This window comes from Stegostoma tigrinum, chromosome 12, assembly GCF_030684315.1.
Source record: "Stegostoma tigrinum isolate sSteTig4 chromosome 12, sSteTig4.hap1, whole genome shotgun sequence".
NCBI lineage: Eukaryota > Metazoa > Chordata > Chondrichthyes > Orectolobiformes > Stegostomatidae > Stegostoma > Stegostoma tigrinum.
Genome location: NC_081365.1, coordinates 68533470 through 69686902, shown reverse-complemented (window position 1 = coordinate 69686902; position 1153433 = coordinate 68533470). Strand labels below are relative to the sequence as shown.

Below are 1153433 nucleotides of genomic sequence, written 5' to 3'. Positions count from 1 at the left end.
TATGCGGTGTCAACATCTCAACAGTGTTGTTTGGGAGGGAGTTCCAGGATTAATCACATTCTCTTGTTTGCCGTCAGTGTTGTTACAAACAAAATGTCAAAAGACTAATTAAAACAACATTTAAATTGTTCACTGTGAGAGAAATAGTTGTTGAACATGTCACACTCCATTGTGTTCCAACCATTTGATTCACATTTAGTGTATTTGATCCAGATTCAGCAACTTCTTGACTTGCTAATGCGAAATCACATTCAGAGAAAAGGGGGAATGTTCAAAATAAGCTTGTTGCAATAGCAACGAACTTCAACTAAAAAATCTGAAAAGCAAGTGATTTGTCACTGGTGCACCTCACTGAAATGAAACAGAGCAAATGCGGAGATGATCTCACAACTTCACATTGATGATACCCTCAACTGTGTTGTGTGGCATGACCACCATGCTAAATGAGAAAGACTTCCAAATGGATCTCAAACTTCAACTGGGCATCCATGAGGCCCTGTGAGTCAGCCCTGAATTGTAATCAATTAGAATCTGTAACCTCATAGACCAGCATACTCCACCATCTACCATTACCATCAAGTTGGGGGAGGTCAGCCCTGGTTCAATGAAGAGGACATTAGGGCGCTGCAGCTAGCAGATCTAAAATGAGGTGTAAACCCAGTGAAGAGACAACACAGCCCTACTTGTGTGTTAAATAGCAGGAGCAGCATGTGTCAGATGGAGCTAAGCAATCCTGCAACTGTCAGAATGTATGTAAACTCAGCAGCTGTGCCGCTTCAACTTGTGAATGATGGTATATAACTAAACAACTGACAGCAGGAGGAGGCTTCACAAATGTCCCCATCCTCAATGACAGAATCAGTGCAAAAGTCAGATTGAACTATTTGCAACAATCACAAGGCAGATGTGTTGAGTAGATGATCCATCTCAGCCTCCTCCAGAGGGCCCCATCTCTACAGGTGCCAATCTTCTGTAAATTTAATTTATCCCATGATGAATAGCTAAAGTCATCTTGATACTACAAGGGTGATAGCACTGGCAACATTCTGGTCAATAGTCCTGAAGGTGTATGCTCCAGAAATAGGCATGCCCCTAACCAAGTTGGCTCTGGAACAGCTACAACACTGACATCTATAACAGTGTGAAAAAATGCCCAGGTATGTCCTGTGCACAAAAAGCAGGACAAATTAAACCCAAGTAATTACTGCCGCTTCAGTCCACTTTCAATCATCAGTAAAGTAATGGAAGGTGTCATCAACAGAGCTATCATGCAGCATGTACTCAGCAATAATCCGCTCAGTGGCGCACAGTTTGGGTTCTGCCAGGGCCACTCACTTCCTGACCTTATTACAGCCTTGGTTCAAACATGGACAAAAGGACTGAATGCCAGAGGTGAGAGTGACAGCCCTTAACATTGAGAATGCATTTGGCTAAGTATGGCTTCAAGGAGCCCCAACAAAACTGGAATCAATGGGAATTGGATATTAAATGTCCATTGGTTGGAGTCATGCCTGTAATAAAGGGAGATAGCTGTTATGCTATGGATCAATCATCTCATGCCCCAGACATGGTGAGTGAATAGCTTGTGACTTGCTTATGATATCGATGGTATGGTCAATATTATAACGTATGGGGCTATCAGAATCTCGATGCGGACAGTGACCAGTGAAGACAGGTATGCCGTAGACAGTAGCACAGAACTTCCTACTTCTCAACTAGGTCATCAAGGAATGGGGAATCATTTGACCATTACACTTCAAATGTGAATTTGAGTGCGCATGGGGCTAAGCAAGATAAGTAAGGAAATTTTTACATGCGGCTGCAATTCACACAAAGGAAACATTTTATCTACATATCAGGAGAACATAAGGAGGAGGAAGTTAAGTGTCATTCCATCAACAGCATGTTCCTCATTGAATGAACAAACAATGTTTGTCAGTCCTGGGCTTAGAGGGGATCCCACGGCAACACCATTCTCTATTGGGATATATAGTGTCATTAAAACTGAATGGTGCAAGTTGTCGAGTTCATAGTTCAATGAAAACTGATTCCCACAATATCAGTGATCTCCATGATACAATGCTGCACTATACATGGGCTTCCTTGAGGGGTACATTGATGAATGTTTGAGTAATGTCATATGAGTACAAGGACAGTGCATTGCTATCGATGTACAAGTCTTGCATGGTCCTTGTGAAGGAATCCTTTACCATGTAGTTGGAAGACTTGTTCGAAACTGATTGGGGGAAATCACTGAAATGTATGGCAAATTAAAGTTAAAATCTGCCGTGGACCGAATAGAGTGTAGAGGGGCATCACATCTATGTGTTCAGGAGCCAATCAATAAAAATGTAGAAATCTCATTAAAAATGATGCACGTTAACAAATACCGTGGCAAGAAATTATCTAGGGAAAGTGCTGAGGTAGTTAAAATAAAGTCCCCTTGGTTTTATTTTAAATGTCAGTTGTAGGTCCTGGTTTGTGTATTTTCTACCTCATTACTGGGAGGTGAGAGGCATGGCAAGGAATGGCATAATGACTGAGTGTTAGCACTGCTGCTTTACAGCACCAGAGATCTAGGTTCAATTCCTCCATTGGGTGACTGTCTGTGTGGAGTTTGCACGTTCTCCCTGTGACTGTGTGGGCTTTCCCCCACAGTTCAGGGATGTACAGGTTAGGTGGACTGGCATGGGATATGCATGGATAGGGAAGGGAGGTGAGATACTCTTGGGAAGGTCAGTGTGCACTCGATGGGCTGAATGGCTCACTTCTATTTGTAAGGATTCTATGGCAACGCTGGCATTTGTTACCCATAAAAGGAGGCCTTAAGTCACTGATAATAACTGAGCAATTTGCTAGCTCACTTGAGAGAGTAAATAAGAGTTAACCACCTCTGTAGGCACTGCAGCATCATATAGGCCAGATCAGGTAATATAAACAGAGAAAATAGGAACAGAAGCAAGCTATTCAGACACTTGAAACTGCTCTACCATTCTAGTCACTTGCACATTTTCTGAACTAATCACAGTAACGTGAATGTCATTGGATCAAAACCAAGATGAATGATTGGATTACCAGTCTACACTGAGATGGGTGATCCTACTTGGCGTAAAATCAAGCTCAGTTGTCCAACAAATAGTCATACTGGACTCAAAACACTAACTCTGTTTCTCTCCCCAAAGAAGCTGCTAGACCTGCTGAGTTTATCCAGTAATTTCTGTTCCTATCTCCATTGTCAGCACTGCATAATGGATAGCCAGCTGAACTCCCATTAAAGAGTCCCCTGCTGGACAGTATTGGTGTGTAGCAATTACAGAAATGAGAATAGTAAATTCAGAAGTTTTGCCGCTACAGTTCAACACTGAGTTCTCACAACGAGGAGGGCGACATTTTTGCTCAGCCATTGGGCTATGCTGACCACAAGCAATCAAGACAGGAAAAGAGATTTAAAGTTTTAACAGCAATTCAACACCTCAAAAGGCTCAGTGTGTTTGGCCCATCAGATCAACCAAGGAATGAGGAAGACTCCAAACCTGGGGTCTTGCCACTGCAGAATTAATTGATCTCAACCAAGGGATCACTGGTCTCATGTGGAAAAGTTGATCATAGTCCAAAACCCTTTACAAGAAGTTCACTTTTGCCAAGAGGAGTTGGATAGGATCAGTCTTGGATGTGATGCTCAAATGACAGAAAAATCTTTACGTTTGACCACTTGAAGCCAACACCTTTAGAAGACAGATTATCTGAGCATTGTCCCATTTAGCTTGTGAAAGGTTGCCATGCACAAACTGACTCCAACATGTCCTGCAATAGAATAGTGTCCACTTGTCAAAACTCCTCATTGGCTACAAAACACTTCAGGACAGCATGAGGTCTTGAATGGTGTTATATAAATGTAACAGGTGCTTTTTTTGTTTAAGCTTCTAGACACGACTTCTAGGACATTGACAGTTACATTCCTAGTGAGGAGCTAGTCCTTTCAGGATAGGCAAGTGGGAGGAGAAAACAAACAAGTGTAAAGGTGAAGATAAATAAATCATGCAGCTGTTTGGATTTCAACTTTAATTTATTGTGTTTAATAATTACTCCATTTTCTGTCTTAATCTCGTTGGTGTTTTTATTTCAGACTGAAACATGTACAATATATGAGGAGACATTAACGAACAAGAGCAGGAATAGTCCATTCAGTCATTTAAATCGACTCTGCCATTCACTAAAAGACTCAATTTTCTACAGAATGCTTACCTCTACAGGGCGTGCCCTCTAGTGTTCAGTTTACTACATACAACTCATCAGATTGACCAGAGTGTTCTTTAATTAAATGTAGAAACCACTCAATTTGGGACAGTGAGGACACAGCATTAATCTGTTACCTTGGCAGAAGTTGAATTTAATGAGAGCACAAAATGTACTTTGGAATTTAATTCTGCTGTCTTTGATTTAATAAATGAGAAAGGAAACAGAACTTTTTATATGTACAGGACAGACAGGCCATCACAGATAAATTTATCTACCATGTTCTGCTGTGTGTCTTTCTCTCTGAAATACCATTTATTTTGACTCAAACGGGGAGGTGATGCCCTAGTGATATTATTGTTGGGATGTTAATTCTGAGACTAAAGTAATATTGTGGTGACGTGGTATTGAAACCTGCTGTGGCAGATGCCGCAATTTGAACTCAGTAGTTTTATTTTAAAACATCTGGAATTAAGAGTCAAATGATGACCATGAATCCATTGCTGATTGTTAGGGAAAAGCCTATCTGGTTCACTAATGTCCTCACCTAGTCTAGCCTATGTGCGACTCAAGAACCACAGGAAGGTGGGTTGATTTTTACCTGCACTTTGGGCAATTAGGGATGGGCAATAAATGCTGGCCTCGCCAACAATGCCCTCATCCCATGAATTCAAAGAATCTCTACAGCGTAGAAACAGACGTTCGGCCCAACAAGCCCACACCAGCCCTCAGAGCATTCCAACAAGACCCATCCCCATTAAACCCACCTAATCTACACATCCCTGAACACTATGGGTGATTTAGCATGGCCAATCCACCTAGCCTGCACATCTTTGGACTGTGGGAGAATGTGCAAACTCCACACAGACAGTTGCCCGAGGGTGGAATCAAACCTGGGTCCCTGGTGCTGTGAGGTAGCAGTGCTAAACACTGTGCCACCGTGCCAGTGACTAAAAATATGGCTAAAAAATTCTGTATTCGGTAGATTCTGAAATAAGTATCAGCACTTACTGTCAATATTGATTTTTCAACAGTGCACCAGTCCATCAGTATTGAGCCTGCGATTGTGCAATGCACCCTTACCACTGATCCTCTGACATTGCAGCACTTCCTCAGTATCGCCGCACAGATGTTGCAGTACTCCCTAAGTACAGTCGCACAGATGCTGCAGCACTCTCTCAGTACAGTCACACGGGCAGTGCAGTACTCCCTCAGTACAGTCACACAGACACTGCAGTACTGTCTCAGTACAGTCGCACAGACACTGCAGTACTCTCTCAGTACAGTCGCACAGACACTGCAGTACTCCCTCAGTACAGTCGCACAGACACTGCAGTACTGTCTCAGTACAGTCGCACAGACACTGCAGTACTCTCTCAGTACAGTCGCACAGACACTGCAGTACTCCCTCAGTACAGTCGCACAGACACTGCAGTACTCCCTAAGTACAGCTGCACAGACACTGGAACACTCCCTTGTCATTAGGATTGACGGTTCTAGAATATCTTACGGCTGCAGCCACACCTGTACATTTTTTTCCTTTTTCCCTGTAAAAATAGAGGCTTTTGTGAACTATTCTGAACAATACATATTAGAAAAGATGTCGAGGTCTTGGAGAATAAGAGAATTAAAGTATAAGCCTGGGAGGAGAGCTTGATTACACGGAGAGACTAAGAAGCTGAGTTGCTTGCCAGAGAAGCTAAATGGAAGATTGAATTTATTTGCTGAGCATTATGTGAGATTTCAATGGAGTAATAAGGAGCAATTGTTTTCAGTGGCAAGAGAGTAAGTAACCAAAGGAGATAGATTTATGATGATTGGCAAAGGAACCAGTGGAGAGATGGGGATAATTTTATTATTAGAAAGCAAGTAATGACCTAGAGTGCACTGCCTGCAAAGGTGGTGGAAGTGGATTCAATAATAACTTTCAAATGGGAACTGAATATTTAATAGAAAGGAACAATTTGGAAGGTTACGGGGCAAGAGCAGAGTGCAGGCTGGGAACTGGTGGGCTAATGGATTTTCAAACAAAAATTCCTTCAAAATTGCTTCTGTGAAATTTATACAGTCACTTTTACTGCTACCAGCTTTTTAACTTCCAGATGTTGTTTTAAAACCCTATTTAAATCTAAAGGTTGGTATGGCAGCAATTGAATTTAAATGTCATAAATTATTAGTTAAGGAACATCAACACTACATGATCATACCAGAAGTCTCAGGCTGGCAGTTCCCAATCACTGAACCCCACTCTTCTGTTTCCCAACCTGTTCTCAATTACAGGATCACAAATAGGACTGAAGAAAGAAAGAACTTGAAAATATAAAGCATCTTTAATAACTTCAGGACATCCCAACGCTAGTTAAAGCCAATGAAATATTTTTTGAAGTGGAGTCATTGTTGCAACGTAGCCAATTTGTGCAGAGTACGATCCAAAAACAGCAATGTAATAGCACAAATATTTCTATTTTCCCCCCAGGAGAAGTTGATTGAGTGATAGGACAGCAAGCAGAACTTGCCCAATTCCACTCCAGATAGTGCCACCAATATTGCTTTCCATCCACCCTGAAAGAGCAAAGAAGATTCTAGCTTAGCGTCTCATCCAAAAGCATTCTGAATTTGGGTGGGTCATCGGGTCATAGGATCATCGTACACTGCTACAATTACCATAGAGACTGATACGTAATAATAAAAAGAAATACAGACTTCCACTAAATAGCTGAAAGGACCAAACAGTAAGATTTCAGGTTGTGCATAACACAGTAATTAAAAGTAACATTAAGTAAATGCTATTCAGTAGGGATTTGCCCTCTCAATTATAGAAAAGATCCCCCATTTGACATTGAAAATCACCAAAAATATCCAACTATAGAGCAACAGCTTTAAGTAGATACCACATTCTCTCAGAACCGGTCCAGAATGTTCCTTAACTCCTTTCTCCTTTGCCAGCTGAATAATATGTAGTTCTTCAGCAGACTTTCATGCTGGGGGTGGAGTGTACCCAGAAGACTCCTCCCTCCGGTCAGCCCAGCAAATCTACCTAACTTGGTTTAAACAATCACAAGTTTGAACTCTTTAATTCAAGCACAAACTTCCAACTGAGGTTAATAAAATGAATAATAGAGATTTACTGATGAAGTCTGTGAGGTTTACTGATATTTCTAAGAATACCAGTAACTCAAACCTAAGCTGCCTCCCTATGGACTCTTCCCTCCCAGAGCCATCTCCAAGAGAAGATGAATCGTATGGGTCTTTTATCCAGATAGAAATGCCAATGAATCTGCCTCGAATTCAACTCTACTAAGGAATTAAATAGACAGTTTATAACCTTCTACAAAACCTAACAGTTTTGATATAGAGATAGCAGGGACTGCAGATGCTGGAGAATCTGAGATAACAAGGTGTAGAGCTGGATGAACACAGCACGCCAGGCAGCATCAGAGGAGCAGGAAAGCTATCCTGGGGCTAGAAGTCTAGCAGTCCATTCACCATCAGCACAGTTGCTCTGGCACAAACACAAGACATAAAAATCATATAAAACCTCACATATGTAACAAGGTGGGCAAGGAAATTTCAGTGGTATGGCTTACTGAGCAGATAGTGGGGCAGGGGCATGTTGTTGGGATATGGAAATGCAACTCTGTTTCATCCTTAAACCAATGGAAAAATATTTTAATATCATCCTTGCACTTGAAAACAACAGAACCTTTATACTTCAGCTACACAAGAAGTAGAATAGTTTTAAACAGATTACAAATGGAAGCCTCATCAGGTAGACTGTATTGGAAGACATTGACAAAATGAGAATATATTTCAGAAGAATTTAATCGTGCAGGGCCATTCAGTTCCAAATTATTTTATTCTGTTGTGGGATTTAGGTATCACTGGCGAGGCTGCATTTATTGCCTATGACGAGTTGCCTGTGAGAAGGTAATGGTGAGCTAACTCTTTGAACTGCTGCAGTCCATGTGCTGCAAGTAGATGCACAAAGCCTTTAGGGAGGGAATTCCAGGATTTTAACCCAGCAACAGTGAAATAACAGGGATACATTTCCAAGTTAGGATGAGTGGCTTGAAGGGGAACTAGTGGGTGGTAGCTTCCCCATGAATCTGCTGCTGTTGTTCTTCCAGATGGAAATGATCATGGGTTTGGAAGGTGCTGCCTAATTTAATGAATTTCTGCAGTGTATGATCTAAATCGTACACACTGCTTTTACTGAGCATTGGTGGTGGAGGGAGTGGATACTTATGGATGTGGTGCCAATCAAGTGGGCTGATTTGTCCTGGATGGTGTCAAGCTTCATGAGCGTTGTCGAAGCTGTACTCACCGAGGCAAAGTTGGGAATACTCTGTCACACTCCTGACTTGTGCCTTGTAGATGGTGGACAGACTTTGGGGAGTCAGGAGGTGAGTTACTCACTTCAGTATTCCTAGTCTCTGACCTGCTTTTGTAGCCACTGTGTTTATGTTGAGTTTCTTGTCAATGTAACTGAAGAAAATTGATAGTGAGGGATTCCGTGATGGTCAGGTGATTGATTATCAAGCAATAGTGGTTAAATTGACTCTTATGAGAGATGGTCATTGCCTGGCATATGTGTGGCACAAATGTTATCTGCCACTTGTCAGCCCAGGCCCAGATATTGCCCAGGATTTTTTTGCATTTGAACATAGACCGCTTCAGTATCTGATTGTTGCTAGTGGCTGTGAACATTGGGCAATCATCTATGAACATCCCCATTTCTGTCTTAATGATGAAGGGAAGATTATTGATAAAGTAGCTGAGGGTGGTTGGGCCTGGGACACGATCCTGAGGAACTCCTGCAGAGATATCCTAGGGGTGAGATGACTGACCTCCAGCAACCACAACCATTTTCCTGTGTCAGGTATGACTCCAAATAGTGATGAGTTTGCCCAATACCCATTGATTCCAGTTTTGCTAGGGCTTCTTGATGCCACACCCAGTTGAATGCAGTCTTGATATCAAGGGCTGTCACTCTTCCCTCACCTCTGGAATTCAGTTCTTCTGTCCATGTTTGAACCAAGGCTGTAATGAGGTCAGGAGCTGAGTGGCCCTGGGAGAACCCAAACTGGGCAGGTTATTGCTGAGCAGATGCTGCATGATAGCACTGTTGATGACACCTTCCATCACTTTACTGGTGATTAAAAGTAGCGTGATGGGGTGGTAATTGGCCGGGTTGGATTTCTCCTGCCTTTGTGGATGACGCATTTGGGCAATTTTCCACATTGTCAGGTAGATGCCAGTGTTGTAACTGTACTGTCATGGTGAGGCAAATTCTGGCACTCATGTCTTCTGTACTATAGCCAGTATGTTGTCAGGGCCTGTAGTCTTTGCTGTATCCAGTGCCTCCAACCATTTCACATGATATCATGTGAAGCCAATCGAATTGGCTCAAGACTGGTATCTGTGATAGTGGGGACCACTGGAGGAAGCTAACATGGATCATCTATCGGGCACTGGTGACTGAGGAATGCTGCAAATGCTTCGGCCTTATCTTTTGCACTGAGGTACTAAGCTCCTCTATCATTGTGGATGGAGTTATTTCTGGAGCCTCCTCTTCCGGTGAGTTGTTTAACTGTCCTCCACCATTTATGACTAGATGTGGCTGGACTGCTGTGCTTAGATCTGATCCATCGTTTGTGGGATTGTTAGCTCTGTGAACCAAGGGTTGAATTAGCAATTCATCAATCGGCAGGTTGCCACAATCCTGTCTTGGAAGGTTTGAAGAGTGCAGCTAATTTTTGGAGAGCAAAGATTACCACTCATCTTTCAATAGTTGTGATCGATTGTTGGCACAGTCTATCAGCACCTGAATGTGCGAAGGCATGATTGGAAAACATATCCTGTTCGAAGGGGAAACTTGTTTCGGCCAAAGTGCAATTTGCCTCTGTGTTGGCATAGTCTAAGTCAGCTGGCTTCCTCATCCCACTATACACAAGCATTTCGTTGTATTTGATGAATTTGCAAAGTGACGACATTCTGGTATCCCATCCTAACTACACCTGTCAACAACTCAATTAGACCGTACAAAGGAAAGCTTTGCCATCTATTTACTTCTTAAGAGCTCTTGTTTAAAATTTCACCACATTACTTCCTCTGTGGCTACTCAAGAAGAATTTCAGTACTAGAAGCCTTTTCATCATCTCCAAAAAGTTCACTTAAAAATATTTGACAGTTTTCTTGATTTCCTTAATTCCTTTTTAAGCTGTAAAAAATTCACAGAAAGTTCTTTTGGGTATCATCTATGGAAAATGACCCATTTTTGAAAGAATAAAAATTGTAAGAAATGAAAATTCTCAGTATAATACCTACATGGTACGTCTTCAGTACATTTTTGAGGCAAGATACTATTGTATGGGAAAATAAGTCACAAAACTGGCATTATGGTCAATGCCACTTAAAACTGTGAAGTGCGTATGCTGTAGACATCATTAACATTGTGATATCCTTTCTCAATATCCTTTTTTTAATTTCCAATGGGACCATATCTTATTGGATGTAAAAACTGGTTATGACAAATGCTGTCTGAGATAATTGGCAAAGGAACCAGAGGGTGAATTTTACACAGCATGATGTTATGATCTGGAATGCATTGCATGGAAAGAAGCAGCTTTCTAAAGAGAATGTGGATATACACTTGAAAAGAAAGTTATTGCAGGGCTGTGTGAAAATAATTAGATAGTTCTTTCAAAGAACTATGTAATCTACTCCAGACTTTGCCGACCTATGGGATCCTTTATTTTCTTCAATTCTGACCTGAGCTCTGGAATTCCCTCCTAAATCTCTCTCCATCCTCTTTTCACAGACTTCTCAAAGTCTTCCTTTCTTCGTCAAGTTTGTGGTCACCAATTCTAATAATGTCGGCTGAGTGTCAAATTTAGGATAGCCTCGGAACATTTTAACTGTGTTGCCGACCCTTTAAAATGAAAGGTGCACTGGAATGCAAAACCCCTTTGTGAAAGCATCATTGCATCGCACAAAGAAGCTTTTTGCAAACACAGCATTTAGCACTGATCTCTCATCTGATAATGATTTAAATTTTACTTTCCACAACTGCATGACCAGATAATACTTTTGTCACAGAAAAGAAACGTTGGCATTTTATTTATCAACAGCATTGTTTAATTCCCCATCAAGATCATTTAATGGGAAAGTTCATGCAGCACAGTTCCATTAATCCTTCAGTATGTAAAATGACTAATCTTCAGAAACTGTTGTAAAAATCAACTTTGTAGCACCAAATAGAAAAGCAGCAAGACACCATTAAGATGTTCATGTGACAGTGGCAACTTGGGAAAGTAGATCTGAATGTTTCACGACACGACTGGGGATTATCCTGTACAGTAGGATACATTAGTTGGCACTTGAAGTGGTTCTTTAAGTGTGTTACATCATTTACTGTAATACTATTGCAGCAGTAATATGATAGAATAATTGTGGAAGTAAGCATTAAAACTGATAATCATTTCTTGCTATCATTGTACTGTGATTCACAATAGAGAGCGTGACTGTACATCTTGCAAGGGAAAACATGTCTGAACTAGAAAGGGGTAGAATTGGTGCCATGATATTTAAAATGTAGAATCTGGAATCCAATTAAATCCAAGGCCACACATTTCCTGCATGATATGAGCAGTTCCAAGTCAAGACAAGTCCACAGGCTAAAATATTTTGGCACCAAATGACAATGAAATGGCTTAAAAATCAGTGTTGTGGAAAATGGCGCCACAAATATTTGCTCTCAATGCAAAGATAAAATGAGGTTCTGAGCTCAGATTAAGGGGCCTTTAGTCTTCTGTGATTCCTGACCTGGGACTATTTGGCCTTGCCATACAAAGGACACACAAACAGTTATAAGTTATATCCCCTTGTAAAAAGGGGCATATTGATAAATGGTTATCCCATGACCCCATTGGGACTATCTACATGCACTGACCGGCAGGGGTCTCTAGACTGCGACCTCACCTTCCTAGCACAGGGTGAGACTAACTCCAGTCCAACAACTAATATCCACAATGAACTCATTCGCAACTAGAAGGGAAACCATCAAGTTTGAGATGTGGTGCCTATGCTACTGGGCTGGTGGGCCAGAAAATGTATGTTCATAATACACTGAATCTGAATTCCATTTCAAGGCAGGAATCTGGAAACAGTCATCGCTGCTGAAAATGTAAAAGAGAAGTACAAGCTTGCCATGTTCAGTCATAAGAACAGGAGTAGAGTCTGTTCTGTGATTTGGATCTTATTTTTAACGCTGGCTTGTTACAAATCCCCTAAAACCCTTACCTAACAAAAACAAATCTGTACATCTAATCTATTGCTGGTCTTTTTATTTCTTTTTTTCGCCCTAAGAATTTGTACTTAAGAATCTGTACCTAGGTACCTTGGTACCTAAGATGGTGTTGTAAGTGGCAACTTGCTAAGATTTTCACTGCGTACATGTGACAACAAAGTTAATTCAATTCTAATTTTATAACTGACCATCAGCCTCGACAGTTTTTTTTGAGGTAACAGAATTTCATGATTGAAGTAATGTCTGTAAGAGGAAGCATCTCCTGACATCACTCCCAAACAGCCTAGCTCTAACACTAATGTTGTGTCCTCTTGTTCTTGACCCCTACTAAAAGGAATCATTTCTCTCAGTTTACTCTGTAATCTTCTTTAATCATCTTTCAACTGCATTAGATCTGTCCCTAAATCTTCTATGCTCAAAGGAATATAAACCTCATTCAAGCAGCTCAGTCTCATTAGTAAACTTTTAAGTCCCTCTTGAGTTTCAAATGAAAAATAAGCCTTGTTGTAGTAAAGATTTTGAATGTAAATTACACGAATGTGATTTTAACTTTAAGAACAGCACTTGAGGCTCATTGGCCTCAAGGCTTTCAGAAGGAGTGTATAAAAGTCACTAACTTCAAAAAGCTCCCATATTTCTTCAATGGTGTAGTTAGTTACAGCATGAATATCATTGCACATATGAAACTGAAGCTAAATAGGGCCTGAATCCATTAATCATGAATAAGGAAGACCAGCGTTTATATAGCATCTTTCACAAACTCAGATAACAAAGTGTGGAGCTGGAGGAACACAGCAGGCCAGGCAGTATCGGAGGAGCAGGAAAGCTGAGGTTTCGGGTCTGAACCCTTCTTCAAAATGTCAGCCTTCCTGCTCCTCTGATGCTGCCTGCCCTGCTGTGTTCATCCAGCTCTACACGTTGCTATTTCAGACTCCAGCATCTGCAGTTCCTACTATTTCAGAGTGACTTTCACAAACTCAGGATGCCTTTAAGCACACAGCCAATTAAGTGCGCTTTTATATACCTAAATGTAGCCACTTTTGTAATAAAGGAAATGCAGTAGGCAGTTTGCACACAGCAAGCTCATAACGACATAATGATCAATAACCTGGTTCAGTAATACAAGAACGAAGACTGAGCAGGATACTGAGATCTCTCCCTCAATCTTCTGTGAATGTTGCAGTGGGACTTGAGGTCATGACCTTGCGATGGAGTGGCGTCTGCTGCTGAGCCACTGCTAATCAGCCAGTAAGATGAAGAATGGTCAAATGCTCAACACCTGACAGATAGGTAGTTGTTCAGTTTTGCAATGGGATAGCAGGCAGTAGGGGATGTGGTTTTCGATAATAATTCTGCACATCATGAGATTAGAATGGAGGAGACAGGCATGCAAAGATAAAGTTGATTCCCTAGGCTGTGTGAATCACTGATTCACTGATCATGAGCTATTGATAACATGGAATCTCCTGGACTTGTTTGGATTGCTTCAGAGAGGGACGACGTAATGTAAGAGAGGAATTTTCCTAATTTTTCCTTTATTTGGCTCTGTTTCTTTGCCTCTATTTGGCCCTCCCAGGAAGATTACTTGTAGAGTTGGGTAACGAGATCATCAAACCACCTTCAAGGTAACTTGGAGTAGGGGGGTGCGGAGGGAATGGAGAATAAATGAGAAAAGGACAGAAAGAAAACAAGCAGAGGCAAAATGCCATGGAAGGGGAAATAAAACAATGGAATCTGTCCTATTACAGGAATCTGTAAACTGATGCAAAGATATGGTTAGAATCAAGTTGGCTTTTATAGCGTAATGGTTGTGTCCTTACTCTTGACCTGGAGACTTGAATTTGAGACCCTCTGCTTCAGAGATTTACCATAGCACGTCTGAACAGTTTGGTTACAAATATCTATGATTGCAATCAAACTTATAACAGAACTTCGTGAAGCTGGACTGTATTTGAACAGTATTGTACACAGAGCGTTGAAATCATTCACTAATAACGACCACAGTGTTGTAAACCTTGCTGTGTGAAACAGGAGGCTCAACTTAAACAATAAATCTGCAATGGACTAAACTTAATTTGGTTTCTCCACTAGAGCTCAGTCTGAAAGCATTTCAATGCTTCTCTAGCCAAGCTCTGTTTCTCTTATCAAGAGGTTTAGAGATGCTAGTGTTCTCTGAGGAAGCCTCCAGATTTGTCGCAGTATTCGATTTCCAACCAAACAGTGCATAATGTTCTTTTCCGTTTGCAGTCGGGAGAAGCTATAGGCTTCCCTAATAAACCCATGAGGAAGTGAAGGGATCTTTGAAACGTAAATGGCACCATTTTTTGAAGTGGCTAAGTAAACAAGAATTTATAGTGCCTCCCTTGTCTTGTTAATTGACCCCCTTCAGTCCTGGTTACAGTGTGGGTGGTGTGTGGCTTTCTGCGAGCTGCTGTGTATCCCTTCACTTTCACAAACATCCTGGATGATTTCCTTGCAACCTGCAACATATCTCAAGCAACACTGAGAACCAGCAGAAGAAGAACACGATGGGAGGGACTCAAATAGCGAGTCTAGGAGAATTAAAGTGCTGACATTTGCAAACTGATGATACCTCTCCAAAGCCAAGAGAGCATGAAAGGAGGTGTCAGTCTGCTTTTCAGAGAAGAGTTACTTTGATTTACAATGGCTAACCTTGATTATTTGGCCCGCTGCCCTGTCTGCAAATGAACCGAAAACTCCTTTCCTCCTACAGCCCATCCGACCCCAACATATCAATGTGGCTTGCAACCTGAAATAGAGCTTCTACATGCTAGATTGATAGAACAGTTGATAACAGTTGTTTGCAATGAATATGACACTTGTCACATCCTTAATGCAATTATTATCCTATCCAGAAATAGCTTTAGTCATAACTCACCCTGGGATTACAAACCTGCTGTACGAAGCAATTTAGCAATTTCTAACCCGAAAAATGATGGTACATTATGATGGCACATACAAGATGATCAGAGGATTAGATAGGGTGGACAGTGAGAGTCTTTTTCCGAGTATGATGACGTCAGCTTGTACAAGGGGGCATAGCTACAAATTGAAGGGTGATAGATTTAAGACAGATGTCAGAGGCAGGTTCTTTACTCAGAAAGTGGGAAGGGCGTGGAACGCCCTGCCTGCCAATGTAGTTAACTCAGCCACATTAGGGGCATTTAAACAGTCCTTGGATAAGCACATGGATAATGATGGGATAGTGTAGGGGGAGGGGCTTAGATTAGTTCTCAGGTTGGTGCAACATCAAGGGCCGAAGGGCCTGTTCTGTGCTGTATTGTTCTATGTTCTATGTTCTATTATAGCAGACCTGGCTGTTGCTATGGTTATGACAAAAGGGCCCCATATTTTTCTTTGAATAATTCTAGCAACTTTCTGCTCTGGAATGTTCTGATCTCCTTTTGTTTCTTGACACCTAGTGGTATGTATTACTCTGACTGGAACTAGAAAGAAAGTAGCTTCAATGACATCCATTTGTATGGGATCAGTGGTTGGCCTGTGTTACTAATGGTGGCAAGTATTTCTTTGTCATCAGTATAAATGCTGATTATTTTAACTGGTAATGAAGGAGTCTCCGTGGATCAGAATCATACTGAGACAAGAAGTGTTTTTGTCATTTGTTAAATCCCATTTCCGGCTCTCAGCCAAGCATCAGAAAAAACTCTCAATTTTGCAAGAAAACCAGCCTGCCCTGCCTCCCACTTTAATCCCAAACTAATGGTGAATAACTATATATGGCTAACTGCACATGAAAATATAGTCAATTATAGTTCTGTTGTAAATACACAGTGAGTAATCGACAATGCATTTGGGCATGTGATCTCAATACATGTGGACTTTATCCTTTCTAAGCATTTTTCTTTATCATTTGACTGTTTTAGTTATTGAATTTTGCTCTGTCTGACTCTCAGAATATCACTGGTGAGGTTGGTGTTTATTCCCAAGCTCCCCTATCTCAAGGTGCTGCAGTGTTTTGAACAGCTGAGTGTCTTGCTAGGTACTCTGGGCATGGTTAGAAGCCAACTGTGTTATTGTGGAATTGGAGTCACGTGTAATGGGTAATGAGAGCCGGTCTTCCTCCATAAAAGGCATTCGTCAAATACTTGGGGTTTAGCATGATCCAGGGACTATTAACTCTGACCTCTAATCATTTTAACCCCAGCCAGCTCAAAGAAATTAATCCAGTCTGACTGAGTGCAAGCCTCTCGCCATTAATAAACCTCTGGTCAGTGCAAGGGTCAGGATTCATCATCACCTGTTACAGGCCTGTTTTTCGCCCGAGTTTTGCAAAAGGGTTGGTTTGCTTTTGCCAGTGTTCTAGTTCGGTATTTAGGATTCTTGGATCACAGGCACCCTTTATGATTCACGCATGAGATAGTGGCAATATTGGCAGAGCCGGTATTTATTGTTGGTACGCCTAAGAGGGGGAGATTGGCTCCTGATTTCCTGAACCACTGCAGGCTGTGTAGTGAATGTAGTGCTAATACATATGGAATTCCAGGATTTTGATCCAGTGATGTTTTAAGGCGCAGTGATATATGTTAATATCAGGGCAATGCCTGGGTCAGTGAGAAACTTGGATGTGGCAGTGTTCCCACGCACTTGCTGCCATTGACCGTCAAGACACTGCATTTGGAAAGCACACCCTAAGAAATCTTGACAACTCACTACAACTCTTGTAGATGGTGCAAAATGGCTTTGGCGTGCATGAATGGTAAAAAGAGTACATATTTAGTCTAGCCAGTGAGAATGTCAATTACGCATGTCATTTCTGTTCCTAGCCACTCCTACTTTAATATCTTGTAAAATTGCTTAGATCCAAACCCTGAATTTTAGACTTTTTCAGAGGGGGGCAAGAGAATTCCCTGTATTTTTCCATTCAAGCAACCATGAGGAAAACGTAGTTAAAAAAGCGAACAGAGTTTCCATTCTGATTTTGATTTGTTTTTAACTGATGTGCCAACCGAAGAAAAGTTTGATTCATGTTATGTTTATAACTTGAGCCTTCCAAGATCACAATCAAGTTCCAGTGGCTACTCTTGCATTTACGCCCTTGGTTATTTGACTTCATTTTGTATTTTGCTTCCTGCATCTGTGCTCGGGATTCCTGTAAACTGCAGGAAATCCTGTGGATAATGAAAACACTGAAATCTAGAAGAATTGAGAATTTCAGTAAGTGAGGGGCATTCTCAAGTATTCCGTTTTATTCTGAAGATTAGAGGAAGGCCCCTTTAAGTCATTTTCAGTCAAGTCGAAACGTATTGCACATTTAAGAAATCCTCGATTTAGGCATTTTTCCCAATTCCTGTGTTTCACTGTCAGAACTATGCAGAAGATTAAAGGTGTTAGAGGATAGAAGGGGAGCCTATTCTGGAAGGACACAGAATACTCAAAGGATTAGCTTACTCCAGTCAAGGACTTTCTGAGAGATGTGTAGTGACCCTGGGGTTGTATTTTGTAGGTCAAAGCTAAACAACTAAGCTTGTGATTGAAAACAGTCACAGGCCTGTTTTCTCGGCTGAGCAAAGTTCAGCAATTCAGATTTAGGGTGTTTATTAACTCAAAGCGAACTTCAGTGTTTTCAAAACTGGAAATTAAGTGCAAAGTTTGGGCTCAAACAGTCTGAGGAGTATTAAGAAGTACATGAAGCTTATGGCTCCTTCAGCAGCCACCTCTCAAAGCAAAACAAAATGGCCCCGGTTATTTCAGAAAGGACTAGGAAGTGGAAATTTTCTTCAGTGGTTTTTACATAAATCTGAGAAAATTTGTCAATATTGCTTTAAGTTCATTTATGTTCACACATGATTAGCTCTGCCCCTACATTCAGCTTTTCCTCTGCTTTTGCCCCATCACTGAGAGCCACGCCATCCGTTATTAACGGTCCAATCTCTGCAATTCTAAGCTTTACTGCAACTTCTGTACATCCTTCTACTCCTCATCTTCCCCCCTCATCTTTGAACAAACTTTATGACACTTCTTTTGTATCTCGTTATTTACATCAGCATCCAGTCTTTTTCCTTGTCATGCTCTACTCCTGGAGAGGTGATATATAAATGAAGTTGTTGTTGCTCTTTAACAGGAGCTGACAGTATGAGGTTGATTCCGTAATCTTCATTTGACCAATTGGTTTATCACTTTCTCCAAGTTTACCTTCTTAAGGGGTCCCTTTACGAAGGGTATTGGATTCTTCCTCATTCATCATCTTTCAAAATGCTGTTAGTAGAACTCTTAATTATCAGCAGAGTACTAGACAGCATCAATGAGTAACCACTCTTCCATCAAAAGAAGACAAATTATTGCAAACAAGTCCTAAAGTCCAATCTGTATTCATCAACATCCTGAGGTCTTTCAAAGCCCCTCAACTATCCAGATTTGGTCATATATTACCACTCCTTCAGTAGCAGATGATTACGAATCCTGGAGTCTTTCACTTAGCATTGTCCTGGCAGCACCTTCACCACATGGCCTGCTTCAGGAGAAGGTCCAGTGGAACTTTTTCAGGGTAACTAAGGATAGATAATATGTGGAAGCCTTGCCAGTGATGTCCATGTTCTGAGAATGAATAAACAAAGGCCATGTTGGGAGGCTTGTCAGCTGGGAAACCAGAATCTTTATCGCACTGCCAGTGAAACAATCTGTTTTGCCAGAGTGCACAGATTTGCATTGTGTGTCAATAACACAGGTCAAGCGAGCAAAGCAAAACAAAATCCAACTTTGTTAACAGAGAAAGAACGTCAGGCAATAGTGGAAGTGGAACATTGCCAAACTGTACATGGTCCAGAATGTTTTTAGTCAACCATGTACATTTAACAATGGAGAATTCATGAATCAACAGCTTTGTTATAGGTGTTTGTTAATGACCCAAGGTCATGCCTGTTGAATTTTATTCTACACCATGTTAGATATCAATGGAACATATCTTTAACCAAAAGGTCATATGCTATAACTGTGACCCAACGAATAGTTTACTTTTACTTTAACTAACTGCAGCAATAAGAAATAAGTTTTTTTTGCACCTTATACAACAGCATCTCAACGGTTTGCAACCAACAAAGTTCTTTTAGGTATTTTTAATCAACCTGTTCAAGCACATTATAACATATCTCTGGAGTAGGTGGGATTTGAATGTTATCATTATTCCACAAGACTTCACAGGAAGCAGTTTTAAGTACAGTTCTTTTGGTCTGTAGGAAAATGTAATTTACTGCAGCAAATAGTGCTTATCATAATTTGATAGTCTATTTTAGTGATGTTGATTATGAGGTAAGTATGATACAGTGGGAGAGTAGCCTTGCCTTTCTTTGAATAGTACCATGGGAACTGTCACAGCCACCTAACAGGTCAGCCAAGACCTTTGTTTAATCTCACAACTGAAGGATGACCACCATTTGACAGAGCAGCCATACCTCAGCATGGTACTGGATTCACTTATGCACCAAATTATGGGCTAGATTTTGAGTTGCAGCAAAGTAGCAGTCCTCGCCACTGACCTCGGAACAAACTACATCCTCGCTCAATGCAATCCCCAGGGTCAGGGTTAGAATATGAAAGAAGGGTGATTCACTGACATTAAAACCCAACAGCACTCTGTAATGTGTGATCACATGGTGCTAGACCTGTAAGCCATGCCTTCAAAGTCTACCTACTCCAGGTGCTGTCATGATGAAAGGACACTGGGAAAAAAAAAGATATAAAAAGGCACTAGACAAAAAAAGATATAAGGTGCTGGGGATAAAAAAAGATATAAAAAGGCACTGGGGAAAAAAATATGAAAAGGCACTGGTGCAAATAATGTTGAGTTATTTCATCGAAAGCATTCACAACATTAAAAATGCAATCATTTATGGATGTGATAGAATTAATCAGATTTGTGTCAATAAATTGTTATTCACAATGTGAGAAAGTCAGATAAATAAGCTTAAAGTATTAAAGCAATCTGTTAAAGTATGTTTAAAAGTCATATACATTCAAGTATTACACATGATTTAATCTTTGAGTGTTTGAACAAGTTTTATCTGATCTCTATTAATCACTGTGATATTCAACAGTAATAATCTGTTTTAAAGTTTTAAAGAAATGTCGTTAATAAGAAATGTACATCGAAACTATGAAAAGGGCTGACAAATTTCATAAGATTATGAATCTGACATTTCAAATGTTTTAAAAGTCATTTAATAAATTTATTTTAGCAATTAAAAAATCCCCTCTCGTGATGGTCTCCTTATTTAGTCTTTGCAAAATCAGAGGAAGCACCTTAACACCTGGAAATATCAACACTAATTTTACGCTGTGCAAATAGTTCATTGTTAGTGAGCGATTAGCCTGAATTCTTGTTTGTTGCCGGCTTGCTGAAACATTGAAGTTGTGAAGTCTCAGGAACAGTGTTGCTTATTGCAAGCCGAGGGTACACACACCAGAAGTTGTTGGGCCTCTCTAATATTGAATTTTTCACTGTAAAATCTAGATCATTGAGGTTCTAGACCAGGGTCTCTGAAATAACTGCACAGAGGCCAGTACCCCATCACCAAGTCACCCTTTACTTACATTTGCATACTACACTAGCTGTGATTAGCTAGCTCAGAGTCAGTACCGCAGGTCAGGAGACTCTCTGAATCCCCTGTTTATATCTGTCAGCCAACGCTCCCTGATTGGCCCAGGTTAACAACCCCAATCAGGGATCTCGCTGCCAATGAAGTCTACCTGGTTTTATTCACTAGTCTGGAACTCACAAATTTCTAATTCAAACTTCTAAATACCAAACCTGACATTTGGTTTAATTTCAGCCCCCACCAGGCTGAGATTGGAGCAAGGTTAGAAGTTCTGTACCACTGTGTATCCCTAGCTGGAGAGACAATTGAGATATCCTAAGATCTATTAAAGCCCATTGAATGAACCTGGCTGGAATTTTCCTTCAGGTTTCGGCAGACGGTGGGGGCGGGGGGGGGGGGGGGGGTTGGTGGTGGGGGTGAGTACTTTAACTGCTTGGTGTTGGCCTCGTGGTGGCAGACAGGATAACCAACACTTTAGGCAGGCTTATATGCTCTCCCTGCTTGCAGGCACAGCCATTGTTTTGAAAAAGTTGGAGCACAGGTGACTCTGTTTTGAGCGGCTATCTTCTTTTCTGCTGCTTTCAGGCTGGAAGGGCCCTGATTGTCCTACCAACTCTGAGAGAGGCCCCTGGCATCCTTTATTGGATGTCACGCCAAAGCCCCTGCCATTACCTGGCAACTGTGGGGAAAATAACAGTGAGTGTTTCCCATGTGGTATGAGGTGTCTGACCCCTGTTTCAACCTGACAGTGATTTCCAGGAGTCTGCAGGGTAGACCCTGCCCTTGAGAGACTGTGAGCACACCCAAGGTCCAGGCTTCAATGCAGTGTGTCACCTGATTGCAACCAAGACATCTACGAAAGCTAGGAGTGCAGTCATATCATGGAGGGAAAACAACAGGGCACAGCCCTTGCTTCTAGTAGCTACCCAGTTACAGCAGCTTCTGATCAGATATAGGAACAATTTGTATTTATATGCCTGTTATAGTATAAGAAAACTCCATAAGGCACTTCACAGGAGCTTTATCAAACAATGTATGATATTGAGCTGGGAATGACATCAGGGCAAGCTTGGGCCCAAGATGTGGGTTTTAAGGAATGTCTTTAAGGAGGAAAGTGAGCTAGAGAGGGAGAATGAGGAAATTCCAGAACTTGGAGTCTAGGTAACTGAAGGCATGGCTACCAATGATCGACAGGTTAAAACTAATGATGCTCAAGAGGTTAGAGAACAACAGATATCTTTGATAGCTATTGAGTTGGAGATAACAGAGGCAGAGTGGGGCCAGGTCATGGAGGGATTTGAAAACAAGGATGAGAATTTTAAAAGTTGAGGCAGTGATTAATTAGGATCCAATGTAAGTTCACGATTACGGGATTTGATGCAAGTTGGAACACAGCCAACGGAATCTGGGATGGACCCAAATCTGTAGAAGGTGGAACTTGAGAGGCCACCTGAAGGTGCATGAGGATAGCTGAGTCTGGAGGTGACGGTGACACGATGAAGGTTTCAGGCAGAACATGTGAGGAAGGGACAAAAACATGCGATGATAGAGAAGGTGAAAATAGATTGTGTTATAGTTCCGAGCTCATCCCCAAGTCAAGCATGGCACTGAGGTTTTGAACCATCAAGTTCAGCTTCAGACATTGGCCAGTGATAGAGACAAAGTTGGTAGAGAATTTCGGGTGGGAATTGGAGATAATGCCTTCTCTCTTCTCAATAATTAATTGGAGGAAATTTATGGTCATGCAGCACTAACTGTCAGGCACGCAGTCTGACCATTTAGATTCAGAGAGAAAGTTACAAATGGATGTAGGGAGGGAAATTTGGACCTCATCAGTCTTAATGTGGAAACTAAGATGTTTTCAATGATATTTCTGGGGGCTGCACTGTAGATATGAAATGGGAAGAAGTTATGGATTGATCCTGGGGTCACCAGAGATAACTTTGCAGGAATGGGAAGTGAAGTCATTGATATTAATCAACACAACTTATGTGTTTGGAATGTGTCAGCCTATAACTGATAAGTTTATCAGTTTCTTCAGAAGCAAATGCAAATTGCTAACATACAAATACAATCAGATTGTCCAGGTATATTTTGGATACCAAGCTATCTTTATTTTTGTAACCATACTTAACGCCATCTAACATTTTCTTAACAAAAAATCACATGCGGCAAGCAGCATATAATTTGTTTCGTACCTGTAAAGGATGTGAGGCTTAATGCAGCATACTGTAAAAATGTTGTCTGTGTGGCATATATGGCTATCAAATAAAGACCAGGTGTACTGTGTGTGCAGCATAACATTACATCTGGGTTGAGACTGTTCAGACACAGCATACAGGGAGCAGCATTCACAGAGGGGCAAAAGGTACATCACAACTATTTGTTTCTCACAGTTAAAGAAGGGAACTTCTGCATGGCATTGGGTTATTGACTGGATATTTCTATTTGGTTTGGCTTTAAACTCCATATTTTGAATAAATATAAATACTTGCAATTGGTATTGGTGTGCTGGATGAAATTCCAGTTTAAATAGGAGCTTCTGAAAAGAAACATTTCTCTTTCTCTCCTTTCTAAAGGACACAGCTTGAATCGACTAGCAATTCAAGGCAAACATTTGTTCCCCCCCCCACCGCACCCTCATTAAGTATCCATTACTTCCAGGAGCCCACACAGACAGATGATTGGCAATAAAATGGTAAAGTGTAAGAGGCAGGGTTGTGAAAGAAGTTTTCATGATTCAAGACAGTCTGCTATGCACAATGGCCCATATGAATTTACACCCTCACTGTTTCTCCCTGTCTAAAGTGGTGGCCTGTTCAAACTGAAGTTACTTTGGATGGAATTGTTTTTTCTCAATTCCTTCACCCCAGGATGCTGAAGCCAACTCTAGCACAATTAATTATCACTGAATTGCAATCAGCCTGCTCATCATGGATCAAACCCAACATTTACCAGTTTACTTGCATACTATCTTTGAAACTTGCAATTGTTTACTCCAGGAAGATGAGGAGACAATAATCATATCCCTTATTTTCCAGAAAAGGGATGCGTTTGACAATGACATTTTCTCCTGGCTAACCTTGCACTCTCTGTAAACCTCAGCTCATTTCGAACCACTGCACGTATCTGAACTCGCAATGGGTTTTGCTCACTTGTGTTGGCTCCCGGTTTGACCATGTCTTCGATTTAAAATTCCCATCCTCAAATATCAATACCTCCAAGTGGGAATACTGGCTTTTTCTCACAATTTGAGCTCTCTCTTTCTGCTGGGAGGGAAGTATTTCTGGAAGAGGAGCACCAGGACAGGAAAATGATGGAAAGGGAACATTACCAGCAATTGAATTGTAGCTCACAGAGGAATTTCTTCCAACTCGACAATAGACATTAATATAAGGCTTTAAATCTATGGAGCTGGGAGTTGGGGTGCGGAGTTGTTCATGCAGAGAATGTAGCTTCATGCACACAAAGATACAACAAAAATAATTTGAAAATCTCAGCTCTTTGCCAGCAGGAAGTTATTCTGCAATGTTTGGGATCAACAGAGAGGCTGATGGGTATATTTTGGAAATTGTTGGGGAAATTGGTCTTGGCCAAGAGCTAAATCAGGTGACAAATGAATTGACTGATGATTTTATGTCCAACTTGATATCCTCCATTGGACAGAATATAAAGCAGGTGGCATTCCAGACCACCCCTTTGTATTACCTACCCACCAAGGTCAATTCCAAGCTAGTGGTCTCTACTAGCAACCTTAACTTCAGGCTGCTTTCTAGCCTTAATAAATTCTGATGCAATCACTTCATTATTAGGCAAACACTAGAATACAGATCTTACAATACACTCCTAAATTAGTTTAAATTATATTGATATATGAAATTACACTAATTTACAGATTGGGAGCAAGGGGTGAAGCAAGGAGAATTTTATCTGTCAGCTTAGTCCATAGAGCTCTCATCTCTGATTCAGATGCCATAATCTCAACTCCTCTCCATAGTCTTGAGTACATATGTATACATGTCAATACATTATTGAAGGATGACAGCGCTGTTGGAGTCTTTCAGATAAGTGGTTCAGATGGTCAACCCTCTGAGATGGATGTTTAACATCCCCAGGCAATATTCTTGAAGTAGAGCAGGAGAGATTGACGAGATATTGTGATCAGTATTTATCCTTCAACTGTTATTATTAAAAATACACCCTGGCTTGGGAGAATGGTTCATTCATATCAGTGATGTTTCTGACATTACTACAACGGCTACATGTCAAAAGCGTTGCATTAGGTTGGACTTTTTATAATTAGTGGGCAGGACCCAGAAACATATGTCCTGCCCCTTCTTCCAAAAGATTGAATTTTTGCTGCCGGGGTAAGGGGGTGGGGTGTGGATTACACAGGAGAGAAACTCAAACTCAGCAAGACCCCATTGGAAACGTTCCACGCTTGAAACTTTGGAAACAGGCTGCAGCTATCAGTGAGCACTGAATGAAAACTCTCTGCTGGGTGGCTTCAATTGGCAGACACAGGTTAGAAAGAAAGTAACAACTGGTTGCGCAGTTTGTCATTCAGGTTGAATACAGATCTTTGTTGACATTTCCCCAAGGGCTGTCATGAAATCATCGTGAATGCTTGGCTGAATTTTAAAAGCTACAATGATCTCAGCGTGGGATTCTAAGTTGACTGCTTGATTGACTGTTTAAAGAGTCTGATAAAGGATCATCTGTCTTTGATTAGGGATGAACAATAAGTGGCCCACACCCTGTGAGTGAATAAAAAATGTGGATTATGAAAATATTTGCTTTTACTAAGAAAGTAAACATTTACAATTTAAAACCTTTGTGTTGGTTCTATGAATGGAAGTTGTTTTTCTGTCAACAGTTTAGGAGTGAGAGCTGCATTAGATTCCTACTTAATTAGGCTTGATCTTCATGTATCTGCTCAGATCTAAGTAGCCATGAAGGTGACTATACATGGATCTAGCGGAGGGTGTGGCTGAGTTGGTTGGGCAGTATATATTACTTCTGGGAGCATGAAAGGCCGTGGAAGGTGGTTGGGGTTTAGGGAGTATGAGGGTTAGGCAGCCTAATGCTTTCTAAAGCACAAGCCCACCTCTATTTCCATTGTTCCCTTTGTTTTGTTTCCAGGATGTATGGCATTCTGAATCCCACTCCCTCCTAAAGTGAAGATCGTACATTGTGGGAATTCTTTACCAAGGGTAAGCCGGGAATTGTTTTGAATTGATCTGTCAGCTTCAGTAACCAAAATCCAGCCGATTAGCTTTGCTACACCTTGACACTCTGGAGGTTGTGACAGAAAGTGTGTGAGTGCTCTTTCTTGCTTTTAATTTTCTACTTCTTAAAACATCAACATCGACCCAAATTACCTAAGTGGAAACACCTCCTGGCATTTGTGATTTGCAAAATTTGCAGCTCTACTTTTAAGCAAGCAACGTGTATCACATAAAACAAGAAAAGACCAAACTTCTCCACATCCAAGCTAGTGACTAACTAATGTGGCCTAAGGTTCCAAGAAATTCCAGAGAGATCTTGGAGATGTCCTGACAAATGGTAGATCATAGATCCCGATGCAAAGAAGGATTTGTTTGTCTGCACTGCACACTGGTAGGTACTCCACAGATCACTCATTACAAATGAGCACTTCTCAACATTGTCATCCTGTGTGGGAGCATCCATGAGGAAAACAAATGGCCTTGCCATACTTGCAGACTTCTGTGCAACACAATGATCCCTGTGAAATGGCTTATGTTGACAAGAGGGGGAACAAGAGCAGGTTATTTGGGTGAACTCGTGATGTACTCGGAGCATGGGTGAGAATTTGGAGCAGGATGGGCCTAAACTCTGCAATGAGTACATGACATTCAGTGTTGTTTGCTGATCAGCACAGCAGGTATCTGGCCTCCCACACTCAGTGGTTGCCAACGCACTTCAGGATCATTGCTAGGGGTTGGCTGTGGCTCTGTGGTACTCTTGGTTTGGTCCCCTATCCAATATCGCTTTGACATCTCCTATTCAATCCAGGTACTTACCATCATGCCACAGCTGGCAAGGTAGGAGACACAAAATTGACTTGACTGATGGGCAACCTGCCCACAGAGACACGACAGCTCATTTGAGGCCCAATATAGACCGTCCCTTCCAGTCTCCTGGTTTGGGTGGGTGCTGTCTGTGTAAGTAAAGTACTCATTCTGAACTTGAAAGTGGAGCTTGACGAATGTCTACCCCAGCACATACCATGAAGGCTAATGGTTGTGAGGAATTCCTTCAAATCAATGACTGACCAGACATTCAAAAACATTTCATAAATCGTTTGAGGTCTGCTTTTACACTTTACAACTGTTATCTAAAACCCCTGACATGCCTCTGACTTTGCAATACGCACTGAGCCAGACAGGAATAAATTACTTTATCCCTATAACATAGTGCAGCATTAAATTTGCATACAAAGCTGTAAATTATAAATGATACCACACATTTAACAGCCTGTAATAAAAGCCCTCACTGAAAATTTAAGGATAAAACAGATTATCCTTAATATATTTCATGCAGTTAAAGTGAAGTTTATTGCTGCTGAAATTCTGTACTTTCATTCTCCCTCCTAAACATAAGAAAAATGTTAAATCACAAATTCTTAAGTTATTATTTGACAGCAATACTGATTACATTCTTGCACTTCACAGCTTTTTTCAAATAAATTTAATTCAGATTGTCATATTTTAAATTTCTTTTTATTAGCCTCTTCTTCACTCAACCAGATGCCTTCTCTCTCTCCCACTCCTAAAACAGAAATAAACACTGTAGTGCTAGTTAATAGAAGGGACAGCAAATAGAATTTCTCTCCTCTGCCAACACTGCAAGGGTTTGCTGGTCAATAAGACAAGCCATCTGATTTTATTTTCTCAGGGCAGGACGGGAATTCCCATAGGTTCGCAGAGGTGCAGCAGAACTTAAATATGTTTCTAATTCATTTTCAGCAAGGCAGTTATTTGTTGACCACCCCTGACCTGCCAACAAATGCTTAAGAGGTTCCTCAGACTTACAGTTCGTAAAGCTGACCCTCCTGAAAGCTACTGCAAACTTAATACTGAAACTTTAGCTCACCCTAAGAAACTGAAATAGTATAAAATACAGCTCTCTAATATGGTAGCTCTTTCATGTGCACATTGTAGACTAGCATCTTCTCTCTCATTGTTGTCAGATTCATATTATGTGTTACATCATCTTTGGGGAAATGACCATCTCCAGTAACAGGGACATTGTCAATAACAGACAATCTAACAACCAATCCCTAACACTCACTGCTGTTCCAATCATTGAATCCCTCCACTATCAAAATACCATTGACCAGAAACTCAGCTGAACCAGACATATAAAAACAGTGGATACAATATCAGGTCAAAGACTAGGAAAACTTCAGCAAATAACTCATTCCCTGGCTCATCAAAGTCTGTCCACTATCTACAAGGCACAAATTAGGAGGTTGATGAAGTACTCCCCACTGGGTGGATGCAGCTCCAAAAATATTCAAGAAGCTTGACACCATCCAGGACAAAGCAACCCACTTGATTGACACCACAAGCATATGTATCCACTCCCCCCACCAGCAATGCTCAGCAGCAGCAGTGTGTACTATCTACAAGATGCACTGCAGAAATTCACCAGAGATCCTCAGTCAGCACCTTTCACTTTCTTCGAGAAGGAAAAGGTCAGCAGATACACGGCAACACCACCACCTGCAAAATCCCCTCCAAGTCACTCACCATCCTGACTTGGGAATACATCAGCATTCCTTCACCGTAGCTGGGTCAAAATCCTGGAATTCTCTCCCTAACGGCATTGGCGGTCAACCCACAGTGCAAGGTCTGCAATGGTTGAAGAAGGCAGCTCTCTACCATCTTTTCAGATCGCTTTCATGAGCTCCCCATGTAGCCATCTGACCTGCTCTCTCAAAGAAGCAACATACACCCAAATACCTGCATAATATTAGGGACAGGCAATAAATGTTGGCCAGCCAGCAACGCCCATGCCCCTTGAGACGCTAGATGTACATGAGTCTCAATATCCCACAAGTTATTGAAAAGCATTAGTGAGACTGCACCAAGGTAATTTGTACAGTTTTGGTCTCCTTACTTCTGTGCATTAGAGGCAGTTCAGGTAAGATTAACTTAGCTGATTCCTGGGATGAGCGATTTGACTGATGAGAAACTGTAGAGCAGGTTGACCCGATGCTCACTGGAGTTCAGAAGGATGAATGGTGATCTTTTTGAAATAAAAGATTCTGGTAGGATTTGACAGGATAGATGCTGAGAGAAAGCTTCATGTTGTGAGGGAGTCTGTCAGAAGGGGGCACTGTTTTGAAGTAAAGCGTGAACCATTGAATATGTAGAGAAGGAGTAATTCCTTCTCTCAGAGAATGGTTAGTGTCGGGGATTCTCTTCAACAAAAATCATGCAGTGGGGTCTTTAAATATACTCAAAGCTGAGCTAGATATATTTTTGAGTGATGAGGGGCTCAAGATTTACGGAGGCCAGGCAGGAAAGAGAAGTTAAGATCATAATCAGATCTGTGATGATTTTATTGAATCCTAGAACAAGCTGAAGGGGCCAAATGGCCTATTGCTGATCCCCTTTCTTATAGCTTTATATTCTTACATGTATATTATCTTGTGATGCTGTTTCACCAGTTATCACAACAATGAGAGGCACCTTGTGTGGCCAGTAACTATAACAACCTTAATTTGCGTAGCAGTTTTAAAACTGGAACATTTGCTTCATTTGAGGGCAATCAGACAAAATCTGACATTGAGCTGCACAAGGTGCGACCATTGGTGTCTGAGGGGCATCTTACAGGCAAGACATAGAGAGGCAGGGAAGCTGTTCGAGGGGTTGAGATCGAGGCAGCTGAAGGCATGGCTGATAATGATGAGTGAATGAAAAGCAAGGCACAAAATAAGGCAGAGCCAAAGGACCTCATTGCTGTCTGATGGGTGTGGGACTACAGCTGGTTGCTCAAGGGGAGGGAGAGGTCACGAAGGGTTTTGGACAGAAAGTTGAGAATTTTAAAAATTGATGCCAACCACTAATGTAAGAGAATGATCAGAGGGGTGAAAGGTCAACAGAACATGTTTACCAATCAGTGATTGTGTAAAATATTTCCAATTAGAGGTTGTGCTTGGTTACCAACTTCACTCATAGGGTACTTACAGGAATGAGCAGACATATGTCTGTATTTATGCTCAGTGATATCATCTAGTAACAACAGCTTCAGGCCAAGGTAATGTTCCCACTATAATTTTCTATTAACTTGATATGACATGAGGGAAGCTACTAAAGTCAGTTCGAGTAGATGCTGTACATAGAGATAGACAGCGAACTGCCTCTCATTTCCTAAATACATTTCTGTCAAGGGAATTAACTGTTGCAAGATACAAAGGGCCTTTAATAAAGGCTCATACTGTAAGGAGACAGTGGGAATAGATTTTGGTCTTCACGGTCTGGACAGTAATTTTGTGTTCCATTTTAAAATAAGTGGAATAAAGTACATTTGGTCTCCATAAAGAGTAAGTGATCGGTTTCATTCAGTTGCAGCCCAGACAGTGAAGATAGAAATCTTACCCCCATGATGATTTCCATATTTTACCATCCAGAAAAATCAATTTCCTGAGGTTTTATATCATGGCCCTGAAACATTGCATAATCCTAAAACAGAAATCCAATACAGACTGGCCCAAATGACAACACTCTCATCTCTGACTCAGCAGGTTATAGATTCAAGTCTCACTCAAACACTTGAAAACAAAATTGTTCTGAGGAAGGATCACTGGACCTGAAACTTAGTTAACTCTGTTCTTTCCTTCACAGTTGCTGCCAGACCTGCGGAGCTTTTCCAGCAACTCTGTTTCCGTACTTGACAACAAAATGTAGGCTGACACTCCAGTGTAGCAGTAAGAGAATACTGCATTGTTGGAGGTAACATCTTCTGGGTGACACGTTTAGACTCTAAAAGATGACTATAGTTAAACCAAGTCCAAATCCACACATTTGGTGAAAGCTTTATTTCAGTGAACCACACTTCATAAACTCACACAAAACTTATTATTAGCACCCTGTATTTATACAACGAATTTATATCCAATTGAATTTGAATTAATATATCCATCATTTGTTCCCTTATTCCATCAGGTCTCAGGGATTCCTTCAGGTCATATTTGATGATTATAGATTTCACTTTTCCTTTTTAAATAAGTCTATACACATAAAGCAAGCAACACATAAAATGACAACATACCATGTTCCGTGAAGAGAAATTAGAGTTAACATTTTGGGTCTGGTGACCCTTCCTTAGAAGTTCTGAGGAAGGATTACCAGATCCAAAACATCAACTCTGATTTCTCTTCACAGATACTGCCAGACCTGCTGAACTTTTCCAGCAACTTTCATTTTTGCTTCTGATTTAATGCATCAGCAATTCTTTTGGTTTTTACATGTCATATTCCCTTTTTTTCCAGTGCATTCAAGTTCTGTGTATTCTTTTTCCAGTGTGCCCAACAGTTTCTTTGAACTTGTTCCTTTATTTGTAAAATAATCAGATAGTTGACTGCTATTCACCTATTTCTATTTGGACCTTTGTGCTGCATCTGTTCTAAATTAGCAATATTGAGGCTCAGTCCTTTTTCATTGACGCACTTGCTTGAGTGTAATTATCTCATAATGACTGATTATCACTATAGCACTTCAAAGGCATGCTTGCTGATTTCATTTTTAGAACGTCTTCCAATATTTTTGCAAAGCAAAATGCCATATCTACCACTTCACCACTGGTGAGAGACTCTGTCACTAAGGTACTTTATGCCATTCTTCTGAACTTGCTAGCTTCCCAAGCTAAACAGCAACACTCGTGACCCTTTCCCACAAGAAAAGTAAGAAATTTTCTTGCACTCAAGAATCTATTATAGAGATTTTCATAAGAAAGGCTGCTTTAAAAATTGTATATTCTGGCAATACCTAATGATAGAAATTTCAAAATACAATGCTCCATTCTTGTTTTTTCCAATGTTTCCTTCTCCAAATAATATATTTCACCTTGGTAATTTTAATAGTTGTATTCAACACAAATATTTTAAATTAAACAAAGAACTGCAGATGCTGGAGATCTGAAACAAAAACAGAAATTGCTGGAGAAACTCAGCAGGTCTGGCACGATTTGTAAGAAGAAAGGAGAGTTTTCATCACAACTAATACTTCAATCTGGCTTCCAGCCTTGTTTAGATGCCCAGACAATTCAGCTGTCCACTTGGACTTCACAATCGCTCAATTTCAGTTTTGGAAGCTGCTGCATCTTTTTGTGACAGCGTACTTTAACTAATGGCAATAGGGTTAACATTTTCCAAGTCAGCTTGCTGATGTAAAGTGTCACCTGATTAATTCTGCCTGATTTCCAATCCAATTCACTACTCCCAACCCACATAAAAAAGTCAGCTACATGCATCATAAAGATATCACATAGCTGCCCCTCATGGGGGCAAGAAAATAAGACAGGGCCTGCTTTTAGCTGTAAACAACCCAATTTTATTTGACACATCATAGCTTACCAAACTGTGAAGGCAACATTTAGGTCACAAACACATTTACGTAAGTTGCCAGATTCTCCACAATGCTCTCAGCATTGTTGGGAGTGAGAAAAGATTTCTCTCTGAAGTTTATAGCTCTGGAAAAATTCAACTTTAATATCAATTAATCCACACCTTCAAGCATTTGTTGCAAAACAAAGCCTTTTTTCAAAAGTGTAGTTCCTGTCGTTGGTGAATCAACTTTTCTTTCCCCAGTTCTCCTTCAAAACCTTATGCCACTAGACTCACTTTAGCCTGACAAGTCCCATCCGGAGACACTTTTACTGCACATAACCACCTAAGGTGATAAGTGATAGGACTGGATTGCCCCTACAGGGTACCTGTGTACACCCTAAATTCTCTCCAGCTTTGTATTCTTGTCGTATGCATCTTTTATTTATTTTGTCTTTTAATTTGTTCATGGCTGCTGATACATCCCAATCACATGAGGTTCTACTCCTGGTGGTATTCCTGGTTTGTACTATATTTCTTGTCTTTGTTAAACCACACTTTCTCTCTTACTCTCTGCACCTGTCTCTACTGTTACTGTATGGTCTCCCCCTCAGATTACTGAGATTGCTTTCACCAGTTTCTTGGGCAGCTTCTAGAGTGTTGTTGGAGCTGCACATATCCAGGCAATTGGGAAGTATTCCATCACACTCCTGAACTTGTGCCTTGTAGGTGGTGGACAGTTGGTGGATTTGGCGAGTCAGGAGGTGATTTATTTGCTATAGTGTTCTGGCCTCTGAACTGTTCTTGTAGCCTCTGTGTTTATGTGGAGAATCCAGCTGAGTTTCTGGTCAATGCTAACCCCCAGGATGTTGATAGTGGGGGATTCAGTGATGGCAACACCATTGAATGCATGGGGCTGTGGTTAGATTGTCTCTTACTGGTGATGGTCATGCCTTAGCATTTGTCTCGTGCAAATATCACTTGCCACTTGTCAGCCCAAGCCTGGATATTGTTGAGATCCTGTTGCATTCGAACATGGACTGCTTCAGTATGCTCTTCAAATGCTTTGAATGGGTAGGACTAATTGCAGTCCCTTTCACAAGCTTAGTATTAATCATGTATTACTGGTGGTATTTCAGGATGTCTACCAAAAGCTAACTAATATGCATGATATCCTTCTACCATCTGCAACAAATTCTTAGCATGTACGGCCAGCACTGGTACAGACAATAGCTTACATTTCGATTGATGCATCAAAAGTATGTGAACTATTTTGCCTAATATTACATGGTTTCTTTCATATATGGCATTGTTGATAGGGATTCTGCTGTCATATTCATGACAATTATGTTCATCACGCAGAATCTTGCTGGTGGTCCAAGTCTGGTCCATGTCCACTTTTCCATGACCTTATCAAGAATTATTTTATCTTTACTGTGCAGTATTGTTGAATAAGCAAACCTGGTTGCTAAATCTACAAAATGTAAAATGACATTTTTTCTTTATCATACTCCTTTACATCAATTGCCATTACTTTGTTGAAATCTCTTGCTAAGGGATAGACATACAATAGATGCAATGGTATCCTTTCATATTTCTCACAAATCTAAGATCCATCACACCTCTACTGTGAGCTAACTACACTCCCCATTTCTTACTCCTGCATCCTTTACTCAAACGTTTATGTTTTTAGAGGATGGCTGAGCAAAGTAAACGTCTAATTGTACCACACGACATTTTGCTCTCTAAATTTCTACCCACTGATGTCAGTAACACTTCTTCAATTAATTTAGTGGAGCGATTATTTTTCAATTAATGGGATACAATGGCATCCCGACTGTGTAAATTGCAAATTGACAGATCTTCCAAAAACAGTAGCTTTCCCATTTTTCATATCCAGTTTAGTACGTGTTTTATTTAATGGCCTACTTCATTACGAGGATATTTCTTTGGCCACTACAATCATGCTCATAAAATTATTACCAGTGTGTTTTCTGATGTATCACCACTTTCCCATTTTATGCTATGACTGCTGCAGAAAGGAGTTTTTCTTAGGATTTTTTAAAAAAATGCTTCCAACAGTTGTTGTGGCAATGTATATTTATCCACAGATTTAACTCCAGTCAAAATATCTGTCCAATATTGATGCTTTGGCACAGCATAGCATAGATTGGGAAACTCCAAACAAAATTTCTGCAGTCTTCCATACAATCTATTGAATTCCATTATGTACTCTTCTATGTTACTAGTGTCAGTCTCTCTAAACCTGTCAAAATCTGTCCACACCTCATAAACGGTCAATGATTATCTGTTTGATCGATAGCCCTGACTTCTCTCTCATGGCATTATGTAAGTAATCTCCACATTCCGACTCAGCATTCAACACAGTAATTGTCATACACCTGTTGGTGGGGTTTTACTGTGCACATACTGCTTGTCATGTTTGTCCTTTTAAAAGCATAAGAACATAAGAAGTAGGAGCAGTAGACCATCTGGCCCCTCAAGCCCGCTCTGCCACTCAATAAGATCACGGCTGATCTTTTTCATGGACTCAGCTCCATGTGCCTGCCCACTCACAATAACCCTTAATTCCTTTACAGTTCAACAATCTATCCATGCCTTAAGAACATTCAATAAGGTAGTGCCATCTGCTTCACTGGGCAGGGAATTCCATAGATTCACAACCCTTTGGGTGAAGAAGTTCCTCCTCAGCTCAGTCATAAATCTGCTCCCCCTTATTTTGAGGCTATGCCCACTAGTTTTAATTTCACCCACCAGTGGAAAAACCTCCCTGTTTCTATCTCATCTATTCCTTTCATAATTTTAACTGTTTCGATAAGATCCGCCCCTCATGACTATACTTCAAAATTTGCTCATCAGCTGTACAGCATTCTGGGACATTCCAAATTTATGAATGATGCTACATAAATGTGAATCTTTTTTCTTGTCTTCTATTTATAGTGACATCCTTTATCCTCAGTAATACAGTACTAACTCACCGTTCTACACAGTCATGTTTCACATGTAATGTACTGACATGCTTCAGATTCCATATCACTTCAAAGGTAATTCATTATAATCATTAGGTAGTTGTGAGATGTCCTGTATAATTCTCTTTTTTGTGAGGATCACATACAAATTGCTATTATTATATAATACCACATGACATTCATTGACACCATGATCTCATCTGCTTTATGTTGTCAGCGTATGGACTCCTTCCTTGTTATGCTGCAATTTCATGCACTAATCACCCAGAAAGTGATATTCTTTATTTCCAAAGAAAAAGTTCAAGCCTGACAGACAGAATTTGTGGAGTCAAAATGCTTTAAGAGAGTAGAAAAGCCTAAACACCAAAAATTGGTCCGTGCTGAGTGATATGATCTCAGTCAAAGGCTCCTTGATACAATTTCTTTTATGGCCTGTTAATTCTACTGTGGCATGACTTCTGACAGTGGCATGTGCTGCAATGTGAGATGAAGAAGAGAGACAGAAAGAGAGAACCAGAGAGTAAAAGCAAACTCTTTTTCCGATCATTTCAACAGGTGCAGAGATAGGGAATGCAAATATGGTTTTGGAGCACAGGGAATGCAGGAAGTGAAGGTTAAAAAAACACAAACTCCAACTAAAATATTTCCTATGTCTCAAACTACCGTACCTAAGGTGTAATTGGCTGAAGTTTTGAAGAGGAAGATTTTAATGACAATACCAACTGCACCATCAACATCGTTCTTTTTCATGCCTGGTCTGAGGAAGATGTCATTTCCAACAAATGAATCCCTACGACTAAATGTCTGCAAACGACAGTATTTAGTCACAATCAGAGTAACAAGTCTTCATTTTTTATAACGTAAGGGAAGATTATTTCAAGTACTTATAAGAGTTGTGTTTCTGGTGACTGTGGCTCAGGTGGCGCTCAATTCTCAAGATAAATGTTAAACACGTAACCACAGCTGACCTTCCGGTGCCAAACTTGAGGAATTCTGTCCTGTCAGAGGTTCAGTTTTTTCACAGGGAACATTAAACCTAGGCCCATCTACTCTCTCAGGTTCACATAAAACATCCCATGGCACTTTCTGAAGATAAGCAGGGACATTCACATGTTCAAAAACAGAAGTTGCTGGAAAAGCTTAGCAGGTCATGCAGCACCTGTGAAGAAAAAATCAGAGTTAACATTTCAGGTCCGGTGACCATTCGGTTGCTGAGCTTTTCCAACAAATTCTGTTTTTGTTCCTAATTTACCGCACCCACAGTTCATTCAATTTTTATCCAGTATGACATTTATATGTTGTCTCAGTCAATACTTATCCATCAATAAACATCATTAAATAAGATCTAGTCAACTGTTTCAATGATAGAATTGTGTTAGCCATGGGCATTAAGGTTTGGAGAACCAAAGCAGGTGGCTGGAATTAAATTATAGTCAACCATGACCTGATTGAGAGGTGAAAGCAAAGCTTACTCCTGTCCTTCCGTTCCTATATTCCCATTGCTTTTTGTGGAATCCTTCTGTGCTTGGAGTCTGTTTCTACACTGTAAAAGTACCTCACTGGGGTAAAGCCTTTTGGAATGACCTCTGCCCTCTATTAAATGGCATATGGTAATTAATATGGAGTGGACTAATTGTGACCTTTGAGTAGCTTCTATATGGGATTCTTGGCCCTAATGTTGTAGCGATTTTATGCTGACGGGATGAGTTAATCTTTTTTGACAAGAACAGGAGAAGACACTTCACAATTCTGCAGAGTACTGGAATGCCATGGGGATGATCTGATAGTGACACCAAGAATGATGTGGTTGATGACCTTGGGTCCTCATCCTGGGTCTCCACATATATTTTACTACACACAGCTAATGGATCTTGACCTAGGTGACCTGAGCCCTAAGATCAGAGCAACACTTTGATCTGACAGGTGATAGATTGCAGACACAACTTTTCAAAGAATTGAATAATTGAAGTCTACTTTTGTGACTCCTGCTTTCTTTAAACAAGACACTCATTCATTCTGGCATCGTAAGACAGTTAACTCCTTCAGTACATATTGATGTGGTGAAGGCTGTCGCAGGGAACCTGCACACCAGGTTTATTGAGGAACAAATTAAAGTTATCTTTATCAATTCATTTATTAAGTAGACTGAAAGATTTTTCCATTTTTTTGCCCATCGTGCGTTCCCTGAAAGAGCTGTAGTGTGCTGAGTTCACATGCATTTGGGGAAATCTGGAAATTTCCCTTAGTCAACAATTGAAGCTTTTAAGATTCAAATGGCTAGAGTTTCCTCTGGTAGGGTTATCAGGAGCTGTGGATCACAGATGAATAAATAGATTTGAGATGCACATCAGCCATAATCCAGTTGAATGGCAGATCCACTGGGAAATAGTAACTGCACCATAGTTGGAATTAAATTATAGTCAACCATGACCTGATTGAGAGGCGAATGCTAACTATGGTCAATTAGATAAATAGAATAAAAAGGTTAACATTTTAACAGTGGGGAACATCTAAAAAGCCAATTCAAGATGTTCACAAAAATATATGCCACTGAAATGCAAAATTCAGTTAGAAGTATGGAGTGTGGTTTACTCGGGAAGTTAAGGATAGTATCCAATTAAAATAAGAGGCCTGTAATGTTGAAAAGAATACAATTAAGTCTGAAGTTTGAAAGATTTTGAAAACCAAAGTATCATCAAAAAGCTAATAAATAAAAAGAACAAAGACAGAAAAATGAAATAAGAGCTTTCACAGAAACTTCTTAAAAGAAAGAGTGGCTAAAATAAACATTTGTTCCTTTTAAAGACAAAAATAAGTTATTGTGGGAAATGTGAAAAATACAGAGACTTTGAACAAATATCTACATGTCTATCTACACAGAAGATATCACAGGGGCTAATGAGAGTGAGAGAATTAAAGGAATGAACGTTAATTCAGAAAAAAAGTGCCAAAGAGGTTTAAAATCCTACAGATTCCCAGGACCTGATGGTTTACATCCCTGAGGATCTAAAAGAGGTAGCTGCAGAGATAATGGACGCCATGGCTTTAATTTTCCAAAATTTCCTAGTATATGATACAGTCCCAGTGGATATGAAGTTACGTCACTTCAAGAAAGAATGGCAAGAGAAACAGGGAATAATAGACAAGCGAACTGACATTAGGCAGCAGGAAATTCTATAATTCCTCATTAAGCAAGTTTGCTACTGTACTCAGAAAGGCATAATATGATGAGAACAAATCAATACAATTTTACAATAAAGGAAATTCTGTTTAATAAATATATTACTTTTTTTAGAAGATGTAACTAGTAGGATAGAAAAAGGGACATCAGTAACTGTAGGATATCTAGACTCCAAATGCTTTATCCCATACATTCACACCCATAGACATAGTCTCATGATAGGGGGCCAATCATTAGGGAGTAGAAAGGAAAGTAGAGAGATTATCCTGATTGTATTGAATGGTGGAGTAGGCTTGAGGAACCATTTGGTCTAAAGCTGGTCATCTTCTTACGTGCTTGGTAGTCTCAAGGGTTAAACGAATTACAGTTCCTACGTTCCCCCTTATAAAACATGAGAGGTGCTGTTCGGCTTCCCTTATTACTCAATCTGAAAGTGCTGGTAGAGTCAATCTAGCAGCGGTTATTCCAGCCTTGATCTTAATTGGGTTGGGTGCAATGGAATGTGGAAGCATAAGGAAAGAAAGGCTAAGGTCAGGGTGCTGGAAGCTCTGCCAAATATAACAGTACAATCTTATTTAAACAAGCTCCTGCTGTCCCCTGCTTACTCATCAGAGTGGCATGAGGTGGAATGAGTCAGTTGTCTGAAAGCAGGGAGGTGAAGCAGCTGCCAGGCCTGAGATGGGCAGAAGATAATCTGAGATTGGTGGGGTTGGATGAGGGGCAATGGTTGAGGGTCCTGTCAGAAATTTGGTGAAGGGGATTTCTGACTGAAATCAGGATGGAGGAGGGGCTCAGACTAGGATTGATTGGAGTGGGGGCTGGTTGAGATCACGAGGAAGGGAGTGACAAGTATTCTAACTCCACTGCCCTTACATAACTGCCTGAGTGAGTGAAGCTTTTCTCACGATGCATCTCCTTGTTACCTAGATAAAACCCAGCACAAAGCTATGCATAAGGGAAAGGTCTCCAAAACAACCTTGCTGCCTTACAATTCTTCAGCAACAAGGAAAGCACTGGGAAAGTTAACCCCAGTGACCCTAGAAATAATGTTGAGTATAATCTTTCCATTGTGTGGATTTTCAGCATGTTGATGAGTGCCTTCTTTTAGAATGGTTAATGAAACGGCTGTCAGATCCCCAAACAGTTAAATCTACTAACACCCTGAAGAAGGAGTGAGGCTACGAAAGCTTGTGTTTTCAAATAAACCTATCGGACTCTAACCTGGTGTCGTGTGATTTCTGACCTTGTCCACCCCAGTCCAACACTGACACCCCCCACCATCACAGTTAAAATCTAGCCTCAGGGGAGCAGATAGGAGAGAATAAATGGGGAAAGTAAACCTTAACCAAAAAGTTAATCATGTGCAAGGATATCGGCCAGTTAGACCTTTGGCCTTATCAGTAGCAGTACCAAAGCCTTATTATCCTGAATGTGGGTACCGAATGCTGGAACTCACAGGAAACCAGGCAAAGTAAGGCAATAATTCAAACTGTGTGATTGAAAGTCAAGGTGTTGTTCACCTTTTGATTCCCCAAAGCTGATAAACTACGAGTAAGTTGTTATTACTATGTGAACACAGTGGAATCACTACAGATAACTAGATCCATTAGAAGTGAGAGGAAAGTACCCCCTGCTTGACTGGCTGTAACAACACTCATTATGGCTCACCCATCACCTTCATTGCAGAGGCTGCTGCGTACCCTCAATAAGATGCTACTCAGTGAGATTTCTTTGCCATTACCTTCCAAACCCGAGACTTCCAGAAGACATCTTGGCATGGGGAGCCAGCATTACTGAATCTTGCAACCAAATTTGGTAAATAATCTCTATTTCATTGTAATTCGTTCAAAATAAATGGCACATGAATGGCTCATGGGATGTAGCACTGCTGGCTGGGTTAACACTTATTGTTCATCCCTAATTGCCAAAGAAATAGTGGAGTTGGGCTGCCCCTTGTGTTGTGTAGGTACACATACAGTGTGCTGTTTGGAAGGGAGTTCCAGGGTTTTGACCCACGGCGACATCCTGGAACTTCTTTCCCTCACAGCATTTTTGACACAAGGGATTGCAGTGGTTCAAGGAATTACGGGACACAGGATATGTGAGCACAAATATGCCTCAGAAGAAGGCTCGCAATGATCTCATATAAATCTCGACAAATGCTCATCTTACCAGCAATGCCCAGATCGAAAGGCTTTCCCTGTCGCCATCCCAACATAACACAATTCAGCTTTTGATCCCTACTAATGTAAATAACTGTGGGGCTGGGTGGTAGGGAAGTAGACATGACAACAATTGATAGGAAGTCATTCCGTGGGCCCCAAACCCCGACAAGTACTATGTGCCTGTGTTAATCCTCAGTCTGGTAAATAAGCCTCAGCACAACTCTGGTGGAACAATGACTGAAATTATGACTGACACTTTTTAATAAGCAGCCATGCCTGTGATTATTTCACCCCTACATGAAGCAAGCTTACACACTCTTGATCTATCATCACTGTAACATTACCACAACTCTCATTGTTTAGTCGCCAATAAAACACACCGGTATGACAAAGCTACAGCTGAAAACAAAAGCTGTCAAATCCATTTGCCCATTAATTAGATCAAACTTTTGCTTTGCGTGCGAGTATGTGTTGGGGGAGAGGGGGGGGGGGTGGTGAGACTGCACGCTCTTTATCTGTCCTCATTGGTCAGCCAAAACTCCCAAATCTGTGTCGCTCTTTGTAAATGAAATGCGCACGAAAGCAGATCGAATTCCAAAGGAACTGGAACAAATTTATGCGCTAATTAACGTCAAAATGACAGACAAATATTGGAAATTAACGGGCAAGGTCCAACTGAGATTCACAGTGTTGGGACCAGGGAAAGGTCTGGCATGTACCAATAGGACAATTCAGTATTCCTGCCTGGAATTTGACTCTGGCTCGCTGTTTCACTTTCGCCCGAGTCTTTTGGGACATTTGAAGGAAAACAGAACCACGTCGGTCTTCAGCACACACCCACCCTAAATCCTGATCTGATCTCTAAGCCCTGTTACTTGGTACTCCTTTCACCTCGCCTTTCTTGTCACAGATTGTCAACATGAAAATGTTTTTTTTTTACATCCTCCCCGTCTCTCTCCCTTTGTTATTAAAGGTATAATTAACATCTCCCCCGAGCAACTGCAACACCTCTCAAAAGAAAATGTAAAACATTAAGCAGTGCTTACCTGAGAGCTAATTACAAAGTAGTGTTGTTTAGCTCCAGAATAACCTTCCAGCAATCGTCTCTGTTTGACTGTGAAACCAATACGTCGTGGAGGATATTTGATCCTGGCATATTCCTGATCCGCATTTACAAGATTTTATTTTAATTAGTTTGGAAGCATCAGATGCTCTGAGTGCTCCAGTAGACAAACACCTTCCCCTGGATCTCATACAGCAAATAGAATGTTTTATCCATAAAAGGAGTTGACTGAAGCTGTAAGAAAAATGGTATTCTGCTGCAAAAAACACATTCCTGCCTGTCTATAAGCCTTTTGAGAAACAACAAAAAATACGTATTTGTGTTGGATATACTTAGTTTTGTTTCAAATTGTTTTTGTACATTAGAAATATTTTGCATAAAGATTGCATTAGGAATCCACTATCATTTGTAAGGCTAGCATTTGCATTTTTTTAGTTTAATGGAGTGGAGCCAGGTAAATCAGCTCATGACTATAGATGTAGCAGTCCTTCAAATTGATGTCCGCTATAATTTTGACTTTATGCAATAGTTTTAAATACGTGCCACGGCCCGTGATATCACCTCTCTTCCAATTTTTAAATAAAATTCTGTTCCTGTGATTTACTGTCATCCATCTTACACTGTAGGATTAGGGTCAAGATGTCTCTCGCAACAAATTCTTCTAAGGAATTCGCTCACACAGGCAATACTTAAACCATTTCTAGAAATGGGCATCACTAGCAAAATCAGCAACTTGTTGCCCATCCTCATCTTCAATAAAATGATGGTGCTGGATTCTTCAACCTCAAATCAACAGAGTAGCTTGCTGGTTCACCACAGGGAATCATTAGGAATCACGCTTGTTCTACCTCTGCAGAGTGAACACATTTTGTTCACAATTGAAGATATTTTTTAATCAACCTGCTCAGAGGTGTTGCCATACAATTCTGGAGTGGGTGGGTCTTGAACATGGGTCTCCTTACCCAGAGGTACAGATGCTATTACTGGACTACAAGTGTCCCTATGCAAGGGACTGAACACTAAATTTCTCATCACGAGATTACCAGTTGTATTTTCTCTCATTGATTAATGACTACCATCAACAAGTTCCCCATGTATCCCAGTTTATTAATACGTACGCAAAGCCCATTAAAGGCAATGCATGGTATTAAAACAAGAGAAAAATAAGGAGAGGAGAAGGAGACTAAAATGAAATGTAGTTGGAAGGGAAGATAAAGCAGTGTAAACCCCCACCCCATTCTGGCCACCAAGAGTATCACGGACATTGCAGGCTCCCTCTTCATCTGGCACAAGCAAGGGACAGGGCAAAAGGCAGGTACAGGGATGCCGATCGCACATCTAACTGAACAGTCAACAAACAAGCCCAAGGGCTGAATGACTTCCTCTTGCCTTCCTGCTCCTTCTTTCCGAAACCCATGTCTTCTATAGAACTGTTGCAGCTTTCCTTAATCATCAGATCATGATAATGTTTCCACTGCACAAGGACAGCAAAAATATGGTCTGGTCCATGAACCGTGCCACCACATTTTATAGGCATGACCTCCAGCTCCACTATCCTTATTCTATCTAAACCGGGTCGCATCCAAACATTTCATCCTGTTAGAGAACCTCAGTTATTAGCTCCCTATATTAAATGACCCTGCCTCATACAGCATCTGACCTCATTGACTACTTTGTGCAGGTGTCAGTTTGAGTTCTGTTCTATTTAAATTATACACCTCAGACAGATGGGTAAATCCCATCTCTGCAAGACAGCACTGACTACAGGTGGCAGTTGAGTCACGTTAAGTCCCCTGTTGCCTGGGAACACAAGGCAGATGAAAAGGTAGCTCTGCCTTGCCTTTATTTACAGTGCGATCACAATGCAAAAGAAGGAGCTGCTAAGCAGGCTGATTTTTCCTGCTGTGCAGTGCAAATATGAGAAGGTTACATTTAGTTTTGAGTGCACCTGTACTGTTTCTGATAAAGGGATATTTATTCATCTGACCAGCCCTTCCAAACTTACTATCAATTTCTTTACTGTAGTCCTGGGATGGCTGGATCTGTACTTCATTCCTAACATAAGTTGAAGCTCATGGTCTGAAAGGGCATTGACAGTACTGATACGAAATTGACCGACGATTGTCAAAAACACAGACAGCCTGGTGCATTTGCTCTCCTTAGACAGTTGCCAGATGAGCTGATTTCATATCTCAAAATTATGAGGGGGTTTTGATAGGTTAAGAGTGAAAAAAAAATTGTTTCCACTGGCAGGAGGCTGTAGCCAGAAAACAAAGATTTACAATCATTGGCAGAAGAGCCAGCCAGAGATGAACATAGAACATAGAACATAGAACAGTACAGCACAGAACAGGCCCTTCAGCCCACAATGTTGTGCCGACCATTGATCCTCATGGATGCACCCTCAAATTTCTGTGACCATATGCATGTCCAGCAGTCTCTTAAATGACCCCAATGACCTTGCTTCCACAACTGCTGCTGGCAACGCATTCCATGCTCTCACAACTCTCTGCGTAAAGAACCTGCCTCTGACATCCCCTCTATACTTTCCACCAACCAGCTTAAAACTATGACCCCTCGTGCTAGCCATTTCTGCCCTGGGAAATAGTCTCTGGCTATCGACTCTATCTATGCCTCTCATTATCTTGTATACCTCAATTAGGTCCCCTCTCCTCCTCCTTTTCTCCAATGAAAAGAGACCGAGCTCAGTCAACCTCTCTTCATAAGATAAGCCCTCCAGTCCAGGCAGCATCCTGGTAAACCTCCTCTGAACCCTCTCCAAAGCATCCACATCTTTCCTATAATAGGGCGCCCAGAACTGGACGCAGTATTCCAAGTGCGGTCTAACCAAAGTTTTATAGAGCTGCAACAAGATCTCACGACTCTTAAACTCAATCCCCCTGTTAATGAAAGCCAAAACACCATATGCTTTCTTAACAACCCTGTCCACTTGGATGAAAATAATATTTTTCCACACATCAAGTTGTTGTAGGTTGGATTGCATTGCCTGAAAGAGCTTTGGAAGCAGATGGAATAACAACTTTCAAAAGAGAATTGCTTAAACACTTGAGAATACTTAAATTGAATGGTAGCTTTCAAAAGGAAATTAGTTGCTTAAACAGTTGAATGGGACGCTTTGCAATTCTTTGGGGAAAGATCAGGTCTGGCCAGCTTTTTGAGAGGTGATGGGCCAAATGGCCTCCTCCTACAATATAGGGATGCCAAGTTACAAGAATTTACTAGACACAGTGTTAACCTGTTGTATTGTTCTCTCATATTCTTCTTAGCAAAGCATCATGCCAACATCTGCTATGTTAAATTGACTGTTGTCAATAGGAGAATACTTCAAGGTCTAAATTCTTCCAGACCTTAGAACGCAGAAAGCCACAGTGGACTACTCACTGCCCACAATCCTTGATCAACCCTCACCCTTGCCTCCTCCGGGCAATAAGGACCAAGAGATACATTCTGCCCCCGTAACTGAGTCCCTTCCAGGAAACACAGTCTCAAAGTTTTCCTCTGGCTTTCTTCAAATTCCATTACTTGCCTGTAATCGAAAGTCAAAACAGAATGCAGTACCTCAGATTTGGCCATATCAAGGTCAAGTGTTACTTCAAGGTCACTGACCTGCGAATGACTTTTCCACAAAAGCCACCACATTTCATCCCTCTGCGCTGACTGAAGCTTCTGGGAACTTTCGTCTGCATTCTACCACATCTCATCATTTTATAGCATCAGTATTAAATGGAGTCTCCATATCCAATGATTAAGGATAATTAGATCCCTTGGGTTAGCATCAGGATCATTGTGTCCAACTTGACTATCCTTTTAACTGAGTAGGTAACTGGGAAAATAATTAGTTTTGTTCAGGATTAGCTGGTAAAAGTGACAAATATTCAGAGAGGTCCGCAAATGATTGCCAACTTGTTATCACTAGTTTGTTGTCACCCAAACTCATTGACTCATAACCACTATCAAGGAAACAAAAAGCAGCACCCAGGCTTAACTATAAAGGCCTTAATCTTAAACTTAGAGCCAAGCCATCTAAAGGACATGAGAAAACATTTATTTGCGTTAATTTCCAGAAGAAGATGGTCAGTGAGAGACCAAAGGGTCTAGAAGGCACAGAGGACTCACTATTAAAAGGCAGTAGGAAAAGATAGCTGTGGAGGTCTGTTGCAGCAGCTAATGTCCAAGGACCTGGGCAAAATGTCACAAGAAGCTCAACCAACTCACCCAAATGGTCAAGGCCAGTGAATTCAGTTCCAAATGTCAAATCTTACAGACTACAATGACCTGCCTTATTCATTTGTCAAACCACTGACTAACCACTTCTATCAATCAGGTTTAATACGTGTAACATCCATTTGTGTAATCACACCCTCATACCTTAGCATGACTGCCAGACCCACACCCAAACTTCACAGCTTGCTAGCTATTCAACATTGGCAGCCGTGTCACCAAACCAGGCTGCACCACATTCACTGACCTACTTCCCTTCACCTTGCAGGAGACAATGGAGCACAGTGAGGGATGGGGGAACTGTCTGGAGTGGGAGGGGCACACCTAACCCTCCAAGGACGAGATGATTCTAGCCTTTATGCCATTGGTGATTGTTAAGCCTTTGGCCGGTGATGAGGCAGGAGCCATTCAAAATTGGGAAGTCTTCTTTCCCACTCCCATTTTCCCATCATTTCACAATTTCGCTGGGTGTAATGCAAACAATGTAAGCGTGCAGTTTTTCCTTTCTGACATCTGTCATCACAGCACAGCCTTATGCTGGGGGCTTTCACTTTCATATATCTGCAAACCTGGCCGGGGGAATGGAGGTGAGGTAAGAAGTGATGATTTCACAGTTGCCAGCGCCAGTTGAGATACTGACAGAACAATTTCCTTTGAGGATAAATTAGAGACGGAATTCGTGTGTGGGGAGACACCAGACATGGATGCACAATTGCCAGAGCAGTGGGCAAGGATTGAACTGGTGTCAGTTCACTGGAGGAGGGGAAGGAAGACATACGCATGCCCTGGAGCAGAGGTCACTATTGAAGAATTTGAGGGGGTTTCATGCACAACACAGAGATGGGTGTATGCAGCATGCGTTACAGTGCATTGGGAAGCCTTTGTTCAATTTTAAGGAGCATGATGAACCCAGCGCAAGCCGTCACAATGCTTCAAGCAGCAATTGGAACGTGTCCTTTTCGATATGGAAGTGGTGGCCATCACAGTTCTGGATCAAGCTTTATGCAGCATCAAATGTCTCCATTGCAGCACAAAGGGATTCTACCAAAGGTTTGGGCACTGCCATAGAGGCTCCAACGCTTCCACCATGGAGGGGGATACCAGTGTTCGTAGGGGCTTACAATGCACCATACAGATTCAGCAATCTGTCTTCCAGCCAGTGATTGCTGAGATGCTGTCTGAGCATATAATACAATCCATGCACCTTCTACTTCTACTTTGGTGGTTCTGTCAGTTTGCCAGCCAGCACTGCCAAATTGCTGATACCTACTGTGGAGATGGTGCTGTGTAAAACTGGGCCTTCTAGGTCTAAGGCTGTTCGGCCTGTAACCAAGGCCATATTCAGTTTCCTGAGGCAAAATTAGGCTTTTTGATAGCTAATCCCAATTGGTTGAAATGTTGCCACAGAGAAAATGTTGAACTTTTGCTTGAAAATTTGCACGGCGTATTAAGCAAGTCATTTCACATGCTTTGCATGGAGGTATCTTCCATGAACAGGGGGTTGCAGTCAATCCACAACAATAGTTTGCTTACCACAGAATATTGCGCATGAATCTCAGTGCTGGTGCAGTGTCATTGAGGGATAGCGCAGTATAGGTTCAGTGGTTCAAACAAAGACACCCACGGGACAGGCAGCATGGGACTGTACATAAGTAATTGTTCAATTGCATAAGGAGCACAGTTTGAATTTGTTCATGAATGCTGCTTGCAATATTTATTTTAATGTGTCTTTTAGTCTTGCACTGTTGCCAGGAGACGATGTACTTGTGAGTGAAGGGGAAGGCGGGAATGGAAGATTGTTGCTTCGTGGGGAATTGGGCTGAGGCTATTGGTATCCAACTTAAATTAATTTTCACAGCATGGGCAGAAAGGAGCTGTCTAGCTTGGCACCAGCTCAATGGTATCTCCTCCTTGTACTTTTACTCCTTAGCTGCTCACTGTATAATGAGTGGTAAGGACTGTCCCTTTGTGATACCAATATTTTGCAGCATGTGGCAAAAACTAGACTCAGTCAAGGTGCTCCAGGGTTCCTTTGTGCAGTCAGACAATAGAATCGTTGTTTCAGCATGGCAATGATCTGCCACCTTTCTAGCGATTGTGCACATTGTACATTTACTGCATGCACCGTCACCACTTGCATGGCTTGTGAACGAGTGAGCCGATCCACGTTGTTCGAGGATTGCCCTCATCACCAATAACCACTCTTTGTTTTGTTATGGTGGCTAAAATGAAGCTGACTCAGCAGACTGCTGAAAAGTGAAGGCATTATTCCTATTGCCAGGGCAGCAGGCAATGACCTATATGAGTTTCCATTTGTGGTCACACACATAAGCTGGACAGTGAGAGGATGGAGTCTTTTTGATTTGCTCCTGGAATTGGACAGGATTGGATGTGACACATTACTGGTTGTGAGCAAAGACAGTGATGTCCTGTGCCTGAAATCACAGAAAAGTTTTGTGTTTTCTGCCTCTGCCTGTTTCTGGGAGGAGACAATGAAGTATAATTAACTCATATTTAATTAAAAGCAACAGTGACATTCCTCCCTGGCCCACCCTTAAGGAATAATGAATGGCAAACTGTGAGATGCTGCTAGTGTCTCCAGGAACTGACTAGAGAGAAGTACACATTAAAATTGACAGCCCAGATCACCTTCACATCCCTTAGCAATGCAGTCCTTTCTCTCTGGTGAAAGGTCTAGACCCGAAACGTCAGCTTTTGTGCTCCTGAAATGCTGCTTGGCCTGCTGTGCTCTTCCAGCGTCACACTTTTTTATCTCGGATTCTCCAGCATCTGCAGTTCCCATAATCACTTAACCTGCTTTCAGGTTTCAGCTGTGGCTGTGGCCATTGGTAGGTTTCAGTGAATCCACAGGCAACTCACGCATTGCTTTTCAAATGGGAGAATGGTTCCTGAGGAACGTCCTTCTCCTCTTCCCTCTTCCAGAATTTTGTCCTGTTCCTTGTGACCATAGTTTGATGTGCAGTGCTGTATTCCGAGGGAAGTGCCCATTCTTGTACTCGTGCCTGATAGCATCAAATCTGTACTCAAGCCCAGAAGTCAGCAAAATGTCCTTTTGCACCTGTCACACCACTCTCTGTGTAGACCTTTGCAAATTAAAACAACTACAAAAGCCACCAAACACTTGTAGCATTGCAGCAACAGCCATAAGAAATCAATCAGCAACCAATCTGTAAATAGTGATTCCTTGTAACAGGACTGGGATTAGTGTGGAAGTGGGTGGAAGCAGAATCTCTTTTGTTGCCGATGTGGCTGCATGTGATTGAAGAAAGGTGCAAGAAGGCAGCTCACCACCACCTTCCCAAGGGCAACTAGGGATGGGTACTGTCCAGCCAGTGATGCCCACATCCCACAAATAAATTAAAACAAAATGGAGAACATTAGTGGACAAGAGAGTTTTGGACTAGTGGCACTGGCCTTGGATCAGTGTGGCATATGAATTGATGCGAAGAATTCTTGCTAAATCCATTAACAGTGCATTTGCGCATACATCAGACAGCACTTTGATCACAGACCAGTATTGTTATTGAGCCCAATTCTGTGCCTTTTATACTCTGCCCACAATGTATTTTATTCATGTTGGTTACCTACACAATGAGCCTTGTCACATTACCTGTCTCAATTATAAATGTTTGAACAGATTCAATATTTCATCTCCTCAGCGGCCATAATATCAGAGTAAGGATATTTAAGACAGAGATGAGAAGAAATTTTTTCTCTTAGACAGTAGTGATTCTGTGGAATTCTTTGCCGCAAGGGCTGTCAACGCTGGATCATTAGATATATGCAAGGCTAAGACATATTACTAATCTGTAAGCAAACCAAGGGTCATGGGAAAAGGCAGAAAAGTGGAGTTGAGAATCAGATCAGCCGCAATCTCATTGAATGGTGAAGCAGGTTTGATGGGCTGAGTGGCATACATCCGCTCCTACATCTGATGATCAAATCAAAGTGTTCCATTTTCAACTCTGCAAAAGTACTTGAGTGTTTTTGGTGTTAATGATAGTTTAGGGTCACTTTCAATGCAAAGCCGTATCATTGCAAGGCCAAATTGCAAAACAAGCACATTTCATAACACTGTTCTGAATAAACAGCCCACTGTATGAAATAAGATGCCTTATTTTAAAAGAGCTTGTTTTATCTCTATTGTTACTCAATGCATTGCCTGATATGGAATTTTAAAAAGTATAATGTTGAGCTGTCAGGATCACTGGCAAAGGTGGCATTTACTGCCCATCCCCAAATGTCTTGAGAAGGAGGTGCAGGGCTGCCTTCTTGAACTGCTGCATGTTCTTTGTGTGTTATAGAGGTTGAGAACTTGCTTGGTCACTTCAGAGGCTAGTTAATATTCAAGCAGATTCAACCACTTTGTTGAGAGTCTGGAATCAAATTTGAGTCGATTGAAATTGGATGGTGGTTTCCTTCCCTTGAGGACATCAGTAAACCAGAGAGATTTGTACAGTTTCATGGTCACCCTTAATAATTTTTACTTGCAGTCCTTTTTAACTGAAGTTAAATGCTCACACTGTCTGATTGGCCATTCTGGTCTATGCATTTCAGAAAAGTAAACCTAGTATTTGCTGAAGGATCTACTTGTTGAGTTAAATGTAGGACACCTTGAGTTAATATTCCAGTTACTTGGTCATGCAGAACTTAAATATTACTGAAGAGAGAGAAATGTTACCAAAACTTTTCATCTTCTACTCATCAGGACAAATGCAAGAATGCCAATTTCAAATGAGCACAACAATTTGCTATAGAAGAAAAGAATGGTGGTTGGCTGCCAATCCTACAATTGGTTGAAATGTTGCCATGGAGAAAGCATGTCACGTTATAAGCTTGAAAATTTGAACAACATATTAAACAAGCCATTTCACAAGGTATTTTCCATGAAGTGGGGTTGTAGTCACTCACAAAATCATTCTAGTTACCATATTGGGTATGAATTTCAGTGTTGGTGCGATGCCAAGAAAGAAAGGTGTATCTCCCAATCACTGCCTGATCGAATCAAACAGCATGTTGCTTTATGGGTACCATTACATGTAGAGTGCAGAATGCAGTGCACTCTTGCAAAAACCCTAAATTAAATATCTAGTGTTGGGTGCAATTCTATCATTGAGCTGCAGTTGCTAAACAATTCTGAGTGTGCCACTATCTGTATTAATGACTCATGTAATATAATCAGTTGAACTTGTAATTTGGCTCATTTATACTTGCAAGAATTTATATGAATTCGTATGCATGGATCCGGTCTTTACAAACAAAACCAATATATTCAAGTCTTGCGCTATTTATAATTACCAGAGAGCTTGGGGAGCCTACAGGTACTTTCTCCAAGGCAATACCTTGGCCAACCAAAGATTCCTAACATCCAATCAGCACTGTTCTCATCTTCAGAACAGATGTTGGCTGGAAATTTTGCAATCTTTTATTTGTCCTGCTAAGACAAAATGTTTTAGCTACCTGTCTCTTCTTTCAATAGTAATTATTCCAATATAGACCCAGAATATCGAAACACTTAGTTTCTATAGTAATTATGGCAAAGCAGCTTAGCACCAAATGTATTAGTGGATTCCTGAACAATTGGCATAAATCTAGCAGAAATGATTATAAATTACCATAATCCAAGATAAGGTTGGGAGATTTTTCTTTTATAAATCCCTCTTTATCTTATTAATATTGAATACCAAAATCGTCTATGCAAAAATGCAGAAAGACCGGTGCAACATCCAAGATAAAGTTGGTAAGTGGCAATTAACATTCACACCACACAAGGGCTAAACAGTGGGATCATCTCCAATATGAGACATTGGCCCTTAACATGCAGTGGTGTTACCATGGCTGAACCCAACACAATGAACATCCTGAGGTGCACTACTGAGGCTGACTAGCTATATAAATAATGTGGCTACAAGATCAAGTCAAAAGCTAAAAATTTTAGGCCAAGTAACACACCTGCCAAATCCCCAGAGCCTCATCATTATCTCCAATATACAATTCGGGATTGAGATGATATATTCTTCTCTTGACTGGATGGATGCAGATCCAACAACACTCATGGGGCTTGATATGCCAAAGTAACCTGTTTGACTGGCTGCCACCACCGTGTACACTCACTCCCTTCACCACCAACCTACAGTAGCAGTAATTTGCACTGTTCACAAGGTTCACTGCAATTACTTAAATCAGCACTTTCCAAAATTGCTATCTCCACCCTTGAGAAGGGCAAGAGTAGCAGTTATTTGGGAACACCACCACTTGTAAGTTCCCCTCCAAGCCACTCACCACTCTGAATTGGAAATATATCACCGTTCCTTCATTGTCGCTGGTTCAAAATCCTGAAATTCCCTCCCTAATGGCATTGTGGGTCAACCTACAGCACATGGACTGCAGCGGTTCAAGGAGAGCTCAGTACCATCTTCTCAAGGAAGGTCATGTTGCGGATTTCCAGTACATTGGTCAGGCCACTTTTGGAATACTGGTTCAACTCTGTCTCCCTGCTTTAGAAATGATGTTGGGAAACTTGAAAGGGTTCAGAGAAGATTTACAAGGATGCTGCCAGGGTTGGAGGGCTCGAGCTCTAGGGAGAGGCTGAATAGGCTGGGCAATATATTTTCCCTGAAGTGTCGGAGGCTGAGGGATGAGCTTATAGACATTTATAAAATGATGAAGGGCATTGATAAGGGGAATAACCCAGGTCTTTTCTCCAGGGTAGGGGTGCCCAAAACTAGATGGAATAGGTTTAAGCTGAGAGGGGAAAGATTTAAAAGGGATCGAAGGGACAACTTTTTCACACAGAGGGTGGTGCATGGATAGAATGTGCTGCTAAAGGAAGTGGTGGAGGCTGTTGCAGTTATAACATTAAAAGGCATCTGCATGGGTATATAAATAGGGGTTAAAGGGACATGGATCAAATGCTGGAAAATGTGACCAGATTAATTTAGGATATCTGGTCGGCATGGACAAGTTGTACCGAAGGGTCTGTTTCTGAGCTGTACAACTCTATATCCCTATGACTCTAGGGATAGGCAACAAACGCTAGCCCAGTCAGTGATGCTTACATTGCATGAATGAATTAAAAATAACAAAATTAATGTGTGAAGCCTTCAATCCATCCTTTATACACATCAGAACTGCGTGCTTCAGAATGTACAACTTTGAACAATCGTCTTGTGTCTTCGTGGAAGAGAATCTGATGGCATCAACAACTAAAATATTGAAATTAATGCGCAATCTCAGTGAGACAATAATAAATAAATAATTTTAAAGTTGCTACTATAGAACAGAAATGATGGCTTCTGGCAGTACTAAGTACAGCACTAACTGACTTCAGGGAACTCATCTTTTCTGATCTTTTGTCACATGATGCCATATTTAGTTAGACACAAGGCCACAAATGATCATTAAAACTTGCTTGCAGCGATGTTTGCAGACAAACTCTTTCCTCAAAAGAACGTTGAGTCCGCTGAAACTTTCCAGTATGCTGAAACTTTCCAGGAAATTTCAGGTCTTGAGTTCAAGCAAAGTGAATACTAATTGACTACTTTCCAGGAGACGAATATTTGAACTTTTGACCTCCAGCACACAGCAAAAGAGTGAAAATTGATTGGCGTATCTGAATGACTAGGAATACAGTTTATTCCATCCATTATGTGCTGAGCACCTGTTGTGAATGCACCTTTGTTCCATGACTGATCCTTAAACAATTGCCATTTGTTTGCATTTTGTGTTAAAGCACAAGCTGGCGGAAATCTTGTATGGGGAAGATTGGAGTCTATTTCTCTTTGCTCAAGTCTATCAAGTTAGCTTATCGGAACATTACTAACAGCTGAATGAAAATGGAAGCCAGCAGCAAATCGTTACCTGTAGTTAACCTGCACAATTTCGATACAAATCCTTTACTTATTTCAATAATGAAGGCAACATGAGAACAGAGTTTGTAAAGATATGAAATATTAATACACGATGCCTCACATTGCTGCTTCCAGAGAGTCAGATTTTTTAAACAGTGGTTATGTCGTATTATTAACCCAGAAACATTGAATAATCAGCTGGTGTGGGGAGGGGGAGCTGCGATGTATTTGGAAAAAAAGCCTGGGGTCTTACAGTTTGGGACATCAGGGTCAAGCAACAAGCTGCCTTACTTTCACTGCATGACCTGGGTTTAAAATCAGAGTGGATGAAAAAGTATCAGTGATAATGGGAACTGCGGATGCTGGAGAATCCAAGATAATAAAATGTGACGCTGGATGAACACAGCAGGCCCAGCAGCATCTTAGGACCACAAAAGATGACATTTCGGGCCTAGACCCTTCATCAGAGAGGGGGATGGGGTGAGGGTTCTGGAATAAATAGGGAGAGAGGGGGAGGCGGACCGAAGATGGAGAGAAAAGAAGATAGGTTGAGAGGAGAGTATAGGTGGGGAGGTGGGGGAGGATAGGTCAGTCCAGGGAAGACAGACAGGTCAAGGAGGTGGGATGAGGTTAGTAGGTAGGAGATGGAGGTGCGGCTTGAGGTGGGAGGAAGGGATGGGTGAGAGGAAGAACAGGTTAGGGAGGCAGAGACAGGCTGGGTTGGTTTTGGGATGCAGTGGGTGGAGGGGAAGAGCTGGGCTGGTTGTGTGGTGCAGTGGGGGGAGGGGACGAACTGGGCTGGTTTTGGGATGCGGTGGGGGAAGGGGAGATTTTGAAGCTGGTGAAGTCCACATTGATGCCATTGGGCTGCAGGGTTCCCAAGCGGAATATGAGTTGCTGATCCTGCAACCTTTGGGTGGCATCATTGTGGCACTGCAGGAGGCCCATAATGGACATGTCATCTAAAGAATGGGAGGGGAGTGGAAATGGTTTGCGACTGGGAGGTGCAGTTGCTTATTGCGAACCGAGCGGAGGTGTGCCACAAAGCAGTCCCCAAGCCTCCGCTTGGTTTCCCCAATGTAGAGGAAGCCACACCGGGTACAGTGGATGCAGTATACCACATTGGCAGATGTGCAGGTGAACCTCTGCTTAATATGGAAAGTCATCTTGGGGCCTGGGATAGAGGTGTAGGAGGAGGTGTGGGGGCAAGTGTAGCACTTCCTGCGGTTGCAGGGGAAGGTGCCGGGTGTGGTGGGGTTGGAGGGCAGTGTGGAGCGAACAAGGGAGTCACGCAGAGAGTGGTCTCTCCGGAAAGCAGACAAGGGTGGGGATGGTAAAATGCCTTGGGTGGTGGGGTCGGATTGTAGATGGCGGAAGTGTCGGAGGATGATGCGTTGTATCTGGAGGTTGGTGGGGTGGTGTGTGAGAACGAGGGGGATCCTCTTTGGGCGGTTGTGGCGGGGGCGGGGTGTGAGGGATGTGTTGCATGTGTTGAACCTTCAGTTCACCTGGGCCATCTCCAGCACATCCCTCACCTTCCTTGACCTCTCAGTCTCCATCTCAGGCAACCAGCTTGTAACTGATGTCCATTTCAAGCCCACCGACTCCCACAGCTACCTAGAATACACCTCCTCCCACCCAACCTCCTGCAAAAATTCCACCCCCTATTCCCAATTCCTCCGCCTCCGCCGCATCTGCTCCCACGATGAGGCATTCCACTCCCGCACATCCCAGATGTCCAAGTTCTTCAAGGACCGCAAATTTCCCCCAACAGTGGTCGAGATCGCCCTTGATCGCGTCTCCCGCATTTCCCTCAACACATCCCTCACACCCCGCCCCCGCCACAACCGCCCAAAGAGGATTCCCGTCGTTCTCACACACCACCCTACCAACCTCCAGATACAACGCATCATCCTCCGACATTTCCGCCATCTACAATCCGACCCCACCACCCAAGACATTTTTCCATCCCCACCCATGTCTGCTTGCCGGAGAGACCACTCTCTCCATGACTCCCTTGTTCGCTCCACACTGCCCTCCAACCCCACCACACCCGGCACCTTCCCCTGCAACCGCAGAAAATGCTACACTTGCCCCCACACCTCCTCCCTCACCCCTATCCCAGGCCCCAAGATGACTTTCCACATTAAGCAGAGGTTCACCTGCACATCTGCCAATGTGGTATACTGCATCCACTGTACCCAGTGTGGCTTCCTCTACATTGGGGAAACCAAGCAGAGGCTTGGGGACCGCTTTGCAGAACACCTCTGCTCGGTTCTCAATAAGCAACTGCACCTCCCAGTCTCAAACCATTTCCACTCCCCCTCCCATTCTTTAGATGACATGTCCATCATGGGCCTCCTGCAGTGCCACAATGATGCCACCCAAAGGTTGCAGGAACAGCAACTCATATTCCGCTTGGGAACCCTGCAGCCCAATGGCATCAATGTGGACTTCACCAGCTTCAAAATCTCCCCTTCCCCCACCGCATCCCAAAACCAGCCCAGTTCGTCCCCTCCCCCCACTGCACCACACAACCAGCCCAGCTCTTCCCCTCCACCCACTGCATCCCAAAACCAGTCCAACCTGTCTCTGCCTCCATAACCTGTTCTTCCTCTCACCCATCCCTTCCTCCCACCCCAAGCCGCACCTCCATCTCCTACCTACTAATCTCATCCCACCTCCTTGACTTGTCCGTCTGCCCTGGACTGACCTATACCCCCCCACCTCCCCACATAACTCTCCTCTCCACCTATCTTCTTTTCTCTCCATCTTCGGTCCGCCTCCCCCTCTCTCCCTATTTATTCCAGAACCCTCACCCCATCCCCCTCTTTGATGAAGGGTCTAGGCCCGAAACGTCAGCTTTTGTGCTCCTGAGATGCTGCTGGGCCTGCTGTGTTCATCCAGCCTCACATTTTATTATCTTGGATTAAAAAGTAAATGCCTTCACTCTGAAGCAAATGCTTCCATTTCTTACATTTTATTATCTTGCTTCCATTTCAGATTGTTTTCCTGAAAGACATGCAGGAAAAGAAACTGCAAGACTCTATTTCCTGAAGGAAGGTAAAACACACTCATCTCCGTCTTTCTATATGTAATTTAGATCACTTTACAGATGATTGATGATAAACACTGAGAAGGAAAATTCCTTTTAAAAGTGGTACTAAATGATAAGATTTCAAGAGTCCATTATCCAGCCTGCTCAGTCACTCAGTAAATTGGTGAGTGTGACAAAATGTTCTCACCTTTGAAGTGGAATTTTAAGTCTGATTGTAAAGTCTGCTATCTGCAGGCTCTACTTTGAATTATTGCTCCACCCTCACGCTTCATCCGCAAGAAGGTGAGCCATTCTAAAGCCCCTCTCAATTCTCACCATCTCAGATACCAATATTCAGTTAATTCAATTCAATTAATTCCATTTTTTTGATGAGGCACATCTTGAAAGCATTGGGTACAGCAAAGGCAATAGCCCTCAATATTTCAGCAGTCAAACTGAGGACTTGTAATCCTCAAGTAGCCATATCCCAAGTCTAGCTGTTCCAGTACAGCAAGAACACAGGTATCTGCCTGACAATTAGCCAGTTGGGTCCTGTCTACAAAAAGCAGAACTGGCTAATTACCATATCATCAGTAATAGAGGTAACACAGTGTGGAGCTGGAGGAACACAGCAGGCCAGACAGCTTCAGAGGAGCAGGAAAGTTGATGTTTCAGGTTGGGATCCTTCTTCCCGACACGAAATGTCAACTTTCCTGCTCCTCTGATGCTGCCTGGCCTGCTGTGTTCCTCCAGCTCCACATTGCGTTTTCTCTGACTCCAGCATCTTCAGTACTGACTATCCTGAGCACCATATCATCAAGACTTTTTTCAATCAGCAAGGAATGGATGATGTCATCAATAGTGCTATCAAGATATATTTGCCCTCCCAATCAAACTGGAGGCTTTATGCTGGTTGGAACCAAGCTTCTTTAGTGTTGTTGGGGCTGCTCCCATCCAGGCAAGTGGGAGTATTCCATCACTCTCCTCACTCGTACCTTGTCGATAGTGGACAGATTTTGGGGAGCCAGGAGTGATGTTACTCGCTGCAGAATGCTTAGCCTTTGACTTGTTCTTGTTATCACAGTATTTAAATGACTGGTCCAGATCAGTTTCTGGTCAAAGGTAACCCTGGAAGCTGATAGCAGGGAATTCAATAATTGAAATGTTGTTGAATACCAAGGGGAAAAGGTTAGATTCCGTGTTGCTGGGGATGGTCATTGCGTGGCATTAGCATAACAAAAATATTCTTAACAATTATCAACCCAGAACTGATGTTGCCCAGGCTTTGTTACATATGGGCATGGACTACTTTGTTATCTGATTTAATTTGATCTGATTCATGATCGTTATAAGTACAGCGAAATGCTTTGTTTTGCAAGACGTACAGGCAGATTACAGCAAACAAGGACATACAGATCATAAGGTGCTTAGACACAGCGAGGCATACAGGTTACAACAGCACAAGAGATGTGCAAAGCAAGATCGACATTAGCAATGACTACACTATTTGAAGTTAAAGAGGTCTATTCAGCAGCCTAATAATGGCAGGAAAGAGGCTGTTCTTGAACCTGTTGGTGTGTGTGTTCAAGTTTCTGTATTGCCTGAGCTGCCTGAGGAAGAAAAAACATTGTTGTACCTTCTTGACGGTCACATCAAAGTGGGAAGTCCAGGACAGACTGTGGTTTTTGTCACACCTAGGAACTTGACACTGTCGACCCGCTCTATTGATGTAAATGGGGGTGTGTTCTCTACTGTCTTCCTGAGGTCAATAATCAGTTCCATCGTTCTGCTGAATTTGAGGTTTTACAGGAGGTGGTGTGAATGGTGCTAAACATTGTGTAATCATTGGCCAATATTCCCACTTCTGATCTTATGATGGAGGGAAGCTCATTGATGAAGCATCTGAAGATGGTTGGACCCAGGACACTACCCTGAGGAACTCCTGCAGAAATGTCCTGGAGCTAAGATCAATCACCTCAAACAACCACAATAATCTTCCTGCATGCCAGATCTGACTACATCCAGGAGAGTGTTTGCCCCCTGATACCCATTGACTCCAGTTTTGTGAGGGCTCCTTGATGCCACACTCAGTCATATGCAGCCTTGATGTCAAGGATAATCACTCTCACCTCACCCCTGGAATTCTGCTCTTTTGTTTATGTTTGAACCAAGGCTGTGATGAGGTCAGGAGCTGAGTGACCCTGGAGGAACCCAAACTGAGCATCAGTGAGCAGGTTATTCCTTTGCAAGAGCTGCCTGAAAATAATTTAACTGACCCCCCGCGCCCCCCCCCCCCCATCATTTTGCTGAGGATTAAGAGTTGATTCATAGGGCAGAAATTGGATTTGTTTTGTGACATACCTGGGGAATTTTCAACATTGTCAGGTAGATGCCAGTGTTGTCACTGCACTGGAACAGTTTGGCTCAGAGCATGGCTAGTTCTACAACACATGTTTTCACAACATTGCAGGATGTTAAACAAGAACCGAAAGAACTGCGGATGCCGTAAATCAGGAACAAAAACAAAGCTGCTGGAAATGCCCAGCAGGTCTAGAACTGAGGAAGGGACACTAGACCCAAAACATTAACTCTGTTTTTCTCTTCACAGATGGAGTACAATGTTGATAAGTGTGAGGTCATCCATTTTGGCAGGAATAAAAGGAAAATGGACTATGTTTTAAATGGTAAAAAATTGCAGCACGCTGCTATGCATAAATCGCTAAAAGTAGGATTGCAGGTGCAGCAGGTAATTAAAAAGGCAAATGGAATTTTGTCTGTCATTGCTAGAGGGATAGAGTTTAAAAACAGGGAGGCTATGCTGTAGCAGTATAGGGTCCTGGTGAGGCCACACCTGGAGTACTGTGTGCAGTTTTGGTCTCCTTCCTTGAGAAGGGATATAATAGCATGGGAGGGGGTTGCAGAGGAGATTCACTCGGTTGATTCCAGAGTTGAGACAGTTAGATTGAGGAAAGACTGAGTAGACTGGGATTGTACTCATTGGAATTCAAAAGAATGAGGGGAGATCTTATAGAAACATATAAGATTATGATGGGGATAGGTAAGGTGGAGAAGGGAGGTTGTTTCCATTAGCAGGTGAACCAGGACTAGAGGACATCACCTCAAAATAAGGGGAAGCAGATATAGGACTGAGGTCAGGAGGAACTTCTTCACCCAAGGGCTTGTGAATCCAAGGAATTCCCTGGCCAGTGAAGCAGTTGAAGCTACTTCGCTGAATGTTTTTAAGGCAAGGCTGGATAGAGTTTTGAACAGTAAACGAATTAAGGGTTATGGTGAGTGGGCGAGTAAATGGAGCTGAGCCTCAAGAAGATTAGCCATGATCTTACTAAATGGCGGGGCAGGCTCGAGAGGCCAGATGGCCTATTCCTGCACCTAGTTCTTATGTTTTTTTCCAGGAACTTTGTTTGTGTTGCCAGGATGTTGTCAGGGCCCACAGCCTTTACAATATCCTGTATCCTCAACTATTTCTTGATATCAGATCAGTGAAACCAGCTGTTTGAAAACTGGCATCTGTTATGCTGGGGATTTCAGAAAGAGACCATGATGGACCACCAAACAACACTCAGGCTGAATGCAGACGCAAATACTTTAGCATATCTCTTGCACTAATATCTTGGGCTACTCAACTGTTGTTGACAGGGTTATGTGTGGGGCCTCCTTGTCCTGTCGGTTGTTTAATTGTACATTGCCATTCATAACAGGATGTGGCAGGGCTGCAGTGGTCCAGTCTGATCTATAGGTTGTGAGATGGCATGCAGCTTCCACAATTTGGCATGCAAATAGACCTAATGGCTTTTCTGGTTGCTTCTGAAGCTTCATTTATGGGAACGTTGACTCCCCTTCTAGATCTCTTTTAACATTATGCATCATGTATGAATATTATTCATCCTTTCCATCCTATATGCAGCATCTTACTCTCGTCTACACTTAAACTTCTAGCTCCTAATTTCAATTTGAGCAGAAATAATGGGAACTGCAGATGATGGAGAATTTGAGATAACAAAGCATGGAGCTAGATGAACACAGCAGGTTTTGTGCTCCTAAGATGCTGCTTGGCCTGCTGTGTTCATCCAGCTCCACACATTCAATTTGAGCAATTGCCTTGACTCCATTACAAAAACCTACCTTTAACACGATAAAGCTATTTTAGAAGTATTAGCAAACCAAATTTCACGGCAATTCACAAGGATATATTAAGGCTAATCAAAGGTTATTTTTTTGGACAATTGTAGGGAGGAAATGGAGATGAAGAGATTTATGGAGGAAGATTGAGAGTTGTGGCGTGTGATTTTCTTATTATTCTGTGATGGACAGCTATTATTAACATCTACTATTCATCTACATGACTCCTCTCCATCCATTAACACATCCTTTGTCCATTACCCTGGACGCCCTCACCATCTGTTCCCCTTACTCTCTATAAAAACCATTATTTTCCCAGACCCCTTCAATTCTGGAGAGTCCCATTGGACTTGAACCATCAACTAATTTCTCTCTCCACAGATGGTCTCACAGCCGCTGAGTTTCTCCAGAGCTTCCTGTTTTTATTTCAGATCTCCTGCATCTAGGGATGGAAAATAAAATCTGGTCCAGCCAGTGACGCCCACATCTCAAGAGTGATTCAAACAAAAACATCTGCAGTATTTTGTTTTTATAATAGATTTTGCTCTGGGTTTCTGGACCCTTTCTGGGAATCTTTATCCTTTCTGTGCAGAGAGGTTTGTTAGCTTGATCAGCAGACACTGACTACATACAATGAAGGGATTAGGGTTAGGGTGTCTGCAGGAGGTAACACTCCATTCCCATCACCTGGAAGTATCCCATCAATGTCTAGCATGTTCCAAGAAGGGGGCCTCTGATCACTATTCACCCATTCCATTAGGAGTGCATTTTGAACAGTCAGAGAGACAGGAAGGCTGCCTCTGAATTATGGTTGAATACACAACAGTATTTGGGGAAAACTAAGATGAGATTTGAGACCAAATATTTCTGGGCAGAGAGTAATAGGCTGTCACTGGGAAGACCCATATGTGTTGGATGGCACAGAAGTAAGTCAGTTCATCCTATTGTATTGAGGCTATTTCTTTACTGGAGTGGTAACTACATTCATTAATTTTTCCCATTCTCCTTCAACACTCATCAAGTGGTATTTTAATATTGATGGTCACTAGACACACATTCCCCCCGCAATGGGAATGGTCTCCTTATCAAAAAAATCTTTGGAAGTTTGAAGAACAGACCAGTAGAATCTCTTATAAAGTAAATATTTCAAAACTGAATCTTTGTAGAGCTAGGATTGCACAACTAAGTTGGATAAATGAAACTGAGATGTAGATTATCCAAGATAAACTTAAATAATTAGACAGATTCAAGGGGGCTGTTTAACTTTCTCCAATGACTGTGTTTAGTCTTTTCTGTTGGTAAGTCCTGAGAATAGGCCTAGTCCAACTGAGCAGGAGGAAGGAAGAGACTAAGGGACAGGATAGGACTGATATCAAACAGAGAGATGTTTGTTAAGCCTGAAAAATCAGAACCATTTTATAAAATCTCTTCAGGTGAGTTTCTGCTGGAGGTCTCTCACCCATCCACAGTTATGCTGTCCATTCCAACATTATACATGGCTCTTACACCAGATATAACTTGAATACAAGGAAGCAACCCACCAGAAACCACCATCCACCAATAATATAAAGTCACAGAGTCATAAATTCATACAGCATGGAAACAGACCCTTTGGTCTGACTCATCCACGCTAATCAGACATCCCAGTCTGATGCCAGCATTTGGCCCATATCCCTCTAAATCCTTCATATTCGCGCATCCATCCAGATGCCTTTCAAATGTTCTAATTGCACCCACCTCCACCGCATCCTCTGGTAGCTCATTTCATACCCACACCACTCTCTGCTTGAAAAAGTTACCCCTCAGGTCCTTTTTAAATCTTTCCCCTCTTCCCTTAAACCAATGCCCTCTAGTTTTGGACTCCCCATCCTACAAAAAAGACTATTCACCCTAACCATGGCCCTTATGATTTTCTAAACTTCTGCAAGACTCCAATGCTCCAGGGAAAAATGCCCCAGCTTATTCAGCCTTTTCCTTTAGCTCAAACTTTCCAGTCCTGGCAAAAATCCTTGTAAATCTTTTCTGCATCCGCTCAAATGTAACACCATTCTTCCTAAAGAAAGGTGACCAGAATTGTACGCAGTATTCTAAAAGTGGCCTCACCAATGTCCTGTACATGCGCAACATGATGTTCCAGCTCCTTTACTCAATGTACTGACCAATGAAGGCAGGCATATCAAATGCCTTCTTCACCACCCAACTACCTGCGACTTCCCTTTTAAGGAATTATGCACCTGCACCCCTAGGTCTCTTTGTTTGGCAACACTCCTCAGGGTGCTATCATTAACTGTATAAGTCCTGCCCTGGTTTGCCTTACCAAAATGCAACACCTCACATTTATCTAAGTTAAACTCCACCGGCCACTCCTCGGCCCATTGGCCCATCTAATCAAGGTCGTGTTGTATTCTGACATAATCTTGTCCACTGTCCGCTGGCCAAATTGAACATGGCCCAAACAGCCAATCAAATTGTTCCCTTAGTTACATCTCTTCCTGACCAATCATGGCTCTTCTAAAGTGGCCCTGTTAAACTGACAAAGCTTTCCGATAACTATTGCTCTCCATTGAAACCATTTGAGGCTCATATTTCCGACTCTCCTTAACCCTCTGGATTCTGAGACATTACGCCAGCAAAGTGATTTGCCAATGATATCACACACCTTGTTTTCAAATCTGCAGCCTTGCCCCTGGCTGTAATTTCCTCTAACCTGATAACTCGCTGAGATATCTGTGTTAATCCAACATTGTGCAACTACACAAAGATGATTTGTGTCCTGTAAAACATGAGGGGGATGGGGAAAGTAACCTGTGTCATTAGGTGCAGAGTGGGAGACAAAGCAATTGAGGGAGTGAGGGGGCTGACAGTTTGTGCAGATTTATTTCTGTCAACTATGCAGACTAGCTTGAATTCCATGTGTCGGTGCACTTCAATGATGCCAAAGAAGGATGCTCTTGACACTGTCTGCCCTTGGGAATCAATATAAGTCTACACAGTGCCACTAGAAACAAACAAATTTCTTCCCTAAGGTATCGCTGTAAAACTGGTGTGATCAGCTCCCTTCAATTTTATCTCTCCCCTACATAGAGAGCAAGCCACTGTTCAGTCTTTGAGTTAGAAGATCTTCAGTTTACGCCCCTCTCCAGAGACTTCTGCATTCAAGGCAAAGCTGTAGTATCAGCATTACCCACGATCTTCCCATTTTCAGACTGAGATCGAAAGCAGCCATGGCATACCACGGTGACAATGATAGAAGATCCAGCAGGCTGTCAGCCAGCTGATTGGCTGCTGACAGGTTTTCTGTAGCAATTAGGACCCCGAACCAGGAAGTCACCAGAGACAAGAGCTGCCAGCCAATGGGAGACCAGTAACTGCAGAGTTTGGCAGTGCCACAGCAGAGGTGGTACACGGTTGCTACTGAGACCACCCCTCCTGGACTCCCAGGGACAAAGCTTCACTCAGACCCATGGTAAGTACTGCTCGGGAGCTGTTATAGTTTGCAGTCACAGGGATAAGAGGATCTTGGGAGTCGAAAGCAGACATTTGCCATCAGTTGCCACCTCTCACCCTGGGTCAAGTCCTTTGATCAGGCAGAGATTAGTACGGTTTAATAGACCCTCATTGCCTCCCAAAACAACACCATGCCCATACTGGTTAACCATTCAGGTAGGCTAATTCTTTCCCACCCATCTGAAGCTAAAGTGATTGTAGTCCAGGTGGAATGAAGGCTTTAAGTGGTCATTAATTGGGCCTCAAATGATGATGGGGCAGAAAAGTGGAGTGTGGCTGTTCCTGTCAGTACCTAGTTGAGGCAGGGTCAGTAGGGCTGGTTCATCACTAATTCTGCCTAATTTGGTTCACTTTCTGTATCCAGGCCCACTGCCTCTGGGTTGGACGATTGTGCCTATGAATTTGAAGCCCTGCCTACAGCCTCAAGGTAGATGTAAAAGTATAGTATTTGAGCAGCAGAGCCTTCCTCTTGTGTTGGCCTACATGTAGCTCTTAAGATTGGCTTTCATTCTCTGACTTAGACATCACTAGGTGCAAATCGATGTCCTAACATTACAACAGTGAGTTACTTTCAGAAATGATTCTTTAGCTATGGAACACTGTTAGACCTTCTGAGAATGTGAAAAAGCTCAAATACAAGTGCAAATATTTCTTTCTTTCCATCTGAATACATGTTCTTTATGTGTGCAGCCTGGGACCTTTCACTCTGCTGAAACTCTTTGAGCTAATGTAACACCATATGTGCTGATTATAATACAGTATTCATTTCACAGTAATCTACTGCTGGAGATCTCTAGATAATTCTGCATGGTAACCTGGGAGCTGAGGATATATGGCGTTCTGCTGTTGTGTTCTTTTTTACTTTATTACTCATGTAATCCCATCTGTACACAATGGTCCACTGTGTAATAGTCAAAACATTGGTTTTATTGCAAAACAACACAAACAATCTTTTTGCAAAGAATAACAAATAATTGGCAGTGAGTTTAAGGCAGGGGTTAAACTTTAGGTTTTCTGGAGTCTGGGATGCAGTTAAAGGAACTTACACTCAACTTAATGTGATAAAACAGACCAGGTGCTTCTCTACAGTGTTAGCAGATGACATTTGACAATTGAGATGCATAAGCAAAAATGAAAGCAAAGGCCTGGTGAATTAATTGGGTATTTAAGGGGCAACTTAAAGGTAGAGAGCTTTAGCAAAATAATTTAAGAATTCCCAGTATTTGTATATCTGCTGACATCCAATTAATGTAACCAATTTCTTTATGTAACATAAATCAGCATTTATTTGTTTAAGTGCTGAAATTCACATGTAAAAATTCTGAAATATATCTCTATTTGCTCTGAAAGTTCAACTGTGTTGGCGTCTTTAAATGAGGCAACAATCCCCTTTACTCTGTAACTGATTCACCCCAGTTCAGCTGCAAAAAGTTCAGTTCTGTTTATGCAGACTGTGGTTTTGCCTCTGGCTCCTGAGTCTATAGACAGCTTTGTATCAGGAGACAATATCAGAAGCGAGCAAGGCACTGTTCACAATGCTGCTGTAATCACTTAGGCTATTGTTGGAGTTGCTAATGCGTGGTGTCATGAAGGAGAGTCAGATGCAAGACATCAGTTTCACAGAAAGCAGGAAGGAGTATTGCCAAGCAATGGATGTTGGCAGCTCTACTCAGGAGTGTTTGGAAATACACAGTAGAATGCCAAGATCTGATTGTGTTCTGTGGAACATAAGAGGAAGAGTTATACTAAATTGTAATGTGGTATGATCTGAAAAGTGTTTGAATTAACCAAACATCTTACCAGACAGGTACGTGGTGCGTCACAGAACATTAATGGGACATTGTCTACAGGATGTGTTTTTGGATATTTATGTGTTCGCCCATCTTCCCCTGCCATTTTCATCTCCAGCGCCCTGAAGTTGCTGACTCTTCCTGGGGTGCAGCTCCACAAGAATTGGCAGATCTCCAGTGTCTTACTCAAGTATGTGACCATTTCTCACAGACATCTCTAGACTTTGTGTTGTCTGGTGTTTGAGCTGGCTGTCAAATCTAGTTGGAAACGTTACAGCAGATTTCATCACATAACCTCTAATTTCTTAGCTCTTACACGCCTGCATTGGGCATCTCACGTACCCTCTACCATTGCACTCCGCTTGTCTACATCAATTGGAAAGTGAGCAGCAGCAGGTTATAGTCATATAGCACCTCTAGAATGAAAAGCCCCCAAATGCTTCACAGGAGCAATATAAAACAGAGTGTAGTACTGGATTGTTTCAGGAGAGTTTAGATCAGATAACCAAAAGTATGGTCGAAGAGATGCACACCAAGGACTACCTTACAGGAGGAAAGGGAAGTAAAGGGGCAGGGAGCAGCGCTGAGGGAATTCCAAATATTTGGACTTAGGCAGTTGAAGGTATAGCCACCAGTGGTGGAATGATAAAAATTGAAGATACTCATGAGGCCAGAATTGGTGGGGAGCAGCTATCTCAGGAGGCAGTAAGGTTTGAGGAGATTACAAAGGTAGAGAACAACACTATGGAGGTTTCTGAAAACAAGGATGAGATTTTTAAAGTTTAAAATTTGCTCAACTAGGAACCAATGTAGGTCAGTAGTACGGTAATGAGATTTGCTGTGAGTTTAAACACACACAGCAGAGTTTTGAATGAGTGTACAAAAGGTAAAATGAGGGAAATTAACAAGGTGTGATTTGAACATGTCAAGTTATTTTCTAAAATTCGTTCATGGGATGTGGGCATTGCTGGTTGTGCCTGTATTGCTGTTGAGAAGATGGTGGTGAGCTGCCTTCTGGACTGCTACAATCACTTGCTGAAAGCAGATGCACCAGGGGAGGGAATTCCAGGATTTTGACCCAGAGAAAGTGAAGGAACAGCTCAGGAAGGTGAGTGGCTTGGAGGAGAACTTGCAAATGGTGGTGTTGCCATGTATCTGCTACCCTTGTCTTTCTAGATGTAGAGATTCTGCGTTTGGAGGACACTATCTTGATGGATTTCTGCAGTGCATCTTGCAGATAGTACACACTGCTGTTGCTGTGGAATGACTGAATGTTTGTGGATGTGGTGCCCTGGACAGTGTCAACCTCCTTTATGAGCTCTTGAAGCTGTAACTATCCAAGCAAGTGGGAGTATTTCATCAACCTCCTGACTTTTGCCCTGTAGGTACAGTGCACAGGCTTTTATTGGAGATGATCACTACCTGCTACTTGTGTGGTGGGAATCTTACTTGCACTTTTCAGCTCAAGCCTGGATATTGTGCAGGTCTTGGTGCATTTGAACATGGATTGCTTCAATATCTGAGGAATCATAACAATGCTGAACATTATGCAGTCATTGGTGAATCTACACTTTTGACGCTATGATGGTGCGATGGTCGTCAATGACGAAGCTGAAGATGGCTGGGCTGAGGACACTACCCAGAGGAACTCCTGCGAAGATGTCCTGGAGCTGAAGCACCTGACCTCCATCAACAACAACTCTCTTCATTTGTGCCAGGCATGATACCAACTTGATTCCCATTGATTCCAGCTTTCCTAGGGCTCCCTGATGCGGTACTTAGTTAAATGAGGCCTCAATGTCAACTGAATAGTTCATTCCCAGAGTCCCTGACTTTAAACTGAGATGTGACATTGTTGAGGCCTTTAAAATTCTGGGGATATTTAATCAGGTAAATGTAGAGAAGGTGCTTCCACTTTTGGAGGAGCTGAAGACTATGATTCATAAACATAGACAGCCACTAACAAAGCTTATAAAAAAGTCAGAAGAAATCCCTTTCCCAAGAGAGTGATAAGAGTGTGGAACTCACAATTACAAGAAATAGTTAATCAAATGGCACAGGTGTATTTAAGGGGAATCTGGATGATTAACGTGAGGGAGAAAGTAATAGATGATATTGTGAAAATATTGGAAGAAATAAGGTAACAGGAAGTTCATGTAGAATATAGGCATGGATAAGTATATCTGTACTGTAAATTTCATGTAACCCAGCAAAGACAAAAGCTTGCTGTTGCTTCCACTTCCTGGTGCAGGAATGCTGGGGTAATTTGTTTCCCAAACTGGAAAACAAAATCCAGATTAAATCAATTAAAAATGAAAGATAGTTTAGGTTCCTCCCAGTTTAAAAGATTCCGGACCATGCTGGGCTGAGCATTTACTAAACTAGGTTACAGCAATAGGGCAGGGGAGTTTGGGTCTGGGTGGGGTGCTTTTTAGAGGCTCAAGTGTGGACTCAAAGGGCTAAATAGTCTGCCTCCACCTTCCCTTCAGCATGAATCATTCTGTTCAAAATGAAAAAACGTATTAAAAAATCCATTTTCCAGCCCCTTTCACTTCTGAAGAAGAATGATTCTAGACTCAAAACGCTCATTATTTTTCTATCTCCATTGATACTGTCAGACCCTGCTGAGTTTCTCTACCACTTCCTGTGTTTCTTTCAGATTTCCAGCATCTGCAGTATTTTATTTATGATTTAATGCCAATTGTGCAACATTTCACTAGCATGTGACATGTCCTAGTTTAATTAGTTTTTGCGCTTACTATAAATCCCTACAACCATAAAAAATAGGAACAAAAGTAGGCCATTTGGTAACTTGAGCCTGATCCACCATTCATTCGGATCATGGCTGATCTGACATTCACTTTCCTACCCTTTGCCCATAACCCTTGATTCCTTTACTCTTCAAGCATCTATCTCTGCCATAAATATGCACAAGGACTCTAACCCCACAGCTCTCTGTGATAAAGTGGTCCAAAGATGCTCAACACTCCGAGAGCAGAAATTCTTCTACATTTCAACCTTAAATTGGCTCCCTTTTATTCTGAGGCTATGCCATCTGTTCCTAAACTCTCCCATGAGGGGAAACATCTTCTCAGAATTTACCCTGTAAAGGCCCTTAAGAAGCTTATATGTTTCAATGAGATCACCTCTCATTCTTTTAAACTCAAACTCACAGGCTTCTTCTGAGACACTCACAGCTCCCTCAACACAGAGCCAGTAATCTTCCCACTTTTTCAGTAGCCCATGATTTCTCCTGAGTCCTGACTCCAACTCTCAGCTGCCTACTAATTCCGGGAATTCTTCTGGAATTAATTCTATCCTCAGAGAGTGATCCAACTGCTGTTGACCCTCACTAACTACCCTCTCACAGATCCTGGGTCATCTAGCTATCTTCCCAGCACTACAAATAATTGCTGTACTCCTAATTTAGGGTCCACAACTCTCTCCTTTCTGTATTTACTGACCTTCAATGCTTAGCTGTAATACTTTAAACTGTTGCTTACTCACTCCCAAATTGACCCGAGTGACCCATTGTAAACCTTGCAAAGAGCTCTACCCCTATCACAGGGCAAAATGAAATGTTGCCAGCTAATAAATCTTGGATCTGAGCATGTGCTGAGCATTACATTTCACAGGGGAACACAGACATGTTCAGCGTAAAAGAAATGCTTATAACTGGAGGATTTCATCATAATAAGAGGTGGAATTTGGGGGCTCAATGGTATCAGCTATTTAAAAAGAGCCATACTGAATAGCAGACTGTTAAGCCCATCCACATTGATGTCAATGGAAAAACCAAATTAGCTAAATAAAGATCAACTTGAGCTCTGAAGCATCTTGCTGATGTTATAAAATGCTGGATTCTTTAAGAAGGTAAATACTGTGGTCTTTTGGAAGGCACGTTGCACAGATGCGCCTCACATTATTTTATTTTATGTTACATTTCTGAGGACTCTGGAGTTGTTACTTCTGTATTTCAGACCGTGTCTACTTGCAACAAACACCAGTGTACAATGCAAGTGCCTGCAAACAAATGGAGAATGCTTTTAACCCATTAAGAACAGTCTTTGTACTGCCAAGAACTGTAAAGTGCTGACAAATTGGAACTTGCTGACAATGATAGGCATATACCATAAAGCCATCATCTTAGACCAATACAGCCAGCCATGGCCCAGTAGCTGTTACACCCTTCCGTGTGAGAGTGAAAATTGGGGGATCAAGTCCCACTTCAGAGATGTAGAAGTCTGTCAGACTGACAACCCAGTGCATTAAATTTGAGATAACAACGTGTCGAGCTGGATGAACACAGCAGGCCAGGCAGCGTCAAAGGAGCAGGAAAGCTAACGTTTTGGGTCTGGACCCTTCTTCAGAAATGCATTAGATTTGAGTTCAGTGATAATGGGAACAGCAGATGCTGGAGAATCCGTGATAACAAAGTGTGAAGCTGGATGAACACAGCAGGCCAAGCAGCATTGAGTTCAATTGTCTTTGGAGATCCTGAGACCACTTCTAAAGGAAGCAGGAGCCACCTTTCCATTGTAAAACAGTAGAGTTCCCCTGACTAACATCATTAAAGGAGATCATGTTGTAATTATTTCAATGCTGGCTCCAGGAAATTGCTGCTTGCAAATTGGATCTGTATTTCCTATGTTACAATAGTAACAGCAGCTCAAAATGTAGTCGATAGACTGTGAAGTACAATGGGCAAGCTTGAGGACATAAAAGGCTACAATATAAATGCAAATCCAGTCCTCTATTTCAACCTAAATAAGTCTGTTGGGGGTTTGTTTGGATTGAGTCATTTAAATTAAAGATTTGTTGTGCACCACGGCCCCATTCAACCCACAGCTCAAACTGGTTAAAAATCCTTGTTTCATAATATTTCGAAGTATTGAATTAATGCTTCAAATATGCTGGGTGTTTCAGTGTGAGTGTGTGTGGCCAACACTGTTCGTTCTGGCCCAAATTCCTCACTCTAATTTCAGCCACGCATCTTCAGCTATCAGTACAATAGAAGGCAAGCCCTAGCGTTTCAACAACAGTGAGGTGTTCAAACTGAATATGCCACAACTTATTGGAAGCAAGGATTCTTTTTTTAAAAAAAACTTTCTTTCCATCCCTTGAGAACAAATGGACAGAAGTTATCCAGGTATCGTAGGCCACAACATATTCAATTTCTGTTTTCACTCTGCAAGGGATCCGAACAGCTGTTTTCAGTCTGGAAACTTGTAAGAAATATTCTTTCAGGGTCACACCCAGCAAGCTGCAGCCAAATTAATAATAGCACAGGCCTTTGTGTTTTGACATGAAAATTCATAGTGGTTTTTTGGAAAGTAAAGTGGCTCCTTCTGCACTTTTATAATGTGACTGAGCAGGATGTAGCTGGTTTTGGATGCAAGTTCATTGTATCGCCTTATCCCCATTAGTCAGATCCTCCAGATTAAGGACATATTACTCAGAATCAGTTCTGTAATTAAAGGGGAAGTGTCTTTTTGAAAAATGTTTTGCAAACTTTATTTTCCCTTTCATATCAGTGAGTGAAAATGGGTGCCGGTGCGAGCAGAAGTGTGAATATGAGAGTGCTTGTAAGAGAGAAAATTCCAAAGAATTTTGTATTGTTTTCACCGTGACAATGTGAAGTGTAAATATGCCTCATGCATTTGAAAGCAAACAAATACGTTTCCTAAGTTGTCTTTTGTGGAAACAATCACCCTCCCAATGTATTATTAACAGAGAAAAACGCATACCTGCTTGATTAGTCAAGGCAGCAAATTTAGCAATGGGTTCAACGGGTTTCATTTGAAAGCTGGTTGGCTCTGTACTGCTCCCCTGAAGTGGCCTAGTAGCTCATTCAGTGATAATGAACTTGGCAGGAATTTCAGAAGGGCACTGCAAGGGTAATGATGGCTAGGCAAAATATACCGGCCTTGCCACTGGCAGCCATATTCTGAGACTGAAATTTTTTGAAATAACTTCTTTTTATTCATTCACAGGCTGTGGGCATTACTAGCTAGGCCAGCATTTATTGCCCATCCCTAAATGCCCAGAGGGCCATTAAGAGTCAACCGTATTAGGTGGGTCTGGAGTCGTATGCAGACCAGACCAGGTAAGGATAGCAGTCTCCTTCCCTAAAGGGCGTTAATGAACTAGACGAGGTTTCCTTGATAATTGACAACAGTTTCATGATCATCTCTCCCTTAATCCCAGATTTTTATTGAATTCAATTTCCATCATTTGCTAGAGGAGGATTCGAACCTGGGACCCCATGACATTACCTGCAACTCTGGTGTAATAGCCTCGTGATAGTACCACTAGACCTCTGTCTCCCCAAACTTTCTTCCCATTTACTCCACAATATACAGTAATTTCATTTAAGTTGCATAATTTTGAAATGGTTATTTCCTCAGACAAACTCTTTTGAATTATTAAGCAGAATTTGTAATCTATTTTTTGGAATCTGTTCATCGAGGTTAATATATTGTAATGTAAGTATGGAATCTGTTGTTCCATGGCCAGGAGTATTTACTGAGCAACGTCGACTGATCAGGAATCACTCCATTGCAGTTGGCAAGAAACATGGTGTGTTACTTATATGTGAGTGCACACCTTGATCTTAACCAGCAAGTTTTTAAAAATTGATTCTCAAAAAGTGGATGCCTCTAACAAGGGCAGTGAATTCAAAACTAGGCTATTACTAGTCACTCTAAGAAGGCATTAAAGTACCACCTTATTGAGCCATACAATACAACCAAGTGGCTTGCTGGAGGGCAGTGAAAAGTTAACCATAAGATCTATCCGGAAGTGGTCGGCATATGGTGTCCTCAAGACCTCGAGGGAAAAAGAGAGGCATGACCCTGTTGAGTGGTTCCTTCAGCAGACTGTCAAATTGATTTGGCAGAAGGCTTCATTGCCAGAACTTCCCAACAAGCAGCAAGACAGTTGACTGACAGTGAGAAGTCACACTACCTGTGAGATCTTTCATTTAGGCCCTGTTTGTCTACGCCACTGCATGGAGTCCTTAAAGCAGCTGCTGGGGTGGTGGGGAGAGGAGAGACTGTTACACTTCTCCTTCTGGAATGTGCCTTTGCAAAGGAAGTCACAGAGACAAGCTGCGGTTTTTACCGAGGTTCATCCTGAGCAGTTCTGACACACTGAACCCTGTGCCCAATGGGCTGTTCCCCAGGACACAAACCAAGACCAACATCAACTGAGCCTGAAGGACCATCAACTCAGGGAAAGATGCTTTTTGGTCTGCCAAACCCTGCTGGTCTTACAGAACAACGATCAATTGAGTGTTGCAGACTGGTACATTCCAAGATCCAGGACCACCTGCTGGGGGACAGACTAAAGCTTGGGACAGCTGTCAGCAAGACACAGTGAGGCAAAGACCACTGCTCTAGGTCTTTCTGCTAAAGTATAACAGAAGTCCATTCAGTTATCAAACGTCCCTTTGCCTCCACATATGTAAGTTGTGTCCACCACAAGCAGGTAAATGCCTTTTCTTTGGCCTTTCAGGGATGTTAAATTCCAATGTTTGTTTGTTCTTTTTATGCAAAGATTGCACAGAACAGGTTTAGAACCTGTATATGAACATAAAGTCTTTTATTATTAATAAAGTATACTGTTGCAATTAAAAGAAACTTAACCATAATCTGGAGTTCCAGTCACCTAAAGGTCAGATTAGATTACCTACAGTGTGGAAACAGGCCCTTTGGCCCAACAAGTCCACACCGCCCCTCGAAGAATCCCACCCAGACCCACACCCCTATAACCCACACACGCCTGAACACTATGGGCAATTTAGCATGGCCATTCCACCTAGCCTGTGCATCTTTGGACTGTGAGAGGAAACTGAAGCACCCGGAGGAAACCCACGGGGAGAATGTGCAAACCCCCGCACAGACGGTTACCCGAGGCTGGCATTGAACCCAGGTCCCTGGCGCTGTGAGGCTGCAATGCTAACCACTGAGCCACCGTGCCGGCCCCAGTTGATGGTGACAGATATCCTTCTCCAGTGGTCACTGGTAAATGATAGCTCTTAGATGGATTTGTTAAATGATATTAAGGTGAAGCACTAAGGCACCAGGACTTGCAGGAGTAGTAGCCTGGAAAGTCGTACCTGCCTGACTTCTACGCTCACCCCACATATATTACTGCCTAAGGGTGTATGGGTTTGAATGGGTTAACGGTGAGAACAGCCGTAAACATGATCCGCTATGGTGATGTCAAATGATGATGGGATAACAGCTGAGCATTTTGAAGGAATAAGACCCACCATCTGGGTCTTCTTCATCGGCTCTGTGACAATGTTATATCAGTGTAATTTGTCTTAGTTGCTAACATACAACAAACTACATATTGTTTAAGACAAGAGTCAATTCATCTTAAAATCCATGACAACTTCAGAGCACTGAATGGAAACCACAGAAGAATTTGGTGCAGCTCTCATGAATGTGAATGGTGCGGTAATATACAATGCTATGGAGTATATGTTACCGGGAATATGTTTATTTTATTTGATTTGTTATCCCAGAAGGATTGAAATATATTCCAAATTCTAAATCGCAAACCATAACTATACATACTGTGTCTATGTAGAGTTTGAGTTAGGTAGTACTTAATTTTATCATTTATCTTAAAAATCCATGACAACTTTGAACAGCTTTGTTATCTTTGAAATTAATCAATCCTAAACTGTCATTGCTGAAATCAACTTCTCCTCATCGAAGTTTGGCTAACACAACTGCAATATCCCACTGATTTGCTCCAGCGGAATTGCTGGTGAAATATAATCCAGTGCCAAATTAAAAACCCACATTATAATGAGTCAGTGAAAGAAGTTCCAGAATGTTTCCTATTACACAATATTAAGGTTAAAAGACAAAGCGAGGACTGAGATTCCCGCAAAATAAATCTGTTTTTTTTTTATGTTTGGCTCAAAGCAGCTCCAAAGTCTTCAGGAATCTAGACAGTTCAATTTGCAAGGTCTATTTTACTGACCCAAGAGAGACCGACAAAGCCAGCTGCCATTCAAATCACATAGTCCTGAAAATGGCCTCTCATGGTTATGGCTACGTGAGACTGTTACTCGCAAGCAATCTTTAGTCATTTAGAGAAGGGGAGCAGGAGGAGGGGGAACTGAAGGTAGGGGAGGAGGAGTGCATTTGTAGGGGAGGAGAATCTGAACTGGAGTTAGAGATGGAGTATCTGCATGGCGAGATGGTTGTCTGAGTTGGGGGTGAGGGTTATCTGAGTTGGGGGCATCTGAGTTGGGCGGATGGATGCCTGTTATGGAGGGAGGGGTGTGTGAGCTGGGGAAGGGACATCTGACTTGAGAGGGTGGTATGTCTTATGTTGGGAGGAGGGGCATTTGAGTCAAGGGGAGGAATATCTGAATTGGGGATGGGCAAAGGCAGAAAAACAACTTTAGCAGTGCTGTTTCGTCAGCCTTTGAATGTTGCTTTAGGCAGCTTTAGGTACAAAGTACTTGTTGAAGCAAAAATAAAAGTTATTCACTGTTAAGTTAAATCTGAAGCTGCCCAAACAGCAGTAAGTTCTAACTAAATATTTGACAGTTTAACTTCCGCATAATAACGGTGGCAGTGAAGCAGGGTTGTAAAAAACCTAACAGATGAAATGTTAGCACAATAATGTCAGAGATTATGAATCAAAAAGTGAAATAAACTAACGGATGAAGAAGTATCTTTTCAAAGACGATTTCTGCCTTCATACTAATACCTACTTGAGGCACACATAACTGGTGTAACATTAAGAATAACTGCATCCCAAAATAATAAAAATCCTTCAGGCTAAACAAAAACATTCACAAAATTTAGTGCTCATTGCAATCCTGTCTAAGCATTTTCACCGGTGAAACCAAATTGGAACCCCACTTCTCAGCAGAATTGAAGGATTTGTTCTCAGACAGGCAATTTTTAAAAAATGAATTGTACACAAGAAATAAAATAAACACCATCAGATTCTGAAGGGGTTAAACACTCCAACACTCTGCAGTCCAGAAGCTAGCCCTGCCAGTAAACAGAGGGAGCCTGTTCAGACATGGTCCCTTCACCATGAATCAACACATCCCCATTAGTGATCGTTATGCAGCTTGCAGACAGCAATCCACTCTCTAGATTATCCGTTCATTACAAGAACTCTGCCCCTACACAATCCCTTCCCCCTCTCTCCCACCACCTTCCACTTGCCCTTGTTCGGACAAAGCTGTGCATCTGGGTTTTGTCAGTAGTGGTAGACACTGAGGCTAGAATCACAAGTGTAGGAATTTCTGTTCTGGGTAACCCACATGCACAGACAACCCACCTGGAAAAATATGGTTTTCACCTATAGTAGCACATAGGGCAAGTGAAAGATAGGAAATGGGAAGCACAGAAGTTTATGATACAATATGTGCAGTCATTCTGATTGAGACACAAAACTTCAATTTGATTGTCAAACTTTGAATGACAAACAAAACTTAACCTCTCTGTGAACTTCCCATTTATTTCAAAACGCTTTCCCATCAAATTTTACTTACCTGACTCTCCATTTTGCCAGAAGCTGCAGCTCCCTGAAGTCTTAAAAATGCAAAGCTTCTAGTTCCAAGAAAAGATCTGTCTCTCCCACTCTCACACTTTCTCTCTAACGCAGTCTTGTCTAGACCTCACTGTGTTAAAGATACTTCAGGAGGTCTTTTACTGAGGAAGTTGTGCTCTTGTCCAAACTGTAGATAACTCCCACTCTCTTCAGGGTGTGTTTGTGTGTGTTGTGTGTATATGTCTCTTAGTTAAGTGAACAAGGCTGGCCTCAGTCTGACAGGTTTCCTTATATAGGTAAACATGACTCACATTCCCGTGGAGGGTGGCTGCTTTGAATTGAGCACATTAACTCTAGAAATGCCAACATGGCAGAGATAAGAGCAGAAATGCGGACCAAATGCTGGAAAATGAGATTTCATCTCACTGTAATAAGTGTGGACAGTGGGGGTAATTCTGGCCCTGTAAAAGAGGAACGATTTGAAACGCACAAACTTCATGCAAGAAAATGTCCTGATCGGAGTGATTTTTGTCACATTGTTTTGACTGGATTGTCAGTGTCCAGATAAAGTACTTAAAAATTAGAATGATTCAAATCTAGACTCACAGAGCTGTACAGCACGGAAAATAATTCCTTTGGTCCAACTCATCCATTGTCAACCAGATATCCTAAATTAATCTAGCCCCATTTTCCAGCATTTGGTCCACATCCCTCTAAACGCTTCCTATTCATAGATCAATGATGTAATTGTATCAGCCTCTGGCAATTCATTTCATACATGCACCACCCTCTGTGTGAAAAAGTTGTCCCCTAGGTCCTTTTCAAATCTTTCCCCTCTCACTTTAAACTTAATGCCCACCAGTTTTGAGCCCCCTAACATAGGGAAAAGACCTCATCTATCCGTGCCCTTCATGATTTTATAAACTTCTATAAGGTCACCCCTCAGCCTCCAAAGCTCCAGGGAAAATAGCCCCAGCCTAGTCAGCCCTTCCGTCGTCCTTATAATAAATGAAAGCAGGGGAAAATGCACGTGTACTTAAATAGCACCTTTCACAGCATTAAGAATACTTCTGTGGCACAGTCTTGAAAATGGCAATCTGAGAGGCAAATGTTACGAAAGGTTATGCCCAGAAATCATTTAGTGATGTTATTCACCTCGTGACTGATATCTACATATATATGAGCATATATAACATATATACAAAATTTATATGTGTGAGATGAGCTAATTACAGCACAAAACAAGATTGAAAATCATTTACTCTTTAATTGCACTGCTGATAAACAAGCCCAGGCTGAGTAACTTCTTTGGCTCAATGTTACATACATGGAAAAGTTCCATTCAAGGTTCCCAGGTGTGTATTATTTGAACTTGAGAGAAGGGTTAAAATGGTGTTCTCCACTTCCTATAGAGCAAGTTTCAGACTGGTTTGAGCCCTGGAGCAGTCTGCTTCAGTAATCCTGCTGGATATTACAGTGGCGGCTGAGGATTTGTGTCTCCCTATTAATCTTGGGTTTTGTGAGAAACAGGATAAGAAGAACTAATTTTTAATATTATATGGGTGCGCAAGCACGTCAAGTACATGCAGGTAATGTAGACGAGATTTACCAGATTTAGGATTTGGAACTGTCACATGTACTCAAATGAGTCCAATGAAAAGTGTTCAAGTCGCCACTTATGGCACCATAGTGCAAGGATTGATGCAGGGGCTTTAGGTGTATAGAGAAAAAGATAGCCAGGTTATTAGAAACCAAAGCTTGTTCATCAGGCAGAAAAGGTTAATAGTACATTTAACTGCAGAGGCATTTTAACAAAGCAGCTAGGGAGAAACTGCCCCTGCTAGCAGGATAATGAGTAACCAGAATATATAGATGTAATACAATTGCCATAACATAGGAACATAACAAACAGGAGCAGAATTAGAGCTTGTCGAGCCTGTTTTCACATTCAATATGATCATACCTGATATTGAGCTTCAGTGCCATCAAGCCATAGAAACATACAGGAAGGAAACAGAGCTTTTGGCTCAACTCATCTATTCTGACCAGGTTTCCTAAACTGAACTAATCCCACTTGCTTGCATTTGGCCCATATCTCTCTAAGCCTTTCCTATCCATGTACCTGTCCAAAAGTTTTTTACATGTTGTAATTGTACCTGCCTCTACCATTTCCTCTGGAGGCTCGTTCCACACATACGCCACCCTCTGTGTGAAAAAGTTGTCACTCAGGTCCGTTTTAAACTTTTCCCCTCTCACCTTAAACCTATGCTCCCTGGTTTTAGAATTCCCTACCCTGGGGAAAAGACTTTGACTATTCACTTCTTCAAGGCCCCTCATGATTTTATAAACATGTATAAACCCTCAGCCTCCTATTCTCGAGGAAATAAGTCCGAGCCTAAGCAGCATCTCCATATAACTCAAGCCTCCCAGTGTCCGGAACATCCGTGTCAATATTTTTGCACCAACTCCGGTTTAATAACATCCTTCCTATAGCAAAGTGGCCAGAATTGTATGCGGTACTCCATACGTGACCTTGCCACTTAGCTGTCTGCTCCCCATAACCCTTGATTCACTGAGGGGCCAAAGAACAGTCTATCCCAGCCTTAAATATATTCATTTACATGCATCCACAACCCTCGGGGTAGAAAGTTTCAGAGATTTTGAATGAAGAAATTTCTCATTTTCTTAGCCCTAAAGGATATGTCCCTTATCCTGAAACTGTACTCTTTTGGTCTACGGGGGGGGCGGGTGGGGTGCGGGAAACACTGTCTTAGTAATTACCACTAAGCCTATTGCAGTCACGAATTTTCAATAAAATCACATGTTATTCTTCTAAACTCCAGAGAGTATAGATCCAATTTACTCAGCCTCTCGTCATTGATTAACCCCCTTATCCCTGGGACCAAACTGGTGAACATTCACTGCACTGCCTCCAATGCAAATATATCCTTCTTTAGACACTGTATACAGTATTCCAGATATGGTCTCACCAAAGTCTCATACAATTTTCACAAGGCTTTATTCTTGTACTCTAAACCTCTCACATTCAAGGCCAACATAGCATTTGCTTTCTCATTTGCTGTCTGTGCATGCCTGCTAATTTTTTATATTCCTGTACGAGTACAGCCAACTCACTCTGAACAACATTTCACATCTGTTAAAAATATTCTGCTTCTCTATTCTTTGAATAACGACTAGTTAAGAGTATACCTTCTCACTTCTCCACATCATACATTGCATTTTGCCATGCCACCCATTCAACTGATCTGCTTCTATCTCTTTGCAGCCTCTCTCTGTCCTCCTCCCAACTTGTATTTACCCCGAACTTTGATTGTCAGCAAAATTAGGTGCATTAATGTCTGTCCCTTCATTTAATCAGTAGTAAAGATTATAAATAACTGAAGCATTAGCACTGATCCTTGAAAGTCTCCACTTGTCACAGCCTGCCAACTTGAAAATGTCCCATTTGTTCCTACACTCTGCTTCCTGTTTCCTAATTGATTCTCTATCCATCTGCGATATCACTCCCAACTCCTTGAGCTCTTATCTTGTGCATTACCCCTTTATGAGGCAGTTTATCAAATTACTTATTGTAGTCCATGTTCACTACATCTACGGGTTGTCCTTCATCTATTAGTCATATCGTCAAAAATGGCATTAAACATTACCAACGGATTCAGGAACAGCTTGTTGTGGTTGGTTGGCTCACCGAGCTGGTTCGTTGTTCCGCAGACGTTTCATTACCCTGCTGGGTAACATCATCAGTGCAGTAGCTGTTGTGTTTTCTCACCTGGTATTTAAACTCTGGTGTTGGTTGAGTTTACCTCACTTCCGGTTTTCCTTCACAGCGGTGTGTATATAGGTTCCAGCTGTATGTAAGAAAGCCATCAATAAATACATTGAGCTGGACCCTATATATACGCCACTGTGAAGGAAAACCAGAAGTGAGGGAACTCAGCTCAATTCACACCAGAGATTAAGTAACAGGTGGGAAAACACAATAGTTGCACTGATGATGTCACCCAGCAGGGTAATGAAACGTCTGCGGAACAACGAGCCAGCTCGGTGAGCCAACCAACCACAACATCCTGAGATGCTGCTGGGCCTGCTGTGTTCATCCAGCTCCACACTTTGTTATCTCGGATTCTCCAGCATCTGCAGTTCCCATTATCGCTATTACAACATCCTCAAATCTACTCAAAAATCTTCAAGAACAGCTTCTTCCCCGCTGTTCATAGACTTCTGAATGAACCTCACAAATTTTAAATTTAACGTTGTTTTCACTCTTTGCGCAACTTCTCTGCAGCCGTAACACTGTGTACCTTGCTCTGTTCTATTACCTTCATGCACTTTGTATGGTATGATCTGCCTCTACTGCAGGCAAAACAGAACTTTTTATTGTACCCAGGTGCATGTAACAATAATAAATCAAATTAAATCAAATAGGATTTCCCTTTCAAAACACTAATCATATCATCCTTTTCAAGTGTTTTAAGATTTCTTTAAGAATTAACTCCAGTCTTTTCCTGGGAACAGAATGTAGTTTGCAAAATACAGTATGTCCTGTAAGTACAATTTACAGGTACTTTATACACAATACAAAGCACAGTGCACTCTATTCATGGCGCTAGGTACACTTTTATAAATTCCATGTTGTTTGTTCATTAAAATGCTAATAGTTACATGTTTCTGTGACCAATCATAAACAGTAATTTATCAATTAACCTACAGCATATGTGAAGTCAGGAAGACCTACCCTATGATAACATTGCTGTGTAGTAAGAGGCAATGACACTGTGGTGTGTTAACGGGCAGGTAATCCAGAGACCAAGGATAGCACTCTGCGAGTGTCAGTTTGAATCTCACTGTGGTAGATAGGGAAATTTAAATTTAAATAGAATATGGAATTAAAGATTCATCTAATGGTGACCGTATAACTATTGTCAATTGTTATAAACTCCCACCTGTTCACGAATGTCCTTCAGCGAAGGAAATCTGCTTGGTCCTTACTAGAGATAATGGGAACTGCAGATGCTAGAGAATCCCAGGTAACAAAGTGTGGATGAACACAGCAGGCCATGCAGCATCTTAGGAGCACAAAAGCTGACGTTTCGGGCCTAGACCCTTCATCAGAAAAGGGGGATGCGGAGAGGATTCTGAAATAAATAGGGAGAGAGGGGGAGGTGGATCGAAGATGGATAGAGGAGAAGATAGGTGGAGAGGAGAGTATGGGTGGGGAGATAGAGAGGGGATAGGTCAGTTGGGGAGGACATACAAGTCAAGGGGGCGGGATGAGGTTATTACGTAGGAAATGGAGGTGCGGCTTGAGGTGGGAGGAGGGGATAGGTGGGAGGAAGAACAGGTAGGGAGGCGAGGATGAGCTGGGCTGGTTTTGGAATGCAGTGGGGGGAAGGGAGGTTTTGAAGCTTGTGAAGTCCACATTGATACCATTGGGCTGCAGGGTTCCCAAGCGAAATATGAGTTGCTGTTCCTGCAACCTACGGGTGGCATCATTATGGCACTGCAGGAGGCCCAGGATGGACATATCGTCTAAGGAATGGGAGGGGGAGTTAAAATGGCTCGCGACTGCGAGGTGCAGCTGTTTATTATGAACTGAGCGTAGGTGTTCTACAAAGCGGTCCCCAAGCCTCCGCTTGCTTTCGCCTATGTAGAGGAAGCCTCACCAGGTACAGCGGATGCAGTATACCACATTGGTGGATGTGCACATCTGCTTAATATGGAAAGTCATCTTGGGGTCTGGGATGGGGGTGAGGGAGGTGGTGTGGGGCCAGGTGTAGCACTTCCTGCGGTTGCAGGGGAAGGTGCCGGGTGTGGTAGGGTTGGAGGGGTGTGTGGAGTGGACAAGGGAGTCACGGAGAGAGTGGTCTCTCCAGAAAGCAGACAGGGGTGGGGATGGAAAAATGTCTTGGGTGGTGGGGTCGGATTGTAGATGGCGTAAGTGTCGGAGGATGATGCATTGTATCCGGAGGTTGGTGGGGTGGTATGTGAGGACGAGGGGGATTGTCTTCTGGCGGTTATTGCGGGGGCGGGGTGTGAGGGATGAGGTGCGGGAAATGCAGGAGACATGGTTGAGGGCGTTCTGGACAACTGCGGGGGTGTAGTTGGGGTCCATGAAGAATGAGGACATCTGGGATGTGCAGGAGTGGAATGCCTCATCTTGGGAGCAGATGTGGCGGAGGTGAAGGTATTGGGAATAGGGGATGGAATTTTTGCAGGAGGGTGGGTGGGAGGAGGTGTATTCCAGGTAGCTGTGGGAGTCAGTGGGCTTGAAATGGACATCGATTTCTAGGTGGTTACCTGGACCATCTCCAACACCTCCCTCACCTCCCTGGACCTTTCTGTCTCCATCTCAGGCAACCACCTAGAAACCAAGCTACCTGGAATACACCTCCTCCCACCCATCTTCCTGCAAAAATTCCATCCCCTATTCCCAATTTCTTTGCCTCCACCGCATCTGCTCCCAGGATGAGGCATTCCACTCCCGTACATCCCAGATGTCCTCGTTCTTCATGGACCTCAACTTCCCCTCCGCAGTTGTCAAGAATGCCCTCAAACATGTTTCCAGCATTTCCCACACTTCATCCCTCACACCCCGCCCCCGCAATAACCGCCAAAAGAGAATCCCCCTCGTTCTCACATACCACCCCACCAACCTCTAGATACAACGTATCATCCTCCAACATTTCCACCATCTACAATCCGATCCCATGACTGAAAACATTCTCCCAACCCCATCCTTGCCTGCTTTCCGGAGACACCACTCTCTCTGAGATTCCCTTGTCCGCTCCAAACTCCCCTCCAACCCCACCACACCCGGCACCTTCCCCTGCAACCGCAGTAAGTGCTACACTTGCCCCCACACCTCCTCCCTCACCCCCATCCCAGGCCCCAAGATGACTTTCCACATCAAGCAGATGTTCACCTGCACATCCACCAATGCGGTATACTGCATCCACTGTACCCGGTGTGGCTTCCTCTACATCGGGGAAACCAAGCGGAGGCTGGGGACCACTTTGAAGAATGCCTACGCTCAGTTCGCGATAAACAACGGCACCTCCCAGTTGTGAACCATTTCAACTCCCCCTCCCAGTCCTTAGACGACATGTCCATCCTGGGCCTCCTGCAGTGCCATAATGTTGCCACGCCTAGGTTGTAGGAACATCATCTCATATTCCGCTTGGGAACCCTGCAGCCCAATGGTATCAATGCAGATTTCACCAGCTTCAAAATCTCCCCCTCCCCCACTGCATCCCAAACCAGCTCAGCTTGTCCCCACCTCCCTAAACTGTTCTTCCTCTCATCTATCCCCCCGCCCACCTCAAGCTGCACCTCCATTTCCTACGTAATAACCTCATCCCGCCCCCTTGACCTGTCCGTCCTCCCCTGACTGACCTATCCCCTCCCTACCTCCCCGTCTATATTCTCCTCTCCACCTATCTTCTCCTCTATCCATCTTCGGTCCGCCTCCCCTTCTCTCCCTATTTATTTCAGAATCCTCTCCCCATCCCGCTTTTCTGATGAAGAGTCTAGGCCCGAAACATCAGCTTTTGTGCTCCTAAGATGCTGCTTGGTCCTAATTAGGTCTGGCTTACATATGACTTCAAATCCAACCAAAATAGTTAACTCTTAATGACCCTCTGAAATGAACATAGGAAGTCATTCAGTTCAAAAGGCAATGTGGGGCTGGGGGACAATAAAAGCTGGCAAACCAATGCTGGCCACATCTCCTGAGTGAATGAAAGAATTGATACCTGAAGTCAAATTGGCAGAGTTGGTGAAGGAGGTTCAAGCTTTTACTAATCTGGTGGGGTGTAGTTCCTGTCGGCAGTAAATGTACATTCAGTTCAGAAAATCACAATGGTTGCTTCCATGCTGGAACCTGTTGATTTTATATGTTTATTTCACATTATAAATGATGAAGCATATTTCACCAATCACATTGATTTAGCCCCTGCTCAGTGTAAATTCTAGACTTGTGCATACCCTGAATATTCATCTCAGATTAACACCAAGGCTAATTTATATTTTGCTGACTGTACACAGAGAGCAGAAGAAGCGGGTGTGGTCCTGAGAATGCACTTAATAATAAACATTGAATCTGGAGCTAGGTCTGTGAAACCCTGTTATTCAGCAAGATTCAACAGCATTCCTTCAATAGTACATGGAATTGATGGCGTGCAGTTCACTTCAGAAATTCTGCTGACTCATGGTCTTGCAAATTGTGGAATGATTGAGAACTACAGGGGCACAGACAATTGAAATCATATCAAATTCTTTGAAAGGATATAGGATATTCAAGCCCTGCATTATACATTGAAATGTGTCCCAGGCTAATGGTTGCCGAAGACTAAATCTCACATACCCTGCTTTGTGTAAGCGGACAAAATCTCCCTTTGGTCAAAGCAATCTGCGCAGCACAAGTCACTGATAAAGATAGTTTTAATTATAAACATTTTGAAACCATGGTAATTGGAGAAATTTCCTTTCAGGCTTATTGTGAAGATAGGAGGATACAACATAAGCAGGTAAAATAATTTTGTCAATCCAAAAATAATTCTAACTCGAATGAAGAGGTTTTGAGGACCAATTATTATGTTTGGTATGTGGTCATTGGAGCTGTGAAATACGAAGTACATAAGCAAGGGATCATTGAAACCAACAGCAGTGATATGTCTGGTCTCGCCTTCTGCCAATCACTGCTTACTTAATGTTTAGACCTCAAGAAACTTTAGTCACAGGTTTAAGGACCATTTGCTGTGTGCACACCTCCTTGCAATCCTTTGTACTGTCCTTTTACTTTTCCCAAATGACTCTCCTCTGACTTTTAACCTTAATGAAAGCCCGCTGAATGGGGAGACAGCATGGGCAGGGTTTGGAATTAAGTCACTGACAGATCGGTCTTTGAAGTAGCTGAGAAATATCCTGTTGGCTGCGCATAGATAAAATTAAACTCAACACTTAGATAAATGAGTAAATCAACCTGAAATGCATGGAAGTTTAAGAAGTAAAGGTCTAGAACAGTGCCTGAGGCTAAGAGACAAAACAACAATTTTATTTCTTTTATAATATCTGACAAAGATGGCAGCAGGTGAATTGGGAAATAAAAAGTATGAAGCTGTATTATTCAGACAGGTGATGACGTAGTTCATAGTTAGGATAGGTTGTTATCCTCCAGGATTCCTTTACATGAAGATAGAGAACACTTTTCACCATCCCAGAATATCCAAAATGCTCGGCAGCCTAATCAGTGAAGTACTCTTTGATATATACTCACTGATAGTAATTAGGAAACATGGCAGGCAATCTGCACATAGCAAGTCCACAAAAACAGCAGTGTAATAATGATCTTATAATCAGTTTTAATGCTGTTGGCTGCTTCAGTACTGGTGAGGTGAATGCAATAGAGCTGTGTGTCCTTTATGTCCACTCCAGAAGAATGGCAGGGCCTTACCTGCACCTTACCTGAAAGTAGCCACCACTGACGATGCTGCTGCCCCTCTGGACTGGAGTGTCTGCCTGGATTACATGCTCAAGTCCCTGATCTCACATCACTAAAACGAAACACACGATCTGCTCATTTATCTCATTGCTGTTTTTGCGAAGTCACTCTGCACAAACCAACTGCCCTGTTTCCTACATTGCAACAGCAACCGTATTTCAAACCTGTACTTTTCCATAATTTTATCAGCAGCTTGTAAATCATGGTAAAAACATAGTCATTCTGCTGTTTTTCTAAATTAAAAGAAAACCCAGTCCCATCTGTACAACCGGATATTGAATGGCTGGATTTAGCATTTGTATAAAACACCCAACTCTATTTCCAACAGTTCAATCATCTTGGCTGCCTTTTAGAAAAACTACAAATATATTCACTTGGGGAATCTTGTTCACTTATTTTTAATTCTGTTTATCTCTGTACAATTGACCATTCTATCAACTCCAATCAATAGCTCATTACAGTTATAATACTGTCATCATGAGGTAATTACCTACTACAACCATAAGATAAAGGAATTTGTAGATAATTCTGAACTTCACTAACTTTTAAGCAAATTGACTGAGTCCAGCTGAACTGTTGGATCGTTGAAGGCGCACACAATGTATCAGTTATATTGAAGGAAAATATACTTTGTGTCAATGCTTACTTTTGGCTGCTTATTACAATCTGCAGTATTCTATATTGTGTTTTGTGAATGGTGCAGGCAATTTCGTTAGCAGCTGAGCACTGAATGGCCTGGGAGCTTTGGCTCAGGAGCTGCATCTTCAGCCACTGAGGCAGGAGCTAGTGGGTTCAAGCCTCACTTCACAGGCTTGAGCAATCTCGGCTGGTGATCCTGTGAAGACCTGAATGGATTGAGCTCTGTTGTAAGAGTTGCATACTTTGGGGGAGGGGATGTGTGTGTGTGTGTGTCAATGTGTGTGGTGAGGTGGGGGTGGGGTGAGGTATTAGATCTGCCCTCTTAGTTGATTATAAAAGGTGCAATGACATGATTTGAAGGACAGCCGAGGGTTTCCAAACCTGTGAAATTCCCAAGGCGTGCTCTTAATCTGCATTTGTCATTGAAATAACTCCAGAGATGCAGGTATCCCACAACCAAGTCACCCTTTATTTGCATATGAACAGTCCTTGACTATATTACTGCCTGCGACGATGTTGTCATTTTGAGAAGTTATTTTGTCCTGGTTATGTTGAAGAGAATTTGTAAGGAAAAAGTACCGAACTGGCTGCTGAAGACCTTTTGAGTAAACAACTTGGGAGGCCTTGAATCTTTTTTTTAAACAGCCTGAAAGGGTGTGGCCAGCTCTTACAGATCCAGATTTCTGGGTTTTGGCTTTCTCAGTAACATTAGAAGCTATTGGGATCTCAAAAGAGTTGGAAGCTTCAATGAATGTGTGTTGGCTGCCACTTTATCCGATTCTTCTCGTGATGTTCTTTTCCTCCTGGATTGGAGAACTGCATTTGAGAATCTGTGTCCAAATTTTCCTTTTGGCCGAGGGGTGTGTTTATGGGATGTGACGATATTGGGATTGCTAATTAGTAGCAGTTACTGTATCTATCATTCTGTTAAGCTTCCAATCCATTAAGTTATTCTAAATTCGTCTTTCTTGGTTGTATTTTAACTTCAGTGTTTAAATAAATTGTGTTTTGTATAACATTGAGTAGTTTGACCAGTTGTATTGCATCACACTTTGCATTTGCCTTTAAAATAAGAAAAGGTTAGCGTCTAGTCTACCTTCTTAAAATATCTTTTGAGGGGTTCTGGTTCATAATGCTGCCCATACAGAATAAGGCACCGGAGTGTCAGTATCCCTGACATTCAACCTTTTTATGTCAGGCAGGGCTCCCTGATAGAACCAGATTAACACCCCTAATTAAGCAGCATATATTCTATAATGTCCAGTTGGCTGACTTTGTAACAGCCATTAGTTACTTAGCCAGCAAGCTTGACAGATTTATGGCTAGGAGTATAAAAAAAGGTGGACAAATGGCTTTGAGATGGAGAATCTGCCATGATCATATGGAATGGAGGAGCAGGCTTGAAAGGCCAAATGGCCTAATCCTGCTCCTAATTTCTATGTTTTTGTGCTCCTATAATGAATTAAAAGGCAAATTCTTACCCATAACATCAAGTAGGGTGCAGGGGCTTGGAGACAGTAAGGACAGCAGATGCTGTAAGCCAGGGTCAATAAAAATGGAGCTGGAAAAACACAGCAGGACGGACTGCATCAGAAGAGCAGGAAAGTCAACGTTTCAGGCCAAAACCATTTGTCAGGACTGGGGAGGGGGAGGGGAGCCCAGAAGTAAATAAAAGGAGAGGTCTGGGGCTGGCGGGAGGGTAGGTGGTATGGTGATAGGTAGATGCAGGTAGGGGATTATTGTGATTGGTCACTGGGCAGGGTGGAGTGGATAGGTGAGTAGGAAGATAGACAGGTTGGCTTACGCCAGGGAGGCAAGGAGGAAGGGCAGGGGTGGAAGGATTTTGAAGCCGGTGAAATCAGCATTGAGTCCATTGGGCTGTAAGCTCTCAAGGTGAAATGTCAGGTGTTGTGTATCCAGTTTACGTTTGGCTTCAGTCTGACAGTGGAGGAGGCCAAGTATGGGCATGTCGCCAGGGCAGTGGGAGAGAGAATTAAAATGAATGGCAAACAGAAGATCGGGTTGGTTTGGTGCATGCAGAATGCACATACTCCACGAACTGGTCCCCCAGTTTGCGTTTGGTCTCCCTGATATGAAGGAGATCACATCAGGAGCAATAATACAATAGATCAGGTTGGATAAAATGCAGGTGAATCTCTGTCAGATTCGGAAGGATTGTTTGGGGCCTTGGATGGAGGTGAGAGGGGAGGTATGGGGGCAGGTCTTGTACCTCTTGCGGTTGCAGGGAAAGGTACTGGGTGTGGTGGAGGGGTTGGTGGGGAGTGTGGAGTTGACAAGGGAGCCACAGGGTGAATGGTCCCTGCGCAAAGCGGGAGGAGGTAGGGAAGGAAATATCTTTTTGGTGGTGGGGTCTGATTGTAGGTGTTGGAAGTGTTGGAGGATGATGTGCTGGATTTGGAGGTTGGTGGGGTGGTAGGTGAGGACTAAGGGAGCTCTATCCTTAATTGCGGTTGGGGGGATGGTTTTGAGGGTAGACGTGTGGGAAATGGAGGAGATGCATTTGAGGGCATCCTTAATTACAGAGGAGGGGAAACTACAGTCCCTAAAGTAGGAGGATACCTGGGATGACCTGGAGTAGGACACCTCATCCTGGAAGCAGATATGGCAGAGGTGGAGGAATTGAAAGTATGCGATAGCATTTTTACAGGAGGTTGGGTGAGAGGAAGTTGTGGGAGTCAGTGGGTTTGAAATGGATGTCAGTGATGAGTCAGTTACCAGAGAGAATTTGGTGGTGTGGAAGGTATTGGTGAAGCTGATGAAATGCTTGAGCACCTAGCAGGAGCATGAGGCAGGACCAAAGCAGCAGTTAATATAGCAGAGAACGAGGTGAGGGATGATGCCAGTGTAGTTGCAGAAAAAGGGACTGTTCCATGAATCCTACAAGGAGGCAGGCATAGCTCAGGCCCTTGTGGGAGCCCATGGCCACCCCTTTGGTTTGTAGGAAGCGGGAAGAATCAAAGGAAAAATTCTTGAGGGTGAGGACCAGACCTGCCAAGCGAACGAGAGTGTCAGTGGACAGGGGCTGGTTGGGCCTACATGAGAGAGGAAGAAGCAGAGGGCTTTTGGACCCTCTGTGTCAGGGCACAGGGTGCAGGGGCTGTACAGATAGGTAGCTTAATAATTGTATTACTAAACTCATTATTTAAGAGAATTAATTTTGTGAATAAATGTCAATCTTGGCAGTATGCCGTAGCCTGAGCATACCATTTAAAAAAGAAAATTGGAACCTGTTAATTAACTTTTTAAGATCAAAAACATACCTGATTTAGAGTTGCATTCATGGATTTTCTATGGTACTTCATACAACAATAAAATCTCAAACTCTTTTATAGTCTGTTGAGACTTCACTACCAACATTCCTCAAATTTACTGAATGCTACCTATAGAGCATTTGAAAATCAAAGACATGATCCATATATTCTGGCATTACTGTCGTTTTGTAAGTTGAATATGCAATTAAGGGAAGGAAAAATAAAAACGCAAGCAGAAATTATCAATAAAATGAAAATTACACTTTTGAAAAATTAGTTTAAATCACTGACTGGGCCCGCAGTTATTATCCATCCCTAAATACCCTTGAGAAAGTGGTGATGTACTCCATTCTTGAACTCATTGCAATCCAATGCACAATGTCCAATTCATTAAATTTAATTTTAGAGTAGGGTGGGGTGAAAATTCAAGAAATTCACTTTAACCTTTTGCTTTTGTTTTAAGTCAAGTATTTCATATAGAGACCACCCAGTGAGACCGAGAAAAGGACTTTTTGTAACAGGAATAGAAATTGCAAAGCAAGCACAATCAGTCCTGAATAAAGTTGTAAACAGTTATATTGTGAGTGCATGCTGTATAGTTTTATCCCACACCCAAATGATAAAGAGTTAAATGTACTGGAAAAAGACAGGCATCAAGGCAATATTAAGTAGAGTTTGAGATTAGAGTTAGCATGACATGGTTCTATATCTCAGAAATATATCATGGCAGCTGGTGGAATTTGAATTTGGTTAATAAAACTGGAATTAAAAGTTAAGACTCAGTGATACTGATCATGGCAACTACCGCTGATTAAAAACCTACCTTTACGGAATGCCCTTTATAGAAGGAAATCTTATCTTGTCTGGCATACATGTGCCTTCAGACCAACATGACTCTTAACTATCCTCTGAAATGGTCTGGGAAGCCACTCAGTTCAAGAGACGGAGGAAGTGGTGGAGATTTGTACAATTACAACATTGGTCAACATGGTCAAGTTGGACTGAAGGGTCTGTTTCAGTGCTGTACAACTCTACAATTCCATGACTCCATGACAATTAGGGATGGGTAAAACGTGCAGGTCTTGCCAATCATGCCCACATCCCAATGAACAGTAGTGATTCCTACAGTGATTGCCACAAAGTCAGCCAGATGGATTTCACAGAACATGAGTTGCTTGTTTGGGGCTGTTAAGCTGGTCCAATCAGAGACCCTTGGCTGACAGATGAAAACAGGAGTGTCAGACGTTCTGTTCACTCTGTGAGCTGGTTCTGAGGGAGCCAAGAACTTTCGATGTGTAAATGAAGAGTGACTTGGTGATAGGATACTGACCTCTGTGAAGTTATTTCAATGGCAGAGAGAAAAATACACTCCTCAAGTTAATTGCTCGCTACAGTCATATATTAGTTGGAGTAAGCATTTCTGGCATTGTGCCATTATTTGAGAAACAAAAATTGAAAGAACAATGGATGCTGTAAATCAAGAACAAAAGCATACGTTGCAGGGAAAGCTCAGCAGGTCTGGCAGCATATGTGAAGGAAAAAAATTTGAGTTCATGTTTCAGGTCCACTGACCCTTCCTCAGGACTGATGGTGGCTGGGAAAATGTTGGTTTGTTTGCAGAAAATATGAAGGGGGTGGGGCAGACAGTAAAGAGCAAGAAGAGCAGTTGCATATACAAAGGAGTAGATAATGATCTGGCTGGGAGGGTGATTAACTGTTAATGGGAACTGTTAGTGAATAACAATAGGTAGTGTGTAATGGTATCCTATAATCTTCTAGATGTAGTTGCTGGTGGAATGGTAGGCAAGGACAAGGGGAACTTTATTGTTGTTGCAAAAGTGAAGAGAGGAGGCGAGGGCAGAAGTGTGGAAGTTGAGAGCCCTGTCCACAACAGAGCTGGGGAATCTTCGGTTGAGGAGGAAGGTGAACATTTTGGAGGTTCTCTTGTCGAAGTTGGCCTCGTCTGAACATATGCGACAGAGATAGAGGAACTGTGAGAATGGGATGGAGTCTTTACAAGAAGCAGGGTGTGAGGATGTATAGTCCAGGTAGCTATGAGAGTCAGTGGGTCTGTAGTGGATATTAGTGGCCAATCTATCCCCAGAAATGGAAACAGACATCGAGGAAGGGGTACAGCAGGTGAAAGTGAGGGCAGGGGGAAATTGGAAGTGAAATCAAGTAACTTTTCCAACTCCATACAAGAGAGGGAAGTAGCACCCATTATGTCATCGATATATCAGGGAAAGGGTTGTGGGTGGGGGTGGAAATAGACTGGAACGAGGAATGTTCCATATACCCAACAAACAGACAGGCATAACTGGGTCCCATGCAGGTACCCATATCCACCCCTCTGACCTGAAGAAAATTAGTTAAAAGAGAAATTGTTGAGGGCGAGGACGAGCTCAGCCAAGCGAAGGAGGGTGATGGGTAGTGATCTCCTGCACTTCCGTCCTCACCCCTTCTCTTCCCTCCCACAATAGTGTGACAGGGTTCCCCTTATCTTAGGCCAATAGACCATAAGACATAGGAGTGGAAGTAAGGCCATTCGGCCCATCAAGTCCACTCAGCCATTTAAATCATGGCTGATGGGCATTTCAACACCACTTCCCTGCACTCTCCCCGTAGCCCTTGATTCCTTTTTGAGATCAAGAATTTGTCGATCTCTGCCTTGAAGGCATCCAACGTCCCGGCCTCCACTGCACTCTGCGGCAATGAATTCCACAAGCTTTTTTTTTGCAGGGTGCCTTGGCCAATACTTATCCCTCCCTCAACATCATTACCTACCTTCCCACCAGCATCCACATCCAGAAAATCATCAGATGCCATTTCTGCCACCACCAGCGAGATGCTACCACCAGACACATATTTCCTTCCCCACAGGGATTGTGTCCTCTGGGACAACCTGATCCACTCTTCCTTCAACCCCAACAACCCACACAGTCCCACAGCACCTTCTCCTGCAACCGGCGAAGGTACAACACCTGCCCATTTACCTCCTCCCTCCCCAGTATCCAAGGGCCCAAACATACCTTCCAGGTGAAGCAATACTTCATCTGCACTTCCCAGAATCTAGTCTACTGCATTCACTGCTCACAATGTGGCCTCCTTCACATTGGGCAAACGAAACGTAGACTGGGTGACCACTTCGTAGAATATCTACATTCTGCTCACAAAAAAGACCCTGAGCTACTTGTTGCCAGCCACTTTAAACCACCACCCTGTTCCTTAGCCAACATCTCTGTCTGTGGCTTGCTGCAGTGTTCCAGTGAAGCCCAACACAAGCTGGAGGAACAACACCTCATTTTCCACTTGGGGACCCTACTGTCCTCCGGACTCAATATCAAGTTCAATAATTTTAGGGCCTAAACTCTCCCACGTCCTAGCCCCATACCCCACATACCAGGCCTTGTTACCACATAGCCTACCATTACACACCCCCTGTTAGTCACTAACAGGCCCCATTAACAACTATTCACCCTCCCAGCCAGATCATTAGCAACTCCATTGTCTATGCAACTGCTCTTCTCTCTCTTTGGGTTCTATCCTTTACCCAATAATTTACTCCTTACCCCATTCCCTCCATATTTTCTGCACATAAACTGACATTTTCCCAGCTACCATCAGTTCTGAGGAAGGGTCACCGGACCCGAAATGTTAACTCTGATTTTTTTCTTCACAGATGCTGCCAGACCTGCTGGGCTTTTCCAGCAACTTCTATTTTTGTTCCATTATTTGGGAAGCTTAACTCATTCAATCCTGCCATTGAAGACTGGGCTGAGTATGTCGAACGAATGTGTCATTTTTTTTCCGGGGCAAATGACATTGGGGTAGATGAAAAACGATGAGTAATTCTCCCGGCTGCTCGTGGACCCACAACCTTTTTGATTATTAGAAGCTGAAATTTCTCCGAGGCACTAGAAAGAGCTGACAAATTTATTAAGAAGTACTATGACCCCAAATCTTCTCTAATTCTAAGACACTCTTGGGTTACCCAGCTATGTGCGCAACAGGGCAATCTGGAGTGGGATTTTTGACTAGGTTAAGATGACCAACAGAGGCATATGACTTTGATTTAACACTTAATGAGTTGCTTAGATTTGGTACGTTAGATCAATGGTGAAACCATGCAGAAGTGCCTACTAGGTGAAGCCCAAACAGACTTCAAACAGGCACCACAACTGGCTTTCTCACTGGAAAATGCAACAAGTGGAGCACATGAGTTACAGGGTATTCCAATGGAAACGGATACCCTCACCAATCCCAACTCAGCTTGAAGGACATCACTTGAGCGAAAGCAATTGTACTGCCTCACTCAGGGCATATCCTGAACAGGGGTACTCTTGGTCTGCCCACAGCCAAACTCCAAAACAAGGCCAAACCTCAGCCAAACGGTAACATTTCCTTCAGTCCCGTGCCAGCAAACCATTGTTGTTGCTGCTGGGATGTGAACACGAGACAACGAAACTGCCCTACCAGAACTAACTTGAGTAAGAGAACTCATAGGACTGTATCCAGGAGAGTGCACAACCTGGAAAGTCCACCTACATCTGGCTTGGAATGGTTAAGTTGTTCAGCAATATCCAAATCAGAACCAATCAAAATAAATGTCTGGTTAAATGGGCTTCCAGTTCTAATGGAGGTTGATACTGGTGCGGCCATGTCAGTGATTACAGAACCAGTCTTTCCCAAAATGCATTCTGGACTCCAACCCTTAAGTTTGTGATGACCTCGGCTAGACTGAGAGCCTATAGGGGGAAACCTTCACAGGTTAAGAGTACAACTTCAGTTCTGGTTTATTATGAGAATCAGCTGGTTCAGTTACCACAGACTGTAGTAAAAGGCTCAGGCCCAAGCCTGACTGAGGTGAAATTGGTTAAGAGAGATTCACCTATATTGGCTTGACATTTTTTGATGAGAAAATAGCTGCCTGAGTAAAGTCCTAATTAAATACCTGGAGTGTAATCAGGAAGGTTTGGCAACTATCGAAGGAGCCAAGGCCACCTTGCACATTAACCCAGAAGCAATTCCACGATTCTGCAAGGTCAGCCCAGTGTCATTTGCCCTATGTTCAAAAGTAGAGGCGGAAATCAGGAGGCTGGAAAGCAAAGGCCCAGTTTACAGAATGGGCAGCACTGGGTCATACCGATTGTGAAGCTTGGTGGGTTGGTCCACCTTTGTGGGGATTTTAGACGCATGGTAAATCACTTTTCACACCTGAATAAATACCCAATCCCTCACAAAAAGGATTCAAGCTGGCAGGAGGGGCTGTCCTTCACTAGCCATGAGCCCAGAGACATGAAATATGAACTTGCAGTTGCTGTTTGATGAGAATTCTCAGAAATATGCTACAATTAAAGTTTTGTACCAATATCAGACTGCCATCTGGGGTATCGTCAGCCTGCTCAATTTTTCAGAGGACCAAGGAGGCCCAGGTCACCATTTATCTAGGTGACGAGCTAATAACAGGGAAGACAAATAAGGAGAACTTAAGGAACTTGAACATAGTCCTTAGATGTTTCTCTTAGACGGGTGTGTGCTTTGGAAGGGATAAATGTGTGTTCCAGGCACCCCAAGGGACCTACATGGTCTACCGAGTTGACAAGACTTTCCTTCCCCACAGGGATTGTGTTCTCTGGGACAACCTGGTCCACTCTTCCCTCAACCCCAACAACCCACACAGTCCCACAGCATCTTCTCCTGCAACCAGCGAAGGTACAACACCTGCCCATTTACCTCCTCCCTCCCCAGTATCCAAGGGCCCAAACATACCTTGCAGGTGAAGCAATACTTCACCTGCACTTCCCAGAATCTAGTCTACTGCATTCACTGCTCACAATGTGGTCTCCTCCACATTGGGTTACACTGTGGGAAGGTAAATTTGGGGTGATCAAAGGTGCTCCGGCTCTCACATCTGTACCAGATCTTAGGTCTTTTCTTGGGCTGATGAATTATTACAGAAAGTTTATACATAACCTGGCCTCCATTTTCCCACCTTTGCATCAACTTCTAAGATAGGGTCAGCCTCGGAGATCGTTGCATTGCCAAGCCATAGCTTTCAGGGAAGTGGAGAAACAGCTGTCATCCTCTAAGGTGTTAGCGCACAAAGATCCCAAGTGAGATCTGGTATTGACGTACAATACCTCCCCATGAGGCTTTGGGTTAGTATTAGCACACAGGTGGCCTCATGGAGAAGAATGCCCAACAAAGACACAGAGAAACCAGATCACTGTTGAAGACAGCATATTATTATGAGGAGCAGGAGAAATTGTCCCAAGCAGAGGTTGCCACCAGATACTGCCTGAACTCCACCGGGGTTATTCAAGGGTTTCCAAAATGAAAATGTTGGCAAGTAGTTATGTCTGGTGGCCAGGAAGAGGTGCAGACAGAGCTGCATTGGTGGGGCAGTGCCCAGTGTGCCGAGGACAAAAGTTACTGCCAGCAGCTCCCCCACATTCTTGGGAATGGCTGGGAAAACACTGGACTCATTTAGATGTCGACTATACGGGTTGTTTCATGGGCTCAGAGTTCTTTGTCATTGTGGATGTTTACTCAAAGTGGCTTGATTTGCATAGACATCATTTGTAAAACACAGGGATGATGATAGAAAACTGTGCACAACTTTTGTCACAGATAACAGGACAATGTTTACCAGGAGGGATTTTGAGAATTTCCTAAAGTCAAATTGGATTCGACATTTCAGGACAGCTCCAAACCATCCATCATCCAACATTTTGGCAGAAAGAGCAGTCCAAACTTTGAAGGTAGCCTTAAAGAAACAGCCCACAGCTTCACTAGGTACCAAACTGTCCCAGTTCCATACCAGGTTAAATCTGATCTTACCAGAACTTTTTATCAGGATGGGGTGTGGGAAGGGGTGTGACAACAACAAGAACACCGATGGGCACAAGACTATGCCAAGCGAGAGAGACTGTTTACTTCAGAGGTTGAAATTTGGTGTAGGAACCATGGGACTTGCCCTGCATGGGTAATAGGCATGGTTGACACAAGCTCAGATCCAGTGACGTATAAAGTTCAAGTAGGTGCAATGGACCTGAACAAGCATACGGACAGTACGAAAGCTGCAAACTGACAAACGGTGCAGGAGCAAAACATGTCCAGCTTCTTGACTGCCTTTCCAGCTGTTCCAGCTGGGATTCTCCCTCTCCGTCAAGATACCTCGGAATCTGAGTTGGATATGGAGAATGTCTCTGCCTCAATGCCTTTGCCGCCTGAAGAAGGCAATGAATTTCTTCTGAGACGTTCTGGACACAAGGAGCGATCTACTGTGTGTTACTTGCTTCCTGTATCTGAGGCAGAATCAGAGGAACGTGAACCGGTGCAAAGATGCTTCAAGGGGAGCCACAAGCAAAAGAACCAGCCCATGTCCTCAGACTCAGAGAGTGAGGGATTTAGTCATTGTAACGAGGTTAGCTGATGGACCACATAAAATTGAAGTTCCCTGATTGGGGCAGTTAATCTGGTCCAATCAGGGAGCTCTGGCTGACAGATATAGACAGTAGTGTCAGAGGTTCTATTCATTCTGATAGCTGGATCTGAGAGAGCTGGATCAGTGTGAAGGACTCTCCATGTGTAAACAAAGAGTGACTTGGTGACGGGATACCAGTCTCTGTGGAGTTATTTCAATTCCTTCTCAAAGTCCAGACAATGTAATGAGGCTTGGAAATAAAGCTGGAGATGAGTTTAATTCATACCTCTATATGGAACTTCTTTAAATCATTTACAGAATCATAGAAGGGCACATTCTCATTTACAAGTTGGTTTCCTGATCATTCATTGAAATTTAATTACCCAGTTTGTTGGTGGGGGTGGTGGGCAGAGTTTCCACACCATTCAGAAAGACAGTTAATGGTTGGGATTGTGTGCCATGGTGCCACAGGATGCTGACTGCCCTCATCCATTGAAGTTGTTTCCTTCTTACCTTCCCTCCTGTGTTTGGCCATGCTTTCTCCATTCTCAACTTGGCCATGAGACCCATCTACTACTCTTTTCACTCTGCCCACATGAAATTACTCACCGCTTCCCTTCCTGGTAGCCATGTTAGTAGACTTTGCAGACACAGTGGCACAGTGGTTAGCACGGCTGCCTCACAACACCAGGGACCCAGGTTCAATTCCACCCTCAGGTGACTGTCTGTGTGGAGATTGCACATTCTCCCTGCGTCAGTGTGGGTTTCCTCCGTGTGCTCCGGTTTCTTCCCACAGTCCAAAGATGTGTAGGCTAGGTGGGTTGGCCATGCTAAATTGTCCATAGTGTTCACGGATGTGTGGGTTATATGGAGATGGGTTTGGGTGGGTGCTCTGAGGGTCAGTGTGGACTTGTTGGGGTCAAGGGCCCATTTCCACACTGTAGGGATTCTGTGATTTGTCTCTACTCAAATGCTATTCCACTTTTCTTCAAATTTGCTATCATCATTGACTTCACTTCAAATGTGAACCCTTGCCTTCTAGGCCCTCGGAAACTATCAGCCCATCTTTAACCGTGCTTTAGTTTACAACTTTTGTCAACATGTCATAGCCTCTCAAATCTGTGCTATGTTTTCTGAAATTAAATGCAGGCAAATTATGTTCTGAAATTAAATACTCCTATCAACGTCAGAAATGGCATGTGGCTCGATGAGACTCTGATAAAGTTAAATTCTTGCCCCCGACCCTAATCAATCTGCCTTTCAGTGAGGGAGTCGGGTGGCACTAAGACCCTGTGGATGGGACTGCACAGAAGACATAGAGTTATGCAGCATGGAAACAGACCCTTCGGTCCAAACAGTCTGTGTCGAACTTAATTCCAAACTAAACTAATCTCATCTGCCTGATCCTGGCCCATATCTCTCCAAATGTTCCTATTCATGTCTTTTAAATGTTGTAACTGTGCCCACATCTATCCCTTTCTCAGAAAGCTTATTTCACAGGCAAAGCACCCTCTGCAATAAAAGATTTGCCTCTCATGTCTTTTCTAAATCTCTCTTCTCTCATTAAAAACACGCCCCCACATCTTTAAACCCCCCATCCTAGGGAAAAGTCTCTTACCATTAACTTTATGTATACGCGTCATGATTTTATAAACCTCTATAAGGTCACCTGTCAACTTCCTATGCTCCAGTGAAAAATGTCCCAGACTCTCCAATTTTTCTTCATAACTCAAATCTTCAAACATGAATTATAACATCCCCCATTCAGCAATTCCACACTACTGGAACCTCATCCACATTGACAGAGCTCCAGCTTTGAGGAAGATTCTCCATACCGATCTAACCGGAAGCTGGTACTCTGAGGTTTTTAAGGTGTGGGTTCTGATTGTACAGATTTGTTGAGCTGGGGCATTTGTAATCAATAAGAAGTGTCTAAATCTTTAATTTGTGCCAACTAATTTAAATTGTAATTTGTGCTTCACTTAAAAAGAAATCAACAGCTTTCACATTCTATAGATGCAAACATTGATCAGGCTTGTTTTCAAGAGGTGTATTGAGAGAGCAGGCAAATTAAGAACTAGCTGAAACTGGAAATTCACTTGCTGAGTGAGCTTTTGTGTTCAGAACCTTTGTAAGTATCCAATCCATGCAACTGAGCCCTTGAGTGTGACTTACAATAGAGTGCAGGAGTTAAGCATCTTACAGAGTGTGATTTACAGTACAGTACAGGAGTTAAGCATCTCATAGAGCGTGACTTACAGAAGGGTGCAAGACTTAAGCACCTCACTGAGTGAGACTTACAACAGAGCACAGAACAATTTATGTTTCTATCACCACACCAACCAGTTACACTTGTTATAATTCAGTACTTTTGCAATGCAACATCATATGTAAGAAGCACCTCACAGAGCACAATTTACAATAGTGCGCAGGGCTTAAGCAGCTCAAGGAATTCTGTGGAGGAAGAACTGAGCTGTTTGGTTGATTTTTGCCTCAATATAGCAGCTGATTGGAGAGTATTTCTAGTCTTCAGCATCAAAGTAAAGTCTTTAGTTTGTGTTTAGGTCTCCTTTCTTTCTCAGAACTTATTCGTTGGGCAGAAGACTGTTACTACTGCATTAAAAAAGGAAAATAATGCAATGAAGTGTAAAAAGAAGGGATGCTCGTGTGGCTTTAATTGATATTTTAATTGATAAAGATGGCAGGTCAGATAATATATTGCAGCTGCAGCATATGGGAGCTGCTAAACACTAAAGTGATCCATAGTGATTACACCTATTCAAGTGTTAGCTACTTGAGAAACTTTGGATCTGATTTGAGGATCTAGATTCTGATGTGCAGACACAGAGTGTCACATCAGGGAGGCTGCTAGTTATCTGGACAATTTGCTTCTGGAGGCAGTCACAACAATGAAATTAGGTCATTCAAATTTGCTCTGTGATTGAGACTGGGGGATATGATCGTAGATCAGGCAGATATAGGGACCCAAGGAGCAGCTTTCAAGCAGCCTCAATCCTTGCAGTTGAACAACAGCACCTAGATTCTTGAACCTGTGAGGATGAGAGTGGTCAAAGATAATGGGAACTGCAGATGCCGGATAATCCGAGATAACAAAGGGTGGAGCTGGATGAACACAGCAGGCCAAGTAGCATCTCAGGAGCACAAAAGCTGACGTTTCGGGCCTAGACCCCTGATGAAGGGTCTAGACCCGAAGCGTCAGCTTTTGTGCTCCTAAGCTGCTGCTTGGCCTGCTGTGTTCATCCAGCTCCACAGGATGACAGTGGTACTGTAGGGAGGATGAACAACTGGGCAATGTCATCATGGTACACAAAGCAACATGACTGGGTGAAGGAAATAACAACGTAGCAGTAGTAGGAGACCTTATAATTAAAGGGATTGATACTGTTCTCTGCAGCTTTGAGCCCAAGACCCAGGGATTACCTGCCTGGCGCCAGGATTATGGACATAACAGGGCAGGAGAGGGAGGGTGGGCATCCAATTGTCAGTATCTGCACCATGAATTGGATTGGAAAGGAAGTTTTGCTGAAAAAGTTTTAACAGGTAGGAGCCAAACTAAGCAGAATGCCCAAGACGATAACCACAGGAATGCCATGTGAGACAATAGCACTTTGGCATAGGTTAAATTAAATAAGGGTGTTAAATGTGTGGCTCATAGACTGGTGTGTGTGCAGTGGGTTTCATTTCACTGGGCACTGGGAGCATTATTGGCATAGAAGGGGCCTGTACTTCTCTGATGAAGAGTCTAGGCCCGAAACATCAGCTTTTGTGCTCTTAAGATGCTGCTTGGCCTGTTGTATTCATCCAGCTTCACACTTTGTTAACCTGTACTTGTAAGATGGGTCTCACTCGAACTGTGTTGGGACTGGTGTCCTAGTGTTCTAGTGAATCCAGGGCTTCAAACTAATTAAGGCGATGGATGGGTGGGGGAGGGGGTGGTGCGAGAGCGTACAATGTTTGGGAGGAGAGAAACATAGAACATAGAACATAGAAAAGTACAGCACAGTACAGGCCCTTCAGCCCACAATGTTGTGTCGTGGAATAATCCTAATCCAAAAATAAAATAACCTAACCTACATTCCCCTCAATTCACTACTGTCCATGTGCATGTCCAGCAGTCGCTTAAATGTCACTAATGACTCCGCTTCCACGACTACCACTGGCAAACTATTCCATGCGCTCACAACTCTCTGGGTGAAGAACATCCCTCTGACGTCTCCTCTATACCTTCCTCCTAACACCTTAAAACTATGACCCCTCGTGGCAGTCAATCCTGCCCTGGGGAAAGTTTCTGACTATCGACTCTATCCATGCCTCTCATTACCTTGTACACCTCGATCAGGTCACCTCTCTTCCTCCTTCTCTCCAGAGAGAAAAGTCCGAGCTCAGTCAACCTCTCCTTGTAAGACAAGCCCTCCAGTCCAGACAGCATCCTGGTAAACCTCCTTTGCACCCTCTCCAAAGCCTCCACATCTTTCCTATAATACGGCGACCAGAACGGGACATAATATTCCAAGTGTGGCCTCACCAGGGTTTTATAGAGCTGCAGCATAACCTCGCGGCTCTTAAACTCGATCCTCCTGTTAATGAAAGCCAAAACACCATATGCTTTCTTAACAAAATTATCCACTCGGGTGGCAACTTTGAGGGAGCTATGCACTTGAACACCAAGATCCCTCTGTTCCTCCACACTGCCGAAAATTCTGCCTTTAATCCTATATTCAGCATTTAAGTTCGACCTTCCAAAATGCATCACTTTGTATTTATCCAGGTTGAACTCCATCTGCCATTTCTCAGCCCAGCTCTGCATACTGTCAATGTCTCGCTGAAGTCTGCAATAGCCCTCGATACTATCAACGGCACCTCCAACCTTTGTGTCATCAGCAAACATACTAACCCACCCCTCACCCTCCTCATCCAAGTCATTTATAAAAACTACAAAGAGCAGAGGCCCAAGAACAGAGCCCTGCGGGACACCACTCAGCACAGACCTCCAGGCAGAATACTTACCATCTACAACCACTCTCTGCCTCCCGTTAGCCAACCAATTCTGAATCCAGACAGCCAAATCATCCTGTATCCCATACCTCCTGACTTTATGAATGAAACGATCAAGATTTTTAGGTGACTTGTCAGAGTAGATGCAATGTGGTTGTTTTCTCCTGTGCAAGAGTGTAGGACCAGAGGGCATAATCTCAGAATTAGGAGTCACCCATTTAAGACAGCGAGGAGGACGAATTTTTTTTCCCTACATAGAATTCTTTACCACAGTGGGTTGCGAGAGGGGTTGGTAGGTATATTTAAGGTTGGGATAGACAGACAATGAATCAGTAAGGAATCAAGGGATATGGGGAAAGGCAGAAAATTGGAGTTGAGGCTTAACAGAACAGCCATGATCTCATTGAATGGCAGAGCTAACCAAATATGTTGTATGAGCTACTTCTGTTCCAAAGTCTTTCTTAAATCCTTACTGAGTTGTGCCCCCAGGGGTCCCCAGGCAGCTCTGTTGCAATTCCCTCATTCACAGTCAGGGTTCAGGAGAGCAAAGTCATGAGCAGCAGAGTCAGGAGTGGGAGGTTCTGTGTGAAGAAGGATCTGCAAGAGGGTAAATGTGAGAGGAGCAGAGGCTGCCATTTAAGGGCCAGCAGCAAGAGGGTTCATCAGGACAGACACCAGCTTCTCCAAAATGGCACCAGGCCATGCATCTCGACATCATTCCAAGCTGAAACAATTTAAAAATGAAATCAGACAATCTAAATGGGAACACAGGCCTCACTAACAGAACAATGCAAAACAGGGCGACATTCAAATCAGTGTCACATTTTATCTTATAGTGTCTCTGAGAAGTGCATTGAGACATTTTATTGCATTAACAGTGTTGTTGTAATATAACAATTTGCCTTGACAATGCAATTGCTTCGGAGAGTGACTGTGGAAGGTCAAAGAATTTAACACTTTTGCATGTTTTAAAATAACTACATGTAATAAAGAATTCATAATTCATAGCCTTCACTGTAATATATAATGCACTTCTAAGAAGGTTCTTGGTCTATCTTGACCTATGCACCTATAATAAGATTACAGTCATATTTTCTCTTTAAAATTCAATATAAGCCATACCAGGACATTACCAAGTAAAGAACTGAATCATATTTTTGCAGAAGGTCCCATTTATCATGGCACCAGGATATTTTTCTTGTTAAAAAGCAAGTCTTTCCACCAGTCAGCTTGCATTTCTCAAATGTTTACTTGCCAGAGCCTGGTGTAGATTAACGGGTGAACAATGGTGATGATTATCTCCCAATATTTTAAAGCTTTTCTACCAGGATTTCTACATCAGTGTACACAGTCAGGATCTGACATAACTCACAATTAGGCACTTGCAGGCTGGAAGGCATATAGTAGCCCAGAGCTGAGATCCAGTCGCTTTATTGAAGCAATCGGTCAAAGAGACATATTCAATCTCATTGCTATTGAACAGCCCTAACTTTGTTATTGCTATTCAATTACATTTCTATTTAAAAAGAAGACTTATTGATCTGCTGTAGTGAGTGGAGTTCCTCGATTTTTCTGTCCCCCGTCAGTCTCACAGTCTGATTACTGTCAATTCTCTCGTTATCAGCAGTGGTAAAACATTGTTTCTTCAAGGAAATTCTAAAGAGCGGAATAGTGCACAATTAAAACTTAAAGTATTATTTCTATGGCACTTGTAAGAATATAGTCAGTACTTTTCTTTAGAATGGTTATGAAGACATGTTCATGCAAAATATCAACTTAATCTTTATCAGCTGGACAACAGATACTGGGGCGCTTTTAAAAAAAGGGAGATACACTGAAACTTAAGAAAGCACTGTATTTGAATCACTATGAAGTCCACACTCCACTCTAAATGAATGGAGATGCAGTGTTGTGAAGACTCCACTGCAAAGGTCTTAGAGAGGTGGAAACAGCTTCCTTCCTACTTAACAGATTTACAGTTTGCAGCCAAGGCAAAAAACAAACTGTGCAGAAGTTAATAGCTTGGCAAAAAGAACTCAGCTTTCCCCTCTCTGATGAAGGGTCTAGGCCCGAAACGCCAGCTTTTGTGATCCTGAGATGCTGCTTGACCTGCTGTGTTCATCCAGCCTCACATTTTATTATTTCAGCTTTCCTAAGTTGACTATATAAGCTTGAGCTAATCAAATCCACTTTTTGGAATATACATCGGTATATTTTTTGAACTATTTTTTGATTGTTGCCGGTTAATGTGAAATCATGAGATCAACCCAGCTTTATCCGTGCACTGCGATTTTGGTCGATGGGACAGTGAAGAAAAGTTGCTCCCTCTCTATTGCCTTTCTCCATCCTGGCCAGTCTGTATTTCCTGAAGCAAAACTCTAATCCTTTGGAGAGCCACAGTCAGACCAGACTGCCAACTACAACCAGCAAACTCTTCCTTTCCTTTTTCTCTTTATTGAGACTTCACTTGGCCAAAGTTAACCTCCTCTATTTCATAATCTACATGTTTGTATGTTTGGTTCAAGTATGCAGGTTGCAGATGTTGGGACATATTTTACCTTTTTAGTGTGGTTTGGCCACTTTTGGATTATTGCGTGCAGTTCTGGTCTCCCAGAGGAAGGATGTTGTGAAACATGAAAGGGTTCAGAAAAGATTTACAAGGATGTTGCCAGGGTTGGAGGGTTGGAGCTATAGGGAGAGGCTGAATAGACTCAGGCTATTTTCCCTGGAGTGTCAGAGGCTGAGGGGTAACCTTATAGAAGTTTATAAAATCATGAGGGGCATAGATACGGTGAAATGGCAGAGTGTTTTCCCTGGGGTGGGGGAATCCAAAACTACAGGGCACAGGTTTTATGTGAGAAGGGAAAGATTTAAAAGGGACCTCAGGGGCAATTTCCTCATGGAGAGGGTGGTGCGTGTATGAAATGAGCTGCCAGAGGAGGTGGGAAAGGCTGGTACAATTATAACATTTAAAAGGCATTTGGATGGGTATGTGATGTGGGCATATAAGGCAACAGTGTGACTGAGCCAATGTCGCATACCAATTAAATTTGTTTCTGCTGTTATTAGGTCTACGCGGCAAACAGAGTGTTTACCAGCTCATCTGATTGAGTTAATATCATAAAACAGTTAAATCTGTTTCTGCCGCTAAAGGGGATATGGTTTACTGATGGAAAGTCACACTGCAATTGGCTTATTATGTTGCTATGGCTTGAAAATGAAATGCAATTGGATAAAGCTATCAGCATCCTAATGTTTAAAAATGTAAGCCGAACTTAAAATCAAGGCGTTTAGTTGCTTATTCTCAGCAATCAGAATGTAATTGTCACTGCTTCTTAATAAAATTCCTTGGATTTTTACCTACTGATGGCATGTTATTCTAAGAAGTAAAAAGAGAGTATGCAAGAACTCGGTGTAGTTGGCAGGATTTGCAAAGACTGCAGAGGCCCCGAGAACATCCTGTATTCCCACCAGGGCCCCGAGGAAAGGATTCCTCTTTTAATGAAAGTCCACATGTATAAAGAACTTTTGGGGATAGTCCAATGCAATTCTTTCAAAAGAATGTTATTGTCTAAAGGAAATGCGAGCCCACAGCAAAAACTAGACATCTAGACCTTATAGTTCTCTGTGAGGAATGCATTCCCTGATGGGAGTCCCGAGTAGTATAGATTCAAATCAAGGGACTCATTTTACATGTGTAGTGTGCCAGGAAGTGCGCAGACTGCTGAATATTATGTGGGATAACAAAGTGTGGAGCTGGTTGAACACAGCAGTCCAAGCAGCATCTTAGGAGCACAAAAACTGAAGTTTCAGGCCTAGACCCCTCATCAGACATGATATAATCCCTGTTAAGCAAATACATAAAGAGGCACCGGGTGCCAGGTGGGAATGCCCATATCAAGCATCAGCTGTCGAGGTACAATGTAAGAAAGCTTGGGTTCACACATCTCATGTGAAGAGAACCAAGACCACCACCCCATCCATCATGAAGATGCTGGGAATCATAACTGTACTGAGGACTTATTGCAAAGCATGAACTCATTGTAGCCACATCTTCTTTACATGTCTTATGTTTATGTTGCGCTTATCAATGTCCCAGAAACTGGAGGAGCAGCACTTCATAATCCAGCTTGGTCTCAATGTGGGGAGATTTTGAAATCTACTCCCCCCCAAGCCTCATCCCATGACAAACCCTCCCTCTGATCCCCACCTCCTTGACGCGTCCGTCTTCTTTCCCACTTATCCGCTCCACCCACCACACTGACCAATCCCCACCACTGCCTACCTGCATTCACCTATCACCGTCCCATCTACATTCCCCTGCCCCTCTCATGCCTGCCTCCTTGACCTGTCTATCTTCTCTCCTATCTATCTCCCTCTCATCCCCGCCTTCTTGACCTGTCCGCCTTCTCCGCCATCTATCCGCTCCGCCCATTTCACTGACCAATCCCCACCTGCACCCGCCTATCACCATTCCACCTACCTTCCCCAGACCCACCCCTCCTCTCCACTTATTTCAGAGCTCCCTTCCCCCTCCCCATTTCTGAACAAGGCTCCTGACCCTAAACGTCAGCTTTGCTGCTCCTCTGATGCTGACTGTCCTTCTGGGTTCCTCCAGCTCCACACTGTGTTATCTCTGTCTCCAGCTGCTGGGTTTGCTGTCACGTTCCCATACATTCAAAGGGCATTATCTCCCTGGGACCCATTGCTTTTAATATATCTGAAGTGGCAGAATGAGTCACTTGCCAGAACGAATCCCCAGTGGTGGGGCTTGTGTAGCTGCCATGTCTTATGCAGAGAGAGGGATATATTGGCTGGACATTGATGGCACCCAAGGTATGTAGGAATTGGCAGGGTATAGCTTTTCAGCTTTTGAAGGTTGATATCAAACTGAATTTAATCCCTCACATACCCCACTATTTGTCACCATTACTAATACGTCAAGGCTAGGGAAACCAATGTGTTCTATTTGCTTTACTAGGTCTGTCTCTAGGAGCTGGTCTGCAGGTCACAGTAATTGTACCCAACATGTTAATTTCACACCGGGTGCTAGGCTTCCAGCTAAACTTCATTTTATTCATCTCATATCATTGGGAACTTCTGACCAAGCCTAGCTTTCCGACTATTTAACATGGTTTGTCCCAAACAATGACATGTATTTCATTTGTGGTTGCAAGAGATATGCCTGGTTGCCTTCTGCATGGACAAGTTCCTGTTGCCTTGCATTTGTAGTTCCAATTATGTGTCACATTAAGTTTCTGGATGTGAGTTTGCTCACTGAGCTGGAAGGTTAGTTTTCAGACTTTTTGTCACCATACTAGGTAACATCATCAGTGAGCCTCTGACCAAGCGCTGGTGTTATGTCCCGCTTTCTATTTATCTGGTTAGGTTTCCTTGGGTTGGTGATGTCATTTCCTGCATTGGTGATGTCATTTCCTGGTTTTTTTTCAGAGGATGGTAGATTGGCTCCAAATCAATGTGTTTGTTGATGGAGTTCTGCTTGGAATGCCATGCTTCTAGGAATTCTCATGCGTGTCTCTGTTTGGCTTGTCCTAGGATGGATGTGTTGTCCCAATCAAAGTGGTGTCCTTCCTCATCTGTATGTAAGGATACTAGTGATAGTGGGTCATGTTGTTTTGTGGCTAGTTGATGTTCATGTATCCTGGTGGCTAGCTTTCTGCCTGTTTGTCCAATGTAGTGTTTGTCACAGTTCTTGCAAGGTATTTTGTAGATGACGAACGAAAGAGAGGTTGTTGAGGGTGAGGACGAGTTCAGCTAGGCGGATGAGGGTGTCAGTGGAGACGGATTGGTCGGGCCTGCGGGACAGGAAGAAGCAGAGGGCCTTGAGGCCATCTGCATGTGGAATGCAGGTGTATAGGGACTGGACGTCCATGGTGAAAATGAGGTGTTGGGGGCCAGGGAATTGGAAGTCCTGGAGGAGGTGGAGGGCGTGGGTGGTGTTACGGATGTCGGTCGGGCGTTCCTGGACCAAAGGGGAGAAACTTTCGATTCCTCCCACTTCCTACAGACCAAGGGGGTGGCCATGGGTACCTGTATGGGCCCAAGCTATGCCTGCCTCTTTGTAGGTTACGTGGAACAGTCCCTCTTCCGCACCGACACAGGCCCCAAACCCCACCTCTTCCTCCGTTACATTGATGACTGTATCGGCACCACCTCTTGTTCCCCAGAGGAGCTCGAACAGTTCATCCACTTTACCAACACCTTCCACCCCAACCTCAAGTTCACCTGGGCTATCTCCAACACATCCCTCACCTTCCTGGACCTCTCAGTCTCCATCTCAGGTTACCAGCTAGAAACTGATGTCCATTTCAAGCCCACTGACTCCCACAGCTACCTAGAATACACCTCCTCCCACCCACCCTCCTGCAAAAATTCCATCCCCTATTCCCAATTCCTCCGCCTCCGCCGCATCTGCTCCTAGGATGAGGCATTCCACTCCAGCACATCCCAGATGTCCACGTTCTTCAAGGACCGCAACTTTCCCCCCGCAGTGGTCGAGAACGCCCTTGACCGCACGTCTTCCGCATTTCCTGCAATACATCCCTCACACCCCGCCCCCACCACAATCGCCCCCAGAGGATCCCCCTCATTCTCACATACTACCCCACCAACCTTCGGATACAAAACATCATCCTCCGACACTTCCACCATCTACAAGTCGACCCCACCACCCAAGCTATTTTTCCATCCCCACCCTTGTTTGCCTTCCGGAGAGACCACTCTCTCCACGACTCCTTTGTCCGCTCCACGCTCCCCTCCAACCTCACCACACCCGGCACCTTCCCCTGCAACCGCAGGGAGTGCTACACTTGCCCCCACACCTCCTCCCTCACCCCTATCCCAGGCCCCAAGATGACCTTCCATATCAAGCAGATGTTCACCTGCACATCTGCCAATGTAGTATATTGTATCCATTGTACCCGGTGTGGCTTCCTCTAAATTGGGGAAACCAAGCGGAGGCTTGGGGACTGCTTTGCAGAACACCTCCGCTCAGTTCGCAACAAACAACTGCACCTCCCAGTCGCAAACCATTTCCACTCCCCCTCCCATTCTCTAGATGACATGTCCATCATGGGCCTCCTGCAGTGCCACAATGATGCCACCCGAAGGTTGCAGGAACAGCAACTCATATTCCGCTTGGGAACCCTGCAGCCCAATGGTATCAATGTGGACTTCACAAGCTTCAAAATCTCCCCTTCCCCAACTGCATCTCTAAACCAGCCCAGTTCGTCCCCTCCCCCCACTGCATCACAAAACCAGCCCAGCCTGTCTCCGCTTCCCTAACCTGTTCTTCCTCTCACCCATCCATTCCTCCCACCTCAAGCTGCACCTCCATTTCCTACCTACCACCTCATCCCGCCTCCTTGACATGTCCGTCTTCCCTGGACTGACGTATCCCCTCCCTACCTCCTCACCTATACTCTCCTCTCCACCTATCTTCTCCTCTATCCGTCTTCGGTCCGCCTCCCCCTCTCTCCCTATTTATTTCAGAACCCTCACCCCATCCCCCTCTCTGTTGAAGGGTCTAGGCCCGAAACGTCAGCTTTTGTGCTCCTGAGATGCTGCTTGGCCTGCTGTGTTCATCCAGCTCCACACTTTGTTATCTTGGATTCTCCAGCATCTGCAGTTCCCATTATCACAGGTAAATTAGGCGTTGCTAATTTATTGGAAGGACTTACCAACTGATGTCTGAAAGGTTGAAAGCATGAGCCTTGAGCCAATACCAAATGGCACTGCTGGTTTGAGATATTGTCATTTGTGCACATGATTGTTGTTAGTGGTGTTTGTGGCATTCAGCTCTTTTAGATGTTGCTGTACAAATGTTGTCAAGAGACAGCTTCAAAGAAAAAAGTGAAGCTGGTTTCATTAATTAGCAAACACTGAGAGAGTGCTGGAGAAACTCAGCAGGTATGGCATTACCCGTGGAGAGAGAAAAACAGAGTTACGTTTAAAGTCCTATATAACTCTTTTTCAGAACTCTTCTATGAAATTCCTGCCCTGGTCCTTCAAGGTGGAAGTGGTTGCAGGTTTGGGAGGTGCTGACAGAAGGATCTTTGGTGAATTTCTGCAGTGCATCTTGAAGGTAGTATACACTGCTGCTACTGAGCATCAGTGGTGCAGGGAGTAGATGCTTCTGAATGTGATGCCAATCAAGCGGGTTGCTTTGTTCTGGATGGTGTCAAGCTCCTTGAGTGTTGTTGGGGCTGCACTCATCCAGGCAAGAGGGGAATATTCCATCACACTCCTGACTTGTGCCTTGTAGATGGTGGACAAGCTTTGAGGAATCAGGAGGTGAGTAACTCGCCACAGTATTCCCAGCTTCTGACCAGTCCGTTTCTGGTCAATGGAAACTCCGAGGATGTTAATAGTGGGGAATGCAGCGACGATAGTGCCATTGGATGCCAAGGTATGATGATTAGATTCTCTTTTGTTGGATATGGTTATTGCCTGGTATTTGTGTGGCGCAAATGTTACTTGTCACTTGCGGCACAAATCTAGATGCTGCCCAGATCTATTCTACATTTGAACACGGACTGCTTCAGTATGTGAGAATTCGCAAATGATGCTGAACACTGTGGAACCAGTGGCGAACATCTCTACTTCTGACCTTATGATGGAAGGAAGGTCATTGATTAAGCAATAGAAGACAATTGAGCCTAAATCACTCCTTTGAGGAACTGCTGCAGTGATGTTCTGCAGCTGAGAAGACTGACCTCCAAAAATCACTTCCATCTTCCTCTGTGCCAGGTATGAGTCCAAGCACGGCAGAAATTACTCATGAATTCCCATTGCCTGCAGTTTTGTTTGGGATCCTTGATGGCATGCTTGGACAAATGCAACATTGATGTCATTCTCTTTTTGCCTAGCATTGAACAGCTGCTGCAAGGCGCTTTATGCGTAGGGACAGCCACAGATTGGAATAGGTTGCATCTCAGGACTGCTCACTCACTCAATACCTGCCTGCATCCTTGCATTGGCTTGTCCATTAGTGCAGGAAGGAAGCCTGGCATATTTGTCAGTAGGGATCAGTTCAAGGGTTGGAGATCAATAGCCCTTTGCTCATCAGCAATCTATCCACTATGCATATGTTCCAAACTGCAAACACGTTTTGTTTATTTTTCCCCTTATAAAATACACATTAGACTGGGGTTAAAAAGTGTTTCAAAATTACTGGAGTGTGTAGTGGTACTGACCATGCTCATGTCTATCAGCCTGGGGTCAAGCAGCAATGTGCTGTAAAAAGCAACCCTTAGCTAGCCCTGTGTTGCAGGTAAAGGATGACCCTCTTTCATTCTGTGTGGAAAGAAATGGCCGTGGATTCAGAAGTTGCTGTCTAAGGGTCTTCCAGACAGAAGGAAAGAAGTCAATAAAAAGTCTCTGTCCCATTCTGGATGCTGAAATTCGTACATGGTCACTGAGTCATAGAGCACAGAGACAGACTCTTCAGTCCAACCAGTCCATGCTGAATGTAAGCCCAAACTAAACTAATCCTGCCTAGATAATAAAATGTGAGGCTGGATGAACACAGCAGGCCAAGCAGCATCTCAGGAGCACAAAAGCTGACGTTTCGGGCCTTGACCCTTCATCACAGAGGGGGATGGGGAGAGGGAACTGGAATAAATAGGGAGAGAGGGGGAGGCGGACCGAAGATGGAGAGTAAAGAAGATAGGTGGAGAGAGTATAGGTGGGGAAGTAGGGAGGGGATAGGTCAGTCCAGGGAAGACGGACAGGTCAAGGAGGTGGGATGAGGTTAGTAGGTAGCTGGGGGTGCGGCTTGGGTGGGAGGAAGGGATGGGTGAGAGGAAGAACCGGTTAGGGAGGCAGAGACAGGTTGGACTGGTTTTGGGATGCAGTGGGTGGGGGGGAAGAGCTGGGCTGGTTGTGTGGTGCAGTGGGGGGAGGGGACGAACTGGGCTGGTTTAGGGATGCAGTAGGGGAAGGGGAGATTTTGAAACTGGTGAAGTCCACATTGATACCATATGGCTGCAGGGTTCCCAGGCGGAATATGAGTTGCTGTTCCTGCAACCTTCGGGTGGCATCATTGTGGCAGTGCAGGAGGCCCATGATGGACATGTCATCTAGAGAATGGGAGGGGGAGTGGAAATGGTTTGCGACTGGGAGGTGCAGTTGTTTGTTGCGAACTGAGCGGAGGTGTTCTGCAAAGCGGTCCCCAAGCCTCCGCTTGGTTTCCCCAATGTAGAGGAAGCCGCACCGGGTACAGCGGATGCAGTATACCACATTGGCAGATGTGCAGGTGAACCTCTGCTTAATGTGGAATGTCATCTTGGGGCCTGGGATAGGGGTGAGGGAGGAGGTGTGGCGACAAGTGTAGCATTTCCTGCGGTTGCAGGGGAAGGTGCCGGGTGTGGTGGGGTTGGAGGGCAGTGTGGAGCGAACAAGGGAGTCACGGAGAGAGTGGTCTCTCCGGAAAGCAGACAGGGGAGGGGATGGAAAAATGTCTTGGGTGGTGGGGTCGGATTGTAAATGGCGGAAGTGTCGGAGGATGATGCGTTGTATCCAGAGGTTGGTAGGGTGGTGTGTGAGAACGAGGGGGATCCTCTTAGGGCGGTTGTGGCGGGGGCGGGGTGTGAAGGACATGTTGCGGGAAATATGGGAGACGCGGTCAAGGGCGTTCTCGATCACTGTGGGGGGAAAGTTGCGGTCCTTAAAGATCTTGGACATCTGGGATGTGCGGGAGTGGAATGTCTTATCGTGGGAGCAGATGTGGCGGAGGCGGAGGAATTGGGAATAGGGGATGGAATTTTTGCAGGAGGGTGGGTGGGAGGAGGTGTATTCTAGGTAGCTGTGGGAGTCGGTGGGCTTGAAATGGACATCAGTTTCAAGCTGGTTGCCTGAGATGGAGACTGAGAGGTCCAGGAAGGTGAGGGATGTGCTGGAGATGGCCCAGGTGAACTGAAGGTTGGGGTGGAAGGTGTTGGTGAAGTGGATGAACTGTTCGAGCTCCTCTGGGGAGCAAGAGGCGGCGCCGATACAGTCATCAATGTACCGGAGGAAGAGGTGGGGTTTGGGGCCTGTGTAGGTGCGGAAGAGGGACTGTTCCACGTAACCTACAAAGAGGCAGGCATAGCTGGGGCCCATGCGGGTGCCCATGGCCACCCCCTTGGTCTGTAGGAAGTGGGAGGAGTCAAAAGAGAAGTTGTTGAGTGTGAGGACGAGTTCAGCTAGGCGGATGAGAGTGTCGGTGGAGGGGGACTGGTCGGGCCTGCGGGACAGGAAGAAGCGGAGGGCCTAGAGGCCATCTCCATGTGGAATGCAGGTGTACAGGGACTGGACGTCCATGGTGAATATGAGGTGTTGGGGGCCAGGGAATTGGAGGTCCTGGAGGAGGTGGAGGTGGAGGGTGTGGGTGGTTTCACGGACGTAGGTGGGGAATTCCTGGACCAAAGGGGAGAAAATGGAGTCCAGATAGGTGGAGATGAGTTCGGTGGGGCAGGAGCAGGCTGAGACGATGGATCGACCAGGGCAGGCAGGTTTGTGGACCATATCCCTCCTAACCATTCCTATTCATGTATTTATTTAAATGTCTTCTAAATGTTGTAATGGGACCCACATCCATCACTTCCTCAGGAAGTTCATACCACACACACACACACACACACACACACACACACACACACACACACACACACACACACACACAGTGTAAAAAATTTGCTCCTCATGTCTTTTTTACACTTCTCTCCTCTCATCTTAAATATGTGCCCACGAGTATTGAAATCCCTCAGCCCAGGGAAAAGACACCTACCGTTAACCCTGTCTGTATCTGTCATGATTTTATTAACTTCTGTAAGGTCATCTCTCAACTTCCTACACTCCAGTGAAAAGTGTCCCAGCCTATCCAATCTTCCTTTATAACCCAATCTGAATCAGAATGACAGACTCTAAACCAATCAACAAAACAAAGGATTGTGAAGCTGACTATTGAAATATCAACATTAACTCTATCATCAACTTTTATTGCAATAGTCACATTGGCCGAAGGTTAAATGTGTTCTTTTAAAAACATATGTTAACTTGGATCTGAAAGAATATATCCACAAGGGAAAGGATCCATTTTTAAATTAACCTTGTTAGAACCAATTGAGTGAGTAATGAAGGAAAGCCAGATTATCCCTCTTCACCCAGAAGCTTAACAGTTTGAGGTACTGTGTTTGAAACCATAATGCATTAAAGAATCTTGCCCGCCAGCTGGACACTACTAAGTCTATTGGCCCTGACATTCTGAAAATATACAGACCACTTGTGCTTCAGAACTAGCTTTAACCTTTGCCAAGCTGTTTCAGTACATGTACATCCTGTCCTCCAGAATCAAGTCTGATCTAATCCATCCAACTTCTATCCCATCAGTCTACACTTAATCATTAGCAAACTAGTGGTAAGTGCTATTAGCACTGCTTTCAATGAGCACTCACACAGTAGTAACTTGGTCAGTGACATTCAGTGTGGGATTCACCAGGACCTCTCAGCTCCTAAATGCATGACAACCTTTGAACTGTAGATGGACAAAAGCTGAACTCCCGAGGCAAGAAGAGAGTGACTTCTCTTGATATCAAGGTAGCATTTGACTGAATGTGGCATCAAGAATCCCTGGCAAATTTGAAGTTAATGGGATTCAAGGGGAAAGCTCTCCAATGGTTGGAGATGACTATGGTTGTTCGATGTCAATCATCCCTGTGTTAGGATATTGCTACAGGTGTACCTCAGGGTAGAGTCTTGGACCCAACATCTTCAGCTGCTTCATCAATGACTTTCGCTCAATAAGTTCAGAAGGAGGAGATAATATTTTTAATTGCATAGACTTCAGCACATTTGTAACTGTTCAGATACTGATGTAGTCACTGGTCCATATGCAGTACAATCTGAACAACATTCTGCTTTGGACTGATAAGTAGCAAGTAAATTCCACTTCCCACAAGTACCAGGCAATGACCATCTCTAATAAGACAGAATCTCTCCATCGCCCACTGGCATTCAAAACATTACCATGACCAGCATCCTGAGAATTTTCATTGACTAGAAACTGAACTGGAGCAGCCGTATAAATATTGTGGCTGCAAGAGAAGATTAGAGCTCTGCTGTGAATAACTCACCTCCTGATTTGTAAAAGCTGCCAAAAGTCTCAATTTTGGAATTTCTATAAGATATTTACCACTTTCCCGGTCGAGCGCGGCTCCAACAGTGCCAACATTCAGGACAAAGCAGCTCGTTTGATCGACACCCCAATACTACCACAAACATTCACTCCCTCCGACATCAATCGCATACTGGCAGCTATGCATATCAACAACAAGGTACACTGCAGCAAGCACCGAGGCTACTTTAACACGACCTTCCAAACCCATCTTAAATGACATGGGCAGCAGATTCACGGGAACATTAACAACTCTCAGTTCCCACCCAGGCCACGCACCATGCTGATTTGAAACAATATCAATGTTTCTTCGCTGTTGCCGGGCAAATATCCGAGAACTGACATCTCAATCATATTGTAGGGGTAGTTAAATCATCTCATGAAAAAATAAAAAGAAGAGATGATGTAAGAGCGTCTACTGCAAATGCAGACAATGTTTTCCTTGAGTATAGTGGAGAAGACGGAGAGCTATAAGATTCTACTGCCTGGATGCAAAATGTGGCAAAAAGATGTTCTCTCAGTTTGTAGAACATATTGGAGAGCAGGAAATCCTGAGGAATCCTTGCAGGAAGTGGTGTGAAGGACACTTGTGAGCAGCAGCTACCACAGCATTGAACAACACACTTTTATAGGTCTTCCTTTCAAGACCTCATTGGAACTACTTGAATGATGATGGTGCTAAACAGCAGCATCTTTGAAGCTGTAACCAGTGCCAATGGCATGGCAAGGCTTGTCTGCAGCTCTGCTGACTGACAGCCAGTTAGTTTGTTGTGGTCTCACCCAGTGATAATGTGAAGGACCTTCAAACATGGAGCCAACACCCATGAGCAGTGTAGATGCTAAGTTGCCAGAAGCCTTTCGTCTGAGAAAGTAGACACATCAAAAACAGAGTTACCTCAGATCCGAAAGGCACAGTCACACACTGTTCAGAAGCATCTCGAAGGAGCAGTAAACAAGAAACCAGAGTTAGGAATGTAGCTCATACAAAAAGTAGCTCTGTTGTTGAGAGTTAATCGCAGAAAGGAGGATTAGATTTTTTGCATTTCAGCATCAATGTGGAGTTCAAATTTTAAAGGAAATTAAAAGCTGGTATGAGGAGGTGAAGGTGGTATTTTATGTTTTATACCACATATATATTTAAAATTGATTTCAAAGCTGCTGAAGTATGCTACACACCTGTGTAGGCTAGTGAGTCACACCACTTACTTAGCAACCGTGTCATGCTTGGGCTAATTTATTTATGGGTTGGAATTTGCAGACTGCTATTTGCTTAACCTCACAAGGTCATCAGGTGAATCTTTAAGTACTTAAAAGACTGTCAAGTGAAAAAGAAATATTAAGGCACTTAAGGAGCTAGCGAGTTCCAACAGGATAACACCTACACAATAAAGAGTGCTCGCAGTAAAGGATTCAAGATGAATGTACCAGATTAATGAAAATAAACAAGCCTAACTGAGTGGCTGGCTCATCTGTACTTTCTCATAATGCAATGAATTAACAGTCTTTGTGTGCCTTGGTGAATAAACACAAGATCATCTGTCACAAGTAAATTGCTTGGCCAAATGACTGTTACTAAATTCTATATTTTTGCCACTTGAATCAGTGTAGCATCTGACTGCCTCTTGTAGCTATGGTGTTTATATGGTGCGTCCAATTCAGATTCTGGTCAATGGTAACCCACAGGATGTTGATAGTGGGGGATTTGCAATGCTAATCCTATTACACATCAAGAGGCGATGGTCAGAATCTCTCATCGGACATGCTCATTGCTTGGCAACTTGTTTGCCGTGTAGGTTACTTGTCATTTATAAGTCTAAACCCAAACGTCATCCGGTTCTTGCTGCATTTGGATATGCATCAGTACCTAAGGAGTCCGATGAAGTGGTGAACATTGCACAATCAGCAGCGAATAGCCCCACTTCTGACCTTATGATGGGAGGGAAAATCATTGATGAAGCAGCTGAAGATGTTGGGCCCTGCGACATTGCCCTGAAAAACTCCTCAGGGATGAATGACCTCCAACAACCACGTCCATTTTCCTATGTGCCAGCTATGACTCCAGCCAGCAAAGTATTCCCCGATTCCCATTGACTGCAGTTTCGCTACAGCTCCTTGATGTCACACTCGGTTAAATGCTGCCTTGATGTCAGGGATAATCACTCTCACTTCCACTTTGTAGTTCAGTCTATGCTTGTCCAGGATTGTAATGATGTCAGGAGTTGAGTGACTCTGGCAAAACCCACTCTGGGCATCACTGAGCAGGTTATTACTGAGACTGATGAAGTGGTAATGGGCTGAGTAGGATTTGTACAGGACCAATCTGGACAATGTTTCAAATTGTTGGCTCTATGCTAGCATTGTAATTCAGGTTATTACTGAACAGGTGCTGTTTAATTGTACATTCTGCAAACTCTTTCACCACTTTGCTGATAACTGAAAGGAGCCTGATAAGATGGATTTGTCCTGCTTTTATGCACAGAAAATTCTTGGGCAATTTTCTGCACTGTCAGATTGCATTTGTTCTGGAACAACTTGGCTAGGCGTCCATCAAGTATTACTGTATCATTGAATGACTATTTAATACTATTGCCAGCAACTTGTCAGGGCCCATAGCCTTTGTAGTATCCGGAACATTCAGCCATTTTTTGATATCACGTGGAGGGAACCAAATTGTTTGAAACGGGCACGTATGAGGCTGTGAACCATTGGAGGAGATGATGTGGATCACTCACTCAACATTGCTGGCTGATGATAGATGCAAATGTGCCAGCTTTGCACTTTGTAAGTTGTGCTGTGCTCCCCTATCAATGAGGACAGTGATACTTGATCTTTCACCTTCATTTTGCTGTTTAATTGTCTACTGCCATTCAGACGAATGTGGCAGATCAGAGGCATCAGTGTTCTGGTAGATAATTCACAAAAATTTGGAATGCCATGAATAAAGTGTGACCAGGAAGTGAAGTAGAATGTTGATATTTATTAATAGAAGAATGGAATATAAAATTAGTGATTTTTTGCTACAATTGTGTGGTACATTGGCATCTAAAGTACTGTGTGCAGTTTTAATCTCCTCAATTAATAATACACATAATTTCATCAGAACAAGGTCAGAGATGGTTCGCTATATTGATTCCTTAACGGGGCTGGGAGGTTTAGCATTATCTTATGAGATACGTTTTGATAAATTGGGGCTGTATCCATTGGAGTTTATAGGAATTGAGAGGTGACCTTATTGAAACAAAAAGAACCCAACAAGTACATGATGAAAGGTTTCTTTTTCTAGATTGGACGAGGGGCCAGAACTAGGGAATATAGTTAATATTAAAACGTTTCAGGCAGAGATGAGGAAAATATTTTGTCTCTCAGAGGCTCATGAGTCTGGAATTCTCTTCCCAGAAAATTGATGGGGATGCCAACAGAGAATATTGTTGGGACAGAGGTAGATATATTCTTCATTAACATGATGGTCAAATGTTATCGGGCTAAGGAGGAAAGTTGAGGCTGTAATCAGAGCAGTGATGATCTTATTGAATGTTTTATATTGGATCCTAATTCATACATTTGGATGTACTGCTTTTTAATTACAAGCCTTTAAAATCTAACCTTTATTCCCTGAGTTTTCATGCTGAAAATTAAACTCATTCTATAGGATTACAAGCCTAGTGGTACAATCGCTGTAGTATTTTGTGCTATCCTTACTGTGGTAACACATGCTGGAAAACAAACCCCACTATTCCCAGAGTCAATTCAAAAGTCAACAGTCTCAAACAATATAACAAAGTGTGAAGCTGGATGAATACAGCAGGCCAAGCAGCATCTCAGGAGCCAGGTCTCAAACAGTACACAGAATTCTTCAATGTACCCACAACACGCAGGTCAATAGCTTTCTGAATTTAGTAAGAACGATTGTTTATTAAAATAAATAGATTCTGACTGCAGATAAACAATAATGAACCATTGCCATAAGCTTGACTAGTGAAAACACTGATGCACTTATAAACTCCCTGTCTACACACACATATGTAACCACATAAAAATTGCCTGGGTGCTAAGGGAAGAGGCCTTTTAGTAAACACAGCAATCCCTCAGCAATCCTCAGTTTTCCAACAGTCCTTCTCCTACTTTGATCCACAATCAAAAATACAGAAAAAAAAAGTAAAAAATAAGCTGCCCTTTCCGCTTAACTGTTGGTCAGGGCTGATTGAGTGCGGGAGCAACACTGAGCTTACTGACAATCACATTGTCCAGCAGGGGATTTCTAAGATGTAGTCAGTACAGGTTACCATCATTCAATGGGTACCCTTAGCGAAGGGTTACCCTCAGCAGGGGTTACCCTCAGCAAGCAGTTACTCTCACTAGTGGTTACTCTCACTCGTGGTTACTCTCACTAGTGGTTACCCTCATTGGGGTTATACTCTTTCTAGCCCAGGTCATTTTAAAAATGGGCTGATGGTTGGGTTTGAGGTATCACTGGTAAGACAAGCTTTTACTAACTTATTTTTATTCATTCACAAGATGTAGGCATCTCCAGCTGGGTCAGTATTTATTGTCCATCCCTACCTGTCCTGGAGGGCATGGCAGTGATCTACCTTGTTGAACCACTGCAGTCCTTTGGGAGTAGGGAACTCACATGCTGTTAGGAAAGGAGTGTGACCCAATGACAATGATGGAATCTGTTCCCATTCCTCATTGCATCCTGAAGGAGGTGGTAGTTCTTCTTATTAAAGTGATGAGGTCCATATAGAGAAAGCACTCGCACAGTGCTGCTAGTCAGGGACCTCCTGGGTACTAACCCAGAAGTAGCAGAGAAACGGAATATATATTTTAGTCAGGATCATATGAAACTTGAGCAGAACTTGGAGGTAATCTTTTGATCCTGTTGATTTCGTCCCTTCAAATGAGGCACAACCATGATTGTTTAACTCAGATCAGCTTTGCCCAACATCAACTAGCCTTCAGACTGGGTACTTCCCTGCTCCTGTGTGCCACCATTCATGTTATTGCAGCTTTCAGCATCTACTGACTGGGTAAATTGTCTGGCCAGGATCTCACTCCTTGTACTAATTTACTAACTGCGAACTAAATTGGTGGGCAACAGTCTAGAACTGAGAAGTAACAGGAATCTTAGAGGATGGGTTCTATGGATTTGAAGTGATATAAAGCTGTGCCCGCTGAAAGCAGGTATTGTGAAATTGAGATGAGATCAGTAGCAGCTACACATGACTCCATCCCTTCTCTCCTCCATGTCTAGTGGTATATGAGTTAGGCAAATTCTTTCTCGTTTTTTTATCTAAATGATGACGCTCTAAGCTGTTCCTGCCCCTGTTTGAGCCCACCTACCACTAACCCTCTCACCTATTATTTGTGTACTTTCCATGTGAATCTATTCCAACCAACCAGCCTCCCATTTTCCAGCTTCTGAATCCAGACCTTACTTTCCAGACCTCATACAAATCATTGCTGCTAAGATTCTAACTCATCCCGGATCTCATGCAGCGAGCACAAAGGACTTCTGTGGTTTTCTGTGCAGTAATAACTTGGAAATTTTAATTCTCATCCTTGTGTTCCAATCTTTCAATGCCCTTCCCATTCCTTATCTCTGCCACATGCTCTACCAACCCTCTCACACTTATGAGCTCTCTACACTTCTCCAATTCTGTTTTCTTGTGGTATCTCTGATATTCATCTCTCTACCATAGATTGCTCCACAGTTAGCCATCCAGGTTTTAAGCTTTGGAATGCTTGAACCGCTTTGTCTCTATCTCTCTCACTTCTCTTTTAAGATGTCGCTTACAAGCTACAGGTGCGACAATAGACTCCAGAATGCCTATTTGTTCTGCCGCTATGGGTGACTATTAAGTACTAAAATGTCATCCACACCACACACAGACATTTTAGGTGTGACCTCTGCCAGATGCCAAGGGACTGTGGGCCAAGAGTTCAAAGTGCAACAGGGGTGAGCAATGTCAGCAGAGCGGGAGATCAATAATTCTCGAATGTTGATTTGACCCCAGCGCTACCTTTCCAACCATGTCACTCCTGTTAACACCATCACTTAAACATGCAGAACACCCAGTCAGCAGCTGGAAAGATCCACTAAGCCACATTATTTAAAGAGATCATCAACAATTCACTGCTTAGTTTCTGTATAGTCTTGCCTAACTTGAATTTTGTAGAAATTCTGGGTGCTTAGAAGAGTTGTTAAAGTTGGGAAGGTGTTCAGGAGGTGGTGCTGCACCTGAAGAAGACCTCAGAGCTGGGAATACAAATGCTGTTTGCCCAGTCATAAGCACTTCAGCTTCCAATGCCATTACCTAGGGTGGGTGGGGAAATGGAGAAGTGGAAACGTTTCTCAGTGGGATGGTCTTATTCACCTTGGGTCTTCTGGGCCATTTCTGTTACCTCTCCCTTTTTGTGGAACAGTGTGTGTTTTATCTGCCTCGAATGGAGGCAGCGCTTACAGTGCTCTGCCCCCTCCCGCTTCTAGCGTCAGAGTAGAACGAGAAGAGTGCAGAAGTCATCCCAAACTTCTTTGAGCCTTATCTTTCCAGATTAGAGGAGGCAACGCTTGGAACATCCTCTCCTTCAGTGTTACGGATTGATGAAAGAGGCACTTTGTTGCCAGGGGAGTGGAGCTCACCATATTCACAGGCAGATGGGCTTGGCAGCTTTACCAGGATAATGGGCCTCCCCAGCCTCCACGGTGCAGGGTGCCACCAACTGGCCATACATGGGTTTGCAGGCTCTGCAGCAAGAGGCTTTTGCCAATTGCAACTGTGACTGTTCTTTGCATGTACAGTGCCAGAGCACACTGTGAGGGTCAAAGCCTGCTACTTCAGGAATGTACCACTCCACTGCTCATTTACCTTTCTGTCACCATGGCAAAGTGGAGGGTGGCTCTTGGGTGATAAATACCATCTAACGCTTGGCCCTTGACTTGGCTGTACAACCCAACCGTAAGTGACCAGCCTGCGAGCACTAAGAGCCAAAGCTGCCCTGTGAACCATTGGTGAATAGATGACTGGGCACCTAAGCAATGACTGCATTCTCATGAGCGGTCTGCAGCAGATACTTGCCAGAGGGTGCTTCCCGATTCCTGGAGGTCTGTACCCTCCACAACCTGACCATTAGCCAGGCACAGTATACACAGCAGGGGTACAGCAAGTAGCAAGAAGAGGAAGCTGAGGAACCATCGCATTCACCCTATGAACGAGCCTTCTGTGAGAGTGTGAGCCAACTCCATTTCCTGACAACACAAACCTGGATCCCATTTCGTCACAATCCTGAAATGAAAGGCATCACAAAACAACTATCCCATATTGATTTTACCCAGTAAACCATTGAGGATAGTCAGAGAAGCACTCTTGCATTTCATTAGCTCCTGCTACGCAGCTGTCCTGACCTGTGTGAGTGCTCCTGTTCTGAGCTCTCTCAGTGGCTGCAGCAAGGCTGACTGATGCTGCTGTATTCAATTAAGATAGCCTTTGCTAAATGACGTGCATCCTAAAAGGCCCAAATTCAGGCTGTAGCACCTCAGCCCAGGAAGCAGCAGAAAGGCCCATCCAACTGAGACAATAGAGCTGGAGACCAGCACAGTGTGGCAGACTGAGGCCATGCACTGGGAGTCATTCGAGAGTGCCTCATCCGCTTTGAAGAGAGCATACACTGCTGGAGCTGTGTGCTGCACTGGTATGTGTTGCTGTGCTGGCAGTGCAGTGACAAGGCGACCTCAGTCTCTGCCTACATTGCAGCAACCTGGCATTGTCTGGCTTCAGTTTGTGCTGTAATGGAAGCTGAGAAATCAGTCCTCAGCCACTTCATTATGGTCCAGTCACTCAACCTTTTATTCCTGAAGTTGACCGCCATTCCCATTCTCAAAAAGATCGGCTCCAAATTCTATACATTGTCCTGTGTCAAGTTGATATTGGATCCCTTTGTGCTTCTTGACAGTAACAGTAGGCTTTCTGGCAGCTTTGCTTGTTCATTAAGTATTTCTGTGGCCATGGGAGTCTTTTCTTGTACTCTGTCCATTTGGAGTCCTCATCAACGTCCCTTGCAATTGAGCTAATATTTGACGTCTCCATCCAGGATGCTGGTAGCCACCCAGTTGTTTCTCCCTGGCCAGACTGAAAACCACTTGTGCCCAGTTATGCAGCCAATGTGGATTTGCCCTGCATTCTCCCCTCTAAAACACTCACAGTACAATTATCTGAGCTGGTTGCAGGTAGTGTTAAATCAAGTGTTTGTATTTCTTCAAGTCTCCTGCACCTCTTGAACTTCGGGTTATGAACCACTGCCTGTGTCAGGAACTCTTCTTAGGTGTCTGAAAGATTGTACAGATTATAAAAAGCTGCAAAGGGTGACTGAGACGATTCATAAGGAGGTTAAGGAAAAGAGTACAAGAGAAGGCTAGCTAGAAATATAAAGATAGATTGTAAGAGTTTCTACGGATGTTTAAAAGGAAATAAGTTAACAATGACAGCATCAATCCTATTGAAAGGGAGTCTAGGTAATTAAAAATGTAAGACAAAGAGAAGGTAGATGAATTGAAAGAAGAAATAATGTGTTATCTTATTAAGGTGTTCTCTGTGGAGGGTATAAGAATCACCCCAGAAATAGCTGTTAAGCAGGAAAAGAAAGACAGTATGGAACTCAAGAAAATACCATAATCAGGGAAGTGGTGTTCAGAAAACTGTTGGAAATGTGGACTGACAATTTACTGTGTCCTAACGTTCATTTTATTTTTCAAAATTCCTTTGGTTTGATGTTTATAAAATAAAATGAACTTCTTGAAGAAGTGGTGGATACAGGCTTAAAAAAGATTTGGATAGATACATGAATATGAAAGGTTTGGAGGGATATGAGCCAGGAGCAGGCAGGTGGGACTAGTTTAGTTTGGGATTTATGTTTAGCATGGCGTGGTTGGGCCAAAGAGTCAGTTTCCATCCTGTATGACTTTATGACTCCATAAGTTTCCATTAGATAGGAAAAGAATAAACGCAGGTTTTTTTCAAAAAGAGGTAGGAAACAGAAAGGCAGGTAGCCTAAGGTTGGTTTTAGAAGCTATTATTAAGTCCATTATGGAAGAGCGATGACGAGAATTCAGAGACGTTTTGTTCCTGTTAAACTGAAGGGTAAAGCTAGTAAGATTAAGGAACAATGAAGGAATAAAGATATTGAAGTTCTAGTCAAGCAAAGAAGAGAATCTTATTTTAAATATATGCAACTTGGCTCAATTGAATCTCTTAATCAATAAAAAGAGTGTAGGTGTATTCTTAAGAAAGACAGCAGGAAGACATAGAGGGGATATGTGATAGCATTTGCAGATAAGGTTAAGGATAATCCAAAGAGATTCTACAAATGCATTAACAGCAAGAGGGTAACTAGAGAGATGGTAGGCCCTCTTAAAGATCAAGGAAATCATCTTTGTGTTGAACCCCAGGAGATGGGAGAGATACTAAATGAATATTTCGCTTCAGTTTTTACTGTGGAGAAAGAAACGGAGTCGAGAGAATGCAGAGAAATACCTTTGATTTTTAAAAACAGTTCACATTACAGAAGAGGAAGTTTGGGAAGTCTTAGAGAATATAAAGGTGGTTAAATCTCTGGGAACTGATCTAATGTATCCCAGAACATTGTGGGAAATAACGGAAGAAGTTTGCATCATTTATAACTACAGGTGAGGTGTCTGATGCCTGGAGGGTGGCTAATGTTGTACCTTTGCTTAAAAAGAGTTGTGAGGAGAAACTGGGGATAAACAGACCTGTGAGTCTAACATTGGTTGTGGGTAAGTTGTTGGAGGTGATTATAAAATATAGGATTCATGGATATTTAGAGAGGCAAACATTTATTAGGGATGGTCAGCATGGTTTTGTGTGAGGTAAGTCATGTATTACAAATTCGAGTTTTTTGAGGAAGTTACTGAAACAATTGATAATGTCAGAGCAGTAGGTGTTGTTTATTTGGATTTCAGTAAAGCCTTTGACAAGGTTCCGCAGGGTAAACTAATTAGTAAAGTTAGATCACATGCGATTCAGGGTGAGCTTGCCAACTGGATACATAATTGGCTTAACGACATGAGACAGAGTAATGGTGAAGAGTTGCTTTTCAGACTGGAGGCCTGCCACCAGCAGTGTTCCATGGGGATTGGTTCTGGGTCCTCTTCTGTTTGTCATTTACATAAATGATTTGGGTGAGAATATAGAAGGCATGGGTAGTAAGTTTGTGGATGACACCAAAATTGGTGGCATAGTAGACAGTGAAAAATGTTTTCAGAGATTACAGAGGGATCTTAATCAAATGGGTCAATAGGCTGAAAAAAGGCAGATGGAATTCAATCTGGATAAATGCGAGGTATTGTACAACAAGCAAGGGTAGGGCTTATACAATTAATGGTATGGCCTTGGGTAGTGTTGTAGAACAGAGAAACCTAGAAGCTCAGGTACATAGTTCTTTGAGGTTTGCGTCACATATCGGCAGGATGGTTAAAATGTCGTTTAGCACACTTGCCTTCATTGCTCAGTCCTTTGAGTTGAGGAGTTGGGAAATTATGTTTCGGTTGCACAGGACATTGGCGAGGCTTCTTCTGGAATACTGTGTCCAGTTCTAGTCGCCCAGTTATAGGAAGGATATTATTAAGCTGGAGAGGGTTCAGAAGAGATTTATCAGGAAGTTGCTGGGTATGGAATGTTTGAGTTATAGAGGTTGTTAGATAGGCTGGGCCTTTTTTTAACTGGAGCATAGGAGGTTGAGAGGTGACTTGTTAGAGATTTATAAAATAATGAGAGGTATAGATAGAGTTAATAATGGTTGTCTTTTCCCTAGGATGGGGGATTTCAATACTAGGGGGCACATTTTCAAGGTGAGAGGAGAGAGATTTGAAAAAAACATACAGGGCAATTCTCTTACAGAGAACGGCTTGCGTGTGGAACGAACTTCCTGAGCAAGTGGGTGTGGGTACAATTACAATGCTTAAAAGACTGTTGGATAAGTATGTGAAAAAGAAAGATTTGGAGTGATATGGGCCAGGAGCAGGCAGGTGGAACTAGTTAGTTTTGAATTATTTTTGGCATGGACTAGTTGGACCGCAGGGCCTGTTTCCATGCTGTATGACTCTATTATATAGACTTAGAGAAGTTAATTAAGTTAACATGCTTTGGTGAAAAGGAAATTACATTTAACCAAATTCTTGGAGTACTTTAAAGGAGTAATGTGCTGTTTAGAAAGGGGAACCTGTAGATGGACTGTACTTTGATTTCCAGAAGGCACTTCATAAGGCATCATATCAAAGATTATTGTAGAAATTCAGAGATCATCACGTATAGGGTAACATATTGGCATAGATAGAATGTTGGGAAGTTAGTAGGAAACAGAAAGTCAGCATGGTGGATCATTTTCTGGTTGGCAAGATGTAATGAGCATTGTGTCACAGAGACCATACTGTGACCTTGACATTTCCAATTTACATTATCAACAAGTATGGAGGCAGCAAGTGTATGGGTGCTTAACTTATCTGTTGACACAAAGGCAGGTGCAAAATATGTTGTGAAGAGGCCACGAGGAGGCTACAAAGGGACATAGATGGGTTGAGTGAGTGGATGAAGATGTGGAAAATGGAGTACAATGTAGGAAAATGTGAAACTTCCATTTGGCAGGAAGAATTACAAAGAAACATTTTATTTAAATGGTGAAAGGTTACAGAGACCAGAAGTGCAAAGAGACCCGTGTGCACTGGTGCATGAATTGCAAAAGGTTACTGTGCAGACACAGCAAGTAAGCCTGAAAGCTAATAGAATATTATTGTTTATTGCTAGGGAAATAGACTACAAAATGTTTCACTTACACAGTGCACTGCTGAGACCACAAACTGGAGTACCACACACAGCATTGCTCTGTTTATTTAGGGAAGGATGTAAATCCATTTGACGCAGTTCACAGAAAGGTTGGTGATGTATCTACCAGCAGGAGGCAGCGCAATGCATCTGTGCTTGCTACTTAGTCTCCCAGATGATGTTCCAACTTGTAATTAAATGCACTTTGTATTAGAACCCACCACCGAATTCAGCCTGAAGCTATGGGTGGCACTGCCTTGTCTTCTTTAAGCAGGCCTAGCAGGGATTTGTGGTCCATTATTATTACAAATTTACATCAATAAAGGTATGGGTGGAACCTGCTGACTCTAAATATGACTGCCAAACCTTCCTTTTTTTATCTGAATGCATTTATGCTCCACATTAGCCAAAGTTCTGGATGTCTACACTGTTGGGCATTCTTCTCCATGAGGCCACCTGTGAGCTAATGCTACCCCAATTCCTTATGGGGAGGCATCGCATGCCAATACCAGATCTCACTTGGGACTATTGTGTGCCAACACCTTAGAGAACGACAGCAGTTTCTTCACTTCCCTAAAGCTATGGCTTGGCTATGTGACCATGTTCAGGGCTGGCCGTTTTTTAGGAGTTGATACAAAGGTGCCAGGATGGAGGTCGGGTTAAGTATGAAATTTGCATAACCAGTCCAATGAAAGACCTAAGCTCTGGTACTGATGTGGGGGACACGGCATCTTTGATCACGCTCACTTTATCTTTTAACATGTACCCTGACCTGGTCAATCCTGTAACCCAAGTAAGTCACTTGGGGTGCCAGAAACACACATTTTTTCCCTTCTAAGGCATACGCCCACCAGGAAGAAATGTCAAAGGACTATGCCCAAGGTCTCTAAGTGCTCCTTATTCATCTTCCCTGTCATTAATACGTCATCTGGAAAAATGGCGGCCTGGGGTACGCTATGCAAAATATTTTCCATTGTGCACTGAAAAATTGCACAGGATGATGATACCCTCAATGGCAGTCTCTTATATTGGTGTAAACCCTAATGGGTATTAATTGTAGCGTACTTCTGGGAATCCTCATCCAACCACAATTACATGTCTCACGTCCAGCTTTGTGAAGGACAGGCCCCCTGCCAGGTTGCGTAAAAATCTTCTATGTGATGGATTGGGTATTTATTCAGCCATAAAACGCTGTTTATAATTTGTTTAAAATCTCCATAAAGGCGAACTGATCTGTCGGGTTTCATATTCTGTAAGGCCAGTGCTACCCATTCTGCAAACCAGACTGGTTTGATGGTTCTTCTGCTTTCCGGCCTCCTGATGCCTGTCTCTACTTTTGAACGTAAGGCAAATGGCACTGGGCTGACCTTGCAAAATTGTGGAATTGCTTCCGGGTCAACACGTAAGCTGGCTCCTTTGACAGAATGTACACCTTCCTGAAAAACTTCCAGGTATTTAATTAACGCTTCACTCAGGCAGCCATTTTCTAATCGAAAAATGTTGAGCCAACCTAGGTGAATATTTCCCAACCAATTTCACCCTAACAGACTAGGGCCCAAGCCTTTTACTACAACCAGTGGTAACTGAACCAGCTGCTTCTCATTAGAGACTAGAGCTAAAGTTTTGCGATCACTGAAATGATTGATTGATTGATTGTCATGTGTACTGAAGTACAGCAAAAAGCTTTGTTTACGAGCAGTACAGGCAGATCATAGTAAGCAGGGGTGTACAGATCAAAAAGGCTTAGACAGAGGAATATTGGTTACATTGCACACGGCGTGCGCCAGGCAAGATCAATGTTAGCTCGATCAGCACTATTTGAGGCTAGAGAGTCCATTCATCAGTCTAATAATAGCTGGGAAGAAGCTGTTCCTGAACCTGTTCACGTGTGTGTGTTCAGGCTTATGTCTTTTCTGCCCACTAGAAGAGGTTGTAGGAGGTCATTACTGGGGTGCAATGGGTCTTTGATGATGTTGTCTGCCTTTCTGGGGCAGTGAGCCATGTAAGTGGAGTCCATGGATGGAAGATGAAATGGCCACACCGGTATTGCCCTCCATTAGAACCAGGTGACATTTAACCAGTCATTTATTTCTGAGTTGGATGTTGCTGAGCAATTGAACTGTTCCCTACAGGATATAGGTGGACTTTCTGGGTGTGCACTCTCCAGGATGCCAGCCTATGTATTCCTTTAGGTCTAGTAGAACTTTTTTTGCCATCAAATCTGTATAACGGCAACAACTACAATGGCTTGCTGGCTTGGTTCTTGAGGAAAATTTTAACTATTTGGCCAAGGTTTGGTTTTGGTTTTGCTGTGGGCTAACCAAGAGTCCCTCTGTTCAGGAAACGTCTTGAGTGAGGCTATGCAATTGCAGTCACTCAAGTCGGGTTCCCCAAGCTCAGTCAGACTGGCCAGGGTGTCCACTGCCATTGGATACTTCCAATGACAAATCCTACTGCAGAGCTTGTTGGGAGTCCTTCAGCTAATAGGCACTTTTGCATGGTTACATTATTAATCCCACATTACAAGTAATCTCTCAGCATTTCATTAAGGGTTAAAACAAAGTTACATGCCTCTGCCAGTCATTGTAACCTAGTCAAAAATCCTGATACAGATTCCCCTTGGTTCTTGAATTGCCAAGTAAAAACGATAGTATCTCAGAATAGAGCAGGCTTGGGGTTGTAATATTCCTTAACTGAACCATCGTCTCTTGAAAGGTTTTAGTATCTGGTGTCACAGGGAGAGTAAGGCTGTTAATAACCGAGAAAGCTATATGTTCACAATCTTTCAGGAGAATTACTCGTTGCTTTTCATGTGCCCCAATGTCATTTGCCCAGAAAAAAAATAACACATTCATTCCATGTACTGGGCCCAGTCTTTGATGGCAGGATTGAACATGTCAAGCTTCTCAAATAATGGCATGATATCAGAAATGCTTACCCTAAGTAAAAACCAAATATTGCAAGCACATTTCTTCTGGGGAGACCCTTCTTCTTGTTGCCACTGAAATAACACCACAGAGGCTGGTATCCTGTCACCAAGTGACCCTATATTTCCACACGGAAAATCTTTTGCATTGATCTAGATCCTTAATAGCCACTCTCAGAGTAGGCAGGATGCCTAATACCCCTGTTTTTATCTCCTGATTGGACCACATTAACAGCCCCAGTCAGGGAACTCATTCTCAATCAGAGAATCTCATTACAGACTAAAGATCATTGGAGAAGGTGAGAATATGAGTAAGTTAGAATCATTGAATGATGGAACTGGCATGAGTAGCCTATTCCTGCTCTTAAATCATATGCTTGTATGTACATGGGCAGGTTTCTGGTGAATGAAGTGCGGAGGGTGGGAGTGGTAGGAGGCAAGACAGACATGCAATTTGCTTCTTATGATGCAGGAGATTGAGGGATAAGAGGGCAAGTATTTGTGAAAAGATGCATTACTTAGCAACATTCCATCATCCTTAGTAGTTTCAGCCCTCATGGCCTCAGGCATTGCTTCAGCAACCATGTGTACCATCTCCACCAGGGGGTGAGGGTATGTCTGTGCCTGACCCTGTTGGTTAGGTGTTGCTGCTTCTGACTTTGGACCAAATGGTACTGCAAGAAAGATGGGACTGTGTCAAGAACGTGGTGTAATTTGTTTCAGTGATAAGCCTGTCATGGTTGAAAGCTGGCATTTTGCGTGCTGTGAGATATGAGCAAGAGGCTTACAGCACTGCTAAGCCATTGGCTGCAGGGTAAGGTAATGAAGATATGCAAGGCAGATGAGCTTGAAGGATTCTGTCAATAGCTGAATGAAGTTGGATTGTTGTGAATTGAGCAGTGTGTGTGAGACATGTGGTTCATTTATAACGAATAGAAAATGAAAATGCATTCATTGGTCTTGATCACTTGTGTGTCACCTGTCTTTTGACCCCTTTTTAATGACACTATTCCAGCCCTCAGAGGTGGCATGCTAAGATGGCTTATGGTGAGTGTGATCCTCTATTGCCTTCATGATATCTGTCTGAATGTGCCCTCTGTGAGAAGGTGGCTGTTTCCTCCTATCCACCTCCTGCACCAATACCTTTGGGGACAACCTCATTGACTTGTGGCAATATCCCAGTCTACCTTCCACCAGCTCCAGCACCTGTTGCAGCCAGGATTAACTTTGTCTTGAAGAGATGCAGTCTGAATTTAGGTAGTTAGCCTTGCTTTCTGTGGCATTTTCTTTCTGTGAATTGTGCCTTAAGCTGAGCCATTCTACTGTTGGGCAGTAAACTGGGCACTGGGCTGAACACCATTCCATCATTGTTAGGGGTCAGAACAAGGGCTCAGACTTTTAAGATGAAGATGAGGAGAAATTTCTTTTCTCCAGGGCTGTGAATATTTGGAATTTCTTTAATCCAGAGGTTGTGTAGGCACCATTATTTAAGGTTGGGGTTGATTTTAATCAGGGCATATTGGAGGCAGTTGGAAAAGTGCAGCTGAATCCTTGGACCAGCTTTGATTGTGTTGAGTGGTGGAACTGTCTCATCGGGTTGAGTGATCTTCCCCTGCTCCTTTGTTTTTAACTAAATGAACAGGCAGCATGGAGCTCACTCTGATTGGGTCTGAGTTAATCAGTTATCATGATCTCTATGCCCAATGATAAGCCTTCTCTAAGTTTCCTCCCTATGCTTCGACCAAGCTTTTGGATATCTCTTAATATTTCCTTCAACGGCTCAGTATCACATTTCATTTACTATCTGTACATGTGAATTGCCTTGGGGCTTTTCCGATGTTGAAGGTGTTACATAAATGCAAGTTAGTGAGAAAGACAGGAAGCCCTTATCACTTTCATGCATCTTGAATGCTTGAATGATGTTTTGCTCCTGCAGACCATTGCACTAAATTTACAGGATAGCAATCTCAGATGAACAAGGTAATGGAGATCAGCCATTTGTATCAAAGCTAAAATATCTGATGAAGGGTCTAGGCCCGAAACGTCAGCTTTTGTGCTCCTGAGATGCTGCTGGGCCTGCTGTGTTCATCCAGCCTCACATTTTATTATCTTGGATTCTCCAGCATCTGCAGTTCCCATTATCTCTAAAATAAAGCCAGATGTGTCTTCAGTAGTGTGAAGGGAAAATCACCTTTTCTAAATTGTTTCACTAAATCCAAGAGTTCCTACAATGAAGTATAATGAATCTTGTTCTATACTTAATTACCTTTCCAAATTGACTGTATAAGTCATTGCATTGATTTGAGAGCAAAGATGTGGAACATTTTTCATAATGTCAGTAGTGGTGATGATGTATAGCAGTGCTCGTACATGGAAAGCCCCACCATTATTTTAAATGGTTTGTTTACATGTTTGTTTCTCTGTGCCTTCTCTGTAGTTGTAACACCATATTCTGTATTCTGTCCTGTCACTGTAATGTACATATGTAAGGTATGATATTCCTGGATAGCACATAAAACAATAGTTTTCACTGTAACTTGGTACATGTGACAATAACAAATCGAATCAAACATAGCAGCTAGCTCCTAAAATTTGTCCTTCATTCAACTTGTTTGCATGATTTATTTCTTATCTAAATGATACATTCCTTCCCTTGAAGCCCAGATATTTCAAACAGTGCCATTTCAATACCATTTGCAGTTTATTATAACTGAAAGTCTTGTTAAGGCACCTCAGGCCATTGTGAAAAGTTGACCACGCTATTATGGCACAAGAAACAACTATAGTCCAGACTGGGGTTCCCTGAAGGTCACCACTGAAAATAGACTTAGTTCTCTTGCTTTCTTCACATATTTGTGCTTCACTTTGGGCCCTATATAAAAGATCTTGCATTTATCTAGATATAGCAAGAACTGCAGATGCTGGAGTCAGAGACAACAGATTCTGGAGCTGGAGGAACACAGCAGGCCAGGCAGCATCAGAGGACCAGAAAGTTGACATTTTGGGTCAGGACCCTTCTTTCAGAAAGATCCTGACCTGAAAAGTCAACCTTCCTTGCATTTATACAGCACCTTTCACAAAACTAATTTACTGCCAATGAAGTGCTATAATGCAGAAAATTCAGTACAGAAGAACCTGGAATATGCCTGGGGATGAATCACCAGTTCAGTTGTTTTTTAGTGGTATCAATTGAGGGAGGAACATTGGCTCAAGATGCTGGTAGAACTCCCCTGTTCTTCGACCATTGGAGCCCTTTCTCTTAAATATTGTCCTGAACAAACAGACGCTCATTCTAATTTATTTATAGCATTCTGCTACAGCAAAAAAAATTCAGACCTGTACCAGGAACAACTTAATTAAGCTATCTTTGTCAAACTGATGGCATTAGGGAGAAGTGTGTTTAATAATCAGCCCGATATTATTCCATTGTAAAATCGGGCCAAATGGAAAACCAGTGTTGCGGCTGATCTCTTCAGATTCTCAACAGACAAATTAGTATAAGATTAACTCTCATTGTGTCTATTGTACACTGACTGTTTAAACATCCCAACCACAAAAAGAAGCAATGAGAAAACTTGCTGCCTTGAAAGCTTCAATTGTTCCAGCCTTATGTACCAAAGAATTCCACATATCGATTGTAATGATTCAAACAATTCACTTTGTCCAAATCATTGCTAAAATACGTAGCAACAGTGCAGCAAGTTAAATTGAACGAGAGATGGGGAAGGCACGTAGAACTGGTGTTTCTGCTGTTTTAACTCCACGTGACTTTAGATTTACCTAGGGAAAGTAACTCAGATAATAAATGATTTTCACAGTGGTTATTAGGGGATATACAACTTATGCATTCCACCTTCATCTGCCAGAAGATGAAAGGAAAGAATAAAACAAGGACTTGCATTTACACAGCACCATTCACAACCTCAGTCCATCCAAAATGTTTCCCATTTAAACACTTTGAAAGCATAGTCAGTATTATGATAGTGGTATATACAGCAGTCAGCAAACAACAATATGATAAATAGACTTGGATTTGTGTGATCCCTTTTGCAACTATTAGCTATAAATAACTCTGAGATTTTCAATGAGTTACTTTGGAACTGAAGTTCAAATACAGTGACACAGCAAGATCCCCCTGACAATAATGCAATAATGACCAGATAACTAGTTTTCGTCATATTGATTGAGGGGTAAATATTGGTTCACGCACCAGGGATAATCCACTGTTCTTCTTCAAAATAATACCAAGGCATCATTTATATCACGCTAACAGGACTTGATTCAATAACTTACCCAGAAGACAGCAGCTCTGACAGTGCAGCACACCGCCAACATTGCCCTGGAGAGTCAGCCTTGCTTCTTGTGCTTTGTCTAGGAATGGGACTCGTAACAAAAACTTTTTGACTCAAAGAGCCAGTGCTGACACAGTTGAATCTACTTCAATTAAATTTATTGGAAATAGCTCTTGGGCCTCTGCAAAGCAGCTTCACAGTGACTTGACTTTCTATTAGAGCACTGATATCCTTCAAGCTATTTAATTTCTTCCTGAGTGAAATATCAGCTTCTCTTCTAAGCCCATATGGAAGTAACATTGTGAGTTGAGAGATTCCTAACAACTGTGCTTGGATGATAAATTGCATTTGAATAAACTGTCTATCAGCACACTCATTCATGTTTGCATGAACACTTTGAATTGAATCAGATTGAATTTAGTTCCGAGGACACATGGGTTCATAATAATGGATCAAGATGGTGTGAAGAATAAATGAACATTTTGCCATTTGCAACCAGCTTCAATTTGATTATGTTTCATTTCACTGAAAACGTTGAGTCAGCCAGAATCATCAGCACAGTTCTTGTCAATTTCACCAGAAGAAAAATTACAAATACTTCCAGAGTCTCTATTAGAATTATTTGCCTCTCCACCTGACAAGCATTTCTTTCAGCCTGTCCAATTCTCCCTTGATTTTCTTCTTTGCCCATGTCTCTCTGTCTTTTTTTCTACCTGTATCCCTACCTGTTTCTATCTTTCACAGTATATCTCTCTCTTCCTGTTTTTTCTTCTTCTGTTTGCACTCCATTTCTCTCTCTCTCTGCCTCTCTTTCACCCTCTTCTGCTAAGCTCAGAATGAAATTCTTCACTCCCTGTCTGTAACATGAACAATTGGTGAGTAAGGTGAGAAATTACAGCAAGAATGGAAGAAAAATCAGACTGTAAGGTCAAGAAAAAAAAGTTGCTATTTCTCCTTCAGCCTTAAACGATGACGTCAGACTTTTGTCATTGAGCAATGATTGCCCAGTTTAAATGCAGTTGTTGCACAACAAAGTCCCAACTCAACTTAATTCCTCTGCCGTTCCTGTTCTCCTCTCCATCGCCAAGAAATTGGATGCAGTAAATTCCTAACAGAAACTGGCCAAGTAGTTGTCAGGGCCACAATGCAACTGCTTCTTCAGAGCAACCTATCTGTATAATCCATGATCTCCATCTTCTTTAACCCTTCATCCACATAAGCCAACATCAGCAAAGCATAAGCTGTCAGATCATCATTACTGCTCTTAGACCAACTCAGGCACCACTTCAACACTTTAACCCTTTGATGTGGAGCTCAGAGACACCCATGACTCACATGTTTTGCCGGGTTGCTTTGCACACAGGGACTGACATGCATCTTATGCGTCTACACAAGGTGCTTTTGCATTCACAAGAATACGTGCATCTCCTGGCTGTTAGCCTGCTTTCTTAATGCACACTCACTATTCTGTTTACTTGAGAGCTGCCAGCCTTGGTGGTTTGTATTGGCTTTCATCACAGAGAGAGAGCCGAGTAACAATGGGGAGCGCTAACCAGTCAGGGGTGAACATGTAGCTCTGAGGCATTATGTTACATCAATGTCATATCTGCAGCACAAGCCAGCAAGTTTTGTGGTAATTACACCGTGCATACTTCAAGCAAATGGCCTTGTGTGAAAGTCAAAGAGGAACAATCCTTAGTAGGTACAGGGGGGATTACAGACTGTCAGGGAGTACCACCACAGCCAGTCCAGGGGACTGGCCACGGTCAGTCAGATATTTGGTCCTACCAGACTCTGGGGAACCAACTCCTTGAACTTTGGGCATCAGGCAACAGTCAATTGCAAAAGTGCAATGGTCAAGTGCAACCAGGCTGGGGAATACAGGTAAAGGAGTCAAAGTGCTGTCGATACATCAGTCTGGGGACTGGACCAGCTTCTCCTGCAATAAGACTGAGAGAAGTTTGAACCCAATATAAGTGGATGGAAGGGCAGGCCATGACGGCAAGGTGTCCTCAGTGAGTGAGTAAGAAACACAGAGGGCAGAAAGAGTTAATCATTTGGGAGGATGAAGTGGGTGAGGGCTGCTGAGTGGGAATGATGCATGAATGTTGAGTACCTTGGTGAAATGTGTGTGCAGTGACAAAGTTAGAGTGAATGCTCACCCTCTGAGTATGAAATGACAGAGATAAGATGGCAAAATCTATCCTTGTAGACTGCAGAAAATCCGTTGATTTTCTTCCTGCACTGCTGGGCATCCCACTTTACTCAGGGCACAGCACTGACCCTGGCTGCAAATTATGTCTAGGCTAGCCTGGTCTAGGGAATGGTCGGTCTCCTGTGATAGTCAGCCTGGCAAAAGGACCACCCTCCTGTCCTCCCACACTTCCATGTCCCTGACCACAAAATACAGAATGAGCTTTTGTTTCCTTATGGCCACATGCTGAAAGTTGATGCTTGAATCTGTCTCAGAGTTTTAACCTGGAATCAGGCTGATTTTATTCCATTTTACGTGAATGAAGGGTTGAAGAGGTTAGAGATAATGGATTATGCAGATATATTGCTCTGAAGAAACAGTCACATTGTGGCCCTGAGACTATTTGGCCCAGTTACTGTTAGGAATTTACCCCATCTAATTACTTGGTGATGGAGAGGAGAACAGGAACGGCAGAGAAATAAGATGAGTTGGGGCTTCAGTGAGCAACAATTGCAATTAAACAGGGCAGTCATCACTGAATGACAATGGCATTTTATAAATTCCTGCTTTCAGAATAAAACCAGCCTGATTCCAGGTTAAAACTCTGAGACAGATTCCGAACAAGGTGTCACACCTACAATTCAGTCTCTGACCTGAGATGTCACCTTCTGTATATTCCTATCACTCTGCCTGATTGTCATGACAGCACAGCACTAACACTGATTTTATAAACACTTTACTCACCGTCTAACACTCTTGGTCACCTGCAGAGACTTATTATTTGACACTCCACTCACACCGGTTGTATGATCTTTTGATTTCTCTGCCCTTAATCTCTCTGCCTTATAATACTTTATCTGTGTGCCCTGCTCTCTCACTGCACCTGACGAAGGAGCAGCGCTCAGAAAGCTTGTGTTTTCAAATATACCTGTGGGACTACAACCTGGTGTCATGTGATTTCTGACTTTGCCCACCCCAGTCCAACACCGGCACCTCCACATTATGGCTAATCTGTAAGAGAGATCTGTAAAACAGGCCACGCATTTAAAGGAACAATAAAAGTGTAGATTGGTGGGGTGTAGGAACGTCTTTTATAGAATTATTGTTCTTGGTAAATACAGGTGATTGACTAGCAATAATTCATTGGATTACTATTTGGTTTTGAATGGGATTGGTGGTTGTCAGCATAGACACAAAGGTGATAATAACATTGTTAAAATAGTGAGCATGTTAAGCAATTTATTGAAGAGCAGCTGATGACAAATCCTGTTGATTGTTTTGGGACAGGAACAATCTCTTGATATCCCCATCAACAAATTCCTACTGACTTCAGTTTTGAAAATGTGAATTGACCCTCAGCTAACCACAGGACAATGATCTCGATTTTCACAATCCATTGTGTGAATAATTGCTTCCTTGTTTCGTTCTTAAATTGTCTAATTTGCATTTTACACTATAAATCTTTTATTCTGGATTCCTGCTGCTGAGAATAGTTTCTCTGCAACTATGCTATAGAATGACCATATCATTTACTTTGAATTGATCATCCATTAGCTTTCTAAGTTCAAGGAAATATAAGTCAAGTCTTCTTTAAATTCATTCACTGGATGAGAGCATTGCTGGCTAGGACAGCGTTTATTGCCCATCCCAGAGGGTAGATAAGAGTCAACTACATTGCTGTGGGGCCTGGAATCACATGTAGTCCAGACTAAGGATGGCCGTTTCTCTCCCTAAAGGACAATAGTGAGCCAGGTAGGTGTTTCTGAGACTTGACAATAGTTATCATTAGCTTCTTAATTCTGGATTTTTATTGAATCCAAATTTTAACATCTGCTGTGTTGGGATTTGAATGTGGTTGCCCAGAACATTTTCCAGCTCACACAGGGAAATGTGCTGTGCTGGTTGCTTGGTGAGTGCAGTTAAATCTTGGTGATGGCAAGATGAAGCCTTTAAGTAGGGCCGTAGTTGTCCCACAGGGCAAACGGGCTGCCCATTGCCTCTACCCATCCAGCTGTTGGTATGATTACAACGTGGCACACAGAATGATGGGTCAACTGCAGGCAAGCTGCTCACTGGACGAAACGACTGGTAAGCAATAAATTCAGCTGACTACTGCTGCCAAGCAGGGGCAGAGAAAGTTGTGGCTTTGATATCCAGGTTTGTGAATTGACTGCCATTCAGCACCTTTTTCAATGCAGCCTATTGTCTTCAGATCAGTCTTCATGATGAGTGTCAGTTTGAGATACTTCTCACTAGCAGCTCCTCATGAAATGCCTGGAATTCAGGAAAGCCAACATCAGCTTTATTTTTAATTATGCGGCATACTAGTGTCCTTCGAATTCCTTAGATTAACATTAACATGGCCTTGGCCTTCATTAGAAAGGACAGCTCAGCACTAACACATAGCTCATTAGTTCAAAGAATGGGCTTTGTATTGTTGATGTTGCAACCCGTAATTTATTCTGATAACAGCCTGACACTTTTTGCAATAAATCGTCTTTGTCCCTCCTCCCTCAAATCTACATCGCCTCATTTTTCACTCTTCTCCCTCCACTGCTTTGCAAATGTTCTTCAGAAGATCCCAGTCCACTGCCATTAATCAGCTGCTGAAATCTTGCATCAAAGCTGGTAACACCCCAGTAATGAAGTACTGATTCTGCTCAAAGACCTGGTGACAATTTGAAACTGCATCCTGGCCCCATAAATTGGTGCCCTCTCTCTACCTCCCCACAGCATGTGTGACAATACTAGCTGCAAGTGCTTCCCCCAACACCTACAAACTGATTGTCATGTATGTTCCACTGTATCGCTGTAAAATCAAGAGGGTAAGATATAACAACAGAGGGTCTGGAGAATGGTGGACCTCGTTCACAAGTAAGGATCACAGTTGAAATATTAACTAAAGGAAGACCATCAATTTAACGTGGAAAATTGCTGAAAGGAAATTAACTACATCAATACCCAGAGTACAGGGTGAACCTTCACTGAGTCTGAGTACCTTTAATATTGTTGTTGAAGGTAAAATCTTATTTTTGATATTTGTAGTGAGACTACTTCAACTCTTTCTGGTACAGTGTGAGGTTTTACTTCAAGATCTGACTCGTCCCCTCTCACCACCATCTGGGATAGTAGCAATATTTTCTGCCCACTATCCTCTAAGATGTCCTAACTACTCCAATTCTGCTCTCCTGTACATTCCTGGCTTCTTTTGTCTGTTGGCACTGGGCAGCATGCCTCAAGTAGCTAGACCCTAATCCCTGAATATACCTCTCTCAGAGTCTGCATCCACCATCCCTCTCCTCCCGTAAGACATATATCTTTGACCAATCTGTCCAAATGCCCTCGTTTATTTTTGTTGCAAAACATCTCTAGTCTTTGATTGGTTTAAAAGCACTACATAGAAGTCCATTGTTGTTGTTGGTTGCACTTAGGCTGAAAGTTGCAGTCATAAAGACGCCAGGTATCAGTGTGAATCTATACTTTCCTTCCTTTCCTCCAGAGAATATCTTTGACACTCCCTTTATGACTTGGGCCAAGTCATTTCACTGGTTAGTCCATTATTTTAGATGGTGATTTTTTGGCAAGTCCATCCACTGCACAACATCATCTGCAAACAGTGACCGGAATTGACACTTCTGTTGTGATATTATCCATTGTGAATAATCTTCTTTCAATCTTCAACAAAGAGAAATGGGCTCAGTGGGTTTTTTTTTAACAAATGCTGACTCATTATTGAGAGCTGGAGTATACATTCCAGATAAGTCCAACTCTTACATGCTCCTATAGCTGCCAGCTGCTTTATGAGCAACAGATGAGGCACTCCATCAGAAGCCATGCAAAATTCCTAATGACAGCACACCAGCAGCAGGAGAGCTCTGTCTTTATGTCTTAAATTTAAAATGTTATTCACAATTTAGCTGAAATATTGTGGGAGCACTTTAGACCATCTGTTCCAAGTTCTGCTGTCTCTAACTGAGACTGGAATCTCATCGCTCCATTGAAACAGAATGGAGAAATAAGAAGTGGCTGAGGATGAATGGCTGAGCATATCTGAATACATGCAATTGAGAAAGTGGAAGATTGACTCCAGCAAGGTTCCATGAGGCAGTAAGTTGGACAAAGCTTTGGGGCGGATAATATTCTTCAACATTCCTTCATTGCACAGATTTTTTTCATCATGAAGTAATGTGATTTCCTTCTGGTGGTGTTATGGTAAGGTATGCTCCATAGCCTCCCAAAAAAGGGCATGGGGATCATGAAGCAAAATTAACCACATTTAACACATACCCTTTCAAAATAATACAGGCAGTAAATAAACCCCCTGCTGTCAATTAATGATATTGACCGTGGCATGCAGCTAAGTGTTGAGCTTACCGACAAGTGGCTACACACTTCATTAGGGCATCCAAACTTCACGCAAGGCTATAACATCACTCCCTAAAAGCCAGCTTGTACCCCTTAGAGATAAGGTGCATCCTGGTCATAGCAGGGATTAAAGTGGATGCAACAGGACATAAAGAAAAGGATGACCATTTAAGGAGTGGCTCAGTAGCCCAAACAGTGTTCCAAATCTCAAACAATCTAACTAAACACAAATATTCCAATGGATGTTCAGAGCAAAGTTTGAACCCAACATCACCTGTCACTGAGACAAAAGCTTCCACATCAATGATTAATTAGATCTACATATTTCTCAATAAATGCACATAAATTACTTCATAATCATTAATTCCTCAGTGCAAACCTATCATGCATCCAACAACACTGAGCAAACTGTCCAACATCTGTCATGAATCATCATCTTACCTCAATTAATATATCAAAGCACACTTTAGATCAGTGATGATGTATTATAGGAACTGCAAGCCAAGGTAATCTAATTATTGGGCTTAGATGATAGTTATAGGTAACCAGGAACAAAGCAAAACATTTTTTAAAACTAGGGTGTGCTTTCTGTTAATATTCCTGATTACTTTTTCCTTATGATTCACAGTTCCAAATAACGAAGGCCCCTAAAACAACATTGGTACAAGACTGTGTTGGGCATGGTTTCTGTGACCATCAATTCCTCTCAAAGCAGGGGGAGGGTGGGAGAACTGGTAAATATTAAGGAGGTATCCCAATGAGCAAGAAGTGGTCCAACACATGGCAATAGATCAGAGGTCCTACTGAGCCTATTAAGACGGGCCACCAGTATTTTGCTAGAGTTAGAGTGGCTCCCTGCTGCATTGGGGATGCTGCTGGCTAGATGGACAAAGTTTCCCTGCAGCAAGCTGGTGACCTGTCAGATCGAGAATCTCAGGCACCTTGTAAGAAGCAGAAACAAACTTACCTTGCGGCTCCAACAGTTATTCTGCAGGGTGATGGGTGGAGCTCTCTGTCATATGTTCGGTCACAATCACTGGTAACTTAAATTTGGGTAGAGTTTTGCTACCAATCCTGCTTTCCACTCTTTTAGACAAAACTTTAATGAGGTTCGACACTCCCTGATGATAAAACTGCATATAATTGGTTAATGGAAACTAATAAAAATGAACTGAAATTTATTAAACTAAAATAACATTATCCATGGCACCCTCCTTTTTTCTATACTGTATTTAAGAGACTTTTTGGTTAATGATGTAAAGAATAAACTATTAGTGAGTCAACTCATTCATTAGGCACTGAGCTTAACAACAAGAGGCAGTTTATTGCATAATAACAGTAGGTATAAAGTTTCATTGAGTAGCATAATGACAAAGGCAACAGGAGCAAGAGATGATACATTTGTCTCCTCTGGTACCTTATGATAAACTATGTTTATACCACCCCCAGGCGCATGGCATCATCAGAATGGTTGGAGGTTAATGCTTCAAAATTCAACTCTTGCAGAACCATTACCTGATACAAAATCTTCTATACTCACCCATCCAAATATTAAATAATACTTACCCCTCCACAATCTCCTTGCTGCCTCAGCAGCAGTCACGTTGCCTGGTGTGGCCACTGAAGCTTAAGAGTTGCTAGCCTTCTGATAGGGCATACAGTATTAGGAGCCCAACCCGTGTCCCTAGTTAGATAGCGGGCTAGGAGCTGTCCAAATAAGAAACAGCCTCTGGCAAAAGCCAAGCCTGTTCCATTGCCAGAACGTGCAGGTCTGGGACATAAGACCATAAGACCAAAACAGGACCAAGAGTAGGCTGTTTGGCCCCATGAGCCTGCTCAGTCATCCATTAGAATCTGAAGAAGGGTCACTGGACTCAAAACGTTAACTCTGATTTCCTCTTCACAGGTGTTGCCAGTCCTACTGAGCTTTTCCAGCAACTTTTGTTTTTGTGGTCTGATTTACAGCATCCGCAGTTCTTTCGGTTTTTATTCAATAGAATCATGTTGATCTGACATTTCACACATGCACTTTTCTGATTAAGTATCTATCTATCTCAGTCTTAAATATACACAAGGGCTTTTCCCCACACCTCTGTGGCAAGGAGTTCAAAAGGCACTCAACATTTTGACGGAAGAACTTCCTCCTCATTTCAATCTTAATTTGGTGCCCCTTTATGCTGAGGTTATGCCACCTGGACCTAGAACCTAGCATGAGGGGAAACAACCTCTCAGCATTTCCCTTGTGAAGCCCCTTAAAAATCCTATATGTTTCAATGAGATTTATTCAGTCTCCACATTAGGGTCCTACAGCCCATAGTGGAATTCAGCCCTGATGCTCAACCAAGCCCAACATGACCCATTGTAGATGGAATACTGGATGAAGGCGGAAAGGATAGCTGAATAAGCTAGCAATCTCGTAAACCCTTCTGTCATTTAGTACGTGAAATAATTCTGGCATAATCACATGCTGAAATGCACAATGACCAATATTCCACAGTCAATTACCAAAAGCCCAGAGCCAACAAGAGAGAAGAATGAGTCAATATCTCAGCTGAAAGAGAGCTGGGTAATGCACACTGCCAAATCAATACTCTGTTTTATTCTGAATACTATCAATTTACAATGTCACCTGGCCCTCTTGCCTAATATTCTTTGCTAGACGCTGACTATTATATTGCAGCAATCAATAGTCTCCCTCAAGAGCAACTTGCAGGTGAAAGAATTGTGTTTCGTGACCTCAGGAAGTCCCAGTTAAGAACATTTGCAGTCAATTACTTAAGTTAATGTTGTGGTGTGGGTGAATGTACTCTGCACTGGTGAACCTGAACTATGCACTCAGGCTGCTTGGGTAAGATTTGAATTTAAGACCCCACAGATGAAAGAGAACCATCATTGATCCCCAGCTGACATCTAATAGCCATGTGAAACATTGTGGATGTCCATGTGGGAAAAAGCTAGTCTGATGTAAACCAGCAATCCAATTGCGTACATATCTCTGAGAAAGGGACATGTTAGTGTTGCAAGTCCAGGAAAGCTGTGCACTATCCCAGGAGTCAGGCCTATGTCTTGCCACTCTTTTTAGAGTCTACAGACCCAAATTATTCTTATTTGTTTCACTTCTATTCTTATCAAAGTTTCTGCTCAGAATATTTAGTGCCTGTGACCTTTAGCACAACATGTCCTAAATAGTTTCTTATATCCTTGAGAATATTCTTAGATTCTGGGGCATCTGCCATTCAAGAGATCTGTACTACTGTATTATTGCACAGATCTTAGCAACAAACTACAGCTTAAACACAGCTAGGTGACACTTTGAGTCACAATGCTCTAAAACAAAAGGTCTCCAACTCTTTCTGTACTGTTAACCAGCCAATTGGTCAATCAGTTATTCAGCCAATTAATTAAACATAAGGTAAAGTTTCTGTAGTGTTATTGCTTAATGGGATGAGGGTGTCATTGGCTAGGGCAGCATTTATTACCCATCCTTAATTGCCCAGAGGGCAGTTCAGAGTTAACCACATTGCTGTGGGCCTGACCAGGTATGGAAGGCAGTTTCCTTTCCTAAAGGACATTAGTGAATCAGATGGGATTTTCCTGGCAATCAACAATGGTTTCATGATCATCATTAGATTCTTAATTCCAGATATTGTATTGAATTCAAATTCCATCATCTGCTGTGGTGGGATTCGAACCCTAGTCCCCCAGAATGAGATCTGGGTCTCTGTATTAACAGTCTGGTGATAAAGCAACTAGGCCATTGCCTCCCACTGCTGCTGCATCAGTGGAGAGAAAGGGACTGCTGGTGGTAGTTTAACCTGAGGGTCAGCATACCTCAGATGAGGGGCAATATTAAGGAGGACAGTCTTCCATGATAACCTCAGCTGGTGTGGGAATTGAACCCACACTATTGGTGCTACTCTGTATCACAAACCAGTCATCCAGGCAACTGAGCTAACCAACCCTCCACCAGCCAATCAACTATACACTAATGTAACAGTAATGTGATTAAGCATTTATACCCTTTATACATGTACAATTATACAGTTTGGGTTATATTTCATTACATACGTAGTTGAGAGAGTGACCAATTGACTGGCTATCTAGCTGACTAACTGCTTACAGCTTGTTAACTGTACAGAGAGTAAGGTTGATGCCTTCAATATTACAGCAATGTAACAATGCTGTGATGTTAATGGGCTTTCTTAAAGATATTCTGGCTTACTTAAAGCCTGACATCAATAGTGACTACGTTAATGGAAGGAATCCCAAGGAATAGGATTTACTTGTATCTGGAAAGGCAAGGGCTGGAGTCATGGATAGAGAGGGTAGTGAAGAAGTCATGTGATGCACTCATTTATTGGTCAGTATATTGAATATAGGAGTTGGGATGTACAGGTCACCTTTGGAATACGGCATTCAATTCTGGTCTCCCTGCTGTAGGAAAGATGTTGCTAAACCTGAAAGGCTTCAGAAAAGATTTACAAGGATCTTAGATAATAAAATGTGAGGCTGGATGAACACAGCAGGCCCAGCAGCATCTCAGGAGCACAAAAGCTGACGTTCTGGCCTAGATCCTTCATCAGAGAGGGGGATGGGGTCCCCATCCCCCTCTCTGATGAAGGGTCCAGGCCCAAAACGTCAGCTTTTGTGCTTCTGAGATGCTGCTGGGCCTGCTGTGTTCATCCAGCCTAACTTTTTATTATCTTGGATTCTCCAGCATCTGCAGTTCCCTTTATCACTTTACAAGGATGTTGCCAGAGTTGGAGAGTTTGAGGTATAGGGAGAGGCTTAACGGGCTAGGGCTATTTTCCCAGACTGTCGGAGGCTGAGATGTGACCTTGTAGAGGTTTACAAAATCATGCGGAATGGATAGGATTAACAGCCAAGGCCTTCTGTGTAGGGTGATCCAAAAATAGGTTGAAGGTGAGATGCAAAAGATTTAAAAGGGACCTAAGGGCAAACGTTTCACACAGAGGGTGGTGCGTGTGTGGAGTGAGCTGCCAGAGGAAGTGGTGGAGATGGGTACAATTACAACATTTTAAAGACATCTGAACAGGTGTTTGAATAGGTAACGTTTAGAGGGATACAGGCTAATTGCTGGCAAATGGGACTACATTTATTTAGGACATGTGGTTGGCATGGACGAGTTGGACCAAAGGGCTTGCTTCAGCGCTGTACAACTCAATGACTCTAATTCAGTGCTGAATAAAATGTAGAAAAGGACATCATAGCTTCCATCAAAAGCAAAAATCAGATCACTCCTGAACTGGCAGCAGAATCACAGCTAAGTGCTTCAAACATTAAACTTTCCTTCCCCTTAATTGGCAAACTCTAACAAGCCCGTCGGAGGAACCACTGATTTGGTGCACAAGCGTATGGGAAAGATGACTGCAGAAGTCACAATGCAAACCGATTTTAAGAAGGAGCCTAAGACAGGAATGTGACAGGTTTGTATAAGCAGTGATCCTAATTCCAGTCACAACTGTGTGACCCCCTGACTACACGGAAGCCTGAACAGATTCAGGATGCAGTGCCCTTCCTGCATGAAATGCAACACATTTTATTTGGTCTTAGCTGCCCATTTTGCACCTGTAGAAGGGACACAGCATGTTCCAATTTCCAGAATGTCAAAGCGCGGTGACATCAGTAATCAGTCCATACTGCCCTGTCAACATTAGTCGCTTTTGACAGAACACATGCCTCCTTTCACTAATTGCAGCCTCCGAGAGAAATTCAATCACACTTCTGTAAACTCTCCAAGAATTCTCTGGGGCATATTAGGGCTTTCAGTCATTCCCATTACATGTAAATTATGCATTAGCCAGTTTAGTACACTAACTCTAAATGAGATTGCAGGGGAAAAGCTGCCTATGAGGATTAGAATGACCATAGAAGATAAACAAGCCATGGCATTAGAAGAACAAAATGCAGCAAAGCACCGCAGAGAGAAAAAACACAGGTCCCCTTATAATCCCCTTCAATGGCTCTGGTCAAAGGAACAACTACTTGTTAAATCCGGCTCAGATCAAGCATGCATACCATACGTTTCCAGCATTCTTGAGGCAGGGAGCGGAGGGACTCTGCGTGAAAGGAAGAAAGAAAGAGGTCATTCAATCAGCTAGACTAGCTCCTCTGATTTCAATAAATTCCCACAATGGCCAACAGCTAAGCTAAAACAATTTCACCAACTTGTTGTCGGGTCTGACAAAACTCAGTCCGTGAGGGCTAAATTATCTCGCACTACATGTTGTGAAGATAGGGTCAAAACAAACTTTATGGGGAAATGGCATGCTATTCCAATATCAATGTCCTGTATATCACAGACTAACAACGTAACGTTCATATGCTCCTACAGATACCAGCAGGTATGCTTGAAAGGATTGCTCATAGCGAGCTGAAGCTTGGATTGTCTTACAACAACAAGAGATTTTTATGGCATCCACAACATAACATCTCAGCGTGAAAAATGCAGCAATTTCTAAGGCCATAAAATGTGGCTCTGTTGTCCCTAATCTTTCACTGTTGCAGGTTTTGTTTTGCCTCCAAACTGGCATCCTCAGTATGTGTCTGCATGTACCTTCGATGGTGGCCACCCTGGATGTCAGGTGGTAAAGGCACCAGCCTGTCCAGAGACAGCACTCACCCAGGAGTGCAAAAGTAGGCAGTCTGTGCCAGCACTCTGCATTATATGCTGGTGTGATGTCAGCATAGTCATTTTGGCACTCAACACTCGCACAACTGCACAGATGCTCAGAAGCAGGAAGCTCTGTCCCCGAGGCTGCCACCCACTCTGAGCTATTCAAAAGGTATCTTCAACTATTTACAGGGGAGGGGCTGATTGATGCCTTCTGATTCATGCTGCAATTTGAAAGAATATTTTGTAGAGCTGTTGAAGGTTGCTGCAGTATGCAGTGAGTGCTGGCAGCCTTTGACTTGGCTTAAAGGCTCAGCGTAGACCAATTGCTTGAGTTCAGTAATTTGTGTCCCATTTTGCCCGCAGCATAGCGAAATAGGAACAGGAGTAGACTGCTCAGCTCTTCAATCCTACTCCGCCATTCAGTATGATCATGGTTGATCATCTAACTCAGTATGTTCTCACTTCCTCCCTACTTCTTTTGATCCCATTAGCTCTAAGAACTATATCCAACTTCTTGGAAACACTCATGTTTTGGCCTCAACCATTTTCTGTGGCAGAGAATTCCACTGAATCACCACTCTCTGGTAAAAACAAAAGTCACCTCATTTCAGTCTGAAAAAGCCTATACTGTGTCCATGGACTGTGACCACGAGTACTGGTCTGCCCCTTCATCAGGAACATCCTTTCTGCATTTACCCTGTCTGGCCTGTTAGAAGTTTATTAGTTTCTGCGAGAACCTCCCCTCACTCTTCTGAACTGCAGTGAATATCATCCTAACTAATCCAATTGCTCATCATATATCATTCTTGTCATGCCAGAAATTTGTCTGTTAAATCTTTATTGGATTTCCTCCATAGCCACTACATCTTTCCCCAGTTAAGGAGACCTGAAAGACAGCACTCAATACTGCAGCTGTGGTCTCCCAAGACCCTGTATAATTGCAGCAAGAACTCCCTGCTCCTGTACTTGAATCTTCTAGCTATGAAGGTCAACATACCATTCGCCTTCTTCAACACCTGCTGCACCTGCATGTTTACTTCCAGTGACTGGTGTACAAAGCACCTCTCCCTTTGCCCAATCTATCACCACTCAAATAATAATCTGCCTTCCTGTGTTTGCTACCAAAGCAGATAATCTCACATTTATCCACATTATATTTCATCTGCCACACATTTGCCCATTCACTCGACTAGTCTGAATCACAGTCATGAATCTCTGTATCTTCCTCACAGCATACCCTCTCATTCAGCTTTGTGTCATCTGAAAATTGGACCTATTAACAGGCAACCTTATGTTGGAGTTTGATTCTGCTGCTGGTGATGCCCACAGCACCCCATGGATGTCCAGTCTTGAGCTGCTAGACCTGTTCAAAATCTATCCTATTTAGCATTTCCAATGTGCTACACAATGAGGCGGGAACTCCTCTTAACGTGAAGATGGAACTTCTCTTCCGCAAGGTCTATGCAGTGATCACTCCGACCCAGGCAGTTGTGGACCAATACAGATCCTGCAGATGGGTTGGTGAGGATGTGGACATCTAACCACCTTCTAGCAATCTCAAATAAGTTACTCTGTGTTGATAGTCTTAAAAGATAAAATCATGGAACTGACTGCAAGATACAGAGGTCTCTATTCCATTTGGTAATGCATATCAGCACTTGTAGATTCTGAAATGTACTGCACTGAGGGGTGGGTGCAAACTTCCTTGGCCCTGCTTCTTTCTTCTTGCAATGTAGAATAAGCATTTGGTACAGTGCCGTGCAAATGAGTGAAACCGAACTAGTTTCTTTTCTTTGTAGATGTTTGGTGACCTGCTGTGCACTTCTAGCATTTTCTGTTTTTATTTCAAGTGAAATTGATAGAAAGTACATCCTCCAGCTCGTTTTTGAAAATATGGCCAAGCTGTGAGATGGTGAGATGTTGAATTTTGGTTGCAGAATGTCCACTGAGGTGGGAGGGTAACAGGCTGACATGGTCATGTGTATTTGTAAAATACTGCTAAAGATCTCAATGAAAGATCTGGTGATGCACAAACATAACAGTGGACCTAAACTTTATTTCAAAAGTTCATTCATAGAATATGAGTATTGCAGGCTGAGCCAATATTTGCCGCCTATCTTTAATTGTTTTTGAGAAAATGGTTGCGAGCTTCTTAAATTGCTGCAGGCCATGTGCCGTAGGAAAAGCCACAATGCTATGAGGGATGAAGTCCCATCATTTTTATCCAGTAACAGTGAAGGAACGGTGATATATTTCCAATTCAGGGTGGTGAGTGGTTTGGAGGGGAATTTGCAGGGAGTAGTGTTCCCAGGTAACTCCTGGTCTTCTAGGTGATGGATGTTGCAGGTTTGGAAAGTGTTGTCTGAGGTCCCTTGATCGTATGTTCTAGTGCAGAGGGTACACACTGCTGCCGGTGAGTGAAACAAATGAGTGTAGAAAGTGTTAGTTAGGGTGATAATCAAGTGAGCTGTCTTGTTCTGGATGGTGTCAAACTCCTTATGTGTAGTTGGAGCTAAAGCCATCCAGGAGGGTGGGGAATATTGCATCACACTCCTGGCTTGTGCCTTGTAGATACGGTGGGCAGGGTTTGAGGAGGCGGGTGGTGGATTTATTCACTGCAGGGCACATAATGTCTGACCTACTCTTGTAGCCATTTATTTTTATGACTGATCTAGTTCGGTTTCTGGTCAATGTGACAGTGGAGAATTTAGTGATGGGAATGCCATTGAATTTCAAGGAGTGATGATTAGATATTTTTCTTGTTGGAGGTTGTCATCAATTGATAGTAGTGTGGTATGAATGTTATTTGCCACTTATCAGTGCAAACCTGGATATTATCCAGGTCTTTCTCCATATGGAAGTTGGATACTTTAGGAGTTGCAAGTAATGCAATACATTGTGTAATAATCGGCAAACAACCCCACCTTATGATGGAGGGAAGGTCATTGATGAAGCAGCTGAAGATGCTTAGGCCGAGGACACCATACAAGGAATTCCTGCAGGATCTCGTGGAGCTGAGACGATTCTTCATCAACTGTCTTCCTAACAGTCAAATGCTGTTTTGAGATCAGGATAATCAAACTCACCTCACTCCTCTTTTGTCCATATTTGGATTGATGCCGTGATGTGATCGGTACATGAGTGGGTGCAGTGAAACCCAGTCTAAGGATCAAAGAGCTGTTAAGTAAGTGCTGCTGTGGACACTGTTGATACTGATGTCAACATCACTGTTGTTGATTGAGAGTAAGCTAATAGGGCAGTAATTGGCCGGGTTTGACTTCTCCTGACTTTTTATGGACAGGACATAAGTGAACAATTTTCCATAATGCAGGGTGAATGCCAATGTTGTAATTATAATGGAACTTCTAGTCTAGGGACACAACTAGTTCTGAGCACAAGTCTTCGGTCCTGTTGCTGGAATGTATTCAAGACCTATAACCTGTTAAATACTCAATGCTGCTAGCCATTTCTTGATGGTATATGAAATAAATTAAAATGGCACATTTGGATTCTGGGCATTGGCATGTACAGAATTCAAGAGAGCTAACAAACCCAGAGCTTCCTTTTAAAAGTTCTTTCCCATGTTGAGAAGAAATTTCTGTTGATAAATTAATTTAGTTGGGTCTATAGGTATGACTTGAGGCTGGTTAAGAGAACAAATGGTCATTTTTCAAGGCTAGGTATTCACCAGTTTACTGTCACAGCTACTGTTGAAGCTCTCCACAAGGCTTTCAAACTCAAGCTAGCCGTTTGGATATTGCACAACTGTCTTTTCTGTGGACGGGCACCTTGATGTGGTGGAAATATTTGTGCACTCCAAAGGTTCCTTGAGTAATGTTGTCTCAGGAGATCCTTGCTCCTGATATAGCCACTCCTGGTGGCAACGTCAAGAGAATGCACTACACATAGCTTGAAAAGTCCTCAATAGCAGAGAAGGAAGGAAGACTGTATTTCCCTGGCTGCAAAAACAGAAGATGACCACAGTGGCAATGTGATCCCAATAGTGGTGGCTTCTCACTTCACCAAGAGTTGCTCACCAGATTACTAAGACCTGACAACTCTATATTAAACAAAAGTCACACACAGGTTTCCAGCAAGGCTTCCCCACCCATCTTCTCTCTATTTATTTCCCAGCTCCCTTCCCCTTCCCCATTTCTGAAGAACTAACCTATTCACCCCACCCATCCCACTGACCAATCCCCACCTGCATTCACCTATCACCATTCCACCTACCTACCCAGCCCCACCTCTCCTCTCTCAATTTATTTCCCAGCTCTCTTCTCCCTTCTCCCTCCCCATTTCTGAAGAAGAGTCCCAATCCAAAACATCAGCTTTCTGCTCCTCTGATGCTGCCTGGCCTGCTGTGTTCCTCCAGCTCCACACTGTGTTGTCTCTGACTACAGCATCTGCAGATTTTGTTGTCTTCCAACAAGGTCTGTTTGCCAAGTCCTGTGGCAATCGGGAATTGACAATGGGTGCAGAGCTGTGAACTTAGCAGTCCCTGGTCAAGAAGCAGCACAATGACAACAGATACAGTATGAGCATTGGCACCTCTGCTGGAACAGAGCAAGCTCATGCTGTGGAAACTAACTTATCTGCAGTAGACCATCCCTCTGCACCATAGATTAAGATTGTCCAGGTATTGCTGACTACTGTTGAGCTTTTGAAGTCTCTACATTGTAACATACTGGAAAAGGCACAAACTTATTTCCATTAAAATTCCTGCAACCAATAGAGTCAGTCTGGACTAGATTTGAACCCAGTGGAAGGGGGTTATATAATATTTTCACCCTTTGCTCAAAAGAAAACCTTACAAGAAATTTTGCAGAATATTGCTCAATGGTTTTGTGCAGAGATAGAAGAAAAATATGTCTGTAGAGAGTATCTAAATTTTTCTTGGATTTCTTTCGAACAAAAATGCATAAATTCATTTTTGAGCAGCTTAATAGCTACTTTCCTGTTGGCTCACACAATCTCACACGTCCTATTACTAAAAGCCACCCGGGTCATTCATCAGTTTATATACAGACATCTTAATTGGTTACTAGGTGGAGTGCCTCACAACACCAAAACAGTGGCTCCCAGGCCAGGCGAAATAAAATCAATCAAGTGTTTTCACACATGGAAAAGCCTATATAAAAGTGTTTATAGGGACAAATACACTTAAAGAAAACTTGCATGTGAATGACTATAGCAGACCTATTGTAAATTCCTGCATGTACTATTCTTAAAGGGATAATGGAACAAAGTTGAGGAAATCAGACTATGTTTTACCTTTCATAGCTCAGGGACATCAAGGATACTTTTAATAACAAGGTGTGGAACTGGATGAACACAGCAGGCCCGGCAGCATCAGAGGAGCAGGAAAGCTGACTTTTCAGGTCTGGACCCTTCTTCAGGAATGGGAGAGGGGAAGGGGGCTCTGAAATAAGTAGAGAGAGGGGGAGGCGGTGATAGAAGGCAGATAGTGGAGCAGATAGGTAGAGAGAAGACAGACAGGTCAAGGAGGCCCCTTTTTTCATCTGTTCACTCATGGGATGTGAGTGTCACTGGCTGGCCAGCATTTATTGCCCAAATTTAAGTGCCCTTGAAAAGATGGTAGTGAGATGTTTTCTTGTGTTATAAGTAGACCTACATTGCCGTTAGGAAGGGAATTCCAGGATTTTAACCCAGCGACAGTGAAGGAACAGTGATATATTTCTAAGTCAGGATGGTGCGTGCTTGGGGTTGTGGTGCTCTCTGCTGCACTTGACCTTCTAGACTGAAGTCGTCGTGGGTTTGGAAGGTGCTGTCTGAGGATCTTTCATGAATTTCTGCATTGCATCTTGTAGATAGTTGACACTGGCATTACTGAGCATCATTGGCGGAGGTAGTATATTCTTGTGGGTGTGGTGCTAGTCAAGTGGGCTGCTTTGTCTTCGACAGTGTCAAGATTCTTGCTGTTGTTGGGGCTGAACCCATCCAGGCAAGCAGGGAATATTCCTTTCACACCCCTGACTTGTGCCTTGTAGATGGTGAACAGGCTTTGGGGAGTCAGGTGGTGAGTTATTTGCTGCAGTATTTCTAGCCTCTGACCAGTCAGTTTCTGGTCAATGGTAACCCCCAGGATGGGGAATGTAGTGATGATAATGCCATTGAATGTCAAGGGACAATGATTGAATTCCCTTTTGTTGGAGATGTTTGTTGCCTGGTATTTGTGTGGCATGAATGTTACTTTCCACTGGCCAGCCCAAACCTGGATATTGTTTGGATCTTGTTCCATTTGAACATGGACTACTTAAATTTCTGAGGAGTTGTGAATGGTGTTGAAAGTTACACAATTATTTGGAAAATCCTCACTTCTGACCTTATAATGCAGGGAAGGTCATTGATGAAGTAACTGAAGATGGTTGGCTCGAGGACATTACACTGAGGAAATCCTGCAGAGATGTCCTGGAGCAGAGATGACTGATCTCCAACAACCACAACCATCTTCCTATATGTCAGGTATGACTCCAACCAGCAGACAGTTTGTCCCTTGACACTCATTGATTCCAGTTTTGCTAGGGCTCCCTGATGCCACACTCAGTCAAATGTATCCTTGATGTCAAGGGCTATCACTCTCACCTCACTTCTGGAATTAAGATCTTGATCCATGTTTGAACCAAGGCTGTAATGAGGTCAGGAGCTGAGTGGCCCCAGCTGAACGCAAACTGAGCGTCTCTCACAGGTTGAAAGTAAGCAGGTGCTGCTTGACAGCACTTTCCATCACTTTACTAATGATTGAGAACAGACTGATGGAGTAGTAATTGGCCGGGTTGGATTTATCCTGCTTTTCATGTACAGGACCAAACCTGGACAATTTTCCAAATTGTTGGCTAGTAGTACTGGAAGAGTTTGGCTGGGGGATGGCAGGTTCTGGGGCTCATGTCTTCAGTACTGTTGCTGGGATGCAATTAGGGCCACAGCCTTTTCAGCATCCAGTGACTCTAACTCCTTTCTTGAAATCACAGGGAATGAATGGAATTGGCTGAAGATGGGCATCTGTGAAGCTGGGGACCCGTGGAGGAGGCAGAGATGGATCATCCACTTGGCACTTCTGTCAGAAGATTGCTATGAATGCTACAGCCTTACCTTTTGCACTGATGTGCTGGGCACTTCCATCATTGCGGACTGGGATATTTGTGCAGCCTCCTCCTGCACTGAGTTGTTTACTTATTCACCAGCATTCATGGCTGGATGTGGCAAGCGTGCAGAGCTTAAATCTCATCCATTGGTTGCGGGATCGCTTAGCTCTGTCTATTTCTTGCTGCTTATGTTTGGTATACAAGTAGTCCTGTTTGAGATCTCATCTTCAGGTATGCCTGGTGCTGATCCTGGCATGCCCTTCTGCATTCTCCATTGAACTAGGTTTGATCCCCTGGCTTGATGGTAGTGGTTGAGTGGGGGATATGCCAGGCCATGAGGTTACAGATTGTGCTGGAGCACAATTATATTGCATTTGATGCCCCGCAGTGCCTCATGGATGCCCAGTCTTGAGTTGCTAAATCTATTCAATATTTGTCCATTTAGCACAGTGATAGTGCCACACAACATAATGGAGGGCATTCTCAATGTAAAGGTAAGATTTTGTCTCTGCAAGGACTGCGCAGTGGTCAGTCAAACTGACATTGTTTTGGATAGGTGCATTTGCAACCAACAGTTTGTTAAGGATGAGGCCAAGTATGTTTTTCCCTTTTGTTGGTTCCCTCACCACCTACCACAGATCCAGTCTAGCAACTATGTCCTTTAGGATCCAACCAGCTCGATCTGTATTGATGCTGCTGAGCTATTCTTGGTGGTGGACATCGAAATCCCCTACCCAGACTACATTTTGTGCCCTTACCATCCTCAGTGCTTCCTCCAAGTGTTGTTCAACATGGAGGCGTGCCAGTTCATCAATCAAGAGAGGATGGTACATGGTAATCAGCATGAGGCTTCCTTGCGCATGTTTAAACTGAAGCCATTGGATTCCATGGGGTCCAGAGTTAATGTTGAGGACTTCCAGGGCAAACACTTTCCAATTTTAAACCACAATACTGCCAATGCTACGAGATAGTAGGAATGGCTGATGCTGGAGAATCTAAGATAACAAGGTGTAGAGCAGGATGAAGACAGCAGGCCAAGCAGCATCAGAGGAGCAGGAAAGCTGAAATTTCTGAAGAAGTATCTAGACCCGAAACGTCAGCTTTCCTGCTCCTCTCATGTTGCTTGGCCTGCTGTCTTCATCCAGCTCCACACCTTTTTGTCTCATATTGCCAATGCTGCTGGGTCTGTCCTGCCCATGACACAGGACATATGCAGAGATGGTGATGGTGTTATAAAACATATGTTACAGTTTCCATAAGTTTATGAACACTTTCACTACTTACCCCCCTCTTGGGCCTGGGTGATGCACCCCCATTTATTTTATCTTTATCTGTCCATGCTTGAAATTGTGTGAATAACTGTTTCTATCCTCCTTTGTTCAGGTGATGTTATTAAATGTCCCTCAGGTCACATTATTAATATATTGAATGATGTGGGTGTTTTGGAGTAGACTGGGGTGGACAAAGTCAGAAATCACACGACACCAGGAATTGCCCAACAGGTTTATTTGAAATCACAAGCTTTTAGAGTGCTGCTTCTTCACAGGTGAAGTAGAAAAAAAACACACAGGCACAGAATATACAGGCAGAGAGATAATGGCAAGATAATTCCAGCTAATTAAGAACGTCAACAGGTAGGTACAAATAATGTGAGTGGAATTACCTTGCCATTATCTCTCCACCTGTATATTCTGTACTCACACACTTCTCCTCAATTCACCTGATGAAGGAACAGTGCTCTGAAAGCTTATGGCTTCAAACAAAGCCATTGGACTATAACCTGGTGTCATGTCACATCTGACTTTGAACATACAGTTAACCAATTGAAACTAATGGGATATCACTGAGTTTCTCAAACTTTCTCTATTAACTGTACAGATATGTTATACATGGCATCTTCTGCTAAAATTAATAAAAATGAATTTAGGAACGTTGGAGTGTATTCTAAGCAGTACAGAATCTCTAATTCATCCATTCCCCATATGGGCAAACTCTTCCCTATATGACTATCAGTCACATTCCTCCCATTAAGTTCAGTTAGGTGCCTTAGGAAGGTATGCTGTGCCCAGATAGGGAAATACAGGACAGAACTGAAGGGAGGCTGCAATGTTGGAAGCACTGTTTCTTGAATAATATTAAATGAGGGCCCCATTTGCCCCTCATGTAAATGTAAACAATCCATCAGCAATTTTCAAAGAAATGCCAAAATGTTATCCCAGTTCCTCAAAAATATAACTGCATGTGAGGATCTATGGTTTGTCTCCAGCACTCAGTAGTGGCAATGTTATTTCTGACATGCAAGTTTCACAATTTAGGTCCCACTCTAACACTTAATCTAAATTGAAATGCCATGGCTGCACAAAGGAATGTTTCCTTAGATATGTTATGATCCCAGCAGATGGTAATCATAGAATCCCTACAGTGTGGAAGCAGACCTTTCAGCTCCAATAAATCCACGCCAACCCTCAGAGTATCCCACCCAGACCCATCCCGCACCTAATCTACATATCCCTGAACACTACAGGCAATTTAGCATGGCCAATCCACCTAGCCTGCACATCTTTGGACTGTGGGTCCCTGGTGCTGTGAGGCAGCAGTGCTAACCACTAAGCCACTGTGCTGCCATAATCTTAGACATGCCAGATTACAGAATGAACCTAGCTTGATAGACCATAAGTTTTAGCTTTGTAATTTGGTTAGTATGGTGGTCAGTCACTGTACATGTTCACATAAAGTTGTCAACATAAGTTTATTAAACAGAGAAGTAGAAAAAAACAAGATGTATACAATAACTTGGTAAGACTTTATCACAAACAGCAAAAAGAAAGATTTAACCCTGCCGCCCCAGCAATGTCATTTACAGGTACTCAATCCCATTGAAGTACCACTCCGATCTTCACTTGTAAATTTATTTCTGACCAACAAAATCCCAAGCATTTCTTTTCTGCAGGTTTAGTCATATTTGACAGATATGATTCTTTCCATTACTGTCTCTCACTAAGGCAAAAAAATCTTGAATTAATTTACTGAGTTTTCTCACTGAATTTGAGTAAATAAAATCAAAGCTTCAACTACTTTTAAGCTGGCAAACACACATCTGCTGGTATGGATCTTTGCCTGTGTATCACGGGGATCTCCTCCCCTTTTTTAGATCACATAAACTCAATTCAATCATAGGCAGCAATTATATCACCAGGTATTTTGCAGAATCATTTATCCTAAATCACATGATTTGTATGTCTCTACATCAATGTTGAAAATGACTTTCTGACCGTTAAAGAAATCAAAGCATCACAGCACAGTGAAAAACCCATGTATCTCTACTTCAGAATTAATCCCAAATAAAAATAATATACTCTAAACTTTCACCACAAATCTAAAAACTCATTTAGATCAAGGTGTTATCATCCTATGCAAGGAACAGAGATGAGCATTTTTATCCCATCCAGCAGCATCAAAACCAATTTCAATAATTAAAACAGAAAGGGTTAGAAATACTCAGCAATCCAGCAGCACTTTTGGAGAGAGGAACTGATCAGCAATATTAACTCAGGACTTGAGCTTTCACAAGAACAATTCAATCTCAAAGTCTATCAGTAATCTATGTTTAGGGTGACTGTATTCAGTAACTTCTGCAACAGTAGAGGTTGATTTCACTGTTAGGCAGCCACAATGGTATCCAACTATTGTTGATGTATGAGCCTAAGAAAGAACTGAGTGAAAGACTCAGTGCCACTTGGCTGAGCACCCTTGTATTTTGTATATGGTACGTGTGGCCTGCACACTTCTGACACCAAGCGCACAGGATACCATATGGATAACGGTAACAGTGGAGCACTGATTGGCTGCTGGATACATGCAGAGCAGGCACGCCTCTTTTTATTTATTCATGGGATGTGGGCATCTCTGGTTCAGCCAACAGTTATTGCCCATCCCTAATTGCCCAGAGGACAGTTAACAGTCAACCACATTGCTGTGGATCTGGAGTCACATGTAGGTCAGTTTCAGGTAAGGACATTAGGATGACATTAGTGAACCAGATGGGTTTTTACAACAATTGACAATGATGTGATGGCCATCATTAGACTCTTAATTCCAGAATCTTGTAAAGATGAATTCAAATTCGACCATCCACTTGATTTGAACCAGGTTCACAGAGCATGACCTGCATCTCTTGATGAACAGTCTATAACAACACCACTAGGCCATCGCCTTCCCCCTGCATCAACTGGAGACCACTGCAGCTTTGACACCATTTTGCAACCGGCAGGTCAATGCCTTCTCTTAACTTCACACAACTGAATTCTATTCAATTTGGTACCACATTTTTAGTCTAGCTGCCAAATGATCTATTTACATTATCTTGCTTGCTATTTCCCATTCATTAAACTGCAAAATTAGTGGGTTAACTCCTTCAGGTTTTTCTGTTACAACTGTAATGAACTTTATTCTCTGTACACTCCTGAGGCAGCATAAATTCAGGGATGAGGAATTCCATACCTTCAAAATATCAGGGACTCACTCACTTTTACTAAAATGCTGTGTTTAAAATGGCTAATGATGCCTTGCTGATATTTTAATTGCATGCATGCCCCATTCTCGTCAGTTAAAGTTGGAGATGAAGTTACTGAAATCAGACCACAAGCATTGGGAAAGAGTGGAGAAAGTTATTTTATGATCTCCCTGAAGGCAACAGGCTTTGAAATTCCTTCCTATCCTATTTTTAGCTCACTAACTCTAAACAGATTGGCAATTTTGTTAAAATAGCACAAACAGGAACTGAATGGCAATGTGTTAACAAGAACAAGAGACGAAGGAAAATACATCCTTTAGTTGCTTCTTTTCTTTAAGCCACTCTGTGTGAAGGCGATGCTTTAAGGCAGGGAAAGTCCCCACTGTGGAAGTGTTTGTGAAACTACTGGCATGCCTGCAAGCTTTCACACTCACCATTTAGTCCCAGTGCAGAGACTTGAATAGCTAACGCAGAATGATGTTCCTCATGCAGTACAGGTGGTGAACAACTCTGGTTGAGCTGTTGCCACTTCATTGAGACCTTAAGCCATGGCCCCATCTGCCTTCTTGGGTTAATGTAAGAGCTCCCACAGCACTATTTGAAAGAAGAGAAGGTGAGTCCTGCCTGGAGCCATGGCCCATCTCCATCCTTCAACTAGTACCATTAAAGCAGATCATCCTGTCATTTTCCACCATAGCCTGGGCCCATTCCTTAAGCACCCCTAGTATTCCCTCACTTTTCTGTTGCATTTTCAGACATCACCATGACCAGAAGAGTATCCTGTTTGGTTGGTTTGTTGCCATCAAACCTCCTTTCTCTACACTGAGTCTAATTATCAATGATAGAGGGTAGATCACTGATGAGTCTGAAACATTTGTCCCACGTAGCGAGGTAGCTTATTAACAACACATGTAGTATACATTAACTTATTAGGTACAATTATCAAGGACTCTTGGGAACGGTACAAAGTCCTTCTGCTTCCGTCCAGTGCCTCATCAAAACTCAACTGTCTTTAACCAAGGACAGTAATGTCATCGAAGTAGGTGGTGCTCAATGTAACATAAATATTAACTCCTTCAGAACAAAGACCTTATGTAGCGCTTTCCACACTAGCTTTGCATACAAGCACAGAATGGGCAACACTTTGAACCTTTAACCTTCTCAGCATCCAGGCTTGCAGACACTCCTTCTGGGAAGACCGTCAATTTATGTACACATCATTCTCTGAAACGCAAACACACAGTTTAGGAGTAGAAGTAGGCCATGTGGCCCCTTGAGTTTGCTGTGCAACTCACTAAGTTCAAGGCTCATTTGTCAGCTTTGAATTCCACATTCTCATCTGCCCCAATAACCTTTAATTCCTCCACCTAACAAGAAGTTGACTACCTCTGCCTTAATAATATTCAAGATGTGGAGATGCTCGTGTTGGACTTGGGTGGACGAGGCCAAAAATCAGGTTACAGTCCAACAGGTTTACTTGAAAACGCCAGCTTTCAAAGCTCAGCTCCTTCTTCAGACGTAATGTGTGTGAGAGAGTATAAGATACAGTGTCTATAAGCAGAAACATAAGAACCCTAAACCTGGCTGCCCTCTTGTTGAATCTTTAATCGGTTAGGAAGGAGACTACTGATTAAAATGCAAAATCTAGATTCCTCTAATTGTCCTGAGATAAGTAAAAGTATTATCAATGTATACAAGAGGTGACTTCTCAGGTCAGATGATACAAATTAGGTCTGAGGTCTTGCTTAGAATCTGTCCTTGTTTTAAATTGGGGTCAGGGTTTTTTCTGAGCAAAACAGATTGTATCTGTGACTACATAAACATCTTGGAGAGCACACACTTGTGTGTGTGTGTGTGCAAAAGAAAGAGAGTGCGCACGTGTGTATATGTGCTTGAGAGAGAATGAGTGAGTGTGAGGGAGTGTATGTGTACGTGTGTATGAGTATGTAAGATTCAACAAGAGGGGTGGCACGGTGGCTCAGTGGTTAGCACTGCAGCCTCACAGCACCAGGGACCCAGGTTCGATTCCCGCTTTGGGCGACTGTCTGTGTGGAGTTTGCACATTCTCCCTGTGTCTGCGTGGATTTCCTCCGGGTGCTCCGGTTTCCTCCCACAGTCCAAATATGTGCAGGCTGGGTGGATTGGCCATGCTAAATTGCCCGTAGTGTTCAGGGGTGTGTGGGTTATAGGGGGATGGGTCTGGGTGGGATGCTTCAAGGGGCGGTGTGGACTTGTTGGGCCTGTTTCCCACTGTAGGGAATCTAATCTAATCTAAAGAGGCAGCCAGGTTTAGGGTTGTTACTTTTCTGCTTGTAAATTCTTATACCCTCTCTCTCATGCTACGCCTGAGGAAGGAGCTGAGCTCCAAAAGCTTTTCAAATGCACCTGTTGAACTATAACCTGGTGCTGTGTGAGTTTTGACCTTAAGAATATTGAGCAACCCCATCTCCAAAACCTTTTGCGGCACAAAGTTCTAAAGTGACATATCACAAAAAAATCCAGTCATCTCCATCTTAAAAGGCCTACCCCTAATATTATTTACTACATGACGGTGGAGATACATTTTGCGTCATCTCTGACTAGGGTGACTGTTTTTATATCTCCATATAAAATAGCACCTACTTTTCAGATGATTCTGTTTGTTCTGCATTGGAACACAGGAAGACAGGAATATTAGACGCAGGAGTAGGAGCAGGCCATTCAGCTTCACATTCAGGAGATCATGGCTATCTATAGCCTACCTCTATATACTTCATTGCTTCATGTCCCTTAATATCTTTGGTTTAGCAAAAACTTATGTATCTCTGATATAAAATTAATTATTGATCCAGCATCCATTGTCATACGTAAAAGAAAATTCCAAACATCTACTGCAATTTGTGAATCAAAGTGCTTCCTAATATCTCATCTGAATAGTCTGGCCCTACTTCCCAGACTATGCCCCTAGTTGTAGAATCCCCAAACAGTGGAAATAGTTCACCTTTATCTTCCTGATTTTTTCCCCTTAATATCTTAAAGACTTCAATCAGATCACCCCTCAACCTTCTAAATTCTAGATAAAAAGGCCTAATTTGTGTAATGTCTCCTCCTGTAAGCCTATGTTATACTCCCTCCAAGGCCAATTCTGTTTTTCCGAAGGTGTGGTGCCCAGATCTGTTCAAAGTATCCAAGTGGGCTCGAACTAGATTTTGTATAACCGCCAGGGTTTATGCAATGAGCAGAACGTGGGTTTCCTGACCTTACCGCAGTCTTTGGTCTGGCGATCATTGCAGCCATTTTAGGTTAATGTTTCTTCCTTTTCAAAACCACTTTAGTCCATGAAGGTCTCAGATATTAAAATCTAATGTTGGAAATTGAAAATTATTGGTTTCCATTTTACCAGCATTGTGACAAATTTCAAATCGTAACCAATATTTCCATTTTTTCCAGATGGTCCTTATTGCCAGTGATTGTTGCTCCAATATGCCTCCTCTTGATCTCTTTATATTCCTTCTTTTGAAAGAGTACTACCTCTTTTTGCCTTGCACAAACATGCCTTTCCTCATTTAATCGACCCTCCCTTCCACCCTATTTCTTAATGCTCTTTACCCCCTTCCTGAAAAGCTGTTACAAACTCGTAATTTTCCAGTTCTGACAAAAGATCAGCGACCTGATAGGTTAACTCCATTTCTCCCTCCCCGGATGCTGCCCAACCTGCTGATCATTTCCAGCTTTCTCAGCTGTCTTTTCAGATTTCCAGCATGTGCAGCGTTGCACTTTGGTGTTATTTGCTCAAATGTCAGATTACTGTTTTGGGGGACCTTGCTGCATGAAAATCAGCTGTCATGTTTCTTATATTAGTTGTGAAGTCCTTGTGAAGTCATAAGGTCATGAAAAGTAAAGGTTCAAGCTCCTATGTTCTCCTCGGGGTTCCAAGTTCTTAAATGCCAATTTCAAGGAGTATGTTGAAATTTTGAACAGGAACAAGATCCGTTCGCTGCTGCTTCAGGCTAGGCAGATTTGATTCTCTTTGCTGTTGAAATACTGGGATTGAGCAACTGTGAAAGATACTAACTGATGGCACTGAACTCTGTCTCACAGAATATAGTGACTGTCAACACTAACCTCTGTAACCTGCAAGCACACCATAAATAGCATTGAACAGCATTAACAGAGAAGACATGTGGTACATGGTGAAAGGGTGTTTTTATCTTCTCTGAATGCCCTACCCCATTCCTATTTTCTATGTTTCCTTTGCATGACCCAATGATATAGGTTCCATTGTCAAAGAAATAATACTCTCAGATATGTCAAATGAAGCAACAGTGAGCTGTTGTCTTCAGGTACCTGCTCTGACTTTCATGTTGAGAATTCAAGTTTCTATCCTGATGGTACTAGAATAGGACACTGTCTGTTAATGAAGATGATGCAAAGTTTAAAGCAGTGATAATGAGCAATGATCTTGTCAACTGCATTGTACTATTCTCTAGTGAGAATCTTGCCTGGACACCTCGGATTCTGGTGGACGATGGAACATGTTGCTCCTGGTGTCGAAATAGGTCTTGTTGGATTTCTCATGCAATTCTCCCAGATTTCTCTCCGTAGCCCATATCCATTAAAGCCCCAATAAGATTTTGCTCTCAATGCTCTGCAGTCAACTTGTAAATACATTATGGACCACAGCCTGTACATGTGTTGGAGCTAGATTCTCATCCTGGGTATGATAAAGAACTAGAATGGAAATAAAACCTTGGCTTGGACTAAAAACTGGACTTTTTTGTTAATGTGTTCATGAAATGTGAGTGTTGTTGGCCAAGCCAGCATAAATTGTGAATCCTTAATAACCCTGGTGACAAAGGTGGTGAGCTGCCTACTTGGCAGTCCTTGGAGTTTAGGGACATCCAAACACTTTTAGGAACAGACCTCCACATTTTTCCCCAGCAGCCCATAAGGAATGATGAAGGATGTTGAGTGACTTGAAGGGGTGCTAGCAGGTTTTGATGTTCAGCTGCATTAGCTGCCCTTGTTCTACTGAGTGCTGACAGTGGAGTCTGGCTGAGCTGTTGCAGTAGATCTTGTAGATGATACACACTGTTGTCACTGCATTTCATGGTGAAGGGAGTCAACGTTTAATGTGGTGGGTGGGATGCTGATTAAGATAGCTGCATTGTCCTGGATGGTTTTGAGCTTCTTGAATGTTGTTGGAGTTGCACTCATTTGGCATGTGAGAAGAGTCCATCAAACTCCTGCTTTGTGCTTGTAGATGGTGGACAGGCTTTGGAGCGATAGGAGGTGATTTTCTTACCACAGATATCCTAGCCCTTGTCCTGACCTTGTGATCACACTTTCCAAGTAAGCTTCTGGTCAATGGTAATCCCCAGGATGGTGATTATGGGATTTTAAATTATAGAATTTTAAGGGGCAATGGTTAAATACTCAGTTGTTGGAGAAAGCATTTGTGTGGTGCAGACGCTCTTTGCCACTTGCAACCCAACACCCTGGTGACCCAGCACCCTGATGACCCAGCACCCGGATGTCCCAGCACCCTGATGACCCAGCACCTGGATGACCCAGCACACTGAAGACCCAGCACCCTGATGAATACTTAGCAACAGAAAAATCTCAGAATTCCCCAGCCTTCTCACATTATTGCAAGTGAAGCAGATTTTGACTGAAAATTCACAGCTCTCACAATCAATTTGCATAAATCAGTCTCTTTAAGTTATTGTGCAGATACATTTTAAGGCCCAGCCATCCCAAATGAATAGCCCACACAAAACAAAAAAGAATTCAAGGGACAATTGGCTTAAACATCAGTCTTCCCAATCTCTGTCCATGGGGAGGCAGAAAAGTGGCATTTAATCATCACTTCATCTGTCATTACAAGTTTATTTAGCTTTTAATTGCTCTGACAGACATCATTAGCAGCAATAATATGAGCTGGTGCAAGAAGGAGATGTCAATGTGAGAAACAGGTTGCAATCATCAGCAAAATTCTCATACAAATTAACATCAATTACAACACACAAGCCTTAAATGCAACCTGAAGTGTTATTGATCTGGTTGTAAATTTAGAAGACAATTGAAAAATCCAGATCATTTCAGTGAACAGCTCAAGGTGTGAGGACCTGACATTACACTGGAACCAATTTTAACAGGGAATAGTTGAAATTTAATAAAGTTACTGCTTGAATAACTGCACAGAGGATGGTATCCCATCAACAAGTCACCCTTTATTTACTTGTGCACAGCGCACTGGCTGTGACCAGTCAGATTGGAGTCAGTCACCTGAAAGAGGAGATTCTAATCTTCAGTTTATTATATATTTTTTGAGAGTCTAATCTCCTGATTTTATATATATATATTTTTAAAAATCTAAATATATATTTTTTCTTCTTTTGTTTCTTTTATCCCCCAGTACTCTTGTTGTGCATGCGCAGGAGTGAGGCACAGTGAAAAACACCAGTTGTGTAAATAACTGCATTAACATACCGCCAGCAGGAAAAACACACATGTGACCAAAGCATCAGTTGCCCTGTAGGGGGCAACGCTTATGTGAAAGAAAAAGTGAGTGGGAGGGTAGCGATCACATCAAAATAGAATTGGAGGGAGCTATAAAACACTCCACATACTGCAGTGCCAAAATCTCAAGTTATTTATTTTTTTCTTCATTATTTTAGCAAATGTTCTTCAGGTACATCCTGTTTTCTCTCGTCGCCACTGAAATAACTGCACAGAGGTGGGTATTCTGTCACTGAGTCATCCTTTATTTACTAGTGCATTATCAGCCTGGAGTCAGTCCCCTAAGCTGAGAATCTCCAGTTAACATTTTTTTGTTTCTTTCCTCCCCCAGAAATGATACATGAGAATCGAACCTGCAGTAACTGCACAGAGGCCAGGTCCTGTCAGCAAAATACCCTTTATTTACTTGTGCACAGTACAATGGCTGTGTCTAGCCTGCTCTGGGTCAGTCCCCTGACGTGAGGAGATTCTAATCTCCTGGTTATATATACACACATTTTTTTTTCCCCCCTCAGGATCCAGGTGGGTGCTAGTGCTAGTGCTAGTGCTAGTGCTAGTGCTAGTGCTAGTGCTAGTGCTAGTGCTAGTGCTAGTGCTAGTGCTAGTGCTAGTGCTAGTGCTAGTGCTAGTGCTAGTGGTACTCTCCTTCTCCAGTGGCTGTGGCCCAGCCAGTGCAGAAGTCAGTTCTCATTATCTCCAGTTTATATTGGTCAGTCAGGGCTTTCCTGATTGGGGTTGTTGACCTGGACCAATCAACCACCTTGTAGTTAATGAGGTCAACCTGGTTCCAATCACTACTTTGCCACTTTCAGAAACAAATTCTAAACCATAGCTCTGATCATTTATACAATGGCTACAATGGTCCATTGGAATCCTATGCTTGGGAATGGATGCCCACACTCCATTCTCCCTGTTCGTATTCATCCCACTGTTTCTGTGGTGAAGCAGAATGGCAGCAGAGAAAGAAAGTAAAGGAAGTAAGTCCTGCACTCTAGATCCCACCATCTCATGAAACATTGTGACCCTCATGTCCAAAGGTCTGTGTGTTGAGAACTGGCTTGGTCAGTCATATGAAGACCCATGGCAGTAGCTCATGACCCTGAGTAGACTTCATCCACAAATTGTAGAAATGCAGGATCAGAGGAGGCCATACAAGCCCTTGAGACTACTTTGTTGTTCTAGGTCATGGCTGAGCATTGGCCTCAATGCCATGACACCACATCATCCCCATATTCCTTGGTGTCATTAGTAACTAGAAATCTATCAATTTCAAATCTATTAATGAAAGAATTGCAAAAGATGATAATTTCAAAACACGAGAGGTGGCTTAAGATTTTCACAGTCAACTATAACTAAGTCCCTCACAATGCAACCTTATAATAACTTCAAATCAAATACTTCTACAATTACATAAACAATGTTGACCTGCAAAGGCAGTCCGGAACTAGGGAGATAGGTAAACTGTCATTCAATGTAGCCCCTTCTAGCGTTCCCTAAACTGCTCATTTCACGCTATACTAACTTAGATTCCTATTTCTCATTGTTGCTACTTTTCCTGCTGTTAGTGAGGGAGCTAGGAACATGGGGATCAAAACACTTCTTATGCAAATTTCAGGCATTGGCAACCTACACACCCCACATGGAGGCTTGAGGCTGCTCCAGATGTTGCTCTCAACATTTGGGTCCCGCTGCCCCACACATCCCATGCAGATACTGAGCAATGGCACAGGGATATTGTGGAGTCAGGGAGCATTTCTGTTCCTCCTGGCTCCTTGGCAATGTTCCTTTTCAAATAAGCTTTCAACCGTACCCCAATTGGCTTCAAGGTCCTCATGCCTTTCTATGTGTTTTATGCTCACAGAATGACTGCATATTTCTTCTGCACCACCTGACCATCTTTGCTGAAAATATGATTTGCATTTATTTAGGGCTTAGCATGAGCATCAGACATCCCAATGTGTAGTATAGCCAATTTTGAAGTAGCCAATGTTGTGGTATATGAATTGTGGCCAATAATTTATGCATAGCTCGCTCCCACAAAGAGCAATGCGGCGATTCTCAGACAGTCTGTTTCTGGAGATGACCATTGAAGGATAAATAATGGCCAGAGCACTAAGGGTAACTTTGTTGTTCTTCTTCTTTGATACATTGCGATATGATCTTTTAGCTCCACCCAAGGTTAGCATCACATCCGAAAGGCAGTATGAATGACAGTACAGTACTCCCTCAGTTTTTGATTTTGTGCTCAAGTTCCCAGAAACGTGTGGCTTAGTGGGAAGAGTACTAGGCCAAGATTGACACTCTGAGTGAGATGAACTGATTGTTTTGGCATATGGCTTTTAATCTGTCTGGTATTTGGGAGGAATCCCAACTGTATGTGAATTGTAAAGTGCAGTGAGATGGCAGCTGTCTTCCTCCTGTGAGACAAATGAGGAGACTGAAGGGTAAAGTAAGACAGGAGGAGTCTTTGCTCCAATTAACCCACAAACATGTGAAAAGAATGCATGTCACCGTGTTTTATGTGCAATTTTCGCCAGACCTAGGTGAAATTTGTTCATTTTTTTCATGGATTTTGTTCTAATTTGATACTTGAATGGACCACACTTAAAAACTTAGCTGGTAGAGTCTCTTAAATACTGCCAGGGGTGAACCTTCAGGAACAACTTAACCTCAGGGTTAGGAGATACAGGGTTCAAAGTCCAGTCCAACCCATCCGCATGAAAAGGCACCAGGATTCCGGCTCCAAATTCTGTGATGATATCCTGGGATAGTCATGTCATGGGATTGTCAGCGCAAATCACGGGGGTCTCAAGCTCTAAAGTAACAATGGTTGCAGTGCAGACCTGAGTACTAAGAGCTGCCTGGCACCTTTAAATCATCACAGTGTTTTTAATAATGTGTATGTGTGGCCTAACGGCCCAACGTCAGACGCCTGAGAAACCTCCACCAGTCTTACTGGACTGGGGTCAGGGCAACTATCAAGCAACAAGATGGCACCACAATGGGAAAAATACATTGGATGCACTGGTGTTAGGCTCGTTAGCAGATAAAAGCCTCCCAACCATTCAGAGGTAAGCACCACATTGGCTGGTGCAAATTTGGTTGCAGCTAGACAAACAATATTTATTTTGTAGCTTATCACTCTGTGAATCAGCTTTACAAATCTTCACACTGTTCTCCAATATCTTTTTCTTATCATATTTATTTTAAGAAAAATATGTTTCACAATTCCCACTATATTCTTTGCTGCTTTGTATGGTTCTCCTGAGTATCCCGGACTTCCTCTTCCCCTTGCTTTTGGTCTTTTTTACTGCCTTACCTCCCCTGATTTGTTGACCTGGATTGTTTCACTGCCTTTTCGAGGAACATACTGATATTGGAACGTATCAGAAATGTCTCTGAATATTTATATTGTGAATAGCTGAGGTCCTAGCACTGATCTTGAGGTGTATTTATCAGGCATTGCTGTATGCAGTTTAAATGTGCTCACCATCAGAAAGACAAACAACATCAAGTAAATTCTTCAAAAAATCTACAACTATAACCGAGTTTGTCTGTATGGAAAGGGGCACTAACGCGCAAGGTCTGAATGCATTTCTGAATTGTCACAGAATCTTCCATTTCCCTTCTCTCAGTGGCACTTTCTTAATTTACAACAGTAATTAACCTTCAGACCACTCAAATACATATTTCAGTTTTGTCTTCAGAAATGCAGACAGAAATAACATCCCAAAAATAACGGTGCATGCAATGCTTCCTGAGGGAGAAAAACTGAAAGAAATCAATGTTGGTAGGGAAATGGTTTTGGAGAAGTTGACAGAGTTAAAATCAGTTAAATTCCCAGGGTGTGATCATCTCCATCCCAGAGTACTTAAGGAAGTAGACCTAGAAATAGTAAATGCATTGGTTCAACATTCTACAGAGGCTGGAACAATTTCCATGGATTGGAGGGTTTTCTAATGTAAAAAAAATAAGTAGGTAAAGAGGAAAAAGGACATTATAGCCAGATTAACCTGACATTGGTAGAAAGGAAAACACTGGAGCCCATTATAAAGGATTTAATAACAGAGGACTTGGAAAAGTTGCAACAGGGTGGATACAGTCAACATGGATTAATGAAAGGGAAATCATGTTTAATAAATCTACTGGAAATGTACAAGGATGTAACTACTAGAGTTGATTGGGCAGTCAGCAGAAGTGGTTTACTTGGATTTCAGAAGGCCTTCAATAATGTCCCATATGAGAGGTTAGCATGTAAGATTAAAATTCATGGGAGTGGGGTAGTGTACTGACATGGTTAGAGAGCTGGTTGGTTGACAGGAAGCAACAAGTAGGAATAAAAGGATCTTTTTCTGTGTGTCAGATGGTGGGATGCCTAAAGATCAGTGTTAGGACCCCAACTATTCACAATATAAATCAGTGATTTCAATGAGGCAACTAAATATGATATCCCCAGAATGTACATGGCATAAAGCTGGGTGGGAGAGTGAACAGTGACGAAGATGCACACATGTTGGACAAGTTGAATGGACAAATGCATGGCAGATGAAGTATAATGTGGATTAATATGAGGTTATCCCCTTTAGTAAAAACAAGAAGGCAGATTATTGTGTGAGTGGTGATCGATTGGGAAAGAGGGATGTGCAATGGCACTCGAGTGTCCTCATACACCCAGTCGCTGTAAGTAAGCAAGGTGCAGCATGCAGTGAAGAAGACAAATGATATGTTGGCCTAGATAGTGAGTGCAGGAGCAAGGATGTCTTCCTGAAACAAGACCTTGGTGAGACCACACTTAGGATTGAAGTTTTGGTCTCCTCATCTGAGGAAAGGATGTTCTGGCTATGGAGGAAGTGCAACAAAGGTTTACCAGACTGATCCGGGGGATGACAGGACTAATGGAATTAGATCAGTTACATTTATACTCACTGGATTTTAGAAGAATAAGGGGGAGAGCCCTCAAAGAAACCTATAAAATTCCAACAGAACTAGTAAGGGTAAATGCAGGAAGGACATTCCCGAAGATCAGTGAGTATAAAATCAGGGGTTACAGCCTCAGGATACAGTCATTTAAGACTGAGCTGGGGATTAATTTAGTCAGAGAGTGTGAACTTGTGAAATTCTCTGCCATAGAAAATAGTTGAGGGCAAAACAATGAATATTTTAAAGGAGTTAGATTTGGTTCTTAGGGCTAAAGGGATAACGAGTATCGGGAGAAAACAGGAACTGGTTACTGAGTTGAATGATCAGCCACAATCACATTCATGGTGGAGCAAGACCTGGATGCCCTATTCGTGCTCCTATTCTCTACGTTTCTGCATTAAGTACCTCATTGACTGAGGAGCGCTTCGGGATGTCTTGAAGATACATAGAGTGCTATATAAAGTCAACTTGTTCTCTTTATTATTTTAGTGATCTGAACTGGACACACTCATCTAACTATGCCACTGGAAGAATCTAAATGCTTACCCCTTTTTCTGTGAGTCACAGCTGCTATGTCCGATGTTGGCATGACAGTGCCCTTATTTCACACTCTCTGGAACAATGGTGCTCGGTACAAGAAAAGATCCTTGCAAATAGACGATTCAACACATGCACTCGTACCAGGCGGAACAGCAATATTCAACTAACAATAAGCAAGTACAATACATCATTCTCCTACTCTCTTTGCCATTACTCAGCCAATTAAACATGAGAAATTTCAACCAGTTTTACTTCAAAACAGATAATAAAATGTGAGGCTGGATGAACACAGCAGGCCAAGCAGCATCTCAGGAGCACAAAAGCTGACGTTTCGGGCCTAGACCCTTCATCAGAGAGCTCTCTGATGAAGGGTCTAGGCCCGAAACGTCAGCTTTTGTGCTCCTGAGATGCTGCTTGGCCTGCTGTGTTCATCCAGCCTCACATTTTATTATCTTACTTCAAAACAGACTGGTTTTAACAACAACAACTTGCATTTTATGGCACCTTTAATGTATTAACCCACTCCAAATTTAAATATTACTTAACAAGGATGACGGGGAGGCAACAGCCTGGTGGTATTATCATTAGTCTGTAAGTCCAGAGACCAAATATGTTGTTCTGGGGGCACGGGTTTGATAACGTGTAATTTGAATACAATAAAAAAATCTGGAATAAAGAGGTTAATGATGACGAATTGTTGGAAAAACCCATCTGGTTCATAATGCCCTTTAGGGAAGGAAACTGCCATCCTTACCTGGTCTGGTCTACTTGTGACTCCAGACCCACAGCGACGTGGTTGACTCCTAACTGCCCACAGGACAATTAGGGATGGGCAATAAATCGTTGGGCGCATCCTGCGATTGAATTTAAAAATAAAAGATTTGACATCAACCCACATAAGGACTTCTTAGGTCAATAGATAGTTGTAAGGAATGATTTTTTTAAAGAAGAAAATGAAGTACAATAGCATACAGAAGGGAATATCAGAGGTCAGGGCCTCAGCAATTGAAGCAATGGCACCAATGGTGAAGCAATTTAAATAAGGATGCTCAAGTAGGGAGGGGCTGAATTGTCTGGGACTATTTTCTCTGGAGCCTGAGGGGTGATCATGTGGGAGGTTTATAAAATCATGAGAGGCATGGATAGGGTAAGCAGCAAACGTCTTTTCCCTAGGGTGGGACAGACCATAACTAGAGGGCATTGGGTTAAGGTGAGAGGGGAAAGATATTTAAAAGACCTGATGGGCAACTTTTTCATGCAGAGGGTGGTGTGTGTATGGAATGAGTTTCCAGAGGAAGTGGTGGAGGCTGGTACAATTACAGCATTTGAAAGGTATCTGGATGGGTAAATGAATAGGAAGGGTTTAAGAGGGATATGGGCCAAATGCTGACAAATGAGACTAGATTGATTTAGGATGTCTGGTCAGCATGGACGAGTTGGACCAAAGGGTCTGTTTCTGTGCTGTACACCTCTATGACTATGGTTCTCAAATTCTGGCTTAGAGTCAAAGCTATTTTTAAGGCTGGTGAGTCTGTTGCAGTTATTGGCCCAGGGAGGAGTGAGGTTAAGGACAAATTTATTTTAAAAAATGTGGATCTTAAAATTGTTGCTTAGCCAGAGGCCAGCAAAAATAGAGATAATAGCATCAGTTGTATCAAACTGTTATGGACAACTACAGATAAGGAATAACTCATGGCCTCATCAGTAATGCCACCTCTCAAGAATGAACAAAATAAAACCTGAAATAGGAATTTCCAAATATTGGAATTTGGGTCAATTTTAAATTTGAATGTGTGTTTAAGATTTAGTCCATTCCCTCCCATATTCCCAAGTGCAGCAGTAAAACGCACTCCATTCTTCACATTCATCTGTCAACTCAACAGCACCTGTTTCACAGCAGCTGGGAAAATAGTCTGCGCATTCAAAACCTGTTCGCGGAGTAAGCCCACATGTTAGTACATGTCAATGTACTACCTAGTTTTACTGTGCAAGTTGAAATTTTGTGGCTAAGTCAATGTCGTCCATGTTTTACCATAGCACCATCTGCAGGATTAGGTTGACATGTCTCAAGACATTGGCAGTGTAAATTCTTGCATTGCTTCATTTTTCTTTGTGTTCCACCTGATTCTCAAATTTGGCAAGGTATTCCACCCACTGATGGTTCACCCACTTATGCAGAATCATTTAGTATATTGTCATTTATGCCTAGGTACGGTATAAAGTGGATAACGTCACTGGCACCATCTTGGATTACAGATTAAATCACTGAAAAATTGTCTAAATGTAAAATCCTGAATAAGTTAATACTAACATGGTATTAATAGAACCAAAACAGCTTCAAAAGTTTATCTTTCCTTGTCTGTAGGCTTCACCCTCTCTGCTCCTCCAGTCGCCGATGATTGACATTGTCCCCCAGGATCCAGGCAATGCGCACCTTTTCTGCTGCCACCAGTGCTGTCACTTACAACCTGGAGATGGTCAGGCTGCACGGGTCCTGCACCTCCTCCAACCCTGGATATCGACTGATGCGTCTCGGCTCATCTTCCGATGCCGCCAGCCGAGATGGTGTGGGGGCTGGAGCTACTCGGGGTCACAGCATCCCACAGGAGGACATCAGGGGGAGGCCCAGGGTGATCAAAACTAACAAAAAGCAAAAATTACCGAGCTAGAATGATAATGATAAACTTTGTGGATGCGACGGCGCCCACCGTATGAGCCACGAGCAGCTGAGCCCTCACTCAGGAGTCAAACACTGCCAACCCTATGTCTCCATTTTTGCAGAACGTCTACTACCTCTGACAAGCTGATCAGAAGCAATTACCCTCACTCGTTTTCACTGTTTGTATTACCTGAGAATAGGAGCTGACTCACCAGACAGGACCATTTATCTTCCAGTTTCATGGATCTTGTGAGGTAACTGCTCTAAGGCTATGGCTTTGATGCCATAAGGCCCTTGTCCGGAGATGTTTAATTGTTCATTGGTAGCAGTCTCTCCTCTGGCTCAGGAGGCTGCTGTTGACGAGAGTTGGACTGCAGAGACTTTACTATACCATATCAGCTTACAATCTGAGCACAATTCTGAAGGGTTTAGGAGAATACACTCATCCAGTGGCACGGTTGTGGATTTCTCTTTCTAAATTAATTTTTTTTTCATAACTTGTAAATAGTAAGAAATCTCAGCAGCAGTTTGACAATCTTTTTGATACAAATGGATTGTGGAGTGGGGTATCAAAGTGATTAGCACTGCTGCCTCACAGTGCCAGTGACCCGGGTTCGATTGCGCCCTCGGATGTCTGTGTGAAGTTTGCACATTTTCCCTGTATTTGTGTAGGTTTCCTCTCAGTCCAAACATGTGCAGTAAGGTGGTTAGCTGTAGGAAATGGAGGGTTACAGACATGTGGTAGATCTGGGTGGGTACCCTTCAGAGGGTTGGTGTGGACCTGATGGGCCAAATAGCCTGCTCCCACACTGTAGGGATTCTATGAACTAACCTATAACAAGACTGAGTGATTACGTGCCTTTGTAGGAATGTAATCATTGGCCGTCTTTTGGTTGAGACACTAAGGCATCATCTCCATTCTCTTGTGGATATAAAGGCCACACTGCATTATTTGAAGAAAAATGGATGAATCTCCACAATATGCGGTCATAAGTTTATTGTCCAGGCAACAGCTTTAAAACAGATAATCTGTTCACTTATCTCATTGCTATTTATGGGACATTCCTGAGAAAATTGGCTGCTGACTTTCCTAAGTTGCAATGGCGACTGCACTTCAAAAACCTGTGAAGTACCTTGAAACATGCTGAGATTGAATGAGCCAATACCTAGATGTAAAACCTTTCTTTCTTTGTCTATATAAAAAAAGGTAGATAAATATCCTCAAGCAAAAGGACATTCGGAAAGTGGTGTGCATTACCTAATCTGGTTTGCATTGCAAATGAAGATAAAAATAAGAGGGAGGTATCTCTGGCACTGAAAATCTGCTTGGAATCAAGAATGGTAAGGAAGGCACCATAGTCTGCAAAGCACCATAGGCACCTCTCTCCAATACAGAGAGACACACATACACAATTGATTAGGTATAGCCTGATGGTCACCACTCCAGATGCATAAGGTATGGTAAAGAGGTGGGGCCTTATGAATATTCACAGCTGGTACTCAAACAGAACCTCTGCTATTGGCTGCATTCTGCACCACACGTTAGTAATCCAGCCAACTGAATCTGTTGACACCCCAGAATTACGTATATCTGGATACTTACGAGGAAACTGCAGCACCCATCATGCACTCTGCAGTAGATCTTATTAACCAACTTGCCATTGTGGAAATAACCAAGTTGATTTGACCATTCACCCAGAATAATTGACAAAGAAAGAATTGTACTTTACATATTTATCCAATTTTTAAAAGTAATTTACATCACCATAGAAACCATTGATTCTTAATGTTCAATTGGCTGCTACCCGTTTGTACTCAAACTTTACAAAGATAGAGTATAGCGAGGAGCAATTATTTGACCGAGCTTGAGCAGGAGGAAGTGTGACAGTGTGTAAGTGACAGCAACGGCATGTCATGCAGTTTGAGCCATTGGTTTTCCTTGTAATTAGTACAGAGTGACTGGACTTTGGACTTCATTACTAACAGTCCTGCACCAGTGTGTCCAAAATTGAATGGTGTTTTGTTCTCCAGTGTAATCAATCCTGTACAAATGAAACAATGTGAATGCTGACATCCAGCTGGCAGGCATTGCTGTTATACTTGGGGTTGTGCCAAACTAGAAGCAATATATTCTGAGGTTTCATTTATGTTCAGAACTGCTATCAACAGCGTTACCATTCATCCAAGGGTTTGCATTCCTCTTGATTGAACTGCCTGTTTAAATCACATGGAGGCTTCAGCAATGCAAGAAGGTATTGACAACCAAAATGCCATGCTAGTTCCAGCCTGCTTTCCTCAAATCTGCTGACTGTAGCTGAAGCTGCGAGTTTCTGCATCATCATGTTCCCTAGCCAAGTTATGCATTGTGCTTAATTACTTATTACCAACTGCCCCTCCTATTGTACATTTGGACCAGGACATTCTGAATCAAGACACAAAACATATTTTATCTCTTCCTGTCAAGCTGCTTTCTCAATGGATGTTCACATCGAAGTAATACGCTTAGCCCCATCTGGTAAGGAACAAGTCGGCCAATAACAAATGAAGTCAGCCTGACAGCTGTCAACCTTTGTTTATTTAAAATGCTCCACTCTTAGACCAGACCCGGTCTCCATTGGTGTTGCATTGGCTGTATTTCCTATTTCATGTTAATCTTATTGGCTGTGAACCTACGTTTCTAAACCCAACATCATGTTTAGCACCAGAATAATGCTGGCATTCAAACAGTGGTTTGTTTTATCAGTACTACAGCTGTTCAACAGTTACATTCCAGTAAATAAAATCACAACCATGGATGTCTATAAGGAAGGTTTCTCTTCTTAAGCTTAACATAGCAGATAATTAAATAAAATCCTTAATTTTGTGAGATGAAATTTAACCTTGGAGTGGTGGAATCAAATTTTAGGAATGTTGCATATTCTGGGATTCCAACTTCCAAAACTTAGAATGGGGAGATGGTTCCTGGAGAAACTATTTGAGGAGGTATGTTAAAAAAAAGCCTGACTGTATTTTTCCAAGGGAGGGGCATGCAATGTACACTTGAGAGATGAGATTCCAGAAGAGACTCAATGTGTTGTCAAAGCTCCATGGCAGAGTCTTGAACATAGCAAAACAATTTTCAATAAGAACATGGCTATGCTAATTGTAAATACATTTCAAGATATTTCTGTGCGAGAGGTTAATGACACTTTTCTCTTTGATAGGAGGAAAAAGGCGATCACATATCCCTGGCAAAATGAGTTTAAATGTGATAGAATCAAAAAGGAACCGAAGGGGACTTTGTAACTCCAATCTCCACAAGCTCCCCCTCAAACCACACAACATCCTGATTTGGAAACATATCATCCCCTCACTGCTGCAGTGTTAAAATCCTTTTAATTCCATCCAGTACAGCAGTGTAGGTGTCCCTTCACCAGCTGAACTGCGATGCTTCAACAAGGCAGCTCACAACCATCTTCTCAAGAGAAATTAGGGATAGCTGATAAACTGATGGCATTTCCAGCAACACCCACATCCTGTGGGTGAATCTTATGGGTACACAGTTATACAAAATGGCTATAAATTCCATGTAATGCTATCTTCACTCTGCCTCACAATGCATCAGCGTGTAAAAGTAAAATTATTATGTAACAAAATGTAACAGTATAATCTTTATACAGATATCAGTGCATAGTTATGCTTATCTTGGGAATAAGACGATTAACATTGAAAATAATTTGCAGTACATGTTGGCATTGTCTATGGTACAAAATGTTTCATCATTCTTTTAATATTTTGTTGTTAGTATGGAAATCATGTTGAATCGTTAATAGCATAATTGTAAAATATTCAGAACAGGGAGCTCAGTTTTGTTATTGCGATTCATATTAATCATACAGAATCATTGGCACTTATTAGATAATAATAGTTTCCATGGTTTTTGACGTGATGGTATGATTGAATAATGCATCAGAATATTCCATCTCCCAAGAAGTCATAAGGCACATAGTTCCGACCCCAGAACAGAATATTTTGCAATGTGTAATGAGGTAGGATTAATAAGTGACCTTAGTAAGAATTCTCTAGGGGATAATGAACAGAGCATAGAAGATTTTCATATTCAGTTTGAGGTAGAGAAATATGGGTCTCAAACAAGTGCTGGCTATTTAAGTAAGGGCAATTACAGAGGCATGAAGAAGTAGTCCCTCAAAGCAGGCTGGGATATTCGACCAAGGGGCAAGTCACTAGATGACTGGTGGCAGATCTTTCATAACACTCATCAAAAATTATTTTGGCCAAAAACGACTCAGTAAGAAGGATAAACCACACTTGGTTAACAAACGTGATTAAGGGGAGTATTCAAATGAAAAAAAACGATCAGGTTGGTCTTCTCTGCAGTGGAGTTTGCATGTTAGTTGCTACTGAATATCTTGTCTCCACAATCTACCCATAGTGTTTTAGTTAATTCTTAAAAATGGTGAAAGCAAGGTTGAAGAATTAATTTTACATAGCAAGACAACGTTAATAGAAAAATGTTAGGTAATAACTAGGCCAAGCCTGGACTGGACAAATGCCCATGTTATTGACCATCAGTCTTTGACAGATCTAAGGGTAATTGTAAAAATGATCTCGTAGTTACTGCAATAAGCATAAAGATGCAGCCTAGATGTTTACACATTAGCTTACCTAGAGTGAATTCCTATTTCTCAATCATATAGTAAAAAAGAAAGGCATATTTTGGCCTTGCTATTCACTGCAAAACTGAACACACCAGAAAAAAACATCCAAACTCTAAATAACCATTCTGAACACATTGTGCCCATATTATGTAGACTTACCATACTATGCCCTTTCTGGATACAGCATATGGCATTTCCATACTAAACACACCTTATAGAAACCCTACTCTAAACATACTATATGGTATCACACAATAAAACACATTTTTATGGCATGCCCACATTGATAACAACCTATAGAAAATTGACTGACATTTCCTATTCTACCCCCATCCTAAATATACTTTATAGTGCCCCTCTACCCTCATCATACTCTATATTACTTCTATCACTATAATTAGCCCAGTTGCATCAGCAAGAATTTTATAAAGGTCTGAATTGTAGGCTTTAGTGAGGGGTCCAGTGAGTCAAATTTCAATGCTGGCAGCAACTTTCTGCATCTTTTCTGTATCTGTTGAGTGGCAAAGCAAGTATCTTGATTGATACTGCCAACTTGCCAATTGAGGGGGTTATTGCTTGTTAAACTCCTCATTAAAGACACTACTCAGCTCATTAATATTCAGATTCCTATCTAAACATTGCCAGACATTGAAAATTCTTGATATGCAAGTCAGAGCAGGTACCTGGCAGATTCAGCTCGTCACTTGCTCCAAATGATCTCCACAATAGACACTGGGCACCAACATGTCAGGGCATGCTCAATGGCATCTGCTACATGCACCCACATCAACGGACATTGGCATCAGACGTGTGGCAGTCTACATAAACCCTTGCAGTACCAGCTCCAATTCACTGACAGGATGCTTCTATACTTCAGTGTTATACTGGGAGCTACCACTGTACTGCTACACCAACTTCATGCTCAGGAACGTGCGCCCAACTCATTGACTTGACAAGGTTACATCACTGGTCTGTTTGCTTGCTCTCTCAGCACTCACTCACACTGCACCTAACTGGTTGATCGGCCTACAAAAGTAACATTCCTACCTTGCCTTTCCCCTCAGCGAGAGATATATCATGTTTACAGAGCTGCTTGAATTGCTGTGCTGTTCAGAGCAGATGAAAGCTAGGAAGCATGTAAATTCAAGGGAGACAGCCTTCATTCAGGAGTATCCAGTACATTAAGTCAAGGATAATCTCCAGTTCGGTGACTGGAAAAAACTCTAGCAGTTGCCAAATGGGAAGTGTTCTTCTCTCATTATTTTAAATAGAAGGTGTATCAAACAGAAAAATTATTCAAAACAGCAGCTTTGGTTGGATATCCTTTCCTTGACCAACTGCAGTGTTTACTTTGTAGGACACAAATGTGATCTGGAACATACTTTAAGGCTATTCTTGAGCCTGTTGAAAGTGGGAGCAGGAGGGGAGAACATCATTTGGAATCACTAGATCAACCCAATTCAGCTGCTGTTTAATTGCCACATAAATGGGAAGAAAGTACTTTAATACGGCTAATTAGCTCCTTTAATATTGTTCTTTTCTTTGTACAATTTTGGAAGCACTTGTAGTTTGATGTTAAGGTTGACAATCCATTCAATGGCTTCAGATGGTATAGTGGGAATGGTTGCTGTTGTGATCCCAGCCAGAATGGATCTGCAGAGTAGAAGTGAAGCATACAGGCTGACTTCAATGGTACTGTCACAATCTTTTATTTCAAAGGAGTTACTGTACATCAGCGTTAAATTAAGCCCTTTATCTTGTGAAATGTTATTGTGTTTTCCAAAAAGAATTTTAGGGCCAAAGTATTCTGCATATTTCTCTTTTGGTTACAAAGGTTATTTGCATGTCTAAAATTATATATTTAATTTAATTATATATTTAAACTCTGTTTAACCCATGCCTCTTCACTGCCGTTCTATGGATGGCCGAGGAAACAATACAGTTTGAAGATAATGTATAAGCTACAGAATGTACAAGGTGTCAGCACCCTCTGCTGGAAAGCATGAAACTCAGGAATTGGTTGCTGCAGCATCGTGCCTGAACACACATCTAGAGATAGCATTATTCTGGCCTACTTCTACCATTAGGCACCAGAGTTGTCCACACTGGGCAAATCTCAGAAGGGAGATTTTTAGCTGCATCCTCCAAAGTGCAAATTACGTAAGAAATATTTGGCCCCTCAAGCCTAACCCGTCAAACAATAAGATCATGGTTGATCTGCCCCAGACCTCAATTTCTGTTTTATATCAGTTCCCACATAGATTTTTGAAATAGCAGAGGATCCAGGGCTATCTAACTCTTCTTTTAACACATGCAGCGATCTAGCATCCATAACTAGAGAATTCAAGACATTCGCTATCCTCTGGGAGACTAAATTTCTTCGCCTCTCCATTTTAAATAAGTGCCATGTTATTCTGTACGTATGACCTTTATGTGAGATTCCTCCAACAGCAGCAATATATTCTCAACATCTATTTTGTTAAGCCCCCTCAACACCTTGTACGTTGCAAGAAGATCACACCTCATTTTTCTAAATTCCAACTAATAAAGACCTAAATTCTTTAGCCTTTCTCAATAAGTCAACCCCTTCATCCCAAGATTCACTAAACTGTTGCCTTTGAATCACCTCCAATGCCAGTATATCCTTTCTTAAATAGAGGGATCAAGAATGTACACATTATTCCAGGTGCAACCAGACCAATACTTTGTACTGTTGTAATGATGCTTCCCTATTTTTTGAACGCCAACCACCGAAGCATAAAGGCTACACTTCTATTTGCCTTCTTAGTTACTTGCTGTACCTGAGAACTAACATTTTGTGTTTCATGCAGACCAACACCCAGGCCTCTCTGCACTTTTTTTTGGGGAGTCTTTGTTTAATGAATAATCTGCCTTTTGATTATTTCTATCAAAGTGCATGGCCTCTCAATTTTGTACATTAAACTCTGTCTGCCAGATTCCCTCTTGTCCATGATCAAAGAATGAACTTTAGGCATTCCCATGTCTTGGTCACCTGTTGAAGGGTCCAAGTACAACTTCTTGTATCCTGGATGAACAGAGATTGTAGTGTGATCCCTAAACATTGGAATAGTATTCAACAGGGTACTTGGATCATATATGAGTGACCACTGTCCCAAGTGTAGTTCCTCTAACTTAGAGTCAAAAGTCCTAGCAAGTGGAAACTGGACAGACCACTGAGTATTAGGTCAATATTCATGGTCCTAATTTATAAAGAAGGATGGAGCACTTTAGCCCAAATAAGTGAAGGTATTTTGAAGATCCCTTACTCATTCACAGGATGAAGGTGTCAATGGCTAAGCAGAATTTTTTGCCCATCCCTAGTTTCCCAGAGGGCAGTTAAGAGCCAACCATATTACTGTGGGTCTGCAGACTAGACAAGGATAGCAGTTTCCTTCCTTAAAGGGCATTAGTGAACCAGATGGGTGCTTTTCTCCCCCCTGGCAATCAACAATGGATACATAGCCATCATTAAATTAGTTCCAGATATTTTCTGAATTCAAGTTCCACCATCTGCCATGGCAGAATTCCAACCTGGGTCCCTAGAACATGATCTGGTCTCTGGATTAACAGTGCAGTGATAACACCACTAGGCCATCGCCTCCCTGAAGTACAACAAGGAAGGCAAGTCTGGTAAACTTGACTTCATTGGTTGGTGCACTGCATGTAGGAGTTGGGAGGTCATGTTAAAGCTGTACAGGACATTAGCTAGGCCACTTTTGGAGTACTGCATTCAATTCTGGGCTTCCTGCTATAGGAAGGATGTTGTGGAACTTAAAATGGTTCAGAAAAGATTTACAAGAATGTTGCTACGGTTGGAGGATTTGAGCTATAAAGGAGAGGCTGAACAAACTGGGTAATTTCCCTGGAGTGTCAGGAGCTGAGGAGTGGCCTTATAAGAAGTTTATAAAATCATGACAGGCGTGGATAGGGTGAATAGTCGAGGTCTTTTCCCCAGAGTATGGGAGTCCAAAACTAGGGGGCATAGGCTTAAAGTGAGAGGCAAAAGATTTAAAAGGGACATAAGGGGCAACTTTTCATGCAGAGGGTGGTGCGTGCATGGAATGAGCTGCTAGAGGAAGTGGTGGAGGCCGGTACAATTATAATATTTGAAAGGCATTCAGATGGGTATAGAGTGATATGGGCTAAATGGGACAAGATTGATCTTGGATAATGGGACAAGTTGGACTGAAGGGTCCGTTTCTGTGCTAGATATCTCTAGGACTCCAATAGGAAACATTCTCAGCTTCTCTTCCCTATTAAACAGCATGTGTCTCACATGAGTTTCGAACCTTCCAACGATGAAATACAACTTACAAATGGATCCTATTTAAAAGGTAAAGTTACCATAGTTCTACTGCATTATGGGGCTACACTTTCATTAGAGAGACAAGACTGGTGGTCATTTAACCTGACGGTCACCTAGCCTCAGACAAGGGGGAGAAGTTGAGAGGAGAGCCTTTTGTGGTAACCCAGCTGGTGTGCGAATTGAACCCAGTTAACTCTGTTTTCTCCTCTACTGATGCTGCCAGACCTGCTGAGCTTTTCCAGCAACTTTGTTTCAGCCCATGTATATTGCTGGCTTTGGAAAGGAGACATGAAATTGTGTAGTCGCTCCTTTTTTAGTAGGATCGACCAAAATCTATTACATATGTCCAAAACTGTAAACCACTGCACATCCCAATTTTGCTTAACGACTGTCTCTGGACTAGTTGCTATGGTAGGGGCTGTTAATGGGGTGGTCTTGTTCAATGCTTGGTAGTCTATTGTCGATCACCAGCTACTGTCCGATTTCCTCACTTGCCAAATAGGAGAGTTGTTATGGGAAGCTACCAGTCTCAGTACCTCTTGCTTCAGCGGACCCTGTCACCTTCCCTACCTCTTCCTCTGCCTATTTTGGAGAACCATACAGCTTCTATGGCTTAGTGTCTGGGTCCCGTGTATACACATTCCCAACCAGCTTCGCGCGGTCATGTTTATGTTGGGTAAATCCTGCTGAGTGCTTCACAATAAATCGTTGCATTCCATGATCGTCGCTCATCTCTTCTGGCTTTATCCACAGTACCCCAACCTTAAATATCCTGTCCTGATACTCCCTCAGGAGTAAGTCTGCATTCACATACCATATACGTGCAGGAGAGAGAGATAATGGGAACTGCAGGTGCTGGAGAATCCGAGGTAACAAAGTGTGGAGCTGCACGAACACAGCAGGCCAAGAAGCATCTCAGGAGCACAAAAACTGATGTTTCGGGCCTAGTCCCTTCATCAGTAAAGGGGGAGGGGGAGAGGATTCTGGAATATATAGGGAGAGAGGGGGAGGCAGATTGAAGGTGGACAGAGGAGAAGATAGGTGGAGAGGAGACAAACAAGTTAAAGGGGCAGGGATGGAGCCAGTAGAGGTGAGTGTAGGTGGGGAGGTATGGAGGGGATAGGTCAGTCCAGGGAGGACGGACAGGTCAAGGGGGCGGGATGAGGTTAGTAGGGAGGGAATGGAGGTGCGGCTTGAGGTGGGAGGAGGGGATATGTGAGAGGAAGAACAGGTTAGGGAAGCAGGGACGAGCTGGGCTGGTTTTGGGATGCAGTGGGGGAGGGGAGATTTTGAAGCTTGTGAAGTCCGCATTGGGCTGCAGGGTTCCCAAGCGGAATATGAGTTGCTGTTCCTGCAACTTTCAGGTGGCATCATTGTGGCACTGCAGGAGGCCCAGGATGGACATGTCATTGAAAGAATGGGAGGGGGAGTTGAAATGGTTTGCGACTGGGAGGTGCAGTTTTTTATGGCGAACCGAGCATAGGTGTTCTGCAAAGTGGTCCCCAAGCCTCCGCTTGGTTTCCCCGATGTAGAGGAGGCCACACCGGGTACAGCGGATGCAGTATACCACATTGGCAGATGTGGTGAACATCTGCTTGATGTGCAGGTATTTGCCAAATCATGCAGTTAACAGGATCGAAACAGAATCTTGCTTTTACCATGTAATCGCTTTTTGAATTATGTTCTTGTTCCCCAGGTAATTTAATAAGAACCACTCAATGCTCTAATACTGCGTCTCCAACACTGACCTCCAATGGGACACTCCTATGTCCCACTTGTGAACGTCCCGCAAATCCACTTAAAATGATTTTACTTTGAATTTACCAACACATATCATTGACCTGTGTAGTCTTGACGATAGTTCAGGATCCCCCAGTGTCCCAAAGGAATGTAACAGCCTCCGACATTAACATTCACTAGGGGTCTCCTTGTTTTGTCCCACCATGCATCACTTACTCATAATGGAGAAGCCTGTGACCATTATCGCACTTCGGGATAGTACCTCCATCACATCACACTGAGGCTTGGGTCCATTCTGTCCTTCTACAGGCACTGGCGCCCATGACTTGCATTTTCATGTCTCGGATCCAGGCATTCTCTCATGAAATGTAACACTTGACCACAACTGTAGCACTTAGACACCCCACCTTGGGTTGTCCCTTTTCCCCGAGAAAATTCCCTCCACCTTTACCCACTACTGATTATCGAATAGGACTTGCCCCTTCCGTTTCTCCAGATTGTTGCCCGATCTTCAATAGGTGTCATCTGTATCCCAGAGGCCTTGGGAAGCTTTGTTGCTTCTTTTTCCCATGCTCTAACCATCTTCCTCATTACGCAGGCCTTCTGTGTGCTTTTCCTCAGTGAGATCAAACTGCCCTAACGCTTTCCTGGATAGTGGGAACTGCAGATGCTGGAAAATCTGTGATAACAAGGTGTAGAGCTGGATGAACGCAGTAGGCCGAGCAGCAACAGAGGAGCAGGAAGGCTGACGTTTCAGGACTAGACCCTTCTTCAGAAATGGGCTTTTTCCCCCATTTCTGAAGATGGGTCTAGGCCCGAAATGTCAGCTTTCCTGCTCCTGTGATGCTGCTTGGCCTGCTGTGTTCATCCAGCTCTACACCTTGTTATCCCTAACGCTTTCCTGGTCTCCTCAGTGCCATGTGACACCAGTGTTCTCAACCATCAATTCCTAGCTTCTGCCTCCAGATTGTTCCTATCCAAGGCTGTACCGTACACCTGCTGAAACACTTAACAAAGACGTGATGCAAATACCTACGGTGGGGTGTTCACGGTTCCTTTGGTAGCATTCTGTCAACGCTCATGATATTTAATACCTTTTTAAGGCCTGATTTGTGCCTCTACCAAACTTTCTGCTCTGCTGGTAAGGCAGAGTGTATATGTTGGTGCAGGCACATTATTATAAATTTTCTTTCATCTAAACCATGTATTTCTATCTGGTGACTGACTGCTCAGAACAGCTCCCGAGGATCATCCCCGGGCACGTGTGTCCCGATATCTTTCACGATGTCCCTCAACTGCTGTACCCCCAAAGGGGTATAATATACTATCCTCCCACCTTCTGCTATCTGACCATCTGCCCCTAAGTGGTTACCAGGGGTGCCATTAAGATTGAAGCCGATGCAGTCTCTGACCCTGGGTCATAAACTGGTGGTAGATACCGTGGTGGAGGTTCCCCCTCATCATAACCATACCTAGCAGCTTCATCTGAGAAATTATCCCAATCCACATCCCCTTCACTGCCTTCCTCACTTCCCAAGCAGACATTCCCTTGCCCCTGGTATGACCTGCATATTCTCTGTATTGTGACCACTTCCCTATTGCAGACTTCTGTAGAAGTTCCATCCAACCAGGGCAGTCTATTTCCTCTTGATTTGTCATTGTATACTAGTGGCTACAGATTAATACCCAAGCTCCCATCCTCTGTACTCTGCCAGTTCGGGTCCGACGCACACCTGACACAGCGGAGAAGTCTTCCCTCGAGCCTAGAGCTTCCGTTCGATCTGATCAGATTGTCCCGCTGACTCAATGGAGACATCTACACTCGGGTCCCAAGCACCACCACCAAAATCTATCAAAGCCGACCAACACTAGCTCCAGCTGTCGACCCGTACAGAGAAGGACACTTTTACCATAGATAACAAAGTGTGGAGCTGGATGAACACAGCAGGCCAAGCAGCACATCACAGCCTGTTATGTTCATCCAGCTCCATGCTTTGTTATCTCGGATTCTCCAGCATCTGCAGTTCCCATTATCTCTGACACTTTTACCATACTCACTAAATTTGTTTTATTTACATATTATGAAAAGATGTGAGAGATAATGGGAACTGCAGATGCTGGATAATCCGAGGCAACAAAGTGTGGAGCTGGATGAACACAGCAGGCCAAGCAGCATCTCAGGAGCACAAAAGCTGACGTTTCTTGATCTTCTGATGAAGGGTCTCGGCCCGAAACGTCAGCTTTTGTGCTCCTAAGATGCTGCTTTTCCTGCTGTGTTCATCCAGCTCCACACTTTGTCGTCATGAAAAGATATATGTATGTCTTATACATTAGACAATACACAAGTAACTCATATGTATTCCCAAAAGAACTACAGCCTATTTGTACACCCATAAAAGGCTACTAACACTTCCAGAATAACCACAGAATTTAAAAGCTAATACCTGTGCAGAATAGCTGCTGTAGTTTCCGAGGACCGACGTTGGCCAGACGCTGCACTCGGTGCTGTCACCACATCCCTGAAGAGGGGTGAGCTTCTGCCGAAGTTGATCTCCGGAGTTTTCGCTGGCTGTATGTCCCGGGGGTCTTCTTTTATCCTTTTCCCTTCTCTTTCTCAAGTCATGTTGTCTTTTTCCTGCTGGCTCAAGCTAATTCAATTATCGCATGTCTTTACCATATTGGCCCTGGGCCAGCAGCTTAGGTAGCATTACCTCATTGTCCCTCGTCCAATTAAGGCTTTTGCATTACCTTGGCTTTCTTACTTTTTTTTTGCAGAACTTGGTTGGCACCAAGTAGTTCTGACTAGCTCAGGCCAGTTCCTAGGTCTGGGTTATCATCAGTTCACAAGCTGCTTTCTTTTTATGTCAGCATTTATTTTTCCATCTAGTATCTTCTGTTAGCAATATCAGTGACTGGCAACCCCTGTCTCCACCTTTCCTGTCTGCAGTCTCTGGTCAGCATCTCCCAGGCAGCGATGTCAGCAGCTTGTCTGCCTGCTTTTCTCTCTCTCCCTCCCTCTCTCTCTGGGTGTGCAGCCCCTGGCTAACACACTGGACCACTCTATTCCAATGCATAATAAATACCAAAAGAACTGCGGATGCTGGAAATCAGAAAGTAAAACAAAAATTGCTAGAAAAGCTCAGCAGGTCTGGCAGCATCTGTGGAGTGAAATCAGAACTAATATTTTGGGTCTGGTACCCCTTTCTTAGTTCTGAAAAACTTCTGTTTCTATTCCAATGCATGGTTTGCCAGCCTCTTGTGTGCATCCTCTGAAAAGCTCTGCTGTGTGTAAGCTGATTCACACCATTTACACATCACCTCTGCACTTGCTAGCCAATGTTGGCTCCCTGCCTAGGAATGTCTTGATTCTTATTTTAACCATTAGTGCATGAATAGAGTTCTCACATCACTTTTTTTTTTGCCAGTTTCCTTAAATTCGTGCTCTCATCTTTGATTCTTCTACCAGTGGGATCAGTTTTTACTATCTACTCCAGCCAAACTTCACATGATTCCAAACATCTCTCAAATCTCCTCTCAATCTTTCTGCACTGCCTCACATCCTATTTAAAGGGTGAAAACCTGAACAGAATCCAGTAGTCCTGTTGAGGCCAAATCATAGTTGAGCCCATTTAACATGACTTCCCGTACTCCATGCCTGATCAATAAAACCTATTGTGTACTTCACTACTCAACTTGTCCTGTCACCTTCAGTGGTCCATGGTCATATACATCCAGGTCCACCTGATCCTGCATCCCTTTGAGGACAGTACCCTTTATTTTATATTATCCCTTCATGCTCTTCCTATCAAAATGAACCAGACGTCTCTGCATTAACTTTCATCCGACACAGGTCTGCTCATTCCACCATCTTGCCAACATTCTTTAGACATTCTACACTAAGCTGCTCATAGCTCACAATACTTCCATGTCTTGGAGCATCTGCAAATTTTAAAATTGTGCCCTGCATAACAAGGTCAAGGTCAGTCACAAATAATTATAAAGACTAAGGGTTCTAACACTGATCCCTAAAAAAATTCACTACAAACCTTCCTCCAGTTTTAGAGACATATATTAACCACTATTCTCTGTTTTCTGCCACTTAGCCAATGTTCTTATCCACATTGGTGATGTCCCATTTACTTTGCTCACAGGTTTGTGATAAAACACTGCACAGATGTACGTTCAGTAGCATTATCTTTATTAGCTCTCTTTGCTATCTCTTTTAAAAATGCCAGCAGTTTAAAAATCCTCTAGTGGCTTTCCTTTATTCATCCACACATCGTCAAGCGATTATTAATTTTCCCCTTAAGTATCGTTTCTAGAAGATTCCCCCAAGTTAAATTAACTCGCATAAGTGTTGCTGAGCTTATTATTATACTCTTTTAACAAAAGTCCAACATTTGCAATTGTCCAATCCTCCAGACTACCAGGGTTCAAGAAAGGCTGGAAAATAATGAAGGCCAGTGCCTCCATAATTTCTACAGTTACTTTCCTCAGCATCTCATCTGGTCCTGCTACTTCTATCAACTTCAAGTTCAGACAACGTATCTAATATATTTTTTCAGTTCATCACGTGTAGATGTAATGTTGAGAGGGGTGATAGAGCAGAGTGTTGTTAACATAAATGTAAACACAGAGATGAAGAAGTGTAAATGGGCCTGATTGTTGGGGGAATTGTGGTGGTGACGTAATGAGGCAGGGTAAGGTGGTGCCACAATCACACGATGTTTCTTCCACAGAAATGGGGCGATGAGGAAGATGGAATGTCTCACACTGTCTTAAAAACTGGGTGAGGACAAAGAGGATAAACAACACATTAATAGTCACTGAATATGTTGTAGGTTACTTCAGACATAGTGATTTCAGGTGCACTAGAGGGGCAGAAATTCAGGTGAATAGATTCAAACAAGGCCTTTTATCATGACTATGTCCTAAAACTATACAAAGTAGTCACACCTTCTTGGCCTCACATCACACTAATGCACCATACCCCACCTATAATTTCACATGGAATCTTTTTGTTTCTAATTTTCTCAGGAACTTCACATGATTTTCATTGGAGCATGGAACAGGCTGTATCACCACATATTTTGTACAATCACGTTAAATTTTAGATGCATAACTTGGAATGTTCCTAGCCATATTAAAAACTCAGAAATCAATCTTGTTTTATGACATTCTTTTTAATTGGATCTTTACAGCACGTGAGATTTAAGGTTATGTTATTTACCAGCTTAAGACAACGTACTGTGTTAGATCACAACTGTTTCTATGTAATATACTTGCCTTGACTGGCAGAAAATTTTAAATGTGAACACAGTTGTGGCCAACTGCTAGCCCAGAGTTCAAACAAATTAAAACATCAATTTATAAAATGTTATTTTCCTCTGAAAACAAAATAAATGGAATTGTATGAATTTGTCACTTATAACTTTGGCACAATTGTTGAAAATTAAAACGTATCTTACACTTTATGCATATCCCTCATTTGAATACATTCAAAACATGTAACCTGTCATTTTCCCATTCTTTATACTGCTTACACAGCAGTCCCTGCTAGTCAAGAATATTTGACTTCCACCTGGCCGGTGATCAATCAAGCAATTACTTAATGTGGTGATAGCTGCACTGTCACTGCTATGTAGCAAATTGTGATGCTGTATTCTCTTTCCATCTCTATCCTATTTTTCACATTCTAAGAAAGGGTAAGGAGGGGAATTATTTTTTAAAAACCCTGTGAATAACATCACTGCAATTGGTAACTAGCAGTAGAGTATGCAGGTTACTTATTCAAGGGAGTGTGGGTTGGTACTTTAGAGCAGTACATGTAGCTGAAGAAGAGTTAATGATAGCCCACAAAGAACATTGACAGTAGTTAAAACCTTGATACTGCAGTGGTTATTTCATTTAGCCAGTGGCAAGAAGATCTTGTAATGTACACATAAGACAATAACAGAAACACCAGTTGGTGTACACAGAGCTGCTGAGGCTACAATTAGTCATTAGAGCAACAAGATAAGTGCAATAATGTATGAGCAATCCAAAATAGATCTTTTTCTTTGAATGCAGTTCTGAACATAATCGCTTCCAAAACAAACATATGTATAAATATAAAATCAAATGGAAATTACAACACAGGATAGATATATATATATATATATATAAAATATATATATGTATATTTCATGTATATTTTATGCATACAGCAACATTCAAATGTATTGTCCTATGCTAGGCTTTAGGTGCTGACAGACACACTGACTTTGTACAAGAATGTTAAAGACTGTGTTGTTTTACACCCTGAAAAGTAAAAGAAAGTTAAAATATCGCACAAATATAAAAATATGTTTTGTGTAAATGATAGGACAATTTGATTTGGTTCTTTAAAAAAATTAAAATGACACCTAAACAAAGTCTACTGTGAGAGCAGTTCAAAATATCATACTAGAGTTTCTGGTAGTGAATCTGCATTGTCTGCAGAAAGCAGCTCCCAGATTTGCCATCTTTCTCTCTGCCATTCCACCCAGTCAGCCTCTGCTAAATTGCTCTTATTGTTCTGATGGTCTGTTTGCCTGGACCAGCTTTGATTCTCTTCGTTACAGGAAACACAGTCCTGTTGCTCAGATTTGGGCGCTGACTGTTTGGATGATGCTGCCTGTTGCTCCACAGAACTTTGCTGAGTCTTTTGAAGTCTTGACAGAGCTTGCTCCTGATGCGTACCAGCTTTACTAGAAGTCGGAGCGCTTTGTCTTGATGGGCCGGGGTATGGAGGAGGGGGCCGAGTCTCATTTCTATTGATGTCACCGTGCCTAAAGTGGAACTGCCACGGTTTCTTGTGCAAGAAAGACGTTTCTGAGGTTTTCTGAGGAATTTCTTCTGCACTTCTTGTGGACCGCTGGTCATGGCTGAGGCACAAGGATTCCAGGCTCAACTGCACGTGTTTCTTACCTCCTGGCACTTGAGGGCTGCTGCAAACACGGCTCACAGGAGTGTGGGTTCTGTACTCAGGGACACCTTCTGCAGTATGAGTTCTTCGCACAGGCTGCTTTGCATTGTCCAGAGAAGATGTGGAAGAGGCCTGAATGACAGGCCAGTCTGCCGTGAGGTTTCCCTGTGACAGAGAACACTGTCTTTGCTGTAACACACTACTTTGATAAATATCTCCATATGAACCTAGGTAAGAAAGAATAAAGAAATTATTCGTAGACATGTCAATCTTCCAATGTGATGATGATGATTGTAAAGAAATTCAGTGTAGAATTCCAAGGGAAAATAGCATCTAGAAAATTCAGGAGTATTTATTCCCTTAACATATTTTAAATGAAACTGGATCTTCGTCATTCCTTAGCAATGAAACCGTTGTAACACATGAGAATTATGTGGAGAAATGAGAGTAGCTGGGTTTGCTTTTCATTACAGGAGAGTTAAGGGACAGATTAAATTATGAAGGTTTTGACAGATTAAATAGAAGAAAATGTGACTGGCAGGAAGATAGCCAGGCTGCGGACACCAATGTAACTGGATAACTTTTTCAAAGACCTGGCACAGGTACAATAGTTACAGGTCAAGTGGCCACCTTCCGTATTGTATGATTATATGATGCAGGATAAAGTTGGTCACTTTGGTTCCCGATGTTACAAGGTAGCCAAAAAAACCTTATGACTAAAACAACTGATTGTGATTTGGAAAATGTTTGCAGATGTGAATCAGAAGTGGTCTTTTGGAATCCAAGATTTCTGAGATGCTAAGGCAAGTCATGTGAAACATTATCAAAGAAAGTTCAGAATTCATAAACCCCATAATTTGCACCATAAGCACGAATGAGACAAGAATAGGTTAAAATATCACTGGTGAAAACTATGTTTTAGTTAAATGCCACCTCCCAAATCTTTTACAAATATATACTTTTTATGAATTATTGAATGATCAAATGTAAAGCAGCCCCCTACTGGCATTTATTCTGAAAAATGATAATTTCATTGGCCTCCTGTTCCATGATAGAAGAAACATAGCAGTCAATGAAACACAAAAAAAAATTACTTGAATAGGCTCCTGCCTTTCTTATTTGAAGTCAGTTGAAACAAAAATTTGAAGAGGTGTTTAACAAGGTACAGCTATTACTGCAACTTCTACACTATTTTCTCAAGAGATATATATTCTGAGTTTTCTGCTACTGTCTCAGATGGAATACCATACTGCAGAGTCATAGCTTAAGGAGGTTAAAATTTTGACGTTGCTTCCCATAGTTATTTAAATGATAATTTAGGGAAGTAAACCTGCCAGTTCACCCTAATCTGACTCCAGTACATTCCCTGTCACTGTCCACTCTCAATAATTAGCAATCTGCTCTTTTGTTGGCAATCAGTTGGCTGGACAGCTGATGCAATGCAGCATGATACTAACTGCTTATGTTCAATTGCTGAACAGCTGAAGTTACTATGAAGGTGCTATCTTCTCAAACTCATGTTAAACCATTTCCAGTCATCTCTCTCTTGCCAAGAAAGCAGCCTTACCATCCCTCTGGGACTATGGTGACTATTATTTTACACCATCATATCAAAGCTTTACATCAATTCAATAAGATGGACCAGCACCACCTGCTAAGGCTACCTAGAGACAACTGATAAAATGCTGGCCTCAATAGGAGTACCCTTATCCCAAAAAAATGATAAAGAGCTTTACCGCCTATTAGGCAACCATTGAGCAGTCTTGATTCTATAATTTAGACCACTCCATGACTACCCAGTAGGAGGTGCAATATCAGTTCTTCCACCACTAAATACCCATTCCCAATTTCATTTCAATTCTAAAAAAGAGGTAGTTAAAAGCAATGGATGCAATGGTTATGATTTTCCTGAATTCTCTGGGTTCTAGAATGGCACCAGTGAATTGGAATTTAACAAACACAGCACTTATATTCAGGAAGAGATGGAGAGAGATGACAGGGAACTGTAAGCAAGATAGTTTGACAGTCATCGTTAGGTAGAATGCTGGAATTTAATGCCAAGGAAGTGTCAACAATTAAATATAATCTCAAAATGACTAGATAAAGTTAACATTGTTTTATGACAAGGAAATCATAGCCTATCAATTTAATAAGATTCTTGATGTAACTAAGATGTAACTAATATGGCAGATCAAAGGAAGCTAGTTGATGTCGTATACTTGTATTTCAAAATGGCATTCAACATGCACCGCACTAAAGAGCTGCATTTACATAGCATCTTTCCCTGGACATTTCACGGCATTTTAAAGCCAATGATGTACTTCTCTGAAATTCTAGTTACAGTTGGAAATGCTGCAGCTAATTTGTGCTCAGAAAACTTGCCTGAAAAGCCCTGTAGTTGTATTATAAGACCATAAGACATAGGGGCAGAATTTAGGCCATTCAGCCCATTGAGTCTGCTCCACCATTCGATCATGGCTGATAAGTTCTTCAACCCCATTCTCCCCGCTTTCTCCCGTAACCTTTGATCAGCAATAACCTATCTATCTCAGTTTTAAATGTACTCAATGACCTGGCCTCCACAACCTTCTGTGGTAGTGAATTCCATAGATTCACCACTCTCTGGCTGAAGAAATTTTTCCCTATCCTCATTCTAATGGTCGGCACGGTGGCTCAGTGGTTAGCACTGCTGCCTCACAGCACCAGGGACCTGGGTTCAATTCCAGCCTCGGGCGACTGTCTGTGCGGAGTTTACACTCCCCGAGTCTGCGTGGGTTTCCTCCGGGGGGGGGCGCTCTGGTTTCCTCCCACAGTCCAAAGATGTGCAGGCTAGGTGGATCGGCCATACTAAATTGCCCGTAGAGTTCAGGGGGGTGTGGGTTATAGGGGGATGGGTCTGGGTGGGATGCTCCAAGGGGTGGGGTGGACATGGTGGGCCGAAGGGCCTTAATCTAATCTAATCTAATAGATCTTCCCTTTACTCTAAGCTGTGCCCTCGGCTCCTAGTCTGTCCTACAAATAAAAACATCTTCCCAACATCCACTCTGTCCAGGCCATTCAGTATTCTGTAAGTTTCAATTAGATCGTCCCTCATCCTTCTAAACTCCAATCAGTATCGTCCCACTGTCAGTACTTCAGTGTACATTTAAGATATCACAGCTGCCGCTATTGTAATGAGACCAGGCAGGTGGACCTCATGAAATATGAGTTCCCCGACTGGGCTGGATTAACAGGCCCAATCAGCGAGCCGTGCTGGCAGATAAGAACAGAAGCGTCAGACATGCTGTTCGCTCAGACCTGGCTCTGAGGGAGCAGGGTCAATAAAGACTGAAAATGAGAATAAAGGGTAACTTGATGTCAGGATAGTGGCCTCTGTGGAGTTATTTCAATAGTTATGACATCATCACAGCATCATAGCCATGTGACTGGAGGCTATAAAAGGTCTCATATAGCCCTGATTACATTGAAAGCGTGATTCTTCATTGGAAGCATGCTCCGCTGTAACTTAATAGCTTAATATTAACCCAAACACTTCTGTGGCTGAGGAACGTAAGAATTGGACATAGTTATAATAATGTCTGTTGGATTCTTCAATACCGTGATACCCACACCCAGTTTCTTACTTTAAGGGAAATAACATGAATTTACAACATCATGTAAAACATTTTGTTGGAAGCAGACTGTCAGCAATAATGATGATAATCGGGGTCTGTTGTTGTTTTGTGAACTTGATTGAGGGATAATTGTTGGCAAAGATGTATGGGATCTTTGACATCCACCTAGGCAAAAAAAGAGCCTCAGTTTAACATCCCACCTGAAAGATGGGACCTTAGGGTGTAGCGCTCCCTCAGTACTCCACTGCAGTGTCTTGGTTTTTTTGTGGTCAGGCATTTGATTGGGCTTTGAACCCAATACCTTGCAATTCAGAAGTGAATATGCTACCAAATGAAGCACAGCCAACACAAAAAAGTTACGGCATAACATAGTAACTCACGAGTTGGGCTGATATTTTAGCACGGACTGGGTACTGGTTATCGAGCAAGCAGCAAAGAGTAGGGATAGAAGGGGATTTCTCCAAGTTGGCAGTTAGCAACTGCTACAGTGTTATAAGGACCAGTGTTTTGGTGTCATCTATTTACTAACTAAATTAATAATTTTGAGAGAACTGCCAAAAGTAGTGCACCCAAGAATTATTGTTGATGCAAAGGTAGGTGGGAAGGGCAGAGAAGGGCTACAAACAGATTATAGGCAGGTTAAATGGCTGAGCAAACAAGTGGAAGGATGAGGATACTCACTTTAACCACAAGAATAGAAAAGCAGAATTTGTTTTGGAAATGACATGAAGCCTTTAAGCAATTAGGATGACAAATAACATTATGCCTTTTATTGCAAGAAGGTTAGAGTACAGGAACAAGGAAGTCTTTCTTGAATTGTACAGGGCTTTAGCAAGAGTATTTGTTATTGAGTATTGGATTCCCAGTATTGTGTGCGGTTCTGGTGTCCGTTTTAAAGGAAGGACATATTTACCCAGGAGATAGTCCAATGAATGTTCAGTAGATTAGTTCTTAGGTTGAAAGGGATGTCCTATAATGAAAGACAAAGTATTTTGGGCCTCAATCCTCTGGAGTCCTGAAGAATGATCTTACTGTAGCTTACCAGATTCTGAAGGAGCTTGACAGGGTTTCCATGAGTTAGTTAGTATAAAATATAGGACAATAACTCCAGGATGAGGGGAGAACCATCTAGAACCAAGCAGAGAAAATTTCATTCGTGCAGTGGGTTGTGAATTCTCTAACCTAGAAGGCCATGGATCTCCAGCATCAAATATACTCAACGTTCGGAATTCAGGAATATGGATAGTATGTAGGAAAATGTCACCGAGTCTGAAGATGGGTCTCAAGGGGTTCTATGGTCTGTTTCTGCTCTTATGACTTATTGATACTTATAGATACATTAGGTATAATAATCTTGCCCTTCAGCCATAGAAGCATGCAGATTAGGCACAGCCTTCCAAAAGGCTTAAAACAGGAAAGTATAACGTTTTAAAAAAGTGCCGCACATTTGCTGTACCTGTTATCCCTTCCTCTCTAGACCCATGTTTCAATGTGGAATGCCAAGTTTCCCAAATGTTAATATTTTCTTCTGAAGGTGCATTTTTAGCTAAAAGGCAGGGGAGGAAAGACATAGAACTACTTAAATTAGCCTTTTTAAAACGCAAAATAAAAAGCGATGAGTATACAAGTGAATTTTCACAAAGGAATTACTTTCTAGATCTATTTAGATAAAATTATCAATATTCTAGCACGTACAAAAGGTAATTTTGACCTTGTGGAATAGTATAAAAAGGACAATAATGAATTGGCGAGAGATAATGGGAACTGCAGATGCTGGAGAATTCCAAGATAATAAAATGTGAGGCTGGATGAACACAGCAGTCCAAGCAACCTGTCCGTCTTCCCTGGACTGACCTATCCCCTCCCTACCTCCCCACCTATACTCTCTCCACCTATCTTCTTTACTCTCCATCTTCGGTTCGCCTCCCCCTCTCTCCCTATTTATTCCAGTTCCCTCTCCCCATCCCCCTCTCTGATGAAGGGTCTAGGCCCGAAACGTCAGCTTTTGTGCTCCTGAGATGCTGCTTGGACTGCTGTGTTCATCCAGCCTCACATTTTATAATAATGAATTGGCAACCTTTTCCACATTTTCCTCAGTCATTAATTTTGTTTTTAGTGAAGTGCATTATTTTAAATTTGCATGTTGTGCAGACTGCACAATTTATACTTCATTAGTACAGAATAACTTAGACAAAATCAGGTTAATTTGGCCCAACAGGCCCAACTTAGTTTTTGTGCTCTACGCATGCAGCCTCTCCCACTCAAATTCATCCAACCATCCTCAAGTACTTATTTAGCTTTCTAATTAAATCTATTTATCTATATTATTTGGCTCAAGCATTCTGTTTGACACCAAGTTGTACATTCTGACATTCTCTGGATAAAGAGATTTCCCCAGGAGGTCCTCATCAGATTATTAGTGACTAAATGACATATTTAATTCATCCTTAGCTTTCCATAAATGGAAATTTCTTTTATGTTTTCCCTATCAACACATTTTAAACGTTTTTAGGTTGGACAGATATCCTATAAGTCATCTCCCAGCTTCTCTTCTCAAGTGGAAAGTGCTTTTGAAAATAGCCAACTCATTAGTTCAAGAGGGTCCTATTTTACTCCTGGTAGAATTTATACATACATAATTTGGCCTTATGTAGTTGGTTCCACCATTCACTAATTATATTGTATTGGAGAGAAGTGTTGTAGGACAAAAAATACAACTAAGGAAAGCTATAAATTTTAAATATTGACTCATTTTAGGATTTGTCTGGAATGTAGCAGTTTACAATGCAAGACCTCCAATCAGCATTTCTATGTGTGTCAGTTGTTTTCTAGAACAATCTGAAGTTATGTTCACTGCCAGACTCTCACCATAGACTCCCATCATCCTTTGGATCAGATATTTATCCATTTTTTCATTAAAATACATAACGGTCTCTGCATCAACCACGGAAAATCTTCAACATTTACTGGAATGTAGAAGTTTCTTCTAATCTCTCTTTCCCAGTGGAGTTTCTAAATTGATAGTCTCTTCATCGGCTATTCTCCCATCTGAGCCAATGAGCTTTTGCAGTCAGTCACTCTAGCAAAAACCCTACATACTTTTAAAAATCTTCCATTAAATGCCGTCTAAGCTTTTCTGCTCTAATGGGAAAAGAAAATTACAGTACCTCAAGGCTTGTAAAACTATAGTTTCTCATCAATAAAAGCATCCTGGTGAATCTACATTATAATTTCAATTTGTCTTTTTAAACTGTCTTTAATTAGGTAACCAAAATTGTACGTCAACTACAGTATACAATTAATGAGAAACTGAACTGGACTAGCTATATAAATACAATGGCTACAAGAGCAGGTTGGGGGCTAGGAATGTTGCACTGCCTAACTGACCTCCTGAATCCCCAAAGCCTATTCACTATCTACAAAGTATAAGTCAGGAGTTGGTAGCATACTCTCTAATTGCCTGGATGAGTGCAGTTCCAAAATCAAGAAGCTTGACAGCGTTCAAGACAAAGAATCCAGCTGGATTGGCATCACATCTACAAATATCTGTTCCCTCCACCACTGACACTGACAGCAGTGTGCACCAACTACAGGATGCACTGCAGAAACTTGCCAAGGCTGCTTAGATGGAACCTTACAAACCTATCACCACGATCATCTGGAAGGACACTGCAGCGAACACATGGGAGCACCACTGCCTGCAAATTCCCTCCAAGCCACTCACCATTCTGGCTGGAAATATCAATTTTCCTTCAGTGTTGCTGGGTCAAAATTCTGGAACACCCTCTCTAAAGGTGTTGTGAGTCTACCTGCAGAAAATTGACTACTGTGATTCAAGGTGGTAACTCAGGACCATCTTCTCAAGGGCAACTGGAGATGGGCAATAAATGCTGGCCTAGTCAGCAACACCCATATCCCTATAGTGAATAAAAATCTCACTATTTTATGTAATTATTCATCAAACTCAAAATCCAATGGGTCTTTCTCATAGGTTTATCAACTTGCTTACATTCTAGGACATTATGCACGAGCACAGTAGGCAGAGGGGAGGTCTTACAGAAACATATAAGATTATGAAGGGAATAGATAAGGCGGAGGCAGGGAGGTTGTTTCCACTAGCAGGTGAAACTAGGAGTAGAGGGCATTGCCTCAAAATAAAGGGAAGCAGATGTAGGACTGAGGTCAGGAGGAACTTCTTCACCCAAAGGGTTGTGAATCTGTGGAATTCCCTGCCCAGTGAAGTGGTTGAAGCTACCTTGCTGAATGTTTTTAAGGCAAGGCTAGATAAATTTTTGAACAGTAAAAAAAAAGGGTTATGGTGAGCGGGCAGGTAGGTGGAGCTAAGTCTTAAAAAGATCAGCCGTGATCTTATTAAACGGCGGAGCAGGCTCGAGGGGCCAAATGGCCTACTCCTGCTCCTAGTTCTTATGTTATAACCTCTTTGTTGCTTGTATATCTTCTTTGCAGCTTGCATATATGCTAACCTGTATACATCAAAGTTTATCAAACCAATTTTTTGAGTCTCAACTTCAGTTGGAGGACCAGAAACTAAAAAGGGACAGTCTTTCCGAAATGTAAAGGTCATTATTTGAGAAACGAATCATGAGAAAGAGAAGGACTTGCATTGTTACAGCACCTTTCATAACTAAAGAACTTTAAAACAAGGAATTATTTTTGAAACAATTGGTATTAACATGCAGGGAAACTTGACGGCTGGTTTGGGTGAAAACTGGGACCCCAAATAAGTGGAGGCAATTCTGAAGAAAGGTCACTAGACTTGAAAAATTAAGTCTGCTTTCTCTCCACAGATGCCGCCAGATCTGAGTTTTCTTAAACAAAAAACAGAAATCGTTGAAGTACAGGCGGTACCCGGGTTGCAAAATGGTTCCAATCCCAAGTCCTGATTTTTGCACATGGGAAGAAAATGTGGGACATTATAAAGTAGTTGTTCATAAGTACAGGTCATGTTTGCATGTCGAGTATTTAAAATTACACCCCTGCACGGGGTAGTGTTTTGTAAGTACGAACATTCGTATGTCGGGGATTTCCTGTAATTAATAATGACCAGATTATGTTGATTGAAGGATAAATTTTGGTCTCAGAACGCAGGGTATAGTTCTGCCATTACTCTTCAAATTGTGCTATATTTCCTTCTCAATGCATCGGAGAGTGTTATGTTCCCTCTAATAGGCAGCACACCTACACTGCAACATTCTTTTATTCCTACACTTTAAGTGTTGGGTGAAATTTTGTGCTGAAGACTTTGGGGCAGGACTTGAAATGAAATGATTCTGAGCCGTCAGTGCTAACTCATAATTTTGGTCAGGACAGGAAGAAAACTAAAGTACAAGGAATAACAAAGCGTGTACAAAAAGGCAGTACTTTTTCCAACTGCAAAAAAAGGAAGAAAATGGTGACACGCACATGCAACTTTAATGCCACATTGTTGACCTGTATGGAAGATTATGTAACTGACTATTTCATGTACTACAAATAATGATACTCAAGTGTCCTCCAAGCTTCCTCAGCACAATATAATTTATTACAACCTCAGAGATATTTCATCTGCATGTCCACAGATGTTTTGGTTAGTTTCCTCTCCAAAGAAGTACACAATAAATACTACCAAGCAATTTGTGCATGATTTTAGCATTAAATCATGTTATCTGACAAGCATGCAGACTATAAACATATACTTTAACATGGAAAGTAATGTTGAGATGTTATGGTTTCTCCAAACTATTTTGCAGATCATTATTATTGAACTTTAAAGAAACAATGTCATCTGGCCTTGGTTAAATGACTCAAATGAATCTTCCCAGCCACGAGCACAGGTTAAAGATTCCGGTATTGCAATTCTAAAACGTGGCTTTTCACTGGGAGCAGAAAATTGACCCTAAAGCTCTAAAGCAGCTACTGAGAAGTTCAGAAATCAGAGCACAGGAAGACATTATGATTGTGCCAACTCTTTGAAAGAGCTGTACAATTAGTCCCACTCCATACTCTTTCCACATTGTTCTACACTTTTCCCTTTTCAATCATATCTAATTTTGTTTAGAAAGTTACAACTGAATCTTATTCCTACCATACTACCAGACATTCAATATGATAACCGTTCATTGTGAGAGAACTATTTCTCTACTTTTGAGTGTTCATTCTGGGCTTTGGTGACCAACCATCCCATCACTGGATACAGTCTCTCTTCTCTTACTGTATCAAAACCCGCAACATAGAGGGAATACTGGAAAACAGTCTAATGGTGTTGCAAGTTCACCTTTTATCCCATCAGGCTGCTGAGTTTGTTTTCTGTAAGTAGTTTTTTTTTATCTTATACTGCGGTGATATTCATTTGATCACATTTAAAGTAAAATGGACAGATGGAAATTAACCACAACCACAAGTGCATTAATGTAACCAAGCCACTACAATAACAAAGAGCTACTAACACTCTTCAGAAGAACATTTTGAAGAATGTTAATAATGGTAATGGATGGTGGTGGCAAAGGTTTCCAACACTGCGGTGGAACTGGGAACAGTACTCCTACACATCATGACTTCATAGGCAGGCTAAGTATTTTTTCAGCAAAACTAATTTCAGCTGTTGTCTCCAGGGAAATGCACAGATTCAAGTCATATGCTAAAAGTATGGTGGAAGCCATTTTGGACTGAGATGTGAAAAAACGTTTTCACCTAGAATGGTGAGGACTGTGCAATTCCTTGTCATAGACAGTGGTCAAGGCCAAAATACTGAATGATCTCAAAAAGGAGTTAGATATATCTAATATATTTTGTTGAATAAAGGGATCAAAGAGTATGGAGAGAAAGTGGGAACAGGATACTGAGTTGGGTGATCAGCCATGATCATATTTCAGCTGCGATTATCACATGACTCTGGAAACTACCAGGCCACAGCTTTGCTGGTCTTGTACTTAGGTTTGGTTTAATGAAGTTGATTTTTAAATCCTAAAGTACCACGATGTGTACCAGATGCTGCTGCCAAGCTAAATCTGAAGACAAATATGCTTAATGCTATCACAAACTCTACAGTAACAAATGAGGCTACAAGTACTTAAACAAAAAAGCGTTAAGTGGACAAGTGCAAATATTGTTTGAACCTTACCTTTATCAGGCCATGAAACCGGAGAGCTATCCCCAGATTTGGATTTTAAGTGTCCAACTAAAGCATACTGTTCAGGAACTTTATAGAGTTTCTCAGAACCTGTGCTAAGATCTTCTGGGTCCTGTGTCAACAGCCTGTCTGAGAGGACTGGAGAATTATTATCATAGGGTGACACTTCTCCACTTGAGATCTTGTTAGAGTCAATAGATGAATGTCGTCCTCCCAAAGAATAGGAGACTTCTGCTCTCGTCAGGTCAGGGCTCCTGTTAAAGATGACCACATTAAACTTAAGACACTTCAATTTCACCATGTTCACTATGTGAACTCAAAGCACATTACTAAGTTACACAACTAACAAAGGTGCAGTTCAGTGGACAGCACAGTCACCTCTTAGTCAGAAAGTTGTGTTTCTACATGGTTGTGACAGGTCAGAGTCATAATCCCTGATACCGCTTCACTCAAGTATGAAGGCAAATACGGACATAAAGACCTTGCAGCATTATTCATTGAAGAACTAGGAAGATTGTCCCATGTCCTAGCCCCTATTTGTCCCTTAGCCAATATCACAAAAGCAGATTTTCTGGTCATTTATTCTACTGGCAGTGGGAGCTTGCTGTGTAGAAAATTGTCTGCCAAATCTATCTACGTCATAACAGTGGCTACATTTCAAAACTAATGCATGTATTGTGAACTGCTCTAGGCTGTCCAGAGATCAAGAAAGATGCCAAATAGATACAAGTTCCAACTTACTTTCTTTAACTTAATGCTTATTTTATGTTCTTGATTTAATCAGGATGGGCTATGTTTGTGTAAAGAATCCGAACTTTTGCACCATTCCTATCAACCAATCTATTAGCTTCTGCTCAACCATTGTACAGTTAATAAATTCACAGTAAACTTCCCCTGACATTATTTCTTTTGTAAAGTACTGCAAGCCCTCATCCACAATTATAGATTGTACAGAATCGTGGCCATTTCTTCCCACACGCTAGGAACAAGGGTGATTCAACTTTGTGGGAAATTTTCCATCCATCGTTTTTGGCTGAACCTCAATTCAAGTCCCTGAGGTGAAAGTATAGAGCTTTTTAAATCGGCTCTCAGTTATTATCAAATATATTGTCAACTAATTAAATAAAAAATTCAGACTGTTTAGACAAATGTCCATATTAATGATTGAGGCAATAATTTAATTAAGGAATCATCGTCTGAGGTTCAAGGCCCATTCTTGCAAGGGTCTCACCAAGATGCATAACTGAAGCACAACTTCCTACCCAGTTCTGAGGAAGGGTTGCCGGACCCAAAATTTTTTTTTTCCTTCACAGATGCTGCCAGACCTGCTGAGCTTTTCCAGCAACTTTGTTTTTGCTCCTGACTTACAGCATCTGCATTTCTTTCGGTTCTTACCAAAGAACAAAGAAAATTACAGCACAGGAACAGGCCCTCTGGCCCTCCAAGCCTGCGCCGATCCCGATCCTCTATTTAAACCTGTCGCCTATTTCCAAGGATCTGTACCCCTCTGCTCCCTGCCCATTCATGTATCTGTCTAGATACATCTTAAATGATGCTATCATGCCCGCCCCCATCACCTTTGGTGGCAACGCCTACCAAGCACCCACCACCCTCAGCGTAAAGAACTTTCCACGCATATCTCCCCTTAAACTTTTCCCCTCTCACCTTGAAATCGTGAGCCCCTAGTAATTGTGTCCCCCGCTCTGGGAAAAAGCTTCTTGCTATCCACCCTGTCTATACCTCTCATGATTTTGTAGACCTCAATCAGCGGCACCACCTCCTCCAACCTCCGTCTTTCCAATGTAAATAATCCTAATCTACTCAACCTCTCTTCATGACTAGCGGCCTCCATACCAGGCAACATCCTGGTGAACCTCCTCTGCGCCCTCTCCAAAGCATCAACATCCATTTGGTAATGTAGCAACCAGAACTGTATACAGCACTCTAAAATGTAGTTGAACCAAAGTCCTATACAACTATAACATGACCTGTCAACTCTTGTACTTGATACCTCGTCCGATGAACGAAAGCATGCTGTATGCTTTCTTGACCACTCTACTGACCTGCGTCAGGGTACAATGGACCTGAACACTCAGATCTCTCTGGTTATCAATTTTCCCCACGGCTTTTCCATTTACTATGTAGTTCGCTCTTGAATTGGATCTTCCAAAATGCATCACTTCACATTTGCCTGGATTGAACTCCATCTGTCACTTCTCCACCCAACTCTCTAATCTATCTATATTCTGCTGCATTCTCTGACAGTGCCCTCACCATCTGCTAACTCCACCATCTTAGTGTCATCTGCAAACTTGCTAATCAGACCATCTATACCTTATATATTTAAGCTGCAGGAGACAAAATCCAGCATTCTATTTTTGTTGATCCCTTGTATACATGTCTTCAAGCAATTTGTGCACTTAAGTCAACGTTGAGGAAACGCAGCGTTTTGCTTCCTGTCTTTTGAACTTCTATTAAGAGTACAATGACAGAGGAGAAGCACCTTCTATCAGCATGCTGTAAAGGGCTGCATAGTTTAGATTGTGGATAAAGGTCAATTGCAAATAAATACCCTGATACAAGTGAAATTGTCACATTTACATAGGAAGTGGTCTTGAGATTGGAGTTCAGGTACAGTAAGCATGAGCTTAAGAGACCATTTCACAGATTAACTAACTATGTTAACAAAGTATGACTGTTTTTAGAGAAAGCCAAACAAGCAGATATGTGACACACGCGATACATCAACGTAGCAGAATCTTAATTATCAGCTGAAGGGGCATGCCAAGCCATTTCATTGTACCAAAACTACTCTAAGGGTAACGAAGGATGGCAGTAAATGCTGGCCTGGACAGAGATACCCATATCTGAAGAACGAATAAATCTAACTCATCAGCTTGTTGCAGATTAATTCCCCAGGTGCCTGCCGTTGTGCACTTGCTACGCTCTGGTGTATCTGGAAGCTGTACATGCAACTTAGTTCCAGTGCAGAGGCCTGAATACACAATCTAGGCCAACACTTGGCTTTATTACAGGGAAACAGATGGTTCTCTGATATCCTAGCCAGAACAAGCACTAAATGGATGATCTGGTCATTATCTCACTGCTGTTTGTAGGATGTTTCTTGCAAAATTTTTTTGCATCTCCTCCATCATGAGTCCTTAATTGTTTTTACATAAAAATGTCTCCATTAAAAAGAAAAAGTACATCACTTCTATGTTTCATCCAACGCTGTCTTCACCTTACTAGCTGAAATTAATTTACTTCCAGGTTTTAAAAATTAGAGCACACTTTCTGGATTACACTCAGATTGCACAAATCAATGCAAATAAATGCAGAGATTTAGATTTTGTGTAACAAGATTGCTCTTGAGATTAAGATATGATTTGTACCAAATACCGATTGGCAACTGCTGACTTGGTTCTGCATTCTCTTTTGTTTGTTCATATCCTGAATGAACAGCAGAGGTCAGTAGCAAGAAACCTATCAGCCCTACATAGAAAACAGCTCTTTGACTTGGAAAAGGACCCACAGTGGCAACAGTTACTCACAACGACTGTGAAGCTTTCCTCCGCAGCAAGTAGTCAACGACATCTGGATCAGTCTCCAGCAAGCTCATCAGTACCTCATTCTGTAACTCCGGTGGTACCTGAGCAACAATGCAAATCACACATTGCAGTCAGAGGAAATTTTCTGAATTTAACAAGAAGCATTGGATGAATGTATGGAATCGTGTTAAAAATAATTATACTCAGTCACTCAGTTATATATTTAGCCTTATCTAGACTCTATGCTGTCAGGGTTGTACAAAGTGACTTGGTATATAACAACTTGCAACCAGAGCATGACGTGGGCTTGTGCCCACTACTGCACACACTCTTTGGAAGAGTCACTGACATCACTCCTCACAGGGAAAAAGTTTGTGGTCAAATAACCCAGATCCAGGCTCAGTCTCATGGCAATCAGATAATAGCGCAGCAGGGGCAGAAGCTTAGGGTATACCTTGGCCAGGAGGATACCTGCTGTGATGGCACGAGGATGGGTAAAACAATTTTGGATTCCTGGACCAATAGCCACAAAAATGCACCATCCCTTCCTCTGAGCTCTGGGTTCAAGTCTCACTCCAGGACTTGTTATTCACAGAAGATAGGTTCGAGCAATGCGACAGGTTAGACGTCAGCCTGTCAATCCCCTTAACACTTCCCCGTGTTTTTCTCTTTTAGGGAAAGAGTGTATGCGAAGACACGAAACAAACAAAATCAGTACTTTGCTGGAGGAAGTGAAGGGCATGCAGACAATCTGGCTGTTCACTACATTGGGGATTTGATTCAAGAACAAAACCACAAGAGACAAATCCATACAAAAGAAAAATACATTGAGTGCCTATATGCTTTTGAGGTTGGAAATTTGTGGTCGTCTCACATCAGGCACTTGGCTGCATAATATAGGGTGACACCTCAGTACAAAGCTGATGGAGTAATACAAGATTGGGGTTGCATTCCTTCAGGCAAGATTTTAATCAGATAACCTCGCAAATTCAGGACACTACTTCAAAATGGAGCAAGAGCTTCCCCCTTAGCCTTGCCTATATTTAACCCTTAAACACCCATCAAACAAAATCATTCAACAAATTGCTGATTGTGGGACCTTGCTAAATGCAAATACTGCACCATTTGCTAGCTTAGAAGCAACTAGCCACTTTGAAAGTACTTCATAAGAAAATACATCAAAACAATCTTAGTTTTAATTTATCCTCAACTAACCGAAATATTCTGTCACGTTCAATTGCTTTGCAATTGCTGAAATACACCCAGTTCCTGTATCCCGGCTATATGATTATTTTGTTCGCTGATCCCTATAAGTGATGATACTTCCAATTATATTTTATTTCTAAAAGCTTTGAAGTCTCCAGACCAGAACAGCAAACATTTTAAATGAAAGGCTCAGGTGCCTTTTATTAGGAAGAAGCCTGTGTGAAAATATTATATTTTCACAGATCTTGCAAAGTTGTTAAGTACCTTTAAAGTAAAATTTGAACCATTTGAATGAACTGGGTGGGGACAGATTCCATCCTTTTTCCACAGCCTGCAATTCTGAGTCAGTAGGATATAAATCCATGAAATATTGAAGAAATCTCTGAAAATTGAATGCACTGTGCTGCAACATCCTTAAACCAAACTACACTTCCACTGTACTTTGCAAAAAGAAATCTGGCAAGACTTTTGGGCGGATGATTTTTTTTTGTTATGACAATGTGATGTAATGAAGGCAGCAATACAGTGTGTCTAATTGAAACATTATGGCACTTGAAAACATGCCACAAGAACCTCTCAAGTCGACCAGAAATTTAATTTCTCTGCTATTTTAACAGAGGCTTCAACCAGATTCAACAAATGGGTTAAAACCTTGTCTGAAGCAGCAGAAATACTACCGAGTAACCTCACTTTTTGCAAGGGAATGGAAACGCTTCATATTGAAATGGGTGCCTCATCAAATAATTACAATTCCTATCAAATGAAACAATTTTGCTTAGATGAAGACCAGAAGTTTACAGCCTCCAACAGCTTAAAATGACAGTTGATCTATCTTAAGGATACGACTTCTTTTATACCAGCTAAGGAAAGCATAGTGTGAGCTAAAACAAATGGAGGATTACGAGAAGCGAATAAGAGAACAAAACAAAAATTATAAAACCACCAAAATAAAATTAAACATCTCAAGTGTGCTAAACAAAAAGTTATCAATAAAAATGCTGATGCCAAACCACAGGAAATTTCAGGGTAATTAGAGTCAGTCATACAGCTTGGAAACAGACTCTTTGGTCCACTTGTCCACGCCAACCAAGTTTTCCCAACTAAACTAGTCCCACTTGCCTGCATTTGGTCCATATCCCTCTAAACCTTTCCTATTCACATACCTGTCAAATGTTTTTTTAAATGCTGCAACTGTACCTGCAGCTACTACTTCCTCTGGCAGTTCATTCTGCACATTAACCACTCTGTGTAAAAAGGTTGCTCATTCGGTCTTTTTTAAAGCTTTTTCCTCTCACTTTAAAAATATGCCCCCTGGTTTTAAACTCGCCCACCCCTAGGAAAAGACCTTTGCTTTTCTCCTTATCAATGCCCCTCTTGATTTTATAACCTCTTCGTGTCACCCTTCAACTTCCTACGAACCACCGAAAGAAGTCCCAGCTTATCCTTACAACTTAACACATCAATGCCAGCAACATACTGGTAAATCCTTTCTGAACCCTATCCAATTTAATAATATCATTTCAGCAGCAGGGTGACCAGAAAATATACACAGTACTCCAAACTTGGCTTCACAACATTCTGTATAACCTCAACATGACATTGCAGCTCCTATACTCAATGATCTGAGCAATGAAGACATACTTGCGAAATGCCTTGACTACTGTCTATGATGCAACCTTCAAAGAACTGTTAGCTGAACCTCTAAGTGTCTCTGCTCAATAACAATACACAGGGCCCTACCATTACCTGTATAAGTCCTGCCCTTGGTGGTTTTACAAAAATGCAATACGTTGCACTGAACTAAATTAAGACCAATCTGCCATTCTTCAGCCCATTGCTCCAACTGATTAAGATCCCTTTGTATTCTTAGATAACCTTCTTCATTGTCAACTATACCACCAAGTTTGGTGTCGACCATAAACTTACTAACCATGCCTCCTAAATTTTTATCCAAATCACCTACATAAATGACAAACAAAAGTGGACCCAGCATCAATCCCCATGGAACAGCACTGGTCACAGGCCTCCAGTCTGAAAAACAACCCAACTTGGTCAAAAAGGCAACAAGGTGTAGAGCTGGATGAACACAGCAGGCCAAGCAGCATCAGAGGAGCAGGAAGGCTGACGTTTTGGGCCTAGACCCTTCCTCAGAAATTTGGTCAAAAAGGCAGCATCTTAAAAGGAAGAGAAGTTTGTGGATGGAATTCCAGAATTTAATTTGATTAAAAATAGACAGGCACAACAGGCTAGAATTGGAAGAGTGGAGGGATTGTGAAAGCTTGAAAGACTGGCGGACGCTATGGGGATGGCGTGGGGTGGCGGTGAGGATGTGTCAGAAATGAAAACAAGGATCACAATTTTAAAACAGATATGTTGCCTGCAAGTGTGACAAATTAGGTCAGCAAACACAGGGTAGGAGAAAACAGAACTTCGTGCAAGTTAAAACATAGGCAACCGAGTACAGGCAAACACAAAGTTTATACAATGAGGGTGATGGAGGTCAGACAGGATAGGACTGAAATGGTTAACTCTAAGACAGCATAGATATATGGTTAAGAGTTTCATCAGCACATGCACTGAGTCGGGGGCGAGGGAGCGATCTGGGATGATAAAGAAATGGAAGTCAGCAGTGTTGGTGATAAATTAAATGACTGGTGGGAAAGTCTTCAGGTTCAACAATGCAAGTGGTCTGGTTCAGCTGTCTGATTGAAGGATGGAAAATAGTTGTCATGGAGCAGAGCTCGTGACAGAATCCAAAGACAATGACAACAGTCTTTTAATTTTTTTTGAGAACATTTCTGTGCATCCATTATCAGGTATGGGCCATCAGTTTTGCAAGGAAGAGAAACAAGAGGGGTAAGACAGTTGCTGGTCAGATAGAACTGTTCACCATCAGTATACAAGTGGAACTTGAGGCAGAAAACAGAAAATGTCAGAAATGCTCAGAAGGCCAGGTAGCATCACTGGAAAGATAAAGGTAGAGATCATACTTCAGGTCTGTGACCTTTTATTAGAACTGGATCAGACATTTGGATAAATACTTGATGCAATGGGAAGAATTTTCCAGCAATATCACGGCTGGATAACATAGGCAAAAACAAACATTTTCTCTAAATCAAGAGTCCAAACCACAAGGGTGGAATGAAATGACTTTCTCTCAGTTCTTTTTGAAATGATATTAGACGGTTGTCAACCACACAGAATCCCAAATTTGGTAGCTGGTCAGTTGGGCCTAGAATTTTTTTTGCTCGAGTTAGAAGTTCTTCTTTTCAGTCTATGATCAATGTTCTTTCACTCATGGAGGGAGGTAGAGTTGTCTTGGCTTGTAGAGTTTTTGGAAGTCCACATGCATCCGAACCTTCTCAGTTCTGTGACTGCAATATAACTACGAAAACTGCTGCTAGGGAGTTTTAGCCCTAAGCCACTTTGTATCAGTGTCTCACAAAAATATCAAGTCCATGTTCTCTGTATTTTACATCATCTTCTGTAACTAACAGTATGACACAATTCTACTTATGCTCCAAGTTAATAAGGACAAATTCCTTCTTTACAATGCAGCTTCCATCTTCCAGATTGCATTTTCAAATGTAAATACATGTAGTCCTTACTGAACGATAAAAATCATCTGTAATTGCCCAGAGGGCAGTAAAGAGTCAATCACATTGCTGTGGTTTTGGAGTCATTTTTATATGTCGGCCAGACCAGCTAAGAGCAGCAGTTTCCTTCCCTAAACGATATCTTCAAACCAGATGGGTCTTTCTGACAATTGGCAATGATTTCATGGTCACCATTAGGCTCTTAAATTCAAAATTCCATCATGCACCATGGTGAGGTTCAAACCTGGGTCCCCAGAGGATCTGGATTAATAGTGTAGTGATAATACCATTAGGCCATGCATTCCCTAGATTAGAACATAAAACATAACAGCGCAGTACAGGCCCTTCGGCTCTCAATGTTACGCTGACCTGTGAAACCAGTTTGACGCTCATCTAACCTACACTATTCCATTATCATCCATATGTTTATCTAATGACCATCTAAATGCCCTTAAAGTTGGCAAGTCTACTACCGTTGCAGGCAAAGCGTTCCATTCCCTTACTACTCTCTGAGTAAAGAACCTACCTCTGACATCTGTCCTATATCTTTCACCCCGATTTTTCAAGCTGATGCTGTTAAAGCTGCTAGAATAGATGACTGTTTTCACTAATTCCAGTGGCTAAGAACGAACAGCACCATTGTTCAATAAATTACTTTGACAAGCAGCTCTTTGATTTAGTAAAGGAACTGTGCTTGTACGAGCAGTTATATATTTGTGCACGTCTGGAAAGAATTCATAAAGAATAACTGAGAAGATAGAGTTGCATCATTTAGACTGGTGTGCTGCAGAGGAGTGAAGGGAGTACAGCACACTACCCATTATATTAGCTAGTACATGGTTTGTAGCACAATTCTAGCAAACTAGCAAATGGCTTTTTAACCTACACCTAAATTAGACTAGGCTAGACTAGATTAATGGTTGAATGATCTTAACCAAAATTAGAGTTGAATCAGAGAAATCTTGCAGCACAGGAGGAAGCAATTTCATACTTGTGTCGGTACCTGCCGTCTTAGCTAGTCAACTCAATTTGCAACTTAACTGGTATCACTTCCCCAGTCTTTCACTGTAACCCTGGTCATGACCATGAATCATTATACCACATTATGTATATTTTTAAAACAAAAGAATACAGAATCAGATGTTGACTGGACATTTGTAATAGTCTGAGAGAAGGACATGATAATGTCAAACTTGGCAAGATATCATGAAGGTTTCAATGTGATGGATTTGAGAGAGAGGACAAATGTACTTCAAAGTAAACTGTAGTCTCCTGGAAGTTATCACAGACTGTGAACACCATGGGAGAAAAAAAAATTGAAAATCAGAAATTACTGGAAAAAAACTCCGCACGCCTGGCAACATCTGTAGAGAGAAAGCTGAACCAACATTTTAGGTCCAGTGACCCTCCTGGACCCAAAATGTTAACTCTACATCTGGGAGCATCTGTGGAGTGAAAGTAGAGTTAACATTTCAAGTCCAGAAGGGTCGCTGGACCTAAAATGTTGACTCAGCTTTCTCTCTACAGACGTTGCCAGACCTGCTGAGTCTTTTTTCCAGCAATTTCTGGTTTAGTATCTTTTCTCCTATCATGCTCACAGTCTGTGATAATTTCTAGGACATTACAGTTTACTTTGAAATGCATTTTTCCTCTCCTAAATACATCACATTGAAACCATTGGAAGACAGTTTTCTTGTGAGCTGATGTGCTTGTTTGCACCAGCTGACTGCGCTACTTGTGTATACTAGCCTGGGTTTGAATATCAATGTGCTGTGACAGTCAGTGTTGACGTACCATCCACTTGTTGATCTGCACTGCAGGTAAGTGACTCTATTACACCGAATGCTGGAAACCAGATACACAGCAAGCAACCAGCCACCAAAAAGAGGAGGAGAAATGAATTTCAATCAACCACAAAGACAAGAATCCAGAAATTAACTGCCCAACTATAAACACTCCTCTACTCTTCACAAACTGCCAGAGGCATACGCTTATCTTTTAACATTTTTTTTAAAGACTCACTTCTCACTTATAATCTGCGTGTTACTTAAAAGGTTTCTTCTTGTATTCAGTAACTAATGTATTCAATCTAGTGTTAGCTTGAGAATGCCCAATTGAATTCATAATTTTTAAAGCATATATTAATTTGTTCTGGTCGAATGGTATCCATAACATAGGAGGATCCATGACAAATTGGCCAACCTTCGATGGGTTAGGGTTAGGGCAGATGAACAAAGAAAGGGAGGCTGTTCAGCTGGAGAAATCGTCAGCTTTTGTGCTCCTGAGATGCTGCTTGGCCTGCTGTGTTCATCCAGCCTCACATTTTATCATCTTGAGAAGTGTTTGCTTTCCATCGTCGTTTAGCTTGGCTTCAGCTTTCTGATGTTTAATTGTGTTATTTGGTCTTCGTTTCTTAGAAAAAAAGTGCTCACTTAGCACTTCCTCAATGTTAGGTGCACACTATTGACCCCTACTTAATCAAGTTGGCCCAATTTAACTTATTCTCTGAAGCCAATTACCTCCCATCAGGAAGACCTTATTCCCTTTCACTACCATTAAATGTTCAAGTAATTCGATGCATTATCATATTCTTCCTGAAATTTAATGTAACCTAGTACTGGAGTAATATTTTTGGAATAAATAACCAACGAGTTTCACACAGTTTTGCATAAGGGCATGGGACTCGGTGAGTTGTCATACCGTTTTTCTGAGAAACAGACATAGCCGCAGCAATATCAACAATGAAAGTAAGCTATGACCCCCAACTTTCATTTATACTGAGTGCGCTAGAACTGTATTTCTATATTACCCGAATTGTTTTGTTTGGTATCATTAACTTACTGTAACCACATCTATCACAATATACATGACAGGATTTCTCAACTTACAAACTGCTGAGAAAAGACACTTTTTGTTGAAATGTTTTGACTGACACTCATCAAGAAATTCGTAAGAAATGCATAGTAAAGGAAAACAACATTTGTATGAGAGGACAGTGCTAATTGGCTGGACTCCGATTAGCAGATGGGCAAACAGTACTCTCTTCTCATATTGTATAAATGTTGTTTTTCATTTATGCTTTAATATTTCTTTAGAATTGTCTTGATGACAGTGAAATGAAAAGATTCAACAATGTGGTTTTTTTTAAAGCAATACCCAAGTTCTGTACTAAGAGATTCTTCCTTCAATGAAAATGAACATGGGACATCAATGACTGGAAAATTCAGTAAAGAGAAAATAAAACTGATAAATGGCATCCAATGACAGAGCTCCAGAAACAGGGACGATCCCTGATGAAGGTCAGAAAGAGCTCTGTTGCACGTGTAGCCTACACAAAATGATTGCTTTGAAAATAACCTGCAAATGATGGACTTTTGATCCAAGCCCTTTAGGTACCTTAAAGTTACAGATTGTATTGTGCAACTTTGCCTTGTATATCCAATGGATCCAAAAAAACATTTAAAACTGAAAGTGGAACATCTCCTTACGGTTAGGACATCTTCAACCAGATACCTAGAAAATGGAGATGACGGTGCTCTAATTGGAATAAGCTTTAAGTGTAGAATAACCAAGCACATTCTTGTCAGCTGGAGAAATCAGTTTTCAACTGAAACAACAACATTTTATATAACATATATTGGCAAGTCAAGATAGATCAAAAAGTTGCTAAAACAGGCAAGTTAGACAAGCTCACAACTGAGAATGCTCCACCCAGGACTGGTCACCACAAGCAAGAAATGAACAGGGACCCATGAAAAGGTTCAGAGGTGATTGGCTCAAAGATCAAAGGATTTTAACTACAAGATAAGGTTGGTGAAGCTGCAGCTTTTCTGCTTGGAGCAAAGGAGGCTCAGCAAAGACTCGATACACATCACAGGATTATGACAGATTTCTGAGAAATTAGACAAGGAAAAGCTGATCCCTTCAACTGAGGGCACAAGGAGTAGAGAGCACAGGGCAGCTTGATATCATAATGATTAGCACTGCCTCTCAGGGCCAGGGGCCCAACTTCAATTTCAGCTTGGGTGACTGTAAGGAGTTTGCAAGTTCTCTCGATGTCAGCATGGGTTTCTGCCGGGTGCTCTGGTTCCCTCCCACTGACCAAAGATGTGTATGTTAGGTGGACTGGCCATGCTAAATTGTCCATAGTATTTGGGGTCAATGGTCAATGCAAGGTTACAAGGAAAGGGGGGGATGCTCTTCGGAGGGTTGGTGCAGACTCTTTCTGCACTGTGGGGATTCTTTGATTTAAGGTTTAAACAGGAGGAGCAGGAGATTCTGCAAAAGAATGTGTCAGAAGGTACTGAGTGAATTAAACATACAGGTCTATGAGCGATAGGGAGGGGTTATGGAACTGGCTGGATTGCTCAACTGTTGACACAAACCCGAGGTTGAACTGATGCTTTTTTCACCATGAAAATGGCTATAAATTGAATTGGAGGGATAATTCTGGGACAACATGTGTCCCTAAATGAGGGCAGAAAGTTTATGACTGGGTAGTGGGGCGTGGAATTGTTCAGGTGAGTTGGAACTCTTCCTAACAATGACCCACTGGCATTATCTCAAAGGCTAGGTGCTTGGGCTGCTTTAGAAGAAACTGCTCAAGATGTATACATAATACACCGTGAATGTGAGACTTATTTTTTTAAAACAAAGTGTCAGAGAGATGTACTTCACCCTGATCTGTACCTGCAAATGACCCAACATCCGTTTCAGACTCTTCCCCTATATGCATGCAGATGACCCTTAACCGAGTTTACAATAATTCCTCCTTTTGGCTGCTGGTGCACACGTAATCAGGGCGAATGGGGTTAGCTGGCCACCACAGACTTTAGGATTTGACTACACACTCCATGTTAACAGCTGCACATTTTGTGCAGCAATATTAGCGCCAGCACGTGCCGACTGCCCCAGCATTGTCTCGGATCCTAATTTTTATTTTACATACAACACTGTGTAGTTTCCATACAAGAATTCAGTACATATTGCATTACGTAAATAGTGTACTGGTGCTACCTCAGATATACATTATTTATTATTTGGTAATGCTGCAATTTTTAGTTATAAAATATCATGTTTCAGCTGCTGTCCCAGGTCATAGACAAATTATCTTGCCAAAGCCCCTGGGTTAAAGGTCATTGCCTCTTTAGGGCACCCCCCCCCCATCTCAGTCCCAAGACTGTTTAACCACAAGGCAGCTGGTGCACACAAATCTCTGGTTTGCTGACTACATGACAACATTTTTTAAAAAATGAACTGTTAGATAAGTTCCTGATTTTCCAGGAAGTAGAGGATTATAGACTTGGGGCTCGACTCAGAGAGAAAGAAAGAAAGACAAACTTATCGAAGCACTTCCTGAACAGAGATCGAAGACTTGGCTGGCGAAATAGCGTGAGCTAAAGGTTTCAGACTCACGGAAAAAAGGCCTGGAATTTCAGCATGATTTCTGCTGAGGAAACAGTTTATTCTAGGGTGAATTAATGTCATACAGCATAGAAGATTGGAGAATTTTACGGACAAGTGACATGTGCCAATACCTATTTCATATTCAAGAGAACGCTTCCTTTTGCTTGTTTAGTAAATTGCTCTGCCAAACCATTACAACCTACAGAATGTATCCGTCTCTTATCAGAAAGTGGGCGAGTTCCCATTTACACTGCTCACTCTGGGGAAGGTTCAACACCTTATGTCTTGAGTCCCAGGCAGAGAAGCACACATGGTCACAGTAATCCCGCATCAATCACCTGACTAACTGTTCAGTTGAAACCACAGGTCTACCCGACCTCTACAGAATTAAATTAGCATCAACGGAGAAATAACTGCTGCTTTGTCTGTGGTCTCCTGCACTGCCCCACCTCTACCCACCACAGAGGTGAATCTTGTTCCTTGCCTTTTATACACTACATTGGTGCTATACCTGTTATTTATCAATTACACTTGTCTGTATCAATTCTTGGGAGAGCTTACCTTTGGCCTGTACTGAGTTTGCATGAAAACATGGATATAGTTTAACCCAGACAAAAGCAGCAATGTGTGTGTTAGGTACAATTTACCAATTGCACCCCTCACGGAAATGCCAGACTACACAAACTTCACGTAGAACAATTGGTGAGGGGAGGCTGTCCATTAATCGTGGGTGACATTAATCTTCATGTAGATTGGGAGCATCAAACTGGAAAGGCAACCATGAGGAAGAATGCAGACTATGTTCCAGACAGTTGCTGGAACAAAATACTGTGGATCCAACTAGGAATTAGGCTATTTTGGATGTGATAATATGTAAAGAGGCAGATTTAATCAATAATCTCAGAGGAAGAGACACCGAGGGAATAGTAGCCATGACACAGTAAAACTTAGCATTCAGTTTGCGATCGAGAAACTCAGGTCAGAAATAACTGAGCTGAATTTAAGTAATGGCAGTTCCAAAGAAACAAGGGCAGGGTTGGCAAACAATGGCAAAAGCTTAAGATTAATTAATGACTTAGTGAAGATATATCCCAGTGAGGAAGAAGGGTTTGCATGGGGATAAAGCAATCATGAACGGCCATGGAAGTTAAGGATAATACCAGATTAAAAGAAAAACATACAATGTGGTAAAGATTAGAGGAAAACCAGAGAGTTGGGAGAGTTATTAGATTCAACAAAGCATGACCAAAAAAATAAATAACTAGGAAAAAACGAGTAAATACAACAAAAATAGACATTAAGAGCTTTGTTAAATATATAAACAAGGAAAAGAGGACAAAGTGAACATGGGCCCTTTAGATTAAAAAATTGAGGAAATAATGACAGGAATTAGAAAATAACAATGAAATTGAGTAAATAATTTGTATTTTGCATCAGTCTTCACAGTAGAGGGCAATGACAAGATTCAAGAAATACCAAAGGGTCCCAAGGGGTTGGGAGCATGGTTTGAGGTGAGAACATAGACTGCAGGGTGGATGAGCATGTCAAACCATAACATTTGAATGCAGAATGGGGCCATCCTGCCCATTGTGTCTGCTCTGCCATTCGATCATGGCTGGTATGTTTCTCAATTCCATTCCCCTACCATCTCCCCATAAACCTCGATTCCCTCGCTAATCAAAAGCCTATCTATCTCAGTCTTAAACACACTCAATGACTTGGCCTCCACAGCATTCTGTGGCAATGATTTTCCACACATCCACCATCCCCAGGCTGAGGAAATTCCTCCTCTTCTCAGTTTTAAAGGGCTTTCCCTTCACTCTCAGGCTGTGCCCTCTGATCATAGTCTCTCCTACCAGTGGAAACACTTCTCCACATCCGCTATATATTTCTCTTGGTATTCTGCATGTTTCAATGAGATTGCCCCTCATCCTTTTAAACCACACCAAGTACAGACCCAGAGTTCTCAAATGGTCGTCATATGACAAGCCATTCATCCCTGGAAGCTTTTTTTGTAAACCTCCTTCGGACCCTGACACTGATGCAGGAGCCATTCAAGTGGAGGAAACAAAAAAGCGGTGTAATGGTATTCGGGGATAGTATAGCAAGGGACATTGACACTACTGTCTTCAGCAAAAAGTGACTGTCCACACAGGTGTATCGCCAGGGCTCAGGATATTTGCTAATGCTGGGCAGGAAAATCGTTGCAGTCGGAGGGAGAGGATCTGCTTATCATTGTCCATCGAGGCACCAAGGACTGAGGGTGGCCTAGGAAAATTGCTCAGCACTGTCAGTGTGACGCACCGAATTAATCAACAAGATCTCAAACAACATTGCCTCTAATTCTTTTCCACGTATGCACCTCCGAGGTCTGTGTGCAGCAGCAGCTGGAAGTCAACATCAGTCGAGCATTCCACTCTCTGAATTATTATCTTTACTACGAGTAAATTCACACAGACCAAAATCATAGATCAGATCGAATCAGAAGATTGGCTATCTAACAGAAAACAGAGTAGGAATAATTGGGTCTTTTTTTTGCTTTGCAGCACATAATGAATTGTGTGCTACAGGATTAATGTGGTGTGGTCTCAATTTTCAATAATGTATACAAAGTTATGTGAACAAAGAAATCAAATGTTTGGTTGCTACATTTGCTATTGACACAAAGATAGACAGAAAGAACATATTAGGGGGCCACAAAGGGATATAGAAGTGTTGAGTGTGTAAAGATCTGACAAATGGAATATGATGTGGGAATAAATGAAATTGCCAATTTAGGCACAAATTTAAAAAGTGATTAATAAATAAACTGAGAGATTGGACTGTAAGCTCCCAAAGCGAAACATCAGGTATTACTCCTCCAGTTTATGTTTGGCCTCACTCTGACAGTGGAGGAGGCCAAGGATGGACATGTTACCAGGGGAGTGGAAGGGGGAATTAAAATGGATGGCAAACAGAAGGTCAAATTGGTTGGTGCATGCAGAGCGTAGATGCTCTGTGTGCCAGTCCCAGAGATTGCATTTAGTCTTCCCAACACAGAGGGGACCACATCGGGAGCAACGGATTCAATATAAGAGGTTGGATGAAGTGCAGGTGAACACTGCCAGATTTGGAAAGATTGTTTGGGGCCTTGGATGGAAGTCAGAAGGGAGGCTTAGGGGCAGGAGTTGCACCTCTTGTAGTTGCAGAGAAAGGTATCAGGTATGTTGGGGGGATTGGGGGGAAATGTGGAGCTAATGAGGGAGTTGTGGAATGAATGGATCACAGAAAGTGGGCAGGGGTGGGGAAGGAAATATCTTTTTGGTGGTGGGGTCTGATTGTAGGTGGCAGAAATGTTGGAGGTTGACGTGTTGGATTCGGAGGTTGGTGTGATGGTACATGAGGACTGAGGGGACATTATCCTTATTGTTGTTGGGGGAAGGGTGGGTTTGAGGGAAGAATTACGGGAAATAGTGGAGATGCGGATGAGGACACTCTTAATTACAGAGGATGCGACATTCTAGTCCGTGAGGTAGGAGGATATGTGGGATATCCTGGAGTAGAATGCCTCATCCTGGGAGCAGATGCAGCAGAGGAGGAGGAATTGAGAGAATGGGATATCATTTTTATAGGAGGGTATGTGAGAGGAGATATAGCAGAGGTAGTTGTGGGAGTCAGTGGGTTTGATAATGGATGTCAGTGGTGAGTTGGTTCCGGAGGGGCCTAGGAAGGGGAAGGTGGTTCAAAAATAGTCTAGATGAATTTGCGAAGAGTGTGGAAGATGTTGGCTAAATTGATGAACTGCTCGAGTTCCGTGCAGGAGCACAAGGCAGCATCGATGCAGTCATCAATACAGTGGAGAAAGAAGTGAGGGATGACGCCAGCATAGCTGCAGAATAGGGACTGTTTCACAAATCTTACAAAGAGGCAGGCATAGGTCAGGCCCATGCAGGTGCCCATGGTCAACTCTTTGGTTTGTAGGAAGTGGAAGGAATCAAAAGAAAAATTGTTGAGAGTGAGGACCAGTTCTGCCAAGTAAACAAGAATGTCAGTGGAAGGGGACTGGTTGAACCTATGGGATACGAAGAAGCGGGGAGCTTTTAGGCCCTTTGTGCAGGGGATACAGGTGTAATGGGACTGTACGTCCATGGTGAAGATGAGGTGTTGGGAGCCAGGGAAATGAAAATTTTGGAAGAAGTGGAGAGCATGGGGTGCATCTTAAATATAGGTAGGGAGTTCTTGAACCAAATGGGAAAGAATAGAGTCGAGGTAGGAGGAGATGAGCTCGGTGAGGCAGGAGCAGGCAGAGACAGTGGGTCGACTGGGGCAGTTGGGTTTATGGATTTTGGGAAGGAGACTGAAATGGGCAATGCAGGGTTGAGAATCAATCAGTTTGGAAGCTGTGGACGGGAGATCTCCCAAAATGATGAGGTGGGTGAGGTCATGATCAAGGCATGGTTGGAGGTGGTGTCAGAGAGATAGCATCTGGCCTCAGCAATGTAGAGGCCAGTTTGCCATACTACCACCGCACTTCCTTTATTGGTGGGTTTAACAGTGAAGTTGGGGTTGAGGTGAAGGACTGTTCTGATGAGGAGAGATCACAGTAAGTGAGAGGGGTGGAGGGATCCAAGTGATTGATGTCTCAGCTGCAGTTTGAAATGAAGAGGTCAAGAGAGGGTAGGAAGCCAGTAGGGAGTGTTCAGGAAGATGGAATTTGTTGGAGGTGGGAGAAGGGATCATTAGGGGGTAGGTTGGATTCCCATTCAAAGAAATAGGCACGGAGACAGAGGAAAAAAAGAGCTTGACATTGTGACATACATGGAATCGTTTACATGTGGGGCACAAGGGAATGAAGGTGAGCCCTTTGCTGAGGACTGACCATTGAGCCTCAATGAGGGGGGACGCTCAGGACAGTGGGGAGGGGGTGTGTGTTTGGGGATGGAGGGTGAACACCCAGTACAGCTTGGGGCTGGGGCTGAGTGTAGAACTGGGGCCAGGAGTAGAGGTGGAGACAATGTTCCAGTTGGTTACGGGATAATCAGATCAGCCATGACCTTTCTGAATGGTGGCGCAGGCTCAAAAGGACTGAATGGCCTACTCGTGCTATAAACCTTTACATTTGTAAAATTGCAGAGGCCAGGCTGGAAGCTTTTATTCCACATTTAATCAATGCTATAACTTAACTTGTGAGTATTTTAAGTTAGTGCAAAAATTGTGAAAAGATCAAAATGAACCAATCATTTTATCAAGTGGGAACTAGAGTAGGGTCACACTCACCCACTCAAAAAAGCACTTTCCTAGCTTTAGCTAACTTATTATTTCATTTTCATCCTGTCTTTTCTGAATGATTTTGGTATGACAGACTGTAATAATTTATCCACAAACTCCTCATCGACTGCAAGAACTACAGATTTCAATGATACGTTATCTAGGCTGACATTTAGTTTGAGTGATTTCTGCATTGTCAGGAGGTGTCATATTTGGATCAGAAACACCTTTGGGCACTTTTCAAAGAGAATAGGAATCTTCCCTCTGGTACCCTGGCCAATATTTATCCCTTATCTAGAAAAACTAACAAAAATCTGATCATTCCTACGTTGTTCATCGAGAGATCTTGATGTGTGCGAACTGACATCCCTTTCACTCCCAAAAGTGCTACTTTCACTATAAAAACACTTTCAGAAGTGCTATAGTAGTAAACAAACGCCATATAAATGCAAGCTTGATAATTCCTTCCTGTTTTTCTCACTAGTACGATGTTGCAATTTTCATCCTCAACCTGTGAACACTGAAATAATGTGAGACTATTCATTTTGATAGCTTTTCAATAGGCAAGTGAATAGAGGGTCATGCAGCAAGATGAGTCAGTGAAGTTGAGCTATACAACAGTTATGATGGGCTGAATGGCTTCCTCTTTATGACTGTGCGAGGAAGCCTCGAAGAAGGACAAAGCCAGGGATAAGAACAAATGGATTTACTTTCCATGTTACAACAAAAACATATCTAAACCATGAGCAGGTCACAAGAATAACTGACGTGTCATGACACTGGACTCAGATTGCAGCACATGGCACTGGTTCGATCCATGAGGCCTTTTTTCACAAACAGCCTTTCTCAAGCAGAACCATACTGCAAGTATCAGTCATGTATTCTCAGTGGGTGAAAATGGCTGGCAAATGCTTTCCTCTGCTCCGCACTGTGTTAACTTTCCTCTAAAACAAGACAGATGTTTCTTTGCTAGGGCTTAATACAAATGTCAAAACAATATGAACTGTGGCCCCCTCGGAGCTGAGGGAGCTTGGAAACAAAACAGAATTGTGACTGGCCGCTCCAGAGTCAGCAGAGATTCATTACAAAGGAATTCATGGGCTGTGTTCCCACAGAACTTTCACCACAGGAGGAAGAAACTGTGAGTATGGAGTGTGGATGAGATAAAACAAACATTAACACAAAGCAATCTCTTTAACTGTCTGGTCTTAATGTGGAGGGATACCACCTGTTTTTAAAACTGCACCCGTTATCAGCATTCACTATTTTTAGAAACTCATGGTATTTTAATTTGACTTCATGACTATCTCTGCACTGGGCAGGAATATTTTCTTCTCTGCTTTACAAATAGGAGATATTGGATTAGAAGTTGCAGCCTGCAGCAAGTAATATCAAGAGGAAACACCCTGAGCCATGGAGGTTGACTCAAATAACCCAAATTTGAACCTACCACTTGGTTGAGTCAGAGGGAAGGGGATTCAGGGAGGGTGAAACTGCGGGCAGGTGAAGTCTAAAAACTTTCCCTTTACTTAATCCAGTCAAAAAAGTAAATGCTTTCACCTCCTGAGGCCTCTTTTGGCCCCAGCTCATCTTTCTGTTAGTTGGTTGGAAGGAAATCTACAGCTGCTTTCCTAAGCAAGCCTCTGGTTAAAATTGCAGCTGGGTCCTGATGTCATGAAAGCCCGACCTGCATTATTAGAAAAAGGATGGACTCTGTTGATGTCTGATGTGTGTGATTGCAGACTGCCTAGAGCAGCAGTTCAAAGTCACCTTGTCCTGGAATTGAATGGGAACTTTATGCGCATTTCCAAGCGGTGGTTTTTATCTGCCCAGGTTAAATTCCATCATATGGCTTCAGTGTTTGCTGCACATTTATTCCATGGTGTTGGATAGATGATCACTCCCTGCTTCATCCACTCATTAGATTCCTGGCTGCCTTGTTAGTTGAGAACCACTGCTGTTGCTACTCAAGTTTCCCATGTGCCACATCACTTCCCCTGTCAACAATGTCTAAACTTCTTTCTTCCTGCTGTCTGACTGTTAATGGTTAGAAGTCCAAGGACATAGAACTGCACCACTTCCATTCTGGTGCCCAATTCACAAGTGAACATGAATGAAAGGCATTGCAATACACAGACACTGTGGATGATGTTCGGAAGCAGAAAATCTAAGCGGTGTGTCCCCTACTTGAGCAACTAAATAACAAAGTAAATGTTCTACAAATTTACTTGTTGCAATTTTTTATGGTGGTAGAGATACAAGGACAGAGGGTCTGAGGAGACACTGTCCAATTTTGCAGAATGCTTATACTTCTACCCTTTGCAGAATTAGTTTTTACTCATTATCAACCTTAAACCATCACAATACTTTATTCTCTTCATGGGTGCTACCTGACCTGTTGAGTATTTTTAAAATTTTATGCTTTTAATTAAAATTCCTTATCAGCAATTTGAGTAGCCAGGAACTCAAGCACTTCCAGTGGCCACAGTGGATAATGTTCACTTTAATTTTAGCTGTCATAATTTTCTGAGTAATAACAATGGTGTTCAGGGTCAGGACAAATTGTGAAATTTGCAAACCTTGGATATCATAATAGTTTGCAATTTGATTGAGTTTGAGATTCAAATTGTAGCAGTATGGAACACAGCAATAACTACACATGCAACACAAAGCAGAACCAGTGTTTGATAAACAGAGATCTCTACTCACCATGAAGAGTATTTCATAGTTTTCAATAATCTTTTGAACAACGTTGATGATGGCAGCACTCTCCTCAGCCCGAGCTGAACTTTGAACACTGAATTCCTTGTCTGAACTCTTCTGTTTATGGAGGAGGTTGGGGCCAAAGATTGTGGCAAGGTTAAGTGAAGTCATTTTGTTTCCAGTCACCTAAAATGTAACAAAGCCAGTTAGAAGTAGGAAATGCTGCTTAACCAGCATAGTTAATTGATTCATACTGAATAATTAGGAGAGAGATAATGGTGCAGTGGCAGTATCAGTGGTCCAGTAATGCAGAACTCCTGGTTAAAGTTCTGGGAACATGGGTTTAAATCCCATCATGGCAGATGGGGAAATTTGAATTTGTAAGGAAGTCTGGAATTGAAAGGCTATTGATCACGTAACCACTGGCAATTGACATAAATATCCTTCTACTAATGTCCTTTAGCAAAGAAAATCTGTCTATGTCTGACTCCAGCTCATGGAAGTGACTTTTAACTTTCCTCTGTAAGGGTCTAGCAAGCTGCTCGGTTCAATAGCAGTTATGGGCAGATGGCAAATGGTGTATTTGCCAGGAAGCCCGAGGCTCCATGAAGGGAATAAAAACCTGGTTGCCTGGCAGGATGGAACTGACCTTTAAAGAATGAGATTCCACACCTGCTTCCATCATTCCTCAGCTGTGGGGAACTCATCAATATTTGAATATTGGGATCCCGTGACTACATTCTGACCCCTGCCATTTCCAGCAGTAGCCCCAGTCCCTTGAGGTGCCAATGCAGGTTGTGAGGAGGGTTTGCAACCAGAAGAGGCCCAGCTAGCTTAAAATTTTAGATGTGTTTTAGATGCCTGTTATGAGGTCAAGAGTGCTCTACAGGTCCAACAGGAATCCTTGGGTACTCCATGCTTCCAGTTACCCTCCTTTCCAGTCACGATTATCTGCTTCACTCGAAATGCACATCACTACGCACAGGTTCAGATGGGACCCCATTCTCTGCTGTGATAATGAGGCTCACGAGTCACTGGAGAATGTCATGGCATCATCCAAATTCTACTCCATTAGCTGTGCTCCCTCCAACTGCCCTAACCAGAGTTAAAAACTTGGGCTTCCATTTTTATGAGATCCAAGTCCAAATGTAAGTAACCAGCCAATGATTAAAATTGGAAGTGAGACAACACAAACATTCATTAGCGCGTGAGGGAACTCCATGCAATTGACAAGACTATTGTTAATACACTGCATTATTAAACCAAACTGTGCTGTCACGCTGCTTTATGAAAAATACAACAGAAGCAAAAGATCACATGAATTCTAGAGGGATTAGTACATCCTGTTGTAACATTACTTGCAGCCTAAAGAAGGGTGATAACAGTGCTCAGTTGCTAACACAATTACTACCAGTGCTACAACAGTGACTAATCTATTGCAAAAACACAACTTTGTTGACTGTAAAGCACTTAGAGTGTGATTAGGAAATGTACTATAGAAACAGTAGTCCTTCCTTTCTTTTAAAGGAAACATTAATTACCAGGTAGGTTACATCTTCAGACAGATTTTTATACTGCACTACTAATAGTTCAGATTGAACTAATACTTCAGATAGTTGTCCAACTTGAATCAGTGACAGGCTGCACTATTTTAGAGGGTAAGACTGGCATTCCCTGCACTCATAAATGCTTATCCTAAATTACCAATCCTCTGGCCCACTACAGGCAAAGCCCCAATCTCAATGCACTCTGGGATTCTTCCTGAGCTGGAAGAATGTCACGATGTGGGGTTGCCAGTGTTGGACTGGGGTGGACAAGGTCAGAAATCACACAACATCAGGTTATAGTCCAACAGGTTTACTTGAAATTACAAGCTTTTGGAGTCTTACTCCTTCTTCAGGTGTTAGCGAGAGAGGTGGTATCAGACACAGAATTTATAAGTAAATGATCAAAGGGTCACATCATTTTTGACGATGCACTAAACAAACCTAAGATGCTGTTAAATCTTTAATCTGTTAGCTAATGGGAGAGTTCTTCAACTAATTACTAACATTGGTGGAAATGAAAATCAGGAGAGATGTTAAATGAAAGATCAGTTCATGGTCACCCATGTACCCTATTACACAAAGTCAAAATCTACCCTCAAAGTGAGAGAAACAGAAGAATTTTTAAAAAAAATTCTAAGTGTTATAATCTGCTCGGTAACAGAACTAGCCACTTCACTGTGACCTCATAATACCACTGCAGCCACTCCTGCATTTATTTCCAAAACAAAAATAAATTTCTTAAGGAAAACAGTTTCTGCTGTCGTCCATGCTTGATCATACTGCCACCCAGTTTATGCTTAAGGCCTTAGTTATGTGATGTTCCTTCTACTAGTCCGGCGGGATTTGGACTACAAAGGTACAAAATTAGAGCTACAATAAAAAAATTTATATAGCACCATTCACAATTTCATGATGTCCCAAAGTTCAGAATCATAAAATCCCTACAGTATGGAAACAGGCCCTTTGGCCCAACCAGTCCAGACTGAACCTCAGAGCATCCCAGCCTGACCCATTCCCCTACAAACCACCTAATCTACACATCCCTGAACACTACCGACAATGTAGCATAGCCAATCCTTTTTCTTTACATTCAATGAAGTATTCTTCAAGTGTAATTGCCACTTTGACGTGAGAATCAACGGTAGCTAATTTATTCACAGCAGTGCCACAAACAGCAATGTGATAACCCCCAGATCACCTATTTACCAATGTAATGTTGTTTGAGAATTAAATATTGGTCAGTGTGCAAAGGGGATTTTCCCTGATCTTATGTGAAACGGTACCATGGGATATTTTATGCCTGCCTGAAGGGGAGAAAGAGGCTATATCTTACTAACTCATCCAAGAGATGCCCCTTCAACTGTGCAGCACTGCCGCTGTGCTGCATTGAACTGTCAGCTTCAACTTCAAGTTTCACATCTTTGTGGAGAGACTTGATCTACTGACCTTCCTATTTACAAGTTGAGAATATTACCAATGATTACCAATTAATATTACATTAGGCTGAGGATCCTATGCTGAATCACAAAAACAACTTTATTTTTCTTGAAAGAAAACTTTAAAATATATATATGCTGGCTCCATATAACATTATATACCTCTCCAAGATTAGCAAGTTTAAACTTCAGATTAATTTGAAGCAACTTGGGACTGTTGCCAAACTCAGGCAAGGGATGTTACTAAGATAATAATGGCAATAAATCTGAACTGTTTTTTGCTGCCAACCTAATGGAATTAAAGAGTCTACTGTCATTGCTAACTAAAACAATGGTATTGTTAACTATGAAATAAATTAAACATTTATAAGTTTAACTTTGACATTTCCAGAAATTTGGATCAAATTAAATTTAAACTAAGTTTTAAAAAATCTCATCCATCAATTCAACTGAATGGAAGCCAGAAGAAATATATACACAGTCTCAGTTCCAGGCACTATTAACAGAAGAGGAGGAATGAGAGGGGCAGTAGGTTAAAAAAGTAAGATTATAGGAGGATTCAAAGCAGCTATGATATGCGAATATCTTGTCTTAAGCATAAGATATAAGGGACACGGTAAAATGCACTCAACGGAATTTTGAAGCCTCTAAACTTCTAAGTTCCCCTACCTCCTGTCCATCTTTATCCAGGGTGTCTTCAGCATGATTTGTTACCATGGCAAGAAACTCCATGAGTCTGTGGAGCGTGTCACAATTACATGGGGGCAGGAGATAAATGAGAAGCTGCAAGGCACATAGCTGTTCGTCCTGTTCGAGTGCTAAGATAAAGAGAAACAGCTCCTGTGTTAAAGTCAATGTTACTGAGACACAATAAGAAAATGAATGAAGTCAGGACAGTGTTATAATATACTAATATCAGAAACAAAAATCAAAAGCACGATAAGTAAGATTGTATCCAATATCTCACCATGCATAACACTGGTTTTCCTATTGCTATATGTTTTTGACTCCCTTTAGAAGTGTGACAGAGGGAACTATTTGGTTTGAAACTGTAGTCACATCATATTTCTCACTTCTTGCAAGTGGTTTTGCTAACTGGTGGTTTCACAAAAGGGGAGTTGTGATTGAAAGAAGTTAAAAAACACATGAATTCAGACATGTTTTTACATAAATATTGTATCAGAGATAATGGATCTAGGCCCAAAACATCAGCTTTTGTGCTCCTAAGATGCTGCTTGGCCTGCTGTGCTCATCCAGTTTCACACTTTGTTATCTGAATTAATGTTGTTGGCCTGCACTCATAGCATGAGAGCAGAGGAGCAGGCTGACAGCGTTGAAAGTCAGTGTCAAAGTGATAGCATTTACTCAAGTCATTTGTGCTTTGCTTTGCTTTAGGAGAATGCAACATGTTCTTTGGCTGTTGCACTTTCAAGAAAATCTTACGGTTCTGAGGGAGGAATAAAATCATTTTTAAACTTATTTGTTTGACATATCAACCTTGGCAACAAACATATGCAGAGCTTTAAAACTATAAACAATTGGATTTCTTGCTTTCCTCTAAACATCTAGTCAAGTCTACCAAAACAAAGCAGGCAGTTTACACCCACTAACACAGGACAATGGGCTACAAAACAAGCAACATGATCACTATGTGCAATTAACCTGTGTCTGTCCAAAGTAATGCATGCAGGCAGCTTAGAAACGAAAGTCATGCTACCAAGCCGAGCAGGTGTCCCAAATTCCTACAGAACTAGCAACACTTGGAGCTAGACCACGCTCAGCCATAGGCTGAGGAACTGACTAGGGAAGTGTTCATGAAAGAAAGAGCGGAAACAGCCAGACCGAGCAGAGACAGTGAGAACTGCCGATGCTGCAGGCAGAGATAACAGAGTGTGGAGCCGGAGGAACGCAGCAGGCCACGCAGCATCAGATGAGCAGGAAAGCTGACGTTTCAGGTTAGGACCCTTCTCCAGAAATGGGGGAAGGGGAAGAGAGCTCTGAAATGAAGAGAGAGGGGAGGGGTGTGGCTGGGGAAAGAAGGTGGGATGGTGATAGGTGAGTGGGTAGACAGTGGTGGGGATTGGTCAGTGAGGTGGGAGGAGCAGATAGGTGGGAGAGAAGATGGACAGGTTAGGTTTTTCATATGAAGCACTGAAGACCTTGGCACAAGCCAGCGACCTCTTCATCCAGTGAATGAATAAAGAAAACAGAAGAAAGAAAGATGATGGGTGGAAAAAAAAGCAAGAGGTCAAATTGCCTCTGGCAACTAGGAACCCCTCCAAACAAACATTACAAAAGGTGGTGGCAACAACTAATCATCACAGTAATCCAGACTTTGCACCAATTGGAAGCATATGTGAATGTTTCAAATGTTGTGCTCCTACAATGAGCCACCAACTTCGCACACCTACCAACAATCTATCAAATGTAATTCAGATTTCATTTATAGCCTGACCACAAGCTCATGTACTGAGCAATGTTGCAATCTCAGACCTGTATTCACAGTTGGTGCACACTACCATCTTTCAATCAGGATGGGTGCCTAGATATATAGCTCCACATTTACTGTTACAATTCCCAATCTCCTACAGGATAAGGTGGCAAACTCCTACAGGCAGAAACCATAACACTCTGAAAACAGGCAAGGTTGTATGTTATCGTTCTGCTGGGAGAAATAGTGCTGGCCATCACTGGAGCAGCCATGATTCAGGCCACGGCCAGCAAATGGACTAAAGCCTGGGAGAATAATTATACACTACCATATATAATCCACTGTCTCACATCCCACATTCTTTTCTTACTTGCATACTAATGATGGTGTAACCACGTATTTTCTATTTGACTCTATCCCTTACTCCAAGCTTACACTACCATTATGCCTTTACCCTTTCAGATCACCACCACTCTCTGTCAAACACAGAGTGTGAAGTGCAAGCAGATCAGGATCTTGAAGAAAAAAAAACGCTGACACTCAACCTTGTTCAACATCCTCAGGTACAGAATACTGAGGCTGACTTGGTTTTAGAGAAAAGCACAGAGGTAGACTGCACATGATGAGGACTGGGACAGTTACCACCACGCACTTGGAGAAAGAATGGCACAGGTATCAACTTTCCAGAGTGCACGGTTGCATCCAGTTCTGCTGCAGAGCACTCACAGCTGGACTTTGTATCTACAGACCAACCGCGCGCGCGTGCGCGCGCGCACACACACACACACACACACACACACACACACACACACACACACACACACACACACACAGAAAATGTTTGGTGCACTGGGATTTCTGCCAAGAGGCTGGTTTCATAGTCAAACAGCATGGAGAAATCTAGCTCCACATTGTGCAAAACAATCTCCAAACAGACTGATAACACTTAAGAAGAAATTCAAACTTCTACTTAGTAGTTGAAAAGGATAGCAAAATTTCATGTCTTAATATTTTTTCTATTAACAATGACTAAAAAGACTGAGCTATATAATTTTTGTAGGAGGCATACTTTAAACTGAAAAAAAGGTACATTTCCCCTTTTTAAAAACTTATATCATACCATAGTCCGCAGTTACAGTACTTGCAGCAAACCATCTACAATTGCTCCTAGCTTACAGTAAATCCCCATTTTCCTCAATCAGCAACATCGAATTATCACCTTCGGTTCCTTCCCTAGTTTTCACAGAGGTTCTCAAATATATCACGAGAATAAAAAGTCTTTTACAACAATTTAACCTCACTGACCACTCAAGAAAGGATCTCCTGGAATCCTTAAAAGACTATGGGATGCAGAGACAATTCAGCCTTAGCCTCTTTCTCTGATACTCATTGATTCATAAGAAAGCCTGTAACCTGACCTCAAAAATGGCTTCCTCTGACTTGCATCCCTTGGCAACATGAAAAACATTAGTCTAGCATCCAGGTAGAAAAGCTGATTAGTTAATCTTGACCCCAACATCCTTTCATCTTGAAGTAAATGGACAATTTACAACAATTGTTTATAATTCTTTCAACACCTTTTTTGGATTTGGAAGATCCCAAATGTACACATTATGAACCCAGGGACCAATGGTGAACAGTTAACACCATTAATCCAGTAAGTCAATCTGGGCCTCCCTTTGATTTTTAATTGTCCAAAGCCTGTTGTCAAACTTCAGAAAACCTTGCAGGTGGACGAAGAATCCTACCAACTCTAGTTCTTCATCTGGAGTTGCATACTGTAATCCCACTTCTATGATTCCTTCCTCACATGTGTTTTGATCAATTACATGTAATCTCATACACAGAAAATAACACAGATTTCAATACGATTGAGTGATTCTGACAGCATAATCTGTAGCCTGAAGCTGTCTGTGCTTTTAATTCTGCTTTTGTGTAAAATAAACTTTACTTGACACGGATACACTTTGCAGTCTAGGTTTAGTCACAAACAAGGAAGGACAAAGATGATATTAGAGTCAATTCTGCACAATTTTAGAGCAATAAGAAATATTGGAAGGATTTGCATCAGTGATAATGGGAACTGCAGATGCTGGAGAATCCAAGATAACAAAGTATGATGCTGGATGAACACAGCAGGCTCAGCAGCATCTCAGGAGCACAAAAGCTGACGTTTCGGGCCTGGACCCTTCATCAGAGAGGATTTGCAGTCTGACAGGCCATAATATTAAATGCTTCAATGACCAGAGTTATATTTGTACTAGCTAATATGGTAGGGTCATCAATGCCCCTACAACCTATACGAGCAGATGGATAGGGGCACTTACAGCTACAATTTATTGGTGTGTTCCACTGGATGTTGAGCCAGATTCAAAGAAGGAACCTTGGTCTCCACTTGTTGGAGCTATCACCCAGTTGCTCCACAATGCTTCCCCTTCCTCTAAATCACTGCTTACACCATCTTTCTTTATTGATTTGGGGAACTTTGAGTGACCAGGCCTATAGTCCCTGGAATTTCAAAGAATCAGAAACAGAGACAGAGACAATCTCATTGAAACATGCAAATTCTTGTACAGTTTGACAGGGTAAATATCAAAAGGCTGTTTCCCCTGATACGAGAGCCTAGAAGTAGAGTTGGCCATTTACACCTGAGACGTTGAAAAATAAATCCCAGAGTTCTGCAATGCTCATCTGATAGGTTTGTCCAAGCTTAGGTTGGTAGGTATTTGGAAACAGAGAATCAAGTGGTAAGCAGATACTGCGGGAAAATGGAGTTGATGTTGAAGATCAGTCACAATCCTATTGAATGACAGAGCTTGTTCAAGGGGCCACATGTTTTACTCTTGCTCCTAGTTCTTGTGTTCTCATATCTGGAGTGGAGTTCAAGCTTTGTACCTCTGAGTCAGAGGAAAGAATAGCACCACCAAAGACAAAGGTATATGTGATGCAATAACAATAGCAATAATCACCTCAGGATACAAGTAAAATAACATACATTACATTGTAAAGATTTATAGTCGAAGTGAACATAAATAAGCAATATCATTCTCTTACAAAGTGTACTGATGAATGGAGTGTAGAGCTCTCTAGTGAGCAGAGGATCTGGTATATCCCTCAAAAATTCCTTCAGCAAAGCTCCAACGTCATGAACACTGTGCTCTTCATCAAGAACAACATCTGCACCACGATCAAATTCCTCGCGCAACTACAAGACAAAGAAAGGATGAGATAAATTTAGATACAAATGCAAAGACTGCATTTGGAAAACAGAACGTCAAAAGTAACTGTTGTGGTTGTTTTACAGGCTCATTCACCACAACAGGGTTGATGCGATATCCTTTCAACTCATATTTATAAAGGATGACATCATAAATGTCACAAGGCATTTCAAAGGATCATAATCCAAAAAAAATTGTTGAATAAAAAAAATAAGTCATTAAGACAGGTAGCCTTCTTGGTTGAAAAGTAGTGTTTTAAAGAGGTGGACGCACACATGTTAGAGCCCTTACATAGTCTGTGCATAATTGCACATGCAGATTGCTGTGTACAGGCATTAATTATTTTTAAAAACACCTAAGAGATGTAGTATTCAAACTGAAATTGTTGGCCATGAGTGAGAAGATTGGATTGCTTTCTTGTTGCTAATGTCATTGCCATTCTTCAGTTGCACAGAAAACAATTCATAAGTTGTCAACAATCTAAGAGGCAAAGTGCAAGACAGCCAATTTTCTCACAACAGGAGTCTGAGCTCTCAGAAGTGCGTACAAAGAGAATGTGGCATGATCCCTATCATATTCTCACCATCAAAAGGTAATGAACTAAAAATTAGAGATTATGCTCATTATTTTCTAATGTGTGTTCCTGGTAGGAAAATTGCCAATAAGAAATGAGTTCCATACAATCTGCTGCAATAAAAGTTGTTATCTTATGACTGTTAATATTTTTTAAAGAAACCAACAATTCCAGCGTGAAGGTTTTGTACATAATCTTGTATACATCTTCCCTCACGTAATGACTGTTCTGCTCAGGAGACAATTATTATCTGGGCATAGGAAGGGGTATGTGACCGGGGGGTAAATTTAATGATTTGTGCACTGGTTTCTACCATAATTGGACAATACATGGTAGGTCCCGGACTTCGGGATTTGTTTGGAATGTTCTCTGCAATGCAGGGAAGGATAACCAACAGTTATAGCAGCCATTGTTCAACATCAGGTTTTGTTTAATAGCGTTCAGAAGACAGCTCTCGGACCTTAATTATTCATCACATTATTAACTTTGAAACTAAATCCAAACTTCTACACCTACTTTTCTGTGATATGCTCACTGATGGCTGCACAATGTTTAATAGTCCACGTTCAATGCAACACCATCTGGACAATACCCAAGCTTGGGCTGACAGGTAGCAAGGAATATTTATGCCAAATGCCAAGCAATAACCAATCTAAACACAGCCGCTTGACATTCAGTAGCAATACCACTACTGAATCCCCAACTCTCAGCATCCTGGCAGATATCATTAATCAGAAACTCAACTAGACTAGCTGCATAAATACAGTGGCTACAACAGCAGGTCAGAAGCTATGAATACTGCAATGAGTAACCCAACTTTTGACCTCCCCAAAGCCTGTCCATCACCTATCAGGCACAAGTCAGGAGTGTGGTGGAATACTCCCCACTTGCCTGGATGGGTACAGCTGCAACAACACTTAAGAAGCTTGACACCACCCAGGATAAGGCAACCCAGTTGAAGGGCATCACATCTGCAAGCATCCGCTCTCTCCAGCACCAACACTTAGTAGCAACAGTGTGGACTAACTAGAAGATGCACTGGAGAAATTCACCAAAGATATTTAGACAGCACTTGCAAATCCATCAAGAAGAGCACAGCAGCAGCAGATATAATGGGAACACCACTGCCTCTAAGTTCCACTCCAAGCCACCCATCATCCTGACTAGAAAATATGTTGCTGCTCCTTCACAGTTGCTGGGTCAAAATCCTGCAATTCCCTTCCTGAGGGCATATGGGTATGCACGCAGCATATGCGTTGCAGTGGTTCAAGAAAGCAGCTCACCACCACCTTCTCAAGGGCAACTAGGGACAGGCAATAATGTTTGCCCAGCCAGGGACATCGACATCCTCTGAGTGAATAAACAATAGTACATAACTCCATCTACTACATACTGGTCCTTGTGGCTTTTCTGTAATTCAGAGGTAACATGATCATTTCTAGAATCAATGTTTCAAAGGTCCATCCAGAGATATGAATATAAAATCCAAGCTAAAACTCCAATGCAGTATTGAGGGGGCACTGCACTGTCAGAGATGCCTTCTTTCAGATGAAGTGTTAAAGTAAGGCCCTCTAAATTGGACATAGACAATTCTATAATCTATTTTAAGAGGAGCAGGATATTTTTAACCAGTGTGCTGACCAAATTTGACTTCACTACAGATTATCTCCTCATTGTCACAATGGAGAGTGCAAACTGGCTGCAAATTTAATGGCCGACAAGAGGCAGTGGGGTGCGGAATCACCAAGTGAGGGAATGAGAGAGAGAGAGCGTGAGAGAGAGCGCGAACGAGACAGAGAGAGAGAGAGAGACAGCGTGCGCGAACAAGAGAGAGAGAGAGAGCGCGCGCGCAAGCGAGAGAGAGAGAGAGCGCGCGCGAGCGAGAGAGAGAGAGAGCGCACGCGAGCGAGAGAGAGAGAGCACGCGCGAGCGAGAGAGAGAGCGCGCGAGCGAGAGAGAGAGAGCGTGCGAGCAAGAGAGACAGCGCGCGCGAACGAGAGAGAGAGAGAGAGAGAGAGAGCGCGCGAGTGAGACAGAGCACGCGCAGGCCAGCGAGAGAGCGCGCGCGCGAGCAAGAGAGACAGCGCGCGCAAGCGAGAGAGAGCGCGCGCGAGAGAGAGAGAAAGCATGCGCCAACGAGAGAGAGAGAGACAGAAAGCGCGCGCGAACGAGAGAGAGAGAACGCACGAGAGAGAGAGCGCACGAGAGAGAGTGCACGAGAGAGAGAGCGCGCGCACGAGAGAGACAGCGCGCGCACGAGAGAGAGACTGCACGAACGAGAACGAGAGAGAGAGCGCGCGAGAACGAGAGAGAGCGCGTGAGAACGAGAGAGAGAGAGCGCGCACGCGAACGAGACAGAGAGAGAGAGAGCGCGCGCAAACAAGAGAGAGGGAGAGAGAGCGCGCGCGAACGAGAGCGAGAGAGAAAGCATGCGCCATCGAGAGACAGAAAGCGCGCGCGAACGAGAGAGAGAGCGCGAACGAGAGAGAGGGAACGCACGAGAGAGAGAGCGCACGAGAGAGTGCACGAGAGAGACAGCGCATGCACGAGAGAGAGCGCGCGCACGAGAGAGACTGCGCGAACGAGAGCGAGAGAGAGATAGCGCGCGAGAACGAGAGAGAGCGCGCGAGATCGAGAGAGAGAGCGCGCGAGAACAAGAGAGAGAGCGCGCGAGAACGAGAGAGAGAGCGCGCGAGAACGAGAGAGAGAGCGCGCGAGAACGAGAGAGAGCGCGTGAGAACGAGAGAGAGAGAGCGCGCACGCGAACGAGACAGAGAGAGAGAGCGCGCGCAAACAAGAGAGAGGGAGAGAGAGCGCGCGCGAACGAGAGTGAGAGCGCGCGCGAACGAGAGAGAGAGAGAGTGCGCGAACGAGAGAGAGAGCGCGCGCACGAGAGAGTGCGCGAACGAGAGCGAGAGAGAGATAGCGCGCGAGAACGAGAGAGAGAGCGCGCGAGATCGAGAGAGAGAGAGCGCGAACGAGAGAGAGCGCAAACGAGAGAGAGAGCGCAAACGAGAGAGAGAGCGCGAACGAGAGAGAGAGTGAGAGAGAGAGCGCGAACGAGAGAGCGAGAGAGCGCGAACGAGAGAGAGAGCGCGAACGAGAGAGAGAGCGCGAACGAGAGATCGCGAACGAGAGAGAGAGCGCGAGCGAGAGAGAGAGTGCGCGAACAAGTGCGAGAGAGAGATAGCGCGCGAGAACGAGCGAGAGCGCGCGCGAGATCGAGAGACAGCACGCGAGATCGAGACAGAGAGCGCGAACGAGAGAGAGAGAGCGCAAACGAGAGGGAGAGAGTGCAAACGAGAGAGAGAGCGCAAACGAGAGAGAGAGAGCGCAAACGAGAGAGAGAGAGCGCAAACGAGAGAGCGCGAACGAGAGAGAGAGCGAGAGAGAGAGCGCGAACGAGAGAGAGAGCGCGAACGAGAGAGCGCGCGAACGAGAGAGCGCGCGAACGAGAGAGCGCAAATGAGAGAGAGAGCGCGAGCGAGAGAGAGGGCGCGCGCGCGAGAGAGAGCGCGCGCGAACGAGAGAGAGAGAGAAAGCGCACGCGAACGAGAGAGCGCGCACGAGAGAGAGAGCGCGCACGAGAGAGAGAGAGAGCGCGCACGAGAGAGAGAGAGAGCGTGCACGAGAGAGAGAGCGCGCACGAGAGCGAGGGAGAGATAGTGCGCGAGAACGAGAGAGAGAGCGCGCGAGAACGAGAGAGAGAGCACGCGAGAACGAGAGAGAGAGCGCGAACGAGAGAGAGAAAGAGACAGAGAGCGCAAACAAGAGAGAGAGAGCGCGAATGAGAGAGAGAGCGAACGAGAGAGAGAGAGAGAGCGAACGAGAGAAAGAGAGAGAGAGAGCGCGCGAATGAGAGAGAGAGAGCGTGAACGAGAGAGAGAGAGTGCGCGAACAAGAGAGAGAGAGGGCGCGAACAAGAGAGAGAGAGGGCGCGAACGAGAGAGAGAGGGCGCGAACGAGAGAGAGAGAGTGTGAACGAGAGAGAACGCGAACGAGAGAGAGAGAGCGCGAACGAGAGAGAGAGCGCCCGCGCGAGCGAGAGAGAGAGAGAGAGAGAGAAAGCATGCGCGAACGAGAGAGAGAGAGAGAGTGAGCGCGCGAACGAGAGAGAGAGAGAGCGAACGAGAGAAAGAGAGAGAGAGCGCGCGCGAATGAGAGAGAGAGAGCGTGAACGAGAGAGAGAGAGCGCGCGAACAAGAGAGAGAGAGGGCGCGAACGAGAGAGAGAGAGGGCGCGAACGAGAGAGAGAGAGGGCGCGAACGAGAGAGAGAGGGCGCGAACGAGAGAGAGAGAGCGCGAACGAGAGAGAGAGCGCCCGCGCGAGCGAGAGAGAGAGAGAGAGAAAGCATGCGCGAACAAGAGAGAGAGAAAGAGAGTGAGCGCGCGAACGAGAGAGAGAGAGAGAGCGCGCGAACGAGAGAGAGAGCGCGGAGAGACTGCGCACGCACGTACGAGAGAGAAAGCATGCGCGAACGAGAGAGAGAGCGCGCGAACGAGAGAGGGAGAGAGAGAGCGCGCGCGAACGAGAGAGAGAGAGAGCGCGCGCACGAACGAGAGAAAGAGAGAGCGCGCGCGCGAACGAGAGAAAGAGAGAGCGCGCGCGCGAACGAGACAGAGAGAGAGAGCGCGCGCGAACAAGAGAGAGGGAGAGAGAGCGCGCGCGAACAAGAGAGAGAGAGAGAGAGCGCGCGCGAACGAGAGAGAGAGTGCGCGAACGAGAGAGAGAGAGCGCGCGCGAACGAGAGACAGCGCGCGCGAACGAGAGAGAGAGCGCGCGCAAACGAGAGAGCGAGAGAGCGCGCGCGCACGAGAGAGCGAGAGTAGCGCGCGCACGAGAGAGCGAGAGAGTAGCGCGCGCACGAGAGAGCGAGAGCACGCGCGAACGAGAAATAGAGAGACCGCAAACGAGAGAGAGAGAGATAGAGAGCGCGCACGAGAGAGAGAGAGCGCGCGCGCGACCGAGAGAGAGAGCGAATGAGAGAGAGCGCGCGCGCGAACACGAGGGAGAGAGCGCGCGTGCGCGAACACGAGAGAGAGCGCGCGGCGCGCGAACACGAGAGAGTGAGAGAGACAGCGCGCGCAAACGAGCGAGAGAGACAGAGTGCGCGAACGAGAGCGAGAGAGCGCGCGATCGAGGGCGAGTGAGAGCGCGCTCGAACGAGAGACAGAGAGAGAGAGCGCGCGCGAACGAGAGAGAGAGCGCGCAAACGAGAGCGCGAGCGTGAAGGAGAGACAGTGAGAGAGCGCGAGCGCGTGCGAACGAGAGAGAGCGAGAGAGCATGCGCGAACGAGAAAGATGGGAGAGAGAGACCGCAAACAAGAGAGAGAGAGAGACAGAGAGCGCGAACGAGAGAGAGAGAGAGAGAGAGCGCGCGAACGAGAGAGATAGCGCGCGCACGAGAGAGAGAGAGAGCACGCGCGAACGAGAGAGAGAGAGCGCGCGCGCGACCGAGAGAGAGAGAGCGCGTGAACGAGAAAGATGGGAGAGAGAGGCCGCAAACGAGAGAGAGAGAGAGAGATCGAGCGCGCGCGAACGAGGGAGAGAGAGCGCGCACGAGAGAGAGAGCGCACGTGAACAAGAGAGAGAGCGCAAACGAGAGAGAGAGCGCGCAAATGAGAGCGCGAGCGTGAACGAGAGACAGTGAGACAGCACGAGCGCGCGCGAACGAGAGAGAGAGAGCACGCGCGAACGAGAGAGAGAGAGCACGCGCGAACGAGAGAGAGAGAGCACGCGCGAACGAGAAATAGAGAGACCGCAAACGAGAGAGAGAGAGATAGAGAGCGCGCACGGGAGAGAGAGAGCGCGCGCGCGACCGAGAGAGAGAGAGCGCGCGCGACCGAGAGAGAGCGCGCGCGCAAACAAGAGAGAGAGCGCGCGCGAGAATGAGAGAGCGCGCGCGAGAAAGAGAGCACGAGAGAGGGAGAGCGCGCGAGAAAGAGAGAGCGCGCGAGAAAGACAGAGAGCGCGCCAGAAAGAGAGAGCGCGCGCGCGAGAAAGAGAGAGCGCGCGCGCGAGAAAGAGAGAGCGCGCGCGCGAGAAAGAGAGCACAAGAGCGAGAGAGCGCGCGAGAGAGTGCGCGCGCGTGACCGAGAGCGAGAGAGAGCGCGCGCGCGTGACCGAGAGCGAGAGAGCGCGCGAGAAAGAGAGAGTGCGCGCGAGAAAGAGGGCGCTTGAGAGAGCGCGCGAGAGCGAGAGAGAGAGAGAAAGCACGAACGAGAGAGAGAGAGCACATGAACAAGAGAGAGAGCGCGCAAACGAGAGAGAGTGTGCAAATGAGAGCGCGAGCGTGAACGAGAGACAGTGAGACAGCGCGAGCGCGTGCGAACGAGAGAGAGAGAGCACGCGCGAACGAGAGAGAGAGAGCACGCGCGAACGAGAAATAGAGAGACCGCAAACGAGAGAGAGAGAGAGAGTGAGAGAGCGCGCGAACGAGAGAGAGATAGAGAGCGCGCACGAGAGAGAGAGACAGTGCGCGCACGAGAGAGGGAGCGCGCGCGCGACCGAGAGAGAGAGCGCGCGCGCAAACAAGAGAGAGATCGCGCGCGAGAACGAGAGAGAGCGCGCGCGAGAAAGAGAGCGCGCGAGAAAGAGAGAGAGCGCGCGAGAAAGACAGAGAGCGCGCGAGAAAGACAGAGTGCGCGAGAACGAGAGCGCGCGCGCGAGAAAGAGAGCGCGAGAGAGAGAGAGAGAGCGCGCGCGAGAAAGAGAGAGCATGCGCGAGAAAGACAGCGAGCGCGCGAGAACGAGAGCACGCGCGAGAAAGACAGCGAGCGCGCGAGAACGAGAGCACGCGCGAGAAAGACAGCGAGCGCGCGAGAACGAGAGAGCGCGCGCGAGAACGAGACAGCGCGCGCGAGAACGAGACAGCGCGCGCGAGAACGAGAGCGCGTGCGAGAACGAGAGCACGTGCGAGAACGAGAGCGAGAGAGCGAGCGTGTGCGAGAACGAGAGCGAGCGCGCGCGCGAATGAGATTGAGCGCGAACGAGAGAGAGAAAGCGCGAACGAGAGAGAGAGCGCACGTGAACAAGAGAGAGAGCGCAAACGAGAGAGAGAGCGCGCAAATGAGAGCGCGAGCGTGAACGAGAGACAGTGAGACAGCACGAGCGCGCGCGAACGAGAGAGAGAGAGCACGCGCGAACGAGAGAGAGAGAGCACGCGCGAACGAGAGAGAGAGAGCACGCGCGAACGAGAAATAGAGAGACCGCAAACGAGAGAGAGAGAGATAGAGAGCGCGCACGAGAGAGAGAGAGCGCGTGCGCGACCGAGAGAGAGAGAGCGCGCGCGCGACCGAGAGAGAGAGAGCGCGCGCGACCGAGAGAGAGCGCGCGCGAGAAAGAGAGCACGAGAGAGGGAGAGCGCGCGAGAAAGAGAGAGCGCGCGAGAAAGACAGAGAGCGCGCCAGAAAGAGAGAGCGCGCGCGCGAGAAAGAGAGAGCGCGCGCGCGAGAAAGAGAGAGCGCGCGCGCGAGAAAGAGAGCACGAGAGCGAGAGAGCGCGCGAGAGAGTGCGCGCGCGTGACCGAGAGCGAGAGAGAGCGCGCGCGCGTGACCGAGAGCGAGAGAGCGCGCGAGAAAGAGAGAGTGCGCGCGAGAAAGAGGGCGCTTGAGAGAGCGCGCGAGAGCGAGAGAGAGAGAGAAAGCACGAACGAGAGAGAGAGAGCACATGAACAAGAGAGAGAGCGCGCAAACGAGAGAGAGCGTGCAAATGAGAGCGCGAGCGTGAACGAGAGACAGTGAGACAGCGCGAGCGCGTGCGAACGAGAGAGAGAGAGCACGCGCGAACGAGAGAGAGAGAGCACGCGCGAACGAGAAATAGAGAGAGAGACCGCAAACGAGAGAGAGAGAGAGAGAGTGAGAGAGCGCGCGAACGAGAGAGAGATAGAGAGCGCGCACGAGAGAGAGAGACAGTGCGCGCACGAGAGAGGGAGCGCGCGCGCGACCGAGAGAGAGAGCGCGCGCGCAAACAAGAGAGAGATCGCGCGCGAGAACGAGAGAGAGCGCGCGCGAGAAAGAGAGCGCGCGAGAAAGAGAGAGAGCGCGCGAGAAAGACAGAGAGCGCGCGAGAAAGACAGAGTGCGCGAGAACGAGAGCGCGCGCGCGAGAAAGAGAGCGCGAGAGAGAGAGAGAGAGCGCGCGCGAGAAAGAGAGAGCATGCGCGAGAAAGACAGCGAGCGCGCGAGAACGAGAGCACGCGCGAGAAAGACAGCGAGCGCGCGAGAACGAGAGAGCGCGCGCGAGAACGAGACAGCGCGCGCGAGAACGAGAGCGCGTGCGAGAACGAGAGCACGTGCGAGAACGAGAGCACGTGCGAGAACGAGAGCGAGAGAGCGAGCGTGTGCGAGAACGAGAGAGCGAGCGCGCGCGCGAATGAGATTGAGCGCGAATGAGAGAGAGAAAGCGGGAACGAGAGAGAGAGCGCACGCGAACGAGAGAGCGCGCAAATGAGACAGAGAGCGCGCAAATGAGAGCGCGAGCGTGAACGAGAGAGTGAGACAGCACGAGCCCGCGCGAACGAGAGAGAGCGCGCGCGAACGAGAGAGAGTGAGCACGCGCGAACGAGAAAGAGAGAGAGAGACCGCAAATGAGAGAGAGAGAGAGCGAGAGCGTGAACGAGAGAGAGAGAGAGAGAGAGAGCGCACGAGAGAGCGAGAGCGAGAGAGCGAGCGTGTGCGAGAACGAGAGAGCGAGCGCGCGCGCGAACGAGATTGAGCGCGAACGAGAGAGAGAAAGCGGGAACGAGAGAGAGAGCGCACGCGAACGAGAGAGCGCGCAAACGAGACAGAGAGCGCGCAAATGAGAGCGCGAGCGTGAACGAGAGAGTGAGACAGCGCGAGCCCGCGCGAACGAGAGAGAGCGCGCGCGAACGAGAGAGAGAGAGCACGCGCGAACGAGAAAGAGAGAGAGAGACCGCAAATGAGAGAGAGAGAGAGCGAGAGCGTGAACGAGAGAGAGAGAGAGAGAGAGAGCGCACGAATGAGAGAACACGCGCACGAGAGGGAGAGAGAGACAGCGCGCGCACGAGAGAGCGAGAGAGCGAGCGCACGAGAGAGCGAGAGCGATAGAGCGAGCGTGTGCGAGAACGAGAGAGCGAGCGCGCGCGCGAACGAGATTGAGCGCGAACGAGAGAGAGAAAGCGGGAACGAGAGAGAGCGCACGCGAACGAGAGAGCACGCAAACGAGACAGAGAGCGCGCAAATGAGAGCGCGAGCGTGAACGAGAGAGTGAGACAGCGCGAGCCCGCGCGAACGAGAGAGAGCGCGCGCGAACGAGAGAGAGAGAGCACGCGCGAACGAGAAAGAGAGAGAGAGACCGCAAATGAGAGAGAGAGAGAGCGAGAGCGTGAACGAGAGAGAGAGAGAGAGAGAGAGAGCGCACGAATGAGAGAACACGCGCACGAGAGGGAGAGAGACAGCGCGCGCACGAGAGAGCGAGAGAGCGAGCGCACGAGAGAGCGAGAGCGAGAGAGTGCGCGCGCGAACGAGAGAGAGCGCGCGCAAACAAGAGAGAGCGCGCGCAAACAAGAGAAAGCGCACGCAAACAAGAGAAAGCGCGCGCGCGAGAACAAGAGAGAGAGCGCGCGCCCGAGAACAAGAGAGAGAGCGCGCGCCCAAGAACAAGAGAGAGATCGCGCGCCCAAGAACAAGAGAGAGCGCGCGCGAGAAAGACAGAGAGCGCGTGCGAGAAAGACAGAGAGCGCGCGCGAGAAAGAGCGCGCGCGAGAAAGAGAGAGAGCGCGCGCGAGAAAGAGAGCACGAGAGCGAGAGAGCACACGAGAGAGAGAGAGAGCGCGCGAGAAAGAGAGAGCACGCGCGAGAAAGACCGAGCGCGCAAGAAAGAGAGAGAGCGCGCGAGAGAGAGAGCGCGCGAGAAAGAGAGAGCGCGCGCGAGAAAGAGAGAGCGCGCGCGAGAAAGAGAGAGCGCGCGCGAGAAAGAGAGAGCGCGCGCGAGAAAGAGAGAGCGCGCGCGAGAAAGAGGGAGCGCGCGCAAGAAAGAAAGAGCGCGTGTGAGAAAGAAAGAGCGCGCGAGAGAGAGAGCGAGAGCGAGAGAGCGCGCGAGAAAGAGAGCGAGCGCGCGCGAGAAAGAGAGCGCGCGAGAAAGAGAGAGCGCGAGAAAGAGAGAGCGCGAGAAAGAGACAGCGCGAGAAAGAGACAGCGCGAGAAAGAGACAGCGCGAGAAAGAGACAGCGCGAGAGCACGCGAGAAAGAGAGAGCGCAAGAGCACGCGAGAAAGAGAGAGCGCAACAGCACGTGAGAAAGAGAGCGAGAGCGAGAGAGCGTGCACGAGAAAGAGAGAGAGCGCGAGAGAGAGAGTGCGCGCGAGAGAGTGAGCGCGCGAGAGAGAGTGAGCACGCGAGAGAGAGTGAGCACGCGAGAGAGAGCGCGCGCGCGAGAAAGAGAGAGCGCGTGCACGAGAGAGAGAGTGAGAGACAGAGCGCGCACAAGAGCGAGAGAGAGAGCACGCGCGAGAGAGAGCGAGAGCGTGTGAGAGCGAGAGAGAGAGCGCGCGAGAGCGAGAGAGGGTGAGAGCACGAGAGAGAGAGAGAGAGAGGCGGGGGAGGGAGTGAGGGGGGGAGGGAGAGAGCGAGCGAGCGAGAGCGAGAGAGAGAGCGCGAGGGCGAGCGTGCGCTCTCTCTCTCTCTCTCACGCGTGCGCTCTCGTGATCTCTCTCTCGTGCTCTCTCTCTGTCTCTCGTGCGGTCTCTCTCTTGCGCTCGCATGCTCTCTCTCTCTCGCGCGTGCTCTCACTCTCACACGCGCGCTCTCGTGCTCTCTGTTCACGCTCTCTCTCGTGCTCTTGCTACCTCTCGCTCTCAGAGAGAGAGCACGCAAGAGTGAGAGTGCGCGCGCGCGAGAGCGAGAGGTAGAGGGCGCGCGCGAGAGCGAGAGGTAGAGGGCGCGCGCGAGAGCGAGAGGGTGAGCGAGATACAGAGTGCGAGCGAGATAGAGAGAGAGAGCGCGCGAGACAGAGAGAGAGCGTGAACAGACAGCGCGCAAGAGAGAGAGCGAGCGCGACAGAGAGCACGCGCGAGAGAGAGAGCGCGCGAGAGAGAGAGAGCGCGCGAGAGAGAGAGCGAGAGCGCGCGAGAGAGAGAGCGAGAGCGCGCGAGCGCGAGACACACAGAGAGCAGGAAAAAAAACTGGGAAACCACTGAACACTGAACTCAATATCAAGTTCAATAATTTTAGAACCTAAACTCGCTCATGTCCTCCCTCAACCCCGGCCTCACACACCAGGCCTTGTTATCACATAGCCCGCCATTACACACTACTGATTGTTAGTCACTAACAATCCCCATTAACAACTATTCACTCTCCTAGCCAGATCGTTATCAACTCCTTTGTCTATCCAACTGCTCTTCTCTCTCTCTGGGCTCTATCCTATCGTTTACTCCCTACCCCATCTCTCTCCCTGTTTTCTGCATATAAACTGACATGTCCCCTGCTGCCACTAGTCCTGACAAAGGGTCACCAGACCGGAAATGTTAACTGATTTTATTTTTCTTCACAGATGCTACAAGACCTGCTGAGCTTTTCCAGCAACTTCTGTTTTTGGTCCTGGGAAATCTGCTTAATTGACTGGAAATGCTGAAAAATCTTGTTCAGAAGCTGAGCAGTGAGCATCTGTAGGGGCTTGAACATCCCAAAGACAGGCAATAAAAATGCCTCTGGAATACAGAAGCAGTTTTCTAATGTGACATTGTCCGTCCTCAAAGCAATTAAATAAGGAGTCTTGATTCTTTGCCACCACAACTCCATGGTGCATGTCTATCTGCTGCTTCATCACTGTGCTCAGATGTTCAGATACCCTTTGCTCACCTGCCACACCACTGTTGCCTTAAATCGACTGACCTAGGTGCCATAATTATCTTTTGAAGTTGCTGTGCAGCTACAGAACATAGCAAATGTACTTGACCAGCAAGCTTCAACAAGATATGTTAAAAAAAACTGAACTTGTAACGTCTTTGACTGTTTAAACTGGTGTTTTGTGAAAGGACAGCCCAGGGATGGTGATCAGTCATATGATGCAACCATGCATTGAACATTCCACCACCTTACTCCTGTCTGCTTCATGGTTAATGGGAAAATGTTGGCCCCCTCCATACTTGAAAACAGAATTCCTCAATGTTTTCCTAGGTTGGCAGTATTAATGGGACCCAAGAACGGAAGTCTCACTTAAATATCTATTGGAATTTCCATTCCACTTGAGTCAACAGAATGAAATCCATGCATTTTGCAAAGTAGTCAAAGCTGAATTTTACTTCATTTATTTCAAAAGAGGAGTAAAGCTTTTTCACTCATTTAAGACATCCATTCAGAAAAAAACCTACAGCTCCATCATTCTGATAGCCAAATAGTTCAATGCCAGTTTCAAGGGATACCACCTTCACTATTTGACCTAAGAGCTTGTTCCATGTGTTAAGTGTTCTAAGGACAAACTTCCCTAGGTCAGTCTTCACCGTGTCCTTTCATTGTTTAAATTTCTGTCCCCCTGTCCTATTCTTCCCATTCAGTTTGGATTAATCCGATGTGCATATTGTTAATTCAGATTGAATTTTCCATGTTCGCTTTAACTCCAATGCCAAGAGTTAAACGAGGGCTTTTAGAAGATTGGCAATGTTTGCTTGGACCATAAAATTGATGGTCAACTGGCTGGAGATTGTTCATCTGTGTGGCAGAAGTTTTTGACTTTTTTTGTTACACAGGGAAAGGAGCCTCTAACATTATTTCCGCAAAGCTATGGCTGAATAAGGATATAACTGTGAAAATTATAAATTCAGTCTACACATTTGGGTTTAATCAGTTGGTAGGCCCTTATATCTTTGCTATACTTTTGTTTAAAAGTCTCAATTTTATCATTATAAATGACTGATATAATTAGATTAGACAGCATTGATTCAGAGCCTGTTTTTACAGAATAGCTGCTTTGTTAAAGGTAGGATTTTAAACACAAAGATTAGTCACTTGTCACATGCTTGTCATCTCCATCAGTCATTCAAAGGAAAAAGGTTTTACTGAACTACACAAAGTACAGCATTAGTTTGGGACTTCAGCCTTCTTAACTGCCCCCTCTTCTGAATCTCGTCTACATCTAGATCCATGCAAAATACACTTTTTCAAATATTCATTCACTTTCCATTTAAATTATGTTTCAGTCTCAACCTCAGTAGTCACATGTAATAAAAAAAATTCCACAGTCAAACAGTCATCAGTTCACAAACTTTTCTCCTCCCTTTCTCTAATGACAGCTCTTGGTTTCATTCCCCAATCACACATGTGGAAACAATCTTTCCTAATTCATCCACAACAAGGGCCCCAATTTTCAATTCACTTTTTACTGACTGCATCTCTCTCTACTGCTCCCCTCCGCCACATTGAAGCTGCTTTTGGCTATGCAGGAACAAAAGGATCACCATACCCAAAACATTAACCCTGACTTTTTTCCTTCACAGATGCTGCCAGACCTGCTGAGCTTTTCCAGCAACTTTGGTCTTTGCTCCTGATTTACAGCATCCGCAGTTCTTTTGGTTTTTATTTAGTATCTGACTATGCGGGAACTGTTGGATCTCCAAGTCTATCCCATTACCGGCCCGCTTCAGTCCAAACCTTCTGATATACTCATCTCCCCACTCTTCCCTCTCTCTCCCCATTTTACCCATTGGTCCATTACTGAGTCTCCATCTCAAAAGCCCAGTTTCTTCAAAGCCCTTCTTCAATGTCCTACTTTTCACTCCTGAAAGAAAGACCTGCCATCTCCCTTGACCTCATCCTCCATTCTAGACGGCTCCCAGTTGGTAGCTGGCTGCAGAATATCTTGGGGGCTTCTTTAAGCTAGACAACGGTGTGGTGGTGTGGGTGCAGTCTCACTATGCTGGGGAAATTAGAAACCCTGATCTCCCAAGTTGCTCATGATCAGAAGTGCTCAAACGGTAAAGTACCTTCAAAGCTGAATAGTTGGGAGCCGTACGTGAAGAATGGTTTAACTAGATATTGGATTAGACATTTTTAGGGCATGGGAAGTTGGTCATGAAATTGGCCCTCAATATACCTGTTTAATTATTAAAATTGACAGAATGAGATCCAATTCCAACCCAAATTTCTGTGGAAATTCAAGGAAGTTTACATACTGTCCATTGGGCATTTGATTTCAAAGTGCAACAAATTAAAATGTAAACTTTTAGGAGAATTTGAGATACAAATGAAATTCTTTATTTCCATTTAAAGTTCAAGACATGAGCTGTGCAGCATTCAGAAAACCACAAAGAGGCTGAACATTATGGAACAAATATTGTGGCGTCAGTAATGGTGTGGAGTTTATTGCTCCATTTACTCAGGCTCTTCAACTTTGGGAATGTCACACACATTGATCGGTGTGAATCTACAGAATGTAGTAGGCCAAATGCCATTTTCAAATTTTAAATGGCAAGTAGACAACCAGCTCCAATTTGGACCAAGTATTCACTAATTACTCATTAATTACACTGTAAAATTTTACAGCTGTACAACTTTGTACAAAATCTGACAAGTTTTATAAAGTTACATTTTTAAATTTAAAAAAATCATGGATAATACATCTTAATTTCTGAAGCATTTTTTACTGCAATGGAAGGTTTCATACGTAGACCTTTTAAAAACCTGCCCTAGTCCCAGCGGACCATGAGAATGTCCTCATTAAAGAGAGATGACTGATGGTGCACACTTAATTGCCTGCTATTTTTCCCAAACAGTTGGACCCTACTGCAGCCCATGTTGGGAGGAAATCCAGTTCTTGGAAATAGGAAGTGTTGCAGGTTCCTGCATAGATTTAACCAGGTCGGTGATAAGTGACATTGCTAACTGCAAAATCTGGACCCACAAGTTGGTGGTAGAATAATTTCCTACAACTATTGCACAACAGCTACTTTGTCTCAAAAGCCAATACTAACATCCTCCCCGCCTCCCCGTCTCCCCCTATTTATTTCAGAATCCTCTCCCCATCCCCCTCTCTGATGAAGGGTCTAGGCCCTAAATGTCAGCTTTTGTGCTCCTCAGATGCTGCTTGGCCTGCTGTGTTCATCCAGCCCCACACTTTGTTAGCTAACATTCTGTACGTCCTACTATAGCTATGGAGTAATAATGCATATATTGTTTTGGAGCAAGAACAGTTCTCTGACAGATCAAATGAAATGTTACTGACGAATCTTCAAGACATTGCTGCACTTAGTTGGGTACATAATGATAGCATTTAATCACAGGTTCATACACAGTCTGGACAGGGAGACTAACATCACCAATGCTCTGATCATCAGGCATAAAAAGGAAGTGGCAGCTACTGAAAAAGATATAGAAGGGAGCAATCAAGATAATTAACAGAAATAATTCCTTAAACATATCAAGAAAATTATCTAACTATACTGAATGAGTCCCTGCTCAATATAAGAATGTAAGAAAAGTGAGGAGTAGGCCATTCAGCCCCTCAGGCCTGCCCTGCTAGTTATTAAGATCATGGTTGATCTACCCCAAGCCTCAACTCCACTTTCATGCCAACTCATGGCCCTTAACTTCTTAATTTTAAAAGATCTATATACCTCAATATCTACCCTGTCATGCCCTTTCAGAGTTCTGCTGCAAGAAGATCACACCTTGTTTTTCTAAACTGTTAAAAATGAAAGGCCAACCTGCTTAGTGATTCTCCATAAGTCAATCCCATCCATTCTGGGAATCAGCCTAAGTGAATCGTTTTTCAATTGCCTTCAATGGCGCTTTATCTTTTCTTAAATATGGAAGTCAAAACTATACATAGCACTCCATGTGTAGCCTCAACAATTCCCTGTAACAAGGCTTCCTTAATTTTAAACTCCAGCTGCAAGCAGTAAAAGCCAAAATTTCAAGTACCTCCCAAATTACTTGCTGCACCTCTATGCTAACGTTTCGTGTTTCATGCACAAGAACGCCCAGATCTCACTGTACTTTAGTTTTTGGGAGTCTTTCATGATTTTAATAAAAACCTTTAAATTTTTCCTGCCAAAGTACACGACTTCACACCAACATTAAATTCCATTTACCAAGTTATTGCCCATTCACTCAAACAATCTATATCTTTTGTGGACTCCTACAAACTCACGACAACATCCCTTCTCCAACCTGCACATTTGGATTGCACTTTGCCGTCTTCTCCAAGTCATTAACACAGATAACAAACAACTGAGGGCTTAAGAATGATCCATTAGAGCCATAAGAAAATAAGACATAGGAGCAGATGTAGGCTACCTGCCCATCAAATCTGCTCTGTGATTTGATGAAATCGTGGCTTATCTGAGAATCCTCAACATTACTGTCTTCCCCCCATCCCCCATGATCCTCAATTTACAAATCACAACACTGAATATACTTAAGGACCCAGCGTTGATAAAACTCTGTGGTAAAGAACTCCATAAATTCACTTCCCTCAGAAGAAATTCTTCCTCATCTCTGCCTTAACTGAGTGATCCCTTTCTCAGCGATTATGCCCTCTCATCTCAGATACACTCTTGTCAGGTCCCCTGAGAATCTTGTGTTTTTCAAAATTTTCGATCTAAAATGACTATTTTAGATTTAAAAGACCTTGCGGTTAAGGCGTGCATCTGTGTCTGTAATTGTTGGGGGGGGGGGCAGCGATGTCATAACCCAACTTGGCAGAGCTTCGAATTCCGTTTGAGGGAGAGCAATTTGGGTTTCAAACCACTGTCCTGAAGTCCTCAACTTAAATAAGGGCAAATACAGAGGTACGATAAAAACAGTCATCCAGGAAGAGCTGGGAAAATAGACGAAGGGGAAAGTGCATAAATTAGCTCAGCAAAATTTTATTCCTGTCAGGAGCATGAACCTTCCATAGTAAACAAATGCAATCAAAGAGAGTAATATCATAAGAGCAGCAGGCTTGGGAGGAACAGATGACTTTGGACATAATTTCTGTAACTCCGTGACCAAAAGGATTGTGGATGCTCAGTCAATGAACAAATTCAAACTGGGAGATTCGCAGATTGTTTTTGGGTGCTAAGAGACATGGGGATAGGATAGAAATATGGAATTCATGTCGAAGTTCAGCCATGACCTTACTGAATGATGCAGAGGTTCGAGGAACTATACATTCGACTCCTGCTTCTATTCCTAATGTTTCCCATATCTTTCCACTCATGGGTAATTTCTCTCACCTCATTCCTGGTTGTAGATTAATTACCATCATTGGCCATAACACATTTTTGGATCACAGAATTACCAATATGGCAGCAGATGAACTAGATAGACCAGGATCTACCCAGCGGGCCTGGAAAGTTCTGTGAGACATCAAGTAAAATCAACGTTTTGAGTCCAGTCACCCTTCTTCAGAACTGATGGTAGGTAGGAAATGGTGACAGTAAGGGCATGCGGGAGAAGAAGGGGTGTATGTGCGCGCGGCAGGGGTGTGCAGAGAAGGTGCTATCAGGATAGGGAGATACAAAGCCCAGGCAGAAAGAACAGACAACAGTTAGGAACACAAAGGCCTGGATAGTAGCAGGCTCAGAAGAAAAGCATACATACTGCACAGCTATCCTATAACTGGGTGCATTCATGTGTACTATGGTTGAACTCAAGTGGTTCAGGCTGTATTTGTATTGCCATATGCAAGTGAATTTGAATAGAGGGAATCTAAATTATTGATTTCACTTGAATACATTGTTTTCCTAGCTACCTTCAGTTCTTTAGAAGGGTCACTCGTCTCGAAACGTTGACTCTGCTCGCTCTTCACTATTGCTACCAGGCCTCCCGAGTTTCGCTAGCAGATTTTGCTTTTTTGTTTAGGTTTCCAGCATTTTGTTTTTTTCTTGTTGTATTATAGACTGGAATCTATTTTCTCTTGCAATTTCTTTATCAGCAGATTAAGTTATGCTTTAAAATGTACAATGAGGATAGTGAAGATTTTATCAAGTAATGAAGGAAGAGCACAAATATGGCATTAAAACATTGATGTATCAAATAGTCATAACATTTATAAATTATAACATCAAGAAAGATATACAGCAAGTTGAGTCTCAGAAAACACAGTCTCCATTTATAAATTCCTTTTGACACATGTAAGTATACACAAAGAAAAGAAGCAATTTTGTACAAACACCAACAGTTAAATGATAACAATTTACCAGTATTAAACTGGAAAATCATTACAACAAAATACATTATAACTTCAATTCTGATTCACTGGATGTTTGCTTTATTAACCTCATTTGGAGGGCTTTGCAATGATGTTTCACTACTTTGTTTTATAAATGCCACTTGTCATTGTAGTGGCAAGAAACTGAGAAAAGCGGAAGAAGGATTTTACTGTTCCACAATTAAAATTTCTAAAAATGCATTTCTACCCTCCGACCACCCACCTCTAAATGAAAAATCAACAATTTAGATCCCCACTACTCAACAGAACATTTCATTTCCATGTGGCTATGCAGACGCTATGCACCAAACTAAACCACTTGAGCTGAGCGGTAGTATACACACAAACATCCAGTCACAGGATATCTCTGCAGCATGTGTGCTTACTTTAAAGACTTGCTATTACAAAATATTTTGAAACCACTTATTTCCTTAAAACTTAAAATTAATGGATATTTATCTAGTTAAATGAATAGGAATAAATCACATCAGCTTATGGCATATATTAAATGTCAAAGGCCTGTGGAGAAATTTCAGAAATGTAAATTTTGTTTCCACAGACAGGGTAATATCTTAAAATATCTGATGTACTTCTATAACGTACTTCATGAACCCTTTTTTTTAAAAAAAAGGTGCTCCTTACCTGCCTTACTCTTTTCTTTGAACTTCCAACTCTAAATATACCTACGGTTTGAAGACCTGCAAAATCAAAAGTAATTACAAAATGTACATTATTGTCTTGAGCAACTTTTATAGCAAAAAGAAACAGTATGTGCAGACAACAAAATGGTGTTCAACACATCCATAACTGAGCAGAAAAATCCCAAAAGAATTTGAAATAGAACAGCATATTTTCAAAATTCTGGTTGGGAAGAACTTTTAGACATTTTAAAAAAATAATAATTTTGGGCCTCGGAAAGATTCTGGTAATTGTGAAGATTCTTCTTTCATCTGATTTCAAGACCCGGGACAAGTAAGTAACATTATATTTAGTGTCAGGTGTCAATTGTCAGAAAATTGTGATGACAGGCCTTTCACTAGAACTCCATTTTTTTTGTGGGGGCAGTGCAGGGGCAGATAACGGTACTCCTATGTTATATTGGGAATTTCAGAGTACGGATCCAAAAGCAAAAAGACAAGAAGTCCTATGAATTAGGATGGTGTGAGACTGGAAGGTGAACTTTCAAGTTTTGCTGTTCTCACAATAATGCTAGACTGGGCTTTCATATTGATGTGGATTGCAGAGTGATGAGTTACTGAGGCATTTTAATGTAATCTCTGAATTGGAGCGGTGAATTCTGCACAGTGTAGATACTGCAGTTGCAATTTGAATGTGTCACAATTTGGTGGGTTTTGAATAGTGTGATGCTTCCCAAACTTATTTCCCTTGTCAAGGCATTATGGTGATTGAAAGTTGTTCCAACTGAAGAACTTTGAGGTAAAGGGTATTGGGGGCCTCAGAAGGGCAGTGGGAGTCCTGTTTTGGGTTGGATGGAGGGGGTCAGATAGGAAGAAAATGGGAGACAAGTTGAGAAACTCATGAGAGCAGGGTGTTGGAGAGAGAAAAGTTGTTATAACACAGGATTTTATTTTATGTAATGAAGCACCTACTTCTAGGGGTTTTGATTAGGCAGAGAAATGCCAATTAGAATTTAATTCAGACAAATGTGAGGTGATGCATTTGGAAGGTCTAACATTTCCCTCCTGCATACAGTAAATGGCAGAATCATTAAATGTAGAGAGGCATAAGCATACAGGTCCTCAGTTCCCTAAAAGTAACAATACAGGTGGATAAAGTGATCAAGGATGTGTATGGTATGCTTTCATCAGGACGTAAAGTATAAAAATTGGAAAGTCATGTTGCAGCTGTATAAAGCTTTAGTTTGACCACACTTGGAATACTGTCTGGTTGCTAAACTACCAGAAGGATGTGGAGAGGGGCAGAAATAAAAGTTTACCAGGAAGTTGCCTAATTTGGAGGCTTTTAGCTATGAGGAGAGATTGGACAAACTTGGTTTGTCTTCACCTGATAGAAGTTTACAAAATTATGAGGGGTGTGGATAGAAATGTGTTTTATTAAACTGTAAGTGGAAGATAAAAAGGGGGAAAGTTTAAAGGAAAGGTGGGTGGCCAGTTTTTAAAGGGTGGCGTTTGAATGTGCTGCCAGAGGAAGTGGTAGAAGCAGATATCTTTTAAATGTTGCCATTGTATCTTGGCAGACACAAGTATAGGTAGGAAATAGAGGGATATGGGCCACAGAGGCAAAAAGTTTTCAGTTTAGAAACATGTAATGTGTTGGTGCAGGCTTGCTGAGCCGAAGGACCTGTTCCTGTGCTGCACTGTTCTTTTTTTTCCTCTAGGCAGCAATCAAGCTTTGAGGATCTGCCAATTAGACAGTTCCAACCATTTAAAAAATACAATGATTTAAAAAGGGGATCAGACAGTTGTTGGCCCTCAGTTGGAACTCAATGGCAGCACTGCTGCATTGGAGGTCATAGCTCCAGACTCCATGGGGGTCAAGGCCCACAGTTTGAGAAGCTCCGGTAAAATGGCTTTTAAGGCAATCAAGTTTGTTGCCTTCTCCTTAATGGCATCCGGTTTCACAAGCATCATTTTTGTGTCTTCATCCAGGTGAATGGTGACAATTCATTGACCTGAACCTTATAAATAGTGGGGAGACTTAGAGGAATCAAGTGGTGAGATGCTTGTCAAGAGCACCCAACATCTGCTACGTTCTCATAAACATGACTCTGACATGAATAATTCAGTTACAATCTAGAAATGGCAAATCTCCACACCACCCAGGAGAATTTAATCCCTGGGGAATCAGTGGAAGTGTAATTGATAGTCAGTTGAACATGTTAGATTTTCCTTGCTGAAGGTAGTTGTTATCTGGCACCAGTAAGCTGAGAGCCCAAGAATGATTATCGTCTAAAGCCCTTCCTCACGCTATTGTAGTCTTACAAATAAATCTCATTACCTGACCCTGTGATGGAAAGAAGAATATTGAGGAAAAAAAAGCAGAAGACAGTTGTGTACTCTGAACAGACCTTGCAACCATGTCATGGAGAAATGTTGATTGGATCACCTTTGTTAAATTAGACCTAGTCATTGAATAACTTTCCCTCAGATTTGCGTTAACCTCGAATTTGCCACAGCAATATGTGGTCAAATGTTGTATTAATGCCAACAGCAGCTACTCACCAGTCCTCTGACATTCAGCTATGCATCAATATTACCCAGTTGTGATTTCAAATAAACCTGTTGGACTATAACCTGGCATTATGTGACTTCTGACTTTGTGCACCCCCAGTTCGACACTGCCATCTCCACATCATTTGAAGTGAACAGAAGTGCACTGACTAGATAAGAGTATACTGGGTCTTGGAGACTAAGGTGATGGATTGAGAGGGATCATTCATTTGTTACCGGTGACTGATGGTACGTGCAAAACTTGAAGCCTTAACCCTTGCATACTCAAGTGAGCAACACAGCGTCAAGTGTAGTCCATTCAGTCTATTCTGCCATCCAAACATGTAGAGTTGGTCTACACCATAAATGCTCCCATCCTTAATCCCTACCTTTTGGTTCTCTTGCTCAACAATGATCTACCAAGCCCAATCTTGACAATTTCAAATGACCCCAGCAGTCAAATGTCATTCTGAGGACATTTAACTCCCACTTGTTAGAAGTAAGTGCATCCTGATATGGCTGTTTTACAATGACTTACAGAATCAATATGGATAAAAAGCATATGTCCTCCATCCAGAATAACGGACTTTCACCACTTCATGACTCTTCATCGAGGCTGGATTTTCTTTTTAACATGCACTACTATAACCGAGAGTGATATGTGCCATTAACCACCTCAGCCTGTTTGAACCAGTACCACTTTGACCTGGTATCCTAGTAAACCTGAAGGTAAGGGTCCAGAATAATTGATTTCTTCTTACAACATCCCAAAGACATTTCATAAAAAGGAATGCTGAATCCTCAGTAAGTGATGTTTTTAAGATTATCTCAAATTACGTAAAAATCCATACACTGCACCCCAAGAATGTTAGGAATGGTTATGACAGCAATATTTACCATACTTTTCTAGATGTTGACAGCAGCTGTCCACTAATCGAGGCACCTGGCGATAAATAGGATTGAGGCTTAGCTTTTTGTCTCTTTGTTTTTCTTTCTTGTTTGGCACTTCTGTTGGGAGCGAGAGTTGCAAAGCTTCTAATAATCTAGACTGATCATCATCCAGGTCAGTGATAGAATCCACAGACATTCCACCCTGCAGAAACAAGAAAGAAGTCAAGGAGCAAAATGATCTAGAAAGATAGTGTGTAATATTTCAAACCCAATTACTTTTGGCAGTGAAGAAGACATTTTAACAATTCAGCCAAGTCTACAGATTGAAAAATTTGGTTACCAAGGCACATGTCCAGCGTAGACATGTAGCAATTAGTTGACATGCATCCACTACATTGACTGGAAGAGGGTCAGGCCTTGCCTCAGAGTAATATCTATGGTTTGATTTCCAATATATCACTTTTGCGTGGCATTTGCTCAGTGAAATCGATCATTTTGAATCTATATGCTATGCAGCAGCTATCTACCATGTACTAAATTGCTTTATAAGCTGCAGGTGTGTTGAACAGGAAATGCACGCTCAACATGGGTGTACTGCCCTCCACCATGATAAAGGCCAAAAATGGTAAAGGTACCTTGTAGCCAAGGAGCCTGATATCTGTAAGAAGATCTCCCATTGCAAGATTGGTTTACCCTGAAGGGGTCAGCATCTCAAGCTCACCTTTGAAGTGCAGGGATAATAACTTGTCAAGATAAGTTATCATAGTCTGACCAGACCGTAAGGCTGCTCTCTCATGAAAAAGGTGACTGTTGGCGATTTAACACGAGGGCCACCAGACCTCAGGCAAGGGGAAGGGTTGAGAGCAGCGACCTTCACAGCAACATTAGATGTTGATGGAAATTGAATGTATGCCGCTCTTTCCACACTGCTTCGCAGACCAACTGTCCAGCCAACTGAGCTAAACCCACCCCGACAATGACTTGTATACACTTCTTGACCATGCCCCCTTACCCACATGAACCCTACCCCCTCCCTACCAAAAAAAAGGGCCAGATTTCTAGATTCATTTTATTCTTTTTTTGGACTGCTCATCCAGGATGTTTCAGAAATTCTACCTGAGCCTTAGACAAATTTCATACTGACTTGAGATTTAAGAAAATGCCTGAGCAGTTAAAAATGTTGACTCTTATGACTACCGTAAGATTTTTTTCCCCCCAAATTCAACACCTTATTTTTAAATCTATGGAAATCCAAGCACAGGGGAAGGCTTTTCGAGCTATGCTTGTGGAAACCTAATGTGTCTGTTTTAAATGTTGGAACTAAATGCTGTATTAGCCTCAGCACTCTCAAGAAGTTTTGCAGTTTGCTATAAAAGTTAGATGCTAAACTAAATTCAACTAAAAGTACAAAATAAAAGTTCAGTAACGTGCCCTTCTTATCAGGCAGAACCTATCCCAAAGAATATTAATTATATGCTAAACTGGTGATTATCTTATAAATGATATTTCTGGATCAGGGACGTTCTTGTGCATAAGTTAGGTTCTACATGTCCTTACATTACAAGTGACTACACTCAAGAGTACTGTATTAGTTATAGTTATAAAGTGCATTAAAATATTCTGATATCTTGAAAGATTCTCTCTCTTCTACCATTTCATGGAAGGAGGGCACCAATAAGCATTTCAGATCAATTTGAATTCATCTGCAAGTTTGTGTCATTTAAGTGCAAAATATTTCTTTAAAAATACTTTATAATTCTAACTCTGCATTTTGTTCTAATGCAGTAGCAATATTACCAAAATAGTTCTCTCCTCCATTTCAGTTTTTGACAGAAGTGACCAGTTGTCCAAAATAATTGATGGACTTCACAGTGACTATGATCTTGGCCCTTATAACTTCTACTGTGACACACTGCCACAAGAAACTGTACCATCCAGACAGTTGCCTGCATTAAGCATTGATGTTATAAGTAATAGGGGAGAGAACCGCAATTATTAGCATTACCATTAGTTCAGTGCTGGATTATCAAAGGGAATCCTTGTGGACAAGGACAGAGTAATAGCTAAAAGCGTACCACTTTCCGTCATCGATTGTCACCATGGAGCTCTTTTCAGCAAGGTAAGCTTTGTGGAACAGCTGATTTATCAAGTTCTAATTTGCATCGTATAGGCGTACAAACCTAGGAGTTTCCGGTAAATAAACGCTCGAGATAACGATAAAAAACAGCCGACTTGTCGATCCTCAAATTCTGTGGGCGAGCATTTGTCAATATTTTTAGAAAAAGGCACAGTGCTGCACTGGTGATGCTGCTACACTGGTCACAAAATCTCTACAGTGTGGAAGCAGGCCATTCAACCCATCGTGTCCACATCATCCCTCCGAACAGCATCCCACCCTGACCCATGCCACTGCCCACCGTCCCTGTAACCCCGCGTTTGCTAGAGCTAATCCATCTAGCCTGCACATCTCTGGACACCATGGGAAATTTAGAACGGCCAATCTACATAAACTGCACATCTTTGGGCTGTGGGAGGAAAGCAGAGCATCCAAAGGAAACCCACGCAGGCACAGGTACAATATGCAAACATAGACAATTGCCTGGGAGTGGAATCAAACCTGGGTCCCTGGTGATGTGAGACAGCAATACTAGTCACTGACCCACCCTGCCGTTTCAGTGACTTGGAAGCCTGGACTAATTGAGAACACAAGGTCAAACCCTAATGTGACCATTTGAGAATGAGAATTTAGTACAAAATTACCTGGAACTAAAAATTTGGAATCAATATAACTGACCATTACAGATTGCTGTAAAAACACAACAGGTTCATTGATATTTTTGATGGAATGAACTTTTCCATCCTTATTCATTCTGGTCTATATATAGACCCAGAGGCACACCAACACGGTTCACTCCCATTTGCTCTCTAAAGCGGCCTAACAAGCCAAGTGGTTGGTTTATATTTGTTGGTTTATATGGGGCCAAACAAGCTTCCAATATTATCTCATCAGGATAATTGGGCAAGTTGGCCTCGCAATGATGCAAAACACTGCTTTTAAACCAAAAGTTTCTTATTTTTCTCTTGATCTTTACCAGCTCTGTAACAGTGGTCATGTGTCATTAAAATCACTGGTGCAAAGTGCCCTCAATGCTCACAGCTGTCACTGTTATGGGATGCTGTTTCATGTCTGCTGCAAGTAGCAATCCACATTTATAAAATAAATGATAGGCATTCTAAAGTCAAGCTTATTGTGTTATGTCTCAGTCAGTATGCCTTTAGCTACCCTCTCTATCATAGCATGTAACCTGAGAGTATGCAGATATTAATCTCTATCTTACCTTGGATCACTTGAAGCATAGCACACTACCGGAAATATGCTCCCACATTGTAAACTAATAGCTTAATATTAGGCCTAACACTTACATGCCTGATGAACATGTTATTTGCCCATAACAGATAGTTTTAAAAAAACATCTGTTGGATTCTTCAATACCATAATATTAATACACAGATTCTTATGTTATAAGAAATAACATAAGCATTCCATATCGAGCAAAATAACCTGCTAGAGACAACGTAGCCCATGGTTCAGGGAAGAAATCATGCCAGCTCCTTGGTAGTGTGGTTATTTATCACTAAAACCAACAATTTTGACTTCTCTGACTGTTTTGTAAGTGTTTGATGATTAAAACATTTCACCCCCTTCCTCCACTACTGTAGATTTCCATCAAAACTTGTGCAAGATAGGTTTAGTGACACACACTCTCCTGTGCTCCGTAATGTGATGGAAGTGCTTTCATTGAGCTGTATTAATAAATCAAGCTAGCTCTGTTTCAAAGCTTGTTAACCAATATACTGGTCTTCAAAATCAAATCCAACCTTCCCTGGCCTTTCCAATCTATCCAGCTTCCAAAGGCATCGGACAACATATTTCTCAACTACGACCTCCAAAATTACTCAGCTGACTGGATCAGCACGAGGAATAAGATGAAAAGTGAAAATGAGCGAATGGATTTAGGTATATATCCTCCAGAAAAGCTAACACTCAGGTTATTTGCTTTAAAGTACAAATTAGACCTATTTAATGAAATAATTAACTTTGATTTGTGTGGAATATTGTACTCTTTGTATCCTAACCTCATCCTAAAATTTATTTGAATGAATCACATGTATTTAAATCCACCCTCCTATTTAGACAGAGCCTGTTGCATGGATTGACCACTCATTCACTGGAATGATGTTTCTGCAGATCAGTTGTAAACGGCAAAACAAAAATCCCATGGCAGCTACAGACAAGTTGGCTGCTGTTTGGAAGCATAAACTGACAGTCAAACACAGGTTGTCATCTCAGAAGATAAATTGAAGATTTTTACCCAGAATTTATCCATATTAGTAATGAGCAGGCTTGCTTTCCTTTCTGGTTGCACCACATTAGCCATATTATATCATTGGTCCTTCGCATCAAAGTAATCAGATTTGAAAATGGGAAAAATGAAACACAGACGTGCATGGGTTCTAGACTTCACCAATCTTTCTCAATTGATAATTGAGATTTTGGAAAACTGTTCCTTCTGAACAAGAAAGATCCCATAAAATTTTCAATTGGGGGCATTCTCTCACACTGTTGCTGCATATTGCTATAGCTGTAAACTTTTAACCAAAGAGTACAATTAAATACGAACATAAGAGCATAAGAACTAGAGCAGGAGTAGGCTGTCTGGCCCTTCAAGCCTGCTCTGCCATTCAATAAGATCATGGCTGATCTTTTCATGGACTCAGATCCACTTACCCACATTTTCACCGTATCCCTTAATTCCTTTATTGTTCAAAAAAATCTGTTAGCTTTAAAACCAATTGTGTGCAAGCAGTTTTAATCTTTGATGTATTCATGTCAGAATATTATCAGCATAAATATATAAGACATACAAGAAAGCAAGCTTTTTAACGACAATATATGGGAGAAACTTTGGCAAGGAGGTAACTAATGTTAATATATTACCCGTCTTCTCACACGTGGAACAGCCTCAGGTGTGTTTGGCGATGTTGGTTCATTTAAAGTTTCTGAGGTGGAGCTGAGAGATGAATTGCTGCTTGAGAGTTCTTTGTTCTGTCTTCTGGTTCCAAATGGCAAGATTGAGGCCACCAGGTCTGAATTGTCTTTCTGCTCTTCTTTCAAAGCATCCTGTTTTTGCTTATGGGCTCGATCATTGACAATCACTTGAGACAATGGCATAGCGAAAGCATGTGGTGCGAATTCTGTTGATACATAAACACACTTAATTAACAAGGTCAAATCAATTCCTTTATCAGATTAAGCGCTGTAAAAATAGTATGCGGACACAAGTGCTACTGATTGTATTGAATGACTCACTCTCATTGTTTGGTATGCTTTAATTAAAATGGAAAAAAGTCATAATTCAAATCACATTTCAGCTCATGCAGCATTACCTCAGTTTAAGGTCAGAGAGACTGAAATAGTATCTGTACACAAAGCATGCAAATCTCAATAACATTACAAGATAGTTTACTTTACAGCACTGCTAGAACCACTACTGCACAAATAGATATGGTCAGCAAGATTCGACTTCTATAAAATGGCAAGTGTTTGCCTTAGTGGTGACATTCCCACATCAGAGACAGAAAATGCAGCCTTCTGATTACATTCCAGATTATTCTGGTGAGTAGAATTTTGAGCCCCATTCTGAATTCTGTTTCAGTCTTCAAGAACATATTTATTTCCATTGTACCTTTACATGATGATGAATAGTTATTTTGTGCAGTCGCTGTTATAAGGTAGGCAAACCTAGCAATGTTATTTGGGCAGTTTAGTGTCTTTTGAATGACGTTAAACCAAAGCCCCAGCTGCCCTCTCGGAGGCAGGAACCAGACTGCTTACAAAAAGGTCCTGTAACCATCAATAAGAAACAAGTAACTTGTATTGGTAATGTTGGTTTGAGCACAAACATTGATCATGATACTGGGAAGAACATCTCTGCTGGTCTTCAAGATAACATCATGAGAATTTTCACATTTATAAGAGGACTGACAGTACCTTAGTTAACATTTTATTGAAAAGCTGACACTTCCAATAGTGCAGCAATTCTCTTGATAATGCACAGACTTTATCCTCAGATCTTTGAGATGCATTGTACAGAATATGCAACGTATAATGCTGTGCAATATATAATGTTGTGCAATACATAGTGATATAATGCAGAATTATTGTTGTTCTTATGATTCTCTTGTCACTATAATTTATTATTATTCTAATTATATCACAATAAAAGAGACAATTGGGGAGGTGGTGGCCTAGTGACATTATCGCTGGCCCATTAATCCAGGGAACCGGATAATGTTCTATGGATCCAGGGTCGAATCCCAACGTGCAGATGGTAGAATCTGACTTACAAAAAAAACTGAAAGTCTAATGTTGACCAAAATTCCATCATTGATTGTTGGGAAAAACCCATCTGGTTCACTAATATCCTTTAGGGAAGGAAACTGCCATCCTTACCTGCTCTGGCCCAAATGTGACTCCAGGCCTAAAGCAAATGCAGTTGACTCCTAACTGCCCTCAGGGCAATTTGGGAAGGGCAATAAATGCTGGCCTAACCAGCCACACCCTCATCCAGTGAATGAATTTTTTAAAAATTGCTTCGAGGTTTCTTAGGACTAACTATTATGGCTAAACTGTGCATGATTTGTTGATATACTATCAAAAAAATGAAATGGTAAAATTCAGAACTGTCAGCGAGTACAGCGAGTTTTGGATCAGCTGCCTATCACACATGCCACCGCAATTTCTTGTTCATTTTCATCAAATTCAATTTTAAATACATTTTTAAAAATTACATCACATATTCAGCCTAAGAGAATGATAATGCACTTGGTAATGCAAGGCATTTTTCACCCCCATTGCCACTTATCCACATAGCACATCCTTACCAGCTCTTATAGAGAAATTGAAATGCACTTTGACGCCTCAGGCAGAATTTTCCTAGTCCGTGAACAACATAGTTAACGACGAGTCAGTAAAGCAAATATAGTGAGACTGAAGCAAATGAGATTCTCAATGTTGGGAAAATGTCTGACTTTAAATTCAGGGTTCGAACAGCGAAAGGACAATCTTGTTAGCACGCAGCAAGCAGCTTATTTGCCTGCATTAACATCTCAGTAGTACCTTACCTAACCTCATTTTTATACAACTCCCTATTATCTTAAACAGCAGGGAGAAACTACGTCGTGACAATTCCTGACATGTAAGTGAGAAGAGGGATGTGGCAGTTCAGAATCCTCCAGGGCCCTATCTTGGAGTCCCGATGTCTCAAGTTACATTTCATGGGCAGCGTCTGCTTGCATCTACCCATTTTCAGAGGTTGGCATGTGACATGCACCAGGCTTACAGCATCTCCATGGCACATCTCCAACCCACTTAGAATAGTCCTCTCCTTCAACACTGCATCTTGGAATGCACTAACACTTTATTGTAATGTTGCTGCTAGGCCACTCTGCATGCAGGAACAGGTGCCCATCTCATGCAACTTTCAGATTCCTGATGGAAACTATTAATGACACCAAGCTGTACAATGTCCTCAGGAGTCACACTGATGGAGCACAATGAAGATTGAACTAGTCATGGCCAGACAGGTCTATCCATGCAAGCACTGATTTCCTATTAATGTCCTGAGGATTCTTGGCCAGGTCCACCGACATCAAGCTAGCATTATTCTCTGATCACTGCCTCCTGCTGGCCAACTATCATCTACCGGGTGACCAATGGGCCAACGGGTCAACAAGGGAATGTGGAAGCTGAATGTGAAACTACTGACTCCAGAACACATTGAGAAGCTCAAAACGGGATTAGACAGGTTGGAGAACTGTAAAACCTCTGTTCAAGTCTCCGGCAGACTGGTGGAAAAGAGTGAAGGGGAACATCAAGAGGTTCTTCATCCTCAAAAGCTGTTCAAAAGATATGAGTGAGGGAGAGCGATGGAGAGTGGGAAAGGGAGACAGGGAACAAAAAAAAACTGTCCATATTCCAGAAAAGCATGCAGAATCTATTCCTGTTGCAGACGATAGGAGTCACTGCAAAACGTGGGTCTCCAAGACGATTAGACCAGCAAATCTCACTCCTTCCCTCAGAGGCCTCAAAAATAATCTTCTCGTTCGAGGTCCATTCAATGGAGCAAGATGAGAACATGCTCAAGTTTCTTCTTCCAGAAGGCACACAGGGAGAGCTGTGTGATCATCAACCTGAAGATAGATGATGACTTGGTAAAATCACTGCAGTCTGACATCTTGAGAATGAGTAAATCCTTTTATTCCAGACTTCATGATTCATAGGCAGTACAGACGCCCAGTCAGCCCTGTCCTTTATTAGGAAGATCTTAGGCAATAGCTACGGGAGAAGCTGAACCAGCCAATATCTCCGCACGGGCTGACCAAGGCCCTCAAATCCTCTGAAAGGACTCCAGGAGGGGCAAATTACCAGCTGAGTTGTGTTCAATGTGGGACCTGATTGGCCAAGACCAGCGGGTGGTGTTTGACAGTATGCCTTTGGCGGGTGCATTTGCAAATCTATGACGTAAGGTATCATCATCCTCATCTACAAGCTGAAGGTGGAAAGGGAGATAATTAGACATTTTCAACCAATTTCACTGTTGAATGCGGATTATAACAGTGTCTAGGGGCAATGTCAAACAGGTTGAGTCTGCTCTGAGATCAATGATTCATCCTGACCAAACCTGTGCTGTACTGAGGAGGACAATCTCAGAGAATCCCGTGATCCTCAGGGATACAATCGCCAATGTGCAGGATGTGGGGGTGGACATCTGCCTCAACAGCCTGGACCAGGAGAAGGCCTTTGAGAGGACATTGCACACCCACATGTGGGACATGCTCTCCTACAGGGGCTTTGGGGCGGGAATCTGCAATTGGATCTGACTCCTCTAGAGCAACAACATTAGTGTAGTCTCAATCATTCCCTGGGTGGGAATCAGAAAGCTTCCCGATCAGAAGTACAGTCTGGCAGGGCTGCCCACACTCTCTTGCCTTGTTGTTTATTGTGTAGAGCCTTTTACCATGGCCATCAGGAAGGATGAGAGCCTAAAAGGAGTGACTATTCCAGGCAGTGGAGGCCTGCAGGTTGAATCCTCCCTGTACGTGGATGATGGCACCGGTTTCTGCTCAGACTCATGAAATTCTGCCACCATTTCGAACTGAACCCAGGAGCAAAGGTAAATCGAAGAGGTAACAGTGAGTTGGGAACTGGGCCGACTGATCCTTCATACCCTTCACCATCAGGACAGATTACCTGAAGGTGCTGGGGATTTAGTTCGGAGGGACCAGGGAATATGCCAAAATTTGTGAGGAGCGTATCACCAAGTTGAGGCAGAAACTGGGCAGATGGGAGCATCGTGGACTCATCACTGTGGGTAAAAACCTGGTCATCAGGTGTCAGGCACTGTCTCTGTTGTTATATGTTGGTCAGGACCATTCCCCAAACTTGCGCCACTGCAGTCACTGAACCATCTTCCTCCTCATCTGGAGATCAAAGATGGACCCTGTCCACAGGGACATAATGTACAAAACTCAGCTTGATGGCCACCTTTGTGCGTGGCTGCATCAAATTGTGCTTCGACCCTCAGTGCACAAACACTACGTGTCACTACGTACGGAGGTTCTACCTGTCCCAAGACTACTCAAGATGGACTTGGCCATGCATGGTCCCAGACAATTTGCTGACAAACATACTAAAACTTGGGGTAGCTGCTGCCATGGCGCAGTGTGGAAAGACCACTGTCTAAGGTCTTTCTGCCAAAGTACTATATGAGTCCGTTCAGTTCTCAGACCCTCTCTTTGTCTCAAAATGAATGTAAATACTGTCCTACATGAGTATGAAATGCCTTTGGTTTTGAAAATTCAGGGAATGTTAAATTCCAATGCTTGTTCTTTTCTTGATTTTCAAAGACTGTACAGAACTGCTTTAGAATCATAGAATCCATAAAATCATAGAATCCTTACAGTGTGGAAGCTGGCTATTCAGCCCATTGAGTCCACACCAACCCATTCAGACTCAGTCCTCCACCTAACCTCTCCCTATAACCTTGCATTCCCATGGCCAATTGACCTAACCTGCACATCTTCGGATTGTGGGAGGAAGCCGAAGCACCCAAAGGAAACCCAGGTAGACACGGGGAGAACGTGCAAACTCCACACAGACAGTCACCCGAGGGTGGAATCGAATCCAAGTCCCTGGCACTGTGAGGCAGCTAGGCTAACCATGAAGCAATCGTAACACCTTAAGTACCTGTGTATGCACATCTAGAAATTTTATGAGTAAAGTATAATTTTGCAATAAAATAAATTTACAAATGTGAGCTTCTGTGTGAAATTACTTCTCATTCATGCCACTTATGAGCCCTCAGAACCTTTTCCTTTTTGTTTCCTTCCCACTACATGTACCAAGAAGGGACATTTGTGGCTGGCAGTATTTGAACTGATGTACTGCTGGGTTTTAAGTATAGAGCCAATGGTGGAAACCTTGGATGGTCTCAGCAGTGTCAAGTACCCTAGCTGGAGAGTTAATAACAGTATGAGCGTAGTGCCATTAGAAACGCAATGCATATATTATCAGGTGAGCAGCAGAGAATTCTGTGAGATAACTTGCTTGAAAAACGCCTCCAATAAGCTCCCAAAGTCGAGATTTAGTTTTTTTTTAATTGTCGTCAAGTTCAACAGTCTGCTTCACAATCACATACACAATCTCCTTTGTCTTACTTTTGTGTGGATGACTCAAATTGTGTTTAATTTATTCACGGACGAGGGCATCAGTGGCAGATGCAGTCCAGACCAGGTAAGAATAGCAATATCCTTCCCTAAAAGACATTAGTGAACCAGATGGATTTTTTTAACAATTGACAATGGTTCCATGGTCATCGATACACTCTTAATTCCAAGTACTTTTTAAATATTGAGCTCAAATTCCACTATCTGCCATGGTGAGATTCAAACTTGGGTCCTCAGAACATTAGCTGCGTCTTTGGACTAACAGTCCAGCAATCATACCACTAGACCCATTGCTGCCCCATTAACTGAAGGAAATTTTTGTTCAGATTTCCACGATCATTGATCACCACTTTTTGTACAAAAGCAACTGTTGGAACTGCCATAAATTTTCAATGAAGTATAGACCAATAATAGCATAGATCCCCTACTGTGAAACAATAGTCTGAAAAACAATACTGGCAATTCATTTATCATTTGACAAAGGCATATAAATTGTAGGTAATAGGTACCAGCTAAATAAGACATTTATCAAACTGGAACTTAAAACACATTGCCAAGAAAATCTTCAAAGTTGGCCAGACTGGTGTTATCATTACAAACACTCTTATGGAATTTGAAGGTAATGTTAAACATAAAAATCTATTTTTGTCTAAGTAGAAAATGTAGACACTTCCATTTATATTAAATGCCTTTCACGAGTATATCTCAAAGTTGAAAGTGAAGTACATTATAATATAGCCACAGTTACAATCAAGGAAATGTGGCAGAAAGGCCAGACACTGGTTGAAATAATAGGCTGATGTTCAGTTGTGGTCGTGCTGTCAACTGAAGATAAAAATTGGCTGGAACACTTTTCTGAAAATGATTCATTCATGGGAATGTGAGCAATGGTGGCAAGGTCAGCATTTATTGCCTATCCCTAATCACTCGAGGAAGTGTGACATGTGCTGTCTTTTTGTGCCAATGCAATCCATTTGGTGTTGATATACTGACAGCGCTAGTGGAAGGATGTGCCACCTTTTTACCCAGTAATGAAGGGACAGCGATACATTTCCACATTAGAAAGTTGTTCCCCTCCAAGTCATACTCGCAGATCATAGTCATATCCTCATGTTTCTGCTCCTCTCGATTTCCTTGGTGATCGAGAAATAGACAGAAATTGCCTGTTCTTCTTCAAAATTGTGCCATTGAATCTTTCACATCCAGCTGAAACAGTAGGTGCTACCTTGGCGAAACGACTCATCTGAAAGACACGATTCTCTGACAATATAGGACTGAAGTGTCAGCCTAGATTAGGGGGTGAAGTTTCTGAAGTGAGATTTAAGTTGACAACTTCTTGAAACCACAAGACCATAAGACTTAGGAGTGGAAGTAAGGCCATTTGGCCCATCAAGTCCACTCCGCCATTTAAATCATGGCTGATGGGCATTTCAACTCCACTTCCGTGCACTCTCCCCTTAGCCCTTGATTCCTGTGAGATCAAGAATTTGTCGATCTCTGCCTTGAAGGTATCTAACGTACCGGCCTCTACTGCGTTCCGTGGCAATGAATTGCACAAGCCCACCACTCTCTGGCTGAAGAAATGTTGTCCCATTTAAGTTTTAAATTTACCCCGTCTAATCTTAAGGCTGTGCCCACGGGTCCTAGTCTCCCTGCCTAACGGAAGCAACTTCCCAGCATCCACCCCTTCTAAGTCATACATTATCTTGTAAGTTTCTATTAGATCTCCCCTCAACCTTCTAAACTCTAATGAGTACAATCCCAGGATCCTTAGCCGTTCATCGTACGTTAAACCTACCATTCCAGGGATCATCCGCGTGAATCTCCGCCGGACACGCTCCAGGGCTAGTGTGTCCGAATGGCCTACTCCAGCACCTATTGTCTATTGTCTATTGTACTTCATGAGGTGTGGGGCCCAAAATTGGACACAGTATTCTAAATGGGGCCTAACCAGAGCTTTATAAAATCTCAGAACCGTTTGTGAGAATAGCAAGAACACAGATACTGGAATCAGAGTTGAGACAGTGTGGAGTTGGAGAAACACAGCAGGTCAGGCAGTATCAGAGGAGTAGGACAGTCGATGTTTCATGATGAAGTGTCTCAGCCCAAAACATTTATGGTTTACTTATTTTTAAGAGGAAAATGACAGATCATCATGAGAGGGGTAATGCTGGCTAGTAGTTACCTTTGTGTGTTTCTCATGCAGCTTATACGATAAGCCAGAATACTTGCAATAATGGCAACAAAACAGAAAATTGGAATGTGTAATGGTTGCAGAGAAAACAAGTTTAATAATCAGATATCATGCCAGAGGACAAATCACATACAACGAGGTCTAATAATACAATGTGGTGAGGTCTAATACAGTTATATCCTTGACATCAACTAAATACATTTTGAAAATATGTTTACAGCTACATTAGTTAATTATTTCTTTCATTGTTAAGTTTTGTTAACTTGATTTGATGTTTTATACTTCAGTAAATCATTACTGGTAATTACTCTGATCATGTTCCCATGTTGATTCATAGATTTATTATCTTTTTAGTTATGTTTTGAAGCTCCCCAACATGCAAATTCAGCAAACTGCTGCATGTGCGACAGAAACATACACATAAAACTAGAATAACATTGAAGTGTAATGAATGAACTATCTAATCAAAAAAGGAGACAGGTACAATGAAGTTTCCTTCATAGAAACTTATCAATAGTGATAGTGATTACATAAAAAGCTGTTTTGAATGGAGTGGAACACTCAGCCCTAGAGATAATTGAGTGTGCAGTCTAGTCCACTGAACTATGGCATGCATTCTGGTTTTCTGATTTGAACAAGAACACTTTTCCACGAAAAAAACTGTTATTCACATGAACCTAAAATTTTTTTCTCTATTATGAGCCAGTGCATTCCTGTCAAAACTGAAATGACTTGCTTCCAAACAAAAAAAGTCTTCCAAGCTCCACTCTTGGTAAGATATATTCCAATCTTCCCACAATGCAGTTTATAAAATCACACAAACAGGTCTCGCTGTGTTTTCACAATTTTTTTAAGTCAGAGCTAGATTTCAAATAGGCTATGCGTGCCTAATCATTGTTTATGCTGAAACATGTTTCTACACTTAGGATGGTCTTTAAGTAACTGTAGTAGATTGGGTTGATTTCTTCCAGGCTGTCTAAAGGATAGAAGTTTCACATAAATCAGGTTTAAGTAAACTAAATATGAATTCACATGCTACTCTTCAATGATCTCTCTGCGTCAATTGGGAGGAACAATATATACATTTATTCTCTGAATATAGGCATCATTGATAAAGGTGACAGTTGAAATCTACCCTTAGCTCAGCTGAAGTGGTGATGCACTGACTTCATTAGCCTTCCCACTCTCCCGTTGAGATTTGTTACAAATCCTTAGGCAACTTCAGAAAGCAATTAAGAGTCAATCACATTGGTCAAATGCAGGCCAGACGAGACAAGGATAGCAAATTTCTTTCAGGAGAAGCACATTTGTCAATCTGTCAGCACCTTGGTCACTTTTTACTTAGAGCATACATGAGCCAAATTCAACTTCTTAAGTTTTGCTGACAGGGATTTCAAGTTCATACTTTCCAGATTAGTCTAGACCGCTGAAAGTCTCGTCCAGCAAAATAACAGGCAAATTCATACACTCTAATGAGACCACACTCATATATTCAAGACACAATTTATATTTTTCCCCCATGAAAAATAGATTCAAACTAATTTTGTTGAAGGTATTGAAGCCTTGCATCCATTCACCATGTTTAGCCTTACAGCAAGTCCTCAAGTCTCACAAGGAAGTTCATCAGCAACTTAAGATGCTACAGTTGGAAGGTTTGAGCTATAAGGAAAGGCTGAATAGGCTGGGGCTATTTTTCCTGGAATGTCAGAGGCTGGGGAGGAGTGATTTTGTAGAGGTTTATAAAAGCATGAGTGGCTATTCACCCTTGCCATGCCCATGTCTCAGGGTAGGGGAGTCCAAAACTACAGAACATAGGTTTAAGGTGAACGGGGGAGATTTAAAAGGGACCTAAGGGGCAACGTTTTCATGCAGAGGCAGGTACGTGCATGGAATGAGCTGCCAGATGAAGAAGGGGAGTCTGGTACTATTACAATGTTTAAAGGCATCTGGATGGGTGTATGAATAGGAAGGGATTAGAGGGAGATGATCCAAATTCTGGCAAATGGGGCTAGATTTATTTAGGATAATGACATGTGAGGCTGGATGAACACAGCAGGCCCAGCAGCATCTCAGGAGCACAAAAGCTGACGTTTCGGGCCTAGACCCTTCATCAGAGAGGGGGATGGGGTGAGGGTTCTGGAATAAATAGGAAGAGAGGGGGAGGTGGACCGAAGATGGAGAGAAAAGAAGATAGGTGGAGAGGAGAATATAGGTGGGGAGGTAGGGAGGGTCCGCCTCCCCCTTTCTCCCTATTTATTCCAGAACCCTCACCCCATCCCCCTCTCTGATTTGTGGTCCATTATTATTACAAATTTACTATTGGTGAAACTTTCTGGCTCCAAATAGGACTGCCAAACTTTCCTTCCCTATCTGGGTATATTTACTCTCTGCATTAGCTGAGCTCTGGAAGCATATGCTATTAAGCATTCTTCCCCATAGGACCACCTATGAGCTAATACAACCTGCACTGTACAGGGAGACATCACACGTCAATACCACATCTCTTGCTTGGAATCAGAGTGTGCCAATGCCAGAGAGGACGATAGCTGTTTCTTCACTTCCTTGAAAGCAATGACTTGGTTAGGTGACTATTTCCAAGGCTGAACCTTTTCTTTTAAAAAGGGTTGATGCAAAAGTGCCAGGATGAAGACCTGGTTATGCATGCACTTTCTGTAATAATTCACCTGCACAGGGAAAGACCCAAGCATCAGTACTGACATGGGATCTGGAGCATTTTTGATTTGTTCTCACTTTATCTTACAATGGGTGTAACCTGGTCTTGTCAACTCTGTAGCCCATATAGGTCACTTGGGGTTCCTGAAGCGCACATTTTTTTCCCTTCTAAGGCATACACCCACCTGGGAGAAACTCCTAAGGACTGTGTCCAAGTTCTCTAAGTGTTCCTTATTCATCTTCCCTGTTATTAGCATGTCATCTAGTCAAATGTGACCTGGGGTAGACCTTGTAAAATGTTCTTCATTGTCCACTGAAAAATTCTACAGGATAATGGTCCCCTAAATGGCAGTGTCTTATATTGGTACAAACCCTTACGGGTATTAATTGTAGCGTACTTCTGGAAATCCTCATCCAACCACAATTATACGTCTCACATCCAGCTTTGTGAAGGACAGCTCCCTGCCAGCTTTGCATACAAGTCTTCTAAGCGAAGAATTGGGTATTTATCCAGCTGTGAAAAGCGGTTTACTGTATGCCTAAAATCCCTAAAAAAAGTAAACCGACCCATCGGGCTTCAGAAATTGGTGCAACCGGTGCTGCCCATTCTGTAAACTGGTCTGAGATAATAAAGTGTGAAGCTGGATGAACACAGCAGGCCAAGCAGCATCTCAGGAGCACAAAAGCTGACGTTTCGAGCCTAGACCCTTCATCAGAGACCCCTCTAGGCTCGAAACGTCAGCTTTCGTGCTCCTGAGATGCTGCTTGGCCTGCTGTGTTCATCCAGCTTCACACTTTATTATCTCAGATTCTCCAGCATCTGCAGTTCCCATTATCTCTGTAAACTGGTCTGATTACTTTATCCAGGACCTTCCTTGAAATCCACGGCCTTCATCTTCACTGCATCTATGAGCAAACGGGCACATGCAGTGGGCACCTGGTCACATTAAAAAGTGGTCAATTCTGCTTCAGTTTGGTAATGCCCTGTCCTGCTTCTGATAAAAGCCCTTTCTGTGGTATTTAGTGTATCTGCTCATACTACATGCTAGAGGGCATCCTCTTATGCTGAATATTATGTCGAGAGAATCATTTAATTATAAAGCTCAGACAAGACCATTTGGACGATCATACCAATACCAGTTCCTTGAAACAGCTAACTAATTTGGCTCAACCATTACTCTCCTCATTGGTCATCAAATTTCTCTACTTGAAGTAGATTACTAATTCCCTTTTTAAACATTATGAATTTTCTCTGAACAACTTTTAAGGAAGATTACAACAATTTGTTATGTAAAGGTATAATTATTTTAATTCTTGATGAGTGTTCAGCATTGTTAGAAAAGCCAGCATTTCTTGCTTATCCCAATTGCTGTGTTTAAAAAAGGAGCTAGGAGCTGCATCCTTGGGCCTGTGGTGCCGAAGGGAAGGTGGTTTTAGGATTTTGATCCAGCGACATTGAGGGAATGGTTCCAACAGTCCAGAAAGGGTATGGCCTGGAGCTGAATTGCAGGTGGTGGCTTCTGCATGCAGCTGCTATCCTCGTCCTTCCTGGTGGCACAGGTCTTAGGTTTACATAGTGTACAGCCCTGAGCATTATTGGCTCCACATTCCTGAGTTCTGCTTCGTGCACGTTGAATAGGCTTCAGAGAGTCAAGGAGCAAGTTACTCACTGCAGACTTCCCATCACCTAACCTGCTTTTGTAGCCACCATATTTCTATCTAGGGACAATAGGAACTACAGATGCTGGAGAATCAGAGATAACGAGCGAATGGGATGAAGGATCTTGGCCCAAAATGTCAGCTTTCCTGCTCCTCTGATGCTGCTTGGCTTGCTGCGTTCATCCAGTTCTACACCTTGTTATCTCATATTTCTATCCAGTTCCAGTTCACTTGGAAGAATGCAAAGAGGCAATGAAAACTAAAAAGGTACACTCCTGAAGGACAGGCAGGAGCAGAGGACATGGGCATAAGATGTGCATGAATTGAAGGTGACAGACAGGTTGAGAGAATAATCAATAAAGCTTACAGCATTCGTGGCTTTTTCAATTGGGTATAGTAGTGGCCACTGGCTCAGCCTCAACCAGAGGTCTGTATTACATCCAATTCTAGGAACTATACTTAGAAATGAAGTGAACACAAACGAGAGTGCACAGAAAAGACTTACAAAATGGTTTAAGGGATAAGGAAATTCAACTTACATTGAAAAAAAAAGAGAAATCGGAAATGTGCTCCGTGGAGAAAACAAAAAGTGTGGAAGTAGACTAGATGGAGATGTGCAAAATCAAGAAATGGCTAGACAGAGTATATAAACTGTTCTCATTGGTAGAAGGGTGAAAAAAGACTGAACAGAATTAAGGTAATTGATAACTCATACAAGCAAGTCATTAGAATCCAGAATGCTCTGTGGAGCTACAGGGAAAAATTGAAGGGAAAAGCATTAGGTGAACTACTCCTTCAGAAGGTCAGTATTGACATGATGGGCCAAATGACTCCCTTTTATGTTGTAACTATTGAATGATTCTACAATTCTATAAATCACCTCTAGTTCAGCTGAAAAGAGGTCGTCCACAATTGATCCATTAAAACATTTTGAACACTTCTATTAAATATCCCCTTAACTTCTTCAGCCCCAGGAAAAAAGCTATAATTTCTCCAGTTTCTGCATATAACTGAATTCTAGATTATTGTGGCCATTGTGATAAAACTCACATGCACACTCTCCAAGACCTTACTTTTTTTAAAAAAAAAGGATTGGTCCCCAGGATTGGCCACAACAGTTACATTACCACATAAACTTGAGTGCTCTTCAGACAGCAACTATGATTGCACAAATATAATCATCATTGTCATTTATCAAGAAAGGCAAATGGTGTTGCTTTACCTTCAGTGTCACAGCCATTTCAATAAATCATTAAACCAAGGGTCAGCAAGTCCTCTCAGTGGATGTAAAAGATCCTATGGCACTAAACTGAAGATGAACAGAGAACGTTTCTGGTAATGTAGCCAACAATTAATCCATTAATAAACAAAAGGGATAATATCTCATTGTTACTTTGATTGTGCTCAATGCATATAGTTCATTAGTTATAAGGCAAATTGGAATATCCAGCGGTTGTGAAAGGTGGCTGTGTGAAATAATGCCTTTTATATGGCCATTTTTAAAATTAAAATTCCACACATTAAATGTGTTATATTTCCTCTAACCGAATAAAAAAAATGGAGAAAGTCAACACTGGTGCAATCCAGTATATGGCACTTATAGATTGGGCTATGTCACTACCCAAGGATTACATCTATCCTTTTTTTGTTCAAAGGCTTTCTTCACATTTGAAGTCACTGAGTCATGCTTAGGGGTGAGGGGCGTGGATAGTGTATACAAAACAAAAGGCGCATAGGATCCCAGATTAGTATTGATATTCTCAGTGCAAAGAAAGCAGAAGATTACCAGAACGAACACAGATTTCAGGCAGGAGTGAGTGATACTCACCAGAATGCTACATTGAGATGGGATGGCAGGGACACCATGGAATTAACACCGTACCCACCTCCTACCTGTCCCAATTTTTGAAGCCACAGGGAAGATGTTGGGTAGCTCACTCATCTACAGCTTCATTGAGCACCTTACATAGCCAACAATGGTTACTTAAGGGACATTTCCTTCTGCTGATGGGATTTTACCATTGGCATTGGAGGCTGGTGCGGTTCAACCCATCAGGAGGGCTGGTGGCTGGGCAAAGTGGGAATGGAACAGGCACCTCCTTCTCAGGCACTCTGCCCATTAATAGCTCCTCTAATCCAGGAGTCCTCCCACCAGCCCTGACAATCCTGGATCCCACCTCGGCTTGGTTGAGATCCAAGACTTACTTTCAAGTTTGGGCTCCACCTGCATCTCTTCTTCAGGTCTGCCTGTATTCCAAGGGGGCCACTACTGTTCCTCTGACCAGCCAGCAGCTCTCAGAGGTAGAAGGCCTGATGGTTGTTTAATGACAGAACAATCTGGTCAACCAGAGATAATGGCGGCACCACTTTTATGTTGGGGACAGGCACCCTACCCTCAGCACAAAATTGAGCTCTCTAATTTTACCAACATCACTCCCGCTCTGTTACGCCAGGATCAAAGGAGCGGCCAACCAGGGAATCCACAGGACACAAAAGGTTAAACTGGTCCACAACTCAACTGTAGTTGTGCAGAGTTTTGTCATAACAGAGTTTAGAAACATCATTTAAAACTTTTTCTTAATTCACTCATGGGACTTAGCACAGCATTTTTTGCCTATTCTTTGCTATCCTTGAAATTTGTCATTGGAAGAAGATCTCTAGAGATACTCAACCATAAAAAAACAAACAGTGCCAGTGAAGTCATTGCTGTCACCGATACCTGTGTTAGTTCAAAGAAGCCGGGGCCCATTGCTTCCTAAATGAACTTTTCCTTGACAACAGCAACTTTTTTTTTAAAGCAACACATTTTCCTGGACAATATCCGGCATAGGTTACCTCAGTGGTCAATACTTGCATAAGACTGTGAGCAGTAACATTATTTTGCCAGAACATGCTTTTACGATTATGAAATTTGGTGCAAAAGTCTAAAACCTCGATTTGGTAAACCACTTTGATGTGAAGAAGTGTTTTACAGAAAGATTGATATGTGACTGTTGCAAAGAGCACTAACTTGAAAGACATGCAAGAGAAAGAATCTTTTGAACTCATGGTAGTTTGATATTGTGCTAGTGAAGTAATTCACAGCGGGGAGAAAATAGTCTTGCGTAATTTAACATTAATTGTGTGATAATTTCCTCCGCAAGGATGATAATTTTAAATTATTTAAGTAATAAGACAACAATCATAAATATCATCAGATTACTATAACTGAAGATCTCCACTTAGATGTTAAGGTACAGACTGATTATAAACATTGGCTCTTTTTGGAATTACTAGCCACTTCAGTACTACACTGGGGATCAATTAGCTCAGTTAGCTGGATGCCTCGTCTGTGATGCAGAATGATGCCAGTATCGGTTCAATTCCTGCACTGGCTGAGATTAGAATGAAGGACTCTCCTTCTTAACCTCTCCTTCATCGGAAGCTAAACCAACACCAGTTTTCTCTTAATAACATGAGGCAGCACTCCCATGGTCTGGTAGGGCAAGTGAGGCTACTTTTAGTCAGCATCTGAGTGAAATGCTAAGGCATGTAAAGGGAATATAGTAGCATAGTGGTTATGATGCTGGGTTAATGACTAGGTGATACAAGTTTCAGTCCCACCATGGCAACTAGGAAATAAAAATGGTCTTAACAACGATTCCCTTTCGGGAAGAACCCCAACGTACTCATGTGATCCACCCTACATGTAACTCCAGACTCTCAATGATGTTGCTGACTCTTGTGTAACCACTGAAATGGCTTAACAAGCTGCTCAAGTTTCATTCGCCAAGGCAACTAATAAGCATCTTCTGAAAGGCAACAGGTAATAAATTCTGGTCCAACGAACACCACCTGCAATTCTCAAATGAATAACAAAAAACATAGGACTTGCCCCACCACTACCCAGAATGCAACTGCACTCTTAACATTTAAATTTAATTTAAATCTTGAATCAGAGTCCAAAAAATAGTTTCTTGAAAAATGCAAAATAGAACTTAGGCCTCAATTAGCAAATCAACCAATTACTGAAGTGACAAGTGTAGCAAACTGGTCTTTATACTCCACACCCTCTAAAAATGGGATTCCACTTAGAGGTGCAAAAACAATTTGTAGTATTTTGGTGACTCAAATTTTTAAAATTCAATCCAGTCAAGTAATTTTTCCTACAATTTCTCAATTTCCATGCAAACAGCTCACCAAGTCTGCAACCTAGCAAGAAACCTGGAAGATTTGCTTCGAATGAACAAATTTGAAAAGGATAAAACTTGGGGTTTACATACACAATGGAAATTACTGCAGGATTTCTGAGTTATGAAATCCTTATGAAACTGACAAAATTTCCCATTTCCTGATAAATGGCACCATCAAGCAGATGAAATGCTGCATTATCAGACCTAAAGTGAGGCATTTGGTAAATTTAAGCAAGTTGGTAATGGCAACAAGCACACGGCCCTTTTCAAGAAGAAGCAAGAAAACCATTTCTGGTCATGTCTTGACCACAGAGAATCACAAATACTTTGCCGTCGCTCATCATGCTGGCAGGTGCAAAAACAAATAGCTGTGAATAATGACGTAAATTAAGTTTTTAGTATTTTTACACATTCTCCTATATATAGCAAAGATGATTCAGAGCATTCATAGTATACACCCCATTGAACAGATTAGATGACAAAATATTTGAGAAAAGAAGTTGATAAACAGATTCCAGTCTTAAATTGTTCAAAGTGATGCTTATTTTCTTTAGAAAGATCACTTTATTCAATCTGTCCAATTTCAATATTTATTCTTGTTTTAACAACATTTTTAAGCACAAGATCCAAGAGCTGAATCTTACCAGAAATCTGAAAAGTATCATTTTTAGGAGGTTTCATGGACGGTTTCTCTCCACGAGCCAGCGAAATTTTTCTCACACTCTTTCCAAATTTGCCTCAATACCTATTCTCCACAACTCTACAACATCCAACTTCTCAATCTGCCAGGCAAAGATGGACTGGCCACTCCTGAAATGTCCTGGATTCCTGGTGCAGCAACACCTTTAAATTCCAGTCATGAACCTAGTCAAGCACTGGCAGTGTTCAGCAGAGGGTAGACCATTACCTACCCCCTACCCTACACCCCACCAACCCCACACTCCTTTGCTTATGGGGACCTGGAGACCCTGCTGGACACAGCTGCATGTGGTTCTTGCCAACGAGCGTGGCCCGAGACACTGGGGATTGATCGCGATCCAGAGGAACCAGTGGTGGGCCAGAGTCATTACATTTCAATACTGACTTTTAATATGGGAATTGTCAACATGTAGTTTCTATCGGGGGGGGGGGGGGGGGAGAAATGGGAGAATCTGAAACTGCATATCAATGAGAAGAACTTAATAATGAGATGTTATTCCATGCCAATGCAAGCAAATAGGCCTCTTTCCACTTGCTAGAGAGAAGCTGGTCTTGCGTTTCAACACTTGTTTGGAAAATGGGACTTCTTGCTCTCAACAGAAGGAAGATCCTCAATGCCCATCTCTCACAATTCTTTCAATGTTCTCACACATCATTTAGAGGCTGGTAAGATTCCAACCCAAATGTGTAATCTTGTTTGCTAGCAGGTTCCTCTATGCAAACAACATGTTTTAATGGCTATGAGTCATTACTAAAATATAATAATGCCCACGGAAAAGTACCTCAAACTTTAGTTTCTCATGAAAAACGCATGTTGAAAAACAAACACTCATTTAAAGTCAACATGTTCAACAATTCTATTTCTGTGGAAATGTGCAGAAATGTTTACTAATAGCCTGCGCATTCAGTTCCAAAACCACGGAATGCTTATATAACAGGCTTGTTAAAAATGCAGTTGCACTCACTGAGCGTATTTGGTTTTCATCAAAGGATTAATTATAGTTTGATGATAATGATCACTACTCCCAAGAGCTGGGCTTGGCTTGACAATGTTAATGTGCAGTGTTTCACACTAGTCTATTAATAGGCCACTGAATGATCGCTGCTCAGTTATTAGTGGAACAACCAATGATTTTTTGAAGCTAAGGTCCTATGCCAAGGATGGGCTACATATTCACATCAGTGACTCCAGTGCACAGAAACATACACCCATCTGGATTTTGCTAAGCTTCAGTCAATTTGAACTCAATGATTTGCAGAAAACAGCACTTATGCAGAGGACTTACGCCAGTGGGCATATATTCACATTTCCACTTGTACACCAACCACAATGGCAATAGCACTTTTCTAAGTTATATTTTTCCAGAAAAATGACGCAAGTGTCACTGTCTTGAAGAAAGAGCAGTACTAAGGCTTGATCAAGGCTAAACGAGAGGAACTATAAAATTTATGGCAATTCATGACACTGCTACATGCAAGTGACAGGCTGACTTTTTCCTCTGATTTAATTTGTCATTGCAGTCATATGCATAAATAAACAGATGAGAAAAGAATTTCCAAATTCATCTAGTGAATACAATTCTTTATAAACTTTACTATCTGATTAAAAAAATGCTGCTCATGGTGACAGAAATTTTATTTATTTTGCATTTGGATTTTACTGGCAACCCTTAGGCAAACGATGCCTCGTTGCTCCAGAGAATCTCGTGGTGAGGCTTCTCCTTGAGGAGTCTAAATTCACATGGTGATGATACTTCCTCCATGCTATTAGCAAGGGAATTTCAGGATATTTGCCAAGCAACCAAGGAGACATGATGACATAGGAACCAATTAAGAATGGCTTGTGACATGGATGCAGTATCTGTAGTTCATGCCCTTCATAGACTAGAAGGCATAGGAGCAAAGGTAGGCCATTCAGCCCACTGAATCTGCTCAACCATTCAATGAGATTCTGGCTGATCGCATAACATTAATATTCAAGTGAATCACTTAATGACCAAGTCTCAACAGCCCTGCAGGAAATAACTCTCCAGCTTCATTACCATCAGAAAATTTTTTTAAAATCCTCTTTTCTGTTTTAAGATTTGATTCCTTATTATGAGATTATGCTCTTTGGGGTAGAGACTGTCCCAAAAGGGGAAAAAACCTCCCCCTCAAGTCTTCTGGAATCATGAACGTTTCAAAAATATCACTGTTCATTCCACTATACTCCAATCGAGTACAAGCTCAATCTACTCAACCTCTCCTCAAAAAGGAAAAGCTTCCATACTCAGAATTAAACTAATGAACCCTTGCTTGAAAGCTTCCAATACAGTGGTCTGCTATTGTATCCTTTATTATACTCTTAACACTTTCCCAATTACTGACGTTAAGTTAACCGGCTATAATTACTGCCGTTTGTCTCCTGTCATTTTCAAATAAAGGTGTTATATTGACAGTTTTCCAATATTCCAGAACATTTCTTGAATCTAAGGATTCTTGGAAGATTATTACCAATTCATCAACTATATCTGTAGTTACTTTCTTTAAAACCCAGAGGACTTATCAGACTTTAATGTTCCTTGTAATTTTTCTTAAGTGATCACTACTGTATTTTCTTTCTTCCCTCCACGCCTCCTTTAGCTCATTATTCAGTCTTTTCGGATTGTTCTCTGAAGACTGATGCAAATCAGTTATTCAGAGATAGTAAGAACTGTCAATGCTGGAGTCACAGAAAACAATGCCCACTTCTGGAGTGTCCCGAACCGAAACGTCAGCTTTCCTGCTCCTCTGACGCTGCCTGGCCTGCTGTGCTCCTCCACACCATTATCAAATTATTTATTCAACTTTGCTACCATTTCCTGGTTCTCCATGACTATTTCCCTGGCAACCTGGATCTATTACCGGTGTAGCCTCTTTCTTGTTTTCTTTATATATTCAACAAAATCTGTTACTGTCTATTTTGCATTACTCCCAAGTTTTTCTTTTTTGCTTTAGTCATCTTTTGTTGGCTTTTAAAACTTTCCCAAGCTTCAGTTTACTACTAGTCTTTGCCACATAGCGTGCTTTTTCTTTCAGCTTGTACTATTCTTAACTAGGCTAATCATGGCTGGTTTACCCCTTTGTAGAACCCTTATTCCTCACTACATCTTTGCTATATGTCGTTATCTATTTTCCTAGGAGATTGTAAAGGCATTGGTGATGATCTATCAGGAATCACTGGAGTCAGGGAGGATCCCAGGGGACTGGAAAATGGCAAGTAACACCCTCATTTAATGGAGGGAGGCAGACAGAAAATGGGAAAGTACAGGCCAGTTGCCTTGATCTCAGCTATTGGCAAAATTTTACGAGTTCATTATTAAGGACGAAACTGCGATGTACTCGGCAGTACAAAGTAGAATAGACCTGAGTCAGCATATCATCAAGGGGCGGTCATACCTGACAAAACTGTTAGAATTCTTTGAGAAGGTAATGAGTAAGTTAGACAAAGGACTGCCAGTAGAGGTGAACTACCCGGATGTACAGAGGACCTTTGACAAGGTGTCACACAGAAGACTGCTAAATAGGGTCAGAGGCCATGGCGCTGGGGCAAGATACTGGTGTGGATACTGGATTGGCTGATGAGCAGAAGAGAGAGATTAGGGATAATGGGGGTGATTTTCAGTACGGCAGCCAGTGACTGGTGGAGTTCCGCACGGACCTGTGTCGGCGCCACAATTATTCACATTATTTAATGAGCTGAACAAAGGAATGGAGGCCACTTTGCTACGTTTACAGATGTTACAAAGATATGTGGAAGGACAGGTAATGATAAGGAAGTGGGGAGGCCGCAGAAGGATTTCAGAAGGCCAGGAGAATGGGCAAATAAGTGGCAGATGGAATACACATTCTAACATTGTGAGGTAATGCACTTTGGTAAGAAGAATTGGGATGAGAGTATTTTCTAAACAGGCAAAGGCCTCAGAAATCTTAAGAACAAAGGGACTTAGAGCCCCAGTTCAGGATTCTCTTAACAATAACACACCAGTTTAGTTGGCAGTTAGGAAGGTAAATTCAATGCTAGGTTCAACTTTGACAAGGCTAGAATACAAAAGCAGAGATATACTGCTGAGGCTGTAAAAGGCTCTAATCAGACCACACTGGAATATTGTGAGCAAGCTTGGGTCCCATGTCTAAAGGAAACATGTGCTGACGTTGGAGGGGTCAAGAGAAGTTTACAAGAATAATCCTGGGGACTGGAGGGCTTGTCATATGAGGAGAGGTTGAGGTATCTGTACTTGATAGTATTTAGAAGGATTAGAGTAATATCTTGTTGAAACTTGCAGAATTCTGAGAGGCCTGGATAGAGTGAACATGGGAAAGATGTTTCCGCTAGTAGGAGAGACTATGATCCAAGTGCACTGGCCTCAACTACTTTTTCCTGCTAAACTGCTTTACCAATTCACTCTAGCCTACTCAGCCCTCATCTCTATGAAATCACCCTTATTTCAGTTTAGCAGTTTTTCACTCTCAAGCTGAATGCTAAATTCTACCGTGTATGGTCACTGTTCCTTAGAGGAACTCTTACTCTGAGATCATTTACTAAATCTTCCTCATTATACGTTACCAGCTCCAAAATAGTCTGATCCCTGATTGGCTCCACAACACACTGTTTTTGGAAACTGCTTCCAAGACAGTTGAATTTTTACTTGTGACGACCTTTGCCAAATTTGATTTGCCCACTATACGTGACGTTTACAGATACCCCTGAATAATATCCTCAGTCTCTGACCTACAGAACAGCTCCAATTAAGGATACTATAGACTACGTACACTAGTTATTCCTCCCAAGTTATTTTGTCACTCATGTGGATTCTGTATCATCTGACCTTAGATAATTTGTTGAAATATTTGGTTTGGTGGTGCGGTGGGGGGGGGGGGGGGGGGGGGGGGGGGGGGGGGGTGCAGTGAGGAGAGAGAAAAATGATGCAGTGCATCGACAGTGTGCTTCTGAAGAGGACTAAACTGGAAGCCAATCAACACTTACCCAAGAGAAACATTTCACACCGCTATGAAACTACCTGCATTAGCAAGGAGACAGAATTGTAGGAACATTTACCATTTCTTGATTACCTTCCATACCCTAACATACTCCATGCCCTAACATACACACTGGGGCATCCCATAGCCACTTCAGAAACCCAGGAGGGGGGAACAAAAAAAAATGAGCTCTGCCCTAACTTTACCTCAGTTATTTTTTATTAATAATTTTTGTGATTAAAATGGGGTTGTATTTTCTTGTGCCCCTCTCCTGTGATTACTTCTCCGCTTAAAACATCTGTATGCGTTTACCTTTTTTTTAAGATCTAGCATTTTTAAATTTGTTGGGAATTGTGGCAACTTATACTCATCTCACTATTTTCATAAATACAACTGACAATAAATTGCTATTCTATTCACGTGAAAGCATAATGGCAACTGATAAAGATCAATACAATGGAACACAGAAACCATTTCTTTCCCAGACCAGCTACCTTGCACTCTTTCACAAGCTGTATCTAACCTCATTTTATCTCCAATGGAAATTTACTACAACTCATAACATTGCATTTCAATTTGGTAGTCAAATGTTACTTTTGTTTTGCCAGCCAGTTACATTACACAAGGATTCAGGACCTTTGTGTGTAGCCAGATGAAAATCTGTAGCACTGAGGGTGAAGAAACACCAGAGATAGAGTGCTAAATCAGTATAGAATGAAGGTTTAGATTGGAGATCAGGAATGGGTTGGGGAGGAGGATGTGGGGAAAATGGTTATATACCATAGTACGAGACCGGAAGAGAGAATCAGCTGCAGTAAAATTTTTGGGGGTACAGTATAAGAATCGCACTTGGTTAAAACCTGGAATAAACGCTATTCTGTTGTTAAGTCAGGCAGAAAAAGAGAAGAGGAGCATGCACGGAAACACAAAAAATGTAATTGGATGAAAAATACCCAAACTGCTCCATTTTATGTCCCACCAAAATTAAAAATACTAGATCTTAAAAAAAAATGCTAAAAGCATGCAGATGTTGTGTGGAGAGGTAATCACAAGACTTACACAGAAAAAGAAAATGAATTGCATAATGCAGCCCTTGTAATAACTCTGCCAAGAACTTTAACCGCAGCAATGTGAAAAAAAAAGGCAGCAAGCCAATCCTGTTGATTTTCTCATGGATTTTCTTCTTTATTTGAAAACATTAGTAGCATGGGGGCTCGGTCACTGATGGCCAGACCAGGACTCCAGGACTGTGGACATGCGGCAAACAAAGTGGGCACATGATACATTCGAGACCACAGCACTGCCACAAGGAATACAGCAGTAGAGGCTGGAGCAGGATTGGGTAGGTGGAGGGCTCCATAAACCCTGCCATGAAACATTAAGATCCGAAAAATAAATACGGCATTGCAACTCATCATGATTCAAACACAGTTAGCAGTAAAAATGAAAGTTATTGAGGCTCAGCATAAAAGGAGATTGTGGAGGCTGTCTTATGAAGCTGTTCTCAAGTTTAATGAGGCAGGTACCATTGGTGCGCGATCAGCAACTGTCAGATAGACTTGCAAAGCAGTGAACAAATTTAATATTGAAAACACAATTACAAAAGAAAAGTTCTCTCTTGGTGTTATGGGAAGGTGCTACAGGAAAAGACAGATCAGAATATGATAGCCCATATGTAAAAAAGCTGCAACTAGATCATACAATCCACATAGGTTTCAGCCTTGGCTTATTGGTGGAACATTACTAAGTTAGAAGTTTGTCACTTTGGGCAGCACTCCTGAAATTTTTTCTAGTTATCCTTCATTCCTCCATGGGATGAAGATGTCCCTGGCAAGGCCAACTTACATTGCCGATGGCCAACCTTCCTTCAAATCAGGTAGTAGTGAACCATCTTTTTGAACAGCTACAGTTTGTGAGATGAAGCTATTTCAAAAGTGCTGTTAGGTAGGGATTTCAAGTACTTAAAACCAGTGTCAAAAGGAGTAGTAACATAGAATAATTACAGCATAGAAGGCCATTCAGCCTATTATTTCTGTGCTGGCTCTCTTAAGGTAGCCATTGATGCATTACCACTTCCCTGTCCTCTCTCCCACCTCTGCACATACATCCTCTTCAGGTACCTAAAGAACTTATAGAATTAGCATTTTCAATACAGGAATGTTACATAACTTCGGTAGAGAGGCTGACAGGGTTAGAGTACAGCATAGGCGATGGTGCTTTGCAACTAGTTTGTATCATACCTAACTTTGGGGGTGACGGTTTGTTAGTGAATTTGGGTAACAAGGAATTCCTATTAGAAAATCTGAAAACAACATTAGGTGTGAGCTTTGTAACTGAAACAAAACTGACAGTATATCTACTGGAAGGTGTGAATTTACAAGTTAAATTGAATGAATCAGGTTTCCATTTTGTCCCCTAAGTTTTGGTGAAACTCAAAATTTATTTTCAAATAAAATGAAATACTGCAAAGGTTGCCAGTCTGCAAAAAAAAACACAAGCTGCTGGAGAAACTCAGCAGGTCTGGTAGCATATGACTGGAGAAAGCAAGTTAATGCTTTGACTTCAGTAAGACTTGTTCAGAACTGGTTGGGCTGAAAGTTGATGCTTTCAGTCAACAGCATAGAAACTAGGTGAAAGAGGAGAACCCCATTATTATTCGGGGTCTGTGGGGGGGAAAACGTGGTTAAATGGGCCAGACACAGCTGAGGGCCCTGTCAACCACAGCAGATTTCTTCTACTCAGATTTTTTTGCTTTAAAATTTATTACATGCAGGTTTCATTGAATAGAATGGTTCTATCACTTAACAGAACATTTAAGCCACAATCTCTATAAACTGGAAATTGCTGAAAATAAAGTTAATAGTTACATTTTTCAGTGTTCCTGCATAAATTCACTAAGAGGTTTTTTAAGAAAAAAAACTACACAGGCTACTCAAAAGAGAAAACTGAAGACTGTAAAAGGATGCACATTTTATGTAGCAAAAAACCAAAAAGGTACATGTTCAATTGTTTCCAGTGACTTTTTTTAAGATTACCTACAGTGTGGAAACAGGCCCTTTGGCCAAACAAATTCCACAGTGCCCTTGAAGCATCCCATCCAGACCCATCTCCCTATAAACCACACAACCCTGAACACTATGGGCAATTTAGCATGGCCAATCCACCTAGCCTGCACATCTTTGGACTGTGGGAGGAAACCGGAGCACCCAGAGGAAACCCATGCAGACACAGGGAGAATGTGCAAACCCCACACGGACAGTCACCCGAGGCTGGAATTGAACCCGGGTCCCTGGTGCTGTGAGGCTGCAGTGCTAACCACTGAGCCAACGTGCCGCCCCACTAGTTTTTGATAAAACTAGTTGCACAATTCTCATTGCTGGGTTACATTGGTAATTATATTTAGATCAAAACAAGATGAATAATAATTCTGGCTGCACTCCTAATGAGAGACATGTGATTCCTGTGGATTTCCTCATACTAATCTTATTTACTTTGATGAACAAAAAAAGAACAAAAAAATCTCAATTTGAAAGAGAAAAATGCAAATGTAAGGAATTCCTCTCATCAAAACTTCACTTTCTATTGTTACTACTGAACAGATAAATAGATATTGCAAAGTAACTGTGGGCTTAGTTTCAAATGTCAACTATTCCCTGCTAATAAAAAACCCACTCCTTAGCATAAACATACTTCTTCTAACAGAGCTAACACATGGAACTTTTCCAGCATGATCATCCATACTGTAAATTAAATTTGTGCAGCAGACTACACAACATGCTCATTTTTTCATATTTGAAAATGGTATCCTCATTCCCCAACGATGGGTATAGCTGGTTGTTAGGCCAAACTTTGAGTGTTGCTAGCAACATACAACAACACCATCAGCTAATACGTGATGCCATCATTCACTTGCACTCTCATTGCCTCATAGCAGTCAAAACAGAACATGGTGTAAGCAGTATGGTTGACACTAATAATAGAAACTTTTACAACTCCAAGCAGTCTTCAATCCAGCACTATCAAAATTTTACCTCAATTTGCTACAGTATGGAAGAAAGTACAGTACTCAAGGTTACATCTGAGATTACGGATTGTAAATACATGTTAATTAAGTTACGTAGGTTTGCTATCATGGAATGTGAACATCCCTAGCAAGGCCAACATTTGTTGCTTATTCCCATTTTTCTTCCAGGGGTGGTAATGAGCCACATCTTTGGACTTCAGCAGCCTGATATTGGTACATCCTACACTCGAAATATGCAGGCAAATGACCCTGGAAAAGTCTCGGAAGACAAGAAAATTCAATCACAAGGTCGAATAACTGGAGAAAATTCATGGCTATACATGGGATGGAAAGAAGCTGTGAGCTGCAGCTCTCCCCGTCAAACAGGTTTTGTTTCTAATGCTTTTGCTGCTCCATTTCCACCAACCATAATGGGATCTGGGGTTGAGTCAGGAAGCAGAACATCATTCCTGATGTTAATTGCTCCAGTAATAATTGGGAAGTTAGTGGTCATATCCTTTCATCATTTTACTACATTATCTGACAAAGTTTATTGGAATTTTTAAAGCATTCATAATATTCAACATGCTGACAGGCAGCACGTATATTGGCGCTTCCTATAAAAGGGAACTGTTAGAAAAGAAAACTCAAGAATGCAACAGATTTCTAAGTAACATCTCGATCATCAAGACAGTCTATCTAAAAACTCTAATGCTGCACTTCAATAAGCGCCGTGACTCCATAATTTTGTCTTTATCTAGTTTTTAAACTCAGGAGTCAAGATTACATAGTGATGACACTTTACCATAGGCACTGTAGGTGGTGTTGACACAGTGAGACGAATAGAAATTAAACATGATTCCTTCATCGCCACCATCAGATCAAACTCCTGGGACTCATAGCCGAACAGCGTTGTTGGAATTCCAAACTCACTACATTAACTGCAACAGGTCAAGAAGATGGGCTATCATCATCTTCAAGAGCAATGATGGATGGACTACAAATACTGGCTTTGCCAGTGCAGCAAAATTCCAAAATTTATTTTAAAATACCTGAGTCAAGGATAAATTATGATCTGAGCCAGTTCTTTTGGAATCAGTGAGTACACCATAACAAGGCACAAAACTGCTATTGTACTTGATTCCATGGATGTCCACAAAGCATGCGAGAAAACTGTTAATATGATGTCGGCCCGTAAGTAACTTTTCAAAAAACACTTATGTCTTTGCAAACCAATGAGAGTGCATTATCTTTTATTGCATGGGGTCCAAATGACATGCATTTAATATTTAATATCAGAATATTTTCCCTTTAAACATTAATTCAATGAGTTGTCACTTGCCAGCAAAATTTTTTTTTTAAGAAATATATTTCAGGCAAATAAATGCCTTGTGGCTCATGTGGGGAGAGGAAATAGGTTCGGAAAATTGTGAAGTAGAATCACTTGCATCAAAAAAAAATCAGGTCTCCTTAGCACAGACCTGCAAAATACTCAACAAGCTGGTTCCGATATCCTCACTTATTTGCTGATGTGTCACAGAACTTTCCACGTTGGCAGTGATTATCAGAAAAACACCTGGTGAAGCCTGACACACTAACGAGGTGGCAGACTGTTTTACTCCCTATCATATCAGAGTGTCCAGGCCACAAACATGTCAAAGCTTAACAGCTGAAGCAGAGGATCGCTCCTTCAATAATTTGTCTCTTTTAACATTGGTAAAGGATTGCACCCACAAATCACATTTGTATTATCCCTGAGGCATGCAAACACTTTTGTCACTCAAGAGTGATCTCTTCATTCAGAGTTCTGCCGACTGCACTAACTCACCCTTTCTCCAATCACCGCAATTCTCATTTAATTGACTTCCAAATGCCAAGTTTGTGACTTCAGTTATTTGCACTTAGTGAATATCCCTCCATGCATACATCCCACCCTATCATAAGTGGCCTCTTTGAGCAATACATGTACTTTTCACTCCACTGATAGAATTAGCCTTTCATCTTCACAACTTGTGACAAGTCTTTCTGCCACTAAATACCTGTTTTCAAGAAAGTTGTTGCTAAATTCTCCACATTACATGAAGAACAAAGAAGATGGCAAAGTAACTTTCAAATTTTCTCTGAGTATTTGTTCCATCCTCAAATCTTGCTACATTTATCTTTTCTAGCCACCATATCATTCCTTTTGCAACCTAGAGAGTTCCTATATACAGGATAACTACAATGGACAGGAATGTTGAGTTTCTTGCGTGATGACATTCATTAGTCATGATGCCTCATGGTTATATATGGCTTTCTTCATTTTTACTGAGTAGAACATTGAGAATACGCTTGAAAATTTGTAAAATTAGACAACACACATTTCCCTATAATGTGACACATACGAAACACGTGCCCTTCAAATTTGCTGGATTCATTTCGTGACAGATCCACTACACTGTTTGTAGATTCCCACATATTGAGGCTCGATTATTAAGTAATTATTTACAAGGCTTACTCGAAAGCGCTCATCTTGTTAAGATTGCCTAGTTTTTTTAAAAAAAAGTGCAACTTGATGTTATACTGTATCACTGACCTTGCTGCAATCAACATAAATGGTTTGATATACTGATGTACGCTTCAACAATTTCAAAAGGGTAATAAGTACAACAATTCCTCTTGTGCTTTTGCCCTTCTCCTCGAAATATTTGTTTGCATGGAACTATTCCAAATTAAAGTGGGAGTAAAAAGAGAAAAATTCAATTACTAAGTTAGAAAAATCTGTATGGATGAAATGGGAAATTGCACCCCAAACACTCAGTGAAATGCCAGTAGGGCCAATATGATCTGAATTTGTATTAATTCTTACATCCTCCGTGAAACTAGTCTCCAGATTAACTCCATCCAGTGTTCAAATACACATTTTCTCTACACAGGGTGCTACTGAGCCATGGGTTACTTTTGATACTTGCAAATTCCTCCACGGCCTTGACACGCACCATGACAACCCACAACACTGCCACCCCTCAGCACCCCCCCCCCATCACCACCACAAATCTCCATAGCGTTCTCTAACCCTTTAGCTTTTTGAGATCACTGAAATCATGGGAATGAATAATTTTCATTTCTAATGACAGCTAACCTTTCAGTAGACTAAGCCCAAGTAATATTTTAGTCAAACCAAAGTCATTGTTGAACTCATAACTGAAGTCAATTTACAGCATATAGGTATGATTACTTCTATAATCTTGCTTTAGGTAAGGGTTGCCTTTTAATCTTATGCAGAAATTCTTACAAACTTTTGAATTTTCACTTGTTTGGTTTCCAGGACTTTTAAGAATAACTCAGATATTTAATACATTGCTTACTCACCTTTGTCCTTGTTCCTTTCCTTGCCCAATGAGTCTAATTTCCGTCGCAAGGATTTCTTCCGCTTTTGTCCATCTATAAACAAAACAAACAAAATTAAACATTTGTTGATTGAAAGAATGATGCTGTAAGTATACAGGAAATTTAAATCACAACTCCAGAAAATATTTAAGTTTTACGTGATACGAGATACAAAACAAAACATTTCAAGTTCAAACAAAATTAAGGTCTATTACAGTGCTTGTATTTTTCTGCGTTCCTCAATCCAGATTTTTTGGCTTCTTTGAGAATACATGTAAAATACAGATTAGTTCCAAGGACATATTCACTAGCTTGAACATCCATGCAGGATACTACACTCTGGCCAGGATAATATGATCAAGGTATTCTTCTGATTTAAAAATTCACTCCCTTCACCACCACTGCAGTGCTAAGGTGTACTATCTCTAATGTGGACTATTGCAACTCACTAAAAATTCTTCAACAATATCTCCAAAGCCCACCAGCTGAAGGACGAGGGCACAGGTAACACAATCATCTTGAAGTTGCCCCTCAACACAACTTAACACATAAATCACTGCTGTTCGTTCATTGTTGTTAGATAAAGATCCAGAAATTCCCTCAGAAACAGTCAACTGGTATAATGCTGTTCAGCCATTGTCTCATCGAGAGCAAAGAATGATTTGAGGTCATGGAATTATCCTGTACTTTTACCTGATTATCTACAGTCTATCAAGAATTTCTCAACATCACACATGCAAATGTCACCCTACAGGGAACTACAGACTCATCAGCATTATACCAGTCATAGGGAAATTACTAAAGGTAACTTCAAAAAAGAATCATCTGATTGGGCACAGTCAGCATGGATTTGCAAATGAAAAAAATTGTGTTTGACAAACTTGGAGGTTTTGTTTGAGGATGTCACTTACAAATAAGTGACAAGGGAGTCAATGGATGTTTGATATCTACATTTTCAGAAGGCCTTGTTAAGATCTCCCATAAGGTTAAAGCATTTGGGATAGCAGATAATGTACTGGCAGGGTTTAGGGATTGGCTAACAGACAGAAAGCAGGAGGAAAACATGGATCACTCTCATGTTCACAGAGGTACTACAAGGATGGGTAATTGGGCTCCATCTGTTCAGAATATATTTGAATGATTCGGATGCACACACTAAAAGTAACAATTCCAAAGTGGCAGGTCTTACAAAACCAGGAGTGCTTTGTGAGGATGATGTAAAACATTTTTGAGAGGATTTGGACAGGCTCAGTGCATGGGCAAAAAGAAGGCAGATGAAATATAACGTGGAAAAGTACAAGGTTAGTCACTTTTGTAGGAAGAATAGATGTGCAGAGCGTTTCTTAAAATGGTGAGAATTTGGAAAGTGTAGGTGTAGTAAAGAACTTGGGTGCCTTCAACAAAACGTCACTGAAGGCAAGCAAACATCTGCAGTAAGCTGTATTAGAAGACTAATATATTGGCAGTTTCTTTTGGGACTGGATTGGAGTAAAAGGAGTATTGAAGTCTTGCTTTAAATGTATAGCAGCTTAGTCAGGCTGCACCTGGAATATTGTGCACAGTTCTGGTCTCTCCCCGCCTCAGCAAACATATTATTGACATAGAAGGACTGCAAAAGAGGTTCACCAGACTCCCCTATTCCATATTCCCTCGCCTCCACCACATCTACTCCCAGAATGAGGCATTCCACTCCTGCACATTCCAGATGGCCGTGTTCTTCAAGGACCGCAACTTCCCACCCGTAGTGGTCGAGAACGCCCTTGACCGTGTCTCCCGCATTTCCCGCAACACATCCCTCACACCCCGCCACCGCAATGACCGCCCAAAAAGAATCCCCCTCGTCCTCACATAGCACCCCACCAACCTCCAGATACAACGCATCATCCACCGACACTTCCGCCATCTACAATCCGACCCCACCACCTAAGACATTTTTCCATCCCCACCCTTGTCTGCTTTCCGGAGAGGCCACTCTCAGTGACTCCCTTGTCCGCTCCACAGTCCCCTCCAACCCCACCACACCTGGCACCTTCCCCTGCAACTGCAGGAAGTACGACACTTGCCCCCACACCACCTCCCTCACCCCCATCCCAGGCCCCAAGATGACTTTCCATATTAAGCAGATGTTCACCTGCACATCTGCCAACGTAGTATACTGTATCCACTGTACCCGGTGTGGCTTCCTCTACATTGGGGAAACCAAGTGGAGGCTTGGGGGCCACTTTGCAGAACACCTCCGCTCAGTTCGCAATAAACAACTGCACCTCCCAGTCGCGAACCATTTTAACACCCCCTCCCATTCCTTAGACAACATGTCCATCATGAGCCTCCTGCAGTGCCACAATGACGCCACCCGAAGGTTGCAGGAACAGCAACTCATATTCCGCTTGGGAACCCTGCAGCCCAATGGTATCAACGTGGACTTCACAAGCTTAAATCTCCCCTTCCCCCACTGCATCCCGAAACCAGCCCAGCTCGTCCCCGCTTCCCTAACCTGTTCTTCCTCTCACCTATCCCCTCCTCCCACCTCAAGCCGCACCTCCATTTCCCACCTACTAACCTCATCCCGCCTCCTCGACCTGTCCGTCCTCCCCGGACTGACCTATCCCCTCCCCGCCTATACTCTCCTCTCCACCTATCTTCTCCTCTATCCCTCTTCGGTCCGCCTCCCCCTCTTTCCCTATTTATTGCAGAACCCTCTCCCCATCGCCCTCTCTGATGAAGGGTCTAGGCCCGAAATGTCAGCTTTTGTGCTCCTGAGATGCTGCTTGGCCTGCTGTGTTCATCCAGCTTCACACTTGGTTATCACCAGACTCCTTGTTCAGTTGGCAGATTTACCCTGTGGAGAGAGGTTAGGCAAACTGGTCTGAATTGTCTAAGTTTTTGAAGAATGAGAAGTGACCTCATTGAAACCTACAAAATAAATAAAGGGGTGGACAGGGTCCATGCAGATAAGGTATTTACCCTGGTTCAGGAGTTAACATCCAGGGGGCATAAATTAAAAACAAAGGGGATGCCATTTAGGGCAGAGACGAGAAGTTTGTTTTAAAATTCAAAAGGTGGCAAATCTTTAGCGTTGTTGAACGAAGTGGGTTGTAGAAGCCCTGTCTTTGAGTATATTTGAAGTAGAATTTGATAAATTTTTGATTACCAACAGTATATTCATTATGGGGATAGTGTGGGTAAAAGCCAATGGTTTCATCAGCAACGACTGTATCAAGTGGCAGATGAGGTTCAAATCAGCTGAATGGCCTCTTCCCATTCCTATGTTCGTTTCAAGATCCTCTTTCAGGTTTTTAAAATTAAGGAAATGTATTTCCTAAAAGACAAAATAGTCACAACCTGCAAAATCCTGTTCCTGGGGAAGCAAAACCTGCACAACTTCACTGGTCAATTTCTCTTTACGTGAAAGAATACCTTATACACACACAATTACTTTCTGCTTCCAGCTACTGTGGAAGCTACAATTATCCAAATGTCACTCTCAAAAGAATTCAGACCCATTCTCAGATCATCTTACTTACCCAAAGACAAAACCCTGAAATTAATAATCAGGATTTCCTGGATTTGCATTGGCGAATGTTTCCAAAGAAAAACTTGACAGTTGAACACGAAATGGGAACTTGAAATAACTGCACAGGGGCCAGTATCCCATCATCAAGTCACCCTTTATTTATTTGTGCACAGTACACCAGGTGTGGCCAGCCAGCTCGGAGTCAGTATCACCTCAGTTCGGGGGGACTAAATCTCCAACTTACAGTAGTCAGCCATAGTTTTCTTGATTGGCCAAGGTTGACAATCCCAATCAAGGACCTCATAATCAACAAGGTCTGCCCGGTCCCAATGTACTTTTTTAAAAAATTCATTCATGGGGTGTGGGCATCGCTGGTTAGACCAGCAACAACTGCCAATCCCCAACTGCCCAGAGGGCAGTTAAGAATCACATTGCAGTGGTTCTGAGTCACACGTAGGCCAGGCCAGGTAAGGATGGCAGATTTCTTTCCTGAAAAGGATATTAGTGAACCAGATGGGACATCACTACATCCATCCCATCCAAGTCCCGGAATGTAGGCCTAGTCTTTCTCTGAGAACAAAGGTGCAGAGCTGGATGAACGCAGCAGGCCAAGCAGCATCGGAGGAGCAGGAAAGCTGATGTTTCGGGCCTAGACCCTTCTTCAGAAATGGTTTCTGCCCATTTCTGAAGAAGGGTCTAGGCCCAAAACGTCAGCTTTCCTGCTCCTCTGATGCTGCTTGGCCTGCTGTGTTCATCCAGCTCTGCACCTTATCTCAGATTCTTCAGCATCTGCAATTCCTGCTATTTCCAGTCTTTCTCTTGTAGCTTTTCTTGTGATGTGTTCGCCACAGGCTCAGTTCCTCTGATTTGGACTCCGACACAGGCAGTGTGTACTGTACCATAGCCCGCCTCTTACCCCCGGAGCATCCTGGAAGAGTTTTCTCCTCTTCTTCCAGTGGTAACAGTATCAAGGCTGTATCCACCTCGGACTCTGGCTTTTCCTTGCTACCAGATGGAGGGGGAAATCCTACTGTTTCCGACAGGACTTCTGCCTGTGCCTGGTGGGTAGGCCGTTCCGAAAGCCTGGCATGTTTTTTGCTCCTGCACCATTTGAGGTAACAGCTTTCAGGTGATCCATGTTTGTTTAGGACCATACCACTAATCCAAACTTTGTTAAGTAACATGACCTGACCTCATGTCAACCTCACCTCAAACCCATGCAAGGCCATTTCCATGGATCCTGTCTGGGAATGTGTGTGTAACCTGGTGCGGGGTCTTCTTCCCATCAGCAACTCTGGTGGAACTATCCCTGTAGTTGCATTTGGGGTGGTTCTATAATTGAACTGGAGCCAAGACAGTTTGGAATCAAGTGACACTGTAGGCTGCTTCATTAAGTCTGCCTTCAACGTTTGGACTGCTCTTTCCACTCGACCACTGGACAATGGATGGTATGGAGCTGTCCTTATGTGCCAAATGCCATTTGACTTTAGGAACTATTTGAATTCCCTGCTGGTAAATGACATCCCATTGTCAGTGATCAATTCTTCCAGGAGTCCATGTATTGCAAACAATGCTCACACCTTCTCAATCGTCATCCCCAAGTTTTCTGAATGAACTTTATGCATGTCCACCCACTCTGAATGGGCATCTACAATAACCAGGATCATACACCCCATGAAAGGATCATCATAGTCAACATGCAACCGAGTCCAAGATTTACCTGGCCATTCCCATGAATGTGGGGGGCCTGCTGTTAGCAATTTTTTCTCCTCAATGATACTAGGGGCACTGCATCACCAACACAGTTATGTCAACATCCAACCCAAGCCACCAGACAAGGCTTCCTGCCAGCATCTTCATCTTGGAAACCCCTGGTGGAGTTCAGACAGTATCTGGCGGTGACCTTTATTCGGAACAATCACCCTTTCTCCCCACAGTAACATGCCATCCTCTTTGGTGATCTGGTCTCACTGGGCCCAGAAAGGTTTCAATCCTGGTTGTGATGGCCCTTCTGTTTCCCCCATTACCACATGCTGTTTTAGTTTCGCCAGGACAGGATCTTAATGTCCACAAAAAGTCTGATATTGTCAGTGGTGACTGGAAGGGTGCCCAAGAAGTTTAATACCAAAACAGACTCTTCCAGGGGAGGCACCAGCGGTGGATTATCTGACAGTCGAACGTGGTTCAAGGCATTGCATTAGCCACCGGGTTCCTGGACCGTTTTCTAACTTGTACTTGTACATGTTAGAATAAGGACCCAATGCTGAATTCTACCAGAAGCTATGGGTGACGCTGTCTTATCCTCTTTGAGTTGCCTTGCAGGGGTTTGTGATCTGTTACTGTGACAAATTTCCATTTGTAAAAGGTAAAAGGTGAAATTTCCTCACATCAAAGATGACCGTCAAACTTTCCTTCCCTATCTGGGCATTTTTTCATCTGGACATCAACCAAAGTCCAAGAAGCATACACTATTAGGTGTTACTCTCTGCTGAGCCACCAGTGAGCAAACCCTACCCCGATGCCATATGGGGATGGAATTGCGCGTTAGCACTACCTCTTGCTTCAGATCATAGTGGGCCAACATGTTAGATGATGATAGTTGCTTTTTCACTTCCCTAAAGGCTGCCTCTTAGCTACGCCACCATTTCCAATGCTGACCCTTTTTCAGTAGCAGGGGCAAGGATTCCAAGATCGAGACCAGGTTATGTATGAGTTTTCCTTAATAATTCACTGCACACCCTTCTTGTTGCCACCGAAATAACTACACAGGCCAGTATCTCATCACCAAATTACCCTTTATTTTCTTGTGCACAGTACACCGGCTATGTCAGCCAGATTGGAGTCAGACCCCTGAACTGAGGAGATTCTAAACTGGTTTCATTTGTTTTGTTAAACTGTACAAAAATGCAAAACAAATCAAGGTAACAGTCAACAAAGCAAACAACAATTTACAGGGAAATGGGGACGGAAACCAAAACCCGAATCCCACCTTAACTCTAAGAAAAAAATAACTTTAGACAGAAGTTCACACGAGATAAATCCATATAAACAATAATCAAGCAAAGCATGCAACACTGACACCCCTGGCAAGCCAGCAATCAGCCCACCCTTAATCGCCTCCTATCCACCTCTATAAACAGCCTACACCCATGCACCTTCAGGTTCTTGGCCCGGCCCCACACACCATCCAGCACCAAGCCCGCTCCCGATTGTCTTCCGACCAACTCTAGGGCAGCCCATTCTCACACCTTCTTGGGGCGACTGCTTTTGGGACAACCTACGCACCATCCGGCTTTCGGAACCAACCTACCCACCTTCTAGCTCTTGATAAGGGCTGCTGGGCCTAGGGATACAGTAAACACAGTACATACAAAACAATCCAAACGTAAAAGGGCCCAGTCCATGCCTGGAGGCAAGCACACCCAGCACAGCATACATACAGTCAGTCAGTCAGGCCATCTTTGAGACAACAAGGCGTAGAGCTGAATGAACACAACAGGCCAAGCAGCATCAAGAGGAGCAGGAAGGTTGACATTTCGGGCCTAGACCCTTCTTCAGAAATGGGGCAGGGAAGGGGATTCTGAAATAAATAGGGAGAAAGGGGGAGTCCTTGAGGCCTGGCCCACTTGCAGAAACAACAGGCTCCTGGAGCCCAGGCCAAAACGTAATATAGCCCACCCACAGATGCCTAGCCCACTCATGGAGAAACAGTCCACTGGCAAAGGCACAGCTGACTCACAGAGGCTCAGTCCAGACACAAAAAAAAGATGAGAACACGTGCAAAAGTAAAGTGTAAATACTTAAAACTGTGGTGCAAGGAGCAAGCCTTGCCATCAAGTCACCTTTGCTTCGATTCCTAAAATAATAATACACTAGCTAGAAACAGCCAGTGTAAAAACGCAGTTTCCCACTGAGAATTAACATCCAGCAGTAACACTGGCTGTGGCCCAGCCAGCCTGGAAATTGGTTCTCAAAAAGCAAAACAAAAACCACAGTACCACTGGCCGTGGCCCAGCCAGTTCAGAAGTCAGTTCTCACCATCTTCAGTTTATACTGGTTAGCCAGGACTTTCCTGATTGTGCCAGGTCAACAACCCCAGTCAACCACCTCGTAGTCAACAGGGTCAACTTGATTCCAATCACTACAGAAATGTTCACTACTTATTACGTACAAACTGTGCAGTTCGGCTCCGATGTCAAAACGGTATCTTTGGGAAAATCAACTGCACCTCAACCTTCGTATCAATTTAGGCTGGGGACATAATTTAGGCTGGAGACACAATTTAGGCTGGGGACGGCTTGAAAACAATCCATTCATAATTGGAACAGAAGGAAAAAGAGGGAAATCTTACCAAGCCATCCTACTTACAATTGCAAGAAAATAATACGATCATTGAGAACAAAACTGTTTTAAGACAGCAGCTACTTAACCAATTGTACCAGCTACTGCAATTTCTTCATTACACAAACATTAATATACTTTACAGATGTATGCTCGGATAGTATTCAATTGAAAAGTCCTTTGCAAACCTTTGGGTTGTAGCACCTAACAGGGTTTGAATAGAGTTGTGAATCTTAATAGGATTTTTCACTATTCTGTGATGTTTGATATGTTGTAAGATTGCACACCCTGACTATCAGCAGCACTGCAGACAACTTTGCACTCTGAGCTGCCAGCCAACTAACTTTTTCCAGCAGGTTATGTAGAACAGAAAGTGTTCAATTTAAACGTTACTTCGTCACTCAGATTTTAAAACCATGTTACCCATTTTAACTTTAACCTGTCCACTGCACTGTCACCTCCAAGTGAAAGGAACTCATGGGCTACTTGAGGATTTATGCTATTTGACCAGCTATCCCTGCAGCCACTGAAATAAACTTCCTCCAAGGCTCCACCTGTCCTGAACATACCCCACTCTCCAATTTCTCTTCTGCCTCAGCTTGTCCATGAGGCTGGCCTCTTGCTCCCTCATTCACATTAAACTGCCAACCACCCATCTTTTGCAAGTTCCCATGTCAACCAAAACATTTAAGAACATGTTTCCCTCTTTTCTCCGGCAATGTTCTTCTCTTCTTCAAAGTAGGTATCACATTTCCACCCTGCTCAAAAAAACACCCTTACCCTGCTGCTTTTGCGACCTTGTGTTCTTATATGGAGGCACAGTGGTTAGTACTGCCACCTCACAGTGCCAGGGACTCAGGTTCAACTCCAGACTTGGTCAACTGTCTGCGTGGAGTTTGCACATTCTCCCTGTTCTTCCAGATGCTCCAGTTTCCTCCCACAGTCCAAAGATGAACAAGCTAGGTGAATTGGCCATGCTAAATTGCCTGTATGAGTAGGCTAGATGGAAATGCAGCGTTACAGAGGTAGATATGGGGGTAGGTGGAGCAGGAAAAAAAAGAGGAGGTCTGGGTGGAATGCTGGAGAATCAGTGTAGAATTGATGGGCCGAATGGCCTGTATCCACACTGTAGGAATTGTATGACATTATTTCCCAACTCCAACATCCCTCTGCAGTCATACCCCAAATCCATGTCTATCTTTCCTTGAACTTGCTGTCTGAATTCCTCCTATCGGATTTCTACTCCTGACCAAGTACAAAGCAATAACTCTTTTCAAGGCCACAAATGGCAATCTGATGTGACTGTGACAAAAGTAAACCATTCAATCTTGCCCTTAGGAGTGCAACTGCAGCTTTTGACATGATTGATCACACCATACTCCTCCAAAACCTCAGATCAGCTGGGGGTGTCCACTCTCCCTGGTTTTATCTATCTGGTCACACATAGACAAGGATAATCACCAGTGATAATGGGGCTAGATGAACACAGCAGGCCAAACAGCATCTTAGGAGCGCAAAAGCTGACGTTTTGGGCCCAGACCCTCCATCAGAAAAATTTTTTTTCCAATGAAGGATCTGGGCCCGAAACATCAGCTTTTGTGCTCCTAAGATGCTGCTTGGCCTGCTGTGTTCACCCAGCCCCAAACTTTGTTATCTCTAATCACCAATGATGGCTTCTCTTCCCACAAGATCCACCAAAGCTGTTCTCTGCCGTTCCAGAAAACTATCCTTGAATTTCTGCTATTTCTCATCCTTGCGGAACCAGATTCAAAAGTTTCCTTCTCAAGCCAACTGAACGTGAATTTGAAAAAGGAAATATTTTCACTGTCATAGGGAAAATTGTGGGGAATTAGTGCTACTTGGACGGCCAGGTTGATAGAACTAACACAGACAAGATAAGCTGAATTGCCAGATTCTGTGCTATAAATTTCAAATGATTCTTTGATCCAAACTTCAAAGGTCAGAACTACATTTGCCAATAAAATTCCTTTGAACCTTCAGAAAAGGTAAACAGATCACTGCTTGCTTATCAAAACTGCCCATTTCCACTCAGTTCCCCACTGACTGTTGTCATAAAATAACAAACAAAGCGAGAGAGAACAAGGTCTTGGCAGGCACAGCTATCGATTTTATTTTTTCAATCTTTACTGATAATTTTTCTCCAACTCATTTAGTGACAACATTCAAAAATACTTTGTTTTCATCTGAACCCTTCCAATATACTTCCAATTGTATAACTTATTACATATGCCTAGCTGCTCTGAACGGAGTAGCCTGATAGGTCACTTCAGCAGGTAGGGTTAAGAATCATCCATACTTCTGCAAGTTTGGAGTTACACATCAGCTTGGCTAGTCAAGAATGTAGGTTTCCTTCCTTCAGATAGACAGCTGCATGGTCACTTTTTACTTCCAGATTTCACTTTACTGAAAGGAAATGACTTAGCAGTAACTGTTGATGTATATCCTTGGAGTGCAACATGGTTCATACTTAGTGATTCTCCACAGGGATGCATAGTTGAGGAGATGAACAAAGCAAGAGAAGTTCTTCCAATGGGCCAGTGCAAGACAAAATTATAGCAGATGTTACTTTAAACTATCCTTTAAAAAGTACTCACTAAAGGATTAGCTTTGAAGCATATTTCACCTACCTATCCCAACTAGTCAGGGAATGGATGGCACTAAAATGGAGCAAAAGTTTGAAGAGAAATGATGCAACAGGTTTTGCTGTGTCTCTGTTTATTTGTTTTAGAATAAGAAAGGAGAAGGGCCCTATATTGTGAGATAACATGGCATAGAGCTGGATGAACACAGCAGGCCAAGCAGGAAAGGTGATGTTTCGGGCCTAGGCCCTTCTTCAGAAATGGGCTTTTTCCCCATTTCTGAAGAAGGGTCCAGGCCCGAAACGTCAGCTTTTCTGCTTCTCTGACGCTGCATGGCCTGTGTTCATCCAGCTCTACACCTTGTTATGTCAGATTCTCCAACATTTGTAGTTCCTACCATTTCGGTTCCTAGATTTCGATAGCCACACAATCATTGGTTTCTCTGCATCAAGTTTTCTTGATTAATATAACATACTAATAGCAATTTTAATGTTTTCATCCTTGTTTGCAATCCACCTGCTTCATTGCTGCTCAATATTTCTGTAATAGCCGTCAGTTCCACAACCGATAGACATGTCAACATTTTTCCAATTGTCTTTTTCTGTGTGACTCCTGACTGTAATGTGGTCAGCTACTGATTGTCCTCCAAAATGGCCTAGCAAGCCACTCAAACCATTACTGAGTCTAAAGAAAGAAATGAAAATGGAATGGGCCATTTGGCATTGACCCCGGACAATGGAAATAACAACAGTAGCCACAACCCTGTCATGATTGTTAAGTCTTCCCTACCAACATCTGAGGTCTTGTGTCAAAAATCAGGAGAGCTTCACACTTAACCAAGCAACAAATTGCAATCAGTGGCAACTTCACCCATCTCTCCAGTACCTATCCCAACATTTACAAGGTCCACGTCAGGAGCGTGATATAATACTCTCCACGAGTGTGAACGAGTATAGTTCCAAGAAGACTCAAGAAGCTCAACACAACCCAGGACGAAGCACCTTCTTGACCGACTGCTGTGAATCTGTTGTCACTTTCTTCACCTCTGATGCATAGTGACATTATTGTGCACCATCTGCAGCAACTCACTAAGGTTCCTAGATCTGCACTTTCCAAACACGTAAACCACCTAGAATGACAACAGCAGCCAATGAATGGGATTACCACTATTTGCAAGCTACACACCATCCCGACAAGGAACCATATTGGTGTTCCTTCACTATCATTGGGTTAAAATCCTGGAACTCCCTTTCTCGCTACTCTGTGGGTGTCCCTGCAACTGAAGGATTTCAGCAGTTGTAGCTCACCACTACTGCTACCATCTCTAAGGCAATTAGAAACAGGAAAGAAGTGCTGGCCTATCCAACAACACACAACTGCCATGAATAAATAATGGAAAAAAAGACAACATTGATTTTTGATGGCCTTTACTGCATACACTTAATGACAAAGCTCACATAGCTTCACTGAAGCAGGAACCCAATTACTATACAAGAAGACAGCTAAGTCATGGCTAAAAGGGAGGTAAATTGTTAACCTGTTAACGTGTATGTGCAGGACATATTTGTAAGCATATGCTTGTACTGTACTCATAAATATGATGTGTGCAGTTAGGCAGAGTGCTGGTTGTTTTGAAATGTTTATAATCTGGTAGACTTTGCTAACAAACAATAAATCCTCTTTCCTCAAGTATACGCATTAATTATATACAATAATAAAACCAGAGAAGAATTGGGCTTTTAATTAATTATAACTACTCCCATCTTTTGGAATACAAAAAAAGGCAATGGTTAAGGATTAGTCAAAGAATTGCCATGAAATACTATATAACACCCTGTCAATTAGTGTTAGGTAATGGTCCAGCTGTAAGATAAATCTCTCTCATTATTAAACTAAAAACTGCAGTTTTGGAGTTCTGTTTCATAACAGCATATGATGATTAATGGCAGCTCTGTCTACCAGCCAGATCTTTATGAAGAATGCTTTCCATCTTCAACAGCCCTTTCACAACAGCAGATCTGCATTGGTAAAAATAACTTCTGCAAACTTTTCAAACTGGAGATTGTAAAACAAAACTATCGAATAACACACAATTAAGTTGACCTGGCTTACAAGATAAAACTAATTTTTCAGCACCAAACATTACGTTTAGTCCCATACTCTTAAATTCTGCCAAAATGAAAAAAAAATTTGCACTGAGAGGCAGTCTCAAATTTTCAGCTCAGAAGAGCACATTTAATTCACATTACTCATCAGCATGCGGAATTAAGAAGGTGACAGACTGTGATGCCAAGATGGTGCATGCGATTTTAATGGACAACCACAGCAAATCCTTACTAGTGGATAATAAACAGGTAACGGGTTCTCCAGCCAAAAGAACTAAATACAAAACTGGTTTCAAGCTAAAACAGAAAACCCTGTAATCTTTGCTCATCAAATAACTGTGCTACAGTAAGGGAATTCAATGTTAGTGATAAACTGGTGCAGAACCTGGAAGAAAGTAGAAACACAGTCCTGCTGAAGATGCCCAAGACTAAACTTGTTATGTGAACAATGACCGGCTGCTGGTCTGATCTTGAGAAACGTACTGGAATGAGTTCTCAAAGATCAAAATGATTACATCATCACCAGGAAAAGAAAACTACCCACACAGATATTTTAAAGTAGGCCAAACCAAATTCTGACTCTGGCAAAGATCTCAGAGTAATAGTTAGTTGGTGCAGTTGCTTTATAGAACCAGTGAAGTGACAGAAGACTAAGCTTGCTCAGCGACTACCAAAAGTTGCTGATGCCAAAATTACTAGTTTCCACTGCAATTCACTGAACAGCAGCAAGACACACACACCCAATTCTGATCAACAGGCTATGGGACCTTCGTAAGATCCCAAGTAAGTTAGAATGAACTCAGGGCAAAGACGATAACGTTGATGATATTTGAAACATTTTGTTTGTAATTAAATGGTCTCCTTGAAGAATTAATTCATCCAAATAAACACATCCCATTGATTTAATTCAAGTGACTGGTGTTGTATTTCCACATTTCAAAATGGCTTTCCAAATGGCAAAATATAAGTTCACATTGTTAACCTAACCATACAAGTCAACCTACATTTACAGATAGATTTTTCAAGGCTTCAAAGATTGACTGATACACCAAAGTCTACTCTAGCTACTAACCTGAGCAGACGTGAAAGAATCCAAGGCCCATCCATAAACTGTAGCAAGTTAGTTGGTCCGACTCAGATTAATCACAGTTTTCAGATGAGAAAAGGTCAAGGTAAAACAAACATATCAGATTCCTATTCTTTATCACTAACGAATGCTTCATCATTAAGTGTGCATTAGAAGACAGTGGTGACAGAGTAAGCAGGAGTATTACCTTTCAGCAAAACTAGGCCATTGATGCTCAATAACTAGACTGGCATCTGAAGAATACTGATCTGGGAAAAGGCACCAGAGAACAATTGCTGGCTCACAGACACACAAATACAAGACAAAGCTTTTGTCAAAGGAATCAGGAGCTCTGTTGACTACTTTGAACATTCTGAAATGGGAAAAAACTAATTTGCTGATGAGTCATTTTCTTGGTCAAGCTTAGGAATGCAAATCATGGCACTTGTGAAAAATTTACAATTCCCTGCTGAATTGCTCTGGAGAGAAGCATAGCTTGTTGACAGAAACATCAGGATTGCATTTAGCTAGTATTGAATTACCAGCATTTTAAGAGAGGGCTGTGTTCTCTCTTTAGATCACAGCAGGATGTAGCACTTGATACGAACCTTCTGCCCTAGTACATATTTAACTCTTTCAATTCTCAGTAGAATTAATTAACAGAAAGGGAAGGAAATTGTATTTCTCAATTTTTAATCAATGACAGAATCAGCACATGCCAGTCAAGTTTAACTGGGAAGAGGAGATAATGAACAATTTCAGACCATTCTGATATACCTCCAGCTATGAGCTGAGCAGAGATGGATTGGCAGAGGCAAGTGAGTGAGTTGACTGCCTGCATTCTTGTTTGATTTGTGCTGTGCAGGCATGGATGAAGAAAATCAAATGGTGAAACATTCTGAAGTTGAATGCATTCCAAAGTTTTAACCTTCAACAGTTTAAATGATGCTCCTGATGCTTCTGTCAACAAGCTATGCTTCTCTCCAGAGCAATTCAGCAGGGAATTGTAATTTTTTTCCACAAGTGCCATGATTTGCATTCTTTAATTTGACCAAATAAAAGGCTCCTCAGTAAATAGTTTATTTTTCTCTATTTCATAAGGTTCACTGTTTTAAAAAAATCCTTGCACAATAGGATGTAACACTACGAGGAGAAATTGTGCTTTCACTAAACAGAAAGAAGTCTTTAAACTTCCTCAAGACAGACAGAAAGACTTTCACTTTAGTGAAACAAAAGCAGAACAAACAGGAAGTACACAACTGGTCAACACATGCCTGTTGCAATCATGGACAATAGGTCAAGTACAACCTTGAACCCCCACCCCCCCCCCCCCCGCAGGGTTCCAGTATTTGCATTGCTTCAATTTAGCCTCATTAGCTTTTACTAATTAGTTTGTATTCAGAGTTTATAAATATCTATCCAATCAAATTCCTGCTCATTCTTCATGCTGCTAAAAAACTTTAGTTACTAGGTCAAAGCTAGTGCATTTCTGAAGATGCATTAAATGGAGATCCCACCTGCCCATTCAGGTGGGCAGCTGAAGGAGATAGTGGTAGTGAAACTTCCACTCATACACAACCAACTTAAATAAAACCAAACACTCAGGGAATCTCTCAATATTGTAACTTATCGAATCTAATCTTAACTTCACCACCATCAAAGAGTAAACAATAAAAAAGCAAATTGGACATTAGTAATCAACCAATGAAGTGGATCTGGACTGGCTACGTTCAAATGGATGTTTCAGGAGAGGGGCTAAGGAGACCTTATCAGGTAGGGGAGGTGGGTCTATTGGGGGGGGGCGGAGAAAGAGTGGCACGATTAAGTAGATCTAGTCAGATTCAGGGTGAGGAACAAATGGCCAGGTTGTGGTGTCGATGATTTGAGGAACAGCCGAGAATGCAGGCAGTTTGGTGAGTAGTCAAGTCATGAAGGACGAATCATGTCAGGAGGTGGAAAGGAGGAGTCAAGTGATTGCAAGATCAGTGCACAAGTTATTGGGACAGTGGTTTCTAGTTTTATGCAAGTTTTTATTTTAACCTCACATTTCCTGGGTAACAAAGTAAAAACTAAATCAGTGTTGGAGACACTAATGAGGGTGTCATGGAGAATTTGGAATTGTGAATAAGGAGTTCAAACTTTGCAGAAAATTCCCAAGTGGCTCACTACATTTGGTCTTCCACAGGTCCCCGATGCTCTTAGGTTCGTAGAGCTCTACTACACGAAAAAAGACCAGTCCAATTCGTCCATGCTGACCAGATATCCTAAATTAATCTACTCCCATTTAGCAACAGTTGGCTCATATCCTTCTAAACCCTTCCTATTCATGTACCCATTCAGATGCCTCTTAAGTGTTGCAATTGTACCAGCTTCTACCACTTCCTCTGGCAGCTCATTTCATACATGCACCACCCTCTGCTTAAGTAAGGTGTCCCTCAGGTCCCTTTAAAATTTTCCCCCCTTATCTTAAAATTATGCCCTCTACTTTTGGACTCCCCTACCCAGTTCTTCAGTTTTATATCTGATTTCAAATGATCTGCAGGCCAGATAGTTTTATGAAGAAGGAGCTGAATTTAGAGAAAATAGCTCAATATTTTACATTATTCTGACTTCATTTATGCTTTAACTATTGCATTCTAGAGCCAACACATCTTGTATTAATGCAAAAGCAACCTGGTCCAAGAAGAGCACTTCCAATTTGCAATGGCCTCAAAAGTCCCATTATTTGAGTTCTCTTTTCTCTCTCAGGGGCTCAGAGCTAAAGTAGCTAATTTAGTAAACAGTCACAGCATTCAACTGGACTAAGAGACGTAAGATTGTGGGTGCAAGGCAGCAGGTTTATCAAGTTAATAAACTGATTTTGATGCTGGCTGCATTAAGAAACTAACACGTTTTAATGTTGCCTTTGGGAAAATGGCATCACGCCATATCACAAGCCTTCATAACAGGGAGGGACACATTTGGTTTGGATTGGTCTGGTTGAGTAAACTGACCCAAATATATTTAACCGATGTAATCAGTTGCGCTGCCAAAACTGCTTTATTCTTTTTGATTATATTTATCATTCGCTTTTAAAAAAGAAAGATTGACAGTGGCAGCAAGTTGCAACATTTATAATTTGCTGCTCCTTGTGATAAAAACTATATTTCAGGAGCCTAACACTTAAGCATGCTATGTTATGATGCTGTGATCTCGCAAACAAAGACAAAATCTAGAACCAACTTGAATTTCACATTCAATGGCAAAACCTGTGCAAGTTTATTCTTCAAGTGTTGTGGTAAACTGCACAGTGTGTCAAGATGTGATGAGTCACATGCTGAAATGTAGTTGGGGGGGGGGGCAAAAGGAAACTGCTTTCATAAACCTTCTTTGAGAATCTCAGGGCATTATAAAGCAATTAACAACAAATGAAATGCTTCCCCAGTGACTCACTGTCGGGAAATGCCACAGAGAATTTGTGTAAAGCTAGCTCATCTGTACTTGTTCTCACCCATGTTTGGTGTGGAAATGGGCCAGTGTGTAGGGAGCCCCCAAGAGTATGGAGAATTCTTGGCCATACTTCCAACGGTCTTGCACAGAAGATATGCGAGCACAAAAAGATGAATCTGGAAGATGAAGAAGCTGCTCACCTTTCCAAATGTGTGCACCAGAAGAACTTTGGCACATTACCCATAAAAATGCCATTCCCTCCTTCACCTGTTTGCACAGCAGAGGATGGCCATTGGATATTTCAAGGGAAACGTTTGAAGCTGGCTAAGATACTGAACTGAGGGGAATAATCAGGTCAGTGGGATCAATTTGGAATTCATGAAACTACGAGGAGAGAGCAGACCATAGGGATTACCATGGGGTTAAGAGGAGCGAACTAAGCATTGCAATTAGCTTTGGAATAATACGAACAGAAAGCGGGAATTTGTGGGATTATTTTTAGGTAGCTCTCTGATTTAAGTTGCCTCCTTCTGAGAGCTAAGCATTGAATAGCAGCAACTTCAGCATTTATCTTTGCTCAAAATTACAGCTTTTAACGTCCTCTCCAAATATTTGCGACAAGTGCATAGCCGGCAAAATTTCAAACCTCAGATAATGTGCAAAATGACCAAACTGATTATTCATACCACAGCTGTGAGGTAACAGGTTCTGATTTCATTTATATTAGTTCTACAATTGAAAGTAATGCACTACAGATGATAAAACAAGGTCAACCATGGAGAAATATTTATTACCACAATGCTATGGAAATTATACCACAAATGGTGATATGCTTTCAGTTAAGTACAAACAGATAAATCACAAATCCTTGAGACAAAAAGCAGCTTTACTTACTCCTGTTTCTTGAAGTGCACAGTTAATACCGGATAAGAAATGGCAACTTATGTGGATAATACAAAAGAAAAGAAAATGCTGGAAATATTTAGTAAGTTAAGGTGTGGCCGCAGAGAGGAACAATTCCACATCAAAGATCTTTCATCAGAACTGGAAAGGAAGGATGCAATTGACATTAGGCACACAGAACAGTGAAAGGGGTAAAGGAGGAAGGAAAGGAAATGTCTCAAACTGTACTACAGTCAAATGTCTCTAAATGCATTTCAAGAGGTGCATATAGAAGGGAATAAGAACAAGTCCCAGAACTTTGTGGGAAACTAGGGAAATGATTGCTGGGCTCCATGCTGAGGTATCTGTATCAGCTACAGTCGCAGGCGAGGTACCAGAAGACTGGAGGTTGTCTAATGTGGTGCCATTATTTCAGAAAAGCGGTGAAGAAAAGTCAGGGAACTACAGACCAATGTGTCTTCGGTCAGTGGTGGGCAAGTTGTTGGAGGGATTCAGGAATAGGATTTAAATGCATTTGGAAAGGCAAGGGCTGGATTAGGGATAGTCAACATGCTTTTGTGCATGGGAAATCATGTCTCAATAACTTATTAAGCCAGAGAGACATACAGCACAGAAACAGATCCTTCAGTCCAACTCATCCTTGCTAACCAGATATCCTAATCTACTCCCATTTGCCAGCATTTGGCCCATATCCCTGTAAGCCTTTCCTGTTCATGTACCCATCCAGATGCTTTTTAAATGTTGCAATTGTATCAGCCTCCACCACTTCCTCTGCCAGATCATTCCATATACACACCATCCTCTGCATGGAAAAAGTTGCCCTTTAGGTTTTAAATCTTTCCCGTCGCCTTAAAACTATGCCCTCCAGTTTTGGAATCACCTGTCCTGGGAAACGACCTTGTCTATTCACCCTACCCATATCCATGATTTTATAAATCTCTATGCAGTCACCCCTCATCTTCCAAAGCTCCAGGGGAAGTAGCCCCAGTCCATTCAGCCTCTCCTTATAGCTTAAACCTTCCAGCCCTGGCAACATCCTTGTAAATCTTTTCCTAACCCATTCAAGTTTCACAAGGTCCTTCCTATAGCAGGGAGACCAGAACTGCACACAGTATTCCAATAGCTTAACCAATGTCCTGTACTGCTGAAACATGACCTCCCAACTCGCAGGCTCAATGCACTAACCAATAAAGGCAAATACCTTCATCACTATCTTATCTACCCGTGATTCCAGACTGATAGAGGAGGTCATATCCATAGGCCTGTACTCCTCTCCGGACATCAGACTCCTGCTTGTTGACTAAAGTTCCACCTTCAAGATCATTAACTTCTTCAGGCTGATGTCAAAACTGCATGATCTTGGTCTCAGCTGCACCCTCTGCAACTGGGTCCTCAGTTTCCTGACTCTCATGCTGCAATCAGCAAGGATAGGCAACTGCACCTCCTCCGCAATAACACTCAATATCAAAGCCCCCTACTGTACTCCCTGTACACCCGTGTTGCCAAATTCCAAATGAACGCTGTCTACAAGTTTGCTGCTGACACCACTGTAGTGGGATGGATAGCTAATAATGAGGAGTCAAAATACAGAAGGGAGATAAAGTGCTTGGTGACGTGCGACAACAAAAATGATGTGTCTCTCAACATTGGCAAAACTAAAGAACTGATCATTTACTTCATGAAGAAAGGAGGAGAACACACCCCCATCTACATTAACGGCACTGACGTCGACAGGACGAGAGCATCAAGTTCCTCGGAGTGTCCTGGACTTTCCCAGGTAAATGCAACAGTCAAGAGCTCACAGCAATGCCTCTTTCTCAGGCAGCTCAGGAAATTTGGCAGGTCCCTCACTAATCTCTGTAGATGCACCACTGAAAGCACACTGTCCAGGTGCATAACGGCCTGGTATGGCAACTGCTCTGCCCAGGACTGTAAGAAACTGCAGCTGGTGGTGTGCACAGCCCTGACCATCATGGAAGCCAACCTTCCATCCATGGAATCTATTTACACGGCTCGCTGGCGCGGTAAGGCCGCCAACAAAGACCCATTGCATCCTGGCAATGATCTCCTACAACCTCTTCCATCAGGCAGAAGATACAGAAGCCTGAACACATACAGAAGCAGGTTCAGGAACAGCTTCTTTCCGTCTGTTATCAAATCACTGAATGGACTCTAGCCTCAAATAATGTAACCTGTATGCCTCCAAGTCTTTTTGATCAGTATCTCCTTCGCTTGCTGTGATCTGCCTGTACCAATCAAACAAAAGCTCTTCACTGTATTTTGGTAGACATGACAATAAAAATCCACTATAAATGAACCATTAACTTGCACTTCACGGTCTCTTTGCTCAGCAGCACTCTTCAGGACCTTATCTTTAAGTGTACAAATGCTGTCTTGATTTGTCTGTCCAAAACGCATCACCTCACATTTATCTAAATTAAAATCATCTGCAACTCCTTGGTCCATTGGCCCATCTGATCAAGATTCCGTTGTACTCGGAGCTGATCAAGTTTTTTGAAGAGGTGACAAAAAACATTAATGAAAGCAAAGCAGATGTTATCTTATATGGACTTCAGCAAAGCATTTGACGAGGCTATGCATAGTAGACTGGTTAGTAAGGTTAGATCACATGGGATTCAGGGGGAGCTAGCCAACTGGATACAAAATTGGCTTGAAGGTTGCAGACAGAAACTGGTGATAAGGGTTTCTTTTCAGACTGGAGGCATGTGAAGAGCAGTGTGCCACAAGGATTGGTGCTTTTTGTCATTCATATAAATGTTTGGATGTGAACACAGGAGGTAAGTTTGCAGATGACATGAAAATTGGCCGTATAGTGGACAGTGAAGAAAGGTATGACAGGGTACAATGGGACAAGAAGTGCCGCATGGAGTTTAATTTAGGTAAACGTGACATGTGCATTTTGGTGAGGCTAACCAGGGCAGGACTTGTACACTTAAATGATAAGGCCCTGGGAAATGCTGCCGAGGAAAATATCTTAGGAGTACAGATGCACGGTTCATTGAAAGTGGAGTACCGGGTAGACAGGGAAGCGAAGAAGGCTTGCTCTGCCCACCGCTGATGCTGCTCTGCCCACCGCTGACACCACTCCACCCACCGCCTCCAAAACCAGCAGCTCCAGAGGAGACAGTAGCACCCAGCCCTGCTGGGTCTTCACCATCCCCCTAGACCTCACCGTTATTGAGGATGAACAGTCAGTCCTCAGTAAGCGGCTCACCTTTGTCCCCCTCCACTAACACAAAGAATACCGCTCACGCTTGGACGTTGAACAGTTTTTCCGCCATCTCCGCACTTACTTCTTCAAACATGAGCCTAACCCTTCCTCTACTGACCCCTTTTCCTGGACACCATCCCAAGGCCTCCTACCCTCCCTTGACCTCTTCATCTCCAACTTCCATCGAGACATCAATTGCCTCAACCTCTCCACCCCTCTTTTCCACTCCAACCTCTTACCCCACAGAACGTGCAGCCGTCCGCTCCAATCCAAGCCTCACCATAAAAGCCGCTGACAAGGGAGGCACAGTTGTAGTATGGCACACTGACCTCCTAATCGCTGAGGCCAGGTGCCAGCTCTCCAACACCACCTTCTACCGCCCCCTTGATCATGACCCCACCCCCGAGCACCAAACCATCATCTCCCAAACCATCCATAACCTCATCACCTCAGGTGACCTCTCACCCACTGCCTCCAACCTCATTGTTCCCAAACCCGAACCGCCCGCTTCTATCTCCTTCCTAAAATCCACAAACCTGACTGCCCTGTTCGACCCATTGTCTCCGCCTGCTCCTGCCCCACCAAAAACTCACCTCTACTTATCTCGACTCCATTTTCTCCCCTTTGGTCGAGGAACTCCCCACCTACGTTCATGACACCAACCAAACCCTCCATTTCCTTCAAAACTTCCAATTCTCTGGTCCCAACACGTCATCTTTACCATAGACGTCCAGTCCCTATATGCCTGCATTCCCCATGCAGATGGCCTAAAGGCCCTCCACTTCTTCCTGTCCCACAGGCCTGAGTCCCCCTCCACTGACACCCTTATCTGCTTAGTTGAACTTGTTCTCACCCTTAACAACTTCTCACACTTCCTACAGACAAAGAATGGTGGCCACGAGTACCCGCATGGGCCCAAGCTATGCCTGCCTTTTGGTAGGTTACGTGGACCAATCCCTCTTCCGTAGCCAAACTGGCCCTAAACCCCACCTCTTCCTTAGTTACATCGATGACTGTATTGACACCGCCTCGTCTCCCACGAGGAGCTCGATCAGTTCATCCACTTCACCAATACCTTCCACCCCAACCTCAAGCTCACCCAGACCATCTCGAACACCTCTCTCTCCTTCCTGGACCTTTCTGATTCCATCTCTGGCAACCACCTGGAAACCAATATCCATTAAGGCTACCGACTCCCACAGCTCCCTAGAATACACCTCCTCGCACCCACCTTCCTGCAAAAAATGCCATCCCCTATTCCCAATTCCTTCGCCACTGCTGCATCTGCTCCCCTGAGACATTCCACTCCTGTAAATCTCAGACGTCCTCGTTTTTCAAGGACTGCAACCTCCCCTGACTCAGTGGTTGAGAATGCCGTCGACCGTGCCTCCTGCATTTCCCACAACTCATCCCTCACACACACTCTCCGCAATAACAACCAAAAGAGAATCCCTCTCATCCCCATGTACCATCCCACCAACCTCCAGTTCCAATGCACCATCCTCCAACATTTCGGCCATCTGCAATCCGACCCCACCAAAGACATTTTTCCCTCTCCACCCTTGCTAACAACCTGGCTGCAAGGGTGAATAGTTGTTAGTGGGGACTGTTAGTGACAAACAACAGGGGGTGCATAATGGTAGGCTGTGTGGTAACAAGGCGGTGGACACTAGGAAGTTGCTTCCGTTAGGCGGGGACACAAGGACCAGTGGGCACAGCCTTAAAATTAGAGGGGTTAAATTTAAAACTGAAATGAGACGACATTTCTTCAGCCAGAGAGTGGTGGGCTTGTGGAATTTATTGCCGCAGAGTGCAGTGGAGGCCGGGACGTTGGATGCCTTCAAGGCAGAGATCGACAAATTCTTGATCTCAAAAGGAATCAAGGGCTACGGGGAGAGTGCAGGGAAGTGGTGTTGAAATGCCCACCAGCCATGATTTAAATGGCGGAGTGGACTTGATGGGCCGAATGGCCTTACTTCCACTCCTATGTCTTATGGTCTTAAGGCCTGGTGTGTTGGGTGGGGGGGCTGGGATATGGGAGAGTTTAGGCCCCAAAATTATTGAACTCAATATTGAATCCGGAGGGCTATACTGTCCCCAAGCGGAAAAGGTGGTGTTCCTCCAGCTTGTGTTGGGCTTCACTGGAACACTGCAGCAAGCCAGAGACCGATGTTGATCAGGGAACAGGGTGATGCATTAAACTGGCAGGCAACAGATAGTTCAGGGTCTTCTTTGCGAGCAGAACGTATATGGTCTGGAGGCATCGGTGTTGGAGGGGTGTGGACAAAGTCAAAAATCACGCCACACCAGTTTATAGTCCAACAGCTTTATTTGAAATCACAAGCATTTCGAATGCAGCCCCTTTGTCAGGTGCAGCTGCACTGTGAGAGCTTTTGATTTCAAATAAACCCGTTGGACCATAACGTGGTGTTGTGAGATTTTTGACATTCTCTTGATGGGTTTATAGTGGATATTCATCAGTATTCTATTGCCAGAAATTGTGATGGATAAGTTAAGGAAAGGAAGGGATGAGTCAGAGACTGTATGAAAGCAAACAAATTATGTAAAGTGGAAGAAAACTCAATGACACTTTCCAGCTTAGCACACAAGATCTGGAAAATGGGTTCTTGCTGGCTGATGACTGCCTACAACTGAAGTGGAGCTTGATTCATCACAGTGTTACCGAGAGAAGTTTAACCTCTCAGAGAAGTCTGATTTTTAAAGAGGATACACCAGACCGACTCCGCAAAACCTTACATACCACCTTGTATTGCCATGGATTGATGTGCTGTTTAAAATGAACAGGTCTGACTATTTTGAAGCACCACAGTAGATGACAGGGCTTGGTAACATGTAATGATTCACATATTGTTTAAGCCCAGTAATGCTTTTGGAAGGATCCATTTGAGGTTATATTGAAAATATAACAATCAACAGACAACAAACTTAAAAGGTCTATAAAGGCAATGGTAATAATTGTTTGTGCAATTACTGGACTACACACAGTTTCCTGAAAACTCAATTATTTTCTACCATGGGTGCCTCAGACACTCATATGCATTTGGTGGTACCTCAAAATTCTACAGAGCAAAGGCCAATCAAAAATTGCATGACAGATTTTGGAATAAGATATGTCTGCCTCACTGAAGGCAATCCAAACCCAAAAAAAACCCAGCAACGACCAGTCCTTTAGTCAATCTGACATCAATGCTGTCTTGTGCATAGGAATAACACTTGCCCCAACAATACAGACATGCAAAAACCAATAATCTGTATATTCTGGACGTAATTCATAAGCTGTCTTCATCAATGATCGCAGTCATATGTGCAGAGTGATGTGCAGCATCTAAAGCATTTTCCATTTTTCTTGTAAATGCTTATTAAGTTACCATAATTACTCTTTCTTGCCCATACTGGACTTCACACAATTAAGTATTATTAGCAATGATACAGAAATAATTCATAAAGGCATCTTCAATTCTTACCCTCTGTGTAACTCATCATCAAATGCAAGCAGTAGACAGAGCTTTCTTTATTTACAGAATCTCAAAAACACAAGGCCCTTACAACAAAGGCATACATGCCAATGTTATGATGCAGCAAGAGATTGTGTAGGACCATTTAAATCTGAACAGAGTTCTAAGGGCTGGATAAAATAAGAGAAAGATGGGAAGGGGTGAGATCAGAAATTCAACACACAAACAAGACAGCAGTTCTCAATTTTACTGCCTCTAAGGCTTCTTTCCATGTTAAGATTTTCACAGAGAAGGAAACACAACTAATTTTTTGCTGTATATAATTAAATATTTCGATTTTTGTTTTACCTAGTGTTCCACATGTAAGTGGCAATTCTCAGTTTTTGCACCAATGTTCAAAATTGATATCTTAAATGGATACTGTCTCTCATTAATGCATTAAAAAAACTTCACGTTTGTATTAGTATTTGTACAAGTGATGTTATAAATCATCATGAGGTGAAAGATTGTAGGTAACAGCAGATGACTGGCACCTTCAGTCAATACCCTAGTTTCCCTCCACCAGAGCCAACTTGCTGCATGACTGGTTCTGACTGGTTGGTACATGTCAGGACACATGCATCACTGATGTTACTGAATACCCCTACATGCAGTCTAGACATTGCAACAGGCACATCACAGATTGAGTGAGAGATAATGGGAACTGCAGATGCTGGAGAATCCGAGATAACAAAGTGTGGAGCTGGATGAACACAGCAGGCCAAGCAGCATCTTAGGAGCACAAAAGTTGATGTTTCGGGCCTAGACTCTTCTCTAGGCCCGAAATGTCAGCTTTTGTGCTCCTAAGATGCTGCTTGGCCTGCTGTGTTCATCCAGCTCCACACTTTGTAACATCACAGATTGAATTACCTTCAGAATCCAGTGACATTTTAGATAGCAAGATCATTCAGAAAAACAGGGCTGTTTTTCTTCAGGAAGGTGCATTGTATTTTGTTTAAAAAGCACACAACTTATAGATAGCCAATGTGGCATTTTATAAATTTCTAGTTTGGAAATAAAAATCAGTCTGATTTCAAACCAAAACACAGAGATTCTAAACAAGGCTTCACACCTAACATACATTGTCTGACCAAAAGCGTCATCTCTTCTTTGCACTGATAAAACCTTTAGTTCTCTCAGGACAGTGACTTCAGAGGAATTCGGGGATTTCTTAATCAATTCAAACCTTCTAACTGATTCAAGATTTAATAATAGCATCTCAGGTCTGTTCGATACACCTTGATTAGTAAGGTGACCCTGTGATCTTTTGCTGAAAAATTGTCTGATACTACCTCTCTCACTAACACGTGGAGAACGGGTGAGGCTCCAAAATGCTTATGTTTTCAAATAAACCTGTTGGACTATGACCTGATGTTGTGTGATTTCTGACTTCATCAGGAAGGAGGATGTCGCCACCATGTTGAAAATGCCACAAGAAGTCACAAATCCTAAGTCACACATCCAAATCCTGCACTCTTCATTTATATAGGGTGGGTTTGAGGGCAAGACATGCCTCGTGCACACATCTGCAAATGACCAGTCACCTCTGTCGAAATCAGATTGTTTTCCTTGGTGTCTGGAACACAGTGCAGAGATTAGTCCCGCTAAGAGCGGGTGTGTTCTTAGTGTATCTCTTTTAGATAGACAGAGTGTACTTCCTTTAATGCAGGGATTCCGGTGGATTTGGACCTAGGACATCATTGGTGTAGAAGTCAACAGTACTTTTGGTGGTGATGGAGCAGGGGGAGGAGGGAAGACGGAATGTTATGTATCTTTGGGATGGGGTAGGGAGTATTGGATTCTTTGGAAATATTAACTAGAGCTGATTATCTGTAGAAAAAAAAGGGACTTGAACACCTTGGAATTGTCAATATGTGTCCGCAATTTTTTAAAATGTATATTTATAAATACGAGTACTGTGATCAATGCACAGTAGTCTGCAATATAGAAATGTGAGTAACAGAACTATATTTTCGAACATGCATGGGTACTTTTGGATATTCAACACGGCACAGTAGCTGAAGGGAGAAAAGGGTGATTGTGTAGAAATAGGCACTAAATTAGTACAGAGGTACAAGCAGCCATGGAGGATGGGCAGAGGGCATTGCGCTACAGAGGTTGGCATTGGTGGTGCTTTGGGGCTGTATGGAGAATGGGGAAGTGAGCTGAGAGTGTTTTATATAGCGCTCCCCTTTTGAAAATGTATTCCTTTAGATCTAGTCCCTGGACACCCTTAATGAGATAAGACACACTTTGGGATTGTGAAATTATGCATTACAAAGTGCATGAACTCCATGAGACTAGCAAAAGTACCAAGAAAATGTGGAGCTAAAAACCATTACCAAATTTGTGCTAAATGACTGAATTCCCTAACTTCAATTTTCACAATGCGCTGCCTATTGAAGAAGAGATCTGACTAATTAAAAAATGGAAAAGTTTGTTGACTTGAGAGGTTCTCTCTTTGGGATTAAGCATTTATATTTTGTTTTCTCAAGGGATTATTTGGAGCAATTCCAATGTATTGCACATTTTTGTGTCATTCAGAATGTGGCATTTTTCAATGCCGACAATCATCAATGCCAGGATGCCTCGTGAAATGTAATGCTAAATAATAGGAGCATTGGCATTAATAGGGAACAGCAAAGGGTGGTGAGTTAGAGGGGAGTAGAATGAGTTGGCCCAGACTTAGAACAGGGATATGAGAGCCATAAACGATGAGTAAATGGGCATGGGGTATGAGGGGCTATGGGCTGGAGAGATATGCATGGAAAGCAAGGAAGGACGGACCAGGAGTAAACGTTTCATGTTCTAATCTTTATTTTGAAACTTTAACCACAGCACTAGAGCCCCAAGATTGGCTCTGTCCAGCCTGTCACAGGAACGTCGCAATCAGGTCACCTGGCTCGACTCCCAATCTAGCTCACCTCCGTGGAGGAAAGAAAAACCCATCAGAAATTTGATAGTCATTTTTAAAGATGGATTTCTCCCGACTCTGCATATCTGATCAAGGAACGAAAAAAAAGCAGATTCATAATACTTTTCTTATTCTGTTTCCAATCTGTTGTTGGCCATCAGGACAAGCAATAAATCAGAAACAAACAAAATCAATCCAACTCATTATCAGAAAGTTCTGAACCACAAATCATCCAAGAGGATTATCACGGTCTGAGAATTGCCTAAACATGCTTGTCCAGCCAAAGACTGGTGCAAACATTGAATAGAAAGGGGGAGAAGAAAAAAGGCATAAACTGCCTCATAACAAAAGAAATTTTCAACTAATAATTTGGTAACCATACTTTTCTGGAAAATAATCTGAGTGGAATTTCTGAGTTTAATCAGTCAGCGGTTTAAAAATAAATATGTGAATCATTTTCCCCCAGTCCCATGCAAGATAGTTCAAAACAGCCAGTGGCAATTTGTTGAGGTTTGAAAGAAAGCTCCAAATGTCTTCCCTAAATTTGCAGCAGCCCTATGCTAACCCATCTGTTGAAAGAACCATTACGCTCGAATACGAAGGCTTTCCAGAATAGTTTACACAATATACTTCAAGCTGATTTGGAACATTCCAAAAAAAAATGGACTTATTAGCAACAGGCAGCATGGCTTTGCATGGGTAAGACTATGTCTCACAAACTTGATTCAGCTTTTTGAGGAAGTGACAAAGTTATTTGATGAGGCCAGGGTGGTAGATGTTGTCTATATACTTTAGAATGGCTTTTGACATGGTTCCTCATGGCAGGCTAATACAAAATGTAAAGTCACATGGGATCCACAGTGAGCTGGTAAAATGTGTACAAAACTGGCTTAGTCACAAAAGACAGTCAGGGTGGGAAGGTGTTTTTAAGATCAGAGGTATTCCTAATGAATCAGTGCTGGGATCCCCACTGTTTAATGATTTGGAGGAGAATGTAGGTAGCCTGATTAGTAAGTTTGCAGAGTGCACAAAGTGTTCAAGCTGTAGTCAGTATGGAGGATTGCCAGAGGATACAGCTGGATATGTAAAAGATAGGCTAGAGACTTGGGCAAAAAAAATGGCAGATAGAATTTCATCTAGATAAATGCAAGGTAATGCATTTTAGGAGACCTAACTCAGGTCTCCTAAATACAGGTCCACAGTTCCCTGCATGTTGAAACACAATTGGATAAAGGTGGTCAAGGCAGCATGTAACATGCTTTCTTTCCTTGGTCAGAAATAAAAATTGGCAAGTCATGTTGCAGCTGTACAGAACTTCAGTTAGGCCACCTTTGGGATATTATGTACAATTTTGGTTGCCACACCACCAGAAGGATGGGGAGGGTTTGGAAGGTATTAGCTAGGAGGAGAGATTAGACAAACTCGGTTCGCTTTCACTTGAACGTCAAAGGATAAAGGGTGACTTGACAACATTACGAGAGGCATGGATAGAATGGATGGTTTGAGTCTTTTTTCCAATGTAGAAATGTCAATTACTAGGGGGCATAGGTTTAATCTGAAAGGGGGTAAGATTAAATGAGACGAGAGAGGCAGGCTTTTTCCACAGAGAGGGTGGTAAGCACTTGGAATGTGCTGCCAAAGGTGCTGGAGAAGGCAGACAAAATAGCAACTATTAAGAAGCATCTTGACAGATACATCAATAGGCAGGGAATAGAGGGACACAGACAGTAAAGAGGTAAGAAGATTTTCAGTTTATAAAGACATCGTTGTGGCACAGTCTACGTGGGCCGCAGGACCTGTACCTGTGCTGTACTGTTCTTTGTTCTTATTAGAGACCTACAGCTATCCTCAGTAATTAGAACCATGCATATCACCTTCATGATTATTGAATAAATAAAAATGCAATGTTTTTAAAAGTTATGATTTAGTTAAATAAATTTGTTGGCTTGAGGCCAGCCTGCTGCAGTGAATCCATTTCATGAAACAAACTCTATAGAACAGGTAGGCCCAACAGACACTCAAATTGGATCTTAGGCCTCATTTACCGGATTCCTGATCTGAAGACACTGCTTGGGCAGGTGTCCCGAAACAGCTTGCCAGTAAAACGGAGTTAGCTTCTGAGCTACTGCATTGCTGATAGCAACTCTCTGCTGGCTCGATGGTGAGAAGGGATTAATATGGGCACATACTGTTGTAAGAGCACTTTTCTTAGACCATTCAAGTGCTTACTTCAAATACAACCTGCAAGCTGGAGGTTAAAAATTGTGGATAGAGTGGGAATAGCGTACCTCCTTATTTTAAGGCTGTGGCAATTCAGCTACTTTATATAATTTGCTGTTTTGAAGCCTGATTTTCTGGGCTTAAAATTAAACCATATTCAAGCAAATCAATAATAATCAAGGAAATGCTCAGCAGATCACCAATACTTGAAAAACGTTCTGATACTGCTCCTTCACCAGAGAATTTTGTATTGTGAATGAACATAAGTATAGAACAAGTGCAAAATAATGCACATATACAAGCATCTCTGCAATGAAGTACAGTAGGAGTTTTGTCATCGGAGGTGCTGCATTTCAGATAGGATGTTAAACCAAGGCCCCGTCTGCCTTCTTAGTGTACTGTAAAATATTCCATGCTAATAAGTGAAAGGAACGAGTGTCCTCCTGACATCTGCTCATTGCTTAACCAATCATTAAATCATTAGTGATGGTCATTTTTGCCATTGTGTGTACTCTAGTGGCAATCATATTCCATAAAGTGCTTCTAAGCTTTTAGAACAGTTGCTATAGAAGTGCAAGCCTTTTCTTTACATCGCTACCAACGTAATAGTCTATTTTGCTTGTGTGACTTAAGGTACCAAACAGCATCAAATAAAACAGTAATTAATGGCTGATGCACTCACAATCAAACGGCTTATGTATAGTATGAGATATGGAAAATTACTCTCCTAACACAACACAGCAGAAAAGAAACAGTAAAATAGAATTATTCTGCAAACAAATTTTCACTGATGACACAACAGTCATACTTAATTCAACAGAAACACGGAGGACAGGTAGTTCTGGTTTACACGTTTGGTTTGCACTGCCACAATGATGCCACCCGAAGGTTGCAGGAACAGCAACTCATATTCCGCCTGGGAACCCTGCAGCCATATGGTATCAATGTGGACTTCACCAGTTTCAAAATCTCCCCTTCCCCCACTGCATCCCTAAACCAGCCCAGTTCATCCCCTCCCCCCACTGCACCACACAACCAGCCCAGCTCTTCCCCCCCACCCACTGCATCCCAAAACCAGTCCAACCTGTCTCTGCCTCCCTAACCGGTTCTTCCTCTCACCCATCCCTTCCTCCCACCCCAAGCCGCACCCCCAGCTACCTACTAACCTCATCCCACCTCCTTGACCTGTCCGTCTTCCCTGGACTGACCTATCCCCTCCCTACCTCCCCACCTATACTCTCTCCACCTATCTTCTTTACTCTCCATCTTCGGTCCGCCTCCCCCTCTCTCCCTATTTATTCCAGTTTCCTCCCCCCATCCCCCTCTCTGATGAAGGGTCTAGGCCCGAAACGTCAGCTTTTGTGCTCCTGAAATGCTGCTTGGCCTGCTGTGTTCATCCAGCCTCACATTTTATTATCTGGTTTACACGGTTGTTTTTGTTATAACCAAGTGAGTAGTGGTGATGGACTTTTGTATGTTAACTCCTCCCACCCTCCCTCTCAGTCAGTTGGAACCTTTTAGTTTCTTTTTATTTTAAAAAAAGTGAACAGAGATCACACTTCATGAAAAGCTTAATTAACCAGATCAGAATGAAAGATCTAATTCGAAGGCTTTATTTAGCAAAAGAGAAATGTTACTACCCACTCTCTGCAAAAAAAAATTAACACATGGCATCAAACATGTTGAAAGATACAGGCAATACCCTGTAAAAGGCTGGGGTAGCTATTCTTACAGGATAGTAAAGATAGTTGCTGCTTAATGTTCATACAGATTTTGAAGTGTTAGATTTTAAATCTGTCTGTTCTGACAAATTCGCTGTTTGGTTTCTTCAGCGATGGTGAAGACTGTGGATCTTGGAGTTCCTATGATTGATTGTTGTTCCATGTTGTTTATTGACTGAGCATTGTGTTTTTTTGAGGTGGGTTGTGGGAGCAAGGTGGGGGGGGCACGGGGGAAGAGACAGACAAAGAGAGAGACAGAGAAAAAAAAAGAGGGGAGAAACAGACAAAGAGAGAAACTGCTTTCTAGCTCTTGCTTAAACATCTAACTTTCCTTATCTTTGTCCTATTGCTCAGAAGCAGCTGTTCCCAAATCTAAGATAACAAGGTGTAGAGCTGGATGAACACGGAAGGCCAAGCAGCAGAGGAGCAGGAAGGCTGACGTTTTGGGCCTAGATCCTTCTTCAGAAAAAAAGATCTACTTGTTTTTCCAAACTGGCTAATTAATCCTTCAACTCATTAACAATGACGATGAGCATCTCGCCAAGATCTTTCCCATGCCTCCACTTCTCACCTTCAATCAAACAGACCTTAAACAGACCCTTGTTCACAGCAAACTGCCCAGCCTTCAGGACAACATCGACACAATACAACCCTGTCTTAGAAACCCCTGCTATGCATGTCAGATCTACACCACCCACTACATACATTGCAGATGCTCGTGTGACACAGCCAAAATTGTCTCTCATATGCTGCAGGCAAGGATGCCCTGAGGCATGATACATTGGTGAAACCATGCAGATGAATGGACACCACACAATCGTCAAACAGTGAAGTTCCCTCCCAGTCAGGGAACGCTACAATCGGCTTTAGATCTTAGGGTAAATGTCCTCCTAGGTAGACTTTGGGATACACAACAATGCAGAGTTACTGGCAGAGGCTCATGGCCAGGTTCAGTACTCATGAGCACGGCTTCAATTGGGATCTTGGGTTCATGCTGCACTACAGGTGATACACCATACTATACATTCTCACACACTCACTTACACAAACACACACCGATCTCTCATCACATGCTGTCTCGCACACACATGCACGCACATGTGAATCTATGGGGTAAATTTGTACTTGCAAATACATTCTATTTTGTTCAAAAAGCAAATTATTTAGACGATGTTGCATTTTATAAATTATTACACTAGAAACAATGCCAGCCTGACTCCAAACCAAAACACAAAGATTCTAAACAAGGTCTCACACCTAACATGCATTGTCTGACCTAAAATGTCACCTCTTTTTTACACCAATGAAACCTTTAGTTCTCGCAGGACAGGAGCTGGAAAGGAATTCAAGGATTTACATACATATTATTCAATTATAACCTTCTAACTGATTGAAGATGTAACAGCATCATAGGTTTGTTCACTACATTCTCATCAGTGGCATGACCATTTGATCTTTTGCTTATAAATTTGGTGTCTGATGCTACCTCTCAGTCTAACACCTGGAGGAGGAGTAAGACTCCAAAAGCTGTGTCTTCAAATAAACCTAAGATAATAAAATGTGAGGCTGGATGAACACAGCAGGCCCAGCAGCATCTCAGGAGCACAAAAGCTGACGTTTCGGGCCTAGACCCTTTCTAGGCCCGAAACGTCAGCTTTTGTGCTCCTGAGATGCTGCTGGGCCTGCTGTGTTCATCCAGCCTCACATTTTATTATCTTGGATTCTCCAGCATCTGCAGTTCCCATTATCACTCTTTAAATAAACCTGTTGGGTGTTGAGTGATTTCTGATCTTGTCCATGGCAGTCTAACACCAGCACTTCCACATCTTTGCTAATTAATAGGCAAGCCTTTCGTCTCCCACAATGTGATGTCATATGTGAGAGTTTAGAAAAAAAATTGCGATGCAAATGTTTTGACAGCTCACTAAATTTCAGTGCCTCAGTTAAAATGGAAATTTCAAAGTTTTGTAATAATCATGATGGTTACCTGGATTTGTCAGGTAATCATAATGGCTGTTAACCATGTTTAGCCAACTCAAGTCTCTGTTATTAAAGGCAAATGATGAAAGTTGAATATTGATAGTCTACTTTAACCACAGTTAAAACAGTATACAGTGTCAGGAGGAGTGAAAGAGATAATTAAAAGGGAATGCAAGTGTTGAATGTCCACAAACTTTTGAGAGGTAGCCTACTTCCTGATTTCAGTCCTCTAATTTTAAGGTTGCGCCTCCTTGTTCTGGCTTCTACCACCACAGAAAACTTTCGGTGCCAATGCTACGGTGTTCTTGCAAATGGCAGCAGCTATTTCCTTCCCCTGACAGGACTGGTCAGCCTTTCAGTAACATTTGTGCAATTCTCAATGAAGATCACACTTTGAGGCACATAATTCACTCAGTTCTAATAATGTTGGTCTATAAATCTTCTACTATGCCTGTGAATTACACTGTGACATTTTAAAAGGCCCTATGTAAATACAAGTTGTTGTTGTAAGCCATAGGGACATACTTTCATTTTTGGATTTGCCATAAACTGTTTGCATCATGTGAAGGTATAAGCAAAGCTGTGCTAATGTAAGCCACTAACTGTACTTGAATGGGCTCGAAAAACATAATCCGGTTTTTGTCCAGTTCTGAGTACTGGCTAATAGCAAGTCAGATAACACACACACACAAAATCCAAAATTCAGATTAACCACAGATTAACCTCTTGTCACATGAAAATAAATAGTTGAAATAAAACTGCTGTGGGATATGGCTTTGACAATGTCCAATCCCATTTATTGCAGAGGTGAAAATAAAAACCAAAGCACACAAAATTACGTTCCGTGAGGACTTGCAAAATTAATGAAGTGACAGTCGAGCTCTGACGACAGGAGATTGATTTTTCCTATTCTCCGGAAACATCTAAACATTGCATTTATGTGGAGAGATGAAAAAAATCCTTTTGATTTGCCACAGTGGCAGTGTTGGAGTCCACAGATATTGTATTCAAAGCCCATTCCAACCTGTAGCTCAGAATTCTCATATGGCGTCCTTTGGGATTGCCCACATTTCATGGATGTGGACGTGTGTTCCCTTTGTCACGAGACAGGTTGTAGGTTTAAAGGAAAATACTTATTGCATTGGATTAAAATATCCCAGTGGCTACTACAAAGATGGCCACAGCTATGGAAGGAACATTCACTTTGTGAGCTGTCAGACTGTTAATCTGTCTGCAAGTCCTTCAATAATGTCTTGCGGTTCTCCAATAGAAGAAAGTTTGAAGATGCAAAATTATGGTATCAAACAACATTATTAAATCACAACTACAGCGCAATCTCAAGGAGAAAGCTGGCTCATCATTGCAACTAACAACGTACCAACAGCTTCAAATGATGAGGCAGCTCATGGCAGCTACATGACGAATCAGACTGAAGGTATCAAATTCAACTATTTTTTAAATATGTAGCTTCAAGAAAATTAAGGGCAAGTAAACGTCAAAAATAAAAACTAATTATCAAAAACTCTGATTTAAAAAAACAAATCACAAAACATTAATCTGCACTTGGCTGTCACCTGCCCATCCACCCAGCATGCATTTGCAACATAAATTCACTGGACTCTGATGTCAGAAATCTATTACAACCTCTTGGACTGATCACCCTAATATAACTGAGGCAGTCTCTCCCATCATTTCCTATGCAGTGATCAAATGATTCACTAAAGTTTCCAAAATAATGACTGACTTTGAAAGAATAAATTGGACAGCATTGTGATGAAATACATTTCTAACATCTTGGGAAAATGTAGCCTGCAGGGGCTTGGTTCCAAGAGTAACCATGTAACTACAGTTGATTGTTCACTCACATCCTTTAAAAGAAGGAAATTTCCTTACATGGTTTGGCCTGCCCATGACTACACAGACATAGTAATGTGGGTGATTATCTTCTGCGCCTGACTATTTTAAAAACGTTAAGTAAATTCAATTCTGCCATGCAATGCAAGATTTGCGATAGGTCATTCAGGACAGTTGGAGATCACTGAAGAGGATTTCAAAAGTGACAGTAAGCTAGGCAAGGAGACAGAGACTCCATGTTAGGAGTGCTGCAGTTGGCTGTACTGTTGTTAGGGAGGCAGTTGAATTACAGAGATTGTGTCGGGGACTCAATGAGGAGTCTAAAGTAACTGCATGGCTTTGTACTGCTAGAACTCAAAAAAGGTGGTGCTCTAGGAATTAGTAGGTAGCTAATTGCTGGATTGGGACTCAGTAGTAGTAGCGAGTTTTGAGCAGATTTGTAGCTCAGGTTGAGGTTCTGGATGTGAGTTTGCTCGCTGAGCTGGAAGGTTAGTTTTCAGACGTTTCGTCACCATTCTAGGTAACATCATCAGTGAGCCTCCGACGAAGCGCTGGTGTTATGTCCCGCTTTCTATTTATCTGTTTGGGTAGAAAGCGGGACATAACACCAGCGCTTCGTCGGAGGCTCACTGATGATGTTACCTAGAATGGTGACGAAACGTCTGAAAACTAACCTTCCAGCTCAGCGAGCAAACTCACATCCAGACTCAGTAGTCGTCCTGGGGAGTCGATAAATGTGTGAAGGTCAATGGTTGTGTCGGTGGAGGCTGACAGGGGTTTGGAAGAATCCTACGAACACTAATACTTCTGCGCAGTTGAGGCAGAGGATGCTGAAAAGCTTAAAACCAATATTTCCTCGAGGCAATTGAACAGTATTAGAGTTTGAAGACAAATCTTGGTGCAGGACTAGCTCAGTGAAGATAGCTATCATTGAAAAGCTACAGTGTACCCATGAGCAGACTTTAAAGTGTAATTTCAGAGTACAGGGGTGTCTACACCTAGAAAAGCAGGGCTGTCAACTCCGACAGGAACACTCACTAATGCAGCTTATGATGCAGCAGCTCCTGAAAATTTCAAGGTCGAATCAGCAAAATTAATTATGATCAATTGTGGTGTTTAATGAAATTTGATTATCCACCATGTCATTAAGATCGGAGACAAATTCTTGGAAATCTTGACTGTGCACCTGATGTGCACTGAGGAGTTCAATTACCTGATGTGCCACCTTAATTCTGGTGTTAGAATAAATTGTACATATGTTCTAACTTGTAAAGCTTGTTGCTGTTTGTTCAAATTCTTGGTTTGGGCCATGCAGTTACTTTAGACTCCTCATTGAGTCCCCGACACAATCTCTGTAATTCTCTTCCCATGGATCTCATACTTGATTTACTTAAAAAAAAGTTACTAGCCAAATTGTAACATAAATCTGGTCATCCAGTCTGGAATCATGACACAGGTGGATAGCTAGTATCCAAAGGTCACAAATTTAAGTCAGAAAAAGGACCAGAGGCAAGAAATGGAGAACTTTATATTGCCCAATTTATGATCTGGTACACACTGCCTGAAAAAGTGGTACAAGTAAATTCACTAATACTTCAAAGACAATTAGTTAATACTGGAAAAGGAACGTGTAGTAATTATAACAAAGTCAGCAAGGTGGACCTCATTGTGTATGAATTCCCTGATTGGACTAGATTAACAGGTCCAATGAGGGTGCCTGGGCTGACAGTAAGCACAGGGGTGTCACAGGTTCTGTTCACTCAGAGGTGGCTGAGGAAGTTGGATCAATGCCAAGGACATTCCACATATAAATAAAGGTTTGTATCCCTAATTGGCCAGAAGATAATCACCCACATTGCTATGCATCTGTGCAGTCACGGGTAGGCCAAATCATGTAAGGAGATTTCCTTCCTTAAAGGATACAAGTGAACAATCAAACACTAGTTATATGGTTACTCTTTCCTGGTCCACAGTTTTGAAATCAAATTTCACCATCTGCTGTGATGAGATTCACACCCATTTGCCCAACAATTTAGACGGAGGTAATAAAATGTGAGGCTGGATGAACACAGCAGGCCCAGCAGCATCTCAGGAGCACAAAAGCTGACATTTCGGGCCTAGACCCTTCATCAGAGATAGTGATGGGGTGAGGGTTCTGGAATAAACAGGGAGCGAGGGGGAGGCGAAGCGAAGATGGAGAGAAAAGAAGATAGGTGGAGAGAGTATAGGTGGGGAGGTAGGGAGGGGATAGGTCAGTGCAAGGAAGACGGACAGGTCAAGGAGGTGGGATGAGGTTAGTAGGTAGATGGGGGTGCGGCTTGGGGTGGGAGGAAGGGATGGGTGAGAGGAAGAACCGGTTAGGGAGGCAGAGACAGGTTGGACTGGTTTTGGGATGCAGTGGGTGGAGGGGAAGAGCTGGGCTGGTTTAGGGATGCGGTGGGGGAAGGGGAGATTTTGAAGCTGGTGAAGTCCACATTGATACCATTGGGCTGCAGGGTTCCCAAGCGGAATATGAGTTGCTGTTCCTGCAACCTTAGGGTGGCATCATTGTGGCACTGCAGGAGGCCCATGATGGACATGTCATCTAAAGAATGGGAGGGGGAGTGGAAATGGAAATCGGCGCCGCCTCTTGCTCCCCAGAGGAGCTCGAACAGTTCATCGACTTCACCAACACCTTCCACCCCAACCTTCAGTTCACCTGGGCCATCTCCAGCACATCCCTCACCTTCCTGGATCTCTCAGTCTCCATTTCAGGCAACCAGCTTGTAACTGATGTCCATTTCAAGCCCACCGGCTCCCACAGCTACCTAGAATACAACTCCTCCCACCCACCCTCCTGCAAAAATTCCATCCCCTATTCCCAATTCCTCCGCCTCCGCCGCATCTGCTCCCACGATGAGGCATTCCACTCCCGCACATCCCAGATGTCCAAGTTCTTCCAGGACCGCAACTTTCCCCCCCACAGTGGTCGAGAACGCCCTTGACCGTGTCACCCGCATTTCCCGCAACACTTCCCTCACACCCCGCCCCCGCCACAACCGCCCAAAGAGGATCCCACTCATTCTCACACACCACCCCACCAACCTCCGGATACAACGCATCATCCTCCGACACTTCCGCCATCTACAATCCGACCCCACCACCCAAGACATTTTTCCATCCCCACCCCTGTCTGCTTTCCGGACAGACCACTCTCTCCGTGACTCCCTTGTTCGCTCCACACTGCCCTCCAACCCCACCACACCCGGCACCTTCCCCTGCAACCGCAGGAAATGCTACACTTGCCCCCACACCTCCTCCCTCACCTCTATCCCAGGCCCCAAGATGACTTTCCACATTAAGCAGAGGTTCACCTGCACATCTGCCAATGTGGTATACTGCATCCACCGTACCCAGTGTGGCTTCCTCTACATTGGGGAAACCAAGCGGAGGCTTGGGGACCGCTTTGCAGAACACCTCCGCTCAGTTCGCAATAAACAACTGCACCTCCCAGTCGCTAACCATTTCCACTCCCCCTCCCATTCTTTAGATGACAAGTCCATCATGGGCCTCCTGCAGTGCCACAATGATGGCACCCGAAGGTTGCAGGAACAGCAACTCATATTCCGTTTGGGAACCCTGCAGCCCAATGGTATCAATGTGGACTTCACCAGTTTCAAAATCTCCCCTTCCCCCACCGCATCCCAAAACCAGCCCAGTTCGTCCCCTCCCCCCACTGCACCACACAACCAGCCCAGCTCTTCCCCTCCACCCACTGCATCCCAAAACCAGTCCAACCTGTCTCTGCCTCCCTAACCTGTTCTTCCTCTCACCCAGCCCTTCCTCCCACCCCAAGCCGCACCTCCATCTCCTACCTACTAACCTCATCCCACCTCCTTGACCTGTCCGTCTTCCCTGGACTGACCTATCCCCTCCCTACCTCCCCACCTATACTCTCCTCTCCACCTATCTTCTTTTCTCTCCATCTTCGGTCCGCTCTCTCCCTATTTATTCCAGAACCCTCACCCCATCCCCCTCTCTGATGAAGGGTCTAGGCCCGAAATGTCAGCTTTTGTGCGCCTGAGATGCTGCTGGGCCTGCTGTGTTCATCCAGCCTCACATTTTATTATCTTGGATTCTCCAGCATCTGCAGTTCCCATTATCACTGATACAATTTAGACGGAGGTTCTGGATTAGTACTCTAGTGATATACTACTAACCTACTGCCTCTCTAATAACATATCGTTATCACAGCCAATAGTGTCATGACGGATATCAGAACACTGAGTGAGTAAAAGCTTATTACGTCTTAACAGTTCACTTTTTTTCAGCAGTATGGAATCAAAAAATATCCATCTTTTCCTATTTCACAGCCCAATCCAAGTGTTTGTTAACTTATAACCTGTACTGTGGTAGCAGTCAATTCCTTTCTTTATTACAATATCAAAAGGTAATTGACTTGAAGCTGTGGCTTTTTACACAAGAGCATATGTGACAGATAAAATTAATTAATGTGATTGATAAGGTTAATAAAATAATGAGGGGTATAGAACATGAATGGCAGGTGCCTTTCCATTGGGTAAGGAATATCCAGTCTCGGGGGTATATTTGTAAAGTGACAGAAGTAAGCTTTTTTCAGAAAAGGTATGAAGGGCAATTCCCACCCCCCCATACACACACACAGTGGTTCATGTGTAGAATGAACTTCCAGAGGAAGTAGTGGATATAGGTACAGTTACCTAAATGTCTTTTAAATGTTGTAAGTACATGAATAAGAAATGTTTGGGGATACATGGGCCAAGCTCACGCATATGGGACTAGTTTAGTTTGGGATTATGGTTGGTATGGACTCGTTGGACCAAAGGGTCTGTTTCTGTGTTGTATGACTCTGAGTTCCAATTATTAACAGCTGTGCATTCAGTTTCCTATGCCCTGACTTCTGGGATTCTGTCAATAAAACTTTCCACTTCACAGTCCTTAAGACATATCTATACATCCTCATGTCCCATTGAAGCAAGACATTTCAGTATACCCCTATGAAGCACAGTGGAACATTTTATTTCATGACTGAAAGAGTCAAGTGAGAGGCAGGGAAGAGGACCTATTTTGTAGAGATGGACTCTATTTAAATTCGGTTGGAAACAATGCCCTGACAAATCAATAACTAAGGTAGTCAATTGAACTTTAATCTAACAAGGAGCAAATCTATCAGTGAAAGCCAAAAGGTAAAGTCTGCACAGCAGAGTAGTAATAATACAAAATTAAGCAGGCAAATAATAATAACACAACATTTACAGCAAGGACCACATCGGTGTCGAGGGGAGGGGAAAATTAAAAGCTGTTAAATCAGAATGAATATTAGTAATAAGATAGATGAATTAATGGCACAAATAACATAAATAGATTGACCTACAAAGACATAATTAAATAGACCTTTAAGAGAAAAAGGCAAAATATAAAAAGGAAGGTGGGGCACTCTAATGATAAAATGGATGACATAAAAGCAATATTGAAAAACAATCTTAGCTGAGGAAGTTGATAATGTTGAATCAGTATGGGTGACGCTTAAAAGCAAGAAAAAGCAGAAAAGTTGTGGGAGAACTTTATAGGGCCTCAACAATTGTCATAAGGTTGGTCAAAGCGAGAAGATTAGAGCAATATGTAACAAGGGTAATGCACTAATCCTCAGTGACTTTAAGAGGTGACATTATTAACAATACAAGATCCAGAGGAGTCTTGACAGGATAGATGTGGGAAAGATGTTTCATCTCATGAAAGAATTCAGAACTAAGGTGTCACTGTTTTAAAAAAAATAACCAAGGGGGTACATCCATTCAAGTTAAAGGAAAAGGAGAAATTCTCTCTCAATGGGCATGAGTCTTTGGAATTCTTTCCTCAAGCAGAAAAACAAAGGTGATGGAAGCAGAATCCTTGAATATTTTTGAGACAAAAGTAGATAGCCCCCTGATAAGCAAGGCTAGGGCTTGTGAAAAGGTTAACAGGGTAGGCAGGGTATTGTGGTAATCAGATCCACAAGGATCATACCGAATGGCAGTGCAGCCTGAAAAGGTTCAGTAACCCACTCCTAATTCGTATATTATGAAAATAAAATTGGTAGGGCAAAAAATTTGGGTTAAGATCCATGAAAGCACTCCTGTCCATTTGCAGACCCAGAGTGGAGGATCCAATAAAAAAAAAGTCCCAAAATTATCTGACGTTGAACATACTGGTTGCACTGGCGGCACAGTTTACAGCATGGGTCAGGTCAACACCAGGCTCATTTGCCAATTTTATTGATTTTCCCTCCTGGCTGGGGTTTAACGTAGGTGATGGGGTTCTCATCTACCTGCTGGAAGTAGTCGGGAAGACTAAGTTGCCTCTTTCCAGGAAGGACTGAACTTAAAAGTCCAGCTGCGGATAAAAGACTTGAATGGAGTTTTCAGAGGGCACTCAGTTGATGAACAATAAATTATACAAATCCGTTCATTCCATTCCAAAAAAAAAATTGCACTGACAATCCAGAAGGACCGACAAATATTCCTGTTTAATATTTCACATACTCTGATATTCTTATGCTCCAATTCCACACCCCAGCAGGTGAGGCTTAAGTTCAATTAATTAATTCATCAATGCAATTTGGACAGAAAGCCAGTCTCAGTAATAACAGGCATGACTACAACTACCATCAATTTCAACCTGATAGCCTTCATTTAATAAATGGTTTGTACATTGCAATTGTAACACAGCACTTGAAGAATCATGCAATCAGATTAGACAAAGGAAACATAGTGTCACTACCTGATACACCAACCTACAGATTAGCCAAGGAACTACACCAAAGACTAAAACACCTAGTAGAAGACTCCCACCACTCCATTCGCTCCACCCAAGAATTCCTGAATGCCATCAAAGACACCAAGATAGAAGAGGATGAAATAATGGTCTCCTTTGATGTAACAGCCCTGTTCACATCCAGCAACATCAACCTGGCTAAAGAAACACTGACTACACTATTAGAAGAACCGAAGACACACACACACCAGACACCGCCAACCTCATCAGCAAGGACAACATCATCAAGCTAGTGGACCTATGCCTCACCACCCACTTCACTTTCAATAACAAAACCTACAGACAAACCAACGGTACACCCATGGGATCCCCGATATCAGGGTTCTTAGCAGAGGCAGTAATGCAGAGACTCGAACAAACAGCTCTGCCAATCATCCAACCCAAACTTTGGGTCCTCTATGTGGATGACATCTTTGTCATCACTAAACAAAACAAATTAGAGGAACCCTTCAAGACCATCAATAATACCCTTTACTGGCATAACATTCACAAAAGAGGAAGAAAACAACAACAAACTGCCATTCCTAGATGTCACAGTAGAGCGAACAGCCAATGGGGAACTTCAAACCAGCGTCTACAGGAAAACAACACATACAGACCAAATACTGAACTACAGGAGCAACCATCCCAACACCCACAAACGAAGCTGCATTAGAACATTATTCCAACGAGCCACCACACACTGCAGCACAGAGGAACTACGCAGAGCAGAGAAAAATCACCTATACAGCGTATTCAAAAAGAACGGGTACCCAATGAACACAGTCCGCCGATTCCTCAGCAATAAACCCAAACAGACAAAAACGGGCTCAGAAACCATAACCACTCTCCCCTACATCAAAGACATTTCTGAAATGACTGCCAGACTACTCGGACCTCTTCGCATCAGGATAGCCCACAAACCGACCGACACACTAAAACAGCAGATAATGAACTTAAAAGACCCTATACAGACAACAAGCAAAACGAACGTCATCTACAAAATACCTTGCAAGAACTGTGACAAACACTACATTGGACAAACAGGCAGAAAGCTAGCCACCAGGATACATGAACATCAACTAGCCACAAAACAACATGACCCACTATCACTCGTATCCTTACATACAGATAAGTAAGGACACCACTTTGATTGGGACAACACATCCATCCCAGGACAAGCCAAACAGAGACACGCACGAGAATTCCTAGAAGCATGGCATTCCAACCGGAACTCCATCAACAAACATATTGGCTCCAAATCAATCTACCATCCTCTGAGAAAAAGCACAGGAAATGACATCATCGACCCAAGGAAACCTAACCAGATAAACAGAAAGCGGGACATAACACCAGCACTTCATCGGAGGCTCACTGTTGATGTTACCTAGAATGGTGACAAAACAACTGGGAACACACCTTCAAGCTCAGTGAACCAGCTTACATCTGGAACAAAATAAAGACCCACTCTCTTGTGGACAGAGAGGAGGAGAGCGCTGTGTTGGAGGTGAAAGGAAGATGTCGGTTTGGCTGTGCATCCTTGCAACCGGTGGATCTTAATGCTGGCTTCGGCCGAATGCTGGTTCAGGGGAGCATCCAACCTGCAACGATGGCTGCGGCAAGTGCTCGTGCCCAGGTCAGGGGGTCCGGAACACCATCCGTGTTTCCGTGAAGAAGGTGGATGAAGGTGCACCTGTGGACCGCACCTTCTTCGTGAAGAGGGTCCTGTTGGACTGTTGTGGGTTTGCTGCTGCGGACCTTTACTGCCTGCAGGATTTCCCGGAGGAGGTTTTTACGATGTGACCTTCAGGAGTGCCAAGCTTTGCAAGCACTTCCTGGAGGTTTTCAAGGAGAAAGGAGGTGAGGGCCCCCTCTCTGTATTGACCGCTGTCCCGCTGTTTGTGATGCCAGCGCAGAGGAGCCGTATGGTGACTGTACACATGTACAACCCGCATGTGCCAGCAGTTGATGTCCTGACCTTCCTTGGAAGGTACGTGAAGGTGGAAGGGGACCTAACTGACATCATGGACCCCTTTGGGATCTGGACCAATAAGAGGCAGGTCAAGGTGAAGCTGAGGATGGGCGTGGACGGGAACGTCGTACACCCACCGTCCAGCTTCGCGATTGGCGGGAGCAAGGGCTACCTGACCCACCTAAAGTCTGCCATGCCTGTGGTAGGTCAGGTCACGTGGCGGCCGACTGCAAAGCCACCATCTGCAGGAACTGCAGGGAGGAGGGACACCTTGCAAAGGATTGCCCACAAGAGAAAAGCTGCAACCTTTGCGGGGAAGCGGGCCACCTCTATAGGGCATGCACGCAGCGGGAGACCACCTACGCCCAGGTCGCCGGCAGGGGCAATGCGGAGCCAGACCCACCGGAGGAGAGGAAGGCACCAGGGCCCTGCAAGGACCCCACTAATGTGCAGGAGGGCCAGGTCGTGCAGGAGGGCCCAGCCCCACAGGATGGGCCCAAGGCCAGCAAAGCGCCCCTGCAGGCTCCGCTCCCCCCTGACAACCCGGAGTCGATGGAGGCGGCGACACGCGACCCAGGGGAATGGACAACAGTCCGGAAAGCGAGGAGGAAGGTGCGTCGACGGGCCCAGGAACCGCAACTATCAGGCGGGAAGAGGCAGCTACAGGGGGGCTATAACAGCTCCTCTGACGAGGGGGGTTCGGAGACGGCCCACCCGAAGCAGAAGTTAAAGATCTCAAGGGAGAAGGAAAGCAGCACCACGCTTCCAGGTGACGGGAGGCGTCCCGAGGCTCCCTCCGACACCCAGTCACGTGCAGCTGGGGCACTGGAGGGCCCCCCGGAACTTCCAGGCAGGAAGGAGGAAACAGCGCGTCCCCAGCCTGACCCTCCTGCCGCCGTACCCCCGACAGGGGGGATGCCACCCAGAGGCAGCACGGACGGTTTCCTGAGCCCAGAGAGCATCCAGCAGTTAGCCCGAGCAATGGGCATGAAGGGACAGATAGAGGGGCTGGACATTGGACTTGGGGAGGGTACTGCGGTCACTGCCCACAATGGGGGTACGAGTTGCAAGCATTAATGTGCGCAGCGTCAAGTCCACCGCAAGATGTGTGTCCACGCTGGCCTACCTGACCACCGTCAGGGCGGACCTCCTGTTTCTGCAGGAGTGCGGGATACCGCACTTCAGCAGGTACGGGAAATGGTCCGGTGCCTGGACCTGTGGGCCTTCGATCTGGTCGGGGGGGGGTAACGACTGTTGCTCCTCGGGCCTGGCTATTCTGCTGCGGGGGCGCAACTTCACCATCTCTCAAGTTCAGGAGGTGGTGGGAGGGGCGCCTCCTAGTGGCTGACATCACCTACAGGAACGCTCCCCTGAGGCTGATCAACGTGTACGCCCCAGCGGTACGGAGTGAGCGGTTGGCCGTCCTGCAACGGCTTCCACCCCTGCTGGCTACGTCCAGGCCGGTCATCCTAGGCGGAGACTTCAACTGCATCATCGATGCAGATGGAGGATCTGGCGTGGGGACAACGGGTGGGGGGAGTCAACTGGACGTCACGTCCAGATTCGTGATGGGCACGGTGAAGGACGCCAAGCTGCTTGACGTCTTCAGCACCCCTGCAGACAGAGTGCAGTGGAGGTACACCTGGTCGCGGCCAGACGGGTCTATTCGCTCAAGGATAGACTTCCTGTTCGTGTCACGGACGTTCTCGGTCAGGTCCACCAGCGTCGAGCCGGTGTTCTTCTCTGACCACTGCCTCCTGCTGGCCGACTGTCACTTACAGGATGACCAGCCCGCCGGCAAGGGGACATGGAAGCTCAACACGACTCTGTTGACCCCAGAGAACGTCGAGGATCTTAAGAGGGAGTACGCCGGTTGGAGAACCGTGAAACCCCTCTTTCAGTCTCCGGGCAAGTGGTGGGAGATGGTGAAGGAGAACATCAAGAGGTTCTTTGTCCTCAAGGATGTTCAGAAGGCGAGAGAAGGGCGGGGAAAGCTGTTGCAACTCCAGAAAAGGGTGCAGAACCTGCTCCTTCTGCAGTTTATGGGGGTCGATGTCACGGAGGACCTCCGTGAGGTGAGGGGCCAGCAAGCCTCGCTCTTCGCCGCGGAGGCCTCCAGGATAATCTTCCGGTCCAGGGTCTGCTCCGTGGAGCAGGACGAGACGTGCTCGCATTTCTTCTTTCAGAAGGTGCACAAAGAGAGCTCTGTGCTTAGCCGGCTGAAGGAGGACAACGGCTCGCTGACGTCGTCTCGGCCCGACATTTTGAGGATCAGCAGATCCTTCTATGCCAGACTGTACGACACAAAGCCCACAGACAGCACGGCCTCCCAGTCGTTCCTGTTGTCTATCATGGAGGTCTTAGACGACGGCACGAGGGAGTGGCTGGACCGGCCGATATCCCTGGACGAGCTGACCGGAGCCCTCAAGTCCTTGGAGAGAATAAGACTCCCGGGAGCGACGGCTTACCGGTCAAGCTGTATTCCGCTCTGTGGGACCTGGTCGGCCAGGACCTGCTGGAGGTGTACGATAGTGCACTTCGGGCAGGGGAAATGTGCAAGTCCATGAGGAAGGACATCATCACCCTCATTTACACGAGGAAGGGGAGAGGGAAGAAATTAAGAATTGGCGTCCCATTTCACTATTGAACGTGGACTACAAAATCCTGGCCAAGGTCATTGCCAACCGGGTCAGGTCTGTCCTGGAGTCGGTGATTCACCCTGACCAAACCTGTGCTGTGCCGGGCAGGAAGATCGCTGAGAGCCTCGTGCTCATCAGGGATACGATCGCCTACGTACAGGACAGGCAGGTGGACACCTGCCTCGTCAGCCTGGACCAGGAGAAGGCCTTCGACAGGGTCTCTCATGCTTATATGAGGGACGCCCTCTCCAAATTGGGGTTCAGGGAGGGCATCCGCAATTGGGTCCGGCTGCTCTACACCAACATCGTTAGTGCAGTCTCGATCAACGGAATCGGACAGTTTTCCTGTCAGATCTGGAGTCAGGCAGGGCTGCCCGCTCTCTCCTGCCTTGTTCGTGTGCCGTGTGAAGCCCTTCACTGCATCCATCAGGAAGGATGTGAGCCTGAAGGGCGTGACTATCCCAGGCAGTGGAGGCCTTCAGGTCAAGACCCCCCTGTACATGGACGATGTCGCCATCTTCTGCACCGATCGTCGGTCGGTGAGTAGACTATTAGACATCTGCAGCCAGTTTGAAATGGCCTCGGGTGCCAAAGTCAATAGGGGTAAGAGCGAGGTCATGTTCTTCGGGATCTGGGACGACTGCTCCTTCATCCCCTTCACTGTCAGGACAGGCTACCTGAAGGTGCTGGGTGTTTGGTTTGGTGGAGCTGGGGCATGCACTAAGACTTGGGAGGAGCGTATCACCAAATTGAAGCAGAAGCTGGGCAGGTGGACGCTCCGGTCCCTCTCCATCACGGGTAAGAACCTGGTTGTCAGGTGCGAGGGGCTTTCGGTACTGTTGTATGTGGTGCAGGCCTGGCCTATTCCCTGGACCTGCGCCGCTGCGGTCACCCGGGGCATCTTCCACTTCATTTGGGGGTAGAGGACGGACCAGGTCTGCAGGGACACCATGTACAAAGACCTGGAAAATGGGGGAAAGGACGTACCGAACGCCACCCTTGCCCTGATGGCTACCTTTGTGTGCGGCTGCATCAAGCTGTGCGTAGATCCTCAGTACACAAACACCAAGTGTCACTACTTACTGAGGTTCTACCTGTCCCCGGTGTTGCGAAGGATGGGCCTGGCCTCGTTGCCGCGGAACGCTCCGAGTAGTTGGACTGTTCCGTACCACCTGTCCTTCGTGGAGAAATTTTTGAAAGGAAACACCTTTGACCACAAGGCCGTCAGGCAGTGGTCAGCACGTAGTATCCTCGCGACCCTTCGGGAAAAGGAGAGGGTGGATCCCGTCGTGTGGTTCCCCACGCAGACTGCCAAAGTCGTTTGGCAGAATGCCTCATCACCAGAACTTTCAAACAAGCACAAGGGCATTGTATGGCTGGCGGCGAGAGGGGATCTGCCAGTGAGATCCTTTATGCATGCCCGGAATCTCTGCGCCACCGCACGCTGCCCTCGAGGTGGCTGCGGGGGGGACGAGACTGTCGATCACCTCCTTCTGGAGCGTGCCTATGCGCAGGAGGTCTGGAGGGGGATGCAGTGGTATTTGTCGAGGTTCGTCCCGAGCAACTCCGTGACGCGGGACTCCGTGCTCTACGGGCTGTTTCCCGGGACGCACACCGAGACCAACATCAACTGCGCCTGGAGGACCATCAATGCGGTGAAAGACGCTCTTTGATCTGCCCGCAACTTGCTGGTCTGCCAGCTGAAAGAACTGACCCCGACCGAATGTTGCAGACTGGCGCACTCCAAGGTCCAGGACTACATGCTGAGGGACGTGCTAAAGCTTGGGGCAGCCGCCGCCAAGGCGCGGTGGGGAAAGACCACGGTATGAAACCCCTCGTCCAGAATAGAAAAAAGGGCCCTATCTGGTAACTGGGCCCAGCTGGCGCCTTCCCCAACCGGTCAGGGGGCCAACTGGGACTGTGTGGGGTGACGACTGCCGGGGTATTTTCTTTGCTTTGTTTTTTTTCTTCTTTGTTTGTTTTTTTTCCTTTAATTGGTGTACGTACCCCCTGGGTAACCCGGAGCGGCTTGCATGACTGGGTAGGTGTATAAGTCTTTTATTTTTTTGTACATCTTATGAATAAAGTATATTTTTTCAAATAAAAAAAGGTGACGAAACGTCTGAAAACGAACCTTCCAGCTCAGCGAGCAAACTCACATCCAGAACAAAGGAAACAATTTCATAAGATAGTGCAAGTAACAGGGTAGACAAGGGTGAACTGACGAATGTAGTAAATTTGCATTTTCAGAACACATTCAAAAAGGTTTCCACACAGAAGTCTGATAAACAAGTTAACAGCTCATGGAATTGGGGATAATATATATTTGTAAATTTGAAGATTGTCTAATGGGTCAAAAGGTCATTCTCAGGATGTCAGGGTGTAAACAGAGGAATACTGCTAAAGATCAGTATTTGAACTTCAGCTATTTGCAAACCAAATCAACAACTTTAATGAGGGAATCATGCATAATCATATCCATGTTTGCTGATGATTTGAAATTAGGTGAGCAGGGCTCTTGTGGCACAATAGTAATATCACAATCTCTAGTCCACAAATACTAGGTTCAAGTCCCATCTACTTATGACAACTCTCAACGTGTCTGAAGAGACTCATTTGAAAAAAAATCTACAAAATTAGGAAAGTAAGCTGTGGGAAGGGCGTAACGAGACCAAAAGTGGAAATGGACTGGTTAAATAACTATGCAAAAGATAGTGGGTAAAGGATTAAGAGACAGACAGAGAGCAAGACACACAGACTGACAGACACAGACAGAGGGGGGTGAGGAGGAGAGAAGGAAAAAAGAAGGGTGGGGGGGGGGCGGAAAGAGAGAGAGAGGGAGAGGCAGAAGGAGAAAAAGAAAAAAGGAGCTGCATTCTTCCCCAGTGGAGAGTTGACTTCTGGAGTAGTGTCCAAACAGAAAAGGTAAGGCTAAGCGTTCTTAGTAGGTCTTAAGCTCTCTTAGTTGCCCACTATGACGTTTTGATGTATTTTTGGCGCATAGTGCGTGTCGTGCCTCCCCGGTGGCCCCGCTGGTAAGCCCAACAGTCCTGGCTACTGGGTGACCAAACGACCAGAAAAAGTACGAGACAGCCGTGGTCTATACAGACCAACACTCAAAAAACCAGTATGAGTCTCCAGTTCCACTGGAGCAGTCCGGCTGGGAAGCGTCCCGGATAAACAACCTCCCCGCAGCATCGTCCACAACCGTGAGCTGCGATAAATCATTTGGTTGTACATGTGTAACATCTGCAACAAGGTCCATCTCGGTCCAGATCGAGACAGCGACATTGAGACATTACCTCCTACCATACATGGAGCTGAGATCGGTCTGACAGGAGCCGGCTCACCCTGTATTGGATGACATAGATAACGTTGAAGAAGGCACCGTAAGGGCAGCCCACCCTGCGGTTGAGATAAGCATTACCACCCAAACCTTCTACAACAAAAGTTATCGAGACATAAAGCTAGGCAGAGGCAAAGATGATAACTGAGACTGGCGAGGAAACAGCTGATGCAACTGCCTTCATGGAAGAAGTTGTTATCGAGCCAATATACGCCATTAAGACTCACTCTGTCACTGACACTCGAACTCTTAAAACTCTTCAGTGACAAGTGAGCAAAAACCGCAAACGGTGAGAAAAGATCCTCCACTGAGACATAATCCTTACAAATTTGCCAGTAACATCAGTAGGGCCCCGCTGACAATGACGATAACAACCAGCCTCATTTAACACCAGTATCACCTGGTCCTTGGTCTGTGGTGATGCTAGAGAGTACACAAACATCGACAAACGATGCAAAGACTCGGAAAAGGCACTTCCCGGAGTGTTCCAAAATAGAACTTGTCTGTGTTAAATTGTAGAGTTACAGTAAAATCTTTGTAAATTACTCATTTTCTCTGTTGCCTAATTCGACATAAGGATGTAAGTCAGTTAAACAAGTATTAGGTGCATGTGAATGGACAAAATGGACTGAGATTCATTAACGTGAGCCTGCGTATATTACTATTAGAATATAGAACATTACAACACAGGAACGGGCCCTTTGGCCGACGACGTTGGTCCGAATATAACACCAAATTAAATTAACCTCTTCTGCCAACCCATAGTCCACATCTCTCTATCTCTTGCTTATTCTTGTACTTATCTAAAAGTCTCTTAAATGCCCCTAACATATCTGCCTCCACCACCACCCCTGGAAGTGCATTCCAGGCTACTACCACTCTAAAATAAAGTTGCTTCTCACATCTCCTTTGAACTTTTCCCCTCTCACCTTAAATGCATGCCCCGAGCACGAAACATTTCAACTCCGGGAAAGACATGCTGATTGTCAACCTTATTTGTGCTTCTCATAACTTTATAGACTTCTATCAAGTCTCCCGTCAGCATCTCCTTATAGCTCATAACCTCTAATCCTGGCAACTTCCTGGTAAACCTCTCGTACACCCTCAGCAAAGGCCCCACAGCCTTCCTATAATATGGCAACCAGAATTGAATGCAATACACCAGAAGGACGTGGGTGCTTTGGAGAGGGTACAGAAAAGATCTATCAGCATGTTGCCTGGTGTGGGGGATTTTAGCTATGAAGGAAGGTTGGATAGACTGGGCTTGTTTCCACTGGAACACACGATGTTGAGGGGCGACTTTATAGAAGTTTAAAAGATTGTGAATGGTATAGACAGAGTGGAAAGAATGAGACTTTTTCCCAGGGTGGAGGGGTCAATTACTAGGGGACATAGGTTCAAAGTGCAAGGGGGTGAGATTTAAAGAAAATGTGCGAGGCAAGTTTTTCACACAAGAGTGATGAGCATCTGGAACGGACTTCCAGAGGTGGTGGAAGTAGACATAACCGCAGTATTCAAGAAACACCTGGACAAATACATGAATAGGAAGGGAATAGAGGGATATGGATCCTGTGAGTGAAGACAGCTTTAGTGTGGAAGGGCAAAAATGTGTTGGCACAGGTTTGGAGGGCTGAAGGGCCTATTCCTGTCCTGTAGTGTTCTTATCTATTAATTAGTTCATTGCCAACTCATGCTAGACCTTATTTACTTGGAGACAATGAACTATACACAGAGATTCAGTGTAAAACGTTGCTGATTTTACATCATTACACTTTTCCCTTGGGACAGGAGTGTGAAGCACAAGAAGGATTTCCAGATTGATTAACAGGCTGAAACTTATTGTATTTTCACTCTACTTGGAAAGAAAACAGCCTCATCCTTATAAAATTGGATTACTCTTTGTTATAAATATATTGCAATTTTTCCCATTTCTAATATTTTTATAAATGAGTACAAATTAGTTCAAACAAAACAAAGGAAAAAGCTCAATTTTGAGTTAAAACCGCAACGACTTTTTCTTGGAAATTGCTTGCAGCAATGAACAGAGATTAAAATTCAATCCTTACAGCCTTGTAATACTGGGAAGGTTGGCAACTCTAGTTTACAGGTCTTATTATCATCTGTAACGATCACGCTTAACTACATTTCTAACACTCACATTAGCTGGAAGCCAAACAAATGCTACAAACCATGAAAGGTTAATGTATAAACAAGGGAGCAGCAATCTTTGAGAAGCAGTCCGGAATTAGGTCTTACCTTTCGGAATTGTAACCTGGCAGCCCAAGTCATAGTCCTGCTGTAGCCGATAAAAAGCCACTTCCTGAAGCCGTACTCTCTCCAGTTCAGAGAGACTTTGGATAGGGACCGGCTTCAATCGAACACTGCGGCCCGACATGCTGTTCCAAGTAAAGTCAGCCTGTTGTTAGAAAAAGATGGTTAATAAAAAGCGATCAGATAAAAAGAACCAAGCACAGCATGGTATAGCATTATGCTCATTCTTTTTCAGTCAACACTTGACCAGGTAAACTTCAAGTGTTGGTTTGTCCCCATTGATGGCATTTTTTTTAAGCACAGCCTTGTTGCATGTGCTGAATACCAGAACTGAGTTGACAATTGTTGGGGCTAGTAACATTTCAAATCTCAATAAACCACCACAAAAGACTTTTGAAAGATTCTATGACTGAGGAAATATTCTTGACTAAGTGACGCATCAAGTCTTGCAGACTTCCTTTTCCCCCCCCTGACTGTTCTCATGCCCCTCATGAACAAGTCAGACAGGGCAGAGAACCAATTCTTTGCGCTGTCATTCCAAAACTCAGCTGGAAAAGTGAAACAGCTTCTGTTTCTAGAATGACAAAAATGTACGCGCACGGAAATCAACTAGAATATTTGTTTTAAACCAACAAAACTACCAAGCATAAAATATGTCTTCATCAATTCTGAAATGGGGACAACCACAATGAACCGGGCAGCAAATGTGATGTACCTTTGTCTAGAGCACTGACAGACACGTTTACTCTCTCAAGCTGGAAATTCAATCTGACCCCAAGTGTGTAAATTGTCTTATGCTGAAGATTCACTCCCTTGGAAACTCCTTTAATTCAGCACCTATGAATTCACTCCCCAGCGTATGCATAATAGCTTGTGTGGGTTCAATAATCAGCTCCCTGGAGAATATATGGGCCAGGCATGCTCTTCTTCGATCATCATTAAAACCAAAAACAACAGGCCAAGTTCTGCTCAAGAAAGGATATTTAAACATCATCTGTCAATGCTTACACTTGCCTCATGCCCTTCATTTCAAAGCTTTGAGAGCTGAAGACACTGCATTAAAGACGCATGGGAAGAAATAGCAGAAGAATAGAGAAATCTGAGTGGGTTACTTCAATATTAAATCAAGCAGCAAGAAGGAAAGTGAAGTTCAAAGACAAACATTTTGGAAATGTCCAATGATGAGCAGTAGAAAAGGATAAGATTCCACATTTATGACTGATAATCTTCAGTAGCAGAGGGACTGGTTGTCAGAAATGAATAACTATAACACCAGGAATATTACTCATGCTCGAAACTACAAAAGGTTAACCTTCCATAGCTAGTTTAGCTTGTATCTAGAAGCTCATTTATCTAATATTCAACACACGTCAATTATCAGGCTCAGTGAAATGTGAAATTGGTATTTGCCAGAAATTACTGGGATGTTGGCATTCAACAACATACATAAAAAGTGCCATCAGCCCTCACCATTATATCAACTGCAAAATCTAGCCAAATCTGTTGCTAAGCAAAACGTAAGGATTAAAAGATATTTTAGTGAAATATACAGAGGCTAAAAAAGGTTTATGAGTAGATACGTATTCACAGCAAAAACTAGTTTAAAACAAAGAAAGAAGACAGCCTTCAAAATCCTCTAATTTCCCTCAGTGAATTGTTGATATTAATCACAGACTACCTGCTAGAAGGCAATTTGGAACATGGAAATGCCAGAGTGGGACATCTCTTTTCACTGCTGCACTGTTTCATCAATGGCTATTCCAGAGTACCGCTCATATCATAAATGGTTTTGTAAAGAAGAAGAACACAGCATGCAATTTTAGGCGCTTATCCTTTTGCTGCTAAATGCACGATTGTTCAGACAACCATCATGTAGACACTGTTGTTCAGACTGGATGTGTTTATGTAGCTCTCGGCAAAGAAATTACAAACATTCAGGCTCTAAGATTTTGGGCTACTGGTGAGCACCTTTGTTGCATGAAACATGGATCACAAAATCTGAGCTGTGGTAAAGAAAAATGACAGAGACCCAGGAAGATGGTGGAATTTGAATTCAATAAAAATCTGGAATTAAGCGTCTAATGACAACCATGAAACCACCACTGATTGCTAAAAAACCCCACTGGAGTTCATCAAACGTCTTCCAGGGAAGGAAAGTGACATGCTTGCGCAGTCTAACCTTCTACCTTCAACTCCAAACCAATAGCAATGTGGTCGACTTTTAACCTCCCTCTGGGCAATTAGGGATGGGCAATAAATGTTGGCCTAGCTGGTGACATCTACATCTTACAAATGAATAAAACAAATCTGCAATCTCAAGACATCCCAAATAACTTTGCAGTCAATGAAGTACTGAGAATCACATCACAAAAAATCTGGTAACATTCAATGTTGGTTGAGTAATAAATGATAGGTTGGATATCATGGAGAAATCTCTTGCCCTTTCTTAAAATACTGACTTAGGATCTTTTAATCCCCTCTAGGAGGGTATATCTGACCTCAACTTAACATTTCATTTGAAAGGCATCGCACAGAATGACATTGCACTGAAGTGGCAGCCTAAGGCTGTAGTCTCATTTCTCTACAGGGGGCTTGAAACCAGTCATCTAACATAGATAAGGTGTAGAGCTGCATGAACACAGCAGCCCAAGCAGCATCGGAGGAGCAGGAAGGCTGATGTTTCAGGCCTAGACCCTTCTTCAGATTTCTGAAGGAGTCTAGGCCCGAAACATCAGCCTTCCTGCTCCTCTGATGCTGCGTGGCTTGCTGTGTTCATCCAGGTCTACATCTTGTTATCTCAGATTCTCCAGCATCTGCAGTTCTTACTATATCTTACACAGATGTTAGGTTGTGACTTGTACTACTGCTCACCCATTTGAAAGGTCAGAAATTTTACACCACCTAAGTGTATGATTTTTGTAAAGCAGGAGTTGCTCCTCTGACGGTCACCAAAGTACAATTGTTTGGAGAAACAAATGTTCAGGTGATCATGCATTTCATTGACGGTTACTCGGTCAGGGAAGGTTTCAGATTGCAGTATGTTTGTTATTTTCAGACTAGAAACAATCACTGAAAACTTGAAATACTTTAACATTGTTTTGTGTTGTTAAGTACACTGATACCTTTTTGTCCTGACAGGTAGAGGAGGTATTTACCAATGACAATGGAGAACACTTGCCAGCAAGCGATACAGCTGCCGGGAGACCCAACATTACTTCTTTTAGGAGAAACAGCAGGAATTAAGCAACATACAAGCTTAGGCGGCCAAGGTCTGACCTTTCCTCGAGTTCTCAGAGACAGAAATCTCAGCAGCTAGTGGTGAAAAAGTGGCAGACACTGGTAACGAACATACCAAAGGCTTCAGACCAGCAAGGGACCCAGCTCACAAATGACAGAGTAGCAGGAGGACAGAGGGGTTTTTACAGTAAAGAGGAAGGGGATGGCTCTCCCCATCCTGATGCTAAGACCCTAAATCAAAACAGTGTTTTTGAATGAGAAACCTTCCTGGGAGCCCACAACCTGACACAGCTGGGTTTGCTGCATAGGTCTCGCACATTGCAACTGCTTCATCTGTTACCGGTTCAATCCTAGGAGATGTCTGCGTGCATTCTAGAGGCAGGTTTCCTACCTGACATCTTCCCATCCCAATTAAATGCCAGCCCAACTCCAAACTCACCTTGGGGAGGGTAATAAATTTCACCCATACAGCGTTCATCCCAAGAACGTTGAATTTTGTTGGTAGCTGGATGCAAAATAAAAGATTACGGCATGCAATCCTCTTCAAATTCATGCATTCTTTCAGATAAATCCTCATCATACAAGTCATGAGTATACTTTCACGCTATCCCATGATTTCCTGCCTTGAAGACCCTCTTTGACCAAGGTTTTAGTTATTCTTTTTAATATCTTCTTTGTCTAGTTCAGTGTCAATTAAGACTTCAGTGCAAACTCTTCCTGCATTTCCTAGATTAATAATGCTACATTAATACCCTGTTGTTGCTTTCACCTACATTACTGATGATATTCATAGAAGAACAATGGGGTCCGGCTGCCAACTCTCAGATATACAAAGGAATAACTGTATTAGGGCAAGGCAACTAAAACTTGTGTAGATTTTATGCTAATTGATGGCTGTCTAAAAGAAAAGTTCATGCTAAAACTGTGCGCTAGAGTTGAATTCGTTTACCATGTTTGCAGTGTATCAGAACAGAGACTTTAATTCCCAAAACGATCACTGAGTTCCACATGCAAATGGACAAACACAAGTAAGTGCCATTAAACTGATCTTCCCTCTCAGTATTTTATACTAGTTACTGTAATTTAGTATACTCATTTCAAGCAATAACATGTAAATGTTGTCTTCTAATTATTTTCTGCTACTGGATCAGTGGTTGCCTTCCTTCCTTAGTCAAAGGGTGAAGGATTCAAATGCAACTTCAGACATACCAGTCACAGTAGCTCTGTCTCAAAGTGAATTTTAAATCCCCAGATATTTGCATCTGCTGGTTGGGAGAATGGGTGCCCCACTTTTAGTACAGGTAATGGGAGTCCACAGAACCCTCCTGCTGTATAAGACTGATCACCTCATTCAGTGGTATAGAAATGTTTGGATTCATTGGAGTAATGCCCATGTTGTGGTTTTTCAGGTTACTTCTTTCACTATTTCATAACGTTCTCCAAGGGAATAGGAAGGATGATCCATTTTACGAAAAGTGTGTTCGACAGCCAGAATCCACATTGCACTCTACTACAGACAAGCGTCCTGCCAAATGAATGGGTTTATCATAAACAAAGCTAAAGAGCTCTCAAGTACAGCCAATGTTATATTATTAACTTGCAGTCAATACAACACGTACAAGATACTGAGATGAATGGTACAAATCATGTAAGTCTCGGCACTTGGACTGCAGATAGTATCAAATTTCCAATAAATACTATATATAATTGACACAAATGAAGGCACCGTTCTCAACCATCTGTGGAACTTGTCATTTCCCTGGTTGACCACAGTTGGTACTTGAAGTGTTTGCTACCTCTCTCAGTATGTGTTGCAAGGCAAAGGCTATTGGAGAAACTTTGCTGCCATCAATTTTCTTAGTCTGATCTAGTGATTCATTATAGAGGGATAAACCACCATACAGCATCAACAGGAGAGGTGCAGTTTTAAGATAACAAAGTTGTTTATTGCATGATAGCAATAATTATATTTGGCCAGGCATAACTACTACAAAACTGGTACAAACACATCATATGCTCCTTCCGAAAAGCTACAGGAGGACTCATCTCATTCCATGTGTAGAATTGGTACAGGCAAAGTAACATTAACCCCTCCAGAACCATTACGTAATGTAACAGAATTCATATATCTTATTGTTTTAAGGAAGGGTCAACACAAACCATCGATTTTCCTAACTGCTCGTCCCCAGGTTTCAAGCTGGTCAAAAAAGGATAACTGAATCTCCACCATCTCTGTCCATTTCCTACTGTATCATGACGGGGCATCCCACTCAAATTAGACATGGTGTTAAACCAGGGATCAAGGCCTTCATTATCAACACCCCAGGATCAAGCTAATCCAATAGAACCAATCATTAGAGTCTGGTTCTCAGACTGGCTAAGCAGAGCTGTAAGCCAGCAAGCAAGCGAAAACTGTTTCGGTTTCAGTTTCAAAGTTAACCTGAGAACTAGCCACTTAATATTTCACTGCAAGAAGCTTCAAATCCTACTGGTAACTATTTTACAAGATCCTTAGGTTCAACTTCAAATCATTGAATTCATTCAAGAATTTACAGTCCTGCCATAAAGAAGTTGGATATAGTAAATCAAAGACTGAATTAACTATAAACTGTGAAAGACCACGTTCTATTTTAAAAATCTCAGACTCTTGATGCTGAATTATATAACTGGAGTGGACCTTCTAAGGATAAGAAAGGACAAACCTCATTCCGTACCGAACACACTGCTTACAGGCAGTAAAGGAATACACACATTTAATATACCAAAAAATATCGTACAAAAGAAATTGGTCTAATTTTCAGTAAATTATTGAATTCCATGGAAAGACATCAATGCATTTCAATCATACTATACAAGAAACACTCAATGTACATAGCAAGGACTGAACAAATGTGGCTAAAATTCCAGAACATATAATTTAAGTTCAATAGAAAGTAATGATTAATGATGTGAGTTTTTTCAGCACATCACTTTTGGGATAATAATAAAACCTCAGAGAAATTCCAATGAATATATGAATGGTACACTGGCACACATCTTTCCAAGTGATACACAAATCCAGAAAATGAAGTGAAGCAAATCACATCTCGCAAAGGCTTTTGAAAGAAACTTAATGCTTTAATTTTCCCCTGGAGAGTTTTGTCCAAAATTATAATTTGAATAGTCATCCTAACACAATGTGATTTCTGTGCATGTTTTAAGAGCAACATTGATTGTAATTGCTGCTATCATTTTATCTTCCCACTTCTCTGTTGGAAAACAGTATGCAATTGTGATTGTGAGATAATAAAATGTGAGGCTGGATGAACACAGCAGGCCCAGCAGCATCTCAGGAGCTCAAAAGCTGACGCTTCGGGCCTAGACCAATGTCTCTGGACATCAACGCTGAATTCAGAGTCTGAGCTCTGGTCTCCATTCATCAGGATTGTCTGAATGGCATTCAAACTAGAATTGGGAGTTCTACCACTGAGCCCATGGCTTGCTTTCATTAATAAAACTAGTGCTAGCTTTCATGCATGGTGCAGGTAAGCTGGCTGCTGGAAAACAAAAAATAGCAGTTGTTTAAATATTAGGCTGACAAAAACAAGTCTTATCCTTTAAATAAAAATGTAAGCAAATAAACAAAACTTGCTTGACTTTCAAACATAGTCCCTTAATTCAACCAACACTAGTGTATTATTAAACAAAGGATTAGCAGAAAATGCCAAAAAACAAAAATAATGGCATTGCAATCCGGCAAGTCAACTATTATTTCCCAACATGGCTCATTTAGGATGCATGATGATTTTCTTTCTCCCCCTTGCTCAGACCCAACACTTGGCTAATTACTTTTGCCATTAGTTGACCCATATTAGGATCCTTGTTGAGAGTTTCTTACATTTTCTGTTTTCTGAAAGCTAAATATGATTAGCAAATAAATTGTTTTGTTGTCAGAACGGTAACAATCAATTTCCACTGCTCCCAATTAGATGGTAAAAACAAAGCAACAAATAATTAGGAGATGAATTTTTACTTTTCATTGAACTATATGCTGTGTTCACACTGAAACTGGAAAATGCATTTTTTTCAGGTAGGTAGAAAGTTGAGGAAAATGCCCAAGTGTTTTCATGCCTAAGTGTTGTCGACGTCCATCAATGAATACACACACTTTTAGTTTGAGGCTATAAAAGCACAGTTTAAGATATAAATTTTTCTTTTACTGATGGTCAAAAGAGTCAATAATAAAATTACATATACGTAACATCATGCCTAGTTTAATTACTGGTCAACTTTGGGGCAATGAGCAGATGGGCAAAGAAAAAAATCCTTTGTGCAAAGAACCTCCTCAAATTCTTTACATGACCTGTTAATTACTGCCTTATACGTCTTCCATTTCCACAGAACCATGAACCTATAGTACTGTGACACAATATATTGTGTGTTATGTCACAAAGGCTTCTAGATGCAACCGTCCTTCCCAGAACTCCACAAAGATTAAATACAAACAAGACTGGACAACATCCAGGCATGGGTGAAAAAGTGTCAAGTAACGTTTGTGCCTCACAAATGCCAGGCAATTATTATATCATCACTCCTTGACATTCATTGGGTGTTAGCATCACTGAATATTCATTATCAACATCGAGGCAACCATTGACCAGAAAATTAACCGGTCTAGCGAGATAAATATAGCAGCTACAAGAGCCGTTCAGAGGTTAGAAATCACGCAGTGAATAACTCACCTCCTGATTCCCATAACTTGTCCTTCATCTATCAGGGACAAGTCAGAAGTACGATGGAATACTTTCCACTTGCTTGAATAACTGCTTCAAATCACACAAGAAGCTCAACACCACCTGAGAAAAAGCAGCTTACTTGATTAGCAGAGATAGTAAGAACTGCCAATGCTGGAGTCAGATAACGCAGCATGGAGCCGGAGGAACGCAGCAGGCCAGGCAGCATCAGAGGAGTAGGAAAGCTGATGTTTCAGATTGAGACCCTTCCCTATTTCTGGAGGAGAGTCCTGACCTGAAACGTCAAGACCCTTCTTCAGAAATGGGGGAAGGGTTCCCACCCAAAACATCAACTTTCCTGCTCCTTTCATGCTGCCTGGCCTGCTGTGCTCCTGCAACTCCACATGGGGTTATCTCTATTTGATTGGCATTCCATTTGATATTGTCAAAAAGTTCACTCCCTTCACCACTGATGCACACAGTGACAGCACTGTACCATCTACAGGACGTACTAAAGAGGATTCCTTCAACACCACCCTCCAAACTCTCAAACTGTACCACCAATGAGATTAAAGGCTGCAGGTACATGTGAACATCACCATCTGCAGGCTTCCCTCTGAGCCACACAACATTCTGACTTGGAAATACATCACCATTCCTTCAACGTCACTGGGTCAAAATCCAATTCCCACCTAACAGCAGTGAGTGTAATCTTACACTGTGAAATGCAGCAGTTTAAGAAGATGGTTACCTTCACCTTAAAAGGATGTTGCCAGGGTTGGAGTATTTGAGCTACACAAAAGGAGAGGCTGAATAGGCTGGGACTATTTTCTGTGGAGCATCGGAGGCTGAAGGATCACCTTATAGAAGTTTATAAAATCATGAGGGGCATGGAGTCAAGGCCTATTCCCCAGGGTAGGGGAGTCCAAAACCAGATAGCATAGGTTTAAGCTGAGGGAGTAAGATTTATAAAAGGGACCTAAAGGGCAACTTCCCTTTTTTATGCAGAGGGTGGTGTGTATATGAAATGAGCTGCCAGAAACAATGGAAGCTGGTACAATTACAACATTGCAAAGCAATCTGGATGGGTACATAAATAGTAAGAGTTTAGACAGAGTGATAATGGGAACTGCAGATGCTGGAGAATCCAAGATAATAAAATGTGAGGCTGGATGAACACAGCAGGCCCAGCAGCATCTCAGGAGCACAAAAGCTGACGTTTCGGGCCTAGACCCTTCATCAGAGAGGGTGATAGGGTGAGGGTTCTGGAATAAATAGGGAGAGAGGGGGAGGTGGACCAAAGATGGAGAGAAAAGAAGATAGGTGGAGAGGAGAGTATAGGTGGGGAGGTAGGGAGGGGATAGGTCAGTCCAGGGAAGACGGACAGGTCAAGGAGGTGGGATGAGGTTAGTAGGTAGGAGATGGAGGTGCGGCTTGGGGTGGGAGGAAGGGATGGGTGAGAGGAAGAACAGGTTAGGGAGGCAGAGACAGGTTGGACTGGTTTTGGGATGCAATGGGTGGAGGGGAAGAGCTGGGCTGGTTGTGTGGTGCAGTGGGGGGAGGGGACGAACTGGGCTGGTTTTGGGATGCGGTGGGGTAAGGGGAGATTTTGAAGCTGGTGAAGTCCACATTGATACCATTGGGCTAGAGGGTTTCCTAACGGAATATGAGTTGCTGTTCCTGCAAACTTCGGGTGCCATCATTGTGGCACTGCAGGAGGCCCATGATGGACATGTCATCTAAAGAATGGGAGGGGGAGTGGAAATGGTTAGCGACTGGGAGGTGCAGTTGCTTATTGCGAACCGAGTGGAGGTGTTCTGCAAAGCGGTCCCCAAGCCTCCGCTTGGTTTCCCCAATGTAGAGGAAGCCACACAGGGTACAGTGGATGCAGTATACCACATTGGCAGATGTGCAGGTAAACCTCTGCTTAATGTGGAAAGTCATCTTGGGGCCTGGGATAGGGGTGAGGGAGGAGGTGCGGGGGCAAGCGTAGCATTTCCTGCGGTTGCAGGGGAAGGTGCCGGGTGTGGTGGGGTTGGAGGGCAGTGTGGAGCGAACAAGTGAGTCACAGAGAGAGTGGTCTCTCCGGAAAGCAGACAAGGGTGGGGATGGAAAAATGTCTTGGGTGGTGGGGTCGGATTGTAGATGGCGGAAATGTCGGAGGATGATGTGTTGTATCCGGAGGTTGGTGGGGTGGTGTGTGAGAACGAGGGAGATCTTCTTTGGGCGGTTGTGGCGGGGGCGGGGTGTGAGGGATGTTTTGCAGGAAATGCGGGAGACACAGTCAAGGGCGTTCTTGACCACTGTGAGGGGAAAGTTGCGGTCCTTAAAGAACTTGGACATCTGGGATGTGCGGGAGATGAATGCCTCATCGTGGGAGCAGACGCGGCGGAGGCGGAGGAATTGGGAATAGGGGATGGAATTTTTGTAGGAGGGTGGGTGGGAGGAGGTGTATTCTAGGTAGCTGTGGGAGTCGGTGGGCTTGAAATGGACATCAGTTACAAGCTGGTTGCCCGAGATGGAGACTGAGAGGTCCAGGAAGGTGAGGGATGTGCTGGAGATGGCCCAGGTCCGGAGGCTTGGGGACCGCTTTGCAGAACACCTCCGCTCGGTTTGCAATAAACAACTACACCTCCCAGTCGCAAACCATTTCCACTCTCTCTCCCATTCTTTAGATGACATGTCCATCATGGGCCTCCTGCAGTGCCACAATGATGCCACCCGAAGGTTGCAGGAACAGCAACTCATATTCCGCTTGGGAACCCTGCAGCCCAATGGTATCAACGTGGACTTCACCAGCTTCAAAATCTCCCCTTCCCCCACTGCATCCCAATACCAGCCCAGTTCGCCCCCTCCCCCCACTGCACCACACAACCAGTCCAGCTCTTCCCCTCCACCCACTGCATCCCAAAACCAGTCCAACCTGTCTCTGCTTCCCGAACCTGTTCTTCCTCTCACCCATTCCTTCTTCCCACCCCAAGCCGCACCTCCAACTCCTACCTACTAACCTCATCCCACCTCCTTGACCTGTCCATCTTCCTTGGGCTGACCTATCCCCTCCCTACCACCCCACCTGTACTCTCCTCTCCACCTATCTTCTTTTCTCTCCATCTTCAGTCCGCCTCCCCCTCTCTCCCTATTTATTCCAGAACCCTCACCCCATCACCCTCTCTGATGAAGGGTCTAGGGCCGAAACGTCAGCTTTTGTGCTCCTGAGATGCTGCTGGGCCTGCTGTGTTCATCCAGCCTCACATTTTATTATCTCAGAGTTTAGACAGATATGGCTCAAATGCTGGCAAATGGGACTAGGTTAATTTAGGATATCTGGTTGACATGGAAAAGTTGGACTGAAGGGTTTGTTTCCATGATGTGGAGGTGGTGGCTTTGTGGCAATGTCACTGGACTAGTAATGCAGAGGCACAGGCTATTGCTTTGGAGACACTGACGTAAATCCTGACATAACAGCGGGGAGAATTTGAAATCAGTTAATCAATCCAGATTTCAAAACTGGTTTCAGTGATGAAGGCCATGAAACATCAATTGTAATTAGAAAAAAGTTCGCTGATCCGCTAATGCCCTTTGGGAAAGAGATCTGCATTCCTTACTGGGACTGGCATACAAAGGACATCAGGTCCACAGAAATTTCTTTGACTCTTCACTACCCTCAAAAAGGCCTAGGAAGGCCTTAGTTCATGTGCAATTAGGAAACGGGAACAAATACTGGCCCAGCCAGCAATATCCAATGTTTTATATTCTGCGAGCAAAATTTCAAAAACGTGGACGGTGTCTAGCCTGGTTTGACTGCACTCCTGCTAAGCATATTGAAACTTTCCATCGTCTCAAAGGCAATATATGAATTTAAAGTTGTTGCTACACGTTTCAAATTCGACTTCAGTTAAAATGTCTCCAGTCACATCATTAATAAATAATATGATTCACTCATAGAAATCACCATGTGCACACAAAGAGTCTATACCACAGCACTAAGCTCAGTAGAAAACTCATCACACAGATAAATGCACTGTACAGATAAGATATGTGTACCTCTGAGATATACCTCTGAGCCAGGAGGCCTGGGTTCACACCCCAACTACTCCAGAGGTGTTGCAAAATATCCCTGGACCAGTTGATTAAGAACACCAATAAATCAGCTTAGGACTTGTGGCATTGTGGTAATCTCCCTACCTCTGAGCCAGAAAGGTTGATTAAAATAATTAACACAGATTTACCCTGTTGAGAGCTCCAACAGCATAGCAGTAGCATCCTCACCTCTGGACCAGAAGTCCTGGTGTCATGCATTAAAGTAAAAGCAAGTACAGATCAGGTAGAGATTTATCACTATGGAAAACCAGCAAATACTCAATGCAATAAAGCATTTCTCTAAATGTCCACCTTTTCATAAAGAAAATTACTTCTATGCGCTACAGATTATTTAATATAAGGTACTTGAGTAGATTTGTAGCTTGGACTGTGGCTGCTGTGGTTGGTTCACTCATGGCGCTGTTTCGTTAGTTCACACAGATGTTTCATTACCCTGCTGGGTAACATCATCAGCGCAGCTTCCAATGAACTACGGTTGTGTTGTCCCAACTGGTATTTAAAGTAAAAAAAAATTGGTCACTTAATTTTTAGTTTTTCTTCACAGTGGTGTTTACAGGGTCTAATTCTACATGTTTATTTAGGGCCTTCTTGGTGGAAAACCAGGCCTCTAGAAATCCCCCAGCTTGTCTCTGTCTGGCCTGTTCTAAGATCCTGATGTTGTCCCAGTCAAACTGGTGGTTCTCCTTATCCACGTGAATGGAGGCGAGTGAGTACTAATATACTTAACTCATTGAAAAGCAATCATTCATGAACAAAACTGTGATAATTCTAATCTGTCCCACTTTCATCAATTTGCTGCAGTATTTCATCCATTGTCCCCAAGGTTCAAGTCTTTGAATGCAACACGAGAGTTGATGTTAACAAAGTGTAGAGCTGGATGAACACAGTAGGCCAAGCAGCAGCTTAGGAGCACAAAAGCTGATGTTTTGGGCCTAGACCCTTCATCAGAAAAGGGGGATGGGGAGAGGATTCTGAAATAAATAGAGAGAGAAGGGGAAGTGGATAGGAGATGGATGGAGGAGAAGATAGGTGGAGAGGAGAGTATGGTTGGGGAGGTGGGGAGGAGATAGGTCAGTCCGGGGAAGACGGACAGGTCAAGGGGGCGGGAGGAGGTTAGTAGGTAGGAAATGGAGGTGCGAGGAAGGGATAGGTGAGAGGAAGTACAGGTTTCGGAGGTGGGCACGAGCTGGGCTGGTTTTGGGATACAGTGGGGGGAGGGAAGATTTTGAAGCTGGTGAAATTCACATTGATACCATTGGGCTGCAGCGTTCCCAAGTGGAATACGAGTTGATGTTCCTGCAACCTACGGGTGGCATCATTGTGGCACTGCAGGAGGCCCAGGATGGACATGTCGTCTAAGGAATGGGAGGGAGAGTCAAAATGGTTCGCGAGTGGGAGGTGTAGTTGTTTATTGTGAACTGAGCGTAGGTGTTCTGAAAAGCGGTCCCCAAGCCTCCACTTGGTTTCCCCGATGTAGAGGAAGCCACAACGAGTACAGCGGATGCAGTATACCACATTGGCAGATGTGCAGGTGAACATCTGCTTGATGTGGAAAGTCATCTTGGGGCCTGGGGTGAGGGTGAGGGAGGTGGTGTGGGGGCAAGTGTAGCACTTCCTGCAGTTGCAGGGGAAAGCGTTGGGTGTGGTGGGATTGGAAGGGAGTGTAGAGCGGACAAGGGAGTCACAGAGAGAGTGGTCTCTCTGGAAGGCAGACAAGGGTGGGGATGGAAAAATGTCTTGGGTGGTGGGGGCAGACTGTAGATGGTGGAAGTGTCGGAGGATGATGCGTTGTATCCGGAGATTGGTGGGGTGGTATGTGAGGAGCAGGGGGATTCTCTTTTGGTGGTTATTTCGGGGGTGGGGTGTAAGGGTTGAGTTGCGGGAAATGCGGGAGACACGGTCGAGGGCATTCTCAACCACCGTGGGGCGGGGGGGTGGGGGGGGGGGGGGGGGGGGAGAGATGTTGCGGTCCTTGGATCTATCCCACATTTGCTGCTGATGGACTCACTAGAAAACCTACTAGCCAACAAAATGCCTGTGGAGGATCAATCTCTGTTTGGGGAAGCTGTTGGGAGTGAACGTGGCTCCAATGAGCAAAATATTACGGTCACTGTTGAGAGACCTAAACCTCAGGGATTGCTGCTGTTTTGGTCCAGGGAATGCTACCTACTGCCAGAGAGTAGGCACACAAATGACAAAGAACACTGTAAAAAAAGAAGTTGGAAAGGGAGAGGTAGTTTCGTATGCTGATTTGGCAAAACAAACTGGTGTGACCAAGGAAAATATTTTACATTAAAAGTGGTTAGGATTTGGAAAATATGTGTTGCCTGATATCAAGGCAGATATGGATTCAAATTAGCATTCAAAGGAAATCAAATAAATTCTTGAAGAAAAAATTAGGGAAAAACAGTACCAGAAACTTGGGGTGGGAGGTGTTTGGTAGAGTAGGAGCGATTGCATCATTCTTTGGGAGATACAAAAAAAACGTCTGTGCAGTCAATTAGACGAATTCTGTGCTACACTGTTCTATTTCTAGAATGCCATAGGGCATCACAAAAATGGTCAACAGCAGCTGTCAAGAGAAAAACAGTGGGGCCTGAGATTTCTCTCCCCTGTCTGAACTCGCTCCAAGAGTTGAGTTGGTCTTGGAGTCTTATCACTAGATGATTTTCACCAGGAAGACGTTCAAGATTTGAGAGAATACCCTTGTAACATGCTGAGGATGGCTCAATGGCTCAAATGACTTGCGGGACACTACAAATAGTTACTGATCCAATCTTCAATCTCCAATCTTGACATGAATCAACTTCAGTTAACATTTACGACCTTAAAATCCAAGTCTTCATTCCTTCCACTGGGTGAGTCTCCCATGCTACCCTCTTTTCTGTCATATCCTCCATAACATTTCCATCCTATCCTCCAATCTTGTATCTTCTGCTGTCCTCTCTGCAAATATGTTTGCGCTTTTAATTTCCAAATATGTTGCTCTGATTTGATTTTGAATGTCTCTCAGTGTAATTTGTTCTCCCATTAATACTTTTGAACAAATGATTGCCAATTTCAAAGGCTCTGCACATGTTGGTAGCTTTCTTGAGAGCAGCTTTCTCCTCTCTCAATTAACATGTCCTTTTAGTTGGATCTCTTATGTCCAAGACAATCATATCTCAGATGAGGCCGTCTCTCAGTTGTCTAAACGCTTGGCACTACTTTCACATACTGATAATTGTTTCCTTCCCTATGAACTCCAATGCTGAGTACATACTATTGACAAGTAACACTGACATGGGGGTTCAAAGGAAGTCTTCAAAGCTTTCAAAATCACTCATCTGGGTTCTTTAATTCTCAGTGAGGTTTGGGCTGCAATACAGTTTGGTAAACTCATTCCATAGAGCTGAAAACAGGGACTGTCTTTTTACTTGCTCTGTCTTCTTAAGGAATTCAGTTGTTATTTCATAGTTCTACTAGCATAGAAAAAAAATTCAATTGACTAATTTCACCTTTCATTGCCAGCAACATGGAGAGAAAAATTCAAAGCGACACACTGTTTTGAAGTTGCAAACTGCAGTTTTAAATTTCTTTTATTTTAAAAAGAGTAGCTGATTTTCTTGCTGTGATTAAAAAATTCACACAATCTCTACTTCACACTTCTGAGTTTTGTTTCAAGTTGTGGTGTTTAATGTCTGCCAAAAACTAAAGTTATAGCAAGTTACAGCAGAGGTCAATGACTATAGCAAATCAGCTAGTACACTATGTACAAAAGAATTCTTTCCAAACAAGCCACATGTGGCTAGTGAAGAGCTGATATCTTGGACAATATATCGTTATTTAGTTACTATTTGTTAAAAGTTTCCCTCTTATGCACAAATCAGAATAAGAGCCATTTTATCAAATACCAATTTCAGCAGTATGTAATTTCTGTTTCTGATCTGTCATTGACTCCATACAGTGGGTACAAGCTTTGTGAAGACTTCTAGTCTGTGTATATATTGACTATTGCCAATATTATAGAGAAATGAATTCAAATCACCTCCAAGAGATGTCTGTGGCCTGTTTTATTGTTTGAAATACAGGCAGAAACTTCAGCAATGGCAAATCAAGCAAGTGAAATGCTTGACACTTCACAAACTCAAACAGCGAGTGAAAGATACAATGGCTTGCAGTTCTGCACTGTACTGGAATGTAACTTGTAAGGAAATGAGATAAATGGTACTATCAATGATCCTCTCTTGCAAATACATCAGATATTGGGAAGGCTTTGGTAAAGAAAGTTTTGACTCTTCCAATAATCCCATGAGTTCATGCCCAGTAGTTATACTCAAATAAAGGGCACTGTGTGGGTGTGTGAAGGAATAGATTGCAGATCCATGTTAGAGCTACCCATGAGAGCAGTAAAAAGTTCAGTCAAATGACAAAACAATTATATCTTGTTGAAAGGAGTTGCAGTGCTCCTTCGTTCTTCAAGGAGAAAACAAGATATCTCGTAATATCTTGCATTTTAACCTCCATTTACAGGATAAACAATAACATTGCAGACTCCCCAACGGCTTCTAAAATGGATGGCATCAATTCCTCTTCCCACTCACGACTAAGGTCAGAGACATCCTCTTAATTCGGACAACTTTGTTGCAAATTAGGAATATGACCCTGGATGAGAAATCGAATAGGAATTAATATAATTTAAGTAGCTTCAGGAATAATAAAAGAACAAGTCAAATCTCCAAAGTAAACTCATTAAGTTACAAAGGAACAGCTGAAGATTAAGTCACATTTCATCCCATTAAAATCTTGATCAATTTACTGTGAAATTTAAATATTTTGTTAAGTTTTAAAAACAAACTTAATTGCAGCTCATTTTACAAAGTATTTGCTACCAAAGCAGTAAATACATTTGTTGCGATGACTTGCAGAAAACATCAAATCTTAAGAAGATATCCTGGGTTTGTTGTAACAAACAGCAAGTGTTCTAGCTGGCTAGTACATTAATCCCAAAGCCCAATGAAAAGGTTAAAAAGTTGAACTTTCTTGAACTATGCACTTTGCATGTACATTTGTGCACCTATTAAGACCACTCGTACTGTGTTTCTTCAAAAGAAATGGATTAACCTTTCAGGAAAAGTCCTTTAACTCTTGACTGACTGTTTTTATGGCTTAGCAGAGATATTCCCCCATTTATTTAGTAATGTGAATGCCCACAAACCTTCTAACCAGGGATACAAGAGTTTTGTGTCTGTGTTTTAACCCAGGTGGGCTTCATAAGGTCTGGAAGTCAACTGAACTGCTCAGCATGAGTTCTGGGAGATTTTAATTGGACCTTAATTTGTTGTCAGTCATCGGTCCCCCACCTGAATCAAACAAGAGCCAATAAGACAAAAGGAGGTGGGGGATTTCAAGTGTTAGGTTGCAGCTGCTCGGGACTCCGGAACCATTCCCTGGAACCTAGGAAAGCACTCAGCAGCAGGTAAGTCGTGATCAAAGGAGAACAAGGGGGGAAAGCTTCAACAATACGCCCCAAGGTTTCCTTGTGGAGTCTAGAAGAGCACGATTGCTCAGGCAGACTACAAGGAAACATAAAAAAAATTAAAATGATATAACTTTCTTTGGTCTCGGCTGACCCAGTACCAACTCGTTGCCAGGTTACACTGGCAAGGCTAGCAACAGCAAGTGACTTGCACCACTGATAGTAAAATTTGTGGGGTGTCCAGATGACATCAAGTCCCTACTTTTTATGCAGGTACAAGACAGCAAAACCCATACCGCCCATTACACAGTGAACAGAAAGGTAAGTAGTACCCACCATTATAACCACCCTTCTGCGCCACTGAATAAGCAGGGCTTATATTGGCCTATTTCTTTCAACAATGGAAATGGAAAAGCAATCACATATGGAAGTGCAGCTAATTAATTAGTGGCACTAGAAAGGAAGGCTTTACGCAAATACCTTCATTATCTCAAAATGAAAGCAAGAAGTGAAACCCCTCCAAGGCTGGTTAAGAATTTAAATTCAGTTTCTAATCAAAGCAAGAATTGAAAATCTGGTATCAGTGAAATAATGAAGCTATTGGATTGTCAGCAAAATCTGACTGATTCACTTCAGTGAAGGAAAACTACTATACTTACCCAGTCTAGCCTGCATGTATTTCCAGTTTCACACCAACAGTGTGGAGGTCTTGGTTACTTCTATCCACACACAGAAAGCAATTTGCTGTAAAGTGAGCGTTGTGACATGGCTGAATTCTTCTGTCAGCTCAATTGAAAGATTCATTTGAAAGCAAGGCACTGTTGAGTTTTGAACTCAGGATCATCTGTTACTAGGCAGGCACTTTAAACCTAGTGAGCCACAGTACTAGTCCAAGTTCTAATAAGGCCTGAGACCAATACAGTGGATTCTTAGCTCTTGACGAGACGGTTTTGAAAGTCAGTCATTCAGCTGTAGTAACTCGCTACCAACAAACAAGCCAAATCATCATTTTCTCAGAGTAAAATGAAACTGCAGACTTACCAACAATGTCAGCGTCCAAAAGCTGTAGGAGATGCATATTCAGTTACAAATCATTAAATTGTAACAAGTCTGCAGTAAAATTAACCCCACGAAATAACATTACCTTGCATGATACAGCACCTGCTCACAGTTCCTTTAGTGATTGACAATGGTTGAATACACCATTCCTACCTGTTGTATGAAAAGTGCATTTTCAGAATAATGTTGACATGACCAGGATACCATGCAACAGTTCAGCGAATACAACCATACCTAGCGATTATTACTAATTGTGTACATAAACTGTAAAGTACTTTTTGTGCTCCAAATAACTTTTAGCCAATAATCAGTGCACTCGAGCAATATTCAACTCCTGGAATAATGCCACTTATAATAATTTCATCCGTTCTGGATACACAAAGTTTCCAGATGACTGTTTGCTATATAGTGAAGCCAGCTATTGGTTGCTGCAAGAAATTGTTGCCAGCCTTCTTTCCATAATGAAAAATGTAATTTGTTTTTTCTGTGGACTCTAATTAGTCAGAATTCTAGGAATTCAATGCATTTCACAGGTAGAACATGCAAACTCTACACAGACAGCTGCCGGAGAGTGGATTCAAACCCAGGTTCCTGGTGCTGAGGCAGCAGTGCTAACCACTCAGCCACTTGAAACTTAAGATTTGTCACCCAAATTGGAATTTCCAACTGTCCTACGTCACAAGTTTTAGCATGACTATTCAGTGACAAATAGTCACTTGTGATGAGAAACGCAAAGTACTTGCATGTGTAGCATTTTTCAAGACACCCAAATACTTTACAGTTAATAAAACATGCTCTTGTGTAATCACTGTTGCAATGTAGCAGCCAAAGTGTGTTCAGTGAGGTTCCATAGATAGCAATGTGATACTGAGCAGGCTATTTGATTTAGAAATGTTAGTTGAGGGATTATCCAAGAGATTAGGCAAAATCCCCTGTGCTTGTTTCTCAGTGGCCAAACAGGGAATTGCTTTGGCAATGCATCTGAAAGGTAGAACCCATGACATTGCAACACTCCTTCACAGAAATGCTGAAGTGTCAGTCGAAATCATATCTTTCAGTAACCTGTGATGCAAATCATCCACATGATGGGAGTTACCCAGTCAGCACTTCACCAGTTTTTTCACTATCTCCTGCCACTCAATTTGTACACTATTACCTCCAATATTTTACTAGATTCCTCTCCTTTAATACACACTGTTACAATATTCATTACGCGCTCACATCTTGCTCTTTGCCTCCAAATATATTTTGCTCTCTTTGTACCAAATAGGTCCCACAAAATACTTCATACCTACCCATCTACAATACAAAGACAATTAAATGGTTTTTTTGTGGGGGTTTCCTTTTGTGGTAACTGCCGCTCTATTCTCATATTCTTGCTTTTCTACTTTTCGTTTTCACTTATCCTCCTATCTTATCTGTTTTGGTTTTTGCTCTCTGAGTTGAATTAGTATTCATCATACAACTCATTATGTCATTATGTGTTCCTGCTTCTCTGTCACAAAAAAAGGACAGCTCTGGAAAGATTCATTCTTATCTCATTGAAATTAGCCATCTTCCAAAATAATGTCCTATTTTAGACTGTTTCCAACTCTCTTGCAACACTGGTCCAAACCTTACTTTATAATGATCAATCTTAACTAGGTCTAACTCATTCACCAATACCAATTCCAGCAATGCCTCCTTCTGTGCTCGACTAACAGCATGCTGATCTGGAAGTTCTCCTGAATACGTTTCAGAACATCCTTTCCCTCATCATTTAGTCACGTTTGATAATTTCAGACCACAGTGTCAACACTCTATAGTTCTTGCCAATCTTTGTGACTTCAAGAAGTTACCCTGCTCCCTCAGGAAAAACCTCAGTGGATCTCTCTCCCACTGCAATCCATCTTCTAACCGCCTTCCTGCCTCTATTTATTTCAGAATCCCCTTCCCCTCCCCCATTTCTGATGAAGGGTCTAGGCCCAAACATCAGCTTTCCTGCTCCTCTGATGCTGCTTGGCCTGCTGTGTTCATCCAGCTCTACAGTATCTGCTGTTCCTACTATCTCTTGCTCTTCTATCACTTTGTTTCAATCACGTTCTCACATTAGTTCAAGGCCTATAAAATACCTCTGTTAGTGTGATCACAATCTTTTTGCTTCTCCACTCCAACCAAATGGATTTTGTCTTTGTCTGCTCAAGGAACATCCCACTTGTAATAGGAATCCTGGCAGGTTACATATAGAAGTTCTTTGAGGACGTGCCGAGTCAAAGAAGATACATCAGACAGACACTGTAACGCGTGATTGGCAAGGTGCAAGCATCCTTCTTTCCTGTTCCTAAATAGCACCAGCAGAGTTAACTTAAAACTTCATTGATCAGAATCTCCACCTGGTCTCTTGTTGGAGATGTCATCTTGCTTTTAATTTTCAGACCATCTGACAACAACCATCCGCCTGCTTTCTTTGTGTAAATATTACACCTTGCAAACACCCGGGGTTATTTTAGTGAAAGGATAAAGCAGGCATTGAATGGGTGCTGCATTAATAAAACATCACTTTGTTGATTTTAGCACACACCTTTGGTCCTCCTTGTAAATTACCATAATTTAAACTTGGCTGAAGATGCTGAAGCAGAAACCTGTAAATAAAGCATTCAGGTGCTCATTAGGTACAATTTCTGTGGGACAGTATATACAAATCCAATGTGCTCACTTCCACTGAAGTTACGGAGCGTACTGCATGACAAAACTAAACATTTCAGATTAGTTCAGGGAGTAAGGAAGAGAACACAGCAAGTTCTCACTGGAGATCCCAGTGGAGAAACTCCAGAGGAGTGATGTCCTATACACATGGAGTATATCCAGGTGAAACAAACAGCGCAAGGAATGAGGGACTTTTCAGAGACAGGAGAAGTCAAGTTTGTTCTCCTTATAGCAGAGAAAGTTGTAAAGAAATTGAGTAGAGCATTTGCAAATCATGAGTTTTTGTTTAAATCAAGTAAATAAGGAAAATCTGAATAGGATTGGTAACCAAGTGTAAAAATTTAAAGTCAATTAGCAAACATTGGAGAGGCATGATGAGGATTTTTCAATTAAAACAAAAAAGATACAAGATGTTATGATCTGGAATGAACTGCCATAAAAAAGGTTAGTGGGAAAAGATCCTTTACTCGCCTAAATAAAAGGAACTGGATAAATCCTAGGAGGGAAAACAAAATCTGCACAGCTTTGGCAAAACATCACAGCTTTAGAACCAACAGACTGTTCGAGTAAAACAGTGGCACAGGCGTGATGGACTGAATGGTCTCTTTCTGCTCTATCATTCTATGCAAAGGCCCTGTCTTATGTCTCAAGCCGCCATGACATGAATTCAGAGAAGAACACGTAAATACATCCCCAATGTCCTGGGCAAGACATCGATAAATAGGTCAACTGCACATTGTTCCATTACTGCTTGGCTAACTTTGGTGTGTGCAAAATGACCCACACTTCTCATGTTGCACAGGGCAACTATGCTTCAAAAAGATAATCTAACTGTAATGTGATTTGAAATGTTGAGAAAAGTGCTGTGAGATTGCATATACCTCTTAAATCAGCACTAACAGCACCCAGCCCTAAGAACACATACACAGCATGATAATGAGGTGTTGACAATTTCAGGACAAGTTTAACAAGAATTTTGTGATGTGTATACAGTAACCTGATTCTATTTGGCACAGTGGGCACATTGGAAAAGTACAGTAATAATCATGGACCATAAGACATAGGGGCAGGATTAGGTCAATAGGCTCATCAAATTTGCTCCACTGTTCGATCATAGTTGATATGTTTCTCAATCCTATTCTCCTGCTGCCTTCCAGTAATCCTTGATCCCCTTACTAATCTTCAACCTATCTTTGCCTTTAATAAATTCAATGACTTGGCATTTACAGCCTTCGGTGGTAATGATTTCCAGATTCACCATCCTCTTACTAAAGAAATAGGCCTTCATCTCAGTTTTAAAGGGTTGTCCTTTCATTCGGAGGCTGCATCCTTGGGTCCTGGTCTCTCCTACTAGTGGAAACATCTCCAGGTCCAGACTAACTGGGCCTCTCAGTATTCTGTCTGTTTCAACCAGAACCGTCCTCATCCTTCCTAAACTCTATTGATTACAGACCCAGAAACCTCAACCGTTCATCATGTGACAAGCCCTTTGACCCTGGAATCCTTCACATACATCTCCTCTGGACCCCCTCCAACACCAAAATCTTTTCTCGGATATCGAGCCCAAACCTGTGCACAATATCCCAAATACAGTCTAATTGAGAGACTTGAACTTCTGACACCGTAGATCTCTGCTCTTGTATTGTAGCCCTTTTGAAATGAATGCTAACATTGTATTTGCCTTCCTAATTGCCAAATGAACCTGGGTGTTAAACTTAAGAGAATCCTGAACTCGGACTCCCAAGTCCCTTCGAGGTTCAGATTTCTCAAGTCTTTCCATGTTTAGAAAATCTATTCTTCCTACCAAAGGACATAATCTCACATTCAATTTCATCCACCATTTCTTTGCTCATTTTCACAGCCTGTCCAAGTCACTCTGCAGTCTGCCTGCTATCTCATCTCAACACTACCTGGCCCTCGAACTACCTTTGTGTCATCTGCAAACTTAGCAACACTGTCCTCGGTTCGTTTGTCCAGATCATTTATATATAGTGTAAATAGTCACGGTCGCACTAGTCACTGGCTACTGTCCTGAAAAAGACCTTCGTCCTTTCTAACTGCCTTCTGCCAGTCAGCCAGTCTTTGATCCATATCCGTACTTTGTCCGTAAGAGCATGGGCCCTTATTTTATTTAGCTGCCTTCTGGAAATCCAAACAGATCACATCCACTGGCTTTCCTTTGTCTAACTTGCAAGTTACCACCTCAAACAATTCTACCAGATTTGTCAGGCATGATCCCCCTTACCAAAGTCATGCTGATTCAGCCTATTTTACCATCCACTTACTTGTATTCTGCAATTTCACCCTGCAATGGACTCAAGTTCTACCAATGACCAGAGTCAGGATAACTTATGAAAAGTTTTTTTGTTTTCTGCCTCCTTTCCTTCTGAAACAGGCTGTTACATTGGCCATTTTCTAGTCCTCCAGAACGCTCCCCAAAGATCACCACCAACGCCTCTACGATCTCTTCAGCTATCTTCTTCAGAACTCTGGGCCAGGTGATTTACCCGCATTCAAGCCTTTCAGCTTCACCAGAACCTTCTCCTTAGTGACAGCCACTACACTCACATCTACCTCTGACTCTCAAAGTCCTAGTGTGCTACTGGTGTCTTCCACCATGAAGACTGATGCAAAGTGCCTATTCAGTTCCTCCAACATTTCCTTGCTCCCCATTACTTTATTTCCAGCTTCATTTTCCAATGGTCCAATGTCTACTCTCGTCTTTCTCTTACCTTTTTAGATACCTTAAAATAAAACACCTGCAATCTTCTGTTACTAGCTAGCCTAGACTCCTTTTTCATCTTCTCTCCATCCTTATTAAGTTATCCTATGGAGATTTTTAAAGGTTTCCCAATTCTATGCTGTCCCTGACTTTCCCAGTCAGCCATGATTGCCTCAACCTCCCCTTAGCACGTTTCTTCTTCCTTGGAATGAATTTCTACCATGTCTCCAGAATTATCCCCTGAAAACGCAGTCATTGCTGCTCTGTCATCTTCCCTGCTGGGCTCCCCTTCATATCAAGTGTAGCAAGCTCCTTTCTCATGCCTATATGGTTATCTTCACTCCATGGTAACAGTAACATCTGATTCCAGCTTCTCCCCCTCAGAATTCACCCTGCAGTTTATCATATTATGGTCGCTGCCCATTAGGCAGTCTTTCACCTTCATCTCCCTGATCATGTCTGCCTCATTACACATAAACCCCAGAAATGCCTGTTCCCTAGTGGGCTCAGAAGGTGCTCCAAAAAACCTCGAACATTCCATGAAATCCTCGAAGTCCACCGACCTGATTTTTCCCTGTCTTTTTGCACAGTGAAGTCCTCATGATTACTGTAATAGTGCCTTTCTTAAATCGGGGAATAGAAAAGGCATTTGTTTTCTTCCCTGCATCCTGACTACTGCTAGTAGGCCTGTACATAACTCGCTTCAGGGTCTTTTCTTCCTTTGAGATTCCTCAGCTCTACCCACACAGATTCTACACCTTCCAACTCGATAGCTCTTCTTGTTGTTGATTTAATTTCAGGGCGTTTCCTATTTTTACTGCCAAGTGGTTCTGTGATAGGGGCACGGGGAGGGGAATAAATAGGAGCGGAAATGTAGTGTTGAAATTCTTGAGATAATTAGAAAGTGAAACAGTTAGAAAGGTTAAAAAGTTGACATGCACATAACATGACTTTTTTGGCCTCTTGTAGTGTCCCAACCTTTTTAATCAGAAAGCCTGGGTTCAAGTCCCACCTGTCCCAGAGGTGTGCAAGACATGTCTGAAAAGGTCGATTCAAAAATGTAAATGGGACCAATTTATTTTTTTTCCAAGGTTAAATGGGCATGTAATGGGCAAACATTGCAATACACATTTATTGGAGGACAGCGTGATCCAGAGCTGTTCAAGATTCAACAATTAGAGAGAAAGAACGAACAAAAATACATGGACAATATATATAGCATTTCTAAAGACCGTAGACTGATTTTGAAAGCAGAATTTCCACTTATTAAATTTTCGTTCATCTCAGACAAAAATCAACCCAGTTTATTCCTCCTTACATTTTCACGTGGGCAGGTGATGTTTAAATTACCCCAAAAACGTGTTACTCTGTGGTTTCTATGAAAACAATACAAAAGAATGACAAAGCAGAACTGATGCAGAAGATATAGTATATAAATAATTACCAGCACCAGAATCTCCTTTCTATGTTTATATGATTTGCAGTGCTTACTAAATTGTATTATTGATTAAGACGTTTTTCAATTTTGAACCACTAAACGGTTGCATTGCTAGTCAACAAAATGGGATTTTCTAGCTGGTCAGACTTCTGCTAACATTTTGTTTCAGCTGTTTAACAAAATGGTACAGAATGTTGCTAGATTCATTTACATCTATCCCACAGACACTCCTACCAACTGGAGATGAAACATTTTAATAAAATGTCACGGGGCTGTTGTATAAAGAAGCAAATTTGTGTTGATCACAAATTACTAGCAGCATAGATACTCCAACAGAGTGCTTCTCCACTCCAATGTTCCCAATAAAATGCCAACATCAGATGAGTATGCTGAAGGTTGGTTGTGTGCTTTTCTAAATGACAGAGTACCTACTAGAATGTGCAGTAATTTAAATGAGGAAGCACTGTCACTGCTGCATCTCTCAACATCTTCCCCCCTTCTCAATCAGTAAAACGAAACCAGACAACAACATGTTTCAGTTTACTGTAGAAAGATGTTAAGTCACACAGCTGAGAAGTAGATTAGCCACATCGTCCACAAATCAGATTTTGGTCATTGACACTTACCTAAAAAGGCAGTATGACATAGAATGTACAGCGTAGGGGCAAACATTTCGTCCATTAGATCTATCCCAGTACTTGCCCTCCAGCAATCTTTAACACTACTACATCTCATTTCATTCTCATCTCCACTTCTTTTATCTTTCAGTTTCTGCATATCACCAATAAGGATTCTCCTTATCGAGCTTCCCCAAATATGCTATTCATTCCAATCACTCTACATGGTGGAAAGTTCAGACCTCTAGCATGGAGAAAGGGTAACTATCTTCAATAGAGTATACTGTAAATATACCATATTCAGAAGGTGTAAGTAAAATGAAAGTTGAATCTAGAAGGTATTCTGAAAAATGAAAGACTCCAGCGCTGAGCTAACAACTGAAGATTGTTTGGGTTTAAGATAATTGGAATAGAATTTGAATGTTGCCTTGAACTTTTTTAAAAAGGTTCTGGGGATGGTAGCATTATTGTTTAGGCCTGCACATATTGCCCAAGCCAAAGGACAGTTTAGCGATAACGACATTGCTGCGGGTCTGGAGCAACACGTAGTCCAAAACAGTTAAGAATAGCAGTTTCCTTCCCTAGAAGCATTCAGCGCTCCCCCCACCCCAAAATAAAACCAACAATAGTTTTGTGGTCACCATTAGATTTTTAGTACTAGATTTTCATTGAATTCAAATTCCACCATCTATCCCAGAACATTACATCAATCTCTGGATTAATAGCCCAGCAATAATGCCACTATAAGCCATTGCTTCTCCCCGAATCAGGGAATGGAAGTCTTCTGTGGTAGACCAATGCTCAGTTTGTTCATCTTAACTTCGTACTAACAACAGCACACTAATTGCACAATGAGCAAAATGGTCTTCTTGATGCATTCTCATTCTCAAACTTATTCTGAAAAATTGATCCAAAGCTCAGCCCAAAGATACCTGGGACTCTGGAGTCTAGAGCCAGTGACAGCCAGTGAGACACTTCTTGACTACTGAAATGGTGATGCTCCTAACGGGAGACATCTCAAAACTGACACTTGACGGCAACAATATGGAATAATGTCTTTTCCTTTCAAACTGATCTCCCATTTTTCAATAAAAATGACTCTATTGAAAACAAACTTAAATGATTGGAAACGACTGTGGAATATTCTGACATTACAATAAAGAACCATATGAACGCAACTCACTCATTTTTTGCAGTGAACATAAAATTCACCAGACACAACATCTTTTATTGTTTCCATCTCAATCTATATAGCAATTTTCTTCCTATTATTTAATTGATTTATTGGAATCACGAGTACCTAAGTACAATGAAAAGCATTGTTTTGCTAACAGTACAGACAAACGTATAGATCATAGGGTGCTTACACACAGTGAGGCATACAAAGATGTGCGAAGCAACATGTGTGTGTTTCTGTATCTTCTGGAGTGGGAGGGGTCTTTGGTGATGTTGGCAGCCTTTCCATGGCAACAAGAACTGTAAATGGAGTCCACAAATGGGAGTTTGGTGTCCGTGATGGCCTGGGCAGTGCACACAACTTCCTGTAGTTTTGTACCATCTTGAACAGAGCAGTTTTCATACCAGGCCGTTATGCACCAGGATAACATGCTTTCTCTGGTGCATCTGTAAAAGTTGGTGGAGGGCCGTAATGGACATGTTCAATTTCCTAAGCTGCCTGAGGAAGAAGAAGCATTGTTGTGCCTTTCTGACTGATGCATCTGTGTGGTAAGTCCTATGTATTGGTTAAATGCTTTGTCATCATTGGCTGAGTCTGTGTTTTTCTGCTCTCCAATTGGATGTTATGTAAATCCTTTCTACCCAATCATTAGTTCAAAGAAACAATACATCCCAAAAATATAGTTTTAATCAAAAAGGTGCACAAACTAATTGATTGTCTCTAGTGCAGTAGGTAGAGAGAACAAGTAGCCATCACCCAGAGTCAAAGGTTGAAACTTCCTATACAGCAGCATTGTGGAAATAGCTTAACCACATGGTGATATTCCAAAGGTGACACAGAATGTGTCTCTAGTTTCCCCTTGAGAACGTGGAGAGCTGCCTTCTTGAATTGTTGCAGTCCATATACCATAGTTAGACCCATAATGCTACGAAAAAGGTAGTTCCAGGATTTTAACCCAGTGACCCTAAAGGAATGACCATGTATTTGATGTTGTGGCCATTTCGGAGACATGGATAGAGCAGGGACAGGAATGGTTGTTGCAGGTTCCGGGATTTAGATGTTTCAGTAAGAACAGAGAAGATGGTAAAAGAGGGGGAGGTGTGGCATTGTTGGTCAAGGACACTATTACAGTTGCAGACTCGTCAACTGAGGTAGTATGGGCTGAGGTTAGAAACAGGAAAGGAGAGGTCACCCTGTTGGGATTTTTCTATAGGCCTCCGAATAGTCCCAGATATGTAGAGGAAAGGATAGCAAAGATGATTCTCGACAGGAGTGAGACAGACAGGGTAGTTGTCATGGGGGACTTCAACTTTCCAAATATTGACCGGGAACACTATAGTTCGAGTACTATAGATGGGTCAGCTTTTGTCCAGTGTGCGCAGGAGGGCTTCCTGACACAGTATGTAGACAGGCCAACAAGGGGCGAAGCCACATTAGATTTGGTACTGGGTAATGAGCCCAGCCAGGTGTTAGATTTGGAAGTAGGTGAGCACTTTGGTGATAGCGATCACAATTCTGTTATGTTTACTTTAGTGATGGAAAGGGATAGGTATATACCGCTGGGCAAGAGTTATAGCTGGGGGAAAGGCAATTACGATGAGATTAGTCAAGATTTAGGGAGCATAGGATGGGGAAGGAAACTGCACGCGATGGACACGTTAGAAATGTGGAGCTTAATCAAGGAAAAGCTCCTGTGTGTCCTAGATAAGTATGTACCTGTCAGGCATGGAGGAAGCAGTAGAGCGCAGGAGCCATGGTTTACGAAGGAAGTGGAATCTCTCTGGTCAAGAGGAAGAAGAAGGTTTATGTTAGGATGAGATGTGAAGGCTCAGTTAGGGTGTTTGAGGGTTACAAGGTAGCCAGGAAAGACCTAAACAGAGAGCTCAGAAGAGACAGGAGGAGACATGAGAAGTTGTTGGCAGATAGGATCAGGGTAAACCCTAAGGCTTTCTATAGGTATTTAAGGAATAAAAGAATGACGAAAGTAAGATTAGGCCCAATCAAGGATGGTGGTGGTAAGTTGTGTGTGGAGTCAGAGGAGATAGGGGAAGCGCTAAATGAATTTTTTTTTTACAGTATTCACTCTAGAAAACGACAATGTTGTCAAGGAGAATACTGAGATACAGGCTACGAGACTAGGTGGGATTGAGGCTCACAAGGAAGAGGTATTAGAAATCCGACAGAGTGTGAAGATAGATACGTCCCCTGGGCTGGGTGGGATTTACCTCAGGATCCTCTGGGAAGCCAGGGAGGAGATTGCCGAGCCTTTGGCATTGATCTTTAACTCGTCATTGTCTACAGGAATAGTGCCAGAAGACTGGCGGATAGCAAATGTGGTTCCCCTGTTCAAGAAGGGGAGTAGAGACAACCCTGGTAATTACAGACCAGTGAGCCTTACTTCAGTTGTTGGAAAAGGTTATATGAGATAGGATTTATAATCATCTAGAAAAGAATCATTTGATTAGGGATAGTCAGCACTGTTTTGTGAAGGGTAGTTCATGCCTCACAAACCTTGAGTTCTTTGAGAAGGTGACCAAACAGGTAGATGAGAGTAAACCGGTTGATGTGGTGTATATGGATTTCAGCAGGGCATTCGATAAGGTTCCCCACAGTAGGCTATTGTACAAAATGCGGAGGAATGGGATTGTGGGAGATATAGCAGTTTGGATCAGAAATTGGCTTGCTGAAAGAAGACAGAGGGTGGTGGTTGATGGGAGATGTTCATCCTGGAGACCAGTTACTAGTGGTGGACTGCAAGGGTCCACTGCTGTTCGTCATTTTTATAAATGACTTGGATGAGAGCGTAGAAGGATGGGTTAGTAAATTTGCAGACGAAGCCAAGATCGGTGGAGTTGTGGATAGTGAAAAAGGATGTTGTATGTTACAGAGAGACATAGATAAGCTGCAGAGCTGGGCTGAGAGGTGGCAAATGGAGTTTAATGCGGACAAGTGTGAGGTGATGCACTTTGGTAGGAGTAAGCAGAAGGCAAAGTACTGGGCTAATGGTAAGATTCTTGGTAGTGCAGATGAGCAGAGAGATCTCGGTGTCCATGTACACAGATCATTGAAAGTTGCCACCCAGGTTGACAGGGTTGTTAAGAAGGCATACAGTGTTTTAGCTTTTATTAATAGAGGGATCGAATTATGGAACCATGACGTTATGTTGCAGCTGTACAAAACTCTGGTGTGGCTGCACTTGGAGTATTGCGTACAGTTCTGGTCACTGCATTATAAGAAGGATGTGGAAGCTTTGGAAAGGGTGCAGAGGAGATTTACGAGGATGTTGCCTGGTATGGAGGGAAGGTCTTACGAGGAAAGGCTGAGGGACTTGAGGCTGTTTTCATTAGAGAGAAGAAGGTTGAGAGGTGATTTAATTGAGACATATAAAATAATCAGAAGGTTGGATAGGGTGGATAGGGAGAGCCTTTTTCCTTGGATGGTGACGGCGAGCACGAGGGGGCATAGCTTTAAATTGAGGGGTGAAAGATATAGGACATTTGTCAGAGGTAGTTTCTTTACTCAGAGTAGTAAATGAATGGAACGCTTTGCCTGCAACGGTAGTAGATTCGCCAACTTTAAGTACATTTCAGTCATCATTGGACAAGCATATGGATGTACATGAAAAAGTGTAGGTTAGATGGGCTTGAGATCGGTATGGCAGGTCGGCACAACATTGAAGGCCGAGGGGCCTGTACTGTGCTGTTATGTTCTAAAGTTTCAACAAAATATTTCTGAAATAAACCGATGTTTTAAGTTGCATAATATCAAATTCTTTAAGTATTAATTGGGATATTTGAGACTATTTGTAGGCCAATGACTCACTTAACCCAGGAATCAAGATTTAAAATGAAAAAGTTCAGTTTGGGAACATAAGAAGTTGAAGCAGGAATAGATCATACAACCTCTGGAACCTGTCTACCATTTGATATGATAATAACTAATCATCTACCTTAACTCCACTATGACAGCCACTGCCCACATAAATCATTTTCACCAGAAACCAAAAATATTTCTACCTTAGCCTTAAAAATACTCAATAAGCCACCCATATCCAAACACTTACAACACTTTGAATGAAGAAAAATTTCTCCACCTCGGAGGCTGTGCCCTGATTCCCCTGTCAAGGGGAATAACATTAAAGTCAAGCCGGTTGAGTCTCATCAGGATATTCTATGTTTCAATGGATCACCTCTTTTTCTTCTAAACCCCAGAGAATGCAGACTAAGTTCACTCCATCTCTTCATAAGACAACAGTTTTTAATCCTAGGACATAATCTAGTGAAATTTTAATGTACTGACTACAGTTCAAGTATATCTTTCTGTGAAAGAGAGACCAAAATTGCACGGTATTCCTGAGCCTCAGACGATTTCAGTAAGATTTCTTTATTCTTGAGGTCAAATTTCCACGTCAATAAAAGGGCAACATGTCATTTGCCTTCCTGACTGAGAGCTGTACCTGCATGGTAACTTTCTGTTCTTTGTACAAGTTTACACAAGTATCTCGGAACGCTCAATACACAAAAATTCTAAACTTTGAAAACTTCTGCTTTCCTATTCTTACAACCATTGACATAATACTTCCCCAAAATAAAGGCCTCCTTCCACCTTGTTGCCAACTCAAGGAACTTGAAGAAATTTCTTTCCGGCCCGTGTCCCCCACACAAATAACATTCCCAGCTTTGAATCACTAGAAAACTTGAACATGTCATTCTTGGTCAGTTCATCTAAGTCATTAATATTGACAGTAAACCGTTGAGGCCCCAGCACTAATCCTGATGGGTCGCCAGTAATCACGACCTGCAGACTTGAAAAATTCCCCTTTCATCCCAATCTTTACACCTTAAGCATACGAAAATCTGTACTAGGCCACTTGACCCCTCAGCACTACTCTGTCCGTCATTCAACAAGATCACAATCAAATTACTCAATGTTTTCACCCAGACCTTAAACTTTCAACTCTTTATCAAGAATTTATCTACCTCTGTCTCAAAAATATTCAACTACTCAGCTTCCACTACCTTTTTGAGGAAGAGTTCCAAAGTCTCACGACCTGACCCCTGTGAGAAACGTTTCTCCTCATCTTTGTCTTAAATAGGTGGTCTCTTATTTTTAAGAGAATGATCCCTAATTGTATAATCTCTCACGAAGATTACCCTTTCCATACCCACTGTTAAGATCTTATACACATCAAATCACCTCACCCTTCACTCTAACACCAGTTGGTACAAGGCAAGCTTGTTCAATATTTCCTTACAAAACAATCTTACCAGTCTAAGCATTTTCCAATGAACCTTAATGGACCAGTTTCCAATGCATTTAAATTCTTCCTTAAATAAAGCAAGAGGAGATCAATACTGCATCATGATCCAGACATGTTTTTGTCAATGCCCTCTATAACTGAACCATAACCTTCCTGTTTTTTTGCATTCAACTACCCTCACAATAAACATTCTATTAACTTTCCCAATCACCTGCTGTACCAGCATACTAACTTTGTGATTTGTGTACAAGGAAACACATGGCATTGCAGAATTCTGAAACTTCTCACCATTTACATAACATGGCTCCTTTTCCATTCTTACTGCCAAAATGGACAATTTCTTATTTTCTCACATTATATTCATTGCCAACTCTTTGCTTACCTCACTGAGTATCTATATCCCTTTGTAGTTTCCTGTACCCTCTTCACAAATTACTTTCCCACCTACCTTTTGTAATCTGAAAATTTAGTTATTGCAAAGTGTGGTAACCATATTTTTGGTCACTTCATCCAAGCAGTTTATAAAAACTGAGCTCCAGCATCAATTCCTGTTCCACACTTCTCATTACATTTTGCCAATCAGAAAATGAATAATTTATGACTACCTTCTGTTTTCTGTCAATTAGCCAAAATGCTACCTGCTAACCATGAATTTTGATCTTCCACAATGATCTTTGTGGTACCTTACCAAGTACCTCCTGGAAATCACAGTATCCTATAATAACTAGTTCCCCTTTATTCACCATATGTTACTTCCTCAAAGAAGTCCAAGGAAATTGGCTAAACCAAGGGAGTTCCCTTTCGTTAAAACGCATTGACACTGCCTAATAACATGGTCTTTTTTCTAAACGCACTGTTATAGCATTTAAAAATAGGTGTTAATGTTCAGTCTGATGGATATTAACCCTGGCCTAGCCTTTTGTTTCCTTTCCAGTTTCCTCGTTTTCTTCCTGAATAAAGGAATTGCTTTCACTATTTTTCAAATTAATGGAATCTTCCCTGTATCCACGGAATTTTGGAAAATTAATACCAAAGCAACAACAATTCAACTACCTATTTATTTTAAAGACTAGCAGTTAATCCCCAGAGCCTTGATGCTGTGCATGAACTTCAAATATAGCACATTATCTGTTGCCTTTTGCAATGCATCTGCTGACTCCCCTTTATACACACTACTACTTACATCCTCAAAAATCTTTCATAAATGTTTGTCAAACATGACTTCACTTTTGAAACCTTTTTCTCCAAGCGCCCTGGCAAAGGATAATCTGCTAATGATCAGACAGGGAGGGTGAAATTACATTTTGAAGAGCTGTAATAAATTACAGCCATTGCGGGAGTGGCGATCTAAAACTTAGATAAAAGAAACTGATTGAGGCTTTTCATAATCCAAAACAATACGTGTAGTTTTGGCCACTTGTAGATACAATGTTTCTCATGAGCTGAAGGGCCATTCAGCAAACTGAAACTGCCCAATGCAGACCATGCACAATACAACCCCTTTAAAATTAGTGCAATCATGGAAACATACTCCATACCTGTGATGGGGACTGCGCAGAAATGAAAGGGCTCAAGTAAGGAGCTTCAGAGAGCAAAGACAAGGCAGAGCAGAGGATACAGAGTCCCTTGAGTGTGGAAGCAAACCATTCAGCCCATCAAGTCCACACCAACCCTCTAAACAGCATCTCTCCCAGACCTAACCCCTCTCTGTAACTCTGCATTTGCCATGGCAAAGTGACCTTGCGAGCACATTCCCGGACACTATGGGTAACTTCGCATGGCCAATTGACCTAAACTGTACATTTTGACTGTGGGAAGATACTAGAGCACGCAGACACGGTGAGAATGTGCAAACTCCACGCAGACAGTTGTTCGAGGGTGGAGTCGAACCCGTGTCCCTGGTGCTGTGAGGCAGCAACAATAACCAGTTAAGCATCATGCTGCCCTCTGACTGTAGGGGATGACAAAATTGGAGAGGTTGCCAAGTCAATGACGCAATATTATAGAGGAATTTATGGGTCAGGGTTAATGGTCAACAACATAGGAGAAAAGAAAGCATGTTATAAAGTTTACAGGTAAATACGGCTTTGTGTGACCTAGAATTCAAGCAAAAATGAAAGGGCTTGGTTGAGTTTTTTTGTTAATGGGATGTTGGTGCAATTGGCTACACTAGCATGTATTGCCCTCCTTATTGCTCAGAGGGCAATTAAGAATCAACCACATGCAGGCCAGACTGGGCAAGGACAGCAGATTTGCTTTCCGGAAGGAAACAAACAACTGTGGCTGATGTAAATCAGAAACAAAAACAGAAGTTGCAGGAAAACATTCAGCACGTCTGGCAGCATCTGCAAAGAGAAATCAGAGTTTTAGGTTGAGGCAAGGCTACCACACCTGAAATGTTAACTGATTTCTCTTCACACATGCTGCCAAACCTCCTGAGCTTTTCCTTCCCTGATAGATTTTGAGAGCTGGTTGCAGTTGGTGGAAGGAGAAATTGAGACTGAAGCTAAAGTAGGCATAATAAAAGCTTGAATACTGGTAAGGAGCAGCTAAAATGCATAAAATGCTTCTTTAATACAACTGTAATTGTTCAGATTGAACTTGTTGTGTTCTAACTTAAGAATGCAATCGCAGCGGGGAAAATAAATGGAAAATGAAAAGCAACTCAAATGCATTGACCTCAATACATTCAGAAGTATCTCAGTCAATCGCATGATGACATTTTAAAAGTAGAATATGCAAATAACACAGTAAACCCAAAGACAACGTCTGTCTTTATATAACGCATTATTATTCGCTTCACTGAACACACATTTTGCAGCTGTACAAAATACACACTATTCCCAAAGAAAATTTCAAATGACAATTACTTCTAGATTTTTTTCCATTGCTTTAATACTATTTTATTGGAGTCATTTTAAATTATCCATGTAACTTCTCCTAGCTTGCATCAATATGAGAATTATGTACTCATGCTTACAAGTAGCCAAGCTGACATTGATACAGATCACCTTTTTATTGGTCTTTTCAGTCAAAGATCTGAGCTAGATTCAAGCTGGGTCCCGAAGATTTAAAAAAAATGCTTCTTCATGCTTTTCGGCGCATCACCGAACTGCTTCATTCCTGAAAACCATATTACTTTGAACAAAACACCCTTTTTAGACAGATACACCTGAGCAACTTAGATTGCTTTTGTTTTGCTGTGCTTTTATTCAATTAGCAACATCGAACTCAGGTATGCAATGAACATGAAGCAGATAATTCAACAGAAGATTTTGTAAGTGTATAAATTACCCATCCTTAAAATTTTGCTTTAGTCTATTAATTTAGATAACTAAAGTAACAAAAAGACTTCACTGTTATACTCTGAGACTTTCTTCTTCAAGTAGCTGACAAATTCTCTCAGATTTGCTGCACAGGGTTTAAATCGGTTCTTTGATTTTGTTTCCCAAATAAATTAAATGTGGAAGATATCAGGTAGGATTTCATAATGTTACCTGCTGTGTAACTATTCTGCATTACTAGCAATGCACTGAAGTTTTTATACTAACAGTTTACATGAAGGGTTAGAGGCAAAAACAAACAGCCCTAATCAGGGTCCAAGCACTCACTGTGCGTGACAAAGACTGGAGAACTAGATATTTCATCAACACTGATTCCTACATTCCCATCTAAGTAACACAACAGACTTGCACAGGGATTAGTACTGATTATTTAAGGTAATCCACTACCACTGCAGAACCAATAATAACCATTAATTGTCAATTTATACAGGCTCAAATATTGCAGCAAGTGTCTTTTCACTTACATTCAGTTTGAGATTAATCTGAAGGTTGCAATAGAAAGATTTCTGTATTGAGCCTCTACTTTGTTCTACATGCATTAGAATAATCTGTACAGGTACAAATTTTTGGCTACCATAAAAAAGGGAATCAAAACAAGAAAAAAAAATGTGCATTGCATCACAGTTAGAATCATAATCATAGAATCATACAGCACAGAAACAAATCCAACTAGTCTATGCTGACCACAAGCCCAAGTGAACTGATCCCACCTGCCTGGATTTTGCCCATATCTCTCAACATTTCTTATTTTTGTACTTAACCAAAAAGGATGTTCAACACGGTCAGAAATGTCTGTCATTCCCTGGTGACATCATCTGTTTGAAATATTACCATTTAAATGCAGATGTTTACTTAGGGCGTAATTGTCATGCAAAAGTACTAGCATATCTTGTCTGTTTGGCTACATATGTAAATATAAATGATGCAGATTTGAACTGCTCTGCCTGTATTCACCATCACTTCAACGGCACTCAGCCTATCCTGTTCATTCCATTTCCACAGCTTTGGAATTCTTCCTTTACATTGAAAATCCAAGTCCTTTTTTTAAATAAAAGATTGTTTCACTCTTTTTTCCTTAATGCAAATTTGTGATTGACATTGAGATCGAGATTAGAAACAATGAATTTTGGATGCCACTGCAGACTAAACTGGATAGACATGGATTAATTATGAGGAAAAAGCACAAAATTTGTATGATTAGTTAGCCATGTCCAAACCACAATGCATTTCCCGGTACATAGTGGTGTGAATAGATTTTAATGAGCAAATTCAATGAGATTTTTGCATCACTGACATGCTGGAAGACTGGAGGTTTGCTAACGCGGTACCATGATTTAAGAAAGGTGGTAACGAAAAGCCAGGAAACTATAGACCAGTGAGCCTGAAAAGTAGGCAAGTTTTTGGAGGGCATCCTCACGGATGGGATTTACATATATTTGGAAAGACAAAGACCGACTAGGGATATTCAGCACGGCTTTGTGTGTGGGAAATCGTGTCTCACCAACATGATTGAGATTTTAAAGACGTAACCAAGAGGACTGATGAGGGTCCATCAATACAGACCACAGTAAGGCAAGCTACAACCACATGGTAGATTGGTTAGCAAAGTTAGATCAAATGAAACAGAGGGAGAACTAGCCATTTGGATACAGAACTGGCTCGAAGATGGAAGACAGAAGGTGGTGATGGAGGGCTGCTTTTCAGACTGGAGGCCTGTGACCAGTGCTGTGCCACAATGTTCAGAGCTGGATCCACTGCTTTTTGTCATCGATAAAAATGATTTGGAGGTGAACATAAGAGATACAGTTAACAAGTTTGCAGACGACCTCCAAAATTGGAGGTTTAGTGGACAGCAAAGATTTTACTTTACAATGGATCTTGGCCAGATGGGCCAATGGGCCAAGGAGTGGCAGATGGAGTTTAACTCAGGTAAATGTAAGGTACTGCATTTTGGAAAAGCAAATCCGGTCTTAATGGTAAGGTCCTGGGGAGTGTTGCTGAACAAAGAGACCTTGGAGTACAGGTGCATAGTTCCTTGAAAGCAGAGTTGGAGGTAGACAGGATCGTGAGCAAAGCATTTGGATTGCGTGCCTTTATTGGTCAGTGCATAGAGTATTGCAGTTGGGAGGTCATGTTGTTGCTGTACAGGACATTGGTTAGGCTGCATTTGCAATACTGTGCGCAATTTTGGTCTCCCTGCAACAGGAAGGATTTTGTGAATTGTGAAAGGTTCAGAAAAGATTTATAAAGGATGTTGCCAGGGTTGGAGGATTTGAGCTATTGGGAGAGGCTGAATAGGCTGGGGCTATTTTCCTTGGAGCATCCAAGGCTGAGGGGTGACCTAATGGGGGTTTATAAAATGAGGGGCATGGATAGGGTGAATAGGCAAGGCCTCTTCCCCAGGGATGGAGGGAAAGAGTCCAAAACTAGAAGGCATAGGTTTAAGGCAAGAGGGAAAATATCTAAAAAGGGACCTAAGGGACAACTTTTTCCACAGCAGAGGGTAGTGCATGTCCAAAATGAGCTGCCAGAAGTAGTGATGAAGGCTGGCACAATTACAACATTTAAAAGACATCTGGATTGGTATACAAACAGGAACAGTTTAGACAGAAGTGGGCCAAATGCTGACAAATGGGACAAGATTTATTTAGGATATCTGTCCACATTGACTAGTTGGACCGGAGGTTCTGTTTCTGTGCTGTACACCTCGATGACTCTAGGTTGTCAGCCTAGATCAATAGTAATACTTTTCCTCACCAAACCCAAGCCAATAATTTAAGCTTACGTATATTAAGCCTTTGTTTAGTAAATAATTGAAAATGTATGTATCGAGTTTCAGCACAATGACATGGATTGCCACACGACAGTAGGCATGTATTTGCAAAGAGTTAAGACTCTACTAATGCCATCAACAAAACTAGTTGGAGCCCAAAGAGCAATTCAGCCAGTATCGACGCTTTGAATAGTTTTGGAGCAAATTAGTTGCAGAGAGGCTGCGCCGCTGAACAGCTACTGACCTGGTGCTGTACAGGTTGTTTGCGCAGCCAACGCAAACCAATTCTCAGACTTAGCCGCAATAGCAGATGATGTGTCGTACTCCCTTACCCCGAGAAACCGCACAGGAGGAGGAAGGAAGAAGAATATCAAAGTGCACAACCTTTAGGCAAACTGCTCAGCAACTGGAATCTAAACACATGCACGACCATCTGGGCGGTGAACTAACTGCTGGCTGACTGACTGTCTCACTCACCCACCCATCAAACTGTGCCGTTGGTTTCGCGTGTGCTACACTCTGATGGAGAAGTTCTGACGAGGCGATGGGTGCCTCCACGCAGGCTCTCGTGAAGGAGGAAGGTAGCTCGCGGCGCGCACACAGCTGATGCCAATCAAACTCCTCGGCGCGCTGTCGGCGGAGGAGACCTTTCCTTTTCTTCCCCTGCAACTCGCTCGATCCCCTTCAGCCTTGGGGGAATCCTCAGTCCACCTTTCCTCGTGCATCCACCATGTGCGAGCGGCCTCACCTCCCCAGTATTTGTTGTAAAGCTCAAGGAGAGCAGCAATTTGGCTGATTCTCCCTGCAGAATCAGCAAACTAAAAGTCCAGGGAACACGGTCGTTTTTCTTCTCCACACCCCCCCCCCCCGACTCTTTTCTCAGCTCGACTTATTTCCAGAAAGTTTCCTTATTAGGAATAGTACTGCAGAAAGAACGGCTGAGGAGGTATCAAGTAGTATCTGTCCAAACAGCAGCAGGGGAAGACATTCACTGAGGTGATGTTATTTTTATTCCCTTTAAAGGTACGCGCAAGTAGTCATATAAACTGCATCTCTTTCTTTCTCCACGTCCGACTCCTGAAGAGAACTGCAATTTAATGTCAATGCAGAGATGCGAATAGGTCCGTGTGGCGCTAGTAGAGCTGACTAACGAGGGAATTGGGTGGGAATGCTGACAACAGGAAGAGCGCTCATTTCACGCTTACTAGGGGGAAAAAAATGCAAAGTGAGAGAAGCTGCCAGTTTCGGACACTGCCAAAATAAAAGCCACTAAAGTTGCAACGTAACTATGCAAGCTGCTCGCAGTATTGCTGCTGATATGCTCCGCCTCCTTTTCCCCTCTTCAGGAGCTCCCTCACGTTTCAGTCGGACGCCCATTTCTCACTCGTAATGTCAATGTGCAAATCTATCAGCGTTCCACGCTTTTCTTTAACCTTGGCAAAAATAAATCTGCACGGAGTAAAATGAGCAGCGTCCGCTCCTTCACTTATTACCGTCAATAATATTTACAACTTATTTACAACAGTTAAAATTCCCAACAGTTCGTTCTAAAGCAATCATCCCGAAACCAAAGAAAAATTAGCCGTGTCTATGAAATGAATTTATTTACAAAACAAATACTCTCGTTTCAGCACAATAATGTTCAATTTGTAATAATTTGAGTGGTAAGCACAAGGTCAATCTTGTGCCTGTTCGTGTGACATTCTTGTTCTTGCTTTACATGTGAAAAATTTTCACCTCTGGACAACGATTGCCAAAGTTAGCACCTGACAAAGGCCAGTTTCGCCAAAAACAAGTGTATTCCGGTCTAATCATAACGCTTTCTCTGTCAGAATTGATTAACTTTAGGACCTTTGTAGCTAGTGATTAATAGGGTCAGCAAGATGTTCCTAAAACTCTATACATAGATAAACAATAGACAACAATTTTGTACCTTCAATACACTTCATTCTAGATGTATCAATGCCAATAAGTGACAGTAGAGTGAACGTCATTCACTCAGAAAACATCCTAGTTGATAAATGATATAATGAGGTGGATTTACTTATTATAAAGCAGGGTCAACGTGTGCTGATCAGCGCATAAAATTGTGGGCATGACCTAAATTGAGGATTTCCCATTTCCATCCCCATTCCCATCTCCAGCAATTTTAACCAGCATGGGATAATGGGACAAGGCAGCAACGATACACTCAGATAGTGAGAACTGCAGATACTGGAGGACAGATAACACAGCAGGCCAGGCAGTATCAGAGGAGCAGGAGAACTGATGTCTAAGGTGGGGGACCCTTTTTCAGAAAAGTGGGTGGAACGAAGGGAGCTCAAATAAATAGAGAGGTGGGGCTGGGGAAGGGAGATGGGATGTTGACAAGCGAGTGCAGGTAGCGAGTGATGGGGATTGGTCAGTGAGGTGGGGGGTACGGTTAGGTAGGAGAGAAGATCTGCTGATCTAATGTCTGACACAATTGCGGAACTGCTCATTTTATTTTAACAGATCTTGTGAGCTTTTTGAAGAGGAAGATGGTTATGAACACAGTAATGCTTATTTTGACAGATTTGAATGTTTCAAAGATTTCCCAATATGTATACAACTTGCAAATTCTGATTATAGTGACTTTGAATTTAGGATAGAATCTCCAAAACGTGGAAAGAGGCCATTCAGCCGATCAATCCACACTGAACTTTTGAAGAACATCCCACCATTCCCAGCCCCCTTACACATCCCTGTAACTCCACATTTAACATGGCTAATCCATCTTGCCTACACATCCCTGAACACTATGGATAATTTTTTTTACCATGGCCAATCCACCTAACCTGCACATCTTTTGACTGTGGGAAGAAACCAGGGCACTCATCAGAAACCTACGCAGATATACGAAGAACATATAAACTCAACACGGACAGGGAATCATGCCTAGAATCAAATCCAGGATCCAGGCGCTGAAACAGCAGTGCGAACCATTGAATCCCCGTGCTGCCCAATCGGGCTGTATGGGACTGGGGATAAGCAGGGTCTTACATTCCTCTCCAGAACTCAGCCATTGTCTCAATGAGTAGAGTAGGCCTTTCAACCTGATTGTGTCTGATAGCAGGCAAAAATCTAGGTCATTGCTGCCATGTCATGGTGAAAATAGAATTGGCAGTCACTGCTGCACAGGAGGCTGGATTGTGTGTCAGTAAATCTTCTAACCGCCACCTCAAAAGATGAACATATGGCCCAATATCTTTGTTTTTAGTTGGTTTTCTTTCATAGCCCAAAGAGTGCTTAAGCTAGATTTTTGATTGTGCATCCACCTAAGGGCAGATGAAGCTTTGGAAGACAGCATCTGGGGCATTTCTGCATTCACGGAGTGCTCTAATGGAGTGTGAGCCAACATCATGTGTTTAAGTTCTAAGAGTGAGGTTTGAATCCACCCACCTTCTCTGAGATAGTGCTATTTACTTCAGCCATAGTAACAACTGGAGAATTGCTCCAACAGACCATCATATACTTGAGCTGAGAGAAGCTTCTTATACTGCCGTCATAATGTCCCTATCTCTGAAACAGGAAGCTTGGGGTAAGTCTCATCAGCCTCAAGAGGAGCTGAACAACATCACTTGACAGATTGATTTGAAGATATCTACAACTCAGTGTACTAAATTTTAGGCCCTTGTGGCACAATGGTACAGTGTCTTACTCTGAGCCTGGAGCCTTGGGGTAAAGTCCCCCTCTTCACAGGTATGTTGTAGCATCTTTGAACAGGTTTACCTGGAAATATCTATACTTCAGCTAACATGGATGAGAAACCGCAGAGGTTCCTATTAAACTAGAAATTACAAACAGATAAAGAGGTTTTATGCCTGTGTTATGCCATAGAACTGAAGTCAGTTAGAACTAAAAACCAGTGTTAAAAAATGCTTTTGTTAATATCCTACTACTCCTTTGTTTCTGGGGGACTCGAGTGTTTATTGTTTTTAATATGTAAACATTGCATTGAAAATAATAACATCAGGACAGGAGGACCTGGGGGTCAGGTACATAATTCTTTGAAGTTTGTCACATTTAGACAGGGTGGTTAAAAATGCATTTGGCACGCTTGCCTTCATTGCTTAGTCCTTTGAGTATAGAAGTTGGGCAATCATGGTGAGGTTGTACCGGATATCGGTGAGGCCTCTTCTGGAATATTGTGCCCAGATTTGGTCACCAAGTTATCGGAAGGATATTATTCAGCTGAAGAGTTTTCAGAAGAGATTTACCAGGATGTTGCTAGGTACAGAAGGCTTGAGTTATAACGAAGGGCTGAATAGGCTAGGACTTTTTTCCACTGGAGCTTAGGTTGAGAGGCAACCTGATAGAAGTTTATAAAATAATGAGTGGTATAGACTGAGTTAATGGTAGTTGTGTTTTCCCTGGGGGGGGGGGATTTGAAGTCAGGGAGGCACATTTTTAAGGTGGGAGGAGAGAGATTTAAAAAAGACATGAAGCAGTTTTTTTTAATACAGATGGTGGTTTGTGTGTGTGAAATGAACTTCCTGATGAAGTGGTGGATATGGGTACAATTACAACATTTAACAGGCATTTGGATAAATACATGAATGAGAAAGATTTGGAGGGATATAGCCCAGGAGCAGGCAGGTGGGATTAGTTTGGGATTATGTTGGGTGTGGACTGGTTGGACCAAAGGCTTGAGGCTGATGAGACTTACCCCAAGCTTCCTGTTTCAGAGATAGGGACATTATGACGGCAGTATAAGAAGCTTCTCTTAGCTCAAGTACATGATGGTCTGTTGGAGCAATTCTCCAGTTGTTACTATGGCTGAAGTAAATAGCACTATCCCTGTGAAGAGGGGGACTTTACCCCAAGGCTCCAGGCTCAGAGTAAGACACTGTACCATTGTGCCACAAGGGCCCAATACTGTATGACTATGACAACAACTTTTTTTTGTCAAACTTCCCATAATGTTTTCATAATTAACAAATACCTTTATCATTTGCTGCTCTGGTGTTGCACATAATGACCACTGTAGGGAGCACCTTTTGCATTCTGTCCATGTAAAATATTTTGGCAGGAACAACACAAATATGCTCTTTTATCAATTCAGAGTACTTTGTTTCATTATTAATATTTAAAAGAGAGGTTTACTTTCATTTATCATAAACCTGACTGCTGATTTTTTGCTTACTGATGTAAGAATAACTCAGATTTCAAAATGAATCCTTAATTTTTAAAAACGTGGATACAATGAACATACAAGTTGAAAACAGTTGTCTCCCCAGCAAAGAATGACAGAGATGGTGAATACGAGTATAGGTCTTGATTTGCCATTTGTGCTACAACACTATTGCTACAAAGCAAAACCATTTCGCACAGCCATTAACATACAAACATGGTATGTGGTATAAACATGGAATTGAGGCCAAACCAACAAGATTTCACAGAGAAAGGAGTTAGTTCCACTCCACTTTGATCCATAGAGTTAACTATAGTTTACATTACAACCTTAGGACCAGTGATGTCATTGTTGTATAAACAAATCCATAGCTATCTGATAATTTATTCAGTTACAAGCAGCAAGATCTGGGAGCAGGACAGCAGTTGCTGCCCTGGCTCTAAAACTATGAAATGAAGAGGAGATATAAATCAAGTAACTTCTTTTTGAGTGGTTTGGAGTGTTGGCGGAGTGGGGGTGGGGGGCAGATCTCGACGATATGTGGTAGATTGGTCAGTATTATTTCAAAACTGCTTGCTATTATGGGACAGAATTTCTGTCACAGCATTTCTATTTCTTCCTTGATGTGATAAATTTAAATTTATGCCATTTTGAAAAGATCCATTTGTTTTATGGATGTATTGTCTAGAAACTGTTGAAACAACCTATTTATTTCAACTTGAAATAGCAACACATCTTTACATTAAAGTCTGCACGTTTGTCCTAGCATTTTTAAACATCATTCCAGATTTGTTTGCCCTCTCAGTATGTTAACTTCTACAGTCCATCATTAATGGGATGCAGCTCTGTGCAGAATCAGATTACTCTCCCTACCCTCCTGAATGGCTACTCACAACAAAACAAAAGAAGCAGGAGTAGATTTGACCTAATGTAGTGTCTTTTGGCAAAGCAATAGCCATCTTTTTTCTGAGTCAGTAGTTTGAGTTCAATTCCCACTCTAGAGTTGTAAATGTGAAATCTAGTCTGTCACCCAGTGCAGTGTGGATGGCATGTTACATGCCAAGATTGCTGTCATTCAGATAAGGTGGTAAACCAAGAGCCAATCGTCCCTCCTAACTGGATGTGAAAGATCCTACAGTATTATCTCAAAGAAAAGGGGAGTTCTGGTCGATACCAGCACCTCCTCCAACACCACAAAAGCAGATGACGTGGACACTGTCATACTGCTATTTGCGGGAGCTTGTTACGCAGATTGGGTACTGTTTCCTGTGCATTATAACAATCACTAACTTCAGAGATACTTAATTTAAAGACAGTCGTGTAGAACTTTCTCAGGTCAAGAACAGCATTATATAAATGAACTGTCCAGGGACCCTCTTGTGGTTCAGTGGTACAGTGTCTCTGCTTCCCGGACTGGGAAGCCTGGGTTCAAGTCCTACCTGCTCCAGACGTGTATAATAACATCTCTGAATGGGTTGATTAGAAAAATAGGTTAAGTTCTTTTGAAATGGTCTGTTTTTCTTTTCAGAAGTGGTCACAAGATAGCATATAGGAACAGGAATTGAGATACAAGTTGAAATGTAACTTTGCATATCTATTATTTGGAATGAAATTGAGAAAAAAAATACAAAATAAAGTTTCATTAAATTCTCTAAAGTGATGCTAACACTATATCATTCTGCCAAGAAACTTCACATCGAAACAAAAGTGAAGTTAGGATATTTACCAAATAAAGTTGCCAGAATAAAGTTAGGGCTGTCCATTCTTGTGTTAGTAAATTTATTGTTGTTCAGTATGCCTGATTTACTTTCAATCAACCTCTCTGGCACTGAAAATTAATTTTTACAAGTGCAGTGTTTCATGACTTCAGAATTCACAATTGTAGAAAAAACGAGTTTGACATTTTCCTTCCATCTCTTTTCCCTTTTCAATCCCATGTATTCTGTTTGCTTTATTTTGCAATGAATTAAATATTTTAACTTGCGGTTCCTGGTTCAGACTTTACATACTATATCAAGCATTTTTCAACCATTAGATATGAAAAATACCATAGTTTGCTATATCCACACAGGCCCCCTAAATCCCCTATAGATGGCACCATGCCATTTTGAAATATTAATTACTCCAGGTTATAGTGGAAAAGTTGATTAAAAACTTTGTGGGGAGTTGCAAAGTGTAACAAATGGTTGGTTCAGTTCATTCGTCATCGATTGCAAAGTTTGAATGCCCATTTACTACTTTGTAAAATTAATATGTCACTGTTTGTTGGCTTTGACAATAGGTCTGCGATAAGTGGAATCATGGGTGACTATGTTTCAGTGGCTACGACAACTTTCTCTCAAAGTATTTTCAATTGCTCTACTGGTTGATTTAGGGCAGACTTAGGAGCATACCCGGGTTTCCGTATATTTCAACAACTTTGTACTTTAAACAGATAAGCTAATGAGCAGCCCCTGAGGCCATGGCTTTCAAATTAATGCTTTATTTTTATTTGCCCTTCATTAGCCTCTTGAAAGTAAAATATTCAGGGTGTGGCAACACCAAAAAGACTGATATTGATCTCCTAACAGGTGTTAGTGGGCTTCTTTCAAGTTATTTGCTTGGTCACTTCAAAAGCCATTTCAGAGTTGCTACAAGACTGGAGTTGCATTTAGGTTAGACTGGCTTGGGAGATCAGGTTTTCTTCTCTAAGTTAGGGAATTGGTCAAGAAGGCTGAGTTTTAAACAAACCAGTTCTAGATTGCCAGATTTTTTTTAAAAAAATGATGAGATTTCAGCTTGAATGATCTGGATTATGAGTCCAGGCCTCTGGATTACGCATCAAGTAGCATGAACACTGTACCCTTCTATGTAAAGTAGCTGAAGTCCTTCCATAACAATGTTCATTTCTAGATTGAAAAGAGATCTATCGCAGGGTTTCACTTTCACTAAGTATACATAATGCCACAGACATTGCCTGCACCGTGTCCAACACTGAAGATTCTTTCCTGGCTTCCTATGAGCAGTTGCTACTTTGAAATGTACAACAGAGCTCTAATATATTGGTTCAAGAATTGTTTTTCACATTTGTAATCTGATGAGCGGCATGGTACTACTGACTATTTTGGCCTCATTTCTGCACTATGGGATCCTTGGCTGTTGCTATAGAATTACTAAAATTATTGTTCTAAAAGCTAAATACTGCAATATTGCGGATGTTGGAAATAAAATAAAAACAGAATGCTGGAGAAACTCAGCAGGTTTTGCAGCATCTGTGGAGATAGAAATGGAGTTAACATTTTGAGTCCAATATGTTTCTCCTTCAGAACTTATTCTATATATTTGTATATATTTAATCTTTTAAGTTAATGCTTACTGCTTTCCATTCACTTATTGCAGTAAATTACATTTTAAAGTTCTGACATAAACGCAAAGAGAATTCGGTGCTTCTTAAGAGCAGTGCCAGACTAACTTTGCCACTGTGCCGCAGAGTTATCAAATTTCCTTCACATCTGGGAAATCTAACTGCAAGACCTGATTAACATTTTGCGTCCATTTTCCACAGAGTAGGAGAAGGAGTGATCTGCGGGTTGTCTGAATCCAGCAGGAAACTGAAAAGGAACTCATTTCCCTTTAGCTGCCAGGTTTCCCAAGGCCCAGAACATCCGTCTGGTCAGGACTAAGTTCGATACTAGTGTTTAAACACACGGCATCAGCTTCATCATAATACTTAAATGGTCAACCCACTTTAAATGGGGACAGTGGTGATGAGATTTAAGGAGGGAATGCCAGAACTTGGGGCCAAAGCAGCTGAAGGTACATATGCCAACAGGGAGGAATAAAGAGGCAAAGGATGCACAGGAGGCCAGAATTAAAGGAATTCAGAGTTCTTGGAAGGTTGTTGGCCTGGCATGAGATTAAAAATAGGGATAGACATGGGGGATTTGAATGCAAGGAAAAGAATTTTAAATTTGAGGCAATGCTAAGCCAGCAGCCAATTAAAACTGTTAAACAACGATAACATTAAAATGTTTCCAAGGAATCTATTCCATGCATCTTCTGTTGTCTGAGAAAACGAATTTCCATCTCCAGATTTTTCCTTTGTTTTAAACTCATGTCTTCTAGTCTTGTGGTCATTTTCCCCAAGTTAAATAACTCATTTACATATACATTCTTTATGTTTCCTCACAGTTTTAATTATGTAGCCTGCCAAATCACATTCACCAACTTGGTTTTCTGATGCTGCCTTCATTATTTGGAATGCTAAGTCCAAGAATCTATTATTTTTTTTCTCTCTCTCTCTCTCTCTCTTTTTTTTCTCTCTCTCTCTTTTTCTCTCTCTCTCTCTTTTTCTCTCTCTCTCTCTTTTTCTCTCTCTCTCTCTTTTTCTCTCTCTCTCTCTCTCTCTTTCTCTCTCTCTCTCTCTCTCTCTCTCTCTCTCTCTCTCTCTCTTTTTCTCTCTCTCTCTCTCTCTCTCTCTCTTTTTTTCTCTCTCTCTCTCTCTCTCTCTCTCTCTCTCTCTCTCTCTGGAGTTTGCCAAGTGTAACAATATTGTTTTAAGAAGGGAATAGGTGGGCTAACAAAAATGCATGCAATATTCCAAAAGTTCTGTTTCCAAAGACTTGTACAGCTATCCTATTTTAATTGTTTGGGTTCAGACAGTTTCACTTCTGAGCTTCTTAAAGCCATGGTCCAAACATGCGGGCAGCAGGGTGGCTCAGTGGTTAGCACTGCAGCCTTACAGAGCCAGGGACCCGGGTTCAATTCTCGTCTCGGGCGACTGTCTGTGTGGAGTTTGCACGTTCTCCCAGTATGTGCGTGGGTTTCCTCCGGGTGCTCCGGTTTCCTCCCACAGTCCAAAGATGTGCAGGTTAGGTGAACTGGCCATACTAAATTGTCCATAGTGCTCAGGGATGTGTGGGTTATAGGTGGATGAGTCTGAGTGGGATGCTTCAAGGGGCGGTATGGACTTGTTGGGCCAAAGGGCCTGTTTCCACACTGTAGGGAATCTAATCTAATCTAATCTAAAAGAACTGAATTCCAGAAATGAGTTGAGCGTGACTTCTCTTAACATTATGCCAACAATTGGCCAAATATTGCGTGTAGGAACTATAGTAAAACTGGAGTCGATGGGAATCTGGATGGCGATTGGCGTGTTGAATGGAATTTTCCTACAGTTTGGAGGCTTAGAAAAGGAGGGTGGTTACAGTTGTTGAAAGCCAATAAACTCAGCCAGAGGACACCATGTCAGAGTTTGTCAGGGTAGCTTCAGCTGCTTCAGTAACCTCTCCTGCATCATAAGGTCCAAAGTGGGAATATTCACTGAAGATTGCACGGTGTCAGCATCATTTGTGCTCCTCAGAAAATGAGGCAACCTGCATTCATATAGAGTATGAGACAAAAAGGTGTAGAGCTGGATGTACACAGCAACCTAAGCAGGAAAGCTGAGGTTTCGGGTCTAGACCCTTCTTCAGAAATCCCTTCATTTCTAAAGAAGGGTCCAGACCCGAAACATCAGCTTTCCTGCTCCTCTGATGCTGCTTGGCCTGCTGTGTTTATCCAGTTCTACACCTTTTTGCCTCAGATTCTCCAGCATCAGAAGTTCCTACAATCTCCATACAGAGTATGAAAGGTTTGGGCTGATAAGTGGCAAGTAGCGCCAATATTGTACAATTACCATACAATGACTATATCTTTCAAAAGAAAATCTAACGAACACCCTTTAATATTAAGTGGGATCAAGCTCATTGAATCTCCTGCTGTCAATATCCTGGGGGTTACCATTGACCAGAAGATGAATTGAACCAGCTATAAAAATACTATGGCTGCAAGAGCCGGTCATAGACTGGGAATTCTGTTGCAAGCAATTTATGTCCTGCCTCTCCAAGCCTGTCCACCAACTATAAAGTGTATGCCAGGAGCATGATGGAATATTCTCCATATGCCTGGATGAGTGGAGTTCCAACAACACTGAAGATATTTGATGACAGCCAGGACAAAGCAGCCCATCTTGCTTGGGATCTCATCCACACCTCCCATATCAAATTACAGTTGGAACGGAGAGTACCATCTGCAAGATGCACTGCAGTAACTTACCAAAGTTCCTCCATCAACACTTTACAAAACCATATGCCCACCATCTAGAAGAAGTGCCACAGATGAATCGGAATACCACCACCTTCTAAAGCACACATCATATTGACTTGGATGTACATTACCATTCCTTCACTGTATGTGACTCATGATCCTGGAAATCATTTCTAAGGAGCTGTGGGAGCCCTCCATCCCAAGGATGGTAAACAGTTCAAGCAGAGCACTTACCTTCTCAACAGCAGTTTTGAATGTGTGCTAAATTATGGCATAGCAACCTGCACCCATATCCCGTAAATGACTTTTTTTCAAAAATTGTATTCAAACTCCTAAAAATGCATCCTAGAATTTAAGCAACTTTTTATATGCCAACATCTCTCATTTGATACTTTCACTGAGGACTAAATTCGTGTACCCAAATCTTTAGCTGCTATGAACCATTGTTACTGAATATAGTTAATGCATATTCTAACCAAGAATCCAGGCTATTATTCCAGAGGATGGGAATTCAAAATTGGTGTTTTGAGAATTCAATTTTATTTAGAAAATAACCAAAGACACTGAAATTGTAAGCTTATCATAATCCTTTATTTTCTCCTTGTCCAATTCATCTCCTGCCCAAAACTTATGACATGTCTAACTTTTTCCAATTGAGGAGAAGTTACAGAATGGAAACGTGAACGATTTCTCTTCCTAAACAGACGCTGACGAGCCTGTTTAGGTTTTCAAGCATTTTCCAATTTTACTTCAGCTTTCCAGTATCTGCAACTTCCCGCTTTCCAACTAAACAAAAAAGCTGCCATTTTCTGTTATGTTACAGCTTAATTTGGCCCTTTAATAAATCTGATTTTTAATGTAACAAGCTTCTGCACTTGGGTCCCTTTTTATTCACATTTGATCCGAATATAGTGTTCTTCTGACTCGTCAGTGCTCACGGCTACTGTCATGACTTTTATTTTTAAAACAGTAAACAGACCATTGTTACTCCTTACCTATTGATATCATTTTTACTCTTATAGAGTTTACCTTTCCTTTGAATTCCTTTTGGGTAACTATTACAAAATCTACTTCATGCCCTAGTTCAGATTCCAAATTAAATCTCATATTATGCCCTCTCCAAAGTTTGCTTCTCTACATAACTCCAACTTGTCATATTTGAGTTTGGCCTACATTGCCAAAATGAAGTCCAACTCTATACAGACATAATTAGTACAAAAAAATTCAACTCAGATTACTGACTGATTCTAGAAGACCTCGGAATATTAGCTTCAATCCCAAAGCTCTTTACACACCATACTGTGCTAATATTTAATTAATCCTGAGAGAAATTACCTGCATTTCTGTTATTTGCCTTGGGTACCTTCAACCTGTCCTCTTTAGGCAGTACTAAAACCATGTGGGCGTCTGAACTCCCGCACTCTGGTTGCATTGTAGATCAGAGTCCCACTCTGTGTTGCAAATATCACTGTTCAATTTTTAATGGAGTAGCCAATTAAATGGACAGAGGGCAGGCTCGCCATCAAATTAAGGGATGCTAGGTGGACCAGAAGTTGAAGATCAGAGGCCTTCTGGTTTGAAAAAAAAAGCAATGGGCTGCAAAACCAGTTGGTGAAGGCAAGGACACTTTGAACTTTAAAAATGTGACTCTTGCAACCAGGTCAACTGCGCGGAGAGGGCAGCTGTAAAGGGTGGCCTGTAGCTGCTGCAGCACACTGGCAGAGAGAGGGCCTTTTGGCCTGTATTGACCCCAGAACCAGATGCTGGAAAATCCAAGCCAACTTCCTATCAGCTGTCTTGCAAGTGGACAGATTGCCCTTCTAATGCCTGTTCTGTCCAGACAACCTCCAAGACACAATGGAGCAGGCAACCATTGTTGGCTCCTCAGCACTGAGAATCAAGTCCTCTAGCTTAGTTTTACCACAGTTCTCAAATGGTATTTCAGTGCACTCTCCTTGACTATGAGTAGCCTCTTCATCTTGAGCTGTTGAGTATTGTTTTTGTTCATTTATTCAATTTGCATCCATATTACTTCAGTCAATTCCTATTTATTATTGCATCCTCTGTTTCAACAAATGCTGTATCATTGCACCCCAAGACTCCACTCCTTCGTTCAGCTCATTAGGTCTATCCTTGCAAAGCTTTTCATACATTCCTAATTCCAGAGCACATTGTTGAAAAGGTCTTGAAAGGGTCCAATCAAAAGGTGTGGAACAGTGTGTAGCATCATAGAATCTCTACAGTGCGGAAGCAGGCCATTCAGCCTATCAAGTCCACAATGATCTTCAGAACAGTCTTCCACCCAGACTCACCACCCTATCCCTATAACTCTACACTTCCCATGGCCTATCCATCTAGCCTTCACATCCCAAGAGACTATGTGCAACTTAGCACAGCCAATTCACCTAACCTTCACACCTTTGAACTTTGGGAGGAAACTGGCGCACCCAGAGGAAACCCACGCAGATATGGAGAAAATGTGCAAACTCCACGCAGACGGACAGTTGTGTAAGGCTGCAAACAAACCCAGGTCCCTGGTGCTGTGAGGCAGCACTGCTAACCACTGAGCCACCATGCTGTCTGTGTAATATTAAGTTTCTTTTTGTTAATGATTAACCCAACAATTAGTTATGTATCTACTTATTAAAATTTAACAAATGTAGAACTTGAGGATCAGAAAAATATTCCAAATATATGCAAATTTTAAATACGTTTCAGAATGAAATACTTGTATTCACAAAGCATTTGACACAACTTCAAAACATTGTGAAGTTTTTTTCCAGCTAATGAATATTCTGAAGTGCAGTCACTCTTGCAATGTAAAGCTTGGCAACAGATCAAATATATCCCCATAAACAGCAATCAGATAATGATAAATAATTATTAGTTGAGAGATAAACATTGGCTAGGACAACTAAGATAAAAGATTTTCTGAAGAAGGGTTCAGACCTGAAATGTCAGCTTTCCAGCTGCTCTGATGCTGCTTGGCCTGTGGTGTTCATCCACCTCTACACCTTGTTATCTAAGATAAACCTTAGGTTCTCTTCAAAATAATGCCATGCAATCTTGGTACCATTTAACCATGGCTGAAGCATTAAAGAGAAATGGAGAAAACTAGTTGGAATAATCTCAGTTTTTACAAGTTGTGTTAATCGACGAAGGCATCACATTTCCATTCTAAGTGTCTAGAGCAATTCTACATCAGATAAAGCTTGAAGTACAAACTGAAGAATTGCAAAGGGAGAATGGTACTCCATTGCATTGTATTGGTAGTTTTCCATTTTCAATTTCAGCATCTCTGTGCCCCTTTTGACTCGAATATCCCAAATGGAGGGAATTTTTTGTGCTACAAATCCACATTGACTTGCAAGTATCATGCATTGTTTTTACAGTCTGTAGCGGACCAAAGGGAGACTTAATTTTATTTGCAACGTATCCGAATGCTTCCTGGAAACAGTTCAACTGGGTCATGCACTATTTGTGATTTGAGATTAAAGAAAATGTTTTGTATACTTCTCTTCTTGGCATGTACCTTTAGTTGCCTGAAGACTGAAGAAATCTTACTGTGATCACCTGTAGATGGAGAACAAGCCTAACCTCATCTGTAATTCACTGCAAAAAAACTTAATTATTTTCACTTTTATTGCCAAGACCATGTTTTTCCATTTCTGAAAAATTATCCATTTATGGACTTGGCTCAGTTTATCTGCTGTTGAAACACCAACAAGGACATTAACTATTCCAACATTTTCCTGGCCTGCCTTCCATCCTCTACCTTCCATAAACTTCAATTAATCCAAAAGCTTTATTTCCAAAATCCTTATTGGCCATCAATTCCTGCACATGAATTCAACCTTGTACTCAATTACCTGCATTTGTTCCCAATATAACAAAGCCTCAGATTAAAATTCACATTCTTGTGCTCATATCCTTGTGGCTTCAACCTCCCTCTCTATAACCTCCCAATTATCCCCATAAAACATAACTCCTTATCCGTCTAATTTTTGCCTTGTCTGCATTGCGATTGTCTGGCTTTAGTGGCTATGTCTTCAGTAATCTGAACTCCCAAGGTCTAGAATTCCCTTACTAAATTGTCTCCATCTTGCTCTCCTCCCCATCAAGATACTTGTCAAAAGCAATCTCAAAGCAAGTATTTGGTTCATCTGTCCTAATACTGTTATTTGTAGGTGTCAATTTCCCCCCCACTTATTCTCCTGTTTTCTATACTAAAGTAACATGGTGCAAAAGGAACTTATATGATGGATCGTTTCATAAGCTGATGTAACTCATTTTAAGAGATTTGTTCCTTTACAGTAACATTCAAGATGAGACCTGTATGTTTTATGTACACATCGCAGTGATTTCTAATCGCTGTCATCTACAGCTCTGAATTTTGTAACCAACAAGAACCAGCAAAGAAAAGTGGATCATAACACCATCACTGCAAAACCTGTATTTCAAGTTCTTGAATCCTTATCAAATGTGGATAGCTTCCAACTTGTCTCGTTATGAACATCAAAATTCTCTTAAGTAACCTGCCATTAAATAGTTACATTCTAAATCTATTATTTCCAAGCTACTGCAGAATCAAACCAGAAGCTTTTAAAAGAATTATATGTCTCAATAGATTCAGTTGTTGTAGGAACAGGGTAAAGAACCCAGAAAGATTCTATATTTGATCTGCAGCCTACCTCAAAGTTAGCTTATCTACATAAAGGTGATGGTGGCAATTCTACAATTGGCCTCAGCATCTCTATTCTGGCAGGAGAAAAATCTGACAGATTTTGATAACAAGAACAGATAGTAAAGTCAGCTTTAAGTGATGTGTACATTGTTGGAACGTTGTAACTTCAACCATGATGATTATCTCTCAAGGACATGACAAAGCAGCACTGATTTTCCATTTCTGGCTGTATGGTTCGGCGTATCACAGGCAGAGTTGGTGATGATTTTCCCTTACTGATGCCTGGGTGAAATGAGCACAAGCTGGTCCAAATGAGATCCCTGGATACATTACGTGGAAATTCCAGGTTCAGGTTTGAATTCAAAGCATAGAAACCATTGCCAGTGTCTCAATGTGAGCTCTTTGTTGTTCCAGACACTTCATTTCTCCTTCAGCTTTCTCTTCCCTGCCCAAAACATCTGATTCTTTTTGCCATTGTCTTTACATCTAACAGCTTGTGCTCTGGGTTTTTTCCTCAATGAAGAAAGTCTAAAGATGTGCGGGCTCGGTAGTTTGGCCATTCTAAATTGCCCGTAGTGTTCAGCGATGTGTAGATTAGGTGGGTTATAGGGGGATGGGTCTGGGTGGGATGCTTTGAGGGTCAATGTGGACTTGTTGGGCTGAAGAGTCTGTTTCCACACTGTAGGGATTCTATGATCTATGAAGAATCTTATTTTTAAGTTGGCCAGTCAATTAGTCTAAGCTGAAGGAGGACTGGTTGGATTTGATGGGATAGTATCTCAGAATAATCGGCGGGGTTGAGAGGAGGGTTCACCAACACAATTTCATTCCCGTCAGATGTAACTGCACCAGTGGGAGGTCAATCTCAATCTCAAAACTTGTAACTTCCGAGTCAAAAGTGGGAATGCTACCACTGAACCCAGGATGACTTCAACTCGCTTATATAATAAGTCTTCACTTTGATTTTCCCCCCACCTTGCTTTTTGTTGAGGAAATCCTGGCAAATCATTAAATGGATTTTTGTCAGCAGATCATGGTATCAGATTACTGGCTAAAATGCATTAACATCCTGGAAATATTTTGCTCATTAAGCTCATGTTTTATCAGCACATAATAAAATACTGTGGGGCAGAATTACATGGACCCTCACAGGTACATTTGTAGGTAGTGGTAGCTGATAAAATTCCCCAGGTGTCCTTCCAGCCACCCACTCAATTTGACTGCAAATATATTTGGGGGTGGAATGTCAAGTAACTCCACAAAAGCCAGTATCCATTAACAATTCACCCTTTATTTACACATGAGCAGACCTTTAATACTGCCTCATCCAGAGACAGGTACCAGAGTTTCAGCATTGCTGACTCCCCTCCCCACTTTTTATAAGTGAGCCAGCTCTCCCTAATTGGGGCTGTTAATCTGTTCCAATCAGGGAACTCATTCGATGAGGTCCACCTGGCTGACCTAGTTACAATCACTGCAGAATGCTTGACCCATTTGATGCCTTTCATTCTCATTTATTGCCTGCATAAGGCCCAAAGGCTGTTTCCTACCAGGCCTCAATTTCAAAGCTGGCAGGTGGAATTCAAGGCTAGCAGATGGAGTCTGGCCAATCTTTGTATCTGACCCCTGGGCAGGAGGGAGTGGTAGATGGATCCTGCAAGGACCCTCTTTCTGTTTTGGGCACTTGCTGATCGACCCAATACTGACCAGTTCTTTCTTTAACACTGCCAGGCCATCAAATGGCCCCCAAGTGAGCAGCAGAAGTCCCAACCCCAGACAAACAGCTGTGGGTATGTCTGATTAGCATGATATGCTTTCCCACTGATGCCTCAGGTAGAAAGGCAGGCAACTGGCTAGTCAAAACATTTCACCCATAATATTTAATCATAGAAACTCACAGCACAAAAGGTAACCATTTGGCCCATTAGTATTGCATCATCTCTTTTGAAAAGATTGTCCAATTTGTCTGATTCCACTATTCCTAATCACATAGCCAAGTAAAATTTTCCTTTTTCAGCATAAGTTTTTTTAACAATAGCCCCAAAGCAAAAAAAAAATCCCCTTGTGACAGAAAGATCTTTGGGTGGAAGCTAAATTGATTTGAAATCTCTAATTATTGATTACATTGTTGCATTTATATTTGTTGTTAGGCAGAGACTGCTAATATGTATTAATATTAAACTGATTGTAATTTAGGAATAGTGCAAGTTCGTGAGTAACATGTTTGAAATCTTATTCTTTAAAAAATGGAACATTAACAGACTGGACTGCTACCATTTCCCACACAGAATCAACCAGAAAGCATGGATAAGCAGTGACCCCAGTTAACAACAAAATTAATCAAAAAGGTCATAAAACAGAAAGATGTGCATTTCCTGCATATTCCTTCTACTTCAGAGCCACTGCTGATGGTTTGGAACGGAAGTTGAACAGTGACAATAACTGGCAGTCTTAGACTACAGCTAAAATCTAACTAGATCCTTGGAGAATTTGAGGGAAATGTTACAGAACAGGCTAGCTGCTATCATTTAAGTACAAAGCAAGTCAACTTTTCAAACATTAACAAGAAAAGGAAAGAATTTCATTTTAGTTTAATGATGCTCCAAAAATATTCCTAAAGTTAGTTAGCCTTTAGATGACTTCATAAATAACGTGTATATTCCCATTGTGTACAGCACTTCTGATCATTTCAATTTGAAATAGAACACACACTTTCTTTCTCTCTCTCTCAAACATACATGGAAGAATGAAATGAGGTGGATAAGGGCTGATATTGCTAACATCTGTAATCAGCTCACTCCATGTTCCTGTCTTTCCTTCTCCATTGAAACACTCTTGACAGTTTCCTCTAACTTTTCTGTACAATCAGTCACACACTCTGCTACTGTGCAAAATGATAACCCTGCTATTAGCTCTCAATGGCATTTTGTTTGATATTTTCTGGAATTGTCAAAGTTCTGTAGCTCCTGGTAAGAGAATATGGCTCTGCTTAAAACTTTGCAAGGCAGACCTGCAATTGAATTTCATCTTTTTCACAGTGTCATCCACCTAACATGAAAAGGAATACACGAGCACAGCTTCAAAGATGGTTTAATAGTACCCATGATAAAGACCATTACTGCTGAAAGAGCTTTACCATTTGTGGTACTTACCCTCCATGCAGTTACATCACATTCCCAATTTGCAGTCATTTGTTCAACTTTAAGAGTGAATTTTTCAAACGGAGGCCAGCCAGAGTTAGACCAACCATCCAGAGAAAATTAATTATTTTATTTCTTCTTGAGCCCTGAATTAGTGTAAGGAGGGAGACTCTGCTGTTAGCAAAAAAAAATTGTGGTAGAATAAAGAGGGACAATAGCGGTTGAATTTGTATCCAGCTCTCGGATGAAAGTGAGCTGGTTTCGACCTCCTGTGTTCACTCTAACAGTTTGTAACCGATGGCTGAACCCTTTCTGGAATTGCTAATGAAATATGAATTACCTTTTAAGACCCAATTATTTCAATCTATGTGTTTTCAAGCAAAATGCAACCTTTGAAGCTTCCGACACTCTCCATCCCTCTGCTTCAGCTCTTTTGTTAATATCAATGAATTATTAATCAGTGTGCTCAGTTGGAAACTATGCTTAGGTTCATAGAGAGACTTGGACTTGTGTTTAGTAAACTCTGATATAATGGTAACAGTTGCCAATTGGAATACAGTGTGTAAGCAAATTATCTAGTCATTGCTGTGAGTTGCTTGTTTGGAAGAGGCCTGGTGCTCTAAAGGTATTGATTTCCCAAATCAAGGAAAAGAGAAACGGTCTCCTCATGGTTTCTCAAAAATGATGCGCACCTCCTGGATGATTGATCAACTCTTTATGTTTGTCTTTAATACACAGGCACAACATGAACTGTTTCATTGCAAAGTTGCTCATGCTGGTTCAGACATATGTTCCACATCTTTAGTACAGTAATGGCAAAATTTTATGTAACAGATAGATCAGATAAATATATTGGTGTTACTTATTATGATCTCCATTATAAAACAAATAATTTGCATCACTTTCAGTGGCATTTTTAATTTTCTTCTGAAAACATAAATTATTGCAGATTCAAAACATTTCTGGTGAAGTTAGTATCTTCATTGGAATTATACTTCCTTAATTGTTCATCCCATTCCTTTCATCATTCTCAAATTACTCCAATCCCAGAACATCTTTTTATGTACCTTTCTGTGGTACAATGGGATTCATGTAAATCAAGATGATGGAACAGAGAGAGAGAGTCTACACTGAGCATGTGAAGAGAGAGGTTTTAGACACTACGCTAGAGAACTATATTTGATAACCTATGTGCAGATGTAAAAAATGAATATCACAATACAAGGAGTTGAAGAGCCTTACATATTGATGAGGAGCACCATCTTCAGGGACAGTTTAAATGCAGACATACATCTCAATCCTGCAGACAGGTATCTCAATGCATTAATAACATTACTGACTTAAAGCTCAAGATAAAGCATGCTGCATCCCCAAATCCATTCTATCTTATATCCCATTAATGAAAGAAAACCGAAAATGCTGCATATACACAGCAGACCCAGAAGCACCTGCAGAGAGAGAAAACCAAGCTAAATGTTTAAAGCCACCCTTTCATCAAATTGACCTTTTCTTGAAAGGCACTAACTCTCCACAGCTAATGTCAGATCAGAGTTTTTCCAATATTTTCTGTTTTTATTTTGTATTTCTGGCATCAAGGTATTTTGTTTTCTTCAGGAGATTAATAAGCATTTTTATAGAACTAAAAGTCACTTGAATCGGAATTGTAATGTTTATCATTATGATTTAATACCTGTGAAAAATCAGGCAGAATCTTCCAGGTTTAGTGGATGTCAACTAAACCAGCCTGCTTGAAAAGGTACCAAGGCAGCTGTGCTTATCCTTAGAAGGAAGACCCACTGGACCTTGTGCTCATCATGCACTTAAGAGGACACTAGCAGGGTGCTCCTCCGAAGTGAGGTCCGTGAACATGACAGCCTTCCTGCTGGCAGCTGCTTTCCAATCAAAGATTGACAGCTCTAGAACTTGGCAGGGGCAGGAAGCACACAGCACAACTCGGAGGCTCAGCACTGAGAAGCAACTGGGGTGAAGTTAGTATTTTTGAAGGGAGTGTCTCATGGAGTAGGGTCGGAGGTGTTGGAAGCAAGGCAGTGTGAATCTCAGTGACTTTACCATGATGCTTAAATAAGTGCAGATTGAGGAACTCCCCTCAGACCCTACCCCTCCCACAGCTGAAATGCAGCCTACATTTTTACGATCAACCTGTTCAGAGATATTTCCAATACCTCTAGAGCAAGTGAGATTTGAACCCTGGCCTTCTGACTCAGAGGTACAGATACCGCCACTGCACTATAAGAGCCCCAAGATACCGCCCACACCGTTTAGTTAGTTGTACAGTTTACATGTCAGCAGGCCCATCCTGAGGCTGGCAAAATTGAAGCTGAGTCAATAATTGACCACTTAAAAAGTTTTAAGTGAAGTAAAGGCAGGAAAATAGCAATGAACTTTCTGCCCAGAATAAACTTGCACATAGGCAGGAGTCATCAGGTATTGGTTCGGAGGACAGACCACCTAATTTTCAAGAAAGCACACCTCATATTCTTTTGCCTCCAGTCGGCACAGAATATTCCACATATAGATTTTTGTTTTTCATTTTTAAATCTGTGATAGAATGACCCTATATAAACTTACAGTGGAGAAAAGGATGGACGGTGATGTTTGTGGGGTTTGGTGAACAGGAGGATGCTCATTTGGAATGTGTGGCTGAAGAGTCCTGCTTCTGTACTATACATCTCATCTAAAGCAATGTTATCACTTACATGATACTTATTGAACTAGTTTCTCAATTTACATGAATGTCAATTATCAGGAGACAATACATTTATGATACCAAATCCCAAATCTACATTCCAATTGAACAAATATTTCAATAGATTTTTGACCTAATATGATGACTTTTAACTCTGTTCCAAATTTTCCAGACAAAATACTTGGTTGTTTAAAAACTTCAAGGTTCAGGAAAGCTCAACGCCACCCTCTTAGGGCAACTTAAGAAAGGATGATAAATGCTAGTCCTGCTGAGCATATCTACATCCTGAAAATTAATAGAAAAAATACCATCGCCTGCAACCTTCAACAATTTTACTAAAGTAAGGTGCTTGCAAGTGAATGCTGAGTAAGGACAGATTTGGCTCGGTTGTTTTGTCCTTATGGTCCAGCCTATCTAAATTCTTGCTTGAAGAACGGTAACTATTTATAAAATACAAGAGGCCAGTCAATGTCCCTGGAGGTATGTAGCAGCAAGAATCAGAAGTGTCAAAGAGAAAACAAGAGAAAGTCTGGCTCATAAAGTGACATCATTGTGTGCACTGTAGTTACAAGAGACCAGAGTTATCTTACTTTTAAAAAAAAGCTTGTCTGATTGAAAACAGCTGTAAATTTCCAGCAAATCCAGCTTCACAGCTGGAAAGAAAATACTGGTCACAGTCACTGTGATACTCAGTTACACAGATGCCCAGAAACTCCCCCCTTTCCCATCTTCCCCCCATCACCTCCCCCCAAGCCTGATGGATTTTGGAGGGTTATCACCAGCTTAGAACTCAAGTTCAAATAGGTCAACACATGTTTCTACAGTGCTGACTTATTTTGTCCTGAACTTTGACTCCCTGGAATCTACATGACATTGCTTATGTGCGTTGGTGGCCTTTTAATGAATCTTGGGAAGGATTACATCTCAGCACGAGTTATGCTTCTGAAGCCTCAAGAGCTGACGCAAACCTTATTTTGTGCTTCTTTCTGTCGCATCTCGAGATTCTGTTCTTAACCATTCTCTGATATCCCTGCAATCAGGGCAACAGAAAGCTGGGGGTATGGTGGTGGGTGGATGCAGGAGAGCAGAGAAAGGCCGCATGTAAGCAAAACAAGTATAGTTTATTGTGAAATAAAATCTACCCTAACAACAGTTACAAAAAACAACAAGAAAGCAAGTTTATAACTAAGTGTGGACCTGGATGAACACAGCAGGCCAAGCAGCATTTTAGGAGCTTAAGATGCTGCTTGGCCTGCTACGTTCATCCAGTTCCACACTTTGTATCAGAGATAATGGGAACTGCAGATCCTGGAGAATCCGAGATAACAAAGAAAGCAAGGTTACCTGCCCAACTGGCTCTTGTTCTTTCTCCCTGCACTACACCACTTGACGTTTTGTTTCCACTTTTATAGACGTTCACACCCACTGGCTTCCATAGAAACATAGAAGGTAAGAGCAGGCATAGGCCATTCGAGCTCTAGAATCTGTTCCACTATTCACTATGATCGTAGCTGCTCATCAAAGGTCAATGTCCAATCCCGCCCTCCCTGCTATTTTACTTGATCACTTCAGCCACAAAATGTTTTGGCCTTAACCACTTTCTGTGGCAATGAATTCCACAGACTCATCACTGTCTGGGTGAAAAATGTTTTTCCTCATTACCGTTCTGAAAGGCTTACACCTTGTCCTTAAACTATGGTTCTGGAATCCCTGACTATTGGGAACATGCTTCCTGTATTTAACTTGTCTGGTCCTGTTAGAATTTGAGGTTTTTAATGAGACTCCCACCACCCTTCCATTCTTCTGAACTGCAGTGAATAAAATCCTAACCAACTCAATCGGTCCTCATGCATCAGTCCTCATCCCTCTGCAGCATCCTTCCATGGATAAAGAGATCAGACTTACCATATATAGATAGAGAGAGAGAGAGAGAGGTGATGATAGCACAAGTTAAAACGTCAAAGGCAGAGAGAGAATGGGTGATCACCAAGCAGAGTAAGTGGACTGGGCAAAGAATGCAAGAACCTCTTGCGGCCATTCCCCTGAAAAGCAGGTATACCATTGAGGATGCTGTTGGGGGGTATGGCTTTTCAGGGAAAAAATTGCAACAGCAAAATTTATGGTACAGTGGTTCCCTGTCCTGCGAAGGAGAGGAGCAAAAAGTGTAAGAAGAACAGATATGCATTTCTGTGGCTAGAACAAGACTCCAGGATAGGCAGCCACTTTGCAGAATATCTATGTTCTGTCCACAAAAATGACACCGAGCTTCCAGTTACTTGTCACTTCAGCACACCACCAAGTTCCCTGACCAACATCTCGAACTCGGGCTTGCTGCAGTGTCCCAGCGTGGCTCAGTGCAAGATGGAAGAACAGCATCTCATTTTCCACTTGGAGACCCTGCAGCCTTCAGGACTCAATCAAGTTCAATAATTTTAGGGTCTGAGCACCTTCTTGCATGTCCTTTTCCTACAACCATACACAAGGCCTTGTCATCACATGGGCTACTGTCACCACAGCCAATCCATTTCCACCCACAGATGGTATCCATTAGCTGCTCATTTTGCCTTCCTGTCTCACCATTTTCCACTCTTTTGTCTTTGTATCTACTGTTCTCTCTCCCTGGGCTCCATCTCCGATCATTTACTCCATGCCCCCTTCCCATCTTCAACATACTTACCAACCTTTCCTTAGCTACAATCAGTTCTGACCCATTCCCAATGTAGCTTTGCCTCTACATTTGCAAAGTTAGCAACAAGCTTCAACCGCATGCCAAACTCCAAATTGTTACAAACGTCTCCTTCTAACCCACAATCACCAAGGCTTTTGTTCACATGATCGATTTTGCAAACATTTTCCTAAAATTAATGAGCTTTGCATCTCTTTTTTACTTCCAATATGTATTTCTAGTTATATCTTATTCTATGGCTGAGCCTTCTAGTTCATCTGGTCAAAAACCTGTTCCATTCATTGTGTGCAAATTCTCCTATTTAACACCTTTAATGCTGTTGTTTCTTAGCCTGAATTTGAATCCACCAGATGATTCTTTGACTCCTGGAATTATCATGGGCATAGGATTGAATGGCAATTTGAATTGAAGACTTCTTGTTTTAAATTTACTTTTATTCATCTCAGTTTGTTGTTGAGCATTCTTACTGCTTTTTTGTCCTCCCCACCAGTCTTCACCAATCAATTTCCCATCCAACCGCTCTGCTCTACATCCCATGTTAAAAGATCAAGTATTTCCCAAATTAAAAGTAGCAGTGGCTAGGTCAGTCTTACAAGCAATTGCAGCTTATAAATTTGAACTCCTGTTCAAAAGTAAAGAAATAAAATAGTTGTTATCAGAAATAGCTATGTTGAGCATTAGATCATCAAAAAAATGCAACTAATTCACTAATGCCCCTTAGTGAACATGCCATCTTTAACCTGGAGAGAGTAAGAACTGCTGATGCTGGAATCAGAGGTAACAGTATGGAGCTGGAGGAACACAGCAGGCCTCAGGGGAGCAGGAAAGTTGATGTTTCAGGTTGGGACCTGAAACATGAAACTTTCCTGCTCCACTGATACTGCCTGGCCTGCCGCGTTCTTCCATCATTAACCTGTCTGATTTGTACTGATCAGAGATGGTGGGAACTGCAGATGCTGGAGAATCCAAATTCAGGCCCTACCCAAAGTGACGGGGTCTTATTTAAATTTTGAAACATGCTGTGTATGAGAAAATAAGGATAATCATAGATCGCCTCACCATCAATAATTACATTTCTTCAGATAAAGTGTAGCTAACTAGGCAGCTAATCTTAATTAATCTTAGCATGTGTAGTTTTTTTTAAAACCTAAAGGTTTTGTGAGGATTTTGATGTAATGTTTGTGGCATAAGTAAGTGATCACAGCTGCGCGATTATGAATATGAATATACTTAACTCAGCGCCATGAAGATTATATATAAGCAATCTCAATTTACCAATACAACAAGAAATAACTTTTCTTTATACACCTTTCACAACCTACAATGTTCCAAAGTAACCTACAGCTGATAAAGAACTTTTGAGTCAAAAACAGAAATGGCTGGAGAAACTCAGCAGATTTGGCAGCATCTGTGGAGAGAAAGGAGTTAACGTTTCAGATTCAATGACCCCTTAAAATGCTACTAGACCTGTGAGTTTCTCCAGCAATCTCTGCTTTTGTCTCAAAAGTACTTTAAGTTTTTTTTTCAGATTTCCCACATCTGCAGTTCTTTGTTTTAAAGTACTTTTGAGATTCAGTCAATATTAATATGTAGGAAATGAAGTAGCCGAATCCTATAAAGCAAATCACATACAAAGCAATGTGATAATGGCCATATAATCTCTTTTAAGACTTGATTAAGGGAGGGATGTTGGCCAGGGGTCAAGGGGAATTTGGCACTCTTCAAATAGTGCCACGGCATTTTTAACATTTACCCAAGAGACTCGACAGGACCTCAGCTAATAGAGATAATGGGAACTCTCAGCTAATGTCTTGTTTGAAAGACAGCGCCTCCCTTAGTACTGTACTGGGGTGTCAGTCTGAAACGTGTGTACTCACAATCTTATGATTCAACAGTGGAAATACCATCACTGAGCCAAGTTTGCCATTTTTTACATGTAATTACTGCTGAAAGATGGCAGATTAAAGAGATTTAGATTTTTTAATGATGTGTTTATTTAATCATTGCAAGTATATTATGCTGTAACCAATGTCAGTCACACCAGAGACATTTTTTTTCCTCATTTACAATATCTGAAACAGGGAATGACAGTGCAAATTCTATTAAAGTAAGGCTAATTAGCTGCGTTATTTTTCCAGCAAGTTGTACAGGAATACTGGGAAATGTTATGTGAGATGGAGGGAAACAAATCGCAAAGATTATTGTTGAAGAAAGGCAATGAAGAACAGCTGTAGCAGTGTGACATAGGTGGCAGTAGTGCAGCAAAACAACTGTGAAGCTGGTGTGAGTAGCTACACATTTGCAAACGTTGGAATGCAGGGAGATTGATAAGCAAGTTAATTAATTGCTACAGCACTGCTGAAGATGAGAGTCAAGATGGAAGGGATCTATCCCTCTTTTCCTAGACTTTATTCACAGGGAAAACGGTATTTGTCTTTTTTTAAATTTTCTGAACATACTGCAAGATGTGATGTTATTCCCAAATCCATAACAAAAACTCATTCTCATAGCGTTTCTTTTTCCAGTACAGAAATTCTGCTGTATCAGGCTTTTGCCCTTTGGATCAACAGACAGAGATGGAAAGGGATGTTCTCATTTTCCTGAGAGCGAATACTTTGAAAACATTGGCTGAAAAGGTTACAAAAATGGTTTCAGCCACTGATTTTAGTCTGATAAACAAAATGTGCAATCATTGGCTGTGGGATTTGGAAATACATTCAGAAGATTTGGTATTGACAGCCCTGATAGAGGAAATGGAAGACAGAGATGGATGTGGCACAAAATGAAAATGGTGCTTAAAGCTTTTTGGTGTTTTATTACAAATATGTAAATGAAAATTAATTCACAGACCAAAGGCTGAGCAGTAATCCGAAATAAAAACCAAAGATGCTGGACACATTCAGCAGGTCATGCAGTACATTTTCTGGTCAGGACAAGTGGAAGAGGTTCCAGATATAACAGATCTTAAGCACATGCAAATTTGGCAGGAAAAAATGGAAGGGAAGGCAAACAAAAAAAAACAACAGGAGAGGTCTGTGAGTAGGTGGAATGCAGTAGTGGTACTTTTTTTCTTGTTTGACATTTGTGGAGAAGTTGGGTCAGAAAATCGGGGGAACCAGCAACTCAGGATCGTCATTGGCTGTACAGCATGTCAGCAATGTCACCAAACAGTTCCCAGCAACCCCTAATCAAGGGAGTAAATTTTGTTGAATAACCTGCCACTTCCTTGTCTCAACCCAATCAGATTAGTGGAAGGAAGCAATTCAGGGACAGACATGGGGAAGAATGGCCACGTCTCAGGTTTCATGCTGGTAGTCAATCTGCGGCCTGTGGTGGGTATTGGAGGAGAGATGATCAGATTCCTTGGGGTAGCTGTACTGGGGAGCAGCTTCTGTTCTTCAGAAGATGGGATGCAGAAAATTGGTGTTGATTTGATCAGGATTTGGCAAGATCAATGTCTTGCTAATGGGATAAGTGTGGGTCTTTGTCACAGATTTGAAGGTCTTCAGTGAATTGGGGAGGAGGGGATGAAATAGGGAGGAGGTGCTGCCTGATCGCAAAGTTGCCTCGGGCAGGCATCTCAAACATGCCCCCTCGATCCATCAAGTCAGCATCTTGAAACTGCTAGGTTTGCTGATGCTCGGGAAACAACGTATAACAGTTAAATAAAGAAATTACATGACAATGAGGTCCATCGGTTCATTACCATATTTAAAGCAGCACTTCACCTTCACAGAACAAGTGTTTGCCTGCTCACCTTCTGGTCCCAGCCAAAGACAGGAGTGAAAGTTTGGAGGCAGGCAACAGATGTTTGTGATTCACTATCCAACACAAACTAGCTTTCTCTTTGTCATTTGAGATGGATTTTAACCAAGATGGTGCAAGAAAAATTGTGTGCTAATGAGATACTTGTTATATTTTTAAAATTTATCTGAATGAGTTTTAAGTGGCAACTGCAAAATCATTACCAGCGCCAAGAAAATGGAGGCAATGGCTCTGATCCTAAATCGCTGATTTCAGTTTTGAGTCTGGAAGGCTGTAAAATGCGTATTCTATAAATAAAATGCTGTTCCTTGAGCTTCTGTTGAGCTTCACTGGAATGGTTGTAAATGGGGTTGAGAATTAACTACAACAAAAGTTTACTTAAGCAGTGCAAACCGAACATAATCTTCTGTAATTGAAGATTACAAATCCCACACAATGGCTCTCTGCTTTGATGTGTCCTTTTCAGGGTATTTAATTATTTGAAAGGTCAATGGTGACATTTCAGCCATGTTCTTTAATTAAAGGAACATTGCTTTCCCGTAGAGAGGGTGAAGAGGTGAATGATTACGATTATAAATTGAGAACACCATGGCATATTCCTGGAGATAGTGGCGGCATATAACATGGTGGTGAAGTGCAAATTTTTCATCAATGTATTCAATCACAACAAATTTGAAACTTTTGAGAGTTTTAGATGAACATAACACTATCTGGAATTTCCAAAAACGGCACAGACAGTGCCAAACTCTTAAGCTCGAGATCGTATTGAATGGATGGTTTGCATTTAAAAAAATCTCAAATGACTGTATATACCTCTTCTTTTTACAGGTCTTTTTACGTGCGCGTGCGCGCACACACACACACACACACACACACACACACACACACAAACTAAACCTGTCTAAATTAATATCAATGAGTTGTGACTTAGGATTCAAACCACTCAGCTGTAAGAAAGAATTATCTGAGCTAGACTTGATCCAATTTCTGCTGCTGGACTCAAGCCATTACCTTAGATTAATAGTGCTGGTTGATCTCACGTCTGTTACTTAAAGCATAGATTAACCCCTAGACCTGTGGTAAGAATCAAAATATCTAAACTACAGCACACTCTGGAATCATAAATTGATAGAGCATCCAGTTGAAATACCATTTGAGATGAGATTTACTGTTGTACTGCAGGCATACGATTTACTAACAGCAACTTCATACAAACTGCAATGTGCTGATGACCAGATACTTTTAGGAATTGGTTTTCTACTATTAACCACATAGTTGTTGATCATGGGCAAACTGAGAGAGATTTATGTATTCCAACCCCATTTACAATACACAGGTAAGTTTACCATGGAGGGAAATGCACCTGCTTTTTCAAGCTCCAATATTTTCAATAGCACCATGGATTTTTACAAACTGGATTTTGAAAGCAGAATTCTCTTTGAAGATCAATGCTCATGAGCAATAGCAGGATGAACTCTGGTTACTAGTGGGTGAAGCACATAAGGGCATGGTGTAATGGAATGTCGCTGCAAATTGATGCTAGCAAGAAAAGTGTGCCAATATTTCCATATGGAAAGAAATAACAAGTTCAATTTTGTACTGATGAAAAAGGTAGAATACCGCATTTGAATTGTGCTGGACGCATTTTAAATACACCAATTGGAAATATAGCAAAAGATAGAGAAGACTGAGCATGGTGGAAGGTTGGAGAAGGCAAAGAGTGCTGACATGAACTGGGCTCAAGGGAATGAAAAAGAATGTGAAGAAGATGCATGTGAAAAATGGCTGTTCATGTATAAGAAGTTGAGTCAGGTTTGGGGGTGTGGCAAGTTAAAGGAATGATACAGCTTTCAGTACGAATATTTACACTTAATGGTACTCAGGAGTAGGAGAAATTGAATCGAGTCAAGCTCAGAATAATTTTTACTTATAGCTGAGTGATTTGAATCCTAAGTAAAGTCATACAGCCAATTATTCAAATTATAGGCAGCACATTTAAAATCATAGAAGAAGAGTTAAGCACAGGAGGAAGCCAATTAGCCTATCCAGTTTATGTCAGCAGTTTGCAGAAATAATCCAGAAAGTGCTCCAATCTTTAGTTCTTTGAGAAGGTGACCAAACAGGTAGATGAGAGTAAACCGGTTGATGTGGTGTATATGGATTTCAGCAAGGCGTTCGATAAGGTTCCCCACAGTAGGCTATTGTACAAAATGCGGAGGAATGGAATTGTGGGAGATATAGCAGTTTGGATCGGAAATTGGCTTGCTGAAAGAAGACAGAGGGTGGTAGTTGATGGGAAATGTTCATCCTAGAGCCCAGTTACTAGTGGTGTACCGCAAGGGTCGATGTTGGGTCCACTGCTGTTCGTCATTTTTATAAATGACCTGGATGAGGGCGTAGAAGGATGGGTTAGTAAACTTGCAGACGACAGTAAGGTCGGTGCAGTTGTGGATAGTGACGAAGGATGCTGTAGGTTGCGGAGAGACATAGATAAGCTGCAGAGCTGGGCTGAGAGGTGGCAAATGGAGTTTAATGCAGACAAGTGTGAGGTGATGCACTTTGGTAGGAGTAACCAGAAGGCAAAGTACTGGGCTAATGGTAAGATTCTTGGTAGCGTAGACGAGCAGAGAGATCTCGGTGTCCATGTACACAGATCATTGAAAGTTGCCACCCAGGTTGACAGGGCTGTTAAGAAGGCATACAGTGTTTTAGCTTTTATTAATAGAGGGATCGAGTTCCAGAACCAAGAGGTTATACTGCAGCTGTACAAAACTCTGGTGCGGCCGCGCTTGGAGTATTGCGTACAGTTCTGGTCACTGCATTATAAGAAGGATGTGGAAGCTTTGGAAATGGTGCAGAGAAGATTTACTAGGATGTTGCCTGGTATCGAGCAAAGGCTGAGGGACTTGAGGCTGTTTTCGTTAGAGAGAAGAAGGTTGAGAGGTGACTTAATTGAGACATATAAAATAATCAGAGGGTTAGATAGGGTGGATAGGGAGAGCCTTTTTCCTAGGATGGTGCCGGCGAGCATGAGGGGGCATAGCTTTAAATTGAGGGGTGAAAGATATAGGACCGATGTCAGAGGTAGTTTCTTTACTCAGAGAGTAGTAAGGGAATGGAACGCTTTGCCTGCAACGGTTGTAGATTCACCAACTTTAGGTACATTTAAGTCGTCATTGGATGAGCATATGGACATACATGGAATAGTGTAGGTTAGATGGGCTTCAGGTCGGTATGACAGGTCGGCACAACATCGAGGGCCGAAGGGCCTGTACTGTGCTGTAATGTTCTCTGTTCTATGTTAACCTCACCATTTATCTGTAATCATTTATTCCAAGTACTTATACAATTCACAATGAAATCTGCTTCCACTGTAATTTCAAGCAGTGCGTTTCAGATCATAACCACTCACTGCATGAAAAGTTCAGTTTCTTTTGCAAATCACATCAAGTTTGCACCCTTTGATTGTAGACCTGTCCAATAGGAACAGTTTCACTCCATCTACACTGTCTGATGTCCTCACGTCATGGGGAGTACAATCAAATCTCCTCTCAAGCGTGTCTGTTCTGAGGCAGACACATTCAACTTCTCTAATCTATCCATGTAACTGAAGTCATTTATTTCTGCTACAATTCTAATAAATTTTTTCTATCCGTTTATTTTGAAAAGTCTTTACATCCTTCTTAAAATGTGGTGGCAAAATTGGACACATTATGCCAACTAATGACATCCAGCATTTACTAAAGTTTTATCATAACTTCTTTGCTGTTGTACCGAATCCCACTACTTCTAAAGCCCAGGATTCTATACGCTTTTAAACCATTTTATCTACTTGCCACCATCAATGATTTATGCACACATATCTCTACTTCAGTACCCGTGTTAGAAATGGCCATTTATTTATATTGGCTGTCTTTGGTTTTACCACAATTTCTATCACTTCACACTTCTCTGAATTAAATTTCATCTGCCAGGTGTCCATCCATTCTCCAGCATGTTCACATCTTTTTCAAATTTATCACTATCTTCCTTACTGCTTACTTCACATTTGTCTCTTCTGCAAAGGTTGAAATTGTAAAAAGAAAACCAAAGAAATATGGATGTCAGAAATCAGAAACAAAAACATAAGCTCCTGGTAAAACTCAATAAGTCCAGGAGCATCTGTGGACAGAAGATGCCACGAGACCTGCTCAGTTTTAATAGCAATTTCTCGTTTTGTTGAAGGTTGAAATTGTGTCTAGTACACCCAAGTGCAAGTCATTAACATATTTGTATTCTCTCCTCCAGTCCACTTATGCAAAGATTCACCACTACTCTCTATTTCCTGATCTTTGGCCAATTTTGCATCAATGCTGCCAACAGACCTTGCATTTCCATGGCTTTAATTTTGATGACAAGCCAATTACAGGAAATTTTAAGAAGCACCTTTTGGAATCCAAATATCCTTCATCAACTATATTTTCCTTGACAACTCCCTCTCTAGCAAATTAGTCGGACAGTTTTACCTTTGACAACTCTCTGGTGCCACTCCATAATTGATCTATAATTTGTCCAAATTCTTTCCCACGACAGAAGATAAACTGATCATCCTTCATTTACATAGCACTGTCCACAAATTCTGTCATTCCAAAGTACTTTACCGTCAATTAAGCTCTTTGGAAATGAAGTCACTGCTTTTTTGTAGAGACAAATAGCAACAAATTTGCACAAAGAAAGGTTGCAAAAAAGGCAGTGAAATAACAGTGAGATCATGTGTGTTTGTTGAGGGATAAATATTGTCAAGAACATCAGGAGAAATTCCTCAATTTTCTTTGAAAATTGTCATGAGATTTTGTGCATGCAACTGGGGACACATGGGACCTTGGTTCAAACTTTTCATATAAAAGGGTCAGCAATTCTGATTGTACAGAACTCTGCCAGTACTGCACTGCAGTATCAAAGTACGTGCCCAAATCTTTGGAGTGGAACTTATGCTGACTGACTTTAATTTAGAAGTATAAAGGTTATTACCAAGCAAAAGCCGAAACTACATTCTTCTAAATGCACTCCTCTCAAGTTAGTCACGTTTCTGCTCTAAATAGTGAATTATAAGAATGGGCTGATTCATTAAACCCATAAATCAAAAACGACTGTTAGATGCAATGAAAATCTTAGCATGCATGGTGAAGACAGTACATGTTATTTGCTATAACTACAAATGCATTAAGCATAGAATCCTTGGTCACATTTAAATAAAAGCCTTTCACTGTAACAGGCAAAGCTGGGTCTTCTCAATCCATTTCTCTGTGTCAAGCTAACATGGAACAACAGGGTTGGACATGTTCATAAAGTATTGCACTGCACTGATATTAATTTAAAACATGTCTGTTTAAATATGTTATCTTCCAGACACTGCCAAGCAGACAAAACAGTGAAAATATCAGACATTGCATAAACTTTTCCTCAGCTTCTTCCTCTATGTACCTCTTGAGTGCAGGACCATGAAGAGTATTATATTTGTTTCCATTCTTGAAATTTGCCAAAACCATCACAGTTGTTTTCCCTGAGCTTCTCCGAGTTATATTTTCCTTGTTGAAGCCATGTTCATGTTCTTATATAATTCTTAATTCTTCACACCAAGGTGTCTGCAGGGTTCTTCTCAATCATCGGTGTCTTTCACTCATCATATCGTGCACATCACGATTAATGATATTTTACTACCAAATACTTACAATGCTATTATGTGCTGCCTACTTCCACTTCATGTCAGCATGGGCACTTTGTATCTGCATTTCAGAATAGTGCACAGTTGTTATTAACTTTGTATCATTCTCACCTTTAAATGTAAAAACTTTTACGTCCTATTGATGCATGTAAATTAGAAGCTCCTGTGAGGCATTAACAGACTACTCAGCATAAGGCAGAAAAGCTGTTTGTCAAAGGGGCTAAACATGTTGAATCAGATAACACAGAAGTTAGTTCAGTGAATTCATCCAGTCAGTAGGTGCGCTGCATGGATTAAGGAGGGGGCTGGATATAGTCCCCACTCTGTGCTGTGTTATTTGATCAGTCATAACTAATTTGACCAACAGAAAAAGGCTGAAGAATCAGATGGCCTACTGTAGCAACAAGTGGTTTTCATCATGTGGATATTAGATGCATCACTTTTATATGGGATAATATCGCATTAATTCTTTACAGGCAAGTAAGCAATAATTGTGCGCGATGGAGGTGTCCTTTAACCCCTTGTAGGAAGAAATACATGACATGCTACATATCTTGCACAGAATATCTGTAAAATAAGCATTGAAAGGGAGATTACAAATTTACCATCTCTTGACATTTGCTTCAGTCTTGGAAACTGCATATATGGATCTTGACTGAAAATTTCTTCTGTTGCCATGCTATTTTCTTTCAAATCCTGTTTTTGTTTCACCAAGAATTTGGCTTGCCGCTAAATCCAACCAGCACTTGTAACAATTTGGTCTGCGCACCATGTAGAACTAAATCATAATATTCTTTACCAAAAGGTTCTCAATGTTGTGCCACAGAGCATACTGGAAATAACTGATATCACATTTATGAGCCTAGGGGGAAAGAACCTGACCTCTCTGCAACTGGCTAGGGAAGCATGTTGGTCCTTGAAATAACTGCTGACCAAAAAGAGAGATTTCTGCTATTTTGAGGGCCTAGTTTTAATTAAATTTTGTATCACAGCTGGGAAACACCAAACAGGTATGTCGACCAGGTATGTTAACGGGTATGTTAAATGCCCAGGATAGCGGAAATTTGGTTTAATTGTGTGTGCTCCTCCAAGATCAACCAAATTAATTTGTCACTTACTTTGATTGAATCCATAAACATCTACTCCCTCCACCACTGACGCTTAGTATCAGCATTGTATACTATCTATAGGACGCTTTGCAGAAGTCTGCCTAAGATCCTTAGTCAGCACCTTCCAAACCCCAAAACCACTTCCATCTACAATGACAAGGACAGCAGATAATGGAACATCACCAACTGCACGTTCCCCTCTGAGCCACTCACTATCCTGACTTGGGAATATATCAACATTCCTTCACTGTTGCTAAGGCAAAATACTGGAATTCTCTCCCTAATACAATAAACAGACTACAATAATTCAAGGCAGTAGCTCACCACCACCTATTTGAAATGAACTAGGGATGGATAGCAATGCTCTACCCTACAAGTGGGAAACAAAAATCCCTTTGGTTCCTCTGCTTATGGAATTGGTCAGAGTGTGCAATTGCAGGTTCTGAATTAGTCAGATCTAAAATGGCAGTCAAGGTCCTATTTACATCCTAGCATGTCGATTTCTGTGTGAATCAGGTTGGTGACTTGAATGCCTGCAACTAGGCTCTTTTCAAATTTGGAATTGGTCAAATCTTCACTGGTGATAGACAACGAGGCTGATACCATTACGTCACTCATTAATGGCAGGTAAAGGAGATCCATGAGCTCTTCAAACTCCTGTCTTCTTGGGGCTTTGGTGGCAAGTGGTAGTGTCGTTATCTCAGCCAGGAGGCCCATCTACTCCAGCGGTGTGTCATAATATCTGAACATGTTGATTAGAAAATAGTCCGTCTCTGTCTGATTTGGGATTAATTTCCATTTCTCTTGCCCATTTTTGATGCATCTTTGGGGATTGACTTTTGTTATATGAACTTTGTAAATTCTAGATGCTGGTTGTTGTTCTAACAGTAGTAACTATTATTGTCCACTAAAGATTCCCTATTCATCACTGGGCAGATAGAAGGAAACTTACATTGCATTGCATGCAGTCCCCTTCAGAGGGCAGAAGAATGGAGTACCGAAGAGAGTGACAGGCTATGCTTATTTCAAGCATTATCACTTCAAACTAGTCTTGAAAAAGACTTTATTCATGTGTACATCTAAAATCCACCAGAGCACTTCAGCATTTAATAATTAAAATTGAATTCTCCATAAAATAGACAGCAAATGTAACTAAGCAGGAAGCATGAAATGTGTTGCTACAAGAGCATGTTTTCTATTTCCTTTCAATGAGTCAGTGTGAACAATGCCAAACACACTATAATGAACTTAACTGAGGAGTTTGTTGAATGTTGACTAGATTGCTGAGTGCGTATTTGTTTTACTTTATTCTGAAGTAAGTGATATGGCTTGTTTGCCGTTATTGAAATGAAAACAAACAAAACAAAACAAACCAGCATTCTGAAAGACACTGTTGTGCAACTGACCAAAAAAATTGCATCTTTACAATTACTTTAATCCTCATTTAATGTTTTTTAAATTAGTCATAATATCTAATGTTAATTCATCTTATTTGTACAAACCATGATCAAGGCTAAAGATGTGCTGTGGAAGTGTCTCTTCAAACACTTGTGTTCCACATCTGGACGAAGAATGTGACAAGAGGAGGGTCCTTTGTTTACAGAATTGGAATGGTATGCTGTTGTCCTGTAGGGACTGGCAAGCTAGATCTCAAGAACTGGATCACATCCATGTAGGTTTCAGCAATGGTACATCTGTAGTCTTTTCACATCATCCAGTAGCTCAAGAGATTTAGAACATAATGGCTTCCATCCCTTACTAAGTCATATGATCTGCCTCATGGTGGCATCTCTCTCAAATTGGCCTGTCTTAATAGGAATGCTCTCATGACAATACAAAAACAACACATCCCTCTGTCATCTCAAATGTATACAAATTTAAAATACGACATTATTTTTCTATTTTCCTGAACAGCCTCAGAGGCCATACTGAAAATGTACAGCCAGCAAGTACAGAATAGAACACAGCGAAGTCATAGCAGCTTATAATAATCAGAACAGATTAAAACTGGCTTTCCTTTAGAATTATTTTGCATCCTTGGCAAATGGGAACTCTTCAAAGTGTGAGACACAGATGCAAAGAGAGGTTTTTTTGAAAATTTGTTTTTGGAAGCTGCTGTCAACTGCTCATTTCCGATTAATTGCTATGTTAGTTTCGGAACGGACGGTTTGTTTTCTTGCTGATCAGTATGTTAACTGTTCAGCTGTGATTAGTTGCTTTTGGCTGAAAATTATGATTCCCATGGTAACCATAAACCAAAATGATCACATTTGCCAAAATACACCCAAAGAAGAAATAACCAACAAAATTCTAATTTTGCCCCCTTTACATGGATTCAGATTTGCATTAAATTAATCTAAACGTGAATTAACAGACAAAAGACACTTCAGATGGAAAGCTCAATTACACTATAGTTAATGTCAGAGATATGTCTTACCCAACCACAAACATTTGTATCAGTCACTATGAATATGTGGTGCACACAGCTGCACTATTCTGTTAAAAAAAGTTGTTCTTTATTTGTGTAAGGTAGGTTAGGAATTGTATGCAACAACAGCTTTCATCTTTGAGTTTCATGCATATGAGTATTACAAACAAGGTATATATCGGAGTCTTCTCCCTCGGGTTATGATGGCCTCAAATGGTGTAGATTTCCAACATTCCTTTTCAAGCAATCAACTAATAACACCCTGGTTCATTGTTTGCCTACCTCTGGGAAACCGCTCAGCTGTTTAACGTCTGAGTTATTCATGAAGCTTTCCAAGTCTTAGACCTTTTTAGCCAACTTGTATAGTGTGTCCAAGAACTTCAGTCTCCTTTTCTGCCAAACAGAAAAAAAAACACCTCTTCCTGAGAGTAATTTGCTTCTTCAGCTCAAGAATTCTGTGTTCCTCTTTCCATCTCTCCTACATTTGCCTCCCTATAGGGGAAAATAGGTGATACTTGAAAATAGATGTGCTGGACGCTCTGGTGCTCCATTTGAAGTATACGAGATGAGTTGAAACACTAAGCCTGAGCATTTGTGAATCTTATTATCAATCCTAAAGTCCAGAAGGTATTCATTTCTGATGTAAATGAAATTCAGGGCTGTTTGTTGATGCGATTTAGGTGTAATAAAGACACTTGTACCTTGCCCACACTTCTTGGACCAGATTTGTTCTTCAGAAAGCAGGGTGACATGCTGACTCAGTGGTTAGCACTGCAGCCTCAGAGTACCAGAGACCCAGGTTTGATTCCACCCTCAGGTGACTGTCTGTGTGGAGTTTGCACATTCTCCCAGTGCCTGCGTGGGTTTCCTCCAGGTGCTCCGGTTTCCTCACACAGTCCAAAGACATATAGGTTAGATGGACTGGCTGTGCTAAATTGCCCATAGTGTCCAGGGATGTGCAGCCATGGTGGGTTAGCCATGGGAATGCAGAATCAGAGGAGTGTCAGTGTGGGTGGGATGTTCTTTGGGGGGTCATTTGTGAACTCAATGGGCTGAATGGCCTGCTTCCACACCGTAGAGATTGGATTAAATTAGTTTAATAAGATAGATGTGTCATTTCTTATTGTACTTAAGAATATTTGAAAAAAAAGACTTGAGTTTGTATCACTGGTAAATGAGTCAATTACAATTTTCATAAATAAGAAGAAATACTGATACTTATGACCAGTGATGCTTCACCTGGAACTAATACAACCGTGAAAGTAAGTAAAGGTACAAAAATGCCATGTGACTGGCATAACTGTAGATATGAAGATACAAAGAGAAAAATTGGAGGATGAAGACAATTATGGCACAGCTGCAGCTACGATTAGGAGAATGCAGAAAAGACAGAAAGAGGAGCACAAAATTCAAGAACCAAAGAAGCTCCAGGAAGCATATTTTTTTCCCTCTTTGACAGAAAAGGAGACCAGAGTTCTCTGCAATTAAAGAGGATGGATTTTTCAGACAGGATGTACTCTCCTATAGTGCATATGCTCATTTAATTTGACCAGGTCTTGCCTCACAGCACCAGGCACATGGGTTCAATTCCAGACTTGGGGGACTGATTATGTGGAGTTTGCATGTTCTCCCCATGTCTGTGTGGGTTTCTGCAGGGTGCTCCAGTTTCCTCCCGCAGTCCAAGGATGCGCAGGTTTGGTGGATTGGCCATGCTGAATTACCTACAGTGTTCAGGGATGTGTAGGCTCAGTGTGTTAGCCATGAGAAATGCAGAGTTACAGGGAGGCATCTGGGTGAGATGTGCTTTGGTGGGTTGATGTTGACTTGTTCGGCCGAATGGTCTATTTCCATAATGTGAGGATTCATTTAAAAGAAAAAGGGTGACTGTAAATGGATCTGTCCTGATTTTCTGACTGCAAAACAACTGCTTACACACTACCACTCATGGTGGAGGTCTATCCCAAGGAAAAGACCCCAAATTGCATTTGGAGCTAAAGTAAAAAGTGGCAAGTTACTGTTGTTGATACAGGCAGCAACCAATAAGAAGGAATCAAGGTATTTGCAGACAGACAAAGCACACTGAGCCAAACCAACAAGGTAAACTCCTACCATACATACCAAAATTAACTCTAGGCTTTGTAACAAAAGATAACTCCAGAAATTTTTTTCCCCCAAGAAGTAACAAGTCTTTGAAAGGCATCTTGAGGGGTAAGAGAAACCATTTTTATGTGGCATGATCATTCGGAATGAAATGATATAGTGTTGCCGGTGTTCGACTGGGGTGGGCAAGGTCAGTACTCAGACAACACCAGGTTGTACAACACCATTATAATCCACAGGTTTATTTGAAAACACTAGCTTTCGGAGCCTCGGTCCTTTTTCAGATGTTAGTGAGAGGGGAAGTATCAGACACAGAATATAAGTAAAAGATTGAAAAAGGTTCACACGATTGTTGAGGATGTACTAAACAAACAAGATGCTTTTAAATTATTAATCAGTTAGAAAGTTTTAATTGATTAAAATGTATATGTAAATCCCCGAATTCCTTTCCAGCCATGGTCGTGAGAGAACTTAAGTTTTTAATCAGTGTAAAGAAGACATTTTAGGTCTGACAATGCACGTTAGGTGTGAGACCTAGTTTAGAATCTGTGTTTTTAGTTTGGAGTCTCACTGATTTTATTTTGAGAATAGGAATTTATAAAATGCCACATTGACTGACTGTCTGTAAATTGTGTGCTTTTTGAACAAATTAAAATGTATCTGTAAATACAAATTCACCCCATATAGTTGTAAATGTATGTGCGTGTGCACGTACAGTGTGATGGTGGGGCGGGTGAAGAGAGAGTGTGTGAGACAGCGAGAGAGCGTGTATTGGTAGTTCAAGTTGGTAGATTTTGTTCACTTTTCACAATTGGTTTCTAATTTTTAACATACATTTTGTGGGTTCTCATTTTGGATGAGGGTTCAGAATGAAGGGTGTGGGAGGACATACACACACACACACACACACACACACACACACACACACACACACACACACACACACACACAGGGTCAGATCTCAATTATTACCTGATTAAGTGCCTCAATTGATGTTGGGCTGAAAGTACCATTAGTCCACTTGCTGACCCACACTTAGTTGGGGCAGAGGAGGTAAAGCAACAGTTTCCACCTCACACACTGACTGACTAAATGTCATTCCCTTCCTCCAAACACACCTTGGAGAGGGCGTTAAATTCCACAGTGGTGCCACTGAATTGTATATTTGGGAGTGTTACACGAAGGGCATTTTACAGAAGAGTTCTCAATAATAAAAATGATTATGATCATTTGTACACGATGCCTACAAATTTAAAATATTTTATGTCAGGATTAATAAACCAAGCAATAGAAAACTTATTCAAACAACAGAACTCACTTGAATGAAAAAGATTTGTGATCCCTATATTGCCCCGTGTCTCTAATGGCAATTGGAATGGCTATAGGAAGGCTGGCAGCTTTCATGAAGAATAAGGGAGATTATTATTCGTACTTAGTAGCATTATGGTGGTCATTAAGTCTGGTAATATAGACTGGTAGAGCCGGGTGAGGAACTAAATTCTGGCAATAAGTCATACAAGGCCAGTGGGGGATGTAAATGAGGTAGGTAATGAGTTTTTTAAAAAAGGAGTAATAATCTGACATCTGATAACATTGAAGTTGGCCAGGCAGCATCAGAGGAGCAGGAAAGCTGATGTTTCAGGTATGGACCCTTCTTCAGAAATTGGGGAGGGGAATGGGGGTCTGAAATAAATAGAGAGGGGGAGGCAGCGATAGAAGGTGGGTAGAGGAGCAGATAGGTGGAGAGAAGACAGACAGGTCAAGGAGGTGGGGATGAAGTTAGTACAGGTGAGTGTAGGTAGGGAGTTGGGATGGGGGTTGGTCAGTGAAGAGGGAGGGGAAGGTAAAGTGGGATGGAAGACATACAGGTCAAGGAGGCGGGAATAAGTCCAGAAGGATCCAGACCTGAAACATCAGCTTTCTTGCTCCTCTGCTGCTGCCTGGCCTGCTGTGTTCATCCAGCTCCACACCTTGTTATCTCAGACTCAAGAATTGGCAGTTCCTACTATCTCTGATAACATTGAAGGCTTTCTTGTATTCTAGCCCTTTTCTGTCAGATTCTAACAGAAAGGATGCAAGGCTGAGGCTGAATAAGGTTCTGGTCAGATCATATTTGGAATATTGCAAGCAATTTTGGGCCATGTATCTAAAGAAGAATTTACTGGCCTTGGTGAGGATTCAGAGGAAGTCCACAAGTAGTATCCTGGAAATGATGGCCTTGTCATATGAGAAGCATTTGAGGACTCCAGATTTGTATTCAGTGGAATTTAGAAGGATGAAAGAGTATCTGATTGAAACCGACAGAACACTGAGGCATAAATAGAATGGACATGGAGTAGATGTTTCCACTAGCAAAAGGGACAGAACCCAAGGGCACAGCTTCAGAGTAAAGGGATGAACCTTTAGAATGGAGATGAACAGGAATTTCTTCAGCCGGAGGGTGATGAATCTATGGAATTTATTGCTGCAGAAGGCTGTCGAGGCCAGGTCATTGAATGTACTTAAGACAGGGATAGATAGGTTCTTAAAAACCCAAAGAACTGCAGATGCTGTGACTCAGGAACAAAAACAGAAGTTGCTAAAAAAGCTCAGCAGGTCTGGCAGCATCTGTGGAGAGAAAAAAAATTCAGAGTTAACATTTTGAGTCTGGTGACCCTTCCTCAGAACCCAAAGCGTTAAATCTGATTTTATTCTTCACAGATGCTGCCAGACCTGCTGAGTTTTTCCACTGATAGGTTCTTGATTACTAAGGGGTTCAAGGGCTACAATAAGAAAGTAGAGAATTGGTTTGAGAAACAGCCATGATCAACCATGAATAGGCCAAGTGGCCTAATTCTGCTCCTGTATCTTTTGGCCTTTCAGGCTGTGAAGCAAAACTTCAATCTGCACCCTCTTTAATGAGCGTCAGACCAATTAATTTCCTGGCATCTTTCCCACTTAGTCATGGATCAGTTGTCATTTTAATTGGTTTCAACAACTCTTGATGACAGCATAAGCACATTCAACGTTGTAAATAAAAGAAAAGCCACTAGGGCCTGTAAAGCCAAGAATGATGAGCAAATAGCTTCTCAGTTCAGGGCAGACTAAAACAGGTTTGTGTTGTCGAGGAATAGAACGGAACAGCAACGATCAAGACAATTTGGAATGTGAACAACAAACTCCACTAACCTTTGGAAGCTGAGCCTTTCAAATTCATCAGGAATCAAGGAATTTTATGCTTGTTAAAATGTACTGTGTCTACTTTAAACATCATTTTATATGTTAGCTATGTTATAAGTTGTACGAATTACATATATACTAATATACACTTAAGGGTCGGAAAATGCACAGTCCTTTCTTTACCTGTAGCTTAATAGAATCTTAAGCCTACATGTGATTTTTCCCCGAGTACTTTTGATACATTTTCAATATTTCCTTCAATGTAAGGGAAATATTAAGCAAACTGTATAAAAGACAGACATCAGCCCCTAGCCAGAGTGATCTGCTAGGCAAGGAATGACCTTGTTGATGAGGTGATCTTGTAATGAGATCTTGCATTTGAGGCTGGTTTGTTTGGTTGATTTGTGGACTGTCTTTTTGAAATCTAGTCCTACATAATAAAAACATTAGGGTAAAACTTTTAGATTATACTCAACTAGCAAGACAAGAGGTTGTCACCATGTTAAGGATTTAGACTGTGTTGTTATCAGCTTTTGCTTCATTCAGTAATCTTCACATAATGCATTCCATCACTACCATCATGATTTTTAAGAATTGGCCATTTTAAAATAGAAACACGAAATTATCTCTGATAGTTGCACATTCTCTTCAACCGAACAAGACACACTGCAGAAAATCACTAAGGCACATTCGTCAAAATCTTCCAAACCAGGATATCCACTATTTGGAAGCAAGAGGATAACAATGGACAGGGCACAGCCATCTGCAAATTTCCCTCTGTTTCACACAAGATACTGTTCCTCATTTAATCGCTGGATCAACAAAGTCTAACTCCCCAACTAGCTTCACTACAGGATTACCTTCAGCACACTGACTGCAGCGTCTCAGGATGAAGGCTCATGACCAACATCTCAAGGATGGGTTCAAAAAGGTCACACCATCGGCACATTACATCATCGGTCTGCTGCCAAATGATGGGCTTCATAGAATGCACGTTTTATAATTCCAGAGGAACGAAAGGGATATTTTGAGCACCAGAAAGAGTTTGTCTCACCAATTTATGTTGTGCTATGTCACCTAGTGCTATTCCTACAGGACAAAGATGTCAGGAAGTTGGCACAAATGCTTTCATTGCATCCGACACAAATATGGATAACAATCTGCCAACATATAGTGGGTATGAGAGAAAAGATGAGCCAACAACATCCATACAACCAGGGTTGGTGCAATTGATGGAATTACACATTCTTTCCAACGAGTAGTTATGGTTTAGTTTTTTTTCTGCAAAAACTGATGTAAACATCTACTGAGGTAGCCTGATTAAATATTGACTGCATAAAAATTGTTTTGCGGTCAAACCTCTGTTCCCAAATCAAATCCTGATGTTTTGACAGTATATTTCCACATTACATCTCCTGTGCAGCCTAGCCAATTAAATGTTTTTGATGTGTTTGTTACAGTTCAGCATTTCTATTGCAGATGAACATATTACTTGGATTTGTGGGAGTTAGTTTTTTGATGTGATTATTTCAGGCATTACATCAGATAGTTTTCATAACGAAAAAGTGTGATTTTAAAAATTGAGCCTCAAAGAACCAGTTCTTCAATCCCTCTTCAGACCTGCACCATCTCCATTCAAATTTATCAAAGCTGTCACACAAATTCCACAAAGGTCCTTGACATTATCTTGCACACTTTCCAAGCAAAACTGTACTTCTGCAAATTCACTTTTACAGTCACCATTCAAAATAACCCTGTGCTTTATAAGCATACTACTTGGAGTTAGTTAGAACTCTCAATTTTAAAATAAATGTCATCAGGATAAAAAGTTCAGTTGTTTCAAGTAAATTTCACAAAAATACTTTGTCAGAACCTCCCTTCCACCCATTCTTTCTCATCCTCTTCTTCAGATATGCACCTGAGAATATTTATATTCCTATTAGTTTAAGAATGCCAGACAGAGTTTTATAAAGTAGCTCTAAAAGGTTCATAGAAAGTTCCATTTAGACTAAATACTTCATTATCAAATGATGGCAGAAAAACCTCTATTTATAAAGCACCTTTAAGGAGGTAAAATGTCCTCAGATACTTCACAGGAGCCTTATCAGACAAAGCACTGACAGAGTTGAAGGAGGAGACATTAGAATATGTAGACTTTAAAAGAGAAAATTGGAAAGGTATTTGTTTGGGATTCTGAACCTCACGTTCTAAAGCGCAGCCACTAATGGTGGGGTAAATAAATCAAATAGCAGAGTCAAAGTATGATGATAATGCATCGGTTGAGTCACATTTTGCAAACCTTTATTCATTGAATAATATGTAATGTCAAAAAGAAAACTAGGTCACATGCATTATTTGGAGGTGAAGTTATCTTCATGAAGATACAAATCTCATAGCCAAACGTAGTTAATCCACTAAATACATATCTGAGAAAAATCCTTAGTCCTGTCTCGAAACTTGTACTGAAGTTACAACCTCTGATTATCAAACAGAGTCAAGATTCACTCCTGCTACTATATGCATGCTTTGCCTGAATAATCTGCATTTAACCTGAGTATCTCTTGCTAATATTTTGTTAGAATTTGTTTTTAAATTATTCATCTTTCATTTGGTTTGCACATATGCAAGTCCTTTTTCAGTCACTATTGATAGATTGTACGCTTTAATATTAAACTGGTGACCAGTCAATACTGCTCTAACAGCCAATAAGAGGAAAGATGAAAAACAAAATCACCATTCCAATCCTTGAATTTGCTTGTCTAATTAATAAGAAATTAACCACAGTTAAACAAACTAGATATGCAGATGCTGGAGAATCCGAGATAACAAAGTGTGGAGCCAGATGAACACAGCAGGCCAAGCAGCATCTCAGGAGCACAAAAGCTGAAGTTTCGAGCCTCTGATGAAGGGTCGAGGCCCGAAATGTCAGCTTTTGTGCTCCAAAGATGCTGCTTGGCCTGCTGTGTTCATCCAGCTCCACACTTAGTTATCTCAGATATGTATTCAGATTGGCAATGTAGGTGTTGGAGGTTTTCCTGTTATGATAAATGTGTTAACCACTTGTGCCATTTTGAGATTGTGTGCATGAGTTTATGTGCAAGAACTGTAATATATCTTCCATTAGGCTGCGTTGTATACTTGCCTGCAACAAACTTAAGACAGAAGTTGCTCCTACCTACAGTAAATGGGTCAAATTCCAAATGTATGACCAACAGAAATGGAATAAAATGGACACAGTGTGAGCATTCTTCATACACTTTTATTTTCTTCATATGCCGTTACCTTGATCTCTTTAATATGTCCAAATATTCATCATTGAAAAAGTTGTTTGCAATTATTTATCCTATCTACTAAATTTGGTCTTGTGTCCCCTGGTTTATTTTATGTTCAGCTTTGACTTTATTTAATCAATGTCCATCTTCTGTCACCGTCATGCCAATTGATCTGCTATTTTGTCACTGTATGGATGTGCAATATTCCCACTGTACACAAATGTGTTAATAATGTCCAATTTTAGTGAATTACAATAACTTCTAATGTACATTGTCAACTATGAAAATATATTTACAGATACGCAAACACTAGACTCAAGGAATAATGTCTCATGACTTTAGCTCTGGCTAGTGATGGGATCCTGGACATTCAAGGACAATTCATGAATTTTCCACATCTTAAGGTATGCTTCAGAAAGATTAGCCATTAGTGTTTCTGTATTGAATGTAAAAGGTATTTCAGGATACTGTGTGTTTAGGAAAGCATTCCATCGCTAAGGAGACACAGTGGATAAATCAAAGTGATACACACGTGGTTGTTGATTAAATTTCCTTAGTGTTACATTTTGTAATACAGTCATGTAATGTTATCTGTATAAACATTATTCCAAAGACAAAAGACCGTTTGGCTCATCTCGTCCATTCCAGCCACAGCTTGAAGGTCTTAAGGCCAACCATCATGCTGTCCATGATGAGGTCAGCAGTGGGGATATTTACTGATGATCACATAATGTTTAGCACCATTTGTGACTCCTCAAATATTGAAGCTGATAAGAAGCAAGTAAGATCTGAGCCATACAAATGTGAGGTAATGTCTAACCCCAACATGAGAGAATTTAAATGTAGCCTTCTGATATTCAATGGCATTACTACTACTACTACTACTACTACTAAATCCCCAATATCAAATCCATGGAGATACCATTGACCAGAAACTGAACTAGACAGTGCATACGACTAATGTGGCTGCAAGAACAGATCAGATGCCAGGAATTGTGCATTAAATTGCTAACCTCTTCTCTCTCCAAACCCTGTCTACCATCTACAAAGCATAAGTCAGATGTATTATCATACTACCTACTTGCCTAGATAGCTGCACTTCCAACAATATTCAAGAAGCCATCAATACTCACGACACCATCCAGGACACAGCAGCCCACTTGACTGGTACCTCATCCACCACCTTTGACATTCACTCCCTTCACACTATGGCAAGATGTGTGCCTCCTACAAAGATGCACTGCACTAACTCACCCAACTTTCTCCAACAGCATCATCCAAACACATAGTCTCTACCACCTTTACCATGAAAATGCATGGGAACACCACCATGTAAAAATTCCACTCCAAGCCATACACCGTCCTCACTTGGACCTAAAGTTTTGTTCCTTCACTGTCACTCAGTTTTCTTGGAAATCCCTCCCTAATAGCAATGTGTATTGACACCTTGAGGACTGCACTGGTTCAAAAGGCAGCTAACCACACCTTCAAGGGCAACTAGGATGGACAATAATTAATTGCTGGTTTTGCCTGAAATGCCCACATCCTGTGAATTTTTTTTATTCATTCATAGGATGAGGGCATTGCTGGCCAGGCCGCATTTATTGCCCATCCCTAATTGCCCAGAAAACAGTTAAGAGTCAACCACATTGCTGTTGGTCTGGAGTTGCATGCAGGCCAGACCAGGTAAGGATGGCAGTTTCCTTCCCTTTGAACCTGATGGGTTTTTCCAACAAATCGACAATGGATTCATGGTCATCATTACACTCTTAATTCCAGATTTTTTTTATTGGATTCAAATTCCACCATCTGCCATGGCAGGATTCAAACCCAGGTTTCCCGACCATTATCTGGGTTTCTGGATTAACAGTCCAGTGATAATATCACTAGACCACTGCATTCCTGTAAATGAATTTTCAAAAAAAAGCCCACACATCCACTCTGTCCCAGCATAGAAACCCTGCAGTGTGGAAGCAGCCCAAATTGGCACATTGAGTCCACACTGCCCCTCTGAAAAGCATCCAACCCAGACCCGTTACCCTACCTTATCCCTGTAACCCTGCATTCCCATTGCTAATCCACCTAGCCTGCACATTCCTGGGCACTATGGGCAATTTAGCATGGCTTTTCCAGCCAACCTGGGAATCTTTAGACTGTTCTAGCGATTATCTTTTGATTCCTTACTGTTTCATGTTTTTTGTCTTTATTCAAAATTGAAAATATTATAGAGGAAGTTGTGCACCAAGTACTAGAAGTCTTTTTGCTGACTTAAACCTTCTTCATTAACCAGTTCCTGCCAGATACAGTACAGCCCACTTAGAATCCAACATGACTTGGTGAATAAACAGTCAATTAACAGCAGCATTGGTAGAGGCTCTGTCAACCAGGGTTACATAAGCCCCAGGTGTTCAGAGAGCAATTCTCTGACTTGAAATTAAAGCAATGATGTTTTAAGTATCAAATTGGAAGTACAGATAATTTGCTGTCATTTTAGGGAGGTCTCTGAGACGTTCTTAAAACAAAACTAATTACATTTCCACTGCTCTTGCCAGAGAGAAATATATAATTTGTAGGCATCCACCTGCTACAGGACAGTACTGACTTTAGAAATGCTGTAAGTCAACTCTGATCTTGATTAGGGCCAAGAGCTTCAACTTTAGCGCTCTTAGAAAATTCTTTATTGATGCTTCTGGAAGTCTGTATAATTGGCATACACACAGTCAGTCAGCTGTCCTCTTAGCTACTCTTTCAAAAATTCAATCAGGTTTATTAGGCATAACCTATGCTTTCTAGGCCGGAACATCAGCTTTTATGCTCCTGAGATGCTGCTTGACCTGCTGTGTTCAAGCAGCCTCACATTTTGTTATCTTGGATTCTCCAGCATCTGCAGTTCCCATTATCTCTGATCACTCTTTCTAATTCCATGTTGGTTCACTTTGATTATGTAAGTTTAACTTTAAATATTAATATCAATATTTAAATAGTAATTTCCTGACAATAAATGAGAGATAGAATTCCTTTGTTTCCCTGTTTTCCTTTTATAAACAGCCAAATTGTACATCTTAATGTGTGGAGTAAGTAGATCAGTCATGATCTTATTGAATGGCAGAAATGTCCCTAATAAGCACATTTGTTTGTGCAATTTTTCCAGTCTAAAAGAATGGTTCTTAAATCAGAACAAAATAGAAGCTTATAGCTAAAGTTTCTGAGTCGATTTGTAGCTCAGGTCGTAGATGTTGTGGTTGTTTGTCTTGCCAAGCCGGTTCATTGTTCTGCAGACATTTCATTGCCCTGTGGGGTAACATCATTCGTGCAGCCACCAATGAAGTGCTGTTGTGTTTTCCCACCTGTTGCTATGTAAACTCTGGTGTCCGTTCAGTTGGGTTACCCCATTTCCAGTTTTCCTTCGCAGGGGAGTGTATTGTATAGGGTCGAGCTCTATTTTTGTTGTTGGCCTTCTTTAGGAGAACCAGGTCTCTAGGAATTGCTGTGCTTGTCTCTGCTTCGCCTGTTCCACGATCCTGATGTTGTTCCAACAAATTGGGGTTTTCCTTATCAATGTGGATGGAGATGAGCGAGTATTGGTCGTGTTTTTTTTGTTGCTGGTTGATGTTCATGTATGCTTGTGGCTAATTTTCCTCCTGTCTGTCCAAAATGATGTTTGTCGCAGTCTTTGCAGGGGATCTTGTATATTACGTTGGTCCTGTCCATAGTTGGTTTGGGCCAGCAGTTGGTGTGGGGTTGATGTGAGTTTGTGTGGTACGCTGATGCCTGGTGGTCATAGGAGTCTTGTGGTCAGTTCAGATGTATTCTTGATATGACGTAGTGTGATGTGTGTGTCAGGGTGTGCAGTATCTTCCTGGTGTCGTTCATGTAATGGCCATCTTCAGATGCAGTTTTTCAGGTGATGCAGCAAGTCGCTAAACTGAACTATAATATTAACCTGGGCAAACAAAACAAACAAACAAACAAACAAACTAACAAACTAATCCCAAAGTGGGATTATAGCTCACTCACAGATAGTAAGACCTGCTGGAGTCTGAGATAACACAGTGCGGAGCTGGAGGAATACAGCAGGCCAGGCAACATCAGAGGAGTAGAAAAGTTGATCTTTCAGAAAAAGGTTTTTCTGAAGAAGGGTCTCCGGACCAACCTCAGGGAATCTCTCTCCCACTGCAACTCTCCTCTCCACCTATCTTCTCCTCTATCCATCTTCGGTTTGCCTCCCCCTCACTCCCTATTTATTTCAGAACCCTCTCCGATGAAGGGTCTAGGCCCGAAACGTCAGCACCTAAGATGCTGCTTGGCCTGCTGTGTCCATCCAGCTTCACACTTTATTATCTCGGATTCTCCAGCATGTGCAGTTCCCATTATCTCTGATCCCAACCCAAAACATCAGCTTTCCTGTTCCTCTAATGCTGCCTGGCCGACTGTTTCTCAGCTCCATACTGTATAGTCCCAAGGTGGGTTTCTTATTATGAAATTCAGCTGTGGTCATATGGATGCAAGAACTCGTATCTTGCACTACATGGTATGCTTCTTTTGGTGGACAACATCAGTTTCATTTTGAATGCTACTATGTTCACGGTTTCAGTCATAACTCAAATCCAGTGTGAATGCGAAACACCTCTTCGATATTTGAATCATCACAGAACCTAGACTACTTAGTTTTTCTGGCATGATCAGGGAAAATTAAATAATTTTAAAGATACTTTACCCACCAATTTACTTTGGTACTTTGTGGATCACAAAGCATTTTTGTTCAAACTGTAAGGTTACTGAACCTATTAAGCTTCAAACATTTTTACCAAACAAAAAAAGTGAATAGTTACTAAATCCTCTTTCAGAATTATGATGAGCACCTCATCCGCATCTGCATTCTATTACCACAGTGTACCAGTGGCCAATCAAGTTGAGGAAAACATCAACATCACCGATTATATCATACATGGTGAGCTGCCACCAATTACTGAGTAACATTTCTATTTATTTGGCAGAAAATAACTGTGGAACGTAACCTCGGGGTCATCCGCTGAAATTTAAAACATTGCTGTTGCTTCTTCCAAGGGGTATTGTCATCGTTTGACAGAAATATAGCAGAGTTATTTGTTAACATGTTGTTTTATACGTGATGCAGCATTGCTTCAAATGTTTGCTGCGAATCATTGCTGCGACACTTGTAGGTGATTTCTCTTTTACCACCCTCTCTCCAAGAAAGAATTTGTCATGCACTTAAAACAAATGTCAGATTCAGAGAAGAAATAGGTTTTCCAACCCTTTAATTATTTAATCTAGAAGACATACACATGTGATTATGCAAATCTGGCTCTCCAACTTCCACAAATACTTGCAGAGAGCCTTTAATGGGCATAAATCTTGCAAGTTTGTGGAAAGCACAATTTCTTTTATCTGACCATATCTAAACAACCTTTGGAGTATAAAAAAAAACTTGTGTGTGTGTGGGTATATATATACCATTCACAGAATCAGTATAAACCGAAGTAGTTTCAACCAATGAGGTACTCTTGAAATGTAGCAGTCAATTTTCACATAGCAAAGTACCCACAGATAACAATAACAATAAGCACCAGAAAATCCATTTTAATGATATTGTTTGAGGTATAGATATTTACCAGGACATAATGTGCTACTTAAAACAACATTACAGAAATCAATATTAATTAATTTAAAGATATTTTAGTTTGGTATATAAATTACATTTATAAATGTAATTATACACCAAAAATAAAGTTAAACAAAAATTAAGATTTATTCTTCCCTTGTCTATTCCCTCAACCTTGTATTGTATATTAATTTTAATTTTGTTTGTTTTAAGTTTGTTTTTACAACTGATCTGATACTACACCCTGTAGCGAATTAGTGAACTTCTCTTTCACCTCAAAGTTGGCTTTAAATCCAATATTAATTGCACGAATCTCTAACAGCTGTAAGAAATCTACATGAAACGAAATTACATTGCAGAGTTTCCATTGTTCCTGATAGCACAAATCCACATTACAAATCTCCTCATTGTCCAAAATTAATTAGACAGACTTACTCAGAGAAAAGAAAACAATCCATTGGGATTGGACATAATAGTAGTGAACAGAATATAGAATATGAAACAACATGTTTCACCTTCTTATTGGGAAAAATGACCACCGTTCTCGGAACATAGAAGATAGGAGCAGGAGAAGGCCATTTGGCCCTTCAAGCTTGCACCACCATTCAATAAGATCATAGTTGATGACCCAAATCAGTGCGCTGTTCCCGCTTTCACTTCATTCACTTTGATTCCTCACACCATAAGGACACTACTTAAGTCCTTCTTGAGAATATTAAATATTTTGGCTCAACTGCTTTCAGTCACAGAAAATTCCACTGGTTGATCATTCTCTGGGTGAAGAAATTATTCCTCATCTCAGTCCTACGTGGCCTACACTGTGCCCTTGCTAATTGTGACCCCTAGATTTAGACTCGCCAGTCACTGGGAATATCCTTTGTTCATTTATCCAGTCTAGTCTAAGCAGAATTTTATAGATTTCTATGACATCAACATCTCATTTTTCTAAATTTAATGAGGTATAATCCCTTCAAGCCTGCTCTGGCATTCATTATAATTGAGATTGATCATCCAACTCAATATTCTGTTCCCAATTCTCCCCCCATATTTTTTGATCCCTTTTGGCTCCAATGCTCTACTCACTAGCTCTACTCAACTAGTCTAGCAATAATACCGCTATGCCAATGCCTAACCCCAGGCTTGCTTTCTTCCTCTCTTTCCCTTGTCTGACTCATGGTTACCATTTTCTATTCTGTACCTGTGTTACTAGTTCTTTAATCGACAGTATGTAACCTGGTCACTGAAATCTAGAAACAGACAAGACAGGCTATCAACATGTGAAAATAACCAGTATACCGGCTGTTTCAAGTTGATTAGGCTGTCCCACTTCTCCAATTATTCTCTCCACACTATGAAATTAGTGATCATAAAGTGCCAAAAGGCTATATTATTTGTAAGTATTGAGAAATTGCTGTTGGAAAGATTAAGATGGCTTCTCACTCAGGACCATAGAAATAAATAAACGGGCTCATATTCCCTCATGACAGATTTGACAGGGACCTCTGATAATGTATTTCTAAATATACCAAAGTTAGAAACATATTCAAGAACCTTTGGACATTTCTGGGAAAATATTAGTGCATATCATCGCGTTTCTATTATTGAAGACTTTACAGTGTCAATGATGCCAAGATCATTCTGTCCAGACAAAATGATGTTTTTCCCAAGCAATTGGACCAAAGATAAATCGTCATCCTTGATACATGCTGGCCAACTGCAAAATGTGTAATTGTTTTTTTGACAAGTAAAACCTCAATTGTTTATTTATTCTAAATAATTGTCTTGTTTACATTCCTGTAGCTTTGATAATTCCCCTTTGGTTTTATTTATTTCCTATTAATGTTGGGCGGGTTTACATTGCAACACACTGTCAAATTATATTGTGTCATAACGTCTAATATATATGAGATTAGTATTATTGAATAGAAATTGAGTAGTCACAGCTTTGGTTATTGCAACATGATGTTAGCTAAAAGTACTAGACTTTCTATTAAAACTTTTTTTCACACACACACACACACACACACACACACACACAGTGAATGTACTCTTTATATACTGACTCAGTGACCATGCAAGTCAAATACTCACAAAAGTCTGTGATGAACAAATGCACAGGAATAATAACTGTGAATCACCATGGAAACATGAGGCTTGAGATCACATGTCCATTATCTGTCTATTATTCTATTTTCAATCTAATACTGAAAAATGCAGTTAGCAGCTTCTGATTTCCACTCAGCTGCATGTGGAAAGTACAAATGTACTGAATAGCGTTATTTAAACCAAACACTACGTGATGAATATTCATATCGCATACTATTTAAAATAATAGGTCAACTTATCAGTCTTGTTTCAGTGCACTTTCACAATTGCACAACACTGCATTGTGCTGTCTTAACAATGATCAAAATGGCTTTTAAAATTCAGTATTTGCACAAAAAAAACCTGTCACTAACTTCTGTGGTTGGGAAATGACTTGAAACCCAAGAAGCATTATAAATGTCTGAAATTGAGTTACAATGTTTTTATGATGTCAACCGTGGCCCACTTGCCTCTGCATTTGAAGGTTATGAGTTCAATCCTACTCCACAGACTTTGTCACATAAACTAGGTATTGAAAAGACCAGTCACATGAAATATCAAACCAAGACCCTGTCTGATCCCTAGGGTATCAGCATAAAATCCTACTATGAAGAACAAGGTATGTGCCCTGATGTTCTGATCAAAATTTATCCTTCCAACAACGTTACAAAACCAGTCACTACATTCTTGTGCTCCTAAGATGCTGCTTGGCCTGCTGTGTTCATCCAGCTCCACACTGTTATCTATACTACATTCTTGTTGCTTTTGAAAACTGGCTATCCCCAATACAGCTGTTGGATTTTCAGTTGTAACGACAGAAATATTTCACTGGTTGTAAAGCAATTTTGTCATCCTGAAGTCACAAGACATGCTGCGTAAATATAAGTTGCCCTTCCTTCAACTGACCCCAGGGTTTAAGTACCATAAAAAGCTGTTGTATCAAACCTCAAATATTTTCTGATCACACTTCCTGCTCACCAACTGATTTCCTTGACTTCTATAACTAATTGTTGCTTAGAGTGAATTAAACACTGTCAGACTTTTCACCAATTCAACTCTTGATGTTCTGCTGGGAAATTAATGACAATGGCTCATTAGTTAAAAACCTCTCTGGCAAAGGTATAATCTCTGGTTAGATGTGAAAGAATAGAAGGTTGTGAATAGAAGAGAGATAACCCGCAAAACGCATATACTTCAGGAAGAGAATCAATGATTTTCATCGGTTCTCTATCCCAAAAATATACAGGTACTCTTTTGACTCTCTTTCTTGATTTGGTTAAGTGCCTGTTGGGGGTGTGACAACTTTGGAGTGTTTTAAACTAACAGTTTGGAAGGATTAAGATTTGCCTCAAATCAAATGCAACCTTTTCAACATCACAGAAAGGTCAAAAGGCACCCATAATTTTAATAGGAATCTCCCTGTCTTTGCTCTTCCAGTTTTCAAGGGGTTTATTTTACCTCTGCAGCTGAATTTAATATCAGGAAATGATGCTTCCAAAACCATTTGACTGCTGCAATTCATGAGTTATGTGCTGCTGGTTGGTACGCATGTTGTAATAAAGTATGGCTATAATTTTGGCGTACTACTGGAATTCTGGACTGTTTATTTGAAGTTTGTCTCTATTGACTTTGCATTGGTACAAAATAGTTGAACAGTGTCACTGTTCACACAGATGTTTCATCAAGCATTTTTTTCATGCTGAACTTCTACTTCGCAATGTGCAAAGATTTTCTCAGCCAGCCGAGCATATATCAAATATCTGCTTGTATTTGCACACATCTTAGGACAGGTTTTGCAGGAGTGGGGTATTCCTCAATTTAGATGTTTCTGCTTGCCCTTCAGCTGCCCATCTTGCCCTGAAAAACCCTAGTGATGATATTACAAACACAATGGTGTATCTGGGATCTTGGTAAATGTTGGCAGAAGGGAAGGACTCCCTGAGCTAATGACACTTAAAGTTTAAAAGTAAAACAAAAATCAACAAAAGTATGGTGAACTGGAGTCAAATCAGGTACAGAAAGAGAAATTAAGAGAGAGATTTTGTGGTTCTGGAAGTCTCGCCTGCTGGCTGTGAAGAGAATTATAGAATCCCTACAGCGCAGAAATGGGCTATTCACTGAAAGTAAGCAGGCAGTAAAAAAGGCAAGTTAAATATTGTTCTTCATAGTGAGAAGATACAAGTACAGGACCAGCGGAGCAGAGATGCCTTCCTGCAATCATATAGGACCTTGATGAGACTATACCTGGAGTAGTGTGTGCAGTTAGGGCTATTTTCACTGGCTTTTAGAAGAAGTTGGGGGGAGGGGATGTGGTGGGATGGCAAATCTCAGAGACCCTCAAAATTCCAACAGGACTAGAAATGGTAAATGCAGAAAGGATATTCCCAATGGGCCTATGCAATTCTCTACCACAGAAAGTGGTTGATGCCAAAACACTGAATGTTTTCAAGAAGGAATTCAATATCATTGCTTGGGCTAAATGGATACAAGAGTGTGGAGAGCAAGCAGGAACAGGATATTGAGTTAGATGATCAGCCATGAACATACTGAATGGCGAACCAGGCTTGAAGGACTGAACGGCCTACTCCTGGTCCTATTTTCCATGTTACTATGGACGCATTGCACTTAGATCACCCTTTGTTCCCAAAGCAAAGGTGAGTGGGGTAGGATGGGGATTGTGTGGAAGACGTGGAGGAAAGTGGGATTTGGTACAGAGGTACGGGTTAGGGTTATGCCCTCCCCAGCCTGGCTCCTTTGATGAGGCACAAAGTGCCTAACTACAAGGGAACATATTCCAAGGCTGTAGTCAAGTGCAACAGGAACATGCTGGGCAGTCATCAGGAGGCTTAGAAAGAGAAAGGTGTCTCCTTAAATCAGAGCTTTAAATGGGATTAGCATTAATTATCTCTATTAATCATCCTAATTGACATCCCACCATCAGTTGATGAGATTCCCAAATTGGGTCATTCTAAACTTAGAAAATGCTTACCAAGGCAAGGAATCCAATATAAATACTTCTGCCCAATTAATCTGCCTTCCTAACCATCTAGCCTGCTATAAAATCACCAAAGTCCACTTTTATTTCTATTTGTTCCTGTTCTATCATGAAAATTAAGTCAAAGAGATCATTTTCCTCTTAATAGGTCTTGATCTTCCATCGTGAATGAAAGGGGATATAAGGTATTGCCACTGTCAAAACTGTCCTCGTTGTAAGAAGTAAATGGCAAGCTGCTCATTGCCTGATTTGAGAACTCCTTCTCCCTGCTTATCACCTGCTCAAGGGATTAGCATATACAATCCTGTTGTTATCTTGTGTGTTGTCCCTTACTTGTATGTTCATATGTATCGATTCCTACTTTAGCCTTACGCAAAAATTTGAGGGAATGTCACTTCATTAGATGAATGGAATGACCACCATTATGTACAAAATGTGTATTACTTTCATTTTAAAATATAAAGCTTGAGGCCATATGTTGATGGTTTGAGTGCGCATGTAGCAGCTATTCTAGCAAATAGACAGGAGGGCTTGCATTTATACAGCATCTTTCCAAAGCCTAGAACATTCCAAACTGTTTTGCGTACAATTAAATACTTTTTAAATAACAGCTAATGTTGAAATTTGAAGATCAAGCATCCCTCAACTTACATTTGTTATTAAACTCTTCAAAAATATTGATAAAGGGGGAAATCACATGAAAGAGGCAGCACAACGACAGCTCATTTCACCCTTTATGAAGCCTATCATTATAGACCTTCCTCCTATGGCTTTATCTACCTTCCCCCAAAAGTATCTATTCTAACAAGGACATGAAAAAACAAAAATTATGGTTGCCAATCATTACTTGTATGTCATCCTTCAAAGTGATAAAGAATTTCTCCATGCTCCCTCCCAAAACTCAATATGCTCGGTGAAATGGGGAAATCAAAGCTGTGTTCAATATTTCAGATGTGATCTTGCCAGTTCTGAATACAGTTGTATATGCTATACCCCTTGAGATGCATCCTAAAGTTCTGTTTGCTGCTTTTAATAGACTGGGAACATTTACAAGGATATTGCAATTTGGCACATACACAGTAATCCACATCAACTTGCCCTCTGCCAAATCCCTTAAACTTGCTTTCACAATAATAATTGCATCTGCCATTTTGCCACTTGTCAGCCATGTCTGTTGAGATCCTTTTAAATTTGTGCATTTTAACATTTATCGTTTCAACTGGACATTTGGACTTGGTTTTAAGGCATTGATTAGTGGATTGAGATTGAGGTAATCAATCTCTGCCTATATTTCTGATCAATTATACTAATTCTGCAATCATTTATTTGTGATCTGGGAAATACATTGCTGAAGCTTCACTGTTTTCCTTTGGATGTGTATTTAGTTTATCTGGTTCACATCCAACTTTCCAATCAGTCACATGATTTAAATTAAAAGGGAGTTGTTGTCTAACCATAGAAAACAGTTTCTTTCAACTAATCTGTGATAGATCCAGACATTAGACAAGCAAAACCACCAAAGTTGGAGAACCATTAGTGCAAAGTCACTTGTTTCTACCACGCCTGGTATATTTACAACAACATGGTCACCCATGGTCTATTTCTCTTCTTCTGTCTGAGATACCTATGAAACTAGATTGAGTGAAAGAAGAAGATACCCGAGTGGAGTACTGAGATGGTGCTAACTATTGAAGGTGTTTCTTTAGGATGGGACTTTAAAGGATCTATTTGTCCATCCAAGTAGATATAAATGTTCCTTTGCAGAACAGACAAGTTCTCTTTAGTTTTTTTCCCCCCAGTTTTGCTTCAAGCAACATCACTAAAGCAGAAGAACAGCAAGAAGAGAGAAGAACTTACATTTATTACAGGAGAACCATTCAACAGTGGTTACATAACCTTTCTTTCTACTTCTTAAAAAGCTCAATTGACAGTGCATTACCCCAAATATGGTAACAGAAAGCATTGACTAGAATTTTCAGGAGTAAAACATCTTGAGCTGTGCCCCAATTGTTAAATCATTTTCTTGTATCCTTCGGCTCAAAAAATAATTGTGCAACAAATTATTGGAAGCATTAGCTGATGAAGGTGCAGTCAGATCTATGTATGATTTCGCATGTTGTTAAGAGACACGCCTGGTGGTATATCTGTTTAACTAATGAGATTTAAGCTTTGAAAAGAAATACTCAGGAATAACAAAGAAGATAAATAGGATGAATTGTAATGAAATTGATATGGAAATTTAATAAAGATTCAATTATTAAATACAGAATTAAAAGCTAATCTTGGTGATGGTGATCATGAAACCACTGTCAATTGTCATTTAAACCTATCTGGTTCAGCAATGTCCTTTAGGAAAGGAAATCTGCAATCTTTGCCTGGGCTGGCTTACATGTGATTTCAGAACACAAAATGGTTGATTCTTAAAATATGCTCAGGTTTGCTCAGCAGCAGGACATGTTAGAGAGAATATAGATCTGGAAGATTAATCACTTTAGGTTAACATGAAGGAAAGGTGCATGATTAGAAAGGCAAATGGAATGCTGTCGTTAATCGCAATGGATGTAAGACTAGGGTAGGATACTGCAACTGTACCAGCCATATTGAGACAATATCTAGAATACAGGTTTGGACCCTTTGATTTGGGGGAAAAGTAATGTTTCAGTTACAATGGAACCAGTTCAGAGAAGGTTCACTCTACTCATTCCTGCAATGATAGGTTTATCTTATGGAGGAAGTTTGGACAGGTTCAACCTAAATCCATTGAATTTAGAAGAATGAGATGCAATCTTATTGAAACATAATGATGGGACTGAATGCAGAGGAAAATAAAGGAGGATATTTCTTGTTGTGAATGGTACTAAACCTATGGAGTTTAAAAATAAGAGTCTTCTTTTATAAGACAGGGAAATGTTTTTTCTCAAAAAGGTTGGTAGGGACTGAAATTTTCTTATCCAGAAGATAGTGGAGGCTTGGTATTAATTTATTCAAGGCTGAGATAGATGTATTTTAATAGGAAGTAATGGGTTATGGGGTGCAGTCAGGAAGGTGGAGCCAAAACCACAAGCAGATCAATCACAATCTCATTGAATGATGGAGCAGGCTTGGATATCCTACTCCTGTTCCTAATTCCTATGTCCTGTCTGCTAAACTGGATCTGTGGCAGATGGTCAGGGAACCAATAAGAGGGGAAATCTCTTGACTTCATTCATGCCAATCTACCTGTTACAAATACATCTGTCTAGAACAGTTGGTAGGAGTGACCAAAGTCTCCATTTCTACAAAATACCATCTTCACTTTGAGGCTACCCTCCTTTGTGCTGTGCCACATTACTATCTTGCTAAATGGGATAGATTAGAAATGGGACAACACCAAAATCCTGGGACAAGCTAAGCAGAGACAGGCACAGGAATTCCTAGAAGCCTGGAACTCCATGAAGAAAGCCATCAATAAACACGTAGAACTCAACCCCATATACACTCCACTACAAAAGAAAACCGGAAGTGAGGCAATCCATCTCAAGGGACTCCTGAGTTTAAAAACCAGGTGGGAAAACATACCGACACTTCATCGAAGGCTGGACTGATGTTGTTCAGCATGGGAATGAAACATCTGGAGAACAACAAACCAGCTCGGCCAGCCAACCAACTCCACACCCACAACCCGAACTACAAATTTCCTCCAAAGCCTTTAGGGATAGATTTTTATCAGACCTATAAACTCAAAACTGAATATCCATAAGGCACTGTTGGCCATCGATAGCAGCAGAATTGTATTTAACCACAATCTGTAACCTCATGCCCAGCACATCTCCTTCTCAATCATTACCATCAAGCCGAGGGATCAACTCTGGTTCAACGGAGAATGCAGGAGGGCATGCCAGGAACAGCAATAGGCATACCTAAAAATGAGGTGTCAACCTGGTAACTCTGCAACACAGCAGTGGACACATGATGCAATAGACAAGGCTAACCAACTGATGAGATGCAAGCCATGCGACAATACTATTATTTGAAAGACATGTATTTTTTTCCCGTTTTTTTTTTGAAGAGAACCTTAGAGACATAGGTGACAAGTTGCTTCCTCCAAGCTAATAAATTAAACAGCTTGAGGGTCCCTAGTGTTTGTCTTAAAGTTGAAACAATAGAAGCAGCCTGAATGGGTGAAGTCAGGCTCCCACAGAACTGGAGTTTTAGTTTATTTTTCAGCAGTAGTTGGGTTTTTAAGTTTGCTGTGGAAGCTGCTACATATCTCTCACAGCCACAGCAACAAACTGGAGTTTTTTTTCTCTCTCTCGCTCTCTTTCTGCTGTCAGAAATCACATGCAAGAAAATCTGTTTTAATAAATGTTGCCTTTGCCAACAGTGTGCTTATGGGATGTTACCATATTGGGACAATTGCTGTTTAATCATTAAATAGTCTATTCTTCTGTTAATTTTTCTAAACGAGTTAAAGTTAAACCAATTCTTCTTTCTTTTGTTTGTATTTTAACTGTAGGGTCAGAATAAAGTGTTTTGCTTAAAGCCGAGTAGTATAACTAATTGAGTTACATCTGGAACACAGCACATTACAGTTGCTTTTAAATAAGATAAAACTTAGCCTAGATACTATCTCCTTGATATATTTGAAGGAGCTTTCGTCTTGTCCACAGCATCTGCACAGTTGTGCCATATCCAGTTGTGAATGTTGATGGACAATTAAGCAAGGGAGTTGGAGGCTCTACAAGTATGTCTATCCTTATTGAAAGGGGAGACTATCACTTCAGTGCAAAAGACAAGGCTGAAGTATTTTAATTCGTTATCAGTAATATGTGCCTAGTGGAGGATTTATCTCACTCTTCTCAAGTCCCTAGCATCATGAGTCTGGCAGCAAATGCCAGTCTTGGGCCTCAGTTCACTCCACATGAAGTCAAGAAATGCTGAGAGCAATGGATACTTCTCAGGCTATGGGTCGTGACAACATTCGGGCAGCAGTATTAGAGACTTGGGCTTCAGAATGAACTATGCCTGTGGCCAAGTTGATCCAGTACAGCTACAACATTGTAACACACCAAGGTGACTTCAATAGCTTCTTCTAAACTTACGACCGATATTACCTGGAAAGGTAAAGGGCAGCAGACCAATGAGAACACCAACACCTACAAGTTCCCCTCCAAGTTCTCATACCATTCTGAGTTTGAAATATAATACTGTTCCATAAATACAACTGGTCAAAATCCTTGGACTCACTTCCCTAACAGCAACTTGGGTGCATCTACACCATGTAGACTGTAGCAGTTCAAGGGGTCAACTCATTGCTACCTTCTCTAGGACAACTAAGGATGAAAAATAAATGCTGGCCCTGACAGTGATGCAAACGTATATATATATAAAAATCTTAACCTGTCCCAAGTAAATCTTCATTGGGCAACTTACTCCATATTGTGCCAATTTGTGAAGTGTGGAAGAAAAAACAACAAGTCTGAAATGGCAGGGATTCGCTTATCTGGAATAAAATAAACATGATTTATTGTAATTTTTATTTTAAACTTCAAATGCCCCTTTAAATGTTTTTTTTAAAAAACTAGTACAAATTGAATTTTAGTGACGACTCTTGCAATCTTTTCCTTATTGTAGTCAGAGCTTCCCACAGCTTCACCTCAACTGAAAGAGCAAGAAAACACTGAAATACCAAAGCCCAGCTGAAAGAATGATTTATCATCCCAAGTATCGGAATCACTTTTTTGAGGAATGTTGTTTTACAAACCCTGACCGGGAGGAATGGAATAGTCAGCATTAAGCTCCCAGCAGCCACCAAATCAACAAAGAATCCTAATAAAGTATTCTCTTTTCTAATATAGTAGAGGCTTATTAATTGAGTGCCCAACATCTTTAAATTGTTTTGAAGAAGGTGTGTCAAAACTCGTGCTGAATTCAAGACATGTGCATTGATCGAGAACAGATTTCAGGTTTTAAGGTGACATGCCATTCAAAACATGCTGTATTCATTAAGTCACACGTTTAATGAATAAAAGAAAGGGAGGAGGATACATTCTATACACTAGGGATATCAAGATCTTCTTTCAGCTGTGTGGTTTGTTTGAGAAATTTGTTCTTTCAGTTTGTGCTCCAGGTCAAATCTATGAACCAACAATGCATCTTTTTTTTTCAAATTCATTCATGGTATGTGGGTGTATTGGTGCTAGCCTGTGTTTATTGATTCTTAACTGCACTCTGGGCAGTTTGGGATAGGCAATCACATTGCTGTGGGTCTGGACTAATGTGCAAACCAAACAAGGATAGCAAATATCCTTCCCAAAGTGATGTTAGTGAGCCAGATGAGTTTCTAGAACAATCAACAAGTGGTTACATTGTCAACATCGGACTAATTTTTTACTCTAAATTTTTATTGAATTAAAATTCCACCAATTGCCATGTTTCTGGCTCAGTTTCATTACCATTATGCAACCACAATTTTCCCTTTCTACACCTAGGCCTATCAGATGACACATGTTAGGTTTTCAAAATGATTTTATTTTTCTGTTGGTTCAAAAATGTTCATTGTGTCCTGAATGCAAAGTTCAATGTATACAAGTGATACAAATACAATATTGTAATTACTTAAGCTTCATAATGAAAACTGAGAACACACACAGAGAAGGATGAAAAACTGTGACAATGCAATCTCATATTAACAATTCACCACTTGCTTTTTTGAAATATTAATTCACAGAGTGGTGTTGATGGTGAAGCCAGCAATTAGTTACCCATTCCTAAGTGCCCTTAAGAAGATGGTGATTGTACTGATTGTTACAATGTCAGCCAGCTGGACCTTATAGAATACAAGTTCCCTGTTTGGACCAGATTAACAGCCCCAATCAGGGAGACCTGGCTGACAGAAAAGGGTGAATGACAGGGATGTTGAGCCCCAACTGCCTGATAGAGAGAGAGGCAGTGCAATTGCAAGGTCTATGTATTTGTATATCTCGAGTATTGGTGATGGGATGCTAGCCTCTGAAAAGCGATGAGCCACAATCCATGGAGGGCACTTACACTTTGTTGTGCTGCTGCTTGGCAGAGGCAGAAGTAAAGAAGTACTGAACAATATATGAAAATCTGAGAAATTCCTTTGCAACTCTTTAAGATAATGAAATAAATTCCAGTGGCTGTGGTTTCTCAGATGGTTGACATTCTTGACTTTCTCTGTAAAATTCGAAATGTCCCTCCTCTCAAGACTTGGCCATGTTTCTGTTTAATGGACTGTTGTGACTCTATAGACATGTCTTTACAGTTCTATGGGCTAAGACTTCTTGGAAAAGGAATTTTTCTGGCATGCAACAATGCTGTCTTCAAATCTCTAGTTCTACCATCTCTTTCTATTTCAAAGAACCCATCTGTTTTGACAATATCCAGTTTAAAATCTTCAAATCACATCCCCTAAACCATTAGCCTACACCCCTCGAAAGCAAACAATATTATCAGAAGGAGCCTATCCACTATTTCCCCAAACACTCAGACAGTTGTGAGGAAGTCCACCAGCCAATTGTTCTATTGACCGCTTTTGAATGTCAAAGTTTAATTGCTATTCGGACATCAATATACTTCAGTCATGCCGGAGGCAATGTTGGGCACAAAGTCAATATTGTAAGTTATACCTGACAGCTGATGATGCTGCAACAAGTACCTATCTCTGTTCTCAGTACTGGATCATCATACAGGCCAAAATAGGCAAGAGTCGTAAGTTTCTTCAAGAACATTAAGTGAAGCAGTTTAGTCTTTACTACTATCTGACAATTTCATGGTGACTTTCATTGATAGCAGGTAATTATTTTCAAAATTTTTTTTAAGAAAAATAAATGCAAAATTTTTAAACTGCCGTAGAAGGATTGGAACCTGTGTTTCAGGTCACTGGGGAGGCTGATGTTGGTATTGCTTATGCCACTTGTTTGTGGATGGTAGAAGGCACTTTTGAGGCACTAATAGGTGGCTTAAATGGAGATTAGTTACTTCCTGCCCAGGAACCAGTAAAATAAGGAGTAAGGATGCTCCTGAGATTAGAGGCATGGACAGAGCAGTGAGGCGGAGGAGTGGGAGTTCTACTCTACAGGTTAAACAAAGTAGTTCACTGAAATTGAGCGTATCAATGTTTAGAACTTGAAATTTTGTCATGTGATTCTGTTAGCTATTTAAGGCATGAATTTCTTTTTAAAAGCAATTAGAAAGGTAGCAATTGATCAGATGCAAATATATTGAATTCCCATTTTAGATAGGCAAGTTTTCATACTAATCAGACTCGATATTTAGATTAAATTTATCACTTCTAAACACATAAGATGTCAATTTCATTATTATTTACATACAACAACGCCAGGCAGTCTGTGAGAATTGATCATTCCACTGGAAGCGGAACAGAGGAATAACTGATCCAACGTAACACTCCAGAATGAATGGAAGCACAAACGGGAAACCGTAAAAAAATTCCATGTTTTCAGGAAATGAAGGTTAAACCCTTTGTGTTTAATATTAAAATCTCTCTCAAACTCTGGAATATATATTAATTATATTTCCCATCTAACTCAAAATTTAAAGCGATGCTTGCTTTGCTGACTGTTTCCAAAAACCCATGGCACAATTATCCATTTTAACCATGTTGTAGTTTACAACTGGAACCATATTTCAGTCACCTGCTCTATTTTTAAGGGTTGCATTAGCATTTCTGAAGCAGTTGGTCAGCCTTTTCTAGGTTGAGATGTCTCCTTCATTCTGGTCTCTTATAGTTCAAAATCCTCCCATCTGCCACAAGCCAAAGTTTTGGAGAACAAAATCTAGAATCTTGGCTGCAATTCAATTGGGCATAAAATGATGTTTTCATAACCCACCATTATCTTCAGGGAAAATTCAGTGACCAGATTGAGAATACATATTATGTATGTATATATGAAACACAGAATGACAAATGACAGGCACTATACAGAATAATGATGCAATTTCTTTCCAGTGATTTAATGAGCCACATGTACAAATCCCAAGCAGCTTTGAATATTAACAAAGTCTTGCCTTGAACTCACTGCCAGACATTTGTTCTTCTTTATATTGTAGATAGCCAAATATATTTATTTTTAAATGATTCCTGTGGAGTGCTGCTACTAACCAAATGAATGTCATCCAACTGCCCAAGATTGAACAATGATGGTTGGAAGGTTAGACTGATAATCTGGAGCTTTGCTCATATATGCTTTGGGGTCAGGGAGAGATTTCACAGAACTTTCCCTCAGGAAATTAGGAACAAGTTTGAATTGAATCCATGTTAAGGAAGATTACACAAGGTCCTTGGAGGGAGCAGACTTAATAGGCCAAATGGTCTTTGAAAAACAGTGCATGAGGACTTGGGAGGAGAAAAGGTTTGAGAAAAAGATCTTTGACTCTCGTGATATTTCATTGAAATTGTGCTGTATGGTATTAACCACAAATGCACTAAGTGTTCACATGAAATTCCCTTCACCATTATTTTTACAACATGATAGTAACCTACACATGGAGAAAACTGGATGTGTTCTTGAAAATATCGTCATCTGCTTCAGCCAGTCACAACACAGCACAGTTTCAAACTAAGACTTTGCCTCTTCACAATGACAATCTGCAAGAAGTTAATATGTCAGCATGTACTGGAAAGGTAACGGCCAATTTAATATTCCCATGTTATTGACAAGTAAATCATGCAGCAATTTATGACTGCCAAATATTGAAGGTAGCGTACAATCAAAAGGGCTAAATGATCCTGCAACCTACAGATCAGATCTAAGATCTACAGTCCTGCCACATCCAGTCCTAAATGGTGGTAGACCAATTAAAGCACTATAGAACTATCCCCAATCATTGTAGATTGCAAAAAGACAAGACTTAAATTTTTCAATCAAATTTTCAGCCAGAAGTGGGAGTACTACCAAGAAGTACAACTTGGCTCCAGACTTCATTATGCCTTGGTTCAATCATGGAGAAAAGAGCCAAACTCCTGAGGTTAAAGGAGAGTGACTGCCCTTGACATAAAAGCAGCATTTGATGGAGTGTAGCATTAAGAACCCCAAAGCAAAACTACAGTCAATGGTATCAAGTAGTGAACTCTCCACTGGTTAGAGTCATAACTAAAACCAAGGAAGGTGGCTTTGTGTATTGGAGGTTAATCATCTTAGTCCTAGGTTGTCACTGCAGGAGTTTCTCAGCAAGGTGTGTTATGCCCAGAAGAGGCCTTACCAACGTCCCATACAAACTCAACATGATGTCCCAACTGCTATACTCAAAGCTCTGAGTAATGACGGCAAGCATGCTAAAATGCCTTCTTAACCATCCTGTCTACCTGTGATGCAAATTTCAAGAAATTATATACTTGAACCCATAGGTCTCTTTGTTCTACAATGCTACCGAGAGCCCTACCATTAATTGTCTAAGTCCTGCACTTGCTTGTTTTATGAAATGTAATACCTCACATTTATCTAAATTAAACTCCATCTGCCACTCCTCAACCCATTGATTCAACTGATCGAGATCTTAGATAATCTTCTTCACTGTCCACTATATCACCAATTTTGGTGTCATCTGCCAACTTATTGACAATGCCTCCTATATACTCATCCAAATTGTTTAAATAGATGACAAAAGTGGGCCCAGTTTGCTACAGCTGAGTGGCTTGCCAGGTCATTTCAGACTGTATTTAACAGTCAACCATTTGCCGTGTATCTGGAGTCACATATAGGCCAGATCAGGTAAAGATGGCAAATATCTAATGTTCTTTAGGAAAGGATGAATACATCACAAACATATTATACAAGGGAATTCTTGGCCCATGATGATAAATCCCTTCCCGGCATAAAGATCATAAAACGTAATTTGATACATTCTAGCTTTGGATAAAGTATGCACTGTTCAATATTGGTTTAGTTTATTATGACTACATTGTATGAAGCGTAACAGATAAATGGATCGCGAGATGGGAATTGAACTGGCTGGTGCAGATAACATCATGATACACATGTTCAAGAGACTTAATAATTCATTTACATTATTAAAACAAGAATGAGCAAGTAGAAAATCACAGGGACAGTATGAACTATACGTTGCATTTTACACACAAAATATAATCTGACTCACAGGAACAACTTGTTTCTAGACTGAAATTTTAACTCAAAATCTTCTGAGTCAGCAGTGAGAAGGCTACCACTGAGTCAAGGCTCACACCAATGCAATGCAACTTCTTCAATGGTTAAAACTTCTTTTAGGTGGTGTGTAGAGATATGGAACCTCACTGAAAGAAATGATGAACCCACGTCGTATTTGTGACAGCAGATAGTCAGTCAGGTGCTAGAACACATGTTCCATTGACGCTAAATAGCTGTAATGCGACGGACAAATAGGTGAATGTTATTTCTAAAATGTGAACTTGTGTTGGCGATAACGCAGTTCCATCGGTTAGCAGAGGAATACGTGTCAACATCACATGATCATTTCACGGGCTTTATCGTGAAGTGTTTTCTTCAACCTCTTCCGACATCACATCATTTTGACATTTTTTCAAGGTAAAGTATTAAATTTAATTTTATTTCATTATTAGATATAAATTAAACATTTATTCAAGTTGTGCTATCCTTCATGTTAGGCTTTTGAGCGATTTTTTTGGTGATCTGCCCTAACCCCACTTTTTGCATAGGCCCCATTATTTCTAGAGTGCAATTTTCTACAACGCAATGTTGCAAGGGAACACAACTATTGCGTCATAGTGGAACCGAACATATTGTTGAATAAATATTACTTGTAGTTTTAGTACTGATCATTATTTATTTATTCAGTAATTTCAAAATTGCCAGCAACTAGCAATAGCCTTCTCATTTGCTCAGTTTGTGATCAGTCCAACACTTAAGTCTGTAGAAGTGACACTCAATGGTAACATGCAAAATTGTTTGTATCTCATCCCAAGTACATTATGGGGTTTATACTAAGGCACAAATGATGGAGGTTTGCTCTGCAAGGAACTTGGCTTGTCCTGAACCTACTTAACAGGACCACTCTTGCTGAAGGGATCAAAGCCTGCCATTCTACAAGTGGAGTATGTGACAAAGAATTTGTTAGTGACTCCCCATGTTTCCTATCCCGTGAAATCAAAGTATATCTGCCACTAATCCTGCTTAGAAAGACTGACCCGCGAGAAACTAACCTGAATGTGGCAGTAGCAACACTGGATATATATTGTGGAGTGCAAAGTGAGTTTTCAACTAGCTTGTTTATTTTCATTATTTGGCTAAAGTGTGGGGGCAGTTGGTTGCAAAGTAGGAACCAGGACAGAAGAATTGAGTAGAGGGTTCTAATTATGATGCACACTGTCATGATGACCTCCGCCAGATATAGGCACAGAACTATAAGGACTCCAAAAAGCATCCCTGCAGAATCTCAGTGCCCCCAGAACCATCAAACTGATGAATCCTCTGGCTTCATTTCAATAGGGCATGCTCTCTAAATCTTACAATTTAATGTTGACGGCCTATCGAGGACCAAGTAAAACCTAACGGAATATTTTACCATCCGACACTCCATTGACAATCTGCCTCCAAGCAACCCATATTGGAACAAGGGCAAGTCACTATTACAGAGAAAGACTTTGATGTACCGAACCACTCCAAATATACTCAACATGCCATGCCACCTATGACACTGCTGGTGCGGGCATTCTGTCAGTTATGTTTTGTGTTACAGTTTGGGTCAGCAGTTTCCATATTGTAAACATGTACAAGTACTTATAATTAATAAGCTTCGAAGTACCATCAGAGATTAGAGAGGGATCTGAGCGTATGCTTTCGTAGATCCCTGAAAGTGGCAACACAGGTGGATGTGGTGGTCAAGAAGGCATATAGTATACTCACCTTCATTGGCCGGGGCATCAAAGTATAATTACACTGTACAAAACTTTAGTTGGGCCACAATTGGAATATTGTGTGCAGTTCTGGTGGCCACACTATCAGAAGAATGTGGATGCTTCGGAAAGGGTGAGGGAAGGTTCACTAGGATGCTGCCTGGTCTGGAAGGTTTTAGTTATAAAGGAGATTTTGGACAAACTGATTTGTTTTCACTGGAAAAGATGGAGGCTGAGAGGTGACTTGACAGGAGGTCCAAAAAATTATGCAGGGGACAGATTAGGTGGATGGTCAGAGGCTATTTCTCAAGGGTGGAAAGGTCAGTTACATGGGGAAGCAGATTGAAAAGGTGAGAGGGAGAAAGTTTAGGGGAGAAGTGTGGGAAAAATATATGTTTCACACAGAAAGTGGTGGATACCTGGAACACATTGCCAGTGGAGGTGGTGGAAGCAGGTGCATTAGCAATGTTTAGAGCATATCTATCAACATACATAAACAGGAAGCAAAGGGATAGAAACCACATATAGGCAATAAGTAGTGGGTCGAAATAAAGGGTAGGAATTGGCACAGACTTGATGGGCCAAAGGGTCTGTTCTTGAGCTATTATTGTATATTGTATATTTTGTAAAACCAAAAATGTTTAAATATGATTTCAGTGAATCTTCATTCTGTGACTTCCTGATTGGAATTTATGTACTCACTCAGCTATCTGGACTAATGGGTTTCTCTGTATCTTATTAAATTTATATACCATTGGCTTTTTAATCTTTTGAATATATTTACTACAATGGCAGCATAGAAAATATAGTCTGCCCAGTAAGCTGGAGTAAATATGAAAGTGTGGAACAGAGCTATAAAGACTTGAATTGTCATAGATCCACAACAGATGTTGATCATTAGCTACGATGTACTGCAATTAGCTTCATTGCCTGTGAGCTAAAAGGAAAATTACACAATCCCGTTCCAATTCTCTTTTCATGGCACTTGTGAAAAATCTGACAAATCAAGATGTACAACAATAGGCTTGGTCTCACTTGTGATGCCACCACTTTGGAATTGCCTATCATTATTCAATATATTCATTTGGGGAGATAGTCAGAAGTGACATGTGAAGGGTTATGTTAACACTTTATGACTGCTCTGGAATACAATGTGGAGAGATTAGAAAAAATGGGATTATTCTCTTTAGAATAGAAAAGGTTAAGAGGAGATTTAACAGATGTGTTTACAATTTTAAGGGCTTTGAGAGAGTACATACAGGGAGAAACTGCTTCCACTGTCAGGAGGATCAGTAACCAGAGGATACTGATTTAAAGTAATTGGCAAAAGACACTGTGGTGATTAATGCTTAATTGTCACAGTCTGGAATGCAATGGCTGATAAGGGTGACAGAAGTGCATTCAATAGTAGACTTAAGCAAATGGCTTGTATAAAAGGATTTGAAGAGTTTTGCAGAATTCTCAGAAAGGAAAAAAAATGGGTGTGACTATTGAACAGCTCTTTCAAAGAGCCAATATATTCATGATAGACTGCATGGTCTCCTGCATTGTACAATTCCGTAAATTTCTTTGAGCTATAATGAGTTAGCACCAGGCCGGCACACAGCTGAATGTGCTGTGAAGTGAAACATCTTTGTCTTAATTAAAACTCAATTGTACATTATTTTGTGTTCGGAGCCTGATTTAAAAGAACCCAAAATACCAAAGGCAGCATTCATGAGACCAAGATTAGTCTGCAGGGGAAAAAACAGTTTGAAAACAAAGCACAACATACCATGGCAACTAAAACAGAAATACCCCAGTGAAGAAAACCGCATAGAAATCTATCTTTGAAATGCTCATGTGTTGTTGTATTGACAGCAGGCAACAGCTAAGTCTGCTATTCTCAATGGTGTCCCTCTATCATGCAGTGCATCAAGGGCTGAGATTAATGCATTTCTCATACACAGCATTTTCTCTGTCATTAGCACTACAGCAATAATGAAGTGTTAATCTTAGCCAAGACAGACCCACCCATCTCTCACGGCTGGAAATGCCACATACAGTATGACCCCTCATTGAAATTTTTCCAACCTGCTGAGTCAATCATTGAAGCCATCCATCATCCATTTTTACCCAGCTATAATAGCATAGGATGACCCAGTGAGTATGCCCAATAAACAGCTGAGTCATGGAAGACAGGAAAATGCCAACTTTGATCTGTGCTGACTTAGGATAATGCTGGAAGTGAACAATTGATGTCAGCATCCCTTAGACTAGGGAGAGGTAGTCAGTGCTGCCACTACTATGTTACTATACAGCAGCACCTACTGGACAGGTCTCTGTACAATTTTATAACCTGATGCTCCCTTCAGTCAAATAGCCAAGTAACATTCTTCACCAGGGACTGCATAACTATGATTAATCGTCTGGGTTGCTGCTGGGAAAGCATCAATGGAGGGACAAAACTCTCAAGGAATGAAAAGTAGGCAGCTATATATCACTAGATTATTCTCTTACATTATGTATACATATTCTCTTATTTAAAAATAGTGATGTGATGTTACTAGTCATTGATCATCAACTTTAAAAGGTGTTTACATGGGCCACTCAGCTCCTGACCTCATGATCGTGCTTATTCAAATCATGGAGAAAAGAAAGAGCTAAACTCCAGAAATGAGCTGAAGGTAACTACACTTGACGTCAAGGAACACTAGCAAAACTAGTGTTAGTTGAAACCGGGGTAAGAATTTCCATTGGTTGCAGTCACAACTGGCATTAAGGAAGACAGTCGTAACTTTCAGTCATCTCAGACTCAGGATGTCACAGCAGAGCTCCTCGGGGTAATGTCCTTGGCCCAACCACCTTCAGCTACTTCATCAAGGACCTTCCTTCCACCTTAACTTCAGAAGTGGGATGTTCACTGATAATTGCACAAGATTCATCATTTTCAAGAAAATGCAGATGAGTAAGTTTGCAGACAACACAAAAATCAGTGAAGTTACGGATAGTGAGGAAAGTTGTCAAAGAATCCCACAGAATATAGATCAGTTGGAAAACTGCGCAGAGAAATAGCAGATAGAATTTAATCTGGACAAAGTGTGAAATGATACATTTTGGGAGGTCAAATACAAGAGGAAAGTATACAACAAATAGCAGAACGTTTAGGAGCATTGATATAGATCCCCTACAGTGTGGAAACAGGCCTTTTGGCCCAACAAGTCCACACCGCCCCTTGAAGCATCCCACCTAGTCCCATTCATCTATAAGCCACACCCCCCTGAACTCTACGGGCAATTTAGCATGGCCGATCCACCTGTCCTGCACATCTTTGGACTGTGGGAGGAAACCAGAGCACCCGGAGGAAACCCACGCAGACACGGGGAGAATGTGCAAACTCCACACAGACAGTGGCCCAAAGCTGGGATCGAACCCGGGTCCCTGGTGCTGTGAGGCTGCAGTGCTAACCACTGAGCCACCGTGCCGCCCCAAACCATATGTACAGTGATTTGAGATCCAAGTCTGTAGCACCTTGAAAGTGGCAACATAAGTAGATAAGGCGGTAAAGTACGTGCATACATATTTCCCTTCATCAGTCAGGACATTTAATATAAAAGTTGGCAAGTCATGTGGCAGCTGTATAAGACTTTAATTAGGTGACAATAGGGGTATTGTGCGTGGTTCTGGTCATCACATTATAGGAAGGATGTGAAGGTTTTGGTGACGGTGCAAGAGGTTTACTGGAAGTTGCTTGGATTGGAGCACATTAGCTGTAGGGAGGGGTTGGACAAACATGAATGTTTTTTCCACTTGAGCATCAGAAGCTGAGGGGGGACCTAATCGAAGTATAAAGGATAATGAGAGGCATGGACAGGGAGGATAATCAGAGTCTTTTTCTCCTCAGGGTGGAAATGGCAAATACTAGGAGGCATAGGTTTAAGGTGAGTAGGAAATGTTAAGGAGATATGCAAGGAAAGTTTTTTTGCACAGAGGGTGACAGGTACATTGAGCACACTGCCTGGGGAGATGTGGAGACCAATGAAATAGCAATGTTTAAGAGGCATTTAGACATACACGTGAACAGGTAGGGAATACAGGGATACAGAACACGTTCAAGCAGATGAGATTTGTTTAAAAGGCCACCACGGTCGGTGCAGACATGGTGGGCCGAAGGGCCTGTTCCTATACTATCTTTTCTATGTTCCAATCACCACTTGTAAATTGGCAGGTACTGAAGCAGTTCTTGTCCAAATGCACCCTCTCATATTCCACCATCCTTATCCTGTAACCTGGCAATGAGGTGCACGTTGTAGATTGAGTTAAAAACAAGAAAATCATTGTCACACTCTTACTTACTCAAACCATATTCATGCTTTAGGATATCCAAGACCTGGCACTTAGTCAACCAACACAACCTCAGAATAAAACAGTGGGAGCAACAGCAGACATCTGGTAACTGAACACCATTAATTAATTAATTAGGCATGAAAATCAGAATCAGCCTGTGGTAGGTCACTGAGCACGAGTAACTGCAACCGGGCCACAGGCAAAGAACTGCACATGTGCTAGTTCTCTAATGGTTGAGGTTGCAGGAGAGTCCTGCTGAAAAGCACAGATGACTAATATGGAGAAACTGAAGGGTCAGTATGCAGGACAAATGCTGACAGTTATGCACACAATGGTGTGGATTTGCAGACATGACACAGAGCCTCATTCCTGCCTTGGAGCATGGAGAAATCCAGCCCCGGTGCAACAGAGATCAAGGAGCTTGGGGCCCATCCATTGCAAAAGTGGTGCCCAAGTCCGTGATAGCACTGGTAGACCCCATTGTGATGCAAGATCTGATGGCCAATGTTGTAGAACTTTAGTGAATTCATAGATTGGAGGTCAATTTATTCCATATTGGTTGCCATTCAAGCGCAATTTGGTCCCATTGCAGGCTCAGGGTGCTGCCTTCATGGTTTATGGATCTCAGTGCTCTGGGGGCTTATGACATACCACCACAGTCCAACAGTCTGTACTCTTGTAGGCATTACCTCAATGGAGAGTCAATGACTCCATGAACATCGAAACTGCTGCACTCTTGCAAGAAAATAGCATTTAGCTGTGACGACTCAGTTTGCTGCAGCGCTCATGTTCTTATCTATCAATCAGTCAGCTTGTTACTAGCATTCTGAAGGGGTGCAGTCTGAATCCTTTAAAAAGGTCTGGAATTGCTTGAAGGTCACCAGGTAAGGGCATCTGCAATGTCCTCCCAATGGAAGCCAGTAGTCTCCCATTAGCAATGCTACAACCGCTAGTGTAGAGCTACATAGGAACACTAAGAGACAAGGGAAGCAACCAGACAAACACTAAAGGGAATGAATAGTTCACTTTTCTGAGGACTATTGGAATTTTGATGGACAACGTTATGATGATTTTTTTTGGTGTCTTTTATTTCGGGACTATAGTCAGGAGGACAATTTAGATGATCTTTTGCAGAATGGTGGAAAGCTAGCGAATTCTGATTGGAGTCTGATGGTCCACCTGCTGACAGAATACAGAGCAAGGGAGTCCAGGACATCACCCCCATTCCATCTTGACCTGTTTCTCAAGGGCTCCACAAAGCCCTTTTGGCAAGGCTTGTGCCCTCATGACAACCAGATTATGTAGTGTGCAGCAGGCCACCACGAATTTGGAGACACACCCAGGAGAGTGCTGTAAAGTAACCCGAATAATGCTCAATCCACAGCCATTGATTTAGAATGTAGATGGTTTGTTTCATGGCCTTCCTGTGTGCCTGCTGTTCATTTATGATTAGATCAGAAGTCACACCATACCAGGTTGTGGTCCAATAGGTTTAGGCATAGCCCCTTCATTAGGTAAGTGAGACAATAGCACACAGATGCAGAATTTAGAGGCAGAGTGGTTAAGAGATCACACAAATGGTGAAAGTGGAGTGTTGAATAACAAGTCTGTGCAGGTGATCAAAAAAGTGTCAGACGGTGTGAATAAAGTATCAACAGCTAAATAACAAGCGAAGGGATGACCTATACTCTGATTAAATGAGGCAAACCAAATAACTGGAAAAACACAGTAGGTATAACTACCACATGCTGAGGGTCTAACCAAATTAATAAATAATCCAAAACTGCACATACTAATTAACGTAGAGAGGTCATAACAGTTTATCAAGGTGATGGTGTTAAAACAGGACCGTAAGGAAGATTTTATAGATACAGAATGGTTGATGGGGTCATGTGTAGCATGAGATAGTAGGAATTGCAGATGCTGGAGAATGAGATAACAAGGTGTGGAGCTGGATGAACACAGCAGGCCAAGCAGCATTAGAGGAGCAGGAAGGCTGACGTTTCGGGAAGAAGGGTCTAGGCCCGAAACGTCAGCCTTCCTGCTCCTTGGCCTGCTGTGATCATCCAACTCTTCACCTCATTATCTCATGTTTAGCTTGGCATGAAACCAAGATCACGGTTGAAGCCATCTTCATGGTTACGGAACTTGACTACGAGTCTCTGCTCAGCGATTCTGCGTTGATGTGCATCTCGAAGGCCAATGCATGGGTATTATTTATCTCTATTGCAGATAGTCCTGCAGTCATTCCTGGTCATGGTGGTAACTAGAACATCAGGAATGGGGCAGAATGAATGCATTGAGTCTGTTGCCAGGAGAGTAAACATCCACTAACATAATGCAGTCATACGCAGTCAATGCTTCTTACATAATTGGGAATGTCAATTCTAGCAAATCAAAGTGCTTTTTCTCTTTAAATTATATATTATGAATTCCCCTTTCCTTGGCTTTATATCGCTTGCCTGACGCAACAACGCACAGCAAACTTGGAAAGGTTTGTGAGGTCACCAACTCTGGCCTGGAAGGATCTGCAGGCATACAAACTGAAGATCACTGAGATCTTTGTAGTTTCCATTTCACACCGTACTTGCCCTCAATCAGCTAGAAGTTGAAAGATTTGGTATAGTTAATTTAATCATCTTCTCAGTGAATCTTAATTGTTTCAGACTCGCTCCTCGTTGAGTCCAAGGTAAGAATGCAGGTAAGAAATAAAGCTTTCCCCGACTATACCCCGCTGTTAGTGCCTCCAACTGGGAGCACACCTGCTCCTCCCTCTCTGCAAGCTGTGTTCCTTCTCCACACCGTGCTCCAGCTCAACGCCAACTAGAGCAATAGCCTCAATGAATAATGATCAGCTGACTAGTAAGTGGCCTTCAAGTGCCAGTGAATGCACAGGAAAACTCCAGTACCAGTGATAATGGGAACTGCAGATGCTGGAGAATCCAAGATAACAAAGTGTGGAGCTGGATGAACACAGCAGGCCAAGCAGCATCTCAGGAGCACAAGGGTCTAGGCCCAAAACGTCAGCTTTTGTGCTCCTGACATGCTGCTTGGCCTGCTGTGTTCATCCAGCTCCACACTTTATTATCTTGAAAACTCCAATACCAGTTCCTTTTCAATCCCAATAACTTTTGCAACTTCCCCCAACAACAGAGTTCCTAAAAAAGGAAGATGTTGGAAACCTGAAACAAAAACAGAAACAGAAACAGAAACAGAAACTCAGCAGATGTGGTAGTGTCTGTGAACAGGAAGCAGAGTCAGTGTTTTGGGTCCAGTGATGCTTCGTCGGAAGTTGCCAGGCCTACTGAGTTTCTCCAGGTGTTTTCTGTTGAATACAGAACTCATTATGGCTACAAACTCAAGAAAGTCAAAGCACATCACGTGAAGGTCTCAATAATAACATTCACTGGCTTGAAGGATATGGGAGAGTGGAATGTGGGGTTGGGGAAATGCGTGGTGAGTTAAGAGTTTTGGAGAGAGAGCATTTACAGGATTTAAGATTCAATATCTATAACATCAGCGAATGTTTTGAAATGACATGTATAAACATTAAAGAAATCGTTCCACACTCCACCATGGCAATGTCATTCTTGCAACTTCATTAACAGGTCTGCCAGTATGCCTACCTGATGTGGATGGCAGTGGTTTGAGAAGGCAGCTCACTATAATTTTCTCAGTGCATTTAGGGAGGAGCAATAAATGCTAGTCTACTCAGTGACACCCAAATCCTACAAATGAATGAGAAAGCCCCTCGAAAAAGCGTAATATAATCAAAAAACATGCTTCTTGCAATACAGATTGTTTAAATTCAAATTAACATTCTCATGGCGAATAAAGATTAAATCAACAATTACAGCCTCACTAAAAGGCAAATGACTGTGTTCTCTCTGTTACACTGAAAAGGATAACCAGAGAATGTAATATTTTTATCTAAAATCCAATTATGGTGATGTTTACTAATGCACTTAGTAATAACATTGTGCACAGTGCCACGTATTATGTGAACTTCACACCATTTTTAAAATGAGTTACAGCAAGCATCAAAAGGATCACTACCATAGTGAAAGGTAACACTTAATGCTGCATTGTTACATTCAGTGCTTGATATCAACTTCCTCTTTCTGTTTGCCACAACTTCCTATATCTGATCTTCATAGTTCAACGACATTGCAGGAGCACTTAGAAGTCAAAATTAGGTTCTGGTGTAACCTTCTTTTTGTTCTTCAGTTTAAGTCCTGTCTTCCAGTGGTCAAAATACTCAAGAGAGTGGTGGGTGGAACTGCTCCTGAAATCCACAAGCTGCCCTGGAAAATCCGACCACAGCATGGGTGACCAGAGATGATGAGGATCAGCTCCACCAGTCAACACAGACTAGTTCTCTCCTCTATACACTGCTGATGAGTTTATAGTAAGCTGTAAAAAGGGGAGTAAGGGGCTGAAGAGTGGAGCGAGGATCAGGAAAGAGAGAGAGAAGAGGAGCTGGAAAGGAGGAGGAGGACTGGAATGGGAAGTGAACATTGCAAAGAGGACTGAGGGTCTCTAAAGAGGGTCTATTAAGTTGGAAAGAGAGTCTGAAAGGAGGAAAGAAAATTAAAAATCTTCAAAAGAATATTCATCTAACTGGGCACAGAATGCCTGAGGTAATCAATTCCATTCAGATTAATTGGGATCTTTATGCTAAAGCTGAGGGAGTTCAGGAGTCATTACATGGGGGGAATAGTAAAGGATAGTGTTTGAACAAGTGCTGTGTCAATTATGTGATCCAATATTGAAACAACTTTATTTCATTATGATTTGCATTTATAGATTATCACATCTCGAAGCATCTTATTTACCACAAATAAATTGAATTGCAGCCAATATATCAGTGTAAAACATGCAACCTCACCATTCTGCAGAAAAACATTTAGGATGAGTATCATGTATAAAAGCACAGCAGTGTTTTTTTAAAAAGCCCATTCATTGTCAGCCTAATGCTGTTGTGATATGTCAATTTAAATACCATCAAATTTAGATTAGAGTCCCTACAGTGTGGAAGCAGGCCCTTTGGCCCAACAAGTCCATACTGCCCCTTGAAGCATCCCACCCCCTGTAACCCACACACCCCTGAACACTATGGGCAATTTAGCATGGCCAATCAAACTAACCTGCACATCTTTGGACTGTGGGAGGAAACCGAGCACCCGGAGGAAACCCACGCAGATTTGGGGAGAACGTGTAAACTCCACACAGACAGTCGCCCGAGGCTGGAATCGAACCTGGGTCCCTGGCACTATGAGGCTGCAGTGATAACCACTGAGCCACTGTGCCACCCCAAACGTGTGCTTTCCTTGGGCTTAAGAGATAACAAGGTGTAGAGCTGGATGAACACAGCAGCCAAACAACATCAGAGGAGCAGGAAAGCTGACATTTCAGGTCTAGACCCTTCTTCAGAAACAATTTTAACCCCACTGCAAAGCCTCAGATTCTCAGCATCTGCAGTTCCTACTATCTCTGAAACCCCTTTCTTGAGCTTTAGGTTTAACAGAATAGTGATGATTATTGGAGATATTAATGAATTCTTCTAAATATGTTTCTGTGCAAGTCCAAACTCTCCCTATAATCACACAAATTCAGAAGGAGTTTTAAACAGAGTGGCTGGATTTTTCATGAAAGAACTAATAAAACTGAAAAAGAAACCCCCAAAGAACAAATTTAAAAAAACTTGGAAAATCTAGTGAGGAGCCTTCAGAAAAATATATATTTTGAGCCCTGCTATCTTCCCTTGCATGTGAAGGTGAAAGACCCAAAAGGCATGATCTTAAGAGTAGGGGAGCTCTGATTAATATTAAATCTTTCATCCAAAAATCAGTGTAAACAATCCTCAGACCCTCGCCCAATTCCTCACTCCACCTTCAAACATCTCCAACCACTTTCAAAGTATTTGCTAAGTGCAAACACTAAGACTTGATCCTGAAGGCGCCAAACCACAAAGCTCTCCATCCTGGTCTTCTCAAGGTTTCCCCATGTGCTAATTCATCAATTCCATGGTTGGGCAACTTGTCTATGGTTGTCAAAAAACCTCTGGATTTGCTGCTAGTGATCCCACAGGAAACATGAATGTATGATGTATCTATAAAACCACAGTAAGGGAAGCAAGAACAGCAAACATATCTCTAAGTTCAGAGGATGTAAACAACTGAAGTTCATATTTGATTGAAAAATGCAAATAAACATCAATGACGTTACTGGATTCAGGGTCACTTGTACCATTTTTTTTATTCATTCATGGGATGAGGGACATTACTGGCTAGGCATCATTTATTGCTTACCCCTAATTGCCCAGTGGGCAGTTAAGAGTCAGCCACATTGCTGTACGTCTGGAGTCACATGTAGGCCAGACCAGGTAAGGTGGGCAGTTTCTTTCCTTAAAGGACATTAGTAAACCAAATGGGTTTTTCTGACAAACAATGGATTTGTGGTCATTCTCTAGATTCTTAATTCCAGATATTTATTGAATTCAAATTCCACCATCTGCCATGGCAGGATTCAAACCCAGGTCCCCAGAACATTATCTGGGTCTCTGGATTAACAGTCCGGCGATAATACCATTAGGACATTGCCTCCTTATTTGCAAGCGCGCTATGCAAGTTCAGTTCAAGTTAAGAATGGGTTGTCAGTGCTTGAAAGGTTAAATATCTTAAGCATTTTTGAATACTTTTGCACTAATCAAGTACAGATGAAAGAACATGTCATACTTATTGCCAGAACTATGAAGAAATGCATTGGTCAAAATATAATGGGAAGGAAATGCAGAAATAATTAGCAGAAAGCTTAAGGGCAAACCCTGTTTGCAATTACAAAATTTACGTATAAATCTTCAAACACTTTCTCTTTAAAAATTAGGTATTTGTCCAGTAGACTCAGCCCATAATAAAATTTAATATAGTAATTTGCAACTGTGTAATTCAGTACCTCCCTTTCTCTCCCAAAAAAAAACATCATTTCAAAATAAATGATTTTTTCACTTTCGATGTCAGAATGACAATAATTAGATCTGCATGGTCTGCACTCTGAAACAAACTGCACAGGAAATTGCTAGTGCAGGCTGTCCTCTACATATCATTTGTCACAACTGGAACTCCAGACTTGCATCCCATAAATTGGGCTGAACTTGTACTTTGCAGCAAATAACTTTATAGTTGTTTTCAAATCAGTAATAGTGCCAAATTTTCTTTTACTGGTCACTTAGCTTCTAAGACATATAAAATAATCTGTACATTTAAACGTATTGAGTACTACTGCTTTTCGAAAAATCACTAAATTGAGCTCCTTTGCTACATAATTTTCGTTCTTAGCTCAAATCTACACTAGAAAGGGATCTTAAGAATGTTAGTAGGTTATGTAGAACGTACAACCCAGAAACTGATCCTTTAGCTCTGCAGGACTATACTGCTAAAAATGCACTACACCCGTTTTCACTGACCATATATCAACTTAGCCTGCAAAGATGTGCAGGTTAGGTGGATTAGCCATGAAAAATGCAGGGTTACAGGGATATGGTGGGGTTGGCGGAGGAATGAGAGGTCTGGGTAGGATGCTGTTCAGAGGATCAGTGTGGACCTGATGGGCTGAATGACCTCCTTCCACGCTGTACGAATTCTATGAATCCCTTTTATGTGTTTATCTAGATTCTATAATCATACTTAAACTATTAACTTCAAATTCTCTTTTATGGTAGTAAGTTCCTAATTCTAATCACTTCATGTTTTTCCTGAATTTTTAGTGGAGTTACTAGTGACTATTTCACATTATGAAAAGGTTGTCCGGACTACCCCTAATAGTGAAAACATTTTCATAGCCCAATGTAACACCACTGTTTAAGTAGGGAAGAAGAGCGATTGTGTACAACAACATAGCCATTAGCTTGATGTCCATAGTGTGGAAAATGTTAGCATTTTATAAGTGATGTGATAACTGCACATTCAGAAAAAGAAATGACAAAATTAGGCAGGATCAACTTGGGGTTATAAAAGGAAAATCATATTTGACAAACATGAAGTTTTTGAGAATGTTATTTGTACCATAGATAAAAGAACCCATGCCCTGGTCCCCCGACCCCAGTGGATGTGGTGTATTTGGATTTTCAGAATGCTTTTGTTCAGAAAGATCCCACATAGGACATTAGAAAATAAATCTAGAGCACAGAGGATTAGTGACATTATACTATTATGGACTGAAATTGAAAATTTAGTAGATGGAAAGCAGAGATAGGAATAAACAAATAATTTTCAAGATAGCAGGTAGTGACTAATGGAGTGTCCTATGGGTTGATGTCAGGTCCACAACCATTCACAAGTTAGTTTAGTGATTTGAATGTGGGGGCCAAGTATAATATTTCCATGTTTAATGATCATGTTCCCACCCATTTTGATGTTAAGTTGTGAGGAGGATACAAGAATACTTCAAGAGGAATTGCACACAACAAGTGAATGGGTTAGAACATTGTGGATTGAATAGAATGTAAATAAATGTGAAGATATTTACTTTAAGAGGAAAAACAGAAAGGCAGAATATTTCTTAAATACAGAATATATGGCAAGTGAGGGAGATTTGGGTGTTCATTCCATGAATCACTGAAAGTATGCAGATATAGCAAGAAATTAGAATGCCAAATGGTATACTGGCATTAACTTCAACAGGATTTGAGTACTTAAGAAAGATGCCATGCTGCAGTTGTGTAGAGCTTTGATAAAACCTCACCTGGAGTACCGAGTACAGTTTAGCTTCCTTATCTGAGGAAGGATATGTTTGCCATGGTTATATTTCCTCGATCTTTACCCAATTAATCCTTGGGAATTGTCTTACAAGGACAGCTTAAGGAAAATGGGTCTGAATCCTCCAGAGTTTCAAAGAATGAGACATGACCTCACTGAAATGTAATATTTCTGACAGGTGGTGACAGGGTTTATGTAAATAGCTTCACGAGCCTAGGGGTGGGGAGAACGTAAAGCCAGGAAAAAAATGTCAGGATAAGGGAAAACCATTTAAGACTGAGATGAAGAGTAATTTCTTCAAAAAAAAAGGGCAGTGAAACTTTGGGATTCTCTAATATGGACAGTTGTGGAAGTTCAAATCATTGAGCAGGATTAAGACAGAAGTCAACTGGGGGAAGACAATGGCCTTGTGGTATTATCAGTGGACTGTTAGTCCTGAGACCCAGATAATGTTCGGGGGACCCAAGTTCAAATCCTGCCATGGCAGATGGTGGAATTTGAATTCAATAAATATCTGAAATTAAGAGTCTAATGATGGCCATGAACCCATCTGGTTCACTAATGTCCTTCAGGGAAGGAAATCCACCATCCTTACCTGGTCTGGCCTACATGTGACTCCAGACCCATAGCACTGTGGTTGACTCTGGGCAATTAGAGGCAGGCAATAAATGCTGCCCAGCCAGCGACACCCTCATCCCGTGAATGAATAAAGAAAACAAAATAGGTTTCTAGACACTAAATGATGGAAACAGATATGGCATTAGTGTGGAAAAAATGGTAAGGGTGAGAACATCACCCATGGTTCAGAACAGCAGGCAGGCTCCATCAGCTGTATCGCCTACTGTTGTTCCTATGTTCTTGAAATGTTTGGGACTGAGAATAACACGATTTCACTAGGCAAGAATATATATAATTACAGAACCAGGGCAAATAGACTATCTGGTTCTTGTGTCAACCTCACCAGAAAAGGAACTGTGTTTAACTGGTGTGCTTCCTTACAACTGGACACCTCCAAGGTGATTCATAACTAATGGAGTGCTTCTGAAGCTTAGTCACTGTCATATTGTAGGAAATGAGCCAGCTAATCTGTGCAAGACCCACCAACAGAAATGCAATAACTCAGAAAAAGTAATGTTTTTGAGACAACGAGTATTGGTCAGGGTACAACAAATAACTCCCCTGTTCTTCATCAAAACAGTGCCGTTGGGTATTTTGCTTCCATCTCAGAGGATAGATAAGGCCTTGGTTCAACACCTTAACCAAAAGATGGAACTTTTGACAGCCCATCACTTCCTCAGCTTTGGAGCATTAACCTTGATTTTTGTACCGATTTCCTGGAATGGAACATGAACCCTCAAATTTTTAACTTAGAGGTAGAAATTCTACCAACTTGTTCATGGCTGATACCCTTTCAATTCTTTTACGGCCTCTATCATAATACTCCTCAACTTTCTCCTTCCTGGAGAAAGCGTGTCCCAGCCTGTTTAATCTTATTAAAATGTAATTTATCTGCTATCATTCTCATAAATATTTTTGGATCTTCTACAATGCCTTTGCATCCATTTTAACTACAAGACAACCAAAACTGTGCGCTGTAGTTTCCAATATGTTCTAACTACCTGTTCATACGGGTTTAGCATAACTTTGCTGCCTTCTAATTTTACCAGTCTAAACAGTGCTATGTTTGCTTCTTAATGGCCTTATTTAGCTGTATGGAAACTTTTAGTGATTTGAGAACCTGCACCCCAGGTACCCTGATTCCTCTAGCCAATTTAAGGGCAGCCAGCCACAGATTGGTACAGTGCTGCGATTTTGACTTCAGGCCATTTTTAGACAGGTCAGGTTTGGTTGTGAAAAAGTGCTTGCCTCGAACCACAGGTGATCCATTTAGGTAAGTTTACCCAAATAAAAAGAATCCTATTAAAGCCCAATTTCCATGCTGGCTGGGATATCCAGTGAGTACGCTTTTACTTTGGTTTCAATCTTAGTTATTTTGTTGGTTTTTTTCCTTAAAAGTGAATATACTCTCTTGGACTCTCAAGAGCAAATTATCACCATAAAGTCTTTGAGTCCCATTTGAAAATAGAATTGTCAAAACCATTGAGGTGACCTTACAAATGGCCTGTCTTATTAGAAGTCATATTGCAAAAAGTAAAAAACTTATTGTTTCTGTGTTCTATTGAGAGAACTTTCTTAAACTTACTTTGTCATTGTGTGGATTTTTTTAATGGATCTTAACCTTTTCCAGGAATCCGATTCCTGTATCATTACCAATCGTCTTAGTTGACGAATTGCATAAAATGTACAGGATAGAAATAAGTCATTCAGTTCGGCAGATCTATGTCTGTCTCCCTACTCCAGACAATCCTTCACTTACTCTAATTACCTCTTCCCACCCTATACTTTTGTTGCCCTCTCTTACAAATCTCAAAAATCCCAACACTGCAGTTTATACCACTGCATTTTGGCAGTCAGTTCTATGTTGTAACCCCTCAGTGAAAAGAAATGCCTGCAAAATTACTAATCTGACTGTGATTAACTACCAATTATGTCTCCTCACGTTCAATACAACCACAAGTGATAAAAGACTTACAAGCATAAAAAAGTCAGTGTAACATACAAAACAAGTCACAAAATGGTGACATTCAACTGATTTGTTGTTGTAGATAATTGACTTTATTTAACTACACCAGAATTAAGCTTTACCCTTAAAGCTGTTCTGGCTGCAGAGAAACCTCTCATCAGGTCAACTGTGTTCCTAAAAGTGCTTTGAAAGATCTTCATGAGATTGCTGGAAATTCATCATTGGGTTGAAGTTTTTAAGCAGATCTTGAGATCCCACCACTAGGGCTTTAAGTGAACAGTAATCCTGCTACAGCATCTTGCCAGCAGTGACCAATAAAAGAACCTGAACCACCCCTCAATAGAAGCCAGGCACCAAACTGGATTTTGCTACATCATTCTAGAGTAGGTGACTTCATTGCCAGGAGCCCTCTAACTCTCTTCCCCAGACAGAAAAGGAGGATGGGTGACTTTAAGGCTGAGATACATAGATTTTTGACCAACAAAAGGTAGCCAAAAGTTGTTTAGGGTAGGTCAGATTTTGGAGCTTCAGCCTTCACATGATCAACCACAATCATACTGAAGGGCAGAGCAAGTTTGATGGCCCAAATGACCAACCTCTGCTCCAAACTCCTGTTCTTGTAGAAGTAGGGAGTTTAGTTGGAGGATGCAAAGATCAGGAAGACAGGCATATTTCCAGTGTGGGCGGATGCTAATGTCCCCTCAATCTTGACTACCAGCCTTTCAATTCCTACCTTGCACCAATAAAAGGTGGGAAATTTCAACCCATTATGTTAGCATCTTTATTCCATGATGGAATAGGAAGTACTAAAGTATTTTTGTCAGGCAGACAATTTAATACTGACGCTGGATGGTTCTTTCAGCCAAGTAATAGACTAATAATCAGCATGCTCACATTTCAGAGTGTTGGTTAAAAGGTGAACTGAAGGAAGCTATTACTTTTGGAAGTTGCAGAGTACTAAGTCTGCAGTAGCTATTTAAAGGAGTTTTTTGAAGTTCAGAGCAAGATATAACTGGGCCCAGGTCTGCAGCTGGAAGTTCTCACTCACTAGTCATTGAGGAATGAGGATTTAAGAGGTTAATCTAAGGAAGATATGATTTTAACTGTTGCTACATGGTGCCAGTTCAGAATATTTTCAGAACATATTAATTCAAATGCTGTCATGACATTTAGTAGGGTCAGCTATTTAGAAATATAGATCATTGCTTAGAAAAAGAAACTTTTCCCTTCTTGAATTTCTCTTAGCCCTGCTTGCCAATATGGGGTGGCTTATCTTGGAATATACTTCTCAGGCACTAGCCATTACTTATTCAAATGCAATCCTGCATATGGAAATCTAGGCAATCACAGCTATAATCCCATTCTTAGCTTCTGCTTCCACATTCTATTACGAGTCATTGGATAAGAATAAACTCTGTGGCTTCAACAAAAGTGATCAGATGACTAGTTCACTTTCTGTAAAACAATAAACACCTGTTTGCTAACAAATACTTGTTAAGCAAATGCAACTCACTTTCAACAAGACAGATGTTCAATCACCCACCAAGGGAGAAGCAAGGCTGGGTGCAGATATGCTTTGAAAATAATGTTCTTAGATAACACATCATTCCTCCATTGCTTCCAGATGTTGGACTGTTATAGGAAGGGTGGGATATGCAACAATGTGCATACCTCCAATTAACCTGTTGTTAAGCTTGTTGATGAGAGGGAGAACCATACCAAATTTTAAAGAACAGGAAGAGCCTGGAACATCTTAGTTGACTTACTACAAACACGGTGGGGTAGTTTCTTATTGATTTCAAACTTATAGTAAAAGAATCATCTTCCAATTTAGTGCTCATGGAGCAACACAAAAATTACCACAACTTGAGCACTGTAGATAAAGTGATGACAGAATATTTGTTACTTCTTTGGACTGAAAGTCTAGTGGCCCTCAATTCACCTGCCTTTTCCATTGTGCCTGACAATGGCTACTATCTGCTTTCCAGAACTAATTCACACCTCTAGGCAGTGCCCTGTGACACTAATTGAGACCCAAACTCAACACCAGACCAATTAGGGCATATCTTGCATTGCATCACTGACTCTTATAGGTGGAGGGTCAGGACCGAAAAATGTTCCAGGTATTATCTTCCCCACTTCAGATTGAAACTACAGCTAATAATTTTCAATTAATGCCTGAGGAAAGGTCACTGGAGCTGAAACATAATTTTTCTTCATAGATGCTGCAAGACCTACTGAGCTTTAAATAACTTCTGTTTTTGTTCCTGCACTCACAGTCCTTTTGGCTTTTATCTGTAGCATTCAGACAGCTGGTCAGAACTAAAATCTAACAAAACTGACTGCCTACCTTCAATCTGCAAATAAACATAGTCTGCTTCACTAACAGCACAAACTGTTACAAAAAAGGTACAGACCTCACATTTTCAGTTTATTATGACCTGCTGGGAACAGGAAAGCAGGTGGCAGTGGACTGTTAAATTGCTGCTCTCTTTTGCTGAAGTATCTGGAAAACATCTGCAGTTTTACGTCAAAACATGCCACTGCTTTGCAAAAACATCAATGCACCAGTTAAATCTGACGTTAGCACTGTGAAAGTAGCAAAAAAACCCACCTTGTCCTGTATTCTGTTCTCACGATAAACTTAAAAACATTCTCCTAATTTAGTACAACTTCTGCATAGCTCAAAAGGATTTTTTTTAAAATAGAGATTATATAATGGCATATTTCCTATTCAAAGCTTTACTTCTCTCCATAAGGACACACTAGTTTACAGAGGTCCACATTCTCTTTCCCTTTGTCTTGTCAAACTCTTTGTAGTTTGGCTTTCATTTCACTGACACAAATGTATTTTGCACAATCCACAGGGAGTGCAAACCTTTAGCAATCAGATAAATATTTATAAGTACCAGTATAATCTTTAACTTTCAAATGTCAAAGACTTACCAGCAATATTTTGAAAGACTGAAGGCACGTTCTCAGAGGGTTTTGTATTTTCATCTCGGGTGATTATTGGTTCTGTGAGTCAACAAGTAATGGACGCACAAAAGAAAGGACTACTGAACCTCAACAAACTAAGGAGAAGAAAGGAGTAAGGAAGAGTTCAGCAACCCTGCAAACTAAAGCAGTGTCCAGATTTTGAAATTTTGCAACCTAAAATTAATCTTTGTACTACATGTTTGAGTCAAATGTTTTGCTCAGATAAAAGAAGTTTTATCATTCTTATTTTATCATTTTTGATCAATTTTATCATATTCATTTTTTCTGAAGAAGGATCCTGACCAAATTGTCAGCTTTCTTGCACCTCTAATGCTACCTGGCTTGCTGTGTTCCTCCAGCTCCACACTGTGTTATCTCTAACTCCAGCATCTGCAGTTCTTGTTATCTCTTATCAGAACAGACGTCGGAAGCAGAAGCAACTTATTTGAATAAGGCTGGGTGTGCAAGAACCTTAAAAGGATTATCGAAAGACAGCAATACAGGGGAAGTATTTTAACCTGAAGTGTTTTTTTTGTTTCCCCAAAAAAAATGTGTTGCAGAAAAATCAGTAGCTTTATTCTTAAAAGGTTCTAAACCCAAAACACAATATCCTTGCAACAATTATTACTAAAATACAATGAAGCAAAGATCTACAGATGCTGGAAATCTGAAACAAAACCATAAATTGCTGGAGAAACTCAGCAGGTCTGGCAGTATCTGTGGAGAGAAAGCAGACGGGTCACTCAACTTGAAATGTTGACACTTCCTTCTCTCCACAGATGTTACTGGACCTGCTGAGTTTCTCCAGCAATGTTTGTTTTTGTTTTAGTTTCGTACTACTTACTTCTTGATAATATACCCTGGAGAGTAATTTATCAGAAATTACACTTGTCATATTGTTGCTATTGGCAACAGCTAACAAGACAAGCAGTACTAATAGGATTTGTTGTGGAAATATTATTCTCCCATTGGTCAATGCATATACAAAAAGAATTAATTCAATTTTGGGTGGAATTGGAATATGCAACAAAGTCTGATTGTCCTCACTTTAGGTGGAAGTCACAGTGGAGCTGGTGACGCTCCTTGATCTCAAAGCAACAGTGAGAAATCACTGCTTTAAAATGTAAGTAAAACAAAAACTAATTCTGTACTTCATTTTCTGTCATATAGCCAGAGAAACTTGGCAGAGAGTCCTTTATTGGAAATCTCTACAGTATCCAAAGCACTGCTCCAAACTAACATTCCTGCAGAGGAGTTAAATTAATCCAGTCCAGCTTCTGATATGTTTCAACACAAGGCTGAGATAGAAAAATATATAAGCTTAGATCTTAAGTCATAGTACGCAATCTGAGAGAAATATGCTTTGAAACCTCATTAAATCAGATCAGTAAATTATATTTTTGTCTCCTTTTATAGTCATCTGTCTGAGAACTCTTTTAGGATATTTCACTATTTTATTTTCACTCTACCATTCACCTTGATAGTGTTACAGTGACAAAAGAGACCATTGGGGGCCATCATTGCTCTGTTTACACTTTGAAAAAGGTAACTAGTTAGCCTCACTCCTCCACGCTGTAAATGTTTCATTTTCAAAGTATATTCTGTTCAATTATGAAAGTTACTACTGGATCTGTTTCCACTCAGTAGTACATTCCAAATCACAATTTACTGCATTTAAACAAAGTAATCACTCTTGTTTCATCTCTCCTCTGGTTCTTTCTTCCAATTATTTCAAATGAATGTTCTCTTACCATTGGCTCAGAGTACATACACCCTCAAGTATCTGTTCTGATACCCCTTTAAAATTTTATTTACATGTTATTGCCTCTATAATTATTGCTATAAAACTCTCCAATTCATCACTTCACTGCATGGTTTCCCAAGTTGTGTGTCTGATTGTCTTACCAGTCACTGTCTTCCTGAAATCTGCTACATTACGTTTCCTAGTTTAGTGTCATTTGTAAGCTTCAAAATTGTATCTAAACCAATTCATCAACACACATCAAAATAAGTGCCATTAATTTGTTACCTGGGGAATTCTGTACACATTTTACACCCATTCACCGACGGTTTCTATTTTCAGTCACTTTGTTACTGTGCCTTTTGTCTCCGGATTTTAACTTTGCAAACAAGTAGCACTTTATTAAATGCACAACCCTCGTCAACTCTGTTACTTCATTCAAATTGCATAATCATGTTTGTCATGCACAATTTGCCTTCAACAAATTCATGTTGACTGTCATTATCAATTATACAAATTACAGTATCTAATGATTAATCAACCTGCTCCGAGATGTTCTCTACCTTTGGAGCAGGTGGGACTTGAACCCAGGATCCTGGCTCAGAGGTAGAGAATAAAGTGTCATTCAGTTAAAGACTTTTGCCTCTGCGTCAGAAGCAGTATGTCCTTGTACTTTTCCTTCCACTGCACGGACTTCTAAGGTCTGTGAGCGGCTTCCAATGTGTTGACACTACAGTTGGTGTGTGTGGAATCCCCAGCAGTTGTGTAAGAGGGCTTCAGAGGACCTTAATATTGACCAGAATCTTCTAGGTTCAAGTCAAACTCCAGAACGAAGCACAAAAATCAAGGCTAACACTCCAATATAGCACAGGCGGTGCCCAGGTTGCAAACAGGTACTAGTCCGGAGTCCGTTTGCAAGTCAATTCTGTTTTTTTTTTACGCAGTTAGGAATACGATGCAGGACAATACAAAGCAGTCATTCCCAAGTGCAAGAAGTTTTCATTATACCGGATATTAAAAGTTACATCCTTCATGTGGATTGCGTTCATAGGTCAGACGTTCGTTAAATCAGGGAAGCACTGAAGTGTGGGAGGAGCCACCACTTGGACGAAATGTTAAATCAAGGCCCCCCATCAGCTCACGTAAAAGATCTAATAACCCCTGTTTCAAAGAAGAGCAAGGGAGTTATCCTGAATGTCCAGGCCAACATTTATTTTCCCCCACTCAATATTACTTAAATAGATTACTAACATATTGCCATCCGTAGGAGTTGACTGTGCACAAATTGGCTGCTGTATTTCCAATAATGCAAACAGCTTGTGCTACAAATTGACACGTGTAAAATGAAATTATTTGTTTTGTATGAGCAAAAACACTGACCAAATTTCACCTTAGCTTTCTGACCTGAAAGATGTCTGGTAGAGTGATTATATTCGATCCATGATTCAGACAAGTTGAATTCAACACAAGCCACTCTGTTATGATGCACATGTCAACACCACTTCCTAGATTGTAAAGCTCTTTGAGATGTTTGGTAGTCAAGTCAGGCACTTGATAAATGCAAAACTGTCTTTATTGCCTGTTTTTCCAGTGACTACTCATTCAATCAGGCTCATTGGCCTGTAGCTGCCGGGTTCATCATTCTCCTGTGTTTCATACAGAGGTGTAACATTTTACATAGCTTCTTTTTCTACAGACTTTCCTACTTTGAGCGTCTCATATCTTTGGAGTGCAACCACTTGATGTAATTTTATCCCACCCAGTTCATCCAAATGCCTCCCACTTTACTATGACATTGTTAGCGTCCTTTTGAGGAAAGAACACCATTTTGGCAGAAATACTGATCACGTTACAACATTTTGACTTCACTACATTACCTCACAATTAAAGCCCAACTAAATATCATTTAGAAGTCAAAGATCTTCAAGCAAGTGCTTTCATTTCTTTCTTGCTAACAGCAGATTAGATTTTATTGCATATTGGCCAACGTAAATCTGAATTTAATGGAAGAAAAATTGGCCTTAACTTCAATCAAGCGACATCAGCCAGAAGTAAAAGGATCCACAATTAGTCAACAACCTGCAGCCAAAGGCCACTATTAATCTCTTCAGGACCAGGAGTAAGACCTCACATATTATCCTGAAGGCTTACAGCTGCTCTCCTTAACTAGACATTCTGTTGATGGAAAATGTATAAATGAGGTTACCTTCAGTTCAATGCATACAACCGCAGGAAAAATGTAGCCATCTTCCAATTACACCCAGACGAGCAGGAGTGAACCATGCAAATACCACATCCTCAAAAAAGTGAATACTATACTGCACCAATGGACCATGTCACTCTTTGGTGAAAACCTGTTACCCTTAACAGAAGAGGGGAAAATGGTACCAGTAGCTTTCAAAAAGAAAATGTCAATTCCAATTCCAAAGGAAACTTAAGTTCAAATGAACAGTTATGATAATATTTTCTCTTGATATATATCATGCACCTTTTGAATTATTTTCATGGATTTTTTTCAGATCTGTATTTAAATTAATACAGAAGGGATCTTGTGAATGCATGAAGAAAAAAGACATGCATTCATATTTAGAGATAGTAGGAGCTGCCAATGCTGGAGAATCTGAGATAACAAGTTGTCGCGAGTTTTGAGAAGATTTGTAGATCAGGTTGAGGTTCTGGATGTGAGTTTGCTTGCTGAGCTGGAAGGTTCGTTTTCAGACGTTTCGTCACCATTCTAGGTGACATCATCAGTGAGCCTCCGGTGATAAATAGAAAGTGGGACATAACACCAGCACTTCACCGAAGGCTCACTGATGATGTCACCTAGAATGGTGATGAAATGTCTGAAAACGAACCTTCCAGCTCAGCGAGCAAACTCACATCCATAACAAGTTGTGGAGCTGGATGACCACAGCAGGCGCAGCAGTAACAGAGGAGTAGGAAAGCTGACGTTTCAGGTTGGGACCCTTCTTCAGAAGGGTCTAGACCTGAAATGTCAGCTTTCCTGCTCCTCTGATGCTGCTTGGGTTGCTGTGTTCATCCAGCTCTATACCTTGCTATCTCATGCATTCATATTGCTATTTTAACAGCCACCAGCTCTTTGAAACCAATCAGTTACTTCTGGGGCATGGTCACTAATGTAATGAATGAATTGTGACAGCAAATTTGTGTACAGTAAGCTCACACAAGTAGCAACGTGAGGTGATAATGGCAAGATTACATATTTAGTGAAATTGATTAAGGATGTACCATGGTTAGGACAACTGCAGAATTCTTTCTTTTGTCTTTAAAATACTGCTGCAGAATTGTTCACATTCACATGACCAGATTTTTCGGATCTCAGGTTGAGTGTCAAATCCAAAAGATTCACCTCCAATAATGCAAAACTCCTTTAGTACAAGTAGTAGCAAATTACTGCAGATACTGGAATCTGTACTGAAGACAAATGCTGGAGATCACATCAGATCAGACAGCATCCATGGACAGACAGCAAGCTAACGTTACAAGTTAAGATGACTCTTCATTCGAGCTTTTCAGCTGTCTGACCCACTGATCTCCAGCATTTGTGGCTTTCCTTCAGTGTAATGCTGGCTTGAACTTACAACTCAAGCCCTCGAGTGAGAATTTAACCCAGGGCAATTATGCTACAAATTGACACTTACAAAATTAAATTATTTCTTCTGAAATGAGCAAAACAAGAAAAACTGGCCAAATTTTACCCTAGCTTTCTGACTAGAAAAGATGCCTGATGAAGTGATTACGTTGCAAACATGATACCAGCAAGCATGTTGAATTCAATACATGCCACTCTGATTATGATTCAAATTTGTCTTCTACAATGAGGAAGTCCAAACACAAGTCTCACGTAGGGACATGGGAACAGAAAATAGGATTTTCATGTCATTTAGTGACATAATGACTAATCTGAACAACTCCATTTACCAGCTTTGCTGCACTTCCATGGACATCTTTACAAATGTAATTCTCTCAGCCTTGGTCTTGCAAATCTCATCTGAAGTTATGGATCCACTTATTAGGAAAGAATAACCGTGGTTGTTTCTGAATCATTGTTATCTTTCTCCAAGTTGGGCACTGACCAAGGCTTAATTTGTCCACTTACTCTCACTGTGGAGACCATCCACAACAATCAGATGCATGTACTACCATTAGACAGCACTTGTGTCTATAGCCAGCATTCTAGAATTCTATAAACCAAGAGCCCAAATCCTGTTCTTGAAACTTAGAGACAGGAATACTAGCATCGAAAGAGAAATCTCTTTGTTCAGGTATGAGCATCGAGGGAGATACATCTAATCTTGCCAAAAGCTCGAGTAGATCTGCTCATTTCCACCTGCAGTCTACCCAATATTCAGAGATCCTTGCCTCATCTCCATTTGACAAAGCTTTCTGGAATAGTGATCACGCCTCCTGACTGAGATAAGGTTTCTACCACTAAGTTAAAGGCCTACTCCATATACTCCCCTTTGAAGCAATTTTTCAGCAGGGTGATGATGGTTGTGTGCAATTTGGGTTTAAAAAAAAAGAGGCCTGCATCAAGTGAGGTGCAGCTTAAATACATTGGTTTTTCACAATGCTCTAAAACAAGAACTGCAGCAGCACAATTATCGCAACTATCCAGCCTAGGTTGGGATCTTCAACCAAAAGCACGTCCCAGAGCAGTTTACCAAATACAGGATCATAACTCTTACCCTGAGCGTAATGCCCAACTATTTGTGCAAATGGTACAAATCACAGCAATGGGCAAAATAACCTTTAAAAGCTGGAGGCCAATGATCATGGTAATGGATTGGCAAGTTTGCTGAAATGTCTAATTAAACTAGAGAATGCCTGTAGATCTAGGAGTTCATCTTCAATGATTGATAGTGCAGACGAGATAGGACAAATACCAGTGAACAGCTAGCGGCAGCAGTCACAGCCTGTATCACAATTTTAAAAAGACTTTGTAAAGTTAGCCTTTCAATATCTGAGGTGACGTCCATACCTAGGTAGAGATTGAGATGGGCTCCAACTGATTCAAGGCAAGTTACACAATCTAGGGTCAATACATCCAACACTGTAATCATGATAGCTACTGTACAAGGTGATGGTTCTAAAGGGGTTAATGTTCATGTTAATAAAATGTGAGGCTGGATGAACACAGCAGGCCCAGCAGTATCTCAGGAGCACAAAAGCTGACATTTCGGGCCTAGACCCTTCATCAGAGAGGGATGGGGAGACGGAACTGGAATAAATAGGGAGAGAGGGGGAGGCGGACCGAAGATGGAGAGAAAAGAAGATAGGTGGAGAGGAGAGTATAGGTGGGGAGGTAGGGAGGGGATAGGTCAGTCCAGGGAAGACGGACAGGTCAAGGAGGTGGGATGAGGTTAGTAGGTAGGAGATGGAGGTGCGGCTTGGGGTGGGAGGAAGGGCTGGGTGAGAGGAAGAACAGGTTAGGGAGGCAGAGACAGGTTGGACTGGTTTTGGGATGCAGTGGGTGGAGGGGAAGAGCTGGGCTAGTTGTGTGGTGCAGTGGGGGGAGGGGACGAACTGGGCTGGTTTTGGGATGCTTGTAACTGATGTCCATTTCAAGCCCACCGACTCCCACAGCTACCTAGAATACACCTCCTCCCACCCACCCTCCTGCAAAAATTCCATCCCCTATTCCCAATTCCTCCGCCTCCGCCGCATCTGCTCCCACAATAAGACATTCCACTCCCGCACATCCCAGAAGTCCAAGTTCTTCAAGGACCGCAACTTTCCCCCCACAGTGATCGAGAACGCCCTTGACCGCGTCTCCCGTATTTCCCGCAACACATCCCTCACACCCCGCCCCCGCCACAACCGCCCAAAGAGGATCCCCCTCGTTCTCACACACCATCCCACCAACCTCTGGATACAACACATCATCCTCCGACACTCCGACCCCACCACCCAAGACATTTTTCCATCCCCAACCCTGTCTGCTTTCCGGAGAGACCACTCTCTCCGTGACTCCCTTGTTCGCTCCACACTGCCCTCCAACCCCACCACACCCGGCACCTTCCCCTGCAACCGCAGGAAATGCTACACTTGCCCCCACACCTCCTCCCTCACCCCTATCCCAGGCCCCAAGATGACATTCCACATTAAGCAGAGGTTCACCTGCACATCTGCCAATGTGGTATACTGCATCCACTGTACCCGGTGTGGCTTCCTCTATATTGGGGAAACCAAGCGGAGGCTTGGGGACTGCTTTGCAGAATACCTCCGCTCAGTTCGCAACAAAAAACTGCACCTCCCAGTCGCAAACCATTTCCACTCCCCCTCCCATTCTTTAGATGACATGTCCATCATTGGCCTCCTGCAGTGCCACAATGATGCCACCCGAAGGTTGCAGGAACAGCAACTCATATTCCGCCTGGGAACCCTGCAGCCTAATGGTATCAATGTGGACTTCACCAGTTTCAAAATCTCCCCTTCCCCCACCGCATCCCTAAACCAACCCAGTTCGTCCCCTCCCCCCACTGCACCACACAACCAGTCCAGCTCTTCCCCTCCACCCACTGCATCCTAAAACCAGTCCAACCTGTCTCTGCCTCCCTAACCTGTTCTTCCTCTCAGCCATCCCTTCCTCCCACCCCAAGCCGCACCCCCATCGACCTACTAACCTCATCCCACCTCCTTGACCTGTCCGTCTTCCCTGGACTGACCTATCCCCTCCCTACCTCCCCACCTATACTCTCCTCTCCATCTTCGGTCCGCCTCCCCCTCTCTCCCTATTTATTCCAGAACCCTCACCCCATCCCCCTCTCTGATGAAGGGTCTAGGCCCGAAACGTCAGCTTTTGTGCTCCTGAGATGCTGCTTGGCCTGCTGTGTTCATCCAGCCTCACATTTTATTATCTTGGATTCTCCAGCATCTGCAGTTCCCATTATCACTAATGTTCAAGTTACTTTGGCTGAACCTATTCTAGTAAGGATATACACACACTTCTGGCAGGGGCAGATATATCTGCACCAGGTACGCAAGATCCCAGTAATATATTTGACCAAATGTAGTTGTACTTATTGCTACCATGAAGTAAACATTTTTAGAACATGGAGCCTGTACTGTGCTGGACAGTTCTTCGGCCCACAATGTTGTGCCAAACTTTTACCCAAAACCTAAGGTCTATCTAACCTCCACCCTACCTTGTGCTATCATCCATATGCCTATCTAATAGCCACTTAAATGCCCCTAATGAGGCCGACCCCACTACCCTCTCCAGCAATGCATTCCACGCCCCGACCACTGAGTAAAGAACTTGCCTCTGATGTCTCCCTGATACCTACCTCCTTTCACTTTAAAACTATGTTCCCTTGTAAAAGTGACCTCCACCCTAGGAAAAAGTATCTGGCTGTCCACTCAATCTGTACCTCTGATCATTTTGTTCTCTAAGGACAGCGCCTCTTCTGCACACAGTCTACAAAAGTTTACCTCATAACATAATCACTAGACTGGCCTAAGAGAAAGCAAATACAAAAAAAAAGGAGATTGGTGGCAGCGAATTGCCTCAAACAAGCTTTAACCAGTACAACATAACTGGTAGAAATTGCAAATACCAGAAAAAAATAAGGAGTGGCCAGGTGGCAAATAGCACATGTTTGCAACAGATGTGACCACCCCCCAACCCCATCGTGAAGAGAAGAAATCCAGAAGAACAAGAAGAAAACGAAAAAAATTCAACTAAATGAGTTTACCACTTTAACAGCATTACTATTTTTTTAAAGTCTCAGGCAGTCAGCAGCTAAAGCACAATTCCTGAAGCCTCAAAATGATATCCCAACTCCTACACTCAAAAGGTCTGAGCAGTGAAGGCAAGATTATCCTTCACAGTGAAAAGGCAAATCTGTTTGTAATTTACAGGACAGAGATTTTAAATGCAAGAGCAAGAGAAGCAGTAAGTGAATATTTTTAAAATTTTAGACACAGAGTCAGAAGTTATCTGGAGTAGATGCGATTGTGGAATTGAGGCTACAATCATCTCATGATCTCATTGCATGGTTGAGCAGACCAGAGAGAATGAATGGTGTAACTGCTCCTAGTTGGTGTGTTCTTACAGAATAATTACACTGAACTCCCAATGTTGGCTGGTAAAACAGCTGCAGATGGAACCTCTGACTTCACTTTGCCATGATATACAAATGCATCCTGGTGAAGGAGAGTGTATGTGTGGATACCATGTACAGACTCTTAAACTATCTGTCTGCTGTGGTGAGCTTTCCTTCTGTTCACATGATTGTATCATTGTGTACAGTAGACTAACAGCCTATTACTACAAACTGCAAAAATTTTCTCAGAGGCCCATCAAGATCTATGATGATTTCTAAACTTTAGAGTTTTTTTTGAGCTCAGGATTTTATATTGAGTTTAACTGGGGCAACATTGGACCGAAAATATTTTAAAGATGATCGCAGGAGGTGAAATGATTGTTGACTTCAGTGAGCTGACGCTCAGTGGTTTGACTGTACCCTATGCTGTGATTATATGGTCAGTATCATTTTTTTTTCCCCCACGCAGCTGCCATTCCACTGAGCTACTTAATGCTGGCAGTCACAACAAATGCAACATGTTCGTATACTCTGTTCAGATCCACACAAGATGTATGCGTGTGCACAATCCTCTGGAATCAACGCCAAAAACTTCTTATATACAAGACTTCTTAATTCTCCTGAAAAACACATATTTTTATATCTTTATTTAGGGATGAACCATCCTGGAAGTTCTGCAAGGCACATCTCTTCACATTTATGCCCCACTCACTTCAGTAAGCATAACCTATGTTGTACACTGATAAATGTGAAACTAACTACAGCAAAGCTGATGTTTCCAATCGATCATCACCTGCAAACTAATTTTCTGCTTATGGATATCAAGACAATTCCAAGTCATTCTTGTGACTTGGTTAACAGGGAAGGACAGTACATTTGTTACTTTGTGGTTACGGGAAATTAACAGTTGAACTGCTTTCAAACTATTCAAGTGTTCAATTCCTTGGTGGCAAAAATCATCTGCTATATAAATCAAAACATTCTTTACAACTGACTCAGTGGAATTTAAAAAAAACATTCCCAGTATCAAATGACACTGTAGGCACATATCCCAGCATGTCCAACAGAGTGCAAGTCTTTGTAGTTCATTATCCTTCTCTTGGAGAAGAAGTAACAGCGTTGAATTTGGTCTGCAAGCACAGTAGACACAGATGTTTACAGGATCTTGAAATTCTCAGTGAAAAGACAAATCTGTTTGTAATTTACAAAAAAAGCAATTTTATTTGCAGTAAAACTGAAAAGGAGTAAGCGTTCTTCAATACTCCTGAAATGTTTGTTCAATTTTACAGTCAAGCCTTCTTTTTAAAAAATAGCATAACAGCATAGCTACTCCAATACCCAACAAAACTTAGAAATAAATTTATATCACTAGTGGCTCTTGTGTGACAATTAAATACACAAATCCCAACCTACAGCCTCAATTTGATCACCAGATAGGTCACTAGAAAATTCAGCAATTTGCTGGCCTAGTCTGTGCGGTAGCTTGCAGTATAATCCTTAGTCTATGTTGTTTTCACTTAGGAAGACAGTGCAAATCTCCAGTTGGTCTCAACATCATAGGCTTTCAAGGAAGGAATAGTCAGAGTTCTCCCAACTAAACAATATTCAATATTGCAAGTTACAACATGTGTATACATATGTCTGCATATGTGTGTCCATGACCCAAGAACGATATTTTCCCTGATTTGATGCAACTGGATCACTCACTAAGTTGCTCAAAAAATGGTCAAGTATGCGCTGCAAGATTGGAGTGTCATATAAAACAGACCAGGCAAGAATGTTAAAGACATTTTTGAGCAAATCAGGTACTAGGATGACCAAAAGTTGACTTTGGAGTTACTTTTTATCTTTTGGTTACAGTGTCAGAGTGATAATCTGGAGACATTTGTTCAAACTCCCCCATATCAATTAAACAATTCAAATTCAGGTAAATAAATTAATTTGGAATGGCAAGCTAGCTTCAGTATGAAACTACTAAATTGTCTTGAAGCCTCATCTGATTCACTAATGTCTTTTAGGGAAGAAAATTTATTTGCTTGTTACTTTCCTCTCATTTGGAAGATTTAGACTCACTCTACATCATCTGCACACAATATATTATTGTAACATATATTTCGTCTCACAGGCTAAAACTCCGATATATTATCAGAGGGTGCTCTATGGATAAGATACAGCAAAGGCCTGAATTTTCACAGGGACACAGCAGGTTTCTGATTTAGCCAAAATTATGCTGTTTTGTCTTACGGTGTTGTTCCTTGCCAAATCAGAGACAGTGCTGGAGTACCAAGGTGGGCACTTCACAGAGCTTGCTTCCTTACATAACAAACATCATTGTTCAGAAGAAAACACATTGTGTTATAAATTGAGGCTTTCAGAAAAGGTGGCACAGTGGCTCAGTAGTTAGCACTGCAGCCTCACAGCACCAGGGACCTGGGTTTGATTCCAGCCTCAGACGACTATGCAAACTCCACACAGACAATCTCACTGTGTCTGTGTGGGTTTCCTTAAGGTGCTGTGGTTTCCTCCCACTGTCCAAAGATGTGCAGACTAGGTAGATTGACTATGCTAAACTGTCGTCAGGGGTGGTGTGGGTTATAGGAGGATGGGTCTGGGTGGAATGGCCCAAGGGTCGGTGTGGACCTGTTGGGTCGAAGGGCCTGTTTCCACATTGTAAGGATTCTGTGATGATGCAGGCCTACTTTTGTATTTTTTCCTCACTAATCGAAGCAATTTGCTTTGAATATTCAGCAAAGGGATGATAAGTGGCAACTTTGTCCCAGACAATGTGGTACTTTTACCCAGGGACATGATATAAAATTAGGAGCACGCACATTCCTGATTCTTGAACGCCTATGAGGTTTGATACTGCTAAACTTGCAAAGGCACGTGCTGCTGGATGGTCAACTATTAGCAACTGCTGTTCTTCGCCTTGAGGGATGGATTAAATCGAAAGCAGACTTTACCACAAATGTAATAAATAAACAGCAAACATCTGAGCCAGAGGAGTCTGTTCCAAGCTAAGTAAATTATTTGTTTGTATTTTCACTTCTTCGTGTCAACAATAAATTGTGTGAGAAGGAAAAGGGTTACAGTGTTTCACCCCTACACTGCAAAAATAATAGTGCACAACAGGAGGAATCAAAAAGGTATAACTGTACAAAAGGGTCAGTCCCACAGTTTATTAAATCAGACAGTATTTCACCACATGTCCTTTTTGTTCGATATTTTACAATACGCCTGAAGCACCAAAGATCTTACACCACAAACTGCTGGAACCGCAACTTGATAAAGACATGATGAGTACAATGAGGCATCTGGGACCTTGTTGAATGACAGGACCAGCAATAAATGAGATTCAAGCATGGAGTAAAAGCACCAGAGAATGCATCAGGGCAAAAGAAAAAGTTACAGATGCAGAAGGGGAAACACAATACCTGAAATTATAAAACCTCTAGAAACATTCTATTTACCTGCAGGAATGAGTGCTGACCAGTGTGTAATCATCAGTAATAATCCTACTTCTCAGATTATGATATTGGCAAGGTCAGTGATTAGTGGTTGTAGATGACTGGGCCTATGACACTATTCTGATGAATCTGGGGCTTTTGTGGCAGAGTGGTAATGTCCTACCTCTGAGCCAGGAGGCCTGGGTACAAGTGCATATGCTTAGAGGCACGTCAAAACACATTTGAACAGATTGCTTAAAATAATCTACCCAAATAATCCCTTACATTAAATTGATGATTGAAAGTCAATCATAAACATCTCATTTTGTAGTAGATAGGACTTCAACTAGTGGAGAAAGTCTCCCTCCTCTCATCTCCACATGCACAAATTCCCATTTATTTCAGTTTTGCTAGGGTTTCTTAATGCTAAATTCAGTCATACTCAAATGCTGCCTTGATATCAAGGGCAGTCACTTTATTTGAGATAATGGGAACTGCAGATGTTGGAGATTCCAAGATAATAAAATGTGAGGCTGGATGAACACAGCAGGCCAAGCAGCATCTCAGGAGCACAAAAGCTGACGTTTCGGGCCTAGACCCTACATCAGAGAGGGGGATGGGGGGAGGGAACTGGAATAAATAGGGAGAGAGGGGGAGGCGGACCGAAGATGGAGAGAAAAGAAGATAGGTTGAGAGGAGAGTATAGGTGGGGAGGTGGGGGAGGATAGGTCAGTCCAGGGAAGATGGACAGGTCAAGGAGGTGGGATGAGGTTAGTAGGTAGATGGGGGTGCGGCTTGGGGTGGGAGGAAGGGATGGGTGAGAGGAAGAACCGGTTAGGGAGGCAGAGACAGGTTGGACTGGTTTTGGGATGCAGTGGGTGGAGGGGAAGAGCTGGGCTGGTTGTGTGGTGCAGTGGCGGGAGGGGATGAACTGGGCTGGTTTAGGGATGCAGTAGGGGAAGGGGAGATTTTGAAACTGGTGAAGTCCACATTGATACCATATGGCTGCAGGGTTCCCAGGCGGAATATGAGTTGCTGTTCCTGCAACCTTCACTTTATTTTACTGCTTGAGTTTGGTATTTTAATCCCTGTTTGGACCAAGCCTGCAATGAGGTCAGAAGCCAAGTTGTGTCCTGGCACACCCCAACACTGCATCAAGAGCAAATGCTGCTTCATAGCACTGTCGATGACCCCTTCCATCACTTTGCAGGTAATCAAGAGCAGACTGATAAAGGTAGTAAATGGTCAGGTGGAATTTGTGCTTTTTTTAAAGAGTTTCGCTAATTCTCATTCATCCTTTCAGATGAGCCATTAACTAAGGTCCCAACTTCCTTCTTTAGGTGGATGCAAAGTATCCCATGATGCTATTTTATAGCAGACCAAGGCTGTTACCACCCCCCCCCCCAATTGTCCTAGTTAATATTTATTCCTCAAACCAATAATACAAAAGACAACAGTCTGATCAATCACATTTCTGCTTGTTGTTGTTCATTGTGCATAAATTAGTTGCAACGTTTCATAAACTACAACAGTAACTTACTCCAAAATTATACCAAATTCTCTACCAACTTTTATTGACAATTACAACACCAGTCAATCATTTATACTCATCTGTGGAAACTGTCCTGACAATTAAAAACCCCAATTCCCCTGAATCCTTCTGGTGAATCTATGCTGCAGCCATTGCAATACTGTTATAGTCTTCCTGATGTGCAGTGCCCAGAATTGAATGCAGCACTCCAAACGTAACTTGTTCAACTGTAGCATGACTTCCAACCTTCATATTTCAACTCCTTTGAGATAAAAGCCAACATTTCCATTAACCTTTACAACTTTCTTTTCTAATTGTCCCACTAGTTTACAATGCAATGAAAAATAAATATTTATTTAAGCAGAAACTCCAAAGAAAAATGACATACTTGACCCTGTACATCAATTTCTCGTAACCCTGACAGCGCACACTGTCCAGCCACAAACAGCTACAGTGCCCAGTCTAGCATTGGTACTGTGCAGGAATTTTCCCATTCTATCTGTAGTACTGGGAAAAAATAACCAAGGTATGAAAAAACATTGATGGACAGGAAGAGATCCATTGATCCATCCAGCCCTACAGTTGCACTGCTTTGCACTTTGCAGTGTGTGCTCTTCCCACCACAAACAGTACCATGTAATCTCTCAAAAGATATGATTAAAAAAAGATAAAATCCAGGCCAATTAGGGACAAAAAAATGGTTCTTTGATTCCATTACTCATACACTAAAGATAATAACCCAGGGCAAAGCATCAACTCCAAGTTACTCAAAAACATTTTTCAAATTATCTGTAATCTTGTCACTCTGGTCTGCCCAGCCTTTCATCTTCTCTGTTGAAGTTGGCACAGGAAAAGATAAAGGATCCAAAAAGGTCCTGCCCTCACAAACTATTTCAAAGAAACCAAAACATAAAGCAGTGCTAATATGAAAATGCTAACTCTAACTCAAAGAAACGCTATACTGTACTGCTTTTACAATAGGAATGCTCGCATTCTCCTGCACCAATTCTCCCCCAATCTCAATTTTGACACTTGCATTTATTTACCAGTGCAAGGAGTATTTACACCTATCAGATTGCAGAGTAAGGAGAGAAAACTGATGAATTTAAATTGAGTAGATTTATAAACACCTGGCTTTGAAGTGGTACATTAGGCTGTTAAGTAAGTTTGACACTGTGGAGATATTGTTCAGATTTTGTTTCCTCCTCTACAGATGTCAGAACAGATATCTGTCTGAGGTAATTTAGATAGAAGTCTACTTTTTGAGAGCAAGTAAGTGAAAAGATAAAGGGTAAGAAATGGGCCTGAATCTTGCTGGCATAGTACAGCATGTTAATGACACAACACATTACCAATCATTACACATAAAACAAACAAACTGTCAGCCAATTTAGGAAATTAAGAGAGATGATGTGAGTTGCAAGTTTCCAGAACTGGCATGTCAATAAACACTGCTCCATCATTTGCTTTGCAGAAGAACTATTTCACCCATGGCCTCTATTAAGAAGTATTTTACCATTAAAATTTTTATTTTTGTTTTCAAATCCTGTCATGTCCCCAATGTCTATCATCTCCTTGAAGCCCACAATAGCTGTACTCCTATAGAATAGGACCATTAAATTCCGAGTGTGGAAGCAGGCCATTCAGCCCATCAAATCCACTCTGATCCTTGAAACAATATCCGACCCCGACCCACACGCCTATTTAGTTAACTCTACATATCCCATGGCTAATCTATCTGGCCTTCACATTCCCTGGACACTGGACAATTTAGCATGGCCAATCCACCTAACTTGCACATCTGTGGGAGGAAACTGCAGCACCTGGAAGAAAACCACACAGACACTGGGAGAATGTTAAAGCTCCATACAGGCAGCCGCCCAAGGGTGGAATTAAATCCGGATCCATAGGGCTAAGCACTGAGCCACTGTGCCCCCCAAATTTTGTCTTACTGTGCATAACTAATTTTAATTGGTGCACTATTGGGGCTGAACTTCCAGCTGAGTAGGTCTCAAGCTCTGATTTCTCTTCCCACATTTCTGCATTGCATTAGCCTATTTTCCTCCCTTATGATTCTTCTTAAGACTTGCCTTTTTAACCAAGCTTTTACTCATTAGGCCAAATTGTCCTTTTCTGGCTAAGTGTTATACTTCATTTTAAATGCTTGTGGGACCTTTCATTTTATTAAAGACACTGCAAGTCTGAGTTATTGTTGGCTTCTACGTTACTTTTAAGAACATTCTGGATTTGCACAAAAAAACTCACAGCAGAAAGAAAGGACTGAAATTTATATAACCTAGAACAATGTCTGCACTGTGATAATTACTAACGTAATGCAAATCAACCTCCCTGCCTCAAAAAAGGAAGTTTAATTGTTAAATCTGAACCTGGAGTGTTATGTATAAGATCTAAAAACATAGCATTAATTTTTTTCTTACAATTTGCCTCTTTCTGGTCTTCATCTAACTTTTCTTTTCCCTTTCTTTATTGTTCTGTCCTTATCTGATTTGACTGATTGAGATCCTTCCTTTTGTTATTATCTATTTCATTCTCCATTATTAAATCTCTTTTTTTTAAAGAGGAGATAGATGGTTGGTTCTGTCTTTCACAAACATCCTAGATGCCCTACTTTAGCAGAATTTGGGCCATGACTAACATCTTGGGAATGATGTTAAAACATGATAACCACAAAATCTACAGTGACTGTCAAAACTCTCATTATCATCATCCTTAAATATGCTGAATACTACCAAAATGAGAATGCTGGTTTCTCCATAGTTAACTAGTTCAGCATGTATAAACAATATGAATTTTAAATAGTATACATATTCTTGTTTGGGGAGTAGCAGTTATAAATTTCCTTTGAGTGTCAGTATTCCCAAAAACATAAATGTAAACTCTGATACTGGAGTTGTCAAAGACTTTTCTTACATTGATATTGTTCCTTGGAGATTTCCTGTCATTTTAAAATTATAGCTGTTCTGAAAACTGCCAATATAAATTTTAAATCACGTTGTTATCTTGAGTGAATCTTTCTTTTAATGTTGTCCAATATCAAAGAAACTTGCAAAGCTAGGGTAGTTCTCCATTCAAGCTGCCTCAAAGCCACTTAAAATTATGATGGGTTTTGGTACGGTCAAGGATGAAAAATCATTTCCACAAGCAGTTGGATTGAGAACATAAGGACACAAGTCTAAAGATAATTGGTAAAGTAACCAGACGGGAGATGAGAATTTGCTTTATTAGTTGTTGTGATCTGGATTGCATAGCCCAAATGTAATTGGTCAGAAGTGAGAAGTTTAGCTATGCATTGAAAGACCAGGGCAGTGGAAGCAATTAAATTGCTGTTGTACATTGGCATCTCATACTTGTGTTGCCTAACAGCCTTCTTCTGTGCCGAGAGATGCCGAAAGTGTCACCTTCAAGGGCTGGTGGCCCATCTTTGTCAATGTGGTTACAGCCTAATTGGGTCAAAGTTGATTCATCTATACCAAAAGGAAGCAGTTTTTAAACTGATGTGTGTGCAGCATCCTGCCACTGTGATAGAAATTAATTATCTGTGACTGCTCGACCTCCAAAATAAATGCCAAGACCAACAGTAAAACTTTAAAACTTGCAAAACTAAAGCCAGAAAGTGCTGGGGGAAAAAAAACATCCACACATCGAGTAGTTTCCATGGAGAGAGAAACAGAGTTAATGGTACAAGTTGAATGTGACCCCTCTTCCAAACTGGAGGAGGGCAGAAATGTCGTGGATTCTAAGCTGTTGAAAGAGGGGCAGGGGAGGAAGAACAAAAGGGAAGATATAGGCTCAGATAGTGTGTGGGAGATATTAAATGACAAAGATTTCATGAGTAAAATGACAAAAGGCAAAGACAAAGTGAGTATAGTAACAGTTATATTAAATTGTATTGGTTCAGAGCGTGTGTCAAATGCCAGAGCAATGAATAGCTGTGTAAAAACATAATAAAACAAGTTTAAAACGACACATGGCAAAAAGACAGAACAGAGACAGTCCATGATCTGAAATTGTTGAACTCAGTGTTGAGTCCAGAAGGATACGAAGTGTTCACTGGAACGCCACAGCAGGCAGATAAAAATGTCAGCATTAGAGCAAGTTGGGGAATTAAAATGACGAGCAATGTAAACTCAGGCTCATACTTGTGGACTGAGCACAGCTATTCTGCAAAGCAGTCACCAAACCTGCATTTAGTCCTTCCAATTTTAAGGAGACAGTATTGAGAGCAGTGACTACAAGACACTAAATTGAAAGAATTACAAGTAAATTATTGCTTCGCTTGCAAGTAGTATTAGGGACCCCGGACAGTGAGGAAGAAAGAGGTAAGAGGACAGGTGTTACACCTCCTGTGATTACTTAGGAATGCGTCATGGCAAGGGGTGAAGGTTTGGAAGTGTGATTGAGGAGTGGATTAGCATTTTGCAGAATGTTACTTTTAGAGTGCTGATGGAGCTGTTGGGGGTGGGGTGAGTAAGAACCATTTGATGGTAGCATTATACAGAAGGTGGTGGAAATGATAATGGCAGACAGTGATCTTTTGATTATGGAGGCTGGTGGGAAGGAAAGTAAAGACAGGGGGCATTCTACTGCAGTTCTGGGTGGGAGGCAAATGGGCAAGAGCAGAAGTGCAGATGGACTGAACACAGTTGAGGGTTTCATCAACCACTACCAAGTCTTGTTCTGTGAAGATCCATCATCAGAAAGTTGCAACAGAGAATGTAGTCCTGAAAGTAGGTAGGGGATGAGAAAATGTAGTCAAAGTGTCTGTAGGAGTTGTTGGACTAATAACAAATATTGATTGACAGCCCACACCAGAAATGGAGACAAAGCGTTTGAGAAAAGAAGGGTATGCGTCAGAGATGGGCCTTGTGACAATGAGAGAAGGTTGAAAATAGAAGGCAATATTGATGAAGTTTTCTTGTTTGAGGTGACAGCAGCAAACAGCAATTATATAGTCATCAGTATAAATTACATTCAGTATTTGCAGAAGGCTTTGTTCCAGGCTCAATACAGCTCTTCAAAAAAGGGCCAACAGTGATAATGGTATTGTGACATTCTAATGCCATGACATGTCTTTGTCTCAACTTGAATGAAGGCCCTCTACTTCATGGGTGAGATTTTATTTCTGTATTTGTTCAATTTAGTGTCTCCAGGGGTGATTTCTAATCTATAGACAGTACTTGGTTGAAAGTGTCCAAACTCATTTAACTTGGGATCTAATTGGTAACCAGATCAGATTTTGGAAACAAAGTTATTCAAATCTAGTGTGCCTCTCAATGCTATTTGCCTGCCACCTTTTGTTTATGTGCTGCAAAAGTTAGTTAAGAATTAGTGAAAAATATTTGCACAATACTTCTAGGCCACATTTTGACATTTATTATTTTTAACTCTGACTTTAAAAAGTATACATCAAGAAAAAATAAATCTCCATCTGTGTGAACCAAAACTCGCAATGAGGAAATGACCCATAAGAGCTTTCATTTTTATGGACGCTTTAAAATTAAAAGGCAGCTCACACGAACATTAACAAAACTTGATATTACATTACAAAGAAATATTGGAAAAGATGACCAAAAGTTTGATTGAAGGGCAAGTTTTAAAGGAGATTCTTAAAGGAGGATAATAGCAAGGCAGAGAGGCAAGTTCAGTTCTTCATGTCAAATTAGAGCCTAAGCAGCTGAAGCACGACCATCAAATCGTACTTAATGCAAGATCACAGGCACTATAGCTTTCAATATTTTCTCAGCATCCCCAATTGCATTGCCAGTGTATTGGAGAGGCACCATGATGGTCATGAGGTGTTAGTAGATACCGATGTCCCTAGACAAGCACCATAAGTTGCTGGTGCCCTTTGGATCATGCCCTGGGCTGCAGCTTTGATGTAGACAACATGGTGTTGCTTCAACTCCTAAATGGTGTCCTAGGACAAACTGATTCAAGGGCATATTTTAAATTCTGAAATGGCATCAGCTCAAACAGATGAGACGGAATCATAAAATTGTTTTCACGAGACAGTTTTGTTTTTTACATCCATTTCCTTTTTTTGATATTTCTTCCTATCAGCTCCAGTTGATGCAAGACAAGTACAAAATGCAATTCATAAAACTGCTGAATGCAAATGAGATTTGTACTTTAGGAACTCCATATTGAAGTAAATGTTTGTTTAGAAAAAGGGAAAAGAAAAATCAAATCTCCTATATCATTCAGCAAAAGTGATTTATATTCTGAAGGATTAATGATATTACCAAAGTACTAAAGCTGGTGAATTGTGGTTATATTTTAATCAGCAAAAAATCAGAATAGATCGTCTTTATGAACATATGAACTTTTGAAATCGGAGCAGAAGTAGACAATTCAACCGTGCTGCCATTCAATAAGAATGATTTGTGTTTTGAATTCCACAGTTCCATCTACTGACCATTAATCTTTGATTCCCTTGCCCAGTAAGAATATACCTTAATATTTTTTAAGACAGAAGTAATGACCCCATCTCCACTACCTTCTCAAACAGAGTTCCAAAGTTGCTAACTCTCTAAAAGAAGTTTCTCCTCATTTCTGTAATGATAATTTTAAAAACAGTGCCAAGTTCTGGACTCAGGAAATATTTTTTCCACATCCATCCTGTCACAGACCATTCAGGATCTTATACACAATCAAATCACTCTTTACTCTTATAAACTGCAGTGGAAATAAGCCCATCTTTGTCCAACTTAGCCTCATGAGACAACCCACTCATTAAGATATCAGTCTCACAAACCACATCAGAATCGCCTCTAATGCATTTGAATCCTTCCTGAAATGAGACAAAAATTGCAGCCAGTATCTGAGATGTGTTCTCACCAATGCCCTGTATAACTGAAGCATAACATCCTCACTTTGATGTTCAATTCCTTTTGTAATAAAAGGAGAACATGGAATGAGCCTTCTTGATCATGTACTGTACTTGCATACTAACATTTTATGAGTCATGCGTTAAATCAACTAAATCCCTCTGCCCCTCAATTCTGCAGTTGTTTCCCATTTAAATTAATACTTTGCTTTTTTTAAAAAAATTATTCTTCCTGCATTAAATCACTTCTCAGTGTCACTATTAATTATGAGAGAGACACACAGCATAAGAAGGCTAAAATTAAATTTTCTTGCCACCTTTGACCTCTTTTGTAATCAACCTATTCAGAGATGTTATTACACACGTCTACAGCAGGTGAGGCTTGAACCGACACCTCCCCTCCCAGGTGTTGGGGACATTGCCACTGTGCCACAGGATGGCCCCTTAATTTAGTATTTGCACTTTCAAGGATTTAATACCAGTTATGGGCAGGAAACTTAAAATATGCAATTCTGTTTGATAGATAATCATTTGTGAAGCGTTGCTTTTTAATTGCATTTCCTGCCACTACCTTGAATTTGCATTTCTGATCCACAGGATGTACTGAGTCGTATTTGAAGGTTTTGCAGGAGTCAGAGGAAATGACTACTTATTGCTTTTGATTTATTTTCCAATGTACACATGTAGAATCACTCAGCACACCTACCTTCACCTACACCAGATACTTTTAAAAATATCCATGCACGCAAGAGAAAATTTGCCCTTGCAATGGGCTTTTGGTCTTGTTATTTGTTGCTTCTCAGAAAATAGTGTCCAGATAGTAAGGAGGTAAAATAGAACAAAGTGGAGAATTTTTCATGCACGTACCTGCATGAAGAGAAGTAAGCCACTCAGCTCCTCAAACCAGTTTTGATATTTAGCCAGGTCAATACTTATCAGTATCTTAAGTCCATTTATCTGATTTGGTTCAATAACCTGTCTCATATTTACCTTAAAAAGGCTTACAAATTTCAAGTCTTTATATTTTCAGTTGACTTAGCCTCAATAGCTTTATTAGTGAAAGAGTTCCAGGTTTCCACTGCCCTTGGTATGAAGAAGTGCATTCTTGTCATCACTCCTAAACAGCCCTGTTCTCACTTGAATGGGCTGAATCTTCGATTTCTTTTGCCAGGTCTGAGTTGCATCACTACCTTGGGACACATCCCCACTTGTACCAATAGAAAAAGAATCATGCCACCACTTTCATCTCATTTAAAATCTGCCTCTCTCATACTCGAGGGAGAAACAAATATGGCAGAGAGACAAGATGGGTGGTGACATACCCAACATTCTGCTCTTTGCCTTTATATGGACAGCATCTTAACTCCAACTGCCCTGAGTGCCTGACTTAACACTACCAAGCCCCTGGACTGGATTTGAAGGCAGTCCTTGCCTTACTGTGCCAAAGTGCTGAGCAAAGACAGTCCCTCCTGACTTGGTTGAAGTCCACTGACAGTGATGACAAACTTCTTTCCTTTGTGTCTGTGCTAAATGACAAGCCAATATAGATGCAGTAAGAATCCAATCTCTCTAGCTGAGGTGACAAAGTGCAAAGAGGCAAGGCAATTCCCTGCAAGGCTCGGAGCGAATGAGCACTATGACAGCATGTGAAGAGCTGAAGGTGCAAGCTGGTCCAGTTCATGACCTTGCTGCGTGTCCCTCAGTGCACAGAATCTGTGCTGCAGCATTACAATGATAGTTGCAGCCCAAAGTGCAGAGTTAAAGTGCAGAAGTATGTGGATCGGTCATGTGCACTTAGGCTCTAAGAAGTTTGCACATGTCAGATGGCAATGTCTGTGAATATAGGGTGTATGTGATTAGTGCTCATGGAGTGTGCCTCAAGATCTAGATGCCTACTTGTACTGCATAGTTTTGGAGCAAGTAATGAGCAGAATGCACCATATAGGAAGACAGTGCCATAGTAGTAATGTCACTAGACTACAGATCCAGAAACCCAGGCAAAAATGTTCTGGGGACAAGAGTTCAAATCCCACGACAGCATTCAACAAAAGAAAAACTGGAATTTAAAGAAAACACTAACTTAATGATGACCCTGTAAGGTTTGTTAATTGTTGCAATAACTCATTTGGTTCACTGATGTCCTTTAGCGAAGGAAATCTGCCATCTTTACCTGGTCTGGCCTACACGTGACTCAAGACTTACAGCAATGTGGTTGACTCTCAGATGCCTCTGGGCAATTAGGGATGGACAATAAATGTTGGCCAATGCTGCCCAATCCCATAAATGATTTCTTTAAGAAAAAAAGCTGTTTTGATTCCCACACTGAGTTCTCTTAATGTCTATCTTATCTGGTAAGTTTGATAAGATAAAATGCTAAATATTAACAAGGCAAGTTGGGCCATCAACAAATAATAACCTCCCATAATTAGCAACTCACCACTCCTGACAAGAAACTTGCCATCCCAAAACAAAAGGTGGTGCAAGATCATTCCAACATGAATATCTGTCCTGCCAGACTTCTCATCCAATTTCTGCCATAGCTTAGATCCATTAAGATTCCACCTTAAGTGTTCCTCCCTTGATCTGGATTCACCTGTCAAATTCATCTACCCTATCCAAACTGGTTATTTTAAACACTTCTGTTAGTAGGATTTCTAAAACTCAAAAGGAATAAGGCAAGTTTCTTTGATATATTTGACCTGGTTATATATTTCTCTATCAGTCCCTTGCAGTATCAATCCCAAAACCCTAAGCTTTTGCCTCCCTGATGTTTCAGCAAGTCTACATAACCCACCTCAACTTAATTTAATTTTGGTTAGCTAAATAGTTTCCCTCCAACCCAATAAAATGTCACTTCCCTACACATCAGATAGGGCCAATGGGCTGAGGAGGGGCTGATGGGAGTTTAATTTAATTAAATGTCAGGTGTTGTATTTTGGTAAGGCAAGCCAGGGCAGGAATTTTTCCAGCCGATAGTACAGTCCTGGGGAGTGTTGCCAAATAAAGAGATCTTGAGGTGCAGTTGCATTGTTCCTTGAACGTAGAGTCACAGGTAGGCAGGGTGGTGAAGGTGGCATTTGACACACTTGCCTTCATTGGTCAGAACACTGAGTATAGGAGTTGGGATGTCATGTGGCAGTACAGGACATTGGTGGAGCCACTTTTAGAATGCTAGGTACAATTCTGATCTCCTTGCTATAGCAAGGTTGTTGTTAAACTTGAGAGGATGCAGAAAATATTTACAAGCATATTGCTGAGACTGGAGGGTTTGAGTTATAGGGAAAGGCTGAATAAACTGGGGCTATTTTCCCCTGGAGTGTCGGAGGCTGAGGAGTGATCTGATAGAAGTTTATAAAATCATGAGAGGTACGAGTATGAAGATTAGCCAAGGTATTTTTCCTCAGGTGGGCAAATCGAAAAACTAGAAGGTATAAGTTTTTAAGGTGAGAGGGGAAAAATTTACAAAGGACCTGAGGGGTAACTTTTGTTAGAAAAGAAACACAGCGGGTGGTGCATGTATGGAATGAGCTTACAGAGGAAATGGTGGTAGCGGGTACAATTACACCTTTTTTTAAAATGTTATCTGGATGAGTATATGAAAAGGAAGGGCTTGGGGTTATGGGCCAAATATTGGCAAATGGGACTAGGTCAGGTTGGTGCAGATGAATTGGACCAAAGGGTCTCTTCCTGTGCTGTATGACTATCTCTCATTGGGAAATGAACTTCTGCAGAAGCTGAAAAAGACTTCATAGAATGACGTTACAGCCAATTAAGTACCTTTGATAAAATATAGAGAGGATATGACTGCCAAGTTGTGCCAAAAGATCCCACAGAAAGCAAAGTAATATTGCAAAGATAAGCTGATTCAGGTGTTGGTTGAGGGATAAATATTAGCAAAGAACATCAGGAAGAATTCCATTACTGTTCTTCAAAAGGAAAGACATTTAATTTAAAAAGAGCGTGGGCAGATGGACTTAAATTTAACATCTCATCCAATGATGGACCTCCAATAGTGGATCACTCACTCCAAAACGTACTGGAGAGTCAGCCTGGATCATATATTCAAATCTCTGGAACAGAGACTGAAACCACAACCTCAAAAGGCAAACCTGCCAACTCTGAGCTATAACTGACATTCAAGAATATTAAATGAGGCGGGATATTGATGCAATCGTTTGAGTATGCTTAGGTAAACAGCAAGCAGCATTTGGCATAGGGTAAGAATAAAGCTACACTATAAATAGGAGCAGGTAAAGGCGATTCAATCCCTTGAACCTGCTGCCATTCAATAACATTATTCTGATCCCATTGTGGCCTTTACTCCACTTTCCTTCTTGACTCCAAGAACCCTTCACTCCGCAGTCAATCAAAAATCTGGCTTATTGAATAAATGGACAGTGACCCAGTCCTCACTGTTTGTGAGAAAAATAATCCAAAAGGTTAATGAATGATCTTATGCAAGAAGAAATTCCTTCTCATCTGAAAGATTAACTTGATGCTCTGATTTAATTATATAGTCCTGATGGAGTAAAAGTACATTTAATGCTACTGCACATAATCCTAAAGAATTACTTGTTGCCAATATATATTCCCATTTAATCCACCTAATTACCTGTTTTCAGAAATTTAGGTTAACAAGTTGGATGAATGTGAACATTATGACTATATTGTCAATATTGCCAGAAGCTAATTTTGTTCTTTAACTGGTCTTCACTTTAGGGGAGTAGAGTCTGTGCCTGCTATCTTACCTTCCAATTGATTTTGTAGTAAAACTTCAGAATAATGGTGTTGGTTGTTTCTAGTTTCCCAGTTGCTAGTTTCCCCAGTTTTCCCTAACTGAAACTTTGACATTTATGAGTTGCTGGAGCACTTTCTACTTCTTTCCCTTACTGACAATATGAAATACCACAGCTCAACCACATCATTACTGCAGCCTGTAAACCATGTCATTATGACCCAAGCCAATAGATAAATAATAGAGGATATACGTTATTACTCCACCTCCTTAACAACAAGTGGGAACAAAACCTTGGTCCAAAACAGAGCTGTTGTTAACAATAAATCCTCACTAAAGTAACAAATTTAAGATTCAATTCCAGAACCTTTAGCTGTCCAGATGCTAAGTATGAGAATTCCTTGCTAGCTCTCTCTACCTCTCTTCCCCTTTTAGGATGTTCCTTAAAACCTATATCTTTAATCAAGCTTTGGTCACCTGTTCTACTTCTCCTTTAGTAAGCTCATGTTAGATTTTATCTGATAATATTGCTGTGAAATGAATTGGGTATTTCACTGTATTAAAAAGGTGGTATATAAAGACTGGTTGTTCTTTGGTGTTGGACTGATTATGTACAGTACCAATTGATGCTGGACTCTGGAGGTGCCATCTTTCAAATAAGATGTGAAATTAAAGTCCTGATTGAATTCTCAGCAAAAGATCCCTGCGACTATTCAGAGATAATTAACGGAATCTCCTCCGTGTCTTGGAAAATGTTTATCCCCAACAAACATTATTAAACCAATTTTCTGAACATTATCACATTGTTGTATAGGAGAAAGCATACAGGGTACTGAGTTGGATGATCAGCCATGATCATATTGAATGGTGAGGCAAGGCTAAATGGCCTATTTATGTTCCTATCTTCTGTGTTTTTTAGGATGTTTGTGTACAAACTAATGTTGCATTTCCAATTGTTGTAGAATATAATGGTTCTGAAAGGATTAATATTGAAGACATTGTTATGCCATTATTAGATGGAGGTGGGGGGGGGAAGGTAAGCAACTTCAGTGGGGAAAAGTAGAACTAGCTCTTAAGCAAGACAGACATGCCATATCATCTCTTCATAGTCTTTGTACCAATGTTTACCATATTAATGTAGCTTGTACCTGATTGTTATCTTGTCTTAAGTACTTTATTGCATGACAGCAAAGTGTCGAGCTGGATAAACACAGCAGGCCAAGCAGCCTCTCAGGAGCACAAAAGCTGACGTTTTGGGCCTAGACCCTTCTAAGTCCGAAACGTCAGCTTTTGTGCTCCTGAGATGCTGCTTGGCCTGCTGTGTTTATCCAGCTCCACACTTTGTTATCTTAGATTCTCCAGCATCTGCAGTTCCCATTATCACTGATAATTAAGACAAGAACCTCTTTTCATTAGACTGCCGAGTGATTCTTCTTAACCACTTTATACCAAGTAGGCCAAGTCAGAAAAGGAAATGGTGACAATAATATACCCAAACAGATGTTGGCAGTGGTTGGCATCACACGCTCATGAGGCACTTAAGTGACTATATTTTAAAAGTACTTGATCATAAGGTGCGTTGAAATATCCTGAAACCATGAGAGTCACTACTTGGATGCACGTTCTTTCTTTCAACAGAAAGTATGTGAGATAAATACTACTCAGAGTGAGTTTTAACAAGAAGTTGAAGCCCAATAGTGTTGATAAATTTAGAAGAAGCCTTGATGCATTTGAAAGGGACAAGGGAATAAAGTGTGGGAAGAGATAACTGGAGTGGAGAGGAAGCTTGTGAATCACATTCACCAACATAGACTAACTGGGCTTATTTCCATACTATAGATTCTGTACAATAACTACTTAAAAGTGGCAAAGCCTTAAGGGTAATTCTGAATGAAAGTGCTAGTTCAAGTCAATAATTAAGAATAACTGTTAGGTTAAGTCCTATTTTTAAGAAAAAAATATTTCTAGTTATATATTTTTTCAACATTTTAGCCAGTGAAAACTGTTCACATCAGTTAGTTAGAAGGGTTAATGTTGCCCACAATTTAGGTTTACTGTCAACCCTTCTTGCATGCTGTTAAATGATAATGTAGCAAGAAAAGTGAGACTATTTTGCTTCAGCAATTGGTTATTAAGTGATTTACACTTATTTCCTTCTTAGGACACTAGCAACACATGATTCATGAGTAATCTATATCAAGTACATTTTTAAAAATCAGTAAATAAACAATGGTGAGAGACAGCGTTACTGAGCGTTTGATCTCAAAATCCATTGATGTGCAGTGCATATATGTGGAATTGAACGTTTTTGTGAAGTTATTGGTAAAATTGTATAGTAGAGCTTGAGTACGCTAGTGCCATTTGTTGTGAATGATTTACTTCCTTGGATACTGGATGGTTGCTAAGCATTTAACAAAAAAGTGGGGAACATGGAGAACATTGGGCTGTATTGTTTGAATACGTATAGGGTGTTTTAAAAAGGAGACAAAATTAGTGGATGCTGATAGAATAATATCTGTTACCTGTGGCAACTTGGTGATTTCTAATGGGCAAGATTGTTTTAAACATCAAGATCTGCCAGTGTTGTTAGGTGTGCAAAAAAGGTAGAGAGACACCTGACCTAATCTTTCACTGCAATATCTGCTGAATTTTCCTCCAAACCGAGCAGTTTAGAGGGCAGCAGTGGCCCTTTCTCCAAAACTGGAGTTCCTATAACTGGAAATCCCACCCAGTGAGAGCTGCCAGACAATCATGAACCAGCAGCTTTTGAATAAGGCAGTGCCACCAACTGCCGTGGCAGACACCCAACATGCTGAGGACCAAGATTTTGGTGGGTGGGTCTTTGGATTGAGGGGCAAGAAAATTAGGACAAGCAGTGGCTCTCAATTATGCAGAAATCAGTGCAGATCAAGGGACTCACCGCACTAAATGACAGCCTTCTATGCACTGTTTAGAAGTCAGGTGAACCAACTCTTTTCTCTTCCCAACGGGCATAAAAATAATTGCAGCCAAGGTGGAAATAGGCCTTTAGATGGTCCTCGAGTGATTATTAATGACGACCACAATAGGTGGTGAGGTGGGAGGGTTAAGCTTGGGCCTTGTGATTCAGAACTTAGTTCCAGTGGAGTTCGGTAGGCTGTAGAATTCTGGGATACCACCATTCCTGTCTCAAGTCCCACCGCCTCCACAAATGGAAGATTCCACTCAGAGTGGATTTTGAATGCTGCAAAAGTTCAGAAAAAGAGGCACTTGATCACAGAACACAGCTGCAGAACCAAATGGAGCATCAGGACCAAACAATTGAAGAATGAGATAATAAAATGTGAGGCTGGATGAACACAGCAGGCCAAGCAGCATCTCAGGAGCACAAAAGCTGACGTTTCGGGCCTAGACCCTTCATCAGAGAGGGGGATGGGGAGAGGGAACTGGAATAAATAGGGAGAGAGGGGGAGGCGGACCGAAGATGGAGAGTAAAGAAGATAGGTGGAGAGAGTATAGGTGGGGAGGTAGGGAGGGGATAGGTCAGTCCAGGGAAGACGGACAGGTCAAGGAGGTGGGATGAGGTTAGTAGGTAGCTGGGGGTGCGGCTTGGGGTGGGAGGAAGGGATGGGTGAGAGGAAGAACCGGTTAGGGAGGCAGAGACAGGTTGGACTGGTTTTGGGATGCAGTGGGTGGGGGGGAAGAGCTGGGCTGGTTGTGTGGTGCAGTGGGGGGAGGGGACGAACTGGGCCCAGGCTAACAGTCAGCAAGCTAGGTAAATATTTGCTGATGAACTTGTCCAGAGATGTTATTACACACCTCTGGAGCAAAACGGTCTCTTGGTCTTTTCTCAGTAGCCAGCAGGTAGTAAGCGGACAGACAATCAAGAGCAGCTTGAGAAAGTCAGGGTCAGCTACAGCAGGATGTGACAAATTCAGTAATGTGACATTCGGCAGGAATGGGTGAGGAACAAGAATGGTGGGGGGGAGTAGAGGATATTCTGCATGCTCTAAATTAAGTATTTTCATTGAACAATCAAGAAGGAGATCATTAGTTATTTTAGCATAACTAAAAAGTTATAATGTTTCTATTACTGGGATCTAGCTATCCTCAATTTGAGTAGCTTTATGGCTGTGATATTTGTATTACTCTCCAGATCACTGTGTGTGAGAAAGTTAATCCAAAGAAAACATTTTTATTTAACATGCCAGCGTGATTTTGTTGATTGCTTTAATTCAATGGTCATGGATGAAGCTAAGTAACCTGATTGATACTGCTCCAATTCCCATTTTCATACCCCTACTTTTGGTTGCATCTAGTCCTTACCCCAATAACATACTGCTTACCATGGCATCTTTTTCCCATGTTGCATCCTTTATGGAGACTGCTCTTTGACTTGCATAGCACTGAGCCACGCAGTTAACAGTGGTCACTAGATTTACTGTTGGAATTCTGGGAAATCTACAAGAATGAGTCCCAAATAGCTTCATGGTTTTAAAGAGATCAAAACAGGAATGGTTGCCCAATATTATTTGAAGAAAAAAAAGAAGTGTTCCTGATGCTGTGGTCAATATTTATCCCTCCACTGCTAATGAAGCTGATTATCTGGTAAAATATGGTCAGTTGTAGAGCCTTGCTGCATGCAAATTGGCTGTTGTGTCTTCTACATTACAAGAGCGACTGCACTTCATGATACTTTTAATTGATTTGAAGATGCTTGGAGATAGTCAAAAGGCCACAAAAGGCTCAACACGAGTAAATAAATGCAAGTTTTGTCTTCATTTTTTGTTCAGGAATTACACGACATTTTGTAACGAAACTAGACCTGCACTGTATTACCCAGTAACTCAACAGAACACCCAGGGAAGGAGAAGAAAGAGCAAAGGTCAGCACTCTTAAGTCTCATCGATAAGCAACATTTAAATAGTTTAGATTAAGTTTGCATGCTTTGTAGTTTGGAACATCAGTGTGCTTTTTCAGTAACAATTAATTACTTTAGCTCAGCCTGGAATGCAGAAGAATTATACAAAAGGGAAAAGATGCATTTAAATAAGCATCTTTAACAACCACATGATGTTCCAAAGCACTTTAAATTTAATGAAGTACTTTTATGCCCATCTAAGAGGGTACACAGCATCTAAATTTAACATCTCATCTGAAAGATGTTACCTTCGACATTTCACTGAAGGGTCAGACTGGATTATGGGGCTGAACCCAGAACCTTCTAACTCAATTTGAGAGCGTTGACAACTGAGGTATAGGTGAAAGTATGGTACTGTTATGAATGGGGAAGTTGCCAACATAAAGGCAAAGAAAATCTGCCTCAATATTATTATGATAATGCTGTGAGCAATTTATTAATCAGACATAGAAACAGTGCAAAATAAAAATGGAGATGCTGGAGAAATGCACCAGATCTGGCAGCATTTGTAGAGATGATTCTTCCTCAGAATATTAATGCTGTTTCTCCAAATGACAGATGCTGCCAGACCTGCTGAATTTTCTCCAGCAGTCTGTTTAAAAACACAGAACAGTACAGCGCAGTACATGCCCTTCGGCCCACGATGTTGTGCCTAGCTATTATACTACTCTAAGATCAAACTACCCTGCATACCGTACATTTTACTCTCCTTCATCCAAGAGTTGCTTAAAAGTCTCTAATGTATCTGACTCCTACCACCGCCGGCAGCACATTCCACGCACCCACTATTCTGTGTATTTTAATTTTCCAGAATCTGCAGTATTTTGCTCTTACTTTAGCAACAGTGTAACATTTCTTTCACCAAGAAGCTGTAACAGCTAGTAAGGAAAAAGTAAAATTACTTTTAAAATATTTGGGTAAATTATCTTTAAAATTGTTTTGGAAAGACTTTTTAATTTGTAAATTGTAAATGAATCCATTATACATTTTTGGACAATCGGAAATACCTGTGTGACCTTGTGACCTATTACCTCAAAGCCAACAGGATGAAATTTAAAACATGAAGGCCGCAAGCAATTGAAAGCAAAGAGGATGATCAGACAGAAGAAGACATATCAATGAGCCAAGTTGGGGAGGTTTAGTTAGCGTATATAGAATATTTAGGATTGCTGTCAAAGTTTTATTCATTTTTGCGCAATTAAGTGTCCAGCATGTGCGTGAGCATAGTAAGGCAAACGTAGTTTAGTTAGATCCATGGTTAGCATGACTACTGAGAGTTCAAAGTTAAGAATATTCCAGAAATGAAGTGTTCCATAAAAGGGGAAGATGGTATGCGTAGACCTGTTTACACGGAAACTGCAGTCTGGAGAGAATTGAATAAATCCTTGAAGAAAATGGACTGGAATTTCACTTATTAATTTTCTTAAACTTGAGTCCTCGGGTTATTGACCCTCTTACCAATGGAAGCGATGTGCCAATTCGTCTTTGGAAAGAGGTCAGAATGGACACAGTAGTAACGAAGCATTGGGATCACAACAGACCTTGTACACTTCAGTGTGAGAACCTAAAACAAAATTATGGTGCAGTTGAGCATCTCCTGCTGAATTGTGTCTGCGCATATGTCTCTGTGTCTGGCTGTCTGTGTCCTAATAGAATGATGCTTGGGGATTATGCTCCACATGCTTGAAACTTTCAGCCTGTGTGTGAATCACTTGCTGAAAGGAGATATGGGACAAGATGCTTGTGAAACCATATTCCTAGAATATCCTCAGGACCTCCAGACAGGTTTGTGTCTGTTGGAAGTGTAGAGAGAAAAAAAAAATCACCCAACCACACACAAAATTAGCACAATGACTTTGTTTCAATGTCACCGTGTTTTATATTTGCCAACGTCTTTCAGTTGTTTGCTAAATACGTTTGCCTGATAATGATGCCATGCCCTAAATTTCTTGAACATATCCTGTTACTTTTGTTTCCTCTAACTCTGCACAGAGCAACTCCATGTGCTTTATGATTGTATTCTTACTCTCAGCTCCTGTTTCCAGCTCTCCTCTGAATTCAGTGATCATTCCTAAAACATGGCCACCCACACAAATTTGTAGGCAGATGGGAATAGTTTAGTCTGGGATTATGTTTGGCATGGACTGTTTGGACTTAAAAGGTCTGTTGCGATGCTGTATGACTTTATGGTACTGTTAGCATTTATGTCTCTCCACCTGTCCAACCCACTTTCTGTGTCAGAGATAATGGGAACTTCAGATGCTGGAGAATCCAAGATAACAAAGTGTGAAGCTGGATGAACACAGCAGCCCAAGCAGCAATTTAGGAGCACAAAAGCTAACGTTTTGGGCCTAGACCCTTTCTGTGTCGATCCTTTAAAAAAAATGCTCTCCTTCGAATCACTTAACTGTACATTATAAATCCTTTTGCCCAGCCTTTGGCACTCCATCTTTCACAACACTTCTATAGCTGCTAATCATCCCCATTTGTCTATTTTGTCCCAAACAAAGCCTTTTCTCAATCACTCTGCAGCAGCCTCAGTTTTAATGTGTCTTGTCAAAAGCATGCACAACAAACAAATAATTCATACCTGTAGCTTCCTTATTTCAAAGCTTTATTGATACCCTTGGTATCTCCAAGCTAAATATTTGCCAGGCTCCTTTGGCCTGGACTCTCTGTAAGTATAAGTTAAATCAAAATCTGCCCCTTCAATCCTAGTTGACACCAAATCTCATTCATCTGTTACTGCTATGCTTGCTGACGTACATTGGCTAGACCGACACCACTTGATTCTCATTCTCACATCTGTTTCAAACCTCTCTATGACCTGGCATCTCATAGTGTCATTCAATCTTTCATCCCCCTGAAAACTCTGCAATTCTGGCAACTTTTATCAACAGAATGTGCTGGAGAAACTCAGCAATTCTGACAGCATCTGTAAAGAGAAAAACAGAATTAACATTTTGCACTGAATTTCACTTCTTCTGAAGTTTGACTTGAAACATCCTCTTGCTTTCTCCACAAATGTTGCCATATCTGCTGAGTATTTTCAGCATTTTCTGTTCTTATTTCAGATTACTACATCTGCAGTCTTTTGATTTCATTGACCTTTTTTGTCACTCTACCATTGGCCACCATGTCTTTAGTTGTCTTAGCACTCACTAAAGTCTGGAATTGTCTCAAACCTCTCTATCCCACTTACCTCTTTTAGGACATCCTTAAGATCCACTGCTACCATCAATTTTTCAAGAAACTTTCATCTAAATTACTTTTCCTAAAATGGATCCTTGTATGCTTCACTGTTTTTTCTCATTCTAGTGAACAGACTGGGAAGTTTTATTACATTAGAAAGGTTCTATATTACTCTACTGACATCAATTGTCAATATACTTAACAATGGAGCATCTAAATATGAGTTTGCTCACTGAGCTGGAAGGTTAGTTTTCAGACGTTTTGTCACCATTCTAGGTAACATCATCAGTGAGCCTCCGATGAAGCGCTGGTGTTATGACCTGCTTTCTACCCAAACAGATAAATAGAAAGCGGGACATAACACCAGTGCTTCATCAGAGGCTCACTGATGATGTTCCCTAGAATGGTGACGAAACGTCTGAAAACTAACCTTCCAGCTCAGCAAGCAAACTCACATCCAGAACCTCAACCTGAGCTACAAATCTTCTCAAAACTCGCTATGGAGCATCTAAGGTAGATAATTCGAAAAATATTTACAGCTGTCTGAGTAGGAGTTTCCCCTCATCTAGTCTAAAGTGATTAATCCTTTACCCAACACTGTACTCCTTTATTCTTGGTTTCCCACCAAGGGAAACAACCTCCTGATATCTATCTCTTTACAGTCCTGAATGTTTCAATGAGACTATACTTTATTCTCTTATACTTCAGGAAATGTAGGTTCAAATTACTCAGTCTCTCTTCATGAATATGTTGGTCATGGTATCAGCCTTGGATAAATCAATTGTTCTCATTGTCTCTGAGGCAAAATGTTGTGGGCCCAAACACTACTGCGGAGAATAGAGGCATTTAAGTATACTGCAGCATCAAAGGATGCTGTGTTTTTCAGGTGGAGCTTTAGAAGACATTTGGACACTACCTACCACGTAGGCATAAAATATCATGAGGAAATGCAAGAGTTCACCCCGGTGTTCAATGGTTAAATGAACCACAAAGGTCATTTATTTAATTGCTGCATGTGAGACTTCATGTGTGAACAAGCTGTAGCATTGCGAAGCTAACTTTGGATGGCCCACACCCAGCGTGGAAGATGGTAAGGGACTGGAAATCCACCAGTCATTGAAATGGCCTTCATTGTGGCTATTTAACTCTTGGAAAGACTCAAGAATGGGAGAACCCCCTCATTTCAGGAACCAATCGAATAAACTGTTGTTGTATTGCTTCGCAGTTAAGACTATCATTTCATAGGGCAAGCTGTTCTGGGGCAGAGGTAGTGTCCTTATCTCTGAGCAAAAAGGCCTGGATTTAAGTAGTACCTGCTCCAGAGTCGGTGTAATAACAATTTGAAATATGCTGAATGGAAAGTATCCATCCTTTCATAGATGTGGAAACCAAAGCTGCATATAGTACTCCAGGTATGGTTTCACCAAAGCCCTATACAATTATAGCAGGCCATCCTTATTCTTGCTATAAGGGCTAACATTCCACTGCCTTTCCTAATTGCTAGCTGTACCTGCATGCTATTTTTCTGCATTCCTTGTATGAGTATTCCCAAGTGTATCTGAATGTCAATATTTGTAGTTTATGTCATTTAAAGAACTTTTCCTTTTTTGATATCACTACTACTTATGTACAGTCTGGCAAGTGTGACACTAGACCAATATTTGTTTCCATATCCCAGAAGTATATTTCATAACTGATGGCTTGTCGCAGACAAATTAGACCCCAATACAGGGATTTCTAATGGAACCCAGGATGGTCCACAGGATCAATGCATTTAGTAAGCAGTGCCACTTACTGCATCTTGCTCAAAAAAAATCAACATTGTATGTTTATATCTTTGCTGCTTGCACCATTTACGTGATGGAAGAAATGTTATCAGCACTCTACAACGAGGGAAAAGGAAGTATTACTCCATGTATCAAACTGTTCATAATAATGGAGGGCATGGAGCACTTTAGACCAACTGTAACACGTAAACCCAAGCATAAACTCAACAACAGAAGCCACCAAGCAAAGCTGAACTGCCAAAATGACAAGGATTGGCAGACATCCATGTTAAAGTGTCCATATAAAACACTAAATGGATGATTGTAATCAGAGAATATTTGAGGTTAGCCAATTTACTATACTTTTCATTTCAGGTGAGCACTGGTGTGAGTGAATGCATAAAACAGAGACATATTGGGATTATTTCATAAACAAAACTTGCAGCTGAGTTGTTCTGAATAGGTTCCATTCACTTGAAGCACTGTACGCTAACAGGCATCTCCTTGGCAACAGAGCAGTCTTTTTTAAAAAAAAAGTTGTTCCCTTTTTTATACGCAAGACAGTAAATTGAATGTTGAAAAATATAACTGTAGTATGACAAGCCATAAAGGGTCAGGGGGAGATTTAGCCCTTTCCTTTCATCACTACAGGTTATTGCTGCCATAAAAAAAGTATTTTTAAAAATCTGTCCATATGAGCACTTTAGGATGAAGTGTGTAATGTCCTATGTTGGTAATCTGTTAGTCTGGGTACGTTGTGGAACTGGATTAATACAGCAGGCCAGGCAGCATCAGGGGAGTGGGAAAGCTAACATTTCAGGTCAAGACCCTTCTGAAATGGGGAGGGGGGAGGGAGCTGGGAAATAAATAGAGAGAGAGAGAGGAGGAGTGGGCTGGGGAAGGTAGGTGGGATGGTAATAGGTGGATGCAGGTCGGGTGGAAAGGTGGGGAAGAAGATGGACAGGTTGTGTCAGGTCAAGGAGGCAGGGGATGAGAGGGAGATTTGGACTTGGGATTAGGCTGGGGGTGGGGAGATTTTAAAACATTTAGGCCATTGGACTGGAGGCTCCTGAGCCGGAATGTGAGGTGTTGCTCCTCCAGTTTGCATGTGGCATCATTGTGGCACTAGAGGAGGTCCAGGTTGGACATGTCACCAAGGGAGTGGGAGGGAGAGTGAGTTAAAATGGCCAGTGAACAGAAGGTGTTGTCGTTTGTTGTGTACAGAGCATGGATGATCCACGAAACAGTCCTCCAAGCCTCCACTTGGTATCACTTCCACCACTTACAATCTGACCCCACAACCAAAGAAATATTTCCCTCCCCACCCCTTTCTGCATTTCATAGGAATTGCTCTCTCCGGGACAACCTAGTCCACTCCACACACCCCACTAATGTCACCACTCCTGGCACCTTTCTCTGCAGCTGCAGGAAGAGCTACACCTCCTGCTACAACTCACCCCTCACCTCCATTAAAGGCCCAAAGCAAAGTTTTCGTATCTGACAGCAGTTCACCTGCACATCTTCCAACTTGGTCTCCTGTATCCGCTGCTCCCCATAAGGCCTCCTCTACATCAGTGAGGCCAAGCTTAGACTCGGAGACCATTTTGTAGAGCATCTGAACTCTGTATGTGACAAACAATAACACCTTCCAGTCGCGAACATTTTAACCCCCCCAGGTGACATGTCATCCTGGGCCTCCTCCAGTATCACAAGTGGCACCACCCGCAAACTGGAGGAGCAGCACCTCATATTCCGCTTCAGGAGCCTACAGCCCAATGGCCTGAATTTAGATTTCACCAGTTTTAAAACCTCCCTACCCCCGGCCTCATCCCACATCCAAACCTTCCTCACATCCCCACCACCTTGACCCGACATTAACCCATCCATCTTCTCTTCCACCTAGCCGTCCCACCCATCCACCCTACCCTTCTCACTGGCCAATCCAAACCACTTCCGACCTGCATCCACCTATCACCATCCCACCTACCTTTGCCCAGCTTCACCACTTGTTTCAATTTATTTCCCAGCTTTCTTACCCCTCCCCAATTTCTGAAGAAGGGCCCTGACCTGAAGAATCGAGTTTCCTGCTCCTCTGATGCTGTGTTCCTCCAGCTCCACACTGTATGATATCTAACTCCAGCATCTGCAGTTCTTGCTATCTCCTAGTCTGGGTACGATGTTTTATTCCAATGCAATGATTATCTGATGATTTCTGATTGTTTTCAATCAATCAATCATTTTCAGAATGTGAGCATCACTAGAAAGTTAACATCATTTACAAACCATCCCCAGCTGCTATAGAGGAGGTGATGGTGGGCATTCATTTTGAATCTTTGTTGTGCACACATGCACAGGGCTGTGAGGTGCAGCGTTCCAGGATTTTGACCCAAAACACAGAAAGAATACCAACATATGTCAAGTGTAGATGCCGCATGACTCAGCAGGAAATCAGGAGGTGATGGTCTTCCCGTGCGTCTACTGGCCCTGTCTTAGGTGATGAAAATCCTAGGTTTGGTTGAAGCTTTTTTTGACTTGCAGTCCCATTAAACAGATAGCAGACACGGTAATGAAGATGAAATGAGTGGATACTTAAGATAACAGAATATCCTCAAGGTAACTTTGCTTTGACCTACTTTTTACGGTACACCTTGGTACATTTTAGGACTATGAGTGTACAGAAAGGATTTGTTAAACTCAACCCAGGACCCTCACAAATAAGGGAGTTCTATCATACATCAGGGCAGCAGGCTGTCCTGGTTCCCAAAACCTAAGCCTGGCTTGTCAGTATCTGGGTTTTTTTTAAAGTTGCAGGAAATGTGAATAGTTGCAGAACTTTCTGATGTCAGAAGTCTGCAGTGTTCGTCACTCTCACAGAGGAAATGGAAAACATACGACGTTAAATTACTCGGATTGCTCCCTTTCAACACGAAGTTGGTCGATCAATCATTCATATATCCAACACCCTGCTCGCTCTGAAATGAACACCATGCGCGGGAGCAACTTGTAAGTAGTCTTGCAATAACAAACTTTTAATGGCAGTGGTAAATGACATAACACAACACAGAATAACACACAAATAACAGGCCAGCTGTGCAACGGGTGCAGAGGGACAGATTATAAGTACTCACGAAATTTCACAAAAAGCAATGACTTACCCCGCAGGTAACCTGCTTCTCAAAAAACACAGAGTCTGCCATACTTGGTGCATTTACAATCCACATACATCGGTTGTTGCACTCAGTTGTAAAGCTAAAGTGATGGAACTCGAATGAATTTCCGTGAAACAAATGATACACTCTTTCTCCCTCACTCCAGCTGTACAGACTCCAGGTTCATGTCACATTTAGCAAATGCTGCTGCGCCTTACGCTTTCCACTTGTTAAGTAATGTCTATCAACATCTTTCGCAGCGAGCCCACTTCACTATGTTTCAGGTCAGGCTACAAACAGCATATGCTCAGCACTGGCTCCGGACCGGACTGTAGGAAGATAATTCATGATTTTAAACCCTTTGCACTGCAGGTGGCTCTTCGCGGGGGTTTTTCAACTGACGACAAGGCTTAAGTCACTGAAACATCATACTCGGAATCTGATAAAAGGAACGCCTTGACCCCTTCTTAGCGACTGTGATGACATAACCAGACTCAAATGGGAGAAGGGCAGCTGTTCCCAGTCAGAACACCGCACTAACCTCAGATTCAATTGTCTACTGTCCCTGTCCACACGTGTGCCTGGACTCTGCGATTACTGTAGCTCGCTGAAGTGAACCAATTTCGGCGCTCGTAAGAATAACCAAAATTAGCCAAACTGTGCAGAAATTGTTGGCGGCTCTTCATTTATGCCTGCTAATATGCTCAAGCCAGTCCCTGAGAAGTTCAAGTGAGCACAGTCGTCTCAAAATCCTTAAAGTCGTGAACTTTTCCCTTCTAACTTGTAACAAACGAAGCAGCAAATTGCATCGGATCATCTTTAAGGTGGAAACTGATTACATTATCTCTACTGACATAATTTTGGCTTTCTTCTCAATCCAATACTCATCGCCGCCCAAGGCATAGCATCAAAATAAGGGGGAGCAGATTTAGGACTGAGTTGAGGAGAAACATCTTCACCCAAAGGGTTGTGAACCTGTGGAAATTCCCTGCCCAGTGAAGCAGTTGAAGCTACCTCATTGAATGGATGGATTTTTGAACAGGCAAGGAATTAAGGGTTACTTTGAGCGGGCAGGTAATTGGAGCTGAGTCCACAGAAAGATCAACCCTGGTTTTGTTGAATGGCAGAGGGGGCTCAATGACCTTCTGCTGGTCCTATTCCTAATGCTACTTAGAATTCACTCATTGATACACAATAATGCACACCAATTCGTTGGTGTTAGTCATAGTATCAGCCTTGGATAAATCAATTGTTCTCATTGTCTCTGAGGCAAAATGTTGTGGGCCCAAACACTACTGCGGAGAATAGAAGCATTTAAGTATACTGGAGCATCAAAGGATGCTGTGTTTTTCAGGTGGAGCTTTAGAAGACATTTGGCCACCACCTACCACATGGGCATAAAATATCATGAGGAAATGCAAGAGTTCACCCCGGTGTTCAATGGCTAAATGAATCACGGAGGTCATTTATTTAACTGCTGCATGTGAGACTTTATGTGTGAACAAGCTGTAGCATTGCGAAGCTAACGTTGGATGGCCCACACCCAGCGTGGAAGATGGTAAGGGACTGGAAATCCACCAGTCATTGAAATGGCCTTCATTGTGGCTATTTAACTCTTGGAAACACTCAAGAATTCAGGCCATGCTAGAGCACCGTGCTTCCAGGTCTTCCAGTGAAATGCCAGAAAGGGTGGGTGGGGTGGTGACAACAACCCGTAAGTGTGAACAGGTGCCTGGCAAGAGTCATGTTGACTGCAGATAAACTGGAATGAGGGAAGAGGATGTGGACAGTGGTGGCACTAAAGACCACCTTTTGTCCAAGATTATTAGTCATTTCAGCCAACTTGTTCCCACAGGTTATGAATCGACTCCAGCACTGTGGTGGGACTTGAACCCTGACCTTCTGACTCAGACGTAGAGATGCTACCACTATGCAAGAGGATCCCTTAAAATTTACCTAACCACCATCTGTAATGCTGAGATTCAAACCCACCCGAGCATGACCCAAGTCTCTGTATGACTAGTCCAGCAACAATATCACTATCATATCACCTCCTCTCTGTCGCTGAGTGTTTACTAGCCCTGATACTGTGACTGCCGCTCAACACAGGGTCCATAAAGATGCAGCCTGGTGGCTACACAAACCAGTCCAACCTGTCTCTGCCTCCCTAACCGGTTCTTCCTCTCACCCATCCCTTCCTCCCACCCCAAGCCGCACCCCCAGCTACCTACTAACCTCATCCCACCTCCTTGACCTGTCCGTCTTCCCTGGACTGACCTGTCCCCTCCCTACCTCCCCACCTACACTCTCTCCACCTATCTTCTTTGCTCTCCATCTTCGGTCCGCCTCCCCCTCTCTCCCTATTTATTCCAGTTCCCTCTCCCCATGCCCCTCTCTGATGAAGGGTCTAGGCCCGAAACGTCAGCTTTTGTGCTCCTGAGATGCTGCTTGGCCTGCTGTGTTCATCCAGCCTCACAGTTTGTTATCTTGGAATTCTCCAGCATCTGCAGTTCCCATTATCTCATTAAAATGCAGCCAAGGTTTTGCCAAATTGGCTGACAGGTTCTACCCGGACAGACTCTTCTCCCTCAACCCAGCAAGTCCTCATCCCATACGTAGGTGTAGCTGGGCCTTTCTGTGGCAGAGTCTTCACAGGCAAATGCAGGGAATATCTTCCAAGGCAAACACCTATCAGAGAAGGGAAAGGAAAAGCCTGCTTCCAGCTCAGCTGAAACCACAGGATTGCACCATCTAAAATAAGAGGAAGTGGATGAGAAAGATTTGGTAATTACACTGCAGGACTCATAAGGGTGTGTATAGCAAGTTTAAAGATGCTGTGGTGATGTTTATTTTTAAGTAAATCAAACATTTTAGTTGAAATAGTGGAATCGGCCTTTATAAGGAGAAAAGAGTGAGAACATTGACTGTTTGAATGAATTATGTCCAGGGTCAGGTGGAGAAGATTGGAGGTAGAAAGGTCCAGGAGAAGCAGACAAATGGTAGGGATGATTTCCTGGATAGCTTCATGTATACATGATGTGAAATGTACCTGGATGAAGCTGGCATCCAGGTGTGTGGCCACAGGCAAAATAGCCACTCCTTGCTTTTTCTTCTCCTTGGAAGATGCTGAGTGTCCTAGTATCTTCCTGTTGTTGCAGTTTCATGTTCCCTGCTTTGCGAGATTGTGAAGGGCACAGCTGATTGCAGTTATTCTACTGATGTAGCATACAGAAGTGTGTGCCTTCAGGCTTCAGAACTAATTTTACAAACACATGCCTTTCACTGTGTATGGCCAGAAGCTATGTACTGCACTCCTTAAATACTTCTCGGCAGCTCAATTTCACTAAATAATCACTCCCTGCAGGCATTTCACCTCACTGACCCAACAATATTGGAGAGAGTTTGGAATACCCTTGTATTCGCTGTTAAAGTCAGATTTCAAGGTTATTTTCAAAGCTGTTTGCAATAGTGTCTTTTTCAACAGCTGCCTGAAAACTGTACACTGACCTGCAAAATCCAGAAATTGGTAGAACCATGTCAGGTTCCAGGCTCCACAACACATTTCAGGATTTTAACCCCTGCTCATATTTTATCTTATCTTTCTTTAAAAGAAAATGGGTTGGTACGGTGGCTCAGTGCTTAGCATTGTTGCCTCACAGCACCAGGGACCTAGGTTTGATTCCATCCTCGGGTAACTGTCTGTGTGGAGTTTGCATGTTCTCCCTGTATCTGCATGGGTTTCCTCTGGGTGCTATGATTTCCTCCCACTGTCCAAAGATGTGCAGGTCAGGTGGATTGGCTGTGATAAATTGTCTATCATGTCCAGAGATGTGCAGGCTCAGTGGATTAGCCATGGATAATGCAGGGTTACAGACATAGGATAGAGGGATGGGTCTAGGTGGGATACACTTCAGAGGATCAGTGTTGACTCAATGGGTCAAATGACCAGTTTCCACACTCTAGGGATTCTATGATTCTTCCTTTATATTTCTAAATTAGAGCACTTCAGTCGTAAAACATTTTAGGACATGCTGATGCTGTGAAAGGTGCTAGACAAATGCAAACTGTCTCATTATTTTTAGTCCTCTTGTCCCTTTTTATTGTGCTTGTGATTCACTGGAGAAATTCATCCCAAATTTAGTTTTTAAAATTTCTCGACTAAATTGTAAATAAATTTTTTTTAAAAATGTATTCTGAAAGTTGGCCATAGGTTCCATAGGAGAATTAAATAATAGTTTAAGCTACTGTACCACTGAATTCCTCATTTTGCTGTTTATCATTGGAGAAAGAATGAAAGTAGGTTATGTTTCTGCTGGGGATGGAACCTGGGAGCAAGTGGTCGTCGAACCCATCAATTCTTTTACATAGTTCAATGACGTCGTAGCCAATGTGTACCTCAACATTATTTACTCATGTTACCTGAATACCTTGATAACCTTTCCGAACAAAATGTCTATTCATGTCATTCTTGAAAATGACAATTATTCCAGTATCCACAGCTTTCTGGGGCATAAGTATCCAGATTAAAATTCCATTTTTTTCTGAGTTGACTGCTAAATGGAGTGCTCTAATTTTAAGATTGTGCATGCTTGAATTTCTAATCAAAGGAAATTATTTCTCTTTAAAAACCTTTTGAATCTCTTTTATCCCTTAAAGGACCTGGATGAGAGAAAGAATGATGTGGGATCGTTACTCCTCTTTATAAGCAGGTTGAGATGACATTGATGCAGGTCTGTATTTCTCCCTAACTAATTCTGAACATACAATGCAGCATACAAGTGGTTAGCACTGGTGCCTCACAGTGCCCAGAACCTGGGTTCGCTTCCACCCTTGGGCGACTGTCTGTATGGAGTTTGCACATTCTCCCCACATCTGCATGGGTTTCCTCTGAGTGCTCCAGTTTCCTCCCACAATCCAAAGATGTGCAGGTTAGGTTGATTGGCCATGCTAAATTGCCCATAGTGTTCAGGGTTGTGTAGATTAGGTGGGTCATCAGGGGATAGGTCTGGGTGGGATGCTCTGAGGGTCAGTGTGGACTTGTTGGGCCAAAGGATCTGTTTCCACACTGTAGGGATTCTAGGAAGAAAAAGCTATGAACCAGGAGCAAGAGTAGGCCATTTAGCCCAATAAGCACGTTCCACCATTCAAGAAAATCATGGAGAATCTCACTGTTTTAGAGGCCAGTGAAAACCTGCAGAGAATGACTCCACGGCTTTATAATTAAGTTAAACAGTCCTTGTTCAGCATTTTCATTTTTCATCACCAATTGATTTTTTTTTCCATTGAAACAATTTGAAAAAACATTCTTCAAATAATGTCACTTTAACATTAAATGCTGTATTGTGTATTTGTGAAAATTTTGAAAAATCTTGTACATTAGGTGTTTAAGACATAAACAACATAGGCTTGAAACAACTCACTGCATCAAGTTGCGAGGTGATGCACAAATAGTTTTTGAACAATTTATTTCAATTTCCAGAACAGTAACTTATTCAGGCTTCTTACAAGGCTGATTAGTTACACTGGTAGAATGGCAATTAGAAAAAATTGTAACAGTGTATATCTATTTCTTTGACCAGAAAGGTGTACTTGTATTTTAATTTCCCTTAATGGTGGCACATATATGTAAGAATTGTTTAGAAAAGGATATAGAAGCACAGGAAAAGGTGCAGAGAAGATTTACTAGAAATTCTCTGATTAGAGAATCTAGAATGCAGCAGGAATCTAGAACATACCGGGAAAGACTCGTAAAATTGAAAAAGATGGTTGGAGGGTTGAGGTAACAGAGTTATTCAAAATTATGTGGAAATTTGGAGAATGTCTGACAAATCATGTGGGAAACAGTATAACATGAGGCCATCAGTATACGATCGTCACCAACAAAATTATATAATAAATTCAGAAAAAATATCTTTACTCAAATTTAGAATATGAAACTCACTACTACAGGGAGTGGATGAAGTGAATAATGTGGCTAACATGTGAAGTATGTAAGATGTATCTCGGGGGGACACAATTAGAGTCCAATGTCAGTCTTCATTCTTCATTTTCATTAATGAGGCTTTGAAAGCTAGTTCAGCATATGACAGAGAAAGGCGTAGAGGGTTACAAAGATAAATTTAAATGAAGAAAGCTGAATAAAGCATGAGCTGAATATAAAGACTGAAAGAAGATTTGGTGGAGATTTTCAAAATCATGAGTAGGCTGGATAGACTAGATAGAGAGAAACTGTTCCTGTTTGTGAAAGGAACTAGAACAAGACGACACAGATTTGAAATGATTTGCAAAAGAAGTGAGGATACTGTAAAAAAAGTGTATGTTTTTGGAGTGGAGCCAACCAAACAGGTTACTTGTTCCTGAATGGTGTCAGGCATTTTAAGTGTATTCGGAGCTGCATTCATCCAAGCCAGAGGACAGTATTCATAACACTCCAGACTCCAAGTGCAACTGTCCTGCTCTGGTAGCCAGCATATTTATATGGCTAGTCCAGTTTCTGATCAGTGCTAACCACAGGATATTGACAGTATGCGTCTGGTACTGTTGAGGGCCAATGATTAGATTGTCACTGCCTAGCATTTGTGTGATATCAATTTCATGTCACTTTTCAACCTAGGCCTGGATATCATCTAGCTGTTGATGCATTTGGAGTCAACATCTGCCCTACTCAAGGGATGGGAAATGTTTTTGGAGACCAGCCTATGTAGCTCTGAGTCACTTTTAAGGAAAATTTCAGCCCCTTTTAAAGTGAATGTGAAACATTGCACCATCATTGGAGACTGTTCCCACTTTTGAACTTATGACAGAGGAAAAGTTGTTGATGAAGTAGACAAGACCGCTGTCTGACTCAGCAGAGGCAGGACTGTTTGACCGGCCATATTCTGTGCTGTAGGTTTCTTTGATTCTATTCAAAACTAGCTGCAAAGGTGGGGGAGTGCACAGAAGCTAAATGATCTGCAAAAAATGGATCTCTTTCTCACCCTTCACACTCTGTATACCACGTAAGAGGTTCAAATCAGCAGTGTCGTTACTTGGATGGGTGCAGCTGCAACAGGACTCAAGAAGGTCTACACCATCCAGGGTGTGTTTGATCGGAGCCACCACCACTGAACTCAGTACCCATTCTAGTACTACTGGAACATTTGTTGGTACAATATATATCAGCTGCAGAGTGTAATGCAGGAACTCATCAAGGTGGTCTGAACAGCACCTCCTCCCCCCTCAGCATCTGAGCAACTGAATAGAATAAAAACATCAATGTTTTGGGAACACTATCAGTGCCAAGCCCATTTTCCAAATCATGCCCCATTGTCACTGCATGCTGAAATTCCCCACTTAGCCCCATTTTGGGAGTATCACTTCAACAATTAAGGACTTTTGCAATGCAGGACACCTAGGGTTAGGAATAAATACAATATTGCCAACATTGCTCTCATCCCCAGACTGAAAATATATTTTCCAACAATAATGGCAGAGATAGGGTTGTTGGCACAATGCTCATTCTGCTATATCCTCTCAAAAAGTAATACTGCAGAAAGTAAAATTGTTCAACAACGGCAAACAGTTTTAGTGATAATTTAATTGGCTTGAATCAGTGCCATCAATATGGGAGATTACTGTTTCTATTCCCTGGTATATGGCGGTTTTCCTCTTCATTCTTTCACATTCACTTTAAAAGGGGCTGAAATTTTCCTTAAAAGTGACTCAGAGCTACATAAGCTGGTCTCCAAAAACATTTCCCATCCCTTGAGTAGGGCAGATGTTGGATCAGCCTTAATGGTCACTAAATCTTGTAATAACGGTTTCCCTCCCTGTTTACTCAATAAATGGAACAATTTGCTGCATCAGTAAATATAATTCTGGTCTTAACATGCCATAAATTAAACTGTACTTGTGTTTCTTTATTAGCCATATATAGGTTTATTTATTCCCTTGTCATAAGTTAAATATGCATTTCTAAAATACACAGAACAGTTGGAGCAGATTTTGCTGAAGTTAGGAGTTCTGCTACAGCTGTTTTGTGTCTTGGACTATCCATTATGAACTGCACATGAATTGGCAGAACTTAATTGACCCTTAACCTTTTCTATAAGAGGAAACCAACATATTTTCCTGGACTAAATTGTGTTGGGTGCTGTGTATAGTATTACAGCAAAGTGAATTATTTCAACAAATTCAATGTAAGTTGATCAAATCATTTAATGTTTTATCTTTTGAAATAAATCTTGCAACAACTGAAGAAGGTCCATTACCACTTTTTCAGGACAACCATGGAGGGACAATAAATGTCATCCTGATTAGCAATGCCTACATTCTAAATACCAGTCACATTAATCAAATATGGTCAGTGAATAAAATCACACCTTCATAACATAGATAGCTCTTACTTCCATAGTTCAATCAAGTTGCATTAACTAATTTTAAAAAGGACAACAGTGGGGGCACCACAATTGGTGGTAGCTAGCCAGAGAGATTACAAACATTTAGTTGTGGCTTTTGCTTTTGATAGATTTCAGTTGGCACCTGTGAGAATGCAATTGTTTGGATAATAGGTGTAAAGAAACTTTTGTATTGAAGCTTATGGAAGTCTATGTAGCACATGTTGGCTGTTATGAACAAGGGAAAAGAGTAACCACTTGGCCTTTTGAGCTTGATCCACCATTCAATAAGATCTGATTTTATCCTCAACTCTACATTTCTTCATACCCTTTTCATCCTCTTGATTATCATGAATCTATCTATCTCTGCCTTAAAAAAAATTTAACGATTATCCATCCCCTTCTGGCGGCTTTATGCATTGTATATATTACCAGTACAAGTGGCATTATCTTTGGAGGAACCAATATAATTCAATTCTCTGCATTAATTTGGGATTTTGTTTTCTTCTACTCGTACCTTGGCTTTTTTTTTGTTCAAGGGTGTCCTTGTATGATTTAACTTTTTTTTAATCTAAAAGCCCACTCTGCCAACTCCACTTACCAAAGTTCTTGCTCACCCATCATCTCACCCTTTGCTACTTTGTTTCTGGATTTCATTCTCCCAGCTATTCTCCCTCTTAAGTCCTTAACTTTCCCAATTAATCTTCCTCTGCTATTGCACTTGCAAGGGGTTAATTGGTTATCTTGAAATTGCAAACATCCTGCCGCATAGATTTGCCACTTAGACCGGATACAGAATCACAGGACAGAAGCGTGGAACTCCCTGAAATCTACTCCTAGTATGAGCCAGTATCACTGAAGTGGAAAGTCTGTACGTTGTCACTTGCATCATAAATCAAGCTTCCTGCAATGTTACATTGTGCGTAACCCTTAATACAAAACATGCTGCAGTACAAATTCATGTTTCACAACAGGCTCCTTTATTAACTATTCCTGAGTGGAAACTTCCTGAAATTAGAAAATACTCATAAGAAGCCTGTAAACATTAATCATCAGTCATCATGTAAACGTCTATCACAGTGCAACACAATTACACAACTAACATTGAAATCTGCTGCTGCACTGCTCGAACACATGAGGCAGGTGTAAGGCATTCTGCTCCTCAATCCTGTTCTGTCACTCAATTAGAACATGGACAATCTGCATTTCAAATCATTTAACCCACCTTACTTTAATGTTCCATCCCCAATGAATCCATCAATCTCAGTTCAGAAAATTTGAATTTGTCTACCCACAATGCCTTTTCAGGGAAAATAATTTATTCGTCCACTCCCTTTTGTGTGAAAAAAGTGTATCCCAATTTGCTTAATTCCAATTTTAAGATTACACCCCTTTGGTCTGAATTTCTTTCACTGGAGGGAATAGCTTTTCTAATATTTATTCTATTACATCTTTTTGTATTCCAAAAGTCTCAGTTAGATCACCCATCAGTCACCCAAATTCAAAGTATTACAACAAAGTTAATGCAACCTATCCGAGCATGTATGTGTGACTTGTATGAAGGAAAGTGAAGTTATGGTTGCTGAATTTGCTGATTGACACGGCAAAGTTCTACATTTGGAGTATAATGTCAGAAATGTGAAATATTTGATTTTGGTGAGAAGAATAAAAAAGAAACATGTTGTCTGAATATTGAGAGAATTCAGAGCTCTGTGAAGCTGATGAATCTAGTGGATGAAACAAAGAAAATTGGAATGCAGGTGCAGCAAGCAATTAGGAAAGCTAATAGAATGTTATTGTTCATTGCAAGGGGACTTGAATACAAAAGTATTCAAAGGTTCAAAAATAACAGTTGCTGTTGCCTTAGAGATGACAATTCCATAATCTTGGTTTGCAAACACTACTCACTGTTCCACATTTCCTTCAACATCCAATTGTTAGAACTTGAACCAATAATCAGACTCCTTAATTACAGATACAGACTAACAGGGATAATTCTGTCCTGATATTTTAGATGAAATGACAATATCAAGGCAGTTAAGAGTAGTAATGACTCATAATTTGTATAATGCTTGTGTAAAATGGCTATACAATCAGTGGCAGACAGGCAGTACACCATTTATAACTACAAGACTAAACTATGTATTAAGGTCATCATGGCTATTCAGAAAGCTCTTGCTTGCACAGGACAGCCTCCACTGATTTACAGTATCCTTAAAACCTGCAAACAACTGTGATAAACTGCAAATAACTTCCTTACATAGAACAGTGTTCAAGCTGTTCCAATATTGTATGAAGATATTTATTTTGTGTTGACAGCTAGGGAATATTAGAAGCATATATTCCACAAGAAATGCTGGAGTTTGGGTAAACCTGAGTGCTACAAATTCATGTGCTGCTTAGATATCCATTGTTCAATACACTAACTACACAAGACTAATTGGGATTCCAGATGTAGTTATTGCATTTCTGCTTAGTAAATAAACAGTGAGTAAATACACCATAGCTGTGCACCTGATTTCCTTAACCTTGTGTGGCGCTATCACAATGGTGAATGGGATAGATTCAGAACAGATTAGAGCTTAAAATTGCATCCATGAGACAATGAACAAGTCAGCAGCAGAATTTTATTTAACCACAAACTGTAACTGGACCAGTATTACTCTAAGTCAACAATGGTCCAGGCGATTAACCTTAGTTCAATCAGAAGTACAGGAGAGCAGAAAAGGAACAACACTCGGTATACTTAAAATGATATGATGCAGGGGATGAATACTTCACTTGGTTTACAGGGTGCCAATCATGTGAACTAGTTGATACATGATAGTGTTTAGTCTCTTGAGTGTGATGTAACTGCAATCATCCAGGTAGGTGATGAGTATTCCAAAACTGCTGACTTATACCTTTTGTATACTCAACATATCACCTGTTACTGGTACTTAAGTCCCAAAAAATCCCACTTGGGAATCTCCCAGTTCTCCTAACAGCATTTTCATGGATGGACAAATACCCTGTCCCTTGCATAGAAGATTTATAGGTTCAGCTGGCAGGAGGGCTGTCCTTCAAATGAGCCATGCATAGTTGCAACGGTAGTTAGTTGAGGATTCCCAGAAATATGCTGCATGTTAATACCCATAAGAGTTTGTACCAATGAACTGTGCAATTTTTCAGTGGACAATGAAAACATTTTACAAGGTCCACCCCAGGTCATCATTTATCCAGACGATGTGCTAATAACAGAGAAGACCAATAAGGAGCACATAGAGAACTTGCACATAGTCTTTAGACATTTCTCTCAGGCAGCTGTATGCCTTAGAAGGAAAAATGTGTATTTCGGGCACCCCAAGTGACCTACTTGGCCTACAGAATTGACAAGACTGGGTTATACCCATTGGAAGATAAAGTGAGGGCAATCAAAGTTGCCCTATCTCCCACATCTATACTAGAGCTTAGGTCTTTCCTTGGACTGGTGAACTATGACAGAAAGTTCAGACATAACCTGGCCTCCATCCTGGCTCCTTTGCATCAACTCTTAGAAAAGGGTTAGTCTTGGAAATGGTCATATAGCCAAGCCATAGCTTTCAGGGAAGTGAAGAAACAGCTATCGTCCTCTAACGTGTTGGCACACTAAGATTTGGTATTGAAATGTGATGCCTCCCCATATGGCATTGAGGTAATATTAGCTCATAGGTGGCCCAGTGGAGAGGAATGCCTGATCATGCATGCAATCAGGACTTTGGCTAATGCAGAAAGTAAATACACCCAAAATAGAGAAAGAAGGTTTGGTGATCATATTTGGAGTCAGGAAGATCCCCCAATATGTTTATGGACGTAAATTTGTAATTGTAATGGGCCACAGACCCCTGCTAGGTCTACCTAAAGAGGATAATGCAGTGCCGCCCATAGATTCACGCCAAATTCCAACAATGGGCTCTAATGCTAAGTGCATATAATAACAAGTTCTAACACTGTGTAGAAAGCTAATTTGCAAATGTGGATGCATTGAGCTGCCTCCTTCTGACAGATACGCCACCAGTGGTACCACCAGTGGAACAGTCCCTCTTGGTTCCAGAGACACTTCCAATCACAGCTGACAATATCAGATTTTGGATGCAGAAAGATCTAAATCCTAGCAAAACTGAAACAGCTGGTGATGATGTCGAAACCAACCATTACTGAAACCGTTTTGGACCCAAAGAAACCAGATCACCAGAGAGGGCAGCATATTATAATGGGGAACAAGGATGATTGTTCCCAGCAAAGATCACCACCAGAGACTGACCCAGGATCATCCAGGGGTTTCCAAAATAGAGATGTTGCGAGAAATGTCTGGTGGCCAGGACTGGGTGCAGCCATGGCTGCATTGATGGAGTAGTGTCCAGAGTGCCAACAAGCAGCTCCCCTACATTCCCTTGTGGGAATGGATGGATAAACTTGGTTACATGACAACTATACAGCCCTTTCATGGATTCGATGTTCTTAGTCATTGTGGATGTTAACTCAAAAGTGGCTAAATATGCATAGATAATAAAATGTGAGGCTGGATGAACACAGCAGGCCAAGCAGCATCTCAGGAGCACAAAAGCTGACGTTTCGGGCCTAGACCCTTCATCAGAGAGGGGGATGGGGGGAGGGAACTGGAATAAATAGGGAGAGAGGGGGAAGCGGACCGAAGATGGAGAGTAAAGAAGATAGGTGGAGAGAGTGTAGGTGGGGAGGTAGGGAGGGGATAGGTCAGCCCAGGGAAGACGGACAGGTCAAGGAGGTGGGATGAGGTTAGTAGGTAGCTGGGGGTGCGGCTTGGGGTGGGAGGAAGGGATGGGTGAGAGGAAGAACCGGTTAGGGAGGCAGAGACAGGTTGGACTGGTTTTGGGATGCAGTGGGTGGGGGGGAAGAGCTGGGCTGGTTGTGTGGTGCAGTGGGGGGAGGGGATGAACTGGGCTGGTTTAGGGATGCAGTTGGGGAAGGGGAGATTTTGAAACTGGTGAAGTCCACATTGATACCATATGGCTGCAGGGTTCCCAGGCGGAATATGAGTTGCTGTTCCTGCAACCTTCGGGTGGCATCATTGTGGCAGTGCAGGAGGCCCATGATGGACATGTCATCAAAAGAATGGGAGGGGGAGTGGAAATGGTTTGCGACTGGGAGGTGCAGTTGTTTGTTGCGAACTGAGCGGAGGTGTTCTGCAAAGCGGTCCCCAAGCCTCCGCTTGGTTTCCCCAATGTAGAGGAAGCCGCACCGGGTACAGTGGATGCAGTATACCACATTGGCAGATGTGCAGGTGAACCTCTGCTTAATGTGGAATGTCATCTTGGGGCCTGGGATGGGGGTGAGGGAGGAGGTGTGGGGACAAGTGTAGCATTTCCTGCGGTTGCAGGGGAAGGTGCCGGGTGTGGTGGGGTTGGAGGGCAGTGTGGAGCGAACAAGGGAGTCACGGAGAGAGTGGTCTCTCCGGAAAGCAGACAGGGGAGGGGATGGAAAAATGTCTTGGGTGGTGGGGTTGGATTGTAAATGGCGGAAGTGTCGGAGGATAATGCGTTGTAGGAAGTGTCGGAGGATACTGCCACAATGATGCCACCCAAAGGTTGCAGGAACAGCAACTCATATTCCGCCTGGGAACCCTGCAGCCATATGGTATCAATGTGGACTTCACCAGTTTCAAAATCTCCCCTTCCCCTACTGCATCCCTAAACCAGCCCAGTTCATCCCCTCCCCCCACTGCACCACACAACCAGCCCAGCTCTTCCCCCCCACCCACTGCATCCCAAAACCAGTCCAACCTGTCTCTGCCTCCCTAACCGGTTCTTCCTCTCACCCATCCCTTCCTCCCACCCCAAGCCGCACCCCCAGCTACCTACTAACCTCATCCCACCTCCTTGACCTGTCCGTCTTCCCTGGACTGACCTATCCCCTCCCTACCTCCCCACCTACACTCTCTCCACCTATCTTCTTTACTCTCCATCTTCGGTCCTCCTCCCCCTCTCTCCCTATTTATTCCAGTTCCCTCCCCCCATCCCCCTCTCTGATGAAGGGTCTAGGCCCGAAACGTCAGCTTTTGTGCTCCTGAGATGCTGCTTGGCCTGCTGTGTTCATCCAGCCTCACATTTTATTGTCTTGGAATCTCCAGCATCTGCAGTTCCCATTATCTCTAAAATATGCATAGAGCTCATTTGTCAAACGCAGAAATGACAAAAGAAAAACTATGCGCATCCTTTGCAATTATTGGACTCCTGGAAGTGTTGATCACAGGCCATCGTTTACCAGCAGGGAATTTGAGTATCTCCTAAAGTCAAATGGTATTCATTATATAAGGACGGCTCCATACCATTAACCATCCAATGGGCTGGCAGACAGAGCAGTTCAAACTTTGAAGGCAGGCTTAAAGAAACAGCCTACACCTTCACTCAACAACAATATGTCCCAGTTCCTATTTGATTATAGGACCAGCCCACATGCAACTACAGGGATAGCTCCAGCAGCGTTGCTAATGGAGAGAAGATTCTGCATCAGGTTAAATCTTATCTTATGGACCTGGGGATATGGTGAAATAACATCAAGAATGCCAATGTTGGTCTCAAGACTCCACTAAGTCAGAGAGACAGTTTACTACAGGGGATGAAGTTTGGTGTCGGAACCAGGGCAATGGTGCTGCATGGGTAAGCAGCATAGTCAATATGAGGTCAGGACCAGTGACATATAAAGTTTGGCTCAGTGCAATGGTCCCAAATAACTAATGGGACCATATGAAAGCTGAAAACTCGCAAACGGTGCAGGAGCAAAACATGCCTAGCTTCTCAACAGCCTTTCCGACTGTTCCAGGAACCGTCTCTGTCTTCGTCAAGCGTTGACAATACCTCAGAATTTGAGATGGACACAGCAAATGTCACCACCTTGACACCTTTGCTGCCTTAAGCAGAATGAATTTTTTCCAGGATGCTCTGGGCGCAAGAGGTGAGCTACTGTGCGTTACACACCACTCCTATTAGAGACAGAGTTGGAGGAAGCTTAATCAGTGCTAAAATACCTCAGGAGGAGCTACAAAAAAATAGAACTTGCCTAGGTCCTCAAACTCAGAAAGGGACAGATGTAGTGATGATCTTGAGGTCAGCCAGTGAACCTCACAGAATGTGGGTTCCCTGATTGGGTCTGTTAATCTTGTCAAATCAGGGACCCCTGGCTGACAGATATATGCAGGAGTGTCAGAGATTATATTCAATCTGAGATCCGACTCTTTGGAAGCTGGATCAGTGTCAAAGACTCTCCACTTATAAATAAAGTGTAACTTGGTGACGGGATACCAGACTTTGTGAAATTATTTCAGGGGACAGGTTGGTGATTGAGGGACCACCAAGTCTTGACTGTGAAATGCACAACTCATAGCTACATGTGGATTTAATAGCTGATCTGGGTCTTGGCTCTTGATTTTAAAAAATTAACAAACTACAAAAAAAATTAAGCTAACGAGTTAAATGCCATTTATAATATTGCCCTAACAGAACTACTTAATCCTTTAACAAAGTGAAATACAATCCATATATAGAAAGGTATTAACTTTCATCACGGAAGTCTTAATCCTGCAGTGCCACCCATGGGTCGATAGCAATTAGAGTATTTCATTACTATTTGATGTAAACACAACACGAGTAACTGAGAACAGGGTTTCCAACATGAGAACTCCTTGTAACTTGGAGGGTAATTGGCTAAGTCGTCTAGTTTCTTTTATCACAGCTGACCAACAGTCCCAGAGAACTGAGCGTGGCTTTATAACCAATCGACCTCAGAACTGACATACCCCTGTGACTGCCTAGCAGATTTAGCAGCCAGCAGGTCCCACCGCCATGCAGGCACTCCCTCTAGAGCAAACGTTATCTATGATTGGACACTTTAAGCCGAGGTGAGTCCACCAAGCTGATTCCTGACTTGATTTATTCACCTCAGCAGTGTAAATCTGGCCCAGTCGGTGTTTAAAACAATTTATAATAGGCCCATGATTCAATTTCCAACAGCAAATAACTCCGAACATTCACACAATCACACAAAACTTTTTGAGCCCTGTAGAACCACCTGCCAAGGATGCCGTAGAATAATGGTACCTTTGTGATCCAGTTTTACTTCAAAGCTACTTTTGTATTGTTGTTTCACTGCTGCCTTTCCTGTGGAGCTGTTTCAAGTGATAGCCACATCTATGTAAATCCGCCAGATTTTTTTGACTGATGATTAAAAATACTTTTTCTTAGAGCTAGTCTTCCTGGCTGTTATAGAACAGAAGAGGCCATTCTGCCCATTGTATCTGTGTCTGCTTTCTGCTCACTTTGTCGTTTCACGGGCAGCTCGGTGGTGCTGTGGTTAGAACTGGTCTTTCACAGCATCAGGGACCTGTATTCAACTCCAGCCTTGGGCGACTGTGAAGTTGGCATGTTGTCCCTGCGTCTATGTGGGTTTCTGCTGACTGCTCCAGTTTCTTCCCACAGTCCAAAGATGTGCAGGTTAGGTGGATTGGCCATGATAAATTGTCATGTCCAGGGACATGCAAGCTAGGTGGGTTAGACATGGTAAATGTGGGGCAGTAGGGTTAGGATGGGGGCTGGGTCTGGGCGATATGCTGTTTGGTGGGTTAGTGCAGAATCAATTGGCCAAATGGCATCCTTCTGCACTATTGGGATCCTATGATTCACCATTCTCCTGTATCCCCACAGCCCTGCAATGTTTCCATTTAAGGTTATGTTCAATTTCTATTCAAAGGAATCTGCTTCCACTACCCTTTCAGGCAGTGCATTCCAGATCATCACGACTCACTGCGTAAAACATATTTTCCTCATCTCCACACATCATACCTTCCCAGCCAAGTCTGAAATCATCCTCCGGGTCAGTGCTATCCCATAGTGTACAGGATCAGCCAGCAGTTTCAAAAGATCAGTGACCTTTCTGCTATGCCATGCTAAGTGTCCCACCCTTCTCTCTGCCACTCACACTCAATCTCTCAGCACCACTGCACACGCCTCCCATTAAGGCTTGAGCCCCAGCACCTTCACTGTAGCCTCTAACACACTCACTCACCCATTTTTCTCCAATCCCCTCTTCCCACTCAACCTCCCATACTGGGAGGGTTTGGATGATCTGGAATGTACTGTCTGAAAGGGCCCTGCGCTGCCTCCTTACTCCCTTCAAATGGTTCACCTCTTTTTTACCACATGTGCATCACAAAGAACAACCATACCTCTCACTGTCTTTGTCTATATCTTCGCACATAAGAGGAGCCAAGTATTAGGGATGTTGATCAAGGAGGGACAAAAGATCTCATCATGACCAATGGCCATGTGTGTGTGTTGTGACCCTGTTTGCAAAACTTTAAATCCCCATTTTCTATCGTACTGAACCCTTGTCCAAAGTCTGCAACCTTCAGTCTTGACGACTAAATTAACAAGATTCACTGCTGTGACTATGGCTTCACTTGACCCACAGAGGGAGACTGCCCCTACCGTACTGTGCTGTACTAGCCGTTGTCTCAACGGACTTTAGTGAGGGCTAATTTCCTCTAAGTCAAATGCGTGCCTGCCTCCTTGCTGCACATGCAGTGTATTTGCTGCTTATACTGCAGGCACTTGGAGCAGGTGTGAGACCGACATAACAAACGGTGTGCTACGCACCCCTTTGGCTAACCACTGCTTTAGCAGCATGGCATGGCAAGGCAATGTAGGGGTGCTGTGAGCATGCAGATAGGTGCTAGGTGAGTGAGTGCTAAGCGAGCTAGTGAGCATCCCTGACATTCAGCCTAGTCCAGTCTGCAAACTGGTTGCCTGTCCTTGTGCACAAAGTGTCCTTTCATTGCTCATCATTGGTGCATCCTGGAATGCAGGTCTATGCTATCAGAATGCACTGTCAGTGAAAAGTAGATATGCCAGAATGGTAATGATAGGTTGGCTGGTTCTGGATACCAATGAGCAAGGAGGAGGAGTGTTTTTGGCTGGTGCCCATGGCTCGTGTCCTAAGATGTTGATGCTCGATGTGCAAGATGGAGGCTGTTCAGAGCAAGCAGCTCAGAATTCTTCAGATACATGGTTTGGTTTTCTTGTTAAGTTTTCCCAATGTCTTGCTCACTTGGTAAGCTCAGTAAAGTGGGAGCCTGAATAATAATGAGATCAAATGAGACAGTAACCAGGTGTGTAGCAATCAATAATGAAGGTCAGTTGACATCTCACAGTTGCCTTGTGAAACTATCTGTAAAATGTGTAAAATATGGAGTGATATGATCTCAATGTTGAGATGGTTCTTGCTGTACTTGACATCTGATTCTGCCACATGTCTCACAGGCTACTCTTCATACTTCTCATGCATGTTTATAATGACCATCTCAACAGACTCACCAGGAGAACATTCAGCATGAGTAGAATTTTGGCAGAATTGTGGAAGTAATGCAGATACTATATTGCTTCCAAACCTTTGCCTGTAGCACTAGCATTGCAAAGCCAAGTTGTGTGGTCATTATTTATTACATTTAATGCTGTTGCATTTCCTTGCAGTGCATAATCTGTGTCAATCCAGAAAATGGTTCCAAATTATCCATTTTCTTATACTCCAAGTGGTAGGATTTGACAATATGCTGCCAAAATTTTGTAAAGAATTGCAGACTTAATCATTCTATATAAACCATGTTTTCTTTTTGACTGAATTGTGAAATAATTACACTGGTCCTTGCACGAGGATTAGAAAATTAGATATTTATAGCTCGCCTACAGGAATCCTAATCCAAAAACAACATCTGCTGGCAAAGCACTTGGCCGTCTGTCAGTGTTCAGCAGCATTTGTTAATTTATCATCCTCATTATACCTCTCGAACTGATTACAGCAATGATGTAATCTGCAACTGTCCAGAATGCTGCACCATTCTGTTTACTTTATACTGTTCAAATTGGCTGGAAGAGGAAAGAATCTATCTATTGACCGATTAGATATAATTATGTTTGTAAGTGAAAGGCAATATAAATAGTGTATTTCAAAAGTCAGAATTATTTGTAAGGTATTTATAATAGAAATTCTGGGCAGAATCTTTTTGGGCCTGGATGACATGGGCTCCGGTGATAAATGCGGCAGAATCACTTGAGAAGTTCTGAGATATCTATCTCACCATCAGGAGCAACTTGCAGCATCTGGGTAGGTTTCCACAAGGCAACAACAGGGTGCCAATTAAGGGAATTATTGCTTATTAATGACTTCATTAACAGCAGATTTCACAACTGCAGCAAACTCAATGCTGAGAATTTTCAACGTGGAAGTCAGAGTGGTGCCTGGCAACTTCAGCTCGCTGCTGGCAATGAGGACCATCCATGCTGCTCAATGTGAAACAGCACCACAGGGCATGATCCATGAGCACCAGCCACAAACACAACTCGTCCAGGAACACTCATATCCAATTACTGCCAACTCTTCAGGATCCTCATGGCACCTCTCCAATCACTTGCAGGAGACTTAGGAAGCACAGACCTGTGTAGCAGCAACCAGCATTAAAAAGCTGCTGCCAGGATGTTTTACATACAGTGACAGAACTGCAGCTCACAGATTGGACCAGGCTGCGTCTCAGGGCTGCTTGTTTGCTTTCTTTCTTAATGCACAGTCACTTAGCGCTAACAGTATCCATGCCTTGACTTGAATTGCCTATTAGTACGATGCCATTTCAGCCGGAGCTCAGAGCCTAAAGTCTATCACATATAACATGTTACCATTTTTATGTGCTCTTTTGTATCATGCTTGACAGTCATGATCTGTCCAGAAGTAGTGGGGGATATATCTGTTCACTACATCGAGACATCAATATAACACCGATAAGACTGTGCCAGCTGAATGCATGGCAGTTACACTGCATATTTATTTACCCAAATGGTCATGTCAGAAAGTGGATAAAGACTAGTCCGCAGTCTTGTCAAGGGGGTGCTGCTGTCAGCCATGAACCCCTGGTACCATCAGTCATAGGCAAAATCATGGGCTTGGCTGCGGACAATCATCCGCTTGGACTGGTCACTGTCAGAGTTATGTCTGACTCCAGTCAGGGGAGTGGGCAACTGTTATTGGGGAGCTGCAATGACAGTGGCAGGGGTCTGGTTAGACATGCCCTAGTCAATGCTGGTCAGAGTTCTACGGTGGACACAGTCCTGGGGTCTCCGCAATGATTGTTGAAGGTGATGCAAAAGGGGGTCATGAGTGGTGGAGGGGGCTAATTACCAAAAGAAAGGGTGAGGCTGGGGCCTGAGAACAGAGGCATATGTTGATGTGGGTCATAGATAGTTACAGGTGAAACTCAAATTTCTAGGGTGGGTATGCAGAACAGCATTAGAGGGCTTGATAGGTTGTGGAGGAGTGGTTATTTACCGTGACTATCACATAACCTCCAAAGGAGGAAAGCAGAAGACCAGGGTGAGCACCTTAAGGAAGTCATGTCAGAGCTCAGAGCATAATGAGGACAATGCAGGCAACGTCCAAGGTCATCTGTCTCAATGGGGTGGGGGGGCCATGGGTGGAAATAGGTTGTCAGGATAGTATAAAGTAAAAGGGGACATGGATGTTCTGCAGCGTGTATGGAAGAGCTCACTGCTGACTGTATCAAATGCGAGCTGCATTCCCTGCTAACTGCAACTGGAAAATGGCTGGGTCAGTACCCAGGTTAGGCAGAATCAGTGTCAGTTTGATGGGCAAAAGCTTGTGATCCATGTCTGCTGGAAGTTAGAACCTTGAAGGGAAAGTACATTTACAAACTGCAGCTACATTAAATTTGCAGTCAATTCATCAACCATGAGCACTGCGTGCAGAGTGCAAGTGCTTAGATTTCAAAAAGATGGTCGAAGGTGCTTGTAAATTGGACACTGGCATCTGTCAGGCCTGTCAGTAGAGATCTGTACAGAAGTAGTGGGGGAAACATCTGTACACTCTGGTACAGAAGTTAGCAGCAATTATATAAAAAGAGGGAAATGGCCAAAAGTGACTCATAACTTGTGAAACTTCCAAGGGTGCTCTGGATACAGGAACAACTGGTTCATCATCTGTCATGTAAGTTTAATGATGGTTGTCACTGAATACAATGACATATCTGATAGTTGATGTGGGTCTGGGATGGGAAAGGGTGGGAATGCAACAGTCATTCTCTTTTCCATATGATACGTTACTCACTGAGCCAATGCAGCACCTTCACCAAGTAGGTGAACATTGCTGAGGTTGAAGCACAATGCATCACTGAGACCTGGCCCTTGTTATCAGTGTGCAGTATGTCTCACGGTATGGAGGAGTGTGATGGAATTCTGCTGGCTGCCAGGGCGAGACCTCAGAGCTGCAGAATTGGTAGACCATCCTCATCTGTTGGTTGTGAAGTTGAAAACCACCTTGACCTTCTAGCCGACTGTCTCCTTCCAGACAGTGATGGGTGACCTATGTGGGATCTCTCAGTCATACATCTACAAATACACCTGGACAGTGACCACTGGCATCTGTCCAGGATCACACCAGTTTATTTTGTTAGCCAATGATATTGTCAGTGGTGCAGTCAGGGCAGTAGGATGTGAAAAGAATGTTGGCTTCCACCCAGAATCAGAATACCATTGACCTGCACACACATGGCACTAAGAAGGCAGGCTGACAACACAGTGGCATTCATCAATAAAGCCCAAGGTGTAACACACAGTGGGGCCGCTGAAGATGCAGTTCCACTGCTTGAACTAGACCTGGGAGCCTATCCATAATAGTCTGCACAGAGTGTGTTCCATCATCCTTTTGTATCATGCTGTGAACAATTGGAGAACACAACAAAGTGATGTGATAAATGCTGAGGAACTAGAGGAACAAAGACACTCTTCAGAGACGAAGAGAAGAATATTGAGGAGGAGGATGACACCCAGTCCCAGTAAATGAGTGCTGGGTACAGCAGATATCCATGGAGTGTAAAATAGTCATTGCTCATCATACCAGCTAAGCAAAAACAGAAAGAACTGCAGATGCTGTAAATCAAGAGCAAAAACAGAAGTTGCTGGAAAAGCTCAGCAGGTCTAACAGCATCAGTGGAGAAAAAAATCAGAGTTAACTTTTGGGTCCTGTGATCCTTCCTCAGGTCTTGTTTTATTGTTAAGGTGGAAGTGCAGAGGGATAAAGCTGAGACCTTGCTGAGTACAGAATGTTTAGCATTGTAGACTGGAAGGTTAGGAGGAATGGTGAATACCCAACAGGAAGTAGGGTTGGGGGAGGGGATGGAGTCAGACGGAATGGGAGGAGAGGAAGGTTCCAGTGGGCCTTGGGTATTTCTGAGTTGTTGCATCTTGTGGGCATTGATGCCTGAAAGGAATAGAAAAAGCTTCTTGTTAGCATGATGAATGAGCTGGAGGATGAAGTGGAACTGCGGAGTGGTGCAACCCTGAGCCATTGTGTTGTGATGCCGTTGGAGAGAAAGGTTGAGAGTGTGCATGTGGCACCGCATGGCACTGAGTGTGGATCTCAGGATGTGGTGAGAACAGCTGTCCATGTAGTGTTGAACATCACAGAAATATCTGTGATTCCTGGGAGGATTCAAAGCATGAGGGATGAAACTTCAGTTGGAATCCATATGGGGTGAGTCTGAGCCAGCGGTAGTCACTGAGGAATGTGATATAGCTGTGGAAATGAGGTATGGCAAATACTTGGTCAAATACCAGGAGTGACAGAGAAATTAATGTTGGTGGGCAAGGAGAAAGATTGGAACTGAAATCTTGTCGGAGAGAGGGGCAGAACTTCTTCAAGGTGGGCATGTTTCAAAGAGATGTGGCTGTGAGTTAAATACTAAATAAAGACAGAAAGTACTGCGGATGCAGACCTGCAGAGCTGTTCCAGCAACTTCTGTTTTTGTACCTGATTTATAGCATCCGCAGTTCTTTCTGTCTTTATTTAGTATTTAACTCACAGCCACATCTCTTTGAAACATGCCCACCTTGAAGAAGTTCTGCTCCTCTCTCTGACAAGATTTCAGTTCCAATCTTTCTCCTTGCCCACCGACATTAATTTCTCTGTCACTCCTGGTGTTTGATCAAGTATTTGCCATACCTCATTTCCACAGCTATATCACATTCCTCAGTGACTACCTCTGACTCAGACTCACCCCATATGGATTCCAACTGAAGTTTCATCCCTCATGTTTTGAATCCTCCCAGGAATCACAGATATTTCTGTGATGTTCAACACTACATGGACAGCTGCTCTCACCACATCCTGAGATCCACACTCAGTGCCATGCGGTGCCACATGCACACTCTCAACCTTTCTCTCCAACGGCATCACAACACAATGGCTCAGGGTTGCACCACTCCGCAGTTTCACTTCATCCTCCAGCTCATTCATCATGCTAACAAGAAGCTTTTTCTATTCCTTTCAGGCATCAATGCCCACAAGATGCAACAACTCAGAGTAAATGTTTCATGGAAAACTGATCCTGAGAAGTTTTGTTCATCTCTCATTCCTGGGCTCACTGACCTACATTGACTCAGGGCTTGACAGTAGTTTAATGTTAAAATATTTATCTTTGTTGGCTGATCTCTTCATATACCTTTAACCTCCTCCAGCCCTAAGACCCTCTGAGATCTCTGCTGCCCTCCAATACTGACCTCTTTTGTGTATTTGGTTATCAATGTTTCATTGGTGATCATACCAATCGCATCCCAGCCCTAAGGTCAAGCACTCCCTCCCCAAAACTCTCAGCAATGCTATCTCTCTCTCTCTTCTGAAAAACACTTCTTAAAAACTTGCTGTTCGGTCGAGCTTTTAGTCACCTATGCTGAAGTAGCTTAGCATTAAAGATTATTTCGTAATGCTTCTGTAAAGAACCTTAAATTGTTTTGTTACATTAAAGGTACCATATAAATGTTGTTGATCGTCCATGGGGAAAATATACTGAGAGAAGACTTTCCCAATAATTAATCTGCCAGAGCTGGATCATCTCACTACCTCTGATATGTAAATAATTGTACCGCAAAACATTTGTAAGCAAAACAAATTCAAAGATGAATAAAATGAAAGGAATGATCAATTTTAGAGAAGGATGTCAAATAAAGTTTACAAGAGGCTTGCAAACTGAAGGATAACGTGAGCTTTGTCTAAGGAATTAATCCGTAACAAAATATCCTGAAAAGATTGTATTATGGTTAGGGCAAAAAGTGAAGCTGGGAGAAGGAGCTATTCTTTAAGTATTCTTTAAGTAAAAGCATTAACAGCCCCTATAAGCATAAAATGATAGTGCCTTTTTCAGCTTGGATAGTTTCTGGGAATTCGGGAGCAAAAACAAATCTTGCTGTCCTCTGCATCTGAATTTCCAAAGTCTTGTTCCAACAGATCAGAGTCCTAAAATCTGCACTTGAGTTCATGCAAGACAAAGTGACAGAAGCACATGTGTACTTCCTGATGGTTAGCTCAATGTGTCGCAAATATTTAATTCTCTATAGACTAGACTCCTGCTGTCAGTACTTGCACTGGAAAAGCCATTTTAAATACAGTTGTAAATGAGAGGAATCCCATTTTGTATTTGTGTTGACGTCAATAAAAATAAAATCAATGAGGAGGAGTGATTTTCACTCCCTATCCTCCAACTCCACCCTTAGCTTAAATTTGAAATGTTCAGTGTTCAGACAAGCAGCTGCTACATTCCTCTGGGAATCTGTAACTAGAAACAGGCATTTCCTGATGAAGGAGGCTCTTTAACTCCCCCACTTTTAACGTAGCATCCAACAATGTCTATCTCAAGCATGTGTTTTATTTTTCTGTTTTGCTGTATTCCTAAAATATATCTGGAGGATTTTGGGAGTTTTTTTTCATATTTTGTTTTCAGAAATGATCCCATTTTGAGAATAACATAAACATGATGGTAGGCACTGTAGGATTCAATATAGATTGTACGTACGATTCCATCTTTGATTCCTCCAATCAGGTTTTCATTCCCACCACAATTCTCATACCATCATTTATCAAAGTCACAAGTGATAGTCTTTGTGGCTCCAACTATGCAAAGCTACCCCTCTTTATCTTTCTTGACCTATATGCAACCTTGGACACTAGTGATCACACCTTCTCCTCCAATGCCTCTTTTCTGTCCTTCAGTTTGGTGAAATGGCGCCTTGCATTCTGATCTATCAAATGGTAGCCAAAGAAACACCAGCAATAACCCACTTACAAGACATTACCCAGAGTCCTCATGTCCTTGTCAAATACCACCTTTCATTTCTATATGAATATTTACACGCAGTCCCTTGAAAACGTCATCTGAAACAGATTGGGTACCACAGATATGCATTGGTAGCATCTCGTATAAATGAAATGCTAAAATTTTGCTAGAATGAACATGAAGAGTCAGTATAAGATAAAGGGTGTCTACTACTCTAAAGCAGAGAGACGTGGCTGTATTTGCGCATAACTTATTACAGTATCCTAACAGAGTATAAGAGCAAAGAGGTTATACTGAACCTGTGAAAGACACTAGTGATGTCTCAGCTGGAGTATTGTGTACAGTTCTGGGAGCCACATGATATGAGGAATGTGAACACACTGAAACAAGTGCAGAAGAGGTTGGCAAGAATGATTCGGGATGACAAATTGTGGTTATGAAGATAATTCGAGAAGCTGGGAAATTTTCCCTTGCAAGGCAAAGACTAGTCAGAGATTTGGGTTAGAAGTTTTCAAAATTCAAGGGGGTCTGAACAGAGCAGAAAGGGAGGAACTGATCCTGATTCTAAAAGGATCAGGTTCTTGAGTAGATTTGTAGCTCAGGTTGTGGATGCTATGGTTGGTGCGTTCGCTGAGCTAGTTCATTTGTTTGCAGACGTTTCATCACAAGGCTGGACAATGTACTTCATCAGAGGCTGCACTGATGATGTTACCCAGCAGGGTAATGAAACGTCTGTGAACAAACAAACCAGCTCAGTGAGCAAACCGACTATAACACTAAAAGGATCAAGTGTAAGACAGTACTGATATAAAGTAATTTGTAAAAGAAGCTTATGGAATGTAAGGAAATACTTTGCATGCAATGCATAGTTAGGGTCTGGAATGCTCTGCCTGGAAGTGTGTCGGAGCCACGTTCAAATGGGACACTCAAGGGAGACACTCAAGTGCAGGTTGCAGGGAAAAGGCTGAAGAATGTTCCAAAGTACTGATCCTCATTCCGAAAGTTAATATTGTCATGATGGGCTGACTGACCTCCTTTTGCACCATAATAATTCTTACGGCATGCCAACATCTCTCAGCTCCATCTCTCGACCATCTTCCTTACTTCTGTCTCTGATTATTACACAGCTTCAACACCAAGGGCAGAATATTCCTTCTTTTGGTGAAGTGTGGGTCATGTCCAGTTTGGTGGAGAGATTCTTGTTGCAAAGTTAGGCGAGTTTTCTCTTGCTGCAATCATTGTCATAGAGTCATACAGCATGGAAACAGACCCTGTGTTCCAACCAGCCCATGCTGACTATAATCCCAAAGTAAACTAGTTCTGCCTGCCTGATCCTGGCCCATATCACTCCAAACCTTTCCTATTCATGTATTTATCTAAGTGTCTTTCAAATGTTGTAACTCTTCCTGCACCTATCACTTCCTCAGGAAGTTCTTTCTGTACACGAATCACCCTCTGTGTAAAAATATTTCACCCTCATGTTTTTTTTAAAATCCCACTCCTCTCACCTTAAAAATATGCCCCTAGTCTTGAAATCCCCCAAACCTATTTACATCCTTCATGACTTTAAAGACCTTTATAAGGTTACCCCTCAACCTCCTACACTCCAGTGAAAAATAGTCCCAGCCTATCTAGCCTTTATTTATAACTCAAACCTTCCATACCCAGCAACATCCTGGTAAATCTCTCCTGAACCCCCTGCAGCCTAATAATAGCCTTCCTATAACACGTTTGACCTCACAGCAACAATCATGTCTGATTTCTGCTCAATATTCCCACAGCATTTCGTCACTTGTCACCAGACACCCTGGAATAGATCATATACCAGCACCATATTAAAAGGCTGTTGTACATCTGGACAAGCACCTTCAGTCTCGAGCAGCCCTGCATGGTTCTTGACATTTGCCCCGCATATGGCAAACAGAGGGAAATTGTCACCTTGCTTTGAAAGCATGGTCCTGGAACTGCTGCTGTTGGGGTGTTGCATAGATGAGACTTTCTCTTCCCCCAAGACCAGCAACAGAAGCTACAACATCAGGCCATGTCAGCCTGGTCCAAAATTGCCATCAGTGTTGAAGCAGTCTCAGCCATTTGGAGGAAAAAAGTCTGTTCCCCTGGTGAGGGGTGAAGGGATCAGTGGAATGAATGCAGAGCAGACAGAAAACAGGCTAAAAGAATGAACGGAGGCTCAAAGATGGATCTGTGAAAGCCATAGCTGTAGATATAAAACATAACATTATGTTATTATTTCACTGGTGCAAAGGTAGGAAGGTAGATGAAGCGTAGTAAACAAAGTAGAATCTGAGAATAAGCCCTTGATAGATTGGAAACAATGCCCCTCCAATTCAATACCAGGAGAATACAATGAGCACAAAGCTCTTCCTTAGCAACAACACTTAAATAGAACAAACTTCAGTATTATTCAATTTTCTTGTATTATTCAGTGGGAGTGCTGACAGGGCTAAAAGGGCTTAAAATAAATTATTCTCTATTAATAGATTAGAGAGTATGAGAGAGTTAAGGGAGCAGATGTGTGAAGGAATTAGTGACGTTTTTGAGGGAGTCCGTTATTACTCTGAGAACCTATTCATTGTAACCCCATGTCCCTTCCTTTAAGGAAATTAGTGAATCATCTGGGTTTTTACAATAATCAGACAGTTTTGTGCTAGCTAGTACTGATTTGAAAGGCAAACTTTTGTTCTGGGGTCAGGAACTTTTCTGAATTCCATCAAGCATTCATGTCAGCATCAGACACTGAACCTGATTTTTGAAGGAATGGCCAGGATCATTTTCATAGTTGTCACAACTTAATTGGGACGGATGCATTAGTTATCAAGCCCCACTTTTCCACAAGACAACACAAATATGGAGCTACCAATTAAACTACCAAGTTGATCAATTTGCCTCACTGACTGCTATTCAGGTCAAAAGCAATTCTCACTAGCTTTAAAATAAAACTCTGTTGATCGTTAACAAATTTATTATTTAACAGATGGCAAAAATGGATTGCAAATCTATTACTACGTGACTGAAAACACACATATTCACTCACATTTGACACAGATCAAAACAGATGATTTGCCAAAAATGTGGACAGTGGCAAAATATAGACTGGATCACAAAGGTGGGATGAGTTCTTTCTCACAGTTCTTTTGAATTTTAGCAATGATAACATAATTTTGTCCACAGAGCAATGGTAAATTTTCGAATCAGTAGCTGACAAGGCTACTATGTCTTGCCTTCTATTCGAATTCTTTATTAAGATTCTCAAGTTTTTAAATTGTCTTTCTTCATGCACAGAGAGAAGGGGAAGAGACGGTTCTTATTCGCAGTCTCCTGGATGACTTTGAGTGCACTGCCGTACAGGCAGCATTCCCTCTAGTTTTCTTACTGGATGCACAGGCCTCCAGGACCTATCCATGGCAGTAACTTCCGGAACTGAGATTCAATGCCATAGTTTTATTTACCGATAACAATCGCCATGGGTGGAACATTGACACAACTACACACCCACACAACAACAACAGTTTAAAGGCAACAACGCTTAAGGATCTCTGAAACTGCAATTTAAAAAGCAAATCCAAGGCTGTTGCTAAGCAGTTTTCTCTTAATTGCAAGACTTCTAATGCCAATCTGTCCTGTAAATATCCACCCAACTACTCTGAAGAGTAACATAATCTTGTGTAGCTAAAGTATACACCATATAATTTGACTTTATCTTCAAGTTGCAAATCTCTCCTGGCACTAGCAGTATTGCAACTTTGTTGGTTCACATTCAAAATGACTTTGTATGTACTGCCTTATAAAATCTAATTAAGAACGGCAGAGCTTCTGAGACTGCAGGACCAGGAGGATGACATCAGAAGCTAGTGTTGCATGATGCAGCTAAGAAAGATAGAAGAGGCACCTGTGTATAATTTCCCAAAAATAAAACTTGTTCCTGCTCACTGTCATTGAGTGACCTTTAGCCACACTTGTAGTCATTTATACACTGACAGTAGTGGGGAAAAGGGATTGAGGGGAGGAGTTTTTAAAAAAACACCCAGAGTGTTGCCCCTTTCTCCCCCACCCCCTTTGAGTTGCCAGGAGCGTGCCCTTGAATCAAGATTTCAATATTCCTAATTCTACATCGGGTCACATGAGCGTATTAAAGTTGGCATGTTGTGAATACACCGGGGGCAGAAACATGCTGACCTGAGCGCCAGCCAGTGTCAGGAATTTGTGAGGAATTTCAGTCTGGACATCAAAAATTGTGGACTAGAAATTTTATTTCCACATCATTTTTGAAAGGCAAATTCTGAAAACTTCCAGCATAGGATTATAAACTCAAGATGTCTTGATTACTAGACTGGGTTGGACTATTGAGAAATGTTTTTAAATCAACAGTGGCTGTGAAACATGCAGTTTCTCTTAGCATCCAAATCCAATAAAGTAAAAGTTCCGGGGCTACAGTAGTGCAGGGTCACACTTCCCACAAAACATTAACAACCAATCTGGAGTGCATTTCATTTTGAAGTGACTTCAACTTCCAGGAATGTGCCTAGACAAAGCTCCACTTGCTGGGAGGTGCAGCTGCTTGTTCATGTTGAATTTCACCCAGCGTTATCTCTCTATGTGAGCTTCTACAGGTGATATAATTTAGAATACAAAATGCTTTTCATAGCATAATATAACTTCTCCTCTCTGACTTTTACATATATAATTTGTCAAGAATTTGGTTTCCCACTCCCACCTTCAATTTCCTATTTTCTTTTTTGCCAGCTTTCTGAATGGCCTAGAAAGTAAAGGGATTAGAAAATGCAATTCTAATCTTCACAGGTAAAGAGGTGTTAGAATAATCCCATCTGTAACAAAGTAGCTGAGCAATATCCAAAGGTACAACTTTTGCACTCCTAGAACATAGACCATTCAGCCACTGAAGCCTGCAGCTGTTATTTAATTAGATCAAGACTCGTCTCATCTCAGCTTCATTTATCCAACCTTAAATGTGATATCTTTTCAGGGAAGACTAAAACAATGGAATGTCAACATCAAACTAAACTGGTTTATTCTGCTATATAGATGTCTATACAAATGGCCATAAAAGAGTATGATCACAGTCCTCCCTCCTTAGTGAAGATCAAACTTCCATAGAACTTATATATATCTTTTGGCTTCCACTTGCTTACAAATCTAATTTAATCATTAATTCCCTATCCCTAAAAAGATACTTCTTAACTTGACTCAAACTCTCACAACTTAAAGAAGAACCTTGGCCAGTTTTGACCTGAGACTGAGAAGAAGTTTTCTCTAATGAGCAATGACTTGAATTTTCAGTTGATATTCCCTTTCGTAAAATATGTCCAACTGACTTTGATCTGAATTGTATGAGAGTAAATATCAGTATTCGGTTGGTATCCCAACTATCCGGTTCATCGCAGTTATTCGATTCTTCCCAAATCCCTTCTTCATGAACCTTTGAAGGTAATTTATGATCAACATATACAAATATAACCATTCCACTATCAATATATTGGCTAAATATGTGCAAGGATCACAGACATTATGACTGTGCCTGGTGACTACTTCAACTACTTGTTAATGCTGTTGTTTCACTTTATCCTCAGCTTCAGCTTCAGACTTTTTTGGTCATGCTGTCCCTATTGTGACTCTCTTTCTGTCTCGATTACTTTTCTTCTACTGCCTGTGCCAAACATGACTTCAGCAATGAAAACATCACTCTAGGCTACTTTCTAAGAAACAATTCAACTGGCATTTACCACTATTAGTATGAGGTTTGTTACGATAAATGAAGAAATAAATTTGCTTGTTTGTGGCTGAACATCATGTGACATTTATTCTAGTTTATATCCAGCAATTGTTTAACAAGAGCATGCTTACCAATTTGCAATGTGCTGCTCTGTTTGAAGCAGGATGATACAACAGAACTTGAATGTGTCTTGCCTCAATTATTTTCATGAAATTTGAAAACCCTTCTTAATGAAACTGAGGTGTGTTGTCAAAAACAGTGTCCTCTGAATATCGATAAGAAGTACTCAGACAACGCAAAGTAATTAATTAGTTGTTCAACTCATTGCAAAGATCTCAACAGCCTATGAATGTTTATCTATCATAGTTAATTGCTGTTAAATTTTCAATTCTGATGCTGGCCATTTTCATTGTTGCAAAGGTTTGGCATACTCTATACAGTTTCATTTTGTCTTCTATGTTCTTATCTAAACCTAGCCACCAAAGCTAACTTCTCACTAAACTCTTCCCTAAGTGTTTTCAACAAAGGTCACAACCACCTTTGATTTGTACCTTTATGGAATTACAATACTGGTTTCTCACATGACAAAACCTTTCTCAACTGACACCACATTATGAAAATTAGCTTGATTTCTGAATATCACATTTGTGTTGGCCACCCATTTGTGATATAGTCATATAACTTTGACAATGCGGGGTCCCTATAAGCTGTGACTGGCAACTCATCTGGATGTGAATATTAAAATGAATCCTGCCTGTTGGGCTGTACATTGGATGGAGATGGTAATCTGACATTGCATCAAATTATTTCTATTCAGTGTCATACTTAGAAGCTGACAAAATCAAAGCTAACCTCTGCATTTGGGTCGCAGCTAAAATTGGATTCAAAACATCAGTCAGAGGTTTATGTTCAGTTTGATTGTGAAACTATGACCAAGCAAGTTTTTTTTATGAAATCTTACTTGAAATATCAAAGATAATGCTTCACACTCTGAACGTAATTTTGCTCATTAGCACTGATGGTACATGAGGTAAATGCAAACTCTCTCTCTCCCTCTCTTTACCATTATCCAACATATTAGAGATCATAGGAGCTACTCCAGACAAGTATCTGAAGCTAGCATAATCTTTTTGGACTTTTCTGGTGTACAAGCATTGCATCATCTCTGACTTACTTTTATTCAACTTCAATACCTCAACACACTCCTTTATCCAAAACCATGGAACACAGTAGCCAGTTGCCAAATTTGATCTGCAAAGACAACAATAACTCACTCGAACCATAAAAGATTATGCTCAGAAATATTAGGAAGATTTTTTTTACTTTTTCAGGGGCGAGGGCGTCTCTGGCTGGTCCAGCTTTTATTGTCCATTCCTAGCTGCCCATGAGAAAGTGGTGGTGAGCTGCCTTCTTGAATTGCTGCGCTCCATTTGGTATTCAGCGTAATTAGGCAGGTATTTTCCAGGATTTTGACCCAGCAATACTGAAGGAATGGTGATATATTTCCAAGCTAGGAGGTGGGAGTTGCTCTAAAGGCAAAATACAGATGGTGATGTTCCCATTATCTGCTGTCCTTATTCTTCCAGTTGGCAAAGGTCATGGGTTGGACATTGCTGTTCAATGAGTCTTGGTAAATTTCTGCAGTCTGCTAGTGTGTGTTGGTGGAAAAGGGAGTCAATGTTTGTGAATGTCAGTGAAGTGGGCTGCTGTGTCCTGTATGGTTTCAATCTTGAAGGAAACCACCAACTTTACCTGGTCTAGCTTACATGTGACTCCAGATCTATAGCAATGTGGTTGATTATTACTTGCCCTCTGGGCAATTAGGGATGGGTAATAAATGCTGCCTAGCCAGTGATGCCCTCATTCCATGAACGAACAAAGGAAAAAAAAAACTCATTTACAGAAACTTTACAATCCCTACAGAATCTTACACTACTGTTTGCCTTTGATACTACCATTCTGGGAGTAATCCAATTACTGTTTATGTGATAATAATTATTTAAATGTACAGAATTTAAATATTGCTGAGAAAAATACACAGCTTGTTCAGGTTTTGCAACTTTCACCCATCAGGACAATTTGCAAAAATACCAATTTAAAGAGGAAAACCAACACTTCTACATTTAAGAGCATTAATTGATTGACAAGTGGATTCTGATTGTTAGAGTCATTGCCAGGGAGAATGAACCATTTAATGATGATTGTGTAAAATGGTGATGAAGAAAGGGGGATATCCACATTGGAAACTGTCTTGTGGTCATTGAGGCACAGTATGTCAAAATTGTACCCCCATTGAGTATAAAACTGTTGAGCTCCTGTAGATACAGAATACCATTGTCAGGCTTAAAATCTGGCCAAGTTCATAATGAGTTTGAACAGATCTAAGCTCAACAATTGGCATAGTTTAGCTATCTCAATGACACTACTGACTTCAAAATCCAGCTATTGGTAGTTGAACAAAACAATCAAGCCTTGCAGGTGAAAATGAGAAGCATGCAGAAGAGTTAAAAAAATTCTTGTACAAAAATCTTATGCAGTTGACACAGCACAGAGTGACATTATTTATAGTTTCTATTATAGAAATGATCAGAACTCCAAGAAGAAAACTGAAGAAAATTTTCTGCTTTAGTTAATTTACAATGGCCTTGTCTCCCAAAAATAAGAGAAAATAAAAATCTTCATTTCCTTGTTAATGAAGGAGATCATCTACAGAATGAGGTTAACCTGCAGATCAGAGTACTGTGCAGGAATTTTCTCTGAATTTGGGTGGAGCAGTTTATTCTATTGTTGATGATAACTTAGTCTTACTTTCTCATGGAAGTTCTGAGATGTCATCATCTCCACTTCAGCATTAACCTGATAGCGCAAGTATCCCCGCTATTTTGTTACCTACAGAAAGAGAAATTTCTGTCTTAGAAGCATTAGGAAAATCTTCATTTCTTTTGTTGAGACTGTCTTCAGAATGCTCTTCAATCTTCCTATATTCATCTATGAGACTCGTTGCTAAATCAGGAAGCAAAGGAGAAGAAAGAAGAACAAGAATTTCAGTTCCTATTCTATCTTTTCAAGAAGCTGTAATCGTTCCAGTTATGAAGTTATCTCTTTTGAATCAGTCTTTTTTTAACCTCATTGGTCTTCAGTGGTGCTAAACTCAAATCTTTATATGTGCCTCAGGCCAAGAATCAGCCATTGTCAAAAGCTACCATTCTACTCCACCAATGTGTCTAAGGAAACAATACATGTACATCCTACATATCTAACAGAGCAAGAATAGTATTGGAGAATTGGGGGCTTGGGAATTTAGGGGAAGTGGAGAAAAAGAATAATATGTAAATGGTAAAATGTTAATGGTAAATGGCTAATCTAAACAAAATTGGGAAGATATGCAGAGTAAAGGGAATTGAATTTACTGAATTAAAACTACTATGCATATGCAAAAGGAGTTATATTATCGTGATGTCCGATCGCATGGAACTAATGCCCTGGTCTGCAGGATTCCAGATATATTATCTTTTTTTGCCATCTGTAAACAGTTCTGTCTAAACGCCTGTTACAGTTCACTCCCAAGAGTGCAGATCTCACAATACTACAGAGGGCAGACTTTCCAAACTCCCATTTCATAGCTGCAGGGCAGCCTTTCTCAAAGTCAGTTGAAGGGGGAGGGGAGGAGTTGTGGTTAAGGCACTGGGCACTTCTGTAAAATTTAATCCTTGAATTTACACACCACTTTTAACGAAGAATTATGCTTGACCCTTTTCCTGTTCTCTCTTCAAATATTAAATATTGGGGCTGGCTGTCACTATTCAAGATAGAGGAGTACCTAAATTCATTCATGTGAGGAGTTGTGAACTTTCAGCAACCTGTTTGGAATATAAATTCTGCAAACATTTTTAAGATACCAGATTGCACAGAGTTCTGCCATGTCTTGTAATGCACAATCACTGTTTTTGCTGTCAAGAAGAAGCAGTTCAAGTTGTTGCAATAACTCCACATGTTGCACAATAAATGTCAAGCTTTTTCAATTTACCTTTACAGTATTTTTATTGGCATCCCTGGCTGTAGAAACCAAGAGAAACAGCATAGTCGCCAACATCGATGATTACCCATTACTTCACTTAGCTGTATGAGCATTGCCGATAATAAACACTAAAATTAGATGCCCCAACCAATCTGTTTCAAGCTGTGGCAACGAGCAGCTTTACACATTGTCCCCTTTCATTAAAACACTGGCACAATGTTTCTATTCATTCTCAGAGTGTGGACATCACTGGCAGGATGGGCATTTATTGTCTCAGTCCTAGTTGCCCTGAAAAGGTCCTGATGCATCTCTTTGTTTGACCACACCACATCAGATTTATCGTTTGTTTCTATTCCGCAGCTCCCCACAAAGCGTTGTCGAGATAGGGAGGTCACTGTATACTGATTCCCAAATACAAACTGCCATTTGTTTTATTATAATGTGAATTCTTGAATCTGGACTTTCAACCTCAAAAGATAAATCTAAGCTCTGCAGTGAAGCCACATCCAATTATGAATGGCGGTGGGTAATTAAGCAACAAGCAGGATAAGAAGTCTCCACAAACATTCCTATCCTAATGATGGCAGCCCAGCACATCAGCGCAAAAGATAATTCTGAAGTATTTCACTCAAAAGTGGTAAGCAGATGATCTATCTCAGCCTCCTCCCAAGGTCTTTGTTATCAGATTCAGCCAATTTGATTCTCTTCACATAATATCAAGAAACCATGAAAGACGCTGGAAACTGTAAATGCTGTGGGCCATGACAAGATTAGGACAATAGCATTGAGGTTTATACTCCAGAACTAGCTGTCCCTCACCTAGCCTTGTTGTTCCAGTAAAACTACAACACTGGCATCTTACAACAATGTATAAAATTGCTCAACATAAAAGCAGGACACATTACGTCCACTCATCTACTGTGTGAACAATCAACACTCAGTCATCAGCATAGTGATGGAAGAGGTTATCAACAGCGCTATCAGTACTTGCAAAATAATAGTCTGCTCACTGATGCTCAGCTTGGGCTCCACCAGAGCCACTTGGTTGCTGACCTCATTGCAGATTAGTCCAAACATGAATAAAAGGGCAGAACTCCAGAAGTGAGCTGACTATCCTTGACTTTGAGGTAGCATTTAACTTGAGACCAGCATTGAAGAGCCCAAGCAAAACTGGAAATAAGAGGAATCAAGGGGAAAACACTTGGCTATTGGGGTCATACTTGGCACATAAGAAGATGATTGCAGTCATTGAAGGCCAATTATCTCAGCTCCTGGATATCACTGCAGATGTCAAGTGCAATTTAAGAACATCAATAAGAAGGAGATACAAAATTTGAAGACAGAAATTTCAGAGCGTCTAGATGGGTCAAAGCCCACGCACTATTTCTAAACACACATGAGTGCCACAAAACAAACAAAAAGTCAGCAATGCCTAATTTATCTTAACTAGAAAGCAAAACTTTATATTTTTAACCCTTAATATCTCCCAAAGCACAAACTTGAATGTTGTCTGGATCTTGCTGAATATGGACATAAACTAAATAATAATCTGAGGATTTGTGAATCAGACTAAGTACTTCACAATCATCAACAAAAATGCCCACTTCTGATCATATGAAGGAGGTATGCTTATTGATGAAGCAGCAGACGATGCTTAGGCCTACAATATTGATTGAACAACTGCTTTACTGATGTCCAGGGACTTAGATAATTTGCCTTCAACAACACCAACTCTCCTGCATTGTGCTAGGTGTGACTTTAAACAGTGGACATTTTTACCTGATTCCCACTGATTTCAATTTTATGAAAGTTCTTTTATTCAACTAGGATTTTAGCTCTTTTGTTAATGCTTGCACTAAGTTACAATGAGGTCTAGAACTGATTGCTTTTGTTGGAACCTAAATGAACATTAGATAACAGTACCTCTGTAACATCATGCGACTTCTATCCTAGCTACCTGATCTGCTCTGACAATACCATTCACACTTATGTTACATCCACACTTCTTCCAGTGGCTTCTTGTCTTCCACTTTACATAAACTTAAACTGATCAAAATTTCTGTTGCTCACATCTTAACTTGCACCATGTCCAATTCAGCTATCCCCCCTGTACTTACTGATCGACTTTGATTTCCAGTCCAGTAAAGGTTCATTTTTAGAACATTGATCATTCCTTTCAATTCTGTCCATGACCTCCTCTCTCTGAACCTCAATAATCTCTAAGAATTCTATACTCCACCAGTCTAAGTTCGTGTGCATCCTCGATTTTAATTATACAAATCCTTTAATGGCATCTTTGCCTTCAGCTGCTAAAGTCCTAAAATCTGAAATTTCTGTCTTCAACTTCTGTATGTTTTCCTTATAGATTTTCCTTAAACTGTCCTTGACATCAAGGCCACATTTGACTGAATATGGCATCAAGAAGCCCTACCAAATTTGGATCAATCAGAATTGGGGAAAACTCTCTATTGATTGGCATCTTACCCGGCATTTAAGAAGATTGTTGTGCTTATTGGAGGTCAGTCTCAGCTCCAGAACATCTCTGCATGAGTTCTTTAGGGCAGAGTCCTCTGCCAAAATATCTTCAGCTGCTTCCTCAATGGTCTTCCCTCCATCATAACGTTAGACATGGGGATATTTTCCAATAATTGCACAATGTTCAGCACCATTCACGACTCCTCACATCCTGAAGCAGTCAATGTCCAAATGCAGCAAGACCTGGACAATATCTAAGCTTAGGCTGAAAAGCAGTTGCTATAAGAAAAGGTCGGAGCCTATGAATACTGCAATAAGTAACTCACTTCCTGCTTTCTCAAAGCCCTGTCCTGTCCACGCAGCATCCTGCTGTGTTCATCCAGCTCCACACTTTGTTATCACGGATTCTCCAGCATCTGCAGTTCCCATTATCCCTGTCCTGTCTACCTTTTACAAAACACAAGTCAGTAGTGTGATGGAATACTCCCTACTTGCTTGGATGAGTGCAGCTCCAGCAATACGCAAGAAGTTTGACACCATCCTGAACAAAGCAGCCCGCTTAGCAGGCATCATATCCATAAGCATCCACTCCCTCCACCACAGGTACTATCCATAATGTATTGCAGAAATTTGCCAAGGATCCTTAGCATCTTCCAAATGTATGATGACAACCATCTTAATGGACAGAGGCAGCAGGTATATAGGAGCAAAAGACCTGCAAGTTCCTCTTCAAACTACTCACTACCTGACTTGGAATATATCACCATTTCTTCTGTGGACTGCGCTACCAGATGTGCAGTCTATCAGATGAGATTAGGAACTTAGGCACAGACTGTCCCTGGACATAAAAGATCTCATGGCACTATATTGAAAAAGAACCTGGGAATCCTTCCCAGTTTTCTGTTTATGAGAGCCTTCCATGTGCAAATTGTCTAAGTTTGTTTTCCTGCATTATGAACTTAATTCCATTCAAAAGAATTTTATTGGTGAAAATGAGCTTTGGGATGCCTTGACAACATGAGATGTGTTGCTTAATGCCTTTCTTTCTGTCCACATTGTAAATAGTGTCTGTCCCCTTGACCAGATGCAAAATAAATACCAGATTGCTCGTGAGCATCGCTACTACAGAAAGTGTCTCTGGATGAAAACTACATGTGCCATTTGTGATATTCGAAAGGTCTTATTATTTCATAGATTATCTCACTTGGCAGTACAGTGTGTGTGCACTTGCTGTTGATGCTGGCCAATTCAGCAGCAACATTTTAGCAAGAGGATTAATGATGTTACAAGTTAATAAACATGAACCGAAAGTTTATTTTGTATGTGTTCTTTTTACAAGCTCATAATTATGTTTCCAAGAGCTAGTGTCTGGAGGGCTTCCAAGAGTGCATAAATGGGTGCAGGTAAACACAGGCACGAATCCCTACATGGTGATTTTCTCTGAAACAAGTTAATTGGGCTTTTCCAAGGTTTCTGAGTTGATGTTTCCAACCTGGCGAGAAAGCTAGAGAAAGAACAACTGACCCCAGCTGGATAGAAATATGCCCTTAATTGCACTATTGTCATGAAGTCATCAATGTACCATTATGTTACAGTTCAGGGTTTTTAACCAATATTTCTGTCTTGTCTTCACTGCCAAAAACAAGAGTTCCTTATAATCAGGAACATTTTTCTTTATTTATTCATGGGACATTTATGTCTACTGGCAGGACAGCATTTATTGCCCATCTCTAGTTGCCCTTGAGAAGGCAGTGATGAACTGCCTTCTTGAATCATTGCAGTCCATGTGCTGTTGGTTGAACCACAATATTTAGGGAGGGAATTCCAGGATTTTGACCCAGCGACAGTGAAGGAACAGCGATACATTTCCAAGATAGAATGGTGTGGGACTTCAATGGGAACTTGCAGGGGGTGGTGTTCCCACATATCTGCTGCCCCTGTCCTTCTAGATGGAAGTGGTTGTGGGCTTGAAAGGTGCTATCTAAGGATCTTTGGTGAATTTCTGCAGTGCATCTTGAAGATAGTTAACACTGCTGCCATTGAGCATCGGTGGTAGAGAGAGTGGATGTGTGTGAATATGGTGCCAATCAATGGGGCTGCTTTGTTGTGGATGTTGTCAAACTTCTTGAGTGTTGTTGGAGCTGCCCTATTCCAGAAATGTGGAGGATTCGATCACACTCCTGACTTGTGCCTTGTAGATGCTAGGCAGGCTTTGGGGAGTCAGGAGGTGAGTTACTTGCCACAGTATTCTTTGCCTCTGGCCTGGTCTTACAGGTATTGTCTTTATGTGGCTAGTCCAGTTGAGTTTCTGGTCAATGGTAGCTCCAAGGATGTTGAAAGTGTGGGATTCAGTTAATGTGAAACTATTGATTGTCAAGGGGCAGTGGTTAGGCTATCTCTCACTGGAGATGGTCATAGCCTGGCATTTGTGAGGCGTCAATGTTACTGTTCACTTATCAGCCCAAGCCTGGTTATTGTCCAATTCTTGTTGCATTTCAACATGCATTGCATCAATATCTGAGGAGTTGCAAAATGGTGCTGAAGATTATGCAATCATCAACAAACATCTCCACTCCTGACCTTATGATGGAGGAAAGATCATTGATGAAGCAACTGATGACAGTTGGGGCTGGGACACTACCCTGAAAAACTCCTGCAGTGATGTCCTGGAGATGAGATGCCTGACCTCCAACAAGCACAACCATCTTACATACAAATCTGACTCCAACCAGTGGAGAATTTGTCCTCTGATACCCATTGATTCCAGTTTCACTAGGTGTCCTTGATGCCACATTTGGTCAAATACAGCCTTGATGTCAACAGCTGTCACTCTCATCTCACACCTGGAACTCAGCTCTTTTGTCCATGTTTGGACCAAGGCTGTGATGAGGTCAGGAGCTAAGTGGCTTTGACAGAACCTAACTGAGTGTGTGTTAGCAGGTTATTGCTAGCCGATGCTGCATGATAGCTTCAGTCACTTTACTGATAAATGACTGATAGGGTGGCAATTGGTCGTGTTGGATTTATTTTGCTTTTTGAGTACAGGACATACCTGGGCAATTTTCCACATTGTTGGGTGGATGCCCATGTTGTATTTGTACCAAAAGAGCTTGGCCATGGTGTAGCAAGTTCTGGTGCGCAAGTTTTCAGCACTATTGCTAGAATGTAATCAGGCCCATAGCTTTTGAACTGCCCAATGCTTCAAACCATTTCTTGATATCATGTAGAGCGAATTGTGCAACTGACTGAGGACTGGCATCCATGATGCTGGGGAACACTGGAGGAGGCCGAGATGGATCATCCACTTGGCACCTCCTGCTGAAGATTGCTCTGAATGCTTCAGCCTTATCTTTTGCAATGTCCAGTATCTCCAACTATTTTTTGCTATCATGTGGAGTGAATTGAATTGGCTGAAGACTGGCATCTGTGATGCTGGTAGCGACTGATGGAGGCCAAAATGGATCATCTACTCAGCAGTTCTGGAATGCTCCTGACTAATCTTTTGCACTGATGTATTAGGCTCTCCAATCATTGAGGATGGGGGTATTTCTGGAGCTGCCTCTTCCAGTGAGGTGTTGAATTGTCCACCAACATTCATGACTGGAGGTAGCAAGACAGCAGAGCATAGATCTGATTCATTGGTTGTGAATTACTTAGCTCTGTCATTTGCTGCTTGTGCTGTTTGGCATGCAAGAAGAATAGTTTGGTAGCTTCACCAGGTTGACACCCGTTGTCTTTTTAGGTATACCTGGTGCTGTATGCCCTCCTGCACTCTCCATTTAAACAGGGTTGATCCCTTGTCTTGAAGGTAATGGTTGAGCTGCGGACATGTTGGGCCATGAGGTTGCAGACTTTGCTCGAGTATAATTCTGCTGCTGTTGATAGCCCGCAATGCGTCATGGATGACCAGTCTTGCGTTGTTGGACATGTTTGAAGGCTGTCCTATTTAGCACAGTATTAGACTACTCAATATGATGGAAAGTATTCTCAATGTGAAGATGGGACTTCATCTCCACAAGGATTGTGCAGTGGCTGCTCTTGCTGATACTATCATGGACAAATGCATCTACAGATGGCAGATTGGTAAAGATGAAATCAGGCATGTTTTTCCCTCTTGTTGGTTCCCTCACCAACTGCCACAGACCCAGTCTAACAGTTAAGTCCTTCAGGACCCAACCAGCTCGATCAGAGGTGTTACTGCCAAGCCACTCTTGTAGACATTTAAACCCCCAACGAGAGTACAACTTGCACCGTTGCCACCTTCAGTGCTTCCTCCAAGTGTTGTTCTGCATGGGGGTACACTGATTCATCAGCCAAGGCTGTATAGTACAATGTAATCGACTTGAGGTTTCCTTGCTTGTTTTTAACCTGAAGCCATGAGACTTGAGGGGTGCGACGTCAATGTTGAGGGTAACTCCCACCCGACTGTCTACTACTGTGTTGTCACTGGATTTGCTGGATCTGTCCTGCTGGTGGGAGAGAAATATCTGGGTTCCTTGGAACATGATCTGAGTGTCTGGATTTATAGTCTAGTAATAGTAGCGCCAGGCCATTGCCTCCCCGTAAATCTGTATGTCCAAGATAAATACCAAATATTTATATGTGGCAGTGTCCAATGGAGATGTCATAGGATTGAAACTCATTGTCAAATACACATATTGATGAAAGGAAAGAGAAGGAAGGACTATTATTACACAGAAAAAAGTGACACTTACAGCAGACCTGACCCAACCTCCGAACAATATGTGCACTGGTGAGACGGTTAGTGAAATATGGTGAAAATGACAAAGTGAGATTCTTGATGTTGAGTAACAAATATCTGTTCTTCTACATATTTCAACAGCTAACTAAGAATCTCACTAGTGAGTGGTGAAGGGCCTAAGTTCGTACATCATTATTCGCTAAGCTTGCCTCATTGGTATTATTATGACACAGGTGTGGCAAACAAAACCAAATCAGCCTCACTATCACTGGATTCACTACCCAGAGAAATTCAAACATTCAATGACCCTCAAAATTACTCAGTTATTCTTAACCAGACTTTACAAATATCCGGGTTTTGAGGAAGGGTCACTCGACCCAAAATATTAACTCTGATTTCTCCCCACACGTGCTAGTAGACTTGCTGAGCTTTTCTAGAAACTTCTGCTTTTGTTCACGAATAGCAGATCTTGGACACTGAGTTTATAACTTAAACAAAAATTACCGATTTATTGTTGAAAGTGCAACTTTAGCAGAGCACAGACAAACGACAAAACAATCTTCTTACTGTCGATAGTAAATGCCTGATCTTCTTTGATCATAAACCCCTTCTCACACACTGACTGACAGAGTTAAGAGATAAATTAGAAAGGGAAATAAAATAGTCATAATTTTTCAGTTTGGTAACTGTTTCAATGATGAATACCAGGCTTCCATGAAATACTTGGACTAATGGATGTAATATAGGCAGGTAGGAATGTATATCTCATCTGAAGAAACCAGTCAATACAAATAATTTCCAAAGACCTGTGTAGATATTTACTTATTTCTTACTAATTAGGATTCTTAGCTCAGAACTTTCAACAGGTAGGTAACTGGAAAATAACCAGAGACAGCAAAAACCAAACGCCACTCGGTCTGACAGCTTCCAAAAGTAAAACTGCTCCCTGCCCAAAGTCCTGTAAGTGTTTGTTCATTCCTTGTTATTTTCAGCATCTCTGTGGCTGGCTGGCTAAGACAGTCCTCCCTTGATTGAACAATTCAGCATCCAACCAGCTGCCAGTCTCTGAGCACAGTAACATCTTGGTACCAACTCATCTGCAGTGTCTCTCAAGTAGTATGTAACCTACATTATCTTTTCAGGCCAGTTTCCAACAGCAAACATCTATCTTTCATTCTCTCCTCTTTTTAAAGCAAGCTGCTGTTCAAAATTCAATCCTCAACTTCAACTCACTGTTCCAAACCCAAAAATGAGAAAACCAAATGGAAAATAGCGATAGTGTCAGCAATAGTTGGTCGCTGTTTCCCCAGGTACCGGACAGAGATAAAACAGCACAAATTCCTAACATGAAAGTTAAAGAGGACACTGCTGCTTACCATCATCATCTCCGGACCTCCATTTTAGTCAATGTGTTCAGACACTGCCTATTGTTTCAGAAATTAAACCCCACTGACTGTTCCAGGACGTAAAACTACCAAGGTGCTGCTTCAAACAGGAGCATTCCCATTGACCTGAGCATTATTTATCTCTGAACCAATGGCATAAAACAAATTCAAAAACAGAAATTGAAAAGTGCAGCAGGTCTGGCAGCATCTCTGGAGAGGAATCAGAGTTAATGTTTTGGGTCCAGTGATCCTTCCTAAAAGCTCACCAAACAGATTACTTGGGCTTTATCATGCATCTGTTTGTGGGATCATGTTGTGCTCAAATCAATTATGTCCCCTGCCCTCCCGCACATATCCTATGTTACGGAAACACATGCACTTCAAAAATTGACTAGCTGCAGAGAAATGAATTAGCTGTGGAACACTTTATGAATGCAACTGTTTCCATGATCTGTTTTCCGACCGAAGGGCTCTGCTCTGGTTAAAAAGAAAGGTTTTGTGATCAAGCTTTGCCTTCAATCTCAAGTGTGTAGAAATGATCACAAGCTTCAGGAATGTGGCCCCAAACTGGACTCAATTAGATTTTAAACATGATAATTTATTACTAAATAGTGCAAATTGATATACTGTTGCAAAAGATTCTGAATTGTCTGGGGATTGTGGAAAGTGACAAAATCACTATCGAATAAAACTGCTGTTGGTTTAATTTTCCATGGTAATCAAAGTTGTGAAATTCAGATGTGAAACAATGTGTTAGACCAAATGTTAAAATGGAGAAAGAAAAGACCATGAGTCTTTCAGATTAGTAAATGACTTGCATGCAAAATAGAGCTTCCATTATTCTCTTTAAAATACTTGGCACAAAGGCAATCTTTTATCTGAAACTTCTTTCAGAAAAAGCTAATCCTTTTGTCAAATGTTTTTGCTACTTTGCTCGTAGTGTTATAAATGGGACAACAAGCTGAAGACAAATGCTAGTCAATCTTCTGTGAATCTGTTCTTGAGGTAGTTTGTGGTCGACCTGTTTGCTTGTGTTAGAGGTGGCTTGATTTAAAGTTGAAAATGTGACCACAGCTTGATTTAGCCTTTACACAGAAACTGAGCACAATCCAAACAGGAAGTCAGCCTAATGAATACAAAAGGCTGGGGTGGGGAGGAGGTCAATCAAGTTGTACAGAGACTGCACCTGATGAAAGTACAGCCTCTTTGATGAGAAATGTCTACTTTGGCTCCTCATTACATTGGATACATAAGGGGGAAGAAAAAGAGAATGGTACAGAGATAGGAGGAACTGCCAATGCTGGAGAACCTGAGGTAACACAGTGTGAAGCTGGATGAACACAGCGGGCCAAGCAGCATCAGAGGAGCAGGAAAGCTTGATGTTTTTGGTCGGAACCGTTCTTCAGAAAAAATTGGTACATAGAATGGTACAGAAGCAGGATGGAAAGAGATAGTATCAGAGATAATGGGAACTGCAGATGCTGGAGAATCCAAGACAACAAAATGTGAGGCTGGATGAACACAGCAGGCCAAGCAGCATCTCAAGAGCACAAAAGCTGATGTTTCGGGCCTAGACCCTTCATCAGAGAGGGGGATGGGGTGAGGGTTCTGGAATAAATAGGGAGAGAGGGGGAGGCGGACCGAAGATGGAGAGAAAAGAAGATAGGTGGAGAGAGTATAGGTGGGGAGGTAGGGAGGGGATAGGTCAGTCCAGGGAAGACGGACAGGTCAAGGAGGTGGGATGAGGTTAGTAGGTAGATGGGGGTGCGGCTTGGGGTGGGAGGAAGGGATGGGTGAGAGGAAGAACAGGTTAGGGAGGCAGAGACAGGTTGGACTGGTTTTGGGATGCAGTGGGTGGAGGGGAAGAGCTGGGCTGGTTGTGTGGTGCAGTGGGGGGAGGGGACGAACTGGGCTGGTTTAGGGATGCAGTTGGGGAAGGGGAGATTTTGAAACTGGTGAAGTCCACATTGATACCATTAGGCTGCAGGGTTCCCAGGCGGAATATGAGTTGCTGTTCCTGCAACCTTCGGGTGGCATCATTGTGGCACTGCAGGAGGCCCATGATGGACATGTCATCTAAAGAATGGGAGGGGGAGTGGAAATGGTTTGCGACTGGGAGGTGCAGTAGTTTGTTGCGAACTGAGCCGAGGTGTTCTGCAAAGCGGTCTCCAAGCCTCCGCTTGGTTTCCCCAATGTAGAGGAAGCCACACCGGGTACACTGGATGCAGTTTACCACATTGGCAGATGTGCAGGTGAACCTCTGCTTAATGTGGAATGTCATCTTGGGGCCTGGGATAGGGGTGAGGGGGGAGGTGTGGGGGCAAGTGTAGCATTTCCTGCGGTTGCAGGGGAAGGTGCCGGGTGTGGTGGGGTTGGAGGGCAGTGTGGAGCGAACAAGGGAGTCACGGAGAGAGTGGTCTGTCCGGAAAGCAGACAGGGGTGGGGTGGAAAAATGTCTTGGGTGGTGGGGTCGGATTGTAGATGGCGGAAGTGTCGGAGGATGATGCGTTGTATCCGGAGGTTGGTGGGGTGGTGTGTGAGAACGAGGGGGATCCTCTTGGGGCGGTTGTGGCGGAGGCGGGGTGTGAGGGACATGTTGCGGGAAATACGGGAGACGCGGTCGAGGGCGTTCTCGATCACTGTGGGGGGAATGTTGCGGTCCTGGAAGAACTTGGACATCTGGGATGTGCGGGAGTGGAATGTCTTATCGTGGGAGCAGATGCGGCGGAGGCGGAGGAATTGGGAATAGGGGATGGAATTTTTGCAGGAGGGTGGGTGGGAGGAGGTGTATTCTAGGTAGCTGTGGGAGTTGGTGGGCTTGAAATGGACATCAGTTACAAGCTGGTTGCCTGAGATGGAGACTGAGAGGTCCAGGAAGGTGAGGGATGTGCTGGAGATGGCCCGGGTGAACTGAAGGTTGGGGTGGAAGGTGTTGGTGAAGTCGATGAACTGTTCGACCTCCTCTGGGGAGCAAGAGGTGGCGCCGATACAGTCATCAATGTACTGGAGGAAGAGGTGGGTTTGGGGCCTGTGTAGGCGCGGAAGAGGGACTGTTCCACGTAACCTACAAGGAGGCAGGCATAGCTGGGGCCCATGCGGGTGCCCATGGCCACCCCCTTAGTCTGTAGGAAGTGGGAGGAGTCAAAAGAGAAGTTATTGAGGGTGAGGACGAGTTCGGCTAGGTAGATGAGGGTGTCGGTGGAGGGGGACTGGTCGGGCCTGCGGGACAGGAAGAAGCGGAGGTCCTTGAGGCCATCTGCATGCGGAATGCAGGTGTATAGGGACTGGACGTCCATGGTGAAGATGAGGTGTTGGGGGCCAGGGAATTGGAAGTCCTGGAGGAGGTGGAGGGCGTGGGTGGTGTCACGGACGTAGGTAGGGAGGTAGGGCCTCCTGCAGTGCCACAATGATGCCACCCGAAGGTTGCAGGAACAGCAACTCATATTCCGCCTGGGAACCCTGCAGCCTAATGGTATCAATGTGGACTTCACCAGTTTCAAAATCTCCCCTTCCCCAACTGCATCCCTAAACCAGCCCAGTTTGTCCCCTCCCCCCACTGCACCACACAACCAGCCCAGCTCTTCCCCTCCACCCACTGCATCCCAAAACCAGTCCAACCTGTCTCTGCCTCCCTAACCTGTTCTTCCTCTCACCCATCCCTTCCTCCCACCCCAAGCCGCACCCCCATCTACCTACTAACCTCATCCCAACTCCTTGACCTGTCCGTCTTCCCTGGACTGACCTATCCCCTCCCTACCTCCCCACCTATAATTTCTCCACCTATCTTCTTTTCTCTCCATCTTCGGTCCGCCTCCCCCTCTCTCCCTATTTATTCCAGAACCCTCACCCCATCCCCCTCTCTGATGAAGGGTCTAGGCCCGAAACGTCAGCTTTTGTGCTCCTGAGATGCTGCTTGGCCTGCTGTGTTCATCCAGCCTCACATTTTGTTGTCTTGGAAAGAGATAGTCATTGTTTGAGGAGATTTGTATGGAATGTAAGCACCAGTTTGGACCACTCAGGCAGAAAGTCTTGGTTCTGTTCTTTGATTCAGCTCTGCATTTCCAAACTTAGATGATGTTCATCATAATTTGCTTATAACCTTCTAAGAAGCAGCAATCATTGTTAGATTGCCACTTTGCTTTGACTCTCTTCTCCAATTATATAGTGCACCTTTCTGACACTGGCATCTGACTTTTTAAGAAGTGCAAAACCTAAGTCAGACGCCTTTCTCTAGCACTAGATCATCAAGGGAAACTAAGCCACAACCACCTTTTTACAGCTCCAGCTACAGATGGATAGGTTGGCAACTGCGCAAAATGACAGGGTGATAGCATGGCAGCTGGGTAGAGTGGCTGAATGTTTAGGGTGACAACTGCTGTGGTGGCAATGTGTCAGCTGATTTAGGTGGTAAGTGGATGGAATGACAGCTATGTTGTGTTGTAGGGTGGCAGGATAGTTGGGTGGCTGGGTGGGAAGGTCGATTCAGGAGATATCAGGAAGGGTCTGAACAATGCGGCGAGGGGGAGAAGTCATCAATCTGAGAATCAGGCAGAGTTGGAAATTCAGTGGGAGTATTAGTGGGGGAGTCAGCAGCAGGAATAATATGGTCAGGGAGGTCACGGAGTCCGGACACAAGTTGAGGGTCATTGACGTGAGGGGGTGTTCTCTGGATAGATACTCAGGAGATAGACAATTAAGCTTAAAACCATGTCTAGGTCAGTGAGTGAAAACTGCTTAAAGTCTCGGATTCAGCTCAGATTCAGAAGAATATTCAGAGGATCCCAAGGAGCAGTGAATTTGCCAGTTGAAAGTTCAAGTGTCCCAGATAATTTGATTATTGTGTCCGGACTGTAGTGGCATTCCAATATCAGTTGTACATTCAACTATCCAGTGAGCAGAAGAATTGGATCTGCAAAAAGTTTGTAACATGAATAAAAATAATACTGTGATGAGTATACAGTTGGACATGTGAGCAATCAGGCCCAATTGTGAACTAAGATTTCACTTAACTGACCTGGGACACCCATGAAAAAGAGAAGTATTTTTGCTTAGGAACTAGCTTAGTATATGCCTCTGAAATTCCATTACAGTACACAGGGCAACAGACTTTTGGATAAGCAGCAATATACAAAGCCTGGAACATGGAATAGGGGTCATTGGAATGGCCTGGAGTATTTTGGAGATGACAGAGAGGGTGATGCCGAAAGTTGATTGGATAGACTTATAAGCAAAGTTTGCAGGAAAGATGTCATAGATTTGGGAGCAAAATCACTCTCAAGGTGTTTGGAGAGGTAACTGAGACCAGAAAGGGTAATAATTTTCAAGGAAACAGTGTTTTAAGCTCAGCTTCTGAAGTGGGGGCTGATAATGGTAGATTTAAAATGGAAGCAGACAAAACCAGACACACTGTTAACCAGAAATTGCTGGGAAAACCCAACAGGTCCGACAGCATCTGTGGTGTGAAATCAGAGTTAACGTTTCGGGTTCAGTAACCCTTCTTCAGAACTAATCTGAGGAAGGTTCACTAGACCCAAAATGTTAACTCTGATTTCTCTGCAATGATGCTGTCAGACCTATTGAGTTTTCCCAGCAATTTCTGTGTTTGTCTCTGATTTCCAGCATGCACAGTTCTTTGGGTTTTGTTTTGTTTAGACCGCTAATCAGCATGTGACTCATCACACTGCTTCATATTGTTCCCCATGAGTAAAGTGTAAGGATACAAAATAATGAGCTAAAATATAAGCAAATACTTAACTAAATGGCAAACTGAGTTTGTGGAACATCATAGTCGTCATTTGCTTGCCATTTAAAATAGAATTATTTCCGTATCTCTGATGAAGGCAAAGGAATAAAGAGGTTTGTATTTACATAGCATTTTCACGATCCTTAGGATCCATTGTCGTGCTCTTTTATCAAAATAAAGTCACCGTTATCGCATTGGACACTCATTACCAGTTTTCATACCAGAAGATCTCACAAATTGGTATGTGATATTACGTTTTTAGTGACATTGGCTGAGGAAAAATAATGGCCCAGGAACTGCAACACTGCAGTACAGCAGGTACTCTCTCAGTATTGTACTGAAATGTCTATCTATGTTTTGTGCTCTGCTGTCTGGAGTGATATTTGAACCCATGACCTTCTGGTTCTAAGGTAAGAATGGTAATACTGGGTCCTTGATGACAGCTTATTGATGTTAAGACAGGGTCTTGGCGCTGATGTTAGCAATGCAATGATCAACAGGATTCTAAATGTAAAGCATGAGCCCTGGACTAATATTTGCCATTTTATGAAATGAAATTCCAAACCTTGTGGATCTGTTATAAGAGAGCTCAAGTAAAACACAGGCTTATTTATTGTTTCTGCCTTGTGAAGACAGCATTCAGCTTAGGGTCAGTGTAACCTTGATGGAATGCGGAGTTGCATTGTTTATACAGAGGGCTACCCTCTTGAGTCATTTCACACTATTGGTAACAAAACAAATGTAAATGATGAATCTGACATATGTGTTGAAATTTTATTTAAGGAATTGAAACAGAATTTGAACTATTTGAATTGTATACCAAGTTGTATGAGTCTGTTACCTCAGAGTCCTTGCCAGCAGCTGACAATTTAAATTTGGTTCTACAATGGTAGTTATTAGTTCTTCTTTCTTTGCACTGGGACAGTTGATGTCATGCTCTTGAAATTCACACAATAAGTGCAAATTTACAGCATGAGTATAAACAGGACATGGCATTAGAAACTTGGACATTAGAAAGAAAACTATCAAGGGAGAAACTGAAGGAGTAAGAGTAAAAATTGGAAAGAAAGTTTGTGTTCAAATCAGTGAGGTTATGTAGATAGAAAGCATTATATAGATAGTATTTATATGGCATCTTTCGGGATCTCAGTATGTCCTAAATAAAGCAATTTTGAAGTCCAGGTACTGCTTATGGAAGGCAGTGCTGCAACAAACAAAGTTGCACGTAGCAAAATTCCACAAACAGCAATGAGATAATGGTCAAATAATTTGATATAGTAGTACTGATTCTAGAACAAATGTTGAATAAGACATACGAAGATAATAAATAGAAGAAAACCCAGAAGACATCAGTGATCAAAGCATTGGCATCTCTTGATTATATCATTGTTCAGAACAACAATCTAAGTGATGCCTGTATCTTTCAATCCATGCGGAGAGCTGATGCTTGCTGGACAGATCATAACTTCTCTGATTGTGACAAACATCAAACAAACACCAAGAATATGCCACCATTAGACACAAAAATCTATGAGGAAGGATATCAATTGCTCACCCATAAAACTGTCTGTGCAGACATTCCAAAGCTCACAGCAATCTGAAAAATCTTCACACTTTCAACTCAATCTCAGAACAATAGCAGCAAATAAAGTAATTTGTACTGGACACCTTGGCCCAGTTCAAGCATCAGTATCATGAATACTGAGTCAATGAAAATGATGCAGAAATATGTGATACCCTAGACCAAAAATGAGCCATCTTCATCAGCTGGCAGAACGTCCCAAGGTCACAAGTCAAGAAGGCAACATTTCGATAGCTCAAGACTGTTGCCCAATGAGGAATCTGGAAGTTAAACAACATGAGCCATGAAGAGAAAGCCCAAGAGATCCAACAATGTGTTAATCTTCATGGCATGTGAAGCTTCTTTCAGGCCAGCAGAGTCATCTGAAGGTCAAAGCCAAATGGACAAAATCCTCATTCACTCCCAGGATTCTGTTTCTCTTCTTAATGCTAGAAAGAAAATTTTGAACAACTCAACCATGAATGCATAATGGCAGGTGATATTGCTTGGTCAACATCCAGCATTATGTTTCAGATTCTAGATTCATCAAGCAATCATTTTGGTCACAATCTATGACAACAAAGATGCTCCCGCTAAGATCTTCAAATCTGGTAGACATTTACTCATACTAATATTCCACGCACTTATGTTATGGATTTGTCAGGAAGAAGAACACGTTCCCCCATCTTCACCACCACCGCTCCACCCTGACTTTCAGTAATGTGTCGATTATAACTACAATCAAGAAGGTCCATTGATTCTGCTCAGCCATTCACCGAGATCATGGATGATCTGATAAATCTCAAACCTACTTTCCTGGCTTATCCTCATAACCCTTGATTCCTTACTGACTAAAAATCTTTAACCTTGAATTTACTCAACGAACCAGTCTTGACAATCAACTGTGATAAAGAATTCCACAGATCCACTGCCCTCAGGCAGAAGTCATTCCTCATTTCTTTATTACGCTGAGATTATGCCCTCTAGTCCTGGCCTCTCCCACAAGGGGAAACAATCATTCCTTAACTACCCTGTCAAGCCCCCTAAAAATCTCATGTGGTTCAATAAGTCTCGTCTCATTATTCTAAATTTCAATGAGTACATCTCATCTTGCTCTACCACTCCTGATAAGAAAATTCTCCCATGCCCTGGATCAGACCAGTGAGCTTTCTCTGGATTGCTTTCACTGCCAAGTATTTTTCATTCGATAAAGGGGTCAAAGCTGCTCATAGTATTCCATTGGTGGTTTGACTAGCGTTTTAGCAAGAACTCTATTTTGTTATACTCTATTCTCTGTGAAGTAAAGAGTTTCCTTCCCTAATGCCCACTGACCTTTCATAAAGACATAACGATTCTGCTTAATTACATTCTCTACTTCTAGATGCTGTTCTCTCATATCCTTTACAGTAGACACCAGCATTTTCCCAATGATAGATGTTAAGCTAATCCACCTGCTTAGCCATTGTTTGTCTCCTTCACTTTATGATTAAGGGTGCTACATTGGCAATTTTCCAATCATCCAGCAGTTTTCCAAAATCTGAAGATTCTTGGAAGATAGCTACCAGTGCATCCACTATCTCTGTAGCGACTCATGGAACATAGAACACAGAACATAGAACATTACAGCACAGTACAGGCCCTTCAGCCCTTGATGTTGTGCCGACCTGTCATACCGATCTCAAGCCCATCTAACCTACACTATTCCATGTACGTCCATATGCTTATCCAATGACGACTTAAATGTACCTAAAGTTGGCGAATCTACTACCGTTGCAGGCAAAGCGTTCCATTTCCTTACTACTCTCTGAGTAAAGAAACTACCTCTGACATCGGTCCTATATCTTTCACCCCTCAATTTAAAGCTATGTCCCCTCATGCTCGCCATCACCATCCTAGGAAAAAGGCTCTCCCTATCCGCCCTATCTAACCCTCTGATTATTTCATATGTTTCAATTAAGTCACCTCTCAACCTTCTTCTCTCTAACGAAAACAGCCTCAAGTCCCTCAGCCTTTCCTTGTAAGACCTTCCCTCCATACCAGGCAACATCCTAGTAAATCTCCTCTGCACCCTTTCCAAAGCTTCCACATCCTTCTTATAATGCGGTGACCAGAACTGTACACAATAGTCCAAGTGCGGCCGCACCAGAGTTTTGTACAGCTTCACCATAAACTCTTGGTTCTGGAACTCTATCCCTCTATTAATAAAAGCTAAAACATTGTATGCCTTCTTAACAACCCTGTCAACCTGGATGGCATCTTTCAAGGATCTGTGTACATGGACACCGAGATCTCTCTGCTCATCTACACTACTAAGAATCTTACCATTAGCCCAGTACTTTGCCTTCCGGTTACTCCTACCAAAGTGCATCACCTCACACTTGTCTGCATTAAACTCCATCTGCCACCTCTCAGCCCAGCTCTGCAGCTTATCTATGTCTCTCTGCAACCGACAGCATCCTTCGTCACTATCCACAACTCCACCGACCTTAGTGTCATCTGCAAATTTACTAACCCATCCTTCTACGCTCTCATCCAAGTCATTTATAAAAATGACAAACAGCAGTGGACCCAACACAGACCCTTGTGGTACACTACTAGTAACTGGTCTCCAGGATGAACATTTCCCATCAATTACCACCCTTTGTCTTCTTTCAGCAAGCCAATTTCCGATCCAAACTGCTATATCTCCCACAATTCCATTCCTCCGCATTTTGTACAATAGCCCATTGTGGGGAACCTTATCGAACGCCTTGCTGAGATCCATATACATCACATCAACCGGTTTATTCTCATCTACCTGTTTGGTCACCTTCTCAAAGAACTCAATAAGGTTTGTGAGGCTCGACCTTTCCTTCACAAAACCATGCTGACTATGCCTAATCAAGTTATTCTTTTCTAGATGATTATAAATCCTATCCCTTATAACCTTTTCCAACACTTTACCAACAACTGAGGTAAAGCTCACTGGTCTATAATTACCAGGGTTGTCTCTACTCCCCTTCTTGAACAGGGGAACCACATTTGCTATCCTCCAGTCATCTGGCACTATTGTAGACAATGACGAGTTAAAGATCAATGCCAAAGGCTCGGCAATCTCCTCCCTGGCTTCCCAGAGGATCCTAGGATAAATCCCATCCGGCCCAGGGGACTTATCTATCTTCTGTAGGATTTCTAATACCTCTTCCTTGTGAACCTCAATCCCACCTAGTCTAGTAGCCTGTATCTCAGTATTCTCCTCAACAACATTGTCGTTTTCTAGAGTGAATCCTGTTGAAAAATATTCATTTAGCGCTTCCCCTATCTCCTCTGACTCCACTCACAACTTACCACTACCATCCTTGATTGGGCCTAATCTTACTTTCGTCATTCTTTTATTCCTTAAATACCTATAGAAAGCCTTAGGGTTTACCCTGATCCTATCCGCCAACAACTTCTCATGTCTCCTCCTGGCTCTTCTGAGCTCTCTCTTTAGGTCTTTCCTGGCTACCTCGTAGTCCTCAAGTGCCCTAACTGAGCCTTCACATCTCATCCTAACATAAGCCTTCTTCTTCCTCTTGACCAGAGATTCCACCTCCTTCGTAAACCACGGCTCCCGCACTCTACAGCTTCCTCCCTGCCTGACAGGTACATACTTATCTAGGACACACAGGAGCTTTTCCTTGAATAAGCTCCACATTTCTAATGTGCCCATCCCCTGCAGTTTCCTTCCCCATCCTATGCTCCCTAAATCTTACCTAATCTCATCGTAATTGCCTTTCCCCCAGGTATAACTCTTGCCCAGTGGTATACACCTATCCCTTTCCATCACTAAAGTAAACATAACAGAATTGTGATCGCTATCACCAAAGTGCCCACCTACTTCCAAATCTAACACCTGGCCAGGCTCATTACCCAGTACCAAATCTAATATGGCTTCGCCCCTTGTTGGCCTGTCTACATACTGTGTCAGGAAGCCCTCCTGCACACACTGGACAAAAGCTGACCCATCTATAGTACTCGAACTATAGTGTTCCCAGTCAATATTTGGAAAGTTGGAAGTTGGAAGTTGGAAAGACTCACTTTAATATCCTATGATGCAACCCACAAAATCCAGGGGACTGGTTAGTTTTTAGCTTCATTAGTTCCCGAAGTACCTTTTCTCTAACAATTGCTAGTACATTTATTTCCACCTCCACCCTGCTCCCATCACCCAGCCCACCTTGACCATTCAGTGTTTTTAGAAAGTCATTAGTGTCCTCTTACTGTGAAAATCGATGCAGAATATTTATTCAACTCCTCTGCAACTTGCTCATTCCTCATTATTGTTTCCCCAGGCTTTTTTTTTGAAAAGGCCCATTTTCATTTTGGACCCTCTCTTGCTTTTCATATTTTCAAGGAAGCTTACTGTCCTTTCTTTACATTTGCTAATTTGTCTGCAATGCTTATTCTCTCTATTATATTTTAGTCATCTTTTGTCGGCTTTTAAATTCTCCAAAACTTATGGTTTACCACTATTCCTTGCCACAATGTATGCTTTTATCTTCCAGTTTGATACTACACTTAATTTATTTAGTTAACCACAGTCAAAGAGTCATAGTCATTGAGTCATATAGCACGGAACCAGACCCTTTGGTCCAACCTGTCCATGTCAAACATAATCCCAAACTAAACTAGTCCTAACTGCCTGCTCCTGGCCCATTTCCCTCCAAACCTTTCCTATTCATGTCCATACCTAAGTGTCTTTTAGATGTAATTGTATCCACTTCCACAATTTCCTCTAAAAGTTCATTCCACATACAAACCACTCTCTATGTAAAAAGTTTTCCCCCATGTCTTTTATAAATCTGTCTCTTTGCACCTCAAAAGTATGTTGCCTTGTCTTGAAATCCTCCATCCTAGGGAAAAGGCATCTACCACTAACACAATCTCTACCCCTCATGATTTTATTAACCTCTATGAGGCCACCCCTCAGCCTGCCATGTTTCCGTGAAAAAAGTCCCAGCCGATCCAGCTTTTCTTTTAACTCAAATGTTCCATACCTGGTTGCATCCTGATAAATCTCTTCTGAACCCTCTCTAGCTTAATAACCTCCTACCTATAACTCAGTTTTTTTCCCTTCTTCTTCAGTGGGATGTATCTTTGCTCTGATGCTTAAGCTATTTTCTTAAATGTCTACCATTGTTCTCAACCATATTTTCTGCTCATCACCTTTCCCAGCCAACTCAGCCTTCATCCCTAAGTAATTACCCTTTTTTAAGTCTAGCACAATTGTTTCCAACTCAAGTCTTTCATAAACGGAATGCTAAATTATACCATGCACCATGTTCACAGTTACCTAGGGGATCTTCTACCCTGAGATCATTTATTAAACCTCCATTGTTATACACTGCCAGACCCAAAATAGCCTGATCCCTGGTTGGATCTACAACATATTGTTATAGGAAACTGTCCTAAATAAAATCTACGAATGCATTCTCAATGCTACATCTGCAAACTTGAAGACTAAAGTGACTTATGATTAATGTGCTGCTTTTTTTTAACTTGACCTCATGATCTCCTGAGTAATTATCTATCCTCTACTAGAAGACCAATAGACTACTCCCACGAGGAACTCGAACAGTTCATCCACTTCAGTAACACCTTCCAACCCAACCTTACGTTTTGGACCATCTCTGACACTTCTCTCTCCTTCCTGGACCTCTCCGTTTCCATCTCTGGCATCCACTTGGAAATCAATATCCATTTTAAAACTACCGATTCCCACAACTACCTGGAATATTCCTCCTCTCACCCACCTTCCTGTAAAAATGCCATCCCCTACTTCCAATTCCTTTGCCTCCACCACATCTGCTCCCGAGATGAGGCATTCCACTCCCGAACATCCCAGACGTCCTCTTTTAACAAAAACTGCAACTTCCCCTCTATTGTGATCAACAATGCCCTCGACCATGACTCCCGCATTTCCCACAACTCATCCCTCAAACCCCCTATTCGGAATAATAACCAAAACGGAATCCCTTTCGTCCTCACGTACCACCTGACCAACCTCCAAATCCAACGAATCATCTTCTGACATTTCTGCCATCTACAATCCAACCCTACCACCAAAGACATTGTTCCCTCCCCACCCTTATGTGCTTTCCGGAGGGACCACTCTCTCCATGACTCCCTTGTCCGCTCCACACTCACCTCCAGTCCCACCAACCCTGGCACTTTTCCTTGCAACCACAGGAAGTGCTACACCTGCCCCTATACCTCCCCCCTCACCCCCATCCCAGGCCCTAGGAAGACTTTCCACATCAAACAGATGTTCACCTGCACATCTGTCAATGTTATATACTGTATGCACTGTTCTCGTTGTGGCCTCCTCTACATCGGGGAAACCAAACGTAGGCTTCGGGACTGCTTTGCAGAACACCTACGCTCTGTTCGCAACAAACAACTACACATCCCAGTCGTGAACCATTTCAACTCCCCGTCCCATTCCTCAGACGACATGTCCATCCTGGGCCTCCTGCAGTGCCACAATGACGACACCCGAAAGATGCAGCAACAGCATCTCATATTTCGCTTGGGTACTCTGCAGTCCAAGGGTATCAATGTGGATTTCACAAGCTTCAAAATCTCCCCCTCCCCCGACCACATGCCAAAACCAGTCCAGCTAGTCCCCGCCTCCCTAATCATTCCTCCCACCTCAAGCCCCATGCCCATCCTCTACCCACTAACCTCATACCGCCCCCCTGACCTGTCCATCCTCCCTGGACTGACCTATCCCCCCCCCACCTCCCCACCTACATTCACCTTCACTGGCTCCAACCCCGCCTCTTTGACAAGTCTGACTCCTCTCACCCTATCTTCTCCTTTATCCATCTTCTATCCACCTCCCACGTCTTCCTATTTATTTCAGAATCCCCTTCCCCTCCCCCATTTCTGAAGAAGGGTCCCGACCCAAAACATCAATCTTTCCTGCACCTCTGATGCTGCTTGTCCCGCTGTGTTCATCCAGCTTCACATGGTGTTATCTCAGATTACTCCCACAGATGTCTTCTTCACCTTGCTATTTTTTTTACCTCCACCCATATGAATTCTACATCATCTGATCCAAGATCATTTCTTGCTCTCGTACTTAGTCCATATCCAATTCACATGCTACTCCACCACACTTCTCCTCTTGTCTGTCCTTCGAAAAGTCATAATCCTCTGAATACTTAGTTCCCAGCTTTGATTATATTGTCACCACCTCCCTGTAATTGTCGTAAGGTCATATCAATGAACATTTGTTTGTGCTGTCAATTTATTCCATGACAAATAGTACACACATGTAAGTAAAGAGTTATTAATTTTGTCTTTTACCATTTTCCCCTTTGACTCTATTTGCTGAATTTTATGCTTTCCTGTCCCAAACTGGGTATCATTACCAAAATAGTTGTCCTGCAATGCTACTACATTCTTTCTTCAGCGCTGTCCAGCAATTGTTTCATGATATGACTAAAACTGTCTTGAGTGGGAAATCTGAAACAGATGTCCCCAAAATCCAGACCAGGGTCAGGCAAAGTTGTGTGATATTCCCCCTTACTATTTACAATCTACCTGACAGTGAATGCCTGTTAAGATCTTCAAAGATCAATGCTCATCTCAAGTGACTATCTAAATGGAAGTTCTTTAATCTCAGTAAGCTTTTGTGCTAATAATATAAACAAATCACCATAGATGTACATGATCCATGGATTGTGGATGACGGCAGTGTCAATGCTCATTTTGAACCAAAGTCATTCTCAATCTCTTCAATTCTGCATGTTCTTTCCTCAATTCAACAATTCTTCAACCCAGTGCATCTTTGAATGTTTGCAAAATATCGTGAGTAGAGTCACAATGCCATTAGGGAGGGAGTTCCAGGAATTTGACCCAGTGACACTGAAGGACGGTGATATATTTTCAAGTCTGGATGATGAGTAACTTGGAGATAAAATACAATTGCCCTTCTGGAGGTGGTAGTGAGCCACCTTCTCGAACATGTGCAGTCCGTACAGTGCAAATACACTGACAGTGCTTTCTCTAACAGACTAATGTAGCTAAGTTGTGTGCTAGATAATTTCAGAGAGCAATTACAAATCAACCATATTGTTATGGTTCTGGAGCTACATCTAGACTAGATAAGGAAAGAACAGCAGATTTGTTCAGATTTCTATCTTTGTGTGCTAAATCTTTTTTCTTTAGAGCAACCCACCAGTGTTGTGGTCTTTATTCATAAGACTAACATTTAATTCATTAGGTTTTAAGCAAATGAATGGGAAAAGGCATAGGAAAAGAACAAAAGGAAACGTCTCTAAAAAGGGTAGAAAGCAGGAGAAAGTATACAAGAAATTGATGATTGGATAGGGTTAAAGGAAATGGTCATTGAGACGAATAAAGAAACAAAAGATTTGTCCAAAGGAGGTGTGAATGGCAGACTGATGAACAGCTGCCATCCAAAAGCAAACATATAGGAAAAACAGAATAAAACCAAAACCTGCCAAGAGAAAGGAAAACAAAATGGGGCAGATCTTACTGTACAGTCTGAAATGGTTGAATTCAATGTTGATTCTGAAACATTGCAGAGATAATTGACTGTATTGCTTTCCAAACCACCTGTTCAAGTTTTGGGGCCACTCAGGGTACCATCAATAAAAGGTTTCCATGTGATCCACAACTTTGTTCCAGAATAATGCTGAGATCAATAATCCATGGAACAATATGCATGATTCAAGCTTTTATTTTGAGGGCTTTCACTCTGCAGGTCTTCTGGTTTGTTCAATAGAGGCTCTAACCCTGAACCCAGAAGCTCTATTTCAAGTCCTACTCCTCGGCCTGTTGCCCACGTAGGCTATTACTATTTTTGGATGAACTAATTCTCTCACCATCCCAAAACATACTTCTGAAGGTAGATACAAAGATTTTGAATATACTTATCTGGTTAAATGCAATTTTATTCCATATCCTTTTGCACTATAAACATCTATATAAAAATATGTACCCCTTGTGCTAGTATTCAAAATAATATACCAAAAAGCATTTGTTTGTGTTACTAAACAAGCATATACTGAAAAAATTCCGCCTAGACAATGGAATGTACCAGACTTCTTTTTTAAACTCAAATCCCTTGAGAAAAACAACACAGGAATACACTCTAAATTGAAAGAACACAACACTAAAATCCCAGACATTACAGTGAGCAGGTTCTAAATCAAGAAACTGCATTACTGAGGATATCACTTTTTCAGAACTATTGAAAACTCCTTGACCTCTTGCAACGAAAATGTTGAACTTCAGCAATAAAGCATATTATTAACAGGGACAGAGTCAGTCAACTGGCAACAGTTAGTCCATAATTATCACTTCCTGGCTCCCTGCCTTTTACTTGTACCCAAGAGAGCTTGACTATTCAATTTTTCCTTCTCACAAGATTTTCCATTGGTCTATGCACTTCATTTTCTGTCCTAGTTCATTTTTGGGTGTGGGCGTTGCTGGCAAAAATTCATTTATTTCAAATCTCCTTTTGCATGTAGAAGGTCAGTTAAAAAAATTGAGTCTGGTATTGAGTGGAGTTAGATTATACATTTAATTGGGTAAAGACAGCAGGTTTCCTTCCTCAGACAGCATTAATTAACAAGTTCAGTTTTTATGATAATCCAACAGCTTCTTGATCACTTTAACTGATAGCTTTTTGTTTCCAAATACAATCTGCAAAGTGCAATAGTGGGCTTTGAACTCATTCTCTAGGTCTATGCCTCTGAGTTACTTGGCCTATAGCATAGCAATGACTGTTTGGATCTATACATGCATCTATCTGGAGGTCATAAATGGAACAGAAATCGACTCCTGGTGCTGTTGGTTCCAAATTTACACAACTGCCAGGAGAAACCATTTCCTTTTACTTCACATTTCACTGTAAACTCAGTTATCTGTGAAATCGCAAAAGACGGTTTTGCCTGTATCCAGAGACCACTATACATTAAGTTTAATCAAGCCTGATTTTCAGAAAACTGGATTGGTGCCCACCCTAATTTTACTCTCCATTTAAGTCAATGGATAATATTGTGATTGATTTAAACTTCCATTTTTCTCAATCCTGCCTGGCAAGCTAGGTCGCAATTGGGAAGTGAGGAGAAAGCATCAAGCTGCTTCTCTAACAGGAAGCAGGAAGAATACCTGTTTTTCAAGATTGCTTTATTCTTCCTGGTGGTCAAAGTAAAGAGGTGAAGTCACCACAGTCCCAGAGGATCCTAGGACATTTCAGAGAGATGCTGGTCAATGTAAGAACAGTAAAATATACAACAGCCAAATACTGCAGATGCTGGCAGTTTGAAACAAAACAGAAATTGCTACATAAATCCCCCAATCTCCAAGGCACAGCTTGCAACAGAAGCACACTAAAATACTTTATCTTCGTAGTTTTGTTTGAACATTTGGACATTTCTCTTTACCAGATACAAAGATATTGAAAATAAGAACAAAAGCTATTTGGCTGAGAGCCAAGCATTATCCGGACAGGAATGAGACCGGATGGACCATGCAGCTTTGCCTTAGGCACCGGATGTGATAGCAGTAAACCTGCCCTGTGGACCCTGCAAATGGGATCACAACAGGACTGTTTTAAAAAGCCTGCCAGAAAACTGTAAATCTCCCCAGAGGTCGAAGTTGGCAGTTCATGCTTGTAGCATCTATTTGATCTATTTTATAACCTAGCAGGAGTTTTTCTTGCTATTCCCCAAAACTTTGACCACCTGGTCATCTACTGGTTACGCTGACCCTGTGAAAAAATATTCCACTACTTTCTTTTTAATAATGCTGCGAGAATTTTTATACCCATAAAACTCTGAGAAGTGTTAAAATTAAAGCTGAGCTTTTTGATCGTCAGGTTCATTCAGACTAACTGAACAATTGTTGCAAAATCATTTCGCCACGTTTAGATGAGAAGTTGCAATGTATTTTGTAAGGCAGTGCAGAAATGTAAGGTATTACTTCAGAGGCTGCCCCATCTTCATGCCTTAGCACAAATTAAGCATGTAGAGATGATAACTTAGTCACAATGGAAGTTGAGTAAGTGACTCAGATTATTGTGCTCCTGTTTGCCAAATTAAACACCGTAAAGCCATAAAAAAGGGTCAATCATTAAATTGGCTTTCTTGCCTCATTAAATCATGAAAACACAGAATGTTGTCCAACAGTGCCATCATCAATCTCATTGCATATGCTCAAGCATCACAAAGACCTAGTACTTGGCACCTCATTATGGTATATCTGACAGGGTAAATTTTATTTTATTTATTAACGGGATGGGGGCATCACTGGCCAGGCAGCATTTATTGCCCATAGCCTAATTGCCCAGAGGGCAGTTCAGAGTCAAGCACATTGCTCTGGGTCTGGAGTCACATGTAGACCAGACCAGATAAGGATGGCAGTTTCCTTCTTTAAAGGACATTAGTGAACCAGGTTAGTTTTTCCTAACAATTGTCAATGGATTCACAGTAATCATTAGATTCTTAATTCCAGATGTTTTAAAAAATTGAATTCAAATTCCACCATATACTGTAGCAGGATTCAAACCCAGGTCCCTGGAACATTTTCTGGATTATCAGTCTCACGATAATACCACTAGGCCGTCAAATCCCCTCTAAATCCAATATAATGCAACGTCACAAAGACATGCTTATGTCAAATGATTGTTTTTAATTGATCGATTAGAAACATAAAATTGATTTTTTTTAAGGAAGCTTTTAAAAATTTAGACTAAAAGTGACAACCACACTGTCAAAATAGCCACCTAATTTGCATTACTATATACCCCATATTACAAACAAATTGGAATGAAGCCAACAAGTCGGCAAAGCCCACCCATTATTGACAAAGTACTCAAGAAAATCAGCAGAAGGTATTAAACTGTTGGAGACAGAGTACTAAAGGAAATAAAAAATGCTGGAAATCACAGCAGGTCAGGCAGCATCCACGGAAAGACAGCAAGCTAATGTTTTGATGACTCTTCATCTTGTTGTTTGTTTGGTACAGATTTCTGTGCAGACACTAACACTGTCATCCATGGTAACTTTGGCCGGTGTATGTGAGGATACTATGACTTTAAGGGGTGTAGTGATCCTTTTCTTTGTGAAGAAAGGTTGAGGCAGACGAATCTGACCATCTGCTCAAATGTATAAAGTAAACAGCTTCTGAGGCTTTGGGTTTCTTTTTAACATTAGAACAATAGAAGCAGCCTGAATTAGTGGGGTCAAGCTCCCACAGATTCAGGATTTTTAGTTGCAGCTTTCAGCCGTTGCTGGGGTCTTGAAGCTATATGTGGAAGATCTTATTCTTCTCTCTGTTACAGCTAAAAACTATCTTTGAGCTGTTAGAATTGCATGTGATACAATCTATTTTACTGAATTTGCCTTTGCCTAAGGTGTGTTAATGGGCTGTTACTATATTAGAACAGTTAAATAGTCATAGTTAATATATAGATATTATTTTGTGGATCATTGATAGTTACAGTTAAGCCAATTCTTTTATTTTTAGTTTTTCTGTATTTTATCTGTACTGTAAAAATAAAGTGTGTTTTGCTTAAAGTTGAGAAGATTGACTAATCAAATTGCATCTAGAACACAATGCCTTACACTTACCTTTCAAGTAAGAAAAAGTTAGCATTGAGGCTTTTTTCTTAATATGTTTTGAGGGGGCTTGGTCTGGTCTTTAACAGTGTGGGAATTTAATTCATGGTGTTGGTTTTATTCTATATTGCTGGCCAATCATCCAGCCAACTGAGCTAATCAACTTCAATTAAACACTTACTGAGTTGACAAATATCCCTTTTGAACAAAAAAATAACATTTTGTACCCAAACAAGGAAAAGGGAAAAAGAGAAACTGTTTTACCCCATTCTGGCCATAACATAGTGCAGACATTAACATGGTAGTGTGATCATTCCATCATGCTGTTATACTTTTCAGGTCTGGACTGATGCAACTTCAGGAACACTGAAGAAGCTCAACACCAATTAGAGCAGCCTACTTGATGGGCACTTCATCACCACCTTAAACATTCACTCTCTATTACCAATGCTCAGTGGCATCAGAGCATATCATATACAAGATGCATTGCAGCTTCTTTCAGCAGCTCTGTCTAATCCTGTGAACTCTAACACCCATATTTCTGGTTCCTTGACATAAACTTGCCAAAAGACTAGAAATCCGTCAAGTGGATTTGATTCATTTGCAGACGCCAATGAGGATATCGAAATATATGGGGCAGGTGTAATTCCTATACTAACTGGTTATTGGTTTGTTGATAATTCACTTTTTTAACAAACATGATACTCTAATAGAAGGGTCAGAGCAGAAGCTGCATTAGACTATCACCACATGCAAGTTTCCCTCCAAGCCACACATTGTCCTAGATTTGAATTATTTTGCAGTTTCTTCAGTGTTGTTGGATCAAATTCCTGGAATCTATTCCTAATAATGCAATTAGTTTGCACTCTCCACAACAGTTCAAGAAGGCAGCTCACCATCACCCTCTCAAGTATAATTAGGCATCGGCCACAGATGCTGGGCCTGACCAGTGACAGCCACATCCCACGAAAACTAAACTGAAAAACATTCCTGAGCTGGTAGGCAAATGTGAAGTCATGTTTAAAAGCAATTTATCTGATTCCAGGGATGCAAATTTCTCTGTTTGTTGATCTACATCTGAGGCTTTAGTAGCCACTAATAACCTGCAATCAAATTACAATGCAAAGGATTGCAATTATCCAACTTTCGTACTGGGCAATCAGTCTAACAATTGAGCTGCCTGAAAATCTGCCAAAAAAACAAATCATATCTCAAACAAACTGGGTTTTAAATGAGAGTTTTTCTTCTCCTGCATTTTCAGGCACATTTCACTGGTAGAAAAGGAAAGGTCAAAACTTTAACTGTGACCCTGGTTTCTGTCTGCCCAATCCCTAATCTGTATTTTATTTGGTTTTGGGTTTGGCAAAAGGTAAACAACAAGTCTACCATTTAATAACTGCACTGTGTTAAAAGTAACTGAAATAACTCCAGAGGCTAGGATCCCATCACCAAGTTATCTTTTAGTTACACATGTGTACTACCTGACGCTGGTGCAGCTTCCTCAGAGAGAGCAGTACCTCTGATACTCCTGTTTATTTCAGTCAGCAAGGGCTTCCTGATTGTACTAGGTTAACAGCCCCAATCAGTGAACTCATTTCCTACGTGAGGCCCACTTGGCTGACCTTGTGACAATTGCGACAGTAACAGAATAAAGAGATCATTTGTGTTCTTACTTTGGCTAAAAAAAAATCAACTTCTCAAACTACCATGTCAAGAAAAGAAGTCATATTTGAACAGGATTATTAATCCTGTTTTCTTTTTGATTATCAGTCCAGTAACATAACTACTTTTAGATTGCACATAGAGTCATGAAGTTCTTAAAACAATACACGAAACAAAAAAGCAGTAACTTAGACTGTTATAGCACTACACACTTCCAATTCTGAAATCCCAGTGCAATCATAAATTGATAAAGTTGTAGACACCACAGATGCTGATTAACAATCTGAGTCAGAGCATCCACTGCTGAATTTCAATTGACTGCAAATGAGGGACAGGAAAAGGTATGGCAACTGTGTATTAACATAATATATTGCCTATGAATCAAAGTCATGACCAGGAAATCATCAGACAATCCTATGTATTTCATCTTTAGAAGCCATTTCAAATGAAAAATCATTCCCTAATGCTAGATATTCTAATTTGGGGTTTGAAATTTTCTGATCTGCAATGTTCCCCCATTAAACAATAGACCTCCAATTGACCTGTTGATTTTATTTGTCTTCGGACTCTACTTGGAGACTTGGTCAACCTACAGAAGGCATCTCAAAGCATTGCAAAAGAACCACTAGTTGTGCCTTTGCAAGTTTCTCCAAATACAATAGAATGAAAGGCAGTCCAGTAGCACTGCATTGAAGTGCTAATCACTCAAAACCAGCTCTGCAGGGCAGGACATGTTCAAATGCCTGCACAAGACTCCTGAGACAAACATTCTCTTCAGGATTCAGTCATGGCAGGAGGCTCACAGAAAGACAACATAAACGCTCTAGGGAAATCTTCAAAACATCTCTGACGAGTTAAAACATACCTGCTAACTCAGCTATGAGACCTGGCTTGTGACTGACCAAAATAGAGAAAGTTCATTTAGGAATGTACCAGTGGAAATTGTGGAGAACATGCCAAAGTGAAGTCAAGGCATTGGAGACAGTGCTCAAACCTCCAAGCAACCCATGCCCCCAACTTATTTAACATCAACTGCCTTCCATTTGGCTGAGTCTGCAGACCACACATTGACTTGTCAACAACTTCAAAACTGATCAAATTAGAATGGAAGCAAGTCATCCTTGATCCCACCGAAGAAGATTTACTTAATGATAACCAGAACTCACAGCCTTAAAAACCACAGAGATAGTAGGAACTGCAGATGCTGGAGAATCTAAGATAACAAGGTGACCTTTCTTCAGAAAAGGGTCCAGGCCTGAAACGTCAGCTTTCCTGCTCCTATGATGCTGCTTGGCCTGCTGTGTTCACCCAGCTCTACACCTTGTTATCTTAAAAAGCACAGCAGTGTTTCAATAATACATTGCATACCAGGTAATCTAACATTCCTATCCTTATGAACATATATGGGCCAACTGTACAGCAGTAGCACAACAGGTTACCAGCCTGTTATAAATAGATATACATAGAAAAGAAGTCTAAATCAAAATTTGGAATAATTATGAACCAAAATGTAATTGCAAATTTTCACCCTCATCACTTGATTAAAACCAGGAATCCCTACAGTGAAGCAGGCCATTCAGTTCATACTGATCTTCTGAAGGATATACCAAATAGCCTACACATCCTGGACACTATGGGCAATTTACCATGGTAATCTACCTAACCTGTACGTCTTTAGACTGTTGGGGAATTCCGGAGGAAACCCCTAGAGGCATGGGGAGAATGTGCAAACTCCACACAGACAGGTGCCTGAAAGTGGATTTGAACCCAGGTCCCTGGTGCTGTGAGGTTGCAGTGCTAACTACTGAGCTACTGTGCCAAAAAGTTGATACTAACCGAAAGAACTCCATCTGGAATTCCTCACTCTCCCTTTTCTTTTTGTGCATTGATCTTTACAGACTTTTCACAGTTTGTACGGTTAGTAATTGTGTGAATAATGGCAATAATAATTAAAGCATTTCTGGCATTCCGTTCTAAAGTCCATTCATAGAAATCATATCCCAAGAGTGTAGTTTTGCAGAAACATTGCCATTAGATCACTATCACTGAATACATATGCGTATCTACTTAAGTTTTTGACCTAAATATAGGAAAAAGAGTGGGATTTGGCTTTTTTGGGGTCAATGAGCATGATCTTTACATTATTAAACTTGTTCAGAATTGCCAGTTTCCACAAATAAATGATGCCTACAGCACAGAATTTCTGAATACTATAATTCTCCTACAACCAGAAGATTTACTATTTCATGGCCTCACTGATGGAGCTTGCATCACTGCACCTTGCAAGAGGAGTGGTCCTCACAGGTCATCAGCAAAGTGAATGATTGACAGAGAACCTTACACTCAGAAAGCCCAGAGGGAAGACAACAGTTTTTGAAGCCTCTTCTTACTGATACTCAGCCACTGCGTGAGCTGAATATTGATTTACTTTTGTTTCGTATAGTTTATCAGTAATATTTATTTTTTAAAATACAAGCATTCTTCCATTTCACCTCAAGGAGAAAGGAACAACTTTTGCACCAGCTGTCGCTATCATGCAAGCTTAGTCTTTAATCGAGATTCTATTTCAATTTAAAAGAGTAGGTGAAAAATGAGGCTAGATAGTAGACTTTCATTTTCTCCCTTCTCTATATTTACTTTGTCTGATTTGATGGAACAGCATTTGCTGGCTGATTCTCAGCCTCATATCAGGCAATAGAGTTACTTTAATTAATTTTAATTTTCAATCAGAGTACTGGTTCTGTCAACTTTAATAAATGGTATGATGCCAAGATTAATACTGTGCCAAGTAGTGCAGTGCCAAAATTAATACTGACCCAAATACTATAGCTCTTTGACACTTTACTTTGCCAGTTATTTTGTTGCCAAGATTAATAATGTGCCAATTTCTGTAGTTCTATGACCTATTGCTATGCCATGTAGTATAGAGCCAACATTAATACAATATTAAGTCTTAGCATAGTTCCAGGATTTTACTGTGCTAGGGAGAATTGCTTCTGAAAAGAATTTAAGTTGACACTTAACTGCAGTACAAAGGAATTGCTGCACTGTTGAGGGTACCATTTTTTCGATAAGGCATTAACTGATACCCTATCTTTCAGGATGATGTGGAAATGTTTTAAAGCATTTACGAGAGGCAGATAATATACCCCATTGTCTTTTGGTCCTAAAACTGTATGTATTCTTCACCACTGGGGTGGGTGTTTCCTTGCCTCAAGGCTGCATCTGTTGTAGGATAACTAATGGCGTTTGAATGATTTGTTAAAATGGAGAACAAGAGAAAATGTACAAGCATGTTAATACGTCCAATACAAATTTCACTTCAATAATTTCAACTCAGTGGTACTAAGAACAATTATGGTGAGTAGGATCACATGGGGCAGTTAGTCATCACATTGTGGAAGTACTGGAGCTGGACTGGAGTGGACATGGTCAGAAATCACATGACATCAGGCTATGGCTTAACAGGTGTATTTGGAAACACAAGCTTTTGGATCCTCACGCCTTCTTCAAGTTATCACATTATTCTTTGAACTCTGGGGCCTGGATTTGAATTCTGCCTATTTCTTTTTCTCTTTTACTGGTTTTCCATTGACATAAAGAATTACATTCTTTCTCTCTGACTCGCTAGGATCTAAAACAGAGGGGGTGCATCAGGGCCCAATTAGGAGAACCCAGGATTCCTGGGCGCCCGCTGTATTTGTGTCTGTGTCAGAGAATGGGTCACTGTGCTCAGGTTGGGGCCAGGTGCCTGGGCCAAGAGCAGCACAGAGGCCAATGATTTCTGTCCCTGTTCCTCCTCTTACTATTTGCTTTCCCACTGTCACCCTCTTCCTCATCTCTCACGAGCCCTCCATCTCTCCCTACCTCCTATACTTGCCCTCTATTCCCCCTCTTATACTCAATCATTCTTCTCTCTGACACTCTCTTGTCTTTTAGATGAGATGTTAAAATTGAGGTCATGTCTGCTTTTTCAGATGAGCATAAAAGTAGGCTGTACCCAGGAGAGTTATCCCGAATGGCCTGAACTGGCCGTTCTTTATGTGTTAATCCACACCATAACGACAGATTGTCTGATCAAACTGCTGTTCATAAGCATTTTCTGTGCACAAATTGGTGCCCCATTTCCTACATTAAAGCAGTGACTTCACTTTGAAGAGCACATCATTAGCTTCCATTTTGGGATAACATAGGGTTATGAAATGCACTACGTAAATATAAGTTTTTCCATCTCTCTCCTCCTATCTTCTATGTTTTCTCCACCTGTCTGTGTATCACTGCCCCAACTCTTTCTTTCTTTCCTCTCGCCCCCTGTCTCTTGCACCCTCTCCAGTTGCTCCAGCCTCCCACCATCCTCTTACCTTTGAATTATGGTAAGAATGCAGACAGCTGTCACAAAAAGACACAGTATCTTCACCAATTCTTACTGGAGGCTCTCATGGAAGGATGAGAAGGCCACCAACTTTTGTTTCTGAATTAATCAATTTATGTTTGAGGAAAAAGTACTAACTTTATTGATAGCATACATTTTGGAATTGAGAATATCAACTAAGTGAATATTTTACTGTAGCATTACTAAGTAAGTCTGACACATCCACAAGTTTTAATTTTCAATATTTTTGCCAAGTTTTGCTCAATATTTATCTGACATAGTTAAGATTTATACAGTAGTTAATTAACTATTAACCGCAATTATTTTAGATCAACTTCCACGTAATAGTAACATTTCACTCCAGACAGCATTTTGAAAGAAAACAACGTTTGAATATCCCCCTCTTTGATTTAAGGAAAAGTGCATATTCTGTTACAATATTAAATCCAAACAAGTTAACTATGTATTTTTGCCTTCTTGCTATTGCTCAGAAAATAAAATTTAGCAAATATCTTTTTGGGCTGCTCCTTTGAAGTGAATTCAATTTATGAAGGTTTGCAGTGTAAGTAGATGATGGCCAAAACCATTGAGACTATTCAGGTTATAATTGAAATCAGACTTAATTTCACAATCATATTTCCAGGAACTAGTGCATTTTTCAAGATTACTTAACCAGGTTTGAGCATTCCCTGTGCCGCGCATTTAGGAAAAGAGCATCTCAACACCTCATAAAACATCCAGTCAATAGTACAAGTTCACTTACAATAACTGAGACGCAAAGAAAGAATTCATATTTTCATAGTGTCTTTGAGGATCTCAAGACATTCCAAGGTGTACTACAGTGAATCATGTACCTTCTGAAATGTATTCCGTGTTGCAATGTAGGAAAAACAATGGCTAATTTATGCACAGCAATCTCACACAAACAACATTGTCATAATGACCATGTAATTTATCACTTCATGAAAATTTTGTTTAGAAACTGGTTCCATTTAATTGGATTTTCAGCTGAATGCAAGAGGAAACTCTTTTTAAAATTCACCCGCATGATATAGGAATTACTGGAATTGCAGTCTTTCATAAGATGACCTGCTTCAGTGAGCTAAAGAGTGAAATAGATTGGTACTGGAGTAGAATTACTTATAGACAGTATTATTTACAGCACAGGAAGTCCAACCGGTCAATGTGAGTTAATGCTGCAGTGAAACCTCCTCCCACCCTTATTTTAATTAGAGTTAAAGCCACAGAGCTGTACACAGTACGGCACAGAAACAGATCCTTCCGTCCAAATCATCTATGCCGACCAGATGTCCTAAATAAATCTCGTCCCATTTGCCAACATTGGGTCGATTTCCCTCTAAACCCTTCCAATTCATGTACCCATCCAGATGCCTCTCAAATGGTAACGGTACCAGCCTCTGTCACTTCCTCTGGCAGCTCAATCCATACATGCACTACCCTCTGCATGAAAAAGTTACCCCTTAGGCCCCTTTTAAATCTTTCCCCTGCCACATTAAACCTCTAGTGTTGGGCTCCCCAATCTCATGGAAAAGACTTTGGCTATTCACCCCATTCATGTCCCTCTTGACTTTATAAATCTCTATATGTTCACCCTTCAGCCTCCAATGCTCCATGGAAAACACGCCAGCCTATTCAGCCTCTCCCTTTAGCTCAAACCCTCCAGACCTGGAAACATCTTTGTAAATCTTCCTTGCACCCTTTCAAGTTTAACAACATACTTCCTATTAGCAAGGAGACCTGAACTGATTGCAGTATTCAAATAGTTCGACAAGGTCCACATGGTAGACTGGTTAACAAGGTTAGATCAGATAGAATACAGCGAAAACTAATCATTTGGATACAAAATTTGTTAGAAAGTAGGAAACAGAGGGTGGTGGTGGAGGGTTGGTTTTCAGACTGGAGGTCTATGACCAGAAATGTTCAATAAGGTTCAGTGCTGGGCCCAATACTTTTTGTCATTTATATAGATGAGTTCGATGTGAATACAGGAGATATATTTGCAGAATACAACAAAATTGGAGGTGTAGTGGACAGTGGAGAAGGTTACCTCAGAGTACAATTGGACTTGATCAGATAGGCCAATGGGCTGAAGAGTAGCAGATGGAGTTTAATTTAGATAAATGTGAGGTGCTACATTTTGGTAAGGCAAACCAGGGCCGGACTTATATACTTAATGATAAGGTACTGGGGAGCGTTGCCAAACAAAGGGATCTTGGAGCACAGGTTCGTAGCTCCTTGAAAATGAAGTCACAGGTTAATGAAGGACGCTTTTGGTACACTTGCCTTTATTGGTCTGAGCATTAAGTATTAGGAGTTGGGGGATCATGTTGCATTTGTACAGGACATTGGTGAGGCTAATTTTGGAATACCACATTCAATTCTGGTCTTCTTGCTATTGGGAAAAATATCATTAAACTTGAAAGGGTTCAGAAAAGATTTACAAGGATATGCCAAGGTTGGAGGGCTTGAGCTATAGGGAGAGGCTGAATAGGCTGGGGCTATTTTCCCTGGAGCATCAGAGGCTAAGGGGTGACCTCATAAAATCAGGACAGGCATTAATAGGGTGAATAGTCAAGGTCTTTTCCCCAGGGATGGAGGAGTCCAGAACTAGGGGGCATAGGCTTAAGGTGAAAGGTGCAAATTTTAAAAGGGAACTACGGGGCAATGTTTTCACACAGAGTGCAGTGCATTTATGGAATGAACTGCCAGAGAAAGTGGTGGAGACTGGAACAATTACAACATTTAAAAAAGAATATGGATGGGCGTATGAATCGGAAGGGTTAAGAGGGATATTGGCCAAATATCAACAAATGAGACTAAATTAATTTGGGATAAATGGTTGGATTGGAAGAGTTGGTCCGAAGAGTCTGTTTCTATGCTGTATACCTCTATGAGTCGATGACTCTAAGTGGCCTGGCCTATGGCCTGTGTAGCCACAACGTGACGTCCCAACTCCTGCACAATGCATGGGTCCACTTAAGGCAAAGCTGTATAAACATAGGAGGGAAAAAAGGAAATGTTGATAAATTCTATCAACATTTCATTTCTCCCTTGTGTTTACTCAGCTTTGCCTTCAATAGATCATTGCTGGTTAGCTCAAGCATTACCTGTTGTAGTGTGTCCCAAATTCTAATTATTCTCTGACTCAAAAAGGTTTTCCTGAATTCTCTTATTAATGACTATATCATGTTTATGGTTCCTAATTCTGGAAACATCTTCTCTACATTTCTCTCCAATACTGCCATAATCTTAAAGATCTCTACCAGGTTGCCATTCAAATTTCTCTTTCCTAGAGAAAACAACCTGCATACGTTTCAATCTATTCTGACAACTTTAATAACTGAGTAAATGTTTTTTGCACCTTCTCCAGAGCCTCTCTATCCCTTATAAAGCAGATCGTAGAACGCAACTGGTCTAACTGAGGTCCTATACTAGTTTAAAGTAACTTCTCTGCTACCAATTCTACAGTTCTGGAAATTGACTTACTTTGTATTTTGATGGCATTATTAACTTGAATTGCTATTTTTAGTATCATGCATAGCTGTACTCCTAAACTTTTTATTCACCTGATAAAGGAGCAGCGCACCAAAAGTTGGTGATTTCAAATAAACGTATTGGACTATAGTAATAACAAGGTGTAGAACTGGATGAATTCAGCAGGCCAAGCAGCATAATAGGGCCAGGAAGGCTAGTTTCAGGCCTAGACTCTTCTTCAGAAATGGGGAAGGGGAAAGGGGTTCTGAAATAAATAGGGAGCGAGGGGGAGGCGGATAGATGATGGGTAGAGGAGAAGATAGGAGGAGAGGAGATAGACCGGTCAAAGAGGCGGGGATGGAGCCAGTAAAGGTGAGTGTAGATGGGGAGGTAGGGAGGGGATAGGTCAGTCCAGGGAGGATGGACAGGTCAAGGGGGCAGGATGAGGTTAGTAGATAGGACATGGGGGTGGGGCTTGAGGTGGGAGGAGGGGATAGGTGGGAGGAAGTACAGGTTAGGGAGGCGGGGACAAGCTGGGCTGGTTTTGGGATGCGGTAGGGGGAGGGGAGATTTTGAAGCTTGTGACGTCCTCATTGTTACCATTGGGCTGCAAGTTTCCGAAGTGGAATATGAGGTGCTGTTCCTGCAAACTTTGGGTGGCATCGTTGTGGCACTGCAGGAGGCCCAGGATGGACATGTCGTCTGCGGAATTGGAGGGGAAGTTGAAGTGGTTTGAGACTGGGAGGAGCAGTTGTTTACTGCAAACTGAGCGTAGGTGTTCTGCAAAACGGTCCCCAAGCCTGCGTTTGGTTTCCCCGATGTAGAGGAGGCCACGACGGGTACAGCGGATGCAGTATACCACATTAGCAGATGCGCAGGTGAACATCTGCTTGATGTGGAAAGTCTTCTTGGGGCCTGGGATGTGGGTGAGGGAGGAGGTGTGGGGGCAGGTGTAGCACTTGCTTCGGTTGTAGGGAGAAGTGCCGGATGTGGTGGGGTGGAGGGGAATGTGGAGCGGACAAGGGAGTCACGGAGGGAGTGGTCCCTCTGGAAGGCAGATAAGGGTGGGGAGGGAAAACTGCCTTTGGTGGTGGGGTTGGATTGCAGATGGTGGAAGTGTTAGAGAATAATGCGTTGGATCCAGAGGTTGGTAGGGTGGTATGTGAGGATGAGGGGGATTCTCTTTTGGTTTTTATTGCGGGGAGGGGGTGTGAGCGATGAGTTGTGGGAAATGCAGGAGACCATCCACAACCTCATCACTTCAGATGACCTCCCACCCACAGCCTCCAACCTCATTGTTCCCAATCCCACACCGCCCACTTCTATCTCCTTCCCAAAATCCACAAACCTGACCGCCCTAGTCGACCCATTGTCTCCACCTGCTCCTGTCCCGCCGAGCTTGTCTCCACCTATTTGGACTCCATTTTCTCCCCCTTGGTCCAGGAACTCCCTACCTACATCCGTGACACCACCCACGCCCTCCATCTCCTCCAGAGCTTCCAATTCCCCGTCCCCAACACCTCATCTATACCATGGACATCCATTCCATATACACCTGCATTCCCCATCAGGTGACCTTAAGGCCCTCTGCTTCTTCCTGGCCCGCAGCCTGATCAGTTCCCCCTCTACTGACACCCTCATCCGCTTAGCCAAACTCGTCCTCACCCTCAACAACTTCTCTTTTAATTCCTCCCACTTCCTCCAGACAAAGGGGGTGGCCATGGGTACCCGCACTGGCCCAAGCTATGCCTGTCTCTTTGTAGGTTATGTGGAACAATCCCTCTTCCGTACCTACACTGGCCCCAAACCGCATCTCTTCCTCCGTTACATTGATGACTGTATTGGTGCCGCCTCGTGCTCCCACGAGGAGCTCGAACAGTTCATTCACTTCACTAACACCTTCCACCCCAACCTTAAGTTTACCTGGACCATCTCTAATACCTCTCTCTTCTTCCTGGACCTCTCTGTCTCCATCTCTGGCAACCACCTAGAAACCGGTATCCATTTCAAGCCCACCGACTCCCACAGCTACCTAAAATACGCCTTCTCCCACCCACCTTTCAGTAAAAATGCTATCCCCTATTCCCAATTTTCCTCCAACGCATCTACTCCCAGGATGAGGCATTCCACTCCCATATGTCTCAAATGTCCTCATTTTTCAAGGACTGCAACACCCACCCCCCGCCTCCCTCCCCACCTCAGAGGTCGAGACTATAACCTGTTGTAGTGTGATTTCTGACTTTAGATAGCCCAGTCCAGCACTGGCACCTCTACATCATGATCCTTTTATTGCTCTATCCTATGTATCTTACTTATTTTCCAATAAATATGCTGCCTCCTTACCCATCCAAATAAAGCTATATCAAAGTTCATTTGCCAATTATACTCTCCAAGTTTACTCCAGTTTTATTGTATTTTGTTGCAACCTTCCACCCTACTTATATCCCTCAGTTTGGTGTCATCTGCAAAATTTAAATTGTATTTTCAATTCCCAAATCCAGAAGTAGAATTATGCATTTCTCAAAAAGGAACAGCCTGAGGCAAAAAGTTTGAAAATTGCTCATATCTTTGCTTCTAAGTCATGTTTTGTTTCCAGCAGAGTGGGAGTCAGGCAGCCTATCAGACAATTTAATTGACTTTTTAATCATCATCAATTTGTAGTCCAAAGCACTGTAACTTCTCTCTTCACTGGAGAGAGAATTGGTTACACATAGCCCTACACTTGTGGATTTGTACGCTAGAAGCTAAGTGAGGAGGTAAGCCCAATGGGTTTTTACAACCATCAATCATGATCTCACAGGCATCATAAGATTTATAATTCCAGCTTTTCTTTTAAAGTTGAAATTCCTCTATTTGCCATGTCACTAGAGCATTACCTGATTCTCTATGTTACTAGTCCATTGATAACTGCATTGCTTCCCAGCATATTTGTTTTTTTTTCTTTTGAGTGATCAATTTATGTTCTTTGTTAAAAGTACATTGGCAGTCTAGTGCGAATATGTTCACTAACTGACAACAACTGTAAATAAACAGCAAAAATAAATCTATAGTCTGTCAAGCCAGTTTCACTGTGGGATCTGACCCCTAGTATTATCGTCAGCTAGGATCATGCCATCACTCCTCCTCTTTATAATATTCCATCAAAAAAATGTAAGCGTTGTCCTTCCCTTTTCAAATCTGTGCTGACTACTATTTATTATAATTTTAGTTTTTGTACTTTTTTCTATGAATTCTTAGAGACAAGATTCCACTGTGGGTCCTACCATCAATATTAAACTAAATGGTCTATAGTTCTCCTGACATTTTCTCCTTGTGGCTAATATAGAAATCACATTCACTATCCACCAGTCTTCTGGCACTAATCCATTTTCTCACATTTTATTTTACACAGGTGTAACAGTTTCTCTGCTATCCCTCTGTAAATTCTTTTAACATGCAAAGGTGCAATCAATCCAGTCCAGTGATTTTGTTTAATCTAATTTTGATGAATTTATCAATTGTATTCCTCCTTTCAATCTTAATTGTCTTTATATTTTTTTTGATCTCTTCTTTTAACATGATGGGCATGGCATTAATGTACTCAGCAATTATTTAGTAATAACACAAAGTCATTTTTAAACATTTCTTCTATTTTGTGCTATTACCTGAGAGTTTATTTGGTCTATCTGTTAGTGACCCTATACCTCTTCTGAATGTAATATACGTGTTCTGTCCTACAATTCTTAATCCTTTCTGTGCATATTCATTGATAATCAACTTGGTTTCTTTTTGGCATGCTAATGTCAATTAGACTTCTTTACTAAAATTAGCACACCCTTTTTGACATCTTCCTTTTACTTCCATTTACTCAGTGTATGTCTCTTTATTTAGTTTCAATTTCAACTTCTTTTTCTGTAATCATCTATAGTGTAACATCATTGAGAAGACAGTTCTTATTTTTTGTGAGACATATCTCCCATGTACTTCATCTGTCACCATTTTAAATGCATTCCACAGCTGTTTTATTTCTTCCTATTTAAGATTTTCCAGCTTATTTTCCCCACTCCATCCCCTTAATATCAGTATTTTTCCAATTTATTTTAGTTTTGGACTTACTTATTCACTTCTGAGATTTTATCTTATTATTTTATTATGATTGCCACTGCTTATATATTTCCTTATGTTTATATTTCCTAACCAATCTAATTCTTTCCCTACATACCCAGCAGTAGTGCATCACTTGGTGGGCTGTCACTTTGCTAACTGTTGTTGGAGCGGCCCTCATCCAGGCAAATAGAAAGTATCCATCACAATCCTGGCTTCTGTTTTGTACATGGTTGCAGATGGTAGGTGGACTATGTAAATCAAAGGCTGAGTCAATCAGTACAGAATTTCCAGCTTTGAAACCAGTATTTATATGAATGGTCCAATGACCTGTGTAGTCAATGGGAACCAATCAATCTTGATAGTGAGAGATTCTGCGATGGTAATGCCACTGAATATCAAGAGGGGATAGTTAGATTCTGTCTTGTTGTAGATGAACATTGCTTGACATTTGTGAAGCATGATTATTACTTGCCATTTATCAACCCATACTAAAGTGTAGGCATGGACTCTTCAGCACCTATGGAATTGGAAATGCTCCTTAACACTCTGCCATACCAGCAAACATCGTCCTTCTGATCTTTCACTTGAGGGATAATTAGTGATGAGGTAGCTAAAGGTGATGGGTCTTGGGACACTATTCCAAGAACCTCCTGCAGTGAGGTACTGGAGCTGAGATGACTGACCTCCAACAACCACAACCATCTTCCACTGAGATGGGCACAATTCCAGCCAGCGGAGGGTTTTCTCCCAAATCCCACTGACTCCACTTTTGCTAAAGGTCCTTGATACTACTTGCAGTCAAATCTTGCCTTGTTGTCAAGGACAGTCACTCTCGCCACACATTTTGAACTTAGCTCTTTTGTTTGGACGAAGGCTGTGATCAGATCAGAAGCCAAAGGCTCTGACCTAACCTAAACTAAGCACCAGTGAGCAGTATGTACCTCTTATAGCACAGTCTTCGACACCATTCATCACTTTACTGATGATCAACAGTAGATTAATGTGGCAATGATTGGCTGGATTAGATCTGTCCTGCATTTTGTGTACAGAACATAAGTGGGCAATTTTCCACATTATGGGGCAGATGCCAATAGTGCAACTGTACTGAAGCAGCTTGGCCACGTGAGGCTGGTTCTAGAGAGCAGAAGTCTTCAGGCTATCTGAGATGTTGTCAAGGCCCATTGCTGTTTCCACACTTTAGGCTGGTGGCTGGTAGCTGGTACCTGGCAGTGAAATAAAGCAAATTGACCAAAGACTAGCAACAGTGATGCTGAGCAACCGAGGGAATGGCTAATGTGGATCATCCATTCTATATTCTGGTTGAGGGTGGTTGCAATGACTTCACCTACATTGTTTAGCTCTATGGATTTGATATAGGGTCTCAATGCTGCACTTTTGCATCCATGTACTGGCAGATACTGGAGTTTTCTGAAGGGTTGAAAAGTATTTTATGCATGAACATGCAATCATTGTGTAAGTGGTGTTTACAACTGCTATTGAAAGCTTCTGATAACATGTAATAGCAGTAGGGATGTGCTGATTGCCTCAGGCAGCTTTCTATAAAAAGGCCTGGCAGTGAAATTAACTTTGAGAGACAACTTGCAGTTTCAGAACAGATAACTAATACATTTGTGGTGTCAGCTGTAGTCAATGACTCAATGATGTAACGTCATTGTCATCTTTACTATTGTGGCCTTCCCCATTCAGGAACACATTGAGGATATACTGTGTTTCATGATTGAGTTATATATGCGCACATTCACAACTATCAGAAACTATTTCAGTTCAAGCATACAAGCTGTTTTAAAACAGTGTTCAGTACTATTATATTTTTGTTATCTCACTTGTTGTAAATCCAGCAGCTAGGTGAGAAATTCAACCTGATCTCAACTAGATACTGAAGCTAATTATATTCTTTACTTTCCACGTATAGCTTTAGCATGAGTATTTTAGATAGCTATTTCCTTGTGGTCAAATTGCACAAGATGTCAATTTCAGTGAAAATAATCATTTTTAAAACACATGGTGGCCCCACAGAGCTACAACCAGCTTTCTACCAGAGGTTTTACAGGGATATTGCATCATTTTATTTTCTATTTCTGGAAATTTTCATTTAGTTTTGATTTCATTCTTGTTGAGAGTATGTAAGAGAGTTGCAATGACTAATATACAGATTATTCATTCCTTCTCATCCCTGAGTGAGGCGGTTGTGGATTCAGTTCTTGCACCAGAGACATAAACTCATAGTCCAGGTGGACACTCCAGTACAGTCCTGAGGGAGTGTTGTACTGTCACCAAAAACCACCTTTTAAATAAGTTAAATTGAGAGCTCAACATCTTCCCTCTTCATACAGTAAGCAGTTAAGTAGGTAAGTGGGGTTAATTGACTAATTAGTTCACTGGGTAGATATGAAGAGGTGATAGGAAGGATTGGCTGTAAAAAGAGTTGTAAAACTGAGTAGTTAATAAACTCTATTTACAAGGACAGATTCTTGAAACTGAACCTTATGAGAAATCTAGTCTGTGTAAGTTTCATTGAGTTTCATGGAGAGTCTCTTTCTGTAGTGATTGGAATGAGAGACAGGTGGATCTCATTGAGTATGAGATCCTTGATTGGAGTTGTTAATCTAGGTTGATCAGGGACCCCTGGTTGACAGATATAAACAGGAATCTCAGAAACTCTCCCTATACCCGAGACTGGCTCTGAGCTGGCTGGTTAGAGTCCATGTGCTCTGGATGTGTAAATAAAGTGTGACTTGATGATAGGATACCTGTCTCCATGGAGTTACTTCACTTTCCATGGGGCATAGAGAGTTTTTTTGCACTTACATCTCAAACTCACTTCACTTACTAGATAAGACACCCTTGTGGCACTCCTCTCATCCAAGTCTAGCTGGATTCTTCCACTCATCACAGGCAGAAGTACTGGCCATTGCCAGGCTATCCCAGAATCCTTGGTGCTAGCTATTTTTGATCCCAAGCTGTAAATCCAGTCCAGAGCTGTGCTTCACAGTGAACGTTTTGGCACAGCAGCCAAAAGCCAACACCTCGCACAGCTGCACTTTCTTGCACAAGCAATTGCACATTTCTACCCGAATTGCTGTTAAAGCAACTAAGTGTGCCTGTCCTTAGTGACATCCCATCTTACAACCCTCTACGTCAGTGCAACTCATTCCCCAATGTCCAGCTTTGCCCAGCATTTTATCATTGCTCAAGGTCAGACTATCACAGACAGGAAAGCATTCAGAAGGTTCAAAATATTCATTTATTTTTATAATCAACACCAAAAGTGACCAGAAATGAAATAAACAGCAGCTGCTTTCACCTCTCAGAACAGGCACAAAGTGCAAGTCAAGCACGAACAACTTTACAGTTAATGAATGATCATTACAACCAAGTCTCATCCAGTAGATGTCCTACTTGACTTGAGGTGCCAGGCAGTGCTGCAGTCTGTCATACAGAGGGGAAATGCTTCCTGCTCAATGTCCTCATCTTCCTCTTCGGAAGATTGGTCCCTCTCTCTTGACCATCACATCCCATCCTTGCCTTCACCAGAAGACAGCACGCTCGGATTATATAGAATGCTGCTCATCATGTACTTTAAGGCCCTCCAAGATCAATCCAATCAGCAGAACCACAATGAGGCCTATCGACTGCTCCACCATGGCCCTGACTGAAGAATGGATTGCATTGTATTTATGCTACATGTCAGTCAGGTGATTGCATTATATAGAGTAATTAGCTATGGTCACAGAGGGTAGCCATTAACCCAGTAACCATCCTTATGAAATATTTAGCCCCTAAAATACATCAGGAACATGAGGATTCTCAAAAAACTAGGAAAACCAAAGCTCTCCAGATGCTGGGTGCAAACTGCTAAGAAGTGGTATTGATAATCATAGATCACTTGCACATTGTTGGAATGAAACATTTTCTACTGATGAACTCAGCTCCAATACAAAATGATCCTCTCAACGTGCGTGCAATCTATTGTGCCCTGCAGCTGGAGAAAGCCAATTATGTTGCCGAATCTTATGGCCCAGGCTGTAAAACTGGCCTCATTACAGGAAAATGAGATGAAGCATATGATTTGGCACAAATGCCATTGGTAACATTCTGAAGAACATTTGTAGATTTAGGATTGAATGCCCGATGAGGGTGTGGAAGGAACCAGTCACAGTAAGGTTCAATACAGCTGTCACCTTGACAACCACCAGGATAAGATGGCCTACACTCCTTTAGGTTCCATTCTAGGAGTTGGCATAATTTAGTGATGGTTTCCTAAAATATCCACCAACTGTAGCAACACTGCATCTCGATCATCTGGAGGAAACTGCATTGAGGATGAGAGACTCTGAGTGTCCTGCATCACTTGCACATCCTGAAGAGGTAGTTAGCTGTGACCTCCTCATTGCGCAGATTGCTTAGTATCCACTGGAGGCTGCTACTGTTCCTGGGCTCCCTGGAGCATCAGTTCCTCTATCATTTCTCCGCACCTTCTTAAAATCAGCAGTTATGATGATGACGCCTGCTGTGACGAGATCCATCATTGTGCTTGCAATGATCCTGTGGGGTAAACATAAAAAAAGACAGAATGGATCTTTAGGAATTGAGCAATCAGCATTTGCATCATTCACAAATAACAGCTTTGATTCATGTCCAACTGTATGCATTCTGACCAGGAGGGCCCTAGAGTGACACTACATGGAATTTGACATAGGACTTAACTCTGATGAGTCAAGTTGCAAAGATACATTAGGAGATTGTAAGTGATACATGACTACGGAGATCTTCGCTGCCGAACCCCACAGCCTGCATAAATGTACATAGTATTGTATTAACATAACACTTAAAGTTGTGAGGGAATCAATTCCATGCCCCTGTGTCGAGAACCAGGTCTTGGATTTCCCTTTTGCATTGAGGGCCACAGTCACAAGATTTCTGTGAACACTCTACTACAATGTCAGCAAAAACACGATCACGTTGTCCCATACAGTAAAAAGGAAGACAATGTCTTGTCATGCACTTGCTAAATGTGGTCACTAGATGGTGCATGGTCCTGTTCCGTCATTATTGTCTTAGAAAAGGCACCTTCCGGACAACATCAGAAATATATAGAAAGAAATCATATCCTACTAATAGAAGTATTAACAGAAACGATGAAATACATTTGGGAGATTCAGCAAGGAAGGTCAATTCTTATTTTTAATGATGTACTAATCCTAGCTTATTGCGTTACAGTTACTTGGAAATGGTGCTGTACAGGGAGCGGATTATTTTGCTTGAGATTTAAATACAAGAGATCCCTGAGCCTGTCTCAATCCTTCAATCAATGCTCCCACTAAGTAAAGATTTTCTGTATGATTACCTGCATGTTCCAAAAATGCAATGATAAATTCCCCTACTGTTTGGGTCAGAAATTTCTGTTCATGGAATTGGTGAGCTTGAAGGTGGAAAAGACATTGATTTAGGCTGAGGTATGCTTACCTAAAACCTGACACCTTCCTATCTGCACTAGAATTTTTTTTGGGCAGGAAGGCACACGGTTAACCTTCCCGTTCTACTCCCAATTGAAACACTTCAGTGGCCAATTAACTAGAGTCAGAGTTAGCCATAAAGGCCTCTGCCCACCACCACTGTTAACATGGCTGATTACAGGCCTGTTGTTGTACATCAAGCAGAACAGCTGCCACCCTGCAGACAGTTTGATACCTCAGGATGGGTAAGGGTGGTGTTCCCTCAATCAATGGCAATCAGTATCTAATTGAGGGAATGGGCATCAGGCAGGGGTCTGCCACCAGCCTGTCTTTGTTCTGAAGAAGGGCCACTGGACCTGAAATGTTAACTCTGCTTTCTCTCCATAGATGTTGCCACAAATGCTGAGATTTTCCAGCATTTTATTATTTCCAGCATCTGCAGTTCTTTTGTTTCTTGCTGCTAATCTCTGTGCACCCCTTTCCCATAGACAACTTCCCAACCCAAGAAATTCCCCCTCCAAAATTTACATTTCTTACCTTTGTCCTGGGCGGTCTGTGATTCCTGGGATCTTCTTCTGGCAGCAATCATGGCTCCTTAGTGGCTCTGCTGAGTCCAATAACATCTACCCTCTGGCAGTCAGCCTTTGATCAGAGTGATGTCTGGTCCTTGGGTCTTGATTCGATGCAAGGAAGGGCCTTACAGTAGCCTTGCCACTGCCTGATCTGCATGTGGTTCTGGAATCTTCTCAGGAAGTGCCAGCGCAGATCTCTCACCAGTTCTCCAACTGGCTACTGAGACCCCACTGCCTTAATATGACTCCACCCATATTGTTGGCAATCTGCACATTAGTGTGGAAATCACAAGCAACTTTCACTGTTCCTACTTTACGACAGTGACTACAATTCTCACATTGACTGTAGAGGGCTTTGCAACATCCAGTGGTTGTGGGGAAAAAAGTGTTATACAAATATGGGACTTTCTGTTATTTTCATTTGCAACTATTCGTTTAACCAGGATATCCTGCGCCCCAGTAGTTGCGTGAAACTGCATGCGACTTTAGGCTGGTAAATAGGAGTGAGAATATGTGGGGCGACCAGAATAAATTAGAGTTTCCAATTCCATTTCAGTATACTACTGCCAGTTCATAAAATGACCTTTCGTCTCCAATGATTCATTCCCAATATTTTGACATTGTCCTCCAACATGTCTCTCCTCCTGGTTTATCCATGGGAAAATTAGTCTTAAGTTCCTGGAGATTCCAGTTCAGTTCAGGAATACTTATAATCCTAAGTGAAACAATAACTGCTTTTTATTTAAATTTTTAACTGTATTTTTCCAGGATAAGAGAACGTTGGCAAGTTATACATTTTGCTGCATTTACATAGACTAGATATGCATAAACATGACGAGCTATTTCACTTTGTTCAAAGTGCAGAACCAGAGGACGTGGCCTGTACCTGAAGCAGGGTAAATTTAAAACTATTCTGAAAAAAGATTTCTGAACCCCATCATTTGGCTGCAATGTGTGAGAAATAATCAATCTAATTGTCCCCCTTAATTGCATTAAGGTTGGGCTTATTTAATTAAAGGTGCTTGGGTAGCTCTTGAAACTGGAAAGTTGAGCAAACGCTTCCCCAGCTTGTCAGCAACAGCAAGATACTGCAGAAGTGGGGGCAGAGGCACCCTAAAATGGAGATAACCTCACTCTAACTTGTTGAAATTTGTAATAAAAATAGCCTTCACAGCCAGACCCATTATGTGGGGAAGGGAGGAGGAACCCCTCCAATGGGTGACCTGTGGCATAATTTTAAGGCGAGAGGAGAAAGATTTAAAAGGGACCTGGGGACAACATTGTCACGCTAAGGGAGGTTCTTGTGTGGAATGAACTGCTACAAGAAATGGTAGATGCAGGTATGCCTTACAACATTTAAGAGACATTTGGGCATGGTACATGAATAGGAAAGGTTTGGAGGGTTATGGGCCAAACACAGGCAAATGTGTGTGTTTGGGAAACTTGTTTGGTGTAGACGAACAGACAGAAGGGTCTGTTTTATGCTTTATGACTCTAAACAGCAAAGGCCTCAGGAATACAGCACCCTTCTACCCTTCATGTGCCCCCTTTCTTCCCCCCCCTCCCCTACCACTCCATCTTCACCCCTCCCAGTTTACCTCCATCAGTTCCTTCAAGTGGCAACTATTTAGTTTAATAAGCTACCCTGTCCTGTGTTGGCAGTGCTGCTATTCCCCACCCCCACACCCTGCCTTAATGTAAACGGTCAGTGGTACATGGAGTGGTGAACCAATGTATGGGTCAGTGTCAGCCCCTGCCCTCTTTGTTGTCCACCTGGGGACTCAAATTCAGACCAATATTCCAGTAGGCTAGTGGTTAATTAATGGAGCACTCAGGAGATGGTGTAAGTAGTTACCGTTAATTCATTCAAGTCCAAATGACATGAATTCTGTTTTGAACAATAACACTTTTGAGACACAATATTTATATGAACTGAGATTTGACAAGTGTGTGGTATTTTCAGGATTTCTCATAACTTGCTGTCACTGCAGTTTTCCTTGCCTCATTTCTGCGTCTCTTTTAGACTACTCAGTTGAAATTGATTGCTATGATTAACCAAGAGCTGCATTATAATATAAACAATCAAAATGATAGCCATGATGTGGAGCTGCTGGTGTTGGAGCAAGTGGACGAGGTCAAAAGTCACACGACACCAGGTTATAGTCTGACAGGTTTATATAAAATCACAAGTTTTCGTAACATTGCCCCTTTGTCAGGTAAAGGACTGTTGGATGAGAACCTAGTGTTGTGACTTTTAACCAAAGTGGCACAAAGTGAATGAGATGGTTTTGTTTAATTTAAATTTGTTATTTCTCTTTCCGTGCTGTATCAGCCAATTTTATCCCTTGGCGATTATTGTAAACTCTGTCACCTGCATTCTGAAACCACTTCAAAATACCTCTTTGGAAGCATGCCCTCGGTCATTGCTGGATGGTTGTGGATAGTAAGTAATGCTCTCTGTGAGTGACTCCCAAACTGAGGCAAGCCTCCTTTTCTTTAAAAGAGATGAATACCTGCAAGCTCCTCAACTAGAACCACACACACATGTGACAAATATTGCTTGTTTTGAGGGACAGTGACCCTAAGAAACTAATTCAACCTGAGAATTAGAGAAAGAGAGGAATGCAGTTGATCAGACAGGCTCACAAATCATCACAGAATGTTACATCGGGGGAAAAAAATCCCTTTCAGCAGCTGAAACCCCTCCTGGTGTTTGAACCATACAAGTAATCCTATTCTCCTGGCTGTTCACTATACTTTTTAAATTTTGCTTTTTATCAAACAATGCAATTGTACTTTGTATCAGCTGTAGCCCAGTTAGAAGCATACTGCCTTTGTACTAGAAGATTGTGAGTTGTCCTCTCTCCCGACACTTATGTAGGTCATTTTGACAGATGCTGTAATGAAGCATTGAAGGAGAGCTGTATGCCTTGGACAATATTATTCTCTCAATCAACATAATTAAAACATTAACTGGTCAGTACAACATTACCTCTGAGGGACCTTGCTGGGTAGAGATTGGTGGTCAGGTTTCATAAGATATTGTGTAAGGGGCTTGTAAGAAAGGTATTGCAGTGTCTGTGTGTCTGCCTGTGTTGGGGGTGGAGTTGTTGTGTAGAGCAGTTGGAATTCATGAACTTTGAATGAATCAAATAGGCAAAAGTAGAAGTAAGGAGCAGAAGTAGGCTACTTGGGCCTGTCGGACCTGCTCGATGTGATAAGAACACAGTTGATCTGATTCTGATATTAAATCCACTTTTCTGTCCAACGCTCACAACCCTTTATTTCCACTGTTGATCAAATATATCTGTCTAACTCAGCCTTGAATATATTTAATGACCCAGCCTTTATTGCTGTCTATGAAAGAGAATTCCACACAGTAATGACCCATTGTAACAGACAGAAATTTCCTCTCCATCTTGAAGTATAAAGTGCATTGGAATGTTTTATTATGGTATAGGCACCTCCACAAACAAAAGCTGTTGTTTCAAAACAAGGAAAATGTCATTTTGCCTGCAGTTACTGGATCACTATCATTGTTGAAAATAACTCCTTTTCTTGATATTTTTACTTTTACTGCACTTTTTTCAGGATAGCAGATTATTTTGCTTTAATCTGTAAACTGCAGTTAGCAATCACCAATCTTGTTGGGGAGTTTTATTTGATGGGTGCATATGTGAATGCACATTGCATAATCATAGTCTTCATTCCAAACAGTACCACATTCAACGGGATAAGCTGGGAAATCTACAATCATTGAATATCCTTCAACATCCAACTGTTGACAGGTCCTGAGAACTTCTAAACTCGGCCATTCTTTTCCTCAAGACTTTTCAGTTCTCCATCTTTTGAAAATGAAGATCATGAGAAATAAAACATCAGGGGAATTCATGTATGCACCCTCATCAAATAAAAAGCTCTGCAGCTCCTTGTACAACTGAACACATCAAAAAATATTTTTCTTCGTTGTTTTCTCTCTCCTGTGCATTACTCTTTCTTCTTTTGCTCTTCTACTTTTATTTGGTCTATGCGCTCTTAGTAATAATCTTGATTTTCCATACCTTTTCTTCCCAAAGCTGTATGCTAATTTCATTTAATTTTCCTCTGTCTCCCAGATCCCATTTGCACTGTTTCTTTGAGGATAACCTGGATGACCTTGGTCTTTGAATGGTTGAAATTTAACTCCAAAGCAAAGATTTTAGAATTTTTCTTCAGAATCTACAGGCAAGCCCTATAAAGCGAAAGACACAACATCCACCACCACCTCCACCACCCATAAACCAGACCAAGAGCCTATCAAGTACCCAAGTGACCATCTGGTAGGCTTTTGTGGCACATCACTTCCTGATCCCACAATGTTCTGCTTTGCCTTAAACTGCTGGCCAATCAGAGGTTGGCAGTCACAGTGAATGGCAACACCATTTCACCCGCCAAAGCTGCTGGCCACGCAGTAATATCACAGTCCAGGTGTAGCCAGCAAAGTAGGTGACTCCTTTGATAAGGGAAGAGTTGTAAATTCAGGGGATGAGGTCAAAGGGAGTGTTCAGGAGCAACAGCAGGAGTGGTCTACGGCAGTTCATCTTTGCCCCAGATCATCCCCCAATTGGGGAAGTACTGTCCGTCCCACCCTCACAAACCCAGCAGGACTGGCCACTCCAAATCAGAGTCGGGAAGGCCGTCACTATTTTCACCAGCTAGGAACAGACCTAACTGGGGCACTGGTAGCAGTGGCAAGTCCCCTGACTGGTTGTTAAATGGCCACTTAATGTGCCTTAATCAGTTGTGAGTTAGGAAGATCAGCCACAAGCCTTCCTGTCCAGAGCGGTGGACATCTCCCCTGATACCAACCCACTCAATTATCTGCTCTTCCTGCTATTACTCAGGAGAGGAAACTCCCCCCGTGCCAAATGTTTTCTGCTTCCACTTCATTAAACGCCAGAATGTAAACAATTGATTTGTCACATCACGGATGTGATTAAGTCATTGTGTATTTAAGTATGTCAGTAAATTAGCATGCAAGAGAGAACGTTGTTTGTTCTATGATTTTGGCTATTTCATCATAGAAAAGCTTTAGCATCTGAATACTAGAATGGTATCCTTCTAAGGTAAAATAAGCAATTATTGCTGGTTTGCAGGGGATGAGTAGCAAGATATAAGGGGATATACCAAAATTTCAAAAATAAAGAACATTAAAACACATAATAAAAAGTTGCAACTTTCTCAAGTTTGCACAGCATCCCTTGAGCCAAGTTATGTGTTCTGAAAGATCCAGCAATGCTAAGACCTTTCTCAATTAACCACATTCCTACAACATCTAGTGTTTTTATCCCGAAACATATCCTGCACTTCATCCATAGAATTACCAACTCCGGAACTACAAGCACTATATAGAGTTGACCACACCGAGACAAATCTTTCAGTATAACTGATCCATAATAGTGTTTATGCCTCCTCCCATCCCAATTCATCAAACCCTATCAAGCGTATTTTCCATTCCTTTCTCCCTCATGTACTTATCTAACTTCCCCTTAAATGCATTTATGCTGCAGCCTCAACCATTCCATGTGTTGTGAGTTTCACATTCCCACCACTAAATTCAGTATGTATGTTTACAGTCACCCACTCATCCACCCACAGGCAGAAGCACTTTTTTCTATGCTTGTGCTATTTAATTCTTAAATAACTGTTAAAATTTCAAGTTTCTCTTTTCTAGAGAAAACTGCCACTGTGTGTTCAAAATTTCCCGTTAGATGTAATGTAACCTCTGAGTTTTCATATCAGCTTTGCGAATGTATTTTTGACTTTCTCCAGTGTCTCTTTTTCCTTTCTGTCGCATTGAGACCAAACATCTAGATGTAGCGCAGATTATTCTTAGCTGCCAATAATTCAGCATTGCATAGTCTTGACCAAGAAAGTCAGTCATTCTTAAAACAAGTTCATCCCATTCTTCTCTCTTATTAGATGGTGATCAGAACTCTTCAAATATGGCATTTCAGATGGGACCCTAGATTGCACCACATCTGCTGTTGATATTTAGAACAGAGCTTGGAGGGCAAAGCCTGGATTTAACCTTTATGCATACAGACACACACTGAATGACCATGTGAATAGAAATCCATAAGTAAGCAACCACAATTCAACTTTGGCTGCAATAAAGCTGCATGTTTCACCCTCTGGGAGTCTTCGTGGCTGAACCAGTTGATGAAAACAAAACATCTCCCAGGCTGGTTTTAATTTACAACAATGCCCTGATATTACTTTACTAAGTTATACTTAATTTCAGGAGTTAATTGATGGGAAATAGTTCAAATGGAACATTTAATGAAACAGTCAAGTCCTTGTTCTCTGACCTACATTGCCTCCTGGTCTGGCCTCAATTTTTATAATTTCTCATGTTTGTTTTCAAATACCGTCAAGGTCTCGTCCCGCCCGAACTTTGCAATCTCCTTCATCTTTACAACCTTCCAAAATTTCTCCACTTCTGTACCTTCTGACCTCTTGAGCATCCTCAATTTCTGTTGTTAAACCATTGACAGGTAAAACCATCAACTGCACAGGCCTGAAGGTCCGGCATTCTCTGCCGAAATCTTTTCTCTTTTAATTATCTCCTTAATACTTGAATGCTTGGCAAAGCTTGTGGTCACCGTTGTCAATACCTTTGATTGTGGTTCTGTGTCATATTTAGTCTGATAACATTCCTGCTTCACCCTTTGAATTTCTTTTGTGACATTTGAGGTGCTGTATCAATACAAGTTGTCATACAGGGCCATTACTGCCTGTGAACCAGCTAGGACTTTCCTGAATGTAAACTAACTTATGAATTTATAGCATCAACACTGTGATAGTGGTGACAATGGTGCCACAACATTTATACACATGTACTGTCAAGGGTTTTAACCACTTGTCAACACGTATCCATTATTGTTACAGTATGTATGCACTTACTTATTCATTTAGCCTATTTCTTCATTCATGGATGTCAGCATCTCATCTCTATTCATGATCAATTTTGAGTGGACCACCTTTTTAAACGACGGCAATCTATATGGCATTGATGCATCCTGTTAGGATGGGAGTTCCAGAATTTTGACCCAGTGACAGTGAAGAAACAATAATATGTTTCCAGACCAGGATGGTGTGGCACTTACAGTCACAGAGGTGTACAGCACAGGAACAGACCCTTCGGTCCAACTCATCCGTGCCAACCAGGTATCCTAAATAAATCTAGTCCCATTTGCCAGCATATGGCCATATCTCTCTAAACTCTTCCCATTCATAGACCCATCCAAATGCCTTTTAAACGTTGTAATTGTACCAGTCTCCACCACTTCCTCTGGCAGCTCATTCCACACACACACACTATCCTCTGCCTGAAAAAGTTGCCCTTTAGGTCCCTTTTAAATTTTTCCCCTCTACCTTAAACCTATGCCCTGTAGTTTTGGACTTCCCCATCCCAGGGAAAAGACCTTATTTAGCCTATCCATGATTTTATAAACCTCCATAAAATCACCACTCAGCCTTGGACGCTCCAGGGAAAATAGTCCCAGCCTGGTCAGCCTCTCCCCGTGGCTCAAACCCTTCAACCCTGGTAACAACTTGTAAATCTTTTCTGAACCCTTTCAAGTTTCACAACATCCTTCTAAAGCAGGGAGAACAGAATTGCACACGGTATTCCAGAAGTACAGCTGGATCATAACCTCCCAACTTCTATACTCCACACACTGACCAATAAAAGGCAAGCATACCAAACGCGTTCTTTACTATCCTGAATACCTGTGATTCGAATCTGGAACTATGAAACATGCATTCCAAGGTCTCTTCATTCAGGAACATTCCCCAGGATCTTATCATTGTGTGTGTAAGTCCTGCCCTGAATTGCCTTTCCAAATGCACACCTCATATTTATCTAAATTAAACTCCATCAGCCAATCCTCAGCCCACTGGCCCATCTGTACTCTGAGGTAACCTTTTTCACTGTCCGCTGCGCCTTCAAACTTACTAACCATGTTACTTACTACACTTACTAACCATATTACTTACTACACTTACTAACTATGTGCACATCCAAATCATTTATATAAATGACAAAAAGCAGTGGATCCAGCACCAAACGTTGTGGCACACTGCTGGTCACAGGTCTCCAGTCTGAAAAGCAACCCTGCACCACCACCCTCTGACTTCTATCTTCAAGCCAAGTAGTTTGTTCTCCCTCCATTCCATGTGATCTGACCTTGCTAACCAGTCTACCAGTCTTGTCAAAAGCCTTACTGAAGTCCATATAGATCACATCCGCCACTCAGCCCTCATCAATCCCCTTTGTTAGTTAGAAGAGAACCTGGAGATGGTGAAGTTCCCATGGCGCTGATGCTCTTATTCTACTCTTGTAAATGTCGGAAATGCAAAAGGTGCTGTCCAAACAGCCTTGATGATAGTACACCACATATAAGAGGCAGTAAATGAATGTTCCCATCTCTGACCCTACTTTGGAGAGCAACTGAAGATAACGGGACCTTGAGCGGTTTTTCCCAATAACCATGACCATCTTTTATTAGAAAATTCTAAGCATTTTTTAAATTCACGCATGACACGTGGACATCACGAGGTGGGCCAGCATTTATTTTCCGTCTCTAATTTCCCAGAGGGCTGTTAAGATTCAACCATGTTGCTGTGAGTCACATGTAGGCCAGAAGTTTCCTGCCTTAAAGAGCCAATCCTTAAGACTGCATTTTTAAAAAAATGATAATCAACAGTGGTTTCTTGATCGTCATATGGATTTTAATTCAGTCCAGTTAAATTCAATTCACTGTCTGCTGTGATTGGATTCAAACTTGTGGTGGTACCCATAACATTTTAATCAACCTGTCAGGGCAGGTGGGCCTTGCATCTAGATCATCTGTCTGAAAGGCAGGGTAACTACCACTACAGCACAAGAACCTAAAGGTAGAGGAAGCCTTCCTCTGATTCTCATTGACTTTATATTTTGCTTGGGCTCCCTAATTCAATAATGTCTTCATATTAAGTCATTCTCACCTCACCTCTTCACTTTAGCTCTTTTCTCCATGATTAATGAAGTCTAATGGAAACAAAATCAGAGAAACCAAACTGAAGGGGTAAAACTGGTCATGGATCACTTCTTTAATGAATATAAAGGCATCACAAGAAGTCAACATCATTACGGGTTTAACATCATCTACGTTTAAGAAGTGCAAGCTGTCATGCAACCATCACAGAACAAATATTAAGATCTAAAATCTAGGTATCAGCCAAGCACAGTTCAGAATCAGAAGGTCAGAGTTTCAATCCCCAATCCAGAGACTTGGGGCAGGATTCTCCCTGATGGCTTCAAACTCCTTTGTACATTCTACGCATGAGACAGTCACTCAATATGATATCCCCCACAGCAGCCAATTTTTGGTCTGAAGGTGGACCCACTGTCCAATTAGGATATCAGTGGGCTCCCAGAGCTAGACAGCTAGTAGTTGACCTTCAAACTCAATAGCAGCAGCAGTATTAGAGGAGTATTCACTCCATTTTTAAAAAAAAAGTTTAAGTTAGAAATGGCATCAGCAACTGGGCTATTGTTGGGGGTAGCTGGGTGGTGGGTAGTGCTTGAGCCCTTCTACAGTGCTGTATGAGATTGATAATGGACCCTTGGAGTACCTGCAAGATGGAAAGCTGATTCTGGCCAGTTGAACTGCCCCTGCTACTCTATGGAAATTTGAAAGTCAACTTGTAAAATCTCAGCCAGCCTCCTTCAATAACACCACCTGCTATCGATTCACAGCACTCATCATTCCATGTACATCTGGATATTTAGAGAACTAGAACATTTTTGCAACGAGGGAATGTTAGACATGCTGTGGTTGTTATCCTTGGAAAATAGAAAGCTGAGGGGTGATTTAATTTATGTGTATCAATTCTGAGGGACTTAGTTAGATTCAATAGAGATGTCCTAGTTGCCATTCCAGAGAAGTCACAAACCAGAGGCCATTGAATGAAAGTAATGGCAATTTAAAGTAATTGGTAGAAGTACTGGGGAAGATGAGAAAATATTTTTCACCCAGTGGTAGGGACTTGGGCCCACTGACTAAAAGCATAGTAGGAACAGAAACTCTCCAAACATTTAACTAGTACTTGAGAAACTTATTTCCAGGACTATGGACTGAGTAGAGGCTGGTGGGATTGGATGGATGTCTCTTCATCAAACAGCAGGGAATCGGTGGTCTGAATGACGTCCTTATTCTAGGTTGTAAATTTTGTTGGATTTATGTGAAAATGGTTCATTAGGTGTTTGGAAACAGGAAACTCACACGCATGAAATTAATCACCAACCTGTCTCCATTTCCAGCTGTGGTGCAGCCTAATAGTCAGGCCCTTGATGTGTATATAATCTACATTGGTACACTTGTGCAGCAAGGGACAAGCATTGTCCTTCAGGGACTTGATCTGCTTCACTTTGAGACATTGAACCCAGAGCCCCTTTTGCCCTTCTCAGTGGAGTTAAAAGGTCCCATTGCATTAACTTGAAAGTCAGGAAGCATTCCCTGGTGACCTGGACAATATTTATCCCTCAAACAATGGCACAAAAAACAGATTAACTATTCATTATCCTGTTGCTATTTGTAGGAGTTTACTGAGTTTAATTTGGTTTATCACGTTTCCTACATGACAACAGCAACTATAATTCAAAAGTATTTAATTGCATGTTAAGTGCTTTGGCATATCCTGATATCATGAAAGGTATTATCTGAATTCAAGTCTTTCCTGTCTTTCTATTTGAAGAAGAACTGTTCAAGTGGGTGTTCTGAACAGTACTTATTCAACAAAAATCCATAGAAGACAATACGGATACATCTCTTCGCTGTCGGTGAGAGCTTGTAGGAATATTAACCTTCTGACCCAGTCCTGGAAGTCTCAATTATCCAAGACCCTTGCCACACACACCTTTGGATAAAAGTACAGTACCTCTTTAAAAATGAAAAAGGATTACGTAAAATGGTGGCATGGGCTTTAAGCAAAAGAAATTCTCAACAGTGTTGTTTCACTTCAGCAAATTAACAATTTATCAGCGAATCTATTTTTGCATAGGATGTGAAACACAGGCCGCATGGATTTTAACTGTAGCAAGCTGAACCATCCTTACAGTTTAGGGACAAGCCCTGCTGCTGCTGCTGCTTGGTTTGCACTGAACCGAGGATTCACCACTGTTTGCAATGAAAGTTCCTTTCATCTCGATCAAATAACAATGGTTGATTGTCTCTCATGGGCTCACTCCACGCATTCCTTTTCTTTTAAGACAAGAGGAGGTTCATATGGACAAAGAAAGGCCTTTGATTTTCCTGAAGATTTGAACAGCTTGTTCCATTTTCTTTGTCCAGACTGCTCCAATGAACACAAATTAAAAAGCAACTGGGCGACTGAAACACAGGTGGCTTAAAGCAAAAGACCAACACTTGCCAAAGTGAATGCTTAAGCCATTCCACTAAGCAAAGTGAGACAGACCTTAGGACTCAATCTACTCTCTTATTAGCAGTGATACTAAACCATTGCTGGAAGTACAGTAATTCAGTGGTTATGTTGTTGCTAATCCAGACCACAATCATTTAGAGAAACCCACCATGACAGCTAGAGATTCTGAATTCAATATAAACATGTTTTTGGAACTTACACCCTGATGTCAGTAGACGTGAAAATGAAGCAGTTGGCCTGCTGTAAAACCCAACTGATGCTCTTTAGCGAAGAAAACACACCATCTGGTCTATATATGGCTCTGGACCCCACCAATATGGTTGGCACTTAACAGAAATTAAATGCATATACAAATAAATAAATAAAAATGTTACAAGCACTGCGCCAGTATTAACTGAACAAAATAGGTGACAATAATTTGCTGGTAAATTTCTCAGTGCAATGCCCTAACCAATCAGAGTCAATCTGCCTTATTTAAAATTTACACAAAGCTTGGCAGCTCATTGTCAATCAACATTAATGCATTCTCCATAGTAATGTCTCCACCAATCAGAGTCTGCTTGCCAACCATTTAGCACTTGCCTCCCATACATTATAAAAGTTGTATTCTCTTTACTTTGGTATTCTTTTGAAGTGGCCTGATGAGTGAAAGATGAAAAGTTTCGACAAAATTTGTCTTCTTTAATAAATGCTCAAGTTCTATGCTATCAAACAAAAATTTAGATAAGAAAGACTTCCATTTATTTAACTTTTCTTTAAATAAATAAAGCACATCTCAAAGCAGTTTATATCCATTTAATTACTTCTTTAGTAGTAAGCTCAGTTGTAATGTAGGAAAGATAGGAGCCAAACTGCACACCGTAAACTCCCTCAATCAGAAATGCATTTGGTGATCTTGATTAAGGAATAAATATTGGCCAGAACATTAGTGTTAAATACCCTGCTGTTTCTTAAAATACTATAATGCCAAAGAATCTTTTATATCTACCCAAGACAATAAGATTTCACTTTAACTTCTGATCTGAAAGACAGCACTTCTGATTTCCTCAGGACTGAAATGGAGCATCAGCATCAAGATGTGGAGTGTGACTTGAACACACAATTTTTTGTGACGCGGAGGCAAGAGCAACCAATTCAGCCACAATGGATGGCCCTCTGAAATAGTATATTAAGCCACAAAAGTAAAACAAATGGATGTGCTGCAAAGCGCAATGAATCAAAAATGTTGTGTTACCACAGCGTTTTCAGGAAAAGAATAGAATGGGATAATGAATGTTTGATATCAACACCAATATTCCCAAGGAATACATTCAAAACTAAAGAATTGGCTATTTGTGTCTATGTTCTCTCACCATTTTCTGTTGTCTCTGCTTTTCCAGAGTCATAGAGATGTACCGCATGGAAACAGACCCTTCGGTCCAACTTGTCCATGCTGACCAGGTATCCTAAAGTAATCTGAACCCATATTCCAGCATTTGGTCCATTATTCTTCTAAACCCTTCCTATTCATATACCCATCCAGATGTTTTTTAAATGTGGTAACGGTCCCAGGCTCCACCACTTCCTCTGGGAGTTCATCCCACACTCGCACTGCCTTCTGCCTGAAAAAGTTTCCCCTTAGGTGCCTTTTAGTCTTTTTCCATTACCTTAAACCTATGCTGCCTAGCTCTGCAGAGCTACTTGACAACACTGGGCCAGTTGGCATGTTATTTGTTTCCTTTCAGTTTCTGACATTTTAGTGCAAACCTTAACAGTGACTGACTCAAGAGAATTATAGGTCTGATATTATCATGTTTATTTTGTGTTGGCATTTATCACAGGACAGTGGGTGTGAACCATGAGAAAGAACTTTCTTTGTTTTAGTGCCAACTGTTTCTGGACCTCTGCAGCTGAGTGAGTTCGAATGCAGTGCACACATGCTTGCACTGTATCTTACATACATTATATTTCGAGTGAACGGGAGATTAGTTGAATGAGCTATATAAGGAAATGAATTACTGGCTAAGGAAGAAGTATACCATGAGCAATAAGGGATGATTATCACAGGAAATTGCTCAATAATTTGGAATAAAGCCATAAAGAATCTTACTAAAAACATATTTTTCAAAAATCTACAGGCAAGCAGCTTCACAGTCTAATCAGAACTAACATTCATATTTTCGTCACCACCTTTATATAAACTTTAATGACACTCTGATGTAATTCATGATTGCATCTTGAAGTACGCAACTAACGAGCTCTTATTTTGGAGATAATGGGAACTGCAGATGCTGGAGAATTCCAAGATAATAAAATGTGAGGCTGGATGAACACAGCAGGCCAAGCAGCATCTCAGGAGCACAAAAGCTGACGTTTCGGGCCTAGACCCTTCATCAGATCTCTGATGAAGGGTCTAGGCCCGAAACGTCAGCTTTTGTGCTCCTGAGATGCTGCTTGGCCTGCTGTGTTCATCCAGCCTCACATTTTATTATCTTGGAGCTCTTATTTTGCCCTTCTCTAACTGGCACGCAGAGAAAGCAGTCAATGTGAACACAGCAAAGTCCCACAGCATGAGATGGAAGACTACTTCACCTGTTGTTGTTTGACTGAGTGATTTGGGAAGGTGGTGGCACAGTGGTAGTGTCACTGGACGAGTAATCCAGAGACTCAGACTAATGCACTGCGATCTTGATAGTCTTAATCGACCCAATTAGGCAGTGAAATTTAGATTTAATTAATGAGGATCTGGGATTGAAAGCTAGCTTCATTCATAATGACCATGAAACTTCCGTTGTAAAAACCCTCTGATTCACTGATATCCTTTAGAGATTACCCCACTGTTCCCATGTTCTAAGCCAAAATAAAAATCAATAAATAAACTATCTTGTATGCCTTCTTAACTGCCTTAAACTGTCACCTTCAGGGGCTTGCTGACAAGCGTTCTGTGCTTCCTCTACATTTCTCTTTTAGGACTAATCTGAAGTTTGCTGATGACACAAAACTAGGAAAAGTTGTACACTGTGAGGGTGACATTATAGAAATTTAACAGGACTTTGACACATTAGCAGAATGGACGGATAAGTGGCAGAAGAATGCAAAGAAGTGTGAGGTACAAAAAACTTGGATAGTATCTCATAAAGGGTATCACTCGAAAGGATGTACAGAACAGAGAGATCTAAGCTTATGCATATATACATCATTAAAAGTGATGAAAAAGACAGACAGCTATTAATAGTTTCCTGGGCTTTATTATTAGGGGCATAGAGCACAAGAGCCAGGAAGCTATGATTGACCTGTAGAAGGTGCTGGCACGGTGGCTCAGTGATTAGCACTGCAGCCTCACAGCGCTAGGGACCTGGGTTCGATTCCAGCCTCGGGTAACCGTCTGTGCGGAGTTTGCACATTCTCCCCGTGTCTGTGTGGATTTCCTCTGGGTGCTCCAGTTTCCTCCCACAGTCCAAAGATGTGCAGGCTGGGTGGATTGGCCATGCTAAATTGGCTGTAGTGTTCAGGGGTGTGTGGGTTATAGGGGGATGGGTCTGGGTGGGATGCTTTAAGAGGCAGTGTGGACTTGTTGGGAAAGATGTAGAGTGATATGAGCCAAACACAGGCAAATGGTCGGTATGGACAAGTTACGTAGAAACATAGAAGATAGGAGCAGGAGGAGGCCATTTGGCCCCTTGAGTCTACTCCAATATTCTTCACGATCATGGCTAATCGACCAAATCAGTAGCCTAATCCTGCTTTCTCCTCATAAACTTTGATCCCCTTTGCCTCGAGTGCTATATCTAGTGGCCTCTTGAATACATGCATTTCACAGGCTCACACTCTTTGGGTGAAGAAATATCTCCTCATCTCCGTCCTAATTCAACTACCCCGAATCCTCATTCTGTAACCCCTGGTTCTGGACAAACCCACCATCAAGAACATCCTCGCTGCATCTACCCTGTACAGTCCTGTTAGAATTTTATAAGACTCCATGAAATCTCCCCTCACTCATCTGAACTCTAGCGAAAACAATCTCATCTTAGTCAATCTCTCCTCACATGTCAGACCCGCCATCCCTGGAATCAGCCTGGTAAACCTTTGCTGCACTCCCTCGAGAGCAAGAGCATCCTTCCTCAGCAAAGGAGACCAAAACTGTACACAATATTGCAGGTGTGGTTGGACTGAAGGATCCATTTCTGTGCTGTATGTCTCTATTACTGTAAGAAAGGAAAGGTCCACAATTAGTGCAGTCAGCAGATAAAAACTTCAAATTCTCTGCAAGCTACTGAGGTAAGACAAGTGAAGATGATGGCCTCTCAACAAAAAGATGCCCCACGTAGCCATCTAATGAATCCAGGACCTATGTCCTGGCAGCATCAGTAGATTACAAGAGTCATCAGAGCAAGCTCTACTGTTGGTAGTGGATTTGGGAATTTTCAGAAAACTAAAGGAAGTGCCTTCAAGTAGTCACTTGTAGTTACTATTTCATAAAATGGGGAGACATGAACCCATTGGAAGCTGAAATAAACTGTGTGATTATTTTCAATGAGGACTGTTGATTCCATTAAGCTTGCATTTTAATGCATGGCTGAGATGTGGGCATTATCAGTTGTATTAAAGCTTTAAAAAGGGTGAACGTTTCTTTAATTTTGAGTGCAGGTGAAATGAAAACAGTAGATTGTTAACAATATCCCAAAGTTCATGGTAGTGAAAGGACAAATATTCAGTGGGCTGCTATATCGGAATGAGGACAGGTGAGTACTTGTGAATTGGGTACTTGCACTCAACTGGATCATGATTATTTTTATCCACATGCTGAATAGTGAAGTTGCAACACTGAAGAAGAGCTGAGGAGTATCAAAATTCAACTGCAGTAGCACTACAATGACACCTTGATTGTATTCTGATGTTCAGGATGCAGACACAACTGAGTCAATGGGAAGACTGCAGAACGTAGATTCACTTCTTCAAATGATTCACACAAAAACCTGCTAGGAGTCAATGAGCATCTCTTCAGAGATTGCCGCTTGAACTGGAATGTATGCAATTAGGAAATTGTCAAGACTGCATCTGAAGCAAGTGCAAAGCATTCTGGAATTAAAGGAGAGATGACAGGAATTTCAACATTGACTGCTGTTGGTTCTGCCAAAAAGCCTGGAACACAAGACAAAGATAAAGAAGTCACTATGCTCTCATGTTGATGTATGCCAGAGCAGCATTGACATACATCCAGGATCACTTACGTCAGCTGATCTTTTACATTTTGAGTCCAACTATGTAAATGCAGAGCAGAAGGTTTTGGGGGATGGTTCTTAGAAGTGGTGCAAACAATTGAGGAATTCTACACACATGGTGGTGCTTCGTCAGAGTTAAGTTGCCCTGAAATTTTCTCACAGAAAATAAAACAATGCTGCACTTATACCTTAGACAGATTGTCAGGCATCAGTCACTTCTTGTAACCTACAGTTTAATTTTATTTTTCCTAAGGTGATTGTTAGTGCAAGAGGCAAAGATTGACTTGCATTCATGTAACACTTTACATCACTTGACAATGTGTAAAATCAATTTATAGTCAAAGAAGTACCTTTGAAGAGTAGCGACTACTGTAATGTAGGAAAGCTGGCAGGTAATTTGCACAAAGCAAGTTTCCATAAATGGAAACATATATTTATATTTTCTGTCTGAAGTAGATGAAGAGATTGAGAGTATTTAAGTGTGTTGATGTTAGATAGCTAACAAAGAGGTCACAATGAGGCTCCAGAGAACTATAGGCAGGCAAGGGGAGTGAGCTAAAATTTGGCAGATGCAGTATAATTGACAGAGTATGAGGTTATTCATTTTGGTGACAAGAACAGAGAAGCACCATATTTCCTAAAAGGCGTGAAACTTTTAAAGATTGATGGAAACATAGAAAATAGGAGCAGAAGTTGGCCAATCAGCCCATCAAGCACACTCTGTCATTCTATATGCTCATCGCTGATGCTCTATTTCAACACCATACTCCAGCTTCTCATGGCCAACCTTGTACCCTAAGACTATGACTCCTTATTGTAAACCCTGGGCCAGAGGGAAGTATGCAGTCTTTCCAGCCCTGCTGGACTTTTAAATTTTTCAATGAGCACATCTGTATTCCGCATTATTCTAAACTCCGCTCAGTACAGCCACAGTCAAACCAATCTCTCTTCATATTACAATTCTGCCATCCCAGATGAACCTTCTCTTTACTTTCTCCATGATCATATATCATTTCTTAGGCAAGGAGTCCAATGTGCACAGAATGTGGTCTCACCAAGGCCCCGCAGTAAGACATTCGGTACCCAAACTTTCGTGTGAAGACGACCACTTTCATGCCATTTTACCTCCCTAACTAATTCCTGCACCTGTGTATTTGCCATCAGTGACTGATGCATAAGGATGCATTCCAAGTCACTTCGTACAAAGTTTCACAAACTATAATGATTAAATATATTCTGCTATTCTGTTTTTCCCACTCAATGATGAGTCGAGGATGCTCTGTGCGTATTCATGCAAGGAATGGAGAAAGTTAGTAATGAAGTGCAGCAATCAATTAGGAAGGCATAAGACATGTTGTATTTTCTTGTCGTCAAAGGGTTGGAGTGTGAGAACAAGTCTTGCTACAGTTGCAAACGGATTTAATAAGACAACATCTAGGGTATTGTACACAGTTTTGGTCTCCATTTCTAATGAATGATACATTTGCATTGTAGGTGGTATAGCAAAGTTTGATTCCAAAGATTGAGATGTGAGAATTATTCCATAATGAAAAGCTGGGTACTTTGTGCTTATATTCACTGGAGCTCAGAAGAATGAAAGATAATCCTGTTGAAACAATCATGATTCTGAAGATACTTAACAGGATACATGGTGTGAGCTTGCTTTGTTTGGCTACAAGACCTAGAACAAAGGGAGACAGCCTAAGAAGAAGAAGTTGGTTATTCAAGACAGAGGCAATGAGAACTTTTCTTCATTCAGAACAAACGCTTCTGAATCCATGGAATTCTCCATCTGGAAGGGTTGTACTGCACTATTGTTGAACATATTCATGATTGAGTAGATAGATTTTGGTCTCCCAGGAAATCAAAGGATTTCCGGGGGGACAAAAAAAAATTTTAAGGTGTATGGTCCACGATGATTGAATTAAATGGCAGAGCCAGCTCAATAGGCCTTATGGTTAACTTCTGCTCCTATTTCCTCTGCTGTTGTCCAAATAATCAGTGTTGGCAAAAGGTTGAGGCGTAAGTTTAGGCCTGACAGAACACCCTTGCTCTTCTTTGAATAATCCCACAAATTATTTTATATCCACTTCAAAAGCAAAACGGACCTCAAGTTAGCATCTTTTGTAAAAGAGGTCTTGATATGGCCATACTCATTCGAACGTCAAGAGTATGTGTCAATCAGACTGATGGTTAACCACAGACTAATGATATATTCCAGAGCCCAGAACATCATATATTCTGTGCTCTGAGAATGCCTCAAATACATTCTATGCCCTTTTAGCTCCAGTGAAACCTAAACAGGCATTAGCAACTTTAAATCTGCTAATGAGCAGTCTAACAACATTTTAACGATGCCTCCACTGCTGACCCCAGGCTTGGAGGAAAATATGAGGAGCATTCGAAAAAAATTGTGTTAGTTTTCAATTTCTTGGAATATTTCTGTTTAATACAGTGGTTATAAAATATTGATATTTGAGAAAAGGGCTGTTTGACTAAGCTGGAAGGCTGAACATAAGAAACCGTGTGGTGGAACCTCTAGGAACAGGTCCAACTATGGATGATAACCCTAGGCGCAGATTTAATTGCAAGATGTTGTTGTTTTGATGGTTAATTGAATCCCGGTCCGGGAAACACGCAGCAAAATGATCCAACTATCCTGTTTATTGGTCTTACTATTTTAAGCAGGCACAGTGAGAAACCCCAAGCCTTTTCAAGTACAATGTGTTTCTCTCATGCACTCATGCTTTCCAAACTTGTGCTTACTACACCCATGGTAGAAAAGAGGGAACAAACTGTTCAAGATGTCAGGGAAATCAAAAGCTTTTGCCTTGAGACCCAACATCCCAATTGGCAAAAAAAATCTGCACATGATGAAATGTGAAAAATACACATTTCAATCTCAGAAGGGATCAAGGAAATATTAATTCACCAAATATTCTGTTCAAAAACACAATTTCATCACTCAGATCAGAAAGGGGGCATTACGCACTACAATCAAATAATAATTTTTTGAGCAATTTTTCAATCATCAATGGCTTTAGTCAAGGATCGACGACCCGACAGATCAACAAAGTTTTCACCTGTACAGTCATTGTTGTGGTCAATTGCTCACTAGCTACTGACATAAATCCCCATAGCTGGCCATCTTTACCCCTGAATACTACTCCTGAGTCAGCTGATTAATACAATGCTGAGATTTGCCTCTCCTCTTTGAGCCAACCCCTCAATTATTGCAACAGGAAGCAGCTGAATACAATGCTGAGACAGGGTGGAGCATGTGTAAGTACAGAGAAGTGGCAGAATGCAAAGGGGATGATAGGAACTATATTACATGGCAATTGGTTGGAGCCAAGTGAAGTAGAATTGATGAAAATGGCAAGTGAGGAATGAGAATAAGCAACATGAGGAGATGGGCAGACAGTAGGGCGAGGGAAGACAGAATCATGGTATCTGCATACCTAGTTAGTAAATGATTTTTGGCACCTCCAGAGAGGCCTCAGAGACTTTACCAAGAGATTGATTCAAGCAAAAATGTTTGTCAAGCACATGCAGCAGGGTTCAGAACAACATTTCATAGTCAGCGCACTACAGAGTTGCACATTGTTTTAATCAAAAGAAACAGATGCTGTAGTGGTGGAAGAAATCCAGAAAACAACTTGAGCAGAAATTGAAAAAATATGTCAAACAACATTATGGGTTTGGGGTGGGGGGTGGTGGTGGGCAGTTCAAAAAATGTAATCCCAAGTGTCACAGCAACAACATAATACAACCTCACAGCCTCAAATATGAATGGATTGCATTTGATTTACTTGTGATATTGTCAAAACATGGCAAAATAACGAGGAGATAAAAAGCAAAGGATTACGACCATTCCCTGAATCCCATTTTATTACAGATTTATTCCTGCAGAAAATCCTCAGCTGTTTTGGTTGAAAGGCAAAATCTTCATAGAAGTGAGTTTGGAATACTTTCGTATTCATTTGTTTGAGTGCAACAATTGTACTGCAATTTGGACTGAAATTGCATTATTGTATAAGCACGATGAGGCTACTTTCAACCCTTGCGTCTCTCTGCCTCTTTCTCTCCCTCCTTCAGTGCCCCAAACAAAATGCTGATCACTCTTCCTTTCTAAAAGATATCTTACTATTTGTCCCTTCTAGCTATGTTACTGTCCAAAGAAATCATTCAGTAGCCATGGTTGGTGGATACGGCTACACTTTTTTTTCCACATTTACTATTTTTAGTAGAAAACATCTTGCAGGCACTTTGAATTTACCAATTACCAGGGGTTATGGAAATATGGAATTCTGTCCTCCAGACGACTGATGAGGTTAGGTTAGTTGAAAGTTTTTAAAGGGTACTGGATTATGTTAAGGACAACACTTGGAATTCAGATAGAGATAAGCTGTGATGTAACTGAATGATGAAAAAGGCTTGACAGAATGAACAACTTCCTCCTACACCGATTTGATTATACTTTTTGTGTGTTTTTACATGATAAACATCTATCAGCATTCAGCTAACTGGGAAACAAAACCCCCACAATCACCAAAACACACACACACACACACACACACACACACACACACACACACATACACACAGTACATTTCTCTAACTATTTTCACTGCAACTTGTGAGACTGATTGGCCAAGCATAAAAATAGTTTTGTGTGAACCCTAGATCACAGTACATAGAGTCATTAAGTTACACAGCATGGAAACAAACCCCTCAGTCCAACTTATCCGTGCTGACCAGACATTCCAATCTGACCTAGTCCCATTTGGCCCATATCCTTCTAAAATTTTCCTATTCATATACCCATCCAGATGCCTTTTAAATATTGTAATTTTGCTCTCATACATCACTTCTTCTGACAGTTCGTTCTGTACATGCGCCATCATCTGCATGAAAAAGTTACCCCTCAGATCCTTTCTAAATCTTTCCCCTCTCATCTAAAACCTATGCCCTCTAATTCTGGAATCCCTTACCCTGGGAAAAAGACCTTGGATATTCACTTTATTTATGCTTCTCATGATTTTACAAACCTCTGTAAGGCCTCCCCTCAGTCTCTGATGCTCCAGGGAGAAAAGGCCCAGTCTATTCAGCCTCCCCCTATAACTCAAGCCCTACAGTCCCAGCGTTATGAACCATAGAGTCATAGAACTGTACAACATGGAAACAGAGCCTTCAATCCAACTCATCCATGTCAACCAGATATCTTTAAGTAATCTAGTCCTGTCTGCTAGCATTTGACCCATATCCCTCCAAGCCTTCCTATTCATATACACATCCAGATGGTTTTTAAATGTTGCAATTGTACCAGCCTCCCCCACTTTCCCTGGCAACTGATCTCATTCACCCCTCTGCATTACCTTGGAAATCTTTTCTGCACCCCTCAAGTTTAACAACATCCTTCCCATAGAAGGGCAACGAGAATGGTACGCAGTGTTCTAAATGTCTGCTGGAGTATGTGCCCTTTCTCCCCTTACTGACTCTGCTGGTGTTTGCCCATCGGCCACTGTCAGTGCTGGCTCGTGTCTTGCTCAGCTGCACTGTCCACTGCATCCTATCAACGACTGACCCACTTGTTCTGCCCCCCTCAGTAGTTCATCTCCCACTATCCACTCCCTCCTCTGTCCTTCACACTTGTCTGCTCTCACTGGTTCTCTCCTAAGTCCTTTATCTCACAGGGGATGCCTTCTCCTGAACCCTTGCTGGTGATGATCTTGTTGACGTGTGCTCTAGTAAGCAAATTTTACTGGCTGTCATGTTGGACAACCCGCACCAGAGAGAATTCCATAACTTTGCTTCTGCTGTTCCACATATCTGCAATATCTTAATAACCAGAGCTGGTCAGCAGTTGGCATTGATGCTGCAGGCAGTGCAAAGATAGACAGAAAGTGCATCCTTTATAATCGCACAGTCAACAAACTTAAGCCACAGATTTACGAGCAAATGCATCAAAAGAATAAAGCTGACATGCAAAGACTATGTAAATATGATATTAAGCTCATATTTCTAATGATTGTATCTAATGTTCAGTGTTTGTTTACTGATGTGAGCTGCAATTAGCCACATCTAGACTCTCAACTACCGCTATAATTTAAGTTAAGCCTGGAATTTCCTCAACGAGTGCTGTTAGTGAGTTGTGTCGAGATTAGTCCTCCCAGGCTCTCCTGGACTCTTCCAGAATCGCATATACATTGTCCCTGGATACTCCTCCGCATAATCTCGGAGAAAAGTCATGCGAACATCTTGTTTTGCTCTGCCAGGTGTGTAGCAAGCAATATGTTTGCAATGTAATAAAGCAAGGAGTTGGATACAGCAGTTTCTGCATTTCAGTGGATTTTGTGTATAGCAGCGCCATTATTGTACAATTGAAGCGATTTCCCCTGAACATGATTTTCTATAACATGAGGTCACACAAGAATGCAATAATCATGTTATAGGAGAACTACCTGTATGAGAAAAGTGTGCTGATTGGTTGGGTCATGCTGATTGGTTGGGTCATTGCTTGCATGGTGATACAGGAAGGACAGTTAATTGCCAATATTAATTCTCAGACCAGGCAGTTGAGCTGTCATTAGATAAATCAGAGATAATGGGAACTGCAGATGCTGGAGAATCCAAGATAACAAAGTATGAAGCTGGATGAACACAGCAGGCCAAGCAGCATCTCAAGAGCACAAAAGCTGACATTTTGGGCCTAGACCCTTCATCAGAGAGAGCTCTCTGAAGAAGGGTCTAGGCCCGAAACGTCAGCTTTTGTGCTCCTGAGATGCTGCTTGGCCTGCTGTGTTCATCCAGCTTCACACTTTGTTATCTAAGCTGTCATTAGTAATGGTTTTGCCATGGGCATACAATAGAGATTATCAGTCTGCACAACCTGTATAACGAGTTCTGTATAAATTGGTGTCCCTTTTTCCAGTCTGTTTCATGTGTCCCATTCCTAATGAATGCAAGACAAAAAGCTTTGACTTCTTGTCTCCTGAAAGCAATGTGATACAGTTCATTCTGAAACTAGCGTCACAAGACGCTTGGAAGGAAAACAGAAGGAAAACAATGTGATGACCTTTATTGCTAAAGCATTTGCGTGCAGGAGTAAGGATGTCTTCTGCTCTTCTATAAAAACTTGGTGATCACCTGAAATATTTGTAGGATATAATTTCCACAGAGGGAGTGTAACAAAGCTACTCCAGACTGATTTCACAAATGGCTAAATTATTGTATGGGAAGAAATTGAGTCTGAATCCTCTAGACTTCATAAGCAAAATTCTTACAGAGTTCAACAAGGTAGACTCAGAAAAGAAACAAGTCCTCTGCATCCACTCTATCTTGGCCTCTCAGTATTCTGTAAATTTCAATCAGATCCTAACCCCTTCATCTTTCTAAACTCCATGGAGTACAGACCCACAGTCCTCAACTGCTCATCATATGGTAAGTCCTTTCTCCAAGTCTGTTTGTTGGCATACAAGTCCTGATGTGCGCAAGATGGAAAGCCTCAATTACTTATTTCCTTTTAGCAATGTTTAAGTTTTGTATTGCCAAGCAATTCTTTATCACTGTTAAACGTAATGTAAAATTCTACAATATTAGGGTCATTCTTTATTAAATGCTCATTTATTGAGAGATTATTAGTTTGGTGTTTCTCATTGCATGACACTAACTTGAAAGTAGCCTCTAGACGTAGGCAGTCTCACATAGACCAATATCACGGAGTCATAGAGTTGTACAGCACGGGAACAGACCCTTTGGTCCAAGTCATCCATGCCAACGAGATATCCTAAAGTATTCTAGCCCCATTTGCCAGCATTTAACCCATACCCCTCTAAACTCTTCTTATTCAAATATCCACCCAAATCTTTTAAATGTCGTAATTGTACCCGCCTCTGCCACTTCCACTGGTAGCTCATCCCATACATGCACCACCCACTGTGTGAAAAAGTTGCCCCTTAGGTCCGTTTTAAATCTTTCCCTTCTCACCCGAAATCTCTGCCCTCTAATTCTGGACTCTTCTACCCCGAGGAAAAGACCTCGGCTACTTACCCTATCCATGTCACTCATGATTTTATGACACCAACAATAAAAAACAAAATGTCAAAATAACATATGATAAAGTTTTTATAATTTAATACACTTAAAATTCTGGCTGAGTATGTTTTAATGTTGAGGATTTTTTTTCTAATACAGCGTTGGGCTAATGATTACATGCTTTGGGATGGTAAGGAAGGATACTCACGGTTGGCACAATCAGGTTTAGTTGAAATGATCAGTTACTCCAACTAAGGCTCTAGGGAATGAGCACGGATCATCAGAATGATCACTGTGGAAAAATTCAGGCACTGCGCTGGCTACAAATATTTCAACAAATACCATAAATCCAGCATGGGAAGTGGGAGAGACTAACTTCACTTATGGTGATGTAAACAAATGATAAAAAATAGGTTTGGAAGAATGGGGAGAAAGAATAAACAAATAAAAAGTATACTTGTGTCTTAAGCAAATATCACAAACTTACTGCTGAATGTTGAGCAAAATAATATTAATTCCATTTCATTTATGTCACTGAAGATAAGGTTTTGAGCAAAGGACAACAAAAACTATTTGTTTCTTGAGAAAATTTTGTGTCACCTTAAAAATAAAAACAATTGGATTTATACACAGGGTAGTCTATTTAATATAAAGAATTAGGCGCAAAGAAAATTGACATTGGACCAGGATATGAGAGGTTAGGCAAGACAACAAGAGCTTCGCTGATGAGATGGGTTTTGAGCAGAATTTTAATAGCTGAAAAGTGTGAAAATTTCCAGATTTTAGGACAAAGACACCTGAAGGCTCTACTGCAAGTATGAAAAGGCAAAAGCCAAATTGTTCAAGAAGAGATTGCAGAGACAGGCTGGGACAAGAACTTCGGAGGCTGATTTTTTGATGAATGTCCAGGATTTTGAATTGAATGCGTTGGGGTATAGGGAGGAATTAACAATTAATCAACACAGTGTGGAGCTGGAGGAACACAGCAGATCAGGCAGCATCAGAGGAGCAGGGGGAAAGTCAATGTTTCCAGTTTACACCCGTCATCAAGACTGGGGAGGGGAAAGGGAGTTCGAAAATAAATGGGGGGTGGGGTTGGGGGAAGGTAGGTGGGATGGTGATAGGAAGGGAAGACAGAGGTGTTGGACAAATAGGAGCTAGTGCATGACAACATACATGGAATAAAGCTTCAACAGAATGAATTTATCGGGGATAGGTGACCAGCTAGGACAGAGTCACAGCATTCAAATCCTGACGGCAAAATCACACATGACAAATGTATCAGCAGAGGGGCTGAAGTCGGGTTCGGGGGAAAGGGAATACTTTTGCATTAGTAGAAATAAGTGGCCTTGGTGATGGAAGAGAAGGGAGCTATGGAGCTCAAATTAAACTTGAAAGTGATTTCAAATCACAACTAGCTTATCCAGAGTTTTGATGGACGAGAATTCAGTGAATGGCAAGGCAGAGTTGCATGCATCAAAGCCAAAAGTGATAGTTTTGGTCCTCCTAATATTGAACTGGGGTATTACCACATCACAAACCCTGCAACTGTTTTCGGGGGCTGTCTTTATTCCCCTGTCAATTCTTTCAATGTGCTTATGCAGAGAAAGGTTACAACAACATCTTGCATTCATACCACATTTTTAGAAGTTAAAATGTCCCCAGGGATGTCTCTGCACAGCTCTCAAACAAAATTTGACAATGAGCCACATGAGAAAATTTTAGGGCCAGTGATCAGAAGTTTAGTTAGAAAGACAGATTTTGAAGGAGGAGGGAAAGGTAAAAAGGCAGAGAAGTCCAGGGAGCAAGTATTTGCACCCTGACTTTGAAGGGTGAAGCTCTGCTGGCTATAGGTAAGACAGAGGAATATGGAATGTATGAAAAGCCAGAGATGAAAGAATGCAGGTTTTTCAGATGATTGTTGGCTATGAAGATAGGGAAGGGTGAGATCATGAGCTGAACACAAGTATAATTTTTTTAAAATTGAGGCATTGTTGAATTAGGAGCCAATATAGATCCATAGCACTGAGTATATTGCGTGAATGTGACTTTGTGGAATTAATATACAGGTAAAAGTGTTTTGGATAATCACAAATCTATGCAGCCTTGCAACATTATCATTGTATTCTCAGTTCAAGGTTTCTACCAGTGCCCTAATGCGCAAGACATATTCTACTATGACAAACGTGTTCTGGTATTCATCCATTAAAAATATAAAGTGCATATATGATGTGACAAATATAAGCAAGATGTTGGGGGTTTTTTTTAATTCATATTTTACTTTCATCAGCTGCTTCAAACATAATGCATGCTATTCAAATTATAAGTTCCTTGGTAAACGTAGAACACAAAAGCTTTCATTACAAAGATAGGATCAGAACTTTCTCAAAACTACTATGCTCCATAGATTCCAGTCACAGAGCTTGCTACTCCAGAAACTTTGGCAGACACCCAGAAGCAGATGAGGAATCTCTGTGCCTGGGTCCCCTAATATTGCAATCTCAGTTGGTGTTGTCAGATTTTGTCTCAGTCTTGAACTTTTCACATGACCCAGCAACCATGGCCTTTTGTGCGGAAGGGTGTTCCCAATTTCCATAACGATGTTCAAATTTGTTGCAAGTGCGGGTGGGAATTCAGTGACATCGGGTTTCTGATTCCATCCACTCTGGTGTGTTTATTATAGAGGATATAATAAACTAGAACGACTGCATTGCAAAAGACACCGTAAAGTAGACCTGCACCAGATGATGGGTGTCACCATTGGCAATGCCACAGTTAATCTTTTGGGCAGAAGCTGAGCCTAATCCAGAAATCCACATAAAGTGACATTGGATCCTTTCACAGAATTGGAGAGAGTACAGAAGTAATTTTCAAGAATGGGTCCAAAAATGAGGGACTTTAATTATCAGAATAGATGGAAGAAGCTTGGATTGTTCTCTTTGGAGAGAAGGCAGCTGAGAGCACATCTGCTGAAGGGTATTTGAAATCATGGGTGGGCTGGACAGAATGGTTTGGGAGAAGCTGTTGCTTCACACAATAGGAACAAAAACGAGAAGGCATCGATTTAAAGTGGTTTGCAAAACGAGCAAATAAAATGTGAGAAAAAGAATCTTTTTCAGACAGAAAATAGTTAGGGTGTATAATGCAGTCCCCAGATGTGTGGTAAAGGCTCATTCAATTGAGACATTCAACAGAACATTGGATGGGTTGAAATGATGTGCAAGGTTCCGGAAAAAGCAGGAGATTGGCAATAAGTGACGATGTTCATTTGAGGAGTCATTGCAAACACAATGAGCCAAATGGCTTCTTCTGCATTGTAACACTTCTGTGATTCTGTGTCTGGGATAGAATACTTGAGAAAAAATATGTTCCTTGAACAAAATTGAACGTTTTAGAATGAAGGCACTGCTGATCAAGTTAGCTGAGCGGGTGCAAAGATAATAGATGAATGAGACTTGGTGTGAGTGAAGATCTGGGGAGGAGAGTTTTGGGTAAAATCCACTTTAGTTGGGTCGCAACATTCCCATTGAAGTCACGATGCTGGTTTCCCACTATTGCCCCAATCTGCAGTAGAAATGCCACTTGAATAGACTTGTTCTGATTTATAGTCAGCTGTTAAAAATAGTGCGTGAAAGATAAGCCAGACATAACCAAGATGTTTGAGTTCAAAAAAGTAGCATATGTGGGTGGTGTGACGCCAAATTTCAGTGCAAAAGACCAAACATGCTCATCCAACACCCATTCTTAAACAGTGCTCGACCTTCTACAATCTTTTGCATCATTTCAACAGAGCCTCTAACCCTATCACCAACATCCCTCCCACTATCCTCCTGCAAAATATCAATTCACGTGAGTTTCCTGCGTTACACCAGTTAGCTGAAAGAGCTGCAAATTTACACCCAAAATTTGCAGTGTTACAGGACAGAGAAACCAGGTTGCTGATATTTCGTGACGCTTTTAAGTAAATTCTTGTCGTAAGCTTCACCGAAATCTGCACTGTAATTTCTGTTTCATGGCATCAGAAGCACACATATTGAAACTGAAATGCTCCCACCATTAGATTTTTTTTTAGACATGTGCCTAAAAGTGTGTAAACACTGACTTGGTGGCTTTAAACTTTAATTTTCAGAAAGAATGCCACATTTAAAAGCTTAAGTTCCACACTTTACACGGGTCCCGATTGCTACGGCACATTTTTATGTTCCAGCATCTATCTGTGAGAAGGACAAGAGACCTCACAGATTGCTGCCAATGGACAAGATTGGTGTGAAAATGTCCTCAAATGTGGAAATATTTGCCCATTACACCATTGCAGGAAATTCACCAGCATCCAGTTTAAATACGATGGCGTCTTGCGTTTATTTCCATGAGAACCTTTCACGTACCCACAGTTTCACTGTAGCATCAGAAGTTTTTGATGAAATAAAGAACAAAAGCAAAATAAAGTCAATGAAAATTATCCAATCCTATTTCCAAAAATGATTACAAAACTTTTTAAAAGTCTGCTGATGCTGAAAATCTGAGTCATAACACGAAAAAAGCTGGAGACTCTCAGCGAGTCAAGCAACATCAGCAAAGGTGGGCTTATGTTTCAACTTGATGACCTACCCTCAGGTTTGGCAGCAAATCAGCGTCGTATAGAAGAACACAAAGCTCATAAAAAGGGATTGAGAAAGAATTGGTCAGTTTTAGTCTGCTCCCAACAGCCATCTGTCCACCATCAAAAACCAGGCAAGTCATAAAGTCCGAGCTCTGAACAGACTCCCTGATGAGCTCAAAATGCTGAATGACTGAAGCAGATGTGTTCACTTTCACGTCATCCAAACCCTCCCTCACTTTAGTTCCCCTATTTCTTGCAAAGGTCAGCAAAACCTCACCCCAGCAAGGAATGAGGGCAGGAGGCCCCTGGCAATTTGACTTTTGTGCACCACCTTGTTCTGAAATGAGAGAGAGAGAGGAGTTGGATGTGATTGGAATGGGTGCATGAGCACTTGATGAGCCTGCACTGCCTTGCATCTGCAATAAGTGAGCCCTATGCAATGTGAACAGAAGGCACAATGTCTGAAAAGTATTTGAGGATTGTCAGCATAAAGGTGGATGTGAGTCCATCAGTGCTCAACACAGTATGCTTGTGATGGTGAGGTGGGGGCATGCCAATTTGACATGGCTGCGCATTGGCAGAGTAGACTAACTGCTAGCCCAATGACTGTGTGGTTGCAGTGAAAGGATCGTGGCAATAACCCTTGTGGAGTGCAGGAGTTCATCGACTTGTTTCATTGGGTCCCACCCACTGGAGCTGCTTGAGACATTGACAGGTTGCCACTTGGGCCTAGGTTGCCATGGTCTGAAGGGAGGGTTTCTTTCACCCGTAAGAATGGAAGAGGGCCTACTGTCTGTTCCAGACAGTGTGAAGCAGTGTTCAATGAGGAATTTATGATACAAAGGGGCCACCTTTTGGCGACTCACTGATATCTCCGTGGGGAAGGGTTGGGGGAGGAGCAACTACACTCCACCAAGGTATTAATTCCGGGTTTGCAGCAAGACGATGGGTTCCAAGGTGAACTTGTAAATATACCACCAGACCTTCCATTGCTGGAAGGTGCCAGCAGGGTGGTGGAGTACTTCTGCCACATCCACACACAATTCACTATTTCTAAATCACTCACAATATGAAGTGGGCTGAAGAGCAAGTGATCATGCGAAAAAGCTCAACACGGGCCAGAGCTGATGGGCTGCCATCTAAGTCATCTGCCACCACATTTTACTTCCAAAATTGAAATTTCTGGCTAATTGTTAGAATGGGAAACAAAATGTTGTGCAAGGCCAGCTTCAACAAACAGTATGAATTAAGAATTAAATAATTGATTCAATGAAGTCAGTTGAAGTCTCCCAGTAACTGTAAGAGAACTTGTGTGCACTTCTTCAAAACAGTCCATGGAATCTTTTACAGCCCACTGAGAAGGCAGATGACACTTGGTTGAACATCTAATTCCAAAAACGTTACCTCCGTCAACTCTGAATTCTCCACCTCAGATGGCTGTTGAAGCTCAGTCTTTGAGTACATTTAAAGTAGAGATTGATAGATTTCTGATTACCGGTGTCATAAAGGGTTAGTGGAGTAATGACATAAAAGGAAGAGAAGTGTTCATTTAGCCATCATCACATTAAATGGCACAGCATGCTTGACAGGCTGAATATCTTACTCTTTCTCCTGTGTTCCAATGTCCAGAATTCCCTCAGTCTAAATTTTTGTGCTTTTCTGTTTTTTAATCCGTGATTAAGAAGTGGAAGCTTGACAAACTGGCTGACCAATTAGATGATACAGATTTGTGCATTTTTATAGCAAAATAACAAAGGCCAGGGAAGGGGAAGACAGAAGTATGGAAAATCTGGAATAGAAGAGATGCCTCAGCTGGCTTAGGAGTGTGGTAGATGAGGAATGTGTTAGAGGAGAACATGGGCAAACACCAGGGGTGCACACCATTCCTGAACGTGCCAGTATTTTCTGGCTTGTTGTATTAGAATTCGCTGCATGCTACAACTACAATGGGTGATAGTTTAATTTGGAGCTGACCCACTTTGCTCCCAACAATGTGTTGTTTCCACAGCTGAGCCAGAAGGAATGTATTTAAAAATAAATTTGAGATTCACTCAGTGTAAGACTAACCACCCAATGACCCTGATTTCCAGTGAATTTAAAAGAGATGCTTAAGATCTATACAGGAACTGAGACTCAGATTTTCATTACATGGGTAACAGTTGAATGCAAACAGTAGTTTGTAATGGAATGTACTGCATCTGAGCTCACTAAGTGATTCTACAGTGCAGAAAAGATTAATGCAGACTGTACCCTGCAGCAAAATGTTTTCTGTATAATTTACTCTGCAATGTTTTGTGTGGGATAGACTTAAAATTATTCATTAGTTTACAGGGATTTGCTTCTGACTTTATTACTGGAGCATTCCTGCCTCAGCAGGCAGTTTGAGGCCTTGGATTGGTTTAGTGTGTTAGGGTAGGGTTGAGCAGTTGCACATGATCTGAACAAGTGTTGAACGTAGGTGTAACTGTTAGGCACAACTCAATGGGACAAGTGGCTTTGCTTTGTTTCTAATTTTAAACAGCAACCAAAGCATGTGCCGAGTACATTTTTAAATTCAAGGTAGGAATCTTCACTATGAGACCTGTCTTTCCTTCCTATTTTTGTAGCCCTTCCGGAGGGCCATGCTCACTAACAGGCTGACAGCAAAACTGTCCTTTGGACGCTGCTAACTGGCATCCAAGAAACACACTACATAATCCAGGTGGGTGCCTCTGGTTATTTTTGCTCAGTGGGGGAATAAGCAACTTTTCTAATCTAATATTCTCCAGAATGATGTCCAGGCATTGAAATTCAACCATCAGAGTGATTTAAAACAGGAGCAGAAATAACCTAAAATGAGAAAGATCAATATCAATACAACATCCTCATGCAAACTTTCCCCTCTGACGGAACAGTAGGCACCATATGATTGGAACAAACATACAAAGATACTGGGGGTGTGTAGCAAGAAAAATAATCAAAAATGCTAATGGGCAGTTTGCCCATCACTTCAAGAGAGTTTTAACACAAAGGGGCAGAGTGACGTCTCAGTGAATATCTGAGTTCAGATTTGAACAATGCACCTGCACTGCAGATTCACCAATTTTAAATAAGAAACTCACATTTTATATAGCACTTTTCACAACCACCAGAGATTTCAAAGCACTTTGCAAAGTACTTCTGAAGCGCAGACACTGTTGGAATGTCGGAAGCACGTTGGCTAGTTTGCATGTAGTCGACACCCACCTACAACAATGTGAAAATACAGTCTGTTTCTGTGATTCAGTTCGATGGATAAATATTGGGGAAGGACATTGGGGGTGACTCCCTTTCTCTTCTTCAAAGTGGTGCAAGCATGCAGTTGGCGCCATAGTTTAATAACTCATCAAAAAGACAGCACTTCCGGCAACGCAACACTTTGGAACTTGAACTTTGTAACTCGCAGGTAAGAGTGTTATCAACTGCACAATAGCCGTCACAATGATACCAGTGCTGAAGAAATTAACTACTTTGTTGGGCAAGACTATCGAGCAATTTGTAACAAATACAAAAGCAAAATACTGCAAATGCTGGAAATCTGAAAAAAAACAACATAGAATCATAGAATGTCCACAGTGTGGGAGCGGGCTATTTGGCCCATCAAGTCCACACCATTCCTCCAAACAGCATCCCATTCAGACCAACCCCACTACCTCATCCTTGTAACCCTCTCAGTTTTCCCATGGTGAATTCACTTAGCCTGCACATCCCTGGATACCATGGGCAATTTAGCATGGCCAAGTCACTTAACCGGAACATCTCTGGATTGTGGAAGGAAACCAGAGACCCAGAAGAAACCCAAACAGATATGGGGAGCGTGTGCAAAAACCACGCAGACAGCTGTCCGAGCATGGAACAGAAATACCAAGCAGGTCTTGCAGCATCTATGGAGGGAATTGAAGTTAATGCCTTTGCTCAATCAGAAATGACTGAACAAAGTCAGAGATCTCAAATAGACCATCCCTCAAACTTCTAGATTCAAAGAGATACAAACCTAGGTTGTCCTCATGATTCATTCTTTTAAGCCTGTGGTATCATTTGACACCTGTGATTCAGTTGTTAGCAGGTTTACAGGAAGTACACAGCCTGAGGAAGCAGTGAGGAGAAGAACAAAAGGATAGTCCTGGGAGAGGGTGGAAGACAGGAGAAATTAAATGACAAAGGATAACACTATAATGTAAAATGGAATGGAAGTGGGACAAGTAAAGAAACAAAAAATTTATCTGAAGGAGTGGCCAAATCATTACTAAGAGTTGGCATCCATAGAAAAAGGACAAAGCTTGAACTTGTTCAACTCAATGATGGGGCCAGAGGCTGCAAAGTACCTCATCAAAAGGGAAAGTGCTGCTCCTTGATCTTATGTTTATATTGATCTTTGTTGGAAATGTGTAGGAGGCCAAGAGAAGAGCAGTCAGAGTGGAAGTGGGATGCAAAATTAAAATAACATGAGGTAAAATGGTGGATGTTGCTTCTCCTGCACTTGCCTAAAGGAGATCCGATGTTGGGGGAAGAGCCTAGGAGGTGAAGGGGGGATTGAGTTGATACAGAGCTAAAGTCGATGAATGGAGTTGAAGTACAAATCAGACGTTATCTAACTGAATGACAGAACAGACTTAGACTTGACAAATGTCCAATATCTACAGACACACATCAGGAAAAACACATGTTTATGCCTTTTTTTGTTGGTAGTTTGTTGGAGAATAAGCTCCACTCCCAAGAATTCTATTTTGTGTTCTCAATTGATGCCTGTGTGTTTTGAAGTTTAAATATGGAGATAATAGCTCGTAAGCTGTTCACCGTTTTTCTGCTTACACATGCTTACATGCTCTTGAAAATAAATCTTCTGTTATCAGTTGTGATGTAGATTTTGCTCATTTGTTCATTAGTGCGATGCTGCTAATGATCAGATCCAATGCTTTGAGTCTTTCTTTTCTTTTGCATAATGAACATTTAAATTGTATTGCTGCATCTAATCACGAAACAGGTGCTGAGGTTACTGTTGTGCTTAGTATCCTACGACTTTATACAGCTGAGGCTCATTAGCCTTGTTTTCTGCATTTCACAATATATTTCTGTCTGGTCCACTAACCATGGACCGATATTCTGCTTCATATTTGCAAACAATATAAACTATTACCATGTTTGAAGGGAATATCTCAGTTGACATACACCTGTTTGTCTTTCAACTCAACTGGTCCTTGACAGAAATCCCACAGCCCTAGCTTTTCTGAGCTTTGGTACACCAAGAAATGTCTTTCCTTAAGAGTACCACTCATTTTTATTTTAGTGGTTGCAGCATTAAAGCTGCTGGTGTACATTTACTTCAGGCAGGACACATTTGCTATGGGTGTAAAAAAACACATTGCAGTTAGTTTACATAATGTTCACTCCATTCTTACTCATCACTGATTCCTTCAGCATCTGTTGTACACTATTGAAAAGAAATACTTTTCACAAAGGGTGGAAGAATTTATTGTGATGAAACAGAGGTAGATTGGAATTCAAAACTTTTGTAATAAAAACTGACAACAAAAGCCTTGTTTTCATTAATGGACTGGAGACAACATCCAACCCTTAAGGATAAGAATCACAATTAATATTGACGTGAGCAAGTTAACCGAAGTTCCACCTCAGTGAAAGTATTGTTGTTTGATACAATACAGAATTGGTGAAATAACTAAGATCAGGCCCCCTCCTGATCCTCTGGTGCGCTAAAAACAGGGGCTTTGCCAGATTCCAATGTAACTCATGTTTTCACTACAGTTCTACTCAGCTGGGAGCAAGTTTACAACTTAACAAGAACCAATCTGGCAAAGTGAAACTGGGGGACATTCTCCATGTCGACTAGAGTATGTTTAGTTACAGGAGATGAACAGGCTGCACTTATCTGCTCTTGCCTAACATGGAAAATTGCCCAGCAGCATGAAGCTTGCACGAATCTCTCTATTACAGAGGCCGCTGAAACACACAGGCCTGGACAGCACATCATATTGATCAGAAACTGGTAGCAGCAGTATAACTGCAACCTAAGTTTAGATCAGAAGGATATGAGCACAAAATTAAGAAAGTCTACAGATTAGGAAGCTCTTTATCCATCACAGAAATTTGTAGTATAGATGCCAGAAAGAAACAGAGGGAGGTGATGGCCTAGCAGTATTATCTCTGGACTCTTAATCCAGAGACGCACACAATGTTCTGGGAACCCAGGTTCAAATCCTGCCATGGCATATGGTGGAGAGATAATGGGAACTACAGATGCTGGAGAATCCAAGATAACAAAGCGTGAAGCTGGATGAACACAGCAGGCTAAGAAGTGTCTTAGGAGCACAAAAGCTGACGTTTCAGGCCTAGACCCTTCATCAGAAAAGGGGGATGGGGAGAGGGTTCTGAAATAAATAGGAAGGGAGGGAGAGGTGAAGATGGATACAGGAGAAGATAGGTGGACAGGAGACAGACAAGTTAAAGGGGTGGGGATGGGGCCTGTAGAGATGAATATCGGTGGGGAGGCAGGGAGGGGATAGGTCAGTCTGGGGAGGACGGACAGGTCAAGGGGGCAGGATGCAGTTGGTAGGTAGGAAATGGAGGTGCGGCTTGAGGTGGGAGGATGGGATAGGTGGGAGAAAGGACGGACAGGTTAGGGAGGCGGGGACGAGCTGGGCTGGTTTTGGGATGCAGTGGGAGGATGGGAGATTTTGAAGCTTGCAAAATCCACATTGATACCATTGAGCTGCAGGGTTCCCAAGTGGAATATGAGTTGCTGTTCCTGCAACCTTCGGGTGGCAAGTTTGTGGCACTGCAGGAGGCCCAGGATAGACATGTCGCCTAAGGAATGGGAGGGGGAGTTGAAATGATTCCCGACTGGGAGGTCAGTTGTTTATTGCGAACTGAGCGGCGGTGTTCTGCAAAGCGGTCCCCCAGCCTCAGCTTGGTTTCCCCGATGTACAGGAAACCACAACTGGTACAGCAGATGCAGTACACCACTTCCCACAACTCATCCCTCAAACCCCATCCCCGCAATAACCGCCAAAAGAGAATCCCCCTCGTCCTCACATACCACTCCACCAACCTATGGATCCAACGCATCATCCTCCGACACTTCTGCCATCTACAATCTGACCCCACCACCAAAGACATTTTTCCATCCCTGCCCTTGTCTGCTTTGCGGAGAGACCACACTCTCCAGGACTCCCTTGTCTGCTCCACACTCCCCTCCAACCCCAACACACTCGGCACTTTCCCCTGCAACTGCAGGAAGTGCTACACTTGCCCCCACACCTCCTCGCTCAGCCACATCCCAGGCCCCAAGATGACTTTCCACATCAAGCAGATGTTCACCTGCACATCTGCCAATGTGGTATACTGCATCTGCTGTACCCGTTGTGGCTTCCCCTACATTGGGGAAACCAAGCTGAGGCTGGGGGACCGCTTTCCAGAACACCTCTGCTCGGTTCGCAATAAACAACTGCACCTCCCAGTCGCGAATCATTTCAACTCCCCCTCGCATTCCTCAGATGACATGCCCATTCTGGGCCTCCTGCAGTGCCATAACGATGCCACCCAAAGGTTGCAGGAACAGCAACTCATATTCCACTTGGGAACCCTGCAGCCCAATGGTAGCAATGTGGATTTCACAAGCTTCAAAATCTCCCCTCCCCCCACTGCATGACAAAACCAGCCCAGCTCGTCCCTGCCTCCCTAACCTGTTCTTCCTCTCACCTATCCCCTCCTCCTGCCTCAAGCCGTACCTCCATTTCCTACCTATACTAATCTCATCCCACCCCCTTGACCTGTCCGTCCTCCCTGGACTGACCTTTCCCCTCCCTACCTCCCCACCTAAACTCACCTCACAGGCTCCATCCCCGCCCCTTTAACTTGTCTGTCTCCTCTCCACCTATCTTCTCCTCTATCCAACTTCGATACGCCTCCCCCTCTCTCCCTATTTATATCAGAACCCTCTCCCCATCCCCCTTTGCTGATGAAGGGTCTAGGCCCGAAACATCAGCTTTTGTGCTCCTAAGATGCTGCTTGGCCTGCTGTGTTCATCCAGTTCCACACTTTGTTATCATGGCAACAGGCTCCCAGGAAAGAAATGGGAATACTTTAGGGATCTTCTTAAAGCTTCCCTGCTGACTCATGAGAGCCTCTAACTTGCGACAGACCAAAATGGAGAAGGCTCATTTGAGGAGGTATCAAGCATATTGAAAGCATCATTAGGAACAAAACAGAGGCAAAGTCGAGGTCAGAGAGTGCACAAACTTCCTGACAACTCATTTACCCATCCTCCAACCATTATGTAGTACAATCTATAAATCACTTAGCAGCCAATCTGGCTATATGTTTCATCTCAGAAGCTTTAGAGTGCATTGGAAGCAAGTCATTTTTGATACCAAGGGACTGTCTACAAAGGAGAAGGTAATAAGAACAACACTTCAAAATTTCTTAATTGTCTCTAAAACATTTTAGTAAATCAAGGGGGTGTGAATGGTGTCATTAAAATGCAAATTATTTCCATAGTCACTTGCAGGAAAAACTTTTAAATAATTTGAGTTCAGCAATGGGGTAAAATGTTTAATAGATCAAATAATCCATTTTGTTAACAGCTAAAAGCATTTGGCTAAGACATGTTGACAAGTTTCAAAAGAAAATGCTTTGGATACCTTCTTTCTATTTGCTTCTCTCTGGTTATTAATTTTGTCAATGTGCATTGACATGCAGGAACCAATTTTTGGGATACATTTTTTTCTGAAGGAATGTAGCTGGAGTTCTGAAATTTCCGTTACAAACCAATTTGTGAGATTAAACAAACTAAACACCACAATTAGTAGTAGTAATTGTTTGTTGTTTTTTGTCAAATCCCTGCTTGAATAATTTGGGTCAAGAACTGTTTTGGTTTCTTAAGTTGGTTGAGTTGCCATACCACCCATTTTATGCATTTAAAGTAACATGATAATCTGGATTTTTATGCCAATGTATGTGACAATTATGATTTATGAAAATAGTTATCCATTTAGGAATAGATTCAGGTGCTGGGAGGTGGTAAGGGGTAAATATTCCAGTCAATCCTTTCGTCTGAAAACCTCCAGAAAGTATTGAAGATTTGCAGCTCATTTTAATTCATTTACTTATGCCATGCAAAGTGACTTGAAGTAACTGATGCAATTCTTAGAGCTAAGCATGACATAGTGGTAGACCAATGTTGCTCTCGCAACCTTGCACCGTTTAGAACTAGAAATTCTTGTCAGCCTTTCGAAGCTGTCATTAAGAAGGAGTCGTCAGATATTTGCAGGAAGCCAACAGTGAGCCGCAAGGAAGTGAAAGTTTGCTCATTCACATATAAATTCTGGCCCAAAATGTAACTCTGCAATCAGATTTTGATAATTCCTGGCCTCCCGTCATTAGAAATTTCCTTCCTTTCTGGCATCACCTCACATTTGTTGTTCTTGGATAGCAACCAGGGGTCAATGATTTAAAATGATTGGCAAAGAAGTGGAAGGGAAATGAGAAAGATTTTTACACAGAGGCTTGTTAATATCTGGAATGGACTATCTGAAAGGATGCTAGGCAATGTTCTGATAGAGCTTACAAAAGAGTTATTGAGCTAGACTCGAAGAAGTCTAGCCTGCAGAGTTTTGCAGAAATTGCTGTCAGATGGGACTAAATTGGACAGCTTTTTCAAAGAAATGGCACAAGAATGATGGGCCAAATGTTATCCTCTGCAGTGTTCCACAATCCTTCTATTGTTCTGTCCTTAGTTGACCTGAGAAGACTGTTGTGAGCCATCTCCTTAAATGTAGAGAAATAGCAGCTGGAGAGGGCATTTGTCTGCCTTCAATCAGCTTGTGGCTGAAATTTCACTTTAACACCAATTCCCTGCATTACTTCATATCCCTGGATGATTTTAACATCACGGCATCTTTCAATCTGCATGTTGAACACATTCAATGAATGAGAATTCCACAGATCCACCAGTCTCCAGGTGAAGAAGTTCTTTATTTCATTCCTAACTGGCTTACCCTTTATTCTTAATCTGGTCTCCCTGGTTAGACAGTGCCCCACATGCCACCATTGCCATCCTTCCTGTGTCTACCTTCTTGAACCCTCTGCTATATTGTTTGTTTCAATAAGTTCACCCCTCTTTCATCTCAACTCCAGAGAATACCAAACCAATTTTATTACTTTCTCTTCATAGGACAATCCCAATCATTTCAGACCGATGATACTTTGTTGCACTTCCTACATGGCAAATATATCCTTCCTTAGTTAATCCATTCCAGGGTGCAATCTCACAAAGACTTCATACAATTGCAGCAAGACATCTTTACCCCTGAACTCACATCCTCTATCAATAAAGTCCAATGCATTACTTGCCATCCTAACTGCTTGTTGTACCTGCAAGTCAGCTTTCGATGACTCCTGAACAAGGGCATCCGTGTTTCCTTGGAACCAATACATTCCAAATTCACAACACTTGAGAAATACTTCACATTTTTGTTTTTCTTACTGAAATGGATAGCTTCACCATTTTTCCACATTCTATTCCATCAGCCGTGTTCTTGGCCATCCACTTACATCCCTTGAAGCTTCTTTGCATCTTCTTCACAAAGTACACTGAACCACTGCAGCTATTATTTGTTGCCCCCTTTGATGGGACTGAGCGGCTTGATCAGCCACACATCACCTTGGTATGCTACTGGAGTCTCATGTGGATCAGACCAAGCCTAAAAGGCAATTATAAATTGTAGTTCTTGTTGCTTCATATGAACTTGAAGTGAATAATTAGTTTGAAGAACAAAGAGAGTTCAAACTCACAATGACTAACAGCTGGGAGTCCCATTGCATGGAGAGTTGGGCAAAACAAAACTGTGGGCACAATGAAAATAAAATTAGCGCTAGTTTAAGTATCATCTACAGATACTTAGCCCGGTTGCATTACTTTGTGCTGAGCATATACAGAGAATGTGGCAGAGTGGTAATGTGACTGGACTAGTAATTGAAGCTAATATTCTGGGCACAAAGGAGTTCTGGTGGTATTTGAATCTACCTGACAAATAGAACATATAAAGCTATTGTTAGTAAGTGTGACAATTCAACTACCATTGATTATTGTGAATGCTCATCTGGTTCAGTGACGGCCTTTAGGGAAAGTCTGCCGTCCTTACTGATCTGGCCTACATGCAACTCCATACCCACTGCAAGATAGTTGACTCTTAATTTCCCCAATCAGATCATGCAGTTGAAGGACAATAGGAGTGGGCAACAAATGATGGGATTGACAGCAACATCCACAAATCACAAAATTTTTTTTTTTATAAGTATTGTATCAAAAAAATGTACAGATGCTGTTAGCCTCACCCCATGCCAAATATATTGTCCAGTCTGGTATATAACATAGCACCATTAGACTGCACTCTGTTGCTGAGATCAGACATTTATAGCCATATAATTCATAAAATTCCATCTTCTAATTACTTTTCACCCGTTCTGAGGAAAAGCTAACTTAGCCAAGACATGTAGAGTTGTGATTGAATCATGCACCTAAAGACTTGGGCCATAGTTCACTACAAGTTGAGCTTCTGTCCTCATCTCCTTAAAGCAAGTGAAGTTTTGGAGAGTACTTAAAATTTCTGTCAGGACATGAAACTGTTTTTCATCCTGGAATGCAGGCACCATTCCAATACTTTTTGTTTCTATCTAAATTTCTCATACACAGGCTGTGAATTTCATTGAAGGAGTTTGTGCTTGAAACAGACATCACTCTGGCATTTAAAAATCAGTTAGATAAGTAATTGAAGGAAAAGGAGATTCACAGCTAATGGGTACGGGAAGGCACATAGCGAGCTTGATACTGTGATTAGAGTAAACAGGACCATCATTCTCATTCTGTCGTGCTTGGCATTGACTTCCCTGGAGGCCAGTAGCAATGGTGCTGATTGCCTCAGGTGTGACCGAACCAACATTGCTGGACGGAGAGCAGGAGCCGGTGCTAGGCCCTTATTTGTACACACTAATGGCCTAACACTGGAGTTTGACATGAATAAAAGTATGCCTCTTGTTTGGCCATTGTCAAAATGACAACTAGTGTGGTCCATACTAGAATTGCATGCTCCATTTTGGACACAAAACAGCACCCACAGCACCAAAATTCAGGCACCATATAGCAGAGATTCTCAGCGCTCATGCTTGTTCTATTTATTATCTGCATTTAGTGCTTCCATTGATCAGGCTGGAAGCACCCCGGCTTCAGGAAATTCCACCACAGTTTGTCAGCTTGACACATGATCAGAATCTAAATGGTTATTTTTGGACAAGTGTGGGACTAACTCAAATTGATGGAAGTAACTTAGACACATATACAAGACTGAGACCTTAGCAAAACATATTGTAAGATTCTAAATCATATCTGTCTGGTGATTGTCCAACTGTAAGTTCATTAAACATCAAAGATGGTAAAGGGCTTGCACAGATTGCACATATACACATTAATGCTGTCTGTTTTGTTTTGCTGTCTTATCACCACTGATATTTTTCACTACACGTATTTATTTGTCTTCCTCTGATTTAGATTATAGTTCTCCTATCTTATTCATTTCCTGTTACCTTGGAGTTTTGTGCACTGTACAAAATATACAATCACACATTTTATACAATCCCTTCTTAGTCTTGTTAATTCTCCTTGACATAACTTTTTACATTATAACAATTTCAAGAGTTTAAAAGTACTGTTAAAACAATTCAGATGTTGTGAGGGCATGAAAGGGGCTATAAATAAAGATTATTTTGCTCACATCAATGTAACCATATTTTCTTGAAATTCTTTCATTTTGCTTCCTCAACGTTCAGTCTTTCCCATTTTGTTCCTTTCAGCCAATAGACTTTGCTAAAGTTGGTGAGCAGAGCTAAATATAGCCAGTGGTCTCAATATTAGAGTTGTGTTTACATTCAGAAATGTTATTTTTTGACTCAAAATTAAACATAGTTTAACCTTTGGAAGAAAAACTATGTTCTGTTTTTTTTAAAAATGACCCTGCAGCATTTGCTGCATGGTCTCAGGATCCTGTTTTACTGTCTGAGGCTTTTATCCAAGACATAGTAGAAATTCTGTTTGAAAGTTAAAGACGTATCTGTTAGGCCTAGTATTTGTCTATTTCTCGCAATATTTTATATTTTCTTGTTTCATCAAAACAAAGTAATTTCTTCATTGAGGTTTTGCAGCTAAACAAATTGAATATGTCAGCCCTGGCAGATTTGGTAATGCTCTTGCCTCTGAGTTGGAAGATTGTAAGCTTAAGTGCAAAAATCAAGGCTGGCATTCCTCATGCTCCTTGTATTCCTTGTACACTATTTGGTATAGTACTGAAAGGATGCTGCACTGGTAGAGGTGCCACCTGTCAGATGTTAATTCAATGCTGTTTTCTCTCTAATGTAGAGAGTGAAAAATCCCAATATCTTGAAGAACTGCAGGACAGTCATTCACAGAGACTTGACTAACAATGACGAGGAGTTGGGAGCCCCACTGTAGGGAGACTTGCGCGAAATTGCACAGTGCACATAATGAATATGAGGTTATCACTAATTTACTTACCAGCTCCAGATACTTAACCTAGCTGTAATATTTTTGCTAGGTACAGAGAGACTGTAGAATCATGGTAATGTCACTAGACTAATAATCCAAGTTAATGTTTTGGGTGCACAAAATATTTATCAATAAACCTTAAAGAGAAAGGTTGCCAAGATGAGGGATTCAGTTCCATGGATTGATAGAAGACGCTGGGTTTATTTTCCTAGGATAACAGAAGGTTGAGAAGAGATTTAGTAGACGTGTCAAATGGGAGAATTATTCAACAAGTGGTAGTGGTACAGAACAATTCTTCTAACAGCCTTTTGCTTGATTGTTGCCTAATTCCATTTTATTATTACCTCCTCTTCGTCTTAATTTGTGCTCTGATTCCTAAAGCTCAGGTTATGGAAGATTCTGTAATCTTCAGAACTGGACAACATCTTGAACATTGTTTGTATAACTTACGTAGTTTAACAGCATTTATTTGGCATCCTGACATGATCTTTGGGATGCACCAAAGCCAGTTTCTTTAAGTGACATTGTTCTTGTAATGCAGAAAAGCAGAGAAATCAGTTTTTGCACTGCAAGATCCCACAAACAGCAGTTTTTATTTTCTGATACAGTTGATTGAGGGGTAAATATTGGGTCAGATGCAGAGAGAAATCGCTTTCCCTTCACTGACTAACTCTGCGGGATTTGTTACCTCTGGCTGAATAGACAGAGCAAGCCTTGATTTAACATCATGATTCATTACAGTCAAACATATCTGCTGCGGTTGGGTTCAACTACCAAGTTTTTGGAGATCCTCCATTGATGGGAGACTTTAATTTTTTCAAAAATTGAAAAAGAAACTCTTGTAAATAAAAATCCTGGCCCCAGGCCATCCCTACTCACCCCAAAACACTCCTGCAACTATGAGTAAGTGTTGCATTGCGCTTGGACTTATCCAGCCTGACTTGGCCCTAAGATGCTAGCTTCTGATGTTGATTTACAAATTAGCAGTATATTTCATTGCCTTTGAAATTAAAAGAAATTTGGATTGCCAGTACCAAACATATAAAATTGGGTTTATTCACATAAACAAAATGCACTGATGACCATGGTTTTTGTTAGCACTGAATTCTAATGTTTATTCAACAGAAGCTAATTAAAAAGCTAAAATTAAAGGTTCAAGTGGTTTTAAAGCCTGCACTCACTCAACCAAACTATAAACTTGTAAATACTGTAAGATATTGATTATTCCTTATCAGGGAAAAGTTAGTCAGATGTTCTTCATGCAAGTAAACAACTTACTTAATTTGGCATTCTGATTATTCACTTTCTATTGGCAGATATCCTTTTTGGCAAGGAATTTTCAAATACAGTATGTGCAAATTGTGGGCATCCTGTTGAAGGGAACTTTTAAGGAAATACTTGTTCAGACTCTGTACATTCAACAATATTTGCTTAACTGTGAGCAACCATAAGGGACTATTTTACTCAACTTGGACTTGATTGGCATTGGAAGAATCTACTGCTTCTGGCTCCATAGATTAGCCACTCCTTTCTGTTTCGATTAAGTTCTATCTTTTTAGTTTGTAAGTGAAGTCAAAGTAGCTATTGATGGCAATGATGAACAACTTAGTCTTTTTGAACAGCAGGCCATTCAGAAACACTATGGATTTTGAATGTCATATGTGCCAACAGAGAATTTTGCATCTCTAGCTGCCTATGTTTCTCATTTTTGTGACTGGCTAGTGAAGTGAAACTCCACTGAACTGACATTAATTTTTTGTTTTGATCTTCATATAGAAAACTACCATGGATCTAAAGTAATAAAGTATTTCCCTGGATTTAACATTACAAAACAAACTAAAATCCCATGCATACAAATGCTGAAATTGCTAATCAAATTAAAAACCAATGTTGCTCTAGCTGCTTTCTAAGATTTGAGTAGTGACTCCATGAAACAATAATGGAATGATTGGCTTGTTATAGCAATCAATCTCTCTCTGTCTATCCATGACAGACCCAGGATGGCTCTTCTGGTACAGGGTTAATGTCCCTACCTCTGGGCCAGAAGATTTGGGTTCAAGTCCCAGCTGCCTCAGACATGTCTGAAGAGGTTGATTAAAAATAAATGCAACAGGCCCAGGCACTAGTCGAGTCACATTCTCACTGCAGCATGGTCGATGGACAGGAGAACGAGCGAGGCCTTGTGATGAGAATGTGAAGCCACCTCTCCAACAACATCACAAGCCCAAGACATGCATCTTGAAAACAGTCTTCATCTCTTAGACGTAAAAGCATTTTATAATGAATTTAATTATTTGAAGTATTCTTTAAGACATTTATAAACTTTTAAATGTATTTATATGCTTCATAAAATATTGAACTCCCCGTGACTGCTGCTAGGCAAAATCTTGAACAAACTACTCACCATGACCTGTGAATTCATAGTGGAACCTGATATGTTTGAAGCTATCAGGAGAAATGCATTATTCTCCGACACTTCTGCCACCTGCAATCTGACCCCACAACCAAGGATATATTTCCCTACCTACCCCATCTGCCTTCTGGAGGGACCGACTCTCCATGACTCCCTTGTCTGCTCCACACTCCTCACTAACCCCACCACCCCTGACACCTTTCCCTGCAACCGCAGCGGGTGCTACACATGTCCCCACACCGCCCCCTCACCTCTATCCCAGGCCCCAAAAAAATCTTCCACATCAGAGAGATGTTCTCCTCATCCGCTAATGTGGTATATTTTATCCGCTGTTCCCAATTTGGCCTCCTCCACATCGGTGAAACCAAGCAGAGGCTTGGAGACCAGTTTGTAGACCACCTGCACTTGGTTCACAACAAATGACAACATCTTCCAGTCATGAACCAGTTCAACTTCCCCTCCCACTCCCTTGACAACATGTCCATCCTGGGCCTCCTCCAGTGTCACAATGACACACCCAGAAACTGGAGGAGCAGCATCTCATATTCCACCTTGGGAGCCTACAACCCAATGGTCTCAATGTGGACTTTACTACCTTCAAAATCTTCCGACCCCCAACGTCATCCCATGACCAACCCTCCCTCTCATACCCACCTCCTTGTCTTGTCTGTCTTTCCTCCCACCTCACTGACCAACCCCCACCAGTGCTTACCTGCACTCACCTACTACCACCCCAACTACCTTCCCCAGCCCCACCCCTCTTCTCTCTATTTATTTCAGAGCCCTCTATCCCTCCCCAACTTCTGAAGAACAGTCCTGACCTGAAACGTCAGGTTTCCTGTTCCTCTGATGCTGCCAGGCCTGCTGTGTTCCTCCAGCTCCACACTGTGTTACCAGCAGAAATAGCAAATGGTGTTTCCATAAAATAAATTCAGATGCTGTCTCATAGTGATAGGACACTAACCTACCACCTCTCTCTCTCTCTCTCCGGAACTGCACTGAAATTGTGCACAACAGTTGAGAAGATCCTTCATTGCAGCCCCGCTTGTCTAAAGATATATCATCCTTGTTACAGTACAATCACTAGAGCTTTTAGAAAACACAGACCAAATTGGTAATTATTTGATTTGTGATTTATTAACTAATTTGTCTCTTTCTGAAATAAAAGTGAATCAAGTAACCATTTATAGTGACATAGTGCAACCTCTTCATACATTTGTAGCCCCATGGTTTTTTGATGAACTGACCAAAAGTTTCCGTTGTCATAAATGCACTGCAACACCAAACAATAATCTATTTTTCTTTGTTGAAAATGTGAAATGGTTTTTGAGAAATCAACTCTCCTGCCTTAGGATGAATACCATAATTATCAAATCTCTGGAATTTTAATGCAGTTAGAATTTCCGACATATTACTCACTTTTGATGAAACACTCATCACATGTCTGCAGCTCTCAGTGTTTGAGCCTTTGCAGTGAAACTAAGCAGTGGGTACTGAGGGAATCATTTGGGTTGTATTTATTTTGTATGGTCACTTTGACTGCAGGCCTGGTAGAGCCTGAAACCTCCTTCAAACAACCTCAATTTGTGCCTCAGTATTTTACTACATACCTATTTTTACATCACACAGGATAGTTAAAACTGGATTATTGTGCAAATTTACCGATTTAGTTGGTGTAGCATTTTAACAGTTACAATGGATGCAAAATCTGATTGTTAAAATGTGCATGTTCATTACTTATAAGGTAAACAATGGTTCACTGCTGCATGTTGGTCTAAGGCTAGTTATGGGCCAGTGAATGGTGCAATGCTGTGCAATTAATACACATTCCATTAGTAAGACTGCTGCCAACAAATCATATGAGCTCAAAGATCCAAAAGGATTTCAGGTTGACACAAACAAGTCAAAGGGCAGAGAAATGGTGATCTTAATGCTTAATAACAGTTTCTTGTTTTTCTGAATTTGGAACATTTTAGACATTGTCGAGAAGTCAAATGCAGTTTGATATTCAAAATTACCTAACCCACTGACTTTGAGCTTATAATCAGTAATAATTGCACTCCAGTGATGTTATCAGATATAGCATTACATTGTTCCTACACATCACACCAAACTTTCATATGCAACTGAAGAAAGTTTTAATTTTCTTGATTATAAATGTAAGTCAATAAAATATGGGATGATTTTGAATTTGCAACCATGAGAATAGTATTGATTTTCTGGACTTTTTCTGAGACCTTGAAAAAATACTGATGTTTGAGCTACCACAAATTTTCAAGTATGTGAATTTTCTCCAACACTCCCGTTAAGTTATGCATCATTCTAACATGGGCATCATCATTGGATTGAATTCCAAGAACACCCAACCTGACCACATTATGGAAACACCTTCACTGCACAATTTGTGGTGGTTCAGAATGAAAGCTCACCACAGTCATGTCAAGGCAATTTAGGATGGGCATAAATGCTAGCCTTTCCTGCAATTTGTACATGAATGTTTAAAAGTATGTGATTCACTGGTGAGAAAGACCTTGACAAATTCTGAAGATGTAAAATGTTGCATATAAATATTAACTCTTTTTTCCATCTTTTGGAATTGTCTGTACTTTTTTTTTCATTAACCAGATGAGGGCATCATTAATTGCCTTAGTCTAACTGACCTGTAAAGATAGTGTAAGTTTTTTTCTGGAACTGTTGCAATCAATGCAGTACAGTTACCACACCTAATTCTCTTAGGGATGAAATTTCAGAGTTTATATCCAATAACAATAAAAAAATGTCAATTTAGCTCCGAGTCAGTATGCTGTGTGGCTTGGGAGGGAATTTGCTGGTCATTGTGTTTCATGTATCTGCCCTTGTCCTTCCAAGTGGTAGCAGTTGCAGGTTTGAAACGTGTTCTCTAAGGAGTCTTGTAAGTTAATGCAATGCATCTTGTAGATGGTACACATTCCTGTCACTGTGTGTCAGTGAGGGACAGAGTGAATGTTCAAGATAGTGTGCCAGTCAAGCCAGAGAATTCCTAGCCTATGGCCTGCTTTTGAGCACGGTATTTATATTGATAGTATATTTCAGTTTCTGCTCAATGGAACCCCTCGGAATGTTAATAATGGGTGATTCAATTGGTAATGCTTTTGAATCTCAATGGATGATTATTAGATTCTCTCTTGTTAGAAATGATCTTTGCCTGGCACTTGCAGTGTGAATGCTACTTGTCACTTACCAGTGAAGCCTGAATGTTAAGATAATAAAATGTGAGGCTGGATGAGCACAGCAGGCCAAGCAGCATCTCAGGAGCACAAAAGCTGACGTTTCGGGCCTAGACCCTTCATCAGTGAGGGGGATGGGGAGAGGGAACTGGAATAAATAGGGAGAGAGGGGGAAGCGGACCGAAGATGGAGAGTAAAGAAGATAGGTGGAGAGAGTATAGGTGGGGAGGTAGGGAGGGGATAGGTCAGTCCAGGGAAGACGGACAGGTCAAGGAGGTGGGATGAGGTTAGTAGGTAGATGGGGGTGCGGCTTGGGGTGGAGGGAAGGGATGGGTGAGAGGAAGAACCGGTTAGGGAGGCAGAGACAGGTTGGACTGGTTTTGGGATGCAGTGGGTGGGAGGGAAGAGCTGGGCTGGTTGTGTGGTGCAGTGGGGGGAGGGGATGAACTGGGCTGGTTTAGGGATGCAGTAGGGGAAGGGGAGATTTTGAAACTGGTGAAATCCACATTGATACCATATGGCTGCAGGGTTCCCAGGCGGAATATGAGTTGCTGTTCCTGCAACCTTCGGGTGGCATCATTGTGGCAGCGCAGGAGGCCCATGATGGACATGTCATCTAGAGAATGGGAGGGGGAGTGGAAATGGTTTGTGACTGGGAGGTGCAGTTGTTTGTTGCGAACTGAGCGGAGGTGTTCTGCAATGCGGTCCCCAAGCCTCCGCTTGGTTTCCCCAATGTAGAGGAAGCCGCACCGGGTACAGTGGATGCAGTATACCACATTGGCAGATGTGCAGGTGAACCTCTGCTTAATGTGGAATGTCATCTTGGGGCCTGGGATAGGGGTGAGGGAGGAGGTGTGGGGACAAGTGTAGCATTTCCTGCAGTTGCAGGGGAAGGTGCCGGGTGTGGTGGGGTTGGAGGGCAGTGTGGAGCGAACAAGGGAGTCACGGAGAGAGTGGTCTGTCCGGAAAGCAGACAGGGGTGGGGATGGAAAAATGTCTTGGGTGATGGGGTCGGATTGTAAATGGCGGAAGTGTCGGAGGATGATGCGAACACCTCCGCTTTTAAAAGGCATCTGGGTGGGTACATTAATCGGAAGGGTTTAAGAGGGATATAGGCCAAATGCTGGGAAGTGGGACTCGATTAATTTAGGATATTTGGTCAATATGGATGAGTTGGACTAAAGGGTCTGTTTCCGTGCTTTACAACTGTATGACTCTATAATTCTATAAGTCAAATGAGTAAAACAGATTGAGAATAATAATGGAAAATGGTACTAATTAAAGCCATTAAAGACAACTATTCAGTTAAGCAAATAAAACACCTATGTTGATCGAAAATAACTCTCTTGTTCTGATTTTCCTCAAACCTTTTTACCAAAAAATAGGCAAAAAAGATTTTAAAGTGCTGTCTGGTCTGCTGTGTTCCTCCAGCTCCACACTTTGTTATCTGTGACTGCAGCATCTGCAGTTCTTGCTATCTCAAAAAAATGGAAGGTTTGTCACGTGAATATGAGTATTGAAATCACACTGCTAATGGCAGTGTCATCCTTTCATTGCTTATTTACTAATTACAAATGGAATGATCAACATCTGTATTCCCAATTAGTCACATATGATCAGTGGCTCATTCATTTGACAAATGCTACTTAAAGGGGTAAACACTGAACTTGTATTTTCAGCCATTAAATATTCCTGCATCCTTCAGGAGGTATAGTTTGAAGGTACATTTTGCATGGGTTCTCATTCTGATATTGCACAATGTTAATTTTAAAAAACTATTTTTTTTGGATCTTACAAATGATGTGACAATGAATTTGGACAGTACAGTGCACATCAAGGGCACAACATTACTTTAATTTGCACCAATAAGTAGTCTCATGTCCAACAACAATTTCCTGCATCTATTTGATGCCTTTAATGGGAAAGGGCAGAAATGAATTGAAGGAAAAAAATAGAAGAGTGGGGCCAAAAAGTGAACACGTAAATAGGGAATTAGAAGTGACAGATGTGTCTGAAATGGCAGCCAGTGTGTGTGTGCAAATGGACAAAAAGGAATTCAGGGTACATTCTGATGATAAAGATTGGCGAAGGAGGTGTCAGTGTAGATGCCATATTTGCCACGGGAAGTGAAATGTGGTTGTAGCGGGTCTGCTCTTCTATAAGCTGTTGGAATCATAGCAGATGAAGTTCTATTCTGTCATATCTAACCTGAGAACGTCTGTTGCTGTCAGTGGAAGAACAGGGGAGCTTTTCTCAACATCCTAGTTAATATTTAGCCCTCAACCATCACTAATATGAAGTGATCTTGCTGTTATTTTTGTGGGATCTCTCTATGTACACATTCACTATTGTGTTTCCTGTATCTCAATGGTGAGTGACTGTACTTCAAAATTAATTCTTTGGCTGTAAAGTGTTTAGGATGTTCTGATATTGAGAAGGGTACTCAAGGTATTTGATTTCTTTATTTGTTCCTCTCTCCATTTGTATTTCTCTGCTTATTTCTTTAACTAGCTTTAATTTGTTCCCTCTCTCCTATTTTCTTCCAAAAATTATATTTCAAAATGTGCCTAAAACTAGCAATAATATCTTTGCTCTCTACCAATTAAACAGTATGTTAAATAAAAACATGAACAATAATCAAACTGCAAAGTGATAGGAAGGGTCCATTTCAATGCCTACATTAAAACTTTAGACCTGAATAGAGAACAGATTATCTTAAATTCTAGCAGATTTGCTGTTTCTGATGACATAAACTGTTAAACTTTGTTTAAATGACTTGAGATCCTTTAAGATGTTTATAATACGGAGTGATCAGCCTTTATTCTCCATTCCATGAAAGATGCTATTTTCTATTCGTATTATTCTGATCCAAGGAAAACAGATAAGACCATTTTTAAAACAAAAACTGGAGAGAAAATTAATCAGTGACTCATAAAAATGTGGAGACTTTTGCATGTCAGTTTCAATAAAGCAAAATAAAATACATATAACAAGTTACAGATGTTTAATTCATTAATGGGCCAAAAGTCACAGGGATCTCGTGCCCCATTTTTGACTGCCTTCCCAATTTGTGAGACTATGCCAAGTATGCAATTTTGTAAAACCAAACAGATAACTGAAGTTAAAAAATTGGTAATCTGAATACTTTGTCACATTTACAACTGCATCATTGTTTTGATCATAACCATCACCATCAAAACTAAATACATCCTCATCACCATCAAATTCATTGCTGTGCTCAAGGGTATCGATATCACCATCACCGTCAATATTATCAACATCCTCGATACCATCAACACCTTCATTTCTAACACCATCCTCATCATCTACCTCACCAATGCCATTTTAATCAAGAACACAATCATTGTCCTCACCAGCGTCTTTTCACCAAAACCATCATCCTCACCAACATCATTCTGGCCCTATCCTCCTCCTCACCAACGCCTTCATCACCATCATCCTCCTCACCATTGTCATCTTGCTCACTGTACATATTGTCCACACCAACATCCTCCCAAACACCATCATCTAACTCACTAAGACTATCTTATACACCTTAACCACCCTCCTCACCAATATCATCTTCAGTGTAATGAACCTTCTCTGAACTGCCTGTAATACACAAGTGGTGGTGATCTGTTACAGTTTAGTCAGGGAATCTGAGTTGCTGTGGCAACAATTACTTTTATACAAATTCTGTAGTCTGCAAATATGCTCATTTGTCAAACACAATTCCTATCCAATTGACCATGTTATCTCTGATTTTATTTTGATTTTCTAAGCGTCCTGCTATGACCTCCTTAATAATCGATTCTAGCATTTTCCCCAATGACTGACGTTCAATTAATTGACCTAACATTTCCAACTTCTTGCGTTCCGGTTTTCTTGAATAGCGGTGTTACATTTGTTCCACTGGAAAATTTCCAAAATCCATGGAAGTTTGGAGCATTATCACCAATGCATCCACCATCTCGGCAGCCACCTCCTTCAAATGCCTTGGATGCCAGCCATAAAGGACCTGTCAGTCTTTCATCACATTACTTTTTTCTTTAACGTTCATGATTATTTTAAGTTCCTCCCTTCCCTTTGTCTTGATTTCCTACTTTTCTTGGGATGTTTTTGTGTCATCTACTGTGAAAACAAAATATTTGCTCAAAGTCTCGGACATTTCTTTGTGCCTCTTCATTACTTCCCCATGGTCAACGTCTAAGGCAGAAATATTACTTTGGACTCTATCTATCTTTTTATATACATATAGAAGCTTTTATATTTTTTATATTTCTTGCTCTTAGCCTCTCATACTGAAATTTCACCCTCTTTAGTACTTATTTAATCACCTTTTCTGATTTCTAAAAGTTTCCCAATTTTCTGGCCTGCCATTAATCAGGTTGGCAGCAATGATCAACCTTCTTTCTCCTGCTATTTTTGAACTTCTCCTTCCCCAGTGTTCAGAGGAGTCACAACAGTTTCCAAGCCTCAAAACTGGGGTCACATTGGGAAGACATTTGGAAATCTAAACAGGTTTACTCATCTTTTCTTTCAATTCAACACCATTTGTATCTAGTTATTAGATAGAGTGTTCTTGTCACAGTGTCTTTCTTTCTCTATAGGATAGCTGCAAATGGGAACCATTAGTGGCTGACAGTGGGTGATGTATGTGATGATAAGGCCTGGTGTGTGGAGTTTGGGGAAAGGACATGGGAGAGCTCAAGACCTAAAATTTTGAACTCGACCTTGAGCTGCAGGGTCCCCAAGCAGAAAACGAGTTGTCGTTCTTCCGACTTGTGCTGAGCTTCACTGGAGCACTGCAGTAAGCCTGAGACAAAGATGTTAGCCAGGGAACATGGTAGTGTGTTGAAGTGACAGGCAACAGAAGGCTCAGGTTCATTTTTGCAGACAGAACATAGGTGTTCTGCAAAGCAGTCACCCAGTCTGCATTTCACCTCCCCAGTGTAGAAGAGACCACATTGTAATTGGTGAATACAGTTGACTACACTTAGTGAATAAAGGTAAACTGTGGCTTTAAATGGAAGGTGTGTCCAGGCCCTTGAATAACGAGGAGGGAGGAAGCAAACTGGCAGGTGTTACACATTCTGCAATTGCATGGGAAAGGAGGAGGAGGTGGACCAAGGTGTCCCAGAGGAAACAGTCCCTGTAGAAGACTAGAAAAGGAAGGAAATATGAGTCTGTTGGTGCCGTCCTACTGAAGGTGGTGGAAATGGTGCAGAATGATTCTTTAGTTGTGGATGCTGATAGCATCGTAAGTGAGAACAAGGGGGACCCTATTGCTGTTATTGGAGGGAAGAGAAGAGGTGAGAGCTGATGTGCAAGAGATGAGTCAGTCATGGCTGAGGGCCCTGTCAATCACGGTGGTGGGGACTCCCCCAGCTGAAAAGTCAAGTACACATTTTGGAATTGTCCTTGCTGGCATTATCAGAACAGAAGTGATGGAGACAGAGAAACTGGGAGAATGAATACTGCCTTTATGGGAAGCAGGGTATAAGGTTGTATAGGCAAGGTAAATGTGGAAATTGGTGGGTTTGTAACTAATCTGGTGGCCAGCCTGTCCCCAGAGTTCCCTTCAGTCTCCTGGACCCACTACAGCATTCATAGTTTTAGGGCTTAAGTGCCTTCTCCCATTTTCTCATGCTAACTGTCACACACTAGGCTTTGTAATCACATGGACTAGTACAGCAACCAATGTCAGCCACCAATGGTCCCCATTAGCAGTTATTGATTCTCTCAGGCTGACCTTTACCCAATCCTTTTTCTACCTCACTGTTGTTCTCTAAGTTCCAACTCCACCTATCATTTTCTTTCCCCCCCCCCCACCCAACTCACTCCATCTTCAGCATATAAACCAACCTTTCACTAGCTACAATCATTCTGTAAAGAGATCACCAGACCCAAAACATTGACTCTGCTTTCTCTCCACAGATGCTGCCAGACCTGCTGAGTCTTTCCAGCAATTTTGTTTTTGTTTTCTATTTCTCCCCACAATATTTACCTCCTCATATGCTAAGAGTTACCCTCACTCCCCTCCCCCCACCCCCGACTTTCCTTTCTTGCTGTCTTTCTGAAATGTCAAATAGTTTGAATATTCAGATTTCAGCCATAACCGCATAGTAACCATATCCTCAATGACTCATTTAATTTGAATTGTTCTACTAATTCTTCCACCTTGTTACAAATGCCGTGTGCATTCAGACAGAGTCTTCAGTGTTTTTTTTACCATTTCTTCTTTTCTTGATCTTCTTTGCTAATTTAATGCCTAAGACCATCCCTTTGCTGATGAAGTGATCAGGTTCAATAGCATGATAATTATTAAGTGAAGTAAGGATGCTTGAATAATGAAACAGTTGAAAGCAACATGCAAAAGAAAGGTAGGAATCTGCACAGAGAAAACCAAGATAGGGCTCAGGAACTCCTACAGAAATTTTGCCTTGTCCTTGGAGCATGTCCTTAGTTAACAAGAGAAATTGCAACAGTTCCTTTCCATATGTATTAATCATCACTTCACTAAGCCACATTATAGCATATGTAGGGCTCATGAATAAATCAGTTTACAGTCATTAGCAGGTACTGAGGGAATTTAGGAAGCATTTTGGCAATGAATTTCAGCCCTTAGCTATAAAATAAAGCTGTTAATTTACAGAGGGTAAGTGGAAATGATTGTTATGAAAAGACTTACTTGGTCACAAGTGAAAGTTTACTTCTACTTACTGCCAATTAACCATTTACTAGGGTAAAATAGTTCTGAAGGACAAGCATATCATCAATAATCTAGCTTTTCTGTCAATGGCATTATGGACTGGACTTTTAAATAGAACTGAGGAGTGTTTTGTAAATCTGAAGACTGATTTCTCTGTATGTTGGTTTTCAGATTATTGTTACATGCCACCCAATCCATGCTAACCTGTTTGAGTATCTTAAACTTTTCACTATCAGTCTTGTCTTAATAAAGAGGGTTGAGATTTGAATAAAGTTAAAACATGAACCATTTGCATTTCAGCAATGCTTAGTTACAGATCTTTTTCCAACTATAGATCATTGAAATAAAATTTTAATTCACATTCAGTCAAAAAGTACTGACAGAAGACTATCAATCTGAAATGCTAACCAGTTTCTCCATACGAAGATGTTTCTTAAACTTTTTAAAAGTTGAACTATCTTATATCCTTATGTTAAATCACACTTGATAACTCAATTCAAGAATATAGTTTTAGGGTTGGTGAAATTGCATTTGCCCTATCCCTAAAGGATTGAATACATAGGGCATTCCCTTAGACACCAGCAATCTTTCAATGGACCAGCGACTGCCCCCATACCCTTTCTGCCAGCAGCAAGGCTACCAGCAATCCCAGCAGCCAACGTACCAACAGCCTCCATCCCAGCCACCAGGCTATCAACAGTCCCAGCTCTCCCAGCAGCAAGGCTACCAGCAGTCCCAGCCCTCCCAGCAGCAAGGTTACCAGCAGTCCCAGCCCTCCCAGCAGCAAGGCTACCAGCAGTTCCAGCCCTCCCAGCAGCAAGGCTACCAACAATCGCAGCAGTCCCAGCCCTCCCAGCAGCAAGGCTACCAGCAGTCCCAGCCCTCCCAGCAGCAAGGCTACCAGCAGTCCCAGCCCTCCCAGCAGCAAGTCTACCAGCAGTCCCATCAATCCCAGCAGCAAGGCTACCAGCAGTCCCAGCCCTCCCAGCAGCAAGGCTACCAGCAGTCTCCGAAAACCAGCCTGTCCCAGCGGCAGCAGCAGGCCACATCACCTTGTGGTCAAACAGACACCAACCCTGGCAGTGTAAGTATTTGCTTTTTGTTTAATGAGCTTATGGGATTTGGGCGCCACTGACTAGACCAGCAGTCAGTGCCCTTCCTGAGTTGATTGGACTGGGCAGTGGGCTCTGACCTGTGGAGGTGGTAGGACATAGTGGAGAATAGTTAGTAAACCGAGGGAGCTTGAGTTCCGAAATAAAGGGATTGATGTTGGTAAGCTTGGACTCATCAGGATATTTTGCAAGAAAACAAATTAAAGGTGAAAGCCAACCCAGAAAGAAACGGAAATAGACCTCGAAAGCAAATGTGACTACATTATTCTTACAGATGTGAATGTGCTGCTCAGCATGCCAAGACAACCTTACTGGATTACAAACTGAAAAAGAGCTATCAGGCAATCCACATGATAGGGGTTTCCACACTGTGCTAGTGAATGGGAGGGGTTTCCACACTGTGTTACTGAATGGGAGGGGATTCCACACTGTTTCAGTGAATGGGAGGAGATTCCAAAATGTCTTAGTGAATGGGAGGGGTTTCCACACTGTTTTACTGAATGGGAGGGGATTCCACACTGTTTCAGTGTATGGGAGGGGATTCCACACTGTTTTACTGAATGGGAGGGACTTCCACAATGTGTTAGTGAATGGGAGGGGTTTCCACACTATGTTGGCAAATGGGAGGGGCTTCCAGACAGTGTTAGTTCATGGGAGGGGCTTCCACACTGTGTTAGTGAATGGGTGGGGCTTCCACACTGTGCCCATGAATGGGAGGGGTTTCCACACTGTGTTAGTGTATGAGAGGGGCTTCCACACTGTTTTAGAGAATGGGAGGTGTTTCAACACTGTGTTAGTGAATGTGCCTTTGCTGCCTTCTCCTCATTGTGCCCACCATGAACAGCCTGAATGATTAGCTGGACAGCTGCAAGCAGTTGAAAGAATTACAGTGAAAGAATTACCCTGAGCGCACGGGAGTTGCATATCAACGGCAGCACCGTGTCTACCTGCTCATTTGACACTGATAACCCATTCACCAATGTACCGTTCCAAAAGGCCAGTGACATCCACCTTGCAGTACTGTATTATGGAATGTTACCCATCATTTATCGTGTGAATTGGAGAATTTACAAAGCCAGCAACTGAATACAGTTGAGTTCAGTTGCAATAGCAGCATGCATGTCCAAAGAGTTGGGGTCCCAACTAGACCCAGCTTTTACAGTTAACTTTCTTCAATTCCATGAGGAAAGGTGTCTTTGATGGAACGACATCTACCATCTATCATCAATGACATCCAACCCTTACCTCTTGCATATTTCTGATGTGGAAGTGATACATTCATGATAAGCGCATTAAACAGCTGGCCTTATCAGCAACCTTATAAACACACCCATGCCATTTGTGTACCATGCAAACCTGAGGCTGAAATAGAATATGTCAGAGTTATCCTGTAGATTAATAGCTACTGTCATTTCTCACCATATTATCACACAGACTGATGGATGGGCCAAGGGTGGTCATTCTTGTTCTTGAAAAGCACTCAGTCTGTCTCCCGTTGCCCTGAACGGGGCCCGGCCCGTCTCCCGTTGCCCTGAACGGGGCCCGGCCCGTCTCCCGTTGCCCTGAACGGGCCCCGGCCCGTCTCCCGTTGCCCTGAACGGGCCCCGGCCCGTGTCCCGTCGCCCTGAACGGGCCCCGGCCTGTGTCCCGTCGCCCTGAACGGGGCCCGGCCTGTGTCCCGTCGCCCTGAACGGGGCCCGGCCTGTGTCCCGTCGCCCTGAACGGGGCCCGGCCTGTGTCCCATTGTCCTGAACAGTATCTCAAAAAAGTTTGAGCAACAGGTAAATCTCCCAGTTGTATACTAGAACAATGCAGTAGCAACACAAGTGGTGTTCACCACAAAGAGGATGCTGCCGTTAAACTAAAAAAATGGTCTGCTTATCTCACAGATGTAATATGGTATAAGGATTTCTGTATGATGCCAAGTACTTGGACCATATATTTTAAAGATTGGAGGATCACATCAAACACCCCCATTAGACTGTTCAGAGCAACTAAGATGCTAATCATGTTCAACCCAGCGCTGCTTGCAAAACCCGAGACAATTCCTAACATGAGATGAGATGCTGCAATTGGTTAACACCTGCTGGATAATCCTGAATGTATGAAGGATTGCACTGAAACGCTGTCAGTCAGGCTTTGAGAAGCCGTAAAGTATTAATTCACAGGGCCTTGTTCTTTGCAGTGGGTTGGGGGAGGGGGTGTGAAGGGGTCTATTAGGGGAAACATTTAACCCTGAACCTTCAGAGGCAACCTTAAAATTCAAACAAAGCCTGACAAGTAACTGCCAATCGTCATGAAAGGGAGCATTCTCCATGGCGACGCTCTTACCCATTTAAATCCACTTGCCAACCAATCAGCACTGTTTGTTCATGCACTCGGTCTTCTCTTTGAACTGGCATTCTTGCAAAAGATCCTGATCAGAGCCAGATAAGAAACTGCAGTGTTGAACCTGACTTGAGGGAGCTGGAAGCAAAGGTGGTGAATGATTGAAGTTCGCAGTGCAGGGGATGGGGACTGACTGGATTGAACTAAAGAGGGGCAGCATGGACTCAGTGGACCAAATGGCCATCTCTGTGTTGTAACAACACTGGTTTTTGGTGAGACTTCACCGCGAATAGTAGATTAGGATTAGGATTATTTTCATTAGAAACACGGAGATTGAGGGGGTACCTGATTGAGGTCTACAAAATCATGAGGGGTATAGACAGGGTGGATAGCAAGAAGCTTTTTCCCAGAGTGGGGGACTCAATTACCAGGGGTCATGAGTTCAAAGTGAGAGGAGGAAAGTTTAAGGGAGATATGCATGGAAATTTCTTTACACAGAGGGTGGTGGGTGCCTGGAACACGTTGCCAGCGGAGGTGGTAGACGCAGACACGTTAGCGTCTTTTAAGATATATTTAGACAGGTACATGGATGGGCAGGGAGCAAATGGACACAGACCGTTAGCTGTACAAAACTCTGGTGCGGCCGCACTTGGAGTATTGTGTACAGTTCTGCATTATAAGAAGGATGTGGAAGCTTTGGAAAGGGTGCAGAGGAGATTTACTAGGATGTTGCCTGGTATGGTGGGAAGTTCTTACGAGGAAAGGCTGAGGGACTTGAGGCTGTTTTCATTAGAGAGAAGAAGGTTGAGAGGTGACTTAATTGAAACGTATAAAATAATCAGACGGTTAGATAGGGTGGATAGGGAGAGCCTTTTTCCTAGGATGGTGATGGTGTGCACGAGGGGGCATAGCTTTAAATTGAGGTGTGAAAGTTATAGGACAGATGTCAGAGGTAGTTTCTTTACTTAGAGAGTAGTAAAGGAATGGAAGGCTTTGCCTGCAACGGTAGTAGATTCGCCAACTTTAGGTACATTTAAGCCATCATTGGATAAGCATATGGACATACATGGAATAGTGTAGGTTAGATGGGCTTGAGATCGGTACGACAGGTCGGCACAACATCGAGGGCCGAAGGGCCTGTACTGTGCTGTAATGTTCTATGTTCTATAGCCTCTAACTGCAAACTATGCTGGGTACATTTTTTTTCATCTTCAGTATATGTGTAACTCATATACAAAAGTATACACTTCAAACAAGTTGACTGACCTTTTTTATTCATTCAGGTACATAGGTGTCACTAGCTAGGCCAGCATCTATTGTCCATCCCTTTCTTTTCTCTTGAGGAAGCGGTGGTGAGCTGCCTTCTTAAACAGCTGCAGTCCATTTGGTGTGGATAGATACACAATTCTTTTAGGGAGAGAGTTCCAGAATTTTGACCCAGCAACATTGAAAAAACAGTGATGTATTTCCAAGTTGGTATGGTGAGTGATTTGGAGAGAACTTGTAGGTCATTTAGTTCCACTGTATCTACTGCCATTGTCCTTCTAGATAGTAGTGATCATGAGTTTGGAAGGTGTTGTATAAAGAATTTTGATAATTTCTGCAGTGCATCTTATAGGTGGCACACACTGCTGCAACTGAGTGTTAGTGGTGAAGGGAGTGAACGTTTGTGGATGTGGGGCCAATGAACCAATCACCAAATGTATTTATGTGGCTAGTCCAATTCCACTTCTGGTCAATGGTAACCCTCAGGATGTCGATAGTGGTAGCTGCAATGATGGTAATGGGGTTATGGTTAGATTCTCTGTTGTTCAAAATAGTCATTGCCTGACATTTCTGTGGTTGGAATATTGCTCTTGACTTAACAGCTAAAGCCTGGATATTGCCCAGGTCTTGTGTATTTGGACATTGATTTCTTCAGTATCAGACAAGTCACAAATATTGCTGAATATTGTGCAATCAGTGAACATCCCCACTTCTGACCTGATAATAATGGAGGAAAGATCATTGAAGAAATAGCTGAAGATGTTAATGCCTAGAACACTAGCCTGAAGAACTTCTGCAGAGATGTTCTGGAGTGGGACAATTCACCTCCAAAAACCACAACCATCTTCCTTTGAGCTAGCTATGACTCTAGCCAGTGAGTGCGACCCACCCCCCACCTCAATTCCAACAGACTTCAGTTTTGCTAGGGCTTGTTGATGCCACAATCAATCAAATGTGCCGTTAATGTCAATGCAGTCCCTCTCACCTCCCTCCTAGAGTTTTTCTTTTTGGTCCATGTCTGATATAAGGCTGCAAAGAAGTCAAGGACTGAGTGTCCTTGGTGAAACTAAACTATTCACATAATTCCTAAACACATGCTGCTTGATTGTTCTGTTGATGACTTCTTCCATTAGTTGACTGGTGTTCGAGAATTGACTAATGCAAAAGTAATGGAACTGTTTTGATTCATCTTGCATATATCACATGCGATATACCTGGGAAATTTTGCACAGTGGCAGGTAGATGCCAGTGTTGAAACTGTGCTGAAATAGCTTGGCTAGAGTTGTGTCAAGTTCTGGAGAACAAGTCTTCAGTACATATTGTTCAAATTTTGGCTCTTTAACAGTCTCCAGAAGATTGTGAGCTGGAAGAAAACCCTAGGTGGCTTAAAATCCAATGAGACAAAACCTCCAAAACAGAAAGCTGTTGAAGAGATGAGTTCAAGGAACACATGAAAATAATAATTGAGCTAAAGTAGCAATTCAAATAAGGGTAAGGTTGTTGTTCAGAATAAAAGGATTCAAGATTTATTTCTGATATTAGTTATAAGACTGTTTCACATAGTTCTTTAATAGTATAACAAAGTTCAAGTTTTATTTTTGGAAACATTTATATTCTTTTGTTAAAAGTACATTGACAGTCTTGTGTTAATGTGTCCAGGAAATGATCTTCACGGTAACGAAAAAGTAAAACAAAAATTTATATTCTATCAAACCAAGTCACACTCTGGAATCTGCCTCATCCAGTACTGCCATTATCTTGGATCATTACACCTGGTCTGACTTATGCCCAAGGCTCTGGCGTGGGACTTGAACCTATAATCTCTTGAAATAAAGGTGCTACCAACTGAACTGAGACTAACAAATACTGTAACAAAAGAAAAAATGGCCAAAGTACTATGTTTATTGTTTGTGCTTAGGACGTGAGCATCAATTGTAAGGTCAGCATGTACTGCCCTTGCTCAGCAATTACAGACATCTGTTAAAGAATCAACCACACACAGATCAGAGAGTAAGTACCCCCAGAATTTCTCCCCTGAAAGATATTAACTTGATGGAATTTTAAAAACAATCATGGTCATTCTTTAATTGAATTTAAGATCCTCCAAGGTTTTGAATTATTTCCAGAGCACTTGTCCAGACTTCTGTTTAGCATTATCACCACACTGTACCCACCTACAACCACTTTGGGTGGCACTCAAATAGCTATGAGTGACGTAGGAAGGCATCAATACTTTAAAACATGGTCATCAACAATGCAAGTAAAGTACCAAATTAATAAGTGAAAAATGTAGAATATAGGTTACCGGAAATCATTGCTTAAAATGAGACCAGCGAGACCAGAGTTGCCCGAACATGTCCGTCTTGGGCTCAAGGTGATATTAATCATTTCAGGCTCTTTGGTTATGTCAAACCATGACCAGCAGTTGAAAAAGGTTCAACACCACCTTCTCATGATAATTAAGCATGGCGAATTAGCATCTCTTATCCTGAGAAACCATTTAAAAGAAACTGAGTGTAACTAGAGCCATATTAAAATGAGTACACGAATTGTACGGAGGTTTCGCATCAGGAATATTTCAAAGAGCAGCAGTAGAAGTCACAACATAATGTGCGTACAGTTCTATTAACTGGGCTCCAAATGAGGAGCCACAGTATAGTTGAAGAAAAGCTGACAGCATACAAACAATGCTTTAAACAAAGTGTGCTCCCACATCGCGCATCTGAATTAGTAAATGGGCCATTCACTTTTACTTAATTCCAATGCATTTTTCTATTCATTTCAGTGTTTTTTTAAACAGGAATGTTTATGTAAAATATGTGTTTTATTTGCCACAGGGTGTATCAATTAAGAAACATTTATTAAACAACATTAAGATTCCAGTACCAAGCCTGCAGCGACAAGTTTACAGTAATAGAACATAGAACATTACAGCACAGTACAGGCCCTTCGGCCCTCGATGTTGTGCCGACCTGCCTTACCGATCTCAAGCCCATCTAACCTACACTATTCCATGTACGTCCATATGCTTATCCAATGACGGCTTAAATGTACCTAAAGTTGGCGAATCTACTACCGTTGCAGGCAAAGCGTTCCATACCCTTACTACTCTCTAAGTAAAGAAACCACCTCTGACATCTGTCCTATACCTTTCACCCCTCAATTTAAAGCTATGCCCCCTCGTGCTCGCTGGCACCATCCTAGGAAAAAGGCTCTCCCTATCCACCCTATCTAACCCTCTGATTATTTTCTGTCTCAATTAAGTCACCTCTCAACCTTCTTCTCTCTAATGAAAACAGCCTCAAGTCCCTCAGCCTTTCCTCATAAGACCTTCCCTCCATACCAGGCAACATCCTAGTAAATCTCCTCTGTACCCTTTCCAAAGCTTCCACATCCTTCTTATAACGCGGTGACTAGAACTGTACGCAATACTCCAAGTGCGGCCGCACCAGAGTTTTGTACAGCTTCACCATAACCTCTTGGTTCCGGAACTCGATTCCTTTATTAATAAAAGCTAAAACACTGTATGCCTTCTTAACAGCCCTGTCAACCTGGGTGGCGACTTTCAAGGATCTGTGTACATGGACACCGAGATCTCTCTGCTCATCTACACTACTAAGAATCTTACCATTAGCCCAGTACTTTGCCTTCTGGTTACTCCTACCAAAGTGCATCACCTCACACTTGTCTGCATTAAACTCCATTTGCCACCTCTCAGCCCAGCTCTGCAGCTTATCTATGTCTCTCTGCAACCTACAGCATCCTTCATCACTATCCACAACTCCACCGACGTTAGTGTCGTCTGCAAATTTACTAACCCATCCTTCTAAGCCCTCATTAAGGTCATTTATAAAAATGACAAACAGCAGTGGACCCAACACCGACCCTTGCGGTACACCACTAGTAACTGGTCTACAGGATGAACATTTCCCATCAACTACCACCCTCTGTCTTCTTTCAGCAAGCCAATTTCCAATCCAAACTGCTATATCTCCCACAATTCCATTCCTCTGCATTTTGTACAATAGCCTACTGTGGGGAACCTTATCGAACGCCTTGCTGAAATCCATATACACTACATCAACTGGTTTACTGTCATACAAGTAATGTAATAAAGGCATCTAATCTTAAAGCTCTGTTTTACATTTTTATAACATGGGTGGCCCTGCTACTTAACAATAGAATGACTGGTCTACTAACTGGATAATCACAAGTTCTTTAAGAAACATTTGAAAAAATTAATATTTGAAGCAGACAAATTAAGTCTTGTGAAACAAAGCGTTTGCTGCTTGGGATATGAAGAGAGAGCATACTTTAGCTGTACACAAATAAGAAATTTCACCATCCATCGGTCAATTTTAATGATTGATCCAGTAAGTGTACCAATTCAGAAAGAATACCCATTATAGATGGTAGCCTTGGTTAAGCTGACAGCATTCCTGCTTCTGAATCAGAAAGTTGTGGATGTAAGTTCCACATCAGAATCTTGAGCATATAATCCAGACAGCCACTCTGGTATCAATATTGAGACAATGGCTATGTAAGGCTGTTTTTATACAACGACCTGAGGTGCCGTCTCCCTGGAGGTGGGTACAAATGATTCCATTCTATTTGATACAAAAATTGGGTTTACAGACGATATTTAACTTTCAACGAACATTACTTAAACAGATAACCTTGTCACATGTCCCATCTGTTTGTGGGATTTTTATAGTGCAAAAATTGGTTGTCATGTTTCCTGCACTTCAACACCACACTTCAAAAGATCTTCTTTTCAGCTGTAAAGTGTTTTGAAACATCCAGAAGTCAGAGAAGCTGCAAATCTTTTCTTTCTTGTAGAAATGCTGAGAGCATCTTACTTCAGGTGAAATGCCACCATTTGTTTAAAGCCCGTCTTTTATCAGATGTACTGATTAAACATGTTATGACTGGGTAACATCTCTGAATACAATGATTCAGAACAAATGAAAAAACAGGCTCCTTTAAGACTAAAATATCTAAGTAGTAGTTTAAATGAATATTGTGAAACAGGAGCATGTCCAACTTTACCTCTAATTTATCAGCGTTGTAGGACTGGTTGAGGTTACGGACACATGGGGATAATGAAGGATTTGAACACAAGATGAGAAGTTTAAAATTAAAGATACTGCAAGATCAGGAGCCAAAGTAAATCAACAAGCGTAGGGCAGACCAGGACCAGCAAGTTGGCATCAAGACAACTCAATATACAAATTGGAAGTAATTTACAGCAAAGGGGCTGAGGCTAGTTCAAAGGCAATCAGTATAGCAAATATGGTGTTGGCATTCATTTAAAGACTGCTTGAGTACAGAAGTAAAGATATCTTGCTGTGATTATATAAAGGCTTAGTGAGATTACACCTGGACTACTGTGTACAGTTTAGATCTCTGTATTTATGGAAGGGCGTACACGCCATAAACTCAGTTCAATGTAGGTTAATCGGATTAGTCCCTAGGATGGTGAGATTGTCTTGTGAGGACATATTAAGGAAACCAGTATGGGAAATTAAAACTTTAAATTGAAGCTTTAAAAATGAATTCTTTTAGTATTTCCTGTGAAGTATGAGATATCATATAGTTGTTGTTACAACAGTTAATTGCTTTCTGCAAATGTAAAAACTTTCTAATAAGCAAAGACAAATTGGAAGTACAATGAAGGTCACAGAAATCAAGGCTTCTATGTTCTACATTGAGTTCAAGCTGATTATCTGACACAATATGTACCTTATCATCAATGCAGTGTTTAGGAAGGGAAGAATTCTGTTAGCAAAATGAATAAAAATTAAATTTGAAACAAGAGAGGGCAAGAGGATATTGGTTATTCTAACATGATGAGTAGTTGCACTGTGGTCATCGGCTGGAAGTATTCAGACAAGTAATTGACACAGTGAAGATTGCCATCCTAAGAAGTAGGGTATGTCAGCAAGTATTCAGAATAAGGGGCAGTCCTCTACAGGATGTAGTGCATGTAGGGTGCTGTCTTCTTCTGTTGGAAGATGGACCAGAAAAGATTGAGGGAAGACCCAAAAAAGAGATCCCTCACACTTCAGCTAGATAACAAAATGTTGCCTTCACAATTTTAATGAGATCGACAAACTCTGTGCCAACTGCCTGTTCATCTTTTGGTATCAGTGAGCCATCCTCAATCAACAACTTTTGTATAATTGACGAAGACATCTTTTCTAAATTGTTTCTTCTTGATTAACTTAATAAATGATTTAAAATATCCTTACAAATAATTGACTGCCTATACTAGAAACCGTGATCACAAACTCCCAAAATCTAACACTGGGCGTGTTAGAGTTTTGAAGAATGAGAGGTGATTTCATTGAAACTTATACAGTTCTTACTGCTTATAACAGGGTAGATGTGTGTAGAACAGCTCCCCTGGCTGGTGACTCTCAAACCACAGAATTGCAGAATCAGCAGACTGATACAATGCAGAAGGCCATTTGGTCCATCATGTCTGCACAAGTTCTTACTCCCATGACTTAGTGCCATTTTTCTGTCTTTTCCCCATTGTGCTGCACATTGTTTCTATTAATTAATGTTAAAATAATAAACAAATAATGAAATGCCTTCTTGAATGCCTTGAATGAACCTCTTCTGCCACACTTCCTGGAGGTTCATACAGACCCTCGCAAGATGAAAACTTTTTTTGAAACATTGCATTTACTTCTTTTGTAAATTAGTTTAAATCTGTGCGCTCATTCTTAATCCTTTTGCAAGCAGGAACTGTATCTCTCAAACTACTCTGTCCAGTTCGCTCATAATTTTAAAAATATCAGCCAAATCTCCTCTAAGCCTTCTCCTATCTAAAGCAAACAGTGCCAACATCTCCAATCTATCCTCAGAACTGAAGCTTTTCATCAATTTAACCATTCTCATAAACCTCTCTTGCACTCTTTGAAACTGGTTCCACATCCTTCCTGAAGCATGGCACCCAGAACTGCACATAATAATCCATTTTAGGACTAAATAACTTTGTTTAATGAACAGCGTAACCTCCCTGGACTTGTGTTGTAACCACTGTTAATAATGCCTCAGATATTCTGTATGTGATTAACTAGTCTCTCCACCAGTCCTGCCATCTTTAATGGCTTATGCATACATGCACTTAGGTCTCTCTTCTCCTGCACACCCTTTTGTTTTATATTGTTTCTCAATATTCTTTCCACCTCACACTTCTCCACATTGAACTCCATCTGCCACTTTTCTGCCCAGTGCAACTTTTCAATGTCCTTTTGAAGTTCAATACTGTGCTCCTTAATTTACACAAGGGACATAATCTCAAGGTAAGTATATTTTAAGGTGGAGATGCAGAATAATTTCTTCACCCAGAGGGTGGGTGAATATTTGAGCATGTTCAATATAGAAGTTGATAGTTTTCTGAGGACTAATGGCATTGATGGACGTGGAGATGGTGCAGAAACTGGCATTGAAGTGGGTTAGCCATGAACTAATTGAATGGTGGGGCAGGTTCAATAGGCAGAATGGCCACTCTAGTTCCCGAGTTCCTATGTTTCTAGAGACAAATTATATTAACCAGGTGGAAACAGGTGATCTTTGTAACCTAAATCACACTAAGTTCTATTCACTCATTTCCTATGCTCACTGACTTGATGGTCCGGCAGTGCCTCAGTTTTAAAATTCTCATCTTCATTTTCAAATTGCCCCTCACGCAAACTAAAATCTTTTCAAGCCTCATAACCATCCAAGACCCCTGCCCTGCTCCAATCTTGTGTTCTTGGTCATTGCAATTTCCACTGTTCAGCCATTAGTGATGTGACGCTCAACTGGCTAAGCTCTGAAATTCCCTTTCTGAACCTCACCGACTCCCTTCCATCTTTTAGAATTCTCTTTGGGTAAGTTTTTGGTTGCATGCCGGAATATTTCATGATGAATTTTGTCTGACAACAGAACTATAAAGCAATTTGGTGTGCTTTTCTTAGATTTGAGGTACTGTAAAAATGTAAGTTGTTGATATGATGTACACTTTATGATTTTGGAAGCATGGTCAAATGGAGAAGCAAAAAGTTATCTGTGCTGAAAGAAACTGGCTCACTCCATCCACTCTCTCTGCTAGTGTGCTTAGGCAGGGCATAGATGACAACCTTCAAGAAATAATTAAATAAATCATAAACATGCCACACTACAAAACTGCCTTTTTAACAACTTGAACAGCATCCAAGGTGTCAATAAACAAGGTGCTTCAATCTGCTCCCATGATCTTTGTTTAATTCTTGCCCAGTTTGAAACATTTGGTATTGTATGTTAAAGTATTCGACTTTCAGATCACAACTTCATTCTTCCAATGTACTGGATTGTGACTCAGCACTACTAATGTTTTACGTGTCTCATGAAATCTACTTTGAAAATCCATGGTTTGTCAGTTGATGGAAACATTCCAAAGGAGAAAGTTGCCAAATGTAATTACAAAATAGTCCTGAAAAGGCAGTCACCAAATTAATTCTTCATCTATTGCAATAGTACTATACCATTTTTTTTGTCTCAACAATGGATTGTTTAGCTTTTGTTAATTCAGGAAGGAGTTCAAGAGAAATGATGTATGGTGGTGTCTATAATGAGTGACTGATTTGGGAAACTAGTTCCACACTTGGATAGGTATCTGAAAATTTACCTATTGTATACAAGATCACTACCTGAGCCACAGGGCAATATTTTTGCCTCATTAAGGTGACTAAAAAGATTATTTGCCTATTTTCACTTGCTATCTGTGGAACCTTACTGTGCAAAAATTGACAGATGTGCTTTTTATATTACAGAGCTGATTAAGCCTCAAAAGTGCTTCATTGACTTTGGGAGGTCCAGGGGCTGTTAAAAATACTGTGTAAGGGTAAGCCTTTCGTTTCTAAGCAGTGCTACACAAGGTTGTAGATTCAAGACACATGTTAGTTATTAAGACTGATTCCAATGATGAGTCAGGTGATTCCTTTGCTTGTTTTCTCTTTTCTCCTGTGATTCAGTAAGCATCAAAAACTTGCATCACTTGCAAATTACTGTTTGAAATAAAATGTTGATACTCGGCCATACCTGGTAAGATATATGTACAAATGGTGCAGAATAGGTAATGATAATTTCAAGCAACTTTAAAAACTTTGATGGACACCTTGGGTACTTTTTACTTACTGTAAAACTGCAGTGTAACTGAGGGTGCTCAACCATCATCTTTAGCTGTTGAAATCCAAAATCTAAATGTTACAGAAAAGTGAAAAAGGTTAGAGTGAATGGAAGTGCTAATGCCCTTTCAATGAAACTGTAATTGGAGCAGTAATTGATACTTCTCCTAGTGACAGGACAAGACACACACGATCTTTATTCCACACAGGCAGACTGTTCCAAGGACGGAAACAGAGACGATGACCCAGGATGAAATTTGCCCTGTCTTGTCAACAACGGAAGGATTTACCTTTTGTGAGATGTGTTTCAACAGAAAAATGCAGGACACTGATGGAAGGATAAATTCCTTTAATGAAAAAGTTGTGAAATGTGCAAATTTAACTGTATAATGTTGGAAGAAGTACTCAAAAGTGACTCATATTTAGAATTGTAGATTCAAGGGTGCAAGAGAGACAGTTTCAAAAGGCTAATTTAATGAGGGGGTCTGACAACTGAATGGACCCCATTATATTTTAGATGGAGGTCTTTCCCCACAGTGCCATGGCAACAACTACACTGAGCGTCACTGCATCCTTCAGCACATAGTCCTGGACCTTGGAATGTGCCAGTCAGCAACACCTAGTCAAAGACAATCCTTTACGCTGGAAGATCAACAAGTTTCAAGTGTCATGACATCGTTATCTCAACACCCACAGTCCAATGGCGAGACAATGAAACAATTAATCGCTGCTATTCAAGTAGTCCTGTCAATCAAAATTTTTACCTCTGTTAGATTGTTGCGATATGCTCCGTGAAGCCTCCTACAAGCTCTCTCTCTCTCTCTCTCTAACACATACTCACAAACAGATATACAAGTACGCACAAATCCACAGGCTTCTACACACACATTCCTGCTTACACAGGTTGACACACGTGCTCGTAGGCTAACACACAAGGTCAGAAGCTCAAATATGCACACACTGGCTGCCATCTTCAGCATAGGCAAAATAATGCGGGAGAAACTCAAGTAGCACCTGGCTGACATGCACTATACAAATAAATACAAAAGGAGATAGAAGACGTTTACTGCAAACACTGACTGACACACAAACACACTCACAAAGGTCATCAAATTCCCTCCAAATTAATAAGTACTTCAATTTAATAAAGCACGAAGATTTTTGAGTAGTGAAATACTTGTCACAAAAGAAAAAATGAGAAAATAGTAATCATGCAAAACGTTGTTATAAAAATTTGGATCACGTTCAAACTCAACATATTGGGTTAAATCCTGCCACAAACAAATGCGCCAGGAACTAATTAATGTAATTATACTTTCTTAAGCTCTGAGGGTTTCCTGTGAGTACTGGACTGACAAATTCAGATCTCAGATATGAAAAATGTGGCTAAATTAGTACCATAAAATACAAACTGCCTGTTGTTGACATTTGTCTTTGAAATCTTTCTCTTCACCAATTTAAAAACTCTTAGTTAGCTGACGTAAATGACGTGCTGGCTAGTAGGGAGCAGAGGTTAGTACAGTATATATCCTTCTCATGTCATATCGTGATCCACACACCATGCCACTCTGGGACACTCAACATTAATAGACTTAGAATATCTTGTTATCTGCAGATCTTTGTAAACAATGTGAAAGAACTTCATAACAAATAATCTGCAGAGGCAAGTCATGAGTTATCATAAAGCAGTGATCTGTATGCTCCACTGGACGGCTGAACTTTGATAGTTTTTTTTAATAACTGTGTTAGAAATAATAAGAAGAAATGTCTTGCACAATTTAATTACTTGCACTTTAACTATATGGTTTAATAGGCTGTATAGAATAAACTTGGTGGTCTAAGTGTAGTTCCTGTTGAAAAAGATGATGCAAGCTTATTGCTGTGAAGGCTCCAGGAGTTAGTGCCTCCCAAGTGTCACGCTTACCCTGGTATGGTAATCCAGAAATAATAAGACGTAAATTCAAATCTCACCATGGCAGTTTGAGAATTTGACTTCAGTTTCAAAAATAAAAGAATGACAGCAGTCAACATTCCCTCAATTTCGTTCTGTTTCACCACATATTACATTCCATTTCCCGTGCGACCGTGCATCTGTGCATCTTAAAGAGCAAATTTCTATCAGTGAAAGAGACCAGAATCTTACTCGGTCGTCACAAGCCCAACTGGTTAATTAATATGTCTTAAGTAAACAAACCTGTTCTTTTTGTCTATTAAGGCTTGTGTGTGATTCCAGTTCTACAATCATGTGGATAGTCTCTTAATTGTCCTATGAGGTAGTGCAGTAAGTCATTCACTTGTATCAAAACCAGTACAAACAGGACAAAAATTAAACAAAACCTCACAGCACATGAGGGAACACCTTCATCATATCAACTACTGTAAATCAATAAGACAGCCCAATACCAGTTCCTCAAAGTTACCAGAGATGGACAATAATTCCAACTTTTCCAGGTATGTCCAGATCAAAAGATTTTGTTTTCAAAAGTCAAAATGGTATCAATATAAAATAAAGTGAGGACCTGGACCTTTGAACTCACTGATTTCTACAGTAAATCACCAGCAAATTGAAAGATGATGAACCTATTCTTTAACATTGATTTGAGGGTTGCTGAAGATCCTTACATATAATTTCTCCTTCTGATTTGTCCCATTCTTAATCTAAAGGATATCCATTTTGACAGATGTTAAACATTCCAAAACCATTCATGTTTTGAGCACTAAAAGAAGTTAAAGCCCTTGAGCATTAGAGATATCAACAACATTAATTTTGCAATTATTTGTCAGTGTCAGTTTATTTCATTTCATTGCAAAGTAGCAAAAAGAACTTACTAACTCAATTCAAACAGATTGAGTCACCTTGACCGTACACAAATATCAAATAAATTAGCATCGATAAGGTTTCTACTCCTCAATGAAAGCTTAACAGACATACAAGCGTAAAATAAAACCAGCCTGGAACTGGGCTCAGTTTCTCACAATCTACAGAATCTGGAAACCAGCCAAGTATTCATTTGAAAATAACATTAAGAAAGCCTGAAACTGAGACATGTGCATTTTAGAGGGAGTTATTTTTCCATGTTTTGCCAGCCTGAGTCTGAGATGTTTTATTTTTTAAATAATGATTTTCTCTATCTAAAGCGAGTTTTCAAATAAAATATCAACTGCAATCTACTGCTTTTATTTTTTTGCTGTACACTGGGTTGTGTGCATTTTTTTCTCTGTTGTATCTGGAAACTGTTGCTGTCTCTTGGAGTTGAGACAGCTTGAACTCCATTTCCTTCCATCTGCAGAGGATTGTCTGGATCATCAGTCCCAGAAATGAGCTAAGCTACACTGGAACAAAACAATTTACTTTCATAATATACTCCACATTCTCCACAACAATGTTTTTCGGTTGATTTAACACCTTAAAGAGTGCAGAAATGTCTGAATTTTGTTTGTCTCTTCCTAACAGGTGGCAATTGAATCATTTTGTCCTATTTCGCCTTTAGAATTTGCTACTGTTCAAAGACTTTGTTTCTTTTTCTTCAGTGAACAGAAAGAAGTCTTGGCAAAACTTTTATTTTTGATTGTGGAGAGAACAGATAGAAAAGCCATTTGTAAGTGACATGAAAAGGGGACCCACAAGTTGGCCTCACACAACTTGGCAGGATTTATTGCACAGCCTCATCTTAGCTGCAGAATTGTTGGAAAGGCAATAATTGTGTGCCTCTGATGGTTCTTTGATTGAACTGTCCAAAATTAGTCCCACTGCCCTGCTCTTTCACAGAATAAGTGAATGAAACAGCACAGAGGAATCTTCATGTCTGGGGGTGCTAACCTATGAATACCCCTGCCCTGTTCTTTCCCCAAAGCCCTGAAAATATTTCCTTTGAAGCATTTATCTTTTGAATATTGCCAGTGGATTTGCTCCTACCACCCTTTTAGGCCATGTTTTCCAAATTTCAACAACTTGGCAGCATGGTGGCTCAATGGTTAGTACTGCAGCCTCATAGTGCCAGGGACCTAGACTCGATTCCAGCCTCGGTCTATGTGGAATTTGCACATTCTCCCTGTGTCTGCATGGGTTTCTTCTGGGTTCTCTAGTTTCCTCCCACAGTTCAAAGATGTGCATGCTAAATTGCCCATGGTGTTCAGGGATGCGTAGATTAGGTGGATTGGGTCTGGGTGGGATGTTGTGAGGGTCGGTGTAGACTTGTTAGGCTGAAGGGCCTGTTTCCACACCATAGGGATTCTGTGAACTTGTTGTATGAAGAAATCTTGCCTCATCTCACTCCTTCCTTCTCCTCAAATAAATGCCCTATATTTAACAACCCTTCTGCCAAAAGCCTCTGGAAATTGTTTCTCTATTTTCACTCTAGCAATAGAATTTGTGATTTTGAACATCTCGATCAAACTTCCTCTTAACCTTGTATCAGAGATAATGGGAACTGCAGATGCTGGAGAATCCAAGATAACAAAAAGTGTGGAGCTGGATGAACACAACAGGCCAAGCAGCATCTTTAACAGCACAAAAGCTGACGTTTCAGGCCTAGACCCTTCATCAGAAAAGCATCATGTCTCCTACAAACTGATTTTTTTCTTCTTTCTCCTCTACTCTGTTCTCATTTTGTTTGTATAATTTGAAACCTACTACAAAATGATTTGGATCCCATAGCCACCCTAAATCAATTTGTCTCACTTATGAGAGTTCTTATATTTTACACAGGGGTTGTTGGAGGGAGTACTATGTCAGAATTTAATGTCAATTTCAGGATTTTCTGGACCTTATAGTTTCAAGCAGAATAATAGATACATATCCAAAACAGCAGCACTGTCTCTGAGGTGGGGATTTTCAGAGGATACATCAAACCTAGATCCTGCCATTTGATATTCAACATCTCATTTGAAAAACGGGACCTCTATCAAACAGTACTCTTTCCATCACAACAGTGGTACTTCAATTCACACCTACTGACTCTAAGGCAAAAGAGACATCTATGAAGCCACAGCTAAAATGGTAGTCTTGTAACATTTCTTCAGATATTCATTTACAATCTCAGTAATAACACATCTGGATTAAATACATAACAGTGAGCTTGTTCCTGTGTCTGGTTAACATCAGTGTTCTATTTATATAATTGTTGAAACGCAGAATTAAATTTAAGTTCCTTAGGTATTTAACATGCTGCAATGCTGAGGACACAGAGCAATCAAGTTATTTATAATGATAAGCAAAAAGATTAAAAAAATTAGCAGCTGTCACAAAAAATTAACTAACTTAATTAGTGTAGTTCTAGGTATATAGTGAATGCCTGGATTTTTCTGTGCATGGTGTGTTTGCTATCAAATCGTCAGGTGGGTTTAAATACTTTAGGCTATTTTTCTAATGCCTCCTGTACTGACTAATGGTTACATTGCTGGGCTAGCTATCAAGCAGCATTGAATGACAATTCAAAGATATTACATACCATCCCCAGTGACAGTTTCCGAATAAGAAACTTATTTTGAAAGCTTTTGAAGTGAAGGCAAAGTAGCCATGAAAGTATTGGATTGATGTTAAAAATTCATCTGGTTCACGAACAACCAAATCTAACATTCTTACCTGGCCTGAATCAGGTAACTCCAATCAAGCACTAACATGCTTGACTCTTAATCTCCCTCTGAAGTGGCCTAGCAAAACTCAGAGATTGTCACTGCCTCAGTTGATGCAAGACTCTACCACTTAATTCTAGCCTGTCCCTCAGGCTTGGAATGTCACTTGATCCTACACTGTCTAGCCCTATAAATAGCTGTATGACCCTTGATATAAAACTCTGGCCTCGAATATAGTATTGTCCGTATTACAAGAAGGAGCTCTATAGCCATTGAAATTGTCTATCCCTCACCCTTCTCCCCACCGTCTTTTTTTTTGAAAATACTAGAACACCTCTGTCTTGGCAGCAAAATATTCAAATGTTTAAAACAGTTGTCACTGCAATATATTAGCAACAGCAAATAGTTTAGCTCTGCCAGAAACTCTGAGTGCCCTCCTATTAGAACTCATGCCTATTGTATTTCATGGCTTTGCCTGAATTCTTTTTAAAATTTATAAATGGCCACAGTTCACACCAGGCAAATGTTAATGCTGGATTCAGAATCTGATGGCAAGCACATTCGGCACTCTCAGTTTTAACTCTAACTGAGATATAAGGTGATTATTAATAAAGTTCCTATCAAAGAAAGACTGTGCATTTACATACCAATTTTCACAACTTCAGGAAGCCCCAAATGGTTTTACAGCCAAGGAAATACTTTTGAAGCATCATAACTGTTCTAATGTCACATTCTTTAGCTACATGAATGCAAACCCAGGTAGTTTGCTAATGCCCACTATTGAAGGAAACCTGTCATCCTCACCCAATTTGACCTCTATATGATTCCAGTGCTACACCAACACAATAACTGTGAACTATCCTCTGATTTGAGGCTGCACTCTAATTATCACAAAGATTGTCCAAGAAGGCAGTCTGTGACCACCTTCTCAGAGCTAGGAAAGAGGTAATAAAGACTTGACTACTATAATAGCTCTGGTGGGGAATTTGGTTCACAAGAAGCATCTCTCAATCCATTGAAAATAGTTGCTAGGAAAAGTTATATAAAAGTTAATGCAAGAGAGCACAGTCAATTTAACAGCAATAACAGAAGTGCATAACTGTGTTGTACATAGCAATCATCCAGTTGACTAAGACTTCAACACAAACCAGAATATATGAATAGAAGGGTGAAATATTCTAAACCTGAAAGATTTAGAGGCACTAAGTGAAATAATCGTCCATGGTTTATATGAATATAAGTCATACAAATGATAAATTGCAGGTAGATGTTTAAAAACTGAATGCCAAGGCTGCCTTGAGATTTGCTGGCAAAATACGGTGACCTTTTGGGATGTTTGTGTGCAATGAATGCACAGGAATGTTTTATGTACCAGATCAATCAAAAGCTACCAATGGTGTTAAAATGGTTGTCAGTGGCGAAAGATTTTCTGGAACATCTAAACAGCAGTAGGCTAATAGATTTTTATTTCAAATTTGAGGACTTTAAACCCTCTGATATGAACATGAAGCAGATTAGTTCTTAGCATTGTTTGATACTCAATCCATACAGGTCACCACTTAGTACTCTTGCCTTTGTGTCAACTGGTTAAATAAACTGGTTAAGTCATGTACTTAAAATTCATAACTGAGGGAGTGCTGCACTGTTGGAGGTGTTGTCTTTAAGACAAGGAGTTAAACTGAGATTCTCTCTGCCTCCTTAGATGGATATAAAATGCTCTGCAGCCCTATTACAAGGAGAACAGGGAGTTCTTTCTGATGCATTTTCCAATATCGATCCTTCAACTAATATCACTAAAAGAGAGATCAATATTTAAATGGTATTTGTGGGAACTGGCAGATGTGCAAATTCACTCTTGTGTTTCCTACCTTACAACGACAACTGCGTTTTAAAAGTACTTCATTGGCACCCCGAAGGCTGGTAAGTTTTAAGTTAGTTTCTTTGGGTCAAAAGGAGCAGGATCCACAAAAGAAACCTGAACTCTGCCATGCCAGACTACAGTTCCATTTTTGGCCGAGACAACTGTGCATCAGACTGATGATTTTTATTTCCTCTTTTCCCATTAATTTCCTATTGTTCTGAGAACATTGATCTTTGATTTTAACCATTGAGTGAAACATTCTCTATACCATTAGTACGATAATCAATTACAGTAGGAATCCTGCATGTTGACAGCTCTTTCTAGCATGTTCTCATGTTGACAGTGGGTGAGATAGAATTAATTCTTCATTAAGGAACAAATGTCAGCTATACATAAACCAAAAGACTGCTCCAGGCAATAGGCACAATAAAATCTGCTTTGACAAATGGGGTTGATTACTAGTCTGTGCCAGTGTCATGTTTTACACCATCAGTTTAAAAACTACACCACGGCAGGGACTAAACCTCAACAAAGCTTGGAGTTTGTCATATGGGTCAATGTGCTTTCATACTGAAGATTAATGGAATCCCTCATGTCAGGAAACTTGCTTTTCATTCCAAACAATTCCAATTCATATGTGTGATCCAGAATAGTTATTAAATCCCATGATATTGCCAGGGTGCTTGGAAACTCTGCAAGCATCTATTATTTTGGCAGGTTTCTACGAGGATACGTATCAATTTTGTGTTGGTCTAATGAGAGAATTTGTGCATTTTATTTGACAGCTTGCTAACAGATGTTCCTGTCTTTTTGCTGCAGATCTGTCAGTGTCTAGTCCTTTTCGTATTAAGTGGGAGCAAGGCTCGAATACTTGATTACCATTAATCTGGCATCATGGAATGTGAACTGTACTCAGCGATCAATTCAGAAAACACAAATTCTGATATGTCCAAATCAAACATATACAAACTTAACAAAATGCACATATCCATCTTAGCCTAGTTCCACAAAGCACCTCCTTACCCAACCACACCCCTATTGCCTACACCCTCATAGACTCTTATAGTACAAGGGTTGGCCATTCAGTTCATTGTGTCTGCATTGCGTCTTTGAAAGAGATACCTAATTACTCCCACTTTCACTATTTTTCGCCATAGTCAAAAATGAATATTTCCAACATGTTTATATCTCCACATAAATGCAATTCCCTCATAAAAGTTACTATTGAATCTGCTTCTACGACCTTTTCAAGTGGCACATTTCATCCCATAATGCATTAAAAAGTCTGTTAGTTATTCTCTGGTTCTATTGGAATTTGACATAAATGATGGAATTTTATTGAGGACATGGATGAAGGTAAATTATACAACATATAGTATCAATTGAATTTAATCATTCTTGATTTGTGGTCTTTTTTAAATCTAATGAGCTGTGCAATTCAACGATTGGGATAACTTTCAATCCGATCACCACAATGGGGGCAAGGTAGTGTTGGTTGCAACCAGCATACTTGTGGAAACTGACATTGTGTTTTAGATTAATGTAGGTTATCAACAGTACCAAATTTAAGAAAGAATCACAGAGACACTGTGTCATAGTCACTGTCAAACATAATTTCTTTTATTCGGGGGTATTGTGGCTTATTACCCATCCCTAATTGTCCAGAAGGCAGGTAAGAGTCAACTGCATTGCTGCAAGTCTGAAATCATATACAGGCCAAGTCTAAAAAGGATGAGAACTGTCCCTTCTCTAAGGGACATTAGCAAACCAGATGGCTTTTGCAATGATCAACAGTAATTACACAGTTATCTTGAGGCTGGCTCTTTTCTTTATTCCAAACATGTATTAAATTCAAGTTTCTCCATCTGCCATGGTGAAATTTCAGAAAACTAGCCTCAGGTTCTGGATTACTCAGCCAGTGGCATTATCACAACATCACTGCCTCCCCTAATTTAAGGTTATTTGCAAATATGAATAAGAGTTGTGTGTGGATTGGAATCTGAAATGGAAGGTCAGAGACAGAGTCATGAAAGAGGAGAAAATGTGCTCTGTGCCAACAATAGGTCTCTCAGTAATATGGACAACTGGTGCGTTTCCTGAAATAACTGAACGCAAGAGCACAATTACACCATCACCAGGATGCTTATTTCCAATTCTTGTCCTGTAGATTTTTTTTTTACAATATCACTTAATTAATTTTCTCCACTTAGCGCTTGGAGTAAATTCTTCACACTTTACTTCCACACTGAAAATTAATCCCTGGAATTGCATGTGAAGGAAAATGCTGAAAAAAAATTGTACATTTGCAACTGTCTCAATCTTCGATGCACAGTAATGACTTCCATTTGAACCCCATGGATGTGAAAATTGGACATGAGCAGCTAAGTAAAACCAACAAATTGCATTGGTCAATTGTTATAGAATCCCTACAGTGTGAAAGCAGACCATTTAGCTCATCAAGTCCACATTGACCCTCCAAACAGCATCCTACCCAGACCCACTTCATCCCTGTAACTCTGCATTTCCCATAGCTAACGCACCTATTCTGTACATCCCTGGACACCATGGGAATTTAGCATGGCTTCCTAAGCTTACACCATTAGACTGTGGAAGGAAACTGGAGCACACAGAGGAAACCCACACAAAGACAGGGAGAATGTGCAAACTCAATGCCCATGGTGTTGCCCAAGGATCGATTCAAACCCGGTCCCCAGTACTGTCGGGCAGCAGTGTTAACCACTGATCCACCACGCTGCTGTGTGGGAGCTATTATTGTCTATTATTATTGTCAAAGTAACTGTACATCAGGTGCAGCATATACCAGGCAACCATTTCAAAAATGGCAATTTGAAACCCCACCCAAATACAATTTCACCTGAATGTCATAATGCAGTTGATGACAGCATTCGACATGGAAGGTTTTGAAACAGTTATAGAGTCGTACGGCACAGAAACAGACCCTTTGGTCTAAACAGTCCATGCCAACCATAATCTGAAACTAAACTTGCCTGCGCTTGGCCCATATCCCTCCAAGCCTTCTTATTCATATTCTTATCAAAATGTCTTTTAAACATTGAGACAATACCCGCATCTACCACTTCCTCTCAAAATTCGTTCCACACATGAACAACTCTGGAAAAAAGTTGCCCCTCATGTCTTTTTAAAATCCTTCTCCTGTCAGCTTAAAAATATACACCCTAGTCTTGAAATCCCCCAACCTAGGGAAAAGGCACCTGCCATTCAAATTATCTATAGCCTTTTAAAAACCTCTATAAGGTCGCCCCCTCAACCTCTTATGCTCCAGCAGAAAAAATGCCAGCCTATCCAGCTTCTCCTCATAATTCAAACTTTCCATGCCCAGCAATATCCTGGTAAATCTTTTCTGAACCCTCTCCAGCTTGATCATATCCTTCCTATAACAGGATAACCAAAATTGTACATGGTACTCCAAAAGAGGCCTTAACAACATCCTGTATAACCTCAACATGACTTCCCAACTCCGGTACACAAAGGTCTGGGCAATGAAGGGCAAGCATGCTAAATGCCTTCTTAACCACGCTGTCTACATGTGACACAAATTTCAAACAATTATGTACCCGAACCTCTAGGTCTCTCTGTTCTACAACACCACCCAGGGCCCTACTTTGAACTGTATAAGTCCTGTCCTTGTTTGCTTTACCAAAACACAATACCTCAAATTTAGCCAAATTAAACTTCATCTGCCACTCCTCAGTCCATTGAGCCAACTGATCAAGATCAGTTAGGAAATCCAAATAGATAAGTTACAAAGCACAACACAGTACCTCCCCTCCAATTCCCCAAACAGTTTCAATAAACCAAATGTCAGTTTGGTAGGATTTAGCTCCAAAACTACTGGTCCAATCATCAAAGGGTTTAAGGGCTGCAATTAGTCTGTGGCTAAGTTGGCATCTTCTGATTTACAGATCACTGACAGTGACTGGTTGCTGGCCAAGAAACAATGCCACTCCCTACCATGTATCTGTAATTGAATAGCTTATCACATCCTTCTAACTCCCTTGAGGGACCAAGAACATGATAAGTGAAATTACTCATGCAAAATGACCTGGAGATAATTCCTTTTGAAATTTGTAAAACTTTGGAGTTGGTTCTTTCATTAAAAATTTGTGCATTGGAAAAGGATGACAACAATCTATTTATATCAATATTAGAAGGGCTACTTACACAAAAATCCACAGTTTGTGCAGTAACTTCTGTCCAGCAACCATGAATTCTGAAGTACTATGCATTGCTTTCTAAATTTTTCAGATTAATTTAACTATAAATATGTACTTTACTTGATTTATAAAGTCCATCTTTATACATGTAGCCAATGACATACATTGTTCCTGAAAATAATTATCTTGGTCGGATCCTGAAGTTATTTCCATCGCAGATATTCTTAACTGTGTGAAGTCTCACATTTAATCTTAAATCTTATTCAATTGTGCATTAGAATACACCAAGTGAATTAATGCTGCGTGGTTTTAAGTATTTCTCCAATTTTACTGGAGTTTCTGTCGTCACTATGGAAACAAATCAAATGTGTTCACTATAAGAATTGACAGTATCTTCCAATAAGGTATTTTGGTATTCAGCAAAGGCATTTAATATTCAGTAGCTGAACTGGGATATCTGAAATGGAACAGGTTTACCTTATATTTGTGAGTGCCTATAAAGCTAGTGTTGTCTGTGCTGTTTGATCTTTCAGTCCAGTAACTTAGAATGAGCATGTTAGATATATTAAGAGTTTCAGGAATGTCCGCTTGGTGCACTTTAGGTTCAACGTGAACTGATGTAGCAAGATAGTGTTGTTGCTTCTCCTGCAGTTCATAACACATTGTCACGTGGTAATATTTATGCATTTCTTTTTGATTCGCTGTCAGGACATGGTGTCAATTAGGTTGATCTTTACCGCCTGTCCTTAGTTTCTGTGACAACTCAGTGACTTCATAATCTATGTCTGATTCAGTTAAGTCGATCAGGTTGATACATAGATACAGAACATCAGACAAGTTAAAGATGACAGGTTTCTTTTGCTAGGACTTTCGGAAAAGAAATGGATGGTCTACAGGGGAACAGCTTTTTGTGTATAATTTTTATGATTTGGAAGTATGAGCGAAGGAGGCAAAACAATAACTTTGAAACATGAACTGGACATGAGCAGAAAAAGAAAATGCAGGACTATTTTCAAATCTAAATAGTCAAGTGGTGGCTGAAGCCTATTCTTCATACATCCATGCGTATTTACTAAGAGAGACATGTATTACTTCTGCCATCCAATAACCATGGATTTTTGTGTGTGTGTAAATATACTGCCTGTTCTAAAAGTAGGTGTACTACCACAGGACCATAAGAACCATCAATTTCTGTATATGAGTATATGTGAAGTTCCAGTTAATATCCAACCAAATCAGTACAAATACCCAATCAATATACCATTGACGAAGAGTGCTTGTGGTGTTGCAGTTACGTCCCTCCTTGTAGAGGGAGGGAAAGATGTTCAAACCCCATCCATGTTATACCAAACTACTCCATCTCCTTCCAAGAACTTAAGAACATAAGAAATAGGAGCAGGTGTAGGCTATCTGGCCCATTGAGCCTGCTCTGCCATTCAATAAGATTGTGCCTGATATTTTCATGGACTGAGCTCTGCTTATCTGCCTACTCATCATAACCCTTAATTTTTTTACTGTTGAAAAATCTGGTGAAGGTATCCTTAACTGCTTCATTCAGCATGGAATTCCACAGGTTCACAACCCCTTAAGTGAAGAATTACCTCTTCAACTCATTCCTAAATCTGCTCCTCCTTATTTTGAGGCTAAACCCCCAATTTATAGTTACATCCACCAGTGGAAACAACCTCCCTCCTGCTATCTTATGTATTCCCCTTATAATCTTTTATGTTTCTGTAAGATTCCACCTCATTCATCTAAATTGCAATATAGTCCCAGACTACTCAATCTCTCCTCACAAACCAACACTCTCAATACCAGAATCAACCTATTGTACCTCATCTACACCTGCTCCAGTGACAATACATCCTTTGCCATGGAGCACCAAAATCTGAACTCCAGATACTCCCTCACACAGTGGTCCCATGTGTATACTAAACCACAACAGTAAATTCAGATATGTGGAAGTACCCCTCAACATTCCCTGCCGTTATGCAGTAAAACAAAAGAACACTGATTCCAAAGTGTTACATGGCAATAACATAAAATACTAACATGACAATCTCACAATAAATGATGAAGAAGTGAATATTATTTTATGTGTGTATATTTTAAAAGCAAGAAGAACAAAAACACATCAATAATATGAGGCTGCCCCATTATATTTTTGTTCTTTAAATTAAATTTGGAGTTAAAATCCACATACCTGCTCAGTAGTTGTTAAAGATACCATTGTACTGTGTAACGTGCATTTTCTCCTCATGTCTAGCACAACATTTCTCCCTCATATACTATTACTAAGAAGAAGGTTATTAATTTCTCTTTGCTGTTTGTGGGATGTCACTGATATAGAATCACAGTTCATTTTACTTGAGCTAATCACCAAAAATAATATTGTCTGTGCACCTTCTGCAAAATGATGTTACATGCAAGAGGTTTGATTTAATCTAAATAGTTCAAAATGTGCTGGAAAAGCTTAGAAAGTCAGGTAGCATCTGTGGAGAGAAAAATAGAGTTAACATTTCAGGTCCAATAGACTTCTTTAGACTCCTAATTTTATTTATACAAGTATGCAAAAACTAGCAAAATTATTTGGTTTTATGCATACAGGCAATTATATTAGAAACAAGAAATGTAATTGAATTTATACATGAGACTGGTGAAGGCCTTTTTGTAGTGTTGCATGCCATTCTGAGTTCATAAGAAGGATATTTGATTGGAAGAATAGATACAGTAAAAAGATATTCCAACACAATGAGCAGAATAAGAACTTGATGTTATCAGGAAAGACTTTAAAATTGAGTCAATTTTATCCAGAATAGACAACAGTCGGGGAAATCTAATATAGATTTTCCAACTTATGACTTTTTTGAGTACATACCTATATTGTTTGATTGGAAGATCAACCAAGAATAATTACCACTAAAATAAGAAAGGAGCAACAGAATTATTTTTGTGCAAAGAATTGTTTGAAACTGTAATGCCCCCTGAAAAATATTATTATTTGGATGTGCTCTTTCCATTTTTTCACAGGGTATTTGAGGCGCTGACTGAGTCAACATTTATTGTCCTTCCCTCATACGGCAATGGGCTACCATATTGAACTGCTGTAATCTACATGATGTAGGGGCAACACAGTGGCTCAGTGGCTAGCACAGCTGCCTCTCAGCACCAGGGACCTGGATTCAATTCCACCCTCAGGTGACTGTCTTTGTAGAGTTTGCACGTTCTCCTCCGTGCCTGTATAGGCTTCCTCTGGGTACTTCGGTTTCCTCCCATGGTCCAAAGATGTGCAGGAGGATTCACCACACTAAATTGCCCCAGGAATATGTAGGTTGGGTGGATTAGCCATAGAAATATAGGGTTACGGGGATTAGGGTAGGGGATGGGTCTGAGTGGGATGCTCTTTGGAGGATCTGTGAGACTTGATGGGCTGAATGGCCTGCTTCTATGCTGTAGGGATTCTATGAAACAGTGCAATTAGAGAGGGAGTTCCACGATTTTGATCTCAGACAGCCAGGTCATTCTGATTACACACATTTCTCAGTCTGTCACAGTTCAAGTAAAATAAACTTTCATGATAGTAGAACATTCAAAGAACTTCACAAATTATTGTAGGCTTCCTTTATAATAAGGAATTATTGAACTATTTGGCTTTTACAACAATCTGTCAGATTTATGATAATTTTAACTCTACTCTTTTTGCTGAATTTCAAAGATAACGTTTTACATTTCACAAAGTTCTCCTGAAATATGCTTTCAATGTACATCTAATCAATTCTCTGAACTTTGGCACATTCAATTTAGTCTTTATTACAAAACAGTATTTATCACAAACCAGATTCAGAAAGAATTCTCCAACGTCCTGCTCTCACTTTACCAACACACCCACCTGTCCCCTTCACAACCCCGCTATGTAAGCAAAGGATTCAGATGAAAATTTTGATAGCAATTGCTGTTGTGCTTCTCTATTTCATATTGCCTGACTTGCAGTCATGTTAATAATTCATCCTATAAATTATTTTTACAAATATGAAACAACAGGAATTTCCAGCTCTGGTTCTAACAAACACTTGAAATGAGTGAAACATCGTGTAGACTATAAGTAGCTCCATTCAATCCACAGTGGCCCATGACTCAACTAGAACTGAAAAACTAAGATAGCCACTTTTTTGGAGAGGCCCGTAGCAGACAGTAAAATATTGGCTTGTGTCCAAGCAATTTTTTTTCATTTCTTAAGAAAAGTTATAGGGATTGTTGTAAAACTAATTTGAGAACAACAGCTGAGCAATACTTCATACTGGCCCAGACCCATTAAAAAGGTAATGCAAATATTAAAATAAAGGTAACTTTGAGCAGTTTGCTCATACTAAGAAGCAAAGCAAATCGGTCATTCAGAGTATCTCATGACTGTTCTATCATTCCGACAGATCATGCCTGATCTGTGGCTCAACTCCATTTATGCATCTGTGTTCCATATCCCTAGATACACTTGCGCAGCAAAAATCCATTGACCTCAATCTTGAAAATTTCAATTGAACAAGTATCTTCAACTATTTTTGGGAGAATGTTCTGTATTTCAGTGCCCTTTATGTGAAACAGTGAATGTAATCCAGATGATGTATTTTGTTTGACTGCTCCTCTCTTTTTAGATATTGGGGATGAGCACATGTTCAGGATAGTACTGATATCTATTGTGTAAAGATGGTCCTGTAATACAAGTTCACTATTCTTCACAAGACATGTGAATGCCCTGTTTCTTGTTATTTCTTGACCTTTGCTCAGCAATATGTACAGATGGGCTTAATTTTAAGAGAAGAAGCCCTTTTATTTGCCTTAGATTTTGTAAGAGCTGTAGATTGAACATTAACAGTCAGTAGCAGAAACATTTGGAGATCAGTTGCTGCTGATCTGGTAGAAAGCTATCCATGAAGACCTAAGAGATAATGGGAACTGCAGATGCTGGAGAATCCGAGATAACAAAGTGTGAAGCTGGATGAACACAGCAGGCCAAGCAGCATCTCAGGAGCACAAAAGCTGACGTTTCGGGCCTAGACCCTTCATCAGAAAACCTCTCAATTTGCTGTTGCATGGATTTCAATTCTTCCAATGTTAGTTTGATCCTGGGGTCAAGTCAAGATGATCCCTAAACATCTAACTGCATGATGTCAACAAGTAAGGCAAACAGTCAATCACAATGAAGAATTTTCACAAACAACAAACCCAGAAGTAAAATACACCGACATTTCTTCACTTTTAATTGAATTTCACAGAGTGAGAAATAAACATTGGAAAGTAAAAATCTTTATTATTAGATGAAATATAATTTTAAAAAATAAATTACATTGAAAACTAATTTTCAAAATAGATCTAACAGGTCAAAACTGAGCATCAATAAGCTGCCGTGAGCTACCCGCAACTGAATGATATTCACCACACTCTGTAAACACATGGTCTGCCATATCCTTCGCTCTAACATTACCATCAAGCCAGGCGATCAGCTTTGGATCAATGAAGATTATGGGAGACCATTTCAGGAATAGTGCCAGGCATTGGTAAAAATAAAGTGCCAACTTGGTGACAACTCAGCTTAAAACAACATGCATGCTAAGCAACAGAGGCAAGTGTTAAACAAACTAAATGATTCCAAACAAAGGGATCAAATCAACACTCTGTAGTTCTGTCATATCCAGTCATGGATTACAATAGACAATTAAATAACTTAAAAACAAATTAAGAAGAGGTGCCTTTATCACCCATCCCTACTTGCTCTGGTAATAGACATGTGTGTTATGCTTCAACTGTTACAATCCACATGATCAAGATGCTTCCACAATATTGTTAAATGAGGATTAACAGGATTTTGATATAGCACTAATGAAGAATTGAAAAAGGGAAGTTTAATAAAACGGCTTCAAATTTAAATTTTTCCTCATTCATCAGCAGGTTTGAACTAAGTAGTACTGAGCAACTGTAGTAGAATAATTTAGTTGAGGATTCAGCCCATCTCATGCTTTAAGAAATTGAGTCATTTCCAACCTCAGGTCAAATATTGAGACAAACCTGGAGATCATTGGGCTAGCAGAGTGGAGCACCGCACTGTACAAAATTTTTGGATGGAGGGGAAATTGCTGGCTTGACATGAGTTTAGCAAACTTCAAACACAACCCACTCCTATGTATATTCTACAAATAAATCAGAGTTTTCAAACAACTTCTCCTAATGTCATGGTCTTGATAAACAAAACAGTAGTAAACTTACGAGATAACAAGGTGTAGAGCTGGATGAACACAGCAGGACAAGCACCATCAGAGGAGCAGGAAGGCTGACGTTTCGGACCTAGACCCTTCATCAGAAATGGAGGAGGGGAAGGAGGTTTTGAAATAAATAGGGAGCGAGTGGGAGGCCGGTAGAAAATGGATAGGGCAGAAGATAGGTGGAGAGGAGACAGACAAGTCAAAGAGGTGAGGATGGAGCCAGTAAAGGTGAGTGTAGGTGGGGAGGTAGGGAGGAGTTAGTCCAGGGAGGACGGACAGGTCAAAGGGGGTGGGATGAAGTTAGTAGGTAGGAAATGGGGGTGCGGATTGAGGTGGGAGGAGGGGATAGGTGAGAGGAAGAACAGGTTAGGGAGGCAGAGACAAGCTGGGCTGGTTTTGGGATGTGGTAGTGAGAGGGAAGATTTTGAAGCTTGTGAAATCCACATTGATACCATTGGGCTACCTAGAAACCGATATCCATTTCAAGCCCACCGACTCCCACAGCTGCCTAGAATACACCTCCTCCCACCTATGTTCCTGCAAAAATGCCATCCCCATTCCCAATTCCTTCACCTCCGTCTCCGCCTCTGCCTCATCTGCTCCCAGGATGATACATTTCACTAGCGAGTTTTGAGAAGATTTGTAGCTCAGGTTGAGGTTCTGGATGTGAGTTTGCTTGCTGAGCTGGAAGGTTTGTTTTCAGACGTTTCATCACCATTCTAGGTAACATCATCAGAGAGCCTCCGACGAAGCCATGTTACCCATCAATGCAAACACATGTACAGTCGCATCTTGTTTGCTTTGTGGCTGAAGACATCAGTTCGATAGTTCAGAATTGAACTTGATGTATATCATAATTTACAGCTTCTCTGAAAAGAAACCTAGCTATGGTCAGATTGAAATTTTGTGCTTTATTTTTATTCATAAGATATAAATGTTTCTGGCAAATCCATCAATTATTGTCCATCCTTAGTTACCCCTTTTGATAAAACTTCAGAGGGCAGCTAATGATCAATTAAAGTATGGAACTGAATTTATATATCGGTCAGACTGGATGAAGACACGAGGTTCCATTATCTGAAGGATATACAGTTGAAGTTTATTTTTAAATTCATGTGTATATAGCATCTTTTATGACCGTAGGACACACCAAAATCTTTACAGCCAATTAAGTAATTTGTTCTGCAGTTACTACTGCAACTGCTATTGATTGGAAAGAAAGAGAATGCATGTCTACAGGCAGGTTGAACTAATTGGATAGCTCTTCAAAAGACAGAAGGAGGCCCAATCACCTCTTATTTTGCTGAATGAGACAGTGAAATGCATCAATATTATGCATAATATGGGTCAGCTACAGTGAGATTCATACCTGAAGATATCGCCAACTGAATCGCAACACTTCCTGCTTCAATACTAGGGCTTAAAGCTGAACTAAACAATCGCAGGCAATTGATTATAAATATAAAGAATAAGACTTTCCACCACAACAGCTTTGATTAATTCCCTCTGTGCTGTTCAAAATCATCGTTAGTTGGTGAGGAATTGAGATGTGCAATATTGTACAAAGTCAAAATAACTTTCAAAACTCTCTGCAGATGCTCGCTGGACATCCTATTGACTTAGAATTATTGCCTATGCTTTGTCATATCTCTGGTGATGTCATCATATTATCTCCCACCCACAACCACACAATCCTGCCTCTGGTTGTCCACATGCCCATAAAACGATGCACCAGCTGCTACATCAATCAAAAATTTGATATTTTATCCTTTTTCCATTTATCTGATATTTTTATAATTATTCATGGAATTGCATAGTACAGCACAGATAGAGACTCTGGCTGATTGAGAATGTCTTTGAAAGAGCAACGCAGTCCATCCCAATCCCCATTTCTTCCCTGTATCACTGCATTTTTATCTCCTTGGTGTATTTTTTGAAAATTCCCCTTGAAGGCCACTGTTAAATTTGTAACCATGACTCTGTCAGGTAATACATTCCAATTTAAACTGCCAGTTGCAGAAAAATTATGTTTCCTCATGGCACCTCAGATCCTTTTGCAATTCATTTAGATTTGTGCCCTTGAGTTACCAGTCCTTCAGTTATTGGAAACAGAAACCCTGCATGATTTTGAACACCTCTATCAAATCTCTTCTTAACCTTATCAGTTCTAAAGTGAACAACTCAGCTTCTTCAGTCTATCCATTTAGCTGCAGCTAATTCCTGGACCCATTCTAGAATATCTCAATTGCACTGTCTCCAAATCCTTCCCAAATGAGTGCCCCGAGTTGGGATAATACTACAATGTGGACTGCAGTAATATTTTGTGTAGATTTAGCTTATCTTCCTTGCATTTGTGTCTGTGACTATCTTTACAAAGTCCACGGTGTGATATACTTTATTAAATGCTTTGTTAAGTTGTCTTGTCACCTTTCAAAGATTTATACATATGCACCGTCTCTTTTCCTGAAACCCTTTTCAAATTGTGTTGTTAAGCATCTCCTTATCCTTTCTACCAAACTGCATCTTTTTTTATTAACGAATTCAAATCCACTCAAGCCCATGATACCATTTGGTATCCTCCGGGTTATTTTCACAATTTTCCAAACTGATTACTATACTTCCAAGTTTTATGTCATCTGTGAGTTTTGAAACTATGCCCATGTCCAAGCCATTGATGTACATCAAAAGCAGCAGGCGTAAAGAAAAGTAGTCAAAAAATGTTTCATTTAATAGAACAAAAACAAAGGCAGAATCTTGCCAGCCTTCCCAGTCCTTTAATGATGCGGGCCCTGGTGAGAAACAGAGAAAAATCAGGTGAGATGTCCAACAAGACCTTTCTCAATGTCAAGATCAAAGACAACCAACCCAGGCCTGGATATCAAGACATTTGTGCTGGTGAGGGGCCAGTAACAGGGATTACTGCTCATTATCACATCATTATCAACTAATCTCTCCTCACAAATATGCTGTTTCTAATTCTACTACTCTCCAAATAGCAATTAGAAGCCTAGAGTTCCTGACATGAAGATCAGACCCGGTTACCAGGTGACTCCAGCTTGTCTCTTGCTGTTTTGGATCTCTATCTTGGACATTAACTCCCCGATCTCAGAATACATGCAATGGGCAGCAATCACATGCACCCCAAGTCCATGGGCCTTTATCATCCAACATACAATCATGGAGTTATACAGCACAGAAACAGGCCCTTCGGTCCAACTCGCCCATGCCGACCAGATATCCTGAAGTGAACTAGTCCCATTTGCCAGCAATTGGTGCATTTCCCTCTAAACCTTCCTGTTCATGTACCCAAATGCCTTTTAAATGCTGTAATTGTACCAGTCTCCACTGCCTCCTCTGGCAGCTCATTCCATACACACACCAGCCTCTGCCTGAAAGTTTTGCCTCTCATGTCTCTTTTAAATCTTTCCCCTCGCACCTTAAACCTATGCCCTCTAGGGTAGAGGAATCCAAAACTATTCACTGTATCCATGCCCCTCATGATTTTTTAAACCTCTAAAACCCACTTTGGCACAACCATATCCACCAAGACCTTCCAGATTGATACCCTGCTTTGTGGTCAGCAATATCCCTTTATCTGCCACAACAGCGGCAAATGTCACAAATTATGCAAGGCAGCTCTTGGTTGACAGCACTTGAATGGGTGCACATGGCCCTTTTAAATATGGTGCCATTGCCAGAAATCCTGGTGTGAAACTTGGCGTGAAACTTTTTGTTTATGAAACATAAGAAAAAATGACAACTTTTATTTCTGGTAAGCTCACAGTTTCAAATGCACCTAGAGTTGGTTGAAGCAGCAATTTGCAGATTAATCTTTAATTTCAGAAGACTCCAAAGGTAATCTTGGAGAGCTAGCAGCCCTAAAGTGACTTCATGGTTTGCTTTTAGCACATCCGATTACTTCAGACATAATCAGACTAGTTTCTAGACTCAAATGCAAAAACACAAAGGCACTCAGCATTCACCACAGTTTACATCCATCTGCATTTCTTCTTTGTCTATCTTAACAAAAGTGTTAATCTATGTCATGATCATTAGCAAAGGCGTTAACTCATTATTGAGATGAAATCACATATTTACTAAAAGAAATAAGAAAAGAAGAGAAATTTCAGACCATTGGGTTAAATATTTTGCGTGATGATGTCTCTTGATGAACATTCAGATCCAACATTTTTAGAATAAAGCAAAGGTCATTAAATATAACAAACTCATAATATTTTGACAGACCATTTTCACATAACCACCATGTCAGCCAAGACTAGACTGTGTCAATCATGATTACAGCATGTTGCTTATGTCATTTAGTTAATATTCAAAAGTGTTTTTGACAAAGCTATTTGATCAAAAGTTTGTACAAACCTTTTTTTTAATTCATTGGCAATACTCTACTCTTATTTATACATGGAAGAGTGAACTGTAAAGTTGACATCAAGCTTATCAAGTCAATGTAAATAACAGGAAATCTTGCACTTAAGCCAATAAACTTTACTGATGTGCTATACTGTTACTTCATGATGATCATTCAGAGTAGTTTCAATCTGTAGTTTTTCAGATGTGACTCGGTGATATAAAAAAATGCTTTGCTGTCAGATGTTTGTGGGTTCAAGTCTCATGCCAGAGGTTTAATCAAGTAATCTAAGCTGACACTCAAGTGCAGCACTGACAGGTTGCTGCTGAGGAACAGGTGTTTTTTTTTTCAAATGAAGCATTAAATTAGGTATCTAGAATACCTATAGCACAGAAGGATGGGCCGATTCAGCCAACAAGTCCACTCCAACCCTCCAAAACACATTCCATCCAAACCCACCCTATCCCTGCATTTCCCATGGCTATTTCCACTATCCTGCACACTCCTGGACAGTATAGCATGGCCAATCCACCCAGCCTGCACATCTTTGGACTGAGGGAGGGAACCAGAGCACGCGGAGGAAACCCCCATGCAGACATGGGGAGAATGTGCAACTCCACACAGACAGTTGCCCGAGGATAGAATTGAACCCAGTTCCCTGGGGCTGTGAGGCTGCAGTGCTAACCACTGAGCCACCATCCTTCCCCAATCTAATGCACAAGCATCTCCTAGTATTCTGCGTGCATTTATCATTCAGCCAAAACCTGCAAACCAGCTATTTGGCATTCTTTAAAAATTATGTTTAATAACCAGAATAGTCTTTTCGCACACCTGAATGGCTTTTCCCACCACCAAGTCACTTGTGGCAAGTTTAACCTATTCACCACCACCAATAAAGCACCCATGTTTTCCAACTGATGCATTTACATGCAAAGCCTGTTAAAGGCAATGCAGACAACAAAAGGTGAAGGAGAGGAAGGGGGCTAATTCAGAATGGAGTTGGAAGGCTATCTAGCGTGTAATCTCACTGCCCGTGAGATCTCCTTGTGACTACACTTCAAAAGCTCATTGACTTAAATGTGCTTTGAAGCTTTTTAAAGTTGTGGAAGGTTGGTGTTGTAAGATCTCAAAATGTTCAATCAATGCAATGTTTTAAGATCATGTTCTAAAATTGACCTGCTGGGTATTTTTCACAATTGAAATGGCATAGTGTAAATGTTTCTTATGGTCCTCTTTAAGTTTTAGTAAAATATTACCACAATACCATGATAGCTTTTGCAAAAAAAGCAGAGCACATCACAAAGCAGGTTAAATTGAAAATGTTAATGTTTTTGCAAGTGAACTGCTGTTTTTAATATTTTCAACTGATCGTCACATTTCATGTTGGGCTATAAATAATATGAATTTCTTATGACTCATTTTATGCATTATTTCACTTTGGATTTTTAAATGATAATTGAGCTTCAATTGAATAAAGAATTTACAGGTATTTCACTGCACTTTCCCCTAACTGTAGGCCTCTTGCTGCTGGACTGATGACCTAAAGGCACTGGATTAGATCCTTGCACGTTGTTCATATCACTCCAGCAGAAGTGTGATTGAATTCAAGGGGTGCATAACATTACTTTTTACAATAGAAAATAGAGGTGATATTATCAAACTGAACATTGAATAAGAAGTTAACTCCAAAAGGTTTTAGCAGTCAGTAACACTTTCCAAACACTTTGATACAAACAGCTGTTGAATATTCTTGCTTGAGACTCCACACTAGGAACATACTGGTTTCTTGCTATTAAGTAATTGATTTTCAGTCATGACAAACATCTGACAGCAAAGCATATTTCCTGTTATTTACATTGACTTGATAAGCTTGATGGCACATGCAAGCACTGACAGTCAGTGCAGAAAGGTAGAAATAATCTAGTCATCTCTCAAAGCAGCGTAAATTTTGTTCCCAGTCACTCTGATGAGTTGCAAGCTGGACTGTGTTGTCCTATCCCTTCAAAATCAGGGTGAGATGTGCACTATTTCATAATAATCAGAAAATCCTTTAACATAAAATATTAGAACAACTGCGACAACCTGTTCATTGTATTCAACCTGTTATTGTCATGGTTTCACTTTAGCAGGGAAACTATGGCATCATCTGTGGAGACCAGTTTGAAGAATAGATGTTTTCTAATAAATCTGTTCAAAGATATTACGACACATCTTTGGAGCAGGTAACTTAGAGATAGAGACATTACCACTGTGCCACAAGAACCCAATCTGGGGAATCTAGTCAGTCCAGCTGATGAAATGACAGGCCTCCTGAAATACCCTGGGTTAATTTGCACACTTAGTATCTCAATCTCCCAATATTACTAAGGGGGATCGTTTAGGTCTCCTGATAGTTTCACCACCATTCATTCACAAACCAATTACTGCAACAAAACAGCAAACAAACAAAAGCGTTGATTGGTCAAAATAGCTTTCCGCTGATAGAGTTGAACAGAAAGTGACATTATTTCTTCAAAACATAAAACTGCAGGCGTTTCTTCGGATGACTAATTGTATCTGATATGCCGCAGGTATGGTTGATAACCCCAGTTATCTGTGCAGCCTGAAGACATGAGGGACAGTGCGCGCCACTGAATGGGTTCAGCCATTCTCAGTTCTTGCATGCACAGCATCATCCGCATTGCCACATTTGACAAAGAAGACAACAAGTTCGACTCGCCCCTAGCAAGGCGATGCTACTCCTCATACCAACAATGCACACATCAAAACTCTTGACACGGGTTAAATTCGTAATCCCTACCTCTGACCTCCAGACTATGTAGGACTGACTGTTAGCTTGATGTGACTTCCTCTGCAGCCACTTCCGCGGGGAGAACAAAGTGTTGCTGGCCAGGATTTGAGACTGGTTCCTGGGTAGGAACGAGAGGTCCCAGGTGGCGGTTCTCTTTCCACCTCCTCTGGGATCGTAGTCGAAGCTGAAGTTGGCGGAGAGAGACTTCTCCAGCGGGGAGCGGGGGCACTGCCTGTACCGCAGCGAGCGGGTGCTGACCAAGCTCTCGGCCGAGCTGCGAGGAGATAGGGGGCTGCTGGCACTCGCGTACTTGGACCTCAGGCAGGTACTCCGGGGCGTATCGAAATCGTCCGCCGCCAGCTCGCTGTCGGTGCCGTAGCCCCGGATGATCGCCGAGTCCAGGCTCCTGGTCTGGCGCAGTTTTCTCTTGGACATGGTCTTGGCCGATGGCGAGGAGCAAAAGAGAACCGTGTTTAACCATCCACCACCACCACCTCCTCCTCCTCCTCCTCCGGCAGCACCTCCACCTTGGTACAAGCCCTGAGCGGACATCTCCGGCAAGAGAGGTGTTTTGAACCCGGCAGCTGACTTTACTGTGTGTGTGCGCCCGTGAAGGTTGAGGGACGACTCGGTCCCATCAGCTGAGAGCCCGTCATCACGCACGGCGAGCCCAGACTCCAAAAGGCAACGATATCAACAGCTCCCCACCCAAGCGGGTGAATGAACGGGGCTTTTCTTTTTGTTCGGTTTTATTATTTTGGCCGGACTGGGGTGGAATGGAGCAGACAGGCGGAGCGCCGAGTGGGACTGAGCAGGAGGAGGAGGAGAGACCCAGGCAGCGTCTCCAACTCACATCCGCACCCTCCACTCTCACTAAAGGCTCTTGGCAAACTCCTATTAACCCTCGCGGGTCTGCACCCGCCCCGCCGACGCACAGCCAGAACTGTTGCTCAGAGATCAGACATGAGCAAGGGCTGTGAACGCTGGAAGCGGTCATTGCAACATCTGGAGCACGGGGCCGTGTCCATCTCGGTGTCAAAAGTCAATTAAAATACATTCGTATGTCGCCTTTCGCACCTCCTGCCACCCCCCACCCACCCCACCAAAGTGCATTAGAGCCAGCTGGAGCGCTTCACCTTGCCATTACCGTTCAAGGAAGGCAGCAAGCTCCAGCGAACAGCACTGTTCTGGTGACCAGGTGGAATCTGTCTTTCGGATTTGGTGAAGGAATAACCTGTGGACCGGGCGGTCAGGGAAATAACGCCTGCTCCTCCAAATAGAGTGCTCGGTTTAATGTTTCAACCGAATGCACCACGTTTGACAGTGCAACACTCTCTCCCGGTACTACAGCTTAACTGCTGGCATCGACAATTCACCTGCAACTAGACTCGCGTTATTCCCTCGCCCCCGCCCCCAACACATACATAACACACAAACCTCGAAAAAAAAGCAAACCCTCCAGCAGAAACAAAAATTGCTGGAAAATCTCAGGTCTGGCAGCATCTCCGGAGATTCATCAGAGTTAACGTTCCGGGTCTGGTGACTGTTTTCTCTCCGTTGAGCTTTTCCCGCAATTTCTGTTTCGCAGTATTTTACCCTGTTGATACAGAAGGCACAACTCGACCAGGATCGCAGAATTGCTACAGCGTGGAACGAGGCCATTCGGCCCAGCGTGCCTGCATCTGCTCATCAAACCAGCATAATTTCCTTAGGATCAATCTCCTGTTTCTCCCCTCATATCTTTGCACAGTATTTCTGTACAAATAATCATCCAATGAATGAAACTGCCTCCACCACAATTCCAGACAGTACATTCCGCCTCCTAACCGCTGTGAGAAAAAAACCTATTTTCCAACATCACCTTTCGTTCTTCCGCGCATCACTTTAAAGCTATGCCTTCCCACTCTTGTTCCTTTTAACAGGAAGCTAGGTTTGATATCATTATAGCCTTTGTGTCAGAACCGGGAGATATTGGACATGAAAGCCAACTTTTAAACAAGCCAGGGAGGTGGTTTGGGGCGGCATGGTGACTCAATAGTTAGCACTGCTGACTCATAGCGCCTGGGACCCGCTTTCGATTCTGTCTCCAGGAGATAATGTGGAGTTTGCACATTCTACCCATGTCTGCATGAGTTTTCTCCCACTGTCAAACGATGTCAGGTGAGGTGGATTGACCATGAGATATGCAGGGTTACTGGGATAGGATAGAGGGATGAATTTGAATGGGATGCGCTTCAGAGGGTTGGTGTGAACTGAATGGCCTGCTCCCAAACTGCAAGGTTTCTGTGATTCCAAAGGGAGAACACAAATTGTAATAGGCAGTGAACCATGGTGATAGAGTGCATGGCAGGAGTGATTAAATGACAGAAAGCACAATGCTGCATTACCAGTTACCAATAGGAGTCAGCTTTTGCTCAGAATATTTATTCTAAAGTAAGGAAATTGGCATTTTTAAAATTCATGCCATGATGCAGTTGTTGCTGATCAGTTCTGCATTTATTGCTGATCCCTAATTTCCCTGGAGAAGGTTGTGGTAAGCTACTTTCTTGCTGCAATCTAAAGGAGGTGGAGAGGTAAAAACACCACAGTGCCCTTAGGAAGAGTTCCAGGAATTTTCACCAGTGACAGCGAAGGAAGGCGATCTCGTTCCAAGTGAGGGTGGTGACTTGCTTGGAGAGGGATGTGCTGGTGGTGATGTCCCCGTGCATCTGCTGCCCTGTCGTTCTCGACGGTAGAGGTCACAGGTTCGGAAGGTTATGTCAATGAAATCGGAGAACATTCTGTCATGCAAATATTTAAATCCAATAAACGGAAAATCCAAATTTTCTCTTAAAACGTGGAAATTTGGATGTATTTGGATTTATTTTTTGTCATCTATTACAATGGCTGAAATGTGTGTATTATAATCCTGGAATAAATTTATTTCTGAGGACAGTCTTCTGAGGTAACCAGTTTCAGAAATACTTTTGATTCTTAAGCATGTTTTTGTTCCCAAAGGGTTTCATATAAACGTAAATATTTTGGTATGAGAGAGTCAAATTTACTGGGTTGGCACAACTTACTAACAATCCATCATGAGCGGCTGTGCTAATCTATTATTAACAAAATACTGTGCTTGTATCTTCCTGCATCATTAAGCTTTTTGACCCAAACATAACTTCTCGTAAAATTTCTACAATGTTCTGTCCATGTGTTTTACAGAGTATCAACTCATTTGTTTTAAATGCCTTCATTAAAGTATGGCATAAAGCAATGTCATATCAAAGAATTGTGGACCATGCAACTAAAGACATAGGAGAAAAGAGAGATGATATCCTGCATGCAGACTTTAGGGAGTTGGCAGGAAATTGAAAAGCAAGATTTCAAAGTTAGTGATCTCTGATAACTCAGTTCCATACAGCAGAAAGTATGGGAAAGGAAAGGCAGAGCAGGTGAATATGTGTTTTGAGATTTGGTGCAGGAGAGAGAGCCTTAAATTTCTGAGGCATTGAGACAGTTTAGAATAGAATAAAATAGCAATTTATTGTCGCATGTATTTTTACAAAAAAATACAATGAAAATAATGTCATCCTATGATGGCATCTGCATTAATGACTGAAGTCATAGATAAGGAGAAAAAAGTAAAAATTAAGACAAAGTTCACCTCAGACCATTTAAAGTTGGGGGAAAGTCGATTAGGACAATAATTCCAGAACTCCTGAAGCCACTGCTGAAGACCTCCAGATCGATGAGTCCTCCCCACTGGGACAAGACCTCCAAGCCTGGAGTCTGTCATGCCAAGCCAAGCCCGCTCCTCTAGGACAAAGCTGCCACAATGGGAGACTGCCACTCCAGGCTGGATACAAACTTCCATGTTTCTGGGAGAAGTGGGACCTGTACATGTTTGATGGATTACATCTCAACAGGAACAGGACCAACATCCTCAGGAATTTTGTGAATGCTGTTGGGAAAAATTTAAACTAGGTTGGCAGTAAGACGTGATCCTGACAAGTAGTTCAGAAGAAAAAAAATAAAAGATGCCACCATTAAAAGTTAAAATGCTAGTAATTGTGTCGAGAAGGCAGAGGAAACCTAGGGGAGATAAGAAAGAAGTGGGTTTTTTGAGGCTTAATGGAAAATATTTTAATGTCTGAGGAATAAGAAAGACAAGCTGAGGGCACAGATAGACACAAGGGAGTGTGATATTACTGCTACGATGAGACTTGACTGAAAGATGGGCATTTCTGCTTATGGGACATTTGTGTGAGATAGGTAGAGGGGTGGAGAAGACGGAATCTGCAAGACTGATAAAGAAATCATTATAGCAGTGCGAAGGGTCTTGGTATCTGATATTGGTCTGATATCTTGGAAGGGTCAGCAAAGGAAACCATATATGTAGAAGTAAAAAACACCAAAAAGATTTTAAATTACTCATGCAGTGGCATAACCACTGTGTGACCACTTCCCCCGAACTGTCCCCTAACTGGGATAACAAGGTGTAGTGCTGGATGAACACAGCAGGCCAAGCAGCATCAGAGGAGCAGGAAGGATGATGTTTCAGGCATAGACCCTTCTTCAGCCATTTCTGGAGAAGGGTCTAGACCCAAAATGTCAGCTTTCCTGCTCCTCTGATGCTGCTTGGCCTGCTGTGTTCATCCAGATCTACACCTTGTTATCTCAGATTCTCCAGCATCTGCAGTTCCTACTATCTCTATCCCCTAACTGGGCTAGTTTTCGTGTGTGAGGTAGGACGAGAGCAAAATTCTTAAATTTCATTTAACAGAAAATTTTAAGCTATACGTAGAAAGCCCAACAAGTTGTTGTGAACCTAATATTTGGAAATCAGCCTATGTAGGAGGAAGGCATATCAGTAAGCATTTTGGAGATGGTGATACAACTCAGTTAAATTTAGGACAGTTACGTAAAGGTTGCAGATGGGCTTAGGGTAAAAATTCTAATCATGGGAGAGTCTAATTTCAATAAAACACCATTTGACCCAAATAGACTACTTGCAGATAAAAATTTGTCAGAGCAGTGGGAGTATTCAAGGAGGAAATAGTCAGAGTAGAGGGCAAAGCTTGGAGAACCCTGGATTCAAAGCTCACAAAGGTTAGAATTAAGAAATAAAGGGAAACTTGTGGCAGATACCAAGGATCTTATACAGTAGAGTCCCCAGAGAAGTATACAAAGTGCAGGGAGGATCTTCAATAGGAAATTAGGAGAATTTGAGAAAGTGCATGAGAAAGCATTGGTAGGTAGAACAAAGTAAAACACAAATGAATTTTTTTAATATTTTAAGAGCATAAAAATAACTCAGGAGTGAGTAGGGCCTATTAAGATCTCGAGGTAGTCTGTGTGCAGAACCTGAAGATGTGGGTACAGACCTTAATGACTACTTTACTTAGGTCTTCACAATGGAAAAGGATGACATAGCAATAGACATCAAGGTAGATGACTGTAAAATATTAGAAAATACTTAACATAGAGAGAGAGAGGAGTTTGTAACAAGTTTAGCAGCCTTAATAGTGGATGAAATTGAATGCCCGGAGGAGATGTATGCCAGGCAGTTGAGAGAGACAAAGGAGGAGATATCAGGGACTGTAGCAGTGATTTTCAAATTTTCTCTCACCACAGGTCAGAAGCAAGAGCACTGGAGGATTGTTAACATTGGGTGGAAGGGATAGACCAGGAAGTCACAGTCCAACCATTCTAACCCTGGTGGTGAAGTTATTAGAAAGAATTCTAAGCGACACGTCTGAATCTTTGGAGAGACACTGATTAATCAGGTCAGCATGACTTTGTTAAGGGAAAGTCGTGTTTAACAAGTTTAATCAAATGTTTTGAGATGATAATCAGGAGTGTTAGAATCATAGTCATACAGCACGAAAACAGACCCTTTGGCCCAACCAGACCATGCTGAACATTATCCCAAACTAAACTAGCCCTACCTGCCTATATCCCTCCCAACCTTTCCTATTCATGTATCTATCCAAATGACTTTTAAATATTGCAATTGTACCTGCATCCACCACTCCATTCCACATGTAAACCACCCTCTATATAAAAAAAAAGCCTCTCATGTCTTATTTAAGTCTGCCTCCTCTCACCTTTAAAAAACATGCCTCCTAGTCTAGGTCACCACATCATGACAAGAAAGTGACTGCACTTGAGATGGTGTGGATTTGCTGTGACACTGCCTGGGCTGGAGGGTTTAAGCTAAGGGAAAAGATTGGGTTGATTGTGGTGTTTTCCTTGGACCAGTGAAGGGTGAGAGTTGACCTGACAGAGGTGCAGAAGATTGTAAGGGGTATTGATAGAATGAATGGGAATGAACCTTTACCATTAGTAGAGGGGTGAATTAGTAGAGGGGATTTATGGTAAGAGGTTGAAGAAAAGAGGAGAGCTGAGGAGAATTTTTTTCACACAGTGTGGTGAGAGTATGGAACTCACTGCCTGAGAGGGTGGTTGAGTCAGAAACTCTCATAACATTTAAGTAGTATTTATCGATTTGTTTGCATCAGCATAGCCTCCAGGGCTTTGGGCCAAGGGCAGGAAAATGGATTAGTGTCGTCAAATTTTTGTTAGCCTGTTGTCGGCATGATAGGCTGAATGACCTCTTTCTCTGCTGCAAACATCTATGAGACTAAATAGGTTAAATAATTCTTCCAGCAGTGTCAGAAGCAATTTAAAAATGTACCATTCATAATCTGATGGTATGATACATTCTGAGGCTACTTATTGTCACAGCAGTCTGAGATTCTTAAGCTTTAAATCAAAGGTTGGCTGGCCATACTACCCTGTGCTTTGGGGACTCCACTGGATATGCTTTAGTAGATCCCAAAGGGAGGTGGTAACCTATTCATAGTCATTGTTTAAGATTTGGCGTGTTTTAAAGAAAGAATGGTTTGAAATACGCAGGAATCATCATATGAAAACAGACCATTTGGACTCACCAGTTTGTGTCCTCCATATGACCAGTAACTTGATCCATGTATCCGTCTGCTTCCCATATCCCTTTATACGCTTTCCTTCAGTCAGCCATCTCGCCTAATTCTGAAGCAAAAACAGAGGGAGAAACTCAGCAGGTGTGGCCATATCTGTGAAAAGAATAACAGTAATTCAGTTCATTACATCACAACCCACTTTGTAAAAAAATTCTTTTCCTGTCCCTCCCTCTCTAAATCTCTTACATTTAGTCTTACACATATGTCCTTATTCTAGAGCTCTCAATCACAGAGAAAATGTTTCTCTCTTTGAATTTTGAAACCTCTTGTATATACAAATGAAACTAGTCCCAATTTTAAGTCTTCATATTCTCTCATGCAAGATGGTATCCCTCATCAGTTTGGTATTTTGTGTGTACACACCTGAACGTCCTTCTAATATCTAAGCGCCCTGCATCTAAGAAAGGATATGTTACCATTAGAGGATGCCCAGAGGAGCTTTACAAAAATGAAGGGCTTGTCATATGGAGCAGTTGTGGACACTGGGTCTGTACTCAGTGGAATTTAGAAGTATGAGGGAGAATCTCATTGAAACTTACAGAATATTGAGAGGCCTGGATGGAGTGGATGTGGCTAGCACCTGAAGGCACAGTCTCACTGTGAAGGGATGACACTTTAGAACTGAGATGAGGAGGAATTTATTCAACCAGAGTATGATGAATCTATGGAACTCATTGCCACAGAAGGCTGTGGAGGCCAAGCCATTGACTATATTTAAGACAGAGATAGATATGTTCTTGACTGGTAAGGCAATAAAGGGTTACATGGAGAAGGCATGAGAAATGTATCAGCCATGATCAAAAGGTGGAGCAGCCTCGATGGATTGAATGGCCTAATTCTTCTCCTATTTCATATGGCCTTGTGGTCTCATTGCCCTGGTTTTTTAGAGAGAGGTTGTAAAGCAGAGGTGACATGCTACCTCTAAGAAAGTAAACAATTTTGAAGCCTTGGGATTTTTTTTAATTTGGCAAAATGGAAGAGTCTGGGTGTGGCCAGCTCTCATAGACCAGGCCTTCTAGTTTTTTTTTTAGTTTTAACCAGAAACCTTCAGAATGTCAAAAGAAGTAGAAGCTTCAGTGAATGTCTCCTGGCTGCTACTTTCTCTGAATTTTCCCTTGATGTTTTTTAACTCCTTGATTGGGGAACTACATGTGAGAATCTGTGTTGAATTTGCCTTCTTTGCCGAGGGGTATGTTTATGGGATTTTCCTATATTGGAACAGTTAATTAGTAACAGTTACTCTATCTATTACCTGGTTAAGTTGTTCTAAATTCCTCTTTCTTTTGTATGTATTTTAACTATGGTGTTTAAATAAATTGTGTTTTGCTTAACATTGAATAGTTTGACCAGTTGTATTGCATCTGAAACACAGCACTTAGGATCTACCTTTCAAAAAAACGTTGAGGTCTAGGCTAGCTTCTTAAAATATTTTGAGGGGTCTCTCTGGTCCATGACAATGGCTAATAGATTGGAGTCTAAGATTGCATACAAAATCCAGCAGTGGTCTTTCTAAAGTTTTATGAAGATTAGTTGTTGCATTTCAGATATTATCCTCTAGCGTGATGATAATAGATATGGAAGGGGTGCAGAATAGACCAGAATAGAATTGTCCAATGGTTATACAATCTATATAAAATCAAGGCTGACACTCCAGTACATTAGTAATGGAATATTGGAGTTTCAGATAAGTAGTTAAATCGTAGCTTATTGACTCTCTCAGATCCCGCGATAAAATTCAATAGAAGTGATGGGGATTTCTCCCTGATGTCCTGTGTAGTTTGTTTAATCAACGAACATAAATAACCAGATCAAATAGTTATTTTCACATTGCTTTTGATGGGATCTTGCTCTGTGCAAATTGACTGCTATACTTCCTGTACTACATTACTTCAAAGATACAGAGTTGGGTGCAAAATATTTTTGGACATCCTGAAGTAGGCAGAAAATTCCTAAGTTTGCCTCAGTTGAGGGTTAGGATTTAATAATGAGGTACAATTAGAGGAATTAACTTATTCCAAAATTAGTGACCCCCATGGAACCCATTTGCCAGAATCAACAAGAGACATGATTTATAAATACATTAGTTTACTATTTTAAAATATAATGAGCCAAATTAAAATTGACAGCTCCTAAGGAACACGAAATGAATTTTTTAAAAGTCAGAGGAAACTTACAAATTCAAATTAGAATGTTGTTTTGTAGGGATGATAATGCGCCACAGCTCCTGTGATGCCCACTAGTCGCCAAAGGCCAAAGCATACGAACAGACAGAGTGCTCCTTTTCCAATGACACTCGTGTGACCATTTATTGTCTATGGTTATTTACACTCAGCAAATAATTGAATGAATGATGCCAATAGCAAGGAAAAGACTGTAAATTCAATCTGAAGAAATATAGATATTTGAAGAGTCATAAAGAATAAGAATGTAAAGGAAATTTCGATAATGAATTTTAATTTGTCTTTTAAAAGTAGTTTAAGAGCAATAGTACCTGTGGAAGCTTCATGAGGAAATATAAAAAAAATTGATCCTTTTTTGAAAAGATGAGATTGGCAAGGAAAATAGTATATGATCCTGATCAAATCAACTGCATACAATATGAGATGGAATCATATTTTAAAAGCAAACTATAAAATTTTAATTATAAAGCAGACATATTTTCTTTCCCTGTCAGAATAAAACCAGAAGCAGTTGCTTCATGAGGCAGCAAGCAAATCAAAAATGATTGAAGTAATTGAAGATTTTTGAAAGAATTCTATCCTGTTAACATGTTAGTCACGAAAGTTTTAATTTAATAAAAATAAACTCTTTAATTCTACCAAGGATTTCCACCTTATGGTTTAATGTCCAAGTGTATGTCTTTTTTAAAAATTAGCCTGTTTCTCTAACCAACCTGTTCAGAAATGTTATTATATACCTTTGAACAGGTGGGACTTGAATCCGGACCTCCCAATGCAGGTATAGGAAAATGGCAAAGGTTTTTGGAATAGCTGTAATTCCTAAAAGTCAAGATCCCAGCTCATTGAAGAATGTTGATAAATTCTGACTATCACATTGGTTCAATTTTATTCACCCTCATAGCCAAAGATTGCTGAATGCAATTATCACATCATTAAATTCACCCTCTATCACGTCTTGGGGGTTACTGTTGACAAGAAGCTTGACGTGGACGAGCCACTTACACACAGTGGCTTCCAGAATAGGTCATAAGCTAGTAAGTCTGCAGGTGACTAACTCATCTCCTGATTGCCAAAGTCTGGCCACCATCTACAAGGCACAAGTCAGCATTGTGATGGAATATTCTCTGCTTACTTGGATAATTGCAGCTGTAACAATATCTCAAGAAGCTTGACTTCACCCAAGGCAAAGCAGCCCAGTCAACTGGCATCAAACTCATAAGCATTTACTCCCCCCCCACCACCGACACATAGTAGTAGTAGCAATGCATGGTATCTACAAGATGCACAGCAGAAATCATCCAGTTTCCTTGGGACCTCTACTGTTTGGAAGAACAAGGGCAGAAAATCTGTTACAACACTGCAAATTTTTCTCCAACAAAAAAACTTGCTGGAACAGCTCAACAAGTCTGACAGCGTCTGTGGAGAGAATCAGAATTAGTATTTTGGGTCGAATAACCCTTCCCAGAACTCCTTCTTCTGAGGAAGAGTCACCTGACCCGAAACGTTAACTATGATTTCTCTCCACGGATGCTGCCAGACATGCTGAGCTTTTTCAGCGATTTTTGTTTTTGTTTCTGATTTACAGCATCAGCAGTTCTTTTGGTTTTTATTTGCTAAGTTTTCCTCCAAGCAACACGCCATCCTGACTTGAAATATATCACCATTCCATCACTCTCAAAATTTTTTGATTCCCTCCAGCATTGTGGGGATACCTGCACAAAATGAACTACAGCAGTTCAAGAAGGCAGCTCACCATCACCTTCACAAGGCAGTTAGGGTTGGTAAATAAACGCTGGACCAGTTGACAACGCCTACATCCCTTGACTGGCGAAAATATATCAAGGCCTCAGACAAAAGGGCTTTATGCAGCAATGCCTGGTGAAATGAAAATATTACCAGCCAGAAAATGTGTTTTGTGGGGAGGATTGGTGGGGTAAAACTTATACTTACATAACACCTTTCACAACCACCAGGTGAATCAAAGCACATAACAGTCAATGAAATGCTTGTTTTTTGAAATAGAATCTCTAATGTAATGAGGAGACATGATCCATTAACGCAAAGTAAACTCCCACATAGAGTAACGTGCTCATGGCCATAAAATCTGGTTTTGTGGTGTTGATTGAGGGCTAAGTGTTTGCCAGGATGGTGAGGAAACTTCCCCTGTTTTCTTTAAGATATTACCTGATATTTTACACCTATCTGAGAGGGCAGACGGGAATTCAGTTTAATGCCTCACCCAAAAGCAAACACCTCTGAGTGTTGCACACACATCTCAGCTTAATGTTTGTGGTCAAAAACTGGAGTGGAACTTGAGCTCATAAATTTTTGTCTCAGAGACATCAGTACTAACATCTTTTTCCTTTATTCTTAATGTGATGCTTGCATCATTGGCAAGACCTGCGTTTGTTGCCCATTCCTAATTGTCCTTGAAGTGAGTGACTTGATATGACCATTTCAGAGTGCAACTATGAGTCAAACACATTACTGCGGGTTTGGGGTCACATGTAGGCCTGACCAATTGGGGACAGTAAATCTACTTCTTCAAGAATACTATTTAACCACACCGGTTTCATGAGGACACATGGTTAACTATTATATACCTATCTCTTACAAACAATAATGTGAACATAGCTATCATTTCCCAAGGCAGCAATAAGAAAACTGAGCTAAAACAGGGAACTGTGGATGGTGGGGATCTGATACAAACAAGAAAGGAAATTGCTGGAGAAACTCAGCAGGTCTGACAGAATCCATGGAGAATGAAACAGTTAATGTTTCAAGTCCAGAATGAGTCTTCCTCAGAACTGATAGCAGCTAGGAAAAGGTGGTATTTTTACTGATGATGGGGTGCCAGGGGATGGGGTGTTTGGAAGAAATGAGTGGACAGGTGGAGATAAAGCCTGGAGAGAGAGGTTAAAAAGGATAGGCAAACAGTGGGATTGTTGATATTAAGCCAGAGAAGAAGAAAACCCAGACAAAAGGTAATGGGGAGTATGAGTAGATTAAAATGGGTTCGTTGTGCTGAAAGCAAATCATTTCATGACCGGACCTGGGATGTGAGGATGGGTAATAGACATGGTAGGAAGTGTTCATGATCTAAAATTGTTAATCTCAATATTAAGTCCTGAAGGCTGCAAGGTCCCCAAATGGAAGAAGAGGTCTTGTTCCTCCAGATTGCATTGAATCTCACTACAGCATTGCAGCAGGCCTGAGACAGCCCCACAGTCTGTTTGGAATTTTATACATCACAAATGAATGGGATGCCAACAAAGCAATTACTTTGTTTGAAATAGTATTGAGTTTCTCAGTGATATTGGAGCTTTACCCAGGAAAGTGGCAGATATTCCATTTATCACACGCCTGGTTTGTGCATTATAGATGGTAGAGAGCATTTGTGAAGTCAGAAAGTAATCATCCTAGAACAGTCAACTTCTGATCTGTACCAGTACCCCTAGTATTTACGCAACTGATCCAATTCACTTTCTGGTCAATAGTAATTCTCAGGATGCCACTGGTGTGGGATTTGGAGATGGTAATGCTGTTCAGTGTCAAGTGAAATGTATTGAAATAGTGAACATTCCTACATTAAAACAGTGACTGTATTTACAATGTATTTCCTTGGTAACCCACCTCAACATGATCTGAGCACATAGAAAGTGAGAGAAAGCATACCTTCTTTTCTTGTTGGAGATGGTCATTAGCTTGCACTTAGGTAGTTATTATACATGAATATTACTTGCCATTCATCAGTGCAAGCATATATGTTGCCCAGGGCCTGCTACATGTTGGCATGGATTGTTTCATTAACTGAGAAATTGCCAGTAACCTCCCAGGCATATAAACATTCTTAGACACATTCTATTCTTACTTCTTCATATATTTATGAGGATGGAAAATTTATAACATTAAAACATGAAAGATTTATGAATGAGGATTAAGTACATGACATTAGTGAGAATGTGCATGAATGTGGACCGTACATAGAAAGGAAGACTTGCCTTCATATATATCCTTTCATGACATTGTGCTGCCCCCAAAGCACCTTGCAACCAAATAGTGCTTGAAATCATCCATGAAGGCTGGTATCCCATCACCTAAGCCAGGGTTGGAGAGTTTGAGCTACAGGGAGCATCAGAGCCTGCAGGATGACCTTATAGAAGTTTATAGAATCATGAGGGGCATAGATAGGGCGAATAGCCAAGCTCTTTCCCCCGGGGAAGTGGAATCCAAAGCTAGGGGGCTAGGTTTAAGGTGGGAGGGGAAAGATTTAAAAGGGACCTAAGGGCAACTTTGTCATGTAGAGGGTGCTATGTGTATGGAATGACTTGCTAGAGGTGGTAGTAGAGACTTGTACAATTGCAACACTTAAAAGGCACCTGAATGGGTACCTGAATAGGAAGGGTTTAGAGGGATATGGGCCAAATACTGGCAAGTAGATCTAGATTTGTTTAGGATGTCTGGTCAGCATGGATGAATTGGCTTAAAGGATCTTTTTCTGGGCTGTACATCTCTATGACTCTAAGTCATCCTTTTATGCACACATACATCGGACATGGCACTGACCCAGCGAGCACAGAGTGGACTCCCAGAGTGACTACACTCCTGTTTATATCTGTCAGCCAGGACCGCCTGATTGGATCAGGTGTACAGCCCCAGTCAGAGAACTCACATTCTATGAAATCCACCTAGCTGACTTTGTTCCTATCACAACAGTGTTCTTTTGAATTGTGATCATTGGTATAATGCAAGGAAACAAAGCAACTCATTTGTATGCAGTGAGCTCTTACAAACTGTATTGAATTAAATTACCACACTATTGTGTGGAATTTCGCAGGCTTGTATGGAGCTTTAGAAGTGCTGGTGATGGTTATTAATTGGGCAAAGGGCAAAATGTCAGTTTCGTAATTGCTAATAAATTCTCGGAATCTTTCAAGTGAGTCAGATTTCTCAGTCTTCATGGTTGGGAACTCTTTTGCTCATCATTAACATGTCCTGAACATTCACTAACACCACAGCCTCCTGGAATTACATTCAAAGGTGCAGTCTTGTTCACCAAAAATGGGAAAAACACGTGTTAACAAACCCAACAATGTACATGGGGCACGTATACAGAGTAAATTCTCGTGCTGATATCCTGTGAGTATAAACTTGCTCAGTTACTTTTCTTTCTCATAACCAAGGTGTTTCATACTTGTAGCATAAGGAGTAATACAGCATAGCCTAAGTGGGACAACAAGTCTACCCCAGCACATGGAAACTTCTCTGGCTGACAGCAGCCATCCTGAGTGGATAAGCCACGTAAGGCTGAACTGAAATGGAGGAGCTCAACTCAAAAAGCTTTCTTTGTAAAAGTGAAGTAGTGCTGGAGAAGCTCACCAGGTCTGGCAGCACTCGTGAAGAGAGAAACAATGTTACCATTTAAAATCTGATATGATTCTTTAAAAATCCTTTTAGTTGCAAGACTTTTGGTGAAAAACTATCAGATTTGTATTCTCCCATGTCTGCGTGAGTTTCATCCAGGTTCTCCAGTGTTCCTCCCACAGTCCAAAGATATGCAGATTGGTGGATTGGCCATGGTAAATTGCCCATAGTGTTCAGGGATGTGTAGATTAGGTGGATTATGAGGGATGGATCTCCAGGGGATGCTCTGAGGGGCAGTGCTGACTTGTTGGGCCAAAGGGCCTGTTTCCACACTTTTGGGATTCTATGAAATGTACACTCTCTTAGTTGTGAGGAAAGGTCAGTGAGCAGTTTTTGTGTAAGCTGTGGAATACTATAGCTCCTGTTATGATTTGAGTGTGAACCCTGGGAGATTTGAGCAAGCCTTATCACTATGGCACTAGTAGTGCTTAATTGGTAGCAGTAATGAAGTGACAGGCATTGATTGTACCTGAATAATGATTGAGATGCCTGGCACCCAACCTCCTGTGAGATAACGCTCTACAGTGGCAACTTTACAATGTTAACTTCCAAGGCTGTTTGAAGCTTTGAGTGTACAATGCTACATACCTTGGCAGAGCACAACACATCATTCATCTTCTTGAGGTGCTGGAGCCAGGTTCTCTTGAGCCACCCATGTGCACTGACCTCTGCAGCCATCCCTCCCCTTGGCTTCTTGTCACCAGCTGTAGGAAAAATAACTTCCCATCTTTACTGGAGAATTTTTTGCAGGAGAATCCCTAGGAAGGAATACATGTGTCACAGCTGAATCACCCACTATCAACATCCCTGGGGGGGGGTTGCGACTGACCAGAAACTGAATAGGACTATCCATGTGTACCCTGGCTACAACAGCAGGTCAGAGGCTAGGAATTCTACAGTGAATAACTTCTCTCCTGTCTCCCAAGTGCCTATTCAATATCCATAAGGCATAAGTAAGGACTGCAATGGAATAGTGTCTACTTGCGTAGATGAGTGCTGCCACAACAACAGTCAAGAAGTTCAACACAATCCAGGGCAAAACATTTTGATTGATTGGTTCCCAAACTAACACCTTTAACATTCACTCCCTCCACCACATTGCAGGGTAGCAGCAGTGTGTATCATCAACAAAATACACTGCAACAACTCATTGAGACTTCTTGGATGGTGCCTTGCAAGCAATGACCTCTATAACCACACAGTAAATTGGCAGCAGATACATGGGAACACTATCAGCAACACACACATCGTCCTGACTTGGAAGTGCATTGCCATTCTTTTACTGTCATGGGACCTCATTCCCTAATGATATTGGGTATATCTAGACTGCAATTCTAGAAGGCAGCTCACCACCACCTTCTCAAAGGAAGTTAGGATAGGCAATAAATATTAGACTAGGTGGTTGACTTGCTCATGAGCTGGCTTGTTTTTGTTTAAATGTTTTGTCACCATGCTAGGTGACGTCATCAGTGGAGTCTCCGATGAAGCAATGTTATTCTACTCTGCTTGGAATTTATACTGTCCGGTCCGTTATGGTGAGTATTGTCATGTCTGGTTTTGATCTGTATGGGTTTGTATATGGGGTCCAATTCTATATGTTTGTTTATTGAAGTATGGGTGGAGGACCATGTATCTAGGAATTCCCGTGCATTTTTATGTTTGGCTTGGGCTATTATGGTTACTTTGTCCCAGTTAAACTGATGGTCTTCATTGTTTGAGTGTACCGATATTAAGGAGAGTTTGTCGTGCTGTTTAGCTGCTAGCTGATGTTCATACATTCTGATGGCAAGTTTCCATCCTGCTTGTCCTATGTAATGTTTGTGGCAGTCATTGCATGGTATTTTGTAAACCATGTTGGTTCTGCATGTTGAGGGAATGGGGTCTTTAATCCTTGTGAGTGTTTGTCATAGAGTGGCTGTGGGCTTGTGGGCCACCATGATTCCTAGTGGTCTTAGGAGTCTTGTTGTCAGTTCCAATATGTTCCTGATATAGGACAACGTGTTAGGGCATACTGTATCCACTTGTTGTTTTCTTACTGTCTACAACCTTATCCACAACCCGAGCTACAAATCTTCTCAAAAACTGTGTTCTTGTCTCTTATTTACATATGTAATTCTTATAGCTCACCTAGATATTTAAAACTTCAAAAATATTTTCTAATTAAGAGGCAAGTGTATGGCCACTGAGACAAATCTGACATTCCCTTGAAAATGTTAACTTGAATTGAATTTGCTTTATTGTCATGTGTACTCAAATGAGTGCAGTGAAAAGTTTACAGTTGTGGCATTACAGCGCCATTAGATTACTTACAGTGTGGAAACAGGCCCTTTGGCCCAACAAGTCCACACCGCCCCTTGGAACATCCCACCTGGAGCCATTGCCACCCCCCCCCCCCCCCCCCCCCCCATAACCCTCACACCCTTGAACACTACGGGCAATTTAGCATGGCCGATCCACCTAGCGTGCACATCTTTGGACTGTGGGAGGAAACCGGAGCACCCGGAGGAAACTCACACAGACACGGGGAGAATGTGCAAACTCTGCACAGACAGTCACCTGAGGCTGGCATTGAACCCAGGTCCCTGGCGCTGTGAGGCTGCAGTGCTAACCACTGAGCCACCGTGCCACCATCTTAGGTAAAAAGGTACAGGTACTTAAAATCACATTCTTAGGAAACAAAAACAATTAGAAAAGTAAAGAAATAAATGATCCAACAAAGGAATAAATTAGGAAAAAAAGGAAGTAAAAAGTTCAGAATATCAGCCTTTCTGACCCAGTTCATGCTGGGTCCTAGCCTCAAGGGAGATCTCCACCATTACCCTGCTGTCTGCACAGATCTACCAACATGGGAGTTGCCTCACTTTAGGTGTCACCTCTTCATCAGTGGGCCCATTTTATTGACACCACTGAACCCACACTCGCCTCAGAACCAAGAGTCCCTGGCTCTACAACCAGGCCAGGCCACCACCAGGCCACAAGTCCTGCTTCGGCTGCAGATGTTGCCATGCTGGTGCCGCCATCTTGAAGAGCCCCCTGCCGCCGGCTCCACCATCCCCAGTTGCTGGAGGAGCTTTGTTGCCTCTGTTGTCCGCCTCAAACTCCAGGAGAACTACTTCTCTGCCAGCTGCCCTGAACGGTGGGAGAGAGGCCTTGACGCCACTGCCTCCTATCACTGGGTGGAGCCATGTTCACCACTCCGCACGCGGCCTGCCTTCATTGCCGTGCTGACCATCCCGCCACAGAAAAGAAGGAAAAAAGACGTAAGAAGAGGGAAATAAAGTGAAAGAAAAAGAGCGGAAGCAAAAGTAAAACATAGAAGGAGAGCAGATGGGAGCGGATGGCCTCTGGGTAAGATCCCACAAGCAACCCTGTTACTCCGCAGCCATCCTATATTGGAATCAAAACAAAGTTCAAGCAGTAATGGGCATGAAATACATACAATATCCACATGGTGTGCATACGTTAATCTCCATGTACAATTAAAAAGGAAATATATATCAGGTCAAACTCTTGTTAGATTGTTTGCTTCGTATGAGAGTACTACAGGAAGGAGAGTGTTACTGATAAACAGAACTTATGAGCAGTTTGTTATCATTGTCCTAAAGCAGTGGAAAGTGGAAGCTAGTATGTCATTGTTTCTATTTGAATGTCCATCCCATCACTTATCTCATGTTTTTTTAAACATTTTTAAAAAGTGTTTTTTTTAATGAGAATCCATTTTTATTTATCATCCAATTGTGAAGTATGGAACAGAACTATTTTTATCTGCTGTGAATCTCAAAGAAGAATGGAATGAGGGTTTTACTTGTATTTAGCAAATAGTGTTACAGCCTTGATGGTTTGTGACACCTGGACTATGTTTAGGTTTTCCCCTGGGTTTTGTACACAGTAGATTGATAGCAAAGTGCTTTGATCATTGTTGAAAACAGCTGAACAGTCATTTGATTTATCTATTTGTTGTTTTGCACAGAAATGTGGACTATATTTCCAATGGGCTACTTACATTGTAGATCTACATTGGAGCAGGATAAGCCGTTCAGCCCTTTGAGCTTGCTGCACCAAAGTAGATCATAGCGATCATCCACCTCAATGCAGTATTCCCATGCTATTCCCATATACTTTGGTGACATTATAACTAGAAATCTACCAACCTATGTTCTGAATTTAATTAATGAAAGAACTTCTTTGGCCCTGTTGAGTGAATCATTCCAAAGATTCACCAAGCTGTATGTGAAGAAGCACCTCCTAATCCCAGTCCTCAATGTCTTGCCTATTATTTTAATACAGTGTACTTTGACTCTAGATCCGACAAACAGGGTAAACATCCTTTCTTCATCTATTCTGTCTATTGCTTTAAGAATTTAAGTTTCTATGAGTTCTTTTAAAATCCAGACAATACAGCTCAATCTCTCCTCAATCTCTGATCATTTGATAATCCCACCATCTCAGGAATCAGTCTGGTGAATCTCCGCTACACTCCCTGCTTGACAAGTATTTTGTTCCTTCAGCAAAGCGACCTGAATGCTCACGATACTCTTGGTGTGGTCTCACCAATATTCTATACAATTGGAGCATGAAATTTTTATTCCAGTACTCAAGTCATCTTGTAATAAAGGCTAACAAATCATTTGCCTTCAGAATTCCTTTCAGTGACTTGGATAATGATACCTGTGGATACCAACACTCTCCAATCTCTCACCATCTGGGAAATATCATACACCATTGTACCAAATTGGATAACCTCACACTTTCTCACATTGTACTTCATTTGTCATGATCCTGCCCACTAACTCAGCTTTTCTAAATCAATTTGAAACATCTGTGCCAGCTGCTGGTGTTAGTATGAAATTAGGGTCTAATTTCTGGTTCCTTCCTCTGGCATCTTTCTGAGTTTCACTGGATTCTAACACCGTTGCAATGTCATAGCATTCTTTAATCATTCACTATTGATACAGAGAAACTATTTACTCTGATTTGGGAAACTTAGAACAAAGAGTGGAAGAGGTATAACCTTAAAATTAGAGTCAGATTATTTTGGAATGTAGCTACAAAACATGTTTCCACACAAAGTGCAGTAGCACTTTGGAACATTATCCCACCTCTACCCCAACCTAAAGCAAAAGGTAGTTTTGTAACAAAAAGTTTTCAAGACTCAGATTGATAGTTTTTTTGGGTAAGAGTGTCAAAGGATTTTGAGTAAAGAGTCGAGATACCAATTAGCCAAATGAATGACACAGCTGGCTCAAGAGACTGAATGAACTGGAAGCCCATTGAAATTTTCCCACTTGGGTTCACATCCTGCCATCTACAGGTGTGATTCTGTGCTGGAGTGGCTTGCGTTCAGATTTTTCAAAGAATTTGTTCAAGGAATGTGGACATTGCTGGCATGGTGTAGGGACATGCACAGTGGAAGGGAGTTCCAGGATGTTCATCTGGCGGCAATGAAGGAACAGTAATATAGTTTCAAGTCAGGATGATGTATGGCTGGGAGAGGCACTTACGGGTGCTTGTCCTTCCATGCATTTGCTGCCCATATCCTTTTATATGGCAGAGATTGTGGGCATTGGAAAGTGTTAGTGGAACCTTCATGAGTTGTTGCAGTGCATTTTGTAGGTAATACCCATTGTCCCACTGTACATTGGTGGAGGAGGGAATGAATGTTGAAGGTCCCTTAGGTGTGGTACTAATTAAGTGAGCAGCCTTATCCTGGATGGAGTCTTAAGTGTTATTGCAGCTGTATCTATCTAGGCATGCGAACACTACTTCATTGCACTTTAGACTTCTGCCTTGTAGATGGTGGGCAGGAATTAGAGTGCCAGGCAGTGAGTTATTCACCACGGAATTCCTAGCATCTGACCTGCCCTCATAACCACAGTATCTATATGGCTGGTCCAGTTCAGCTGCTGGTCAATAGCAATCCCCTTTTATAGTTTGCTAATGGGGGATTCTGCAATGGTGATACTATTGAACCTCAAGGAGTGATGGTTAGATTCTCTCTTGATAGAAATAGTCATTGCCTGGTTAGTGTGACATAAATATTGCTTCCAACTTTTTCGCCCAAACCTCATTATTGTTCAGATTTTGCTGCTTTTGATATGGACTGCCTCAGTGTACGAGGAATTGTGAATGGTGCTGAACATTGTGCAATCATCAGCAGGCATCCCCACTTCTGACCTTCTGATGGATGGAATGTAATTAATAAAGCTGGTTAAGATGTTTGAGCCTTGAGGAATTCCTGTAGTGATGTCCTGGGACTGAAATAATTGCCTTCCAACATCCACAGCCATCTTTCTTTTTGCTGGGTAGAAGTCCAACCAGTGGAGTCCTCTTGATTCTCATTGCCTCCAATGTTTTTCTAAAGTTGCTTGATGCCTTTCTTGATTGAATGCTGCCATAATATCAAGGGCAGTCACCTCAGTTCTGGACTTCAGCTCTTTGTCCGAGTTTGAACCAAGGCTGTAATGAGATCATGAGCAAAGTGACTGGCAGAATCCAACTGAGCAAAAACGAGCAGGTTATTCCTTTGCAAGTGCTGCTTGAAGGCATTTCCAACAATACTTTCCATCACCTTATTGATGGTGAAGAGTAGACCAACAGGGTAGTAAATGACCAGATTGTATTTGTCCTGCTTTATGTGCACAGGACATACCTAGGCAATTTTTCACATTGCCCGATAGATGTCAGTGATGTACCTACACTGGATCCACTTGGCTACGGGTTTGGCTAATTCTGGAGCATATGGCTTTGGCACCACTACCGAAATACTGTCGGTGCCCATACCATTTGCAGTATCCAGTGTCTTCAGCAATCTCATGGTATCCCAAGGAATTAATGACATTTTTTTGAAGACTGGCATCTATAATGTTTGAGATCTCAGGAAGAAGCCAATATGGCACATGGTTTTGCCATTCTTGCTGACTATGAATGAAAGTGCTTTAACCTTGTCTTCCATTGGAAGTTGTTTGTAATCCTTTTGCTACTCAGTCAGGTTGCCATGGGTTCAAGCTCCATTTGGTGAGCCTTGAACACCTGGATTAAGGTAACAATTCAGTACAGTGCTGAGGGAGTGTTGCATTGTTGAAGGTAATGATTTTGACATGAAATGTTAAATGGAAAATCCATCTATCCTATCTAGTTCCACATTCTTAATAAGAGATACAACAAATAATTGTTCCAATTATTCATAAACCAAGTATAGGGTCTGCTTGAGCATTTCTCTATGTTATCCTGTACTTTAAGAAACTGATTGAAAAATATTTAATGGAACCATTATTCAAGTTCCAATCACCAAAGACCCCTCAATAACTTGAGAATATTAGAAAATTGACAATTATACTTTATTTTTAAATGAACATCAAAAAATTCTCTAAGTACAAAGCAGCTTCTGAAAACTTCATCCAAAGAGTTTATACTGGCATCTTTTTTCGATGGTATCAAACTGGATAGGTACATAATTTACCCTTTCCCCAACTCTACAATCTGTGTTACAGTCTAACAGTTTGGGATTGCAGTGGTCATGTCCAATTATTGTAGTTTAGTAATTTTAATGAGCCTGAAATTCACTATTTATATATTTTTTACAAGTTAGTCCAACATTATTTCCATAGAGGAATAAAAACAAGAGAAGAATCATTTCAGAAAATTGGGAGAGAGAGATTTGCCAGTGTTTAAAATAGTAAAGTGAAGAATGGACCCAGATGGTGCCACACCCATTAAGTATTATACAGCCACAGCAGTGAGTCAAAGTTAATTGAAAGCAATAAGATGACTACAGATAATTTAAAAAAGATACTCACTGCCATTTGGCAAAGACGCTTTCATTGGTCCGTTGTAACTTTCCTTGAAACTGCTTGAACCATTGCAGTTTATCCATTGTAAACATTTTCCAGGGCATTTCAGAATCCACAATGTTGATGTGAGTTGGGGACTCAGTACATCAGATTGATATGCTTTCATCCCTGTAGGACAATAGTGAACCACTGGGGCTCTTACAGCAGTTCAATGGTTTTATAATTGGTTTTAATGATATTAGATTATTTTAAAACTAATTCAGAATTTCCAACAGCCATTGATAACATTTCAATTTATGTTTTGTTAGATGACAAAGCCAGTAGCATAACTACCATGACCCTATACATTAATGTTTGTGTGAAGTTAAGTAACCTGCAAAGAACCACTGTCATTCAATAACTCAGCACTTCTGTGTACGCTCTCAATTTCAGATCTCAAAGTGTTTATGGTTCAGATCTCACACTGTTCATTTCCTCCTTTGTAAAAGAAGACAGTACAGTTCTTCAGGTCAGAGTTTAAAAGACATGTGTTGGATTGTGAAACTCTAATAAATTTAATGGTTCTACATTTTTTAAGATCAGTGTAAACTGTTGCCAGTAAACGTGACCACACAGCTGCTAGATTGTGTTAAATGTTCACTGCTTCACAAAAGCAGCCTTCAGGAAAAGATACCTGCCGTTCTTATCCAATCTTCCCAGTACATGATTCTAGTCCCTCACCAGACGGCTAACTCTAAATGATCCTATTTCGATAGCTTAACTTTCTAGGAAGCCATTCTATTCCACAAGGGCAACTCTGAGCCAATGTTACCGGATTGAAAAAAAGAATAAATTTTGGAACAAAAGCCTGAAATTAAAGGCAAAAATGTTTTAAAACTACATTAGCTGGTACATTCAAGAAGATGAATAATGAATTGCCATGGTAATTACCATGTCCTGTTGACAGGGTTCCTTCTTCTGACCTTATGTGCAGGGGGTGGGGTACTTTATAAAACATGCTAAGTTTATTGTTGGCCGGACATGGGTGTGCGATTAGTGGTAACTTTGAGAGTTGACCTCGTGCCCAGATCCTGCAGCTTCCAGCACTATGGAACCATCAAATCCGAAACATGGTGGGTGATTTGCTTCCGGCCACTGCCAGCCTGGCCTCTATGGCACTCTAAACTTGGAATGTTACCAGCACGAGTATGACATGCAAGCGCAGGCATAGAGCAGGGTGGAAAATTGTCAGCCCCCACCCCAGCATCTAATTTTGATTTGACTCCTGAGCTGCAACTTTTAATCTCACAGATCTTGTCGATGTGCTGTCTTAAATATTTTCCTAATCAGCCAGTTCTGAAATATGTTAACTACCATTGCAGTAGGTGTGTCCTGAAGCTGAAATGTACTGGCTTATAGGTAAAGATAAGACCATAATTCCACAAGAGTCCTATGTACTCTGTTAAACATTCAATCAAAGGTGCATTCAGCCAACTGATCTGTGCCATTTAAGGAAATCTGCCTGAAGTTTTCAGGCAGGGTAAGTTTACTCTGTCCTATTGCTGTAGAGTTAGCAGAAACTGCACTGTTGGACAAGTTCTGAAATGTTGTTGGAGTCAGGAATATTACTGGACTTTTCGAAGGAGTTCAGTGGAGTGGGACAACCTGTCAGTGAGCCTGCTGTCATTCACCGGGGTGAGAATTGCAATCCCTTTTAGACACGGAGAGGAGCACAGGAGACAGAGAGGGAAAACTGTGTGCAAAGGAAGGAGGAGAGCTCTCACTAGAAAGGTATTCAGAGAATATCTCTTGTATTTCGTCCTGTGTAAGAGACGACTATGATTCACCAAGGATGTGATTCCTGAATGATGCCACCTGCTCCATTGAAAACCACATGAGCCACAGATCAAGTTGAAATGGTGCTCCAAGTAATGGTAAAATATCTATGGCCCTCAAATTGTATGTGAGTAGATTATTCCATACCAGAGGAGAGAACTTCACCAATGTCACAAGTTTGCTGTTTATTGTTTCATTAGTGAGATCTCAAAGGCCCTTATACAGAAGAAGGAAAGACTTCTTACTTTTTTCTGATGAACAAAAAAAAAGGATGGCTCTGTAAGAGTAGCAGAATTATTAGTAGCCTAGTGGCCATCAACTGCATACAAATCAATCTACAGGTGCCACATCCCATGGGGAAAGCACATTAATTATACAGACTATCAGTTGGTGAATGTTCGGTTGGTATGTGATCTCTTACAAATGATCATGTTTATAAATTCCCATTACACTGGGAGCAATCATAGTGAATTCAGCCTCAGCAAGTCAGCCATTCCAGCCAACCAAATAAGAAAGAGTTTTAGAGATAATGGGAACTGCAGATGCTGGAGAATCCAAGATAACAAAATGTGAGGCTGGGTGAACATAGCAGGCCAAGCAGCATCTCAGGAGCACAAAAGCTGACGTTTCGGGCCTAGACCCTTCATCAGAGAGCTTTCTTTCAGGGGTGGGGATGGAAAAATGTCTTGGGTGGTGGGGTCGGATTGTAGATGGCGGAAGTGTCGGAGGATGATGCGTTGTATCCGGAGGTTGGTGGCGTGGTGTGTGAGAACGAGGGGGATCCTCTTTGGGCGGTTGTGGCGGGGGCGGGATGTGAGGGATGTGTTGCGGGAAATACGGGAGACGCTGTCAAGGGCGTTCTCGATCACTGTTGGGGGAAAGTTGCGGTCCTTGAAGAACTTGGACATCTGGGATGTGCGGGAGTGGAATGTCTTATCGTGGGAGCAGATGCGGCGGAGGCGGAGGAATTGGGAATAGGGGATGGAATTTTTGCAGGAGGGTGGGTGGGAGGAGGTGTATTCTAGGTAGCTGTGGGAGTCGGTGGGCTTGAAATGGACATTAGTTACAAGCTGGTTGCCTGAGATGGAGACTGAGAGGTCCAGGAAGGTGAGGGATGTGCTGGAGATGGCCCAGGTGAACTGAAGGTTGGGGTGGAAGGTGTTGAAGTGGATGAACTGTTCGAGCTCCTCTGGGGAGCAAGAGGCGGCGCCGATACAGTCGTCAATGTACCGGAGGAAGAGGTGGGGTTTGGGGCCTGTGTAGGCGCGGAAGAGGGACTGTTCCACGTAACCTACAAAGAGGCAGGCATAGCTGGGGCCCATGCGGGTGCCCCTGGCCACCCCCTTAGTCTGTAGGAAGTGGGAGGTGTCAAAAGAGAAGTTGAGGGTGAGGACGAGTTTGGCTAGGCGGATGAGGGTGTCGGTGGAGGGGGACTCATCGGGCCTGCGGGACAGGAAGAAGCGGAGGGCCTTGAGGCTATCTGCATGCGGAATGCAGGTGTATAGGGACTGGACGTCCATGGTGAAGATGAGATGTTGGGGGCCAGGGAATTGGAAGTCCTGGAGGAGGTGGAGGGCGTGGGTGATGTCACAGACGTAGGTAGGGAGTTCCTGGACCAAAGGGGAGAAAATGGAGTCCAGACAGGTGGAGATGAGTTCGGTGGGGCAGGAGCAGGCTGAGACGATGGGTCGACCAGGGCAGGCAGGTTTGTGGATTTCGGGAAGGAGATAGAAACGGGCCGTGCGGGGTTGGGGAACAATGAGGTTGGAGTTTTACTGCTTGATGATGAGGGCTTACACTTGGCTCATGACTCCCCACTACCACCTGACTGCATGAGAACACGTCACATCTAATGAAAGACATTCAGGAAAGTTGTGGAACCAACCATTCTCATTCTAAAACAATGATTCTGCTGACTGAACTGTTCAGGATTTTCCCTACACTATTTGTTGAAACATCGTACTAAATATGTAATGATCCGATGTGCAGTATGCAGCCTGGTTTTCATAAGCACACAACCCTCGTCACCACGCTTTGGTGAGAGGCCTGGGAGGTGAAAATAAAGGAGGAAGAGAAAGAGGGGGAGAAGTCCGTCTCTTATGAACATCTACAGCATCCTTCTGGTCAAAATAAAAGATAACCATAAATTCATCGTATCACGTTTATCCAACATTATCTTTGGCGTACATCCATTTACAAAAAAATGCTCCTGAGATGCTGCTTGGCCTGCTATGTTCACCCAGCCTCACATTTTGTTATCTTGGATTCTCCAGCATCTGCAGTTCCCATTATCTCTAAAACTCTTTCTTATTTGGTTGGCTGGAATGGCTGACTTGCTGAGGCTGAATTCACTATGATTGCTCCCAGTGTGATGGGAATTTATAAACATGATCATTTGTAAGAGATCACATACCAACCGAACATTCACCAACTGATAGTCTGTATAATTAATGTGCTTTCCCCATGGGATGTGGCACCTGTAGATTGATGGGCACAAGCAAAACAATCTATTTCAGACAGCATCTTCATATGGGTAAGATGCCAATCCTCGAGAAGCATTTTCTGATTTTAAGGGCTGCACATGAACTTCCAAATAGAGAACACAGGCCACTAACTTTGTCACGGGGTCAATGTGATTTTGTTTCATCCACATTTTGACAGTAAGCCTAAAATGGTAGCTGCACCAAGCGAAAGACTGTACATTACTATGGACCCAAGGTAGCAGAAGTTGCTAACCACTTCCAGTGGAATGTTATTTATTGTAATCATTAACAAAACTTTGCTTTACACATGTAGTCAAAGAGAAAGGTCAAGTTACAGGCATGAGAGAAATGGCGCAGGAGTCTTTGTAATTGAATTGCCAAGTGGATAATAAGCATAGCAGATGATCAGCAGATCAGGGCATGATATGTTTTTATCTTCACTTTTGGCCTTGATAGAATGTAGAATTTGCTGCCTGTCTTAAAGGGTAGGTAGATTCCTTCCAATTCTGCAGAGAAGGTACATGGGGAAGAAGATGCCAAACATAGTAGGGTCAAGGACACAGTTCTGTTTCACTTCAGTCTTCACTCTGAAACTGTTGTAAGTGAAGCCATCAGACTGTATTTTGCAGCACATGTTGTCACGGAAGGAATGAAAGAGCCTGAGATGTGTTGGTAAGCAACCAGTTTTCCCCAGAATCTTGCAGAGATCTAATCTGCTGACAGTTTGAATGTCTCAGGATCTATGAAAGTTAAGTAAAAGGATATACCCCATTCCCTATAATTTTCTTGTAACTGGTGTACGTAGAAGATCATATCCCCAGTGGATCTGCTGGAATGGAAACCATGAACAAAAACAAAATTGCTAGAGAGTCTCAGCAGGTCTGGCAGCATCTTTGAAGGGAAAAACAGTTAACATTTTGTGTCCGGTGACCCTTCCTCGGAACAGTTCTGTGGAAGTGTCACCCAACACGAAACGTTAACTCTGTTTTTAACTCAAAGATGCTGCCAGAGCTGCTGAGCCTCTCCAGCAATTTTGTTTTTCTTCCTGACTTACAGCATCCGCAGTTCTTTTGGTTTTTATTTGGCATGGAAACCATGTTGTACATCATTGCACTCTCAGCCTGCAAGACGATATGTCACTTTGTTTTTGTATAATGTGAGGAATGGAGCAAACCTTGATGCAGAGAAGGAGAAGGTCTTACGATACTACAGTAAGTGAGGATTTCCATGCTCGAGAATTTCAGCTGGAATTTCATCCTTGCTGGGTAGTTTTCTATTTGCTAAGCAGTTTAAGACCTTCTCAATCTCAAGCATTGAGTATTCTTCACTTAACCTTTACATGACATGAATAAGGTAGAGCATCAAGCCCAGACTGGAAGATGTCCATCTCCCGGGAATATATAGGTAAATATTCAGCAAGGCATCTGTTTAATCTGTCAGTGAGTACTGTACCATCTGCCTACTTTAGAAGGCAATATTTGTCATGATATAACAAGCACTCTCTTGCTTCCTTCACACGCAGCTCATAAATATCCATTGTCACAGTTTGAATTAATAGAAGTTGATCCAATGTTTATTTGATGCATATCTCCTTTACTTTCTCACATCTGAATTGCCGATTTTCAGTTTCACTGTAGTTCTAATCCACATCATGTGACTTTGTTTTTCCTTTGCTTCTGGCGTCATCTTAGTTGAGCAGGCCTCAAGCCAGCACTTGTTAGGGATTCTGCCTTGTCAAATGGTGCTTTGGTAGCTTACTTGATCATTGAGTTTAGTGACTTCCGCGTATCATTGGTACCAGCATTAACACTTCCAGGTAAATGTTTGGTGGCTAACAAAGGCACTTGTCTCTTTGGCACGCTCTTGCAAAGAGTGTTGAGGTGTAGCAACTTATTGTGTTTGAACCAAGTGAAGTTGCTTTTGCATTGTACATGAGCTATTCGTGGCACCATTCATTGTTAAGCTGCACTGGCTAACCGAGTAGCTGACCTTGGGTATATGAGTACAAAAATACAGAAGAAGAGAGTTGCAGGGAATGGAGGACAATACAAGACAGAAGAACCATGTTCACACCACCAGCAACTTGTACTTCTTGCCAGAGAGCAGAGTAAGAATAAATTGAGATTTGAAGCGAACCAAAAGGCACAAACCTACCATCATCCTGATTTACCTTAGAGACAACATTGTAACAGTTTCTATCATTGCTGAAACAATGATTCATGGCACCATCTCGATCAAGAGACTCAGGCGGTTTGGAGTGTCTGCCCCATTTCAATTCAATGTTGTCTTTCCCTGTTATGTGCAATTTTGTTCTGCAAGAATGTCGATAAGTATAAGTTGAGGTGTTTGGGTGATAGACCAGTAATAGCTGAATAACTGAAAGTCTGTATGGAAACTGAGATTTAGGTGTGAGGCTTTTAACATTAATAAGCATGCCAAGGCTAGGTGGATCATCTGAATATTTCAATGGTGAATGAAAGGGGTATTGTGCATTAAGAAGGATGTGCATTTGCTGGTGCAGTGGGTATCAGATAGTGTTTGAATGCCCATTCATTGACTTGACCTCTTGTTAGAGCTCAGTAAACTTTTGCGTACAACAGCCAGTTCGTAAAGGCTACATTTATTAAATCGGTCTATCTGGCCCCTGTCTAAATATGACTTTCTTTATTTCAGTCTTCAGCACTGCAACAGAGAATTTGGGAGGCCTAATTCTGGCCTGGTGCTCCATCAGTGCTCTTACTATTTCTTTGAAAGACTTCTGGAGACAGATCCATCAGATTCTGCAGCATGAGTGTAAATCCCCTCTAAGAGGCCAGCTGTACCTCATGTTAGCCATGCACACGCCTGAGTACAGAAACAGTCAGCAGAAGATTTAATGCTTGGCTATAAATCACAATCACACCGAAGCAGTATGCTGTCAGTGTCATCTCAACAGGGGCAAAGTAATTGTGAATCTTGCTCTCTGTACCCAAAAGCCAGCACAGTGCAACATTTAGCCTTTTATCTTCTTAGCTGGACTTGGCACAGACTTTAATTGATTCTATCTCCTTTGAGTAATAAGCTCATTTAACAAATATGCATCATCCTGATACAATCCCTTTCATCTCCCCCCCCTTCTGAATTCTAATCTTTTATATCCCACACTCTGAAATTCCCTCCTAACACTTTTCCACTTCTCCAACTTCTTAAAATCCTCTTTAAAATCCACCTCTTTGTCTAAGCTTTTGGCCCGAAATTCCCATCTTAGGCTGAGCTTTATTTTTAAAATCATGCCCCAGGAACCTACTTGGAACATCTTGAAAGTGGTTTATAAATTAAAGCTATTTTAAAAAAAAATAATTTACAGAATACAGACATTGCTGACCAGGCCAATATTTTTGCCCACCCTGAATTATCCTGGAGAAGTTGGAGGTGACCAACCTTCTTGAATTGTTGCCATCCACATGATATTGAGACAAGCACAATGCTGTTAGGAAGGACATTCCAAGATTTTGACCCAGCCACAGCAAAGCAACATTGATGTAGTTTCAAGCCAGAATGTTAATTAGCTTGGAGCAGCACTTACCGATGATTGTGTTCTCATACATCTGCTGCCCTTGACCTTCTAGGTACAGCGTATAGGTTTGGAAGGTGCTGTCAAAGGAGCATTGGTGAGTTGTTGATGTGCAACTTGTGGGTAGGGTGACACAGTGGCTCAGTGGTTAGCACAGCTGCCTCACAGCACCAGGGACCCAGGCTTGAATCACGCTCGGGTGACTGTCTGTGTAGAGTTTGCACATTTTCCCTATGTCTTCATAAGTTTCCTGTGGATGTTATGGTTTCCTCCCACAATCCAAAGATCTGTAGGTTAGGTAGATTGGCTACACTAAAATTGCCCATAGTGTTCAGGGATGTACAGGCTAGGTAGATTAGCCATGGGAAATGCAGGGTTACAGGGAAAATGTCGCAAGGTGGGTCTGGGTGGGATGGTCTTTTGAGGGTCAATTTGGGCTTGATGGGCTTGATCGCCTGCTTCCAAACTGTAGGGATCCTATGATCTTATGAGTTCGAACTGCTGTCAGTACATTGGTAATGGAAGGAACAAATGTTGAAGATTGAGTGTCATTCAAATGGGCTCTCTATCCTGGGTGAAAGCAGTGTTGTTTAACATCCCAGTGCAACTTTCCTCAATTGAGTACAAAAAATAGCCCTGAATTTTAGTCAAATGCAAAATGGGCAAGTCTGGTTTGTATGCCCACTTCACACCTTATCTCAATTTTATTTTCCAGTGACGAGTCAACACTTAAGTTTCTGCTAGACTTGTTCAGTTTATTAAATTGGAACTATTCCTGATTCATTTTGCAAGTTATATAAGCAGGTGTTTCCTGGTGGTGTCCAAGGAAGGAGATGTTTCTGTTCAGACTTAAGCGTAAATCACCATAACAAATAACAGTGAGTGCGTTGGGGTTATGGATTGTGAACTGGAGCATGAATGCATCTCATAGTGGGCAATGAGTCTGCATGTTCTGCAATAAAAATTTTGATGTGTACAACAAAACAACAGAGACTGATTTGGAGCAGATATTGTCTGCTGCCTGCTGTTGAGTAGTCTCACTTAAAATGAGCTTTCATTTTCCAAATGTAGTCCCAGGTCAAACAGATAACATGCATAGTTTGGATACTGGCTGCCATCTCTTGCCGATTGAATTTTACTGACATCATTTGAGGAGAGTGATCAGCAGATAATCCTCTCCACATCTACTTTCTTCGTTATCTTCATCGAGTCAGTTGTCAGTTAGGGGTTTAATGTACTGTGGCACTTCCTAATTTACCTGCGTACATTTACAGTGTATTTTATGTTCTTTCATGAGATATCAATGTCACTAATCCCGAATTTTTCTTGAACTGAAAGTCTTGCTAAGCTATTTCAGGGAGCAGCAAAGAGTCGTTCAGATTGCTGTAGGTCTGGAGTCACATATAGGCCAGGCCAGATAATGATGGCAATTTTTTCCCAAAATGACATTGGTAAAGCAGATTTTCCAATCAATGGTAATTTTATGGTCACCATTAACTGAGATTACGGGCAGCAGGGTGGCTCAGTGGTTAGCACTGCTGCCTTGGGTTTGAATCTAGCCTTGTGTTACTCTCCATGTGGATTTTGCACATTCACCCGTGCCTGCATGACCCTATTCCTTGAGGTGCTCCAGTTAGCTCTCACAGTCCAAAGTTGAGCAGATTAGCTGGAATGACCACGCTAAAATTGGTTGAAGTATCCAGGGATGTGCAGGCTAGGTGGATTAGCCATGGTAAATGCAAGGCTTTGTGGATAGGGTAGGGGGTTGTGTCTGGATGAGATGCTCTTCAGAGGGTCAGTACAAATTCAATGGCCCCAATGGCTTTTTCCACACTGTAGGGATTCCGTGATTCTATGACTAACTTTCAATGCTAGATTTATTACTTAACTGCATTCAAATTCTACTAGCATGGAATTTGGACACATTCCTATGACATTAGCCTAAGACTCTGAATTTGGTCACATCACAGATTAGGATTGCTGAGGGAGAAAGGGAATGGGTGACCAAAAGGCAGAAAAAAATCAGGAAGGCAGTGCAGGTGTCCCCTACGGTCATCTCCCTCTAAAACAGGTACACCATTTTGGATACTGTTGGGGGTGATGGCTCACCAGGCGAAGGCAGCAGTAGCCAGGTTCATGGCACCATGGCTGGCTCTGCTCTACAGAAGGGCGGGAAAAAGGGTGGAAGGCCTATAGTCATAGGGGATTCGATTGTAAGGGGAGTAGATAGGTGGTTCTGTGGTTGAAAATGAGACTTCCAAATGGTATGTTGCCTCCCAGATGCACAGGATGTCTCAGATTGACAGGAGGACATTCTGAAGGGGAGGGTGAACAGCCAGCTGTCACGGTGCATATAGGCACCAGTGATATAGGTAAAAAATGGGTTGAGGCCCTACAAGCAGAATTTAGGGAGTTAGGAGCCAAGTTATAAAGTAAGACCTCAGAGGTAGTAATCTCAGGATTGCTATCAGTGCCATGTGCTAGTCAGAGTAGAAATGAAAGAATAGGCAGGATAAATGAGTGGCTTGAGAGATGGTGCAGGAGGGGGGGGTTCAGATTTTTGGGAAATTGGTTCCCGGTTCTGGGGAAGGTGGGACTATTACAAATCAGACGGGTCTACACCTGGGCAGGACTGAAACCAATGTCTTAGGGGGTGCTTTTGCTAACACTGTTGGGGAGGATTTAAACTAATGCGGCTGGGGGATGGGAACCAAATGAGGAGGTTAGTGGACAGTAAGGAGGTAGTAACTAAAACCTTTAAGGAACTAGATAATGAAGTCAGCAAGACTGAGGGGAAGAGTAGGCAGAGAGGAGATGATGAATGCAAAGGGACAGATGGTCAGAGGTGCATTTGCTTTAATGCGAGAAGAGTAGTAGGTAAGGCAGATGAACTCAAGGCTTGGATTAGTAAATGGGAATATGATGTTATTGCTATTACTGAGACCTGGTTGAGGAAAGGGCAAGATTGGCAACTAAATATCCCAGGTCTCTGAGCCTCCACTTGGTCTCCCTGATGAAGAGGATGCCACGTCGGGAACAGTGGATACAATAGACCACTAGCGAGTTTTGAGAAGATTTATAGCTCAGGTTGAGGTTCTGGATGTGAGTTTGCTCACTGAGCTGGAAGTTTAGTTTTCAGACGTTTTGTCACCATTCTAGATAACATCATCAGTGAGCCTCCGACGAAGCGCTGGTGTTATGTCCCGCTTTCTATTTATCTGGTTAGGTTTCCTTGGGTTGGTGATGGCATTTCCTGCATTGGTGACATCATCACCAATCAATGACATCATCAATGACATCACCAACACAGGAAATGACATCACCAACCCAAGGAAACCTAACCAGATAAATAGAAAGCGGGACATAACACCAGTGCTTCTTCGGAGGCTCACTGATGATGTTACCTAGAATGGTGGCGAAACATCTGGTGACATACCTTACAGCTCAGTGAACCAGCTTACATCTCGAACACAATAAAGACCCACTCTCTTGTGGACTGAGAGGACGAGAGTGCTTTCTTGGAGGTGAAAGGAGGACGTCGGGTTGGCTGTGCACCCTTGCGACCAGTGGATCTTAATGCTGGCTTCGGCCTAACGCTGGTTCAGTGGAGCAGCCAACCTGCAACGATGGCTGCGGCAAGTGCTCGTGCCCCAGGTCAGGGGGTCCGGAACACCATCCGTGTTTCTGTAAAGAAGGTGGATGAAGGTGCACCTGTGGACCGCACCTTCTTCGTGAAGAGGGTCCTGTTGGACTGTTGTGGGTTTGCTGCTGCGGACATTTACTGCCTGCAGGATTTCCCCAGAGGGGGTTTTTACGATGTGACCTTCCGGAGTGCCAAGCTTTGCGAGCGCTTCCTGGAGGTTTTCAAGGAGAAAGGAGTTGAGGGCCCCCTCTCTGTATTGACCGCTGTCCCACTGTTTGTGATGCCAGCACAGAGGAGCCATATGGTGACTGTACACATGTACAACCCGCATGTGCCAGCAGTTGATGTCCTGACCTTCCTCGGAAGGTATGTGAAGGTGGAAGGGGACCTAACTGACATGGTGGACCCCTTTGGCATCTGGACGAGTAAGAGGCAGGTCAAGTTGACGCTGAGGATGGGCGCAGACGGGAATGTCGCACACCCACCGTCCAGCTTTGCGATCAGCGGGAGCAGGGGCTACCTGACCTATGCAGGGCAACCTAAAGTCTGCCATGCCTGTGGTAGGTCAGGTCACATGGCGGCCGACTGCAAAGTCACCATCTGCAGGAACTGCAGGGAGGAGGGACACCTTGCAAAGGATTGCCCACGAGAGAGAAGCTGCAACCTTTGCGGGGAAGCGGGCCACTTCTATAGGGCATGCCCGCGGCGGGGTACCACCTACGCCCAGGTCGCCGGCAGGGGAAATGCGGGGCCTGCCCCCCCGGAGGAGAGGAAGGCACCAGGGCCCAGCAAGGACCCCACTATTGTGCAGGAGGGCCAGGCCGTGCAGGAGGGCCCAGCCCTGCAGGATGGGCCCGAGGCCAGCAAAGCACCCCTGCAGGCTCTGATTCCCCCCCGACAACCCGGAGCCAATGGAGGCGGCGACAAGCGACCCAGGGGGGTGGACAACAGTCCGGAAAGCGAGGAGGAAGGTGCGTCGACGGGCCCAGGAACCGCAACAATCAGGAGGGAAGAGGCAGCTACAGGGGGGCTATAAGAGCTCCTCTGACGAGGAGGATTCGGAGAGGGCCCACCCGAAGCAGAAGCTAAAGATCTCAAGCGAGAAGGAAAGCAGCACCCCACTTCCAGGTGACGGGAGGCGTCCTGAGGCTCACTCCGACACCCAGTCAAGTGCCGCTGGAGCACTGGAGGGCCCCCCAGAACTTCCAGGCGGGAAGGAGGAAACAGCACGTCCCCAGCCTGATCCGGAGCTGGACCCTCCTGCCTCCGCACCCCTGACGGGGGGATGCCACCCGGAAGGCAGCACGGACGGTTTCCTGAGCCCAGAGAGCGTCCAGCAGTTAGCTCGGGCAATGGGCATGAAGGGACAGATGGGGGGGCTGGACCTTGGACTTGGGGAGGGTACTGCGGTCACTGCCCACAATGGGGGTACGAGTTGCAAGCATTAATGTGCGCAGTGTCAAGTCCACCGCAAGATGTGTATCCACGTTGGCCTACCTGACCACCATCAAGGCGGACCTCCTGTTTCTGCAGGAGTGCGGGATACCGCACCTCGGCAGGTACGGGAAATGGTCCGGCGCCTGGACCTGTGGGCATTCGATCTGGTCGGGGGGTAACGACTGTCACTCCTCGGGCCTGGCTATTCTGCTGCGGGGGCGCGACTTCACCATCTCTCACGTTCAGTAGGTGATGGGGGAGCGCCTCCTAGTGGCTGACATCACCTACAGGAACGTTCCCCTGAGGCTGATCAACGTGTACGCCCCAGCGGTACGGAATGAGCGGTTGGCCGTCCTGCAGCGGCTTCCACCCCTACTGGCTACGTCCAGGCCGGTCATCCTAGGCGGAGACTTCAACTGCATCATCGATGCAGATGGAAGATCCGGCGTGGGGACAGCGGGTGGGGGGAGTCAACTGGACGTCACGTCCAGATTCCTGATGGGCACGGTGAAGGACGCCAAGCTGCTCGACGTCTTCAGCACCCCTGCAGACGGAGCGCAGCAGAGGTACACCTGGTCGCGGCCAGACGGGTCTATCCGCTCAAGGATAGACTTCCTGTTTGTGTCACGGACGTTCTCGGTCAGATCCACTGGTGTCGAGCCGGTGTTCTTCTCTGACCACTGCCTCCTGTTGGCCGACTGTCACTTACAGGACGACCAGCCGGCCGGCAAGGGGACGTGGAAGCTCAACACGACTCTGTTGACCCCAGAGAACGTTGAGGAGCTTAAGAGGGAGTACACCGGTTGGAGAACCGTGAAACCCCTCTTTGAGTCTCCAGGCGACTGGTGGGGGACGGTGAAGGAGAACATCAAGAGGTTCTTTGTCCTCAAGGGTGTTCAGAAGGCAAGAGAGAGGCGGGGAAAGCTGTCGCGACTCCAGAAAAGGGTGCAGAACCTGCTCCTTCTGCAGTTGATGGGGGTCAATGTCACGGAGGACCTCCGCGAGGTGAGGGGCCAGCAAGCCTCGCTCTTCGCCGCGGAGGCCTCCAGGATAATCTTCCGGTCCAGGGTCCGCTCCGTGGAGCAGGACGAGACGTGCTCGCGTTTCTTCTTTCAGAAGGTGCACAAAGAGAGCTCTGTGCTTAGCCGGCTGAAGGAGGACGACGGCTCGGTGACGTCGTCTCGGCCCGACGTTTTGAGGATCAGCAGATCCTTCTATGCCGGACTGTACGACACGAAGCCCACGGACAGCACGGCCTCCGAGTCGTTCCTGTCGTCTATCACGGAGGTCTTAGGCGACGGCACGAGGGAGTGGCTGGACCAGCCAATATCCCTGGACGAGCTGGCCAGAGCCCTCAAGTCCTTGCAGAGGAATAGGACTCCCGGAAGTGATGGCTTACCGGTCGAGCTGTATTCTGCTCTGTTGGGCCAGGACCTGCTGGAGGTGTACGATAGTGCGCTTCGGGCAGGGGAAATGTGCAAGTCCATGAGGAAGGGCATCATCACCCTCATTTACAAGAGGAAGGGGGAGAGGGAAGAAATTAAGAATTGGCGTCCCATTTCACTTTTGAACGTGGATTACAAAATCCTGGCCAAGGTCATTGCCAACCGGGTCAGGTCTGTCCTGGAGTCGGTGATTCACCCTGACCAAACCTGTGCTGTGCCGGGCAGGAAGATTGCTGAGAGCCTCGCGCTCATCAGGGATACGATCGCCTATGTACAGGACAGGCGGGTGGACACCTGCCTCGTCAGCCTGGACCAGGAGAAGGCCTTCGACAGGGTCTCTCATGCTTACATGAGGGACGTCCTCTCCAAATTGGGGTTCGGGGAGGGCATCCGCAATTGGATCCGGCTGCTCTACGCCAACATCGTTAGCGCTGTCTCGATCAACGGGTGGGAATCAGACAGTTTTCCTGTTAGATCTGGAGTCAGGCAGGGCTGCCCGCTCTCTCCTGCCTTGTTCGTGTGCTGTGTGGAGCCCTTCGCCGCCTCCATCAGGAAGGACGTGAGCCTGAAGGGCGTGATTATCCCAGGCAGCGGAGGCCTTCAGGTCAAGACCTCCCTGTACATGGATGATGTCGCCGTCTTCTGCACCGATCGTCGGTCGGTGAGTAGGCTGTTGGACATCTGCGGCCAGTTTGAACTGGCCTCGGGTGCCAAAGTCAATAGGGGTAAGAGCGAGGTCATGTTCTTCGGGAACTGGGACGACCGCTCCTTCATCCCCTTCACCGTCAGGACAGACTACCTGAAGGTGCTGGGTGTTTGGTTTGGTGGAGCTGGGGCATGCACTAAGACTTGGGAGGAGCGTATCTCCAAATTTAAGCAGAAGCTGGGCAGGTGGACGCTCCGGTCCCTCTCCATCGCGGGTAAGAACCTGGTTGTCAGGTGCGAGGGGCTTTCGGCACTGTTGTATGTGGCGCAGGCCTGGCCTATTACCTGGACCTGTGCCGCTGCGGTCACCCGGGCCATCTTCCACTTCATTTGGGGGTCGAGGATGGACCGGGTCCGCAGAGATACCATGTACAAAGACCTGGGAAATGGGGGAAAGGGCGTACCGAACCGCCACCCTCGCCCTGACGGCTACCTTTGTGTGTGGCTGCATCAAGCTGTGCGTAGATCCTCAGTACGCAAACACCAAGTGTCACTACTTACTGAGGTTCTACCTGTCCCCGGTGTTGCGAAGGATGGGCCTGGCCTCGTTGCCGCGGAACGCTCCGAGTAGTTGGACTGTTCCGTACCACCTGTCCTTCGTGGAGAAATTTTTGAAAGGAAACACCTTTGACCACAAGGCCTTCAGGCAGTGGTCAGCACGTAGTATCCTCAGGACCCTTCGGGAAAAGGAGAGGGTGGATCCCATCGTGTGGTTCCCCATGCAGACTGCCAAAGTCGTTTGGCAGAATGCCTCATCGCCAGAACTTTCAAACAAGCACAAGGACGTTGCTTGGCTGGCGGTGAGAGGGGCTCTGCCAGTGAGATCCTTTATGCATGCCCGGAATCTCTGCACCACTGCGCGCTGCCCTCGAGGAGGCTGCGGGGGGGGGACGAGACTGTCGATCACCTCCTTCTGGAGCGTGCCTATGCGCAGGAAGTCTGGAGGGGGATGCAGTGGTATTTGTCGAGGTTCGTCCCGAGCAGCTCCGTGACGCGGGACTCCATGCTCTACGGGCTGTTTCCGGGGACGCACACCGAGACCAACATCAACTGCGCCTGGGGGACCATCAATGCGGTGAAGGACGCTCTTTGGTCTGCCCGCAACTTGCTGGTCTGCCAGCTGAAAGAACTGACCCCGACCGAGTGTTGCAGACTGGCGCACTCCAAGGTCCAGGGCTACGTGCTGAGGGACGCGCTAAAGCTTGGGGCAGCCGCCGCCAAGGCGCGGTGGGGAAAGACCACCGTATGAGCCCCCTCGTCCAGAAAAGGGAAAAGAACCCTATCTGGTAACTGGGCCCAGCTGGCGCCTTCCCCAACTGGTCAGGGGACCGACTGGGACTGTGCGGGGTGACGACTGCCGGGGCGGTTTCTTTGCTTTGTTTTTTTTTCTGTTTTGTTTTTTTTTTCCCTTTAGTTGGTGTACGTACCCCCGGGTAACCCGGAGTGGCTTGCATGACTGGGTAGGTGTATAAATGTTTTATTTTTTGTACATTCTATGAATAAAGTATATTTTTTCAAATAAAAGAAAAAGGTGGCGAAACGTCTGAAAACTAACCTTCCAGCTCAGTGAGCAAACTCACATCCAGAACAATAGACCACATTAGCAGATGTGCAGATGAACATCTGTTTAATGTTGAAGGTTTTCTTGGGGCCTGGGATGGGGGTGAGGGGTGGACGTGTAGGGGCAGGTGTAGCACCTTCTGCGGTTACAGGGAAAAGTGTCAGAGGTGGTGGGGCTGCTGGGGAGTGTGTAGAGCAGACGAGGGAGTCATGGAGAGAGTGGCCCCTCCAAAAAGCAGATAAGGGTGGGGAGGGAAATATATCCTTCACAGTGGGGTCAGATTGCAGGTGGCAGAAGTGTGTAACCCTCAGCCCTCACACCTCCTCACCACAATAAAAACAAAGACAGAATTCCCCTTGTCCTCATGCATCACCCAATTAGCCTCTGGATTCAACACGGTGGCTCAGTGGTTAGCACTGCAGCCTCACAGTGCCAGGGACCCGGGTTCGATTCCAGCCTCGGGTGACTGTCTGTCTGGAGTTTGCACATGCTCCCCATGTCTGCGTGGGTTTCCACCGGGTGCTCCGGTTTCCTCCCACAGTCCAAAGTTGTGCAGGCTAGGTGGATTGGCCATGCTAAATTACCCACAGTGTTCGGCGTATGATGGTTATAGGGGAATGGGGATGGGTTTGGGTGGGATGCTTCAAGGGGTGGTGTGGACTTGTGGGGCCAAAGGGCCTGTTTCTGCACTGTAGGTAATCTAATCTAATGTAATCAACGCATTACCCTCTGCCACCTCCGACACCTGCAATCTGACCCCACTGTGAAGGATGTATTTCCCTGCCCACCCTTATCTGCCTTCCGGAGAGACTGCTCTCTCCACGACTCCCTCGTCTGCTCTACACTCGCCAGCAGTCCCACCACCCCCGGCACCTTTCCCTGTAACCGCAGGAGGTGCTACACCTGCCTCTACACCTCCCCCCCTCGCCCCTGTCCCAGGCTCCAAGAAAACCTTCAACATTAAACAGATGTTCATCTGCACATCCGCTAATGTGGTCTATTGTATCCACAGTTCCCGATGTGACCTCCTCTTCATTGAGGAGACCAAGTGGAGGCTCAGAGTTCTGGGATATTTAGTTGCCAATCTTGCCCTATTCCTCAACCAGGTCTCAGTAATAGCAATAACATCATAACTTCAACATTAAACTGATGTTCACCTGCACATCTGCTAATGTGGTCTATTGTATCCAATGTTCCCGATGTGGCCTCCTCCACATTGGGGAAACCAAGCGGAAACTCAGAGACTGCTTTGTGGAGCACCTACTCTTGATTCACGACAAATGACAACACCTTCCGGTCGCAAACCACTTCAACTTCCCCTCTCACTCCCTGGACGACATGTCCATCCTGGGCCCCCTCCAGTGTCACAACAATGTCACCTGGAAACTGGAGGAATAACACCTCATATTCTGTCTTGGAAGTCTGCAACCCAATGGTCTCAATGTGGGCTTTACCAGCTTCAAAATCTCCCCACCTGCAACCTCATCCCAAGACTAGACCCTCCCCACTATCCCCACCTTATTGACCTGTCTGCCTTCTCTCCCATCTATCCGCTCCCCACACCTCACTGACCAATCCCCACCACTGCCTACCTTCACTCACTTTTACTAGCTTCATCCCCACCTCTTGACCTGCCTGTCTTCTCTCCCACCTATCTGCTCCACTATCTACCTGCTATCGCCACCACCCCTCTCTCTCTATTTATTTCAGAACCCTCTTTTATGAAATCTAATATGCTCAAAGTAGAGATGGTTGTATTCATATTTCAAGTATTATAAATCCTAACATCCGAGCCAGATTGCAGTCTATCTGTTTTGCGTAGACTGAAAATTCACTCCAAAGTTTCCGGTATCTACTACTTGTTGGCAACGACTTATTTGCTTCCAAAAGGCCTTGTCAAGCATTCTTCACTTTTATACAGAGTGGAATAGTTTGCTTCCACCCAACTCCAACTTTCGACCAAGTGGCTGCCCTAGTGCTTACCCTGGCCAAAGCACTCAGCTCTGCCTTCACCGCACCCCACACCTCCCCCAACCCCCTAACCTGCCCAACCCTGCCCAAGTACAGCCACTCGCGCTCCCTCATCCCAAGCACTGTAGGCCCCCTAGAACTCTGGGTTCCAATTATTGGGCCCTGATATATCACCTTATCTCAGTGTATACTCCCATCCTAGCCCCATAGAAGTAAGTGTTAGTCATTGAGTCAAATGGTTGAGAGTTCAAGACTTAGCCCAGAGACTTCAGCTGACACTGCAGCACAATGCTAAAGGGGTATTCCTACGTCAGATGAGAGGTTAAATTCTGTGGGGTCCTCTCAGTGGACATAAAAGATCATTTGAAAACAGATGATGGTGTCCCACAGGCACCATAATTAAAACCTGTAACTACCCCTCCTAAGGGCATCGTGGGTCAACCTACAGAACGTCGACTGCAGCAGTTCATGAAGGCAGATCACCCACCACCTTCCCAAGGGCAACTAGCAACAGACAATAAAGGCTGGCCTAGCCAGCGACACCCATGTCCCACGAGTGAATTAAAAAAAGCTTAGTTGCTAATAGAAAAACAAAAAAATGATGAAGAAAAGCAAGAGATCTGATTTCTGCAGAGAGAAATTGTTGAGCTCTGAAGTAGTGCCATTGGACCCATTAACTCTGCTCCTCTATCCACTGATGTTATCTATCCTGCTGACCTCCAGCATCTTAGGAGTTTTTTTTTGCAGATTTCCAGCATGTGAAGTATTTTTCTTTTGTAAGCTGTTAATACTGAACTGCTGTTCACAGGAATAATGGGAACTCTGATGAAGGATCTAGGCCCGAAACGTCAGCTTTTGTGCTCCTGAGATGCTGCTTGGCCTGCTGTGTTCGTCCAGCTCCACACTTTTGTTATTTCTGCTGTTCACAGGACCTTGTTTGGAGTGTATTCACAGCCTCATTTCCTAAGTTATATAAATGACTGCATTTCAAAAGTACTTCATTGGCAGCCAACCACAATGGAACATAAAGGTGCTATATAAATGTAATTTCTTTCATTCTTACATTAATCAAGTGTGAAATTTCGCTGAGGGATAGCAATATTTCACATCAAAATAACCAATCGCTTTGATGCATATTTCAACTTGAGGTTTGTGTGTCAGGCTTTGCTCGACAGTGAGTTATAGATATTGACTTTTAGTCTTCTATCTTCAGCCAATCTTTTGTGTTGCAAGACTAGACAGAACCACTAAGAAAATAATCACTTTAGTTTCAATGTTCTCTGTTTTTGTGCTTTGAGTTATTGCTGACTGATTAAGTGGGCTGTACTACAAAGAAACTGCATATTAGATATTTTTATCTGCAACTCAGAAATCCTGGTCCAAACACAACATTTGTTGGCAAGCCAGTTAGATCTGTCACACAAAGGTGGATTTCTGTTATTAGCTTTGCAAATAATGAGAAGATTTTTCAACTTTTTTTTGGTAAATTGAAGAAACTGTGAAGTGCTCTGCTCTTCATTCTCAACGTGTTCTGTAATATTCTGTAATATTCCATTCCACAGCCTTTTTAGGAGAAAGTATGTGAATGAAATATTTTTATTTCGGAGCGAAGTACTTCCCTATGCTGAAAGGAATGGTGTTAAGACAGAAGGGTGTGCAAAGAACTTTATAAACACTCACCATCTTGAATAAAGGGCCTTTCATATTTCCTTTGCATTGAAAATGTGACAATTTTATTTTATAATCTTGCTCTTGTGATATGGGCATCAAATTTGACATTTGCCATCCACTCCTTCCTGAAAAGGAAGAATTAGTAGTTGTTCTTGAGTCATTCAGAACATGAAGCACTTATAAATGGCCAGCATAAAAGTCCTTATGAGCTGCTAATGTCAATTATTCTCATATTGTATGTTACCATCACTCAATGTTAGATCAAGTCTGAATTTTGCTTCACCTTATTTAGTGAGGCATTATCCAATAGTATCTGTCTAAGTTCATTATGTTTAATGGTGTCATTTTCTCCACTGTAGGTGAAGTGTTTTATTTAAGTGTGAGGCTAGACTCAAGGAAAAAATCTCACAAACAAAAGGCATTCCATTGTACTTCCTGCAGGTGTCTTTTTTTCTATGAGTAACACAGTAATGTCAGTTGGAATGAACTTGCTGCTTAATCAGAGTGTGATCTTTGAAAATTCCTTACCCACAATAGAGCAGTAAGCCATTTGCCAAGCATCTCTATATGAGCAGAAGTAGTCAGGCAATGATGCTGTCAATGGTAGGGATTCCTTTCAAACCAAAATCAAAACATCTTTACAAGCTGTCAGTCCTGCAAAGCAGTTGTTGGCTCTGCACTTGGTCAATATGCCTCTCTCCCACTCCTTGTCTGTGTCAGTTCATCCTACTCCTAAATTGTTCTCTCCCAACCTCCAGTTTGTGCCAGTACTGAAACATTTATACTCCCATCATAGCACTGTCATAGAAAGTAACTCATTCTGATAATTTTGTTTTGCATCTGCTTATGTTATGCCTCACTGTTCAAATTTGACATGATGATTCACACGTTTGCTTTTTAAAATTAAGTGCAACACCAGTAAATATTACATTAACCCTGCAGGAATAAATTTCATTTTTATTAGTAACCTTTTAATTTGGATTATGGGACACTCATGCCATGAGCCTAATGATATACAAGAAAGGGGAATAAATAAATAAATCTGCTGTGGCTTATCTCTTACTGGACATATCGTGGCATTTCAGTTTGTAAATGTGGTGCTCTTTTGTTCCATCTTTAATATCGATATAGACACAAGGTCCATTAATGAATGAACATTCAGTTGTGTTTTGTGCAGTTTCACCAAACAGATTCCAGGGTTCCCAGATTTCACATTTCCCAGAACCCACGATCCTTCATAAGCCACGATTTTGCAGGAGCCCCAAGTAAAATTGAGGCATAAAGTCAATGAGAATTCCTCCAAACAAAGAGGACCTTTACTTATAAACCAGAAAGAAAGGCTCTTGTGGGGAATGGTGTTTACTTCTTTTTGTGGTTTTGCTAATTAATGTTGAATTATGGCCAGCACAGCATGGGTTTGAACCCAATCAAAACTGTACAAAAGCTGCCCCAAGCTTAGATCTTTCACAATCCTTGAAGCTGGCAGAATAGTGAGTCTTTTGACCCATCGCTGTAGGTTGTATTGAAGCCCAGGCCTCAGAGTCGAAGGGATAGTGTATTCACCACACTGACTGCAGCAACAAATAGTTCATCATCATTGTTTGGTGTTTTCTTTTTATTCTGCATCATAAAGTGAACGTAATTTTCCACCACATATTTTATGTGACACTAACTAAACTGTGACATGTAACATTTTATAGAAATTGTTCTGTTTTGTAACATATTACAGTAAGCAGAGAAAGATCTACTTTCATACCTATGATTATTATCATTATCTTAGGGGAAAAAAAGCCTGTGGTATCTCCTATGAAGAAAAGCACTAACAGCTTGTGATTAGACAGATTTTCTGCCACCACCCTCATTCCTTCAATAGGTCTAAGGTCTACTTGGTTTACAGTGGTAGTGGAAAAAACATGAATCTTAATAAGAAAAAGCCCTCGTCTTAAAAGAAATGTAATTTATTTCACAATAGCAACCGGATTCAAATTACATTAGTAAGTTCGTATAATAAGTTGGTATAAAGACTAATTGAATACATGTGGCTGTAGATCTCCATTCTATAAGATCCTAAGATGTGCTGCCATTTCCCACTTCAGTCCTTATTATATCATCTGATTGGGTGGAGGTGCATAGAGTCTCCAATATTAACCATGTTAGAGACATTGCCTTCTACAGCAAGAACTTCAAAACCAAAAAATCAGTGTTAATGAATGGAAACTTCCTGGTCTCTGGAATTTTGAATCTGGGGGCTGTATGTTTTTCCCTGCCTGCAGAATGGTGTGTGTGTGTGTGTGTGTGTGTGTGTGTGTGTGTGTGTGTGTGTGTGTATGTGTCAATATCTGCTAATGTGGCTAAAACAGCATGGCTACACCCAACTGTGGCCAATCCATCATTTGTCTTGGACAACATTTGGTTATGAAGATGGCAATGGATTCCACTTATTAATGCCATTGTTCAGGATGGTGAATGGACATAATGGATCACTAGGTTAGGCTGCCAATGACATAACTTAATTTGAGGAAAGGAGAATCATCAGACTTTCCAAAATGTGTGGAATAATTACTCCGAGATCTCCCTTGGCACCACATCCAGCATTATTGCAGGCACACAGTGGAATACATGATAATGGAATACCTTACATCACTGATCATTCAATGAACTCATTGTGTTTGATTTTAGCGCTGTATGAGCAAGTAAGTTCAGAATAAATTAAAATCAAGCCCAGTGAGTATTGCATTCATAAGTGATGGAGTTAGTACATATGTTCCAAACAGCAATGTATGATTTCATCATGTGTTGCAACAGCTTCTAATTTCTTTAGGATCATTCCAAAAATCCAGAATTTTGGATATTCCTAATGTGATTTTTTTTCACAATTGGTGGTTATTCTTCACTTGTCTAGATTACAAGTACTCCCTCCTTAAACAGGTTTAGGTCTCCATACTATCTCATACTTAAACTCTACCTCTTGGACCATGCTTCTGGTCACCTTCCTAGTATCTCTTATCGTGTTCATTGCCACTTTTTACCTCATTAGGTTCCTGTGAAGCATTTTGGATGCTTTGTCAAATGCACTATATATAATGTAAATTATTGTTATTGTTATCCAGCATTATTAATAATAGTGCCTGAGACTGATAAAGTTGGATTGGAAATTTATCAAGTTTGTATGGATTTACTTTGACCACTAACCAAACTTTTGCACTTTTTGTTTCCATGCAGTAAAATACATTGATAAGCCTTATGATTCTTACAGTCAGTCTACTCATAGCTGCCTGCAGTTCATTATGAGTGTCACCATCAAATGTTGCATTATTAGCAACTCCTTTTGCATTTGCCAAAGAAATGTGACATATTGGTGCCCTTTCTGTTTCCTCGTCCAGCTCACTTATGTTCTCCTGAAGTATTTATCATCCAATTTACAGCCTGATTTGGAAAACACGTGTCTTGTGTTATCCTGTTATTTCACAAGAGAGGAGCAAGGTTGTGTCACTATCCCAGTTCATTTCCTTCTGTTGCACAGTGGTGGCCATGGCCTCCAGTACGCTTCCTCATACAATCAGCTTCTCTTTTCCTCATAAACCAGCTGCATTGCATCTTCTGTGAGGCGACTCCTCAATTTCATTTTTCTTGTTTTTGTCACTATAATGTAGACCAGTCACTGCTGTTCCATCCTTTAGCTGAACAAAATTTTGAAAACAAAAATTAGCCAGGCAGAACAGAGAAAAAAAAATTAACAGGTGGAACCTTCTAGTTTTTTTTGGCTAAGTTCAAGTTGCATTGGTGTCTTTTTGGAGAGCATCTCACTGTGAGGCCTAGTGAGTTCTCTCTCTGTATTTCACCAAACCTCTCCTATGGCATCTCTCACGCCCAATTCTGGCCACACCTTACTCTGTACATTCCTGCAAGTACTCATCACTCAACAGAGACCCTCCAAATGACCATGCCTTCTCTAAAGGCTGTTGTGCACCTGGACAAGCCCTGAAGCCAGCCTTCTCACAAACGGACAGAATCTAAACATGGCAGAGAAAGATGGAGATGTTACTGCAGTTCTCCAACAGGGACCTGGACCTGGAGGCCCTGGTGGAAGAGATGGAGTTAAGGTGAGCCGTCCTTGTTCCAGAGGATTGGCAGAGGAGGCCACAATGCAAAGTCTTGGCAGCCTCGGCTTGAGGCCACCATCCAGCTCAGTGCTGCCATCAGTGTGCAGAGGAACGACTTGCAGTTTTGAAGGAAGTTGAATGATCTTCTCCACTGAACCAGAGTAGCTACTTTACTGGGATTCATTGGCGGTTTTGCTCATGTAACCAACCAAGTTTGAAGGAGTTGACCTTCTTTTCATAGCAGCAAACCCATATCAGTTTGCAGGTCCATAAAAATAAGAACAGGAATAGGTTTTTTGACCCTTGAGCCTGCTTCATGATCCATTCATTCCTGCTCTTTCCATGTAACTCTTGATTCACCTACCGATCAAGGATCTATTTATCTCATCCTTAATGCACAAAAACTCTGCACCCATAGCTCCCAGTGGCAAGGTGTTCCGAAGACGCAAAACAGTCTCAGAGAAGGAATTCCTCCTCATCTCATTCTTGAATTGGTGCTCCTTTATACTAAGACTATGCTCCATGGTTTTAGACTCTCCCATGAGGGGAAACACCCTCTCAGCATTTCCCCTGTCAAGCCCCTTAACAATCCTACATGTTTCAAAGAGAACATCACATAATCTTTTAAATTCCGGTGAGAATCCCAACTGGTTAGCCTTTGCTCAAGATAAGCCATCCATATCTGGGATCATCCTGGTAAATCTCTTCTGAACTTCCAACAATTGAATATTTTTTCTCTTAAATAAAGGGACTAAAAAAGTCAAGGAGTTTGGACTGGTGCAGGATAAAAGCACCATAGTATATCCTTGGGAATCTGCATAATCTTTCCTTGTAATTGCATACCGATTAAATATTGATCAATTTTATTTAATTTACTGGGGAGATGTGGACATCGCTGGCTGACCAGCATTTTATTGCCCATCCCAGGTTTCCCTTGAGAAGGTGATGGTGTGCTGCTTTGAACCATTGCAGTCCCTATGCTGTAGGTTGACACACAATGCCCTTAGGAAGGGAATTCCAGGACTTTGACCCATCGACTGTGAAGGAATGGCGATATATTTCCAAGTTAGGATGGAGATCTTGCTGGTGATAATGTTCTCATGTATGTGCTGCCCTTATCCTTCTAGATGAAAGTGGTCATGGGTTTGGAAGGTGCTGTCTAAGGTCTTTGGTGAATTTCTGCGGTGCTTCTTGTAGATGGTACATAAAGCTGCTATTGAGCGTCATGGTGGAGGGAGTGGATGTTTGTGGATATGCAAATGAATCAATTGCAGTTTATGACCACTGCTATTTGATCTGGGGCCTACAAGTTTTCAAATGTGAACAATCAATGACACTCTGAACTATGTCAGAGATATAATCCAAAGACAAAAACCCAAATATTCACTCATTCTGTTTAGCAGCATCAATGGTGAAATTGATAGAATTACTGTCCCTGGCACCCGTCTTATTCATTTATTTACATTTCACTGAGGGATCCTGGATATATCTCCTGAAGTACCCTGAAAGGATCTGCAGACAAAAGGGTTGTGGGATCACCAACTTTAAATATTAGCATAAATTCTGTCATATAAATACTATGGATGTGTTAAGTATTTACAGTAAATTTTATTCACCACTATTTCCTGTTATCTATCCTTCAGCCAAGTTTTTTTTATCCGTGCAGCCACTGACCCTTTAATTCCATGGATTTAATTTTGTTAACAGTTTGAGTGTGCAACACTTTATCAAACTCCTTTCAAAAGTTCACACACATAACTATATCTATACTATATTCATCCACCTGCTCCATTCCTTCATCCAGCATTTCTTCTTCCTCTCAATTTGACCACATATTGTCACTATCCCAGTCCATACTAAGACTATCGAAGTTCCTCATTATCACCACTGCAAAGTTATTGAGTCTTCCTTAAATATTCTTGAAAATTTGTTCCTTTACCTCAAGATTTAGTACTCTAATATACACACCAAGTAGCATAATAGTTCCTCTATTGCTCTGTTCATCTAGCCAAATACTTCTGTGTATGAACTGTCAAGTCTGTCATCCCTTTTGGTAGCAATAACATAATATTAAGTCAATGCTGCCAACCATTCTCCAAAAGATGCGCATAGGTACAACTTTATCTATTTAATTATGTTGCAAAAATACTTTGGCACCCATCTGACCTACATTGTGTGCTCAGCTTCAGCATTTTTTTTCATTATCATCACCCTATATCTTGTGTGCTTGTTATCATGTGATCATTGTAGCAGACATCTTCAAGCCGATTGTTTGCAAACTGCATGCATTCATCATCTCATTTGTTTTGACATGCGTTTGAACTAATTTGGAACTATACCTCATAAGGTATTGCATGAAGACAGCAGCAAAGCTAATGGATCAATTGATGAATCTGTGCCATGGATTAGGCATGTTAGAAGTAACAAAATTTTAGATTCTTGTTCCTTGAAAATTTTGTGATTTGTATTATTTTGCACAATCTGATTGTTAAGGGGTCTAAATTTCTGCTTTACCACTTTTCTGGAGGAAACATGATGGAGTAGATATATAATCTTAGTTTTGGACATTGTAACAAACTTATTTTCCAACAACCTGACCACTGCCTCTTGACATTCAATGGTGTTACCATCACTGTATCCTCAACTGTCGATATTCTGGGAGCTATCATTGATCAGAACCTCAACTGGACTCAATACGTAAGGGGAGGCAATGGCCTAGTAGTATTATCTCTAGACTGTTAATCCAGACACTCAGGTAATGTTCTGGGGACCTGGGTTCAAATCCTGCCTAGGCAGCTAGTGATTTGAATTCAATAAATATCTGGAATTAAGAGTCTTATGATGACCATGATCCAATGCCAGTTGTTGGGGAAAAACCTATCTGGTTCACTAATGCCTTTTAGGGAAGGAAGCTGCCATCTTTATCCGGTCTGGCCTACATGTGACTCCAATGTAGTTGAGTCTGAACTGTCATTTTGGGAATGGGCAATAAATGTTGGTCTAGTCAGTGACGCTTCATCCCGTGAATGAAATTTTAAAAATGCTGTGCCTACAACCGCAGGTCAGAAGCTAGGAATACTGCAGCGAGTAACTCACATCCTGACTCCCCAAAACCTGTCCACCATCTACAAACCACAAGTCAAGAGTGTGATGGAATACTCCCCACTTGCCTGGATGAGTGCAGCCCCAACAACACTCAACAAGTTTGACACCATCCAAAATGAAGCATCTACACCCTCCAACACTGACACTCACTAGTAGGTATCTTAACTATCTTCAAGATGCAGTGCAGAATTTCACGAAAGATCCTCAGACAGCACCTTCCAAACCCAAGACCCTTCCCATCTAGAAGGTCAAGGGCAGCAGATATTTGGGAACGCCATCACCAAGTACCCCTCCAAGCCACTCACCATCCTGACCTGGAAATATTTTACCATTCCTTTGCTGTTGCTGGGTCAAAATTCTGGAATTCCCTCCCTAATGGCATTGTGGGTCAACCCACAGAAAGTAGACTGCAGATGTTCAAGAAGACAGCTCACCACCACCTTCTCAAGGGCAACTAGGGACTGGCAATAAATGCTGGCTAGCCAGCAAGGCCTAGATCCCATAAAAATGAATTTAAATAAGTCAGTCTGTCCAAATCAAAAGTGAGCAAATGATCATCCTGCTTCTTCCACCTCCATAACATCACATGTTTCTCCCACTGCCTCAGCTTATGTACTGTTGACACTCTCACCCATGCCCTAGTTACACCGAAACTTGAATGTTTCATGGCTCTTCTGGCTGTCCTCAAACCCTGAACCTTCTGTTCGTCTGAGCTCATCCAAAACTTAATGGCCTGCTTTAGCTCCAATTCAAAACAGCTTGGGTCTAAAATTTACATCCTTATTTTCAAATACCCCTGTGGCCTCCTGCCCCCTTATAATCCTCCAAGATTTCTGAATCATTCTATTTCTAGCTTCCTAGGTGTAGTGATTGGAATGATGTCAGCTCGGTGGATCTCATGCGATATGAGTTTCCTGATTGGGGGCTATTAACCTGGTCCAATCAGGGTCCCCTGTCTGACAGATATAAACAGGAGTCTAAGGTTTTAGAGTAGGTTTGTAGCTTGGGTTGTGGATGTTGTAGTTGGTTGGCTTGCCAAGCTGGTTCGTTGTTTCACAGACATTTCATTACCCTGCCGGTAAAATCATCAGTGCAGCCTCCAATGAAGCATTATTGTGTTTTCCCACCTGTTATTTAAACTCTGGAGTCCATTGAGCTGGATTCCATCACTTCCGGTTTTCTTTCAGAATGGAGTGTTTATGGGGTCTGGCTCTATGAGTTTATTGATGGCTTTCTAGTGGATGACCAGCCTTCTCGGAATTCCTAGCATGGGAATACATATACGCTCCATTCCAAAAGAAAACTGGACGTGGGGTAATTTAGCTCAACAGACACCCGAGTTTAAACCTGTTAGAACAGGTAAAATAAATGTCAAATAAAGATGAAGACTGAGAGAAATAGAAGCAATACAAGATAAGTTTTAAGAATTCTTAAAATATCTTATGGAAAGGAAATCCCCAGTTCTTTGGCTTACCTTTCTTTGATTTCAAGCATCAATCTACAACAATATCCAGTTGAATTGCTGGGACCCCTGACATTTAATATCTGCAAACATAACTTAATTTGTAATTAGCTAGTATTTATACGTATCTGGAGTAGAACCGACACAGTCGTCAACAACTATAGATTGTGCTAACTCTTCTATTGCCATTCAATCGCTCGAGTTTTATTTTGAAAGAACAGGACAAATCTTTGACTCTTCAAAGCTGCAAAGGACACTTTGGCTGTGGATTTTACCAATGACTTGCAGAATATTTCAAATTAATGTTTCTTTCTTTTAATAATATATGATAAACGCCATATAAAAACTGCTGAAATAGTTGCAGCAGGGATTAAAATCCTTTTTACAATCTTTGCAACTATTCCCCCTGGTGGGGGAATCCACAACTAAAGGACAAGATCATGAAATAGACTTCGGCCTTTCAGGGTAGAAATCACAAACTGCCTTTTCATGCAAAGGTGAGTGCACTCTCTCCCACATAAGCTCTGTGTACTCAGTCAATTGAAATTTTGAAAACTGAGATAGATACATTTACAGGATGTGGATCAAAATTGCACATCAAGTAGAATAGGTTCCAAGGACATGAATGCCTTCTGTTGCTCCTAATCAGCGCTCAGGGAAATCTTCCCTGTTAATTGTTTTCTTCCTTGAGGTGAACTTTCTGTTTTGATCTTGAGCAGTTAATATTTGAATGATTACCTTCAAAACTATACTCATTCATTCACTATTTGAGGTATTTAAATGGTCAGCACCTTCTGTACAGCAGCCGGCTACACAGTCGTGTAGCTGGTGAAGTGGCTTTGGGAAGCAGTTCCCAAACTTCGGTGACACTTCAGGGCCGCTTACACAGGTCAACATTCCTGACAGCAGATTGTCTTTTCTGTCATTTTCTGAAGAAGGGTCTTGACCCAAAACGTCAGCTTTCCTGCTCCCCTGATGCTACTTGGCCTGCTGTGTTCATCCAGCTCTACACCTTGTTATAGCAGACTGTACCAGGTTCAGAACTGTGCCTTTGATCTCAGGCTGGAATGGGTTCAAGAAGCTGAATGGTGTACTCGTTTTTGAATTTCCGAAGACTTGTGACTGAGATGGATCAGAAAACACAACACATTTAGAGTTCTGACAAGAGAACAACTCAGAGTTAGGAATAGCTAAATGTAACTATATAAAGTGAGGATCTGAGGATGTGGTCACTTCAGGATCCCTTCCAAGAGCATATGCATCTCACTGATGCCCAAAGTATTGCTTATTCTGTAAGCATTCCACATCAAGCTTGTATTTGTCAAGCACATGGCACTTCACATGCGTATCCTTAGCTTGGGAGGACTGGTCATGGTAATGCAGATGTGCAAACCTTGTGAAAGTCCATCTTACATGGCCAGCACACAACATTATTTTAGAACTAAATCACCTTTGTTTAACTCATTACTCTCCAAGATTTAGGCATGGCTGAAACAGGCAACTTCCATTCATTGTAATCCTTGAGAAGATACATTCTTGAACAACTATAGCCCTCAAGCTGATTCATTGGAGTAATTTGTTACAACTGGGTCACATCAGAGAGCAGTTAGGAATCAAACACTGTGGGGTGAGAATGGAGGCATATATAGACTAGGCTGAATTAGAATGGCAGATTTCCTGCCTCAAAGGACACGAGTGAATCAGTTAGTTTGTTACATCAGTCTGACAGCTTTGTAATTGTTTTTTCCCTGATGACAGCCTTTTATTTCCAGATTGATTGAATTAAATTCTTCACTGGCATTGCGAAATTTTATCTCACATTCTCTTAATGACTAATCCAGTCACGAAACTTATCATTTAACACACAGTTTACCATGCAAGCTGTCTATTGTGTCTAGCACGCTGCGCATGCTCTCGCAATGATTAACTTCTTGTGATTTCACATAGTCACAGGAGAAAGAGCTTGTGTTTATTTCATGTTTTTCACTATCTCAGGACATGTGAAAATACTTCACAGCCAATGAAGTACTTTTGAAGTGTATTCATTGAAGTGCAGGTGAATTGAGATTGTAATGCCAATATGGGAAATAAGTTCTGTTTCCAGTGTCTGCCAATCATTCTCTTGTGTGCCATCTGTATCTTCTCTGTATTTGAGTTCTGTAACAGCTTACGTAGTCTACTGTGTGTGAGGGAAGCAACCTTCTGATATAATAAGAGGGGTCTCGAAGAGTACAGAGATTGTAGTTTATTACATCTCTGGAATACTTACAAGTTGCAAGAATAGGCCCTGCATTGCTAAAAACAATGTTAGAAAGACCAAGCCTTTGATCTATTGCTTTGCTTTCTCACTAAGTCCCATGACATTGGCTTAGGGATATTTATTGCACTCAGCCAAGTGCTAACTCTTTTAAGTTCATTTACAAAATCTGTACATAGTCAGGGAGTTGTACCATTCACCTCACTTACAGGTGAACATCATGCATTAGGCTCAGTCCCAGTATAACGGAAGAAATGAAGAGGAAGGGGGCATTTGGCTGCTCAATTTTCTTCACGTACAACAAAGGTGATGCTCAAAAACCAGTGGTGGGGTTATGTTAGTACCTTCCTTGTGGGTCAGATCATTGTAGTTGACTATGAATTTTCCCTTTAAATGCCACTTTGTCCTTGACAAATCATGGTATATAACCAAACTTTTTTTTTTGATCTGCTGTTACCTCAACATTTCTTCCACTGCCATTTTGTTTCAGATTAACATTCTTCTCATTAGCCCTGATTTTAATCCAGCCCACTGAACGGGAATGAAATGGATTCAGATGAGGTTCTTGCAAAGTATCCTTTCCAATCTTACTCCACATTAACTCTGTTGCCAAAGAAGAGTCCAAAGGTTTGCAAATCTAATATTCAATGGAACTCAAATTGTTCCTGTTGGAAAAGTTAGGTTGGCATTTGTGCCACACAAGTCCAGGCAATGACCATCTCCAACAAGAAAGAAACTAACACTCTGTGACTTTCAATGGCATTACCATCACTGAGTCACCTACTATCAATGACCTGAAGATTATCATTGACCAGAAACTGAATTGGACAAACTGTCTAAATACTATGGCTATAAGAACAGTCCAGATGTGAGATTCAGCAGTGAATAACTCATTTCCTGTCTCCATAAAGTCTTGGTGTGTAGGTGCTGGTGTTGGACTGAGGTGAACAAGGTCTGACCTAAAATGTCACCTCTTCTTTATACTGACAAAATGTTTAGTTCTCTCAGGACAGTGACTTAAGAAGGAATTTGAGGATTTACATATGCCTATTAATCAATTAAAACCTTCTAACTGATTAAAGATTTAACAGCATCTCAGGTTTGTTCAATACATCCTCATCAGTGGTGTGACCCTTTGATCTTTTACTTATAAATATTGTTTGATGCTACCTCTCTCACTAACAGCTGAAGGAGAGAGGCATGAAAAGCTTGTGTTTTCAAATAAACCTGTTGGACTATAAACTGATATTGTGTGATTTCTGACCTTGTCCATAAAGCCTGCCCACCATGTACAAGGCAAAGCCAGGAGTATGATGTAACACCCTTGTCTGGATGATTGCAGCTCAAAAACTCAAAACGCTTGACACCATCCAGGACAAAGTAGTCAACTAGACAGGTACTCCATCTACCAACTTCAATATTTAATTCCGTCACTACCAAAGCAATGTGTACCATCTACTAAATGCACTACCGCAACTCACCAAGACTCCTGCAACAGCTCCTTCTAAACAGCAACCTCTAACAAAGAAGGACGAGCCAACAGGAGTGCAGCATTATCACTGTGCTAAATTGGACAGAGTTCGAACAGATCTAGCAACACAAAACTAGACAGTCTGGAGATTCCCTACAACATGATGGAATATTCTCCAAGCTTGTTCAACTTGGATTGATTCATCAGCCAGCAGGGGACAGTCAGTGGTATCCACGAGAGTTATGTTTGTCTAAGTTTGACATGTTACCGTGAGACTTCAATTTTGAGGACATCCAGAGCAATGTTCCCTCCTAAGTATTGCCACCTCTGATGTGTCTATTCTGTCCTGTCCACTGGATATACCCTGACATAGTGGTTGCTGGGATATTGCATTTAATGTATGATTCCATAAAAATATCAATGTCAAGATATTGTTTGACTAGTCTTTGGGACAGATCTCCCAATTTTGGAACAAGGTGCTAGTAAGAATGACTTCGTGGGGTCAGCAGGGTTAGGTTTGCCAATCTCATCTCAGATGTGTAGGTTGATGCTAAATGGCCCATCCTGTTTCATTCCTTTTAGGATTTGTCGCAATTTGATACAACCGAGTTGGGGTAGTTAGGAGTCAACTGCATTGGTGTGGATGTGGAGTCATGTGTAGACCAGAAAAGCTAAGGGCAGTTCCTCATAAACCAGATCAGTTTTTACCAACAGGTACTTGGTTGCCATTAGACTAGCTTTTGTTTGAATTCTAGAGGTAGTTGAATTCAGGTTTCAACATCTGCTATGGTGGGAATCAAACACGTGCCACCAGAATTTCAGCCTGTAGCACCACAAACTCTCCTGATCTGTTAATTTAGGCATTACTTGAGAACCATGTATGAGTGAGTGCTGTGGATGAGCATTGGTCAGTTAACCCAGTTGACTAAATAGCCAGCAAAAGGTTGAGAATGCAGCAACAACATAGCTTCAATTCCCATTCCAGTTGAGGTAGTCCTGGACCTGAATCTGCCTCCTCACCCTGACCGTTTGGGTGGAAAGCAATTGATTTTAGATTTTATTGTCACATGTACTCAGGCACAGAAGTACAGGGGGGCAGTGAAAAATGTATATTGTCACCATACATGGTGCTAACTTAGGTATCAAGGTAACTAATACAAAAAAAATTAGTTACAAAATAGTAAGAGAAACGAGAGTTAAAAAGTTAAGCATGACTTCATAGAATAGTAGAAAAGTAAAGAAATAGGTAATAGTTTCTATTAAAGTCTTTCATCGTTTAAACTAGGAAAACAAAGGAGACCAGACCAAGACCTGCCGTGAGTTGCCAATCGACAAAGCCAGGATCCACCACAAACTGCCAAGAGACCAGGCTGAGAGCTGGCACGAGCTGCTGAAAGACCAGGCAGCGACAATACCAAAAAAGGGGGAAAAAAGGGAAAATATAAAGAAGGGAATGAGAAATAACTGAAGGAACGCAGGAGCTCAGGTTGAGGCGTTCTACTCTGCTGCTACCTTGGATGACTCTTTAGGCAATCATCTCTCAGACAAAAGCCGCTAAGGAAACAGCTTAGCATGAAGCATCAAGAAACAATGAGTCAATCAACCTGTCTTTGGGCTGGGCGCACATGAAAGGCGAATATCAACTATTTAGCAATTTGTTAATGAAGCAAACACTTCTGGCAGCAATAATCAACGAATTACAGTAAAATAAAGAAATTCTTCAATAACTTAACAAAGGGCATCTGCGTGACAAAAATTGGCCAGTGAAAGCATATTAGTTGTTGCAAATGTTGAAAATGTACACATTAACTAATATTTTCCTTCCTTATAACAAAACAACTGAATTCATAATGAGATCATTGTTTGTATTATGTTGTTCAATCAATGAGCATGTTACTTGTACCATGTGTTAAAGGCCAAAGAATTACACATCCTGTTTACTAGCTCCATCAAAGGGAAGAAAACCTTTATTATACTACATAACTTTCCTTAATACATAGTACTTTAGTGCTAATAATGAGGAATATAATGACAGCTCTTTTATACCATATGATTTGCTTTAACAATAAGCATCTGGATAGGATTAACACTAGCAAATTGGTGTTTACTCCTGTTCATGGCAGGGTCAGATAGCATTGCAGTAATGTTACTAATGCTGTAGTTCAGAGGTTTAGATTAATGCTTCAGAAGCAGGAATTCAAATCATGCAGTGCCAGTTGGTGGAGTTTAGGTTGAATTAATTTGAGAAATATGGAATAAAATGTTAGTCTTGTTAAAAGTGGCACCAAACTACTGGTTTGTCATAAAAACTTATTTATTGCAGGGATTTGATAATGTATAGCCATTCTGGCTGTTTCAATAAATTGAAAGCACTTGCCTCACAATACTTTAAAGTGTTTCTCATCTGTCATATCATTTCAACACACATGTTAATGCCACGCAGTTAGAGCAACCACAATAAAATCAGAGGTCACAAACTTGACTTGTGTTTTCATAGCACTAATGTTCCATACTATGTCTGTCACTTCAAGTTCAAAATGACAGCCACCACCTTTCTGGTACTGGCCACATTGTATTGCATTTTACTGAGGACATGAGGGGCACAGGGACCACACGCTGGAACAATGCAGAGTGGGCTGATTGCTTGATGCCAGCAGATCTATTTTCTACCAATGATCCTTCCTTATGCCCTTTCTTAGTTTTGTGCAGCTGAACGTCCATTCAACGGCAAAGATATCCCCCAACCCCACCCACCGCCCCCCAATTCACCTGCCACCAACAGCTTCTCCAATGCTACTTAAAATAATCATCAGCTGCAGATTTAGTAGAAGTGTTTGGCGCTTTGTACTGTCATTTAAAATTGCTGTCAACTACAAGGAATAGTGTGGCACTAGTTTCTGATTTCAAAGATCCTCTTCAGATAACTTGCCCTCAGGTACTCAGTAATTTCTGTTGCCCTTGGCCTGAAGCATGACAAGATGGTGAGGTGACACAGACGAAGGCAAACTGCACCAAGAGGGAGGAGGAATAAGAGGGAAGGAATTTTTGGCAAAGGCATGTTAACTCAAGGTCTTCAGGAAATACCCTTCCCACCTAGATCTCAACAAGTAACAGATAACCCTACCTCACAAAAATCCGAGAAAACAAAGTGTACAACTGGAGGAATACAGCAGGCCAAGCAGTGTTAGAGGAGCAGGAAAGCTGGACCCTGCTTCAGAAAAGACCTTTCATCACAAAATTCTGTTACCTCTCCCCGACAAAAACAGCAACTTCAGAGCAGGGCCACTGTTATGGAAGTGACTATGGTCTGAACTTTTTATCTATCAGATTTCTTCCAGGCAGAAGCAGGTAGAATTTGCAATGCCTTGCATCTACTATCAGCTCAGGGAGCCACTATGATTATATATTCCAAAGGAGCTGATGGCATATCATTCTCCCTTGTTACAGAGGCACAGGCAGGGCAAGAACCTAGCTGAACAGGACTGCATGCTTCGATATGGTGCAGCATGTTCCATTGATTGTAGATGTGTTGCTTTGCAAGTACTTCATATGGATTCTGAGATGTGTTGCAACTGGGAGGGATTCCACTTCCTCAGCACCTGGCTGTGTGACCTCATTCAGTGCGTGCTGCAGGTCATTCTGCCAATATTCTGGTTGCAGTCATGATTCCTTCCTTATGCTTTGGTTTACCATACCAATTTCATTTGAGCTATCTAGACAAGCCAGAAGATGCCTAGGGCTATCCACTGAGCCACCTGACTCATGGCTGCAGTGCATAGCCCTCATGCTTGTAGGCAGCATGTGTATGACAAAAGCCATGAGCAGACAGTACAGAGTTTCTGTGCTACCTGCATTGAAAGAAACAGGTGTGCAGAGTAATGGTGCCATTTTAAGGAACAAACAAGTTTTGCAGCCATAGAATTTTATAGCGAGGAGGAAGTTTTTTGGCATTGTGTCTGTGTGAGCTGTTTGACAGACCTCACCAATTAGTCACATTTCTCTGTTCTTTTCCAATAGATCTGCATTTTTTCCCCTTTAAAAGAATACACTATTCAATTATTTTTGTAAATTACTATTTAATTATTAATTAACAATCAAATTACTAATTAATCTGCTTCCAACATTATTTCAGGCAATGCTTTCCAGATCATTACAACTTGTGCCTTGTAAATAAATTCTCCTCACCTACGGTCTGGATCTTTTGCCAATTGTCTTACATCAGGTAATTAGGATGTTAGCTGTGAAGTTGCAATATAGGAACATGCAAAAATGTCATACATGAAAACACCCAGCCATGAGTTATGACACAGATGTTCCTTACCCTCCAGGAGACAGCAGTTAGTTCTGAACTAACAAAGGTCGTGGGGTGGAGTTGAGGTCAAAATCACATGGACATGACATTATTCAATAAGGGAGCAAACTAGAGAAGCCAAATGATCTATTCCTGTTCCGAATTCATATGTTTCTTTATATATTATTTTATACCTGGGAGGGGTAAGAAAGCAAATTTTAAAAAATGGCCATCTAGGCAAAAATGCCTGGAAATCTTTTCATAAAAACCAAAAGAGCTGTGGATGCTGTAAATCAGGAATGAAAATAGAAGTTGCTGGAAAAGTTCAGCAAGTCTGACAGCATCTGTGAAGCAAAATCAGAGTTGATGTTTCAGGCCAGGGTTCTGTGGAAGGGTCACCAGACCTGAAACTTTCACTCTGATTTTTCTTCACAGACACTGCCAGACCTGCTGAGCTTTTCCAGCAATTTCTATTTTAGTTGTCATGGAAAATTCTTCACCTGCACTTTTTTAGAGTAGAAGCTAGTCAGTGACCAATTTTACAAGATATTGACTTCTTTTGTGAGGTGACCTCCACCCTAAACATTGTTAGGTCCAGCTCTTTCTCAAATGAATTCAACAAATTAATTCAGCACAGGCTGATAGCCCCTTTCCACAGATCCACTGTTCTAGAACATAGAACATAGAACATTACAGCACAGTACAGGCCCTTCGGCCCTCGATGTTGCACCGACCTGTCATACCGATCTCAAGCCCATCTAACCTACACTATTCCATGTACGTCCATATGCTTATCCAACGACGACTTAAATGTACCTAAAGTTGGCGAATCTACTACCGTTGCAGGCAAAGTGTTCCATTCCCTTACTACTCTCTGAGTAAAGAACTACCTCTGACATCTGTCCTATATCTTTCACCCCTCAATTTAAAGCTATGCCCCCTCGTGCTCGCCATCACCATCCTAGGAAAAGGGCTCTCCCTATCCACCCTATCTAACCCTCTGATTATTTTATATGTCTCAATTAAGTCACCTCTCAACCTTCTTCTCTCTAATGAAAACAGCCTCAAGTCCCTCAGCCTTTCCTCGTAAGACCTTCCCTCCATACCAGGCAACATCCTAGTAAATCTCCTCTGCACCCTTTCCAAAGCTTCCACATCCTTCTCATAATGCGGTGACCAGAACTGTACACAATACTCCAAGTGCGGCCGCACCAGAGTTTTGTACAGCTGTAGCATAACCTCTTGGTTCCGGAACTCGATCCCTCTATTAATAAAAGCTAAAACACTGTATGCCTTCTTAACAACCCTGTCAACCTGGGTGGCAACTTTCAAGGATCTGTGTACACGGACACCAAGATCTCTCTGCTCATCTACACTACCAAGAATCTTACCATTAGCCCAGTACTTTGCCTTCCGGTTACTCCTACCAAAGTGCATCACCTCACACTTGTCCACATTAAACTCCATTTGCCACCTCTCAGCCCAGCTCTGCAGCTTATCTATGTCTCTCTGCAACCTACAGCATCCTTCATCACTATCCACAACTTCACCGACCTTAGTGTCATCTGCAAATTTACTAACCCATCCTTCTAAGCCCTCATTAAGGTCATTTATAAAAATGACAAACAGCAGTGGACCCAACACCGACCCTTGCGGTACACCACTAGTAACTGGTCTACAGGATGAACATTTCCCATCAACTACCACCCTCTGTCTTCTTTCAGCAAGCCAATTTCTGATCGAAACTGCTATATCTCCCACAATCCCATTCCTCCTCATTTTGTACAATAACCTACTGTGGGGAACCTTATCGAACGCCTTGCTGAAATCCATATACACCACATCAACCGGTTTACTCTCATCTACCTGTTTGGTCACCTTCTCAAAGAACTCAATAAGGTTTGTGAGGCATGACCTTCATTTCACAAAACCGTGCTGACTATCCCTAATCAATTTATTCTTTTCTTGATGATTATAAATCCTATCCCTTATAACCTTTTCCAACACTTTACCAACAACTGAGGTAAGGCTCACTGGTCTATAATTACAAGGGTTGTCTCTACTCCCCTTCTTGAACAGGGGAACCACATTTGCTATCCTCCAGTCATCTGGCACTAATCCTGTAGACAATGACGAGTTAAAGATCAATGCCAAAGGCTCGGCAATCTCCTCCCTGGCTTCCCAGAGGATCCTAGGATAAATCCCATCCGGCCCAGGGGACTTATCTATCTTCACCCTCTGTAGGATTTCTAATACCTCTTTCTTGTGAACCTCAATCCCACCTAGTCTAGTAGCCTGCATCTCAGTATTCTCCTTGACAACATTATTGTTTTCTAGAGTGCCTACTGTTGAAAAATATTCGTTTAGCGCTTCCTCTATCTCCTCTGACTCCACACACAACTTCCCACTACTATCCTTGATTGGCCCTAATCTTACTTTCATCATTCGTTTATTCCTTAAATACCTATAGAAAGCTTTAGGGTTTACCCTGATCCTATCTGCCAACAATTTCTCATGTCTCCTCCTGGCTCTTCTGAGCTCTCTCTTTAGGTCTTTCCTGGTTACCTCGTAGCCCTCAAGTGCCCTAACTGAGCCTTCACAACTCATCCTAACATAAGCCTTCTTCTTCCTCTTGACCAGAGATTCCACCTCCTTCATAAACCACAGCTCCCGCGCTCTACAGCTTCGTCCCTGCCTGACAGGTACCTACTTATCTAGGACACACAGGAGCTTTTCCTTGAATAAGCTCCACATTTCTAATGTGCCCATCCCCTGCAGTTTCCTTCCCCATCCTATGCTCCCTAAATCTTGCCTAATCTTATCGTAATTGCCTTTCCCCCAGCTATAACTCTTGCCCAGTGGTATACACCTATCCCTTTCCATCACTAAAGTAAACTTAACAGAATTTTGATCGCTATCACCAAAGTGCCCATCTACTTCCAAATCTAACACCTGGCCGGGCTCATTACCCAGTACCAAATCTAATGTGGCTTCGCCCCTTGTTGGCCTATCTACATACTGTGTCAGCAAGCCCTCCTGCACACACTGGACAAAAACTGACCCATCTATAGTACTCAAACTATAGTGTTCCCAGTCAATATTTGGAAAGTTGAAGTCCCCCATGACAACTACCCTGTCTCTCTCACTCCTATCGAGAATCATCTTTGCTATCCTTTCCTCTACATCTCTGGAACTATTCGGAGGCCTGTAGAAAACTCCCAACAGGGTGACCTCTCCTTTCCTGTTTCTAACCTCAGCCCATACTACCTCAATTGACGAGCCCCCGACATCCTTTCTGCAACTGTAATACTGTCCTTGACCAACAATGCCACGCCTCCCCCACTTTTACCATCTTCTCTGTTCTTACTGAAACATCTAAATCCCGGAACCTGCAACAACCATTCCTGTCCCTGCTCTATCCATGTCTCCGAAATGGCCACAACATCGAAGTCCCAGGTACTAACCCATGCTGCAAGATCACCCACCTTATTCCGCACGCTCCTGGCATTGAAGTAGACACACTTCAAACCAACTTCTTGCTTGCCGGTGCCATCTTGTGTCCCTGAAACTTTATTTCGGACCACCCTACTCTCAACCTTTTCTATACTCAAACTACAATTTTGGTTCCCACCCCCCTGCTGAATTAGTTTAAACCCAACCAAATAGCCTTAGCAAATTTCCCCCCCAGGATATCGGTACCCCTATGATTCAGGTGAAGACCATCTTGTTTGTAGAGGTCCCACCTACCCCAGAAAGAGCCCCAATTATCCAAGAATCCAAAACCCTCCCTCCTGCACCATCCTTGTAGCCACGTGTTCAACTCCTCTCTCTCCCTATTCCTGGCCTCACTAGCGCGTGGCTCTCTGGATAATGAAGAAATTTTACACATTTCTGCTTTTAATTTTTTTTTATCCATGCACCACGGCTCTGCCTGACCTAAAAATAATGTAACATTCACTGAGTTATCCATGATATTAAACTATGGCCAATACAGATTTACGCAGTGATCACCTTACCTCATATAAGATGCCAAGCCATCTAAAATGAAAGCAAAGTGCTGCAGATGCTGGAATTTGGAAGTAAAAGTAGAAAGTGCTGGAGGAACTCAGCATTCTGGCATTGCCTGTTGAGACAGAAACAGAGTTAATATTTAAGGTCCAACCACATGTTCCAATAGAAAGTCAACAGACTTGAAACATGAGCTCTGATTGCTGGGTTTCTCCAGCACGTTTTTGCTTTTGCATTAACCATTCAGAGGTTGTTCTCCTTGGAAGGGAAAGAAACAGGGTCCCTCAGAATTACTTTTTATTGTTCATTTTTAGGATGTTGGGGTCGGTGGCAAAGTTGTCTTTTACTGCTTGTTTCTGGCTTCCACAAGAAAGTAATGGTGAGCCTTATTCTTGTAAACCGATGGCTTATTGTAGGATATGATACAGTAGAGTTGCCTGGTACCATGAACTATTACTTCATATTCTGGCATGGCTGAGGAGAATATTTTAAACTTTGCCTGTTTTAACAACTTTCAGGGATTTATACTCAAGAGGACAATTAACATTACAGTTCAGAAATTATATTAAGTCATTTTAAAGCATTTGAAGACAGAAGGCCAAGCATCATGAGTAATTGGTCATTTCAGGGCATCCCAATTTCTAAAATAAAGGAAAGGCATAATTTTGTAGCCTTTCCATAATCACTGGATATCTCAAAGCAGTTGACAGAAAATGAACTAATTTTTAAAGTGTAGTGACTCTTGTAATGTGGGAAATGTTGCAGGTAGTTCGCACTCAGCAAACCCCCACAAACAGCAATGTGACAATGATCAGATAATCTGCTTCTTTGGAATATTAACATGGCATCTTTGACAGCCACTCAAGCAGGAAAATGGGGCCTTAATTTAACAGCTCATCCAAAAGAAAGTAACTCCAGCAGTACTGCACTGAAGTGTCAGCTTTGGTTTTGCACTTAGCTCTGGGTTGGAACTTGAACCCAGAACCTTACGATCAAGAAGTGAGTGAGCTATCAAAGGAGCCATTGAGGAAATTGGTCCCCATAAGATGTACATGTCAAAAAAAGTTTAAAAAACACAAAGTCCTGAGAATGCCTGAGGAACACTAATGTAGGAATGGGGAGGGACATTTTTCTCGTGTCTGAACTTGCCATCTGAAATAGCCATTAGCTCCTAGCATATGTGACTGAGGAATCTACTAAAGGAGCCACGTGTATCAGCTTCAGATAACAGAAAAATGACCCAGGCCAGTTCTGCATCAATGTTCCTCAGGCATTCTTAAGCCTTTGTGTTTTTTACATGTTGTATTCTTTTGAATAAAGAACATTTTGTGAGGATCAGTTTCTACACTGTGCATTTAATAGACCATTGCTCTAAAGTGATATTGGCATTCATATTTAATATGTTTACATTGCATGTGATTTGTTGAACATCATGGTCTGCCAATCTGAGGACAATGCCCTCAACTTCCACACATCACAAAAACATGTAACAGCATTGTTCAGTCAACAGCAATGATTTATCCTCATGTGAAACATTCTGTCCTAAACTTTCCTTTTGGGGTCTTTTAAGGTCCATCAGATGTATCTTATTTTTACAGTTTTTGTTATACTGCCCAAACAATAAGGCAGTCCTGCTGCACAGTTGTGAATTTTCCATTTCCCATACCAACTATCTTGTGACAAGCAATTCATATTGAATTATGGGTGTTTTCTTAGATTCTGATTGGACATTTGGAATTGTGTTGAGTCTCAAAAATGTAGTTTGCATAAAAACATTACAGCCCTCATAAAGAGTTGGCAATTATCCTGTTATTCTGAATTAGATTCAAATCTGAGTGCTAAAGCTAAAAAAGGAATCACTTCTACATAATTGGGGGTTTAAGTTTCTCCATGCTATTTTTAGTACATTGCTCACTGTATTCACATGCATTATTTCAATTGAACAAATTGAAGCTTACTGCAGAATTTTGTTAGTCTGGGTAAATTAAAGGCCTTGTGCACGGAGCTGTTTATGTGCAGTTTATTTGTTTATAGAGACTTGGCTAATCATTGCAAAGCTTAAATCAGTCTTGGAAAATGAGTGGGTTCGACTAAATGGGAGGGTTGCCAGTTATTGTGATACAGTTTTCACTGTGAACTTAAAGAGCAAAACATGTTATAAATTAAATTTTCATAGTGGGAAAATAAAAATTAAAGCGCTCCCAAATCAATCTGGCTAAAATGTGGAATTCTGCTTATCAAACATTTTGCTGAAAGAAAGGCCATCGATTTTTTTTAAAAATATGTATTCGACGGTCAGTTAGTCATAGGAGCTGAAGTCGGCCATTCAGCTTCAAGATTGCTCGACTATTAAATGAAATCTTGCTGGCCTGATAATTATCCACTTACCTGCCTTTTCCTCATAACTGTTATTTCCCAAACCGATTAAAAATATGGCAATATCAACCTTGAGTATATTTAATAGCTAAGCCTCTACAGCCCTCGTTGGTAAAGAGCTCCATGGATTCATTACCCTCTGAAACAAGAACTTTCTCCTCAACTCTCCTTAAACAGCAACCTCATACCCTGAGATTATGCCTCAAGTCCTCAATTCTCCCACAAGGAGAAACTACCTTTCAGCATCTAACCTACCAAATCCCATCCCTTCCCACCCTACTCCCCCAAGAATCTTACATATTTCAAACTCTCACTCTTCTACATTCCAATGGGTCTGTTTGGGATGCTCTTTGGAGGGTCAGTGTGGACTTGATGGGCTAAATAGCCAGCCTACACACAGTAGGAATTAGGTAAAAACTGTTCACAATATTCCAGGTGCATTCTGACTGGTACTTTTACATTCCATTACATAAAAAATAAAGGGCAATTATCCATTTCCCTTCCATATTGCCTGCTAAACGTGTAAACTTTCTTTTCATGATTCATGCACAAAGGCACCTACATCTTTTTGTGAAACAGCTTTCTGTAGTCTTTCCTCATTTTAAGTTATATTCAGCTCCTGCGTGCTTCCTGCCAAAATGTATACCCACACACATTTGGCTTCACACATTATATTCCTTCTGCCAAGATTTTTTTACCAGCCTCTTAACCTAACTATATTACTTAGTGGACTCCTTTGCCTTTCCACTTGCGTTTGTGTCATCCATAAACTTGCTGATATTACATTGACTTGCATCTGTTTATGCTGTTCCAATTATTCCTGCCATTTCACCCTGATTCTCCTGAGACTACACTCAATCTTGGCTCCACATGTGACATGTCACTAGTAGGACGCTGACACATTATTATTTTGAGAATCAGGAGTGTATACTTATTTTATATTGTTCAAGATACAAATTGGCAACAGCTTTTTCTGGGTAAATCTATGCAAAACAATGGGGGGACGTCAGGCATTCAAAATGAAATTGGCAAGAGTGGAGGCCCGACATGTTCACTTTTGGTTGAAATGTGGGAGCAATAAACCCAAAAAACCATGGATGTTTAGGAATATTACAGACTGGATAATAAGTCAAAGATACACTTTTAATAGTTATAAAGGGAGCAAATCAACAGATGCCCTCATGGAGTATAGAAAGTGCAGGAGGGACTTAGGAAAGCAATTAAGAGAGTGAAGAGGTAGCATGAATAAACACTGATGTGAAGATTAGGGAGAATCCCAAGACATTTTAGAAGTATATTAAGGGGAAGAAGATAACCAGAAAAGACTTGAGCCCTTTCGGGATCAAGGGAGCAATCTGTGGATGGAGCTGGAGGATATTGGTCGGGCATTAAATAAATACTTTACATGTGACTTTACTTTGGAGAATGAGGTTGTAGGTACATTGGGAATAAGGAAGTATTGAATGTTTTGCCTATCTTAAAAGTGGGCAAATTCCTAGTTTGAGATGAGTTATATCCCAGGTTACTGTAGGAGATAAGGAAGGAAATTACAAGGGTTCTGACTCAAATTTGTCAGTGAAAGGTGGAACACCAGGTACCTTAGGAGCAGATATCTTGGGATGCTTGTTCACAGATCTCTGAAGCTGGCAGGATAGGTAAACAGGGTGGTTAAGAAAACATATGGGATGTTTGCCTGGCATGCACTATAAGAACAGGGAAGTTATGTTAGGTCTGTGATCAGGTCACAGCGGGAGTACTGTGTGCAGTTGTGTTCAGCACACTATAGGAACGATATGTTTTCACTAGAAGGGATACTGATGGGATTCACCAGAATGTTGCCTGGGATGGAGCAGTTTAGTTACTGAAGAGAGGATGGATAAGCTTAGAACAGAGAAAGTTGTGAGGCGATCTGGTTAAGGGGTATAAGATTGAGGGGCAAGGACACGGTGGATAGTAACAAACTCTAGGTGAATGGTCAATAATAAGGGGACTTAATTTTACAGTGTTAAGGCAGCAGGTTTAGATGGGATTTGAGGAAAATGCTTTTCACCCTGATTAAGGTAGTTGAAGTGCAAAACATACTGGAATAAGAAAAATAATGGATGAGAACTCATGAGATTGAAGTTTTGGGTGCAGGAAAGTGGGGCTGTTAAAGAAATTCAGTAGTCAGTTTTGCTATAACGCATTAGTTGCGTTCCTGTACAACATTACTTTATAGAAAATCACTCAATAGAAATAAAGGGGCCTATAGGAAAAGTGGGGTTCAGGGCAGGCCACCAAAATAATCACTCAAAATCGTTCAATAATCACTCAAAAGCCTCGCAGAAACGATAGCATAATTTGAATAAATGTTTAATTCATATCTAATAATGAAGTAAAAGTAAATTTAACACCTTAATTTGAAAAAATGTCAAGGTGACTTGACAGGGGAGGAGGTTGTACTATATCTATCACTGAAAGTACTTCATGATGAAGCTCGTAAAATGATCACATGATGCCAGCGTGAAGAGTCTTTGGTGCTAGCATTGCATGTATTCACAACAAAGTCCGAGAAACAGTCATGTGATGTTGACACATACTCCTGCACGCACTGAAAGAATCACGTTACAGCCAACACAAATTTGCGTTTTGGAAATAGCGTTCCCCTATTCGCCAATCACATTACAGCCAATTCGCTTTGACGCAACACACGTTAGAGCAGAACTGACTGTAGTTTCGTTGACTCAGACTCAACGGGCAGAGAGCCTCTTCGCTACTGCATAATTCTTTGAGTACACATTATTGTGTCAGAAAGTCCAACAGCTTTTTGGTACTCCCAGGGTTAATCAAGAACTCAATTTAGGGCAAGGTTTGAGGACAGAATCTGTGCATATTTACATGAAAAGGCTCAGCCTTGCTAAACGGGAATGTCAAAAGGAAATACCATTGGACTTTGACAAGTATAAAACTACTATCAAAATGCCAAGAAATGTTGTGCTTGAATTAAGATTATACTTGAAAATCAGGCTTTACTATACTATGGAAAAAGTTGTTTAGACTCCATTGCTTGGAATTTTGCTGTTTTTTTTCCAAATGCTATTGTACCCATATGTATCTCTGGAACAAACTGATGGATGCAAATAGTACAGATTCATTCAAATGCATGAGATGCTAAGAGCAACATACTTCGGAGAACCCAGTGATTTTGTACATCTAGATCTGAATTTTAATCTATAGGAGTTTGTAATGAGTGGATGGCTAAAATCAATTAAATTGGCGCCAAATTAAGATGCTTACTCCAACCTTCCAACTTTCTTATTTCATTGCTGAGTGTTTGACTGCATGTGAGCAACTCTCTCAGGATAGGCTCATCACCAATTAAGATATGCTAATCCCTTAAGTACAGCAATAATACAGACATGGGTTTTCAACCTTGACTTTGGGTCTACATGTTTCCAGGGTTCCCTGTAATTCAGCAGTGAGAGCAAGGTCAGAACGGAATGGCAATTGAAGGGTCTGAGGCCAAGGAAAAATGCCAGTATGTACTCAGTGCCTTTGTCTTTCATACACGGTTACAGGAAAGGATTTATTCACAGTATGTGTGTTACTTTGTTGTTTGGAGGTTTCTCCAACACTTTAGAGATTTCATCTACACTTTGGAGATTCAACTACATTTTGGAGGTCTATACTTTGAAATTCAGACTTATTAAATCAGCGGAGGTGTCACTCACTGGTGGCTTATGCTGTATTTCAGATGAAAATCAAAGCAACCAATAACCAAGCGAGCAGCAATGTCAGCAACAACCACCTGCTCCTCAGAATTATAGTTCAAGGAGAGACACAACAGGGTGGGGAATGGAGTTGTTGGGGTGGGGAGCAGTATATCTGAGCTGCATAAGACTGAGAATAACCTTTAATGACATGGCTAAGCTGCTGGTAGTTGCAACTGATGATAGTAAACATTTGTAACTCATTGCCAGATTGACCTGGTAGCCATGGTTCACCAATGGCTGTCAAATTCACAATCACAATCAACTTCTTTGCCTCTGGATACTTACAGGATTTTCTGGAGACATTTGCAGGAACTCGGGTAATTCTCAAAAAATGTCATTTATCTGGTATGACAGTTATATTAACTTTGCCTGCAATGACAATTGTCTGAATGACTGACTACTTACATTTATAGCTCTAGTTGGCCTTCCACCACTGCAGGGCATCATCAACTGCACACGTGACTGTTAGTGCATCTCACATTTCCTGTTCAATAGGTATTGTCTTCATTGACCGGCCCCACTATACGGTATGTGCAGCCACCAAAGCAGAGTTTAGAAACATCCTCTATCATGCCTGATTTTGCTATCTGCCCTTGCTCACTTGTGAAATGTGAGTAACCACAGGTGAAAACTTACCTATCTGTAAATACTGCCACTGATGATAAGCTTGAATATGAACTACTTAAACCCTCTGATCATGAACCATCAGAGGGAATGAATTTCTTTGAGAAGTTGTCATCACTAGTGACACCTTGACTACTTCCTTGATGGACACATTAAGGCTCAATGGAAGATAAAACACGAGTGAGATCTGTGACAGGAAGAAAAGATTGAAGTTATCATTATGCACTCGATCATACTGTATCTGATTTTGACTTCAAGTGAAAATGACTGAGTCAAAGTTGCTACTTAATATGTTGTTCTTTCACGAGGCCCCCATCCCTCAACAGTAGTTACAGATAGGTAAGTTTTCACCTGTGGTTACTCACATGTCACAAGTGAGCAAGGGCAGATTGCAAAATCAGGCAGGATAGAGGATGTCTCTAAACTTGATTACATTGATCGCTGGGGTCTCCTCTTCTATAGCTGTTAATTCTGAGATCTCAGGAGGATCATTTCCAGTCTTCTGCCTTTCTTAGATGGTCTTTGTTGTCTTCTCCTGTGAGGGAGGAAAGAAGTGTCTATGGGTGAGAATTATGGTATGTGTTGATCTGTTAATTGGAAAACATTTGTTGAGTGGAATTATGAAGTGTTAGATCTGGCAGTGCATAAGGAAGTGAGAGCCTGTGATGTATAGATAAATGGGCATGTGTGGAAGTGTATAGACCAAGAGGAATGACTAAGAGCAAGGTAAATTGACGTGAGGAATGATGTGTAGGAATAAGCTTCAAAGGACGGAGTGAGGGGTTTGGGGTGATACAGAAATCAGATAAAGGACAATGTGCCAATGTACTCACTTGCTTGTTCTACATAAGTCATTATATCTATTCTGGATGGATCTGATAACATGGATCCATGCTCCTGTTATTGACCATCTCACTAACATCCGACCAAGCCTTCTTTATCCCAGCACCAAACTTCTGACTCCCTTAACCAATAAGTAGGATTTCCATCCAGATCCTTACAACACCTAACAACACATCTATAGAGGGATGCAACTGTTTCCCCTCTCAATTCCATTCTGTACTTCATTCTCACTCCATGATAAATCCGACTGCTTCAATTTGCATGTTTGGATTTTCCTATAAAATGTTGGAGTTGAAATTTCAATCATGTGGGTTATCACACCATCTGCTGCTGCTAATTGGCCAGGAAAGCAAATGTCATTGAATTGACTGCATAACGAAAAACACTGATAGTTGTGCTATTCTCGTCCATGACGAGTAATCTTCTTCCTCCATTGACGCACCCTCCAGTATATCTGCACATTAATAAGCAGCCCTAACATATTCAACGCTGCAGCCTTCTTCACCTCCTTTATGGTTTTATTGTGGACATCTTGATTATTGTTGTAATTGATTAATTAGCCTATTCTTGTTGTATCATGTCATCACCAGGATGGTAAATACAGTATTACCACCTCCATCTTGATATTGTTTGAATTTATCTCCTCTTTTCCCTGGCTTTATTTCCTCATAATATCCAAGCATCCTCAGCAAACTGCTCCGTTTCATTCTGATTACCAGGGCTCATCAATTTCCTATCTCTCCATTAGTCTGTTTCCTTCCTCCCTCAGTCTTTTGTTCCTCCCAACCTTGTCTCTGATTCGACAATATCTCCACATCCACTGTGACATACAGTTGTGGTCTAAAGCTAGGTGACACAAAACATCTGTAAGGCAGTCTATAACAAGACTTTCTAAACCCCTGTGGTAAAACTGGTGGAAAAACTCAATTTTCCCTGTATTTGCAGTCATTCTGCTGGAGTTAAGAGTTGCAGATTGGAAGCTCAACCCAGGTGCACCGCACCAAGACACCAAGATGGTGTCATTCCATTGTTTCCCCATTCAGCACTGGATAAAGATAAAGTTTCCACAGTCCCAGACCATAGGGCCACTGTCTCATTACAGAGAGATAACCGGTTGTGGTTATACCTGATGGTCAGCATCCCTCAGGTGAGCAGAAAGGTTGGGAGGGAGAGTTCCTCACAGTAGGGAATACTGTGTACGATTCTGGTCTACCTGCGTTAGGAAGGGTGTCGTGAAACTTGAAAGGGTTCAGAAAAGATTTACAAGGATGTTGCCATGTTTGGGGGGTTTGGACTATAGGGAGAGGCTGAATAGGCTGGGGCTATTTTCCCTAGAGCGTCGGAGGCTGAGGAGATGCCCTTATAAAGGTTTCCAAAATCATGAGCGGCATGGACAGAGTCAGTAGCCAAGGTTTTTCCCTTGGGGTGGGTGAGTCCAAAACTAAAGGGCCTACGTGTAAGGTGAAAGGGGAAAGATTTAAAAGGGACTAAGGGGCAACTTATTCACTCAGAGGGTGGTGTGTGTATGGAATGACCTGCCAGAGAAAGTGGTGGAGGCTGGTACGATTGTAACATTTAAAAGGCATCTGCTGGGTACACGCATAGGAAAGTTTTAAGGGGATATAGGCCAAAGTCTGGCAAATGGGACTAAATTTATTTAGGCTATCTGGTCGACATAGACTAGTTGGACCGAAGGGTCTGTTTCCATGCTGTACAGCTGTATGAATCTATGATTCTAAATTGGTGAATCAGCACCAATAAGAGAGTTACCAGACCCAAAACGTTAACTCTGTTTTTTTTCCCCTTCACAGATGCTGCCAGACCTGCTGAGCTTTTGCAGCAACATTGTTATTGTTTCACCTTTCTTGGCTCACTTAAGCGGTAACTCTCCTACCTGTCTCAATGACCTAAGCACCCCTGTATTAAATGCCAGCACGCTGAGGCTGCAGTATGTAACATCTACATAATAGATTACAACTTGCCAAGGTTTTTTCACCAGCAACTTCTAAATCTATATTCTATTCCACAGAGAGTGATAAGGGCAGCAGGTATGTCCTTCCGAATTCTGTCCACCATCTTCATTAAAACATATATCCCTGCTCCTGACAGGGTTGATGCAGAAACATTATTTCCTCTTGTTTAGGACCAGACTGCATAATCTCAATGTAAGGGTAAGCCCATTTAAGGCCAACATGAGGAGGATTTTTTGCCCTCAGTAAATAGTTGATCAGTGGGATTCTTTACAGCAGAGAGCTGTTGAGGTTGGGTCGTTAAGTATACTTAAGGCTGAGATAGACAGATTTTTAATCAGCAAGGGAGTCAAAGGTTATGGGGAAAAGCCAGGAAAGTGGAGTTAAAGATTGTCAGATCAGTGATGATCTAACTGAATGGTGGAGCTGAATGACCCAGTTCTGCTCCTACATCATTATGGGCTGAAAGTCTCACTACCATTATTGCCTTTGTCAAAAAGGTATCAACATAAACACCTCAATCCATTGTAAATATGATCCAGTTTAAAGTGCCAGCCTGGATTTTGTGCGTAAGTCTCTGGGATGGGATTGGAATCCGTAAACTCTAACTCAAATGCCAATGTGCGACCATTGATCTATGGTTACAGCAATCAAGAGGCTAATTTCCTGGTTATACTACTGCCTATTGTATTAGTTGCTGCTATGCAAACCCTTTTACTTAACTTGGCAAGTAGCAAGCAGTAGAAACATCACTATTCCAACTTGTTCATCGCCTCTTTACCTTTGATGATGAATGGCTTCTTGAGAGGCACAAATCCTTGACATATGAACTTTGACTTTAATGTTCCTTAATTAAGTTATAGCTGAAGGGATATGGCAATTCAGGATAGTCTGGGTAATACTGGAGATGGATTGCAGGATGTTTTAGGCTTGGCTTTAGCTGTGAGAATTTGAATGATCCAGTTAAAAGCAAGTTGATCCTGTGAAATTAGTTAGGCTGATTTATCCCAGATTGCCTTTCCTACTGCGTGTATTTACAAATGCACGAAACTACTCGATCATTGTTACACGCTTACTTAAAAACAAACTGTGACTTCAGAATTTTGTGAAAAGAATAAATTCCAAATAACATTTAGAGAAATAATTTCAGTGTTATTTCCAGAAATAAATATAAAAATGTGGTATTTCCACTAATAAAATGCACATTGTTCCTAATGCTTCTTTGGAAGGCAATTTGGACTAAGCTCTAATTTTTCCAAGATGCACTCCAATTTTCTTGCTTGGAAGCCTGGATGTACTCCAGAAGTCAGATTTATGGATCTCTGTAAGCACAATGTTCTAAAGCAGAAGGATTTTCCTGTCGATTTTTTTGATTTTGGATTTTCTGTAAGACTTAAGGCAAGTACAAATTTCTATTTGTGTCGGTATCAAGTGGACTTTGTGGCTTAACATTTGAAGTGGAAATAGACTAGCTCCATGTTAAACTGCATTGAACATAAAATACCTGAGAATGAGTTCTACTGCTGTAAGTGAAGCAATAGGGGACATCAATCTGACAGCCTGTCCGCAATCCAATCCCATTAAAGCTTCCAGGAATGTCAGAGCCTCACATTTCCTTCTCCATTTCAGTGGGGTTAAGAAGAGACTCTTTAAGCTGACAATTTTACATTTTAACTTCTTGTGTGTTAACACAGAAGGAGAGCAGGTGACCTCAACGAATACTCAAAAATTTTATACATTAATTTAGAAAAACCTCCAGTTCTTAAATCTGAGAAAAAAAATGTATATTTTCACCAAAACGCCAACACAAATCACTGCCTCTCCATCTTCAAAATTCTGGTAGGTGCGTTAGATATGTCCCCATTCCTGAGCATTATGGACAGTAGCAAGAAAGTCACAGCAAATCTGGAAAATATTCAGATTTTTGGTGTTGAAGAAAAGTTTCCAACACCTGCTTAAGGTTTAAGAAATGAATTCTGAACATGTTAATGAATCCAGGTATTTGTATGCCTTGCTTAATTTCTATGCAGCTCCTATTTGGGGTGGCAGAGTGGCTCAGTGGTTAGCATTGCAGCCTCACAGTGCCAGGGACCCAGGTTCAATTCCAGCTTCAGGTAACTGTCTGTACAGAGTTTACATGTTCTCCCTATGTCTGTGTGGGTTTCCTCCCACAGTCTAAAGATGTGCAGGCTGGATGGATTGGCCATGCTAAACTGCCTGTAGTGTTTAGGGGGATGGGTCTGGGTGGGATGCTCCAAGCGTCAGTGTGGACTTGCTGGGCTGAAGGGCCTGTTTCCATACTGTAGGGATTCTATGATTCATTCTCACTTCTAGCCCCAGGAAATTAAGTGGCGCCAATTCCCAATATGAAAGTCAGAGCCATTACTTGGTGCCACAGTTCACAGTTTGCTTTTCTTGGCCTTCATCCAGTTATACCTTCACCACTATTTCACTGCCTCTTAAGGGGTCAGTTTAGCTCAGTTAGCTGGACAGCTGATTTGCAATCCAGGGTGATGCTAACAATATGGGTTTGGTTCTCGCACTAGCTGAGGTTACCATGAAGAATTCTCCTTCTCAGCCTCACCTGAGACATGAAGACCTTCAGGTTAAACCACCCCTAGTTGTCTCTTTCTCACTGTAATGATAAGACTATGCTGACTCAAACTTTATGTGGAAACTGTCTACTTCCACTCTTTGCCCACTCAAGCGGGCATCGCTAAACCAACCACCTCACCACCAGCATTCCTTCCAATTTTCTTTCTGGCTATGCTTGCCCGTGAGGTTTGTGTGTAGCAGAGAGTTCTGGAACTGGAAATCAATGCTGTAATTGGTGCACTGATGTCAGTCACAGTGCCTACAACGCTGGAGCAGCTGTAGACAGTTTGCAGGGAGCATTACTTGCCACATCACCAGGGCTGTTTTCACCATAATTCAGGCACCAGTTCAGCCTTTCAGATTTCACATTCAGTTCATGGATGCTTATATATTGCATGCTTTTGCCAGGTCACTTTGAGCATAAGGAGTTGCACACATCTCATGTATCACACAAGATGCTGCTTTAGCTTCTTACTCTGCTTTCTTAGTGGTTTCTCTCTTTGCACTTATTTTGAGGTTCTCAATTTCTCTAGTTTGCATTGGCTCTTAGTGCAGTTGGAAAGGCAGGCAGCTTATCGTGCTTGGCAGCACTGAATGCTCAAGGGGTTGGCATGTCACTCTACAGCACTGTCCTATGTCAATGTCATACCTACAGCCAATCAGCATTTCTGGACCCTTCCAGTCGAGAAAACATTGCTCACAACATATGGCACTGGTAAATATATGACATGGCCATAACTGAATGTCAAATGGACTAATGCTTAGTGTTGTCAAGATACACTACCATCAGTAAGGTCACCACAGTCAGTCAAAAGGCTTGTCAGATTCCAGTCCAAGGGGTAGAGCAAGTTATTCGGGGACTTGGTCCTACCAGGGATTGGGGATATGTATCCTTTCGGACGGAGAATTCGGCTATGTTCAGTCCTGCAGATCAAACCCAACTCATGCAGGGATTACAGCTACATCAGTTTGAAGGCTGGGCCATGGTCAGTTGGGGCTGACCTCGCAGGTCAGGCTGAGGTTTGGGTCATGATCAATTCCTGGGGTTTGGGTAATAATAAACAGCAAAGAACAAACAACAATACAGCACAGGGACAGGTCCTTCTGCCCTCTCAGCCTGCACCGATACATTTTGCCATTCAATACTAAAACTGACTTCACTCACAGGATCGTTTCCCACTATTCCCTTCCTATTCATGTATTCATCCTGACGCTTGTTGAATGCTGCTACTGTCTCTACTTCCACTCTACTTCCTCTGGCAACATGTTCCAGGCAATCACCACCCTTTGTATGAAAAACTTGCCTTGCACATTTCTTTTAAACATCCTCCACACACCTTGAACCTGTGTCCCCTACTAATTGACCCCTGCACCCTGGGAAAAGGCCTCAAACGTTCCACTCCATCTATGCCATTCACAATAGAGAGTTTTGAGAAGATTTGTAGCTCAGGTTGAGGTTCTGGATGTGAGTTTGCTCGCTGAGCTGGAAGGTTCGTTTTCAGACGTTTCGTCACCATTCTAGGTAACATCATCAGTGAGCCTCTGAAGAAGCACTGGTGTTATGTCCCGCTTTCTATTTATCTGTTTAGGTTTCCTTGGGCTGGTGATGTCATGTCCTGTGTTGATGTCATTTCCTGCATTGGTGATGTCATTTCCTGTTCTTTTTCTCAGAGGGTGGTAGATTGGCTCCAAATCAATGTGTTTGTTGATGGAGTTCCGGTTGGAATGCCATGCTTCTAGGAATTCTCATGCATGTCTCTCTTTGGCTTGTCCTAGGATGGATGTGTTGTCCCAATCAAAGTGGTGTCCTTCTTCATCTGTATGTAAGGGTACTAGTGATAGTGGATCATGTTGTTTTGTGGATAGTTGATGTTCATGTATCCTGGTGGCTAGCTTTCTGCCTGCTTGTCCACTGCAGTGTTTGTCACAGTTCTTGCAAGGTATTTTGTAAATGAAACGTCATTTACATGCCATTTACATGCCATGTGCCTTTTTTACCAGAATATGTACTTGCACTGCCACCTTCGGTGATCTGTGGTCCTGCACACCCAGATCCCTCTGCATATCAACATCCTAAAGGTTCTGCCATTCACTGTATAATTTCCACCTGTACATAATCTTCCAAAATGCATCACCTCATATTAGCCCTGATTAAACGCCATCTGAAATTTTTCTGCCCATACCTCCAGATGATTTATATCGTGCTGTATCCTCTGATAATCCTCCTCATTATACATAACTCCACCAATCTTAGTACTGTCTGCATAATGGTCATGAGTCTTAACCCTGAGTCCTGTCAAGATGAACATTTGTGCCTGTCCATCTGTATGATTGTAGGAGTTGGGCACCAAAGAGGCCAGTTACATAATTAATGAGCTGAAGAGCAGACAAATGCATCAGAAAAGTCAAATGGGCATTAGTGAACTACCCATCATGAATTTTGCTGAACATGACATTGACCAATAATGGGAAAATTTAGCACACAATTTTTATTTACTATTTTCATTGGAATGATGTGAAACACGTTATCAATAATATGTTAGACAAGCATTTATTAATGTGTTTGCACCAGATGATGTTTACATACATTTATCTTAAAGTGCCCTTTCCCTCAGTAGCATTTTCCTCTAACCAATGGAATGCAAAGAATGTGTTTAGGACATGAGGTAGAAATGCATAAGTATTCTCCGAAGATGATCGTGACTCTTCAGAGTGGCTTGCTAGTGCTAAGTCTGAACTTCTGGGCATTTTGTGTTTTTCTAAATTTTTTTTACCAGATTATTGGTTGCTATGCCTTCAAGCCAAGATTCCCCTTCCTAACTAAGGCATTCCCCAAAACCCATCTCTCTCACCAAACATTTGGCGGCTTGCTGCAATGTCTCTTCCTTTACTCAGTAAATTGAAATCAAATATTAAAGAGAAGTTAATTGGGATACTGTTGAAGTACATTCCCACAAGTAGAAAAGTACGACAAACAAAGCTTGCGCTCTCTGAATAGTGAAAGACATAAAGAGTAAGATAAAAGTGAGGAAGGTTTTTATGACAGACCTCAGATTGATAACACAGTTGAGAACCAGTTTAAAAGAGAAAGTATAGTTTGGAAGCACAAAAAGAAGTAACAGCAGCAAAGAAGCATAATGAGAAGAAACTAGCAGCTAATATGACGTAGCCTGCATGGACTTCAGCAAGGTCCCGCATGGGAGACTGAACGTGAAGGTAGGAGGCCGTAGGACCTAAGGAAATGTTGTTAATGTGGTCAGTGTTGGGGCTGTTATTGTTTGCAGTTTATATAAATAATTTAGAGCTTTGACAATGATTAAGGAAAGCCAATATGGATTTGATGAAGATAAATCTTATTTAACTAATCAGACTGAAATTTTCATTGAAGTAATGAGATTTATGAGGATTATAACAATAATTTACAATGTTATAATAGATTCATAATAATTTATTAATTACATAGTGAATAATATTAACTGTACCTGCAAGGCTATGGGCCAGGTACTGGAAATTAAGATTAGAATGAGTGTTTGGTTTATACAGCCAATGCAGACACAATGGTCTGAATGGACTCTTTCTGTGTTGTAACTTTTCTATGGTATATTTTGAATTATGATGAACCTTAACAAGCCACTGCAGAAGGGCTTGCTCTGTCTAAAGGCATCTTATGCCAATTATGCCCAACATTGCTTGACCCAGAACTTTTGTCAGGACATTTCATCTCATCTGCCACACCTTAAAAACAGTGAGACTCTGATGTTCCAGCCATTCCAATCCTAACGGGAAACTTACTGCTACACAAAGCACAATAATTCAACCGGCCAAAGCATGATGCCCTGTGCTTTATTGTACTTCTAATTCCTGTTGAGTGACATTAACTGGGCCTCAGTAGCAACAATTACAGCAGCCGTATTTAATTGAGATGTTTGTCCTTGGATATTGTGGGAAAATCCCCCCAGCGACAAGCTCACATATACTATGCCGGGCAGACATATTTGCAGGCAGCACGTGCTGAATCCAGCAGTTGCAACAGTGGGTAGTTCAACCACCATATCTTTGTAATGTATTCCTCTCAATCCCAACAACTGATTGTTCTGTCACTAAGCAAGGTTTTCTGTTTGTCTTTGATATCATTCCTTAATGTCTTATTACCCTTCAGTCTCAAACAGATAGGGTCTTTGCACACAGTGATTATTAAAGCAAAATGGATTGTAACACTAAACAGGAACTAAATAGTGAAAATAAATTAATAGATAATGGGCAATTACACAGATTACTTTAGATTACAAGATCGCCAGAGGTAGATCCCTGGATCAAACAAACTGATCATTGAAGAAAACAGGCAAATGACATGCATTCGAATATTTCAACGGCAACCAGGAACTGTCAAAGAAACATAAAGGACGTAGGAACTGGGAGTAGGTGAGGGCCAACTGACTCCTTGAGGCTCGATATGCCGATCTGATTGTAGTATTAACTTCACTTTTCTGCCCGCTCCCTGCTCTCTCAAATCCCTTGAGCTAGCTGTAGGAGCATTGATAGACGCAATCTGCAGATGAATCATTAAACAGAGGACCCTTCTGGCTTTTCGGATAGACAAAAAAGATTCCATGGCAGTGTTCAGAAAAAAAGAGCACAATAGTCCTCTTCAATGTGCTGGACAACATTTATTCCTAATCAAAGATAATTCAAACAGATGAACTGGTCCTCATCACATCACTGTTTGTACATTCTTATCTGTGCAAATTTCTCAACTTTACAACAATGACTTCCTTCCATTGTACTTAGACAGCTGTAAAAAGCTTTGGGAGGCCCTTAGGGCAATGTTTCAATAGAATTTGTTGTCAAATAAGGCTACAGACAGCAGTCAAGAAGTTAATAATGTATTTTGTTTAAATCTGAAATAATTAATGTAATGGAAGATGAATAATGTGACAGCTGTATACCTGTAATTCAGCTTCTATGTAAAATTCCATTTTCAGCCTGGGCATATATGTATCATTTCACTTGCTGATCTGTAAGTTACTCATTGCTAAGTGACTGTCTCTAAATCATACACCAATGTGAAGTATTTTTGCACATACTTCATTTTTGGCACTACTGTGGCTTGGTGTGGAGAATATCATGTGTCACTGTAAAATGCCATTAAATATATTATAATAACCCAATCGTTGCATCATCATCTGTATTAAATACATTTTTAAAATAGTGAATAATATAACTAAAATGGCCCATGTCATCATGGTTTTCTGTGCTGTTCGTGATTCTAGTTCTTTATTGCCAAGGCACATATAAACCGCCTATTTATATAATTCAATATGGCAGCTGCATGTAGGAAGGTTTTAGGGTCTTTGCTCATGCACTCGTGCTTCCGCTCACCTGGCTAGCCACATTCTTCATTGTTCTTTTTTTCTGTTGCTTTTTTTCTTCATTTCTTCATTTCTCTTTTGTATCAAGGTTCAACTTTTCCTGTTTTCTGTGGCTGTGGCGGATGAAAGAGGTTGCAAGGGCCCTCTGCTACAGTGGATTCGGATGTCTGTTCCTCATGGTCATAATGGCTGTGGCTTTATCGAAGGCGTCATCGTGTGTGGGTCTGGTTCTTTCCTGCTGCCAGTGGTGCAACAGCTTCAGCGGTGGCTAAGGAGATGGCGGCACAGTGGTTCCAGATTATTCCTCATTGCTATGAGGGCAATATGGTAGCTTCGGCCAGCGATTGAAGATGGCTTCAGCGTTGGTGAATTATTGGGTTAGGTTTGTCCCTCCTTGCTATGGCAGCCATGCAGTGACTTCACTGTCAGCTTCGGCAGTGGCAGCATGGTGGGTCTGATCCAGAAATCCATGCTTTGGCGGCCTCAGGGATGGCTTCGGCAATGGCAACCCACAGTCACTGCAGAAACCCTGGAGCTGTGGGGCAAACAAAAGATTAACTTTGTCCTAACTTTGCCTCAATAATTTCTCTTTATAATTTCTGTAATGAAAATGGTGCTGAATTGTTGCAAATTATACATTTCTCACTATATTTTCATAAATACAAGTGGCAATAAATTGCTATTCCATTCTGTTTTATAACGCAAGCAAAATTGTATATTTGCCTTTAATTGGTATTTAGCAGACTCATAGCAAATTAAAGAAGAGATTAGCAAGGGTCTCAGTATTTGCATGCATTACTTCCCAGAATAATTTTAGGAATGTGAACTAAAATTCAGCAATGTTCCATAAAAACCAACACGCCAAATTTACAATGCACAAAGTTTTTTAGTAGAATATCATAGGAATAGGCATGGGCCATAACCTTGAACCTGTTTCACCATTCAATTAGATCACAAGCTTAAAATCTAAGAAATAAATGCGAAGGATAAAAGATTGGCTCAGAGTGCATTAGTTCTAGATTTAAATGGCAGCCTATACTCTGACATTGAATGGTGCATATATAACTAATGAGGATCGCTTAGACAAAAAAGTGAACCTTTTCTTCAGGAGATCTATAATCCACAATTAAGAAACTTTAGGTGTTTACGATCGACATGAATTGTGCTAACTTAACAGAAGCTGCAGTTCAAAGTTCCATCAACATTGTCTGTGTCCCTTAGAAACATGTCTATAAGATCATTAACAACAGAACAAAAACGAAGTTTCTGGCAGCATCAGTGAAGGAAAAAAACAGAGTTAACATTTCGGGTAACTGTTTTTTCCTTCACAGATGCTGACAGATCTGCTGAGCTCTTCCAGCAACTTTGTTTTTAGTTCCTGATTTACAGCACTCACACTTCCAGTTTCTAGAAGATAATTCTTCAGCTGTGAGTCTGGTCAATGGGTTACACCAAATTAGTCTAGATGTTTTTTTCAGAGGTTAACCTGTCTAGATATATCCGCACACCTCTAGAGCAGGTGGGACTGGAACTCAGGCCTTCTGACCCAATGGGAGGGATACCACCACAGTGCCACAACAGTCCCAAGCAAATAGGTCTACAAATACAGCCATTACCAACTGAGCTCACTCTGCACTCATCTTACAAAAACTCAAACAAGCTGACCCTGACACAGTCAATGGACCATCACAGTCAATGGTCCTTGCACAGGACAAACGTAGAATTTTGTACTTATCTTGTCTTTCTGACTCTATAGCACATGGTACATTTGCAAGGATCACAGTTTTGGAATTACATCTCCACAGAAATGCTGTTATGGCCATTGCAAAATAGGCTGGCAAACTGACAAACAAATACTAAAAAATTGTTGGAAAACATCATCATTTCATTTGCAAATGCTTTCAGTAAGATGAAGAAATAAGGCATTAGTTTCTCTTGATAGTTTCCTTCACTGAAATGAAATAACATGACAGAACAGTCTCCTAATTTTAGAAACTGTAAATTTCACCAAGTTTACAAAGATTTGTTTTTTGTAAAATAATCATATGGTGCTTATTTAGAGATCTCAATATCTAGTTGTACAAGAATGTTTCAGAGAGACCTACTCTCTGATTGAATCGGGCAGGCTCTTCTAACAAGGGATTATACAGTGGCAGCAATTTTCAATGAGAAAATTAAAGTAATGTTAAAATAAGTGTCAAAGAACAACCCACATCAAAAGTGCTATGAAGTAGTATGTTTTCACAAATAAATTGGCCACTGATGCTCAGTTTGGGTTCTTCAACTTCAGACTGGATTGCAGTGTTAATAGAAATAGAACCAAAACAGAAGTCAGTGGGAATCAGGAACACTACTCACCAGTTGGGAGTATTATTAACGACACAGGAAATTAGCTGTTGGAGCTGGAGGGCAATTGGCCCAACATCTGGACATCCCTACAAGAGTTCTTCAGGGTGGTATCCTAGGCCTGACTTTCAGTTGATTCATTAGTGATATTCTTTCCATCTTAAGGCTGATTTGAATGTTCAGCTCCATTAGCATTTCTTCAGATCCTGAGATGTGGGCATTGTTGCCATGGTTGGTATTTGTTACATATCCTTTTTTTCCATTGAGAACATGAACTGTTCTCTTGAACTGCTGCAGCCCATCTGGTGTAGGTCCACTCACAATGCAGTTAGAAGAGCAGCGTCAGGTTTTTGAACCAGTGACAGTGGAGGAACAGCAATAAAACAGTGACCTAATTGGAGGGACATGGTAGCCTAGCGGTAATGTTACTGGATTAGTAATCCAAAAGCCCAGGCTAATGCTGGGAGTGCATGGTTTCAAATTCCATCAAAGCAACTGGTGGAAATTAAATTGAATTAATAAAAGCTGGAATGTAGTCTCAGTAACATGGTGATATGAGTCTATCATTAATTGTTATAAAAATCCATTTGGCTCACTATGCTTTTCAGGGAAGATTTGCATCTCCTTACCCAGTGTGGTCAAAATGTTGCTCCAGACCACAAAAATATGGCTAACTCTTAACTGCCTTTTATCTTAAGTTCAAGGACCAATTATGTATGGGGACCAAATGCTAGCCTCACTAGTGATGCCCATACCCCAAACAACAAGCAAAAGAGCAACTGCAGACCAGGGCATTGCCAGGTTTGAATAAGACAGGAAGAAAATCAAGCTGTAACATCATAGGATTGGCACAAAGATAGTGTTTATGCCTCTGAGCCAGGCATCTTGGTACAAATCCCAGTCCAAGACTTGATGGTCAAGGACAGAGCATTTCTAATACAGCTGGACATGTTGAGGATCATCTTGTAAATCCTTCCAACATATGCCAATGGCAGATAAGAGCAGGAAAGATTGCTGGTCAGGCCATGTGATGACAATAAATTCAAACCTCCATCATCACTAACCATAGCTACAGGCTACAACATATATGTTGGAGCTGCAAATTGGATTCCATTGAGGGGCAAGGTGGTGGGCAGCTGGTGTGGATCAAATTTGTGCCAGGAGCACAGCACCGAGCCTGAGGTGCTACAATTTGTTCTGAATTAAGAAACATTTCTGAGTACTGTCTCTCTCTCTTTAATTAAAAGCCAAAATGAAGAAATAGCCCTGAAACCCGAAGTCAAGAACTCACAAAATATAGTCTTTTTTCTCCTGAAGAAATGGTTGTAGAGTTTTAAACCATCTAGTAGCCAGAGGAACCATACAGCTGACAAGCTGCAATGAAAGAAGAACCTCTAAACAAAAACAAATCCCCCAGAGAAATCACCAAAGTCAACTGTCTCTTAGTGAATACTTTCTACAATCAATTATAGTGCAAAAAAAACGTATAAAGGAAATATAAAGCAGTGACAGCAATAAAAGACCACTAATAGACAAAAGGATAAATCCAGATTGATCACCCACCAAAACAGGCTGATTTCCAAACACCCAGAACAAATTCGATTCATCAGAATAAATGCCCTAAACACTAGGCTGGGAAGTAGTTAAGAATACTAGCAGCCAATTCACACATTTAGACTATTTATTCAACAGAATATTTATCAACAAACCAGTGAAGAACATTTTCAGTAACAGGTTTAAGGTATTGGTTGAAAAAAAATCAAGAACAAGACTTGTTTTTGGAATTCAAATTTTCAAAGACTGATCAGCTAAGTTAGTTAAATTGTTATTATTTTTAAGGTTTGTGCAAAAAATGCATATTTTGTTCAATAACTACAAAATTTTATTAATTTTTCATTTAAAACAGACATCAGGAACAAAGAAAACAGCACAAAAGTTATCATGTGGTCTTGAATTTGACAAATACATAAAGAACAGAAAAGTAATTGGTGCAGACAACATTCCAGTAACAGTCTTCGATATAGTTGAAATATCAATGCATCTTATTAATTAAAGCCATTTTGAAAAAGTTTCTTCCCACTGATGTTTCTGAAATCTTTCAACAATTTTGTAAAAGGAATATTTTCATTTGTCCCTAGAAAAACACTAATAGTGCTGAAGGAAAATTGAACTCTACATTGAAAACTACATTTAAAACATCAGGAACGTTTTTTTTCTGAAGAAGTGTCCCAACCCGTAACATCAGCTTTCCTGCTTCTCTGATGCTGCCTGGCCTTCTGTGTTCCTCCAGCTCCACACCCGTGTTATCTCTGACTCCAGCATCGGCATTTCTTACCATCTCTGAGCAGAAACTTTAGCAGTTTTCAGAATTAGTACTAAAACTATAATCTTTGCAATGGCAAAGATTCGACAATAACTTGAATCAGCAATGTGGGCAGCAAGAGAATAAAATGAATGTAGTATACAAATATCAAAACCCCAGTAATCATCCTCCATGTCAAGAAAATGTCACAGGTGTGTTTCCAAAGCTCCATATCAGTAAAGACAGAACTGTCAATCTTACTCCAACCATGTGTCCATTGTCGGAAAGAAGATAATTTCCCAAAGAGGTGCTACTGTCTAAAGAACACACAGTCTGGAATCAAACTAAATCATTTCCAAGTTAACACGTATGTTTTAGCCATGGAACAGAACCCTTTCCAAGGCTAGAGCAATATTACATATTGGAACAACAAAGAATAATCATGCAGATTTGATAGAATACATCTACATAATTGGTTACTGTACCAAATTTATGTTGGATGCAGCTGACAGTGCCTGGCTTATATTGGATGGTACACCAGAGCTAGCTGAGGTGAACACATTACTACCTAAGTTAATACTGTGGGCAGTCAGGGGTACAATACCTAGAGTTAAAGGGAGGTTGCATGTGATACTGACCCTCAAAAATTATACATATGAACAGAAAACACACATCATCAGCAACTAGTAATCTTCACTCTTGGACAAGAATGCATGCTTTGTCTTCAAATTCTTTTGCAGAGTACACGAGCTCATGAACACTGGGAAAATCATCCTTGAATGTGAGTATCCTAAGTTGTTTACAACACTGGGAAAACCTGAAATACCTCACAAAGTTACTTTGAAAACTGGCACCAAAACAATGTTCCTCACCTATAAACACTAATGTAAAGAAACAAGTAGATGACATGATCAATATGGAGGTTATCTCCCCAGTGACTGAACTATGCTCAAGAATGGTCATGGCTCCCAAGCCCAATTGCTCAAAACAAATTTGTGCAGCTATCAAAAAACTCAATAAAACAGTTGTTAGAGAAATTCATCCTATGTCCATGGAATGATGCAAGTTTGACTTGGCTTACCAACAATAGAATATTTATGAATCAAGATGCCACTATTGGGTTTTGGCCAGTCCCTCTGGATAAGACGTCATGACTCCTCACCACTTTCATTACTCCTTTCATTTGATACTTTCATTTGGGTATCATTTGCTTTTGTTTCTGGACCAAAGATTTTCCAATCTGCGATATCCAATCTTCTACAGGAACTAAATGGAGAATCGACAGTATCCTGAAACATACTTAAACTACCCATCTACATGATTACATATTATCCTGAAAGGTTTACAGCAGGCAAACGGCAAGCAGCAAATGTTATGCTGAATTTTAAAGGGATTCTAATCATTTTCACATCAGATTATTAGCAAGGATGGGTCATAAGCTGAACCTCAGGAAAATAAAACAGTCAAAAACTTCACAACTCCAAACCAGTGCACAATCTGCAATGATTCTTGGGTACGGTGAATCAATTGACCAAATTTTTACCACACCTTGTTCCTGTTACAGACCATTAAAAATTCCTTTAAGGAAGTCATAAGCATGGTATTAGGATGTAATATTGACAGATGGATTTCAGAAGGTTAAGGACATGTTGACCTCCAATGGTGCCTTCTGCTATTACAAATAATTCCCACAATTATTGCTGCAGAAACTTCATCCACAAGTATTGGAGAAGCTGTTCTTCAGGAACCCATAGATTTTACGTAAAGGCATTGTCAGATATGGAAGACCAAAACACCATAATCAAGAAAGAGGCTCTTAGTGGTTGCATGGGCCTGTGAAAATTTTTCTGATTTGATTTTAAGCCTCAAAGTCATTATTGAGACCAATCATAAACATTTAATCGCTTTACTGAATATATCACAAGCTTTCGAAGCGCTGCTTCTTTTTCAGGTGAAGTGAAGAGAAGCATGCAGCACAGAATTTAGAAGCAGAGAGATCAAAAAATCATACAAATGGTGTGAATGGAGTGTCACACTCTACTCAGACCCTTTGCATGACCTTTTGATCTCTCTGCTTATAAATTCTGTGCTGGGTGCTTCTCCTCATTCAGCTGATGAAGGAGCAGTGGTCCGAAAGCTTGTGATTTCAAATATACCTGTTCAGCTATAGCCTGGTGTTGTGTGACCTCTGACCCTTTCCATCCAAGTCCAACACCGACACCTCCACATCGTAAAGGAGGGAGGCTATGTGTGGAGCCAGAGGAAATTGGTGAGATTCTTAATGAGTACTTTACATCAGTATTCACCAAAGAGATGGATCTGAGGGATGTTGAGGTTAGGGATAGGTGTGTGAATACTCTCAAGCAAGTCAACATAATAAAGAAGGAAGTGTCTTAGAATACATTAACGTAAATAAATCCTCGGAACCAGATGGGATCTATCCCAGCATATAGTAGGAAGCAAGTGAGGGAGCAGCTGTAGCCTTAACAGATACCTTTACATCCTCTTTGGTCTCAGGCAAGGTTTCAGGGGACTGGAGAATAGTCAATGCTGTTTCTTCATTTAAAAAGGAAAACAAAGAGAATACAGATAATTACAGGCTAATAAGTCAGACAGTAGTGGGGAAGCTGTGGAGAAGATACTGAGAGACAGGATTTATTAACATTTGGAAGCAAATTGAATTGTTGGTGATAGCAGCAGGCATTTGTGTGGGGAAGGTCGTGTCTCACCAATTTGACTGAGTTTTTTGAGGAAGTGACAAATGACTGATAAAGGAAGGGCAGTGGATGTTCTGTATATGGACTTTAGTAAGGCATTTGATATGGTACCCCATGGAAGGCTGGTACAGAAGGTAGAGTCTCATGGGATCCAGGGTGAGCTGCTAGATGGATACAAAATAGGTTTGGGCGTTGGAAACGGAGAGTAGCAGTGGAAGAGTGTTTTTTTCAGAATGGAGATCCATAACTAGTGGTGTTCTACATAGAGCAGTGCTGGGACCTTAGTTGTTTGTAATATATTTAGCTGATCTCGAAGAAAATATAAGTCGTCTGATTAGTAAGTTGTGAATGACCCCAAAATTAGCAAAGTTGCAGGTAGTGAGGAGATTTGATAAAGATACAGCATGATATAGATAGATTGCAGATTTAGACACAGCAATGACAGATGGATCCAGATGAATGCAAGGTGATACATTTTGAAAGATCAAATTCAGATGTGAAGCATGCAATAAATGGCAGAACTCTTAGGACTATAGATCGACAGAGTATCTGGGCATAAAGGTCTGCAGATCTCTGAAAGTGGCAACACAGGTGAATATGGTGGTCAAGAAGGCATACAGCACACTTGCCTTCTTCAGCCCGGACATCAAATATGAAAATTGGAAAATTATGTTACACTTGTACAAAACTTTAGTTAGGCCACATTTGGAATATTGCATGCATTTCTGGTGGCCACACTACCAGAAGGATGTGGATACTTTGGAGAGGGTGCAGAGAAGATTTACCAAGATGTTAACAAATTGTGGAGCTGAATGAACACAGCAGGCCAAGCAGCATTTTAGAAGCACAAAAGCTGACGTTTCGGGCCTCGACCGTTCATCAGAAAAGCAGCCTTCCCAATTTGGCCCCAACCGTGGCCGTATCTACATCCAGAACATCAAGACTTTTCAGAAGCATTTCTCCCTGCGAGTCCTGAAACAGCTTTTCTGATGAAGGGTCTAGGCCCAAAATGTCAGCTTTTGTACCCCTAAGATGCTGCTTGGCCTACTGTGTTCATCCAGCTCCACACTTTGTTATCTGGTATTATCCATCATCTGCAGTTCCCATTATCTCATTTATAAGATGTTGCCTGGTGTGGAGGGTTTTAGTTATGAGAAGAGATCGAATAAACTGGGCTTGAAGATGGAGGCTGAGGGTGGAAGTGACCTGATCGAGGTCTACAAAATTATGAGCAACATAGATAGAGTGGATATTCAGAGGCTTTTTTCCCAGCGTAGAATGGTTAACTACACTCTAGGGGACAGGTTCAAGGTGAGAGGGGGAAAATTTAGGAGAGAAGTATAGGGAAATTTTTTTCACACAGTGGGTGGCAGGTGGTAGAAAGCAAACACGTTAGCCAAGTTAAAGGTGTATCCTGATTGACTAGTGAACGGGAGGTGAACAGAGGGATAAAAACTACACATGAGCAGTAAGTAGTGAGTCCAAACAAACAATAGAATCGGTGCAGGTTTGAGAGCCTGACCCTGTGCTGTATTGACTTTTATTGAATTGAAACTGCATAAGTAGCTCTGAACCATCCATACCACTCTTGTGGATGCATAGAACAGTGATAGAGAAATAGTGAAAGTATTTGCAATTGTATTGAGTCAGGTTGCTACTCACTGAACTGAAAAGCTATTGACTTGGAATTCAAGTCTACCATTATGAGCTGAGGTGATCAGGAAAGAACAAGAACAAGCAAAATATGCAACCTCCATCTACTAAAGAAGAATGTAGATCAATAATAAAGTACATCACATCAAGCAAAAATGCAACTTCAGGTAACACAATTGAAGATGTGATCAAGCTGTTTCAACAATAATTTAATCACTGAGAGAGAAGGATAATATCCAAATATTCAAGAAGTAGAAGAAATAAGCCCACCTAATTAAGAACAGAGCTACAGGAGAAATGACAGTCAAATTCCATGACAGAAATTCCATGAATATTAGGTGCATCCAACTCAATGGAAACCACCATTGAAAAGAATCATACAAGGTTACAACCCTCCAATTCAAGACAGAACTACAATCTGCAGACTTCAGGAAGACAGTCCAAGTTAAGAGCCTCCTATCAGACAAATTACCTTTCTCCCAAGTCTAAAGAGAGTTTATTTGAGGGAATACTGAAAACTTCAAATCATCTGAATTTGTAAAGTCAAAGATTTAGCAAGAGGTGACGATAAATGTAAATATGTATACAGATGTATAACAATAATATTTTTGGACAAAAAGATCTGGGGGACCTGTTACATATGGTTGGAAATGGTTAGAAAGTGTTTGACTAAGTGCAGTAAGTATCACCCGCTGTGAAGCTGTTGTCGGGACTTCGTCAGAGTAAAAAGGGATCTTATTGGAGACAGGCCTGAGGCTACAGTGTTTCAAACAGTCTCTGTGGTAATATAAACCATATTCATGTAATCTATAAATAGCTGTGTTATTACTAAATAGTAAATAGCATAGTGTGACACAACAGGACTCTTCTAGTTAGACCAGAAAAAGGATTTCTTCATCATCACCGAACACACACACACATACACACTTGTTCAAACGGGGGTGTAGAGATAAGCCAGGGAACTACAGGCGAATCAGTTTAGCTTCAATGATGGGGAAGTTACTAAAAATTATAATTCTGGGCAAATTTAATCTGGCATTTGCAGAAACTAACAGAGAGGATTGATGAGAGTAATGCAATTTATTTAATGTAAATGGACTTCCAAAAGGCATTTGGTAATGTGCCACCCAACAGACTTGTGAGCAGTGTTAGGACTTCAGGAATAAAATGAACGATACCAACATGGATGCAAAATTAGTTCAGTTGGCTGGACAGCGTTTTGTGATGCAAAGCGATGCCAGCAGTGTGGTTTTAATTCCCACACCAACTGAGGTTACCATGAAGGATTCTCCTTCTCGACCACTCTCCTTGCCTGAGGCATCGTGACTCTCAGGTTAAACCAGCACGAGCTCCTCTAATAAGAGAGCAGCCCTATGGTCTGTAAGATTATGGCAACTATACCTTTATGGAATAAAAGTTGTCTTTTTGGTGTGATGACTTGCAGTTCCAGAAGCATCCTTGTCAGTGCTGGGAGCACCTAGTTTGGTCAGCAGCTCTCAAGTGGGACTTCCTTACACTGAAGATTAGAAGTTTCACACTGAGCTCATCACAGCTGCCTTGTTAGCTGCATGAAACAAAATATTACACCCCACCTTATACAATTGCTCTAGATATCAACCATTATTGCCATTTTGGACTCAATGGTTTTGCAGCTACATGCTCTTCCATCCACTAACTCACCAACTTATCAAGAGGAACTTTGCTGATACACACTAGCATGCCCATACAGAAGCTAGTTTCAGAAGAAATCCTGGAGTGGGACTTGAACACAAAGTCTTCTACCTGAGAGGCAAGAGAGCGACCCACTGAGCCACATCAAATGTTTCTTCCCAACTGGCTGAATATTGTAGATACCATTCACGCCGGTTCCAGTGGGTGACAATGTGTGGGGAGCACACAAGTAAGATTTTCTCAATAAGCTAATTTCCTAACAGCCTTTCATACAATTATGTTGTGCGAATTACTGATGTTACTAAATTCCAAAACATTTCATCAAGAGCTTGGTGCCAAAATAGAAAATAATTGCTCAGTTGTGCAATACTGGCGCATAAAACAGGAATGCTTCAAACACCTCATAAATTATAAGAAATTCTTAGAAAAAGAATTCTTTGAAAAGTTCATTTCCTACAGCTTTGGCTGACTTATTTTGTTCCCTTATCCTTGTAACAACTTCCGGATGGAAAAAAGATTCATAGGAGAGCAAGTCAAGAGGAACCAGTGAGCAAAACATAGATAGGACAACATTAGGTAAAGCAGTGCAATAAGACAGACCACAGATAAGGCTTTTTCAAACATGTACTGATTGGATCTGGGCATCTGTTTTGGCCAGCATTTCATGTCCTTGGCTTAGAGGAGAGCTTGCTTTCTAGAGAAAGAGACACAATTGGAATTTGCAGATGACTCAAAACTTGGAAGTATCGTGAACCGTGAAAAGGATAGCCATGAAGTTCATGAGGATATAAACTGTTGGAATGGGTGGATGAAATTTAATTCAGAGATATATGAAGACAAGCACTTGGCAGGAAGATTGAGGAGAGACAATATAAAATAAAGAGTTGAGTTTATGCCTCTTAGGGGCAGAATGGCAGGTGTAAAATTGCAACAGAGTTTGTGCCTGTGCACTGCTGGCCTGCCCCAGCGACCCTCACTAGTAATTGACATGTGGTGGGGTGTAATATTTTGTTTCATGCAGCTAACAATTAAGATCTAGAATGCATGGCTACCAAAGGTAATGGAGGCAGATTCAAATCAAGGCTTTTGAAAGAGAATTTCGTAAGTACCTGAAGAGAATAAAAATGCAGCACTGCATGGAAAGGACTAGCTAAATTGTTCTTGCTGAGAGCTAGCAGTGACTCATTGAGGTGAATGGCCTCTTCCTGCACTGAAACCATTCTCTAATTATAGGCTTACACATTAGCTCCCTGTTAAGTAATATTTCATTTTGAAATCTTCATTTTTTTTTCAAACCACTCCATGGCCTTGCCCCTCTCTATCTCTGTAATCTCCTCCAGATCCACAACCTTTCACTTCTCTACTCAAATCTCTTGAGCCACCTTGATTTTAATCACTCCAGGATCAACCATCATGCCTTCAGCTGCCCAAGCTCCAGACCCGGGAATTACCTCTTTACACCTCTTGGCCTTACTTCCTGTCTTTCCCTGTTTAAACATACGTCTTTGGCCAAACCTTTTGTCATCTACTCTAATATCTACTAATGTAACTCAATGTCAAATTTTGTTTGATCACATTTCCATGAATGGAACCAAAGTAATTGTTTTTCCAAATGCATTGTTGATTCATATGCAGTCCCCTTAGATCTTGATGCAAAGTCTCACATTCACAGTAGTGTAGTAGGACAGACTTGAATGAGATCTGTAAGGACTTTCAGGATGCAGTGCAACCATACAGCTGAGCAATTTGTGGGGAATATTGCTTGGGATGTTATACTGTATTGCTTTCAAGGGTCTATGTAAATACAAATTGTCCTGGTTGTTGTCTGAGAGGTAAAAGGATAAGGAGGTATTTGATTACATCGCACAATGCTACAGTTTTGTAAAATCTTTTCTACACCTCAGATTGAATTGCCCTTGAGTAGTCACCATAAAAAAGTTGTCATTTAGTCATTGCGCTAGAACCAAAGTCAAAATTAGCAATTACCAAACTTTAACAGTAAATGCTGATGAAGAGATGACTGAAGCAATATGCTATCAGCACATTAGCCAGATATTCAAGATGTATTGCCGGTTAACAATCTAACACAGGAATATTGTTCCAAACCATTGATGGGAATAAAAATTGGGACCAATGTAAATCAGGACAGATGTAAAAGCGGAGAGATCTAAAATAGCAACCCATTATCACACACAAAATCAAGATCTATTCCAGTATGCTAAAACGTCATCTCGAACAGCTATACATTACAAGAGCTCTTTACACTTTCTGCTGTTAGCCCAAAGTTAGCTCAGGTCACAAGAGATAGAATCATGAAGCAATTTTACACAGAAGCAGTGGCTCTGATCCATGGCTGTAAAAGTTGAGGGTGAACTCTGCTTTTGATTGGCTATGTCAGCCCAAGCCATTTTACAGGCATAACCTGTTGATTGGGTTGGGGTAACATTTCTGCCCCTAGGGGAGTAAGTCACAATTCCAAGACCTGTCACCAATCAGAAGACTCTCTGGTCAGGACACTGCCACCAGGAGAGATGGCCATGGCTTGGATTACAGGCAGTCCAGAAGGAGGAGACGTTATGTTGCTGGTTCCTCCAGTAAGTTTGTGGTTTCATTGGGCCCAGGAAAAAGGATTGAGGGGTCTGATTTCAGCATAACTTGTAAGGGTGATCATGTGAGGAGTAATTTGGCAAGCACCTGCATACAGCACCTTAAACCCCTCTTCCCAACCCCAGCAATAGGATTGTCAGTTTTCAAATAGCAGTGACAGTGTGCAGGCAATTAGCATGGCTCTCAACTGTAGCTCTTGCGTTTCCTGCACCTCTGCCCTCACACCCCTTCCCCGCAACAAAAACAAAGACAGAATCCCCCTTGCCCTCACGTATCACTCCACTAACCACTGCATTCAACATATCATTCTCTGCCACCTGCAATCTGGCCCCACACCCAAGGATATATTTCCATCCCCACCCTGTCTGCCTTCCGGAGGGACTGCTCTCTCTGCAACTCCCTCGTCCGCTCCACACTGCCCTCCAGCCCCATCACACCCGGCACCTTTCCCTGCAACTGCAGGAAGTGCTATACCTGCCCCTACAACCTCCCCCCTCACCTCCATCCAAGGACCCAAAATAATCTTCCACATCAAATGTTCACCTGCACATCCGCTAATGTGGCCTGCCACTGCTCCCGATGTGGCCTCCTCTACATCAGTGAGACCAACTGGAGGCTCGGAGACTGTTTTGTAGAGGACCAGCACTCTGTTTGCAACAAACGACAACCCCTTCCATTTGCGAAACACTTCAACTCTCCTTCCCACTCCCTGGATGACATGTCCCTCCCTGGCCTACTCCAGTGCCACAATGATGCCACCCGGAAACTGGAGGAACAGCACCTCATATTCCACCTTGGAAGCCTAGAACCCAATGTTCTCAATGTGGATTTTACTAGTTTCAAAATCTCCTCACCCCTGGCCTCATCCCATGACCAATCCTTCCCCTCATCCCTGCCTTCTTGAGCTGTCCATCTTCCCTCCCACCTATCAGCTCCTCCCACCTCACTGACCAATCCCCACCTGCACTCACCCATCACCATCCCACCTACCTTCCACAGCCCCACCCCTCCTCTCTATTTATTTCAGAGCTCCCTTTTCCCTCCCCCCATTTCTGAAGAAGGCTCCTGATCCGAATCTCAGCTTTCCTGTTCTTCTGATGCTGCCTGGCCTGCTGTGTTCCTCCAGCTCCATTGATATTCTATGATGTCCAGCTGACTGACCTGATTACAATCACAATAGCTGTCAGTGCACTACTGTCAGTGCTCGTTGTGTAGAGACTGTACTATGAGTTCTCTTCTGTGCCACTTGACGGCTTATTGCAGAATGAAGCTTCTGGTGACACTTGTCACTAGATGCACTGGTCCTGTAGTAAATCTACAAGATTTGGCCAATGCAGAAAAAATCTGATCCTGCTTGAGCCACATACCTAGCTGTTCAGCAATGGGTTGAAAATCGGTTGTGTTTTATTAATAAGGAAGATGCCTGTGTTTGTAAATGAATTTTGCATCAATTACTTTAACACATACATTAACTACGAACAACAATCCTGAAAACATTATTTGCCAAATTGACCCGGCGCTTTCCCATGAAAACAGTTATTCAGATTTTAATTCCTTTTCATACAGGGCTGCTGTTGTTCATGTCAGATGCAGAAGATGTTTGCAGTTGTGAGTGCATGAACAGCTCTCATTTGCAAACTATTTTGATTACACTAGCCAGGATTTGGAAATAAAACCCGGCCTGTGATTGGTAAAATGATAAGCTTTACTTTACTTTGACTGTCCTTGTGTTCTTCTGGCCTCTGCCACAGAAACAAAGTAATACCATGTCAATAAAAACAGTGAGTATTCATCATAATCACCACTCCATAGTTCAATAGAATTCCGCTACCATTTCCACACGCCTCCGACCCCATCACCACAATACTCTCTGCCATAATCTCGAAGCACCATCAATAAAACAGACCATGAATGTTTGTAAAAAAACAGGCTGTACCAGTATCTTTTTTGGGAAGGAAACCTGCCAAATGTACATGGTTTGGCACCAAATACTGGAGCCCAGACATGTAGGTACAACAGTCCCTGGTAACCAGGACTGGGGTTCTGTTGCGGAGTTCCTTGGGTCGGGGCCAGGCCAGAAGCAGCACCAGGGCCCCTGAGTTCCTTCCCTGCTCTTGGCCAATACCACAACCACACAGTTGTTTCTTAACAGCTGTCACAAAGCATTGCAGAATTCTATTATATCAAACTATTGCAAAGGACTCCACTCTTTGCCCAGTAACATTGTATATATACTTTGTAAAAATTAATCATGTTTATTTCTCCAGCACCAAATTTAAAATTAATTCAGAGATGAAAACCTCAATCACAGGATATCACAGAAATTCATTTTTAAAAAATGGTTCAATTCAACACTAATTCAGCAAACAGTAACACATCCATTATTTATGGGGTAAATCTGTAATGAAGCAAATACATCCAAACACTAATACTGTTCAAAAGACCTGTACACTGTAGAGTTGTTTAACAATACCACCTTGTGGACAAATTCAGAAGCGCAATTGTGCATTCTATAAATTTCTACTAGCCAAGCAAACGTAATGGAAGGTCTTTTTGACGCCATCAGTTTGGCCTAATAGTAGCTGCAATGTATGTAGTTGCGGATGTTGCTGAAGAGAGCTGGTCAGGTGACTTGGAGGAGGGACCTTAGCAGAGCAGTCTAGAACCTTCTGTGGAGATGTGAAGATCATCAGTAAAGTGTTCCTGTTCAGATTTACTGTTGTTCTACCTTGTGTATAATTCCTAGTTCCAAGCGAACCATCAACATAACAGCGTCAAGTAACAATTTTTATCATACATATGCCATAGAATGGCCAATTCAAGCAATGACAGTATAGCCATCTCACTGTTTCATTCATTGGCATTGTAACCACCCAATTCTTCATTATCATCATATTGGGATTGGGAAACTCAACCGGGCTATTTTTGTAAATGTGTGATTACCACAGCAGATCTGAGATTGGATGTGCCTGAGCAAGTCACTTGCACTGATCTTCTAAAGTCTCCCCACGACCTACCCACAATGCGGAAGCATGATGGAATACTTTTCTATTTCCTAGATCAGCGCAGATGCTACCACCCTGGAGACAATCCAGGGAAAAGCAATCCACTTGGTTATCAGCACCATTGTTGAGCCATCCAACAACCTCACACAATATACCATGGCTGAATGTGTACTATCTGAAAGATGTAATTGGCCAAGGATTCTTAGCAACATTTCAATTCTGACCACCTAGGAGGATAAACGCAGAAAGTGCATAGTAGTAGTCAGGGAGTAGTAAGGGCGTGGAATGCCCTGCCTGCAACAGTAGTAGATGCGCCAAGTTTAAGGGCATTTAAATGGTCATTGGATAAACATATGGATGATAATGGAATAGTGTAGGTTGGATAGGCTTCAGTTTGGTTTCACAGGTCGGCACAACATCGAGGGCCGAAGGACCTGTACTGCGCTGTAGTGTTCTATGTTCTATGTTCTCTATGTTCTATATCACAACATCCATGTTCCCTTCCAAAATCAGAGACTATCCTGAGTCAGAACTATATCACTGTTCCTTATCATCACTGGATTAAAATCCTAGAATTCCCTGCCCAACAACTCTGTGAGACTATCTACACCACATGAACTAAGCAGTTTAAGAAGGGAACTTACAACTTCTCACCACCTTTCAGCAACATTGACACCATTATCCAAATCAGGCAAAATTCAGTTTCTAAGGAAACATATTCAGCTTTAAGCATGTTATTCACACTCTGTAAACCTTTCCATTGGTTTAACCAATAAGTATCTGGTCACTTGGGCTTCAGCTATTTCTCCACTGTCCTCTGTCACCCTGTGATACCCATTTTCCATAATAGCAGAGATCTTGCTAAACCTCACAGCGGGAATCCCAATAAAAACTCAACGCAACTTGCACTTAGCCAAAAAAAGTAAGATGCAGCCCCATGTGTTAAACCTTTGCACAGGGCGTTCACAAGTTGAGAACCATCCCTGTTAAAAGTTTCGAGCACAGTCGTTTTAAAGACAGAAAAGATGAATACGCAATATGGCAAGCAGGAAATAAACATTAAAAATAAGTGACAAGGTAAGACGAATCCAGAAACGTAAGTAGAATGGATATATTGCATTTCTTCCTTATTTCAAATAATTGAGCCAGCATAATTACTCAAATAAAATTTCAAACAGTTAATCTTTAACAGTGATCAACTGTACTGTAAAGGTTAACTTTCACTGTGCATTTTTTGTGTTCTTCTCTGTAACTCATGTGCATTAACTTTTGGTTAAATACTATGTTAAAAACATAGGAAACCCTATGCCAGAAATGTGTCAACCCGAGAAAGTAAAATTTGTTCGACAGACACTTTACCATGAATAACCTTTGAGCCTCTTGGTGGACTTTATAGAATCTTCATTGGCTCACTTGACAGCTGGTATACTTTTTTGTGGATCCAGTTATTTTGTTTTGTTTTTTTAAATTTCATTTCCTTTTCAATTTTTCTACCAAAGTCACTTAGCTGAATATAAGGAAATTTGATTCATTAGGAGATTCCTTGCTTGAAAAAGGCACTTCTATTGAAACAAATTCTGTCAAATGTGGCAAGTGATTTAGTTTTGAATATGCCCATTTGGGACTTTGATTCCAATACACTTCCAGACAAAACTTTCTGAAATTGATTTGGAATTTGTATATCCTCACTATAGATGGAGTAATTGTGTATTGTTCAAATATTCTGTAAAACAAAACTTCTATCTCAAATTTAAGATTTATTAAGAATCAACAATATTTATAAATACAGACATTTATACAGCTACAAACCTTTGAAACATGTAATGTTAAAGAATGTTCTAACTGCATTAGAACAGATGGGACCACCATGCACTTGTTAAGTCACAAAATACAGAATTGCACTCATTAGACTTGGGATTTTACAAAATGGCACTGTACCTCTTAAAGCGGCCTTTGAAGCAAAGACGAACTCAGTGAGGTGAAAGAGTCAAGAGGGCAGTGGAGGAAATGCGAATTGAGTAGAGATTCCAGAGCTGGGAAAGAGAAGAACATTTTTTTTTGGCTAAGCAGTTTTTGCAATCTGAAATGTCTTGTCTAAAAGTGCAAACTTCAAATTTGCAGTTGAAGTATGTTCAATAATAATTTTCAAAAATGGATTGAATAAAAGGAGAAACGTTCAGTGCCATTGAGAAAGATTGGATGAACGGAGCTAATTGGATATTATGAATTGCCTTCTGTGCTGTATGATTTTCTGTTACAAAGAGCAACTCATCTGACTGAATGATTATGATAATTGATGACTTAATGGGGTTGACATCCTGATGAAAACTATTATGTAGCCCTACTTAATACACTCATACAATTCATATATGTACTATTTTACCAAAACGATTTAACAGATTAATAGCTTTATGAAAAAGCATAATTAAAATTGACTTAAGAATATGTGAAACTGTGCATTCACATTTCTGCTCAGTGGAATTTCATCTTTTTGAATTATATACGTCAGAATTTTCCAAGCTCCTGAATGAAGTGGGCAACGATATGGAATTATATTGGTCAGTTGGAAAGATAAGAGGGAGATCAGAAAAGTGAGATTCTTGAAATCAAGGAAAAAAGTCCAATTTTCCACCTGAGATTTTAACAGTAAGATGAGAATTTTGTTGATTTGCTCTCTCTAATGAGGAGCCCATCTGCAAATGTTAACATTTCATTAGTACCTATTCTCATGCAGTATTCTTTTCACCAATACTTTGTCTCCATCGTATGGGTGAACAGAATATTGAGTGAGAATAGGTACTTGGAATGCAGTTATCCACTTCAACACTGAACCTTGGAATAAGCCAACATCTTCCATTGAAATGCTACTGCCAGGCCACTTTGCGCACGGTGGCAGGCATCCATCTCATGGATCAGAACATAATTTATCTAAGGGCTCATCACTTGCTCTCTCAGCGCTCACTCATTTTTGGCCTCTCCCAATGCTCACAACATCTTCACTTTGGTTAACCTGTTTGTGCTTTGCTGCCTCATTCAGAACTTACAGACTCACAGGACTTCTGTTTTAACTTGTCTTTTAGCATAGACACAAAGCCAGATAGCTTGTCATAGACTTCGGTCAGGGAGGTGGACATGATGCTGTGTGGCACCTTGCTATATCAATGTCACACCCTGCACCCTCAGCCAGCAGCATATATGGCAAAGAAACTGTGTGTGGGCATGTCTCAAAGTCTAATGGGAAATGTCCTTAGTCAAGTGAAAGGAGAACTTTTTACACTCAGGGGATATTGGCACAGACATTCAAGGAAATGCCCAATATAGCCCAGAGGCCTGTACATGGTCAGTTAGGTGTTTGGGCCAGTCAGACTTAGGGGGTCTGTATCAGTACAATCCTAAGAGTGGACCAGGGTCAGTCCTGTAGATTCAATGCAGCCAGCCCAGGGACTGGCAGTAACTCAGTCAGGAAGCTGTATAGAGATCAGCAAGAGGTCTGGTCATTTATCAGTCAGGGTTGTCCTTCTGGGTTGATCAGATGGTTGGTCCACAGTCAGCCAAGGGGTGTATATACACTGAAAGTCAGGGAGATGGAGAGGCCATTATCTGGGCCAGAGTTTAATGATGCCCATGATACCATTGTTATGAGTCACTACATGTGACTCTAGACCCACGGGAATGTGGTTGATTCTCTATTGCCCTCTGAAATAGCCTGGCAAGCCATTCAATTGCCATCTATCACTACAAAATCTCATAGAAGTGGAACCAGATGAATCCACCAGAAAAGACAATGGCAGAAGCAGCCCTGCCAACTCTACAAAATCTTACTTACTTAGAGTTGGGGGCTATATATGTCCTGTGCCACCAGCAGAACAGAACCAGTGGAGGTCACAGCATCGTGGTACACAGGGAGCTAGTTGCCCCAGGAGTCCTCACCATTAACTCTGAAGCCAATGAAGTCTCATGGCTTCAAGCTAACCTCCTGCTGATTATCATGTCTCCATTGGCTGATTAATTGGTACTCCTCCACGTTGAACAAAACTTGGAGGAAGCACTGAGAATCACAAGGGCAGAAAATTTATTCTGGGTAGGAGATTTCCAACAATGGCTCAGCAGCAGCACTACAGATTAGTTGGCTGGGGTCATAAAGGAAATAGCTGCTAGATTGGCACAAAGGTGATGGTTGTTGGAGGTCAATCATCTCAGCTCCAGGACATCTCTCAGGTGTTCCTCTGGGTTGTGTCCTAGGCCCAACCATCTTCAGCTGCTTCATCAATGATCTTCCCTCCATCGTAAGGTCAGACGTGGGGATATTCACCAATGATTGCATAATATTTAGTACCATTGCCAACACCTCAGATACTGAAGCAGTCCATGTTCAAATGCAACAGATCTGGACACTATCCAGGCTTGGGCTGACAAATGGCAAGTAACATGCTTGCCACAAAAGTGCCAGGCTATGATCGTCACCAATAAGAGAAAACCTAACCATCAACTATCACTGCCTTATCATCACTGAATCCCCCACCATCAACATCCTGGGGTTTACCATTGACTAGAGACTCAACTGGACTTGCCACATGAACAGACTGGCTACAAGAGCAGGTCAGAAGCTTGGAGTACTGTGGCGAGTAACACACCTCTTGACTCCTCAAAGCCTGTTCATCATCTACAAGGCACAAGTTAGGAGTGTTATGGATACTCTCCATTTGCCTGGATGGTTACAGCTCAAACAACACTCAAGAAGCTCGACTTCATCCAGAACAAAGCAACCTGCTTGATTGGCACTGCATCCACAAGCATCCACTTCCTCCATCACTGACTCTCAGTAGCAGCAGTGTATACTATGTACAAGATGCACTGCAGAAATTCACCAAAGATCCTCAGACAGCACCTTCCAAACCCACGATCACTTCCATCTAGAAGGGCAAGGGCAGCAGATACATGGGAACACCAGCACCACTCCTCCAAGCCACTTACCATCCTGGCTTGGAAATATATCACTGTTCTTTCACTTTTCTGGGCATTATCTGGAATTCCTTCCCTAATAGCATTGTGGATCAACCCACAGCAGGTGGACTGCAGCATTTCAAGAAGGCAGCTCACCATCACCTTCTGAAGGACAACCAGGAGCAAGCAACGAAACGCTGGTCAGTCATAGATGTCCAAGTCTCACAAGTGAATAAAAGAACTGATCAATGTTCAATTGGTATTCAACTACAAGGATGAATAAAAATGAATAAATAAATAAGAGCTGCCACACTAATGGGTGGGAAACACATGTTCTGGAAGCCCAGGACCAGCGTCAGCCTCTAGCAAATATGGAAGAGTTTCCAGCCATTGGAGAGCTCATGATGGGGCAAAGATGTAGGAGAATCACAGTCACTTGATATCTATGCAAAATGAGAGAGGGGCAGTGGTGCTGTACTCTGTTCAGAGGTGGCAGTTAGGTGTCATGATGTCCAGCTTATCTGCAATGCAACACCTTCCTCTGCTGGGGCTAATGAGGGCTTTAAGATAACTCCTCTACATCAGCTTCATACAAGTATACAAAAATACAGAAAAGAGGAGCAGGAGTAGGCCATTTGGCCCTTCCAGTTTTCTCCACCTTTCATTATGACAATGGCTGATCATCCAACCCAACAGTCTGTTCCTGTTTTCTACCCATATCCTTTGAGCCTTTTAATCCCAGGTGCTACATCCAGCTCCTTCTTGAAATCGTACAATATTTTGGCCTCAACAGCTTTCTACAGTAATGAATTGCATAAGCTCACCGTTCTCTGAGTGAAGAAATTTCTCCTAATTTCATCCTAAATAGTTTACGCCATATCTTTAGACTGTCGCCCCTGGTTCTGTGCTCCCATCCATAAGGAGCATACTTCCTTCATCTACCCTGCCTACTCTTGTTTGAAATGTATATGTTTCTATGAGATCTTGTACCTCACCCCTCCCTCCGATTCTTCTGAATGCCAGTGAACAAAATCCTAATCATGCCAGTCATTTCTGGGTGTTTTGATGCAGGACAGTAGAGACAGATGCCACTGCTTGATCTTTATGTTCTTCCTCTGGATGGTGGAAGGATGCAACAAGGCCATGTGATAGCTGATGAGGATTTCTGAGGGCCACAGCATTGTACTGAGGATGTTCTTCAGATGAAACAGCAACTTCATGTGTCCTATAGCACAGCAGCATCAGCCAAAGCAACAAAGGCAGAACTTCTTTGTGAATGTCGTCAATGGAACTGAGTTCTGTGAAGTCATCTTCATTTAATGACTGCAATGTTTTAATGCTGCAGTGGCCACCATCCCCTATGTAATATCAAGTGCAAGTGCAGCTTAGTAATTTTGACTTTCTTCACCTTTCCTGATGTTTAAAGAAAGTTAAATGACAAGCTGATGGATGCTTTCACATCTTCTGATGTTCCCTCATTCAATCATGGCAAAGTTTCATGCTAGCATGGGCAGTATAGAAAGGACAACTATCGTTCAGACAGACTTACAATATCATTTGGCACCAAGGATGTTTAGCTTTTGTACCATCATTCTCCTAGTCACAGCTGAAATGACAGCTTCTCACACAACTGACAGTGAAAAATGAAAGTATGTTTACTAAGCTGACAATGTATTTGCAATAAAGCTTCATACTTGGCAGCCATGTGCCCTCAAGGCAGTTTTTTTTTCATTTCGACCCCACCTAGGTGCAGTCCTGGGATTTGCAGCCAGGTGGAGAGAACTGCCCGATATTGATGCCCATTAGCTTTGGGGTTTTGGGTTGATGACCCTGAGGATGTTTATCACTAGAGGACCCACATATGTTGAGAGTCTCCTGCCTAGACGCATTTTCATCCTCTTTGGCTTGACCTCTAGCAAGGTCAGGGATTGCAAGCAGCAAGATACTGGGGATGTCAACTCTTCTGGAGTGTCCCAAGAGGTTACATCAGGGGGTGGGGTGCTGTTTGTGATTACCCCACTGACCAGGCACCTACTGGCAACACCTTGTCTCCTTTGTGAGGAAGGTGCACCTGGAGTGAGCAAAAGGTTTGTTAATTCTGTTGGCTTATAGTTGACAATGAGCACCAATATGGTTCTTGAGTAGATTTGTAGCTTGGGTTGTGGATGCTGTAGTTGGTTCGCTGGCTGAGCTAGTTCATTAGCCCACAGACATTTCATTACCATGCTGGGTAATGCGCTTCCTCGGGCGCTGCACTGATGATGTTACCCGGCAGGGTAATGAAACATCTGTGAACTAATGAACCAACTCAGCGAGCGAGTCAACCACAGGATGAGCACCAATGGTCAAAGCAATGAAATGCAGATCTGTGCATATATCCATTCGGCACTGAGTGTGCTGGATCTGGCTTCTGTAGCAGCTGTCAACCTGTCATTGGAGACAGCCAGTAACTAGCCTGCCAGAAACAGCATGGTATAAATAATGGTTGATTCAGTTTCCCATACGCTTCCAACATATCTGCCTGCTGTTCCTGCATCTGTTTATGCTTTTGAACAAAGTTATTAATGGCCAATCCCATGGAGTCCTCTCCAGCACAGGGATGAGCCAGTGCCTGGTCTCTGGCTGTCCTCTGAGTGTCAGTGGACTTAAGTGTTTCTTCCTTGGTCAGCTGCAAAAACATGTCAATGATGTGTTCAGCAGAACGTACTCCCAACTCTAACCTAGCTAAAATACTCAAATAGATGCCAGCATCGAGCCAGTAGAGAGTACTCGAGACAGCCTTGCTGATAGATCCTCTGAGGAGTCTTCCTCAGAGTTGGGGAAGGAGAATAAAGTCCCGTATCTCTTTCTGGTAGAGATTGTATTGGTACTGCAACGTCCCACAACCCATCTTGGGTCTCTCTGCCCTATATTGAGCTGTTTCTCCTGCAATGAGATGAAGGGAGGGATTTAATAGATGAAAGTGGCTGGCACAGTTGTTAGTGCGAGCGCAAGTCAGGGAAAGGTGATGAAGTGTTGGGAGTGAGTGTGAAGGAATCAGAAAGGCATGCAGAGTTAATTGTGTGGAGATTGAGGGAAGATGTTGCATTCTATTCTGAGAATGGTGGACAATGTACCTTGTTGGGAGGTGGGTGCAGTAGCAGAGTTAGAGTGAGTATGAGGTAGCAGATGGTGGTACTTACCCTCGTGGAGGGGGAAGATAATTAACTTTCTTCCTATATTGCTCAATGGTATCGTAGAGGTGTGGTGCATACATAATTAGGTGAGTAGCAGAGAATTATGTGAGATAACTCGCTAGAGTCAAAAGCTGACAAAATACCACTCCCCCATGAAACTCCCTAAACTTGAAACGAAACCAACTTCTGGTAAAATTCAACCGATAGAATTTACGACATAGGAACAGGCCATTCGCTCCAACAGGTCTGTCCAAGCGTTTATGTTCCACATGAATCACCTTCCAACCCCTTTCATCTTAACTCCCTCAACGTAACTTTATATTCTCCTTCAGGCTTTTATCTGGCTTTCCCTTAAATACATCTATACAATATGCTTCAACTACTCCATGCAGTAATAAGTTTCATTTCTACGCAATCTTCTGTTTAAAAAGAGTTTCTCCTCAATTTGCTGTGGGATTTTTTCATGACTATGTTATATTTATGGCTGCAATTGCTCTGGACTGAGCTACAAATAGTAAGATTTTTAAAATCCCCATGCTATCCAATTCTTTCACTCTCTCCTACCTGGTCACTCCTCTGTCTTACACTTTCCAAAGAAAAGAGCTCTAGTCCAAATGGGGTATAAGCAAGATGTTATGGAAATACTGTTTAAAATAATTTGTCTGCTTTCAACTCTATTGCTCATTCTCCAGGTGTGTACGTGTCTTTCTGTGTTTTATGGCAATATTCCTCCTACTGAGGTAATATGATTGACTGCATCCTTATATTTGCAAACTACTGTTTCCTATTCACAGTTAATAAATTCAACCTCAGTCAGCTTAGTACATTTGATATGTATAACGGTAACCACATAATGCCTGGATTATTACACAACGCCATATGTTTCATAAATGTCGTGGAGGGAAGGAAATACACCATTCACAGCTCAGCTGCCCTACATTTTGGGCAGCACAGCAGCTCAGTGGTTAGAATTGCTGCCTTACAGTGCCGGGGACTTGAATTTGACCTCAGCCTTGGTGACTATCTGTGTAGAGCTTGCGCTTTCTCCCCATGTCTGTGTGGGTTTCCTCCCCAAGTCCAAAGGTGTGCAGGTTACAAGGATTGGTCATGAGAAATTGCCCATAGTATGCAGGTTCTGTGAACTAGCCATGGGAAGTACAAGGTTATAGGATGGGTCTGATTGGGCTGCCCTTCAGAGGGTGGGTGCGGACTCGACAGGCTGAATGGCCTGCACACTGTAGGGATTCTATGAGTTATACATGACTCCAATCCCACATCTTGTTGCCTCCTAACTGCATTAACTTTCTTCTTTCTGATGTGAACCATTTAACAGTATTAAACAGTTATAAAGAATAACAACCTGGCAATTGGGGTAGGGATGAGAAGAAGTATCGGAGTGAGGGAGTGCAGAGCGAAAGGAAGGAAGGAAGGAAGGCAGCCTGGAAGGATTCTTCAAAGTCAATGAATTACTTTTTGACATATAGTCTCTGTAATAATAAGGGTTTGACATGATTAATGTCTGGAATTGTGTGGTTAGCACCCCAAAAGTGATGATATAAGAGAACACATAACAGGGAGTCTTGGGAAGAGAAACACAATGGCTTCAGCTAAGTTAGATACACTTCTGTAATGTAGTACAAACAAGTTACTGCTTTAAACCACCAGAGGCTGAGAAGTCTCTCCTAACCTTTCCATGGATTACAACCTTGATGTAGGGGAGGAGCTTGAGTGTTCCATTTATCCTGAGAATGATTCCATCAGGAGTTCTCAACTTCTAGTTGGGCTACCCATGAGAGTCAGGTCAAAGCGGGGGACCCTGACAAACAAGTCTTCAACAGCGATTCAGGTAGAGATATTCATCAATGGCTGCGATGGCGATGAAAACTACAGCAGTAGGGAGCTCCTCAAATGTCAAGGTTTCTTTGCAAATGAAACTAGATCTAAGCTTCTGTTAAGGACAATGTATCTGCAGATGTGTGACACATTCCCATGATAAAAGATGTTACACACACACACACACACACACACACACACACACACACACACACACAAAACAGCAAAAAAATTGGCAAGAGGTGATGGAACAGTTTTGTGATCAGCCACACATGGACCCATAGGACATATGACCACTGACAAGGAATGACCTACTTAGGCAATCATACTCATTAGCAAGGGATTTTAGACAATGATGAATCTCTCCTAAATTAGACTAAACAACATATAGCAGCCACTGTTCTAATATAAGAAATACAGCAGTTAAATTGTGCGCAACAGACTTTCCTAAATTGCAATGTGATAAATACACAGATAATATTGGTCAGGACATCGAGAACTCAGTTGACCTTCTTTGTATGATGCCACTGGAACATTTACCAGCACCTGAGAGAGTAAGGAAGATTTTGATTTGATTTCACAGCTGAAAGATTATCAAAAAGGAATTCTGTCTTATTAGTATGAATCAAACTTTTCCCTTGTTTGGATATTTCAAGGACATTCTGCATAATTCAAACCTTTATAGCTCAGTAGTTTGCGCTGCTGCCTCACAGCACGAGGGATCTGGGTCCACTTTCACCCTTGAGCGACTGACTCTGTGGAGTTTGCACATTCTGTCTGTGTCTGCGTAGGTTTTCTCTGGGTACTCTAATTTCCTCTCCCAGTCCAAAGATTTGTGAGTTATGCGGATTGGCCACACTAAATTGCCCGTCGTGTCCAGGGATGTGCAGACTCGATGGGTTGGCCATGGGAAATGCAGAGTTACAGGAATAGAGAAGTGAGGTGGTGCATCTGGGAGGGATGTTCTTTAGATGGTTGGTGAAAACCCGTTGGGCCAAATGGCCTGCATCCACACTGAACAGAATTCCTCTGAATGTTACTAGATATTCACATCATACACACCAGAGGGCAGTGTTGTTGCGGAAATGATATAACAGCATAAGAGGTTTCTCGAGCAGGTCAAATTTGCTACTCTATTGAATTTGTGTCCTGAAAAATAGGTATTAAGAATTTTCAAAATATGCCTTTATATGGTGGAATAAGTTCATATTCATTGAAGTTTCTGCTGCTGTGTGGAAAAGCCCATCAGAGGTCTAATCTCCCTTAGGGGTGGAAATTGCTGTAAATTATGAAACCCTGTTCCACAAAAAACAGGTTTGCAATTGCAAAGGCCCTAATCTAATTCCTTCAAAAGCCATACACTTCCACAGAGGTAAAATAAAGCCCAACATGTTTGATTGGGATTAGGTAAGAACAAGCTCAAATTTCCAAGGAGGGATCGGAATTCCAGTCTTTTGGATTACTGTGTCAGCGCTGTCATGCATAATAATAAATTAGTAATGTTACATTTTTGACACATTATTTGGCAGGGGTGACCAAGGAATCATTTCCCTAAATGGGAGAATTCAGAATAAACCAAAATAATCATAAAATTAGAACCATTTTGGAGTGAAGTTAGGAAACCCTTTACACAGAATAGAAACTCAGATTTCACACCCAAAATGTTGTGAATATTAGGTTAACTGAAGTCTTTAACATTATGATTAGCTAAATATTTCTAAGGTTAAGGCACAAGTACGGGCAAAATAAATTAGAATAAAGATCAACATGGGATTGGCTGAAGGGTCAGGATGGCCTTCTGTTGCTTTGTTCCTTGGAGTCTACATCCGATTATGTTAAGGAAACTATTTTCAACTTATCTCCTATTGCGTGGAGGTTATAAATAGGCCAAGTGGTGGGATTTCCTTGTCTAAAATAAACATTGCAGAACACATTCCAGTCTGGACATGTAGGTATATCATAAGGTGCCTGACCTCCAGATCACCGCATAAACCAATGTTCCAATGTTTGATCATGCAATCAAGCTCTATGGTTAATTGGTATTTGTTTAGACTGGATTAATGCTCTAGTGCAAGGATGAAAGCTTTTAGATCTGTAATCAATCTGTGTCAAAACTCTCCATCTCCAGTCATGTGGAGTTTGTCTCTGTGGTAAACTAATGCATTCTCCAGATCAGTCAAACCTAGCCTTCATATATGTCTCACATGGCACGCTGGGTTTCCAGATATGTCAGCATGCTAGTAGCCAAGATGAGAAAAATAACTGAACTTCTTATGTTTTTCATTGTAAGTTGTATTCCCTTTTGTTAAACATAATATGTTATTATTCACTTAAGTGATGGCAGTGCCCCTGCTAAAGCTACAATTTATTGCAATCCTTAATTGCCCAAGGAAAGGCAGTGATGAGCAGGCTTTCTTGAACCATTGTAGTCAATGCGGTGTACCATCCCCAAAGTGCTTTTGGAGTGGGAATTCCAGTATTTTGTTACAGCAGCCATGAAGGTATGTCAGTATAGTTCCAGTCGGATGGTGAGTAACTTGAAGTGAAACATATGGTAATGCTTACAAGCACCTGTGCCCTTATCCTTAAAGGAGGTAGAGCTGCTAGGTTTGGAAATTCTGTCAAAGGAACCTTGGCAACTTATAGATATAACACATTGCTACTACTTTGCAACAGCCGTGAAAGAAATGAATGTTGAAAGTGGTGGATGGGTTGTCGCCAGACAGACTGTGTTGTGTTGATTGTTGACAAGCCTCCTAAGTGTTAAATAACCAACTAGGCATGTGGAGATTACTCTGTCAAATTCACACTGTGCCTTGTAGATAATGGATAAATTTTTGGAAGTCAGTCATTCACTGCATAGTTCTCAACCTCTGAGTTACTTCTGTGGTTACAGTGTTTATGTGTCTGGTCCAATTTAGTTTGTGGTCAAGAACCTGTTCATAAAAATGGAGGCAATGTCAATTAACACTTGACCTCTCATTTCCAACCCTGCACATACTAAAATCATGCTTTTTAAAAAAAATTTAGTGTCATTGATGTAAGAAGTGTAGTTATTCTGCCAATGTGTATGTTTTAGTATTAAATTGAAGGAACAATACAAAAAAGAGAAAACTGAAGCTCACCTGATTTCAGTCCATTCATGTATCGTTTAATCTGCAAGTTATCCCAAAGATCCGAACAATACAGAATATTAGTGATGGCATCTGCAAAGCAGAAAGCAGTGTTCCCACTTACCTCATATGTTGGTCACGCGAATTGGCCAGACTGAATGGGTAAATATGAATTTTCCAGACAAGAAAGGGCTATTGCACATTCAGACAGTAATCCTCTGTTGCTCATTCCTTTACCTCTTAACTGGCTGGCTCTTTTGTTCTCTTTCCTCTGTCTCTCAACTCGTGGTTCACGTGCTCTCAGATTTAGCAGCAGTGTGAATAAAACAGGCAGGACAGCAATAAATACAGTATGCATGCTCAAGCAGGACACAACTCTATAGTCAACGGTAACCCAGGATGTTCATAGTGAGGAACTTGGTGATAGCAATATCATTGAATATCAAGAGGGGATGGTTAAATTCTCTCTTGTCAGAGACATTCATTACCTGGCACTTGTGTTGCCTGAATGCTACTTGCCATTTATCAGCCCAAACCTGAATGTTGCCCATGTCTTGCTGCATGCATAAATGGACTACATCAGAGTCTGTTGACACCAAACACCAAGCAATCTTCAATGAACATTCCCATCCCGAAACAGGAAAGATTATTGCTGAAGCAACTAATGCTGCATGGTGTTAATGTAGTGATGAGTGGTCATCTTTGCTTCATTATTTGTTTGTAAATTGTCCTGCCCAAAATATGGCATACTTGCCAAGTTTGACGGGGTGAAAAACATTCAAATTCTCCTTGGTTCTGAAATACTGCCATCCGAATACCACTTCCTCTGTACAGATAATGTCGGGTGCATGCTTGTTCATCCTCACTTCCCGTCATTTTCTCAAGCATCATTAAGGAAGCATGAAATGCAGGACTTTAGCAATTTAAATATTCAACATGATGTTTGGTTACGAGTGGTTTACCACAAGGATCTGCTCTGGGTCCTCTTCTATTTGTGATTGTTGTAAATGATTTGAATGTAGGAGTGGAAGGCTGGATTAGTCGGTTCATGGACGATATGAAGGTGAGTCGAGTTGTTGATGGCGCAAAGGGCTGTTCTAGGTTACAAAGGGACACTGATAGGATGCAGAGCTGGGCTGAGAAGTGGCAGATGGAGTTTATCCCTGAAAAGTGTGAGGTGATTCATTTTGGAAGGACAAATTTAAAAGCAGAATGCAGGGTTAATGGAAAGATTCTCGGCAGTGTGGAGGAGCAGTGGGATCTTGGGGTCCATGTCCACAGTTCCCTGAAAGCTACCACCCGGGTAGATAGAGTTGTCAAAAAGGTATATGGTGTGTTAGCTTTCATTAATAGAGGGATTGAGTTCAAGAGCTGTGAAGTTATGACCCAGGTAAACTTTCGGCTACATCTGGAGTATTGTGTCCAGTTCTGGTCACCTCATTGCAGGAAAGATGTGGAAGCGTTGGAAAAGCTGCAGAGGAGATTTACCAGGATGTTGCCTGGAATGGAGGGAAGGTCTTACGAGGAAAGGTTGAGAGAGCTAGGGCTTTTGTCTTTCAAATGACAAAGGATGAGAGGTGACTTGATAGAGGTGTACAAATTGATCAGAGTTATGGATAGAGTGGACAGCCAGAGACATTTTCCTAGAGTGGAGGTAGCTATTATGAGGGGCATAGTTTTAAATGGAGGTAGATACAGGGGAGACATCAGAGGTAGGTTCTTTACTCAGAGAGTGGTAGGGGCGTGGGATGCATTGCTGGAGATGATAGTGGAGTTGGCCTCATTAGAGGCATTTAAGCGGCTATTAGATAGGCATATGGATGATAGTATGAGGTACCGGTGGAGGTTAGATAGACCTTAAGTTTTGGGTAAAAGTTCAGCACAACATTGTAGGCTGAAGGGCCTGTACTGTGCTGTACTGTTCAGTGTTCTATGTTCTAATCATGGAATTCTTGCAGTGCAGAATAAAGCCTTTCAGCCAGGCATGTCCATGCCAGCCCTCTGCTGGAACAACTCAGCTAATCCAACTCTGCCCTATTTCTGCAGTGCATAGCAATTTTTTTTCCCTGCAGGTGCTTTTGAAAACCATGGTGGAATCTGGCTCCACCACACCATTAATGCATTCCAGATCCTAATCCTTCCCTCCCCATCTCCTTATTATTGTTTCATTTGTCATTCACCCTGAAACGGTACCCTCTGACTTTCGATCTTCTAACAATGAGAACAGTTTCTCTCTATCTACTCTGTCCAGATCCTTCATAATTTTGAACACTCTGTCAACTCTCCTCTCAACCTTTCTCCAAGGAGAACATTGCCAACTTCTCCAATTCACCCACACAACCGAAGTCTCACAGCCCCCAAACAGTTATCATTATTGCCTTCTGTACTTTCTCTAATTGGCTCTAATTTGGTTTTCTGATGTAGTTAAAATTTTGCTTTATATATAAATCTTGTTGTGAAAGTTGAGCAATCTTTTGTGCATGACTTGGTGTCTTTCCAAAATAAAAGTTTTTTTAAGGTCCTGTAAATATCGATACCTCATTATGAGAGCGAAGAAAATCTAGATTATTTTCAAATTATTTCCTACAGTAAAAGAATTCCTCAACATATAGCATTTTGTGACAGTAAGACCTGCTGGCATAAGTTCCACTGTTCATCCCCTGCCATTATGTTTGCCTTATACGTCTTGTTCATACTGGCTGCTATTTATTCGTTTAGTGATATTGACAAAACGCTGTTATAAAACTAACAAAACTAAATCTTATTTTGTTGAATTCTTTCCTGATAGCTATCTACCCATAATTGTAGACCTTTAGGATAATAGGCCCATACTAGACTTAACAGCAATAAGACTGTTGCATCAGCCAATGCTTAGTGGTAGAACACTCATCTCTGTATCAGAGGCTGTGAGTCTAGGGTTATGCTGTACTGAGGGAGTACCACAGTATTCGAAATGCCATTAAGCTGATGCTTCATTTGCTCTCTCAGTTGATATTAATGATATGTGTCAACATTTAAGAGGAGTAGGGGAGCTTTCCTTATCCTTGTTCTAGTAACTATCCCTTACAAAAAAAATTGCAAAAATAGTAATATCTGATCCTATTTCTCATTTCTTTCTATGAGATCTTGTTATGTACATATTTTCTGCCTCATTTGCTATGCTATAATAGGGACTGCATTTCGGATACTTGTCCTCAGTCCTTTATCTTTAGATTTGGGTTTGTTCCAACACTGAATTGACAGCTGAGAAGTGGTGAAAGCAGTTAGACTATTTTGAGGTTCAAAGTAAGTCAGGGTGAAAGAAAAATACTCACATTTCAGGTCGTTTTTCTAACAATTGGAATTGCATAAGACCATTTGGCAAATAGCAGAATTGCTTATTTCTGAGTTTACATCAATTCTAAACCACTTCAAGATGGAGGAAAATAACTTATGATAGACGAAACTTAAAAAAAATTGGAGGAATTTCTTAACATGAAGTATGTAGAATTTTCTGCTGAAATCGTTTCTATATTAAATAGCTAATTGCCTGGAACTTGTAGAAAATCTTTCACACATTAAATAAAAAGGATGAGCTTGTTGCCCGTTTGCCCTTGAGGATGTGGTGACGTGTTTTCTTTTTAAACAGTTGCGATCCTTGTTTTGGAGGAGTTCCTGCAATGCTGCTGGGTTATACTCAGCTATAATGAATGAGTCAAGAAGAATAATGTTCCAAATTAGTTTGATGTGAGATTTGGAGCAGAGATGCTGCTCCTATGCACCATTATCCTTCTGTATGGTGAATGTTGTGAGTTTGGGAGATGCTGGAGGGGAAGCCTTGTTGACTTGCTGCAGTGGAATCTGTAGACAGTGAATACTGCAGCCACAGTGACGGAGGATGCGCATTGTGCTTATCACTCTATCTCTTCAGCCTTGGTGCACTCACAGTATGTCAAAAGCACCAATAGTCAACGAACCAGGAGAGTTACCAACCCTCCTGAAATGTCTGGGAGTTGACCATCAATGGTTTTCACAGCAATCCAGGAGAACCTGAAAGGTAAAGGTTTCACTTTGTGCTTAAAAGATTGATAAGTGTGACCGCATTTTGAGATTAACGGATCCACAGTGAGCCGAGAGAGCTGGGCCACTGGTGCGCTGCACACTTGGTGAATCCGCTGAACACTTCTGGGTTCTGTGAATGCGCTAGGGTCAGTGAAGAAATTCGCCTGTCTGTGTCACATCTTTATGGTGCCACTTTCACTAACAACTCTTGGAATACATACAGCCCAAGTTGGCAACTCCGTGAACTGAACTTATAGTGCCATGTAGTGTCAGGTTGTTTGTGCATTTGTGCATACAGCAGCTAATGGCAATGTACCAGTTTGTTTTACTGCAGCCCAAACCAAGATAGTAGAGATAACAAAGTGTGGAGCTGGACGAACACAGCAGGCCAAGCAGCATCTCAGGAGCACAAAAGCTGACGTTTCGGGCCTAGACCCTTCATCAGATAGTAGAGAACCAGCTTTCAAAGGGTTTAAAATACAACCATCTTCAAATAATAGCTTGCATTTATTTTGCACGTTTATGACAGAAATTAAGTCAATTACTTCAAAGAGGTACAGATAAAAAATGAAAAAGGACGCACAGGCCTGCAGAGTGAAATGTTAGGAAAGACAAACAAAGGCTGGTCAAAAAAGTAGCTCTTGCTGTTAATCAAGGACAGGAGAGAAAGGTGAAGGAGTATGAGTCTGGGCAGTTGAAGACTGCTTTTGATAGTGGGGTGAAGTGGATAGGGGGAATGGATATGCAAGAGACCAGGTAGATCAACAGAGATATCAGGATTAGGAGTAGTGGGATGAATGTGAGCAATTAGCATATGCAGAATCTTGCCCCAGATCAAATATATTTGATCCACTTGTTTTGCCAGTGAAATCAACACCTTACAATTGTTTTTAACGTTCAAGAAACAAAGTGGTGATATAGCTTGTACTCCTTGCAGAAAGTTACTTACTTGATTAGATCTGCGTTTTGCTTTGCTTTGTGAATCAAGGGAACAATTTGTTGGGTCAACAAATGGACATTATTGTTCAATTAGGCACCAACTACATTCTGGATCCCTTTCTTTCCCTCTGCCTGAATTATTCTATTTCTTGGCAAAATTAAGGATACCATATTAGGTTCCATCTTAGCCATTTATTTGATAATGTTACAATATTATGAAAAATACCCAAATATTATTGCATTTCCGTTTCATTTGCCTTTATCTGTGTTTCTGTGTTTTAAAGGGCCCTTAAATACGCCTCCAGAGGTTTTTGGCTTACAGGTTGGTGTCACTGGGAAGGAAGCATATGTCAGGTATAGACAGCAGAGATCGAGTGAATCCCTAGAAGAGTATAAAGGCATTAGGGGTATAACTAAGAGGGAAATCAGGAGGGATAAAAGGGGACATGAGATAGCTTTGGCAAATAGAGTTAAGGAGAACCCAAAGGGATTCTACAAATGCATTAAGGACAAAAGGTTAACTAGGGAGACAGTGGCCCTTTAAAGATCAGCTGGGCCACCTATGTGTGGAACTGTGAGAGATGGGGGAAGATACTAAGTGAGTATTTTGCATCAGCGTTTACTGTGGAGAACTATATGGAAGAAAGAGAAAATGGGGAAATAAATAGCAATATCTTGAAAAATGTCCATATTATAGAGGAGGAGGTGCTAAAGGTGGATATATCCCCAGGACCTGATCAGGTGTATCCTAGAACTCTGTGGAAAGTGAGGAAAGTAATTGCTGGCCCCCTTGCTGAGTTATTTGTAACATTGATAGCCACAGATGAGGTGCCGCAAGACTGGAGTTGGCTAACATGGTACCACTGCTTAAGGAAGGTGGTAAGGAAAAATCACGGAACAATAGACTGGTGACCCTGACATCAGTGGTAAGCAAGTTGTTGGAGGGAATCCTGAGGGAGATTGTTTACATGTATTTAGAAAGGCAAGGACAGATTAGGGCAAGTCAATACGGCTTTGTGCGTGGGAAATCATATATCACTAATTTGATTGAGTTTTTGAAGGAGTAATGAAGAGGATTGTTGAGGCAGTTTCGTGGGCGTGATCAATATGGACTTCAGTAAGGCAGTTGACAAGTCGTTGTAAACTGTTTGGCATGGTTAGATCACACGGAATACGGGAGAACTAACCATTTGGATAATGAACTGGCTCTTAGGTAGAAGACCGAGTCTGTGGTAAAGGATTGCTTTTCAGACTAGAGGCCTGTGACCAGCACTGTGCCACATGGTTCATTGCTGGGTCCATTGCTTTTCGACATTTGTATAAATGATTTGGATGTGAACGTAGCTGGAACGTTCAGTAAGTTTGCAGAGGACACTAGACTTGGAGGCGTAGTGGACAGTGAAGAAGTTTAGCTTAGAGTACAATGGGATCTTGATCAGATGGCCTAATGGGCCAAGGAGTAGCAAATGGAGTTTACTTTACATAAATCTGAGGTGCTGCATTTTGAAAAGGCAAATCAGGGCACGACTTATACACTCAATAGTAAGGCCCTGGGGAGTGTTGCTGAACAAAGAGACATTGGAGTATAGGTTCATAGTTCTTTGAAAATACAGTCGCAGGTAGATAGGATAGTGAAGAAGTTGTTTGATATGCTTGCCTTTATTGGTCAGTGCATTGAGTATAGAAGTTGGGACGTCATGTTGCAGCTGTACAGGATTTTTTTTTCCTTTACTCATTCACAGGATGAAGGAATTGTTGGCTGAACCAATATCTATTGCCCATCCATAATTGCCCTGAGAGCAGTTACCACTCAACCACATTGCTATGGATCTGGAGTCATATATAGGCCAGGCCAGGTAAGGATGGCAGCTTCCATCTCTAAATGACATTAATGAGCAAAATAGGCTTTTCCTGACAATCAACAATGGATTCATGGTCACCTCTTGGAATTAATTCCAGCATCAGCCATGGTGGGATTTGAACCCAGGTCCCCAGAACATTATTTGGGTCTTTGGATTAATAGTCCAGCAGTAACACCCCTTAGGCCATTGCCTCCCCTTAATTGTCTCCCATTGGTTAGGCCACTATTAGAATATTGCGTGCAGTTCTGTTCTCCCTGTTGTAGGAAGGATGTTGTGAAACTTAAAAGGGTTCAGAAAAGATTTACAAGGATGTTGTCAGGGTTGGAGGGTTTGAGCTATAGGGAAGAGCTAAGTAGACAGGGTATATTTTCCTTGGAGTGTCAGAGCTGAGAGGTGATCATATAGAGGTTTGTAAAATCATGAGGGGCATGGATAGGGCAAATACACAAGGTCTTTTCCTGGGGTGAGGGGGTACAAAACTAGAGGCCATAGGTTTAAGGTGAGACAGCAAAGATTTTTAAGGGACCTAAGGGGCAACTTTTCATGCAGAGGCTGATACATGTATGGAATGAGCTGTCTGAGAAAGTGGTGGAGGCTGGTGCAATTAAAACATTTAAAAAGCACTGGATGAGCAAATGAAAGGAAGGTTTCAAATGGATAATGGCCAAATGCTCGTAAAATGACCAGATTTATTTAAGATATCTGTTCAGCACAGATGAGTTGGACAAAAGGGTCTGTTTCCTTGCAGTATTTCCCTATTTCTCTATGATTGTCCCATCAGGAGAGATTAAATAGACTGTGCCTTTAATTTCCAGAGTGTAGACGAATGTAAGTTGATTTCTTGCAGACAAGCAAAATTCTCACAGCAATCTACAAGGGGAATGATGCACCTGTCTGTGGGTTTTAGAGCCAGGAGGTATTGACTTAGATTAAGAGGCAGCCCTGTAGGATGAAGATGAAGAGGAATTTTTTACACAGAGTAATGAATATTCAGAATTCTCTGCTCCAGAAGACTCGTATGGTTGAGTCGTGAGTAAATTTATCAATATTGAAAATGTCAGGGGATTCAGGGATAATATGGGAAAATGGTAATGAAGTTGAAACTCAATCATAATTTCACTGGATGAAAGCTTGAAGCTTGAAGCTTACACCTGCTGTTATTTCTTATGTTCCTACGAAAAGATTTGTGTATAAGAGTGAACTTTCTTGGAAGTAGTTATGGCTGCAAAATTAAGAATATTGTTTCCAATATTCATTCTTTGTCATGATTTGATTTGATTTGATTTGTTATTGTCACATATACCTAGGCACAGTGAAAAGTTTTATTTTCTATGCAGAACAGGCTGTAAAAGAGCAGGACAATTGTAAGAAATGTGAGAACAGGATTTGCTGAAGAGATCTTGCAAAGAGTTGCCATGTGTCGGACCATCTTGAAGCCTTCTTCCAACTTCACAGTCCTTCATCCAACAATGAGTTAAAGAGGGTCTGGCAACGAAATGAATATGTTACTTGACTAGAAATCCAGTGCCTGGGATTGGTAAGCCAAAGAATGAGTTCAAACGCCAATAGAGCAATTTGAGCATCTGATTTCAGTTTTAAAATCTAGGGCATAAAGACTTACATTAGCGAGGTGACCATGGAGTATTGACTACTGTTGTAAAATCGCAACTCACTCACTCATTAAAGTCCTCCAGGCAATGAAATCACACAGAAAACCAGATGGTGCTGGAATATTCGCAGTAGGTGGAGAAAGTAACAGTTAATTTTATGAGTCAAATATAACACTTCTTCAGAACAGGAGTTCCGGACTTCTGTAGTTTTGAAAAAGAATCAAATTCAACTTAAAACATCAATTCTGTTCCTTTTCTCACTTATGTTGTCAGACTCAAGAAAGAATAAAAGAAAAATACATACTCAATATTACCAGTACTTAGTTATTTATATTTAAAGTTTATGCAGTATTTTGTTTGTATTTTGTTGAAATTTCATGTCCTGACCTGGTCTGATCTGTGTGAAACTCTAGTGCCGCTTCTACCTGGTGAGTTTTTAGCTGCTTTTTGAGTGGCTTATCAAGCAATTTGGTTCAAGAAAAAGGCACAACATCAACTTCTTAGAGCAATGAGAAATGGATCATGAATGTTGGCTTTACAAGTAATGACTTCATCCTAAGAATGAATAATAAAGGGTAATTTCAGAGAAATTTTGCAGCTTTATTAGTTTGGCACTGAAATCAAATTTCCGGCATAAAATTTTCATTAGTAGTTATTAACTGCAATAGTATTAAGTGGAGGTTCAAGTTACAGATTCTTAGGCTGACGTCAAAATTTGCATCAACATGTTTTATAGCACTGATTACAGAGAAAATTAGCTTAAGGACCTGAAGCTTGATCAGCTGACTACACTATTTTGGAAACACTGGCTAAAAATTGAGTGCTCTGTGCTCTGTGCAGGAAATGAAGGGCAATTTCTGAGAATTAGTTTGGTGATAATGGATATGTAGATCATCCATTTTACGTGCAACTCGTGTTACCCTCAAGCATAAATGTTGCTGTAAACTGTGTATTTGAGCTCAGTCATCTGTTGCTCATAAATCTGCCTGCACACCAGTAAGGTCTACCGCAATGCTTTCTCTGCCTGGAGGCAACATTTAGTTATTCTGACCTAATGATTGTTCGTTGTGAGGACTAGTAGATTGTCCTCTGAACATGTATATTAGGGATCTGGGTTACAAGTCCAATTTTTAACAAGGTGGTTCTGTTTTTTATCAATGACAATTTAGAAGCTACAATCTGGAGATTTACAGTAGTACATAGCAAATGGCCTGCAATTTTTTTTATGTTGGGTGGAAGTATTGGTAGTGATTTGTGAGGCCACAGGGGTGCATCTAAATTATGGAGAAGCCCAACACATCAATGCAAAAACAAGACTAAAGTATTTGTATTAATTTTAACCAGAAGTGCCGAGTGATGATTATCTCAGCAGCCTTCTGAAGTGCCATCATCCTAGGTACGAGTCTTCAATCAATTCCATTCACTGCATGTAATATCAAAAAGTAGCTGAAGATATTGGATACTGCAAAGACCATGAGCCCTGACAACATTCTGGCAATAGTACGACAGACTTGTGTTCTAGAACTAGCCACATCCCTAGCCAAGATGTTCCAGTGAGGCTACAATACCAATATCTGCCCGACAATGTAGAAATTTTCCGACGAATGGTGTGTCCATGAAATGCAGGACAAATCCAAGGTGAACAACTACTGCCTAATCAATCTACTGTTGATCTTTGGTAAAGTGATGGAAGGCATCATCAACATTGCTATCAAATGGTATTCAGTTAGGGTTCCTTCAGTAACACTCAGCTCTTGACCTCATCCAAATCTTGATTTGATGTTGTTTTCCTTGTTAGCTCATTTTACACAGACCACAGAGAGTCTGGTTCTTCTTGAGGCAGAAATTTTGAAGTTTATTAACGATGTACACTGTTGCAACATCTCATACTTACATATATAGTCTGGATGATCTGCTTATTTAGACTATTAATGTATTCTACACTTAGTTGACTGCTGAGTAACAGGCCGACTAGGAGATTGGATGGATGTTGCTCCTTGTCAAACTGACTGGTTGATTGAATAAGATTGAGAACACATACTTGAATGTTACATGCCATGATATCATCTTGCTGTCTTACAGGTACATATCTTTCTGATTTAAGTGCAATAATGCCAAAAGCTTTGGTCCAAACAAGGAAGAAAGAGCTGAATCCTAGAGGTAGGGTCGGAGTGACTGCCCCGACATCAAAACAGCAATTTACTGACAATGACATCAAGTATCCCCGGCAAAACTGGAATGAGTAGCTATCTCTCCACTGGTTAAAATCATACCCAGCACAAAGGAAGATAGCTGTGGTTGTTGGAGAGCAGCCATCTCAGTTCTCGATGTCTCTGCAGGAGTTCCTCACGGTAGTTTCCCAAACCCAACCATTTTCAGCTGCTTCATTAATGATCTTTACAACCCCTGCAGCATAATATCAGAAGTGATGGACATTTGCTGAAGGTTGTATGATGTTCAGCATAATTTGCAACTCCTCAGAAACACTTGTCTATACGGAGCAAGTCCTAGACAACACCCAGACTTGGGTTAATAAGTAGCAAGTATTATTCGTGCCACATAAATTCTGGCCAAGAATCATGTCCAACAAGAGAGACTCTAACCATTACAGCTTTGCATCCAGGGGCGTCACCATCATTGAATTCCTCATTATCAATGTGCTTTGTAGTTGGGTGATGGTGTCAACCATGATCAGAAACTGAACCAGATTAGACATAAATGTGATGATTGCAGGTCAGAGGCTTAAAATTGTTTGGTGAATAATTCATCTCATGTTTCCTCACTGCCTGTCCACAGTCTACTAGGCACAATTCAGGAGTGTGATGGAATGGTCTCCTGAATACTTGTCTAGATAGGTGCAGCTACAACACACACAAGAAATTTGACATCATCCATGACAACGCATTCAACTTGATTGACACCCATTCCTCACCTTCAACATTTAATACCTTTGCTATTAATACACTGTGGAGGCAACACGAGCCAACAACCAGTGGGCTTTGCCACTTTCTGTGACTTTTAATGTAGTGTTGGGCATTATGAGAGTATGGGAGTCTGTTGACATGGGGAAGCAGGTGCCCCTTTTTTTCTAAGGTTGTTTCTCCTCACAGGAGAACCTGGTATCAGAGGGCATAATCTCAGAGTAAAAGACAATTAAGAATGAGAATTTCTTCTTTCAGAGGGTAGTAAATCTATGGAATTTGTTACTGCAGAGGGCTTTCGAGGCTGAGCCATTAAGTATATTCAAAGTTGAGATTGCCAAGATTTTATAATTAGTGAGAGAATTGTGGATTATAGTGAAAAGGCAGGAAAGTGAAGTTAAGGATTTCTCTCATAGTAAATGATGCATCCCACTACCTTCTTTGATTACATGCTGAACCAATCTTTGGTGATCCATGTACCAGAATACCTAAATCGTTCTGCACTTTGGAATTTTGCAGTCGTTCTCAATGTAAGTAATTTTTATTCTTCCTGTCTAAGTGAACAACTTCACATTTTCTCACATTGTACTTAATCTAACATACTTTTCCCACTCACTCAGCATCTCTCTGTCCATCTGCGACTTCCTTGTGTCTTCTTCACAACATACATTCCCACCTATCTTGGTGTTATCTGTTTAACTACCATTCCTCATCCCCTCACTTCCCTCATCCAAGTCATTAATGTTAGTTGTAAAAATTTGAGGTCCCAACACAGACTGCACTCAGCACATGCTGCCAATCAGACAAAGACGAATGTATGCATACTCTGCTTCTGGCCAGCCAGTGAATACTGTACCCATAGCAATGTTATCCTCTACAACATGAGGCAGAAATAGATAGATTCCTGATAATTAAGTGGATGATAAGTGATTGGGGTTAGGGAGGAATGTGGAGTATTTGCATCAGTCATTATCATATTGAATGACAAACAATGCTTGAGGGACTGAGAGTGTTTGTATCGACAGCATGCACTGCGGTAACTCACTAAGGTTGCTTCAATAGCAGCTTCTAAACCCATGACTTCTGCACCTAAAAGGGCAAAGGTAGGAGATATATGGGACTCCACCACTTCCAAGTTCCTCTCCAAACAACATACCATCCTGAATTCACAGTGGAAGATATTCCAAACATCCTATTAATCCTAAAGAATACAAGGCAGGAATTAAGTACCATCATCATCCCTAGAAAAGCAGCATCAGACAAACTAATGGGCTAAAGGCTGATAAGTCCCCACGGCTTGCATTCTAGGATCCTAAAAGAGGTAGTCACAGAGACAATGGATGCGTTGAATTCTGGACAGGTATAAGAGGATTGGAAAACTGCTAGTGTGACACGCCTATTCAAAAAAGGAGGCAAAAACGGGTAACTGTAGGCTGATCATGCTAACATCTGTTGTTAGAAAAGTATTGGAATCAATTATTGAGGAAGAAATAGTGGAACACTTGAAAAATCAAAACCTAATCAATCAGTCAGCATGAATCATAAAAGGGAAATCATGTACAATTTATTTATTAGAGTTTTTTGAGGAAGTTTCAACCAGAGTGGATGAGTGGGAAAAAAATGGCAAATGGAGTACAATGTGAGAAATTTGAAGTTGTACATATTTGGAAGAAAATATGGAACAAAAGAATAGATGACTGTTTAAATAAAGAAAAACTGCAGAATGTTGCAGCACAAAAGAACTTGGGGTTACTTGTAAATGAAACACAGAAATCTCAGACACAGTTGCAGCAAGCAATCAGGAAGGCTAATGGAGTGCTGGGCCTTATTTCAAAAGAATTGGAGCATAAGAGTAGGGAAATCTTCCTGCAGCTGTACAAAGAACTGGTAAGATCACATCTAGAATACTGTGAACAGTTTTGCTCCCCTTATTTGTCCAAAGATACAGTTTCATCGGAGGCGGTTCAGAGAAAAGGATGATCCCTGGAGCGGAGGCATTGTCTTACGAACAAAGGCTAGACGCTACTCACTGCAATTTCAAAGAATAAGGGATTATCTCATTAAAACATGTTGGACTCAATTTGATAGGGTAAATGCTGCGAGGATGTTTCCCCTAATAGGAAACAATGTTGGTAGAGAGAGGAAAGAGGTTCTGCTGAGGGAATATGAGCAGTTAGGGGCTAAATCAAAAAGCAGAACCTCAGTGACAAACAAGATTAAAGAGGTAAACGCTCGGGTCAAAGATAGGTGTGGGAGCAACAGGTTCGAATTCATGGGACATTGGCATCATTGCTGGAGAATGAGGGAGCTGTTCCAATGGGATGAGCTCCACTTGAATGATAATGGGACCATAGTCTTCAGTTCAAAGATCATAGAATCCCTACAGTGTGGAATCAGGCCATTCAGACCATCAAGTCCGACACTCCAAACAGCATCCCACCCAGACCCAAACTCTCCCCAATCCCTGCATTTCCCATGGCCAATTCACCTAACCTGCACATCTTTGGACCATGGGAGGGAACGGGAGCTTCCAGAGGAAGCCCTCACAGACAGCCTCTCAAGGGTGGAATCAAACCATGTCTCTAGTGCTGTGAGGCTGCAGTGCCAACTACTGAACCACTGCACCACCCTGAAGCCCACAACTAGGGCTATGGTTAGGGTTTTAAACAAAGTAGTGAGGGGGGTAAGATCAGTTCCATGGAAAACTATGGGGAGAATTCGAGCAGGGAGGGCTCAGCAGAGTTTAATGTTTCCAGAACAAGTAGTAGGACAGAGAGCCTGGAAGGGATCAGGAGTCTGAATTCAGGCACAGCAGATAAGGAGATTACTACATAGAGGGGTAGTCAACACAGGACTGACAGTTTTGTATTAAATAAATGCAGTATACATAACAGGGTAAATGAGCTTGTAGTGCAGATTGAAATTAGTTGTTATGATGTTGTGGGGATGCAGAGATGTGGTTGCGAGAGACGAGGGGCTGTGAACTAAATATCCAAGGAGACATGTCCCATTGAGAGAACAGACAGATGGACAGAGGAGTTGCCTTTTTAGTAAGAAATGAAATTGAACTGATATCAAGGTGTGATAGATTTGGAAGGTATAGAATTTGTGTAGGTGATGTTGAGGAATTACAAAGGGAAAAAGATCATGATGTGAGTTGTGTACATGCCTCATAATACTAGTCAGGGTGTGGGGAAGAAAATAGATCAGGAGATAGAAAAGGCATGTAAGAAAACCACTATTACAATAATCATGGAGGACTTCGATATGCAGATGGGCTGGGAAAGTTAGTATGGTAGCAGATCTCAAGAAAGGAAATCATGAAATGTCTATGAGATGGGCTTTTTTTAGTGCAGTTTGTGGTATAGTACATGAGGAACCAGGCAATGCTGGATGTAATGATGTTTAATGAGGCAGACATGATCAGGGAGTTGAAAGTGACCACAGTATGATAAAATTCACCCTGCAGTTTGGGAAGGAGAAGTGTGAATCAGATGGAATGGTCTTGCACTTGAGTAAAAGTAACTACAAAGAGATGATGCAGTAGTTGGCTAGAGTTAATTGGAAGTGAAGCCTAGCAGGGAAGATGATGAAGCTTCTATCGATGGCAGAAGTTTCTGGAGATAATTTGGGCAGAAATTCATCCCAAGGAAAAAGTTACATGTCAAGGGGAGAATGAAGTAACCGTGGCTTACAAGGGAAGCCAGAGATAACATAAGTGCAAAAGAAAAAGCAAAAGATTAGTAAGAAGCCAGAGGACTGGGAAGACTTCAAAAACCAGTAGAGCATAACTAAAGAATTAATCAGGTGGAAGAAGATGAAATATGAGAGGTAGATAGCTAGTAATATAAAAGAAGATTGCAAAAGATTTTTTAGACATCTAAAAGGTAAGCGAGAGGCAAAAGAAGATTTGGACCACAGGAAAATCAGGCTGGAGAAGTAATAATGAAAAAAAAAAGTGGGAGAGGAATTGAATTGGTACTTTGCATCAATTTTTAGTGTGAAGGACATAGGCAACACACCAGAATTTCAAGACAGTCAGAGGGCAGGTGTTAGAGTAATAGCCATCACTCAGGAGAAAGTGCTAGGAAAGCTGAAAAGCCTGAAGGTGGATAAATTACCTGGACCGGATGCACTAAATCCCAGAGATCTAAAGGAGATAGCGGAGGACAGGCATTGTTGAGGCATTGGCGGTGATCTTTCAGGAGTCACTGGAGTTAGAATGAGTCCCAGAGAACTGGAAAATGACTAATGTAACACTCCTGTTTAAGAAGGGAGAGAGGCAGAAGACTGGAGACTTTAGGCCAGTTAGAGTCCATTATTAAGAATGAGACTTAGCTGTACTTAGAAGTGCATGGTAAAATAAGGCGGAGTCAGTTCAGCTTTGTCAGAGGGAGGTCACATCTGATTAGAATTCTTTGAGGAGTTAATGAGCAAGTTTAGATAAAGGAGAGCCAGTAGATGTGATCTATTTGGCTTTCCAGAAGGCATTTGACAAGGTGCCACACAGGAAGCTACTAAATAAGATAAGAGCCCGTGGTGATAGGAACAAGTTACTGGCATGGATGTAGAATTGCCTAGCTGGCAGAAGACAGTGAGTAGGGACAAAGGGCTGTTTTTCAGTATGGCAGCTAGTGACTATTGGAGTTCTGCAGGGGCCAGTACTGGTTCCACAAAGAAGTGACAGATGGAATGCAATGTGGCAAAAAGTGAGGTTATACATTTTAGACAAAGAATAGAGGAAAGGCTTTGGAAATCTGAAGGGCAAAGGGACTTGAAGTCCTTGTTCAGGATTCTCTTAAAGTTAGCACGCAGGTTCAGTTGACAGTTAGGAAGGCAAATGCAATGTTGGCATTAATTTGAAGAAGGCTAGAATACAAGAGCAGAGATATACTGCTGATGCAGTATAACATTCTGAGCAGACTGCATGTCGAATATTGTGATTAGTTTAGGACCCTGTATCTAAGGAAAGATGTGCTGGCATTAGCGGGAGACATAGGAAATTTACAAGAATGACCCCAGGAATGAAGGGAGCAGTTTGAGGAGCAGATGAGGACTTTGGATCTGCACTCTATGGAATTCTAAAGGGAAGAGGGTGTCTGACTGAAACTTGCAGGATCCCGACAGGCCTGGATAGAGTGGAAGTGGAGAAGATGCTTCCATTGGTAGGAGAGACTTTGATCTGTGGGCAGCCTCAGGGTGTTGGGAGGACCTTCTAAAATTGAGATAAGGAAGAATTTCTTCAGCCAGAGTGTGGTGAGCCTGTGGAGGGCTGTAGAGATCAAGTCATTGTATATATTTCAGACAAAGATAGATAGATTCTTGATTAGTAAAGGAATCAAAGGTTATAGGAAGAAGGCTGGAGAATGGGGTTGACAAACATATCAGCCATGATTGAATTGCAGAGCGGATATACTGGGCTGAATGGTCTAATTGAGCACCTATATCTTCAGGTCTTATGATGTTTCGGGTGAGTCTCAGATCTGGTAACGTAGTCTCAGAATAAAGGAGCACAAAGTTAAGACTGATATAAAGAAGAATTTTTTCTCCCAGAAGGTTGTGAGTCTTTGGAACTCCTTGCCATGCAGAGTTTGGGGACAGAGCCATGTATATAATTAACGCTATGATGGATGGTTTCTTGATCAGTTGGCGATTCAAGGGTTATGGGGAAAAGGCAGGAAAGTGGGCATGAGGAATAGCAGACTCGATGTACCAAACGGTCTACTTCTGTTCCTATTTCTCATTGTTTTGAGGTCTTATGGACTTGAAATTAAATCACTGTTTCTTCACTGCTGCTAGGTGAACATCCTAGAACTCCCTTCCTAACAACACTGTGGTTGTCCCTACGTCCCAAAAAGTTGGATTGAAAACTTAAAAGAATTCCAAACAAAAAATTAGATAATAGAAATTTTAAAAATGAAAGAAACCTAGCTAGATTTACAATAATGGATAGCAAGAGCTTCTACAGGTATTTACAAGGTAAAACTGGAACTAAACTGAGTGTTGGTCCTCCAGGGAAGAGCCAGGGGTATTAATAATAGAAAGTAAGGAATTGACACATGTGCTGTGCAGATAGTTTGAAAGGAATCTTACAGGGGACTGAACAAGGTGAATTGTGTTATGCTCCGCAGAATGAGGCAGAAGTAGATTGATTCTAATCATATCACAGCCAAGATTTGTGGCAGAATTGTGCAAAATGTCAGGCAAAGCCTGCCTCAATGCCATCAACAACTCATTGTATCTTTACTGCATTTTCCGAGCTTGACTGGGTTCACGGCAGCATTAAAGATAACACGGGCATAAGAGAAGCAGAAATAGTTAAGAATCTAGAAGGAAAAGAGATAAACTTAAAATAATCACAATCACCACAGGAAAAGGGTGTCATGATTCTAATGAGGCTAGCTGGCTAAAATGTGAGTCCCCTGGATGGGGCTGTTAATCTGGTCCAATCAGAGAGACCAGGCTGACATCAATGAATGTCAGGGATGTTGAACTCCTAGAATGCATGACTCAGTGAGAGGCAGTGCTATTGCCAAATGCTATACATTTGAAAATAAAAGATGACTAGTGCTGGGATGCCAGCCTCTGATGAGTTATTTCAAGGATTACTAGCAAATAATTATAAATAGAAGCCAACAAGTCCTCAGGTCTTAATGGACTTCATCTTATGGCTTTAAAAGAAATGATTTCTGAGATAGTAGATGTAATGAATTTAATTTTCAAAAATCCCATGGATTCTGGAAAATTCTGTTAGATTGGAAAATCGCAAATGGATCTCCTTTTTTCAAGTAAGGGGTGAGACAGAAATCAGTGAATTACATGTTAGCCTAACTTTTATCAACAGTAAAATGCTAGTGACTATTATTTACAAGATTAAAGAAAGTTACTTAGAAATACAATCAGACAAAGCAATGTGGTTTTGTCATGTGTAATTAATCTGTTAGAGCCATTTGTGGAAGTAACAAGCAACATGGATAGAAGAGAATCTGCAGATGTAGACTATTTGATGTCTAGACGGCATTAAACATTGCTATGGATCAGACCAAACCCCTTCAACATATAAAGAAAATAGCCTAGACCTAGGTAAACATAGGGCAATAAATTTGATTGGTCAAATAACTCGACTTTAAGCAAAACATACTTTATTTTTACACTACTGTTAAAATACAAACAAAATAAGAATAAAATAGTTGACTTAACTACAACTCTATCAAAAAGCTGAACAAAAGCATACATATTATTAATTAACTGATATAGTAACATCCCATAAACACACCTATGGCAAAGGCAAATTCAGTAAAATAGATTATCTCACATGCAATTCTAGCAAAAGGAAGAGAAGCCCAGCTTTTAGCTGTAACAGAGAGAGGACTTCCGCATTCAGCTTCAAGACCTGAGCAACTGCAGAAGTCTAAAATTAAAACTCTTATTTCTGTGGGAGCTTGATTTCACCCATTCAGGCTGCTTCTATTGTTCCAGCTTTAAATAAAAATCAAAGGCCTCACAATCTGTTTTCTTTATTGGTTTTGAGCAGACCATTCACCACCTCTGGCTCAACCTTTCTTCATAAAATAAAAGACAAAATACACCTCTTTAAGCCATAGTTTCATCACAAGCTACCAGGAGATTACTATAGCAAAATAAATGTTTATGTTTTACTTGGCAATAGATGAGCACAAACAGAAGTCTGGTTAGCAAGCAGGAAACAGACAGTAGGGATTAATTTGGTTCAGCAAAAAGTAACGAGCGGAGAACCACAGGAGTCAGTGCTGGAGTCTCATTATTTAAAAACTATATCAATTAGTTGGATGAAGGGAACAAATGCACAGTTGCTAAATTTGATGTTGGCACTAAGTTAGGTAGGAAAGAAATTGTTGAAAAGTCATAAAGAGGATATAGTTAGTTAAGTGAGTGTGCATAAAGTTGGCAGATGGCGTATATTGTGGGAAAAGGTGAACTTGTCTACTTTGGTAGGAAAAGTAAAAATGCAGCATATTATTTTAAAAGGAGAGAAATTTCAGAACTCTGCAGGTGTCCTGGAACATGAATCACAAAACATCAGTATGTCGCAAATAATTTGGAAGGCAAATAGAAAGCTGTTGTTTATTTAAGGAGAATGAAATATAAAGCTAAAGAAGTTACTCTACTGTTGTGCAGGGTGTTATCTACTATGCATAATGCAGAAAGGTTAACTCAGTTGGTTCCTGGAAGAGTTACAATAGGCTGGACCTGTTGGAGTTTAGAAGCTTGAGAGGTGAACTTATTAAAACACATAAGATCCTAAGATGGCTTGCCAGGGTGGATGCTGAAGGCATGTTTCCCCATGTGGGACAGACTAGAAATGGGGACGCAATTTAAATGTAAGGTGCATTGAAGTAAGGTTAGAGAAGAGGGAAAATTCTTTCTATCACAGGGTCATTTCTGGGTGGAATTCTTTTTGAAGAACCTGTGAAGGCAGGATCGTTATATATCTCAAAGGATAAGTTAGATAGGTTTTGGACTAACAAAGGAGTCAAGGAGTATGGGGGATATGCAGGAAAACACAAGTCACAATCAGACCAGCCATGATCTTTATCAAATGGTAGAGTGTACTCAAGGAGCTGAATGGCCTACTTATAATTCATATGCTCATATGCCAATGTTTAGCTGTACTGAAACAACCTAGCTAGGGTATCACTAGTTCTGGAGCAAAAATCTTAAGCACTACATTGTAAAAGCCCTTGTATTTTTTGTATAGACAATAGACAATAGGTGCAGGAGTAGGCCATTCGGCCCTTCGAGCCAGCACCACCATTCATTATGAGCATGGCTGATCATCCGCAATCAGTATCCTGTTCCTGCCTTATCTCCATAACCCTTGATTCCACTATCTTTAAGAGCTCTATCCATCTCTTTCTTGAAAGTATCCAGAGAGTTGGCCTCCATTGCCTTCTGGGGCAGAGCATTCCATGTATCCGCCACTCTCTGGGTGAAGAAGTTTTTCCTCAACTCTGTTCTAAATGGCCTACCCCTTATTTTTAAACTGTGTCCTCTTGTTCTGGACTCAACCATCAGCGGAAACATGCTTCCAGCCTCCAGAGTGCCCAATCCCTTAATAATTTTATACGTCTCAATCAGATCCTCTCTCATCCTTCTAAACTCAAGTGTGTACAAGCCCAGTTGCCCCAATCTTTCAATATATGATAGTCCTGCCATTCCAGGAATTGACCTCGTGAACCTACGCTGCACTCCCTCAATAGCCAGAATGTTCTTCCTCAAATTTGGAGACCAAAACTGCACACAATACTCCAGGTGTGGTCTCACCAGGGCCCTGTACAGCTGTATCTAGTGTCTCCAGCTATTTCTTGATACTCGGTGGAGTGCATTGAAACAAACAAAGGAAACAAACAAAGAAACCTACAGCACAGGAACAGGCCCTTTGGCCCTCCAAGCCTGCGCCGATCAAGATCCTCTGTCTAAGAACATTGAACTGACTGAAGACTGGCACATGTGATCCTGGACCTCAGGAGGATGAACAGATCACTCATGCACTCAGCACTTCAAGCTGAAGAAGTTACAAATATTTCAGCCTTGTCTTTTGTATAGCCCTGTCAGGATTAGCTCCACATGTTTCTGAAGCCTCTTCCTCTAATTATTTGGTCAATTGCCCACAGGATGTAACTGGACTGCAGAGTTTTGATCTGTTATGTTGGTTGTGGAATCATTTAGATCTGCCAATCCCATTCTGTGTCTGCTGTTTAGAATGTATGCAATCTCATGTTGTACCTTCCTGATGGTGAATACTCTTCTGTACTCCTCATTGAACCAAGGTTAATCCTCAAGCTTGATGACAATCGTAGACGTAATTGATGATTAGCTCTCAGAGAGTTAGATTTCATCGGATCAGATGAATGCAGTTTTGGAGAAATCCTGGTGAATTGTCTTCAACCTTCTTGAGACATTCCACTGTGAAGTAAAGAAGACTCACTGATTACCAAATTTTAAACAGCCCCATATCAACAGTAAATGAGGAAAGGATGGAGGAACAGAGGGAGAGACAGACATACAGATGGATGGTTGATTTAACCCCAGGAATTCCCAAGAAATATTCAACATGCTTCAGGTGTGATTCAAATCATTACTTGGTAAACTACCTAAAGCAATGAGACAGGGTTACTAAAGTCACACTTAATGAGAATTCTGAGGAAGACATGAAGACAGTGATGAATTTAAACAAATTATATTGATCACAGAGAATTTTGTTTCCATGACAAATCTATTATTCCAGATTGTGCAGTACTAGTTTAGTGACAATATTTGTCCCTCGAATCTTGTGAACTAAATTTGTAAAAATTTTATTCTGATTCATTATGTAATACTAATCTGATCAAAGTCAAGAACTTTAAAAATACAAATTGCTTTGTTAGGTGATAACAAGGTGACTAAAGATCACTAAAAACGGTGTCTCATAATATAATGCTTGTAATTTTCCTTTCTGTATGGATATAGCATATATGTATAGAGAGAGAGATTAGGACTAATATGTATTTATAAAATTGCTACGGGACAGAAAGAGGCCATTTGGCTCATCTAGTCGGCACTGACTCTCTGAAGAGCATCTCACCCAGAACAACATACCTATCCTATCCCCATGACTGAATATTTAGAATGGCCAATTCACCTAACCTGCACATCTTTGAACTGTGGGAGGAAACCAGACCAAACCTGCACAAATTCTTCACAGACAGCCACACAAGGCTGCAATCAAACCTTGGTCCCTGGCATTGTGAGGCAGCAGTACTAAACACTGACCTTCTGTGCTGCTCCTTGAGAAGATAATCTGTTCATTCCATTCATATACTGGGAATTGACTTGTGCTCCTAAAATATTCAGCATTCGCTGGAGTGAAGAGCTGTGGGCGTGTTCAGCACACAGCAGTGTTTACAGTATGCACAGTGCGAATGCTGGCAGTAGACAAGCATTTGTTTGTCAGATCAAAAATTGATGAGTTTTTGGTCAGGAAAAGGAAGTGACTAGTCTGGGCAGCTGCAGAAACATGTAGGTTGCAAACCCAAAAAATAACTTGCTGAGTCTCACTTGCACGTAGCCTGACCTGGGTCACCTTATCAATCAGAGACTGGACTGGACAGCAAAAAGTAGCCAAAACAGAACAGACTTTAGCTCCCAATCTCCCCTTTCCCTCACAGAATGTTCAGAGGAGCTGCTCAAACTAGCAAAATGTGAGAAGTGGTGTTCCACTGGTAATAATGCTGGGGCAACTGTCATTCGATATTTATGCTCAAATTTGTTCCTGGAAACTGCTGTGGACTTCACTGATGCATGGGGCTGGAGGCTGGAAATCAATGCCTTCTTGCCTGCCATTATGCTGGAAATCCAGAAAAAAATGTCCACTCCCTCCACCACTGATGTCTTACAGCTACAGTATATACTATCTGTAAGATGCCCTGCAGAAGTTCGCTAGAGCTCCTTAGACAGCACTTTCCAAAGCTCCCATCTGGAAGGACAAAGCTGGTGGATACATGAAAGCTCAGCCACATGCAAGTTCTGTTCCATGCTGACTTGGAAATATATTCCTAATTCTCCAACGTTGTTGGGTCAAGGCCCTAGAATTCTCTCCCTAATGGCATTGTGAGTCTACCGACATCACATGGACTACAGCAGTTCAAGAATGCAGCTCACTATCACCTTCTTAAGGGCAGCTAGGGATGAGTAATAGATACTGGCTCAGGTGAACCTACATCCCATAAGTGAATTTTGAAAAAACCCCTCTTGTGGCTTTTCATCTGCGAATTATAGCCCATTTGGACGTTGGCTTGCAGTGTGATCTGGATTCCAGATCGGCAAGTACAATATGTTGCAAGTCAGTGTGTAGGAAATATGAAAGAATGTGCGGAAGAAAAATTTCCTGAGCCTGTATTCATCTGAACCTGTGTACTGGAATCTCCCCTGCCTCCACTGCATCCCAAAACCAGCCCAGCTCGTCCCCGCCCCCCATTGCATCCCAAAACCAGCCCAGCTCGTCCACGCCTCCCTAACCTGTTCTTCCTCTCGCCTATCCCCTCCTGCCACCTCAGGCTGCACCTCCATTTCCTACCTACCACCTCATCCCGCCTCCTTGACCTGTCTGTTCTCCCTGGACTGACCTATCCCCTCCCTAACTCCCCACCTATACTCTCCTCTCCACCTATCTTCTCCTCTATCCGTCTTCGGTCCGCCTCCCCCTCTCTCCCTATTTATTTCAGAACCGTCTCCCCATCCCCCTCTCTGTTGAAGGGTCTAGGCCCGAAACGTCAGCTTTTGTGCTCCTGAGGTGCTGCTTGGCCTGCTGTCTTCATCCAGCTTCACACTTTGTTATCTCGGATTCTCCAGCATCTGCAGTTCCCATTATCTACTGGAATTTCCAGTATGGATTGGAAGTAATTTTTTTTTAATGATATCTAGTAGGATAAAGAATGTGTTTTCTGTGCAAAGCTGCAATTGAAATGCAAAACTTTAATGGAAGGAAAGATTTAAGAGGCAACTTTTTCATTCAGAGTGTCGTGCGTGAATGGATTGGTCTGCCAGAGGACGTGGTGGAGGCTGGCTCAATTGCAACATTTGAAAGGCATCTGGATGGGTACATGAGGAGGCTGGGATATAGGCCAAGTGCTGGCAAATGGCATTAGATTAATTTGGGATATCTTGTCAGCATAGATGGGTTGGACCGAAGGATTTGTTTCCATGCTGTAAAACTCTATGAGTCTATAAGTCTATACATTTGAGCAGAATGAAACTGTGATTGTTGTGTTTGGAGGTGTATACACATAATTTGTGTTTCTATAAATAAAAGCTTATTAAGCTTAAAAGCTTTCCGTGCCTGGCTCTGTGAGGGACAACAAAAATAATTAAAGATGGGTATGGTGGAGTGGTTGACTTAACCATACACACAGAATTATTACCCATAGAAAAACTCAAAATGTTTTAAACCTGCAGTGACGCAATTGGAAAATTATTTTTCTCCCAGCCTGACATCAGGGCACGCATTGATTTTAAAGTACATTTTCATGTCAATTTCAGACTCCATTACAGAGATCAAATTTAATTTGTCTCACATTACTTAAATTGATTCGCATTGTGTGATCATAATCCATTATTGCCTGTCACAGAAAAAAATGGGTATGTATTGATGTTTCCGCCATGCTTCAGTCAACCTTGTATCAGTAATATTCTGAGCACAAAAATATAAACACAGAGAATGAGGTAAAAATAATCAGCAGAATGTGTACATGCAGAGTGAGACTTCATGCTGCCTGCTCATTAATATGATTACAATCTGCAGCCCAGCACAAAAATCATTGCCAACTGGTGTGAAGTTCTTGGGAAGAAACAGTAAGATAAGTAAGGCACAGACCTACAACACATGCAGTTCAATCATAGATTCTTTGTTCTCCTTTTCGTCTCACTCTGCTGGTATGTATGTCTGGTACCTTTTGGCACCCAAAATTCACAATGCAATTTCCAATATGCAACAACTGGCTGCAAGTGCAGTGACAGTTCAGGAGTTAATTCAACATACAGCTAGCCTGTATTTCTTAAAGGACAGGTACGTTCAGGTCACAGCAGCTGCTCAAACAGTCTCAAAGGCTTTGATGGAAGAATGAAGACTGCAAACAGTGAAATGGGTTTGAGTGAATCCACTCGGGTTCATTGATATGGTTTTGGAGACCAAAGTAATAGAAGTCAAAAGGGGCAAAGAAATTTGTTTCCACAGGAAGCCCTGAACACTTAGAAATAACAGCAGAGGCTATGGAGATCAATCCCTAGTGTAGGTGCTGTGCAGAGAGTTATTCAATGACCTCACATGTATAGTGGCTCAAAAGCAGAAGTTGCTGGGAAAAGCTCAACGGATCTGGCAGAATCTGTAAAGAAAAAATCTGAGTTAAAGTTTCACATTCGGTAACCCTTCCTCTCAGTTGGTCGACAGCTAGTTTATGATACAGAGTAAATACCAATAGGGTAGTTTTAAATCCCACACTTACTGATGTTACCATGAGGAGTCTCCTTCTCAGCTTCTCTGCTTGCTGGAGGCATAGTGATCCTGAGGTTAAACAAGCACCAATCTTCTCTCTCCCATCGGAGAGCAGCCTCATGGGGTAGTAAGACTGTGGCACCTTTATAGTCAAGGTCAGTTAATGTATCTTTAGATGATATCTCCTACCCATCAAACAAGCAAGCCCCACTACTGATCATCACCACAGTGCTATCACATCCCTATCAGCATTCCTTGGCATTCAGAGCTCACACCTTACACCCAGATGTTTCACTTTCACATCATTGTGGCTGACAGTTTAACCTTAAATGAAAAAGCATGTCACTGGATCTGATACTCAGAGTCACCAGCTTGGATACAGACATTGGGGCTACATCAAGTGCGTTCAGCTCACTAGTAGGTGAATTCTACTGCAAAGGAATAAGATGTGAACTTTGATGGGACCAGGTCCAGGAGAACACTGATAAGCAAGCACAAAGCAATGTTTGGAGCATTGGCAGTCCTGTCACAGAGTCTGTTCTAAATGTTAAAAAGCATTCAGGAGTCCAGCTCCAATTTGGCATAGAGCTTCCTTCAGAACTTGGAGATCATCCTTGCCAGTGTGGAAGTGGTGGCCAACTCTATGATACCACTTGCTGGCATAGCCTTAATGCGAAATCTGATGGCTGATGTCCCACTTCCATTATATCACAAGACTGCAAGCAGAAGAAACCTAATATTACAGTGAAGCGAAGACAGAGGTCACAAGGTTCATGCCTGTTGCCATGCAAGCCCAGCTTGGTACCATGCAGGCCCAGATGCCTTGCAATCATTATTACAAATACTAACATTCAAAAGGGTTCGCAGGGTCTCACTGCAGTCCAACAATTTGTGCTTCAGCAGATTAGATCATAAAATATAAGAGCACAATTAGGCCATTCAGCACATCAAGTCTGTTTGACCATTCAATCATTCAACATGTTTGCAACCCCATTGTCCTGCCTCCTCCCCACAGCTCTTGATCCCCTTACTAATCAAGAAACTATCTATCTGTGTCTGAAATACAATTTACTTGGTCTCCACAGGCCTCTGAGGTAATATGCCTCTGGGTCCTAGTCTTTCCCAGCAGTAGAAACATCTTCTCCATGTCCACTGTGTCCAGGTCTGTCAGTATTCTGTAAGTTTCAATCAGATCCCCCCTCACCTTTCTAAATTCCAATGAGTATTGGTCCAGAGTCCCCAACTGTTCCTCATATGACAAGCTCTCCATTCCTGGGATCAATCTTGTAAATTTCCTCTGGACCCTATCCAATGCCAACACCTCTTTCCTTAGATACAGGGCCCAAAACTGTTTGCAATACTCCAAGTGCAGTCTGACTAGAACCTTACACGGCCTCAGCGGTACAGTTCTGCTTCTGTTTTCTAGCCCTGTGGAAATGATTGCCAACATTGCATTTGCCTTCCTAACCACCTAACTGAATCTGGGATTTCTGAGGCAGGGGAGTGACACTGATTCCACAGATCACAAAGCTTCAATTATATTTCCACCATTGCCTTTGCTAGTCAGCACAGACTGCTGCTTGGCATGCTGAGGTAGTGTGTGTCATGTTAATGATATTGGTCTAATCATCAATTAATCCTCAAGAATTCTGTGTAATCCAAGATGGAGGACAGGATAAAAGTGTGGCTGTGAGTGCTGCTCCTTTTTCGAGGTATTTTGTTGGAGACGGTTTCCTCGAATTCTAGGAGCAATAATCACTGTTTTATAAGTTATTGCATTGTTTTGGAACTTTGGGGAGAAAAAAATTCAAAACAATGGTACTTTAAAAAGGAGGAAGACAGATACACAGGAAGTGACTCAAACTGAGAAATAAACCTGCACCATTGGCTGACTCAACAGTGAATCTACATGGCTGATTGTTCTGCTGTTTGATTTCAAGTATTTCTGGACAATGGCATTGTCTAAGGAAAATTAACATACACCGAAATTCACAGCTGAGAAACCTGTGTGGGGAAAGCTCACAGCTGTGGAGTAGCTAAGTGGCTTTTTAAAGTGTAACCTTACTATCTTTATTTGTAATCTCTGATGAAGGGTCTAGGCCTGAAACATCAGCTTTTGCGCTCCTGAGATGCTGCTTGGCCTGCTGTGTTCATCCACCTTCACACTTTGTTATCTTTATTTGTAAATCTACAATAGTGAGTAGAGTGGGTTCCTTTTTGATTATATGTTTTATTGAGGTCTGTCTCTTTATTAGCCTGGAGCAGTGTCTTTTAGAGCAGTAAAACTGTGCTATTTTCTGGGTCTGTAGATTGTTGTGGTGCCTTTAGTGAGTGATGTGCTCTTCCAGTCAGATGTGGGAGATCAGCAAGGTAGGACTGATAAATTAAACTGCACTTATTTCAATGCAAGAAGCCTATAAGTCAAGGCAGATGAATTTAAGACATGGTTGGAAATATGGGACTGTAATATCATAAATGATAAGGTGTAGAGCTGGATGAACACGTCAGGCCAAGCAGCATCAGAGTAGCAGGAAAGCTGATGTTTTGGGCCTAAACTGTAATACCATACATGGCTCAGGGATGGACAGGACTGGCAACTTCATGTTCCAGGGCATGGATGCTGTAGGAAGGATAGAAGGGGGGCCAAGAGAGGAGGGCAGTGGTGTTTTTGATTAGGGATAACATTATAGCTGTACTTAGGGAGGATATTCCCAGGAAGTTGTTTGGGCTGAACTGAGAAATAGGAAAGGGATGAACACCTTATTGAGATTGTGCCATAGCCCACTTAATAGTCAGTGGGAAATCGAGAAACAAATTTGTAAGGAGATATCTGTTATCTGGAAGAATAATCGGGTGGTTACTGTAATGGATTTTAACTTTCCAAACATACACAGGGACTGCCATAGTGTTAAGGGCTTAGATGGAGAGGTTTTTTTAAGTGTATGCAAGAAAATTTTCTGATTTGGTGTGTGATGTACCTACTAGAGAAGGTGCAAAACTTGACCTACTCTTGGGAAATAAGGCAGGATAGATGACTGAGGTGACAGTGGGGGAGCACTTTAGGTTCAGTGACTGTAAATCTGATGGTTTTAAAATACTGATAGAAAAGGATAAACCAGATCTAAAAGTTAAAATTCTAAATTGAGGAAGACCAATTTTGACAGTATTATGCAAGAACTTTCAAAAGTTGATTGAGGGTGGATATTCATAGCTAAAGGGGCAGGCGAAAAATGGGAAGCCTTCAAAAATGAGATAATGAGAGTCCGGAGACAGTATGTTCCCATTAAGGTGAAGGGAAAGGCTGGTAGGTGTACGGAATGCTGAATAACTAGAGAAATTGAGGTTTTGGTTAGGAAAAAGAAGGAAGCATGTGTCGGGTATAGACAGCAGGGATCAAGTAAATCCCTAGAAGGGTCTAAAGGCAGTAGGAGTATGCTTATGAGGGAAATCAGGAAGGATAAAAGGGGGCATGAGGTAGTTTGGGCAAATAGGGTTAAGGAGAATCCAAAGGGATTCTACAAATACTTGCGGATTAGGGAGAGTATAGGGCCTCTTAAATATCAGCAAGGCTGCCCAAGTGTGGAGCCACAGGGATGGGGCAGATACTAAACGAGTATTTTGCATCAGTATTTACTGTGGAGAAGGATATGGAAGACATAAAGCGTCAAGAAATAAATAGCGATATCTTGAAAAATGCCCCTATTATAGAGGAGGAGGTGCTGAAAGGCTTAAAACACATAAAGATGGACAAAACCCTGGGACCTGATCAGGTGTACCCTGGAACTCTGTGGGAAGCTAGGGAAGTGATTGCTGGGCCCCTTGCTGAGATACATGTATCATCGATAGTCACAGGTTAGGTGCTGCAAGACTAGAAGTTGGCCAACATTGTGCCACTGCTTTAAGGAAAATGCTAAGGAAAAACTAGGGAACTATAGGCCAGTGAACCTGATATTGGTGGTGGGCAAGTTGTTGAAGGGAATCCTGAGGGATAGGGTTTACCTGTGTTTGAAAAAGTAAAGACTGATTAGGGAGAGTCAATGTTGCTTCGTGCATAGGAAATCATGTCTCACTAACTTGAGTTTTTTGAAGAACTAATGAAGAGGATTGATGAAGGTAGAGCTGTGGACATGATCTATATGGACTTCAGTCAGGAGTTTGACAAAGTTGCTTCTGATAGACTGGTTGGAAGAGTTAGATCACATGCAATAGAGGGAGAACTAGCCATTTGGATACAGAATGGGCTTGAAGGTAGAAGACAGAGGGTGATGGTGAAGGGTTGCTTTTCAGACTGGAAGCCAGCAGTGTGCCACAGGGATCGGTGCTGGGTCCACTGCTTTTTGTCGCTTATATAAATATTTTGGATGCGAACATAGGAGGTATGATTGCTAAGTTTGCAGATGACAACAAAATTGGAGGTGTAATGGACAGTGAAGAAGGTTACCTCCGAGTACAACAGGACCTTGGTCAGACGAGCCCAATGGGCTGATGATTAGCAGCTGGAGTTTAATTTAGATAATGTGAGGTGTTGCAGTCTGGATAGGCAAATCATGGCAGGACTTGTACACTAAAAGGTCCTGGGCAGTGTTACTGAACAAAGAGACCTTGGAGTGTAGGTTCATAGTTCCTTGGAAGTGGAGTTGCAGGTTGACAGGATAGTGAAGATGATGTTTGGTACACTTGCCTTTATTGGTCAGTGCATTGAGTATAGGAGTTGGGAGGTCATGCTGCAGCTGTACAGAACATTGGTTTGACCACTTTTGGAATATTGCATGCAATTCTGGTCTCTTTGCTATAGGAAGGATGTTGTGAAACTCAAATCTTCAGAAAAGATATACAAGGATGTTGCCAGGGTTGGAGGGCTTGAGCGATAGAGAAAGGCTGAGTAGACTAGGGCTATTTTCTTTGGAGCATTGGAGGCTGAGAGGTGACATTTATGGAGGTTTATAAAATCATGAGGGGCATGGATAGAGTAAATAGCCAAGGTCTTTTCCCAGTGGTGGGGGAGTCCAAAACTAGGGGCCATGGGTTTAAGGTGAGAGGGGAAATATTTTTAAGGAATCTATGGGGCAACTTTTTCATGCAGAGGCTGGTGCTTGTATGGAATGAGATGCCAGAGGAAGTGGTGGAGGCTGGTACAATTAAACATTTAAAGGCATCTGGATGGTTATATGAATAGGAAGGCTTTAGAGACTTATGCTAAATGCCTAATGCTGGCAAATGGGACAGGATTTATTTAGGTATCTGGTTGGCATGGACGAGTTGGACCGAAGGGTCTGTTTCCGTGCTGTACAGCTCTGACTCTTTGATTATATCATTGATTAACTGTATGGCTCGGTTGATATAAAACAGTGAAACTTAAAAAAATAAACATTACATGATAGTAACTGGTTTCAGCCTGTGTGCTGCCTGCATACCCAGTCAGCTTGGGGGACTGTCAGCATACTGTATATAAACACAAAGCATCTAGAGTTATTAGAGGTGAAGACACTTAAAACAAAACATAGATAATGTCTTTCTCTTTCAGCTCATCATTCATCCTTGAGTTGAGCAGAGGTATCCCTTAAATACATTTTCAATGCCAAGATGGTATTCTGAAGCTTGAGTTTCTCCTAAGCTAGTTATTCTTGTCTCCTCTCCACCTGTCTTCTCCTCTATCCATCTTGGATCCACCTCCCCCTCTCTCCCTATTTATTTCAGAACCATCTCCCCATCCCCCTTTTCTGATGAAGGGTCTGGGCCCGAAACATCAGCTTTTGTGCTCCTAAGGTACTGCTTGGCCTGCTGTGTTCATGCAGCTCCACACTTTGTTATCTTGGATTCTCCAGCATCTGCAGTTCCCATTATCTCTGACATAGTTATTCAGCCTTTTCAGTTTTCTCCCCATAGCAGTATTTCATTCCATTAACTTAGGAGAGAATTCAATGTTTTGTTCTTCTTTCACACTGTGTTTCTTGAATAACCTGTTTTAGTTTCTGTTGCTGCTCTGGAACCTGACTCATTCTATGGATTGTGACTCGTGCAAAGTCAGTATGCAGGTATATCTGAAATTGCTGTTCCTGCAGGGTCTATGATGTAGAACATCTGCAATGCCCTGACAGATTGAATGTGCTTCCACTCCAACACTACTGATCCACACATAGAATTGTGAACCATTTTTCTGCTGGAAGTTCCACATTTAACCACATTTTTAATATCTCCCCACATCTGTGGGTGCATATTTTTTAAAGACACATTCCATGTTTTTAGCACATACCCCTGTGTCAATTTTAGAAAATAATATTTTGGATCATTTGATGACATTGATGCTTTTCAAGAAATTGACAGTGTGAAAAATGTTTTCATTACTCCTGCGTCATCATGCATGGCATCAGATTCTGGTTCATCAAATACATCATTCATGTACCTCTGGCAGAGTACCAATTGATCTTTATCATAACTTGGAATTAGTCCTTTTGTGTGGTCTTTTGTGGCCTGTGTACAATTCTTTGAAGTTGCAGCAATCTTTACTCTAGTGCACTGCCTCTGTCATTGCCTTTCATAATTAATTAAAAGCTAGGCTTTTCTTTGGTGCATGTAAAAGGCTACACCCTTGACAAGGTGCCTTGATATGTTTGGATATTCAAGTTATTGTTTCAAATGTCAAATTTGAATTCAGGACCTGTAAGCTTTGCTGACCTGGGACTTGTACTTCGTTCACTAGCTGGTTGATGCAATTGTTCCATTTAAGTTTATTCAGCAAATCAATTGGAAATCACCCATGGGTGTGGATATAATCACCAGCTCTGTTTGCTAGCTCCTCATCTGAAAAACCACATAATACACATTTTTCTCTGCATCTGCTCATAATGTGATTCTATAGGCTTCGAGCAAGTGACATCAATTATAGTTGTACATAGAATTATAATTATATACAAAATTTAATTTGACTCTGAATTGGTCTTCTAATATGGTACATGTCTTCAGTTATTAATTATGATATTTAAGTCTTTGTAAATCTTCATTTCTAGGTGCTAAACATTGAACACCTCCTCATCTAAAAGCCATTGATTTGAACATATTATATTTTGTTCGGACATCTACTCTATTTAAACTAGAACTTGTAGAATTTTGACAAAGTGCCTTTGAGTTTCCCCTGCCAGCTATTGAACCAGCAGTTACATAAAATATTTCCTGTTGCTGCCTTTGATCATTTTTGGAAAAAACTACCCAATTTGTGTTGAAAAAGGTTTTAAATCTACTCAGTCTTCTTAAAATAGCAGAAGAATATCCTTCTTCATTTCTCTTTACGCCAAGGCAGTTGTGGGCCTTTCCCCATTTTCAAAATGATGGCCATTCTGATTCTTCTGTTTTACTGCAAGTTTTTTTTCTGACCTGAAAATTATTTTTTAACTCCGATTGGTTTGTCTTAGCTTCTGAAACAGCATTTTTGCAATTCAGTTTAAACAGTTTACTTTTTGGAATGCTGTTTGTTCAGTCTTTTCTTAAAAGTATACTTCATAAAAGTCTGATAAGGCTAGTTCATTTAAAACAGTGAAACACATTATAAGTTGACAAATAAACATACAGCCAAACAGCTGGTTTCAACGTATGCTGCCTGTAGACCCAGTCTGAATGACTGGTAGGCAGACCTGCAGAACTGTAAATACAAACACCTGGAATCCTTAGCTGTGATGTTTCTCAAAGGTAATTTATGTATACAACTGTGCAATCCAGAGTTCAGCTGTCAAGGCTCAGAGCTGCTTGGGTTGTCCTGCAAGGCTATCTTCAAAGTCCCCAGTGAAAATCAGCCTTTCACCCAATCATGCTATGGACAGGGACTATTGAATAATCTTCCTACTCTCCATTTATAGCGAGGGTACCCCTGCAAGCTCATCCACAGATAGAGATGACAACAACAGGAGGACATAGTATGCCCTAACACACTGAACACACTGGCCACACTGCCCTACATCAAGAACATATCAGAACTGGTAACAAGACTCCTAAGACCACTAGGAATCACTGTGGCCCACAAGCCTAAAGCCACTCCACAACAAACACTTGCAAGGATTAAAGACCCCAATCCCACAACATGCAGAAGCTTGTTGGGGAGGTAATAGCCTAGTGGTATTATCGCTGCACTGTTATTCCAGACATCCAGATAGCATTCTGGGGACGCACGGTTTGAAACCCACCACATTAGATGGTGGAATTTGAATTCAATTAAAATATCTGCAACGACCGTGAATCAATTTTCGATTGTCGGAAAAACCCATCTGGTTCATTAATGTCCTTTAGGGAAAGAAACTGCCATCCCTCCATGGTCTGGTCCACATGTGACACCAGACCCACAAATGTGGTTGATTCTGAACTGCCCTCTGGGGGATAGGCAATAAATGCTGCCTAGCCAGTGATATCCCTCATCCCTGAATGCGTAAAGGAAAAAAGAGGGTTTACAAAATACTGTGCAACGACTGCCACAAATATTACATTGTCAGACAGGAAGGAAATTAGCCATCAGAATACATGAACATCAATTAGCAGCAAACGGAACAACGTACTTTCCTTAATGTCTGTACACTCAATCAATGAAGGCTATCGGTTTAACTGGGACAAGGTAACCATAGTAGCCCAAGCCAAACGTCGACACACACAGGAATTCCTTGAGGCATGGTTCTCCACCTGTAATGCAATCAACAAACATATAGAATTGGACGCCAAATACAAACCCATACAGATCAAAACCAGAAATGACAGTATTCACCATAACAGACCAGACAGTATAAATTCCAAGCGGAGTAGAAAACACTGCTTCATCAGAGGCTCCACTGATGATGTCACCTAGCATGGTGATGAAACATCTGACTGAGAACAAGCCAGCTCGGCAAGCAAGTCAACAACCTTCTCGGAGAGCACAGTAATCTGGTCTGTCAAATTCTATCAGCTTGGGTCTAAATGACAGGTAAATTGAGGATTTTTGCACACTTTTATAAAATCTTTGCTTTTGTGATGATTCCAGGAATAGCTGGACTTGCTTTCCAACGCTTGACCCCACTGAGGTAGAACAGTTTCCAATATTTGCTCTGTTCAACTAATAATTGAAGCATTAGCTGAAGGGTGTATGTCTTATTTCTTTTGTTTTTAACAGTACCTGGACTCTGACCAGCTAGTTTACAGCCAGTTGGTAGAATACAGAGAATCTCTAAGACTCCAGTTTATCTTTTCTTAAATAACTACACAGAGGCCTGTATCAAGTCACCTGGTCACCCCTTATTTCCATGTGCACGGTACATGGTCTCTGACCAGCTAACTCAGAGCCAGTCGCTAAAGTGAGGAGATTCTGTGAGATTCCTGTTTATTTATTTATTTATTTTCCTTTTTTTTTAAAGACAGTAAATAGACACTATTGTGCAAAAATACTTCATCCTATATTTTCTATCACCAGGAAAACACCCATGTGGCTAGTGAAAAATTAACAAGTTAAGCTTGATAATGCAATGCTTATTTGAACAAAGTGAAGGAGGATTAGGGAGAGAAAGAGGGGACTAAATCAAAATAGAGTTAGAAAGGAAAATAAAGCATTCAATTGCCCATGGTGCCCTCCTCTCTTTCAATGTATCAAGGGTGTATGTTTAATGCATTCTTCACATTGAAAACACCTTCATTACAAACATGATATTTCATAATCACATTGCTTGCAGTCAGAATTTGTGTAGGAAATAGCAAATAATGGGTTTCACTAATGGGTTATTGAGCACTCATTAACTCACAAAATCATTGTGTGCTCTGTCAATGGAATTCACAAAGTGTTGATGAATTCATTGCTGAAAGGCAAATTGCTCATAAAAATGGCTGTGTTAGCAAACCATTGACTGCAGAATTATGAATGTTGTGCATCCAATAGCAAAGTTGATTTTTTACTAAAGTGAAGTTTTGACTGTGGAAATCAACAATTTGATTGTGATCAGTGATTAGAGAGATGTAAAGACAAGGGTGTTTATCACACTTCTTAACCAATTGAAATGGGGGAGGGAATTGTTTGAGGAGCAATGTTAGTAAAACTCCAAATATTTTAACCTTAATTCCATGAAGCTCAACTTAGGATTTCTACAGTCCTTTAATTCCAATCATGGTCAATTTTATCCTCCTCAGAGCAGTGATGTTTACAATGTTAGTGTTCCGTGCAGACTAAGACTGGTGTCAAGAGAACACCTTCTCATTCACAGTAGCCTCGGGATGGTTTGTGCGGTTAGCCGGCTGATTCTGACTTGCATGTCATTTTGAACAAACTGTCATGTCTGAAGACACAAAAAAATTCAAATCAATTGCAGAGAAAAAGTGTTCCTACTTTTTGATAACTATGGGTCAGGAAGATCACAAGGGTGAAAAGGGAAAACTGCATTTACAATATTTACAGATTGGATTGCTATGGAGTTCAAATAAACTCAGACGACTTTACAATTTCGAGGGTGGAAGCAGTAGTAAAGGGTGGGCCATACACCAGAGGTAGGAGGTCAGAAAACTGGGTGGAGGGCTCCTGGTACAGTGAGCAAGAGAGAAGGAAGTACAAGATTGGGATGTTGGGTTGGACAAACCCAGGCAGGGCAGAAGGCAGAGCCAGACACACAGTTTCAAGGCAGGAGTTTAAGAGGCCCCTTCAATTTTAATAGGGATTTATACTCCAGCAGCCTTTGTCCTTGTGCAAAATAACAGCAGTCTTTAGCCCCTTAGCATGTCAATAAGGATAATCCACATATCAGATGGGTGCTTTAGCCCCTAATTACATAACTGCCATGATCCTTTGTTAATGAGCTCAGGACCTATGCAGGCACTGGCCCCGATGGTAAGCATCCATCAAGGTGGATGGGGGACGTGATTGAGCACAAAGGGGCATGACAGTGGGTGGGAAATAACAGGTGTACAGGATGAAAGATAGAAGGCTTGCAATCAAGAAAACAACCGGGATGAAGTTCCAAAGAACAGTGGCAGAGCTTTTAATCAGCTGCCAAATCACATAGGTGATTTTTCTCCAGTAGCTTTGGGCCCAACACCCTACTTCCTCTGTCTCCCCAGAATGAAAATTGGTTGTGACTTTGTACCTGGGCAAGACAGGAAATCTCTCAATTTGAGTTATCCCCCTACATGGCAGAAATATAGGTCTGAGAGGCAGCATTACGTTTCTCGACCCCATTATCCTACCTTTTCCTCACAACCCTCAACCTCCTTACTGATCAAGAACGTTTATCTCTCTCCGTCTTAAGTACATACAATGACTTGGTCTCCATTGACTTGTGCGACAATGAGTTCCACAGATTCATCACTCTCTGATTGACCTTCATTTCCGAGACGTTCTGGATCGTCTCCAACACAGTACATCTTTCCTTATAAATGGTGCCCAAAACTACTCCCAACATTGCAGACGCAGTCTGACCAGGTAATAGCCTGAATCTTTAGCTGCTGGCTCATAGTTAGGGATATTACCCAATGCATCATTCCTCCTAGATAGTGGTTTGTAGAAGTTTAGCGCCTCGCTTCACCTCTAATGGATAGAGATGCATTTAGTACTTTCTGGATGAGGGCAGATGACCCAAAAAACAATTACCCAGAACTTGAATTCAAATTTCCAAATGCCGTTGAGAACTTCAATACAGGATAAAAAGGCTGTTATCAGTAGAAGAGATTATGAAGCTGTTACGGTGTTATAAAAACCCAACTTGTTTGCTAATGTCCATAGGGGTTGAAATGTTGTCCTGTTTCACATTTATGTGATTTCTGTTTCTCAGTAACATGTTTACTCTAAACTGCTTTTTGAAATGGCCTAGCAGGGTATATAATTGTAACAAAGCCACCACTACAAAAACAATATGTGGTGTATAAAGGGTGCATATGCTAGGACAAGTGGAGCTGTGCCCCCTGTTAGGAATCTGTCATCAACAGTCTGCCAAATGATTTTTCTATTTTTTTTAATTAGTCACAAAGTGGAACAGAACGCCTGTTGCCCTGAAAGTCTGCTGTTATGAGTGTGGGTGGACTGAGCAAACCATAGCCGCACATTCCCAGCCTGATCCTGTCTCACAGGGAGTGCGTGGGACTGGAACAGGTGCCGTTGACTCACTCTTTTTCCACCTGGCCCAGAGGCAGGAGTGGGGGATGGAATAGAACTGATTTTGTTCATAAAACAAAATGACAGAATGAAACAAAATTACTTCTTTAACCTTCAAGAAATGAAATGATCAAACTATGACAGCAATTTTTTGTTTACATTTGCTTTAAAAGATGTCATACCATAAAAAAATTGTTATTGTTTAATTCTGCAATACCATTTCTTGACTACACTTCTTGAGCACCCATAGAGTTCATGGAGACAATGCATTGCAAATTTCTCAGTCTGCCACAGAATAAATCAAAACATTTTCTAAACAGGTTGTACGACACGAAAAGTCCTAATTCAGCTACATGCCTTCATTTTTAACTCATATACAAAATTAGAAAGAAAGCATTTGCATTTATAGAACACTTTTTGACAATTCTCAAGATATCTCAAGTTGCTTTACAGGTATTTAAGTTCTTTGCAAGCGTAGTCGTTGCTTTGAAATAAGAAACCAGTCAAATTTGCATAATGGAAAGTCCTGCAGGCTGCAATGAGATAATGGCCAGGTAATCTATTTCACTGATGTTTATTGATGTTTGACAGGATATGGAAGTGCCAATGCTGGACTAGGATGGACAAAGTCAAAATCATATGACACCAAGTTATAGTTTGACAGGTTTATTTCAAATCACAAGCTTTTGGATTGCAGCCCATTTTGTCAGGTGCAGTGAGAGGAGAGCACGCTACAGAATGATCTCTCTGCCCTTCATCCCTTTGCCTATAAACTTTGTGTCAGTGTGCTTTCCTCTCACTGCACCTGATGAAGGTGCTGCACTCCAAAAGTTATGATTTCAAATAAGCCTGTTGGACTATAACCTGGTGTCGTGTGATGTTTGACAGGCTAGTGAGAAGGCCTTCCTTGCTCTGCTTCAAAATGGTGCCTTGATACTGTGATTACCCCACTTGAGAGAGAAAATGGGGCTTTGATTAACATCTGAAATGAAACATTGCACCTACCAAATTCTGCACTGAAGCATCAGCCAAATTTATGAGCTCAAGGCCAGAGTTTCTGGGCCCTTTGAGGATGGAAGCAGAGATGGGAAGGCTGGCAAAAGTACGGGAGGTTGGTGTGCACAGTGAGGCTTCCCTGTTGCCATGGAATTGTACCAGATGAAGGAAAGGTGACAGATGATCCCCCCAGCACCCAATTAGGCTATGTTAATGTCTAGTTAAGGACCTCATTGCATTTCTTTTGATAATTTACAAGTAAGTGGATCCCTTCACTACAGGTGGAAAAAACCATGGTAATGACCATCAATGAACCCTTGACCTCCTAGCAGAGGCCACCACTACCGATGGCACTGTTAAGGGTGTCAAGCTGCTTAACCTCTGACTGGGTCAGCAGTTCTTGGGGACAGGGAGTCATAATTGGAATGAAATCCGTAGAAATGCCCACTTAACTTGCTGTCATCTGAAATATACAACCTCAACACTGAACTCCAACTCTCTCCAAAACGCAAACCCATTATCTACTTGTGAAAGAATCCCAATCAAGGCATCTTGCAGTAGAGCCTGATCCAAAACCCACAGACCAAGAGGGCTACCACTGAACCAAATTCTAAATATATCTGCCACTGAAATTACTTGGCAGGAGCAGCATTGAATTATTTGTGATCACAGGCAGAGAGTACACACTGTCCTAAGCCCATTCTCATTTAGCTTCCACAGTGGGAAGTGGACTGGAAATGAGCAGTCCTGCACTCTAAATATGTTCCACTTTAGATGTTTGCATCTGCAGATACCTACTACTGGTACTAAAGTAGTGAATAAGGCTTTTATTTTTAAGAGGATTGCAGATAAAAAGAGAAAACAAAAGATTACCTATAGAGGCTTGTTCAGATCCCACCTGAAGGTCCATGTTCAACTTTGGGCAGCCTGCCCACCTCCCCTCCTCACCCCTTTTTACCCCCAAAGGGTATTTTAGTCTTGGAGGTGTAATGCAAGTTCACCTCAACAATACTGAGTTTGGAGGGTTATGTTTCTGAGAAGAGGCAGATTCTATTACCATATTTCATTGTAGATTAATATGTTATGCTTATTATGAACTTAGTCTGTATTCTGTTGAATTTCAGAGATTAATAGGTAGTCTGAGCAAGGTGCTTAAAACAATACTGCTTTGATAAATTAGAGAAGAGAAACTATTTCTGTGGGTGGGAGATCCAGACAACATAGGCATAATTTTATATTGGAGCTTTCAAGGCTGATAAGATTTTGTTTGGTGAGAGTATCAAAAAATATGGACTAAAGTCAGATAAGTGGAGAAGTAAACTCCTGTTGCAGTTCTTATTGTGATAATGTTTCAGATCCAATGAACTAGAAGAATTTAGTTGGCATTCTGTAATGCACATTTTACACATTCACTGACTATGTAAATAGGCAGACTGTAGGAATCATGGAGTCTAATTATCATCTGCTGCACTGTGTTACACCATGAGTGGATTCTCCCAGGCATTATTGTCAGCCCCTTTGTAAAACACCTACTCACATTGCTTTTATTTCTTGCCTGTCTCTGTTATCATGTTCTGTAATCTTCATGAACGGGGTGGGAAGGTGGTCCATTGAAGGAGACTAAATAAATACTCATGTCAAAATGTATTCCTTCAGGTTAGATGTCTTGCAGGAAATAGAAGGTGCCATGTTCCCCAGTTCTTGAATGCCATTTAGATAATTTTTTCTGCACATCTTGATAATAAAAAGTGCATTTAGTAGAAATACCAGTATATCACCCACTATGAGCTAACTGAATGCCCTTCAGGCTAAGATCTGTTTGTATATAGCAGTATCTATTGCTCAGTTTCTGAACAGTGTCCAATTTTTCTAATGCAGGCCTTCTTCCGAGACAAGGAAGATGATAATCAATGAAAGGAAAAAAACACAAGAACACACAGGAAATATTTAGATAGCTTTTTGAGATGATCAGCACCCGCACCATAAGTTTACTGCTCTAAAACTAGACCAGTTCAGCTCTGCTGCCCTCCCCAAATTCAAAATGCTTGCAGCCATCTAAAAGATTTTCATCAGTATCAATATACTGACCAAAAATATTTTCAGATGTTATTTTTCTTTTTCTCACTAATTTTCTCTGCTATTTTCACACTTTAGTTCTTCCCTTGTATTGGGTGTTGATGTCTCCCTGGGTTACACATATTAACTCTAATGGCATCAGTTTGGCGATCTGACAATGTAGAATATCACAGGCCATCTTATCTAATGTCCATGCATACTAGATAGAGATCAGAACCTAGATTTTCCAATAGCTATCCGGATACTGATGTCAGCCACATCATGGGCTGGGTCCCAAGGTTGTCCATGTTGTCTTAATAAGGTTGAACAGAGGCTGGAGACCCAGTCAAAGGCCCCCATAAATATGTTAGGCTAGCAGTGCCACTGAAAAGGTGGCTGTTACCATGATAGGCAGGTGTTGTGAAATAATTCCACAAAGGCCGGCATCCCATCACCAAGTCACCCTTATTTTACATGTGTTTAGTACATGACACTAACCTAGCTAGATGAGAGCTGGGTCCTGGAGTGAGCAGGGCACTTGACACTCCCATTTTTAATCTGTCAGGCAGGACTCCCTGATTGGACCCAATCAGCGAACTCATGTTCTATGAGATACACCTGGCTGGCCTCATTTCAAACATTACAGGTACGTCTACATGGAGGTCTCCTTTTTTGTCTGAGGTAAGTTAATGAAATAAAGAGGTTTGAAATCAGTAGGGCCGTTGGGGTGGAGGGCAAACCCTGTGTCGAATATCATTGGATGGAGCTGCAACCTTTCATCCCCGCAAATGCATCACTGGGACAGGGAACCAATGCTTGCTTTTGGACTAGTGGCCTCCACATACAGTGAGGTATCACACCAATGGTGGTAAATTTTGGAGTAGTGGCAAAATGGCCTCTAAACAGACTTTAATGAGCCACCTCCTCCATGGAGTTTGCAGATGACCTCATTTCCAGTGCAGCCCTGGGACAGCCCCTTGTTGCAAGAATTTCATTGGGAAGCCATCCCAACATTGGTCCCCACTATTCTCCCACACTGTGCTTCCAATCCAGTTTCAAAGGAATTAGAAAATCCAGCTGCAAAAGTTGGAATCTTGATCAAATTTCCTTCCTATCACTCAAGGCTGCTCACACCAATTATAGCACCCAGGCCATCTCTTAGCAGAAATGAACTGAGTCTTTACAAAGATAGTAGGAACTGCCAATGCTAAAGAATCTGAGATAACAAGGTGTAGAGCTGGATGAACACAGCAGGCCAAGCAGCATCAGAGGAGCAGGCAAGTTGGCCTTTTGGGTCTGAGCCCTTCTTCAGAAGAAGAATCCAGACCCAAAATCTCAGCTTTCCTGCTCCTCTGGTACTGCTTGGCTTGCTGTGTTCATCCAGCTCTACACCTTGTTATCTCAGAGTCATTACAAAACCTTGATTTGTATGGTTCGGTTGCCCACTAATAAACTGATTGAAATAAGTGCCGAGTTCAGTTGAAGAGGCAGATGTTGGGAGCTGATATACATGATGTTCTTTCATTAAAGATTTATAATTAGTATCATTAAAGATTTATGATTAGCTGTGTAGTTGTGATTAATCCAGACGAAAACCATAACCACAGCTTTCCCATATCAGGCAAATTATAGGATTATGCAGTGAAACTGGGGCGGCATGGTAGCTCTGTGGTTAGCAGTGCTGCCTCACAGCGCCAGGAACCAGAGTTTTGGGCGACTGTGTGGAATTTGTAAATTCTCCCCATGTCTACATGGGTTTCCTGCGGGTGCTTCAGTTTCTTCCCACAGTTGAAAGATGTGCAAGTTTGATGGATTGGTCGTGCTAAATTACCCATAATGTCAGGGATGTTCAGGTTCGATAGATTAACCATGGGAGATGCAGGGTTACAGAGATAGGGTAAGGAGACTGGTCTGGTTGGAATGTTGTTTGGAGGGGCTCTGTGGACATGATGGACTGAATGGCCTGTTCCACGCTGTAGGGATTCTATGATTCTGTTCATAAACTATAGTAGTAAGGTAGTAAGAAAGAGAACCTGAGTTTGAAGTATTCTACGTTTGAGAATTTGAATCCTAAACTTTTTGATATCTGGAAATAAAATGGTGCTATCAAGAGATTTAATAGTTGAGAGTTGGTGTGCACTTCTACAATCACAGACAGCAGTCCTGTATGGTGCATTGCTGCATGGTATGGGAGTAAAGGATATCACTGAGCATGTAGGTGCACAACACTTTTCAACGGAGCGGGCAACAGTCAGAAGTTATAGCCTCTATGTCAGATGGTAAATGAAAAATTAAAAACAAGACCTTCAAATGTAGCGATCTCTGGGCAATGTGCACTGCGTGTGAATACAGAAAGAGGAAGATAGTGACTGGAAGGTATGGCTAGAGAACTGGTGCAAGAGAATAGGTTTCAGACCCCTGAGGTAGTTGGGAATCTTTACAGCCAGATGGGCTGCACCTGATCAACCTGGGACCCATGAGTGGAGAGGTCTGTTGCTGCTACGGAGGAAGATTTAAACATATTTGACAGCTGGAAGGGCTGCGTGCGGCATGAGCAGAGAGAAGAGATGGAGTTATTGAAGACTTAGAGAAACAAACAGCAGCATAATTAGTTAAAGAGAAACATTAGAATACCAGTGTTAATATTAACTTTTCATCACCACATGAAGATATTAAACTGTTTGCCTGTTTTATAGTTTGCCTGACATTCATTACCATTGGCATCAAAATCAGGCCAATACTTGGAATTGACTCCTCAAGAAAGCAAAGACAAATCAGTTAAGAGTCAATTTGATGCTCCAATAAGTGGATTCTTGTAACCAAATGAAAATAATCGCAGTAATGAGCTTCAGTTCCACTTTTGCTGCAGTATAACGATCCCATGTCATTTTTCTTTGTTTTGTTTGATTATAGGAACTCTCTATTTACTGTAATTAACTTCCATCCCTCCTCTTTTTCACTGCCACTAACAAATAAATTACAAGCATTTTATTTCTTGTTTTGGTAAACTTGTAGGGTATATTATTCTCAGATAAAAACAGAAAATACCAGAAATATTTAAAGGCATGCCCATTCTCATTGTCAGATTTAGGACACCTGCGTCTTTGTTTGGCTTTTTATGCACGTATATGTGATTAGGGATGCTTATTCTTCCTATCATTTTCACTTCTCTTATCTCACTGCCCCATAATCCATCTGATTCCCAGATTTTTCCAATGTCATTCTGAATCCATCACAGGAAGATGCATGAGTGCAATCCCTGAAAAACGTTCCCAAATCCATACCTTCCTTGTGGGGTTGTTTTGTGCCTCCCATTGTAAAACTGCTGAAATGAGGAATTGAAGAAATTAACAGATGAGGGGATGGGACTCCTATCCAACTCCACATTGATATAGTGACCTGTAGCGTTGCCCACATTCTTTGAAATTGCTTGTGACAGCACAGTGCATTGTTAGGTTAACATAATTACGAATAAATAACAAAAAAAATTGTACAAGAAAGGCATCAGACAAATAAGTTGAGAAGAATTTGTATCGAAAATAATCCTGAAATGACAAATTTACATAAATGTGTATTTCTTCTTACACTTCCATAATGCTTGCACAATTTCTTTAAGAGGCACTGCCTAGTGGTATTTGTGTTGAACTGTTAATCCAGAGACCCAGGTAATGTTCTAGGGACCCGAGTTCAAAACCTGACATGGCAGATTCTGGAATTTGAATTCAGTAAAAATGTGGAATTAAGAGTCCAATGAGGACTGTGAAACTGTTATTGATTATCAGAAAAAAAAAACCATCTGGTTCTCTAATGCCCTTTTGGGAAGTCTGCCATCCTTACCTGGTCTGGACTACATGTGACTCCAGACCCACAACAAAGTGTCTGATTCTTAACTGCCCTCTGTGCCATTAGGGATGGGCAATAAATGCTGATCTCATTCCGTGAATGAATAAGTAAATAAAAATAAATATTTGTATTCATGCCATACTTTTCATGTTGTAAGGATAGCTCAAAATGCTTCCCAGGCAATGAAATAAGTTGATGTTCAGTCACTGTTGTAATGTGGGGAAATATTATGTGAATGCTAAGAATCACGCTGTATAAGCTCCAGTTCAAAAATAGAATTAAAAGCCTGCAAAGCGTAATGTAATTCAGTGGCACAGCACCCACACAGCAGCCCTTTCTCAGTGGGTGGTATGTTGCAAATAGTTTCCCTAACATTGCAGGACTGACGCTCGAAAGAACATTTCCATGGGAACAGACCATTCAGCCCTTCATGCCTCTGTCTGTTCCACCATCAGTTGGATCATGGCTGTGTGATATCTTAATTTTCCGACTTTGCCTCCATCCCTTCTTACCCTTAACTAATAAAAAAAACCATCAATTTCAGTTTTCAAAATTTCAATTGACTCCCAGAATTCTCAGCATTTTGGGGAGAAACAATTTCAGATTCTCTTTACTCCATGTGTGAAAAACGCTGAACTCTATTTTTAAGATTACTACCTTACTCTGAATTCCCCTATGAATGGAAAGGTTAGTTTATCTTTTTAAATAAACAAAGCTGTATGTCTATTAATATAACATTCCGAACTTAACCTACATTTATAAGAGGTTGGATTAAGGTGCATCACATTTTACTGGAGTAAAAATCCAGAAGTACAAACTCAAAATCCCACCATCAAAACATAAGAATTGACATTTTTTCTTACTTTTTCAGTTGGAAGTAAAAGATAACATCAATAAGAATGGCGATGCAGTGGTTGAATAAAGAACTAGTTCATAAATGTAATTTATGGAAAGAAACTTACTGTCCTTTATTATAGAATCACAACAGTGTGAAAACACGCCATTCAGCTCATACTGACCCAGGTCCCTGGCATTGTGTAGCAGCAGTGCTAACCACTGAGCCACTGTGCAAGTAACATACTAAGTAGTTTAGATTAGTTGTCCTCTAAAGTTACCTAGCAATTCAGCCAGTTGTACCAAACCAAAGCATTATGAGAGCATTTTGTTAGCATGGATTCCTCTGTTGAAGTAGGCATGCTATCATTACAACCACCCAACAAAGACACAATAAATAGATAATAAAATGTGAGGCTGGATGAACACAGCAGGCCAAGCAGCATCTCAGGAGCACAAAAGCTGACGTTTCGGGCCTAGACCCTTCATCAGAGAGGGGGTTGGGGAGAGGGAACTGGAATAAATAGGCAGAGAGGGGGAGGCGGACCCATCCAGCCTCACATTTTATTATCTTGGAATTCTCCAGCATCTGCAGTTCCCATTATCAAAGACACAATAAACACTGGATTTGCATGCAAATCCCACATTGTCAGAGTGCATTCCTAAAAATGCTACTCCACCTATGTAAGAACAGGCACTGAGCACAAACACTTCACACCAGACAAAGTCTGCTCCACCCACGCAAACCCAGAACTTTCCTTAACTATTATGAAAAATAAATGTATATTCCAACACCTGCCCATCAAGGCTAAAGCCATGGAACTCATTGTCTCCTTGCTAAACATGTAAAAATAATTGTTCCCCAGAGGTTATTTGAGATGATTCCCAACCAAAATCCTTGATAGAAGTAAAAGAAGTGGTATAGATGTTTAGACAGAGATAATGGGAACTGCAGATGCTGGAGAATGCAAGATAACAAAGCATGGAGCTGGATGAACACAGCAGGTCAAGCAGCATCTCAGGAGCACAAAAGCTGACGTTTCGGGCCTAGACCCTTCATCATCCTCTCTGATGAAGGGTCTAGGCCCGAAACATCAGCTTTTGTGCTCCTGAGATGCTGCTTGACCTGCTGTGTTCATCCAGCTCCACACTTTGTTATCTCAGATGTTTAGACAGTTACCTTGAGCCATGTTCCATTCTATTGCTTTTGTGAATTTTTTGGGGAGGTATATTAAGGTGAAAGATATTGGGAAAGGAACTGTTTATCACTCTAATGTCTCAAGTTTGATTTAAACTCTGTGTAAGTGAATAGGCTTTGAGCCAGTTAAAATCTCACTTTCCTCATGACACTAGCCAACACTGCATGATAGTCATTGAACTTCGCAGCACAGAAAGGTCACTATTAGTTTGTGCCAGTTTTTTCAAAGAGCCACCTGATCAATGTTATCCACATACTCTAACCATAATTTGGTTGTTAAAAACTGATTGACTTGGAGCCTTGGTAAACTGACATAGCAGTTTTGGCTGGAATATACTAACATAGATCATTTGGAACTTCAAGACTGCTCTACTTCACAATAAAATCATGGCTGATCTGTTGTGTTCTGAATTCCAAATTCTCAACCACCCCCAAAAGCCTTTGCTTCACTTGCCTAACAAAAATCTATCTCTGCGGTAAGAATATTCAATGATATCTGCTTTTAGCGCCTTCTGAAACAGAGGATTGTCATACAAACCCTCAGAGGGAAAAAGGTTCCATGTATTCTATGCTAAAAGGACAACACTCTAATTTTTAAACAGTATCCCCCATCTCTGAACTCACCCATCACAGGAAGCATTGTTTCCATGTTTACCTTGTCAAAACCTTTCAAGACCACATAAGGTTCAATGAAATCACCCCTCACTCTTCTAAATTCTTGTGAAAATAATCTTAGCATATTCAATATTTCCTGATTAGCCAATTCATTCATTTCAGAGATAAACCTAGTAAACTTGCTTTGAACAGCCTCCAATATATTTACATCTATCTAAATCAGGAGACCAATGTTCACACAGTATTTGAGATGTGATCTCACCAATGTCCTGTATTAATTGAAGCATCACCTTACTTTCATGTTCAATTCCATTCATTATGCTGGATAACATTTCAGTAGATTTCTCAATTAATTGCTTTCCTGCAAAACAATGTTTGCAACTCATCCACTAGAATGCCTCAATCCCTTTGCAACTTAAGAGTTCTGCAATTGTTCACTCTGAATTCAAACCTAGTTAGTAAATACAAAAACACATTATTTACCTGATTGTGCCAGGAGGAGAAAAAAAGGCATAATTGTATTAACTTGTCATTTATTAACTTGGTATTTATGCTGATCATTGTTGGGTGGCATGGTGGCTCAGTGGTTAGGCTTGCTGCCTTCCAGTGCCTGGGTTCTGGGTTCAGTTCCAGCCTTGGGCAACTTTTCATATGGAGTTTGTACATGTTCTTTGTGTCTGTGTGGGTTTCTTCTAGCTGCTCTGTTTTCCTCCCTCAGTCCAAAAATGTGGCAGGCCAGATAGGTTAGTCATGGGAAATGCAAGGATTGGATGGAATGCTCTTCAGAGGGTTGTTGTGGACTTAATGGGCCAAGTGGCCTGCTTCCATAATGCAGGCATTCTATAATTTTTATGTTTGGAATTCTCTCTTCGAAACAATAAATTAACAAAGTGAATGCAGACAAAAAGTATTTAACCGATCGAAGAAGAGGGAGTAAAGTCATGGGACAAGTCTTGATGTGGAGGAACTCTGCAGAATATTTAATCATTGATATAACATTGCAACTGCCCTAAACAAAGGATTGCATTATTAACTTAACTGAACAAATAGGCAAATGTGAATACAATTCTTTCAAAATGAGCACTGGAGGCTGTTTTTGATTTGAGATGGAGACATGCCCAAAAGGCCATCTGTCCTTCTCTGCCACAATGACATCATGTAGCAGTAGTGATGCTGCTGTGATGCGTTTTGTATATGTGGCACGTCAAGAAATAGCAAGCGAATAGATTTGCCACAAAGTCATATATTATTGTAGGAATACGTTGCATTGGTAAGTACAGGAGAGGTTAAAAGCCAAGTTATCCATGGGGATTGATGATTCATCCAAACACCTTCCCGGTTGCGTCATTTGCTGTTCATCAGTGATTCATGCATTCGAACACATGTCAGCCACATTAACAGAACAGTCATTCATTATAACACCCACCATATGTTCAGTTCAGGCAGTCATGCACCCACCATTCCATTCTTGTCATTATTGGACTATGTCCCTGAAGGAATACATTAAATAAATGAATTCTACTCATTTAAAAAAAAAGCCAATCTGAAAAAAAATCTGGTAATAATAGGAATGATTGAAAAACATACAATATTAGTACATACAGTTTTAGAAAGCGGTGCCAGAACATTCTTTGAAGGAAGAATAGAGATGCTTGTGTCTAAGCCAACTTGCATTTGTGGAGCTTGAAGTTCTAACCCAGCTGTTTCAGATCCTATGAGAAAGAAAAGCAAAGTGTTTTTGCAGGCATCTTTGATTAGGGTGGCAATGGCTGCACAAGATTGGTGTCATCCAATTCAGATTAAAAAAAGCAATAGGGTTCTGTTAATGTCAAATGGGCCTACTGCCTGATACCCAGCAACAGGTGTGGTGAAATTTTCTGCAGCCATATGGTGCTATGATAGTAGTGAAAATGGACTATTAATTTTCACTTTCATCATGTGAGTTTAATACCTAACAGTTCAATGGAATAAAAATGGTTTTATAAAGGACACTGCTGCATCAGAAATCCCATTTTAATTACAAGGCACCGAAACTTAGTGAGGCATTGTGAAGTTTGTGTCTCTTGTATCAATCATACTTGCATGATAATTTCATACATTAGAAAATTAAAGATTACCAATAGATTATTCAGTTTTGAAAGAGACAATTGAGCTAGACTTGAAATATACACACAAAATACTATCTCAGTAGCTTGCATTTGAACAGAAGGAAGCAATTGAGCAACATGGACTGACAATAACAAGGATCTTGAAAGTTCATCTCTTCGTCTCTTTCTGAATCTCTAGCACTAGCAGCAATGATAAGCTGGGAAAACCACTGTTCACTGAAAAATTGAGGCTATTTGCAAGCTTCACAATTCCTGAGGAAATAGGATAACAACTTAACAGTTGACTGACTCTCCCATTTTAAGGATTCTGAAGACTTTAAACTGCAAGTGACCTTTACCTTCTTGTCTGTACTGGAGCCTCCTCATTCTTTTTTAAAGCTTTGATACCTGTATTTGTGTAAATGTGTTGATGTAGTTTTTTTTAGTTTTCTCAAGTTTAATAAATAATAAAATTCCATTCCTTTTCACTGACGAAGATCTTGGAATTGGCTGTCCGTTTTTAATTTGGTTAACTAACTTAAAATGAAAAGTGATAGCTGCTTGCTGAGAAAGAAATAAAGCTATGTGTTGCAACTGCAAGCAGGTTACAAAGAGAAGGAGTGAGCACCTCAGCACAACTGGTCCTTACAAATAAAGCTGAAAAGCTGTTTTTTTTAAAATAGAGAAACTGCAAAAATGCTTTCTTGAATCTCTAAGATCGAAGAAGTGTTCAGTTGCTCATGTTTGAAGTTAATACTATCAAAGAGGAGAACAAAAGATCTTATAAAAACACAAAAAGTCATTTCCTTGGAAGAATTAAAAGGGATAGGTAGGCAATTAGTGATGGAGTTCAACCTGAATGCCAGGAAAGCAAAAGTTGCAAAATATCTAGAGCTAAAAGCTAAGGATTTGAAACAGTTAAATTGTAATTGGAAAAATTAAAAGAAAAGAACTGAAATTTCAGAGCGAAAAAGAGAGACACAGGAATGGAGGGAAAAGTGAACTGCAGGAAAAAGAAATTGTGAGAAAAAATGAATTTAAGTTGAGATGGCTTGAGCTGAAATAGAAAGGATGAAAGCGGCTCTTGTGAGGGAATCACAGCTAAGTCAGACATTAGAGTTGGAACATCCAATTTTGAACATTTAATCCTTGGGTTTCATGAGGAAAAGGTGAATAGAATAGAAGAATACATTCCATACAGTGCGGAAACAGGCCATTTGGCCCTCAAATCCAGACCAATCCTCTGAAGACCATCCCACCCAGATCCTAAACTTTAGAGAATCTAAAAAGACCTTTTTGAAGTGATTCTCCATCAGGAAGTCAAACCTCAACACACAACACAAAGGAACTTGGATGATCTTGTGCATGCAACACAGGAAGCGGGTGCAGCAGGTAATCAGGAGGGCTAATGGAATGTTGGCCTTATTTCAAGGGGATACAGTAGAAGAGTAGGAAAGTCCTACTGCAACTGTACAAGATGCTGGCATGACAACATCTGGAGTACATCAAGAGAACCTTTCAGAGACCAGAGAAGAATAAGGACAAGGTAAATAACCTGGAGACATGCTGCAGAAAACAGAACAGAGAGGATGGAAGTATGCCCAGCCATTAAAAGGAAGGAATCGGATAGGAGATAGATGGGAAATTGCCCCAAGTGTGTTCATTGTGGATAACAGGACACGTGAAGGAAAATCATTGGTTTCAGCATTCCTCAGAAAGTCAGCTGCAAGACTAATGTCTGCAGCATTAAAAATGGTCAGTGTTTGCTAAAGCATTGGTATGGACCGGGATAGCTGTCAAGAGTCTGTAGTAATATGAATGGTGCTCACTGACTGCTTTAAATGGCCAGCTCATGCTTACAAAACTCAAAACATATTTTCTGGTGGTAGATGTGGTTATGCAATTGGACAGCACTTGCCCAAAAATCCCAGTTATGTTAAGGAGAATTGCACTAAAAGCCGATCTTAGATTAATAATCAGGTTCACAATGTTGCTCATTCACTCTGGCTAGATGCTGCATATATCCATGTGCAGAGATCAGTTCTCTGCAAGCAGAAGGAACATGTCCAGACACTGCACCTTTTTTGTACTCAACAATAGCATGGTTGGAATAGGTGTCTGGTGTGTGTTCTCTATGGCAATGCCTCAACCAATTAGAGTCAAAGTATCAATCAACCCTTTTCTCATGCAGGATAATTTGGCATTCTAGTGTCTGTGCTCTGTAAGATAAGAATACTCCAGCAGAAACCTTTTTTTTGGCAATATTCAAGATTTTTAAAAATTCTTTCAAGGGCTGTGGGCGCCATGGCAGCACCAGCATCTATTACTCCTTTTCATTTGCTCTTGAGAAGCTGGTGATGTGCTGCCTTCTGCAGTACTGTAGCCGATGTGGTGTAGGTAAGCATGTAATGCTATTAAAGAGGAAGTTCTGAGATTTTGACCTAGGAACAGAGGGAACAGCAATGAAGTTCCAAGTCAGGATAGTGAATGACTTGGAGGGGAATTTTCATGTGGCGTTGGTGTTTCTATTATTTGCTGCCCTTGTTCTGCTAAATGGTAGTAGTTGTGGGTTTGGAAGATGCTGTTGAAGAAAGCTGTGTGAATTACTGCTGTGAATCTTCTAGACAGTATATACTGCTACCACTATGCATCTGCAGTGAAGGGAGTGAATGTTGAAAGTGACAGATGGCATGCCTGTCAGGTTGGTTTTTTTTGTTGGATGATGTTGATCTACTTGATTATTGTAACCTAAACCAGGTAAGTAGGGTGTATTCCATCCCACTCCTGATTTGTGCCTTGTAGATAGCAAACAGGCACTGTGGAGCCAGAAGGTGAGTTACTCACCACAGGATTCCTGGTCTCCGACCTGTGTTATGGCCATAGTATTTATACAGCTGGTCCAGGTGAGTTTCTGGTCAATGGGTAACCACCAGTATGTTGATAATGGGTAATTCAGCTGTGGTAATCTCATTAAACATCAAGGGATTATATTTGGATTCTGTCTTGTTGGAGATGGTCAGCATCATCGATGACATTTATGTGAATCTTACTTGCCACTTATCAGTATGATTCTGAATGTTGTTGAGGTCTTTTTGCACATGGAAACTGACTGCCTCAGTGTCTGAAGAGTCAGAAACGATGCTGTATATAGTACAATCATTAATGAATATGCCCTCTTAAACTATTTTGGGAGGAAGATTACCAATGCAGCAGCTGAAGATGGTAGACCCCGGGCATTATCCTAAGGAGCTCCTGCAGCAATGTCCTTGCATAAAGATAATTGATCTTCAACACCACATCCGTCTTTCTTTGTGCGAGGTATGATTCCAACCAGCAGAAAGTTTCCTTCTAATTCCCATTTTGCCAGGTCTCCTAAATGCTACACTTTGTCAAATGTGGCCTTGACATCAAGTACAGTCACTCTCACCTCACCTCCAGATGCAGCTGTTTTTCTCTATTTGGAACAAGGCTGTATGGAGTAGTCCTAGTGGACCTCAGAGTGAATGTCAGTTAGCAGGATATTCTGCTCCAAGTGCCACTTGATAGTACTATTGACTACCGCTTCCGTCACTTTATATCACTACCAAGAGATTATTTTCATTTGTTGCAATATTGTTTACTTTGGCTCAATGTCAATTTTTGTCTGTTTAAGTTCCACAAAATGTTGTGGGGTGCTTTACTGCATTTGTTTTTCTTTATTCATTCATGGGATAAGGACATCGCTAGCTAGACATCATTTATTGTCCATCCCTAATTGCCCAGAGGGCAGTTCAGAGTCAACCACATTGCTGTGGGTCTGGAGCCACATGTAGGCCAGACCATATAAGAATGGCAGTTTCCTTCTCTAAAGGACAATAGTGAACCAGATGGGTTTTTCTGACAATCGACAATGGATTCACGATTATTGTTAGATTCTTAATTCCAGGTATTTATTGAGCTCAAATTCCAGCATCTGCCATTAAAGATGTTACATAAATATGAGGCAAAAAATGTTTTGCAAATTCATGATTTGTTTTGAAATAGGCTGCTGAAATTTAAAGTTGTTATCCAGGCCTAATAAAATCATAAATATTTCATAGCTGCTGACTCAACTTCGTGTTCTGAACAAAGCAAGTCATCACTTGCTAATAACTATTTCTCAATTATTCATAACTGCAAAACCATGTTCAGTTTTTGTTTAAACTACTATGTGGCATCCTTTGAGGAAATAATTGACAGCACTGATGAATTTGGTTTTTTCACTGCCATCCCCATCACAGGGTGAGAGTGGTCTTCTTCTAACTGGGATAAAAAGAAAACGTGTGGCCCTGTGAAAAATTGAGGCAAAAATTTGAGGAGTGACATATTTAGGTCCCACCCTCCAAAATGTCTGAAATATATCTGACCACATATTAAATTGGTCAGTATTATTCAGATGCATATGGTGGCTGCCTAAGGCCTATGTTCCAGTCCTTTCATATGATAAGGAAAGATCTGTCACCTGTTTCAGGACACTTCCCTAAAACCGAACTGTCCAAAATGCTCTGGGCATCATTTCTTAGGTATTCCTAATCTAGTTGTGGCCTAATAAGTTGCCCCAATAAAAGGCACTTTGAAAAACTTGTATTTTGCTAAGGGAGACAAGAATGCCTGTCCTGTCTTCACAGCAATTCTGCCCTGAGGTTATTGTTGGCTGTAATTTGTTATGGGCCAGACCAAACCCCATCAAACTATATCCAGGAGGTATCTTAGATGCTAACTTTTATCTTGTTTAAAGGCAAGGGCATGGTACTGTGTTCCATATGTGATTTGATTTATACAAAACATACTTTATTCTTATAACAGAGTTAAAATATAAACAACAACAAAAAATTGACGTAACTTCAACTCTATCAAAACACTTAACAAAGTGATATATATTAACTGTTTCAACATAGCAGTATCCCATAAACACACCCTAGGCAAAAGTTAATTCAGCAAATCAGGTTCTTCAGATGCGATCTCTGCTCCCATCTTGGAGAAAGGAACACCGAATGGAACAATCTAGCAGCAGAGAGAGAGCTCAAGCTTTTTGCTGCAGCAGAGAGAGTGCTGTGTCTAAAAACTTCAAACACCAAATTCAACTTAAAGCAAAACTAAAATCTGCGTCAGTGTGAACCTGACTGCAGCCATTCATGCTTCTTTTGTCTAATTTAAGAAAAAGCTCAGGGAATTCAAAGCTGTTTACCAATTAGTAATGAAGCACACATTCCAGTACCACTGGCACCACCTCTCTGCAAGAGAAACAGCACAGAACTCTTAAGGGTCTCTCTTAAAGGCACGGTACCATTCTAAATCCCTGACATTTTTCTCATTCTTCCAGTTTGGAACATATCCCAAAGACACTGTCCATGAGGTATCTGGGTCTGATTGATGGATTAAAATGGAAAGGCTGATTCTGGAGTCTCCCCAGGAGATTTAATTAACCTGATAATTATAATGAGGGTTCAGGACCAATGAGGGACAACCTAGGATCTACAAGAACCAAGGTTCCTAAAATACATTCATTTCTCACCAACAATTTTCTACTCAGTCAGCTATGGTTAAGCCCAGTTTTTTTGCCTCTAAGTAAGAAGGCCATGGCAACATGCCTCTCTCAAGACACAAGTATATAATTCAGACTGCAGTGCAGTGCTAAGAGAGTGCACCTCTTTTGGAAGTACTGTCTTCTTAATTAGATGTTAAAGCAAGACCTACCTTGTCAGTTCATGGCACTGTTTTGAAGGAGGGGAATGCCCTGTGGTGACCTAGCTAATTCTCATTTCCCAAGCAACATCGCAGCTTCAAAATGGTGGTTCTTTAAATTTGCATTCTTTAGCTGTCAAGCACTTTGGGACATTCTGTTGTCATGGAAGTACCTATATAAAAGTGAATAATTTCATTTCAAGAGTCTTTTCAAGTTGATCGAATTGCTGGCAGTCAGTGCAATTTTTTTTCAACACTGAAATTATAAAAATTAATACTCATCCTAGCCATTTCTGAATAGAATGATTTATAATTCTCATCAATTTGCTTATTATTTATTTATTCATACACAGGATGTGAATGTCATTGTTCTTGAGTGGGTAGTTGGTGGTGAGCCACCTTCTTGAAGTGAAGCACTGTCTGTGAAATATATCAGTAATAGATCTGCATGTCATTGAGAAGAAATGTGTCCTTGTTAATGCTTTGTTAGAAACCAAATGACTCATTTTAAAAAAGTCATACTCTAACCCTCAATAATGATCAGACATTAATATCATGGAATTACATTTGAATTATTTTCCAGTTGTTGGAAGGTTTCTTTTTAACTTGTTTTCACTTTGTGAGCATCACTGGAAAATCTGACTAATATTAAGTGTCGCTAATTATCCTGAATTTTACAGTAATTTAATAGAGTGGCTTGCTAGGTCATGACAGGGGTCCATTGAGAGTTAATACCATTGCTGTGGGATTGAAATTGCATAAAAGCTAAATCTAAGGCAGATTGCTTTCTCTGAAGAAATGCTAGTGAACGAGTTAATTACAATCTCTGAACATGCAGATTCAAGACATGTGATTAAAGTAAACTTGTCATTTTGGATGTGATTACATGGCCTAGTCTGTGTTAAAAATTGATGTAATGAAATCTGAGGACAGCCTTGTCCCCATCTCCCTTTACCAGCTACCATCAAGCAAATTTCCCCTGGAGGAAATCTGCATTCTTACCAAGGATGTGGTGAACGTCAACGGGAAGCAGTTTGCGAAAGGGGAAGTCAAAGCCCTTCTCAAGGGCTGAAAATAAATACAGTGTCGGTTGCCAATGTGGAGAGGTTCTGTTCAGTGACACTGATTTAGAAAAGGAATATATGGTGGTGCAGCAATTTTAAAGTATGGCCTCTGAGAGATTAGAGAGAAATGTCCATTGCTCTCAGGGTATGGAAGGAGTGACAATTCCTGTAGAAAATAACATCATTTTTTTCAAAAAAATCACAGAAAGAACTGTTTGTGATACACCAGAGTCAGTAAAAACCACAATAGGGTTAGGGTTAGGGATAAAATCAGACCTCTTAGTTCAGTGTTGTCCAAAAGAAATCATTCATTAGTCACAGTTATAATGCAACATCACCACATTTGTTCATAATCACTAATTTTAGTAGAAATGATACAGTTGAGGTAAACATACATTCGGTGTCTGAATTTACTTGTTAGGTGTCTAACACCATTCAGTAACCAAGAAGTGAATCATTCACAATAATCATAAAACACTCACAGCACTCTGTTCTTTATCATAAGCAAAACAAGCCACAAATTGAAGTTCTCATGTAAATCGTGAAAATCTGAGAAATCACATCACTGGCCCAGTGATCATGTCTAATACTCATTGGACTCATTAGATTTTTCTTTACTTCTGCCCCTGGCAGTGGCAAGTTTGGGAGCCATTTTATTAGATGTGATGGTTACGTGCCCAAACCCCATCTCCATCACAATTGAGTTCTGGGTGAAAAGGCCAAAGATCAACATCCCTGCATTCTCATCAATGGACACCCTTAAATGATTGATTTATGGCCACATAAAGGGCTCAGCCTGCAACCTCCAGTATTATCCCTGCAGAGGACTGGCATCTCACCATTTGGTGTATGTGGCAGCTAATACTCTTCAGCCATTTTGTCACTTCTTTGCAGACATAGATGGCTTTCTAGTCATATCTGGATTCACAATTAGTGCATCCGGCTAACACGCAGACAACTCGTGCACTAGGCCCGACCAATTGGCATTGAAATACAGGCTCAGCTGTGTATCCTATTACTCATTAGCATCACTCAGTAGTTCAAATGCTGCATGAAGTCAAGCCATGAGTTGAAATTCTGGTACTCCCTTCTTAACAATACTAACTGCATCCCTACTCCTCAAGGACTGCAGCAGTTTAAGAAGCTCGCAAACACCTTCTCCAGACTATTCGAGATGGACAATACATCATGGCCGAGTCAAACCTGTCTGCATCCCATGAACAAATCAAAAACCGCAAAGATCCGAAGGTCCTGCCAGAACCAAAAACACAGATTTTAGTCAAGAGCTATGATCAGGCCATCACCTACACCTAGATTCCAGTCCCAATTTAGAGTATCTCTCCATCAATTGAAGACCTAAAGGAGGAAGCAAGAAAGCATTTGAATCAAAATATGCTGTGTTTTATATTTTGCAAAACAATTGCTGTCTTAAAGAGACTTTCTGAATACAATATCGGAGTGTATGCTTGCAATGTGGAATAATGATGGGCAAAGATTGCAATGTACAATCAACTCTGAATTATCTAGCATGCATCAGTATTAAATGGTGACGACAAGTCAATAATGCTGATTACTCCATTTGCAGTTTGCGATAATGGTAGGATTTGAACAAAAACATATGATATATATTGCAACTTTCAGAGGCATAAAACCTCTCCACCTTTGACTCTTCACTGTAAACATTGAAAACAAAATATTTCAACCATCAACCAGTTCTTTTACAATCATTTCAGACAAACAACTTTGCTATATTTTTATGTAGCTGTAATGACCTGGGCAGAGTTTCCAGCAAGTGGAGCATTCAGTTTGGTGCCAAATAACAAAGGATTGCAGAATTATGCTCTTATTTTGTATAATCACAATCTTTTCTTACAGGAAATGAAGTGACAGCCGAATTCAAAAATTGAAAGCCTGTTACCATCTGTATATCAGCCAATATAGTTAGCCCTAGATTGCAAAAGGATCATTTGGTTCCCCACAACCCAAATAGTGACGGAGAGCCAGTCACTTCGACTGGATATTAATCTTTCAGAAAATGCTGGGATTTCAATCATCAGGACTGTCTGCAGGAGTACTGTTTCAAACACACTTAGATGAAGGAAACCAAACTAAACCAAAGACACAGGGCTAAAAATTGGCGAACACAATTTCTGAGTCACGTGTTTACGATTCCTCACCTGCCCATGGAAATGGACAGCATATAGTCTTGGTACTATTGCTTAGTTGACATGGGCTGAACCATAGGCCTGAGTGTTTGCAGTAAGGTCCATTCAGTGATGGCACATTAATGTCAACTGCTCCTTCTCAAGTCCCAGCTCACCCTCATCCTGCTGCCTGGTGTGATGAACAAGCTGCTGATGGTGTGTACATGGGTTTCTTGCCTTCCAATCCCACCCCACTTCTTTCAAATTAACCATTCAGTCTGCTTTCAATCTTTCAGACTCCTGAAGAGTGCTACTTGTCCAGCATCAGAAGGAGAAGAGAGACTAACAGCACTGATGAAGAGGCCCCATTATTTGACCTGCAACCACCAATTCAGATATTGGCCCCATATACATGACAGGTGACTGTACAGTTGAAATCAGGTCAGGGTAAGTGCCAGGCTAAGTTACACCAGGAATGAAGGACGGCTTGTTAGACAGCTCACTTGATTAATGAGATCACAGATGTATTCTGTCCAGAAGTGAAGACCTGAATGGGTTGACATGCAGGAGAGCTCAGAAAGGTATGCACATTGCACTATCAGGATACTGTTTGACTTGCCAGATAGTCTCCTCTTACTGCAAAAGAGCATGCATGTGCTAATCTCAATTTGCCAAAGAACATTGTGTGTTGAAGACAATTAGAGAATGTTTTAGTGGAGTGATATCTGGAATCATTACACACTGCCTATTGTTAGCTACTAATAGTCTCCATTGACAACTATTCACCTTCCAACCCAGATATTTATCAATTCCTTTGCCTGTCCAAATGTTCTTCTCTCTCTTTGGGGTCTATACCCAGTTATTATTTACTCCTTACACCCACTGCCCAACCTATCTTCTGCATATAAATCCGACATTTTCCTAGTTACCATCAGTTCTGAGGAAGGGTCACTGGACCTGAAACGTTAACTCTGATTTTTCTTCACAGTTGCTGCCAGACCTGCTGAGCTTTTCCAGCAATTTCAATTTTTGTTCTGGAATCAGTGGGTTATGTTCCAAGAATAGGTTAGAGAGGCTAGATATCTTCCAGGATTCTCTAAAAGTTAACTTGCAGGTAGAGTCCATGATTAAGAAAGCGAATATAAATGTCGTTTATCTCAAGAGGCTTGGAATATAAAAGCAGTGATGTGCTTCTGAGATTTTACAGAGTTCTAGTTAGGCCCCATTTAGAATACTGTGACCAACTTTGGGCCCCACACCTCAGGAAGGAAATACTGGCCCTGGAGCGTGTCCAGCGGAGATTCACACGGATGATCCCTGGAATGGTAGGTTTAACGTAAGATGAACGGCTAAGGATCCTGGAATTGTATTCATTAGAGTTTAGAAGGTTGAGGGGAGACCTAATAGAAACTTACAAGATAATGAATGGCTTAGAAAGGGTGGACGCTGAGAAGTTGTTTCCGTTAGTCAGGGAGACTAGGACCCATGGGCACAGTCTTAGAATTAGAGGGGGTAAATTTAAAATGGAAATGAGGAGACACTTCTTCAGCCGGAGTGGTGGGCTTGTGGAATTCATTGCCACGGAGTGCAGTGGAGGACGGGACGTTAAATGCCTTCAAGGCAGAGATCAATAAATTCTTGATCTCACAAGGAATCAAGGGCTACGGGGAGGGTGCAGGGAAGTGGAGTTGAAATGCTCATCAACCATGATTTAAATGGCGGAGTGGACTCAATGGACCGAATGGCCTTACTTCCACTCCTATGTCTTATGGTCTTGTGGTCTTATATGTTTCCACTGGAGCTTAGAAGAGTAAGGAGTTATTTGATTGATGTGTACAAAGTCCGGAACGGTCTCAACAAGGTTGATGTGGAAAGGATGCTCCCTCTTGTGGGTGACTCTGAAACAGGGTGAACTTTTTTAAAATTAGTGTTTGCCCTTTTAGAACAGAGATGAGAACCACATTTTATTTTCTTAGAGGGTTGTGTGACTTTGGAACTCACTGCCTCAGAAGGCAGAAGAAGAATATCAATGAAAATTTTTAAGCTGAAGGATTCTTGTTAAGAAAGGGAATCAAAAGTTATTAGGGGTAAAAATGAACATGGAATATGAAACTCAAAGAGATCAACCATAATCTTATTGAGCTGTAAAAAAAAGCTGAAGAGGCCAAATGACCTAAGGTTCCGTGTCATCTTTGCAACGGTCCATCTTCGCAGACTCCACTGTATTTTCCTGTGCTGTTGCAGTTCTAGAGACACTGCCACTGTTGTCATCAAACGTGTTGCAGTCTTTGTGTAGACAGGTCGCCTATACCTCTGCCAAAATCCTGGAACTCACACAACGCCTCCAAAAACAGTCCACAGTGCTTCCAGACACTTTGCATTAGCAGAACTTTTGAAAATCATCTTATTGCATGTTGGATGCCAAGCCTGATTGAAGAAAATTTCACTTTCAAAAACCAGGTACTTGGTTGGACTGGACACATACAACTGCAGGAAATTCTTCTCAACACTAGAATCTAGGAGCTCTTGTACAAAAACAAAGTTGCTGGGAAAACTCAGCAGGTCTGGCAGCATCTGTGAAGGAGAAAACAGAGTTAGCATTTCGGGTCCAGTAACCCTTCATCAGAACAGGAACCCTTGTCTCTCACTTTAAATTTTTGAATGAATGACGCTGCTAATAAGTATTCCACAATTTTGACATCTCTTTGTAATTTCCATGAAGATTTATTCCTCTACTTCCTTCCCACTAGTTGGTGATTTATAGCCTACACTGAGTAATTTAGTTGCAAATTTTTGTTCTTTTGGTTTAGCCAACCTGATACTGTCCTTGAATCCATACCCCACCTCTTCCTCCGTTACATTGATGACTATATCGGCGCCGCCTCTTGCTCCACAGAGGAGCTCGAACAGTTCATCCACTTCACCAACACCTTCCACCCCAACCTTCAGTTCACCTGGGCCATCTCCAGCACATCCCTCACCTTCCTGGACCTCTCAGTCTCCATCTCAGGCAACCAGCTTGTAACTGATGTCCATTTCAAGCCCACCGACTCCCACAGCTACCTAGAATACACCTCCTCCCACCCACCCTCCTACAAAAATTCCATCCCCATTCCCAATTCCTCCGCCTCCGCCGCATCTGCTCCCACGATGAGGCGTTCCACTCCCGCACATCCAAGATGTCCAAGCTCTTCAAGGACTGCAACTTTCTCCCCACAGTGGTCGAGAATGCCCTTGACCGCGTCTCCTGCATTTCCCGCAACACATCCCTCACACCCCGCCCCCGCCACAACCGCCCAAAGAGGATCCCCCTCATTCTCACACACCACGCCACCAAACTCCGGATACAACGCATCATCCTCCGACACTTCTGCCATCTACAATCCGACCCCACCACCCAAGACATTTTTCCATCCCCACCCTTGTCTGCTTTCAGGAGAGACCACTCTCTCAGTGACTCCCTTGTTCGCTCCACACTGCCCTCCAACCCCACCACACCCGGCACCTTCCCCTGCAACCGCAGGAAATGCTACACTTGCCCCCACACCTCCTCCCTCACCCCTATCCCAGGCCCCAAGATGACTTTCCTTATTAAGCAGATGTTCACCTGCACATGTGCCAATGTAGTATACTGTATCCATCGTACCCAGTGTGGCTTCCTCTACATTGGAGAAACCAAGCGGAGGCTTGGGGACCGCTTTGCAGAACACCTCCCCTCGGTTCCCAATAAACAACTGCACCTCCCAGTCGCAAACCATTTCAACTCCCCCTCCCATTCTTTAGATGACACGTCCATCATGGGCCTCCTGCAGTGCCACATTGATGCCACCCGGAGGTTGCAGGAACAGCAACTCATATTCCGCTTGGGAACCCTGCACCCCAATGGTATCAATGTGGACTTCACCAGCTTCAAAATCTCCCCTTCCCCCACCGCATCCCAAAACCAGCCCAGTTCGTCCCCTCCCCCCACTGCATCACACAACCAGCCCAGCTCTTCCCCTCCCCCCACTGCATCCCAAAACCAACCCAGCCTGTCTCTGCCTCCCTAACCTGTTCTTCCTCTCACCCATCCCTTCCTCCCACCCCAGGCCACACCTCCATCGCCCACCTACTAACCTCATCCCACCTCCTTGACCTGTCCGTCTTCCCTGGGCTGACCTATCCCCTCCCTACCTCCCCACCTATACTCTCCTCTCCACCTATCTTCTTTTCTCTCCATCTTTGGTCCGCCTCCCCCTGTTTCCCTATTTATTCCAGAACCCTCACCCCATTACCCTCTCTGATGAAGGGTCTAGGCCCGAAACGTCAGCTTTTGTGCTCCTGAGATGCTGCTTGGCCTGCTGTGTTGATCCAGCTTCACACTTTATTATCACTGTCCTTGAACCCACAGGTATATCCTCTTTCACCAACCCTACAATGCACTCCTTAATCAAATCTGTCACCACTGCTCCTTACTTCCCTTTACCGTCTTTTCTGAACACCCTGTACCAATAACATTTAACATCCGGTTTTGCCCTTCTTTGAGCAACTTGCAACATAACTCCCCATCTTACTTCCTATACTCTGTGCATTCACATTTGTTTCCCTAACTAACGAATCCTCTATCATTAGCACTCTTCCTTTCTTCTTCCATCCCCCCTGTCCAGCTCAGCAACTCATAATGCCACAAATGTGGCTCTGACATCATTCTGTTGAGGAACCATTACCCTCAGCAACTTTCAAAAAAGCAAAACCAATTTGTGATCAGTTCCTCAGGGGATTTCTGCAGTATCTGCCTGTTTCTCTCAAAATGCCTGGTGGTTACCCATTCCTTTTCTGTCTCAAGGCCTTTAAGCTGTGGTCTTAACATGTCCCTGAATAACTATAAGCTCTAGTGAATGTACTAAGTGATCCACTCAAACCCTGAAACTCAAAGTGCAAGTTTATTCTGCTGGCAGTATTTACAGCACATTTCATTGCCTAGGGCTCCAGTAGGGTCCACAACTTCCCACATATTACAGGCCATGTATTCAATTCAACTGAGCCGTGTCATCATATTTTTACTTTTCTTCTTATTCATTAATTTTATTCTACTTTGGATTTCTTGAATTACTTTATTATGTTGCTGTTGACTGACCCTTACCCCGATGCTTCTCAGTTAAATTCAAGTACAGCTATTTCTTTAATATAAAAACACATTTTATTTACAACAATTTAAAAACGGTCCCTAGCAGTTTCTTACCAACCAATGAATTTGCTGAAAAAGAGTAAAAGAAACAAATTCTTCTCCCCACCCTTCACCAAATTCCCTCTACAGTACACTTTACTTCTGGCAATAAGGTTTATTTAGAGCACTTCGTTCCCTATCTGCATTGCATTTGCACTTTGAACTCAATTCCCAGATATTTTCACTCAGCCTCATCTCACTTAGGCAAAATCTCCCTCATCTTGACCATAAAACCTCACTATATGGAATTGTTAAGACTGCATGATCCATAATAAGAAAAAGGATTGTACACCTTCTGCAACTTAATTAATTAGTAATAATAATAAAACTGATCAGTGTGCATGTAGTTACTGATGCTGCATTCTCAAATTATGTATTTGAGGCACAGCTTGAGTATGATAAACAAGAGAGTACCAAAGATAAATCCTGGAGTTGGTTTGAATGGGGCACCAGAATAATGATGCAGAAATAGGAACAGAATCTACCCAGTTGGGTAACAGTGGAGTTGTATGGTCTGGTTAACAGTGTAAAAGGCTGCAGACTGTTTAAGAACTACAATGAGGGATATTTCGATCTTTGTCACCATGGCATAAATTTGCACCCAACTCAGAGGCAGTGTTTGAAAAGATTTGTTTTGTCAATATTGGGATAAAAGTGGTTCTAACATTTATCTGTGGGTTAATCACCATCCAACAGACATCACCATGTGCCCATAACATGAAAATGGTTCAAGCAACAAGCTGTGTCTGACATGATAAATGATGATTCAATTCTGACAAAGCGCTGGGCAGATCCATTTCTTTCAGTACAGTATGGAATGCTTCACTACACTTGTCAATACAAGTTATATTTACAACATACAGTTACATTTCATGTTAGACATTCCTTGGTATATACACCTGAAGACCTTTATCCATGTTCTACGTCCTCATATAGGAGAGCATAGATACCTTAGACAGTGGCCTTTATCCACTGGGCCCGTGTGGTGACTGCCCCCAAGCTTTAGCATGTTATTCAACATTTCGTCTTGGATCTTGGAACACACCACTTTACAACTTTGGTTGTTGACATTGCTTTGCTCTGGAAGATCAGTAGGTTTTAAGCGCACCAAAGAGTAACTTTCATCAAGCTAATGGTCTTCCAGCAGCAGTTAATGTTTAGCTTGATGTGCATTCCCAGAAATGACTCATTGTAAGAGTAATCATTGCATGCTGCTAAATTTTCAATTTTCATTAGAATAACCATGTTCTCCAAGAGGGACGATGTTTTCCACTAAATAACCTACTAGTTTTAACTTGTAAAGAATGGTATCAAAATATTTGATGCCTCTGAGACAAAAGATGGGGATTCAAGACCCACTTCACACATTTGACATCATTATGTATGATTACTTTCTCATAGCAGTACTGAGAGAGAGCTGGTCTGACACAGATACTGTCTTTCAGATGAGATACTAAACAAAGTTCTACCTGGTTTCACAGATGGATGTAAAAAGTCTTATGAAACTATTCAAATTGTGGCTAGAGTGTTGTCCCCAGTGTCCTGGTCATTAAAAAATTGAAACAGATTATCTGGTTATTTATCCTATCACCATGGTGAAATTTTGCTCTGTGTAAGATGGTTGCCACTCTTTTGGACATAAGAACAATGGTTTCACATCAATATACTTCCTTGGCTATAAGGTGCTTTAGGGCATTATGTAGGTCATTATGCCATTCTTTCCTTTCCTTTAAAACAATAAATTGTCAATCAGAAAATTGTAGTTAATGTAGTTTCCCAGATATAACATAATTGTTAGGAAAAATTAAAGGGTTCTGTCAGAACTATCTACCTCAAAATGTGCTAGCCATGTATGCTTGCAGCTGCGAGTTTATCTCAACCTGCTTCCTGACCTGACTGCCATGAAAATTACATAATTTCATTAAAGCGATGGCTCTATTTGACAGGTTTTGTGCCTCAGTAGGGAGTGACCCTGCCACTGAGTCAGAAGCCCTGGATTTAAATACTACACTGAAACTTGTTTGCCATAGATGAAATATGTATGGCGTGGATCAACAGGTTGATAATCAGCCTGCAAATGTTTTGGCACTCTTTTCAAAATAAGAAAATGAAGTATGTGAGAAGATATAAAATAAACAAACTTTTCTTTATCTAAGAACAACACATAGACCACAGATAATGCTGAGGTGTACCAACCAAACTTGTTTGGAATAGTCATGTTGAAGAAAATAGAAGAGTACATTGAATAAAAAGAGTACTTAAATAAAAATAACCAACCAAATAGTAAAAATTTGGGAGAAAAGAAAGTGGTCTGATTAAAATAAATACTTAGTACATATAATAAAAATAATTAAAAAGGAAGTGGACACTGTCTCAGTTGTTTTTATGCAGACAGATAACATCTTGTTCCTCACTGCAATGTGCCAGGAAATAGTTTATCTGACAACACATCTTTTTGAATCAGCCGTCAGCAGTCCTCAAAATTTAATGCATTATAAGATCTCAATCATGTTTGCTGACATAAGAACAGGACTAAAATGATTATACTTTATAAGCAAAATCAGTTATTACTAGTTCTCAGGACTATAGCTGCTGTCATGGCCACAATTCATTGGCCATTGCTAAAAATAGTGAAGGCAGTTAAGAGTTTACAAATTGGCATTTGGTTTGAATCACTAATCAGTCAGATACATATGGTAATTTTCTTTGCTAAAAAATAGTGACTTCAAATTGTCGAATTATCCAACATTTTTTGACGAATGTTGCACTGTTATTATGGTGTAAAATTATTGTAGAATGGCTTTGACTCACTATGGAGTTTATTACTGTTTAGTGAATCATTGACGTGATAATTAGATTACTGACATGCTGTGGTAATCCATTGGCATAAATCCAAGGCATCACATTTTCAAACCAATGGAAAAAAAAACTATAGAAGAGGTGTAAAAGTATTCATCTACGTAAAGATACAGTTTATACACATGATTACAAATGATCTGGAAGGAGCTGCTTGTGGCACAATGGTAGTGTCATTACCTTCTGGGCTGGGAGGCCTAAGTCCAAGTCCTATCTGTTCCCAAGGTGTGCAATAACAGGTTGATAAGTTAAAATGTTTAATGGCTATGTATATTGTAAGTGCAGTATTCAACGGACTGTATTTCACCTGCATACAAAGAATAGCAGGTATGTTTTCCTAGATAACATATATCACCAGATGTATTATTTGGTAACTATTTATTTCATGTTTGCGGGATTTTGCATATCAAATGTTGCACTTAAATATTGCTGAAAGGGGAGACATTTTCAAAGCTTTTAATCTCCCACTCATCAGAACAAATGCAAGAGTGCCAAATTTCAAAGAATGTCACCAAGTTCTGGTGGAGAAAATGGTGGCAATTTGTTGGCACATTGACTCTGATTGACTAAGGCATTGCAAAGATGAAAGTAATGGAAAACAATAGGGTCACAAACTTCTGGATAATTCCATTGCGATGCATTGCTTGAAGAAGCTATTTTATTTGCAGAGAAAAGGTCCTTGTAATCTACCAAATGTAAATGTACCACATTATGAGCTTGATTGGTCATCTTATCTGTATTCTTACTGTCACATTTAGGAGTGGTCATCACCACCCCAAGACTCTCTGTTCTTCTGCCATCTTTCAAATTTCACCAGTATTATATTTGCGCTATCTTCGTTCTTTGTACCAAAATGCAGCATATTTGTGTGCATTCCATCAGTCTGAATATTTCCTCTTTAATAAAAACAGAAAAAAGATGAATATGTTGAGCTGGTCAGGTATCATTTGTAGGGAACAAAACAGAGTTAACATTTGAATTTGATGACCTTGATTCTGACAAAAGGTCTTTGAATTGAATGGTTAACTCTGTCCGACCATAGATACTGGGTGCTCCCACTATTTTTGGATTCAGTTCAGATTTTCAACAGGTGGAGAATGTTCCTTTTGCATATTCTTTTTAACTCTATTACTATTTTTCTGTTATTACATTGTTTGCTACACTTCCAAAGTCTGTCATCTGCAAATTTGAGCACATTTATTCTGCACATGGAGCAAGTGTCAACCAGGTAGTTTCTGAGATCAAAGGTTATGGATTTATGTGCTATTCTGAAGACTTCAGCACAAAATCTACGCAGACTTGTTAGTTCACTCCTGAAGGAATGCTGCACTGTGATGTCCTTCAGACAATATGTTAACCCAAGGCACTATTTGTTCTTTTAGGAGATGTAGGAGCAAATCAACAGTAGAATATAAAACATCCACTTGCACAATTGTAAACAAGATCCAGCTAGTTCTCCACAATGTTCTGGCAATTATGAACCTACAGCCAACATCACAAAAAAAATCAGTTTGTTATGTCATTGTGTGTGTTGCAAATTGGTTGACATATTTCCTATAACTGAGACTACGGTTCGAAAGTATTTAAGTGACTGCAGTGCTTTAGGCCACCTGGTGATTAAGAGACATGCTGCAAAAATGCATCTTCCCCCATATGTGTGTAACTTTATACAGATAGACATGTTATGCATGCATTGGTGTTTGTTTTTACAGGCACATACAGTACATTTGGGCTCAATTTCACCTCAGGAACTTGTGCGTAAAAAATGATGGCATCCCGTTTGGTGTTATACTGTCACGGGAATAAATGCAAGCCTTTCTCTTCATAATGTATGCAAAGATCTTTATGTATGCATTTTCTATATGTATACACAGGTCAATACTATTTAACAACACAATACTATTTAAATCCATGATGAATATAACTCTCATCTAAATATTGACCAGTTTTTCCACCGCCTCCACATCCGTGCTCATTTCTTTAATCATGAAACTAATCCTCCCTCTACTGACCCCTTCTCCCACCTCCAATGCTCTCCCTCCTCCTGGGCACCACCCCAAGGCCTTCTACCCTCCCTCGACCTCTTCATCTCTAATTGTCGTTGAGACATCGATTGCCTCAACCTCTCCACCCCTCTCACCTACAGAACATGCAGCCCTCCGCTCCAATCCCAACCTCATCATTAAACCCACGAACAAGGGAGGCGCAGTTGTAGCACGGCGCATTGACCTCTACATTACTGAGGCCAGGCGCCAACTCTCTGACACCTTCTCCTACCGTAGCCTGGATCATGACCCCACCCCGACCACCAAACCATTATCTCCCAAACCATCCACAATCTCATCACCTCAGATGACCTCCCACCCACAGCCTCTAACCTCATCGTTCCCCAACCCCGCACCGCCTGCTTCTATCTCCTTCCCAAAATCTACAAACCTGACTGCCCCGGTTGACCCATTGTCTCTGCCTGCTCCTGCCCCACCGAGCTCATCTCCAGCTATTTGGACTCCATTTTCTCCCCCTTGGTCCAGGAACTCCCTACCTACGTCCATGACACCACCCACACTCTCCACCTCCTCCAGAACTTCCAATTCCCCAGTCCCCAACACCTCATTTTCACCTGCACATGCGGTCCCTATACACCTGCATTCCCCATACCGATGGCCTAGAAGCTCTCCGCTTCTTCCTGTCCTACAAACCCGACTAGTCCCCCTCCACTGACACCCTCATCTGCTTATCCGAACTCGTCGTCACCCTCAACAACTTCTCCTTTAATTCCTCCCACTTCCTACAGACAAAGGGGGTGGCCATGGGCCCAAGCTATGCCTGCCTCTTTGTAGTGTACATGGAATAATCCCTCTTCCAAAGCTACACTGGCCCTATCCCCGATCTCTCACTCCGTTGCATTGATGACTGTTTTGGCACCGCTTCGTGTTCCCACGAGGAGCTCGAACAACTCATCCACTTCACTAACACCTTCCACCCCAACCTTAAGTTTACCTGGACCATCTCTGATACCTCTCTCTCCTTCCTGGACCTCTCTGTCTCCATCTCTGGCATCCAACTGGAAACCGATATCCATTTTAAACCTACTGTCTCCCACAACTACCTGGAATATTCCTCCTCTCACCCACCTTCCTGTAAAAATGCCATCCCCTATTCCCAATTCTTTCATCTCCGCTGCATCTGCTCCCGAAATGAGGCATTCCTGAATATCCCAGATGTCCTCTATTTTCAAAAAAAGCAACTTCCCCTCCACAGTGATCGAAAATGACCTCAACCGTGTCTCCCGCATTTCTGCAACTCATCCCTCACACCCCCTATTCGCAATAATATCCAAAACAGAATCCCCTTAATCCTCATGTACATACAAGATGATCAGTTGATTAGATACGGTGGACAGTGAGAGTCTTTTTCCGAGGATGATGACTTCAGCTTGTACAAGGGGGCACAGCTACACATTGAGGGGTGATGGATTTAAGACAGATGTCAGATGGCAGGTTCTTTACTCAGAGTGGTAAGGGCATGGAATGCCCTGCCTGCCAATGTAGTTAACTCAGCCACATGAGGGGCATTTAAACAGCCCTTGGATAAGCATATGGATGATGATGGGATAGTGTAGGGGAATGGGCTTAGATTAGTTCACAGATCGGCGCAACATCGAGGGCCGAAGGGCATGTTCTGCGCTGTGTTGTTCTATGTTCTCTGTTCATGTACTACCTGACCAACCTCCAAATCCAATGCATCATCCTCTGACATTTCCGCCATCTGAAATCCATCCCTACCACCAAAGACATTTTTCCCTCCCCACCCTTATGTGCTTTCCAGAGGGACCACTCTCTCCGTGACTCCCTTGTCCGCTACACACTCCCCTCCAGTACCACCACCCATGGCACTTTTCCCTGCAACCGAAGCAAGTGCTACATCTGCCCCTATACCTCCCCCCTCACTCCCATCCCAGGCCCTAGGGAGACTTTCTACATCAAACAGATGTTCACCTGCACATCTGTCAATGTTATATACTGTATCTGCTGTTCCCGTTGTGGCCTCCTCTACATCGGGGAAACCAAACGGAGGCTTGGGGACCGCTTTGTGGAACACCTACTCTCTGTTCACAACAAACAACTACCCTGCCCAGTCGTGAACCATTTCAACTCCCCGTCCCATTCCTCAGACGACATGTGCATCCTGGGCCTCCTGCATTGCCACCATGACACCACCCGAAAGATGCAGGAACAGCATCTAATATTTTGCTTGGGTACTCTGCAGCCCAAGGGTATCAATGTGGATTTCACAAGCTTCAAAATCTCCCCCCTCTCCGACCACATGCCAAAACTAGCCCAGCTAGTCCATGCCTCCCTAATCGTTCCTCCCACCTCAAGCTCCCACCCCCATCCCCTACCCACCAACCTCATCCCACCCACCCCCCCGACCTGTCTGTCATCCCTGGACTGAACTATCCCCCCCCTACCTCCCCACCTACATTCACCTTCACTGGCTCTAACCCCACCTCTTTGACCTGTCTGTCTCCTCTCACCCTATCTTCTCCCTTAACTATCTTCTTTCCGCTTCCCCCGTCTCCTTACGTATTTCAGAACCTTCCCCGCCCCCATTTCTGAAGAAGGGTCCAGACCCGAAATGTCAAGCTTTCCTGCTCCTCTGACGCTGCTTGGCCCGCTGTGTTCATACAGCTTCACACCGTGTTATCTCACTATTTAAATCCAGATGTAGAACTTCATAGGAATTGTTTAAAATGGTATTTTTGGTTAGAAATAAAATGACGTCAACAATAAATTTAGAGTAATAAAAGCCAATCGGCAAATAGCAGATGAGGACCATTATGCTGAACTTTTACCTTTATTTCTTTATTTTTCTAATTTACAGCTAAGATTTTGTCCCTAGGTATCTTTCTACCTAGCTTTATAAGGACTGTAGTGGTGATCGTTCAACCTTTCTTTTATTTTTTAAAATTTATACCTAAGATTGTGTACCTAGGTATCTTTGTACCTAAGTTGGCATCGGAAATGGCAACATCGTACACTTTTGGCTACACTCATGTATTCCTGTAGTTGTCTACATGTATCATGAAACCTAATTCTAACAGTGTTCCCCAAGATCCATACTCTGTTAACACAACAGGTATAAAGAGTTGCAGCGTGATTGAACTTGCAAACCAGGTGTTCCGGAAGTGGGTGGCTTGTGGAGGCCCACATTGCTTCGACTTGGCGTACGATTCACCTGACGGTCCCGCCGATTGGCGGGAGGAGGCACCGCCTACCGTAATGGCCACGCCCACCATCCAGACCCCGCCCCTCAGTGGCTGTCGTCAGGGTGACGCGCGGAGCCTCGTTCTGACCCACAGGTAGAGCAGCGGGTGGTGGTGGTGGGGGGGAAGGGAGGGAGTCTTCGCCATATTGTCAACGGAAACGCGGCACCGTCGTGAGGGAACGACAGCGGCTGGCGTGACTCCGGCTGGAAATTCGGCTCCCGAGCGTGGAGAGGCGCAGGGCTGAGCGGAGCGAACGGACTATCCGAGGCCTGGATTATCTTAACCGCCGCTACTGAAGCGTGGTCGTCGGTGTCATCACCGCCGCCCTGCCTCAGTTCCGGCGGGCGAGCTCGAGCCGCCCGGTGCCCTGCTCCCGCTCGGCGCGTCCCCGCTCCCCCGTCGTACCCGCTCGCTCGTTCCCGGCGGCGAGGCTGACGGGCGCGCGGTCGGGTCCGGCTGCGAAGATGCCGCTCGCTCAGTTGGTGGATCCCTGGCAGAAAATGGCTGTAGAGAGTGAGAAAGAGGTAAGCAGACTTAGTAACTCCTTCACCCAATCCAAAACACACGTTGGGCCTTCTTTCTTAGTTATTTCGTTCAAATGTCCCTCTTCAGAATCTAGATGCTACAGTTGTGAGTCGATCTTGGTGTGTGTCGGGGTAGTGGAAAGGATTTGGATCAAACTCTTTTGTCGTTTCGTGTCTGTTGTCAGTTTATAACTTGGCTGCGCTCCTTGTTTTAACTGTGCTTTCCCAGGTCTGGAGACATGTCGGGTCAAGTACTATCCTGCTAAGAACTGAACCGAAGCCAACTGTATGGTATCATCTCGAGTCTGTCAAACTTCACGTACCGCGTTTTCACTTGAACATTTCAATTACGATTTCGGCTGTTCAGCCGTTGTTTTTTTTCCTCTTATTTTGACTTTTTAAAAATCCTATTTCTTGAAATCTTCAAACGAAAACCTTCAGATCCTTGAACCGATCTGCAGTTGAAAATGATTGGAAAGGGGGTTAGGTCTAAATTCTAATATGTGTTTGATTTGTGTCCAAGGATTTGTTATGGAAACATTCAAAATTAAACTTATTTTGAAATAGCTGCAAAATTGTATTTTTGTAATTCACCAAACGCTACAAAATCCCTTTTAAAAATATCAGACCCTTGATTAAGTATGAATCGTTTCAGTTTCTTTTAATTGTTAGATTTGTCACCGTTTACTTTAAGGCTTTCTTTGTCAACACAGAAGTGACCAACCAACATTGGAACTTACTTTGGAATGTATTATGTAACTTGCTGTCTAGCCTCATGACATGGCATGCCTCAGGTTGAGAATACTTCAAGCAGAAACTTAAGACAAGATCTTTATGTGTCATTAGACTGTTAGATTTGAGGGATACAAACAAAATACCGGTATTTTGTGTTTTAAGGAGTAAGTGCTTTGCAAATAGCAATCGACTAGCACAAGTTAAAACCATTGCCAAAGTGAGAACTTTTTTTGGCGCACAGTGTCAACTGTATGATGATGGTTGATTGTAGTAGGTAACTCTGAGATTATAAGTTGGCAATGCAATGCTTTAGTTCTTCCATGAAATTTTGTGTGTTGCTCAATGTGAGTTACTTTAAATTCACTGGCTGCTGTCCTGTCTTTTTGTATACTTGCTTTACAAAACTTTGAGTGGCATATTACCTGGAATTTGGCTTTACCTAAAGTTGGGAAAGGATTAACATGATTTAAATTAAATTTTTGCCTAAATTTAGTATTATGTTTCCCTCTAAAACCACAAGGCTGTTGCATTGCTTTGTGGGTTTGCAAAATTGTTTCCGTGAACCTCAGTACTGATTTTTGTACTATTGTAAGAAATAGCCAAGATATTCATAAATATCAGAATGGCCACAACATTTGTAAATATGAAAATGTGATACCTCCCTTTTTAAGTACACTCAAGGTCAATCAGGATCTATCTTATTGTATACACTTTGCCTGAAACTGTTCACCAGATTTTAAGAGATGAAGTTTTTCCTCTATGTATTTTCTTGCCTCACAGTCACCATCGTTTCCCCTATGTAAACCTCTCCACAGCCAGAAACCAACTGAGGGCCCAAGCAGGGGCACTACACTACGTGACTTCACCACTCGATGTCAGGCTAGTATTGCCACACAACATAACAGTTCTCTACACCATGAGGTATACTTTGGAGTATTTCTCTATCAAGTTTGCATTGATTTACAAAGAAATGAGTGGGAGTAATGTATAAATACGCAATGAAAATTCTAAGCTGAGTGCTGGGAATGGTTGGCAGTCTACAGTAGATCAATTTCTGTTTGGATTAATTGGATGTGCAGATAATTATGTGGGGTTGGGTTGTTAAAATTATGAAATCATTGTCCAGATAATGGTAATACTTGCTGTTTATTTAATCCACTGCAACTCTTCATCCTGCAGATTAACTTTTGTAAGCTTTTCAGGGCAAGTAGAATACTAACTTAGGATATAGACAATTTATGCTTGTATTGTTCAATGCATTACATTACAGTATGCAGACATGGAGAGAACATGCAAACTCCATACAGTTACCCAGTCATAGGACCCTGCAGTTTCATGGTAAGCCATTTGGCTCATTGAGTCCACACTCTGCCTCTGAAAAGCACCCCACCCAGACCTACCCCCAACTCTATTTCCAAATCCTTGCATTTCCAATGGCCAACCCACCTAATCTACACACCCCCGATACTATTTGCAATTTAACATGGCCAGTCCACCCAACCTGCACATGTTTGGACTGTAGGAGGAAACTGGAGTACCTGGAGATAGAACATGCACAAACAGAGCTGGAGTCAAACTTGGGTTCTTAGTGTTGTGAGGAAGCAGTGCTAACCGTTGTGCCACTGTGCTGCCTTTTGTGAATTATTTGAAGGTAGACTAGTTCACAAACTGAGTTAACATCATTAATACTTAAATTTGTTTGTAAGTTGTTCTGTTTGGGTTAATGCTATTTTTTGGAACTGCATCTTGTAGAACAGGCTAACAATTTAATAAATAACTTGGTAAACAAGCTGATAGTTAACTATGACACATTGTATAGTATATAACTTAAAACCTGCACATCTCTCAATGCTGTTCGTAGGGCTTCTGAAGATTGTCAACTGATGGTTGTAGATAACACTTGTATGTTAAATTCTCTTGTCTGCTTTTTGTAAACTCTGTGGTAATGCTATGTATAAGGTATAATTCCTATGCTGACCTGTCTGACATTGATAGCAAGTTTGGATTGTGCTTTGTTCTTGGAAGTTTAGAACTCTTGGGGTGTCTTTGCTACAAGAGCTTGTCAGAAGCTAAGAATTCTGCAGTGAGTAACTTGTCTCCTGACTCAACCTGTCAACCATCCACAAGGTATAAAACAGCCATATGATGGAATACTCCTAACACTTGTTAACTGGGATGACTTTTCTTTGTATTTATCCAACCCATAATCATAATCATGTACATCTCTATATTAAATCTCTCTTCAACAATCTTTTCTTCAAGGGGAACGGCATGAACTTCTTCAACCTAGCTAAAATCTGCTAAATCTCCTTTGTGCTCCTTTGAATCTTCCTTTTTCATAAAGTTTTGCGACCTGAGCGTGGATGGAATATTCAAGTTGTGGCCTAACTAGACTTTTGTGGTGGTTCAGCATAATTTCCCTGTTTTGGGGCACAGTGTGCCTAATAGTAAGGCTCAGAATCCCATACTTTGCCAATTACTCTTTCAATATGTCCTACCATGTTCAAAGATCTATGTGCATGAATCCCCCTTCCCCAGTTTGTCCCTGTTCTTGTACACCCTTCAGAACTGTACCATTTAATTATTGATTGCCTTTCCCTCCCTTCAGCCAAAGTATATTATTGCATGCTTTTTGGCATTCAGGTCTGACTTGTCTGTTTATTCTGCCAGTCAATCTGTTATAATTAATAGGTATTATCTTTACTGCCCCATTTTCAAGTTTAGTGAGTAGCCAAGGTCTTTTCCCAGAGTGGGGAGTCCTAAACTAGAGGGTATAGGTTTAAGGTGATGTTAGTGACAACTTTGTCACGCAGAGGATGGTGTTAGTCTGGAATGAGGTGTCAGAGGAAGTGATGAAGGCTCCTACAGTTAGAACATTTGAAAGGCATCTGGATGGGTATATGAATAGGTAGCGGTTAGGGGGACATGGGCCAAATGCTGACAAATGAGACTAGATTAGATTAATTTAGGATATCTGGTCGGCATGGGTGTGTTGGACTGGAGGATCTGTTTCTGTCTTGCGCATCTGACTCTTTGGTACAATTTTAAAATTTTGTACCGATTACTGAAGTAATTTAGATCAATCAAAAAGTAGTGGTCCTCACAATGACCATTGGAGAATCACTGTCTTACCATCCTGTAGTATAAATCAGCCATTAGCTATGTCTTGCTAATCCCTATATAAAATCAATTTACATGTATAAAATTTGCACAAAAAACAATTTTATTAACTAACGTGAAACCGTTTCTATAAGTATCAAGTTTGTACCAAGCCTTGTATGCGGTACTTTGACAAGTTCTTTCTAGCAAAAATGTAGACTGCTTACTGCATTACCTTTTTATCAATCTTTCCTGTCACTTTAGGTGTTCGACTAGATTAGTGAACACAGTTTGTCTTTTACAAATCCAGACTGTTTCTCTTTAATGGACTCGAACACCTCCAAGTACCTCTAATTTTCTTCTCTGGTTATTGTTCCTAAAATCTTAGCCAGGCAGTTAAACCCCAATGTTGGCTGTATTTTAAAAAAAAATAGCCTGTTGCAAACTTAAGAGTACTAGTGGGTTTGGGAGGCAGGAAGTTAGAATTTGGTGTTTGTAAAATGCCGGGGGCGGGGTGGGGAGAAGCATTGTGTGGTTCCTTTAAAAGATGTGCTTTTTCTATGACTAGTGATTTTTTTAAAAAAAAGTCTGTGAACCACAGCTTATAAGTATGTAAGTGTGCAAAGAGACTCAAATTGGAATATTTGTTTCAAAAGGCTGTATAGTCAGCAGGCCAAGCAGCAGTTTTACCAAGATGGCATGTTTTTGAATTTACCCAATCAATTTGAACCAGACATCTTGATACCAAAAACCAATTAAATTTAACTTGTGGTTTTGACAACATAGGATCAATCCTATTTTAAGAAATTGATATATCATCAAGGGTATAAAAGAAGGGGCACACTTGGACAAAGACAGGCGTGCTAACTGCCATCTGCTAGAATTCACGGCCCTCGGCTCTCAAAAGACAATCACTGGCTATCTCAGACTTCTACATGTGTTAGAGAAAGCACCTAAATAACAGATATCCGCTGCACAACTAGTGAATATTTCTAACTGAAGAATCAACAGAGAAGGCACAGAGCATTCTGTAAAACCTGTAACCTGGCTGTAATTTCAAGACCAAATTCTATTATTTATTTCTAAGCGCACCTTCTATTTATTGGAACAGCATACCATTAGAATCTTATTTGGGAATAGTTGTCGAAAGGGATTTTTTTGACTTGTTGATAAATTAGTTAATTTGTTCATTGGTATTAAATTTTAATTTTTGATTGTAAAAAAAAATGGCTGGCAGGGATTCCTTTTTATCTAATCACTAGAAGCTGCTGAAAGACAGGTTACACCACTTTTCACACGCCTTGTACAGATTTTAGGGTGAGGTGGCCATCTGTGGATGTTTTGGTATTAGTTCTCAGGGCTGTTAACCTCTGCTGTATAACAATCCTTACTGTTTTTTGAAGATTTTCCACTCATGGATCCTTGAGCACTTTTCTACATATTTAGCCGAGGTTAGAAGATTATGGCAAGCTGCCCTGCTATCTCCAACCCCATTTCTTTATAGTAACTTGATTTTCTTTTTTTTTAAACTTGTGGGCTGTGGATGTTGATACGGTTGGCTAGCATTTATTGCCCTTGAAAAGGTGAAGGTGAGCTGTTGTCTTGAACAGTTGCAGTTCACGTGCTATAGGTAGACCCAAAATGTTCGATCTTGACCAGCAGTTGTGAAGGATAATTTTCCAAGTGAAGATAATGAGTGGTTTGAAGGGAGCTTGCATATGATGATGATCCCATTTATCTGCTGTCCTTTCCCTTCAAGATGGTTGTGGGTTTGGAAGCTGCTGTCTAAGAATCTTTCAGTTTCTGCAGTGCATCTTGTAGATCATATGGTGCTGCTATTGAGCATCAGTGATGGGTAGAGCGGAAGCTTATGGATGTGGTGCCAGTCAAGCAGGCTGCTTTGTTCTGGATGGTGTCAAGCCTTGTGTTGTTGGAGCTGCAGCAATCCAGGCAAAAAGGGAATATTCCACCACATTTATTACTTGTGCCTTGCAGATGGACAGACTTTGGGGACTCAGGAAATGACTGACTTGCCACAGTACCCCAAGCCTCCGACCTGCTGTTGTAGCCACTGTATTTATCTGGTGACTCTAGTTGAATTTCCAGTCGGTTGTAACCCCAGGATGTTGTTAATGGGGGATTCAGTGAAAGCAACATCATTGAATGTCATGGGGTAATGGTTAGATTGTCTCTTATTGGAGACAGTCGTTACCTAGTATTTGTGTGTGAGAACATTCCTTGCCACTTGTCAACCCAAGCTTGGATATTGTCCAGATCTTCTTCATTTGAGGAGTTGTGAATGGTGTTGAACATTGCCCAATAATCGCTGAGCATCCCCACTTCTGACCTTTAAGATAGAGGGAAAGGTCATCGAAGCAGCTGAAGACAGTTGGATCAAGAGCACTACCCTGTGGAACTCTTCCAGAGATGCCCTAGAGCTGACATGACTGAGCTCCAACAACTATGACCATCTTCTAAGTGTCTGGTATGACTCCAAGAATTGAAGAATTTTCCCCCGATTCCTATTGATTCCAGTTTTACTAGGGCCCCTTCTTACCACACTTGGTTGAATGTGGGCTTGATGTCAAATGCTGTCACTCACCTCACCCCAGGAATTCAGTACCTTTTTTGTCAATGTTTGAATCCAAGTGCAATGAGGTCAGGAGCTGAGCAGGTGCTCCTTGATATTACTGACACCTTCGATCACTTTACTGGTGATCAAGAGTAGACTGATAGGGTGATAATTGGCTGGATTGGATTTGTCCTGATTTTTGTGAAAATTACCTGGACAGTTCTCCATACTGTTGGGTAAATGCCAGTATTATAACTACTGGAAAAGCTTGGTGATGGGACTGGAAAATTTTGGAGCAAAAGTTTTCAGTATTACTGGAGTGTTGTCAGGGCCCGTCGCCTTTGCAGTATCCAGTGCTTCAAGTTATTTCTTGATATCACTGAGTCAAATTGGCTGACTGGCACCTGTGATGCTGGAGGAACATCCACATGGCACTTCTGGTAGAAGGTTGCAGTGAACACTTCAAACATATCTTTTACACTGGTTTGTTGGTCTCTTCCATGATTTGAGAACATGGATATTTGTGGAAATGCCACTTCCAGTGAGTTGTTTATTTGTCCACCAGTATTCAAAACTGGATATGGGCAGGACTGTAGAGCTTAGATTTGATAATAGGCTATGGGATAGCTCATGTCTTTCACGCTTCTGTTTTGCATGCAAGTAATTTTTTATTTGGGTAGTTTCACCAGGTTGACACCTCATTTAGGGTATGCCTGGTGCTGCTCCAGGCATTCCCTCTTGCACTCTCCATTGAACCAGAGTTGGTCCCCTGGCTTGGTAGTAATGGTTGAAGAGGAGGATAGTCCAGATGACAAGGTTGTGGACCTTGTTGGAATACAGTTCTACTGTTGATGGCTGCAGTGCCACATGGATCCCAGTCATGAGTTGCTAGATCAATTTGAAGTTTGTCCTGTTTAGCGTTCTATTTGAACTAGTTGATAAGTTTACTTTAGTTAGTCTTTCTGTGATATCCTGTCTATTTCACCTGCCCCTTGCTGCAACACCCACTTTTTACATGCTGACAGCAGATTCTTGGATTCGTCTTATGCAGTATGGCACTTTTTATTCTATCTTTTCTGGTCATGTTTTCCTTTTCAGTACTGTAGTCTATTTGGTTTAATTTATCATTGAAAGCAATTAACTTAGGAGAATTGTTTGCCGATTTTGTTTCATCATATTTTCCAGCTTTTAGTCATCTAAAGATCCGTTGCTTTGATTCACCTACTTTTGCCTCTTGTTAGGATGCCCTTGGCCAGCAGCTGATACATCTCTCCTTAAAGGCCACCTCTTCCTTTGTGATCTTGGTTCTCCTTTGGGTTCCGTTTTACCTGGGATGGCAGACAGTGATCCTATTTAAGTTAGCTGTCTTTCAATTAGAAATCTACTTCAATTAGGAGTCTCTCCTACCTTGTCTCCATTGCTAATATGAACGTTATGATCATTCTCATCCAAGCATTCTTCCCATACATTTGGTCCTCTTCATTCCAGAGGAATAGAACCAGTTCCCTGGCACTGAGGCAGCAATGCTAACCTCTTTCTACTCCAGTGTCTTTGTCATGCTCTTTCTCCTTCTCAACTCCAACAGAATGAACTTTTTTTCCCCCTCTGGCTCATCCCCTCTTTCAGATTCCACAATGCCTTTGTTATTTAATATGATGACCCAACTGGACATTTCTCCTTTTCCTATTTTTCTTCACATTTTGTACGTGTTAATTTTTACCAGTACTCTGATATTAAGTCTCATTTCTATTATTGTCACTACATCGTGCTTCCACATGATCATTTTTCTTTTTAGGTCACCAACTTTACTCGCCACAGTTGTGCTTTTACATATTTGTATTCTAAACTTGTCACTGTATTCCTTTATAGTCTTCCATGTTCTGCTATCTAATAATGCACTATTCCTTTTCCAGTACTAATCAAAATCCTTGCTCCCTTATGAACTGCCTTTTTCCTACTTCTGTACGTTGGCGTATATCCCCTGCCTGTTTAATTTATATCCTATCCAATCTCAGTTGTGAACCTCCCCACTCAACTATTGGTCCCAGTTTGACATGCAGTCCATCCCTTTTAAGCAGTTCAACATTTTTTTAGTGGAATTTGAATGTGTATTACAGGTGATGGTCAATCTACTTTGTGGTCGAAGAAAATTGTGCAGTTGTGCACCTGTTGTAGTTGAACGTTAATAACTAAATGCAGCACCTCTGGTTTCAAATTCAGTGTCAAATTGTGGAAAGCAGCCAGTTTTATGATCTTGCAATAAAGTAGAAAGTCTCCTTGTTTATTTTGTCACACTTATACTATAGAATATTATTCATTGAATAGCGATTTGGTTTATTCCAAGTTGAAGACTGATATCTCCTTTTGGGTATTTTCTCCTGGATGGTGCATTTTTTTCATTAATAATGTCTGCCTCCCTAGCAGAGGTACAAATGACAATATTTCAACCAATTAATTCTGAACTCTGCTTTTCATACATTGCAATTGCAATGTACATTGCAACTTGATATCTTGCTTTAAAAGCACCCCTGAAGTTTTTTGAAATGGTGCCTTGGGATCTTTTTCATCCCTCTACAAGGAAAGATAGGGCTTCAATTTAACACACCGCTTGAAAAATATATACTTTTTGCAGTGCAACATTCCCTCAATACCGCACTGTAGTGTTGGCCTGCATTTTGCTTTCCAGACTATGAAGTGAGCCTTCAAACCTGTGACAAAAATGCTGCAACTGAACCATGGCTGATGATTTGATGGCTGACCAGCTTGGTAAGCTCAATATGAAAGTGTTAATTGTATTGATTGGTAGGAGCTGATTGAAGAATAAAGTTCATATTGCTAGATGCTGCATCAGTGATTGCTCATACAACATGGAATACCAGGGGCATTTATGACATGGTCAAAAGACAACAGTTCCTTCAGTAGAAGGAAGAGTTCTGTTAAAGGCAGAGGAGATTCTCACGGAATGCATTAAACGGTTGGAGAGATTTGTGGAATGTGATGCAGTACAAGGACAATGGTGACAATGCTAATGCAAACTATTGAATATTGTGGAGAAAGTGTTTGCCTGCAGTGGCCTGGTCAGATTTCAGATCTTGGTAGATACACTGCAGTATGTATCAGATGTATTTTCAGAACTGCAAGATCCACAGTTGTTCAGTTGTTCAATATGGCAGGTGCAAGAAAATCTCATGATTAACGGAGAGATCTACATTCCCTACATTGGTTTCATCATGCGTTTCAAACAATAGTGAAGGTATTTAAGAAAAAAAAACCTGTTTTTTCTAATCAATCTATTCAGAAATGTTACACCTCTAGTGCAGTTGGGACTTGAACCCTGGCCTACTGGCCCTGGGGTAGGGACACTACCACTGTACCACAAAAGGGCCCTTTTTACCTGCTTTGCTTTCTCTGCACTGTATTTAAGCTGCTGAAGAAAATTAGCTGCAAGCCAAGGCTATTCATTATTTTATCCATTATGTGGTCTTTGGAAGGATCAGTTGTGATGGGGGCAACAATACTTTTGAGATCTGCAGTAGGTCAAACAAGGATCCATGTTGGTACTGACAACTTTTGGCATGTTATCTTTGTCAAATGCTCTCAATTTGCCTACAGAGGGTTTCTGCTTACCAGAGCTGATGGTCGAGCGGGATTGTTTCTGGTGATACTTACAGATAATGAACAGAATTTTGGATCAGCTGGAATTGATGTCAAAAGTATGGTCAGGCAAGCAGTAAAACAGTTTAGTTTAGAGATGTTGAAGAATGGATATGTTATCAGCAGCTGATAGGTACTGGGCGATAAGCTAACTTCAGCTGCAAAGCATCGACAAAATAAATTGTGGACATCCAGTCTGCACAATGAGTGTCTAGTATGATAAGATGCGCAGTGGAGAAATTTTGGCTGGCTTTGGTACTGTAGAGCTAGGTATTGATGATAGGAACTGACCACATGTTTGGCTAATAATACTAGGTGGCAATACTTAGATACACAGCAGTGGGGACCACTGTAATGGTCACTGGATGTAATGGTCTCAGTTGCAAGGGGCAAAGTCAGTGTCGTAGATACTCTTGCTCAAATTATATTTGGAATTGTTAGAGGGCTTGCACACTGACCTGGACAGCAGGAGAGAGAGATTGATAAAGAATAATCTTTTTCAGTTAAGAACCTGAAGAGCAGTTACAGAATTTTAAAACTGTGGTAACAACAGGAAATGTTATGCATGATTTTGATTCAGATCCTTTGGTTCAGTGGATGAACTGAGAAGAAGGATGTCCCTTTTTTTTGAGCATTAAAAATCATCAGTTCATTCCTTTTGCCTCTTAACATATCAGAACAATATTAAGTAAAATCAGGCAGACATGTGACTGCAGCAAGAGTGTATTGACCTTCCTTGGTGCAGACCTGACTTGTCCTCTGTTAATTGGGGAGTGTCTTTTTGTATAGTTCTCTGGTGTGTTCCTACTGTGGAAATGACCATTTAGGATTATCGCCATGAAGAGTTAACACATGGAAGACTGGTATTTCTCCTACCCACTGAACGTTCTTGACTCATGGGTTTGGCCCGAGTCTTATTTGGTTGAGATTCCTTTTATCCTTCAATGTTGCAGCACACTTGTGGCTTATACAAATTGTCTTTTGAGCTCCAAATAGCGAAATATTCTTAATGTGATATAGGGGTTTCCCCAGATGTGGCTGATGCATTCGTCATTCTCTCAATGCAATGTGAACAAAGCTCTCTTCTCTTAGCCTATAGTATAATGGGAAATGAGGTAAATTTCAAGTAAACTTCTCCACCTTTCCACTAATTCCAAATGCTCCCCATGTGCAAATGGTGAGCAGTGACACCCTTAAGCTTATTTCAGCCAGCTGCTCGCAGTGATTGTGAGCAACCCTGTCATCTCTTAGCCAAACAGATACATGGCTCATATTGTTCTCTCCTTTTCCCTGGAGAATTAAATGGTTTCCACTCTACCATGCAACAAAATGAGGGGAATTTGATGTAAATGGTCCCATCGTGGAGGAGGAAGCTGACTCCAATCTTTCACCACCCCCAAATAAAAGAATTTCATTGGGTATAAAAGTCTTTCCAACAAATTCAGTCCCATATTCACTGATTTTTCATTTCGCTGCAACAAATTTCACTGCAACAAATTTCACTGGGTTTGAAGATCAATGACTCTGAAATAACCAAGAGTTCCTCAGGATGGTGTACTTTGCTCAGACATCTTCAGCTGCTTAATCATTCCATGACCAAATGCAGCAAGTCATGTTTGAGCCTCAAGTGGCAGGCGATGACTGTATCCAAAAAGAGAATCTGCTCATTGCCTCTTGATATGTCCTGGTATTATTAGTATTGCATCTCTCTCAATCAACATCCTGGAGGTTGCATTGACCAGAAATTTCAGTGGACTAATTATATAAATACAAGTTGGAGCCTGGGAAGCCTGTGGTGTCGCTTATCACCTGACTTCCCAAAGCCCATCCACACGCGAGCAACGGATGGAATACCCCCTCACTTGGCTGGAAGAGTGCAGCTCCAACAATGCTCAGGAAGCTTGACATCATCCAGGACGAAGTCTGCCTGATTGCTGATATGCAAGGAGAATATGGTGCCAGTTGTATGTATCATTGAGACAAAAATTTACCAAAACTTATTCAATAGCACCTTTCAAATCCACAACCACCACCACTTAACGCAACAGATCCTTTGGAACGCTGTCACCCGCAAGTTCCCTTATAAGCCAAACACAGCCTGACTTTCAAATTATTGTTGCTGTTTTGGTGTCACTTGGTCAAAATCCTCTCTCCCACCCTCATGGACTACTTAAAATAATTGGATTATAATGGTTCCACAGGGGTGTTTATTGTCACCTTTGGAAAGATAACAAGGGATTGAAAGTAAATACTGGCCCAACTCATAACACCCATATCCCATGAATGAATTAAAAACAAACTTGGTTGAGAGCTGTGGGGTTCTTTGGCATGCTTCTGTTGTGCTTGAATTTTTAAAACACTGGAACAGAAGTAAGCAATTTAGTCCCTTGAGCCTGTTCTAACAGTTGGATTGTGAATGATAAGCATATCGACTCCAGTTAACACCTCTCCATGTCATATCTTACAGATCAAAAATATCAGTCTTTGCCATGAAAATTGAATGGTTTGGTAGGTGCTTTTTTGGGAAACAGGTGCAGATTTCCTCTTTCGGTTTCTTTCCTAAATGGCCTGACTCACATTTGAAGATTATTGTCCCATTGTTGACCCAGAGATCTCCTCCACATTAAAGTGGTCCATTGTGTGTGTCAGTCAAAAAGTCATCTAACTGTTCTAAATCAATTTCCAGCACTTGGCCCATAGCCTTGTGTGCCTCTATCACAAATGCAAATTTAAGTTAAGAGCGATTCTGCCTCCACCACCCTTACGGGCACTAAGGATTCCCACTAGCCTCTGGGTGAAGAGAACGTTTTTCTCACATCTCCTCTAAACGTTCTGCCCCTTACCTTAAATCTGTGCACCCTGGTCAGTGATTCCTACGTCAAGGGGCAAAAGTCTCTTTGTATGTGCCCTTTAATTTAAAACGTTTTCACTCTCAATCTCCTTCGCTCAATGAAAAGAAATCCCAGTCTGCCCAATCTCTTTGTAACTGAAACTCTCCAGTTCAGGCAACATACTGGTAGATCTCCTCTACACCTTTTCCAGTGCTATCACATCAGTCTTGTAATGTGATTTCTAGAACTGCCAATACTACTCTAGCTGTGGCCCAACCAACATTTTATGCAGTACCAAGATAACCTCTCTCTGCTCTTAAACAGTATGCCTTGACTAGTAAGCAGAAGCTTCTATTCCTGAAATAATACTATTGTATTTATATGGTTTCACTTTTTGGGGCAGTGAGACTGCTTGTAAAGTTTACATTTAACTGTGCAGGAGAGGTGTTGCAACCTCTGCAGCAGACAGATTTAACACAGATTGCTTCCTGCTGTAATGAGAAGAAACTTCAGTCATATTACCCTTGTTGCCCATTGTTCTCAGTTGAATGCAAATTGCTACAATTTGGCATAGAGGAAGAACAAAGTTGTGGTTGGTTGGCTCGCCAACCAAGTTCGTTAATCCGCAGACATTTTATTACCCTGGTGGGTAACATCATCACTGCAGTCTCTGATGAAGTGCTGTTGTGTTTTCCCACTTGTTATTTAAATTCTGGTGTCCATTGAACTGGATTACCTCACTTCCCGTTTTCCTTTGCAGTGGAGTGTATATGGGGTCTGGCTCTGTGTTTATTGATGGCTTTCCTTAGTGAAATACCAGGCTTCTAGGAATTCCTGTGTTTGTCTCTGCTTTGCCTGTCCCAGGATCTTGGTGTTGTCCCAATTGAATTAGTGGTTCTCCTCATCTATGTGGATGGAGTTGAGTATTGGTCGTGTCATTTTGTTGCCAATTGATGAACAAAATTATATACATTCTCTGGGACTTCTGCTTGAATTTAATAACCCAGGCCCATGAGTTACAAGTTTCAGCTATTTGGTTATCAGAAAACTGTAATGATGTAGTAGCCTGCTATCTATAGAACTGGAGTAGCATCTTGCAGATGATGATAGTGAATTTGAATTCTGTAATGACAAGTTGTGCAATTGGAATAATCCTTCTGAAAAGAGAAGGGTGATGGGTGAGTTAAAGGTAGGTTTAACTCATGAAAGCTTTCATTAGAGCACTGTTGACTTCTGGGAAGGAGCAAAAATTGGAAGCCATCAAGGCCATAAGATAGCCACCAAGGATTCCAGTAGGGAATTCAGAAGTTGGGAATGTTGCATTTCTTTCTGCAGGGAGCTGCTGAGGGGAATACCACAGTTGCATTTGAGCAAGTCTGTAGTTGGACCATAAACAGCAATGGCAATGAATGGTTGGACTAAATGAACTGGGTTTTTTTTCTATGCACTTAATATAAGTCTGTTTACATGATTGGCTCCAAAATCTGGGTGACTGACTAAGATCTGATAATAAATGCAATATTTCTGGCATCATGCTTATCCCAAAAAAAGTCCTTTTCAAGCATAAATTTAAGAATCATTTAATAAAAATGTAGTTGATAGTGCTAAATTATTCCCAGCATTTTTCTTGAGTCTGTGCTGGGATCTTAACTACTATCTGATGGGAAAGAATATTGTAGTCATACAACTAGGCCTGTATTTCAGAACTTTGGATAGAGTAAATTTTTTATTTGGCATTTGAGTAGAGTAATTGTTAATTACCTTGAGAGAGGTAATAACCTTGGGCTAATGGGAATGAACTGTCCTTTCTCTTTCCTATCTGGTAAACTGAATCCCAGCATTGATTGTCCATATCTGCATCAGCGACTTCAACACTGTCTTCCTGTTACTCTTCATTTCACTTTTTCTTCCCCAAAATCAACTCTCGTTTACAGTAAGTGTATTTGTATTAAGTAGTTGATCCATACTTTTTTTTTAAAAACAAATTCTTCAAATTCAGGCTGGGTTCAGTTAGAGACAGATGTTTATACCTTAGCCGCTTTGTCATTTGTATGCTTAAAGTACTTTGTGGCCAAGGATTAGTTGATCTAGTTTTTTTTGCTCCCCCTACCCTTTGTGATTGAGTTTCCACCATTTAAGGTCCAGATTTTAAAAGCTGGATAATGTGAGTCATAATAATTGGTCAACTTGCTCAGCAGGAGGCTGACTTAACTACAAATCATCTGAACCACTATCCGGGGGAAAAGTAGTTGTCCTTCAGCAGCTTGGCAGTTGGACTTTTTATAGAAGCTTTATCCACTATTCCATTTCATGAGACTATTTGGTTGGGTGATGTCATTGTGTAATAGGTAAATTTCAGTGAACCACTGTAAACAAATAAAATGACTTAACATATTTAGAAGGTGCTACATAATAGGCCCTGTTTTTCTAAATTTTGCTTGAATTTAGATGAAGTTACTGCATATAATGTTAGATCAAAGTTTGTACTAAAATCTGACTTAATGATTTATTTGCAGTGTAGATTTTAATGTCGCTCAAATGTCATTCATTGGCCTATGTTATTTTCCCCTTAATGCAAATATTTTAAAGATACAGCATCTTTCACAGACATGCTAAACGCATACAACATCTCAAACCACTTTACAACCAAAAATGGTATATCTGTGACTACATTTCACTTCGAAAATAACAGCAATGATGCCACCAACGAGATGGTAATGGTCAGACAATGTGTTTTGGTTTTTAAGGAGTACTGGGTAGACATTGGCCAGGGCATGCTTAAAATAAATTCACTGAACAACCTAGTGGTCATGTCCTTTGTAATTTGAATAAGTTTATCAATCAGGAACTTACTTGAGATGGGAAATGCTTTGATTAGTTTAGGACTGGGAATTTTGGTGAATGGGGTTGTACATCTTTGATGTAAGATCACTCTTGTCCTCTGGACTGTGGGGCTCTAAATGGAAAGAATTTGTGGATAGGGAATTGAAATTGTAATGTCTTATGAATCGTTTCATCAAATCCTTTCAGTGGCTTTTAGGATATTATTGGCAGTGGAGTTATTTACCTTCAGATGCGATACATCCTTGTCCTCCATTCTTGGTTGATATCTAGTTTATTTGGATGTGTCTTAAAAGTGAAAATTTTAAGTCACTTGTTAAAATGTTACTTGCAAAGGACCTTAGCACCTTTTTGTTCTAACAAAATTGCTGCGGAAGTTATGCTGTCGTGAGTAAATATAGAGAAATCACATCTCTGCTAAGTAAAATTCTTCACATTTTCTTTCTGAAGATAATCTCCCTGCAAAAGCATCAAAGGATAAGCTTTTGATAAATTCTCACTTAGTCTAATTTAAAAACTTAGGTAGTGTTTTTAAAGAGAACTTGACTATCTATAATTACGGTTTTCCTTTTAAATTTTATAGCAGGATGGCCAACAAATGGCAGATGAGCCCATGTCTGAAGATGAGGCAGTTCTTCTTCAACCAGTAAGTTGATATTTAAAATGTGACTTCATATGTGGTTTTTCAAGCTGATTGAGAATTGTAATCTGCTGTCTAAATAATTTATAGAAAAGTATTAATAATTCACTCATTTTCTTACTGATGTGAAGAACATGCCAATCTCAGTTGTTTAAAGTTCTTTCAAACATAATTTGTTGTTGAGCTTGCTAAGCCACACACGTAGTTTCGAGATTTGAACTCTGGTTTGTGCCTGATCTTATCATAATTTTGGCTGCCCTAAAGGTAAAAATATCCAGGAAAATTCCTGTTACTGATAATGAGAATTGTGAATGGCAGTTATCTGGTGAGGGTAGGAATGGCTTAACTTGAGATTTGCCAGTTAACCCTGAATTCACGATTGAAGTGCGTGCATGAAAGACCATGTCCATTCCTAATTGCAAATTTATTTATTAAGACTATACTTGACAGCTCGTCCTCACTACAACTGTCTTGCAGACTGGTCATTTCTGTCAGTCCTGCCAGAAAAGAGATTATAACTTAAAGTTGGCTTGACCAAAATGATAACTCCCCTAAAGTAGCATAGCTTTTGTGCTCCTGAGATGCTGCTTGGCCTGCTGTGTTCATCCAGCCTCACATTTTATTATCTTGGAATCTCCAGCATCTGCAGTTCCCATTATCTATAAATTCCAGAGTTGGGTGTGTCCCCGTGCTTTGTCAGCATAGTTTTCCCTCCTATTATATCCTATTGCAGAGATTTCCATTACCATTTTGATCAAGGTCGTGACCTGCCAAGTAACTTCCTCTTTTTGCAGCTTTTGGTTGCCAATTTCTTTGAATTGTCTTAGGTTGTTTATATGCAGTACTAACAGGCATTGTAAGCAAGGGCTTTTCAACAATGGGAGCTATTTAAGCATTGTATAGCCACTAAATTGACCAAGCTGTCAGCCATTTAAGGGTAGTTGACAAGTAGTCTGTCCAAAATCATTTGGAAGGAATCTAACTGCTGTTTATTCCTTTACTAGTGCTTCATTACCTTGATACTGTAGAATTAGAAAACCCCAATTAGCAATTTTAAGTAAGCATAGTTCAACTTAATTAAGAGGCAAAAAATGTCACTAAAGCATGGTTACTTATCGCACAGTGTTTATACCTTCTGTCACCCAGATATCATAGTTTCTTTTTTCTAACTTTTACTACTTTTAGATTAGTTTTAAATATAGACTTTAAAACTACTGTTGTCTCTCTGTCCCTGTTGCAAGACCAGTCTGATACTTTATTTAAAGATAGACCTGATGCGCACTGTGGTTTTATCAAATCTAACAAGCTAGGAGAAGGTAATCAGAGCAGTTGTCCTCAGTATTATTTTAAGCAGCATGCTTTCATTTATATGGCTGTATTTATGTTCCTAGATATAGAGTCACTCATAGCGCAGGAACAGATCCTTTGGTCCAACCAGTCCATCCCAAACACAAGCTAGTCCCATCCATCTACTCCTGACCCATATCCCTCCCAACCTTTCCTCCTCTTATACATATCCAGATGTCTTTAAAACATTTGTAATTGTATCCATATCCACCACTTCCTCAGGAAGTTCACTCCATGCTCAAACCACCCTCTGTGAAAAAGAAAAAAAAATTAGCCCTCATGCCTTTTTAAAATCTCCCTTTTCACCTTAAAAGTGTGCCCCCCTAACCTTGAAATTGGCCATCCATGGGAAAACGCAGCTATCAATAACTCTGTCATACCTCTTATTATTTTATGAACTTCTATCAGGTTGCCTCTCGATCTCCTACTCTCCAGTGGGGGGGCGGGGAGGGGGGGGGGAGGAGGAGGGGAGAGAGAGAGAGAGAGAGAGGTCCTAGCTTATCCAGCCTTTTTTTGTAACTTGAACCTTGCATACCTGGCAACAGCCTGGCAAATTTCTTCCAAATCTTCTCCAGCTTCATATCCTTCCTCTAACAGGGCAACCAGAACTGGGACACAGTACCCCAGAAGAGGCCTCACCAATGTCCTGTGCAACCTTGACTTCCAATTCCTATACTCAAAGGACTGAGCAATGAAGGCAAGCAGGCTAAACACCACCTTAACTACCCTGTCCATATGTGATGCAGACTTCAAAGAATTGTATACCTGAATCCTTAGCTCTCTTTGTTCTACAGTACCACCCAATGTCGTACTATTAATTGTTTAAGCTCTAACCTTGTTGAACCAAAATGCAATACCTCACAGTATCTGGATTGAACTTCAGCTGCCATTTTTCAGCCCACTGACTCATTTGATCAAGATCCCTTTGTAATCTTAGAAAACCTTGTTCACTGTCTACGGTACCCCTGATGTTGATATCATCTGCAAACTTAGCATGCTTTCTATATTCTCATCCAGACCATTTCTATAAATGACAAACAAAAAGAGGACCCAGAACCCATCCCTGTGGAATACTGCAAGTTCAACAGAAGACTAAATTCAGATGTCTGATTCAGTTACTTAGTGAAATAATACACAAACCTGAAGAAATTATTTTAAAAAAAAACAGCTTTGATCCTCTCCCTAAAGCAGAGGCTGTGGTACAGCTATTCAGCATCTATCCACTAGAATTACTTGAGACCAATAAAGGGTCAGCACATTGTACTCGAGATCCTCGTCCTCTTCGCTTTTTTTTTTGAACCACTGCAATCCTTAAATCTTTCTTCACCTTTAGCCATTTGTGCATCCCCCATTTCCTTTGCGCACCTTTTTGACAGTTGTGCCTTCGGCTATCTAGGTCCTAAATTCTTGAACTCCTTTACTAAGTTAATCTGCGTGTCCTCTCCTATGATTCACTTGGAGCCTCACTCTCCAAGATTTTAACTGCCTGCTCTATAATCCCCTCTTTGGATGAATTTAATTTTTTTTTTCTGATCAACATCCTGCAATGCACGTTGCAACAATTTTCTACATTAAAGGGTTTATTAAAAGAAGTTGAAAAATCAGTCAATATTTACTAATCTTGACCCAACTAGGTAAGTGAGTATATATCAAAGACAGCAAGCTAATCAGCATCCAGGAGGAGAAAAAATTAAACTTATTACATAACAATACAGCAGCAGTTTTGATTTCTGTTTCGCTACATTCTATGAAAGACTGTTCTGCTTTCGCTGCTGATGATTGTGTTTGAAAATGCGTAGAATGCACGCTGAAGACTGCTGAAAATGTTTAAATTTTGATGTTATTTTGCTGTGAGCTGATATAATATGGAAAAGGCTCTGTTCAAGTTGAGTTGTAAGTATTGTTTTAACTATTCCTTAAAACAATACTTACAACTCAACTTGAACAGAGCCTTTTCCATATTATATCAGCTCACAGCAAAATAACATCAAAATTTAAACGTCTTCAGCGTGCATTCTACGCATTTTCAAACACAATCATCAGCGGCGAAAGCAAAACAATGTTATTACTTACACTGGCAAAAATAAGGATAAAAGCATTAAACCAGTCATCAGTGTGATATTGTCACGTTAACTGCAATCTGAATTGTAGTTTTAAACTACGGTGAAAAAAGTGCATCAAATACTCTGGAAAATAGAATCTTTTCTTTTTTAGTATGATGTATGAATAACTGAAGTGAAAGTTCAGTTATAACTAGTTTAACGTTACTTATTTTCTGGCACCTGAAACAGTGTTAGCTGTTACAATTTTCAGTTCTGATTGAAAAAACAAATGCAGTCCTGTTCTTAGATTTAATGCTTTGTGTTTCAAAAGTGTAGAAATCATCAATAGTGAGAGTGCTCTGGTAGTTGGCATTCACCTTTCTAGTGAACTTCCAGTAATCTGTTTCTTTCTGCTACCAAGCTCTTTGATCAGACTGGATTTGTGTTGCATCTTTGGTTGTGACTTGCCGCATTTTATATTTCTGTTTTAGATTTGAAAACGACTGTCAGTTGATCTCCAATTTATATTCCATCACTTGTTAAACCCCGGAGTTGAGCCTTTGTAGATTTGACCATGGTTGCTCGTAGATCAACTTATTACGCGTAGCAGCTGCATAGTGGTCTGAAGGTTGTGGATGTCTTTTAGCTAATTCAAGAATCATTCATGTCTGTTTCAATTGTCTTTCTGCTGCCAAAGGGTTCCACTCATCCTCCTTCATTCTGAAACCTGTTGTGTGTTTCTAAGGCTAGACCAGTCATAAGCAACACAGTCTCGTGTTCCTGGTAGTTTGCAGTTTTAAAACATGAGCAGTTCAAAGGAACTAAAACTAGATGATAGTTGATTTGAGGAAGTCTTCATGTTCCTCATTATGCAGCCTGGATGTTTTGATTTGAGAGTTCACAAACATGTGAAAAATTACTAAGGTTTTTGGAGTAGATCTGTAGCTCGGGTTGTGGATGTTGAGGTTTGTTGTACTGCAGACGTTTCGTTGCAGTGCTTAGTAACATCCTCAGAGCAGCCACTGTTGAAGCATCGGTGTGTTTTCCCACTTGGTTTTTAAAACTGTGGGGTCCGTTGCGATAGAATGCCTATGGGGTCGAGTTGAATGAGTTTACTAATAGCATGCTTTGTGGAGTGCCATTCTTCCAGGAATTCCTCTGCTTGTCTCTGCCTAGCCTGTCCCAGGATCTTGGTGGTGTCCCAGTCAAAGTCGTGGTTCTCCTTGTCCATGTGAAGTGAGATGAGTCATGATAGCCATACACAAACCGGGTATTGAACTTCAATAGTAACCATCCCAGTGCGCACAAACAAAGCTGCATGTGAACACTATTTATTTAAAAAGGCAGCAACATGGAACTATGCCAACAGGAGGAGGAATACTTCTTCCAAAGTGTTCAAGGATAATGGATATCCAAAGAACCAGGTCAGGAGATGCCTACAGGAACAGCATCAGAAAGATTCTACACGCCCTGACACACTCATCACACTATCCTACGTCAGAACTCACCACAAGACTTCTACGACCGCTGGGCATCAGAGTGGCACGCAAACCCACATCAACCCTATGACAAGTGCTCACCCAAACTAAAGACCCACTCCCTGCCATGGACAGGACCAATGTCATCTGCAAGATCCACTGCAGAGACTGTGAGAAACACTACGCTGGACAAATAGGAAGGAAACTAACAATGAATACGTGAACACCAACTGACTATAAAAAGACACGACCAATACTCACTTATCTCAATCCACATGGACAAGGAGAACCACGATTTTGACTGGGACAACACCAAGATCCTGGGACAGGCTAGGCAGAGACAAGCACAAGAATTCCTGGAAGCATAGCACTCCACGTAGAAGGCTATTAGTACACACGTTGAACTTGCCCCTGTATACATTCCACTACGGAGGAAACGTGGAAGTGAGGCAATCCATCGCAACGGATCCTAGAGTTTAAAAAGCCGAAAAACACACCAACGCTTCATCGGAGGCTGCAGTGAGGATGTTAGCAAGCACGGTACGAAATGTCTGCAGAACAACAAACCAGCTCGGCGATCCAACCAACCCCAACATGTGAAAAATTTCTGCAACGGAGGTTCAGTGTAATGAAATTTCAAAACGTGACATGAGAGTTTGGTGCGGTTCTATCTGTTGCTCATGCAAATTTTTAAGGTGACATCTTAAGTGTTTTCTTTATTCATTCGTGGAATGTGAGTGCTGCTGTCTGGCCAGCATTTATTGTCCATCCCTGGTTGCCTCTGAGAAAGTGGTGCTCTGCCTTCTAGAACTGTTGCAGTCCAAGTGCTGTGCGTTGATCACAGTGCTGTTAGAAAATTCCAGGATTTTTTGACCCACTGACAGTGGAGGGATAGAGATATGTTTCCAAGTCAAGATGGTGAGTGCCTTGGAGGGGAACTTGAAGGTGCTAGTATTTCCATATACCTGCTGCCTAGTCTTTCATGTTGGAAGTGGTCATGTCTTTAGAAGGTGCTGTCTAAGAACCTTTGAATTTCTGTATTGCATTTTGTAGACTGTACATATGCTGCTTGTACTGAGCTTCGATGGTGGAGGGAGTAGATGTGATGGTAATCAAGTGGGCTGCTTTGAGTGGTATTGAAGCTGCCCCCATTAAGGCATTTGGGAAATATTTTTCACCACACTCCTGACTTGTGCCTTAGATGGCGGGCAAGCTTTGACAATTCAGGAGATAGAACATAGAACATTACAGCGCAGCACAAGCCCTTTGGCCCTCGACGTTGCGCCGACCTGTGAAACCAATCTGTGAAGTCCATCTAACCTACACTATTTCATTATCATCCATATGTTTATCCAATGGCCATTTAAATGTTCTTAAAGTTGGTGAGTCTACTACTGCTACAGGCAGGGCATTCCACGCCCTTACTACTGAGTAAAGAACCTACCTCTGTCTTCTGTTGCCCCTCAATAAAATATCTATCACCCCTCAATTTAAAGCTGCCTCCTCGTGCTAGCCATCACCACCTGAGGAAAAAGGCTCTCTCAGTCCACCCTATCTAATCCTCTGATCGTCTTGTGTGTCTCTATTAAGTTGCCTCTTAAACACCTCCTCTCTAATGAAAACAGCCTGAAGTCCCTCAGCCTTTCCTCCATAAGACCTTCGCTCCATGTCATGCAAAATCCTGGTAAATCTGCTCTGCACCCTTTCCAGTGCTTCCACATCCATCCTATTGTGCGGAGACCGGGAGTGTATGCAGTACTCCAAGTGTGGCCGCACCACTGGTTTTTGTACAGCTGCAACATGACCTCATGGCTGTGAAACTCAGTGCTTCTACCAATAAAACCTAACACACCGTATGCCGCCTTAACAACCCTAGAAACCTGGGTGGCAACTTTCAGGGATCTATGCACATGGTCACAGAGATCTCTGCTCATCCATACTGCCAAGAATCTTACCATTAGCCCAGTACTCTGTACTCTTTCCAAAGCGAATCACCTCACACTTTTACGCATTAAACTCCATTTGCCACCTCTCAGCCCAGCTCTGCAGCTTATGTATGTCCCTCTGTAACCTGCAACAACCTTCCGCACTGTCCACAACTCCACCAACTTTCGTGTCATCTGCAAGTTTACTAACCCATCCTTCTACGCCCTCGTCCAGGTCATATGGCCCTAAAACAGATCATTGTGGTACACCACTAGTAACTGAACTCCAGGATGAACATTTCCCATCAACCACCACCCTCTGTCTTCTTACAGCAAGCCAATTTCTGACCCAAACCACTAAATCGCCCTCAATCCCATGTCTCCATATTTTCTGCAGCAGCCTACCGTGGGGAACCATATCAAACGCTTTGCTGAAATCCATATACACCACATCAACAGCTTTACCCTCATTCACCTGTGTGGTCACCGTCTCAATAAGGTTTGTGAGGCACGACCTACCCTTCACAAAATCGTGTTGACTATCCCGAATCAAATTATTCCTTTCTAGGTGATTATAACTCCTATCTCTTAATCCTCTCCAACACTTTACACACAACCAAAGTAAGGCTCATTGGTCTGTAATTACCAGGGGTGTCCCTACTCCCCTTGACAAGAGAACAGCATTTGCTATCCTCCAGTTTTCTGGCAGTAGTCCTGTAGACAATGATGACATAATAATCAAAGCCCACAGCTCTGCAATCTCCTCCCTAGCTTCCCAGAGAATCCTAGGATAAATCCCATCCAGTCCAGGGGAATCTCGGCTCCAATAAATACAGGAAATACTTTATGAATGAGCTATTGAGGCCACTTGGATAACAACAATTAACTATATCAAGCAGCAAGTCACTAATAATTTCACAAAAGGCACAGTACTTAATTTTTGTTTTTCCAGTAGCTTGAGCCTGTTGATGACCACAACCGTTCAGGTCTAAATCCTGATGCTAGCATGACTGTACTTTGAAAACTGAAACAACCTTGCAGATTTTTTTAAACAGGAAACTAACAAGATGAGTTACCTGCTGCAGTATTCCTAGCCCTTCTGACCTGCACTTGCTGCCACTATTTATGTGGCAAGTCCATTTCAGTTTCTGGTCAATGGTAACACCAAGGATGTTGATAGTGGGGGATTCAATGATGATATTGTTGAATGTCAGGGGGCAATGGTGATGGTCATAGTCTGGCATTTGTGTGGCACAAATGTTATTTCCCCCATGTCACCCCAGGCCTGGATATTGTCCAGATCTTGTTGCATTTGAACATGGATTTTCTCAGTATTTTGAGGAGTTATGAATGGTGCTGAACATTGTGCAGTCGTTGGCAAGTTCCCACTTCTGACCTTTATGATGGTAGAGGGGTCGGTGGTTCGGAGGGAAGGTCATTGAAGCAGCTGAAGATGGTTGCACCTAGGATACTATGCTTTAGATGTCCTGCAGAGACATACTGGGGCTGAGATGACTGAGCTCCAACAACCGCAACCATCTTCCAATGTGATTGCAAGCAGCAGACAGTTTGTCTCCTGATAATCATGGACTCCAGTCATACTGGGACTCTTTGATGCCATGCTCGGTTAATGCTGCTAAAATCTGGACCGTTTAAATATTGGTTGTCACAATAGGTTCCATCACTGGAATGTCCAGTGCATGTTGTCCTGAAACCGATGCAATTATAGTATTACATTTTGTGATTGGAATGATGGATCAGAGTTTTATATTTTAAGTCTGAGGAAGACAATTTCTCATGGCATTGCTTGTCTGCTGAAATTGCTATTTGTCTCAACATATCAATACGGTCTAATCTGAAAAATAATTGTGGAACTTAGGACTGGCTTTGGTTACTGTGCACTGACTGTAGCATAAAACCGTTGTATTGTGTGGCAAAAGTATGTGTAGATGTGTGCTTCTGTTTCCCAAACTGTACTTCAGATTTGCTAGAAAACCATTCTGTATTGTCTGCTATGATTACATAGAATCAGTTTCTAAAAGCAGGCAGGTGCTTTTCGGGGAAGGGGACAAAAAGACTGAAGCAAGAAATGATCTTTTTGGAGAAAAATATACTTAATAAATCTCATTAGCTGTGATAAGTCTCTTCTATGTTATATATTTATCACATGCTCCTGTACCTTGGAGTAATTTGCAGCAAATTTTACAAATATCAATTAAGCATTTCATTTTCTTAAACTCTGGTTGAGTAGACCAATTTCAAAATTTAAAGCGCATTCTAAAAGAGCTAAGCTCTCCTGATGGCTCCTGCCATATTGTCAGTCTTAAATAATTTGAGAAATATCAATTAAAAATTAGACTACCTTTTAACGTTTAACTTAAAATCCGCTTTAATTGATAGAATGGATTGCTTTAAATCAAGATAGTCGGTTCATGTGTCACCAGCTTTTAGATTCAAGCTAACAGTGTGAAGCTGGATGAACACAGGCCAAGCAGCATCTCAGGAGCACAAAAGCTGACATTTCGGGCCTAGACCCTTCATCAGAGAGGGGGATGGGGGAAGGGAACTGGAATAAATAGGGAGAGAGGGGGAGGTGGACCAAAGATGGAGAGAAAAGAAGATAGGTGGAGAGGAGAGTATAGGTGGGGAGGTAAGGAGGGGATAGGTCAGTTCAGGAAAGACTGACAGGTCAAGGAGGCAGGATGAGGTAGTAGGTAGGAAATAGAGGTGTGGCTTGAGGTGGGAGGAAGGGATGGGTGAGAGGAAGAACGGGTTAGGGAGGCGGAGACAGGCTGGGTTGGTTTTGGGATGCAGTGGGGGAAGGGGAGATTTTGAAACTTGTGAAGTCCACATTGATACCATTGGGCTGCAGGATTCCCAAGCGGAATAAGAGTTGCTGTTCCTGCAACCTTCGGGTGGCATCATTGTGGCACTGCCGGAGGCCCATGATGGACATGTCGTCTGAGGAATGGGAGGGGGAGTTAAAACGGTTCGTGACTGGGAGGTGCAGTTGTTTATTGCGAACCGAGTGGAGTTCAGCAAAGCGGTCCCCAATGTAGAGGAAGCCACACCAGGTACAATGGATACAGTATACCACATTGGCAGATGCAGGTGAACATCTGCTTAATATGGAAAGTCATCTTGAGGTCTGGGATGGGGGTGAGGGAGGAGGTGTGGGGCAAGTGTAGCACTTCCTGCGGTTGCAGGGGAAAATGCCGGGTGTGCTGGGGTTGGAGGGGAGTGTGGAGCGGACAAGGGAGTCACGGAGAGAGTGGTCTCTCTGGAAGGCAGACAAGGGTGGGGATAGAAAAAATGGCTTGGGTGGTGGGGTCAGATTGTAGATGGCAGAAGTGTCGGAGGATGATTCGTTGTATCCAGAGGTTGTTAGGGTGGTTGTGGCGGGGGCAGGATGTGAGGGATGTATTGCGGGAAATGCGAGAGAAGTGGTCAAGGGCGTTCTCGACCACTGCGGGGCGGAAAGTTGCGGTCCTTGAAGAACATGGACATCTGGGATGTGCGGGAGTGGAATGCCTCATCCTGGGAGCAGATGCGGCAGAGGCGGAGGAATTGGGAATAGGGGATGGAATCTTTGCAGGAGGGTGGGTGGGAGGAGGTGTATTCTAGGTAGCTGTGGGAGTCGGTGGGCTTGAAATGGACATCAGTTTCTTGCTGCTTACCTGAGATGGAGACTGAGAGGCCCAGGAAGTTGAGGGATGTGCTGGAGATGGCCCAGGTGAACTTGAGGTTGGGGTGGAAGGTGTTGAAGTGGATGAACTGTTCGAGCTCCTCTGGGGAGCAAGAGGTGGCACAGATACAGTCATCAATGTAATGGAGGAAGAGGTGGGGTTTGGGGCCTGTGTAGGTGCGGGCAGCCCTCTGCTCCAACCCCAACCTCACCATCAAAACTGCAGACAAGGGAGGCGCAGTGGTAGTATGGTGCAGTGACCTCTACATCGCCGAGGCCAAACGCCAACTCTCAAACACCACTTCCTACTGCCCCCTTGATCACGACCCCACCCCCGAGCACCCAACCATCATCTCCAACACCATCCATGACCTCATCACCTCGGGACCTCCCACCCACAGCCTCCAACCTCATTGTTCCCCAACCCCATACGGCCCATTTCTATCTCCTTCCCAAAATCAACAAACCTGCCTGGCCTGGTCGACCCATTGTCTCAGCCTGTTCCTGCCCCACTGAACTCATCTCCACCTATCTGGACTTCATTTTCTCCCCTTTGGTCCAGGAACTCCCTACCTATGTCTGTGACACCACCCACACCCTCCACCTCCTCCAGAACTTCCAATTCCCTGGCCCCCAACACCTCATTTTCACCATGGACGTCCAGTCCCTATACACCTGTATTCCTCATGCAGATGGCCTCAAGGCCCTCCACTACTTGCTGTCCCGTAGGCTCGTCTGATACCCCTCGACCAACACCCTCATCCGCCTAGCCGAACACATCCTCACAACAACTTTTCTCTTTCGATTCCTCCCACTTCCTACAGACAGAGGGGGTGGCCATGGGTACCTGCATGGGCCCAAGCTATGCCTGCCTCTTTGTAGGCTACGTGGAACAGTCCCTCTTACGCACCTACACAGGCCCCAAACCCCACCTCTTCCTACGTTACATTGACCCCCGCCACAACCACCCCTAGAGGATCCCCCTCGTCCTCTCATACCACCCGACCAACCTCAGGATACAACGCATCATCCTCCAACACTTCCGCCATCTACAATCTGACCCCACCACCCAAGCCATTTTTTCTATCCCCACCCTTGTCTGCCTTCCAGAGAGACCACTCTCTCCATGACTCCCTTGTCCGCTCCACACTCCCCGCCAACCCCACCACACTTGGCACCTTCCCCTGCAACTGCAGCAAGTGCTACACTTGCCCCCACACCACCTCCCTCACCCCCATCCCAGATCTCAAGATGACTTTCCATATTAAGCAGATGTTCACCTGTACATCCGCCAATGTGGTATACTGTATCCATTGTACCCGGTGTGGCTCCCTCTACATCGGGGAAACCAAGCGGAGGCTTGGGGACCGCTTTGCAGAACACCTCCACTCGGTTCGCAGTAACCAACTGCACCTCCCAGTTGCGAACCATTTTAACTCCCTCCCCTCCTATTCCTTAGATGACATGTCCGTCATGGGCCTCCGGCAGTGCCACAATAATGCCACCCAAAGGTTGCAGGAACAGCAACTCATATTCTGCTTGGGAATCCTGCAGCCCAATGGTATCAATGTGGACTTCACAAGCTTCAAACTCTTCCTCCCCCCCCCCGCCCCCCACTGCATCCCAAAACCAGCCCAGCTCGTCCCTCGTCTCCCCCCCCCCCCCCACCCCTCCACCCCCACCCCCACCCCACTGCATCCCAAAACCAACCTCCCTACCTCCCCACCTACACTCTCCTCCCCACCTACCTTCTTTTCTCTCCATCTCCGGTCCGCCTCCCCCTCTCTCCCTATTTATTGCAGAACCCTCTCCCCATCGCCCTCTCTGATGAAGGGTCTAGGCCCGAAACATCAGCTTTTGTGCTCCTGAGATGCTGCTTGGCCTGTTGTGTTCATCCTGCTTCACACTTTGTTATCTTGGGAATTGTAGTTGCTGGAGAATCCATTATCACATCAGCTTTTGGATTCAGTTCTTTTTGGTTTCCACATAATTTTTGAATGAGTTTGCTGGTAATCCTGGTCTCGGGTGTATCTATATCTCTACTTTACACTTCTATCATCGTTTCAAAGCCGTTGTTAAGACGGCCATGCAGATGTTGCATATTCGATGCTGAAGTTGTTTTCCATGACTCTCCATGCTTTAGAGCTCCACTGAGCTTGTAAATTGCATCTAGAGTCTCCATGTGCCATGTTGAAAATAAGGCCCAACACCTTTCCCAAAAATATTGTGATAAGTTGAGACCCTACACTTGCTCAGAAATGTTGATTAGAAAACAGATAAACAGACATTATGATTTAACTGAAGATTAAATAAAATGTTGTTTAGTTTTTTTTGCAATACTCATTTGTTCAAAAACTTCAAATATTTTTCAAGAAAGGGGTTTGGTTGAAGATCCTGCAAATAATGGTTCGTCAGTCATGTTGCAGGAGCTATTGAAACTGAACCAATCATATTACAATACTTTCTTTGATTAGTAATCTTTGATAATAAATCACATTGTGTCAAAGCCGACTACAGAGGTTACAGCACTACCCTGGCACTCGCTTAGACGTTGCTGGTACAGAACCTTTTCATTAATAAAAGCTTTGCTTCTGTTTTGTGGTGCAATCGGTGTACCTACATCTGAACCAGGAGGCTTGTGTTCAAGCCCCACCTTTTCTAGAGGTGTGCAATGAATGTCTTTAGATCTAGAAGTCTGGCATACAGGGATGTAAAAGTTTGTTTCAGTCATTCAAAACTCTGGTTAGACCCCACCTTGAGAACTGAGAGCAGATTTGGGCACCACACTTCAGGAAGGGTATATTGGCATTAGAGGGAGTACCACATAGGTTTGCAAGAATGATACCTGAGCTTTGGTGGTTATAAGGTTAGAAATTTGGACTGTTTTCCCTAGAAATTAGGAGGGAAGAAGGTACGATCAGAGTCCTCTTAAATATTAGCAGGAGTAGAGAAGGGATATTAAAAATAAACTGGGTAGGCCTGGACATTTTCTTTAAACTGGAGGTTAAGGATGACCTTTTTTTGTGGAGGTTTATAAAATCATGAGGGGCATCTATGAGGTGAATAGCAAAGCCTTTTTTCCCTAGGTTGGAGTAGGTCAGAACTAGAGGATGTGGCTAGTGGGGAGGAGAAAAATTTAATAGGAACCTAAGGGACAACTTTTTCAGAGGTTGGTTTATTTATGGAATGAACTTCCAGAGGAAGTCTAGATTCAAGTACAGTTACAACTTTTACAAGACATTTGGATAGGTGTGTGAATAGGAAATGTTTAGAGGGGTATGGGTCAAATGGGACTAGTTTAGTTAGGGAAATCTGGTCCGAGTGGATGAGTTTGACCGAAGAGTCTAAGGACTGTGGAATCAGAGGGCACGGTCTGAGAATTAGAACGATACATAGAACATGGAACAATACAGTGCAAAACAGGCCCTTCGGCCCTTGATGTTGCGCCGACCTGTGAACTAATCTAAGCCCCTCCCCCTACGCTATCCCATCCATATGCTTATCCAAGGACTGTTCAAATGCCCCTAATGTGGCTGAGTTAACTACATTGGCAGGCAGGGCGTTTCACGCCCTTACCACTCTGAGTAAAGAACCTGCCTCTGACATGTATCTTTAAATCTATCACCCCTCAATTTGTAGCTATGCCCCCTATACCTATACCACTGAGGACACCCAAAGGGTAGTAAATGTCTGGAACAACTTCTACAAGCAACAAGATGGATCAATTGGTAATTTTAAATCTGTGATAGATGAGTCTTTGTTAAGCAAAGTTATTAAGGGATTTGGGCCAAAAGCATGTATGTGGAGTTTGGCCACAGATCAGCTATGATCTCATTGGAATAGGCTTGAGGGGCTGAATGACTGACTTCTGTTGCTATGTTCCTATAATGACAACACTGAAGATTGATTAGCAAATGCCAAGATTGGATTCTTTATCTGCTGTACTACTGAAATATTAAAGATTGAATTGAGGAACAAGGTAGTATTTAAAATTACAGTTCTTTTCTATATACTACATGTTTTTCTTATCCTGTAGTTTAAAAAGTGTTCAGATCAACTTTAAAGTACTTCTGAAGTGATTTTTAAATTGATTTGTTGCAAGTCCTAGCATAATCTTGTCTAGTGATGTAAAAAGCATTGGCCTTGGTCTGAACAGATTTTATGCATCATTAACTTTATCATTTCGAGCAGTATTTGAACAAGACATTTTTTTGTAATGTAGCCATGAACTTTGAAAATGTTCTGGCCTCCACATACCTCGAATTCAATGAATCAAATGCTGTGTAATTTGTGATTCTTACAAAGTTGAACATTATTTTTAACTCTTCAATACATAAGGTATTATTTATACTGAACATTAAATTTAGTCAATTTGTGGAAGAACTTTTTTCACGTGCAGGTGGTGATACTGTGTTCTTTTGAGAAATATTTCCAGATAGTTCAGGCTTCAGATTTTGCAAATTTGAATAAATTTTTCCTCTGAAGTCATGTTGAAATAATTTAGGGCAAATTGTGAAATACCTAGAAGGGCTAATTGCTTAAATTTACCTGCGTACATAAATTATAGCTGTGGTAATCAAAGACATGATGTTTATCCAATTTTTTATTTCAAAGCTGAGTAGATTGTGTAGCTGGTTATGGTCTTAAGCAGAATCAGTAATTTATGGGTTGTTTTAGTGAACAACTCAAGGCTGCTGGCAGGCAACATAAAAAAAACAAATATCCATTTACAGTGAGGATCTTGTGGATCTGGTATACAGATATACAGTTTAGGTGAATGTCGGAGAGTGGGTGTGTTTTCGTCTTTGCATGACTGCTTTTGCGATGAGTCCTGAGGTGGGTGACCCCACTGGTGTACCGTTGATCTGTTTGTACATGTGACCATGAAAGACGAAGTGTATAGTGAGGCAGAGGCCTAGTTATTTAAGTTTATTGTCCTTGCTGATGGAGCTGCTGGTTCCTCTAGTAATGTGGCCACTGCTTCTTTGCTAGTGCAATGAAGCTGTGACTTCAAAGGATGTCATAATCTCGTTGATTTTTATGTTCTTCAGGGTATTGAGGAAATCTTGGGCTGAGTGGATAGAACAGGGTGATCTGTCCACTAGGTGTTTCAAGCTCTGTTGTAGGTCCTTGGCCAATTTGTATGATTGTTTCCCTACCAGGCACACAATGGGTCTGAGACACATTTGCTTTAGTGCTTCAGGCAGACCATGGAAGCAGAGGGGTGTTTGTGCCTCCCAGTTTCATCTGGTGCCTTCCATTAGTTAGCAGAGAAACGGCACGACGAGCTCTTCTTAATATTTGTATATTCAGACAATGAAGACAATCAATTTAACTGGGACAAGGTAACTATAGTAGCCCAAGCCAAATATAGACAAGCCCTGGAATTCCTAGAGATAGGGTTCTCCACCCATGCTTCAATCAACAAACATTTGGAATTGGACCCCATATACAAACCAAAATGGATCAAAACTGGAAGTGACAGCACTTAACCGTAACAGACCAGGCAATATAAATTCCAAGCGGAGTAGAATAACATCGCTTCATCGGATGATGTCACCTAGCATGGTGACAACGTCTGAACAAAAACAAGCCAGCATGGTGAGCAAGTCAACAACCTGTATTTTACTTTTTCTCATTTTGTCATTTTGAAAGTACAAGTAGGTGTTTTGATGTGGCCATTGCAGTTGTAAAAGTGACTAAATTCCTTCCATTATTTTTGGTGGTTGCTTGTCTATAGAAATGAAAATTTAAATTGTTTTTAACCTCCTTCTGGGAATAGGAAATAAAAACCAAAAGATCTGCGGGTGCTGTAAATCAGGAATGAAAACAGAAGTTGCTGGAAAACCTCAGCAGGTCTGGCAGCATCTGTGCAGGAAGAATACAGTTAATGTTTTGGGTCTGGTGAGCAGTTCTGAAGAAGAGTCATCGGATACAAAACGTTAATGTTTTCTCCTTCACAGATGCTGCCAGACCTGCTGAGCTTTTCCAGCAACTTTTTTTGTTCCTTTGTGTGAATAGGGCTTGTACTCAATCCATGCAGAAAATAACAAAGCTGCTTTAAGGATCACTGAATTCCATATTTCGTCTTGGATGAAGGTTTTTGTTGATCAGTTTATTGGTTGTCGTTGCTTCATGATATCAAAGTTGTATTGAGTACCATCACTTGTTAGCAATGTGATATGTATGTGGTGAATTGTTGTTTTTGACACTTCACAATCAACAGTTGATCGTAATGAATGCAAGAGATTCTTGGCTATCACTGTAGTCCTTTAGCTTGACTCTATGCAGTTTCAAGATCTGGCTAAACAAGACCATTTTTTATAACCTTACATTTAAAAAAGAAAATCTGTGAATCGGGGGAGGTGACGACTACTTTCATTGTGGTGAAAATCCATTTTGTATCAGCAGGGCTTGTGTGCGTGTTTGTGTGTGTGACATAAGCTCAGTCAGCATTGACAGTTCTGGAATCTTTGGGTTTTGCAAGTACTGATATCAACTACACTAAGTCACATTTGCATGTTACCTTGGTTGAACCAGTGTGGGGGTGCCATCATTCCCAATTATAAATGAAGGATGACCTTCAGTTGCTGTAAAGAGAGGAAACCAGTTTTTATTTTGGCATTTCAATTCTTCACAGCCATCATTAAGTGTTACTATTCTAATGTTGGCTAAAGGGTAGTCTGCATATGTGATGTCCCTCCCTTATGAGTCCAGTTCAGCTGCGAAATATCACGGGGTGCCTATTCTAAGGTTCTTCTCGTGAATCATGTGATCTTCCTGATGTGAAAAAGGAACTTGCTGGTATTTCTGGCTTATTTGCAAAGGACTGTGCGCTTTGATAATGTTTTATTTGATCTTTTGAATTCTAGAAATATTTTCACATTTTTGTTTCTTTTTAATTAAGATGTTTGGTCTAACATTCTCATTGCAGAAGAACAGGAAACTTCACAACTTTCATGTCAGTAAAATTTCAAATACTAAACATCCAAGTAGTTTTCCTTGTGTGATTCAAAACTTCTAGGCATGTTGTGGGGATGATGGAATAGGTGGCTGACTTCCTTTTGGCTTATTTGAGATCCAGGACTGAGCTGTGAGGCGTATTTATGCCAAAAAGCGGGAAGTAGATAGAATCTGGGTTGGCCCCAACGTCAGCAAATTCTGTTGCTCAGCACTGGATGGGAGTCAGTATCTTAAGGCATGTTTAAAAAAATGTTTATTTTGCTTATCATAAAGCTCAAGATGAAACTTTTTTAGGTTTGTTTTGACAACAGGAATGTTTTGGCTGGAGGTTATGTAAGACCATACCTTGCTTCCTTGCTTATCGTGATTGGCTTGCAGTAAACAAACTATTTTGACTGAAAAGCTTTGATGCCAAATGTTGGTGTCGCCACTTAAAGTATGGCATAGAGTCCTGGCAGCAGTTCATACAAATCACATCCATTGCATAGTTGTGAGGCATTCCTTATATCATATTTGGCAGTTGTTGAATAGCCAATTAATTATCCTTCTGTTCAGAAAGGGGCGAAGAGTGGAGTTTGGAGGGTAATGTGGAAGAATGGCTCTCAGTTAGTTATGTGGTGGGCTAAATAATTCGATTCATGCATCAGTGCATTGACTAGCCAGCCTGCCCGACTCATTAATGAGACCTGGTTTAGTTCTCTGCAGGTTGTCTTTTTCCTTGCTTGATTTAAAAATACTAAGTCAGTGCTGTAGTAGAGAGGTGTTTTTGTTTGTAACTGAGGCAGTGACTGAAAGTCAGAAGAGCAACTTTCCATCATGCTCCTTTGTAGTCTCTGTAACACCAGAAGTTGAGTTCTCTGCCAGTTCTACTTTTAGACAAACTTGAACAAATTCATAGTGACTCTTGGTCTTCGTATTAAAATGCGTTTGGCTGAGATTAGTAAGCCCAGTCATTTGTTTGAGCAGACAAATTGTTCTTTTGTCCTAGAATTGTCCTGGTTTTGGACTCAGTTTAAAGTGAATTGGAATGGACTTTGATTTGCAAAGGTAATGTAACATTCCCATTTTTCTTAATCTCAGAACTTCTCAAGTTGTAAGTAGATCCTGATGTTATTTCTCTGGTTCCAGTTCACAAATCGTTGAGGCTGAAGTGAAATCTGGAATGACTCAGCTTAATCAGGGGAATGAATCAAAAGACGCCTCCAATCGAGTTTGCCTTCTAAATGCACAGTGATTCCTTAGACTGAACTCAGATGTGGTTAATGTTTGGTATTCTTTGAATTAATATTGGAGAATCATTCTTTGGAGAAGCATACTTGCATGTATTTTCTAATTGGCTTTGAAAGTGCATGTGCAGCATGGTACACTTTCAAGCCTGAATTTAAAATCTGACATTAGTGCCCATCCTTTCATTGAGATGAACCCCTCCACTGGGGGCAGTAAAAGAGACCAGCTGATAAGCAAATGAACAAAAATGCTTTCAATGCCGAAGACATTCTCATGATTTGAGTAAAATTATACTTGTCCCTTATGTAAATATGGTCCTTTCTTGAAACATTGAAGATAACGCTGTTATTTCGTAGATGGAAAATAACTTCAAATATGTACCACCTTATTCTAAGATCTTTCCAAACCATCAGAACCTGAAGATGGTAGAAGATGAGATGGGGATAATGGGATACATAATTATTGGTTTGAAGTAGTTTGTGATGTTATGAAATAATCTGTCCTGGAAACCCAACTATCCTCTGTTTACTAAGACTAAGTTGTTGTGTTGCTTGCCATGCTGGCAGGTTATTATACAGACGTTGCATCACCATGCTAGATAAGGTCATCAGTGCAGCCTCCGGTGAAGCAATGTTGTTTTACTCTAATTAGCAATTAATGATCCAGTCTGCTAAGTTGGGTTGTGTCATTTTGTGTCAGTGTTCTACATTGGTTTGTACAAATGGGTCTAATTCCACATGTTTGTTGACTGCATTATGGGTTGAAAACCAGGCCTCTTGTAATGTCCATTTTGGCACAAGCCAACACAGACATGTATGCCAATTCCTAGAGGCCCTGTTTTCAACCCATAATGCAATCAGCAAACATGTGGTGTGAGATCCCATATACAAACTCATGCAGTACAGAACCGGGAATGACACATCCCAACTTAACAGTCTGGATCATAAGCGTGCCAAGCAGAGTAGAACAACTGAGGTGGTTGACTTCCTTGCCGAGCTGGCTTGTTCTTGTTCAGACGTTTCCTCACCATGCGAGGTGACGTCATCAGTGGAGCCTTTGAAATGATGTTATTCTACTACGCTTAGCATTTGTACTGTCTGGTCTGCTCTGGTGATTAGTTTCATTTCCGATTTTGATCTGTATGGATTTGTATATGCGGTCCAATTCTATATGATTGCATTACAGGTAGAGAACTATGCCTCTGGGAACTCTCGTGCTTGGGTACTATGGTTACCATATCCCAGTTAAACTGATGGCCTTCATTGTCTGAGTTGTCGGAGTAGAACAACATCCCTTCACCAGAGAATGCACTGATGTTACTTAGCATGGTGACAAAACGTCTGCACAATAACCAGCTAGCTCAGCAAGCAAACCGCCAAACTCATTCACAACCTGTGCTACAAATCTTCACAAGAATCTTAGTAAGGACTATTTAAGAACCGTAGCTCAAGCAAGATTTTCTTTGACAGACTGCAGTGTAAATGGACCACAAAATTACAAAATGGATGTTCTAAGTGAAAAGGACAAATACGCTTTGATAGATTTTTATAAAAGTAAGTGTAAGATTGTCTAATTTAGACCATAAATCTAATGAACTGCATAATTATACAGGTATGTGTTACAGACACTAATATCCCTACCACTGTTCCTAAAAATTTGAATCTAGGTCCCACGTCTGGGTGAGATGGCCGAAGAGGTATCTCAATACAAACAAACATCTTTTTAAGAGAAAATGTTGCACAAGTTCAACGCGTTCATAATACCTCATGCTTGCCAATGGTGAGGTAGAGAATGAAGCGAAAGCAACAGAAGGGAATCCAGATTGAGCGTTTGCATTTAGCCATGTATGTGATCCCTTCATGGTGCTTTCTATGTGTGCTTAAGTACGATGTGTACCTTTTTATGTTTATTATTGCTTTGATAGTGAATGCGAGCCCATTGTCATGTTGATCTCTTTTGTTATCTGTTATCTATGGCTGCTTCCACTTTTCACTTGTCCTTGAAGCAAGCATGGGGAAATCAATTTTGAATATTATCTGTAGTTATTATAGTCCTTGTAATGCTGACTGATATACTCATTCTCCTTCTCCCTCTCCCTCATGCATGTTTCATTTTTTGTTTTGGAGCTAACAGCTCCTAATTTAACTGTTACTTGCAGATGACTCTGAGTTGGAAACTATGAAGAAGACAGCGTGGAACTCCAAAAAAGCATTGACAAGTTGGATGAGTGGGCGGATAGGTGGCAAATATGGCTCTGCAGAGAGGCAGAAAGGCAATACAAACTAGATGGTATCGGACCAAAGAGACTTAGGTGTATATGTACCCAGATCATTGAAGTGACTGGCCTGGTGGAGAGAGCAGTAAATCAAGAATATAGTGTTAATAAAGCTGGAGAACAAGGCAGTAGGGTACAAGAGCAAGGATGTGATATTGAACCTGTAAAAGATACTTGGTATACCTCAGGCTGGAATATTCTGTACAGTTGTGGGCACTACATTATAAAAAAGATGGCAATGCATACAGAGTGCAGAAGCAATTTGTGGGAGTGGTTCCAGGTATGAGGATGGATTGAAGAAGCTGAGGCTGTTCTCGGCCTTCCTCTCTGTGAATGAAGATCTGATTTGAAGTTTCCAAAGTGATAAGCAAGCTGGACAGAATAGATTGGCTGAAGTTATTTCTGTTTGTAAAATAAAAAGAAAAGAGCACAGATGTAAAGTTACATAATTTTTTAAAAAGAGCCTTTTCCACATAGTGAGTTGTTAGGGTATGGAATGCACTGCTTGGAAATGGGATGGGGGAAGGTTTGACTGAGGCATTTAAGAAGGCATTGGATGATTATTTGTATCAAAATGGTGTTGCCAACTTGTGTAGAGTATTTGTGAATTGGAAGGCACAAAGTTAGAATTTCTTTGGGGAGGGGTGAAAGAGTACATACTCCCTTTTGAGAGGTGAAGTATTTTTCTCAGTTTGGAGGTTTAAACGAAAATGTGTCTGTAAGCAGCTGAAGAGGTACAAACAGTTCCAAAATTAAAACATGTATCAATTGGCAGTGAGATTGGAAACCTTAGGCTTGTTTTGATGTTTTAGCAACTAGCTTGAAAATCAGCCAATTAATTTAAACCAAGCACTTAAAGGTTGAATACCAACTGAATTTAAATCTGACGGATTGGTCCGAGGTTGTCAAAGCCTATTGTAGAAAATTTGACAAGTCATTGGAGTATGTAAAGAAGAGGGTTTCTGAAAATTGGTGTGAGAGGGGACTCATCTGAAGAATAAATATCTGGGTATCTCAGAAATCTGTAGCTCTCTGCGAAAGCACCATCTGTTCATACATGTACCTAGACACTCCCAGCTAAGATTCCTGACAGAAGGATCAGTGGAGAAGGCAAAGAACGTTCTGGAACACTTAGCCTGGCTATACTTTAGAGACTCTAAGTTTTAATTTATTTTTATTGTTACTTGCGTTTTTATAAGTGGGACTTGTATTTTTGGAACAACATATCATGACAATCTTGTTCTCTTCAGGAATCGTTAGTAGTTAAGGGGGAATTGTTCAATTTGTTAGTAGTTCTGTTAATTTGTTCACTTAAGGTTAAATGATTAAATTGTTGTTGCTTATGCAGTGAAATATCCAGGATTTTCTTTCACTTCAGCACTCCTCCAACAAATTAGAGGCAAACTTCTCTGGTGCTTTGGCTTTAATAGAAGAAGACCTCTACTGCTGTAACAGACTGGGGGCTTGTGCTTTGATTTGAATTATCAGATTCAGTTGATACAAGGATATGGGAAAGAGGCAGGCGATTGACTGTAGGAAATAGAGCCAGTATGGGCATGATGAGCCGAATAGCTTCCTCCTTCTGTGACTTCACGTATTCCTATAGCAGAAGCATTGCACGGTGTATACCAGAAATTGAATCACTTGGAAACTATAAAAGTTTGCGGTGAACTTGCAATGCATAATTCTTAGAATTACTCCAGTATTTGACCTTTTGCTGACCAATTTCATTTAAATCATTCTATGCTTTGGTGTAGTGATGTCATGTCAAATTTTCTTCAAGTTTCTAACTCTTCTGGGTGTCTTTTTAGTTACCTCATTGAGCAACTTGGCCTCCTTTGGAAAGCATCCAATGGTGGGAATTAAGGATTGTGAACATGGCTTTGTGGGTGCAAAATTGTGTCTCATTAACTATTGAGGTTTTTGAAGAAGTAACAAAGAAGATTGAGGGCAGAGCAGTGGTCGTGATCCATACGGACTTCAGTAAGGCTTTTGGCAAGGTTCCTCATGGTAGCCTGTTTAGCAAGGTTAGATCACATGGAATACAGAGAGAACTAGCCATTTGGGAAAAGAACGGGCTGAAAGGTAGAAGACAGGATGGTGAAGTAGGGTTGGAGACTGGAGGCCTGTGACCAGCGGTGTGCCACAAAGATCGGTGCCGGGTGCATTGCGTTTTGTCCTGTATATAAAAGATTCAGATGTGAACACGAGGTATGGTAAGTTTGCAAGTGACACCAAAATTAGAGGTGAGGTGTACAGCGAAGAAGGTTACCAAGGTTACCTCAGTATAATCTTGATCAGATGGGCCAGTGGTCCAAGGAGTGGCAGATGGAGTTTAATTTAGATAAATGAGGTGCTGCATTTTGGATAGACAAATCAGGGCAGTTGATCTCTTAATGGTAAGGAGTGTTGCTGAACAGAGACCTTGGAATGTAAGTTCATAGTTCCTTGAAGGCGTGGAGCCGCAGAGAGAGAGGATAGTGAAGAACTTGTTTGGTATGCTCTCTGATGAAGGGTCTAGGCCCGAAACGTCAGCTTTTGTGCTCCTGAGATGCTGCTTGGCCTGCTGTGTTCATCCAGCCTCACATTTTATTGTTTGGTATGCTTGCTGTTATTGGTCAGTGCTTTGATCAGAGGAGTTGGAAAGTCACGTTGCAGCTGTGCAGGACATTGGTTCAGCTGCTATTAGAACACTGCATTCCATTCTGGCCTCCCTGCTGCAGGAAAGACGTTGTGAAACTTGAAAGGCTTCAGAAAAGATTTACAAGGATGTTGCCAGGGTTGGATGGTTTGCTATGCAGGAGGTTAACTGGGGTCTGACTATTTTCTCTGGTGCATTGGAGGCTGAGGTGTGACTTTACAGAAATTTATGAACTGCATGGATTAGGTGAATAGTCATGGCCTTTTTCCCAGGGTGGGGTCGGTTAAAGATGAGGGGAAAGATTTAAAATGGTCCTAAAGGGGCAACTTTTTCTCGCAAAGGGTAGTGCGTGTATGGAATGAGTTGTCAGAGGCAGTAGTGGAGGCTGCTACAATTAAGTCACTTAAAAAGCATCTGGATGTGTACATGATTAGAAAGGATTTAGAGGGATATGTGTCAAATGCTAACAAATGACACTGGATTAATTTAGGATATCTGGACAGGTTCGACCGAGGGGTCTGTTTCCGTGCTGTTCAGCTCTTCGACTCTTTTTTGATAAATTAATTTATTTCTCGGGAGTTTAAGGCTAATGCCTAATAACTGCAAAAGACAAAAAGTCGGGAGGATCTGAAATGAAAACAGGAAGTGTTGGGGGGAATATTCAGGTCAGGCAGCATCTGTAGAGAGAGACTGAGTTAACATTGAGTCCAATATCACTGTCCCAATGTCCAAAGTGGTATTTTGCCTTTTGTCAGACTGGATGGCCTGTAGTTCAAGAAATCCTTGGTTCAGGTTAAGTTGGGTGTTTGGGTAGTAGTTTCTAATTTTAGATCACAGTAATCTATGTACCTGAGGGCTTTTGTTTTTTGGCACCATCAAAGCACAGTGCCCTGCCTGAGATCAGCGAACTAAACACTGGGCGACAATCTGTAAAGTTTCTGGTCTTTTTGGCCTATTTGTTGTGATAAGTTTACACCGTTCCATCAGGGAATCATTTCATCAGTAAACCATTTAAATACTTCCTACTTTAGAATGCTACTTGCATGTACCTAAATGTGCTGTTTGTATTGAGTAAATGTTGTTAAGGCTTATTAGGATTATTAATGTCATCTGAAGCAAGTGGAAGGTTTTTGGCTAAAGCCAAACCACCTTGACTGCCTCTGCTAGTGGGACAAACTTTTTTGCCGTGCAAAGTACATAATAAAAAATTTGGAGTCTTACTAAACTAAGTCAGCAAAGCTTCTGTAGTTAATAAATTTCTGGACTCTTGAGTTGGTTGCATGAAATGGCTGAGTGTTTATGATTAAAGTTTTATATGTTTGTAGAATGCAGGAATGTGACTAATACCCACTCAACTTTTTACACCTTATTTGAGACATGGCATTTGGACATAATTTTACGTGAAATTGTAAGGAAGTAATATTTTTGCACAGAGAACACTTTGGGTAATGAACAGGTTGGAATCTGTTGTAATGCCCACTGTAGCTGAATGGCTAATGCTTTACTTAGACTTGCAGGTGAGTATTAACCAATTTGATTTGTCACAGTCTAGTGTGCTGTCTGTATGAGCTGGTCCTCATCAAAGAGGTGGACAGAAAATTATGAGTTGATGAAACACAGAATTTGAGTCAGAAAGAACCCGATTTGCACCACTTGCAAAGAAATCTTTGAAACTTACAGAAGTTCCAAGGGCCGTTGGATGTAAATTGAGCAATATAATACCAGACAATTATGAACCTGTCTGTTTAAAGATCTACAAGTTTTCAAATAGATTTTGTTACGATCCATAGTATGGAAATTTTGATACCGGGAAAAAATGCTTTTCTTTTGAGGGCGAAAGGTGCAATGGTGACAGTAGATTGAGTGCAAGATTAACCTAAATCATGACTATGCTTTAGAGTCATTAATCTAACCTAGTTAGCAAACCTTTTGATGTGATAATGTAATGGACTTTCTAGTTTGATCATGCTGTTTCAAACATCGTTTGAATTCAGAATCAAGAATTGTTGCAATTAAATGATCATTACAGATTGCCATTGCCATTTTCTATTGTGTTGTATTAATTTATGCCATTTATTTTAACGAGAGCTTATTTCTCACCCTGAATGAAAGATGCTGAGATATTAAGCATTATTTTGTCAAATATAGCACAACCAGAAACAAGCTAAAGCTTGTGATGCAGTTTCAACGACATGCCACGTTATTAACACAAAAAGGGCTACTTTAGCATGGGACTTCTCCATTTCCATGCCAATCAACCTATGCTGGTATCAACATGGAAATAGTTTTGTATTTCAGTGCATTTCCATAAGGAAGGCTGTTGAGTACAGGAAATCCATCCAATGCAGAGCCCTTCAACCAGCAGGCGGATTGGACTTTCGTACCTTCCCTGGACTAGATTTTAAATCCAGGTCTGAGGCAAATAGCTAGTATCAAACCTTCTTGGCTGTCACTTCCCTACTTCAACTGTTGAGGTCTGGTAGTGTTAAATTATTAACAATTCAGGCACTAGCATGATTTCTTGGAAGTAGTATCTGTGTAGTCTCTTGGTAATTCCACATCGATAACTCTGTTAACTTGCCTTCAGTTCAGAATTTTCAGTTACCTTCTTCACACTTGGAAGTTGACTGCCTCGTAATTGGTCATGGCAATCAACGTGGAAGGTTAGCTGGTCTTGCTTAAGGTCATCTTGTGGATGATTTTCATAGAGCATTTGCTCAAATATTTTTAATTGGTGGTTGCTTCAGAACTGCAATATTTATTGCCCTCCATCAATGCTTGCTGAGTAATGTATTAGTTACCTATGCCACACAGATCCAATAAAACAAATGACCAAACAATAAGATGATAAAGATTGCTTCCTACAAAGCCACACATCAGTTCAATTCAGTCCAGTTCAAACCTAAAATCAGATTAAGGAACAATCCACTTGTTCCACTGGTGCTTTCTCTGCAAGACTGCCTTGTGAGGCAATCGTCATTCTGAGTAAATAGTCTAGCATAGACTTACACCACCCCCCCCCCCCCCCCCCCCCAAAAAAAAATGACAATTCCTCAATTGCTGACATCTGGTACATGGCTGCTATCTGCTGGCTCACTCCTTTTTTCAGTCTGTGCTACTTTGTTACTGCAGAATTTGGAATGAAAGAAGGTGGGTCATTAGTTATACAGTCAGCTGTACAGCAAGGAAACGGATCCTTTTGGTCCATATTATCCACGTCGAGCAGACACTCCAATCTGACCTAGACTAAGTTGCCAGCATTTGGCCTATGTCCCCCTCAACCCTTCCTGTTATGTACCCCAAATTTTTAAAAATATTGTAATTGTATGTACCTCCACCACATTCTCTAGCAGCTCATTCCAAACATGCACCATCCTCTGCATAAAACAAGTTAGCTCTCAAGTCCCTATTAAATCTTTCCCTTCTCAGATTAAACCTATACCCTCTAGTTTTGGACCGCAACCCCCAACCACCTTCTGAAAATACCTTGACTATTCACCCTTTCCATGCCCCTCATAATTTTATAAACCCCTATAAGGTCACCCCTGAGCCTCTGCTCCAGGGGGAAAAAAGCCCCATCCTATTCAACTCAAACTGTCCAGTCTTGGCAACATCCTTTTTAAATCTTTTCTGGACAGTCTTGAGTTTAACAATGTCCTTCCAGTAGCAGGGCGGCCAGAATTATATGTAGTACCGTAAATGTGGCCTTAGCAACGACATCTCAATGCCTACACTCTGTGACCAATGAAGGCAAACATGCCAAATGCCACCTTCACTACCTGTCTACCTTTTTAAGTCCACTTTTAAGGAACTGTGTACCTACATCCCTAGGTCTGAAGCATGTTTTGCGTTCTTGATTCTGTAAACAGATTCCATGTATCTAATGGACTTGGAGGAATTGCTTATTGCTTCTGTTTGGCTGTAATGCAAAGAAAACTATTATCCTGGGGGTTTATTCAGTCTGGAGAAGAAACAGTGTGTGACATCACCTATCTGCATCATCAAGCTTTCTCAATGGATCCATGCAAGCTGTGGCCCCACAGGGTGCAGAAAATGCATATCATTGAATATTCTAAATTCTTGACTAAAGGATGAAATTCCTTTGCAAACTTTGCTATTAGGGGTTCAACTTAATTTTTTATACTGATGCAGCATGTAAGGTTTTGTAGCAACTACTTAGTTGAATTTGATCATTAAATTGCTGTATTAATTTTGGATGTGTATTTGGCATTGTGTAAAAATGAATACTTTTCTTTCACCTCTTCAGCAAGATCAAGAAAATGAACAGGAGATACCAATAACATGCCTTGTGAAAGAAGGATGTGAAAAGGCTGACCCCTCGCAGTTTGAATTTCTTAAAGTTTTGGGACAAGGGTCATTTGGAAAGGTAAGTCTTTAAAAATGTCCTGAAAATATTTGAGCAATAGTGAATTTTAACTGAAGCTTTTTTATATCAGTGTATAGAACCATGGTCTGAATTATTTATTGACCCCAGCATTTGATTTTTTAGCTTTATTGGATATAGGGAGATCAGGGTCATCCCTACTGCAACTAAGCTGAAGTCATTTTATTAACCTGTGATTTCCGTTCAACAGTCAGTACATATGACTTAAGATAGATGAACACAGCATGCCGAGCAGGAAGGCTGATGTTTCGGGCCTAGACCTTTCTTGAGAAATGATTTCTGAAGCGTCAGCCTTCCTGCTTGATACAGATGTATCAATAGGGTTGATACAGATGTTTCACCTGGATGGGGAGTCTACAACCAGGGAACACAATTTTAAAAACAAGGGAGATGTCAGTTGAGACTGAGTTTTATTTTGTAATCAAGATGGTGAATCTTTGGAATTTTCGACACCAGTGGGTTCTGGAACTCGGCCTGAGAACATTTGCTGTAGAGCTTGATTTAGTGTTTGGTTATCAGTGTAAGTAGTTAATGGGAATGGTGTGTCTATAAGACATTGAAATGTTTGATTAGGCATGATCATATTAAATGGTGTTGCGTGATGGCCTCAATGGCCTAATTGTGTCTCCACCTTCCTATGAAGGAAGAAAGCAATTTGAATCAGTGTACTTCAATAAAAGGTTCTAATTCAATGAACATCTTTGTGATTACAGCTTATGAAAGTTAGTGAAGAAAATTGCTAATTTTTTTCCAAGAAATAATTATAATATTTGATATAGGATGAATGTGCAAGATGTTGAGGCTTGCACATATTCTGCTCATTTATCCAACACACACACTTGAGTTTCTAACCAGGTCTAGAATTTTTGGCAAATTTGCTCATAAACTCTTAAGTTACCCAAGTGTCTCAGGATGTTGGCAAAATAGTTTTTTTTAAAATGTATACCACAAACTATGGAGAAGTTTTAAACTTTGAAATCATTTAATCTCCTTCATCTAAAGAAACCCTTTTTTCAGTTCAGTGGGTAGAAACACACCCTTTGGTTGCATTCCTGCTTTTGCTGTCCCTGATTTTTGCCACTTGCTGCACATTTACAAATCGAACCTCTGTGGGAGTTTAAAGAAAGATTCCACATTAAAAACTATTCCGCATTAAAACTTGTACATAATTTGTCTACAACTTTTGGTTTTAAAATAATGGTGTATTAATATTGATTACTTTTGTAAAGATTTATATTTTAAAAAACTACATTATTTTTGTACTGAGATAATGGGAACTGCAGATGCTGGAGAATTCCAAGATAATAAAATGAGGCTGGATGAACACAGGCCAAGCAGCATCTCAGGAGCACATCTTTGGAATTTTGTCCTATCGGCACAGTGAACTAATCTACTCTGTTAGAGAGCAAGGACCCCCTTGGGGTGTTATTGGAAAATTGTTTACACTGGAATGGTTTATGACAGATGGAGTAAACGTTGAAAGCTATTAGCTTGTTTTTGATTCAGAAGAATCGAGGATTGATTTTAGTTTAGGAAGCTCCATAGAATGAATGTTTTTGGGGCAGTTGAGAACCTGCCAGGTATCAAAGCTCTCTAAAACAGAGGAATATGTTATCTTAGTCTAGTTTTTGGAACTAACAGACCAGGAATTTAGTTAAAAATCGGCAGGTTATTGAATGCTGAGAACACCGGAGCTCTTAGTTTTGTGAGCATGCGTGTAAGAAGACTGCACAGTTCACCAGCTTACAGGACAGAAACGGGGGAGAGTTGGTTACATTTAACATAAGATTGATATTGAAATGTAATTTCTCCGCATTTGAATCACTGTAAAACGGTGTTGGGGAGTATGTTGAAACTTCAGTTTGCTGGATGTTTGAAGATTTTTTGTGTTCTAATCTAGAAAGAGTGAAATCTTCCAAACCCTTGAAGACATGAGCAATACAATGTCAGAAATAAGTCAGGTTCTGCAGTGAATCTCTAAATGTAAAGGCAAGAATCTTGGTTGTGAACAGGAAGACTCCTGTGTGCATGCTATTAGCATCTAATCTCAACACATTGATGCGCATCTTCCTATTCTTTGCGTTGGCTGAAACTGGACAAAATTCCTTATGAAAGTCAGCACATAATTGGTGGCTCCATCTTGGACAGCAGTCCCTAGTACTTCAGGTTATTTGTCAAGGACAATAACAGCTCCCACCCTCATCTACAGAGGTTGAAATCAGACAAATGCCAGCCTAACCATGTCATCGTGGCACAGCTCTGACATACTTGCAACATAGTTGCTGGAGTACACAGGAGCCCTTCATGATGCTGCTGCCAGGACAGTTTGCATGCATGGGCAAGTAACCTCTTCATGGATTGGACCAGGATGCATCATGGGTTGGTGATAATGGGAACTGCAGATGCTGGAGAATCCAAGATAATAAAATGTGAGGCTGGATGAACACAGCAGGCCCAGCAGCATCTCAGGAGCACAAAAGCTGACGTTTTGGGCCTAGACCCTTCTACAGGGAGGGTGAAGGATCTAGGCCCGAAACGTCAGCTTTTGTGCTCCTGAGATGCTGCTGGGCCTGCTGTGTTCATCCAGCCTCTCATTTTATTATCTTGCATCATGGGTTGTCTTGTTCTATCAGCATTCATTCATCTCTGCTTTATCTTTCCATTCTGATGCTTTTGCCTTATTTAGAATTTAAGTTCAGTGTTTCTGTTCTTGTCTTGCTGTTTAGTGCAGTCACAATCCTGGGCAATCTTCCATGGTTGTCAACAGTAATTAATCAAGGAGGTAGATGTTGCTGTGTGGTATCATGCTATATACATATTACACCTGCACGTGAAGCATGATGGCTTGGGTGGCTAGTCTGTCAAGCTTTGGGCTGAAGGTAATATTGGGGGATGAAAATCTAAATAAGAGTTAAGTGAGAACATGTGATAGCTCAGGAACAGAAACAAAGTTGCTGGAAAAGCTCAGCAGGTCTGGCAGCATCTGTGAAGGAGAAAACAGCTAACGTTTCGGATCCGGTGACAGAGTCCGCAGTTCTTTTAGTTATGTGAGGGCTCGGTACTGAAGAGATTGACAGTGCAAGGGAGAAAGTGACATGGAGACTCTGGTACCTGGAGCCTGGGGTACACAGTACCAAGCATAACCTGCATTTATCTTCTAGCTTCTCAAGAATTGGGAATGCATCACAGAAAATGGCTGCATTTACATTTGGGATGGAGAGAGTAAATGTTTTCTGTCTATGTAGGCTATACTTGGTTGTACTATCTCTTCAAGGAATAAATACATGAATTGCATGTAGCATGGGATACAAATCATGAGTGCAAGCAATTTTGAGCATGTTATTACAGACGAGGCATCTCTGAAACAATAATCTCAGCTGACCTTATAATTCTATTCTCAGTGTGGGCCACAATTCCCAAAGACAGTCCAAGATCCCATACGTTTCCCCTAGTCTTGAACTGTATTCGTTAACATGCTCTTGTATGCAGCGCTGCCTTGCATCAGTGATGTGGGGTAGTGGGACAAAGTGTCAGTAATCATCCTCACCTATCATGTCCTGCTGTATTTACATACAATTACTTGTACCAATAGGTTGGAGTAATGCCCCCTACCTTTAGACCTCTGCGTGGCCTTCATTGTTGGGATCCTCCATTGAAGACTATGATAAACCATTACTTGTGTGTCATTAATAAATTTGTTGAAGATGACTTGATGCGGCATGGAGCTGGAGGAACACAGCAGGTCAGGCAGCATCAGAGAAGTGGGAGGGTCGATATTTCAGGCCTAGACCCTGCATCGGGCTCCAGGCCTGAAGTGTCAATTCTCCTGTTCCTCTGCTCCCTGACCTACGGTGTAGAGCCAGTTCTCTCTCTTCTATTTCTGACAGACGTTCATTGGAACTGTGACCGATAGTTATAGCCGTGGCAGAGGTTATTTCCGCTGTGGGGGCAGTGCAACAAAGGCACTGTGAAATGAAGGACCAAAAGCGCTAGCAAGCCCAGGGCTAGCAGTCATGTCCAGCAGTCAAGCAGCCTTCAAATAAGACACAGCCACCAGTCCCCTAAGGATGTGGAAGTGATATGAAGCCTAGGGTGTATGCTATCTGCCTTTTCCTCAAGATTATTGGGGTACACTGTTGCCACAGACTGAGGATGTCCCTGGACGTGACCACAGACACAGTGTCAACTGCTGCAGCAGGACTTGTGATGTGAAGCATTGGGTGAACATCCCATCCTGGTTGCCATCAAAGTGACAGCCTAGCTAAATCTTTGGCTGTGTCCGCAGATCCTCTGGGAACCTGTGTGGTTTTGCTCAATCCTCAACCTGCAAATGTACCTTTGCAATTTGTGCCACATCTCTCTGCTTCATGTCATTTCCCCGTGACAGGGTAAGTGCTGCAGCCTAGGCTGTAAGCTTGGACAATGGTGCTGGTTTCCCCAGGTGCATGGTGTAATACTATAAATATGGTGAAATTCCCATATCATACCACAGGCATCGTCAGCATGAAAGGGTTCCATCCCATCAACTTCAAGTCATCTGTGATCATCGGTGCCACATTTTGGATGTCTGCATCTAGTACTCTAGGAGCTGGCATGATGCTTCAATTCTTGACACTGTTTGTTTCTGCTTTGTTTCTAGGGCCAACTGCCTTACAAGCTAGCTGTTAGGTAATGTGGGCTGTCATCTGCAACGATAGCTGCTGATAATTTCTGTAAATGCCTAACTGAGTGTAGATATGGTTCTTCCTGTTCTTCAGCTAGAGTCATGTTGGAGAAGCCAATAAGTCTGCTGAAGATGACCTGATACAGTGTGGAGCTGGAGGAACACAGCAGATCTGGCAGTGTCAGAGGAGTGGGAGGGTCAGCATTTTGGGCCTAGACCCTTCATCGGGCTGCAGTCCTGATGAAGGGTCCAGGCCTGAAACGTCAACTGTCCTGCTACTCTGCCTGACCTCCTGTGTTCCTCAAGCTCCTCACTGTATCGACTGTAACTCCAGAATCTGCAGTTCTTGCTATCTCCTGAAGGTGACGGCTTGATTGTGACTACTGGGTTGGTATTGGGATGGAGCCTTGTAATATAGCCCAGAGTGTGTGCTGCATAATCTTAGCATGCAGTGGTCTGTGCAGGTGGAGCAGGCAACTTGGGGATGTGGGGATGCTGAGGAGTTGGGAGAATAGTGTCCTAAGGGCAAAGATGAAGACACTGAGCAGGAGAAACGTTACATTTGGCATGATAGAACAGCATTGGGCGCAGCACGACTTGATTTGTTTCAGTGGATGTGATCTGGATTTGGTGATCATTCATTGACTGTAAATTTGTTGCTTGAAAGCCTATACGTGTCTGTTCCCAAAGTAAATATAGCTCTTGTTATTTTGTTTCTTAGCTTTTGCTCCTGTTAAATAAATCAGCATGTTCAATCCTTTGAAGGTTTTCCAGTTGATATTACATTTTGGGCGTTAGTCGCATTGTCTTAATGTTCTAAAATGGGGTGACAGAAAGAATGAGTAGCCTGTGAAGTTTGATTCTTGTAGTTGCAGTTATGACTGTTGATCAGAGATCATGTAAAATCACAGTACTTTTACAGGTATGAACTTTCTGTTTACAGTGAAGCATCACCTTTGTGCTGTCAGCTTTTCTATGTGCCCAGTAAAGCCAGTTCCTGGTTGAGCGCTTAACCTGGTGCAACAGCTGGGTCTTAATAATGGCATAGCTTGTGAGGTGAGCTGTGGAGAGTAGAGGTGATATTCCAACATAGATCATGAAGAGAAACTCAGAAACATGCACGTAACTGGTAAAATTCATTCAGTTTTTATTTTTGTCTGCCTTTTGGGTAATAAATTTATCTAATGTATTATTGCACTCCACAGCCTTGACTCTTTCAGTGAATGACTACTATATGACCATCAAAATGTTAAAAGTATAAATACAACTGACAGACTTGAAATGATAACCCTTTACTCTCTCCATAGATTTTGCCAGATCTTAAGTTTCTCTAGCACTGTTTTTCTAATTTCAGATTTCTAGCATCTGCAGTACTTGGCTTTTAAAAGCAATCTATCAATGTGGTCAGCAATCATGAACTTGGGTCCCAGAAATTAAATTTAAATATTACTAAACCATGTAATTTTTAGACCCTGGCTGTCTATGTTTTGCATATTTAAGTACAGAGGAAACTGAAACTAAGCATTGATCTACAAACTTTAAACTCTGCATTACTATTGCAAAACCAAAAGGGGCAGACTGGAATGATTCTGTACCACATAAGAGGCAATATAGCCCTTCTAAATTGCTTTGCCAGTCTGTAATAAGATTATGTATGAAAGTGTTTTATTGTGCGCCCAAAATTCAGTCATGGAGCACAGAAGCTGTCCATTTACTCTTAGGGATAAATATGGATGTGGGAGTGACAATTTAGCATTATTGTTCCGATTTGAGTTTTGTTATTTGTGGTTGGGCCTTTTTCCATCATCGACAATGCCTTCAGCTCCCCAAGTCCCAAGCAATGTTCCCTCCAAGCTGTGAGATCACCCAGTTTTGTTAAGGCTGCATGCCAGCTGGCTCTTTAAATTAATACATGTTGGACCGGGCCCAAATTTAAACAGGCCAGACATTTGAACAAATCACCTGCACTCCAAAAGAAAGTGATTGTTGGGCCAAGCTCTGGAATCTACTCCTTAAAAACCCCTAATTTTTTATTCCTCAAGATTTTTTTTTAAAAAGGACCTATCTCTGTTCAAACTTTAAACATTTCGTCTGACTGCTCTTCCATTGTTGCATTGTCAATTTTGTCTCATAATATTTCTGTGAAACTCCTTTTCTAAACTGATGTTTCATGAATGCTTGTTTTTACACAAAATATTCATCCTTTCTATATTAGGTGTTCCTGGTTAGGAAAGCCCAAGGTTCTGATGCTGGACAATTATATGCTATGAAGGTGCTTAAAAAGGCGACATTAAAAGGTAAGTAATTTATTACATGTAGTTTGTTTTTTGTCCCCCCCTTAGTTTGGATGTATGACTTTGCATTTTCTGCTGACAGTTCGATATTATGATGTACCACTGACTTTCCACCTACTTTTGTATGCCATTGTGGTTTATGGATGTGCATCAGCTTTCCACTAAAACCGAATTAATACTAAGGAATAAATTGATGGCATTGCATGGGTCAAAAGTGTAGGTGTAATTTATTGACAGTGGGTGCTATGAGCGCAATGTATTAGAGTGTAGATGAACAGAGACTTAATACTCAAATCCTTCCACGGTAGCCCAGCAAACAGGCAAGGTGGTTTTTTCCTTTTAAAAACAAAAATTTTAGTGTCTAGATTACTGGCGTATGAAAGCAAATAGATGATGTAAGTCACATGGTCAGTCTGCCATTAAGAAGCATGCTGTTTTATAGCATGACTGTATCATACCTGAGGGCGCAATGGTCTTATCCTTCATGTTACCTCATCACTTGAGGCATGGCATTCTACTAGAAGCATGTCCTTCTTGTAAACTAATAGCCTAATTTTATTATAGACACTTATTTGGCTGAGAAATGTTATGTTTGTATAGTTGTAATAAATGTCTGTTGGATCCATCAATACTGCAATATCCATGCCATGTTTCTTGTGTGGTGGGAAATAACGTAAATGTTCTTGAAACTGATTATAGCACTTTGGAGGAAACCCATATCATGCTAGCATGTTGGTTGCCTGTAGAGGACTCCTGAATTTTGTTAGGATATATATAGAAATGTAGTTCAAGACCAGACAGACAATACCTCTGGACAACAGAATTTAAACAGTTTCTAACCTTTAAGCAGCATCAGTTTTTGAGAATACAGACAACTGTACAGATCTGTAGTTAGGTTATTAACCACTAATCAAACAGCTGTTCAGCTTTTGATTAGAATTAAAGTTGTCAATACAAATATCTAAGATTGTTTTAATGACCAAAAAAGGCTGAGGTGCACTCTTGAGTTGGACCACACAGGCAGTGCAGCAACCCCAAAAACAGCGAGGCTTTGTCCCAACAATTGCGCAAATGACAGTTTCTCAGGACAACTGCTGCAAGGTCTTTTGTCCTTAAGGAGGGAACAGCTTTTAATTTACATTGGTACATTGTCAAGGTGGAACTGTCTAGCATTTTTATTGCAGAATCTTGTTTTGGACATTACATTATGGATTAGGTATTCAGCATCATCTTGACTGAATAACTATTCATGTATGCAGTTCTGTTTTACAGGTCAAGCAATAGATGATGCCAAAAAACACTCAAAATGTTGCACTTTTTTAAAGAGAGGTTTTGCAGAACTAGCACACCTGATCTTTTCGTGAACGATCAGATCATTTAGGCCTCAACTGGAGTACTGCAATAATTGTAGTGCTGCAAGCTTATGTTTTATCGAAGATATATTTGATTTTGGTGGAATTGTGAAAGGTTACTCACCAGTGATCACAAAATTCTGCTATAATAAAAGGTTGGAAAATATAACTAATTCTTGGAATTTAATAATAACTTCATAGGGGTTAGAGAATTCAAAATGAAAGGTATTGATGGAACAGATTGTGGAATCAAGTAACTGATTAAAATTATGGACAAAATATTTAAAAGGGAAATCGGGAGAATTGTATTTGCAAAATTGTTGGGATCTGAAATGCTGTAACCTAGAATGTTGATGTGATCCATAAATAATTTAAAACAGGTATTGGACAGGTTCTTGAACTTGGAAGTTTACGGACTTGCAAAAAAATCAGCTTCAGAGTGAACGTTGAATGGCTTCCTCCTTTTGTGCTTTATTCCATTAACCTGTATAGAAGAAAAATAATATGGTTGTGAAAAATGCTATTTGGTCTGGTTGGAATTGACTACTGAATTATTGGCAGTGCTGTAACTTGGTATAGTTCTGAAATTTGATGCAAGTCACAATATAGTAGCACACTCCAGGTTTGCTTTTGTGAATAAATTTGTCGTCTAATAAATTCCTGAAATTATGATGTGCGTGGTTTGACACTTACTTTAAATTTACTCCTGTGATTACCCATGCCACAAATACCTCCAATATTAGATGTAGGTTTAACTCCCTCTTGCTAATTTTAAGCTTCTGGGTATTCAAGTACTTTGAGCATTCTGGCCACTCAGAAATAGTTCAGGACAGTTTTGGTACCCCATCATCACCAAACAATGGTCAACTTTCTGTTGAAGCTCAAAGATTATAGTGAATTCATGCTGGGGTTCCATGTTCTTTCCTCCTCCTCAGACTTCCTCTCTTATATGATCTACAGTTTGTTTCTAGATATCATTTTTTTGATTGACTGCTGAAATATAGAGGATTGAAAGGTAATATGATAGTGAATAAATTTTCTTTAAATCTGCTAAAAATTGGTGGGTAAAAAACATTGCCACAGGCAAATTAAGAACAAGGAGGCGTGACTTTAACACTTCAAAATGATGTTAGAAACAAAATCGGGGTGCATGTTCTCCGTACAAGATTGCAGAAATCAGAAATGGTCTTCCTTCTTTCCAATTCCAAAGTCCCCTAATCGCCCTCTTCTCTCTGCTCGTCCTCTGTCCTATCCCTTTCTGTTCTCCTCCCCTCCTCTTTTTTTTTGGTAACAGTTGGAGCCTTTGGGACGAAGTAATAGATTTTTGCTACGTAAAGCCATCAAGAAATGTGAACCAAATGGTTGTGAAAGGAAGTGACACCCAATAAAACTGTGGTTGATTTGTATTTTGGGGCAAGCTTAATAGCTTACTCTGCTTTGTGGGAAAGGCAACTCCTCAGTATACAGTGGAGCCTGGCAAGAACCCCACAAAATTAATCAGTTGCTGAAATTAAACCTTGGCTAGGTATGCCCCCATACTGGAATTTTGTTACTGGCTTTGTACACTGTATCTCAATGCTTTCCAGTATCAAACATTATATAGTTGGAGAAAATGTGAAGAACATAGCTTAGTTGACTTTTAACAGTAGGTTGCAGCAAACATTTTAAGTGGCACCTGTGGGACTAGTTGATTAAAATATTCTGATAACCAAGAACTACACACAACTGCAGTAAACCCTGACCAATCAAAACTTTGACACATCAACATCCCTCAAAATTTATGTAAAAATGTCAGCACACTTAAAATAAATGAAAAAATACACTAAGCAATAAAAATGTAATGCAGGTGATATACACCACTGTTTACTTAGAGCATAAATACTCTGACATCAGTATTTAAGATGTATAATTTTTGTTGGTTTATCAAGAGTGCCAGTTGAAAAGGTCCTGGTTAAGAGTTTCTTGTAATTTCTTTTAGTCAAGTATACACACTGTACTTCGTTTTGAAATTTGTTTGCAGTGTCCTGTCTAGAGTGCTTCATTGAATAAAGATCTAACAATGTGATATCTACATTTCTTGTCACTTTTTAACTTTATTGAAGTATTTATTAAACTTGACTTTATTTTACATGTGTTACAGTAAGAGACAGAGTTCGAACCAAGATGGAACGTGACATATTAGTTGAAGTGAATCATCCATTCATTGTCAAATTACACTATGGTAAGTTTGTTTTTAAAAATATGTATGATATGCAGAATTGTAGTAATCTGAGCAGAAATGTGTGGGAGTTGGTTCATTGAAATCTTGTGTTCTGACATCTTTCAGGACAAGAGGTTCAGTGAAATGTGGAAGTGGTTCTTGCATCTATCATTCTTATTTTGAGACATATTAGTTCATTAGTCAAGTATCATCTGTAGCTCAGTTACCACTTGATTCATAATCCTCTGAATAAAAGATAGAAGTTCCACACTGGGGCATCAGCCCAAAATTTAACATTACTGGCCATTTTCACATTTGTAGGAGTTTGCGTGCAAATGTCTGCTGTGTCTCTTACTTTGCAACAATAACTGTATGTCACTGATTTATGAAGCCCTGCCGGATACTTGAGGTAACTATAGATGCTAACAAAACGCGAGTTTGTCCTTTTTATTTTAAAGAAGGTGTGTGTTATGATACTACAAATTACATCCTTTGTTTGTGACAGTGAAAAATTATCCCTTCCTGTCCTTTTTTAAAGATGTCTACAGCTCGTGACACACTCCAGTACACTATTCGAGATAACAAGGTGTAGGGCTGGATGAACACAGCAGGCCAAGCAGCATGAGGGGAGCAGGAAGGCTGATGTTTTGGGCCTAGACCCTTCGCTGCTTGACCTGCTATGTTCATCCAGCTCTACATACCTTGTTATCTCAGATTCTGCAGCATCAGCAGTTCCTACTATCTCCAGTACACTATCCTCCACGTCTGCTTATTTTACTGTTTAGCAGGGTGGAACTGCTGTATTTAGTTCCTTTCTAATCTGTCTTAACTTTAACCAGAGAATTATTTTATTGGCTGCTCCTCCTAGTCTTGCTGCTACCTCTACAGGTTTTCAAGGATCCATTCTTGATCCCTTCTATACTTCATCTGCATTGGTGATATAATCCATAAACACATCAGATTCCCTGTAACTGTAGACAACAGTGGGCTTTACCAGTGCAATTAATCAGAGACAATTTATCTGGCATGCAGTATTTGAAAAGCCAGAAGTTCTCCAACTTAAAAATTGGGAACGCTCGAAGCTATTAACTTTGGTCTCCAGCAAAATTTTGTTCCCTGCCCACTGCTTCCACGCATGATAACTGGTGAGATGATGATCATTTGCTCCTTTGCTGTATTTGATCAAGAGTTGAATTTCCGTGTATACGGCATCATCGACACCAATACCAAGATTGCCAATTTCATAATGTTGTTTGATATTGACCCTCCCTTAAATCATTTGTTGAAAACCTCACCGATGCATTTGCTCCTTTTTGGCTGAACTGTACCAGTCTTTACACTAGGTTGTTATCAATCCGTGCTTGTCCAAAACTCGGCTTGTATCTAAAATTCAAAACTCATTCACCAATTATGCATATCAATGGCTTTCACTGCTTTGTTTTGACAAATGCTTCAATTTTAGAATCCATTTCTTTATCTTAAAAGCTCCCTTTTCCCTACCTGTTCTTGCCTCCTTTAGCCCTACAAGCCTTCAATGTCTCTGCGCTCCTCCATTTCTAGCTTCTTGTATATCCCTGATTTTAATCATTACACCATTGGCGACTGTTCCTATGTCACTGAAGTGCGAAACTCTGGAATTGCCTTCCTAAATTGCTCCATCTCTCTGAGCTCACTCTTACAATGCTTTGTAAAATCTACCTCTTAAACCATGCTGTTGATGGTCTTCCCAGGTTTTATTTTGTGGCTCATTGTCAAAATGAAACACCTCCAACCGCACTCATTTTACTGGATTAATGTACTACTAGAGAGTTAATGGTGGTATGATTATACTTTGCAACTGCGACCCGCATTGGTTAGACCTCAAAATCTGTTCTGTTGGTTATATTTGGTCTACAGTTTCAAGAGTGGGGGTTAATGATGTCCTCAGACTCATTGCTGGAATTGATATACAGTCTTTAAATGTTTTGCTGTGGAGGTGCTAGTGTTATACTACAGTTGACAAATTCAGAAATCAGACAACAGCAGGGTATAGTCCAAGTTTATTTGAAATCACAAGCTTCCAGAGCATTTCCCCATTGTCAGGAGAGGAGCACACAGGCACAGAATTTATAGACAGTGAGATAAATGGGCAGGGAGATAAAATATCACAAATGGTGTGTGAATAATAAGTCTCTGCAGGTGATTGAGTGTAAGATGGTGTGAGTAAAATGCCAATAGCTAAATAACAAGCAAAGGGATGACCTATAATCTGATTAAGTGAGAAAGATAATTACAAAAAAATTTATAAAAAGTGGTGCTGGAGACAAACCAGATGACTGGAATACCATTATAGGCATGAGTTGCATGCCGAAAGTCTATCCATATTAATAAGTAATTCACAACTTTCCAAACTAATTCGCAGAGACAGAGATCATAACAAAATTTGTCAAGGTGATGGCGTGAAAACAGGACAGTGAGGAAAATTTTAGACAGAATTGCGTGGTGGGTCATATGGAGTGTGACACAAACCCAAGATCATGGTTGAGGCTGTCTTCATGGGTATGGAACTTGTCTGTCAGTTTCTGCTCAGTGATCGGCTGAACCGTAAAAATGGAATGGCAAACTAACTTGATAAAGCAAAATATAAATGGGAAACAGGCTAACAGCCAGAACTACAGAAATGCTTTAAACTTCACATTTATTCTGCACTCTCAATTGTTGTTTGCTTATGGCAAAACCTAATTTGGATCAAAACAGAAATTAGTTATTTATAAGACCAATGGTAAAACAGGATATTAACTAGCGTGAAATTGTATAAAGTACTCAAGCTATTCTAGCTTATGAAAATAGCTGTTAATGTTGACCCATTTAAGTTAATACTCATAAAACTTAACTATCTTTTCAAAGCTTTTCAGACCGAAGGGAAGCTATACCTTCTGTTGGATTTTCTCAGGGGAGGAGACTTGTTTACACGGCTATCCAAAGAGGTAAGGACTTGTTGCAATGCATTTTTATCCAAAAAGAAGTGCCAAGGAATATATTGTGCTTTGCGATATGTTGAATGCATTTATCAAGACTGTGTAAAATAGGGGACAGTACCGTAATAGTAATGTAACTGGACTATTAGTAGAGGCCCAGGGTCACAGCCTCAAAACTCATCACAGCAGGTGGTGGCAGTTCAACTAATAAAAATCTGGAATTAAAAACCATTCTCAGTAATGGTGCCATGAAACTATTATTGTCAAAGCCTTTGTTTGGAAATCTTCTAACTATTTCTGGTCTGGATGTGGCCCATGTGTCTCAGATCCTGATAAGATTCCAAACTGAGTGTGATGGCCTCCATATAATTTCATATATAGATACAAATCGTTAAACAGTTTGGACATGATTATCTCCAAACTTGATGGTGTTGTTTAATTGGATTAAATACTTTGATCATGGGTTTAATCATAGAGACAGATTTAAAAATCATCAGAGAAAACAACCAAATTTGAGCTCTTAACGTCCGTAACTTCAGGATTGAATCACGATTTAAAAGAAAAATTACCGTAACAGAAAATGAACTTGATTTATAAATGCTTTAGCATAACAGTGGCAAAGTATTCCAGAACTTAAACCTTGCTGGAGTAGGATAGATGTGCAGAAGCTTTGTCTTGCACGGCACCTGATTTTATTAGCAAGTCAGCAACCGTTTTCTCTGCAGTGTAATTTGTTGTGATCAATTGAAATTAGCATTCTTTGCAAGATGTCACTCTTTCCAGCAATATGTAAGTTTAGTATATTTGATAGTCTGAAACAGGTATTTCTTTTACAACTCTGAAGTTCTTAGTCACTGAAATCTCTATGTATCTGGCATTTTTGTTTCCCCTTAATTCTTGTATTTTTTTTGTTTGTACATGTCATGATTTAAACAAAACAAATGTAAATTCTCACGATAACCATTAAAGCATTTTTGGAAGGTGGAACCTCAATGTTAATAAACAAGAAACCATAAAACATGTATGCAAATGTGTTTCATTCTGATCAAAATACAGTTGATTTTTCTAAAACAAGGCTGCAGTAATCAAGCTTTTTAACTAATCGAATTAGTTAATGCCACGGGCTGAAAAGAAGCACTTGTTTTGGCAATCCCATGTTGAACTATTAGTTTGAGTATAAATTATCTTTAACCATAATAAAGAAATGTAGATGCTGGTAATCAGAAACAAAAACAAATTGCTGGAGAAACCCAGCAGCATCTGTGGAGAGAAAACAGTTAACATTCCAAATCCAGTGACCCTCTTTCAGTATACATAATCTGTTGCATTTACCTTAGAATATTGTGGTGATAGTTTCTGCAGAAGATATTTTAGAAAATGTTAACCGTCTGTAGGCTTGTCTGAGAACGCAGTACTTCATGCGCTAAGCATTTCTTAATAAATTGATCCATTTTCTTTTGATTGCCATCAAAAACATTTGAAAATTGGGAATATAATTCTGAAAATGTGATTATTTAAAGTGTGCTCACAGATGAGCATCGTGAGTAATAATGACTTCTTGAATCTTCCATTGATTTTTGCTTGAAGTACTTTTGATTACAAAGCTCCTGTGAAATTTTAGTTTAATCCAAACATTTTGAAAATGACCTAAGCAGAGATCACCGTAACATGAAAGGGCATGTTGCCATGGTTTATTTCTTTGTATCATTGCAAAATTTCGCATTCACTTCAGATATTTTCATGGCACATACTTGAGCCTGTGTATTTTCTTGAAAGTAATTGCCACTGTTATTAGCTTTAAGAAATGTATCATTGAATCAGTATTTTGTAATTTTGTTCAAAGTAGGCCTTGGTCAGTTTAGTTTGGAGTACAGTGTACAAATCTATTAAGATAATTAAAATTGTTCTTTGCTTTATTTTTCTACTGAGTGGTCATCTGAAATTCTTTAAACTTTGCTATGCTGCTATAGTACTAAATTATTTGTGGAAACCTCTGTTTCAAATAAGTACGTTGAGAGATGCTATTCAGAAACGTATCAGTTTGCTGAAATAACTTTTTGCTTCAATCCATTCAGTTGAATTTTGCATTTCCTTTTGATAATTGGTTGAAATAGTGCTCTCCTTTTTGATAACTAAATGGATCTGGGTGCAGAATTGCATTTCCTGCTGGAGCATCTGATTTTTTTAAAACGTATGTTTGTCCTAGTTGATCTTTGAACACAAATTACTGACTCACTGAACAGTGTAAACAGTTATTGTTTCATTTAGCAAAGGCCCATCATTTCATGCAGGTCATTTTAAGATTGAATGTTGACTTGCACTGTACTAGTGAAAAGAACCCTTTTCTCTCATACATTCACATTAGCTACAACAGTTTATTCTTTGCATTTAAATTTACTTCCACCCTGACCACCTCTCCACTCCTCAACCTTGGAATTGGCTGAGGAGCAGATTGGCAGAGGTAAAGGAAGAAGCAGGGACAAGGCAAGAAATGAAGGGGCTTGGGAGAAGGGAAGAATGAAAAAGACAAAGCAGGAAGTGATTAGATGATGAATGAGGTGGGGGATTTGGAGTGATTCAAAAGAGGTGCACCAGAGGGTGCATGTTTGGGAGTCTACAGGCATGTTCTGTGGTCTGCAGGTGCCACTGGAAAAACCTTCCAATGCAATTGTGGAAAAAAAGTGGAACTTCTGGGAAAATGGAAACAATTGAAAGGTAGATATGTCTTGAGTTGAGGTGATATGATTTTGAGTAGGGATCTCATTTCAGTGATTTTTTTTTAAAAAAGGAAATGAGCTTTGCTTTTAAGGCCAGCGATGATTGTTCAGATAGTAAGAACTGTAGATGCTGGAAGTCAGTCAATGAAATGTGCAGCTGGAGGAGTACAGGTCAGACATGAGAGGAGCATGAAAGTCAGCGCCTCAGGTCTTGACCCATTGTCAGGACTGGGAAGGCAGCTCAGAAATAGACACGTGGGGTCGGGGAAGGTAGATGGGATGGTGATAGGTGGATGCAGGTAGGAGAGATTGGTCAGTGGGAAGGATGGAGTGGACAGGTGAGAAGGAAGGGGGACAGGTTGTCAGGTCAAAGGGCAGGGATGAGGCAGGAGGTGGGGAGATTTTGAAGTGGGTGAACTGTTGAGGCCATAGGGCTGTATCTCCTGAGGTGGAATATACGGCGTTCTTCCCCAAATTTTACATGTGGCCCCATTTTGACTGTGGAGGAGGCCCAAGATGGACATGTAGCCAAGGGAGTGGGAGGAGGAGTTGAAATGACTGGAAACCAGAAGATGGTGCTGATTGGCAGGGGAATTGTGTTTTAAGAGCCGTGAGGTTATGCTGCAGCTCTATAAGACTCTGGTTAGACTACACTTGGAAATTTGTGTTGTTCTAGTCACCTCATTATAGGAAAGATGTGGAAGCTTTAGAGAGGGTCCCGTGGAGATTTACCAGGATGCTACCTGGATTGGCAGGCCGGTCTTATGAGGAAAGCTTGAGGGAGCTAGGGTGTTTTTCATTGGAGCGAAGAAAGGTGAGAGGTGACTTGATCAAGGTGTACAAGATGATTAGGCATGCATAGAGTGGATAGTCAGACTTTTCCCAGGACGGAAATGACTATTACAAGGGGGCATCATTTTAAGGTGAATGGCGTAAGGTATAGAGGAGATGTCAGAGGTAAGTTCTTCACACACAGAGTGGGTGTGTGGAATGCACTACCGCAGTGGCAGTGGAGTCAGATATTTTGGACTGTTTTAAGCGACTCATGGATAAGCCCATGGAGGACAGTAAAATGTAGGGTACGCAGGGTAGATTTATCTTAGTAGGATAATAGGTTGGCACAATATTGTGGGCCAAAGAGCCTATAGTGTGCTGTACTGTTCTATGTTCTGTTGGAGCATACAAAGCACAGATGCTCCGCGAACCAGTCACTGAATCTGTGCTTGGTCTGTCCAGTTATAGAGGAGATCACATCGGGAGCAACGAATGCAATAGACCAGATTAGAAAGTGTACAAGTGAATCTGTCTGATTTGGAATAATGGTTTGGAGCCTTGGACGGAGGTGAGAGGGGAGGTAGGGGCAGGTGCAGCACTACTTGCGGTTGCAGGGAAAAGTTGGTGATGAGTGTGCAGCTGATGAGGGAGTCACGGAGTAAGCGATCCCGACAGAAAGCAGATAGGGTTGGAGAATCTCTTTGGTGGTGGGTCTAATTGTAGATGGTGGAGGATGATGCATTGAATTTGGACATTGGTGGGGTGGTATCCTTGTTGGGAGGAGGAGTTTTGAGGGCAGAAATGCGGGAAATGGATGAGGTTGAGGGCTTTATGAAGGTGGTAATGAGCTGCCCACTTGAAGCATTAACGTTCATGTGGAGTATGTTCCAAAGGGAATTGCAAGATTTTGATCCAACAACACAGTAATGATGTCAGTGTTCCAAGTTAAGACACAAGTGACTTGGAGGGAGATTTGCAGGTGGTAGTAGTGTTCCTACAGGCCTGCTTGCTGTATTCTCCAACGGGAAGAGGTCAGGATTTGAGAGTTGTTGTTGAAGGGCCTTGACAAGTTCCTGAAGTATATCTTGTAGATGATACACACAGCTGCCATTGTTTGCCAGTCAGACAGACTACTTTGTCTTTGAGATCAAGTAGTGTTGAAGTCTTTCGGTGTTGAAGCTGCAGTCGTCCGAGCGAGTCAAGCATATTTGATCACACTCCTGACTTGTGCCTTTGTAAATGGTGGGCAGGCTTTGGAAATCCATAGGTGAGTTACTTTAATGAGGGAAAACTCAGCCTCTGACCTGCTCTTGTAACTATATAGTGTTTAGATGGATAGTCCACTTAAGATTGTAGTTAATGGTGATGGATGTCATGCTGTTTTCTCTTTGGAAACAGACATTGATCAGCACTTGTCTGCCATGTATTTTTCTTAACACCTGTCAACCCAAGCCGAAATATTGCCTTTGAATAACAGTGTGGAGCTGGAGGAACACAGCAGGTCAGGCAGTATCAGAGGAGCAGGAAAATTGACAACTTTCTGACGCCTGGCCTGCTGTGTTCCTCCAGCTCCACATTGTGTTATCTCTGACTCCAGCATCTGCAGTTCTTGCTATCTCCCGAGTGAGTTACTGACTTGAGGATTTGAGTCACGAATAGTGCTGAAGTTTGTGCAATTATCTGTCATCATTCTGACTTCTGACCTTGTGATGGAGACAAGGTGATGAAAATTGCTGGAGTTAGCATACAGCCCTGAGGAACTCCTGCAATGATGTCCTGGCATTGAGGTGATTAACCTCCAACAACTGCAACCAATGGAGAGTTTTCTTCTGATTCCCATTTACTTTTTTTTTTCAATGGTTCTATGACATCACACCAAGTTAAAAGATGCTTTAATGTTAAAAGCACTCAGTCTCTCCTCATTTCTTGAGTTTGACTTCATAAGAAAATATATTATGCATGAGAGATAGGATGACTGACTAGGCTAGCATTTATTGCCCAGAGAACGAGTTAAGAGACAAGTATATTGCTGAGGGTCTGCAGTGACCTGTAAGCCAGACCAGTAGGGAATGTACAAGCCAATGATTGTCCTCAGTGAAAAGCTCCCATCATTAGCCACCAACTTTATCAATCTCCCCGGTAACTGTTTGAAGGTGAACTAAATAATGTATAAGCTTGATATCCCAACTAACTGCAGGGCGAACATCTAACCGTATGTACTGCCCATCATTAAGACTGTGTGCCTATTTCCAGCTGTATCACAACGCTGAATCTGCCGCTGCCTTAGCACATGCTCCCTGAAATTCTCTCCAGTGACTTTATTGTTTTATCTAGTCTACTACATTTGCTGCTCATAATGTGATCTCGTCCACGCTTGGAGAATGAAGCACAGACCAGGTGACCGCTCTTGCAGAACCCCTATGTTATGTCTACAAAAAAAGACCCCGAGCTTCCAGTTGCATGCGACTTCACTGCACCACTGTTGTTCCCTGGCCAACATCTGTCTCCAGCTTGCTGCGGTGCTGCAGCGAAGCAAAACTCTAGCTGGGCGAACAACACCTGTTTCCACTTTGGCACTCTACAGCCCTCTGCACTCAATGTAGAGTTTAAGAGTTTTAGAGCTTGAGCTTCTCCCATGTTCTTAGCCTGCTGCCCACACTCTAGGCCTTGTTATTACACAGTCTGCTATTACACAACCCATTGTTAGCTACTAACAGTCACCATTCATCCTCCTAGCCTGATTGTTATCCACTTCTTTGCTTGTTGAAGTGACCCCTCTGTGCTCCATATCCACCTATCATTTACTCTTTAACCCCCACCCTATCTTCTGCATAAAAACCATTTTCCTGGCTCGGCATCAATTCTGAGGAAGGGTCCCTAGACCCAAAACATTAACTGATTTTTCTACACAAGCTGCCAGATATGTTCTCTTTTTCTAGCAATTTCCACATCTGCAGTTCCTTTCGTTTTTATTGTCCTTTTCACTTGACAATTCCAGTGTCTTCCTGGTGAACCTCCTAACTTTCACTTTCAGACTTCAACAGCATCTTCCAAACCCATGACTTCTCCACTTGGAAGGGCAAAGGCAGCAAATGCCTGGGAATACCACCACCAGTTAAGTTTCCCATCTGAGTACACCATTCTGACTTGGAACTATATCACTATCTCTTCGCTGTCACCCAGTCAAAATCTTGTAACTCCCTTCCTAACATCACTATAATGTACCAACACCACATGGTTTAAAATGACAGAGAGCTGCCGTCTTAGCATTGGACAATAAATGCTCGTCCTGCTGGTAACGCCCACATCTTGTGAAGAATTTTTAAAACATTATTCAAAACTGCCCAAATTCTACATTGCAATAAGTCCTTATCACCAATCACCCTTGTGTATGATGAATTGCTTTTGCTTCTGGTTAAGCATTACCTTGCATGTAAAACTTCATCCTTTTCAGATCTCTTCTTGACCTTACCCATCTGTCTTTTTTGCAGATGCTCTTATTTAATTTTATTCACTGCAGCATTAGCAGTTGCACCTTTTAAGCTTCAGAGACCCCAGCTTTTAGATTTTTTGTTTCCCTTACCTGCATCAGCCTTCATCTCTAAATCCCCCTCTACTGTTTAAGACATTTCTTAATCCTGGTAAAACATCAGTTTCACTGTCATCAGTACTGATGTCTGTTTGCATCTCACTGTCAAATCTGTTTGATAACATACCAATGAAACGTTTTGGGATATTTTAAAGGTGCTGTATAAGTGGACGTTGTTATAACTGTGCAGTTAACCAGTTGACATCTCTGTCAATGAATTTGTTGGCATTAAAAGTTCAGACAAACAAACTAAACATTATCAGTCACCTTGTATATTTGGAAAGGAATGTTCTGGTCCTCATGACAAATTGTTGGTGTTTTGATTTTTGTTTTGCTGTGTTCTGGGTTACATGGCAGTTAGGTGATAACATGACCAGCTGCATAAGGGACAAGCTAGATGGACCAGCTGTTTTTCTTGCCTATCTGATATTTTTACCTGTTTGTCCGTTAAGAGAAAGGCAAACTGCATTCTCAATATTTGGCCATCAGCAGTTTAACAGTTTCATGCTTCAGCTCAATTTATCCTTGGGGGCCAAAATGCATAAATGCCTTCCTGTTAGCTCTGCTGCCCAAGATCCAGTTGGGACTATTTGCCGTTACACATTCTGCGCACTTCTCTCATTATTCAGTGGATGAGTTGGTTTTTAAAGTCAAGAAGATGCAAGAAAATCCCATCTATGTTCAGTACAGTACTCCAGTGATGGAGTGCTTGAGCTTATTTGGTCTCTCGTTAGGAAGTAATCCTATATGTTGCACTGTGCAGTGATGTATAAACATTTACATCAGTGTTTGTAGTTTGCAATTTGTGATGGAAAATGCAAGAGAACCTGCTAGCTCTGCCTAATCAGAACTGCAAATCACTTAAATCCAAATTATGTGCAGTGCTGTTACTGAGTGCCAGGAAAAGTATTGCGTGATAAATAAGTGTTCAATAAATATGGCTTTTACGACATCTCCACCATCCTGAGAATATTGGTGGAAGTGGGGGAGCTGAACTCTGTGTCAGCGGCCTCCTACTTTGCAAAAGAAGGCTTTCTGTCTACCTAAATGCCAATTTAAAAATTATTTGTTCTTGCTTAATGAATTTCTTTCAGAACTTGTTCCCAGTTTGCAAACTCTGAGACCTTTGTTCGTAAAGTGACCTGTGTCCATCCATCTATGCCTTTCTTTGCATTGTTCCCCTGACCCTCCGGGGGCCCCCATTTCCCTAACTCGCCTAGACCATTCCAATTTCAACTAAACTTTCATTGATTTGGCTCATCATTTCCACAAGGTCCTTTTTAAATTTTATACTGAGCTATCCCTTCACTCCCTCCAAAAGCCACTGCAAAACCAGTCTATTTGATGTTCTTTTAATTCACTGCTCCTAATCCTTCTGCTTCTCCAATTCTGGTGACTTTTGTCTCAGTTGCTTTGAAACATTTAGAGGTACCATGTGGGTGAACGATTTTAATCTTTATCTCTATTTCTGTATACAATTCTGGTACCTGCAGTTTAAAAATAACTCACTTGTGCTATAATTTAACTTGTCAGTTTATAGGTGAGGTTAATTATAGGAAAACTTTGAATTCTCAACGGAACACTATTATAAGCATTTTCATCATTTTCCATTTAAATTTTGTGCAGTCTGAAGCAGTTTGGCTGTTTAAACTTTTTAATTGCCATTGAATCCAAATGATATTTATTCTCAACAGGTTATGTTCACTGAAGAAGATGTGAAGTTTTATCTTGCAGAATTGGCTCTTGCTTTAGATCACCTACATAGTCTGGGAATTATCTACAGAGATTTAAAGCCAGAAAAGTAAGTTGTTGAAATTTGCAACCCATACTAAGTTTTCATTGAGAGCTGGATGAAATATTCTGCAGGATGCAATCTGTTTCATGTTTTATCCATGTCATAAATAATTGAAGTTGTTTTATTGTATTTACTTAAAATATAGATTATCAGAATTGTTACTAAGCTCAATGTCAAATTACAAGGAGCTAAATGTAATTACTTTCTTTCAGTATCTTGCTGGATGAACAGGGTCATATTAAACTAACGGGTAAGTTCAGTAATACAGATTCTGCCTATTTTAATTTTCAGCCTGCATTGCCTTTAATTAATCCTACATGCTCACCTTTAGGAATGTTTTAACTACATTTCTTTCAGAAAGAATTTGGAGAAAAGATTATTTCTAAAAATTCTCTTTTTTTTAAAAAGATCAAAGTATCTTTTCATGAGACAAGTTCTGCCTTCGCTTTGGATGTGTCCTCCCACTGTTTTGTGGCACTAACACTGTGCTGAATAGGACAGATTTCAAACATCTAGCACCTGTAGAGCAAGTATCTGTTATAAGATGGTACTTCATATTTGGCACCAGTAGCACTGGTATTTTGTGGTCCCTTCTAGCTGTGAACACAGACTGATGAAAGAAAGACTTGAAGTGAAAGCTGATTAAACCAACTGATGTAACAACAGATATTAGCCAGACTCAGAAAGGAGAATGTAGATGGCTGTCATAAAAGTTTTGTTTTGAAGTCAAGCAATACAATCCACTCAAGTGTTAAATGTTCAATATTGTTTTCTCACAATGTACTTTTTTAAATTAAAGGCTTGATTGTAATTATTGCTTTAAATATTCATTTGCTATGATTAAACTAACTGAGCAATTTGTATAAGACCCGAAATAACCAATTCCTTTCTTTGTGACTTCCTTTCCTAATTTCTAAACTTAGCCGTATAATAAACCCCCTCACCCTGAATCATATGCTGTTGAGATTTTGGCCTTTGAACATGATACACCCATCCATTGGAATTCAAATTTAGCTGTGGTAGATTACGTGTTCTACAGTGCCATCACCAAAGCCCTCCATCACCTTCTCCAAATGCACCTTCATGCTTTAAAATTCTTCTTTGACCAAACTTCTTGTGATATCTGTAAATAGTGTTGGCTTCTGTAATGTGCAGTGAACTTTTTTCTACATTACAAAGCACTACAGAAATCAAAGATATACAAGTTTCAATAATGTTATATGTTGCTGGCTAATAATAGGCAAATTATACAACAACTTGTTATAGATATTTACTACACACCACAAAAGTATTATGAACAAAATTTGCTGCAGAGACCTGTGGATATGCAGAGGTGGATTGATAAAGCTTGTGTTTTAGGTAATGTATTAAGACAGGTCACCAAAAGCGAAGAGCTCCTTTATTGCACGCAAATATCCTGAGCTATCGACAACTATCCTTTGCACTTTCTTCCTCCAAATATTTCTCCTTTTAAAATTTAACTGGTCCTAATAGTTGAGTGCATTTTAGCACCATTAGAGAGTCAACTTAAACCACAGCTGCCTAACTCCTCACTGCCTGGGATAAAAGCACCATACTACTGATGGAAATCTGAAATCTTTTTTTAAAAAAAAGTGCTGGAGGAACTGTCTGCAACATCTATGGAGAGACAAATAATTGTCATTTCAAGTCCACTATGACTTCTGAAGAAGAATATCTGCCTCAATGTTATCTCTGTTTTTATCTCCAAATTCTGTCAGACCTACTGAGTTATTTCAGCACTTTTTTGCTTTTAATTCCCTTACTTTCGCTGTTCTGTCTCAGTGACTATTCTATCTTCCTTAATTTAAGCTTCCACTTTCCTGCATTCAAATCTACAGTGCTGCACCAGATAACGTTCTAAAATTGAATTCCAGTGTGTCTGGTCTGCTGCTTGGTCGTGTACGTTTTAAAATAACATTTCCCCAGTGACACACTCATCTGAATCTGATTGATCTACTTGTTTTACAACTTCAGCTGCGATTTAACTCTTGGCTAGTAACTTACTTTCCTGAAACAAAGTATGTTTTGCTCTTGCCTTGGAATTTTATTGCAACCTCCAACTTTCATCATCCTTTTACGCTGCCCCACAAACTACTCTGGATCTTCATTTCTATGGAAATAACTTCAGTGCCTCCTCCCAGTATTCTAGTCATCTGCATGTCTCTGAATTTGAACACGTTTACTCATGCACCAGGCTAATATCACTGTACCTACTTCAGCTTTACTGTGTGACGTATCTGAATTGTTTTCTCTTTCCTGCTTAATGCCACAATGTGTGAATTCTAATAACGAGGCCCTCCTGTTTTGTTTACCATTGGATCAATTTGCTTTCACGTTTTGGCCGCTACTAGAGACTGATATCCATTGCTTTACTTTCCACACTCTTCTCCCCTCTTTGTTTTTATCTCTTACACTATTCTCTTCATCCCTTCTTTCATTTTTATCACTTTGAGGATTTCTTCATCCCTGGCTTGACACTTCGGAGAGCCTGCAGCTTCCTTGATGCGTCTTGGCATCCTCGAAGGCTCATTGCAGTACTTGTCACAGCCTCCTTGGAAGCAGAAATTCCAACTGCTTCTTCATATTCTTGCATGCTTGTTGAGTCTTGTCAGTCTACTTCTCATCAAAATCTCTCCTAGTGATGACCCTTTGTATTCTGCCACTGGATCAGCTGCCACTGCACCTCTATGTAACTTTCTGCAGAGTATTTGCTCACTTGTGACGATTGCAAGACTGTGCTGGCCTTAACAAAAATTTAGCTGAGGGAGGTGATACCTTACCCGAATTGTTTTTTTGGCATCAAAAGTCATAAATTAATTGTGTAAACATAGTCTGATGTAGATAATTGAAATAACACATTCTGAAGTGTATTATTTTATAATTAGATTTTGGGTTGAGCAAAGAGTCTATTGATCATGAGAAGAAAGCCTATTCATTCTGTGGTACTGTGGAGTATATGGCGCCTGAGGTAGTTAATAGAAGAGGCCATACTCAGAGTGCTGACTGGTGGTCTTTTGGTGTTCTCATGGTAAGCTTTTTTTAAATTCATTCATGTCGAGAATGTATTCTTGTAAATTATCTGGTTTTCTCCCAGACATTTAATGCGTTTGCCTCATTTCATTGTGATTTTATTTAAGGAACTAATTTGCAATTAAAGCAGTTCTTGAAATTATGCTTTTTTTTTGGGAAAACAATCCAATTAATTTTCCCTCTATTCAAAAATTTGTTTATCACATTCCTTTATCCTTTTCTGGTTATTTGGTTTGAGTATAGCCTTGACGTTTACCTTTCTGTGCCACTAGAATTTTAAACTTGTGTTTCATAGCTAATTGCTTTTAGGATGCTGATCATGTCTCTCTCTCCTTAGTCTCAATATTTGGAACTGAAATTATAACACTTGTTGCCTGGACTGTTGAGGTGATGTCATCAAAAGGTGACTGATTTGTGAGTGAGCAAAACTATGACTGAGTTTGTTGTGGGGCAGTAAGTGATCATTCATTTTGGACCCACGAAAGATGTCAGAATTTCTAAATCAGAAACTAGAGCAGCAAGATTGTGGGTCTGGGTACCGAAATAATTTAACGAGCAACTTCTTTTTAAGAAAAAGACAGATGGAATCTTAACTCTAATCTCAGGGAGTGAGGTGCAAAGGAATTGAGTTAATCTACATTAAAGCATTGACTTGACTAAATCTTAGGGCACATCTCTGAATTGTAACACTGGGGCTTAAGGGTTGACTTATGAGATGATGATGCACAAACTTAAGCTTGTAATTCTTTGTGTCAAGATTAAGGGGTGAACAATTGACTTGTTACAAAAGATTAAATATGTTTAGAGAAAAACTGTTTTCTTTGGAGAGTAGCCAGAACAAGGGGGCATAACCTTAACATTGAACCTAGACTTCCCAGGCTGATGTAATGAAGCCTTTCAAACAAAGGATAGCGGAAATCAGAAATGACCTTTTTATCCATCAACAGCTTATTGACATAACGACTGAATTTTGTAGGTGAGGTATTTTTGTTGATGATATTAAGGGATATCGAATTAAGGAGTTGAGGTACAGAACAACAATGATTAAAGTCTAAAAATAGAACGACCTTGAGAGGCTGATTGACTAATTTAAATTCGTATGCTTAGGTAGAATAAACATTCCAATGGACATATTCAAGTAGGAGTAAGGGTAAATTAAAAGCAAGCATCCATAGTCTGTTTATTCGAGACTGTCATGGGGAGCTAAGGCCCATGTTTTGCATGGCCTGCAGTATGTGGAGAATCTAGACCTTCCTGATGGCCTGGATGACAATCTGTGCAGAAAGTGCCTCTAGCTGGAGCAATTCAAGCTCCAGGTCTTGGAGTGTTAACTGGAGGGATTGCAGTACATTCACAAGGCTGAAAGTGTTTCAGAATGTGGTCACCCATACCTTTCGAGGTGCAGACAGAGGGAATGGGTGACAGCCAGCAGAAGGAGTTGACGAAGTTGATAGTGAGAAAATCCCTGAGTGCATCGTGGCCCTGGAAAACAGCGAAAATAACTGTTCTCCGAGAGACTGATCATGGCCCTGTGGGTAGTGCAGCTGTTCTGTCAGAGGGAGGAGTGAGAGGAATGAACAGGGAAGCAGTGTGGAAGGGCATTCGTGGCAGGAGATTCGTGAATGAGATATGTGCTTCTGGGGCCATAGATGTACTTCCAGGATGATAGCTTGCCTCCCGAATGCCAAGGTCAAGAATGTCATGGAACAGTTGCAGGGCATTCTGAAGGGAGAGGGTAAACAGTTAGTTGTGGTTTCTGTTTGGACCAGTAAATAGGGAGAAAGAGGAAGTGAGATCAGTATACATTGGACAGGTTACATCTGAGCAGGGACTGGCATCTTTGCAGGAAAATTTGCTAATATTATTTGGGTAAATATAAACAAGGTTGGGACAGGAATGGAATCCTGAGCAGTTGAGATGGTGTTTTAATTTCCAGTGCTATCAAGGCAGAGAAAATGGACTTAATAAGAGAGGATAAGTTTAGCAAGGCTAAGTGAAATATATTTTAATATAAGAAGCCTGAAGAATAAGCTTGATGACCTTGAGGGCACAGAAGCACATGGGAGTATGATATCACAACTGTGGCTGAGATGTAGCTCAAAGATGGGCAGGATTGGCAGCTCAAGATTCCGATCAACAGGGCATCCAGCCAAAATAGAGGGAGACAGAAGAGGGAGGTATTATAAAATTGTTACAATTAGTTATTTTAATAATGCGGAGGGATGATACCTTGAAGGATCAAATGACATGAAATAGAAAGAAGTATAAAACCACAAAAACAAATGCGCTGATGTGTGTGTGTGTGTGTGTGTGTGTGTATGTATACTATTGACTCAACAGTCAGGGAGGAATGAAAGATCAAATATGTAACCAAATTTCATAAGTGTGAGAATAATAAGACAGTAAATATAGTATTTTACCTAAATATTATCTGGGATAGTTTGGGTAGGGAGGGAACAAAATTTTTAAATGTGATCCAAGAGAACATTTTTAGCTAGTACATAAGTCACAGGGAAGGGGCAGTTCTGGACCAAATGTTCAGAATTGAGCCTGGGCAGTAGAAGTGTACTAGCAGGAGAACATTTTGGAAGTAGTGATCATAACACGTAGTTACGAGAAAAGATAAAAGTGGGCTGGATAAAAAGCTTTAAACTGAGGGAAGGCTAATTTTATGAGGACAAGATACAATTTGACCCAAGTGGACTGGAAGCAGCTGCTTGAAAATAAAACTCAGTACGATAGAAGATATTCAAGAAGGAAACAGTGAGAGTCTGGGACAAATATGTTCTTTTAAAGGTCGAAGACTGGAGGACTCTGATGTCTACGTTAAATCGTTAGGATTAAGGAAAAAAGAACAAAAGCAAAGTTGCTGGAAAAGCTCAGCAGGTCTGGCAGCATCTAAGAAGGAAAAAATAGTTAACGTTTTGGGTCCGGCGACCCTTCCTCCTTGTTTTTGTTCCTGATTTACAGCATCCACAGTTCTTTTGGTTTTTATGAAGGAAAGAGTTCACAGCAAATGCTAAGGGCTTAATATGGCAGAGTGCATAATTAAGTGTAAAAAGTGCAGGAGGGAAATTTGGACGAAATTAGGAAAGCTGTGGGAGTGATAGAAAAGCATCAGGTCAAACAAATGAAAATGCAAACAGTAGGTTTTTAAAGTATGGATAAGGGCAAGAAAATGATGAGGAAAGTAATATGACCTTTCATGGACCATAAGGCAATGTTTGTGCGTCTAGAATACTTGGGCATAGTCCTTAACTTCTTATGGAATGCTACAATTTGTTGAGAGACAGATGAGATACTCACTGCTTTAGCAGACTTGAGGATAAATCTGCAGGTCTGGTTGAGATGTCTCCTAGACCATTGAGGAAGACAATGGAGGAGATATCAGGAGGCCCTTGTAATAATTTTCAAATCACTGCTGGCCACAGGTTTCATGTCAGAGGACTGGAGGATTGCTGACATTATCCCATCATTAAGAAAGGGAGGAAGGGATACACCACAATATTACAAGCCCCGTCCATCTAGCCTCTGGTGGATAAGTTTTTTTTGAGAACAAATTTGGAGGATAATCAACATGGATTTTTTTTCAGAAGGTAGTATATGACTAATTGGATCAAAATCTTTGTGATGGGGTAGCCTCAGGAGTGTTAATGAGGTTGGATGCATTTGATGTGGTTTGCATGGACATTTGCAAGGCTTTTGATAAGGTCCCTCATTGCAGAACGATCAACAAGAAAGCAAGAGTCCATGGGCAAAATGATATTGGATCCAAAATTGGTTCAGGTTGCATGCAGCAAGTTGTGATAGAGGCATGTTTCTCTAACTGGATGTCTGTTTCCACTGGGCTGCTTCTGGGCTTGGTGCTAGTGCTCTTGCTGTTTCTAATGTACATTTAATGATATGTAATTTAATATGAGGGTTATGATCAAGTAGTTGGTGGATGTCATGAAAATTAGGATGAGGCGAGGCATAAAATTGATCAACAGACAGATGGGTAGAGCAGTGGGAAATGGAATTCGGTCTGGAAAAGTGATGTGCTGTACTTGGGGAAGGCTAAAAAGGCAAAGGATTACACCATAAATGGTAAAACCCTGAAAGGTACTCCAGATCAGTGGAACTTTTGCGTATGCGTCCACAGCCCTTAAGGTAATAGGGCAAGCAGATAAGGTGATTTAAGATGACATTTGGCCTTTATTGGTTGAGGCATAGGAAACCAGAGCAATGAGGGTTATGTTACAACTATGAAAAAGTGAGTAAGCCACACTGGAGTGCTGTGTGTAATTCAGATCACCATGTTAGAGAAAGTGATTGCACAAGAGAGGGTATAGAGGTGATATCCCATGAATATGCCTGAGCTGGAGAAATGAACTAAGGTAAAAGTTGATACGCAGAGGTTGTTTTCCTTGGAGTACTGAAGGATGAGAGAGGGATCTGATTGGAATGTGCAAAACTTTGAGAGGCATAGATGGGTAAATAGGTAGGTACTTTGATTAGTAGAGGGGTAAATAACCTTGGCAAAGGTTTAAGGTTACAGGTAGAAGACTAAGAGGAGTGTTGAGGATAATTTTTACCCAGAGGGTGGTTGGAGTCTTAACCACACTGCCTGAAAGTGTGGTTGCATCTGAAGTTTTTGAAGGATTTGCACACACTTAGACATTCAATTGCATTGCCATAGCCTCCAGGGTTGTGAGCTAAAAGCTGGAAATTGGGTGAATGTAGTCGGAGCTTTGTTGCACAATTCCCCTCTCACCATCAACTTATGCCCTCGAGTTTTGGACACTCCCACCCCAGGAAAAATATCTTGTCTATTTAACTTCTCCATGCCTCTCAAGATTTTATAAACTTCTATATGGTCACCCTATAGCCTCTTCTCTAGGCAAAATAGTTCCAACCTATTCAACTTCTCCACACACCTCTCCAATCTCCAATCCTGGCAACATTCTTGTAGATCTTTTCTGAACCCTTTCAAGTTTCACAATATCCTTCCTATAGAAAGGAGACCAGAATTACATGCAGTATTCCACACTAGCCTGACCAATGTCATGCAGAGCCAAAACATGACTTCCCAACTCCTATACTCAATGCACTGACCAATAATGGCAAGCACACCAAAAGCTGCCTTCAACTTAAGAACCTGCAACTCTACTTTCAAGGAACTGAGCCTGCACTCCAAGATTTTTGTTCAGTAACATTTCCCAGAATCTTACCATTAAGTGCATAACTCGTGTCTTGATATGCCGTTCCAAAATGCAGCGCCTCACGTTTATCTAAATTGTACTCCATCTGCCACCGCTTGGCCCATTGGCTCATCTGATCAAGATCCTGTTGTACCCTGAGGTAACCTCCTCCTTTGCTGTGTGCTACACCTCCAATTTTGTTATCTGTAAACTTATTAATCATACTTCCTGTATAAATGATGAAAAGCAGTGGACCCAGCATTGATCCTCGTGGGATACTGGTCACAGGCCTCCAGTTTGAAAAGCAACCCTCCACCGCCACCCTTTGTCTTCTACCTTTGAGCCAGTTCTGTATCTAAATGGCTAGTTCTCCCTGTATTTCATGTAATCTAACCTTGCTAACCAGTCTACCAAGAGGAATTTTGTCAGATACCTTACTGAATTCCTTACAGATCACATCCACTGCTCTGCCCTTATCTTCTTCATACTTTGTCAAAAAACTCAATCAAGTTAGTGAGATCCAAGTTCCCATGCGTAATGCCATGTTGACTTTCCCTAATCAGTCCTTGCCTTTCCAAATACACGTAAATCCTGTCCCTCAGGATTCTCTCCAACAATTCGCTCACTACCATTGTCAGGTTTACCGGTCGATAGTTCCCTGGCTCTTGCTCACCACTTTTCTTAAATAGTTGGCACTGTCAGCCAGCCTTCTGTCTTTCTGCGATTGTATACAAATATCTCAACAAGGGGCCCAGCAGTCACTTCACTAGTTTCCTGTGGAGTTCTCTGGTACACCTGATCAGGTCACAGGATTTATCCACCTTTGTGCATTCCAAGATGTCCAGCACCACCACCTTTCTAGTATAGACATTTTTCAAGATGCCTCTATTTATTTCCCTATGTTCTCTATCTTCCACATCCTTCTCCATAGTAAACACTGATGCAAAGTACTCTTTCAGTATCTTCCCCATCTCCTGTGGTTCCATTTGTGGTGACCTTGTTAATCTTTAGAGAACCCTGTTCTCTCTCCAGTTACTCTTGTGCCCTTTGGATTCTCCTTAACCCTATTTGCCAAAGCTATCTCATATTATCCCCTTTTTTTGCCCTCCTGACTTCCCTCTTCAGCATACTCCTACTGTCTTTATATTCTTCTAGGGTTTCACACGAACCCTGCTGTCAATAGCTGGCATGTGTTTCCTTAGTCTTGACCAAAACTTCAATTTCTCTGGTCATCCAGCATTCCATACACTTACCAGCCTTGCCCATTACCCTAACAAAAACATACTGTCTCGAGACTCTCATTATCTCATTTTGAAGACTTCCCATTCTCCAGCTGTCACTTTGCCTGCATATGTTTGCCCAGGTTATTTGTTTTGATTGTCAGAATGAAAAAGCATGTTTTAATCGATGTGAAATTGTATCTGTTCAAAAAGACTTGGTTGTAATACAAAATTAGTATGCATATACAGCATGCACTGGGAAAGTAACACATTGACTTTTTATTGCAAAAGTATTTGCAGTACAAGAATGAATGTCTTGCGACAAATGTACAAGGTTTGCGATCTCGCCTTTGTCCGCAAGTCTGGTTTCCATATTTAAGGAAGGGCTTGCTGCCGTTAGAGGCAGTAGAGTGAAGAAACATTACATGGGTCTCTGGGATCTGAAGGTTTTCAGAGTTGCTGAGTAAATTGGGTCAGTACACTCTCTGGAGCTCAAGACTAAGGATGAAAATGAAAACCACCTTCATTCAGCAGGTTATGGATAGCTGCAATTTTCTACCCCAGATGGATGCATCATGACTGAGTATTGTTAATGCCAGGATGTTTATCTCGGGGAATCAAAGGAAACAGTGGGGAAAATGGAATGAAGCTCTAATTCAACCAAATTTCAAACAGTGCTCCATTTCCAAAAAATACTCTCTTTTTAAAGATCATGTGTGTCACACTTATTTCTAATTCCTTCAGTTTGTTTGCCAATGGTATTTGAGTCACATTCTGACTGTGTGTACATTTTTGGTTTCTAGTTTGAGATGCTTACGGGTACCTTGCCCTTTCAAGGGAAGGATAGAAAGGAAACTATGACGATGATCCTGAAGTAAGTTGCAAAATATTCAGTGTATTTTGTTTCAGTGAATGTTGTATTTTTTAATGCTAATAATTTTATTCAAAACATTTTATTCTGAAAAGCTTTTGTTTGTATTTATTCTTGCAGAGCAAAATTGGGAATGCCACAGTTTTTAAGTCCTGACTCCCAAAGTCTATTACGCATGCTTTTCAAACGCAACCCTGGAAACAGGCTAGGTATTTCTGTTTTTACTTTGTCAAATTATCACTTTGTTCAGCTAGTCTAGGGCGATACCTCAATTTTACATTTTTCAATGCACCTATTTCTGTCAAACGGTTTAAAGCTTATACAGTTTGAGGTCACAAGGTGGATTGTGCAAATCAAGACTGCATGAGAAAACATGGATCTTGTAGAATTATATACCACAAAAGGAGACAGTTTGTCCATGATTTGAGTTATTGTCACTCTTCTTCATTATGCTGCAGAATTTTGCTTTTCAAATGGAAATCCAATTCCCTTTTGAAAGTTGATAGTGAAATATGCATTTGATGCTCTTTCAGGCAGTGCGTTCCAAATCATAACTTTATGCAAATTGTAATGTTCTCTCCCAGACTTTTTGCTATTTACCTTAGACCTGTGTACCCTGATTACCCATTCTCCTGGCAGTGGAGACAATTTCTCCTTTTTGACTCTGTCAAAATGTTCCACCTGAAAAGATGGTAGAAACAAAATCCACAAATAGTTTTTGTGATTGAAGAACTTCCGGATTACTGACATGAGGAATATCAAACACAACTCCTAGTTCAAAGAATTAACACTGGAGTGATGAGCCTTATGGCCTCATTCTGTGCTATGTGTTTTCATAAATCTATATTCTGTGGTGCATAAATATTAGGAATAAAGATTGTGTTCAAGCGAGAAGCCTGATTTAAAAACAGCTAATTTCAAACTTGGTCTATGCTGAACTCTTGCATACTGTTCATTTGTTTTCTGAATACTCATGGTAGCAAGCAGGAATAGCATTTGTGATTTCCTTGATCGGTGGTACGACAAGTGATGGCACCATTAAGGAAGAATGAAAAATAATTGAAATTTGTCTTTTCTTCATAATTTATTTTTGTCAAATCAAAGTTTTCCATTCTACTCATGAAAGATTGGAGCCCAAAAGTGATGGGATATGAGGTTACAAGTAAACAGTAGATTTTTATTGCTTTGCCAGGAGCTGGTCCAGATGGCGTTGAAGAAATTAAGAGACACTCTTTCTTTTCCACCATTGATTGGAATGTGAGTATTGTTTTTATGTAATTATTTTTTTAAACCACATTTTAGGCAGAACTTTAAATCATGAATATTCTTGTTTGCTATTTTAATGCCACTTTATGCATAGCTGTATTTTTCCAAATAAATATATCTAGGTGCATGTACAGAACTGTTGAGGTTTTCTGATACTCAAAGCTATTTGTATTTCCTTTAGCATATTATCTAAAAGAACACTTTGGAAAGGGACTTTTTCAAACTCTAAATGTTAATCCAATTTTGGAATTTTTGTGTTTGTTAATTCTTTGAAAAATTTCTCATCACACAGTTCATATTCACATATATACATATAATTACTGCTTATTTCAGAAATTGTGCAGAAGAGAAATTCTGCCACCTTTCAAACCTGCAATTGGTAGACCAGAGGATACTTTCTATTTTGATCCAGAGTTTACAGCAAAAACACCAAAAGGTAACTATTAGTGAAAACTCGTAAATCTTGAGTATATAGTCGAGAGCAATATTTGGCTGTCAGTTCCACTTGCACTTCAAAACAACTGTGCATCACACTCAATCAAACATGACTGCATGACAAAGCCTACTGTTACTTTGTCTTGTTGCTGTTTGTTTTAAATTTAAATGTGATTGAGATAGGGTTTTAGAAGAGGAGTTCGGGTGTAATTCAGTCCGTGAAAAGTAACCAATGGAAGATCCATATCTTTTTGAAGTTCCATTTGATTAGTGATGTAAATAGCTGCAGTATGTGAAATGTGTTCTGCATGCAATTTTAGTAGCATTTGTGTGAAAATGATCCTAATGATATCTGTTTTATTGTTTAGATTCCCCTGGTATTCCACCCAGTGCCAATGCTCATCAGCTGTTCCGTGGATTCAGCTTTGTGGCTGTTGCCTCTGAGGAAGAGCCCCAGCCTATGCAAACAGCTGTACATCCAATTGTACAGGTGAAAAAAACCCTCCATGCATGTTTATTTAATAATTTACACCAGTGATTCATTCAAAGCTGATACCCTAATTCTTCTCTTTTAGACATGTATTATCACACTTAATTTTTGATGAATATTAGTAAATGAGACCATAAATATGTTTCAATCCAAATTGCTCCACATTGGATTGTTTGGGAATTACTGTGATGTTATAATTTTTGTTACACATTGATTCAGCGAACCCAATAATACAATTATATAAATGCAGTATCAAAAAACAGGCCAGTCACACAGTAGCTATCACGTTTTGATATATAGCTACAAGACACAAGCAGCATAACTAACTAGGTGACTGAAAATTAATTCTTGTTTCATTAGCCAGCACCTTTTTATTTGGCCTTTATAAAATTTCCATTTGTCATTGAAAAATTATTTGTGCTTCAGCAAAGTGCAGATCCTCTGAAGCCATCAGAAAAATATCAGCCAGAGAGATACCCTGTGGGCTTTAATAACAAACCTCAAGGTTAATCAGAGAACATCTAGCCAATCTAAATTTACTGTCTGCTTTCTATTCACTTACCCACAGATTTATCATAGCACATTAAATTATCAAAATAGAATCTGCCAATGGATTGATTCTTTGACCTTCAAGGATGATGATGAGGGCACGGGATTCAGCATGGAAGGCAAGAATCCTGTAAATTGGTTTTCACTTTGCCTTTCATGGCTCAATTTTATAAAAACAAACTAGACATTAAGCATTGAAAGGCATTAAACTTCACTTACGTTTATCTGTGCTGTACCTCACTAAAACATCTAGCATTGAAAGCCAAAAAATGTATTGCTAATTTTCTAAAACCAGAGGAGCTACTTTTGTTAGTACATTAAGGAAACATTTTGTGATGACCAGGTCACATCCAATCAAGCTATTTCAGACCTTTTCAGCCTGCTGTAGTATTGATAAGGTCACGGCTAATCTGACCGTGACCACCTATCCTAGACTTTCCTGTCCATTTCCTTAATATGACTTCCTTCTCAAACAATATTTCATCTAACTCTGCCTTAACTTACAATGATTCTGCTTCCACTGCTTGCTGGAGAGAGAATTCCAGACTTTGACCCTTAGAGAAAAATAAATCCCCACCTCTGCCTAAAATGGGAGATTCTTATCTTTAAATTATCTCCTTGTTCTACTCCCTCCCATAAGTGGAAACACCCCCTGAGGATCTTGGCGTTTCCATAAGATCACCTCTTAGTCTTGTAAACTCCACCGCATATGAGCTTTGTTCATAAGGTAATCCCACCATTCCAGGAATCATCAGATGAACCTTTCCAGTGCTGTTTCAAATGCAAATTTATCCTTTTATAAATAAGACGACTAAAACTGTACATGGTACTCCAGATGTAATCTCACCAGTTCCTTGTCCAACTCTAGCAAAACTTCCCAACTTCTTTTATTCTGCAATTCATGCAATAAATTAGTACAATTCACCTGCTGCTCCCATATACTAACTTGAGATTCATTTACCAGGGCTGTATTGCATTGTTGTTTCATCCAATCAAAGTGAGAAGTGCTTTATACAACAATTTAATTTTGAGTATATGCACCAGTTATCTTGAGGCTATAATTTGTCATTTGCCCGATTCCATTATAAATTTGATGTGGATTTTAAGTATTGACCAAGTTCTTGTTATTCTGTTGCGCAAGTTACTTGTAAGATACATTTTCTTTTGTGTTTTCGAATGTGGCTTTATGGCTGTGCTACAAACTTTTGACTGCTACTTTCTTGTCCATGGGTAGTTTGCATTTAAAATATTACTCGATTTTAAAGTTGCGAATGATCCGTTTATTTCAATTTGCTGTACATTTCAGACTGCAATGTGGTCACAAGGGTATGCTTTGGAGGGAACATTTCTCTCCTCCCACTGGTCCATTTACCCTCTCTGCACAGACCCCAATCCACATTTCCCTACCAGATAATCACATGCCAATATACCCCTCTACACTCGCAGTAATTCAGTCTACTAACAAGTCAAATCTATCTTTCCTGTAGGTTATCCCATTTACCCACCTATCTCATTATTTATTTCTACCCTTCCCCCACCTCATCCCATAATCTTGAATACTACCTTTTCCTCCTTGCACATATTCCTACTTTAAGGAGAGTAGATGAAATGAGAAGGGAATTGAAGATTTACTTGTCTTAAATGTCTGGGTTTAGATGATAAACTATTTTTAAAATCCGTTGTGCTAAACAACAAAATGAATCTTTCTCAATCTATTGTCTCTTTGATTATCCGTTAATCTTAGCAGTTTAATATAACCTGTAGTTTACAGACTGTGTGGATCTTTTACTAAAAAGGCTTTTATTGGCCAATCTCTGCATGTGTTCTTCTTTTCTTTCACTTTTTCATACTGCTCATCCCTAATTGCCCTTGAAAAGTGGTGGCAAGTCATCTAAGTGGACCTTGTAGTCCATGTGGTGTAGGTGCACCCACACTGTTTGGAAGTATATTGTATGTGAACTTGAGTTTTGAACTTGTTTGCCAGAACAACCTTTTGGGTGCCTATTGAAATAGACTAGAAAGATTTCATCATAGGCTTTGATATTTATCTTGATGGGCCATGCTGATTTAGCTTTGTGAATTTTAATTGCTGTGATACTTCTGGGCAGTTCAACTTCAGATTGAGTCTTTGGGTTAGTGAGCGTTCCTGAATCTTGCTTAAATCTAATGATGGCAACTAGATGCTCCACAAGAACAAAAAATAACAGTCCAGGAACAGGCCCTTTTGCCTTTCCATATTAAAACTATCTTCACTTTTTATTCACGTATTCATCCAGGTGTTGTTGAATGCTGCTATTGTGTGCTTTTACCACGACCTCTGGCAGCATGGTCCAGGCACACACTACTTTTTTGTGAAGAATGTGCCTTGCACATGTCTTAAATTCTCTCTCCACCACCCCACCACCACCCCCTTACCTTGCACCTGACCTCTAATAATTGACCTTCCACCCTCGGAAAAAGCCTCATACTTTCCACTCCGTCTGTGCCATTTGCAATCTTTTAAACTTCTATCAGGTCACCCCTCAACCTCCTGCATTCCTGTAAAAACAAACCCAGTCTATCCAAGATAATCAGGTGTGGAGCTGGATGAACACAGCAGGCCAAGCAGCATCTCAGGAGCATAAAAGCTGACTTTTCGGGCCTAGACCCCCCCCCCCCCCTTTCAGAGAGGGTGACGGGGAGAGGGAACTGGAATAAATAGGGAGAGAGGGGGAGGCGGACCGAAGATGGAGAGAAAACAAGATAGGTGGAGAGGAGAGTACAGATGAGGAGGTAGGGAGGGGATAGGTCAGTCCAGGGAAGACGGACAGGTCAAGGTAGGTAGGGAAATGGAGGTGCGGCTTGAGGGGGAGGAAGGGATGGGTGAGAGGAAGAACAAGTTAGGGAAGCGGAGACAGGCTGGGCTGGTTTTGGGATGCAGTGGGGGAAGGGGAAATTTTGAAGCTAGTGAAGTCCACGTTGATACCATTGGGCTGCAGGGTTCCCAAGCGGAATATGAGTTGCTGTTCTTGCAACCTTCGGGTGGCATCGTTGTGGCACTGCAGGAGGCCCATGATGGACATGTCGAACCTCTCTTCATAACTAAAATCCCCCATCCAGGCAACATCCTGGCAAACGTTTTCTGTACCGTCTCCAAAGCATCCATGTCTTTCTGATGGCATGGTGACCAGAACTGCATGTAACATTCCAAGTGTGGCCTAACTGAAGTTCCATAAGACTGCAGCATAATTTGTCCATTCTTATAGTTAATGCTCCTTCCAATGAAGGCAAGCACGCTATCTGCCTTTTTTTAAACTACCATATGTATCTGCACATCAACTTCTGCGATCTGTAGACTTGCACACATAGATCTCTTTGCATATCAATACTCCCAAGGGTTGTGCCATTCAGTGGAAAATTTCCCCTATTCTTGATCTTCCAAAATGCATCACCTCACATTTGTCTGTATAAAATGCTATTTCTTCAAAATCTGTTAACCTCCTGTCCTATCCCTAATGATCAAAGTTCTAAGTTATTATCATTATGAAGATAGCCCTGTTATCTGATTAGGCTGTTGACAAGAGCACCTGTTTTCCATCTCTGTCAACTTTCGAAACTATAATTAAGGGCTAAAGCTTAAAAATAAAATTAGACTATTCAGGCACAATTCCTGAATGGATGGTGGAAATCTGAAATTCTCACTCCACCCAAAAAGCTGTTGAGGCTACATTAATTGAACGTTTCAAATTGAGTTGTGTTTTTTGTTCGTCAAAGGTAATGAGTAATACAAAACTAAGATAGGTAGATGGAGTTAATATAAATGAATAGCTAAACAATAGCTTGAGGGCTGGTTGACCCACTCAGTCTCTTCACCTACATAGAACAGTACAGCACAGAACAGGCCCTTCAGCCCACGATGTTGTGCCGACCATTGATCCTCATGTATGCACCCTCAAATTTCTGTGACCATATGAATGTCCAGCAGTCTCTTAAATGACCCCAATGACCTTGCTTCCACAACTGCTGCTGGCAACGCATTCCATGCTCTCAACTCTCGGTGTAAAGAACCCGCCTCTGACATCCCCTCTATACTTTCCTCCAACCACCTTAAAACTATGACCCCTCGTGCTAGCCATTTCTGCCCTGGGAAATAGTCTCTGGCTATCAATGCCTCTCATTATCTTGTATACCTCAATTAGGTCCCCTCTCCTCCTGCTTTTCTCCAATGAAAAAAGTCCAAGCTCAACATGTTTTCATTTTTGCTGATACTACAACTTGCATTTATAAAAAGATGTTTATTTCTCTAATAGCAATATTGGTAAGTAAAAGGAAACTGATAAATGTCACAGTTGGAGTAGAATGTGGAAGGTTAGATAATGTTGAAGATATTAAGCACGCTTTTAAATTGTGTTCTATTTCCAACTAATCTGTTAAAATGAAGTAAATAGTTATGAAACAAAGTGTAGGTCTTTAATTTTTAAAAAGTATTGAACAAATTTGACTTCATGATATCGAAAGTAGCTTTCGTGTTTTTTTTGTGACCAATTTCACATTTTTCTTGCAGTTGCATAGAACCAGTATTCAATTTGTAGACAATTATGACCTGAAAGAGGACATTGGTGTGGGTTCTTACTCAATCTGCAAACGATGTGTAAATAAATCCACAAACATGGATTATGCTGTCAAGGTATGCACTTACTATTTTTGCAGTATACATTGTGTTTGACTAAGGATAATTCCAATGATTTTTGACTAGTTCAAACTGAAAAGCATCCTTAAAGTTTTAATAAAAAACACCTTTTCAATGCCTCCTGCTGAAGTCAGCTTTGAAGATAGAAAAGCAGCAGATATGGTGATGTTTATTTTTGGTCCCTCATTGCCTAGAGATGGTTCTTGTGGTAGTTGTGTGCTCTCTACTTGTTGGTAGCTGACCATTTTGAGGATTTTTGAGTCAAGTTGTGGTAGCCAGAATTGTGTGAGACTCGACTCAGTAATATGAAAATGTCCAGAAATACACTGAAGCAACACTGAAATCAGGTTATATACATTGAGAACCTGAAGCAAATTTTCAGTGGATGTAGTGCATAGCTCTTTGTTTATGAATATTTAGAATTGGAAGCTTATTGCACCATTTCAATGGGTTAGGGTTAGCCAGGTATTTTGTCTTGACTTTATAGCTTAAAAAAAACAATTGCAGACACTCTGTGGAATAATGTTTATTGATTGTGAATGTTTAAAACATATAACTCTTAAAAGATCACTTCTGGTAAATGAATCAAATCAATTCTGTTACAATTAATAAATTGTTGGGGTGTGTCTCTGTAGATATGTGTCCTTTCCTGCACACTGCAATTTTTTTTTAGATAATTGATAAAAGCAAGAGGGATCCTTCTGAAGAAATTGACATCCTACTTCGGTATGGGCAGCATCCCAATATTATTACCTTGAAAGATGTAAGTACAGAATTTATCAAGTTTAGCCAAACTGCAAGCTCTCAATTTTGTAGGTTACTCTTGTATAAGTGTATCTTCTTAAAGTAGTTGACTATATCCTAAGACCACTAAAATCAAACTTTGCCATAGCATTGCATTGCACATAAAGTACTGATCATTTACAATGAAATAAAGATGATTTTTCAATGTGTTGAATCTGAAATGTGTGTAAATATTGTTAGTATGTTAAATGTTCAATAGCTCTATTGATTGTAAATTTTCTCATGTTATTGTATTTCTACAGGTGTACCATGATGGTAAATATGTGTATCTAGTAACAGAACTCATGAAAGGGGGAGAATTGTTGGACAAGATTCTCAGGCAAAAGTTTTTCTCTGAACGGGAAGCCAGTGCTGTACTGTATACCATAACAAACACTATGGACTATTTGCATGCACAAGGAGTAAGTATTATTTAAATCATTTCCAATTCTTTATTAGCAAAGAGCAATCAAGAAAAATAGGCTGTATGGTTTCCTTCATGCTTATACTATCAGAATCCCTATCAAAAACTAAAGTTCGTAAGTATAATGTAATTTCGTATTGACAGTTGGAAAAAAACGTTTAGATGTTTTAGAACATAAATCTTACACTGAGCAAGGTAGAATCATAGAATCCTGATAGTGCAGTTAGAAGCCATTTGGCTCATCAAGTCTGCACTGACCCTCCAAAGTACATCCCAGCCTATCCCTGTAACCCCGCATTTACCATGGCTAATCCACCTAGCTTGCACATCCTTGAACGCAGCAGGGCAATTTACCCATGATGTGGAAGTGCCAGTGCTGAACCAAGATGGACACACTGCACTAGGTTAAAGTCCAACATATTTATTTGAAATCTGAAGTTTTCGGAGTGTTGCACCTTTTATCAGGTGAATTTAGCACCCAGCAGAAACCCTGGCAGATACTGAGAATGTCACCCAAAGTTGGAATCAAACCCAACTCCCTGGTGCTGTGAGGTAACCGTACTTACCACTGGTTTTCCTAGTTTTTACGTTGGCTTAAGTAGTTCTGCTTGGAGTTTGTAACTGTAATGATTTTAATTTTTAGTAATAAATCTTAACATTATAGCCAGCCCATTACTTATTTACAATCACAAGATTAATTTTTATTCAGATTTTATCTTTTTAGATGTAAAATATCTGCATCTTTTACCTAAATTACTTAGCGTGTTATTCATTCACCTGTCTCCTACAAATGAACAGTTATACTGTTGGGAACCAGAGGGTTATTCTCCATAACAATTTGTGTTGCACTGTTATATGACTGTCTTAACCCAGGCTTACTGCATCCTAGACAGTGAAGAAATGTAACTTAGAATTATCTTTCACTGACTACAGTTTTATTTTGAAAGAATTGGGACAACTCTTCCAAAGTTCATTGTTAGTTGTGTTCAGTGTTATCTCCAACCTTTCCGTGATATCTGCATTTAAAATTATACTTTAACTATTGTATAATTGTCTTGAGTCACTGTGTCTCAATCAGTAAGTAAACTCAACTAGTGTTGTCCTGTTGTCCAGATCACTTAATTTATCCTCCTGGGTTGATAACCATCACCTATATCTAAGAATGGAGCACTTACTGAAAATCCATCCTCAATTTGCCTCTTACTAGTTTTAATGTGTTGCCTTGTCCTACTCTAAAATTTCAATTATTCTGAATTGGCCTTCCCTTAACTACCTTGTATACCTCTAATATGATCACCTCTTGATGTTTTCCTTTAAGATTGTAAAACTGAAATTACATCTTAACTCTGAGTTAGGAAAGTTTAGCCCCTTGACTATTAGGTGCAGTAAATGCCTTCAATAATCATTACGTTTCATGAACCAGAATTGGTCACAACACTCAGTACAGTTTGGCCACAGTACAAGTCCATTTAACTTCCAGTGCTCTTGCATTCTTTCAGAAAATGTAATAAGTTAGAATTAGACACAGAATCTGTCAAGTCAAGTCAAATCAAATCAATGTTTTCTGAAGATTCACCACAATGTCTTTACTTTTATATGCTATACTTACATTTCTAAAGCCCAGAATCCTACATGCCTTATTAACTATTTTTTCGATCTATCATCTTCAATAACTTGTGCTTTCTTGCACCTTCCTTTAGAATTGCATCCTTCAATTTGGATCGACATGTTAATCCTGCTGTTCTGGATATTTATTTCATTATTATGTGACTTCTGATTTCTGTGCATTAGTTAAATGTTTGTTGAATCACTGTTTATTAGAAATCCCAAATCTCTTGGTTTTGACATTAGTTATTCCAACATCATGTTGCTTATTTTTTCTTCTTTGAGATACGTCACGTGTATATTAAATTTTCTTGTCATTTTTCTGTCAGTTTTAATATTATATCGAAGTCTGATGAAATTTTTGAGCAATTGTTTCAAGACTCCCCAATGTCTTCTAGTTTTTCGTATGTGTTACTTAATCACTTTGCATTAGGTTTCAAATCTAAAGTTTGGAAATTAGGAGCACTAATACCACTAAAACACATGGCATCACATTCTTCTCTACTCCAGCAAAACAATGATTCACCTTCTACCAGTCAGGTACTCTGATCAAGGGTTTATGCATGCAGTTTTTATAGTGGTTCCTCATGTGGAACTTCAAATGCCAGCTGGAGGTCTAGGAACAACAATGTCTTGTAGGATTTATTGTCACAGTTCACTTGAGTTGCTAGTGCCTCCTGAGCACTTTAATGTCTGTTTCCAGTCTTTGGAACCTGTGTCTAGTATTTTCATAGTCATTGAATGTGTGGCTCATTTCTGCAGCACTCTGCAATAAATACCATCTATCCCTGAAGATTTTTCTTTTGAGCCCATTTAGGTTTTCCTCTCCATGGTCAAGACCATTATTTTACTTAAATTTAACTAAGTTTGGGAAAAATACATTACTTCAGCCTTTTGTTGCAGATGCAACAATAACAACTTAAATGTATGTTTGAAGCATTAGGACTTTCAATGCACATCACTGGGGTGTAGTTCTAAAAATATTATAAGTTGTAGTACAAAATATGGACAGGTTAGCAGGAAAACCAAAGGTGTGGTTGAAACTTTGTTAAAAGCAGGATCTAGAAGGACAGGATTTGGAGGCAACACATGCTAGGGTGTGAATTCCAGAATGTGGAGCACAGATAAAGACACGAGAGAAGTAATTCCATTACTGCTTCTCTATTGAGGTTTTCACCCCTTCAGTCTCTTATTGTAGTACTGTACTGAGCTATTTTATTGGCTTCTGCCATTATCTGTCACATGCCCTTCTTTGCTCCTCACAATCATCCTGTCAGCATACTTCTGCATATTTGAAATGCATTACAGTGAAGTTATTTCCCTTATCTATCTTCCAGTTTACTTGTTAATTAGTCACATTTATTCAGTGAGAGTTGATTTTTTAAAAATGTATTTATGCTGTACGTTTGGCATTATGCCTTTAAAGTTCTATTTGTTCACTAGTCTCTTTGAGAAACCTATTCCAGTCCATCTCGTTTAGTTTTGAATTTGGCCATTTTAAAAATGTGATTCTGGTCTTGGCTGTTTGATTCCTTAGATGTTCTTTACCTTTCCTGGCTTTTGCCCTAAAACGTCAGTGACACTTGTGTTGTTATTGTTCAACAGCATATAGTATAGTACATAGAACAGTACAGCACACGAACAGGCCTTTCAACACACACAACTAATCCCTTCCGCCTCCCCATGGTCCATAGCCCTCCACTCCTTACTCACGTGCTGTCTAAAAGCCCCTGAAATGCCCCTATTGTATCTGCCTGTACCACTATGCCTGAGAGTGCGTTCTAGGCACCTACCATTGTGTTTTTTAAAAAAAAAACTGTGCCCCTCCTTTGAACTCTTTTTCTCTCTCTCTCTCTCTCTCTCTCTCTCTCCCCCTCCCCCTCTCTCTCTCTCTCTCCCTCTCTCTCTCTCTCTCCCTCTCTCTCTCTCTCTCTCTCTCTCTCTCTCTCTCTCTCTCTCTCCCTCCCCCCCCCCCCCCCTCTCTCCCTCCCCCCACACCCCCACCACCACCACCACCTTAAATGCTTGCCCTCTAGTACTTGACGTTTCAACTCTGGGGGAAAAAGATACTGACTGTCAAGTCTATGTATGTCCTCCATAATTTTATAAACTGCTGTAAGGTTTCCTCTCCACCTCTGCTCCAGAAAAAAAACCCTAGTTTGTCTCTCCTCCCCTCATACCCTCCAATCCAGGTAGTATTCTGGTAAACCTCTTCTGCACCCTTTTCAAAGCATCCACGTCCTTTCTGTAATGTGGTGACCAGGAGTGAATGCAATACTCCGAAGTGTGGCCTAACCAAACTTTGCTAAAGCTGCAACATCACTTCATGACTCTTGTATTCAATGCCCCGATCAATAAAGGCAAGTGTTCTGTATGCCTTCTTTAGCCGCACAAGTAGATAGTGTGGTATCTTCAGGGAGCTAGGGACTTGAACCCAAAGATTCCTCTCTGTACATCAGTGCTGTTAAGTGTCATGCCTTAAAATATCAAGGGAAACTATAGTTAATCTCCCAAAATGCAACACCCCACTTTAGCCCAGATTCAACTCCATCTGCCATTTTTATGCCCATATCTGCAACTGATCCATATCCCACTGTATTTTTTTGGTAGCCTTCTACACTATCCATAACTCCCCCAATCTTTGTAATCTGCAAACTTACTACCCCACACACCTACATTTTCATCCATTTCAATTACATAAATCTCAAACAAAGGTCCCAGTACAGATCACTGCGGGACAATGCTAATCGGGGACATCCAGCCAGAAAAACACGCCTCCACCACTACTTTATCTGCTATGGTCAAACCAATTCTGAATCGAAATGGCTAAGTCACAGTGGATCTTGATCTCCTCAATGAGTTTACCATGAGGGATTTTTATGGCCTTACTAAAATCCATGCAAACAACATCCCCTACTCTACCCACATCCATCATCATTCTTAGATCCTCAAAAAAAATCAAGTTAGCAAGACATGAATTGCCCATACACACAGCCATACTGACGGTCCCTAATTAGGTCATGCTTTTCCAATTGTGCATAAATCTTATCCCTGAGAATCATCTCCATTAGGTTCCCAACCAGTGATGTGAGACTCGCCAGTCTCACAGTTTCCTGGATTATCCTTATTTACCTCCTTGTACAGAAGAACAACAGTAGCTACTTGCCAGTCCTCAGGAACCTCCCCAGTGGCTCGAGGTACAAAGATCATCTTCAAAAAGAACAGGAACTCAACACAGATATAATTTAGATTCACACCACATTTTTTGGGATTCTCGACCAGATCTTTAAGGATGGTTACCGTATGTGTCATGATGGTACAGGATTAACAAGAGTCCTGAAGTCTTAAAATAAAAAGAAATAAAAACAAAATAGTGATATGTTTCTGTTTGTGTGAAACTTCAATCAATTGTCTACGTTCCCTTTCCAATGTCATTTTGATTCTATTGTCAGAAAGAAATCTCTTTCTTTGGGGCTGCTGTGCATATGGTTCGTCTTTGGAACAAAAGTGAGATTCCAGTCTTAACTGAAAGTGTTATCGGATACATGATAGGCAAAGACATCTTTAAAAGTTTGAATGCTGACAGTTCATCCCAAGTGATAAATATTAAATATTTAAGTGACTAAGAGCTTTTGTTTTGGGAAATCAAATATGAGTGAGAGTTTTAGGCTGAGTGCCTGTTTAAATTCATCTGTTACATCCTGAGAATTCTACGTGGTAATAGTTTTGCACTATCTGGCAGAATTGGCAATTTTACAGTTTTAATGTCTCATGCCCAGGGAGGTTAATAGGGAGATGAGTGGTTTCTTAATTATAGCCAGTCCTGAGATGACAAAGTCTGCATGGCTATACAGAAACCCTTTTCTGTTGTTCCAGGTGCAGATTACTCCATCTGCTCTCCCTTGCTTAGGTAAGGTATCCAACCATCCAAGATAAATAAACCAGGTAGAGTTCAGATTATTTTCTGAAAAATTGAATGATCAGTATGGAAAAGAATACCTGTCTGGGGTTTGTATCCTGTGTTTGACCTATTTGAATAGATTGTTTCCAACAATCTTAGTGCAGCATTGTTTCAATTTGGTGAGTTGCCTGTTCTTGGCCTTCAAGTAAAGTCGTCATTGGATAAGCATATGGACATACATGGAATAGTGTAGGTTAGTTGGGCTTCAGATCGGTATGTCAAGGTCGGCACAGCATCGAGGGCCGAAGGACCTGTACTGTGCTGTAATGTTCTATGTTCCAGAATCTCTCTCCTCTGAAAGTAATTTTCTTTGAGAATTGTATGCAGTATTTGCTCAATTATGCTGGTTATCTGTTACAATATTTTGCCTCTGTTCAATAATTGCTTTCCTTCAAACCATAGTTGGATATTCCTTTGCTAACAAAGGATTAGATAAAACTATTGCTAAGCAACACTCTAAAAAAGCCTTATTATATTTCCACAGTAAAGCAGGACCGATTACACACAGTTCAAAGATTTTTTTTTATTTTCAACAACATGTTTAGGAATTGAGTTTCTGCTTGTACTGTTAGAAAGAAATGGTTGTGCTATCCGAGAAGGACCGATTTAAGACAAGTCTCTTTATTCAGCTCTGAGCTTAGCTACAGGTTTAGGCCCAGTCACCTTACTGGAGGGCTAGCATCTTTCAATGAAATGATGTGAAAGTGGGGATTGGCATATGCAGGGTGTTAAAGAAGCAATGATTTAGGGCAGCTTTTCCCTCACAGTCAACTTGTTTTCCTGCATTTTTTAAAAAGCTACTTTCCATCTCCATTCACAAACTTTCTCCCAATACTTTCTGTGGCCTAAAGTGTGCGTGCAGTTCCCACATTGGCTGTTGACACCATGAAGAACACTCCTTCTGAACCCCTTTCTTCACTTGAGACAGGGTGACCTTCACAGTAAATCACTACCAGTCATGTCTCCAGTGAGAGAGCAATCTTTTATGTTCTGCTAAGACTGTGGCGACTTTACCCTATATTTGACTTCAATTATTAAAATGTAATGTCTGTTCACCCAGTTCTGTTTCAGAATTTCAATGACATGTATAGAATTTCTTGTGTTTCCTGCACCTCTGCCCTGACATGCCCTCTCCCCAACAAAAATAAAGATAGAATCGCCCTTGTCCTCTCATCACCCCACAACCAAAAAAGTATTTCCCTCCCCATCGGTCCCTGCCTTTAGAAGGGACCACTGTCTCTGCAACTCCCTGGGCTGCTCCACACTCCCCACTAACCCCAGCACCTTTCCCTGCACCCGCAAGAAATACTGTACCACCCTAAACATCCCCCCTCACCTCCATTTAAGGCACAAAACAAATCTCCCACACTAGACGGGGGTCACCTGTACATCTGTCGACTTGGTCTACTGCATCTGCTGCTCCCAGTATGGCCGCCTCATCATCCGTGAGACCATGCGGAGGCTCAGACTGTTTCGTAAAGCATCTGCACTCTTTTCACAACAAATGACAACACCTTCCAGTTACGAACCATTTTAACTCCCCTCCCACTCCCTGGGTGACATGTCTATTCTGCGCCTCCTGCAGTGTCAGTGACACCATCCTCAAACTGGAGGAGCAGTACCTCATTGTGCTTCAGGAGCCTACAGCTCAATGGTCTAAATGTGGATTTTACCAGTTTCAAAATCTCCCCACACCCCGGCCTCATCCCATAACAAACCTTCCTCCATATCCCTGCCTCCTTGACCTGACACAACTTGTTCATTTTCTCTCCCACCTATCTGCCCCTCCCAGCTCACTGACTAATCCTCACTACACCATACTTGCACTCACCTATCACCATCTCAACTACCTTCCCCAAACCCACCCCACCTCTCTCTTTATTTCTGAATTCTCCCTCCCTATTTCTGAAGAAGGATCTTGACCCAAAACATCAACTTTCTTGCTCCAGAGATATTAGTAACTGCAGATACAGGAGAATCTAAGATTACAAGGTATCGAGCTGGATGAACACAGCAGGCCAAGGAGCAGGAAGACTGACGTTTCGAACTGAGACCCTTCTTCAGAAATGGGGGGGGGGGAAGGAAGGGGGTTCTGAAATAAATAGAGAGAGGGGGAGGCAGATAGAAGATGGCTAGAGGAGAAAATAGGTGGAGAGGAAACAGACAGGTCAAAGAGGCAGGAATGGAGCCAGTAAAGGTGAGTGTAGATTGGGAGGTAGGGAGGGGATAGGTCAGTCCAGGGAGGACAGACCGGTCAAGGGGGTGGGCTGAAGTTAGTAGGTAGGAGATGGGGGTGGGGCTTGAGGTGGGAGGAGGGGACAGGTGGAAGGAAGGACCAGTTAGGGAGGCGGGGGTGAGCTGGGCTGGTTTTGGGATGCGGTAGTGAGAAGAGACATTTTTGAAGCTTGTCAAATCCACAATGATACCATTGAGCTGCAGGGTTCCCAAGGGGAATATGGGTTGCTGTTCCTTCAACCTTTGGGTGGCATCATTGTGGCTCTGCAGGAGGCCCAGGGTGGACATGTCATCTGAGGAATGGGAGGGGGAGTTGTTTAGTGCGAACCGAGCAAAGGTGGTCTGCAAAGTGGTCCCCAAGGCTCCGCTTGTTTTCCCTGATGTGGAGGAGGCCACAACGGGAACGGCAGATGCTGTATACCACATTAGCAGATGTGCAGGTGAACATCTGCATGGTGTGGAATGTCGTCTTGGGGCCTGGGGTGGGGGTGAGGTGTATGGGCAGGTGTAGCACTTACTGCGGTTGCAGGGAAAAGTGCCGGGTGTGGTGGGGCTGGAGGGGAGTGTGGAGTGGACAAAGGAGTCACGGAGAGTGTGGTCCCTCTGGGAAGCTGATAAGTGTGGGGAGGGAAAAATGTCTTTGGTGGTGGGGTCGGATTGCAGATGGTGGAAGTATCAGAGGATGATGCATTGGATCTGGAGTTTGGTGGGGTGGTATGTGAGGACAAGGGGGTTTCTGTTTTGGTTGTTGTTGCAGGGAGTGGGTGTGAGGGATGAGTTGCTGGAGACACGTTTGAGAGCGTTCTCGACCACTGAGGAGAAGTTGTGGTCCTCGAAAAATGAGGACATCTGAGATGTATGGGAGTGGAATGCCTCATCCTGGGAGCAGATGCGGCGGAGGCGAAGGAATTGGGAACAGGGGATGGCATTTTTGCAGGAAGGTGGGTGGGACCACTCTCCGTGACTCCCTCATCCATTCCAGACTCCCCTCCAGCCCCACCACTTTTCCCTGCAACCACAGGCAGTGCTACACCTCACCCCCATCCCAGGCCCCAATAAGACTTTCCACATCAAGCAGATGTTCACCGTGTGCATCCGCTGTACCCATTGTGGCTTCCTCTACATTGGGGAAACCAAGCAGAGGCTTGGGGACCGCTTTGTAGAACCTACGCTCGGTTTGCACAAAACAACTGCACCTCCCAGTCATGAACCATTTCAACTCCCCATCCGTTCCTCAGACGACATGTCCATCCTGAGCCTCCTGCAGTGCCACAACGACGCTACCCGAAGGTTGCAGGAACAGCAAATCGTTCTGCTTTGATACCATTGGGCTGCAAGGTTCCCATGTAGATTTCACAAGCTTCAAAATCTCCCTTCCCCCTACTTCATCCCAAAACCAGCCCAGCTCGCCCCCACCTCCCTAACAGGTCCTTCCTCCCACCTCAAGCCCCACCACCGTCTCCTACCTACTAACCTCATTCTGCCCCCTTGACCTGTCCGTCCTCCCGGGACTGACCTATCTCTTTCCCCACCTCCCCACTTACACTCTCCTCTACTGACTCCATTCCTGCCTCTTTGACCTGTCTGTCTCCTCTCCACCTATATTCTCCTCTATCCATCCTCATTTATTTCAGAACCACTTTCCCCTCCCCTATTTCTGAAGGAGGGTCTCGGCCCGAAACATCAGCCTTCCTGCTCCTCTGCTGCTAGGCTTGCTGTGTTCATCCATCTCTACAGTGTTATCTTATATAAGGGGGTCATAGTTTTAAGCTGGTTGGTGGAAAGTATAGAGGGGATGTCAGAGGCAGATTCTTTACGCAGAGAGTTGTGAGAGCATGGAATGCGTTGCCAGCAGCAGTTGTGGAAGCAAGGTCATTGGGGTCATTTAAGAGACTGCTGGACATGCATATGGTCACAGAAATTTGAGGGTGCATACATGAGGATCAATGGTCGGCACAACATTGTGGGCTGAAGGGCCTGTTCTGTGCTGTACTGTTCTATGTTCTATAAAGAAAAGGTGTTGTTTAACATTTTTCAGATGCATTGTCATGAATTCTGCTCTTGTTTTCTGCTGTCATCCATTTTTCTTGTTCTTTCTGTGAATTTTAAGCTCAAAAATTAAAATAAGGTATTTCTGGATGAATGGAATTGCCTTCCACATTCCAGCTTATTGACCTCCTGTCCTTTTTTAAGAAAAGGATATCAGCATTGGATTTGCATGAAGATAAAATATTGAAGAATAGAATAAAATGTTTGGTTGTGTCAGACAATTGTGAATCTGGTGCAGACGTATGACTTTAAAGAGGAGAATTTAATCTGAGTCTGTATGGAAACCGACAACAACTTCCAACTATTCCCTGCCATACTGTGCCTCAACTAGATTCAGTTAGTGTAATGATTGTAGAGCCCATGAAATACTTTAGCTTCTGGAGATTCAAGTAACTGCCCCTCCATTCTTTATTCCTCTTTGTATGCTTTATAAAGATGCAGTGCAATTGGTAGTTTCTGATTATTACCACTTAACTTCTCAGATGCTCTGGAATGCTACTCAAATTAAAATTATGCATATTGTTCAACTCGGTCAAGTTTACTATCCTGTTTACTACCACAACAGCATTGAAATTTCTGCTTTGTGAGAATTGATATTCACCATTTTTCATTGGGAAATGATCCACCCTGGATTTTACGACTGACTGTTGCATTTCATTGTCTTTCATCATCATCTATGTTCTGTTTCATCTTGCTGATTGTGGTATTGCCATTTAAGAGGTAGACCTGTCGATTAGATTAAATTACAATCTGATTTGTGGGTAAAGTGTATTAAGCCGCTTTTTAAAAAATTTATCAACTCTATACATTTGAGATTGGTCCTGTCCTGTTCTGGTCAACGTATGACTCCAGACTTCTCAGCATGATCGTTTCCTGAATACTCGATAATCGGTGTCCTTTCTCTGCTGGCATTAATAGGATTTTTCACTTCATTGGCCTAGGATACTTCAAGTGGAAGATTGAGAATATATGTTTAAAAGAAATTTAATGGTTAAATATTAATTTTTTTCTTTGTTCCTTATGGATGTGTTAATCTGAAAATAATTCTTTATAAATAGCAGAGATGAAGCTTCTGTGAAATCAGATTTTGATTTCTTTGACTAGCATTTCTATACTTGTATCTCTGAATTTCAAAATCTCTACTCTTCTCTGGAATTGATTGTAGTTCAGCATGATTCTGGTGTCAATTAAACTACATGTGTACTTCAAAGATAATTAACCATTATGTGCAGGCATACCCTTGCCATTTTTCTCTAGTCCTGTTGTATTTCTAACCTTTCTTTCTCTAAAGATATCAAGGGTCGTTATAAATTTTCACACTTGTTTTAGCACTTGACTGCGCGCGTTCTTGGGAACAATTTTTTTTAACCTTTTCTGATCTTGACTTTGTGACAGATTACAAAGTATATTTGCCAGTATCAGGGGGCCAGACCATACTTTTGTACATTTTAGGATTTTTCATGCAGATCTTGGTAATGCTCCAACTTAACACTCTGGAAGTCTTTAATTTAAAATGCATCAATAATAAAAGCAAATAGCATTTTGCTGGTTGTTATAATGTATTTCTATGCATTCAGGTGGTGCACAGAGACTTGAAACCAAGTAACATCTTGTACGTTGATGAGTCAGGCAATCCAGAATCGATTCGTATTTGTGACTTTGGATTTGCTAAACAGCTGCGAGCTGATAATGGACTTCTCATGACTCCATGTTACACAGCTAATTTTGTTGCTCCTGAGGTACGAAGTATTGATTGATTTTCTATATTTTTATGAAACACTAAGGCTTATTGCCCTTGAAGCAGTGAAACTTTCAGTAGTGAACAATGGGCTGGTTGTAGCATGTCAGAAAGCAAGTGGTATGATGCTGGTTTATGTCTCTCCTTTCCCCTTATGCTGAACTACTAACTTCATTATTAGGGAGATTCTCATTGAAGAAGGAGGCACTTTCATGTAGAGATGGAGAGCATGTCATCTTGGGCAAGAGTCCAGATTGGCTTTGGCAAAGACTTGAACTTCCCTGATTAGCAGATTACAGTTAGGTAAGGGAAGGAATGAGGGGCCTTTTTCATTCCCTAGACCCTGATTCCTTTTTTTTTGTTTTTGTAAATTTTTTAATGCTTCTCAGGGGGAGGAATGTTAATAGGGGTTGAAACAGTCACCCAGAGTCAGCAATTCCGAGAATGACACTGCACCCAATTGTAATGAAAATCCATCTCTGATTTACTCTAGCAATTAACTTTGACCAGAATTTCAGAACAGAAGCCTCTGTTGCTAGTATTTGAATTGACCATTTTTCAGTCCTGAATGGTGACCTGTAGCCTAAACTTGTGCAAACGTGCTAAAGGTAGCTCTGATCTGAATCAGTTTGCACAATATTCTGGTGGCAAAGGGGATGAAGTGTAGATTCCAAGCTTGAAAAGACACAATACAATACTAGTTTGTGTTAAGTGCTGCCCCAAGTACCTCACGGATGAGGAATGACTTAAGTATAATAATATTTGTGTTTTAAGGTATGACAGCCATTTTGCCATGCAATCTTTGTCATCCACCTGAACTGGCAAATGTAGCATCCAATTAATCCTTCTTACTAAAGAAACTTGTAAGAATTGAATTTTCTTTAATTTTGCAGCCATTTGCATTCAAAAAGCTTTCAAAGTAGAAAAATAGATATAGGTACTTCAGAAAAATGTCAAAATTGTTTGTTTAAATCCTGAAATTGGTTCAAACCCTATGTACTAATTTGGGTGAAAGTTCCACTAACTACGTTAAGGTATTGCATCTGTTTACTTTTCACCAGCATCCTTTTACAGTAAATGTTTGTCGCAGAGTCTCTTCGAAACTCATGTATGTATATGTTGTATGGTATTCTGCAATCATGTGAGGGTATAACTGTCACTCAGGCATTCTGTTCAATACTAAAAGCTGTTAAAGTTATAAGTCATTAAATCAAAGCAAAATAGGTCTATGTTAGCTTCTCAGAACCAGTGCAGCTGACATTCTAGTCAATGAGCACTTTTTTGCTGATAACATTTTAAGTGAAGTTTTCCCAAATTAATACATAGTCAGAATTGTTCTTTAGTTATTAACAAAAGTAATCTGTTGGATAGAAAAATATCGTCACTGTGGCTCAGTCATGTTGGTACTCGTTTCCTATGAAGTAAGTGTCTCTAATAAAATGTTTCTGCCTGTGTTTGTATTGCTTCATCCTCTTTATCTTCACTGGTCACCCCCTCTGATCTTGGTACACTTTCTCAGCCCCTGCAGCATCCCCCAACACCCCCAATACACTGTGACTTCCAGAACTTCACAAATTCAAAGAAATCTTGGTTCTACATTTACTTAATTCTGCATCTGTGAAAGCTCAGTCTTGATAGTTCCACCCAATTTCTTTTGTAAGTTTAAACATGACTATTATTGCTTCATAATGTGCATTGTTCTTAAGAAAGAGACTTCATTTGTCAGGGTGCTTTTTTCTTTTCCCACTTGCCAGGTTATCACCGAATGTATTCCTGTGGTACTGACTTTAAGGGCTCTCTCTGTCTCTCTTTATGGTGTGAAGTCCAGTATACATACTGTAGCCATTAAGGGTTCATGTGCAATGGAAATTGTAACACTGATTTATTTATACTGTACTACTTAGGTCTTAAAACGACAAGGATACGACGCAGCTTGTGATATCTGGAGTCTTGGGGTTCTCCTTTACACTATGCTCACAGGGTAAGTTTGTTTCCTACTGGGATGTTACTGATAGTCACTGAAAATACCTACGTCTGCTGTTGAATTTTTATGCTGTTTCTGATAAGGGTTTTGAGTCGTGTTTCAGTACAACTTGGTGTTCTGTAAAATGGAAATGTCAGTTTTAACAAAGAGCATGCTGCAATCAAATTTATTTTACTTCACTGGCCGTTTGTCACGGGATAAGGTCCTTTTGTCTAAATGATCATAATTCTTTGTATATGATGTGTCACTTTCAAAAAAACAGTAATTGTCTGGTAACGATCTGAGACCAGCCAAAGCTGTAACTGCAGCCTCATTATTTTTATGTTTTCTAATTTGAATAGAAACCAATTTGCATTTGTTTGCACAATACAGATCTACGTACGTGTATATGTTATGACTGAGTTTGGAAAGGTGCTGTGATTCCTCTCTAGTCCCACTTTTGTATTGATCATAACACACTTTGAATTTTTAACCAGCTGTTGATGTGGCCAAGTTTACAGATTTAGTATCTGTTTAGTATTATAAACAATTCAGCCAGGTTTTTCAGCTAACAAAGAATAACTACTTTAGTAATAGTGAAATTTGATGCAAAACTAATACTGACAAAAAAATGAACTGTGCAAAAGTTTTCATTATTTATAGTCTCACATCCCAAATGTAACATGAAGCTAATATGGGTACTAAACAATGGTCAGATAGCACACGGAACATATTAAAGAGCAAGAAAGATCTAAAATATCTCATGGATTTCTTTAGCAAACCCCCCCATAGCCTGATGTTAGTGATGCTGCAGGTCACCAGCTGTCATGAGAACTTCTCAAGGGATTAATAATTCTTTTACTTTTGATCACCTAACCTTGAACTTCAGCCAGTACTGCTTTGTCATGAAGTGGCTCAACAACTACTCACGTTCTGGTAGTCCACCTTGCTCTTCCTAGATTCTTTAAAATTTCACTCCAGTTTTTTGTAAACAGTCTGCTTCACCAGGTCAGAACTACCTCTTGTTTTCTGAATGCTAATCTGATCAATTGCATAAATCATAGCCCTGTCTAACATGGAGTCTGCTTCTCTCTTGCTGTCTCTCTGTCACTCTTACACATTGACTGGTAGTCCCACTGCCTGTCACCTTTGATCTCTGCCTCGACTCCTGAACTGCTAGAGTACTCATTTGAAACTTTGACATAGGCCCCACTCCCGTTGATGGGCCAAGTCAAACATAACATTTTGGAACAGTCAAATGCAGTACTCTTTGAATTGTTTAAATGTTTGAATGTTGCACTTTAACTGAGTGCCGGTGGCTGCAGCACAAACTGATACAGCAACAAAGGAATTCATGACAACATTACTCAACAAGCATGTACCACTACCATTCAGTAAGTATATAATGGATATTTATATTTCCCCATTTTTCCCTGCTTCCAACAAAATTAATTTCCCCATTTCCCTCTACTTAATTTAAAATAAAACCAATTTGCATTGGTCTGATTGATCATAAGTATTGCTTAGTTTCAGTGACTCCCTGATTGTCTGTCAATGTTGAGATGTTTCGGTCCATTGAAAATTCAGTTTTGTTTCACAGCTACACACCCTTTGCTAATGGACCTGATGACACTCCTGAAGAAATATTGGCAAGAATAGGCAGTGGAAAGTTCAGCCTGACTGGAGGTTATTGGGATACAGTTTCTGATGTTGCGAAGGTAATAAAGGCAAAATGGGTTCAGTGCTGACTTTGAAAAGTTCTAACCTGTTGTTAAATCTACTCTATCAAATGATGTCACTTTGCCAAACACAGACTTTTCAGATGTAGATTCGTAATTCATTGAAAGTGGAGTCAGAGGTAGATCGGGTAGTGAAGGCAGTGTTGGGTACATTTGCCTTTATTGGTAAGTGCGTTGAATGTAGGGATGTCATGTGGCTGTCTAGGACATTGGTTAGGCTACTTTTGGAATTCTACGTTCGGTTCTGGTCTCCCCTGCTATAGGAAAGATGTTGAACTTGAAAAATGTTTACCAAGAATGATGCCAGGTTTGGAGGGTTTGAGCTAAGGGAAGGGGCTGAATAGACTGGGTCTATTTTCTCTAGAGTGTAGGAGGCTGAAGGGTGACCTTAGATTTCTATAAAATGATGAGGGGCATGGATTGGGTGAATTGTCAGGGTAGGGGAGTTCAAAACTAGATGGCCTAGGTTTCATGTGAGAAGGGTAAGATGAAAAAGTTGCTGAGTCCTTTTATATGCAGAGGGTAGTACATGCATGGAAGTGCTGGAGGCTGGCACAATATTTAAAAGGATTCTGAGTGGGTACGTGAATGGAAAGGGTTTAGAGGAATATGGACCGAATGCTGGCAGATGAGACGAGATTAATTTAGGATATCTGGCAGGCGTAGACTAATTGGACCAAAGGGTCTGTTTCTGTGCTGTACAGCTCTATGATTTTAATTATCCTGGTCAGACAGCACCTCTAGCTTAATGTACAGAATTACAGCTTTGCTTTCTTTTTCTCTCACATTGATAGTAAGTAGAAAATAGACAGTTAAATGGGCTTATTTTGTCAAAAAAAGGACTACACAGGAATTTTGTTCAAAGGTTTCGGGTTGACTGAGCTTTTGCTCCTTGCAAATATCCATTGAAGCAATTCTGACATGTAATTTCTGAGGCAGTCAGATGAGTATTGTCTGGCAAAGGTCTTCATTCTCCTGGTCAATATTTATCTTCCAATCAAGGTCACGTTTTCTGTTTGTGGAAGCTTGAGTGCAGTTTGACTGCAACATTTCCTACATGGAATGTCCTATGGTCGTCGTAAATGTTTTAAAAATTCAAGTCAGTACATTTTTTCTTGTAGTTATTAGTTAGTGTCATCCTGCTAATGGATGATTAGAAAATCCGATTATGAATTCTGTCTACAATTTTATTATTTTGTTGAAGTTGGATTCATTTTTGTGTAGTAGTCACTGGTAATATGTTCATTTGCCAATGAATATTGAAAACATAAATTCACTATTGATTTCACAGGACCTTGTATCAAAAATGCTTCATGTAGATCCACAACAAAGATTGTCTACTACCCAGGTCCTCCGACATCCCTGGATTGTTCATCGGGATAAATTGCCACAATTTCACTTAAACCGTCAGGATGCACCTCATCTCGTGAAGGTGAAAACGACACTTCGTTATTTGGTTTCCCTGCCTACTTCAACTTCTGAATTAATATGCTTCTGCCCCCAAGTACTAATCTGCATACAGCAAGTGCCTCCAAAGAGGCAGCAGAGAGATAAGTGAATCTTTGATCTTGAAGTATCTTGCTAAATTTGCCTCATCTCATGTTGTGCTGTGTTTTTCTAGGGGGCTATGGCTGCTACATACTCTGCGCTGAACCGCACACCGTTACAGCCTGTTCTTGAACCAGTTGGCTGCTCAAATCTGGCCCGAAGAAGGGGTGTTAAGAAACTTACCTCAACTGCTCTTTAAAGTGACCTCTGAAACTGGATTCACAGCAGCCTTAGACATTCACGCATCTCAAGAAAGAGCATCCCATCCCAGTTGTCTTGATATGCTGCTTTTTGTCTTCTGCTAGTCCTGCTTTCAACAATTGAATACCAGGATATTGGGGATGTTAATCTATGGATGGAATGTGAAGCAGAATTCCTGGGAACAAAGGTTAAATGGGTAAAAGCAAGGAAACTTGGCATTACAATGAACACTGTTACCTGTATTTGTAAATTAGCATTAGAAAAAGCACTCAGTGAATTTCTACTAGGAATGTGTACGTCCTCCTGGACTGTTGTAATTAGGGATTTTTTTTCTAAAGTTTAGCACTTGGGCTAATGTATATTCTATACATGTCATCACTGTAAACCATGTGCCATTTTTGAATGCCATGACCTTTCCATTCTTGTTTCTTCTTCCCAACATAATCCTCCATTAGGCTGTTTCTTATTATCAATGGTTAATTCCACATTTCTGATCAGTGCTCCATGGTTGAAAGTTCTACCAGATATTTGTTAGCAGCCGAGGGACACTATCTCCTTGCCTGCATCTTGAATCAATTGCTAAACAATTAAATCTACTGTAATCTATACACCTTTGAAGACACAGCCTACTTACTACTATAGCATGTATTTGAGTCTTTTACTTTTTATGTGAAACAATGTTTATAATCTTATATAATTTTGTATGATACGGTGAGGGTGATAGTCATGCTGAAGGGCAGAATGGCAAAAACAAAGCATTGAATTTCTGAAATGGATTCACCTTGGCATTTGAGTTGGTGATTTTGAACAGAAACCAATTGAAAATCACTTGCTGTGTGGATCCATCATATCTTCAGCCTTAACAGTCTTAAATCATAGTTTCAAGATATTGCAGCCTTTAAGATTCCTTAACATTGGGATGTGATTGCACATATTCAAAAAACACATTTGTGTTACCATTCAGTATCATAGCTTGAAGGGGAAAGGTGTAAAGATGAGGGATGTAATTATTTTGACATTGAAAATCTACTTGGTGAATTTCTAAATGAAGCCGTATCAAAGATGTAATATTTTTCTATACTTCTATAAATCAACTTTATATCAGACTCTACCACACAACATGGCACTGAAGTGGATGTATAAGGAATTTTTATACTGTCTTTACCAAAGTGTGAATTTGGTAGCAGTCTGGAGTCAGGCTTAGCTGTTACTTGCTGGGCAATGCTACCAGTTAACTGGATTGATTAGAATAGTCAATGCTTAAGAGATTGACTTAATTGTGCCTCATTCTGATACAGAATCAGTGTTTTCATGTGAAAAATCAATGTTACCCTGGCCTGTTCCCAGGTGCAACTAGGAATGGAATCAAATCTATTAGTACTTGTGTTGTGCCTTTTTATGGGCTGACAATTTTTTTTGTAATCATGAGGGGGAAAAAAACAAAATTTATACAAATAAAATGTCAAACTTTAAAGCTGTGCTTTTCATTTTACTTGCAACCACCTGAGCTGCTTGGCTCCTGTCTTTTTTCAAACTCTCTTGATCACATTTTGAATGTATAAAAAAAAACAGGTTTCATCTCACTCTGTATGCCCTGTGTTCATCCAGTGCATAGGTACTTAAAGTCTTGATGTCAAACCACACCCACTTATACCCTGAATTCCAACTCACTGTACCCTTAAAATCCATGCTGACAAGGGATAAATCTGTTTTAAATAAGGCTCCAGGTGTATACTTGCAGACTTTAGTTTACAGTAAAAGTGCTTAACCCACAGCATATTTATATTCTTCAACCACTGTCTTTAAAGACAATGGATTCAAATGCACAGTTTGAGCATGGAAGATAAAATGGCAATAACTATAATTGTGACTTATGATTGTGAAATAGATTCTATTTGACCCAGAGGTCAGTCTTCAAAACACAGGTAAATGGAAGTTACTGATTGTACGTGGAGCTGTTCTTCCAATCTTAGGCTGTTTTATCTCCTGTTTGCTGCTGGTAGGCTCACTAACAAGTAGGAGAGAAACTGTCTGTGGCAGTGTTCAGCCCTCATTTGCCTGCTTTAGTGGAAGAGTTGTGGTAAAACATTGCAGTATTTAATAGGATGGGGAGGAAAGATGCTGTACAGTTTGATGTGACCAACATCTAAAACCTGTAAATCAAAAAAGTGTCTGAGACAGTATTCTCTCAACATGCTTACACTTATCCTTAGCAAAGGATGTAAGTAATACCACCACTAACAAGGTGGGGAACTTAGAACTGTACACATCAAAACATCTTATTACAAATATGGCACAATGAATCTACTTTAATCCTGTCTGCAGATAATTCCAAGCAGTCCTTCATTCCAGATGCCAGGCAGGTTAGATTTTCCTTATTTTACTCATGGTATAGAAATTAATTGGAATGAAGAGACCAAGGTGATTTGAATGCATACCTTAAAAATATTCACCTGCAAATTTATTTCTTTACCCTGAAAGAACCAAATGCAAAACAGCAACCAGTGCCATGGTTTGGATGAATCTGTCGCTTTGGTTTCTGAAAGAAATGTGGGTTTTAGCAGTTAATGGAACAGCACTGCCATCTATGAGTGACCTAAGGTATGACACTAAGTTCCAGAAAGCACAGGTGTCAGTTGTCATATGTATGCCAATTAAAAGCTGAAGAGCTTTTGAATTAGCACAAATGCGGCTTGTATATGGCAACCATCAGCTTCGAGAACGACAACATGGAACAGCACAGGCCTTTTGGCCCATAACGTTGTGCTGACCTATTATGCATTTTACTATCATCCATGTGCCTATCCAAGAGTCGCTTAAATGTCCTTAATGTATCTGACTCCACTAGCGCTGCCGGCAGTGCAGTCCGTGGCACCCACCACTGTGTGTGAAGAACCTACCTCTAACATTTCCCTTACATCTTCCTCCAAATCACCTTAAAATCATTAGATTAGATTCCCTACAGTGTGGAAACAGGCCCTTCAGCACAACAAGTCCACACCGCCCCTTGGAGCATCCCACCCAGACCCATCCCCCTATAATCCACACATCCCTGAATACTATGGGCAATTTAGCATGGCCAATCCACCTAACCTGCACATCTTTGGACTGGGAGGAAACCCACGCAGACACTGGGAGAATGTGCAAACTCCACACAGACAGTCGCCCGAGGCTGGAATTGAACCTGGGTCCCTGGTGCTGTGAGGCTGCAGTTAAAATTATGCCCCCTCATAAGTCATTTCCACTTTGGGAAAAAGTCTCTGGCTATCCACTATCTATGCCTCTCATCCTCCTTCACTCCAATGAGAAAAGCCCTAGCTTCCTCAACCTTTCCTCAAGGCCTGTCCTCCAGGCAGCATCCTAGTAACTGTCCTCTGCACCCTCTATAAAGTTTCTACATCCTTCCTATAATGAGACGACCATAACCAGAGACAATATTGCAAGTATGGTCTAATCAGGGTTTTATGGAGCTGCAGCACAACCTCGTGGCTCTTAAACTCAGTTGCTCTGCCAATGAAAGCCAACACACCATACACCACCTTAACAACCCTATCAACTTGGGTTGCAACTTTGAGAGATCTATGGACGTGGGACCCATGATCCTCGTGTTCCTCCACACTGCTGAGAATCATGCCATCAACCCCGTATTCTGCACTCAAATTTGACTTTCCAAAATGAATCATTTCATACTTTTCCAGGTTGAATTCCATCTGCCACTTCTTTGCCCAACTCTGCATCCTGTCAATGTCCCATTGCAAGCTACAACAGCCCTCCACACCATCAACTTCACCAACCTTCCAAACTTACCAATTCGCCCTTCCACAGCCTCATTCAAGTAATTTTATAAAGATTCAAAGAGCAGAGGTCCCAGAATGCCACTGGTCACTGAGGTCCAGGCTGAATGCTTCCACCTACTACCACTCACTATCTTATGTTGGACAGCCAATTCTAGTCTAAAGCTGACTCATGACAGCATTTCACAAGAAAATATATTTGACTCCAATATTAACCTGCAGCCAGGCAAATAACAATGTGTTAGCGGTTGATTTAATAAGATTGTAACTTGTAAATCTGGTGATTTTACTGACTAATTTAAACAAAGCTCTCTGTTAATGGCACCCCCTCTGCTCAACTGATGCCCACATCCCATGAGTGAATAAAAATAAAATAGATAGCTCATTTCAGGTGTTAATCTTGGAAAGCCCCTCAACTGCTTCCAATACATTTACATTCTTTCTTAAATAAGATGACTAAATGAGATTTAAGTGTGTTTTTATGGTATCTCAGAATATTTTCAAGACTACAATCTGAACAATGTCAAGGCCACAGAATGCAGAGTGAACTACTGTGGAATGGGATGTGTTTTCTTCCTCTGGGACTCCTTGTTGCTGAATGATGTTGTACAATATGCATCAAATCACAGCTAATTTCAGACTTACACTGGGAAGTCTTGTAGTCGAACCTCCAACAATGTCAAAGCAACTGACCTCTAAAGTGAATACTGAAAGGGACTGCTCTTAGACTCTTGGGGAATGTACCTGTCCTGTCCTGCTTGTGAAATGCAGAGGGGTTTGAAGTGATGTCATAAGTCAAGGTGAATGGGGCTGTCCCTTGTACCCATACAAACATCCTTTGTTACTAATGAACCCACCCTCATGCTGGATGCAACTTTTTATGCAATTGGCTACATATGCTTCTCTCTGTCTTCCAGTCTTTGCGTAGCTCTATTCTATCACACTGCAGGCTCTGATGTTAGCTAACGATCAATGGTTGCACACCACCCATTCCTTACCACATTCCTACTTTTAATTTACATGACCCTTGAAAAAAATTCTTCAAAATCACTATCAGCGCTTTCAATCTCTCTACTGCCTCTGATTACTCATGGCACTTGTTGAACATCTACGATGACCCAAATTTTTTTTTCGACTAAATACTGAGAAGACCTAAGCCACTGCTGCGGTTGCTGCACATTTCATCTGTAGCCAATTAGTCCATCCTTTTCCATGACCACTGTCTCAAGAACCAGAGACTCTCAACACTGACACTGTATCTGACCATAAAGTGGTCTACTATTTCCTGTTTCTGCTTCATTACCAAACCCATTTACTACAGCATAAGTCACAACAGCAGCAGTAAGCAACTTGGCCCACTGGGTCTACATCATCATGCAATGAGATCATAGCTGATGTGATAAACTTCAACCTCTCCTTCCTTTCTCCAGAACATTTGATTCCCTTACTGATTTTTTTTAAAAACTGTCTATTTCAGCCTTGAATGCACTTAATGATGCAGCTTCAACAGCCCTATGCAGTAAAGAATTCAACAAAATCACAACACTGAGAAGGAAATCTTCCAACTGTCTTAAACAGGTAATCCTTTATCCTAAGATTATGTCCTCTGATCACACTGAAAATGTCTCTGCACCCACCTTGTCAAACCCCCTAAGAATCACATGTTTCAACTAAGGTCACCTCTCATTCTTCTACACTGTAAAGAGTAGAAACCCAGGCTACTTAATCCCTCCTTGTAAGGCAGGTCCTCCATATCTGGTGTCAGAACTTTCTGTGGACTGATTCCAATGCCGGTATATCTTTTCTTAGATAAGCAAACTTAGACCACACCTGGAATACCGTGAACAGTTTAACTAGTATCCTATATTACGTATTCATCTCCTCTGCTTTTTTGTAGTTCCCCATCATTTTATCTTAGAGAAAGAGCCTGGAGGAATTACATTCATCTTGTTTTCTCACTTCCTTTTCATATACTTAAAGAAATTCTTGCTGAACATTTTAATACTACTTGTTAGTTTATCCTCAATTTATTTTTTCCCTTACTTTTGGTTATCATTTGTTGGTTTCTAATACTTTTTCAATCTTCTAGTTTACCAGTAATCTTTGCCACTTTGCATGCTTTCTTTCTTTCAATGTGATGCTGTCCTTAATTTTCTTGGTTAGACAGAGTTGGTTTATCTAAACTTCCTTTCTTCTTTAACAGTCATTGAACATGTTATTACCTTCCAAGTTCATGGTGATTCCATGTTTAGATCCCTCCAAATTGGTTTTTATACCCAACACAGTACTGCAATATGTCTTATCAAAGTCACAAAGTACACATTTTGTGACTATTACCAAGATAAAGGAGACCTCCTCATCCTTCTTGATCGACCTGCAATCTTAAATACAGTTAAGCTCACCTTCTTACCTAAAGTCTCTACACTGACAATCAGCTTGTGTGTGATTCCATTTTTATCCATCTGGCAGAGTCAGAGATCACGCTTGTAGTAGTTTCTTCTCCCATTCCTGACCCATGACTTGTGGAATTCTTCAACATTCCTTTCTTTTATTTTTTCACTCACATTGTCAGTCAGCAATATCATTCAAAAATAATAACTCATAAAAAAAAGGAGTAGGTCTAAAGTTCCTTTGAGTCCACTCAACAACTCAGTAAGATCTTAGAGATAGTGGGATATTTCTGAAGAAGGGTCTAGACCCGAAATGTCAGCTTTCCTGCTTCTCTGATACTGCTTGGCTTGCTGTGTTCATCCAGCTCTACACCTTGTTATCTCAGTAAGATCTTAAATTGTTTGCCTTAGCTCCATCTTCCCACACTGTCCTCATATCACCTGATCACAATCTATTCACTCATCACCCCTGCGTACATTGGTTCTCAGTCAAGCAATGTGGATCAATGTCCTGATTTCAGAATTTTCATCCTTGTCAAATCCATGGCATCAGCTTGTTCTACCTCTGCATATGAAGGCATTAGAGAGAGTGCAGAAAACATCCATAATATGATTCCAGGGAGGGGAGCTTCACCTATATTGACAGCTTGAAGAAGCTGGGTATGTTCTACACGGACATGGTCAACAGGATATTTGATGGAGGCATTCAGAATAATGAGGAGTCTGGATTGAATCATATAATCTCTACAGTGAGGAAAGAGTCTCCACTGACCCACCGAAGAACTTCCCACCCAGACTGACACTGGCCCCGACCTCCAGCCCCACCTCGCAGCATAGACCCACATTGCTAATCGTTGCTAACCACCTAACATGCACATCCCAGGATATTATGGGGCAATTTAACAAAGCCAATCTACATAACTGGCACATCTTTGGACTGTGGGAAGAAATTGGAGCACACACACACACGGAGAGAATGGGTAAACTCCAAACAAACAGTTACCTTAAGCTGTAATCAAACTTTGGTCCCTTGTGCTGTGAGGCAGAAGTGGTAACCACTGAGCCACCATGCTGCCCTGAGTCAATAGAAAATTCTGCCATTGGACCAAATTGAGAACGAGAAGGCAGTACTCTTAAAAGGCTGATAAAAGTATCAATGGTGACAGTGAAAATCTTTTTATGTGGTGACGAATACAATGCTTGAGTGTGGAACTCAAAACAGACCTGAAAAAATTATCTGTAGAGGAAAAATATTCAGGGGTGACAGAGAAAAGACAGGGAGCGGAGTTGAACTAGGCTAGTTGGTCTTGTCGACCCGGCACATACAGACATGAAACACCCTCTTGCTGTTCTGTAATCAACCCACTGCAAAACAAGCCATGATAGCTATGCCCCTCTAATTTTAAAAACAAAGTGGCGGAGAAACACAACGATTCAGACAGAGAAACAGAATAAACACTTCAAGTCCGGTATGACCGCTCTTCAGCTTCCAATTCTGTCATCTTGTGCATTCTAATTGCTCTTTTGGCTAGGCCTTCAGTAATTGAATGTAAAAATTAGAAGGAGTAGGCAATCCAGCTCCTCAAGCATGCTCCACCATTTAATATAATCATGGCTGATTTCATCTCAGCCTCAAATCTACTTTGCTGTATGCTCTCTGTAACCCTTCAAACCATGACTAATTGAAGATCCATTTACCTCCTCTTCAAATTTATTTAGCATCCTGGCATCCACCACATTCTGAGGTAGTAATCTCTCTTCACCTGTTTTAAATCTGCTGCCCCTTATCCTAAAACTACCTCTCATTTTAGAATGACCGACAAGAGAAAACGTCCTCTCTCTGTCTAGTCAGTCAAATCCCTTTAGCATCTTATTGGATTTCCTCTCATTCTTTGAAACTCCAGAGAGTACAGGCCTAAATTGCACAATCTCTCTTCATAAGACAAACCCTTCTGTCTCTGGAATCAATCTAGTGAATATCCTCTGAACTGCCTCCAATACAACTACATCCCTCCTCAAGTAAGAGGAAGAAAACTCTACTTAATACTCAAGTTGCGGTCTTGTTAATGCCTTGTACGTTTACAGCAACACTACCTACTTTTATACTCTCCCATTAGCAATAATCAACTTCAGAAAGGAAGGAGGAAGACACATCCCTATCTACATCAATGAAGCTGAGGTGGAGAGGGTCAAGGGCGTCAAGTTCTTGGGAGTAATGATGACCAACAATCTGTCCTGGACCACCCATGTAGATGCAATGGTCAAGAAGGTGTAACACCTCTTCTTCCTCAGGACACTAAGGAAATGTGGCATGTCCATGACTGCCCTCACCAACTTATACAGATGCACCACAAAAAGCATTCTATCTGGGTGCATCTGTCCAACTGCTCTGCCCAAGACCATAAGAAACTGCAGGAAGTTGGGAACATAGCCCAGACCATCACACAAGCCAACCTTCCATTCTTTGTCTCCATCTCTCATTGCCACAGAAAAGCAGCCAACATCAAAGACACTGACTATAATCTCTTCCAACCTGTCCCACCAGCCAGAAAATACAAAAACCTAAACACATGTACCGACGCGTTCAAGAGCGGCTTCTTTCCCTACTGTTATTAGGCTACTGAATGGACCTCACAAATTTCAGATCTAATGTTGATCTTGGTTTTGTATGCCTCCTGCGCACTTGTAAGTTTGCATGCCTCAGTCTGTTCAATCACCCTGTGATCTGCACGTCCTTGAAGGTTATGATCTGCCTGTGCTGCATGCAAAACAAAACTTTTCACTGTACTTAGGTACACGTGACAACAATAAATGTCAAAATTCCATTACCTTCCTGCTTACCTGCATAACCATATTTCTGAAGACACCTGGATTGCTCTGCACCTGACCCACTCCCTGCACCTCGCTTTGCTGATTAAAAAAAGTCTCACAACCCTTAAAATCCAGGTCTCTGCCTAAACTAACGCTGGCAGATATGTCGCACCTAGTCCGAGAGACACCGTTTAGACTTGTAGTGGCACGCACGGCCCGGCCAAGGGCAGAAAACGCGTGTAACGCCAGTACCAAAACAGCGACCTACCTTGTTCAGAGCCTCCGCCTTCTTCAGGACGTTAAAGGCGCTCGACAACTGTAACGGCTGCTGCTGTCGCCGATGGCGTGCGGGGCACACGATCTCTGCGGACCACGTGCCCGCAGGCTGACGTACCGCGTGACGTACGCTGGTGCCTCCTACCCCGTCAATTCCGCTTCAATAAAGTTGTGAGGCTCCTGCGCTTGCGTACTGCGGGGACCAGGAGTAGCCGGAGGCTGCGGGTGGACACGCACTGCGCCATGCCCAAGAATAAAGGTGAGTGTCGCGAATGTCCTCCTCGGTGCGGGCTTCTAAGTTTCGGCAGGTCGAAGCAAAAGGCCTAGTTCTGGTTAGGTGGCGGCGGTGGTGTCGCCACCGCCGGAAAGGCCCGAGCCTCGGGCTGCAGTTAGAGGCCCGGCCTAGTGCGGGGCTGTCCACACGTGCCGGAGGAACTGGGTCTGGCCTCGGCTTGTCACCCGTCCACATTCCTCGGCCGCTGGTGTTTCTAGGCCCGGAGCTTTAGCTGGCGCTCTTTCTCTTCCCCACCTCCCGGGGAGGGAGTCCGGGTTTGTTTGGTTCGGGTTGTAGAAAACAGGAAAATGGAGCCGAGAGAGGGGTTGTTCTTCAAGTGGCTATAAACTCCGTGCCATGAGTAACGTTTTCCTGGTGATACTGATTAATGACTATTTATCTTCTCGCCTTCATTATTTGAAGGTTTTTCTAGTTCTCCGGATCCCAATGCAATATGTTTTCTCATTCTCTTACATGTGGGCTGTTTTAACTTTGCTTTTGAAGTCCCTGCTCATATTATACATAATACATCGAAGCGCCACCTTGTTATGCCTTTCCTTTAACTAGTCATTTACCTAATGGGACTAGAAGACTTTCAGATTATTTTACAGCTGAACTATCAACTGCCTTCTTCACTGACTGACTAGATATTGATCTTTTGTGCTACTGTTAAGTTAAAGGATTTCTAATGTAGAATGTGACCAATGCAAGGCCCCAAACTCTACTTTTACTAGAATTGACTGAAGTTGGGTGGATGTAATGAGGAAGCCTGCTGGTGACTAGTTTAAGCTGGTTAACTATTATGTAAGTAATATTATTTATATATTGACCTGTAGATTCTAATAAGGGATTGTGTAATGCTTAACCTAATTTTGAGGAATTTAAATGGACAGGTGTTCAGTGTAATCTTGGTGATAGCAACCAGTCATGTATGCCTCAAGTTTGTTTTGGCACAGGCAAAAGATGGTCTGTAACTTTTTCTAAATTGGAGGAAGGGAGATTTTATTAAAATAAGGCAGGGTTTATACTGTGCCTGTAAAGGACACTGGTTTGGTCACGTTTGGAATACTAAACTTAGTTCTGATCTCCCTGCTATGGGAATGATGTTAACTTTGAAAGGGTGCAGAAGAGGTTTTACATGGATGTTTCCAGGATTTGGAGGGTTTGAGCTAAAGGAAGAGGCTGAAAAGACTAGAGTTATTTTCTCTAGAGTGCTGGAGGTTGAGGGGTGACCCAATAGATTTCTATAAAATCATGAGGGACATGGATATTGTGACTTCCTGGAGTAGGGAAGTCCACAGTTAGAGGGCCTAGGTTTCAGGTGAGAAGGAAAAGTTATAAAAGGACCTGTGGTGTGTGAATGGAATGAGCTACCAGAGGAGGTTGTGGAGCCTGGTACAATTAAAACATACATCCATCCAGATGTCTTAAGTAAATAAGAGTTTAGATGGATATGGGTTTTTTGATGGCAAATTGGACTAGATTAACTTAGGGTATCTAGTTGGCATGGACGAGTTGGACTGAAGAATCTGTCTCCATGCTGTACAACTGTAACACTATTTTGTTTTCTTTAATCATTCATGGGATGTGGGTGTCACTGAGGCAGCATTTATTGCCCAGAGGGTAGTTGAGTCAACCACATTGCTGTGGATCTGGAGTCACATGTAGGCCAGACCAAGTAAAGATAGCAGTTTCCTTACCTGAAGGACATTAGTGAACCAGATGGGTTTTTTCCAACAATCAGCAGGGGTTCATGGTCATCATTTGACTCTTCATTCCAGATATTTATCGAATTCGAATGCCACCATCTGCCATGGCAGGATTTGAACCCAGGTCCCCAGAAAATTGTCTGGGTCTCTGTTAACAGTCCAATGATAATACCATTAGGCCATCACCACCTCCTGGCCAAAGTGCACCAGCATCAATCAGATCTGTTAAATCTACAGCACAACAGTAGTGACAATTCAGAATAAAATCAGTGCAAGTACAAGCCCAGAATGTTCCCTTTTTTGGGTGAAATTTAAGAGTGCTTAGCCCAGTGAACTGAAACATCCTGGGAGTATTCAAGACTGAATAAGAAGGGAAGGAGATCTTTTCATAGATATAAAGTGGGCAAATAGTGGATGCTCTAATGGAGTATAGAAAATGCAAGGGGACTCCTGCAGTAAAGAGGAGACATGAAAAGTCATTGAGTAAGATTAGTTAGAAGCCCAAACTGTTCTAAGTGCACAAAGGAGAAAGTGCCCTTTTTCCAGTGGGCCTATCTGCATGGAATTGGAGGATATTGGTGGTGTCAAATGAGTACATGCCTTCTATCTACACTTTAGAGAAGGCGGTTGTAGATACAGAATTTGGGAAGTGAGACTGAGGATTTTAAGCAGCTTGGCATAGGGAGTGAGGAGGTGTTGAAGGTTCTACCAGTCTTTAAAAAAGACAGATCCCTTTGTCTGGGTGAGTTGTAACCCAGGTCCCTGTGGGACCAGAGGAAATTACAGGGGCTCTGACCCAAATTTTTAATGCTTCTCTGGCTGTACGTGGTGCCAGAGGGTGAATGTGGTTCCACCTTTCAAGAAAAGTGGCAGAGATGAACCACTGCATTACAGACCAGTGAGGAGGAAGGCCTCCAGTTATGGGAGAATATGGACAGATTGGGCAGATCAGCAAATATAATTTAAGCCTAATATGTGAGGTGATGCACTTTGGAAGAAGTGTATGAAGTATGGAATGAATGGAAAGATGGTAGTAAGTTCAAGAACAGAAGGATCTTGGGGTGTTAATCTACAAAGATTCCTGAATGTGGCAGGACACCTTCATAAGGCAGTTAAGGCATACAAGACTGAGCTGTAGCAGTGGCATAGACTATAAGAGCAGGAGGTTTATGTTAGATAATAAAGTGTGAAGCTGGATGAACACAGCAGGCGAAGCAGCATCTCAGGAGCACAAAAGCTGACGTTTCGGGCCTAGACCCTTCATCAGTGAGGGGGATGGGGAGAGGGTTCTGGAATAAATAGGGGGAGGCGGACCGAAGATGGAGAGAAAAGAAGATGGGTAGGGAGGGGATAGGTCAGTCCAGGGAAGACGGACAGGTCAAGGAGGTGGGATGAGGTTAGTAGGTAGGAGATGGAGGTGTGGCTTGAGGTGGGAGGAAGGGGTAGGTGAGAGGAAGAACAGGTTAGGGAGGCAGGGACAGGCTGGGCTGGTTTTGGGATGCAGTGGGGGGGAGGGGAGATTTTGAAGCTAGTGAAGTCCACATTGATACCATTGGGCTGCAGGGTTCCCAAGCGGAATATGAATTGCTGTTCCTACACCTGTCGGGTGGCATCCTTGTGGGACTGCAGGAGGCCCGTGATGGACATGTCATCTGAGGAATGGGAGGGGGAGTTAAAATGGCTCGCGACTGGGAGGTGCAGTTGTTTATTGTGAACCAAGCGGAAGTGATTGTGGGGCATGGATAGAAAGCAGCTGTTCCCTTTAGTTGAAGGGTCAGTGACAAAGGGATTTAAACCTTTTGCCTTAATATTTTAGATTCAGAGGGATTTGAGCAGATTTTTCCATCCAGGTTGAGTTTGCACACTTCACTAGCCTCACTTTATTTTTTGAAAAGTACTCTCTCAAGCACTCGATGTCATAACACTTGAGGTTATGTGCCAAGTGCTGGAAAATGGCCCCAGTGTCGATCCAGTAGACTTTGTTGGTGCTGATTTAAAAGGGCTTGTACGCATGATTCCAAGTATTCCTCCTTCGGAGTTAGTTGAAGAATTTCTGCTTGACGTTTTCAGCTAATGTGCAAAACTAGGTCAGCTAGGTGCATCTGTTAAGTAAAATGCAGGTGGTGCTGGAAATCCTGAAATAGAGAATGCTGGAGAAAGTTGGGTAGTCTGCCTGCATTTGTGGAGAGACAAACAGTCTGGTATGACTGTTCTGAAGAGTTTCTCCAGCGTTTTGTATGCCCCTGTTACCCTGTCTACCATGTCTGAAGTACATCCACTTGTAATTAATGTTATTCAAAATGGCTTAAAAAAAAATTGTTTTGACTTGGATACAAAAATCAAAAGTTTGGGGATGGATTATCAATCAAGTGGGAAGATGGTTGTGGTGAACATTATGTTGGCTGTTTTTATATCATTTGAATCCTTCTTGCAGATGTCCTGATCTGCATTGCAACTTTCTCATCACTGCAGTTTTTGTGCACAGTAAAGGTACATAAAGATTTTTTTTTTCAGTATTAATCCACTCCGGGAGTCACTGACAAGATCAAAATTTATTACCCTTTGTAGTTTGCTTTTGAGAAGATGGAAGTAAGCTGTCCTATGCCACTGGTAGACTTTGGTATAGTTTGCTGGGTCATTGTCAGGTCATTTCATTGTTTAACTGTGGTGTGGAATTGGAATCATTTTTAGACAAACCATGCAGAGTTCATTTGTCATGTTAAAGAGCAGGGGAGGTGTTGTAGCGCATGTCACAGGTTTAAAATGCAGAATCAGTCTAATGTTCTGGGGCTATTGGTTCAAATCCCACCATGAAAAAGTTAAATTTGTTCAGTGAAAATATAGTCTAATGGTGACCTAGAACTACTGGTTTTCTTATCACTTTAAAAACTCATCTTATTTACTGTATTTTAGGGAAGGTGATCTTCCTTCCTGATCTGACCTACACATGACTTCATGTTCACAAGTGTTGCCTCTTGACAGCCCTTTTTGGTATTAGGAATTAACATAAGTGCTACCCTAACCAGATATGTCTGTCCTCTGACTTTTTAAATGTAGGCTGAGCTGGTTATTTGACAATTTTCATTTGGCCACATTTCTTTATGGATATCAGTTCTTGTTATCTCCACCAATAATTCTGTAAGATTTATGTACCTTCATCTCGCCCTCAATTTCCATTTGCTCCACTCCCCTCTGACCTTTTTATGTTGAGAATTTGAGTAGCGGCTGCTAAACTGTAGCTTTATTGGATGTATTTAACCATAAAGATCGAGCAACTCAAATTTTCTTTACTGTTTTAATTTTGTGTTTGCTGTATGAGTTTAAAGGTCAGAGATGACTGGGTCTATCACTTTTAGGTACTTGTACATCAAAGTGTTAAATAAAAGGAATGAGACTAGGATAGGTCTGTCTGGAGCCTCATTAAATAAGATCATGGCTGAATTTCAGCATCTACATTATCTGCTCGTTTCTGTTGTGTGGCTTAATTCACTTGATGCCCCAAGATCTAACAATCTGTTTTGAATCAAATAAGCACAGCTGTCCTCTGCTTGATTTTAAGTGGACTAATGCTTTTGATTTGTAACTATAATCCCTGGTTTTAGACTCTCCAGGCTGCAAGACTTTGCATGTACTGTCCTGCACCCTCTGAGAATCCTGTATGTTTCAATTAGTTCACCACTTGTTTATCTAAACTCCAGAGAATATAGGTGTAGACTAATGAGCCTCTTTTGTCAGAACAGTCCATCCATCCCAGAAAGAAATCCTTGCCATTGTCTTTCAAAACTCTACAGAGTACTTCTGCCGCAATTTCACTAAGGTCATCTACCAATACATTTCTGCTGCCCCATAACTTGACTTACATTGGATACGTTGCTTTGACCCTTGATGCTCTATACCCTACATGCAGGGACCATATTGCAGCGCTACATGAATGTATGACATTTTGCATCAAGGTTTGAAGCAAACAGCAGCTGGACAAAGAGGTGGCAGACCAAATTCGATGTAGAAAATGAATCACTTCATGTTTTTTGGCAGGTCAAATTTGCATCAGAGTACAGGTTTAATGGCAGGATTCTTGGCAGTGTGGAGGAGCAGAGGGATCTTGGGGTCCATGTCCATAGATTCCCTCAGAGTTGCAACCCAAGTTAATAGGGTTGTTATGAAGGCATATGATGTGTTGGCTTTCATTGGCAGGGGAAATTGAGGTTAAGGGCCGCAAGGTTATGCTGCAGCTTTGTAAAACTCTGGTTAGACCACGCTTGGAATATTGTGTTCAGTTCTGGTTACCTCATTAAAGCTCCCACATCTTTCCTATAGAGAAGGTCCAGAGAAGATTAACCAGGATGCTACCTGGACTGGAGGGCAGGTCTTATGAGGAAAGGTTGAGGGAGCTAGGCTGTTTTTCATTGAAATGAAGAAGGCTGAGAGGTGACTTGATCAAGGTGTACAAGATGATGAGAGGCATAGAGTGGATCGTTGGAGACTCTTCCACCCACCTCCCCCAAAAAAAGTGGCAATGACTATTATGAGGCGGTGTCATTTTTAAGATAATTGGAGGAAGGTATATGGAAGATGTCAGAGGTATGTTCTTTACACAGTGGGTGCGTGGAATGTGCTGCCGGCAGTGGTAGTGGAGTCAGATATTTTAGAGAATTTTAAGCAACTCTTGGATAGCCACATTGAGGATTGTAAAATGCAGGGTAGACTGATCTTGATAGGGTAACGGGTCAGCACAACATCGTTGGCTGAAGGGCCTGTACTGTCCTATTATCTAGAAATTGATAAGTTATGTGGATCCTATGATCTTTTAACTTGGCAGGATGGATCCAAAGTTTGCTCAGTGATGGGAGATAAAGGCTGGTGGTGCGACTGCAGCCAGGTGTGCAGTTATCTACCACAGGGATTGGTGCTCGGTCCCTAACAACTGTGATCATCATGAAATTAGATGAGAATGTGGAGCAACAAGTGGATGACAAAGACTAGCTCAGTGGTTGAAACTGAGGAGGAAGGTGTTAGGTTTGGGAGAATATAAACTGATCAACCAGCTGGGGAAACCATTGGTAAATGGAATTTAACACTAAATAAATGTGAGCTGATGCACTGTATAAGGAACAAGACAGGGAGTAGTCAATGAATGGCAAGACACTAGGAAGCTGAGGAACAGAGATCTTGGGGTAATTGTCCACAAATCCCTGAAGGTGGTGCGATAAGTTAATAGGAAAGTTGAGGCATACGGGATGCCTTTATCAGCCATGGCATTGGTTTATAGGAGCAGGGAGATCGTGTTGGAGTTGTACAGAACTTTGGTTAGGCCACAGCTGGAGTACTATGCAAGTCTGGTTGCAGTATAGAAAGGGTGAGATTGAACTGGGAAAGATGCAAAGGAGATTCATTGGGATATTGCATGAAATGAAGCATTTCAGTGAAGAAAGGCTGGAAATGCTCAGGATATTTTTCTAAAGTACTGGATGAGCACTTGAACTATCATCTGTCTAAAGCCTTGAAAGAATATGCGAAAGTGGGACTGATGGACGTGGTATATTTTCAGTAGTACAGACGTGAGCTGAAGAGCCTTTTTGTGATTCTGGTGATTCCATTTTATTTTAATTTAACTCTGGGTATTTTACAGGTAAAATGAAATCTCTTTCTCAATCTTCAAATGGAAGCAACATAATAGTAAATAATTACTGTCATGAAGTTGATCTATAGGCCAAATTTTTGAAGATGCTGGGGCTGTTTCACTGGTTGAGAAACCCCAAGTCACAATTGAAATCAAGATTTCTATCACTCTATATAAAAGCTTTATTTTACTTCCTTTTTGAAGATTGTTTTAAGGTTTACCATAAAATGCCCTTGGATGCTAACAATTACATTTGAAGCTAACAGTCTTTGAGCCAAAAGTGCACATTCTAGTTGAGATTGAAACATTTTGAATTTGTGCTGACTTTGAATAATGGTTTAAGTTTGAACCTTCCTGGGAACCCTAAACTAGAGTCCTGAAGCAAGCTTTTCTAATAACTTGAACAATAATAAGGAGTTGGAAATTACCCCATTACGTGTTTACTTGATTATGAAGTCTTGAGACTGTTCACTAATATTTAGTACAAGCAAGGCTGTTGACAAGGTCCTGCATGGCAGACTGGTTAGCAGGGTCTGATAACATGGAACTGTGGAGCCAATCAGAAATGAAATTGTCTTGATGGTAGGAGAGGGTAATAATTGAGGGATGATTTTAGGACTGCAGGCCTGTGACCAGCAGAGTGCTATAAGGATTGGTTCTGGGTCCTGTAATTTTCTATCCATGATTTGGATGAGAATATAGGTATTAGTAAATTTGCAGATGACACCAAAATTGGTTATAATGGGCAGTGTAGAAAATTATTTAAGAGTACAGAGAGATTGTGGTCAGGTGGAGTTTTAGTAATTTGAGGTGATGCATTTCAGGTAAGGCAAGCTAGAGCAAGACTTAAATGATTAATGTTGGGGCCCTGGGGAGTGTTGAACAGAGGAAATCTGGGGTGCAGGTTCAAACTTCCTTGAAAGTGGCATTGTGTAGATAGGATGTTGAAGAAAGCACTTGACAGTATGAGTTGTGATGTCATATTGTGGCTTCACAGGACATTGGGACCACTTGGAACACTGCATACAATTCTGGCTCTCCCTGCTGTAGGAAGGGTATTCCTTTAAACTAGAAAAGATAGAGGAATTTCAAGGATGTTGCTGGGACTGGAGGGTTGAGTTATAAAGAGAGGCAGGATAGGCTGGGACTTGTATGTCCCTGAAGACTATGGGGTGACATTTTAGAGACTTAGAAAATCATGAAGGGCTTAGTGTGAATAGCCAAGACTCTTCTCTTTCCCCCCCAAGGGGTTAGGGGAGTCGGGGAGTCCAAAACCTTGGATATAGGTTTAAAGTGTGGAAAAAGACTTAGAAAGGACCTTGGACAACTTCTTCATGCAACAGGGAGTGCATGTATGGATTAAGCTGCCAATTAACTAGTAAAGATGGATACAGTTAAACATTTAAGACATTTTTAGACCACTTGAGGTAGGAAAGGTTAAGACGGAAATGGGATTAGTCAGCAAGGATGAGTTGGGCTGAAGGGTTTATTTCTATGCTGTATGCCTATGACTCTGACTAAGTGAGCAATGGCTGAAATTATTTAATGGGAAACGAGTGGAATGGTGCTAATATGCAGAGCACTGTTAGCTATCTTACCATGAAAAGTGCCATGCTAAAGTACTGAAAGCAATGGACAGATTTCAGTGTATACCCATAGCTATCAAGGCTGATGGGTGTCAGTTGAGGTTAACTTGGTACAGAAGTGAACTTTTAAAAGTAATTCAAGTACTCAAAGTTCCCAAATGCAAGTTCACCCTTATTTCCCAAGTAAGAGTGTAACTGTAAAAGCAGAAACCTTTACTATTTTCCAAAATATGTTTTATCAATAATGTTATTACAACTGATTTTAGCAAGTACTTCAGTTAAACCTGAGCAATGGAGTCTCTGCCAACCCAGCTAGAACAAGGTTGAATTGATATTATCTGAAATGTATTTCCACAATAGCCAACTGAGTGAATTAAACCCCAAAATATCTAGTTTGTTGTGGCCTGAATCTGTGGATAGTGACAGTAAATGTTCAAATTTCTTTCCATCACATGGCTGACTAGAAATCCCTCTCCAATTCTTACTGCTTACTGTTGACACAGGAGGGAATGATCTTCTAATTGTTTGACTGCATTATAAACACCTTCCTTAGCCCGCAAGCGTTCTTGATCACATTTTCAACCCAGAGTTTCTGGCTTAGAAGTGGAGACATTGTCCATGCTGTCACAACTTCTCTGACCAACTATGGGTTTTAAAAAAAACTTTTTTGTAAACTTTGTGGGATCAATCATTACATTAATACAATCCAAATGTGTCAGTGCCTGCTATGATTGCAGTGTTTCAGACAGTGGGGGGGGGGGGGGGAAATGACCTGTAAAATTTCACTGGGGTTTGATATGTATGGAGACTAATTGTTGAATATATTTTTAAAAATTGCTCAGTTTGCATTGCTGAAGAGTAGTTCAGTGTTTGTGTTGAAATACAAACATTGTATAAAGTGTATAGTCACTTAGCAACATTTGCTATGTTGCCCACAAGGAGAGATGAAAAGAAGCTAAATCGACCTGCCTTGTGACCACACACTTGGAGACAGTGTCATTAGAGATATGCAGCACAGAAACAGACCCTTTGGTCCAACTCATCCATGATGACCAGATATCTTGAATTCATCTATTCACATTTGCCAGCATTTAGCCCATTTCCCTGTAAACCCTTCTGATTCATATACCCATCCAGGCTTCTTTTGAATGTTGTAGTTGTACCAACCTTCAACACTTCTTCCGGCTTGCTGCAATTATGCCTCAGGAACTTACCTTATTGTTGCAAATTGGTGGAAGAAACAGTGAAAGTATTGCCACCTATCTGGCAACATGAACCTGTAAACTAATTTTTGATACGGCAGCAATGCAGAATATTTGCATGTCATTGTTCAACATTCTACTAAGGATAGACAGTCTGCAGTGAGAACATGCATAAACCTCTAAATCTATCTAAATACCTGTAATGTTTTGAGAATACAATTTCATTTGTTTTTGCACGGATATTACATAGGACTTGTGGTGAATCTGTTTGGAATAAGATCCCTTCAGCCAAAGTTGCTTGAGACCTGTTGATGTATTAATTTCAAAATTAAAGGGCATTTTTTTCAGAATCAATATTTCTGTCCACCCTAATTTCATCATTTTTAATTTCAGGTAAGGGAGGTAAAAATAGGCGACGTGGCAAGAATGAAAATGAATCTGAGAAACGTGAACTGGTGTTTAAAGAAGATGGTCAGGGTAAGTGAGATGCATATTTTAATAAAACTCTGGCCCTGTATCATAAATGTTATATGCAATATTTTTTAGCCACAAAGCCATTTAATGTTTTGTGGCTGCTGGGTTTAAAAAAATTGTTGTAACACCAACAAACGTTGTGTAAAATGAAACAGACTTCATGCCATATTTGCTCTGAAACAGTTAATGTTTTTCCTAAGGTTAAAATGTAGAGGGCAAAGTAAGTCAAAAATCTCTCATTTAAGAGTAGCATAACTTCCTGGGGCCTTTGGAGATTCTGCATTAATGTCACCTGCTGCCTTGTTGGACTGTAACTTGACGGTACTCTGAATTGTCCATTCATAGTGTTGAGAATGTGGTGTTAGTCATCCATAAACTGGAGAATGGAATAGCTTGGTGCTGGTTCTTGGCACTTGTTTTAAAAGATATTCGAGCAGCTCATGGTCTTATTTCTAGGTTTAAGCATTAAACAGCATTTGGAATCTCATTCCTTTAAGTGCATTTGAGAGTTTACGTTCACTGTTAGTTATTACTTCAGGTATGTAGTTATGACTTCAGGTATGTAGTTATGATCAAGTAAGCATAGTCATGCTGCACAGAAACAGGTGCTTCAGCCCAACTTGTCCATGCTGACCAGGTTTCCTAAACTGACCTAGCTCCATTTGCCTGTTTTTGGCCAATATCCCTGTAAGCCTTTCCTATTTTTGCTCCTGTTCAAATGACTTTTAAACAGTTGAAGTCCATGGCATGGAAAGAAACCCTTTGGCCCATGTTGCCTGTTTTCACAATTAAACTAGACCCATTTGTCTGCATTGTCCTTCCATACATATTTCATTCACTTACCAGTCCAAATATTCCTTAAATTGTCCTTGCTTCCTCCACTAGCCCTGGCAGCCTGTTCCAAACACCCATTGCCCTGTGGGGTGGCGAATTGTACCTCCTGGACCCTCGTGGTGTTGTTTTGTTTTTTAAAACCTCTTTTCCCTTCTCACCTTCAAACCTATGCCCTCTAGCTTTAGACTCTTCTGCCACAGGGAAAAGCTGTTGACTTATCCATGCCCCTCATGTTTTCGTAGACTTCTAGAAGATCACCCCTGTTTCCTGCGCTCCATGGGAAGAAGTATCCCTGCATATCCAACTTATCCTTAATCTCAACCTTCCAGTCCAGGGAGCATCGTAGTAAATCTTTTCTGCTCTCTTTTTTTCTAGTTTAATATTCTTTGTACAGGTAGAGGACCAGAACTGCACACAGCACTCTAAATGGGGCCTCTCCAACATCTTGTACAGCTGCAACATGCCGTTCCAACTCCTGTACTTGGTGCTCTGACCAATGACAGCAGACATGTTAAAAGCTGCCTCCACCACTCTGTCTACCTGTGTCTCTACTTTTCGAGGAGCTGTGAATCTGTACCCCTAGATCTCTCGCTTCCATAAACCCTCCCCAGGGCCTACCATTGACTATGTAAGTCCTACCTTGGTTTGACCGACCAAAATGCAACATCGACAGTTCTTCAGCGAGTGTTAGTCTCCAGCTTGCTCTTGTAGCCACAGCATTTATGTAAGTGACTTAGTCAAGTTGTCACTGAATTGACTCCGAATGTTGATGGTGGGAAATCAGCAATGGTAATTTTTTGATTGTAAAAGGAATGGATACATCTTGTCAGAGATAGTCAGTGTGTGGCACTCAAATTAACAGTTACCACTAATCTGGTTCATCAAAAATTGACTCTCTCATGCTTCCAAATATGGTCACTAAGTGGAAGGCTGTTAGAGAAGACCTCTTTAACCAGCATCTAAGCTGCTGGAGATCAAAACCTTTCTCTTATCTTTTTCCAGCCCCAGGCTGTTGAGTTACCTGACTGTAGTGTTTTTTTAAAACTGAGATATCAAGTCAGATGGCAAATGCTTCTCTTTCCACACCATCTCACTTGCACAGATTAACACATCTTCAGTGGAGAAAACCAGATGGAATTGCATCAAAAACTAACTCAATCTGCATCTCCACTATATTGTCAACATGCTTTTTACATGGTAAAATGCCATTCAGTGTGATGGAATTGGAAGTCACCTGTCAGCAAAATGTGGCACTCCAAATCCATAACATTTCAAAACCTCAAAATAAGTTCCAGTATAATGGAACAGGGCAAGGACTGATGGCTAAAATCCAGACAGTAACAATTTATGCCTGAACAGTAGATTGAACAAGTTGTATTTAAGGGACTATAGAAAGTTCTGGGCATGCCAACACTGCTTTGCTTTTTGTTTTTAAAAAAATGCATCTGGCTGAATGGTCCCTGAGCGCACCAGCTGTATTTTGAAAATCCTTTAACATCTTTTGTTTCTTGCAGTTTGACTTTGGGTCAGCAAGTTAGTTCATACCTAGGTTTATACTGCTGCACCTCTATCAGATCTATCCTGATCAATTTTTAAATTACTGCATTGGATAAGACTCCTGTACTCTGTGTGCTCTGACCAATGCTTGCTGCAACTCTAAGATAGCAATAAACAGTTCATTTAGATAGTTAGTGATAAAATTGTACTCCATTTTCAAAAAATAGTTGGACAACCCATGTAGCTCTTCCCTGGACATTTGTATGTGTATGTGGACTACCACAGACTGGTTTAAAGACAAGATTTTGCTTTAGCTCTGTAATTGTACTCACCTGTACAACTTCCTCAGCCAGCTCGTTCCATTTACGCGCCACGTGTGCGTGGGGATGGGGTGGAAAGAAAGTTGCCCCTCGTATTTTTTTTAAAAATCTGTATCTCACCCTAAACCTACGCTGTTTAGTTTTGCCCCCCCGCCCCCAAGCCTTGGTAAGAGATTTTATCTAAGCCCGTCATGATTTTTACAAACCTCTTCAAGGTCACCTCTCAGCCTCTGATACTCCAGTGAAAGAACGCCCAGCCTGTCCATATAACACAAACCTTCCTGACTTGGTAACAATCTTGTAAGTCTGTTTTGCATGCTTTCCTGTTTTCTAGCATCCTTCCTGTAACAGGGCATTCAGAATTGTGAACACCACTCCAAATGTGGCTTTGCCAGTACCTGAAAAATGGTTTTAGAAAACCACATTACTCCTACCCCATTATCTGTGACAACAGACCAGAATTGTTTTTCGTCTTTCAACTATATTGCAGTGGAGTATTGAAATATCTTGCTGATTTCTATACCCACTCGTTTAAACAACAGGCACCACAGATCATAAAAGGATAGATCAGCTCTGTCTGACATCGTAGCAGCATACTTGTGAATCTGGTTGTGTTCAAGTTCTGCACCAGACCTGTGTCTTATAGATTTAAGCCAAGGTCCCTTCTAGCTCATGACATTTCATGATCTGTAACACACCCTACTGGAGTATAGGGAGCTCTCCTTAGTTTATTTTTCCTGACTCAAATCGCTAAAATACTTTGAGTATTTTTAATTATTTGAGATCTCACTGTACAAAGTGGTGACTGATTATTTCTCACGTGAGGATTGCTGGCTAGGCCAACGTTTGTTACCCTGAGAACATTGTGGAGAGCTGCCATCGTGAACTACTGTGATTCATGTGGTGTGGGTACACCCACAAAGCTGTCTGGAAAGAAGTTCCAGCATTTTGAACCAGCAGAAGTATAGTAACACTGATACAGTACCAAGTCAGAATGATGTGTAGCTTTGAGGGGGAACATGCAGGAAGTGCTCACATGTATCTCTTGCACCCTTAATTCTCTAGAAAGGGGAGAACAAGTTTGGAAGCAGCTGTTGAGGGATCATTGGAACATCAAAAACAAATCTTGCAGACGGTGCCTGTTTCTGACACTCATAGTGGATGAAGTACGAATGTAAGGGATTTTTTTTGTCCTAGTTGTTGAGTTTTTTGCATGTTTTTGGAACTGCACTTGTCCAGGTGTGTGGAGGGAGTTTATCATCCACCAACTTGTAGGTGGTAAACAGACTTTGGAGTTTGAATTTACTTCAGAATTCAGTCTCTGACTTTTTTTTCTCCAATAAATGGATGGATGGCAAGAAACTGAACTGGTTCAATGGCACCTCCTTTTAGATGTTAATGAGGGAACTCAGTACTGGCATTGAATGTTCGAGAAGATGGTTAGATTTTCGTTTGTAAATGGTCATTGCTCAGCACTTGGGGTGAATGTTTGTCACTCACCACTCTTTATTAGCCCAAGTTTGGATGCTGTTTAGCTCTTTGCATGTGGGCACTGACTGCTTCAGTACCGGAGTTGGAAATGGTAGTAAGTATAATTCTCAATCCTGAGCTGTCCCAGCAGGAGTTCCACAGTGGTGTCACTGTTTTTGATTACTTCTTTAATGACGTTCCCTGTATTGTAAGGTCAAAATTGGGGATGTTTTGCTGCTCATTGACCTTCAACCATAAGCAAGTTTCTTTGTGCTGGGCATAACTGTAGCCAGGTAGGACTTCCCTCTGATTCCCATTGACTTTTGTTTGTATGGTTCCTTTGACACTTGGTTAAATGTGTAGTTGCTGGCTCCTCCCCTAAGTTTCAGTAATGACTGGACTTTATTGGCTGTGTGAAGTTTCTGGATTCCGAGATCACTTCAGTTGTTATATTACATCAAATGTTCTACTGACCCACTCACTGGTCTGCCACAAATTGAATATTTAGAAACCTGGAAAATCTGAGGCCCTCTTGCTAGATGGTATCTGCTCTAATTCGACATGATCATGGCTGACCTACTATCTTCACACCCTCCCACTTTTTTTCCTCCACACCCCATTGACACTTTTACCCTCTAGAAATAAATTCTTTTCTAAACGTAAATATTTTGGTAACATGGATTCCATAATCTTTTGAAGAGACTACCACAAGTGTACTCTGAAGAAATTTCTCCCCTCAATCCCCCAATCCCTTTTGTTGTGGATGCTTCTTCACTCCCACCCCAAAAATAAGAGCAGCATCATTCTTGCATCCAATCTGTCCAGCCCTGAGAGAAATTTCTTTGAGGTCCACCTTGTTCTTGACTGTAGTGAATACTGGACAAGTCAAGTCAATCTCACTTGAACCTGCCATCCAGAAATATCTGATTCTGTTTCTTTCGCCGCATGCACACACAAGCCAGCTCTAGTAAGACTACTCTGGCGCACAAACCCCATTGCATTGATGGCTGCTTGTGTTCCTAACTGCTTGGTGCACCAGCAAGCTTCCCTTCACTTACTGGTATTTAAGGACATTTAGATCCCTTTGTGCATTGTTTTCAAATCTGTCACCATTTACGTAATACTGTCTTTTTGTTTTTTTAACTACCAAAAGTGGATAATTTTGCACTTATCCAACTACTGCATCTGCCATGCCCTTGCTCACTGACTACATTTGTCTAAATTGACCTGAAGCTTCTCTATGTTCTCCTTGCCACTGTCGTGCCTGGTTTTGTACGTTAGCAATTGTGGAAGCAGATCTCTGCAGTGGACAATTTGTCACAGTTTTGTGCTCTGAAAAGGACCCATTTGTTCCTCCTGTATTCTCTTCTAACTGTTCTTAAGCCATGCCAGTACATCATCGATCCTATTTCTCATGGTTCAGTTTTGTTTTGGCCACACGTCTGGAGTTACATTTGCAAGCAATAGTGTGGAATAATTACAGCATAGAAGCATCTAGTCACTTAAGATGCTACCACTCCCCTAGATTTATGTCATTATGGTCATAGTTGTTTGAAGATAACGCAGTATTTTTTTTCTCTATAGAATATGCCCAGGTGATTAAGATGCTGGGAAATGGACGTTTGGAGGCCATGTGTTTTGATGGTGTGAAGAGACTTTGTCATATTCGAGGAAAGTTGAGAAAGAAGGTGATAACCGTTTGTATGGTGCGATTTACCTTTGCTTCCACTTGCCTAGCCAAACAGTACTTTTTAAAATCTGGGTACAAGCAAGTTACTGGCGAGGAAAAAGGCCTATATGGGTAGCTTCCCAATTCTAACTTTCACCCCTTTGTCCTTTTTTATAGTGTTCCTACTAACTTCAGAGATGTGTAGCTGACAATATTATCAACTTGGTGAACACTATATTTGGCAAACACTATATTTAAACTATCCAGATACATCTATATGATTTAAAGTATTAATTAAATTTATAAATGACTTGACTGTCTTTTGCAGGTTTGGATAAACACGTCAGACATTATATTAGTTGGATTGAGAGATTACCAGGTATGGCATTTCTTAGATTCTAAAGATATTGTATTTGTATTCTGTACAGTGATCACAAAGAATGTTTTAAATATTGTTATGCATGTTGAATGTCATAAGTTCCTATTCCATTAACATCTGACGGGCAGGTAGGCACCTGATTTCCTGAAGCCAGAAGTGAAGTGTTTAGTCATGCATGGGTTCTCTACTGCCATGTAAAATAGGGTGGATGGTGAACCCATTTAGTTCTGTCTCGCCTGGAGTATACTTCTGAGTATAGGAAAGGACCTGTGCCTTTTTCCTTTCTTCAGCTGTTTTATCATGCAATTGATCGTGGCTGATCTGTTAACTCCATATTGCTTCACAACTTCAATTAACAAATGTCTGTCAAGATATTTAAAACGCTGGATCTTTACATCAATTAGTGCTTGTAGCCATGGATTCGAAACTTCCACCACTCTATAGAAATTCTATTCTACTGCTGAAAGGTTTGGTCTAATTTGCAAACCATGTGCCCTTGCCCTAGGCTCCATAACACTGGAAATATTGCAACTGTTGCCTCACACTGAAACTTCAATCTTATCACCCCATAACTGTCTAAATTCCAGGGAAGACTATTCTAGTTTGCATAATTGCCTTCAATGTAATCCTTTTGCAGTCTAGGTGGTATTGTGGTAAATGGTACTATACTTCCTGTAAGTTTGTGCATTTTCATAAACTGTATATGGAGCTTGAGTCCCTTTTTTTGCAATTTTTTTCTTTTCCACATGCACCCTGCCTTTTGGTGTAAGTAGTTTGTTTGCCTGTGGTGAAATCCATTTTGGTTATGCCAGTTCATCTAATCTGCAGATTCTCATGGTACACTACTAGTCACATACCTGCTACTGTCTCCTATCACTTGACCAATTTCTGAAACCAGTCAGTTTCCTTTCTGATTTAAGGACTGTTCATACTGTACTAAATGTAAGCATTTCTAAACTGAAAATGAGTACTAAAGACAAGTGTAGATTTGCAATCTCATGGGAGAATTGATAATGCAAAATAAGAATGACAGAACAATTAAAGAACTCCTATTGTCTGGGGAGAACTGAAGAAATTAATGGAGCTGAAAATCTAAATCTCAGGCTTCATGTATATCCCAAAGTATTAAAGCAGATAATCATGGAAATTGTGAATGTCATTATCCAAAACTCTGTAGGTTCTGGACAGCACTTTAGAGGGGTGGCAAATGTAAGACATTTTTTAGTTTTTAAAGAAAACCTAAGAACTTGCTGGAATCTGTGTAACAAAATATGAAATCTAGGACACGATTTGCATACTGTTATCAAGGTCAACATGGATTCATGAAGATCTTGTTTGACATGCCTACAGGAATCTTTGTAGATGCAACTAGTAGATTAGATGAGAGAAAACTAATGGAAATGGTTTATTTGGATTTTGAGCTTTTAATTATTTCCACGTGAATTTGATATACAAAACCCAAACACCTGGGCTTAATATTAATGTACCGGCGTAAATGAGAAATCAGGTGGGAATAAGTCACACTCGGACTGGATAGTTGTGACATGTGGGGCATTGCAGGGATCAATATTTGGCGTCCCAGCTATTAACATTATGTTAATGATTAGGGTGAAACATCAACTGTCATTTCCATGTTTGACCACAAAATTAAATGGCAGTGAGGGTGTAAGGAAGCATTGGACGAGTAGACAAATACATCGCAGATGCAGTTTAATATGGATAAATATTCCTACTTTTAAAAAGGAAAGAAAACAGACTAGGCAATGGTGTATTGTTGCCATTTTAAATTTCAAGACTAAGGTGCCCTTGTACACTGGTCATGAAGGCAAACATGCACGTGTGACAAGCCATTAGGAAGGCAAATGGTATGTCAACCTTTCATTGCAACAGGAGTTCAATGCAGTAGAGAGGAAGTCTTGCTGCAGCCCTACAGTGCCTTCGTGAGACCACCAGGGAGTGGAATGTTTATATGCAACTTTATGGCCAGTATCTCAAGGCAAGGCAATTAAAGTGAATGCAGCAAAGGCCCATCAGACTGAGTCCAGGGATGGCAGGCATGTTGTAAGAGGAGAAATTTGGTCAACTGGATCTATACTTACTGGAGTTTAGAAGAATTAGCAGGGATCTCACTGGAATTTATGAAATTCTGACAGGTCTGGAAAGATTGGATGCAGGGATGATGTTTCCCCTGGCAAGGGTTTCTGGAACAATTGTTTAGTCTCAGAATATCCAGTGAGCCATTTTAAGGTTGAGATGAGAATTCTTCATTCGAAGGGTGGTGAGCTTGTGGAATTTTCTACCACAGAAGACTGTGGAACTCAAGTAAGTCACTGAATATCTCTCAAAGAAACAGAAATAGATTTCTTGTTTAAGGTGTCAAGGGGTAGGGAAGAGAATGAGAGGATGACATTGAGAGAAGGTCAGCCACGATCATGTTGAATAGCAGACTGGGCTTGTTGGGCTGAATGGCCTATTCCTGGTTTCTGTTCCATAAACCTCAATCCTAGCTTTAATAGATTTTATCACTGTCTTCTGGAAGTCCACACAAATGAGGTTAAGTGCCCTGTTTACCATATCTTCCTCTGAACAAAAATTTGACTGGTCTCCTTTTTTCACTGGTTTGTTTGTTTTCTTGCAAACGTGCAGTCCAAAATATCACGTATGGTGACCTATGTATGGAAATGGATTTGGATTGTTAATTTGTCTAGATCCATCTTGATTTTTGTGGCGGTTTAGTTGTTAATTCCATTTTATCCTAGAAAATTGCATTTAACCAACTTTTTTGGTTGCCCTCTTGAAAGGATAATAAGGCTGATGTCATCCTGAAATATAATGCAGATGAGGCAAGAAGCTTAAAAGCCTATGGTGAACTTCCAGAGCATGGTATGAGTTCTATTGTCATGCTTCATTTATTCATTTATCTAACTCTTAACTTAATTTTCCTCACCTGTTCTGTTATTCTCCCTCCCACAGCAAAAATTAATGAAACAGACACATTTGGACCTGGGGATGATGATGAAATCCAGTTTGATGATATTGGGGATGATGATGAGGACATTGATGATGTAAGTACAAGAGCTGAATAAAAGCAAATTTTTACTGGTGTGGATATCGGTTCTTTGTTTTCAGTGTCTCAGCAGTGATTATTTCATTCACTCCACTTCCATTCCTTCCATATCCTGCTCGTTCAACTGTGTCCATCCCTATAACTCCTGATAGTCCTATTCCTCATGGGATGCTGTTTGTTTGGCTGGCTAATATTTGTGGGCTGCTCTTAGCTTCTGTTACTTGATCAATGATTTTCTCCTCCCCCCCCCCCCCCCCCCCCCACACACACAAACCAATGTGCCTCATCAGGCTAACTAGCCTGTAGTTTGATTTTTCTCCTGTCTTTGAAATTGGAAATTAGCCCTCATCACTTTTTTATCTGCGGAGACCATTGTAAAACGTAGGGAATTTTTGGAAAATACTAAGCAGTGTTGTAGCTATTTTTAGATACGTACAAGTTCCTGGAATTTGTCACCTTTTTTAGTTCCTTGTTGTATTTTCCCTGCTCATATCCTTAGCCTTATTACATGTATTTCCACTATGTAAAATAAGTCCACTTTTTGCCACTTGTAGTTTTATTGTCTCTGCCTTAAAAGGACCTACACTTATACACTGTTAATGGACATTAAATGTATGTTGGACCCCTGACGCTATCTATAGCTGGACTGATAATAAGATTGAAGTGGCAAGTTTAAAAAGTAAATCTATCTTATGTGAAACCACAAGCTCCTTGTGCTATAAGTAAGGTCTTGCAATCTGGATTTTGTATTCCTTTTACTTGTTCTACTGTTGATTTTTGACAGTCACATTTTTATAGATTTTCTTCATCATAACTCAGGCTCATTACTATTTATAACCTAAAACCTCTATTCAATTATTCTCAAACAATTGTTTTTAATGTTTCTTGCTTTTTAAACAGCCATGCCTTTCAATTGATTTTTTACCAATCCACTTTGTCTTCTGATGGAATTGGCTTCTTTAAGTTTTGATTCTTTAATTGGTAACCTTTGCTGATTACTTATCCATTCTGCAAAATTATCCTGTTGGAATTTTTAGCAGTCATTCTCAGTTTTGATCATCTTCACCTGCTAACACTGATGTAATCTACTGATTTTAAAAATTATGCCTGACTCTGGTCGAAACTGCTAACAGAATTGTGAACACCAACAGTGTCAGCATCTGCTAGCTACACTTACACTTTTGGCTAACTGGTTTCAAGGCAGCTGACTTCTGTTAATTGATCACTATTTTTGGGAAATAGTAAGAACTAATGTTTGAGTCAGATAAGTGTGGAGCTGGAGGAGCACGAAAGTTGGCGCTTTGGGTCAGGACCATTCTTCAAAAGAGGGTCGTTTCCCAAAATGCCAACTTTCTTGCTCCTCCAGCTCCACACTGTATTCTACTTGCCTGTTAACAAGATTTGTCAGACTTGTTAAAATTTTGTTTTAGAATGAAAATTTCAGTAAATTCTCTGGATTATTACTTTTTCCTATGGCTGAAGCTCTCTAGTTTGGATTTCTCTCTTCGCCCTTTATAAATACATCTGGAATGCTGCATTGATGTGCATGCTGATAAAATATTTAAGGTTTAATTTAGTTCAAGAATTTGGAATGTCCACAAGTGAACTTTTTAAAATAAAATTTGTTCAAGTATGGTAAATAAGTAATGTGGAAATTTGGTTAACTTACCCTCAAAGCATTCAGTCAATAAAACAAGATCTTTAAGCAGAGCATGAAGATTTAGGAACAGAAGTGTCCTGAGACCTCTTTGTTCTTTCACCAGTAAGAGATACTTTAAACAGATGTTGTATTGGGCCAAGTGTCATAGTTTTGGCCAATGGCACTGTCAGTTATTCAACCCCTCAACTTGTTGCATAAACTGAGATAAATGTGCATGCATAAAAGCTGTAATTTCAGGCTGTTAACTGCACTCTTATGCATCTCTTTTCAGACATGCATGATTTAAGTGTTTCCAGCATTTTAACTATTTAAACTGTCTTCCTGGAATGTAACAAACACTTGTGTTTTTTGCAGATTTAAATTGAGATTGAATTTGGATTCCAGCCTTGTATCCAAGCTTCCTTCAAATTGATTTCCTTTTTTGGATTTCACATGAACAGTCTTTGTGGATGAGTTGATTTATGACTAATGTATCTAAAATCCATTCTGTAACAATTTTTGTTTTAAATCTTTGTGTATATTTATATTCTTTCATCAAGGGGGGGAAAAAAAGGATTGTGAGGTGGAGTTTGGTAGGAAGTGCAGCCCTTTACAATAAAATGTTAAATCTCCAATCTGTGTTTTGGGTGAGTCAAACAAGGTGAACAGATTCACATTAAATGTTTTTGGTTTGATTGTACAGTAATTATTCATAAGTGTTCACATTTCAATTAAATGTGTGGTTGTTGGGTCTGTTGCCTTTGAATTCACATTTTTAGCAATCTTTGAACTAGCTTAATAGATAAAAAGATAAAACTACTTTTGTAGAGAGAGTAAAGGAAGAGTTTCCAGACAGTCTTTTGAAAATAGCAATATGTATTTAATTAATCAAATGCAGTTCTAATCTGTTTTGAAATAATTGCCAGTGTGTATTTAAAGCAGTAGCATTCTTTTTTTAATAGGGTTATGTAGGCACCAAATTTTTAAATTTTGTACATTGTTAGAATGCTCTGCTCACTACCCTTTGCAGTACTGAGGGATAAATTTCAACATAAAGCATAAAAGGACATTTTTGACATCAAATTGTCTAATGGGATACTGTCACAGGAGAAAAATTAACAAGCATAAAATAAATGAACAATTCAGGCATATTATAAACTGGCACTCCATTAACTTCTCTTTATTGCAAAAAGAGCATCATAGTATATACTACCAGTGTGGGCTTATGTGCCTGAAATTACTTTATGGTAAATGTATACATGTCATATACACATATGCATTTTAAGCCTCTAGCTCTAGCCATCTGGACATCAGTGCATTTTGTGCAGGGAACAGTAAAATCACTGCCATTTATCATGTAACTTACTTTGCATTATAAAATTTGAAAATTTCTTTAGAAAAATGCAAGGGAATAATGCTTACAAAATAAATTTGGCACAAAACTAAATTTGGCTGCATTGCTCTAGGACTTGATGCAATCGGTGTCACTGCAACATCCACACCATAGAAGTATCATTTTGCTTGAAGTGTCTTCTTAATTCCTTCCACTTCCAGCTGTAAAACAAAGCAAAGTTTAAATTTAATGAACAGGGTTGATTTTAAGATATCACCTCTAATTCAAATACCACAGAATTCCATTAACTGTCAATTACCCTGCTTTTTTGTTTGCTATTAAATGCCATGGTCAGTCACTGTCTCAACTCCCAAAAATGGAGTATACCTTTAACCCACACTAACTCACGTTGGCTTCTGTCATTCAGGTAAGACTATGGATGATCTTTTTTTCTTTAGCCAATTGAATTACTTCCTAAACTTTTTTTTAAAACTGTTGGTGAAAGGTTTGAGACTAGAAGCATATAAGTGTTACTTTAGCTACCCTTGACAGTTCACCCCATTGTTCACATACATGAAATCTCACAATCCACACAATTTTTAACATTCTAGTGCATCATTGCTATACTCTGTTCACAGCAAACATCTTTTCCTTCAAGAAGCAGCTGGTGTGCAATTTGTTCTCTGAAATATTGCATTTGTGTCCTTGAACTAACTTAGGGGTATATTACATTTTGCAATCAGTTTTTCACATTCAGATGTACACCTGCTGTTTGCTAAGATAATTACCTATAGAACAGCTGCCTTTATGTTTAACTCATGTGTGCTGTTGCCTTAGACAATTTTGCAACATGAAGACATCTATTGCATATTCAAACAAAATTGAGCACTATCCTGTTTCTCTGAAAACTGCTATTCTCACATTTAATCATGAGAACACTGATGCAGTGTATAGCATCATGAAGGTTTGCTTATTCAAGTAGTGGCACTTTGGCAAGTGCAAAAGAAAAACACTGGATATGTTGTGCAGTGAGATTTGATTTCCTTCAAATACTTGTGATTCATTCTAGCTCCAAATAAATAAAGACATTTCACAGCTGACTTACCAGCTGCTAGTTGTGGCAGAAGTGCATCAGTTGGAGTTAGGGGATTTTGGTAATTTTATGGAGATGTCAAACAATCCCCTGAACCTTAATTTAAAATTAGAAACAATCAGCATACTTTTTTTAAACATAATGACTAGGGTGTACTTTTTGAGAGGAATATTGAGGCTGTTTCAACAAGCTAAGAGATTGAAAGAAATAAAATTAGGTTAGGTAACTTAAGTACATCCCAGAACAAAAAGGATGACATGACTGGCATTCCATTGAAACTTTCTGGGATTGTGTTCAACTTACTGGGAGCCTCCAAATCCATGACATTTGAGGCACAATTGTTACCATTGAGAAAAAACACACTTCACATTTCCAGCACATCAGCAGTCAATTTGTACCTAATTCTCCATTTATGACAGTAACCTGGCACAAATTTCTTCAGTTCTATTATCCCAAACGGTCAAAGTAAGTGGGATGATTGACCATAAGACATGGGAGTAGAGGACAGCTACTTGGCCTGAAATCTCAAAATCCTCAACTCTGCCTCATTAAAATTCAGTGCATTATTAAATATGACTCACTTGTAAGGATATACGGATTTTCTTTTCTTCATCTAACTCAGTCATCAACTGTGTAATCTCTTTTCTGTCAAAAGAAAACAGCAACATTTCAATCTGGTCCAATATAGATGCCAGTTGACATCCTTGTGGGCTTGAATGGTTTTGTTAATAAGAATAAACTAAAATTCATGAAATGGGGAATATTTGTTGGCAGGTTTGCAAAAGGAAGTAGTTTCCACTTAAGTGGAAAAAGCTCAGAAGTACAATTAGAAAAACTTTGTAGGAAAAAGATGACATTTTATTATTTGTTTTCCCATGTGAATGAAAATTTATGGATGACCAAAAACACAAATTGCCAATCCTGCTTAAATTCATGAGAAAATTGGAGTTCCAGACTGCAGCCAAAATTGAGTCAGAGGCCGTCAGGTTATACAATGCCATGAGCAGCAGACATTTCTCAATGACAGCCTGAGTTTACTTAGTAAACTGATGTAAGAAATTTTAAAATTGTTAAGTTTTTTTTATTATAGTCAGAGCAATCTACAGGACAAGTGGATGTATTACAAAAAGCACAGGTTAATATCCTAAAATCACCTGTAATAAATGCAGATTCTGAATTATTGAAGTGCTTAGATTTGCACTGATCCTGTGGCATACTACTCTGCCCAGTGTTAAATATAAGGCATCACAGGTTGATAAAAAGAACTATCACAAATTAACAGCAACAGAAAGCACTGTCAAAGTTTTTTTTAAGATTATCCAGAGCTGGAATACTTACAAGGAGGTAAAAAGATGTCTAGCAGATTAGGTTACACTACAAAAAAAAACTGCAGCTGCTGGAAATCTGAAACAAACAGCAATTGCTGGAGAAAACTCAGCAGATCTGGCAGCATCTGAAGACAAAGCAGAGTTAACATTTTGGGTCCAGTGACCCTTCTTCAGAATTGGAAGACTGTTCTAAAGAAGGATCACTGGATCCAAACCATTTTATTTCCATAGATGCTGCCAGACCTGCTGACTTTCCTCAGAAATTCCTGCTTTAGTTTTAGGTTACGCTTCATCTAGTTGGGGAGGTCCACAACCCCAACAGCTTAAAAGAAACAAATATTCAAACAGAATTAAGATTTTTCAATAACTGAAAATTCCACAAGGTTCAGTTTGATGGATAATGATATTTGGGCTGTGCGTTGTACAATTTTGTCCCAATCTGTAGATAACAAAATTCGACTCACTTGTGCTGAGACTTCATAATTTCAATGAAGCTTCTCAATTCCTTCATTTGTGCTCTCAGTTCCTCAATTGGATCCTGAGTCTTGTCAGTCTTTGGCTTGAGATCAGTATTATACTGTGATGGTGAGTTTGGTCTTTGCCCAGCTGTAGAAGAGATGCCATGGTGGAACGCATAGACAGCTGATCCATGTGCATTGGTTCCTGATGGCAAATTTTGAGCTCCTGGCTTTGGTGGTAATGTTTTATCAGATACCTAAGATGATTCAAGTTTAGAAACACAACTGAAAAGTACCCAGACCAATTACAATGCTGTCAAGAATCTAAGCAGAACACTACAAAGAACAATATAGCACAGGAACAGACTCCAGCCTTTCAAGCCTGTGCCAACAAATTTGCCCTTCCATATCAAAACCATCTTCACCTAACAGGATTATATCCATATATTCCCTTCCTATATTCATCCAGGTGCTTCTTGAATGCTGTTATCTTGTCTGCTTCCACCAACTCCTCTGACAACGTGTTCCAGACATTTACCATCCTTTGTGTGAAAAACATGCCTTGCACATTTCTTTTAAAACTTGTCCCCTAGTAATTAACTCTTCCACCCTGGGAAAAAGTCTCATACTTTCCATTCTATCCATGCCATTTACATTCTTATAAACTTCTATTAGGTCACCCTTGTGTTCCAGTGAAAACAAACCTAGTTTATCCAAACTTCCTTCATAGGCTAAAATCTCTCATACCAGGCACCATCCTGGTAAACCTTTTCTGTACCCTCTCCAATGCATCCTAATCCTTCTGTTAGTATAGTGACCAGAACTGTATGCAATGTGGCCTAACTAAAGTTCTTTAAGAACAACAAAAAAGCAGATATTCACAATTGGAAACAATTCAGATTCATCCTTACAACTGTTCCAAAAATATAGCATTATTACATTAAAATACAGCATAGTTCATTGCTTCTGCTTAAGGTAAAGCCTTAAATCTACACCAAACCGTAACTGGGGCAGGAGGAGGGACTGTTAGACCATGGTTCCTGCAACTAAGTGACAGAAACAATTGATAAAGTGCAGAAAATGATCCTGATTTACCCTCTTGATAATTACCACTATGTAACTCAACCGAAAGCATTAGCAAGTGATGGACTTTTCTCTCAGAATGAAAATTGCTGCTAAAAATTGTAAACTCAGTTCCAACAATAACTTCAGAACCGCTAGTTTAAATCCTTAATTGACAAACTCAATGCTGCTTACAGTGAACTAATCCTCTATGCTGATATGAGGTGATGAACTTGACAAAAGGTTCAGCAAAGATTTTTGGATCTGACGCCTGAAATAGTTACGATTCTTAAATCCAAAAATGAAACGTGCAGTGTGTTAGACAACATGTGGTTGCTCGACTTCGGGTTCCTTACAGAAATAATGTTTAAACTGAACAAGCTGAAGCATGAACTGGGTCTGTGGTCCCGTGAGTTAAAACATAAAATGCTGCAACACTGAATCTGGAAAAAATTATTTGAAACAAAAAAAATTAAAGGCAAATAAAAATAGTCCCATCCAGAAAACTGCATGCCAGAGGAAGTTGGCATTGGCTATCAAATTCAATGAGGTGTTTGATTTACAGAGCAATGGAGTTCATAATGGTGATCACTACTATGTAAAATGATATTAAGCTTAAAGTCATGTAAAGGGACAGCATTTTTGGGAATTCATAAACTGAAAAATACCCACTATCACCCAGTGCTTTGTATCCACATAACTCAGTGAGACAGCATTTTCCCAAATGAAGATATTCAAGTCCATGTATTGCACTCTCCTCACAGATTCCCATGGGCTGTGTATGACTAGCAACCTCAACCTACAACTTAGACTACAAGGCACTGATAACTAATGTGCAGTCATAGGTTGCACACTAGTTTTAGATTAAACTGAAAATAAACTGTTTATTCCATACTTTGGGATAGATCCTGGATCACACCTAAATTCAAAAATTAATATTATGTTTAAAAATGTCAGGAATCATAGTGCGAAGGGAGCACAATTCTTTGGGAACACCTTGTCAGCAAGAGGGAGAATGCAAAAGGAACCACAGAAAGGAATGCCATCTCAAAGCCAGGGAGCAATTTCACCTGAAAATGCCTGCCAAAATGTGTAGTTGGAGTCGAGGTTTGGCCTCATCAGCCACCCGAAGACCCACAAAACCAATGATGGGTGCCATGGTAATTCCTAAGTGGACTTGTTACTTGTAATGAGTGATTGCCAACAGTGACAAATTGGAAGTAGACATGGGAATTGCTTTCTTGATCAGTAATAGCGACTATCATTCAGCATATGATCTCAATTCTTATTTACATAGTGTATGCAGGTAAACCTTAATTATTTTGTGCATTTTTTGGGAGAGCAGTAAATCAATTTGCAAATTGTACCAGTGTTATTAATTGTTTGAGTGTTTTGCTTCCTTAATTATTGCATGATGGTAAAGTTTATTGATGACATTTACCTCTATTATGTAGAGGTAGAACATGTAGAAAGCAACTAAACTTTTCTATTAAAATCAGTACATGTAGTTAAGGCACCATAGTCACGCCTCTAGATAGTCAGTGGCTTCTATTGAACATCACTGCATTGGGTCAAGCTTTCATACAGTCCCTGCTCTCTAGGATTACCTTCATCAAGTCCCTCCAAAACCTCTATCTCTATGCTCTCATTTATTTGCTGAGAGTCATCTTTTCTCCCAAGTCTTTAGTCATTTCTGAAACTCTTCAACCTGGCATTACCATTCCTACTAATCTATAAAGCTCATATTGTTTTGTACATTAAACATGAAATCTAATGTTACTTATATTGTATGTGAAGTAGTTGGTTAAATCCACATTTCAACATTGCATTTTTTTCAGTTGTACTGGAGGTAAAGTGCTAACAACTCACTGGAAACACTGGGATGGGTCTTGGAGCTTTTTTCACAATTTCTTTTACTTTTGTTGTGTTGGTTTCAAGTTCTATTCGGTCTTGTTCTTCTCTATCATCTTCCTGTGAAATTGGTGAATCCAAGTAGTCAGGACTAGAAAGTGATGGCTGCCAGAAAGATGAGAAATAAAAATAAGGCACATTACCATTGATATTCCAGATCTGACAGCTCTTTAATCAAGTATGCATCTCCACTAGCCACTCCCTTGTTAGATGATAATGGACAAGCGAACTCCAGAAATTGCTAAGGGTTAGAATTCACTGTGGACATCTTTGCATTTAGTGTTCAAAAATGAAATACAATTCAGTGAAGATTTTTATACAACTTGTTCGTTTTGTTCAGAAACTTTTCTGAATGCAAGAAATAGATTACAGTTATATATTAAAACAGCAAATTAAAAAGCAGTGTATCCAATAAAAATTTGTATAGCATGTACATGATAGTGGGATATATTGTATTCTTATTTCATAACTCACACCAAACAAATATAGCATAAAACACAACATCAAACCTCCTTAAGTCTGAGCTTAAAAAAAACATTGGATGAAAACTTATAGGTGTCTGAGCAATGTAGGCTAAGGTGAGATTTGTAATAGAGGCATCATGGCGAGATTCACATTATACTGCAGCAAGTTGCTAATTAAGGGAGATGATTGCTTGTTAATGGCCCAATTTACCTGATCAATATTTGGCAACCTACCTTACCAAAACACAACCAAGTTAGATACAAGCGCAATTTCAAAATGGAAATCAGAACAGGTACCTGGTGACTGATTGCAAAGGACCTCCATGTTGCTTGGGGCCAAGGAGTATTCCAGGGTACAAACCAAAGGCACCAACCATACACAGCTCTCACTTTTAAACCTGTCTACACTTGCAGGCTGCTCAAGAAGCTTAAACTTGCAATGCAGTGCATTTCAATTAGCATTGAAAGGCTGCTGTGAGAACATTTTGCATGTAGGGATAGGGATCCTGTTCATGTTTGATCCAGGCTGCACCTCAAGGTTGCTCACCTGGTCTTTTAGCACTCTCTCACTTTGTCCCTACCTGCATGTTTGTGCTATCCATGCCATGCTGTGCCAATTAGTGCATTCCCACAAACAGGTATCCTGCCTTGCTAGCAACAGTCTTCAGTTAAGAGTTGGTCATCTTACTCTACAACAAAGTGCTACATCAATCTCACATTCCTCCCTGCACCAGCAGCTTATGCAGCTCTCACACCAAATGCACAACAAGCAAGCAAGCAGCTATGTCTCAAACTCTTAGGGGAGTAGTCTGCACCAAGGACAATGAAGGCACCAGTAAGCGGGTGTTGACACAGTAAGTAAAGGGCAGACTCCCATGCTAGTCCGTGGTTAGGCACCCCCTTGAGGTGTTCATGGTTGGGGTCATTGGCATTGTAGTCAGGAGTGGATCATGGTCAGTTCTGTGACTGCATAGTAGCCTGTCCACTGGAGGGACAGGAACAGGTATAAGGCTATTGCTGCCAGGGAGATGTATAGCCATCAGTCAAGGGTCTAGGTGCCACATCTGGGGCTGTCTCGTTTGGTTTGGTTGCTCAATCAGTGTGTTGAGTCCAAGTAAGGTGCAAAGGGGCTTGTGGGGGGTGAATGGAGGCAAATGCTGCAGATCAGAGAATCGATGAGTTATTCTTTGGGATGGGGCTTCAGGCTGGGGTTAAGGTGGGGCGACAATCATGAAGGAAAAATATTTGTGCAGTGGGAATACAGTACAGCTTAGGTGGAGAGGGGATCACATGGAGAGGATTCGTCCATGGTGCAAAGCACACTGGGTCTCACAGTAGGTGACTGTGTGTTCATACCTGCTGTCACATTGGCTAAGGTCTTAGAGGGACTGATGCAGGCTCATCTGATCAGGTTGAGTGCAAACTTGGGGACATACAAAGTCCATGGGGTTCATGGGTAAGGCTAGCAGGAGCAGGAGGTGTATATTTGAGAACTTACTGGAACTGTTGGCTCAGTTGTTCGCTGGTTTGTGATGCCCACAGTATAGACTGAATTCCTACATCAACTGAGATTACTAAGAGGACTTACTTTCTCAACCTCACCCCTTATTGAGGGGCGGTGACCCTCAGGTTAAACCACCACCAGTCATCTCTCTAATGAGAGAGCAACCTTCTGAAATTGGAGGCCATAAACAAAAGATAGTTGCTAATAAACCCAGTAAAGGATTTAGGGAAAAAATTATCCAAAGGGAGATAAGAACTCAATGCCAATTAAGTGGTTGAGACAATTGTTATAGATGCATTTCTAGGAAAGCTAGAGTGGTACAGGAAGGGGGGAAAAGGAACACAAGAAAATGCTGATACAGCGATATAAAGCAAGGTGCTGTATAAACAACAGCATTGCTGTAATGGACCAAATGGGCTGTCACTGTACTTTTAAGAAAAAACATCAATGCAATTCAAAATATTCTTTAACCACTTACAGATGTAAAGACTTGAGATGGAGGTCGCCTTCCACTGGCTTTGGGTCTAGATGTTGTGGGATGGTTGAGTTTCTCAGTGGAAGAGACTACACTATCAAAACTTGCTACATCTACAAGACAAAAACAGAATACAATACATTCAAAAGAAAACACTATAACTAAGTCATCAAGTAATTTTCATCTATTGAGAACAACTTCAAAACAGCAAATCAGAATCAGAAGATACAGCAAAATATTTCAGTCACAGACCAGTAATTGATTTTGGGGTACTTCATGGAAATCATGTCTAGTACAAACAATGCACTGAATGAAATTAAATGTAGTTGTTATTATATATAAATTAGCTCTTTACGTCCCACTTTAAAAGTATGAAGATTTCTTGCAGAAATGAAAATAAATTGGGTTGACCTATTAGTCAGCCAAATCAGGTGGCTATATGCTATCTTTGTTCAGAATTAGCACTTTTTTATTCCTCCATGATTTTTCATTCAAGCAACTAAAACGATCTGAGAATATTATTACCACTGATATTGGAAGGCTCTGCATTATAGTAGACAATGATACTCATGGAGTCACAAGTAGCATAGGGGGCTATTCGACCCATCAAAGTCCAAATCACCTCTCTATACAGCCAACCAGTTTTATTCCACTGCTGTGTCCCTGGAATCCTGCAAGATTATTTTCCTCGAGGTCTTCAAACTTCCTTTAACATTCATTGATGGTGTCAGCTTTCACTACCTTCATGGGTAGTGTGCCCCAGATCATCAACATGCTTGCAAAAAAGAAAAGTCCTTCCTTACATCTCTCTTTGCAGCTTTTGACTAAAACCTTAAATCTAGTTCAAACGATGTGCAGATTAGGTGGATTGGCCATGCTAAATTGCCCGGAGTGGTCTGGGATGTGTAGATTACCAGGATGGGTCTGGGTGGGATGCTCTGTGGGTTGGTGTAGACTTGTTGGGCTGAAGGGCCTGTTTCCACACTGTAGGGATTCTATGATTTTAAAAAAATGATATTTGCTAATCATTGTACAATTAGGCAATGGAAACAGTTGTCCTTGCCAGGTTTGATTCCAGTCTTGGGTGACTATGGAGTTTGCACATGTTCCCCTGTATCTGTATGGGTTTCCTCTGGGTGCTCCAGTTTCCTCCCACAGTCCAAAGATGTGCAGTTTAGGAAGGTTGACCATGATAAATTGCCAACAGTGTCCAGGGTTGTGCAAGTTAGGTAGTTCAGCAATGGCAATATGCAGGGCTACAGGGTTACGTTGGAGGGTGCTAGGTCTGGGTGGGATCCTTTTCAGAGGGTCAGTGCATATTCAATGGGATGAATGGCCTCTTTCCACACTATAGAGATTCTGTGATTGAATCAGTACTGATCTAGTGCATGAGGAAAGATACATTTTTAATGACAAAGAATAGCAAAAGCAGATGTCATAGGAACTTGATAAGCAACTGAACAGGGCTAGTGTCCTGTTGAAAAAGGACTAATTTTCATAGTTATGAGGAAAAGAAAATAGAGCTGTGGGGTTAAATTGGACTGCTCTGTCAATCAGCAAGCATAGATATAACAGATAAAATGAGTTCTGCTATGTTGTAAAATTTGATTCCTCTTGAAATTTCAGTGAGCTTTTAAAAGATGCATATTCCCCAGAAGTCTACTGTTCTGTTATTTTGACAAATAGTACACTAATTGCATTGCGAATATAATAACAACCTTTTTAGTTAAACAATTTAATCAATGACACTTGACTGTAGGACATCAATAACTGGAAAGGCTCAGTAAGTAAAATGTAAAATAAACTATTTCTCTTACAGATTACTTAGCAAGGATTCAACAAATGTATTTTCAATGAAAATCTTACAGACTGAAATTTCTGCACTTTAGGTAGGCTGGCATGTATTGGAAATGAAAACAAGTTCATCAGAAAGTAAACATTCCAAATATAGTTTTCTTTTAAATTTGCTATGACTACTTTTATTTGTATATTCAACTAATGCTAGGTAATATCTAACCACTGTGACTTGAATATACAGTATTTTCCAGAATCAAAGACTAGTATTTGGTTGAGAGTATGACTGACAAGAGTGAGAAAGATTTAAATTTATGTTTATTTGTACATAACTTCACTCAAATAACTTTTAAATTGGTTCATATCTTATTATGAACTGTATTTCGCTAATTTAGCTAACACGGGAAAAAAAGTCAGAAGATCCACATTAAATAAGGATTCGCTAACAAGCAAGAAATATGAAAGGGGAAAGCCAAGAAAAGCTGAAGTAAAGTTGTACTGGGAAAATTATAAAGCAGAATGAGATGATTCAGCCCAAACAAGACTATGCCCATAAGCAAATTACTAACAGATCATGTACACAAAATGAAACTCTTAAACATTACATTTATGCTTTGCTCATTTTCTCAGAATACAAACATATCTTACAGACCTCCCATTTATTCACTCACCAACTTTCCTTTCTTCCCATCAGAAAGCCTTGCCATTCATGATCAACGAAAGAACAATCGGGAAATACCATGTCTTTAACTGAGTCCTTGCAAATACTTTGGGGGCGGGGGGGGGGGGGGGGGTGCGCCTTGCTTATCAGCAATCAATGGTAAGAAGTATAGTTGATTCTTTTCTCTGAAGCCTAATCCAAAAGGTGCTGGAAGTAACTATGGTGTTTTCCCACTGCTCCAGCTGAGGCTGAGTAACTCAGCACAGAAATAAGACTGAACTCTAAACCTTCTGATCTGTATGGAAGTGTGGTACAGCTGCTCATCTGGCAAATTTACATGTTATTGGGCAAAGCATTCCAGATTAATAGCAATCCCCCTTTATAATAATGAAATAAGCAATTTTCAGCCTTGGTTTAGCAGAAACGCTCTCATTTAATTTATGGGTTCAAACCACACCCTAGAGACTCAAGGTTGAACACAAAATCTAGAATGGCATTCCTAATAACAAGTGTTACAACTTCAAAAGGTAATATCTTTTGAATGCGAGGTTACATTCTGGCACCCTGAGCCGCCCTCAGATGGGCTGCAGAAGTACTAATGATGCAAAGAAAACCCAGCTAACATTCCGGGGACCCGGGCTGAAATCCTGCCATTTGAATTCAATAATATCTGGAATTAAGAATCTAATGATGACTGCGAATCCGTTGTCAGTTGTTGGAAAAACCCATTTGGTTCACTAATGTCCTTTAGGGAAGGAAACTGCCATCCTTATCTGGTCTGGTCTTCATGTGACTCCAGACCCACAGCAATGTGGTTGACTCTGAACTGTCCTCTGGGCAATCAGGGATGGGCAATAAATGCTGTCTAGCCAGTGATGCCCTCAGCCCATGAATGAATAAAGGAAGAAGAATGGGGGCTGACTGGTATTTATCCTTCAACCAACAACACTAAACCTGACTGTTTGGAATTTAACAGTGCTGTTTGAGACTTTGCTGTGTAGATCAGCTGCTGCACCTCCTACATTTTGGCATGTAATAACACTTCAAAATCTCAGTTGGTTGTAAAGTGATTTCCAATAACCTGAGGTTGTGAATGGAACTACATAAATGCAAGTTTTGTTTTATGAGATAAGGAAAAAAAGTGATAGGCTCTCTTGATCATCAAAATCATATGTCAAAAGAAAATGGCCCTTGTAGAGCGTAACTTTATTAAAATTTAAATTCCCAAGCTCCACAAAACGTTTCAAAGCTCACACAACTATTTTTAAAATATTTTAACATTTTCAAAATTTAACTTCATTTATTACGACTGCAAACATATCTATAGCAATTTTTAGACAGTTTCCTAATTTGACTTTGTGTACTGAGATTTGCATGAAATCTGTACTTTGCTTAGAGCATAACCAAAGTGCAATAAATGAAAAGTGAGCAATAAAGATAACTCAGAGCTCTAGTGGCAGGCAAGAGAAAGTGAGTCTTACCCTCAGAGGGCATGGAAGTGGAGTTACCCATGGTAATAGAAGTGAGAATTAAAAGGCTTTATAAGGAGTGATGGGAATAGAAAACAAAGTCATCACAAGAAAGGAATGTCTGAAAATAATGAGAATAGAACGGTAAGTTACTGAAATCAGTTTTCACATTTATTTGTTTTGCTAACATCTCAAAAGTTATACTTACATTCTTAAACTTAATAATTTTCTAACTCATAACTATGTACAGAACAAAGTGGATATGTGTGTTGCCCTCAAACTATCCAACTGTATTAACAAAACAAAAGATAGTAAAACATCAGTTAGATTTGAAGACATGTATCTCAACTCTCACCCCATTTAAGGAACAATGACCAATCTCCTCGAATTATGTATAAATACACTGAGGTGACAACTTTGTTTTTTTTAAAAGAAGTCAGCCAAGGAATTTAGATGTTAAAATTAAAAAAGAAAAGCTGTAGTATTAAGAGAATATTTTGTGAATTGTATTCAAATTGTTAGGAAGTCGGTTACCAGTTTAACCTTCAAGCCCGACGTGTTTCAAAAATACGTCTTTTAAGAAAGAATAAAATTGACATACAATGGTTTAGACATCCCTACATTGAGATTTTTCTTTATAAAAGGAGATGGGAAACTAATCTTGGAAATTACTGTATACTTCCTTTCTTCCTTCACGCATAATATAACTAGTAACCAAGCAAGCGACAGGTTCCATGGTTCAGAACTACAAGCTAAGCATTAAACAATGCAGGAGCTGGTTAAATGCACATCCAAATTGACTTCATTTCATTCAATTATGCCCCATTGAAACCATAAAATTATCATGTTGGTGAATGGAGGTAGGTGCCCATCCCTTTCTATTTAGTTGCACAGAGACCAGAAAAACTTTGATTGCTCTCTTTACAACACAATTAAGGAAAGATTCAATATTGAAGTGGTCAAAAGAATGAATATTTGAATTGTTTGGATAGAAACTATTGCCACTGGAAGAAGAGCCAGTAACCAGGGGATACAAATTTAAAATAATTGGCAGAACAGCAAGGAGGAAGTAAGGATAAGTTATTTTACACTGAATTGTTGTGATCTGTGATGCACTGTCTGAAAGGACAACTGAAGAAGAACTAATAATAATCTTCACAAGAGATAAATACTTGACAATAGTGAATTTGAAGGTTCCTGGGGAATAATAATAATTGGATATTTCCTTCAAAGAATCAGGCATGATGGGTTGATTAGCTTCCACCTGTGCTGTAAGGTGCCATGATCCTATTCTGCATTCTAAAAAGTTACGGAAAGATTTAACCAAAAAGAAATGTTTTTAAAGTAACAGGGCTCAGAAAATTGCAAAGTATGTTCTTAAAGGGACAGTTCATAGTCAACCTTTATCGATCCACTGAATATTTTATTGCTATAACTGACCACAGGTTTTATACACGTCTTATTTGCATAAAATCCTACCTTCCATGTAGAGAACAAGCAACACTTTGCCTCCCCCCACCCCCCAAGTATTTTTCATGTGAGTTCCTAAGGCCTTCTCTTTGCTTTTGGTTTAGTTCTCAGTAGTGTGCATGCAAGTTACATTCTGAACTATAGAGTTCTCACAATTATTTGAAATCATTGTGGTGATTTCTGTGCGACCAGCACGATTTAAAGCAGCATCCACTTTAAGTGAAAGCTAATAAAGTATGCAAGTTATTAAGATAACACTTTGTTGGGCTCGACTGTTATATCCTCACACCTGTTTCATCCAACAAAGCGTCAGACTTACATTTTAAAAACAAACCCAAGTTTTATTGCTAAGATTTTAAAAGTAGTATTAACTGACCCAGTTGTAAATATTGCTTTATATCATAAAGCAGTGGTATTGGTGAAGTTTTGCAATGACATATTGGAAACAGTCAATTGTAAATTGCAATGCTAAAAAAATTTTTTCCTAATCTTATACCCTTAATATTTAAAAAAAGTTTGCACAAAATATGTAAACCATGTTACAAATTCAACCAAAAGATTTATAAATAATCTCATGCTGACAACGAAAAGTGGAAAAATCTACTTTATAGGAGTTCTCTGAGGTCACCAGTACCTGTGACATATTTTTGAAACTCCAAGAGGCTGCAGCTTCTCAGAGAGACTCTGTGCTTACGAGTACATTCCGGAACATTGTAATTTGCACTTGCTGTTACTGACCCTTTCTCAGATTGGTACATTAGATTGAATTTTCAGTTGGTACATTACGTAATTCAATGGTCACTAAATGTCTTTCTCTCTGTCACTCATGCAAATACATACATATAAATAAATTCAAGTCCAAGTGACTATAGTGATATAAGCAACATGCAAACTTAAGCTACTCGCTTTTCAGCAGAGAATAGTTGTCACAAGCCGGTCCTCACTGTAGTTCGTTTTGCATGTTTACAGAACCTTAAAATAAAGCTTCCCAGTGTGAATTTTGATTACCGTTAGTAATTATGCTTTATACATTCCATGTGGAAGGAGGAGAGTTAAAGAACTACGTACTGTGTAATGGGTCCTTCTTCCAGAGCAATACATCCTTGTGTTATAACACAACATGCAGCATTACTAATGTGCAGCTATTTATAGGAGATTCGAAACAGCAGCTGAATGAGACACTGAATTCTTACCAATGTCATTGGTTTTTTCCAAGGTCTCTCTCTCCGAAGTGCTAAGCAGCACAACAGGCACTCCTATTTCAGACTTTGGATCACTGTCAGACCTGCCCAAAAAACAAAGCCAGCTGTATCAGCTTTCACCTCCAGATTGTGGAACAGAATCACAGAAAATGAAGAAAGCATACATTTTACTGCAGACTGTGGAATTTAAATTTAAGCAGTCAAGTCTTTTAAAAAACCAGCCTATGTGGAAACATGTGAAGCAGTAACACAGCTGTTGAATTACATTGTTATGTTTCTTGGATATGCCAGTCTATATCTAAGGGAATATAATTCAAACATCCACAAAAATCTTCCAGTTACTGAAACACTCTAAATGTCTGCTGAACAATGCTAATATCGCATAGATTGCCCACGTTGATGTTTTCCAGGTCTTTATCTCGGTCACGAAAGTATTTGACTGCTGGTCACGTGGGCACTCTTCTGAAAGTCATCAGCCTATATACAGATCACAAAGGGCACAACATACATGCAAGTATACTGCTGTTACGCGTCCAAAAATCAATATCACCATCACTTCATTAAAAATATTCAAAACATTCCTATAACTCATTTTGTCCAACAGAAATCACTGACTACCCACAGGGGTAGATCAGTGAGACTGTTCTAACTGCATGCACAAATGTAGGTTAAATTAATTTCTACATAGGCAAATGTGCTTCACCTGCATACAACAACTTCTCAAATGTCAACCACCAGTGACCAAGCTGGAAAAGTACAACATTTGAGGGCATGAACACACTGCTTTTCATCTCACCATTTGATTAACAAAGATATAGAAAAGCATGGACTACACAAATAAGTGCATTTAGATCCCGCACTCAAAAAAGTATCTGTAACTCATTCCATACCAATGAGATATACAATTAGTCACATTTGGATTGCAAATTAGCCATTTGTATCTATTGGCTAATGAATTAGTTAACAATGAAACAGCTTTATACTTATTCATAGTTAAAAAAAACTATGAATCAACCTATTAAAAGGTAGAACATTTCTTAAAATTGTCCTAAAATATAATTGTAAGTTTAAAGAATACATATGTGCATTGCTAAATACAAACTATATGCAATAATATGCTAACTTTAACACAACTGGCAAAGTCAAATAGCACTTTCTAAGTTTTCCAAATAACTAAAGGAAGAAAAAGATGTAGATTTATCCCTTAAAGAGAAGGCTGTTGTGCCCCATGGCACTTTACCTGAACATCGACAGAAGCTGGATTTAAGTCCTTGGAGAGGAAGCTTTTTTGAATTCTTTACCCATTACTGCTGTTTGTTCTCATAGCTAAAGTTGTTCCATTTGAATTGAAATTGTGGAAAAACACCTCCCATGTATTTACAGTAACATTTAGGAAAACAAAAATTTGATTTAAGAAGAATAGATTGAAGCACATAACCTTGACTGCTAGAAGAAAAATTAGTTGCAGATGGAACTATCGTCTATTCCCTAATGAGGATGCCCTTCGCTTCCTTAGACATGTGAGCACAACAGTCCCCTCCAAGGCAAAATATCCTCACAGTGATTACTGCATAGGAACAACAGACTGTAAGCGATCAGTAAATTACTATTTAAAGATTAATATTAAAGTTCATACATACTTTACAAATTTTTATTCTCTTAGCACTTCAGCTAGGTTAGGCTAATCTAAGCTACCTGCTCTCATTGTTTGTGATGTTCTCTAGACTCCTCAACTGTGTAGCAAGCACACTCCCAGTCATCCACTTTTCCTCTATACAGCCTTAGCTATTTCCGTAGTCAGTACAAATTACTGATTAACTGTAGGATAAATAGAATGATGCATAAGTTATTTATGTAATTTTTCATTTGTACAAGCCTAGTTTATCTTCATTAAAAATTAGGTAGTTTTTCAGAAATCTTGGTATTATATTTAGTCACCAATTACAACAGCCAGCAACAGTAAATGGTCTACTGCATCTTTCATATTCAAAGCCTTTGCCATATGTTGATGTAGATATATTGGCACAGCTACAGAGAATTCTGATAAAATATCATCAGCTTGAAATGTCAATCTGCCTCTTCACAAATGCTGCCTGACTTAACTGTGTCCAGGATTTTCCATTTCATTAAAAGAGGAGATTAGTTTGTTTTTGATGCAAGTTATATTACACAGATAAGCAATAAAGGCCATACTGTAAACCAAAGATGACACTAAACACAAACTCTACATTGAGTGAATACATTCCAATTGCCGTCTTAGCCCAAAGTGTTATTTGCTGGCAGTCTTGGAGGTTTGCCACGTTATTTGCATTTTACATAAATGTTCAATAAGCATGGTGTGGGTTATTACTGTTATCATTCAACTTGGAACACGGATTTTTTTCTTTGTTATGAAAATGACAATGAAAATGATAACCTTGGGTGTGTATTTTTTTTTTTAGAAATTCCGCAGCCAGTTTAGAACCTTAGTGCTTGGAAAAGCAAAATGCTGTCCTTAGTCTGAGTAACCGAAACATAACATGTAGAGGGGTTTCAGATATTTCACTGAACTCTCAAACCCACTAAGCATCAGTTAACAAGCAGGTTATTGTGAAGCAAGTGCTACTTGATAACAGTTTCATTGCCCCTTCTACAACTTCATTGATAATCAAGTGTAAACTGAAAAAGCAGTAATTTGATAGGTGGATTTATCTTGTTTTTTTTGTGCAGAACACACCTGAGCAATTTTCAACATTGTTGGACGGTAATTTGTGTGGTAGCTGAACTGGAACACAATTAGATTAGAACTACATTTTATTGTCACATGTACAGGAATACATAAGTACAGCGAAAGGTGTACAAAGTTGCCAATCTCAAGTGCCAACTTGGTTACAAACCAGAATTTTAAAGATTAACAGCAGAGATAAAAGAAAGCCAAAAGGTAGGAAGTACATCCAGATCTTAAGATAGACAGAACTGCTGGTGCTAAGTGCTGGATTTCACCAGTGCAAATGAAAGCACAAATGGGAACACATTGATGTCAAACATGGAGTGGCAAAGGATTAGTGTTTTGAGGACGAGACAGAAGCTGTTCCAGTCCAGTTACAACACTGGCATTTGACAACAGGTTACAACACGGAAGGTAGCCAACACATGTCCTGTGCACAAAAAGCAGGGCAAATCCAATCCAGCCCAATACCATCTCATCAGTTTACAATGCTGTACTACTTGCAACCCTTCAGATACTAAAGCTGTCCATGTTCAAATGCAACAAGATTAGGACAATATCCAAGTTTAGACTGACAAGTGGCAAGTATCATTCACATCACACAAATGCCAGGCAATGTTCATCTCCAATCTAACCACTACCCCCTTGATATCCAATGGTGTTATCACCACTGAATTCCCCACTATCAACATCCTGGGGTTACTACTGACCCGAAAATCGAGTAGAAGCACCTCATAAATACAGTGACTACAAGAGCAGGTCAGAGGCTAGGAATCTTACAACGAGTAACTCATCTTCTAATTCCCCAAAACCTGTTCATCATCCAGAAGGCACAAGTCATGGCTGAGATGGAATACTCCCCATTCGCCTGGACGCAGCTCCAACACTCAAGAAGCTTGACATCATCCAAGACAAAGCAGACCGTTTGATTGGCACTGCATCCACAAGAATCCCTCCCTTTGGCACGGGCCCTCAAAAGCAGCAGTGTGTGCTGTCAACAAGATGCACTGCAGGAATCTGCCAAAGATGCTTAGGCAACACCTTCTAAATTTACAACTACTTCCATTCAGAAAGACAGCCGCAGCAGATACATGGGAGCACCACCATCGCAGAGTTCCCTGCCAAGCCACTCATCATCCTGACTCGAATACATCATTCCTTCACTGATCCCGGGTCAAAATCATGGAATTCCCTCCCTAATGGCATTGTGGATCTACCTACTGCATATGGACAGCAGCAGTTCACCTCTACTTTCACTAGGCAACGAGGGTTAGGCAACAAATTCTGGCCAGCCAACGATGCCGACATCCCACAGGTGAATTAACAAAAAAAAAGCACCAAAGCAGAAGGAGAAGTCACTGCAAGGGGTTCTCTGGTTACGATCAGATAGACAAGGATAGAAAAATGAAAGAACAGTCCCATCAGCTGCACTATGGTGGAGAGATGTTGGAAAACAATGGTGTGGTTAAAGGTTTAAAAAGAAGGTAAAGTCACCAAAGTCCCAGAGAATCATTAGAGAGAGATGGCTTGCAGTGAATTTAACATGTGCCACTATGGTTCAGGCAATAGGAGATGTTGAAAAGGTGGGACTTTCATAGTGACCTCCACTGGTACAGGCAATTGTATCTTTGCAGTTGGTGTCACTCTTCATTACAAACCAGCTGTCTTGTCAATTGAGCTAACCAATCCCCAGCTGTGGCCAATTCTATCAAAGGTTGCACAAAGGTCAGCAGGATCAGGGGAGGGCAACTTTACCCTCATAACAGTCATACAGGATGTTATTTACAACTTTGATGACATCTGTTTTGGTACTTCAACAGGGGCAGAAACCTGGTTGGGAATATTCAAACAGAGTGTTGGTGAAATGGGTGCTGATCTGGAGGTGACCAACAATCAGATTGTAGGCACTAGGAGGTGGCAGTATTCTTGCCAAATCCGCAGATTGAGAAAAATGCAACTAATTCCACATTAAAAACATTTCTGGCATTTTCAGCTAAGTGCTTCGGAGATGAAAAGGATGGGAGGATTACTGCAGACTTTTAAAAAGTGAGGGACAAACCTGAAAAGAAAGGTAAGTTTTAATTATTGGTAACATAGGGGATCAGGAGGGCAAATTGGGTGATCAGCTGTTTAGTCAGAATAGGACTATGGGATCTTGAGGTGGGTCTGATGGAAAAGATGAGCCTAGAGAGAACATGAGAAGAGATAGGTTAAAAACTAGAGTTTAAAAAAAAAGCAGAAAACAATCTTTAGTTGAGAAAAGAATCCAACTCTTTGACCAAGCATTTGTTTATCTACCCCAACACTTGTGAAATGCCTAGGTAATTTGCTCTATGAATACAATTGCTGTTGGAGGAAACTACATCTATAAAAAATGTTTTAAGTACACATTACAAAGTAAATCATTTGAATCTTTGTAATTTGTCCCTGTTAGGTCATAGCAAATTGGGATAGGTCCAAGAATAAATAAAAACTGTTAACTGACACAAACTTACCTGGAATGAGCTGCAGGTGCTGCTGGTCTTTCTGGCCTTTTAGGAGGCAACGTATTTGGTCTGTTCAAAGAATTGGTCTTGGGAGGCAAAGGTTTCTTCGGTGGTATTGCAGGTACTGAAGGTTTAGACAGTTCTATAGATTTCTGATCTCTTTCTGACTTTTCTTCTGGAAAAAAAAACAAACATTATAGTGTCTATTCTTCACAGCAGTCTGCAAAACAATTCTAAATCATTTCCTCTTTTATAAATTATACAATTAGATAAATATCACTCTTAATAGACAAAGTAGAAAAGTATGATTAGAATTATTTCTGTAAACATATCTTCTTCATGGCAGTTTCCCAAATAAACTCAATGCAACATTCACTTACAATGACCAGTTATCAGGCTATAGGCACGAGGAGGTGGCTGTACTCTTGCCAAGTCCACAGATTGAGAAAAATACAACTAATACCACATTAAAAACATTTCTGACATTCTCAGCTGTTCTTTGTTCACCACAAGACTAGGATTTTGTTCTCTAAACAGTGTATCCAAAAAGTTGTCTCACTAAAATTACAAACTCTAGCAACTTATCTAAATATAGGCATGGGCTGAATTATTGATGAACATGATGTTAAATGTCAATTTCTAGAGCTAATGATTTGACATAGCTTTTGTGTATGTCAATGCAAAGCTCCAAATCGAATAACCCTCATTCACTATTAGCAGAGTTCTCAAACAATGGAGGATTCACAGTCTTGGTTAAAGAAAATATGCAAGCAGCTTCTGAAATTCTAAGCTGGAGATTTCAACTGGATGGTGAGGTGCAAGATAAAAACTATGGTGAATTGTACGAACACTGTCTCTACATTCCACCACTACAGAAACAAAGATATTGAGCTGAATATTACTTTTTTTCGGTTATGTGACAATTGTGTCAAATTTCCACCCCCCACCAAGGCTTTAGCCACGAAGTTTAGCAAAATTTCTCATTGTATCTTAACCAAATTCATCTAATTCGCTATCTACCTGCCTCAATAGTGTCCATCTTATCCAAATCTATCCCCAACTTAACATACATAGATGAGAGTAAACCGGTTGATGTGGTGTATATGGATTTCAGCAAGGCGTTCTATAAGGTTCACCACAGTAGGCTATTGTACAAAATGCGGAGGAATGGAATTGTGGGAGATATAGCAGTTTCGATCAGAAATTGGCTTGCTGAAAGAAGACAGAGGGTGGTAGTTGATGGGAAATGTTCATCCTGGAGACCAGTTACTAGTGGTGTACCGCAAGGGTCGGTGTTGGGTCCACTGCTGCCTGTCATTTTTATAAATGACCTGGATGAGGGCGTAGAAGGATGGGTTAGTAAATTTGCAGACGACACTAAGGTCGGTGGAGTTGTGGATAGTGACGAAGGATGCTGTAGGTTGCAGAGAGACATAGATAAGCTGCGGAGCTGGGCTGAGAGGTGGCAAATGGAGTTTAATGCAGACAAGTGTGAGGTGATGCACTTTGGTAGGAGTAACCAGAAGGCAAAGTACTGGGCTAATGGTAAGATTCTTGGTAGTGGAGCAGAGAGATCTCGGTGTCCATGTACACAGATCCTTGAAAGTTGCCACCCAGGTTGACAGGGCTGTGTTTTAGCTTTTATAAATAGAGGGATCGAGTTCCGGAACCAAGAGGTTATGCTACAGCTGTACAAAACTCTGGTGCGGCCGCACTTGGAGTATTGCATACAGTTCTGTTCACCGCATTATAAGGAGGATGTGGAAGCTTTGGAAACTGTACAGAGGAGATTTACTAGGATGTTGCCTGGTATGGAGGGAAGGTTTTACGAGGAAAGGCTGAGGGACTTGAGGCTGTTTTCATTAGAGAGAAGAAGGTTGAGAGGTGACTTAATTGAGACATATAAAATAATCAGAGGGTTAGATAGGGTGGATAGGGAGAGCCTTTTTCCTAGGATGGTGACGGCGAATACGAGGGGGCATAGCTTTAAATTGAGGGGTGAAAGATATAGAACAGATGTCAGAGGTAGTTTCTTTACTCAGAGAGTAGTAAGGGAATGGAACGCTTTGCCTGCAACGGTTGTAGATTCGCCAACTTTAGGTACATTTAAGTCGTCATTGGATAGGCATATGGACGTACATGGAATAGTGTAGCTTAGATGGGCTTCAGATCGGTATGACAGGTCAGCACAACATCGAGGGCCCAACAGCCCGTACTGTGCTGTAATGTTCTATAGTCTATGTTCCATACCCATTCCTAGAACAATTTGCCACTCAGTGAACATCTGCTAAAAGACAAGCAGCCTCGGCACCGGGCCATCTTTTAAACGCTGCTATACACCAGGGTGAGCATTGGAAAACCAGCACTGGCCCTCATGTGCAACGTAATGGTACAGCAGCCACATATCAATTCTGCTCATGCACACAGTCAGCATGGGTGACACTATACTGAACACACAATTCCATTCTCTCACCCATCATTGTTTAAGGTTTGCCACACACTTTACCTGTCCTTAAGGTACATCCCATTTTCATTGCTATGCTGTACCCAGAACCTCTGGAGATTTGCATTTTGTCATTGTCCAGTAAGGGAACATCACATACAAACAGTGCTTTTATTTGCATTTATTGACCATTTTATATTTCATAATGGTCTGCTACACCCAGTTCTCATTGGCCAGAACCAGGTGTCATTGGGGTCTTATGTTGCTTGTAGTATGAGATGCAGCTCAACTCCATCATGTATGAAGAGAGTTCCATTTTCCTCAAAAAGTCCATCTTCCTTTATAGAAGGATACCCCATTCCCAGAGGGCACAAAGCACATCAGGATTAATCACGACACCAGATTATAGTGGAGCTCTCTTACCCCCAACTGATCCAGACTGTTAAGAGCTTGCACAGATGGCATGTGACGTTTTTTCAAATTACTCATGGGACGTGCACATTGCTGACTAGGCAGCATCTATTCCCTAGTTGCCTTGAAGTGGTGGTGGTGAGCTGCCCTCTTGAAATGCTGCACTCTCTATGTCAGAGGTTGACCCACAATGTTCTTAGAGAGGGAACTGAAGATCTGAATGCCTTACTCCTGCTCCTACTTTATATGTTTCTATGTTAGACTCCAAAATCTATGAAATTTCAATACATTAGGTCAAATATAGACAAGAAAACTGCTAATTACTAATTACTCTCACTCATCATTAATAGTAGCTTGGCAGAACCAATACTGACTGAGCCCTCAAGGAGACAGCTGCTAGACTGGCTCTCTAGCAGTTGCAAAATAACCAAAAACGGGCAAGGATCTGCATGTCCTGCCCTTATCTTCATTCTCCTACCTGTCACCACTGCACAGCCCATGGGGAGACAAACTTCCATCTGCAAATTGAGGAAAGCATCTATCGTGTTGTGTGGCATTAACACTGCTAAATGGGACAGGTTTTGATCAAATCCAGCAACTTTAATCTGGGCATTCATGAGGGACAATGGGCCATTAGCATGAGAATTGTGTTTAGTCATAATCTGTAACCTCATTTTTTCACTTTTTCATTACAATCTGCCAGGGTTTAACCCTGATTCAATGAAGAATGTCACAGGTATACCAGGAGCTGCACAAGCAATACTAAAATTTAGTTGTCAACTTGGTGAAGCTACAGCACAGGACTATTTCCGCAACAGTGAAAACCTATGAATCAGATCAAAGTTCTGCAGTCCTGCCACATCCACTTGTGAATGGTGATGGACAATTAAACAACCAAATGAAGGGTGGATGTTTTACAGACAGTTGCAATTTCAATGACGAGGGAGTCCAGTACATCAGGGCAAAGGCAAAACTCAAGTATTTTTGGCCAATTTTAGCCAAAAGTGCCATGAGGGTGACCCATCTTGGTCTACCATTAAGATCCCCAAAAATCACAGGGGTCAGTCTTCAACCAATACATTGCATAATATTACAAAACATCTGAAGATAGTAAGTACTACAAAAGCCACAGACCCTGACAACATTCTGACAATTAAGCTGAAGATCTGTGCTCCAGGACTAGCTGCATCACTAGGCAAGCTGTTCCAGTACAGCTACAACACTTATCTACCAGACAATGCAGAAAATTGCAGTCACATTCCATACACAAAAACAGGGCAATTTCAACAAAACAATTGGTGCCCTATCAATCTACTTTTGATTATCAGCCATGTGATGAAAAGGGTCAAGCGGTACATGCAAAACTGTAACCAGCTCACTGATGCTCTGTCTCTATTCCATCAGGACAACTTGGCTCCTAACCTCATTACAGGCTTGGTCCAAACATGACAAAGGAACTGAACTCCAGAAGTGTGGGGAGAGTGACTGCCTTTGACATTAACGCAACATTCCACTAAGTGTGGAATCAAGGAGCCATAGCAAAACTAGAGTGAATGGCAATCAGGGAAAATCTCTCCGCTGGTTGGAGTCATACCTAGCACAAAGGAAGATGGCTCAGATTGTTGGCAGTCAAACATCTCTCGTTCTTCAGAATCATGTCTTAGGCCCAACCTCTTCAGCAGCTTCATCAATGATCTTCCCTCCCTCATAAGGTCAGAGGTGAGGATGTATACTGATGACTGCACAAAATTTATCATGATTTGAGACACTGTAGATACTGAAGCAGTCTGTCTCCATAGGTAGCAGGACCTGGACAACATCCAGGCTTGCACTAGTAAAAAGGAAATAAAATTTGTACCAGACAATTACTGAAGAATGGTTGTAACTATCCAGATTAATTCTAATCTGATTTATTTTCCAACATTTACGTTAATACTCAAGGTTCTCAAGGAATTGCCCAGTTACTTTATAAAGCAACTCATGGGCTCTGCTTCCACAAGAGCGTTAGGGAAGTATTTCAGAATACTACCACAACAACATTTTAAAGATATGCAAAACCAGTATTCTACTCAGCAAAGCACCCATGCTATTTTTTTGTTTAAAACTGGCTGAATATGGACAAAGCCAGCATTTATTAACCTGAGAAGGTAGCAATGGCCTTATTCTTGACCTGCTGGTAACAGTTTAACTGCTTAGCTTAGCCATTTCAGAGTCAATCTGATTGCTGCAAGATGAGTTGCTATTAAATAAAACTAAAAAGTATGGAACATTAGTTATAACTAACTATATAGTTAGTTACAAAAACAGCTAAATGCTAATTAATGTTGGCATTTATCTCAAGAGGGATGGAAGTTATGCTACACCCACATGAAGCTTACTTGCTACTACGGTTAGAGGATCGTATCCAGTTCAGGGCACTAAATCTCAGGAACGATATGCAAGATCTAGAAAGGGTACAGCAAAATCAAAGTAACAAGCATCAAATTATGAGGACACTTTAAATAGAATAGGTTTGTATTGGTTTAACTACAAAAAAAAACTTATTTGATATGATTTCACATGAAAGAAAGGAAGTAGAAGTGGCATTATTCTGAACTTGAGAAAACAACAATGTCCAGCCATAAATCAGAAGGTTCAGGATACAAGGTTAAGCAGGTCAGCAACTATCCCCAAGGCAACCTAACTGAATTTCTTGGGGCATACCACAGGATGAGGCTGAATACAATTATAGTATTTACTATAATGAGAAAGGTGACGGCTCCAGTCCTGTCTCAATTTAATTTCTCCATGCTGCAATTACTGGACAGCCAGCCTCATATCATTTCCCACCTTGTATACTGACTAATGAGAGGAGCTTCAAGACAGATAGTTGTTTAATTCAACCACGTGCCCTTAGGATTTCTGTATCCATGAGGACTCTCTTGCTCACTGTATCAATCATTCAACGCATATTTCCTATGGATGTGTGCTTCGTAGAACAATGATGTCCGCTGTTGTAAATAACTCCATTCACAGTCAGATAACCCTGATTTGACCAGCCAAAAGTGTAGCTCAAATTTGCTTGGTTTCTGCGGCTACATAACAGCAAACTGAAAAACAGTGTATGGACTTCTGAGTGATATAAGTAGCCTTATACAGAAAAAATAGCTATTATTTCAATGCATCTCAACTACAATACATCCCAAGACGAAAACAGGCTGAAAATTTCATACCTTTGTCCTCTATCCTGGTCGGGAGAGAGTCCGGTCTTTCTGGAGGCATTCTTTTTGCTTCATTTTTTTTGTCCACTAACGAGCCATCAAATTTGGATCCTAGCAAACCAAAAGCATTATGTACTTTATTACAGAAGCTACTACGGTGTGAAAATAATCTAGAAAAATCTACAGAAGCTCCTGCATTTATCCTTCCAGAAACATTGTGAACTTGAACAATTGTCAGAATAAAGAAAAGTCTCTCTTTCATTCTCTGTCAAGCTCTTAGGTGAAAACACATCATCAGTGAAGTGTTACACTTTGGGAGCACTACCGTACTAACTATAATTTTCCACCTTATTTTGTTACAACTGCTCCGCACTTGGGTGTCTTCATACATAGCACCACTGGATCAGCTCATCAACTGGGCCAAGTTATGTTCTACCATTGGTTTCAATCATGGAAAAAATGCATTTCTGTTCATAAATAAAGTTTATAAACATTCAGTTACGTGTTAGACTCATTATATTGCAAGTTACTGAGACTGATTTTACTTCCCACACTATTCCACAGAATCTAGAAAATCAGAAACCTTTGAACTGCATCTATCTCAAAGCAGAGTTTTAAACAAAACCAAAAGAAATACCACTGAAATGAATCAGTGAAACTGGATTCTGTCTCTGCACAGCTTATTATTATTCCTGCTGCAGGAATTTGGACCACAATGCTCATGAGGAGAAAGCAGTTTTCTTATGAATCAACAGTGGCTGCCTGTTCTCAGAACAAGAACATCAGAGCAGGACAATTCTAACCAAACAGTTTATCCTTTTGGTGTCAGAAATGATTAAAAGTTAGTGAGTTTGCATAGCTCTGGGTGACACAGAATAGTGCTTTAATTACACTTTATGCATTTCAATTTATTTAATCTGACTGGCATAAACTGATTCTAACTGATATTACAGTGCTGCTGAATTCCATGCCTACAAAATGTTGCTTCCTAACAATCTTGATGACAGTACTATTTGAGGGAAAAAAAGATTAAATTTGTCTTCTCCAAATAATAGAATTACCAAAAGGTTACAGCACAGGAGAGGGCATGCAATTCATCATGACTGAAGTTACCTTCTGCAAGAACATCTCAGCTAGACCCACTCACTTAACTTTTTCACATCGCGCTGTAATACCTTTATCTTTCAAAATGAATTGAATAATCATATGAAATAATGTACAAAAATCCTGAAAGTTGAACCAAAATTAACATGATAAAGGTTCATCTTATGGTATGCACATACCAAATAATACATTAATGTAGCAGTTGTGTCCTGAAGCAGTAGTCTGGAAACTTGGACTAATAACCCAATTTTTAGAAAAGATAAAATAAAAATCTTAGTAAAAATACTCGTGCAAGTCACCATGAAGCAGTCAAACTGTCAAAAACACAATAAACGCTCCTCCAGTAAAAGAAACTTACAGTCCGTACAGATTCTATCCCATATGTGGCTCCAGATCCATGTTGGACATTTTACTGACTCTGAAGTGATCTATTTTTAATGATGACGAGGCTAAGAATACCAATAAAATCATAAGAAGCCAGAGGAGAAGTAGGGCATTTAGCCCATTAAGTCCTCTCTGCCATTCAATGAGTTCAGGGCAGCTCTGATTACCCTGAACTCCATTTCACTGCCTTCTCGCCGTAACTCTCGAAACCCTTTAATCCTAGATTAAAAGTCTATCACAGCCTTGAACATGCTTATTGGCAAAGCCTCAATAGCCTTCTGTAGTAAATACACAAATTCTCCACCCTGAGTTCTGAGGAAGGGTCACCAGACCCGACATGTTAACTCTGGTTTTTTCTTCACAGATGCTGCCAGACCGGCTGAGCTTTTCCAGCAACTTTGCTTCTATTCCTAATTTACAGCATCCGCAATTCTTTCAGTTTTTATTCCATTGGCCTTCCTGATTACATGCTGCACCTGTGTGCTAGCTTTCTGTATTTGGGGTACAACTAGCACCCCCCGGCTGGTTTTCTGCATTTCAGTAACGTTGTTCTTTTGTTCTCCCTTCCAAAATCAACAATTTCACATTTTCCGCCATTATGTTCAATCTACATCTTTCTGTCTACTTACTTAACTCTGTGCAAACAGTTTATATCTCTTTCACAACTTGTCTTTCTACCTGAGAGATAGTGAGAACTGCCAACGTTGGAGTCGGAGATAACACAGTGTGGAACTGCAGGAACACAGCATGCCAGGCAGCATTAGAGGAATAGGAAAGCTGACATTTCGGGTTAGGACCCTTCTTCAGAAAGAAGGGTCCTGAACCGAAATGTCAGTTTTCCTACAAATTTGGTTACAATAGATTCGCTTACTTCTTCCAATCATTCATATGGATATTGTAAATTGTTGCAATGTCAGCACTGATTCCTGTGGCACACCTCTGGCTAGATTTCCAGCCTGAAAGAGAACTCCTAACTCCTAACTAATTTCTGGAGGAGGATCTGGGCCAGAAACATCAGCCTTCCTGCTCCTCTGATGCTGCTTGGTCTGCTGTGTTCATCCAGCTCGACACCTTGTTATCTCCTAACTCCCATTCATTGTTTCCTGCCCATTGGCCAACTGTGTATCCAAACCAACATCATGGGTCTTATCTTACAATTTAAGCTTTTGTGAGCAACCTTGTCAAATGCCTTTCAGAAGGCCAAATATAACACATCTACTACTTCTCCTCAATCCTTCTGGTTAAGATTTCCTCAAAAAACTCTGAATTAATCAAATATGATTTCCCTTTCATGAAGCCACGCTGATTCTACTTGATTAGATTAGGATTTTCCAAATGTGTTGTTATTACTTCCTCAATAATTGACTCCAACATTTTTCCAACAATAGATATTAGGTTAATCAGTCTATAGTTAGTTGCTTTTTGAATAGGGGTGTCACTTTGGGAGGTTTCTAATCCTCTGGTACTGGTACAGAATTCAATATTTTTTGGAAAATTACAACCAATGCATTCATCATGTCTGTAGCTACTTCCTCTCAGAACCTCGGACTTGCACCTTCAGGACAGGGGAACTTAAATGCTTTCATCCCATAAGTTTGTCTAATTCTACTTCTCCAGTGATGGTGACGGTACTTAATTCCTCCACATATTTATTAGTATTAATGAAACATTTGAAGTATCTTCCACCGTAAAGACTGATGCCATCAACTCCTCTGCCATTTACTTGCTACCCTGACTTCTCCCCAGATTTATATTCTAAGGGACCTATGTTCACTTTGACCACTATTGGCCTTTTGATGTATTTAAAGAAGCTCTTATTATCTCCTGAGATAATGGAAACTGCAGATGCTGGAGAATCCAAGATAACAAAGTGTGGAGCTGGATGAACACAACAGGCGAAGCAACATCTTAGGAGCACAAAAGCTGACGTTTCGGACCTAGACCCTCAGAAAGATGAAGGGTCTAGGCCCGAAACATCAGCTTTTGTGCTCCTAAGATGCTGCTCAGCCTGCTGTGTTCATCCAGCTCCACACTTCGTATCTCGTCACCAGTTTGCCCTCATGGTTTATTTTCTCTCTATTATCCTTTCAGTTTTCCTTTGCTGGATTCTGAATTTATTCCAGTCTTCAGACCGATCACTGACTTTCGCCTGCTTGTATGCTTTTTCTTCCAACTTCATACATTCCTTAACTTACTTGGTCAGCTATGGTTGGTTGATCCCTCTCGTAGAATCTTTACTCCATACCGGGATATATTGTTGCTGAGAGTCTTGAATTACTGTGTTAAATGTCTACCATGTTTACTCACTATCTTTTCTTCTAATCTATCTGCCCAGTGCACTTTAGCTAATTCCATTTTAAGTCAATTACAGTTGTATCTAACACAAATTTCTCACACTCAAACTGAATATTAAATTCTATCATGTTATGATCACTACTTCAGGAGATCTTTCACTCTGAAGTCATTTATTAAACCTGCGTCATTACCAGCTCCAGGACAGCCTTTTCCCTGGTTGGCTCCAAAATATATTGCTCTAGGAAACTATCCTAATGCACTCTATGAATTTATTGCTGTACCTCCCCTTTCCAACTCAGTTGACCCAATCGACATGAAGATTGAGATCACCCAAATTATTGGTCTATTCTTTTAACATTATATCCTTTCCTACAGTATGGCTACTGTTTTGGGGTAAATACATTATTCCTGACAATGTTTTCTTTCCCTTGCTGTTAGCTACCTCCATCCAAATGGACTCTACAACTAGATTACCTCTTATAACGGTCCTCATTTCAGGTCTTATTAACAGCCCTACCCCACCTTCCCTCACGTCTTGCCAAAAGATCAAACTTCCCTGAATGTTAAATTCTACTTTGATCTCCTTATAAACCATGTCGCTGCAGTGGCTACAAGGCCATTTCCATTTAGCTCATTTTTCAGCATCAATTCATCTAGCTTATTCTGAGTGCTTTGTGCATCGAGACACAGGGCCTTTTAGCCATTTTTAAGTCATCCTAACTATTCTTTGTACAGTGGCCCTATTGTGGGCGGACAGAAGGAAAGAGTGGGAAAACAGATGGGGGAAGAGAGAGAGGAAGACAGCGAGCGCAAGATGGCACGCAAGAGGGGGAGAGGAGGGGACCGAGAGAACAAGAGCAAGTTCAAGAGGGCGAGGAAGTGGGGCGTGGCAACAGCACGCACGAGAGGGTGAAGAAAGTGCATGGAGAGAGCGCAAAGCAGAGGGGGAGGGGAGGGGGCAAAGACAGTGCACAAAAGACCAAGAGGACGCGTGTGAGGGCAGGAGGGAATAGACAGATGACACTCGTGGATGAGAAGGGGAGATTTGAGGGGCAGAGAGCATGCACAAGCACAAAAGGGTAGAGGGGAGGGGCGGACAGCACACGCATGTGCAAGAAGGGGAGGGGAGAGAGAGTGACAGGCAAGAGGGAGACAGTATGGAGCGGGTTGGAGAGAGTGTGGGAGACATAAAAGGAAAGAAAGAGCAATGGAACAGAGCAAATGGGACAGAGAAAGGGCAGAGGGAGAATGAGAAGTGCAAGAAGGAAAGTGTGGAACAGACAGCGGGGGGAGAGGGTAGTGAGATTGAAAAGGAAGGAGAGAAGGAAGGAAACTGAAAGACGAGTTAGAAACTGGTAGGGAGGAGAGTATGGGGGGAATAGAGAGTACAAAGAGAAGAGGGAGAGAGCTGAGTGAAAGAGGGGAGATAGAGAGGGAAGGGAGGAGGAAGGTAGAAAGAAGGGAAAAGTTAATTTTCAAAAAATCATCAGTAAGTGTAATTGCCCACTAGATGGCACAGCTCTAAAATGCAAGAAGGTTATTGGTCAATTTGGGGCAAGATATAATCATCAGCAATTAAATTGCAAAAACAAACAAACAAATATATTATTCATTTCATTGTCTTCTAACATTAAGTTTATATGACATTTTTTATTCATTTACAACTTTCATAGCATTGTTAAATCAGTTACTGGGCTCCAGGCTCTCAAATAAAAGTAGAAAATAGGAAATATAAGCACAAATAAGGTTAGTAGCTTAAACTGAAGATCACAATGAGAAGACTCTACACCAGGGGATCAGGCATTCTCCCCTTACTTTTCTCAATTTCTGACAAGTAATTCAATTTGATTTTAAAAAAAGGTTAAATTTCACTATTTTTAAAAATAATGGAAAATAATTTGCTAATTTGCAAATCCTTCTACTAAACATATTAATTTAACCATTAAACAATACAGAGAATATTTATGTACAATTTATGAAGTTCTGATTATTTGCATCTACCTTTTGATAAATTTTAAACAGGATATTGTCCATATTCAAAGCAATTTTTTTTCCCCAAATAATTTTGTTAATTAAAACTTTGTGGTACTTTAATCAAAACGCTTATTCAATTGGAGTACATGTATTTCACATTGATTTGAACTTCATCAAATTGAAATGATTTATAATTAATAAACATTACCTGACAATGGCTTGACAGTTGGAGCTGAAGGGGGTGGAGGCTTCTTGGGTCGCTAAGGAACAAAAAAAATGCAATTTAATATTCAATAAGCACATATTCAGCACGGTGGCTCAGTGGTTAGCACTGCAGCCTCACAGCGCCAGGGACCCGGGTTCGATTACAGCCTTGGGTAACTGTCTGTGCAGAGCTTGCACATTCTCCCAGTGTCTGCGTGGGTTTCTTCCGGGTGCTCTGGTTTCCTCCCACAGTCCAAAGATGTGCAGGCTAGGTGGATCAGCCAAGCTAAATTGCCCATAGTGTTCTGGGGTGTGTGGGTTACAGGGGGATTGGTCTGGGTGTGATGATCCAAGGGACAGTGTGGACTTGTTGGGCCGAAGGGCATGTTTCCACACTGTAGGGAATCCAATCTAATGTAATCTAATGCTGTGTCAAAAAAAAAGAACTGTAGACAATAACTAGGTAGAACCAAATTGATCCAGTATTGATGGTGTAACATCCTGACTAGATTAGTCTAATGTTTAAAAGTGATACATCAGAAGGCCCAGAAATGTTTAAGACCCATTCTATACAAAATAGTTTCAGTTGGGATACAGTTATAATTTATCATCTGCATTTTACAAACACAGCACAGTGAAAACATTGCAGAATGATAGCACTGAGTATATAGTTGGTGGTCAATTTTTAATCTTTGGTTGAACAGATTAGTTTATAATAGGATCCCTGAAGCTCAGTAACCAACACTATTTTACCGGAGGCCATTTCAATAAACAGCTGAGCTAACAAAGTCCCACATATGTTTCCTGGCCAACTGATTTTAGCCAGATACAGCACACTGGGCCTCTCTAACATTTAGACAACCAATGTAAAATGCACATTTCCAGCTTTTGGAGCTAGATCGAAATGTATTCCATTATAGTGAGGTTATAAATCCCTACCTCTCAATTGACTACCAATTTAGATTAGATTAGGCTGCCTCAAACCAGTTGCAATCTGCAGTACTAAGCAACACACAAGAATAAACTCCCTCTCTCTTTTCCTTTTTTAAAAAATGTGAAATCAGTTCTAAACAGATCCCTTATTTTTAGGTTGGGTTGGTATGTGGGGGTGGATTTATTTTAAAGCTGACTGTGCTATTAAAGGGAGGTTGGTTCCATGTTTTGGAACTTCAACACTTGTAATACATCAATATTTTCTAATGAACTGCCTATTCACCAAAAAGATGAGCTATGCTAAGCAAAAATTCCAAAGAACTCACTCACAAACAGAAAAATCACACATTATGCTAACCAACCAACAACTCATCCATACAAGAAGTCCTTACTTTCTCCACTTGGGAACCCTGCAGCCCAAGAATATCAATGTGGACTTCACAAGCTTCAAAATCTCCCCTCTCCCGACCACATCCCAAAACCAGCCCAGCTAGTCCCCACCTCCCTAACCATTCCTCCCACCTCAAGCACGACTCCCATCTCCTACCCACTAAACTCATTCCACCTCCTTGACCTGTCCCTCCTCCCTGGACCGACCTATTCCCTCCCTAATTCCCCACCTACATTCACCTTCATTGGCTCTAACCCCACCTCTTTGTCCTGTCTGTCTCCTCTGACCCTATCTTCTCCTTTATCTATCTTCTGTCCACCTCCCCCCCCCCGTCTCCCTATTTATTTTGGAATCCCTTTCCCCTCCTCCATTTCTGAAGAAGGGTCTCGACCTGAAACATCAAACTTTCCTTCTCCTCTGATGCTGCTTGGCCTGCTATGTTCATCCAGCTTCACACCATGATATCTCAGATTCTCCGGCATCGGCAGTTCCTACTCTCTCCATACTTTCTCCCCTACCCGTTCACAACCAAATGCTCCACCAAGTTTTGGGAACATGTAAAGGCTTCAGGTTAAAGAAAGGGAACTTTGACATGATTTGAAAAGAATATTTTGTACACAGCCAGGCTTAATGTTTTGCTTTCGTTTTCCTCTATTATCCTTGCAACCTGCTGAAGCTAACAGCACCCAGCAACCGAAACTATGCAGGTCATGGTTCAAAAACAAATGGTTTTCTTTGCTGCACTTCTCAGCAACAGCTCTAAGCATTACACACAAATATTGGAACACTAATTTAAACATTTGTAGCACAGGGGAAGCCATTCAGCTAAATATGTATATGACAGCCAATGAAGAGCTACCAAGACTGAACATACCTTTCAGTTCTTGCCCACAGCCCTATAGGTTATAGCACTTCCAATGCATATTGCAAGGTTTTTAAAAACTGTAGCAGTGTTTCTTACACAACCGTCCGATCACAGAGTGTTCTAGAAGTACCAGCTGGATGAAAAGTTCTTTCTATATCTCCCTTCTAGATATTTTCTAATCAATCTGTTCAGTGATGTAACTACACACCTCTGAATCCAAACATCCTGGCTCAAAAGGTCAGGACACTATGACTGTGTCACAACAGCTCTAGCATCTTCCTTTTAATCTTCCTACCAATTATTTTATATCAACATTCAATGACCCCTCTACTGATAGGATAGGTCCTTTCCATCCATTCTTTCTAAATCCCTCAACTTTATTATCCTCAATTAAATTTCTCCTCAGCCTCCTATTCCAAAAAACATCCGGCCTATGAAATCTGCCCTTGCAGCCGAATATTTTAATTATGGGTATATCCCAGATTTGCTCTGTACATTCTCATGTCCAATTCCATTCTTCCTGTATTGTGGTCACCAGACTTATAAGATGCACCGTAATTTAAATATACAATTCTAGCATAAACCCCTCACTCTCATATTCTTTGCCTCAGTTAATAAAACAAATGGATTTTGTCTGTAAGATGTTAGTGCAGAGGCAGGATATCAGCCCGTTGAGTCCACCCATCATTCAACAAGATCATGGCTCATCTGATAATCCTCACCTCCAATTTCCTGCCTTTTCCTTATATCCCTTGATTCCCTTACTCATTAAAAACGTTCAGCCTGGAACATACTTAATGCCCTAAACTCTACATTAAAAAAATTACACAGACTTACCACCTTCAAAGAAAAAAAAATCCTCATCTGTCTTACATGGGCAACAACTTGTTCTGCCATAATGCCTTCTGGTCCTAAACGTTTCTACAAAAGGAGAAAGAACTCCTCCACATCAACTCTGTCAAGCCCCTTAAGAATCTTATATGTTTTAATAAGATCTCCTCTCATTCTCCTAAAATCCAATGAGGACAAGTCCAAAAAGCTAAACCTCTCCTCATGAGACAGTCCATCCATACCTGGTATCAGCCTAGAAAACCTCTGGACTGCTGCTAAAGCCTGTATTTTTTTTGATAAGGGGCCCAAAAATGTTCACAGTATTCCAGCTGTGGTCTGACCAGCACCCTGTACAATTTCAACAAGATCCCCCTTTTTTATAGTCCAATTTCAACAAGATCCCCCTTTTTTATAGTCCATTCCCTTTAAAATTCCCTTAGAATATTTTATTTACCTTCTCTATTACCAGCTGAACTTACGAGTTACCTTAAAACGATTCATGCTGAAGGGCACTTAATCCTTATGTTCTGGAACTTTTTGCAGTCTTTCTCCACTTCAGCTCTTTCATTCTTCCTACCAAAATATATAACCCTCACTTTCCCATATTAGATATCATTTGCCAAGTTTTTGTATACACATTTAACCTATCTATATCCCTATATAGACTCATTATGTCATCCTCACTACTTGTGTTCCCACCTGTTTTCATATAATCCACAAACTTGGCAAGAGTATGTTCATTTCTGTCATCAATATACATTGTAAATAATTGCAGCCCAATCACAAATCTCTGTGGCCCTCTACTAGTTACAGATCACTCTTTATTCTTAGTCTCTGTCTTCTATGTAGCCAACACTGTCAATTCAGATATCCTACTCCTAATACTATACCCTTATTTCATTAAGTAGCTGTATCTGCTGTACTTTGTTGAATGCTTTTTGGAAATCAAAACATATTGTATGTACTTGTTCACTTGTCATATTTCCTTTCTTACATCCTGTGATGTGACTCTCCAGAGTAGTTCCCACAACAAAAACAGTTCAGTTCAAATAAGCCATCCAACTGTTGTTTTCTTGCATCCTTCTTTGCCAAGCATGCATTTCCCTGCTGTATTGATTCAGATGCTATAAACATTTCCTTTCTATTTATGTCCACTGTTTTTCCTTTGTGGTTTTCCTTGGATTTTGAACATCAGCTTTCTCTCCAGAAAGCTAGTTTTGAGCCTTGTTCTTCTTCCTTTTGACACCTAACTCTTATTCACTGAAGTAGCACTGGGTAAGGTTGGAGACAGCAAATCATTAAAGTATATGGCCATGGTCTTCAGTCCCTCCATGCTTCTCAAAATCACTGTTCCTCACAATGCCAAATCAGTTATAACAGAAATTCAAGTCCAGTTTTACTCCACTGTAAATTATTCAAAGCACTGTACATGATTAAAAATGATCCAATATTAAACTTCCCTTAATATGGAGGGAAAATACAATAAAATTAAGTAAATCAGCAAATTGCTTAGAGAATTTATTATATTTGCATAACCCATCCCCAAGCCTCATTTCAAGAGTTGCTTAAGTTCAAGACTCAGTTTCTTGCCAAGAAAATAATACTTTCCAAGTCCAGTCTCAGCAAACACAAGAGAACAGATGGTGCTGTACCGTGCAGTAATTAATTCAATATGCTTGTGGTCTTTTGGGTATAAATTAAGTTGCACATTTTCATAAGCCTGTCTGATGCCTTTAAAAGCAGAGGAACAATGATAGTTCAAAGTTACAAGTGGCAGAAAGGTACTTACTTCTTTTTCGAAGTCAGGTGGCAGAAGTTTCACAAAGTTATCTGGAAAAACTCCCCGTTTACCATTGATTTCTCCTTCCCACCATCCAGCATCTGCACATTCCTACAGGAAAAGAAACAACTAGATCTAGCAATTTTCCCAGCATTTACAATTATAATAATAGGATTATCAACGGTCCCAGAATGAAGTTTATTCCCACCAGGAAGCCTGTGGATCAGTAATTTTAAACTTTATGTCACAATAGCCACACTTCACCTGAAGTACTGGTTAGAAAAGTCAACAGTTCCCATGACACCCAGGCACTGCAGCAGTAGGTGGTGTTTGGGAATGGCACTGGCAAAGGCATAATCAGTTAAGGGATTGGAAACTAAGGACCCTACTGTGGGTGAAATGTGAATGATATTTCCAATGACGGCAAAATAGGGAATAGAAACAAAGGATTCTCATTAGGGCAGAGAAAACTTCCTCAACTACTATACTTTATATGTAACTTTTGAGGTAGAGACAAACCATTATTGTCCAGGGGCGCATGACATATATTTGGGTATGGGATACAATATTTGATGATATGGGGCTGGTGCGGGGGAAAGGAATGGAAGGCACTCGGGCAATGCAAATCAGAACAGAGAGCACAATCACTAAGGGACAAATGAGTTCCTCCTTTGTTGTAATTTCTATAATTCCATAGAAACATTCCTTTATTGAGCCAAAGCTAAAGGAATGGTTTAGAAATGTTGGTGTGAACCAAGTTTAGGATGATGTGCCTTCCAAGAATCGCCCCAAAAACCAAGCTCACCATCCTTTGCGCAGAGCTTTTGTGCTCTTTTTGACATGTATATTCCAACTACAAAAACTCTTGGTTTTGACCAAGATTCCCAATTCACAATGCCACCTCTATATGTAACCAGGATCGAGGACAGAGTCCAAGGAGAGATGAAGTCTGTTAAAAGTGGCAATAATCTGAAACTTGACCTTAACTTCTGCAGAAAAGTTGGAAATTGATTTAATGAAGACTATCAGTAGGTCATCACATTACTGTTTCGCATTAAGGGAATGAGTGTCGTCACTAATTATATTGCTAACTCACTGAAATTGCACTAACAACCATTAGTCAATGGTAGAATCAGAATTTCTTCCCTCTTTCTGATTTTTCGTCTGTGAATCACTCTCCTTCAGATTTCCTGCTTCTCCACTTGCTTACCTGCAAAGATAGCCTCTTAGATCTTGGAACATGTACAATAATATCCTTAATCATATGGGATTTGGGTAATTCCAAGCAGGGGCCATTGTGATCAGACATAATTTTATCAAATTCCAGGTAGGCCTCCAACCAAATTGGCAACCTTACAATAAGATCAATACAGGAAGAAACAGATTAAAATATATCCAATTAGCGTTCCCATATTTACAGATACTAACAACTGGAGTCTTAACTACACCCAGTGGAATAACTCACAAGAGATTCTAAAATGGTGCACTGAGCATAGCGTGGATGTTACAACTGCTCCTGAGACACCAGCTTATTTCTAGATTTACTTCCAGATTTCTTAGAGTCATGAACAAGAAATATTTGGAAGGATATGGGCCAAGTGCAGGCAGGTGGAACCACTTTAGTTTGGGATTACGGTTGGCATAGACTAGTTGGACGAGAGCGTCTGTTTCTGTGCATCATAACTATGACTCGAAGAATAGAGCCTTTGATTATTCTCATTTAACTTATGCAATTTACACATTTTTTGGAGATTGTAATTTCAGTTGCATTACGTGAAATGCAATGTGGGATAATGAATGTTAAATCAATTGTAATTCTCATTACAATCACTTGCTGATAACACAGACATCTTGGAGCCACCCTCTGTATTCTTCCTGACACCTTAGTTGATCAGTGGACTTTTGCATTTGCGCAAAATTCACCTTCTGCATAGTGGTCATCATATTCACACATGTACAATCATAACCAAGATAAAACATTTTAAAAGTGTAATTCATTCTTTTAATCAAAAAAAATCAGCAGCAGCCCTAACAAACTATATTTTTGTTAGCAATACTTCATTATGTTTTGCCAGGTTTTACTTCTGCAGAATTTTATTATTACTGTACTATTTTGATCTGAAAACAGGAATACTCATTGGAAAAAACAAAATAAGTCAAGAACTATAAACAGAAGTGAATATGCTCTTTCTGGCACCTGAATTCATGCATTTTTAGAACACTGCTAAAGTTTACAATTATTTTATCCAATAAAATAATTTTCCTGGCCTCAGAAAAATTGTCAATTTCTGATATCCACTTTAAATTTCATCCATTTCAGTCGATGTTGGTCTGACTACCATTGATTGCCTTTCACATCGAAAGCTTGGGGGCTCTGGTATTATGTCTAGTATCATGTGTTAGCTGTGGGTTAGTCAGTAACATTCTCAACTCCAGGTCAGAAGGTTTTGGTTTTAAGTCCCATCTCAGCACATGAGCATAAAAACCAAGACAGATACTGTAGTACACTATAGCCAATGTCCTACTCTGTCGGGACATCAAGGCCCCATCTTCCTCAAGTGAACTTAAGAGATCACATTTCACTGAAGAGAAGGAGCTTAATCCTAGTGTACTGGCCACGTTTTCCCTTAATTAACATCAATAAACAGACAGATTACCTTTTCATTCTCATATTGGTACATACAGAAGCTCGAAGTATAAAATTTGGCTGCTATCTACATTAGGACAGTATCTACAATTTGAAAATATTCAATAGCAGCAAAATGTTTTGAGGCATCAGTTGGTTGTAAAAGGTTTTAAATAAATGGAAATCGGTTTTCTTTTTGGTGATTGTCCATGATTGCTCATTTGTTAAGTGGTTTTGTGCTGTGGCTGCCTCAACGCTGACAGGATGTGGTTGTCAACTGTCTAATTCAAGGATTAGCTCATCCACCTTTCAACATTGTGACCCCTGTTGAATGTCCCTTGCCCTTCTTCCAGGCACCTATCCAGAAAATTCCAAACCAGTCTACGGCACTCAACAATGACCAGTTCTAGGGAGCAACTTACAGGTGAAAGGTCTAATATTTTACCCCGATTAGTAATCAAAATCCACATTTCTCTCGTTTTACACCCACTACATATGATCCTGTTGTCATTCTGTCAACTACCCAAAAACTAACATTTTTAGTTTCAGTTCCTGCCTTCTTTCTTAATTGTAAATGTTGCATTCATTCCAGTTACACTTGAAATCATCTCGTTTCTCTTACCTGCAACTACACCAATCAAGGATATTCCAGCTGCAGCATTACAATCAAAACTGCAGTGTTTTCTAAAGTTGCCATTACAACAACTATACAGATGTCTCCTCATCTGCTATGCCTGAAGTTAACTATGAGAAGGGGGGGGTTTAGTCAACAAAGGACGGAGGGTGTTGTACTTAAACGCACACAGCATATGACACAAGATAAATGAGCTTATACAGCAGATTGAAAGTGGCAGGTACAATGTTGACAGTATCACAGAAACGTGGCCGCAATGGGATCCAGGTTGGTAACTAAATAAACAAGGATACACATCTTATTGAAAAGACAGGCTGATGGGCAGAGGATGTGGAGGTACCTTATTAGTAAGAAATTAAACTAAACTTAAAGCAAGAAGTGATATAGAGTCAGAGGTGTAGAATCTGAGAGAGTAGAATTGAGGAACCACAAAGAAAGAAAGACCCTGATGGGAGATGTGGGCTTCCTAGCAGTAGTCAGGATTTGGAAGGTTGAAAAGACATGTAAGAAGGGCACTATTAAAATAATCATGGGGGACTTCAAGATGCACACAGACTGGGAAACTCAGATTAGTAGCAGATCCCAAGAAAAGGGAACAGGCAATTCTGGATTTGGTGATGCATAATGAGGCAGACTTGAATAGGGTGCAGAAGGTGAAGGAATCCCAAATAGGAAGTGACCATAATATGATAGAATTTACCCAGCAGGTTGAGGGGGAGAAGCTGGAATCAGATGTAACAGTATTATATCTGAGTGAAGGTAACTACAAAGACATGAGAGAGGAGCTGGCTAGGGTTGATTGGATGGGGAGTCTAGCAAGGAAGACAATGGAGCAGCAATGGCAGGAGTATCTAGAGGTAATTTGGGAAGCACAGTAGAAATTCATCCCAAGGAAGAAGAAACATACTAAAGGAATACCATGACTGATAGGTAAAATCAAGGACAGCATAAAAGCAAAACAAAAAGCATACAAAGTGGTGAAGATTAGTGGGAAGCCAGATGAATGGGAAACCTTTAAAAGCCAATAGAGGATAACTTAAAAAAGATGTAAGGGGGAAGATGATGAAATAGGAGAGAAACCTAGCTAGTAATATTAAAGAAGACAGCATGACTTTTCTTCAGCTATCCGAAAGGTAAGCGAGAGGCAGGAGTGGACATTGGACTGCTGGAAAATGAGGCTACACGAGTGGTGATAGGGAATAAAGAAATGGCAGAGGAACTAAATTGGTATTTTGCATCAGTTTTCTCAGTTGAAGACACCAGCAGCATACCAGAACTTCAAGGGAGTAAGGAGGAAAGAGGTGAGTATAGTGGCCATCACGAAGATGATGCTGGGGAAGCTGAAAGGTCTCGAGGTGGATAAATCACCTGGACAGATGGACTGCACCCCAAGTTCTGAAGGTGATAACTGAGGAGCTTGTAGAGATTGAAATGGGCAGGCAATGGCTTAGTGGCATTATTGCTGGATAGTCGACCCAGATAACGTTCTGGGGACCTAGGTTCAAATTCCGCCACGCAGATGGTGGAATTTGAATTCAATAAACGGCTGGATTTAAGAATCTAATGACGACCATGAATCTCTTATCAGAAAAACCTATCTGAATCACTAAAGTCCTTTAGGGAATATCCTTTAGGATAGCAATTTCCTGGCCTACAGATGACTCCAGACACACAGGAACGTGGTTGATTCTTAACTGCTCCCTGGGCAATAAATGCTGCTTAGCCAGCGACGCCCCTTATCCCATGAAGGAATAAAGGAAGGAAAAAAAAAGGTATTGGTGGCAATTTTGTAGGACTGGCATCAGAGAAAGTCCCAGGGAACTGGAAAATAGCAAATGTAACACCCCTGTTCGAGGAGGGTAGGAAGCAGAAGACAGAAAACTATACGCTGGTTAACCTAATCTAGGCCATTGCTAAGATTAGGCCATAATTAAAGATGAGAATGCAGAGCACTTGGAACAGCATGGCTTCATCAAGGTGAGGTCATGCCTGACTGATCTGTTAGAATTCTTTGAGGAGGTAACAAGCAAGTTAGACAAAGGAAAGCCTATGGACATGATCTATTTGGACTTACCGAAGGCCTTTGACAAGGTGCTACACAAGAGGCTGCTAAATAAGAGTCCTTGGTTCAGGGGTGAGGTGCTGGCATGGATAAAGGATTGCCTGATCGACAGAAGGCAGAATGTGAGGGGGTAACAGAGTCTTTTTCAGGATAGCAGCTACAGACTAGTGGAATTCTACAGGGGTCTGTGTTGGGACCACAACTATTCATGTTGTGTATTAACAATCTCGACGAAAGAACTGACAACACTGCTGCCAAGTTTACAAATGACACAAAGATAGGTGCGGGGGCAGGCAGTGTTCAGGAAGTGTGGAGGCTGCAGAATATGGGCAGGCAATGAAAGCGAGCAAAGAAATGGCAGATGGAATACAATACGAGAAATTGAGAGGTAATGCACTTTGGTAGGAAGGATAGCGACAAAGACTATTTTCTAAATGAGGAAAAGTTTCAGAAATCTGAAGCACTAAGGGTCTTGGGAGTCTTAGTTGAGGATTCTCTTAATGTTAACCTGTGGGTTCAGTTGGCATTTAGGATTGCAAATGCAATGTTAGTGTTCATTTTGAAAGGGCTAGAATACAAAAGCAGAAATAGACAACAGAGGCTATACAAGGAACAGCTCAAAGTGCACTTGGAATGTTATGAACAGTTTTGCACCCCATATCTGAAGGAGGACTTGATAGCATTGGAAGGGGTCCAGAGGAGGTTTAAGAAGAATGATCCCAAGGTTGAAGAACCTGCCATGTGGGGAGCAGTTGAGGACATTGGATCTGTACTCGTTAGAGTTTAGAAGGATGAGGAGTGATCAGATTGAAACTTCCAGAATACAGACAGGACTCGGTAGTGTGGGGGTCAGTATGATGTTTCCATTACTAGGAGTGACTAGAACTGAGGGCACAATCTCAGAGTGAAGGGGCAATCTTTTAGAACTGAGATGAGGAGGAATTTCTTTGGCCAGAAGATGGTGAATCTATGGAACTCACTGTCCCCGAGGGTTCTGCAGGCCAGGTCATTGAGTGTATTTAAGACAGAGATAAATAGATTCTTGATTAGAAGGGGATCAAGGTGTACAAGGAAGGCAAGAGAATCACATTGAAAAGCACATCAGCCATGATTGAATGGCAGAACAGACAGAATGGACCGAATAGTCTATGCCTTAAGGTCTTCTAACTTTTGGAAAATTGCTCTGTCTTAGTTACACGCCCCAGCATTATATTAGATTTTATTAGGAACAAAAACAAAGTTGTTGGAAAAGCTCAGTAGGTCTGGCAGCATTTGTGGAGGAGAAAAAGCGTTAACATTTCGGGTTCGGTGACCCTTCCTCAGAACCCTTTTTTTTAAATTGATTTTTGTAATTGCTTTGCTGCACTGTCTACACATTGACAACACCAAATCCCCCACGTTGTCCAGCTTTCTTTTATTATCTCTGAACTCATTTAATTCTGTTTATCTTGTATTTTAAAAAATCCTTGGGATGTGTAGGTCAGTCCAACAATTATTACCAACTACTCAGGAAAATGATGAAATGTCGGTTCTACTTGATCTCCACATTCTGTATGGTTAAGATGCTCATTGTAGTGTTTTGACACATGAGAATGGCTTGCTAGTTCACTTTAGGGACCATTTAAGTTAACCACTTGGATGCACATTTGGACATACATGTAGATCTAGGCTATTAAAAGACATGAAATATTTTCTAACTTTGACAGGAAAAAGCAAGCATTGTTCTCAGCAGACACTTTCACACAGAGCAATGTTTTTATTTCCAGATCTTTAAAAAACTGAATTCAAATGTATAAACTGCAATGGTGGGATTTGAATTCACGTTCTCTGATGAATTATTCCAAGCTTCTAAATTACCAGTCCAGTAATCATTTTACAAAGCATAGAATATAGAACATTACAGCACAGTACAGGCCCTTCGGCCCTCGATGTTGTGCCGACCTGTCGTACCGATCTCAAGCCCATGTAACCTACACTATTCCATGTACGTCCATATGCTCGTCCAATGATGATTTAAATGTACCTAAAGTTGGCGAATCTACTACCACTGCAGGCAAAGCGTTCCATTCCTTACTACTCCTACCAAAGTGCATCACCTCACACTTGTCTGCATTAAACTCCATTTGCCACCTCTCAGCCCAGCTCTGCAGCTTATCTATGTCTCTCTGCAACCTACAGCATCCTTCATCACTATCCACAACTCCACCGGCCTTAGTGTCGTCTGCAAATTTATTAATCCTTCCTTCTATGCCCTCATCCAGGTCATTTATAAAAATGACAGGCAGCAGTGGACCCAACACCGACCCTTGCGGTACACCACGAGTAACTGGTCTCCAGGATGAACATTTCCCAAGAACTACCACCTTCTGTCTTCTTTCAGCAAGCCAATTCCGATCCAAATTGCTATATCTCCCACAATCCCATTCCCCCACATTTTGTACAATAGCCTACTGTGGGGAACCTTAACGAACGCCTTGCTGAAATCCATATACACCACATCAACCGGTTTACTCTCATCTACCTGTTTGGTCACCTTCTCAAAGAACTCAATAAGGTTTGTGAGGCACGACCTACCCTTCACAAAACTGTGCTGACTATCCCTAATCAAGTTATTCTTTTCTAGATGATTATAAATCCTATCTCTTATAACCTTTTCCAACACTTTACCAACAACTGAGGTAAGGCTTACTGGTCTATAATTACCAGGGTTGTCTCTACTCCCCTTCTTGAACAGAGGAACCACATTTGCTATCCTCCAGTCATCTGGCACTATTCCTATAGACAATGATGAGTTAAAGATCAATGCCAAAGGCTCGGCAATCTCCTCCCTGGCTTCCCAGAGGATCCTAAGATAAATCCCATCCGGACCAGGGAACTTATCTATCTTCACACTCTGTAGGATTTCTAATACCTCTTCCTTGTGAACCTCAATCCCACCTAGTCTAGTAGACTGTATCTCAGTATTCTCCTCGACAACATTGTCGTTTTCTAGAGTGAATACTGTTGAAAAATATTCATTTAGCGCTTCCTCTATCTCCGCTGACTCCACACACAACTTCCCACTACTATCCTTGATTGGCTCTAATCTTACTTTTGTCATTCTTTTATCCCTTAAATACCTATAGAAAGCCTTAGGGTTTACCCTGATCCTATCCGCTAACAACTTCTCATGTCTCCTCCTGGCTCTTCTGAGCTCTCTCTTTAGTTCTTTCCTGGCTACCTCATAGCCCACAAGCACCCTAACTGAGCCTTCACATCTCATCCTAACATAAGCCTTCTTCTTCCTCTTGACCAGAGATTCCACTTCCTTCGTAAACCATGGTTCCCGTGTTCTACCGTTTCCTCCCTACCTGATAGGTACATACTTATCTAGGGCACAAAGGAGCTTTTCCTTGAATAAGCTCCACATTTCTAATGTGCCCATCCCCTGCAGTTTCCTTCCCCATCCCATGTTCCCTAAATCTTGCCTAATCTCATCGTAATTGCCCTTCCCCCAGCTATAACTCTTGCCCAGTGGTATGCACCTATCCCTTTCCATCACTAAAGTAAACATAACAGAATTGTGACACTATCACCAAAGTGCTCACCTACTTCCAAATCTAACACCTGGCTGGGCTCATTACCCAGTACCAAATCTAATGTGGCTTTGCCCCTTGTTGGCCTATCTACATACTATGTCAGGAAGCCCTCCTGCACACACTAGACAAAAACTGGCCCATCTATAGTACTCAAACTATAGTGTTCCCAGTCAATATTTGGAAAGTTGAAGTCCCCCATAACAACTATCCTGTCTCTCTCATTCCTATGGAGAATCATTTTTGCTATCCTTTCCTCTACATCTCTGCGACTATTCGGAGGCCTATAGAAAACTCCAAACAGGGTGACCTCTCCTTTCCTGTTTCTAACCCCAGCCCATAATACCTCAGTTGACAAGTCCCCAAACATCCTTTCTGCAACTGTAATACTGTCCTTGACCAACAATGCCACACCTCCCTCCTCCCCTCCCCTCCACCCCCCCACCCCCGCTTTTACCATCTTCTCTGTTCTTACTGAAACATCTAAATCCGAATTTTCTAGCGCAGTGGTAGTGTCCCTGTCTCTGGTCCAAAAGATCTGGGTTTATGTCCTAATTCAGGATGTAATAATCCTGGAGTGATGTCATACCAGGTAAATTAAAAATCAGAGTGCTCATGTGATACAGTCACAGGCAAGGGTTCAAGTTCCACCTACTCCAGAGGTGCATCATAACATGTGTGAAAAGATTGATTAAATAGATATTTTAAGCAAGAAAATAGGGCATTTTAATGTTGTTCAATCCCAGTATTTTCAATTTCATCAGGATAATGGTCAACAAAGTGTGCATTTGTGACTAATTGGGAATTCATGTATAACACAAATAGTAAATCAGAAAAACAGAATAATAGACATCGTTATGAAGCAGATAAGCTCAAATAGTCTCCATCATTAATAGCTCACGCATTCGCATTAACATTTTGCTTTCACATTAGTGAAGCTGAAGATTATAGAACAAAGATGCAGAAACGGTGAAACAAATATTCAGATTTGAATAGATGCATAATATCATTAATGCGGTTTTGTTGCCGGTGTGTTACATTGCATGTGTTACAACTCATTTGAGATTTAAAACTGTTTAATTAATATATAACCTCTTGTTGAAAAACATTGATGCGGAAACTTAACATTGTGAACATGACAACAGGCTTCACTTCCGTCACTTTAGTTGCAAATCTTTTTTGTGGCAGATGGATATGTCAAGAAATTCTCTAACGTATTCTGTATCTGATATATTCTTAAAAATCACTAATATAGCGTTGGAAGTACGCAATTAAACCCCTCCAATCTTTTCAACTAATCAAATAAGCTATGACAGGTATACAAACATTCATACAAACATACAACCTGACAGGCAATACACATAGCACCTTTGACGCATATCCTTTTATACCTGCAAGTTTAAGAACGTTTCCCCACAGATGCTGCCTGACCTGCTGAGTGCTTCTAGTATTTCCTGTTTCTATTTTTGGATTATCAGCTGTTCAGTGTCAGTAACTGACAAAAAATTAAATATTAATTTTGTTGCACATCAGGAAAATGTACTTGATGTAATACTCCATATACCTATGTAATGTTATGAAAAATGCTAAATTAGATTTAAACAAATCTACTGATTTATTGTAAGTTACTACCGGGATACTGGTTCTCCAAAGCGTTTCTCAAATTAAAATAAACATCTCACAAAAGGTTAATTTTTTTATATGGACTGGATTACAGAAATTAAACTTTTTTAAAACAGTAATCATGCATCACCTTGAAAATGTCTTAATTGTTTACAATTTTAATTATTCAAGAAATGCCATGGGGTTCTGTTAAAAAGAAATGCATCTAAAGAGAAAACACATGGGAATAAATACTTTTGTTGCTAATTACACAATAATCAAAGGCTTCTTTTAATGAAAGGGTATTACAGCTCAAATGCTCTTTAAATACTCTTCATATTTAAATTACCATTCTAAAGTAAACATATTCATTGCTATCCAAACAGTAAAATCTCATTGAAACCATTCTAAAGGCAAATAAATCTTTTGAATCATTTCGCCAGCTGCATGAAAATCTAGATTCAGATGCAGCCAGGGGAGAAAATTAGAACTGTTGAATGGCACCATTCCATTTTAGCAGGCAATTGCAGAAATTGCAGCTATAACACATGCATGCATACACATCAGTTGACGTCTTACAATATTGAAAATTGAAAATCTAAGAACTTTGCTCAGGGAAAAAAAAAAGTTAAATGGCTGACTATAGCACTGGGGAATACAGATGTATTTCAACCCCCATTTGAAGGTCATACATTCTGTCCTGTTTGCCTGTTTCCATAAAATTATATGCTCTTATTTATATAGTAAGAACAGTAACAGCTTTAAGTGAAGACACCTTTGTTCAATCCAACCCAACCTCTTCATGTTATGTACCAGCAAAAAGTGTGACATAAGAACATAAGAACTGGGAGCAGGAGGAGGAAATGTAGCCACTTGAGCCTGCTCCATCATTTAATACAATCATGACTGATCTCACCTCAGCCTCAACTCCACTTTTCTGGGTCTGCACTCTATGACCCTTCATTCTATTACTAATTAAAAATCTGTCTATCTCCTCCCTAAACTTATTCACTATCCCAGTATCCACCACACTGTGAATGCCACAGATTTGCCATTTTTTGAGAGAAGCAATTTCTCATCTCTGTTTTAAAATCTGCCACCGCTTATCCTAAAACCAAGTGACTTCTCATTCTAGACTGTCCCACAAGGGGGAGCATCCTCTCAACATCTACTTTGTCAATCCCCTTTAATATCCGAAATACCCTCAACTGGATGTCCGTTCTAAACTCCAGAGATTTGAAGAAAGAGATCAGTCAGAGACTGGTACAGTTGGGAAAAGGGGCAAGTCAAACAGTCAGGTCAAGCAGGAACAAAGCAGAGAACAAGGTAAGACTGATAAATTAAATTGCATTTACTTCAATGCAAGAGGCCTGACCGATAAGGCAGATGAACTAAGGCATGGTAGGAAACATGGGACTGGGATATTACAGCCATTACAGACACATGGCTCAGGGATAGCAGCTTAATGTTCCAGGGTATAAATGCCTATAGGAAGAACAGAAAGGAGGGGCTGTGGCTCAAGAGGAGGCGTGGCGTTTCTCATTGCTGCTGTATTTAGGGGGAACATTCCTCAGATCATCCAGTGAAGTTATATGGGTGGAACAGAGAAATAAGAAAGGGAAGATCACCTTGTTGGGATTGCATCATCATAGGCCACCTCGGACAATTGGTAGAAAATTAAGAAGCAAGTATGTAAGGAGATCGACACGTACGTAAACTAGAGTTGTAATGGTAAGAGATTATAACTTTCCTAAAATAGACTGGGACTGTGATTGCGTTAAGGGCTTGGCTGGGGACAAACTTGTTAAATGTGTCCAAGAAAACACTTATTCAATATGTGGATGTATTTACTACAGAAGGAGCAATACTTGACCATCTGTTGGGAAGCAAGACAGGGCAAGTTACAGAGGTGGGGGAGCTCATTGGGGCAAGTGATCACAATTTTATGAATTTTAAAATGGTTACGAAAAAGGATAAAACTGATCAAAAGTCAAAGTTCTAAATTAAAAGGCAGCCAATTTTGACAGTATTAAACAGGAACTTTCAAAAGTTGATTAGACGAGACTATTTCCAAGTAAAGTGATGGTCAGGAAGTGGGAGGCCTTTAAAAATGAGATAACAAGTGTTCAGAGAGAGTATTTTCCTGTCAGGGTGAAAGGCAAGGCTGGTAGGTGTCAGGAATGCTGGATGACTAGATAAATTGAGGCTCTGGTCAAGAAAAAGGAGGCAGCATGTGTCAGGTACAGACAACTGCATTTGAGTGAATCCCTCGAGGAGTATAAGGGCAATAAGTGTATACTGAAGAGAGAAACGGGATGTCAAAAAGGGGACATGAGATAGCTTTGGCAAATATAGTTAATGAAGGAGAGTCCAAGCACATTTGTCTAAGTACACTTATGGCAAAGGAGTAACTAGGAGAGCACAGGGGGCCTTAAGATCAACATGGTCGTCTATGTATGGAACCACAGGAGATGGCTGAGATACTAAACAAATAATTCACATTCGTGTCTAATTTGGAGAAGGACATGGAAGTTAGGGTACTTGAGGAAGTAAGTAGTGATGTCTTGAATAGAGTTCATATTACGGAAAGAGGGGATGTTGGAAGTCTTAAAACACATGGTACATAAATCTTCAGAACCTGAAGAGAGAACTTTGTGGGAAGCTAGGAAAAAAACTGTTGGGCCCCTTGCTAGGATATTTGTATCACTGACATGGGTGAGGTGCCAGAAGACTGGAGGTTGGCTAATGTGGTGCCATTATTTAAAGAAAGGCTATAAGGAAAAGCCAAGGAACTATAGATCAGTGGGCCTTAAGTCAGTGGTGGTTAAGTTGTTGGAGAGGACTCTGAGGGACAGGATTTATATGTATTTGGAAAGGCAAAGACTGATTTGGAATAGTCAGCATGGCTTTGTGCATGGGAAATCAGGTCTCACAAATTTGATTGAGTTTTTCTAAGAGGTGACAAACTTTGATGAAGGCAGAGCAGGAGACATTGTCTATATGGACTTCAGCAAAGTATTCAACAAGGTTCCAGATGGTAGGCTGGTTAGTAAGTTAAATCATATGGAATCAGGGGGAGTTAGCCAATTGGACACAAAATTGGTTCAAAAGGTAGGAGGCAGAGGGTGGTGGTAGAAAGTTGCTTTTCAGACTGGAGGCTTGTGTCAAGCAGTGTCCCACATGAATCGGAGCTGTTTGTTATTGATATAAATGATTTGGATGTGAATATAGGGGGTATGGTTAGTAAGTTTGCAGATGACACCAAAATTGGAGGTGTAGGGGACAGTGAAGGTGATCTCAGCATACAATGGGACCTTGATCAGATGGGCCAATGGGACAAGGAGTGGCAGATGAAGTTTAAATTTAGATAAACATGAGGTGTGACATTTTGGTAAGGAAAACGAGGGCAGGAGTTATACAGTTAATGATAGGGTACTGAGGAACATTGCCAAACAAAGAAACTAAGGGGTACAGCTAAAATTGGAGTCACAGGTAGACAAAGTGGTGAAGGCAGCATTTGGCACGCTTGCCTCCATAGGTCAGAACGCTGAGTATAGGAGCTGGGATGTCAAGTTGCGGTTGTACAGGACAATGGTGTGGCCCCTTTTCGAATACCATGTACACATCTATTAGCCTTTCTATAGGAAAGATGGTGTTAAACTTGAAAGGGTTCAGAAAAGATTTACAAGCATGTTGCCAGGACTGGAGGGTTTGAGTTATAGGGAGAGGCTGAATAGGTTGGGTACCTTTTTCCTCTGAAGTGTCAGAGGCTGAGGGACGACGTTATAGAGGTTTATAAAATCAAAAGGGGCATGGATGGAGTTAATAGCCAAGGTCTTTTTCCTAGGGTGGGGGAGTTCAAAACCAGAGGGCACAGATTTAGGGTGAAAGGGGAAAGATTATAAGACCTGAGGAGTAATTTTTCACACAGAGGGCAGTGCGTGCATGGAACGAGCTTCCAGAGTTAGTGGTAGAAGTGGGTACCAATACAACATTTAAAAGGCATCTGCACGAGTGCATGAGTTGGAAGGGTTTGGAGAGATACGGATCAAAAGCTGGCAGATGGGAATATGTCTGAGGAAGGGTCATTGGACCCGAAACGTTGACTCGGTTTTCTCCTTCACAGATGCTGCCAGACCTGCTGAGCTTCTCCAACAACTTTGTTTGAGGTCAGGTTAGGATGTCTTGTCAGCATGGATGCGTTCAACTGAAGGGTTTGTTTCCGCGCTGAACAACTTTTTGACTCTATAATTAAGTCTGAGATTTCTTTAACTGGGTATGAAATGGAGTATTATAATTATGGAATGTCATTATATCAACATATCATGTTAGAATCAGTTATCTGTTTGCTCCTTTGAACCATAAAGATTAGACTAAATTTTCAGGAATTTGTTTTGTTCATTTTTCAATAAATTACAATTGTCTAAAGCGTTTAGTCAATACAACAGTTTGAGGAATATGAAACAATACAGCTCTCCTTGTAGTGATTCACTTGCATAGCTTAGTAAAGAAAGAATACAAAGTATTTGAACAAAAACAAAGTTGCTGGAAAAGCTCAGCAGGTCTGGCACATCTGTGGAGGAGAGAAAATAAAGAGTTAATGTTTCGGGTCTGGTGACACTTCCTCAGTTTTTTTTTCTCCTCCACAGATGCTGCCAGACCTGCTGAGCTTTTCCAGCAACTTTGTTTTTGTTCCTGATTTACAGCATCTGCAGTTCTTTTGGTTCTTGCAAAGTATTTGAATATTTTCTTTACAAAACATATAAACAAATTATCTTCATACCTTATTTATAATAATTACAATCTCTCCTTCTCTGATTGTCAACTCATCATCATTCTGTGCCTCATATGGGAATAGTACTTTGCAATATTCTTTACCTGAAACCAAGCAAGCATAAACCATTGAACAATGAGCATCCTAGACGGAGGTAAATAACTTATCAGTTTTTAACATTTTCAAACTTGAATGTTTCAGTGCAGTTGCATTTTATGACTGATGATAATGACTGAGTCTCTTTTGCATGTTAAGACTGAGGAAGCCAAACTGATAAATTAATTCCAAATGAAATAGTTTGTTGCACTTGTGTGACATTTCACATCACCGTACACAAAGCATGACAATGACTGAGTGAAACGAGTTCATGTATATCTTTAGTTATCTGAGTGAAAGCAATGGTTACACACCTAACAACGCCCAGAATTTAGGGCGGCATGGTGGCTCAAAGGTTAACACTGCTGCCTAACAGTTCAGACACCCGGGTTGATTTCTACCCTTAGGCAACTGTCTGTGTGGAGTTTACATATTCTCAGCCTGTCTGCGTAGGTTTCCTCTAGGTGCTCCAGTTTCCTCCCACAGTCAAAGATGTGCAGCTGAGATGGATTTGGCTGTGCTAAATTGCCGACAGTGTCCAGGGATTTGCAGACTGGATGGATTAGCTATGGGAAATTCAGGGGTATAGGGACAGGCTTAGGGGTCTGGACGGGTTGTTCCTTGGATGGCCAGTGTGAAGTCAACAGGGCAAATGGCCTGGTTCCACACTGTAGATTCTAGATTGATGGTTCGATCTATTACTGGAACTTACATTTGACTTTTACACCAAACTGCAATTTTGAATAAATAAACAAACAAACAGTCTTTTGTCCACAGAAGTGATTTGTCTAATTAATCTTACATAGTCAAATTAATTTAACGCAGGCAATTACACTCAATTTTACTTTGATAGCAAAAGTATGTTTTAAACTCCACAGTTATAATTTCACATTACCAATTCACTATTACTAGTGTACTCATGTTCACCAACTTTAAGCTGCTGTAAGTGTCTGCTTTTAATTAGAGTAATTTGTATAACCCAGCAAATATTAATGCAATAGACTTAAACATCAGCACAAACTTCCAACAAAATTACACAACTGGCACTGCTGTTGAAACGCAAGGAGGTCAAAGTTTAGAAAGTCAAATTAGAAAACCTGAGCACTTCCAAAATTAATTTCTAATTCAATGTTTGAAGCTGCTTTGGCAACTGGCCTATTAAAATTACATGAAAGCCGCCAACTATTGGAAAATCTGTTAGGTTTTGAAGAAGGAACAGTGAGGTAAACACTTGGTGGTTTCAGTTTCTCATGAAACTAAACAGTACAATTTAGGTATTAAGACCTAGCCTACCTCCAAAACAAAAAGCATAAAATGAGCAGTTATTTCAGTGAGCCTCACTCTACTTTGTCCAGTGTTACACTGGACCCAAACATTAGATTCAAGCTGGATCTATATTAAGTCTAGTGGCCGTGCAATGGTGGGACAAACTGCAGCAAAAATTACATTTGCAATATAAATGAACTCTTCAATTCCTCTGTCTCAGATGAAGGTCAGGCAAGGGTTTTATAAAAGTAGAAACCAAGGTAAAGTTACTGTTAAAACTGTTGTTTTAAAATTTACAACTTTAAGTAACAAATATCATCAGCAAAAGTTAAGAGAAGTCAGAATATTTTATTTGGGCTTAATTTTAGAAGCTATTCAAAGTGTGCTATTTCATTATTACTCACCCTTAGGTCTCGTGTCTGATTCTGACTTGGTTGGTTCCTGAGAAGACACAGCTGAAGCTAACTTTTTTCCAGAAGTCTAAAACAAACAATGCAATAAATTATACAGCTGGCAACATGCGCACTTCCTACCTTTACAACACACCTACATCCTTGACTTCAAAAATGAATGGTTACAGCATGATATCCAGAGATAAATGCCACGCATATGATTTTATGGAACCTTTAAGAACAGAAAACAACCTATATCTTTTTTTCTTTAGTTTACCAAGCAATTAGTCCAACCCTCCTGTTTCATTCTAGTAAGCTTGCGTATTTTCCTTTCAAATGTATTTATCCAATTCCATTTTGAAAGTTATTGTTGAATCTATTCCCAACACCCTGAGGCACAGTGCATTCCAGATTATCAAAATTCAATAAGTAGAACAAATACTTTCCCAACACTAAACAAAAAGAACTACAAATGCTAAAAAAATCAGAAAAAAAGCAGAAATCACTGGAAAAATTCAGTAAGCCAGGCACCATCCGTGCAGAGAACGCAGAGTTAACATTTTAGGATGAAGCAACAAAACTCCACAGATCTGGTGAACATTGACACCCAATTCACAGAATGACAACAGCGTGGAAACAGGCCAATCAGCCCATCGGTTCACACCGACACTCCGAAGAGCATCCCGCCCACATTCACCTCCCTACCCTATCCCGGTAACCCTGCACTTCCCATGCTAATCCACCTAGTTCACACATCGCTGGACACAATGGGCAATTTAACATGGCAAACTTCCCATGGCTAATCCGCCTAACCTGCACATCTCTGGACTATGGGAGGAAATCAGAGGTCCTGATGGAAACTCATGCAGACAAGGAGAATGTATAAACTCCACACAAAGTTGCCCGAGAGTGGAATCAAGTCCAGGTCCCTGGTGAAGAGACAACTGTGCTAACCACTGAACCACTATGTCACCCACTACTGTTCTTCTAAACTCCAGAAAGAATTACAGGCCCAATCTACTCAACCTCTCTTCAAAAGACAGCCCCCCTCCATACCTGGCATCAACTAGTGAATCTTCTCCGGACCGCCTTCAATGCCTGCTTATCTTTCCTCAGGGGCCTAAATCTATTCACAGTATTCCTTGATTTTCCTTGTACCACTCTTAATAATGGGCTCTAGCATGCTCCCTATGACTGAGATCAGTCTAGACAGCTTGTAGTTCTATTTCTCTGTCCTTTTTTGAGTAATGCTACCTTCACACCTTACAAATTGGCAGCCAATACTTGAGAACTTCCATGTTCCTGTTTTCAAAGGCTGGAGTGTCTTATAAGAATGATTACAGGAGGCATAATGCCTGTCCTCTGCCATTACAGCTAGTTCATGGATGGCAATCTTTTCTGAATGTCATTTCAGGAAGACAATCTGTAACTTATAAACTATTACATTATCCTTTGACTGAGATAGAGCTAAGTTACAATGCAGCCTATGCATGGTCATGGTAGATCAGGTGTCCTGAAGATGAAGTTGTGCTGCTTGTATTGATTTGAGGCCACAAAGTATACCACACATTCCTAGCTCTGCTCTGCATGACTGAAGGAAGCAAAGATGGAAGCTGATGAATTGGGAGAGCAGCAGCATCTTCTTAGGTGGAAGACATTGAACAGAGGGAATATTTTGCACGATACTGCGAAGCAGTGTTAGGAGCTGCAAGCCAGACAGAATTTAATTGACAACTAGCTCCACTACATGAAATTTAGGTGCCATGATCATTCTTTGACTGTAAATGTGTAGGTGCTCAAAAGAAAAGCAGTCAATTTCTGTTCTGACAAGCAAGTGGAGCTTCTGTTTGTTTGTTTAGCGAGTTCTTTCTGGTGCTGAATAAAGCTGAATGCTGTGAAGCTTTTGCAGACATTCCAATAATGTGATGGTCCCACAGTGAACCATAATGATGCTGGGCTACACTAGATATTGTGGAAAGAATAGCATAGGCTTAAACAGACTTATGCGATGGGTTGTAAAAGACAGGTAAGCTGTGTGGCTTTGTGCTTAAACAGCAATAGATATATAAATGTGCACTTGATGTACAATGAAGTGTCAGCCATGTGCCCTGATAAGTGTTACTTTGAGGTCCCTGTCCCACTGCGTGCATGGTGAAGAACACCTCCATAGAGCCAACATTTGATCAGTTGCATTGCTAGTGATTACACTAGTGCAAGGATACTGAGATAGCCCAGTAGTGGCACAACTTCTACCTACAATGAGTGGGGAGGTAGGACAAGCAGGATGCCATGGGCAGTGATGCATAACGAATGCAAGAACATGTGAAAACTCTCCATGAAACGTGGAAAATTACACTGAACTGGTTTCCAGTAAGATTAGGCCAGTTATGTCTGCAGATAGCTTAAAGATGTATGCAATTAGCTGTTGAGGATCTGTCAGCTTTTAGCCCCATCATTTTTTCTAGTACTTTGTCCCAATATTCCTTAGTTAAAGACTCCCCCATAAATGGAAACATCTGGTCAACATCTGCACTGTCAAGCCCCTTAAGAATCTTTAATGTTCGAATAAGGTTACATCTCATTCTCCTAAATTCTAAAGAATGAAAGCATAATCAGCTTAGCTGTTCTTGATAAGTCAACGCCTTCATTCCAGGAATCAACTTAGTCAATCTCTACTGAACAGCGTCCAATGTCAGCATATCTTTTTAAATACAAAAGGACCAAATTTGTACACAAAAGTCCAGCTTTATGAACACCCACAGCTGTAACAAAAAACTTTCCATTTTCAAACTCCAACCTGTTAGCAGCAAAGGACAAAATTTCCTGTACTTTTTTATAACGTGCTGCATCTGAGTGTTATTACTTTTAGTGCACAAGAGTAGTCAGATCCCTCAGTGCTGCACATTTTTGGAGTCTCTCTGTTTAAATAGCAGTCTGCCTTTTGATTCTTCTAACCAAAGTGCATGACCTCACGTTTTCCTACAGTAAACTCTATCCGCTAAATTTTGTGCACTCACACAATTTATTAGAACGCCTTTGCAGATTCCTTGCATCCTCATCACATTTCCCCAGATATTGTTTGTACTGCCAGCAAGTTTTGACATACTGACACCCTCTTTCGAGTCACTACTGTAGATAATAAATAACTGAAATCTAGGAGAGATCTATGTAGCAGTCTACTAGTTACATCTTTCTAACCTGAAGCAGACCCATTAATCTAGACTCTGACTTGTGCGCTAACTAATCCCCTATCCATGCTAACGTATTACCCCTAATACTGTGAACTCCAGTTTGTTGTGTACCTGATTGAATGCTGAAAGCCAAAAGACAACCCTTCTGAGTTTTCCTAACACTTTTAAACTAATTTAACTCCAAGTTGCAAAACAAGAACATTTCACTGGACTGACCTTGCTGTCAGGGCTCTAGTTCTTTAGTTAGTTAGGCCACCCCTTAACTGCTTGAAGCACCATGACCCTATATTTTAGGTGCAATAAATTCCAGGTTTGTTTGAAGTACATTCACCCTGTATTTGGCAGGAAAAACTTTCAGTTTTAGAAATTAAAATATAAGCCATAAACCACATACTCAGAATGCAGTGCTACAATTCCCTGAAAGCTACAAATTTGATGTGCTTATTATCTACTGTACGGCACTCTCTCAAATCCAGCTGACAATTAGAGAATGAAACATCAGTGTTGAATATATTATTGTTAAACTAGCAATTTTCCAATGATATGAACTAAAATGAACGTATCAATTTTCTTAAAAATTAAATCAAGAAGCCAATTTAGACAAGTGGTGCATAATTGCCAGTTAAAGTCTATTGAAAATGCTAGACAGGTAAATGGAACTGTCGCACACATCAGTCATAACATAATTAAAATGGTACAAAAAGCTCAAATGGATCAATGATGGACAGTTATCACAGCATTTCAGCACCTGTGTTCCATTGTCATCGGAAAAATTAAGTTACTAGGACCCTGCCAATGTTTCCTCTGGTGTGTGAAGCTGTGTTGCAACCACAAAATATAAGCCATTTGCTTAAGATAGTATGTGAGTGTGGCTACACAAAGGAATTATGGGTATAGGTTGGAGAGACTGGGCTTGTTTTCAATGGAATGCAGGAGGTTGAGGGACAACCTGATATAAATTTATAAGATTGTGAGTAGCATAGATAAAGTGGAAAGTCAGAGTCTTTTACTCAGGGTGGAGGGGTCAATTACTAGGGTAGACAGGTTCAAGGTACGAGGGGAATAAGTTTAAAAGAGAAGTGTGAGGCGCGTTTTTCATACAAAGGGTAGTGAGTGCTTCGAACGTACTGCTGGAGGTAGTGGTGGTGGAAGCAGACACAATAGAAGTTTTCTAAAAGCACCTGGATGAATACATGAATAGGAAGGGACCAGAGGGATGTGGATCCTGTAAGTGAAGGTTTCAGAAGCAGATAAACTTAGCCAGGATTTGCACCAGGCAACATTGCTGAAGTGGAAATAGGAGGTCTTTGTAATAGCACGGCAATGTCATAAGAAGCTTACACCAATTTCCCAATTTGTTAACAATTAGGTGGCACGATGTTTCACAACATTAAGAACAATTTATCAGTTTCAGGAATTACATGATTATAGTCATGAAATAAATAATTTGCATTTATTCAGTGTCTTAATATATCTTAAGGTACTTTATTGTTGAAGAAGTACTTTTGAAGTATGACCGCTAGCGCAAGTACAGAAACAAGACAGCTGCTGTCCACAGCAAGATACTTCAAAACAGCAGCTAGGTCAATAGTCATATCACTTGTGATGCTGGTTGAGAAACATATTTTGCTCAGAACAATGGAAAAACTCCCCTGCTCCTCTTTAAATAGTGCTGTGGAACTTGATATTCACTCAAGAGGAGAGAGATGATTTACTATTTAATCTAAAACACGGCACCTTCAAAAGCACAGCACTCCTTCAGTAATGCACTAAAACGTCAGCCTGAATTACATACCCAGTTTCTGGATGCTGCTGAAACGTGGCTAGTCCCTGGGTTGCACATTGAACCCACGACTTTCTGACTCAGAAGTGGGAGTGTTACAACTGAACCAAAGCTGACAGAACAAATTAAATTTGGGTATGGTCTTAGTCATGAGGTACAAAGGCCTTCCAGTCACATGAGCAATTTAGCCACTTTTTTTAGGGGAACAAGGGACAAAACAACAACTAGATCGAATGGTAACAAATACTTTGATACCAGAAGGACCAAATTGATTCAAATGTTTATACTCGTCCGAACTATGAAGTAAAAGTTTACAAAAATGAATGATAGTAAATTATTTTAAAGGGTAAGAGCTGACTAATCATAACATTTTAAAAGGAATAAAATTAAAAACAAAAGAATTTAATTAAAACAACATGCTCAATTTCCTAGTATTTCTAATCTTGGTACCATAGTTATTGGAGATTAAACTGACATTGATCAATGCCTTGAATTTACAAAGGTGTGTTCTGTTTTGAAGAAAGGACAGCGAAAATTCAAGATGGATTGCTGCACAGCTGTAGACATGGCAGGACCACTACTGACCAGACTATTGTATCAAAAATGGTGGTCTAATTCCTTGTGATGAGCCGATTGCCACAAAGAGTAAGCATTTGTACTATTTACAGCATTGCTAGCCCATTGAGACATCAGAATTTTGGACCAAAATCAATCCGGCCAAAATAGCAAAATAACACTTATCACTGATCTGTTCTTTGCTCTGTTGATGATCACTATGGGATTTAGGCCCAAATATGTTCTGGAGAACAGAGAGAAACACAATGGGGTGTCTTGACAACAAAAGTATAGCAACAATTGAAATAATAGATCTACTTTCCTCTTTTGGAATGCTTCTTAAAACAATCCAGCAATATTCTCAAAACATGAAGGAAATGTAATTTTCATTTTACACTTAAACAATACAACAAGGCCAAGGCAAAAACAAATCCAGTTTATTAACAATATATTAGCACAAACAACCCAGAAATTTGTGTTAACCATCAGCAGTCCAACAGGGTGCCTAATCTTCTACATCATTCAGGCCACAAGTTCAAGAATATTGTTGTAAATTTGGTAACTACATTTGATTTTGACTTGAAAAATTAGTGCAGTGCTTGACAATGTGTTTTGTGATGCATGACATTTTTGACTATTATAATAATTATTAGAAATCATAACTATAAAGAGAAGTTGAAGGAAAAATACATTAATTTCTTTGAAAATGTTCTGAAGGCATATTTTATCAAAGTATAAACGGCTGATACTCCTGTTACAATTCTACAAAATTCCATAGTTTACAATTTAATTTCTGTGCAGGATTGAACAATTTTTGATAACGACAAATTTAACCTCCAATTGATGGGCTAAATCCAGCTCAAATTCATGATCCTCGAATATTTTTTACAAATTAATTAACTGAAAAGTCAATAATAATCTATTCCAAACTGGTTGCAGCAATTTAATCTAAAATGTATGGCACTGTATGCCCCAGGAGAATGCATTCACCATCCTAACAACTGCCAAAAGAATTCAATCTGTTTACTTAGACCAGAGTTCACTTCACAAACCCATACTCATTCTCTTTGATGAGTTTATACCTTTAAACAGATCGAGGTAAAGAATAAGGCTGATGCATTTGCAACCACCTCCAACCACATGTGCCAAGTCAATGCTCCACTGTTACTCTCTGCTGAAGTTCCACAGCATCATAGATGCCAGTCTTACCTGATTTGATTCACATAATGTGGCATCAAGAAACAACTGAACTCAATTGATATTACCAAGACTCTAGGGCCTGACAACAACCTAGCATTTGGCCAAGAGTGATATCAACAAATTCAGAAAAACTGACGTCAATGGTTGAAGGCAAAACTGTCAAACAGAAAGGTGGCTGTGGTTATTGAAGGCCAATCATCTCAGTCCCATGGCATTACTGGAATTCCTCAGATATTTTTCTAATTGATCTATTCAGAAATGCAATTTCACACGTAAGGAGCAGGTAGGACTTGAACCTGGCCTCCTGGCTCAGAGGTAAAGACATTACCATGATGCCACAAGAATCAGGGCACTGTCTTCATCTTCAGGTGTGTCATCAATGACTTTCCATTTGTAATAAAGGTAATAATGTTCACTAATGACTGGCACTGAACAGTGTGCAATCACAATACCTTCAGATACTGAAGCTATCTTAATTCACAAGCAGCAAGACTTGGACATCAAGCTGGTTTAGACTCATACCTGGCAATAAATACTCATACCACACAAGTGCCAAGAAATGACATCTCTACCAAGAGAACTTAATCATCTCCTCTTGACACTCAAGTGACACAATCATCACTAATTAATGCTTAAGTAAGTATGTGTATAAATATATAAGTGCATGTGTGTAACAAACGCTTGCGTCCAGGGGAATTCTGTAGTGAACAATTCCCAACAACCATCTGATATCTAAAAGAGACAAGTCAGAAATGTAATGGAATGATTCCTGCCTGCCTGGAGATGTGGTTCCAAAAAAAAAGTCAAGAAGCTCAAAACCAGGTGAGCTACTCACCACATACACCCAGCTTATGACCTGAGTGAATGAGTGGTCTTGGTCAAAACAATGTTGACAGATGCAAACACAGCGATGGTAATAGTATACTATGTTCGGGAGGTGTTTACGTTCTCCTTTATTGGTCCTGACAACTGCATGGGCTAAGTGCCAATTGCTACTTAACAGCCTAAGATCACAAGACATAGGAGCAGAAATGAGGTCATTTGGTCCATCGAGTCTGGTCCACCGTTCAATCATGGCCGATACGTTCCTCAACCCCATTCTCCTACTTTCTCCCCGTAACCATTGATCCGCTTAATAATCAAGAACCTATCTATCTCTGTCTTAAATATACTCAATGGCCTCGTCTCCACAGCCTTCTGTGGCAGTGATTTCCATGGATTTATCACTCTCTGGCTGAAGAAGTTTCTCCATATCTCCATCCTAAAAGGTCTTTACATTAAGGCTGTGCCCTCAGGTCCTAGATTCTCCTACCTATGGAAGCATCTTCCCAACATCCGTTTTGTCCAGGCCATTCAAGTATTCTGAAAGTTTCAATTAGATTCCCACTCATCCTTCTAAACTCCAACAAGTATAGTCCCAGAGTCATCAAACGTACCACATATGTTAAGCTTTCCAGTCCTGGGACCTTTCTTGTGAACCTCCTCTGAACCCCCTCCAGGGCCAGTACATCCTTCCTGAGATATGCGGCCCAAAACTGCACATAATACTCCAAATGTGACCTGACCAGAGCCGTATAAAGCCTTAGTAGTACATCCCTGCTTTTATATTCAAGTCCTCTCAAAATAAATACCATCATTGCATTTGGCTTCCTGACTACTGGCTCAACCTAGAAGTTTACCTTGACAGAATCCTGGACTAGAACTCCCAAGTCTCTTTGCACTTCAGGCTTCTGAATTTTCTCCCCATTTACAAAATAGTCCATGCTTTTATTCTTAACAAAGTACGTTACGTCACACTTTCCCACATTGTACTCCGTCTGCAACTTCTTTGCCCACTGTCCTAAGCTGTCCAATCCTTCTGAAGCCTTGCCACCTCCTCAATACTACCTGTCCCTCCACCTATCTTTGTAACATCTGCAAACTTAGCCAGGATGCCCACAGTTCCTTCATCGAGATCATTAACGTACAAAGTGAAAAGTTGTGGTCCAAGCACTGACCCTTGCGGAACATCACTTGTCACCGGCTGCCATCCTGAGAAAGACCCCTTTATCCCCACACTCTGGCTGTCTGACAGAAAGCAATCTTTTGTCTGTGCTAGCACCCTGCCTCTAACACCGTGGGCCCTTATCTTACTCAGCACCTTCCTGTCTGGCACCTTATCAAAGGCCTTCTTGAAGTCCAGGTAGATAACAACTATTGGTTCTCCTTGGTCTACACTGCTCGTTACTTGCTAGCAGATTTGTCAGGCATGACCTCCCCTTGATGAAACCATGCTGACTTTGCCCTATTTTACTATACATTTCCAAACATTCAGAAATCTCATCCTTGACAACAGACTCCAAAATCTTACCCACAACTGAGGTTAGGCTAATCGGCCTGTAATTTTCCATCTTTTGCCTTACTCCCTTTTTAAACAAGGGTGTCACATTAACGATTTTGCAGTCCTCTGGGACCCTCCCTGACTCTGGCGATTCCCGAAAAATCACCATTAATACTTCCACTATCTCTTCAGCTATCTCCTTTCGAACTCTGGGGCGTAAGTACAACTGTCGTTCACGTCATCTGTCACATGCAAGGAGGGACTGCTTCAGTATCTGAGAAATTGGCAAAGCACAGAGCCTTGAGCTGTTATCAGTAATCATCCCTATTTTGGATTCTTTAGATTGAAGGTATGTCTATTATGAAACAGGTGGAGATGATTGAGATGAATATACCATCACAAAATGTCCTGCAGGGTTGTCCTGGAGTTAAGATGATTTTGTTTCAAAAAAACTGCAATGTTCTTCCTTGGTGCTAGGTTTAATTCCAGTCAATGGATAGTTTTCCTGCTGATTCCCATCGTTTTCGAATCTGCTAAGGCTTCTCAATATTACAATGAATGCATTTGTGTATTATTATTTGAAAAACATAATTAATAAAGCATTTTACCTTATCTATAGTGTTGTTATCAAGTTCTATTTCCATTGATTTTGGTCTCAGTTTAATTGGTTTGTCTTTAAAAATGTCTCCAAATCCAAATCCTTTTATCTTTTTTGGCTGAATTTCTGTTGCTGATGCATTATTTGATCCATCTGCCACCTTCACAGCAACTCCATTTGTAGGATCCTGTTCGGGACTTCCTCGGTCTTTCACATCTGAAAGAACATTGAACCATTTTATTGAAGGGAAAAGAATGCTGCTATCGTATTTGACCACAAAATAAAGGCAATAGTGCTGAACCTAATCATGTTTTCATTCAATATGCACACTTCCTAAAAGGGATCAGGAAGCTACTTCATCTTCCCTGTTTCAGGGAAGACAACCGATTGAGACAACCCTACTGGTGGACTGACTGTGGTCAGCCTAAAAAAATGGCAGAGATTTGAAATCAAACTTTGCAGCACCATGACCTGTACAGTTCAATTACTTTCTTTCCAGAGTTGAATTTTTTTATCCTTCACATACAGCCTTTCCACTTTATCAACAAGGGAATAAGCACAGATCATGAAGGCTGAAAGAAATCAAACAGGCTTATTTTTGCCTTGTGTTACATATTACCACCATGAACTTTTACATTTAATTTCTTTACAGAAATAGATAGTTGCGGAATGGTCATAAAAATAAGAAGCACATGTCGCAGACAAAAACTGAAGCAGAAAGTCATCCAAACAAGGGTGAAACCGAGGACTAACTAGAAGAGTTAACATACTGAAACAGTTATCACCTGGAAATATCCAAAGACAATGCTATTAAAGCAAAACTAGAAACCAATTAACAGTCTTTAATCTTTTATAAAGCAATAAACTCAGACCACAGAAGGACAGTATCTTCAGAACACCACATTACTGCATACAGGTACATATTTATCTGCATGTTACAAATTAAAAATAGATAGGTGAATATATAATACAAATTTCACTGAAATAAATTTTCTGAACCTACTTGTTTTTATTGTGGTATCATTGTGTGTGTTAGCTGGTTCCTCTTGTTCATCTGGAAGCTCTTTAATAAAATTTGATGGAAACATTCCACTTTTACCATTGAGGATGCCTTCCCACCAGCCTTCTTCAACCTAAAATAAAACACACATAATACACTATACAAACAAAATAGCTACACATTCGTCCATTAAATCTAAATTTGAAGTCAGATAATGTTCTTTCCACTAACAAGCAAGGGTAAATTAAGTTTACTGAAGAAGGGTCCCAACCTGAAACGTCAAACTTTCCTGCTCGGCCTTCTGTGTTCATCCAGCTTCACACCATGTTATCTCAGATTCTCCAGCATCGACAGTTCTTACTATCTCTGTAAATTAAGTCAGTTGCCCTGAGAACAGACAGCTAATTATCATAACTCCCCAAGGATGGAGTTAACTTCACCAAGTGACTCAAGCTACACAAAGACTGGAACCCAGCCAAAATATTATGATCTTCTAACTTTACCAGAACGTTTTATATGAATCAGCTATTGGGACCATACTGTATTAAACATCTAGCTGTATTTCCTGGTCAGACAACGCTAACAGTCTTCAGGTAGGGCCAGCTTTCAATCGGATGGAACGAAATATTATATTGACACGAGGAAATTGGAAGGCATCAGTTTTCTGTTGCAGACATGTAACTGTACACCAACAGTGTTGTTGCAGCATTACTGTTGTTGATTAGTCTTAGCTCAGCTATTAATCTGTCAAGATCCCATTATGTACTCATGTTTATAAAAGCACATATGGGGACTGTCCTTACTCCTCTCATTTTATTCCCTTCAGTGATATTATCTGTAAGCACAGGATCAGATTCAAATGCATACAGGCATCCAACTTGATTTCACAATCAACTTGAATTCCACAACTGTGACAGATTCCTGTCTATCAAGCGGAAACTGACAGCAATTTTTCTGCAACTTTGCTAGAATCAAACCTACCTTTTTTGGCTTATGTTAGGACAAACATCCCTCAGTCTGAATTGCACTATCATTCCCCAGCATCATCTCAATATAAACTTAGAACTCTGAACCCTCAGCAGCATTTGACCTCAAGCTACATTTCCTTCTTACATCTGATATTTTGCTATAATCAATCCAACGTGGAGGTGTCAGAACAGTGCAGGTCAAGCAGCAGAGCAGTAGGAAAGTTGATGTTTCAGGTTTACACCTTCATCAGGACTGGGGAAGGGGAAGGGGAAGGGTGTGGGATGGTGCCAGATGGATGCAGCTAGAGGGTAGTGGCTTGTTATCTCCTATTTCCTTCCACCACTGCGATTTTCATCTTCGTTAATTTTCTCAAGGGTAAATATTTTTTCCAAAAAGCAAAACGTCCCCTTTACTAAACCAAAAATGCAAAACATAGGGTCATTCAGAACACTACAGGGCACATCCCTTGCTCATAGAACCAAATTTTAAAATGCACTATTGCTGCCATTTTAACATTGAACTTGGCCATTATATGTCAGATTTATTTTATCTGCATGTATTTTGATTTCCATGCTGGGAGGCAAGGGAAAGAGAAAAATTGAAGTACAGAAACACGGAATAGTTATAACAAAGAATTGTTTCTATCTGCCATGCAATTTCATGACATTCAACGCATAAGGGCTATAATGAAATGTTTCATGGAAAAACTTTTGATATCGACATTTATTCATCAATCTCCCCCTCATCTTTATCATCTTCTCTATTATTTATATATGGTCACTTTGAAATAAATTATGTGTATTTGAGAAAGGAGTGATAATATAACAGTAAATGTTAAATTTCATTTTGCATTATACTGTTTGGCACCTTTAAATACTGCTTAATAAATGGCATTTCCTACTCATCAGTTTAGCTTCAAATGAACACTCTTTGCAAATGTTATGCTCATTTGTTACTCAGATGGGCTGCTCAAAACACCAACTGGGTAATTGATATAAACATCGAAAGAAATTACAACCTGTTATGAACTGAGATTTCCTTTTAACAAAGTGGCATACTAATTCTCTGAACATCATAGAGACAAAAGTTCCAGGCTTGCTCCATTCACTACAACACAGTAGGCAGGGTTCAAAGCTAAGTCTGCATCTTCCAGTGGAAAATCATTTAGAGAAGTCATACAAATGTCCTGACATCTGACATCCACACAGCTTCACAACTGATGCAACTGAGCCAGATGAGAAGTCAGAATAAAATCCTGGGGCAGTACTGGCTTGGTAAAGCTAGCTGAAAAACTGGATTTGTGCAAGTGCTAGAGTACAGTTTTCATTAATACAGTGCAGCATGATCCCAGAAAATAAAAGGTGGACCAAGAGAACATGAACAAATGTTGACATTGACACAGTCTGCGATGGAGTGGATTTTGATGGAATTCTGAAATTAGATATTTGAGACAGGGAAGTCATTGGAATCCCTCATAAAAGTTTAATGAGATCCAATGACCCACAGTATCACTAGCATCCTTGTTTCTGCCTGCTCCTGTCCCACAGAACTCCTCTCTTCCTACCTCACTTTGGTTTTCATTTTCTCTCCTTGGCCAGTCTCTCCAACCACGTACATCCGCAATTCCTCTGACACTTTACATCAGTTTCAGAATTTCCAGTTTGTGGGCACCAATGCCTCTTTACCATGGACATGCAATCCCTTTACAAGTGCATCCCCTGAAAGCCCTGAACCATTCCCATCCACAACCAGTCTCCTCTGCTGGTCGAGCTTGTCCTCCCCTGAACAACTTCTCTTTTAACTGATTTTACTTTCTTCAGATCAAGGGAATAGCCATGGGTACCTGCATGGGCCCTAATTATACCTATCTCTTTCTGGGGTACACGGAACATTCTTTGTTCCAGTTCTATTCCAGGCCTCACCCAGAACTCGTTCTCCAATATATTGAGTGATAAGATCAGCACTGCATCCCTCTCTCATCCAGAATTGAGAAATTTCATCATTTTCATTTCCAATTTCCACCTTGCTTCAGCTTCACCTGGTCCATCGGACTCCTCCATCACTTTCCTCAACATCAGTTTCCATTTTCCTTCCACAAGAGCAATAGGGCCCCCCTTGCCCAAACCTACCATCCCACCAACATCCACATCCAAAGGATCATTAGTCACCATTTCCTCCATCTCCAGTGGAATGCCACAGCAAGTAATATTTTCCCACCACTCCTTGGTCAGCCTTCCACAAAGACTGTTCCCACAGGGACACCCTGTCCAATGTCCTTCTCTCCTAACACCAGACCACCCCCACCCCCCCAACAGCCCTATGTCACCCTCCCGTACAACCATAGAATATGTAACACCTACCCAATTACTTGCTCCCTCCTCAGTATCTAAGGACGCAATCATACTGTTCAGGTGAAACAGCGGTTTACCTGGACTTCACTCAAACTAGTCTACTGCATTGCTGCTCAATATGTGGTCTCCTCTACACTGGGGAAACAAAGCATAGAATGGACGACCACTTGCATTCTGCCCACTAAAACAAAACCCTGAGCTTCTCCTTGCCTGCCACTTCAACACGTCACCTTGTTCCCTGACCAACATATCTGTCTCTGGCCTGCTGCAATACTCCAGACAAGCTCAGCCCAAGTTGAAAGAACAGCACCTCATTTTCTACTTGGGAACTTGACTGCCTCCGGACTCAATATTGAGTTCCAACAATTTCTGGGTTTGTGAGCCTTCCCCATGCTTTCTTCAACTCCATACACCAGTCCTTGATTTCACATGGTCTGCTATTACTGACAACTCATAGCTAGTCACCGAAAACAAAACATGCCTGGAGATCACAGTGGGTCAGGCAGCATCCATGGAGAGAAAGCAAGCTAACATTGAGTCAACAGAGTCTTCACAGTTGAACTGAAGTGTGGCGTGGGTAGCATTTATGCAATGGTGGGGTGTGTGGTTGGAGTGCTGGGGGAGAAACAATGTTGATAGTTCAGATTAAGTGAGCGGAATGTGAGAATGGCAGAACAATGGTGTCTCTAACAGCCTGAGTGGAAAGAAAAGACAGTCCCACTGGAGTTGGGGGAGGAGAAAGAGAACATGGTGACAGAGAAAGTAACAAGCAAAGCTGGAAGGAAGGGTAGAAATGCATTCACAATTTGAAGCAGTTACATTCAGTATTGAGCCCAGAAGGTTGTAAAGTGCCTTGTTTGAAGTTGAGATGTTGGTTCTCCAATTTAAGCTGTGATTTGCTGGAGCATTGCAGCATGCCAAAGGCAGACAAGTAGCACGCAAGCTGGAAGCTGTGTTAAAATGACTAGCTACAGGAAGGTTGGAGTCATACTTGCACACGAATACTCCCAAATAGCAGCTATTCATTCTCCAAGGCTGACCATTACTCATTTCTTTGTCTGTGTTTTTCTCTTTTTGAGCTCTACCTCCATCTTTGTTTTAACTGCTCAACCCTGCCCACTCCCTATCTTCTACACAAAAAAACTTTCTCCTAGATACCATCAGTTCTGAAGAAGGGTCACTAGGCCTGAAAGATTAACTCCAATTTCTCTCCACAAATGCTGCCAGAACTGCTGAGATTTTCCAGCAATTTCCATTTTTATTTCTGATAGCCAACAATTGCAGTTCCTTCAGTTTTTTTTGTTTCTGATCTCTTTTTCGGCAGTGGTGAGCAAGGGTTTGTGGAGGGAGCTGGCAGGAAGATTGCTGAGAAGTCTATCGAATCTGTCTGGATTACATTTTCTGTCTGATGTGCACTGTGGAGGTACCTGACCAGAGTTTCCATTATCCTTATTTCTCTCAAGTTAATTCTGGTTGTAAATTCTGGAGGTTGCGTGTATACATAGTAGATTGTCTTACATTTCTAAGGTTATATAGTTAACCTTATTTTGTTTGTTGAAAACTGTGGAATCTTGTGGCTTTATTCTCTTAGCAAGTCCTGGATGGCTCACTTTGTCTGCGTTAAAGTCGTCACTGGTCCCTGGCCAAATTGTAACATAAATTTGGTGGTCTGCTCTGAAATATTGATACCTACTGAGGACTTCCATTTCTGCTCATATGTTTAATTATCTCAATTATGTTACCTCAATCTTTTTCACTCGAGGGAATAATCCAGGGAAACTGTTCTCCCAATTTAACACTTTAATCCACCGGTATGATTCTGGCGAATCTACACTGCACCTTCTCCAAGTTGACCATGTGATGACCGAGCTGAGGTTTATAGAAACGGATATAGCACTACCCAACATTTTACACACCTGTATCATAACTTGCATCCCATTAAATTCCAGATCCCTTGAGATAAATGCTAAGATATCATTAGACTTAATTTTTAAGATACATAATCACCAATGTTTAGTGATTTCAACAAATGGATCCCTAAATCTTTCAGCACCAGAGTTTCTGGCATGTCATTATTAATGAAGTGGTCCTTTCAAGCTTTCACAAATCCAAAGTTAAAATTTACAGAATTAATATATTATTAACTATTCCTCAAATATTTGAAATTCAAGTCACATCATACCATTATTCATGCACTAATATCTTATACATACTTCACCAAGTACTTCAATTATTTCACCGATTTTCAGCTCCAGTTCATCTTCATTCTGAGGTGCATAACTAAATGCCACTTGGCATCTTCTTGATCTAATTTTTTCAGCTGAGGAAGCAAAATTCAGAGTGTAAGAAAGCCCATATAGGACGGAAGGTATTCTTTTCATGGACAAAACAAATATTTTCCGACAAAACAGATCAATACAGTTTGCACAGCATGCTTATCAAGGTTCAATTTGATCCCAAATTCAAATAGTGTTAGAGAGGTGGTAATATGGAAGTTTAAGAAGTTATCATTAATAGTACGAAACCAATTTCAAAGTAGAATTTGTTCAATTTCCTTCTGGATATATTTTTACTTATTACTACGTATCTTTGCATAGGATCCCCTATTACTGGAGGCATAGTGGAAAGCAAAGAAGGTTACCTCAGAATACAAAGGGATCTTGATCAGATGGGCCAATGGGCTGATGAGTGGCAATTAGATTAATTTAGATAATTTTGGAAAGGCAAATCAGGGCAGGACTCATACACTCAATGGTTAAGTTTTGGTCAGTGTTGCTGAACAAGCAGGCCTTGGAGTGCACGTTCATAGTTCCTTAAAGTGGAGTCGCAGGTTGACAGGAATGTGAAGGCGGCATTTGTATTGCTTGCCTTTATTGGTTAGCACAATGAGTATTGCAGTTGAGAGGTCATGTTGTTGCTGTACAGGACTTTGGTTAGGCCACTTCTGGAATACTACTCCCAATTCTGGTCTCCCTGTTATGGGAAAGATGTTATAAAACTTGAAAGAGTTCAGACAAGATTTACGAGGATGTTGCCAGGATTGGAGGGTTGGAGCTATAAGGCGAAGCTGAATAGGCTGGGGCTATTTTCCCTGGAGGGTTGGAGGCTGAGGGATGGCCTTATAGAAGTTTATAAAAACACGACTAGCGTGGATACGGTAAACAGCCAGTCATTTCCCAGGGGTGGGGGAGTCCAAAACTAGACAGCATAGGTTTCAGGTGAGAGGGGAAAGACTTGAAAAGGACCCAAGAGACAACTTTTTCATGCAGAGGGTGATGCATATCCACATGTGAGCTGCCAGAGGAAGTGGAAGTCACTGCTACAATTACAACATTTAAAAAGGCATCTGGATAGGTATATGAATAGGAAGGGTTTAGAGGGAGATGGGCCAAATGTTGGCAGGTTGGACTAGGTTTATTTAGGATATCTGGTGATCACAAGCAATTTGGACCAAAGGGTCTGTTTCTCTGCTGTACATCTCTATGACTATGAATCTACTAAACTATCTCAGGTAAAACACAGCAGAAACTGGAGTCACTCTGTGAATTGTGCAGACTGGAATAACTAGGCATGGTGCTGGCACAACAAACTTCTCAGAGCAATCAACTGATTAAAACATTGACAAAGGGATTGAAAAATGAGATTCCATCTGAATATCTCTAAAATGGATTTAGTACAACATTAATTCCATGGCGTGACTTCACTGATACATAGTGATTTTTGATTCCATATTTTTCTGTGTTTAAAACACAAGATCCCATTAACCTTCCTGTTATTTTTACCAAAATTCAAGCCATCCCTTACTTGGACTTCTACTTCTCCCAGTTTCCCTAATTTGTTTTGTCCTACATTTCACGTCAGAGTCTTGTACCTGAAGTTACTAAAAATATCTTACAAGTTCACAATTCTTTTAACTTTGTTCACAATTTTCTTCTACCCCCGCACCCCACCCGTACATATTTTCTCCTTAGAAATCATTCTTGGCTAAGTTGGTAACACCACACGACGGATTCGAAAACATTCTCTAAATGTATGACTCTTCGTTTTAGCCTTGGCTCTTAGGTAACATGCTGACTCTCAGTGCAGTCAGAAGCAACTTCCATATGAGAGATGCTAAATCAAAGCCTTGTCAGATTGATATGAAAAATCTCATGATCCAATTCAAAGAAGAGCGTAAGAGTTGTCTGTGATCTGGCCAACATTTGTCATTCAGTTAAAACCTACCAGCCTGTTAGGTGCCGAATTGTGTAGGAGCTTGCTTTATGTAGACTGACTGCTATTCATTACAATCATGACGATATTTCTTAGTGATGTGAAATCATTAAATGTGTTGCATAAATTGAAGTTGTTTTGTTTTCTTCTACATGCAATGACATGTTAGAACACTGTTACACAGAACGCCCCTAGCAGCCACTGTAGCATTCAAGGTTTGTTTGACCTTGAAGGGAACATCAACAAACCATAGTCATGCACTGTCAGTATTCAAACATTTCAACTTTCTACCAGAGGCCACTAGATTGGAAGAATAAGAACTCCACCTAATTTATTCCCTTTTCTTGTTGCTGAAAACCCAGCTCAGTTCTAATGACCCCTGCTCTGCCTAGATCAGCATTCTTTTCTAATAACAAACTTTAGACTTCCCTATCCAGGAAATTGACTCAACAGAGCTGCCAGATTTAGCTTCACAGTGGTATAGTGGTTCATAAGCAAACTGATCCAAACCTCGAGAAAAATTGCCAAATCCTTCAACTGATAAAGCATATTTTCAGAAATTAAAGTTTTTTAAAACTGATAATTTTAATGGCATACAGCAATAAATTTGTTTGTACTGAAAAAGACCACTCAGCATATTTAACGTTTCTTGGTTAAGAATGTGAAGACAAATTTGAGAATTTTTAATGTAAAACCAAACAGTGATCAAAATATATAAACTCTGTAAACAGTTCCTCTCTGTCCATTACATGCCTCTTCCACTTTCCTTGCACAAATAATAAATTTGCTATAGAATGTACAGGCACAATAAGCTGTCTCTGTAAATGTACAAAACTGCCTTTACTTGCAACCTCACTTACCACCCAACAGAAAACAAAATAATCCAGTGATATGTGACAAGTATTTTGAGGCTGTATTGGGCCACAATATATCTTCACTCTACGTCGATGCATCTTTGACAAAGTTTGATTTCAATGCCACAAATGAAGTGTTCCACTGCAAGCTTAATATCCCTTCCTTTGATGATAAATTTTAATGTGCACACAAAAAATTCCAACATTCAGAGGCCAAACAAACTAAAGCAATAAAAAAGGACTCCATCTAAACAGGCAATGTAAACAGAAAATACATCAAGTCCTTGCATGTGACAATTTGATTTGTCACCATAAACATCCCAAAGATGTCAGATTAGCAAGGTGCCAATGGGAGAAAACCTCTTGTAACAATTTTAACCGTGAGGAACAAAGTAGTTGACAAACAAATTGATCTGATAGGAGACAAATCACCAGGACTTGATGACTTATATTCAACGGTTTTTAAAGAAAGTGACTGCAGGCATAGTGGATATATTGGTCAATATTTTCCACAACTCACTGAACTCACTGGGGTAGTATAAGGGGTAATGTATTAGCATGGATTGAGAAGTGATTAAAACACTGAAGAGACAGACACAAGATTAATGGCTCTTTCTCAGCTTGAAAAACAAATAGATTGGAGTGTAACAATGCACAGTCCTAGGGCCTCAATTACTTCCTATTTATATGAATGAGTTAGAGGATAGAGCCTGAGTATAATTTATCCAAATTTGCAAGTGATACAAAAATAGGTGGGAGGGAATGTGGAATGAGGATACAATGAGTCTCTAAGAGGATACAAGTAAGTTGGGCAAAACTTGGAAGACAGAGTTTAAAGTAGCAAAGTGTGAGACTATGTTCTTTCGTACTAAGAATCAGAGGGCAGACTATTTAAATTGAAGCTGATATTTAAAAAATGCAGCATGTGGGGATCTAGGAAATTTTCTGCATGAAATACAAACAGTTACCATGCAGCTGCAGCAAATAATTAAGGAGGCAGCCTGAATTTTGAGTCTTATTACTAGGGGCCAGGAGTTTAAAGAGGCAAGTCTTACTAAAACCGTACAAGATGTTGGCGAGGCCATACTTGGAGTACTATTTATAGTTTTGGTCCCATTAAGATATATTTTTAAAGAAAAAATATGCTGGCAATGATGGCAACTCAAAAAAGATTAAGTCAGAACTAGAAGCAAAAAGACTTCAAAATGGCAGAAGGAAAAGTACAATATAGCAGTGAGAGTGAGCAAATCATCGTAGCCAAAAGCCTGGTAGGGGTATACACAAATATGTCCAAACATTACCAAAATTTGATGAAAAAGATGGAGAAGACTTTGAGAAATTGGCTAGGCAGTTGACTTGGCCAGAGTCTGGTGGGTAATATTAAATCAGACCAAGTGGGAGGTCTATTGAGGTGTTTGCAATGCTGTCAGATGAGGTATCAAGGGATTATGAAGATGTTAAACAGGCTACTTGGAGTGCCTATGAATTGGTACCAGGAGCATATAGACAATGGCTCAGAAATATGAGGAAGGAACCAGGTCAGACTTACACTGAGTGTGGAAGAATGAAACACAACAACTTCGATAGACGAGTGAAACCATTAAAGGTAGAGAAGACAGACTAGGATGTTAGGAGAAATTATTCTGCTGGAAGAGTTCAAAAAGTCACTTGCAGAAATAAGAACTCATGTTGAGGAACAGAACGTCAAAACGGCGAGAAGAGGTGCCGAGATGATGGATGAATACACATTAGTGCATAAATTGAAATCCAGCTTCCGACAGCAATTTCATTCCATGAGGGATAGAAATTGGAAAAAGGGGAGATCTTTCAAATTTAAGAAAAAAAAAATCACACTAGGAACAGTTTAACCACAGGTGGAGAAAAGAAACCCAACAGGATGAAAAGGAGGTGAAAGGCCTCAAGTGTTTTCATTATAATAGAGTGGGACACAACATCACAGAGCCAGTGGTTTAAGAAAGGCACAGGGGAAAATAGATGTGTAAAAGAGCCTAAACCAGTGGGATTAATTGAGGGTGTGAATGAAACCCAAGAAGTAGTCAAGGAGTGCAAGAGAGTCAAGGGCTGGATAGTAAGATAGCATCCGATCTCTACAAAGTCTTCGCCTTTGTGGATAAGGTTTATTCAGGAAGAAAGGGGTGGGGGGAGGGGGGCCGAAAGGAGGTAATGAACTTAAAATAGCTAAAATATTGAGCGATATGAGCACTAACCAGTCTCTAATAGTAAGTGATTAAAGTCTTTGCACTCTTTCTGAAATGTTACCCAAGACAGTGGTAATCTGTGGAGTAAATAGAGATTTAGTGGTCCCCTGTGTAAGATCAGGTAGGACAGTCCAATCAAGACTGAGGAAGTGACAGTGAAGTGATTGAGGGGGTTTCTAATCCAGGGATAAAGCTTGTTTTTGGAAACACCCTCACAGGATCAAAGGTGGGAGTGATGTCACTTGTGGTGAAAAAGCCAAAGGAAAATACCCTGGGAGCTTTTCTGGTGTGTGGTAACAAGATCACACAGTCACAAGTTACAGCAAAAAGGAAAAACTAAAACAGAGTTGAAGGAGCTGAAGTCCAGTTAGCTAGCATCCTGTTTGATGAAATGGCAAAAGAAAAACCTGAATAGGTGGAGGATCAAGCAGAGGTATTTAGTTCTGAACGATTATTGGAGTTACAACAAAAAGATGAGACAATAAAAAGGTTTATATCATAAAGCCTACTCAAAAGGAATCAGAACGTTTTCCTGAATGTTATTATCTTAAGGATAATATCCTCAGGTGAAAATAGAGAGTGCAGCAGGTTGATGCAGGGGAGAAATGGGCGGACGTGCACCAGATTGTGTTGCATAATAGTATATAGACAGCATATGAATTACCTGTAGGCATCTAGGAGTGAGGAAGACTTAGGTTAAGATTCAAAAGCATTTCTATTGGCCTGGATTACATAAGGATGTGGTTAATTTCCCTATATCAATCATATGTGTCAAATGGTAGGAAAGCCACAGGCATTAATAAAACCAATGATCTTGATGCTGATTCCTACAATTTAAGAGCCTTTCATGCCGGTTATGTCTGATTTTGTAGGTTCCCTCCCCGAAACTGAAATGGGAAACCAGTATTTGCTGACCATAACGAATGTATCTATCAGATTTCTCGAGGCAATTCCATTATGGAATGTTAAGGCAGAAAAGGTTGTGGAAGAGTTGCTTGCTTTCTTTACCAGTTATGGAACAATTCAGAAGATTCCCAGGAAGATTCAGGCAGACCAAAGGTCCAATTTGACTGCCAAACTACTTAAGGAGGTCAGAGACATTTCTGGCATCCAGCATTTTAAATCAAGTGCATACCGTCCTGAATCCCAGGGAGCATCGGAAAGAAGGCAACAGACCCTAAAGCCAGCGCTGAGGGCTTATTGCCAGGATTACCCAAGTGATTAGGATAAAGATATCCATTTGTATTGTTTATCATTAGAGATGCCCTAACTGTATCAGCTCAGTTTACTCCATCTGAGTTGATATTTGGACACAAACTAAGAGGTCCTTTAAAATTAATTAAGAAAAAGTTAATAGGTCCAAAGTCAGAGATCTCACAGTTGGATTACGTATCTGAATTGAGAGAAAGTTTAAACAGAATAGGTGAATTAACTAGATAATATTTAACGGACGCACAGCACATAATGAAGCAAGAAGCAGATAAAAAGTCTGAAATTTGTATGTTTGCCTGCAGGGATAATGTATTGGTGCTGTTACCAGTGTTAGGACATCCTTTCAAAGCAAAGTTTAGTGGCCCTTATCAGACGGAGAAGTAATGAGTCAGATGAATTATCTGGTAAAGATGCCAGATAGGAAAAAAAATTAAATGGGTATTTCATCTGAATATGCTGAAACCTTATTATGACAGGGACGGGGGAGAAACAGGTATTTTTACCGACCCTCAGAGTGAGCGATCAAATCTGGATGTTTTAGATTTTGACGTTGCTCAAAATAAGTTAAATATTGAGGAAGTCCTTGGAGAATGGGATAGAATAGTGAGTTCTGTGTCTCAGGAACAGAGAAGTGAATTACAAAGCCTGCTGTAGTAATAGGAGGACATATGTAGATATAGAATGGGGAGGACTTATCTTCAAGTCTATGAGGTTGAAGTAGGGAATGCTGTTCCAATAAAACAACATCCCTAGAGACTTAATCCTCTTAAAGTTACACAGGTACAGAAAGAAGTGGAAACAACAATCCAAGACAGGATTGAGCAGAGTCAAAAAGTGAATGGAGCTCATCAATTGGTTCCCAAACTTGACTGTACTCAACAATTCTGTGCGGATTATTGGAAGGTCAACGCCTTAACTAAGTCAGACTCCTACACAATTCTAAGGCTGGAGGACTATGTGGAATAAGTTGGACAAGCCACTTAGATCACAAAGTTAGACCTACTTTGTGGTTATTGGTAAGTACCTTCATCAGAGACAGCGAAAGAAGTTTCTGCATCTGTAACCCTTTGGAATGAATAATGAAGACTTATGAAAAGAGTTGTGACAGGAATAACTAATTAGTGATCTTTAACCATTCGTGAAAAGATCACATGATTCTTTTGGCAGAGCTCTCTGAAAAACAACAGGAGGCAAAACTGGTTATAAATTTAGCAAATTCGCAAAGGCAGAAGTGATGTTCTTGGGACATAACATTGGGCATGGAAGGATGACTGCAAGGAATGTGAAGACAAAGGCTATTGAGGAACTTCTAAGACCATACTCGAAAAAAAGAGGTGCATTGAACTTTGGGGCTGAGCAGATTCCACCAGAGGTTTGTACCAAACTTTAGTAGCATGGTGACACTGCTGACGGATTTGCTAAACATGAAATTTTGATGGACAGAACAATGCATTTCAGGTGTCATTTCAGAATTTAAAAGCCAGTTTCAGCTACACCAAATATCTTGAAATTCTTTTAAGTTGCTGTTGATACAAGCAATGCTAGGGTTGGAACTGTGATACAGGAGGATGATTACAGAATTAAAAAGGCCAATCAATTATTTTTCAAAGAAACTCATTATCCCCCATTGAAAGAGAGAGTTACTGAGTTTAGTACTGGCCTGACAACATTTTAATATTTATGATACAAACAATGTTTCAGAGACAGTTGTGTATAATGACTACAATCCTCTCACTTTTTTTGGAAAGATTTAAGGATGAGAATACAAGACTATTTTGTTGGAGTCTTATGTTACAAGCATTCAATTTACAGCTTGTACATGCTGCGGGACTTAAAAATGTTACTGCAAATGCGCTATCACAGGTTTTTAAAATAAATGTACAACATTGAATAGTACCGTTCCAATGTTATATATGTATGCAGAATTAGTATGAAATGTATATCTTTAGATTATTGACCTATGTATTTCACAATAACGGCATTAAGATTTAGAGGGGGAAAAAAAGCGAAGCCATCTTTTCATAATGATGGTTCATTTATTCTCGGTGGGGGGGGTGGTTTTGTGAAGTTGTGTAGAGTACTTGTGAATTGGAAGGTAGAACGCTAGAACTGTTGGTAAAAATGATAGAATGGAAGAGTCCTTGGTTGCTTTAAGAGATTAAAGTGCTTTTCTAAAGCGCTGCTGCCTCACAGCACCAGGGACCCAGGCTCAATTCTACCCTTGGGCAACTGTCTGTGTGGCGTTTGCACATTCTCAGTGTCTGCGTGGGTTTCCTCCAGGTACTCCGATTTCCTCCCACAGTATGAAGATGTGCAGGTTAGGTGGATTGGCTAAGCTAAATTGCCTGTAGTGTTCACAGGTTTGTAGTTTAGGTGGGTTATGGGGGATGCTCCAAGGGTCGGTGTGGACTTGTTGGGCTTAAGGGCCTGTTTCCACACTGTAGGGATTCTATGATAAGCTTAAGAGATTTACACAGGGAAAAAAAAAGTGTCTGTACTGGCTGAAGATATATAGAAACCTCTGAAATTAAAACATGTATCAATTGGCTGTCTGATTGGAAACCTTACATTTGTTTTAATGTTTTAGCAACAAGCTGGAATCAGCCAATTAACTTAAAACAAACTCTTAGAGATTGAAAGCCAATTGAATTTAAGGTCAGATGGTTTTGACAACCTTAGACTAATGCTTTTGTAAGAAAATTGATATGGTCATTCAAGGTATATAAAGAGAGGATGTTTTAAAAATCGGTGTGAGAGCGAGCTGCCACCAGAGAAATAAGCATCTAGCTCTCATAAGAAATCATTAAGCTCTCTAAGAAAGCACCATCTGTCTATAAAAAGGTACCACCACACTTCCCGCTAAGAGTTCTCACGGAAGACTTGACACAGAAAACATCCGAGAGCCGGATCAATGGAAAAAAGTCTCTCAGCGTCTACATGCCTAAGTTCTAATTTATTTTCTTATTACTTGGGTTTATCTAAGTGGGATTTATTTTTAATGGAACAGAATACCAGTAGAATTTAGTTCCATTAGGGAATAGTTTGTAGTTAAGGGGGAATTTTTAGTTTGGTGTAATTCTGTTTATTTATTTAACCATAACAGTGAACAAATTAAGTGTCAGTTGTTACTTATAAAGTTAATATCAGGGATCATCTTTGACTCAACCTGCCCTCCTCCATAACAAAATACTGTCAATAATTGATTCTGTGAATGAAACCATATGGTGATTGAAGAAGTGATATGAAAGGTTTAGTTAACAATCCAGATATTTACTCCAGGTAGTTGGATGGTTATAGTCCTAAACAACTAGACTTCGAGCGAAATCTTAAACAACCTTCTGTTCTTTGTGACAGTTCTTCTGCTCCAGAATATACGATTATTAAATAAATGTGTTTTTTCCTGCATACTTAAATGCTTTACATCGAGAAAGAAATTTTCATTAAGAGTCTCTGCAAAAAACAAAATCAGAGCTCAAACATTACATAACAGCATGTAAGAGACAATTTAATTCAAGATGAGGACATTTAGTTTATAGCATAAGAAAGGGTCATAGGAAATGATAATGGTCCTGGTAACCCAATAGGTTATGGCAGCCTGACATAAATGGCAATCCAAAGAATGCATTTGTAAAATGCTTTTGTGACAGCTTCTTAGAACAACCGATTATGAAAATGACTAGGCACAAAGCTATGTTAAATCATGATATTACTGAATTCCATTTGTTAAATTTGAAAGTGACATACTGTAATCATAAATCAGAATCTGAAATGTAAAGACAATTGTACAGGTGCGGGGGTAAGTGACTAAGATTGATTGAGAAAATAGCTAAAAGTTATAGAGGTAAACAAACAGCAGGAATCATTTCAAGAAACAATTTAAAACAGTCAATAACAATACATTCAATTGAACAGAATCAAAGCAAAAGGTCAATAAATATCCACTAAATAAGCACATCCAATCAATACCTTCAAAAAGGCTATCATATAAATTGTTAGGACTTGAGGTTTTAACAGCTCACCAATTATCTTTAGAACTGCTGAGTTAGTATTTCTTTTTTCTGATAAACCTATAAGGATCAATGGTATACTCATCTGCTTTACTGTCCTCTTCAACAAAAATGATCTGGATTGATGAGAAAACTGGAGAAAGCATGAAGGACTGTAAAAAGGACAATGTTTGCATTCAAAAAAGCAAGGTTGTTTGGTCTCCCTTGCCTCACGCAAAAATAACTTTTTCACTAAGCTTCAAAGTATGTTCTCAGTCATTTGAATTAGTATACCACCTTATATTGCTTGTCAGTTTTAGTTCTTTTGCCATTTAGTTTAAATCATTCCCTTCTCAAACATCTGTAGATGGCACTGATGCAGTCAATAAGAAATTTTACTTGCAAAGACTGAGTTCTCTTATTTTTCATGTCAGTTTTAACGATATCCAAATCTCTATTTATTCTGTTCAGAGTTATTCAGCATTGAGCACTGAAAAGAAGTGGGCTCTGTTTAATGCAGCATATACTTAACAGTATGTTTTACATTTAATTCACTTTTATGACCATCAATTGCCACAAGACAATTTCAGATTAAATTGATTCAAAATCTTTCCTCTCCTTGACAGCTGCTTACACAGATATGTACATAAATTGCTCAGTTTGCAACATAATCCGAGCCAAGTGTTAAATAGTTTGTACTAATACATGAAGCGAGACAAGGGGAGAAAAATAAGAAACCTTGTGAGCTATTGCTGGCTGAAAGGACTTAATTGCTGCAGCTTTAACTGGTTGTTTCCAGACTATACCATTATTTTTGCAATCACAGAAGATTCGAGTTTAAAGTGAACAAAATCTCCAGTTTAAGCTCAAGATATCTTGTATAGAAACCATATACTGAGAAATATCAAGTCATACCTGACACCAATTACTGCAAGTAATCTCAAACTACTTCAAGTACAACTTTTTTCTTGGAAAAACTGAAGATATTTACTCACTTGAGAAACAGAAACCATGCAAGCTCTGGAGGCGTGCCACATTACTTTCACCACATATAAGCTCTCATCTGCATCAATATGTGGCACACAGAAAAAAAGAACAAACACTTCACATTTATAGAACACCTTTCAAATCTAGAACATCTAAGGTATTGCACAACCGAAAAGTTATTTTCAAGATAGGTCATTCTTGTTTTAAAGGCAAAGGCAGCAGTGCAGAAAGGAGGTGCTACAAACTATGAATTAAAAGAAAACAGATACTCGGACATGGCCTTGCTTGAGGCATCAGTGCCGACCAAGATCACTTGTGCTTTCAATGGGTTAATTTTTGACCATAAATAGGCAGACTGACAAGAACAAGAACAAGAACAATGTAGCAGTCCCCTGATCTTTCAGCCTAGATAACATGCTGAAACTACAGCCTGAAATTTGCAAGCAATTTTATAATTTCCAGCGAGCAAAGATGACATTGGATTCGCTATAGAAAACTAGAAAGCATATAAAAATGATTAGCAAGTTAATGCAGAGGATTTATTATTTATACATATTATTCCAACTATTTCAGAAGTACCAAGTGAAGCATCAATTTATTAAACAATAACTTGGTACTTTTGTTTTCCTTAAAACAAAATAGACCTTCCTAATTGTCAGCAGCTGGTCCATTTTATTTGACAATTCAAGAATGACTCATTGTCAGACATTAACACTGATTTGTAGACAGAATAGATAGTATGAAATTATTCCTATTGGCAGAAAGATCAAGAATGAGAGGAGAATGATTTAAACTGACTGGCAAGAAGAACTCAAACTGGCAAGGAAACTTTTTGCTACACAGTGAGTGGTTAGGATCAGAAAGTCACTGTATTTGAAAATGCTGTGGAGGCAGATTAAATGTGGTATCAAAAGGGAATTGAATAACCATTTGAAGAAAAAATAAAATACAGGGCTAAGTGGCACAGATGCACAGAAGTGAAACTAGCTGAGTTTTCTGGCAGGCAACGCAAGGGGCTGAAAGGCCTCCATTCACGCTGTAATCATTCTATTATATTACGCTCTCTATAACAGGACAGAAATGTCCAATTTTCTTTTACTTCCAATTTCCTTATCTCCATTTCTGCACAGTGTATAAAGCAAATTTGTTAATGAGTTGATTTGTTTGACCTCTGTCACTTTATTTGGAATAAGGTTTTGTCCATTAAGATTTGTCAATCTGTTACTCACATAAACTCTAGATTTTTCCAATCTTTTCTTTATAAATCACTCTTAGCTTTGATCCTTTCAGATGAAGAAGAAACGCTCTCTCTAAATATTTCCATATGATCTTTGGAGAAGCTGAGATTTCATTTCTAATTTGCAAATCTTCAAACTTTGGACCAAGAAAAACATTTCACAACCTCTTCAGAGATCTTAGCATCCTCCAGATTCTTTGGCTAGATCCAAAGCAAAAGGACAAAATATGCAGATGCTCCCTTTCAAGTCTAAAGCAAAAACTAATACAGCATGAAGTCAGAAGTCATATGACACCAGATTATACTCCAACAGGTTTATTTGAAATCACAAGCTTTCAAAGTGTTGCCCCTTCATCATACGAAGTGAGAAGGATGCACACAGACACAGAATTTACAGGGAGAGAGATCAAAAGATCATACAACTGGTGTGTGCAGTGTTGAATAATAAGTATATGCAGATGTCCAAGAGTGTTAGACATATGAGTAAAGCATCAACAGCTGACTAAGTGAAGGGATGACCGAAAATCCAATTAAATTAGGCAGAGATATAATTACAAAATATTAAATACAAGGTGGTGCTGCAGTCAAACTAAATGATTGAAGTAACACGATAGGTACGAGAGTTGCAGGCTGAGGGTTTGATCAAAGTAACAAGCAATTCAAAACAGTACAAACTAATTCAGGTAGAGAGATCGTAACAATTTATCCAGGTGATTGTGTCAAAACAGGACAATAAGGAAGGTTTTACAGATACAGAAGCGTGGTAGGGTCACATGTTTTACGACAAGGAACCAAAGATCACTGTCGAGGTGATCTTCACGGGTATGGAACTTGGCCATCAGTTTCTGCTTCGTGATTCTGTATTGTTGTATACCTTGGAGGACGCTTACCCAAAGGTCGGAGGCGTATCACCCTAGTCCAACACTGGCACCTCCATGAGAGTATGGTATTATTGGCAGAAAAGTGGAATAAATAATTAATGCAAGGCAAGAGCCAAACAAAGTACTCAGTCGACCACATTTTTGCAAGGTTGTATAGTTTTGGTCTCCTTAAATGAGGAGGAATATACTTACATTAGAAGCAGTTTAGGGAAACTTCACTAGATTGTATGTTGGAATGAACAGATTTAGTAGATTGGGTGCATAATCACTGCAGGTTAAAAGAATAAGCGGAGAAACGTACAAGATTCTGAGGGAGCACGACAGGCTCATTACTGGAAAGGATGTTCCCTTCGGAAGATAATATAGAACTAATGAGCATAATTTTAAAAATATGGTTTCCCAATTATGATTAAGACAAGAATAAATTTCCTCTCTAAAAGCATCATGGAATTCTCCTTCATGGTGAGCAGTGGAGACTAGGTCACTGAATATGTTTCAAGGGTGAATTAGACAGATTTCTGGTCAACAAGTAAGTTGAGAGTTAAAGGGGTCAGCAAGGAAAGTAGAGCAAGGGACACAGGGAGATCATTGATGATTTTGAAAGAACAAATGACCTGGTCCTACTCCTATTTAAGATGTTATTCACCATCAGGCAGGGCAGTTCTGAAATCTACATTGTGGAAAGGATGTCATAGCACTGGAGATCTACTAGGATGTTGCCTGGGCTGAAGAGGCTTAGCTATGAAGTGAGATTAGATTAATTGGGACTGTTTTACTTGGAGCAGAGAAGACCAAGGGTTACGTGATTGTCAAATTACAAGGGGCAATAGATAGGTAACCAGTTCACTGAAGGACCAGGAGCAACTGAAGCTTTCATGATTTGCCACATAGCATAGCAAGATTATATTGCGGGTGTGAGCTTTTATACTGTGGCTTTTCTTTTACCCCTTAGTTACGCCATTTTCTTAGAGCAAAAAAATGTTTATGCTTCGATAAAAATACTATAACCTTACTTCCCTTACTCTAACTTTACTTGACTTACCCAACCTTGCTGATTCATATTGCTTTATTATAGTGACCCTGGCATTCAATTATTCTTCAAAACAAAATAAAGAACTGTAGATGCTGGAAATCTGAAACAAAAACAAAAATTGCTGGAGAAATGCAGGTCTAACAGATGAACAGAATTGATGTATCAGGACCAATGACCTTTCCTCACAATGTTCCTGTTATTTCTCAATTAATTCCTTCTTCCAAAAAAAAATGCACTTTCAACCCACTCATCCCTGTGATATCACTGTTTGATCTGCTTTCCCAATCAGCAGTATCCCTAAAGCTGTTAAACTAGTGCCTATACTCCCACAGCCCACTGAAATGCTGGGCCCCCTAATCCTGGGCCTCAGTATATCCCCTTGCTGCCACTCTCTCTCTCTCTCTCTCTCTGCTCTACTGAAGCTGAAGTTTAAAAAAAATGATATTTTCTATGCCAGCCTGTTCAAAGATTCTATGGCATATCTATGGAAATAGATGTGTCTTGAAACTTGGCATCCTGGCTCAGAATTATGGACATTACAATTGCACAAGAGGCCTTATCATACTTAAAAAAAAGATTTAATTTGTTCACAGTTGTCATGATAATTCTGGAGAAGGTGGGACTTGAGCCTGAGCCTCCTGACTCAGAGATAGGGAGGAGCGCCACTGCATCACAAGAGCCACTTATTGATACTACAGCAGATTTGGCAATGCTATCAGCTCCATGCTGACTGCACATTATGGACAATAGACAACAGACAATAGGTGCTAGAGTAGGCCATTCAGCCCTTCGCGCCAGCACCACCATTCATTACGATCATGACTGATCATCCACCATCAGTATCCCATTCCTGCCTTATCCCCATAACCCTTGATTCCACTATCTTTAAGAACTCTATCTGTCTCTTTCTTGAAACTATCCAGAGACTTGGCCTCCACTACCTTCTGGGGCAGAGCATTCCATATATCGACCACTCTCTGGGTGAAGAAGTTTCTCCTCAACTCTGTTCTAAATGGCCTCTCTCTTATTTCTAAACTGTGTCCTCTGGTTCTGGACTCCCCCATCAACGGAAACATACTTCCTGCCTCCAGAGTGTCCAATCCCTTAATAACCTTATACACCTCAATCAGATCCCCTCTCATCCTCCTAAACTCAAGTGTATACAAGCCCAGTCGCTCCAATCTTTCAACATATGATAGTCCCCCCATTCCGGGAATTGACCTCGTGAACCTACACTGCACTCCCTCAATAGCCAGAATGTCCTTCCTCAAATTTGGAGACCAAAACTGTACACAATACTCCAGGTGCGGTCTCACCAGGGCCCTGTACAGCTGCAGAAGGACCTCTTTGCTCCTATACTCAATTCCTCTTGTTATGAAGGCCAGCATGCCATTAGCTTTCTTCACTGCCTGCTGTACCTGCATGCTTGCTTTCATTGACTGATGTACAAGCACACCCAGATCTCGTTGAACTTCCCCTTTACCTAACTTGACTCCATTGAGATAGTAATCCATGTAATTTTAGTAGACTCAACTGTCACAATTTTTCAGAAAGGCATAAAATGAAACAATGACATTTGCGTCAATGGGTGCTTAACTTGGTGATTTAGCATACAGTTAGGGTAGATTATGAGCACAAGAGAGGCAATTTCACTTTCACATCAGTTATGCAAGCTGTTTAAACTTTTATCTGTATTTTAGTCCACAAGCTTTCTAACAGGAAGAGAGACCATTCTTCTGGTTTGTAATCAAAGGCTAACACTGCTGTCCAAATATGGTCTTTCGTATTTCTCCTCATTTATTGTGTTGCTTCTCTTAGTCTCATTTCACCCTCTTTCTTCAACTTTCCTTCTCGCTTCTCTCCATTTGGATAAAGGTAGAGTTGACATTTTGTGGCAGATCAAGGAGGAGTGACCAGCAGATTCCTTTCACCTCTCTCCTCAGTCACTGATTCTACACTCCTACTTCCTATTCCCTTTCCCATTTTCTCTTACTTTCTAATCCCACCAGTCCCAAACTCCTCAAATCCGTCACTTGCACCTGTATCTTCCCAGTCACTTATTCTTAAATATTTAGCCACAAATCTTCCAGAAGACCAGTAACAAAAAGCCAAAGTAGCCAAAGGACAATGGAATAGCTCCAGAGGTTAGTACCCATTGTTTAACACGCATAGTACTTGACATTGGCCCAGCTCCCTCAAAGCCAGCTCTCAGAGTGAGCAGAACCTCTGACATGCTTGTTTGTGTCTGTCAGCTGGGGCTCCCTGATTGGGGTTGTTAACCTGGTCCAATCAGGGAACTCATATTTCAACGGGCTGATGTTGCTAGAATCACTGCATCCCTCCCCTGCTAAGAATGGGCCGTAGGCCTGTTCTTTGTCTTGTAGCCTCTCCTGGGGCATTTTCACATCATGTCTGGCTCCTCTAACTTAGCCTCTGATACAGGTGGTATGTACTGGACCATAACCCGCCTCTTGTGCCTGGAGCATCTCAGAAGAAATTCATCAGAGATAATGGGAACTGCAGATGCTGGGGAATCCAAGATAATAAAGTGTGAAGCTGGGTGAACACAGCAGGCCAAGCAGCATCTCAGGAGCACAAAAGCTGACGTTTCGGGCCTCGACCCTTCATCAGAGAGGGGGATGGGGTGAGGGTTCTGGAATAAATAGGGAGACAGGGGGAGGCAGACCGAAGATGGAAAGGAGATAGGTGGAGAGGAGACTCTCGGTGGGGAGGTAGGGAGGGGATAGGTCAGTCCAGGGAAGATGGACAGGTCAAGGAGGTGGGATGAGGTTAGTAGGTAGAAAATGGAGGTGCTGCTTGGGGTGGGAGGAAGGGATGGGTGAGAGGAAGAACAGGTTAGGGAGGCAGAGACAGGCTGGGCTGGTTTTGGGATGCAGTGGGGGAGGGGACGAGCTGGGCTGGTTGTGTGATGCAGTGGGGGGAGGGGACGAACTGTGCTGGTTTTGGGATGCGGTGGGGGGAGGGGAGATTTTGAAGCTGGTGAAGTCCACATTGATACCATTGGGCTGCAGGGTTCCCAAGCGGAATATGAGTTGCTGTTCTTGCAACCTTCGGGTGGCATCATTGTGGCACTGCAGGATGCCCATGATGGACATGTCATCTAAAGAATGGGAGTGGGAGTGGAAATGGTTCACGACTGGAAGGTGCAGTTGTTTTTTGCAAACCAAGCGGAGGTGTTCTGCAAAGCAGTCCCCAAGCCTCCGCTTGGTTTACCCAATGTAGAGGAAGCCACACCGGGTACAATGGATACAGTATACCACATTGACAGATGTGCAGGTGAACCTCTGCTTCATATGGAAAGTCATCTTGGGGCCTGGGATATGGGTGAGGGAGGTGGTGTGGGGTCAAGTGTAGCACTTCCTGCGGTTGCAAGGGAAGGTGCCGGATGTGGTGGGGTTGGAGGGCAGTGTGGAGCGAACAAGGGAGTCACGGAGAGAGTGGTCTCTCTGGAAAGCAGACAAGGGTGGGGATGGAAAAATGTCCGGGGTGGTGGGGTCGGATTGTAGATGGCGGAAATGTCGGAGGATGATGCGTTGTATCTGGCGGTTGGTGGGGTGGTGTGTGAGAATGAGGGGGATCTTCTTTGGGCAGTTGTGGCAGGGGCTGGGTGTGAGGGACGTGTTGCGGGAAATGTGGGAGACATGGTCAAGAGCGTTCTCAACCACTGTGGGGGGAAAGTTGGGGAAACATTGGGGAACCAAGCGGAGGCTTGGGGACCGCTTTGCAGAACACCCCCGCTCGGTTCGCAATAAACAACTGCACCTCCCAGTCGCAAACCATTTCAACTCCCCCTCCCATTCCTCAGACATGTCCATCACGGGCCTCCTGCAGTGCCACAATGATGCCACCCGAAGGTTACAGGAACAGCAACTCATATTCCGCTTGGGAACCCTGCAGCCCAATGGTATCAATGTGGACTTCACCAGCTTCAAAATCTCCCCTTCCCCCACCGCATCCCAAAACCAGCACAGTTCATCCTCTCCCCTCACTGCATCACACAACCAGCCCAGCTCATCCCCCCCCCGCCACTGCATCCCAAAACCAGCCCAGCCTGTCTCTGCCTCCCTAACCTGTTCTTCCTCTCACCCATCCCTTCCTCCCACCCCAAGCTGCACCTCCATTTCCTACCTACTAACCTCATCCCACCTCCTTGACCTGTCCATCTTCCCTGGACTGACCTATCCCCTCCCTACCTCCCCACCGAGAGTCTCCTCTCCACCTATCTTCTTTCCATCTTCGGTCTGCCTCCCCGTCTCCCTATTTATTCCAGAACCCTCACCCCATCCCCCTCTCTGATGAAGGGTCTAGGCCCAAAACGTCAGCTTTTGTGCTCCTGAGATGCTGCTTGGCCTGCTGTGTTCATCCAGCTTCACACTTCATTATCTCAAAAGAAATTCATTCTCTTTTTCAGGTGGTAAAAGCATCAAGGCTTGACATCCGCCGTACCCATCTCAGAGTGTAAGGTTTCTTTGGCCCTTGGAGAGGGGAAAACCCACAGGTTCCGAATGCCTTTCCAGCTGTCCTATTTCTACCTCATTTGCATGTTTACAGCTTTCATGTGGTCCAAGTGCTTATTGAAGACTACCTCACCTACTCAAGCTTTCTATGTCTCAGAACCCGACCTCACTTGATCCATGCCTCTTACCCATGCAAGGCCATTTCCATGGTTTCAGTACAAAACTTTGTCCTTGAAATAAACCGTCTCTCTCACTTATAGGAATCTTGTGTCTAGAAAGTCTCTTTCAGTGGTGGCACCACCGGTGGTGTATCTGCCAGCAAGCGGCTCAAGGCATCTGCATTTGCTTTGTGGAACTCTTGGATGGTGTCCCAACTTGTAACTGCATCCACTTTGAATGAGGTCCCATCACTGAATTTAACCTGAACCTATGGGAAGCACAGCCTTTTCCTATTTGAGTAGCCCTAGCAGGAGTTTGTGGTCTGTTATGATTGCAACATTATGTCCCTAAAAAGGTACTGGTGGAACCATGACACACCAAAAATTGACCGCCAAACCTTCTTTCTCTATCTGGGCGCATTTACACTCTGCGTCAAAGTCCAGGAAGCATATGTTATTCGACATTCCTCTCCATTGGGCCATCTATGAGCCCACACTACCCTGATACCGTACAGGAAGTTATCCCAGTTCAGCACCAGATCTCACGTGGGATCACAGTGTGCCAACACCTTAGAGAATGATAGCTTCTTCGCTTCCTCAAAGGTTACATTTTGACTACTAAACCATTTCCAAAGCTGGCCCTTTGTCAGTAGCATGTGTAAGGGTGCCAGGACAGGGGCCACATTACATATGAACCTTCCATAATAATTCACCAATCCAAGAAAAGACCTAAACTCCGATAAACACGTAAGAGCCAGGGCACCTTTGAACGCCCACACTTTATCTTCCAACGGGTATAAACTGGTCTTCTCAATTCTCTAGCTCAAGTAAGTCACTTGGGATGCCTGGAACATACATGTTTCCTTTCCTCAGCATATGCCCAACCTGGAGAAACATCTAAGGACTACATCCAAGTTTTGCAAGTTGTTTCTATTATTGGGCTTCCCTATTACTAGCACGTCAACTAGATAATGTCAACCTGGAGTAGACCTTGTAAACTGCTTTCCATTATCCACTGAAAAATGGCACAGGCTGACAATACCCCAAACGGCAGTCTTGTATATTCATACAAACCCATATGGGTCTTAATTGTAGCATATCTCTGGGAATCCTCATCTAACTAGATTTGCAGGTATGCGCTGCTCAAGTCCAGCTTCATGAAGGAAACCCCACACCCCAGCCAGCTTTACATACAAGTCCTCTACATGAGTGATTGGGTATTTACTGAGCTGAGAAAAAAAATTTACCATGTTAAAAAGCCCCACAAAGGCAAACCAACCAGTCAGACTTCACAATCGGCAAGATCGCTGCTGCCCATTCTGTAAACTGTAGTGATTTGATGATTCCTTGGCTTGCCAGTCTCCTGATTTCTGCAACTATTTTTGTAGGCAAGGCAAATGGCACTGAACGAGCCTTGCAGAACATGGAATTGCATGGAACGAGCAAGGTGGCCTTGGCTCCTTCAATAGTCCCCAAACCTTCCTGATAAATCTCCAGGTATTTAATTAGGACTTCATTCAAGCAGCCATTTTCTAATCAAAAAATGTTGAACTAATCAAGTTGAATCTTTCTCAACAAATTTCACCCCATCAGGCTTGGTCCTGAGCATTTTACTATCATCAATAGTAACTGAGTCAGCTGCTTCTCACGCTAAATTAAGGGTTGGAGTTCAGAGCAAATTTTATTAAAGAATGGCTGTGCGATCACTGATACAGCCACACCAGTATTAACTTCCATCTGCACCAGGTGACCATTCTTAATCTAGAGTGCCTATAAGCATGATTAGCAATAAGCCCCAAATTACAGTTTTGGTGACGATAATTTTGAGATATTTTGGACACTGGTCCATTCAGTAAATTAAGTGGGAGGCAATGGCCTAGTGGTATTATCACTGTACTGTTACTTCAAAGACCCAGGTAATATTTTGGGGACCTAGGTTTGAATCCCACTATGGCAGAGTCTAAGGATGACCATGAATCCATTACCAATTGTTGGAAAAACCCATCTGGTTCACTAATGTCCTTTAGGGAATGAAACTGCCATCCTTAGGTGGACTGGCCTACATGTGACTCCAGGCCCACAGCAATGTGGATAACTCTGAGCTGCCCTCTTGGCAATTAGGGATGGGCAATAAATGCTGGCCTAGCCAGTGATGCCCTCATTCCCTGAATGAATAAAGGAAAAAAAGTAATGTGAACTTTTATCTGGTTCAAGTGCAGTTTATGGATTTGTTTGCACTTGCAAACACTTCCTTTTCATCAACATTGCACGTTATGTATGGTTGTTTTTCAGCCAGGCATGATTCAAGCTGACAACATGAGACAGACATGGAAGGGCATGGAATAATCAGGCAGCACAAATCTGCAGCAATTAAAAGAAATTCTTGAGCATTAAAAAAAAATCCACAAGTGACAGCAGCAGAAGACACAATAGATTGTTTCATACTTGAATGCCATGTTGTCCAAATTTCACCTGTACTTAATCAGGAAACAATACAGACATTTCCATCACCAAGTGGTGCGGCACGTTAGCTTAGTGGCTAGCATTGCTGCTTCAGAGTCCAGGGACCTAGGTTTGATTTCATCCTTGCAAGACTGTGCAAACTCCACATCAACATCCTCACTGTATGTTTGTGGGTTTCTTCCGGATGCTCTGGTTTCCGGATGGATTAGCCATGGAAAATGCAGGGTTATAGAGGGTAGGGGGATGGGTCTGGGTAGGATGCCTGCTTCCACACTGTGGGAATTGTACAATTCCAAGTATTGTGGCCACCATTGTGGCTGAATCTATGCAAAAATCCAGTGTCACAAAAATAGATGGTTAGAGTGACTTACCAGATTACCATATCATCCTTAAAAATACAGAATGTTTGGTCAAATTGAACCCATCAGAAAGGTAAGATTTTCTCTTTCAGATGCTGATTTATTTGTAATGCATTTCTCATGCTCTGGATTATGCTTTAGCCTTACAAGGGTTAACTCTCTTTTAAAAACACATTCCTGGATTACAAAAGACCATGACTTTAATGCAACAATAAAAGGTCACCATTACTACCCTGATAACACAGTGTGGAGCTGGATGAACACAGCAGGCCAAGCAGCATCTTGTTCATCCAGTTCCACACTTTGTTATGTCAGATTCTCCAGCATCTGCAGTTCCCATTATCTCTGACACCATTACTACCCTCATTAATAACATGGTTCATTGCAAAGCACATGGTTTTTTATATTAAAATTGAATTCTTCTGCAACTATTGATGTTAAAATACTTGGTAGTATTGGGTTTTTGTTGATTTAACTAATATTTTTCTTTGCGCAGGTGACCTAGTCAATGTACAAAATAATTGTATTTGTAACATATTTACCTTTTCTAGGACTTTTAAGCGTTGCATCACTTGAAGACAGCAGGCTGTCATTGGAGACATCATCTCCAAGCATTTCTGTAGGTTTTACTGATTGGCTTTCTTTCTTCACATCCTTCTTTATTTCCTACAAGAAAGAACAAAAAGAATTTGTACCTGAGCTGCATTTGTTACCATTCTTGTTGAAACCAGCTGTAACAATAAAACTTTGAGTGCACCTTTAAAAGAAAAACTACTGAAGAAATCATTTTGCATAACTAGCCTTTAATGACAAGGATCCACCTGGAAGAAATTCATCCCTAAAAGTGAGAAACAATATTATCATTTGTTATTTTCCAACAGTTGGAATGGACACTGGTCATAAAGATTTAATAGGACAACTGAAATTTACGACTTCCCAGAGCCTGCTCACCATTCACAAAAGTTACTAATCAGGAACGTAACAAAACACTAGCCACTTGTCTTCATCAGTACACTTGTAACAACACTCAAGAAGCTCAACAGCGTCCAAGGTACGGCATCCTACCTACTCAGCACTCCATCCATGACCTTAAATATTCACATCGTCTACCACAGGCAACAATGTGTACTTGCTACAAATTACAAAAGCTGAACAAGGCTCTCTCGATACTACTTAGCAAAGCGCTTCCAAATCTGCTACCTGGGGCACCAACTGCATAGGAATGCATTTAAATGGTCATTGGATAAACATATGGATGATAATGGAATAGTGTAGGTTGGGTAGGCTTCTGATTGGTTTCACAGATCGGCGTAACATCGAGGGCCGAAAGGCCTGTACTGAGCTGTAATGCTCTATGTTCTATGTTCTAACCACCACCTGCGAAGTACCCCTCCAAGCTAAAGATCATTCTGACTTGGAACTATCTAGTAGTTCCATCATTGGCACTGGGTCAAAATCACTTTGGCTGCAGTGATTCAAGGCTTTAGCTCAAAACTACCTTCTCAAGCTGCCAACCCTGCAAAGCTGGCACCTTTATGCTAGTTAGTTTTGATCTTGAATTAAATTAATAATTTAACAAAAAGACATTAAAAAAACTAGATCCTTTGCAAAGATGAATGAATCTGATCATGGTATCAATAATCAAGACAATCATATCAAACAAAACATATTATTGCATCCTCCATTCATCAGTGAAATATACTGAAGTTTCATTGGTAGAGTCCCTGCATATTCACTATTGTGTTATCTGTCAGAATTGATTTGCCACGGTGTCATGTCTTGCAGTTAAAAGAAGAAAAAGGTTCAGAGATCAATAAGCTAATCTGTACCTCATTGTTCCTCATCAAGGACAGGAACAGGGGCCAAATTTACAAACTGCCACACTTCAGCCAGAGTATGGATCTTTTGGCAAATGCAATTGGCCAATGGTTCTTTTGGTGTGGCACCTGAACAAAGCTGCTGCTTCTAAGTTCTTAAGATACTTACAGTTTACACCAGTAACTATGATCATCTAGAAGGACTGGCAAGTAAAACCAATCAAACTTCCAACTGTTGTGACATGCATGTGTATAAATGCATCCAAGTTCATTTTCTTCTTAGATTATCTATCTATGCCTTAAAAACATTCAATGAGAAAGCCTCAACTGCTTCACTGGGCAGAGAATTCCACAGATTTGCAACCCTTTTGGATGAAGAAGATTCCTCCTCAACTCAGTCCTAAATTTGCTTCCCTTTATTTTGAGGCTATGCTCCCTATTTTTGGTTTCACCCGCCAGCAGAAACAACCTCCTTGCTTCTCCCCTATTTATTCCCTTCTTAACTTAATGTTTCTATAAGATGCCCTCTCATTCTTCCAAATTCCAGTGAGTAAAGTCCCAGTCTCATCATAAAGTAGCCTTCTCAATTCCATAATCAATCGAGTGAACCTGCTCTGCAACTCCTTCAGTGCCAGTACATCCTTTCTCAAATAAAGAGACCAAAACTGTATACTTCTCTAGGTGTGGTCTCACTAGCACCTTATTTCGTTGCAGCAAAACTCCCCTCTTTTTAAACTCCATCCCTTGAGCAGCAAAGGGTAATACTCTAGTTGCCTTTTAATTGCCTGCTGCATCTGCAAACCAACTTTTTCTGATTCATGCACAAGGACACCCAGGTCCCTCCATACAGCAGCTTGTTGCAGTCTTTCACCATTGAAATATCTATCTATTTTGCTGTTATTCCTACCGAAATGGATGACTTCACATTCACCAACACTCTATTCCATCTGCCAGATCCTTGCCCACTCACTTAACCTATCAATATCCCTCTTTTAATGTTCTCTGCATACTTTGCTTGACCACTCATTTTAGTGTCATCTGCTAACTTTGACACACCACACTTGGTCCCCAACTCTAAATGACCTACATAAATTATAAACAATTGCGGTCTCGACACTGATCCCTGAGGCATACCACTAGTCACCAAACGCCAATCAAAAAAAAACATCCAATTATCCCTACTCTTTGCTTTATGAACAAAACTTGATGCACAAAATCAACAATTTTTGTACTAACAAGTCCAGGCTTTGTCCACTGGATATCATGGGCCATCCATGCTTGGTTGTCAGCAATATGCTGTGTGGAGGTCTGAAAGATTCATTTACTGGCCATGTGGATGCAGCCATCATCCATCAAGGAATGCAAATGCAATTTACACAATTCATCCAAGACTGGTCTCTGTATGATGAAGGCAATTCTCACTACAAATTCATAGCCTTAATTCATACTGTGCTAGCACTCCATAATTGCTATGTACTTCGCCACAAGATCAATGTCTTGCCTGGAAAGCATGGATACAATAATTTTTTCTGCATGTATGACATTATCAATGAGAACTTCCACCATACTAAGATTGGATTTTTGCACTCTATATGTTCCACCCTCATCTCATGGTCTCTTGGTGTTTCAGTAAGTATTTGTAAAATTCCACTTTGCCTTAGTTTTGTAAACGAATAACGGCATTCATGTGTAATTTTAGATTCAAGTGCTGCTCCAGGTAGGACAATTTTCAATCCTGTCACTTTTTCCAAGTGCTGAACTTAAATCCAATCATTGCTTTAGGGAAAACAGTGCTTGTAACATTACCTGTCTCACAAGATGTGAAAATCTCACTAATTCCTGTGTTCTGTCTCCACATTAAAGATAGCATATCAGTTCCAATGCCCTGAGAAAGCTATTCCGTTTTGAAATGCGGCCAGGATTTCTTTTTTTTAAAAAGGACCTTTAAGATTCATTTGCTTTTCTTTTGGACATACATCAAATTTTGAGAAAACAAAGCTTTAAAATTTAAACAAAAAGAGAAATATAAATTGCTACAACTTGCATCACGGGTTGCTTCATTCTGGAATGACCAATTGCTTCCTGGACCTCAAGCTTGATCCTCCTGGTCACCACTAAGATGATTCTAAGTTCCCCAGGCCTTCCCAACATCATTCCTACAGATTTCAACTTGAGTCCTCGTAGGAGCATTTTTCCTAGGCAGAGACATACTTGGGGCAGGCAGGGTTCAGGCAAATGGAAGATGTTTATGCAGGGAGAGGACGAAAGGATGTTCCTAGAATCTGGCTTTGGAAGATAAAGCAGTGGATGTGTCATTGATCTGACAAAAAAAGACAGCATTTTAATACATTGTGTTACAATAATCAAACACAATGTATTCACTATCCTTCCCTTAATCCAAACATCCAATCCAGTGGGACACCTAATCTAAGATGGGCATTTCTACGGACTGTTGCAGGTTCCCATGATCTTATGGTGTTAGCTAGACATTGTAATCTCTGGGCCTTGGAATTTTTTTTATGCATCCTATTCATTCGCATTCCAAAGGTTTAATGGCTATACTCCTTCAGGTCTTTCTCAGGCTTGTTTATCTGTAAGGACAGCTCGAATTCTATTACCCATTGTATTTTGGTGCTGTCTTTTATCAAATTCAGCTACTTCTTTTGTTTTCCCCTGTCCCAATTACATAATGTCAAATTAAAAGTCAGTTAGTTTTAACTAATTGCTATGAAGTTAAGTTCTGTTATAAAGTTATTACAATGAGTAATGTAATACAACTACTTTTACTGTTTGTATTTTGTAATTTATGGGTTGTGAACAATCTATCTTGTTCAGGGCATAAGAGGAGGAGTCAACTTTCACATTTAAGCTTAATTTTTTTTAAGCCTTGTATTATACCCTGGTTACGTATTGAAACCAACTTTTACGTTTAGAGCATTTTTTAGCTAGAAACTATTTAATATTGCATGCAGCTTCAAGAGGCAACTATTTACTATGAAATAACTTTGGCCATTATCCTTGCAGCTGCTTAAGAACCTAATCTAGCATCTGATGTTACTCATTTACTGGGACAATCATTCTTTCATTAATACGCTGGGCTTGGTGATTCATCTGTCCTAAGACATTCTTCTATCGGAACTGTCTTGGATGGGAACATAGTGTTCTTTTACTGGGCTTCTAGCAGTTCTGTTCAAAAGGTGTCATTGTATTTCACTGTATGAGCAGGTTGCTTAGTTTTGCTTAGCTTCATTCTGCCATCTTGTAAGCATGCATGGACTGCTTAGGGTGGTCAGGTACAAGTCACCTTACATAGCCAGGTACAGGTCACCCCTCCAGTCCTCAACGTGAGGATCTAGGCATTCATGGGCCATCCGTAAGTGGCTGTCACAAATGTGTTCTGTGGAGGTCTGGAGGATTCCTTCATTGATCTTTTGAATGCGGCTGACCGAAGTGTACCCGCATGAAGGTCTGGACTCGGACCAATAGCACATGTTCCCGGTCGCTGCATTCAAATGGCTAATAAAAGAATCCACCAGAACCTGGTTGGCCTTTCAGATGCAGCCCAAAAAATCTGAACTACCAAATTTGTCACAGGTGAATGTGTCAAAGTTGGAGTGTTACAGAATACACCTTCAATTGGTTCCTCTTCTCTCGAAGATAGGTTTATTAACACCCAGCTGGAACACAGGTGTGACCTCAACATAACACCTCATTTGATAAAGCAGTGCCAGCCAAAAACACGGAAACTCTTTGTATGCTGAACTGAAGTTGCAGCATGAATTTTATGCTTACATCTTTATGGTAGACTTTAATTCGAAAACGTTGTGAACTCAATGGCTTTTAGAGAAGGAAACTGCCATCCTTACTTGGTCTGATCTACAGGTAACTCCAGGCCCATGGCAATGTGTTTGACTCCTAACTATTATCTGGGCAATTAGGAATGGATAATAATGCTGACCTGGCTAGCAATGCCCCCATCCTGTAAATGGTTTTTTAAAACGTTACCAGCCAATACACTGTAACATAGCTGACACCACTTAAGTAAGGAATGAAATCAGAATGATTCAGTTGCATAGGACCAATACTCTAAAATTACAGTTCTCAACATCAGATCTATATGAAACAAACGTAAAATAGAAAATGTCGACATCTCGCCTTAAAAGACCTTTACAATCGGTTCTCATGAAATGTGATAATCAAAATTTTGAACTATTTTGGTTTTGATTCCTTGTTTCATATTTATGGGATGCTCTGTTTTCTACAATAAACCACATCTACTGTTTCGTGGCACAATTTCATATTTTCCACATAGAACACAATAATGGAAGTATTTTGTTTGCCAGGTATGACTAAGACAAATAATTTTCAGTAGAATGGATTAAATCAAATGTTATACAGAACTAAATTCCATCAAGCAACACTTGACAGAGAGGCATTTCTAGCTGAATGAGGCTGCAAGGATCATCATATTCTAAAACAAAAAGCTATAAAGAATACAAAATTCTATATAACAGGCTAACTTAAACATCTGTTCACAAAGATCACAAACTATCTTCCATAAAACTGAAATCCTACCCAAGGTAGTCAAAGCAGAGGAAATGGCCATACTGCCCACTGTCAAACCAAATAACCTCTGAAGTTGAATCATCTTAGTTCACTTTCTACCTTTCAGGAACAGAAGCAGAGAAGGTTGTTGAATCAATGACAACAGGAGACAAAATCCATTGGCTAATGGTGCCAAGTTCATAGAGTTAATTTGAAAAACTTGACAGTTGATTTTGTAGGCTTTTACTATATTAAGCACTATCAATAATGCAGCTCACCAAATCTTAACAGCCAACTTTTCACATTGTTTCCAGACTGAAGTATGATTAGCACAGTTTTCTCCATTAACCGTTATTTGAGGGAGACAAATAGACTACCACTCAGATCCCTGCTACAAAAGGTAGCAACATACTCAGCAGACTAACAGTTGACAATGCAAGTCTTCTCATAGCATTAGTTATCATCTAGTCTGATAATGAGCCACACAGATCAGTGAGAACTTGGGTCCTGATCTCAACTGTCAGCTACTTAGTGATAGCTGCCAGAAAGCTCATCTAACTATTCATAAAGATTTTTGGGCCCACCCCACCAAGGATGTAGAGCTACATTCTGACAATGCAGAGGAGGTTAAAGTTTAAATTTTAAACTGTGATGAAAGTAAATTTTCCCCAGGTCGTCACTGGTGCCGGAGCAGTGCCCTGATGCACACCATCAGCTCACACACCCGCCTTTCCATCAATTCATGAAGCATAGCTTCCGACAATTCTACCTGAAAAGGGGGGAAAAAAATTATTGTGCAGTGAACAATAAGATTGCAAACCCACTGACACATGACAAATTAAAAGATATCTTCCCTCTATTTATCAAAACTATGCTTTGCTTTCCCCTATATTTTTAACTAACTATCTAACCATTGCCCCTAAACTTTGGATGGCGTTCCCATCATCAAACCCCTACTGACATCTGAGGGATTACTACTGGCCAGAAAATGAACTGGACTAATCAAATAAAAACAGTGGTTGCAAGATCAAGTCACAGGCTAGGAATCATGCTGCAAGTAACTCAACTCCTGACTCCCCAGAGCCTGTCCATGATCTACAAAACAAGTAAAAAAAAAATGAAATGCTCTCCACTTGCCTGCAGCATCAACAGCATCCAAGAATCCTGACACCATCCAAGAATCCTGACACTTATTTAATTGGCACCACATCCACAAATGTTCACGAATTATCAACCCGTAGCGGTTTGTTTCCAGGTCACAGACAAGACCACTAGTGTCATTTTACCCCCTTCTAAAATTGCGTATCCTATGATCCAATGTAAGTGTAGAAATTTGCCTATTTAAGAGAACTTAGAATCCTAATTTCTTTTCCTCTGTGCAGAAGGAAGCCATGCAGTCCCTCATCGATGTGCTTGCTCTCCAAATCAGCATCGCACTGAGTGCCATTCTCCTGCCTTTTCCTCAGTCTTGCACATCATCCTCTTCAAATAATCAATTTTTTTTTGAAGACTTCAATCAAACTTCCCTTCACCACACTCTCATTCTAAACTCTATCGACATTTATTGCATTAAGAAGTTTTAGCTTATATCTCTTCTGCTTCACTGTGTGCCCTTTTACAAGAACATTTTCTCCCTTCTTACACTGTCGAAACTGCTCATTATTTGAAAACTGCGAGCAATCTCACCTCAGCCTTGTCTTCTCCAAAGAGAAGAGTCCCAACTTTTCTAAACTACCTTCATCCGTATCAACTTGTTGGGCCAAAAGGCCTCTTTCCATTCTGTAGGGATTCTGTGATTGGCTACAATAAGGGAACTCTTCACCCCTAGAACTATCCTTGTTAACTTCTGTATTCACTCCAAAGTCCTTCATATCTTTCCTAAAGTACAAGTAGCAGAACTGGACTGAATAATCCAGCCAAGGGCGGATTTATAAAAGTTCAATCTAAGCTCAATTCTCCTGCATTCTATGCCCCTAAAATCCAGGATGCATTAACAATGGCTTTCCTGACTTGTCTGAAATCGGGTCTACGTTTGACATCAATTGCAATCCTTTGAATTATTAATATAACAATGAGAACAATCATTTGCTCACCTTGGAACTGCATTTTGCACATACATACTTTCAGCATTACTCAGATTTCTACCATTGCCTATATGGTGGAGGCCCAGTGAGCAAAAGAAAACTACAGTTAAACCTAGCAAGTATAAAGGGTCAGAGATAGTAGGAACTGCAGATTCTGGAGAATCTGAGATAACAAGGTGTAGAGCTGGATGAACACAGCAGGCCAAGCAGCATCAGGGGAGCAGGAAGGCTGACGTTTTGGGCCGAGAGCCTTCTTCAGAAACTGGGGAGGGGAAGGGATTTTGAAATAAATAGGGAGAGAGGGGGAGGCGGACAGAAGATGGGTAGAGAAGATAGGTGGAGAGGAGACAGACAGGTCAAAGAAATGGGGATGAAGCCAGTAAAAGTGAGTGTAGGTGGGAGTTAGGGAGGGGATAGGTCAATCCAGGGAGGACGGACAGGTCAAGGAGGCAGGATGATGACTGTATCGGCGTCACCTCGGTGTCCCACGAGGAGCTTGAACAGTTCATCTACTTCAACGGCTTCCACCCCAACCTTAAGTTCACCTGGACCATCTCCGATAACTCTCTCACCTTCCTGGACCCCTCTGTTTCCATCTCCGACAACCACCTAGAAACCGATATCCAATTCAAGCCCACCGATTCTGACAGCTACCTTGAATATACCTCCTCCCACCCATCATCCTGCAGAAATGTCATCCCCGTTCCCAATTCCTTCGCCTCCGTTGCAACTGCTCCCAGGATGAGGCATTCCTGTCCCGAACATCTCAGATGTCATCATTTTTCAAGGACCACAACTTCCCCTCCTCAGTGGTCGAAAACAGTGTCTCCCGCATTTCCCGCAACTCATCCCTCACACCCCCTGCCTGCAATAACAACCAAAACATAATCCCCCTCATCCTCACATACCACCCCACCAAACTCCACGTCCTCCAACACTGCCCGCCATCTGCAATCCGACCCCAGCAAAGACATTTTTCCCTCCCCACCCTTATCTGCTTTCCAGATGGACCACTTTCTCTAGGACTCCCTTGTCCACTGCACACTCCCCTCCAGCCTCACCACACCCGTCATTTTTCCCTGCAACCGCAGAAAGTACTACACCTGCCCCGACACCTCCCCCCTCATCCCCATCCCAGGCCCCAAGATGACTTTCCACATCAAGCAGATGTTCACCTGCACATCTGCTAATGTGGTATACTGTATCCACTGTTCCCTCCTTTACATCGGGGAAACTAAGCGGAGGCTTGGGGACTGCTTCGCAGAACACCTACACTCGGTTTGCACCTCCCAGTCGTGAACCTTTTGAACTTCCCCCTCCCATTCCTCAGATGACATATCCATCCTGGGCCTCCTGCAGTGCCACAATGATGCCACCCAAAGGTTGCAGGAACAGCACCTCATATTCTGTTCGAGAAATACGCAATGATATCAATGTGGACTTCACAAGCTTCTAAATCTCCCCTCCCCCTACCGCATCCCAAAACCAGCCCAGCTCATCCCTGCCTCCCCAACCTGTCCTTCCTTCCTCCTATCCACTCATCCCACATCAAGCCCCACCCCCATCTCCCACCTACTAGTCTCATCCCACACCCTTGACCCATCCGTCCTCCCTGGACTAACCTACCCCTCCCTAACTCCCCACCTAACTCACCTTTACTGGCTCCATCCCCACCTCTTTGATCTGTCTGTCTCCTCTCCCCCGATCTTCTCTATCCATCTTCTATCCCCTCTCCGACTTCCTTCCCTATTTATTTCAGAACCACTTTCCCCTTACCCATTTCTGAAGGGGGGTCTAGGCCCAAAACATCAGCTTTCCTACTCCTCTGATGCTGCTTGGCCTGTTGTGTTCATCCAGCTCTACACCTTGTTATCTCAGGTACAAGGGGTCTTCTATTTCTTTGAGCTTCTAGGAATCATTTGAGGAATCACATCTCAGCAAGACCATCAGCTCTGTGAATTTTCTAAAATTAATATACTTGATAATAAATACAACATTCCACGTTTTTAAATTTATTATCAATGTGTCTGCACTCATCTTTTTAAAACTAAATAATATTACACAAAATTCTGGATATTTAGAAAACTACTAAAATTTAATCGGAAGCGATCATTCCTTGCAAGTTGCCTACTGGTGTAACAGGTCCACAGCAGATGCCAACGCCCTAACCCTACATTCACCCCTGAAACATCTGGATAATAAGGATACTTACATCAGGCTTCAACTTATTAGCTACAGGTCCAGCTTCAACACTATAATCCCAAACAAACTAACCTTCAAACTCCAAGACCTGGGTCTCTGTTCCACCCTCTGCAACTGGATCCTCGACGTCCTGACCCATAGACCTGCAACCATGGAGGGTAGGCAACAGCACATCCTCTATGACAATCCTCAATACTGGCACGCAACGAAGTTGCATACTCAGCCCCTTAGTTAACTCCCTGTACACTCATGACTGAACAAATTTTGTCCGAACTCAATCTGCAAACTCACTGAAGTCACCACCATTGAAGGATGGATCTCAAACAATGACAATATAGAATACAGAAAGAGATAGAGTTATTGGTGTTGTGGTGTAAAAATAATCTCTCCCTCAACATCAGCAAAACTAAAGAGCTGATCGTTGACGTCAAGCAGCATGGAGGGCGGCACATTCCTATCTACATCAATGATGCAGAGGTTGTGACGGCCAATAGTGTCAAGTTCCTAGGAGTAATGATCACCAACATTCTCTCCTGGAATAGCCACATTGATGCAGCGGTCAAAAAGACACAACATCTATTCTTCATCTTCAGGAGGCTAAAGAAATTTGGCATATCCGCAAGGGCTCTCACCAACTTTTATAGATGCACCATGGCTTAGTACGGCAACTGCTCTGCCCAGAACGGTAAGAAACTACAGAAAGTTGTGAACACAGCCCAGTCCATCACATTAGGTCGGAAGTGGGAATGTTTGCTTTTGACTACACGAATTCAAAATCGCATGACTCCGGATTATACCAAACCAGTTTATTTGAAAACACAAGCTTTCGGAGCTTAGCTCCTTCACAGGCGTAATGAGGGCGAGGGTATAAGACACAGAATTTATAAAGTAAAAAGGTAACAACCCAAAAACTGCCCACCTCTTGTTGAATCTTTCATGATTAGACAAACGTTCAGTATCATTCACAATACCTCAAATATAGAAGCAACACATGTCCATATGCAGCAAGGCTTTGGCAACATTCAGGTTTGGGCCAGTTACAAGTAACACCCATGCTACACATGTGCGGGGCAAATATCATTTTCAACAAGAGATAAGTTGCCTATTGCTCCTTGCTATTAAATGGCATTTTAAAAAATTCATTCATGACAGAATTGGACGTAACTGGCTACAGCAGCATATATTACCCATTCTTTTACTTCTCGAAAGGACATTAGTGAACTGATTAGATTAGATTCCCTACAGTGTGGAAACAGGCCCTTTGGCCCAACAAGTCCACACCGCCCCTTGATATTTTCCACCCAGACCCATCCCCCCATAGCTCTCACACCCCTGAAAACTATGGGCAATTTAGCACCTAACCTGCACATTTTTGGACTGTGGGAGGAAACTGGAGCACCCAGAAGAAACCCACGCACACACAAGGAGAAGGTGCAAACTCCACACAAGCAGTCGCCCAAGGGCGGATTTGAATCCAGGTCCCTAGCGCTGTGAGACTGCAGTGCTAGCCACTGAGCCACCGTGCCGCCCTGTTTTTCTGACAACCAGCAATGGCTGCATAACAATCATTAGACTTTTAATCCCAGATTTTCACTGAATTCAAACTTCATCCGTCACGGTAGAATTCAAACCTGGGTCTCTGGATTAATAGTCGAGTGTTAATACTATAAGAGCATCACCTCTCCATCACTGGATTCTCCATTATCAACATCTCGTGGGTTATTAATGATTAGAAAGTGAACTGGACCAGTCATAAAGACTGTGGCTTCAAGACCAAATCAGAGGCTGGAACTTTGCAACTGGGGTAACACACTCCTCACTCCCTCAAGCCTATAATACTTACAAGCTACAAGTCACAAGAGTGATGGAATACTCTTCACTTGTCAACATAGCTTCAGTCCCAACAACATTTAAGAAGCTGGACATCATCCAGGGCAAAGTAGCCTGCTTGATTTGTATCCCGTCCAACTTCCAGAACCAATGCACAGTGGTAACAGTGTGTACCATATGCAAGATGCAACTCACCACAGCATCAACAGTACTTTACAAACCTGTGACACGGTCACCTAGCAGGACAAGGACCGATCTTTGGAAATGACAGCATCAGTAATTTCCCTTTCAAGCCACACACCATTCTAACTCAGGGCTAGATCACCACTCCTACAGCATCGCTAGGCCAAAATTCTTAGAACTTTTAGTTTAAGAAATATCTTCCTCTCTACCATCTCATCCTCCCCTCCCTGCTTCTTCACTTTCCCACCACCCCACCCCCACACTCCTGCCCACAAATATTCAGCAGGATTCTGCCTGGGTTGGAATGTTTCAGCTACAAAGAGATTAGATAGGCTGGAATCAGTTTTCCTACAGCACCTGGATGAGTGGGGTGGGTGGTGGGCCTGACTGACACGCACAAAATTTTGAGGGGCATCAATAGGACTCATGGGAAAAAATACCTGCTTTTTGCACAGGAATCAATAATCAGGTAGCATACATTTAAAGTAAAGGGCAGTAAGTCTACAGAGGTTTAAAGAGGACTTCTTCACTCAAAACAGGTTGATGGGTGTCTGGACCTCATTGTCTGAAAGGATGGTTGAAGTGGGAACGATCAGAACTGTTGAGTATAATTTAGACGATCACTTAAAGCAGTGCAGCGTACAAGGCCATGTCAAGTGCAGGAAAATGGGACTGAAATTGAGAGGACCTCTTCTTGTGCTAAACTCTGACTTTACAACTCTAGAACAACTGCCAGGAAGCAGGAGAAACTGAACAAGGAAACAACCATAACTTAAATTAGCAAAAATGTTCAAATACAAAGTTATCAGTTAAAGCAGTCACATAAAGTTCTAAAGGGAACAAAACCTGCTGTCAATACAAGGTGTGATCCAAAGTGATTTCAGCCTTACAAATGAGTACACTCTGAAGTATCAGAGATAATGGGAACTGCAGATGCTGGAGTAGCTTAGCAAGTCACTGACTTGTATCAAATTGTTGTAGTAACTCCAGAACACTCACCATCACGTTCTTGGGTAACAAGGGAAGAACAATAAACTTCAGCCCTTGCAGCCATTTCCACATTCCAAGAATTTGTTTCAATAAACTGTTAAAAACTAAAGAAAAATTAAGACATTTGGACAACTGACAAATCTCTTGGCATTCTATAAACCAGATTTTGACCCGATGTTCTCACTGCAAGTCTAAAGTATTCCAATAAATACTTAACCCTACAGACAGCTGCAACTTCTAACACGTAGGCATGTGCTAAATTACAAACATTTCAGAGCTTCTCTTATTTTACAAATTTTGATCAATTCATCTCTAACTGGAGCTTTCCATAACAGCAGGCTCACAGCTGAAAAGTCACAGGCCCGTGATTTAAAATAAAGCCATAAATGTCGTACCAGCTGATGAGTATAAAGTGTTCACCACACACGAATGCACACATGTTTTTGGTTGATGCAGTTCAAGAAAAAAAGATGCAAGGCAAATTTCTAACTGAAGCCAATTGTGGGCTTTGAATCAGTGCACAATTTCCTTTAGATCAGCCTTGCACTCTCAATACCATTAACTGAGAGCTTCTGAGTTTTGGAGCACTGTAACTGCAGAAGAGAAGGAGGCCATTCAATTGGATATCAACTCTATTTACGCACTGAATTTCATATCCGTTGACAGTCTCGAAAGTTCCAACCACTCCAGTATCCAAACTTTTTGAGAGTAAAAATGCAAATTTCTACATCCCTTCAAATGAAGAACTGTTTCCTCATTTCCCTGTCAAGCAGTCCAACTTTATAATTTTAAGACCATACCCACAACATAAAGCAAGAACTTAATTTTGCTACAACGCAATGAATACACTTGAATTAATTAAAAATCCTTATGTTAGAAAATCCACACACTCTCTTAAGTGCCCTTCAGAGAAAGTATCAAGTATCCTAATTAGATTAGTCAACTCTATACCCCTCCCCAAATGTACTACTCTTAAGGAAATAAACGCCACATTTAAGTGGGTTAACCTTTTAAGCCTCAGAATTATTGCGGAGAATGTGCATTTCTTCCCTTCTAATGCTAATGAGCCTCACCCAAGGAGCAGTACTTCAGATGAGGTCTGCGTTGTTAGGGATTGGCACATTTAATTCAGAGCAAATTGGTTTAGAGTGTTATGTTATGTCATAATACTTTTATAACATACTTTTGAGGCTAAATTACTTTACAAAAGCAGTTTGTTTAACTAGCTTATAAAAAGTCCAGTAAGTACACAAACAGTTGGCTTCATTTAGTATTGTTTGGTAAATTACAGTTGCTTTCCCATTTTACAGTTGATTAAAATAAGCCAAGAAAATTTTGGTCTCTGAGTAAAAAATACTTTGGACACAAACACCGTTGTAGGGCTAAACCTTCCATCACATTCAATGTTTAAGCTTCACCACAGGCTGTGGGAACAGTGCCCATAGTCTAGGTTAGTGGTAAACCAACAGGCACCAGCCAGTCTTTCCCATTTATTTCAGTTTTGAATGGAAAGAAGGAAAAGAAGATGACTTGCACTGATGCAACATTTTTATGACCACAGAACATGGCCACAGGACACTCCGACCAATGAACAATGCTTTGTAGGCTGTCAGTGTTGGTTATGAAAGGGAGCCAATTTGCACTAATTTGATTCATTAAAAAAACAATGAAATCTACTCTGGTGACATTAGTTGAGTTTAAAAAAAATTGGCCACGTGACCAGAAGAATTCTTCTCTTGTTTTTTGATCATTAAAGGGACATTTCACTTTTAATTTGAGTAGAAGACCATGTTCAAGTTTAAAGACGAATTGGAAGATAGTACTTTTGAAAAGGGCAGCACTCAGTCAATACTTAAAAGAAACATTAGCATAAAGTATGTGCTGAAGTCTCAAGTGGGGCTTCAACCATGGCCTTCAAATTCAAAGGCAAAAACGTTACCACAGAAAGACTGTGGAAAGACAAAGTTCAGAAATAATATCCCACACTCAAGATGAATTTAATAAACAACATTAGCCTATCTTGCATCATAACAGGTTTATCTTCTTTACATCAGCCCCAGCATGGTTTTGTCGCCATTAGAGTCTCATTTGTGTTCTATAAAGTTGCAGCAGCTTCCAATGAACAGCTATTTATACTACAGCTCTTTTTATTTCCAACTAAAATGTAATCATTAGAAGCATCTTCAAGCGGTACTGGGAAAACGACTCTGCAACCTCTGGTTAAATCAAACCGTTTAGTCTAATTAAAATACACAAAAAAGTGAAATTGCTGAACATTGCAACAGTAATATAACGGTAATAAGTACATGTTCAACATGGTGCAAAACTGACTCTTGCCCATCTCACCTCCTTTTATAAGCTCCATCAAAAATGTGACAACATTTGACCAAGTTTTAGCTTACTGACTCTCATGTCTGCTGATGTGGCTTTGTCAAATTTGTTTGCTAAAAATCTTAGGACATTTGGCAATGCCAATGCTACTATATATAGCTGGGAAGCAGAACAGGAAGCACCAAGGATCAACTCCAAGAATTCACACAGAGCACAGTACAGCAGCAGAGAACCAAGAGACAGAAAGACACACAACAAGAGCAATCCCAAAAACATATTCAGAAGGGCAGCAGAGCAGCAACACAGAAAGAAGAATCTCAAAGAGGTGACAGCTCAAGGAGGGAGATAGGTTAACTTGCAATGTTTAGTTGTAAACTTCATTAATTACAAAAATCAAACAAGACAGGATGACAGTGCAGATGGTGTACAATCGATGTTCCTGGAGATAACTGGACTCCCAGCTCTTCCACTCCACCCACTGCATCCCAAAACCAGTCCAACCTGTTCTTCCTCTCACCCATCCCTTCCTCCCACCCCAAGCCGCACCCCCATCTACCTACTAACCTCATCCCACCTCCTTGACCTGTCCATCTTCCCTGGACTGACCAATCCCCTCCCTACCTCCCCACCTATACTCTCTCCACCTATCTTCTTTTCTCTCCATCTTCAGTCCGCCTCCCCCTCTCTCCCTATTTATTCCAGAACCCTCACCCCATCCCCCTCTCTGAAGAAGGGTCTAGGCCCAAAACGTCAGCTTTTGTGCTCCTGAGATGCTGCTTGGCCTGCTGTGTTCATCCAGCCTCACATTTTGTTGTTTTGGATTCTCCAGCATCTGCAGTTCCCATTATCTCTCTCTCTCTCTCCCCCAGATAAGCACATCAGCTGCAAGTGTCCGAGAGATTGAGGGGTGACCTTAATAGATGTTTATAAAATCATGAGGAGGATATATAAAGTGAATAGCAAGGGTCTTTTCCTAGTGTTGGGGAGTCCAAAACTAGGGGGAATTTTTAGGTGAGAAGAGACTCTCAAGTTCAACCACGTCCAGTCATCTTGCTCCTTAATGAGTGAGTGGCCCTATCATCCAATAGGATTGACTGTGCCTTTTTTTTTAAAATCTGAAAAGCCACATGATAGCGCATTCCATTACAAGATGCTATACAAAAACCTACTGTCATCTTCATTTCTTAAAAATACATGGGATTTGGGCTTTGCTTTCTGTCCACCAATTTTACCCATTCCTAATTGCCCTTGATAAGGTGATAATGTGCTGCCTTCATGACCGCTGAAGAACATTAAGTGTAGATGCTCCCACAACGGTGTCCAGGAGGGAGTTCCAGGGTTTTGACCCAGCAATACACAAGGAATGGCAATATCTTTCGATGTCAGGATGGCAAGTGGCTTTGAGGGAAAATTGCAGGTGGTGGTATTCCCACATATTTGATGCTTGTCAGTCTGGAATACGTCTTGGTGAATTTCTGCAAAGTATCTTATAAATGGCCATCTAAGGTGGGGGCTGAATGATTGTGAATACGCTGCTAATCAAGCAGGCTGTTTTGTTGTGGATGGTGTCAAGCTTGCGTGTTGAAGTAGCACCTTCAGGTAATCCCATCTTACTCAGCTAGCAACCCTCATCCTGCCCCCTCTGTCGATGCTTACAGGCAATGGAAAGCTGCCAGACACAAATTGGCTGGTTCTTTCAGGGAAGCAAGAGTCATAAATTTAAGCGGACAGCCAAAGCTGGCCAATTAGCCTACATACAAACACCTAATTTTGGCAGGCCCTCCACAACGAGACGTCACGTCACTCTAGCAGTTTCTCTAGCCAACAGGGCAAAGCTCCACCCCCAACACGAAAGTCTGCCTACATTTTCCCCTGGCTGACAGATCTAATAACCAGGGACCAGACATTCAACACAAGTACAAGAAATTTCTTCACTCAGAGGGTTATGAACCAACCCTTGAATCATGTCTGCAACCAATACTGCGGCATCCTATCTTCTGCAATAACCTTTTACGTGGTACCTTATCAAATGCCTCTGGAAATCCAAACAGACTACAACTACTCATGTCCCTTTAATCAAGTCTACTTGTTATATTCTCAATGATTTCTAGCAAATCTATCAAACATGATTTTCTTTTCTTAGAACCATGTTGACTATTTGACTGCATTAAAGTTTTCTAAATGCTCTGCTATTTCTTCCTTAATCATGGGCTCATGTGTTTTCTCAACATATGTCAGACTAACTGAACTATAGTTTCCAGTTTTATGGTTTACTCTCTTCTTGAGCAAGGGTGCCACATTAGAAAACCACTAATCTGCTGGAACACAACTAGAATCCAGCGAGTTCTGACATATTATGACCAATGCCTCCACTATCTCTCCCTGTAAAAAAAACCTTTGATGCAGGCTAGCAGGTCCCTCATGTTTAGAGACTGTTACAAGGCCCTTCCTCCCACTAGTACCTTGCTTATCCAATATCTTTGGAGTATTTATAGTGAATTCCACTGTGCAGTCTCATGAAAATCTGTTTAGATTATGTGGCTGTTGCCCATTATCAAGCCACCTTCTCCAAAGGGCCCTCACTCACTTTTGCTACTCTCTTTTTTTTAAATGTAACCATAGAAGCTCTTGCTGTTTGTTTCTTGCCGATTTACTTTCATAATGAGCTTTCTCTGTCATTTTTTATTTAAAAAAAGGAGCCAGCTGGCAACTTAAAAACAAAAAAATTCTCATCCTTTTGCCTCCAACTAGTTTTTGCTACTTTCTATGCTTTGATTTTTTTTATTAGACACTCTCCCCAAACACCTTTGTTAATCATGAGTGGTTCATCTCTCTTATCAAGCACTTCTTTCCAACAACAATAAATCACATCTGAAATATTTGCCAGTGTTAATCTACTGACATTTACAGTTAGTCTACGTTCACAACCCATGTTAGTCAACATTTTCATCATACCTCTCTAACTGCTTTTATTGATGTTGGGCACCTATAACAATTATGTTATAATCCAGTTCTGAGGAAGGGTCACCGGACCCAAAACATTAACTCTGTTTTCTCCTTCACAGATGCTGCCAGACGTGCTGAGCTTTTCCAGAACTTTGCTTTTGTTCCTGATTTACAGCATCCGCAGTTCTTTCAGTTTTTAACTAATCTAAGAAACTAAGCATGGACAACATTATGCCAACAAAAAGAATCTACATAAGTTAACACAAGGCAAAAAGGTTTAGTGCAAAGCTACCCTTTTCCAAAAGGAACAGGAATGGGGATGACAAAAAATGTTTTAAAATTTGTTGCAATCCTGTTCACAAGCATTTCACAGCTACAGGGACTTCAGTTAGCATTGACAAGCAAACTTGCCTAAAACCTCAATTACACTTCCACTATCACATCTTATCAAAATAATTTGATTGAGATTAATTTTCAGAAGCCATTTCTAAATTCAAACCAAATTGTCCTACTACTAGTTTAGAAGTATTCTTCAAGATAATTTAAAAGCAGGGGATCCAGAAAGTGATTATAATTTCAACCTCCGAACTGTAGAATATTCACAGCGGATTGAATACAAAGATACAAATCAGCTGCAAACTCAACAGAAAAGAAAGAGATTAATAAACTCTGACTCGGCCTCCACAGCCCTCCACGACAATGAGTGCCACAGATTCACCACCGTCTGGCTGGAGATTCTTCTTCCACTCAGTTCTAAACATTCATCCCTTCAATCTGAGAGCATGCCCTTGGGTCCTAGTCACTCCAAATAGTGACAAATCTTCTCCACATCCACTCCATTCAAGCCTCTCTTTATTCCAGAAGTTTCAATCAGATCCCTCCTCAGCCTTCTGAACCCCATTGAATACAGACCCAGAGTCCAATTTGCCCAATTAGAAAATAGTCTATCCCTCTATAATTCCTACTAAACTACAAAACCTCATACTTGCACACGTTGTGTTACCTCTACCACTGCTTTGCTAACTCTCCTAGCATGTTCAAGTCCTTCTGCATTCTCCCTGCTTCCTCAACACTGCCTATGCCTTCATCGATTTTGCGTCATTTACAAACTTAGCAACAATGCCGTCAGTTCATTTATCCATATTGTTAAATGTGAATTGTGGTCCCAAACAAGTCATGGCCCCCTGCGAAATTCTACTAGTCACTGACTGCCATCTGAATAAGACCCCTTTATCCATAACAGTACCTTGGCCCTAACACTTACTAGCAACCTCCTGTGCAACGCCTTGTCAAAGGCTTTCTGGAAACCCAAGTAGAACACATCCACTGCCATTCCTTTGTCCAGTTTGTTCCTCAAAGAATTCTAACAGATTTGCCAGGCATGACCTCCTTTGACAAAGCTAACTCAACCCTATTTTATCATGCACTTCCAAGTACTAAGAGTTAGGATTATACATGTCTATGAATGCAAATTAGACTGAGCATATTTGGATGCAATCCTTCTAGATCAATGAAACCAGAGAGCTGACAGAAATAAATGAATGCCTCACTGAAAAAAGGAAATAGTTCCAGAGGGCAAGCAAACAGCACTTAAGATTCCCATCTTTAAAATGTGAAATAAAAAGAAGACATTCTAGACAAGAGCTTGCTGTCAGAGGCAGGAAAGATATTAGAATTTTTTCTAAAAGACCAAATACTAAAATTTTAAAAATCAGGTTTAAATCAACTTTACTGAATAGAATAACTGTCAATGCCTGAATGCAAAGATTTTTTTAAACAAGTGTTGAAAGATAAATGATACAAATTGGAAGTATGGTTAAAGAGTGAAGTACTGCACCAAAATGCACAAACCTAGGAATTAATGGTAATTTAAATTCAGCTGAATTAGTGACATGACTCATTTTAGGAGGACCAATAATCAGGCCACTTATTTGTTGAAGCTTACAAAATTATACTACAGTTCTGGGGATACAAATATTTGAGTTATGAAAACATTGCAGCACAAGCCGATAAGGCCTTAAGAATAAAAAGAGTTCATCTCGTAAGGGAACTGAATACAAAAGCAGCGAGGTAGTGTTAGATGCACGCAGAATGCTGCCGAGACCAAACTTGCAGTGCTGCATCACTTCTATTCTCAATGCTACAAGAACTAGTTGGAGATCTTTAAAGTGGAGGCTTGATAGGGTAAATGTGGAGAATCTGTCTCCATTGATGGGGGTGTTCAAAATAAAAAGATAGAGGAAGATAGGCAATTCAGATTAAATGTCATAGCAAGTGGCGAAAACGTAGAACACTTTGCATTACGGGAAGTTTCAGCAAATAGTTCTTATCTATTTATGGGAATTTTGATGCATACTTGAGGGAGACAGTGGGAAGGAGTGATTAGGGTGAAAGAAAGTGAATGGTGGATGAACACCATAGATCTGTTGGGCTGATTTTCCATTTCTGTATGGTGGTACAAATAGATTAACCAGGAAATTCTGTTTTGGGATAGCATATAATCCTGGAAAAGTGAATATGGATTTTGAACAGTAAACTGGAATTCATCCAATGGCTACACATACAGTATCCAGCAAATCAAAAAGGTAGGAATCACTACTGCTATGACATGATACCATTTTCTCTGTACTCATATTAGGCACTACTTTGTTTACATCAGAACAGAGATTCAAACCATAGCAGAATTTGAATCCAAACCAGAAATAACTGCTACATGAGCATTTTGGATCCTGTAGTTGTTTCTCATTAAATAAAATTACTGGCACATGGAACGTGGCATGGTGAACATTTCTAATCACTTGAATTAGTGTTCTTGAGCAGCTGATGGAAATCTGCTTCCTTGAACCATTACAGCCTATTTATGGAGGGTGGCAAATGTTGTCCCACTTTTCAAGAAAGGAGGGAGACAGAAAACAGGAAATTACAGACCGGTTAGCCTGACGTCAGTGGTGGGAAAGATGCTGGAGTCAATTATAAAAGATGAAAATACGACTCATTTGGATAGCAGTAACAGAATAGATCAGAGTTAGCATGGATTTACGAAGGGGAAATCGTGCTTGACTAATCTTCTAGAATTTTTTGAGGATGTATCTATGAAGATGGATAAGGGAAAACCAGTGGATGTAGTGTACTTGGACTTTCAGAAAGTCTTTGATAAAGTCCAGCATAGGAGATTGGTGAACAAAATTAGGGCACATGGTATTGGGGCAAAATACTGAGTTGGATTGAAAATTGGCTGGCTGACAGGAAGCAAACAGTAGTGATAAACGGGTCCCTTTTGGAATGGCAGGCAGTGACCAGTGGGGTACCACAAGGTTCGGTGCTGAGACCGCAGCTGTTTACAATATATATTAATGATATAGACAAAGGCATTAGAAGTAATATTAGCAAATTTGCTGATGACACAAAGTTGGGTGGCAGTGTGAAATGCGAGGAGGATGTTATTAGAATACAGGGTGACTTGGACAGGCCAGGTGAGTGGACAGATGCATGGCAGATGCAGTTTAATGTGGACAAATGTGTGGTTATACACTTTGGTGGCAAGAACAGGAAGGCAGATTACTATCTCAATGGAGTCAAGTTAGGTAAAAGGGAAGCACAACGAGATCTAGGTGTTCTTGTACATCAGTCAATGAAAGCAAGCATGCAGGTGCAGCAGGTAGTGAAGAAAGCTAATAGCATGCTGGCCTTCATCACAAGAGGAATTGAGTATAGGAGCAAAGAGGTCCTTCTGCAGCTGTACAGGGCCCTGGTGGGACCGTACCTGGAGTATTGTGTGCAGCTTTGGTCTCCCAATTTGAGGAAGGACATTCTTGCTATTGAGGGAGTGCAGTGTAGGTTCACAAGGTCAATTCCTGGAATGGCGGGACTATCATATGTTGAACGATTGGAGCGACCGGGCTTGTATACACTCGAGTTTAGAAGGATGAGAGGGGATCTGATCGAGACGTATAAGATTATTAAGGGATTGGACATTGTGGAGGCAGGAAGCATGTTTCCGCTGATGGGTGAGTCCAGGACCAGAGGACACAGTTTAAAAATAAGGGGTAGGGCCATTTAGAACAGAGTTGAGGAAAAACTTCTTCACCCAGAGAGTGGTGGACATATGGAATGCTCTGCCCCAGAAGGCAGTGGAGGCCAACTCTCTGGATGCTTTCAAGAAAGAGATAGACAGAGCTCTTAAAGATAGTGGAATTAAGGGTTATGGGGATAAGGCAGGAACAGGATACTGATTGTGGATGATCAGCCATGATCATAATGAATCGTGGTGCTGGCTCGAAGGGCCGAATGGCCTACTCCAGCACCTATTGTCTATTTGGTGTAGGCTTATTTACAATACTAACAGAAGAGCTGGAGAGTTTTAACTGAAGAAGTCAAGAAACAACAGTTCAAAAATCAGGATGTAGGAGGTAGCAGTGTCCTCACTCACCTGCTGCCCTCATTCTTCTGGGCAGTGGTGGTGGTGGTGGTGAAGATTCTTTTTAAACATTTGTGGGATGTGGGCGTTGTTGGCTGGCCAGTACTTATTGCCCATCCCCTAGCTGTCCCTAGGAAAACAGTGGTGAGCTGCAGTCCATGTACAGGTAGCCCCACAATGTCCCCAGGGAGGGAATTCAAGGATTTTAATCCAGCAACACTTGAGGAACGACAATATTTGCAATTCAGAATGGTGAGTAGCTTGGAAAGGAATTTGCAGGAAGTGGTCATGGGTTTACAAAGTGCTGTCTTAGGATCTTTGATGAATTTCTAAAGTGATTCTTGTAGATAGTACATACTGCTGCTACTGACCATCAGTAATGGATGCATGTGGGTGTGATGCCAATGAAGCAGGCTGCTTTATCCTGGTTGTCATCAAGCTTCTTGAGTGCTTTGGAGATGCACTCATCCAGGAAAGTAGGGAGTATTCCATCACACTCTTGACGTGTCTTCTAGATGGTGAACAGCTTTTGGGGAGTCAGGAGATTAAGTACTTGCCGCAGTATTCCTAAGCTCTGACCTGCTCTTGAAGTCCCAGCATTTATGTGGCGAGTCCAGCTGAGTTTCTGGTCAATGGTAACCTCCAACACATTGATAGTGGGGAGTTCAGTGATGGCATCAAGACCATTAAATGTTAAGGAGTGGTTGAATTGTCTCTTATTAGAGATGGACGTTGCCTGGCATTTGTGTGGCATGGATGTTATTTGCCATTTGTCAATCTAAACCTGGATATCGTCGAGATCTTGTGTTGCATTTGAACATGGACAGCTTGGATACTTGAGGAGTTGCATAATGTTCAGAACCATTCGCAATCATCAGTGAACATCCCCATTTCCTGACCTTATGATGGAGGGAAGGTCATTAATGAGGCAGCCGAAGATGGATGTACCAAGGACACTACCCTAAGGAACTCTTGCAGAGATGTTCTGAAGTGGAGATAACTCCCTTTCAAAAGACATGATTATCTTCCTATGTGCCAGGTGTGACTCCAACCAGGGGAGAGTTTGCCCCAGATAAGGTAATATCATAAAAACAAGTTGCTGCAATGCATTCAGCAAATGGAACAAATGCAATCAATGATGGGGGAGTGAATGTTTAAAGTAGAGCTAATCAAGCAGACAGCTTTGTCCTGAATGGCATGGACTTGAGATTTGTTGCAGCCACACTCATCTCTGCCTTCTAAACATGGAGAGTCTCTGAAATAGTGGCAAGAGAGATAACTACTATAATCTCACCTTCAAACCATTACATTTACAATGGATAGTCCAATTCGAATTCTAGTCAGCAGCAACCACAGAACATTGATAGTGGAGAAATCAGCAATTATGATATTGAAAAGTCAAAGTAAGATGGTTAAGATTCTCTTGTTTAAAATTGTCTTTGCATGGCAGTCATGAAATGATAAATGGTACCCTTACTCACAATGGTGGGAAACCAGATGACATGGAATTTCAAGATTGAGAGATTAGGGCAAATCTGGTTAACTTTTCAGATTGCTGAACAGACGTGTAATCTCACATTCAGCTTTGCAGCACAAGTTTTTAGGACTACTGCCAGGGTGTTATCAAGGTCTGTAGCATTCATTATCTAAAAAAGAGCTGTGAACTGGATACAATGTGGTTTCGATTAAATTGGCTGAAGACTGGCTCTTCTTGCTGAAACAAGTTGCAAATACTCCAATGTTGTCTTTTGCACTAATGTGCTGTGCTCCCATTCAGAATGGGAAAGTTAGTGAAGCATTGTCCTCCTGATGGTTGTTTAATCATTCACAAGTAGATGTAACAGGATTGGAGTGCTTTGTCTGATCAGTTGGTTGCGTGGTCACTTACTCATGTCTATAACATGCTGCTCCCACTATTTATTACAGTTGTAGGCCTGTATTGTAGCTTCACTCGGATGCTACAAGATGGCAGTGGTGGAGTAGCAGCACAGCATGCAGGGTCTTCAGCCAGGAGCAGCCCATAGCTCATCCATTTGCTTTTTACAAGTTTTTTTTCTCATTTTTTCTGTTTTTAATATTTCCAATTAGTATAGTTAATGTCAAAACATCAAAATTCATCTTAACTTCATTTAGCACCTTATCCACTGACAGAATGGCTTCCAGCAGTCTGGAGCGGCAATTTTGGCCCTGCGGAGCAGTCTTCTGGCATGACGGTTTTGTCCTGGTGTTGAGGTCTCGTCAGCGGTCTGGCTTAATCTCCAGCGAACACTTCAGGCCCAGTGTTCCAACAGCCTAGTGTGGCGTCTTCATCCAGGTTGTTGGTCTTTTCTTGACAGCATTTCATTGGCAGATGCTTTCAGCCTGGCATTCCAATGGCCTGGCATGGCGTTTTTCTCATCCAGGGTGGTGGTCTTGTCCCAGTGGCAGTTTTCTTCATTAGAAGCTTTCAGCCCAGTTTTTCCAGTGGCCTGGCATTTCAGTTTTGTCCCAGTGTGGAGTCCTCATTATGGATTGATGGTCTCATTCCAGCTGTGTTTCATTTTTTGATCAACTTCCTCCAAAACCAGGAGCTGTTAAATGGACCATGATGAACTTTTGTCTAAAATTTACTTTTTATTCTTACTTATGACTTCTATCATTAATACAGACGCCATGGTAAGACGAATTATAAACACTTAACATTGCATTTTTTCTTGTAAAAGTACACATGACAATAAATTCTAAATTCTAATGTTGTTGTTCCGAGCACGGACACCTACAATCATCACTTGGACCAGGTTTATCATTCAGTTGACGGAGCACAACGATACAGATTGTGGAGACACAGTTTCATAGCCTACAGCATCCTGGCTTGCTGAGATCTTTTCTATATTTATCCTATTTAGCATGGTAGTAGTGTCACACAACATCACTGGGAATGGTCTCAATGTGAAAACAGGGCTTCACCTCAATAAGAACTGCACAGTGGTCACTCTTACCAATACTATCATTGGTGTATGTGATCTACAACAGTTAGATCCAAGACAGAGGTAGGCTTCTTTTAAGCTTGCATTAGTTTTCTTACTACCAGCTGCAAGTACAATCTGCCAGATGTGTTGTTCAACATTTATCTAGTGCAGAGAGTACAAATGCATCTAAAATCAAATTTGGTGATAAATGGTATCCACCTCCCATTCCCCAATTCATATTGCAGATTTGTTTTTTTAAAATCACCTGCTTTTAAATCAGTTGCTAGGAGATCCACATTACATTCTGCAGTTTAAGTTAGAGTCTGTAAAATCTTAGCTTAGTAGTATATGCAGGTCATATCAATGCTGCTCAGAAACAGCAGTACGTTGATGCCCTGTCCCAAAATTAAAAATAGTTGCATGTAAAGTCTTTAAAGTAAGCACAGCCCAAGCCCTTTAAAATTAAGCTTTGTACGAGATCAAATTTGAATTGCAGTTGGTATGAACTGTTATGATCCTGGACAAGACCACCAAACCTATTTTACAATCCAGCTCACGGCCAGTAATAATTATTTTTAAAGCAGATGAAAGTAAGAAATCTGAGCAAATTAGCAAGAGAATAAAAACAACAAAATTCAATGTTTTGGAAAAAATAATAAACTTTAATAAATAACATTAGAACAGTAGTACAAAGATACACAACATATATTCTAGCACTCAAATAACATTGGTAAATATGGCTAACAGCTTGATGAAGCGCCTTACAACGTATATCAAATAGTACACATGATCAAGATAGATCACATGGATTTCACCACAAATGATTCCACCCAGATGTTAATGAGGTGGTGAGTTGTCAAGTCTCATTAAGCATCATTAACAATTATCAATCTTTACTTTTATTAATCTAGCCTTTAAAACTCCCTCAAGAACTACATTGTAATGAACTGCCTCGACAACAGCTCCCATTCTGGTAAATCGTCCTTCTTTCCTGGGCCCATACTGCCCTTGGCTCCAGAAATTGTACTCAAACTCTCACTCATTGGTACAATGGAATTCTTGACCAAGTTACCTCACCAAACTCGTCCTACCATTTATTCCCCCCAACACCATTTTGGTCATTTACATAAAAGAACCACTTTTGAAGCTTTCACCCCACATTCTCTCAGCTTCACTGAAATATTACTGCTCGCAGGCTTCTCTCAAGTTACGTCCAGCTTCCCCTAACTCAGTGGCCATCATACTATTCATTTCCCCAGGACTTGAAGGTTTTTTTGTTCATTCACGGGATGAGGGTGTTGCTGGCTCGGCCAGCATTTATTGCCCGACCCTAATTGCCCAGAGGGCAGTTATGAGTTAACCACATTGCTGTGGGTCTGGAGTCACATGTAGGTCAGACCAGGCAAGGATGGTAGTTTCCTTCCTGAAAGGACATGAGTGAACCAGATGGTTTTTTCGACAATCGGTAATGGGTTTAATTATCATTAGACTCTTAATTCCAGATATTTATGGAATTCAAATTCCACCACATACTGTGGCAGGATTCAAACCCAGGTCCCCAGAATATTACCTAGATTTCTAGATTGACAGTCCAGCAATAATATCACTAGGCCACTGCCTCCTAGTTGCCTACTAATTCCGAGAACATTCTCCTGAGTTCTAACAGCTGGGAGCTATCCGATCGCTCTCAAATCCCAGTCCACTGCACAAAATCTGTAGTTCAGCTGCCTTCCCAGCAGCATAATGGTACTCAGTATGGAGTTTACCTCTATCTCTGTCTGTCTTCTTGTCTAAATCACAAACTTGGAATTCCTTTCCCATGACACCTAAACTGTCCTCCATCACCGATGAAAGTATCCCTATCCAATGTTGGTTCCAAGATAATGTAGGCAATCCAGCAACGAGGACTGAACTTGTTCTGAATGCGATAATTCACAACTGTTGGCTTCCACAGAGAAAGTGGATATGACAGAAATTGAATTTAATCACAAACCTAAAGGCGATTTCCAGAGATAGTCACTTACAGCTTGGAATTTATGCATTGCATCAGCTGTTCAGACTTTACACTAAAGTTAAGCTTTCAAATTACACTTCACCCAACAAGATTTTGTTTCTATCAAAAAACAGGATTGGGGTGTAACTTAAGAACACAAGATATACTCAAGGAACAGGAGTAGCCATTTAGCCCTTCAAACCTGTGCCACCATTCAACAAGATCACAGCTGATCTACCTCAGCCTCAACTCCTCTTTTGTGCCAGCTCATCATAGTGTTCTACTCCTCGATGTTTCAAATATTTCTCTACCTTCTCTTTAAATGTTTTCAGTGATCTACACAACTCTCGAATATAGGATTCCAAACAATTGCTATTCTTGAACAACACACAGAGTCATAGAAATATAACAGCTTGGTAACAGACTCTTGGTCCAACTCATCCATGCTGACCAGATGCTCTAAATCAATCTAGTCCCATTTGGCCCATATCCCTCTGAACCCTTCTTATTCATGTATCTATCCAGATGTGTTTTAAATGTTGTAATCGTTGCAGACTCCACCACTTCCTCTAGCAGCTCATTTCATGGAATGACATTCTTTCATATTTCACTTTTAAATAGGTGTTCCATATACTGTAACCACAACCATAGTTCTAGATTCCTGCACAGTGGAAGCATCTTAACTTCAATCTAGTCAGGCCCTCTCAGAATCTTGTACATTTCAATAACACCATCCCTCATTCTTCTAAACACAAATAAATAAAGGCCTAGCCTGATTAGCAATTCTTTACAAATCAATTACTTCACCTCAGCCTAGTCAATCTCTTTTGAACTGCGTCCAATATCAAATATCCTTCCTTAAATAAGGGAGCAAAACTATAAACAAAACTATAAAGTGCAGTCTCATCAACACACTGTACAGCCGCACAATACTTCCTTTTTTAAACTCTAATGTCCTCACAATATAGGTCACAATTTGATTTGTCTTAATTACTTACCACACCTGCAAGCAAACCATTGGTGTTTCATGCACAAGGGCACCAACACTGATGGATTGATGGCACAACAGAAATAAATGAAAATGACTTGTTATGTATTAGAGATGTGGCAGCAGGTTCACCAAGACTAGAAACTAGGGTATTTAACAGTTTGGAAGAAGAGACAGAAAGGAAGAGGTGGTGGTTGCCTTTGTTCCTTAGGGAAACTGTTGGTGGAGCAGTAAGCATTGATATAGGCACAATAGATCATAATGTGGAATCACTGAGTAAAATAAGGAATAGTAATGGAGAAGGTCATGCGTGGGAGTCAATAACAGGCCCCCAAGGAGTTGCTGTACTGTAGGACAAAGCATAAACAGAGAATTAATGGAAGTGTGTAAAAACAGCACCACAATTGCCAATTGTGATTTCAATCTGCATATTGACTAGACAAATCAGTTGGGCAACAGTAGCATGGAAGATCATTTTGTGGAGCCCATCAGGGATTGCTTCATAAACCAATATCTTGTAGAACCTACACAGCAACATGCTGTTTTAGATTTAATGTGTAATGAGGAAGAATTAATTAAGAGATTCCATGGTTAAGGATCCTCACAGGATAGGGATCACAACGTGGTAGAATTTCAAAGATAATGGGATTCTCCAGCATCTGCAGTTCCAAGATTTTAAAAAAAGGGTGGAGCTGGATGAACACAGCAGGCTAAGCAGCATCTTAGAAGCACAAAAGCTGATGTTTCAGGTCTAGGCCCGAAACGTCAGCTTTTGTTCTCCTAAGCAGCTGCTTGGCCTGCTGTGTTCATCCAGCTTCACACTTTGTTATCATGGTAGAATTTCACATTCAGTTTGAGGGAAAGCCACAAGTCTCAAAGCCAATATCATCTTAAATAAGAGCAGTTACAGATATTTGAAAAAAAGAGTTGTCTAAAGCGGGTTGCAAAATAGACTAAAAAGATGTCTGTCAAAGCTCAAACAAACACTAAAGCAGATAAGTCATAACTCAAAAAATTTGAGTCAAATGGAAGGAAATGTAGGATAGGATGACCCACCATGGTTAACAAAGGAAGTCAAAGACAGCATTCAATCAAAAACAAAGGCATGCAAAACAGTAAAAACCAGTAGTAGGCCAGAAGGTTTCTTTTTTGAAGGAACAATCAATAAAGGACTTTTAAAAACTAATAAAGATGGACAAAATTTACGAAAGTAAGTTGGCAAAAAATATAAAAATAAACAGTAAGAGTATTTGTAGGTATGTTAACAAAAAGAAGTAGCTGAAGTATGTGAGAGACCCTTGGAGAACTAGGTAATTAACAGTGGAGAACAAGGTGCTGTGGTCAGTTTGCTCATCCTTCCTGCAATCTGTGTCTTGTCTACACCAAAAGCAGGAAATTTGTATCTACTAGACCAATACATGGGCTAAAGCTCCTCCAAAGTTAAATTCTGATCCCCATACTTGCCTCACTCAACCAAATTTGACGTAATTAATCTAAGGGATCTGACTACATCCTCAAACAGTATGCAGGCACCTCTCCCCTTTTCTGATGTGTTACACAGTTACACAGACTTCAGCTTATCAATTCTGAGGCAAAGTTCCTCAAGCAGTCAAGACCTGCTGTTGAGGTGGTCTCTGTGAATTTCACAAATGTTCACCAGTTCCCACGCCTTACAATTATACAACACCACATACACAACATCTCTATTCTATTTAGTTCAATAATTCGGATGCTAAATGTTTTAAAAGGTGAATTTCTTAAACGTACTCTTCAGCTGTAATAATGTTTCCCATTTTAAACTTCAAGCGAGACACAGAAGAAACGCCCACCAATCACCTGTCTTCCTGTGACCTCACACTTCCACTCTTAACAGGTAGAAACAGGTTGAATGGATCCTCTGTTGCTGGTTTAAATCTCCTGCAGTCATTGCCCTTCTCATATTGGTCTGCTCTTTTTTAAAAATTGAAAATATATATCATTCATAAACGAGTCCAACGTCTATATACTTTGCAGAGATAAGAAACAATGCATTGGAATTAGACATTTTTCAGATGCAGTTGCAAAACAAAGGCATTTTCTAACCACAAAAGGTAAACAGTGCAGAATTCTTTTAAAGCAACGAGTGGGTCTCAGATCTTACCAGACACTCAGTACATTTTGGTAGAAAGACCTTAGATCGTGAGCTTTCTCCACAGCACAAGAACAGTAGATGCCTCAAGCTTTAGCAGGTAGTCACTGGCCTTGGAACGTGCCAATCAGCAAGGGTCGATGGAGGTCAACTCCATACACTGGAAGACCAATATATTTCGGGCAGAGCAAAGAGTGCCTTTCTCCACCTTGACTGTCTTCCAGGCACAGTCGATGTTTGTCTCAACAAACATCCAGGCAACAGCCCGCTGGGCGCAGAATCCTGCATTACAAAGCTGCTCAGAATGAACTTTAACAAAAACCACTGGATCTCTCTGCACCCTCTTTGATAAGGCATATTCTTTTTATGAAGGTGCTAAAAAATGTATTTTATTCATAAAAATGTTTTATCTACATTCAGAGGTACTGAACCAATTCTGTACAGTCTTTGTGTATCAAGGAAAAAACAAACATTAGAATTTGTCATTCCCTGCAATTGCAAAAACTATGCAGGACACTACCAACATACAGAGGCAACAAGGAGGTCTGATAACTGAACAATTGCTATACTTCATTTGGAAGACCTTAATGGAAGGGGGCATTCCCCACTGCACATTTACAGCAACTGTCCCAAACTGCAGTGCATTCCTAACAATGTTACTATCCTGCACCTTCAAATGTGCCAATCTGCAATACTCACTTGAGGTCAACTCTTTACACCAGCAAGTTTCAGGCAGAGCAAAAAGGATCTGTAATGAAGTTGTTGGGCCTCCAGGCAGAGTTAACATTTGCTTTTGGTGGGGAACGGTCCGTAGAGCACAGGGTACTGCATCATGAAATGGCACAGGATGAACCTCAAAATTAAAAAAAACACTGCACTGCTCTCCAGACCTTCTTTGCAAGTGTACATTCCAGAAAGAGATGAGTGACAGTCTTTTTACCAGCACAGCTGCTTCAGGAGCGCCGTGCTGTGGTGCAGAGACAAGCACTCATGAAGAATTTGACAAGCAGTGCCCTTCTGACCATCAGTCAAGCTACATCCTGGTGCTTGTTGGAAAGTTGACTCAGGGATGACATAACAAAATCCACCCTCTCCTTTTCCAGCAAGGTCTCAAGAAACTAAATACTGGCCCCCTCCCAATTAATTTGTGGTCAAAGGTACTTTTCATAGTGAATTTTTTTTAGGAAGGATAGAAGATACAGAGTAAGGGAACCTCTTGAAGTGTTCCGCAGCACCAGAGACCAGATCCATCCTTTGCAATACCAGGTACAGGAAGAAGCCCAATCCATAGTGGCATTTGGTGTTTGTGTGGTGAGGGTCTACACACAGTTTGATGCAGCCATATACAAAAGTAGCTGGCAGGATGAGGGTAACGTTGGGTATGGTCTTTCTCCCCCTAATCCAGAACTTTGTACATAATGTCCCTGTGACTATGGTCCATTTTCAACTTCCAGAAGTGGAAGATGGCTCAGATAACTGCAAAGGTGCAGGTTTGGGGAATAGTCCAGGCCTGCGCCAACTGTAACAACAGAGTGCCCCACACTTGATGACCAGTTTTTATCCAAAGTTGAGAGGTAGCTATGCTCCCATATGCTCAGTTTCTGTCTCACCTTGGTGATATACTCCTTTCAAGTTGTTGCACATGTTCTGGTCCCTCCGACCCATATACCCAATACCTTCAGGTAATCTGTCCCGATGATGAAGGGGATAAAGGATATGACAGCCCAATTCCCAAAGAACATGGCTGCCAAAGCCATTAGGAACTGGTCGCCGATGCTCAAACATCTGTGCACGAACTGCATGGCACAGTCATCAACAACGTAAAGGCCACCACTGCCTGGAATAGTCACCCCTCTCAGGGTCGCATCCTTCCTGATAAAGTCGATAAAAGGCTCTTTACAACACAAAAACAAGACAGGACAGCGTGGGCACCTCTGCCTGACTTCAAATCTAATTGGGAAACTTTCTGATTTCCACCTGTTGATTGAGACTGTACTTAGTATTGGTGAAAAGCAGTCAGAGCCAATTCTAGATATCCCCCCAATAAACATTTTCAAGAGTACATCCCACATGTAAGATATCATGCCAAAAGCCTTCTCCTGGTCCAGGCTGAAGAGGCAGGTGTCCAACACCCTGTCCTGCACTGAGGCAATTGTATCCCTGGGGAGCGCGAGACACTCAGATTTTCTTTGTTGATGTAGCATAAGTTAGATAGGGGAGTCCCAGAGCTGACCTGATACGAGTGGCAATGAACGCATGCAGAATTTTGTAATCAGCATTCAGCAGTGAAATTGGTCACCAATTTCTAATTTCTTCCTTCTCCTCCTTCGGATTTGTGGATGAGATGATAGAGTCTTTCTACTTCAAAAATATACTTCATAAAAATGTCTTTTCACACATCGCACTCATGTTATTTGAGAAGCTGTTACCCCACTCTTGCACTGTCTCAGAAACATGGGATTATCTTTCTGTTGCTTAGAGAGGACTGCATCCTTTGATGAGTACTCAAAAATGTAATGATAAACAACATAAAGGGAAGAGAGACTATTTTCTTATACATACACTTCATTAAGTGTTTACTATTTCAGACTTCACAGTCAAGCATGTTTGAATGTGCTGAGACAGCTTAACCAATACTAACAAACCTTTTTTTACTAATTAGAAGGAATGCCATTTTGAAATCAACAAGAGATTCTGACCACTTAAAAATTGCTTCCCAATCAATCAACAGCAGCCAACTCTACAAACATCAAGATCTGACAAACATGACAATGACCAGCTGACCTGTTTCAATGATACCAATTGAGGGATAAACATTGGCCAGTGATGAACTCGTCTACTATAGTACGTTATTCATTCACATCTATCTGAGATCAGGGGTGGCAATTCTGATGCTACAGCACTCCCTCATCACTTCAGTGATGAGCATGGATTCTATGGTCACATCTCTGGAATGGGACTCAACTCTGAAACTTTGCATCAACTGTCTATGTTCCTACTGAACTAAGTATGCTGCCAATACACCATGACAGCACTTAAATTCAAATGTACAGCTTTTACTCTGCTTTTCATGAATAGACATTTCTAAATCAATTGATTTCCAGTAACTAAATTATGAGCAATATATTTTACAATAACTATAATAACTATCATTTCTTTAACATTATAAATCGAGCCTCATGCTTGTTATTTTATTTTTCCTTAATTGTAGGCTTATACCTGTTTTTATTAATTTTGATGGCAGTATCATTGAGCAAATAGAAACTCCCAAAGCTCATTGCTGCTGACATCTGTAACTCATCCCACTTCCTGAAAAAATGTGAGCAACTTTACCAGTGTAGAAATTTTGTGTGACCTATCAGTGTAAACATTTCAGGAAGTGAAAATTTTGTGAAATCTTGAAAATGATGTCATATAATTTAGAATTTTATTGCACACTCTAAACATGTTTTTAAATAATGTTAGAACTCAGGAGATACAAACAAAAGTAGGCAATTTAGATTATGGCTGATCCGCATATCAACTGCATTCGTCTACCTCTGCTTCATATTAATGGATACTTTACATAATAAAACTCTATAAAGCCATCTTGAAAGTGTCACCCAACTTCATTCATTTGCCTAGAAAGGGAAGCCCTGTTTACAATAGATTGAAGAATTCCAGCAGATTATTTCAAAAGTAACTTTCAATGTTCAAAAACTGTTAAAGTACTAGCACAGTTAAACAAAACATTTCACATTCCAATCAGAAATGTTTGTACAAGGCAAATGTAGGGAAACGTTTCACCTCTGGAAATATCATATTTGATTATGAGTATGACAGAGATGCTGGTGTTGAACTGGGGTGGACAAAGTCAGAAGTCACAAGATTCCAGGTTATAGTCCAATAGGTTCATTTGAAATCACTAACTTTGGGAATGTTGCTCTGTCATCAGGTGAAGTAGCAGCATTTTAAAAGCTTGTGATTTCAAATAAATCTGTTAGATAATAAGCTGGTGCTGTGTGGCTTCTGATAGACATCATCCATTTGATGGCATTCATCAATATGTCAAAGCCTTCATTTTAATTCAAGAGCTCCAAGATGAAGAGCTAATGCCAAGCATAAAAAGTTACAAGGTAAACCAGAACTCAGTTACAGAAAATTTGCTTTCAGAAGCCTGAAGCCTCTAGGAGGAAGGGAAGATACAAATACTTCATCCCAGAATAGGTGGGGTTGGGATCGACACTGTCTGACTAAAATATAGGGCGGAGTAGCATGTAATTCAGCAAATTTGCAGCTCAGGGTCAGACAGAAAGTCAAAAAGTAACAATGACCATAAATAGCAGTTACTTTTCTTGTTATTTTCGACTACACAATGAAAACGTTGTGTCTTTGCTGGGACACAATCCATGGACTGATCACATTCTGCTCATTCTCGTTTTGTAAAATAAGATGGTATTTCAGTAACACGCAACACAAGTATTTTGGGCAAGAAATACTTTGTGCATGAAAATTTGGGTCACTTTTTTGGGTTAAAGTGAGATGAAAGTCAGTTTTTCAGCACACCTAGATTCTGTTATACATTTCACAGTTAACATCTTAGAAGTTACAGGATGCCCAAAAGGTGGCTCTATAAAACAACAAACTCTTGAAAAACTGCAATCCACATATTTAACATGAGATAAACAACTGAATCATCAGCTACATATATTCTACTAATAAGACCAAAACTAATAGCTAGAGGCTGCAAAGATTCCCAAGGTCCAAACTGGTTCTACGTTGCAGTACAAGTCATGGTTGGCACTCTGCAATTCGCAAGAGTGTTGGGTTTTAAATCCCAAACTCTATCACTTTCGAACATCTGATCAGTGCATTCTGGTGGATATAGTCCAAACCTCAAGTTCCATTTCATTTTTATTTTAAAACAAAACCATACTCTTCAGAAACTCAGATTTACAGGTTGGAAAAGGTGAGTTTAGGTGTATAGGCATAAAGGATTTAGGAGTAAGCTATTCACAGATCATGTTTGAATTGGTTGCTGTTGCACCTCCATTTCCAGTTTGTTCCCCGATGATCCAGGACCCATCTGCCTATCAAAAATCTAACTCATTGGTGCAGATCTTCCAGTCTCCAAGTTGTAGAGGCTGTAGTATGGTCCCTGTTAGATACAGTTCAGTTTAACAATTTCAGAATATGAACATCTCTCCATCCATGTTCATTACCCAGTCCCAAGTCTCAGTATAACCAACCCATTTTCAACTAATCATTGTCCCCATTATCCACTAGCCAAGTTCTCTTTTTCCCTGGCTTACTATCAACAGCCCCTTTTTGTCTGCTTCCATATTTCCTCCCTCTCTCATTGGGCACCATCACACTCCTCCCCCTCCACCAACCACCTCACCAATCATCAGTAGAACTATCACCATTTCCCAGCTGCTTCCAGCTCTGATGAATGAACTCAAAAAGTTAACTGTTTCTCTCACCACAGATGGTGTCAGAACTGCTAAGTCTCCTTAGCACTGGTTTTGTTTCAGTGAACTAAAGGCTGACCAATCCAGAACAGATAACATGAAAGCAACACCACACACTGTAGAATCAACCTGTCTAGTTTTGAGATTCTGGACTGGTTATACTGAAGTGTTCCTCAGTCTAATTTTTTTCTCTACCTCCACCCACCCCCCCCCCCCCCCCCCCCACCACCCCCCCCCCCACCCCCCCCCCCCCCCCCCCCCCATGCACAATATTTGTATATTGTCTTTTCTCCCAAGCTTTGCGTCTGGAATTTTTAAAAAGTTGCAACATTTAAGGTGCGTATATTGGAAATCCTGTTCTTTTAAAAGTCAAACAGAGTGTTAAGATGAATAGATTTTCTTCCACAGCAACTGAAAGAACCTGGTGTGTATTTGTATCCAGGGTAATAATCAGTGGCAATTTGGGATTTGCAGTCATTTGCACACATTTGCCATGACCCTGGAAAAAGTGTGGCTTGATTTCCAGTGTACTGCCCCAGTTAGTCATGAAACATATGACCACAAATAGAAGTGGTGGAAGTAAGAGATACCTTTTCTGTTTTACAAGCATTAGGTTCTTTTAAAAAGCGTGGATTATTTTGACTTGGATACCATTTGTTTTTCTGCTGTGCAACAGTTCAAGCTGGGGAGGGGCCGAATAAACCTGGAGTGGGAAGATGAAAGAGAAAGACAGACTGTTCAGCACCTTAAATATTCATTCATTCAATCCCATCATTCAATCAGATTATGCCTCATCTGTAACGCATCTTTATTCTACATTCCTTGATAGCCTTAATCCAACAAATCTCAATCTTAAAAATTACAATTTACCCCAAATTCATGGCTTTTTCGGAGGTTATATTTCAGATTTTCACTATATTTCACACAAAAAAATTCTAATTTCACTCCTGAAAGACCTAAGTAGATCCCCAACAGAGGGAACAAGTTATTTGTACCTAAACTATTCAATCTGCTACCACTGAATAGGCTCTGAATGAAAAAGAGGAAGATGTGGGACACAGGAAACGTGGCCGGTCTTGGCTAGTTTCTCTCCTCCTTGCAAGGAAATCCACAAGCCTGTTGAAAGCAAACACTTCACAGATCTGGAAAAATCCAGAAATACACATAGTATGAGAGTGTATTTGCATGAAGGAAAGGAAGACTCAGGCAGCTCAGCTGGCTTTGTGCAACTAATTGCTGTGGGAGAGGGATCTGCTTGTCTGTACCCTCCACACCAAAGAATGCACTTTGCAGCTGACTTTTTGGAGATGGTTCAGAACAGCAAGTCACAAAATAAAATGGTGAACCTTGGCCTAAACATAAAGTGAAGTAGAACAAAAAAACAAAAAATAAAGACTTTCATTTCTACAGCTCCTTTCACAACCTCAGGTGTCCAAAGTGCTTCAGTAATCAAGTACTTTGTAGTTTACTCACTTGTAATGTAGAAATAATTGTGAACTTGAGTGCAGCAAGATTCCACAAATAGCAATAATAATTACATAACTTATTTATAGGGATATTGATTGAGAGATGAATATTGGCACTATAGTGGAGAAAAATTCTTGCACACATTTTACATTCACATGGCAAGACAGATAGGATCATGGTTAAAATCTCATCTGAAAAGCCAACAGACAATTTCACACTGCTTCAAAATCCTAGTTGACTGCCAACTTAGATTGCAAGCTCAAGTGCTTGAGTAGCATTTGAGCCCATAACCTTGAAGTCCAGGTGAGTGCAATCGCTAAGCTATAAACGAAACCAAAACAAAAGCTAATTATTTGTCTGACAACTGGCTATTACAACTTGCTACTCATGACACCCATCCAGGACAACTGAAATTCTACAGATAATCCTGCAACAACTTTCACACTTAAAACAGTGGTCTTTAAACAAAGCCTAATGAGTATCTCTGCCATCATGCTGCTCTGATTGTATCAAATGCTGTAATAAAGCTCAGAATCACAACACAAGCTCCCACTGCTGGCAATAACCGCGTAAGCTTGTCAAATTCATCAAGATCAGCAGCCAGGAATCACAATATCACATACCAATCCGATGAACAATTTGAGCAAGATAGTTAAATAATCGAGAAAATTAGCAACACATTCCATAATACCCGCTGGTAAATAAATTTGCTGCAATAAAATTTCAGCTCCAAATGTCAATGGCCTGCATAGATCAAACTTGATTTATAATTAAAGGTACACACTGCTCTTAATTCCAAGATTAATTCAAATTGTGAAATACTGAAATCCACTTTTACCTTGTAATATGATTTTTTGCACAAATAAATAATCAATGCGGCTGCAAAACATCTGTAAAAATGTATCTAATAATGCACTACTTCCTACAATAGTTTCTTATACTTAACTATTTAGCAGCAGCAGCAGCAGCAGCAGCAGCAATCTAGAAGCACAAGTTAACTGGCAATAATTTAAAAACTCTTTGTTTTGATAGGGTAAGCACGATGCACAGCAAAAGCAAGCGGCTGTGGGGAGAGGAAAACAAAATTGTCTAGTTCCAAAACAAGGAAACTTTTGACAAACAAAATATAGGCAGCTATATTTATACAGACAAACAAAAGTGAACAATTTTAAAAACGTATTTTTTTTTCTGCAAATCAGGAGTTGAAAATCAAACTCAAAGAAATGTGATTTTAGAGATCCAGTCTGATGCAAATGAAAAATCTAAATTTTAAATTTATTGACGTCATGGCAATTTGATCCTGGATCAGGTAATAATGCAGATATTACTACCCTGCAGGTTCTGCTTTTTAATCTTAACAGTATAAACAGCTAGAGGCTATTCGTAGAACTGTTCCTACTCCTACCTATGTGGACCAAAACTATTGGGCTGTCGCCATCCCATTACAAACTCTGAGCCCAAAGCAAATGTCCTAATTCTTGCAAACAGACAAGTCATATAGCCATTAGAACTCTTACTCAGCTGTACAGAACAACATCCTTTAAACTATGTTGTCCTTTACTACCAGTACATTCTTACTAACTCCCCAGTTTGAATGCTTTCATGTGCCAAAATGCCATTAGTTCACTCATCCACCTTGACTTTCAAACATACAGGCAGCAAGAACCTCAAAGCAGGCTGACAGTTGTCAACATTGAGGTTCCTGGGAAGAGTGGCTTGCAGTCAGAAACATGGAAATAGACTGGGACGAGTGGGCTGCAGTCAGTTCTAGTTGAAAGAAACAAGAGTGCCATCGCAAAAAGTTCAAGTTGTTTGGCTGGTATGGGGGAGGGGGTGGGAGGAGGAGAACAGAAAGAGATGATGTGAAGGCAGGAAATTTGAACCAAAATGTCAGATCAAGACCTGACACAGCTAGTGGTTTGTTCATCAGAAAGTACCAGAAAAAGCACATACCCGGTGGGGAGCAACAGAGCGGCAACAATTTAAAAGCAGCAAACCGGGACTGAATCCATTCGAATTGCCATTCCCCACCGCGTTCCTATTTCAAGTACCCATCATTCTCGCGTGACACATTGCCATTCCGATTCCCTTCTTTCTCGAGTATTCCATTCCAATTCGTCGCCACTGTCACATTTTACATTCCCATTCCCACTCCAAACTCACCCATGTCAATTCCAATTGCTGCCACGTTCACATTCCAATTCAGCACCACTCTCTTGCACACCACTTCCAGCGACAGTTCCAATTTCAATTCTGGACCAATCCTCCACCACGCTCCAACTTCCCACCACAAACATATGCCAATTCCAGTTTCCCAACACATTCATGCATCATGCTTCATCCCATTCCAGATCCAGATGCTAATTCCCTGTCACTTGTACACTGTGCCATGTTTCCAGTTTCCTCTCACATGCGATACATTCCAGCTGCAGATGAAAATTCAAATCACTGCACATCTCGTACACCACCATCCAGTTCCAGTTCAATGACACTCTCATGCTCTATAGTCCAATTCAAGTTGCCCGCTGCCGTCACTTCACCATCCAGGTCAGGTTCCCTGTCACTATTCGAGCCACAATGCACAATCAATTCCCTGTCTCTCTACCAATGACACAGTCCAGCCCCCATTCCCCACTGTTCTGGCACACGGTCCAGGTTGCTCTCACACACACACCTCCACGTTCCCCATTGCTCACATGCACACACAGACCATTCAAACTCCAGTTCTCTGACACGTGTATACACACACACGTTCTCCATCTCCCTCCCACTCCATATCCAGTTCCTACCATGCTCTCTTACACATGCAGTCCCATTCCAGTTCCAATTCCTCACCGCTATTGCGCACCATAGATCAATTCCAATTCACCACCACTCTTGCAGGCCATGGGCCATGTTACAGTTACAACTTCCCTCCACTTTTGCACAATCCATTACAATCCTGTTCAGTTCCAATTCTCACATATCCTGGATATTGTTTCAATTCCTATTCCTGCCACTCAAACACCATGCTCAAATTCCAATACCCTGGTATTCTTGCAGTGGCAAGTTCCAGCCCCAAATCCAATTCCCTACCAATCTTGTACACCCTGGTCCAATTCATTGCCACTTTCACAGACAGCGTTCCCATTCCAGGTCCAATTCCCTACCATTCTTGCAGAGCACATTCCAGCTTCAGTTTCGATTCCCCGGTCCTTCCACACTCCACTGTGTTCCGGTTCTAGGTCTAATTCCTTGCCACTTGAGCACTCAGCCACGATCCCGATCCAGGTCCAGGTCCAATTCATTACTACTAATGATTGCGAGTAGTGAATGTCACTCTAGTTTCATTTCCAATTCCCCACCTCTCTCTCACATGCCAAATTCAAGCTCCAATTCCAATTCCCCAGCAGTCTCATTGGCCATGGCCCAGCTTCAATTCACCAGCAATCTTGCAGGTCATGTTTCAGTTCCAATTCACTAATCCTCTAATACCTTATTCTCATTCCGATTTCACATCTCTCTCACACAAAATAATCTGGCTCAAATTCATAATCTCTCACACACACCATGGTCTAGCTCCCACATCGTGTCACAGTCCCATCCCAAATTCAATTTCCCGCCTATCACACGCTGCATTCCCATACTGATTCCAATTGGTTGCCTCTTTTGCATTCCACATTCCAGCTCTGATTCATATTTCAACTCGCCATCTTTCATACGCACCACCTTCCAGCTCCGAGTACAATTAACCCATCTCTCATGTCCATACATGCCACACGGCAGCTTGGTTTTCTCTCTCTCTCTTTCTCATGCACATGCACCACATTCCAGCTCAGTGGCTGATTGCAACTCCCTATCTGTTGCTCATGCGCACACACAATGTTCCAGCTCAGATCCCAATTTGCCACCACTTACTGGCCACAAACAATTCAAGGCAGTTCGGATGGGCTACATTCAAGTTCCAAGTCACCACCACTCTCCTGTGCCATATTCCAGCTCTCTAACACACTCTCGTACTCCCTCATATCCCATCTCAAGTTTTCAATTCCTCACCACCCTTGTGGTCCATGTTCCTGTTACATGTCCAGGTCTAATTTGCCACTATTCTTGTGGGCCCTGTTCTAGTTTCAAATCCCATTCACAGTCTCATCATACAAAATTCTTCTTCCAATTTCAACTCCTCACCCCTCTCATGCATGTCATCTTCCACCTTCAATTCTATGCCATTCTATTGCACCATATTCTAGTTTTAGCTCCCCCTTACCAACATGCCAAATTCAATTCCAAGTAATTCTCTCATTCTATGCCTATTTGAAGTTTCCAAATTTCTCTCACATTGTCTAGCCTTCCAAATTGTGCTTCTGCTACATTCCAGTTTTAAACCAATTCCAGTCACTATCCTGCCTACAACCCGATCTGTGTCCCATGTCACCATTTTTACAATTCTTTCAACACTGCTTGAGAGGGAATCATCACGACAGTGACAGCATTCTCCATAAAATCAATCCTCTCAAAATATTAAGTTGATGCAGTATCTATTCTTCCTCAGCTCCCTACATATCCAACCATCACTGCAACTCACTTCATTCTTTATAATGACACTCACCTGTCCACTTAATGCACTTCCTCCACAGGCAAATACATTACAAACATGGCAAATACAATATAGGCAAATTTTTGCTACTTACAGAAGGCGGTGCTAAACGCTAAGGAGACGCCATGAATATAGGGCATGGCAAACTCAAATCTCCAATGGAATGGGAGAGATTAGGAACTCGCAGAAGATTGAGCAAATTAAAGATATCTCTGACTCCATTTAACCAAGAAAAGAACAAGGAAAGGGTTACATTCTGGTGATGGACAAAAGCAGCACTTTGTCAAATTTAACTCACACTTCTTTCATTGTCATCTAACATCTGCACGCAACATCACTAGAAAGGCACAAGAATGATTTCCCAGTGGCCCTTTTTGCTTCGGAATGCTGTCACAGGGCTTAATAGCCATCCACTGACACAAATACTCTCACTTTGAGAGATCCACTGCAACAGTTTGGTGAGTTTTCAATTTGCAATTCACAAGTGTACAAAAGCAAACACTTGACAGAAATCTGCAGAATCCAAAGAATAGGCAGGTAGGCACAATTTTCTCAGCTGGACCACAAAGCTCTCATCAACAAAAGGGGATGTGAAAGATCAGCAACTTTGAGGCACTGACAAACATGGCATATAAATAATAAGCGGGACAGAACACCAATGCTACACCGGAAGTGTACTGACCATGTTACCGCACGCGCAAGCTGGGGTGGGGGGTGAAGAGACACATTTGCAACCACATCCATCAGCTTGGCAAGCATGTCTACAACCTCATACCATTAATTTTTGTTTGAAAAAAGGTCATGTAATATTTGATTATCACTATTTCCACATATTTCACATCGTCAAGGAACAAGCGCCAAATAACTCTCAGTTGATCATTATATCAGTACATGAGAGATCCCAATGGCTGAATGAGTGGCTTAAGCACTATTTAATGCAAATGGTAGTGAAATAAGGGGGCTCAGCATTATTGAATGTGAGTTTCATTTAGTACTAGCTCCAATTACAACAAACTGAATTTGCCAGATGTGAAGGAACCCCAGACAGTGTTTCACTCAGCTGCTCTGGCAATGGGAGCTGCATTTCGCTATGTCACCTCTTCAGGTCCAAGGGTGTCCTATAAGCACATTCACTCTTTGCCACCTTGAACTTACTCCCTTGTACAACACTGAGCAGGGCACACGGCAGGTGTTGCTATAATCCTAGCCATATCGCATGGCAAAAAGTAAATATCACCTTCAAGCCTATCCAATTGAAGTGAATCTTCAACAGGCCAAATAATTTGCTCAACAACACTTGGTAGTGATGTATTTCCTGTGCTCACACTTACACTGCTTCAGTCATAGGGATCCTCATAGGTGTCATAAGCTAAAGTGGAAGGAGGAACTTCACAACAGCTATCTCTGAAATCTGCTTTGTGAAACAAGTTGCCTGAAATACTTGCTTGACTCTTCTGTGAAAGCATTTCGGTGGCTCTAAGGAAACATGGCACATAGCTGCATGACCTCCTTGTATCGTTGTACACCAACTGCACACTGATATAATAAAAACCTTTGCAACTGACAGAAACTTGTAGTTTCCATGATGTTGCTCAGCTTGCAATCAATGTACCCTGTATTGATGGGAAACCAAACAATGAAGTAAAAGTGAAGGGCCCTTGTTGTACAATGACAGTGTCTCTACCTTTGGGTCAGAAGGCCTAGGTTCAAGTCTTACCTGCTTCACATGGTGGGTCATAACATGTCTGAATTTGGTTGATTAAAATAATCAGTAGTAAACGTGAATATGCATTTAGTCAACTTATCACCATCACATTCCAAGTTGATCTATTTCCTAGCCCCATCAAACAATCCAAGTCAGATACCTAATACGTTTACGTGCAGACTGCAAGTCTCTAGATACAGCTATAGTAGGTCAGTGGGAAAAAGTAGAAGCAAAGAAATTAAAAGCAAATGGAACTAGTAATGCAATATAACTAGGTCCAAAAAGTAGACCTTAAACCTCACTTATGCACTTCCTGATTCCACCACCATACACCATTGCTGCCGAGACTGGTGATCTTCTTCACATGTAGTGTCAAAAACATTCGAGGGACCTCTTATTCTCCTAGCGTCGATGTGACAGCAACAACTTTGTTGTATAATGTCGCACTACGCTTTATAAGAACCTTTAAAATTAAATTGGACATCGAGCCACATTAGGTCATATAGGGTAAATGGTTTTAAAATGTTTCAAAAGGAGAAAAAAAAGGAGAGATTGAAATTTTGATCCTCAATATCTACGCTTAGGATTTGGGCAGCAGAACTCACAGCCACCAATGACCAAATAATTAAAATTGCTCAAGGCTAGAAAAGCTGAGCACAGGTAATTGAAGATTCTAGAACTGGTGAAGAATACAAATATAGAGGGGGATGGGGGACAAAAAAGGTCATGGCAGAACTAAAATTCAGCTGAGAATTTTAAAGTAAAAGCATTATTTGTTCATGTACCAACAAAAATTAGCTAACACAGGGTGATGAAAACCTCTATGCAGATATTTTGCCTGCCAGAAGGAAATGACAAAGCAGTTATAACTGAGTATTGATTGAGATCAAATAATATGAAGTTTCAAATGGCCCCTCCATAAACTCCATCTGAAACTTACCTTTTCATTGGCACATTTCCTGAAATCCTGGAAAACCCACACTGGGGAAATTAATTCCAAAGGGTTGAATTCAATTTGAAATTCCTTCATTTGCATGTAACTACGGGATTAAATAGCACTTTATACAGCTTCCTGCCACCGCTATTGAGTGCTGTTAAAAAAAGCAAACTACCTGCATGTAGCTTATTGCACCAAAAGCTGGCATGTTGGAGTTGCATTACATTTTCACCAAATTTAAATAGGTACCCAATCAACCCACATATTCTTGCCCCAAATACTCTAATACTCTTCCAGTCATCCTTCAATCTTCGCATATAAAATTATTTCCTTTTTTTAAATCTATCCCTTCCATCTCTATTCTCCTCCAATAAGAATTACCTGAAACTCGCCAGGACTACAACTCTAGTTTCTTGTATTCCCCTAATCCTGAACTGCAAAATCAGCCCTCAAGTCCTGGAATTCCCTCCTTATAATCATCTTTTTGCATTCCTTTCCATCTTTGAGGCAGATTACAATTCACTCCTTTGATTATCCCTCTTAAATATTGCTATTTTGGCACAAGACCCATTTTCATTTAGGCCTCTGAAGCATATGAAAATATTTTTCTACACTGAAAAAGCTACCTAAAATGCTAGCCAAGTCCCTCAGGTGAGATGTATAAAGAAAGTAATTCAATGGGTATTTACCGTTCACTGACTAGCTTGAAGGTGAAGTTAAGTTAAAACAGTAAAATTCACACCCACGCTCAAGCACACACATGTCCACTTTTGAAATACACAAAGGTCAAAAAGGCACAGCAGTGTTGTTGAATTTTGTTTTTAAATGATCTTTAAATCTATTCTATTCTTAAATACATACTAAGGGCTGAAACATATTAAGTAAAAGAGAATTAGTTTAATCAGAAAAAGAGATAAAGACTCTGAAAGGAGAAGATGATTACTGTTCCAAAATCACAAGGGACACAAAGAAATAAGCAAATCTTTTCACTCTGTCTAACTGTTCAGGAAAGTCGATTTTGACTGCAGTGACATGTTCATTTTGGACTTGGGAGGAACATGACAACTCCAATTGGCAACAACTCTCAAAAGACTGAACATTGTGGTTTACAAGCTATTCTGATCATGGAGTGATATTCTGGAACTATTCTAGACCGTCTCTGAAGCATAAACATATGCTGTAATACTTTCACACAGGAAATTAGATAGCTGGGTAGAGATAAAGCTTAACCATCCAACACCTTCAAGCAAGTGTGGAATTAGAAAAATGTTCTTGTCTTCTTAATTAGTCATTAAATCAATTGCAAGGACATACAGTATCAAAACAGAAAATAAAGTGCGACTTTATTTGTTCTCAATTTCTGTATTTTATAAAATTCAAGAATACAAGTAGCAGACCCAACTGCAGCCGATCCAAACTTATTTTCAGAATAAGCTCTACTCAGCTAACCAAATCCCTCAAGCCACTAACTTTTGTCACATCTGATCATTTGAAGGGTACAATTTCTACTAAATGCAATAAAGCAAATTTGTATCAAGAAAATAACGTCATCAACCTTTTAAAACGCCAGACTCAAACACCCCTGACACAATGTCCGCAGCTTAAGCCTTGGGTCCATTTTGTTCCAGGCCTTGTGTTCAGCCTTCCACTTCCTACACATCCCCCACTTCAGCTTTCAGATATTTTTAATCAATCTGTTTGGTGATGTTTTGACACATCTCTAGAGCAGGTGGGAGACAAGCCCAAACCTTCACGTCAAGGGGCAGGATGCCACTCCGCCACAAGATCTCAAAACCAATTCGAGAATGCACAAAATGGCACAACTTTCCCATCCCTGATGTTTAGGGCTGCGTCCTTCAAAGTGTTCTTCAGCATAGGATATACAGCAGTTAATTATGAGCAAAAAACTCTAGCTGCATGGAATTCTCTGAGCCAGCAACATTAAAACCAACATCAATATGCCCCTCATTGACTCAATTTGGGAACTGCTGATTTAGCATCAGCTAGTAATTGAACACAATTCCCTTCTGACCTTCACAGATTATGATGCTTTTACATATAAAACATTCTGCATCAAAGGCGCATGATTTGTGTTAACTGTTATGCTCAACCGTATTAATATTTGTGTGTGAACCATGATATATGTGAGCTTACTGCTAAGGTTCACAAAGTAATGTTTGTTAACAAGATATAACCAGAACCTTACAAAAAGAATTCTTCATTTTTACGTTACCAGCTCATTTTAAACACAGATGAAATCAACCAAGCAAATAATTATTTACCACAGTTTCCTGCTTTTTTTCACTAGTGCAGATGTTAACAACTAGCTGATGCTCAGAGGTAGAAAGCGTTACTTCAGTACATCTTCCTGATGAAACTGGTAACCCAAAAAACAGGTCACGTGAATGTCGACAACATATTCAAGAATACATACTTTTACAAGTGCACAGACTTGAAATAACAGTTTTGTAAACATGGCCTCAAAACAGTATTATCAATGTAGGTTACGGTTACAGTTTTGGTCATTTAACTGTTTATGTCAGGAAAAGTTCGATTATGAAAATAATTCATTTTTGTAACTTTGAAGGAAGGAAGTGGTAAGTCTGAGTGACAGTGTGATTTCACCCCACATTTAAATTGCATGCTCTGGAAGACAGTTTAAAAACACACTGCTTACAAAAAAACCCTTTTGGTTAGCAATTCAATGCTGCTTCATAAATCAAACTACACTTTAAGATTGCTTTTAACAGCAAGTAAATTAAGGGTAAAACTGGAATGCAAAATTCTTAATCTTGCTTATTTGAGATTACTTTGAAAATTGGAAGACTCCTGCAACTTCTGGGTAAGTAACTTGTAACAGCTAATGGAACATTTTAGTAAATAATTTGCAAACATCTGTTAACAATACAAGCAGCACACTTAGCAAAAAGGAAGCAGCAAACATAACGCAGCCTTTACTGTGGGAATGGAAGATGTGCATTGATACTAGACCTTAATCAGGTTGCAAGAAAAGTTTTTTGCTAAAATACTTCTACGAACAGAACAGACTGCATCAGCTTTCTCTACTAAAAGACCTCCACTGTTAATATCTGCCAACACCAAATATTACTTAATGACAGTAACTGATGTATACTCACTCTTACAAAGTTGTCGGGGAACAAACCTCTTCTGCCATCGAGTTCCCCCTCCCACCAGCCTCCATCTTCTTTCTTGATATTAGTTACAATATCTCCTACAGAAATGGTCAGCTCATCATCATGCTGAGCTTCATAAGAAAATTCAACAATCGCTTCCACTGGAATAAAAATAAAGAAAATTTTAACAAATGTCAAATTACTCCACTGACTGAACACTAAATGGTCATATTGTGCGACATAATTCCAAACAGTTTCATGTTATACAAGATAAAATTCAGATCTGGCAACTTTATATCCAAATCCTGCAATCTCTTAGCAGAATTCATCCCAATTAGATAGACCGAGTCTTGCATTTCCAAGCATGAAATCCATTTTCCCTTAATTTATAGCTGCAAAGAGGCACAATTTAGTTTATCAAATTAGATGATCGTTGGTACAGACCAATAGTCCACACTTCATTGTTCCACCTCACATTCAAAGTTGGAATTAGCTTAGAGGAAGGAAAACTGTTCCATTTCAGATTTTTGCTTAAATTTATGAACATGAAACTGTAAAGTTTTATTGCTCCAGTTTCTTTTCCATTTTCCATGTCAGCAAAGAGAGACAGTCAAGTTAGCATTCAACAAAAGCCCAATACAATCCCATGTCAAACTTCAAAAGTATTTTTAAAATATAGCATAAATACAGCATAAGTAAATGAACAAACTTGTTTTGGAAAACCTCTGGCCTTGGTTTAAATCATGTTTAGACAGGTAGGCCTCATGCTGCAACCATTAGGCCAAGATTCATCGCTAGACCATTGTTGCTGAAGTGACAGATGAGAAGATAATCTTGGGATGCATTGTCCATATCTCTAGACCAGGAGGTCAGAGTTCAAGTCCCATCTGCTTTAGATGGTCCAATAACATCTCTGAACAAATTAATTATAAAATATTTAACACTATTAGTGAACAACATCTTGAATAGGAACAGGAATACTTCTTTGCACTCATTGAGCTTGCCCCATTATTCTGGGATTGGGGATGGTGTACTAACATGGATAGGGTACTGGCTGGCAGACAGGAAACAAAGGGTAGGAATAAATGGATCTTTTTCTCAGTGGCAGCCAGTGAGAATGGGGCACCTCTGGAATCAACGCTTCGACCTCAGATGTTCACAATATATATACAAGTACGAATACTTTAGGTGAGGGAACTATATATATCTCCAAACTTGCAGGTGCCACAAAGCTTGGTAAAAGGGTTACTTGGTCAGCAGGATGCAAATACTTCAGCACGATTTAGACAAGTTGAGAGAATTAGTAAATGCATGGAAGATGAATTACATTGTGGGTAAGTGTGATGTTTTCCATTTTGGTAGTAAAAACAGGAAAGCAGATTATTATGTGCACGGTGATAGAATAGGAAAGGGTGAGGAGCAACATGACATGGGTGCCCTTGCACACATCAACGTGTAGCAGGTGATGTAGGAGGCAAACAATATATTGGTCTCATAGTGATAAGATTTGTGTATACAAGCAAGGATGTCTTGCTGCAATTTTACAGGGCCTTGGTGAAACAACACCTGGAGTGTTGTATACAGTTTTGGTCTCCTTTTTCACTGGAAAGGGTGGGGGATGGAGCACAATAAACAGTTTGCCAGATTGATTCCTGGAATGGCAAGACAAATTATGAGACACTGGATCAGGTAAGACTATATTCACTGGCAGAAGAATAAGATGTGCATGTGTGTGTGTGGGTGAAATCTCTCAAAAACTCAAAATTCTAATGAGATTACACCGAATAAATGCAGGAAAGATATTCCCAATGACCAGTCAAGAAGCAGAGGTCAGAGTCTAAGGATATGAGGGCTGAGATTTGGAAAAAAATTCTTCACCCAGAGTGGTGAGCCTGTGGAATTCTCTGCCACAGAAAGCTGTTGAGGGCAAAGAAAATGATGTTTTCAAGGAGTTAGATAGTTCTTGGAGCTAAAAGGTATGGGAAGAAAGTAGAAACAGGGAACAGAGTCAGATGATCAACTATAATCACACCTTAGGAAGGATATGTTGGCCTTTGAGGCAGTAAAATATACACTTACAAGAATGATACCTAGATTTGAGGCTAAATTATGAGGAGAGATTATACAAATTAGAGGTATTTTCTACAGAATTTTGATCAGATCACCTGTAACGTTCTAAGTCTAATAGGCAAAAACAGGGCAAATAAACTAATTCCACTGGCTAGGGAACCTAGAGCTAGGGGACATAGTCTGAGAATTAGGGCCAGACCATTCAGAAAAGGTGTCAGGAAGCGCTTCTGCACTCAAAGGGTTGTAAATGTTTGCAAGTCTCTTCAACAAATGACAGCTGGTGCTAGATCAGTTTTAATTTTAAATCTATGATAGATTAATTTTTGTTCAGCTAAAGCAATGAGGGATATAGGCCAAAAGCTGGTGGAAGGGGAGTTAGACCATAAATCAGCTACAATCTCATTGAATTGGGCAGGCTCAAAGGGCTGGATGGCCTATTCCTATTTTTTTTAAGTGTGACAGCACCTGCTTCAAATGCACATACAAAGATAGCTCTTCTCCGCTGGTGATTAAAATTTAATTTTTAAAATTTTAATTAAGAACCTAGCCACAAACACGCACACTCTACAAATATATAAATTAATTTCACAGGTTAGAAATATGCCCAATTCCTCCAGGTGGCTTCCTACAATCTATGTGTGCTTGTCAGAGTTGTCGGGTAAGAGCACAGCTGATCGTAATGTTGAGGAAGTGGGGAGCAGGGGGTGAGTGTGTTAAAAAGGAATGCTAAAAAACAGTTTTCTCAGATTTGCTTTGAATACTTGCTCATTAACTATAAAAATATTGAAAGTAGGGGTACCAGGGAGGTGGGAGTAAACAGCTGGATGACAGCTAAATGTCAAACAACCTGGCAATTTATTTTCCAATTCCAGAAGGCAGTCAGTCAACGTATCACAAGGATGAACAGGATGCCCAGTAGCAGGAGTACAAGGATGGAATGGGTGGAATTGGGTGGGCATGTGATCAAGCCTCAAAAATATGCACAAAATTGATGATCGAATTTGATAATACATTGCGACAGGAGTTCCAATCAATCAAAACAATACGTTTCCTCCAAGGTGGTTCACATTCTCTCCAGCCCTGGTCAGGTAGCTAAAAACTATCCACAACTTAGTACAACAAATTCAAAATTTCGTACAGATAGGAAGCTGACTTTTCAGATAAAGTTGAACAAATCACCCACTAGCAATGGTGCTAATCCATTCCGGGAGACAGTATTGTAACACAGTAAAGAGTTTTATTCTGCAGAAGTAGGCCAAGGACAGGAAAGCAAGAAAAAACTCACTCACACACACACACACAAATTACAAAAACTGCACTGATAAAATATTGGTATTCGCAAACTCTGAAAAACATTCAAAACAACCCTGGCATCTCATATCTTGAAAATTTACATTTTTGTTAAGTGGTGCCCTCTGAGGTTAGCTAGCAACTTCGCAAATGTGACAGCTATTACAGTTTCCTTTATGCCGCTTTAGTAGGCAGCATATTGAGAGTCTAACCATTGCAAACAAGCATCAGTTCCTGACAATAAAATAGAAATGTTCACAACTTCATTTGGGGAACTGGGCTATATTAGCAACTTCCCAAAATCCTCAATTTACTTGGGCCACTATCTAGTTTTGCTCCAGGAACACATGACTGTTTTATGATTGCCATGCAGGTTGGTATCATTTAAATTTCAATTTATCAAAAAAGTAATGAAAAAGAATGCAAAAGATTATTCAAAAATAATATTCAATAATTGGCTGCAAATTTTAAAATTTGATACACACGGCAGAGACTGAAGTCCCAGTTTATTTAATTCTCATTACACTTACATCTAGCAATAAGCAAAACTTTAAGGTTTGAACTTTCAAAACCAATAGTTTCATAGAACTTTGGACAATAAGATCTACTGGTTAATTTTAAAATGGAAAGAAACTGCCAGCAATTCACTGCGTGAACAAAGATTGTTAAATAATACAGATTGCTAGATATTTCCATTGCACATATAAGCTCCAATATTGGTACTATTTTAACAATAAACCTGTACCAGCTAATTCTATTGGATGGCAAAATTCCAAATGGACTTTCCCCTGCATCTTTTAAATCAGTTTACTAGATTATGATTTAATAATCTAAAGACAATGCTTTCAAACGTTACATAACAAAGAAGCATGGGTGACATGCAGAAGCAAAAACAGAAATTGCTGGAAAAGCTCAGCAGGTCTGGCAGCATCTGTGAAGAAAAAAAGATCAGTTAACATTTCAGGTCTGGCGATTCTTCCTCAGAACTTCAGAGGAAGGGTCACCGGACTCAAAACGTTAACTCTGGTTCTTTTTTTTCTTTCACAGATGCTGCCAGACCTGCTGAGCTTTTCCAGCAATTTCTGTTTTTGTTCCTGGCTTACAGCATCCGCAGTTCTTTTGGTTTTTATTTAGCAAGAACAACAGATGCTGGAAGTCAAAGCCAATACAGTGTGGAGCTGGGGGAAACTGATGAAGGGTCGCGACCCGAAACTTCAACTTTCCTACTTCCTGATGCTGCCTGACCTGCTGTGTTCCTCCAGTTCAAAACTGTAACGAAGCGTGGGTGATAGTTGTGCAGAAGAGGCAGAAAGCGATCAGAAAGTTGCAAAAGAGTTGCTAAGGAGAACAAAGTGAAAGCATTTAAGAAATGGTAAAACGGCTATGCCCTCTAATAAGCAAACAGTAGAGTTGACAATTTTAGCGTTTAATGTCCAAGCAAACTTAGGAAAATACATAACTCCAATAAATGAAATAGATAAAGGCCACATAGTTCCAAATGACCAAAGACTGCACTCTCAAAGTGACACACACAACTGGTGATAAGTTTAATCAAATGGTCACCTTGCCACAAACAAGGAACAAGATTCAGAAGGCAGGGCCTCTGTGGTGACCTGAGCCAGTATAGAAATTTAAATTGTATTGTTGTCTTCACTCTTCATCACAAACCAATTCAGTCAACTGAGCAAATCAACCCCAACTCTCATAAGCAAACGGAATAAAATCTAGTCACCACATACCATTACATTTCATTATTGACTTGCTAAATCAAAAATACAGTTACTGATATAAATTTAGCAAACAAGCAATAACTAATCAAAGAAGTCAATAATACATCATCTTTACCTAGTGGTACGGAAATTGAATTTTGGTGCAGCAGAGACACATTTCCAAAGCTGTTCATCTTGCAATCAGAACTAGAAAAAATGCCAAATCCCAAAAGATAATAAAAGTTTATACTACAGGAGAAAGGTGCTGTTGATTGGTTAGCAATTTGACTGATCGCTGTCTCCATGACAGTGTTCAAACCAATGGCTTCCAAAGTACTCTGGAAGTTCAGAAAAGGCACAATCCTTGAACATGTTCCTTTTTGATTGCACTATGAACAAAACTGTAGTTTCTAACAAATGTAAATGACCTGCATTACAAACAAATGATTGTCTTAAACTGGTCCATATTGTACCTATTCGTGCATTTGGGACATTCAGCAAGTGTTACTCAATCACAGAATCACACATAACAGCAGAAATTTTATTGTGGGTTTAGCAAGTACCATCCAGTATCTACCACAGCAAGATACAGAACAACTCAACCGATCTAAAGTCGATACACTATATCTCCACCATGTTCTCAGGCTGTGCATTCCAGACCCCTATCACCTAACTTCACGAAAAACATTTTCCTCATTTCACCACTGCTTCTTTTGCCATTTTATTTTTCCTTTCTGGTTCTCAACCTCCTCCAACTACGCATCTCACAATTTCAAATACGTCTTAACAAATCTCCTCACAACCTTTTCTTCAAGTCCCAACTTCACCAATCTATGCCTCTAACATAAGTCATGTTCCTCATTCTTGGAACCATTCTTGTGAATCTTTTCTGTAACAACACCAAGGCCTTCACATTCCCCCTAAAGAGTAGTGCCAGAACCGGACGCAAGAGAGTACTGCTGTTGCAACTTATCTTTACATGCTGTTTTGAACAGCAAAGTAACATTTTCAATTTTCAATTCTCCAGCTGTCTGGCACCACCCAAGTTGAAGAATGGTGGGAATACTATACAATCATTATGCACCACTGCAATTTCCACTCTCAAATCTATTAGCATCCTTGGATATTAACTCATCTGACACAATGTTTTTTATCAATTCTGGGTGCAGATTGCCTATCTAGTATTTCCTACATATTAATTTTAAACATCTACATTGACCATGGCCAGGAAAGGATTTCCTTCCTTGATAAAGACAGATCCAGCAACTCATTTAATGTGTCAAATATGCCCCATCCCAAATTCTAACAAGTCCCTAGGCAGCCCTACTCCTCCGCTCACTACCTTTTTAAAAAATTTATAAAATCGCTAGTGTGGAATCAGGCCATTTAACCCAACAAGTCCACACCAACCCATCGACAGTCATCCCACCCAGGGCCATCACCATCCCCCATATTTCCCACGGCTAATGCACCTCACCTACATTTCCCCAAACATGATGGGTAATTTAGAAATCCCAATCCACCTAATTACACATCTTTGGACTGGGGAAGGAAACTGGTACACCCAGAAGAAACCCACACAGACACAGGGAAAACGTGCAAACTCAACACAGTGACCCGAGGCTAAAATCAAACGCGGGTCCCTGGCACTGTGTTAACCATCGGGTCACCGTGCTGCCCATTTTTATTGATTTTTCTATCAATGATTTTGGCAAGCCTCTTTATATTGGCTGACCACCTGTTTTAATACTCTGCCTTCTTTCTTTTATTTGCTTTTCAATTCCCTTCCGAACCTTCTATATTTTACAGATACATGTCAAGCAAAAATTGGCAAGCAGTAGATCTGGGTTTATAGTTAAAGAAAAACTTAAAGATTTCAGTGGATTGGCTAAATTGCCCATAATGTCCAAGGATATGCAGGGTGGATAGTTTAGCCTTGGTAAATGAAGGGTTACAGGGATAGGATGGAGTAGGGGTGTCTGGAAAGGATGCCCTTCATAGGGTCGGTAGGGACTCAATGGGCCGAATAGCTGCTTCCACATCGTAGAGATTCGATTATTCTATGACAATGATACTTAAGGGTCAGAGAATAAACTAATTATGATCCAAGGGTCTAGGGCCGAAACGTCAGCTTTTGCGCTTCTAAGATGCTGTTTGGCCTGCTGTGTTCATTCAGCTCCACACCTTGTTACCTACGATTCAAGTTATTCAACGCTACTCTGTACCAGAGCCAAAGGCACGGCCTGGCACAGAGGCATCACCCGACAGTTATAACCGTACAAGTCTTCTTTTACAATGTGAGAATGTTGATCATGCAAAAAAAATATGAAGTCAGCAAAGGGAACCGGGTGCAAGAGGGAACAGTGGTGTTTGGATTTATAATGTCCATAACTATGTACATAAATATATCATTTGACATGAGGCGTATAGAATAAATTTGAAACAAGGAACAGTTTCTCCATTGTTCAATTATATTTAGCGTAAGTGTTGCCCCGCAGAGCCTGTGACAGTGCTGCCGATATGCAGCCTTGAAATGGGACAGATATACCCAAAACCGTCGGAGGTCATAGGACCCCAGGCTTCATGAGAAGGGGACCGAGGGAAATACAGCTCAGTCTGCTCCCTTGCGGATAGCCAGTAAGTTGGGTGAGCGGAGCGGGCAAGATGCTGCTGCTGCCTGGGCTGCAGCAACGTGTGGCAGAGTGGTAGTGTACGGGAAAGGGGGAAGAGCTCTCTCTCTCTGTCAGCCCGCTGCAAACGTGTCAGGGGCGGGGATGATGGTGGTAGTGCTGCTGCTGCTGACAGGACCCTGGCCGACGGGACGTGTCCGCTTTAGCCGGGGAGATGGGAGATCGCCAGGCGCCCCCCTCCCCGGCCCGGTTTAACTCTCCGGATGCCGCACTCACCCATTGATGTCGGCTCCAAGCTTCCCAGCGCCCCTTCCGAACTCCGCGATGAAGAGTTTGAAGGATGGGGAGAGGCGAAGGTAGTGCTCGAGCGCTTCACTGCCCACCCGTTTTCCCTACGCCCTGGACCGGATTCCTGACACCTAAGTCAGCCGGTCGGACACTCATTCACTCCAGTTCCGCCACGGCCCCAGACATCTTTTGTTCGGCAGTTATTTAGTTAGTTAGTCAGTCAGTCAGTCAGTCAGTGTGCCTTTGGCCCCCACCCCTTCCCCAGGCTTTCCGCTGCCTGAACTCCTCTGTTTTCAATTACCGACCGAGGGAGTTACGTTGCTGGGAAGAAGGGGGAGGGTTCGGAGGTGGGGAGGAAGAAACTTCAAAAGATATCGCGATAGCTCATGCCCTTCTTCGCTGGGTAGGGAGACCGTTTGTAACCATAGCGACTGGGGGTTTCGAACGGGCGGCGGCGTGCGTGCGCGCGCCATTTTGGTTCCCGATGAGGTTTTGGGGGAAGAAGAGGAGAGTGGAATCCAGTCGTTATCCCTAAGACGAAAAAGTGATGGGTACTTTTGTGTGATCAGGTCAGGTGTTACAGTTCAGAAAACAGCTGAAGTATTTCGCTGTGTTTTCTTTTACCCCGCAAGGGAGCTGTAGA

General features: G+C 41.4%; 4 protein-coding genes across 16 annotated transcripts; 2 read left to right on the top strand and 2 right to left on the bottom strand.

The window, feature by feature from the left end:
• Nucleotides 1-190674: 190674 nt before the first annotated feature.
• On the bottom strand, nt 190675-687895 carry LOC125457243 (rho GTPase-activating protein 6). Of its 8 annotated transcripts, none has more exons than XM_048541196.2 (13): nt 687037-687895; nt 343278-343437; nt 290843-290914; nt 261305-261561; nt 256312-256507; nt 252866-252921; nt 233334-233484; nt 228518-228666; nt 224872-225051; nt 206711-206808; nt 203151-203413; nt 197487-197576; nt 190675-192643 (listed from the first exon to the last, which is right to left on the bottom strand). In XM_048541196.2, the coding sequence occupies exons 1-13, from the start codon at nt 687577-687579 to the stop codon at nt 191910-191912; spliced, it is 2949 nt and encodes a 982-aa protein (XP_048397153.1). In that variant the 5' UTR covers nt 687580-687895; the 3' UTR covers nt 190675-191909. The 8 variants fall into 8 exon arrangements, with proteins under 8 accessions (XP_048397153.1, XP_059506397.1, XP_048397155.1 ...); XM_059650414.1 differs by lacking the exon at nt 687037-687895 and adding an exon at nt 580026-580110; XM_048541198.2 differs by lacking the exon at nt 687037-687895 and adding an exon at nt 509452-509823.
• Nucleotides 687896-868713: 180818 nt separating this feature from the next.
• Nucleotides 868714-973290, top strand: LOC125456889 (ribosomal protein S6 kinase alpha-3). Of its 4 annotated transcripts, none has more exons than XM_059650411.1 (23): nt 868714-869138; nt 870654-870794; nt 885457-885516; nt 913361-913480; nt 920377-920458; nt 923948-924028; nt 926894-926973; nt 935739-935845; nt 936052-936089; nt 938746-938888; nt 946094-946164; nt 946282-946370; nt 947354-947418; nt 947761-947863; nt 948231-948352; nt 953445-953567; nt 954244-954333; nt 954617-954775; nt 966205-966366; nt 968270-968346; nt 969929-970046; nt 971359-971499; nt 971689-973290. In XM_059650411.1, the coding sequence occupies exons 1-23, from the start codon at nt 869079-869081 to the stop codon at nt 971812-971814; spliced, it is 2358 nt and encodes a 785-aa protein (XP_059506394.1). In that variant the 5' UTR covers nt 868714-869078; the 3' UTR covers nt 971815-973290. The 4 variants fall into 4 exon arrangements, with proteins under 4 accessions (XP_059506394.1, XP_048396360.1, XP_059506396.1 ...); XM_048540403.2 differs by having other exon boundaries at nt 885454-885516; XM_059650413.1 differs by having other exon boundaries at nt 868715-869138; nt 870689-870794; nt 885454-885516.
• A 7941-nt stretch (nt 973291-981231) lies between these two features.
• LOC125457306 (eukaryotic translation initiation factor 1A, X-chromosomal) lies at nt 981232-1003580 on the top strand. The gene is made up of 7 exons (XM_048541353.2): nt 981232-981346; nt 991872-991955; nt 997658-997761; nt 998071-998121; nt 1000923-1001004; nt 1001095-1001186; nt 1003203-1003580. Exons 1-7 carry the CDS (start codon nt 981331-981333, stop codon nt 1003206-1003208), a joined length of 435 nt encoding a protein of 144 aa, XP_048397310.1. The 5' UTR covers nt 981232-981330; the 3' UTR covers nt 1003209-1003580.
• A 398-nt stretch (nt 1003581-1003978) lies between these two features.
• sh3kbp1 (SH3-domain kinase binding protein 1) lies at nt 1003979-1153139 on the bottom strand. Of its 3 annotated transcripts, none has more exons than XM_048541349.2 (18): nt 1152779-1153139; nt 1144807-1144964; nt 1096675-1096798; nt 1074267-1074373; nt 1068737-1068866; nt 1067744-1067949; nt 1058099-1058174; nt 1056342-1056436; nt 1041069-1041170; nt 1036264-1036315; nt 1030311-1030409; nt 1024254-1024416; nt 1019043-1019134; nt 1012459-1012568; nt 1009971-1010117; nt 1007046-1007296; nt 1005835-1005898; nt 1003979-1004381 (listed from the first exon to the last, which is right to left on the bottom strand). In XM_048541349.2, the coding sequence occupies exons 1-18, from the start codon at nt 1152780-1152782 to the stop codon at nt 1004340-1004342; spliced, it is 2022 nt and encodes a 673-aa protein (XP_048397306.1). In that variant the 5' UTR covers nt 1152783-1153139; the 3' UTR covers nt 1003979-1004339. The 3 variants fall into 3 exon arrangements, with proteins under 3 accessions (XP_048397306.1, XP_048397305.1, XP_048397307.1); XM_048541348.2 differs by having other exon boundaries at nt 1024254-1024419; nt 1152779-1153138; XM_048541350.2 differs by lacking the exons at nt 1144807-1144964; nt 1152779-1153139 and adding an exon at nt 1143952-1144040 and having other exon boundaries at nt 1024254-1024419.
• Nucleotides 1153140-1153433: the final 294 nt, after the last annotated feature.

What these genes read in the sequence shown, in the direction of transcription:
- LOC125457243 (XM_048541196.2), bottom strand. Translation starts at nt 687,579, where the DNA reads ATGTCCGCTCAGGGCTTGTACCAAGGTGGAGGTGCTGCCGGAGGAGGA. An exon ending in TGGATAAAGATGGACAGGAG is followed by an intron (nt 225,052 to 228,517) that starts GTAGGGGAACTT and finishes GTTACATTTTAG; the next exon opens with GTGACTGGAAACAAAATGAC. An exon ending in GGTTTCATGGCCTGATAAAG is followed by an intron (nt 197,577 to 203,150) that starts GTAAGGTTCAAA and finishes CCTGCCTTTTAG; the next exon opens with CTAAAAATGCACCTTCAGAA.
- LOC125456889 (XM_048540403.2), top strand. Translation starts at nt 869,079, where the DNA reads ATGCCGCTCGCTCAGTTGGTGGATCCCTGGCAGAAAATGGCTGTAGAG. An exon ending in AGGCAGTTCTTCTTCAACCA is followed by an intron (nt 885,517 to 913,360) that starts GTAAGTTGATAT and finishes TCACCTCTTCAG; the next exon opens with CAAGATCAAGAAAATGAACA. An exon ending in ACTATGACGATGATCCTGAA is followed by an intron (nt 946,165 to 946,281) that starts GTAAGTTGCAAA and finishes TTATTCTTGCAG; the next exon opens with AGCAAAATTGGGAATGCCAC.
- LOC125457306 (XM_048541353.2), top strand. An exon ending in GTTTAAAGAAGATGGTCAGG is followed by an intron (nt 991,956 to 997,657) that starts GTAAGTGAGATG and finishes TTTTCTCTATAG; the next exon opens with AATATGCCCAGGTGATTAAG. An exon ending in GAGGAAAGTTGAGAAAGAAG is followed by an intron (nt 997,762 to 998,070) that starts GTGATAACCGTT and finishes TGTCTTTTGCAG; the next exon opens with GTTTGGATAAACACGTCAGA.
- sh3kbp1 (XM_048541348.2), bottom strand. An exon ending in AACTGTCAAGCCATTGTCAG is followed by an intron (nt 1,030,410 to 1,036,263) that starts GTAATGTTTATT and finishes TTGGTTTGCTAG; the next exon opens with GATCCAAATTTGATGGCTCG. An exon ending in GGAAAAAACCAATGACATTG is followed by an intron (nt 1,012,569 to 1,019,042) that starts GTAAGAATTCAG and finishes TTTGTCTTGTAG; the next exon opens with ATGTAGCAAGTTTTGATAGT.